Consider the following 1,024,191-nt stretch of genomic DNA (forward strand, 5'->3'; position numbering starts at 1 on the left):
CCACTATTTAAAGTTTAATGCAGCCTATGGCATGCCAAACAAACCACATTGTAGCAAAGAGACACCATACACTCAGTTTATGGCAGTGGATGGAAATGCTATATTGTGAGCTTTGAGTTGCTTTTTGTGTTGAGCGCAGCTCCGAAAGGACGATTATTTAAACATATGGTAAAAAGTGTGTGGATACCAGAATATTATGCCTTTATGCGAGTGTTTAACTATGGGCACAAATATGTTTACTCTTCTAGGAAGATATAATTTTTGATTAAGTCTAGAAAATAGTAAAGTAACAACAACAAAAAATTGTGTGTAAATAAACTGGTTGAGATACTTGTCAAACACAATAAAGGCGGCAAGTAATTTTCGCTATTAATTGATCAAAATAAAGACAAAGATATACACAATGACCACAGAGAGACCAAAACAACAAAAAAGACAATTATCTAGAAACAAAATTATCTAAAGGAGAAACAAAAAGACCATAAAGAGAAACAAAACACACAAAATGATGCATAATGACAGCAAAGAGATGCAAAAACAACCTTAATATCTGTATGTCTTACACATAGGGGCAGTGGTGGGGCCCTCTGCAAATCTGTGTCCAGGGGCCCTTTGCCCCATAATCTGCGCATGCTCTATATGAACTGATTTATCATTTGTAAAATGTCACATATTTTGCTTGATCAACCATCCACAGCCCAAGGACTTAAAATTTGCAATCATGCAGAACAAAGGGGCAAATTCTCACATTTGTTAAGCTGAAAACAACAAATAATCAGCCGTTTTCTTCATACATTATAAACTAATAATCAATCATCCAAACTGTCAAAAGTCGATTAACTGGCTAATCATTTCGGCATGAAACAGTAACATGCATTTTTTTCACCTAACCCACTGACACCACACAGACACATCATCCCTATAAACACACATACACGCGCGCCCCCGCCCAAACCGTGTGCGCAAGCAGCGTTCCAGCGCTCCCTCTCAACGTCGCTCAACTTGAGAGTTGGATGAGCAGCAACTAGTACCAGCCGTGGTCACGTCGGTATTTACGAGCTCCTGTGGCTGAAACGAGGCTTTTTCGACTAAGAAAAAAGTCCACATCGGAAAAAACTATGGACACAAAGAGAGTGGACACCATTTCTGGCCGGGTGGACGCTGCTGTTTCTTCACCTGGTAGGACAGTGATCGCATGTTTTGGCGTTCATCGATAATTTTGTGATTAGTGCGTGTTGTCTTGCATGGGGAAAACGTCAGGCAAAACCCAGCAGAAAAAAAACGCAGTTTAATGTTGCCGTGCTTATCGGTCAAAAAATATACACCTGGCACTGTGTAACTTTGATTTTGTGTTATAATAGGATCACTCTTTAATTCGGCTTGTAATGAATGCAAAAACAAACACGAAATTTGATGAAAGTAGCTGTTAAGTTACTTAAAAAAATGTTTTCGCTAGCTGATTTCACACTGCCCTGTAAACGTTCAAATGACACCTAAATAGGCTAGCAGCTGAATTTAGTGAAGAGAAAGTTGTAATTTTACGGCAGGTGTACGTTACCACCATTTTTGTTGAAAGGCAACATTAAATTGATGTATTTTTTTGTAATGGAGTTTGACTTTTTCTTGTTTAAAACTTGCATGCCTCTGCAACATAAATGTGTTGTTTTTTTTGTCTCGAGGTAACTGTAGAGTTACGTTTGGACTTTTGCCTTCTCTTGAAAGGAAAATATGGTTTGTTGATGGTCTTTTTGTGTGGGCGACCTGGGTCAATTTGTCAGGGATTCAACAAAGCTGCTGCAGTTTTTTTGTTCAGTTCTGTTTTTCTGCTGAATATTTACCTCTAGGCATTAACATAGTTTTGGTTAATGTTTAGAAATCAGTGTTGAACTAAAGATGTCTCTTTTTTATGTGTATCTGCAGCCCACACTTTGTATGCAGGACACTTTTGAACCCCTTGCAATAGTTGAATTTGAATATATGGGCACATGGACATAAGTGAAAAAAAATCCCATATTGGATTCGGTAGAACAAATCCTCTCCTGGGTTCCCCCCTCCACAGTACTTGGCCGACATCCAGAATAACGATCACTCAGTTATAGTCCATAGGTCTCCCCTCTGGCTTCTCACTGCCTCTCTCGGAGTCACAAGAGCAGTTAACTGCTCATCACTCCTGGCTCAGGTTAATGTTTGTTTGCACACCTAATTGACTTCTAATTATCCCTTGATAAGGGTATGAGTCAGAAGTTGAACTGTTGAGAGGTATTCCTCTCAAACCTAATACTACTTCAGCTAATGTTTTCTTCAATTGTGTGCCTGGAATTTAGATTTTCTCTCACCCGCTGCATGAAAAATGGGAAACAGTATTGTGTGCAACTGCTCAAATAGCTGCTATTGAATGGTAAAACTAGTGCCAGCTAATTAGAACAAGCAGACTTTAACAAATGCTTCTAAAGGGGCAAAAAAAATCCAGATCAACATGGGTTTGGGCCCCGAGAACATAATATTTAGCTTTTGACCAGAATTAGTCATTAGTTGTGGTGAAGACATCTGATGGTTATGTGTTGTTTATTTAATTTCCCAATTATTGGATACTGCAAACAAGTGTTGTGTTATTTGAGGATTTTGATTGCTATTCTCTGCCCTAAAGAAGCTTATTTAAAAAAAGTATGACTTTTAACTCAGATTTTTACTTATTCTGAAAGGTTTCACTATAGTTTACATTGAGTAGCCTTCCTTGCTTGCTGTAAATGGCACCCCTGACCAAGTTTCTTATTGTCAGGGGACTTAAATTTCAGTTGGTCTATAGCAATTGAGATGGTTAGAAAATATGCACTGCATTTGTTACTGGACCTGTTTATAAGTAATCACCGATTCTTGTAGAGAGAAACCAAATTGTCACCTATGTGATATTTCTTTGTCAATGCTCTTGTTTTCTGAACTCTTTCCTCACTCTCTCTTAAGCCCCCCACCACTTTGTCCCCAGTGGGCCACCACATCATGATCCCTCCCCGGGGAAATCTTAAAACGTAACGATCGCCCCACAAAAATGCTACAGTCACCCAGCCATGAGCTGATCCTCCCAAGAGCTGCTTCCTCGGTGCAGTGATTCTTTGCATCAGTGCCTTGGAGCTCTCTCAGATCACCATTGCAACTTCTGTTGGTGCGTGCCAACGGCTCCCCTAGACATTTCTCTCCTTTAGTACTGTATCCTTGAGTTTCAGAAAGGAGATGTATGAAACGCAGCCCCGTAAGGTTTTATTGTTCCGAATGAGCTACTCTAAGCACCACGGCCAGCTCCGTTTTTTTTTGTGCTGGAGTTGTTGAGAAGAAGTTTGTGCTTTTTGTGATAAATGTCCTCTTTTTCTTTGTGTCAGTATGAGTTATCATAACTAATTATGCCTTGTATGGTATATCCAGGGCCTTCCAACAGTGATAAACAACATTAAGTAATAAAACATAAACAGAGAAAATTTTACCATGAGGATTTACCTCATAGCTGTTGAATTAAAGCTTCATTAACTCTTTGCATTTAATTACTTATGTTTAGCCTGCTACATGCATCATATTTTCCAAAACAACTAGTTATTAAACTCAAAACTTTGCGATATGTATGCAATGTTGGTACACCAGTGAGGACAAGTCCAAGCATAAGGTGGAGAGTTAAAGGTCCAGAAGGTCAATCAAAATACAGATCTGCATATGTATGACTGAACAAGTTACACTGAGAACAAACAGAGCTTTCTGAAATAATCAATCTTTTGGAGCACTGAGTCAGTATTTAAATATTTGAGCCAGTGATTTATGTACTTTGGCTCGATGCAAGCAATGGCAGCAACCCATTTGCAGCATTTATAATGTTATCACTGAAGTCATTAAGGTTTTAAGAGAGTTCACAGAGTTTGATGTTGCATGTTTGGACAAAAATAGCCACCTTCTTTTTTGAACATTTGGTTCGATGAGATGATGATTTTGGGCAGATGAAAATGGCTTAAAAACTAAGCCTAATCTTAATTTATATAATATCTGGAAAAACGCAGATGGTTATTAGCACGTGGCATGTTTCAGTTAAGCTTGTCCTTGAATTGTATGCTGCAGTCCTTGTGCTAAAAGTATTTGTTTTGCAGAGGCAAGAAAGTAACTGTAGTGTATTTAGTCTGTTCTCAGATGTCAGCTTTGAGCTTTTATGGTGTTGAGAACTGACCACATGCGGTGTGTGTTTTCTCAGCAGTTGTCAGCCAGTGGTCCCGAGATCACAGTGAAGCAAAGAAAAAACTGCTCCAAATCTGTCAGACAGCAGAATGGTGCGTGTGTTAGCTTTTCAGAGGGAAGTTTTGACGGCACAGGATCACCGATCTGAAAGTTTCTCTGTCTTGTGTTAACAGCAAAAGATGTGCCGTTTGATTTGTTATTGGAATAAATTACAGTGTTCTGGTGGTTTGAAAGTATGAAGGAGAGATTATTCTAATAAACCTATTTAAAGGCCACTCAGAATTTGACCACATTATTGTTTTAAGGACTGACATTTTTAGCAAGGGTCAGCTTCATAAAAGACCCATTTTGACAGCATGTTTGAGTGGCTCTGTTATTTTTCTAATTGAGAAAATTACAGAGATAATTGTGTCATTTGCCGTCTTGCTTTGCTCTTTTTTTTGAAGAGAAATCTGCAAGAATCACTCATTTTTCAAATCTGTCTTAGTTTTACGGTCTCTTCACTCTATGAATAGATTCAAATTGGATTTGATTCATTGATTCATTAAACAGTCAGATTTGGCACATCAGATGGTCTCAATGGCACACCAACTGCTGTGAAGTTAATAGTACTCCTTAGCATCAAGATGGGACCCATAAATAAGTCTTTACCATTGGTAGATTGTTTTTATGACCACCTGTGTGCTTCCCCTCTACCTGCTGATCAAAAGCTGGTCCTTGGTCAAATCCAGGATTAACTGTACCACAAACTTCCCTGCTCGCCTCCTGGGCTACCTCCAATTAGATTTTGTTTACTTTGGATCCAGCCTTTGTTTTTCCCTTCGAGAGACTGGGTGGGGAGCATCTGCTTGCATGGACCATCTGCCTTGGGACTCAGGCCAGAGAAGAATAAGGGAAGGAGAAGTGGAAGGCTAATAGGATGAGATGAGGATACAGGGACAGAAAGGGAGAGGTGGAGGAAGACAGTGATGGATACATGGGGTGGCTGATTGGGCGTAGAAGCGTCACTAGTGTTAACCGCATAATTGCTGTGGCGAGAGAGCAGAACATAAGGTGCTTGTTTATGATTGCTAAAGGCTAAAAGAAGTGGCCCGCCTTTCATGTTTATATTTCCACCCGCAGGCTTGTTTACGCCACAGATTCACTCCATTTGACTTCCTTGGATTGAGTGCCAAACAGCCGATGCCAACTGGGTGGCAGTGCTTGGCCTTAGCTTGCAAATGCATCTTTCTTTGTTTGTGCCAAGGTCATATTGAGGATAAACCAGATTCCCTGGTGCTCAGAAGAATGACAGAAAAAAAAACTTTGGATGTGACAATTCCTACCTTTCTTTCCAGAAATTGAAATTTAGGTGCTGCTCCAAACAATCCCATTTCTGCCCACGCTCATGGTTTTGTAGGTTTCCTACAAAAGTCATTGAATTTCATAATCATATTTTCCAGGCCTGTAAAAGGCATGGAACTGGTAAAAAACGTTGAACATTTTCGAAAAATCATGGAAATTTGTGGTATGTCATAAATTAAATTACCTTAATACAACATAATGGTGAATGTATTTTCTGTAGCTGACAACGTAACATAGCTCTAATAAGCATACGTATGACAATGTTTTGGTGATGTTTTTGTTCATTTGTCCATCACGAAAGTTTCTTAATTTTCTCCCAGGACAGCATATCTCAGTCTTCATGTATGCCCACTTGGCATGTCAAATAATTTTTAAGCACTTTGAGCTTCGGGAAGGGGCATGCATACTTAAATCACTGTATCTTGTATTTATTTTACAGCCAATTTTTAAAGAAAAAAATTTTTCTTTGTGTTTTTATTTATTTATTTTTCTTTATTTTTGGATTTTTGTTTTTTTAAATAGAAAATGTATTAAAAATGTAATTTGTTTTTCTTTTTGGAGATTTTTTTAATGAAAACTTTAAAATTTGGGACAGTTTTTTTTCTTTTGAGAAAACGAGTTTGACAGACATGTTTTCTTTATATATCACCAAGATATCACCACCATTTATCACATCCAGAAAGTGTAAAAACAGAAATGATCATTGGTGTTTTCACATTTCTGATGGTCCTTGAACACATCGTGTGGGATGCTGTTTGAATCTTGTATGACTGAAAAACACTGAACAAGTAGAAGAAAAAAAATATTTAGGGTCATTGAAAAGTCATGGAAAACTTATGAAATTTTGTCCATGAAAAATGCATGGGAACCCTGTTTATGAAGTGCTACGTAGTAAACAAAGTATCTCTGGAGAAGTTTATTCTGGGGAGATCAGACTTTTTTGTGGCACACATCAAATTGTGTTTTAGAAATAATATGGTTAGAGGCTGAAGTCCCTCCCAACTTTGTAGTATGCCCCATTAACATGTCACGGTGTTGTTTTATCTCAGTGTCTTTATAGGTGTTGAACAGACAGGAAAGAGTCAGTGATTTAAATTTCTGGTTAGCACAGTTTGCATAGATGTGCAGTGAACTGACTGACCTGCCAAGAAGTTTGTTGCACTTCTTCAGACTGGAAGGAAGATGGAGGAAATGCCTTTTGGATCCTTAAGCAACTGTGAAAAATGTCCATCTATTTTTAGGTTAAGTAGGCCACTAACATTTCATCATAGAGTTCAGCATCGGAGAGTTGACTTGCTCTGTATTTGTTACTTTTCCAGTCAGATAAAGGTCTATTGCATAACAATTTATTTTCAGTTGATGACTCCTATTATAGCAGTTTGCGCTGTGGCAAAGGGTTTGCGACTCTTGTATACAAAGTTCATGTGTCCCCTCATCACAGAGTGCATGTCTGTCAGGTGTGAGTAGTTCATTAGAAGTAATTTTTTCTTTTTATGACCTCTTGTGTTGACTCATTGTTTCTAAGCTTATTTTAAAAGAGTAAACTAGATTGCTTAAAAGGAAAATGTAGTAAAGCAAAACCGAGCGTAGTTATAACCTTCTGATCCTTTTCTCAATGGCTAACCTCGGTGCTTTCCCTGTGACGGGGTGGCAACCTTTTCAGGGTGTATCAACTGATACTGCATACTGATCTGATACCACTTTTTGATATGCAGTATGCCTATGCTGTCATGCTTTCATGGTCGTTCAGCATCCAGTGTGAACCCAGCGTTACACACACATTTAGTCAGACCTTAACATAGAGTTGAATTGAATAGATTGGCCTCCGATATCTGATCAAGATTTTTGAGTAAATATCAGCCCGATAAATTATTTTACTATTGGATTGGTGCATCCCTATTTTCAGCTGCATGCTGGGTAAGGCTCCAGCACCTTACAAATTTATTGGATAATTGCCAGTATTAAATAAATAGTTATTGGTGACCTTCATGTCTTGATATAGGACTTAGTTTAGCTTTAGATTTATTCCCTCATTGTTATATAGATCCTGCTGTTTGCTGTTTTTCCATTATGCTCTGACATGTTAACCCTTTAACATTCACATCCTGTTATTGAGTTCAGCTCTTATTTTCATCTTTTGCTGCTTTGTTTCTTGAAGATAAAATATATTGTGGGACTTTGAATATTGCCTGGACAAATGAGTAATGGTGCATTACTATGTAGATCAGATTCAAGTTGTGAACTTTGTCGCTATCACGCCCCCAAAATTACTCTCCACTGTGCCCCGTAAAACCTGAAAAATAAGAATGATAAAATGAACATTGAGAAAACCAACAGTATGTCTGGTTCGATGAGTCTTTCCAAGGAGTCCTTGATGAAATGGTGTCAGAGCTGAACATCATACAGGCCATATGTGGAGGCAGGCCTGGCATGAGTGGCCAACTGGAGGGTCCGTCTGTCTTTCTTCTCGTCCCAATGGGGGGGCTCAAAAGCCTATTCTGGGCTCTAGTCCCTCCAAAAGTCCACGTCCTACAGGGTAGAACTGCCAGCACTTAATATAGACCACACAATACTAAACATATCTGTCATTCCGATGGGAGGTTATGACATGTAAAGCGTACAGACATGATTCACATGCCAGCCTCAGTCCATCTTGTTAATTGTGGTAGACCTGAAAATAGATTGGAAATATAATGACAGTTGGCGGAGAATAACAATGATTGCCACTAGGCTTATCTACACTGGCTTAAGTCATTATTTGTAGATGTTTTTCAATGTGATGTCAACTAACATTCAACCTTGAAAGGAAGAAATGTGTCTACTGGATTGCAGCTGTGGCATCCATGCAGTGTACAAGGCTGACACCAAGTGGTTATACACAGAAAATGATGTCTCAGTAGAAAAGACTCTTCATATATTTTTCAGCCAGTTCTTAAGCTTTAAACCTGCATACAGCGGGTAGATGTCTTTGCACCGTTTGCTGTGTTATGTATTTAAATACTTTATGTATTGATATTACAAGAAGATGCGTCTGTATGCCCTTTACCTGTTCGAGCTTAGTATGAGTTAATATCAGGTCAGGTGTGGGTTTGTGCATACTCATTGCATTACAGTCTAATGTGTCTTACATAACACACAGACCAGGTTAGGATTATATAGTTGGTGATGAAGCTGCCTTTTTTCAGTACAGATTAATTTGAACTGGGAAATATTCACAATGTAGAGGCTGAAAAGGAGAAATGGAGCATTTTTGCTCCAAAAATGATGAATCAGTTATTACATTTTTTGTTGATTGACAAGTGGAATGACTGATTGTTTTGGCAGTGGCTGCTTCTTCAGTTTCTGCTTTTAATTTAATTTTGAACAAAAATATTTGTACATAGTTAAGTGCAGACCAGGTGATCATTTTTAATGGCGTCTGTGGCAATATGGACATAATATTTATTTGTGGTGGACCGCCACAATTAAATCACCTGACACCACAAAGAGATATTTGGAGCTGGACTGTTAATTAGGAGCAGAATATATGGCATATAAAATATCCAAAAATCCATTTCTGGTGTAGTATTAAAAAGAAGTAATCTGCTCAAAATTAATCAAAATCCCCCTTTTTAAATACAAACATCCTTCAGTTCTCCTGTTCACTTTTTGGGTTAATTTTAAAGTTTATCAGTTATTCAGTATTTTTATTGTTATTCTTGAAAAATAATATTTCATACCCATAAAGTATTACCCTTACTCAGGGGGCGTCAGTTAACTCAATGATATAAATGGGGTCCCTTAAAGAAAAAAGTTGGGAACCACTGGGTTAGGCTGTATTTTATGTTTCTCATGACATTTTGACGTTTCTCACAACATGTAATGAAGATTTCTTGTCAGTAGTGATTTTTTTTCCTTCAAAACAACTGCGTTTGTCCTCATTGCTTATACAAATATAGATGATAACTTTCCTGAGCTTTACTCTACATTGGTTATGCAATGGCAAAAAATTGCCCCTTGTTTGATGAGCTGAAAATAAGTGTATCCCCAGAGAAAATGAAAGTGACCTTACAACGTAAACCTGCTGATAGGCTATATTCCATTGTATGCTTCACTGCCACAGTGACACGCATCCTTACACCTAAGGTGTCCCAAATCCCTCTAGGTGCTTGTATAGTCACCAGCGCAGTGTCTCTGTACACGCTGACCGATAAAGAGCCACTGTTATCTTCAGATAGCAGGCGCTGCGGCTGAATAATTTATGGAGGCATTCCAACACACTGACTCAGAAAACGACACACACTCACAGAGGGCAAAAGTGGTAAAAGGTTTTGACGCGTGTCTCTGGAGGTGTATGTGTGGGTTTGTGTCAGGTTGTATGTGTTCAGAAGTGTGTGTCTTCAAAGATGTGTGTCTATACATACAACTTTCTCCTAGCAGTATGTGCCGTGTGTTTGATTTTCTACTTTTTTCATGTTTTTTTCCTGCTCTCAAACTGGCTGCTACATTGGCCCCACTGCCACAGTCCATTTAACAAGTGGAAGAGGAAGCAAGTCTTAGACAGACCACGGAAATGTGAACTGATGGACTGTCCGCACTATTCATTTTCATTATGCTGAGTTGCCTTCTTCCAAGAGCTTTGTCAATTACCCATTTAAAAAGTGCTGAACCCTTATTCGTGCAATAATTAATACTGGTGCATAATTGAAGCATGGTAATGAACAAATGCTGTGATTGACACATAATTGCATCAGCAAGATTGTTAGACTGGTATCACAGCCCATTTTTCATTATCTTGTGTGACCTTTGTAACCAAAGCTGTTGATAGCTGTAATTTGAATAAACCAGTTGCATTCTGGGCCTGCAGGACTCTGTACATACAACCAGACTGGGAAGGAAGCTTCTCTTAGTGCAAGGTTACAGAAAGAAGTTCTAGAGATCTTTTCTTCTGCAAATCTGACACTGATCTTGGTTTTCTAAAGGCCGGTATCGGACGACTATCAGATTACTCGGGCCATGGTTCAAGAGGTGATTGTATCGATTTCAGGTCAGATTAACTAAATAAAGGAACAACTACTGTTTCCGCAAGGACGTAGTTATGGAGCTCTCGTGTTTCAAAACGAGAAAGAAAATAGATCCGGGATATACTGTGACTTCACCAAGATGAGCCTACATTTCCCATCTTTAAATACTGCATTGCAGTTTGTTTAATCCACAGGGCTGTTTCCCCTCATGCTTTCTTCTAATTTTAGCCGTCACTTTGGAGGACAAGGTCACGGTGGGTGTGTGAGAAATTGGGAAGGGAAAGTGTGTGTTGGAGAGAGACAGCCTCGATGAACATAGCTCAATGCTGCCTGGCCCTGCTGTGACTACCAACTGACCGGCTAACACTGAACTGTAGGGTGTCTGACCACCATGACATTGGAGCTGGGAAGGAGAGATGCCATCGAAAGCAGCATTTCAAGCTATTGCAACAGAGAATAATGAGCACTGATTTATGGTTCTGACTTGTGGCAGTATCTTTTTATAGGGTTCTGCAGTGGCTGTTGTTATTGTGTGTGTGTAAAGTTTCTCTGGGGCAGACTCGGATGAGGCAATAGTTTTTAAAGGTTTAGAAATGCTAAAATGCAATGTTTCCCATCTTTGTTTTATTTATGTATTTATGCCATTGTGACAAAACAAAGCAAAACAGACAAAAAATGAGACTGACAGGGCAGAAAAGTCGTCATGCTTAGATTGTAATTTAGAGATGCATGATATAGATTTTTTTCTAGGCCATACCAAAAGAAAGATAATTATCTACTTCTCATGACTGATGTGATAACTAATAATTTCACATTTTTGTGAAATTCTGACCAGTTCTGACTCTTCCTACCTTCCAACAGTAGACTGTGGAAAAGAGGGAGATTTCCTGGGGTACTGACAAATCGCCTGCCCTCAATACCCCTGTCCCCATATAACCCTTCACAACAGATGAACAAAAGGTGTTAAAGTCATAGTAAATGGTAAATAAATGAAAAATCGGCTATAATTTAATTAACGGAATAAAATATCACAGTAAAAACGCCCCATTGTCATCCAGTAACTTTTGGTCCAATATATATTGTGCATCTCTAGTGTAATTGTAGCATACAGCCTATTCATATACAGCAAATCAATCAAAAACAAAAGCAACAAAACAAAAAATTCAAGAAAGAACTAATATAACTAATATACATGACACAAAAAAAGGTTTTCACTCTATGAAGACATGGAAAATCTTGTGAGGAAAAGAATAATACTTTCTGGCTTCCATCCACTTCTTTTATTGGACCATAGCTTCATACTGGACACACAGGAATTAAAACAGGCGTATTTCCAAGTACAGTAGATTTCATTACAACCTTTTATAATGATTACATGTAGGCCTAAATTAATGTTTTAATTTCCATAAGATTTAACATATACGTAGGAGTCTCCACTCAGCTGCTGTACCCCTAAGAATTAACATTACACCTGAGTAGTGAAGGCAATTAAAGAACTCTACTTATTAATGTAGTGGTGAACGTAAAAAAAAATAAATAAATAAAGGGGTTGAATTCATGTTATGTTGCTGATGCTGCTGGGCAGCAACCTCCTTTGCTACGGTTAATGGCTTCTGTAATGGGCTATTGCGTTATCCTTGCAAGGTTTTATGGAAATGCAGGGCTTGGTTGAAATGAGCCTGTTGTCTTGAATGTGTGTCTTCCATCATTTTATACTGAGACAGCAAGGTTGTTAATATTCCTAAAGCTTTTCCAAAATCTCCTGCAACACTGAGACAAAAAGGCTGGAGTCACGGTCGGGCTTCAAGGGACAGGGGAAGTAAAAGTATGGGAAGTTCTGTGAATTACATTGATCACATTGATGCAATCTGACTGCATTGAACCTCTTCATTTAACACTGCAAACACACATTTAATTAAATGTTTCGCATGTTGGCTCCCTGAAATAGGCGTTTGAAGTGTTGATGCAGAAATCATAGCATCCTGATATTTTTTGTTTTAAATGGTGGAGACTTCCATTCTTTCAGGAACATGATGGTGTTCAAAGATTGTGGACGTTTAGTATAAGATGTATCTCATTTTAAGAAGTTTGTCTATCACCTCTTTAAATTATGATGACATCAGATGCTAATTAATAAATGCTAACATCTGGAAACACAGTTAAAACTAAGTCTGATGGGGCAAGCAGCTCAGTCTTTTGGACATATGGATATGTTGGGAACAATCTGTTGACTGAGCAAAATCACAACAATAAAATCCAAGTTGTAAAAAACAGGAATTATCCTAAACTAAACTGCATTGTGTATCCACTGGAACACCGCTTACAGCAGAAGTTGAAATCCAGTAAAAAGTCTGTTGGAATGTCAAATATTTCATTTGTTTGCTGCTTGTAAAGGGCATCTTATTTTAATGCAGAAACACAGCTGAGTATGTAAATCCAAATGCATTTTTAAAAAATGAGACATGGGCAAGGGGCACACTCAGAAAGGACCTGAGGTAAAACACATGACATGATAATGCTCATAATTATTCAGTAAAAGGGGAAGCTGTTTGTGTGTGGCCTCAGGCTGTGACAGTGTCTTTGTTTACATGTGTATGAAGAAATACTGCATGCAATGTGAAGTTGTTTTCTGAAACATTTCTTTTAAGATGATTAACTAAATGAAGGGATAACATTAATAAATATAGAAGTAACTCAGTGGAAAGAATTCAGTGTTTGATATCTTTCCACAAAACAGCATTGCATGGTATATTGTAAAGTTCAAATTACCCCGTGGCTTTCATGAAGTCCTACTTTTCCGGTCTGGAAGGTTACACATGCCCCTGCCTACATATACTCTCAATACATTTCTGTTTATACAGAGAGTATTTACCATGGGACAAGAAAAAAAACCTGAAAATGTATTCACTGCTGCAAAGTTTTGGTGATGAAACTGAAGCATATACTCTACATTTACTACCACTTCAATCAAAATGAAAAAGGACTTCTTTTTAGCAGCAGTTTCTCGTTGAGTTGCATCGTATCACATCAAATTGATGTACTGATCTGAACTTACTGACTTAATCATCTTGCTTCCACAAATATTCCCCATCTTCCAATTACTGACAGGTTATTGTGGTAATTAGCAATTGCCATTTAATGTCATGTCATGTAATGTCATGTATTGCGCAGTCCTAAATATCAGTAATACATGTTTTTTTCTCATTTGTAATAGTTTTTTGATGAGATTTTTCTTAAACTTCCAAAAAACACATAGGATTCCTATAAAACTCAAAATAATGACCTTTTATCAATGAAAACACAACAGACTTTTATTTAAAGTATTTACATGGCATTGCCATGCATATGCATGTCTAATTGAATGCCTGTGAAATCTTATTAGAGATTTCTGAGTCTGTTTCTTATGCATCTTGGAGGTTTAGGTTTCTTGGTGCAGCTGCAGTTGTTGTGTTCATCCTTGCAGGTCCAAACAGAGATGAAGCTGGAAGATGTATTGTCTGACATGTTGGCAGCACTGGTTTTAATGGCCGTTTTGATTGGTGGTATTTCTTTTTCCACTGATGCATTTTTCATCTGCATCATCAAGTCTGCCTCTTTGCTCAGAGTCTCCTGCATCTTCTTGATGTCTGACTTTTTTTGAATGTAGGCTTTTCTCATGTTTTCCATCTCTTCCTTTTCCATCTCAAACGCCTTCCTCTGCTCAAAGATAGCATCTTTTTCAGCATCAAAAGCCTTTCTCCTCCTACATTTTTCCTTCAGTTCTTTATTGAAGGCTTTTCTCTCCTTTTCTATGTTGTTCTTCTCCAGCTGGAGGGCATCTCTCATCCTCTGCATACCTGCTTTTTCCTTAATGTAGGCCTTTCTCATCATTGCCATCTCTTCCTTCTCAATCTTGAAGGACTCCCTATCATCAGCCATAGCATCACATTCAGCTTCAAAAGCCCTCTTTTTCATGCGACGTTCCCTGAGTTCTTTGTTGAAGGTTTCTCTTTCTTTTTTCATGTTCTCTTTCTCCAACTCAAAAGACTCTCTCGTCCTCTGCATGTCTGACTTTTCTTGAATGTAGGCCTCTCTTGCCATAGCCATCTCTTCCTTTTCCATCTTGAAGTCCTTCCTTTCCTCACATATAGCATTTTTTTCGGCATTGAATGCCTTCCTTCTCTTACAGTGTGCCTTGAGTTCTTTCTTGAAGGCTTTTCTTTCATCTTTCATTTTGTCCTTCTCCAACTGAAAGGCATTCCTCATCTCAGTCATGTGAGCACTCTCTTTTTGAAAGGCCTCTCTCTCTCTGGTCAGTCTTTGCCTTTCCATCTCCAGAGCCTCCTTCATCTTTTTAATGTGTGTCTCGTCACACAAAAGTTTTTTGGCTTCTGCCTTCATCTGCCCCTCCAGCATGTCTTCCTCCAGAGCAAGTTTCAAACATCCTGCTGCTTCATGCAACAGAGACCTTTCATCTCCGCTGCTCTGGATGTGATGCAAAGCTTGGCTCTCCATCACTCTGATAATCTCAGGCTGGAGGTGATCATATTTTTTACTATCACTGGTAAAGAGACAGTTAGCCTTGTTGTCCAGAGGGATCTTGTCTCTCTGAAGGTGCTGGGCATTTTGTGCCAGAAACTCTCCGCCCTGTGCTTGCTGGTGTTGCCAAAGCACAGAAGGGGCATGGAGATTCATCTAGAAACACAAAAATACAACATCAACTTGTTGTGTACTGATAATCAGTAGTGTAATGATATATCACTCTAGATCGATGTATCAATTCAGTTATCAATGATCATGTGTTTTTGATAAATAGTGAAAATATTGATACATATCTGTCCATGTCACCATTTTCGTCCAATCACACAACGCTCCCTTAACGTTTAAACTAGTGTTGCACCATATACTGACATCAGAAAGGCATTGCGATACCCCGTTTTTAACAATGATACAATACCCAGTTTTATCAGCATTGTTTTTTTAAGATTAGCAGTGTTTAATAAGAGCCCTATTTCCTATGAACTGCATTGGTATATGACAGCGGCTACGCAGGCCAAGAGAGATAACACATCCAACGTAGCAAAACATCTCACCGAAAGACATGCCAACTTGTTCAAAAAGCAACGGGTAATAAATGTGATTGAAAAAATAAATAGTACCCAGATATGACAAACTAGTGTGATTCATTTTTTGACAAGCAAACTTTTTTCACCATTGCAATGTGAGGAGAATATTAAGGGTCTTTAAAGGCTGTTTGGTTAATTAGGCATTAACTTTTCAGTTAGCTTAACAATGTGACAAACATCTTTATACGCAAACAAAACAATGGTAACATTAACTTCACCTTAATTTGAAAGTTGCTAAAATTATATTCACAGTTATGCAGATCAACAATACCAGTTATACATGATCCATTTAAACTCAATCAGTACTGCTAATTGTAATCACTACATACATATTTTTGTCAGTAATTATTTCATAGGAGGCCTATTGAGTCTTGTAAATGTTTAATAAGTGATACCTGGTTGCAGATATATAGTCCATCAAAGAAATCACACAAACTCAACTATAGGGGAATCAGATTACTGCACACAATGTAAAAGCTTTCATAACACTATGGCCTTGATCTAACTATTTACAGTAATCTCATTTCTTATATTATAAATGTACTAATTTATCATCAAAACACACCAACAAATATGGAAAAAAAAGAAAAAAAATGTAACAGCACAAAAAACAATTGTATTGAGCTTGAAAATAAAAATAATAATGCCAATAACTGTATGTCTTGCTAGGATTATTAGCCTGCAGTAATGCACTAAAGTAGATGACTTAATACACCTCCTTTGCGTGGGACTGTGCTTTACTCAGCACATTTCTAGTTTTCTATTTATATGTTCAAGGTTTTTGCCATGGCATCATTTCAGTGCCTTTATCGATACAAGTATCATATCAAAGTCATAATTTGGTATCATGACATTAATGATACCAACATTAATTCAAAAAGTGCTAATGGCCTAGCGCCAGGCAGAAAATGGCTAGTAGCCGAGAAAAAGACAATGAGGATATTTTATGTCTTTCCTCAAAATCAATCAATTAAATCAAAATGAAATCTTACTGCACATTTAGGCAAAAGTACTTACCACCATAAAAGGTGGGTCTTGTGAAAGTTCCATCGGAAGTTTCAGAGTAATAATTGCAAGTGCAATTGGTATTTTGCTTCTCAATGTCTCAGTGTGTTCAATCCTCTGCGATCTCTCAACTGAAATGACTGCTTTTACCACAGTTCTCTTGAGGTAACTCTACCAAGAGAGTTCTTAGTTCTAAGTTCTAAATTCTAAATTCTATGCATCATAGTACAAGAAGTTTCCCAGGATATCTCAGCACAACAAACTATACTTCATACTATCAGAGCTCAATTTCAATTTAAATCAACTCAAACAACCTTGATCACTGTTAAATGAGGGCCAAACATATATTTTGATATTATAGAAAAAAAATAAATATCAATAATCAAGTCTATTTTGTAAATAAACACCTGTGCTTCTTCAGATGATAAAATACCACAGTTTAATCTCTTTGATACACTCTTCACTGCGTTACAACTATATGTCATCAGTTTCAGCTGTCAGTTTCAGCTGTACTTTGTCATGTCACAAATTAACAACAGTGTGTCTGTTCAGAACAAGGTGGTTTATGTACACAACTGTCATCAAAGAAAATTTTGGAAATTCTACCTACTCTTCAATCAATCCATTGGTTAAAAAAATCTGCATGTTATCTCTGGATTAGCTAAATTGGCACTAGTGCACTGAGTGCACTCCACCTGGTTTTGTTGTGTCCACCAAAGCGTTTCATTTGCAATGGAAGTGCAGCATATTTACACTATCTGACAAATGCCAGCAGTTTGATGAGGCACAGTGTGTCTATTCTGCACTAAGCGCTGCACTTTTGGCTTTTTTTTTTTCTTGTTGCTAACAGATGAAAAATGTTCAGCTTTGAGTAAAATGGTGTTCTTATCACTGTCACTTTTTACCCAGCCCTCCAGTCACAGTGGAGGAGAGAGAAATGCCACAAGGACCAGCTGTCACATCCTACGTGTACAGGTGAAGAATAACAACAACAATGGTGAAGAAATGAGTACTGCTGGCCATAAAGACCAGCGAGTCCGTCCTCTCTCCTTACGTGCTTCAGCCTTCCCTTTATGGAAAGCAAGGGCCAGAGCATATTTGATCTCGTGGCACCATTTTTAATTCTGCAGATGTTCTGTAACATAACAGCCAGACGCAACCAAAGCGTCTCAGCTGAAAAACCAAAAACACCCCCAGCTGGGTGTTGTTGGATGAGCACATGGCTTTTAAATGGGGAAAAAACGCTTTGTTGGACACACGGCCTAATGAAAGTAACACAAATTGTTTGACCAATGAGAATTTGCTTGCACAAGAGCATATCAAACAACCAATATTCCAAATAAGCTCTAGTAATAGCTTTTTGTCTGTCTTTTTTGGAGGAAAAATGTAGTATTACTCAATCTCCTCCATACTCAACCAAGCCTTGATGTCTAATACCAACTCTGTACTTATAATATAATATGATATTACTCTAAATCCATTCCACATGAGGTGGCTGTCTGAATTGATTTCTGAATGCCTTACAGCAAATTGCTTCTGACATAATCAATAGGTGTCTGTATTAGAGGAACAATGAAGATTTAAGTGCACAAGGAATCCACAGGCTCAGTCGTACGTCTCATACACAAACTGTATAGCACCTAGAAGTCTGCATTTAGCAGCTAATGTATGTAGACTATATTTCAGTATTCATTTTTTATGGATTGACTTAGGCAGGACAGATAATCATAACCAAGTGTGATTGGGTCGGAAGACTCTTTCAACAATCCCCCGACAACAACAACAACAACAACAACAGCAAGCTGTAAACGCAACATGTTAGCAAACAGTTCCCTTTTTATACATCCAGCATATACTGAATAACATGGCATTCACTTGTAGTCATAATAAATCTAATAGCAGTATTCACTTTTCGTTTTGCTGTGATCTTGTCTCAACCAACTCACAAGAAATCTGTCTGGCACTTAAGCTGCTAAATGCTGTCCAACCTTTGTCTGTCACCTGCATGGTGCTTGACCATTTGTGTGTATTGGTTTAATCAGAGATTTCTGCCAAAAAAAGGTGTATGCTTCATCTCGAAAGGAAAGTGAAAGTGAAACTGAGAAAAAACAGTCAAATTTTGGGTCATAAAACCAAAGTAGTGCGTTGATTTGAAGGGACCTTCCCGATTCGGTGATAATCTTTTGTGGATATTTTTCTACCAGTGGTCTCTTTCACAAACATGGAGTCATTCACCTAACTGTTAATAGCAAAATATTGATTTGTAGCGGCTTTGAGAAATCTGGTTTTAACACAGAAGTCCACTTTACCCAGTCTTGGAGTTAACCAGTGCTCGGCTAAGGTCTTCTTGAATATCAATAAGCAGCAATGGCTTCTGAAATGTAAATTATTCAATATACTGGGGACAAAGCTTTCAAGCCCTCTCCCTCAGGGTGTGGACGTACCTCAGGATGTGCTCACCTAACAAGTGTTAACACAGGATGGGTATATCATGCCTTAACACTGCAACCAATCTGTTCGCTCGTTCCATGCAGGCGTGTGTCTCGGCCTGCTGGGAAAGGATGGCTCTATTCCCAGCTCCCTGTCCAAGACCCCCCTTTGTCTTCTAAGGCACAGCACAGTATATGCTCTGCTCATCTCAGGGGAAGCAATTAGATTTAGCTTTGCTGTCTCCCCTTAAGCATAGCCATCCATCACTGCACGGCAATTAATGTTATGCGCATTTAAACGTAAGCTTATGCCCATTTGGCCGAAGACCGAGGACAACTCATTTGCATAAGGTGTATGTAAATTTCTGACACTTACTGTATGTCGCAGCATAAATAAAAGAATTGCTTTGAGCAGTGCTGACAAAAATCCTGCTGCCAATGTATTCTGGAAGACATCAGCACTGTGGTGATAAATTCAGGGCAGTAAAGTCTAATGACTGTGCTGTGGAATGCATCATCTTTAACCAAACTCCTATGGACAGAGTTTTGGTAGTGGGGCAAAAAATGCTTAGCTATGCTGTGAAGTTAGACTGATTTGCCCTATCATTTTTCTTATCTTTAATAATATTTTAAGTATCTGTCTTGTTAATTAAAATGATAAAAAAGAATTTGGCACACACTGAGATCAGAGGAAAGGGTCAGTTTCAGGGGAGTGGTCCTGGGAGTTGTAGGGATATTTCAGATTCACAGATATTCCAGCAGAGTATACAAATGCTGCTGCACTTCAACTATTGTAACATTTGTTTTCCTTTGTTGCCATCCATCTGTTGAAGCTGTGACAGTGAAAACATTATCTTCTCCTGCCTTGTTTTTCCCTTATTTCTTTTTTCTTCTAAATGATTTTCTTTCCTGTTGCTTTACTCAGAGACTTTCTCCTTGCTTTGTTTGAATAATTGAAGTCGTATCAGGGTTAGTCTGATTCCCGTTCCATATAATTTAAGACATAAAACTTCATTTTGGCTTTTTTGGAAACTGATTAACAGCTGTCACAATGTGGTCACAAAATTGATGGCGAAAACATGGCAGCTGCTGATTCTTCTTGAGGGCTGGGAATGGTTTACGACAGCATGGATCATAAATTGTAATTACTTGTTACAACTCATTATTTCCCTCCCATCAGTGTGTCAAATGTTTAATTTGTCAGCTACCTACAAAACTAGTGACATTTCTATAAACCTCAGCTGTACTTCAGGTTGTATGTCTAAAAGTTAGTGTAAATTAGTGCATGTTAGCTAAGCTAAGAAGGTGAATATCAGCATCAGTAAACACCAATTAGTCACATCAGGACACGGGACCTCTGAGCATCCTGTGGTGTGTGGCCCCAGGGCGCTGGCTGCGGATCCTTTGAGTTTTTTTATTTTAATAAAACTTTTTTTTATGAAACAAAAGCCATAAGGTCACACTCAAATGTTCTCTACAAAAGCAGTCATTTAAAAAAAAAAAAAAAGTAATACGTGTGTGTCCCTTTCAATTATTCATTGTACCCTATCTAAATTCACATAGTTTTGTGTGTCCATAAACGAAGCACAGGAAGAGCTCTCCACAAGTTATTTATTAATTTATTTTTGACTCAGCTGTAGTTTGTGATTCGCAGGTTCGATAACTGATCTGTTTCCGGTCAGAGCTGACTTTTAAATATGCTTTTTTGCTTGTTGTTTTATCTGTATTTTTATGCTAGTATGCTGCGCTCTTAAAGGTGCAGTACATAATTAAACTGTATATGTTTTTCAAAAGCACTCCTAATGAATGGTCCAGCTCCAAAAACAGAAAATGTATTTGCAGAGGCCCATGTTTTAATCTTGGTGGGCCACCACAAATAAATGAATGTGTGGGGAACCCTGGACTCATTCATACTTGTTGGAATAGATGCATTTTAGTCTAAAACAGAAAAGCGTTGTGGTACTGATAAATTGAAACTTTAGATTTTTCTGATGTGAGACTGATCTGTTGCAGGGAGTAGACGTGTGTGTGTGTGTGTGTGTGTATGTGTGTGTGTGTGTGTGTGTATGTGTGTGTGTGTGAGAGTGTGAGAGTGTGAGTGAGTGTGTTGAAGGCTTTCATATGTTTTAAGGGGCTCAAGGAGGACCATCAAAGAGATTCAATGTGAATGCAGAGCCACCAGCATCTTTGACTCCCCCCTCTTCCTCTGATACTTGAACAAAAACACACATGGTCCTCTAACTTGAAGCCAAAGCTGTAGTGTCTCCCAGCAATTCCCTCTCTCACCCATTCACTCTCTCTGCTTCACAGAGCGGTCCTCGCTCTCCTCCACCTCATCCTCCTCCCCCTCCCACCCCCTTTCACACTCTGTTGATCAGCTCAGGAAAGGGAAAGTGCTCGTGTGAAACCTGAGGATCACTTGCAGACTGAGGAGGCAGAGAGAGCGTGCACATCGTGTTTTATCCTGCAAGGTAAGATGATGCTCAGAGGGACAATTGATAGCAGTTACCTCTCACACTGGACATCAATTTCAGTGCATTGAAGGATATGAATTTGCGATTTGAGAGCACACCAAAAGCCCTCCATTGAGAGCAGCTGATGATTTGATGATATTTGTAACTTTTTTTCTTGAAATGGGACCATCAGGAAGAGTGTAATCATAGTTCTGAGTGAGGTGGGGTATCGCTAGGGCATGTTTTATTTAGTAATGTTATAAAATCTTGTTTGTTTTACACTGGGATGATTATCTTGAGAAAATCAGGATGTTTACTGGTTTAATTTGAAAGCCTATTCGTGTTAGTCAGCAAAGGATCATTGCAGACCAGTGTGCATTAAAAAAATCTACTTTGTATATTTACTATTACCATCTCTAGTTCTGGAATATCTTGAAGAATAACTTACATTCTTTAAACAGCTAAGGATACATAAGAGAAGCATTTTCGGGCTGTAAAAGGGCATGCTGAAATGTCTTGCATTTCATTATGCCCATGCATTACTGGGGGCAAAGAACACACTAGATTAGCATATGTTCTCAGGTGTATTGCCTGAACTCGACAGTTTGTTTGTGTGGCTGTAGCTATTTGTGTTTGAATGTTTACCAGAGGCTGTTAAGGGGTCATTTGAATTATGAGGCTAATAATAATCACCTCCTTGCTACAATTTAGAATAACATGTATTGTGAACTCACAGCCCTTTCAGAAGTACCCAATTATTAGGTGTGTATCTGTGCAGAATTTACTCAGGCAAAGCAAATAATGCCAAACTATATTTAAAAAATAGAGACGATCCAGCCATGTGCTCACCAACCAAGAGGAACCAGTTGAGGGAGGACCTACAGCACTTGCGTAAAGACCATGGCTTCTCCAAGAAAGTCCTGCTCAACTGCTGCCTGGTGCGGCGCATCATCACCTGGGCCTCCCCAAACCCAAAAGGTACAAAACTCAAGATTTGGAAGGATAAATGTTTGTCATCTTCATAGTCTAGTCAGAGTTGTTCTAGATTTTTTGTTGTTGCCAGGTCACCTACCTGATAAAATGAATTTGCTAAAGTTGAACAAGAAAGAGACTAAGATGAATTGCTTTGGTTTGTGATTACATCTGATGTCTTTTGTATCAGAAAAAGTAGGTTGCCTTGATATTTAGAGTGAAGGACTACGGGTTAATTTTTGCATGAAACAAATAGTGGGCTTAGAAGCAGAATCAACTGTACTTTTGTACTGGGATCTGATCTGTTTTTTTGTTTTAGATTTATAGTTTTTTGGAGCAAAAAAGGAGAACAGCTGTGTTTTTAGGCCTGTGTGTTTCCTTTTGTTTGAATAGCAGAGGTGGTAAAACTAACACTCATAAAATATCAGCATTTTACAGAAGAAAACATTTTTATGAGGCTAAGTACTGAAATTTTGGTGGTGGTCAGTGCCTGGTGAATTTTGGCTTTCTGTTGCAATATTGCCCTCTCAGTATCCCGATTCTGCTTTTGCTTTGCTTAAACTGTAAACTGTTTTTAGAGGCTACATAAATAGTTATTCACATAATAATAGTAATTTATTATAATTATTATATTATAATAAAAATTATTATGATAATGGAAATTTCAAAGAGAAAAATAAGAAGAATGTAGTGTTGTTCATTTATTCATCCCATACTCACATAATTATTTATCACATTATGTATTTAAAAATAATAAAAACAACAAAAAGTTGCCCAAAACATAATTTTTCAAGGGAAAAAACTTTGTTATTAAAACTGGAGCTCAAAGTCCAGGAAATCTTAGAAGTAGAATGTGCACTTAAAGATGACTGCACGAACTAATGTGTGTAAACGAATTACAGATATTTGAGATTAGATTTAACTGTAACTCTATACAGGGCAGAATGTACTTGTCCAAAAAACACTCAGGCTGTCAACACCATTGAAAACATATTAATGCGGTATTGATCAGTCATCCTTTCACCTTTAGAGGAACACCAGAATTTATGATTTTTTTGGGGTGACAAATGGTCAGAACGCGCTGCACCATAAGTCACACTAGACAGCTTCAGTGAATTAACGCTTTTTGAACCTGGATCAGTATTGATTACTGCTTGGGTTATATATTTACAATGGCCTTATAAAACAGGATTTATGGCAACATTTCCTTGCTACTGGAACAAGCAACTTATCAGGTTGAAAGGAAAAGTTGTCATTGGCAAAGGCCAGTACATCACATTTAGATATATCGGGGATAGAATTAGCCCTCCTTTCTTAAATAAGAAACAATTAAAATTTTGCTTTGTCTTAACATGCCTAATACCTTTTTTTGTAAAATAATATGTTATTTAATTCAATATTCATGCACATAAACTGCAGTTATGGACTTATCTCAGATGATGAAAATGGGAAGGATCTTACATTTGGCTTTTTTTCTGGCACTAAATGATTTATGCGCTTCATTTTTCTAAAAGTGTTGCTAATGAGAACTAAGCTTTTTTAGTTTTTTGTGTTGTTTTGAGCGTTTATTTGGCTGCAGTAAAAGTTATGAGATTGCACTTTCTTTCCTCATTTGTTCTGCTGTTTATTAGTGACACTTGCTTAGTTCCCTTGATTGTTTTATAGCTCAGTGACATGTCAGAGCATTACCATAAAAACCTGGAGCTTTTTGTAATTGGCAGGTGTTGTTCCACATTGATATGGCTTGTCAGATAAATGTGTTGTGTTTGGGTATGATTTAGGATGCTATTAAACAGTCATGAATGTCACCGTAGGGACTAAATGACATCTGCAGTGAGGATTTTACTGCAGGGGGAAAAACAACAACAGAAGTACTCCCAAACAGCTGTTCTTCATGAATAACAGAAGCATATTCACCCTTTGCAGAGAAAGAGGAAACTTTTCTTATTTTGTATTGATTAGATTGGTGTCAATGGGGCAGGTGCAGTCTCTAGATCACATAATCAGTGTAGTCTCTTCTTGTGCTTAGCCTTGGGTTGGCCTCTGTCTCTCTGTGTGTGTGCACCTGCACAGTTGTCATTTGAATCTATCCCTTTTATAACACGCGAGCTGACGGCCACAGCTGGAACCACACCGGGACCCAGGTGTTTCTGTCAGGCACATTTGAATTAGACAGAATGTTTGTTTAGACTTTCATTCTTTTCACTGCTCCTTTTTCATTGGAAACATGCTGCCTTCATCCCAGGGCTGGCTGCTTTTTCATACCGACTTAAGTTTTAGCTCAAGGTGGATTAAACAGGAGCACAGCGGTACAAAGAAGGACAATAACTTTTTTACAATAGCACTGCAGCAACTGAGTTTTCTCCCTTTATTTAGGTAAAAGATTGAACTTTCACTTGCCAAACCACTGAGCACTGCCGTCACCTTTTCTGTATTTAACACAGACATCAATAAAACTATGACTAATAGAGCACAAATTAACACAGTAATAATAATAATTTAACATCTACAATGGATTTAAGCCTTCTTTTCTATCATATTTCTGTTTATAGGTGTTCCCGTCATTAGGTGACGTTAAAACTAATAATATAATCCCCTTGTGTTTCCCAGAATAACCTCCCAGCATGCAGATGATCATACTAAAAACCTGCCAGGTGGCAATCACACCCTCCGGATGTTGGAGCAGTCTCCTGAAATTGAGCATGCTCACTAAAGCAGGTGTTTCTAGAAATACACACGCCCCATGTTGTGCCCAAAGGAGAGACTTCTGCTCTGACAGAGCATGATACAAATCCCTGCTGTCTCTTTAAAGGAAATAATGACATATAGCACTGTCTGTCCCAAAATGGTGATTGCCTGTTTTTGGATTATACTCAGCCAGTTGATAATTTATTAATAGGTGTTGTTTAACAAAGATTAAATAAAGAAATATGGCATTTTTACTTGATATGAATGACCAGAGCAGCACTTTATTTATATTATTCCTATGTATCATACTCAAAGACAACTATTTCATGTTTAAATTGAGTTTTATTGTCAGTTTATTGCAAATATATGGCAATATGATGCCAGAATTGGAATTTGATTTTATTTATGCTCTTATTGTAGATACCTGTATGTCTTCTACCTCTGCATTATGGTCAAAATCCATCACTGTATCTCATCTTTACTGCCAGGAGAGGGCAGCATGCTACAGAATAAATGAATAAATAACATGATACATTGTTTGCTGCATCGAGAGCAGTTCAGTAGCAGTGCCTTGAATAGAATGCATTTGTACCAATTTCAGTCTGAAGTCATTTAAAGTAATCATTTTATTTGTTTTTGATTTTATAACCCAGCATGTGTCACTAACATGTAGATCACGTGCTGCAGCAGTGCCTGAAAACCTAGAAAAAAGAAAGAAAGAAATAGTCAGTCTGCAGGCCATTTAAAAATGACAATGCATATTCTTAATAATGCAGCATGCTGCAGTTGTTAAAGTGGCATACATACAAGCATTGGCATAATATTAATATGAGCACAGTCCAATATATTCCAATACAACAATCCTGCGTGACAATACTCCCCCTGAATACATCACGTGCCTTTCAGCACTCAGGTAGTGATGCGCTCATAAATTCTGTGAATGTCTGCACTGCAGTAGTCATTCAGTGGCCCCAAATGCACTCAACTCAGCTGAGAAGTGTTGCTCTGCCGATAGTGGCATGGTGGCACAATTTTATCATGATAACATATATATATGAATATGGATAACTGACTTGCATTATGCTTTATAATTTGACATAAGACATAGTGTGAAGCATATCAGCAGCAGCAAATATCACTCATGGGATTTGCCAGCTTATTCTTTGTTCTCTTTGGCTGCAGGGATTTTTGATTAAATTATGAACACTAGTATATTCTTTTGGTCTCCCCTTTTTTTTTTTTACAGTCAAAGATGAATGTATTTCATTCTACATGTATTTATTCCAACAGAATATATTGCTCTATAAAAAAAATCAACAGCATAATGTCATTCAATACCCACCTCAACCAGTACACCTCTCCACTCTCTGGCTTTACTCAGATCTGTGTCAGATAAACATAGCTTTAGAGCTTCTCCTTATATATATATATATATCCACATGCATACCCTCTGACTCTCCATAGCCTTACCTGTGCAGTATCCCACCACCTTCAGACTGCCTTTCAGGGTCATGTCCTTTACAATAGCAGAGAAATGGCCTGGAAATCAATTTACTTATGTTTTGGCTGATCCAACAACATTGAATCCTTATGAGGAAGTTGTAAATTCAAGGTTGCATATGTTCCAAGTCCATATGACTCTGCGTCGGCAATAGCTGTGCCTGCGGGCATCATGTTTTCAGGATGTCTGTCAGTCCGTTCCATACTTTTGAATGTGGTAGCTCAAGAATGCCCTGAGAGAATTTCTTTCTCTTTTCTCCATTTGGACTCAACGATGAACTGATTAGATTTTGGTGGTTAAAGGCCAATGTCACTGTAACTTTCCGTCTGTCTCGTTCTAATGAATGTGATGTCTCCAAAGGGGCCTTTAAGCAATTTAATCAAATTTGGCACAAGTTTCCACCAGGACGCATGGATGTACTGATTTGTATTTGTTGGTCCAAAGTTAAAGGCCAAGGTCACTTTGACCTCACAAAACATGTTTTGGCCATAACTCAAGAATGCAGCCACTAATTATGACAGAATTTAACACAAATGTCTAATAAAGAGATGAGGAAGTTATGACATTTTATATCCAAAAAGTCAAGGGTAAACTTCACTTTGACATCATGATTTTCTGCATAATACATACATATATAACTTAGGAACAGAAGGGGGAGACATTTGTCAAATATTGCATTAGTGACATGAATCTGCCCACCTTGAAACTGTGCTGATTGTATAGATGCTGCCGGGTTGTGTGAAGCATCCATGTGTAAGAATATGTTGCTTCTTTGCAGCAACATATGAAGTGTTGTTAACATGGTTTCATATAAGTGCAGACAGACATTTATTTAAACTGTATCTGCAGCTTGACTGGTGGTGGTGTAAGATGTATTTGTGATAACTCACATCTAAAACCCACAGTCTCCCTTAACTGATTTGAATGTAATTGCTGAGAGTTTGCTCACAGTGTGATGCCATATCCAACAGTGCAACAACATGATGATAAGCTTTATTAAAAGGACCCTTAAACCTTGAGACATAATACCAGTCACCATGATGGTCTATTTTAGAGGAAATGTTAAATAGCAGAAAGAGAGTCCTGGGGTGCGTGTCCCTAATGAGTGTAATTCTCTCCAATGATACAGCACACAGATTTCTTTTGAATTAGGAGTCACAAATTTGTCACTAGCTTTAGGTCATATGTCTGCTTTCAGTAAAGCAACTTGCTTTCCATTTTAATCTATTTTCCCACTTGGTCAAGAGTGCAGGCGTCTGTGGATGTAAGGTGGAAATGGGAAAAGGCAATGATGGATTAGAGGGGAAGTTGAGGCAGCATGCAGCCTCTCAGATCGGAGGAGAAGGGAAGAAGAGCGATTGCCTGGGGACCGCTGGCTGGCTTGGACTAGACATGTCCTACTGTTGTCATTCATTTGATTCATATGTTGTGAAAATGGTTGTTGGAGAATGAGGGGGAAGGATCCAGGGATACCTTTCCATGACATTAATCTTATTCACAGCGCAAGCTAGTGCCGGTGACAGCTGGAGAGAAAATATTTTATGTTGTTTACAACTAATGGGCTCAGAGATGACGAGAGCAGATTTTTTTTAAACGCAGGGGCCACATGTTTTATATTTCTGCATACTCGTAAGCTGCATATATTTCACCTGCAGAGCTTCTGCTGCATTAGCAGGTTAGTTCTATTCTGTTATGTTTTTTTATTATCCTATCCACACTTTGCTATCAGTGCATTTTTGTTTGTATTAAAGTTTTTCAGCACATAAAATAAGTTAATAATCATCACTGCTTTGTTATGACCAGCAGAAAGCTCTCTGCTGGTCATTGTGCAGTGCATTTAATACTCTCTCAAACAATTCTATAAATGGCTCAAATATCACCCAGTTGAAGCACTTTCCATTATGTCACACAATAGTGAGCCTGGCGTTCTCTTTCGCAGACTTGGCTCTGACCCTCAACCCTCTGTTGATAAACAGGGATTTGCAGCTAACAGCCAGGGATTAGTCGGAGAATAGACGACCCCAGCGAACCATGTTGTTTGCAAAACACCTTAAAGGAGCCTGTTGACAGACAATAACACTCACACTCCATTCTGTCAATTGGATACAGCTAACTGAGATGCCAGGCGGTGCAGCATGTGACTGTGCGCTGGTCATCGCTGTAACCAAGCCGGGTCCTTTTGTTGAAGCTATACCGGGAACTCCTACACATCATTAAATATGCATTTGTTGCCACATGCAGGTGTTTTTTTTACAGACTTTGTTTCTGAGAGGAAGCCACCTGTGAGCATATGTACTTCTTGAGAATTAAAAGAATTAGCTGGTCAACAGAAAATCACTATAGAGTCATTAAACTATCTTAACTGGGGTTTAAAGTTCATCCTTAACCTTAGAAACAGCAGCTGAGTTAATGCACGACCATTTATTGGCTGTTTCAAGATAACATTATTTTCATCAGAAAAAAAAAACGACTGGTAAAAAAAGAACAGATCATCTTAATTGTCTTCCAACAGGTGACTTTACTCCCTGTTTAATAGAGTAGGAAACACACCATAGAGAATTAATGGCTCCTAATCTACCTACAGTCTACAATATTAGTCTTGAAAAGGTTAGTGTGAAGTTGTGAATGTCATTAATCATCAACTACTTCTGCATAACTTATCCAACACCTGGCTTCCTTCTTTTCCTCACACGTCCTCCTTTGTCCTCCTGTCTGCTAGTGATACAGGCATTTGCCGGGAACCTACTTCAGTCAAGTGTTTGTATTCTAGCAGTGGACCAGGCCCTCTATAAATAGGCCCTCCTGATTGATACCTGGTACAGTGAAACCTCGTAAGCCTTGGGCTGCTGCGGGGCAGAAATGACTTTCTTGTGTCTGTGTCACTCGGCTTTAACACACCTGTCCCTGTCACGGTCTAATTTATCTCCCCTGCCTGTTTGTCAGGCACCATCCAAGCAGCAGGCAAAGGTTCATAGTCAGGCCTGAAAGCATGCAATGCAAATGCAATTTTATTCATATCCCTCCACTGAGATAGTGTGCGATAAGCTGTGATGTATTTAATGCTCAACATGTAGGATAAGTATCTTCAAGCTATTGTTGTTGGGTATTTCTGGATATATTACCACTTTGAGTTGAAGCATTTCAAAGTAAACTGTTGCATTTGTACATTAGGCTAATTCACATTTATCTAATCAAAATGACACAATGCATGTCATATCTATACCAGCCCATTTTGATTCTGAAGTTGTCAAATACCGCCGCTTTCTCAGTGATATTGGCGGAAGATATTGACACCAAAAGCCACTTTTTGTGGGGGTATGATATGACACTGGTCAGGCAGACAGCACCTGGTACAGCAGTATGATGCACAGACGGGCGGGGTTAGTTGATAAACCAACCAGACAGAACCAGTCACATCTGGATGATCGGTGACTGGACACACGTTGGGTTGAAACGCTGCTGGTAACAACTTAATATAAGCCACAGTCCCTATAGCGTGGACGTAAGGGCTGGTGGATAGGTCCAACAAACCCCAGGTGTTTGCTTCCTGCATGAATCTAAAGATGAATCTTTTTCCTAAAGCTTCTAATGCCTAAACCTAAATAACCGTGCCTTTGTAGACTAATCCTAACCATGTGTTTTTGTTGCCGAAACATAACCATGTGCTTTTGTTGACATCCAAGTGTTGGTTGCGGCATCCCAGAACATCACCAGCAGATGCGGGGGAATACTTAGAGCGTCACATGTAGACATGGAAGTCCACAAAGCTGAGATATGTGATGACCTGGGATGAGAACGTGTTGTCTAAGCACAGTTCATGGCATTTTAACGCAGCTTTTTTTAATTTATTGCCTTTGTATTTGTCTTTGCTAAAAAAAAAAAAACCCTCAAACACAGACAAAATAACATTTCCTGTAGCAGGAACAGCTGATTGGCATAAATTGAGGTACTGTAGTTAGCATAACGAGAAATCAAGCTTTAATCAGCTGAAAATCAAAGGAAAGCAGTGTCATAATGCATTGTTTTCAAGCTGGCATAGTCAGATCCCAATTTAAAAAAGAAAGATTGGCCAAATGCCCATGCTTAAGGTTTTTATTGCTGACTTACTCATTACAAACCTACTTTAATACTGCAGACTGACTTGCACTTCTATAATGAAACATTACTTTGACTCTAACACAGCATTTGACAAACATGTCACACGACATGTTAGTGACAAGTATAGCACAAAGTGTGGGCACTGTCCCAGATGGCTGCATCAACCTGTCACTGTGGGAAGAAACAGAAATAAGATTGATGTCCTACTGGGAGCATCCCAGTGAAACTGCCACCTGACAGTGTTTTTGTCTGCAGATTAGTCCCAAACGACAGGGTGCTTAGACTGTGTCTCAGGAGTATACAAAAGACAAATTTTGTCAATTACATGCCATTTTGTGTTGTTGCAAACAGATTGTAATGTTGGAGCAGTTTTGATAGTTTTACTGCAAATGTGATAGGCATGCTGTTTAGTTGGCATTTCACTGAGTAATATATCTTTAACGGAGTGTGCTTACTGTAGCACTTTTTAAGTAGGTCCTCAGGTTTTAGTTTTTGCCTTAAAAATAATTGTTTCTACCAACGTTTGCTGAAGCTCTAATGGTAGCTCTTTCTTTTAAGAATACATTTTTGCTCTGTTCTCATGAGTCAGACCAAGATGAATAAATGATGGTGTTTGCAACCTCATTAGGAAGGCAAATTACAACCTAGGTAATAGATGAGATGGGCTGGCCTGAGTGTACAGTATATCCTTACTCTCTGATGTACATAGGCTTTACTGTTGCCAGACTTCATTGGTAAAAAAAAAAAAAAAAGCAAATTCCCACAAACTGCGCAGGAATGACAAAAAGAAATGCAGTTAAAATATAAAATAAAATTCTGGGCAGCTTTGAGAGAGAGCAAGTCCTGCCTTCAAGGGGGTTTTCATGGTATTGCTATTTGAATTCTCTCACAGTTTTATGTGCCATTTTCCTGCAGTTGAGCCAGTGAGACTAGTAAACAGTTTTAGATATTGTTGAAGCGGAAGCAACATCTTAAGCCCAGAAATGCAGTCCAATGTAGCCAAAAGAGACATTTGTGAGCAGATACATGGTGAAAGGTGGAAACAGGAAGAGAGACATTTGAGACAATGGAGAAGTCACGAGAGAAAGGAAAGAATAATTAAGAGGAGAAACAGTTGGAGGAATAGAAAGGGACAGTGCACGTACAGGAATAGAGACAGAAACAGATGGCTGAAGGTGGAAGCTCTGTCCGAAATGCCAGAGAAAAGTTATTTTTTGCAGCTTGAATTTGGCAGCATGCAACAGAATGAAAACCTGCTCCTTTGAGACACGAGCAGAAATCTGTTGAACAAAGTGCAGCCTGCTGCAGCTGGACTGATAAACCTGGAAATATTTGACTGTAACTAAACCACTACAATACCCCTTATATTTGTGTTTACTGAAACATTACATTTCAGTCATAAAGTGTTTCTATTACACAAATTCAGCACAATGCAGATGCTTCCTCATATCCATACTTACAATGACAATGTAAAGATGCTGATGTTTAGAAGGTATAATGTTTGTCATGATCACCCTAGATTAGCATGTCAACATGCTAACATTATCTAGGTAGCAGTAAACACAGTACAGCTAGGGCTGATGGGAAGGTAGAGTTATGTTAGTATTTTATGTAAAATATTTTTAGAAGCAATTCTGCAAAAATCTTGACATTTATAGAGAACTGCTCCACATTAATACTCTATTTGCTTAAAATTATGAAATTTAAAAGAGAAAAAAGAAAGAGAAATGTGTGCTCAATTTGTTCATTGTTGAAGAAAAGAAAATAATAATGACTGATAAATTAATTTGTCTTTGGGTGCAATTTTTAAGTTAGTTTGACTGTGTCTTTAACAAACTTCAATGTGTTCTTTAGGGGCGGTCAATTTACTAAAAGTCTCCAATAATACTGAATCTGGCTCCAGTGGGATTTTAAGAAGATGCTGAATATATCATCCAAAGGCTTTCTGTGCAGCACTGTCAGTTTAAGTTGCTTTTTGGGACTGACATCTGTCACAAAAATGGGAAATATTAGGAAATATTTCACATCTTTAAATATAAATATTTGTCCATTTGGGTGACAACACTATCTAAAGTAGAGGGTTTGAAAGACGAGTTGCAGTTGGAAGGAGAAGAGACATGTCTCATTTCAGGACCAAACTTTTCATTTTCCAGATACAAATGGTATCATGTATTACAGGATTGTAGTTGTATAGTTACTTACTTAGAGGTATTGGATTCAGGACAATGGTGCTTAGAAAGAAAGGTGAGCAATCCTCTCTTTTTATGTTCAGTCAATAGGCTTGCTGGTGTGAGTCATCACACCACACCAGTTCTTAATATTTGTTGCTCAGTTGTAACAGAGGAAATTAGTTGTGCAGGTATTTGACAATAAAGTCTTGGACTGATTAACATTTTGACCTGATGGCAGAACTGGATGGAGAGTGATTATTAAAATTTAGACTGAGGAGAACATGAATGTCTGGACTGTCTGGCAAAACATCAAGTAATTGTTGATATTTCACTAGGTTTCTCAGTTTCTAGGAAACTCATGGTGGCGCAAGAGGAAAGGTCAGGAGATGATCAAAGTCATTAAGATTAGTAAGTGAACCAGAGTACTGAATTGTATTCAGTTCAACATTTTTGTGCCAAACCATCAAAGAGATACTGACATATTTCACTGGAAAAAATTAACCTGCTAGTGGCAGAAGGGTTTGAATTGCCAGTTGCTCAGAAGCGATCTGATCGGATTTCAGCCATCTTGAAATCTTGAATTGAAAAATTATTCTGAAATTCGATTAGACCATTTAATCCAATCTTAGCTTTGATCCCGATCAAACCTTCAGTATGTTTTGTTAATTCTTTTTAGTAGGATAGGAATTCCTTTGATCAAAAGAATCAGAAGTATCCCGATCCTAGCAGAAGGGTGAATTTCAGGAACAAAATGTCATGATTTTTTTTTAATTGGTTGAATATATACCATTCTTTCTGTTTGCACTTGATTTCTTTAACTGTTAAAGAAGTCACATAAAGTAGACATTAGCCTACCTAATACGCCTTTCAGTGCAGTAAAGTAATAGAGAAGAAGGATTTTGCCCATAATCCCCCAAATAAGTGTCAATAACAAACAAAAATTATTAAATTTTAACTTTCATGTACCAATTTGTCCAAAAGCTATGGCACTAACATTGCTAAAAGGGGTTTTAAAGAAAAACTTGATTATTTTTAGGTAGGGTGCTCAAAGAAATAATATTTTGGTGCCAGTGTGGAAATTAGAGAACAAATTGGCAGGATTGCTTAAAAACTCCAAACAATACTGAGCCCCATCTGTGAAATCCTGTTAAATGCACCTGATCAGTTTTCCTTTCAGTGCCTTTTGTCTCGATTGACCTTGGTGACCTTGACCTTGGTGAAGCTGTTCAACTGAAATTGGTGTCTTATTAGTTCACTGATAGCATAGACTCAATCCAGAGCATTCTTTTAAAATAGCACCTCAAGGTTTTTCTCACTTTCACGGAGAACAAGGTTGGGAATTTCTCACCCATGCAGCTACACATTAAGGGCAACCTCTATTTGCTGCTCCACTAATGGCACCAGTCCCATTTGTTCTCACTTGAGGGAGAAACCAGAAGTATCAGTGCTCCCAGTGGACAGGGCCTATCCTTCTTAAGTAACTGTTGTAGTTTGTTCTTGTCGGTCCATCGGCAGACGCGCACCCCACAGAAATTGGGTCAACAAACCACACCAGGCCTCCTGCAAGAAACCAAACAAAATGAGGTCATGGAAAAGCGAAGACTCTCAGCTGGCCTGCAGAGCTTTTTAGCATGGCACAATATACGCTTTGTTATGACAGTTAACTTTGTTTTAACACTAACTGAGTCACTGGCCAGAATAAATTGTCTGCTTGAGTTCTTGCTGTGTGTTTGTTTGACATTATGGGACTGCTTAAGTAACAGCACCTATTTTGGAGTAATAGTGCTAGGACATTACACTCAGACTGTTGTGCACTGGCCTGGATTGGTGCACAGATATATCTTTAAATTATTTAAGGATTGTTATATCATTGCATAGATCAGTAACATTTAGTCCATCATTCACACATGCAAACTCATGCAAACAGTGCTTGTTTACAAAGAAACATGGACTCTTTTCCAGGAATCACTTGTTGAGAGAATGGCACCTTTTTGTAAAACAGAGGACATTAGCCCACCACATAATCCCCTTGTGATGCATTTCCTCATACTTCTAGGAGTGCTTACTGGCAATCCACTTCCACTGATGAATTTCAAACATTATAGCCTTCCAATAATTACAGTGGTAATGATCATTTGTACTGCATGGTAGTGGGTGTAATTTGCCTATTCCCATGGCAGCAGCTGAGTTGTTTTATTTTTCTCATCTTCAGGGCAGTCATTCAGTAAATAGCTTTTTGCAAGAGAGAATAGTGCTGTGCCCCCCGGTGTTAAAAGGTTCAAGGAAAGCCTCATGTGTAGCTGCAGAATAAGTGAATTAAAAGTTTGTCAATTGGGTAACTATGTCATTTTTCTTTTAATGCAGTAGATCTGTCTTGTCTTTTTTCCTTTGTACAGTCTTCACAAGTCTTGAAGTGTCATTTTAGCTGTGGAATAATCTTACTTTCTGGAACACCTTATTGTTGATACATTTATGAAATTACATCTATATACGCTGACACAACTATGGAATACATTTCACATCTTCAAAACAGAAGAAACCAGAGCTGCTACCTGTGAGACATTTTTTAGGGAAAATGTCCCAGCTTGGGTTGCAGACTAAGGTAATTCTCCCTCAGCAGTGGGAGGTTGGTACTTTGATTTGCTCTGCTCTGTGTTTTTGCTTCGAGCTGGTTAATAATATAGGCGACTGTACGCCAAATTCTAATTGTTCCCTGAGGACTCTGAATGACTTTACTAGTGATGTAATGGTGACTGTGATTTGAATATTGAGCGAGGTTATTTCATGCCGCTCCTACTGTACATATCAGGTTCCTCATTTGATTACTGTAATAATGTGGAGCATACTTGGAACATATTTCCCTTGCAAATTCCATTTTGGATGTCATGCAGAATGTAAAGTATTTTCCCGGCCTCTGGGACATGAGTTCAACATGGCTGTGAGTCACTGTAAAAATGAAGTTTGAAAATTAACATTGGCTGAGCACAAATACTGCTAATGAAATCATTAAGATTTATTAACATGTTTTGTTCAGTAATGACAAAGATTTAAAAAGTTTTGTGATTATAAAAAGAACTTTAATCATCCCCTTAAGGTACCCTCTGCCCTGTTAGAAGGAGTTCCAATTAAATGGGCCTCATGAGATAACTGTGGGGAATATACCAAACAATTAGCTCCTTCTCTTTGATCCCATGCAATTGTGCAAGCACATGTAGGCTTTTTTGTTAATACATTTGTATTTTATATCATAGTTAATTAATCCACCTTTTATGCATTTATCAAATATTAACATCTACCAGATGGTTTGGCATAAAACGGCCAATATATTGAAATTACATTGAACTAATTTGACAGTTTTAGTCACTTTTTGAGCTGCTCCTTGAAAGGTGGAGATTGTAATCATCAGTGAGAGACTCTCAGTTGTCTGGGATTGCTTCAATTCCTGCAGTTGTTTTTTTCTGTGCAGTGCACTTTCAGGGACATATTGGTCCCCAGACTTTGCTGCAGAGTGAGTACTCTTGACATTCAGGCTACTTTTTGGTAAAGAGAGCTGCTGACATGCAGGCAGCAGCCCAAAGCAGGAGAGAGGACAGACCTTCTGCTTATGAGTGGTGAATTTACAGCTCACAGCAACTTAATATAAAAGAGTATCTGGCTTTTGTTAGATATCTAGTGTAGGCAAAAAATGTTGCACTCTTAGAATCAGTCATTAGCACAGTCATTTAACATCCCACTGAGCCTGCCCCCAAGCATTAAAACTATGTATGGAAAACAAAACGAGCATCATAAGCTGCAGCTGTTGTCGACCCTGGCTTGTTTTGGGAGACAGGCATCAGTCTTGTTTAGTTGTGGATCTATGTTCTGCTGTGTAATTCTGCATATCCTCCTTTTTAAGTGCTCCCTCAGTTGATACAGTCTCTGCATGGTCCATAACAACAGCAGTTAGTGGACCTTTGTGGGTTAGCACTGAATCATGGAAAATAAGGCAGCCACACGGCAGTAAACCCAGTCTCCCGCCTCATATTTTTTCTCACCTCCATCAAAGCTCAGGGCTACCTCTGTCACATTATTAGCAAGCCAAGTAAAGGTGGCCTTGGTGAATTTGCTCCAGCACACGCTCTTATCAATGATTTAGTGTGTTAGGATTAATGTTCACACCCCATCCAAATGTTCAGTCCATTCTTTGGTTCAGTGATTTCAGGTTTGTGGGGGAAAAAAATCTATTTTAAAGGACTTCAAATGGGGAAAAAAGGCAAATAATAGAGACAAAATTTTCCTGACTGTGCTCGAGGTGATATAAACACTGAACATGTACATTGGTCTTTACTAGCTTTCATCAGCGTGTTTACAAGGACTCTATCCCCTTATTGGCTCTGTTAAGCCTCACATTCAGTGCTCCTGAGAGATTGAGTAAAGGCCGATTGGCTTCGACTCAGAAAGATTTACATAACCGACTCCCCTATGATTACCATATTCGACAAGAGTTGCGCTATTATTTGAATATGTATCAAAGAAACTACGTTTAAAACAAGCATATTCAAATCGTGAGAGGATGAGACATTTGTGTTTCTCAGAGGAAAAGGTGTTTGATTCATAAACAGACTGATCTGCATGCAGAGTGCCCAGCTAGCATATCAAGATCGATGCCCTAGAAAAGATGCGATTTTATTCAAACCCAAGATTTGCATCTAATTCCACACTGTCAACAACATTTTGAGGCTTTCCAGGCTGGAAATGGAAATATGGAGCTGTGTCCCCTTGTGTCACAATTCATCACAATGTGAGTAATGGGCAAAACAAAGGCATCATTTCTTTGTGTCAATATGCAAGTCTTAAATTAGCCAGATTTAGGGGTCAGTCAGACATGGCATGAATTTTTCTAACATTGAAAGTGTTCTGTAATTCAGTTGATTGTGTCTGAATTTTCTTGTATTTTGGCATATTGTTTAATTATGTCTAGATGCTATTCATCATTGAAATAAAGGGCATTTTATATGTACATTTTGTTCACTAAAATAGTATTTTACATTATGTGAGCACGCATTGCAGCTTGAAAATGAATTGCCATATTACCTTAATAGACTGTGTATAGACTGATAGACTGAATAGACTGATATTTTCCATGTGTGGCCAATAAATGTATGGAACAGTAGATTCAGCCAGTGTGTCCTAACAGAAAAGGTTTTGTTTAAAGAGGTGAGCCAATAAAAAATCTGATGTTCTGAGACATTACCTTAACATTCAATACTGGGTCTGTTTCAAATAGAAGCAACAGTCTACAGTATAAAACCATAATTTAAATGTCATCTACATTTCCCTGGTGCCATACTCTGCCCCCTTTTCCCTATTCAGTCACCTCCCAGAATAGAGGTTGAGATTCATGATGTCTGTGACTTTAGTGTGTCACCATATTTAAAGACCCGGCTGGCCTGTAACAGTAAATATGGAGGACTGACGCTCTCCAGATGATTATTGCTTTTGCTCTCAGTGAAAATGAACACTGACCCCTTTACTCAAACAAAGTGAGTGATGAGGTTGAGGAATTCATTACTGTTCCTGGACTTCATGAGTTCATTACTCAGATATATTGTGATTTCCTTCTTTTTTCCTTTTATCATTTTTTTCTCTTTGCCATTCATATCAGTCTCTCAGTGTCAGAAATATACTCAGGTAGATCTTAAATGTCACCAGAAATCCCACAACGTCCTGAAAATCTAAGGGATCAGGGCAAAATCTGCAACCAAGTTCCTCTGAGTTAGTAAAGATGAGAAACATTAAAAGATGGCATTAGTCATCTTATCGCTCTTGGTATGAGCTGTTATCTGAGGTTTTCCTTTACGCCTATGTTCACCTTCTCACTTACTGTGAAGCCTTGTGCTTTTCTGATCTAGTCCTCTTTCTCTGCTGTTAGGAAGTCGCTTTCCTTCCAATGCAATGTACAGTTTATAATTGTAAAAGCATGTGCTTTCTTGCTGCATGCATTGCTTGATCTCTAACTAGATTCCCTGCAGGATTATGGACTGTTTGGTTTCGGTTTCCAACAGAGAAAATGAAATTCAAAACATGAAAGGAATCAATATTGCACACTCAATAAACATATCATTCAAACAGGACCAAATGCAGGAACCAAAACAGTAAATCTCACTTGCTGATGTGTTTTGACGGCTTAAATACCACTGTCATTCCCATTTTACATGCACAATAAAAAAAATTACGTGCTTGGGTTATGGGCCAAAAAACAGTGAATGTCAGTTTGAATGTCAGTACTAGGCAGTTGTTGAAGCATTTGACTCTAATGTGAGTGTGATTGGATCTGGATTCATTGTATGTATACATACATGTATTTGTATGTGGCAGTGTAGGACACTGCTATAGAGCCAGTTGGGATTCAAAACTTTGTATTTCCTATGTGGAATGAGAAGAAATTTAGGGATGCAGATTATTTACATTTTTTTTCAGAATAAAGTCATCAGAAAATCCCGAAATACTGTCTTAGGGACAGCAGTGTCATATTCAGATTAATTATGCTCTGTCTCAGAGCGTGGTGAAATATTATATATTGCATATATTGTATTGTATATATTCCAGTAGCACTCCTAATGAATAGTCCAGCTCCAAAAATAACAAATCAACACGTGGGGGCAGGTGATTTAATGGTTGCGGCCCCCCACTAATAAATGGATGTGTGGAAAACTGTTTTTCTTTTGTGTGTTTGTTTTATTTGGATTTTAGGGAAAATCCTGCATTATATGCTTTCAAAGATCTAAAACTTACTATCATACAGACAAAGGAAACTGCACATTTCAGAATCTAGAACAAGACAATGTTTGGCATTTTAGCTTGAAATCTGACTAAGATGATTTATTTGGCATTCCAAGAATAACCTTAGTTTTGCCTCTTATGGCCCCTGTTTGTTTAATAATGTAGAGTTCCTGGTGGATGAAATGGGCTTTGGTGCATTGGGACAAACACCATTATATGTAAATCACGTGAAGCTGAATGATTTCACAGGCTCTTGGTTTCTTTAAGAATGCAGCTGCATTCATTGTCCTTTGAAACGTTTCTAGTGTGCTAACAAGACACCTCATATGTTAAAGAGTGCTCCCCAAATGACTAAACGTTGCTCTCTGTTGGGTGAAACTTTGCAGCGTTGGCATCACCAATCACTGATGCTCTCAGTCAGGTCACCTGCATGCATTAGCAAGCTATGGGGGTCCCATGAATTAACTTCTTTGCCCTCACGTTATAAGATAGAGTGCAGGCCTTTCTGTTTGATAAGCCCACCAATTACACAGAAGGTCACCTGCTCTGCTAACAAATGTCGGCAGCGCTTGCTTTGGTGCAGAGCCAGAGGTGAATAACTGCCTTAATGACGGCGCTTGAGACGCACCAGTATTTGTCTCTGTCCACTCTTAAAGCCTTGACACAACCAGCTGACGGTTGACTGTCGGTTACTTTTAGGCCGTTGGTAAACATCAGTTACCATACTCGCTGCAGTATGTCACGCACCATTGGTCCTCATCTGCTTTATTCCTGCTTATTCTGTATGATGAATCAGCTTCAGATATGGTGTAGCCTGTTGGTAAATAAAATCACTCTGACTGGCAGTTCAGTTAAACATGCGTGAAGAAAAACGAAAGTGAGGAAAGTAAACAAAAAGCTAAAGTCAAGAGGTACTGAGATTAAAACAAACTTTTTATATAAAGCAAGTCTGTTTTTCTTTAGCCATTGAGGTCTTTAGCAGAAACGTTACTGGCTCATGGTAAATTGTCCTTTCAGCATTGTATTGTGTTGTTAATTTGCAGACTGGCTAGCTAGAGTCAAAACCGCCTTCTGGTTTCCCTTTTTGAATGGTGATTACAGACTACTGCTGTCTGCTAGAGAGTTATTTCCTCTCATGCAGGTGCAGAACATACATGCCAGTTTGTTGTCTGTTGAAGTCTATGGTATGTTCTTGTGCAACTTTTTGGCCACAACATGAGGCGACGAAATAGTCAGCTTCGTTGCTGCTAGCCCTTTGACAGTTTGGTGTGTCTGGGCCTTTACATGTGGTATGGGCAATCTATAACGTCTTTGAATTCGCACACTCCAGGAGTTTTAAAGTCCCATGGTGGTAGTCTAACATGCACACTGTTTGCAGAGCTAGTAAGCATGAAGGACATAGTTTAAAGGTGGTATAATGAGGTGTTGGACCTCCATAAGGATTTGAGAAATGCCTCGAACAAAATTCAAAGCACCTATCATAACTGGTTTGTGTTTGAACGTATATCAAAAGAAATGGCTGAACAGGATCACAGGTGAATGTTGCTGCAATGTCACTGCAAACTTAAGCCTTAGGGATCGGCTCCCACATCTGAGGAATTCAACAAAATAAGTGTTCGTGGTTGAGGTTTGGGGCATGTAACCTTTTCAGATTGGTATTAGATGTTGGCTACACTGAAATGATAATGTGTGTAACAAAAAATCTAATCTCACCAGTACATCAGAATTGAGCATTAGGGCTTGCAGTGTGGAAGCAGCTTTTGTCAGCAGGCATTAATACAAAACCTAATACCCCTTGAAAAAGAGCTAGAAGTCAATTTAACCATTTCAGAGACAAAAAATAAAATTCAAGCAGGAAGAATTTAAGCATTCATGTTTGAAGTGAAACTTGGCCAAGCTCATTCTGTTCAGGGCGAAAGTTTCTCAGAAAATACGAGTTTTCCATTACAGACCCCTTCTCAGCTGTATGTGAATGGACATACAAAGCGAGTCACCCTTATCAGTGTCTTGTTCGAGAGCCTTCATCTCCCCAAATAGCTCCAGCAAGATACCAGGGTGTAGATAAAACGTCGCCTGTGCATCCGAGGAGTAATGACAGAGATATACAGTGCTGTGTTCTTACCAGGAGGAAAGTGAGATTGCATTTCGGGTTTGTGCTGTTGTAAGTATCCCATCAGCAGATTTATAATGAAGGGGATTATATCAGTTTTCTGTAATGACCTTTTCAAAACAAGCCCCGCCTGGTTCTAAAGACTGGTAATGAATGCCAATGAAGAGTGACTGCAGTGGGCATCCTGATAAGCATTTAGACAGAGCGCAATTTCAAACCCGCCATATGTTCAAAACGACGATCCATTATTCTGAGTATCCGCACACTGTATCTGAGTGGTTCTTAAAGTGCATACATAGCAGGGGAATGAGTTTGAATGTGAGGAGGCATCCCATATGCTGTTCAGCAGCGCCCTGAGGGAGCAGTTGTGCTAACATTAGTACACTGATGTCATAAGCAATTCATTACTGTCCTCAGATATCGACCCGGCTCTTATCTGCAGCGACACCCGCATTGTCACTACCGCTAATGTTATGATTCAGAAAAGCATGGAATTGTTTTACTTGGCTCAAATGGATCTTACCAGCAGCTTTTCCCTCAATGAACGCTGATGGCCTCTTTCATCACTTTGTGTGGGGCACATTTCAGTGGGTTGTTGGGGTTTGAAGGTGACGTGCTGAACATAGAAGTGTCCAAGTATGTTTTCACATGCGCTTCATACCCTGTGCTATAGGACATGTGTAACACCAGATCAGAATTACACAATATGGGGTCATATTCAAATATTTGAACATCAGTAACTTTGGTTTAATTTCTAGTATTTGTTTGCAAATTAATGGATAGACCACTGATCCTTTAGAGCTGCTTTTATTATTTTGCTTTATGTTTGTATCAAAATTGAAACTACCGATCAATCATCAAGAAAATTCAAAACATATTTTCAACCACAATTGACAAACGTTTGCTGATCCCAGCCTCCTAAAGGTCTAGTGTGTAGGATTTTGGGGCATCCATGGCAGAAATGGTATACAATATTTTGAACTATGCTGTCATTAGTTTATAATCACCTGAAACTAAGAACAGTTGTGTTTTCATTTCTTTTATACCGTTTATATCTACATATGATAAATAAATCAAATACTGGCAGTAGACCATACATATTTTCACACCAGCCCCTGTAGATCCACTTGCCTGGCACATGGAAGAAGTTGTAGTTGTGCCATGTCACCACTAGATGCCACTAAATCCGACATACCAGACCTTTAAATGTAAAACATTTAAACCAGTCATCATTTAATTGTGTTGTCGTTTGTTTTCAAATCTTGACCTCAAAAAAAGTGCTGATTTTCTTTGTTATATATAATATGAAACTGAGTATGTTTAAATTTTAGACTTTGGGTTGAAAAAAACAAGCAATATGGACTTATCACCTTGGTCTCAAGGAAATTATGACCTTTTTTTTAAATATTTCATCATAATCATAATCAGGAAAAATCAGTAATTAACAGCTATATTTTGTATATTTATTTTTTTCTTCTCATATCTAAAGAAGAGTTATATAATGCAAATCAATTGAAAATACATAAACATGGTAATTTATCTTTAATTATTGGTTGTTCGAATTCAAAACACAAGCTAGTCTCCTTCTGCTGAGGTAGTCCTGGTCAGCCAGGAGAGTGATTATCCATCACTACTCCTTGATTGGTTGTTGGTACTTTACATATTTATATAGTATGGAGCCCAGACAGGCTCATACATAAATCCTCTTTTTCCTTCAATGCAATTCCAGCCTCCATCTTAATTCCCAGAATGCTAACTTGATCTGCTGAGCAAGATGCAGCATTAATCTTGTGTTTCATGGAGCACTTTATCATCACTAGGGTCAAAGATCCCCGCAGACATTGTTGTTGTCTTTTTTTTCCTCCTCCTCCTAATATGCTCTTAACAAATCGGCTAACCTTTTTCCTAATGACAGCTTAGCAAAATCGATCAACCTTTTTCCTAATGACAGCATCTGTGTGCTCTATCTCTCCATAAAGGTTGCTATAGCAGCCGTTTGGCTTGATAGCTTTAGAGTGCCTTGCATCTCCTGAGGCAGGGCTCGTCTCTTTGTTCCCTTTTGGTTACACAATTCAGACCTACTGTTTAAAGCCTGAAACCTTTACCTGTACATTTCTGACAGTAAGAAACCCCAACCAATTCTTCAGATGACTTGTTTTCCAACAATTTAGCATTTTTTAGACTTTTCTCGCCTTTAAGCAAAACTGTAAACTTCATGTGGTAAAGATAGCTGCATTGCACCCATCGCCTGATTTTATTGCGTTGACTCTGAAAGAAAGTACAAGCCAGACATAAAGTAAAAAACCCCACAGCTCTTTACACAAGGATTTACAAAAAAGCTGTGCTTAATGTTGATAAAATATTACAGTCATTTTGGCCAGGTGCTGAAAAATATGTTTAATTTCATTTCGCTGCAAATGGAGGTTTTTACTGCATCTGTTGATATGGATTCAGAAATCGTTCCAAAAGCACATTTTGCCCATTTTCCAAGGTTTCTCTTTGATTTATTTATTATTTTCTTCTATGACTGCTGCCTCTCTGCTGTGAGAATGTCCCATTTTACTGTCATTGTGCGTGTTTGGCAGTGATGCATCATATTACCTTCTCATCTTTGAGTCTCATGAAATTGTGTATTCAGTAAGCAGTTCTGGGCCAAGAGCCCAGACTTAACTGTTCTATCTGAAATTGAATGCATCAACCTTAGTCTACAGTATATATCTACCATTTCCAGTTATTTCTCTCCGTACTCTTAAAATCAACTGCAGTAGGAATGTTTATGCAGGCAGTCTCTGTGGATTTATTCCTACAGAAAACGGTAAACAGAATTGTTATTGCGGTTATAGTCCCAGCTTTCTATGTACTCAGCAGAATGTCCTAGTGACTCATGTTGAAGAGCTTTTGTTTTATTGCTTCTTTTCAATGTTAATTTGCAATGCTCATTTGTGACAAAGGTATTAGTTTGCCATTTTAAGTATTTAAACTAGCAATTAAACAAAAAGTTGTTTTTTGTCAATAAATTGACAGAATTTGGCAATCAGTTAACCCTTACAGTCATCAACAAGTAAGTCACTGAATATTCTCAGTTTTGAGCTCCTAAACTGTGAGGATTTTCTGTTTTCTTTTCTTACAGTTCTGAACCATTGTGATCAACAATATTTTTGCTATTTTTTATAATTATTAATTAATTAATGTAATTTTACTGTAATTATTAGACTCAACAATTAATAATTCTATCATGAAAATATCAACATTGATAGTGAAAAAAAATGTTAGTTGCAGCCCTAATTCAATGAAAATTGTAAAGCTTTAAAATTTAACCAGTTTCAAGGTTGTTGTGTGTGTACACAGTAGTCGAGTGGCAGAATAACAATATGAACCATATAGATAATTGAACTAAATGAGCTATATAGATAATTGATTAAGCATTAAAGCTCTATATTTAAATAGCATTTCAGTCTTCAAACCTGAAACTGAAAGGCTAAAAACCTAAAACCAACAGAATGTACTGGACCAATAAAAGCTCCCATTTGAGGATGACATATTTTGGGTTTTTGGACAGAACAAAACATCCAAAGATCAAGGAAATTATGATGAGCATTTTTTCAGCTATTTTCTTACATTTCATAGACTAAACAGTTAATTAAGAAAATAACCAGCATATTAATCAAAAATTAAAATAATTGTCAGTTGCAGGTCAAATTATCTTCAAGCAATGAATTTTTGCTTTGTATTCTTTAGCAAAGTTAGTGTTGAGGAGGTCTCCATTCACACATGTAAAAAGTAGTGAAGAAATTCACATTCTCTAGATCTAAACTCATATGTTAACTTGTAGGTTTGAGATTGTTTAGAGAATTAGAAAAAAAATTAAAATAAAAAGCAAAGTGGGTGATTAACTCTTTGCTGTACATCCAGTGGCTGTTTGACATGTCTTCCCTCAGAGGTTCTCTAACTGTGCTGCTGGCATATTGGCATTTTCTGTGTTTACCACAGCCCAGCCAAGCTGGCTGTTGGTTCTGAATTCTGCAGATATTGCTCATCTACGGGCGTGCTGGTTTTCAGCGATACGTTCAGGTACTTGGAGGACATTCCACTCAGTGCTTGTCTAATGAGCCTGCAGATACTATTGCGCCTGCAGGGTTTGACAAGGCAGAGTTTTGTAGCCGTGCTGTTAATGAGTTTTCTTGTGTCGTGGGTTTAATGGAAACAACAGTTTAATCGTCTCCATTCATTTTTCATGTCTGCTTCTCCCATGGAGCAAATAACAGAAGTGCTGTGTGATAGAAAATGAATAAATGTTAAGTGGAAAGTAGAATCAATCCCCTTAAAATAAAGCACATTTAATAATTCACAAGTCTCCAGCAATATAGCCAGCTAACTTGTATTAGCTGATCAATGGGAGTAAGTAAAACATTTAACTGCCTTATATCCATGCAGTACCTGCACAAGCTATTCGCATGCTCAGTCCTTTAGGTGCATGACCCTTTATTAGGGACAATAAACCCCAAAAAACATACACATTTAATTAATTTAGACACATCCTTTGGTACTTACAGTACAATCCTGTAAGAGGCTGTGGATGGCCAGCTGACAACAGACAATGTCCTGCTCCACTCCAACAACTCTCAGAACCCTTTTCTGGATATTGTCAAGCTTAGTAAGGTGAGTAGGTGGAGCACTTATCCTGCTGCAGTGAAGCACACTCCACTGCAGACGGGTGCTTTATAGATTTAGGCTCTGCTCCTGATGTTCAATTTAGTGGCCACATTCCCCGAAGCTTGCAGTTTTTGACCTGCCCTGATGGAGACTTATCGCACACTTTCATTTTAAAGATTCCAAGGTGCTTTTTTTTCCATTTGTATCTGCAGATGTGCTTTGTGTCACAGGAGAGCCAGTGTTCTTGTAACTTTCTGATTTCCATCTTGCGCTTTGTTTATTTAATGGCAGACATTTTACTGCTGTTTAGCATGCATACGTTTTCCAGAGGAAGTCTGCGGTAGTAAATCGCGCCGCAATGTTTGATGACAAGCTGCTCTCTGTAGTTTTACAGCCGATCAAGCTGCTTCCACACAGGAGGGGGAGAAAGCTCTCGGTGGTAATAGTGGCTCCAACCCTCGGGCACATGCAGTCACTGTTTTCTAGATGGATCAATAAATCTGTCAACTTCCCCCCTGAGTGGAGACTATTTCATGTTACTCCTGCATTGCTGCAGGGTTCAACATAACAAAGCTCATGTTCCATCAAAGTCTGGAAAGAAAGAAAAGTTTCTTTGGGACTTTATATTCTAGATGATGGGTAAGGCTTCAAAGAGGTTGTAGGGCCAAATCGACATTGTTAATAATATATGGTGCACTACTTTGTTTTTAGTCTTCTTTGCCAGAACAGAGGTGAAATCACTCCAGACATCACCCAGCAAACTCTTCTGGTAAATCCCAGGTGTGTCTGGAAGAGTTTATCCAAATCATTCTGCATCAAGTCTACAAATACTTACAATATACTTTTAGGCTTTAGCAATTACACTTTGGTTTGATTGCTTTCTTTTATTCAAATGAGTATCTTGCTGATTGGAAAAATCATAGGTAAATCAATGTACATCACATGTATGGCTTCTTAACAAAAAATATTACATTTTTTTGTTATAATTTGTGCCTTAACATAACCCTTCTTGTAGTATAAATCCTCTTTGTGCTGCAGATATACCTTGTACATATTTCTATTACACTGCAAAGGCGATAGCTTATGTTTTTTTTTTTGCATGTACACGTCTGTCAGTCTTATTCCCTTGAATGTGATATCTCAACACCTGGAGGGAATCAACATTTAACACAAATGTCCACTTGGGCTAAAGGAAGAATTGCCTGGATTTTGGTGGTCAAAGGTCAAAGTCACTGTGACTTTCTGTGTCCCATTCTCATGAACTTTATATCTCAAGGACACTGTGAGGGAATTTCTTCAAATTTGGCTCAAGTGTCCACTTTGAGTCAAGGATGACTGGTCTGGCATTTGGTGGTCAAAGGTTAAGGTCACTGTGAGCTTATACCTGTCTCATTTTCAAGAGCATAATATTTCAAGAACACCTTGCACCTTCTTACAATTTGGCACAAAGGTCCACTTGGACCCAAGAATGCACTGATTAAAGTTCTAAAAAATATGTGTTCGGCCATAACTCAAGAATATATATGCTAATTACAAATTTCACACAAATGTATAAATGATGTATAAATTGATGACATGATGATTTTATATATCCATAAGGTCAAAGGTAATCTTCACTGTGACGTCATAATGTTCTGCAAAAACGTTTCTCTGGCCATAACTCAACATGATAACTGAGAAGGGGAGGATGTGTGTGTGTGTGTGTGTGTGTGTGTGTGTGTGTGCGTGTGTGTGTGTGTGTGTGTGTGTGTGTGCGTGTGTGTGTGTGTGCGCGTGTGTAAATCTCCTTTGCTGCCGGGGGAGAGATGTGTGTGTATAGTATCCATGTTTTTACAGACATGATTGTCAGCTGTAAATAAAACTTGACTGGTTCATGGAGGCATACTACTGCTCTACTACTCTAGTTTCTTTAAACTTGCTTGCACATCCCTCAAGATTTCAACATTTGTATTTGCACTGACCCCAGCTACGATATCACTTTATGTTTTGCCTTGACCATACTCATTAAGGTAAACATGAATCATGTTATGAGATTTTCCTGACTCTATATGGACTTGGAATGTGGTGATTTGCTCCATTCATCACACTTGATGCTCAACAGAGGGGCTGGGGAGGCCTTGAGAGTGTAGACCTGCAGTACAAAATATGACTTTTAGTTAAATGATGAGTTTCCCAGCAACACAGTTCAACTGAATGATGTTGTTTTGGTCAAGGTTTGTCTGCCAATCACTCATGTAAGCTGCAGACCATCTGTTCACCTCAGAAATAGTATGATAGCAAACCTCATTGTGCTCAGTTTGTCATGGACAGTCGTGTGACCTGTTAATACTCTGCTCCCAGGTGGCTGTATGGGAATCACTTCAGGGGCGTGTTTGTTTATGGGAAACATGGATAAAAAAGGAAACGAGGGACTAGATGACAGGTGATGGAGTTGCACACATGTTGAAATTAAATGTCTGCAGGGGGTCAGTGGGTGCGCAGGGCTTGTGAAAAAGCTTACCAAATGCAAGTCTGTAAGTGTGCATGCACAGAAACAGACACAAACGTACACATGGAGATGGCACATGTTGTTGGTCTGTAAAGTTGTCTGAAGAGACAACTGTTGCATACATTCCCTTAGAAGAAAGAGATTGGGGATAACATTTGATAGTAGCTTAAGAAGCTTCACAAAAATACAGTTTAAAAGAAAGCAACATTTTTCTCTGGTAATGTGAGTGGTGAAGTGAATATACTGAAAAATATGAACAATAAGACCTAAGTCATGACCATTACAATCTCCGAAAGCATTGGCTATGGTGTAATGATGATACAGCCTCTGGGGACGACGACCAGTATTTCGAAAGCTTCCAGTATAGCCAGTGAAAATCTTGGCAACATCCTCCTCTGTGTGCTGGTCATTGTTTGCAGTTCGGCTTACAACTTGAGACAGGTCCAGATAACATTTCAATAGATTTCGGCATATGAATGCAGATAAATTAGTAAAAAGCTCATGGAAAGCTTAATCTTAAGTAGACAGGCGATGGATCAGAGGTTACATTCTGCATACATATGTATTTGGTTATATAAGGTTGTTTCAAAAGAAATGAGCTGGACACAGAGTTTTTAGCCAGTTCATTAAGGTAAAGATCATTAGATTGTTGGCGTGATAAAACATGCTTTTATTAACAGCCATTAAAATAAACGGTCGCCGTCTGGAACTAAGAAGCCTGCTTTTGTAGCCTGTTAAAGAAGCATCTCCTGTTCTCTGAGCACCTGCTAGACAATTTTAAAAGTCATTGTCTGTTTCAATATCTCTGTCATGTCCTCTGCCAAAGTCTATGAAAGCAAGTCATTTCACAAAGGCACTGCTACACCACACAGATACTTTGTAAATTATTCACCTAATTGAGACACTGTACTAGTTCTCTGCGCCGCTCTGACCCAGTAAGAAGTTTCACACTATATTTCAAGTCCTTGAAATCTTTATTTTTCTCCAAGCACACTTTTTATTCCTGCCTGTGGATCCTCACCGCTCATTTCTGTGTGTGCGCTGGCATAACACACCGACAAGAACTCCAAGGTCAGAGTCTGCAAACACTCTACACAGAGCGGGATTCACCAAAATAGACCTGCCTCTCTGTCAAGTGACCTGTGGAATATCAACTCAGAGCAAATGTGCACCCGATCTTATTTATTACCTGTCAGCCTGACAGATATGCAATAAGGAGAAAAAATGATCAAATAAGTGTTGTCTTAAGCAAATTCACTGCAGTCATACGAGTGGAGATGGTTAAAGGTTTGAGATAATGACAGGCGTTTCAGATGGGAGAGCTTGGCATTGATAGATGAGCGCAATTGAGGTACAGTGTGGGCTAATTAGTGGAGAAGATGATGCACTTGGCTGGTCCTAATGTCATCACAGATGCTGGGCGTAGCCTGTCAGTCATTATTAGTTCTGACCTTGACATTTGGTCGAGGGAAATCTTTCCAACCTGGGCTCCACAGCTTTTCTAACTAGCTGTCTTCTGTCTCTTGATTTTTTTTTTTTATTTTTACAATGTGCTTGTCACTACCTCCATCACTTCTCTCTCAAGATCCCATGATGTGCCATTAACGCCATCCATTACTGCCACTCATTGTTTTAACCTTCAATTACACATGATGCAGCAGGCCCATAATGTACTGTCACTGCTGATTCATTGGTGGACACTTTCCCCTTAATTCTCCTTTATTTCTCTCCTCCTCCTCCTCCTCCTGCCTGAGCGCCTTCTATCTCTCCTCTTCTTCTCCTCCTCCTCCTCTTCTCGGGCCAATCAGGCCACACCTCCATGGCAACCGTCAGTGAGTGTAAAACATCCACAGATGGTGCTGAGTAGAGCGAGCAGCAGGCACACTACGAGATCAAGTGTAGGAGTGTGTGTTTGTTTGTGTGTCTGAGAGAGACAGACACAGAGGGACTCGCTGGATAACCACTGTTTTGTGAAGCCAAGAGTAATTCTCTAGTAACACAAGAGGAAGAGTTGGTGCGTGTTTGCCTCAGAGGAGTTGCAGGAAAAAGTCTGAAGAGAAGGAGTGTGTGGAGGAAGGAAAAAAAAAAGAGACAAGACCCCTATCGTCCCCAGAGAGCAGGAGGTAAACTGCCGGTAAGCAAATATTAATGACCTGACAAAAAAGCGCACAACATCAGACAGCCTTACCCCGGAGCGGCACAAAAGAGGAGCCTGGACAAGCCCCCCTTCACTGCTCTCCACTCACTCATGATCATCACTTCCCCCACACGCAGACACAAGGGCCACGCTGACACAACCAGAGAAGTGGAGGAGAGAAGAGGACACTCGCTCTGTCGTGGGACTTTGTCAAAGTGAAAAGTCTTTCTTGGATTTTTTTTTCTTTTTTTTTTTCCAAACACTGAAGCCAGTGTTCTCCCTTTGTGCTGACCTTTCCAAGCCCCCCCTCCCCTCTCTGGAGCAAAGATGAGCTGCAGGAAAAGATGCAAGCGGGAAATCTTCAAGTTCGCTCAGTACCTGTTCAGACTTGTCACGGGCACCCTTAACACCGGTAAGGCTCCTGGTGGACTTTTGACAGGTGGATTTCCAACCCAAGTGTTTACATTTACGGCGATTCTCTTAAATCTACCGAGGTTTTGGTGTTATCCACTTGGCAGTTTGGTCAAACCTCTCCACTTGATTCACGTATTGATCAAAATAGTTAATTTCAAAGTTAACAGCTGACACATGGGGCTGTGGATACTTTCATACTATCAGTGCCTCAAAGTATTTAGGTTTTGTGTACATTTACGCCAGCAAACCTTGCTCGAGCTTTGTGAGGATTTCCAGAGTGGGCTTGGATTTATTACCTGCTCTGCATCATAATTTGTGTGCAAATGGCAAAGATCACCAGAGTCTGACTCAAAGTCATTTGTTCTGTCAGTTTAGTCTTGCAGTCATCATGCTATAACAAATATATAACAATTATATATATATTATATATATATATATAACAATTTTGACAAGGCATAGGGCGATTTCATGTCACGATTACCCTGGCCAAAATAAATACAATTCACATTATTATCCTGATAATCATTGAAATATGCTGAAAAAAAATTAATTGTGCTAAAACATACTGGAAATACTTAACCAAACATTTTGTTAAATATTTGTATTGCATCACAGAAAAGTCACATCTCATTTAAGAGAACGTCCTTTTTAGTGAAAAACAGTCTTAAAAAGCTAAGTTTTCAGTTATCTGAAATGGTATCATATTTTTCATCCTGAAATATTTTGATAATTGATTAAGATCTTTTGCATTTTTTGAGGTTGTTGCATAAGCAGACTGTTTTTGTGAGTATCTTGTTGTTGGTTGTCCAGCAGTCTCATTGGGTGATGCTAGAAATGTTAACCACGATTATCCTGAAAATGGAAATTCACCCGGATCGAGTTACTGTGAGTGTTTATTATCGGGATTCACAACAAAATCGTACATCATCCCATCCCTAATATTGACCAGAGTATATTTCAGAATCTGTTAAAGGTGTATACAGTCTGAAATCATCCCCCAAAAGCAGAAGTTGTTGCATACTTGGTACAGACACAACATTACTCATCACTATTTCTATATCCGTATCATGCTGCAAAGCCTAATAGATTCTAGTTTCCCTTTTGTCCTGCACACACACACCAAGAGCTCTTCTAATAAGACAGATAGAATCAATGGTATTAACAAGATCAAATCTGGGATTATAGTGGATTACCAGCAGATTACTCCATGAGGAGTTCAATACAGGACAAAAGGTCAGCAGCAGTGCCATACGCTGATATCAGGTGCATATTACTTTGAACTGGTGCTAAGAGTTATTTACATGTGTCATTAGAACTGCGTTGCGTTTGCTTATCCTTGGATGATATAGTGCGCTGTGTACCTTTTTTACACTGGTGAGCTCTGCAGAGCTGGTGAGCTCTGCTCTTCGTGGCTCCTGATTTGTTCTTGCACTAACTGAGCTTCGAGCTGTCAAGTAAGTTGTTGATTATCACACTGCAAGGGTGAGATGGCGCAAAGCCCCAGAGAGGTGCTATATGAACATGTAAATGAATTCCAACATGCTTGAGAACATGGGAGACTTGCAGTGGCTCCTTCCTAGCTGTCAAATGTATGGCAAAAAAGGGGTATTTTCACATATAGTAGAGAATATTTTCATACAGCCTTGACCTACTTCCTTCGGTCTCCTTGACCTTAGAGACAGAGAGAACAAGTAGGGAAGGCAGCTATAGATGAGTGTCTCTGTCATGGGGATGCTCTATTAAAGATGGGTTTGGCTTCATGTTTCCAATCATGCCAATAAATATAGGTTTGTGTAGCTTGAAGCAATCCATCTACTGTATCTGCTCAAAGGAGTGCACTGATGGTTTCCATAGCTACCAGTAGGTCATTTAGGTCACATTGCAATTCACGTTTGGTGAAAACATGATGAATATATACAGTAGTAATTTCCTTTAGTGTCCGCAAAGGTTTGGTTGATAAAAATGGCCTTGCTTTATACTGAGCTATAGGTTACAGTGTCTGTTTGGGTGCAAAAATGTGGCCTTTAAAATCAGTGTCAGTACTTATTAATTATTGATCATGTTAAATACAAAGCTGGACATATTTCCCTGTGGACAGAGCTCGATTACTCTACGTGTGCTGAGTTGGAGAAACGTTTTTATTGACCAGTTTGTCTGAAGAATATTAGTTTAGTTGCTATTTTCTGAATCTGAGGACAAAAAACAACTGAACCGCTTGACTAATAGCCTATTTTCTGTCCTTGGAAACCATAAAGTGATGATCTCTAAAGCCACGGTGGTTAGACAGGCCAATCAACTGTCAGCATTTCAAACAAACTATGATGTTTGTGTATAAATCCAGTTTATCTTTAATAAGGATCCCTAATAGTTGCTACCCCAGTAACGACTACTCCTTGTGAGGGCCACACAATATGCAAAAACAAGACGAGATTAAATTATCCTATTTTAGATCATTTACAACAGCAACAAGATTAAATAAAACAAAAACAAGAGACAGCAGTAGTTATCTAACACAGTGTCAAAAGTGTTTAGCCCTGATCAAACCAAGAAGTGCTGCAACATTTGTGGCCGGAAAAAAAAAGATCATGAAACTATCGCCACATGACATAATCCGTAGCTTTCTTGATGTCCAACAGCTAATTCGCTATCAAGCCTATTTATCGGCACAGAATCCAGCATTACACTCGCCAAAGACAGTCAACTAGCTGCTCATGCAACTCTGCATGCATTCACCAAATAACATTTGAATAATAGGGTAAAGTTTCATTGGAATCAAATACCATTAATATAAATCTTTCATCTACATTTGCCATCATCCCACAGTTCCTACCACATTAGGAAGTATTGGTGTAGTATTCTGCCGCCTCATGCTTGATTTGATTGACTCCAGACCTTGTACTGAAAAGTTGAAAATATTTTAACTTTTATGCACGTCTAAATACCATTAGAAAAACATGACGCACAGTGCAAAAGAGAAGCAAATGCCAGGTGCACTATAAATGCCATAAGAAAAGAATGGTTTTGTTGGAAATGATGCGTCTTGATGTAATCGGGGCCATTGAGACACATCATACTATTACAACCTCTGTGACAAAAAAGAGGAAGACATTACACGTATACAATTCTGAAACCCATTATCATGTCATTCATTAGACGATTTCCGCTTGAGTGCATCCATTTCTCTATAAACCCACTGTATTAACTTATCTTACACAGCCTGTGCTGCAGATTAATATAAATGGAGTTTGACCACAGCGATGCCGGCTCTGCCATATTTGGGTGACCAGGGGAAGAGAATAATAGATGGAGTCAGTTAGCAGACCATGGGGTTTTAATTGAGATGTTCATTGTCCTAGAACAGCCTCACAGTCATTGCTTCATTGATCACTGAGATGCCAAGGCCAGCAAAAACACAGTGTAAGGTTGAGGGTAATGTGCAAGATGTAACAGAACGGGCCTGAGAAGACAGAGGTGTACCTCACATCTATAATATCAGAAATGATTTTTGTCTACATAAGTTTTCTCTCAGTATAGATTTATGGACAAGAAGTATGTTAAAGGTCCAATTTAGACATAACATTAAGATAAATATTAAGTAAATAAATAGTATTTTGATTAAGATTCATTTATAAGTAATGTATTTTTGACTATATAAATACATGACTAATTAATTTCTATCTTTGATAAGGATATTTTATCAATAATGACTTTATATTTTTTGTATGACAAAGATAAAAGGTAATAATTATTATATTTTAGGAAACTTAGAGTATAAAGCTTTACAACAATAAGAAAGCTGGTTAATGATAATTCAATGATTTATGGAGAAGGGGTGGGATTATTAAGTTTGTACTTCTTCTCACTCCTTTTCGAATATGTAAACCAAGTCATTTAGTCTTCTTTGTATGATCATTTGTCTCTCTCTCTCTCTTTTTTTTTTTTTTTTTACATGTTTGAAATAATTTTCCAAATCATTATCCTTCATCAGTATTCCTCACACTTATGCAACAATATAATCCAAAAATGTATCTGATGTCTTTACTGGGGACAGGACAGCAACTGTATTTGAGATAAAGTGGAGACAGTAGACCATACTTTGTATTCATGCCACCATTGTTGCCCAGTAGGCCTTGACTTTTCCAGCTGTAGGGGTGGAAAAGATGGGAAACAAATCACAAATGCACATTCTTCCAGGTTATGACTCCAAACAGCTATGTCAGCATATATTCAATAAATTGAAAAAGCAGGAACTTGTTTGCTGCTCACACCAGCAGCAATCGTCATCTATTCCAACATTTCTAACACAGCCTGTGTGACGGACGAGCAGAGAGAGCTACCAGTCTACGAGCTTATCCATCAGGATCATTCCGACTTCCTTAAGCTGCTGCTTTCTTCTAAGTGACACGTTTTCAATGTTGTGCAGTGAGACGGCTTGAAATATGTCTTTTCCACCTCTATGAAGGCGAATTGCGTTGTGTTACACCATTTGTTCTGGATCACAGCGACACTTTTTTAAATATTTTACCACATCTTCATTGATTGCTTCCTGGCTGAGTGTTTGCCTGTCAGGCATCTCAGCTTTTGTAATGCATCATCGTCTTTTTCTCATCAGGACATACCCATAACTGATTCCAAGAATATTATGAGCACATACCCTTTCAACTTGCAAATTACTTCTTAGAACAGGACTGGTAAAAGTTTGATTGGCCTCTCTCTCTGCTGTCAAAGCTTTGATGAGCCTCTGAGCATTTTAACCTTCTCGTATTGATTTCTAGTAGTTCTTTTCTTCACTGGTGATGAATATTTTCTTGGCCGTGTTCTTCACAATGGAACAATGCTGAACGACCGTAATATCTTTGAACTTTCAAATGAATATATATCGGGTGCGCAGGGATGTAGTAAATGCCAAACAAGCATTTCTTTCTTTCCTCTCAAGGTGCTTTCATTTTTATTGCTAAATCAACTTAATGAGATGTTGGGGTTTGTTTCTCAACAGTGCCAATTATGTCATTTTAGTGTTTGTTTGTTGGATTGTATGTACTCCAGTTCATTATCAGAAAATCCATTCCTTAGTTGGGAAGCTTAACTGGGTCAGGATTTCATTGGTAGTAGGGTAAGCAGAGAGACACCTACATCCTTTCCCTTAGAATTTTTGCCAGCTTTGTCCAGCTTTTCTTTAGTACTCAAAGGTCAGCGTAGAGATGTTATTGTCTGAGCTTGTCCTGGGTCAGCCCAAGGTCTACTTTCAAAACAGTCTCAGTTCTAAATGGTTCCATTCAGTCTGAAAGAGCTGTGGCTTGAGTTCAAGGTCCTTCCAGACAATGCAGTCAGAAAACGAAGAATAAAATCTGTCTGAGAAATTACTTTTGCACTAAACCTTTTCATGTGCTGCTGAGAATAATTTGTGGAATATTTATGTTGCAGACTTTTTAAGCTTCTGTAGTGCCACAGTAATTATAAGTTCAAAGACGGTCTTATCTAGCGCCAAAGAAACCAGAATCAAAGTACTCCTGCAAAGAAAAAGTCTGTTCTTTGTGAGTTAAGATGTGGAGGTGGATGCTGTTTTATGCACTCTGGCACCTTATGCATATTGAAAATACAGAAAAAAAATTCCCAGTGTGAATAACTGTATTTTTACTATGAATTAGAAAATGTTTTGGGGGCCACATGGCACCCTATATGATGGCCAGATTTGGCCCGCGGGCCGTAAATTGAGTATCACTGCTTTACAGCGTGCACTTGGTCGCACATGTGTGGGGGCCTGCCAATGACGCGAGGACCCGTCTTTGTTTCCCTCTCTTTGGTTTCCTGATGGCTATTAGCAGGTCATGTTCCACCTGTCCCACGAGGACAGCATGTTCAAAGCCCATAATCCCTGACCAAACACTGAATATTTGATACCCGCAGGCAGGTTGGGTTGGCATCACGTCTGTGGTGTCCCCAGTCTGAATGGCAGGAGAAAAGTCGCTGTGTAACACTGCTTGTTTTGACTGTGTTGGCTGTGGTTTAGAGTAGAATGTGTAGTTGTAATGTATAGTGTAAAGTGGGCCACGGCTTTAATATAGACAGTGATAAACCATTGCACATTTAGACATTAACTATGTGTTTGAAGTCCTTAGCTGCTTCGCTAATAGAGAAACCTAATAACCTTTGCATTGCAGATTAACTACCAGCCTTTGTGCCACTTCTCTAGTAATTTGCTAAAGTTTATGGACCTTTGCCACTTCTGCAGAGCTCACAGACATATTAAAGTGGTACAAAATTACTAAGAAAGCATCTAGTATATCATTTAGATTTTCGTTCTGCAGCTGGTTTATAGCTTTTCTCTTAAATTTAACAGAGTCCAAAAGCAGTTAATGTTTTATGTTCTTCAATAAAATAGTACGCTTTCTTGTTGTAGGAGAACATCTCTCCCATGATGTTTGGACAGGGACAGCAATAACAGATGGCCAACCATGTTGCATAATGTTTCCTTTCACACCCAGTGAGCTAACATGGCATCTGCTTGATTCACCTGACAAACATCAAATTTCAGAGTGTGACACACACAGATGTCTATCTTCATGCCGTGCAAGATGATTGCTCACTCAGAGTTGTTTACTATCCCATGATGCGTTCAACTCTATACAGAGAATATGATCTCAAAATGATCTGTACTGCAAGTTAAGTCTAACTGTTTCCTAATGCTCTACCTGGTAAGTGAGATTCTTACAGCAATCTTTGATGCTGAAATCCAAGAAGCCAAATAGACTGCAAGCAAAAGCAGGCAATAGATGATTGAAGATATCACCTTCAAATGCAGAGACAAAACTTGAAAAATGGTACCTTGAAAACACCACCATCCAAAGGGAGGTGTTTGTTTAACAGAACTTCCTCCAGGAATACTTTGAATAAAGCAGTTTTAGGTACATCTTGTATATCATTTAGGACTGGATTTTCATGTTGGTTTCACAAATATGTGAGGAGAGACAGAATCCACACTGTGTGGCTTCTGTCACTACAGAGCAGAGCTGTGGACTGACTGATGACTTGGAGTCGAGTCAGACTCAAGTCATAAATTTGATCACTTTAGACTCAACTTCAGTCCAGAAAGACTGGCAACTCTTGGATGTAACACCAGTGACTGATAACTTCACCTGGACTTGAGCCTTTTGACTTAAAATACGTAATACCTTTACCTAAATTCCCCAGATCAACTTGATTTGTACCCAATCCATCAGCATCAAGTCAAGTTGCAAGAGAGAACAATGAAGAGCTAATGTTGTGTTTTTGAGCACCAGTTGGAAAAAATATACCAAAATTGATTTTGTTCACATACAAAATCTATACAATGGTCAACAAAAAACTGATTGCTGTGAAAAAAATATGCAGATCAAAAATTGCAGATGAAGATTCAACAACTTCCAATTTCTTTGCCATTTGAAGATGCACAAACAACAGTGAGCAGAGGCTTGTTATTGAGCTAATGCTTAGCTAACATTGTCTTAACAGCTAAGTTACATTGTAACAAACAAATTTGAACTAACAAATGCAAATTTTAAAAAGCATTTATAGTATATATTTTTATTTAATAATGACATTGAATTAGTTGAAGAGCACATAATGACTTGTTTAGGACTCAAAACTCTTGGACCACTTCACAACACTTCCCTTGGACCTGCCAGTCTTGACTTTGGACTTGAGTGCAAAGACTACAGACTCACCTGTGACTTGCAAAACAATTACTTGGTCTCACCTCTGCTACAGAACATACAGTAGCTTAACAACATGTCTTGCACTGACGTGAAGCAACAGATTAAGATGTTTTACTGATCCAGAACATCAAAGCATCTCTGCTAAGCTTCTTGCATAATGGAAAAAAATAAGTATCAGTGTCATCTGGTAATGGCTTTCTTTTAACCTTTCACCATGACCCCTTTCCCAGGGTTCACTGCCTTTGGCAAGGGCAGAAAGGAGACATTTGACTGTGATATCTGTATCCATATCAGCTTCTTGGCAGGCCCAGCTCACTGTCTCTTTGTTTCACGGCGTCGCTGGTTTCTGGTTTCTGCTCGTGTGTTGTCGCACAGATTCGTTGGCTCGTTGGGCCAGTACACACGGTGCTTAGCTACATCACAAGCATTATCGGAGCTTGCTTTTGATGTTGTACCCCTGCTAAATCCCAGGCTGGTCCACTCAGATTTCCCTTTTCCTGACTCAAAATGAGTGACGGCTTGTCAGAGACTGTTCAAATAGTGTGAGACAATTTAGCCCAAAAGAGGAGAGCGAGGAGTGTACTCACTGTTGGGGAAAATGATGTTCGTTGTACACCTCTGAATGAAAGTATTCTCTCACCTTTCTCTTGTTGAGGTGAGGTTTTGGGAAGTGTTTGCACATGAATAATGTGTGAGTTCCTGCAAGGTTAAAGCAACCCTTCCTCCATTATCACCTCTGCACTAGAATTCCCCCAAGGTCAATGCGGGCATTTAATCACCTTTGCTGCTGTGGTTGCAGAGAAATCCCTCTGTCACCCACCATCCCTGCAAGTACCTCAATATTAATTACTACTTATAAAGTGAATAATTAGGTAATGATGAGCTTGTTATAGAAATGTCGCACGCATAGTTTAAAGAGTGATTAAAGCTTTGTATATCAGGGGACTTTAGTGCACTACATGCTAGCATCCACAAATCTCTTTAAGTTTCCTGGATTTGATTCCCCTCATTTTTTTGTTTTTGCATTCTATGTTAGCCTGTGATAAGTGTGCCACTGTCCATTTAAATTTACCCTTGCCAGCGCATGAAATCAGTTCTCCCATTTGTGCTTATGTTTGTAAATGAGTGCCCTTCTGAGTGGAAAGAATGGCGAGGATATTTTTAGCTTTTTTTTAAGCATGGTTGAGTTACAAAGCTGCTTTGTATGAGGTATTGCTGTATTGAATCCAGCAGAAATTTGCCTTGATGGGTTGATATCAGTGATAAAAGAAAAACAAAGTTATTGGTACACTGTTTTCATGATGAAGTTAGATATTAGTCAGAAGAAAAAGGTAACCTCTGTGGACCAAAGCTAAAAAGCCCAAAAGAACTGCCAAAACAAGACTGTGCCCTTTAAGATCGTGGACGAGGCCATTAAGAGGAGTCTTCATTTGTTTGGTTTGGATTGTTTTCTTTACTCACATTGTTATCACCTTAGAGGATTGTTCTATTACCCCAGTGCTTTTGCTATCTGCTCCAACTCTCCCTCAAGTGATCATTACTATTGTTAACTTAAATTAAAAAGTTCCCCCCTCTGTTATGTCTTCTTTTTACTCGCTCTTCCTCTGTTAATATAATCCTGCTTGTCATTTCAACACTTTGTAATCGCTTCTTTTTAAGTTCCCGTGAAGGTTTCTTTGTTTTAATTGTGGCCCACTGTTGGTTGCAGGGGCTGTGTTTTTACAAAAATTCAACCCTCTGCCCCAGACGCTGTGCGATACGAGAGACAATGTCCTCTCCACGCTCTGTTAGCTGGCAATTACAGGGACTGTAGCTTTGCTCCCTGCCAACAGAAGGAGAATCAATACACCTTTAAAGGGTCGAAGTGGAGAGGTAAACAAGAGGAACTTCATTAATATGCTCTTAAATATTCCCACATTTCAGCATGCAAAACCTGTTTTTTTAGCATTGTAGGTAATGTCCAAGAATGTGCTGTAAGTAAAAGTAGAAGCTCTCGTATTAAACACACCATGTTTTATTGAGACTTTTCTTGCTGCAGTCCCTCAGGAATCTGAGCTTTTGTATTTTTTTCTTTTTCATATTTCATTTTCCTTGGGCGCTGTGCAGATCCACTGATGAAAAGGGCTGTTCTCAAATGGTTTCCATGTCTTCTTTGATTGGTTCGAGATTGAAATTTCAAACAGATCATTCTCCCCTCACGGAAAGCGGAGGTTTGCGCGAAATGTCAAACGGTTGGATAAACTGAGGCAATGGAAAAAATGGACAAGAGGCAAGATGTAATTGACAGCCCATGCTTGAAAACTGAAGTTTTTGACATTTTTGGTTATGGAGTTATGTGCTGGCTCTTTTCTGTGTAATTCAGGGCCAGATTTGTGGTCAGGATGTGAAGTTTTCTTCTAATTATCACATAAAGGGCTGTTACTGTTCAGTGCGTTTTAGCAGCTTTGGACAAGTATTGATAATCTCGTACAAAAGCTATTATTTTCTGGGGAGTTTTGTAGCAGCAACAGAGTTAAATGCACTGCATCAGGAAAACAAAATGTGTGTTTGAGCATTGTATATCAAGGCAGGTAGCGTAAAAAGGGTTTTTCTTTTTAATTACACCCCCGTTAGCTTCTGTCGCTGTGGAGCAGGTTGTTTCTCGCATTGGAGTCTCATTGAGTAAGAGTCAGCTCTTCATGTGCTCAGCTTACCATGAAGAGCATCACATACACTTTCACACACTGAGAGAGAGTATGTGCAACTTGCAGTCCTTGCTGTTGCAAATACCACAGTGATAATTGGCATCTGAGGCACTGCGGAGTGAAACAGCTGCAGTATGTTGTCAAACAGGCTGATATGAGTCAAATTGTATGATATTTTGCTCAAACATTTCCTTGTTGTACTATCTTTCCACCTCAGGATACATTTTTGCATAATTCCTATTTAATTTGGTGCCTGTAATCTGGTCTGAGCTGCTGCAGAGGTCAGGCAAAGAAAATGAAGTTGCTCCATTGTGTTGTGGTTGTGCTGTCACATTGTACCCAGCTCAGGTTTTTGGGCGTTGCGGGGTGCAGAGGATAAAGTGCCGTTGTGTGACCGGAATGTTACTGCCCATCCTTAGCACTCAATCCATATATAAGCTCCAAGTCAAGGACGCTACAACCTAGCCACACAGTACAGCCGGGTCTGCAGGAGTCATGACCAAGATTAAGCCCAGATACATTTCCCCCCCATCAACTCCCACCTCACACCTCTGCTGTAAACCGATGTAATCACTCACTCTGTGCCAAGCAGCTCGTTGTGGACGGCCATGCAGAAAATGGAGCTCCATCGCCATCATTCTGCAGACAGATCCACCCTTGGTCCCATTACTTACCTGGCTAACTCTGTGTCAACAGCGGGCAGGTGTAAACAAGAGGGATGTTTCCCATCTGACATCACTGTTAGTGTGCAATGATGGAGCTCGAAATGCCTCCATTAAAAGGCACAAATTAATTGATAAATTAGCTGGAGCGAGCTAAATATGTCATGGTTTAACCTTTTTCTGCTTAATTGGTACCTTTAAGGTTAATGTAGTGTCAGTATGCAAGTTTATATGTGTCTTAACATGAGAGCACTGAGTTAACTCTTTATCTTGTTCTTCAATAACACTTAAGATTACAGTGGGGCAAATAAAGATATCCTGACTTTTAGTCCCTTGTATGGATCAAGCTCCAAATACCCTTAATCATACATTTCTCATAATGACACCAAATAGCATCTTTGATTAAATTCTCCCTGCTTGATAATAAATGCCCCAGTCTTTAAGACTCTATACAACAGTTTTATGGTGTAGGTTTTTCTGACAAATATTTAAAGTCCTAAGCCTAATGCGAACCAATCTATGTTTATATGGACAACAACTAACAGTTATAATAATATTACAAATAACTTGTGAGCAAAACATCACCATGCAATATGTGAATAAAACTTTATTGCTATCAACTAAACTTTTACTTTCATCTGCCATGTTTCTGCATTTATGACATCAACTCAGTAACTCATGTACCAAAGTATTTGCCAATTTTCTAAGTTGTTGTTTTGACTTAAGGGGGCGTTTATGAGAATTTTCCCAGTGGGGAAGTCATTTTTCTGAATATTCTGTCACCACTCAGACTAAAAAGCTCCTTCAGAGATATTTAGTGGGTTAAATGGGGTGTTTTGCTCAGGCTTCCTGTAACAATTTTACTTAAAGCTCCCCTGTGAGAGAAAAAGGCAAATTCCTGTAACTGTATTTCCTTTTTTGTTGAACTTTATTCCCCTCTATATATTTTATTTATTTTGGAAGAAAATAAACCAGTTGCCTGAGAGCAGTGACTCATTCAATCCTTTTCTATCCAGTTACACAGCTCAAAATCAGCATTTGCATGCTTATAATCATCAAATTTTGGACAGGTCTCCCTCCTCTGCACGGCTCTCAGAATTATCTCAGCTTGAATAATTAAATTATATTCCAAATGGCCATTTTCCATCAATCAGACTTCTAGTAAATGTATTTGACCTTAAAATGATAATGTTACATGTTGCAACTCATTATTTTGCCTGGAAAGCTACCTTGAATCTGTGCAGTGTTGAACTGGAGGAGAAGCTCCCACAAAATCCTTGCGTTATGCATTAGTTCAATCATTTTGCTGATTTGCGACCAATAGTGTCTTTGGCATTGATTAATGGCCAATTCCAATCAGTTCCTTTTGCTGCAACTTTGGCTCAACTTCCTGGAAGAGTGCAGCACAGATCACATTTTGAAGACAGGTTGCTGATCTGTTTCCTCTAGGAATGACACTGCAAAGCACTTCCAACAGATTAAATGCTTGCAGCTCATCGTGTGAATGAAGCAAAAAGCCGAGGGTGTGATGTATGACACACTGAGCAACAGAGCATCCTCCGAGGCAGCAAGGTGTCATTTTGAACGTCTCTTCAGTCTCCTGCGTTTTCCACGCACCACTGAGACTGTTGCAAATTCAATTTAAATGCAAAGCAACAGAGGAAAAAGTATTTGTGTTTGCCATTTACAGTACTTCGGCTTCAGCAATCACAGAGCTTTGGCCAATAAGGTTAAGGGTTTCTCCTCGTGGCCCCCGCACGGATCACACTGACCATTCTATTGGCTCTGACAGTCTGCTTGATACATTAGATTTGTGCCTAATGAGGATGGATCACCTTTTTGTGTTTGTCTCTCCTTTCTGGTGCTTTGCCCTATTTTTCCTCATGCTGTCGTTTTTTTCTTTCTCTGTAATTTAACTGTGGCCCCCGAAGGAAATCTGTGCCTGTTCCTCTGATCTGTTATTCTATTTAAACTGATTATAGTGTAACATATATGAACAGATGTACACTTAGCTTTATCAAATAGTAAAACTGTATTATTGTCTGCGAATTAGTGCTATTTATTTTCCAGATAATTGGTTGAATGGATTCAGTGATGGCAGAAATTTGTTTGATGGATTAGAGCTGATTGAAATGGTCTCATGCTTTTACCGTAAGTATTTTTATAGGTCTCTATAGAAGGAGAAGCTCGGGGACAAAGCAAACGGGTATATATCTGTGGCTTATTCCATGACAATAGCCTTGCTTTCGTGTTGGTGGGCATTCAGATAAAAAATCTATGAAAAATGTGCTTCATGTATTGGTGAGATAAATGCTATCCAGGAGTACTAATTTCAGTAATAGATCCTGAAAGGATATTCAGATGCTCAAGAACTGCACAACACTTTAATGAAGGTTTTTATGATGTTCATTAAAACAAGGCAAACAGAACCTTCACAGCAAAAACAGTGCAGTAGTAGACTTCCTCCTGGACTCTCTTGTTGTTCAGCTTGGGGATTTCTGTCTTGTAGCGTTCAGTTGTAATCTCTTACAAACAATAGAAAAACAGCTTCCTGTTTGTGGGGAAAGAGAAAAAGTGTAATCTGAGCTTTGCTTGAGTAAATAGAGTGGAGTCAGTGGAATGGAGATGGAAACACTGAGGGAGTAAATAGAGATGCAGACAAAGCAATATTTACTTCCTGTATTTCCATTCTTGTCCTTTGTGAAAAGTATCACTTGATGCCAGGGAATGAGCTGAAAAAGCAATTCTCTGAGGTGGCAGTTTTACTGGAGAAGCCAAGCATTCTTTCATGCCAACGTCAACTGACAAGAAAGAAAGAAACCAAAAAACAGTACTTTTAATTAGTTTTAATCTCTTTAAAGTGCCTCTCTTGGCAATTCTAATAAAGACAATACACTTGAAATACCCTTGTTAAATGAAAATTGCACCTTAATATAGCCACAGTGTAAAAATATCTATTCGAGCCCAGTATGTTGAGTCATGCACAAAAACTGGACCAAATTATGTGAAGAGATACAATCTTAAACATAATCTTGTGATGCTTTGACAGACAGAAATACAGAAATATGCAAGGTCACATTACATTTCCAGCTCTATGTGGTCGATGCCCCATTTGCAGTGCATCATTTACATGGAAATAGTTCCTAAGTGTCCCCATCTTGAGATTAAACTGTTTATCTACTGAGGCAGATGATAAGTTTGAACTCAGACTTCTGCCTCTGCAAAATTCAGAGCTTTGGCATAAACAGGCCTGCAGGGTCAGTTCAAGAGAGCTGCCTTATAATCATGTTATGTGACTGTGACTACTCACAACTCCAAATCACAGTTAAGAGGCTAATGAAATATTGTCCTATATTCATTTGCAGTAAATCAGTCCTCTCTCGAGGTTTAATGAACATTTATGAATTTCTGTCATATCATAGAACAAACTATTGGCCAACCACTATAAGAGTCAAATCTGGATACATTTTTTTTAAAAAAACATCTCCATCAACAGACTTTAGGACCTATGCACATTCTTTTCTTGCACAGAAATTTTACTGATCCACATACACACTCAGTGAAGGAACTGAAGCACACGAGTTAGATGGTATCACAAAGCAATTAATGGAGATTAGTTTTTGGCTCTAGTTAGAAAATAGTATAGTCAAAATAACCAATACCAATACTCTGTCGCCTCTTGAAATTAATTTGTATATAAACTGTACTGTTAATAAATCCAAATCTTTTGACTCCTGTTGTCTTAATATCGCATAATTGTTACAATTGTAATGTGTTGCGAAGTGAGGTTAAAGCGTTTTTGCGGGTCAGTAAACAATGTGCAGGCCGAACTCATCATGAGTTAATTTTTTCCTCAGCAGCAGTTTGAGGAGTTTAACTCACAGGGGTGGACTGATTATTTGAGAAAGCAAACTTTTAGACCAAACACATTGAACGCTTAAGTTTTACTTTCATTGTGTCTTATGCTCTGTGCCTAGAATACACTCTGCACTTTAAAGTTTGATGTAGTAAATTGCTGAATGGTATATGTATTCCAATAGCACCTCTATTGGATAAGACAGAGTCAGTGTGAAAGGGGGAGAGAGAGGGGGCAACATGCAGCAAAAGGGCCGAGGATGGAATCGAACTCGCGGCTGCTGCAGCAAGGACATAGCCTCTGTGTCTATTTATATCTATATATCTATGTATTATTCCAGTGAAATAAATACGTGGCGTCAGGTGTTTTAAATGTGGTTGGTCACCTGAAATAAATGAACGTTGGAAACCCTGCATTAAGCTTTTCCACCATGTTTTGACACCAAAAAAGCAAACGTTTAACTGGCTTCTTTACTAAATCATTTGATAACATTAAGTCTTTGGAAAGAGGGGATAATCATCAAACAAACTCCATGACATTACCATTAAGTCTATTTTTTTACAGTAAATGGCTGGGTATATGCATCAGGCTTAGTGAAATGAAACAGAGGATGAATGACCTTGATGTTCCCATGACAAAAATGAAGGTCATACGAAGCCCTTTATGAGTAATTGCATAATTTTTGTGAATACTCACCATTGCAAGTATGCATGTGCTGATAGCAGCATGTGTAGATTTCCTTATTAGCCTCATATAAAATATATATAACCCCTGCTTTGATGTTGGGGGGGGACATGTGGTCTACTGTGGTGTTTGTATTCTGCCATTAAAGAGAAATTTAAAAGACATTTGAATTAGGTTTGAGCAGTGGGGTATCAGCCAAGCAGCAAATAGGGTACTTTTTCAAACCAAGTGTATTCCTCATTACTATCACATCACAGCATGTAGTTTTACCAATCTATCTTTGAGATTACATTTCACTTACGATGCAATGTATTATAAGTTCCCTTTTTTGAGTATAGAACAGCCTGCCGCAGGCAACTTGCGTACTTGAGTATTGCATACATTTATGCATGTGTCCCTATGTAACTATCTGCCTAGCGGCAATAATATCAGGATTGGGAAAATGTGTAACGGCAATGTCTTATTGTGAAATTCTTAATGGGTAAAGTGGAATCACGATTCAATTAAATTACTTGATAACCGCTTTTAACTTCTCCCACCTCAGATTGGCCTTTCATGAATTTTTACTAGAGTGCTGCTTTAACTTTTCATTGGCTTTCTGATTTACAGTCTGTCATTTCACTTAGGCTGTCTGATGAGCTATGACTTAATACGTAAAGGGCAAATACGGTTTGCCAGTGTTCTCTCAGTGGCTGCCAATGGAACAGTGTACTTCACAATGTGCGGATGGAAAGTGCCATCAAAGACAAGGCCCTCTCTGGGAGGCTGATATTGTCTGTCATTCAGGGATAGCGGTGTGGGGTTTCAGTGTGGTACAGTAGGAGGCTAGATTTCTCTGCCATGTTTCACACTGGTATTGTCTGTGTAATCAGACACTCATGGGCTTTGATAAGGTATTATGAAAAGGATTCATCACAAGTAACCTCTTGTTCTTAAATCTCTGTTATTATCTGATTTTATACTACACCACATAGATTTGGATCTTAGCAAAGTATTATCTACTGGTAAAAGAGATTTGCAAATTTTGTTTGTTGCAGTTTCATGATTTCACTTAAATGTCATTTCTGGGTAATAAGGACTATCATATTTCAGAAACACTATTTTATGGATTATTACACCTGCATTCATTTTTTTGGCCACTTTGGAGGTAACACAATATGCTTAAAAAGTCCAAATTGTGCTTTTTTGGTTAATGTTTGTAAAATACATTTTCTCATACTTTTTGCCTGAATATTTCTATATTCACTGTGTGTCTGAAACGATCCGTTTTAGCAGCTGTCTCTATAAGTCCCCCTCCTCCTGAAAAAGCCAAGTCTGCTACTAGCTTTGTATCAAGACAATGTGGGAGGTATGTGAACATGAACTGCGTTAAATTACCTAATTTTCTGGTATTTCGCTGCCTCTTGGGGCTGTTGCTGAAACTATTGGCTGTACCTCAATATTTTCATATTGCCCACCAACTGCCACCACCATGTACTCAAAAAGTATGCAGTTGATCAAGACACACACCAGCCCCTCTCTCTGTCACTCAAACTTGGACTGAAATCCAATCAAGTAGTAATGCTGATCAATTATAAATCAAGATTGTGCCCATTTCTTGCATCAAATGTTTTCAGAACTGTATTTTAACGCCCCGTTTCACCATAATGGTGTGAGGTTGTGAACAGGAAAGGGCCACTTAACTGTAATACTAGATTCGTCCAGCCACTACGGTTTCATACAAACCATTCAACATTGAGTCAGTCACATAGCATACTGGTAGTTGTAGGTTTATTACTTTCTTGAGCAAAAACCTCTACTGCACGGACAGCCTGGTTTTATGTGAGGGCCTTCATTATGTCGGTGAAAAACATCTTTAATGCCAATGGAAATTAACCCACAACAGTATTTCAAAATGCATCACATTACTTATCATCATTTCTCAACAAATGCTTACATATATTTAGAAAACTACAAAGGTCAGTACCCATTTACTTTCACACAATTCATCAGAACAAAAGACACAGAGCATTTGAGGCCTAGAATGAAGTGTGTCCTAACATGTCACCTTGACAAAGCCATGGGGGAGAGTAATTAGGATCCCTTGAGGTAAATTTACCCTTGTAGCTGCAGGATAGCAGAGGTTAAATGTGAACCGTTTTACATCTGTTCTTTGTTCTGTTTCTATTCATTCTTCTTCCCTCTAAAGCTTTACATTTCAGTTTGTCTCATCTCTCCTTGTATCTGGAGCTAGTTTGTGAAAGTGATGGCGTCAAGCTAAATGATAGTACCTCCAGGTTCATGTGTAATGGAGGACCCCATTACACATGAAAAATGGGCTTTGTTCTGTAATGGCTGGCTAAATCCAGAGCCTGGAGCAACCACAGGGAAAATGCTCTAAAGATGGAAGAAACAGCAGAGGTGATGATTTCTCAGCTAAAGATGCTACGTGATATTTTGTGGCAAGGTTTTCTGAGAATGTATTTGTAGGTGCTGCTACACTGAAGAATACATTCACAGCATGTCGTTTTTTATTGGAGAAAGACGTCGACGGGATGTGTGAAATTCCATTTAGCTTGACACAGATGGGCTTGTTATAGATTGTTCACGGTGATGCAGTGTTGTTTGAGAGGATAGTATCGGCATATTGAATGATGCTTTCAGGAGGTTATGCTGATTAAGAGATTTGCTCGGCCGAATGAAGGTGTTAATTCTGGATCATGGAGAGTAAATAAAGCTTTTGCAGGAGAGGACCTATTGATGTTTGTTTTCTTAGTGTTTAAACTGGGAAACCTACTGTTTGATGTGTTCTGGCTGCATGATAAAAATATCTTCAGCACACATTTGAAACTCACATTCCCACCTGCAAAATTAATTTGCTTGATTATAAAAGAAATAAACATTTTTTTCCCTGTAAAGCTTGGTGAGTCACATCTGAAATACTACGCTTTAAAGCAACAACACCCAGCTACACTTCAAACCAAGGGGACTCATTATCGACTGTTAAGTGTTGCACGGTGTCCAGTAGCACACACAGGAAAACTCACTTTCCGCAGCAAGCAAACTTGCACAAAAAGACGAGGAGGGAGCACTCGACACGTCGTATGGAGATCACATTTCCCATCAGACTCCTTCCCTGCCCCACACTAAGCCAATAGCCCTCAAGTGACAACCAGACAAATTGGTCTTGAAGAAGCCCAGAGGCAATCAGAGTACACTACTCGCCCACAATTACTCGTCCTTTTAACAAAAGATCAATGTGCTCAGCAAATCTGACCGTTCCAAGCTGGGACATACTAAAATAGACTCTAGTTTGGTGAGTAAATGTCTGGAATAATGAAAAGGACAAAAAAATTTGGATATGATAAGGCAGTCAGAGCCTTCACCTTGAATATCATCTGGTTATGTTCATGAAAGCTGTAGGTAAAGTGTAATTTCACCTATTTTGCTCATTACCAAAAACTAGCAGTTCTCATTTCAGTCCCTGATGAATAAAAATAAGAAAGAAACACCAATTACATACATAAGCGGATTAGCTGAATTTGGGCAGTTAGACAATTAAAGTAGACCATATATGCAGTTTTAGTCCCATAATGACTGACCGAGACAAGAGTAGAAGAACATTACTTTGCTGCAGCTTCACTAAGCAGTCACCTCACGTGCTGCGGCTCTGATTGCCTACCACTGTTTTATAACCCTTGCATGGGCATAACCTATGCTAATACTGTTTGCCCCCGCTTTGCAAGTCTGATTAGTCAACCATAGTGCGGTAATGGGCTATCAAAATAAATGATTAGAGGGGCACTGCAAGTTTATTTACATTGATGTTCTGTTGTGTAAACATACAGCACACGCATATTTGTTGACTTGTATTGAATTTTTATGAAATCCAAGGTTTTTCTTTCCTTAGTTAACCCAGAACTGCCAGGGTTTTCTCTCCATAGCAGGTGGTCACTGAGACTTTAGAGCGCAAGTTTGAGATTGTAAGTGGGCTATGTGACTATGGTGAGGGTGCTAGTGGTGCTAGTGCATCTGCTTTGACAGAACAGTACAAAAAAATACTTGTACATTTGAAGGGGACTTGTGCATGTGTGGGCTGTCACGATGCATCTGCGTGGCGCCATCAACACTGGAAATGTTAGGCTTTGTGAATACAGATACAATTTGTTTCATGAGGTTCAAGAGCAAATTTAGACAAAAACTTCCTTTTATATTAATGAGAGAGTAATGCATTCAGTTTGGGGATGTCAGGATGAAGAGGCTGTGCCATAATTGCGGTTGCGTAACGTCAAAGTTTCATAAGGGAAAGAGTGGATGAAGCTATGATATCTAGTGTCCTGATTCTTGTCCTGAGTCATGTTGTTTGTGTGTGCGGTGAAATCTCCTCTTGTGAGTCACATAACTCGTGTGTGAGCCGGTTTGTTTTGTGTGTGAGAGTCGTACCACTCACCCAAAGTGTTGAGAAGAGGAGCTGTGAAAAGTGTCAAAAGGGAACTCACATTCTAGCTTTAAATGTTAGTCAAAAAGTGCCTTATATCGGCAGTGCTGTAGCATATGGAATATCTTCAAAATGACCAAGAGTAGGAGTTTCACAGAATAGTACACTAGTTGACTTATGGGCAAAAATCACTTGTTCACACTGCATTATTGTCGACTAATCTTTCATCTGTGGTTCAGTGATAAAGCAGTGACATTGCATGTACAGTGCGTTTGCAGTTGACTGGGGGCTGTTGATAGACAAGACACAGGAAGCTTTTGCTTGTCTTGTTGAGCTGCGGCTTTTACTAATGCTAATAGCTAATGTACTTAGCTGGACCAAACAGTTTATACTCACAGGAGTAGTTCTCAACATGTTACAGTTTACTTTGGTTATTTTGCTGGAATATCATTTTACAAACTAGAGGACTATGGGAGGGGCCGTCCTCTCTTTCTCTCTCTCTCTCAATTCAATTTAAATTCAGATAGCTTTTTTTTAAAGATATTTTTTTGGGCTTTTTTGCCTCTATTGGATAAGACAGAGTCAGTGTGAAAGGGGGAGAGAGAGGGGGCAACATGCAGCAAAAGGGCCGAGGCTGGAATCGAACTTGCAGCCGCTGCAGCAAGGACATAGTCTCTGTGGCTATTTATATCTATATATCTATGTATTTTTTTCTCTGTCTGTCTGTCAGTCCATCGATGTAGGTAGATGGATATCAACAGAGAAACAATTAACAACATAATAATTAAAAATCAGTAATGAACTAAAGTAATAGTAGTAATATCTACTAATAGTAATAATATCTAATAATGTAATAAGTATGAATACAACATTATATATGATAATATAAAATAAATAATAATATATTTAGAAATAATATATCTTTCTATGTCTCTCTTCCTCTCTCTCATTACAAATGTTACACTATAAATACTAACTGGATATAGTTGATAATAAATATATTACAATATTATTATTGCATCTAATAATACATTCCCTGATTTATCATAATGAAAACTGTAAAACCGTGATATTGTGCCATCAAAATCTCATACCGTGACCTCCCTAGTTTGGTCGTTCAGTCAGTCAGTGAGTCAGTCGGGCTCACTCTGCAGTTGCACCCATACCCATCTATTTAGTAGGTTAGATTTATGTGTAAGATCATTGAAAGTACCTCTGCTGATCTCTTATTCACAACCTCAGCATGACTCCACTCATCCGACACACAGCAAGCTACGCATACAAAACACACAGGCTTCATGTTCTCTGTCAAGGCAGTTGTGTTGTCATTGTTATTTTATATTTTCCCCTCCATTGTTTTGTGAAAGCAAACAAGAACATGTACAGTAGGGAAACGTGGCCTTCGCCTTTTTACACTTACTCTTTACACAGTGCACAACTTCACCCTTGAATCACCAGTGATTTGTGTTGTATCAGGAATTTATTGGGTTTAAATTCAATTCCCCTCTTCTGGCAAACAGAGGAACATGAATAATTGATGTGGAAGCCATGTCTGAGGGCAGGAATAAAGGGGAGCGTGTTCTTGGTTGGGCTTGAAGGTTTACGATACTACAGGCAATAACAGAGATCTTGCTATGAAAAGATCTCTCTGAGATGGGAATTTCGGTCCTTACTGTGAAATAGTTTGGCTCTGTTAAAACTCAGCTCTATAAAGTTAGATTAAATATGTTTCAGAGACACAAAACTATAGCGTCAAATTCAGGTATTAAAGATTTTAACCCTTTAAAATTGGATCCCTTGGGGGTGGCCACAAAGGTAGTTGTTTACATGATCCAGTTTAAAAGGATCTAAAATAAAGCTAAGGCTTTCATGTCATCACTTCATTACTCTATGTTTTGTTACTTTACATACGGTGCATACATAGTATTTCATTGTAATTACAGGGAAATTTCCCTGTAATGGCTGCGGGAGATCGTTTTTGGCAATGAGCAAAATGGGGGAATATGTGCTTATAATTGTGGCAATACAGTATTTCTAGAAGCAGGCAACTCTGCAAAGTGTTGCAGCGACACTGTTGCCTGTGTAAATGCCACAAGTGTACAAGATGCTGCAGTTTGGCAAGCACATGCAGTGTGTTCAGGCATTATTACACATACAAACATGCTAATTATAAAGTTGTTATCCCAAATATGTGGCACACATTTTTCCATGATTTTAAAAATGCTAAAATGCCTGCCATGCCATCATGAACCTTATCTGCTCAGTTCTTCCATGTCCCCAGGTGAATTTGGTCAATTTCTGTTGCTGAGCTATGAAGATGGGAAATGAAATTCATCGATTGCCTATTGACCCCCAGCTCAGATACAGAGCAGCGCTGTGACGCCACAGCTTGACCACAAAATGGGATTTTATGATGCCTGCAGAGGCTGCCCTGTGTGATGCAGACTTTAACCTTTTCTGTGCTGTCTCAGCACAAACAGGCGATTGAGAGATTATGAAACGTTTATCACAGTTAGGAATGCGAGTAACTGTAGTGCTTTACTGTCAGCATAGCTATAGTGTAGCATGGCTGCAGCTGGTGGGGATTCAGTGCTTTCCTCAAGGATATTTCAGCATTGCAGACACCTGCCATAACAGGGACCCCTCCAGTTGAGTGGCTATCTGCTTACAGCTCTAATATACTAGAATAATGTTATCGAACTAAAAATTCAAATTGCCGTTGTCAAACTGTGTTGCGAGCAAATGTCTCTGTACTCACTGTGACTTGAGGTCTGTGTTTCTATTTCCTGACACCCCACACCAGATGGGGGGAGCTTGCAGATTGCGGTTTTAAGTATGAAATATGAGGAGACACTCTGTCTTGCTTGTAAGCCTGTGCGCTCATGTAAATACACAAATTGTCTCACAAATTCAGCAAGACTACCCTGACGTAATTCATCCTAGAAATGAGCAGAGGAAGGAGAAACAAAGGAAATTAAATGGAAATACACTGTTCGAGGGAAACAAGTGAAAAGACTTAAGTATACTGTTGACTATATGCAGGCTATGCTTTATCTGCATATTTGATTAATTTAGCACACACAGCAGCATTCTAAGTCAGTCAATACTCTGACTTTGTATAGCTTAGGTTTTTAATAGTTTAATTGAAAAAAATATTCAAACGATCATTAGCTGAAGCCTCTTGAACTCTTTTGGTGTAAAGAATATCGACACAGGTGTCCGGCATCCATGAACTCAAACATGCAGTTTCTTCCTGTGTCTAAACTTTGGTTGTTGCCTGTCCCTCTGGTTGTTCCTAGAGAGCAGGGAAGATGATTGGCTCTGTGCTCAGACCATGGTAGAGTCTTACACAGAACTGCACTGTGTCCTCCACCAGAGATAGATGACACGGTGCAGCAGCCACTAACTGCATTAAAAGACCCCCATTTCGCCTTTTCCCTCTTCCCTAGAGCACATACAAGTCTGAGCTCTAGGTGGAAAATTCACCTTGGGTTGGTGTGTATTCTTGTGTGTAAGTGATGTTCCTCGACATCAGTGTGTACGCCTTTATGCTGCTGCTCACTGCCGCAGGAAATTTTGCCTAACTTAATTTTCCTCTTCCCTGAAAATGAACATATTAACACTTGAACGCCCTTTGCTTGTACCACTGTGACGAATGCAGGCTGAACAGCACTCCTTACAATTTGAGGTGGCCTCACATTAAAACTGCAATGAGGCTTGTAAACCTGCAGAGTGAGTTACCATGGCCTAATTGACTCCTGCAAACAGAGTAATCGAAATTACTTGCATAATTGCAGAGAAACAGGCTGCTCTCTAACAACGTGTTTGGATGTAAAACTGAGAGCATGAAAAGCAAGTGTGATCTCACCCTGCTCTGGTGTGTAGCTCGGAAAATGAATCCCTCCCTCAGGTGAGGGGAGAAATGCAGGAATGTATTCACCTGCTGTATTTGTCATATAGTCGGTGGGTGGAAGAAGACAAGGAATACAGTGAATCTGAAGCAGAGTACACTGAAGACATCCCTGCTTGTGTCAGTCTGTGTGTGTGTGTGTGTGTGTGTGTGTGTGTGTGTGTGTGTGTATGTGTGTTTTTTTGCATTAATTTGATGGCACCACATAGGCAGACCGCACGATTTAGAAACTGCACCAGCCTGACAAGCATCAGTGGAAGGGAATATGGCAGGGGGAGAGATTGGCATGCCATGAAGAAAAACAGTTGACTCAGTGGACAGATTATTAGAAAACTGGCCCCTGGGCACAGGCATGGAGAAGACCTACACCCCTCCTACACAAGACCCCCTGACTGAAAGAGTTGCAAAACTGTGTCCTGTTAGTTTTGCGTCTCTTTGTATTTGTTTTACATCTACATGTTGTTTTGCATAGTTGATTTATGTCTATTTTGGGTCATTTTGTATGTTTTAAATGTGGGTTGGCATCTCTTTAGTCATTTTGTGTGTCATTGCGGTCTTTTTGTAGCTATATGTAGAGATTTTGTGTTTGAATATTGTTGTTTTGTGTCTCTTCAAAGTCATTTTACAAGTGTTTAAAATAATGTTCGTGTCTTTGTAGTTAATTCTAGTCTCTTTGTAAACATGTTAATGTCTTTGTAATTATTTTGAGTCTTAATACTGCTTTGTGTCTCTTTGTAGTCATTTTGTCTAAATATTGTTGTTTTCTGTCTCTTCAGTCATTTTGCAAATATTTGTAGCCATTTTTGTCCCTTTGTAGACATTACGAGTCTCTGTGGTCATTTTGTGTGTCTTTCAGTTACATTTATCAGTGAATTAGATTTCCCAGCTGCTGGTGTTGGCTAAAAAAACTGCAGGAAAACTTCTGTGTTGTGTTCAAGCTGGAGAGATTGTCTTTCTGTCTGTCTTTCTGTCTGTCAGTCTGCCTGCGTTTTGATTTAATGTTACTGTAACGCCAGTACGCTGTGCAGCTGTAATGTGAAGGAAAAAGTCAACAAAGATTGGACTGGATATGGTTGGCAACGTTAAAAGACTCTTGACAGGAAAAAACACCCAGACATTCCTCCTTTTTAACCAAGCTCTCTCACTTAACAATAAATGCTAACCAGTCAGTTACAATGGAGGGTCTGACCTAAGGGCCCCAGATCCCTTGGGCCCCTGGGTCTGTGCCCAGTAGGCTTGTTCAGTAATCTATCTATGCTTGACTTTTACAACCCTGGTCATTTTCATAATCCCTCTCAATACACGCTCCCTCACATCCACATATGGTTTGTCAATGAGCCATTACTGCATCACTTAAAAACGGGCCCAAACTCATAATAACACACCTTTAACAACCATAGGTGCCAGCATCAATATGGAAATGCTGTTGTCCACCAGACTTTTCTCTTCTTCAAATGATTTCTGCATCGTTAACTGCCATGCCTTAGGGAGACATTGAGTGTTTTATGCTCACCTTTTAACAAGCTGAAACGTCTCAGGAAGGGGTGCACCGTCAGAGCTCAGTATTTACCATGCAATGCATAATTCAGTCAGACATTTCTGCATGTCAGGTTAACTCCATGTAATTTTTATGAGTGGGAACTCAACCTTGTTCTGTGAGGTACACCATAGATCCGCTGGTTCTGGAAATAACTTGGATAGTGTGAAAGGTCAGTTGCTATAGTATCATGTGGGAGTGGATTTAAAGGTTATGGAGTTATCTTGACTTTTTCTATGGCTGATGAGAGTGACTGTGTGTACAGTAGCAGTTACACAGCAGAGGATTTCTGCGTTATTAATTCATAGATTTGTGCACTCAGTTATGCATGGCTTAAATTGTATGGCATGCTCACATACGTAGGCGGTTTATCTACTGTATCATCTTACACACTGTAGTGAAGTCTGTGGTGTTGTAACTAAGTCAAGCATAATGAAAAGTAATTGGATTTTCATCCTTTTGTAGTTACCTAATTGCCTAAAATGTGTACACCGAATTGTTACTTTTTTTTGAGCACATCTCTCCTATTACATTAACTGCCCCCTATCATTTTCCATTAAGTAGCTTTTGGGCTGAAAAGATCATCTTATTACACTCCAATAGTGTCTTATTCTTTATCAACTTGTTCCAACTCTTCATTCAAGCTGCAGCACATGATGTTGTTGCTGAGTAAAATATTCAAGACTTGCTATTTTTTATGCCTGCACCAATCCATCAAATAGAAATATGCAAGATGTCTTGTGCATCATTATACGCACATTTCAAGTTCAGCCTGACACATTCGGTATCATTGGGATAGCCACCAGAATTTAAAAGAAGTCCTGTGGGTTCCAACAGTGTTTTGCTACACAGTGCGAGTTTGTATTACATTATTTCTTACTGTGGGGGTTGTGACCCTCAAGCAGTGGCAAGATTTAAGTTTAAGGTTAGTGAATATCTGTTTTATTTAATAATTTTTTTTGGACTTTTGTCAATCTTCTTGTATGCTTTACTGTTGTGAGACACTGAGTAGTTTTTTCTCTTCCGGCATCTAAAAATGAGTCAAATGAACAGAGCATCACAGTGGCTGGGTATTAAATGTCAGTGACCATACAGTATAGTGCCAATTTTAGACCGTTTTTCTATCTTTCTATCCATGTATACATCCATCCATCCATCGAACAGACCCACAAGCATTAAAGCAAGCAAATATATTCCAGCTGGAAACCCAAAATACAAGTATGAACCTGAATATTAGCATAATATATTATTATATATATTACATATTATATATATATATATTTTTAGGTAGAATATTGAATAAATATCCATTTTAGTATCAATATCAAAACTTAGGGATTTTAGAGGCTCTAATATTGAAAAAAAATTCAAGTGATACTCAGCCCTAACATCACTCATTGCTTATACATGACCTTTGACAAGGGAGTAGACTCTGCTTTGCTTGGAAGGGTCAGAAGCCAAAATCGTCAGGAATAAGAGGAATCTGCCATTTTTCTAATTATTGCCCTCTCCACATCCACCTCCATCAGTGCTGAGATACCTACGGTGTACTTGCTTGGGAAGCATTTCTCTTTTCTTTGTCTCAGCATGTGAAGAGACACCAACAGCAATAATCACAGTGTGTGTGCCCTGCCATCGGTGAGAAGTGTATGCAACTGAATTAGCCTGGCCGGGTATGTACTGTAGCATTCACTTGGAAGAAGATCCGTGTCCAGCAGTGCTTCTGCCATTGCAGAGAAGACACATTAGTTTCACGACAATGGAACATAAAGGCATCAGAAAGTAAGAGAAGAAGAGAGCATTAGCGGTGCAGTCTTCCAGCATGCATATACTATACATCTTGGTCCTTACTGTAAATTAAAGTGCATGCTTCTGTGAGTTGAACACTTTGTGTGAGGTTGGTTGATACTTTAGACAGCTTGTAGGTCGGACATATTGATCAGCTCCTAGTTTCAGATCAAAGATTCACCGCAGACAATCCACAAGCAGGTGCAAGCAGACTTAAGTGATTTGGAGAGGCATGAAACAGACACAATCTTGTATCCCCTCCCAATCTACGAGGATTAATGACCAAAAGCTTTTGGCTTGAGTTCAGCTTTTAAATTAGATAGTAAACACATCTATTCAAGGAATGCTACTCTAATCTCATTTTCCACAGCTGCTATTCACATTTTAATCATTTGCTTGCCTTCCTACAGTATCTCCGATAAGACTGATAATACCGAAGTAAATCGACTGTTTCCACCATGCGTCATCATCACTTTTTCTCAGCCCCACAAAGTGAACTGAGTGGCATAACACAATGAAACGAATGCTGCAGCTTCCCAGCACTGACACGTAATCTGGCCTTGATGTGGGAAACATAGCCGCTGGCACAGATACTGTTTGGTTTCGGGCTGCAATTCTGTGTGTGAAGATGGCTTGAAACATGTCTCGCCATTTACTCTGGGAAAAGGGTTCCCCCTCTCTCTGGTTTATTAATAGAGAGCTGATGCATGTCAGGCGGGGCTTGACTGACGCCACAGTGTTAGCATCATTGACACGGTTAGTGTTTCACTCGTCACTGTATGATGATGGCCTGTCATCAGAACCAGCCTAATAGATTTTAGATGAGAACGTGGCCCGAGGCGGTTGATGAATGTGTCATTCATGGGACTGTTTGTGACCGCAGCACAGCCAAGGGCTGCTCAAGGTCTGTCCATCCAAGGATATACAATTGCAATTCCCAGCTGGTATTTAAACTTGTTTTTGAATGTTACAGCAAAAACACCAATAGACCATACGCTCTCACAGGTGCGACTCATAAAGCAACTCCAACTTGACATGTTAAAAGCATCACCTACCACTACACTGAATTATTTATTTATGACAAACTGTTGCATATACAACTTAGTGTGTTGTGAATAGACTTTAAATCACTTAACATCTGAAGGACCATAAGTGGATGTTTTGTAATGTACTCAAATACATTGCATGGTGTCTTGGCACACTGTTTGTGAAGCACTTAACCCACTAAACCCCCACCTTGACTCTGCTAAACCTAACCTTTGTAACTTTATGTTAATTACGTATCTGTAATGTCAATCGTGGGGTGCATATTTGTAGGATTTCATACACTTTAACACCATAAAGTTGTGGAACTAGAAAAAAAGTGTTCAGAGTTGAAACAGCAGAGATAGAGATATTGTGACTATTAAGCCTCAGTTATGCTTTCCACACAGATTTGGATGCACACACTCGTTGCAGCAAACCAATATTCTGCCAAGGTGTAGGGGGTAGTGTATCGAAAAATCTACAGCATAGTGTTTTCATTTTTTTTCGCACAACCATCTCCCCGTATGTAGAAAATGTCAAATATGCAGCTAAAACCCCAACACAAGCGACCCCTCGTCTGAACTTAAACTGCAGATACTCGTGAACCTCATGGATTTGTCAAGCATACAGTTAAGCATTAGCCCTGCCTTGCCAAATGCAGTAAACTACATTTCCCATATTGCAGCCAATAATAACTTTACTATAGACTCTCCCTGCTGGTAAATGCATATTTCTCAAACTTCTCTAGTCTGATATTCATGTATTTCTTTAATAAAACAAAGACCAAGCTGAGATCTTAGCTTAGTAACCCTGATGATGTCATCATAGTTACTAAGCTCCTAAAGAGCAGAATAACACAGGACATAAAAGACACAATACCACTGCTTTTGCAGGCTGTACTTCTACTAGTTGCATATTTGCATAATGCCAAGATACTAGCTAATGCTTTCAATCAATCAAGAAGAACATCTTATTGGTAATTGTTTTTGCTTGTTTTTTTGTTGTTGTTGTTGTTGTCCAGTGGAGCATAAGTACCATAAAAGCCTCATTACCAATTCTTCATGCGCAGAAACCACTGCTATGCTGATTCTCCTACATGAACTTACATTCAAGGTAAATACTGCTGAAATTTAGCTGAACAAGACATGTGACTGAAACAAAGTAGGCTGATTAAACTGAATATGCTTTAGTGCTGAGTATAATTTCTCATGCAGAGGACTAAACTGCTCCGGCGCTCTCTCAAGCGGAGCACAATATAGTGTGTATAGATTGGGTGTTGAACGATAATGTACAGTACACAACATTGCTGAAATAAAATGGAATGAGGAGTAATGCTTATTGCTGTTGGGATTTGGGAGTGCTCACATTCAAAGGAGCATTAAATTATGTTTTCATCTCGCTTCTGGGTTGCTTATTTAGCGATATTTGTGCCCCCAAATGACTGCGGCACGGACTGTACCACAGAAGGTTTTTATTGGGTTCATCTTCACACTTCAGGATGAGTTTCATAGCTTTTTTATTCAGAGATGAATCGGGTGTGAGGTGTTATGATTCAGTGAGTGAACGCTGCTCATTACACTGCTGTAATGCAATATCCACTGTGTTAAGACATGATGAAGGGGTTCGGTGAGGGAAAACAAAACCAGAATTTTGATGTCCTTGCCACCATCTGTGCAAATTCATCATTTTGATTCTGATATGCCTTGGCTTGACCTGATGCATTTTGTACCCGGTTGAATAGGAAAGGACTAGTCTTGGAGCTCTACTGTAATTTTTAGTTGTCAGTTTGGACACTTTTCGATGTCCTGCATGGCTGGGTGAGCACTGATCTGTAACAGTGGGCTCATATCACATGGACAGCAGCTACGTGTCACAGTGTAATAAAAGAATGTGACACAGGCCGAGCCTACAGGGTGCACAATGGCAGCAGGTGGGGCCGCGCTAATGACAGATCAACTCGAGCAGGTGCTACTGAGACTTGTGCCAAACTCTGACTACTTGGCCTGCGTTCATGTTGGACAGCCTCATATAACTACTGGTGCAGGATGTGAGATAGTTAAAAATCTGTGTTGTCTCATCTGCAGTCATACTGCTGGAAAGAGAAGTTATTTGTTTCACTGTTTCTCTGTTATACTGAAAATGCTGGATGCACTTCATGGTGTGTCAGAACAACTTGATTATGACTCTGGCCAGCTCTTTTATTATGGCTTGAGGAAAGTTCTGTCCTTGGATGCGTCACTAAACAGTTTGCTGAGTCATACACCTCGTTCTGTTCACAGACAGTAATCGTTAAGAAGAAAAAGGTGAAGAAAAGAGAAGAAAATGTATACTTGTGTAAGCACATATGTTAAAGGTCCCATATGATGCTTGTTTTTAGGTTCATACTTGTTTTAGTTTTTTTTTACTAGAACGTGTTTACATGCTTTAATGCACACAAAAAAAAACATTTTCTTTCATACTGTTGGCCTGAATATATCTGTAGTCACACTCTGTCTGAAACATTTTAGTGCCTGTCTCTTTAACATCCCCTCCTGGAAAGCCTTCCCGATCTTCCACATTGGCGCTCTCGGCATCTCTGCATTGTCAATGCAGCCAAGTAGTGACTATAACATCACTGTAGCGACACACTTGACCTTTATATAGTATAGCTGTGACATCACAGAAGTCTTTGCAGCTTGTTTAAAGACAAAGTTATACTTTCACAGTATTTAAAAAACCTGTGCCTTTTTGATAATAAAAAAGACATGGGAATCTGACTTTTTACGACATGGGACCTGTAATACAGAAAAGAGAATAGTTATTTGTGTCTTCAAAACGAATGGTGCACATCAAAGCCCCACAAAATCAAGCTTGCCAAGGATTCTTCATTATTATTGTATTTCAGATTTCCTCAAATAGCTGTGCTACCTCATTGGACATTATGGGCAAGGGAGATATTTTATTAGCTAAGATATAGTGCCAAACACAGTGGATTCACTTGGGCTCAATAAACATGAGAGTGGCTGAGCTGCCATGCTTGGCCCAGTTGCGGCTTTTGTTTTTGTGCCACCATTTGAAGGGAAATAACCTTTTCACCGGACCATATTTGTGTGTGATTGATGGCAGTTGGATTCAGCGCGCACCACGCGGGCCGATACCCACTGATTCAGACCATCTGGGCAGGTAGTGTAGCCTGGTGTCACTGCAACAACATATTATGGTTAAACCAGGCTCAGGATGATAGTAGCTTTGCAGATGCAGATGGAGATGTAGTGGTGACTGTTCTGTAAAAATATAATGCTGAGTGGGAATATACTGACAGACATTTTTATTGTTGCATCATTATTGCTGTGATTTTTTTTTTGGCTTGCAGCCCAGCCATCCTTCATATATAACTATACTGCACAGAAGCTTGTATGTCTCTCACTCATCATCCCTGACTGCTGCAGTGTGGCTTCGAAAATCTGCCTCTTGACAACCTCTGCGCCCACTGCGTGCCTTATGTCCTCTAAAGACCGTTCTTAATTGATCCCTAATTAGAAACAGCAGGCTGCAGATTCTTTCCAAAGTGAGCATCTGGATGTAGAGCTTTCCCTTGCCAACTGCTGCTTAAATACTCTTGTTTTGGACAGACAAGTGAGCCTTAAAAACTGCTTTTATGTCAGTCTTTTTGAGGGTGCACTGCGGTCTGTGACTGCTTTTCTGCACGTCCATTATTAGCATTCAAAATGTGCTTAGAGCATAATGGAGGATAACCGCAAAGGCATCTTTCTGTTTTTCCAATATCTTCTAGCAGACAGTGCCATTTCCTGTATTGTTGCTTCCAGCATCTTACTGCCTATGTAGGGAAAAAAGCTGTGTTATTCATTAACAATTTTCACATTTTGTCTCATGTTGATGACTTGCTACTGAAAAGGTTAATGTGACCCATTCTCCCACACTGTCTTTATTTCATTTCTTCTCCAAAGTGTGCTGCTTTGCTTGCAGTTCTTTGAGACACTCAAGAAAATGTTGCAGTAATAGTAGTATTAGTAGTAGTTTTCCTCAACTCTCAGTAGCCATCAAACAAACTGGATCAGTGATTTTTGCATTTGGAGTCCAACCCCAAAGCTGACAGAAAAATTCTAATGTGGGAAATAAAAGATTGATAGTTTGTTTTAGAAAGAGTCCTGACACCTTGCAGTGTGCTTTTGGCAGGCTGTGTGTTACGTCATGGAAAGAAAAGGCACGTCTGCTCTGTGTTATTTACATTGTTCGTTTTCTCAAGGGCCCCTAATCTTTGTTGTAAAATCTACGTTGCATGTTCAAAGGCAGAGTGGTTTTGCTCTAAATACTGTTTAGATGGGAAAAATGGGATCACAGCAAGCTTTTAGCAAGGCAACACGAGTCTGTTCACAACTCAGAATTAAAGTGGATATGTATTTGGAGACATAGAAGGCTGTAGTAATGCTGCTTTGGTTTGTCAAGATAAATCAATTGCACCCTCTGCTGTCCAAAATGTGAGCACTTGCTGCAATTATAATGCAATTTACTTTCTTTGTTTTTTCTTGCATGCAAGGCTTCTAAACAATGCATTTTAATAATGTAATGGGAGAATGTATTTTTCAAATCAGATCTAGAAAAATACAATAGCTTTAAATATGTGGCATCTGATCACCTGTTTTATTCAAGTACACCCTCAATTTGATAATATTTTTTGCAACTAGATCATTTTTTGCATCCAGTTAGGGGTGTACTGTTAATCATAAAATTAAATGATTAATGAGTGCAGCAAACTGTATTGAGTTGAAGGGATATGAGTTTAGATATGTGCAGTGCAATATTGAAATATGTCATAACCACCTTTTTCCTGGTGTGTGCTTTATTGTACTGATGATATGTGAAGAGAAAGGCATGTACACATTAATATCCAGAACTGATTTAATAACCAAGCAAAAATCTGCTCTTATTTGGTCATTTGTCTGGCTTAGTTTTTTTTTCTAGTTTGAATTAAGGGAGGACAGTATGGAGGGCATGCCGGGGTAATGGGTTGGCAGCCATAAGCTGGACATCAATGTCAACTTGCTTCAGGAGAATAATGTGACACAAATGAATCAAACCTTGTGTGTAAGCACCTGGTACTTAATTTATCAATGGAGAGGAGCGACTCCTGTTTCAAAAGGACGCTCCTACACTAGTTTTATTGATCAAATCATGTCGGCTCTTTCGCTTGTATGTATCAATCTATAAGCACTGATGGATCATCGAGATACAGTAACTTATGATGTGAAGCAGGGAAATAAGCTTTCCCATGCAGATTTTCCATGATTATTGATTTATTTATTGATTTATGTATTCATATATTGACAATATCACATGGATAAGTTTACAATGATTGTCAGCTGAATAGATATAGCTGTAAAATCTTCCGGTGTTTATTGATAAACTGCCTGATCCTATCAGGATCATGTTGAGATTTCTTTCATATGCAAAAGCTCAGAGATATACAGTACAATTCACATTGTTTTGCTGCCACTTAGTGGACATTATAAATAGTGTACCTCTAGAGATTTTACTATTCATCCCTATGGAGAAACTGGACCATTGCAGAAACAATTACTTATTCATAGTTTTACATTAACATACACAGTCAACAAATGAATATGAAAAACATTTAGTATACCAGTAAAATAAAACATTCACAATATGAAAAAAAGTAAAACTACTTACAGTCAGTGCACATAATACACATAATTTATATATATGATGTCTGGAAAAGGAGAACATAAGCTCATTATTAGTTAATTAAATTACTGAATTATTATATCTTGATTATAACCTTCTGCCTATAGTGCATGGTTTGGACTATCATAAATTAAAGTTACTTGTGTGATGATTTGTACTTCAGCAGCTGCAGAAAATGCAAATAGTAAAGGACAAAATGCAAAATGCAATTCAGTTTAGGGCTGCAAGTGCTGATTTTTTACAGGACTGTCTGATCTGTTAATTATTTTCTTGATTAATCATCGAGTTTAAAAATTCACAAAATAGTGAAAAAATGGCCTTTTACACTGTAGTTTGTCACACCAGCAGTCCAAAACCCCCAAATTTGAACTGACTATTATATGAGATGCAAAAAGTCAAAGTCGTGAAGGTTTCTCTCTTCTTTTTTTCATAAAAAATATTTAAACAATTAATCCATGATCAAAGTTGTTGATAACTTTCCCGTCAATCGACTAAATAGTAAATCTCCTAATATTTCAGCTCTTGCTCATAAAGATATACACAGCTAAGAGATGTGGAAAAAATCTAATACCTCTGTCAATTTTGCAACAATATGGTTGACTAGTGGTGCTTTTCTGAATATTTACGCAGTGAAATTTTTAATAAGTAATAATCAGTAATGCGGTTATAATGACTACGTGGATAAAGGCAAATAATGGAATAGATTAAACAGTCTGGTAAATTAAGAAAATGACATAATTTTACTGTAATGCAACCTTTCAAAACGGGAAAAGACAACATTTTCAAAACTAGCGAAAATCTGAGACCATATCTAGTATCATGTCACAATATTAACATATTGACATATACTCCTACACAGAAGACAATATAAATGTAATTCTGTGTCACTGATTCAGTTTAGGATTAATCTTTATGCTTTACTCTAAATTTACATGCTCCTTGTACACTGGACTCACTCAAAGTATTTGTGATAATGATAGTGTTATTTACTTGGGATTAGTTAAGAACATGTTTGAATTAGGAATGTGTTGCATGTCACCACTTGTCAACATTTACAGCCCTGTAGTAGTGTCGCTCATGCCACTGCCTTAGACCAATTTTAATGTAAGTATAGAGATTGTATCTATGTATGTATCAATCTGCCAATGTCTCTCCTTTCACTGATGTACTGTGGTCACTGCTGCACTCACTGATGAGATTTGATAGAAACATCTAGTGAATAGGTGATAGAACAGGTAAACTGATAAAGCAATTCATTGTTGTGGTAAATTGCACCTATGTACTGAGACTAAAAGATCTTGCAGTGCCTCTAAAGGTGTTTAAAATGGCTTTGCACTCTTTTCCATGTATTACTCTGCTACCTCAGCTTATAAGAAAGTGGACAATGACTTTATAAAAGGTTTGTTTCAAGAGTATAAATATCACCAATGTCTTATGTAAGCCACTTGTTCTGGTCTTCAACTAGAGTCACCTTTGGGCACCTAAACTTGTCTGATTCATCGCTCTGCTTTTGCATCCACTGCTGTTCACAAGCTTCCTGTGGCGATATCTAGACTACAATTATTTTTGTCTTTGCAAATCGTTAGTTCAAAAGACACTGAGGGCAACTACAGGCCAGTCAGACCATATCTGAGTCACAAACACCCACAGAGTACCAGAGGTCCTTCTAACGAAGCGCTGTATATGGCATTACATTGATTAACAGCAAAAATAGGAGGAAGAAATGTTGTGGGGTGGTAGAAAAAAAAGACTTGAATCCCACCACTTAGGATAATGGACAGCCATCTCAAGTATGTAGGTGATCTGTGGTCAGCAGAGCACCTACATACTTGAGATGTAAATTATTTACATTTTCAAGCCTGTTCACTTGATGTGTTGAACATTGGTCCTTGAAATGACCAGGCCTAATTGCTATTGGCGTGTGATTATATTGATGTTCTCTATGCACTCAAACTCAACTTCATTTCAATTATAAAACACTTGTGCTGCTGTTGCAATTTCTTTCTCACATCCCATACAGTTAATCAGATTGTTTTCCTGAAGTGGTGTTGAATAATCCTCAGTATGTGTGGAGACGATTTACCCCAGAGACATTTGATTATTCCACTCTATTCTCTAGAGTGCCTAATTTAATGAAAACTCATTACTTCTCCAACATAATTAGGCCCCCCTTTGAAAAGCCATGCTCAGCTGATTTGGTCCGATCCTCAAACAGGGGATACATTCTTAAGAGTTCATGCTAAGTGGCAATGCTTTTGTAACCTCCTCACATTGCCACTTCTATACACTTCTGTAAACTTCATTTAACTTGGATCTCTAACAGGGATTCCCTTTTATGTGCATATGTCCATGCACATGACTGGATGAAGATGCTGTATATATATATATATATATATATATATATATATATATATATATATATATATATATATATATATATATTATCTATTGTTTCTTTACACCTACAACATAATTTTAATTTACTGTCCAACATGATATTGAACACGTCTGCAACATAACTTTCTGTCAAAGTTGTCTTCCTCAGCTCTTGGAATCTGCAGCATTGTATAGGTACACATCTTTTGAGCAAAGTTTTACTATGAATTTTGTCTCCAGAAACATAAATTTAGGATTATTAAGGCTATTATTGGTTGGATTAATCAGATTAATCATTGAATTGTGAAGAGATGTAATGACTTGTTCATTCTCAGTTTACTGGATGAATTTTAGTCACTTTGGTGTTCCCCTGACTTTTCATCTAGCGTTGCATCCGGTCAAATTTTGAGTGCTGTATCCAGTTGTAACATAAACCAGAACTGAAGATTTCTCTTGGATGAAAGGTGAAATGTCTTCAAGAAACTCAAGCAAGTCCAGTTGCCTACAACAAAGCACTTAAAAGTCCTAGTCTTTACTTTTTTTAACTAATGACAATCCCGTGAGCCTCAGCTTTACTTTGTGTTTAGTGCTAATAGCAGCAGTGGCATACTAATACACTAAACTAATATGTTCAACTAGCGTATACCACAGCTCAAATGATATTTTACAAATTAATGTCTCTACTGGTGAGCTTTAGAAAAAAGTCATGTTTTAAAATTAATTCTAACTCAAGTGAATGGTTAAGCCCACAGCACAACCATAACGACGTGGCAAACGATTTCGTTGGGATCACTTTCAGAGCTGTTCGATGAATAATAGAAACATTTTACTTAAGCTGCCAACACAGCTGAAGTGCACAGCACTTGCTTGGTGCCAATGTTTACCAAGGTGCCAAAGTTCTCAACCAGGGATCCAGGGACCCCAGCTGGCCCTTGAGGGAGATCCATGGGGTCCACAGAAAAAAGAATAGTTTATATTTAGTTCACTATAGAGGTGAGCTGAATGCAAGTAACAGTCATAAGAAAGACTATTCTGATTATAGGTTTCACTTCCTTCATAGTTATCTCCTCAACTGTGTTTTTTTAATTTAGTAATTTCTGGTGTTATTCATATCTAACAACCAAAATCTTTTCCAATGGAGGTCCCTGAAGTGAAATCTCATCAAATGTGGACTCATGATCAATTTAGGGGTCCTTGACACAAAAAGGCTGAGAACCACAGGTTTACAGAGCATTGTTCATCTTTGTGTGTGCTCACATTACTATCATTATTGTTAACTTTACCTTCACTATTATAATCATTGTTCTTTGTGTACATGGCCCTGTAGTCTTGTTTGTTTGACCTAACTACTTAGAGTCACCATGTGATCAGGTATAGGAAAGGTTCATATTTCAATAAATGTTTTTATCTACATTTTGAAAAGTCTATTGAGTTAAATCACTACTGAGCCTTGTCTGCTTGTCTGACCTCAGTAATAGCATAGAAATTGTTGGCTGGTGTGAAGACAGATGTCCCAAAGTAAGACAAATAGCATATAAAGTAAACAGCTTACTGAGGTCAGGAGTCATATAGCTTCAGTCATTAGACTGAATCAAAACCAAGGTAACATGTTACAGCTAGAAAGCAGCAGTGTGCAGGCAAACAGAGGGCATTTTTTTCAAGATGGTTGTTAGTATGATAAGGTGGGAGTCGTGCTGAAGTAAGTGGACAGGTTGCTGGTCAGACTTTTTTTGGTGAACCCAATTACAAAAGAAATAGGGTGCACAGTGGTGATTGCAGGGTCCTTCAGAATGACCACGGTCACTCCTTTTTGTGTGTTTGTGTTTACACAGTTTATGTTTGTACACAGTCAACAGAGCCTGGCCTACAGTATGCACCTTCAGCCTGACATACGTGGAAGGCGTCAGAGCAACAAAGTACATGTGGCCAACAGGAAGCAGGTTAATGGAGTGGTTACAAATTGACACTTGATTGCTGTGGTTGGCTTTTGAATTGGACTGCCGTCACACTGTTCATGAAATGAATTGCTCGTGGGTGGCACAGGGAGCGGAAGTATTTTTTCTTCTAATTTACTCTTTTGATGTGTCACATCAGTCGAGTATCTCTGTGGCAGTTTTACCTCTGAGCAAAAGGACAGAAAAGGGAAAAGATATGGGCCCTAACATGATTCTGACCTTCAGACCTTCACCATAATCCTGAGGATCTTTCTCAAAGTATCAGCTCTGAAGAGGCAATCACACTTTCATAGGTTGTATCATAATGAGATGGGAACTAACTCTGTGTTTATTGAGACTGAATCAATTTTGCATAAGTACACATTCTTACTTACTTAAAATACAGTGTTGCTGGATTTTTCCGGAGGGTGTAGGGGTCGAACTGTCATGCTTATTTCTTTTTATTGTGCATTTTCTCTTTGTTGTGTATATGACTGCCAGCATTTACGTCATAGATCAGGGAGTTTACATTTTTCAGCCCTGCCAGGATTTCTTCAGCTGTTTTTGGGATTGTTTTGGCCTGAAATGGCTGATTTCAGCTTTCCAAAAAAAAAATGTGTTGCATGTTGTAATGTTTAAATGCATTTTTGCAATGAAATTGTGGGGGAAAGTAAAAATTGAAAAAAATAGCCATGATGTCTCCAATTCTGTGATGTCATTTGGAATCTGTGTGGTCAATCATTCAGAGCAGGACTATTGAAGGAGAAAACACTGATTAGCACACACAGCTGTCAATCATGTCGTCAATCCCCTTTTTATAACATCAAATAACCAATTTAAACCAAATTTATCAGAAAAATGAGCACTTGAACAAACATCAGGGTGACGAGGAATGCTTAATATGACAGAAATCATCTTTGGGAAACGAATTTATCTTTGAATCTATAGGTACTTTGAGTTTTTAATTTGGCCCTTGACCCATTCACTAACATGGAGGAGGCAGGGATTATGACCTATACGGCAGCCAGGGGTGCTTGAGATGATTTGACTTCACTTTTTGGGAGATGTTATGTCGTCCATCTTTATATAAAGTCTATGTTATGAGCCTGAAGTGTTGTTTGCAGCTCTACAATGTAGTAGTACAATGTAGAGTTGTGGTGACTGGACAAATTGCAAGGTTGCACAGAATTTATTGGTACTATCTGAATTTGCATTAATTACTGCCGTGGTAACATCCTGGAGGGCCTGATTATTGTTGAGTCAAACTAAAATGTCATTTGGGACGTCACAGGAAGCCTGTCGCAAAACTTCATCTCGTGATTTGAAGATGTTTCCATTACAGTGGATGGATCTAATAATGTTGACATTACCACAAGAATGTCCCTCTTTCATTAATCTGTTTATACAATGGCTAGTCAGCATTAGAAGGCAGAAGAGGCACTCACTGACAAAGCTCATCAGTGATTGCTTGTACATAATTTAAATATTTACACCAGCCACTGGCAGGTAGCATGAGCTCTCAGCTCGTGCTCAGTTTCATGGACGCAGCATGGTTTTTTCCTCCTTTCCCCAGCAGGAGATGTAGTTAAAAGGCAGCTAGTAAGGACTAATGGTTATCTCTTCAGCATGAGCTCTCTCGCCTTATTCCAATCTCTCCCTCCCCGTGTGAGCAGAGATCTGCTGAAAAGGGCGGCAGTACCACTCTCCCCAGCACGCTACTGGCTCCCTTTCCGAGCGCTCAATTAATCTAGGTGCTCAACTGGTACAAAGTAGCTTTTGCAGAGCAGAGATCAGCCAGCAAGCTCTCACTTCAGAGCAGGAAAACAGAGGAAGGGAGGGGGGCTGCGCGTCAAAATTCAAAACTCAACGGAGGCACGCATGTTTTACTCCCACTCCTATTGCTTTTCATGCTGCCCACCTAACCGACGTGAATATAAAGGGAAGTTTGGAGCGGAGACTTCATTTTTTCATGTAAGGCTTGCCGTCATCTCTTTGTGTTGTTTTTCTACATTTTCACTCTCAAGCCATCGTAGTGTGGGAGTGAAAGTCTGTGAAATCTAGCAGGACTTCCAGATCACTAAGCGAGAAAGTCTGGAGGGCATCATGGGGGCTTTAATGGTCATCTTCTCTCTTCAGCCGAAACAGAGGCGCAAGACGACAGGTAGGCTTGATCGGATACGGAGGATACAGTTTAATTTAATACATTTTTAATGAATAACCAGCTGAAGTAATTGCCTAAGAAGAAAATCACTTTTCTGTTGTCTTTGCCTTGTGCTTTATCTTATTGTCAAAATACTCAGAGATAGATCCGTCTTCTTGGGTTTGAGAATGTCCTGCATCAGTCCCTGTGTGTTTTGGAATTCAGTGTCCAGAAAGTTCATTAATTTGCTGTTTTCTCTGTAATCCCATCTGAATTTATGTTGCCACACCAGCAGTCCGTGAAATTGACTCGAAATCGCCCGCCCTTTGGTAAACATTTCAGTCCGAACTCCACAAACTTGCTTGACTTTTTCCCTTTGCTTTTCCCAATATTGATTTTTACAGTGGCAGCACGCACACACACACACGCAGCATGCCACATCGACTCTCTGCCAACGCAGTCGCAAGAGCTTATGTTACATCTCTGTCTCCCTGCAATAATGTGCTGATCAGCATCACCGTCACAGCTTGTCACTGTAACAAAAGACAAGGAAGTCCGGTCTTTATTAAAAAACAATGAAATATTTAGTGGGTGGCCAGCGGACAATAACCGTCAGAGGTTATATTTAGTGTAGTGGGAGACAGACAGAATGGATGACACTTTAAGTCCAGTAAGCCATATTTCATTGGGATATTGTAAGAGAGCTTGAAAGCAAAATGAATGAGGGACTCTTTGTAAGTCTCTCAAGCAATAGATCACAGAGCAGGCACTTGTGTGCACTGTAAGCACATTTCACAGGGACCTAGAAAGAAGAACATGGGATCCAGATACACACACAATAAATGATGGATGGTACTATGTATTGTTTGCAGCTAAAATCAAGCTGGTAAAGGGACATTTTAAAACAGATTGCTCTTGAGAATTATAGGACAATATAGCAGTTGGTTGATTGTTGCCCAAGAATGGTTGTTAGTCATCAGAAAATTGACTGTAGCTACGCCTGTCAAAATTTCTGCTCTCACACAAAGCATATGCAGCTTACAATGATAAGAGCGGCAAATTAACCAGACAAAGATTTTTTGTTTTTTGAAAGAAGGGTCCTTGATTTGAGGCAGAGAAAGACAAAAAGAAAGATTTCTTTTTTCGACTTGTTGGATTTCAGTGGCTGAATCGACATCTGTTGCTGCAGATTTTTTAGCAGCTGTAGCTATCTTGCTAATAACCTAACATTAGCTTTATTGCTGTGTTTCAACTCGAGTCCCCCCCCCATACTTAACACTGCATGGGTTTTTTAATTACAGATTTGTGCAAAAATTAAGCAATATTTTCAAAGTGTCAACAAAACACAATTGCAAGATGTCTGCATGTCCATTGAATAATTCAGATTACTTTTTAGTTAAAATAAAAGCTCTCTGCCGGAGATTCACTGATACTTCTAAATAGTGTCTTTTTTTTTTTTTTTTTTTTTTACAAACTTCTCACGTTCTCAAGTTACTTGCTGTCTACTCAGAAATGCCATGCAACCCTCCGGTTGGGAACCACTGATATACACAGTGTACTTTATAGAAGTGTACTAAAGGAAGTTTCGACTTGAGACACAGCACATGAATTGGTTGAAAATGCTGTCTTCAGCTGACTTTTTAAAATTTCCAGCAAGCTTGTTTGAAAAGGCAGACTGTTATTTCATCCCAACATAACCCAGTTTGCAAAAGTTTAGATTCACACATCAAACTGTATGTTTTACTTTCAGGAGGAGAATGAGCTATTAGTATTCAAACTAACAATACGTATGGCTAAAGCAGCACTATTCAACCTCATGATATAGATTCAATAAAGAGCTTTAGGGCTATTTGTATGTACCCTGTAGTCCCATAAAATGTGGTTGGCAAAGAAGAAACTTCTTGGCCTTGGTTGAAATGCTGTACCTGCTGTAGCCTAGCATGGTAGTATTTGTTGTTATTATATTAGAGCAGATAAGTACACTGTTTAATCCTATTTTTCCTTTGGAAAAGCTATTCCATGCATTCCATGCATGCATGCATATTGCTTCAGCATGTTAAAAAATACAACGCTTGAAAAGGCCTGCTGTTCCTAGTTACAGGCCTTTTTCAGATAATTGAGCCTTTACTCAACCCTTCGAGGGAAGGGTAGAGTAAAGGCTCAATAATCTGAAAAACTGATTAGTTAGCTGTGGATTAATTGAAAGACAAGTCAATTGAAAAAAAACAAGCAAAGCCTAACATTTGTGGTTCCAGTTTTCACTTTTCACTTTTTTCATTTCAAGATGGATATTTTTAAGTATTGAACTTTGGGCTTGTTGAAATTTTGATGGAGATTTCTCACAGAAAGTACCTAAAAATTAATGAATAATCAAAAAACCTGTTAGCAAGCCTTTTTAGTGTTTGCATTTTAAAACTCTTAACACTTACACTCTCAACAAGGGTCAACTTAAATTAGTTTGTTGCCCAAACCCAGCTCAAAGTAGCTTAATTAAAATTTCTGCAAAATCTTTTGTCACATCATGTAACAGACTGATTCACACTTTGAAGTGCTCTTTAAATGAGGACGAAATAATAAAACATGCACTGTCTGAGAGACCTCAGCGCTACTCCACTACCCACTCTAATACCCTGCATTAATTCTCATAGCTGCACTTATCTACATGACAAGAGATGATGGTCCAATAAGCACCCACAGGAACTTTGCCCTCCAGCTCCTTTTCAAACTCGCGCAGCTCGGCTTTGAGTGTTCCTGCAGTGTTCCAAATGTCCCCAGGACAAGAGACGTGCCAGCCCCATTATGGTGGCTCTCGCTGATGTGTTTGGCCTTGTCGAGCTTTCTGTCAATATTATTTTAAATGTCTTGCCTGTTTGTGTTGTCGGGAGCTGTTCTGAGTACAGTTTGTGTGGGAGTGAAATAGGTACACTCAGAAGCTGTTCAATTGGAAGCAGCAAAACATTAACTGTGACTCAGCTACCAACTGGAAAATTAATGTTGATGCTGTTTCTGGTGGCTCTCAGTCACTGAGAGGAGTACAAAGCCTTGATGAAATCGTTTCCTGGGTTTTAGAGTAAAAGCAAAACTGTATATTGACATGAAGATGAACAAATAAGTAATGTAAACTAAGTTAAAACATGCTGAGGTGTGTTTTCTTGAGCTTTTTTTGTCGTGACATCAACACAAGGCGTGACGGAGATGTCCACTGTGGTTCTTGTTGCTGGCCCAGTCTCCTTCCAGGCCTTCTGGTGTTTACAGAACAGAGTGGAGACTTGAGCCGACCACAGGGAGAGCAGCTGTCATGTTTGGGAGTAGCCACGCCACCAATCACCATGCTCGCTGATCATATAAAAAACACATTCAGAGCTGACGTCCTTACTCTTAAAATAAGTCACCTGTGAGCTCTAGATGCCCTAGTTGACTAGAGTGGCAACAAAGAAATGTATAAACATGTAGATTCAGTTGATGGGTGTAGTTCAATAGAGAGAAAATAGTTCCAACATGAAACTGCCCACATTAAGGTACGTGTATTATTTTGAGTTCTGGATCATGATTTTTTTAGAAAGACATTGCTGCTGGGTTTTCCGATATATTTTTTTCTTGGCACAACACAGGCCAAGTGCCAAATCTTTGACAAATATTTTTCGGTTTCAGTTTAGAAAGCCCAAGAGTAATAGTTTCCGCTGCACAAAATGTATTCAGACTCTTCGCCAGTCACATAATTACAGTAAAAATGATCCATATGCCCAAATCACTTCAAATTGATCTCATCAAATTTTCCCGACCCATCTGTCACATGCAGCATTTTTCACAGAGCTACTTTTCTTTCTCAGAAGCGTCGGGTTGGATGTCACAATGTGACCAAGATTTGAGAGAACATTTGGTATGCACATGGTTCTTTAGCACTCCCATCTCACCTCAGGTGCAAGTCTATCGATCCATGTCACACTATTAACTCCAAGCCAATGAAAAGTCCTCTCAGGATTCTGGTGAATGCCCAGTGGTCATTAATATATGGTACATGATGTTCAGAGCATAATTGTCTTTTATGAATTACTCTGAGCTGCTATAGAGTGCAGAGCAGCTCTTTGTTCAGGATCAGGCATATCTTGCATTTTAAAAAGGCATATGGATTAATATATGGTCTCCCACTGGGAGCCAATAGATTTTTTCTCTAAACTGTTGAAAAATGTCATCGGTGATATTAAGCCCTATGGCATGTAAAATCAGATATCCCATATTCTCTGATATGCAAATGTGCAAAGACCCATGAGGAAATGAAGAGTGGTCACCTCTGCAGCTTCTGCCTCTAACTAGCCTTTCTTTGTTATCAGCAACATGTAATCTCAGACCTTTTCAAAGTCACTGTGTCATTATTCTGTACTGGTTTTTCACTTCTTTAAATTAGCATTTAAATTGAAAAAGAAGCCACATCAGTTGGCTTTTTCAGCTGCAAGCTTGTTTTTTGATTTTCAGTCGTGGCATGGCACTCAGTGTAGCAGTTTGTTCTATGAAATTAATCACTCTATTCCCGAAGGGCGCGCTGACCAGAATTAAGAGGGCTCTCTTAGAGCTGGATTAATGACCAGCATCCTGTTCGGAGAAGCTCCGCAGGTGCAGAGAAGTGGGCTTAGTCATGTACAGACAGTGATGCGGCTCACTGGGGGTCACACTGTCATACTGACATCTGCAGAGCACACACAGTTATTTAGTCACCCCAGGGTGCAGTCCTGGTTTGCTTTTACACCTCCTTTCCCTCAATAATGTGGACAGGTTCTAGCTGTAGAACATTTCTGTCATGGACCTCCATCAGGCAACAGATCCTTTTACTAAAGCTAGAGGCAGTATGCTGTATATTTAAAAATATGCAAAAATACAAGTGAAAATAGAAACATGTTTTTTTTTTCTGTAAATGAATGAATATACGATGCAAAGTAAGTATACAATAACAAGTTCAAGCCTCAAATCCAATCTGGGAATATTCGTAACCCTGAAGAAGCACAAATTATACATCTAAAGTGAAGACAAGGGAAGCATAATTAATTACTATTAGGGGAATATGAAGTAAATTGTTGAATGAATTGTTGAATGAAATGAAGTCAATTATTTCCCACAAATTGAGTCAATTTTTCCATAATACTTCTCAGTAAACAGTTTAGTGTTACACACATTTGGCAAATTTATTTTAATCTGCTCTCTACTTGCACTAAAGCATTTTGGCCTCTTAATCAGCCAGTTTCCTACCCCATGTTCAGAACTTTGAGTTGTTCAGTCTTTTGCTTTCCACTTGATGGCAGCAAAATCAAATAAACAAGCTTTTTGCAGTCAGAGGAGGTGAAAGAGAAAGTGCATTTTAATTGCTGACTGAAATGCAATGCATTTCATAATACATTTTTGCAAAGTATGGTAAGAGAAAAACCTGGATCATTAATCTGGATAACTTCAAGCTGTCATTTATCAAACCTCATTAGTTTTCTCAGATTATTTGAAGCTCTTAGCAAGATTTCACTCTTCATCTTGGGCCTGTCTTTCACAGCAGAACCCTGAACGCCCTTCAATATTGCTGTCTACTAAAACAAAGAGCATGTTTGAGTTTATTGGATGTGAGTATTGTCTATTGGGTTATCTTCTTCTTTCTGAGAAAATGTCCCTCAAAACAAATTTGACTGCAAACTCATTGCACTGCCATCCATTACTGGGAATTCAACAAGACCCAGATCACATTAATTTGCAATTAACCATTTTATTTGAAGGTTACAGGCCACTGGGGCCTTCCTGTGTAATTTCTCCAAACAAATGGAAGACATTAATTTGTTTTAATGCCACATTGCAGCGTTGCGCTTTCTCTAGAGATAGGGGTTCAATTGTAATTGAATTTAAGTAAACATAAGGACATGAGAGGAGGTTTTACTTGCAGGCCCACCAATCACAGTTGCAATAACTTGGAATTTAAAGACAGCCTATTATGCTGATTTTCAGGTTCATACTTGTATTTTCGGTTTACCAGAACATGTTTATATGCTTGTGCCTGATATACTTAATGCTGAGAAAAAAAAAAAAAAACAACTTTATGGTCCTCATGCTGTCTGTGCTAGAACACCTGTATTTCCTGCTCCATTCAAGCCCCCCGCTTACTCTGATTGGTCAACATTTGCAGGTCTTGCCGTATCTCAGCGTCTTGATTTTTGCTTGGTCCTGCCCTATTGTGCTGTAATTGGCTAGTTCTAAGTGCTGTGATTGGCTGACACTCATCACATTGATGCATAAAAGGATAGTAGTAGCCAATCATAGCACACTGTGGTACAAGGTGAATCAAGCTTGGTAAAAAAAAATAAAAATAAAAAAGGCTTGCATCTCTATACCGTCTTTGCAGCTGGGGAATGGCAAACCGAATATAACGGCACAATGAAAAATCACCAATAAAAGCTTCTTAACCGAAATCGCCACAACCAGACATGTTCCAGCGGTAATATGATCCAAAATTAGGGAGATATTAACAAAATTGGCAACCAAGATGAAATGTTTTCCCGATCATAACATGTAGCAGTGTAGGCTACGTAATGTAAACACTTGCAGTAGCATGACTGAAGCAGAGGACCATATAAAGGAATCTGTCTGTTATTTTCGACAGTAAAAAATAAAATTAGACGCAACTGAATAATTTAATATATATTTATGAATATCTGAGAATACGCTTGCCATTTGAAACGTTGGCAACATTTTATATGAACATCAGACATTGTAAAATTATATTTTTATATGACAGCAAATAAAGACAAGCATGACAGGTCCCTTTTGAATAAGCCTAGATGTAGAGATGGGCTATTGAAATGACTAATGGCTCATATAGTGAATACTTGAGGAATTGTCCACAACCAGGAAATTCTAGTGGATTTTATGGTTTGTGCTGATGATACACACTAGTAACGTAGTCTCCATAGACAAGAAGGCCTCTTGAAAATCAGCTGAGTGAATTGTGTAAAGGAAGAAGTGCTTTCAGCTGCAGACTGAGTTTTAGTGCATCCATAAGTTGAATATATTAAAAAGGGTTCGGCCTCGCAGTGCTCTGTATTTTTAGTATTGTCAGCAATTCCCATGAAAAGAAAGACCAACAATGCATTAGCCTGTCTCTCAATTCTTTCCTACTTAACCAGTTTGTTTATGGCTCTGAGTCCCAGTTTGTTCCTGAAGATGTAAATTGGGTCATGCATGTATACTCTCAATTTAAAAGAACACTGAATAATTTCCTGAAACAGCTTGGCACTATAGTTTATAGGGAATTTTAATTAGACAGGAGGAAATAGTGCATTTGGGACTAATCTCAACTGCGGTTTGATACAAAAAGGGTGCTCTGTTGAGTACAGGTTCAGGTTCATGTTGTTGGCATTGAGTAAAAAAAGAAACCCTCAGTGCCCATGTTTACCAGGGTGCAACAGGGTGGATCATTTTCTTAGTTTTTTGTAATTCTCTTTTTATTGGTTTTGTGTGAACATACAAAACAAAATACACAACCAAATTAACATGAAGACCTTTCAATAATGTAAAAAGGGAAATCAAATACACAAATAAATAGAATAAACTTATTAATAGGTGGGGGGAAAGAAAAAAGGGGGTAATTAAATAAATAAAAACAATAAAATAAAATAGACGTAGAAAAAAAGTAGAGAGGCTGGATGGATCATTATCATCATTTTTGGACAATAAAGATGCTCCTTGAAGTAGGAATAAGAGATAATAGACTTTTGCTATAATAGCAATCCTATATAGTTTGTAAGTAATGCATAGATGTAGAAAAATTAAAAAATATCAATTGCCTTGCCGTTTAAAAAGATAGGAAAGTCATCTAGGGACAGCATAAGTAATATGGTATCTGGTTTTGTTTTCAAATATGAATATGCAATAAACTCTTATCAACTTTACATTGTTTGCATATTATCATGATAATAATCACAATTCCCAGTGGCTAACAATGAATTACCAACTTATTTTAATTTTGAACTCTGTTCAAGTGACAGTTTTATAACCCAATGCATTTCTCATGCAGCAGTTTGCATGTGCTGCAGATGTTTTCAGCCATCTACAGTACAGTGCATGCTCCCAGCTTTAACCAACACATCACAATGCTCCACACTGCCAATTACCTTCATCACCAATCACACACTGATTGATAGAGCATACTGTGTGCTGATGATATGCACAAACCTTGATTATTTTCATTACCATTAGCCAAGGGCTATGATTACACCCTATGCAAAGTTGTGAGGTGATTGGAGTGCAAATGTTGGAGAGTTCAGAAAGTGTCTATGAGATCAGGTCATGCTCTGATATTAGTGATGAATAGAAACGCAACTCAGGAAAAAAATTAATTAAAACAAACCTGGAGTTTCTTTTCTTTTGCCCACGAGCCTTCTATCACACCTTATCACCCTTACAACCCATGTTCTCTGGAGGCGTACTACGCGGTTGCCTGCCCTGTCATGTCCAGAGCGTCTAACTTACACACAAACACACACTCTCTTGGGGCCTGGGAGTTATATTTGGCTCTTGTTCAGCTGCCACAAATAAAGAAAAGTAACTGATAGTGGGATAAATGAGCTGCCCAATAGCATGCACAGCACAGAGGTTGTTTCCATGGTAAATCGCTGTCCGAACAATTCCCTTTGAGTTGACGGGCTGTGAACATGAATAGAGGATCATCTTCATGTGTTTTCAAACCAGGCTGTGGTGGATGCAGTGCGCTGCATGAAAGAAATATTTACTCTTTTTGGCTTATTTTGAAAATTTGATCAAAGCTTGAATCTCCTTTCATCTGCCTTTTGCATCTAGATGTAATAACTTTATATGGCCTATTTTGGAGACACATCCAGGTCACACTGTAAAACACTGAGATGTCTGTTTTACAATCGCGAGGATGAGATACAGTGAACGAAACAGTAATTCCTAAATTTAAAGGTGGACTGAAAGCTATCTGATTATTTTATATGTTGACATATAAATATACCCTGTGATGTTTATTACTGGATGTTAAAAAATACAAAACAACAATCCTCTGACAGAATCAGGAGACACCGGGTGAATTATTTTCCTTTGTCTCCAGCAGCCACCTGCTGCTGACCGCAGCCACATTTCATCTCCCTAACCTCTGAGTCCTTTCTTTTCTGTCGTGTTGTCTTTCTCTCTGACCTCTCCCTTGTCATCTCTCCCTTAAGGTTTCCTGCTTTATTTTAAGTCCAGGTGACGGTGAGGTCACACATGTGTGGTATTTCTCGGGCTGACATTTTGCACTGATCAGTCTGTCCACAGCATCTTTTTTGAGCCATAGCTCAATCACACCTGTTATTAGTTCCTTAACAGAGTAAATATCAAAAAAGGTGGAAAAAAATGAAAATCTTTTCACATCATTGGTTTGGGGGAGATGGCAATGTGTTTTTCCTGCAGCAAATGTGCCCTGATTTGCGGTTGTTATTCAGACGGAAATTAGTGTTTGTGATAAGCTGTGTTTCTTGCTATATTTAACCTGTCTTTTGTTCTCTTGGGATTTATGGATAATCTAGGGGTTATTCTATCTTCACACATTGTCTGTTTGTCTGATGACATTTTATTTTGAAATGTATATTGAGAATTGTGGATGTATAGTACATAGAGTGAACATCTAATTCTTACATATTGTTCCCACTAATGAGTACATTTATTTTGTATGCCACTTTAGGATTTTCCTTTAAGGACAAGTGGTCTCCCGTTAAATCAAGAGTGAAGCATAAGGTTCTGGTTTATTGTCAGGCAAGAAAAGAGAAAAAAAAAAGCTATACAGAAAGACATTCCAGTATTGAATCCGAGCATATAAAATAGAGGAAGGTGAAGAGTCTACAGCAATGCTAATAGCTCACACTTACACTTACTTGCACATAATATTCTATTTTTTTCTCTTTTTCCAAAAAAAAGACAATATTCCTACTAAGCTGTTCACATGGTTAATATAAAATAATATTCCACTAATACTCCTGTTTACATGCAGTCCTGAATACTTCGATCAATGTACCCTTACATAATTTTATTACGTCAAAATATGGAACAGTGGAATGGCTGGAGCTGCTTGTCATTTTGCTTCTTTGCATCAAAATAATTTTTTTTTGCTTCAACTTTTCTATCCAGTGTTGTTGGACCATGTGAGCACAGTTTCTCTCTTTCATTCCTCCAACAACCCTCTTGAAAAAGTTGGCATTGAGATATTTGTGCATATCCAAAAACCTGTTAATATCAAAGTCTTTGATAATGCACAAAAGTAGGTGTGTTTCTCCTTCTGACCAGAAATGTGTGCTTTTCTTTTGGGCATGCATCTCTACCCAGGCCTTGTAAGCTGTTGGTTAGTTGGTTTGTGTACATTCTGTCTAATACAATGTACAATGGGCTGTCTGCATTTCCAAATATTGCTCCTAAAACCTGATATGGGCATATCCCACGTCTTATTTGGGAAATGCCAAATTAGGAATAAGTTCTTATTTGGACAGTTGAAACAGAACATGCTTTGCATGACCTGTATCAAATTCAGAATATTGTCACAATTGGAATAATAGTGGAATAAAACTGTGAAACCCAAACTACAGCTCATAGAAATGTTATTAGGTTTGCGGGTTTTTGGACATGTCAAAGATTTGACCTGATGAAGGTGCTAAAAAGGCTCCAGAGGATCATATAAATGTGTGTGCTTATTTCCACGGCAGTCCAACAAACAGTGTAGAAAACTTTCCCTCCAAATTACAAGTGGCTGGTTACAACAAGTCACAACAGTTAAAGGTCAATCAATGGTTGCATGAGAGGAAAAGTCAGGGGAGCACCAAAGTCAGTAAGGTTCATCTTCCAGGTACCATTCATATCTTGACAAAATTTCATGGCAATGCCCCAGATAGTGGAGATATTTCAGTCTGGACCAAAAATACCCCGTTTAGCTCACATTTTTTGTCAGATGATATATTATAAATTGTAGAATTATAGTGTGTTGGTGATGGTAAGGGTTTTCCATCTTTCCTTCTTGCTATGGTGAACAAAAAAATGTAAAAAATTGTCTTTTGTGCTTTTGACCTTTACACACTCCCAAGCAGTACTCTGTGTGCCCCGGCAACAGATGAACACCATCTCCTTTTTTTAGCATTCTGTCCATCATTTCTCTTTCTCTCTGTTACAATGATCAGTTTCATCCCTCCTCTCTCCTCATTGCCTCTTTTTTTCCATTCTCTCCTCACGCCTCCTCGTCTCTATCCTCGCCACTCGGTCTCCCCCCTCCTTCCTCTCTCTATTTCACACACTTCTTGTCCCCCTCCCTCCCTCTCTGACTTGTACCGGTCTCTCATCACACCCTGAGATGCAGGGCTTTTAAGTGGAGTTTAATGGCCTGCAGACAGTGCTGCACGCTGAGCTCTGTGTCTCTGGCCATGGGCACACTGTGACCTGTCCGACATGTTGACTATGAACTTGGAGGGGCTGGAAATGATTGCTGTGCTGGTGGTTGTCGTCCTCTTTGTGAAGGTTCTGGAGCGCTTTGGTTTGTTAGCAGCTGGCTATGATGGTAAGGAAACAACAAACTCCTTTCATGTTGTTTTTTTCTTCTTTTAGTGTGACTCAACCACTTGTTGTTGCCAAAGTTTAAAACCAAAGAGTGTAGTCTGTTGGGACTGTGTGCTGACTGTGAGTTTGTTTAAAGCATCAGCTGTGGAAGTTTTCATCTGTTGTTTTTGTGTTACATTTGTGTTAAGACAAAGTGCCTCTTAAGATGTTCAGTCTTGATTCAGGGCTCTCAACTTCGTCTGTTCCTGATTAAAAAGTAATAGCCATCAACTAAAAAAAAAGTTTGACCCCTTTTACATGCTCCAAGTTGTGCGCAGCCTTAAAAATAGATGTGTTTATTAAAATGTCATCCATTTTTAGTTATGGAGACATTCTTATTTTCTTAATTCTGCAGCAGTCCGCCATGTTCTTTTAATTAAAGAAATTGCTTCTCTGCATACATGATTCACCTGACTTTGCGAATGTGATCAACAGTCATGATGACTCATGCGGGCCAAACATTATCATCTGACATTATGCATTTAAGCCTTTGTTTTTGACTTTTTACTGTATCTTAATATCATCTCAAGCTTTAATTTGACATCCAAAAGTCTGTAGCATCTTGACACTTTGTTTCCACATTGATGGTTAGTTTATTAAATCTGAATTGAATTAGATTGGATGTGAAAGCTTGCATCATCTGTGGGTTGGCTAACATGTTTATTCAAATGAGAGGAAGACGGTTGAGGACTGAATTTGATTCTGCAGAAGGTGAAGCCTCGAGAACCTGGATGATAACCAGCGAGAGCTGGACAGTGGCATGATTGTTGAGTAATATGTTGCTTTTTCAGGAATTATCCTTTTGAAACTGGAGTGTCAATGAGACAGCTGTAAGGGAAGTTCTGTGTCATTGCTTTAAAGTTTGCACAAAATTCTGTCACTTTCAAGAAGTGTAGCAGTGATTTAGGTTCACATAGGTGCCTCAAATCGATATCAGTTAATAAAAAAGGCGACCTCTAATTCCTGATCAAACTATGTTTTTGTTTGCACTTTCTTTTCCATGTTTTTTCGTGCAGCTCAGCAGAGAACAATGGTTGAAGCTGTGCCCACTGGAGATTTGAGAGTGTGCCATACAATAAGATGCCGATTCTTTCCCTCATATGTGTGAATGTAATATTCAGTTGTCAGGTCTCTCTGGTACTGACGACCACCTGTTATTTATATGCTGGACTCACTGCACAAGCTGCCAAGCTGTTTGCCTTATGGCTGGGCTTTCACAAGTGAGACTAAATGAAACGACTTTCAACCAGCCAGAGTAAAATAAGTTATTTAGATGATTAAGAATTGAAAGATATGTTTGCTGTTACTTACGTGAAGTGATGACTGTGCTTTTGTATTATTATTTTTTTTAATTATGCTGTTTTCTCTTTCTGTTTTCTGGTGAACAATTCCAAACAATGTTTTTGTATGAACGCCCACCAAAACATGCAAACAGCAACAAATAATATTCACACTTGGGATTGTGAAAATCCCAATAAAACCACTTTCCTCCATATTTGTCCCTACACTGTTTGTGTGAGGACAAACTTAGATGTGCCATTTGGTGTGATATGAAATGCATTAATCTGTACATATTTTAGATAAGAAATTATGTTTTAAAAACATTTTAGATTGACGGTTTAAAACAGAATATATTTCAGTTCAGTCGATACAGGCACCAGATCTTTTACAATGCCAAAAATTTACTCAGATGACACATGAGAAAAAATATTGGTTAAATCTTTAATTGCCTTTACAATTCATTAATCAATGCAACATTTTTTGATTGATGTTTGTCATTTGGCAATTTTGCCTCCTAATTTTTTAAAGCAGTCCATTATAATCACTCACTTGATTAAGCGTGCAGACTATTTTATAAATGAATATGTCACACCCTTGTTGGAACCATTGATCATTTTGAACTTGTATTAGAATATTTTAAAGAGAAAAGGACTCATTTTCGTAGTGTTTTCTCAAAAGTCATAAGCGTAGTGATGCAAAAAGGCATCCACATGCCACCCTATTTGTAGTTAAATTTTGCAAGGTTAAGATAACATAAGATGATTGTTTATTGCATTATGTCAGCAGCAAAGGGATATTAAAGCAAGGCATGTACAAGATAAATAAAGCAAAAAGAACATTATAAATAGTACAAACAAGATGCAAAACTCATCAATAAAAAATTAAATATTTACACCAATTGCACATCAATATATGTAGGATGATTGCCTTTTCAGAGGTTCAACTGAACATGTGATTCTCTTTATTTTATTGTAATAATAATAGATTTTTTCCAAAAACTAGTCCAACAGTCAAATTTATCGGGTGGCTCATTACTCTGTGGCTCTCTCTCTGGCTTTTGGTTAAAAATAGACCTGCAACACAGCCGGACGCAAATGGCTCTTTCAAATCTCTGTGCCACTCTTTAGTGGCGTGACAGTGAGTGACAGTGGTGTGCCATCAGCGTGCGGGGACGCGACAGCTGACAAGAGCAGTCTTTGATATTACAGGGTTTTTTTGCCAATTATTCCCTGGCCGAAGGTGTGCCGTTCATCAGCCAGGACGGGATGTAACAAGTGTGTCCAATTACAAATGGGCTAAACGGCACTGTGCAAATTGTCACGTGTAGTTTCAACTTTTTCCACTTGTAGGAGGGAAATTATTTTATTTTTTTCACTATGCTCACTGATTGCTAATTATTACATAGTGACTATTTGCTCTGTAACTGTACATTTTAGTCCACTTACAGCAAATATTTGGTGGAACAAAGCAATGCTTACATCCAATTATAAAATGCAGTTCACTCTCGATGCCACCAGCCTCACCTGTTACTCCACTGATTCAAGCAATTTGGGCCCCATGCTATTTGTTATGTTTATAGAGCTACAGCATATCTTGAGGCATGGCTGTGACACATTAGCTGCCCATTGTTACAGGTTTTTCTCTAAATCCTTTCTGTCTTTAGGGATCAGGCTATACATTCTGTGTGCCTGAGGATGTGTTTTTTTCAAGCAGTGTACGGTACGTTGGTGTGATACAAAGCTGTGACTCAACATGGCAAATGTTTTTTATGTTGTTAAGTAGAGAACTGGACGTGAACAATAATATAAATGGATCCAGCCTGCTCAGGGAGACATGAGAGATGATTTGAAAGCGGTGCACGCCTTCAACAATTCTCCTAATTTCCACATTCCCCCTTTATCACAAAAAGCACATGGTTTGGATGCATAGAGGAACTAAATATTTTTCAGTGTGAATGAACAATTGTAGTTTGCATTATAATAGTATTGCTAAGAACATGTCTTGAATGAATGAATGAGATACTGGAGAAAGAGAAATGTGTAGCACTGAAGCAGAAAGAAATCACATAAAGGGGCTTAACATTTGGCATGCTGTGCCATGGCGTGGCTTTTAGACATGTTTTTTATTACATCCTCTTACTTTTTCAAATAACAATAGTTGTGTGAGCCAGAGAACCTGACAAAATTATAAAACACAAAGCTGTGAACCTTTCTTCTATCATCACACCAAAAATGCATGTTTTCTATTATTTTTACAAACATCTATGAGTGTTGGAGCACATTAAAAGGTCATTAGTATAAGCTTATAAGTATAAAAAAGTATTTTTAAAAAATGTCGTGCTTTGAGCTTATGGGCTGATTTTTTAGGTTGGCAGAAGAAAAGGAAAATAAAAAATATACTATGGCTCTTGATAGCAATGCAGACGTTGTCTGTCATTGCAGCACATGTGAGAGTTAGCAGGTGTGCCAGCAGAGGGAGCCAAAGCGTCAGCATCACCCCTTCACACTTGCTGCTGTGGTGGTATTGTAATGAAGAGCTAATATTAGCAAAGCTGTTTTTTTCCCCCTCTTTTTTTTCTTTTTACATATAATAGCATAATCAAATAAATAAAAACAGTAACATGCAGATGAATCAGTTTAAATGTCCGGAATCCCAACAAAAAGTTGTGATCACTCTGACATTTATGCATATTTTATCATTTTATAGTCTTTGAGCACTGGAAAGAAGCCTCAAGTTCCCACTTTTTGCGCAAGGCTCTAAACATGTTTATTTCTATTTGAAAGTTTGGTATTTAAAGGTGGGAGTCTAAAGAGAGCCTGAGGACAGACTCCATAAACCCGCAAACGAGTGAGCTTTTCATCCCGCCTAGTTCCCTTGTATCAAAGTTGATGAGTTTTTTGAATGGGTTTTTGGTTGGATGCCTGAAATAACTTCAATCCTCAGAAAAACCTTGGGGTGCTCTATGAGGACTGACTCGATTCTGGAGCCTGCCTCAAGTGGTCTTTTGCAGGATTACAGTTTTTGGCACTTACATGCTGACTTAATTTTTTGGCCTCAGAGGTAGCTGCTGGCTTTCAACCAATCATTTTACCGATTATTGTTTCCAGTTGGGTGATTTAGGAAAGTATTAACTTCATTTATGTTGAACTTTCAAAAACAATGAAACAGAGTGCTTTGCAACCAGATAGGAAACCAAAAACATAATACACATTAAAAATTCATAAAATATAGTGACATTAACTCGCAAAAAGGATGGCTGCCGAACTAAATGAGGCAGGCGTCTTAAAGTAGCTAAGGGCAAAAGTTCAATCTTTGTTCAGCACAGTTAAAAGGGGCATGCCCCTTCCTAATTGCTTGCTTATTATAAACATTTGTAAGCTGATGCATCCTTGTGATTTAGCTTGCTTCTCTCACGTGCTTTCAAAGGCCTTTTCGTACTGCGGAGGTTAAGGATGAGACACCCTGCCACAGTACAAACACAGTCAAAACTAATTTGGTTGAAGTTCCAACATTACAGTGATGGTGTGACAGTTATATACACTTTAGCAGTCATTAGTGTCCAGAATACAGAAATGGGAAGGAATCAGGAAAGTCAGTGTTAGAATAGAGCAATCTTGGCACGGTTCTTTTATTAAATTGTTCATTCATCTCTTGAGTTTGAAATCAAATCTGTCTCTTTTTTAATATTTGCACTACAATTACTATTCATGCTAGCATCACAAATGTGCTCTTTATTGCCTTATTTTGACAACTTAAATAAATTAGTTGGATGTTATTGAGTATGGGAGTATTAAAAATCTCCACAATTTATTATGATTTTTGATAATAGCCTGGAGTCTCAGACAGGTATTACAGGCATAATGTTGTGCCACTGAATTAAACAGCATTAGCTGTGTTTCCACAGGCATTAACTGTAGTCTGTCATCAATCACAACGACGATAAGGGAGCTACTAGTGACTGATTTTCAGAATCCACGTGTACAGCGCTGTAATCAGTTTCAGGCTCTCTCTGCAGGCAGGCCAGATTGTTTTCCGCCTTGATTGGAAAACACTTGAGTTGTTGAGCTGTTTGTGGTAAAGCATGGCTGATTGTGCATCTGTACAATCAGTACTGTTACAAGTGCGAGCTACTTTGCTTTGCATTTAGTGAAGCTGATTTCAGAGGCCACTGAATACATAAACTAATGAGTGAGCTAACAGATGCGCATCTTTGAAATGAATACTTTTAACCAAAAGCAAGCAGCTTTAAATCTTCTGTTTAAGTAACCTTAAACTCTTTACAAATTGAAAAGAGAAAGTGTTGAGCCAGTTGTCTGGGTGAACTGATCTCTCCTTGTTTCTGCTGGCTTGGAAATGCTGAAATCTCTTTCAGCATGAATTCTTTTAATTGCAGTCAGAATTTGCAAGTTACGGTTATTTCTTTTAGGAAACTTGGATGAGTCCAAATAACAAGAGCTGTTTAACAATTTTTCAGCAGAGTGAACTTTTCTACAAACAGCACTGAACTTTAAGTCTGCAGTACTATCTCTTCTGTTTTCTAAAATCATGCAAAAAACCTAGTTGTTTTTCTTAAAAGTCCATGTACTGTCCTTGGTTAAGGCCTTATGTGAAGTAAAACGGAGAAGAATCCACTTTGTTTGTTACACTGATATGCATTGAGACTGTTTTCAATTTAACACATAACACATTTGAAACGGGTCACTTCGTATTTCCAGTCGGAATGTTTTGCAAATTATGTGATTGACATCAGCTAACAGGAAGTAAACATGGACCCAGGGTGTTGCTTAACAAGACTGAGCCACTGTGACGTCAATAACCATCACTTCCAGGTCGTCAACCGGCCATTGGTTTGGATTGCGTACATATGAAGTCGGCAAAATTTCAGTGTTTTTTGAAGATAAATAGTTAAACATGGTAGTCTGACCAATCTGACATGTCTGCTGTGTTTATTTAATGTACTCTGTTGCTTTGCTAGCATCTTTGACCAAATCTACGGACATTGAAGCTTATTTCAAGAAATGTGCTTTTTGCAAAATAAAGTGCCTGTTTTTGTCACTGGATTCTGTTTGGTAGCTTTGAGATAACTTCAGTTCCCTGTTGGAAAAGGCTGTCTTATGGCAAGATAAAGCAATATAAAGCTTCTAAATATAGCATAGACTTAAACTGATATTGATTGAGGTGGCAAAAAAACTAACCAATTGAGGCAGCGTTTCTCCAGTGTCTGCCACATGGTTCATTCCATTAAAATAACATACTGGAATGATATTTTGTAACTCATAGTGCATAATTTAGTGTTTGTTTTATGTTAAATGTATGTGCTTCTCTTTAGGGTCATAAAACTTGTACTTTATTCTGCTCCCTGCTCTGCTGCTAATTTGTATTTGATCCGCTTCATAGATCGATGAACAAAATGATTCCCACAAATTATTTTCTCTCGTATAATATTGTTATGGCAAGGGATGTCTCTACACAATCAACTAGGAATGGAATACAGGAATATTTAGAAGTGGGAGATTATTAACACTTAGACCGAACTTGCCTTACATACAGCCCTTGCTTGTAATATTAGACATTATGAGTTCATAGTTTATTCTGGCTTAAGGAATACTAAATTGTTTTTTTTATAAGCGTAAATCAAAATTCAATTAAGTAGAATATTGTTTGCCACATAGCAAGTAGTAGTGTTAATTTTAGATTTGAGGTTAATTTTTTTTATCATCATTTAAGATCAAGATTAAGAAAAGCCAAAAGTGGGATTGCTTGCCTGTTTGCAGTATGTTATTTTGCATGTTATTTTGGTGTTTATGCTGCACCTTTCTGCTTCTAGATGGAAATCTCACAGTACTGTTCTCATAGAATAGGGATGAAGATTCTCTAAGATTTAGTCGTAGATTGTGCCATTAACCCAATGAAGTTTTTCGACTGTTAATTTTGCTATGAAGTGATGTTTGAAGTGGGTCCCTGATTTTTTTGTTACTGCACATGCATGTGCAAAAGCGGTGACGCAATACACATTTCTGTAATTGATTCCAGACTACTCAACTGAAGTAGGGGTGGTAGTAAAGCATAAAAAAAAGTAGCAATGAGCCAATTAATGCAATGCAGAACAAGACAGCAAGTAAACAACACAGGTTTGACCTTTTTCAAAAAGTCTGCTTTGCAAATGTTTTTTAGCTCCATGAGGGAATTTTTACTTAAAGCTGCATGTAGTGTGCTTTAACCACTAAAGGACATAATATAGACTCTGAAACAAATACAGCAAAAAGCCCAACTATAACAGCTTAAAAATTGTTCTCGGCTTCATTAAAATTTTACTTTCTAAACTTAACTGAAAATCCAGACTCTATTACTTAGGTTTTTTGTTGTTTTTTTCTGGCAAAAATGTATGTATTTGGGAAGCACAGAGCATATGACTAAATAAAGTAGACTTGGATTATCTGCAGTAATTCAGAATTTGTAAATGGATGTTTTGACATAGTTGTGCTGTTGTAAAACATGGCCTTCAATCAAGCAATAAGTCAACATGTTTGCCATTTTCAGTGAAGTTTTCTTCACAACTTCAAGGTAACATGGCGTGACTTATTGATTTACATTCCTTTAATAGAGTTTCAACATGATCTGTGTTTACAATAAACCTGGAACTTGGACGAGGCTGTGTTATTGCCAGAGCCTCGACTCAACCCCAACCTGTTCACTTATTATTGTTTTTCATGGATGAACACACTACTCATAGTTCTGACATACTGCTTCAATAATCTTATACCCAAATTCATGATTGCCTTGGATGTAATGACCTGTATTGATTTCCTCTCAGTGTCCATTTCTCGCTGATGAACTATGCTCGTTATAGCTTATGCTCTGGACAGTGGCTCCAGCCGTCCTGTACTCCGTCTGCCATTTTATGTCTCCTTTCTCTTCTTTTTTTTTTTTTTTTTACTGCTCCCTGCTAATGCACAGTCTCCGCTTGACCTTTGCACTTGAAGTTTAGTTTGACTGGCACTTTGCTGCTGAAAGATGGCATGCCGTAAATCCGATGACAGGCTGGCTGTGCAGAGGCAATCCATGTCTTGCTCTTTGCTTCATGTTGTCCACAGTAAGCTGTCAGTTAGCCATGTCAGAGCTAATATGGCTAGACACAGAGAAAAGCAGGTCAATGTTATCAGCTCCAACACACTGCCCTAAGCTTTGTGGTACTGTCCATTTGCAGACAATGCCATTGACTTTTGCTTTTACACTAGAACTAATCATCTGGAATGAATTGGGATGTTGATACAAATCTCGTGGTCTTGCTTGCCAGAGAAGCCAGACATGTCTGTTGTGAAAATGAATGGCATTCAGTAAGGCTTACGTCTCCTAAAATAAAGCCACAGTGGGCTTTTACTGTAAAGCCCAGTGTGTACTGTAAACTGTACAAAACCTCTTAAAGGTGAACTATGCAGGAAGCTTTGGCTACTGCTTGTAAAAGTAAAAGTGAGAGCTAACCCCAGCTTTGTCCACTTGGTGTTTGGCCTTACTATTTGTGTTTTTCAGTTTTTGTAATTTCCTTTTGGATGTTAGTTGCTTACTGTCTTGTTACTTTTTTAAAAAGGTCTCATCTTTACCTGTATACTGCGCCCAAGATTGTCATGAACACAGCAAATAAGAAAATACAGGCAGAGGGTGGAGTCTCTGCAGATAAATACACTATTACCCACTTCATAAGTGATGATAATAATATACATTGGTTTTTTTTGGGGTTTTTTTACAAAAAAAAATGCCTAGTATAGCTTTTAACCATTGATTTATGCTTTTGTCTAAGCTTCATTGTAACGAGAATGTGTTTGGTACTTACAATACGTCCTGGCACATTTTTTTTTTTTTACATAAAATTGAAGTCAACAGTCTTTTTTTCCAGTAAAATGTAGCACAGGTACAATTCTGTTTTCTCTCTTCTTATGTTACATATTTTCTTGTTTAACTTGGAAGTCCAAAATCTAGCATTATGTTGTGTCTATTGCTTTCGCTTGTGCAGTTGAAAACATGAGCATTTTCGCAGTTTCAACTGGCCCTCTTAGCACAATGGCATGGCTGCAATAAAAGCAGTTACATTCTGAACTAATTTCTTACTCCCTAAGTGTCAGAAAATAATGAAAAATGCTTTTCACAATTCCTTAAAACTCAAGTCACTCAACTCATGTCAATAAATAGCTTGTTAACTTAGGCCAAATTGAAGAAACAAAACAAAACAAAACAAAAAACACCAAGCAGAGGCTAAGCAAGCTTCAGTGTCTTTGGAAAGCTGCAGGGGCATCACTGTGCTCAGTAAGATGGTTTTTTGATTCTGCAGTGAATTGCAGCTAACCAGAAGTGAGGGATAGTCTCACTTTTTGAAGTAAATTGCAGCCAGAAAATTTTGGCAGACAGTTGGTAAGAGTCCTGTGACATTTGGACCTAGGTTACAATTTTTTTCCCCCCACCTGAAACACATGAACATGCCTCTGTGCCAAAGAAAAATCTAATTTTTGCAGCAAGCTGCACTTCTCCACTGCTGTGTTTTCGAGTAACAGTTTAAAACCAAAAGATATTCTCTTTTTTCCTAAAAAAAAGAAAAACAGCAAATCTGCACAGTGGAGAAGCTGGAACTAGATGTTTGTAGGACTTGCTAATATACTTAAAATCACAAAAATCTGATTGTTCATCTTAAATGCCATGCTCATGCATTTAGTGAGAAAGCCAAATTTAGGGAATGCAGTTTAAGTGTACATCTCTAATGGTTAAATTCTTTTTGAAATTTGGTTCTTTGACAGGACATATTCTTAACTTGCAAATATGTCAGCTCAATTGGATAAAATTAAATGAGTGTATGATATGCACGGAGAGGGCAGAAGTTCATGTTTACCATCCATCCAACCCTGAATGATGAGACGTCACTAAATGATTTGCAAATACATATTATATCCTTAGTTCACATTCAGTGCACATTCAAGTTAAAGTTGAAATGAAAACAGTTGAGTCATACTTGTTGATATCTTCTTTTTCATTTGATGGGTTGGGTTCTGTGTATATAGAGGTGTAAGGGTCAAAAATTGCAAATTCCCATAACTGCATGCATGCGCACGCATCTGCAGAGTGAGTGTGTGTAATACTGAGTCCCCAAAGCAAGTCTTCAATATCCAAGTCACCCCATGGCACTGCATGGTTGATTGCACATGCCACTTCGCTGAGGGTTGCCCCGGTTCACAGCTTATAATTGCCTTCCCCTTCACAGGTGCTGCTTCAGTAAATATGACAGCCTCATTTTAATGTGCCTTGGAAAACACAACCCAAACACTGATGCCGCTTTGCATGCCCGAGCATATCGCTGCAGGTGTCGCCTAATTATATCACCCCCTTGTACTCTAAGCTGATCTGTAAACAGTGGGACGATCTCATCTTCGCCTCCTTGCCCATCAACTCATCGACGTCGCTTTGATTGATGACAGTTACATAGAAAGCCAGCACCCCTCTCATGGTCCTAAAAGATAACACTTGTCCAATACTTAATGGAAATTTAGGTCTTCGGGGTTGTTTGGTAAGCGCCATTTGTCAGCATGAGGAAAAAACTAATAAAAATTCAGGAGTTTTTGCATCTTCAGGAAAATTATAATTTAAATTACCCCTGTACCTCTAGTGTTCATTCTGTTTAATCACAAATTATTGCTTTGAACTATTTACCTAATAGTTTAAGCAGTTTTGGAAAGAAATTATTAAAGTTTCCTCACCATCTTATGTGAATTAACAGTTTGTTTTTCCTTTCTCCCTATGTCATATTTAACATAACCACTGCTGGTGAGACTGATTCATTGACGCCGTCAGGTCATGTCCTCTGTGTCCACTCTGCCCAGACAAGAAACGATAAGATCCTCCCCTTGGGAATACTGAGGATGGAAAGTGACGGTGGCAGCGATGGGAAAATGTGTAATCTTTCCAAAGATCAATGCCAGTCAGTCGACAGAGGCAGATGAACAAAAAGGCTGTGAGGTTTCTCTCTCAGGCTTATCCTCGTCATTACAGTGATAAGGACTACAGAGATGGTGACATGTCAGACTTTAGTGCAGCTTGACATTTCAGGCTTGGATCAGTTAGAGATGCTGTCCGTCAGAGATAACATGGAGGATGGACGAAGCCTGTGTGAAACCTTTCACTGCAAACATGATGGCGCGTAGGTGGTGTCAGCTGTCATGGATGTTTTTTTGTAGCCTTTGAAAATCCCTAAAATAACTAGTTTGTGCATGTAAAAGGAACATTTCTCTGTAAACAGATATTAAGAAATATTGCAGATTGATAAAATTAAATTCCTGTCAAAATTGCATAGATTTTCCAGTCTCATTACAGCTACTTTGGTCCTTTTATCTGTGTTACTACTTTTTTAATTTCAGCTTCAACCCAAATATTTCAATATTATAAATATCAACCCAAAGTTATTTTTCTTGTCTGCATCCGGCCACAATTCTCCATAAGATCACAGTAGAAACAAAGACTTTCTCATAACTCAGTGGATGAACCAGATGCAATCAAAAGTAGAACAACTTGAATTTGATCTCGCTTTTCGCCTTTCAGTCATTAAAGGTAGAGATAGTTTATGTAATTATTGCAGTGTTAAAAACACTGGCTGAAAATAGTTAAGAAATTAAAAAAAGGGAAAATTTGAGTACTTTTTTAACAGTTTCTTCCAGTAGAAAACACATTTTGGCTGCAGTATTTAGATCCTTGAAACCACATTTATATTGCTTAAAATCACTGTGTTGAAAGTCAAATCCATTTAAGATATCATAATAAATCACACATAAATTGTTCTATACTTAAATGGTTTGTAGTACTCTTTCATCAAATATTTCATCAACTGCAGCACTGTGATGCTGTGACAGCGAGTCCTCAATTATCTAAATAGCCCTCCACAAAATTTCATTTAAGAGCCAGTTTTTCCTTAGATCTTTCTTTCGTATTGTAGTAAACACTCTTCAGCCTCTATTTCCTTTTCCTATTTAAATACAAAATCATTTTGCAATTCCAATCTTCCCAGACAAAATAGCCTTGTTGGGTCCATGAATGCTGATGTTTTAGGTTCTCCATCCGTCAGACCTGCCATGCTTTAACAGTGTTAAAGTGGCGATTGTCCAGAATTTGTGTGACATTAATGGAACAAGATGTGGGGTGCAATATTTACCTGTCAGCAGCGCTGATAGAATCACGGCTCCTCTGATAGTTGGATGGATGCTTCGTGGCACAAAAACACCACCCCCACTCGTTTTTTTCCCCTCATATATCTCACCTTCTCACCTCCACCCTCATTGCTTCAATAATTTATTTGGCAGATATAGTATCTCTGTGCTGGGGAAAGGTTATGATTGGTCAATCACTCCTACATGTTTTATTAACCATTGGTCTACCAGGGACTGTTTGGATTGTAAGGCATGGCAGACTAATGCCAGAGGCAATGCATCCCTCTGGCTTTGGGAAACTTGGCTGCATTCAGGAAACTGTGGCTTGAATGGCTATGTGATGTGACTGTGGCTTCATTGATGTAGTGCCAGTGGCCACATGTTGGCAGCACTGCTTTGAGCTGGATGTTGCAGCCCAGGAGTCACTGAAGCATCCGACATTTAGGTCAGCTTACATTAGATACACTGCACTGTACATGGCAGCTGGGTAATGCTTTGAACCAAACCAGCAATTGTTCCTCCTGGGAGGTTTTTTTTTTACTTTGATCAACATAGTATTGTGCTAGAGTAACATTTGAAAATATGTTTTATTCTTTTTAGAATTTTGATACTTGTGGTACTTTCGAGTTGTACTCAACAGAGTGCAGTTTAAAAACATCTTTGCCAATAAAAAAAGTTCTCTAGCTGCTTTCACAAGGAGTTCAGTCTGCAATAACTTCTTGTTGTTGCTGTTGAGTTTATAGAACTTTTTTTGCTCAAAACAGCTGCCTGCTTCAGCTGGAAATGCTGATGAGAACTGTGAGAGTGAACCAAAAAACTGTGCAATTTATGGTCTTATACAATATTGCGCCCCACAAATGGCGTCATCCCATACGTATTTAACGTAAAGTTACACACTTAAAGCAAAGTTACGTAGTTTCAGATTCAGGCGTGTTAAGTTGTGGAAAAGAAATTGGCTCTGCAATCATTCTTTACTGGAATTAGCTAATTTCACAAACAGGAAGCATACATTAATACACTACTGTCTGAAAAAAACACGCTTTTCTCTGATTCAATTTCAGGAACAGTACACACACTCAAACTGTCTTTAGTACAAAATGACCCTTTAGCCCCAGTGTCATATTTCCCACAAATTCATTCAATCTTATTCTTTGTGTTTTTCACTTTCTATGGATGAGACTTGCATAGCAATGACTCCTCACACGGCCAGGGGCCATCCAGATTAAGTAGGATGTGTCTGCTGAATATTATTTTCTTTTGCAAACGGCATCATGCTGAATTATTCACAAAGATTTATTCTTTTAAAGCGGGATTACGTCTGTCATTTCCCATTCGGTGTCGTGCGGAAAAGAGCAACTGCTGATGAAGTAAATGTAAATGAATGCATGTGAGTTTTTCCATCAGTGGAATAAGCTGCTTCTTATTGAATATTTATCATCGAGCAAATGAGTAAGTGGTGAGTCACTCTTTCTGTCGCGGCGCTAAAATAATACACTGTCGTGATGATTGTAATTAAGGTGGCTTTACGCATTTACATCATTGATATACGGCTGACTTTATTATAGAAGGAATTAAAGCAGAGACAAACAGCAGAGGATGTTTCTGGGCCTCGAAATATTCCATTTTAGTTCTGAAAATGTGTTAGAATTGCAAATGAAGAAAAAATTCATGAGCTTTAACTAGTGTTTTTGGATGTTTTGAGCATGCAGTTATTGGGGTTAATCATGTGATGTTGAGCATAGTCATACATAGATTTTTTTAATCTAAAATCAGTTTTTTCAGACACGGTTTATTTTAAATTTTTGCAGAAATAATTCATCTGGTGGTGGATGATAATGACTATGACTGCACAGGGGCAGTAGATGGTGGTGTCCTCACTCATTTGCTGCAAACAACGACTGCATGAATCACCCTCACTCTTTCTCTCGCACTCACACACAATCAGTTTGTTCTCTTCATCCGTCCACCACATCCTGGTGGAATTAAACTCCTTTTTGAAAACAGTTAAACGGTTACATTTAATGAAGTGGTGGATCAATGCTATTTTTTTCCTCTCACTCTCCATCCCTTTACATCAGTGTGTGTAAACACCACTGAGACACACTAGCTTGCCTATTCCCCTTTCCCATCACACCTTCCTATATTCCACTTTAGAGGGCTGGAGAATTGGAACTCACATATGTGGACATTTTTAGCAATTTTCTCCTCAGTTGCAGTTTTTTACTGTATAATGTGTCGATTCTGTGTGTCCGGGTTTCCTTACAGCTTAAAAGCCTTTAAAACACTTTGTTTATATAACCAAATGAATGAGATTTCAAAAAGCCTTTTTCCAACAGTAGTTTGGCACATGGGAGATTTATTTTGTCTGTTTGATTAAAGTAGATTATAATGAAGGCATTATAAGAAAGCTATTGTTTTGGCTGTCTATCCTGCTTTTCTGAGTAGAATTATTTTTCCCTCTTTATTCCCCCTCATAATCTTCAACCTCAATCCTTCACATAGTGTAGAAGTAATTTTAATGATATGGCTATACAGTGATGTCTATGCGCAGAATTTTAGACCAACTTGAACATTTTAGGATTTGTTTCTAGTATGTTTGAAGTTGCTGTGAACATGTATAGCTCATGAGAGGTTGTGCATCTTCCCCTGTAGCACCACACCTCCCCTGTGCCTCGGTCTCATCTCCCCTCCCTCCTCACTCCCTCACTCATATCCACTCCCTCTCATCTTCCCTCCCTTTACTTTGCAGTGAGGCAGTCAGTGCGTCTGAAAGAGCAAGAGAGAGCCACAAACTGTCAGAGAAGAGCAGAGTTTGCTCTGCGTGCCTTTCCACTGCTTTCACATGGGTCCGTATTTGGGAAGAGAGAAGAACAGGAAGGATTGAGATCAGCTTGTGTGGACTTTAATTTTTGAGTCCACTTTTGGAAATTCTCAGTTACCCCTCGAGATCAGAGAAATCCTTAATGACTTCAAGCTCCTCACAAACCTGAGGCCAACACTTCTTGCTCTCAACCTCATCCCATTTTAGCCTACCAAGACTGGATTTAGGGAGTGAGCGGGCAGTAGGTGGGTGCCAGGAGGCGCCCGGCCCGTGCGTGTGGGCCAGTGTAGAGCTGGAGTTGGTGGAGGGGAACTGGAGCGCAGGGCCGGGTGGCAGCGCTGGTCCTGGCGGCGTTCCCGAGGGCGAGGAGGCCGACTCGGGCTCCGGGTTCGGGTCGGGGTATGGTGGCGTGGAGTGGGCCGAGGGTGGAGCAATGCTGAGCGCGATTTGGGAAACCGAGGGGCTGCAGACGGTGGGCATTGTGGTGTTGGTGTTTGCTTCCATCAAGCTGCTGCATCTCCTGGGGCTCATCAGCTTCTCAGAGGGTAAGACACTGATGGAGATGGAGGGAAGAAAGGACATAAATGAGGAGAAAGATGGCACAGAAATGGAGAAATCATAGCTGAAATTGAAAAAAAAAAAACCAATTGCTAATGCATTTTCAGTACGAGTTGCTCTTTGGTTGCTCCTTTAAAATACACTAAAAGTTACTAAAACAGTTTTTGGAAAACTTGACAAGTTAATGGAGTTGATGCCAGAGCAGGACTCAGTGGCTCAGAAAAAAAACAAATAGACTGTCTTATCTTACAAGCTGAAGTTATGAGAGCGGAAAATGTGACAGAAATATGTGAGAGCTTGTGATGTGACAGGAGCGAGGAAGATCTCGCACAGGAAAGATGTGTCAGTTCAGACAGATCGAAAAGCGTGAGAGGCAAGGTCTGATTGCATTTCCTGAGTTGAGGAATGAGTTCATCTTCTCTCTGTTTATGGGGGTTGTCTCTTGTTTTAAATGTGTGTACAGTTGTGTTAATTAGCTCAAAATACACTCAAATTACAACTTCTTCATGTGTAAGCACCACATTGTGCACTCGAGGCAAACCTGTCATACTGTACGGGCACAGTGAGGCTCACTAAGCACAGAATGTCTCCAGCCTAAATAAACAGTTTAGTTTGGATCTACTGCAGTCGTCTCATTATATAAAGTAGAGCAGCATAGTAAGCAGTTTGAGCTCAAAACCAGCCCATCCATCAGACTACTGTTTAGTAAACACGCCTTATTTTCTAATTAGAATAATCAATCAAGAGACTCCAAAGCTGTAAGCAGGGACATGAAAAAAAAGTGTAATAGCTGGAAAAAGCTGACCTGACCTGAGAGTAGTGTTTAGATGGACCTCAGAGGTGTTAGCGTCTGTGTATTGGCTGTGGTTTTGTTATTTCAAAGGCACATGGGAGCTGTGTTTTCATTTGGGATGACTGTGAGGCTCATGCGTAGTTTACATGCTTCACTAAACATCGGTGAGTTGAAACTTGCTTTCCCCTTCGCTCTGCATTTACAGATGCAGCCGACGTGATATTGATTGTTTTCCACGGTGAGATGAAACCAGCATGTTGTGCGCTGTTTGGCCCGATGGTTCGATATGTATTCCACACAGGTGTCTCAGAGTGTAATTACTTACAGAATATCTGCTATCTGAGCCTGTGGTATATGTGACGAATGGTCAATACAGGTATTGATGTTGTACTGAAGTCATGTTCAGGAGATGAATGGGAGCATGGAATATCAAAGAGAGGGTGATGGGTTTAAAATTGGTCTGAAATAGGGAAATACTGTTGAGAATGAGGTACCACAGAACTTATCCAACATATTAGCACTGGTGTTCACAGCTTTAGGCAACTTAGACACTGGAAATTTTGTGAGTTTTATGTTCTTTTGGAGTGGGAGGAAACCAAACTCCATGTATAGGCAAAAACATCAGACAGAAAGGCAGTTACATTATTTTGTTTATCAGTTATTCTGTTTATCACTTTATTGATTATTGAATTAGTATGTAGTATGTTGCCTATTTCTATTTCCTAAGTTCCTTTTTTTATCCAACCAACAGTGCAAAACTCAACTTTGACCATCATATATGACAAAGAAAAGCATCTAATCCTCACACTGAAGAGGCTGAAACCAGCAAATCATTGATATCATTGCTTGACAAAGAAGAATAATCAATCGCAAAAAATGTATTTCAATAATTGACTTTTTAATCTGTCTTTGAGTCTATAAAATATCAGGAAATAGTGACTTAAACTATCCACAATTTCCCAGAACCTAAGGTGACATCTTCACATTGCTTTTTTTGCACAACCAACACTTTAAAATGAAACAACAATTCATTTTAAAGCAGTAAAAGAGCAAAAGAAAAGCAGCAAATGGTATTTCAAAATTTCTAGCCAACAAACATTCATAATTTTTGCTAGATAAGACTTAAAATATTAAATCTCTAAATTACAGCACTTATCTCAACTCCATATACTGTAGAAGGAGCAGTGCAGTGATCAGAATCCAGGATCTACTTGCTGTGCAGTGACAGTCCTAACCACTAAGCTACCGCGCTGCTTCCCTTAAAACCCAGCAGTCACAAGAATTACCTTTGTTGACTTTTTTGTAACACAAATCCCCTTTTGCAGCTGTCACCTCCTGCAATAACTAAAAATGTTTGTTTATCACCTTTTTATTTTTGTAAAACCTCTGGGGTAAATGTTTCACTGAGCGTACACGCTCTGCTTAACATTCATACAGTCAGACATGTCCGCAGCTGGGAGCTGCCCAGTACGATCACATCCCTCTGCTGCCGGCCACCTGAGCAGCTCCACTGAGGCATCTGAGGATAAAGGTCTTGCTTTAAAAGCCTATGTGTGGTAAATGCAGAGGGAGTTTCTCAGCTGGCCTGCAGATCTGAAGTGGCAACTTTCCAATGGCAGCAGAGAATGCGAGCTGAGAGTGTGGTCTGGATGTATTTTGCACCGTCTCACTCTTTACTGTAGCGTCAGCTGGTAGCAAAAAGAAACTGCAAGCTTAGTTACGATCAAGTTGCAGATCACATATTGCGAGCAGAGGGCCTCACGTATGGCCAGCAGGGACTGTACAACACTCTGATCACGTCTGCTGCAGATTTTAAGAACTTGAGAGCTCAAAAAATAGTTTATCAACACCCTTTCCCTGCCACTGGCATGCTTCCATGTTGGAGAAATATAACAAGATCATTGCATCAGCCAAAGCAAAATCACCAGAGCAGTGTACTGTGAATATGAGCAAGGCGGCGAACAGCGTATAGAGTTTAACAATGAATGTAGCTAGACTGATGTGTGCTTGTATTCCTGTTATTTATCCCAAGGCTAGAATTTAAATTTCACTGCAGCTGGCTAAATGTGACCCAGCTTGGTTACTAATATGACATAATGAGCCCTCTTGTTGCAAAATCTATTGCTTTTGTAAAAATTTGGACTTTGTCATTATCTATCACATTTCCTAGTCTGATTTGCTTGGATCCTTTGTGGCACACAAGAGACAAATTTCACTTCTTTCCCTCATAAACACACACATACACATTTCTACATACTCTCCTACAATGCACAGCCATTAGTGCAAAGTGCTGAGCACAGCCTCATAGGGTGCAAACTAATCAGCATGTCACACAATGATAAATACTTCTCTGGTTCAGCCGTACGCAGCAACACCCCCAACCCCATGTCCCCTCAATCACACACACACATTCACAACTACACCATTAGTTGAACAGGGATGGAACGCCATGTCAATTTGGACCCGCCGTCTGCTATTATGGAGTGGGAGCGCAGGGAGTGTCTTAGTGCTGATATCCATCTAACAAAGTTCTCGTGTTCTCTGTGTCCTTGATGGGGATTTATAGCCTGGCAATAGAGAGAGTTAGTGTCAGCACTGACCTGCGCTGGTTTTGCTGCCGATTGTGTGTTTTCACTTACAGTCATGAGCAGGTCACAGCAGCTGCTAGTGTTGGCAAAAAAAAGAAGTTTTTGCAAATTTCTGATGTTTTTTCAGTTGTAGTTAGTCTGCATTAGCTTTAAAGGGCTAACTTGGCTAGTTTACCATATTATTTCACTGTCACCTCAAGCATCCTGCCAAACCCCTTTCAAACTCTCTATATGTAACAAAGGAACAACTAGTCAAATATTCATAGTGAACAGCCAAATCTGATTTGACTGACATAATTCTGAGTCGGGTAAAGCCTCTTTATAAGACGTTGTCAAGCAGGGCATCTTGAATGTAATCGGGCTCACCCTCAAGATTAATGGTGGATGTTTTTTCATGATGAATAACAGAGATGAGGAGAAGATTATGCGATCAGGTCAGCAATATCCATTTTTTTTAGCTGGCGACACAGCTGGAACATGCAGCACGTGCTCGGCACCACTATTTACAGAACATTATCATTCATCAGTGTAAATGCCCACATCACTGTCGTGACCGTTGTCAATCTTGATGCGGACAGCCCTTTTATCTTATTTAATCAAGGCTACAGCAGATGTACTTAAGTTGTCATGAAGCATTTTAAACTTTAATTAGTTAGTGGTTAAGGGCCAACCATTGATCAGTCTTCATCTTGTTGTCCTGTATCAGATGCAGGAAGTGTTTCAGGTTTACTGTCATCTAGCACTTGAACAGTCACTGGAGGAATGTGAGAAAACATGCTGCTCCGTTTGTAGTAACAAAACTTTGAGTTTGTAGACTCAGACCTTTGAACATCAAACAAGCCTGTTGAATTTTTATGATACAAAATTATGAATGACCTTTTTGCTATTGTTTGGTGGCATTCAGCTGTGATCTAGCAGTTCTGACATGCTTGTCATTGATAATCACATCATGAGAGCTGAAAAGAGAATTACAGTTATGTTTGGGACTCAAAAACTGGTGGTGCTTGTCATAGTTATGTCTTCATTTCCTGTGCAGGTATTTGTGGTGTTTAAAGGCCACCAGTGAGCAATTTGAAACACTGTGAAATATTGAAGTGTGTTCTTCATTTGGTTAAGTGCAGAAGTGTGTACATCTCTCTCTTTCTTTCTCTCTCTCTCTCTCTCTCACACACACACACTGGCTTGTGGGTGTGATATAAATTTCATCTTTATGGGATTGTTTTCTTTGTCGAGTCACACATCCATCATCAAAGTTGAGTCAGCGGAAGTGTTTAGCATCTTTTTCATTATACCAGATCACAGCATTTTAAGATCTGCCCAGCTAATTTATTTGGCAATGTCCACTGGGGGAATAAATTGTATTATAACTCAAGAAAGGAAATAGGTTTTAAAAGATTAAAATATGGAAACACTGGACCAGTTGCAGGTGGTGAAATGTGAGATATTTTGCAAGCAACTCCCCTGCTAAATGTAATTGTTTCTCCATGTGCAAAGCAACAAAGCATTTTAAGGACAACAATCAACTGACCCAATTACCCTTTGGCTATTTTCCATGAGGCCTATTGAGAGCGTTGACATGATTGACTTAACCTTTACTTGAGTTTCCTAAGTTACCTGTCCCTCTGCTGTCTTTAGAAGAAGGGCACGATGGAGGAGCTTATTGAAAGCAAGCAGACTCTGCCTGTCAATTTGAGTTGGGAAAAGCAAGGACAAGTGTCACTCAAGCAATCGATTTTGATGAAAACATCGCAGATAATAAATTCTGATAGGACAAGGATGACAGATGCTTCTTAGCCATGATCTGATATGGATGATTGCTGTGCTTAAAGGCTCCCCATCCAAGGGAGCTGGAGGCAGATTGTATTCTTAAAGATGCATCTAATTAAATGACCTGTGTACCACAGCAGTGCAGGCATGCAGTATAATGTACAGTGCCTGTAAAGCACAAGCTTATCCTCAGATGTTATTAAACATGAATATGTATATAATATGACGTTGTGATATGAGCCACGTGGCCATTTGACGGTGCAGATTCTGAGGCTTTCATTTAAGTGATATGTTGCATAGTTAAAGTCATAAAAAGACAAAAATCACTCTTTCATAAACCCTGAAGTATCTCTAGAGCTTTGAAGCTACCCACGTGTTATTCATTTCTCAATCAAGGTTACTAACCAACATGATCATGACTTTAATTAGCCAACAAAATGAATAATCATGTTGCCACATGAATCCAGCAACAATATTTTCTATAATTAAACCAAGGACATATATTCTCATGCATAATGCAGTGGATCCTTGCCAACAATATAGCTAATTGCACCATTTTTTCAGCTGCAGTGAACATACCAGGCTTTATAGTCTCTTCTAATTTCCATAGATGGGAAAAAAAACTGTTTGAATGTTTCTTTTGTGAAGTCTGCATACTGTCTTCCTGGTTCAGATTGATCTGCTCTGTTTCTGACTCTACCCAGACTGAGTTCATAACTAAATGAGGATAACATTTCAGATGAAAGAAAAGTGGTGGAAATAGCCCAGTTTTCCTGCAAACTTTTCAGCTGGGTTCACTAATGTAAAGAGAACTGCATATTATACATCATCAGCTGTAAAGCCAGCCAGTCCCATCTTGCTAGATAATAATAAAACTTTTCTACCGAGTCATAGAAGATGTTTATTGAAAAGTAAAGACAAAATAGATCCACAGCAGTTCAGAAAATAACATCATGAATTTAGATCACTTCAATTGTGATTTTGATTGTGAATAACACTGCTTATTAAAAGCAAAGAGGTGGAAAAGGTATAGTCTTCCGGCAAACTTCTCAGTTGGGTACACTAATGTAAAGAGAAAATGTAAAATGTAAAAGTCCCTCCAGGAGTTTGCAGACTGTTTTTGTGATTTCACGGCAGCTTTTCTAAAAAAAAAATCAAAAATATTTTAAGGCTTGTTTTGCAATGAAAATGAAAGGGCAAGTTAAAACAGAAAAAAATAGTTGTGATGCTTGCTCAAATTTAGAGCTTATTATGATGAGTGTTCTGCTTTTTCCCATAGAATTATAAGCTGTTTTTGACTGTATGTGGGTGGATGGGACGGGGGCAGCAGCATCTGATCCTTGGCTACCAGCTATTGCTAATCAGTGCTAAAGGACCATCTCAATGTGAGCCACTCTCATCATGCTCTCTCTGCCCGGCACAAGCCAACACAACAGCAGCAGCCAAACATCGGACATTGAGCCGTTAAATGGCCTTGAACAGTCTCATACTGACAGCAAAACAATTTGACTCTGCCATCAATCCCGCTGATATTTGCTGGGTAACATCAGCTGTGTGATGCTAACAGTTATTCCTGTAAGTGTGTGTGACTGTCCCAGGCGCAGTGGCAGTCACATGATAAGTAGAGAGAGAAAGAGAGGGGCTGAGTGTATCAATACATGGCACACAGCTCTAAAGTGAAGTGAGATTTTACTTCTCTAAAATAGTAAAAATTGGGGTAAAGTTATGGTGATTGAAAAAAATTGCAAGGTTACTCAGAGTTCATGGTGACTGGCTGAATTCACGTGATTGTTGCAATTGCAGCATCACAAAATCCTGGAAAGGGACAGAAAGTGCTCACTTGGTTCTATAGTGAATCTCATTGCCATTGATTTCTATTGCATACTGAAACCATTAACTAGCCTGTAATTGCCAGACAATTGCAAAGTAAACTGGAACCTATTATCAATTTATTTGAGATTTCCAAGGGGTGTTATTAACAGAAATATCTGCCAAAGCAAATAAAACATGAGCTCAAAGATTCATCTGGTTTCCAGGCAAAGCATTAACTGCAAAGAGCTTGGGTATAATCTGATAAAATATCATACAGCATCAGCTGTAAAGTCAGTTAGTCCTTACAAAGACCATCCCACAGAATCTTAGCAGCAGGCTTCAGGTGTGCAATTAAGGGACTAACAGTTAGCCATATATTACAGACAAAATACTATAACTTCTCAACATACCAATAGAGGATCTACATTGCAAAGTTGAGAGGATATAGATGCACAAAAGATACACAGCAGTCCAGAGAAAAAAAAAAAAAACATGAAGATCACTTGACTTGTTTTAGCAAAATGAGCCTGGTGTTGCAGACCATAAATCATTCTGTCACAAAACTGGCCAGCACCTTTGCATCACAGTAGTGAGTAAAAGCCTCATTATCATATTAGTAATAAAGTTATTGAACAAAGTAATTGACCCTCAAGCCAAATGAGTTTCACTTTTGTTGACTTTCATGGGAAGTTTTTCCACAGTCTGAAATCTCAACAGACGCCATACTGCCTCAGTTGGGATATTTTGTTTGTCTTTTGGCTGAGCTACAGTATATAGAGAGAATTAGATTTTAGTTCAAAAGTGATATTTTTGGATCGCAGGCTGTTTATGTGAGATACAAACACTGAATATCTTGTCAGAGTAAAATCCATGAACTCACTGATGTACTTTTCGGAGTGACTGGTAGCACTGGTGTGAGTTTCCTGTTGGTGACTCAGATACAGATGACTCACTTGGCAGTGCTTCATACAGAATCTCTCCTCCTTTAGTACCTCGAATCCCTTGTCCCACCCAATCTTCTGCATGATTGGTGTGGAAAGGGCAGACCTTTTCTCTCAATGCTGGAGCAAGGTTTTCTTTAGATGGACACACTTCCAAGTGACAAACGATTGCTATAAAAAGCATAGACTGCACTTTCCCCCAGATTCCAATAAATGCCCCAGCCCTTGATGGTGTGTCATTATGGCCAGCGTGAGAGCATGCGCTCCCTCATAAAGAACCTTGACATTCAGTCCCCAGCGCTCCAGTCAGTGCAGTCAGTCACACTCAGTTCAGAACAACAAATGACAGCATTTTAGTTAATGTCCAGACACTGACATTTCATACCCTCAAACTTGCTTGTTTAAACTCATTCCAGCTCTTGTAAGTGCATGAAGCAAATCACACCGTAGCAAACTGCACTAATGGCAAAAAGCAATGGCTAATGCATTCTTTTTTGCCAGTAAAGAGCTACTGTACTCTGTGCTACTTTATCTTTTGTCTTGCAATTGCTAACCTGAGGGGAATAATCAAGGCTTCAGTCCATTTGGCTGTTTACACAGATCTATTCCCGCTTTGGTTGGATTTATTTGCATCTGCCTTTCATCATTGGCAGTAAAGCACACATCTTGATGTCACGTCCCAGGCTAAATTAATTCATATCTCAGCAGAAAGTTTTAAAATGAGCAGAGGGGTTTTTTAATTCAAGATTATTGGACAGACAGTTGGTCTTTGTGGTCTCAATAATGTGCCCAATTGGCTTTGGTTTTAAGACAGGCCATGCAGTGACCCTGCCTGCCTCTTTCTCTTTTTTCGTAAGTCGATTTCACAGCCATTTTTCCTGCTTGCCATAAGGAACTGGAGGCTGTTTTATTAAATAACAGCAATGACATATCGCTCTCCCTGACTCCAGTCTTAGGAGCTTATTTGTATTTGGGCACACCAAATGGGAACAAATGGCAGATCTGTATCTACCTCCCTCATCGTCCATGTGATTTATCTGATCTAAAATGAGGCTTTCTCATTACACAGTGGGGGCTGTGTTTGAATTACTTTTCTTTTATTGACTTGGATCCTCAGATCTAGCACTTGAAAAAGCAAAATTGTAATCAGCAGATGTCCACTGCTGGCAGCTCTGGTATTCTGGATGTTGGCTATAATTTGTTTTGGAGCATCAGAAAATATTTGGTGGTACAAAGGGGAAATCATTGCACCCAGGGAAAGGCAAAGTCAGCCATTGCAAAGGAGCTAGACGTTTAATCTTCTGTCCTGGGGCAGATTGGGATATGCATTTATTGTTGCACTTCCTCTCACCTTTTCACAGTTCACTCATTTGATAGCAGTTGGCATATTTCTATTGGGATTATTGTTCTGAGGGAAGGATGTAAACAGCCATATGTTTTCTTCACTGCACGTCGTACCACCAGCTTCTTTTTTATAGCTTTAGATCCCACTCACCTCCAATGACCGTCTATATGCAAACATTTCTAAAATTTATTTCAGCATGTAAAGCTGAGAAGCTGAGGCAAATGATGCAAAGCTCAAAATATTACTCATTGCCAAAATTTCCCATTTCAGTAAAGCAATAAAATCATCCTCTGTGGAAGGTAGATGTAGCCTAATTATTCTTGCATCACATCACATAGAAAACTCACTTTCAATTAATTCTTTCCATCTAATTTTGCTTTTCTTCTATTCTTTAACATGCTTTAAGGAAAATGCATTTCCATTACCATGCTGTCAAATACAACAGCTTGGTCAGTGGCCGTCAGCGCCTGACCCTGATGCACAAGGCACCCTTTAGTATCCGTATGACACTCATGGGGCTTTCAACTAATTCAAATGACATAATATAAAAGTCTGTGTACAGCGGGTGGGACGGATAGTTGATGAGTCATACAAACACAGGACTTTCCTTCAGGAGACTGGTGTTTTTGTCATGTGTGAAACAAGTTTTTTTTCAACTATGGTTAACCTCACTTGACATAGAAGTCATACGTCATGCTCATTGACTTGCATATTTTGTAAGTTAAGTTCTGTAACTTACTAGCTTAACCAGTTCAAAGTTGTGCACCATCTTCCCTACTGATTACAGACTGCAGAAGCTCTAAACCCTTCTGTCTCACTACGTGAGAGATGTCAAGTGTCAAAAGGCACATTGTCGCACATTTTGTGGTACTGCCCTTCACTTCCTAGATTCTGGCCTTAAATGTGTGACTGGTACTCAAAGGCCTATGAAAGAACCATCCAATTGGAAGCTGGACTTGACTTGGACTTTCAGCAGCTCACATTCCACTGTGTGCTTTCCGACAGCCATGCAACAGTCCTTGATGCTGAGGATGAATGTCATCAAAAGACTCATTTTAAAGGAATAGAAATTAATGTCTCCTCCTTTTTCAAGAGATGGATGGCTGACATGATTTCAGTCATACAGATGAAAGGAGTCAGGTTCTTGAGATCCAACTCAATCAAAAAATTCTTGGTTATCAAGGACCCATTTCCTGCTTGTCAGGGAAGGATGAGTTACTCACTCAGCTCATTTCTCATGGCCACCGCTGGATTTCTGATGCACAGCACTTTTAGTAAGCACTTTGTACAACTGGTAGCCTTTTATTATAATTATTATTATATTTTATTTTCCTTTGCTTATATTTTTTTTCCTCTACACATTTGAGTTTGCTGTTAACTGTTGTTATTGGTTTGTCTCATTGTTTAAAAAAAAACGCATCACAACTATTTAAATTGATATAGCTAATTAACTGTGTAATTTATGGAAAAACATACTTTTCCAAAATGTGATCTTTTTTATCTTAACCTTTTAATCAAGAAGTTTTGTTACCTAAACCTAAAGAAGTTTTGATAACAAAGACTCAGATACCTGTGAACATGGAAGTTTGTTTTGAAAAGACACTAGCATTTAATGAGAGGAAATTGACATGGAAACTGGTACGTCCAAAACTGATGCTAGAGGGTTTCCTAGAGTGTTATTTGGACGCATAGGGCCACTGACGAAGCTGCCATATTTCATGATTTTGGAGTGACAACATGTGGATGTGTAAACATGCCATTATCAATTCTTCCTATGTTTTGAATTTTAAAAAAGAGACAGAGGGATCATATATATGCAAATGTGTTGACTGAGGCATCACTTTTGCAAAATATTTGAACAAAATAGCCACTCATTTAGTATTGTGCTGGGCAGTGACTCATGCCAATAACATTGGTGCAACTTTAAGCTGGCAGGTCAGATTGATATCACACTGTCCTTTTTTTTTCTATTTTTTTCTTGGAATCATGCCAACATGGATAAAATCCACCACTGGCCAGGCTGCCAGACACTGCTCATCTGCTGTCCTTGTTCATGTCTCGCTGGGTGTAATTTCAGTTGATTGCGAGTTACAAAGTGTCTGTCACATTTGTCCCTGTTTCACTTGAAAACAACATGCAACCTTGGGACTTCAACGCTGGAATGAGGTGTTAAAGTGACCGTGCTGTCTGCACACTGACCCAATAAATATTTAGCTTAGAAATGATCTCCTATCCCCCTGGCACTTGCTTATTGACTTAGATTTAATTTGCCCATAAAGGCTTTTGCCTCTGGATTTGTGTTATTGACCTTATTTGACTTTCTGTGAATGTTCCATGTGTACACTGTTGCTAATACCGAGTTGACCTTTAGAAAGATGGGAGAGTTTAAATTCAAAGTCAAAAGAGGTATTGACCAGCCTGCATAGCATGTTGCTAATCATTAGCTTCAACCTAAATATCATTCAGTTAAACTCGCACTTTTTCCCAGATGTCATTATGAATTTTGGTTTCTCCATTGATGGAAGACGATTTTGTTTTAGTTTGAAACACCTGCAAATTATGAATCCTCAGAGTTTTTGTAAATGTTATTCATTTGAATGCAGTCTTATTTAAATCTCTGTGGATTTCAATCTGTCTGAATCATTGCTGTTGAAAGAGACAGTAGTTCCCTGATTCTGGTTTTGAAGCCATCTGTCTCGAGATCCACAGGTGTCAGATGAAGGTTTTAAGAGATTAACACCTGGGAGCCACTGACTTAAATACAGTGTGAGGACAGTAAACATGCCAAAATATTCCTTCGAAAGTGTTCGTCTTTCAATTCAGTCAAGTAATCTTACTTTAAGTGTCCATGTTCTTAGTCATTGCCATGTAAAACAAACAGTTTGAATAAATCAATAAAAAGAGGAGGCATTATCAAAAACAGTTTTTTAAATTATCATTGAAATGATTTTGAATTTCTATATTTGTCCAGCAAACAGCATCAAGGGTGGTTTGATAGGGAACCCCCCATGGAGTAAGACTTTTTCTTGGTCCCAGTTGAGATTCAGCTCCCTGCTTCTTGCAGCAATGAATTATTTCTGAACTAAACCAGTTTGAATGTCAACCAAAGAGTTACATTAAGATGAAGAAAGATGGGAGGGCAAGTGCTGGCGACCACCGCCAGATACAATCACTCGCAGAAGGGACTTGAAATGTCCCAGAAAATGACTGCTGATTATGCTGTGCCTAAAGCAATGATAAAATCAAACTGAAGCCCAAGAATTTAAATTTAAATTTAAATCCCCCTGATGTGTTAATATCAGCTTAAAGCCTGAAAGTAACTTTTAACACATCTAACTAATGCTGCTTCGGTCTGCAATCATCCATACCTGTTTGTGTCTATGTTTACATATTTAGCCCTTAAATGGACGACAGTAGACACAGTGCAGCCTTGTGATGAACTCGAAACCCTGAGATTGGTGGTTGATTATTCTGTGTTGTGCTGCCAGGAGATGGAGCAGGCTATATAAGGAGTGAGCTCAGGTTGAGATAAGATCGGTATTGAGTTTGGTTCAGGTGTTAGGTTTGTCAGGATGGCGTGTCATCAACAGTGGGAGGTTATTGATGGGAAGTTTCATTTGACAGTTTGGCATGTTCTGAGCCACACATCAACATCAGTTACTGCCTCTGTGAAAACCACAAACAGTTTGCTAATGTTTGGTGTAAAATTTCACATGCTGTACCTTTGCTTGTAAAGTGTCTGTTATCAGCGAGGAAAACTTTATTTAAACCTTCTGTACAAACATGGCACTTTTATAGGAAACACTTCTGCATTTGTTTCTGAAATTATACACTTATTAAGGGGCCGCTGAGCAAGCAGCTTCTAAATTGACTAAATGCTGATCTTCACTACAAAGTATTTGTGCTATCATAAACTTCTGTAGCAAATCAATGAAAGAGGCTATATATGAATCTGGTGACACTGATGTGTTGGTATACCAATATTTATTTATGTTATGTGTACATGTAAGACTGTACATACATCTGTTACACATTTTTGATCACAAAGAATACTAATGATGTTGAAGTGTGTTTGAATCAAAGAGCTCATCTTGTCCAACCTCCAGCTATTATGCTTCCCATCTAGAGTTTCTACTGACTATTTAAATGTTTAATGTCAGGCTCATTTTTAGCTTGGCATGATCCGCTACTTTTTAAAAAAAGCTCTTTGATTACAAACAAACAAGGCATAATTCAAGTATTGTTCATTTTAAAACATCTGCCTTAGGTTGAACATAACAGATAAAAAAGAATACAAACAGATTAAAAGCAGAGAAACAGAACAAAAATAAAATAATAAAACATATGATACATTTAGATTAAAAAAAACAGGGCTATCTTAAATCACTGTAAACATATTTAGTTATGAAAAAAGAGCTTTCTTGTCTTTAACAAGCTTCACTTACATAGTCTTACATAGAATTGTAACTCTTTCTTTCATTGGTTCAGACTGGGTTTAGTCTTATTTATGTATAAAAAAAACTTCCTCCGTAACAAGACAATATTGAAAACAAATTCTACATCCTTCTCTATGTGATCTGATGCTGGCGTGTTTAATGCTGATAAGGAAAACTTAGCATGCTAATATGATTAAATGTTTTCTACTTGACCAATGGTTAAAACGTCCTTTTTTATTTTGTATTTTGTTAAAGAACGATACATTAGTTGTAGTAGATTTGGCTGGACCACAGAATGTGAGTCCAGCCAAATCTACTGAGTGAGTGAGTGAGTGAGTGAGTGACAGACACAACTGGTTGTGGTAACTGATGACATAAGTGTTGGTGTTTCCTCATTAGCCATTGTTGTTTTGTAACAGTTTTCCTCAGTGGAAATGGCATTTTTATATATTTTTTTTGTGTGTGTTTACAGAGAATAAACAATAATTTGTTTTGGGTGTGACTTATCCCGGCTTTATATCAGTAGAGGGAAAGTCCACTAGCTGCTCTGCCTTTTATGCAAAAAAAGGCCTATGCTAATAACATTATCATATTATATATGTGGGGCAAATGTGTCGTCCTTGTGATTCATAATCGAGCCAGATTTTTGTAGCGTTACGTTTCTTACATGTTGTCACCAGCTTCATATGAGTAGAAGAATGCTGCCACTTCTTGTTTCAAATTAAAAGCCCTCCTTTCAAATTAAAAGTGTTTCAGACATGGTCCAGCCAAAAAATAGGCTTTGACCTCATCTTGTTTCATTATTTAAAGGGGCTTTCACATTACCTGTGTGGAAACAGTCCATTCAAGTCAAAGCATTAAGTGAAACCAAGAGAGGTCACTGACACTCATTCAATTAGACGAAGTCAGCTATTAACTGTAACACAGAGCCACTCTCCAGGCGTGGTCAAAGATCTTCAGACCACAACTGAAGCTGTATGGGCTCACATGCTTGGTGCTGCCGCCTGTAACACTATCATGTAAACTGTCAGAAGATAAGTTGTGCTCCCTTGGAGTCATGGCCTACTTTTGTGCGCCCCGCCTTCTTGGCGCCGTGGCGCTGAAGGGACGGCGAGGAGCTGGTGCTAAATTTTATAAGTTAAGACCTCGTCCTCCACACACACACACAGGAACACACAGGAGAAGCTCTTGAGAGAAGACACATAGCGCTGGTATCACACATAGAGATGTAACTGCACTATTTTAGTCTGATAACGTTTTGGGAAATAGGCTTGCAACAACTAAGCAAGAGAGGAAATAATATGCAAGGACTGATAAATGCTATCAATGCCTGAAATTAAAAAAACAATCTCTTCTAATTTCCCACAGATTAAACTTAGACATCCCCTATCATAGATTCATTTAATAATTTTAATTTGAACCATCAACTGAGGGGCTTTTGCAGTTACTGTATTAAATTCATCCATCCCATGTGGCCCTCCAGGGCATCATTAGCCTCCGTGTAGCTCTTACTGTACATACACCCTCATGCCACAACAAAGAAGCAGCAAGCTCAGCGGCTCTGTTCAACAAACTGCATGCTTCAGCGAAAGATTTGACCCAAGATTTATTGATATCACGCAGCCGTTCGTGGTCAGTTGAGGACATTTAAATTTGCAGATGATATAGATTTATCAAATATTTATTAACCACTCCTTTTCGCTTCATGGATCCAATTGATTTAGGACTTGCAAGGTTTTACCCTCCAGCTTGACTTTACCTTTGAAATAAATTACTCCTGAGTCACAAATCCTGAGGGAGTATAGCAGCTGAACTATGATTGATCAGTCTGGGCTCATTTTTGAGGGTAATATGCTCACATACATTTTTCAGAATTTAAGTATTTTGCAGCTTTGTTGGCTCATTGATGAAGAAGATACTATGCAATCGAGCATTTTATGGCTATAGTCTGCGAAGCAAGTAGCGCTGTGTCCCGTGGTAATTATACTTTGCTGAGGCATTTGTCTTTGTTTATAACCCTTGTAAGACATTCAATCTCATTTTCTTGTATAGCTGCAGGCTAAAATGGCTTGGGGAGCTTTGTTACCCAAAGGTGGCTATGAATTACATTTCTGATGAGCTGCACAGTCAGCTGCAACCTTTCCTTTATATTGTAGCAGCAGGCACCCAACAATCCGCTGAAGTCAGGTCTTTTCTTTCAAGGAAGGCAAAAGTATGGCATGCCTTTATATGTACACACGTAATGTTAGAATCAATAAAATGTTTTGACTCAATTTTTTCTTGATATACTTGATTCTTCAGGACAACAACACCCATTTATGTTCTGTCTTTATCAGCAAAATATTAACCTTTGACCTTTGTGGTTACCAGAGCACAGCACGAGCCGTCCTCTCTACATTATCACACTCAAGCGTCTGATCCATTTTGTCAATAAACTAAAAGGGCAAACATTAATCAGACAGCCATGACTGCATGCTCTTTTCCTGCCTGATTAAGCGCTGTGTCACTCACACTCTGCTTTATTCCACTTTAAAGATTTTCATTGCCTTCATGTTCGTTTAGCTTTTCACCAACAGTCATGCTTTCAGTTCTATTAGCGATGGCACAGATCGTTCGCTCTTTAACTTTGCACTCTAAATCACTTATTGTTCAGGTGCTTAAGAATATACTGAGGTTATCAAACTCACCTTCAGCTTCAAACTAGGGAAGATGTCTTGGTGTGCAAATAAAGCCAGCTTGCTGTCGAGACCAATACCACAAAGAAAGGCAACATCTGTCTAGTTAAAGCTCAGCGAGGGCACTCAGACATCTCCTTTCCACTCAGGAGGAAAGGTGTGTGTCAGGCAGGTAACAAGAACAGATGAGAGTTTCACTTTGTGTGTCTTTATCCTCTAAATCTCCAAGTTTTTGTGTCATTTTAGAGGGCAGAGCAATATGAACTGTTCATAAGCTAACAGCATGACTTAACAAAATCAACAGTGGGCTTTTTATAAGATTTGTTGTGCACCAAAATGCCAGTTACTTTATACAAGAGCTGTTGACCATCTGCTCATATGTGCTGTGTTTGATTTGGCACACTGTAATGGGTCAAAAGGCTGCAACCAAATGGGATTTTCACTTTACAACCTTCTGTCAGGGGTCCTTGCCAGCTTGGCAAAAAAGGTGTTTGGCAAGATTTTGAAATTAAAGGAAATCTGACTTAAGGTCAAGTTTGGTTAAACTCTCTTGAACGTTTTGCTGGGCACCTGAGCAGCCAAGTGTTGGATGGCCTGCCATAAAATTTTGTGCAGACATTTAGGGTGGCAAGAGAATGAATTGTAATGACTGACTGTTCCTCTATTGCCACCGGGTTGACATTTATGGTTTTTAGTGTAGAAACTGTTAAATGGATTGCCATGAAATTTGGTACAGTAATTCATACAGCACAGTATAAACTGTAATCTTTTTCTTGATCTGTTAAAGGTACAGTTAAGCTCCAAAATCAAACATCCATATCCATAGAGCACATAGTGCAAAAAAAGAAAAAAAGATTTGAATTCAGTTGTGTTTCATGTAGTCGTTATACGTTTCGATTTTGCAGATGGGTGAGGACATTCCGACTTAACTGACCCAAAACAACCTTGTTGTCATGTACCATTTTTCTCTTGCCCAGTAGTTTTACACTGAGCCATCCTACCACTCACCGCCAATTTTCCACTGGACCTCCATGATGTTGCCTGACCAGGTTGCAGATTTATGTTGCAATTTTCACAGCTTCTGTTAAAAGATGTAATTATTAATACTAGGTCCCTTTATAGCCCAGGTTTATAATGGCCTCTTACAACTCCCACCCTCCGCCTTCATGTTAGTTTAACTTCTTCTACCTTTGCCATTACTTTTTTGCTGTTGCTGTGATTGACAAATGGCTCGCTGCACTCGAGAGCTCACCCTAATGCCCACTGCTGCCATCAAACCTCACACTAAATTTTTCAGAATAGCCCAGAGCGGGAGGGGAAATGGGCTTGTGAGCTTTTAGGCAAGACTGTGAACTTATTACTGAATGACTTTCATACTCACAGAGTAGTGCTGCATAGGACATTTGCGTTTTTTGAGTTGTTTGTGTGTATTGTGGTCATCAATTGAAACCTTGGATAGACCACTTTAGTTTATTGATCATGCTGCTTTTGTAAAGCTGATAGGAGGAAAGGTCTTGTTAAGAAGCATGCTTGGCTATGTGTGAAAAGAGTTGACGCCTGAAGAGTTGTCACATTAGACCCTAATGTGAGGTCACAGGCTCCATATCATATTCAGAACCTGGCTTTTACACTGATGACCTACAGTGTGCTAAGGGACTTGTTAATAAGTAATGTAACCCAGTGAACTACTTGCTCGTGACTTGCAGCAATGCTATAATGAGGCAGCATTGAACTTGTGCTGCCACTGTATATGTTTACACAGAGAAACAAACAAGAAGCAAAAAAGGAAATTCCTTCTGCACTTTTCATCTAACTGCATTAGCATTTTGCCTGAAGCACCTCTGTGCTTACTGTATCTACAGATACACAGTCTCTAGCATAGCTGTCATAAGAGTCCACAGCCATGCTACATAGCAGCCAAATAGAGTGGTTATTTTGCCACCAACAGTCAGGATTGCCCTGGTTCCCTTGACAGAAAGCCAATAGCAATTTTGCATTGGATTTAGGATTAATGCAGGAAATAAGTTCCATCACAAGCAAAAGTCATCCAGGGTTACCCCGAATATTTGTTTATTTGAGGCAACCCACCACAATTAAAACATCTGCTGCCACGAATAGATTTTCTACTGTTAGAGCTGTACCGTTCATTAGGAGCGCTGTTGAAACATATACTGTTCAGTTACTAATTGCATCACTCTGTCAGAGCATACTCTTGCCACAGATGGAGAGGCAGAACATCAGGCGCATTCCAAGTGAAATGATTCTGTTGGGTTTAAAAGTTTGTGTTCACTTGTAGCAGCTGCACCGCTCCTCCATTCAAACCAGCTGTGAATGGATCAAAATATTAATACAATATACAATACAATATTATGATGATATGTAAGTCATGATTCAATACTATTGAGTTTTTAAATATTTAGCATTATGCTGCAGATTGCAAGAACATATATGTCATTATATTAAAATTTATTACTGTCTTTTTCCACTGAAAATTAAGTCTTCAAAGGAAAATTTGGTCAACATCTGGTTGACCTAATAAGACAAAGTTAACAGTCTGCTAATCTTTGTTAATCTACTAACCACAACATTTATTTCAGGCATCTAACCAAACCCCCATTCAAAAAAAAGCAAACAAACAAGCAAAAAAACACTGAATTTAAAGACACGGGAAATGGAAGTGATACAAAGCTGACTCATTTCTGGATTTTAGGACTCATTCCTGCAACACTCCATATCACCTTCCCACTTTTTTTGTACTTTTGCATAAATGCAAAAATAACAGCAAAGTAATTACTATAGGTTAGAGTACGCCACAGATATTGTTAAAATTCATGTTAATTTCAAACCAGTTGTTTGTGCTTGTGTTCGGATTTCTGTTCTTATTAAATTTACTTACCATAGGTCATAGCTCATTATATGATAATTACAATCATTTTCAAGTCTGACCTCTTCAAGAACACATCTCTTGCTGCCTTCTGAGGCTGCAGCTTTAATCTAATAAAATCTCAAATACGTTGTTGTTGTCCTGAAGAACCAACCACACGGCAGACCTACGTATGTCTATATGAACTTTTGCCTCTTGCATGTCCAATTTCCCAGAATGTACTGAGGCTGTTAGTTGTCTGGGTAACCGTTAGACCTAACGTTGTATTTCCCAGATTACCCTCAGGTCGTCCACAAGCGCGGAGTGAGAGCTCGACTCATGAGGCTCTTTCCATGCTCCACAGCCAAAAAGCCATCCTCCAGTAATCAAAGCAAGTGGCTCTTCCAAGGCTTTCTTTCTGTTTGTGATAATTTTTTGTTGTTGTCTAAGACGCTTTTCCTTTCTTTGACTTTTCTTAGTATGGTGTGCACACACTCAGTAAAAGCTTTAGTCACACATGATTGTTCGAGCTGGAGTTGAGCAACAACATGCATTTTTAGTCTTGTGTCTCAGTCGTTCACAAAGGTTATTTTGGTTTTAAAATTGCATCGTTAAGAGGAATACCTGTTGAATGTGTGATTTGATATATTTTCAAATTTGAATGTAAAATGTTCTTTATTTTCGACATGCATTTTGTCACAACTGAAAAAAAATCATCAAACTCACACAGTGAACACACAAACAGGTTGTCTGATGTAAAACAAGAAAAAAGGAAAGAAAAAAATGCAACTAATTAGCTGATGAGAATGAGATCAAGGAGCTACTTTCTTTCTTTCTAATAAATTAGTGAACATCATCTGTGAATAAGGAGCATTAGTTCCATAGCAGCGGGTTAATTGTGGTCTCTTAGAAGACGTGGCCTTTTGGCTGTGGGCCACAACAGTACCCTTGAAGCTAATGAGGCATTTAGACACTGTGTCACACTTCAGGTATACGAGGGGCCCGGCGCCAACAAGACAAGTCAAACACTGTGCTGCGAGGACAGTGCGGTCAGTGACAGGACCCAGACAGCATCTGCCATCATTACAGGCCCATTAAAAAGTTTCACAGGGTTCATGAAGAGGCTCCCTGCCATGAGAACTTTGTTCTGAGGCCTCAATAGCACTAATTACCTCTGCTGTCGTATTTGGTGTAGAGGAAGAAAAGGGCATTTCATTTTTTTGCAAACAAAAGGACTTCATATAAAGGGCAGAAAATAGGTGTCTGAATGGAGTCAATTCAATGGATCTTCTTTGTTGTCAAGGTTATTGAATTTGTGTCCATTTCATGCCCAAATGTGACATTTTGGATAGAGAAGTTTCAAAAATAATTTGCTTATTTGTTAGCTGATATTTGGACGTGTGATGGGATATGTCAAATTCTAGCTTCAGTCATGCTTCTGTGCACAGCATCTGTTTACATCTGACCTTCCTCCTCCTCTCCAGACAGCGTTGAAGATGAGCTTGAACTATCTACAGTCCGCCATCGCCCAGAGGGCCTGGAACAGCTCGAAGCCCAGACACGGTTCTCCCGCAAGGAGCTGCAGATCCTGTACCGCGGCTTCAAGAATGTAAGTGATGGGACCACAATGAAGCCTCGGCATCATACATAATGTACAGCTCAGTTGGCTTTGTTCTCTCTTGGACATCGCTCTTTCTTTGACATCAAAAAACATGTTTTTCCTTTGATTTGATTTGATTTATTCTTTCTATAACTTTCTTTGGTTGACAGGAAGCTCGGACAGCTCCATGTCCTTACAGATGTCTTCATTATTTGGTATTCACTGGAACAGCACTAGAATAATAATCTGATTAATGCTATTTTACTGAATCGTCCATATCTTGCACTAAATGTTATCATGTCCACTTGTGCTTACCACCGAAAATTTAATTTTCCGTACGTTGTCACCGTGCCAAGAATAATTAGGTCATATCTCCAACACGTTGTGGAAGATTACTGATGAGTAATCAGGTCAAAGTCCTCCAGAGCAGCCCATATAAAACCACCTCACTTCATTGTCACCTCTAGTGTGAGGCGTAATGAGATGACCCAGAATTAACTCAACCCAAATTGTCTGGCGATGAAAGAGAGGAGGAAAAGTGAGAGTTCTGTGACAAAGGAAATCCCATGGAGCTTCAGTTTCCTGTTGAGCCTGCACTCTGCTCCAGCCAAGTCCCTGTAAAGCCTGCCCATTAGTCCACTTCCACTTGAGACAGAGTAAGAGGTAAGAAGTGTACTAATGAGGCCTTTAATTTGTGCCGCACAGACTGCCTGACTTCCTCTAACAGCAAGGGACAGAATCTTGCATATGTTTATGGACACCATCATTGGTTTTCTTACTGTAGCATTTATTTTTAGCCATTCTAGTGGCATTGCTCGAGGATGGCAACATCAGCTGATCAGCGAATTCCACACTTTGAGGCCAACCTGATATAGCATAACAATGAAGAGTTTGTCTTATATGTTCATTTGAACAAATGCCTACAAAATTGATGACATTCCCATCAACCTCAGCAGTACTTTGTGTTTAGTGCTTACTAGGAAATGTTAGCAAGACTCCATTGACAAAATCAGTAATTTTACCTCACTCAAAACTAAAGCTGCTTGTCTATTGTTGCCTCGATTAGTTAGTTAGTGTTATTGTGTGACTTTGGTGGATCCAAACTAACCCTTTTGAACAACAAAGTCACATAACAGCACAAACAAACTAACCGACTGACGTAGTGATAAACCAGCAGCTGTTTGGGAAATACTGAGCAATATGACATACAACGTATAACATATAGCATAAATGAGACTTGGATTATACTGCAAAAGGTGTGTAAGAGTTTGCAAACAGATGTTGATATAGCTTTGCTGTTGTTACAATCAGTTGCCTATGACTTCAATTCCTCAAGATTTTTCTCTGTTTTTTCATTATTTGTTTTATGGAGGCATGCAAAAATGCATATGTTTTTTTAACAAAATTACAAAATTAATAACCGCAAGTGAATAACTGATATACCAGAAGTTTGGGGGATGAAGCAGTCCGTACAGAGACTGCTGTAGATTTACTTATTAACTGTTAATTTGTACTGAGGACAAATCTTTTCATTTTTATTCAGAGTTCATAACTGCTGTCGGATGTTGTTGCGGCAGGAGTCCAAATTCAACCAAGACAAAAAGGCATGGCACTTATAATGCAGCCATTAAACAGCTTTTGTCTACAACCAAGTCCAAAGTGTTGCTCATTTTTTAACGGCCAGGGTCAAACAGCTCATCTTTGTCTTGCCCCAACCCGGTGACATTGGCAGAGCTTTTAAGGCCAGCCAGACTAATAGAAGCTGGCATGGTTCCCATGATGAGAAATCTGGCCCTTTGTCCTTGTTATCCAGGGTTATACAGAAAATCAAGTGCCTGCGGGTGGCAGGATGAGGTCATTTGTCTTAACAACAAACTCTACGAGTCAGTCACTTGTAGCACAGATGGTCAAAGTGGAGCTTTGTCTTTGATTCAGCAATATGTCTAACAGAGACCAAAACAAGATCTCCAGCTCTGGATCTTGCTCTTAAGGTAGAATTCAAGCAAAGGTCACCTTAAAGGTATGAGAGCAGCCATTGTTTCATAAATCCTTTGACCGCAGACCACAGGAAATAACACAATATTGTCCTCATGTCTGGTTAAATCTGCTGGGCTTTCACAGTTCACAGTCCGGGGCACTGCCTCAAGCTTTAGATTAAGATCTCACAGTTTCCATCAGCGATGATGCCTCTGTTCACACATTTATTTCATTCCCCCCTCCGTTTATTGGCACATCGCTTCACGAGTCTCAGAGAAGAATTTCATGCATGGCCAGTTTTTCATTTCACAAATTGTATTTGTGATTTTATTATCATGGATGAGCTAATTTAACAAGGATATCAAATGAATACAAATACATTTTCTGACCTGTCGCTCCATCTAATGAGATTGGCACTGAATAATGTATACGGTGGAACGACATGCAAAGGCAACTGGAAGATTCTCTGATTTGTTATCTTACTACACAGCATAGTACTTATTCCAGTCCCTCTTTGCCCTTCACTTTTAATTTCGAGGCAAACATACAGATATGAAAAACTCCAATAAAAAAGAGAGAAAGAGAGATAGATACAGAAAAATAGTTTAATTTGATATAAATAAATTTCATTAATATCCATGTATACTAAGATGCTTAACTAAATTCCTAAAATTATGAATGAAAAAAATATCATAATATAATTATATTATGTCCTTAATGGGGTAATTTAGTCATCTGTCAGTGCCTCAGTGATGCAGAGAAAAATTCATTAAAAGAAAACTCAATATTAATGACTCATATAAAGAAGTGTGTGTGAATGAGGTCCTGACTTTTAGCTTAGCGATTTATCCGCATTCATCCTGGCAGGACCTGAAGAAGTTCAAGCTTCAAGTAAGTGTAACTATTTTACTGAACTTTAGATTGAATTGCAGGAGCACTGTGTTGTACGTGATGATAACTAGATAACACACTGGCTTTATTCTCGATCGGAGAACTGCCTCCCTCATCGCCTGTGTCATGATGAGGCTGAAAAGACGAGATAAAATACACTTGGATGAATTGTGCTGTCAGTGTCAGACGCGGTTCAACAATCACAAAGTTTTACTGACCTTTAATTTTTGTCATGTTTGTGAGGAAGAGTTAGCAAGGTTAGAAGAAGCTGACTTGGAACACAGCCATTTGTATATTACTGTCCCGCTTAATCAGTGTGTTATTAGTGTTGACAGATGTAATTACCCATCTGTGTGCAGACACACACACAGGCTTACGCAGATGTGAAATTACATGTTTGAAAAATCTCCCCCTCCTCACTTTAAGTACTTAATTACATGACATTTCCTTGCACTTCCTCAACAGAAGTCTGACTGTTGACAAGCCATTCAATGCAGTGTTGTAGAACATAAACAATGCTCCAATTAACAGAAGCTCTGCTAAACAACAAAGGAATACTGTCTGTGTCAAATGTACAAAGATGCTGTGGAGCAACTTTGCTTTTAGAGTGGATATGTTTGATGTTCAAGGTTTTCTCCCAAGGCAGAACATCTTTGCTGTGTAATAGTAAACTGAGAAAATTTGGCGGAATACTTTGACTCATTTTCTTGTCAAGAGTTAGATGAGAAGATTGATACCACTGTCATATCTTTCTGTTAAAAGGAAGCTACAGCCAGGAGAAGGTTAGCTTAGCATAAAGCAAAGACTCCAAGGAGTCACTGCACCCTTAAAAGATGTTTTCACTTTTTTGCACAGTATTAATTCCCCAAAAGGCTAAATCAAGAATTTCATCTTGTATAGTTTTCTCCATTCATGCCACAATATGAGGATGTTGCTATGACGAAGCCAGCGCATGTAGATGCAGCATCCAGTAGCTCCTCAAATTCTTGCTACTTTTTTACTATATTTTTCTAGTTTTTCAACTTTATGGGCCTTTCTGCTGAGGCACAACTTTTCTATGACAGAGAAGCACTTATCAACATCAGAAAAATTTGTGTGGAGTTTGGACTGAATGCAGCACACTGTGAGAGGATCCCCACCAATAGTATACAGTACACCAACAGCGGCTTCTCAGACCCGAGGGGAGAAACCAATCTGAAAGAGAGGGAGGACAGCCAGCATCAGGGCGAGGCTGACCCAACTTTGATTGAGAGCTGTTCTTATACCAAGCGGTCTTCTGTCTACTTTCCGGTCGCAGGAGAAAAAAATGGATGAGATGCAATTGAGGCTCACTCAACAATGGGAAATCAGAGACTGCTCTGCACACATCTTCATAGAGATATGGTTAAACCCTAACATCCCAGATCAAGCTGTTGCACTGCATGGGCGACCTTGATGACCACGATGCAAAATTCAAAAATGCACTGCAGGAATTGTATAATGCCATCAGCAGCAACATGCCCAAGCAACCAGATGGAATCTTCATAGTCGCTGGTGATTTTAATTAACTTGTCCTTCAACTACAAAGATGTAGCAGGATCAAGGACAAATTGTAATTTCATTTTTTAAACTTTGTTAAAAAAAATGACTACTAAATCTACCTTGTGCCTTGTATAAAATAGTTTTCCACATGCTGCATTATTTGGATTTATGCGCTGGTTCTTTGTAAAAAGAATCACACACTCCACAAACTCTCAGACTTCATTAAAGCAGGTCACAGACTTGCCAAACTACAATATGGAGACAGACTTGTGCTCATTCTGTCTCTCTGGCTTCCCCTAAATTCTTGACCTCACCTCACCCCACAAGATATGTAACTGGGTCTGTGAGACAACAGAACAAGGGTGTCAGGGGATTCATGCAGACAACCTCGCAGCATCCTCTTTGCTTGAAACACAAGGGACCCGTTTGAAGCGAGACAACAAGGATTCATCTTTATATTTTCAGCCCCATAGTTCTGTTTCCTGACGTGGCTGATCAAACATGGTCACAGGAAGGAGGAAACCCAGTTTGCCCTGTTATTCTTACGAGGTTGTTCACACTGAGAAAATCATTTCTCTCTCACATACCATCATCCTGTAGAGAAATGGAGGAAATAAGTGGCTGTAGCAAACTCTCTCGACTTATGTTTCTCCAACAAAATTTTGAATCTAAATGTTTGGATTAAGGTGTACAAAAGAATTATTCACAACTTCATTATTTTCTAGCTGTTTGATTTCAGCTGAATCTGTATTAGTGTGGAGTTCATGTTATTGTATCCACCCAATATATAGGTTGTTCCTTTGATTTCCTATTTTCTCATCCAGAAAACCTCAAACCACATGTGCCTCCTACTTTAGAAATTGTCTCTATAGATGGAACATTTACTCTGTTCCAAAGATTCATATCCTGCCAGAGTGCGCAGTGTTCAGCCTCACCAAACAGAAATTGAACCTGCAAAACTAGCTGTCTTTATCCCCACGCTGCTCTGAGCAAGGTCAGCCACCACATCTTTGGTTGGCCCTTTTCTTTAAAAAGAGACAAAAGCATCCTCCTTGAGGATGTTACGTAAGAGTATTCAGTCTTTTTCACTGAATGCTACCAGACAAGCACAGGTGGGTGACTATGAATGGCTGTGGATAAGATATTTTTTGAGGCTTGGATGGGATTGCAGTTTGAATTCCACCAAATTTAACAGAAGAAAAATTAAATGACTTATCTTTAATAGAATAAAATGTGGCCCTAAAAGCATCTACCCTCAATAGTCAGTCAAAAAATGAACTGGCAACAAATTTTTTTATCTGAGTGACTTAACATCCTCTCTGGATGATAATTTCAGGTGTGTTTCACCCAGCTGTGACGGTGTACTTGACACACTGCCAGAGTACACTTCTGCATCTCTGATGCAATGTAACAAGTTCAGCTTTGCTTGGGTCCAGACCTTGAAATTGTCCCACTCCACCAAGTTGTCTGGCATCATGACATGAAACAGCAGTTTCTCAGTTATGGACCACTGCATGAATGAGTCCTAAAACCAAGAAATTAGTTAACATTTTTGCACTACTGGTTCCCTCGACTTAGTCAGTGGGTTTCTTCAAGTGGTTTTTGGTTAGATCCCTGAAGTTTAAGAGATGTTCACATTTGCCTCTATGCCATCAAGTAAATAACGCACTTGTGAAGTTCGAAGCATTCAAGTATTTCAAAAATGGCAGTTGCTAACAAGTGCCTAAGTGAGACTACGCAACGTCATCACGCCTAACACAGCTTTACAGCCTTATTATGGTGGTGAAGTTAAGTCATGTTAACGTAGTGTAGTTTGTTTGTAGGCTAACATTAGCTTATTTTCAGCAATAATCCAAAATCCAATTGAAAAATTCTGTTTTTGCTGATGGAATCAGGGCGGTGCTAACTTTCCTGTTGGCCAACAAAAAACATCATCCCCAATGCACTCTATAGACAAGATAGTCGCTGCTATCAAGGTTGTTCTAAATCGATATGTCTTTACATGGCATCAAAGCTTGTTTTTACTACCCTTTGCTCCACTCTTAAAACCCCAGTAAAATCAGTACGTCTCCATGGCTGCGCATCATTGCAGACTAAAACTGACTGGTGATTGGTGAATGATTGGTTTTTCAGAATAGGTTAGAGTGAACCATAAACTTTAATAATTCTTTAGACAACAAACCAAAGATGGCACCTATTCATTCCTATATAGTTGCTCCCCTGGTGCAAACCGCAAAAAAGTTTCCAGCTTCCAGGTTTCCTTCCACAGTATATGGCCCAGAGTGTAATGAGTTGACACTTTTCAAGGATCTTCAGTTGCTCTTAAGTTGCTTGTTAAATATTAAATATTGTCATCAAGTAAGTCATTTTACTATGGTAATGTTTTGCCATGTTGGAAAGCTGCCTTTGGTTTAGAAAGGCTCCTAAAATCTCCTTTAGAAGTACTTTAAGGCATATAAAAATAATTTCTCAGATATGGTTAAAATGACAATAAATGTAAAAAATGACAAAAATCAAAAAGATAGACTTTTCCCCTCTTATTGAAAAATGTATAATGTATGAATACTCAATAACTGCTCATTTTAAAAGTTTAACCGCTGGATGCAAGATATCTCCTTCAAAACTGAGAATGCACTTTTCAGTGAAGTATGCTCCCTTGAGGTTTCAAGTCTCAGTCACACACCCAGATTTTATGAAAGGAATCTAATATAGAATAGAGTCCTTAATGTAGATGCTAAATGACCTATGTGATTTTTTTTTGTCTTCCAGGAATGCCCCAGTGGAGTCGTCAATGAAGAAACTTTTAAAGACATCTACGCTCAGTTCTTCCCACAAGGAGGTTCGTGTCTGCTTTGTTTTTTGCAGCTTGTGTCGCTGTGTCTTATCTCCCCAGTGTGCTGGACCGACACAAATTGCCTTTCACTCATGTTGAGAAAAATTGCACCCGAGTACTTTAAGTTAAACCTCCATCCAAGAAAAAGTGACGGAGAGAGAAGGAGAAAGTCATTTGTTTGTATATATGCATGCTGCCGTTGCTCAGTTTGCTCTCATCATTATGCAAAGATTCTACCCGAGGAACAAGAGAGAAAACATTAGGAGGCTTTGATATATCTGTTCAGAGAGAAGAAAGGCAGACCAGTACATATAATGGCTCACCACACAGGAAACAATGATACAACTCTTAGCTCTGAGCAGGAAAAAATGCATTCTGATTCTTTGAAGTTGTCTAAAAAAGCTACAGCACTTCACTTTGAACCATTTTCTTGTTTGCAGTTGATGTTTCTGCTGGTGCTGATTAAGCTTTAATCACGGCAGATGGTTTTTTATTTTATGCGTATGTTTGTTCTCTCCATAGATGCTTCAACATACGCGCATTTCCTGTTCAATGCATTTGACACAGATCACAATGGCTCTGTGAGTTTTGAGGTAAGAAAAGTATCACTGCATTTCTGCTCCTAACCTAAAATAAATCTGTCCTTTATATCAATGACTGGTACTCTGTATGTGTCAGGAATTTAAGCTACAATATATCCAAAGAAATAAGCTCTGTCCACTGAAATCACATACCAAACTTCATAAAAGTTTCGACACTGTGAACCCCTAAGGCTTTACACTGGGGCATTACGTAACCTGCAACCCCAATCATTTTAAAGTAGCCCCTTCAAGTCTACTCGAGATGCTATCAAAATGTGATTAATATTTATGAAGGGCATATATTTGCTTATTAGGACAGAAACGCTGTCATTATGCCAAACCAGAGCTAATGTGCAGTCCTTTCAGCTCTAAAGTACGGGGATTCCCAGAGGGCCGCCACAGATTACCAGGCAGTTAATAACTTGAATAACGAGGTATTTTTGATTGATAGCGTATGCACTTTTGCTGTTTCATCATTTGCTTCTGATTAATACCTGACTTAATATCTTTCCAGAAATTATGTGTAAAATCAGATGAAATGCTACACTGAATTTTGTTACTGTATGTTTTTGTTTATGTCATAGGTTTTTGAGTAATTGTTTACAAATGCAAGTTCTTACATTTGTATATTTTATACAGTTCTCAGTGAATCTTGTTTTCACTGTAGGATTTTGTTATGGGCCTTTCTATCCTCCTGCGAGGCACAATCCAGGAGAAGCTCAACTGGGCTTTCAACCTGTATGATATCAATAAAGATGGCTATATCACTAAAGAGGTATGTCCCTTTAAACAGTGTCAACTGTGAATCGCTGATATATCCGAATAGCGACCTTTTTGTTTGGAGTCGATTTCAAGAGTTTTTGTCAAAGGGTCCGATCACATCAGCATCTTGGATTTTTGGAGACAGAAGTGACCTTATTTGGATGAGAGGGTAGAGCTGTTGAGGAGTGAGAGGCAGATCTGACTCATAGCCCAAGGTGACACCTCACAGACTGCCAGTCACTCAAAATGACCACTCCCTCATTTATATATAACTTTAAGCCTAAAAAAATTATTGTTAATTAATGGTGCGATTGTATAAAAATTCACCCCCAACACAATTGTCATGAATAGGGAAATAAGCTATGTAGAACAAAAGTGTTTTGTTTACCAGGCTGTAAACTCACTTTTGGAGCCAGCCTCATGTGGCCATTAGCAGAACAGTTTTTGGCACTTCCACGCTGGCTTCATTTTTTAGCCTCAAAGGTTGCTGCTTGCACAGTGACAGTGCTTACATGTTGATGTTTAACAGGTGCCGACATGAGCTTATCAGCACTAAACACAAATTACAGATTGGCGGCATTGTCATAAGTTTTGCAGGTATTGGTATTGGCACCTCGGGATGAATTGTATTGTAATACAATTCATCCTGAGGTGGACCTGAATGTCAGTAACAAATTTAATAGAAATCCATCCAATAGCTGTGAAGAAGTTTTACTCAAAACAACCAAGGTGCTAGAAGAAATGTTATTAGAAAAAAGTCATTAGGATTCAGCGTCTTTGAATCATGGATGTTTGTGCAAAATTTCATGGCAATACATCAAATAGTCGTTGATATATTTTAGTCTGGATGTAAGTTTTGGACTGGCCAATTGTAATTACTATTCCTTGCCTGAGGATGAAGTGACATTGAAACAGTGTCCCTGTTACTCTGGATAATCCACAAACCCAACTCCCTCAGAGAAACTGACCGCTCCCCCAAGAACTGCATGTCTTCAAGGGCATTTTTTTTTCCGTTTGCATTTGCATCATCAATAGGAGCACTGAAGTGTAATACAGTAGACAGCAGTTGGTAGAGAAATGGCACTTTTGCTTTGACGAGTACAAATTACATTGTAATTCTACCATTGAATTTTATTCAGTCAGTCCATTTGTCCATTATTTTTGTCTCACTAATGTGCTGAGAAAGTGCTCTGAAATAGGAACAAAAAAATCCCTTAAGAAGGCATTCAAAGAACTGTGATCATTCCTAGTTCTTACAGTGCTGACATAATGAAAAGGGGGGTTCCTAAAACTATGAAAAAGTTCCTCCAGTCCAAAAACGCCTGATGAGCAGTTTTTATTGAATAATTCTGTTTTATTGGATAAGCCAGAGTAAAAGGGACATTTTCTTTCTTCGTTTACCAAATGTCATTCTTAAATCTTTAAACACCACAAATGAAAATCCACTCACCTGAATAATATTGGTGTCACAGCAAAAATCTCTATTGTACAAAATCGCAGGTCATTAAGGGGAATTGAGGAACACCTTTCTTTTTAATTTGGGTGATTTGACTCTCTTCTGTCTCGTAGGAAATGCTGGACATCATGAAGGCCATCTACGACATGATGGGAAAATGCACATATCCTGTCCTCAAAGAGGAGACGCCTCGTCAGCATGTAGAAGTATTCTTTCAGGCAAGTGTGTCGTTGGCAGTGCTCACTGCACTCTTAATGCCAGTCACATCACAGAGGCTGTTCTTCATCTTTTTTTTCTCTAACAGAAGATGGATAAGAACAAAGACGGAGTGGTAACCATCGACGAGTTTATCGACTGCTGCCAAAATGTAAGCTGGATATCCCGACACATCTCTTTCTCTACTGCTGGCACACTCGCGTTTTCTCATTACATTGTTTTCTTTTTGTGCCCAGGATGAAAACATCATGCGATCAATGCACCTCTTTGAAAATGTTCTTTAACTTATGGCTCATTGCGGAGGCTTTGGAAGAGGACATCATCTTTAGCTTGGCCCAATAACTGACTTGGACTCATACTGTGTACAGTGTGCTATGCAGACTTTTGATCATAGATAGAAATATTGTTCATTACTGTGGGCCACAAGTAGGAGTAGGCAATATGGTGCGAACACTCTGGAATGCCTTTTGAACATTTTGTTGAATAAATTGTAGAACTTTATTACAGAAAACAAAAAAAATGAATAGAAAATTCAAGGTTGATTTCCACCATTTGTCTCTGGAGTGTCTTTCTATTTGACGAACGCCGAGTTCTGCAAACTGCATTAGCCTCCAACATAATAAACACACAGGGAATTTGTGATGAAGAGGTTTAGTCAGGATGCTTCTATCTCTGTTGCAGCCTTGAAATGTTTTATTTACTGCCAAGTGAAATCACTGTGACTTTTTACAGCGTCAAAAACAAATATCTGAGATAACTTCACACCCCTCCCTGTTTTTACATTCCAAACTCAATTCCAGAGTGTTCTTACCCCCCCGAACTTAGTTAACCATTGTGGTCTGTCTTTTTGCTCTTTCAAGGAAGCATTTAGAGAAAAAAAAAACACATTTTAAACTGTATATAATATAGATAAAGCATTAGATAACAACTCTGTGAGAAACTTTTCAACTTCGTGTTTACTTGCCAACTAGAAGGAGACAACACAAGGATTGTATTGATGTCAAAATCGGACCATACTCTCGATGGTTTGTCTACAGAAGCACACAGGTAGCTATATTTACCATGAGTATAACATTAGATATCTTTTATCATAAGATAAATGCTGCTTTCGGTGTTTTTCGTTTAACCCTATGTACTCCCTGTAAAGTAAATCATCTATCAGTATGTTTTTATTTTTGTTTTCAAAGCACTGTTTACACTTTGAGCAGTGTTTGCGGTTATTTATATGGTATCATGGTCATTGTACAAAAGGTTGTCGGTTGTACAGTATTAAATGAAAGTTTGCTCTCGGGTGAATTTCAGGTCTTAAGATTTGTTCATAGAATTCACTGTTTTTACCAGAAAAGGAAGTGGGGTTTAGCTGTTGATACAAACACTGTAACTTTGTTTTATACTTGTCATTTTTTGGGTTGTCAGCTAATTTGCTTCCTGCTGTTTCCCTCCTCCTTCCCCCTCGTCCTCCTGTGGGCCAGAGCCCAGCTGCCCGCACCTATCAGCCTGATTGGTTCCTGCTGTCTTTGATTAAAGCATTGCTTGGCCCCATATGTGAGCAAACACAAGGCATGCTGAGTAGAAGTCTCACTTATCGACTGCCTGTTGCTGGTTGGAAACTACTGGATCACTGAGAGAAGTGTCTGAACATTATGTGAGTAAGTTACTAACTGTTTCAGTCTGACTTTTTCCTCTCCTCTTTTTCTTTTTTCACAATGACTTGTATTTTGGATACAGGAAGTATCTGTCAAACCAGCCGGAAATCTGACATATGCTTGAGATTTGGTTGATTTTAGGTAAATACTTTGCAGCATTTGACGGTTTGCCATGTTGTTTTTCATTCAGATTATGTCACTACACTGTATAGTCACAAACGTAAACATTCTCAGTGAGGCATGTTAGTTTAGTAAAGAAAATGGCACATTTTTCTCAGTTGTGTTTATTTTTCCAGTGTTATTGGAGATAATGTGTATATTTCCATCAAGAATTTGCCATTTTTTTCCTTGATCTGTGTTTGCGTGCCTTACTAAAAAAAAGTTTCTGTTTGATTGACAACTTTTATTCTCTGAAATAAGATTATGAAATGTAACTGATAAAACTGATAAAATGGGGGGGGTGGGGGAGGGGATTGCGAGAGTACCCACTTCTAAACATGTCTACCATATATATCCCAGTGGATGGAGACACATTCTGTCTAAAAACAATGAAGCATTTCTACATTTGTTGTGTAATTAATATCCAAAGCCAACTATCTAGACAAAAGTGAAAAAATAAATGATACAACTTAATCTTTAAAACCTGTGTTAAATTACTTACAACATTAAAGGATGTAGAATATAACATATTACTGTATGATTATCAAACCACGTTATTATGCTAGAATAGTGTTATTTAGAAAAATGTTGTATATTCTGTATTATTTTGGTCTCTACACCTTAATTTTCAGATAGTAAATTCTAAAATGTAGATTATAAAAGTTGTTAATTATAAAATGTAGATTATTGGATGACTCATAACATAATGGATCTGTTAATATATTTGATTCTGTGATATCAACATAATAGGTCCCAAAATACTGATTTTAGTGATTTTCACACTGTAAGCTTGTAATATTGAGTCACAGACACTTAAATTTAGAACTGAAGTTAAATTTTAACATGAGAAATATAAAATCTAATGGTGCATGATTTATTATTAAATATAGACAAAATTAGTTTAATGTCCAACTTAATCAGATCATATTCCAAATCAAAAAGCATATTCATCTGAATTGTCTGACTGGAGAATAGTAATCTGACGCCCCCTTGTGGTGGCAAGAGGACAACGCACACAAGTTCAAAAAAAATTATTTCCTGGTTTTGATCAAATAATATTGTTGGTTGTTTGTGTAAAATGATTTTAGTGTTCATTTTGGACTTTGTACTTGTTAATTATGTGAAATTGAATCTCAGCAGAAGCAGAATTATTTTCAAAGGGCAAATGACCACCAATCAGCAAACTGAATGTAAACATTTAGATTAGTGCTACCTTATAAACAGAAGTGTAGTTCTGGCTTGCAATTAATACTGTCAGTTAATCTGCTTTTTTTTAAATTTTTTAAAAAAAAGACAGAGTAGCAAGATTTATGTCAAGAATTTAATTCAGACAAAATTTGTTGAGGGTTTGGAATAAAATATTCATGGCACGCCAAGCCCGTGAACGTCCATAGGTCAACTCAGAAAACAACCGTCCATCTTTCCAGTTCAAATGAAATCACTTCTTCTGACGTAAAATAGTAAGGTACTCAAATTACCTGAGATAAGTTTGCATACAAACCAAAAAGACTGAAATCAGCCATTGACTTCTGGGACATACATACTCGGAACATATAACAACTATTTTATCAACTTAAGGCAGGTGGTCATATTTCTAAACACAAGTTGTGTATTTCATGTACAAAAAGACTTTTGCCGGCCACAAATACACTCAAATATTTATCAGATGTATACATGAATTACACAGAGGCAAAAACCTCTATTTAAACAAGCAAAGTAATACAATATGATGCTTGCTGCACTGACACCCAAGAATGAAATGTTACATATCAACATAGCAGACAGTTGTGCAAGATTTTACTGAACTCAGGTCAAACAAAGAGCTTTTCATACTAAAAATCTGATGATCCGGATTTTATTTTACTGACACTATGGGCACAAGTCAGATTTGCAGGGTGGCACTTTTACTCATAATATGGCATTGGTATAGGTTTTTGGGAAGTATTTCTCAAAATAATTCACTCCCAACAAAGAGCAGATCACTGTTTGACTGTTGTGTGAGTTTTATGGAACAGAATAATATCTGGGCCCTTTTTGCTCCCTCTGATGCCTCTATGCACCATTTGTAGTCCATTCTTTTTTTTTTTAAGTGTAGAAAAAATAAGTGGCATTTTTCATCCAGACACGAGTGTGTTCTTCATGTAGAGCAACAGCTGTGTTCATTTATTGTAATCTCCGCACACCAAAACAAAATGTTTTCTGCGTCACCGCACACAGCGAAAATCCAGTCTCTACTATAAATGGTCAAAGAATCTGATTTTTTTTTTTTTTTTTTTGTGGTGCAAATTAAATGCTTTGAATCACTTATGGTGTAATGACAGGAATAATTTTCAGTCTCGGCAGCAGCTGCATCGTTTCTGCTAAATTATGAATACCTAGTACTGTGTATACACTACTTGTGTGTATGCTTATTTTGGTAAATTTTCCACTAAGGAAAGCAACAATGTGAAAGTTAAAAGCCTCTACAAGTCTTATATTTTAAATTTTGAGTATTAATTTTTTAAAAAGAAATTTTTAAAGAAGGTTTTAAAATGAGTTACTGGGACTCTACATATTCAGTCTTCATGGGAGAAAGTCACGTATAACAAAGACTGGCAGGCTTTATTGAGTTTCAAAGTGAACGTCTACAGTATTGCCCACAAATAACCCCTTGTCTTGATCCTGTAAATCTGCAAAATAAAATGTAAAACTCAATTGAGTGTTGAGAAATATGGTGTATTGCTTATGGACGTGGGCTTTATGCCAAAGTGCATTTCAGCCTTAGACGCTGATGTCATTCCCGTCTCCGCAGTCCATCACGCAGAGCATCTGTGCGGGAAATGCTGGATGTGTTGTCTGTGTTTTACTTGGAGGTTCCTCAGGTGACAAGTGGTTATTTGATGATCATACTGTGTGTACACTAAAGCATTTTGGAAAGGCAGCTTTGGACTCTCAAATCTCAAAAGGCTTTCCCGGTTCCTTCTTCTGTCTTCGTAAAACCCTTAAAGTTTCTTTCTGTCGACCGTCAAATGGAGCCAACTGAGACTGACCCTGTGAGGTTTGTGCGTGGTCCATTAGATGCCGTGTTTCTCCCAGGCCAGAGAGGAAGAGGAAACAGTGATGAGGGGGTTAAGTGAGCAGCTGCCTGATCTCTCGGTGAACGTAGCAAAGGAAGTCCATGTAGGAAGCTCCACCGTGCAGGCCTTTATCCTCCACCAGGAACTGACGGAACAGCATCTCTGGTTTGTCTTTCTGCCTTACAATTTGGAGCTGAGAGGGACAAGGAAAAAAAGAAAGTCCGAATGCAGTTTAGGAGTCAATTTAACGCATTTTCTGTTTTACATTGACCAGCTGAGTTCCACTGACCTCGATTCTTCAAAATGTGCTTAAAGATCTAGTGTGTAGGATTTAGACGAATATATTGGTATATTTTCTTACACGTATAATCTTCTAAAAATAAGAATTATCACATTTTTGTCAACTCATAATAAACCCTTTTATATCTACATAAGGAGCAGTTCCTCATCCACGGTGGTCACCATGTCACATCGTCATGTTTCTACAGTAGCCTAGTAGTCCATTCATGTTTTCCCATCAGCCACCCTATTAAGCTGCTTTAGAAAAACTCAAATTGTAATGTTAAACTGCTTTATACGGTGTTGTTACTGGTTTGAATCATTGGCTGAGTTTGTTACAGAGCAGATGACCAACGACCTCTGTTGACCCTCCTAATCAAAGAACATGAGAGGAATCCAAACTTGGACTTCACACTTTGCACGTGGGAGAAGTTTCAGCTGATTGATATCTTCGATCCTCACCGCAAGACGCCTCTAATTTCTGCACACTGCTCCTTAAACTCGCCATTGTTTCTTGGATGATACATTGTTGACGTGATCAGTGCTTGTTCTGGTTTTAAATATAACATGTTTCAAATCCATGTAAACCTGTCTCTGTGTTTTTTGATTTGTGTATGTTGTTTTGCTTCATTTGAAGAATTGGGATTGTAGCATCCAATGGATTTAATCATTTGTTATCTGAATTTGACCCATGCTAACCATTTTATAGCACTGGTGCTGCTGTGCAAGTGTACCAACATGATTTCCATTATATCAACAGTTGTGTTCTTTTTAACTTATAGTAAACCAAACATTTTAAACTATCCATTTATTTTACAAAATTCTGATTTGCATTCCTAACTTGTATTTTTATTAGCTGGTTTATAACAATTATTAAAACATTACATTTTGGAGCAGTTGTGGGGTAATGTATTTTCTCAATAGCTCCACTAGAGGGAGGCAGAGATCATTCAAGGCTGTATGACAGTCAGTTTCACTGTTTAATTTTTCTTTGAAAAAATGTAATAAGAGAAGAGGCTTGCTTGTTTTTAATTAAAAATGTTTTTGGGAGCTTGTTGCTGCTTTGAGTGTGTTACCTTCATAGAGTTTGGCCTGTTTTCAAGCAGGCCACTAATGATGGATCGGACCTTTTTTGACAATGGGTTGTCCAGTTCTGGCAGCGCACACTGAAAAACACAAAACGAGAAGGTTGGTTCAGTCTAAAATAAGGGTTAATAAGTTGCTGGGTTAATAAGTCACGACTTCAACACATTTATTATATGCACAGGTGTCCTTTCAGGATGGGAAGTGAACAGCCTTGATTTATTTATAAAGCTGAGATCACTGAGGTATTTAATGAATGTTACTTGTCATAGAAATACTCCATTTACACTGCCTACCGTCTGCCATCTGAAACACATTCCTGCCATGTTCTTTTCCTCTTATGTAAAAAAAAAAAAAACATGTTTAAGTGTTGTTACTGTGTTAGGGTTAAAGTGTTTCATTGCACTATTGTTGACTAAGTTTAGCTTATTTTAAAGGGTAAGCTTGTGGAGTTTATCCACTTTTGAATGTATCAAATGATTTCCTGATGGATCAAATCATGGTTACATGTAAGATTTTATTACAAATTTAATCTTTTCTGAGTTATGAAGTGTCTGTCTCAGAAGTGGACTTGTATTTCCAGGGCGTATTGCCTAACCAAACATCCAGACATTCTCTTCCTGTACTGTAATACCTTTAGGCTCAGCAGGGGTAAGAAAATATCTAATATTGCTAAGATCATACTGGTTTATAAATGTGTTGAGGTGGAAGTAAATGAATTCTGACCATGTGTCCTTGCAGGTGGGCGAGGGAGGGCAGGTTAAAGATGCTCTGGATGAGGTCCGGAGGGCTCGCTTGGCCCAGCCACAGAAACATGGAGTGGCCGTTTTCCAGCAGAAACATGCCAGAGTCTGTCAGACGCTCCTCCGAGCAGCGCACTTGAGCAGGCAGAGCCTCACTGCTGACATCAATGTTGTGCTGAAAAATTAGCAAATGTATCATTGCTACATTATCACTTTTCCTTCTATATGTAAAATGTAAAAAAAAATATGTCAAGATTTGTCTTTATTTTGACTTGAAAAATGGTTCAAAGATTCGAAATCCTCCTGAGCGTACTCTGTTTAACATGTATAAGTGGATTTATCTCAAAGTGTGTGTGAGTTTGTCCCGTACCAGTGGGGTGAGGCGTGGGTACAGCAGCAGCTGTGTGTCCTCCACCCCCATTGCCATGATCGACAGCCTTTGATGCGCTCTCTCATCTGTTGACAGCTCTGTGCTGCCGACCAGGGGAGCATTTTTCATCAGGCTGTTCATGTAGACCGGAAACACCTTCATGGCGTCAGGCAGGATCAGCTACATGTGGATACAGGTATAAAAACATTACTGTTACCTTCTGAGAGATGGATGTACCATCAAATCTTTAGTTACAAACACAAAATGTATCATATATGTATATAAAGGAGTTCTTTGCATCTAAATCAAAGCCTAAATTCAAATATTTTATTTCCAGGTGTTGTCCTGCACTGACCTGGCTGGCAGCGGAGGGGCTGGCACAGTTCTTCCTGTAGCACGCCAGCATGTGGGCCGTCTGGTTGACCAGGATTTCCCTGACATTCTTTAGGGGCTGGTTTAATATGGCACGGCAAGCTGAATGGGCACAAGAAAAGGTTAGTTAAAAGACACGAAAGAGCGTGGAGAGGAACAGCAAGTCTAACTGGCAGCTAAGGATAAGTACAGGAATAAATCACAATGAATGAAAGATGAGAAAAATCAGGCAGGACAAGAGAGGGTGCACAGGGGAGCTGAAGAGCAGCCGGACCAATGAAAGAAGGCAACTGAAGGTCAGTAAAACCGCTGCACTTAAGGCTCACAATGTGCAGATAACAGAAAGGCTCAGTGTCATCTGTATTTTATGTGAAACATGTGGTTCTTATTTCCATAACTCATTCTTTTACTCATAAGTCTGAGTATTAGCAGATTATCAAGTGATGCATGGGGGAAATTCAGCAAAGGTCAGGATGATACATCAGCAGGCTACGTCTGCACGACACTACAAGCCTAAATCAAGAAAGCTGACTCCCTCCTAAAATACTGTACTTCTCCTAAATCATGGGAAGAAAAATACATCTCTTCTGCATCTGTGCTTTTAGTGCAAACTTAAACATAAAATGAAGCTTTAAGTGTGGATGAGTCATGAAGAATATACAAGGACAGTCACCTGATTTGGCAAAGAAGTTGATGAGTGAGTCGGTCTCACAGCTCTTGTACAGCTCCGACAACTGCGAGCTGCAGTTCAGACTGAGGTTGTGGATGCGGAGACGTCGCTGTCCGCTGATGGTGGTGTACAGCAAGGCACACTGGGAAACAGAGTCCAATCATAAGTTATGACTAAATCTTTGGGATTTAACTCCTGAAAAATCAGCAAATTGATATTTTTTCTCTTTAGATTTTTGTTCTGTGTGTGTGTGTGTGGAATCAGACAACTTTTTCAACATTTCCCAGAGGCAACTGCATCGATTTCCGTTTCTCTAAAAGCCAAGCAACAATCATACCCTCTGCAGTTACTTAAATTGTTCCACTGTCTGCTATTTTTACTGCTGGGGAAATTAACTACAAAGAACTTCAGTGGTACTCTTATGTCAGTGGGGATAGCTACCAAAGTGATTGGGGACAACAAGGGTGCTATCCTCTTCCTGTTTTGGTTACACAAAGCAACTCTTTTTGTACTGTACATCAAACCTTAATTTTCCCATACCCAGTGGCAGACAGAATTTCATAGTAAAAGCAGGCTTATAGAGGGAGCCGATCTTAACACAAATGGTGTAATTATCCTGTAGACATTACATTGTGCAATCAAAATTTGCCTCATAATGATAACTTAAGGAAAAAAAGTGTGTATTTCTTCTTTAAATGAGGCATATTTTCAAAAAGGACACATACCTGCATGAGTGCCCCAGTCTCCTCACTGAGTGTGTCGTCGTGCCTGAACTCTACGGTCACAGCCTTGTCACAGTCCACAGCTGCCATCTCTATATCTGTGGTGTTGTTCATATGGATGGCACCAAAGAACTCAGTGGCTCTGAAACCTGATGACAGAAACACACAATAGAGTAAAGCACTGAGAGGTAAATCCTTTGATACATCACATACCAGACACAAAGTCTCATATTCCTTACCTGTGCTGGTACGAACGCGCATGATGGCATCGAATCCGATGCTCTTCTGCACATCTTTTCTCAGATCTCTGAGGAAATGCTCTCCATCAGTCTCCACCTGAATCAGCAGCAAATATTATGTGCTTTAGTTTTAACCAGCAGATGGCAGTATTGTCCATTTAGTGCCATGCCAAGGACAATAAATTTACATTAACACAAGTAGTTTAGTCCAATATTAAGAGATGTGATTTTGTGACATGTCAGTTTGGGCAAAGTAAACAATAAAAAGAATGTTTATTCCACAAATAATTAGATTAAAGTAATTAAGTAGTTAAAGCCTGTACTGTTGCGTTACTACATTGCACTGTCACTATAAACTTGTCTATTATACATTTTGTCCTTGTGTGTGAAACTGCATTGTATTGCCTTTTTTGTGTGGTGTGTTAGTACAGTTTGGAGTAATTTCCCACGCTTGTTGCACTATTCCTATGGGACATTTTTATAATAGACTGTGGGTACTGTGCCAAAGTTGTTATGTGGAACAAACCAGCTTTTAAATGTCTTTTCCTATGTGTTAAATTCTGACTTCTCGGTGTAGTGACAAGAAATAAAAACTTCTTTCTTTGTTTTGCTTGCAGCATCTTGTGTATGTTTCAGAGGCCTATGAATACTTCAAACAAGTGTGCCTGCTGCATGTTGTACCTGGAAGTTGTTGTACTTGTAGACAGAGCCTCCGGTGTGCGAAGGCACATCAGCCATGGTTGCCACGTCCACATACTGGCTGGGAAAGAGGAAGAGATCCACACAGCAGCCCTGTGCCACACAGTCCTTAGACAGCTGCTCATACACTCCTTTCTGGGGCTGGAACAGGATCTAAGATAAAAACAGAATTTTGGGTAAGTCTCCTGTGGCAGAATCCTCAGATTTCAAACAAAGCTCAAAGATTGCATCCACCACATTGGACTCATGCAGATGAGTTCCTTTGCTTACTGACACTGAGCTCTGGCACTGTGTATTTACTCCACAACTGCAAGCAGTCTAAATTTGGAGTTCTGAATAAGCTGTACAATATAAGTTCAAAAAACAGCTCACTTTCTCTTTCTCCGTGTTGACCAGCTTTTTGTCATCTCTGTTCTTGAGTTTGCCAGGAGCCTCAGCAGTGGGCATGGAGGACTGGAAGATGAAGAGCTTTCCGCTACATTCTGCAGCCTGGAGCACAGACAGCGATGAGAGAGAAATGATTTCAAATGAAGACCAAACCGAGGTGTGGAGTGTGTTGATTGCTCATGCAGTTTTTTTGTTTTTTTTTTCATGTCTTAACAATGAAACCATGAGGTCACAAGGTGCAAAATTCCACTCCCGCAGAGGATCAGATTATCCTAATAATAACAAACAATATATACAGAGTTCTCCCCTGTGTTTCAAAATAAACAGATAATGAAACCGATTAAGATGTAAGCAATAGCCAAAATAAAAATATGAAAAGGCATGAACAAACACAGAAAGTCACAGACTCATTTGCTGTTGTGTAACACCACAACTGCTTCCAATTAAACTTTTGTGAACTTGTCCTTCCGTGAGCGCCAAAAGACTGACCTCATCTCACTGGGAAAGTTTGTTGGACTTAAAAGTAAACACAAACATATCAGGAATAGAAAAGAGAAACTTCACTGAGTTGATAGGTTGAATGAGTTCAGATGTCAAAGTTGGGGTGAGCAGTACGTCTGAAATATTTTGACACATTAAAGCAATCTTGCGGGGGCGGGTGCAGTGCAATTTCTCTCTCTTTATATTTTAATTGGTTGACCGTTTTTAGAAAGACAGTATGTGTTTTGGCTACACTACATGTAATTGGAATCCATTAGCATTATGACAAAAATGACAAGTGTGTTAGACTGACTAACACTGATGCTAATCAAGTGTGGCTTGTAAAACTGGACGCTTCCAACTGTCCTAATGAGTTGGAAGACAATCGTTCACATGCAAAACTATAGCAAACACACATGACTGAGAGAGGTTGCAGCGGGCCCCTAGTCTCCCGCTACATGTCGACAGTTGTCACACTGTGACTAACCTTGAATGCCTCCACGCCGGCCTGGATGACAGGAGCAAAGACCGTTTCACTCTCGTTGGTGTCTGCAAACATATCAGGGATCTGGTCCAGGAGGCTAGAGAGAAGGATGACAGGATTAAGGCTGACATGTGACATTGTTCTCACTGCCTTGTTGAATGCCTTCCCATGACAATGCCTGGCTGAAATGTATCTTAAATAAAAAACTTGACATTGATTCAGTATTTTGTCTTTCCCACATATTGTTTTTTACTTCAAAAAGATTGTTTTGTAAATATTTGACTGAAGCAATGTTGATCTCTATACCAAATTAAACAGTTTCATATCTAGTGATACCAAAATAAACCTTTTTTTGGGGGGGGTTTAGCTGGATTACTTCAGAGAATTCTCAGGATAAACATGCCTCCCCCTACTACATGGGGCATCCAAGATAAACAGTTCTTCCACAAACTAATGAAAAGTTGTATCTTACTTGTAGATAACAGCCCTTGAGTCCTGATAGTTGACGAGGAAGCCATCGAGCAGTGGGACAAACATCTCAGCTGTGTCCGAAACCACCATCATCTGGGGCTGGGCCAAAGCGCTCTTCACGTTGTAGAAGTGGAGGACCTTGTTGTAGGTGACAAAGCCAACCTTGATGGCAGAGCTCTCCATACCTGCCTCACTGGTGAGGGAGAGAGAACAAGCCTCAGTGAGTTCCAGGATGTTTTCAGTAAGTCAGTTTAAATGTTTGTGTGAAATGTATAAAATCTGTTTTGTCCAGGGCTTTAAAGATTATTTAGTTGAAGACATACTACTTGTGCTTTTTCCTCTCTTTAATAAGTATTTTTGCTAGAAAGATGATCTTTTCATGAAACTGGCCTGTCTGTATAGCAGAAAGACACAAATATTTTTGATATAGGTGCTATACTAACAGAGAAAATAGAGAAAAGGAGGCTGTGGCATTTGCCTTTTACTCAAGAGGTATACATCTACCACAATGCACTTTGCTACACCGGATCAATAAACACTCCTGCTGGTGAGCGGCATAATGCGAGCTTGGCCGTTTGGACAAAGGAAAACAATGTAAATAAAAGTGAATATTCATTCATTATTAATTTAATATTGGAAAATTCATTATTCAAATTATTCAAGTCTTTGCAGGTTCAGCTGACCTGCTGTGCACTGACTAAAAGACTTTCTGTATTAATACATTTAGTTTGAATGAAATAATAAAATTAAATAAATGAATAATAATGAAGTGAAACAATTTAGCCCTGTCTAATTTCCCTTTAATAAGTACCAAAACACAGTCCTTCCTCAAAACTTTGTAGGGACTTTAAGAAGAAAGAAATTATGGACTTAACAAAATACATGATTACCAAAAACTGTTTTAAGAACTAAATAAATGCCACATAAAGAAATAAAAACATGAAAACACGTAACATTTACCAGAACTTTCTGAGGTGTGGTACCTATCCTGAACATAAAACCACACATCAAAACCTTTAACCATCATAGTGACTGAAAAGCATTCTTTACTGACAATGCCAACTCCAGTTTGTAGATCTCTCTCTCTCTCTCTCTCTACTGCAAAGAAAAAATCGTTTGTCTTCTTCTCATACTGTGCCAGACAGTGATTAAAAAATGCCAGTGATGATTAAAAAAAGTCTGCCTACATCTGCGTTTACTTAAACTGCACTCTATCTTGAGTGAATTCAACATGCATTCAGCAAATAGTGCAGAATGACATTAACCAAATGTTTTAACATAGTGCCTTTTAAAACAAAAGTGAAGTTTCAAACACAGCTGAAGAGATGGTTTATCAGAAGTACACTTCTACTTAGTGTTTTCAGGATGATGTCATGGCAGTGGACAAATGAGTATGTATTGCTGCTGGCACTAATGAAGTGGAGAGAAGAAAAAAGACTGTTTTTAAGTTATTTTAGGACTAAGCAGGTGAAGTACATCATTGACTCTAAATCAAAAACTTCCATAGTTATGCTTGACAAAAAAACAATGTTTTCTGTCTGTCACAGCTTTTTGTTTTGTTTTTGGTTCCCTTTAGAGAGCAGAGTCTGCACTATAATATTTTCCATTTTTGGCAACCTCGGTGCCCACCCTGACCGATACCAGCCATCTGCAAAACTTCATGCAAGAATATTCAGCTGATGAGAACAGATAGTTGGCGTGGTGTTTAAGATTTGAGGTAAGTCCTTTTTTGGCATATGTCGGATGCAAACTGTAGTAGCAGACAGTGGTCTCTTGCACTGGGCTCTAGCAATCAGTATAGAAAATGTATAGCACCGAATGTAGCAAATGATAAATATTGCATTCCTACCTGTACTGTATGAGCGTGTGTGTGTGTGTGTGTGTGTGTGGTTTTCTGAAGTACTGTGCATACCTGGGCAGATGCTCCAGCAGAGTCTTTAGCTCATCACATATCAGTTTGACCAGTCCACTTTTAATGTTGTTATAGGACACGTCAATCATAAAGATGTAAGCAGGAGGATTTGGACGCTTGTTGTTCTGTGTGAGAAGAAGTCAGCAGGTGTAATTAATTAGCTGTTTTCAAATCTTTCCAAGCTAATGCAGCTTGACAGGCATGCAGCATAAAATACCTGATTTCAAAAGGAAATGAGAAAAAATGTTTTTTATGCAAATCTAAGCTCTTGAACACACAAGTCATATGCAAACATTATTTCACTTTTTAGTTCTGTATCCTCTAAGTTAAGGTCTTAATCATACCAACAATCATAATCAACAAAGGCACAAACCTGGGGTCATCCTGTGTGCTGTCCACCGTCTTTTCTATTATTAGTTCTAAATACCAGAGATTTGGTTCCCGTTGGTGCTTGTTTATGACTTAAGGTAGCTGTAAGGTAGCTGTGAGGAGACCCTGAGGAGGAGACCCCGATTGCAATGTGTGTGTGTGTGTGTGTGTGTGTGTGTGTGTGTGTGTGTGTGTGTGTGTGTGTGAGAGAGGGGGATTGTCAGTAAGACATTGCTATGTTTTCACAGTTACAATCCATGACAAGACAATCACCTTGCAGGCTTTTGTTTAATAGCTGTCCTGCAGAGGCTGTTTATGAATCTTAATAAACAGAGCAAAAGTAGGCCAGTGGAGTGACTCAGCTTTGCCAGCTTCCTCAAACCTTCTAATGTTGTTCTCAACAACCACAGCCTCCGTAGGGAGGTGCACCTCAATGGCATTGCTGTCTTTCTTGTGTTTGCGAAACAACTGAGCTGAACACTGTTTATCCTGCATTAAGTTTTGATAAAGTTCATGATAAATGTTAGTGTGCCAAAAGGTCCTTTGGAAAAATCAGTCGTGAAATCCTTTAGATTCAAGTATTTGCTGTTCTATGTTACATCTATGCATAAAGTCGGCTTTAAGCCAGCAAACAATCTTTGAATTATACAGCCCCAGTGTTTTCCACAGACTTAGAATTTAGGAGTTTGAATCATGGGATGACCAATTGATCTATTTATCTGTTCAGAACTGATCAGATCAACAGATGAAAGCAGCAGCTGCTGTAGAGGCAAGTGAAAGCAAACATTTAGACCCCAGGCAATGAACTTACACTTAACAGAATGAATGAATAACAGAATGGTATATATATTCCAATCGCGCTCTCCATGAATGCTTCAGCTCCAAAGATATAAAACTAACATGTGGTGGTAGATGTTTTCAATTGTGGTGCCCCCCCCCCCACAAAAAAAATTACGTGTGTGAAACACTGAGCTTGTTTCTGTTGTTCAGCTTAATCCAATCTGCATGTATACTGAATGGTAGTCGATAGAGCTTAAGTAGTTGTACCTTGCAGTAGTCCAGAGTGGCTTCAAACTCGTAGGATCCCAGTGACAGCTCAGGTTTTTCATAGAAGTCCACCCTCCGGCCCATGTGGTCAAGATGTTGGAAATAGAAGACTGGCACTAGGGGACGATAAAGAAATAAAATTTGATATAGAACTGTGCCCAATGTATAAATGGTTTACCTGTTTTCCTGTTCTTTTAATTAAACAAATTTACTTTTAGACTTCAAAAAGTAACTTGATGTATCTTTTTTGGCTGCTTTACATGTTAGAGTTAGCCTCTTTCCCATTACACCGTACCTTCATTTACACAGTTGCAGAAACCACACTGGTAGCGTCGACCCCCGTCTATAAACTGCATGTAGGGACACATGTAGGCCTTGCATCGATTGCAGCGGATGGGGCCCGTCTCACCATGGTTCACAACATATAGAGGAGTCTAAACAGGGACAAACGAAAATACATTATGGTAAAGTTTTCCACAGCTGTTCTAAATTAAAGCAGGCCCTTGTATTTCAAAATCTGTCCCTTAAAAGGAAGTTGAATGACCGTGACAACTTAAAGATAAGGATCATGGTTTAATTCTTTTTTTATAGACTGACTTTTAAGTGTGTACATCCCCTGTTATGTTTCCCATGTTTTCAGCAGTATTTACCATTCTAAGACTATACTCTTTCACATACTACTGTACTATAACCCGTGTAAATTCAGCTGTTTAAAGCATCACTGATTCCATGGCACCCAAACAATACACACTGCACTTTTATATACAGAACATTTGTCTGACGTAGATTAAAAATGTCTTGCAAGAAGTTATTTAATAATACACATACCACAGCACTGTTACTAAGTACCATATGCAGACCTGCAGATGACAGAAACTGTCTGAACACTGTTTATTCAATACTCCCTGCAAACTAAATTGAAAATGGACTCAAATACCATAAAACACATGCAGACGAGATAGCAAGTAGGCTTTATTGTTATACTGGAGAATTTAAGGTGGAGAGTTAAGCTTTTACATTATCTACGAGTTGTTTACCCAATGCATAGAACAAAACCTGTTGGATGATAAAGCAAATTCAAACAACATCCAAGCACAACAGCATGCCATTTCCAGTCATGTCCAAACTCAGAGCATTGATAAAGTTTTACTATTTACTATAATTGTTAAGTGATTATGCTCCTTGTTGCACTTGATGGAGTCAAATCTGAGACTGCAAAATACTCAAGTTTGATTCCTTTTGTATAAACCTCCTTTCTTCTTCTGACTTTTGCTAATTAGCCTAAAGCCAGATGAGAGAAAGCTAACATTGCCTAAAAAGGCCAATGGGTTCCTGGGACAAGGCGAGTGGAGGGGGAGGGGTATCTACAGCAGGATTCTTGGACCACATATGATCCAAAAGGAGGTCATTTACAGGACAGCTTAACTTTTGTAGTACATGGAGGCATCTATCAAAGGAAAAGAACATTTGGTGGTTGTATACTCCTTTTTTCCCAAACTGACTTTTAGGTGTTCTATAAACTTTAAAAAATAAAGGTAGATGTATCAGTCTCTATCCTCCAAGTAAATGCTATGGTAGGAAATTATACATAAAAGCATGTGTCTTAATTGAGGCTTTAAATACCTAAAAAATTCCTTGACAACTAGATACAACAAAAAAACTTATAGAGGGAAATATAACAAAAAACTCAGTTTCATTAGTCATTCTAAAGATGGCAGTGTACAACATTTAAAAAACACAGCTCACTCTAAAGATATAATTACTTAAGTGTGTGATGACTGTTTTAGCGTACAATGTTTCCCGTATATAGAAGTTAGGCCCACCCAAGAAGTTTTTGTCCTTTCAAAACTAGGTATAGAAATGCAAAAGTGCATTCTGATTGTTAATATGTTGCATTTATATGTAAACATACAGAACTGGGGGAAAAAGTAATCAAAACTCTGGACACAATGCAGCATCACTGGCTATTTAAGTGATGAAGTGAGATGCTTTCCAACACAAGGCTGAGTGCCAAAAATGAATTCTCTATGGGCTACACTTATATATAAATGCATGTATCATTCCCTGAAAGAGTCGGACTTTACAACCATACTGGTAATCTACTCAATCTTACTCTCTTTGTTGGTTTATCTTAGTAGATGATAACATATTGTTGATATAATTTTTAGTTATGGAAACTGGCCATTAGTTATAACTAAAACCATGACTTACCTCATTCTTTGGCAAACTGGCAAAGGGTTTAATGATGGAGGCCAGGGGCACTTGGCACTGTTTGGCCAGATCGGCGGTGCAAGGTAGAGAGTAAGTGGTGCAGCGTATGAACCTCGGACTGGCGTTGCCTGGGTTTACCAAACAAAAAATACAAACAAAAAAAGGGTCAGTGACACTGATATCATGACAGAGCACATTTCTGTCACCGCTCTCAAAGAAACAAGTATAGACTATAATTCTGCATGTTAAATGTATCATTACCAGAAATGGTCAATAATTACAATTCTGAAGAAAATGTCTCCATGTTGAGTAAAAGCCTTTAAATTACATCTCACAAATGACATAGAAATGACTGGACTTGATGTGCACTACATGAACACGTGCACTGGCATACGTGTGTAGAAATTGTTTAAAAAAGGTTCAATATTCTTTCCAGAGAAAAAAAAACTTGCTTGGAGAAAAGTTTAAATGTTGTTATGAGTTACCTTGGTCCTCGACTGTGAAGTCAGTGGTGACCAGAGGTGGAACCTGTCCTCTGATGTTTGTGCTGTAGACCTGCCCCCCTTGTTTGACTCGATCATCCTCAATGACTTGAGTCTAAAGCAGAAAAGTTATGAATTATAAACAATCTGACTCTTCTAGACATAAGTAAATACAATGTTTTTAAAAATAAATACTTCATCAAAACTAAATGGCAAACAAATAATGCAATGTTCATCAAGTTTGCTTTTGCTTGATTATATGCCCAAATATGAACATTAAGTAATTTTAACAAAAAAGATGTTCGATGCCTACATACACCAGAAATTAATAAGCTGTTGGTTCAGCATTTGGTATGCTGTAATGTGAAGGTATGCAGTCTCAGGAGGATTAGCTGTCTACTCACTATGCTGGGGATCGAGTCAGGGTCTAGTTTCTTCTGAGGTGGTCCTGCCAGTCCTCCTGGTGATCCAGGGAAGGCCCCTGGCATGCCTGGCTGGGGCCCAGCCATGTGTCCCCCAAACTGACCTTTGCATGAAAGCAGGATAGACTGGCCATTAAATCACATCTAATGTCAACAGTGTTAAACTAGAATCGTGTGCAGCAGAGCTGATGAGATGAGAGCCCATTGTTTTCATGTTTATCAAAAGGATACAGATTGATAACACTCCTGCCAAACTCTTCTGTACATTTGCTTATCTACAATATTACAAAAAAAAAAGAACTGGACAGAGAATCTCACCCTTATTTTAGTTGTTTTCAAAAGAGAGACTTTTAAAATATACTTACATAAAAAAATAGTTTCAAGTTTAAATTTTTGTAGTAAAATGCTTGTTCACCCACAACTTACATTTTCATTCCTTTAAAGGTCATTCTGACTTATAGTTACAAAAATTTGGTATTACCTTGATACCATGAAACCGCAATATTTTCGGAGACAGTAATCGTATCATAAAATCTCGTACTGTTGCAGCCCTACACACAAAATTACTGAATTAAACATTTTCATGTGTGAATGGTGACTTTTTGTTTTACTGTGTTGTGGTGGTTAACTGTTATTAATTTCTGTCTTTCGAGCAGGTGATTTCTCTGACCACAAAATCCCTACTCTGAGCTGATGACAGTATTACTACCAATAAGTATCGAACACATTTTTTTGTTAAAAAGCTGTAATAGCTCTTTAACATTAACATTAACATTAACCTTTAACATTCTTTTGACTGGCGTGATCTCAACTCTTTTTGTTTACAGTGTCACAGTTACCTGTTTGCTGTGGATATCCTGGTGGACCAGCAGCTCCAGGACCAGGCTGCTGGAAACCTCCGGGGCCTGGAGGAGGTGGCCCCGGAAAGGGTCTGCCCATTCCTGCCATAGGTGGGCCTGCCATTGGAGAGCCTGCCATCGGCGGGCTTGACATCTGTGGGCCTGCCATCGGTGGACCAGCCATCGGTGGACCGGCCATCGGTGGACCGGCCATCGGTGGGCCGGCCATCGGTGGGCCGGCCATTGGCATGCTTGCTGGGGGTGACTGTGGTGGAGACATCTGGGAAGACATTTGGGGGGACTGCGGGCCTGGAGGCATCTGTGGCTGGCCCATCGTTGGAGGAGGGGGTCTTTGGAAAGGCTGCTGGGCTACAGAGCTTGTTGGAGGAGGGCTCTGCATGGGACCTGAGGCTACACAAAGAAGTAAAATGAAGAAATACAATCTGGTCAGTACATTTTTAATTCCCTGTCTTATCCTGTCTGATAGATTATAATTAATTATGATAATAATAAAAGCTAATTACATGGCTTTTTTGTTATGTATGCCACACCCTACTGTATTATCTTCCAGAAGTATAAATCCTTAAATATCAAACTTACCATAGTTGCCTAAATTCATAGCACCCATCTGATTGGTGAGCTGCTGGGCAGGAGGTGGGGCTGCAGAGGCCATGTTGTTGTATGCAGACTGAGGAGGTTGTCCATAAGGAGCAGAAACAGCTGGTGGAGCAGGGTATCTGAGGAATTTAACAACACTAATTGATAATACAGCAGGTACAGTGTGGTTTCATGATGAGCTTAATACGCTTTAGTTTTTAAAATGCTGTATGAAACTTTGCAAATATAGTCAAAATAGATCTCTTGCATCTAATCCTTGTTGATTAAAAAAAACATTTTTTTATAGTGAGAGTTTAAAAATAAAGGGATGAGAAAAGAAAGATCTCTCTCCATGTATTTTAACATGCACATTCATGATATCCTTCTGCTGATTTTAGAGAGAAAATAAACCATGCCACACAGTTGCCATGTCATGAAGATTGCTACCTTTGCGGATGTGCGCCATTCTGCTGGACATTTGGGTTGTACTGACCGGACACTGGAGGCGGAGGCATACCAGCAGCAGAGGAAACTGGGGATTTCATCATACCTGCAGTAAGTAACAGACACCACGTGTACACGTGTACAGTTTATGGTATTCACACAGTATCATAGGTTGTTTAATTCTAGATAAAAAACTTTTATACAGTATATTCCACCAAAGCACGGCTTCTCAAAGCATCTGAAAAATGACCTCTGTGGTTTCTCATTTTTTTCAAATAAATCTTTAAGTGAGCTTAGGGTTCTTAAAGGGTCAGGGTGTATTCATCAGTGCGGACATGTGCAGACTAAAACCAGAGTTTTAAAGGAAAGCTATATACAGCTAAGTGTGTAGTTTGCCTGAACAGATCATATTGCCTGCAATGGTTGATCCAAACAGAAATTTGATTATAGTGCTTTCAACTGTGTCCACTGTGGTTGCAGTGGACCCCCATGCTTTTGTCAAGAAAGCATGACAGTTTCTTTGACGTTAGCTTAACCTTCTTTTCTTAAGACCCTAATGTCAGTAGTTCGACTGAGAGTCTAGGAACTGGGTTGCACTTCGGTCAAACAGAGCTTGCGTCAGTGTGCTGTGACATTTAGAATAAATTAATTGTATCCTGTAGCTTGTGCTGCTGGTATTTAACATGCATTCTATTGCAGTGGTTTAGTAGCACATGAATTATTTAAAGGCCAGATAAACAAACACTTAGTGACAGATAAGATAAGACAATGAACAAAACAAAACACCCCCAGCTCTGTACTGAGACATGTTAACTATAACTCATTTTCTGCATTTCAGGCCCCTATTTAAAAATATTCATGTCAGCCTAAACACCTGAGCTTCTGTTGTTGTTGTTATGAAAAAAAGAGCTCTTGTTGCTACTGTTGATATAACTGAAGAATAAACGGGCTGATCATGCTAGGTAGGAACAAGATAGGACTTGTTAACAACCACGTTATTTGGGAAAACATCCAAAAACAAGAGCAGAGGTCCTTTACCTGTTGGTGGAGCGCTGAATGCCTGAGGCGGTCCCCCATAGTGCCCATAGAGGGACTGAGCAGGACCAGCTCCAAATCCACTTTGGTAGCCCCCCATCCCTGGCTGGGCCTGGGAGTATGGGGGTGCAGCAACATAACCCTGTTGACTCATGTTGATGGGATGTTACTGTCTTCTCATGCCAGAATGAATGAGTTCTGACAACCTGTTAAGCTGAAAGAATGAAATTTTAAGTTGATGGCTGATGATGTATATGTTTGATTTGGTGTTTCTACCTAATTTGTGACAAAGAGGAAAAAAAATAATTAAGCCATAATAACAAATGTTAGTCTGCAAAATGTAAACACGGTATTTAGAAATATAGAGTGACATTTTCTGGTGCTACTCTTAAGTCTATTTCTCCTTTTTCATAAATCTAGCATGGTCCAGACAACAACTGATGTTTGACCTCGTGCAATCATGTACACCCATGTAACATGGACCTTTGAATTGCTCATTGAGAGATAAGGCAGGCCTACCCTTGCTAATATTATTTTTACTGACTGCATGGGTTTTCTGTTTCTGTTTTGCTGTCAGAGCTACTATTCAATAACCCTCACTTTTGCACAATTATGGGAATATCTATATAGTCCCTTAATTAAGGCCATTTCAAACACTCGCAGCAAGCAGCACCTTTTCACGATAAAAGTTATCAAAGCAACGGGCCTGAGGACTTTTTCTCCGGGTGTCAAACCTTTTAAAACAAGTTGAACTTCGGCACAGCTGGGTCAACAAAAATAACAGCTGCGCACTGACAAGTCCATGAAAGCCCTTTATTACAACATAATAAACCAATTTAACATATTCTACCCAAACGAAAAGCAGAAAGAACCGCAAATAATCGTTATTAATTGTTTAGTTCAATAAGTAATCGCGTCTGCCACTTCCGAGAATTGCCACGTCAAAGACCGTTATGATGGCTAATGATTTGAGCATCCCTCTCTTCTTCATTCACATCAAGCTGAACAGACACATATGTCCTCCGAGTATGACTAAAATATTTTGGCTATAACATACAGCTTAACATTTTTTCGAAAGAGCGCAGTATCATGACAGCGACGGCACCTCGTCCAGTGTTGATAACATATTGATAGAAAACGTCTTGCTAGCTACGCGGAAATTACTTCAAAGTTTTCCTTTGCACCAGAAGCGCATTTACTTAAAGCACATGTACCTTGACATAAAGAATAATACAAGAATTAATTTCATATTTGCATCGGCTACGTGTGTAAATAATGTCGTAATGGTATTTACCTGACTATTGGGCAGAGTCCTCTTCACTGTCTATTGCTCTCAGTGAAAGCAGAGTGCCACGTCAAACTCCACCAAAGCACCGGTCCCTACGTTACTAACGCAATGACAAGCCCCAGTGTTAAAACAGGCAAGTGTTTCCGGTTATTTCTTTCAAAATAAAATATTAAGCGACGATTGAACATCCTTACACGATTTTAATGACACGTATACAAAACTAGTTTCTTACTATCACAATTTTACGTCTTGATAAAATAAACTTAATGTTCTTTCCGCCACAATATTCGTATTGAAAAATTACATCATGCTTTTATTTTATAAGTAAACAGACGAACTTCCTGCCTTGGTCCATGTGAATTTGGCTGACTTGTGAGGGTGGCATGGTGACGGGCCGTGAGTCGTGTCTGGCGTTGTACGCATGCGTGAAAGAGAGGGAACCCATACACGTCAGCACAGGGGATGTGGACCTGTGCTATCCTTATAGTACACTGATCGAAACAGATTTAACTCTTTGTTATGATAAAAGCACACCCTGACCAAATTTCAACATATTAATGAGGACAAAAGAACAAAATGATGACAGATTTATTTACATGTATTGATTAGGCAAAGGATTCAGGTAATTTACTTTTTGGTATAAGCTTCTGAAGACTGTTAATCAGTCAAATGATGTTTCCAAAAAAAATCATTTTAGGCCTTGCTGACAATTTTTCCTTGGAATGAAATGTGAATACAACATTTTCTAGAGGGCACACACCTTTAAACATACCATGACCCCCTCTCCCACGCAGTCAGTTCAGGTACTGTGGGACAGCTTAATTGGTAAAGTGGGACAGTCATTTTTCTATTAAAAAACAGGCTACTCACCTATGTAGTAAACCAAAACCGTTATAAAAGACAAAACAACCCTATAATTCAATGAAGAAGGAAGAGCTATTCATTTAACATTCATTTGGCGAAATGTAGGCTACTACAAGCCATTTCAGTTAGAACAGTATAGTACAGTTATAAAGCAATGATAGCATGCAACTAACTGATGATCATTTTTGATCAACATTTAATTTCACTTCTGTCAACATGCTAATTATATTATCAAAATAATACAAATTTTAACAGGACAAAGTCAAATTCAACTCATTTCAACCATGTAGCCTATCAAAAGTAGCTATTTCATATTTCCATGTTTATCACCATTTCAATTTAATCATGTTGTCTGTCTACGTAGCCTAAATGATGGGCCTTCCCATATACAGGTGAGCTAAACTAGATTTAGGCAACATGCACCGCGCCAGGCATGACCCCTCGAAAATGCCTTGGAAGTGCATCTGGAAAAAAAGCTGGGAGTGCCTTTTGGAGCAGGGCTGCGTACACATACAGTGTGTGCGTGACATTGATAACAGTGTGACTCTGAGCCTTGAGCGGAATAGTTGAAAATAATTTAACCTTTTGCTTGCCCAAAAAACACCTGAAAAATGTAATACAATAGGGTAAACAATGTTATTGCTGGCAACGCTTTTCAAACAATGCGTATTGGTGTGATTAGCCCTTAACTGTTGTTGATACAATGATGAGTGCAAAGGTATGGGATGGTGGTAAGAGTTATTCCCGGGGTGAGACTTATAGGCATGCTAACAACTGATTATATTGTAGTTTTAAAGCATAAATATGGCATAAAATGGTGTCCCACATTACCTGAACAATGCTGTCCCACATTACCTAACATGTTTACCTAATGTCCCACATCACCTGAACTCACTCTAATTCAAGTTGCAGGGCCACAAAACCCTTTTTCTAATAATCCCGTTCTACATTTACACCCAAATTATAGTGTTTTATTTTTTCTTTAAATTTTTGATAAGATCATGACAGGAAATAGGCTACAGAATATATGATTTAACAGTTATATAGAATTACTAAAGGTGTTGGTTGGACGCTGCAAACATGAGGGAGCCAAAGCATTCAAATTATGGTGATAACAAACAAGGACGACATAGGCATGTCATCCTTACTGCTGCATTCGGCTGGAAATAAGATAGGATTGTACAATTAGTGATGCATTGATACAGAATAAAATATGCTCGTGTTGCTATAATTGGTAATTAATGTTCCAGCTAAGTGATTTATCATTTTGGAGTATCAATGAAGGCTTTTATGGCTATTTTCTGCAGAGGCTGGGTGAAATTTAGTTAATAAAGTGTCGTGTAGAAGTCCTCTGATGTTTATTCGAAAGCTATAGCTGGAGGCAGGTTGTAAAATTCAACTTCAAGATATCACCATGACAAACCACCAGTTGCATGCATCGCTTGAAGGCGGGTCCGTGCGCAGTGACGTCTCTTGCAGCGGGCTGGACTCAGGGAGAACTCAGATGATGGGGATTATACAGCGGTGTGGTGGAGGTGGTTTCTGCAAAGTGCTGCTAGTCAGGCTGACATCTCGATGGTCGCGCGGTGGAGGTTTGGCTGAGGAGCTGTGCGCAGCATGGGCATCGGGGATTACATCTGCGTTACGCTGCGTGGTGGTGCGCCCTGGGGATTCACCCTAAAAGAGGGAGAGGGGGACACCTACAGACCTTTCATAGTCTCCCAGGTATCTTTTTAAATATCTGTCTGTCAGTTTGATAGCTGTTTGATTTATTCAAGACATGGTATTGATTTGAGATAAAATAAGATGAGACAAATAGTTTAATGCAAGTTTTATGAGAAATATTCTATTCCCAAGTTTGGAGACAAGTACAGTATATATGGTATTCTTTTTGATTGGCTTTTATTTAATAATCCAGCGATAAAATATTGTTTTCAAAAGTTGAACAAAGCCTAGTGGGAGAGAATGTATTCGGAGCAGTGCGTGTCGCTGCATTTTTGTGCGCGTTGGCTGTGTTTTGGTGTGAGATTCCTCAGGATCCTTATATGGTCAAGGCCAAGAGAGAGTGTGAGGCTGAGGGCAGCGTGATCTGTTATCACTCAAAAAAGACTTCAGCAATAAAGAAAAACATTATACAGACAAGTAGCCAACCTGAAGAGTGAAGTGTACCTTATGCAAGAATGCAAAAAAAACAAAAAAACAACAGAAATAAGAAAACTCATCTGATGTCACTTTAAAACAAGATTGGAATAAATGACAGAAAGGAGGTTAGGCAAATTGTGGGTTATGCTGGAGCTGCTTTGGCTACATAATATTTGTTTAGGCTGATTATGTGGTAATAAACTTTAATGGTAACAATAGAGGATTTCATCTGCCCTCTGATGAAGCCTGTTTCCTTATGATGCTTAACTGGGATGTCAATTCTTCATACTTTTTTTCTGTCACATCTTATGTCCTACAATGTTCACGTATTCATTCATTTTATCTTGCCATTATACAACATTTTATCTTCCAGACAACAGTATCATTTATATCCCGTTCATTCTAAATCCTCATATAAAAATGTCAGATATAGACAGCTGGTATTTAGCTGTGATGTAAATGTACACCAAGAAAGGTACAGCCAGGTGTCTTTACTTTGAAGAGCTGCTTGGGCTCTATATATGGTATAGCAATGCATGTGCACAAGTGCTCAAGCTGTCCAGATCCCTCATCAAGTCGTCCTCAAGGTAGTGAACATGTAAATGTTTTTCTTAAGCTGCATTCCTGTGACATTAAAGCTCCAGGAGAGAGCAGATTGAAAGCATCAATAGATCATTCTAATAACAGACGCTTAAAATGTCTCAAACAATCAAGACTACAATTATGATGTCCATTTATTGCTTTTGTTGTGATATTTTTATGAATATTGATATTATTTCCATGTCATTTGTTGGCATGAAATAGTCTCTTTTAATTGATCAGGTGGATAAATATCAACTGAAGCTTCAAACTAGCTTAAAAACATCTGGTTAGCTGAATTTAAGAAGCTAAAAAAAAACCTAATTTGTGTAATTATCACTTATTCTGGCATTTGGTAAGTGGCTTATATAAAAATAAAATCATATTATGAATGTGATTGTTTAATATTCCTATATTAAAGGTTCCAGTTTAAACTGTTTCTTTAAAAATAAAAACAAAAGGACACAGACAAAATCTCCAATATAGGCTCCAATCAAAATTTTTACAAAAACTAATTCTCGTAGACTGACAGCAACTTGTTAAGCATGTACATTTTCATATATACATACTCCACAAAGTCTTGCACATATGAAATTAGCAGTTTAGTACCCAAAATAATAGAGAAAGTCCTTTGCCCCTACCTCTAATGTTTCGGTGTTCATTTTCTCTTGAAACTTTACTGACTAATTATACACACAAATGTGGTGTTAAGAGTATTGTAGCCTCCAAAGAGTCTTGTAAATACACTAAGTGTTGGTCTATTAAAGTGAAGTAGCTACGTGTGATGCTGAGGCCTCAGTGTAAGGCATCTGGGGGGTTTAAGTCCACCTCATCTGGAAGGCATAACTCCAAACTCTTCTTGTGGGAAGGACAGAAAGCCAAGTCTGTTAGTTAAAAGTAGAAAAAAGCAAACATACCAAGATCATGACAAGTACTCTTAGGCTCACGGCTCTCCTGTGTCTGATAAAATGTGTGTGTTTTTTAATGCTTCTGTTGAATGTAGTGGAAACTGTGTTTTGTTTCCTTAGAGAAAGTGATTGTTCAGTGTACTGACAGGCAGTACAGTGCAGGGGCACAGGGTATCCACTCTTAAAAGGTTCTTTCCATATAAGGGAGGCAGTATTTTTCTTCTTCTTTGTAGTCCTGGCCTGAGTACAAAGTGGATGAGGTCACAATATTTTTAAAGCTACAGAAACTGCACAATGCAAGATTTTACAAGTCATGACCCACAAATACACCAACGCACCTTGAGGAAAACATGGAAAGAAATCACTTCGATCCTTCCAACCTGAACAGGAGACATTTTGGCCTCCTAATTGCTAAGGTATGCCATCTTGGTACATGGACTGTCAACATGCATCAGATCAGTTATGGAGCAATGAATGACAAAGCAAATGAAATTCAAATTTGAGACTCCTCAGAGTTTATTCTAATATGAACTTATCAGAATGTTATCCCCTTTTCTTCCATAGCTCGTAATAAAAGTTTAATTCCCCTGCCTGGTTTATCGTGCCCTTTCCAGAGCAAAGAGGGCTCTTGTTGCTGATTTCTCAGTCCTAACAGTGCACCATAGGAACCTTATTAAGCTGCCAAGCAATCAGCAAAAATGCCGTCGCCTCATTCATTCAGTGCCGTTTTCCCAGAGAAAACAAAAGAGTTCCTTCCAGTACTGGAGTTTTTGGCGTTGTGTTTTTGAGGAAAACATCTACATCTGGTCCCGGGAGAGAGCAGTGACCTCAGATGATGACTGTGCTAGTTTTACCCCATTTTCTGTTTCACATCATCTAAAAAAAATTAAGGCCAAAGCTTCAACTGCTTTATATTTTGATGATTTAGTTGTGACTTGCTGTGTTCCTAGCTCTCAATGCTCATATGGAGGCCCAGCTGGACTTCAATGCGACTCATTTATAGCCTTTTATTCAGCTTTGTGACAAAACATTTTTAGCAAAGTTTTTTTTGTGATATAATTGTCTTAAGAAGCCATAAAGGAACACCATTTCAGTTTATCTTAAAAAGTAAGAAAAAAATCAATACAGATAGAAGTAAATGTTGCAAAAATGTACACGTATGTACATTTTGTTTGATCCCCTGTTTGTCAAACTAAACATCCGTCCTTTTAGTCTTTAAAAAAATCATATTTAAAGGTCCAGTGTTTAAGATTTAGGGTACACATTGGCAGAAATGTAATCAAATGTCCATAAATATATTTTCACTGATTTATAATCACCCGAACATAACAATTGTAGTGTTTTTGTGACCTCTGAATGAGCCGTTTATATCCTCTTACAATGTGCAACCTCACCTTTAGATGCCACTAAATCCTACACACACTTTTAAGTTGTACTTTTATTGATAATGTATTGCCAGTATTGTTTACATAATATCCTTAGAAAATAGAAATATTTCCCAAAGCCTGAATTATTAAACACTTTGGCAAAGTCGTCTTAACTTAAAGTAAAGAATAAATTAAGAGTACTTGAGCTTTGGTATAAACACTCTAATACAACATAATTCATCATAACACAATGTAATGTGTTTGTGAGAAATTGGAAATTGTTGGCAGGATGAAAAGAAATTAGCCAGAAACTTAATCTGGCACAATTTATCACTTTTTTGTACATAATCCCTGATAACTAAGTGGAATAAATTATCACAACTACTAAACCCTCTAACCCTGGAAATGCTGAAACACCTCTCCTCTAAGAAGAATAAATAAAATGTAACTATCCTCCCACATGGTGTGAGTGCTACCTGTAAAGCAGCTGGAAAATATTTCCCTAAATGTAAAAAACTTAATTACTTAAAGCTGTGAAGGGCAGTAACCGCCGGGAGCTGTGTGGATAGCATTATGCAGTCCTGTATTTCCTGTGATTTTCTGTTGTGTTGAAGCTTATTAAACAGATAATTTGAAAATGGGCAACCCCAGGGTAGCAGGGGCATATAATGTTGTCTAATTGTGGCCCCACATGATGTCAGTCTTAAATTCTGCTGATCATGGCAATTCTGGAAAGTACTTTATTTTAAAAACTGGCTAACGCTGTTCATGTTCTTCTCTTCTGACATCTACAACAGCATTTATTTGCCTTTTCTGCCCGCACCACAACTAGAGACTGTTTCTCTTTACAGGCAGCATATGACAAACAGGATTAAGACACTAGGTGCTATCTGCCTCCTTTGAACGTTGCTTGGCTTTCTGTGTATCTTTGTGTTGCAATAGAGACTACGACAAATGTTTCCCCTCCTTTTTTGGGAGCAGGAGTGGTTGCCGGGGCCTTCCACACAAACCATCTTCCCCGTAATGAGGTGTCCCAATAGACAGGCACACAGGAGGCCTTATAGGGCTTGCATGCACACCATTAACTCTTAAAAACTCAGCAATGGAGTCACGAGGAGTTTATTTGAAATTTACCTGCCCTATAAAGTAACTCATAAAATATGTGTGTATATATAGCAAAGTGGGCTAATGGCATTGCCTCAGGCTTGTACATTTAAGGTTAAGGTAGTGCTCCTTGTTGGAGCTAATACAGAGTGTGGGTTAGGGGTCAGGGTTTGATTTTTAATACTCCTTTTACATAAAAGTAATGAAGCAAAAGTTAACCAGCATCAGAAGTATGTCAGAAAGATGATGAACTGATTGTAGTATGGTTCATCTATGCTATGCCTTTGGTACAAATAATTTTCGTTTTTGGACAAGAACAGTCTTTCCTCTTGTTTATGTTACGTTCACAGTGAGATTCTCCTCTTCTTCCTCCAGTTGTAAAATATGTGTGTACACATTGCCACCTAGTGACAAAATTGTTTGACTGCAAGTATCTCATGTTGGATGAGTGTCAGTGATGAATGTACAGAACAGTTTGGTGTGTTATCTCCATGATTTCAACATTACACTCTTTTTTGTTGCCTTACTTTTTTGACTAACATATAAAAATCCTGCAGTGCTAGAGAACGCAACATTGGCTTTTTGTCTGCTGTGCTGTTGAACTAAACAGGGAGATAGATGACCACAGTTTTACGTTTTCACATGCCTGAGCTCTGAGCTGTTAGCAGTTTCACAATTTATGTGGCTGCTGTTTGCCAAGAAGGTTTTCTGGGTACCAGCAACTTTAATAAAGCAAACATAGAAGGCTGGTTTTGTTTAGTGATGATGTGATGGAGTTAGCTGTGTTGCCATTGAAGCAGATGCCAAAATAGTATGGTCAGTTAGTCATTTTCAGTGTCAAACATTAACCATTATTAACTCTGTTGTAACAAACTTTAACATTACTTTTATGTTTCTATGTAAATTAGTTCTTTATGGAAATTAGCCAATACAAAGATAAGAATAATTTACTTTATTATGGTGAATAATTTAAGTATTTAAGTTTTTTAATTTAAGTATTATCAGTATTTAAGGTATTTTTAGATTATTTTTATGGAATTTTGCCATAGAAAGAGGGATTGTAAGCAACACAAATTAAACTTGAAATGGTACAAATGTTAAACACTCAAAAAACAAGTATTAATATGCTTTGAGGTGGTTATCAATATCAAGAAATCAGTAAACCATTGCAGGTATCAAAAATCTCTTTCACAAGCACTCGGTCTGTAGTATTTGCAAAATATCTGAACATATTTCCTGAGAGCATATCTTGTAATTGCGTGGTACGAAAGCAATCATTTATCCCTCTAGCTCTGTAAGTGGCCTTTTGTGCAAAATTTATGGGGTATTTCTCCTTATTAAATCCTCTTATTAATGAACCATTTTATAGGCCTCAGGAACAAATTACAAGCAAACGAAACCATCAGTCATTAGTTTAACTGTATAAAGAGGTGCCCTTTAAATAGGTCTGAGCAGAGCTGGCCTACAGCAATAAGATGCAGCTGCATGGTTAAAATACAATGTAGAATTGGCACTTTTATCATTGTGTATGTAGCCTATGTCTTTATTATCACTGGCAATGATTCTGCATTGTATTGTACAAATTGTTGCTTGATTCTATAGTTACTTTCTGATCATATACTTAATTTCAATATGTCTTGAATTCAGAAAAAAAAAACAACCCTGAACTTCCATATCCTCATTTGCTATCACTCAAATGTTAATGATCAAGTTGGAACTGTCTGATTCACATAGGATGTTCTTAATGAGGGACGTCACATGGAGATATTGCCCTCTACACACATCATCATCCATTGCCTGACTTGAACCTAATACATGTGTCAAGGGGATAACCAAGCATTCCTAGGAAGCCTTTTTGTATGTGTAGAGGCCGCCAGCATTGCACTTAGCTCAGTGCTAAACATAAACCAGTGTTTAGTTGTCTCTTTTTGCTGACGCGCATGCTCCATTTAGAAGCATTATTTTTATTAGAGTGTATGATGTATTTTTACTAAATTTTATAACAAAAAAATATTGCTTCAACACTATTGTCCTCTTTGCTTTCCCAGATAAAAATTAGTTTGTGACACTGACCTGGTGGAGAAGTTCTTGTGTTATGACCTTAGTAGCCACTGGCAACATTTCAAAGATGATTTATTTCAACTTCCTGTAAATAGCAGCACTGTCAGATCCTGGCTGTGTGTGAAGGTTAGAGGGCAATTCTCACACTTGGGGCATTCCCACTTTACAGCTGGTCAACATACTTATCTGAGGGAGTACATTTGTGTTTTTTGAGGTCACTGGCAGCTATGTATACTGTTGCCTTGGATGATGTTATGATGTTGTTAGTGAAGAGTTCACCTATGCTGATGATAAACACTTTTACCTGTTATGTCCTCTAACTGAGTTTTTTTTTTTCCCACAGGTAGATGAAGGTGGTCGTGCCTTCCGAGCTGGAGTGAGAGAAGGTGATGAGGTGGTGTCACTCAACGGAGAGCCATGTGCTGATCTCACCCTCCTACGAGCCTTTGCACTCATTGACACATCGATCGACTGTCTGCAGCTGCTTGTCAAAAGGTAAGCCCACAAGAGATTAATGATCGTGAAGAGGAAAACACAAGCACAGCATCATGTTTGAAAATGTCTATGCATTCAGTAACACCACAATATCTGTGCATCATGACAGCTGAGCTGTGCAGTACAACAGTAATGGGATGTAACTACTGTCCCCCTGTATTAGCATTTAGATAGCATGTTGTTTTATGACCTGTGCCCTTTTGCATTGCTCAGTGAACCGCCGACTGCCTGTGTATAAATGTGCCTTCATGTCTGCATGTGAATTAGCGAGGTAATGTGTGTCAGTCATGCTGACCTTCCAACTGGCTCGGCCAAGGTGTTGCAGATTTGTGTGTCTGATTGACATGCAGCTGCTCAGCCATTACTCAGTGGGTCTTGCTGGCAATGTGTTTATCAGGCTGACATGTCCCTAGATATTGCAGCATGTGCCTTAATGTCCCCACATGTAAATTGCAGACGGATAGATGATTAAAGTTTAATCTAGTTCTTGAACCATGTAGTCTTGTTTGCTGCTATATAAGCACAGTACAGGATTTGTATCAAGATTGTCTCTATGACTGCATGACTGTAGAATCCTGTCTCTGTAGACTTGGAGAGCAGATGACCTCAGCTTGTAGCTATCAAAATGTATTATGATATGTCACTCCTTCCCATTTGGAGAAAATGATCAGTCACTGAGGTCTAATCAACTTAAACTCAATAGCTGCAGTCAGAAGTAATGAAGCTATTCCGTGTTGACCTTGAAAGCGGAAATTAGGCATGTTGAAACGTGATTACTTCCCTCTTCGGTGACCTGACCCTTTTTATTTAACTTGCCGCATGAAGATTAAATCTCCTTGATAACTTTGACAACTTCAGCAATGGGAGATGAGCTTTAGTTCTTCAACAATAAAAAGGCTACATTCCAAAGTGATGATCTATTTCTTATACAGATGGTATTGTAAATTTGTTACACCTGTATTTTTGTGGAAGGAAAAAAGAAATTTGATGATCAGGGGCCGTCCTCACAAACATTAAGTTAATACACTCAGAGAGTTAACTTAGCCTAAAAACTTCTAGCAAGGAGTCCTCGCTTGGGAGTGATTTAGGAAAGGTCTCAAAGCAACTCTGAGCAAGAGACTGAGGTGTGGTCTGCCCTGTTGTGTGTGATGTGATGGTGTGGTGTGATGCATTCTTTTAACAAATGTGATTGGTTGTCACAGACAAGCCCTTTTGTAAGGTTGCAAGGTATGGACACCCAGTGGAAATAAAATGAACTGCATCACAATATGAGACTGGGAAAGTGCTGTTTGTGTGATCACACTGCCGCATTGTAACATTTTTCCAGTTTAAATAAATATCTCAGTGTTGTGATAACTATTTCTGGGGTTATATTGTTATTGTGTTGGGTGAGAGATAAAGGCATCTCTAATGACATTGACAACAAACATTATCCCTACATCATCTAATCTGTAGCATTTCATTTCTGCCCTTTTCTCCTCTACTTGAGAAACTAAAGTCATTTTAAAAGTCTTCCTCCCTGCTCTTAACAGTTTTTCACCTCAGGAGCTCTCTTAAGGGATAAGCGCTTTGTGAATTTGTTTGTTATGTTTACCAGGATCTAGTCTTAACTTAAAGGGGACATTTTTAGAAAACTTCACAATTCGAAGAATTTTCTCCCTAGGAACAACTCTTTGTACTAGTAGGCTATATGAATACAGCCCCAGATTAATTTAAAGCATTATGAAGATTTTGTATTTGTTGGAAAGTAACTTACTAATGCACAAGTCCAAAACCCTAATGCCCTCTTTAAAGAACCTTGAATATAAGAGGTGACACTGTCTTTTATTGATATTAATAATCAACAGTGTTTATTGAACTCGGAAACAGTTGCACCACCCACTCATTTCTGCTCTCCCCTTTCCTCTGAAAGATACTGCACCACCCCCTCAGAAGACTCTGAATCAGAAGAGACATACTGTGGTGAGAGGGACTCCTCTGGTCATGTTTTAGAGAGCACCACCCTCCACATCATCCCTTCACACCACAGGTCCCAAATCCCAAGAGAACTCTACATATCTGAGTCCCAGGACGAGGCCTACTGTGAGAAGTTGGACACAAAGTTCCCCAGAGAACCCCAGCTGCTTTACACTGAGCTACATGTTCCCTCATCTGGTGATCAGAGGGGCCGAGAAAATGATGGAGAAACTCAGCGGTGCTTCTCCCCTGGGGACATGGTGGAGCTCCAGGTGTCCATGTCTGAGCAAACCTTGGATGATGTGGGGTGCACCTCTCTTGGGAGTGCTCTTGGGATTGAGGGGGTGCTCTCAAACAGAGAGGCCGCTGACACAATCAGCACCGCCACCGAGTCACACTATGTACCTTGTTCTGTCAGAGAGCCGCTTCGCCAGCGTGGAGTGGTGCTCTGCTCCCCTTCTATGCTGGGGCAGGTGGAGGTCATTTTGCAGCAGCCAGAAGCATCAGGAGCAGGGAGGGGCATCCTGAGTGTGGGTGGCTCCAGGGTCAGTGGAAGTGTTGGATCCCAAAGCGAAGGAGAAGAAGGAGGGCACTGCGAGGGAGTTCCTGGATCTTTCACTGTCTCATTTGGAATTCCCTCAGAAGAGGCAACACCTGCTGAGGAACAGGACTCTGATTCTGAGGGGGATCAAGACAAACCCAATAAGCATCGGGCAAGACACGCTAGTAAGTACTTATGGATCATTTCCATTTATACCAGGAAGTATTATCCTGGTGTGCATTCTATCGTTGTGTGTGAGTAATAAAAATCTACTCTTAAACGCGAAATCGTCTTACTAATAGGTCAACACTAAATTGCATTTGTCAACAGCATATGTGCATTCCAAAGCCTGATGTCCACTGTGTGTGCTCCTTAAAATAGCATCTGTGTCTCTCTGCAGTTGGAGGAGGGTGCTCATTCCTTCAAATGGAAGCACATACTTCCGGTTCTAACCTGAACTACAACAGAATCAAAGTGATAGTACACAGACACAGTGCAGATAGGATGTTGACCACCAACAAAAACTAAATTTAAAGATTCAAAAGAAGAAAAAACTTGGATTCTCACATGTGAGAAGCCACTGCACTCTATAAAGCATCTTAAACTATCTGTTTGAAGAGGCTTGATGATGATACTGAGGCGCTCCTCTGAGCTGTGTAGAAGACATAAATATAACCCCAGCACGCTGATGATGCCTGCAGAAGTGGCCCTTTGACAGACACCAGCATGTGCTCCCCTAGCCCGTTACCTGATCCTCTCAAACTGGGTGCTTTAACTGAGCTAAAAAAGTGAGTCTGTTGCTCACTCCCGCTGTCTCCTCCACCTTCAGGTTAGTCTTGCAGGAATATGGGAAAAAAACCTATACATTATTTAATTACAGCCTTGCATTGTTGTATTTTTTTGAGAGTGGCTTTTGTCGTGTGACGTCTGTTATCGGATTGGCTTAAGTGTCAGAAAATTTGATTTAAGTAGAACAGAAGGTTTTCAGTAGACAGCTTGTAAACTTAGAAATAACGACTGGTAAAGGCGGTCAGGTCTTGGTGAATTTATTGCATGCAGGCTATCTTTAATCTTTCTCAAGCACTATTCTGGGTTGCTTTATAGGGAAGAACAGCTGATATAGTGTAGTTTAGTGTCTGAACAAATAAGGATATTAGACATGGGTCAGGGGATTTCATAATAGCTTTATGGGCTGATCTTTTATGTTCCACTGAATGAGCAAATGAGATGAACGTGCATAACTATAAGTGGAAAGAGGTTATGTGTGGACTAAGAATGTAAAAGGTTTACCACGTATTAATTGTATGTTCAAATTAGTTCAACCACGGTGCATATTCATTGTTTATTAGTCTTGTTTCCTCTGCTTCTGCTTATAATATGAATATTGGATGTATTTTTAAAACTTACTTTTTACAGGAGGTTGATATCAGTGTGATGTTGTGCACTAAAAAGAATTGCTTTGTGCCTTAATTAACTTTGCTCTTAAACTTAATTTCATAATCAATCACCATGTTGTGTGTGCAAGTTCTATTTTTACTCTTCAAATAAATGCGCACCCAAAATGGGGTTTATATGATAAAATGATGATTATTTATTGCATACATTTATTTACATACATTTATACATTTATTATTTTCTGACTGACCTTAAGGATATGCATATTAGGAAAATTGCCATTCGCATTCATGATTTAAAGTAATAAAGTCAATGGCAATTACATGATGCTTGGGGATACAGTGTGCAAGGATGGCCTTGAAGTTGTTATGATAAAAAAGTTGAAAAGTAGAAAAAAAAAGTTTCTAATGGAGACATAGAAAAGCAAGCTGTTTTAAGAGAATTTTGTATTGTGGTGATCACATTCCACTGCATTTTATTTAGATCTATAAGGTCAGGTGAAGCATTTATTTTGACTGCCCTGTCGAGGACCATTCATTCTAAACACTGAATTCTCTTCTCTATTTAGGGCTCAGGCGCAGCGAGAGTCTGTCAGAGAAGCAGGTGAAGGAGGCCAAGTCCAAATGTAAACGTATTGCTCTCCTTCTTACGGCTGCTCCGCCCAACCCCAACAACAAGGGGGTGTTGATGTTCAAGAAACATCGGCAAAGGGCCAAGAAATACACACTTGTGAGCTACGGCACAGGAGAAGACGAACCAGAGTACAGCGACGAAGACGACGAGGAAAACGAAGACAACAAACAAGAAACCCACACTGTTGAATTAACCCTTGTGGCTCCAAACGGTTCTGAAATAGACAAGCATTTCCTTACTAATGCCCATAGTAGAAAAGGTGTGCTAACTATCAACTGGGACAAGGGTCTCCTTGAGATTGAAAGGAATCTAAACAACCGAGCAGAGATGGAATGCTTGCCTGAAACCAAGGGCAAGGGTGCCGTAATGTTTGCCCAACGGCGTCAGAGGATGGATGAGATTTCCGCTGAACACGAGGAGCTCAGGCGCCAGGGGATTCCTGTGGAAGCAGTGCCAATGGATACAAAGAAGATAGAGGAGCACTCCTACATGCAGTCCACAACTGAGGGCCATGCTTACATGGATGTAAATATGCACCAACAAAGCCAACAACAACAACAGTACCAGGAATATCAGGAACAGCAGTACTATGAGCAACAGCAGAACTACCAGCAACAACAATACCAACAACAGTATCAGCAGCAGCAGCAGCAGCAGTATGAACAACAGCATTATCAACAACAGCAAATGTATCAGCAGCAGCAAGAATATCATCAAGCACAGCAGCAAATGCAGCACTATTCTACAAACATCAACGGCACAGTCCAACATCAAACCAGTGAGATGCAGAGTTCTTTAAGCAATCGCACTGCAAAGCCTTTCTCTGTAGAGAACATGGCGGCTACCCCTTATTCTCCCGCAATGAGTGGGACCAATCAAGATTCTGTGGGCCAAGGAGAGCAGATAGCTTCCCGTGATGAGCGCATTTCTACCCCTGCAAGTCGGACTGGCCTTTTGACAGATGCAAGGAGAAGAACTGCTGGCAAGCCTATGTTCACATTTAAGGAAGCACCGAAAGTATCACCGAACCCAGCACTGCTAAACCTCCTCAACAAAAGTGATAAGAAGTTGGGTTTTGAGTCAGGACCTGAGGAAGACTACCTTAGCCTTGGGGCTGAGGCTTGTAATTTCCTGCAGTCTCAAGGAGTCAAACACAAGATTCCTCCTCCAGTGGCTCCAAAGCCTATGATCAACCCCAACTCTCCTCCTTGGTCCCCACAGATAGAAGTGACCAACCAGGACATGCCTCAACAAGCTGAAAATAGTGTATCCACACCTGCTGTAGCCCCCACCACTGAGTCTACCCCTGCTCCAGAACTGGAGCCAACCCCCGCACCGGCCCCTGAGCCCTCTCCCCCTCCAGCCCCCCAGGAGGCTCCTGCCAGAACCACCACAGAGGAACAGCACACATATACCCACCCGGAGCCTGAACCTCAACAACAGCCTATGCAAATGGCATCTCTGGAGGAAAATGGTCATATGAATTCAGCCCTGCAGCCTGAGCCAGCTCCTGTGACTAGCTGGGCTCCAGCACAAACACAAACACAGTCAGCTACCAATTCTTGGCATCCAGCTCAAGTGCAGCTCCAAGAGCCACCTTCAAGTCAATCTCCACCACAGCCACCTTGGGTGACACGTCAACCTACTCAGACACAAGCACAGCCTCAGCCCCCCGCAAATACTTGGGCCCCTCAAATTCAGCCATCCTGGGCCCAGCTTCAAGAGCAACAACAGGTTCAGCCACCCTGGGCACACTCGCATGAGCAGCCAAATCTGCAGCAAATGCAATCAAATTGGGGTCAGCCTCAAGAACCAGTGCAGCAGCAGCCCCAAGCCCCATGGCAACAGCCATCACAAACAGACTCTCAGCCTCAACCACCATGGGTGCAACAAGCCCAGCAAAAACCCCAAGCACAACCTCCTTGGGCTCAGCAGGTTCAGCCAGAATCCCAGCCACAGCCACCATGGGTTCAGCAACCACAGCATCAGGCTTCACAACAAGCATGGCCACAGGCCCAAGCGTCAGGTCAGCCTCAAGCCCCCTGGGTTTCAGCTCAGCCTCAACAGCAACCCTCATGGCCTCCATCACAAAGTCAAGCTCAAGTTCAGCCACCTTGGATGCAAGCAGCTCCAGCACAACCTCCAGCACAGCCTCAACCCATGAATCAATGGCCACCAGTACCTCCCCAGGCTCAGTCCCAACCACCATGGGCCCAACACCCCTCAGAACATGGTCAACACCCAATGAATTCTTGGGCCCAAGAGCAAAATCAGGCCCAACCACCATGGGCTCAACCTGCTCCACCCCAGCCCACACCACAGCCAAACTGGCAACAGTCTGCTCCAAAGTCTCCACCACAGCCACCAATGAATACATGGCCTCCACCTCAGGCACAACCTCAGACATCTATGAATGCCTGGGCGCCACAGCCACAGCAACCACCTGTGAATGTATCAACATCAATGGTGAACACTCGTCCCTCTCCAAAGCCTTGGCAGCCACCACAGAGTGCCCCACAAAACCGGACCCCTCCTCCTCCACCACAGCGAATGCACTCTTTCACCATTGGTCAGCGAGTTTCATCACCCATCAACCCTATGGCAACTGTCTTAAACCCATCATCCCAGGGTCCAGCTTTTGAGATGCCAGCCGTCAGAGGGAAAGGAGCCGATATGTTTGCTAAGAGGCAGTCTCGTATGGAGAAATTTGTTGTGGACTCTGAGACTGTGCAAGCAAACAAGGCAAGCCGGTCAACATCGCCAGTTGCTTCCTTACCAAACGAGTGGAAATATACTCCCAACGTACGTGCTCCTCCCTCACGGGCATATAATCCTATTCAGTCCCCTTCTTATCCCCCAGCAGCAACAAAGCAGCCCCCTCCAGGTAGTCCTTCAACAAAATCTAAGAAAAAATCCACAAACAAATCAAAGCCTGCTCCTAAGCCCCTCAATGTTATAGATGTTATGAAGCATCAACCTTATCAACTTATTTCCTCACTCTTTACCTATGGTCCAGCAGCAGAGGCTGCCAAGGCTGCTGAACCTAAGCCTGACTGTCCACCTCCTAACCCACCTGTCGAAAACCAACAAATTAGATATGAGCAAATGGCCCCCGTCCAGTCAGGTGGACCATATAATGCCTCTTACCCCCAGCAACCATATGGGATGCCCATGCAACCTGTGATGCATGATGGCCATTATCAGCAAAACCAAATGAATGCTTATCCTCCCTCCAGTCCTTATCAACAACTCCCCGGTGGTCCGTACCAACAAACATATAACCAACAGTATCAGCAACCTGCCCCACCTGCTTATCCTCCCCAAGCTCCCCAGTCTCCAAACACTCCCTACCAACAGGCTCAGCAGGCCCCTTACCAGCCAGCCAATAGCCCTCCCTACCTGGCAGCCCCCGCAGTACCTTACCAGCCACAGCCTCCCAGTAGCTTTGTTGCTTCTAGTTTTTCTGTAGCTGCAAAGCCTGAATCTGCATCAGGTGGCAACCCTGGAACTGCTCCTAAACCTAAGTTTACCGCTAAAAAGAGCTCGGCTCAGGTGTGGAAGCCTACAGCAGTTGATAAAGAGTGATTCTGGTCAAATTGTGACATGTTTGGTGTCTGCTTGAGCCAAAAAGGGTTGGTGCTCTTGCTGTCCACTGCCAAGTGGACAATTTTGAGCACAAAAACTTGCTTTTGCAATGACTATCTTCACATCCACCTGCTCTTGTTATTCTCATAGGACAGAGCTTGGTGATTTTCAGTTTTGAGAGCTAATGTGAATGGCATTACAAAGAAATTAAGAGCATAAGAATAAGAGCGGGATGGAAGTATACCTTAACAGACACAAAGGAGCCAAAATTAACTTAACATGCGTATAAAGCATGTATATTTTTACATGATTATGGAAGATGATACATAAAGATTTTTTTTTTTTTAAATCACCAGAAATTATTGGAATTTTATGTGAGAAAAATCTAAAGTGGTGGCAATTTAAGAATGTAGGGGTACATGATGCTCAGTAAGAAGCGAAAGAAAGGAGTGTGAGGAAAAAGAAATCAGATGTGAATGGCAGCAGACAGTGACAACAGGAATTGATTTTAGAAAAGAAGAAAATGTGTCAAATCCTATATGAGAAACAAAACGATGAACAGAAAAAATAACAAAGAAAGCAATAAAGTTGAATAAAATAATAAAATAAATATAGAAATAACATAGTGAGGGAGAAGGGTCAGGTCCGTGAGGTGTAATGATACTAAGCAGAAGGCTAAATTTGCAATCTCAGTAATGTCAGAGTACAGAGATTATGTAACAGCTCTGGAGTTTTGGGTAAAGGCAGGAAAATATAGCAATACCCATTATAAAAAGTGACAGCTAGCACTGAATTACTAAAACTTTAAATGTTAAATTAGTTAATTTATTCTTTGTTGGCTCTCCCCAGTGTCTTTTCCATAGCACCTACTTAAGTGGGTTAGTTTTATTTTAAGTTTTTTACCAGCTGTTGCATCATGTTAGGTACTATATTTAAACTGCCTCATGAGAGGGAGTGCTGAGGTCCAGAGATAGTAGGCTTAAATTTCAACTTAAGCCAGTGAAAGCTACTATATCTCAAACCCTGATAGTATTTTTCTTGATAACAGAAAAATATTATAGTAATTCCCACTCTTCTACATATAGCATCACTCTTCCATTCATCATCTCCTGCTTTTGTATTATAAGTAGATGATAAATTATATACAAAAGAAGAATTACTGAAAGGATAACAAGCCCAGTAATGTTCACAAATATATTTTTGGTACAGGGCTGCTTTTGTTCTTTATGTTCTTTCCTTTTTCCTCTATATGTGTCTCTTCGTAGTGCACTTTCTGTATGATTCACTGCGGTGCCATTAAAATGTCTTTTATCCTTGGTTGGCTTTCCTTTCTTTTGTCCTTTGAGCATGCTTTGTTTTTTTTTTCATTTTCTAGTGTCTTTTCTCTTAATCTTCCTGAATTTCACCACTTCTCCACCTGTAGTATAAACACAGGGATAGTTTTTCTATATTAGCTTAGACTAACAGTCTTAGACTATCTTTTTGCAAAAGCAGTGTTTAGAAATCCATTTTTAACAATAAAACTAAACACAGTTGTACTCTATAAAGAGGTTAACATTAGTCAGAAACACCTCATCATCCAAATCACCGACTTTTATAGCAGCTGAGGTGAATGCTTGAAAAGCACATTCCTGCACAATGACTAACCGATGATGCATTCATGAAGGATATTATTAGACTGGTGACTTCAATGAATGCAGGCAACCTCATTGGACAGTTCTTGAGGTCATGTTAGTGGACCTCTGTTGAAATATATATCCATGTTGTGACATGCATTTTGATAGAGGGCAGTTATTTCTTCAGTGGAAGTTTAGATATCCAATGGTGTCTTTGGCTGGCAGGTTTCTGCATCTATATCCGCAGGAATTTGATTCCTATTCAGTTGGCTGGAGTTAACCCCCAACTTTTCTGGTCTTTATTTAGTCATTCAGTGCACCCTGAAGAAAATTTTACATTTAAATGTTGTATTGTTTGGACATAAATCTATTTATGCAATCAAATGGAAATAAAATAGAGACAACAACCCAAAATTTACCCTAGGTTCAGAGACCACACAATAATATAGTTACTATGTTAAATGTATTTTGATACTACTCAACATTGGTATCTCATACTGTGTATTACTTTTTATTCAGAATAAGGCAGGACAGATTTCTACATACCTCCTGCTCTCAAATGTACTTCTCAAAGACCTGCCGACCAAAGACAAACTTACTTTGGCATTTCCATAAATAAACATAAACAGACTAATTCAAACATCTGTCTCAAAACAAAAGCATCTGTCTGCACAACGTCATGGACACCAACTCTTGAGACCTGCTCTATTTCTAAGATATATGTTAAATCTGTAGAATAGCAGCATGATGGTAGAAATAGACAATATAAGGCAAATATATGGTTATTTCGTCAATGTACATGAGTAGAATGAAAATATATCCATAGATCATCTGCTAATCTACCCATTCCTTTTTGTGTCTGCTCTAATCCAGGTTAACACTGCCACAGGCAGTTTAGGCCAACCCGATACCTGAGTCAGCAGAGAATATATTCCCCCTTGACTCATTCAGCTACATTTTTCTTCTTTATGACTGCACTCTCTATTCTGTTCTTTCATTTTGCCTTCACTTGCTATCTTCTGGTCTTACACATGTTTCACCAGATGATGGCAGCACTGCCTTTTCTGCATGTCCACCATGTTCACCAGTTCAACAGTACAGAGGTGCTTTACCACCTCACACAACCCCCAGATATCGAGACATCATGATGGAGATTTTAGCATTGAGTATTTAGAAGTTTCACCATCTCAAAGTAATACTTTCAAAGTGCTGCTGTACAACAAAGCAGATCCAATGAAAACAAAATGAATGTGGCATATTCTGGGAAGCCCATGTGCTCTCGTAAGCCAGTTGTTCTGAGAAACAAGTAGGCAATCTACTCTGTCGGGACAAATACTAAAGCACTGGACTGAGATGGCTCACTGTGGAATGGAAGATTAAGTCCGCAATAAGTTTAAAATAATACATTTACTAGAGCTTTTAACACCTTCAACAGTTAATTTATTTTGCTGGCCTTTTCAGATTTTCAGATGAAACTAAACAGTGAAGAAAATGAAACATGAAATACAATATTAGAGCATTACAGCACTTAAAAGAAATGTGTTGACAAAGAGCTACTCTGTTTTCCAGTGTTTTCCAAGCTGATTTGATTTGGCTGACGGGCCAGTCAGCCAAACAAAAATGAACCCTTACTAAAATAAACATGTCTGGATCTTTCTTTACAGGCACTTGGCAGGAGCTACTCCCTTTCCCCACCAGTCAGAGTACCATCCACGGGCCAGAAGTCTGCTTCAGCTTCTTCTTCCCCCAAGCCTCCTGCTAAGGCCTCCACAACCATCCCAACAAGACAGACATCCTGGCTAGAGAAGGGCCGCAAACCCCTCATGCCCTGGGAGGCTGCCTCCCGCCATCCCCTAGGCCTGGTGGATGAAGCCTTCGCTTTCCAGAACCTCCAGCAAAGCCTCGTCACAAATGTCCGCTTGGCAGCCCAGCGCAAAATGCTGCCTGAGCCGCCAGCAGAGTGGAAGGCCAGGGTGTCTTACGAAGCCCCGCAGAAAACAGGCAGCCAGACTTGGAGCCAAAGTCAAAGCCGCAGCAGTCAGAGTCGAGCTCCGCTGCCATCATTTGGGTCCCTAACGAGGAGCAGTGTCTCGACCCCTTCCGGCCGTGCTGGTTACAGTTCCCTGCCCAGACAGTGGCAGCCTCAGAGGTCAGTCACACAGGCAAACCTGGGGCCCTCAGTGTCCTCGTCTGAGTTTAACAGGCCCTTGGGAAAGCAAACTTACAAGTCTGTGTACACCAGCAGCACTTGGAGCTGGAGACGGTAGGATAAAACTCAACCTGTGTGACATTTGATGAGTACAATCCCAAGTTTCGCTGATTCAATAATGTATTCAAGTGCATTTTCTTTTTTAATTCATTAATACCTAAACAAATAGTAATATGGGAAGTGGGAAGTTTGAGCTAACACACAATTAAATTGGCATTTTAAAGGTTACTAGACTTCTACTGGTTTTGATATACATTTTTTTTTATTTCAGCTTTTGTTGCTGTTAAATATCTAGTATAAAAAGTTTTTAGAAATCTTTGCATGCCACAATCGAAGGTGAAAGATGATTAACAATATATGGAGACTTAAAAATGATTTCTGCAACATTTAACTGACGATTTTGTAGATTAGTAAATACACTGAAGTAGGCTTGTAGATGAGGCAATAAGTATGTTTTTGAGAATGCATATAATGAGTGAAATGGGCATGTTTAGTACAAAATAAGTGAGAAGATTTGAGTGATTTTAAAGCAACAGTATATTTTCTAGAAAGCTGTAGCTGGATGTTAGGGTTAGAATATAGAAAACAAGCATTGATGGTGTCCTGAGAAAAGAGATATATGAGGATGCTAAGAAGAAGACAGAAACAGAGACCCCCACCCCATCATATAGGCAAGCGAGCTGCAAGATTGTCTGAATTGTTTTGAGCTTATGGATTTGCCATTTGTCCTAGTTTAATTTTCTTCAGTGGATGTATGTATTTAGCATGCAGTGATTATGCACTCTTTTTTTTGCTGGCTTTGTTTGATTTTCAATCCATGAAACTTGAGAATGATTACATTTGCGGCAGTGTCAGAATCCAATTAGTGAAGCATTAGAAGTCAGGCTTAAAAGTTGGGGGAAAGGTTATTGCTATAACTCAGTATGTTGTGTGTGGACATGTTGTTGTGTAAGCAGCAATAAGTGAGATTAATTCATTTATTTACCAGGTGCGTTTTAATTAGTGCATTAGCATTTGGCCATAAGAAGATGAGAAGCGATGAGGGAAGATGATAGTTCTCTAAGACTTTGTGCACCTGGAATAAATTGCTCTATTCTCGTTGTAATTGGGAGTGAATTAAGTAATGCTTTTGAGTCCTAATCATGACTACAAAAAAATATAATTTTTTTAGTTCATGGATAGGTTTGCTGGCGCTGGGAGAATTGCTTACAGTATGTTATGAATTAGTGGCTTGTGTTTGGTTTGGATTTTTGCTTTAGACTCCAGAGATTAAAGCTAGCTTCCACAGAGTGTACATAATGTCCCAATGTGATTCTCACCAAGCGATCTCATAAACATAAATATGATTTATCACACAGCATTGTGTCAACTGCCTCACTGAGCATCCTGACATACTGTAGTGTATCTGTGATAATTACACTGTGTTGCTTCCATTCAAACACTTACTGTAGTGATAATGCAATACCAGTAATCAATTTCTGCTCCAAACTAGTTTAGATATGGATTCACGTTAAACATTTTGCAAAATAAATACAACAGAATAGCACTATTTCACAAATTGCCCTGTGTGTTTGTGCTCTTATTCCATGCATTAAAACACTTGGCTACGGGCCATTTGTTACTTACTGTACCATCCCATGAAGCTTTTTGTATGATGTGTTGTCTTGAATAGCCACTTGCTCCGTATCCAGCGGAGGGGGGTTGGGAGATTGGTGGGGACTTGTTCCCATGGTGACCACCAGTTACATAATAACAGTGGGTACCTACTATAGCTGAAGCATCAGAGAATGAGTGATAAGGACACACAGAGAGGTGATAAACAGTAATTATTTCCCTACCAATTTAGATATTAAAAAAATGCAGCATGGAATTTAAATGCTAATAACAGGGTGGAGATAGTGCAGTATGAAAAACATTTTGTGTATAGGGTTCCTGGTGAGGAAGTTTTCTTTATGCTAGGCATTGCAGCTATGCCAATGAGCTTGCTGCTTTTAACATTCAACCTTATGCTTTTCCGCCCCCCTGGCTGCTGCAAACTCAACCTGCCTTGCTTTATTTGTCTCTTTTATCAAGTTAAAAATTATATAGGAGGTAGATTGAATTTAACAAGGTCAATTAAAACACAGTGACTGGATTATAAAGTGAGTGCACCCTATTAGGCCCTCGGTCCATCCTATATCACATGATGGCATTTAAAACAAATAGTATCTGATTGGCTTGGAGGCCCTGAGGGGGCCATGTTCCCACACTATATGTCTCAGAATGTATTTATTGTTAGCTGTGCGCTGCATTTCTGGAGTGCTGGTTAAAACAAATCCAGCAGAAGCAACTTTATTTTCGATGTTAAAGCCTTGTCAGTGGTTTTCAAAAGTGTTTTCGAGCCCTTAGGGGCTTTTCAATTCATGTATATTTGCAAAGTTACAAGACTGCAACAGATTATTGCCTTTTGTATAGGCAAGTTAGTGAAATGTTCTACAAATTCTGTTAACCTTTTCTTTTTCGCCACAGATAAGGTACATCCTCAGGCGGTCATGGAGACTATGGTCCTTTACCTGGATTGTCATTTTTCAAAATGTGTATTTTTGAGATACTTTTAAACTGGAGGTTATGTTTAAGTATTTTCCAAACTATATTTGTCCATTTCTCATTTACTAGCCATTGCAATAATTTTTCTATGGTAGCCGAGACATTTTGAACCAAACCACAAAGCCAAAATGCCTCACAAACTTGAAAAACACAAATGCAAAGGCCATAAATTGAAGATGACTTGAGTTTTAGAATGCCCGTCTGCAGCAACTTAAACACCACCCGCTCCCGCAAGATTTGGGTTGGGTCCAATGGGATCCTTGGGATCTACAACACTGCTCAATCACATAGTGATAGTTATCATAGTTGGTTAGAAAACAATGTTTCATTTACCTTACAAATGTACAAGTTTCATTGTCAGAATCCGTTGATGCCAACTTCCATTGTAGCTTTAGCATTTGAGATTTCCATCAATGTGCTTGCGTTTCTTTTATTTTAAAAGCGTTTTGGATACGCAGTTTGTCTGACATGTCTCAACCACCATAGATATACAACACTTTTGGCTATCTTTTTCAACTATAAGACAGCTTTTTTTAATCCATAACTTTTACAACAACTGTTTCAACTTCTCTGCTGGCGAGCTTTTTCTTTTTAAATCTAATTATTTTGAAATGTTTACAAACTCTTAATGAGCTTCAGCAACTGCCTGTGGTACCAGTGCTGTTTGAAATCAGTGATATAGATCCTCTTGCTACTGTACACTGGCACTGGCAGAAATATAGATGGCTAGATGGAGGACAAAGTTAGCTGTAGTGGCAGTGCTCTAAATTTAGTCTCCCCACCGGCCGTGGACTAAATACCAATGACAACAGTCACACTGACACCCACCCACTCATTCAGTCAGTCAGTCAGTCAGTCAGGTCAGGCTGCAGCCCCCTTGGCCCACCCTCCCCACACGACAAGCCCCTCTGCCGGGGAGCGAGAGCACCCACACGGGTGGTACTCCTCAGTCTGACCCTCTTGCCTCTCACCTTTCTGACTTCCTGCTCTGAGGAGACAGGCACAGACTCCGCCCTGAGAGTCTTTTAGGACAGGTAAGCCATGACTCGGGCCTCTCCACAGGTGTCTAGTGCTAACATGACACTTGTACTTTAAATCAAGCATGGTTCTCACCACCGAGTTGTTTTCTCTTCATTTTCCAGCTTGCCTCATGTTATGATTGCATTTTATTCCATTCTTGAATTATTTCTCATAAATGTGTTGATGTTAAATGTTAATCCTTTTTTCTTATTGTTTGGTGTTTCATGCACAGAATATTTTTTACTGAACTGCTGCATATATGCATAATATATTTTTTAAAAATGTATACAACTGATAAGATTGTGAAGTTTTACTTTATTGAAGCTAAAAGCAAACTTTGCAAACAAGCCTTTTATGTACTGTGCCAAAATCATTTTGCTCTGTGGACTGGAATGAAACATTTGTGTTGTGTTCACCGACACCATGGTGTAAACTTTCCACTGTACAATTTCATCCACTGTATCACATGTTTGCAGTGACAGCGGCATGTTCTCTGTCTGTGTCCTCTCAGCCCACTTGGGCAATTTCAAACATATTGATTCCCAGACCTCCTGACACAGCTGGTTGCTATGTCTGAAGAGCATGTGCTTGGCGTTTAACAGCCCAAGGTTATTTAAAGGGATGTGCTAACTTTGCCCTTTTCACTACCCCGATAAATTATATCTGCTTCGGTGAGTCTTTGTGCATGGTGTAGATGCTTGATGTCGGCTAATCAATGGTCAACATGCGGCCCTGTTGTCTCAGCTTTTGTGTCTTGTTCAGGTACAGGTTGTACTGATGTGCTTTGTCTCCTGTGACTTTTTGCCTCACCCCTGACTCCCCCAGGGGCAGCCATGTCGCAGTTCTCCACCATGACGACCAGGGAGAGGAAAATGCAGGCGGCAGCAATCTGCAGGGAGGTTCAAGCCCAGGAAGGTATCATTTCTTCTTCACTTCCTTGTTTTCCAATCCCTCTGACCTCTTAGTTTCTCTCTCTTTCTCTTGTTGCATCCTTTCTATGCTTCTGTCTCAATCTCACCTTCTCTCCTTCCCTTCACATCCTGCTCCTCCCAACCCCCTACGTTCTTTTTTATCGCACATACCAACGTAAACACAAATTTGACACCATCTTACATTATACTATTACAGTAAACTATTTGTTTTAACTTGGAAAGATAAATGTCCCGGCTGCCTTAAAAATATGAAACTGACTGAATTTGAGAAGACAAGTTGAGGTAATTTTGTAATGATTTAACCCTTCAGTTTAACCCCATCAGTTTTCTTGTGCTGCATCCAGATGCCTTTTTCAAGCATTTCTGTTTGATGTCCTTCAAAATCATAAACCACGGCAATGAGTAAGAAATTTTTAAAATGTAAAAAGACTTGAAAAGTAATTTTCTTAAAAGAAATAGAAAACTATTTTTTAAAATATGGAAAAATGTCCAGAACATTATTCCTATGATTATTCAATGGATATCTTTTTTGTTTTTAGCCCATTTTCAGGTAATTTTGTTTGTTTTTTTGTTTGTTTGTTTGTTTGTTTGTTTGTTTTATTTTTGTTTTTTTTCTTTTCTTGCTAATTTCGAAGTGATTTTTCAAAGCTTTTTTTCTCTCTCCTTATTAAAATTTGCAGGTGTTTTTAGTAACTTTTTTTTCTCTGTTTTTTATTTTCAAATTTTTGGTTCATTTTTTGTCAAGTTGCTTGTTGTCTTCTTCCCATTTTTTGAAAGAAATCAAGCCAATTTGTCTTCTCTAATTCAGTCAATGTAAAAAAATCAAGGCAGCCAGGACACCAACTTTTTTAACTGCCACATTCATTTTATAGAAGCCAGAGCAGCAGTTGCCAACCCCCTCGTCTGTGACCCTGACTATAAATAAGCAAATGAATACTTTTATGGGCCAAAGTAACTAATCCTTTTGTCGTTGTCCTTTGAACACGCTATTTCAGGGCGAGGACAACTGCATGTCCCGGTCTGAAGGCTACTGACAGCTGAAAGATATTCTGGCAAATTATGCACCTCACACTTGGATATAGGCCTGTGACATCTCCATGATCAGCATGCAGTAGCTAGCACATGGCGCTAACCACAAAACAAGCACTAGACATGAGTGGATTACGAGGGAAGATAATTGCTCATTCATCATATTGGCAGGAGTACCAAGTCAGCAATCCATGTAGAAGGTTTTTTTGCAGCACGGTTTTATTTCTGTGTGAATATAATTTGTGTTCAATGAGGTTTGATAGGTGGGAGTGAAGAAAATAGGAAAATAAATTTGTCTTGTCAAAATCAGATCAATATACAAGTATATATTGTATACACAAACTCTTTAGTCTTTTGTTTGTCTCCTTGTGTTATACAGATGTAGAGATGGATCTTGGGAGGAAAGTGAACGCGCCTAAGGAAATCATGCTGGAGGAGCTCTCTCTTGCCTCGAACCGGGGCTCCCGTCTCTTCAAAATGCGCCAGAAACGCTCAGAAAAATACACTTTTGAAAGCATTCAGAATGAAAACAACAAGCAGCCCAATGTAAGTAGAAACCTTGCAAGCAGGTCACATAATGCAGGAAAGGCAAAGGCTCAGTGTCTGAGGAAAATAGAGAGGGTGTTGGGGGATATCAACATTTTCCTCAGACATATTATGAAATTAAGAAGAACCGTCCTAAAAACCAAAAATATATTAACTTTCCATCCACCAAAAAAATTCAGTCCATTGTGTGTGCCATTTCTAAAAATGTCAGCAAACATGTTGTGACGTGTGACCTCAGTTTCAGAGAATTTCCACTTATGAGGTCGTAAATACCACGAGGGGGCAATCATATGGACGTAGGTCATAAACATGATAAACATGACCCCAAATGAAAGCACCACAAGTGTTCATTAACTTTGGAGCGTGCAGAGGAGGAGATGGTTGGCTTAGATTAGGATAAAGGCTGGAAGCAGGGGGACAAAAAGTTACCATGGCTCTGTTAATTTCCAGCAAGAATGCAAACAATTTTATTTCCCTAAATGGCCATTTTTTCAACCTGTCTTATTCCCAAGTAGTCAAATACCCATGCTTTGTCTTGCCCCTTTGCTTATGATAGCAGGGCATCCTTTATCAGATCTAATGTGATGCACAGCCAAAACACATTGTAATACATGGTTAATGTTGTGAAATGTTCATGGTCAGGGTTTAGGCCACAAAACTAGTTGGTTAGGTTTAGAGAGAAGATTATAAGTCCATTCAGCCCCACTTCAGACACTGTATGTTTCCTTCTACGTCCATGGTTTACTTTGTGGTTAGTTGGAAGCCTAAAGACTTTGAAAGCTGTCTTGATATCGCAGGCTGAGGGGCTTGACAAAGTGATTGTATATGACGTGTTAAGAATGAGAATGGACTTCTTTTTAATAAACATAAATCCACTGTAGATAGTTATGCATTACTAAAACACACCTTGATAAAGCGGTTATTTTAACGCTGTCACACTGCCAGTGTGTTTTCTTCGAGCACAGTCGTCCATTTTCCCCACATCTTTTTCCTCCATCACTTGAAAAACATTCACACAATACCTTACATCCTGTCAAAGTGTATGTTGGAAAGATTAAGCACTTGATGTGTTTATTTGACTTGTGTTACAGACATGGAGTGGTACAAAACAGCTGTTATGAAAGTCTTCCAGACGGTCATAAGTACCTTTATTAATGTCCTTTTGTGTATAGATGGGCAGTGTGCCAAGTGAGCTTTTTTTTTTTTTTTTCCCCCTGAGCAGTACTTATCTCAGCCTGACCTGGTCACACATAAAGCAATTAATGCACCAAAGCTCCAAGTAAAATTGAGAGATATACTAAGTTTCTCTTTGTTATATCAAATTAATTAGCTAGTTATATCGTCTTTCATTTAGTTGTGTGGTGCCCTTGTGTACTTTACATTGCCCCCATGAAGTCCATTGATAAAATAATTATTATGCTCCAGGGAAGTTTTTTGCCTCATCTTTGAAGTGAGAAGAGCTCACATATCTCTGGTTTGTTTATCGCTCGGGGCAACGGAGGGATTTTGTTTCAAGTTGTCAACATTTCCTGAGGAAGTCCTGGAGTAAATCATCATAAATATCTTTCAGAGGGATGAAAGCTGGATGCTTGGGCTGCAGTACATTTTGTCCCAGCCCACAAAACAATGTTTCTTGAGTAAAAATGGACACGCAGGCAGTTTCTTTGCCTCTTGTTGTTGTTAGAAAACATGTAAAATCGTGGTTTGTTAACTGCTTTCAGTCCATATAAAGAATAGAAGCAATAAATAAGTGGAGAGTTTGGGTTTTGATAAGAATAAACAATGCTACTGTGCCACTGATTTACTGTGCGTGCAAATCACATTTTCATTTTAATTCAGTAAATCTAACTTTGTCAGAAAAATTTAAGCTGATTATTTTTGCCATGTGCAATGAGATAGGAAATTGTTGATAAACCAGTCACACCATATGGTTCTGTAAAAGCTGTTATAGAGCTGTCAGATATATTACATGATCTTCCAAATAAATAAATGAGTAAATGCATGTTGAAAGTGCTCATAAAAATTAAAACTTTTTACTGTAGAGGAGAAGGTCAGAAGATTATTTGAACTACTATTCCAGATCAATCGTGAAATTTCAATCTCAGCAGATATGAGTTCATGTTTAACTTTTTTTAAAAGCTCAATTTGGCTCTTGGGTCTTTCTTTTAGAACACAACAGTTTCTCAAGCTGAAAATGGGAGTGCCACGGACGGCTACAGCGGCGATAACAACGGAGACGTCAACCAAAAACCTACTGTACCATCGGAGACACCAGATACAAGTATGGTGCCAAATCCAGACAGTATCGCACCAGGTAGGTAACAGTGGAACCAAAACAGATTAATGATACATTTCAAAGACCTAAAGCCACTACAATCGTGATAAACTGTAGTTTAGTTTGCATCAATAAACTGATTGACCTCTGTTTCAACTCAGTGACCATACTCACATACAGATACAATACAATACAATACTATATTGCATTATAATGTAATACATTACGATATGATAAATTGCAATACATAACGATGCAATACGACAGGTTATGAAACATTAAGATACGTTACAATACAATACAATATGATATAATACATTCTGATTGGATACTTTACAATACAATATGACCCGTTACAATATGTCATGTTAGGATTCAATATGATACAAGCGATATGATACTGTACATTACGTTACAGTACATTAGGATACATGATATATATATTGTACCTACAATTGTAGCTGTCGTATAGCTTTAAAGTTTTTGGCTTCATTAACATGTTTGGTACACTTTGGTGGAATGAACTTCCTCTTTGGTTGCTCTTTTGCTCCTTTTTTTAACTATTCTGAAAGAACAGTAGAGCTTATGAGAGATGGTACTTCTCGTGGTGAATAGACTGTGTGGCTGTGCTCTCCACAAAGCACTGGATGTGCTGTGTTTTGATAAGGATTCAACTGTTTCTCATTGTTTGTACTCACGCAGGCTTTGATCATGTAGGGAAACATTTTCTTCTTGCCTGGAATCTGCTGGCCACAGGCAGAATATGATTACACGTTTTCATTCTCCCTCTCTCCGCCTGTCTCCTTTCTTTCTCCGTCTTTCGATCTTCATCCCACTCCTTTGTTTCATATTCACTCCTCCACATTCGCATATTTCTCTCCCTAACCTTTTTTTTTTTTTTTAGCCCTCCTTGTTACAATCAGCTTTAACAATCTTTGTAAAAATTGTTGAGTTTTACTCACGGGAAGTGTTTCCTGTTTGCCTCTCGTGCCACTGATAACATCAAGCTTGTGCTCATATCCTCCCTCGTGTCTGAATTCTGCCCAGTTGACACAAAACCAATACTGATTTAGGGATGAGGACATCTGCACAGGCGGATTTATTTCTGGAGCTCAGGACCAGACACCAACCTACAGTGTCTCAATGAAGTCACTCCAGCTGTAGCAAAAATCAGGCCAGAGTGCATTAGGTATCAAATGGTAAGAGCTCTTAAAATAGTACACTCATCCACCCAGGGGTGCATGTTCCATGCCCCTGTACAGCAAAATGACTTAAACAGGCTGTAGTTACATATAGGGGATCTCTTTAGATCCTAATACTTAAAATAAATGACAAATTTACAGATAACATGCTGAAAGTGTGGAAAGTATTAACATTTTTTGATACCTTACCTGGATCCATAGCTGTTAACACTTAGCGCATTTTAATTGTTTTGTGCCATTCTCAAAACTAATCATGAAGAATATCAAATATGATTTAGTTACATGACTTGTGGCCTTTCAGGGCTTCTAAGGCCCCCCCTTTCATCTCCACATAGAGTACATAGAGCTGGGTATATGACTCCTCTCTCATAAAACAGCTCAACCACAAGAACAATATTTCATGGCCTCAGAAAATCTTTTACACAGTGTTTTATCATAGTTCCCCCCCGAAATCTGTAAACCCTCCCCACGGGTCTGTTTGGTCTCTCTTGCTTCCTCCTCAGGGCAAAACATAAACTCAGGAAGGGGGATTGTTCATTGTGAGAGGTTAGGACGTGAGATGACGCCCCGTGTTATGTAATGCCTGAGCTTGCAAGCCCCCCTGAGTGAAGCGCTGGGTTTGAAGGATAGTCCTTTGGATAGGCCTCTCCCATCAACACACATAGACAACGTGGGGAGGCATACATGCACTTACACACACACACACACACACACACACACACAGAGAGAGAGAGAGAGAGAGAGAGAGAGAGAATTACAGGGAGGGTGTCTCTTGATTTGTTTTGCTGTGAACTTTAACACAGACTAAAGGCTTCAGAAAAACTAGTGAGAGGTATTGCAATATTGCACAGTCAGGGTGGTATAAATGTTAATGTTAATTTAAAAAAAATAGATATTCTATGTTACTTAGTATTAAAACAATACATTAGGCTTAATATAAAATTCGGGGTTTTTTTGGATTTTATATATTTTTTAAAAAAAGTCATTTTGTGATTGGATTATTTAGTTCTCTTTGTGTGATTGCAAACACCTAAACAAGTTCAGTTCAACCCCCCCCACCCCCCCCCAAAAAAAAACAAAATCCCTGGCAATCAGTGTTACAAAAAAGTTGCTTAAATATCTAATGCTTGAAGAAAAATCATAAAAATCATATGATGAGACATCAGCAGACTGTGCATGCACTCCTACTCAAGTTACCTCATCATCCGCTGACCACTTCTTGATTGTTTTCTAAAAAAGTAAATTCACTTTGGCCCCTTTTCACTGCATTACTGACCATACAGCACCCACAAAAGTAAGCTATTTAATAATTTGGGGAAGGAAAGCCCAATTTTTAATCACTTTTCATGTTGTAAACCCACCCAGGGTACGGAGGTCCTTTGAAAGATGTCCCCCCAGAGAAGTTCAACAGGACAGCTGTACCAAAGTCCTACCACTCACCCTGGCAGCAGGCCATCATCAGTGACCCAGCCCTGGCTGACACTCTCATCACCCATATGCCCGAACCAGAGCCCCGACCAGAACTACCAGGGTACAAAAGTTTCAACAGGTAACTCACAGGAAGAAGGCAACTTTTTATTCGAATAAAATGTAAAATTTAAAGGTCCCATATTGTTAAAAGTCAGTTTCCCATGTCTTTTATTGTAATATTGAAATATGTTGCTATATAAATTCTGTACAATATATCAAAATGCTTAATCCACAGGGAAATGCACATAGTCCATATTCAGAAACAGTGCCTGTAAACGAGCCATAAGGACTTCAGGGAGGTTGTGATGTCACAGCTATACTATTTAAAGGTAGAAACAGTCACTATAGTGTTATTACAGTCATTAGCTGGCTGCAATGATATGAAGAGACGCTGGAAGACCTGGAAACCTCGGTCGACATCACTATTCATGTGCTGCTTTCAGACTCCTTTCATATGTGTTTAAACCTTTGAACCCTGAGCAAACTGGTTTGATTTCTTTCCAAAACGTGAAAAACGTCAGCTTGAACGAAAAAAGATCAGCTTGGTAAGAAATGCTTCACAAATTGCAATAAATTAGTAGATTTGGAAAATTATTATTTTTTAAAGCTTGGGAAAAAAGTAGAAGGGAAAAAGAAAAAATCTAGAGAAAATTATTATAACTGTAACTTAATTTAAGTTTGCCATAATTACATATTTTTTACGAAAAAATATTCTAATGTTAAGCACTTTTTTCAGGTAATTTCCTTGTTTGTTTGTTTTATTTAACTTTTTTTTTTATTAATTTCTCATTAAATTTTGGGTCCTTTTTTCTTACATTGCTCATTGCCTTCTTCCCATATTTTTGAAAGAAATTAGCTCAGATTTCAGAGGGTTAAAGAAGCACACTCATATAAACTGTTATTTGTTATTTGTGAGCCTATGTGACTTTTGGTAGTGAGCAGCCACTGTGACCACAAGTGGCGACTATGGGATGATCTTAAATGTTTGACCATGGTATACAATAAAAAGTACACTCAGTAATATAACAGGTTAAATAAACATTAGCCACAATCAGCTTCTGGTCATACCAGATCAACTAAGGCTGCAACTGCAAACCTCTGAGTGTAGTGATAATGAGCTAGAGTGTGTTTTATTGCTTATAAATTCAACTATTTGCTCAAAAGATAAGCATTGTGATATTTTGTGATGCAAAAATAACATGGTCTTGCTGTAATTTATCATGCACACAAACGCTGAGTGAGTAAAACAAGTCTAGTCCTTCGTCTAACTCACAATGTATAAAAGTGTGCGTCTCACTCTCAGCAGCTATCTCTTCGTTTATACCCTCCGGTCAAAGTCTTTGCTTGGCTTTAATTAGTTGCATCACTTCAAATGTCACCACAGCCCCGTTCATTAGCACATGACCACCACTGTTAAAACACTGTCACTCCGTCACCTCCAGGGTGGCAACCCCATTCGGCGGCTTCGGCAATGCACCCAAACCTGCACCCATCAAGCCCCTCCAGCTGGAACCCCTCCCTGACTTCCCCGAGCTCCAGGGGGATGCTGCGGTGGATCGACCCTCCTTCAACAGATCTGCTCTGGGGTGGGTGTCAACGGGCGATCCAGCCCCACTCCCTGCTGTTTCCCTTGAGCCTATGCTCATCCCTGAGTCAGATGACCTTTGAACCTGTAATGAGGTCACACAGAGATGCTGTCTACTTAGTTGCAGCACCAGAGGTTATGGTGGGCAGAGGGGGCGTTTCGGTCAGAACAAAGGCGGGGTAAGAGAAAGCGTCAGGTTACCAGGTATACAGCATCCCATGGTTTTCCAGGGATGATAACTATTGCACTGTTCTTAAAAATTAATTCTGTACAGTAGGCAGAGACACTACTGCATTCAATAGATTTTAATGTATATTAATGTGCATAAGAGTATTTTATTGCAGAGTTTTTGCTCAATAAAATGGAATGCAACATGATTTTTTTTCTCTTTTGTTTATTTTGAATTTGATTTCCTGCCTGTGAAATTGTTAAAATTATTTTTCCTTCTGTTTTCCGACATGGGTGCAAATCACTAACATATTCTCCAACATGCCCCCTGGTAATAATTTCACAGTGAGATGATCCGAGCTACACTGAAAGATCACTTGAGTGAATGATGCTGTGCCTGTGTGCTATAACCGTATGCAAACCCATCACTTATCCCATCGTGCGAGAGTCCAAAGATACATGTGAGCCACTGTAACTCGCCTCAAGGTTACACTGGCTGACAGATCAAATCTGCTTCACTGACATGAGCGGCTCTCACCTTTTGGCTATGCCCAGTCAAAGGCGTGGGGATTGATGGAAGAGCTGCTTGATGAGCTGTGCCCGCTTCTTATCTGTCTGCCTGTTTATTACTACAGCACTTAGGAATTTATCAGAGACATAACAGGCGAAAGCAAACAGACTTGACTGATTGAAAGTTACCAGCAGCAAGAGTAGCAAAGACAGTATATTGTGAGTTAACCATGTGTTTACCCAGCTAAGAGGAGCAAGGTTCATTATTTAGCCTTGAATTTCATGTTTTTGGGTGCTTATGTTATATATCAGCAATATTTTCAATTGAAGTCAATTAATTAGAAATAGATCATGCTGGTGCTGGTGTAAATTTTATTTTCTGCCTATAGTGAGTAATGTTAAAAAGATGTTTTCTATTTGTTTATTTTGTTTTCATTTAATTCAATAAGTTGTGAGCAACAACATAAATGGAGAATACTAGTGTTTCTTTACTGTCTTTTGCACATATACCTCTGCTTCTTGACTGACAATGTTGTGAAATACCCGAAGTCAGTGGAGAAGGTCAGATATTTCACAGCCTTTTTCCAGCTTATTTTTCTGTTTACATACTTGTCCTCTGTATTCATTCGCCCTTTGAGTCCAAGCTTAAAGCCAGAAAAGAGCATGTCCACTACTTGTGACCACAAGTTGAAAGTTCTTGTACCTTTTAGACATTCATACTGCTCCTTGTAACTCGGTTTGGTGTATGGTCAGTAAGTATGACCTCTGAATCAGGAAGAGGTCAGATCTAACTGCAGGTGTAGCTGTCAGTCACTGCAAACAGTGGGCTGTATGTAAAAGGACATGGCATGGTGATACATGGCTGACCTTTGACGTCAGATATGTAAGCTGTGGGTCTGGTTTGCAAACCATGTGTTTAATACAGTCTTGTAAAGAATTTTTGTTGGTGTTAGTCAATAACCAGTATTTTATTATTGTTCCCGTCAAGCATAAACTTGGAGGGGATCATACATTTGGTGTATGTATGTGTGTGTCTGACTGTCCGTGTTTATCTTGCAAACTACTGGACCAATCAACCAGTATTCTGTGTGCACATTTATGACTGTTTGCTCAAGGGCCTCTTGTGGTTGCCGTGATTCACATACTGAAAAATGTGTTTTATTGACTGTTTATACTGTGACTGGCTGCTGGCTACTCGCTCCTCTTAACCGGCTGGTAGAAGCTGCAAGTTTCCCAGAATTTGGCTTGGCTAAAAACAGCAAACCTTTCTGTCTGTTGCAGGCACATTTTGGCGTTCGTCATGACATAAAAACTTTGGTCTCATTTAGAGCCAGAACATCTGCAGATTAAATCCATACCTGATATGTTATGCTCCATTAAAGTTAGAAATATATCACACTGGGAGCATTTCTGAAGTGGAGCATTTTGCTGCCTGATTTTGTAGATTTGCAGATTTTGTTGATTTGGTCATTTTCCCTTGATATTTGTGTTTCTACCACAAGTAAGCTAAGCCAGAGGGCTACCTAGTTAAATTGTTTAATCCTTTGTCTGTTTCGAGTGTGTTTATTGTTGTTATTTCCAAATGTGTTGTTCTGTGGCCTGTATTTAAAAACAAATCTGTTGTCATTCTTTTAAAATCACCTTCATTAAAATCTCTCCAGCTCTCATTTTACACCTCCACCCAGAGGGGTCTGATAAAAGAGATGCCACTTTATCCTGCAATGAAGAACCCGATCTTGTTTTCCTTTCTTTTTTAATGCTCACAATCTTTGCTTTTTGTGAGAACTGTGAGCAGGGCACATGCCTTTTCGAGGGTTTGACCAATTTGAAGAAAGGGGTGTGTTTAATTTTGCTAAACTTATTGACATCCTGTCTTTCTCTAAAAATTAGAATTAGGAAATGCCTCTCAGATTTTCCTCAGAAATGTGACTAAGTCCAGCATCAGCATTCCTCGCCTCAGTCGGGGACCCTCTGGAATGTGCCACTCCCTTTCTGAGTCCTACTGAATTCCTCCTGCTTGCCTCTTTAGGAGAACGGTGCGTGCAGAACAACCAGCATCCGACAGCGCCAGCAGCTCTGCCAAGTACCACAGAAAATATTGAGCAGTGTTTATCAAGGGCAGGCATGAACTCTCTTTGAACTTTGATTGTGGCCATTATCAAAATGCAGCAACGGAAATGTTATTGGTAGGGACTGAAGCGTAGGCTGAGGGTTGGGGGGAACCAGACGATTCAATTATTAGTCTCTAACTGCAACCAGTTTCCCCCTCAGGCGTGTTTGCTTTGACATGAGATGGCACAGTAGGCACTGGACAGTGGATTGTAAACTGTGCGGTCCACAGTTTGCTCGGGAGAATAGGGTGGCCTTGTGTTTGGAGTGACACTCCTATTCTGAAAGTTAGCAATCTGCTGTCCTTGAGCTTGTCATGCTAAGTCTTAAATCACTGTGGATAAGAGTATCAAGGAAAGTGAGGTGATAACATGGTGGAGCCTCAGTAAGATCAAAAGCAGGACAATCCTTTTAGAAAGTGCTTTTAGAGAGGGAGAAACAGCACATAAACACCTGATAGGAATCTTGGACTGGAGTGACCACTTGTTTCAACTAAATTTCATAGTTTGTCTTTTGTACTTTGTGACCTAGATCAGTCTATAACTGAGCAGCTGGCCTTCAGCATCTTTCTCAGCAGTTAACAATGGACTCTGCTGCTGTTGCATTCACTGTCATGTTTTAGAGCTTAGGTCCCTCGGGTTTCCATCTGCGCACACAGCAACTGAACATTGAGTGTGCAGCATGCTGCTGACACAGACAACTGCTAAAAGGTTGAGCCACACGACCAGCCAATTTCTCAGAAGCTCATCTTTTGCTCTGAACAGGTAGAAAACAAAAGCTGTAAAATATAAACTGTAAGAGCATGAAGCAGTGCCTAGAGGGAGACATATGGTTTTGAAGAGTTACATTTTAGGTGTGAGTTTATGCTCAAATCTTCCTCCAGACATTATGGAAACCTGGGATTAACCTTGTTTTACTGTGTCAAAGTGAACCTCTGACAGAAAAAATCTGTAAATGTCTGAAAAGCACAGCTAATGGTGTGTCAACAGTTTAGTTTTCTCATCTGATGGCATGATGGATTTGCCCAGCCGGATGAATGTGCGCAGCAGGTGGTCATTCTCACAGGAAAGTGCAAAGCCCAATGGGATATCTAAAAATATGCATGAAAATAAAGCAACCCAGGGGTCAGTAGGGGGGTGTTGGGTTGCCGGTAAGGTGACAGGGTCGGGGTGTGCATTCCACCCCTGAAATGACGCAATGGGTTTAACGCTGTGAGAAAGTTCTAAATACAAGAAGTATCAGCTGTGTGTGCGTATGTGTGTGTGTGTGAAAAGGTGGATGCCTGCGTATGTGCATGTTCTTCCATAAACTTACTGTTGCTGTGCTTGTTTACAAGTGTGTGTTTGTGGTGAATATTTATCCCTTTTGAAACCTGGAGCGCTGTCACTTTTTTTGTGTTGTTTTCATATGCCTTTTACAAGTTTTTAAACCTTTGAACCTTAAACAAAGTGATGCAATTTCTTTCAAATGCATGGAATAGGAAATAAGCAACTTGTTAAGTAATGTTCCACAAATTGCAAGAAATTAGTAGATTTAGTAAATTATATTTTTTTTAAAAAAAACTAAATCTAGGGAAAAAAGTAGAAACTATATTTATAACCAATTACATACATTCATTCATTACAGTCATTTCTTTGTTTTTTTAATTTTCTCTCTATCTCGTTTTTTATTTTTTATTTTACCAGTTTTCTTGTACTTTTTTACAAATTCCTTGCTCATTTCTTGTTTTATTGCTCATTGCCTCCTCTACATCTTTTTATAAGAGGTCAAGTCAATTTGATCATGTTTCAAGGGATTAATTTTATGGTATCACAAATTAAATGCTTGATCTCTTGTACAAACAAAAAAAATTAATTTTAAGATATGTGCACTCATTTTCAAGACCATTTTATGGAAGGATGCTCACTGCTTGGCTAGTAATTAGCCTGTTTGGACAAATGAACATTAAAGACTGTGTTCCTGTTTACTTGCAAAAGCCCTCGAGACCAATTAGAGCTGTGTTCTCACACCATAATCTGGCCGCTGACTTTTTCCTCACGGGGCTCATCTATATTCCTGACTGGTCAATATTTGTTAACCTTTTCTTATTGGTTAATAGTCAGTGAAGACTTATTAACTTAAAAATGCTAACACAACCAGTAAGTAAAGTAACTAAAGTAGTGAAACTGAGGTCATCAGGTGATAAGTTAAAAGCTCTTTTCTCGTCTAATATAGCTGGGAAAGATCAGAACATTTTGCTTTAAATGTCCTTAATGTGAAGATAGAGAGGAAAAAGTCATTTTTATGATGATGTTGCCAGGGAGAAAATAATTAATGTGCCTTATCTTAGTCAATAAAGGGTATTACTTTTCCTACCAGACAGCACTGAGGCGAAAGCATGCTTTTCCTGTGTGCTGCAGCTACCGCGGATACGGCAAACACAGCAGTGAAATATATCACAGTCACTCCTTTGGCTGCACTCCAGAATTAATGTAACATGGTCAATTGCCAAAAAAATTATGCTTATGTCATCTACTTATCAGCAGTAAAACAATTCGGCAGTAAGAAAATGGAAATTGGTACAAATGAATAAAAAGTGAAATTAATGCAAATAGAAGAGTCTGAGATGAAAAAAATCTCTGACCTGCTCCTGCAGTACGACATATTATAAAACACACCCACGCTGGGAAATCATGCTATGTTTGTGGTCATGTAAAGTCATAATGACAGCACACAAATGCCATTCCAGTGAATGATATACAATGTAAACATGATGTACTTAAGGACACTTTGTGTAATCTTATCAATGATTATGTGAGCTATTTTTTCTGAAGGCTCTTATTTTAAAATTTGACTGCATTGAAATTAATTTCTAGATGTCAAAACCAAGAAAAGTGGCTGAACAAAGAGTCCTCACCAAGGAACATTACTGAATTGTTCTTGAGAAACGTGAGGAGCAGTTTCGTTCCAAAAAACTCATCATTACAGGATTTTAATCCCTGGTTAAATATAGCAGGAGTTGCTTCAGAGGCGTCGCCTCCCCGTGGCCCCCATTGTGGCGTTCGAGCATGTCTAATCTCTTATGTAACAACGGGGCTTTCACTACTGTGTGGTTCCTCATTAGTAGTAATTCAATAGCAATACAACGAATGGTGTTCACAGAAAACATTAAAAGCTTTGCTTTGTTTAGTCATTTCACTTATTGCAGTTTTTACAGAGAGTGATGAGGGCAAGTTTACGTTGAGTAACCTTGACTGACAGTTTGAACTCACACACAAATGTATTCTTGACAAATATCCCATATTTGTTTGTTTATTTGTGCCGTCAGGACAACTTGTGCCTCAGATTACTTTTCATTAGTACAAGCTGTTCTATTTGAATTATTTGCATTTCCCTTGATCCCGCACACATCCAGGTCTGCGTGCACATACTCAAACATGCACACAAACTAGGGCATTTATTATTACCCAGGCTGAGACAGGAGCAGATTAAGTTTATATTTTAATTAGACACTTAAATTTTGCAGCTGTAGATGAGAGCAGCATCACAAGAAGTTGTATCTGTATTCATTCAAATTTTTGTTTTCTTACACTACATGTCTGTCCCAGTAGAAAGTGTTTCAGGATATTTTTTTTTCTTGCTTTGAAATTAATCAGAATATTTCTTAATACATTTTAACATTGTGTGGTTGATTTTGTTTGGTCTAAAAAGGGACCACCCTGGATGCACAGACTTTTAAAAACAGTTGTCTGGTTTTGGAATTGTTGTCCTACTTTCCCTTTGTGTCTCAGGGCTATAGAGTACAGTAAGTATGGATTGAAAAGCCAGACAACAGTGCTAAAAATATCCCACTTCAACTGGCAGAGCACATTTGGGGTGAAATGGAATTTAGCTGCCCAGTGACCCAATGACGATCATCAATGAATCTATCTATAAGACAAAAAAGGCACTGACAAGCTGGTGGCTGTGTAGTGAAAGAGATGCAAAATAAAACAACTAATAATAATAACAACAGGCTGCATCCCTTTAAGGGAGTGGGACCCTAAACTGAGCGAGCAAGATTAAAATATCTAATATGTCTATAAAATCTATAGTAATAGGGCTGTACATGTATGTTAACAATCACCTAATATCAAGACTCTATCCAGTTATTCAAGTGAAAAAAAAAGAGAGCATTTAAAATTAATATCATGATTTCTTGGACTTCAACCAAGTGTCAGTGAGCATAAAAAGTGTAATTGATTTGATTAAATCAAATCTTGTATTTGCCGTTGTTGGTGAATTCATAAAAAGGGCAACACAGGCAAAGAGAGGTTTGTCATTTGAGCAGTGTTCATCCACTGTGTTCAGCGGATCTCTTGCTGTTCACTGGGGCTTTCTCAAGGTGAGAAGTCAGGGCAATGGCACCAGCTCTCAGCAGGACATTTACAGTGTGCACTGTCCTCTTGCAGAGCTGGCAAAGTCTCGCTAATTAATCTTAAATTAAAATGCCCTTCACAATAGCATCAAACTTGTGTAGGATGGGTGGTTTGCTGTACACTGTAGTATAAGAACAATTTGATCTCACATTTGGTTAGTTTTACAGATAATAACTGAAATATTTCAAACAGTTGCAGATACAAGAAAAGTAGTGAAAACTTGGGACAAGGAGACATATCATGAGGCGAAAATGAATAAATCATGTCCAAAAACCAATGAGCCACGATTCTGCAGAAGTCATTCAAAGTGCATGCCAGCCAGGCAACGACGTGACAGTGCAAAGATACAGTCATTTTTAGACTTTTGGCTCAGAGTAAGGCAGCAGTGCTGACAGGGCACAAATTGTCAGATTCAGCAGCTGGATTGCGAGCTGGCCACCGAGGTCAGAAAAGAAAAGTTTACATTTGTGAAACTTGTTAAAGACCTGATCTGATGAGCCGTCTGATCCATAATTTATAGGGTGTATAAGATATTCAGTGGCAGCACATCAAAGCAGGGAGGCCCACTGTCAGGGTGGGAATGTCCAACATTATAATGTGAGCCCTCTCTATGTAAGCTCAAAGCACCCCCACTGACACCAAAATACTTTTTTATTTCTGCATTTCTATCTAAAAAGTTGTTTAAAAGATGTATGTATTTTAACATCAGTCCTCAAGAATGGCTCACAGTTGGCTGGGTTATTTTATTATATTATGAGGTTTAAAGGTAAATTAAGTACTTTCACACCAAGATCGTTAAAGCTCACATCACTCAAAATGATTATTACCACACTCTTGAACTTTTTCATATTTTAAGAGGAAGCATTATATGTCCCTTGAGGAAATGTGTGAGAGGGGAAATGCCATTGTCCCCTCAATGGGCCCTTTCAAGTACTTCCTGGGGAAAGGCTGGACTGCGCTGATACATTGTGATCCCTCACTGCACACTTAATCACTGCGTACAGTTTCCTCTGCCTTAATGAGTGACTCTGCTGGTTTTTGGGGAAGAGAATTTATCTTCCAACACAAAGCTAGTTTGATATATGGCCTGATTTTACTGCTTTTATTGACAGTGACACAGAGCTCTTCTGAGGGGAAATTCGAAATTAAGGGACTGTTTGTTATTTATGAGGGAGGGGTTCGAAATGGGGGGAGCATTTCAATTGATTTTTTCAAACACTATGCAGGGAGTTTTGAACCTTTGAAATATTGTCATTAATGGTGAAGGGAGGGTCATGCATTTCACCGGACACTCAGGGACGATCATGGAAAAATATCTGTAGTTCCAGCAAGGGTCATGATATAAATATGTATACAGTCACCCCTTTACAGTACAAGCCTTAATTGCAAATTAATTAGCCAAACGTTTTTCAAAAAGTCAGTGAGAAATTTGCAAAAAATATCTCAGATGGGCCTCTGAATTTGAGTGTTGGACACCTACAGTGAAGAGTATGATATGTTTCTCATTAATAAATAAGAATAAGCCAGAGTTCAAATGTTACTACCGCAACTAGAAATGTTTTGGAAAAAAAATAATGGAACATCAAAAACATAGTTTATTCCCTTGTGATTATACATTTTATAGTATATGCCCTCTTGTGGAGTCAATCCAAAGTACTTATTTTAATTAATATAATCTCTCCAAATAAAAAAATATGGTCAGTTTGCTGGGGACCCTGAGCCTATGAAACATGATAGGGCTATTACACTCAGTAGTCCCTTGATTCAAAAAGGGGAGAAAAGCTTTAATTGCACATCTCTCTCAATGCTTTCTTTATATAACAGGATCAAGCAGATGGTGTTTGGGTAACAGGAGCCTTACATCACTCTCCTCTGCTCTCAGTTGTTGGTAATCATCAGTGTCATGACTGTCTTCACATTGTTGGGGTGTAACAAGGCAGGTAAATGTTTAACACCCCTACAAGCATGTTTATTCATTGCTCACCACACTGCTGCAGTGCATACTTGTTTTGCAAATGTATGCATGCAAATCTTCTACTTGTTCTGTATCCCTGGGTGCAGAAAACAACATATACTGACAATATCTACATGCATTTTGAATGGTTTTTCAGTTTTTAAAGCTTTTAAACAAATTCCAAAGTATGCATGTGATGCAATTTTGCAGTTTGGGAGTTGTAAATTACGCATTGTAGTGGGCTAACTGCAACCCCCTGCACCATAAAGCAACATTAACGAGCCTGCCAGTAGAGTTGGCGCTCTGCAAATGTTGGAGTGTGTCCGCGTCTGTGTGTGAGTGTGTGTGCGCTCTGTAGCTGTGGCAGTGGTGTACAGTAGCATGGCAGACTGCAGTAAATACACTGTTGAAGAGGCGGGGTTTGACATCTCAGCTCTGAAAACATCTCTAATCCAGTATTTCAGGTGCCGAAGTCGACCGAGCGACCATTGCTCACTACCGCTGCGCATCAGCGACCCGCAGCACGCCTCCCAAAAGCGGAATATATCGTCAAGTGGATTTTCCGAGAGAAAGAAACCACACTAAAGCAAGAGAGACTGAAGTTTCGGCGGCGTTAAGACAACACTTTGTTTTCTGCTTTGTGTTTTAGTTTTCAGCGTGCGGCTCTTGTGTCTTGAAGTACATTTTAACCAGCGACTCCTTCGGAGTCTCAGTCCCTCCCCCCGAAACTCAACCAAAATACTTCAACTCTTGCTCTAACCGGAGGATATTGCCACACTTCGGGTTATTTTTCCTCCTTCGGGTGAGTTGCTCTTTATTTGAGTTTGAAATTCTTCAAACTTTACTAGTTTATGTTTTGGCAGCGGTGCATGGGGCGGAAATGTAGCTCTACCTGGAGCTCAGGTAAGTAGGAAACCAGGTAGGCCTTGCATTAGCTGCTTTTAGTCGGTCTTGTAGCTTTCGTTAGCACACTTCTTGTTAAATTAAAAAAAAAACATGGTGTGTCTATGTATAAAACACCAAAAGCCTTATTTTGTGATTTTGCAGCTCAGTTTGTCTTACTTGTTTACTTATTTTGGGTATTTTCTCTTAAAAGTCTGTCGCTTTGTTGTTGACAGCTAGCAATGTGTCGGTTTATCATTAACTATTTAAAATGTGTAGCTAGCGTCACGAAAATAAGGATTAAGTGGCTGCTTGTGTCGTATGTAGTTTTTCTTTCAACACAGCATTACCTACTTTTAGTCATATGTGTATTTGCTGGCATATAAATATGGTTTTAAGGTGATTTAATAACGTGACAGTGCCAGCTTTCCTCTCTTTTATGGTGTTTTGTCACCTCAGGATAAACAAGCACAGCCTAAGCTAAGTGCCAAGTCTCCTGTGTTGATGTGGACTGAGAGGTTTCATATTGCGTAGTTTTTGCACACCCTCTTTTATATTTTAACCAAACACAAGTCCACAGGAGCTCACCCAGGACTCATTTGCAGACCCTCATAGCCTAGTGTGTTTTCCCCTTATGATGTGGTTTCTCCCACTTTAATTCATTTTAGTGATTAGACCCCTGAGCAGCAGTCCCGTGAGCACAGTGGTGGTGATGAAGCAGTGAGATCACCAGCCCTGTAGATATCATGCACACTCATGCTTTATGTTGATGGTTGTGGAACATTTCCTTTAGGACCAAGATGGTGAACTAAATATGGAGGCATGCTGAAGAACCAGTTTTGACAGTCAGCCTTTAGTCACTTCTTTGTTTGCAAGCATGTTGAGCAAGAGTACTTGGAGTACTTTTATTAGGGATTGTTTGCTTCACTTACTATGCGTGGATCTGCTTCTGATAAAGATTATGCCAGGTGATACACACTCAGGGGTTTGAGACTTTTAAAATGAGTGATTGTTCTTGGTCATCATCATCACCCTTGATATTTATTGGCAAGCTAGAGGGACATTAAGGAAGCAATTATAAAAGTGGAAAGGAGAATGTTATATTTCAATCAAATACTTTGCAGCATTGGATCCTGGAATATGTGCTTTTGTTCTCCCTTTTCCTCCGTAAGGAATAATGGGTGACTCAGCATGGCGTGGGTGACCTGTTCAGTTTCACAGGGTTGAACGCTGTGACCGTGTGCTGGAAAGTGGCAAGCCTTTGAGCAGGAAGCCCTTACAGGAAACGGCCAGTGCATTGTTGCCTGAAGGCTCAAACCATGTCTGCAGTCCATAGGGAATGTTACAGTCAAGTTTTATTGTTTTGTTTTGTTTTTTTGGGTTGTAGCATGCAGGGTCACATTTTATTGCTTCTTTTCGTACATGCAGTGGATACTGTGTATTTTCAGTCATTTGTGTGTTTGCCTCATCCCAACTCTTAATAAAATAAACAAACTGAAGGATTGTGGAAAGCCGATGCATTAAATCACAGAAAATTAGAACATTGTGTCGACAGTGGAGAGGAAATGTAGAGGAAAATGTTTATGTCCTGATGTCAGACACTTAGTTCACCACTTTATAAACAACTGCAGCTAAAGTGGAAGTCTGAGTGGGAGACTGTCATCTATGAGATTCTCTAGAAATGTGACTTTTTTTCCTGCATTTACCATATGAGTCAGACTTCTAAGAAGTTTGCATGACTGCATCTGAAATAGAGAGGTTATTTATTTCACCCAAGGCAAGCTCAAGACATGGAAAATGGCCACATTCTTATTGTCTCTGTGCACCACTAAATGATTTTAAATTCAGTGGGGATTAACACAACACTTAAGTGAAATTCAGATGTGTGCATCTGGCAATAGGAGTTTGAAACTGCAGTTTATAACCACAAATACAATGCAGTCTGTTACCTAGCTCAGCATTTTTTATTGTGTTCATTAGTAGCCTACTTCTTGCTTTTTCCCCTTGGTTTCTGCACAACAAATCCCAGGTAATTTGCAGACGTGGCTGATGGCTTACAAATCATCTGTTAAAGCAACGGTTGCCCAAAGAATTTGTTCCTCTAGTAACAGCCTGGTTTTAAATACTGTGTAATTATGCTGTCAGTCAGCAGTTCAAGTTCATGTGTCTTTGGACAATTAAATTGTTGGTGTGAAAAACGTCAATTTTTCCCCCATTTTATGACTGTCATAGGACACAAACTCAACATAGTGCCAAAGTTATAAATCTGAAGGTAAAATTGAAGTATTAACACATTTCTTGTAAAGTACAAGATATGAGTGCACAAAGAAACACAAAAAATAGAGGAAAAAAGATGTATACTTCATTGACTCACTGTTGATGAATGACTCTCCTTACTGGGGATTACCTTAACAGCAAATTCAACTCCCATAGGAAGCAGAGTTGTGAAGTAACAAGAGGGAATGATCTCAGTTGTCATGCAGGTGAAAAATGCACCAGTTTGACGTAAAGATGTATTGATCTGCATTGAGAAAAAGGCAGAATGTACCTTAATTTATCTCATAGTATCTCAGAAGTTATGTAGAAGCTGAAAGTTGTACCATGCTGTGGGGCACATTGTGTTTTATCAGGGAAAAAGAGAATTCAAAATTGATTTAAAGGCAATGTATGACCGATGAGCAATTGTATGTGTTGTTGGTGTTTGACAGAACTGATGTAGAGAAAATGGTCTTTTATTATTGTTTTACGTAGTGTTGTCATTGTTCCAACAACGGCCTCTCTACATGCATCAAATGCTTTGTCTCTCTTTGTGCTGGTCCCTCCACATGTGTCTATTTTTTACATCTTATAGACATTAAATTAGTGTGACTCAGTTTACCATGGATTGATTCATCAGCGGCACTTTGCATTACCATGTGAAGGAGATCAATTGAATCATTCATAATGAGGCTATCCATCAACAGATAACTAATAGATAAATTATAGCATCCAACTCCCTGTGCCTTCACACCAGACATGCCCACATCTAACCGATCTCTCGGCTTGTCAAAGGTGCTGATGCACAACACGCTCTTTGGCTGATTGCTCCAAGGTGCTAGCCTTAGCATTTTCCCTATGACAAGAAGAAAGTCAATCCTGACTTTGCCTGACAAGTCTGAGCAAGCCTTTGTTTATAAGGAAGACTGGACTTCCTGTACTGCTGCTGCTGAGAGAAAAAGTGAAATTACTTCTATTGTTTGACTTCTTCTCTGATCTGTACAATATTTTTGGCAAGACTTCCACGATGCAGGAAGAGATATGCCTGTTTTGTTTTTACCAGTCTATAGTTGCAAATATATCTATCATCAGCACACTTCTCTTGACACCTTTTTAAAATAGTCCAGTTAGAAATGGCACACAGGTACATAAAGCAATGACATTAACAGCTCCTATCATTAAGGGTCATTAATTTTTTTATTAAGTTTCATTATACAATCATTCATTATTAATTTGGTCATTCAGTTATTAAGTTACATTAATAATAATAATATTTTCATGCTACTCAGCCTGTGTCTATTGTGTTGATTATTATTTTTATAATAATGGTTACTATTTTCTCAATTAGGCCGTATGTTATTTTGTCTATAAAATGTCAGAAAGTAGTGAAACATGTTAATCAGTGTTTCAGAGATATTCAGTTTATTGTCACAAAGTAGTAAAAAAAAATGTTAAAAAATAATGTGTAAGAAGCTGGAAGCTAATTTTGATTGAACAGATTAATCAGTTATTTAATTAATAAGAAAATTATTTAATAGTTAACCCCATCTTGATTTAATTATTGCAATTATTGCAAGTGAAATTCATGTGTTGCAGCCAGTGATTTTTTAAATATTAACCCCAGCATTTAGGTCATAATAAAGATAGGTTGAGTACATACTAAAAAATGCCAGCATAGACCAAACCAGCAAGCAACATTTTTTGAGACTTGCATTTTAAATAGCATATATAAAAACAAATGCCATATATAAAATAACTTCCTCCTCACCAACTATCTGTTAGGGGGAAATGCAGTCATTCTCACTGGATGACATCATGGACCAAAATATATCATTAGCAGCTGAAATTAAAGTGATAACATCACACAGAAAATTGTTACAAACAAGCACAAAGACTGCTTTCCATGAGTTCATGTTTTATAAATGTTAGCATTACAAATTAGCTTTCCTCTGTAGTTGTCAAACAAATTGCAGGAAGACAGTTTTCAGCAGTATCAGCAATAACTGGAATATACAATTTTTGTTTGATTCATGTTTTCATGCTAGTGTAGCCTGTTGCACTCGTTCTCTGGGGCTGCAGTGATAGAACTGAAGATGTTTCTGTGTATCGATACAGTAATTGTTTTATAGATTTAATAATAGATTATATTGGTACAAAGTACTCCACAGTGGTGTGGTTGTCTGGTTAATTTAGTTAAGGATACAATTCACGGCCCTATATAATGAAAATTAGTTTTGATATTTGAGGCTTGTCCTTCTCTCTGCTAATTCCAGTGGTGCTTTTTATGTTTTCAGTGGTGTGCTTGGATTTTGTGTCTTGACCTCACTGAATATTACTGTTTTTGCTGCAGTCATGACCTGATTTCCCTGCAGGGATCAATAATTTCAGCTTATCTCATATCAAATACACTGCTCTTTATCTGTGAATGTTGCATATGATTGAATCCGGCTTCTCTCATGCGGTCGAGCCCAGAGCTGAATTGGAAAAAAAAACATCTGTCATCTGGGTCATTTATCATCAAGGAATCACCAGTTTTCGCTTTACTGAAGTCAGATAAACCACCAGTGTTCAACAAAGAAATAACTATCAAAAAAATGTGAGGATCAACCCGAAATAGGAAATCAGCTTGAGGAGAATGGTTACATTCAACATTAAGATGTGAACCGGAAGGGTGTCAACAGCAGTCTTGGCTTACATTAGGTAATGACGTAAACCTGGCTTCTGGACAATATTGTGACCTGCCAGTTGAGTCATTTTCTCCACCTAGGTTTATAAACAAGGAGGCCAATCTATCACATGGCTGTTTTCGGTTGAAGTCAGTTATGAGGGATCCGTTCTCAATTTTGAGAATAGTTCTTTTATTAAAAAAAAACTCATAACACGGCTGCATATGAAATACATTTTTAATGTTCATGTCAGCATAGCCACCTGTTTAGACAATGTGCATCAATCTTTCCAACTCTACACGCTTTTATGTGCATGCCTGCTCACAGGTTAGGGGCAGTATGTGCCACTTTAACCTCTCTGGCTTGCAACTCAGCCAGTCCATGTCTAAAAATGTGCGCCTGTCCTGCAGTGCAAACACTACATGGTGCCAGTCACATGATGTTGTCAGATGAAAGGTGTCATGCTTAATCTGATAAGCCTGGAATGTTTTTCTAATTTCTTGTTGGGTGGGGAGACGGATGTGGCAGAAATGTTAGTTCTCCACAGTAAGGGCCTCATCGTTTCACAGAAGAAAATGAAATGACAGTGAATGTAATGTTTGTTAATAAGTGAGGGCTTGTTTAAAGGAAACGTAGCAGCTGAATGATACTTTTTGCCCTGAGGTACCAGAGCACAATCTTTGAAAAATGATGTCATTGAATTGTAGTCAGCAAGTGCCAATTCTGCTCAGAGTAAAAGATAGCTCAACATAAGTGAGGTTGGCAGCTTTCAAGCGGACCACCATAATGCAATAAAATCTGTAGGACCTGAAAGGCAGAGCCGTATTTCCTCTCGCTGTTGTCAGCAGTGTTACAATACAAAACATGCATTGACTTCATTCTCTGTGCCATTTAATGGACATTGAATAATGTGGACATGTGTATGTGTGGTATTGTTTGCTGGCAAATTGATTTGGAAGAGATGCTGCATGGTCACTTTGAATGTTTGTCTCAGATATGAAAATACACTAAATATAAATTTGAAAAAAAAAAAAAATTAACACTTTTGTTTTTGCTTCCATTTTTCTCAGTTAAAAATCAAAGATTTTTTTATGCACACAATTCTTATTCACCTCAAATATTGTTCAATTTTTTAAAAAAAATAAGTCTTTGTGAGTAATTTCTCCTTTCTGTGCCATTTTATTTAGGGTAGAGTTAAAAAATAGATACAGCATAGTATCACTATATTTTGTGTACCAGTACAATACAATTAATTGCTCTTTCAGTCCACGAGATACATTTTACTGCACGCAAAATGGTTAAAATACAAAAACTTTATTTTAAAATTTTAATCTTGTTAGATAACATAGATAATGACTTTTCTTCATTTGATGATTAAATTTACAGTTAAAAAGGTAAATAATCTCAATGTATGTTATTACAATATTCAGCAATATCACTAAATGTTTAAAATCACAAGAGTTTTGTATTGAACCTAATGTACCATGATAATATCATATTATGGGGCCTCTGGTGTTTTCCAACTCTAATGTTCATGTATGTGCCTGAATACAGCTTATAATTCAACATACAGATAGAACCAACATGCCAGGGCATGCTTTAGGTGGAGTGTATTGGTGGAGTTTTCCTCTCGCACCTCCAGCTATGAACTAATCCGAAAAAAACAGTTCTTAAGCAACTGTGAGCTGATTGCTCTGGAATGGAATCCAGTTACTAAGTACAGAGGCCGAGATGTTATTAAGTTCAGTCATGAGTATGTAAATTCTACGTATAAATACTAAACTCCAGGTTGCACAGTTAACCTACTTTAAGGTTACATAGTTGCAACATCTTCATCCATTGAGGATTCCTGAAATGCCAGGGGTGAAAATGTTGTCCAGCTGGTTTTGGCTGAAACTTTTTGTGGTCCTGGAGACTGTCACAAGAGGGAAGTTTCATTGTGCAAAGTAGGGCAGTAGTTTTTGTCCTCACTCTGAATAACAAAATGTTTGAGGTTTATTCTTTGGGCTTATTTTTTTAGGTGTTGGGAACTAAAAGCATGAATCACCATGCATCATGCAAGGAACTATTACTCATTGTTGCTTTTTGTACTTTTTTGGTGTACATCTGCTTTTCCACAACTTCAGTTTTCCATAAAGGCACAGGAAAAGCTTTGCATGATTTAGCATGACGTGAAAGAGTATCCTATAAAAATCACAATAAACACATTAAAAATTACAGGCTGTTAATATACAGTATTTACCTCTTGGGGCATACACTATTGTAATAACCTAGACACAAATTCCACTACCTAACTCAGCACAAACATATTCATCCATCATACCTCTTAAAGTAGTCTTGTGTTAGGCGCTGCTTTCAAAGGTGCACACTGCACATCCACTGCAGGTTTTGTTGGTCTTACTCACTATGTTGTTGAAGCTGCATAGGTCGCAAGTTTCATAAATTGAACTGCATCTTCAGTGGTTTGTTATAATGTCCTCCACTGCTCATCTCGTGTTAAAAATAGGTCAGGCATTTTGTCGTTGAGTTTATGAAAGAATGACAATGCCCGGAAAGCTGACAAAATGGGACACAGAAGAAACCTGTGGCAGTGTTTTGTTGATGGAAATTTTTAAATCTTGCCACAAATTGCTGACCAACAACTTCAGTGTGTGCTCTCATCTTGAGCCAGAATTGCAAACTTAAAGCACATGTAAGCATGGAGGTGTAAACCCATGCAATGCTATTTTACGAGGGACAAAGCTGTATAGTAAATCTTTGCGGAGGAAGATTTATCAGTGATGATTATAATACTTTTTTGAAGGTTTTCACTGGAAATCACTTTACACTTTCTGGTTAAAATGTCTTGAACTCTGTTTCATACCTTTGTAAAATAACAATCTTTTAATATTCTAATTGTTGGTCAGCAAAATAAGCAATTTTAGAAAATTTAATCTTGGGTTATATATGACACATATTTTGATATAGTATACACTTGAGCTGGATGAAAAGTAGCAGATTCATAGATTATCATGTGTTGTTACTCTCTAGTCAAATGAATTTTGAGAGGTTGGAAAGACTGTAGTCAGCAGTTATCAATATTGAGAGATAGAGAAGACGTGCCAGTAGTGACAGTCGACTTTTATTGTCGTTAATGTTGGAGGTTGCCTCCTTTTTTCATTTTTTATATAATTCCTGTACACTTTCAAAATGAGTACGAGCTTATTTATAGTAAACATGCTAATACAAAGGCTGTTCAAGGTCAACATTATCTTTGTCCTTTTTAAATGACTCTGGACTGTTGTCATTTGTTGTTTAGGAAATGTAAATAAATCTGTCTGAGTGTTAATATGCAACTTCATCTTGGGTAACTTCAGTTTGACACGCCTCCAGTGCAAAGGCTGTTTGTAAAAGTTAATATGTAAGCTTTGTTGACATGTCTAAAACATCCAGTTTAACATCTAACCTAGAATGAGCAGCGATATGAAGGCTGTAGTCTTAGATGCAGGGTGCAAAATGTTGTTCACTGGCCAAATGGCTAGTGAATGTTCAAATTGTAGCTGCCACACAATAGATGACCATTGTGTTTTTTGGCTGGTGAGTGAGGCAAATCTAATGACCAGTCTAGCTACAATAATAGAATATCTGTTTTATGGCGGGTCATGATTTGAAATGCCAGAAGAAGATCTCTGTTCAATAGAAACGTTGCATAATTAAAAATTACTGGGAACTTTTAATACAGTGTGCTGATCTTTTGCTTGATTCTTTCCTTCGGTTGATTGTTTGATCGGATGTACGCGCCCTTGTTTTAATCATGGCAGGCTGCCATAAAAAATGAATATGAGGGAAGCCCTGCTTGATAATTGGACAAACTCTGTTACTGCAGAATCAGTCTGTTAAATGGTGACAAAATGTTGTCCTGTGAATGGAGCAAACATTTCAGAATTAAACATATAAGAAAACAATAGCGATCACATGCTAGAAGACACGGTATCTGATAATAAGCTCTAATTTCATCTAAAATCTCATTTAATCTCATTTTCTCTGTTTCTCTGACGCAGCCCGGCCCTGTTTGCTGTCCAGTCTCGATAAACCTCAATATGGATGGACCTCTGAGAGGGACAATAGACTGCAGCTAAAGATCTTCAACAGCATCACAACAATGTGGCAGAGTTTCTCTTAAAGGGGTCACTCATAAAGCTGTTTTGAAGCCATCAAGACTACAGGATGACTAAGGCTTTTTGCTCCGTAGTCAAAATACATCTAATCACAAGTATTAGACCGCAGATCATCAAAGGCTTACCAAAACAAAGACTTGGATTGTAATTTTGTGTGTTGACTTTATTTTTTTTTCTGTCTTTTTTTTTTCGACTTTTGAAAAAGTTGACAAAGCAAAAAGATTTTCTACATGACCTGCAGAAATGTACTAGAAGCCCATGTGTAGCAAGGCAGCTGCTGCAGCTTGTGGAATAACTTAGCCCGAGACTGTTGGGGAGTCACTCCGTCAGAGGCCGAGGATCCCAGCACCACTCTGCCCTGTCGCTGTCTGACTAACCCACCTGTCTAAAGGCAGACCCCACTATCCAATGGCATGGGTCAAGTTCTTCAGGAAGCCGGGGGGCAATCTGGGGAAATCGTACCAGCCGGGGAGCATGCTGTCTCTGGCCCCCACCAAAGGACTGCTGAACGAGCCGGGCCAGAACAGCTGCTTCCTCAACAGTGCTGTGCAGGTATGTCCTTTTTTTTTTGGTTGTTTTGGCTGCATTTATTTAAACATTTCTTTCAATTATTTATCTATCAAGTGTGTGCCTTTTGATAGAGTATGCAGTATTTAAAAGTGTGTCACGTGTGAACAGGAATCAAGGAAGCTTCTCGATCCTCCTGTGATGGTGCTAGAATTAGCTTTTTATCGATTAATGTCGACAAATAAGAATGTGTTGGCCTTTTTCGTTATGAACCATAATGTAAAAAGGGTTCTTGCTCATCCTTAAAAAGTCTTGAAATAGAGTGCAGAGATTTAAGATCATAAAATGTGATGTCAAGTTGCATGAGAAATATTTCTCAAAAGAATCCGCTTATTTAAATGTGGTTTGGTCTTCGGTTGTGACTCAGCCAAGCTTTTTTTTTTCTTGTATTGTTTCAATCTGTTATCCACGGGCCACTTACTCTTGGGAAGTTAAAAGGATCAAAAAAAGTACACAAAACATTAAAAATGATGCTAAGATTTAAGACTGTTGACCAGGGTGTTTCTGACAAGACACAGAGCCCTCTGTTGTTTCTGATATTTGCTAAAATCTGGATACTGAAAAGCGACTTTTAATTTGACCTCGCTAGAGTTTCTGACTGTTAAAGTGTATGAAAGGTCACATATACTGTGACATGTATGTGTCATAACAATTACATTTTTTTTTAAATAATGTGGAAAAATTTATTTTAACTTTTACTAGTGATCAACTTAAAAACGTGTGTTCTTTATTATGGTAACAGTACATAATACTTTCAGATTTCTTTTAAATAGTGTGAAAAACTTATTTTTTATGAGGAATCAACTTAAAAATGTGTAAATATTGTATTTGCATACTTAAGTTCTTTTAGTTAATAACCCACACGTTAATTTGCTCCAACTAAGTTTTCCACATTATCTAAAAGAAAGTAGAAGTCTTAATTACCATATTTATGAACACGTTACCCATAAAAATAAAGCTATTCCAACATTTTTTTTCATATTATTTAAAGGAATTTTTAAGTGTAAATATGCATAATTAACTATACTGTGAGTGCGAGAACAACTCAAAGAGCCTCATAGTATTACACAGTGTTATCAAAATTAAAAATTCTATCCAAAGTGTAATTAAAATTTGAATATATATATTTTTTAACAGTTTTATCACATCTAAAACATAACAGTGAGACAGAGTTAATTGTGTTTGCCAACAATGTTATTACTTTATGAAATGTTATTATGATTATTTTGTGGTGATACAAAACTATCCATATAAATATCGCAATTAATACTGTCAAGTTGATTTGAAACATAAAGCCAGTGTTTGATTCTTTCTTTATTAATTTCAAAAAGATACCATACATTATTTGCTAAGTAAAGTGAATAAGAATTGCTTAAAAACCCTCCTAACATGTATGTGTTTTGCTGTGGAAATAATATTAAAATCTATCTGTTAAAGTCTTGAAAGGCGTTGAATGTGATATCCAAAAAATTTGCAGCAACCCTATATGGTCCTGGTTCTAATTTGATCTGTTCTTTTCATAAATTCATAAATTCAAGCATAATATTTATATTGGATAACAGATTATTTTAATATGCTTTTTACTTAAAAAATACTTTAATTTTGGTGCGTGCTCGTTTATTTATCCACTAGTTGCAGTCTTCCTCCACCATGTTCCACCCTCTTACAAAAGACCATCACTTATTTAGAAATATCAAAGCTTAGTCACTGCCTAAATTTGTCAGAGCTTCCCAGCAACTTCTAAACCTACTTGGTGGTTGCTTTTGACTAGCTGGTGAGTTAGTGCATTATTGCAGTCAGCCCTTAAGTGAGGTCACTCTCAGAGACTGTGACTCAGAGGGTGAGGCAACCGATGAGCTGGTTGAAGATGATCACTACCTGCGGCTTTGTTTCTATGAGGGAGATGTTCCTCTCTCCCACTCCTCATCCTCATGACCTTGAGACCCTGTCCCTAATGTAAAATTGTCATATGTAACAAAGGGCCCAAGGTTGTCAAGATTTTGTACATATGATAGTTCCTACCTGTTGTCATGATGAGTGTAAAAAAAAGGTAACCTCCCCTCTCCCTTGTATAGGTACTATGGCAGCTGGACATCTTCAGACGCAGTTTGAGGCAGCTACCTGGACACTTCTGTCTGGGGGAATCCTGCATCTTTTGTGCATTAAAGGTAAAATACAATCAGTAGAAGTTCCTGTATGTCATTATGAATGTGCCAACTCTGTGGGTCACATATCCAGACTATGTATCGAGCAGTGAGGGTGACAGAGTTGCTTTTAATAAACAAAATGTCCCACAGTCCATGTGCTAACAAGTTCTTGCTCTCCTCTTCAGGGCATTTTCTCCCAGTTCCAGCACAGTCGAGAGCGCGCCCTGCCCTCTGACAACCTGCGTCACGCCTTGGCAGAGACCTTTAAGGACGAGCAGCGCTTCCAGCTGGGCTTCATGGATGATGCCGCAGAGTGCTTTGTAAGTTCCTGTGGCAACGCGGCTGTCCTGAGCGAGGGAGACTCGCGTACGGAGAGGGATGTGTGTATGCTTGTGTGTTACCCTGACACACAGTTCGGGTAATGCACTGCAACAAACTGTTTGGCGAGGTCACTGAAAGAGCTTCTGTCCCTCCCTTCCCCTCCCATCAACCCCTGCCACATAGCCGCTAAATATCATCATGACAGGTTATATAAGCGCCAGAGTTGTGTTTGGACCTCTCTGTTTTGTACTACCATATTATGTCGCATCATTTCTGTGGCTTTTTTTGAAGTCGACTTTATGTGTCCTTGAGCCTTTTTTTACACATCATTTTCAGTTTTTCTTTGCTCTTTTTGGCACAGAAATGTATTGTTAAGCCAGAACTTGTTCCATAACGGGAGTGTAGTTTTCAAGTAATTTTGTTTCAGGTTTATTTCGACTTCAACCATCTAATATAAAACAAATTCTGCTGCATTTTTTATTCTTCATTTTTGTTTTCTCTTTTCCATCAGGCTTAATTAGTTTCTTCTTAAGCTTTTGATCACTTCTCCTTGATAACTGTTTACCCAAACAGCACAGATGTATCCTGATTTTATCCTTCAATCATTGTTTTTCCGCTTAGGAAGTCCAATTATGCAGCAATGGATAAACAAGTGAGAGAACCTAGTGGCTCTGAAACAAAAGTGAAGAGGACTGTTCTATGGGTGAACACTGGGTTTTTAAAGTGTGGACATTAAGTTACTTTGCGTCTTAAAAAAGGGTTTACTCATATCAAAATGAGTCAGAAATAAGTCAGATGCAGAGAAAGAAAATCACGTCATACAAAAACTCAACAGCAACTTTTTTTTCATCGGAGACTGAACCTCACGCGGCAAAGTTGCTATCTTTTATAGACAATCTTAATTCTTAATCCCACAGATCTTTGCCCTTGAGAATTCACCATGTAACGTATTGGCAGCAGCACGCCGGTGCAGAATTTATTTGAGGACTTAGTCAGTGTCAGATTAAGAGGCTGTGAAGTTGTGCTTGTAACCTTTGAAGGCCTACCTTTGCAGTCTTAATATTTTATAAACTCACAGGCACTCCATAGAAACAGGTGGAAACTATACTGGAGCATAGCTCGCTCTTTAAATGTGTTCCTTCTGCTGTCAGGTTTACGACATGACTCCTAAAATTGAACTCATGATATGTAACGGTGTGTCCCACTGCACTGCAGTTTTGCTCTGGGAAATACCTGTATTGTAGTTAAAAAACAGCCCTTGGTGCTTGTAAAGAGGTGGCTTTACAATAGCAGTGTTGGAAATATTTTGTCCCTTTTTCTGATGGATGTGTTGTTGTGTCACAGGAGAACATACTGGACAGGATCCACCTGCACATTGTGCCTGAGGAGACAGATGCCTGCACTTCAAAGTCTTGCATCACGCATCAGAAGTTTGCTATGTCACTTTATGAACAGGTCAGTAAGAGGTTAGAAAACATCAGAAATGTTATGGTGATTAAAAAACAAGTGAGTGTTAAAATAAGTTAATTAAGGCTGTCTGAAGAGATGTTAATTCTGTTTATTTATATTTTTTGCTGTTGACGTTTTAGTTTGTTTGTCTGCACAGCCTTTTTACAATAATGTGTGGACAAGCGAAACACACTAGCTAGTGTTAGGATTAAGCGGCACACACACACACAGACAGGTGCATGAATCACTGTCTGAGACGGTAGAAATCCAATCCGTCATGTTTTGATACTGGGTTGCCCCAGTGGAATACAGAGGGTGTTTCTGGTCAGATTCCACAGTGCAGCAGCAGCAGATAAATCACAGATGGTGTACACATAAATTCCGGCACAACACACAACAACACCCTCCCCTGTGGCTTCCAAAGCCCATCGATGACTCTGCCCCATCCCAAACCAGTACTATCTCGGAATCAAACAGATAATACGCCTTTGGACTAAATCCCTTCGGGGCACAGTCAGTGGATTTGGTTCCACCCCGACTTCAGGGCACCCAATCCGAGAAATATTATCAGGATTGAGGATTGCCTTCATCTAAGGTAGATTGATCACTTCATGTATTAAATTGAAAGCTTGATAATTTAGATCAGCAAGACAAGTCATGATGTCTTGCCGCAGTTTATACAAATTAAGGAGGTGTTTTTGTTGTTTTGTTTATTCTTACTGTGAGTATTTCTGTTGTCACTCTTTTGGAAGATGACATGCTGACTTGATAATTAGTCCTTGACAGTGGATATGCATGCTGAAATCACACCTGTGTATCTTTTCTTTGTACTTATCATCCCCTTGGTCTCCAACTCTCTCCACTCTGCAGTCTGTGTGCCATAGCTGTGGGGCATCCTCCGACCCACTGCCGTTTACAGAGCTGGTGCATTATGTCTCCATCACTGCACTCTGGTAAGGCACAGGCAATATGAAACTTTCTTTACTTCCCCCTGTTGTCCTCTGTCTGGCTCTGCTCTGTTTTCGCTTTTCATGTCTCCCCTCATTTGTCACAAGGCCATAACTTAACTTTTTAGCTTACATTTCACACACAACTTTCTCCACAAACCGTAATCTTTATTTGTCTCTGTCGCCCTTCCTCTCACTCACTGGCTCTTTCCCATGCTTCTGCTGACAATGCGTCTCATCTTTCTCAGTCAACAGACGCATCAGCATCAGCGCAGAGACGAGTCTTTTGGGGAGGTGTTACAAGCAGCGAGTAAGATAGGAGACCTTCGCAACTGTCCAGTAAGTGGACTATGCAGAGTGTTTTATTAAGCACATTGTTCCTTGAAAGACCAATGTGTAACAAATGCACCAGAGGCCTTTCATCAGCAATATAGATGTTAGTTGTCTCCATTATTTGTTGAATAAAGTTTCTTTGGGAGTGTAGTGACTCTCAAATATTTTGCCTTTGATGTTGACATTTTACTTTGTAATCAAGTGAAATTGCTTTTGGGTAAAACTGTAGTCTTTGTCCATGTCTTGGTCCTGCTTCTTCAGAGCAACTGTGGCCAGAGGATTGGGATCAGACGGGTCCTCATGAACTCTCCAGAGATTGTTACCATAGGCTTTGTCTGGGACTCTGAAAAGTCAGACCTCACAGAGGATGTTATTCGCTCACTGGGGCCTCATCTCAGTCTTTCTGAGGTAAGTGTATTTTTAACCAACAGTTAAGGCACATTTTATTCTTTAGTAGTTTGTGGAATTACAGCATGAAAATTGTCATACAGAATTTCATTGACATTTTCAATTAATTATCCAACAGAATATAAAATAACTCTCCAGACATGGTTCAGTTTGTCAGTATATTTTGGGAATCTGCTCATTCACACAGCTGTTAATTTTTTTTCTTTTTTTTCTGTTTTGGAGTCAGTTTATTGAGGTGCAATCGAACATATGTAGGAAATAAAGTGGGGATTTATTTCTCTGTAAGTTGGGCCGTTGCATAAGCAGTCAACGCCCAATGCCCAGTTGGCCAGCACCACTGATCAAAAAGCCCCTGCTGGCCTTGGTCAGCTTGTCAGAAAGCCCCTCCCCTTGTTTCTGTGTTTTCCTGAGCGTGTGTGTGCATGCCTGTCTCAGGGAACATGTGGGCTGAATAGACGTCACTGAGGCGAGGGGGGAAAAACGTGTTCAAGACTGCTTTTGTTGCAGAGTTTATTTTCACACATTCTTGATCATAAGTATGCGCAAACGTAGGCAACTGGAACTGGAACTTTTTCTGTCCGTAAAATCTTCACACACATGAATGTGGTTGTCTGCAGTGTTCACATGGAATGTGTATGTAGAAATTTGGCACACAACTTATTAAGTATTCCTCAGTCGCCTGGGCACATGAGTACACTGTGTTGGATGAGCTTCATAAGCAAATAAATCAATCGGTGTAGTTCAGATTCGCACAATACTCATACACTCCTCACATTACGTAACTTCTACACTTAAGTTGCAAACCGTTAGACAACTCCATCTTGCCCGTTTCAGAGGCATACCAACAGAAGACTCTGTCAGACCCCCTCCCACTAGTTTGCCACAAAGGACTTAATTCATTAAGGAGTGTTTCATGTGACTTATTGAGTGTTCAAGGGAGCCCTCCACCCCCATCGTTTGCTTTGAAATCTATTGTTTGAGAGAGTGAGAGGAGACAGAACTGGCAGTGCATGAAACGTTGGAGGAAGAAACAAGTGACTGTTGCACCAACACTTCCTCCATATGTCTTCTTAATTCTGTAAGCTTTTTACTTTATTTACATCTTTTATGAAAGAAATACAACTGAAAAATACCACTGTCTATCAGTATTTCAGCCATTAATAAAAATACTGTCAGAATTCATCTAGATATCAAGTGCCATGAAGGTGCTGATTTAAACCAGCCCTCATTCGTACTGATTGTCAAATCAATGTCGGTTCATTCCCTCAGACTTTAATCTATAAACAGATGGAGTAACTGATTCCACTAGCTATCAACATCACTCACTTGCCTGCCCACTTACTGAGTGTTGATGCCGATGAGTAATTGGTGTATATATTTATATATATTTGTGTGTGTGTGTGTGTGTGTGTGTGTGTGCGTGTGTGTGTGTGTGTGTGGACCCAGCTCTTCTACAGGGTGACAGATGAGCATGCCAAAAAGGGAGAGCTGCTGCTCGTGGGGATGATCTGCTACTCCAGCTACCATTACTGTGCCTTCACCTTCCACACCAAGTCCTCCAAATGGGTCTTCTTTGATGATGCTACAGTGAAAGAAGTGAGACAGTGCGCCCTAGTGCTTTTTTCGTGATTAACTGTGTCAGATATCAAGGGAACATACCAAACATTCAGTGGTTAAAGTTTCTTTAAATATAGAGCTCTGTTGCTTTTCTTTGTTTTTTATCTATACAAATGTTTTGGTTTTTTAAAAAAAAAACAAACGGACAGACTGTGTGTCAGACAATACAATCTGAAGGCATCATTTTGTGCTTTGGGAATATGTGATGTTGAATTTTAACATTTTCTGACATTTCACAGACTTGAAAAATAATTTGTTAATTGTAAAAAGAATATGTATACACAGCAGCACGATGATTATAAACAAGTAAAGCTCATTACAACACACAAATGAAAAGCTTTAGTGAAGTCTAGTCTATACTGAATTTAAGAGTTATCCAACAAGCTTTATCTGATTTCTTCTCTTGCATCTTGCAAAAAAGGCTAACTTTTGTGAAAAAGTTTCTAATATATACTTGTTTTTCTCAGAATTTATTCATAGTTTAGTTTTCACGGGCCATTAGCGTACAGATGGGCCACAGTTTAAAAATGTGGAAATCTCCATGCATGAAAATGTGCTGTTCTGAGTTGATAAAATGTAGTCTTTTATATTCAGCAGCAAACAGTAGCAGTTTTCAGCTTTCTATCTGCCATCACCAAGTCTTTTTATCGCCCAATAAAGGCCACATCGATTGCCCTTCATGAGCCTCTGGGTTGATGAGCCTTTATGGCACTGAAGAGTCAGCTAACCCCCCCCCCCTATCTTTACTGCAGTTCCCCAACTCTGTCATCACAAAGTACTGCAGTAGTGAAGTGGAGCTTAACAAGTAAAGATTATTTTACAGATCCCTTCATTGGTTAAAGTTGAAGGGTCCCTGAGAAAGCTGAGTTGCAAGGTGCAGGTGAGCATACACACCTACACCTTGCAATCTGTATGTGAGAAAAAGGTTTTATTTGTGTCTCTGTTCTGTTGATAATGGCTGTGTGTGTATATAGTATAAAGGCTGTAAATCCTTTCATCCATTCCCCTCCTCTTTTTGATAAATATTGGCTTTATTTTCATGGCGTGCACATGGTTGAGCATGCCTTTTGTTTCACATCCTCACAATTTTCTCGGGGACTGTGGTGCAGCGGCTGGCTGGCTCTGCGTCAATCCATCAGCAGCTTGTGCTGTGTGTGCAGCCCCCCTCCGACTGAGATGGAGGAGCTACAGTGCTTAGTGCCTGCCAAGTCCATACCTAGGTCGAAACTTGCCAGTATTTCTGTGACTCCCCAAGTCCCAGCCGCTAAATGACTGCTGTAGCCTGATCGCTGCTTTTCCAGTACATAAAGCATTATTTGTTTAATGAGAATGATAAAATGCAGATGAAATACAGTTACTTGCTCATAGTAGCAAGATGGTGAGTTACAGTACTAGAGTCTATACTATGTCCATTCAGGACTCTCCATTCTGGCAGTGGCCTTGTTTAATTTTTTTTAAATCAGCCATTCAAGTCTAGTAAATGGTTTCTTTATGATGTTGCACTGTAAAATCTTGAAATAATTGGGAACTTTTTTGAAAGAAAAAGTTAAGCAAATCAGAACAGATTAATCGACAACACTTATATTGTGTTTTCCTGGCTGGGATGCTCAGAGCAGAGGACCTGCTGTCTGCTAGCTAGCTGTGACTGCACCCTGGCCAACATGGCGAAGCACAAACTCTGCTACTGTTTGCCATAAAACCAAGATTTTGCAGCATTGCTGAAATGGGTACAGGGCAGCGCATTCAAGGCTCAGTATATTTTATGCAAAAAGTTTTTCAGCCTTGATGGGAAATACACAAAACTGCCAAGAAAACCCTCTAACACATGCCAGGTGTTTCCAAGTTCTGCTGTACCCGCGTCTACGCCATGCCTGGATGAATGGAAAAAGTCATATTTTATGTTAAAATAGATATTCGGACAAAATTGTCCCAAACTCTGAGTAACTGATGTCGATTTATTTTGTACAATTTTGTTATTGTAAAAGCTGCCTTTAATTTCAGTCCTACTAGGCATTAACAAATTCTAAAAAAAGTATTAAATCTAACTTGCCTTAAGATGTAGAAACCATGTTGGACGTTGTGTCGTGGCTACACATTTAGTTTATGCAACCAATACAGCATTTAGACAAGAAGGTGCAAAGATCATTACAGCCTCATGGTACCCTTAGAGTGGTTGCTGATTTTTAGTCTGATTTTGACAAAGTACAGCACATGACAGGAGTAAGAGACTGCTGAGCATTCACAACCACAGCCCATTTGTTTGTCTTTTTTTTTTTTGTATTTTATATCTACCTCTGCAACATTCCTTTGTTTGTGTTGTCTTTGTTTTGCTTTGCATTCATTCTTCTTTACCTCATCTCTCCTCCTCCTACTTTCTCCTCTCCCTCCCTCTTCCACCGTCATTTGCTTAATTAAGGAGCACACAAGCATCTGTTAGCCTGCAGCCTGCCTTTGTGGTGCCTCTGTGGCGAGACACGCACCTTACACAGCTTAGCTAATGTGATTGTGCGATTTGGCCTGAGCGTGATATATTCACTCACAAATTAGACTATGCGCAATAAAGGTGAGGTTTTGTTTTGAGGTTTGACAGCTAATTTTATTAAAAAGCTGTCAGAGGATTTTCTGTCAGGCTAAGATTGACTTGGGTTGTGGCATTTTGGTGATGCCACTAAAGTGGTGCTCTGTTTGTAATAAGTTAAAATGCCTTCTGTCAGATCAGTTACACAACAAAACTTTTCTGATACCCCTTTGTCAAATGAAAACAGATGAGGTCGCAAGAAAGCAAATTATCCGGTTATGTGCACAATCTGTCTGCTTTTCCAAATTGAATTATTTCATGGTTGCTTTGTTTCCCATTAGGGGAATCTGACATTTTAAATCCTCTTTAATACATTTAAATTGATTGATTGACATATTTTCACACAAAAGAAAGTCTTATTTTGTTTGTTTCACTGTGTATTATCATGTAAATATGCAGAAATCCTGCAAAGACTGCAAGCACATGTGCATTGACCACCTTTCCTCTTGTTCTTTGCTATAGATCGGCTCTAGATGGAAAGATGTGGTCAGCAAATGTATCAAAGGTCACTTCCAACCTCTCCTCCTCTTTTACTCCAACCCTGACGGGAGTGCAATCACCGCAGACGATGCCTCAAGACAAAAAAGCAGCCAGTCTCATTACAAGACCCCTGTCAATGGAGAAGTGCAAGGTATGGCCTGTCCAAGGGGGGATGTTTAAAAATAAGTCTGGTTCTGCATTTTCTTCATCAGCGATTTTGACTGTACTAACTTTTACTGTAAAAAGTGGCCTCAAAGAATGGGTCACAGGTCATCATGATGGTTTTTAAAAGTCCTCAACATAAATTATGTCACTGTGGAGGCTCTGTGGAAACATAGGTATTTTATATTGCTAAGATATAGTGTCCTTTTATGGAAATGACAACATCTAATTCCTTTGCGATGCATTTATCTTGGTTGTTAGTCCTGTTGAGTGTGTTTTCACTATTCATAATACCATCCCAAGTCCCCTGTTTAATTATAGTGCCCATTAATTTGAGGTAGAGGCGTGCAGCTATGGCTTATTCAGTATTTATAGTTCTCAGAATAATGCAGGATGTGGAGGTAATAAAAGGAAAGCCCATTTCCCTCCGTACACCCAGCTGGAGTTAAGTGTTTGACGAACAAATGCAATCTTACGAGTAGGTGGAAATTTGAAAAGACATGATGTTTTTATGCAAAGTAAAATTCTTGCAATGCTGTTGGTATACTGAAGTAGTGCTTTTACTCCCTCAGCACACATTTAATTAACCGCAAAATAAAAAAAAAGTCCCTTTTGTTTGCAGGTCGCTGTAAATGGAAATCAAATTCAGAGAAACATCAGCAAAAACTCTTTACCGGACGTGTAAAATCCCACATCATATTAGTTGCATTTGCAGGGTAGTAATGAAAATTTGTTGATGACAACAGCTGAACATCTCTGCTGTTTGGATTATATATCCCTGGATTTGTTTGGTTGGGGAGGTTTTTATCCCCTTTAAAGATCCTCCTCCAACTCTCCATGCTGGCCGTGCCCCAGGTGCAAGCTGTGGCAGCCGCTCACCGCCCATCAGAGCTGACAGGGCGCTGGACCAAACTGGATGATCCTGCAAAAACCGAGGAGAACATTATGTGGATTTTGTAATTTAAATTCTGTTTCTTAGTTTCAGGTGCAGTTGATGTATTTGTTGATATCAAATTTATGTTTTATTGTTAAATTTAAGTTAAAAAATGTGTTGTGTTTTTGTTGGAAAAAGACAGTCATGCACATATGGCCTTAGATTAATGTTTACATTTTTTGTTTTCTTTATGTCTTCCTCCACAGGCATTGAGTCTCCAGTTGTAGCCCACAAGAAGCTGGACCTCACCAGGGAGAATCTGAATGCTCTGCTGGGCCAAGGTTCTTTGAAACAGAAGACCTCTTCCACCTTCAGCAGGACCAGTAATCAGACCAATGGAGGACGGGGACCAGGTAAGAGGGAAATATGGAACGACTGAATATGGCCAGAATGCAAAGAGAGAGAGAGATTCCTAACCCAAGATGTGGAAAAACGTGCTGCACATAATTTATTCAAGTGTTTTTTTTTCTATTTTTTCCCCCAACATTACAAAACTTGGTTTAAATACACAATATGTGCTTGTGAAATTACTGCAGCTCAAGAGAGAAAAACATACCAGAGAGACATTAGCCAAATTGTACGGTGGTTAGACTTTTTAGCCTTGAAAGACTGCTTCATTTGTAAATATTTTTGTCTGCAGAGAGTGGCAACAAGCACAGATCTGGCATAGCAAGCAGTGGAAGAGATAATTAAATGTCTTCGCTGTAAAACTAAATCTGGCCGTGTTCGTAATACAGGAGGGGATTAGGGACCCTCATTGAGGGGAGAGGTCACAAAGAGCTGACAATTCTGCACATACTTAAGTGCAAGTGGGGAGAGGAGTGTAAATTGAGAAAAGGAGATTTGTGAAGATGAGTAATTGACCTTAGTGGAAAGACAATGAAACAAAAGGTTGTGGGAGCAGATCAGACTGGTGAAATTGCATCTCTTTTTATTTTATGGCATGTTCCATGTTTAGTATGTAGCTGTATGAAATTGTGATGGTCCTTGAGTTTTGTGTGTCACTCTTTGTCTGCACTTGAAAGCTCATTGCTTAAGATTTGGTGAAGAGAAGGAAGAAAAATGCTAGTCAAAGCTTTAAGAAGCATCACAGTCAAATTATTAAGTTCTGATTAATCAGCTTGTGAACTTTACACTTCTTTTTTGGTGCTGAAGAGAATATGGAATACCAAACAGTCTCTAAAAATACCTGGTGTTTTTTGAAACATCTTGTTCTCTTCACAGAGATTGCTGTTGAAATCTCTGACAGCTAACAGAACCACAGTATGATCATGTTTTCCAGTGCCATGACTAATCATTGCCTTTCAAAGTGAAAATCTGCCAGAGACAGAGCAGGGAAGCTTCTGCATGGACATGTTTCCACCCTGCTGCCTTTCCCCTCATGTGGCAGAAAATATACCGTATCCATCAGCACAATGATGTGCTGTAAAGTTTGCCTCTGTCTGCTCTGCAACTGCTCAGTGCCTCAGGGGTGCTGGCACTGAAAGATAGAAAACAGTGACATGGAGAAGGATGTAGTGACAATAGATACCTATACATACACTGAGATAGAAATAATTTTAATAGTGTCTGCAGTGGTAGTGGAAATCCCCACCTGATTCAGCAGAGGTACAACTGAGATTGAAAAAATATATATATTCAGCATTAATTACATAGTTATGCTTGACATCTCTTTTATTTTTAAAGTGAAAATTGGCAACAACGATCCCAAAAGTCGCCTCAGGGAGATTTCTCGAGAAGTTGCCCAGAGAGCAGGAGAGGTGCGTGGGATGCATCCATCCAGAAGAGAGCCCGATAGGAGCGGTCAACGGAGGCCAGAATCCCGCTACAGAGGTTGGTTGCAGTGTGTGGACGTATAGATGGGGACTGCACATGCAATGCAACATATAACAAACATACACATGAGAATTGTCAGGCTCTAAGATACAAAAGGCTAGCCCTCCACTTCCCTCCAGCCCTTATGTAACCGTCGGTTCGGGAGCAATGTGTCAGAAAGGGGATTAAGCGCTGACGTCTGTTGGAGCCTGCCTTCATCCTGCTCTCTCATATTCAGAGCTATTGGTTTCCCTCACTGTGGTCCCCATGGACATTTACAAACATATACTGTAACCCTGATCCAACAAAATAGTGATAAATACAGTATGATATAATTAGAGGGTGAATTTAACTAAAAAAAAATCACATTCCTGGTACTGTCTGTACCAGGAATGTGATTTTTGGAACTATATGTACCTGTTGCCTCACAAATTGAGTGTGCGTTAGTTCTCATCAGTACACTGATCGGTCTGCTCCTTTTAAGACTCTTTGTACATAACTGCTTTTAACTATCAGTTTAGAGATTATGAAGCACAATTCTAACACACTCCCAAATCGACTATATGAACAGCAGTAGCCTGCGTTAGCAGCGAGCTCACGTCCTGCTATGATTGAATGCAGTAAGCTAAAGGAGGCTAGTGTCGTCACCGTGATGAATGGAGAGGCTGGAGGTGACACTACAGTTAATGTAAGTAGTATACATTTACAGCAGTGGGGCTCATACCCAGGCTGGGACTCTGCTAAAAAGTCTTCTCCAGAAAAAAAAATCACTCAAGAAAAGCTTAAGCCACTTTGCTGCTCAGTTCATATCAAACTGTGAGATAACTCCAAGGTATTAATAAATGATTTCTGGCTGTATTGATTGAGGCATGTTACCATTCTTGCAAAATGATCCACAGTCTTGTGTACTGTTGACAGCGCTGCAGAAACTCTTTGAAACACACCGGTATCCTATATACTGGCGAAAAATGTAGAGAGTGATGTTTGAAGTGATTTAACTCTGGCACACAGTCAGCAGAATCCGAAGCAATAGGGACTGTATCTCTTGCAGGCTTTCCAAGGACTGACAGTTATATGTAGTGTTAGATTCACTTTTTGTGCACTCAAACACGATGTTAGAGCAGATGAGATTTTCCTGGTTATTTAGATGACTCCAACACAAAGCATGCAGCCTCTGATTCAAGCTTTAAGTTCTGAAATAAGGACTAGTACAGTAAAACTAAAATGTCACATTTTCCACACATTTTGAAATTATCTTTTTGATTTCATTTAAAAGATTAAATCAAAACTCGTGGCCAATGTAGTGCTGCTCAAAAAATGTCACCGCTGTGTCATAAAATAAATGTGTGTGTGTGTGTGTGTGTGTGTGTGTGTGTGTGTGTGTGTGTGCGTGTATGTATGTATGTATAGCTCAACACGAGTGAACTAGTTTCCAGGAAGGATGTCTGGCCGTATATTTTGAAAGTGGCTATTATTGCTGGAAGTGTCCTTGGAATAGCAGACACACATCCGTTACACACTATCATGTGAACATGTGTCACATATGTATTTGAAAAACATGCTCATGTATGCATGTGCACACAAAATTACACCCAAAGTGCTCCTTTTATCGTGTGTAGCTGCATGAATGTTTGTAAATAAGCTGGCCCCCGTCTGTGTACACACCACGGATAGAAATCGACCGCTGTCTGCTGTAATTCACACCTCCCCGTCATCTGCACACATAAATGTCAGCAGCCCTGTTGTCGTCATGCTCTTCCCTCACTTTCTGCCCACCCTGCACATTGGCACAGTTTTGTGTCTTGGTGTCAAGGTGTCAATGAAAGTAAATTTTTTGGTCTTGAGAAAATTATTCATGACATCAGGTGTAGTTTAAAATTTTTGACAATCTACAGGGTTGCTGCAGATCCTCAAAGAGTCTTAAAAGGAGTTAAATTCATTTATCTTAAAATAAGGCCTTATTTAGCATTAAGATGTCTAAAATCAATCTTTCAAAAGTCTTAAAAATAATTCGACATCAGGGATAGGATTTTTTTTAATTGAAAAGGATTGGTTTTTTTCAAAATCCCAAAATAATGGATTTAAAAAAAACAATAATTTACCAAATGCGTCGTGCATTAAAATAAAAGAAGATTTATGTTTTAAGTTTACAATAAATAGAAAAATAAAATATATTCCAATTTTTCTTAAGTAATTGATGTATATGTTTTTTCCTTCAATAATGGCTACTGTAAAATTACTCTTAAATTTCAATTAAAGTGGCATTAAAACAGTTTTAAAAAGTCTTAAATTCCACTTGTCTTAAGATTTAGGAATCCTGATCCATATATATAAAAGATATATAAAAGAAGCCAAAGTTGATGCATTATTTTTTCATATACGACAAAGGCATGTTTGGAGCTTAGAGAAGTTAAAAAGATATATTGTACAGTGTATCACATATTTTACTGTCTCAGTAGATTTGTTGGTTAACAGGTCTATAATGTTAGAATTTGAAAAAAGTTTTTTATTCTTAACTCATTTATTGAAAACATCTGTTTAGAATGTGTTTTGCTGTTCTCCTAGTTCAAGCTCTCATGAAACTTCTCCTGTTTTATATCAGATCCAGGTCAGGACAGGACCTACTCCCGCTCCGCCTCCCCTCCAGAGAATGGCTTCAGACAACACCTGGAAACTCGGCTGTACAGCAGTCAAGGAAAAGGTCCCACACGGACCGAGCGAACGCCCCACCTTGCCGGACGCTCCTCACATGAGCCCGCTCGCTCTCACTCTAGGGTCCAAGTGTTGCCCAATGTGCCCAGTATCAGCAGTAGTCATCACAGCCGGAGATTGGAACACGTCTCCAACGGATACGACACTGACAGCAGCCAAGACTCCAGAGAGCGCCCTGGAAGTCGCAGCAGGTCCAGCCGCCCCTGGAAGCCCATGCGCGAGGCGCTCAATGTGGACAGTGTTTTAAGTGGCGTTGGTAACTCGGGAAGTCAAGAACGAAGGCAGCACAGCCCGCGAAGGAGACCCAATAGTCAGTCTCCCTCCCGCGACCGAGAGCAAGACAGAGATTTCACGTGGGGAGGCCGAGAGGAACGCAAACCCAAAAGCCTAATGACCATCTATGAGGATGAGCAGAGGCATGAAACAGGTGGCAGCCGAAGCTCGCTGGACTCAGATGGCCGAGGTGGCTACAGTGACAAGGACAGGTCAAAGGGCTCAGCAACTCTAAAAGTGCGGAATGACAACTGGAAGATACAGCGAACTGAATCTGGATATGAGAGTAGTGACAGACTAAGCAATGGCTCAGCAAATCTCGACTCACCGGTGGTAGAGAACCTCTCTTCCAAAGATCTGCAGCCCATTCCTGAGCTGCATTTGTCAAGGTAAAATAGACTGTCTACGTCTTATCAGCCAGGTACACAAACTTGGCGCAGCTATGGCTATTACACAATTTTTGCTGTGTGGTGCCAGCGTCAGAATGTTGCTTTATCATCTCATGCCCTACTCACATAAGGATTTGAGACTCAAAAGTGCTTCCATCTTTAAATGATTAAATATTACAAACAAACTGTTCTAAGAATAGCAAGACCCATTTAACATAAATGCACACTAGGCAGATGTGCCAGCCTTATTATGCTGGGCTGTCATTTGTTGGCTTTGTGGTACAGGTCTTGTTTGGAGATAATTATCTCAACTAGCTGACAACTCCTGTACACAGAGGGAAGAGCCAGCAGATCGCTGACTTCCTCAACTGCTAGTGAATTATTCAAGCCCCTCTCTTGACAGTAACTTGGTAAAGGGCTCCTTTGATTATCAGTTCTTCAACATATTGTGAAGATGTTTTGGGACTGGTTTAAGACCTGAAGTCATTGAAAATGTATAAAATTTGTAATTTTATTTTGGTTATAAGTCATGACTTTTTCTACTGCTAGTTTTCATTGGATTTATTATGACATCTTTCAGGGTTCCCACAGTCATTTAAGACCTGGAAAAGTCATGGAATTTCACAATCACATTTTCCAGGCCTGGAAAAATCACGAAATTCGTAAAAATCATTGAATGTTTTGGAAAAATCATGGAATTTTATAGCCTGTAATGAAACAGTTATCTTCAGTAGATAACCTTCCACATCATGTAACATAACGGCAAATTTATTTTCTGTAGTTGTCGGTGTCACTTAACCTCTAATAATAAAAAAAAACAATAATAGAATTTTAAAAAAAAAAAGGTATAAAGGGTCCTTGAAAAGTTATGAAAAAGCTTTGGAATTTTGTCAATGAAAACATGTGGCAACCCTGATCTTTAAACATTTAACAGCAAATACAAAGCATAGCACTTTTAAAAGGATATGTACAATAAAAGATAAAATAAAAGGATCAATAACAATAAAGGAAAAAAATACATTGAAAGAAATTATAATAATATCTTTGTAGGTGTCCTATTTAAGAAAAGAATGTAGCAGGAGTTAGTATCAAATTACACCATTGTAAATCAGTCATGATAAAGATGTATATTAAGGCTGAGGTTAAGAGGGTTTATTTCCCCGTTTTACTGCATGCAACCATGTTATTCATTTTAAGTGGCTGGTAAAAGATCATGCTCTGGAATATCTTGTGGCAATCCACAATGCATAAATAATTGAATTTATTTTGTATTTTAGGGATCACTTCCCTCCGAGAGGAAGCAATGATTTGAAGGCTGACATCTTGCATGCTGCGTTTTCCACTGGTAAGTGACTCTCACATGTGCATAATGTCATACTTCTGCATACAAATGACTTTATTTAAGCAACATTTGCTTACTCTGTATATTTCCAGCATGTGCACGTATTAAAAGAAGAGAGCATTTAATATATGCAGTGATTAAGAATTTTTATATATACTTTTTTTCATTAATTTTTTTCATTAAAATCATTTCTTTAGAATGTACACATATAAATCCCAAATAAATATACATTTTCTACTGTTTTATATTGTGGAAATAAATCACTCATGAAAGTATCAGTCGTTCACAAAGGCTTGGCCCTGGCATTAAAGAACTTTCCTCTGCCCGTAGACTTCCGTGTGTCTGAAACATTAAGATAGTACTCAGCAATTTCCTTGATTTATTGTTCCATCAGTACTGTAAGGTCACAGCCTGATTGAAGGGATACTGTATGGAAATATGTGTGCTCTGGTTGCTCGCTGCCTGGCCTTGACCTTTTTTCCTGAGTAAAGTTTATGTTATGCAGCACGCAGAGGAATGTACATGGGCTTAAAGGAAACCTCAATGCAAGTAGAAAACTCATAAAGATCCAGATTTTTTTGTTAATTAAGTATTAATGTCAGAAATAAAAATCCTGGTTTGTGTCAGGTCTTTTTCCTTCCTCACATATTACACAAAAAAGTTAAAGAGGAAATGGTGACAAAAGAACCTCAAGCACTTTGTTAACCTTTAACAGCAGTGAATAATGTGTTGCATCAGGAAGTACAGCAGTTTTTACATCCATGGGGATAAAAAATTCTGCAGGGGGAAATTAGTTTGGTTACAACTACTGTTAAAAAAAGTCTGTAAAACATGAAATATGATGAGCCTCAAATATGAGTCATGTTGCACAGTTGCAATAATGGTTATTTTTATCTTGGAGGAAGATTAGATGTGAATAGCACTCAGGGGTTTGTCGCCTGGACACCCTTCTCATTCTTTATCTAGCACATGCTTGTTTATGATACACAGTATCAGCAAAGAGAAAAAGGGAGGGAAATATCTTAAAAAATACCAAACTAATTCCCTCAACAGGAATACGCCGAGTTAATCCTGAATAAGAGGGGAAGATGAGTGAGCTTGTAGGAGCCACCCAACTGTGCCCAGCCACGCAGAAAATGCCATGACTGGGCCTGTCACAAGGTGGTATTCAAACATGAGGCAGTGGAAATGCCATTTAGTAGCACTGCAGTTGTTTCAAGGTCCCAAAGAGTTATGAAATGCAGCACAAAAACAGCAGCAACAATTTTATCCGCCTTAAGTTTTATTCAGAGTTGAAAATAGCTCTTACACAAGTGTGGTAAGGTTGGGGAAAGAAGCAGAAATGCATAGTGTTGTATGCTGGTCTTGTCATTTTGCCTGAGCATCTATACATGCAGAGTGATTCATGTGTAAGAATCCCTGCCAAAGAGACAAATAAGGCATGCTTATTTATTCACTGCTGCCATATCTTTTTTTGTTTTTCTTGTATTTCTCGAAAGATGTCCCATTAAATCATCATTAAGGCTAGTCTTTACCTGATAAAATTTGTGTTCATAGTTGATGGCACAAATGTACATTTTGCCCAAAGGTAAAAGTAGAATGTGTTAATTTTTTGTATGAAAAGCACATGTTAATGCCATTATTTACTCACTGAGGCTATTTGCCCCCCAGTGCCTCTATTAATCACACACGAAACTCAGTTCAATTACTTGCCTCCTCTTTATTTAGTAAAATTTCATAATACTTTTGTATTTGGAAAGTGTCTACTGATGATTAATTTGATGTTTTTAATGCTAAATTTGCTAATCTAATCTTTGTTTAAAATCTCTTTTAGGGCCTTTGAGTTCTACTCCTCAGGAGCTATTTTATCAGTATGGGATATTTATGCCCTACTGTCTGCAAATTGTATTGACAAGCTGCAGTTAATGTGTCCTAAGTCAATTTGGCCAGAGTTCAGTGGCCTGAGCTGCAGTTTCAGAGAAGGCTGAGCAGATTTCAGTTGTCCATTAAAGTCCAAAATCCTTTCTAAAAGCACACACATGTGGGTGGGCAGTTGTGAGGAGTTCAGTTAACATTTTCACCACAGGGATTCATTCTTGTGCTCGTTTGTTGTGTCAAAGGAGGGACCTAAAGTCAAAATCCGGGCCCCTCTTGGTCACCTTATTGACAGCTTTTTGTCCTTGTGAGAAAATCTCATTAAGTTACATTATACCAAAGCAGAAATGGTAGCAGAACATCCTGTCTGTAACAGCGTGAAAGGTCACGGCTGTCAGGAGATGGGTCCAATTTAACCTGCTATCTAGACAGAAAATCACACCTTTACTCGATTTTGTCCTGGTTGGCTCCGGTGGCTCCTGTAGACCTGATTAAAATCCAATAGAAAAGCTGTTACGACTCAGTTTGCTTAAAAAAAAAAAAGAGTAATGGTGAATTTGATCCTTTATTGGATTCAATGGATTCATTGCCCATTGTGTGTGTTTATATACATTGTTTCAGTGAATGTGTGTTCGTGAGTTTGCGTGTGGTTTTAATGTGTTAATGCCATGAGATTAGTGCATATTTACATTGTGGCATTTGGCTTACTGTTCCCATGTCTGTGCCACATAAAAACACACAGAAACAAAGGCTATTCCAAATGATTTATAAGAATGTGTGATGACCTTTTGGAGTTTTGGCCACTGACAGATAAAATAGTTGAAAGCTTGACATATTTCCAGGGTTCCCTCTTCTTCCCCACATAGCTCAGGTCTTAATGAAAAGCTGCACAGCAAATATGCATGCGAGCCTGATTGATGTTCAAGAATTTTAAGTACCCCAGACAGCAGAACGCACAGAACTACAAATCTCAACTTGACAGCCCTTAGAACTGAAATGTGTAGAGTTTTTTTGTTTTTTTGTCGCATCAACAAACTTCAAAGAGATGTCAGGAATTTCTGCATGTACAATTTCTCCAAACCGGGTTTGGGTTTGCTTTCATGGTCTGTATAGAGTCACATTTTCTATTTCCACTGGGAGTCTCTCACTGGCAGTTGGGATAATTGAAATGATGTCAGATCACTTCTCTGTTCCTCTCAGTTAAATATCCTAAATAACTTTTAGTGGATGACAAACAGGTGCCTCTCTTGAACTTTTCGCAGTTATCCTTTCTGTTAAAGACAGATTTGTGAGTGATTTACATGCTTCTCTATACTCATAGCTGTTAAAAAGACGAATGTAAAGCAGCACACAGCATGGCTCTTAATATGTCAACCACTGACATTTAGCAAGTGTCTGAAAAACATGTATGCATATGAGACGGCTTCACTTTCTTTAATCCTATTTTGACTTTACCCTTTTCCGTTAACATTGGAATGTCATGGAAATGCAGTTACACACCACTTGGTGCAGTTAAGATAGTACATAAAATTCCACTGAGTCACAGCCTAATCCATGCAATCACAGTACGTGGACGCTTTCCCAGGCAAGTGCAGTAGGCCATGTAAACAGCAGGACACCTTGAGTACATCTGTTTTGCTGGCGTCCGCAGCTTAAGCAGTGCTCCCCAAATTCCGCCAAAATGAATGTTTTCTGGAGATCAGCCAGAGCTCGAACCTGAAGAAGTGATTTACATTCAATTCGGATGGAATAATATTGATTATTTGATAGCTGTTTTCTGCAAAATCTTTTGATTTCAACCGTAACAGACAGGCAACAACACAGCCGCCTTGCCCTTTTGTTATTCAGCTGCTTTCTCCTTCAAGCTTCCTCTTGGCAACCGTGCGTGTGACCATAAAGATGAAGGGATTTTCGAGGGAGAAAAGCATTGTAAACAGCATCCTTTTTTTTGTGTGTGTGTTTTTGCGAATGATATTGTTGCCGTTGCTTGCCAACATTGCAGATCAGCGTCATCAAATTGTGAATTGCCACATGGACTTAACGGCTTAAAAATGCAATAGTGTTGTGGAGGGGATCTGGAGTCTGGAGTCTGACCCCGGCGTAATTGCATGCCAGCACAAAGGATTTAGCCACTAATGCTTTGAGAGAGCACAGGAAAAAAAAAAGAGGGTATGCTGACACATCACAGATGGTCCTCAGCCACTCACTCTCTTCCTTGTACTGTTAGTCAGCTGTTGTCTGTCTCAGGCCTTGTAAATCACACCCACCCTGCTAACTTGGCTAAGCTCCACACCGGCCCCCACCTGGGGACATGTTTCTAAACACTTTTGCTGTTCTATTGGGTGAAATCAGCTATTATCTCAAAATTATTGCAGCGTAATTCTTTGACATCACATTATGACGACTTTTACTGTCATCGGTTTGCATAACTTCTAAATCTGAGTTCATTCCAGGTCCTTATTGTTTCATTAGTACTGTTAGCACAAAGCTAACCAGGCCTGAATATGAACCCAAATTCCCTTTGAGGGGCCACGTTCTTTGGCTGGATCAGACAGTCACAGTGGTACACAGGGGGCCTGAGGGCGCTCTGCCAGACTAGCTGCTTTGATACTTCCTCTCACAGCACCAGGCAAAGGGCCTCACCATGACCCCTGTTAGATAACATGTCTTTGCTGGAGAGAGACAGGGAAAAAAAATACTGTAGCCATGTTCAAATAAAAACACATGACAGATGTTACCACTGACCATCTGGTAGAGATGACCATGAATTTAAAAATTGGTGTGTTGTGATATAAAATGCTCATGAGGCTTCATTGTTCTTTAGGTGAACAGGAAAGACAATCTCCAGATCTACAAGATGCAGACAGCCTCTCTGGTCTGCCAATACAAAGGTAAAAAAGAGCTTTAAAGGACATTTCAAGTAGTTCATGATTTGGCACAAGTAAAATACTGATGTTTGTGTATTGTAACAGAAGAAGAGCCTTCCGATACACTCCCGGAATCTTGGAAAAGAACAATGGTTTGGACAGCGAACAAGAGGAAAATGTTGATGGCAGCCCAGCGAGCCCAGTGCCTCCTTACTTAGCAAAGACCAGCAGCTCTGAGTGGAACAGCTCAGATGACCTTGCCGGACCATTCTCTGAACAAGAAGAAACTGGCACTGTTGCCCATATAGACTCTTTCTCGCACAACTATCCCCCACCTTTACCCCCCAAGACTTTTGGCAACAGTCACGCTGACCCATCTGGCATCCACTACCAACCGCCGGAGGTGCCAATGCGAACAAGCTCCCAAAATGAACCCAAAAATGGCTTGTCTCCACTCTCGCACACTACCCTCCGGCGACGGATTGAGACACCTGCCGAGTACAGGCTTTCGTCAGACGCCAGCTCCAAGTCAGGGTCATCGGACCAGGATAGGAACGATCTGTCGGCCAGCGAGAGTGACGAAAGGTTACCCAGTCCAAATCCCACACGCGACGATGGTACAGACTCCCCCGGTCCAACAGATATAGCTCTTCCCACCACTTACTTTTCTGTGGATAGCTGTATGACTGACACTTATCGGGCCAAATATCATAAGAGGCCTGCCTTGTACATGAAAGCAGAGGACCATATGTCATCAGGGGAGAGTGATGTGGAAGGGAGGGGGCTCCCTGTGCCAGATGTTCAGCCACTAGAGCTTTCCAAAAGCAGATCAGAATCAGGTACCATATGTTAATATTAATGCTATTCACGTAACTTTGTTAGCATTTTGTAAATGCATTTATTAAGTATCTCTACTTTTGTCTTGCAGGTTATGCTACCACAAAGACTACTGCAAAATGGAACCCAGTCACTCCAAAAGGACTTGATGAGCATGGTTTCCTATGATTTTAGCAAAAGCATCAATAGACCTTGATTGATCCAGCGACTGGATGCCAAAAAGAATAACATGCACTATGACTGCTCCACACTTTGACTGCTTCTAACTAAGATGTAAGCGTACACACCTTTCATAACAGAGGATTGGACATGAAACTGGATGCCAAAGAAATTGTTAAAAGAAAGGCAGGTGTCCTTAAACGCTGTCTTGCTATTTTTGGTATGAGCTACTAAAAGCTTTGAATGAACAGTGAATTTGCACAGTAGAAAGCACCAGAAAGGTACAGAGAAAGACACGTCTAATTTAGCTGTTGACTATGTTTGAACTTTTCAAATGCAAAGGTTACTAAAGAATGTGTCACAAAAAGCCACTTTAACCACACAAGAGATTAAAAGATTTATTTTTCATGAAAAAATAAACAATTTCTTGCAGTTCTCTCACTCTATGAAATGCTTATTTCTTTGCTTAACTACTCCCATTTCAGTGTTATGAGGTGTCTGCCCGAATTCAATCTCTTTTACGTAATGTATCTGTCTTTCAGTTGTTTTTTTAAAGAACACAAGAGATTTGAGTAATATATAGAATATGTTTTTTGTGTAGATTTTTGGAAACATATTGGGCATTCTTTAAAAATGGATCCCAAGGATCCGTGTGAATATAAAGCTCCAGGACACTTTCAAAGGTTTTTGGCCAATGAAACCTCTTTACAGGACTGTTAAGGCAGGGAAACTTCCAACCTCAGATTCTTATTGGTACACGGAGTTTATTGATCTCTGCAAATAACGCGTAATTCTATCTTTTGTCTCTCCTTTTGTAAACCAAAGGAGGTCTTGTATACCAATATATCTCTGACCACCAGTGCTGGTGTCCAGGGGCGACAAGGTAATGGGTAAATATGTTAAATTGTTTGCATATTGTTAGGAAAGTATGTGGCACATAACTCAAGGCATATCCCTATCCTCTCACATGCACACCTTTACACTTTCTCACATATTGACTGTGTTTATGTCTTTGCACTGTATATCTATATGATTATATTTCTTTTCACACTCCATTTTTTGTTTTTATTCAGCTCTCTGTCCTTTTTCTTAAAACCTGTTCCTTCTTCTTTGCAGCAAGTCTGCACTGGCAGGACATGGACATGTAAAATTGCCATCTAGAGATAGACAAGGTGTTTTTGTTTCTTTTTAAGGGGATTATTAATAATAATAACATGCTGTAAATCTGAGTAGTGGACTACTTTTTGGTTCAAAATGTTTTATATATGCAGCAGACTAATGCACAGTGCCTTTTGTATTTTTCTATGTCATGACCAGTTTAAATTGGAGCCATGGTTTGTACAATTGTTTGATTTTAAATAATTTTTTGTAACCTTTAATTTTATTTTTATTGATTGATAATTGTTGAATAAACAATTTTATTTAACCATATCAGTGTGTCAGGTCATGTTATGTTTAAGACCACAAATTTGAATGTAACAGTGTAAAAGCATACCTGGTCTATGACTCATGCCAATTTTGCAATGATTCCAACATAGAGTCCTGATGATAAACTCAGTCTTTACAGAGTAAATAGTTCATACCAACACAAAACTGCAGACCACTATCCTCAACAAATGCTAAAAAATATGGAGCTTTGCTGCCACCTGCTGTTGTGTGTCCTTAATGCACGTTTTAAAACGAGGTACTGGCTACCAAACTAATATTCTGAGGTCTGATGGTACATATTGCATAGAACTGGAGAGACTTGTGCCACCTCCATCTATATCTTTTGGTCAGTTTGGTAAATTTTGCCCTATTATACTATTTTGAACACTTATTTGCATTTAACTTACACTTACATTTTTTCTCTTTTCTGTGGTACGACCTCACAGTTTTCACCTACAAGTTTTCTTTGACACTCAATAAGCATGAGTAAACAATACAGTTCCTACTTTAATATAAGGAAGTGTCCAGCACACATCTTAGATCCAATAGTGGGTTACAGGGGCACTTCACACTTGCACAGCATTTAAAAAAAAAGTTTTGCATCAACAGAGGGCCTTATGTGAGTGTTCTAACATAATACAAATGTTGTTGTTTTTTTAAAAAATGATTTTATAAATGATTCGAGGCTTCCTGGAAGCTCTCCTGATCTTTCTGTTGTCTTGACAATTCAGAGCAAAAAACAAACAAGCATACTTTTTTCAACCTCAAGAGGGAAGTAGAGGACTTTGAAACCAAAAGAAAAGATGCAACTTGATCTTGATGTTAACAACAATGAACACTATAGCTTTGACTTAAATCACACATTAAACCAACACACAGACATTTGACAGGCCTTACTGCCAAACATATATATGTGCATTGATTTAATGGGTCACTCAATATCTCAGAGGGCCTTCATTGCAGATTTTTTTGGTGATCTAGTTATTCTGCTGTTGGAAAACGTGTGCTTCATTTAACATTTGTTTACAAAATAACAGACTGAGAAAACGTATGCCTGCAAGGCCAATATTTTAATTTTACTTTTGTGCATTATTATTTTCTTGCATTACCTCTGAATATCTTCATTTCCCAGCAGTAAAAATGAAGATGATTCATCAAACGTATTTCAGCATTTGACTAACTTCAACAATGCTGCAAATATTCCAAATAAATTCTTCAAAAATACATGAATAGTTGAATCAACTGCATAATTAATGTAGAAAAGAAGACTGCAGCTAAACTTTCACCCCAACTCATCTATTTGCTGTCACTAGTAGGGCCATAACTCATAAATTTAATTAAGAAGGAATAGTTTTTTTTTTAAAATGCCAATCTCAGACTTGAAAATAATTTTTCCAGTGTCCACTGGAGGGAAAATGCACAACTAGGAAATGTATTCAGAAAATCCTGACAATGTTCTGCCATTCATTGCATGGCACGTCTATCATAGTTTTGGTGTGCTTAAATCTTAGCTGTCTTCTGCTGTGCGTGTCTTCTCCACCATCCGTCAGAGCGGGACTCGGCCTGTCAGCGTGGGCTCCTCCTCTGCAGCTGCCGTACTTCATTAGGGGCCATCAGCTGAGCTCAGTGCTCCACTGTCAGAGTCAGACTTCTGTTTTCTCATTTCTCCTTTTTTTTGCCCTCTCTCTCTCTCACACACACACAAACTGTCCCTCAAGCTCACTCACATCCTTCATCCTCATATGATTTCTCACTCTGTCAACTCACCTCAGTCTTCCCCCCCGTGCTAAATTTCCCCCTGCCCTCGCTCTGCACCATCTCCTCTCTCCATGCTCCTTTATTCAGCAGACCTATTCCATCTTCAAATCAGCCTAACCCTTGTGTTTTAGAATCAACTCACACATAAAATCAACTTGCACATAAAACCACTAGAAAATTGTACATTTAAATTAAAGGTGTACATCAAAATATAGGTATAGTTACAAGTGTGCGAGTGTATTACTGCATGCTATGCCCATCTGTGTAAATTGGCTTACATTTAACTCCGGACAGAAAAATCTTACATTTAAGCCTAACACAACAAACAATGTAAAAAACAAAGAAATGTTGGTTTGTATTTTTTTAGAACAAACTTTATGCTGTTTACACAGTGTGATTGGAAGTCGTCAACCACCAGAAAGGTTACATTTATTCCATCCTATTAATTATATTGTGGCAATTTTTTAATTTTTCAAAGAAATTGCGTTTGCCTGTAAGTTAGGACTTTACGAGGGGTGCTTGAACGCAGCGCTGCAAACGCACCTGAGCTGCAGCCCTGCTAATTACGAACACCTGGCGACTGCGAGGATGTTGACACGCAGCCGATAGACGACCAAAAACCACCAAAAAAAGGTCGTTTGAAAGTGCCAGCGCGGAATTATTGGTACCAAAAGAGAAGACGTATGTATTTTTAACTTTATCCCCGGGTAAAGCTGGAAAATCCATAGAAGTTTGTTTTAATTGCGGACGAAGTCAAAAAGGCTCCCGAGTTCTTCAGCCATGAAGGGACACCGATGAAATGGAAGACACCCACACCGTCCTCAGGATGTCTGCAATGAGCACTACCAGCTCTTAAGTTGGTGAGTCATGTTTCTTTTGTTTTTGTCCTGAGAAAAACCATGCCTTTCCATACCCGAAAAAGCCTCTAGAACATTCATTTTGCCTATTTGGTGAAAGTAGGCCTTCAATTGGCAAGACTGAGCTAATGGTGGTTAAAAAAAGCTAACCTCGGGGAGAAACCTAGTTTGAAATATTGGGGAATTGAACGACAAAATGAACATGTAGCCGCACGCAGTGTGTAACGTTAATGTTAAACTAACTATGACAGTACCGGGATTAAAGGCACTAACGCTAACATTAGCCACAGGTCACAGGCCTGCACAGACCAAAATAAATACACCCACTGTTCATGGCACAGTGAAGTAATGTCAGTGGTGGTTTTATATAGCTTGCAATGTCCATAAATCCACTTTAATCCAGAGACAAGAGTCCAGGTTGGGGCATTGCACCACTCAGTTAACCAGTTAACCCCCCCCCCCCCCCAAAAAAAACAAAAACAAAAACAATTTGGTATATAATCTTATTTTATTTTCTCATTCATTTAGATAAATACTTGAATTTAATTTATATATATTTGTGTATTGTTTTAAGTTGCTTTTAGTTAAAACAAACAAACAAACAAATCAGGAACTACTTTTTATGGTGCACCTCGGTTTTGGGAGCAGGGACAGTTGAGCGGAGGAATATTCAGAGAGGCTCTTGTATATGTCTGTGTATGTGTAATCCAAAATGATAGTAGTTTCAGTTATTAACTACATAAATCACAACGGAAATATAAATGTAGCTGAATGCATAATAAAGCATCAGTCAAAGATGTAAGAAGACTTAAAAATGATTAAATCAGTGTAAGTAAGTTCAAGGAGCTGATCAAATGCTATTTCACTGGAATTGTCCCATGTATTGTTTCCATGTGACAAAAAAAGGATGATGATGATGCCTAGTAAATGGTACACAGGTAGAAGACATGAAAAAAAATCTTGAGCCTAGTTAACAAAGTACAAACATACTCATTTTGTTCCTGTAAAACATACGACAAACCACATGCCTCATATAGGCCTATATGCTGTAAAATCGGACAAGTTGATTTTGCTTTAAAAAGTCTAGAAAACCAATTACCTTGAGTGTAATTAAGTATAATTATTAGTCAGTAAAATCAGACTAAGTTAGTTTACTGAAGATGGTGACATTTAGAAAGAACAAGGTAGTTTGTCACTGTCATTTTTAACTTGCAGCAACTTCACAAAATTAAGTAAATACAGCAAAAGTAAACTTAACCATTAGAAATAAAGTGTGCATAAATTAAAATTAATAGTTTTATTTACTTTCCTTTGTCAAGGCAATTGGTTTCTGTGATTATTTAAAGTGAGATCAAGTTGTCCGATTTTACAGTGTATTCTTGTATACATACAGGAATATCCTTGTGGTTTTTTTTGGATGTCCAATTGAAATTTCATCCCAGTCCAGTGTTAAATAAGCAATTGGTGAGGCTTAGAATAGACCTACAAAGAGCCGCAGAGATGAAGTTTTAGCTCAGATGGCCAACCTTGAAAAAATGAGAACTAAAGAAAGTATTTGGAGCAAAGCTATGGAACTTTTCAAGGTCCCATTAATTTAATAGAAGTTTTGGCATTATTTTTTTCCCAAGAGAAACCATGACATGAACTTGTAGATGCCAGTTAAGTTGGTATGGAGTGACCAACATCATAGTCCTTTTTTGGCATGTCATAGTAGGAAATGTACAAGTGTAATAAGTAACATTAAAAAAGACTGCAATACATTTAGCAGAGCTCTTTCTAGGGTCATCAGAGTGTACTGTGCATGGCTCACTGGCAGACCTTAACCAGACACTTGATGGAATTGAGCACTCCGTTTCATCTGTGCTTTTTCCTCTTGCCAAGGTGTTTGCCTTGAAGTGCTCAAAAAATTTGAATTAAAAAAAAGAACAAGCTACCGTTTTTTAGGCGATAATTGCAGTCTTCTCAAATGTGCTGTTATTTCCAACAGGGAACAGGAATTGCGGAGCATTCTGGGGCAGTGGCAGCATCTGTGGAGGACAGAGGTACGTGGCTATGATCGCTGTCTTTTTCTATCATGTCAGAGGTCTTTTGTCATCTGTTAATTGCTCATTTTTTAGAAATGTATACATGGTGAAAGACAAATACCCATCTAAAGAGAAGCTCTCAACAGAGCCAACAGAGTTATACTGTATATTTAAGCTGTAAGCCACAAGAGACCATGGTTTACATTAGGGATGCTCGATATTGGATTTTTTGCTGATATCTGATATAACAACTAATTTGGCCGATAAATGATACAGATATTTATATATCCAATTTTGTCCCCAACAAATTTAATGATCATCAAGTCTCTAATAGAGTGAATTTAGCATTTTATTTCACATGCTATAATATGATGACTCACCAGCAGATGGAGATATAAAATACTTTGCTTTTCATTGTATGAAATATTCATTCATTGTGCAAAATAAGTAAAATATTTTAACTTTGGGTTGCTTTTTTGTATACGTTCACTGGGTCCATAATAAAACAAAATATCAGTTTGTGATATTGGCAGAAATCAGCATGTTGGCCAATTACGGTATTTCACTTTAAAGCTAATATCTGCAGATACTGAAGACGTGCCATTATTATAGTGCATCCCCAGTTTGAAGTGATTTTAGAAAAGCTAAGTGGTGTTGTTAGACATGATATGAATCCTAAATAAAGGTAAGGTGGTTAGTACTTGACATATTAATACATTCCTAGTCAGTGAGCTAGCAAGCTTCTGGTACTGCCCTATTTGCAAATAATCACAGAGTAACTTTTCAAAGTCCCATGAATTCAATAGAAGTTTCAACCTAATTGTTTTCCCAAGAAAAACCATTACATGAACTTGTATGTGCCAGGTAGGTTGGTATGGAGTGACCAACATCATAAACCTTTGTTTTGCATGTCCATAATAGGAAATGTACAGGTGTAATAAATAACATTAAAAAAGACTGCAGTACATTTAGCTGAGCTCTTTCCAGGGTCATCAGAGTGTACTGTGCATGGCTCACTGGCAGACATTAACCAGACACTTGATGGAACTCAACACAGTCTGTTACATTTGTGCTTTTCCTTCCAATCAAGATGTTTGCCTTGAAGTGGTCAAAAAATTAAACAAAAACATGGAACAAGCTGCTGTTTTAGGCAATAATTGCAGTCTTCTTAAATGTGCTGTTGTTTCCAACAGGAAATGGGCATTCCAGTGTATTCTGGCGCAACGGCAGCATCTTTGGAGGAGAGAGGTACGTGGCTATGGTAGCTGATTTTTTTCTGTCATTGTCAGCAGTCATTTGTCATCTGTCAATTTCTTAATATCAGAAATGTATATTTGGTAAAAGACAAAGAGAAGCTCTCGACAGAGGCAAAATAGTTATACTGTAAGTTATACTGCCGCAAGAGACCGTGGTTTGTAATAGGGATGCTCGATATTGGATTTGTTGCCGTTTCGGAAATGTCAATATATAATAACTCATTTGGTTGATAGCTGATAGATATCAATGTGATAACATTTTTCCACAACTAATTTTTGTTATCATCAAGTATCTTCTGTAGTGGAATTAACGTCATATCTCCAGCAGATGAAGACATGAAATACAATGTTTTTAATGTATGTAATATTCATTCGTTGTACAAAATAACAAAAATACTTCAACTTAGGGTTGATGTTTTGTACATATTCACTTGGTCAATAATTTAAAAAAAATCAGTTTGAGATACTGGCAGCTAATATTGGTGATATTAGTGAAATCAGCACGTTAGCGGATTCCAGTATTGCATTTTAAAGCTAATATCTGCAGATGCAGATGGTGCGCTGATATTGTTGTGCATTCCTAGTTTACAGTGATTTTAGAACAGCTAAGTGCTGTCTCTAGGCATGCTATGAAGCATTTTTTTTTAGCAGTTGAGAAAAAAAAAAATTTTGGAGCTTAATGTCCAATTTACATCTACAGGCTATACTAACTACATTACATAATCACATATACAAAGATAAGCTAGCTAATGTAAGGGTAACTGAATGCTCACAAAATGTTGGCAAATCATGCATAATTATTTACTACTATCCTGAAAAACTAACAGCACATTATTTTCCGTATGTGTTCGACGGCAACATTTTTAATTTTGAATCTATTTCCCCATGTAGTGTTTTGTGTTAGTTCAACTGTTCCTCTTGACCTTATAATAAACAGCCAGCAGATGGCACTCTTACTTTCTGTTGACGATGACACATTCCTTGTTGGTGAGATAACAAGCTTCTGGTACTACTCTTATTTGCATGAGATGCAAGAACAGCTCTGGCACATACATGTACTATGGTGAACTTTGACATGTGTAATTAGCATCCAAAATTAAATAATCTTTTTTGTCAGAAACTGCAAAAAATAGAAACCCCTGGTCAATCACATTGCATAGCCATCTTGCAGTATAGCATAAAGGAATTTTGCTCTTCCACTATCTGTTGTCACTGCGTCCTCGGGTGCATTCATTGTAAACATTTTTTTCCTCATTTTATTCTATGTAAAATACTATATTTTAAGACACGGACTACTGGAGTGTTTTTGCAGTACATGCTTTTCACCAAAAATCAAAAAAACTAATTTGATTAATTTAATTTAATTTAAAAATTAAAACTTTATGTCTTTACAATATTTTACATGACTTGAATGAATAGCATTATTCAATTGTCATTGTATAGAATTGCAGTATTGTTTTGTGTTAAATCCAGAATGGTGTAGGTTTTTTTGGATGCTGTAATGGTTATTGAGGAATTATAGCCATTTGATCTAGCTTTTGGTGATGGTGGTTATTGCTTGGGTTAAACTAGACAGTAGTAGAAAACTGAAAAGAAAAAAAAACAATTGTTTACCAGTGCTAGTGCAATGTTTAAGCAGTGGAAGCCCTGCTTCTGCTGTGTGGTGTGAAAGTTGTTGCCTGCTGTCTATAAATGTATTTGTTGATGCAATATATTTTTTAATGCTGAACTAACTTAGTTTGTTGCTGTAGGGGACAACAATATTTGTAAAGTAATGCATTTTCAGCTTTAAGCTGCAAGTTTATGATTTTCATCACTGACTAGATCTCTGGCTGTGAGGAGAAGGTTTTCACTGTGTCCCATTTAAAAAGGTGGATTGACAAAGTAGCTGGAGTTGAGAGTGATATATTTTTTAGTGTTGCATTTTTCTGTATAAAAGTTCAAATTGAATTTGAAGTGACACATTACTGGTTTAACATAGCTTTTCAAATTGTTAAGTTTAAAGATTTTTTTGTTGTTGTTGCTGTGATTCAGTTAACAGTCTTTTTTCAAATGCATTATTTCCTTTTCCCCATTGTGTTTTTCTCCCTTTTCATTTTTCTGCTTTTCATGTCTTGTCTGCATTACTTCTTCAGCAGACCACCCCGTGCCCAGTTGTGTACATGTGTGTACACAAACACGCACACACAGCCCATGGGCTTCTGTTCTTGTTGTCATCCTGACAAGCAGTAGGAACAGGATTATGGGTAGAGGCCCTCTTACTTGGGGCAGAAGAAAGTGTGAAATCTGATTGCTTCGGAAGATTTAAAAAATAGGACCCCGTGAGGTCGGTGGAATCCTAAATATGAGCAAGCTGAAGAAGTATAGCAGTAGGGTGTAGTCTGTTCCGGGGATTTGCCAAATTTTCAGACTTGAGAGGGTGGCTTAATAGAGGACAGAGAGAAGAAGCTGCGGGGTGTATAGGTGGAAATACCTACTTTTCCCCAGCATCTCTTTTGCAAGTTAAGTTTTGTTAATGCAGTTCTGTTAACATGCTATGGGATGTTTTTGTGTTATCAAGATATTTTTCATTTAAAATACTTTGGAGCTGGATATCACAAAATATGGTATAGATATTTTTATTAAACAATGATATATCGTCCTGTTGTTTTAAAGCTGCATGTAAAAAAATCTTCCTAAATGCAGCTCTGATATAAAAGTTATACGTGAAGTTCTGTGGTAGAATATTTGACACACGGGAGGTCTCCTGTGGCATTATCATAATTCATCACTAGGGGGCATTAAAGTATTGTGTCTTTGCTCCACTCAAGCCTGAGGCTGTTTGGCAAAACCCACTTGCCAGTTTGCACCACTTCCACTTATGAACCTCTTCCACTTGCCTGCATGAAACCAAATCACTATAATGACTACATGGTGCAGAGAAACAGTTGCACAAGAGTGAGAGTGAAGAGCCATCTTTTGGGAAATATATAAACATAGCAGCATGATTTTTTTTTTCTGGCAGTTGCGGAGTGGAGGAGGTGTGCCACACCAGCAGGACACACGCTGAGATTTGTCACATCATGCCAGTCTTATGTCTTATTGAAAGGCCCTACAAAAGTGGTCAGCATCATGATTTTTTTGTTGCTGTATGCTCCACTTGCTGTATGCCTTCCCATCTTTATATTTTCTGTTCTCTCCTTATAATTCATGTGTTATATTTCTGAATATTTTCACCTCCGCTGTATGTAAAATTCAACCCAAGATGGTATTCTTTGACAACATGGCCCTGCTGTTTGTTTTGGTTGCCTTCTCCAGGCATGTTGTTTGTTTCTCTGCACCTGCAACAAACTGCTATCGTCTTTCCTCACCTGCAACAAATCAATATCATGAAAGAAGGAAGCTTAGACTCTATAATACGCCTAAAGCTATTACAAGGATTAGAATGATGGAAAAATGTACAGAGCAAGAGAGAGACAACACTAAACTTGAAATGTGTCTTTCATTAATAAGTGCTCACTGGTAACTTTTTCTCCCTGTGACTTTTGAGTGTTTTTAATTGCAATTTGAAAATTTTAATCCTTTCTTTAGCTGGGAAAAGTTTTTCTTTGTGCCTGTGCCATAATCTTACTGCTTTTCAGAGAGGCCACGCTGATTGCATGTTAGTGCTTTGACCCCAGCAGATCGTTTTTGAAAACTAATTTAGAAAACTGTTCACATACTTTTTTAGCTTTGATCGCTAAGCCCCTGAAGTTGTTAACATTAAACTGTAAATATTCATATGAAAGTGACATCAACTGTCGTGCCTTTGAAACACGATGGTTCTGTGTGTGTCTGTGTCTGTGTGTGTGTGTGTGTGTGTGTGTGTGTGTGTTTGTTTCTGTCTTCAGGACTTTGTGTTGTTGAGGTAGACTGAGACCAAATTCTCCTTTGATTCGTTCTGACGACATGTCTTACTGTTGATTGTTGTTGGTTCATTTGGATTGGCTCAGTTAGGTTTCTATAAATATCTGTGTCAGTAGCTGACTGTTAAATGAATGCATCATTGTCCTGCTGTTAGATTTCCATTTTTATCAGCCACAGATATGTCCATTACGTTTGTTTTTTTTACCTTTTACTCCTCTTTCTTTATAAGCCAAATTAGCCCTTTTTGATAAAGGTACAAGTCTCTTAAAAATCTAGGCCTGTGTAGTCAATGTTTTGTTTTAAGGGAATTGCCCTTGATATACTTCAGATCATGGAAGTCAGTTATTTAATACATATATTTCTCACTTATGTGTTAACGCTTACAAAGATATGGTTGGTCATATTTACTTTTGATGATCATCAAGGCTGGAAGTTTAACTCATATTTTAAAAAAAAACAAAAACAAAAGATGCTTCTTTTGTATTTAAAACCATACAGTTTAACCTGGTGAGTTCTTAAAATTCAGTGCTTCTTAGAGTAATATTTTTTTAGGAATATTATGCTTCTTTTCAGTGCTTCTTAGAGTATTTTTTTTTAATGAATGTTATGCTGTAACTTTATAGGGATATAAATATTAGAGCATAAAAGTCTTTTTGTAATTTTTTGCATCTTTAAAAGTTTTACATAATTGCCTGTTTCAGTTGTTCAGTTGCAATGGATTTATTTTGAAAATATCATCCAAACTAATTTGAAATATGTTTAAAAGGCTGCAAAATGGTAATTTAAGGTGGAATTATTCACACACGTATTGGTGGGTGGCAACAGCATCCTCAGTTCTTAGTGCCTGAGATGATGTGGTAAACACGGGTTCAAGCAGGAGCTTGCTGGATAGAGGACTCAGTGGCTTGTGCCTGGGAGCAGAAATGGGGCGTAACACATTGTATCCCTGTACATCTAGGAGCGTTGCTTTTGCTCCCTGGAAACCATTACCGCGCTGCCACTTGCAGCGGTCTGTCACGGATTCAGGTGGAAACACAAGCATCTTCGTGTGCCAGTAAAAAGGGAAGGCAATGTAGAAATGGAGGGGAGCGTTTGCAAATGGCTCTGAAGTCTGCAAGCTTAAAAGTGTTGATAACCACGGATTAGTTCTGCCTTCTCCCTCAAGCAGCTTTAACTGTGTGGTCTCTTTCTCTCAACCTTTCTTTTGTCTGTACATGTATTCTACAGAGTTGCATGTGTGCACAAAGAGCACGTGGGTGATGTGTTTTTGAGACTTCAGTTTTGATTGATGAATTTTATTTAGGTGAATAACTATTTTGTTGTCTTTGTGTGTGATAGCCTCTGCCAAGGTGGTCATGTTGCTGGTACTGTTAGATTGTTTGTCAGCAGGATTTCAAAAAATAAAAATTTACTGGCCCTATTTTTATTATATTTTTTCAGTGCGTTGTTGAAGTGTGGGCCAAGGAATAACCCATTAAATTATGGAGCATATTTCAAATCATTCAACTGATTATACTCTTTCTTACATCCACATGTGAATTGTCTGTAATAAACTCTACCAGAGAGGAAAAATGTCCGGACTTTATGCTTAAGGAGGACAGTTCGGACCACAATTAAGAATTACAGAATACATTCACAGATGAAATTCAGCTTCAGCTAGGCAACACCTTGTTTTGATGTAATTCTAATAGTTTTGGAAATATATCCAGGGTATATATAGTGGTTGCACTTGGGAATTTGCATATCAAAGAAGACTGAAATGTTTGCATGGCAGAGGTCTGTTCTCACTAAGTGCCCTTCTACCTTTGTATGTTCTCTGCATGTGTTGAACTGCTCATTCACATACACATACCATAAACATGTTTGGCTGTCTTGTATATCAAAATGGTTACCCTGAAATTATTTTGCATAGCTCAACGCAGTACAGCAAATGTCTTGTGCTAGAGTCCAACCTTGAATATGAGGTCAACAAGGTAATCTACCTCTCAGTAATTTAAAGTATGCTCAGTTTTGCTAAGCATGAAATGGCTTTGCAACTTTGTCATTTGTTTGATGCCAAGGAGGAAAAGCAACCTTATCTTTGACACTTGTTTAAACAGACCATGGATGCATATAATTTGTAATCTCCATCATCCACTCCTCATGTATTTGTGTGAACAGCTTTGGCTGCAAGGATCAGTTGATTGACATTGTGCAAGCAGACACAATTTAATGCTCCCAAAGACTTTTAGTATTCAGAGTGTTTATTGTTTTGTGGTTCCTTTGCATGCTGCAATTATCAAGTTTGATTCTTCTGTTCTTAGACGGTCAAAGCGCAAAGCATTATTTACCCTTTGACTGGGAATAGTGTTGCAGTCACTGCAGTTGTTAGACAGGTGCTATAGTGTGACTGTACTGACCAAAATTATTCTGATATGATCATTTATTATTTCATCCTAAATGAGAGTTAACACATGCCTTAATTCAAATGCTTAATAAAACAAATGTATGCACAGTTTCAATTAGGTTACAACTTGATCAGGGTTTCCGCAGATCCTTAAAAAGCATTGAATTCATTAATTTAAAAATAAGGCCTTAATTGGTATTAAATTGAAAAATGCTCAGACATGGGGAGTAGGATTTTATAAAAAAAATTTTCTGACATTGCTTTGTAAAATCTCAAAATATTTGGTAGTCCCTTTTCTTTGTTAAATAATTTAATCAATTCCTTTTCTTAAACTTGTCATGATTGGAATCCAAGCAGTGGAATCTCACATGCAGAACGAGAAACACAAAATCGCCCAGAAACCCGTCGAGAAATTTTAGATTTTTCCCATTTTTGTTGGTAAACCAAATAGATACTTTAATGATAATGATTAATGGTTCCATGTGTTCCACTCAAAAAAGGGTTAGTTTTCAACATTTGACATAGATAATCTGACTTTTTCACTTGCCAAAAAAGTCATGTTTTATGTTACAATAAACAACTGAGGCAAAAAAAGGGTCAATTTTAGTTATTAGAAAATTGATCATATACTTAAATCCAAGTGGCATTAAAAAAGTCTTAAAGTTTTAAATCTGTTTTGCCTGTAGCTGCAAGAACCCTGTTGATGTTTAGCAAGTACATGCAAATACAAAATACAGTACCATTCCATTGAACTTAACTTACCAAATAGCCATACCGTGATTGATTGTGCGTAAATACTTTGCTTGGGTGCTTTTGGGTGTCAACTGTGTGATCAAAGATTTCCGTTTCTAAATTGCTTGAATCCTATTGCTCATCTCAAGTACTTCCAGTAAAGAGAAGGTACCCTGGTAATCATGCACATGATAAACAACTTAATTTTCATTAAGCCTCTTATCGCTTTATGGTAAATTTAATTTAGACGATCTTATGATTAATGTTCTCAGCTGACTATACTTAAGAGGAGCAGCAGGGTAACATGTACAGCTCCATGCATAGTAGTGAACTTCACATAACAGGAGCCAGGTCTGGGCAACAATGCATAACATTGCAGAAGATAAGGGCGGCAGAAGATAGAATTGTAAATCAGTGTTAGGATAAACACAGGTAAAAGACACTGTAGTTGGGGAAAAGAGCATTGATTACCTGATAGATTACAATATTTTTCAGTCAAAGCGATTTCAGATTTTTTTAGACACTTAACTATGGAACTAGATCTTTATAGATTATAGCTGAAAAAAAAAAATGAACGAAATTAAAATTACTAGCCAATTTTAGGACGTTTAAGCCCAAATTTTAATCCCTTTGATATAAGGGATTGGCATGCCTTGTATCATCAATGCAACAAGCCGCTTACAGTGCACTGCTCATGGGTCCTCTCTTCTTCATCTAACAATGCTAATGTCATTCTCATATGCTTATTTCACAGGAAAGAGTACAAGTAAATATTCTTTGACATTTGACAAAACTGTCCACACAAACACGTGCGTACACAGAGACGGATCACAACCCCCACTGCTGTCATCAAATTAATTCATTTTGGATTTCACAAATATGACCTGTGATTGCTGGTTGTCAGTAGGGAGGGGGGGCAGTCGGCAGCTGATACATGAAATGATTGGGAGAGTGCAGCGTGTTCCCATTATCTTGTCCCTTGCATTGTAATTATCACTCCTGCTCTTTCTGCACCACTGCTCCCATCTCTCCTCGCCATTGTAATCGTGATTGACTGGTGCGGCGGCCAAAACAGCGCAGTCTGAAAAGGCATCAGACACACATCTCATAACCGCCCTGCCATTTGATCTTCTCCTCCTCCTCCTTCACACTGACTGCTCCTCCATCTCTCCATCCTTCTCGTTTTTTCAGGTTGAAGGGAAGTGGCAGCCAGACGATAAGAAAACATGCTTGTAGATGAGTACAGATTCGACATGCCAGAAGCATGCTATTCAGTGTTTTCTTATTGTTATGATTGAATATAATTACAGTTTGTTTGACCCATGCATGAATTGACATGCATTGAGTAGATGCTGAGGGCTGTGCTGATATATGTGCGATGATGTATACACATTGCTCCACCTGCAGCTGTACAACTTACTGGTCAGGGAGAGATCATTTAGAAACACAAATGTGTTGTGAGCATACTTTCAGTGTGTGAACACTGTCTGCTTAGGTTCCCTCGTGAGAAATTCTGGCCTTCTGTTTCTTTGGTGCTTTGAAATGCCAGACAGAGTCTTGCTCTGCGACAGGTCTGAATGATACACCTTGTCAGAAGGGGAAGTTCATCAGCAGCCACTGAGAGTGCCATCGATTGAGCTGCCCTGAGCCCTGCCAGGTAATGGATTGGATTTATCCCTCTCTGGATAAAGCTTGTGCTCAGATGTGTACACACATGCATGCATGCTCCCACACACCCACATAGTGCTCTCTGCACATATCTGTGTGCATTTTACACAACCAGGCACCTCCACATCACATACCATACCACACAACACAACACACACTGACAACGTGTGTGAAAACTTGTGTGACATTCAGCAGACATTTAGACAGTTGGGATCAAAGGCAGTGATGTATTGTCAGCAGCTGCATGGATAGGGAAAAAACAAGACAAGGAGATAGTACTTTGATAGATATCAGGACATTTGTCAGGCATCTGTCTGCTTATTTTGGGAGTGAGAGATGAGTATCATCAAATCCATATTTTGAGGAGGAAAAACGACTCAAAGTTGATGGAAGATGTCTTTGATGTGAAAGAGTCAGTAGCTCAGCTGTTTCTTGAGTATTTCTTGTGTTTTTGTGGCCAACCTTTCTCAAACAAATATTAAGTAAATCGTCATCAATAAATCGTTTCGAGAGCCATTTAAGCATTTCAAGTCTCATTATGATGACAAGGGTAAACAGATTGGAAGATGTAAAACACTCGATTAAAGTGGCATTCTACTTGCTTCTCTAAATTTTAAGGAGGCAATACATCATGAATGTGTCCAACCAAAGATGAGCATAGTTGAAGAGCGAACTAATTAGACTAATCTTTTTGCCAGGAGGTTTACCTATAATGGTTATAATCTATGGACTGTAATATGATTCAGAAAACACTTAGTGGCAATTCATCTTCCCCTGTGCCTCAAGGCAATGGTGTGCACGTTTGTGTGTATGCATGCATATGAACAGATTTGCAAGGTCTGAATTTGCACACCCGTTGCAACTACCATCGTTAATGTTAAACTGCAGAACCATACGTTCAAAAGTCTTGTAGATCGTGTTTATTGATGAGCAGAGCGATGTGTGTTGATGTTATGAGGTGTAACTCTTGGGCAATGGCTGTCCAGTAAATTCATGCTTTTAGAAATTACCTCATTTATCATATATATTTTACTAGCAGAAAAACACCATGCTTGTATTTCTGGTGTAATATGTAAAAGAAAAAAATCATTTGAAGAAAAGAACATTTCAGAGTGTCAATTAACAGTAAATCTGACTTAATAATGGTCTTTAAATGGATGTGCAATGTTTTCGGAATACAGATGGCTGTGGTCAAAGTTTTAGTTACTGGTTCAAAACCTTGATGGCCCTTGCTAATGAGTCTGCGTGGCTGAAGCATCTGTCTGGATATCTAATATAGCTCACCATGTGGAGAATGTCATCCATCGTCTGGCCTCTAACCGCAGTCAAGTCTCTACCGGCAGGGTTAACATTATAATTAGTCTACAATCATCTTCGTCAGGGGTTTAGTTTACTTTGTACTGACCATGACCTATTGAAACTACCCTTTTCTTTTCAATGGAAGTTTCTGTTATAATTTAACCCGCGAGAGGCAAAATTGTGGTTGTGGGTAAGATTGGTGCTGCCTTGTTATGGAAGAATGTAAAAAAAATAGTTAGCATAGTTTCTGCAGGGATAATCACAGTGTGGTTGTATAAGGTTTTATGAGTGCAGTAAAGTGTCTGTAATGCTCGAGCTGCAGGATGGTCATTTATGCTTTACTGAAGTTGTCCTGCCATCTCAATAACTCTAAGGTGTATTACTTGTCATGCTATTCTCCACAATTTCAAAGTGTATTATGTACATTTATTAGGGCTGAAATGGATGGTTTTGGTGAAAAAAAGAAATCGCCCCTCCATTTCTCGCTTGGAGTGAGACCATGAAACTTGCATTTACAACAGTTTGAGACTTTCTTGGTACCACATTACCAACATACAGACTTCAAACTGTTACAGTCAAGGGCTCTTTGGGCGCCTTTTCGCTCTACGGATATCAGAAAAACTATGAGCAAATACAGGCAACTCGGCATAAAAGCTAATGAAGCACCCACGTACCCGCTGTCGCAAGGTAATGAGTGTACTTAGCTCTAAGGGAAAGGACATCTCCAAAGGATTTTCAGTGTGTGCCCACTTCCCCAAGTGCTTAATCATGGTGCTTGATTATGAGCAGCCATTGGAAGCCTGTGAGTCAGCCCCACTCATACACTGCAAGGAATTATGGTGTGCTTGATTGAATTCAGCATTCTTTGCCCCTGGTCTATGAGAGCTTGCCAAAAGATGGCAAAAAAGCCTACAAAAGCTTCTGTGAATTGGTGTATCACTTCAAGCAAGCAGACAGGCCTTGTTTGGACTGTGCTTTTTTTATTAGAAACACCTCGTGAAACTGGCTTACAACTCACTATTTTAATCAGTCAGATTTAGGCTGCTGCATTTTTCCCACAAGTGGGAGCTGTTCAGTCATTGTCAGTTCAGTTCTACTCATTTCAACCCATGGTACCATTAGAAAAGTAAATCAATAGCAGCAGCAGAAGAGCTCTGCAAATATTTGTTATATTAATAATGTTAGCTACAGAGTAGGAAATTAATAGCTGTAATAACAATTTGAACACCGTCACCACCTGCAGATAGTGAGTATTATGACAATATCTTTTTCTAGGTGTGTGTGTTTACAGTCACCTGCGTGCTAAAACAAAATGAAATGCATCATAAGTACTTGAACAAAAATTAGGGATGCACTGATCTGACTTTTTTTCTCCTGATAACTGCTCAGATGCTATAATATTCAGGTTCTCAAAAGATACAAAGTACTAATCCAATACTAGCCCTGTGTTTTCCTTTACTTAAAATCTGTATACCTTACTGCATTGAGGTCATCGGCCCACCATTGCTGAATAAATTCAACTGGGAGGAGAGACAATGAATTTTATAATGACATTGATGATGAAACAGTTATTGTGGCTTAGTTACGTAATGACTGGTATCCCATCCCTTTAGGATCATCTGAGCCGATACTGATCAGGTGCATTGGATTAGTGCAACCCACGCTGCTAATTTTCATTTACTACTTTACTACTTACTTTCACTACTTAGCTGATACTTCTTTGGAATTAGTGTCACTTTGATTTTTGCGAAATTCTTGCAAAGGAAAAACAGGACCTTTCTCTGTCCATCTCCAGAGCCTTAAATATCGGTGCCAAGGTAAAAATTTCCCTCTGCCTTTTTTAATCCATTGTCACTCCAGTTTCCCCATCCCATCTTGTGATCTCTCTGTCCCTTTCTCCTTTGTCTCTCTCATCGCGCCACTGTGTCACTGGGCACACCTGCTTCATCCAGCTGTCAATTACAGCGCAGAATTACAGACTGGCACACAATTAGGGTCCGCCTCACGCACTGGCCCACGCTGGTAATGAGTTTCCCCAGTCATTGATCAAAGTCACAATCACACACTTGCCCAGAGTTTCCCAATTAATTTTCTTTTTTTTTTTTTACTATCCAGAGAGCATCTATGTTGAGTGGCCTGAGAGTGTTTTTCTTTATATATATGCCAAAGCAGCAGAATTTTCCACCCAAGAAAAAAAAAGAGATAATTCAATTCCAAGTCAGGTTATGAATGTTTTTAGGTGGGCACCCAGAGAGGGAATTTAAATTTGCTTGTGAAAAGTTTTGCCCTCAATTTTGAAGTTGGAGAAGAGGGTGGCTAGCATGCTAACCAAGTAATCCATGAGACAGTTGTAAAGATGTGTACAACCACTTAATTCTTCCACACTTTAAAAAGTGGATTGTCAAGTCGTCATGTGAAAAGTTTTTTAAAAGCACATAAAATACAGCTGCAGAGGATTTATTTACCATTGTTATGGAGCAAATGTCTGTATGTTTTACTTCCATGTTTTCTTCCTTATCCAACAAACTCATCCAACTCCTTGGGCTGTTGCTGCAGATCATTTAATAAAGCTTTCATCTGAGAAGGGGCTGCATGTACATCTACTTCTCATTATGCAAGTGTCAAGACTTGAGTAGTGGGCTTCCTGGCAAGTAATAGAGGAATGACATTGCTTGTTTGTTTTCCTTTAGATGTGAAATGCGCTGAAGCAGGAGGGAAATAGGTGGCGGGAGGGGTGGAGTGAAGACGAGAGTAAAAGAACAAGCTGAGCATGGTCGCACACAGTGTTCAAAGCCGCTAGGCACAGGTTTCTGTGACTGACAACCTGCTGTAGATGGGAACCCCCCAGTCACACTTTGCTGTCTCAATGAAATTGCCTCAGTGATACTGAGACAGTCTGTAGTCTTATTCTTCTTTGCCATATTCACTCGAGCAGTTATATTGTGCCCTGTCTCTTCTCTGTTTCAGCTAAGTTATTCTAATTAATCTAGCAAGGTTTTGTGAGAAAATATAGAAAACGTCAAATGTTTGAGTTTGAAATGAGGACTCAAATCCAGCTAAGATAGCAATCTTGTGGTGAAGACAGGGTAATGAATTAATTTTGGTTCATGGCTCAGTAGTGAGGAGAACTAGGTTGAGTAATGAGAAGAGGAAGCGGTGATAATGGAAATCTAAATGATTAAAGTGTGTGTTTGCGTGGGTCGGGGTTGGGATAGGATGGTGGGGCCTTGCAAGAGAGTTAGGGTGGTATGAGAGTGTGCAAAAGCATTTCTGCATTGGAGTCTGTATACAGTCATTGTTTGCTGTCCTGCCTGTAGCCACTGACCCAAGCTGCAGAAAAAGACATGAATTTACCTTCAAATGTTTGAGATATACTGAGGTTATTTAACAGCAGCTACATTTAGTATGATTCACAGAATATATTAAAATTGCCTGTCTTTATTACAGAGACCAAACATGAGAGAAAAAAAAACTAAACTTAAACAGTGAAGACAAAGGAAAATGTGTCACACAGTGTAAAGGACAACATACTTGAGCAAATATGTGCTGAAGCAAAAGACCTTTAAATTATAATTCAACACCCAATTGTAATTTAGGCCATACCTAAGACATTAGTCTTGATTGTATACTATGCAAACCTTTTTGTTAAAGTATTGTGTGATGTAGAGACAGCATAAAGGCAATGAACCAGTTTGTCAAGAGTGCACAGTATAGTTTATAATAAAATAAACAGTGCATTGATTTGGCATTCTAGGGTACAAGAGCCATAACCCTTGAGAGTACTGTGCTGGCAAAGTATGAGCCAGTAGCTGAGTTTTTCATGTTACAAAGAAGTTTATCTTTTAACCTGGCTAGATCACCATGTTAACTTGGTTAACCTGGTCTGGACTGTATCATTACCATGGTAATTGCATAGCTTTTTTTAATAATAAAAAAGCGATGCAATGACAGTAGCACTTTATATATTGCGTGGCTTTTTTTTTGCCATGCAAACCTACACTTTACACAAAGATTGAGCTATAGGGATACTACAAAGTACCTTCATTACATTGCTTTAGCTTTTTTTCATATGTGAATTTTGATAACATGCATTTATAATAGGAACATTTTCCATTATCAAAAATCAATTACAGTGGAAGCTAATAGTTGTCTTTTTGAGCAGACAAAAACCTGGAGCCTCAGTATCTATAGTCATCAGCAGAAAAAGCCCAAGCACAAAAATGTCACGATTTTAGCACAATTACAAGTTGTATTTGGTAGGTGCACAACCAAATCCTAATTGCAGTCATTGCTAAAGATATTGTCAAACCAAAAAAATGAAACTCTTAAAATAAGGGTTTTTATGGGTAACACTGAATCACCCTATTTACTTGTTCCGGCTCATATTATCATCATGTCTATTATCAGTGATGCAGTTTTACGTATGTACTTATTTGTTTGTCATAACACCATATGACTCTGACAAGGCTTTGGCTTAACATCAGAACTCCATTGGTGTCTTTAAGGTGCCATGTGATGTGATTCAGTACACATGCTCATTAAAAAGAAGATTTTCTGATAGCGTTTATTTGCCTTTAAAGTGCAATCCATCATGCAGGTTCCGAAGTAATAGGTCCTGGCGATGAGTTATGACTTATTAAATTAAATGGTTAAAGTGGCACTTGTCTAACTGGAAATGACCTCACTCACCATACTTGCTTCCTCTCTGCAGCTGTGATGTATGCAGACTACACATTGGCATATACACATGCACACATATAAACACATACATTACATACACACCCATTCAGCACCTCTGTGGATGTGTAGACTTGGAGTAGATATTTCCCTAATGGAAAAGCTCATTGCAAAAAAATAACTGTAAAACCAGCCTGTGCTCTGTCAAACTATTTTACAGTGTCAGCACAAATGCTGCAGTCTCTCTTCACTCGGCAATGAAATTTATGGCCATTGATGACTGATTGCATTTCTCCCCCTCACAGTACTCTGAGCCTTTTGAAAGTAACCCAGCAGCACATTAATTTCTCCAAAGTCATCATTTCAAGTGCAGTGACTTGCTGGAAAAATAAAAACTCAGATGAAGAGAGAGCCTAATTTTAGTGGTTCTTATCAGTGCTTGCAATAAAAATGTCCCTAAGTCATAATTCAGACATTTAAAAATGAGTGTTTTCTATAGATGTGCGGAAGTGTGAGCATGTGTAGGCTTTCATTTCTCTGTAGACACTACATCTGTGACGTCTACATGTGAATACTTTTCTCATTATTGAATCAACCAATGTCATCTCAAATTAAAGGTCCAGTTATGTCATCATGCTTGGAAGACCAAGAACAATCGGAAATGCCTCAGAGCATTCTCAAGACCATCAATATGCAGCACACATTTAGTGGGCCCACTGAGGTAGACACAGTGGCTCAAAAGTGTGTCTCTAATTAAAGGTCTAATGTCTCATCTTTTGCATGTCTTTTCCATTTCTTCTCTTGCTGTTCCTGTTGAAGGTAAGAAACACTCAAGCAGAGATGGACAAAAAGCTTTATGAAAAGACACTGATTAACCTGTCAACTTCCAGGCAGGTATCCATTAGGCTCTTTAATCAGAGTCTATATGGCATGAAATTGACATTTTCAACCCACCATAATGCCTTTGGAGAAGCATTGAACTGAACTGATGCTGCCTTATACGTCAGTGCACATGTAGCTGTTCCAACCTGTACTTTCATTTGCCGCTTTCACACATCAAAGCCTGGGAAAGATCTTTTGTTTTCTCAGTCGGCATTGAAAATAAACAAAGGATCTTGGAGGGAGATGCATCATAGGGTCAACAGACAGGTCCCATGTAGTGTCAGCCAAACTGGTAGCTCAGTTGTGAGACATTAGCGAGTCTTTGGTACTTTCCTTTCCTATTTTTGTAATGTTGATGTGTATATATACTGTACACAACCATTTATTTTTTAGCCCTTCGTTTTGACTGTTTTCCCCTTACTAGAGAGAAATGTGTCAGTGTATAAGACATGATCCCAGGAGCACTAATTTGCTCTCACTTCATCAAACAGAGTTTGCAGTTATCCAGAATTGGAGCCAAAGGGCTTCCTTGCTGAAGGCTTTCCTGAAGTCAGCAGGTTGGGTCATACATCTAGCACTGTTCTGCATTCCTCCCTTTCCTTTCACCACCACTTGTACTCCTCCCTCGCTTCTCTCTTCTGCTATGTCTGTGTCCTTAAGTCACAGGGAGAGAGAGCACGGTTGTTTTGATGTAGGATTTGATAGATTTGTTTGCTGCTGCATTCATTTGCTCTGTATCAGGGAGCTGACGGGCCGTAAAATGAAAATTTGCCTTAGATTTTCAGCATGACTGTTTGGGGGCAAATGTGAAAGAACTCCCCGTGCATTCCAGATACATATTTTTCTATATCTTAAAGTGTGTGCGTGCATGCTATGCATTGTAATTAATAGTGAGGATTGTGAGGTTCTTTACTGAATTGAAATGATGGGCTTCATATCTGTTAAAGAACAAGTTTTATTTATTTATTTATTTATTTTGTTGTATAAATCTCCAAAACAGCATTTATATTGCTCAAGAGGTTGTGATACTGTGTTGAGAAACTCTTCCAGTTTCACTTATTTTGTTGCTCTTGTAAAGAAACCTCATGATTAAAAAGTGACAGTTATGGATAGAGTCCTGCTTTTCAGGTAATTAGATTAAATTAAAATGCATGTGCCTCTTGCGAGGCCCACAATCTCTAATTAAAATGAATGTGATGCAAACAACAGGAAGCGTTTTCCTGTTAGAAAACAAGTTGAAGGAGAGAAAGTCAAGCGGCAGGCTCGCCTTTTGTTAGGTTTAACAAGAAACCAGTTGCTGTAATGTCTTGTTACTCGTGAAATTATGTTATTGATGTGTATATAGTGGTGATGCTGGTGCACATGAGGAAACTTCCCGTTATCTTGATAAAAATTGAAGCCTGGTCATATATTTAATTTTGTGGTAACTTTATCTTGCATGAAAAACAAAACATGTTGGTTTTTTACTTTGGACAGTGGGAATGGCCTTGATCACCAAGGTGCTTCCTCCTTGTTCATGTGCAGTTGATGCGTGAGGTGAAACCAAAGCAGGCCTGGTCGTGCCACAAGGAAGGTGCTTGTGGAGAGCACGACACCCCATTGCTCTTTCCCCCCGTGTGCCCAGCCGGTGTCACAGAGCACGCTGGATGATGGAGCACTCTCATTCCGAGTTGAGAGAGCGCTGAAGGTGAGAGTCGGCCAGAGACCCAGTTCTTTAATCCTGGCTGGCTTCTGCCACCTTGTTCAGCAAGATAAATGGACTTTTGACACACAGTCAGATCACACACTGGCCCAGCTTTGATAAACAAACACTTGTTTGTTTGTACTTTCCCATCTCCTGAAACCCCCATGTGGCCATCGGTGAGTCTCAACCAGTGTTAGAAATTAACTTTTTCCTTCACCAGCCAAAGTGACTTGTGGAATCTAAATTCTACTGACAACAAATTAAGAAAACATTTTTTTTTTTTTTTACCATCAGCCTTTTGATTACTGCATGTTTGTGTGCTTTAACAAGAAAACAAATCAAAAAAGGAACTACTGCACATTTTTCCCCACAAATGTGGGAACAGCAGTGCACTGAGGATCCATTTTAAGTTAGAAAATTAACAGTCCTTCAAAATTTAACTCAGAAATATCTAACACACACAAACGGCAGTCTCTCTTTCCATCTCCTGGGCTCTCAAAATCCCTCCTCATAAGAATCTTATTCAGATTCCTAGTATGTTATCATTTACTCCTGAACCCTCTTAACCTTCATGAAATCAGGCAGCCTTGTTATGACATGAATGCCCAACTGAATATCCAAAACACATTTTTGAATGCACAACTGTGCATGTTTTATACGTCACTGTATATGTAACTCTTGACGATAGCAACAGAAATGCTAAAAATAGTAATTTCAAAGCAATAATATATTTAATTGACTTAAAAAGTTTAGAGAATTCTACAGTTTGTTTAAAAAACAAATCTGTTCTTCATAACAGGACATGTCCAAACATGCTTTCGTGACAGTCACCACTGTTGGTGTGCTTTGCTGAAGTCCAGGTGTCCTCAGACAGGCAAACCATGGGGGGCAATTAGAGAGGATGTCCAACACCTGGGTCCACAACTGAGATGGGAGTTTGAGAACATCTCAAATGACATATCCTACAAGAATGCTCAAATTCACAAGTATATTTCTTACACTCTACACTCTGAGGTATTTATCAGAGATAAACCAGCAGTAGTCATTTTTTCACAGCTGAAACACCAAGAATTAGTCTCCCATTTCATAGAAAAGTTCCTCATATAGCATAGACAAGACGCTATAAGTGCAAAAAGAATTCATGTACAAAAAAGTTTCATGTACAAAAAGGTGACAGAATGTGAGAAAAAGTCAATGCTTCAGTCAAAGCACATCACATAGACTATGTCATTCTAGAAAGTTAAAAAGGCTATCGGACAAACAGTAACGACAAATCAGGAGGAGAGAAGTAAGATGCAAATGATGATTTACATGAACTTATTAGTTACACTAAAAATTGATTAAAAAAAAAAAAAGGTGTCCTATTTGTTTTGCAATGTGCACTGTATCAAGTGCCACCCCAAACCAATTGACAGGAAGTGGAAGTGGCTTATAAAACTCACTAACAGCAAGTTTTTAAGTTCTATTTGTGTGTATTAATTTTAAGGATTTATTTGAAAGACTCAAAGATTAAAATACAAAAATTCATGTAAATAATGGCAGCACATATACAGAGACATACTGCTCCGTATGTAGATATAAACACACTATTCTTTGTTTCAGATGATTTTACACTAAAGAAAACATAGTTCTGAATATTATATTCCGTTTCTATCAATATATCCCCCTAAGTCTTGCACTTTGGACCTTAAAAGAAGGTTTCCTAATTGTTAGTGTGAGCTTTCTGAGTTCTCTTCATTACTTGAGTGGGAGGTTGTATGGGCCGTATTGGAACTGTGACTACTTCTGTTAATGTGGCATGGCAGCAAGTAAGTGCATAAAAGTCAATTTTTACTCAAGCACCTTGTGATAGGTTGTAAGGTCCAATTCATGAAGAGCAGCTCTCATGCCCACACTCCCCTGGGCACTGTGTAAGCACTAACGACAGATCTGCTCAACCCCCCCCCCTTATATGTGGGGTTAAATATTAGCTATTAAGAGCTATGTATAATTAGAAGGACATATGTGCAACAAGCTACTATTTAATTAGAAGTATAGGGTGGTAAATTAAATTTAACTTTTAAACTCACAAAGGGATTATTTATCACTACATGTTGTTTTGTCCATTGTATTGAGCTGAGTTTACAATGGTTTCACAAAGTGTTGTGTTTTTACCGTTTCAAGGTAAATTTTATATTATTTTTTATATCTATATTTATTATTATTTTATATTAATATTATTTTATAAAGCATACAGTGTATACAATTTATAGAATTTAACGTGTTCAACATATGGTAGTTAGAAAAAAATACATTTTTGAAAATCACCATAGGTTAGTGTAGTGTTTCTGATAGAAGTTCAGATATAAGGTGATTTAAGGAGGCTATGCCAATAACCAAGTTGCATCAATAAGGCTGCATACATGTGAATATATTTACATCACAGATTAAAATTACAATTTAAGCATGTTGTCACTTCGAATACATTTGAAAACAACCCATGTAGCATAATTTTATATTGTTAAGTAGACTTGGTTCTGTTCCATCACAGTGCCTCCACTCCTCTCAAGCAGCCTGTCTTCATGACAAGTGAACAGGTAACTTCAGATATGTCATGGTGTTGGCACTGAAACGGTTTAAATTTTGGTTTTCAACCACTGTGAAGGAAAAACAAGCAAAGATCTTGGGGGTCTAGGATGTGATTTTCTGACATTTTGTAGACTGCACAGGAGGCGTAGTATAAAAATTATGCTTCGTGAGTGAAATGCAAGCATATATGCAGCATATGTAGACGGGTGATTGATTAAAATAGTTTATTTATTGTGTCAGACATAGACAGACAACCGAAAAACATGGCTGAAACTAGACACTCCAAAAATGACTTATTTGCTGATTTTTTTTTCTTTGATTAAGTAATTGATAATCAATTATTTTAATCTTAATTGATAATCAGGGTATTCATCAGTTGCAACCCATGTGCTGATGACTGAGTTGTAAGTGACTGTGTACACCATATCCGTGCGAAAATGAAATTTCAAGATCACGTGAGGTCTCCCGGTCATGCTGTCTTAAGATTTTAATCACTTTTAAACAAAGCGGCCCAAAAACAGTGGCTGAAAAACACAGTTGAGATAAATGCCTAACATTCTAACAATATATATATATATATATATATATATATATATATATATATAACCTTGAAACAGCAGACTATGCCATGAATCTATTCAAATCATATTTGTAATTTTACCTATTATCATGACAGTGGAAGATCTAAATGCCAGAGACCACAACTGAATCGTTGACACCATCTGTGAAATGTGACTTGCTCAGTGGTACCATTGGTTTTGGCTGTGCAAAACCAGTAGATATGGATCTATTTTTCCATCCATCCATTGTATCTCTCTCCCTCTTTCTCTGTGTTGTCTTCCCTCCCGGCTTGTAGCATAAATGGATTTTCATGCATCATCTGAGCGGGTGTATTGGAGTTGATGGAGTGAGGAGGATGACGCGGATTCCAGTCACATAGCTCCTGTCCTGTACCTTTCTGCCAATTCCCTCTTCTTCTGTCAGCCCACCCCCCCTTTTTTCTGATCTTTTTTCTAACTCCTCCTTGTTTGGATTGTTCCCATCCTGTGTGGAGTAAACACAGTATTGTTTTAAGGCATGTATGTGCCAAGGGTTGGCTCTAAATAGTACTAAACTGAGGGAATGTAACCTGTTGTTGTACATGTATTTGGCTTATATACCTAATTTATAAGAAATCAGTATTTAAATACATGTGCATAGATGCATTACATTTATTTTATTGTCACAAAATACCTTTGCCCTTGCACTGTATGTACAGCAATGTTTTATCTATATTCCAAAGGCATTAAATTCTGGCCACGACAGGAAGAACTGAGGAATTATCTATGCACTTTTCCAAAACATGAGACAAACAGAGACTGCAATCAGACACCTCCTTGTAAAGCACATGCAGACTATATTATTCCAAAGGCTTTTCACATATTAATAAATAAAACACAATGTATGTAGGAACCGCTGAGGCTTCTACTTTATGTCATGCCTGCTAGCCAAGACCTCTTTGTCTCAATGTTATTGATTTTAATTAGTTTTTAGTTTGAAGTTTGCTGATATTTTGAAAAGACTTTCTTTTAATCTGGGTTACTCCAGCTATGAAAAGCCCTCCTCCCTCCGTGCCATCAGAAAGAATGAGAACTGATATTGTTCCCTTTACCGCAAGTCAGCTTCCCATTTGATTGCTTATCTCTTTTATTAGCTTGATGCTATTACTGGCATGGCTTCTTGGCTTTCATTATCCATTTTTATGCTGCAATATTCTCTTGGAATTGTTATCGTAGGCGAGTTCATCTTGTCGCGTTGTTTATGCGTGATTGATTTGTGGGTTGCTGATCTTGCCCTCCACCTCTTTGCACAGTGCCAACTTGCCGGGTCGACAAGGTTACTTATTCTCAGATGATAGACATCTTTATTAGGAGAAGAGAATGCTTTAAAACCTTAAGCGCAGGCATTTATCTGGAGCACGGCATCTTACCGCCCAGCACCCGACATGCCCAAACTCATCCGTCATGGGTCGGCCGACGGCCCAAGTTCAGCCTGTTTGCCCTCTCCGTCAGCCTGAAGGACAGATGAGGGCCGAAGATGGCAGCAAGAGACTGAGAAAAGCAAGGAGTGTTTGCCATGACAGGACTAGGCCAGGGGGTAGGGCAGTACCCCCTTTGTGTTGACCATTGCCATTACCATTTTTCTGCCAATCAGCATGATGCTTTAGGTTTTGCTAGAGGTCAAAGTTTGCTGGATTCTCAGCAGAGAATAGTTTTTGCTATAGCATCTTGGAATTTGAATAAATGAGGTAGTTTTTCTTTGTGATTTTGTTTTAATGTATGAAGCAAAAGTAGATGACTTTGAAAATACTCATTATGGATTCTATTGGAAAAAGTGCCAGCCTTGTTTACCCAGCGGCCCTAGTTTGAGTCTTTATGGATATATGCCTGTGTAATGAAGTTTTTGCCCAGTAGTGATGGCAAATGTCATTAATGCTTGCAAAGATGATGACTTGGTGTACTCACATTAAGCCAAAAGTGTGGATGCTACTTGTTTTCCTTAAGACCTATCATTCTCTCCTCCCGCTGTGTGTAATGGCACTTGGCATCAACGCTCGATGACAAGGCGATTTAATTTATCTCTCACTATTTAGTCTTTTCAAAAGTGTGGCTTTACTCTGCCAAAGCTATAGTTATCACAATGATCCTTCTCCAGTCAGACTGAAGTGCACATGCACGCACACACACATACACACACACACACACACACACACACACACACACACACACACACACACACACACATTCTGACACGCTTGGCTTCTGTAGTTGCTGAGATAGCTTGCTCAGCAAAGGCATAGCCTTTCAGGCTCTGTCTCATTCTGGAGCTCTGTAATCCTGTTGGTACTACAGAGGCTTTATAAAGCTCAAACAAGCTCATGAGTTAAGTAAATATTATTAGTTAGGGCAGGTGGCTCTCAATTGAGAATAGCATGTTGTATATGGTGTGTTTTAGATAATCTGGGGGGTTTTCTTCCCCATTACTTAGTGGCTCTGGTGGCTTTTAACCTTATTGTCCAAAAAAGTGAATCAGTGTAATGTAATGCTTTCCAAATGAGGGCTATTCAGGGCCTATTCAGAATTTCAGCATTTAACATGGCAGTTCCCTTCATCTTTATTGGCCAGCTAAATGCTCTTTTCCCAGAGCTTTAATTATTCATAGATATTAAAGTTTAAATCCACTGGCTCTTGGGTATGCAGTCGTACTGCTTTGAAATAAAGGTCATTAACATTAGATGATATTAGCTTAACTGTTCAGAGATACTTTATATCTTTGTCTTGTGGTGCTTAAAATGTACCCATTGTTTTTCACGGGATGAAAATCTATTTGTGGTTGGTTCAGTGCTCAAAATGAACTTCTTAGTAAGAAAATGTATTTATCTGGGATTCTACAAATCCGGTAACATCAGAAATTTTTCTGTTAACACAAACACAATTAGTCACAAATATATATTGTATATAATGTAAAGACACAATTAAAAGAAAACATAACATCCCAGAATGTGCTAGTATGTAATTATATAGAACCAAGCAGTTCAGAGTCACAAATGTCATACCCTCAAGGAGAAGAAGTCCTTTTCTTTAGCTTGAGGCAAACTTCAGTAGTTGAACCTGCTTCTATTGTTGGGATTCTGCTCTCCATTTTTAAACTTGACACTGGTCATGTAATAAGAGGAGGTCATCATTGAGAGAATTAACAGTTGAAATGAAGAGGGCTAGTGTGATGCCTGATTATTTTTTTTCCTGTGGAAATTTTGGCAAATTGATTATTCATGCTTGGCTGCCATTTTACATTAGGGCCCCCGATGCCCCTAAGATGATTGCTTACATGTGCTCAACTGATCTATATTTGAAGTTTAATTAGCATTACAGAACCATTAGCCTCTTTGACATCATAACAGAATGGGAGCTGGAGTGGCCGTCTTGACAGTGGTAATTGGTCATTGTTGATTAGATACAGTCCAAACATTTGGCCTGACTATTTGTGTTAAGATCGGGAAATGGTCAGCACACTGGTCTGTAAATAATAGCCAGTTAACTCCAGTCACGGGCAAAGATACTCTGTTTGTAGCAGGCAATTTTTTTGGACACAGGAGCAGAAAAAAGAAATATGATACAAGAGCACAAAATAATTGACCAGATCAAAACTAGCCAAACAAAGACCAAGAGTTTCTGCAGCGAGCTGATCAGATGAAAAGTTCCACACAATAGGCTCTTGCTGGGTTTGGATGAGCGTCAACCCTCCAAGACATAACTAAGACAAGTGAAGCCCATTGATTGTGCTGTTCCTGTTGTGTGGAAAAGCATGTGCACCATGCATCACAAACTCTGGCCGTCGGCTATCACAAGAATGCCAACAGTATGAAAATCTGGCACATTTGGGGTTACGCTAATAAACTGTCAGCACTCTAAAGCAAACATTTGCGCGTCTCTCACTTAGGTTCAGTAATCCAGTGTGCGGCGGGTTGTTTGAAAACCGCCTGAGTGCTGGGCTACGCTGTTCTACCACTGCAGTGAGACATTATCAGTAGCGCCACAGCCCTGGAGCAGATTCATTTTATTAGATACAGTATGATGGTTCACACGCTGCTCCATGTGACTGCAGTCCAAAGATGACTCACAAATCTTTGTGGGTTTTGATTAGTGAAAACCATGATTGACTTTTCAGGGTGTGATCGATGAGAGCCCTCACTGCTGATGGTTCAAAATGGCACGCCTTCAGTATTGATAAGCACTCATTGGGGAGAAAAAAGTCTACTTGTTGGATTGCAGGCAGCATCTGCGACTCTCAGGTAATGGAACTGTCATTCTTCCTCTTTCAGATAAAAATCGTCTTCCCCCCTTTCCTCTTTCCTTCCTGCCATCTTCTGCTATATTAAAAGGGTTATAAATTCAGCAAGGTGGCGACACCATTACTGAAATAACTTGGCTGTTTCTTTTTTTTCCATTGCACCTTCAGACTAAAACAGACAACTGCATGAATGGCCAAAAGATAATTTATTTGAATGACAAAATCTGCCTCCTTACTATAATGTCATCACCGAGGGAAGCCACCCGTTAATAAATCAGACAACACTGCTGTTACCAATTACAAAAGGTGGGAATCATCATAGGCCACTATGACACGATATTATCACAATATTTAATCCACAAAACAATATTATTGCTATTTTGAACATTATGGTATGTACTGAGTATTGCAATAACATATTGCAATATAGATCGAGATTAGCAGCCTTTTTTCAGTTGCAAATTATATCCCCAAAGGAAAGCTTTGTCAGTATCTGGTTATCTAATATGATAAAATTTTCACTCTGTTTATTACCCCCCACCCCCCACCCCTTTTACAAGTAAAGATATTCATTGATGATGCTTATTATATGTCGAGTGCTTTGTTCTTTAGCATTAGAGCTTTACATTTTACTTTGATCAAAACAGAACAAGAACAGTTGGTGTGGCTGTGGCAGCGCTTTCTTTCCTCTGACCGAGGATGACCGTTTCTTCCGATATCATCATCTTGATCTCCTCAACATTCAGGTTGTAGTCACACTGGTAGATCAGGTCAGCTGTGACCACAATCTGAGCTCTGTGCTCTGACTCTGCTGCTATATGGCGCAAATATTTTCAGTTTATAATTGCAGTGTCTGTCATCCTAATAAAACTTGACACATAAGCTTTTTTATTTGTTGATTGTATCTACTGTTATGGGAATGTTAACTAAATAGGTTACCTTTCTAAACCATGGCAAGCCAATGATAAACTAGTGTTTGTGTTACTGCTTTGTGGCATCTCTTCCTGCTGCCAATGAAAGAAGACCAGTGCCGCCATCTATCTGGCAGTTGACTTAGGGTGCTTTTATTCTTGTTGAGCATATAGTAAAACAGGTAAGCACTAATGTTTTTGCTTCTCAATTTTGCTTTTGAATTTGGCAACATTAAAAGGTTGACATTCATTGCAGCTTTGCACAATGTCCTATAATTTCCTGAATGATAGTCTTGTGGATGCTGACAATGTTTCCTGTAAAGAACGTACTGGCTTGCTACATTGAGAATTAAAATGGAGTGGGAATAATAAATAAAATAAAATTTTTTCCATCTGCATCATTGTAGCTCTAATTGTATTTAAAGGTTGAGAGCTGTAGGTGACTAACTGCTCTGATACCCTTGTTGTTTTGCAGTGGGGTCAGCAGGACATGTCACATGACTCACACTGTATTTCTGTGTTCCTTCCTACAGTTATACTATTTCAAGCACAAGATGTGTGGGATTTTTCAGGTAGTTCACTGTGTGTGTGTGTGTATGTGTGTGCGTGTGTGTCAGAGAAAGAAATGTAAAAGTAGGAAGAAAAGTAGAAAGGGAAACAGAGTTAGGAAGAGAAGTCTTATGAGATTCTTTTTGACTGCTGTGTTCTCTGGGATGACTGCCAGGTATACAGTTGATAGAGAGAGAGACAGAGAGAATGAGGGAGGGAAAGTGAATGAAAATTGCAAGCAGTAGAGTAGAGCATATGGTCATTGAGTCCAAATGAAACCAGCAGTGCCCCAGTGGACTGAAGGGATGTGCTTTATCATTGAACCCATCAAGTTTCGTGACAATGTCATCAGCAAGATGTGTGAGGCAAGTCTGTGATTACAGTATTCTATGTCTCATAATGTTTGAGCATCTGTGATCATATATTAAGAGATTAATAAGTTGTAAAGACTGTGTGCTGCAAGCTTCTAATTAGACTAAATATGACTAAATATGATTTTTATTAACTGCACATTCAATTTACAAAAATTTCCTAAAATGTTTCAGGTCAAGTAACCACATTCTGATTGTCAGTGCTCCATATTCAGGTGGGTGTTTGTTAGCGCAGTTTTCATCAATCAGGTTGTTATCTGATTTGGCACCTGGCTTGATCAGTTGGTACAACATACTGCCGACATCCCTGATAAATAAACCTGGAAGAGCTATCCATCCCATCTGCCCCTACATATGTCATCTGATGTAACTCACTGGGATGGAAGCTTACACCTTACTGAGACAGAATCAGCACATGCTTGGCTGCCAGGTGGTTGTAATACATTCACTCAGAGGCTAATGTATGAATCCTTTTATTAAAAGAGAATGCCAATTAATTTGACGTTTTAAAGCTCCAATGCACTCCTCAATAGCAGAACTGCATGGACCTGCTTGTTTGGTAGAATAGAACTTTGCTGGCTAAGAAGATATTTAATTTGTAAACTGAACTGCCTTTTCTCTTTACTTATATAAATACAAAAAATGCACATTTCTTCTGTCACACAGCTTCTGCATTTTCAGTTTTACTCTGGGGATGGTGCTGTCTGTATTTTAGTGTGGCTTCAGTGATTAAAATTGAGGAAGTCCGCTCATTGGTGACGGAAATTGGACAATAGTAGATCTTTTCTGGAGCCCTGTTTGAATAGCGTAGCTTTTACTGACTTAGTGTGGGTAATATAGTCTTGTCTATTCAGTGCCAGTAGCCCAATAAAACATTTTAGAGCCGTTTGTAAAACATGCAGTTAAAATAAATCTAGTGCTGTCTGAAGTGATTTCCCTGAGATTGTTCAGGTTGCTATCATGTTACACAGTTCAATGGGGGCTCAAATGCAGCACACCAGGCAGATTTGAAAGGCAAGGCAGCTTTATTTGTATAGTACATTTCATACAACAGGGCAATTCAAAATGCTTTACAGAGCAATAAAATATAAACACATGATAAAAGATAGAGATTTACAATGAAAGAGATAGATATAAAAGGTAAAATCATTTACTAAATGATTAGGAAAAAAATCACTAAAAATAGTAAAAGTGCAGACAAGAGGTGCAAAAATAAAAAAAAAAAAGTAAATATTGAAAATCAAGTTTAAGATAAGTTTGTAGTCATGAGCGGGTGGAGTAGGCAGTGTAAAAAGAGGAATGTTTTTAGCTTTGAATTAAAAGTGGTCAGACAGGTCTTGTCGAACATCATCTGGGAGGTTATTCCAGGTCTGTGCTGCATGATAACAAAATGCTGCTTCACCGTGTTTAGCTCTAACTCTTGGGACAGTCAGTAGGCTGGCCCTTGATGTCCTGAAGGTCCTTGAAGATTCATATGTCACAAGCATGTTGTGTATATATAGTTTGGCATTGAGCCAGAGTGATTTATAGACAAGCAGCGAGATTTTAAAATCGATTCTCTGAGTGACAGGTAGCCAGTGTAAGGGTTTTAGAACTGGAGTAATGTGGTCATATTTTCTAGTTTTTGTCAGGACATTAACAGTGGCATTCTGAATAAGCTGGAGTTGTTGAACAGCTTGTTTCAAAAAGCCTACCAACAAACCGTTGCAGCAATCTAACCTACTGGAAATAAAGGCGTGGGTGAGCCTTTCAAGGTCTTGCTGTGACATTATTTCTCTGACTCAAGCAATTTTTTTTTTTAATGATATAGGCAGATGAAGTTTTTGATTTGATGTGGATGTGGAAATTAAAGTTTGAGTTCAGCATAATCCTGAGATTTCTTGCTTGGCTCTTGGTTATAAGAGAGAGGGATTCAACTAGAACTAGCACTCTTTCTTTCTGTGGCCCAAAAACAATGATATTAGTGTTTTCTCTGTTAAGCTGGAGAAAATTTTGATGCATCCAGTCATTTATTTGCTCAATATGGTGACACAGACGTTCTACAGGTTCATAATCACCTGGTGAAAGTGATATATTTGCATGTCATCTGCATAATTGTGGTAGCCTACTATGTTATTTTGCATGGTTTAGCCTTGTGGAAGAAAAAGTAGATAATCCTCATCCAGAAATTGTCAAAGATTATCCTCCCAATGATTTAGTTGTTGTAGTAAACCTCCTTAAATGTGTTGGAGTTTGTGAGAAGAAGAAAAAAAAAAGAAAAACTAGAAATATAAAAGCTAAGCAGAGAGCAAGCAAGCAGAGCATCTGCACTGTAGCGAAGCACGAAGTAGTAACAACAAAAAGCAAGCTTTTTTGACATGAAGTTAATTTCAAAAGACCAAAACAAACATGCACAAAACTGACGGAGCAGGCTGGAACAAAGTACAAATGAAAAACACAAACTTAACTGGGAACAAAGCGGTAATCGAGGAAGGCACGGAGGGAATTCTGGAGGGAGCACAGAAGACCAATGCAGGTGAACTGACAAAAGACAAGGGGAGCACAAAGACTAAATACACAACAAAAGAAGGGTGATAATGAGACACAAGTGACAGCAGGGTACATGACAAAAAGGTGACAAATAAAGGCGGTGCAGACAGTCACAAAGGTGGGAAAAACACACAAAGACAAAGTAAAACCAGACATTACGCATGAGGAGTGAACCTTTTAAGTAAAATAGGAAGCAGATTAATGATTAACATGAAACAAGGAAAAACACACCAAATAGAAAAGCCCAAACCCAGAAAACAAAGTTGGCAAGATAACTATTGATCTGCAACACAGTCCAGACAAAAAGTCAGAGGGCATTAGAGAGCCGTAATGTGATACTTGCCTTGAATTTGTTGTCAAACAACCAGTCCAATCTAGACTCTGCCCTCTCGGATCCTGTTGTGATTATTCTCTGCACTTGCAGTCATTCTGTATTTATTGGTGAAGTATATTAAAATAATGTGTTACTTGTGGTTAGTGGGCAGTATGGTTTGGCGATCAGTGCAAAATTATCAACAGGAGAGATGCAGCTGAATGAAAATGATGAGCTGTTTGGATTGTCCTCATTACTAGCCAAATCAACTACTATGCACATCTTGATAAATGAACAGAACTCTATCCTTCAGAGTTTTTAGATTTTTGTTCACCACTGAAATCCCTCAGCCTGAAGCCAAACATACAGTATAATCATAAAAAAATATAAATAAATAAATCAGAGAATGCCTCACCTACACCATAATTTCCATGTGGGTAGACAAATAACTTGTAAACTGTATAAAAATATATTAGTTGTTATACCTATCATATTTCTGTCTCATGAAATCTGACAGAGATGTATTATTCACCAAGACTGCATGAAAAATGTAAGCAGTTGGGGAACTGCTATCAATAAGTATTGAACCATGAAAACAATGTAGCACTTGTTCACTAATTTCAGCCCGATATAATATTGATTAAAATCTCTATAAGGACTATGAACATATCTGACAGGGTTTAGTGACTACAGTGAACTTAACATACAATATGTAATATCAATCAAATGTATTTCTCTACGGCAACTTATGATATTTCTCGCTCATACATTATATAGCAGCTGCTCAACAGTGGCTTTATATGTTTCTTTGATATAATCAAAAATATAGGGATGGACTGCTGTGACCCTGTCTGCTGTTATGCTAGGTTATCGTGTGACAAAAACCATCGACACTTGGGAGTCTGCGGTTTGAAGATCCTATGGCTGATAAGGATAGTTACAACCTTTAAAGTTTAATTATCACTGAATTATGCAACTGATAATGTGGTGATTAATGATTACTTTGAAGTAAGAATTTAATAACATATGTTTTATCATACCTTAACTTGCTGTCATTTTGAAAAGTACAATAAAAGCACATTGCAAGATGCAAACAGTTCACAGTGAGACTCAGAAGTACGTGTTGCTAACAGCTTATACAAATAGCTGACTGTATCGTATAAAATGTTCTATGTTTAATATTTCTGATTCAGTTTAGTTTACATATCTCCTCCCAACTTCGATTCTATTTAATGCCAGCTGACATGACTTTCCTTATAGGTAAATTCAGATATTCCTTTTTTTTTATCTTCGTGCAGTGATTTTCAATTATATCCTCATTTTCCACTTCACCTCAGGGGATGGGGAGGACTCCATTATGTGTCCCCTCACACAAAGAAAGTTCCATTTTCCACCAGACTTTCAATACGTCTTAAGCTATGATGGCCTACACATCCTTATTTCTTTTCTGTATGGAAAATAGGGATGATAAAAGTGCAGAGGAAATCCTTTCCTTTTTCATTATTTATTTTCACAATATGTGCTCATTACTTATTATCTACCGTGCTGGCAGTTATTATTATATATATTTTTGAATAAACAAGAGATAACTGAAATCCCCCATCTCTTTCCGCAACCTTGGCCCAGACCTGGAGCTTTAGATAATGAATGCAATTAAGGGCTTGCTGTATTAAACCTGCTGGTAAACAGTGGGTTTAGAGCTGCACAATGTTAGACTTATTGTCTGTTTTTAGGGCAGAAAAAGGGGAGATAGGAGACTGTATCCATAAAGGAGAAGACATTCTGACAGAATAGAAATTGCTGCCACATGAAGCAGTAAAAGCAAGTTTTAGAAAGAGGAACTGATTGTTACTGTAAAAGACTAAGTACATTAGCTGTATTTGTATGATTATATTAATTATACAAAACAGGGAACTTCTAAAGAGTTTCATTAATTAATATTATTAATTGGGGATGCATAGTAGTGAATTGGTCACTGATATCCAACAACTAATAATTCATCAGATTCTTGCACATTTTTGTTATTTTTTAAATTTGAAAACCACTCTTTCCATTTGAAAACCGATAAAACTAGTCAGTACACTTTTGCCATGGTACTGTGCTGTAACTGATGCTTTTGCCAAATGTATATATAAAAAAAGACACAGTTTTATTGGTATTTGTCCTGATTATTCTAATTACTACAAAAGTGCCTGCTTTGTTTTGTGCAAGGACATTGTTCCCCAAATGATTTGAAAACAAATGCAAAATGCAGTGCAGCATTTATTTTTCCTCAGCATGTTTAAACAACTTTACTGTTGAACTTAGCCCCTTTAACACTGCTTGTACAAGATGCGAATATTGTGCTGTAATGCTGACTTGCAGTTTGGTCTAAAAGGTATGATCGCAGAATGGAGGGGGCAAAGTTGTCTCGCCTTAAAGCTGGCAAGGGAGGTAGAAATAGTGCTGATTCGGCATCTGTGTAAAAGACACAGCCGGCAGGTGGTGACCATAGCAAGGACGGGTGTGATGTATTGACGACGTGTTATGCGTGCGACCCACTGCCAGAGATTTAAAAAGTAGCTGGCAGCAGTTAACTAATAGCAGCAGAAAAAATGCCTGCAAAGTGGGAAAACAATGAGATTCAGGAGTTCCTTACCCTCTAAGCAGTGGGCGAGATTAGCCGGCATATAACAGGGATGGTAAATAATTGTTTCTGCAATGTTATGCCATTGTTATTGTTTATAAACCAGATGCTTATTTTCTGTCCCACCACAGGCTGAATATGTTGTGGTAAATGTCACACCTGTCAGGCATCTTTTGTGTCCAGGATGCCGGCATGCTGTCAGAAATGCCACACTGGAGCAGCATGATCCCGCTGTTGGTTGGTTCTTTGTAAAAATGCAGACTGTGTACAGATTGAATTCGTAGGGACTTTTCTACAGCGATCTCTGTGTAAAAAGGGCTTTTGTCTACAGCAAGTGGATCTATAAACCTTCCCTGTGATACACTGATGGCCGTAGTTAAGAACACAAAAATATTTGGATATTGAAAATGGGGACAACAGTCTTTAAAAATGTCACAGAAAATATGATGTTAACTATCCATGAAGTTTTTGTTAATCAAAATGGACTGTGTCCTTGAAGTTGTACACAAACCACCTTATGCAGGTGAGGTCAGGTACAGTTCATTGGTTTGCACCCATGTTTGAAAAGGTCTCATGTCAGAGTTTGATGTGGACTGCACTGAACTGTCAGTGTGAAAGCCCCCTAAGGTATCTATTTTGTCTCCAAAACTGTGCAGCCACTGAAGGTGCTCCACAAATCTTTACTTTATGACATGCCTTCTGCCTTTTTGACAGCAAATAACTTAACTTGTATGTGAACATTTTCAGAAGACGACAAATAACACACCAGTTTAAGCCTCGGGCTAGACAGACCTGAGCTAAACCATCATAGCTGGAGAGCAGCAGGAAAGCAAAGTTTGTGTTTTTGAGATTGCAGTGCAGCTTTAGAAAGGTGCGTGAAGTCGATATGGTTGACATGTGACTGTAGTGGCACACTGCGAGGCCATTTTATCTGCCATGGATAGAAGCAGTCCTGTGGCATTTTTCTAATCTGTTTTCATTTTCTAATTTCCTGAGTGTACCAACAAGGTCTCCAGAGAGTGAGAACTTGTCAATCACAGAGTGTGCAGATATTGTGCTCTACTAGAGTCCAGCAGTTATGCCATAATGCACTGCCATGCACAATAGATATATTCTTAGTTGCTAGTTGGATTGATGTTTTGACTCATTTTTTTAAATGGACTGTGTCCTTTTTCTGAATCCGCATTTCATATTTGCTATCAGTTCTACTCTCTACTTCAGGTCACTTACACCATAACATACCTTGAGTAATGACATTTTTTTAAGTGCATCTTGAAACAAACCACCAAGAGGTTATTCACACTAATAGAAGCTACGATCTTGTGCTGAAAAATGGCCAGCCGTTTCCTGGAATGTGTGCACACAAACACATGCACGCTGTCTCATTTACACCCATTTGTGTAAAAATGTAAGTTAAAAGAACTGCTCCGTGACCCACGACACATCAGGAAGTGATAATTGGCCAACACTATAATGACATTAGATCACAACACGACTTGGAAACCTCCCCCCAACAAGAAGTATAGTGCAGGCTGGGAGCAGTCAGACCTTATTAAAATAAGAGGTTGTAGCTATGAATTATGTGTTTATTATCAGAAGGCAGTGCTGACAGTTGTAAGCGCTAAGCTGTCCTAAATCTTGGCACAGTTTGCTACTGTAACTTACTACCTGCTACAAGCCATTTGATGGACAGAAGAAAAGGACAGAAGGGAATGTTTTTACAGTAACTATGATAGTTGTTTATGATAGTTTTCACATGTCCACTTGGGTGGACAGCATGTGGAAAAATTTAAATATATTATGTAAAGCTGTAAAAGATATATAATTAATGTCCGTAAACTAGTTTAACATATTTAAACGTATTTCTCCCTCACTTTTTCTACTCCTCCCTCCTGTACCCCCCTTCCTCCCTCATTCAGCTCCTTCCTCCTGACTCCTCAGCCCCTACACATACCTCCCGCTATGGAACTATATAATTTTTTTTTTTCTTCTCAATGAACATTTTTCTACAAAAATATTGTAAAAATATTGTTTTTGTTTTTTTTTTTTTTTAACAAAAACTGCAAGTAACATTTTAATAACATATCAATTGTTCAGAAACCCCAAAAGTCACTGCAGATATTATATTATAAAGTATTTTTAAGAGCTACAAAGTTTCAGTAATACTATTTGTAGTAGTGAAAATATAGCCAGGGATTCCTGATATCCAGTTTAGTGGAAAGATGATTTATCAGTTTCCTCCCAACATTACATCAATACTTTCCTCCCAACTTAAAATCAATTACTCATGTTACCTTTTTTTTCCTGGAAGAGCTCTTTACCATGGTAGGATTGGCAAGATATAACTGAACAGCACAACATCTTTTGCATTCCAACTGCCATCTTGGTTTTGATAAATTTGTGATGAACTTAGATAACCCTGGGTGACAGTGTGTGGGATGATGCTCCCGGATCCTTTGCAGTTGCTTATATGCAACTAAAGCTTCAAAACCCATGCATATACAAGAAAATTGCTTTTTAATAGCTGTCCACTGTAGTAAACACACTACTTGGTATGATAATTGTCAACTTTCATATCACAGTATAACTTAATACTAGTGTGTTACTGCAACCCTACTGAATTACCGACCAAAACTGAGGGGATTAGGAATTTGTATTTGTCAATTGCAAACTGTTGTAAAGTTACCTTAAAATTGTAAAGTAGAGTGTACATAGTAGGTGTATGGAATAAAAAATAAAAAGTTAACTAAAAGGTATCTCTGCTCAATATCCATATTCAGATTCTTCTCTGTATAGAAGCTTATGCTGGAGATGATCATTATAGTTGTGAAAACGTTGCATATAAATACAGTGCTCTCAAATATCTCTGAATAGTAAACAGTCTAAAAGGATCTGCATGCAGGTACATATAAGCCTATTTGCCGAAGGGCAGACTGAGGAAGATCCGCAGGTGGGCCAAATAAAAGCCATATTATTGGCCACCAAAAAACAATCAAATTAAAGCAAATGACACCTTTTCAGAAAGCCGGCGAGGGGTCTGTCAGCCTGATGGAATCCTCATTTCTCTGGACCATTTGGCAGCGAGTTGCACCCCTCTCTCCCTCGTTCTGCCTTAATGGCCATGCTGACAGTGACATGATATTCCACATAAAAGGAGCCAAGAGGAGCGAGACGGGGTGCAAAACTTCCATTAACGTGATCAGAAGTTGTGTTGCTTCAAGGCCTTGTCAGGGTTGCCCATTATCGCCTTGTCTGTTTTCGCCAGTTTAAATTGTGCTAATGCTGTTACTGAGGTCTGGTGTTGAAGTGCTCAGTGCATGTTGCTGTGAGGTGTGCCTCTTTTTGTTTTTTTGTTTTTTGTTTTTTTGTATCAAAAAAGTTTTTGTTGTCTGGAAAATCTCCACTAATAATTGCAACACTAAAGAGCATGTGTTTACTAATGACACCCTATCATGGACCACTTGTTTGTATTCATATTAAAATCTTTTCTTTTTCAATCAATTTTGATTCTATACAAGCAGAGAAAAATTAGGAAAACTCTTTGCCCCCCCAAAAAGTGTGCGGGTTTACAAACCCATGCATTATGTTGTATATTGAAATGCATGGCAGCAGTGCATATTTCTATGCCCATACATCGTGACACTTGTTTGCATAAAAACGTGTGAGTTTGTGTGTAACCAAGTGTACTAGATGCTCTCCGAACACCCCAGCTCCTCCCCTCGGCCTCGTTCCGTCGGCACAACTTCAGCAGGCTAATTATAGCCGTCAATCACTGCTGTCTCCCCACAGTTTTTACCCAGCAGCCCCTTTGTGCCCTTGCCCGCTGCCGCCCACACTGCTTAGAGCCAGATTAGCTACAGCCAGGCGCAACGAGTTGAGCTGCATATGAGAGACAGAGTGAAAAGAAGAGAAGGGGATTCAAGGGCTGTTGATGGGCTCACTGCTTGCTTTGATGGAGATGGTTGTCTAGCTCCAATTTGGAGCACTGATGATATTCTGTTGAGCTTGACTAAATTAATGAAAGGTACAGAGTGCCTTACCTATAAAGATACAGACTCAGAGGAAGCTCTGGAAATGTAAGAATTTTTTTTTAAGTCGCTCCATCTGGTTATAGCACCTTTTTTCTGTCTGTCTCCTATTTCCTTCTATTAGTTTCACTTGCACACATACAGCTGTTTTTCTGTAGTTATGTCTTACAAGATTTATTTTTATTTTTAATTCCTCCCCCTTGTGTTAAGCTGCCAAAATGAAATATTTGCAGTTATTTAAATGTGAGATCAAGTTAGGAAAAGACCTCAAGAACATTAATCAACATTAATGAAACACTTTGATTGCAAAACCAAGGCAACAGAAGCAGCTTATTATGGGCTTCTGCAGGTATGGGACTATACTTGCTGATGAAATGGCATCCCCTTCTTTTTTACCCCTTACGTTGCCTTTCTGGATATTGTTACACTTTCTGTACCTAGGGGGCAGTATTGTCTTTCCTTGTCTCAAGTCTCAACTACTGTTGCAGTAATATTCAAGGATGTGGCTGGACTTGATGTCCCTCTTACCATTTTAGTTGCCGCTTTGGGTTGGGGTGAGTTTACCGTCAGCCCAACAGCCTTTGGTAGATGTGGGAAGAGAGGCGTGAGGTATGAAAACAGACAGAGGGAGTGGAGGGCAAAATACGTGCATATTGAGAACGTATACTCACTCTTTACTGCTGTCACACAGTGCAGGTATAAGCAATTGTTAAAGGCTGAGATTACTCTCTGATATCTATTATTTTAGATATGCTTGCATTTTTAAATTGTTTTAGGGATCCAAAAAAACACCACACATGAGAACTTAGCAAAACATATTTTCCAACCTCCAAAGGACATCTGGAACTTACAAGGTTAGGGAATAAGGGATGAACATAATTGTGTAGAATTTTCTGAAAAGTCTAAAAACACAATCCCATTTGTGTTCATGTCTTTTGAGCGATGAATTGCTTCAGTCCTAAGTTGCCCTAGAAGAGAGCAAGATGAAGGTCCAAAAAATGTCTCTCCATCTTTAATCATAGCAACAACCATTATGACTGCTGGAACAGAACTGATCTGAAAACAGCAGCTTGCTATCTGCGCCCTGCAGTGGCTCCACTGTGGATACCATTACATGATAAACACCTTTCACTATCAGAGCCGAGTGCAGTGCAGCACTTGGAGTCCAAGAAAGTTGGATTTAGAAATGGCAACAGTAAACTTGTTGGCCTGATTCTCTAACTAACTCAAATGTACTCGCTTTTTTTGTGATCATAAAAAAGACAAATTGAAGACCAAACTCTACTTCATTTAAGACTCTGACTGTGAATGTATTATACTTTTTTTCCCTGCCTGTCCCACAGTTTATAAATTTACTCTTGCAGCCAAATATCAGTCAAGCGTTTTACTGATAGAGGGGCTCTTAATGATCGAATCACGCCAATTTGGTGCGGCAACATATAAAAGTCCCCAGATTATTCGCCTGAAATATACACCAGGCCATTTCCAAATACAGCTTTTACATGACATGCATATCTCATTACTCCCTGAGAGAGGCCAGCACTTTAGTGTGATTGGTTCTTCAACTTTGCCCAACAAGGAGACCATTTTACTATTCCGACTGGCTAGCTCACAGCAGGCCCAAGACCTTGTGTGAATGAATAGAGGCACATGTCAGTGATGTGCTGCTTACCTGCTGGGCAAACAACTTCCACCATCAGCAATTCTACTTGGCTCTACTTGTACCTGCTGTGAAATTAACTATGCATTCAATTTCTATCAGACAAGAAAATGATCCCTGCTGTCCACGTGTTTTGAGTGCAGAAAACCTACAAAGGTGTGCAAAGCAGGAAATGATTCAGTTGGAGGTAATATTGGCTTTTCTGTGAAGTATAATATGCATTCTGAGGTTGATGAACACAATATATCAGAGTCGACACTGTAAGCGAGAGGGAGGATAGCAGCTAATCATGTTGATTTTGTGTGTTATCAAATCCTTGTATGAAAATTTGGATTCACATCCACCCTCTGCTTTACCTGCCCAAGGTAGCATCGAGCTTTTTAATCTAAGCCCGCGTTGCCTGCAGTCATATGAATCACACTCTCTTGCCCTCTTTGTGGCTCAGCCTTTTTACGTATTGATGATGTCACCATACTGCAGATATTTTACACTGTGACTGTGGTGTGTGCATATGCATTTCCAAGATTGTGTCAGAAACCTGTTACATGGACCACACCACACAGAAGGGCAGGATTTCCTTTAAGTTATACTCAAAGCTCAGTCTTTCATCATCAGTACCCAGGTGTGGGCCAAAAACAACAAGAAAAAAAGTCATTCTACTACATAATGATCCTATTAAATCTGTTTACATTAAAAGCAAATATTAACCCTTTGAAACCTGAACAAAATGCAATGAGAAACCTAACAAGAAATGGCTCCAAAATGAGCAAGAAAATTACCTTATGTAATATGTAAAAATAGCATAAATTCAATTCAATTCCAATATCAAAGGGTTAAAGGTTTATTATGCAGGATTATAATGTAAAATAATGTATAGACTCATCCTTGTCCTATTAAGTATCACTTATGACCCACAAGAAGTGTATTTATGTATTTATTAGAGTCTCTACTCTCTGCCTGTATTTTCTTGTTTTCTAGTTGCTTTGCTGTGTTTGGGGTGTTTCTGGGTGTGTATTCCAACAGCAAGCAGGTGAGGTTGGGGTTTATGGAAAAGGTAGTGACCAGAAGCCAGCCTGTAGGCAGCATGCATCTAAATTCTAATTTGTGGATTTTATTGACTTTATTTTGCAGCAGTTGTGTGCATAGTAAGAGTCTGCAAATGCATCCAGAGTGCCTCATAATGCCTAAAACTGATGCCCCTGTTGGTGTGGCCTGTTGGGCAGGCAGGTGGGCAGACAAGCTGACATTCAGGAACGACACCACAGTGTAGTCTTGTTGTCAGGTTTGTGTGATGCTTTTATGGATCTACAGGCTAATGGAGGAGCCAGGGTTGAGCTCCTGAAGGTAAAATGGTGGTTTTATCCAGATGAACCCCGAAGAAGCTCAGCCACAAGATGTGTACTGTTGCAAAAAGTGACATTTTTGTATGGAGGGTTTGTTCTTCAGCTTTCCTTACATCTCTCTCTCTCTCTCTCCTTTCTGTCTTTGTCTCAGTGTTTTTTTTTCTGTCTGTCCCTCTTGCAGGCTCTAGTGAACACAAACAGCTTTTGCCAAGGGATTTGTGGATGTGTATGAATCGAGACTGAGACTTGGGAGCACTGGGCGTGCCTTTTGTTAATAGAAAACGCATGGTTGGGTCTCCCTGGGGCTGTTAGCGATGAGAGGAGAATGAAAATGTTAATGTTTGTGGAGCTGTCGTGGATTCTCAAAGACCTCTTCAGTTTACTCATGTACCCAACAACAGTCCATAGGAGGAAGAACATATTGCTTCAGGGGTAGAATACCTGCATTTCACCCCACATTTCACTCTACAACTGTAAAACTAAGTTACCTTATCTCCAGAAGTTATACTTTGAAATAGAAGTTATCTGAAATGTTTTTAACGTCTAGTTACTTCCACTAAGGAGGTCATGTATTCAGCTCAATTTGTGCGTTTGTCTGTTTGTCAGCAAGATGACGGAAAAACTACCTGCCCGATTTTCATCTGACTTTAAAGAGGGGGTTTAGCACATGCCAAGAAGAATATTTTGGAGTGCATTGGTGTCACAGAGAAGATACAGAAATAATTATTTCACTTTGCAAACTACAACAGTCTTAGTCTGTGTCAGGATTGCACAAGGCTTTCACTTCGGACATCACAAGCAGACATGGAGGTGACTGAATGGAAATGATGGCTGCTAGCACTTTAATGCTAACAACAGTAACAGTGCTGACAGAGCTAATATCTGAGTGGTGCTATGAGCACTGTTCTCCTCTACACGCCCAGCCTGTGTAGTGAGCAGTGCAGAGCAGTGGCATGTAGCTAACCAGTAGGGCCATGAATGATAGTAGTTGGCTGCTTAATTAGTGTTCTGAATGCCATATATTGCAGGGCTGTACCAGACACCGAATTATGTCACTTGAATCAGATTCGGCCATCAAATACAAAGATATTACACCCAGTTTATTGCACCTTAGAGATTGTGAGACAGCGCATTGGGCCTTGGCGGATGTCAGGGCTCTCCTTGCGCACTTCTATTAATGATTGAAATAGTGGTGTAATAGAATAGTAATTATGCATACATATGCTTCATTTCCCCTGTACAGATGTAGGATAACAACTTTTTTTTATTCCAGAGAGTGTTTGGTGAGTGCAGATACTCCTTTTCAGCAATGCCATTTCACACTCAGTTACCCACAACTTGGACCTGACCAGCTTCACTGGAGCAGCTGAGACATGAGGACATTTCAGAGGGGCAGTAGTCTCAGAGTAAGAGAAGCACGTTGCCAGGTCAATCTCTTTCCCCAAGTTTTCCATGGTGGTCAGTTGTCGTTGCTATGCCTTCAGCTCAATAATAAGCTTGCACAGACACACAGTGGACTCTTGCCCTCATAGTTTTACCTTTTGTTTATGGTGTAATAAACTTTATCAGAAGTGGCCTGGGCAGATAAGCAAGCGGTGTTGGGTTCCTCCAATATTTAGTGCTTGCTGTAAATAAACATGTCACATCAGGAAGATATTATTACCTTTGACCATCATGGTGGGGTAGTGTGGTAAACATTGGCCACTGTTTAATGACCATGTCAGGCTGCCAGAAACCACAAATCAGCACAAGGCCAAAACTGACAGTTGTATTCACTGGGGTTTACTGGCACGGCATCGTTATATTTCTTTTCTGGCCGAGTTGGTTGTGCACAAACCCTCTTTTATTAAGTCGGGGGACTGACAAGGGGAGACACTGTGATGCGCTTTAGTTTGAAGAAACTAGAGGTCCATATTTGATTCTAGAGGAAGATGCCAACCATTAGATTATCTCTGTTTTGCTGACTGGAACAAATAGAAAAACAAAGTGAGAGACTTGTTGAAAAATGTACTCTGAGGTCACCCACATGTGTCCTTTCCAAAGGGCAAGCTCCCTTCACCGGATCCTGCCTGTGAATAATCCCAGGCCTAAATTGGAGTCAAAATGTCAAGGTTTTTAACCACAATGCTGTTGGGTCAACCTTCAGTATGAATCATTTCTCCCAATACAAAATCCCAGAAACAACAAAACTTGTATTTGGAAACACACCACCCAATGTCGTCACTGACATCCGGCTGATATCTTTCCCATACTTCTGTTTTCTAGTTAAGCATACTCACCAAGGCTTTAATTTATACACATGGGGAAAAACAAGAGGTGTTCCGTGGTTTCTCTAAACTCTCCCTTTCCTTCAGCTAGTGTCAGAGGCAGTTCATATTGGTGCGGCTGAAATGGGATAAAGTATTTCAGCAAATATCCATCTTGACAGTCCATAGATCAGGGAGGGAGGGAGCATTTCAATGCGTGTTCACCAGAGTGAGCGGCAGTGTCACAAAGGACGTTTTCCATGCTCCCTCCTGTTTTCACCTCAATTTATTATTGTTGGACAGGTTTTTCTATCAGCAAGTGTCCTGAAATGTAGCAGTGGTGGGTCTTTTAAACATTATTTGAAGTTGAATTGTTTTTTTCCCCAAACAATCTTCTTTTACTTCTTTTTGTGTATACAGTATGCTTATTCTGTTCATGATCTCGCATGTGAAATCATGATGATCATGATGTATGTTAGAGTAGAAACATGATTTATGCTCACTCATGTTCACTTTGGCTAAAATCAATTTATGGGGAAAATAACTTCTTACATACATAGCTAATTTTTCTGTGGCAAAGTCAGTGCATGATTAAGAATATGATCTAACATTCGAGTTGGAACCTCTAAATACCACTTTTCCTTTTTCATTCACAGTCTGGCCTCCAGTTGCCAACTTGACAATTTTGTTGCAATTTAACAGCTGAATAGACACCTTGGCAGCCTTAATTCACAGTAGCTATAGTGACAAATCGACTTTTTTATTGCCCACCATCAGTATGAAGCTGTTTTTATTCTCAAGGCAATTGCTGAAGTTTTTTTATTATTGCCGATGCATGTACATTAATTCTACTTTCTTCTGGTCAGTGTTAAGGCTGCACAGCAAAAGGAAATGTCCATGATTCCTAATTCCTCTGAGATAGTTCCTAAATGAATTAAACTATAGCATCATTTAGTGGTAATGAACATGTGCAAGCAGCATCTGAAATATTTATTTTAACTTCTGTTTAGTCTGTGTTTTCCTAATAAACTGAGGTCAGTTCATTAAGGTGATCTGATTTTCTGTTAACCTTTTACACATTTATCAGCAAATTTTAGTTTTGTAGTTAACAATCACACGCACCACACACTTTTTTACCAAACTTTTTACCTAACTTTTCTGTTTTTGTAAGGCATTTAAGACTAAACTTTGATTTTTAAATGATGATGAGTAGTAGTGATTCAGAGGAGATACTTTAACAAGTTAATCTAAAAACCTCGAAATTCACAGTATGAAGAACCTTGCACACTCTGCACTTCCTTGTCTAGTTTAATGTACAGTATTAGTTGAAGAGCGGCTTTACACACAAATAAGTAGAGCACAGACAGCAGACAAAATACTTAACTCAAGGTAATGTATGAATTTATAATTGATTACCTTTTCTGGACTTGGATTTGAATAAATACAGCACATCAGTGTTATACGCATATGTTGTATGTCCACATTTAGAATACTGTGCCTACATAAATTACAAACCAAATGGGTTGGTAAAGCTGGTTGTTTTCCATTGTCCCAGAGATGAGCAGCTGCTGTCTGCACAAAATCCTGTCAGTTAAGATTGAACTCAGCAGTAATTTTTGCTACATTTTCAAGGCTGTCTTGTAAAAGTGTTGTTTTTGTTTAAAGAACACACTTAGAGTCTTCGGGCAGTGGAGCAGTCGAACTGTGAGCTGCCAGATATATCTGACCTGCTGACCACATACACCACGGCAGCTTCCAAACCTCAGGTCGTACTTGCCAAGCAACCCACACAAACTCTTGACTGCTCTCTAATGACCGAACAGACCTGTTATTTATCATGCATGCAAGCAGTTCCCACGATCATGATCAAACATCCATAATTACATTTACCATGTGTGGGGTACATGTGAGAGGTTGGATTTCAGTTCTCTGGGTCGATGTGTGCTTTTGTCTATACTGGACTTTGTCAAGTGGTAAAACGTGTCAGTCATTGTAGTCAAAACAGGGCACTGTGTTTGGCGTGAAAGGCAGACATGTGATGCATGTATTATTTTATTTTTTTGTTTTTGTCCTGTTGATATGGACAGGATGGTGAAACTCTCCATAGTTGATGGCTAAGAGAGGGTGGTATCAGCCTGACCACTCCAAGTGATCAATATATGATGGTGCTGTTTGATAACTAATGACTGTCATGCAGCACTCAATAAAAAAGAAAAGAAAAACCCTTCCAACTCTGACACAACAGAATTCAATCATGTTTCTGCCCTGGGCAAACATTCAAACTGTTTTAAAGAGTAGAAATATTAGAGAGATTTACACCAAGTTCCAAGCAGTACGCCTCTCTACCTAAATGCTCCTTGATAGAGGCACATAAAAGTTCATGTGTAGATAGACTTGGGTCAAGGCAAAGAGTGATACTTCTTACAAAATGTATCTTCTGTATCAAAAACACTGTCCTCTAGACTTGTGACTGTGAAAAGATGAATTTGTGCCTTTCACAGTACTTGCAGAGTTTCAATAGGGCAAAGAACTAGACCTGAAATCTTTCATGCCTCTGCACTGGCAAAAGTCGTGGCCTTAAGCATTCTTATCTTTGGTTGTCTGTCTGTCTGTCTGTGCATCTGTCTGTCCGTCCATTTGTCCATCTGTCCATCTGTCTGTCCCATTCTCATGAATCTAATATTTCAAAAATGCCTTTAAGGAATTTCTTTACATTTGGCTCAAATATCCACTTAGACTCAGCAATAATCTGGTTAGATTTTAGTAGTCACAGGTGAAAAGTTAAGGTCACTGTGACCTTGCATCTGTCTCCTTTTAACAACTGCGATATCTCAAGGAGGCCATAAGGGGATATACTTAAAAACTTAGAAATGATATACTTGGACTTAAAAATGAACTGATTAGAATTTGGTTGAAGGTTAAGTCAAGATCACTGTGACCTCACAAAATACATTTTGTCTAAAAGGATAAAACCATGAGGTGATGATGTCACATATATAAAATGTCAAAGGTCAGCTTTAGTGTGACATCAAGTTGTTCTGCAAAAACTCTTTTCTAGCAAATTTAGCAAAATTATAACTCGGGAACAGAAGGGTAGATATTTGCTCAGATACTGAGCTGGTGACTTTAAACTTGAAATTGTGCTAATTGTATAAATCTCCTGTGCTTTGGAATATGTAGCTTCTTTGCAGTGACATCCATATTTGAAACATTGTCAGCTGTCATGGCTGCTTATGAGTCTGTACAGACATGGATGTAAACTGTAACTGCAACTTGACCTGTTCACAGAGGCACTTAAATACTAGGTGGTAATTCTTGTTTAGTTTAGAAGTTTCTGTCAATGTTTTGGACCTTTTTCCTGCCATGAAGATTTGTAGCAAGCCTACAGTGGTCTTCATCACTTTTAGGTGATGAGGTAAATCATCGTGTTCCCTTGTCCTTTAGCTAACTCACCAAAGTAAATGTTTTCCTTGTGTAGTCCCACAAACAATAAATCAGTAGGGGTGGGCTGATGTTCCTTGGCCTCTCTTTTCTCCCACTCACGCTCTCATATATTCAAACACGCACAGGACAGACACATGCAGCAACTGCTTTTTAAGCAACCATTTGTCATCCAGCTGTTGCAACGTGGGAAAATTGCAGCCCTACAGGAGGAGGAGATGTGGAGAATGATTGAGTGATAACAAACACGGTCTCGTTGCCACTTTTTGTAAATGGCCCCTTTAAGAGTCTTTAAAAAGAATCCAGTAGTCCAGGACTCATAATGGCAGCAAACGCCTTTCTACGCATCTTTGTTTCTAATGTCACTGTTTTTGCAATGGAATCTCTTTAGGCCATTGATATCTGGAGGGCTAAGGTGTACCTAACCCAGAATATAATTATCTTCACCATCATTATTCTTCGATTAAAAGACATTCCTCAAGAAATATTGAGTGTAAAATCTTAAGTTATTGTCTGTTATTCCGTCTGTAGTTGTTTTGACCTTGTGCACTGCTTGTTCAGTTGGGTTTTGCTGCTACAGTATAAAATGTATCTCTCGGATTTCTGTAGCCACAATTAGTTCGAGAATTTCCGACTTTGCTATCTTATTATACTACAAACACAAACTGATGCTTTCACAATTACTTGAAAGACACAAGCAGAAAATATTACCAAGTCCTGAGAGAATATTACAATATTACATTTAAGTATATTTGTAAATACACTTGAAGTACAGCTCTAGTAATGGCAATGTTAGTTAGTGACTCCTTCAGTCAGACTTTGATGAGTTTGGCAACCTCTTGAGTTTTCGTCTAGCATCATCATCAGGACAAAATTTTAATGGGTTTATGACCAAATATCTGCATTCCCCCCAGCTACAACTGTACTTTGTGTTTAGTGAAAGTTAGCATGATAAAATGCTAAACTATGATTTTGATGTTAGCTTTGTAATTGTAAGCATGAGTGACATTAACCTTTAGCTCAAAGCACTAATGTGCCAAACCACAGCCTCCCAGAGCAGAGCTAGCATGGCTGGAGACTCTGTCTTGTTCAGTTGAGTTTGGCAAAATGAAAGACATTTTGCAGCCTGTTGGATGCGGACTTACGTTTTATGGTGTTTCATTTTGTTAATTTTTTAAAAACAATTGACAAAGTAAAGTTGCAAGCTTTGATTGCCCCACAGGAACATTTGTAATTGCTGAAGTGTTTTTTTATAGTTTAGATTTAACCTTTTTGGAATGGAAAAATGTACATGTCTACATGTACCTTCATGAATACTCAGAAAGCATTTTGTTGCCTAGTAACTTCAATTAAAGGACATTCACCCTACTCACTTGGTTAGTATTACTGTTGATGCTCTCCACAGAAGGAAAAGCACTTTTGTCCTTGTTTTAATGCAGTGTCAACAATGTTTTTTTTTTTTAATCACCCAACTTCTTTCCTGATAAGACTGAATAATCTTAAGAAACAGCGGCGTGAGTTGTGACTTAACTCAATTTATATGTAAATGCAATATTTCCTGTGTAATGAGCTTATTGTATTATGTCAGCATCGGCTGTTTTTTTTTTGTGTCATTCAGAATGGCACTATCATTACATTGTCTTCATTTTCTTTATGAGAAACATAGATTTGTATTGTGCACAGTGTTGGCCTTAAGTCTGTGTCAAACTATACATTTCCTAACAATAGTACAATGTGGGCATGAAGGGGGATGTCTTTTTGCTAACGTTGACTTTACATAACAAGCCACTTCAGTGGATGTAAAATGCAGTCGTTTGTGCGTACATGGGTACTTTGAATAGCCTATTACTTTGAAATGTTCTGTCACACAGCTTATTGTACCTTCAGCAAAAGTCTATGACAAATTTAAAATTAGATATTTATGTGTATGTTTGTACATGTGCTACCATTACACAATGCTTGAAAGGTCCATGATGTGTGCTGAAGCCTTGTGTTAGCGCTTATCAGTATATCAGGCCCTTAGGGTATAGTCGAGCATATTCTGCTTAATAAGTCCCAGTATGTGTCTGTACATGTTTGTGTGTGGTCTCTAGTTATTTAGTCCATAATTAAAGATTGCTATGTTCTCACCATTAGTTCTCTGATACAGTACATTGCTGCTCATACTGTATCCCCTGGTATTTAAATAAGCATTTTGGTGTGTTAACTAGCCTGATCTTGGTACGTTGTCATTTATGAGAGGAGCCTCACTCAGGCAATACCGTAAATGTTTTTAATCCAGCAGCCTGGCAACGCAGCTTCATGTTAACTCTGAAGCAAAGCAATTAAGCTCATTACTGTGTCTGCATTCTGCTTGCCAACAGAGAAAGCACAGAAAATGCCACAGAGCTGTGTCATTTTATGTGGTAATTTTCTCACTTCGTAGCAAAGTTAAAATGGAGATTGGCAGTGTCAGCAAAATGCTTGGACACAATGACCATTCAACAGCTTTGCCAGTATCAGAAATTCTACTAAACTCTTCAGATACAGTTTTACTACCTGGGGTCCAGCGAGCATTGTGTTCAGATTTTGTTTTGATTTTTTTTTTTTTTTTTTTTTGCATAGCAGTGTGGGCCTGGGTCAGGTTTGCTATGGTTATTTTTTAAATCTAATTTGGTTTTCTCTCTGAATGCATGATAGGTTTGTGTTTGTGTCTGTTGCATGTAAAAAGAAGTAAGAAAAAAAATCACTGAACGCAGAGTATGCATTAGATTAGTGTAGAAAACAAGCCAGAAATTAAAGAAATAATTCCAAAAGTTGGCAAATGGGCCTTGTCCCAGACTATTAAACTGTGGTAGCATTACAATACCGTGTGACCTGCAGTTAAGCTTTGACAGTTTAGTTTTTTGTTTTTCAGCAGGGAAAGGCTTCATGTGCTGGTGCTTTGTGTCATGTTATTGCTATTTAACAGAGCAATGGTTTATTGGCCATTAAAAGCTTCATGGGCTTTGTGCTAGTGACTGTCCCTTGTTCAGTTTAGACTAGGAGTTTCCAAAGTCTGATACTGTGGGTCCTCCCAAAGGCAAAATCTGGATAACCAATCAGCAGTAATTGTTTGGAATTGGTTACAGTTATAGATGCATAGAAACCCAATAAATAGATAACTCTAATACTGAAAAATATATTTACAATATAATGATTTTCAAGCAAGTTCTTTTTATTCTATCTGTTCCAACAGATTCCGACAGACCATGACATCGCAGATGATATCCTCGCAAAAATGTAAGTCACACTGGATCTACAGATGAGTTATCATGTGTGTGTTCTGATTTGACTGAGTAATGACTCAGTTGATAGAGGGAATTCATGTACTTAAGGTATTTCTCTGTGTCATAGCCACTGTTGTTGCACTACTGACTGTGTTAATAGGCCACATCAGTACTTTGTTTTTAGGACATTGATATCTGCCTGTCCCTTCCACCTTAAGCAGTATCTTTGCCTTATGCACCTTTCACGTAGCCCTTTAACTTTAAACTCTCCCACACCCCACTGGTGCCGGGCTCAGGTCTTATTCAGACAGTGGTACATATTGTAAGCAACTTTGTCATTTGAGCTGGTAAATGTGAAGGTTTGGTGATGTGGACAAGAAGTGCCCAGATGGCACCGCTTACAGTGGTATAGATGTGTCCACATGTACTCGGGGACTTTTGTAAGTTTACATAAGGACCCTTGCCAGTCCTTCCAGTGACATATTTCAAGAAACAAAGTATTTTGCCATCCACTTTGTGAGAGATTTTTGAGTGCAGTGCAGAGCTTGTGCGAGTGAACCAGAGCATTATGTCATAGCATAGCTCCATTTCACCCCCAAACCACTTTGTGAATCTTTGAACCCAACCGCTCTGGAAGCTGTGATTCACTCCTTCCTTGAGCTGTTGCTTTTGTAACTCCAGTCACGAAACAATAAACATCCCTGACAAAAAACTGGCATTTTGGGTTACAAAATGCAAACAAGATCAGTTTACAGAGACTCATTTAGTTGTTTTCAACAGCAGTGACACATTAGAGGTTTGGTTCTATTTCTGCCGACAACACTATAAACAATTGGTACTGATTTAAGGACATTTGAAGATTTATTTTGGGGAAACTTTACTGTGGCATTTAAGGAAGCATTGCTGAAAGAGATAGAAGACAGAGAGAGGCTAAAATAGTACAGGTGAAGGAGAATGAGTCAGGAAGAGAGGTGGACAGACAGACCTGGTCAACAAACCCTTAGTTGCCTCTTCACCTGACACCGTGTCAAGATACAGACAGCATGGAGGAGGCAGTGGATGGAGGGGTGGAGGGATAGCAGTCAGAGGAAAGGAAAGGAAGCCCAGGCCAGGCCCTGATAACGGAGAGCTGTCGGGGCTCAGTAGAGGAGTGGGAGACATTAGCCAAATCCGGACGGATCACAAGCCTCTGGATGCAATCCAGTTTTGCGGGGCTGCGATAAGGAGGCTGATTATGTGTCACCCATCAATTCGCCCGCCTCCCGCCGCTGTCTCCCTAGCCATAAATCCACTCATGACAAGCTCTGCTCTTCGGCAATCACCCCACTCTGTTTCCTCCCTCTTGCCTTCCCTCTGCTCACTTCTGTCTGCACCATCCTCTTACTGGTTTGCTGCAGAGAGAAAGTGAAGAAGGGGGATTAAGCAAGTCTGGAAGTGACTGCAAGGATTTGGTCCAGAGTAATAGAGATTTTATTGATAGATCCTTTGTGAGAGAGTCAGTCTATTTGATAGGCTGAAGTGCAGTGTGATGTGTCGATAATCATTTATTCAAGGCAACTTAAAAGTAGAGCAATTATTAAAAAATAAAAAAAAGAAGTTACATTTTAAAAATCTAATTATTGACAGATTATGGATTATCAGGTCAAAATTAGATACATAGATATCTTTTTGTTTATAAACTTTATCTTTCTGTCTGTATGTGTAAATCTTAGAATCTAATCCAATATCATGGGGAAATCATCTGTCACCAGTATTTGGCCTACTGAAAAATATGTGTGCCTTTTTGCATCTGAACTAAAATGGATTACAAATGCTCTATCACATGATCTGTTATTCCCTAACACTGATAGAACAAATGTTGATTGATCTTGGTAAAGTCAAACAGTTTTTCAATTGTCAGTGGAAGTTTGCAGTTATAAACTATAGATAAGTTTGTGGGTTATACTGGCATTGCATGCTATTGGATACAACTTCTTGCAAAAATATCAGTGCCAACATAATGTTTTCTTACACGCACACACAAAGTTTTCCTTAAATAGTCACTTCAAAGTGGCATCCACAAATTATGGCCAGTTAAATGCTTTTAGCACTTATTAATTACATTAGGAAACCAAATTGGGCAGCCGAGGTTTGATTTATTACTCAGCTAACTAGTTTTGTCACTCTGGGAATATGCAGATGGGGGCGGATGTTAGGATGTTCACAGAGAGAAAGATGGAGAGAGACAGCATGGCCAAACTTGGCCTGACCCTTTTCACACATCTCCTTTCTAACCTGCATCTAAAGCAACAGAATCCTCCTGACCCCCTCAGGGTGATGATGAACACATTCTGGAGATGAATAAGCACAGAGCGATGAATAACACACACTTTGGCGCTCATGGGTCAGTCACTTAATCGCTCCTCTCTTCGTTTAAAAGGTCCAGCAGTGCCACATTCTTGACAGTTTGAAACCTGAAATGGTAGTAATTATTTGCAGTAAATTAGCACAAGGGCTTTGGGCTATAGTTTCCTTTTGTTGTACCTTTGATTCAGAGCAAACTACTTTTCATCGAAAGCCAGTTAAAGGGGCATACAGGGCATAACAAAGCAATGGTAGCACTGTAAAAAATATTAATATGGACATTTGTTAAAGGAGTACTTTACTGATATTTAACCAGCTTTGTATCCTAACTATGTGGGTAGTCTGTGTAAATGAACTGTGGTAAACTTCCCCCCAGCAAAATCCTGTTAGGTGATGTAAAACTTGTCACTCAGTGGAGTTACGCTGGATCTTTGGCTGTAGCTTGAACTACAGGTTGTACTTATGCATTTTCGTATTGCCTGCCACCCATACCGCCACCACAGACACAAAGAGTATAGACCTGTACCAAGTGACAGGCCATCTCATCTCTTTCTCTCTGAAACTCAGACCAAACTGCAAACCTAAGCACCTCAAATCAAACATAAACCAAGATTCTGTAACTGTGATTCCAATTTCTCGCCTCAAATGTTATGGCTTGACATTTAACTGTTATACAGGATTGTTTGTTGCCAGCCAGCTGCCATTTTGTCACACTGAGGATTTGCATTTTTTAACCCAGTGAAATTGTGACAGTAATGATGAAATCCTTCCACTTCCTTAATTTGGTCCTTTATTATCACTTCAATTTTTGTATATAATAAGGAAATGGCAATTCTACATTATGTTACTTGAATGAAAAACTTGTAATGATACATGTTTTGCAGTTCATTAAGGAAAACTATGAGGTAAAACTCCCCAAACTCCGCCATGTTTTCTATCACAAGCTGTGGCTTTCAGACTAACAGATGAGCCTGTCCTTTAAGCAAGAAAGTTATTCATGTGTCCTTGAAGTCACAGTATTGTCAGAAGAGCCATTTGTTCATTTTCTCAGGCAAAGTAGTGCCCCAGGGATTGCTTATTTTTAACCATTTGATATCAACAGATGTGGTTCACAAAGAACAAAGTGCATTTTGCTCAGTCACTCTCTGTATAACGGATAACTTGACAAACATTGCAGACATTTTGTGATAATATATCAGAAGAGCCGGAATACTCATTAACGTTGTTTGTGTTATCAAATGTCCAAAAGTCCAAGTATTAAGCAATGTCAATGTTTTAGAGCAAAAACAAATAAACTTTGGAGTGAAGACAGTTTGAATTATCTGACTAGACTAACGGATAATGTACTGTATGTATTCTCAGCAAAATGTCATATTATATGCCAAAAATTATTATTCCTGGAACCAAGTTTATAGGACAAACAGGGAGTTTGTCTCACCAAAATATAGCTATTGACAACACTATGATAATGTTCGTCAGAGCTCACCCAAAAAGCACTCTTTTACAGCTAATTAAAGCATAAGGTTGATATAAAGGAGTTTTAAAAAGGGCAAGGGGCTATGAGCATGCACAGTGGCATATGATTTTTTTCTCAAAGAATAGAGAGCATTTTACTAACTTCTATCAGCAGCTGCAGGAATGATATGTGAAAAATCAATCATCAAAGTAGAATGTGACAGCATGATGTGGTTTTAAACTGATTTCTTTTAGCTGCATGCAAAAACATTGATTTATTTATTCAATTTAGTTCAGGTAAATTGTATTTGAATCATAAAGTACTTATACTTTATGATTTGTTTCTCAGGAAATGTCCCCAGCATGTTAGGGCACCCTTATGTTTCACCTATGAAAGTCAATTTGTCAAGTTTTCACTGGACCTTCTTTGCCAGTGATGCTCAGCAATTCATTCATGTGAAGACCAAGAAAATCCAATGAAGTCAAACTGATGTGATTACTGTAAGTGCTGTGCCCATTCAATGACTGTCCGACTGCTGACCCATTCATCCTGTGATGCGGTTGGTGGTTCACTGCAGATTCAGCCTCAGACAGGACTGTACTAAAAATCTGAAATAAAATTACAATTTATAGACATAAAATAGTCTAAAACCGACACTTTTTTAATTAATTCATTTAAAAATGTTCTATATAATACTATATGCAGACTCATTAACAAGAGCGCCAACTACCAATTGTTTATTCATTTGTTGTTTTTTTAAGTAATCCATTAATTCCCTTTAAAATGGTAAAAAATTATATATAAATATAAAAAAAAAGCTGATCAGATTTCAGAGCCAAGGGTTATGTTTTCGTATTCCTGGTTTTCTTCCAACATCAGCCCAAAGACATGATGTAAGATGGGCCTTTAAATTTGTCATACTATCTCTTACTGACGATTCTAACATCCTTTTTCCAGATATGCTTTGATAAATTGCTGTCAAGCTCTGCCCACACACGTTTCTCTCTTGAAATGCAGCCTTTTGCGCAGCCCCCAGTCATTGCTGCCCCGTCTAATAACTCTTCCCATGTTTAAGCAAAGTGTGTGCCTAATAGACTGCTTTCAAATCACACATCGGGGGACGCTGGAGTGAGCTGAATGTCACAGTGCATTTATCTCCTTCTTGCCCCCCGACCAACCCATCTACGCTGGGACCATTATTTAACCTAAGAGAGGTCAAATCCTCCCTGTAAGGCTTGAACAGAGCATGAATTAAGTGAAATAGTGTATCCATCCATTAAAGTAGCCATTGGCCGCTTTAAAAGCTCTTGGAGCACTACCATCCTGCATTGCTTTATGGGTGTCACACACCAAATGGGCTGACGGCGGGTGTGCCTGACGGCATGTGACTCCCTCACCTGCTGGAGGAGGGGGTTGAAGGGCAAGAGGAGGATAGGGGGCTGGGATGCTGCTAGGTCAGCATTTGGCATGCTATGAGGGGAGTAATGAGCCTTAGAGAGAGATCTTCCCCTCTTTGCCTCTGCAGTCTGTGCTTCATTTTAGATTTGGGAGTGTTCAAGCGCTTGTGCCGAATCTCTTGATTTCTCTTTCTCTGTATTGCATTTGCTGTCAGTTTGAAATTCCTGATGACAAATTTTCTCAGGGTTTCTCTGTCTGTTTGCAAGAATCATAGAACAACAAAAAAGGGGGTCTCATAACATTTGGCACTTAGCTGATGATATTGTACATGGGGCAACCTAAAATGAGTTGAACAGTAGAACAAACACAGCTCAGAGAATTGAAATCCATCAATAGCAGTCTCTTGACAAAATATGTATAAAGCCTCACTTTGACAAGAAGCTTGAATCTGCAAGAGTGAATTTAAAAGCATCTATTTTTTTTATGAAGACATTTCAGCAATTTGAGCTTTGAGGAAAACAGGAAAAAATAATTAACTTTTGCATTCTCATTGGATTGTTCAGTCAACCAGCAGTTGACTGAATAGTTGATGTCACATGGAGCAATGCAGCAGCCTGGGAAACCAAAGGGTTGCATCTCATTGTTCCTTTATTAACGTTAAACTGGATTTCATTGTTAAAAATTCAACAGGCTTCTAAGATAATCTATGCAGAACATTCTTCTGCATTTTGGCTTCCCAGTGAAAGAATTATGCTGCAGGCTAGCTGTTTGCAGCCAACTGGACAGCTAAATTTGGATTTACCCAACAATGGAACCAAGATCCACAGCTGTGTGACCATATTGCATAGAAGACATTGCAAGACAGGGCTTATTTCATATTCCCCCAACCATCTGTGATGTACAAATAAAGCTTCAGTTTGCTGACATTCAAACAACCAAGAACTTAGTTTGTCAAAACAAATTGATAAAATGTTCTGCATTCACTATGGAGTGACCTTGAAAACTGTAGTAGTGTGATCCGGTGCCTTGAATTAAAATTGATTCACAGTTCCCTTTTTTATTTGCTATTTGCGTCATCTTTGTCAGAGTTGAGGAAGTGCAGCATATTGCAAGTCATGAGTTTATCTTGGTCTTTGTAGTGTAGCAATATTGTACTGTTTGATAATCAAATAAACTATGGTTTGTATCAGTAAGGGCTCATCAGTAAGAATTGCCTGATTGCCTCAGGCAAGTACAATGCTACACCCGACTTGTAAATCAAAAACACACTTGTTCAATTGGGCAAGTAGTTAAAAAGCATTAAACGCAATCTTTTTTATGGAGCTCATGAAAGAAGAAGCCAAGGAGTAAGGCTGGGTATCGCCACTAATTTCCTGATTTGATTTAATTTCCAATTCAGTATCGATTCAATGAGGCAATACCAGATTTGCTTGGATGTGAACCAGATCCTTGGACAAAATAGCCTGTCAATTGTAAAAGGAATCCTTTAAAAAAAAGGATGAATTCAGAACAGGATAAGTAATTAATATTTTATAACTCAGTGTTGTTTCTAGAGCAGCAACAGTAATATTGAAAAAAGCAATGTCACTGTATAAGCTCAGTATCTCACTGGAAACATATCTAAATTGTCAATGATATGCATCATATTCCCAACATCAAAATACTAAGAGGTTTAGAAAGAACAAAAAGCACAGACAGCAGTTAGTATCATTCCTCCTGTCCTCTGTCCTCTGCTGCTGGTGGAGCAGGTAATGTTACTGCCGGTAATTTTGGCAGCTAAACCGTTGGACATAAAATGGAAGACAGACTGTGGACAGAGCAGAATGAAATGTCACTTTTCTATGTTTTTATGTTTATGCTTGTTGAACAGGTGTATTGATAAAGTATTGGCTTTTTTCTGGGAGGTTTTATTGCAGTTACAGTAACAAGTGTAGTTGCTGTCAACTTAAGTTAATTTCGCTTCTCTGACTGCAATGCTGCCTGTCAGCAATGGTGTCTATTTCATGTTTGTGTCTGTATGTGTGCGTATTTGGAGGAGCAGTCCTGACGCACAGTCAGCAGTAGGAGGAGAGGCTGCAGCATGATATGAAATTACACCAAAATGTTAAGAAGTAAGCAAAGAGGTACAGATAAAAAACTGCTAACGTCAAAGCTTGTAGATCTGCCAGAGTAAACCATCACAATGGATGTTACCTCTGTCAACCAAAAGCCCATCAAATATCTGTTGGTAAAATAAAGCACCAAATAACACAACAACACAACAATACTTAAACCAGATCACCCATCCAATCAGCACCTTCAACACTATCAGTTGTAAAGCAGATCATGGCCGGCAAGATGTTTTCAAACCTGACACCTGAGGCTGTTAACAGTGGTTCAAGGGGATCTTCTTGTTCCCTTTGGTGTGATGGATTTTTATGAGACTTCTTTGCAGGGATATTATTTAATATATATCTCCGTCAGTGACCTATGAAGGTCCAGCTTGACTTTACAATGATCTACGCATGATTTAATTCACATGCAATTTCAGAAAGGTGTGGGTATAGAGGTGTATGTGAATCAATAACATCACAAGGGAAATCAATCATAAACGCTGGCTGAACAGAGGGGAATGTATAGATTTTATTGATTACTTTGCGACAACACTACCCTTTGAATGCACTGTAAAAGAACCTGGTTAGATGTTTTTGCTTTGTGTCAACACTGGAAGCCAGAATGGAAAAAAAAGAATAAAAAATGGAGTAAATGCCATACTGGCATATGTACGTCAGCTTTCCCAAATGCATTTTTGGCTTTGCATCTGCTTAACAACAGAGTAAGATCTGGCAAGCTTCCATCCCGCAAATGGCCCTATTATTTTTGCTTTGCACCCTCCGGTTACTCTGAATAAGCAGAATTTATCTATGTCAAACAGCCTTGTCTGTGTTGTTCCCTATTTTTCCTCTTTTCTTGTTGTAGCTATATGACCATTGCCACCCACATAAACACACATCCTGACCCCACCATATCCAATCAGCAGCAGCTCTTTAAAAGTTTCCTCTTGTCAAATGTCTTCCTTGACTCTGCAGTTTACATTTTTGTTGTCTTTAACCTCTACCCTAAGTTTTGGACAGATTTATCTTGTTTGAGCCTTGCCTAGAAATACTGGGATATTTATCTAAATCCGAGGCTGCTGGTTTGGTCTGGCTTTATTTTTGAGGAGTTATCTCTAAGGCAAGGCACTGCATGGTGTAGTACTTCAGCAAATAGGCTTGCTTTACTTGTGTTGTAAAATTATAATGTGCCTGCAATCTATTACCCTTCTGTGCAACTTTCTTTGTTCTGCCGTTAGTCTAATAGTAGTTACTGGAGGTAACCACAGTTGTTTATGTAAAGTGCAATGAGAGAATGGGGTAGTGAGACATTGCCTGGACGCAGGTGATAGATGTGATGAGATGATCATAGTTTATAAATTGTAAACGTAGACTTATCCTAGTATTGTAACCATGTTGACTTTTTGGAGGAAATGTGTTTGGCAAAAGACATGTGTTAGATTTTTACTTGAATCAATCAAGCTTTAATGCACATCACAGAAACTCAACTTTTTGATGGTGTAATTGCAGAGACTATAACGCATACCAACACCAGGGTGGGCAGGTTGCAATACATGCAGTGAAGGGAGAAGCAATGGCTCTCTTTCTTCAGAGATAATCCTGAGTAGTTCTTTTTGCAACATTTAATTAGACACAGGAAGCTTGAAGGTAAAATACAAAATGATGTGCTGCAGTTGCTGTTTTTTACTGCAAATGTATATCATTTGCAATTACTTGTTATCAGTCTCCTTGATTATAAAGTTACATGAAGCAAACCCACAAGATTAGTCCTCCAGATTAATTTTTTGCAGTGTTTGCGAATGTCTTCATAACATAGCAGTAAGGGTGAGTATAAATAGCATATCACCTGTAGTAGTAGATATCCAGGATGGTAACTAATCACTTGTTTTTAGAAACCAGCATGGGAAATTCCAAAGTGGTCCGTGTTAGTGTGTCAGTTGAAAGTCAGGAACTACAATATAAAATAAGAGCTAATATAATTGCTCATATTTAATGATTTGATTTCTTTGTGGCCAACGGGCATCTGTATTAAGTGGTGAGACAACACTATATGTGTTTTGCAGGAGTGAGTGTGCAAATTTCAGCATCAAGTTCTTCCACTTAAACCTGTTAATTTCACAGATATATTAAGTGAAATTGGGCAATACTTTAAAGAAAACAAACAAAATAATAATCAAAAAAACAAACTCTGCAGCAATGTAAATGTGTGCACATACTCTAATGGTAGCTATTTTTAAATAACCTACCCGACCATTACTTCGACATATTTTCCCTTTATGGCTCAAAAATCTGTGTCCACAAATCTAACAAATTAATTTTACTTAAAAAAACAACAACAAAACAACAAAACGATGAAACCGATTGCCTTGAAAAGTGTAAGAAAGTATAACTATTAATCTTAATTTGTGTGTACATTATATCTAAATGTGAAGTTTAGCTTAGCTTAAAATATAGTTTTATTAACTTAATTTTGTAAAGTTGTTTCAAATTAAATATGACAAGTTTAATTAAATCAATCTTTCAAAGTTTTAGCAATGTTAGTAAACCAAGTTTAGTGTACTATATATCTGTGTTTTGCTGGTCAATCATATTTATATCTTTTAAACACGACAACAAAACAGAACTTGCATATCTCCTAACTTTATCATTGGCAAAATCCTTTTTTTGATGATCAAGTTAAGCAAGACTACCTTGGTTTACTGAACTTGGTTTCATTCTTAATGTTTAATAGTTTAATTTACTTTCCTTTTTCAAGGAAATCGTTTTCCAAGATTATTTTAAATAAGATCAGCTTGTCAGATTTTAGAGTGCAGGCTGACCACAAACAAGTGATTCAGCATGTGATTACTTAGTAATCATACTTTGTTGGTGTATGCACACATTGAGTTTAGATTCTTCATTTCAGGCTTTGCCAAAGCAGTGCCTGTGAGGGGACAGATGGATTGAAGCTAATGTCTCTTCCATAAACACTATCTGAGTGATGTTCCACTTGAAATTTTCATATTTTCAGACAAGAAAAGTATTTTCCTTACACTTGGTTGAGTTGATGTATAACCATTATGAAGACGAGCAAAACCACCCACTGTAGCCAACCACCAATCAAAGCTATCATGCACGTATGACTCATTCATTTTTCCTCCTGCACAGTTCAGATGAGGTAAAGACAAATAAGGTCAAATGGCTGACTCAGGTCATGTACACAGAAAACCTCAACATTAAACACAGAATCATTCTCTTTGTTTTCCTCTCTTTCAACCCGGTTCAAATGTGCAAACAAACACTCAACAGGAGCTGTGCAGGAATTAACTCAAGCAGTATTTCTCACTCACATCACTGAAACACAAGTGAAACCACACATACTTGACTGAAAATTGAGATCACAGGATCAAAGAATTTGACTGAGGGATGGATTGTTTATTTTTTTGCATATCAGGATGAATGCTGATAATAACTAATTAGTGAGCTTTTAGTGAGATGTAAGATGAGGTGGTCTTGGTAAGCTTAAAAAGTGTTAAGTTAAATTTTAAAAGTCAGTGAAGAGACTTTATTACTTCATGAACCTTGGCATACATGTCTTTGGTATCTTTCCAAAGCCTCATTAAATCTTGTGAGAGTAGAAGTGAACGTTAATCCTTCACACATACATTTTTTATTGCAATATTGATATGATCAAAACTGACAAGAATGTCTGATTTTGGATCAGCCAGCCAATTAAATGCCTGTTGAATCGACGTACGTCATTACATCAATGCAAAAATCGAATAAAAAATGTTCATTTCGACACAGCAGTTGTACTAATTGACAGTCAACATTGCCAGCAATATTCCAATACACCTACAGATTGTAAAAGGGTAGTCACCAGAGCAAAAACAGTATGGCGAACTCACTGATGATTGACCTATATAGTTTTACAATAATTTTGAAATACTTCTTTAACAGCCGCTATGTCCATAGCATTTGGAAACCACGTGTAGAAAAAGTTAATGTTGATGTTACAGTGCTGTACATCACCTTGTAATCCCTATGAACAAAAAGAGAAGCAAAACAATGAAAAGGACCCACATGGCAATTTAAACCCAGGTCCTTCTCTTTCACAGGTCACAGTGCTAAGTGCTGGGGGATTACTTGGGCTGTAATTTGAATCCATGAACTGGATGAGACTGTAAGGAAAGACTTCTAATGAATATTCACTTTTCTGCCTCACAACTAGTTTATTTCCTTAACAGCTAAGATACTGGTTTTGATTTTCAAGAAGTTTACAATTTTACATTTTGCTAAGCATTTGATCATTTACACAATATGCATAAACACTTAAAATTCAAATTCACAAATTCATTAATTTTCAATAATTACTAGAAAAATTCAGTTTTAGTCAGTGTTTGAGAAAAAATATGCTTGTGATGCCAGAATAGTACTTAAAACCAAAACCATGGAATTGCTTTCCTGTACTATAAAAATAAGTACAGGACATCTGAACCTAACCAGAGTTTGTGTGAAGATCTAAACAAAAGCTTAACACCACCAAAAAGTACTATTTTTTTTTTTTAGGATTTTCATATATATATTTCATAATTTCATTGCAGTGGTAAAATTAAATTGCTTTTATCAGAGCTGAATGAGAGATGATTTTGGGGGCCTTTTTGGGTTGTTCATTCTTTTTGGTAGCTGTGTTCCTTCAAGGGTAGCACAGGCGTCTACATTTTTCATGGGTGGTGAGAAAAGGAACTTTGATGAGAACTGAGGGTTCTCAGTCTCACATGGGTGTTTCTTTAGAAGCAGAGGTCCCTTGGGTGTCAGGGGTACTGATGTCTGCTGCTGGAAAAGCAACAAAAGCTGCATGATCTGGATAAAGAAGTACTGAGCTGAGATGGTTAGATGGTCTGAGCTGAGATTAAACACCCTGGAACATAGTAAGCCATTGGCCTTCATGTTGTAAACTCGGGAGGATTTTTTTCAGCAACTTTCCAGTCAGAGCTAGTAGTTTGTATTTCTTACTTGTTCCAGTTTCATCTGCCCATTCAAATCCACATCCTGCTAAAGTTGTTCGCAAACAAATAACAGAAAACTCCTGTAATGGCATCAGCTTCTCTGTTCACTCTTCCTTGTGATTGTGAATCTTATCTGCAAAGTGAGGAATCTGCGGGTCAATGTCAGGACGAAGAATGACTTCTTAATATCCCAACAATGGCACTGGCCTTCATGGTGACTTATTGTAGTGTTACACTAGGCTCAACCTCTTGATGACCCTTATCTTCACAGATTTTTTGGCATTCTTTAAATTCAGTCTAATGATTAAATAAAATAATTCTGCACCAAAGTTTTCATGGTTATCTTGTGGTTTCAAATAATGTTAAATTAGCTGTTACTCCAGGAGATGTCTGCGTTGCGTTTCTCCTCATGATTGTATTAATAACTTGAATCGTAAGTTTTGTGCATGTCTCAAACCTTTAAGTGACATCCACAGATCCACAGCAATGTTATGTGACCCTTTGTTGTTTATCACTTGTGTACACCACAGCTGAATTGGAGTCTGCAGCCTTTTGTGGAGATGCCATTATTATTATTCCTTTAGTTAGTGAGCTCAGTGGTAGCACTAGATTCTCAGCATGTGCTGTAAATATAATGAAGTCAAAATACAGTCAATGAAATCAGTCTAGTCTGGTGAATCAAAATTAGAGTGTGAAGGTAAAAGGGCCAGTGAAGCAGAACTGCTTATAATTTTTAAATGCACGTACTTAAAATTTACAATAATATTCCAGAGGAAATTGACTTTTTTAAAAATTACTTGCATGTAAATACACAGCTGTTTGTAAGCCAGATATGCTCCAGTGAAGTGACAGGATACTAGAGCCTGTGGTATCATATTGTATCATATAGTCAGTGTTTCCCTACAGTCTTACAGGCCTGGTGTGCTGGCAGACCAAAAAGACCCCCCGCCAGGCCTAAACATTTGTGAAGTTTGGTTAGGATGGTGAAGTACACAATTTTTCCCCGAAAGTCGTGACCTGCTCTACTCTGCCTCTGACTGGCTAGTACTCTGTGCTTTTGTTGGTTAGACTGTGTTATAAGAGTGGCGTGGCTCCTTTAACAGACAGGGCAATGTGTGTATGTGAGCATAAAGAGTGAGTGGTTGAGCGAAAGTGGTCAGCTTAGCAGTAAATGTGCAGTGTAAGTTACAGTTTTCAGTTAATAAATGTTGCTGCTTCTCAGGACCAAATGGAATTCCTGTGTGTTGTGTTGGAGGAAACACTGGTGCTGAAATCAGTCAAAGTGATAGTAAAAATAATTAACTAGGCTAATTTAACTATCCTGTAGAAGTTAGTCAGACAAGTCATTTCTGACCATGACACTGAAACTTTATCACACATCTGTCCTTATGCTTGGTAAGCTATCATAATAATTGTACATTTTGGAAAAATGTAACACGTCTTAAAACATATTTAAATTAGCATTTTTTTTTAACAGATACTTGTACCTGACACCTCTCATGTGAGTATGTTAAATACCATTCTTGTTGCTCCTCATCATTACATTAGTCTTCACAATTGGGGATGTTTGCCATCAAGTCATGTCCTAGCAAAAGGTATTATCTGATATAACGTTAGCATTACTGCTAACTGGGGATGTTTTGGTCCCCAGATTTTGCTGCAGAATGAGTGCTCTTGATGTTCATGCTGCTATTTGGGAGAGGCTGAAGGATGCAATGCAGCGGCACAGAGGAAGAAAGACTGAACTGTAAAGATCATCATCTCTCTTCTGCTTAGAAGTGGTGAATTTGCAGCTCACAGCACCTTAATATGACAGTCTCTTGCTTTTGTTTGATATCTAGTGTCAGCAAAAAATGTTGTTACACATTTGCATTCTATTGTTAACACTGTTAACGTGTTTACTATATCACATGAATGCTGCTGTCACACTGAACGTCCTGCTGACCCCCATTCAAACTCTAAAATTTGTATGGAAGAAAGCCTGAATTGTGGAAATATTTGTATTGCTCAGCCAAATCTAATTTGACTGGCAAGATTCTGAGTCGGGTACAGCCCTAGCTTTTGTGTCATAGTTGGGATGTGTAAAATATTTTACAAAAATCTGACAAGCCAGTTCTGATGACTCAATTTGTAGCTTGACACTGAAATCACACATCCTAGATACACATAAGACTCACTAGCGTACTATGGAGGTTACTGTGTGTGAAACACATTTAGTCGCCATGACGTGTACCTTTCTGTCCTCCAAACCACCTTTCCCTCGGCTCAATCCTCTTTCAAAAAAAGTTCTTCTGTGGGATTGATGACCCATACCACACTCTCTGACCACTTTCCCAGGACTCCACTCTCTTTGTATGGTTGCCCAGCTTTCAGTGTTTGAGTTGAGAGAGTTTGCAATTATTTTAGGAAAACTGACAATTTGTGACCCTTGTAGTAGACCATAAATAATGTGAGCGTACCTTACTTTCTTTTCTACAACTCTAGCCTCAAATAGTATTACTTTAACCAAGTGGCCACCGGATAGGGAGTTTCATATGGCTGTGTTTGCCATAATGAATAGGTCTTGTTTACATTGGATTTCTTTTTCATTGTTGAAACCAGCTTTCATTGGTTTCTAAACACGCTCATTGCACACTTTGGGTTGTGGCCTATTCTAAAACTGCAAACAATTCTTAAGCATATTTGTCTCTGGCTTTTTGGTTTGGATGAAGTAGAGGATGCAGAAATATGATTCCTTAGGGGATATTATACATGCCTCAATAAAGCAGGGTAATAAAAAGATGATGAATTCCTGGCCTTAGGTGTAGCCCAGGATTGTGATCCTTTCACATTACATCACTTAGCACAATCTCTGTCTGAAATATCTGATAGCGTTTTTATAAAACCTTCAGTTCTGCAAGACAGGAAAGGACAACATTGAAGAAAAGTGGATGTGCATTTAGGAAATGCAGTGTGAAGATTCTCTATAGTCATGTCAATAGTGCCTCATGCTGAGGGGTAAAATTTCAGATGATTTGAGATGGCAGTTGTGAAGGACAGGAGTTACAATTTTTTTCTTAAAATTTGACCCTCCTACTGTGAGAGGAGACTGGTTACAGCAGTAAACGAGGTTCTATTGTGGTGAAAAAGGGACTCATAAATCCTTCTGCTAACAGAAGATAAACAAAAGCAAAGAAAAAGTACCAATCTATTCCCTTTTTTCTCATCTTGATGGAAATTCCTAGTTTTATTGTAAAAAAACGTGACATAACATCACTTAAAGAATGGTGTGATAGAGGTCTACAGATCTATATAAATTAAACAATTACTGGCTTGATTGTACATTCCCACACAAACTCAGCTAAATTCTCACGTTTCAGTATCATATTATTTTGGAAGAGATTCTGTTGAAATAGCAAATATTGTGTAATTGTATACCTGTACTGAATGTGGTAAATACTGTGTGGATTATTATTTTGAGAAGCCTGCTGTGGCAACCACCTACGTAGGGTGGATTTGAGGCCTATCTTTGGATGTCACCCTGGAGATTACATTGTTTCTATTTTCCAGAGAGTTAATGATATGCTTATGCTATGCAAATTTTCCTCACTGTTTTTAATTGTAGTGTTTGCAAGAGCCCACCTGATGTTTCTCCCCCACTAAACTATAAAAAGCTGAAAATTCAATACCATAAACATGTCTACTTCCGTATGAGTAAACTACCACAACAAAACTTGAGAGAACATTGAACGTGGGGAACTTTTAAAGCCTTTTTTGTCTGGACTGTGGGCTCACTTTGTTTTATGCTTTTGTAATAGTAAGTTGTTGGTTTGTCTAGCTGTTCCTACTGTTATATGTTGATATGTCATTTAGTCCTCCTGTCCAGTATTGAACAGCCAAATGTGATTCAACTGACATAATTCAGGTACAGCCCTAATTGAAGGTGAGAGAAATTAGTATAAAAGATAAAGTTCGGCAACATTTCGGCTATATGTCCACAGAGCCTCTAAGGTTCTGCTTTTGTGGTCAAAAACTCTATTTGAATGTCAGTAGTTTGCTCATGATAAGGTGGAAGAGAGGTGGTCAAGAACTGTCAAAAGCTTGTCTCCAGACACTGGCACTCCCCTCCACATAAAAACTACTAAAACAAATTATTCAGAATATTATAGGGCACTATTAAAACAAAGTTGTGATCCAGGCTATATACTTTTATGATGACATATTCAGGTTTATATCTTCGTTCATTTTGAACACACATTTGAGCTGAGCTTGAGGTTTGACTCCAATCCTTTTTGGTGACAGCAAATTCCTTAAACATTTACCATATGACCAAACTGTTTGAATGCAATTCACATAATATTTCCACTGGTGCTTTGTTTCCTTTTATGGTCACACAACCAGAAAACCATTCCCACTCTCTGACATAAACAGGCCCTTTTCATTCATCGTTGTCACGGATGCCAGTGATTTTTTTTTTTATCTGTATCCTATAATTACTGTTTCTATGGAGAAAACGTTTGAACTTTATATAAGTAATTTAAGTGACTTTGTTGAATGGTTTGAAGCATGTTATTGTGGTGCATCATTGTTACCACAAGAGCCACAACAGTCTTTATGAGGTGATTCATGGTGAAGTTTATAAGAATCATAACAACTGTGTGACCAATGGTCATAATGTTAATGAATCATCGGTGACACGGCTGTGAGATGCATACTGAGGTGCAGTATGTACAGTAACACACACATGCAAAGCCAACCAACCTTCCAGAAACCTCAAGACTGTACAGCTCAGCTTAAATTTGAATTTTCTCGACTCAAAACAGATCATTCATTGGTTGATTACACACCATTTGTAACAGCATGCTACTTTGAAATGACCTTCTCTCCAGTCCTCTGAACTGATGTTTTAATGATGCATGAAATGTGCAGATTAGCAGTGTTAGTTTTATTTCAGTGCTCTGTGCCAGCCTCAAAATTGGTCATAGGTGCTTTTATGTCATATTTATGAGACTCAAGCTGTCTATTCAAAGAGAGAGGACCTTTTATACTCTTCACATGGGAACAGGTCAGCAAATGTCAATTCCAGTGATTCATATTTCATGTCAGAATTGAAATGTCTCACCCATCCATCATCCCAGCTCATACCAATGTATTTTAGATATTCTCTCTGTAAGAAATATGAAATTTGGTTGCATTAGTTTAAATTGTCCCCCACTTTTTATGTAGCATCAATTGTCAAAGGAAATAAGTGTCTCCACACCTGACTTCCAAGGGGTGGGGACAAAAGTGAAAATAATTTTCACTCATTTACGTAAATTAGAAATCCAACAAAGAGAAGTGCCTTTAGGCAATATCAACAATTAGAAAGAAAAAATGAGTTCTGAGTTAAGTCATAAATTACATTTTCCTTAGAATTCAAATGAGGTGAGCTGTTACTTGGAAGTCGTCGGTGATCGTATCTTTAATATTTCATTGGGGCCAAGAGGGTTCATATTGTTATGGTCTCTTGCTCATCAAGAAAAAAAAATTGCAAATTAACTTTACATGTTATGCTATTGCTGTGTTTTGATTAGACTTTTTAATGAGCTTTAACTAGAGCCCTGAGCAAGAGCTTTGAAAGGGATTTAAAGTCTGTGATCTTTCTTGCGTCCTCCATAGAAAACAGTGTGTGAGGCAATCCTGAAAGGCTTCCCTGGGCACTTTGACAGAAACCAAACAACGTGTGGCCTGTTGGTTTGATCTGTGTTTAACGTAGGAGGCAAACACCGAAGGTACTGTGATGTGAGTCATTTTAGGATGAACCATTGTCATTTTAATTTTGGTTAAGTGATTGATCAAAGGATAGATCGATAAAATTGAACTACACGACTGTCTTTTTTTTGGAAGATAAAATGCATGTTATAGTTACTTCGCTATCAATACTCGTGACTGTGCAAATTCAGCATAATTCAACAACTGTAAGATTTCTTGTTGGGCAGCTGGATGCAAACGTGACCCCATGAGTGAGAGACGTCTCTGCTGCTGGTGGAGTATTGGCACCTGCTTAATGGATGAGTAGTAAATGACCCTCGTTCTCCAGTGTTTGTCAGCATTAACGGCGTTGCTCTCCGCTGAGAGTAATGCCACCAAACTGCCTGTGTGACAGCCTGCAGTGATTTGTCGCATTCCAAACACACAGCGTCATGACACTCCAATAATGGACCTGTGTGTTTTACTCAACAAATGGCACAATGACTGCCATGATGGAAGAAATTGGCTTCATTTTTATTCAAGCAGAGCAACAGGGCAAGGAAGGTGCAAGTGTGCCACCATCAACAAAAGATGGATCCATATTGACGATGAATTAATGGTGAGGAATGGAACATGATTGGAGTGTATGCACCTGAAGGGCCTTACTCCTCTGAACAGCTGCCAATTCCTGCTCAATAAGACGCGGAGAGGACACGCGCCTGGAAGTAGAGTTATCGCTCAGAGTTTAAGAAGTTCTGTTTTAGCCTTAGGGCTGACATCTAAGCTGTTTCGAGGACAACCACAATGGCAGAAAATGATAAAGCAATTATACAGTTGGGGCTGCCACCGTGTATTTTGTGTTGTGATTTAAAAAAAAACAAAAATGCACACAGCTATATGCATTAAAGTAAAGGTAATGTTTCTTGAGCTTTATCCCTTACATCCTTATAACTTTGTAAGTGCACTGATGCGTACAGTTTTAATCCCACGTTCCAAAGAGAAACATCCTTACAGTTCAACCAACAGAACACATGATGGGGTTAATAAAATTATTAACCTGATCATGTGTTTATTTTGATGAGACCAAACTAATGGTGAGCTCTGACAATGATGTCCACTCATTTATAGACCTGCTAATCGTCTTGCAGATGGACTCATAATATATGGCAGGGTGGTGTGTCTTCCTCATGGTGAGCTTAATCAATGAAATGGAGTGGAAACTGTCGACATCAGCAAATCTCTGTTCTGTGAATCCAACGGTGGGCTAGTCAGAAGGACACACAAGCCGTCCCCGGTGCCACTCCTACAGACGTTTTTCCTGACATCATGTCACACATCCTCCTTCGCACATACACCGTTGCTCATGGCAACTGCACAGCCTTTGTAGACCCGGGGCCACAGAAAAAGCAAAGTTATTTAATTAAATAATCACAGTAATGATTAACAGCCTGTGAAATGAACAAGTAAGAGCGTGAATAGCAGAAAGGAAAGGTGCCTTTCACATGTCTCTCTGCTCGGCTCTGACCAATTTAGATGATGTGTGAGCAGTTTAACATACAGGAAACCAAGGGTCGTCGCAAACATACTTTTGGGTCTTGAATTGAGAATGATATACTGTCTATCATAGCTGTTTTTACACTAAACCAAACTAAAGTGACACATGCAACTTTTACTCAATATTATTTTGAAGTAACTCCTTCGAATGCATCCACTTACTTATCTCTCCAAAATTAAGATAACTGAATTTAGCACAAAACGTTCAGTTTTTCCATAAGGTAAAACGTCTGTAGACTGTTTGAATTGTGCCAATATAAGCCTTATGTACTGTGAGATATTCCTCACATGATCTAGAACAATGGTTCACAACTGGTCCATCCTCAGGTTCCAGATTTCTCCTTAGTCATTAGTTCAGAGTCCACTCATAAGATAAAATACCACAAATACCATAATTTTATGTCACAAGATATAAACATGTTGCTTACACACACACACACACACACACACACACACACACAAATAAAACTTTGTGCAAGAATAAAAAGAAAAGACTTCAAAATAAAAGCTCAGTGCTGAAAATTCACTGCAGTATTACGATGTTTTGCCACAGTTGATTTTTGATATTTTCTTCTTTTATTTGGAATTGGCATACAAACAAACAATAACAACAGAAAACAACAACGCTTGAGGGGAAAAACTTAAGATTCCACACACTAAAACTAAAATATAAATGCAAGCTAGAAGAGCAAAAATTGTATGTGCGCCATGTGTCTGTGTTTAGGACTTTACTGCCTTCTTCTATGTCTGACCAAATCCTGTTACGTTGCGAGGCAGCTGGATTCACAAGATCACATGAAAATTCATCCCTGATTTGCTACTTAACCCACCCTAAGTACCTGCTGCAACAGAAATGGAAGCGCCAAATCTCTAAGGGTGAATACGTTTCTACTTTTGCATTGTACATCACATTGTATTGGCTAACCTTAATACCAATCCTAGTTTCAATTCCCATGTCTTTTAAACCACTAATGGTCGTTACACACGACAGTAAATTCATCACAGTCTTTCAATGCTCATTGTCTAATGCAGAAGAGATGATACAATTTGCATTTTGTTGTTCTGCTCGAGGGTAGGCTCATCTGCTAGAGTAGAGTAGCTTCTGTTGCTAGTTCACTAGGTCACAAATTGAATATATTTTTGACAGGTTTCACAAAGTATTTCGCATAGTTTGTTATCAGGCAAACTTTGTGTTGTTTTTGACACCGGAACCATTGCTTTTGGCTGCCATTACAATACTGTAATACAATAATGTTAAGTTGTGCATTCCTAAAAATGTACTGAGAAAAAGTGCCATGAGCAAGCAGAAGATGCCAAGTTTACCCCTTTTAAATCTCTACCTCTTTCCATGCTGTCAGCTCAAACTATTTAACAGGTTGTATTCTTTTCTTCTTCAACTATGTCTTGTAAACAAAATAAAGCCACGGAAATGAGGTTTTTAGAACTACAGAGAAGTTCACACTCCCTCTAGCCAGTAATTTGTATTTGACAACTCAAGCAAGCAGTCACAAGTGTACTTTGTGTACAGACATTGTAGGAGCAAACATATTGGCCGACTGGATGTATGGGGCTCGGAAGCCAGATGCTTTGCAAGCACCCAGAACATTGTGCTTGTGTGCCCTCTGTGGAGGCAAGATAGTGAAAGTGCAAAGAAAAGAGGAACAGGAGGGAAGGGTAAGACACAGGAAAAGGAGTGAATTAAATGAGGTCGAGGAGCAACATATGAACTGTGGCTGAGGGATAAAAGAGGGATCAGTCAGGAGAACAAAAGTCAAGTTAACAAGGTAGGAGTAGAGAAAAATGATAAAAAACTAAGGACCAATGGCACATCACCTTTGTAAAAATCCATAGTATTCATTTCTACTTAAAAGCAAAAGTTCTCTTCTGCAACTCTGCAATAAGTTTTCTAAGTTTATTGTGTAAGGTAAATTACTTAATTGATTATTATACATTGAAGTCCCACAAGTACATACTCAGTCTAATTTAAATGGCCTGATGAGGCGTGAAAACCCTTACACTTATACACAAAACACTATTTTGTTGCATAGTTTAGGCATAGGGTGTTTCAAAGTACTAAAAGTTTGTCTGAAATGTTTCCGTGTATTTATTAAGCATATGTTAAAGTGGAGTGGTAGTGGGTGGTGGATAGACAATCGTGACATGTGACATGTGTGCCAGGCCATCTTATTGTCAGCGCTGGAAACTATGAATTATGCAGAGGACTATGCCATGAGGTCTAACCTCCTACCTAAAGACAAAACACTTTGAGTTTTCATAGGTCTCAGAAGTTAATTGAATACAGAAGAAAACAGTGCTTTTTCTGTACTATAACACAGTTTATTTTTAATATATACAGATGTACATGTTTCTTTCAGTAAACATGTACATATACAATGTTGATAACCTTTACTGGTTAACTGAAAAAAACCAAAAATGCATTACTGGTAAAGCAGAAACTGTCAAACTTTAGAGGTGGTTGATTTTAAGTAGTTCTGTGAATCTTACATGTACCAGCCATAGCCTTTAAGCTACTTAAATCATGAATATTTATATAAGCTATAGCATTTCATTACTAAATCTTGTCAGTGAGTAATTAGGCCAAAGTCTAATAAGGTTTGTAAATTGGGAATTAGTTTATATGTCTGTTTTGTAATGGAAACAGAAGAGAATGGCTTTATACAGTATGTCATAGTGGGCTTGCTTAAATATGTAAACTAATGGCTTAAAAGCAAACCTGATGTTATGATTTCATACAAGCAACAAGCACAGAGGCTGTCATAGTGCTTCAGTTTGTAATTCAGGACCCCAAATTATGCTGAGGACAATGAATATACCACAGAATATTAAGTATGAGAAACCTTTCATTTTCAAGCTCTACTGTAAATTTATAAACCTTTTCAGTTGCTAAAGAATATATCTATTTGTGTGATGACAGTCACATTGACGTCAGTGTTCCTTAATGTGTTTTGTTGTGATGTTTCTATCTGGTGACATTGTAACATTTACCATTCACATGCTAATTTTTCACGTTTTTTTTTTGTTACACCTTGTTATGTTACTTAATTTATTTTGCTTTTGCATTCAGTTTACCTCACTGTGTCTATTATCCAGTGGTTCCCCATGTAAGAGGGAAGATATTTGTTATAGTATTCAAAACACATCTGCTGGAAAACTGAAGAGAGTGAAGGTACAAACGGGGTATTGTAAGCACTACATATGGTAGTTATCAGCCCAAAATTCCAGTGTATCATCCTAAAGTCTTTAAGAAGCTTTATTTATATTTTTAGCCACTAGAACGCAGTGCTAACATTTTACTGGGATAATGCTTTTATTAGTTTATCAGGGTAGGAGTGGAAAAAAGTCTCTTGGACATAAATCTGATCTATAAATAAATTACTTGGCGTGCAAGCAATTAGACTTGTTTCTCTTTACTTGCCCAAAGATACAGATGTTAATTTCACATTTCAGAGGGCATCGACAATGTCTCCAAGCAAGTCAGTTCACTTTAACAAGCTGTGAGATAGGAAGACAGCATCTGATGTTCTTTAGTGCCTTAAATTAGATTTTTTTTTTAATATAAAGCTTTATGAATAAACTGTTCTCCTCTTTCTTTCACAGTCTTAATTCACTTGACATTTTTTGGGCTTCTTTTTTTCAAAGATGGCATTATCCCTCAAATTAACTACATTAAGAAATTTAATGTGGTTGAGGTGCGGCCACCACGGTGAGTAATGGATGTCGATGGTCCTTGCTCCTCTATGGAATCGACCATTCACTAAGTCCTACCCCTAAATTTAGGCCTTACAATCTAAGCATAGCATCTACCAGCTCCAACCCGGGGCCCGACAGCTATATGACTGTGCTTTATTGACTTTTATGCAATTGTATGCGATTTTCTTAATTTTCAGGCTGTTTTTTAACCAGTCTTGGTTAAAAATTGTGCTTGGGGCATGTGTAATAGTGATACTTAGATTATTACTTTGAAAGTTTTGAAGGAGAGATTCATTTCTTCCCCATTCCAAAATCGCAATCAAACCCTTTAAAGTGTAGGCTTAGCCAGCATGCCACTGAAGGTATATTGAAAGTATACACATATTGCTTTTTCTTTTAATCATTATAACAGTGAATGAAGACCCATCCTGCTTTACAGGAACAGTGGAAGGAAACAGGGACACTTTCAACCATGGAGCACTTAAATGATAATTTAAACATATAAAAATTGCCTATTGTGAATACTATTTATTCATAGACTTAGGCTCCCATTCCTAAAAGTAGTCCAATACTATCCATTCTTTATGCACGCAGTCAGATCTCATGTCCTTCCACTCAAATCCTAATGATTCACAGACTGATTATTCTTCATTAGACTCTCATACCTGGCTGGAGCTTGTCCCATCATCTGCTTTTTTCTTCAGTGACAAATCACATGATTAATTGGATCTATTTTTGTTTTACATCGCGGGTGACATGGTATGGCCGCTTATCAGTTTCCCGTCATTAGGTGGTGGGGCTTGACAATGGGTTCGCTGGCTTGGGTCGACACGACTTATCGGGATAATATATGGCCTCCCGGTTTTAGGTTCAGAATCCTTCCCCAAAGGTAATATTTCTTCATTTCAGCAGCCATGGTCGGTCCGTCAGTCTGTCAGGTCTCCACTCTTAACTGTAACGCTAACCCAGCGGGCCACAAGGCTGCTAAAGACCTAATCAGTTAATTCTTTGACCATATAAATCACAGTTTTATTCACAGATATCATCAAAAAGACTGACTCGAATAAAATATAAGAATTTTGTTTTTTGAGGAACTTACTGTGATTGAAAATATAGGCCTAGTTCACTCCTGTATTGAGAAACAAATCTGTAAATACCACATTTAACAGCATTTCAGACATTTCAACAGCATTAAGATGTTGAAATGTTAATGTGTGTTTAAAGACATTTTAATCAATTTGAATGTGACAGCATGTGCTAATGTTTTAATTTAGTTTATGATTGAATTGTTGATTGTAACAGCAAGCAAATGATTCTTAGTGCTGTGAAAATGATAAACGGTATGCAGCCTGTTTTAAAGCGCAGATACTTGTGCTGTGCACTTTTTACCTGGAATGAATAAACCTGACAGCAGGATCAGACTTAACATCCCCTTTGTACTCCCTCTGATGGCATAGAAGTTGTCCTCGCACTAGCTCAAAGACCTCATGACGGGCCTCATCCAAGCCAAGATACAAACTGACTGTGAGATTAGCCTGACATGACATGCCAGGGAAGGTGGGGAAGCTGGTGATAATGCCGTCGGCAGCAGTCTGGGTCAGCTCAGTGCCAGCATAGAGGCTGGCAGCATTGGATTCGCTTATATTCTGCATAGCAATGCTGGGTATCCATGGGACTAGTGATGTGCAACCAATGTCACTTCCAGTGTTAAAATTTGCATTTAGGAAGGGCTGTCTAATGTAATGCAACATAACAAAGTAATACATGGCACGAGGCAGCCTTATGTTGGCATTGATTATTGCTTGGCGTAAGTCAGAGGCAGTAATTGGTTAAAAGAAAGAGGTAATTTCTTGTCATCCCACCTGTTTTGATTTAATTTTACCCCGTGCGTGTGAGAAGAGAGATGCACCTTGAGTCATAGCATGCACTCTACCTTTAAACTGGGGTTGAGAGCTCCTACTCAGTGTTACACATCTTTACATTCAACTGCAAGATCTACCAAGTGCTAGTCATATATTTTCCAAGAATCCCTCCAAACAAAGCCTGCACATGTGACACTTCTAGTCATGTAACAGGTGAAAAATGACAGTGTGTGCACCTCACACTTGCCAGCTCTCATAATGCACTGAGGTTTTTGAGAGCTTTCACATGAACAGTACATGCCACATAAGGTGTGTTTACCAGACCGCAAATAATTCAAATAGATGGTGCACTGCATGGCAAAGCTTAAGTGAGCAGGACTTAATTTCGTGAGCCATTTCACCACATCACTCACCATTATTGTCTACATAGCCTGCATGTGTAGTCAAGTGACAGGTACCTTTCTGATGTCTCGCTGTGAGATAAATACAAGTATTGGTGGTGAGATGGACAATACAAAGAACAGTTTTTTTCCGTTTGCTGACCAGCCACATTTACTTCTCTCCCCCTCCCGACAGAAACAATTACATATATACCCCATTTTGTAGCCTCATGATGATAATTATATAGTATGCCATTTTTGGGGCATTCTTAAAATATATGCATTTCTTTTTCTGTAGAACTTTTAACGCTGTGCTGTCTAATTCTCAAAGACACTGTACAGATGCCATCAGTTAAATCCGAGTACATATGGGGCAAATTATCTGTGTTTACATGGCATATTACCAGATCAGTTGAAGTTATGAAATGTAATATACATAACTTGAAGTGAAATTTTGCTTTTCATAAAAGAATATGCAAAGTGAATACTCCATAACTTAACTATTTATGCGTTTTATTCAGCACCACTTTTGTGTTTTCTTACCATTTTTTTTCATCTCCTTCTACTGCCGCAATTGGCGTTAGTGAATCCAACATCAGAAGTTAACTTTGCTTGCTAGGGTTCGGTATTGAACTCTGAGCTTTTAAGGGTGACCAACTGAATTACGTCAGAACTATCAAGTACCAATTCAAATTAAATCAATAGGTGTCAAATATCAGTAGCTACGAATGCACCTGGGTGAGAGTGCTCGGTTCAGACAGGAGGTGGAAGCACTGTGATGCTCCCCAAAGCTCAGAAGCCAATCGTGGAAGACCTTGGCTGGTTTCCTGGCTTTGGGGTGCTTTGCTCTTTTTGTCCACCTGAGCTATTTTCTTTCAGAAAAAAGCCCTGTCTAAGTGCTGCTTGTGGTCATGTTTTTTAAATAGCGCAGTCATTCCACATATTTGATTTGTTTCGAAATAGAGAGTGAGGGTCGAGCAGACACATGCACACATTCACATTCACACACACACACACACACACACACACACACACACACACACACACACACACACACACACACACACACACACACACACACACACACACACACACACAAGCAAGCAGACAGACATGCAGAAACTTGGTTATAAGTGTGATTGGATAGAGCACAGGAGCAGAATTACTTGGAAACTGCAGCTGAGACAGCAAAAGTTTGAAAATAACATTTTGGTTTTTAGCCTCCAGAAAGAGTAAAGTACTAAAAGAAAGTATTGTTGTGTACAAGGAAAAGAATTAGATGAGGGTAACTGCACCGGTACCCATTCAAATGTGTGTAAACTGTGTTAAACCATGTCTTCTTGTAGCAGAAAATATGAGTTTTGCATGTTTGAAGATATGGAGTTTTTTTTAAATTGATTTTTCTTTTTTTCTTTTGTTTTTTTTTAATTTTAAGAAATTATGACATAATGATACTGGAGTTACAAATCATAAAAAGAGATAGCAGGAAGATAAAATGATGCAGAAATCTAAAAATATTTATAAAAAGAAAACAGAAATATAGAATTCAGGTGTGAATTATTTTTGAACTCCCCAGGTGCATAACCTACACCTTTTCTTACTCTCTCTCACTCTCTCTCTCTCTCTTTCTCTCTCTCCCCCTCACACACGTACACATGTTCCCCTTTGTAGTCAGTAAGCCATGACAGTACATACAATTTAAAGTAAGCAGTTCCATCTTTTCCTTTTCCTTCTTTCTTCACTGCTTCAAACAGTTTAACTTTATCTGCTTTTGAGTTAAGGGGTCATATGATACATAATGTTCTGTGCTTTCCAGCTACAGCACACCCTCCTCTGTCCCATGTAAAGGTTTAACCACAAACAAGATACAAGCTCCAGGGTCAGTGTTTCGGGAAGCGAGGGCAGAAAACCACACAGACCATACATTATGCATTAAGACCTTACAGGCTTCCTGGAGTGAAACAGCCAAAAACACAGTAGAAATGCCTTCACAGCTGCATTTGTACAGAAAGCAGATCTGCTTTTCTCTGTGTGTAGAGTGCGTTAGGTGGTTGGTTGGGTAATGAGACAGATGGACAACACAGATTGCTGACATTAGCCTGCTCTTGATCTAGATCATGATTCCTCATCAAGCTAATCATTTATCAGAGGACTCCATCTTGTTTTTTGGAGGGGGGAGAGGACAAGCTGTGCAGCCCTGGCTGCTGCAACACTTGACCGCATGAAAAAATGGCGCCATGGAGTGTGTTGAAATGACAAAACATTAGGGGTCTGTTGCAAATGCTGTGTTGACCGAACACATTCTAACATAGGTTGTAACTCCTGAAATGTGGCTTCTTATGAAATGTTGCCATACCTTTTCCACGGATAAGTGCACTGATGCCCTTGTGTCAGGCCCACACACACAGCTTGAACCATACAGAGAAATCTTGACAGACATGCTGTGCCGACAAAAACACACGCAAAAAAACTATTCAGATTTTCAGAGACAGTCTTGCTCCTGTGAAAACTGTTGCTATGTTTTTTGAAGAGACCTAAAAATACTCCAGATGCAATGGCATTGAAACAATCAACTTTGACTGTTTTGGTTCACTGTCATGATGGGATAGCTTTTGTTAATTTTATAACTCTCTGTAGCATACTCTCAGGAACAGTTGTCCCATCAAGTATTAAGCAGTCTCTTAAGTCAAAATGGGTTATGTATCGCCATCACCTACAAGAGCTCTTGTTCCTATTAGGAAAAAGCAATATGATGCAAAGCACAACCCATTTTCATCAAAAACAATGAGATGATTTTTAAGACTGACAAAGTTATAAGATCAGTATGCAATATTTTGTATTAATGATGACTACGTTACATTACTTAGTGGTTTGAATGGACCACATCCTCTGGATACTCGCATTATAACTTGAACATATCTGATGTCTTCACTTCATTTACTGAATCTGAAGTGAGTATGCCACAGAGCAAATCTTCATATTTCTTGCAATACACCATCAGGCCTGACATATTGGCCTGCTCTGTGCCACCCATCTGTTCACAGCTGGGCATAGTGGCAGCAGCCAGCGCAGGCCATAGTCAGTGCCACAGGGGTAGAGGCTGGAAAGGAGGGGGACTGCTCTAATGAGAGGCATCCACACAGCCTCCTCATCTACGGAAATATAACGGAAAGCAGGAGCAGTGTTTCCCCTCTGAGTTTCCCATCTCTTTTCATGACCTAGTGGGAGATGAATGGCTTCATTTTCTTTTGCCCTCGGTTAAAGTGGCATCTTGTCCACTCATTGCCCCTCTCGCCAACTGATGTTGAGAGAATAAAGAGAAACATGCTGGTCACATGCCAGGGATGGAAAGAGATAGCTTTTTATATGTCAACAGAAAGACACATGAGCAAAGCAGGCAACATAAAGGCTTGCAGGCAAATTGGATTTGAGTAATGACTCATCCTGTCACAGCAGACAGAGACGTGAAATGAGCACCCGGGACTTTACCAGACTGTGGCAAACTAAAGCAGAACAGAGTAGTCAAAACAAAGCTGGGTTATTTAGTTTGGTATTTGTCTGAGTTTTTGGAGCCCCAGGCTTGTGGGTAAATGTCTATATGGTATTGTGTGTTGCACACTGCAGTGATTAAGTAGGTGCTTAAATGATGCAATAGCTCTTTGACTTTATAAACATCCACAGCAAATACATTTTGAGGTAAGGTGGTCAATATATGTAAGGTGGTCAATATATGTGTCTTTGCACCAACCTCTTAATATATCATCATGAGCATAAAAAATAAACTATTTTGGTTGTAATCTTTCTTACATGAAGCATTTAAGTCTTCTTTTAAAATGTCACAAGATGCAACACCACCACAGCCTAAATGCAGTAAACTATGGATCTTGCCAGCGATAGAAAATGAACAAACAGAATTTAGGATTAAAGAGACTCACTAGACTATCACTGTGAACAAACTGACTTGTATATCATTAAAGAAAAACAAACTCACTACTTCAGTTAAAGCTTTAATTTCAAAACTTAGTCTTCCTTAAAGGTATAATGTGCAGGATATTTCTAAAATAAAAACAGAATATGAGCTAGTAAGTTAAATAAACAAGGTTCCATAAAATTTCATTGTAATGTGTTCAAGGTAAAATGACTATTAGGCAAAGGTAAATAAGACATCATCATGATGTGTTCAAATGTAACATCAAGAAAAAGAAAATATAGTTTTTGGCGAGCAGCTTGAATTATACAGTTTGGTGAGAAATTTGTTTTCCAAGCAATATGAAATGCATAGTAGAGATGGAAATACAACCTGTTTAACATCCTATCATGAGCTCTAATTATCTTAAAACACACAGTTTAAACCACTGATGCCAAGATTTTTCAAAGTGAAGATTTATATAAAAATATGAAAAGTTGCCTATTCTTTCCACCAAATAATATAAAAGTATCGGTAGTTGTATCGATAAAGACTCTAATCGTTATGCAGTCTTGTACTTGTATCAGTATCAATAAAAATGATTGATCCCAATCCCTATATGTGACAGTGTTTGCAGAGATCCTGCCCTCTGCCTGTATTTTTTTAGTCTTCTTATTTTGCTGTGTTCAAGACATTGGTCACAATGGAGCCCCCAGCTAAAAACAACATGAAGGTGAGGTATTTGAATAGTTTGGACATTATGTTTACAAATGACAATTCCTTCATGGTATACCTGTAAGTAACTGTGCAGTATGTGACAACATTTTTTTTCTAGCATATATCTGACCTTTCTCGATGGTTTTGCCAAATGGCACTTATCCCAGACAACTGAACCATCGACAGCTTTTTTTGTAATAGTATCTGTGTATAAATACAGTTATGTGTGTATTGTTGATTTTCTCTGAAAGTCTGCCAAAGTAATTATGAAGAATTAGGAAGTCACGAAAAAAGTATCAGGGTGCAACTCTTTTAATGATATACAGTTTCTGGCAGGGCCTTCATGAAACTTGGACAATATAGGTTTTCTTAGCTGAAGGTATATTATTGATTGTAATTGAACGATTTAATGTTACAATGTGCAATTTATAATAATTCCCAACATTGTACCAATGGGAGCATTCCGTAAACATTGCATTCTTTACATAGGTCAAAAGACTGCTCATATCCCATTTGCATGATCTCATATTATACACTCAAATCAAGGACCGTAACCTCATCCCCACCCCAGCCTCTCTCACTCAAGTAGAGCTGACTGAGAGATGATGAAGTGGTGGCCACGTTCATGTAACAGAGAGAAAATTGGGAACCTCCTCAGATGCTATCATGGACCGGGTTATGAAGCACGTTGACACTCTTGAGAAAGAGTCATTTTCACATTGAGGGTGGTGTAACTCAGGTAGTTGTATAGATAATAGGCCAACTATGCACTGGCATGATGTTTTGCACTTAAACTATATACGATTCCAACCTCTATCCCCAACCAAATATTGTACATTCACATGGCATTATCAGCATCTTCTATTTGATTTTAATATACTTGCGGACTTACCTTTAAAGAAGTCTGAAAAAGACATTTGATAAGTCAAGTCTGATCATGAGTCACATTGTGCTGGAACACTTTAGACTGAGTAGATACATTTTCATTGGCAGCTCCCTGAAGCTGGCCAGCATTGATTAGTCATAATCACCTCCAACCACACAAAAGAGAAAAAATGGCACAAGCTTCTTCATCTCTCCAACCAGCCTTCTTATCCAATAATAGTCACGCTGACTGTTCAAGGAATCTTGTCTGAAATCAGCCTTTGTTTATTCATCCTTATGGGGGCTGTATTTACTCAATCTATGGTAGAATGATAATTCTAGCGTCCACAAAACTTGGTTGGATTAATCATTTTGTTAGATTTTACCATAATTTTGTTGCAGATAATATGCTACAGGCTGCCAGCCAGACAAAATCCAGTTTCCAGCTTTTATTTAGCCGCTAAGAGTCCCCCACCACCCCTGTTGTTGCCTGACAAGGCGTGTCTAGATCCCAGAGTAAATACGCCCTTTCAAGTGCCATTCATTTAATTGCAGGGTGTCACCATGAGATGGTACATCACAAAAACACATTCACATTTAAACCAATCTCTGCCGGCCCACAGTAAACTGACATTTCTCTTTGTGAAGGCTGTGGTTTGTACAGTATTTACAGGTTTTTTGATTTTTAATATTGTTTGCCCTCCATCTAGTTGTCAATAGCTATTATTCACAAATTTGTAACAGCACAATCCCTGATTTTACTCTCTTGTTGTATCTGAATGATGAAACATTTTTTCCAGTCATTGTAGCCATGTATCTGAGTGTTGTCAAAAACTGTCTCTTTGGCACTATGTTTGCGATCAAAGCAAATCTGTTTTAAGGTAGACACAACAAGTTGACTTTGAGGCAGGCACTGATTTCACTCACTCAAGATTTGTTTTTCTCATTTTTTTTTCAGTGTAGTAGGTATCAATCAATAGAAGATGACAAGGAATTTTGTGTGTTATTTTCATTTTTGTCTTAAAGTATGGCAAATGTTGTGAGACCATTGTTATCAAAACTGGTAGTTTAAATGATTGCTTAATATGACGTTTAAATAATGAGAGAAAATTACAGAGTGAATTTTACTCTTAGGTATGCAATCAAAGACATGTTAACCTTGTAGACATGTCATTTTTCTTTCTTTAAGGGATGTGTAATACATGGCAGTGTATGAGGGCCATTGAAAGGAAAACAACATTTTGGCCTGGGTAAGGGGATAATATTCTAATAAAAAAACTCAGAAATTCTGATATTAAAGTCATAAATTCATGAGATAGAATCTATATTCTCTGAGATTAAACTGGTAATTCATGAGAAAAACAGTCATAAAACTGTGTTTTTTTCCCCCCTGAGATTTGAGTTTTTCTTGCAAATTTCTGACTTAGTAATGTCCGAGTGGCCAGGTTTTATTTTGGAAATTTATGACTCGAAGGTCTTTTTTTTAATCTGAGGGTTTGGGGGTATCACCATCTTCCCCCACCTCATGATAATCATTACTGTTATTATGTTCATCGTTGTTTATGTTATTTTTTTTAATTTTTTTTATTTTTACTTACAAAGGCCCTGATATTCTGTAGAAATAATTACATGTTTTGGAATTATTTCAAAGTGGAATTACTGTGAGATATATTTGGCCCTCAGCCAATATCATTATTAAGTGCACTGAAAAACATTGGACATTACACTTAATCATATACAACTGCCATTAGTGACAAAGTAAATCTGACTAAGACGTCTGAATTATGTTGTATATTAATAAGGCCTGTTGGGATCCCATATGCTACTTTCTCTTTGGTGCTAAATAGAGAAAGATAAGACATTTCCTTTGTGGGACACTGTCCGTCTCAATTCCTCTCGCTGCTTGTGCTTTATCTTCACTGTCTCTGCTTACAGTGTGCTCACAGAAGAAAATATCAGTGTTCAGCTCATCGCTAGGGAAGAAGTTTGACTCAAGGGAAGAAAGTAAATCATCAGATTCATATTTCACTTTGAGGTATAGTTGAGAGAAAAAAACATTTCTGTCAAGTGCAATAAGAAGTTGTCTTTTTGACTAGGGGTGGTCTAATAATGAAGACAACATGGACAAATAAAAAGTTGCATAGATCAAATAAATAGCTGATTAGCTATTGGCCCTTGTTCAGTTCAGTGTTTTTTTTTTGAGAAGTGCCAATCTAGTATAAGCTTTGGATAACAGGATCTTAAAGCCACAACATATTGAAGCATACACTTTGAAGGCTTGACAAAATTTGATGGCATCCTACATTAAAATTCTCTGGTGCTATCTTCCAACCTTTATCTATTATATATATTTACTGTAATTAAACCCTGGAATAGCCTTTTGTGACATCCCATATACCACATTTATCCAATTCTCAAAAAACTATTGGAAAAATGCTGCACCAAATACACAATGGACCCCATAATACAGTTTTTAAGTAGTTTAGGTGTTTTATGAGGTCTTAGTGAGATGGCACAGTAAATTAGTAAATAAAAAAGTGTTGACATTAATCTCATCCATCACTCAAGTTTAAATATAATCTACAAGGTACAATTCTAAATATCATCTAAAGGGTAAAACAGTCCAGAAATCCCAGCTGACGCTCCATCCAGTTTTAGATCACAGAAGATTGACTTCAGTTGAACAGCAAGGTGCAAGTGCAGATTTTCAGTATTTGCTTATCTCAAAGTGATTGCCTGCACTTGCCGATGGGAAATAATGTCATTTTGACAAACACATACAGGAAAAAAACAGGAACATTTAATGTAAGAATAAACTGTGAGTAAAACTGCAGCTCGTCCTCCTATCTTCCTCCTCCAATGCATTTTTTCCTCTTATAGTATGAAATTTCTGTCTGCTTAAAGCTGAATGTTAGTTAATTATTTTTGTATCTTTCGCTATGGCTAGAGGCCCTATCAGACTTATATGCATGCAGTACAGATAAGGGCTTATTGGCAGAGAGAAGCGGACGATTTTTAATCATAAATACGGGCAGCTCTGCTCATCAAAGTACCACTGTCTGTAGTTTGTCTAATCTGGTCTTCCCAAACTCACCCCACTTCTTATGTTTTACCAACATGATTTTATTTCCCTACACCCACCATCCCCCTGTCACTTTTTTTTCTTCTCATTTCCCCAGTAATTGTGTATTTGTGTGTTGCTACCAGCACTTTTTCTCGTAAAGGACCTACCTCGCATAGATGGTGGCTGCCCAGAAATGATGGTGTAATCTAGTGCCAATTTAGGGCTATTCACCCCGCCCTATAAAATTGTTTGTGTAGCTGGCATTTAATCACAGCATGGGCAGAAAACCTATCCTCATACATTGTGGACAGTGAATAAAATATAATGTTTCATCATTTCTCAATTTGAACCTGAAGCTTAAATATAAAATTTGTCAAAGTTTTCTAAAGGATTTCTTGTTTCGTTGGAGGTCAGATAAGGGCGGTTTTTGTTTTTGTGTATCTTTGATGTATGTCAAAGCATGTTTGGGAGAGATTGCAAAAGGCAGTCTAAGAGCATGCTTAAGGAAAAACAAAAAGCTGCTCAACTTTCATTGAACTTTCAGCCTCCATTGCTTGCTGTAAATAATACAAAGAGAATCACACTAAAAGGAACGGTTGTTTGTTACCAGCTGGCATCCTGCAGGCCTTGTTTGACTGCTTGTGAAAACCACCTTTGCCTCTGTGCATAGAGCCACACACCCTTTAAGAAGGTAGAAGGCAGATTTATTAGTCATTTTTTAAACAAACCTGTGGCAGGTAAAATATCATGATCCCTGTGTTGTGTCTAGCCCACAATTGAGGTATTGTTGAACCCATTTTGTCCATTTGGACTCAAGGATGAACTGATTACATTTTGGTAGTCAACGGTCAAGGTTACTGTAACCTTGTCCATCTCATTCTCGTGAATGTCATATCTCGATAACCCCATTGAGGGAATTCTCTCTAGTTTTGCACAAATGTTGGAGTGGGCTTAAGGCTGAACTGATTAGATTTTGGTTGTTAATTGTCAAGCTTTGTGACCTTGCATAAGAGTTACAAATTGTAAGCACTAACCCTAATCAATTATTGGCAAAATCAATGACTGATTAATGGATTGATGCCACTTGAAAAAAAACCCCATAAAAACTGTGCTTATTTCAAACGTGTCTTTTCTCAGTCAAAGCTCCCAACAACATATTGCATGTACTCTGACAGCATTGCATAACTTATCGAATTAATCGATTAAATTTCCCGTTTCACATTCTTTATAATGTATGAATTGATCTTAAATTAATTGTTATCCTCTCTACCTCACAGTCATCCCATTCTTTTGAATGCAGTATCTTAAGAACTCCTTCAGGGAATTTCTTCAAATTTGGCAAAAAACGGCCCCTTCCACTTAACAATGAACTATTAGATTTTAGTGGTCAAGGATCAAAGCCACTGTGAACTCGTCCGTCTCATTCTTGTGAATGCAATTCTTAAAAATGCCTTGAGAGAATTTCCCCATATTTGTCATTAACATCCCTTCGGACCAAACAATGAATTCATTAGATTTTGGTGGTCAAACATCAAGGTCACTGTCAGCTCATATCTGTCTTATTCTCGTGAACGTGTCATCTCACCAATACCCTCATAGTGACACTAATCTTGGGTGCCCATCTTGAAACTAGGGTAACTGTATAGATCTTAAGTTCTGGTGGGGTGAAGATGTGTGTGAAGCATCCATGCTTTAGAATATAGCGTCTGATGCATCTGAGTCTGGTCAGACATGGATAGAAACTGGAACTGGAACATGGCAGGTTTGCGGAAGCATAAAACTATAAAGCGGAAAATCTAGATTTCCCTGACCTAAATGTAACCAACTGGACAAAAGGCTTCCTTTTCCTCATTAGAAATATAGGTATCATGGCTCAAATTTAGATTCTCGACTGGATATTGACTTTAGGTAAAAGAAATTATTTCTCAGTTAAGTCTTTAAAATTATTACACTGTTTATTTAATTCATCGTCTTTTCTTTCTCCTCTTTAAAGCTTTTTTCCTTGTCTCTGGAGGGTGTAGACATCAAACTCAATTTCGGTTCTGTTGAAATATCGGCTTGATTTTGCAGATACACCTACATTGTTCAAAATGTAATCTGTTGTGTAACTTACATACAATAATTGGTATGGCAGTTTGTTTGTGTGTTTGTTCTCACTGCAACATAAATATTTTGGTTTACTGCTCATCCAGTAAATTAACGAAGGCAAGATACAGGATTAATGATTTAAAGAAAGAATGGGGCATTATTTATGGTCTGTTATCACGTATTATAGGCCTAATTATTTCACAAATTTGAAACAAATATTAATGAATTTTTAATTAATTGCACCACAGGCAGTTTGGAGACACGCAGGGTTAGAAATCTGAGCTTTGGAAATACACGCACATTCAAAAACACACTATATTGAACATAAATATGTTGTGGACTAAAATTCAAGTCAAGTCAACAAGTCAAATCTTCCATAAATAGACACCTGCTAGATAGTATGGATTATATAGAAGAATGAAGGCTAAAAGGACACTCCTGTAGCAACTAAGAATTGGTATATGATTTGAAACATTTCTTTTATTTGATTTTATTTGTTATTTTTGCAGGGAAAGCACACAATTAGTTATTGCACCGGGGTTGTCAAATTTGCATTTGTTGTCCCTGGGCAGGTAGATGAAACAAACACAAAAACAGCAAAAACACTACATGAAACAGCACAATACATAAAAGCCCATCAGTGAGAGATAAAAAAAAATAAATAAAATTGGAATAATAATCATGATTAAAAAAATAAATAAATAAAAAATATGATAGTGCTCCCTCAGTCTCTGTTTGCATGTTTGGAATTTCACTTCCCCACCACTTTAATGGAAAAAGCAGACTGACCCAAGGCTGTCTTTCTGAATTGCAGGACAGAGTCACCCCTAGCAGATGCTCTAGTCCTTCTGGCACAGCCATGGCACGGATAGGCCAGGATTCCTCTAAAAGGAGGGCGGGGGGTGCAAGTTTATGAATAATTTTGAAAGTCAGGCATTCATCAGAGTAAAATAACAAGTTATCATAATTGAGTAATTTATATTTGTTCAGGATTTATTCACAGTGGTGATGATGCCTCAGCTTTTTGTCTAGTTCTTTTAGGATTTGTTTACAGAGTGAGTACACATACTTGGGTGTAGTCATGCCTGCCTGTGACCAGGTTGTTAGGCAGGACCACAGACTTTGGAAATCATAGCGTGTACAAAAAGCGCTGGAGTGGCTGGAAACGATGCTCTTAAAATTATTCAGATCAAGCTTACCATTTCTGATGACCCCACTAACTTGTCTTTTGAAAGATTGGTTTATCAGTCATAATCCCTGGATATATCATGAGTAATGTTCAGTAATTGATGTTGCCAAGGGTGAGTTGGTATAATTTATTTTGAGGGCCTGGCACTGCATTGTTTTTTAGGGAGCAAAGGAAATTTGAAAGGTGCTGTGATTTGTTGAAGCATTTCTAATTTGAAATTTGGTCATTGGGTAGCATCCAACTCAGGCAGGTAGGATCAAGAGCATACTGTGGCCCTATACATCTTTTTGTGAAAGATGAACAGATGGATAGTGCTGAGAATGCAGACACTCTTTCTTGGCTTGTGTGTGGACAATGTAGTTGTTGCCTTGCCAGCTGTCATCACTGTTGTTGACTGTAGTTCTCCAGCATGCTGGCTTTTACATAGCGGGACAGCTACTGTCTCATTTTGCTCATGGTTCTGAGCAGACTTGTCTTTTTGGCAATTAGCTTGTTGGCCAGGGAGAGTGATGTAAAGAAATTGTCCATGACGACATCCCTCCCTTTGCCTGTGGAACAGGATGTATGAGATGCATCAGCAAACAGTCTTTCAGCAGTAGAGCAGGGTCTCTCCACGTCAAGGAAATGTGTTCAGCGTGTATTTGGTGTCCAAAGTTTTGTGCCAAATTGGTTTTTGCTTGCAGTGTGCTGGGTGACTTGGCATCAACATGTCATTTGGCAGAATTGTTCATCAACTGTTATGTTTCTTCCTGGCCTGGAACAGCCAATGTACTTCTGCACAATTTGTTCCAAGTGATTCTCCTGTCATTTGTCTGTCACAATACGCAAACTACATGATTTAACTGTAATCATTGTGTGGCACTGCCCCTTTTACATAAGGCAAAAAAAGACAAAGTCTTCTGTCTAGTAGCTTTCTATTTCCATATTATTATCAAGTTCACAGTCGAGTTTTGAGGTTGAAGTGTAGTGGGCAATAGCAAAAAGTATAACAGTGTGACTACTTATAGACTACCTGTAGAGCATTGGCATGCCCATGTCACACAAGGAAAGAAGACTGCTGGGTCAGATGCATAACCCATAAACAGTAAAAACATTATTTTGTTTTTGCAAGACTTTTGTTTCCACTCTTGATCTATGCTCTGGATCACCAAAAATGTATAACTGCATAATTTTTGTGTACATTTGACTCATTGCAAATTTTCAAGTTTAGTTAAATGTTTCAAATTTTACATATCATTGTAGTTTGTCCCTTAACTCACTTGGGTGAATGAAATTCTGTCTACGTAGTAGCATGCTGTACTGTCAGAAATTTGATGGTATTTCCTGCTTGTTTGATTTAAATATTGTTGATCTTGTTTGATGAATTTGAAAATAAATGCAGTGTTAAAGTGAAATTAGTAAATCACACAAAATTACTCAGATGCATTTAATCTGCATGTTAAGTTTTTGATAGTAATTCATCAGATCATATCCTCAATTTTGTCCCTTTTTTATGAGTTTCGCACAAATGGCAACTTCTGAGGCTCTAAAATGAAGCTGATGTGGAAGTGCTGAAAACAAACCATCGAATGGCCACTTGAGGCTGACTCCAAAACTCAGTAAATCCCTATAAACCACCATCCTAAAATGCCCAACCTTACTGCAGAAATAAACATATTTATAGCCTGGTACAAAAATGTTTTGGTCTCTGTAGCTAATTTCAACATTCATGACAACTGTATGAGGGTGAACTTTTATATAATTCAACCGTTTAGAATTTATTGAGGCCCAAAGTTATGCATATTTAAGGCTGGGGCTGCCTAAATGACAGGATGTCTGCAGATCATGTCCTCAGCTTCGAGTCAGATCAGTACCCCCAATATCTGCCCAGGGTGAGTTGGTATAACCTGTTATATATATATTTTTTAAATTATTAGGTTCTTATATGTGACACGTCTATTCAGTTGAACATCCGTGGGCGGTCATGTAAAATATTTGGCAAAGGGGGATTATGGAGGTACAGCGAGCTTGAATATGGAAGATAAAGACATTAAAGAAAGAGTAAGCAGACAGCCTTTTTCAGTGCCTATATTTTTGAGGGCTTAAATGCTTTGTTAGTTTTTGTGAAGGTCAAATAAGGTATTGGAGTGGGTAATTATTCACTTGTCATGACAGCTGTATGGAGCTAAAAGGCAGGCACAATGAATATATAAAACAGAAGAATGACCACGTATTAGAGTTCTAGTGTTCACAAATTCTGAACCATCTGTGGTTTAACTAGCTGACATTTTAATAATAATTATCCTGGACTGAAAGTATTTTGACCGTCAAAAAGTGATTATAAGCATGCTGTAGTTTACACTCAAAACAAGACAATGTCAGAACTTGTTTAGTTTGGGAACCTTCGATGGCTCTGTATCTTGAGGCAAGCATATTAACAACTATGATGGTAGTGATAGCACATGAACTCCTGCTCACCTTCCTGCTTGTCACTAAAAACCTATTCATTGGCAGCGGGTGCAGATAGCACCCACGCACACACACACATTCTCTCTCACACACTCATCTATGGCTCCTGTGGATCCGCTGGAATTGGTAATGACACGATCCATCTCTAACCCATTTCCAATTCAGCTGTGGGAAATGAGAGAGGATGGTAATGGAATCTCATTGATCTGAGTTTGCTCTCATGTTTATGGTCCATAAGTGTGGAAGTCATTTCTAATGTTCTCTCCCACATTGGATCTTTTTGCATGCTACCATATTTGTGGTGGGCTCCATTTAGCTGTAGAGGTTATGGCAAACTGGATTTGGGGCACATTTTCTTTTGAAATAGTAGTGTAAAGTCTCAAGTGTAAATTTTGGCTGACACATTTCATTGTATAATTGTATGTGCTGTGTTTAAAAGCTGCTTTGATACATGTTTTACGATGTATGATCTGATTTAAGTCTGTACAAATTTGATTTGTTGTTGGAAGAAGAAATGAAACAATTTATATTAATCAAAGAATAATATAGAAGAATATTTCCTCCCATTAAATGAGAAATTCAACACAGTGGCCAGTTGGTGCTGTCCAAAAGTAAAAACTTATCATTTTCATATTAAATACTACATATCAAAACGTAGCATTTTTATACCTCCCCGCCGGCATTGGCTGTGGCTGAAGGTGGTATGTGTTGGGGTTTTCCGTGAACGTCATGTTTCTTGAGCAAATTTCTTCAGATTTGGCCCCATCATTCACTTGGACTGAATGATGAATGTATTAGCTTTTGATGGTCAACGGTCAAGGTAACTGTGACCTTGCTTCCATTGCATTCTTATTAATGCAATATCTTAAGAATAGCTTTAGGGAATTTATTTTATTTGGCACCAACGTCAACGTGTTTAATGATAATTCCAGTCTGGCTATGTAATAGCAACATTTACGCTGTCAAGCATACAAGGTGTAGCATACAGTTTGATCATACTATTGTGGCAGCATATTTTGTGCTACAAAATGAAGTGATCTACAGCATAGAGCTAAAGCGTTGCTATTTCAGTTTATTCCTATTAATTGGCTATGTGAGCAATGCATAAAGAGAGGAGAGCACTGCAGTGGAGATTTTTGAAAGTTTGTATTCTCTCTCAGTTCAAGATAATGAGGCAGCTGCATTTAGACACAAAGCGAAGTGAACTTTTGGCTCCCTTTGATCACTGAAGTGGTTTTTCAGTCTGTGTCCTTTGGCCACAAGCAGTCAATGGATGAGTTTTACCACTGATGTTTGCTGTGACAACAAGCAGCAGCTCTGTGTGTGTAAACCTTTGAAGAACTTTAGTCTCTCTTATTTTCCTCCAAATCCTCTTGTTTTTTTTTTTTTGTCTCTGTATATTTGTAGTCGTACAACTACGAATATGCAGGAAATTTTGCCCAAGTCGAAACATTTTGAACTGGAGCAGATGTGACTTTATTTCAGTTTGTAGCACCAACACCAGGTCTGCTTCTGCTCTCCACTCACAGACTTTGTCTGTAGTTACATGTGGCTAAATGTGGCATTTTAAAATGCACCAGAACGACAGCATTCACCACGGTTTGACCTTAAATCTATCCGAAAGCTATCACAAAACTAAGTACTCAACACTGCCAACACACTATTGCAGTTATCTGTAATGCATGTGGTTTTTGGCATGATTTCCATACACTGACTTTAAAATTAACTAGACCTTTAAAGATGTGAAATGCCAAATTCATAAATGTATATAAGGTAAAACAGGTGTGGAATAGAGCTGAAAAATTGCAAACTCCCCATGACCTGCTTCAAAGTCAGTGCCACCAGAAGATGAGCTGGCCTTGCAGTCATAAAATCATGTGACTGTACGATAAGAAAAGCCCTATTACTCTGGATGTTTGGGCCTCTCTCCACATCATTCCAACCACTGTCTTCAGAGACTTTCTCCCACATACGCACAGAGAGTGCCCTTACCTTATCTACCTTACCCTCCACTTGCCGCAGTCCAAAATTATAACACAATGAAATCCTACAGCGCATTCAGTAATTCCAGCAACTCCTTTTACATACTCACCCACTTCATATTCTTGGTGAATATGATTGGGCTGACTGTGCAGGACCCCAGCAATATGGCCTCCCATTACATCACAAAGTATCAAGTGAAGTGTGAAATTAACTGATGCGATGAGGTGTCAAGATTGCTCCTTGTACATGAGGAGTGAAGAGGATGGTCTGCGTTGGTATATAGATAGTATATATAGTCTATTGTTTACATCCATTGAAGAAAAATAAAATATGGCATAAAACCATGAAAACAATGTGCCCTCTTACATTAGTAGAAATATGTGACTGCTTTCTGGCAGTGCCCATGCATTTGTCTTTTATGCAATTAATGAAAAATGCCAGTTGGAAGTCTGTTCCATCTTCTATTGTGGTACAGGGAGTTGGAGTCAGTGTGTTTGTACACAGATTTCATTGTTTACTCCACTGTGGCCACCTTTTGGCTGTTTAGTTTGGCGATGTTTGGCTGACTACATTATATATTTATTCCAACCCAATACTGCAATAACAGCACAACACTTTGCAAACCTACATCGAAACAGCATTGCTCCAGAGAGCTGCATTAAACATGACAAAAACTGAACATGTTGACAATTGTTTTGTTGTGACAAATCAGTTTCACATTCTGCAGTGCAGTGTAATTTAAAATAGGCTAAATCTGCTGGCAGTGTGCGCCTGCCACTCAAATACACACACACACACACACACACACACACACACAGGCACAGCATCCCTAGATAAGTACAATCTGTTGTCCTTTCGTGGTTCAAACCAATTTGTATACAAAGAGATAAGTGTGTTCAAATGGTCTCTATTGGCAGATTTGTAGGGGGAAAATGCTGAGACATACCCGAGAGATTCAAGGGCAGATGAATATTCTCAGTCTGCCTCAAAACCTTTTGGAAATGTTCATTTAGCAAGAGCATAGAAAGAATTTAAAGTTGATGCAGAACACTGTCATTATCACACTGCTCACTTAAAGCATTGTTTCAGTGTCAGGTTACCTTGCTTTCAGGTCAAGGGATCCTGGCCCTCTTTAGTGTGTTCAACCAAAACATCACGACCGCTGCTGCTTTGGTTCTGCCTCACTGCACAGTTTTTCTCTCCTCCACTTGGTCTTCATCTCTGAGCCTGCAGTGTTTCCTTGCCTTAATCTGTTCTTTATATGAAAACAACCAACTTTAGTTCAGATTCATGCAGTCATAGACCCGGCTCTTGTATTACCAAAAACATAAAGGCTGCTGTATGCGCATGCAACCTGTGCTGTGCAGCAGTGACTTGTGCCCAGTGGTTATAAAGTGACTCACATCATTGCATACTCAGTGGGATTAATCTAAACACCAGGCAACAATGACACTTTGAAATCATGACGCCTGCATGACCCCCATCATTTACTTAGTCCTAGTTTAATAAAATGCTAAGACATCCAGATTGTTCACAACTAAGCAACATTGCCACAGTCTTGTGGAGTGAGTTAACTGTGTGAGTGTATTGATCTGCTGTGTTGAAGAGCTAAAGGTTAATGTGTTGTCTATCGATCTAAATAAAGCCTTTTACTTAACTCTGCAGACACTATGTTCAGTAAAGCCTCACGGGTGCTGTTCGCACCTTTGGCTCATTTTAGCTTTTTGAATCAGGCACATGGCCCAAGGGGAAGCTACTGCTGACTTCATACATTACATCACATTACTAGAATATATTAAGTACTCCAGAAATTAAGTGATGCTACTGTTTTGGTATTTCTCACAGAAGGTTTGAGAAATTGTGTGACGAGTTCAGATTTTAATTTAGTACAAATTTCGAAAGATAGCAACCACGCTGTAATCTTTTATTAGGTGTCTTCCTTCCGTCATCCTGAGTTAATTTCAGTGATGAAGACCTTGACATTAAAAGTAGCCACTGAAGAAGGGCACAACAAGGCCTGTCAAAGAGAGGTGTTCAAAGGAAGATTATCTTAGATGGCATGTTTGGATATTGACGTGTTTCGCAGCCTTTCTTGTGTAAAGCATTCATAAATGCAATTGTATTCATTTTTCCTTTCCCAAGGCAAGTCTTTGCTACTTATCTTGAGGTCATGGCAAGAGCACACGGCTTCTACCTTCAGTTAATAATACTCATACTGTAAATATACAACTTGTTCAAGGACTGGACAGCTACAGGGCTGACCTGTGACAATAACTCTGATCCTTGACTCACCAAAGCTGCATATTACGTCTTTAATATCTCTTGCAGTATTGCGTTGGAGAGTGTGTAATACTGGCACTGATTCCTTGGCTGTTGTAAAATATGGAATTGACCAAACCAAAACATCAAGCTTCAAGAAACTCTATAAAATCAGTAAATCCACTTAATATATGATGGTGCAGGATGTTAAAATTGTTATCACAGAAAACTGTCAAGAATACAGGATTCAGATTGTGTTCTCTGTGGGCCCCTTTTCCCTATTACAGAAATGAATGGTTTCAATATCTGTGCAATGGTGTGTTAAGAACGAACGGAATATCATTAACAGGAAAAGAGGCTATTAAAACATTTTATTTCTCTGAAGGCTTGGAAGTGAATCCTGCCACTGAGCAGAACTACTTTTGTTTACAGAAGTCATGGCATATTCACACCCCAACAATTGATCGTAATTGAGATTATCATATTAAGTACTTGCAGATATGATTTCATTAAGAAATGTCTTGGATGAAAGAACAATCTAAGTTTTGTTGAATAAGGTAGCTGAAATGCAGGTTTGATGTCAGTCCCCTTAGTCCAAATAAGCAAGAAATAAAGACACACACACCAGAAGTGACAATTTGTAAACGGTATACACTAAATATCCAGAGGCAGTTTGGAAGTTTCATCAGGTTACATCAGTTTCTGTTGTAGCTGAGCACTTAGACTCAAGTGCTACCTAATTCCTCCAGTTAACACTATTCATTTGGTTACATTACATGTAAAAACAACCACAGCATTTTAGAAACAGTACTAAAAAACATTAAAACAGTAGTAGTGGGGCAAGGTGATGCTGGACTGAAGACAATCTGTAAAAGTGCTACCTGTCTTTTTGATAGGATACCACTTTAATGCAAACTTCATTTCACAAGGTCACCATTTCAACTATTTACAAGGAATCAGTCTGTGGGTTTGGATGGGAAAACAAAACTGACTACTAACACTCAAACAACAAACCAAACAAAGAACTCCTAGTGGATTGGGGAAGTAAATCCAGCAGTTGCTTTTATGCTATTTAGAGAAATTGACCACTCTATGAACAAAACAAATCATACCCAGTCTGTTCCATATTTACATTGTATTTGTGGATTAGCATTGTTTTTCTTAACCACTTGTGAAAAGTCCTGGATATAATAAATTGGCTTTTTGTTTAGTCGTTTGAATTTGTAATCCTAAAGTTGACTGGCGACACACTGGGTTGCTATTGTAACAGCAAATACTACATCAGCTTATCATTATATGTCCCGGAGTTCTGGGAGCAGCAAACACTCATTAAGTCATAGTCAGAAATGCAATAAAAGAGCAGGTAGTGTATCTGTTTACACTACAGCCAGACAATTTTTAATAAAGACGCGGATCAATAATCAGCCTTTTTTAATCAAGCCACGAGCAATCTGCTTTCATTTTCTACATATTACTTGGTCAAAGTAAAGTTGGTGTCTATGCTGTGGAGTTGAAGGTGTGCTACTTGTCGTCTGCTGGTCTGCATCTAACAGCGCTGCTCCGTCTCGTTCCATTACTCCCTGGAGTATTTAAAATGGATCTGCTGACATAATATGCTGAAAATGTATTGCTCTCTAACAGTCACAGTAAGCACTAAGTCGGTAACAGATTCGTAGTGTTTGTTGTTAGGCTTCCTCATAAAACGGGCAAACCCATCTTTGTCTAGCTGAACATTTCGAATTTGAAGCAGCAGCTCGACGATGTTCTGTTTGCATTAGCAGTAACTTAGAGGAATACTACACCCACAAAATGACCATTTGTACATCAACAAGTCATGCTGTCTTGATATGAATTTGTGAAAAAACATCTGTTGGTGTAGTGGTTAGCGCTGTTGCCTCAGAGCAAGAGGGTCCAAGGTCTGAACCTGGGTTGGGGCGGCGTGGTCCGTAATCAATTTGTCGTTTTCTATGGAGGTATCCAAGAAAAATGTTTTATTTGCAAATTTAAGGTAACATGGTATGACTAATAGATTTATTTTGTGCGTAAGTTATTCCTGAAATACGGCTCTGATGCTCAGGCTGTTAATGATGAATCATGCAGTCTTGGTTTACTGTAAATCTCTTATGGATGTGAAGGCAACTTGAATCCCGCGTGGGAATGGCAGACTGTGCCACTAACAATGAAAAACCTGAAATTGTATCAAAAGTGGGATGGTTTCATACAAATCTAAAGGATTATAGCTTTAACAATGGGGGAAAGTGAGGAATATCTAATCTTTGATAGAGAATTGCACGTATTTAATTTTGTATTCAGCCTGTAAAGATCTTCTTTTAACATGAGAAGAATATCAACTCCCATAATGAACTTCCATGAAGCATAATTGGTTAAATCATTTTCCTCTTTTCGTTGCATGTGGGAGGGGATTGGTAAACCAAGAGAATCGGTAAACCAGAATACATTATCATCCTGAGTAGGTGGTGAAAACCCCTGTCTCTCATGTTATTATGAGACAGAGAAAAACACCTGTTGCTGAAATCAGCGAGGCTTGCAATTTAATTTTATCAGCCCACAAACAATCACTCATTAGGTAGCTGGAATGATGATGGAACCCAGTCAGCTGTGAAGTTCTGCATTCTAGGGCAGAACACATAACAAGAGAGCCCTTTTTACATGGGGGAGGAACCTGCTCAGCTGAATCCCCTTTGGCAGGGGGGCCCTTGTGGCAGCAACTCTGGTTATTCAAAGCTAATGTCATAGTCTTTAATCTTTTTAATACCTACTGCAGAAATGAAGCAAATATATGTCCAACATCAGAATTTCCAAATTAATTAAGTCAGCACTTACCATTTAATCAAACAAACAAGCATTTGAAATTAACTCAGCAGGCCAACTGTTTTGCAGACAGATAGTGTATAAATGCTCGCCTCTCTATTATATTGCACCTCCCTCACCCAGATGGGGATTTGCCTTTGGCTGATTGGCAGATGTTTAACAACTGGGGACCCAAGTTCAAATCTAATATAATGGAAACCAACACTGTGTGAATAATAAAGAGTTGGTGTGTTTTGCCGAGTAGCCCAATGAGAAAGCTTGTTTGTCTACTTTATGTATACAATCGTCCAGCAGCACAATTTATAAGTGCTCACTCTGCAGCAGATGAGGTTGTGGGGTCTCTGTTTGACTTACAGTGTTGCATGTTGACTCGGACAAACTCGGAAGCACAGGGCCTCTGTCTTGATAGAACAGAAAGACTAATGAGCCAAATAGAAGTAGGCATTTGGGGCTGTTAACAATACTATGCTGAAGAACAAAACAAGTCTTTCAGGTGCTGTCAAAATCACTGATCACTGCATGCAATATTAAAATCAACTAACCTCAGGTATGGCCTGTTTCTGTGTAAAATGTTCCTGCACTAGTCTTATTCGACACTCACAAAAAGACATCTGCACAACCTTTGGTTCCCCTGAAAAACATGAGTCCACACAAACACCAAAGCAGAGACTGTCATTTCCCCTTTAGTTACTTGTGGCAGCAAAATAAATACATGAGCTCTCTGTAATCTTAGCAAGTTGACTTGCCTGATTTTTCCCTCAGATACACAAACACACACAGCCCTTCCTGGAATGAGCCTGTGCTGCTTTTTCAGCAAAATGTGGAGCCAGACAGCAAACTGTCTGGAACATTTAAACTGTTGATGTGGTTTCCTTAAATGCTCGGGATGCATCATTTCAAGTTATTTATAAATGTATTCAAAACATATTAGAGTATTGTTTAACTGAGAGAGGAGTGATCAGTCATACATTTGATGAATATGATGAATGTGTGATGCATATGGCAATTGATGTACTGTGGAAAAGAGTCCAGCACCATAAGTGAAAGAGTATATACCGCAACAGTTTGTCACATAAGGCCTCCAGAGACGACTTTTTTGTTTGAACATTTAATTCTGAATTTAATGTTAATGTTGTTAATGTTAATTTTATATAATGGCTAGAGAACGATGGAAAAAAATGTGTATATTGTTGCATTTCCTTCCACATGAAACATTTATAGAATTTTTGGAAAATACATTTTAAATCATTTATTGCTTTCATCCATTTTTTAGCAGCTTGCAATTATTCTGCACTGGTTTTGCTGGTGCAATGCAAATACAATGGGGATCCACTCACAACAACATTGCTACCAGTGGTCAAAAACTCTACATTAGCTGCAACATTAGCTGTAATACTGGCAACACTGCTAGTATTGGACCTGGGTGGTGCACAGAGCAGTAAATTGAAGGGTAGCAAAATTATCCTATAGACCAACATTAGTAACCAATGAAAACATATTTGGTTAAATTCCAACATCATCAATTCATTGCATTAAAGACGCCAATAGCTACCCACTAGAATTTATATCCATCCTTGAAGCTGATAACTGGCTTCATTTTGGTACCTTTCATTAATTGCATCAAAATCTGAAGGGATTTTTGTGTAAATGAGAGTGGAATTTAGAAATGGATAACCAAAATACTTTTCTTGCCACTATGGACAACAATAATTTGACAACATAAAGCAAGACTTAGAGCGGCTCCACAAATGTTTTATTTTTTTAATGTTACAATTGACTCATATATTTTGCCAAGATGAGCAAATGCATTTCTCATATTCATACATTTATTTACTGTTAATCTGTGTTTCCCCCATGAAGCAAGATGATATAAATACTTTTATTTGAGCAAAGAAATTAGTTGTTTTACTGCCCCATTTTCCCCACATGAACCTCTGTAGTCAAATCTTCCATCAAATTCCGTCTATGATGCCAATCACAACAGTCACACTCTGTCCTCCAAAATCCATTGTATTTTCAATTGTACCCGCTGATCATCACAAAAGAGGCAAGCTACAGTGTGGCTGTGTGGTGGTAAATTGAAAGCGTAATTTCTAACAATATGGGGGCCCAGCGGTAGAGATGCGATTGCCTTGTCTAGATTTCTGAGCAAATGTGAAATAAGAATGGATGTTCCATTCCAAATAAATAAGATGGGAATAATAGTGGGCAAATAACCTTCGCCTGAGGTTAGGAAGGCCTCATTGGGCACACCATTTGGAAAAGGACACTTGAACCATTTGCTTTTTATTGCCTCTCCATACTTTTGACAGCATGTGCTATCTCATCTAGAAATTAATCGGAAAATAATGTGCATTTGTGTCAGTGACTTAGTTTTACTGTCAGTGCAAGTTAATATTACACTGACAGTAGAACTTAATTTTATGTTTAAAGGAATAATGAAGTTAAGTTGGAAACAAAGTTATATATGCATGGCTCAATATTGCATAGACTTTAATATTTTATATACACAATCTGTCTTTAGGTAAAGAGCACATTCAGCTGAACAACAACACAGCATTCGTGTGTGGTTATAAATAAATGTGAATGCTATTTTCGCAGTTTGTCCACCCAAGAATAGGATTTTTGGAGTTTTTAGTTGCAAGATTAATCTGAACAACTTAATTTATGCTCCCAAGTGCCCTCTGAAACCCAAAAATGTGGTTCTTGCTGATTTCTTCACAAATAGCTGTTTTCAAAATAATAGCATTCAGATTAAGACTTTCCATTTGTTTCCACAAGTGAGGCTATGGCTCAGCTAATAAATAACATTCATTCAGACAATACTTTATTTTAGCACAAACACTCACACACTACTTTTTTTTATAATGCTGCATATGTTGGTGTCATTGCCACAGTAGCGGTCTTTGTAGTACCATCATTTATCCATAGTATTAATTTAGAATTTTAAAAAAAATGTCATGAAACTCCTGGCCTCATCGACCTGACATTTAACTCGAGCAGCTCTTCCAGATGCATTTTCTCAAACAGACCAAACATGGACAATGCCACAGTAACATCCATTCTTACAATACCCCTTTTAATTTGTGTGGTAATTTATTTAACAGATAGAACATAAATCTCCCCCCTAAACTGAAATGCTTTCTTCAGCTGGCTCCATGCAAACTACAGTTACTCAGGAACTGTATTTCACCGTATGAAAGAGTAATTGATAGCAAATGAAGGGGTCATCTCATTTGAGTGATACAATTAGTTGAGGCTGTGGTGTCCACAGTGGTGGACATCAAGACCAAAGCAATTAGCTCTAGTGGTCAGCAGGAGGCAAAGGGGGAAACTATTAATGTGATTATGTAATGGCTATAATAAAATTAGAAAATCAATGCTGTTGAGCAGAAACATTAAATGGATATTTTAAAACAAAAACAGCTGCTGTATTGTATTGTATAAGTATATAAGTATTGTTTACTGGCATTCATTGTGTCTAATAAGGTTTAATATGAGGTTAACATCTTTCAAATTAACATTCCCATACTATGCACATTACAGCAACAGGTTATCTCTGTGTGCACAGCCATGTAAGCATTTACAGGTTGCAGACCACAGTGTTTTGCACATTTTAGTCATTTTATAAAGTACACTTACTTTAATACCAACTGCTATCAAAGGCATGCTTTAGTTCACTGGATTGGTTTTAAAGGCACACAAGCCATACAGTATCACTCTTTAATAGTCTGTTGCTTGTTTTTATGCCCCCATGCCAGAGATAGCTGCAGCTGTAGATGTTATGTTTTCAGGTTGTATGGACCTACCTACGTACTTCCCATTCATGTTACCATGATATCTAAAGAACGCCTTGAGGGAATTTCTTCAAATTTTGCACAAACATCGACTTGGACTCAAGAATGAACTGATTAGAATTTGGTGGTCAAAGGTCAAGGTCACTGTGACCTCACAAAACATGTTTTTGGCCATAACATTTTTTTATTCAAAAGATCAAAGGTCCGCCTCACTGTGACATCATATCCTGCAAAAATACTCATCTGGCCAGTACTCAATATCATATCACAGGAACATTAAGGGAGACATGTGGTTATACACCGAGTTGGTAAAAGATATCTTAGGTGCCAACCTTGAAACTGTGCTGATTCTGTAGAAAGATGTATGTGAAGCATCCATGTTTTCTCAGACATGGATGTAAGCTGTAACTGCAAATTGACGGGTTCATGCAGGCATTCAACCACAAGGCAGTAATGCTAGTGTCTGATATGATCTTCAGCTACACTGAATAGTCCAAATACATCTTTCTACTTTATTCTTTTTTCTCTTCTATATGATTTTGATGTCACTTTAAGACACTGTGAGAGAGTAACACACAATACTAATTAAATCCCCAGCTTAGTCTCAAGTCACCCGGGGCAGTTACATTGCATTACTGTAGGAATGTGAACTCCTTTTCTCATCATAATGTCTTTACTTAATGACAAACCTCTGAAAATCTAATATAACCCTGTGCTTATTTTCAAGGCACCTACAGGCAAGACATTACATGTGATGTCTGGGAAACGGGAAGTGACCTACTACAATGTCCTGACTTCATAATCTTGGATTTATCCTGGAAATTAAAGACAGGTCAGTTTCTTTTAAATTTAAGTGACAGTTTTTGTCACTGGGTATTTCTGTCTGCAGGTTGGATGTTTATTACATTGCTGATTTTTATTTGAAGTTCTACCAGCCAATTAGGATAAATTTATTAATAAGAAAGAGCAAGAAAGAACTAAAAGGACATGAAATCTCATATCCTGTTGTAAAGGCATGCAGGAAATGTGAGGAATGTGCCTAGAAAGCATGGTGTTTTGTTGTGATCTCCTTAAAATTCAAAGATACTGTAGATCTAAGTACAGCCCAGTTAAAGAAAAGGAGAATATGATTGCAGCAGGTATGTTTCAATTGCTTCATAGAGTCTCGCCTCAGAAAATCGGTAATATGTTTTATTTCATGATACTGTTTTTTATAAGCTACCAGCTGGGATTGTAGAGCTGTAGATTGAAAAACATTTTGAAGATTGATAAAGTGCAGTTATTTCCCAGCGCAATGACCCCTTTCAAAAGAACATCTCAGGGTGTCACTCTCAATTAACATTTGTCCCCCTGACGCCAGTGACAAGTTGTCACCCAAGGGAGAAAAAGTTGGTAAAGGAAGAAAATGGTTCTGTAGCATTTTTGATCCTTGAGGGCAAGTCAGGACAGACCGTTTTTTTTTTCTGTTTTTTTTCTGAGCAAACATGCAATGTTTCCCTCTCCCTGTCCTCTGCCAGATAGCCCTAAGGCTGCCAGAAGGGAAACCATTGATTATTTAGCTCACAAGATGGACTTTGTGATGTTCAGAGTGAACATATAGCATGGGAAAAGACTATCTGACTAGAAAGATACATGTTTACCTCTTGGGTGTGATCCATTAAATATGGCGCTTTGATGGTGTCAGCTCAACAGCCAACACTCCATTCGTCTTGAAGTCAATCACAGCCATCCAGACGAAACAGCAGGGGACATGCATTTCTTTGTTGGGGTACTGGAGTTGAGATTCAATTCAAGCTGAATAAAATTAGCAAGCTTTACAATTAGCTTATTTATACTCCAACACGCGTAGGGACACATTTGTTTTTTCTGTACAATGCTGTGGACACTTGTATTATGGGCCACAAGTCTGACTAGTCGAAACCCTGTTATTACGCTGGAGAAAGTATATATTTTTGAGCCTTTTCTGCTCTCAGCTATTACACAAGGAAGACTAATTGATCCCTGCAGATGGCAGACAAGGCAATAGGTCATAAAGCCCAGCCACTTTGCTTTCTCACAACTTGCTATCACTTTCCTCCCAAAGTGCCATCAGCAACTGCTAGGGAAAAACTCGGGACATAATTTGAGGCCATACGTCTTGGCAGACGGCTACTTTTGTCATCTTAAGTGGACTTCCAAGAAGAAAACACCAAGAGTCTATTGTGAGGTTCTGACTGAAAACGGCCCTTTTACAGCCAGGGTGAAAATTTGTGGCGGAGAATAAGATGTAATACATGGAAATTGAACCCTTTCACTATTATAAAAAGATCATATTCATCTTTTTGAGAGTTCTGAGATTGTGACGGTGTTATGTCAACATCATCATGAGAAATGCCTTAGATTGCATTGTCTTATATAATTATTTTGCCAAGCAGTCTATCCATTGGTTGGAATTAACTCCATCATCCTTTTTGTGAGAAATGTGCCACACACCCAAGACAAAACACAATGTATTTGTGGCATGAAGAAGTGTGAGCAGAGGGTAAAAGAGGACAAAGTTAGAATTTGTTTAATTAGTACTTTCCTGACTCTAGCAGATAAAATCAGTAGCTTGTTGCCAGTCAGCTGACGTGTTATCAACATTTCTTGTGATAACTCCATTTCATACTTTTACAGGGACCTGCTGATAAGGGTCTGAGTTTCAAAGATGACTTAATGGCTTAATGGGATGAGATGATGGGGGAGGAGAGAGAAGGGAAGGATGTATGAAGTATATATAATATAAAGAAAGAGAGAGAGAGAGAGAAAGAGAGATGGATAGATGGATTCGGTAGATAGGTGGGGTCATGGTAACAACACTGACAAATGCATGTTGTTCATTGCTGCCATGCAAATGTTAACTCAGTGTAGATGTCAAGTTCACATCATGTTACCTTTGCCTCATCATTTTCATGTGAAGGCATGTCCGTCTGAGTATTTTTTTTTTTTTTACCTCAGAATAGTGAAAGGATGCCCGAGCTTTTTTTTTTTATTTTTAATCATGTTTATAGCCTACTTTATACATGATTTAAGCTTGTGTTGTTAGTAGAGGATCAATGAGTGGCGTCTATTTTACATTTTCTTAGCAGTGTTTGAATTGTGTGGAAATGTAGAAATCATAAGGAACTAATATCTCAAATTCAGCGCTCTGTTCAACCTTGCAATACCAGCATACATTTGCAATTGCTTTATATAAAAGCATATCCATAGAAACAGAATTCCTTCCATAAAGACTAGGACAATATGACTTAAGGCCAGGCGTAATTGCAGATTGTGGTTGCTAAACTGCTCTGGCACACTGCGTGTTGTTTTTGAAAGGAAATTCTACCTCTGTGTGGTGTCTGAGGTATAGACTTGACTTTTTAACAGTTGGAAAAAGATGGTACATGTCTTATGGATCTATTAGCTCGGAGCATCTATACACTCTTGCAGATGCATAGTTATATAAAGACACATCAGGAGGGATCCTGTTTAGCATATTCTTTTACAGATTGTAGAGTTTTAACAAGGGCAGCTGTTTTCTCATCTGAACATTGCATACATCTCATTCCCAAACCAGGGGCATGAATAGGGTTGCAATGGCATGAGAATTTTACGGTATGATCATTGTCTCAGAAAAAAAAGCGGTTTCACAGTGTTACAGAATTATTATTATCATCATTCAGAAAGGCCCTTAAAGGAGAAGGGTTAGTTTTGGGGTAAACAAATGTTTTATCACTATAACTGAGACTTGAACACATTTTTTTTTTTTAAATGGAAGCATGTGAAGTCTCCACTTTGAAAATAAATAAAATACAGGTGAGATTCTCCAGTTGGATTTTTTTTTCAATATTATAGATAAGCATATCTACATGGTATGATATTCATCAACTTTCATATCATGGTGTGCCTTAAAACTTGTGTTTTGCTGCAAACCTAGGCATGAATATGTAGGGATTTTCCCCCCGATCAGCCACAAGAAATTTAATGAGGTCAGGCAGTCATTTTAGATGATAAGGCCTGGCTAGTAGTCATTGTTCCAGTTCATCCCAAAGGTTGTTTGAAGACAAGTAAAGTAACTTACAACAAACAGTTTAGTTTTGGGCATTGAAAGGGGTGTCCACACACTTTTGGCCATATTGTGTATAGCAGAAACAAGTGCTCTTTCTCTCAAATCTGAAAACTTAAAATAATTAAAAAATATAGCACCACACATCCATATACTTTAAGTTAACGCTCCTATAATCAATATGTTTACATTAAGAATGGATCAAATGTAAAAGGTGGCTGCCTACAGTGACAAACCCACAGAGAATAATTTCCCAACTCTGCAGCTTCTCCCAGCTCCATAGAGTGTTTAAATGCTTTCCCCACATTCTTTTACAGCCTGCACTTAACTGTTTTGACTCAGTCTCACCACTGTCATCGACCTCATTTCCAGTCGCACCAGGGTGCTGCTTTCAGAGAAAAAGGCTTAGATAACTAGCTAGTGAACATAGTGGAACCACTGGCTTCTTAAAAGACAAATATTTCCTTGAGGAGAATGAGGAGCGTGGCTGTTGGACCTATATTTGTGTGGTTGCCTGAAACACACAACTCAAATGAATCCTAATGTTTCTCTAAGTCTGTTTAATGTATAAACAGCCAAATGATTAACACCTCTGCAATGTCAGTGAAGTGGAAATATGTTAGTGCTGGGTTTACAGATATTGTTGTCCTGTCAACAAGTGGCCAAAAATCAATGAATCTAGATCAGTGTGAATTTTAACAGGAGATTGAATATAGTTAGTCATCAGTGTTAACTTGAGTCACATTTTAGTCTTTTGTGTGTGTGTGTGTGTGTGTGTGTGTGTGAGAGAGAGAGAGAGACAGAGAGAGAGAGAGAGAGAGAGAGAGAGGCAGTCAAGATTTATCAATTACAAGTCACTTAATTTTAGTCTAAATTCAGTCAAAATTTTCTCCAACAGTTTCAGGATACTGTAATGGATTTTGCTGAAGAATGTTTCTCCTGGTCATTGAAATGCTAATAAATCCTAAGCATACCTTGACCTACAATGCGTTTAGTTAGTTGTATTACTGACTTACTACTTCTTCTTATGGATATTACTGAAGTCTTGTGCTAAAATCTGCATTGTGTTTAATTTGGTAAACTGTGTCATTAAGGCAGACAAGCTATATCTGGAAGATATCATGTTGGAGCTAAATTATGTTATCTGTTTACTGAAACAGCTATTGTCCTAACTGGCTCTGATTTATGATAAAGAAAACTTTGGACCAGCTAAGATTTTTAAAATAATTGTCTTATTTCACACCAGTATTGGCTCCGAAAGTGCATTATATCATGATGTGCGTCCTATGTAATTTAAACTTAAAAAAAATCAAACTCTTGTGATTTAAAAAGAAAAAAAAAAAAAAAGCCTTAAAAATCGCAACTTGCATTGCAATTTTTTAGAAATGCTTCTGTGGAATCAGACATTTTAGGTGCAACAGTCACAAAAACAACCTGCAAAATCCTGGAGAGGCTGTATTATGCATGTTGTATACTTAATACAGATCATTACAGCAAGTTAGTGCATGACTAGAAATTTGCAAAACTAAGTAGCCCAGTGTTTCACCTCAACTATATTACATTAAACAGAGAAGCCTGTCATCCCCATTTAATTTACAGTCTATAAAAGGATGAAGACGTATGACATTTGCGGGGTCTTTTTCATACTTTCAAAGAGCACTATTAAAACTGAGCTCTGAAAAGGCACTCAGCTGTTGTAACATCAACTACAATTGAGTGCAGCAGTCTCCTGTGCTGTTGAACTCTGATAATTCAGTCATTGCATTCTCCTCTCTTTCTCCATCAGCCCCATCCTTTCCCTCTCATGCACTACTTCTGTTCCCATCCATCTTTCTCCCTCGCACCCTTGCTGCCTGTCTTTCTTTTAGCGAGGCCTTGGAGGGATCTGCAATTACATTTGGGGCTGATCAGAAAAGGGGATCACTCCAGTGAAATAAATCGCTCCATAACAGCTGCGGTGAAATGGCGCTAATTGCCGATTGATTTGAAGCAGAGGCAGCAGATATCTGCAATGCAGAGCCGCATCTGCCACACTCTCCTCATCATTCCCCTCTCTGATTATCTATTGTTCAGGCTGTTTACTTTGTAGTGATGAGTGGTAAATGGCAGGTTAAGGAAGCTAAGGGGGGCAGACACCAAATTGGGTCCCTCTCCAAAAGACGGAGTGTAAAATTAGACATAATTAACACACCCCTTCGGCAGATTCTCCAAACCTCATGGAGATGGCAGAGATGCAAATTAGCTGTAAAGATACACACTTTATATACAAAAACAGTGATTAAGCCGCCTTTGCTGTACAGAGGCTACAGCCTGTCTTGATTGAGAGCAAATCAACCACTGAAAAACCATTTTAGTTTTCAGGACTCTGGATGTTTTGTTGCATTTAGCATCATGCCAGCAGTGAGGACAGAAAACATCACAAAGTTGAAGCCGCACCTTTGTAATCAATAAAATCTTCCATTATTTGTGACTTTTGGTTTATGCTTTATCAGAAAAAAAACATTATTTTCTCTGTGAAAAGTATTATCGCCCAGTTAGGTGTTTATATGCTGTTTAAACCAGCTGCAGTGATACAACACAGAACTGACTTGACTTGGTATGACAAGGGGACAAATCCAGTTCTGATTGTGTCTGGAACAAACAGCATCTAACATAGACGTGAGCCATCCAAATATGTGGTATGCTGTTCACGTGAAACATCAGACTCTGACGGTGTCAGTCTGTTGTGCTGCAGCTGTTTGTTTGCTCCTCTGCTCAACAAATATTGCTGTCAGATAATTGATTCAGGTGCTTTCTCAGCAAGAGCATTTTGACAACATAGATGTTGTGTTCTCTTGGTAGTTTATAATGAAGCATCTTGGGCACAGCCCAAATTTTAGTCTCTAATACCTGTCAAATAAAGAGAAGCTAGTCAGTTTTATCAACTCCAGTTTTGAAAATGCAGGAGTTGGAAACTTTTAAAAATCAGGCCACGGTTTCTTGCAAACAGTACTTGCTCATATTGTATATGATAATGCTGAAAATAGGTAAAGGTTAAGTAGTACTGTAAATCACATAGCTTGGTACAAATGGGTCAACACTTAAAATGTCACTTGTAAATAAAACAATGTAAGTAGATGAATTATACTGTCGCTGAGTTGTGGAGCAGCATCAGAAAATGTGTATAATGTTTCAGTTTACATAAATCAGATTAAGGGTGTGGGGAATATAACTGTTAAAAAGTGTAAAAGTACAGTTTAATCATACTGTCAACATATCGCCACATGAGACCATATTTCATGAGGCGTACATTTCCGATGAGTGTGCAAAGTTTCAAGTCTACACAATTTATCGTCTCCTGTGAAATTGAGCATGGAGAAAAAGAAAAACACACAGATAAAACTGGAGTATTATATTATATTGGTTTAGCCCTAGAAATAATGCATTAAAAAAATGCACTTATTTTTTCTCCAGATCATTGACGGAGTGCACATTCTCAAATTTATTTCTCACTTCAAACTTATGAACCATGGAAAGGCGAAGGAGAACGGCCAGTAATTACTGATGCAGCCCACAATATTTTCCTGCTTGACATTGAAAGCATTAAATCTTATGCTTAACAATGAAGTGAGAAAATAGTTGTAAATATATTCTGTTCATCTGCAGTTGATTGGCAAATGCCATCAGTCTCATAAAGTGTTGATTATACATTACCATTTTTTATATTGAACTTCCATCATAAAAATGTGTTTTATTAAGTGTGCTCATAACAGAGTGCATTGTGGATGGTGGCCCCCTGCTGAACAGATTGTCTTTTCACAGCAGGTGGACTGCCATTTGCTACAAACTCTTGGAATTGACATCATTACACCTCAATTTAGTGATTCATGTTTGTTGGTAGACGGTGAGATATCTCATTTCCAAAGTATCGGATGCTGTTTCCCCAAAAGGGTTTTAGCGATATTTCTTGTGATTCACATTGTCATTAACATTTTAAGTATATTTCTCTGGATTAGTGGATTTCTCCAAATGCTGATGTCTGGTTTGAGTAAAGAAGTTTATCAAAGCAGAGCAACAAAGCAGTTGTGCAAAGCGTGTTGGCGCTTGTCACTTTGACAGACTGTAGGTATTCAACCCACACTAGCTTCAAAAATAGCATAATTCATGCAATCCAGGTGGACAATTAGGTAAAATTATGATAATTATAATCAGTGAGGGGTTTCATGTGTTGTGTTATGTTGTGGGCATGTGTGTTCTTTAACCAAAGAATAACTTTTGAACCAAAATGGCTGCCAGACCCTCATTAATGGCATATCCACAGAGACTAAACACAGTCTCCACTGAAATAGAATATCTGTATTATATCATTATTAGGAATAGCATGCTGGTAACATTTCATAGTTCATATCTCATTTTGTGGTTCAGTACATCTGATTGCCGTGATTGGTTTTTAAATTTAAAAATAATGATTAAATGAAGACAGCATGAGTTGCTCAAAGTTCGATCCACGGGTCAGAAACAGAAATCATGTGGAGCCCATCAATGAGCATCACAAAAATTGCATTCATTATATTTTAATCATCTGTGGTCCATTTGAATATTTTCACTGTCAGTATCTTTCATTGGAAACATTACCTGGCTACTTCATCAACCTTCGCTCCTTAACAATCATCTGTCAGGTTAGAAATGGCAACTTGTAGAAAGCTGCTGGTTGCTCTGCAACTTGTGTCCCCCTTGGGAATGCAGGAATTATGTTTGGTCACTAATGCTAGTGCTGTTAGCTACCATTGAGGATCTGAGTGGACGATGCAGCAGTTTATTGAGGAAGTGACACAGCCACCATTGAAAAAGGCTTTATGGTTTGGACAAAGTTATTTCAGGAAAGATCGATTAAATCCTACTTCACTGAACCTCAGGGGACAGAATGATCTGCCTCATTTGCAAACAGGAGAATACAGTGTTTAATACATTTAATGTTTAACGCCAAATATAACGCTATTACAAGACCCATCACAAATCCCACAACAAATTTATGGTTGAAGAACGTAAAAGTAAGGTTTAATGGTTTCAAGACTTATAACATTTGTAAATAGACTTTACACATCTTGTCAGTGATGTGTAAGCAGTGACGGTGTAACACAGCAGTTTCATGAGCGAACACATTGCTTGCTAAAGCCTGATAGAGCAGTTTGGTGATGCAGAGTTTGTGTGAGACTGCTTGGTGAAAGTGGCTGACATTTCTTAACAAGGTGGCGTGACTTCCTGTAGTGTACCACAACTTGTCATTTTTACGTTTTGTTTTTTGTACGGTTTTAACAAATGAGATATGACACTGTTAATAAGTGAACTTAGGAGGTGTGCCAACAAGCAAAGTACAGAACCAGGAGACTGGTGTTCATGTCCCATTTGAAACTTAGTCAAGTAAGTTATTTTGTCATGTCTGTTGTAAGTCATCTGAGTTTTTGTGTGGATAAAACAAACAGCATGTGATCTGTTAAATAGTGATCTGGCAGGTGGATTTTCTTACCTTTTGACAGAGCCAGTCTGTGTGCTACCCCTGCTTTCACTCATTATGCTAAGCTGCGCTCATTGTCTTTGGGCTGTAGCATTGTATGTCACATTATTTTCCTAGAAAACAGAATACTCCAAATACTACTGTTACAGTAATTCTTATCTATTTGAAAAGCTTAGGGCAAGATAAACTCTCAAACAAAGACCGTGCTACACAGTGTGCCACCCTGGCACAGGACGATTCAGCTTTTCCATGTTGCCAAGCAGCACTGGATCCAAGTTTGATCCCACACAGCTTCTCCCATTACGTATGTGTGTCCCCACCGTTGGCCAAGTCGGAGGACAGTGTGGTCAGGCGGTAATAGTCCCTCATATAACCAAAGTGCTATGATGTCAACATAATCACATTGTTTGTACAGTAACCACGATGTGGAGAGCTGCACTGTTAGGTCAGTCCTTCTCTATTTCTGGGTCTCTTTATGTGAGAAAATGAATGATGGCAAGCTTTATCCTGTATGCTGCCAAATGTGTTCTGCTGCTTCACATTCAATAGTTTCGCACACACACCCTCAACCTATCAACACTAATGACCTCATGCTGAATTTCCTACGTGTTCCATCTCTCACAAATAGGCTAATTTTAGACCACCCACAAAGTGTACACACAGGCACCCACAAAACCAAAATGTTCACCAGACATGATGCAATGCAACTGCAGGACTGAACACAAGAAATGTGGGAATTTATTCACACAATAGGCCCAAGGCCCAAGTTTCACCCTTTTACAATCTCGAGTCTGACACTCTTATGGCTCATGAGAGGCAGAGCCACTGAGTTGGCGCACCGCTTATGAGAAAAAGACAAACGTCCTGCAGAGAGCATTGAGATTGGAGCTCCTGTTTTCATTACTTTGGTTTATCGGCTCAATAGTCACCTCCTTTCTCCCAGTGCTAAATGTCCCCTTGATTTGCTCTTCTCGTGCCTGCACCTGAAACAATTCATTAAAAATGAATGAGAAGAAAGCAAAACACTGAGGGCTGGGAGATGAGAGGGAGCTGGAGACGGAAAGAGAAAGTGAAAAAGACTGTAGTCTGAATACAGGTAAAGATTACACGACTATAAGCTATTCAAAATAATGTTTCCAAGTGCATAATTCTAGAATTAGAGCCTGAAGACCGAATGGCTATAGATTCAATGTTTATTTACAATAACTTCCTGGTAGAAAACCACCACGTCATGTACATAAACATACGTAAACAAACATCCATGAGCAAACGCTGCCTTAATTTTAAACTACCAAAAAAAGACTTACTTAAAAAAAAAAAAAAATCAATATCAGTTTAAGTATGTGCTATCTTTAGAATATTTTAACCACTCTACCTTGCTGTAAGACAGTCTTTACCGAGGGGGATTTCAAGCTGTTAAATCAAAAACACCAGACTCCACTGAGAAAAACATTTTACTCCACCAAACAGCAGAGTTGCTGGTCTGTCACAGCCTCATTCAACTACTGTGTAAGGTTAAAGAGGAGCAAATATTCAAATATAAGTATACTTAAACTGATATAGAAACTGATTTTTTTTCCTGCAAGTTGTCCACAGTAGTATTTGCTCAGCAACATGTTGACGCAACACTAGTAGATTTGGTTTATCAAAGACATCAGCAAAACAATACGTTCATTAAATAAGCACAACTTCATAGGGAACTTCAAGGGAACTTCATATGTTGGACAACCATGTTTAAATCTATATCTTTATGCTTGGTACCGACTGAAAATGACAATAGAAATAAACAAGTTTACCAAATTTACTGAAAACAATTGAAAACAGTAGTAGTTTTCTGCCTGAAAGTAACTGTTGTTGTTTGTGCAACGTCACAGTGATTTGGTCTATCCTATCGTACTGAGGCATACATTCATACATTCTTTGGTCTTACTTGAAGTCCGACCTTAACCTCAGATCCCCCTTTTATATTTTTGATACACCTTCCTAATACAATATTTATATATTGATTCAAGACAGAATCTGTGTTGTAATTTGGAGGGTATACATCCCTGTTTTAGCTTCTTTGTTGAAAGGTGAAGCAGTTCACGTCTACCACTGAACCTAACTTATCATTCCCACAGCTGTTTCTATTATTGAATGACTGCTTTTTCCTGTAAAGAGAACAAATCTCCAGCACATTCTCAGAGACGTTAGGGGCAATTGCAGTCTTCAAGTGACTTAATTTCTCCAGTTACAGTAGTTCATAGCTTCCCTTTCGGTTAAAGCAACCTATACTTAATAGTTCCACAATGAATTTTTGATACTTATGCACCATTAAGAAATCACTGTGGGTGTTTGGAGAATTTATGGTTGAATATAAGTGATATTCCACTCTGCTGGGGTATTAAGGTTTACAAGCGTTATTCCAGAAAGGATGATTCATGGAAAAAATCACAGGAAAAAAGGGGTATTTCTCACTTTGAAGTTGGTTTTCCATGTTGTTGAGCTCCTGAACTTGATGTAGCAGAAAATGTTTACTTTAGAAATGGCCACTTGTTGATTTTGTGTAATGCTTTCTTCTACATGCCCTTTGTGTTTGTTCCCACTATGCAACCTTGAAAGAAACCACCAAAGCAGTTGTTTCGGTGCCATGAGAGCCCATTTTCATTGCTGTTTAACTTTGATCAAACATAAGTAAATAGTTAAAGAAAACACATATGGACAGTGGTTATTTTAGCGTCCTTTAAGTCAGCCAGAGCAAAACAAGATCCCGTCTCGACATGAATAAGCCTGCAATTTCATGTGAGCAACAATGTGCTCGCAGCTCTATCAGATCTGCTTTTGTTTTGTTTATCTTTCCCCATTTGCATCATTATGAGGGGAGAAAAATCTATAGTAGAGTTTGAATAGCTGGGTAATGAGGAGGAGGAATCAATCTTCCCTTCAAAGTAGGCCCGCTGCAGCAATGAGAATATAAATTCAAACTCATAAATCCCACACTTTTAGGTCCCCACATCCTTCTTAATGTCTCCAGAGTTTACAGCGGCCTTGTGTGTGATACTCCACTGTAGATGGCCTGGTTGATTTACGGGAGGTTTTTCTCTTCCTTTTGGGAGGTAATGCTAGAGATATGCAAGTTAGCCCTCTCTGTGTGAGCAATAAAAATGCTGTAATTGCTGTGTTAATTTTGGGCCAAGCACAAAAAGGATGTTCTGCCGATCCATCCAACTATCAATCTACCTATCATCTCAACATTTGGCGTGCGTGGACCATTATTACATATGCCACATAATTGGGCATAATTAAAAGGAAGCTTAAGTACTGTAATTAATGTCAGTTGTCAAGCTCTAAAAGGCAGGCAGAGGATAATGTTTCCCTGTGGCTTGAGCAAGAAGACCTCTGGAATCAGGAGGCTTGTGATTAATATTACCTGACCTTTCTGCACACACAAATGATGCAGATACTCATTGAAAATCACTTTTGCTATCAATTACAGACACACACTCAACCTCAAGAGCCAGCAAATGTTCTTTATTGTATTTTCTTTTCATCTTTATAACATTATGTCTTAAATGAGTTAAGTTTAAAAAAAAAAAAGCCAGATTAACTGATTGGTTTAAAATGTATCTTTTTACCCATTTGACCATTTGCTAAACCCCTCCTCTGAACAGTGATTGTCCAATCAAAGCTTAGCAACTGTAACTAGGCACAGCAGCTCTCGATCTCACCATATGTTGAGACAGTGTGCATGATGTATGAAAGTGTTGGGATGATGCTTTCTTTTCTTTTCTTTTTTTTTTTTTTTAACTTTTCCAAAACCAAACATGCAAGACCCAAAGTGAAAAAAGTGAATAAAACATCTCTTTGCTTTATTGAAAGCTGTAGACATAAAGCAATCTCATAACATATTGTCATTGCTAAGACATATATCATTAGAAGAAATATGTAATTTTGTAAGAATACTGCTTACATTAGAAAAACCATCACTTGCGCATCCAGTGTATTGGAGCAGGCCCTGGATGAAACTTTATCACATTTTAGTGGCTTAGTCCTGCTCTATTTTGTATTTCGAGAGGTTTACACTTCAGCAACCCCAGCAAAACCTGTTATTTGAAATAGTGTTAGGTTTGCACATATCTCTTAGTCCTTATCTTGACATCTTTAAAGGGACAGTTTGGATTATTGGAGGCATTGTCGTATAAGGTACTTGTCCATAGTCAGTGTCTTACATACAGTAGATGTCAGTTGGCATGCTAAGCACTGTAATACTGTGGAGGGGTCTGCAACAAAACATTTTCTAACCGTGTGAAAAATTTAATACCATCTTAAATGTGCAATATGTAAAATATTATCACAGCTTTACCTTACCGTCAGGCAGCAATTTCCAATGTTATATAAATCTCTTTAAAGCCAGACTCTATTGATAAAAACAGTAATATAACATTGCTGAACATTGGAGCTGCTGGTCTGCTGCTGCCTCGTTCAGTTGATTTCTTATTATTGTGTAACTTTGTCATTGAAAGCAATTAGTTTGGATTTACCAAAGTCACACAATAATCCAAACAAACTGACCACTGATTAAGGCAGTGACAGACCAGCAGCTCCCATGTTCAGCGACCTAAAATGACTACTTTTATTAATAGATTCAAGTGGATTTGAGAAGAGCATATGGAGAACTAAAACTCTTTCAAAATGGAAGCCCTAAAGTTCCTGAAATCAATAATTTCTAGTGTTATGGGTTCCTTTCTGCCTAAATCATATTACCTTGCAAGGCAGCTGACTTTACAAGATCATGAGATCACGTGATAATCCAGCCCTGATTTGCAACAGAGCTTGCCCTGAATAACTCCCTCAGTAGAAATATTGTTACCAAATCTCTGCTGGTGGACACATTTTTAAAATTGCCCGATAGATACCAACATATCGCCCAAATGTACTGTATGCTGTGCGTGAAATGAAAGCTTGACGTAGGCATAGCAACAATAACTAGTGCTTCAGCATGCGATAAAGTATAACAAAAGATACTTGTAATAAATACTCCATACTTTACTCTAATGACTGCTGACGTCACCCATGTCCACTCTGGCAGTTTTTTCAGGAAAGGTTATAGACAGCATGAAATTAAGCTTTCCTCCTACCAGACATTCTACCTTCGACTGGCTTTGGTAAATTACTAAAATGGCGTAAATACAAAGCTACAGAGAAACATATGGAGCTTGTTATTTGTATTCCTGGCCATGACCTGCAGGAGGCCAAAGCAAATAGGAATTCTTAAAATGTGCAATGCTGGGAATAAGTGGGGAACAAGCAGCAGGAAATCAGTTTAATGTGGAACATGCTTTCAGCGCTCTTGTGTTGTTTTTTTTTTCTTGTTTAACTCTGTCTGACCCTTGCCGTATGAGATGTGAAATGGCATTGATCATGCTGGGTTAACTGGGATCAAGAGTTTCAAGATTTCTTTCCTTACAGCCAGAAAAAAGACAATATTATTGATGTACATTTTCCAACAAAAATCTGGGGGCTGTTAATTCCATGTAGGCAATAATATTTTCAGGGCAGTCACGATTACACCACATAAAGGAAATCCATGTCAAAAACAGGACTTTAGGTTTGATTTTTGCTATAATAACCTTGTGGTTTATCTGAACCTTGGTGGGTGGCATTTTAATGTATCCAGATGCAGAGCAACAGATGAAGAAGTCAGGATTTATATTGTTTAAAAGTCCAGTTTTATGATGTAATGTCTAAAATGTATTGCTATTCACATACAACATAATGATTACTCCCCGAGGAACAAAAGCTATACCCTAGGAATATTTGGAACACACATCAGAATGGTACTTTTAGTGACTGCTCTCCCTCACTAGGTTTATTTCCCCCAGCCACCTGTCTTATCCAGTGTGGGAATACCACACTGTACCACAAAGCAGCCACAGCAGTAGATCAACTGATGACCTAATGCAGGATGAGAAGAGGCGACATCCTTTTTTTTTCACCATACCACATGGGATCTATTTCCTCTCAACATTAATAATACTCTGGAGCATTAAGGCATGCAGCAAAAGCAGATGTATTCTTCCCCAGGCTGATTCAACTTGTAAGCATTTCCTCTCCCGAACCCCCCTCCTCAGTCCTGAGGCAAAGCATGATTACCCGATTTTAATGAGATTTTTAATGTGATTTTTTTTTTCTTCTTTCAATTCCTGCAAGACAATCCAACTCTCTCTTATGTACATACAGTGGTTAATGTTTGCTGTCTGATGGTATGCAAAAGGGACACATGTTGTCTTCCTGCTTCCCACGCTTCTTTCTTTTCATTGTGTAGGCCAGAGTTCTGCCTCTTACCTTATACGTTTACATGATATTAATAATCCTCTGGGAGAGGGAATAAAGTAGGTGTGTAGGCTTTGTTGTGGCACTTCAGAGTCACATCTGAGCACCTTTTCAGTGTTTTTATGCTGCAGGGGATTACTCCATGCCAATCTGAACAGTGTACATGCCACACAGACGTGTATGATTGTTAATTTGCATCTTTAATATCCAGTGCAATAATGTATTCAGTGCAGGCGGCATAAGGGTTAACTAAGTGATACTAAAGTAGTTTTTAGTCTCTTTATTGTGCACTTCATTATTTGTCTACCTTAAGTAATTTTAGTGTGATAGTTACTTTCGCAAATTACTTAACAAACTACTGATGCTTTAATCTGATTGATTATGCCAAAACAATTAACTAGCATTGTTCTTTTTCATTTTTTTCCTTGCAGGAGTATCACAGTAAAGTCATATTGCCTTTGCTGTGATACTTAATACCAAACATGAATATTTAAAATAATGTAACTTGAATTTGATCATTAAATAATGTATGTACACTTACAAATGCAGGGGCTGTTATCTTGGCTTATTCAGAGTAGCATTGTATAAAACAAACCCCAAGATGAAGCATGCTATTTAAAAGAAACTAGCACTGACCTGTCTATTATCCTTCCTCAGACCCAGCAACGTGAAGGTCTGATACTGCATGTTTGGTTGTAGAGAATCTGTACTGTGGTCTGCAGGAAATATTCTCCCGAGTGCAGCTAAAGTAGCGATTCACACTTGTGTTAACCATAATGAAAAATACACACTTAGGGATAAACATCCCTCAGGTTTATCGATCAGACAAAATCCCTTAGATATATAGCACCTAATGAAGTTGAAAATAGTAGGATTTTGTTGTAAACAGTGCACAAAATCCTCTCTATACTAGACTGCTTTATATCTGCCTAACTGAGTCATTGTGCTGACGGACTGGACCCACAAAAGAGCTCCCTCAATTACAACTTCAGCCCTTTCTGGTGTATACAAGTCCAAAATATCTTAAGTTTTGATTTTAAAAACAACGCAAAGTATTATCTTTGTTTGCTTTATGCATTTAGTGTCATTATGAATTCACATTTGGTGTTTTGTTATTGCTAATTCTCTGAACACAAGTGATGCCCTTCAGTTGAGTAATATAGTGAGCCATCATCTTTATAGTTTTATGCATTAAATACGAATCTGTTTAGCAACTTACGTTGAGCCTATATCATGAATAGCCTTGCGTGCAGTGCAGTCTTATTGTAGCAGCTGCTATACTACACATTCAGAATGTCTTACATGACAAGTAGAAACTGCAGGTTAGATGAGATACTGACAATATGTTACATTATTTTTGCCTCTGTGCTGGCGAAGCCATGGCCAGAGGCATTATGTTTTGGTGTTTGGTGTCCATAAATTCGTCCCATTCACATGAATACGATATCTCTAGAATGCCTTGAAGGATTTATTCAAATCTGGCCCAAAGTTCAGTTTGGACTCAATGATTGAACTGATTAGATTTTGGTGGCTATAGGTCAATGAGCAAGGTCACTATGACCCCTTCCTTCTCATTTTCGTGAATGCTAATTAGATCTTCTGTGCTGTTGCTAGGAGGATGTGTTTGAAGCATCCATGTTTTCTTAGAGAAGAATGTAAACTTTGCTGCAACTTGACTGGTTCGCAGAGGCATACGACCGCAAGGTTGAAATTCTAGTTGTAGAGGTTAACTGGGTGGGATGGAAAGCAATTTGTCAGATGTTTTGTTTTGCTAAAGTAAAGTGAAAAGGGAATTTGCGTTGCTGCTTCCCTTAAGTTGACGCAACAAGGATAGGGTTCATCAGGTATATCCTAACTGGCCAAAGATGTGCATGCATGTTAAAAATAACTGCTCTGAGGGTAGTTGTTTTAAATACAGCTTGTGTCATATAAAGCTCTGTGCAGAAGTCTCTGTTGGGCTGCCAAGAGTTTGTTTGCATTGAGTTCAGCCTTTCTGGACTCTGCTTGCCCCCACTTTTGCTCTCCTCTTTTCTCCCCTCTTTTCTCCCCCAGTCTCCATTCCTCGACAATGGGGTCATGGTGCGTTCTTGAGCATGTGTCATCCCAAATAACGGTGAGAGCTGACAGACCCTTGGCTTTCTCCTCACATGCTCGCCTTATATTTGGACGAGACTATGACATCATAGGGCAAAATGCCTGGTTTCCGTGCTGAGATTGTCCTCCCGTTCAGTTTACCTTTCCTTTTTCCCACAGCACAGACAGCAGCTGTTCTCACTCCATTTTTGAATGAAACTCAGGATTTCCTGTACTTTTTTGGGAATGATGGTGACCATATGCTTGTCCAACCAGAGCAAATAAAAGTCACAGTTTCAATGTATTTTCTTGAAATACTTCATCAGTCAGCTTGAAAGTGGTGATGTAGAGTCAACAGTGATCCCGAATAAACAAGTTCAATTCACAAACACAGAATTCACTATCAACTCATTAGCGGATAATTTACTATTTTTCAGGCAAGCTTAGTGTGTAATAAGCTATTTTGTGCTCACATTAGTATTTTAATTAAGTATTTTATTGAAACTGCTCTGTCATATCATTTACACTGTTTTAACTGTTTTACATTTTCTTATTTAGACTCATCTAAATTAAGTTGCAGGTTTGCCTTCACAAAATCAGGATAAAACAGGCAAATAGCACTGATAACATTGCATGCATGCCTCTCAAATATGTATAACAAAAAGCTTTTTCTAAAAGTAGTATGAAACTGATTTCCAAGCTGAACATTAACAGGCATTCAAACCATATGTGGAAACGACAAGCATCAGCTGGGGACCTCCTGTCAGGGAAAAATTTGCTCCTTATGTCTGTGTTTCGTAGGATGCCTTCAGATGAGATAGAATTTACACAGTTTTACCGACCAGATACCCCCTCAAAAAAAAGTGTCGAACTCGTGTGATGATTCACAGATTAAGTGCCAGAATAAATATTTTCCTTTCTCTACCCACTGTTCAGATTTGAGTGGGCATCATTGCTCAAACCATGCTCTGTGCTTGTGTAGTGGTGCTTTGTTTTACCGCTTTTAATAGTCCCCTTGGTCTTGGAACATACGATGAGACATGCTGGTTTTGAACTGCCCATGGGAAGAATGTAAGCATCTGTCCATCCTTTATTTAAAGCTCTGTTTCTATTTGTCTTCTTTTCCCTTTCACAACATGCCATGTGAAATAACTTTTCTCTGACTCACTCAATTTCAACTATTGTCTCTCTTCTCATCATATTTTTTTGGCTGAGTAGCATCATGCTCAATGATTTATTAGATGCAATTGGTCTGCCAGTATCAAGTGCTGTGCTGATTTAAAAATGTTAACTGATTAAAAAAAATATAAATGATTCTCAATAAAATAGTATAGAAACCCCAAGTAAATCTGTTTCAGCACCTCCGGTTCCCTTGTTTTTTTGAAAATGTGTTTTTAGTTAGAAGCCTAACATAAGGTCTGTGATTACCACAAACTGAAGAGACTTTCAGGTTTCGTTCTACGACATAAAATATGTCAGTAAATATCCTACTCATGAAGCTTTTATGTGTCTGTTATTTGGAAGAAAGTGAAAAGCATCACTCTAAGCGCAATTAAATATGTCCTATTTCTCAGGTTGGAAATTATCATTTCATAACCTTACAGTAGTGTTTGGTTGATGGTTTTTGTTCATGTGATTTAAACTTGCATACAGAGCAATATGTTGACATGGCTGGTAAAATCGAAGGATGACTGAGTATAGTCATTAGTGAACTGGGGTTGTGTCTTCCATTGCTTTTTTCAGGGGTCTTAAGCAAAACAAATTGCTGCCAATACAGTTGAAGAGAGAAGACAATCCAATAGGGAAAAGAGGGGATGAATGGAGACAGATTTGAGTAGCGGAAGAAGTGACAAGGCTGCCCATTAGGGCCTCGAGTGTATTGGAGGGGTCGTTGAGTGTGTGTTAGCATTTGTGCGATTATGACACTTGAAGTGAGCTAGTCTGTGTTACATTTATCTGTGACTTTAAGAGCTGATGCCAAATGTGCATGGGCATGTGTGGTTAGATTTTAATTGGTAAATATTTTTTAAATGATGGAATAAAAGGAATGTGACAGAATGAGAATGGAAATATTCTCACTAAAAAAGGACAACTTGGTTAAGTTCTTGAGATATTCCCAAAGTTTCTGAAAGTCAGAGGGGAGGTAGGAATGTGACAAGGATTGTGATGACTCCTGAGCACAGATTTGACATGTTACATAGAGGATGGGTTTCCTTCTCTGGAGCTGGGAGACACTGTGGCAAATGAACTGAGAAGCCTCCATTTATTTTTTCTCTAAATCCTGCTCACTGTTTCCACTCCACTAACCTCCAATCCCTGCTCATGTAAAAGACATACGCATTTTAATAACTGTGAGAACATTTTTTTTTTCTCTTCTTTGCAGCATTTAATTGTCGTGATTGTGTTGTGTAGGTGCAATATTCTTAAATCTTGCTCAGGACTCTGCATACAAAAAGCAGATGCAGGTGATTTTTTCAGCCCTATCCCATCTTGAGGTGAGGGGCGGGGGAAAGACAAGTTTCTTTGCCACAGAGGATTTCCGGGAGCTGTCATTGTAGCTCTGAGACAGCTCTGAATTTATCTGCAGGCTGTCAGTGGAATTAATACAGATAAGGTAAAAAATATGACAAAAGTTTGAAAGTCTGTAGTCGAAAGGGAGCTCTCTCACTGCCTCGTTATATTAAAGAGCAAGCCCAAAAGGGGGGAAATATATCTCTAATGGGTTGCATTTGGAGGCTTACTGTACAGAGTTTGGACGACACCCAAAGCCAATTATATCTGTGCTCTGTCCAAACTTAATCACCACCCCAAGCTCTTTAGGCTTTTACATTTAATATTATGAACCATGAGGAAACAGTGTTTGTCAAGAAACATTGCTGTTTTCCCTGCTTCTCTTGTGATGAGAGTGGGCCACTAGATCTTGAACTTTTTTTTGTCTCTGTTTCTGTCATGTTAACAACTAGAGGTTCTTGGGGGTTTAATGGGTGCAATAAAATGACTGTCAAGTTCAGGGGTGAAAGCTTTCCAATAGCAAAGCCAGTGTCTCATTGCCTAAAGCTGTTACCCAGGTAGAACTCGCAGGCTAAATATACACTGCAGCTCAGATACATGGGTCCATCTCAAGCTTTTGTTTTCAACTTCTGAGAAAAATGTCTTGGCATATTTACATTCGATATTAAATGGGAGTCATCCAAGTATTGCCTGATCATCCGCTGAAATAATTAGCAGAATATTTGAACATGTAGCTCACAGCAGGGACTGTCAACATGTCTCCTGAGGGGGATTTTGGTGTATTTTCCTAAGCACACAGTCCAAACATCCCTGCTGAATTGCCTGGTTGTTCTCTCTAAATGAGATTGTTGTGTCTGTAACCTTAAGCTTTCCGCTTCCAGTATGTTAATAGACTACAGCAGGGGTCCTCAATGGTTTTCTGGAGAAGGACCCCTTAGCTCAAAGAGAGACCCCCCTACTACATACACTGTATAAAACTGAGTTGCACTTGAGAAAATCTTCGGAGTGTTTTTGTTTCTTTTCTCGTTCTCATTTGCCTGTTGCTGCTAAGTCACCAACAGTTGTAGCATGGCTAGATGTGTTAGCCTCACCCTCTGCGCTTTCATGGTTTCTGAGGTTGACAATATGTCAGTCTTGAAAAAGTTACAAAACAATCGATTGAGTCTCATAACATGGTTCGTACTCTTGGAATATTAATACATCTTACTGGCAAATATGTTTCCATGGTATGTAAATGTTAGCTAAGTAGTTCACCTTTCTGGTATAAACAGTTGCTGCACAGTGATTTAGCATTAGCTAGCTGACATTATTGCACATGGATTCATGGGTGACAGTTAGTCTATTTTTTGTGATACGTACAGTATATTAAATGTTTTTTCTTTTTTTTAATAACAAATCTTTGCTAGGTTGTTAAATTTATGTTATTGTGTATTTTTAGACATTTTTGTTTAAGAAAAATTATTTATAAAATAATTAACTATTGTCAATTAAAATGATCAAACAATAACTTGGCGGCCCTTCCTGCAGTTAACTCCAAGGACCCCGTAGGGGTGGCAAACCCCTTGTTGGAGAGGCATCACAGTATGTGAATCAAAAGCACTCACTCTCAAACAATTTATAGATGCCAGTGTTATGATCTCTTGCTTTTGTGTTGGCAATATGGCATTTTTTACATCACTGTAACATTTTTGAATCTAATATCTAATCTAATCTACTTAAGCCCTTCACAGCAGGGCTATATCTAAAACATGGTGAGACTTGATCTGGATGTTATCATCCTAAAAGCCAGTGGTTGCTTCAGTCACCACAAAGATCACTGTATGAACTTGGTCACTGTGGCATCTTTCTTTATTCTCCCTTAAAATTACAACATGGCAGTGCTTTGTAAGGAATGCTTCAGGATATACTATAAAGAAAAGCAGTTTATTTTTAAAAATAAAATAGTTGCCCTAACTCTAAATGTGACAGATGCCATTGGGTATTCAGTGAAACTTTATTTTGGCACAGCTTTACAAACTCTGACTGCAGCTACCATAGTGCTTCCTTGGATACTTCTGCAAACACTTAACTGGCTCATCTGTTCTGGGAGTAACATAATCCAATATCTGGTTGGAACTGCTACTGTAATCTTCAGTGTTGCGCTAAGAAGACATGACATCACTTTCAAGTTCTCATTGTTGGCAAAAATTCACTTCCTACAAGACCATCTGATAGTTGTTTGTATTATTCATCTGGGCATGCAGTTAACATGAAGCCTTTCTCTTTTTTTGGCCCAGAAATACACATCCTTTAACTTAAATATACTTCTATGTATAAATACTTTAAAGGCAGGATAATATCCACTTGAAGCAAAGCAACGGACACATTTTTCTCAAAGAAGGCATTTTTTAAATCCATATTATATATCTCTCAGCCTTCAGATGGCGTGTTCAGAGGAGGAGGAATTGCCAACACAATCTATAAAATCAAATCCTATTAAAGCGCAATAAACAAGAAGACACTAATCCATCCCACGCCTGCCTCTGCCAACTCTGAGCTGGGCTGTCTTTGCAAAACACTGGCTACAGTTGTACTGAGCATTTACCAGTTTCTCGCCCACTCTTTCTCATCAGTGTAAATTAATTGTAATTTAGGTGTTTACCTACTGCAAAGTGGGCTTGATGCTCTTAGATAGGGCTGCACGATGTACGCCATTTTTCATCAGCTTTGTTTTGAATTAGCCACATAACCTCTGTAGATTCATGAAAAACATATTTTATGGACCAGTTTGTTCTGGGATGCAAGAATCAGAATACAAGTTATGATTAGGTAGAAGACCATTTTAATCTCTTAAAATTAGCCATACAGTACTCTGTGCTTGTGTTGACAGCATACTGTAATGTTGGGACGTATGCATGAGTCTTAGTAGCTGTTGTTGGGTTTTCATTGTCAGTGGGGTGTGCTGGCATGAGGTGGAAAGGGGCTCACGAAGGTCTTTACCTTGACAGCTGCACCTTTCAGTGAAATCACCTCTGGTGCTGCATCACAACAGCAGCATATGAGGCTGACCTCATCCTCAAGATCAAATGACTCAGCAAAATTTAAACTGCATGGTGGTAACCCCATAGTGGACAAGAGCAGAGCTACCAATCTCATCTCATACACATTAAGTTAATTGACTTTATCAAAAAAAAGCCATCCTGTATTGCATGAGATCATACCTATACTTGAGTAATGGTTTATACAAAGTAAGGAGGATTCTTTTGAATGGCCATTTCCTTTGTAGTAATCAGACAGCAGCTACAAAACGGTCAGATACAGGTTTCCAACTGCTATGAAAAAAGTCATGAAATTCCTAGAAAAGTCATAAAATGACAAAAACCCATTTTCAGGCCATGAAGTAATTTGGAATAAACAGAATGGTTTGGAAACGTCTTGAATATACATCGTCTTGGCTATTGTTTAAATATTTTAATAAAAATCCCAAAACATGTATAACATTACGCATATATGTTCCTTGTATTACTAATTTAAAATGCAGTATTGCGCTGCATAACAGCTGAGACATCATTACTAACGTGATTCACATAGACCAGACTGGCATCATGACATTGCAAGGTGGCAGTATCGCAAAGGCTCAGGTTCAGGCAAGGTCACAAAAACAGTTATTAGAAATATCCATACACCTGATGTCCTGATTTATTTTTTAAAAATAAATAAATATGTTTTGCTAGGTACCCAGATGTTCTGTTCTGGGCAGACAGTCTTCTTGTCTGTAAATGCCTGGGGAGTGCGTATTTATTAATGTATGGCTGTAACTCTGTAGGCCTACCTATTTTAAAGTCATGGATATGGGGTTAATTATTAAGGAAAAGTTTTGAAATTTCATTGATAAAATGTGTGGGAACTTTGTAAATATGTCATTAAATGTAATGATTTAATGTAACCACTGTTACATTGGTTAATTGGACTGAAAAGGGACAGTATTATTGGTATACTGTGTCTCTTACTCAGCTATAGCTAGATGCTAACTACTGAACCGATAATGACTAGATGCGACCAGTTAGTGTTAAACCAAATAAAGACTCAACTAATTTGTCTTTTTACACAGCAAAATCGCAGACACGTTTCTTTGTCAACAGATTTTTGCCAAGCATAAATACAGACTCTGGTACCACAAAGCACACAGAACAAACAGCAACAAAGTTGGCTAACCGAAAGGCATTAATTACAGGAATTTACCACCGACAGATCTATCAGCCCGTGATATCAGCCGTCACCAGCTAAAACTTTCACCTTGTAAAATGTGTTCAGATGACAGGAACGAGCTAATTAAAATGATCTCTTGCTGTTTAAAATTTCAAACAGTGCCATCCGATTGCCTGACACAGCAAATAGCTATTAGAGCTGTTTAAACAGTCAAGTGTTTTTGGCAGAATTGAGACAAATTGCATAACATTTAGAACTAAAAGTACCTTCCAGGGGGTTCTGTTTTAACCTGGGAAATTGATATGAATGCTTCTTTGTTTGAATACTCGAGTGATGATAAAGCTGAAACAGCTAATCAGTTTCCCACAGTTTGTGGGTTTTTAGACTAAATTTAGTTGTTTAACAGGGAAAGTGAAAGCTAAGTGTAGTGTGAAATTAGGTATTGGTATTTGTTTCAAAATGAGAGGAACTGCTGTCATGCTGTTCAAGATGGTACTAACTCTGTTCCTTCTTTCTAAAACTCTTGTGAAAACACTAAAGCCCTCAACATCATCTCGGCTGGGTACGCTGTGAGCACGGAGAATGAGACCTGTTTAAAGGTAGTCATTTTGGTTCCATGCCTTGACAGGGCAATAATAGCTCTTGTGTGTACTTACAACAGGGAAATGGCGGAGCTCCGGCTTTGGTGCAGCTTGTATCGTTTTATTTCTCTCTCTTTGGTTGCAGCGTTAATTCACGGTTACCACTGTCACACTGACACATTTCAATTACACTGAAAAAAACAGAGAGAGAGGGAGAGAATGAGAAATATGGGAGCTGTACAATTCAACTTGCACCACTTTTATGTAGACTAACGTGTGTGTTCATCAGTTTGTTTGCAAGTTTGCACATTAATTTAATTAATCAAGACCACTGCTGATTTTAATTGTGAATTCTTAATGTAATGGCCCAATGGTGTAAAGTAATTATGTAAGCAACAGCCTCTACCTTGCTGTCTCAGCATCATAAATACACTAGATGGTAGGTTTTACAATTAGCATCACCATGGGGTGGGGTCTACACACACACACACACACACACATATAGGCTACACACACATGCACACAGAATCAAATGAGGCCTGCAACGATAGCCAAATTCCTCATCATCACCAAGATGAGTGAAGCTTCTGCTATACCCAGACATTAACCCGCACGCATCCACAATTTTCTCAGGCTGACACTTCAATTAGGCTAATCCTGCCTGCATACAAAATGCTGCACTCCTTCTCTCTGAAGCAATGTTGCTGGAGACATGCCATATTCCTGTGCTTTTTTGCCTGCTCTGCATCACAAGTAGAGGAGCTTTTTCAGTGATGGAGGGATCCAGAACGATCAGTTCCACTTTCAGGCAGAAACACAGAGGGAGAGATGCAGGGAAGCAGAGAGAAAACGAGAAGGTGGGAGGGAGGAAGGAATAAATGGTGGGCAGTTGAGGGTGGCCAAAAAAAGACGATGTAGCCCTGCTGTGCGTTTCCTGCTTTCATGTATTCCACAGGCACATATAGAAGGCAGGGGGAGGCCTACAGTGCAAGCTGTTGATATAATAAACAACTCAGTGGTGCTCCTACAGAGGTGTCCACTGTCCTGGTTGGGGGTCTTAATTGTTTCAGTTGCTTTAAGGCACTCGAAAAAAAGGACTGTGAGAACAATATAGCACCAATTACCAAGGCAGGATAACTTATTTTTTTTACATTTTTTTGTTTAAACAAAACTTCTGGTAGATGATAATGTTATACATCATCGATTTGTGTTTGTGCAGTCAGTAAAGGGACGGTTCACCCCTCAAAAAATGATTAATACTTTTCCTGTTACCTGAAGTTCTATTCACCAGTCTAGATTGTTTTGGTGTGTGTTGCAGAGTGTTGGAGATATCAACCACAGAGGTGTCTGCCTTCTCTGGAATATAATGGAACTATATGGCACTTGGCTAGAAATCAGCCAAGCTCAGCTCAGCCAAGGAGGATGCCATTAATGTCAACATCTAACACTGTCACAAGCCTCTTCTCTTTCTCCTGTGCAATTATACGATCTGGAGATGTAGTTTGGTAGAAAGAGAATAGTTCCTGCAAGAACTGCTCACAACAAGGTCTGTCAATTATCGTGAGTAACTGGGTCATGATCTCTGGAAAGAGACATTGCTGTTTTTCCAAAGTATTTTTTTGTGCTTTGAGCAACGCAAGCTGAGTGCCATCTAGTTCCATTATATTTGAGAGAAGGCAGACATCTCGATGGCTGATATCTCCAACACTCTGCAACTCACACCAACACAATATAGATGAGTAAAAAAACACTGCAAGCCAAGAGGAAAATTATTCAATTTTGATTTTGGGATAAACTGCCCCTTTAACTGCATTTAAAATAAAATTGCAATTAAAATTGTTTTTGAAATGAAATACATTATGGGGGATAAGACATGTTGACCTTGTGTGCAAACCTTTGTATTTGATAAGGGCCACTGAACAGAAATGCAAATGATTTGCCCAAAATGTTTCAAATGGTAACTTGTGCCTGGAAAAATACCTAAATTGCTTGCAAGGCTGGATGACTGATGATTACACAGCACTGTAACCTAGAGGTAATAGACTCACCTTGGCATCTGAATTTTTTTCCATGACTGATTTGAGTGATGTATGTAACATACAGTATTCATAACATGAATGCCAGTGGGTATGGCTGTGATGTTATGAATGCTAACAAGCAATGGCCTGAGAAAATGTCACAGTTGGATCGAGAGCAATTGCACGAAGTTTCACAAATATGTCCGTCTGAGTTAGAGTGATTGCTGACATGTCTAAGTATGAAACATATCGAGACAGTGTAGGGAAGTGAGAGACAGTTTTCAGGAGGGAATAAATTGACGAGCGAACACAGCTGCTGTGGCATCATTCTGAGTGTTTGTGGTAAAAATAGAATGCAAGTCAAGTTGGAAGACTTGAAGAAAAGTCAGTATATTCACCCACTTTCTTTTTCTTACTATGCCCAATATATAGAGCAGAGAAACTACCCAACATAACCTTACAGTGCAATTCAAACACTAAAAACAATGGAGGTGGCAAGGCTCTTTTTGTTTTGGATCACCTGTCACTCGATACTCTCAAGTGACCAAAACTGTCAGCACTACATGGACACTCCACCCCCACCTCCCTTTCCTTTTACTCCCTCCACCGCTCCCTCTCTGGTATCTCGCCTCCCTGAGGCAGTACACTAGGACATCTAGGCCACCAGTGGGAATACAGTAGTTAATCTCTGCTAGTTAAATGCTCTTGTATGGCCCTGAGCAGTAGCAGTCAACCATCCCCTCTTTTCTGCTTTACTTGCTCTCTGGGGAATCTGTTCAGCCCTCTTTTAATGTATTACATGATGAAAAGAAAAGCTTATTTCAAGCTAACAGTTTTAAGCCTGTTTAGTATTACTATACTAAATTGATTGTTTGATTGGAATTGATTGGCAGTCTATCTGTAGCTCTCAAAAAACAAACAAACAAACAATGCTTTTCCAAGTTTCTGTCAAAGGAAAGAGATGTCATTTTTTTTTAGTGTGATCCCATTCTACATCTGCCACCTTGTTTTGTTTTAGCAAACTGGACACAAATATTCACGGCTTCACTTGTGCCAGCCACAAAATCCCAGCAGGATTTTCCACACTCATTAGCATGCACTTAACAAGTTACCACTTCTGATGTCACAATACATTGACACACGCACAAACCACAGGGAGAGCAGATAGAGGTGCCACTAAATGTTTTTTAAATGACAACAATTTTTGTGCTTCAGTAGCTCCAGGTGAGAATCCCCACATAGCAGGGAAAATGGAATCTGCCACCAACTGTGCTGAAGGCCGCCAACTCTTAGCCTTGGCCTTCAATAGTGGATATGCTTTAACAACCTCCCTGGTGTAGGGCAAAAGAACTATTACAACTGTGATAGCAGTTGCAACAGATGAAAGGTTGACTCAGTAGTCCTCTTGAAGCAGTACTTCAAATTGAATCAATTTTGCCCACTATTCAGAGAGCTCACAACTGATAATGAATCGGTCAAGTGTTAAACATATTTGCAAATTAATGTTTTGATTAGAATCTCCAGTAAAACAACCTGACAGCTCTTAATCGCTCCTAATCACATAGGTTTTCTACGTTGACTTTCAAAATAGTGTCCTCTTCTTAGCTTCTGTGGTAGATCATATCATGCCTCTGTAGAAAAACATGACAGCTTCATGTTATCCCGATGCAGTTTTATCTAACGTCAAAAGCAAAACTATTATGAAAAAGACATCAGAACAAAGATGGACAATATGAAAGCCTTGCTGTGTATGAGGAGTCCCCTTAAAGCCCTCTTGCTGTGAAAAAATGGTGCCTTAGAGCAAAACTGTCTCCACTATCAGCTGAAATTATATACACCCTGACAGTGAAATGACTACCAGCTGGCGAAGAAAAAAAAGAAGGGGGGTAACATTTAATTTCATGACAGCTCATTTTAATTGCATCCCCACCACCACCTCCAACCCTTCCATGAATTGCTTAAGACCACATTAGGCTACAGCATTGCATTAAAGTTTGAACTTACACTTCCTTCACGTCTCTCCCATTATATACAGGAAGCTGAATTTTCCCATTACAGTGAGTTAGTCACAGCCACTTTCAGTTAGCGGAGCTGCCAAATGCGGAAGAGTTTTATCATCAGAATGTATTATGTAAGATTGACTGCAGGGTGGTGTGCAAGAAAAAAAGAGAAGAAACTTGCTATCAGCTCCTGCGTCTAAAATGGAAGAATCCTGTGCAGGGGTGGTCACGGGGCTAGAACCATTCAAATGGGCCAAGAGTGCTGATGCGTCCTATTTACCGTGTGGTAATGGATTTGTTTGTGGCCCAAACCCCCCTCCTGTCTCGAAGGAATATTGGGGGCTTAGCTCCATTCACTTTCTGCTGCCCTGGCCATTTATTTTGATTAGGGAATGAAGTCCTCCACAGAGCCATACGCAGAATAATTGACACTGTGTCCTCTGAGGTCACAAAAAATATACCCTTAGTACTTATCCCCGTGGTGAAGTGGCAGTGTATGAAAAGATTGCAGCTGAGCACCGAACTGAAGGTGCATTATTGCTTTAGGTTGCAACAAAAAAAATAAAATCTGTCGGGGAGCTCGTAAATTATATTTCCTGTTCTTTTTTTTCTGGCTTGACAGGATAATTGATGTGGGCTGTGAACTTCCTATTGCCTTCAACTAGCCTATATATTGTATATATTTCTTTTGTTGTCAGTTAGGTCTAAAAGATCACTGGGGATGTCAGTGGTTTGTTTTAGGTTATTTGAGGAAATAACTTAACTCCCACCTTACCATTTAAGAAACTTTAATGTGTGTACAGTTTTATTTCTAGAGGAAAATAAGTTTTTTCATTCACTTTGTGTTTTGCCACTCTGTTCTGTGTGTGAACGCTCTGTGATGCATTTACTAAAACACATTGCGATATGACATAACTAGAGCTGAAACAATTGGTCAGTTAAAAAAAGAAAATTAATCAACTATTGTGATGATTAATTAGTTATTTGCCTGTTTCTTATGCAAAAATGGCTTAAAAAAATGGGGGGGGCGGTATTTTACTGATACCAATGTCATTATTAGTTCTGCCCACTAATCTGATTGTTTAACGATTCACTTATGGATTCCTGCTCAGTTGACTGCATGGAGAAAAAGGTAGGCCTACATAGATATTCAGCATCATTTTTTTTATTTGTGATCTAAATGAATGCAAAAACAACATATTTGAACCAGAGTTTTTCTGTAGCTGGCAGATAGAAAATATCAACAGCCAAATTGTCCAGTGGGAAATTTCCCCAAAATTTAAAAATAAATTCATTAATAGCATATTAAATAGCCTAATATGCATGTGTGGCCTATAACCAGTTCTCAATTTCCATCCCAAAGACTCCAAGGCGTTAATAGATAAATCAATAATCAAGAGTTGTCGGATGCAGCCCCCACAGTAACATTAGTATTTTTCGTTGCAGTCTCAAAGGAAAATATATTGTATATAATAATCTGGTATTAATATTTAAGTAGGTATCACATAACTTTATTGATCTGTGCAAAATTTCAACAGCAAACCTAAAATTATCATCTCATTACCTACCCAGAAACCACAGTTTCTTTTGGTACAAGATCAGATGCCAAAAAAACCTTTTTCCCCCCTCACACCCACATTCAGAGATTAGTTCCTAAAAGTGCCCTGATGCATGTCCACTCCCAGATGAAGCCTACAAGGAACAGAGAGTGCAGAGGCAGAGAGAGAAGGGGAAGCAGATGGTTGGCCTACAGAGGTTCTGATCACAGGGATATTGGCAAGATGCTGAGCTAGAGAAATTAACCTTCAGAGGTTTTTACACTGCGGCAACTGTTGGCTCATGCTGGATTCCTCTCTAGCCCACTCTCACTATCTCTGTCGTTTCTCTAGTCATGCTTTTCGCTCAAGTCATCTCGACCCTATCCCCGTCCATTTTCATCAATTATTACCTCCCTATTTTCTCTCCCTCTTGCTTTACTTGGTCACTCAGTTGTAGAAACCCTCTCTGTTAACCCATTTGCACGGAGCTAGCCAGTAATGACAGGCACTTGAAAGACAAACAAAAATGTATAATCACACTGATAACTGCATTCTTTTACTAGCCTTTTGTGTTTATCTACTTTCCCTCCCTTGCAGTAGTTACTAAAGGTCAAACCCTCATTTTGCTTTTGAAGTAGCTCTAATGTGATGTGCAGACAAAGTCAATGTAGCGTTGGCAGCAGTGTCAGCTCTTATCTGGGTTCTTCATCGTTGAACTGGGAGCCCGCTCGATTGAGGATCCCCATATGGATCATCATCATCAGCCTGCTGCAGGGCATGGTGCCTGTCTTCTCTGCTGCACAGCAGCTTTTACCATTCTGCCGGCGAGAGGCCCCTGGGTCGCGCTGCTCGTAGACCCATAGCTGTCCATTTAATTTGCAGCGCACAGTCGCTCCACTTGTTCTGCATTGTGCCTTCAGTCCAGTCAAGCCAAGGATCCAGGAAGTGCAATGTCTGTTTACTCAGCTGCTTAGCTCTCAAGTTTAATATTAGCTTTGCTGGCGGCCAGCTGTGACAGTGAATTGGTGACAAGGGTGTGATCTCTGCCCTGTACAAGTATATGAAATCACTGCTAAGGTGTGGCACTTGACACTGTAAAATCTAAACTGCCACAATACAGTTTATATTAAAGATGAAGTGAAACTGGCTTTAGTTTACACAGTATTTAAGGCTTTAAAAAAATCCACTGCACTTGGAAATGTCATTGTGAGGAAAGCGTTTGAATTCAGTCAGTACAGGTCATCGGGGGAAACTGTGCTGCTTTATATTCATTGTAGTTATTTTTGGGGTGTGGCAGAAGCCATTTTAAAAATGTAGTAGAAAGGGATTAAAGATGAAACTAGGGCCTCTGCTGTTGTCTTACAGCTTTAAAAGATGCAGCATCAAAGGATTGTAAATCAGGAAACATTTTACAGCCATTTTGTTGGAAGTGCATGTGTTTGTTGGATAGTAAGTCTTAAGCAGAGGTTGTGAATGACATGATCAACAATGCACAAAAGAATAGCACAGGTTTACAGCCTGGTTCAAAAAATGGTTTTGGTCTCTATTCTGTCCAGCTAATATCTAGCTTATCTCAATAGTGATAACAACCGAGGGTGATTTTATTTATTTATTTTTTGAAATAAGTCACCCTTTTAAATTTTATTAATGCTTAACAATATGCATAGTTAAGGGAGTGGCCACTTTGGCTGCCTGTGAAGCATCACCACAGTCTGTAAGTCAGATCCACCTCTCACTCCTTTGCAGCTCCACCCTCTTGTCCAATTATGGTCATTTCTGTCTCAAAAAAACCCAAAAAACAAACAAAAAAACATAACAAAACAAAAAAAAAAGGGATAATGATGGCCAAAATGCCAAATTCGAGGCCCCAAAACGGCAGTCCACAAACCAATGGATGATGTCACAGAGACTATGTCAATTATTTGATAGATTAATGTGTCTCTTGTGTATTTGTATTTCAATCTAAAGGATGCTGGAGATGTAAACACAGAAAGCACAACAGATTTTTTTTTTTATCACTTCAATACATCAATTTATTTTTCTACAAGGCATTGTGCCAATCGAGTTTGTCAGAAATATGTACTTTGATTTTAATATTCTCATACAGGCAAAGTAATTTGCTTCTGAGTAATAACTTAACTTTTTAAATGAAAAGCCCCATACTCTGTATTTTATATTTCATATTGCAATTCAGTGGACTGAAGAGAGCTTTAAATAGTGCCCAGTTTTCTATTTATTGAATCAGGAATCGATTTTGAATCAAATCATGGCACTAAGAATCGAAAATGAAACATGGGATACCCGAAGATTCTGACCCTTACAGAAGAGGTTTTTGTTTAAAGAAAAGGTGCCATGATGTAGACTGTGTTAACAGCTATCTTAGGATATCTCTGAAATCTGTTACACTTTTTTTGGGTTGTTGAGTTTCTCGAAATATCTTAGTTTTTGCAGCTACAGTGCACCTGCAGCATTATACATAATTAAAATATTCACAACAACGTTAATATGAAGATGGATGCATGCAGAGCATAACTGCCAACAGTGTCTTATTAGTGAAAATGAGTCATAACCTGATACATGAATTGGTGAAGTGGGAACAGGTGATTGTTTATCAACACACAAACGGAGCATCAAGAACACAGTGGGCGGTGGATGTTGCGAGTGTCAGACTTCTTGATCAAAGCAAACTGCCAATATAATTGAGTTCTTTGAATGCATAGTTATGTAATTATTTTTTGCTGCAGTAGAATCGGGCATGGAAGCTTTTCTTCTTCCTAAACTGAGAGGATAAAAAGAAATGTCTGGTTCTTGAATCCCACTCACTACTGTTGACAAAACCATCCTGCTCCCTAGCCTTCATTTGGACATGTTTCATCAAATTTCGCATGTGGAGAATAAAGCACTCTGGAATGAGGCAAGCTGTGGTCTTTTTTTTTTTTTTTTTTAAGGGGGAAAAAAGGGATAAATGAGAAATGACTTATGCACAGCGTTGTGACTGGCTGGATGGTTTCATAATTCTGCAGAAACTGCTGAGAGATGAAGATGGAACATCTGCTTGACACATCTGAAGTGCAGTCTCCGGTGAAAAATAAGGGCTGACGACAGTAGGAGTTACGTATTTTGTTGTATTCTTGTCGGGAACGATGCAGACATCTGTATTGGCGTGATTGCTCAAGAAATTTAGAATTGTTTTGGCCAGTTTCCATCGTATTGTCAGAAATAAGATGAAGCAATAATTGCTCTTGCCATGCTGTAATCTGTGAACATTTTCCTACATGTCATATGCAATTCCTTTGCAATGGTAATATGATACTCGTGCATTCAGAGCAGTCTGTTTATTTTAGCTTCCATACTGGCATCTGAAATCTCAGCAGTCTCTTGATCTGGGGAGCCATCTCGAACATATTATAGGTGTGGGAGGGCAAATGTAGATGAAATGGATGCATCTTGACAGTTGTGATGCTTATAACACAGCAAGAAACATCAGCACCCAGCATACATTACGAGAGGTCCTTCATAAACATTGCCTTTGAGGGGCACTTTGCTTGTTCTGGCAGATGCAATACTTGTGTTAAGTTGCATGTTGATTTTGAGGTGTGATTTAGAAAAACAAACAAACATACAGCTCCAGAAATTATCTCTGTAGTTCTTGCAGTATGTCATTGCTTTTGACACATAATCTCTACAGCAGTCAATTTTTATCGAAGACAAGTACCTCTTGATATTTATTATGTTTCAACACTACTACGATCTGCTGTTGTGTGGACAACATTTTGTGAAGCTTGTTATACATCAAAACTTTTCAGGGTAGAATGAGGAATAATGTTTCTCCAGCAAAGTGTCATACTTGACAGCATCTGTCATTTCTTGCCATGTGGGATGATATTTTCTAATTGGGTGCATGGATAGTTTTCTGAATCCTGAAAAACTTCTTCAGGCAAGCAGTTATCGACTTTTAAAGTGTTGCCCAGCTGTCAAGCAGTTTAATACCGTTTGTTTGAAAAAAAAACAAAACATTTTTTGTTCTTGCAGCTTTCTTGCTTCAGGTTATTGGTACTTTATTGTATATCTGTAGGTTTGAGTTGTTGACAAAATATAGCATGCAGTGTTGTTAGTTTTACTTACTTGTAGCCAGATTGTGAACAGATTGGAGAGGTGATGCCTAATGTTTTTTTTTTCCCTCAATACATGACCTTGTGAGCCAGTCTGCAGTAACCTCTGAGAAAGAGTGATTTTGAATATATCATCAGAGATAATGTAAATTTTTTTTTGGAAAGCACAGTAAAGAAGTGTTTTTAGTATATAAAAAAAAATGTGCAGGTAGTTTTTTGTCACTTAATATTTATAAATGTTAGTTATGCACTATTCTGCGAAAAGTTAAACCTCGGTTTTCTGGCTGTAACAGTAATAATTAGGGCTGTGTAATGGCAAGAATACTGGCCATATCACAATATCAGGGTTATGCTTAAATATAGAGTGATTTATTGCAATTTCACTTGGGTTGTAAAACAAACAAAAAAAGACGAAACGTTATCTACTGGAGACAGAAGTCATTGTAGCATGTACGCAATTGTCCAGCCTACAATACTGTGTTTCTAATATGCAACTAGTCTACTTAGACAGTTATTGCTGGATGTTAGTATTAATGTCCCTATGTCCCTGTGATAATGAACACATGGAAAATAGGCACCCTTATTGCTGAAGGACCAGGTGACACATGTTTTCGTGGGGAATAAGACATCAGTGGGCTGAATGGAGATAATGCTTTGGATTAAGTTGTGTAACTAACAAACTGCTTTTGTAATTGAAAGAATTCATCTCAAGATAAAGTTTTGTGTTGAAACTTCCAAAAAGGCAAAAAGCATTTTCCTCTTTTACTAGTCGAATAATGTTATCCACAACACTCGCAGTCAACATCGTTTCCACCTCTGGTAGTGCATGCCTTGCACTGTAATATATCACCACATTACAGCATCTTCTTATCAGTTTATTAGAAAGAGAAGCATATGCATTTTTGATGGGACTGAAAATCATACCTCTGAGATCTCTAAGTTCCCTGGTATACTGTAATATCTTGATACCGCCCATGCCTAATTACAATACAGTAAGCAAGGAGCTGTCATTCATGTAAAATAATTTGTTACCTTTGGCATCAATTGAAGATGGATCTTCTACTGGTGTCTAAACCAGTATATGTGTAGTCATTATGTTGAATAGTCAATTATTTTGGTCAAATGGGAGGTTGCTGCTTTTACTGTTGTCATTCTTGTTATTAATGAGTATGCACATAATAGATGAGAAGAAGGAACAAACAGCAAAAGAAAAAAGTACAGTTTTTAAGTAGTGCAATGCAATGGCATTGAATGTAATGCAATGTGGTTTTAATTCTTAGTTACAATACTACACCACTTGGTCGGCATGGTGAACAAAATCTGTGGTAAAAACAAGGCAGCTTTGAAAACATTGCACTTCATCTGTCAAAGGTTCCCCTGATGATTCATTGCGGCTGACATCAGTGACAGGAAAACCAGAGCGATGGAAATCTATTCAAATGTGGTGAGGCTCAATTTCCCCTTTCATGAGAGAACTGTGGATAATATGTTGGACCCAGACCAGCAGGGGGTAAAATAGCTCCATCAGTCTTTTCAAGTCAAAGTGAGGTGGAGGGAAACAAGTGAAACGCCGATGCATAACACTGACATTTTTTAATAGAATTAATTTATAACAAATGGAACTTGTGTCAGCAAAGAACTGATTTTCATACAGACTTCTTTCGCCACCAATGTAACCTAAGTAAGAAAATAAAAAGCACTCCTTTCATTCAGAAAAAGAAACAGTTTACGCTTACAACTAATCAGAGGTAATTGTATGATCTTTTTAACAAGCCATTTTTTTTTTTTTTTTACAATTTCATTATTTAATTTTCAGTCTATGCATCCAGACGAGAGATAGATAGAGAGAGCAGAGAACACAACGTTTATTTCTGTTAATGACACTCCAAGCTTGAATGGCAAAGCCACAAGAACAGATGGTTGGGGGACAGATTTTTCTGAAGTCATCTGCTGGAGTAACCATGGCATCATCAGAATGGATGCTCTTTTTCGCCACAAACTTTTTTTTTTTGTCTTTTTCAAGAGTTGATACCTTTTTTGTGTTATTTACATACACACAAAGTGAACGTTTAAGGAGATTTTTTTTTTTTTATATAGATGGGTTCAAGTAATATATTATTGGGTTTAGAATCAATAGGGCAGTGCATAGTACAAAGATAGAGAAAGTGCAAATCTTCCTACCAGGCCACCTTTGGCCATTCTGCAATGTTTCACCCTGCATATGGAAAATCAATTAAAAAAAGGAAAACTGAGATGAAAAATAAACATCCGAGACTTGAACATAATGTAACATTAGCCACCATGGGGTTAAATAATAGCACTTTTATATCTCAAAATTATGACAAAAAGTAAGCAGTTGACAAAAGTAAAACACATAGCTGCTTGAGTTAACAAGGGAAAGAAAGCACCTGGAATGCACATCCACAAAGCCATCAAAGAGGGTATGGAGAGGTTAAAGATGCTGCTCAACAATAAAGACTGAAACAACCAAACTAAACCCCAGTCTCTACGTGTAATGTCGTAAAAAAGGAATTAGGATTGTCAGGATAACAGGACTGATATTTTGTAGCAGATAGCGTTTCTTTATATCTGCTCTCTGTAGTGACACACATGAAGTCTGGAACTCAAACCTAAGGCATGAAGAAGAAACCCTGCGGTGACGACCTGTGCATTAGGCATTCTTTTTGACCAAATCTATCAATTTTAAAATTGGAAAATCGCTGCCTTAAATCGGTAAAAAGCTCATTACTGTAAGGTTTGGGCCTTCATCCTATTTAGTTCAGAGACCAGTATTCTGCAGTCTCATCCCTGTCTCTATGTCTGGAAAATTTAAACATTTCTTTTGTGACTATTGTGCATTTTTGACTGTATTCTGTAGAGGTCAGTAATATATAAACAGTTGTATTCTAATTCACTCAGCCACAATAAGGCCACTGAAAATGAAAAATATGAGCTTTGAAATGTTCTTATTTGCATATATAATCTCATAGTGTGACAAATGAATACTAAAGGTAAATAAACTATACAGTTACATTTATACTAAATGCCTAGGTTACTCAAAGGATACATTAATGTTAAATGAAACATTATAAAAACAGGCATAAATATAAGGCACTCTAAATGCAAAATGAAAAAAGAAATGTCATTACCATTGAATGCTTTAAAGAACCACAAGAAAGTGACGTCTTTGTACCTTGCCCTATTGTGTGGAGCGGTGATTGCGGCTGTGTGACCCCTCTGCCTCTAATTACAGACTGTAGGAGAGCTTGAAAAAAATGCACCAGTGATGCTGTGACTGGCACCTGACATTCCCACTCCCACACCTTACTTGCGGGGGGAACAACAATGTCATGAGTGAATGACATATCCACATAAAACCCTATCTAAAAACACACATATTTATTGCACAAGAAAAGATGCACTGAATCAGAATACAATTTGTCCTACTGATGTGCATTCCAGTGAAAAATCTCATTTCATTTCCCCCATAGCACACAACTCTCAATTTGGAAGCTTTCATAGATAATCCTCATTTCATATATTTTTACTCATAAATTATGTAAATTATCAATATATATAGAATGTTATATTTATGCTTTAATATATATTTCACATATATATATCTGTACCATAACTATATATTCATCTATCGTATCCAATTCACCAATTCATCAGGTTCTCTCTTATCATCCTTCTAACATGGAAGAACTAAGATAATCGGTAGCAGCAACTTCATACTTTGCTCATCCCTGTTGATTCCACAAAGCCCCAGTTTGTCTTATGGGAGTAATTAAGTTACCATGTATGTGATCATGGACAGAAAAAAAAAAAGAAAGAAAAAACAGAAATCAAGACCAAAAATAACTCTTGAACAAACTTACATTTTGGTAGTGTGAATTCTGTTCTGTGCACCAAGTGCACCAAAATGAGGGAAAAAAAACTAGAAACAAAATAAAAAATTAAAAAAAGCAAAGAGATTCTCTGCAAAATAGCACGTACATCAGAACAGTTCTACAGCTTTAAAAAAAAAAAAAAAAACATTTAATACGTTTTATCACTTTTTTTCCCCAAGCGATAAATTTGTGTAAAAAAAGTAAATTCACACAGTTCAAAAAAAGCACATCAGCTGTATAATAAAGTACTAAAAAACTAAATCAATAATTTTTATTTATTTCATATTTCATTTGAGCTTTACCCTCTCCCGAAAATTTAGATGATGAACATTGCGACAGGAAAAGGGGTATTTATTCATTATTACTATTAGTCTGTCCTGCTGTTGTGGACCAAGCATTGTCTTCTTTTTCGATGGGTTGTCTGTGTGTACTTGATTGTGAAACAGATTTTTTTTTTCTTTACAATGTGCATCAAGTTTTTTCCCCCCCGCAATTCTGTGTGCCTCCAGTGCCTCTCGTAATAGTTCATAATCACTGATGCATTTCTGACGATGTCATTATTGTTCATTTACTTTTTTGTTGTGTTGGTTTCATTCAGTTTTATGAGCCCCAAAATGAATCCTTGAAGCAAAAGAAAGGGTAATTCCGTACGATGCTTCAACAGTCAGGATTCCCTCGCTTTGTAGCAAGGCGAGGTTGTATTGGGGTTGGGAAATACTTGGTCCTCCGGGAATCATCTTTTTCATTTTTTGACAAGTCATGTCACACATCCAACACTTAATGAGTTGTTAGCAAGGAGTTAAGGAGTACTTTCTCAAGCAGGAATTTATGGCTCAGAAGAGAGGCTCACTGGGTTTTCTATCCAAAGGGCCCTCTGCTTTTTTCTTCCAATTCTGGGTCTTTTACGTTGCATAGTGATCAAAGCTTCCCAGGTACTCCAAGCCAGCTCTGTAGCAGAACTGGTATTGATCCTGAAAACAAAGAAGAAAATACGTAAGCTCACACACTCTCTCTTAGGGATCTTGACTAGCGATTCTTCCGTACCATTTTTGGTATGATTTACTTCTATCATGACTAGATTCACATTACATTTGTTGGCTTTTTTTTCCATTGAATTGAAATCATATTTATTTATATTCCAAAGGTCCCGAGTAAAAAAATTGATGAGATAAATTTACAGTAGAAAGCAGATAAGACTGCTCTAGAATGGTTCAGTTACTGAATTAATCATGGCTTGTTGTTTTCTTTGCAAATATAGCAGAAAAACTCACCTCTGTCTGCACCATAGCTGGTCTCTGTGTCCGTAACATTTTCACTGTCTGAAAAATGTCTACTACACCCTCATATCTCATTCGTTCCAAGACAATGCTGAGGGTGATGAAAACTCCAGTTCTACCAACACCCGCGCTGTGCAAGAAAGGGCAGAGAGGTCAGCGTCGAGGCCAGAGAAACCAGATAAATATAGAAAAAGTCATATCAAACCACATATCATTATGCTAATTCAGTATTTGTGTCAATATAAATCATTTGCAACTCGAGAGATATTTGCATTCAGTTTTTTTTCCGACAAAGTGCAAGTACTGGTTGATCGCTTACCTACAGTGGACCGAAATAGGCCCATCTTGGCCAAACTGCTCTTTTGTTTTATGTACTTGGCCAATGAAGTCGATAAAGCCCTCTCCTGATTTTGGCACTCCTTGTTCAGGCCAGTCTGTGAACTGAAATTGTCTTACTGTCCGTGACTGTCCATCCTGAGAACAGATGAGAGAGAGAATGCACAGAGCCCACTCTTTAGATGGAACATCAGACAGAAATATTGAAAAATGGCAAAGAAAAGTTGATGCAGGGAAACTAGGGAGCCAGTCTGAGGTGTTTTACCCAACCCATGGCAGGCCATTTCATGACCATCTCCATCATAATTATCCACGTCTTTGTGGGTTTTACATTGTAAGACAGCGTTCTTTAAAAAAAATCTAGCAAAAGCACCAAGTTTTAAACATCAGAGAAAATGTTGTGTTATTAAAGATGCCTGTCATTTTACCTGAATGTATTAAACATGAACACTGGAGATGCTAATGCCTTTGATGTGCTACCCTCGACAGGGTGCTTGGAGAATCGACTTTGAGGGTGTGCATTACTTAAGTGATATTGTATCCCCTTGATAAGAGGAGCAATCCCGTTGACGAGACAGTGTAACATGCACTACAAAGGAGGGAGCCTGCGCCATTTATCTGCGCAAGCCTTTGATGGAATTAAAAACTCTGGCAGCTCGCAGCTGCCGGCACCACATTTGTTTTTACACTTTGACATGTGTCATCATTCCCACAAATATATATTTATGTTACACTTAAGGCCATAGTTTGGTATAAACAAATACTTGATACAATGCCAAAAAAAATTGAGCTAATGACTACTGCAGCGTTTAATCCGGTGCTCGATGAGCTTTCACCATCCTGCATGCTAAAACACTGCCGTTCAAATCTTTATCAGTCAATAAAATCATACGATTAAGAAATTGCAAAATACGATATCAGAAACTCACTTGTTTCTTTTGAAATTCCTAAAGACAGTGACCCAAAGGTAAAGCGTAGATGCAACTTCAGTGGTAAAACGAATAAAAAAAGGTGAAACTATTATTTTGTGTGGTGATGCATTCAGTGTCCCCAGTGAGCCCAGAGTTACTTCATGAGCCAGACTTTGAAAAACAAATCACGAGACCAAACATTGAATAAAGAGCTCCATTCCATCAATGTCAAATTTTGATCTTGTTCTATGAAACAAAGTCTGCTTACCCTGGCATCAGTCACTTTGAACTCTCTCAGGATATACTGGGGCATGTTATACTCAGCCATGGGGTCCACCACAAAGTACTGGTATCTGGCTGACCTCTCTGCTGGCCAGTACTGGTGGCATTTTTCCTGTAGAGAGTGAAAATAGAATACCACAGTGAGCCGCAACATTCTCTTCATACACAACCCTCATTGTGTTCATTCCCTGAATTATTTCAATTCATACTGTATCTTCTGCTGGAAAGCGTTTATTCTCATGGCTGCATCTATGTAAGGTATTTCATATAATCAGTTGTGTAACATGCTTTGTATTCTGTAGCCAGAATAAAGAGGTTAATGTGCCAAGAATAAAAGAAAGAGGAGAAACTAAATGTATGCATACCCTGCCCATTTCTCTAAGCTTGGTGAGCATAACGACAATGGTAGAGTTGTGCTCCCAGAGCATTCTCCAGAAGTCCTCTGTGGTCTCTGCCAGTGGTCCCTGTGTGGCAATATAGGCTTTTTGTTGCCTGTGGGAATGCATTAATCAAAGCATGGAAAAGGTGTTCAATCAGCATAAAAATACATTAGAGAATGTTGAAAGAGACATGTTTGCAATGACTGGCCAAAACATGGCAATTGCTCTTGTCTTGTATACATTTGCTGGCTCTTGTAGTCAAAAAACATATTTGCTTTTAGGAAATGTCAAGCCGTTTTCATGTCCAATGAACTTCTATAAGGGCTATCTGATAACCAATAAGTGTGAGAGTATTTTAGCACTTACCTGTACCCATCAATGAAACTGGCATTGATGTAGTCGGAGCCCTCAACTCCTCGAATGGGCTGAAGACACACTCGTGTGGACTCGTATGGCATTATGTTAACAAGGCGGTTCTTGAACTTGTTGCAGGGGAGATTGGCACTGATGAATCGTGATGTATGGGCTTTAGTGTTAGCTAAACGCTGCATCAAGACAGAGAAAGAGAAGTATCTTTGAGTACTGATGTTCTGGTGTTTCTTAATTTCCCTTGTGACTGACTGTGTTTGACATTAAAGGTTGATTGTACATAATAAAGATCTGAGTGCGATGAACAATCGCACGCCTTTGGATTCATGCCTACTCTTGTGAGAGAAGAGAAGAATACAGATAATAAGCTTTACATATTGGGTGATGAAATCTACACTATAATGGCCCATTGTATACTGATTTTACATACTATTTCACGCATCCACAAAGTATGGAAATGACAGAGTGATTACTATCGCAGCATGCCTTTGCAGAGGAAAAATAGCATGTTATGATGAAAAGACAGAGAAATGGATACCTGAGCGAGCCTGGAGTGGACAGAAGTGCAGTGTAATCTAACCTGTTTATCATCTCTTAGTGGAATCAACATCCATCACAGAGCAGGAAAATAGATGCGTGACGAGCAAGGCAATACCACACATAGAGCAACGTCACAGACTGCAAAGGGCTGGATGATGATGGTTGAGCCGCTCATTGTAAATGCAGAGTATATTGCTCAAGTCTCCTTCCCGCAGCTGTTCTGTGGTGGGGAAAACCTGTGTTTGGCATTTTCATGTAAACTAAGACCCCTGTTACCCAAGGAAGGGGAGCTGTGGGAAGGGGAACCAGTGAGGGAGAATTTATCCTATGTTGGGTTACACAAGCGAGTCAACTAATTGGAATAGAGAGGAAACCACAGGCCCCATGCTGTCTAGCAGGCCGATTGGGAACTGGAAAAGAGTTGGGGAGCTTTACTGAGAGTGGCCAGTCTGACATAATTCTGGGCCTAAATGTGACTCGGAGCAGGGGCGCCAGTGGGATGCCTGTACAGTCTCCCTACATATGGGTTGTTGTTGGTGTTGTTGGTGTAAAACTTGAGGTCAGGTGTGCTGTAGTTTTAGCTAAAACTAGGGCTGTGCCCGACTCAGTAATATGTCAGTCGAATCATATTTGCCACCCCCCCTGCGCAGTACGTCTCTCCTCTGTCCTCCTGTATGTCCACAACTCCCTGTACCAAAGTGTAGTGTGAAAGTCAAGAGTGCTCATTTAGCAGCATAACCTGGGCACATTTTTGTCAACAGATTTTGCCGGGGAGTATACTGCATAGCACACTGACTAGCAGAATACAAAAAACAAAACGACTGCTCGACTTGAAGCATTCTCAGTTGACTGAGGGGTCTCTGACTGATTATTTGAATCTCCAACTTTCAGGGTGCAGACTTACCCAAAAAGTAGCTTATTAGTAGAAATCCCTGACCCAAACAAATGCTTTTGCTTCAATAAAGTCGTTGTACCTTGAACTCAAGTTCCATGCCGGTGACATTCTCTCCACCCTCTATCTGCGTCAATTTCTGGATGTAGGCGTATAGGTTTCTGGCGGGCACTTCGGTGGTGCCGCAGTTGACGGCCTCTTGGAGCGCGTCATGTATGAAGACATACTGGTCCTCTGTCTGCACCATGTAGTTGCGCTGGGCACGCATTAGCGTTACATGCCCATAGATGTCCACAGTCTTCTCGTGCTTGATACGTTCCATCATGGCATCAATCACGATGAAGCAACCTGTGCGTCCCACCCCAGCACTGTAGTCAGAAATAAGATAAAGAAGGAAGAATGTTAATGGGATGGTATTCTCAGTTGTAGCTGTAAAAGAAAAGTCAAATACATAGATTTTATGGAAAAAAATATATCTGACATGTTTGCCGTTCTATATCATAACTTTTACAAATGAGGTGCAGTCTTTTCTGAACATGTACAAGTGTTTGAAGAACTCCCTTTATCCCAGTGATGAGGCCAAAAGGTAAACTCTCTGCGCCAAGTTTGCCACTGTAGGACAGACCATTTGGCTTGGAGTGTAATTAAATCTGAAGTGGCACTGTGTGGAGAAGAGGGCTTGGCAGTCACAGCCTTCAGCAGGCTCACTGCTGGCTTTGCAATCTAGTCTCTCCCCTCTGGACCCCACCTGTGCTCTCCAATCCATCAGGACTAATCACTTATGCAACGGCAACATTTAACCTTTATCTCACGGTTCCGAAAAGTGCCACTACAACAAATGCACACGGAAATGTGGATACACAGACGCAATTTTGAGGATATGATTTTTTGAGGGCTTCGCTAATGTGCCGGGCAACTTCTGAGAAGTGCAGCTGACTTCAATTAATGCCATTAGATTAGCACTATGCACCCAAATAACGCAAGAGCTTTAGAAGAGGCACTGAAAGGCAGGTCTCTTCATTAAGATTCACATCGGCACATTGTTACATTAGCGTGTAAAAGTGCACAAGTGAAAAAAGCACTCTGACAGAGGGAAAATGTTTTACCCTTTCTCTTTGACCTCTTCTTGCAGACCAGCTTGAGACATATTGTGCGAATGTAGTGCCTTCACCAGACTGCTCACAATTTAAAAACACTCACGCCTGCACCTTACATGTTTTAATAGTGCATTCCTCCGCACAGAGGATGTTTTCTGATGACAATTTATTTACCATGGGGCGACATGGTTGTGGTAAATCTTGTTCGTTAAGTCTCCTCCCACCTCCCGCAAAGCACAGCATTGACAAGACAGCACCTTGCGCTTGGCACTCCAAAGTAAATAGGTTATTCAATCCATTAAACTGACATGCCTACGAGGTGTGAGCCATGCTCTCGTGCCTCCTCCTTGTGATGGAGCATTTGTTTTTCATTTGCTCTGAGGAACGGAGGAAAGAGTTGAGAACGAAAACTCAAGAGGGAGTAAAGTTAGTCCCCAGGGGACAAGTTTGGTTAATGTGCCATGTGGCACTGGAACTGTGCTGCGAATGGAATAAAGACACGTATGGGAGTCATTGGCTTTAACAAATGATCTGATGATCACTTTCAAAATGGCTGACATTGGCTCAATGAACTTTCTTTCCCCTTTTTCTTTTAATAAAACTCTTCACAGCTCTAGGGCAATCACAAAATGTGCATGCCAGAGTCAAACAACGAATCAGGCTGCAAAGAATTGTGAAAGTGTCTCAGGGATATTTGAAGAATGAATCACTTCCAGGTCTGAGAACACCTCAGCCCTTGGGCGAGGGATGCAGAAACTCGAGGAGATTTCTCCCTTTACCCCAGCTGTTTCCAATCTGAAAACATTTTACAGTGCAGACCTGAATGTGGGAGAGTGATGACCTGCAAGAGAGTAAGCGACAGAGTGACAGCACTGAGCTAGAGAGACGGAGACAGAGGAAGATGAGGAATGGGGGAGGGAGGTGAGGAGACTGAAGGTGGAGCCGTGTTATGCAGGGGGGAGATGCTGCCTTGAAGTTGTGTAATTAGTTTTCTAAAAGACTGAGCAGCAGGAATATATATTAAGAACAATTTTTTCCGAAATGTAAGACCAGGAAAAGCTTGGAACATATGCAATATTCCTTCATCGACAAGTGTGTGTGGTGGGGTGAGGTGGTGCAGAAAGCCGTCGGTACATTTGGCAGTTGAAGGGGAGCTGGCGGATTGACTGCACTAATGACCTGACACTGCCTTTTCAGCCAGTCAAGACCAGCTGCTTTGGACGTCGACACACATTAAGTGTCAGACTAATATGCTTTCCAGGAGTTTAGGGAATAGGGGATGGGTGAGAGAGTGCAGTGCAAAATACAGCTGCAATGAGTCCTGAGAAGATAAAGCATGAGCAGCAGTGAAAGCAATTACATATGTATTGTTACCAAATCTCTTGCCGTCAGCTAACCTGTCACCATTTCCCTTACACTGCCTATTGAACATGCACACATGAACTCAAACTCACCAGGATCATCTCATTGCTGTTAATGGAGTCAATAACAATTTTGAATACTTTTCAAAATGTGGAAAGTAAATCAAAAAGGTCATTCATCTCCAACTTGGGGATATGGTGTTTTGAGATACATTTTGTATTATGTGCCTTCTACCATAGTAATACAGAAGAAAGAGAGGGGGAAAAACAGGAGGAAAATCTGGCTAGGTTGTCAGTTCAATGTTCAGTTCAAAACTGTGGGTTATTCTATCAAAAGTTTCCATTCTGAATCACTGGGAAAGGCCAGTACTCTCCATGACATTCAATCATGACCTTTTGACCTCTTCCATCACCTCACAATGCATGGATAGCCCTTTAGCTAGAACAGCAAAACGGTCCCTGACCTACGGGTTAGTGAAAACAGCAGGCACTAGGAAAGCAGGATGTATGCTATAATGTCAGATTTAATAAGACATACTGTGATTTCACCTTGTGTTGGAGAAGCACAGTGAAAACACGAGTGCATTTTGCCATGCATCAAACCTGTATTTGATGTATCATTTGAAAGGGGACCTATTATGCTTCATTTATGATTTTACAGTGTCAGATGTTTATACTGAATGTAGCCAGTGTATCAAATAATAAAGTAAACATATAAAACTAAAACCCTGTGAGCAAAAACCTCAGGCTTCAGACCATTCTGACTATAGTTTCCAACATTTTTTCTGCTTTTCAAGACCAACTGACATTAGCTTGTGATGGATTTCCTTATCTGGTCCTGGCACGCTACTGCAAGTGTTTACATTACATAGCCTACACTGCAACATGCAGCTACATGCAAATGTCAGGGAAACATAACCTTGGTTGCCAGTGTGGCTAATTTCTCCCCCATTTCTGATCATATTGATGTTATAACATGTTCGGCTCTGAATATTTTGGTTGAGATACTTTCATTGTTGATTTGTCACATTAGGAAGCTTACTATACTTCTCCCGATTCAGATGATATTGGCCCTTTAAATTGCCATTATCTGTGATTTTTCATAGATATGAGACAAGGCTGATTCATAGTTGAATGCAGTTTTCGCAAGTCTGAGCATGTGCTTGAGCAGTGGTGTGTCTGCGTTGCAATTACAAACCGGCAGTTGGCGGTAGAATTCATATGCTGCTGTCCTGAGTTTGCGTGAGGCGTGGTAAAGTTTTATTGATTCAACTAACACAGCTAAAATATAAATAAAGTGTGGCTTAATAGTAACAATATCAAACAAAAGCACAAAATTTGGCTCCATTATAACATGGAAAAGACAAAACAGTTGTGTTTTGTTAGACATGTTTTCCCCACAAGTACAACATGCTAATATTATTAGCTTAAGCCTATGACATTTTACATTGCAAAAATTAGCATAGCAGCTGGAAGAATATTATTTTATTTATATGAAGCCAGGAACAACAGCAACAGTTAAAAAAAAGGAGCTTTACCAAATTTGGCTCCATTGTAACTCAAAAAGTAAACTGACAAAACAACACTCTTATACTAGACATGTTTTACATATACAACATGCTTCCATTATTAGCATTTCTTATGACATTTCTCTTTGCATTATTGGCCTTATGTCTAGCAGACTTCCTCCACTCATATGAAGTCAGGATAAATTACACACAAGATTTTCTGAGGGGGACTTTGTTGTCTTCACATTATATCTTATACACCAAAAATAAATACTTATATTATGAGTAAGAACCTTGGGCTTAAAACAGTGCTATTATAGAGCCTTTCAGAGGGAGGGTGAATACAGGTGTTCAGCTCAGACAGTGTGGGGAGAATAACGTGTTTTTAAAGAATAAAGCTTGTAAACATGCTCTAGTAGCAACCCAAAATACAAACATGAACCTGAAAGCAAGTGTAATAGCCTCTCTTTAAGTATGTGCAACACGTAATACTCTTAATTTCTATTTAAAATTCCTTGGCCACATGTTCATCATTAGCTTTCTGAGCTTATTTGATAGATTGTCTGGCTTCTAAAATTGTGTCACTGACACAAATAAATAAATGCATGAGTAAAATTAAATCATCTGACAAGTTTGAGTAAACTTAGCTTATTTAAATAAGACAGACATTGCATGTAAAAATTGCAGGTCTATGTGGAGGAATACAGATTAAATGATGATGCAATTATATCTAAGGATCTGAGTTTCCAATGGAGATAATGACAATTATGATAAATGAACGTTTCTAATTAGTGATTTACAAAGAATGGTAGCATTGTGCAGTTTTTTTTTAACTTCATATGCCACCAGCCAAACAAACAAATCCCGAGCCCTTGATTGTTTTTTTTTTTATGTCTTTATGGTCTTTGCATCAGCACGAACGTACATTGTAAGCTGCAATTTTTGGTGCACCATCTAATTAATCAACTGTTTAAGAGACTGTACTACGTTGTTAATTACTGGGAACAAAGGCTCGTTTTTGTCTCTCAGCTCTTATTTAGGCCTTTTTGCATGCGTATAAACAGTTTCAGCATCTACTGTACAAAATATCTTTATCTTCAGTTGATCTCTGCTTAGCCACAAAACAGTCCCAGTTTTATGTGGATATAAAAAGATGGCTCTATTTAAAATTGTGGTCTGACATGAAGTAAAGAAATGCTTCTGAAAAGATTTGGAGCTTGGAAATGAGTGTATCTGATAGAGAGCCAGAGGAATTAAAAATTCCCATCTGCACAGTGACATTAATTCCTACATTCTGTTTCATTGTTAAAAAAAAAACAAAAAAAACTCAGGATTTTCAATTTGAAGCAATTCGGCAACTAGCTCTAATTAACTTCAGCATGTGGTAATTCTAATTCTTCAGTAATCCCCCTTGCCTTTTTGTCACTTTCTGACACAAGTTTTCATCTGTTACACTCACTATGGCTGTTTCCTCATTTTTACTGTCTTTTTCCCCCTTCAGTCACTTGCTCTCTCTGTGCTGAGCCTCTGATGACTTCCTGAGTTGAGAGGAGCCAGAAGTCTGCGTTATATCCCTGTGCCTCTCTGTTGGGAGTATGGTCGCTTATGTAGCTGAGGGAAGTGAAGTTGGCGTGAAAGTTATTTGTTTCAGATGCAATAACCCAGGGGAAAAGCCAAGGACTTGTGGGCTGCTGATGTGCGACATGTTGGTGGTGTAGCAAGGAACACGACAGGTCTGCGTGTTTGTGTGTCAGTGAGTGGGAGGAGATGTTTGAGTTTGCTGAGGGCAATGACACTAGTACTCTTTGTACTGTGATGTTGAAAGCACCTTCAGATTTAAAGTGCCTTCTGTGAAAGCTAGTAGGCTGATTTGTTTGGGCTTGCGGAGGGCCATCGTTTACTCCCTGTCAAATATTCCACTTTTAGCAAACATTTTTCCTTCATGTCTGGTTTCTTTTAAAGAGTCTCTATCATTACAAAATGACTCAGATATGAAGCTCCAAATATGCATGAATCTATTATATTCCTTCCATATGTATTCATATATTCATTATAACAAATGGAGAAACCAAAAATCAATTTCATGCTTCTGGATGTTTTTGTGAAACCATGTTGCTTCTTACCTGCAGTGTACCACCATGGGCCCTGCATCTGGAGGGTTGCAAGCTTTCACCCGTCTCAGGAAGGCCAGGAAAGGAGTGGGGTGCTCCGGTACCCCGTGGTCTGGCCAGGCTGTGAACTGGAACTGCCGCACCTCTCTCTTCTCACTGGAGCCATTCTGAATTATGGAGGTGAAGGAAGGTTAGTGACCAACACAGCTCACATGAAGTACTTGACAGATGTTTTGGGGTCTACAGCTGAGTTTCCACTAGACAATTTCAGTATAGTTCCCTTAGAACTGGTATGTAACCCGTACGCACATGTACCTAAACTCTAGATCTATTTTGTGTTTCCACGGCAGACACTTTTCTTACATGTAGGCAGAGTTTGTACTGGATGATAATAGCCACATTGCTGCTCTGTCCAGCTCTCATTATATTTTCTCTAGCAATGCAGAGGAAGGTCTGCACCTTGCTAATCATCCTTAGTGTAAGGTTTCATGCCAAAGTTTTTAGAGTCACTGACTCAGTAGATGGAACGTTTAAAAAGTTTTTTTTTTAAAACTGATGCTTCTCTCCTGACCAGTCAGTGGACAACAGTTTTTTTTGCTCAACCTTTTAGTATCGGATCACGGTGCTAGGTACCTTAACACAGGGGTAACAAAAAATGTGACGTAAAGGAGAGGTTCTATTGGTACCATCCAAAACTTTTAAAAAATGGAAACACAAAAATAACTTCTCTTATGTGTAACTAACAGAGCCGTCTAAACCAGGCTGCTTGGTGGAAATGAGGCTACTGTAGGTCAAGAAATCCAAATGCCCCTTACTTTAAAAAGTGCAAATGTCCTGACACAGTATGTAGCCAGCTCTACTGTGTCTAGTAGTGTCACTTGGATGAGGCCATATGTCTCCGTCCCTCTTGTAGGCCAGTATTGGTCACATTTTACCTGCAGTGAAGAGAAACACCACATTACACAAGGTCTAGATCGGAATACAATAACAGTTTTTGCCCTATAGTAAGATGAGATTTGTCTGTCCAATTGAGGTTTATTTACTGAGTGCAAATGCTCCTTTTCAACAGGGCCCTTCTTAACATTCACACACTTATACACAAAGTCAAACAATGGTAAAATAAATGTCCGAATTCCCCTCATCCCTGCTGACTAGATTTGATTTCATAATCAATTAAATGGCCTGAGATATTTGTAAAGAGCCGACGGAGCTATTAATTATCGTGACATACTCTGTAATTACAAAGGTAGCCGCAGTTTCCAATCGTATCACATGCTCAGCTTTATTGCCATTCGAGTGTACAGCTTTGTATTCCAGTTAACGGCCAATAAAAAACTGCTCCATCATAGCATTACTGCTGAGCTGACAAAGGGAAGCACATACTGGTGTTGGGGAGGAAATAACTGGGTTCAGATTCACTTGTTTTTCTTCATGCTGTCCATTAGAACTAAAGTGGGGTTTTAGCAGAATGTAAACATAATCAAAATGTCATCATGCTCAACAAATCCTGTTGCCTGGTGATCTGTGGCTGTTGAGGTATATGACACCAGTTGTACCACTGGAATATTCAAATCTCTAAAATGTGCGCTATACACTCATTTCCTAAGCAGCTGTTATAAGACTGACACCAGTAGCACTGTGACACCAGGAGAAAATGAATGGATTCATAATAGCATTTACTTGCAAATACTCAAGCTTTAGATATGCAGAACGTACATACAAAGACAGCTTGAGTGCTTCCCAGCAAGTGATACGACTGATTAATATGAAAGACAGGAGCTGTTGGCAGCAACAAAAGCGCATTATGCACTACAAATGTCAAACAACATAATAGTATGGAGGCATCCGGGTGGGAGATGTCTCACAGGAATCCTTTACGGCGGAGCCAAGATACACTCTTATATCACAAAGCATCTGTAGAGTGAAACGGACACCTGACAGCATGAGGCGAATTTAATTGAAGAATTATGCATTTTACAGTGCCTATAATGTTGAAAATCAGCCAAGGGATCTTATTTGCTTTGCAGATTGTACAGATACTGCTCTGTGGATTGAGTCAGCAGCACCCCTGTTAACACTATGCCAGGATGTTAGAAAAGGCGTACAAGTGTGAAGGTCAGTAGCTTATGGAGCCTGTGCGAGCTTTATGTGCTCAGTCAAACACTGTAAGATGTGCAAGACAGAGAGACAAAGTGCCTTTTCACCATGTCAATCTTAAAGAAGGAGTGAGTGCGTACAGCCAGGCAATGTAGCTTTTCAGGCTTTGAGTCTTTTAATCACTGATTGTAATCCAGTGCCTTCAGCAGTGCTCCGCTAATGAAGGGAACCATGCCACTAATCAGTCAGGACTAAACAACAACAGAAAGTGTAAAGAAAGGATTGAGGATATCAGTGAGGAACACGATGGAACTTGGCTTCGCCTGCAGAATAAATACAAAGGCATATGGGGAGGACCAAAATTCAACATACTGTACAAATTAAACAGTAGATAAAGGACTTCAAATTGACTGTGTCACCAGTGGGTGGACGGTAACAAAGTACATTTACTTAAGTACTGTACTCAAGAGCAGTTTTTGAGTATCTGTTCTTTACTTGAATATTATTTCTTTTGGAAACTTCTTACTTTGACTCCATTACATTTGAAAGACAAATATTTTACTTTTGACTTTGCTTTGCTCTGAAGTTAGCAGATATTGAGCAGTTTTTTTTCCTCTTTTCCAAAATGCAAAAGTCTGTAAACTGTGATTGTGCACTTCTGCATGTGGTTTGTTTATAAGTGGTGTTTCCTGTATGCCAATGCCTTGTGCATGCGTTACTCTGACTGGGTTAATGAAATGCAAAATATGTTTTTGATTGTGTGTTTCTGTGGACATTTTTATAGCCTTTGTAGCATATTAATCATTTTTATGAGTTGGGGTTGTACATCCCAAAGTTAAAAATTAAAACAAACTTCTGCCCTGTTATTTAATTGAATACTACTTGGAGCTATAGAGTACTGTAGAGAAATATGACTTTCTCTTACCCTGGACCTCTCCTCCAGTTTGGTCATCATGACGATGATCGCGCTCCTCTGCTCCCAGATCATCCTCCAGAATTCACCAAACGTCTCTGGCAGAGATCCTTGGGTGGCAATATAGGCATTCTGTTTCCTGTAGCCGTCAATGTAGTTGGCATTGATGTAGTCACTTCCAGGGATACCTGAAAAAGTGATGAGGCATGAGCTGAGTTGTTATGCAAGACAAATACTCAAATATTGATTCATGAGAGGCACCAATGTTTTGCAGAGGACATGGATATTTAGCTGGTGGCTGTCTCAAAACAATGGTTACTTTTGTTCATCTAATACAGTGTGGAAAAGATAGAAATTGTCCCAAACTTGTAATCGTTGCTTCCTAGTTGATATAACTCTTGATTTCCGCTTTGATTATATGAGGTAATGTCAGATTCTCCCCCCAGTGGACACTGCATGAGGCTACCCTCTGTTTCCTAAAATGAAGTCGATTACCGCAACATTTTTGTATTAAATTTAAAAATGGCATTAAACAGTAACATTTGGAACCAGTGTTACAGTCCATAAGGATTTGTATTTGCTATCAACAACACTTTTAAATCCGCAGCTTTTGTGTCGCTCTTTCATATCTGCAACTGACTTGCAGATAAAGCTTGGTCTGTAAAAGTCTATCACCTCACATGGAGAAAAACAAACCAACAAAAAAACCAGCAAAACAATTTCCCCCCTCCCCTACCCTCCTCACTCCTCCTTCCCTTTGCTTATATTAAATGAAAGGCACAGCAGCCTTTTCCAATCCAGGCGAAAGAGACAGAGCTGACAGCTAGTCAATGCTTCAGGACTGGCAGTTTAGGGGCTTCGTGCACACATGGTCGACCAAGATAAGTCTCATCTGCATGGACGCCACGTATCAGAGAATCCCCTCACTATAACTGCTCCCCCCTCCCCCTCTCTCCCCCAGACTCTCTTTTACTCCCAGGTAACTTATTCAACAGAAAAAAGGAAAGAAAATGGAATATGAACACATTCAAAGACCAACCCACATATTTTTTTTATTCTTATTCCGACTGTCCCCCGCCCTCTCTTTTGCAGTTGAAGTTGTCCACACAGCCAGACGGCTGTACATTTCCATGATGGACAAGGGATAAATGCAATTAAGCCCAGTGCATTTTCAAATTGAAAAGAAAAAGCAAAAAGAGACATTACTGTGGTTTAATGAGAATGCGGCAAGTTGTTTAATGCACATTTGCAAATGGATTTTGCTTTTGTGCTTTCTGTCACTCAGGATTTGTACAAATTCTACCATTTTCTCTGTCAATATGCGTATTGAAAAATAAACATTGCTAAAGCGTTGTTCAGTACTCAGTAGCCCTCACAGAAAAGCAAAGGAATCTCAAAGGAAGCAAAGATTTTAGGTACAACATTCTCATGGTGATAAAGATGATGATTCTTAGAAGTAGTAGTATATTCACCATAAGACTGTGTGCTGTTGTGAGAAGATGGTTATAGTCACACTATCAAATTCCAACACTGTCTTAATAAATGACCTCTTTGTAGAATAACAGCTGGCTTGTGACAGCTACCACGCTAAATATAGATCACTGGAAAAGAAATTGAGCTCTTGTATAACTTTTTAATGTTTCAAAAAGACCATAGAATTGGTGGAATTTGGAGGGAACATAAAATTTGCAAGGATCATACAAAAAAATGATACATACTAATTGAAATCAGAAACTGTACAATTTGGCAAACCAAGTGTGGACAAAGTTTTAGGGATTAACTTTGAATTCCAGTTTAATCCTGCTAAGCCCATGTTTTGTACGGTCAAGCAACTTGGCAAGAGGTGCCTCGACAGTTGATGAAGTAGAGCAAATTCAGCGATGTCACATCAGTTAAAAGTTCACAAATGTTCTCAAGCGTCTGAGCGCCTGTATTCCGAAGATTCTGCTGATCCATCCCCACATCAATATATTCTGAAAGTAGCGGTCTTCAAATTCTGATGTCAAATCCCAAATCCCTTTTTATTCAAAGAACTCAATCAAAGTAAACAATGGACAGATTGCTTGCCAAAAGGCTTTAAGCTTTAGAAGGAAAAGAGGAAGTCCCTCATGTCCCCCTGGCTGAGAACTACTCGCTTGCTACAGCACAAAGGCTCCAATGTGGTTGTGCAGATGTGTTTATACGCCCAGCTAATGGAGTTCCATCAACACTCAAGCTGTGTGTTGTTTCTGAGAGACTGCAAAAAGGGCTCTTTGAGTCTTTATCTATCTGTTTTTGTCACAATGGCCATTTACTTCTTTGTTTATTTCCCTTCGCCCTCCATGGGAGCAGCTCAATGGAAATGGTTAATTAATAGCTATGTGTGTATGTGCAGTTGTGTTTATTCCAATAAATTTGTGAAGGAGCCAGCACTTAACAAGCCATTTCAAAATTGACTTTTAGTTCTTAGAAGCTTTACTGTACTGTGCAACACTTCTGGGCTGGTTCATGTTAGGTTTGTGATGGGCTCAAGTGTAAAATTGTATCTTGAGTGAGTCCTGTCCATATAATGTTACTAGCAATGCCTCTGACTTATCTTATTTTAGCACTTCATTTATCTGTCTTGCTGTGAGTTTTGCTTGACAGTTTCAACCACATGACAAATGGGCAAACACATTTTTATGTCTGATTTTAGAAAAGGTGCATCCACACAAATAAGTAATGTGTAATGCAAATTACAATGAGCTATACCAGGGTTTCCCACACATTCATTAATTTGTGGCAACCCACCATGATTAAAACATCTGCCTCCACATACAGATTTGATATTTTTGCAGCTGGACCATTCATTGGAAAATAAATGCTGATCATTTTCATTTTAACAAATTCTCAGAGCATACTCTGGGCACAGACGGAGCAGCACAACACCAGATGCAGTGAAATGGAAACTTAACGCTCTAATTCTGTGGGAACCACTGGCTACACTGTCTATCTGTCAGTGTATGCACTGCTCTGATTTCGAGGTATAAATTACAGTCAAGAAACAGGCGAAAGCTTCATACAAAATAGTTCTAAAAGAATTACTGGATATTAAGTCAGAAAAACTGTTGTTCCTGAAACTTGCATCTCTCTTACTGCAGTTGATTGTTTAATCTGACCTGAAAGATTGCCTCAGCATTTTAAGGGAAAATTGCCAGTTTCTAAAACCACCTCTTTCTTTGCAAGCACCTGAGGCATGAAAGGGAATAAGTAGTCTGACTTGCTTGTGTAGGAATATAATTTAAAAGTGCATTGGGTTGCGCTCCTGAGGTCTCAAAGATACAGTTGTACTGGCTGTCTGTTGAATCGATACAGCTGTTGGGAGGGAAAATGTCTGTGGGCGGCATACCGTCAATAGCAGAGAGCAAGACTCTGGAGTGGTCGTAGGCAATCACATTGGCATATCTGTTCTTTGGTTTATTGACCTCCAGGTTAGAGTGCTCCCATGTAAACTGCTGGCCAGGGTCGATGGACTGTGAAGCAGAAGAAAATTGATCATTACAATAGAATATTATGTATGATACAATATTGCATGGACATTTAACAATAGTTCATTGCTGAAATTGAATTCAATTCCATGGCAATTGCCCATGAGTTGTTCGTGAAAGATCAATATTAGAAAGCTTCAGAAATATCACCACAGAGCAACTGGAAATGAAGATGCTATGTTATATTGCTTACGTCTCTTAAACAGTGCGCAACTCAAGGCCATACTAAGTCTTGTGTCTCTTCAAACATTTACCAGGCTTTTGTTTGTCTAGGGCTATGAGGAAGGCGGTTTATAAAAGTGAAAGCTTTGATTTCAGTCTTTTCTGGTGTGTCCTCTTTGTCCCACAGTCTCTTTTCTGTACACTGACATGTGGCTGAAAAAAAATTATTTTGTATTAATGCTATGCATAACATTGATTTTTGGAGCTGCTGTATTGTGTTCCTCATGTGAACACAACAGTGATTCAGAAGTATTGCCTCATCTTCTAGCCCTTCGGCGTGGAATTGTTTTGTCTTTTTTCTTGCCCTCAAGGTCAAATAACATTTAAGGCTGGCCATTTTCAGCTCACAGTTTCCACCAAGTGCAGAGGATTAATACACATAGCATTTACAAGGACATAAAAAAAGCATGAGCATGCAAGAATTCCTAGCCTTGCCAGTTAAAAGCCGAAAAAGTTGTGACCGTGATAGAAAAGTACTTGAGGTTAACTGAGTCCAAAGGAAATTATTGTTCTCTGACTGAAAGCTGATTTAGTACATGAATAGTTGAACCCAGACTTTTATTCTTCTAAGTTAATTTAAATAAAGTCTATTCTGGCCTCTCAGTATCTTGTAGAAAATGGTGTGTCAACAGACACTGGAATCTAAGTTGAAGTCTGCAAAGCTTGAATTAAAAATGGAAGAGTACATTTCCTGGATGGAAATTTGACATAGAAGGTGGATTGTATACTTTTTAGAACAATGTGAATTATGTTATAACTTTGGCATGAAATGACCTCCACATATGAATGATTAGATTCAGAAAAAGATGTTCTGAATAGGCCTCAAAGGAAAAACTTGTGTTCTGTCGGTTTTACGGCGCATACTAGAATACCACACTTGAGATTAGTTCAACAGAATTTGCAATCCAAGCCCTCTATCAGCTTTGTAAAACAGGGATTGATAATGCTCCCACATCACCAATAAATAAACTATAAAATCTAATATCACAAAGGGAAAATACAAAGATATGAAAGATGGCATTCCATTCCACATTACAGGGGAAATATTGTGCTTGTGTTTTTAATGACCACAGACTGCTTTTATGACTTAATCTCCACTGGAAGTAGAAACCCAAGTACAATCGGACACATTGTAACTACCAGCCACATTAGTACACTGACCTTGCTTATAATCTAGAGAGAGATATGAATATAATCACACTTTTATGACTTATTTGGGTAATTTATTGGAGCAATAAATGCTAAAGATAAGCTTAATTATTCATTTTTAATGATGGCAAACTTTATAATACTCTACCACGGAAGGGAGGTATTAAAGAGCATGTGAGCTCAGTGTGAATACAATAACACATTTCAGTACTTTTTTATCTGCAGCAATCACTTAAAGCAGCAATATGTGGGGGACAGACCACTGGCTAAGCCTTATATTTTATCAAAATATGTTGAAACAGTGGACTGCAACATTGCTCATAATAAAAATCTTTATTTCATTGTGCTCACAAAATTGCTTTCCACTGCTCTCGAATAAGCACTATGAAATTGGAATTCAATGTACTTAAGCTGCAGTAATGATTGGGCAGCTTGGCAGCCACCCATATGGTGACCTCATAGATTCTGGAGCCGTTGCAGGACCCGCAGAGAGAAACGGGCAGCGAAAGGGTGACCATTCCTATCTCACACCATGCCCCTGAATCGACCTCTCGCTCGAATAGTTTTTCTTACTCCATGAGTGTTCTGTAAATACAAGTTCATCTACAATGCAAAGCCAATATGAGGGAAACATTTCTATTGTCTGACTACTGCCCATGGGGATTCAAGGGAGCTTAAATTTTAAGGTCTAATCACAAGATTTGTTCCTTGATGCATTTTTCTTATAGTGGCTGTTCGTTCTACAGTAAGACTTTAGCTCACATGTAGATAATATAACTGACTGGACTGTGGCATTTGAAATCTCCAGAATCTAGCAGAACATTAGTCACTCCCATTGGCATAGTAGCATAATTCTCAAGAATAATCAATACTGAATATCCCTCTATATATAGTATATTGTATGTACAGTATGTCCTTTGCTCCATCCAACACGGTACTGCAAGGTGCAGTGCTGCCTTTGATTTTTAATCCAATTATTTTTATTGATTGTTAAGATTATTGCAGAAGTTGATAAAAAAGGAATTAGACAGGATTAGTATCCAGGTTGGTTGCAACTTCAAATATGTGCTGTATTTAGGGTTTTACCACTCATCACCATGCAGATATCCAGTGCAGTCACAGCATATTGATTGAGCAACACTGATTTCACCTTTTTGATAGTAAAAATTATGTCATGTAGATGTCTTTTCTCTGTGCAGATGTTTTGATATGTTGTGGGTGTCACACTGCCATTTTTACGCTGTTTAGTCATTTAGGCCTTGTCCACAGTGGACATTTTTGACTTGTTGTAACAGGAAAAGCACAGGTGTCATTAATAACATTAATGATGGCTTCTTTGTCATTCAAGTGTCTCAGTCAATCATCAGTGAGCCCGCAGGCTCAATAGCAGGGCACTGGAAGTGGAAATGGAGTCAGCCATTATTAATGTTTATAATTACCCCTGTGCATTTCCTGCTATGACATGTCAAAATGACTGCAGAGAAAAAGGCACACTGACTGATTTTAGATCTCTGGTGAAGATATTTCTCATGAAAATATTTCCCAACTCTAAAATAGACTATTTGGCAGCCATCCAGCAATTGTTGACGTGCTTTAAGTGCTGTGTGGTTGCCATGGGTATGCAATGGATAGGATTAGCGCTTCAAAATATCACTAAATGTGTGTGTTGACTGAAATGTGTGCAATGGCTGTATATAAAGATGGCCTGCATGACAGCTCCCTATAAGCAGTGATGGAATGTAACTAAGTACATTTACTCAATTACTGTACATAAGTATGAATTTGAGGTACTTATACTTGTCTGTTATTTTCATTTTGCTTTATACTTCTATTCTACATTTCATAAGCGAAATTTTGTACTTTTTACTTAACTACATTCATCAGAAAGGGTTGGTGACTAATTACTTTACAAATTAAGATTTTTGCATAAAAAGCATAAGAAAATTTTATAAAATATGATATTTTGTTATAAATTAAACAATCCAACAGTTAATAAAAGTACAGCTGAAGCAATTATTCGAAAAGAAAATTAAATAGATATTAGCTATTTTTGATCAACATTTCAGTCATTTTTAATTCATTTAGAATCATTTTTTCTTTTTTTTTTTCTTTAAAAAAAGATTTTCTGGATTGGGTACTTTTTAAAAGAAAAAAAGATTTTCTGGATTGGGTACTTTTACTTTTAATATGTTAAGTACATGTTCTTCATCATACTTACTCACTATAATAATTTATATACATCATAATCATAAAGCCCACCTCCTCCATGTTCGCAGATGATGGGATAAAGGCCAAACTAAAGTATCGGAGTACATGACAAAAAAAGGTTTGTCAGAGATGTTTTTTGCCATTTAAGATGGTTCTTATCGTGATAATGTTTGCTCACTTGTTTGTTTTCCTGATAAGTTTGGTTTTATTGAGTTACATGCTGTAAAAAGGGGGTGTGATGTCATGTTTGACAGCTTTATGTTGATTGGTGTGCTCATGATCAGTGAAGCTGCTCGTAATTGGGTCAGATATGTTTATGGGTGGGAACTATGCAGTGGCTTCATCTTCTGATTGCAACTGCAGACTCTGCTTCCAAATGATGTCATCAGCATGCAATGGCAGCGTCTGTATCTGGGATATTTTGGTTTCATTTTTGTACAGAGGGGGGAATTGAATACGCAACGTCCATCTTCAAATACAGTGTTTTGGACAGGTGCATGCACCCATTTAAAACTAGACATGTATTATATTTTTGCTGCAACACTCTTGCAACAGCATTTATAATGATTGCTTTGGATTTGCTGCCACTTACCTCATATTCTTGTGAAAACTTGAGGTTGTCATTGGCTTTCAGGCGCTCCAGATGATCTGCAAGGTCCATAATTGGGATTGGAGGATGGCTAGCCATACCTGTCAATCAGATGGACTGAAGGTCAGTCAGCAGTCTTTTAAGAAGGCATCACCCAAGCACAAGCCAACAGTGAATCATTAGATAAGCAGCATGTGTGTTTAACAGGGGGAATGGAAGAGTGGATCTTGTTAGGCTAGTTTGTTCACTCAAAGCAGTGGCCATGCTCATAAAGAGAATATGGACACAGAAGCCAATGAGAAGTCACCGAGCACAACTTGCCCCACTGGGACTCTCCCTATTGAGAGAGAAAAACGTTATTCACACAGAAAGCTGCGGTGGATAGTTAGCATGACAGTAAGACACAGACACAAACAAACATCCCCAAAAGACAAACAAACCAAAAAAAAAAACAAAAAAAAAAAACATTCAAAATGTTAGGCCAGATGTTGATGTCTGCTTTGAGTGATGACATGTTTTCAGGCTGTCATTTCAAACTCCGCCTCCTGTGATGACATAGCAGTAACACCAGATGGATTAGATGTGAATGAGAATACAAGACTAGGCAGAAAAAAGGAAAAGAAGGGAATTAAAGCTATTGAAAACAAAACCATGTCAAATGCATAATCGAGACCAACTAACTTGACAAATGGAGGTTACTGGGGTGACTGGACGCACCTGAACCTGTGGAGGAAACGGCGGTGTAATTAAATATATTGCAGATGTCATTAGCAATGTGATGACTATTTTCTTCAACAAACAGAAGGTAAAATTGAAATGTGACAAGAAGTAGTTGAATGATTTATGTGTATTCTAAATGGGACATTCATTAGTAACATACAAGTCGTCATGCTAGAAGCTCGGCTATGCCACCATGCTTATTTCATGGAAATAAGAAAGCGTACAGGGAATAAAAATTCTAGCAGCACGAATCAAAGTGGAGCAACCATAGGATATGATTTGACATTGATGTTAACCTGAGGATGCTGACATGGTGATATACTACTTGCATAGTCTGCAGTTAAGTGTACTTGACTTTGACAATGTGGAGTTGACATTGTTGAATATAGGTGGTATTCGAGGTGAGTCATCGGCATATTTAAGAGATGTACAGAAACAATCAAACGTGGGGTTTGAACAGTTCTGATGTTCACGAGGACAACTTTTTGTGCATGCTTCTGCAATCCAGCCTCTGACCAAAGATCTGCAACTTGACAACTCAGGTGCCATTTTGACACACCAGTTGCACGGCTGTGTCTCTCCCTCTCTCCACTGAGGTGATGTTTCATTTTGGTTGCTGGCACAAGTGGGCATTAGCTAATGGAAGCTGTACCTCGTTTTCCCACCCACTCTCATGTTTCTGAAAGACGGTAAAGGGTGTTTCTATTGCAGCCCGCTACTCAAAATCCATTTCCACCACTGGGGGACAATGAAAGTACCATTTCCAACACGCTGTCGCTCAAATATCAAGCATCCTTAAGATGAAAATGTCCATTGAGGGGTAAAGAGGTGGAAGAAAGGGTAGAGAGTAGGGGAGAGAGGTGGTCTAATGTAGAAGTGCTTCGGGACTTGAGAGAAAGTGGTCACGTGGTTGGGGGGGGGGGTAAAAATGTTCGGTCCTTTTCGAGCAGCAAGAGAGCCAAGCTCTCAGAGAGGCTGTTGGGGGGAAAAAACTGATGGCTTGAGAGGCGAGTGAAATAGTGGGAGGATGGTTGAGATCACTCTAAGCCAAAAGGAAAAATACCCCTCTGCCAGGTTGAAACAGCCAGTAATGGTCCTAACATCATTGAAGAGCTTTCATAAATATGCATAATCTTTTTTCGAAAATGAGCCTGCAGGGATAATTCATCCTCCTTTCATACAAGCTGACCTGAAAAATATGGCTTTGATATTACAACATTATTGGCAGTCTCTGAACACCTGTCCCCAAAGCAGCCGATGCCAGAGGAACTCAAACGGCAGTTAAGTGTGTCTCTCTCAGTCAGGACGGGGGCAAAGATGCATACCTCCTTTCCAGGTGATAAATGAACTGTGACTCCCATCATTTCCCCTCTGTGAGAAAAGGCCACATGAGTGGGCCAAGGCACGACCACTGACCACCTCTCACCTCAGCACTAAAGGTCAGATCGAGTAAACACTCGTGTTTACAGCTTGCCGCCACTTTCTCCTTGCTATCCATGCGCATACAAAGTGGAACACAGGGAGCCATGACACATTTTGTATTTCCCTCACCTTTCACAATGCTGCGTCCTGTCTCCTAGCAGCAGGATACCATCCAAGCAGGACTGCGCTATTTTGAGTAAGCATGACAAGTCTTGATGACCTGGGTAACCCAGGTGCAGAGGAAGACGACAGCTGCCATGAAACTGTCAAGCTTGCATTTCTGCCTCTTCATTTTCCACTGAGAAGTGTCTCCAGGGAGGAAACTGTCAGTTTTGACCCTCTGTGCCTTCTCTAAGCACCTGTCCAACGTCTACCAGCACCTGCACTGTCTAACTGCTCACTTGTGTGGTGCCAATCTCACTACAGAGATAGTGGGTACTTTTTGGGATGTCATGGTGTTAGGTTCGAATGTCAGCAGTGATTGCAGAGGCTAATTGTGAATATACACTATTCCTGTAAGCGAGCAAACAGTAGCATTGACATCCTTTCTCACAATGCACATTGGAATACATACCAGGCGTTTGGAAGTTGAGGCGTCGAAGCTCAACAGGGTCAGTGGGATGATGCAGAGGCATTTCCTTGCTGTTGGGGAGACTGCCTTTCCTAGCTTCAGATTCTGCTCTTTTTCTGCAGAACAAACAGCAAATTGTTGTTTTTTTTCATAATCTTACTGTATAACCTCAGCTTGCCTTGTGGTCTAATAAACACTGCAGGCAAATATGTAATTAAGGAGGTGGCAGGATTGTATTCTTTTAGTACATAAGGCTACAGGGGGTGGACAAAATAACATCGTCACTTCACAGTATAATGCAATCCAATACAATAGCCCTTAACCCTTAAATGCTACCTTTAGTGAAGCCTATTGTTCGATTTTCAGTGATTGTCTCAGATAGGGTGTCAAGCCAACTCTATAGTAATTTTTAAGCCATAGTTAGGGGTGATATTTAGATGCTGTATATTGTAACCTTGTCCTGGTACTGTATAGAAAGAAGGAAACAATACAAACAAAAAAACACATGGCTCACAAAGGTATCATTAAGTGCAGGGCTATGTACTGGATTGCATTTAGTTGTAGTGTAATCTTGTTCCATTCCCTTTATGTAACGTTTATTTTCAGAAGTTGTAAGATTCATTTCTTTCTCATTAGGGATGCACTGATTATGAAATTCTGCGCCAATACTGATACCAATGTTTGAAATAACAAATTAGCAACAGCAACAACTTTGTGGCAGTCATGAATTAGAATGTCAGTCATGAATTCAGTGTGAAATAAGCTTTCATATAAGCTCACGAAAAACATCTTAAAAAAACTCAGCTACTTCAAAAGCCTTTCTACTCCAGAAATATAAAAAATTAAAATTAAAAAGCCTTTCTACTAAATACATCACAATTCCCTTTCTTAACATCTATTTTATATTGTTGTGAAAACAGGTGTTTTTTCTTCAAACAGCTGTGTTCATTCAAGTTTCTCACCAAAAACATGACAAATCATGATACCAATAGAATTTACTGTTGACCAATGCTTATTTTTTTACTGTGCTGAGCTTGAACACGTTATGATGTAACTTAATGCAACCCTACTTAGCTGTTAGTTTTGGCCACCTGCTGTTACCAGCTAATGCTAACATGCTCTCCCTCTGCCAATTTTCGCACATATTTGTAGCATTACAGGGGTAAAAAAAAGGTGCATCCCCTGACAAGGTGATAGTGAGTTTACTGCATCCATCCATGCCATATGGGCCGGCAGGATCTCTATTCATCTCAAACATGTGAAACAATGCAAAATCATCAGCCACTGACAAATGATGGTGAACGTTGTGTTATTTGCCAATAGACCGATAGCAGTCAACAAGGCCAACACCATTGTCCGGCTGATAAATCAGTGTCATCCCTGTTTTTCATACATTGTTAGTGCACAACATTGTCACCTCCGACACAAGATACCATATGTCAGTTTCAACAAAAAAATGGTCACTGATATGGGTTACATTTGTAGGAGGTCACTAAAAATTATACAGTTTATACAATGGAAAGGTAATATGGTGGATATTTTGCATTATGCATTTCAAGTTTATCGGTAGGAAAAGAAAAACATTTGTGCTTGGACTTCCCAATAAGAGCCTGCTGACAGCAGTCCTATAAATAATGTTGGTAACAGTACGTAGCATGTGTTTAACATATGTTGAGCACATAGCATGGTTTCAGGATGACATCAACTCCAGTGGGCGACCACTTTCTATGCGTTTATTTATAATATGTACAGTTGAGAGAGGAAAGGGGGTTTAAAGGGAGTTAGTTTTTCTCTAATTTTCTCTCACTCTTACCTGTCTGGTTTGCTGCTCCATTGGTCAGCAAGGAAAGAAATATCGACACAACATTAGGTTGTAAGACCTTTGGCTTTATATAAAGGAGAATTCCAGAAATGTTTCTTTAGAATAAGTGAATGAGTGACTTTATAGGAGACAAACGATACCAATCATATCTCAATTTTTCCTTTGCGTGCAAGATTAGTGATGCTTCACTTCAGAGATTACGCTCAATTATGCCGCCTCAGGGCTCTTTGTTTCAAATACTACAGTTTCCCAGGTGCATCCAAGATTTGTACATTGTATCTCTGCTATTTCAAACAGTTACAGCTGATTGGTTCTTGTTCAAGCATAAAAGTCATCTCTTGACTCCTAATTGCTGTGTCTGTCTTTTCCTGCAAATAAGCTTAGCACTGTTAACATTTATTGAAATCAAGAGTTATGCATATTCAAGATTGATGCATGCGGGATTATAAATGTGAACATGTGCGATCATTATTTTGAATGCATGTGTATATATTTAGCATATTCCGCATTAAAATTCACCATTTTAAAACCCTTTTTTAGAATATGCGTTGGTTTGGTAGCAGACATGACTTCAATTATTCTGTGTAGGTGTACGAATGACTCTGATTTATGTCTCCCTCTGATGAAGCTGCACATTGTTATTCCCACGTCCTTTCCCAGAGCTCAACATAACATGGTTGTTGCCCTTTGTTTTGCACAAGAGGAGCATTCTGCCACATAAAAATTGATCTTGACAAGAGAAATATCTCCTGGTTATGCACCGAATGCTCCCTGACGTGGCGGTGACACCAAGTTGGCAATCGATGTGTAAATCTGCCTGCCACAAATAGAAACTCTAAAGCCCCCCTGCACACAAGGTCTTTGTTCACTTTCAATTCACCTTTTGTATCATCCAAACTCAAACTTGATATGAATGGAGCCCAAGGACAATAAGGTGTAAGAGAATAAAGCTGTGTGCATAAACCTCTTACATTACACTACTATTGATGTATTTTTTTTGTCTTCAGTATTGGTGCTGTTACAGATTATATTGTGCTGACTCTTCACTAACTAATCTTGCCTTCACAAAATTACTTCTTGAGGACTACTGTGAAATTCTGCTTAGGACTGGACATTTGATTGAATGAACTCTGCAGAAAATTTGCCTTATGTAAAAGGTGAGAACAGACAAGATAGTGAAAGACGGGGAAAACTGGTGTATGTAAGATATGAGTATATCCTGGCAAAAGCAGGAGGGCATCATAAGGTCAGAGTCGAGATCTAGAGCTAGTCTCCCTCGTGGAATGGGTAGTAGTAAAAGTGGAGGAGGAGTTTGGCTAGCTGGGATGCTTGCCCAGACCCCAGGGCCTCTCTAAAAGCTGCACACACACATGCAGTGACATGCAGCAGATAGTCAAAGCTCTCCCCTCCTACGCTTGACTGATGAGCAGCGACAGCACGAGGTCTCGCTACCACTGGGGGGTTTCAGACCAAAAAAAAAAGCTGTTTTGATTCGGTGTGAAAGTGCACTACCGCAAGTGTTTTACATGTTTGTGTGTGTGTGTTAGTGTGTGCGGGGGAGCAGGGTAGATGGACGTGTCTGATTAACTTTCAGTCAACACACGTGTCTGTGAAGGATTGTGGGCGTCTGTATTTGATGGCTTAACAGTTTGGGTAGCTGTATGCTTGGATTTACTCGTGAGATTTTGTGTGTGTGTGTGTGTGTGTGTGTGTAGTACTGAAAGTGAGGGTCATTGATAGTCTGAAGATCAATGCGCCTCAGGCTTTAAGTTAAAATCTTACATTTAGTGTCTGCATTCCAATATGCTAATTGAAGATTTGTGCGCGGCAGTGTATTGGTGTCATGAATGTTAAATATTGAATGGTCGTACATAAATATTGAGGGGCTCTACATAAATTTTAATCACACATGTTTAAGTAGTAATGTGTGCTGTATGTAGTATTTGTGTTAAGTGATATGGGAGCTGTCCCATCTGAGGCAGATGCCTATGCATTTGCCTCACTTAGAGGAAACAGTTATATTTTTATATGTGCAGAATATCATTTAATAATCCTCACCTTTTGTAGAGGAGGATGGCAATGACGATGCATATGATGAAGACAACAGCTAGCACAGGGCCCACCACCCAGATGAGGCCTTCCTCCTCGTCGATTATCGGCTGGGGGTCAATGTCAGCTGACACAACGGGGTCGGAGTAGGGGCTTGTGGCGTACATGATCTGAACCGGGGAAAGACAAATCACTATCAATATTCTGTGCTAGAATCCAGTGATTTTTTTTCCATGCTTCCTCGATTTACTTGGCTTCTTCCTGTTCTTTATTCAATTGTGCCTCTGCACCCGCGAAAGCCATGGCTGCAGGCATTATGTCGCAAGTTGTCTGTCCGTAAATCCGTATATCCTGCTTATTCTGGTGAACGCCATATCTCAAGAACGCCTTGAGGTAATTTCTTCAAATTTGGCACAAACTTCCACTTGAACTAAATGATGAATTTATATTTTAGGGATTATAGATATAAGGTCAAGATCAATGTGACCTCGTCTGTCTCAATTGTGTGAATGCAATGTCTCAAAAATACATTGATGGGTTTTTTTTCTTTTCAAATTTGGCTCAAACATTCACTTGGATTCAATAATTAAACATTAGATTTTGGTGATCAAAGGTTAAGGTCACTGTGACCTCACAAAACATGTTTTTGGCCATAACTAAAGAATTCATTTGCTAATTATGACAACATTTCACACAAATGTCTAATGGGATAAATGATGACGTGATGATATTTTATATGTAAAAAGGTCCAAGACTAACTTCAGTGACATCATAATATTCTGCACAAACACTTTTCTGGCGATTACTCAACATCACATTTCATGAACTGAAAGAGAAACATTTGATCAGATACTGAATTGGTGACATTGATCTTTGGTGTCCACCCTGACACTGTGCTGATTGTATAGATCTTCTGGTGGGAGAAAGATGCGTGCGAAGCATTCATGTGAACTGAAAGTGCGACTTGACTGGTGTGTAGAGGCATATGACTACAAAGTGGTAATTGTAGTTTTAACTTTAATCTGGTGATTTGGATAGAATTATTATTATTATTATTATTATTATTTTTTTTTGTTTTGTTTTTATTACATCAACACTCAGGACTGAATTCCGAGTCATATAGTTTCAGACTCACTGGAGCTCAAGATATTCAAAACACTACTGCAAGACTCCAATTAATTTACCCTCACTACAGAGCATATCTAACAAGACTCTGAAAAAGGCAGCATGACCAACAATACAAATTAAAAGCCAATTCAAAGTTTTGCTGTGTAATTTCTGCTAAGCCCCAGTTTGACCAATCAAAATTATCTTCAATATCTCTCCTATACCGGAGCCATGATTGAACTATTTCACATTCTATGAGGAGATAAAAAAAAATAGGTCTTGTGGGATGAAAATATATGCTTCAGTGGACAAATTAGAGATTTCCCTCCGTTCGCCATTATCGTTTTGCTCTACCTGAACTTGGGGTTAGCGCAGAGAGCACGAGGCAGCACTATAGACCCTGCAGCTCATCAAATCCATCATCACGCCTCCGGCTGCCTAATCATGCAGCTTTCGGGGCTTCAGTCCAGACAGACACATACGCGCGCACACACACACACACTCTGGCTGCAGCAGCGAAGATAAGGTGGACCGCACGTAGGACGCAATTAAAGAGGAGCCCTGTTATCGAGGTATTCTTGCGATCAGCGAAGGTCTTAAGGGGTTTCTCTCCCCAAAGCACTAAGGGTCAGCTTCTTGGGCCAGCTGCAGCTTTAAATTTTTAAGTCAAAGCCTCACAAGGGCTCTGAGTAACACATCTGACCAGAAGCAAACTCTGAACCACTGCCATGATGCTGTAGATTTAACCCTCTTTGTCTATTAACATGTAGAGTTTCTAGCACAAAGACCTCCAGGTCACTAGCATGGGATATCCAAGAGGCGAACAAGCTCAGATAGTGAGATGGCAAACTTACATTTTCAGACATCTCCAAAACAGCAAGCACAAAGAAGATGTACTCCTGGCCATTCTGGAGTTGCTTGTTTTCAAAGCCCTTATAGGTCTTGCCATCTCCCAGGGTAAACTCGGGGGGAAGGTCTGTGAAGGAGGCAGCGATGTAGGCTTTGGGCTCTGCCTGCCTCCGCAACCGAAGGCCTCTGCTAGTTCGGTTTATCTCCTTCAGCAGCTACAGTGAGAAATAAAGAGGCAGACAGTCGATAACACAGCACACATGAAAACGCATCCCCACAAACCAAATCTGTCTATCTAGATTTCTTTCTGATTGCCAAGCTGAAAACGCTGATTGCAATAGGCAGAACATTACAGAAAAGATCAATGACTTATTTCATCTGCTTTTTTGACTACAAAAGATTGTAAGATTAAAAGATTGTGTGGATTCCTAGCATATAAAACAGTTGAGGATTATCCAACAGCTTCAAACAGCCAAAAAAGAGCCAGAGTTAATTTTTACTGGATTTAATTAACATTGTTATTTATTTTCCGATTCATTTTTTCATAAATACGAATGAAAGATGTGCAAAGCAAGGATAAATTACATTATGTATCAACAAATGGCTCCAAACTACGTTTTGCCAAGTATAACAAACCTTATCTCCAAATTAAAACATGAGTATGTTATTGGCAGGAATTAACCCAAAAAAAAATGGAACACTTGAATATTTTTCCAATGTCAGTTCCAGTTTTTGAAAGGTAATTATTAAATATCAAACCACTGATTTTTTTTAAATAACATTCATAGTCTCCAGAGTAATTAATATTAAAGCCAAAAATACCACCTTTGCTCCTTTAACCAACAGTAAAAATAATGCTAATAGGCTGAGAGAAACGCATCAAGTGTGCCCTTCGTACAAGTCTGTTCCATCTGACTTTAAACTTCCACTACAAAGCATGGATCATAATTATGCTAATCAAGCCTGGCTAGTTGTTTGGGCGTCTGATTTCATATCTCGCTTGTGTGCACGAATGAGTGTACGTGCGCCGTGTGCGCCTGTCATTCACATAAGAGTGTGTGCGTTCTTGTGTGTGCTCTGTTTTGGCTGCGGGGCTGTTGGTGCTGCCCGATAATGTCTTCAATCATCTCTCCTGTCAACACGGCTAAATCTAGCTGCCCTTGGGAAAAGTTGTGAAAAGGTGAGTGCCAATATTGACAAACAAATAAATTCTGACAGAGGGGCGACTTTTGGGCAATCGGTCAAGGCTACAGACATTGGCCTGTAGGCATGTACTGTAAAGCTAATGTCAGATGCGACATTGTGTGTTTTTTTGTTTTTTTTTTCTTTTGCGCCCCCCACCCCTTTAACACAAAGTGTATTTTGATGTTTATACAATTGAAATAAATATTTTATAAGTCACAGTTTCAAAATTATTTATAATTTGCCAGAGGATCTGGTTTACAAATAAGGATGCTTGGCAGAATTTCAATTTTTTGTAACCTAAAGGAGAATAACTTTTTAGTAGTGTAGGCTTCACCGAATGCATAGAACCATTAGCTGTCAGTGTTTGACACTGCACCTAAAAGTGTGTGTGAAATGTAATCTCAGCTCATAATACATAGTGATAAAAGCTTTCGTTTGCTTACACGTTTAATCATACCTGCAGTGCACAGAAGCTCCTGAATTATCTCTACCGGCTAAATATAAAAGTTGTCAAGTGTTTTGTGCATACGCAGTAGCCTAGCTTTGCCTGGAATGAGAAGAGACATGAAGGCCTGATGCAGCTCTTCAGGTAATTACCACAGACACAAAGAGGAGGAGGAGGAGGTGGGGATGGGGGTTGAGTTTGCAGTGCACTTGATGGCTACTTCATGTTCTCATTTCCATATGAACAGTGCTCTCTGCAGCTATTTGCGTCAATCAGCGAGACTCATCTCCTGTTCCTCCTGCCCTCTTAGCGGCCTCAACTTTTTTTTTTTTTCTCCCCAGTTTTGAGAAAAGAAATGTGAGGTATGTGCACACAGTTATGTAGGCCCTCTTAAGAAGCATTGTACAATAACTGGATATATAAAATTTCCTTGAATTTTACATGTCATATTTTCAATTTTCTTTCCTGGTAACCTGAGTCATTTTAACTAGCTCGTCCTTTAAACCTACCTCCTCCAAATTCATCTCATCCGGATTGTCCCAGGGTTTGAAAAACTTGCCGGTGCGCTGTTTCTTCAGCGGCACTACCACAATGTAATATCCCCTGGAAAATAAATGTAAAGTACATTATGTTAATAATATAGTCAAAGACAATGACCATTGCCAAAAATACAAGATCACCAGTTCTGTTTGCATGTCAATGGTTGCTGTTTCATGGACAAGGAGGAACAAATACAACATTGCCAAGTGTCCACCATTTCAACCTGTATTAGAGAGGCTAGTCTGAGACTGATAAAAGAAGATGCATAATCATTAAGCATGTTCAGAGAATTCAAGCTCATTGCGTCATCGACCCCCAATTAGGGAGACCTCTAGGAACACAGAAAAGATACAGCATTAGAGGGATTTTCATCCCTTCATCGGGGTGGCAGAAGAGATAACGGCCTCTGCCAGAGTTTTCTGGGCTTCCTGGTTGGGCACTGCACAAGCTAGCGTTAGCCAGGAAGCCAGTGTGGCAGGCTAATGGGAAACTAATTAGCTTAAGCTCTGGCATGGGAGACAGTGGGCCAAGTGCATCCAGCAAGATCAAAAAACCCAAGATGGGTTTGAAGCATCAGTCTACAATCGGATGTGCTCCTTGGCTTTCTGACAACCCTGGGTTTTGTTGAAAGGCTATAAGAGACTTTATAGGGCTTAGAGGAGTGCGTTTAAATCAGCTGGGCTGTTTCAGAGTGTAATGACTAAGGTGAAGTGGGTATTACAGTGAAATGTAGGGATGAATATGAATTACTCTGTTTTGGAAGAATTACCCCTGACAATGTCAGCTATCAAGTTATCTCCTTTATTTCCATTCACAATGCATCAGTTAGAAATAATAAACAGTAATGTGGACATAAGCAATGGAAAGAGAAAGTTCCACTGCACCACAGTGATGTCTTTACAAATCACATATCCACCAAATTCTAAAATCACATTACGCTTAATGCAAGTGGGCAATTACAAGTAGGGCCGCGTCTGGAATCTGGATAATCAAAGTCGACTCAGAGATGGCACTCCTGGAGTTGATTAGGTTTGTTAAAATTTACAGCCTGCCAGTTACTCAGTGTGCAAGACAGAGCTAAGAAACGTGCATTGATTGGACTGATAAAATCCAAGTCAACCCCTTCTATTCATTGACTTTTAGGGGGCAACAATTAGAAACTACTTTTAGTTTGATCATCTTGACTAACCTCACTTTCTCTGAAGTCTCCACTGCTGGTAGCTCCACAGTCACCATACCATCTGAATTGGTCTTTCCAATCAAGAAAGGTTTGGTGCGTAGGATGTCTGGGGCCGTCATGGTGGACACACGATGTTGCAGACCTCCGGCACTGTTGCCACGATTAGTCAGGAGGAAGGAGTACTGTGTCTCAGGTTGAAGGCCCGTGATTAGCTTCTGTGTTAGCTTCCCATCCACCTCCACACTCTGTCCATTATCGTAGAGGATCTGTATGCGAATAAGTTGTAATGTTAAATCTTGGTTGTTGATGTTAATGTTGATGTTAATTATGTTATTTTCGGTGTCATAGCAATATTTATGAAAATGTTATATTTATCCAGGCAGTGCTCACAGTAAAAGGCTGAGCTGGGTTGTAGGTGTCTGGGATTTCCCAGGTCAGCAACACTGATGTCTTCATGGCAGCTCTCACGTGGAAATTTTTTGCAAACACTGCTAAAAGAAAGGGGGAGCAGGTGATTTAGACTCAAAACATCCTTTTTTATCTATATACACTAATGGTCCCACAGCGGTGCTTACCTGGGAATGTCTCCTTCAAAACCAGGCTGAAATCACGACTACACTGAACTCAACACTGTCCTCTTACCTTCTTACCAACACCAACTCTAAAATCATTGACTGACCTTTGCTTCACGAGACACAAAGAGACATACATACTTACTCCATGTGAGTTTCTTAAATCATTCTTAGACTAGGAAGACTAAGGGTAGGACAATATGTTAGTATCAAAGTTCTGTGGTTGACTCCATATTTTGAGGCCATTCGAGGCTTTGAGGGGAAGTTGTTGTGGTTGGAAAGCGCAGGGAAAGGTTGACTTTTTTATTTATTTTTTTTTTTAAAGGAAAGAGCTAAAAGGGTTCAGGGACTGGTCCTACCTTGATCCAAAGGCTGTGTCCTGAATTGGACACTTGGGCTATAGGGACCAGAGCCCTTGCTGGTGAAGGCACACATTTTAATATCATAAGTAGTATCTGCCTTAAGGCCATCCAGGATGACTGTTGATTCTGGGGCGGTGATGAACAGTTCCGAGGGACTGCGTGGGCTGTTGATGTCCTTATACTGCAGAGCATATTTCACTATTTGGCCATTTCGTTCTGCCAGCAAAACAGGTTGCCAGGTAACCTGAATGGTGGAGGTGGTGGCGCCCTCTGCTGTAATGATTTGAGGGTAGCCACTTGGGACATCCTCATTTGTGGTGACTTCTTTGACTGTCTCCTCACCAAAGCCCACCTTGTTGCGCGCGGAAAGGCGGAAAGTGTACGAGGCTCCCTTATGGATCTCTTTGGTAGTGTAGTGGTTCTCTCGCTCAGGGAACTCAATGACAGTCAGCGGATCCACGTCTTTGCGGCCAAAACGGAGGCGGTAGCCTTGCAAGGGACCGTGGGTTAATGTAGGGGGATGCCACTGGAGGAGAGCTGTGCCCATGTTGGTTGTACTGACCATTAGCCGTGGTTTATCAGGAACTAAGACAGTGCCAGTGGAAAAAGGGACAACTTAATACAGAGAACCATTTCCATCTTGTCATATATGTAGTACACATTCAGTATCAGTTGATCTACTATGTCTATCTGTGAGTACAACTAAGTACTTTTACTGTTGTTTAATGCGGTCAAAAGAGCTGAGTACAAGAGCTGAACTTGAGTGTTCTTTTATTTCTTGTCTTTCTTTCATTCCCTCTACATTTTTCATTATTTTGGAAATGCCTTCAGCATTGCCGTGTCACACCAGTGGATACAAGTTACTGCACTAAATGAGACAGCAATTAGCTGCATTCACACTTTACACGCTTGATGACCAGAATATTTGCCTCGTGCTTTTTTCATTATTTGCTCCAGTTTCACAGCTTCATGGAGCAGAAATGCAGTTTCATATCAAAATGTAATGTATTAGCAGAGAACGACAAGAGATTTGTCAGCAGTCATGGTTACAATACCTGCGCCAGTGGTTGTGATCAGTTTGGGCTTGCTGCGTGCACCGTCGCCCTTTGTTGTATAGGCCGCCACAGTGACTGAATATGTGGTCTCAGCCTGCAGTTCTGTGATGATCATTTCCTGTAAAGACGCAGGACTTTAGTTGCAGGAAACTCACTGGCTTATTTGCAGATACAAGAAAGTAGAGAGATAACGATAGGATGTGATGTCAGCAAAATCATCACAAAAGACACAACAGACACATTCTCTCAGCCTATATCTAAAATTGAGGCATGCTTCACTGGAAAAGGCTGTTGACAAGGTTTACTATATAAATAACTTGTGTTAAATAACACAGAGTGTGTTTCTTTAATGTGTGAACAAAATAGTTTCATCAGTAGACATAGAACTCAAACCTTTTAAGATCAGTAATAGTGTTAGTCAAAGTTTCCATCTGAGGCTTAAAAGGTAAATATCTCAAGAAGCTGGAACAGTGCTCAAAATTAAAACCTTGCAGTCTTGAACTTTTAATGCACAAAAGACACATGCCATTCATGCAGAGGATGACAGCAGGGGGAAACAAGATTGGGCTTTGGTCAAGTTTAACTACTCACATGTTCAGTTGAATCATCATATTCCCACTGATTATGATATAAGAATATGGAGAGAAAAGAGACAAGAAATAAGGCCAGGTATAGACATTACTCACTGGTGAGAAAAATTACACACACAGCTAGTCTGCAACCACCAAGTTAAGTTGATAAAAAAATATATATATATTGTAAAAATAGCGATGAATATAAGTAGACTTGTAAGATAAATTGTGCCCAACTTCTGCATCAATGAAAGTTGTAATTATTGACAAAACAGTAAAATAGTCACTATTTTACTAATATCAGTTATTGATACTTCAAAATGAGCTTTTTTCCTCTGCCATGGTGTATGTAAAAGAGTGGGAGAGAAAGTGATACTATGTGTCTGAGAGGAGAGGTGGCTAGCTGAGGAGGGTTTTTTACCTGGGCATCATCAATCAGGATGTCCTTGATGACTGGCTGTCCTGTGGGCTCCCCATTAACCATCCTGACATAGTGCACCTGGTACCCTCGGATCTGACCGTGCTGCTTGGTGGGCATCGGTGAACGCCAGATCACTTTAATTGATGAGGAGTTGACAGCCTCCACCTCAACTTTACGAGGTGGCCCGCTAGGAACTGGAGGAACACCATGGGATAGAAGAAAAAAGGTCAAAATTATAGAGAACCCCGTCACCCTCTTTTTAAAATCTTGTCCAAAATCCGTAGCGCAAAATGCTGCAGTGACCGAAAAAAAATCACAAAAGTGCAGCAAACTGCAACAAGCACTGCATGACATCAATATTTCAACAATGGTAAGGGGAAAAAACAACAGCAAAAACAGGTCTGACAACTGACCTAATCTTGAAACATTAAAAATGGGTAGTGGATTTTTAAAACATGGAAAAAAAAAATGTGTTTTGCCAAAATAGAAAAGTGGAGCCAAAGAGGGGCTTCAAGTGTTTCAAATTCTTGAAGCACTGCAAGAATTTTGGCTATGGTGCAAGGAAAAAAATGAATAAAAAATATGATTCTGTCACATGAAGGGGGAAAAAATGGCCTTCACAAAAAAATCTTCCACCTTTTGTTTTTCCCACTGTCCAGAACTTGCCCCTTTACCAAGTTCCTTAAAAAAAAAAAGAAAAGAAAAGAAAAAAGAAAAAATGCTGCCATTCAAAAACACTGCAGAGAATATTTCAAAGTTAAAAAATGACAGTTGGGATGGAAGTTGGAGGCCTGCAGTTGAAAATGCCATACCATGTGTTGAAATTGAGCAGCGTAGGGAAAAAAAAAGCCCAAAAAAGTGCTTTTGCAGACTGAGTCACAGTTTGTTCGGGTGAAAAAGTGTACAGTCCAAAATGGGGCTAAAAGTATCAAGTGGCGACAGTCGCATTGGAAGCAGGCAGAGGGGGTAGAAAAGAAAAGGGAGTTGTAGAGAGAGGCGAGATTGTTAGTATTTGATGGGGCAGGTTAAGAGAGGTAGACTGGATTTGCAGCTGGGGCTTTGTTTAGCGAACACATACCATCCTCCTCTGTGCGGATGAGCTGTGGCAGACTTTCCGGTCCTGCCCCGACATCTGTATGAGCAGTGACCGTCACACGATAATCTGTCCATTTTTCCAAGTTTTCCAAAAGGTACTCAGAGCTTTCCGGAGGGATGTTGTAGATTTGGAGTGCAGTGGTATTCCCTCCTCCAGTTGCAACATATTGGATGGTGTACTGCGTTATGATCCCATTTTGTAATTCCACTGGTGGTGGCCGCCAACTTACCAGGACGCTGGTGGAGCTGGGGCTATAGCACTTGACTCCCTGAGGTGGGCCTGAGGGTTCTGGTTGTCGAGTTGGATTTGGTGCAGGTGAAGGTTGTTTTTGTTTGGTCAGGCCGTTCATTGAGTTGGAATTGTTTTTATAACGGAGTTGCAGTATTTGGTTTGATTGGGGTGATGATGGTAGAATTGACCAAACAAAGGAAAAAAGAAGAGGAAAATAAAATGACACAAAATGAGGATAAAGCACAAGGACGTATGTGGCTAAATAAAATACTTTAAATCAATGGAACATCACAAATAAAGACAAAACAAAAGGCAAAGACCAACACAAAAGTGTACACACTGATGATGAATGGAAGGTGTTGATTGGAAAAAAGGACACCTTAAACATATGTAACCTACCTTGTTGAGAAAAAAATAAATAATAAAAAAGGGAAATAAAAGTCATATATCCTAATATCCTATTTAATACATGTTTTTCATTCTAAAATTAAAATCTAAACATATTTGAGAGTACTTGAGAAATAATTTAAGATAAATCATTCCAAAATAAATTAGTAATAACTTAGACAAATTTGGCAAGCAGTTACCATCAATCCAAAAACATAAAGGTTGATGCTTTAACTATTTAAAACAGAAAAATGTTGTATTTGTCACCAACCTTTCCGAAGCCTGTTGGTTTGTGGTAAAAGCCTGATTGTACAACAGAGAACTTCCCAAGGAGACATGACTGATTTATTAGATTCTGGTAACATTGGCATGCACTTTTTGATTCACTTCATCATTTACCTCAGAACATACATCTGAGCAGAGTTTGAACTTTCATACCCACCTGATCCCTGCCCTTGCCTTTAAGAGACCTCAGATTTATTTCAGATTTTCAAACAGTTCTGTGTTGTTCTTTTTTTTGTTTATGGTTTGAGGGAATTCTGACTAATCAGAACGAGTGAAATTTAAATGGATTTATTTTAACAAAATCCAATTTTTCAGTTTTGACCTGTTTCATAAATCCGGGGTCTTTTGGGTGGAAATGTCCCTAACTGCAGAGACAAATACTTGCTTTGAGCTTTCTATGATATTGTTACTCCACAACTTTCTTTATTCTAATTTGAATTGAGAATAAACACCAGTGCCGAAAAATGGGAAAATCCCAAGTGGTTCTTGGCAGTGGAGCTACATAGAAAGCTCAGTTTCAAAAAATCTCTACTCTATTATTTTTGGCTGACATGCAATGTCAAGAGACGAGGCTTTCTGAAACGCCCTTTATGAAAAGCAGTTATGCATATGTGGGCATTCATATCAATAATTCAAGACTTTATCATTCATTTCAGTCGGGACTGTTTTTGCACAACAAAGGCGTAGAGTAGTTTTTGTAAGCTTGTCTCCTGACTTCACAGGAAAGCCTGGGTACCCTGTCCATGCAACCTTTTCAAAGTGAATACTGCATGGCCAGGTAGCACTTCTTTACAATTTCAAATGTTTACATCTTTTCAAATGCATCAGCCCTTTAAATAAAAACCATATTCACTTTATCTGTGCTCAGGACCTTCCTGACATTCTTGTCAATTTTGGGTATTTTGCAGCACATGTAAAATTTGGAATGCATTTGAAAATGTGTTCCTTTCCAAATAGTTTAAACTGTGTCAGATAAGGAAGAGGACCTACGTGTCTGTGGAGTTTCTGCAGAGATCTCATTGGTGTAAGCTCCAACTCCATGTTTACTCCGGGCAGCCAGCCGGAAAGTATAAGTAGTGAAGGGCTTCAAGTCCTTCAGCAGGTATGTTGTTGTTGGCTCAAAGCTGATGTGTTTCTGTGGACGGGATTTCATATTGTCAGTTTTCTAATTAAGAAATAGAAATATGAATAAAAGTATATTGCTTTCTGACATGAGAATAAAATTTGAGGGTATACGATTTTGCTGTCAGAAATGAAACAAGTTGTCAGATTATATAAATGAATTTGACACTCAATTTAGTACACTTCATAGCGATTGACAAATTACATGGTAAGGTCCATTCTTCGGAAATGTCTGACCAAAGTCTATCTTTACATTACATATTTGACATTCTGTATGAACTACTCGTGATTTCACAAACACCAATGTACAGTTGTATGGCTGTGGTTTTGTGTTGTTGTGTAACTTCACAAAAAGATGTAAATGACTCCAATGAATTCATTGTATTTTTTTGTCCAATGTCATTTTTTGACATGAGTATTACAAAACTTTAAAAAAAAAATGGACTAAGCTAATCCTACAGGTCTGGTATTATGTAAACATCATGCATGACCTATTAATTAGTGCTATTGGTTTTAATCTGTTAATATGTTGGGGAAGCACAAAAAAAGACACTTTCTCCACAATGTATAAAAAATGCATAATTACATAACAAAATTAAACTATAATTGTTATAACAAACTTAAAATCTAATGGGTGGGTTAGCGGTTAGGAAATTGTTACCTCTTCTTTATCATCTCTCTTCCTGTATATAAGTTCATATCCTGTGATTTGATTTTCCTGTCCAGTCTGCGCCGGGGCAATCCATGAAAGCAAAATGCTTGTTTCTGATTTGGCTTCTCCTTTGAAGTCAGTAGCTTGGGAGGGAACTGCAATGGAAATGAAGGGATAAATTCAGTAATATCTACATCTCACAATTTTCATCATCGGTACAACCATACTGCAACAGATGCCACTTTGTGGAAAAACTTATTGCTACAAGTGCCATGTTGTATTTTAGGAGATGCAGTTGCCAAACAAGTACAGTGCAGACACATAGTGCAAAGTTACTTCATGCTGAAAAACTTTGTCTCTAGGCACTTGAATTTCTTGTTTTAAGTTAACTTTTCAAATACAAAAATATTTTTCCCACATGAGAAAGCGAGTTGTTTTTCCCGGCAGCCTGAAGATATTCATGTGTTTACAACTACAAACCACTAATGAGGATCTGTGACTAAAAAACCATGTCTTCAAAAATGTTTGTGACACTCAGAGTTTAATTGTGGAGTCTGAACATGTGTTCAACCTTGAATTTGTTCAATTATAGATTCTCTGACAATGAAAACAAACCGCACTTACCTCCCGTCTTAGCGATGATTTGAAGGTCTGGGGAAAGAGGTCCATCACCTACTGAGGTGTAGGCCAAAACCTTGATGTAGTAGGTCTTATTGGGGATGAGGCCTTGTATGGTAACAAAGTTAGACCCCCGAACAATCTGCTTTTCCCAGAGGTTGACATGCTGGGTGGAATCCATGGTGTAGTAGACTCGATAGCCCATGATCTGCCCGTTGGCCTCTTCTGGTTCATCCCAGTGGATGACAGCTGTGGTGGTGCTCAGCATGTGACCTCTGACCTGCCTTGGTGCCGTGCTGGGTGCCTGCTCAGCTGTCTTGGCCTCTATGCTCTCGCTGGGTGGCCCTCGCCCGATGTTGTTCACTGCCACCACCCGAAACTCATAGTCCGAGTACGGGCTGAGGCCTCCCACGCTGTATCGAGTGGTGGCTACGCCATCGATCTCCTTGTACAAGTCATCTGAGTACTTGGACTTGTGTTGGATGATGTAGTAGGATACTGGTTCAGGATTGCCAGAGTCCCACGTCAGTGTTATGCTGGTGGCTGTGCGCTCTGTCACCACAGGAATGCCAGGAGCTTTGGGCAAAGCTGTGGTGATAATTATTACATAAATATTAACAGAAATGCAAAATGTACACCAAGGTTATACCTCTGTAGAGTAGTTTATTTCATGTTTTGGGCCATAGAGACTTTATTTTAATGAGTAGATGGTTGAATTTTATTGATTGCGTTCATTTTCCAGCCCATTGCACCCGATACTGATATATATAAATATATATATATATATGTTTATATAATATAAGAGACTTGTGTTGTGTGCTCCCTAGTAGCTGGGTGGATGATATTATTTCACTTTACTAGTTTACATTTGTTGAAAAAAAAGTCTCATATGAACAAATGTGTGAGATTAAAGGCTTGCATACCCCATGCTCAGCAGCTGAGAGTGCTGTTGTCGTTAATCTCAGATTTCCCAGTGTTTATCACTTTAATAATTTAACAGGTAAATTTATTGCTTTAATTCCCCCACACTGTGGCACATGGCAAAAAAGATATCAGGGCAATAGATTGTCTTTATATGCCATCTGAAGTATGCTTCTGGGGGAGCTTGCTGCCAGACTGTTATATTGTGACTAATATCTTGATGTTATGTCTAGGAAAAACAAAGCATGTGTGTACATGAGTCTGTCCCTTGTGTGCACGTGAACACAGCGACACCAATCTGGGATATCTTTCGGGTACGCTGCTGTGTAGATATGATTACACTCAGATAAGTGCCATGCCTACAGAGGACACCAAACAATACAGTGCTCACTACATTTCACATCCCCCTCTCATGCCCCCTCCTCTTCTACCTCTTGCTAACAGAAATGGTGAGCTTGTGGCTCTGTAGCTTTCCCGCTGAGAGATAAGCACTTTGCTATATTCTCAATCTGGCATTTAATGCACTGAGGCCGGTGCCAGGGCTTGTCTAAAGCTTTAAGGAATCCTCCACAGATGACTTATCATGGCAGTGAGAGTAGTAAATAACTTTCTTTAAAACTCTCCCTTAAGTCTCTGCTTGGATACTTTGCCAATATAAAACTGCAAATTGATATATACAGTATTTCTTTAACTATATGCAACATTTTGAGTGAGCTATTTTTGAATCCATCCAAACTGCTGAAATTTCAGCTTTTTAAGGCTAAAGAAGAAGCAGCTTTACCTTTCACTGTTATCTGTGCCACAGCCTCTATCACCCCAAGGGTTGACATGGCCACACAGGTGTAGTTGGCTGACTGCCGGACGTCTGTGAGCTCCAAGACGTTCCGTCCAATGGGCATGTCGTCCTCTGGTGTCAGGTCTTCAGCACCCAGCATCCATTTGACATAAGGCATGGGAGAGCCCACTGCCACACATGTGATATTGACACTGCCGCCTGGCATGATCTCATTGTCTGTAGGTGGAATGGAGAATCGTGGTGGCACCCGGCGTACTGAAAAACAAAAAACATGGTGTGAAAACCGAGCAGAAAATGGAACAACCAATTATAATTATAGAAAAATGTTGTGAATTCTCCTCGACTGTTGCCAAAAGAAAACAGACTGATAGTTTAACATTACCGCATTAGATAAGAATAACATAAGCATAATGTTAAAGGTTTATCATAGCATACAAATTAAATCTGTCTACATAGATAATTAATGATTGTTGATGAAGGTTAAGAAAACACATTTGATCCAAGAGATTTCAATGGTGAATGGGTTAACACCAACATGGGTGCCATGCACAAAACTGTCTCACCATCAGTACAGATATACAGAACTGCACAATGTGCTGGAGAGTCGACAGCACTCCACAGTTGTATGCCAAGAAACAACTTTTCGGCTGCGTACTTCCAGCTGATGTGAGATTATGTGCTGCATCACATCCTCACATCACACAAACATTGATTTTGCTCCAGAGAAGTCGCACACACGCTGCACTTTTCAGGCTCAGTGTAAAGTAGACACTAGGGCTGTCAAATGTTATGCATTCACACCTTGCATGAACTGTAGAGTGATAACACAGTCACCCTTAATATGTTTCCCTGTCCTGCCCTTACTTTTAAAAGTGGCTTCAGACTTTCGAACTCTGCAAGACAGCTCAGAGGATGAAAGTAAAGTTATGCATACTTTTTTTATGCTGGTGAATTCAATGACGAATGAGAGGTCTTTAGCTTATCACAAGAGGACCAATTATGTTGGTGCTTAAAGCATTAACGTGTCTCGCTTAACTACATTCTGTGATTGTACAAATCAGTTCTAGGCCTGTGAATGAATCGAAATCAAGAACATAAAGCAATGTTAATTCAAATTATTTCAACAGGACTGCAGGCCTCAATACTGTTTTAGATAAAAGGCTGACAGAGCTTATTCACATTGAGAGTTCTGAAATGTAACTTCACCTTCACTCAGGAATATGTGGCATGTGTCAAGGTTCTTGACATCTTTAAAAAAAGAAGCAGAGGAGATGCTCCAAGTATATATACAGAAAAGTAGAATCACTGATAGCTTTTCAGCTACTTATATTGTGTAGGATTTATGGGAATATATTGGCCATAATAGAATATAATATTCAAAATTATGTTTTAATTCAATTGGATAAGCTAAAAACAAAATTGTAACCTGAAATAAATGTTTATTTATGTAATCCTGCCTTAACCCAAAGATTTAACCTACAGGAGACCTCAAACTTAACTGTAATCAAATAAAAGGAACTCATGTTTGGAGCAGGTCCTCTTCCACAGTGTGTTTCTACAGTAGCTCAAACACACAAACCAAACACTGTCTCTAAATAGTTCCTTTCGCGTTTTTACCTGTAAGGCTATCGAAGACGCTTTGAAAGCGAGGATTAAGCAAAGGTGTATTCAGTTGGTTGAAACCTGCAGCCTCATCACTTGATGGCACTAAATCATACACATTGCTTGTTTAATACATTTTCAAGATTTATATACAGTATGTAACGTAATCATTGTCACATTATAAAAGATGCAGACAAAGTGCTACTTTGCTTCTTACTTCTCAGTCGTAGATTTACCATGATTTTTGTTAATAGGATTTCTTGTGATTCAGAATTTTGCAAATGCTAAACAAAGTGTTTATCATATAATTTCGAAATAAGTTTTAATTTTACAGCACTGTTGATATTAATTTGTATTTAAAAACCCATATCATTTGACAGCTCTAGCAAATAATCATTCCCCTCAAAAATATTCTAAATAAATAAATAAAAGGCTAAAACTTCAAAGAAAAGGTTACACTTTTAAGTTAACTTAAATGTATAACATTCATAATGCACATGGACAGCTTCAAGGCCTTTTGGAGGGTCCGTCATGCATACAAGAACAGTACGTGACTTTGTGAGGCAACCATGTAAGGGAGTTAGTGGGGAAGAGGGCTCCGGGGGCAAAATAAGTAGTAAAGGGAAGACGTGGTGACACACAGTGTAATGGAAAGGTTAGCCTGGTAGTGCTACATTGTTGTAAATGTGGCTTGTTCAAGGTCCACGAAGAACTAAGAAACACATCGAGAGGAAGGAAACAGCATCTTGGACAAAAGGTAAATAAATAGAACAAAAAAAACAAAATATTATTACTTTACTTGTATACAAAAATATGTAAATATAGATAACTTATATAACTAAGGGGTTTAGGCATCAGGGGAACAAACAGGGACTACCAGGTAATGTTATAAAACATTTAGGGAGGACTGAAATTAAAGTAAGGTCAGTGTTACTGCTCATGGCATTTAAGATAGATTAGCTCTTGTTGGATCACTTATTAAGTTCTTTAGTGAACCTTACATTTATTACTTACATTTATTGCCTGATTATTGACCCTGCTTTGTAAACAGCCCCTATAGTCCGTCCTGTGACTCTAAACTAGGTAGATGTGTAGGTATATTCGACTGCACTAGAGGCACACACTTTCTGCTGCCTGCTACTAATTCACAAAGCCCATTCTGTTGAGCACACTGCAGCTCTCCAGAGAGGAAATCTAGGGGAACTGCTTGCATTATTAAATACAACGTTTCTCTCACTCAATATTTAATTAATATCCAATTGGATCACGCTCCCCACAGACATAATATTATCCTGCTCATTTGAATATCATTACATTTGTCAAGTCTCATGGATAACGTTCTAAATACATCATTCTTTCACAACTTCCTGCGCCGAAACATCCTCGTCAGAGGAAGTGTATAATCTCTGAGGGCAAGGTTGTTTTTACAGCTTGGCGCTTGACTTTAGTGCCAATTACAACAAAGGATGGATTTTGCTTTAACATATTTTTATCTCGGAGAAACTTCAATTGCAGAGGGCACCACAGGGAAAATTTGAGTGTAGTGATGCTTAAATGGCTCTATGGAGAGAAAGATTCAGTGCTCATATGGAGCAGCTCTGCATCTATGTCGAACAGCAGCTATTAGTTCCAGGAGCCCAAAGAAATCAAGGACATTGTTCCTACTGATGTTGTGTTAAATTACTTGTTTTTGAAATATCATTTATTTACAAATTTTTTCCTCTCATCCCATTAACCTGCTGTGAAGTCATTGGAGAAACCAAGCAGGAACACTGACAGGGTAAGGGTTTAGGCAAGGGCTGGGAAAGGGGGATGGCTAGCTCAAGCATTAAGAGGTGACCATGCAAATAAGCCCTGAGACAAATGCAAATATCATCCCTACTACCCCACCTCAAAGATGCAAACATGCACCACCTGTTGGACAATCAAGCACTCTGACAAGGACCAGGGGCATTCTCAATGAACATGAACACTGAATGAGCGACAAATTAAAGAAAATATATATGTATTTATATCAATAGAAATTTTAAAAAATGAGATTTTTTTTGTTGTTGTGGCAAACAAATGAACGTATTACTGTTTTGTGTTGTGTTCAAAAAGTAAAAACACACCAACCTTCTCGCAGCTCTGAGGGATGTAGGAAATTTGATGCAGAACAAAATGAAATAAGGAAAGGAGAAAAACAAGGGAAACACAGAGAGTAAAAAGGCCATGTTTTAGGTGTTCAAATGCTACTTAAACAATTCGAAGGACCTTCTGTCGCCACGGTGCAGGGAGCCCCTTGTATTTCAGTGGCCCCCAGATTACAAAGCAAAAATGTGAGCTCAAACATTTTGAATAAGATAGAATATTTAGTTTTAATACAAATTCTGCCCAAGCCTTGTGGTTAGGTTACAATGAATTATATATTTAATTATATATTGTGCATAATTGGCAACTGAATGGTAATTACTATTACATTTTACCGTTATCTGTGCCACACATTACATTGTAAAATGTATGTATAAATTGCAAAAAAAGAACAGATAAACATATATTTGTTCTCTACACATGTGTATTTAACATTTTAAAAGTGAATTTTGTACATAAAATAAAAAGAAGCTTGGCTGCTGTGTCCAAGTAAAACTGACACAGTTGCACCAAACATTATGACTTTAAAAGAGTAAAAGATTGCAGCCTCTTTTTTTGTGTATAGTAAAATCATAAAGCTGTATTTTGTCAAATACTGTATGGCAAACTGACTATTTTATTAAGCTATTTTTCATAATGTAGGAAATAGGATTAGAATTACTTTGTACCATATTTAACTGTTGTTTTATGATTTAAGTGTCAGTAAAACTAGTGAAATTAATGGGGAGAAAAAAGGCCAGAGAGGATCTGTTCACTGCTGGGGAAAGAGTTGAGACTGACGGAGGAGGGCAGGCCACCCTTTCCCACCTCCGACAGACAGGCTTGAAAGGCAATTAGTATATAAATACAGCAAGCAGTCTACTCATTGGTGTTAGATTCAGGATTATCAACAGAAAGGACCAAAAACACACAACAGAGTAGATATTGTAGGTTCAAATCAGTGCAGGTAAGTCAAGTGCAAAAGAAAAAATAAATAAATGACCGAAACATCAAAACAACATACTTACAATGGCCTCAGAGGATGTAGCCCCTGCAGACTTTATTGGCTGATTTAAAGGTTCCTCGTGAGTTTCAAAAAGAAAGTTAACATTACGTTTGATAGAAACATGCCAGTGTTGTCAACACATGTTTCCTACCTCTGACATATAGATTTGCCGGGGCAGAATAGCGGGTTCCATCGTTGTTGGTCGCCACACATTCATACTTCCCCTGGTCTGACTCTTCACTCTGCTCTATCTGGAGGGCTCCTGGTTGGGAATAGCAAACGGGGTAGCGGAGTATGTTTGGTTAAAATCATGTTTTACATCAAGTTCACTAAAAGCAAAAATAAAAGAAAGAAAAAGAAGCTGTTTGACCTCAAGGAGGCCAACATCAGCCCCCTTCATTTCTAGTTTTGCTTTGTCCTTTCAAGCCTCAGTAGTTGAACAGTTTGAAGTTTATAAAATATCCAATAAATACTATTTTCCTGCATCTGTTACTATAACTCTAGATTTTAAAGTGTATCCCCCATCTTTATCACAGTCTGATCCACTGGCTGAGGACTGTGTTATCCTACCATAGGTGAGAGATAGCTGCAAATGGTAATCATGCAAGACATCGCAATACAAATATATTCCTCTTAACAGGCCTAAATTAACAACAAGGGAAAAGAAAATAACACATTGACAACAAAACCCAAAAGAACAGAAAAGAAAACACCTAAATTATCTTGTGTCTATAATACATTTACCTTGTTGATGATTTCTTTTGAGAAAACCTTGATTACTTAAATGGCTATAGTGTTTTAAAAGACACTCATCCTAGCGCCAATGTCAAAAAAATGTCATAATTTCACTTTGAAGAACAGGGGCAAGCCCTTCAATATACAACATGTCACTGGACTGGTCAATATGGGGATGAGTGATACTGCTTCAGGGAAACATGGATCAAACAAAAGAGGTTTACAGTATAAGAAAGCAGCATAACAAGGGAGGACAATTGAAAGAAAGAAATTTTGGTATGAATTTTAGCATATTCAATCACAGATTGAGCGAAACATTCATCTAACTGAATAATTTGGTACTTCATCTAGGTGAAGTAGCTTTCAAAAAATGCAGCCCATACAAAAAGTTGAAAAATGCTGCTCATATAATTGGAAAATTTAAGTACTGTTTATGGCAAAACCAACATATAACCCTCTGTAACAAAAGTTTTGACATGCAAATCTTGGCAAGAAATGTATGTCGGCACAACTTACAACCTTCTGACAACCCTTAGCTGAAAAATAAAATGCAAATGTATTAGAAGACAAAATTCAAAATATCGACCTGAGCCGACAAGAATGCAACCAACCACTGCTTTTAGCTTGTGAAAGCTTCAAAAGACACCCATAAAAATCCACCAATGGGATCAGCAGTGTGGTGTCACATGACCCAGGGAAAAATGGCTTTATGCATCAACAACTCTCCAGCTCCCCGTCAGACGGCAAAAATGAGCCAATCAGGTCCTCGCCAGACTCTACTGTTTGCCTTTCCCAAACCCTGAAGAATAAAAAGTCAAAAAGTAAAATATTCTCCAAACCCAAGAAAAGTAAGAAAAATAGGTGAAAGAGAAAAAAAAGCACCGTAGAAACTTTATCAAAAAAGTGGTTGTTTGGGCTTTTTTGTAGAGGTACAGGAGAGGAAAGCAAATAGAAGAAATGGAAAAAAATAGTTTGCAAAGATAGAAAGAATTCTTTGGGAGAAAAAAGCAGAGGAGAGGCAATGTTGTCTTCAGCATGCCTGCGTGATTCCACAGCATCTGTGCATATTTTTTAGTGCTGAACAAGAACAGCTAAGGGGAAAAAATGCTTGGTTGTTTTAGTTGGACAAAAAGAGGGACACATGATTCGCTATGGCCAAAAAGAAAACAAAAATGAACGGAAAAAATAGAGTTTAAAAAAATAATTGTCATTGGATATGCTTATTTGAGCCAGGGCAAGCATATCGCAACTGAGCTAAACAGGCTCTTGAAACCAGAATACAAAGGAGTAAATAAAGCATAAAAAAAAAAAAAAAAAAAAAGGAATACAAATTTAGTCAACGAAACAGGACAAATAAGAAGGAAGGTCCATATGAACGTAATGGGATTTGGTCTTGGTAAACAGGACAAAAATGGAGGTGATTTGAGTGAATGGATGGGTTGACAGCAAGAATGAATTTGTATTATTTTCATTCTGTGAACGTCAGTTCAGCACTCTTACCTCTTATTGGTGTACCACCTGGGTGGATAATATGAATGCAAATAAGATTAGAAAGAAGAAGCATTAGTACGAGTAGATAGAGGCTGGGGGCTTTGGAAGAAGAATCAAATTAGATTTAACAGGGTACGTAAATAAAGGTACTAGAGGAAAGAGAAAGGAGAGAGAGAGAATAAGAACGTTTCTGTACTCTACTGGCAAAGAAAGACAGGATTCATCATAGAAAAATCATAGGTCAGAGAGAAGAACTTGTACATTGGTGTACCACGGGGAGGTGCCATTTTGGAAGTGGCAATGGCTTCTGAACACCATCGACTGAGGGGAGAGACTTTGAGGACTTTGTGTGTGAGATTGATAGCAGACATCTTTAATCAACTTGAGATCCCTTTGCTTCACCTGAGCTAAGCATAACTGGTCACCTCCCTAAAACTCTTGAAATTCCCATCCTTACTGTTCTGGCATTAAAAGATTAAATAAGTGAGTAAGTGGTGGGTCAGTGAGTGAGTAACAAACATGTGAGGAGAGGTCATTACCCAGGTCAGTATATGACAACACTAAGATAAAGTTTGGTGATTCTAATCTCCAGATAAAGGTGATACTATATAGCTGGCAGTGGTAGGACACTTGAACACCGTGGGGTGAGGGAAGAGTGTATGTGCCTCGAGTAGTAGCCCTAACACTAAACTGTCTGTTAGTAAAATGCATGCCATGCATTTTAATAGTTGTTGGAAACATGGAAAATTAGTGGGGGGTGATGTGTGCTTTAGAGCTAAGCACTTACCAAAGGATTCTGTAGATTTAAAAAATATAGAGAGAAGAAAGACAGCATAAGAATATGATTATATTCTTTAAGTAAGTTTAGTTAACAAAGGTTTCGTTAATGCTTTAACAACTAAGTGAATCAAAGTCGCACATTAGAAATGAGGGTTAATTCTACACAGTTCTGTTGAAAACAAGTCAGCAGCAAGTAAGTAAGGTTAACAAGACGGTTTAACAAAGGACAGCTGTGAAATCTGTGAAGACAGGTGGTCAAACATACAAGACTTGAAATTTACAAGTAGTTGCGCTAATGTGTTGTCGTTAGCTGGCACATAGAGCTGCAAGCTATGTCAATTTTTTTGGAAAATAGAATCATCTCACTGTACTGAGATATTGAAATCAAACTTGGAATATTCAGGCGAATGGGTATATTTGGGTATGTCGCAGGCAAATAAAAACAAAGCTACACATTAAAGCAGGGGGCTGTAAATTCAAAGAATCAAGGGGTAAGGGGAAAGCCTTATGAACTTTTACGCACTACTGTGGCTGATTCGTGTCAGAAATAGATGTATTTCTTCAACCATAAGAAAGTGCTTTAGCAAAGCAAATATCTATTCAGAGGAGGTTTAAGGATCCCTCTTCTCGACAGAAAAATTTAACAAATGCGCAAGGACGATGATTAATTTGCTTTTCTGCATTTTTTCCTATTTTAAAATCATTTTGCACTCCTTAGCAGATTCTGAAAGAAGCCGAATGTTGAATATTAATTTTTTTTTTTTGTTTTTTTTAAAAAGGCATAAGAAATGACGAGAATGGATCCAAAACAAAAATACTGCACCAATGCAGTTAAAAAAAATCAACACAAAACAGCAAAATAATTTATTGTAAAAAGTCACAGCAGTGAGCAATGAGGGCAGAAGTTAGGGCATAAGCCAGCAAAACACAGAGGGGGGAACAATCCCAACAGCCCATGACAACACTGGAAGACAAAGGGAGACACACATACAGACAGCACACACCAGGGCGTACAGATAATAGAGGACAGGAAGTAGTAGAAACAATGCCATTACCTAAAAAATTAAAAGCCAAATGAGAAGTTAAATTATGGGAGGAAGAAGAGGATGAAAGAACAGAGGAGACAACAGGGGGTGCAGATCAGATAGAAGGCAACAAGAAAGAAGACTCCCTGTTTTGTAATTGAGTTTTCAGCAGAGGAAACCTACCTGATCTGAGTTGTTTAATGCGTCCATTGTTGTTGGTGGTGTTGACAGGGAGGAAGTCTTTAAACCAGGAGATGTCTGGGTCGGGGTTGCCACTGGCGGCACAGAGCATGGTGGCAGTGCGCGTTCGCTCCACCACTTTCAACTGTGGGCCCATGTCTATGGTGGGGAAACCAGGGGGCAGCTGGTCCTCTGGAAGAAGATGAGAGACATTGTAGCAGAGGTCAGATTCAGAAAGTCAGTGTTCCTCCTCAAACCATATGCAGAGCTAATGAGGAGGGAGAGCCAGTGGAAGTCGTTGTCATGAGACTGCGAAGCAAAAGAATAAGCCAAAGATCTATCTACTATTGTTGGTCAAACGTAGTGTGTAGTGAAAAGAGACAGCAGAGGAGCAAAATAGAAGATGCTTTTTGTAATACTGTAAACTCCATCAATAAAACAATAATTATTTCTCAAGTCCTGACATTTAAAACTGCTTTTCCTTCCCAAAATTGGTATTGACAAGGACACAAAATGAACACAAAGTGGAAGTGGACAACAACAGTTTAAGCATCTCTTGGTAATTTAAAGGAAAGTTCAGGAGTATTTTGGAATATTGACATTCTCACTTTCTTGCTGAGAGTTGAACATGATTGATACCACACAAATATCTGCCCGTAAAATTTAAAGCTATAGGGTTTTTTTTTATACATGTTTACATTCCATGTATCATTTTGATATACAGAGTCTGTATTGTCATTTTATTATGTTGGTCTATTCTATACAACATCTATAGCATGTTTGTCCATCCCCAATTGCTCTATCTAAGGTTTCTTTAATTTTTTCCCTCAAAAGTTTTTTTTTTCCTTATCAGCTGTTAGGGTCTCAAGACAGAGGGTGTACTAAGAGGTCAACAAATAGTGGATTTTTAAAGGCTGATAAAAATAAAAATAGTTTGAAACAGGAAAAAGCCGAAAGCTAATTAAATCCCTTGAGGGTGGGATTTAGAGCAATATAATGGGATAAATGAAAAACAATATTCAGAACTATGTTTCCATTAGTGTATAATCACCTCAAACTAAGAATTGTTGTGTTTTCGTTACCTTAGAAGGAGCCGATTATATCTACATATCTACAGAGATGGTCCTCTTCCACAGAGTCAGACATGTTTTTTTTCTACAGTAGCCCAGAATGAACAAACCAAGCACTGACTCTAGATAGGGAAATTTCTATTTTCACATCAGCCACTGTAGTTCTCGTGCATGGCTGACACATGGTTGGGAGAAGTTGCATTTCTGTAACCTAAACTAACTAAATCCAATACTAGACCTTCAATTGGCCGATATCCCTTTCACTTTCACTAGCGCTTGAACTCATCAAATACGTCCACTCTGTCATTGCTTTTGGCGTACAAGTGTGATACCGATGGCAACCTTCAACATCCAACTGGAACGCAACTCAACGGCATCAGATGAGAACACACCCCCAATTGCTCTTTCTAAAGTTTCTTTCATTTTGGACAGAACCAGTGGCGTTGTTATTGTACATGACTTTGCTGCCTAATCCTAACCATTGTGACAGTCCACTTTGGCTGCCATGGGCTGTGTAAACATCAGGACCATGCTGCATCATCCCACCATTTGCATTTGTTGACATCACAGAAAAAACTAATGATGATAGTGTATAAAACATCATATCTGTGCCAATTTATCGGCCAAACTGATAAATTGGTCAACCTGCATAATGAAACGCCCCCTGAAGCAATTTGTGATTTGTTATATTGGGCTATGTAAATAAAATTGACTGAAGGAGTCACCTAAAAAGAATGTTTCCCATAATGTATTTCTTTTAATAAGGGAAAGGGACAAACCATTGCAACACTAGCTAAACATGTACTGAGGTGAGATGGAGCTTTGAAGTTCTTTGATGATGGCAGGTGGCTTTGCTGTCTTGAATAAGCTGTCTTGTTCCTGCCTGTGTCTCAGCTTACAGACTGAACAAGGGCGGGCTACATCTTGCTGCCGTTTGAGATGTGAGAGAGATAACTCACATTGCTCCTTGCTCTAAACATGTTCTTTTAGCAAAACAAAGAAAATCAAAGCCTAGAGCAGCTTTGTCTGAAGCTCAAGGCTCTGAACAGGAAGTATTTTGGGCTCGCAGCAAGTGATGATCTTTGAGAGGGCACAGAGTGGAATTTTCCATACGCCTTGAGATCCCCGTATGCAGAATGCCTGCCTCTCCGCAAAAGTTAGCTGAGTGTAAATCTGCGAAAACAAGACCTGCTTATTCTGAATGCCAATGAGGTTTATGTGCACCTTTAAGTTTTCCTTTCCCTGCTGTGATATGGCTAATTAGTGTCTTCCGCTGCTCTCGTAAACGGCACCTTTTTGGAAACACTTTCTTCATTAAATTTTCATGAGGAGACATCAGTCTGGAAACAGCTTTGAGATGCCATAGCCTGCACACAGCCAAACGACAATCATGGCCGCCTTCCAACAATGCTTTTGGGTATCTGGCATGAGAAACCACCTCGATGGATAAATCTTCTCAGAAATAGACTGTATTACAAATTAGTGACTTCAGACTGAACTACAAAACTTTCCAATGCAACTCTGTGTCCCTGTCTGAACTGACGTGTTTTGTTAGTGATCGAAGGGTCTTTTTTGTTGCATGTTTTTAGACAGCAAATCACAAAGCAGACTTCTCAAACTGGTTTAATTAATTCCTCTCCTATATAATACGTACTTTGAATGCTGGCAATCTTCCTGGCAGTTGTGCACTGATACTGGCCAATTTGGGCCATGCATCCTTATACAGTATGGTTTATCACACAGTTTATCACTGTGTGTCCTTGACATGGTGTGCAATATATATATATATATATATATATATATATATATATATATATGTTATCTTTATCCTTTTCAGTATCCATTAAGGTAATGAGAGCTGCCCCGGCTGTACTCTTGTTAAAAGTTTGTGGGCGTCTGGCACTGTTTGCTTGTTGTTTGCACAAAATTGATGTGCTGCTTATTAAACCAATAACCACTTCGTCAATTTACCTCAGTCACGCAGTGGCCATATTTAGTTAGCATCACAGTTAAAGATGGAAAGTGGACAGAACCAATTCTGGGATACAAAAAATTAAGAAATTCACCATTTTTTCTTGTCAACTTGTTTTGCCACAGTTTATATCTGCTTTACAGCCATTAACTGTGATTGGATGGTTATGGATGGTGTATTCTATTATTTTTAAGTGTTATGTGATAGGCGTCAAGAAGTGTATTGGCTATTAGCTCTCTAACCGGTAAAAAAAAAAAATGCGCTAAATTATGTACTGTGCTCATTGTGTTTTTTACATTCACAATACATACATTTAAAGAGTGCATACATTTTAACACATACAATACTTAAATATAGTGACAATGCATTCTCCAGAAGGAACACACTGCTATAATAAGAACAAAAGCAACAGAGAGAAGGTTGGTCATCTCTAAAAGAACCACATTAGCAACTATCGAGCAATGAGGGAATAAACTAAATCTGAAAAACTGCGCTTTCAAAGGTGCTCATTCAAATGGAGAAAGACAGGGAGGAGGGGAAAAGGAATTAATTGTACAAGGTAGCTCCTGTCCAGGCTCCCTTCAGCCTGTTCAAGGTCGAACAGACAATTAGTCGATTCTACAGTGAGTCAAAAGTATACCTGATCAAACACAATAGCCAGAAGCAAGCCTCGGAGCATGGATGCGTGTTGAATATAGTAATTGGATGTGACAATCCATGCGAACTAAAAAGCAACTTCTGTGAAATTGCAATGTATTCTAAAACAAAGTGCTTAAGAGATCATAATTTAGCTGTCCTTTAAGAAGTCAGATTTTTTCTTGTGCTGCAGTGTACAATGCTGCTGGTTATTTGGCTCTAAGGAGAAAAAAGAGGGTGCAGGGTGCATTCATTTTAAATTGTAAATGGTGAAGCTTATGTTAACTTGATTGCACAGTAAAACCATAGTCTGATTTACACTATTGATTAACTAGTGTAGCTCATTGAAATTGCGAAAACATATAAAAATGAGGCTGGGTCAGGCATACAAAAGGGCCCTTTCACCAAACCCATCCTCCCTATCCTATAGAATGCATGTTACATGATGCTCGCCCGTAACTCCAGTGCAGGCAGCTGATATGACTCCAGGCAGTGCATTTAAAATTAATGATCTGTTACGAAGGTTTCTGGCCTTCTGAATGCATTCTTGCTCAGCCCAGAAATGTATTTTACAGCTGCTTTGTGCACTCATGCTCATCTAGAATGGCCACAAAGTCATGACATCAACTGTGAGGTATCTAAAAAAAGTTTTTCTTGCACAGGATTTGAGATTAAGATGTAAAAAAGAAGAATAAACAAGAGTACTTTGACATTCTGAATCTCCGTGCAACTCTCAGCTATACCCTCATTTACTTCCCAAAGAGAATTACCATTGTGATAATAAATAAAGGGGAGGAAATTGACCACATTTGCTAGCTTGTGCTGTGATTAACAACTCACATCAGCAGAGCTGCTGCAGCATTTCCCTTACAAGGCAAAGAGACCAGCATGAAATCAGATTAATCGCTATGTAATTTGAGCCACAACGTGTTTGTTGTGCATTTTTTGGAGAAGTTGGGTTATTGACAATGTGTTAAAAGTAAAGAATGAAATAATTAATCAAGCAGGGGCCAAGTGGCTGGTAGTTTTTCCCATGCGCTATGTTCCGCTAACAGTAACAGAGGTTGGTTTTCGACTAGTGGTTACATAAATTATCAGCAAGGACCTACTTCATTACCCCTTTAGGAACTCTGAGCTGCATCCTGATAGGAGTGGAAATTGGACAAGTTTGATTTGCTTGTAGTGCATTTGGTTTGGAATGTGTGTTTTGGGACTTATATACTATATGCTGCATGAATTGCACATACAGCCCCAAGCTGTACAATATATGAAAGTCAGAGCTGAAAGGTGAAATAATAGAAAAAAAGGGTTTTTACAGTTTCCTTGCTTCCTTATTCTACCTCGCTGAGACCTGCAATCTCAAGGACAGCCTAAGACAAGGGCAGTTTCTGCTTTACAGACCCATACTGTATATTCAACAATGGATCTACACACTAAATGAGATGGAAGGGAGAGAAATGCTGAAGTCACCTTCTAGAGAAGTGCTGAGCACTGGTGCTTGATATAAAAAGACTCCCAATGACAATTTGCACACATTAGCCACTGCCAGGCTATCAGGCCATATGAGTGTGCGGTGCCAAGTATGGGAGGAGTCTAAAAAGGACATTGGCTCAAAAATTCCCTCAGTGAGCAGATTTCTGCTGAAGACAGAAGGCCACTGGACATAAACTCAGCCCATTAGCAGATTATATCTATTGATCACTCAAACAAAATACGAGGACACGTGAAATCACATTTTCCTCGTATGAAAACTGAAATGTTGCTTGAGTGCAGCATAAATTCAGCATGATTTGTCATCATATTGCAGTTGCTGCCGATAAACACACACACTCACAGTCTCGGCTCAAAGTAAACTTCTCACCTGCTGTGGCGTAATGGGTTGAGTGACAAACTCAAGTAATATCCTTGTTTGGGCTCTAATTAAATAAGCCTAATTGAGTCTCAACAGATAAAGGTTCCATTCAAACGTGATCTGTTACTGTTTACATGTTTGCTCAGTTAGTGCTACACCAGGGCACTTGTGTGTATGTGTAGTCGGAGGTGATGTTTACAAGGTATTACGGGACTAATGCAGTTACATCTATGGAGTGGAATTCATTAAAGAGATAGTGGAACCAGACAGTGAAACTAAGGCCAGGATATCTGCTCAAGTTTATCTGCTTACATGTTGACAGCTGTGGGAAACTGTAGCTCCAGAAAAACAAATTAAAAGCATGTTCCTCTCTCCTACATGGCACTTACAGTAGTGATGGCAGTCTGTACACAGAGCGCAGGTTTTGAACAAAGCAATTACTGTGCCCAGTTGGTTGATGTTGCCAAAAAAAATAGTAGTTTGCTCATTTTGCATGTGCTTGAAGAGGTATTTCATCATTGGAAATATGGTCTTCTCATAAAACTAGGCTGTCTATGCAAAAGAAAGATTCAAAAATTTGTGCAATGTGACCAGAAAAAACTTAAAGAAAGGAATGGCATTGCTCAAGAGATAGAAAACCTACAACTACCAGAATGCACAGTGCCACACCAGACCAATAAACGCTCTCGCTAGTGGGTGACATAATGCGACAGCCCACTGGTAATAAACATTCTTGTGTTATAGTTAAAAGGTAAACTGAAATATCTTACTAAAAGCATTTGAAGCAAAAAATAGGTAACACAGTCACAGAATGGTGGTTTAAATTTGATCAGCATTGCTTAGTTTTACGGTTTGCTTTCAGTTTTTTAAGTCTCCATTTTCTATATGCAGTAAACTGTATGCCCACTTTCTGTTCACAAACTCTCTTCATTACAGCTAAACAGAGCACTAAAATGTGTTTCTAAAATCATTTTGGTGAGAAAAAGGCAGTAACATAGTATTGGTTCATATTCAATCAGCACTGCCTATTGTTACCGTTTGATCAGAGTTAGGTCTGAGTTTAAGAAAGAGAGAGAGAGAGAGAGAGAGAGAGAGAGAGAGGCCAATACATGTCTTGATCTACTTCTATACTCTTTGTGTCCATAGTGGTGGCATGCATGGCAGGAAATACGAAAAGTGCAGAAATATAGCCTGTAGTCTGAGCAACAGCCCGAGATCTGGGCACTGGTTAGATGGAAGGAATTTTATTGCAGTTCATTTACACATACTACCCACATTATTATGAGTCAATCTGGTTGAAATTTAGAAAAGTATCTCTTTCAGATTGCAGGTTTACAGCTAACTGGAGTATTTTTTGGCATTGTTTCTGATATTTGGCATTAGATAGTGGGTTATGATGTCAAATACGTTGCGACATTCATTGTGTAGTAACACAAAGCAATAGAAAACTGAGTGTAAATCTGATCCTTGGGTCAAATTAAGTGAGATGTATTTTATGTCACTTTTATGTTAAATTTGGTTCCAACATTACCGAGTTAGTACAAAGGAATTTGAGAAGAAAATAAATCTTTGTTGCGCTGGACGTTCCAAGTGGAGCACAATGAAAACATAAACCTTTCCGGTCACATTCTGGCTTTAGTTCCGTGGTTGCTGCACAAGGATTGGATTCGGTCCGACCCTTTTCTTCCCAAGCGGAACAAGACTTTTCACCCCACGGTTGAGGTTATTCTTCAGGGAAAATCACTGCAGGCCATAATAAGATATATTTGTTGGACGTATTTGAGTGGATACAATCTCCTCAAAGGGGCTGTCACAGGTCACTTGCTGTGTCAAGATGAATTGTTGTTTGAGGATCCCTTCTCGCCAAGAGATGCTGGATTATGGAAGTGTGGGAATTTGGGGCAGATGTCTTCGAGTAGACGCTCTTACATTTTACACTCCTCTTTTCCCCTGCCCTAAAGATTATCCTTGCCCAGTTTAGGAATCAATCTGATTCTCGCTCCCCCTTCCCAGATAAGATTTCAGCCCGAACAAAAAGACAAGCCACAAAACATTACCCATGGAGTGTGACAGCAGTGCTTATTTTTCTCAGCAGCCTGAGTCAAAGCCACCGCACCATAGCATATAATTTCAAGTTGAGGGACACTGATTAAAGCTTTTTCCACGCTCAAAAATCCAAAAGAAGTGAGAAAAGAAGATGGCAGAATTTAGCAGGGTTAGGGTGCTAATCACGTTAATCATACAGCACTCTTGCTGCTCACAAGGACATCATTTGAAATTGGCCTGTTTCATGGCTTGCTAATGCATTAGTTGACCTAGATTGAATTAGGAGTGTTTTGTAAACTCATAAAAGGTAATTAATAATAAAATAATTCTGCACACAATTAAAGTTTAAGGTTGAAAGACTTGTAGAACTGTAGTAACATCATAGAAAATCAAATCTTGACACACAGATAAATTATATTTAATTGTCTCAGAGCAGATGTCTGGTCTTTGCGGTTAAACTTTTTTTTTAAATGAGGTTGTTGATACAGAACACATTAACACAGCAACATTGTCCATTATAATTTGTTTACAGTTCTCTAAAATTTGTTGCAAGCCTTTTTAATACATCCGCTCAGAGACGACCTGAATCCTCTTCAACAAAATGTTCTGTTCGGCTCCTGTTCAACTGACGTATTCAATTATTTTTTTTCCTTTGGCATGGGAGAGGGAACTGTTAATTATGCTTTTGTTTTCACACAAACAAAATTACTCAACCAAACGTAAGAGCTCTTGATTAACAAAGGCAGACAGCAATTCCATTTTGTGCCAATTCTATGACGGCATCTGTTCTATTTTTCTCTTTCCCTCTCTAACGTTTCACCACTTTCACCCACATCGTTGTTGATTTCCTTGCTCTACTTACAGGGTATCCACTCAATGCTGTGGTTAAAAAGGTGTACTTTTCCAATCTAGCGCCTAATGATTGACAGATTCTAAATTTGAGCCCACCCTTTGCTTTATCAGCTACCTGCAGCTTGGTTAAACTATCTCAAACTTGGACTCAGACAGAGTTGCTTTACACAACACTCCATCCATCATTCTGCCTAGAAACTTTTGCGGAGGTGGAGCTAGTCTCCACATCAATTTTTGACCCTTGGACCAGGGCATCCTAATTCTTTGTCTAGTTGTATCCCCTATTTACAATTTTCACTGAAAAAAAACAGCCATTAAATAGCTACAGTTCTTCAACCCGGATTAGATGCAATACTTTTTGATAATGAATTTTGCACACATGCCTGGACATTGTTGTTAGCATATGGTTGGTTTTATCACTGCTTTGGGTAGCATACTTGGAAAAGTTAGATACAAGTGAAAGTGACTTCCCAATCATGAGTAGCAGGTATAGCAATTCTTTGAGAGAGCAACAAGACAGACAAGCATGTTAAGTAAAAAAGCACATGTGCATCATTGCTGAGCAAAAAGAAGAAATGACGAATTGAAAGTCTGAATTTTCCCTAAATGCCCTCAGAGAATCCAAAGCCTGTATTTATCTCATTGATACATCCCAGTGCTGTCTGGCACATATGTTGTCCAGTCTAAATAAGATTAGGTTTTCCCCCAGAGCTTCCTTTGAGCCAGATTTCCCAAATAAGCCTCCTGGCACCTGCACTGGGTAGATATTGCTTAAGTAATCCAATAATGGAAAACAAAATGCTCTGCACTTCCGTCAAATAAGGCACACAGTGGTGTGTGGTGGAGGACAATTCCGAAATTCATCTTCCCGAGATGTTTTTAAGGGTTTACAGGCTAGTGAACTCCGAGTCAACCTTCAAATTGTTTTAAAACGTGGCATGTGTCTGGACTGATGTGGTTTTCATTATTGTGCTGACTGGAAAAGACTCCCGAGGAGCTCAAATGTGAGAGCATGTCCCAATTATATGCCTGGGGCCGGAGTTTGTTATGTTCCAAAGCCTTAGACGAACTGATATGAGTAAATGTTAAGTGGCAAGGCATGACTGCTTTCCAGTTAAGGTTTAAAAATACGTCTTGTGCAGGTCTCACGGGTCAAAGTCAAGCCCGTTATATCTAGCAAGTAGTGGAAAGTTCATTTTTGCTATGAAAGCCGATGATCCGTTTATCTTCACTGAGGATACAAATGTATGTTTCAGTCTTCAAAAATAACATTCATGGAGTGGGTACCTTCTAAAGAGGATCCTGTCAGTGATCCATCTAAATTTTTCTACATCGGTGTGTCTACATGTTTGTACTATGTGTCAAAGCCCTATTTTTACAGAAATAAGTCAGTCAATTATTAACTATTTCATAGCTACAAGTAAGGGTGATTTTAGGTGAAAAATAAGAAGATGGTGATCATGTACAGTAAATAGTCTCTTAAATTAAGTTACTACTACATGATCTACACACACCTTGGCTTTAAGAAAACTAGAACATCAGTGACATGCATTTATGCCTCCACATCATCAACAGAAGTGGCCACATATTATGTTTTTTTGGGTGGTCCATCTTTCCCATTCTTGTGAACACAATATCTCAGAAATGCCTTGAGAATCATTTTTTTTTACATTTGGCAAAAATATCCACTTGGACTCAGGGATGAAGTGATTAGATCTGGGTCGTCAATACTATAACCTTACATCTATCTCATTCACATGAACATTGTATCTTAAGAACACCTGGAGGGAATTTCTTCAAATTTGGCACAAAAGTCCACTTGGACTCAAGGATAAACTGATTAGAATACTGACTGTCAGAAAGTAAAGGTCACTGTGACCTCACATTCATCTCATTCTTGTAAACGTATGATCTTAGGAACATCTGGAGGGAATTTCCTCAAATTTGGCACTATCGTCCACATGGACTGAAGGATAAACTAAATAGAAACTGGTGGTCAAAGGTTACGAAACAAACATTTGGGCCATAACTCAATAATTAACTTTCTGATTATGACAAATTTTCGCACAAACCATCACAACCATGACAAAACCATCAAGTTACATTTTACATTCAAAACTTCAAAGGTCAACTTCAGCGTGACTTCATAATGTTCTTCAAAAACACTTTTCTGACCATTACTCAGCGCAATAACTCGGGAACAGAAAGGGAGACATTTGGTTGAATGCTGAATTGGTGACAGTAATCTTGGTTGCCCACCTTGAAACTGTGCTGACTGCACAGATAGTCTGTGCTGCCATATTGAAGATGTGCATAAAGAGTCCACGTTTGGTCAAAAAGTACACTTTAGATTAAATTTACTTCGCTCCTTCACTATATATATAATATAAATGGACAAGGATATAAACTGCTACTGATCTGGTTGTCAGGAGCAAACAATTGGAAGGTGACAATTTTAGTTGCAACACTGCCCCATTATACTGAATTTTTTGGAGTGAAAAATTGGGTTTTACAGTGCAACAGAAATCAGCAGTAAAAGGGGAGGAGTGGTAGAAAAGCTGGGCTGGGGAAAATATGCTTCAGTTTAGTTCATTAGTTGATTCTACAGGTATGGAGCACACTAATGAATATTACTGTGGATGTGCCACAGTTGGCTCAAACAGCTAATTCCAATTTACTATAATAGAGTTTTAAGAGGAGCAGGCCCACTCCAACACAAAGTGGCATTAAGTCTCTCTAGCCTGCTACCTCTAAAAGGTATTTCAGTAATTTGCTGAACAAATACAGTCTCTTTGAGAAAACTGCTAATACCCAGGGGCAGACAATGAGGGACCATCTACTAACCACTAAAATTTTATTTTACCCTCGCTGCCTAAGGAGTCAAATAGGAATGAGTTGTGAATTACTACCCAGTGTTTCCCTTCTCCTGTGATGATGAACATTGGAACAAAACACAGGAGGAGGAAGGTGAAGGCACAGAAAGCCCTCTTAACCCGAGGTTCATGGCACTCTGTCTCAGTGAAAAATAGCATCGTCTCCCCCTTTTGCCCTGCACTGATTGTTTCTTCCATAAATCCCCTTTGAGATTGTATAATTAATTGAATGCTGCTTATTTGTCATTAAAAACCCTTGCCTAATGCCTGAGATTATGAGAGAACCATTGTAGAGTCAATCTATTAATCACCAGGCCTTTTTTTCTGGCAGAAAAACCTTCACAGACGAACAATTCGAGCAATTGCTCTTTCTAAATGACATTGGAAAACTTGTTGTAAAACTCTTTTAAGTTGACACACTGGTGTCATGGTAGATTGTGTGTCTGAAACACTTAAAATCTCTTCTTGCATATAATAAATCAAGGAAACGTCCTTCACAGGTCCCATATACCACACAGAGAGACAAACTGCACACCTGCAAATTACACTCTACGAAACGGAGTGCTGTTGACAGTCACGGGATGTCCGCGCCCTTTACTCCTGAATTCGAAGGCCTTACACTTACACCTATAGGCAGCTCTGTAAAGACGCAGTTGTTGGGATTTTGGATGGAATTTAGTTGGAATTTGAGAAACATATTCCAGGTCAGAAATTCTATGAGTTCTTCTTAAAAATTAACACACCTAGTATGCCTCCAAGCCTGCCATCCCCCATAGGTATTTTTTATGGTCATCGCTGCCGGGGCAGATTGGATCAGCCAAGCAGAGGGCATGCAACAGAGATGTACGCCACTTCTGGCAAGGCGCCCCTACTCTCCCTAGGCCCCGTGTCATTCATAAACATGACGGATTAGCTGTGATATTCCTCCATTTACAACATAAGCAAAGGGAGTTGGAGGAAGAGAATGAAAGCAGAGAGTGAGTGTTAGTGTCGGATGCCCCTTAGGGGTAGTGCTAAAATGGATGGGTAAAGAGGGAGATGAAAAGGAGAGATGAAGCAGGAAGGGTGGAGAGGGGGCCTTTCTCTACAGGCCTGGCTGGGCAAGCAGCAAGGCAGGCAGGAAGCCAGGCACAAAGCTCCATTTACGCTCAGATGCCCCCCTACCCCCACCCAATCCACCCTCTTCTTGCTTTGCAGACTACGCGTCAGCTCAGCCAGATGTAGTGTTCTGAGTAAAGATCACCTAGGGGGAAGGCGGAGAGGGAGAAAGAGAGATTTCAAGACCTTTCCTACCTACAATCATGTCTTTCTCCCACACTGCCATTGTCTTTTGAATTTGCCTTACTCACTGACTTGATCTGCCTCGATTCAGCCGCAACTCATCTGAGACTTTAAAAGATGCTTGATGTTAAAGACTCTCCCTCAATCTGTCTTTGTCTGTCTCCCGCCTTCTTTGCCTTCTGTCTCTCTCCCACCCTCTTCAGGATTTCACTTTGCATATTCCATTTGCTGGTTGTTACCTTGAGCAATGATTCCATTTACTTTAGAAAACAGTGCCCCATTTATTCAGAGTTGGGGAAAGAAAAAAAACTTCTCTTGTTGTCATCTCATCTCCCATCAGCACTTTTTTCTGTTATTATTAGTAATATTCAAAGGAGGAGGGAGAAAACTATTTGACAATGCTTTGAGCTATTTGCCAAACACAAAGCTAAAATGAATGTCGCTTATTTTCTCTCAACTCCATGAAACGTACCTAAGGAAGACTCTTCCTTTTTTTCAGCTTTTTCTTAACAGTCCATCAACCCTCATTTGATCCTCTTGAGTGCATTAAACATTCACAAATAAAGAGGATGTGGCAGGGAATATATAAACAACTACACACTGCCTCCTCCTTAGAGACATCCCTGTCACATTGAAGCATATACTGCCAGACATCTGTTCTGTTTTTATGTTTTAGGCTTATTCATTGTATATCCACCCTCTTACCACCCACATGGGGTGACTATAGGATGCACAATGTGTCAAAGTTAAATAAAAATTGAACTGTTTAGGTTGATTGTTTTTGTTTTGTCTTTTCAGGGAAGGCTAAAAAAGCCAGAAGCTGGAATCAGTGGGAGCTCAAGAGAGTATCAGCAACCAGGTGAGTCTTCCGAGCGGGCAGGAAAAAAGACAGAAGGTAAAACTGTGAGACATTGAGTTGCTTCATTAACCTTCATGTACTATACATTCAGAGGCAGGCGGGTCAGTGTGATCAAACAGGCGTTTCTGATGCTTTGGCTTGGATTGTGACATGGCATATCTTTAACCAAAGTCTGTGTATTTTAAGGAAAAAAGAGACAGCATGGGATTGCTCGTGTGTATGTGGAGGTGTGTATTACTAGCAAGGAAGCATCCCATCGGCTGTCGGGATTGCTTCCACAAAATCCTCTGAGCTTTAATCACTTTTAGCATTTTGTGCATGACAGTGCCAGGTATCTTTATGGGTCACAGCACGGGACTCTTCAATTTGAACATGGTATCATCAGACTCAGACGAGACTTTGCAGTATAAATGTCTGAGGAAACTGACTTCATACAAGTTAACTTCCTCCTAAGAAAGGGAAAACCTAGCACCAGCCATTTCAATAATTGATATAGCTAAAAGCTTGCTACAGGAGAAGGGAGTATAGAGATTATTCATGCTTGCTGACATCCTGCAGAGAAGGACCTCTTGGCTCTCAAAGAGCCCTAATGGAAAAAAGGGGTTGTATCAGGCTTTTGAAATTTATCAGACGGGCATTCTCCTCAAAACTGACTGTGGGAGTTGACGGGTGTCACAGCAGGCAGTGGTTGGCATTATTTCATTATGGAAATTACTATATTTAGGCCACATGTTTAACGCTGATGAAACTCGCGATGAGAATGTGTAAGGTCCCCCTTTCCTTTCATGCAGCCACAAAACATCTAATTAGTCACCACACTCATCTTTGCTGTACTGAATGTAATAATGTATAGACAACTAATTACACCCCAAAAATCAATTCTTGCCACATTACTTTTTCTCAGTCCAGAGTTGTTTGGTTGTAATTAGCGAGCAGCCTTACACAGCTTGAAAAGTTTCTCAAGATCATTAGATGCATTAAGGATGACCCTGCAGTACCCAATTAATCTAGTAGAAAATGACTGTTGAGTGCAGCTAAGATCAAAGCTACTAACATTAGCACCCCTCAAATACCTGGCTTAGACTTACACACTCCTCGTTTTATGGCCTTGTGTCCCCTCCAGTCCAGGCAGTGGAAAATTTCTGCCTTATGTTGTGCCATATCGTCTATGATGTGATGTGCACAAATCCAGATAATGGTGAAGCTAATACAAAATTGATGCTTTGTCGTGGTGAGCACGTTAGCATGCTGACGTTAGCATTTGGCTCCATGCACAAGTACAGCCTCAAAAAACAGCGTGTTGATATCTTGCTGTTAATATTTTTCTATACTTCTTAATGCCACCTTTGCATTTAACACAGAAGTATAAAATGGTGTGTGATTTTTGATAGCATACGGGCACTGTGAAAGCAAAAGTGTGTGACAGGCGTCATGTTAACCGAAACACCGTCTGCCTCTTGTGTGAATTAAACATATGTGTCAGCAGCACTTTATAAACATTAACTATGTCATAACATGGCATAACAATCCTTTATTGTCCCTGTTATAAGGTGGTTGATCTCGTCATTTACTCATAGGGTAAGGAGCTCCCAAATTTCATTGTTTTCCTAGTTTTCAGACATTTTTTGCTGTTTCTTATTTGAATTAGCTGCTAACTACTGTTGGTTGCTCTTAAAATATCCTGCTATTGGTTGCATGCACAGCATGCCTTCAAAACTTCACACCCATTCCTTCAACCCCTTTCTGCCTGCTGTCCCTTTTACACTGAGCTTGATTCGGTGCTGTTCCTACCATTGTTGCCAGCTCAAAGATGAGACAACTTTGTGTGCCCATTCCACGATCGAGCCCTTTATACAGAACGGTTAGGTGGCATAATGGCATGTTATTCCTGCCTTGAACAGGATGTTTAAAAGGGACTGTTGCATACCACACATTTTTTTTTCTTATTTAAGACGAGCAAAGGAACCATTTTCAGGTGTCTAACGTTTTGATATTTTCTTATTTACTGTTTAAATGTACTTCCACAAGATGTGAGAAACAATTAGCATTTTAAAATCACTCATCACCTAATTATGCTGCAAGTACTGTGAGGTCACTGCGGAGAACAGTGAAATCTTAAGGCCAGCGAGGGAGAAGGAAAACAAACAAAACCACTCCTCATTCCTTTGAATCAATAATTATTAATTCAGGAGTCTGTCTTTACTTTTATTAAAACAAATACAGAGCCACAACATGTGCAGTGTTATCTATCATGCTCAGTGTGCAGTCCAAGGGGCCTTTGTGGCTCCAGCAGATGTTTTCTCACGCACTATGCAGACTGTAAGTCCAACATCCATCTTGTTGGCAGCGGTTATGCCACAAATCATCTTGCATAGCGTATAGATACTGATTGGCTTCCACGATTAAAAACGCAGTAAGATATAAAGGGGTGTGGAGGCTGTTTTATTTTTTTTACTGAGAAGAGATCAATTTCAGTGAGGACAGTCAACTCCATCTTTTTAATTACAATAATGAAGAACTTGTCATCATGTGCTCCATTTTCGTGACGTATGAGAGAGGTGAAGTCGGGAATTGAGGCGAGAAAAGCATCAAGTCAGTACTAGCCAAATCCCAAGCAATAACTCTGCCCGTGGATACTTTATGAAACATCTAATGGACGTGAAGATAATTGATAGTCTGCGCAGTTGGTTGCACTCAGTCACTATATGTCTCAGCATGCTGAGGTGAGAGAGAAAAGAAGCAAGTTGGTTTCTGGGAAAAATGGGTTGCAAATTACAATAAATGACTAGTTTACATGAAAAAGCTGCTGGTAGCCTCTGAAACACTAGTACATAGTGACGAGGTAAATCATGTTTGACTAATGTTAGAGGATAAGTCATTATCAAATGTGCTTCACAGTGAACCGGTTAGGTTAGGCCTATACAGTTCCCTCTGTTCCAATATATGTTTACAATATCCATGTAGCAAAAGAGTTAAACTCCTACAGTGAGTCAGCATGTTTCCACAGCACCATTTTTGGAGGAAAAAATGTATTTTTTGAACAAAATTGAGTGTTCCATGTGGCATCCCAGGTCTTGCCATCTATAGAGCTCCCGCCAGTAAACCAGTCAATTGTATGGTAGCTGCTCCCCCCCCGCAGTAATTTCACAATGGTCACTTGCTTCATCCCCACTGCATCCCTTGCTCCGACAGTCCGAGACAGCTGACACAGCATTTATCTTGCTAAGCAATTTGAGCATGCAGACCAGCTTTTGTTCATCCCTCACTCTGCACTTGTTAGACGGAAAGCATTATACATTGAGCAAACGGTGCAAGAGCACAGAGATTAAAAAACGGATGGTTAGGAATGAGTATGAAGGTACATTTTAAATTATCAGTCACTCTTCATAGTATTTTGGGGGGTGGGGGTGGTTGCAATGCATGCAGGTCAACAGTGTACTAGCATCTTATATCAGATATCAGTTAACTAGACTTGGAATGTAAATTAAGCAGCATTTGTTGTGTTTTATTAACTGTGGAGGCCATTTTTCTCATCACAATGACAAAAGCTGACTGCATACATTGTCTATGAATAATCACTGATCATGTAGCACCCCGTTCATTGTATGTGGAAAGACCCGTCTTGGCTACAAGGCTTTGACCGTGCCATTGCACCATTCCATACAAATGGAAATGATGCATTCTGTTTTTCCGTCACAGGAGAGCGGCTTCCCATTTTCCGCTCCCACTGTCAAGTTGTGCACAGCTGCATAAGTTTGCACGCTTGTGTGTGGGGCACAGGAAATGGCTGTTGACAGCATAATGGGAGTGTGAGGATGCAATATAAATCCTTAATCATGCCTGAATCATGAACTGCAGCATTCAGATCCACACATCATTCTGCTGGAACTACTGCTAGCAGAGAGTCTAGACCCTGTGAGGTGTTTTGGCTACATTTTAGGTATTTCTTTCTTTTTTCTTTTTTTTAAGTATGGTTAAAGGGTGCAAAAAACTGTACTAACATCATGTGGTGACAGATATTCTTATTTTAGGCTGTCAGTCAGTGTAGGCACATATGCCAAAGTCTTACAGAGGCATATTTTAAATGTGAGATCAAATGCCACTTGAAATCAATTCCAGCCATGACACCCAAAATGTGCTGTTTCTTCATTTCTCAATCCCCACCCGTCATTCTCAATTACAAAGCAAATCAAGACGACCTTAATTCAAAGACACGAGTAGCATATGAGTCAGGTCATCTCATAGTTAATCAAAACAGAGGGTGCAAAAAAAAGAAAAAGTGAACTAAGGAAACCCGTAGCTCATGCCGTGGCCTAGCAGATTTGACTCGGAACATCATTACGTTTCAGGGTTCGCCTTTCATGCAAATCGCTTCCCTAAGCCTGGAAGTTCATTACTAATGGCACTTCCCATCAAGTTAGAGACCCATCCGAATACTAATATCCCCCAGTGCTTTGGATTTGTCACCTCGAGTCCTCTCTCCTCATAGCATGGCAATTACAACAATGTGCTTTTCCTTCATGGAATTAGGCATCACCCCCTGTGGCGAGCTTCCCACAACAGATGCTTTGCAGTCGTTTCCACAGACCATTGGAGCCCAAATGAACTAAACGAACAGTCACTTTATATGTATTAGGCCTGGCGTAGTAGCACTTATCTGTGTTTGCTTATTTATTTATCTCTCCTGTGCTGCAACTTTAGTATTTCTCCACTAAAGGGGCCAAAGGAGGAGAGAAATAATTTTTGCTGGTCATAGTGACAGATCGGACTTTAAAAATGTGCAGTTGCATTTTTCAAACTGCAGTTCATGTCAGGTGGAATGATGAGTAGCAAACCAGCAGCGCTGTGTTTATTGTACTGTACCGAGCAGTTTTGGACAGAGCTTTTCGCTCTCCTAAATAATATATAATGCCTCCTTGAGGTAACCTTGTGTTAACTCAGGTTGCCCATACTGTAAGATGCCATGACAATACAGTGTGTCAGCTTACTTCCAGCTTCATTAAAGTCCTCCTTCTGTTGTGTCAAAAAGGGAGGAAATTAGTTTGGCTGTATTATGAATGTCTACAAATTGAAGTTAAAACTTTTGAAGAGTGAACTCAAAAACTATGGATAGCTAGAGTTTATCTTATTATGGAAATGCTTGATATCATTGTCTGTAGCCAGCACTGTGGCATAATTTTCCTTTTGTTTATATTTGATTTTCATCTTGCTTCCTCTCCTTTGTCTGTCAAACTATGACTGCTATCACTGCTCACAGTGATTATTCAAGTCTTTTATTTATTATTTATGCCATGAGTATGCATAACAATACATTTTCTCTGTGCCCGAGCTGGGTATAAGTTGAATCCTGGTTGTGTCATAGCAAGTGGTGACCAAAATAAACATATATTTTATATAGAATTGTTGCAGAGTATTTCCTATTCAGTCACAATGCCAATATTTTGCAGATTTGTGTCCACAAGATGAAATGTGAGGACAGGTAGCATACTCTTTTTCGTTACACCAAAGCCAGAAAAGAAAATGCTTTTTCCTGTTGTTTTTTTTTTGTTTTGTTTTGTTTTGTTTTTTTGGATGGGGGGGGCAGGGGGCTCTACTCACTATCAATACATTGATGGGAAAGGAGAGCGAGCAGAAGAGCAAAATGGAAATGGTAATAAACATGCTAATGCTAGGCCGTGGAGCTGGGAAGAACTGCTTCTATACTCGTCCCTCAGCTATCTATTGGTGTGTGTGTGTATGAGAGAGAGGGGGGGCAGAGATAGAGCCAGAGCAAGAGTGAAAGGGAACAGGAAATGTGCACAATATTGTGTGAGTAAGCGCGTACATACACACACTTTGTGCTCCAGAGTAAACAGGAGAGAGCTGCATGTGAACGTGCCACCTTTCTCTTTCAATCTGCCTCTGGAGACAGTGCAAAGGGCCTTTTGTTGGCTCATTGGTGAGATAAGAAGCAGAGGAGGGTGGGGGCTGGGCGGTGGGGGTGCTTCAGAGACTAGCAGAGCCAGCTTTTTTTCTATAGGATGGAAGCACCCCTCTCAATAGAAACTCATTTGCCATGTTGTGTAATTGTGGTACATAATGGAGCACACCTCATTCAGGCAGCCCAAGGCTTTTTTTCTAAAGCCATTTTCTCCATTCAAAGCCAAACAAGTCATGTTTTAGAGAGATATTACTCAGCCTTTTGAGCTCAGGGCCACCACATATTTGCCTTTGAATGGAATGTTGTGTGTAATCAAGATAAAATTTTGCTCGGTGCTTATTATAAAAGCGGCACTGTCAACCAACTTGATATTTGTCTGACTTTTATTCTCACTGGAAGTAAACAAAGTGGCTGACCTTTCCCGCTTGGATTATTACACATGTTTGTGTAGAGGAGTGCTGGCTATTAACAGCCACCGGTCACTGAAAGATACTGGCAACCTGCGGCTAGAATATAAACAATACATGCTTGTTAATCCCACAAGAATACACTGCTTTATTTTCTACAAGGCCAAAAGAATATCAAAGCTGAAGTGCAGAGATGAAAAATGACTGATTTGAAAATTATTGCTGAGCTTTTCCATTAAACCACCGCAGGCTAGGAATGGATGGCTATTTGCATAATTTAACTGGCATCTTAATTATTGTGTCAGGAATCTGTATGCAAATGACTTAAGTCACTTAGAAACGGAAACTTACTTGGCTAAATGGCTAATGGACTAAATCTTATCAAGTCAGAATACACAACGTGAGTGTAACCAGAGTCTCTAATTGGGTTTGACTGTGCGGTGTGACAGTGAGAAACAAAGAAAAGAGGACAGGACAGACATAAAACAAGGAAATGCAAGCTTACCTGTGTTAGCAGGGAAGAAAAGGGACATGTTAGTGGTGTGTGTTTTTTTTCTTTTCAGGGACCTACCACGTAAAACAGTGAGTCTGGTGGTAGCGCTCGTCTCTCCAACACTGTTGGAGGCTACGCATTCATATATGGCTTCATCTCGGGGCGTGCGCAATGGCTGAATTCTTAGCACTGAACCAGAGCCGTCGTCGAACTCTATCACCTGCAGGTGCGAGAGACAGGATATGTTAAAGGAGATTTTTTGGTTCACAATGGGTGAGGGACCTTCCGCAGAGAAAAAAACAAAAGAAGACAACATTGTTGAGGACATTTGGCTAACGACACTGATGGTGACTGACACAATGTGCTTCCTATGACAGAAACAAAAGCTGCTGCCTACCTTACAATGAACACTGTGGATTTTGTGTTCTTTGTGAATATTGTGATTGTATATGTACAGAAAGTAAATTCAGGATCTGTACAGTGTAAGAATACTTAAATATGTAAGTCGTGAGCATATTTGATTAAAACAAATCTTTTTCATTGTAGGTATGTACTAGAACCATTTCTTATGTGTTCAGACATGCTGTCTTTTAGTAAATGTACTATTTACTACTCATTTGTGCATTAATTGGTAAAATAATCGATGCGGCTGACTAACTTTAAGAATGGGGAAGGTTATCGTGGTAAGAATTTTTGCTCGGATATTGTGTTGCAGTGTAAAATTTTAATCTGGATGTGTCCCACTCTTAAAGTTAACATTCAATCCCTTGAAAATGCATCACACTGGATTGTGTCAATGGGACAGAAACAAGCACAAACAGTTAAAGGTGGCTTGATAAACGGTAACGGACAGTTGTACCATGAGGTGAGGTAGTGGTACAAAAGACAGGACCGACTGTATTAGACGAACGACACATAAAATGCTCACAAACAGGTGTTTGTTGTAGCTTATTCAGCTATTTTTTTTTTTTTTTTGCATGCTACATGTCGTATACTCACTGAGTTTAGAAAGCCCTGTGTCATAACTCAATTTCTTTTAAGCATAGAGGTAGATTTCAATAAAGATAGGCCTGAGACCTCCACTCCACACAAACAATCGCACACATACACGCGCACACACACAAGCACACACAGAGGCCTACGAACATTTTTAAAGTTCACAATATATCTGTGCATTTGTTAGTTAACAATACACTTTAACATTTCATTGGCCAAGCTACAGCGGTGTTGGCATTCAAGCTGACAGCAGGTGATGTAAAAAAAAACCCAAAAAAAACAGCCTTCTTTCTTAGTCAAAGCAGAAGAAATTAGAAAGGAAGTGAGTTCTCTAAAAGGAAATGGGTTTTTGTTAGAAGATGAGGTGGCGGTGCATGATTGAATGGGCACAGAATGGCGGCAGCCAGCAAGCCCTGTGAGGCAACGAGGGAATGGAAACTAGCGTGTTGGCATTCAGCACAACGTGCGATGCAAACGCGATGAACTCTGATAAGATTAGATTTCTATGGGCATGAGACGCAAAGAAGAGGCGGGAAGAGGTCTCCAAGCTCCGTTAAGCCATTGCTGCTGTGCAGTAGCAAGCAAATATGGCATCTAGTGCAGAAGAGAAAAAAAAGTGACACTGTGATAGTCCCGAGGACTGACACAGAAATTAATAGAAATCTTATCAGTGTTCAGCGATGATGTGTTATTTCTCATGGGTATTAAGCCCAAGTGCAGATTAAAGCTGACCAGAAATCAAAGCTTCAGCCAAAATAAGGAGGGTAGGACATGCATTTAGATAAAGATGCCACAAAGCAAAAGGATATTTCGAAGTGAAAGTGCTACTTCCCCTTTCACTTTGCATAAAGCTGGCAAATGTGGCGTGATGGTAATGTAGGTATCTGGGTCACACCACAAGTTGCTTTTTCTTCTGTCCAATTGCTCTTTTCTTGTCTTTTATTTAATTACAAATCTGTCCCCAGATCTTTTGTGTACTCGCTCATTAAAACTCATGCATGTTTAAAAGCCTGGCCAGCATGGTTATTAGAGCCTGCTAATGCGTGGTGGCAAGTCAGGGCGAAATGCAAGCGAGCTGGGCTTGGCGCGATGGATTATGTGCGAGCAGAGCCAAAAGCAGTGCTGAAGCATTCCCATTTTGTCGAGCATTTTACATCAGAACAATAGACCTAATACCTCAAATCTCTGGTTGCTGACTTTCTTCCCCTTCTTGTTCCACACAATCTTCGGCCGTGGATCTCCTGTAGCTTGGCAAATGAAGGACGCCACGCCTCCTTGCACGCCTGTTTGGTCATTGGGGGTTCTTAAAAACTTTGGTGGTGCTGGAGAGAGACAGAAAAAGAATAAAAGATAGCAAAAATAGTTAGTGAGCATGCTAAGCTTCACAGATAGAGCAATTAATCTTTCTTATCAAGCCACACGCACTAGAAAGCAACAAAGTTGCAGATTTCAGCATGTGGCTGTTAAGAGGATTGCCTTTGGAGGTCAAGACAAGAGATTGTACTGACTTTATTTTGCAATTGGAAACAGATGATCAGTGGTTTAGATCAAAAGTTAAGGACAGAGGGCGTTTCATATTGACTCTGCTAGTGTTTCTATGTAACTCTAAAATCTCCTCTGAGGGATGACTGTCTGAGACTTTTAGATTTAAGGAGGAATTCTGAATAAAATCACAAAAAAATAGTCCCATAGCCTACTTGATATTTGATTTGATCTGTGAAAAAAATTTTTGGTTGCAAACCAACACAAAAAAATCCTCTTATTATGTTTACAACACATTCAAACAAACAAAAAGGATCTAACTCATTTACAAAAAGATTGATCCCTGTAGAGCTCCTCCTGAGCCTGTCAGAGGCAAAAATACACGCTTTGTGTGGACAAACACTGGCCGTGATCATGCACCAAGTGGTTGCAGCCTGTTTTGCAGCATTATTACTCAATATTGAAGCACTTAAAAAAATATTATTACCATTACCAAGTACATTAACTGGCAAATACTTTAGTAGATTTTTCAGATCAAGACTTCTTGAGCTGTGTTTAGGCTTGAATTTAATTAATTTTGATTAATATATTGAAAATAATTTTGCTTGACATTTTGCACTGACTTCTTTAAGTTTGTTTTTAACATAATACTATCGTATCCCCATGAAATGTAAAGAAATGAATGCATGTATGTACATAGGCAATTTATATTTTAGGATGGTATAAAATGTGATTGTATGCCAGATTTTAAGTCCCCTTAGCTGGTGAGTGAAAAAAGTTAATTTCGGACACTGCTGTACTTTGTAATGTTATGAGGCATTTAAGCTGCCAGTAACTAATTTCTAAGATAACTAAAGGGGGAAATATGCTCTTAAGATTAGGAAAAACCATAAGGGTAGATCACTTAGCACTTTCTATAATTAGTTTAAAAGGATGATTATCCGTGGACTGGTCCTTTTTGTGTGATTCAACATGAAAGTAATATTTTTTAACAAGCTGTTACCCCACACACTGTCCACATAAATCATGTGGCCATTCAGTGTCTCTAATAACACAAGCTAACATTTTCCAAACTGTTGCTGAGAAACAGAAGCTTGTCTATCGGTTCAGTAGCAGACAACACTAATCTGTAGAAAACCACCAATTGGAACTGTGGCTGTGCCCCGCGCAAATGAGACACGCACCTGATAAGGTCCTCGCAACGCTCTGACCAGCGATGTGAGCATTCTGTTGCTCCTAATTGGTCCCTCAATTCAACACAACAAGTCAAGTGTAAAGGCAATGAGGATAAAAATGCTAAAAATGCAGGGGAGTGGAGGTGAGAGAATAGCAGAGTGGAACAGTGTTTGCTTTGTGTGGACACGGACATGGACGTTCCCATCTACTGTGATGGTTTTGCAACACTGTACAATAGCATTTGTTCAGGCTCTGATCTCCATAACAGCGAGGAGAGCTGCAGCTCTGTTCCTGCAGTTTGATTTTTAGAATTACAGTTTAAAATTACTCCCCAGTAATATTCAGGCTTTGTCAGCCATTGTAACAATTCTTTATTTACTTTCATATTTAAGAATTAAGTTTTGTTTTCGCCTTTTCCCCCCTTCAGGACAGTTAGTCCCTGCTCATGAGCTGATATTTCTATTATGGCAAAATCAAAACAAATGAAAGTGACTAAAAAAATCAACGGAGACCGTGTCTTCCTTATGCAATTTTGATTTTGAGATTTACATTCCAGCTTCATCACGTTGATCAAGGCTAATTTCAATAGCAATAACGTCATAGTGCTAAGTCAGACCCCCCTTGTATTTTCCTCTGAAGCTCGAGTGCCAGCTACAGTGGGAGGTGCAGCTCCATCTGTCCCCCTGCAGAGCAACTGTTTGCCTTTTATCAATCACTTCAGCGGGCCATTAGGGGCCGCACAGCTGCAGTAATGCCAACTATCTGAATCACCTCATCTGTGTGTGTGAGAATGTGCGATTGTGCTTGCTCGCGTGCTTGTGTGCAGACTGATTTCCCCCTCCCAGATTGTACTGCCCAGCAGCAGCGACGCTGCGAGCAAGGGACAAATTAACCCGCAGGATTTGTGGAGAGGTGACATAAGATGTGTGGTCAGCAATCAAAAGGGCGAACAGATAAACAGGCAAGCAGCTGGGCTTCCACTGGGCAAATGAGTTGGGGAAATCACCTGATTGCCTCATGACATGTGCACAATGTTGCGTGTGCACACACATTAACAAACCCACACACTCACACACACTTCTCAGAGACTCTCATTCACCGGCTGACAGATCCGACAGGTGGGCAGCAGAGTTGACACTGTGTAATTTGTACACTGCAAAAAGCACCATTATATCTGCATTTGCACCTTATCTCATTGACTTTGCTGGGGTGTGGTGCACATTGGCATCCAGCCAAGAGGGTGCTGATGGGTAATTGATATGCTATTGGGGCTGTTTTCGCTCCGGGGCCATCCATTATGGCTCGGTGCGTCTCCCTACGCCGGCTGTGATAGACTGCTAGGACATGAACGGGAGATCAGCACTGGAGGTGAGGGGAAGAGGGTGGGGGGACAGTCATCGCACAATGGGGAGTGATTGAGGCGTGACATGGAGGTAATGGTGTTTTCACAGACATGGCCGCTGATAGCACCATCATACCCCCATTTTAGGTCTGCCGCTGACAAACATCCATTTTGGTAGACTCGTATGGCTTCAGGTAGACAGAGGCTGATTGAAACCTCTGTTTTCTCCAAACAATACCATGACGAGTACCTTGACAGCAACCAAAGATATGGTCTATGAACAAACACTGTGCAAACTCATGCACCACAAAGAAACCTTTTACCAACAGAATCCTGATTTTTCAGTGCTTGTTTTGGAGGATTACAAAACAAAAGCTTCTCTCAAAAAAGTAATGGAATGATTTATCTGTAATCATGTTAAATTTGATTAAAAAAAAAAACATTTAGTTAACGTGAAATACCATTGGGTATAGTGTGTGGACATTGTTTGATCATATAAAATGAATTCCAATTGAAAGAACTACCATGCAGTTAAAGCTCCTGTTACCTCCGCTGCATGTTGGCATCTCCTTTGAGAGGTAACCATGAATTAATACCGTGGCTAGGCACCTGTTAATCCAGTGCTAAGCTGTCGCCGGCAAACAAATGAGAAGTGTAAAGCCTGTCACGAGCTAAAAGGTTAGCGACATGGGCCTGTGCCTGCTTTCCCTCGAGGTCATTATGTAACCTTGTTCACATTGGCTGGCATTGGAAAGGAAGAAGCTCTTCATAGCATACTCTTGCTCTATTTTTCATGGATCAACGCCATGTTAATAATTTGGTGGCTGACTGAAAGCCTTTACTGTTCTTAAGAACACCCATGTCCACAGGGCTGAGGGGGCCGACTGTTTCAGGCCTGGCAGGATATATTTTTTCGTGGAAAGACATAAATGGAAATTGGAAGCCTTCAACAATGCGGGCAGCACATACATAGAACATGAAATCACTGCATAATATCCTTATCATTTTGGCTCTTTTGAGGTCTTTTATAATTACCATCTGACCAATCAATAGATCTCTTTAGGTGATTATCACCACATTAGGGCAGCTTTTCCACCTAACTTTGAGCGAAATAGTTTTCTCCTGAATTCCACAGAAACGACTCTGCTCAGCAACATTGCACTGGTCTATGATCAAACTCTTGCACATGCAACAGTTTCCTGGATCTGCTAAGTTGCAGAAGAGGTATACATTTCAAATCAGGACCATGACCAAGAAAACCTCTATGTATGTCAAAGACACGCGTGTCCAAAACAAAACCAATGTTACCAAATGAATGGCAGCACTAAATGACATTTAGAGGTAGACTATAGTGGTGTTTGACTTTACATTTAAATGCCAAGAAAGTTATCTCCCCAATTGACCCTTACCCTAAAACAAAAACAAAAAAACAAATCGGAATGAGTTTCTGAACTGAAAGTCAATTATTAAATTGAAAATGGTCAATTAAATAAACTTTAACAGAGCAGAACATTAAATCGAATCCTAACATGATACAGAAAGTTAAAAAAAATTAAGACTGTAACTACATTGATCTTGCATATATTACATTTCTGTTTTGGTGTTTATTGGATTGAACCAGCAGTGAATTAAAACGCTTCTGCTCTGCACAGAGTCAGGTAGTGTTGTCACCACACTGGAATTTCTAACTTTGATACAACACCTTAAAAAAATCTATAGTCAATACCACTGGTGCAGAGAAGAGCAGAATTACGGTATTAAGCATAACAATTCACCAAATGTTTTAAATATTCAGTGTTAAGTGGAACGGAACACTTTTCAAAATGTCCACCGTGGCATTTCCAGGTGATATTGTTTGCACTGTTTGCATGAAGACAACTGGGTGTCTCTCTGTTTTCCTGTGAGCCTAGCAGTGGGACTCTTTTTCTTTTAGTAGGTAGAGTTTCCACAGTTATTTCTACATTTACTTGTTTTGCTGTCCACCATTTCTGCTACTGGAGATACTAACTGAAAAAGAAGAAGATTTTCCCAGCAGATTGTACCCAGTGACAGACAGAATTGCATAGTGAAAGTGAGGCTTATAAGAAACTATAATCTAACTCCAACGTAAACAATCATGATGTCATTGTTCTGTAGCCATTGGATTGTGCTGTCAACATTTACTTCATAATGATAAGTTAAACCAAAGAATTTGTCTATTTCGACTTCCTAGTACCTGTCGCAGGGTGAGACTATGTGTTGAGTGGATTGTGTAACTGAAGCTAATGATATGATATTTTTCTATCATCATGCAGAACTTGAAGGAGAGCTGGGTTCAGAGCATGTTGCGGATCTGCATTCATTACAAGTTTGTTTGATATTGGCTTAACTCACAGCCAAACATTGCATTTAAATACTCAAATAGATCAGAGTCTAGGCTTCATTCATAATGGCCAAAACATTTCAAGTCATCAGGGCTCCGCCATAGACTAAAGTTTGATCTGCCAAGCCATTAAAGAGCATGAATCAAAGAGTGGAGAGAAGAACATTAATAAACCCACTTTCACTTGGAACCTCTATTCGGCACAGACACCAGTCCAAGACGGCTCGGTTTTCACAATTATACTGACTGACATATTCAATTTCATTTGCATGAAAAGGGCCATTTCCTCTCTGAATCTTTAACTTGCAGGGTGAGGTGGGGTTGTGGAGGGCGATAATTAATCCTAACACATTGGGTGGCAGTCTGAAAATACCCTGCTCCATTTTGGACATACTGGTGGAAGAAAGAAGCATTTAAAGATGCCATTAACCTCATTCGACATCTTTAAGCCGTGGAATATCAGTTCTGTGATATTGATGAATTGTCACGATGGCAGCGAGTGGTGCAAATTGGACTGAAAGGAGTGGTTAATGTTGGATGAGGGTAAAAGTGATGCATGTATATGTGGCTAGGACATTTGACGTAATGTAATCTTTCAAGTATTCTGAAAGTCAATATCATTATCATCGCATTTAAATAAAGAAAGGTGCAAAGGGATGGGTTTGCTGGTGATTGTGAACGCAGCTGTGTGGCTCATAAAGCAACACCCTCTCTGTGGATTAATTAACTGTCTATACAATGTTCAGAAACATCTGACCACATGCCAAAAAAGAAAACAGACTCTAGTAATGCAGACACACAAACACAGAGATAAACAAAAAAAAAATGTGGAAAAAAGAGGGGAGATAAACCACACATACTAATCAATGGAACAAACACAAGCCTAAGCCATTTTCTTGGGGCACTACACAGCTCTCTATCTGCAGCATTATGATAAAAATGTGTCTTTTGTAATGCTGAGGAAACAAACTCCACATTGTATGTGCTCACAAAGGGTCTGAGCAGAAAGAAAGAAAAGGAATTGGAGCTTAATTAGAACTGTTGGGCTGATTTGCATTGCATGCTCATCGGTAATCTTGCCTTAAATGGAAACTGAAATTCTTATTGCAATTAGTGATTACTTGAAAAGGGATATGGCCCCCGAATGATTGTTAATTACTGGATCAGGAATAGTACATTAATTCACTGCAGAGGTTTTAATGCAGTGCAATGATGGGGACCCGCTCTTCCATCAATATTGTGCTGCTTGTCACACATAATGAAGTTCATAATACAAGCCTTCTCCTACACTACTGCCCCCCTCTTCCCAACTGCTTAAATGTGCTCTCTAAGCGAAATTCAGAACGGTCATTATGTAAAACTAATTCAATAGAACATACAAGAATGCAGCTTAATGACACATTAATATTGAGACTGCATGTAGATACTAGGGCTGCAGGTCCATTTTGCGTCAGGGTCAGGGTCTCTTATTTGGCTCATAAGCCGCTGAGAGTCTCCCGTGAATAAATAAATGCGTATCATCACTTCCAACAAAGCTTCAAAGGCCGGGAAAAACTACAGCATGCATAATCATACACAACTCACCAGCGTATTCTCCTTGCCAAATATTCAGCCCAATGACTAAGGTTGCAAAAATCATATTCCAACGGGACTCTCTTAACCCCAGTGTGTGTTACTCATGCTCAGTGGCACCGCTATGCAAGGTCTCAGCTTCTGGCTACAGCTCTGCTGGAGTTAGGGCACTTTTGCACAGACAACAGCCACAGCTTCAAAAAGAATAGTTAATGCTTTTGTCCCACATTCAGTGCACTGACAGATTCTCTCACAAGACGAGGTGGGAGAAGGGCTCCAGAGGTGCACAACCTATCACGCACATGTGCATGCAACACACTGTCACTCACACGGGTGTTGGAATATTTTCGCTGGATGGAGCAAGCATTGCAAATGGGCAAACGACATTAATAAACTGGGGGTGTGGGACAATAGAAAATTCTGGAAGGGTACATTAACTAAATATAAAGGGTTATTTATGGAGCAGTCTTAGTCTGTGTTTCATGGGATAAGATGGAAACTGAAAGCCCACCTTATTCAATTATCATTGTAGATTCATAAGGCAAAAACCTTTCAGTTGTGCAATGACAGCTACATCAGTGATGTAGTCTCTTCTGTGGTTTATAACAATGTTTGCAGAGGAAAACTTGTACCCTCTCTCTCTCTCTCTCTCTCTCTCTCTCTCTCTCGCTCTCTCGCTCTCTCTCTCTCTGTGTCTGTCTCTCTATCAGACACACACACACACACAAGCTACTGCCATCTCCCACAGGACACATTAGCGAGGTAGAGGGATCCAGTTTGTCACTTAATAAAACGGCCCACTCAAACAGATGGCTTTGTTCAAACGGCCCCCAACGCTTTAAAAGCTGGAACTGAATCGCTGCTGTGGCAAATCAGACACATGAAAGCCCACCTCCCTTTGCGGTGGAAACCAAACAGAAGGAAACATATAAATATTGAATTGTGCCACTGTTGGCGCGAGACCATCCGGCGGAGAGAAAAGAGAGAGATGAGCAAGGGGAGGGAGGTGGAAAACACTAGACCCTGCTGTACGAAATTCTGAACATCTGGGCTGGGGTTGTCAGAAGAAGATGCAAAATAATACAGGGACTTCGATTTCAACAAGACATCTCCCCTCATTCATTACATGTTCATTTATGTGTGAATACACAGATCTGGGGCCAATTTGTGTGTGACCATTTGAGAGAAAAAACAGTCGAGCAAGAAGTATGAAATTTGGATTTGTTTGTCTTGTTTGTTTTTCCTCCAACGTCTGGCAAAAAGAGAGAACATAGATAAGTAATTCTAATTGTGCAGGCTTACTCTGTTTGGTAGTCAGTGCAGTCTATTTGCAAAAAGTTAATTATCTGATAGGATAGGCAGTGGCAGCCACTAACACAGAAAGCCATTCGTTCATTCTGTTATCCACGAGGCAATGGAACGATTCATTAAATGGCAGTGCTGCAGCGAAATGGCCAATAGTTATCATGCTGGGGCTGCAGAGACTTGAAAAGATGTTAAAAATGGCAAAAGTGATAAACATTTGTCGGCCATCTCAGCTTACTGCCAATGTAATCCCATGTGTAGATAATAAGAACGCATGATTGCGAATGATTCTGATGCTTCTGCCTTACATGTGATGTACATCTTATATTAGATTGATAAGAAAATATCACCAGGATGGCATGTGCAGATGACAATCTTCAAAGCTGCTAGTTTTTCACTATGCATGTAGCAGAAATCAAAAGATATGGATGGGAAAAGTGGAATGGAAAATCCAATAAGCAACATATTTGACTGGTTGTATTCAAGAGAGAATTACACTATGCTCAGGCCTGTCCTATTTCTTTATAGCATAAACTTCACATAATTGTCTTTGCCCTCAACCAGGGAGCGGAAAAGCTTGCCTCATATTTGTCTCTGTAGGAGCAGGGATGGATTATGTAGCAAATCATTCCAGGGATTCGACATTGTATATTTAAACAGACTCTAATTTTATGGATAAGTAGTGCCAAGCCATTTCCGATGGATGCCAGTTGTCAGGCCATAAGAAGTGACACATTCCCTGCACTGTGTTTTCTCAAGCGCTAACAGGCAAACTAGCTCATGCTCCAGCAATCCCGCTAGATGACAACTGGCTTCCTTTCAGCAGCTCAGATATCCAGCGAATGTTCCCAAGTTCAGCAAAACAAGGTTACACCTCAACCAAGCTTTTTGGGAAAAATTAATTGGCTTTTCAAATCTTATTTTCCCACATATGCTGTACTTCCATCCATCACCATCTACCGGTTTTCACGTTTCCAAGATTCAGGGAATAGTTCGCAAATCCATTGAGGAATAATGGACGATGTAAAAATATGAAACTATAATTTTAATGAGCATACTGGTCTCTGCAGCCAGTCATAGTCATGGCTATCCTCAAACCTTTTCCTGGGACAAAGAATATGCAGGGGAGGTACCACAAACAGTCACTCAAGGACCAAAGTGACCTTTCACAGGCCACTAATTTTATGCAGCAGTGAAGGGAGAGTATTACGCATAAAAGAGAGGAAGAAAAATGGTGGTGATTGAAACATTTTGAGACAAAATCCCCCTTTCCTCTTTGAAGCCAACAATAAGTGTAATCTGTCAGAATACAGTAGCATTAAAGGGTTCTGAGGACTGCCAGACACTACTGTTTGGTGGGAGTGATTAACTGAGAGCAGTATTGTGCAGTTTTTACACTGTACCTTGCTTTGAACTGTTACGGATACAGTCTTGAACGTCTTTAATGACTGAACTCATGGTACTTTTACTCCACATTTAATTTTGAACTTCTTGGCTCCCTGGTTAATTAGATTTTATCAAAGTTCAATAAAAACGTTAATTACTAAGCATTAAAATGTTTTTTACAGTCAAAATATTGCCTCTGAGCTGGTGCATTTGATGTAATATATGTGAAAATACAAAAATGATTGTCCAAATTAATTAAATTGAGATGATAATTGTCAATGTTACTCCTTTTATTCCATTTTTAATTAGTTTGTTTTACATTAAGTGAGTAACATACACTACTGCAGGATAACACATTAGCTGCATATTAGTGGGTTGTTTTTGTCAGCCAAACATTATTAATATGTCTCCAACTAAACCGCATGCAGTAAATCTAAGTTGAGGTCTTTGAATTCTTAATTGCGAACCCCTGAAGAAAACGCTTCGGCTCGCATGTGTGTGTGGCTGTGTCTTTGAAGAGCTACAGATGGGAAACAAATGAGGGCGGGTGGTATCAGGGTCAGCTTGGCGGATGGGGGTTTTCACTTGGAAGCAAACAGTGCAGTGTCACCCCAGGAGCAAAAAACAACAACCCCCAGGGGACATAATTAAAATAATCCAGTGAAATTAAGTGCTTCAGATCATTTTTTGAAAGGCTCCTTCTTGATGTGTGTGGATGTGGGGATGATTCATTGGAAGATGCGTAGAAGTGTAAAGAGGATGACTCGTGTGTGTGTGCATGTGTCTGTTTACAGTGTGTGGGTGTTATTAGACACTTTTGAGCCAAAGTTTTAAGGTGCATTCATATTCATTATATTCATCAGCCCGCTAGAAAAGGAATTGTATCATTGTATCTAGTTCCAGAACTTTTTCCCTTATATTTTCTCAGACAGGCAGTTGGTTGGTTGGTCCACAAAAATTTCTCCACACTTTGGCAACCATAGATTTAGCCCTAGGAGGCTGAAATTTGGCATGGAGGTCACGTGCATATGTGTGAAAGTGTGTGTTTTTGTTTATGCCAACTGGCTAAACAGGGGTGTGTCACTAGGAGGGGCCTATTGCAAAAAGGTGGATATCTTCCAAATTGATTTACAGACTTGCCTAGGATTTTGTGGAAAGATTGCTAATGAGCAAAGGACAAATGATTTACTGTTCATGCGTTTTACTGTTCATTACTGTTCATACTGTTCATCCATGGATGTGCATGGATGCATATGTGTATGTGGTCACAGCTATTAGATAATAACTGATCTGTCAATGCAGTTAGAACTGATCATAGCGATGGATGAGAGGAGCAGCTGGCTGCAGAGGGAGTAAAAGCGATAATAAAAAGGGAGTAACAGCTATTGGATAATAACTGATCCGTCAGTGCAGTGAGAACTGATCATATCAATGGATGAGAGGAGCCACTGGCTGCAGAGGGAGTAAAAGCAAACTTTTAGACCCAGCACAATGAACGGTTTAGTTTCAGTTTCACTGCTCTTGGATTTGTGTTACTCTATTTGTATGCTTTGCGCTCTGAGAGGTGCAATGAATAACAGTATGGTGGGCTATATATATTCCAACAGTACTCTTAATGAATGGTCCAGCTCCAAAAATATCAAATCAATACCTGGTGACAGATGTTTTAAACATGGCAGGCCGCCACAAATGAATGTGTTTGGGCCCTGACATTGCGTCAACCTTGGAAATATTTGCGTCACATCAGAGGTGTTTACTATGAACCTGGGTGGGGCAGTGAATACATCACTTTGATGGTGTTAAAGCTGGAAATTTGTAAAAGAAATGAAGAGAAAGACACGATTATTTTAAGTACTATTTGAAGAGCAAGTGACATTAAGAGAGACTGAAAAAAAGCCTCTCAGAAATCATGTGTACTATATATTTTCCAGCTGTGTTTCGATTAATTATTTAATGGGGTAGTGTGTCATATCTTCTCAGAGGCTGGGCAAAAAAAAGGGGTAGATTTCTAAAGACAAAGAGCCTCCTTGGAGTAAAAGACTGTTGGGGACCGGAGATGTGGCCTTTGGACTGATGGAGTTTGTTGCGCTTCTCTTCTTAGTCTTTTTTTACCCTTTGCCAAACTGAGCCTTAGTTGACAGAGCAAAAGGGTACACAAAGGCGCCGGCTTCAAGAGCAAATGTTTGCCAGCAGTAATGGGCTCTAGTCCACTGGATGAGTCAATGTGTGTGGTTTTTGTGTGCATTAAGTGTATGTACATAGAAATATTGTGCAGACAAAACGGTATATTTAATTGTGGGTTGCGTATTTGTGAAGGGAATCATTCTGATCATAAATCAGCTAGATGGGGGACAGAAATTTTCCAGTAAAAGTACAAAGACCGATCTATCCACTTTGCCCTTTTCACAGTTATCGGGATTATTCTAAAAGCACAACTGTGAGTAATGGCTAGGGCTATTGGCTTTTAATGCGGAGTAGTGAAACTGCGAGGAAGAGAGAGTAAAAAGCCAATGACATTGTCACAAAATGCCACAAGGTACTGGGGTCCTCAGTAAGTAATGACTTCATCCGCTTTCTCACATAGATTAAAGGTTAAATAGTAAGCTGGCACATTGACTCAGCATGATTGTTAACTTCATGAATATTCTAGGGAATCTAGCACACTTAAAGGCAACACAAAGTGACTGATTTTTCAGCTTGAAGGGGGTCAAACTGATGAAGAGGCAGTTTGTCACGGTGTGTGGCATGTAAATTACATTCAGTGAACACTTATGTATGTATAATGTAGGCACATCTCTTCAACATACATCTCATAGAATCAGGTATTGTCACTAATGCAGTGGTATCCACTCATCGATCCCTGTATGAGATACTATGCGGTCTTCTCTCTCTTTTTTCTGTCTATATTACATTAATATCAAGATTTATATTATTACAGTCAGGGTTCCCACAGGTCATGTAAAGCCTGGAAAAGAGTTTTATATATATTATATCATTTTTCCAGGCCTAGAAAAATCTTGTAAATTGTAAAAATTATTCAAAAGTTTTGGAAAAGTCATGACATTTTGTTGTGTGTCATAAAATTGTTAGAATACTTTTATTTGGTTAACCTCTCCTGTGATGTAACATAATGGCAAATTTACTTCCTGTAGTGTGTCAATGTAATAAAGCCCAAATATGCTGTGGTTTGTGACGTGTTGTTCACTATCTCTTTTTCTTAATTTTTTGCCCCTGCGTTCCGTCTCATCCTTCATGTATGCCAGTTAGTTGAAATTATGTTTGAATAGAGTTTGAATCTGGTAAGTTCAAAAATGCCAGTCAAGTTTGGTGAGAAAGAAAGGATGTGTCCTTTAGAAAATGTGTGGGAACCCTGTACAATGTAATTTATATGAGTCCTATTTGAAAGTGGCACATTGTACCATTTAGAAACCAGTATAATATAGAACAGAAAACTCAGTATTAAATACTCAAATACTGCACTGCACTACAATAATTTTTATTGTTTTGCTTAAAGAGACTCTAATTCCTACATTTGTGTAATGTACCGGTAAATAGTAGAAGAAGAATAATGTTTATAGCTGTGCTCTCCTTGGTGTGTTTTTGGAGCAGATATTTTCACTCTGCAGCATGTAAGGCGAGTCCGCTGTCATTAATCATTCCACAGGTGCAAGAGCATTGTCAGAACCCATACGTCCCTTTGCCTTTTCAACCTGGGAGGAAAGTGAAATGGTGTGTGTGTGGTGGGGGGGTTGCTGAACACGTCCCTAAAAAACAATTTCCCTTCCCCTTCTTCTCCTGCACTGAATTTGTCAGGAGGGGGAACCAAGTCCAGATTAATTAGATTCCATTTTGTGGTCATCTTCGTTTTTTCCTCCTTCCATGACTCTTTTCTTTTTCTTTGTCTTGCCTACAGTCCTTACAGCCATCCCGGCACCATTTATCACGTTGCCATCTCGACAGTGCCTTCCCCCTTCCTTGCTGGGAAGCCATTAGAGCATCTCTGCATCGCGGCGGCCAGATTGCATTCCGGTCCCCACTCGCGACATTTATCATCTTTTGTCCTAACTTTTTATCTGCCCCTGCCCTGTGTGAAGCCCTATCTGCAATGCCCACTATAATGAAACACTGGGAGGTGAGGCTCAAGTAAATAACCTAATTAAACCTAGCAAACAGGGACAAAGGAGAAAAAAGCACAAAAGGCCTTTGTGAGAATGCCAGAGGAGGAACACTCACAGATGGCAGTGAGGAAGTCGAAGCAGTGATGTGGCACGATGCCCATACCACCTTCTCATCTCAGTATTTATAGTACTCCTAGTGGTGATGTTGTTTGTCCAAAGATGTCCTCTTTATGTGATTTGGACCAGCGTAGTATGACAGTTTATTCTTATCCTGACAAAGCACTAATTACACATCAAGACATGATGAATGTAAGAAAATAAATGCTCCTGCAAGACAAGGAAATATCTCTGTGATAAGGCCCAAAGCACTGAATAATGGGCCCTACGAGAAAATCTATCCTTCCTTTTCACTCCCTTCACTCCTTTCTAATTCTTAGGCAAAAGTCGAGCCAACTCTGATTGGTCTCATTAGGGACAAAATGAAGAATGCCAAGCGTCATAATTATCGGCGCACTGCTGCAAACAGTATCGAGTCAATACAGCAAAATGTCAGGGGGGCATTAGTGGGCAATTATTAATCCATATCAAGCTGGGATGGACAATTTAATTATCACCTAATCAATATTTCCAGATCTTGTACAGATGTAGAGCAGTGACCGGGTGGATAGATCTGCCTTCTTAGAAGCCCTGTGTGGGGGTAGCTGGGGACTGTAGCAGGGCTGCAGTAAACAGGAATGTGCTTCTCTGCATGCATGACCAAGGGCATACAGCGTCTTCCAGAGATGGACACCAACTGTACTGTACCTGAATATGTTAGGGAAGGCTTGAAAACAGCTAGGAGGTATGTCTAAGCTAAAAAAGTTCCCTCTCTGCTGCAGTTGTTGGGAGCTTTTCTAGGGTATACAATACTGCTTTGGGTGGTCTACAAGTTTTAGTGCACACTTTGACTTAGATGTTTGCTTTTTAAAAGGGAGCTATTAAACTCCATTTCGGGTTCATAATTGTATTTTGGATACCTTCTAGCTCATATTTACATGTTCTAATGTAAAAAAACATCTCTGCATTGTCATATAGTGGCAACAAAATACCAATTGCTTTTCTCTAAACAAAAAAAAACTACACAATTAAACATGTACCAGCTGGAATCTGGTCCAAAATTAGGAAGAAATTAACAACAAAAATATGAGACAACATATAGTCTGAGACATTGAATATCATAATGTCTTAAGGGTTGTCTTTTTCTGCCTCTTAAGGCTGCCTTACAGTAAAATTATGTAATTTTCTGAACTCACTGGATTGCTCTAGCTGTTCTATTATTTGCCCTTATGCACTGAGTCCTGACATTCACATTACTGATGATTATTTGTTGAAAATCTCATGGTGTAAATATTAAATGAAAGCACCAATAGTCAACCCTACATTATCTTTACAATATCGAATTGAGGTATTTGTCTAAACATAATGATATTTGATTTTCTCCATTTCACCCAACCCTAATCAGAAACCAAGAATATGGGTTTTCCCTGAGTATGTAGCCACATGCATATAATGTAAACACTTGCAGTGATGTGCCTGGAACAAATGACCATCTAAAGAAATTCGTCATGAGCTGTCAACTTAACTTGAACATAGACAAAAAAAATCCAAAGATTTCAAAAACTTCTAAAACCTGTGGATTTTGCTCACAGGATTACTTTTAAATATGTTTACTTTATTTGAAATCCTTACAAAAAATTTAAAAGTTAGCACATCTCAAGTCTTCAAGTCAAGGAGGACAAAACAGAGGACAAAAAAGTATTATATGAAAGTTAGGCCCCAATTGATGCAAACACCCAATATTGTAAAATTATATATAGAACATATATAGAAAAAGAAGAACATAAAAGATTCCCTTCAAATGTTTGACCCAAAATTCGACTGTGTTTTCATTACACTCTGGTGTTACTTAAACATTGCCATTTACCAGCAAACCTCAAAAAGCCACTACATGATGCAGGAGGGATGTACTGATGAAATGGGACTATGAATCAGAAAAAGACAGAGTTATTTGTGTTGCTTTTATTAACAATTTTCTGTAATATTCTATCATTGCCAATAATATTGCCTACTTTCTGCTGGTACTCTCTGTTCTCAATGCAGCCTGAATAATTACTCTCATTGTACCTGAAACAAACTATCTCAAATAATGTCAGTCAAGCCTTTGTGCGAGTGATGAAACAAAATGAATGCTGTGTAACAGGCCCTTGTGGATTTCAAAGACACCACACAATGAGGCATGGCAAAACGAAAGTGGCTGTCTTCCACAAGATAGCAGTCATCTTGAGATAAGAATACCGTCTCATGGTTCTGTTTTGCTTTTTTGTTTGCTATTATTGTGACTCCCATCTCCGTCCCTGAATCGCTTTAGTCACTATGCAACCAATTGATTACTACTAAGTTGCCTGGACCTGGGTGATTTTCACTGCTTATTGCCTCACTGTCTGTTGCAGTAGATTAGTACTTTAACATAAGATTGCATTTTTGGCTCACTTTTTCTTACCCGACGCACATTATAAACCTACATTATGCTTTTGATTTTTCCCTTTTAATGCTTCAGTTTCCATTTGCTATAATAATACCAAAAGCCAGAGTGCTTCTTTTTGTGCATGCCTCTAAAAACTCACTTGTAGACTAGAAGTTGGTTGAAGTTGAACATGACGACTGATACTTTCTAGACAAAAGTTGACTTTTTTCATTGTGTGTAACAAGAGACTTGAAGTCAGATAAAAACGGTGACATTCAATCCAAAATACAATATCTTTAATCTGTTTACCTTTGACTTACATTACCAAATTTTAGATCCTTAAACAGGGTTGAGATTATTTCATAAGATGTCAGGAACCTTATCATATCTTTAGGATTAAAGTTGTCGGCTCCTGTATTACTTTTTGGAAATTATCTTTGAGCTTTGAAAAAAAAGGAGAGTTGTGACTAAGCAGTGAAGAATCATAAAAGAAATCCCTGTAACTCATATTAGCTTTGCCTTCCTTCATTCCTATCACCTTATCTGCTTTGAATGCCTTTGAAAGTCAATCCATCCATTCTTTCGGTTAATCTCCATCTAAGCTCTTTCTCTCCCATGTTATGCTTTCTTTTCTACCTACCTACTCCTAATCTCTGGGTCCCATGGTATTTTGAGATACCATGTCTATGACAGTTTACACTTTGTCAATCTGACCCTTGCCTACAGTTTTTCTTGTAGTTTATTAATTTCACCCCAAAATCAGGAATAAACAAAATAACTCAACAACAATGTGTCTTTCCAGAAATCATGACTCTGTTACTCAAGATAATCCACAGATTTTGTTGTGAGCACTTTCATATAGGAGCTATTTTCTGTCTGCCGGACTACACCCGCCAACCATATCACTGCACAGAATTAAGCATGTATCTACTCATGGAGAGGCTCATTTTTGTGACATCCCAAGATGCAAACATAAGTGATGTCTGCCTCCACTGAACATTAGGAGAGCTAGCAGTAGATAGAGGCTTCCTTCTGTGCTGTGTTGTTATGTGTTGTTTGGGTCTATTTTGTATAAAATTCCTACATTGAACTGCTCACAGCCGGGTCATGATTTTGAGAAATAGACATTGCTGTTGAGTTTTTCAAATGTACCTTTCTGGCAATTTGAGCACCACAAGCCGAATGCCATCCATTATATCAGTGAGAAGCCAGACATCTGTATGGCCAATATCTTCAACACTCCAATAACTCGCACCAAACAATCTAGATTGATAAATAACGCAAAAGGTAAAAAGAAAAAAAATATGCATTTTTAATTCCGGGGTGAACTTTCCCTTTAAGGCGTCTTGCCAGGTATTGTGTTTGTCTTCTCTGGAAACAAAGTTGTTGGTGTCTTGTGCACATATCTCATTATTGAGGCAGACATCACAGAATATTTTTAGAATAGGTCAAAGTGGACTTTTCAGACCATCTGATCAGGGGTGCTCTTTGGACTAATGGAGAATGAAAGCATATTATTACAGATATGCCATATTGTCCATCTCTTGGTTCCATTAGGAGCCTAGTCCTAGTATGTGTGTGAAGAACACAATACTATTTTTATACATGAATACTGCACACATTATGAATATGTGTACAAGCGTGCACTGGTGCTGCTGCTATCATACACATATATGCCTGAGGATGCACACATATGAGGTACTGTATGTGTGGGAGTGTGAACAATAAAAATGGATGTACTTGCATATTCATGCACACTTGTGCAACCTACAAATAAACAAAAAAGTCTGTGTTTGATGCTGAATGAAAGCAATTTTCTTCCAACTTGCATCTCATCTAGGCCTTTCAGTAGCACTTTGCTACCTGCTAACTGACTAATGTCTCCTGGGCGTCCCCATTCTCCTCCCACTGGAGTTGGTCAAAGACGCCAATGAGGCTGTTCCCGTTGGACTTCATGGCAAAACTACAGCTCATCCTTTCCGTGGACATCTCTCCTTGAATAATCACAACAGGGGGGAGAGCACAGCCAATTAGATTGCGCCGTGTAATGAGAGGCGGCAGCTCATGCGGTGTGAAATTTCTGTCAGTGGCAGGAAGGAGACAGAGACGGTGAAAGGGAATCTCTTCGAGACTCTCTGATCATGTGTTATTTTTTCCCCTCTCCGCAGGGCATGAGCAGGAGAGTGGGAAAATCTTATTTAGATAGTGTACTTAAAGAAATCCATGTAGGCATAAATCCTGACATCATCGAGTCTGCTCAAACAGCCTTCTCCCCTCTTTCTCCACGCCCCCCCAATACATGCTCTCTTCTATTAACTATCAGACTTTGAGATAAAAGTGGGGAGATGAGTGGATTAGGAAATGACTGCAGAAGGATTGAGCTCGATCGAACTTGAGAGGACTAAAATGATGAAATATGTCAGACTCTGTGTTGGCCTTAAGTATTCGGCGTGAGGGAAGAAAACCAGATGAGGTTCTTTTGAGGGAAATGACCACTCCAGATTCTACTGTCACCCCTCTCTGTTGTACATTAATTATCTACACTTAACTTGAAATATCCTTCATCATGACTCAAGTGATGGAGGGGATTGTGGTAATTAATTAGTTGATGAGAGAATGATAAATGACATGAAAGACTGCACCAAGGGAGTGTTAAAGCAAAGGGGAAACAGACTGTGCTTGGATGTTATGATGGATGCTGTATAAACGGCTCATAAATGTCCAGGGACCTTTCGGTAATAGTGTGTGTACACGTGTGTGTGAGAACACATATTCCATGTTCGGCGGTGTGATGGGACGGGCACTTAGAGCACCGTGCCATTAGAAACAACAGCTTGGCTCAGTTTCAACTGGAAAAGCCTATGGGTCTGGCTGTGGCGTGAGAGCATTTTCGCCTCTCAATGGAGGCTTTCACTCTCATTTGCCATAACTAATAAACCACACTAAAGCTGTGTGTCACAATAAATCTCAGCTCCTCGAATGGCATGACTCACTCGGTGGCACAGAGAAGCCAAATGGGGAGCAAGCGTAAGTCTGCGAGTGTGTGAATAAGTGCGCAAGAGAGTGAGTTAATGAGTGAGCAAACAAACAAACAAGTGAGAGGGAGGAGTGACAGAAAATAGTGACAGATGTAGAGTGTATGAGAGTATTAAGTGAGAAAGAAGGCTCTCCAAAGACGGACTTTGAGCGCTCACTCCATCACTCCACTGAATGTAAATCAACTGTGACAAGAGGAGCTTAGGGCATAAAGATTCCCAATCGGCGTCAAGCATTGGAGAGTGCTGTAGGTAAGAAGGTGGGGATGTAAGCTTTCTGGCTGGGACTGAGAGATTGCCCTGAGGCACTCCATGGAGATGAATGGTTTAGACCATTAACCCCACCGCTGAATCTCAACATACCCCACAGGCACACAAATGTGCTGCGCTGAGATCAGTGCAATGCGTCGCACTCTACGGACCCCTGGAGTGAGACCAAAGCTGCAGCCTAGGGCCAGGTGTTACACATGCGAGCTCACATGCACAACCGCACACACATAAGATGCATGAAGTTTGAGGCAGATAATTAAAAAATCGCTTTTATAACCCAACTGTTATGTACTATAAAAGTGCACAAAACACATTATTTCCCTCCAAACACATACATCCAGAGAGGTAGCATTTTGGTCTCTTGAACAGAGTAATGCATTCAGCAATATTAATGCAGCTCTCTTACAGTAGTTTCAAGAATGATTAATTAAAAGAAAGACAAGTAATTCCTCATGTAGGCTCCCTATAATTTTAAGTTTACGGAGACTAGTTCTTTGATTCATATTTTAGTGAATGCCATGTGCTTAAGATATATGTTTTAAAACCACACAGTGTAAATAATGGCTGAAATTGTAATAATGGGTCTGCTTTACTTGTACAGAATCAATTAATAAGCCGTGAAGGTATAGCAGGTGAGGTCATGCTTTAGCCAAACCTGTATTAAATGACCATTTGTTCTACCTGTATGCAGAAAATGCTTAATGAGACAACCCAAATTCGATAGATTAATCAGTAATGCAGGAATGCATTAGTGCACTAATCCAACACTTACAGAATTTTGATCTTTAACATAATAGTGGTAATCCATAAACATTGTGCCATTTTGACTATGTATTTGTGTCTTTATTTTTGTCGACTATGGGCACAAAAACATCGAAAACCAGACTGTCATCATCTTTGAGCCTCCAGTCTATATTTTAGTGTGACGTCCCTGTTTTAGATTGCTGCATGTGTACATGATATGTACTCTGGCTTTTCATTGTTCCCACACTGCGGTAAAACATCATCTGTGCAGGCAACGCTGATGTATTTCAGACTTGACTGGTCCAGTAATCCCATTACCGCAGCTACAGCATCAATCTATTAATTGCACTGTCACTGGGGCAATGTCATGAAAACACCTGCATTGTTATACAGTTCACTGGCATTGCGTATGAAGGGTGATCAGATTTAGTACATATGCCAGCAAGGCCAGAATCATGCCAAGTGTAAGCCCAGCAGATGCAAAACAGCTGGCATTGTGCTCAGCTCGCCGGCTGATCCCAGCTTCAAAGGCATGCTACAAGGTACCCTTTGTGTGGGAGTGTGTGTGTGAGAGAAAGAGATGGTGTAAGTATAGACACCTAGACTGGTGCACTGCATTAACGCGGCCCTCTTTTGTTTTTTGGCACCTTAAAAGCTCAAAGGACAGCCAAGGAGGCTGAATGAAATCCATACCATTTCACTCTATGATAGGCCCATTTCATGTTGTAATGCAGAGGTATTCAAATATATGGATTTAGAGAAAGATTCTGGGAGTTTGTTCATCGTCCCTTAAATGGATTTACAATTTGGATTATGGTGCTTTTGTTCTGTCAATAATAAATGGTACAGCATGGTTAAATTGCCCCACCATTTTCAAGTCAATGTGTCTTGGAGACATAAGAGCACTTAGATATAGTGTTCGTGGCTGGGGGGCTAGGCTTTAATTACCTGCATCTGGGCCTGTACAACATCTCCATATTGTTTGTTATTATCTGTTTTTCTTAAGAGTAGGAGGGTCACGAGTGTGGTGAAAATTGCTCAGCTTTTGTGTGATTCCGTGGTCTAAGTGCGAGGAAAAATGACTGCAATCCATAGATGAGGCTAATGGCCTTAAATGATACACTTGGGTGTACTTGCCAGAGAAATCGGCATTCATGGAGTTAATAATGGGCCTGATACAACCTTAAAACATAATTGCACAGCACATTGTTGACAAGAAGTTGGCACAGGCGTTTTTTCAGCCAAAGAAAATGATAATGACTTCTTACTCGTTTGAGTTCAACCTGCGAGCAAGAACCATCTTGCAAGGCACTGATAACATTGTTTTATCTCAGATTCCCAGTCTCGTCACAAAGTCTTCATCCAAACAACTGGATGGTAATTAAGTGCTGGCACTCTCAGCGAAAGGTGTTTTCACCATTTTTTTTCCTTTTTTCATTTCAAGGGTGAACATGATGCGATGTTGATGCTGTTTTTCTTTTTCTTTCTTTTTTTTTTTTTTTAAAATATGTACTGTGCTAAGACGCGTTTTGAAGTGAACGAGTGGAGCCAACAATGAGATTTCCACTTGAGCAGTGTCCGGCAGAATGATGAACGAGGCGGAAGGCTGGGGGAATTAGAGTGATTTAAAGTTGGATCAAAACCGCTACCAGTTCACCTCTCCTCTTACTTTAATGTCATTCAATGTGGACACATGAACATGTAAGCCGTGTGAGTTTATTTGTGTGTCTAGTTCACTTGCATTGTGTGTGTAGGCTGCAGCTCTTAGGAGTACATATTGTGAATTCATATGTGTGCTTGAATTAATGTGTGTGTGCGTGGTTTGTATGTTAGTGCTGTCTGTGTGGGTACGAGTGTAAAAGGGAATGGAATAGACTCAATTTAAATCAAATTAGCATGCAGGCAAATTAAGCAGAGGGATTTAATTTGAGCTGTTGTAAAAATGCTAATTTCAGTACAGCCCGGAAGCTCATATGCAAATACAACACTATTTTACAATAATTCATATTAGGCCAGGCATGCATAAAGCACACATATTACAGCCTGATGTCATCTGGGGAATAGAGTATCATTAGCTTTCGGACTTGCTACAAGGTGATCCTGTTTGGGGGGGTTTGTGTGCATGTGTTTGTGTGCATGTAACCGGGACTATTCATCGACTTTTTGTGTGGGTGCATGCTTTCGTATCCCAGCATGCAGCTCTCTGGTTTTTTTATGTGTTCTAACAGATATACAAACACAGCTACAAATCATGATCATCTGTATTCCACTGACAATATCCTGACTTTTACACAGGCAGATGCTATTGGATTGTTACTGCATTACTGCCAAACAAATTACTCCTCACAGAGCAGTAGACGCTCTTTGATCATAAATGTGTAACTTGTACCTACATAACTTTTTAGAGAACATATGGGAAACTGGTTTCTCTTACAAGAACAGCAGACAGTCAAATTTAAAACCGTCCTATGTAACATCTCCCCAATTTCTCAGTTTTGAGATCAATAAAGTATATTTATCTATCTATCTATCTATTTAAAGGGATTAACTGATTGTCAACCAGCTTTTTGTATCAAAACAATTTGGTTAGCATGTGTAGATAAACTGTAAACCTCCCTCAGGACCAAAGTCGGATCAAATGGTAAAACTGGGCGGTGCTGATTGAATATAAACCACAATTATTACTGCATATCACCACTTATTAATACTGCATGTTTATTTCAGTCCTGATTTTTTTTTTCATAAACACATTTTAGTTCCCTGTTTGGCTGAAATAGCTAGAATTTGTTAGCAGGAAGTGGACTAAATACCGTTCAGTGAAAACGGTGGTTGAAAAAACTGAGACCAAACACAAAAACTAAAGCGCTGGTCAAATATAAACCAAAATGTTTTATAATGAGCTGTCTATTTCTCATCTCAGATGTTTTCAGAAACCTATGTTCTTCTGCAACAAATTTTTGAAATCTAAACATATCAAAGTTATATAATAATTACTATATATTACTTCTTTTTTTAAAACAAATTTTGGGGTAATTTTCTTGTCATCTTTTACAAATTCTTGCATTTTGTCGGAAATTTCTTGCCAAGTTGATCATTGCATTTTCCCCCATGTTTTCAAAGAAATCAATAAACCAGGTTTAGGGTCAAATAGCTTATGAAGGGTATGTTTTAAAGGGTTAACTGCAATAAAAGATGGTTTATTACCAGCTGACCATTGTGTTGAATGGTCTTCTTTGCATTATGGGAGTGGTTATTGGTCTGGTACGGTGCAGTGTATTCTAGTAGTTGTAGGTTTTCTACCTATAGAGCAAAAGCGAATACCACAACCCTTTGTCTCTTTTTTTCTTTGTCATGTAGCTCCAAATTTCAAAAGTCTCTTCATCTTTCTTCTTTATGGACAGTGTAGTTTTATATGAGGACCCTCTTTATGTTGGTTAAATACTTGTTTATATGTTATCATCTTCATGTTCTTGCATTACAATGGGAGCAATTTTGCCCCCATCTTGTTTTCTCCACATTGCTGTGGCTCAAAAGAAGTACCACATCAATAGACAATTTGCTCTTTTTCGTCCCGTGTGGTTCACCTTTGATTGCTGGCTTAAAAGGATTTGCACATACATTTGAAGCCTGTGTATTTTGTGAGCGAGTAAACATATGTGTGTATGTGTGTGTGCTCCTCTGCACACGTGGCTGGCTGTAAATACACATAAGTGAGCGAGATGAGGTTCGGGTGTTAACATCTTAATGTTTAGAGAGGCTGGAGGGGCCTGTCGATACTCATTTGACGTGTTAAAGAGAAGCATGCTGGCTCGCTGGGACTCCCCATGCCATCCACCAGCGAGGAGAGGAATCAATTAAAGCACTATTAGGCGTAGGGTTTGACATGGTCCGACGCAGCATGGGGGTAGAAACTGGTGGGTGTTTGTGAGCTGATGAATCTCGGCATATTTATAAAACTGTTTTTTGATGTGAATATGTTCATTCAGAGAGTCAGCGATTTTAACTTTTGCGATTCAGCAAATGTAGCTCAATTAGTATAGGTCGATATGTTGCATACTGTTGCCCAATCACGAAATTATGCCTGGGGGAAACTTTCTACTTCCACACATTGAATTGAGACTCACCCTAACTTCTAACATCAGTTTTTTTCTTTCCTCATTTCAGTGTCCGACTCATGAAACAATCTATCGAGTTAATGAACCGCTGAGTTATTTAGTGCGGATGCCCACACCAAAGTTTGAGCCTGATTCATCCTTGCCCAGGTGGACGTGTTAAACGCCTCCAGCTCTCCTCTCATCCTCCCAACGCTTCCTTTTTGCATTACTGTTGAGCAAAATGACACAGAGGGAATTGTTTGTTGCCTCCCTGCTCTTCCTCTCCCGCGCTCTGTCCCCTTGGCTCACCGGGGACAATTATGCCCTTCTTTCAAGCTATTGCCAAGCCCAATTTGCCACACAAATTAATTGGTCCGCATTTGAAGAGCAAGGGGGACAGGGTGAAGGAGAAAACGAGAGGGAGAGCAACACAGAGAGAAGGGCCAAAGACAAAACAATGACGGAGCGAAAACAAACCAATAGACCAAACAGCGAAACAGAGCCTCTCAGATCATTTTTGAATCTATCGTGTTCTTCCCAGCTACACACAGGTCTCACTTGGAAACATTTGCAGAAAGAACAAATTTGGTAGCACTCCCATTAACACATTAACAGTAATGTGTGTTTGTTCGGGGGCCTGATTGGCATTTTTCTTGAGAGGGGGCTGCAGTGGCCACTGTGTGGGGTGGCGAGTAGGACTGGCTCCGAGGATCGTGCCATCTGTTGAGCAGGCCGACTCAGCCATTTTCTCGCTCTCACGTGTCTCATATCCTCCACCATATCCACAGCCGGAGGCTAGCTCACGCCCAAATGGAACCAGAGCACCAACAGAGGGCAGCTCTCTCTTTGGAAACGCAACCAGAGTTTTGGTGCTGGGGTTTCAGTCTGGAGCATAGTGGAGGTCTTTTTGGTCCTCAGCACACACCACAGATGGGGAGAAAGCCCCAGAGCGTCTGGGATGTGCATGCAGCGGCACAGTAGAGGAAATTAAGGAGCTGCTCAGTCGCTGGAAGGGGCTATTGCACTGCTTCCAAACAGCAAGGGGACAAGGTGGGGAGAAGACAAAGACGCAGGCGGAAACAAATTAGAAAGAAGAAGCCCAAATAAGAAATGAGGAGAAAAATGGCAAGAGAGCGATTAGGAAGAAAAACAATAGAAGGGAGTCGGGAAGGGGAGGAACAAACACGTGCATGTGGGAGATCAGGCAGTGCAGGAGCAGAGTGGTGCAAATATAAATCCCAGAGCTAATATGTACAGCCTGAAGTGGTTCTGGCTGTGAGCATACACTTGCTTTCTTACCTCCGCGGCATACAAGACACACACCTCATCCCTGTGACCTCCCTGACTCCCAGACACACCCCTTCAGTCATTACCACACAGCCACTGTGGCTACCTCATGATAAGTTTGTTTTGGCTTTGAAATGATGACCCAGCACAGCTGTCTAAGTAGGGTATGAGGTAGCAGCAGCTGCTCACAGCCAGACGGCTAAAGGAAGGAAATTAATGGGGGGGTTCTTGGGGGGGATGGTGAGCACAGAGGCGTCAAGATTTGGGGCCCTCTGACTGCACTTGTGCAGCTCTCTGTTACATTTGTGCTCAAATGTAGTCGAGGAATGTCTGGACATGCGAGAGTGTAAGTTTTGTCGAGACAGTTGTCTGAGGCAAGGTTTTGGCAATAGTATTTTTATTCGTCAAATGCTGTTATGTGAATTCACACTAGACTGCAGAAGATGGGAGTTTCTGAAAAGATAACTACTAAAGAGCCCCCTCAATGGTAACGTTTATCGACTGTTAATGCCGTTTTGGGAAGGTCCCGTAATTAAATTGTGTCAATAAATCCTGGAGCTGCACATAAAATGGGGGATAAACGGAGAATACATTTCTCGGCTTGCCTCTCCCCCGCTGTGAGACATATGTGGCAGGAGGCAGAGAAGAAAAATAAAACACATTTGAAAAGATTGCAGGGAACATTTCTCAAGCACAAAGTTGTGAATCTCTCCCATCAATTTCACTTTGCGTGGCTCCGTTGTATATGACCTTGGGTGAATGATCCCTTCAGTCAGAGATATTCAGCTGAACTGAGGGGATTTCAGTCGGTGCAAAGGGAGCAATAAAACTTTTATTCATCCCTCTGTGACTCCAGAAGCTAATGATTCATGGATCTTAGTGTAAAAAAAAAAGAGAGGGCGGAGGAGGGGGGGTGCTGTGGTGCAGGACCAGAGCTCAATGAGGTTTGAAAACTGTTGTCACACATCAATGGGCAGGTGTCTGATGTCAAGTAACTCAATTCCAATGACTTCTCATGATGAGATTCTTGGCTGAGGCCTGAGCATTTCTGGTTCACATGGTAGTTTTAGTGGCAGAAATAGATAGTTGAAAAAATAGGGACTTGAACACATTTTGATAGCTTGGTGAGATGAAGAGATGGATTATTGTGCAATTTAGGTGTGCGTGTGGCACAGCAAAAGGAAGGGAAAAGCATGTTTGACTGATGCAGGATTTCCTCAGACATGTTTTAAGACATACAAAAAGAATCTGCTTAGAAAAACTTGGTTACCTTATTTAAGTGAACCAAAATATTTAATTTCCTCTCCTGGCGTACCTTTCAGTCTGTTCAATGTTCTCATTTTATGTGCAATATTCTCTTATTTTTGTTTATAGCTTTTCATATCTATGGATACATAGATACTGTTTGAACTAGTGTGATAGCCTGGATGTGTTTGAGATTTTATTTTTTATTTTTATTATTTTCGAATAATTCCCTTCGCTACATGTCCCCCGCTCTTGCGCTTGCTGCTAGCACTGCAATTAGTAAAAGGTAAAAAGGGATTAACCCTTTCTACCTTTTACTAATTGTTTCAGTCTTTTATTCCTTTATTCCATTATTTATTGAGCTCTACTTGGTACTTGGATGGTGCAACTAAATTTTGTTGTATATACCTGTACAGTGACAGTGAAGGTATTCTTGATTTGATCTAAATGGCTAAACCTTTAAATAAAAGTGACTACTTCAGACTTTTAACTATATACATCATAATTCCCTCCGTAATATCTATTTTGTATTGCTTATCAACAAGTTTCTCTTTCAACAAGTTTCTCTTTCAAACAGCACATGTGACGCATCTGGTTACGTTGCTCTGATTTACTCAATAGAGTTTTCCTGTGCCCCAAAAGATCTCTGTTCATTCCAAACATGTTTCTATTGGCCCTGGAAAAACATGACACCAATAGTCTCCAGCCCTGCTTTGAATCCTTCTCAAAATTAATGTGACACAACTGAAAAACACTGACCACTGCTACAGATGAATGCCATTAAGGCAAATATCGACCTATACCAGTGTTCTTCTGATAAATCGGGGGATCCCTTCTTAAGATGTCACAAAATCATCTTGTGCGTACGTGTACACTTTAACTCAGATTTAAGATGAACACAGAAAAATGTTTCCCCTTCAGCAGAATGTAAAAGCAGTCGCCTAACGTCAAACTTTCATTATTTTGTGCAGTGAAGGTCATTTTTTGAGTGGAGAAGGACTTCAAATTCGATATGTTTTCATACCATAACTGATACAGATTCTGTATTTCCCCCAAAAGTTTCATTATTCATAGTGCATACTTAATATATTAATATCTAACTGAATTTAATGTATTTGAATTTTATATTTAATGAAGAGACCCAGTGTATCAGCAGTCTCGTCATAAAAACCAGCATGTGAGTTTCATGAGGAAGTTTTATGCATTTATTTAAGTATTTAAGTTGCATGTGTGTTACATCAAGTATTGATTTATTTGATGATGTTCAAAGAGGAAACAACAAAACAAAAGCAATCCCACCCTTGCCACCCCGCCCCCAACCCAGCAGGACACAACACTTGAGGCCCACGTGAAAGCCAACGGTCCACTTACTTTGAGCGTCGGCGAGGTGGAGGAACAGACCCAGGACAAGCAGCAGCGGCAGCAGCAGCGTGGGTCTGGCTCTGTGCATGGTGGGACAGCTTGGCACCAGCATGCTTTGGCAGCCTCGGTGGCGCTGGCTCACAGAGCCCTGTGAGTCAGTCTGGTCTGATTTCTCAGATGCAGGGTATTCACAGCCTATGCAAGGCAAGGAAGGGATGGGGAGAGGAAGAGGGAGAGGGAGGGAGGGAAAAATAGAGAGAGAAAGAGAGAGAGGGACTGAATGAAACAAAGCTGTTTGGCTCCATGGGTTTTATCTATCCCTGCACATTTCTGACATACCCCCACACAGCCTCGGCTGGAGCTGACAGAGGATAGGAAGAGGCTGATGTGCTCACAGGGTATGTTCTGACAGTTCTCTAAATGGAATAGTCACTTCACACAATGCGTGTGCACGTGTGTATGAGAGGGAGAGCGATAGAGAGTGCAATAGAGAGAGGGAGAAACCACACAGATGAAAGGGTGGACTAATAAGATTTTGTCTTCACAGCTTTGGTCGCGAGCACCAATTAAATACGCTGTATAATAAGAGTACATTTTAAGTCCTCCTAAGATCAGTGTTGATATCTGTTTCACATAAAAAGCGCATTTGTTATAAGTCATTGAATACAGGAAATATTCATAAATGCTGAAAGCTATTTCATCGGTCCTGAATTAGGAGTTTAAGTCAATTTGAGCACTTTTTTTCTTCTAACTACAATACAAGATATAAATGCTGTCTTTTATGATATCCACATTCAGTAAACCAGCTCATATTTGTGCATCTCACACCACATATAATCCATAATAGATGCTTCAATAGCTCAAAGTGTCAATAACAAGTGATGGAATAGCTTAGCTTTAGCACACATTCTTTTATCCAGCGCAGCTCAAACAACAAATAAAATCTATAAGACAGAGTGTCCAAGTGTTGCCATTCATGTTTCAGCCCTTTATCGAAGGGCCACTACATTGGCTGTGAAAATCAATGTGATACAGTGAGCCAGCATTAGCCGCAGCCCGGCTCTATCCCTTGTCATCCATTTGCTTAAGCCCGCGCTTGATCCTTAGTGATGGATGCTCTGCGGTAGTCTTCAGCTCGTAACACAGCTCCCAGCTAATCCAAGTGTGTGAGCTTTGATGACATACTGTACTGCTGGTTAGCATGCTGGCTAGTATGCCCGCATTGTTGTACACTGTTGTTTCAGCTGTGGCGACTGGTTGAAGGCAGACCAGTGCACGGTCTGTGTACCATGACACGTTATGTGCCATGAGATCAAAGGAACGGCATGTCAAATCTGTTGAAGTTTTGGGATTCTGCAGTTTCAGTAGAGACAGCAACTGCGCATATAAATACTGTTGCTAGAAATAATATTTTATTGGACTGTTTATCTGCAGATTTGACCGCCACCCGCTAAAACACGGGGAGAGAGAGAGAAAGAAAAACAAGCCCCCCTAAGCCCAATCAGCAGGCCCGATGATGACAAAGTACCTCATTTCCCTGTTACCAATCATCCTCTTTCTCGCCCCTAGCTCTCCCTCTTTCATTTCTGTGGGCTGTAAATGGCAGAAAAGACGGGAAGATAGCGCACCTGTCACACTCGATTTGTGTTGGGGGGAGATAGACACGACTACCTGTCTCCAAGCGCCGCAGGGCTAGCAGCAAGCGCAAGAGCGGGGGACGTGTGGCGAAGGGAATCAATTTGAGGCAATCTCATCCCCCGCTCACACCACCACCGACACACACAAACATAAATGCGTATACATATACATACATTTGAGCACACTAGACAGAATTTTCACCTGAGTAGTGTTTGTAGCGATGGTGGATTTGATTAGAATCAACTGGACGGAAAAAAAAAACAACAAAAGAAACCAAGCAGGGCGTGAGGGGGATAAAACTGCAGTGTGATCATACGAAGTGCAGGTACAGCTGTCTGTCTCCTCCGGTTATTGTTTCACGCATCTGCCCCTCCAAATCTAAGTGATAGCCTTTGAGTTAATTAATGTGTGAATTTCCATAATGACATGACATTAGGCAGCACACAAGAAATGGCACTCAGCAGCCCTCCTTTTCTCAATCCACGGCCGGCCTGTACACACACTCATTTACACACGCACACACACACACATGCTGATAGAGGCAAACAAAACCATCTGTATGTTGTGTAACCACCAGTGAGACAACCAAGAGGCCGTGCCATGTGAGTAAATACAAGGAGAAGCTAATGTAAGCACAGTGAAAACACCCCCCACAAACAGCTCGATTTATACCAAAAATGAAAGCAATTATATTTAGTCTTGATTTGTGGTGTTCATTTTTACAGGGAAATTGCACTGCAGATTTCTTCCTAATGTGCTAAGGGGAAACAAGCCACCTGCCAGACCTGGTAGAGGAGCAGCAACCCAACTGCATTGTTATCTAACAATGGATTTTATCCTAAATATTTAATAATATTTTTTTTCATGCATGTGTAATTACACGTATGAGTAAAAATGATCCTTTCCGTTTTTCCACATAAAAAGACTCCCTGAAAGGCAGCGCCACCTTTGCCCATTTTATCCTCAGCATGGCCATTTTGTGTTGCGCCCTGCACCTTCACTTTCATACATTTGGTGGCATTGATGCTTTCCATTGAACATTTATTACAATAGAAAGAAAAAAAAAACAATCTTGTCTTTCTTCCTGAGCCCCTGGTGGTATTATTGTGTTCCCATTCAGTGGTGCTTCATTCAAAGGATTTTGCTGCTGATAGCAATCATGCATTATTAAACAAAGCCTGACAACATGCACAATGTTAATTAGAAAAGGGGGGAGTGTGTGGCAAGAAAAAGAAAGGGGCTGTTGAGCTGTCTACTCTCTCTCCTTCCCCATGATCCTTATCAGAAATGTGAAAGAGAAGGAGGGTGGGATGTTTATACTCTCCATAATGGCTGGTCTCTATTCTCATTTCAGCGTGTGTTTGGTATTCTGGTCTATTTAGACGGGCAATAATATTGAGGGAGGGGGGGGGGCAAAGAAATCAGTCATATTTATCTTATATTCCAGCCATACTGCAATAAACTTGTTATGGGAAAGAATGCAGACAGAATAGTTATGAGCTCCCAAAAGCAGCAGGTTCACAACATCAGCTTCACGGCAATTTTGTCTTTCCATGTTCCCGCACATGCTGTAATATTTTGGCAAAGCGAGTACCCAACCAGTGGGAAACAAGTGCTGACACAAGAATGCTACTGATGGTGCCATTTTTAACAAATTCAACATGGGTACGAGCATAGCAGTTGCACCACACTATGCCCATCTTTCGTGCAAGTGGACTAATTTCACTTTGGCCAGCTCCAGGGGCTTTTTTAAACGGGGTGTTTTTAATTTCAGGCTCATGCACAAACTCAATTGAACTTCAAGGAAATAGTGGATTCACAGTGTGTTATCCTAACAGACCAAAGAAGCCACAAAAATGCCACCAAATCTATTAAGGCCAATCCCTCTGTAATTAGTCCAACACATGCAAGGACAAAGCACAGCAGAACTACAGAGGATGTGATCCATACTGCTGTGGGTTATAAAAAAGTTGCCCAGTATCATGCCCAGCCAGGCACGGCAAATAAGAATTTGTTTCGTTTTATGAGGCAGGACTTTTCTATTTCCCTCCGGACCAGCAGAGTTAAAGAATGCAGTAATTACCCCCCACACGCACACTCTGAAACTACAATGATATGCAGGGCAATGGCAGAGAGCACACTGGGTAGGCCACTGTGTTGGGCCTGCAAGGATCTCTGTAGTATCTCTTTATCACTCTGCCCTGATGCTGAGAGAGGCAGCCCCTGCTTCAGAAAGCACTTCTGTAGAGTACTGTTGCTTTTCCAGTGAAGTTCAGCAGCAGTGAGGTGGAGAAGAGTCAGGGCTGCAGCTAACACACTTTCCACCACCTTCCTTTTGCTTTTGACATAAGTAGTTAAACTGTTTTCCAACATAACATGAATGTGGAAGGGTATTGAAATTGGGTAATAGCATAACATGTTTGTTGTTATGACAAGATGTTTTTAACTTTTTCTTTTTACAAGACATTTTCATATTATAATATTTATATATATTTCATAATATAAGATTTTTCTTGTAAAAAAGGGAAACTTTACTTATTATCACTATAAACTATTATCTTGGTTTAACGTAATCAGTTATCACTTAATAATATGAAACATTATGTTTTGTGGTTGCCAGTAATGTAGTTCTACATATTAATATTGTTTTAATGTGAAAAAAATCTTTTAGAAACATGAAAAACATCTTGTTATAACAACAAAACTTTCATGTTATTACCTGATACTGATCAGTTTTTGTTCTTTCTTTCTGTTTTTTTTCTGGCGTGGCAGTTATGTACTTCCGTACTTGAAGGCACAATAGTCGACATTGGGCACTAAGGCATGGCATGTTAGAGTTGTGTATCTAATTTTGATAACCTTGTATTTAATTATCACTGGTCTTCATCTCACTGTGTATTTTCACACAAAATGACATCAGCAATATGCTGTTGAAGTTTTGCACCGGAGCTATTTAACAATTCCTCATTGTAGTGCTAAATTAAAATGATTCATTATTGCAAATTGAGATGTCATTTTGATCGTACTTTATTGTTCTTTCTTGCTCCTCATTGTTTTCATCTGTCTTTGCTACTTCGCTGTACCTTTTTTATTGGATATTACATTCAAAAACCTGCATTCGAAAACATAATTTTAGATCATTATAGTCATTTGATAGCTACAAGGAAAATAAATGAATACCAACCAGCCGTTTATGTGCCATCCCACGTTATCTACAGAATACCAAGAGGGATACATTATAGTTCATGTTGTTGTGTTGTTTAGCATATATGGTTAGAATATGTAGCACATAATCATTATTTAAACAAACTGCCTGATGTTCACATATGCTGCATTTTAGATCATGAATACATTCCTGAAAAAATATGTATGAGTTTGATTTTGACCTAATTAAATATGAAATATGTAATATAATATAGCTACATACATATCTCCCTCTTTGTCTATGCAATAGGTGTCAGTGACCTGCACTTGCAGTTTGCTTTGCTCTTTGAGCAATTGTAGTGGGTTCAGTCTGTTGTTATGTGATGGTTTGGGGCAGGGATACCAAGGATGTCACCTGATGTGAACTTTAAGTATTAAAACAATTCCTAGTGTAAATCAATTTATTTTATTGTGAATTAGTAAATGTTAGGGGGACCACCCGGCACCATATTGGGGGCCATGATTTGGCCTACGGGCTTAAGTTAAATATCATTGGTTTAGGGAGGGATGAAGACAAGATTTCACTTCTTAAGGACTCAGTGTTGCTTAAATTGAGGGGTGCAGTTCAAAGGGCATATAAAAAGGCACAGGTTGCAGTGCAACAGCACTTCACCTTGTTCCACAGATATGGAAACAGTAAAACATGGCTGCTTGTGACTCGGAGTGCCCCTAGGGTTTTTGTTTTTTTTTTTTTTTTAAATATCATATGACCGGATTTATAAAATAAGCTCATCAAAGGCAGCTACCCACCCTCATCAATCTCCACCTACCTACTTCCTTTTCCAAGCCCCACTTCCTCATCAAGAGGGGTTGAGTTCAGGTTAAGTCACAATGTGTTTTACATGATGGCTACACCCATTTCTTTTATCTTTTTTTAAAATGTTTACTATAGTTCTTTCTTTAATGCCACAAGTCTGTCTCTTCACCACATAAAGTCCCTTCCTTATGTGAAGTTCTTTCTTTTCTTAACCCTTCCCCCTTTTGTTTTTCTCTTCTGTGTGCTTTTTATTTATTTTTTTTCATCTACCGCTACTTTCTTCGGCCTGCGATGGTGTGATTTAAGACCGAGTGACAAGGCCGTTTCTCACACATCGCTCCCGATCAGCCGGCATGTGTAATAACATCCCTCAAGCTAAGCTAAGCTATGCCCTCAAGTGCAGCCTCCACATGAAAGACCCTGACAACCACACATCAGAGGAGTTTATTTGCTTTACTTATTTATTTGCCCCCCTTCCCACCCCCTCCTCGCCTCCCCTGACCTCCCTCAAACAAGCCTCCCACGGTCATAAACTATCCTTTGGGTGGTGCCGCCTGACTTTTCTGTTGCAGGGAAAAGTCAGGGTTTACAGTTCCGCCTGCAAGCTTGACTAATTTTTGACAAGCGAATGCTGATGTCTCTGGTTATATCTTGTTTTCTTATGAATGAATCGCCCAACATGAAACGCACAGCGGGGAGCTAATTGCATCTGATGACATTTGTCTGTCTAATAATTGGTTTAAAAGCACCTGCTGCGGCTGTAGGACAAGGAAGCTATCAAAATCCCATCTCAGATGTGTGTCCATTGCAAATTGGTGGCAGGAGATTTCAAAGCCACCCCACCTTTATTTTGTCAAATAATCTGGACTTTGAAATGTCACACTACAAATAAACATTTATTCACCTAACTCGCGGAAGCTGTTACTAATCAAATGGCCTTTTATGTTTCCAATTTCATGCAAATACTTGCCGCCGCATACAGAGGTTACACATCTTCATAGAGCGCTGTAAAAACAAGTTTGCACTGGAAAGCACAGGTCAAGGACAGGATCTTGCAATTTGAAAACCGTTACCTTGTTTGGGTGCAAAGAGCAAGGTTGTGTCCTCATGAGAATTCAGCCCACCCAAACTGACCTTGAGCACACACTTTAGTGACTAAAATCGCCAGCTAGTATCAGCTCACAAACACTTCTTCTCCTCCCACTCGTTTGGTGTGTGCTCTTTTTGTTTTCAACAGCCTCTCCTTGACTTTTCTCTCTACCTGGTTGCCACTTGTTCTCTCTCTTTTCTCCCTCTCGCTCTCCACCCATCTCTCTCTCGTCCCATTCCTCTCGCCACGTTCCCCAGCAGCTGTTGGGTTCAGATGGATGGTCCCCACAGTGCAAGACCCTGACCTGCAGTCTAGTGACTGATTATCCCAGTGCCCCTGTTGTGCTGCTCCCTGAAAGCATACCAACACACGGCGCACACACAGGGAAACAAACACACACACACACACAGACAAGGTTACACAGCTATTGAGGACACTGAGGAGTTTAGAAAGAGGGAAAAGCAACATATTTCATCTTTGTCTGCATGTTTGGTTCATGTCCTTTGACCTTGATGACACACGTAAACATACTACCTATTGAACTTTTATGGGCACCACTAATGCCTTTTCAATGGGCAGCAGATGAAACCAGTACAGTCAGCCTCTAGCTAAGTTATGTAAACTGTTTAAATGATTCCCTGCTCATTGGGCAGCCTTCTCTTCTACTATGTTTGCTTGTCACAGTGTGGGCGGCTACTATAGTACAAGCATGTGCCACTTGGGTCGTGCTTGACCTTGCGCATAAGCATTTAGTGCAGGAAGAAAAGTTGTTATCATGCAAACAGGCTGAATCTTGAGGAGTCTATTGTTTCGGGAGCAGAGATTGTGGCAGGGTGCCCCCCCCCCCCCAACCTGGAATGCCTGGGATTAAATTTATGCTGCATGAACAGGGGAGGGCTAAATCATGTTACATATTATGAACCAGGAAAAAAAGAAGAGGGAGTGAGGGGAGGGCGGAGCAGAGGGGTGGAAATATAATGGATAAGGGGAGCAACGAGGCAGAGAGGGAGAGAGAGGTAGTGAGAGAGGAAAGTAATGTGGAGGGGAGAGGAAGGAAGGAGGCGAGGAAGAAAGGAGGGAGATGAGAGCACGCTGTAGGGTAGAAAGCGGTGGAGGCAGAGGGAGGGAAGCAAGGGAATGTGCCTCACTGCCAGCTTTTCTCACGCTCCGTCTGTGCTTGTACGCCTAACAGAGGCAGCGCGAGAGATATGGAAGACAGGAAAGAGAGATCGAGGGAGAAAAAGCAGGCGTTGCTGAAGAGGAGATGATGGTTGCGAGGCCACTCTGACAGACTTAAGGTATTGTTTCCTGAAGGGAGGGAGCTAGAAAGATGACAGCAGGTGAAAAACATGTCCTCTAACTCTCAAAAGCACAAACCCGGGCTTGGGTCTAATCATAGAGATGCAGCCAAAAAACGCACAACTCCTACACATACATGCTTACTAATGTAAACTCCAGCATTCATGTGCACAAATAGACACATGGAAGCAGAGAGCAGGCACACATACCCTTTGCACCACATGCTCCTGGCATTTTGACATCTACCCCCAACACAGCAACGGTCTGTGGGAGGATGAATAATCTCACTTCCGTGAGGCAGAGAAAATGAGAGAGAGGAAGGAGGGTGAGAGGGAGGTTGTTCCCAGTCTGAGCTCATGTCGTTTTATGGAAAGTACAGAGCCCTTGAACAGACAAAACAGCATTCCACTGCCACTCGCCGACATGGCAGAAAACATCACAACAGACTCCTATTGAAAATAACTGAATAATACAGCGCTTGGAATTGCGTTGCCCCCCTAATACATATGGCATAAGTCAACGACAATATGCGTCCTTATCTTTTGGAAACAATTGAACACCAAGGTACATTGTGCGGCAGTGACATTTTAGTGGCTTTTGTACACAAGCCAAGCCGTTTGGTATGTAAATGCACTACTTAGGCGTACATGAAGGATGTAAGGAGGCGCTTGGGGCATACACGCTACACTCATAGGGCAGCAAAATAATTAAAATGCCAAGTGTCTCCCATTATCTAAATGCTAATTTGCCTTGATATACCCTGAGCTAAAATGTAACGCCACATTATGGTTGCTGTACTGCACTGAGGCGATGGCGGGTGAATTCCCCTTCAATTAGCCTAGCATACAGTATGCTATATGCAACCTAAGGCAGTGCTTCCCAACTGGTGGGTCGTGGTCCACTGGTGGATCGCGGGTACATTCTGAATGGACCGCAAGTGGCTCGCAACCATGTCAAGTTTGTGAAAAACACACTTTATTTGAAGTACATTGAATTTGAAGCACAGCTTTTATTTATATTCATTTTGTCAAATAAAGTTGAATACATGGTAATTTTTCTTATGAGTGGACCGTTAACTAATGACCAAGGAGAAATCTAGACCCAGAGGTTGAAACAGCTGGGAACCACTGACCTAAGGTAATGCAGCAGGTGTACTCATCATACAGCCTCAGCATTGATACGTGAGGATTACTTATGTGCTTCTTGCCCCTCTGTTTCTTTATAGACATATAATCAAAGCTAAATTAAAAGGTGAACATTTTGCCATGTTTATGAATTATTTGTGTTTTTTCAGCTTTATCAACAGGCTTCAAATGATTCATAAATGTCATCCTGTCTGGCTGCAGTCTGAGTGTCTGGTCAAACTGGTGTTCATGAGGAGACTGACAACTATTCCTGTTTTCCGGTGTATTATGGGCACTGGTGTTTTTACCATGACTCAGACTCAATAAGAAAGCCTGAGTCAACAACACAAAGAACAGACAGGCAGCATTAGAACCTGCAGCTTATCAAAAGCTTTTTGCATGAAAATACATCAGTGCCAACAGGGAGGGCAGCGGGACAAAAAAATATTATCACAGATATGAGATGTTTTTGCTGAGTACACAGATAGAGGTGAAATTGTGTTGTTTCTGCTTTTCCATCTATATCCTGATAAGACTGTCAAAGGACATGCACGGTGGGGATGAACAGCAGTTTAGAAAGCTGTTTCAATATTTCAGTGGTTCAAGTATCTTTACTAAAGTTTACTGAGCTCTTTGATGTGGGCGCTGCTGATTAATAGGTTTGAAAAGCTCAACTTTTTTTTTTTAGTTCTTGGACACCCTTGAAAGGTGTTTTAGCCAAGCTAAGCTATTGTTCTCACGGAAGGCAGTGCAGGCTGCTTGTGCAACTCAGTTGAGGGAAAGCAATGGTTCACCCCAAGGCAAAAGCAACAATTCCCCCTTTGTCGTTTCACTAAGACAAATGCCTGCCATTGCAACGTTAGCAACCAAACAAGAGCAGTCCCCCGTCAGTGATGGTATATTGTTGCACTCCAACAAGACATTTTATTATGCTGCCGAAAACGAATGAATAGGTCCTTTTCTCAGGCCCCAGTTTGGGGATTGAAATTCAAATCAAATGCCACCTTCAAACAAATGTCAGTACAGGAAATCAAAACCGTTCTGTCAATGCCTGGCATCAAGCAAAATACACAGTTTGACATTTGGAAGTGATTTTCTCTCCCTCTGTCCTTGTTTCATGTAAAATTAACTCGAAAATCGTCGCAAGAAATGCACAAAAACTCACATCACACAAATAGTCTTTGCTGCTCTCGCTCTACATCTAACACCCTCTTAGAAACCTTTATACAAGCTCCCCCAACCCAATACAATCCACCCCCGAACACTCACAAACATGATTAAGACACTGTCAAGCCTGACATTGCCATCTCCCATGCTGTCAGTGGCCCTCACTGGGAGTCGCTGTTGACTGACTGCCTGGATGTGCCTTATCATTAACAGGGCTGCCTGTGCCACCACGGAGGGGCTTTGATGACAGAAACTAAGGCCCCGGTGCCTGCCCCTCCCATTTCGCCTGCCCAAGTGTCATCTAAATGAGATAGGGCCCAGGAGCTAAGGGATTAGGCACTGCATAATTACCTATTTAAAGACCCTAATTGAGCATTTCATTAAGAGACTGGCACTGAGATTTTGCCAAGGAGGGCACTACAGGGATAGAGATGTATTTGCCTGTGCATGCATGCGTGCATGTGTTGGTGTGTGCGTGGGGGGTGAAGATGATACAAATATGCAGGACTGCATATGCCTGTGTGTGCATTTTGGAACTGCAGCAGACTGTAACCTTGAATTCAAGGGTTACCTTGTTAGTATGGATGCCTTTTTTGTTTACATAGCACTTGAGTGTTTGGTACATGATTGTCCAAGTAAAACCAATAAAAATTCACCTTTGGGAAGCTGATTGACAGTCATGAGTAAATGCAGTCCTTTCCACAGAAGAGTGCTGTGCTCTTTCACATGTTCAAACTTCTAAATCAAGTTACAGCTCTGCATAAAGGTAGAGGATAAGATTTTGTGTGAATTTATGGCCATTGTTCAGATTCCAATGGCATTTTTTCAACTCAAAACAATACACTTCTTATCTTATTCGCATTCTGTTACTTACTCATGATTAAGTTACTCTATCTACAGTATGAGTTAGCTGAGTGGACATTTCCCTGCTCTCCAGCAGTGAGCAAATGCAAAATTAATGAGTTTCTCACTCTGTAGTGCTGATATTTCATATTTTAATGCAAGCTTTTATCATTCTGCTTTTATTTACTTGATAAAAACTGTTGTTACAGCTGATATATTATGGCACTCGTCCTTTGCTTTGGCCAAAGAAAACGTGTTGAGGGGATATGTACAGTCTTCGTGTTAACCTGATGCAAATTCTGTTCCAGTTGTTCCAACTGCTATTTTTGGGCAACATTGTCATTGCCAGACAAATAAAGCTAAAGGAGAACATTTGAGAGTACTCGGCTGTGCTACACATGATGAAAGAAAAACACTACAAAGCTAAAACATTTCTCATCTCCGTGAAGCTAATTGAATCCAATAGAAGGGAAATTTGTGTGCACACATTACTGTTAAGTTTCCTCTAGCCCAACAATAAAAGACAGCGAGTTGATGCCATTAACAGTGTCGGCCGTCAAACTCGTACTTTCATTGATGCCACGGAGTGTCGGCCCCTAGGTCTCCAGTGCAACATCTGAAGCAGTTTTGTCAGACAAGAAATAAAATACAAGAGGGATGTGTATCTTTTTATCTGCCTTACAGAAGCCAGGATAATATTATTATTCATTGTGATGTTTACCACTGAAATTGAATTTCTGATGTGTTGGGAGAAAAAATGTTACATTTACTTCAAAAGGAGCTTTTATTTATGCAGTCTTTAAGATCCTAAAAGCTTTTGTGACAAAAAATACCACCAGTTCAGTGCAGAGAGAATGCTATTTAGTTTCCTTCCCAAACATTTTACATTTTTGGGTGGCCACAGATTCCTTTGCCTTCCACAACATGACTGTCTAACTGGCTCTTTCACTCCACATATTTTAGTGGTGAGACATTTGGGAAGGATTTTCAGGTCAGATCATAGCTCTAAACTCAGTCCACAATCCTATGACAGGCCAAAATCAACGAACATTGGTGGACTCCGGACAACACCAGGGGCCCCTTATCTCTTGTCATAACAACACACAGTGACAATCATTCGAGCAGAATGTTAGACCCAGATAGTTTTCTGATGACCAAAGTGACCTGATTTCAATAACCAAACAAGCTGTGACTCTTCTTTGCCCCCTCATCTCTATATCTGGGATCACTGGGGACATTGGCAAGTCACTGGCAGTTGGCTCCTGCATGATTGACTTGTTTGCTAAATGACTAGCCTCTGAAGTGGCAACGCTAGCTTGGGGCTACAGGAGTCTTTGGGGCAGACACCAGCTGCTAACTGCAACAGATAAACTGTCCCTCCCTCTGGGGATTCATATGAGGCACTATGGTGGGGGAATGGTGCTGAAGTCTGGCCAAAGATGCTTAGGGCTATAATGACACTGAAGCATCATGAGTCAGTCGCTGCCGTTCTAGCAGACCTATTACTCTTCTTTGACATGATGGAGGTTGAAAAGGTTCTTACATTTGAGAGGAAATGAACTTGGATCTCATACATGACAGGTGAGAAATCTGTCTGTGAGCCACCAATGATAACACCTCAAAAGTGACTGTTTCAATGTTGAATCATTGTTGGACTGTGGAAGAGGTGTCAGGAAAATACGCTATCTTTCGGTATTACATTTTCAGAGTATCTAGTAACTAGGGTCGCAACAGTATACAATAATTGTCTTAGAAAATATTGTGGTTTCATGGTATCATGGTATTACAGGTATTAGAATTAGTATTTTTATATTTTTCATTTTTTATTTTTATTTTTTTTTGGTTGAACAAATGTTTTATTGCTGTTATTGCAACTTAAAGTCGTAAATGTGTTCTTTACATTTTTTATGTCCTTGAAGCTAAAATCAAAAATTAATATTTATTTTTAGACAAACCCCCTAATGTCTTTTTTTATTTAGGTCTTTACCAAATGGTTGAAATGGCCCTTCAGGGTAATACTAAAATGGAATGAAAATTAAAATCAGAATTACAAGTGCTTTGCCGATATAATGCTTGTAATATATTAGTACCAACAACTATCAGTTTGTGACCATGGAATTAGTATTATTACCAGTGCTAGTAATATTTCCGCACATATTTACCATTACAGTACTTTGAAACATCTCAGAAATGGTAAAAAGATCATAGTGATAGAATTTCTTTCTCCAAAGATATTGTATGTTATTTTTAATTGGTATTAACAACAGAAAATATTCTTTTTTTTATTTCATAAAAATGTAAATGTATTATCCAAACATCACTGCTTTTACCACAAAAGGCCAGTTCAGCCATTTGGTAAAGCATGGCTTTGGACAGTAAAAAAAATCACTTACAAAATTATTTCAATGTAAATATAATAAGATAACATTAGATGTGTGATTTGAACAATGAATGATCAGAATTTTTATCTTAGCAAAAAAGTTTCAATTTCATTAACTTAGCTTCACTACTTTTACCATAAATGGACAAATCTCAGGTTGGTAGAGTAACTTTTTAAAACATTATTTGGCCCTTATAAAGCTTTTATTTCTGTATGAAATTACATAACTCTGAATCCAAGCCATTTCTTTAACATTGGCAACCTTTGATGATCCTGACAACATGTCAGAATGGGGAGAGACAGCATACTATTCATGTAATCCAAATTAATTGAGATATTAAAGCAAATACAACAACACAAGCTGCTGTCAACATATCTAAAACTTGAGCCATGGCCTCTAATAATCTTGTTGAGTTTGTATCAGGTGTCCGAGGAGCTGCTGCTGTTGTGATGGCTTAAATGTAAGCATGGGTAGCTGGGTAGGTAAGTTACTAGGTAGGATGCTTTATCCAAATCTCTCGCTTGAAAAATCATCGTCTAACTCCCTCTCTCCCTTTGTTGCCTCACAATGAACTTGAACAATGAAGCGCGCAATAAGCTCCGCTGTCTGAAATACATTCACTTGCATAAATGGCAGATTGGCAAAGGGTACACAAGAAAGCAAGACACATAATCTCCGAGAGAAAACCTCTTTGTGCGAGAAAGCGTGCCCGTGTGTGCACTCCCTTCCAGCATAAAATTTCGACAGCCTTGTCACCACTGATTGTTGACTAGAATGTAAGCCTGTATGCTCGATACTGTGAATGCCTGAGATTGAGATTCCTGTGAGTACAAAGACTGTCTTAAGACGAAGGCTGTACCTTGTGAATGACTGTAATTAGCTATGGACTTAGACATTTAATTATCGATGGGACCAGTGTTTGTTCAGACGGTCTATGTTGTCTCTGAATTTTGAAAATCCTTTTTCCCATGACCAGTGCTACATCTTATGTTTATGCTATCTTGATTCTAATGCATGACCACATTTTGACCCCATGTGTTGGACCAAACATCAGAATAGATTTAGAAAATATATGCAGAACAGATTTCACACTCTCAGCCGCTGCCCTCTTTTGAGATTCATGGATTAGAAGGGTAACAGTAAATATGACATAATGTAAGAAAGCCAAATTATTGCATAATTGAGCATTTCTGTGTGGTCTTTTGCATTACCAAGTGTGGACAAACCATCTGCTCCCTGTCTGAAAACACCCATGGCAGAATAATTCTCTAAACCAGGTAGTTTCTACTCCAAAGTTCCTCCACAGTTCTGGCAGCCCTGGTGACAGTGGAGCCAATCTAATGGGCAGCAGCCCAATGTGGGCCCTATCAGGTCCCATCTTGGCCTTGTGCATTCCCTATCTCTCTATCTCTGTTGGGGAGACATCCATCTTGATTTCTGCTGAGTGCCAAAAAGGAGTAGCAGGACAATGAGAGGGAGAGCTGGAGAGGAGGATGGAAGTAGGGCGTTCACCTGATAAGGCAGCTGGGAATCAGGGGAGAGGATCTTGGGGAGCGTGGCCCCAGCGTGCTGGAAAGAGGAACTTCATCTTTATCTAATTACCACAAGGCCGTTTTGCCAGGGTAGATAGCGTGAGCATTTATGGCGACCGGTTGGTATCGCACTACTCTCATGCCTTTACAAGCACACACATTCCCGTGCACAAACTTATGCAGATATGATTAACATTCAAATACACTTCCAGCGTCTCACACAAGTGCAGCCACGCACAGGCACTCACACATACATGGGGCCCAGGGCTGAGTGCCATAACAGCCCAATGAAATATATTCAGATTAGAAAGGTGTCGCATTACTCTCCAGCCGGATGATAAATACGCGGTTAGCACCATCATTAATCTTGTACCCCTCCCCACCTTCCGCCTCCAGACGCGGTGATGTAAGGGGAGGAGAGCCAGCATACACTGGATGGAGCTAGTGCCTCAGTCAGGGCTGCAGCGGTGCGGCTGGTGCATGCATGGAGCAGTTGCTTGTTCTAGGTCTCCGAAGCACAAGAGGCCATGGCAGTCTAATTCACTGGGCTTGCTTGTAATGTCACTGTTTGGAAAGGCAGGTTGAATTGAGGTCTTGCTGATTTTTTTATTCTGGGATTGTTATAATGAAATACATGAACCCCCCCCCCCCACAATTGTTGTACACATTGTCTCTTTTGTTCTCAAGCTGTCCATAGACACTCCCTGTCATTCCTTACGCATTCACCTCTCTTTCCTTTTACTCCTTTTTCTTTCCAAGCACACTGCCTTCTGCTGCCACCCCCCCTTCTTTCATCCCAAGGGTTTTCTGACATATTGCCCTGAGCGGCATTTCATAGTAAGTGGCCATTGTCTGGCTAATGAGCAGCATGCATAAAACACTAGAGGGCTGAGAAGACAATGATAGAAGTACACACAGAGACAGAAACACATGCTGGGCACAAGGGTGGATTCACCATCAGTGGCTTAAGCAGCATATTTCTCCTGCAAACACCGCTGTGTCCCTCTGGGGAGGCTTCAGACAGACAGTTCAGACAGTGGCAGGTTGCCCTCAATACAATCACAGCCCTAGGGAGGGGGTTAAAGGTCAAAAGCGGAGGAAATTACGTGTGATAAATTGGCGATGGTGCTAGGAGTGTTGTGTATATGTGAGTGGGGTCATCCTCCCCTTCCCCTTCACTGGTGTGTTTGATGAAGTGTATAGTCTTTGAAAGTACAGCCTGTGTCTCATGCTGAAAGTCAGTTTGAGCAGGATCCTCCCACATATCCTCATTCAAGTGGTGCCTCTTGGGAAAAACAAGGGAAAGCACTTTATTGGGATTGGTCCAAATGGATGACTAAAATTTGAACGCTCAAAATGAGTCACAGTTGAGTCACCAAATGCTTAAGGAGCATTAGATCTTTTTTATCGTCTTTAGTAACATCTGCTCAGATGTTGATATATGGAAAAATCTGTTGTGAAGACCTGTCGTTGACTAGATTCATTATGTAATTATCAGTGTACAAACATCTTGGCAAAACGGTCAAATCTTATACAAAACCGCTCAATATTACAACAACTCAATTTAAGCTTAACAAAGCACTGGCATAGACTGGAATGTTTGTCTTTATCATACATTTTCAACAGAAAACAGATCCAACCCAACGGAGCACTGCAAACGGCGTCCCTGAAAAGTGGTTAGACATCATATTTACAAGATGTTTTGCTGATTCAGAAGTCTAGCAGGAGGAAAGTGGAGTTGATTGAAAATTCACGGCTGATCTCACATTCCAAGGGCAATTTTTTCAAGGGACATTTTCTCATTGTTGTTAGAAACTTCTGTCCACAGTCCAGCCCGTGGTTCCCCAAAATACTTTGGACCTCATTTTTGTCCTCTCAGATTATGACTTTTTTTTCTGCTCCCGTCTGCTTTCTGTAATCACCAAGACAGCAAAGGGATGAGTTTCATCCTTGCCAAGACCTTTGTGCTCAACAACAAGCGTACACTGGGACTATTGTGTGAGGAGGCCCAATATAAACTCTAGTGTTTCATTGCAAGATGGCTGATTAGCTCTTAAGGGGGCTGTAAAGAATTTGGTGCCCTCGTTTGGGGCTTCATTCAGGAGGCGCTTGTTAAATTAGGGTGATGAAAACTGTTCTGCACACGCATGGCATACACTGGTATATAAAATGATACTATAATCGAGCACAAATTCCACACAAAAATTGTCACTCTCGTGCGGTTACCTTGTGTTGAGCCAATTGTGTTACCACTTTTTTATTGAATCTCTCAGTCGCCCCCAATCACTCTGTGCTCCATAAAATGCTGGCAAGTGGATTGGGGCTACTATAATGGTGGCTCAATGCAGAAATAAACTTGTTTTACTGCCGCAAACAAAGTGATGTGACCTGGAAAGGTTGTATTTTTTGCTGGGATAATGACTATATTTTAGAGTCAGGTCTCAGTGTGAACTCTAATTACTTGTCTGGGGCCACTGAGCTACATTGGTCTCAAGCACTTAGTAATGAAGTCCATATTGTTTCCATGTTTATTAAGCACAACATGAATATGGGGTGAAAATATCTTTAATGAGTGCTGATACTACAGATTTATCTTTACTTTAGATCCTTGAGCATGATAATATAGATAAGCATCCTTTAGTTTTTGATATTTAAAGATCCACTGTGTGTAGAGTTTAAGGGGGTATATTGGCAGAAATGGAATGTAGCATAAAAATAATTGTTTTCATTTGTGTATAATCACCTGAAAATGAGAGTCATTATGTTATTGTGACCTTAGAATGAGAAGTTTATATTTACATAGAGCAGGCCCTTATCCAGGGAGTATGCTATGTTGCACCACCATGTTTCTACAGACAAACCAAACACTGGCTGTAGATTGGGCCATTTATTTTTTTGCGTCAACAGCCATAATTAGTAGTCCCTCCGCAACGAGCCAGAACAGCATTGGAAAAACTCTGATTTTTAATATTAAACTGCTTTGTTCAGTGTTTGTACCAGTTTAAATTATCGGGTCCGTTTTTTTTGTTGTTGTCGTTGTCGAGACCTCTGCGAATAATATGGCTCCTGGTACAAAGCTCCTGAACATTCAACCATGAAGGATTTCTAACTGAGAGCTCACACTTCACATAGGAGAAGTTTCAGCTGGTTGCAATTTGAAATCCTCACTACTAGATGCCACTAAATTCTACACACTGCTCCTTTTTAGTTTAAGTTAACCTGACATGGGGTGCTAGAATGAAAAGATCTACAACATAATGGCCATATTTACCATCTTTCCAACAGTTGTAGCAGCTGCTGTACCCTCTTTTGACATGAATTTTATCTGTCCATCTTGCTGAAGCCAAATTCCTAATAGAACATCACAAACTCTGACACAAGTTTGAAAGAGATATGTTTTAAGAAAATGTCCTTTGACTTTCACATTTTATATGATTTCATTATCCACTCTCTGCAGAACTGGCTACCAGTTAACTTAATCACTGTGACACCCATTTCTCATAAATATGCAAATACAATACAGACATCTTGAGCACTTTGAGCGCAAAAGTGACTTTAGGCGAAAGCTTGCCGAAGACCCTTTCTCAAATCTCGAGTCAAGTCTTTTGGACACCTCATGTGGGGTGCATTTTTCCCCCGAAATTGTGAAGTTTCTGGGTTCCTGCTGCAACATGTTTTGCCAAAACACAGTGTGCTTGTTTGTCACAGTAAATTTAATCATACAAAATGGGAGCACTCTGTGCTGCTCTCATCACTGCCACTTCTTTTGAGTGGTTTTGTTTCCACTGTGGTTAGAATTGAAGCAGATAGAGGGGAGGCACAACAAAGACAGAAAACCAACCCTGCAATCTTAATGAAAATAATATCGTAAAAATGGCACAATGGAGGTCTGGTTATATAGCTCAAAATATAATTTTACACTCAGGTCCTTTGTGTCCCTCCAGACAACTGGCTGACTAGTAAAACAGTCCTCCACAGACTGAAAGGCGGCATGGGTTTGTGAGATGGTAGGGAAAAATAAAAGGGACTTGAGGCAGGAGTGGGGGATTTGTAGGGGTATTAAGGCATTGCACGCCTGCTGGCTTGTGCCTTATCCCACTGTACATTCCAGTGGTGCAGTGTGCAAAACTTACAGCCCTCAGCCAACAAAAAACTTAAGAGTTTGGTAGTCTGTGTGCAACTACTATCACCCTTGAGGTGGACCATCTCAATCCATCTTCTGTCAGCTGTCTTGTCTCGCCTCTGCTCGCGTTTCAGCTGATCTACTTCATCTCTGACAGGAGGGCAGAGCTTGTGGACTAACAGCTGGGAAATCTGTGCCCCCCCACTGCCCTTGCGCTCCTCCTCCTGCCACCCACTCTTTCTCCCTCTCCATGCCCTACCAGGTCAGCCTACTGACGGCTAATAAAAGAAGCGGCCCTTGACTGTGAACAGCTGGGTTCCTGTGATCTAACTCGGCAAGCGGCTTGCCGGGGCTTTTTCTTCTGTGAGCGGAATAGTAAAACACACAAGAATGAGGGTGACAAATACAGTACGTAGAGAGGATTGGGATAAATGGAGAGAAAAAGGGGGCATAAAAGTGTGAGCGAGAGAGAAAAGTGAGAGAGCAGACGTACTAGCATGCAGCGGTAAGCCAGAGGAAGGGAGCTCAGTGGCTGTCTTGTCCCTGGCTTTTCATGGCCTAACCAGCTAATCAATAGCACAGAGAAACACTATTTCAGCTGGCTCACTGAGCTCTCCGTACAGGAGAAATACTGAGAGTGCCAACTCAGTATCTGCTATTTCTTCCCCTTTACATTGCCTGACAGCAGTATTTCTTTTAATATATTTAGCGGATACACAGGAAGTGATGTATCTCGCAGAGCTGTGAGCGTGCACCTACGCAGGAACCTGACTTGGACATTAGAGGGAATGGAGTGAGTGGGAGCAGCTGAAGTATGTCATTGAGAGAGCTCTACTGTTTTTATAGCTGCTGAAGTTTCTTTGGCAAAGAGAAGTGGCTTTAAAAGAATTAAATAATCAAACGCTGACCATAATAAAAGCAAAAAATAGCCATGTCAGCTACCATTAATAAATCCAAACACAGAAAGCAAAGTGATTACAAAAGGCTGTGAGGATTTCTTTAGATACTGGCCTCGCTTTTAAACAAAATTCCTTTGGTCCTTTTAGACGGCTTTGATGCATCTTTGGGAGTGCACGCTGGGAATGGACGAGGTCCTCCCCTCTCTGCTGTTGGCATTCCAGTCTCGAGAGAGACGTGATAGTGGCACCGTCACTCTAAAACAAGGACTCCAGACAGGGCACGGGTGGGGGGCTGTGATGTGAGGGAGGCTTAAAATGTGGCAGACTTAAATAGCTGTCCATATGACCCGTCATGCCTGACCTACGCTTTCTTATCGCATTGCTGTTCCATGGATATCTTTTCTAATTTCGCGTGTGTGTGTGCGGACAAGTATGTGTGCAGCAGGGGAAGTTGGTGAGTATGAAAGACGACTCCAGATGCTCCCAGCTGGCTGTTGCCCAGTGAGGCTAATACACTTCTGCCTGCCTAATTAGAGCACACACTCACACACACATGCAGAGTCGACCCCTCCTCACCACTCATGTCCCGCTGTTTCAATGGGTTTATGGTAGGAAGAACATATGCCCCCCCTGTGTTTTATACAGGACACACATGCAGACAGCTAAACAAACAACCAGGGGCTTAATTACCTCATAAGGGACGCCAGGGGTGAGGGCTGCTGATGAGTCACAGGAGCATAATGTGAAAGGATGTGCAATGCAGCCCGGGAAAATGCAATACAGCCTGCTGTAAAATGCAACCGATTTGTGGATTTTTGATTAAAGTGGTGACTCAGTGGCATGAAAACTATTCAGCAAAAATGCTCTATGATTGCAAGCAGTGTGGGAGTCTAACTAACGCTTATAATATCTCAGCTGCTTCGTGCAAACACACAAACTAACAAGACCACCCTTGACTCACTAAAATGAGGGGGTTTGCATGGAAAGAGAGGAGCATGAAATGATTAGCTTCTGAACTGGTAGCACTTCAGCATATGTAAAAGCTGATCGACATATTTTTCTTGTCAGCCGTAACACAAATTGACTCTGGATGCCATATGTGCTTGGCACACTGACCCTTTCTTTAGGCTGTCGAACAGCAACACGGCACTCCGGCGGCAGCAGCACTCCCTCACAACACATCTTGTCAGACATTTCCTGCCAGCCTGTCAGTGTTAGGCTGTGTGTGGCAGCTTGTCTTTTTTTCCCCCATTTTTCTTTTTGTCTTGTTGGCACAAACACATAAAATGGCAACAAAAAAAAAAAACAAAACCTCATACCATCTGCAAGAAGAAATCAGTACTGAGTTAAACCATGGTTTACATAATTATCTTTAAAAATAAACCCACTTTTCTTATTTTTTTCCTTTTTATACTTTCATAACGTCTCTGTTATCAGCTTCTTCCAAGGATGTAATTTTAAAATAAATATCTAAGATAAATCAATCTTAAATAAACAAACAGTATTGCCCAGACTTATTAAAAATTATACAATTACAATAACAGACATTAAGTATGAATACTCAATATTGCACAGAAGCAGGAATCCAATAAGGCAGGGGGGCTTGTCAGTGCTTGAACATCAGTTTGCAAGTCATGTCTGACCACAAAGCAAGGTCTAAAAGGGTAAATGATAGCCTCAAAACAACACACACAGAAGCAGTGCCAAATGAGGACATAGGAGGAGGGGGAGGGCGGTCCGGGGCAGTGGAGTAACAGAGAAAGAGATCCCAAGGTCAGTGTTCTGGGGCCGGCAACAGACGAGGGAAGAGAGATGGTGTGGACAGATGTCAAAAGAGATAAGCGTCAGGCCTGACAAGCTCCAGCTTGGCTATCAGTTACTACTCCGAGCCTGAGGTCGGGCCGGTGCCAAGACAATGCCAACGCCTCTCTGTGACGATCAGTGCCTCCGGAGGTTGTGCAAAATGGCTGCCGCCATGCCAACGCATTATTACGAGTCAGTGGCTCGGCATTTTTTTTTCTCAAAGGAAGTGCCATCTGTGAGTGACAGCGGGGCCTCGGCCATTTATTTTGAATGCAGTAAACAAAGCTGCCATTTTTGCATTTTGAGGGTCTGGATGCTTGCATATTACCACCGGCAAGGCTGTTTGTTGTCATGGGAGATATTAAGTGCAGTGTGATGTATATCCTTTCTCCATCTCCATTCATCTAGTTCAATCCATGCTCCTCTTATAAGCATCACTCAAGCAGCAGGACAAAATAAATCCTCATTTTCACATTTGAAAGCAGGGTGGACAAAAATCCAATACTCAGGAGAGTGCTTGGTCTTGCTTTAAGCATAACCGCTCATGAGAAGAGAAGGAGGGGGCATTGGGAAATAAATCAATATCAGGCCATTTACTATGATATTCTGTGGTCATTGATGATCTGTCAAACCATTTATTTCACAGTCTGAACTGCACACCAAAATCATTTTCCAAAGAACTTTCTCTACATCCAAAACAAATAATGAATAACTCGCAAATCAATACAGTGTGCTTTATTGAGCTCACATGCTTGACTTGAGTCTGGCACCTGGCCCAATTGTTTTTCATTTGCAAGATATCCTCTTCTCTCCCTCCTTTGTTCTGCTTTGTATCAGGCTAAATAATAACAAAAGGCACGGATCTTAAATGATCTGCATATACAGTGTGTTTTGACGTGTAGAGAGACTATATCTCTTCTAGGGACAGTAAAGTTCCATAGCACCCTGCCAGCTCCGTTGAATAACACGTTTCCAGAAAAGAAAAAACAAACCCAATCTGAGCAGACTGATTTGACTGTTGAATATACAGGGGCTCAACAGTGTGAATCAAAAACATCCGGCACCCTTGATCAGCGCCTCTCAAAGGGCCTCGGGTTTCTCAATGGAATCAGCGTTGGCAGTGCCACATCGACCCGGGTCACACCCCGCTGTTCTACTGAGTGGGGCTGAATAAAATCATCGCCGGCAGACTGAGAGCTCGCCAGGGAAGGGTCAACTGCTGTGACCCCCAACGGGAGGCCAGGCCCCATCTTCCTGAAAAAAAAAAAAAAAAAAAAAAACACTCCCAAAAAAAGCCTCCGTGTCAGCAGGATGCTAACAGAACCACTGGGCGAACAGTTCTAGGAAGACGTTTTGAATGACAGGCAAACTAGCATTTTGTGCAGCGTTTGACAGGGCCGCAGACCCAGCTCTTTGAGGTTTCAAAGAGAACTGGTCGCAAGCCAAAGTTGTTAGCATGTGCTGTAGACTGCATAAGAAATGTAACGCCTTGAAAGAAATGAGGGATGCGAGAGGACAAAATATGAAAGGTGATTTCCTTATTTATGAAGACAAACTTCCAGTTACACCAGAAAAAAAAACCCTACAGCAATGGCGCCAAGATAAAGCCTCATTCATTACTTGCCCTTAACTCACCTACTGGTGCATCCCTGTCTGCCTGAGCATGAACAAACTACCTACCGTCACTGACCCACTCAACTCCACCATCTAAGGGTCCCTCTTGGGTCACGGCCTTAGTGTCACACATGCCAGTGGACGAGAGAGGGATATTGATTACCAATAAACTCATTAAGAACTAAGAGAAGGACTTTCCACACAGACACAACAATTTGTTTCTGTCAAAATAAAAGCTTAGCAGTCAGATTGTTCCCACAGATTCCGATTACTCTCTTGCCCTTTTGAACTTGTTGTTTTCCATATGAGTTTTGACCCCAAGCTTTATCAATGATTTTAATATTAGCTGTCCTTAACTATATTTAAACCTAATGTTAGACAGTAAGGTGAATGAGTGTAATTTAATGGCTTAACAATGAGGGTAATGGAATGACTGTAATTCTGATAACACTGAAATTCTGGCATTGGTTTATGGCTTTGGGACACTGGCCATTATTTTACAGAATGAGCAATTGATAGTCATATAGTATCATATATCTGCTCCTCTTGTGTTGTGCATCTGCTGTCCCTGATGTTCGCTGGCAGCTGACCATTTCTGCCTCCATCCTATCTGCAAATTTTTAATGTGATTTGAAGCTTTCAAGGTTGTCAAATCTGGCACATTAAAATGAACATGCACACTGCCTACATTTATATAAACATGTAAGGTCTACAAATATACGAAGGTTATTTCATTTTATTTTTATTTATTTGCCAATTATTTCTCTTATAAGGTTTCTGAAATGACACAAACCTTGACCAACACAGATCTGTTTCAAGGCAGTCTTTTACGAGGAAGTTCACATTGCCATTGTGGCCCGAGACAGCCATTTTGTGTCTGCCTTTGAACCACTGTTTGGGGAATCCTGCATGCTGAACTGGGGATGCAGGGAATTAAACCTTCCCAGCATATCGATGATAAACTGTCAAGTCATCGGCCCTTTGCCCCCGCTATGACGCTTCTGCTCTTCTGGCCCTGGAAAGGATGTGCCTGAAGATCGAGATACCAAGCGAGGACGTGGACGACTACTGTTATCGCAGCTCTGCCATTAATAAGATGGCCCGGTGGCTTGTGTCCCGAGGTTTGCTGGTCTGTGTTATCACGCTTCGGGACAATCTAAAATGAAACAGCGCTGGAAATATGGCGCCACTGTGACAGGGGGTAAAAATGGGAAGAAATGTGATGGGCCATGGTGTCAGTGTGGTTAATCGAAAATAATGGCCAGCAATTTATAGTCGCCGTCCTGACCAGCACTGGATGTACTGATGCAGGAGATCGAATTTTAATGTGTACATTCCATCACTTCATACAGGCTACTGATGTTTAGGGCCTCAGCCAAACGGCACATGAATCTGCAGATGGAGGTTATCATAGTGCAGTAATAAACTGGGAAACACTCTAAAAACAGACTCTCTGTTGGGTTTGTGTGTGTGTGTGTGTGTGTGTGTGTGTGTGTGCAAGCATATGTTACAGAACCTTGTTCAGCATTAGGGCGATTTGACAATCATGCGATTTCCACCTGCGGCCATTGTCATAAATAAACGGAAATGGGAGAGGGAGGAGGTAAGCTCATGGGAGATGCAAATGAAGTACACCTGCTGTGTTTTCAAGACCGCAGGGAGCCGTGAGACCCATCAGTATTTTTCCTCATTTGACAAGAGTCCATCTAATCTTCCTTCCTCCCTCGTTCGTCTGACTGTGCTCCCCTGGTGTTAAACACTTGAAATGGATCCTGGGGAAAAATAATTCCAGATGCGGTATGCTCCCATGGTGCTTAGTTATGCAGCATTGGCTTATACTGTCATGTATGCTACTACAGTCCTGAAATAATCAGAAGAACTACAGCACTTGTCAGTAGCCACTGACAGCAGCAGGGGCAGATCAAACCAACTGCATTACTTCTAAATAAATGTTTCTAGTTTTAAGAAGAAGTAGTCCATTTGTATTGCCATTCGTTTTTGTAAGTTAAGTACATGCAAATAATTTTTTTCTACTGTAGTTGCAAAGCTCATGCAAAATTTTGTGAGCATCACTAAAACCCCTTTCAGACTAACACAGTGACCCGCGGCAAACCTGCTTTGGATGTGAACCTAAACGGACCTGACCTTAATGACCCAAGAAACAAAAGGTGTTGAAAAGTTTGAGAAAAACTGATAATCAAGCAGTAATGGAACTATTAATTTCTTTTATTTATTTAAGGGTTAACCACCAACTGAAAGCATCATTATTTGACGACCTTGGGTTGGTTGGTTGGCTGGTTGGTTGGGCCAAACCACCAACCTAGAATTATATACTGAACCTTTGATTACATACTGCTCAATTAAACAACAACTACAAATAGATTTTAAATATTGCAAACAAAGCACCAAAAATCCATGTGTGCACTGGTATGTAGGGATCGACTGCAAAATGCATGAATGACTGATGGTCTGGCCTGAATTAGCTCCTAATGCATTTGTCTTGTGCCATGTCAAAAAAAAAAGTGGTTATTGGGAAGCAGAGGAGGTTGATGACACTTTATGTTGCAATCTATGCTGTTAGCTGACTAAAAGCGGCACTTAATGAAGACGTAACAGAGCCTTTTGCTTTTTGTGATGATGCCTACCTGGAAGGGACTTGAGCAGTGGCAGAGAAGTGTCTGCTGTAGGGAGACAGCAGATGGCATTAGGATGGATGTGGATTTTCACATTGGTCTGTGGGAACCAGGATCCTAGACCATGGTGAGAGCATGTGATCTCTTTCGTGTCATATGAGTCAGCAAAGCACAGCTTGACAAATCAGGAAAGTGGCTTGGTATGAATATTTTTCAAAAGAGCTTCTGATCAGCAGGTCTACATTGAAAGACAGAAATTATACATCAGCTGTGACTCAGGCTCCTCAGTATTAGGTAAACTCACTCATTAAGCTCAGACTGTATTATCGGTTCCCTCGGCTCGGAGCACAAACACTAAATAACCTCCTATAGAGCTGAAGAGGTAGAAATCAGCTGCATACAATTTTTCTTTTACACCAAGTCATTTTCTGCGTTTCACTTCTGACGTCAGAGCTCTTAATGAAGACAGCATAGCTCACCGCCGCCGAGTTCTGCACAGCCAGTCTAAAGATTTTATTTCACTGCTTCCACAGCTTGCCTTATTTCACTATGGCTTAATGAGAGTCGTTTGGAATAATAGGCTTCCATTGAACGGAGGCATCTGCATCCACACAGCTCTAAATGAGTGAGCTAATTTCCAAAGATAATCACCTCTCCTGCTGTGTTTTTATGCGGAGATGCTGTAGATTTTTAGCCTCAGATTTAATGAAGTCAAAAATTACCTCCAATCCTCCGGTAAGGTTGACGGAAGCTGAACCCGTCACTAATATTTGTCTTTACATCGTAAAATAAAGGGTGCTATTTTCACAAACATGGCAGTTAATGAAATGACGAATGTCTCTATCCTTAAAAAAAAAAGAATATTTTAAAATCTGAAATACTATATAGCATTTTCTATGGCAAAAAGTGAGTAAAGTTATTTTATAATCAGCACTTTATTGCCTAACAATTAGCTTGTTTTTACTGTTATGATGGAAGCAGCACCAGGTCACAACACATTAGTCAGTCTGCCATTTAGAGTCCATTAGCACTACTGAAATATGGCCAGATTTATAGTTTCTTGTCAGATTATTCAATAAATGCCTAGTTAAACCAAACAACAAGCCAAATTTTTAATATTTTATTTAAAGTTAAATGTGAATGTCCTTCAATTCTGCTGCTGTAAAAGATTTTGGCACAGAGGCCATGCTGAGGGCAGCCATCAGATCCATTAGCTCAGCACATAATCATCAAAACTTTGTTACTGCAAAGAAATCCTTGGCTTTACTGTCTGCTTGAAATATGCCTCGATCTGTGCTACAGAGAAATTTTGACTAGCCCAACTGAAGCACTTCACGCTGCTGTAGAGACATAAAAAGAACTACAAACACTTTTTACATGTTTCCAAGAGCAAACAAGTGAGATTTCTTAGGATGCCTGGGTAATGAAGTCCACTGGGACATTCAGACACACAATTAAAGGCCGAAGTGAGCTCTCTTTTTCACTGTCTCTTCTGTCTCCCCTCTTTTCTTCCTCTCCGCTCCCTCTTGTCTGGTCCCTGTGTGTGTGTGAGAGCGTTGTCACTGATGACACCGAAGCTGTGGCGTCATGCAGTCACTGCAGATGGCAAATATGAAGGGAAAAAAATGGGACAGGAAGGGAGGAATCGCTTACAAACAGCCTAGGCCATTTGACAGAGAGAAACCCTGGCTTGTCAGAACAAATGGGAAAGGTCACAAACTGTGACAATATAGTAATGTCCCATTCACTGAACTACACTCTCCTTTATTTAACTTCCCACTTTCACGTCAACTAACTTGTCTTTAAAAAAATGTCATGCCCTTTTATTTCTGTAAAGGTTGCACTAGAGGCAGCCACAAGCAAGGGAGACGGAGCTGTTTATCACATTCACTGTGTATTTATGCAGTTAGGCTAGAGAGAAGCTGTCAGTAATTTGGCAACATTTACAGTACTTTTCCCCTCGCGGCTCTGTTGGAGTGGCTGTTGCAAAAAATTTATACAATATGAAAGAAACAGCAGCAGAGGTTAATTCCCTGGTGCAGTGTTATGCAGGCTGGCAGTCCAAGCGGAGGAGCAAGACAACAATATGGCTAGCAGCTAGCGCAGGACATCCTCCTCACAGCTTTGTGTTTAGCTTATCACAATAGACGGTCGGGAAGGTTTCCAAATAACGGCAGAGGGTGGGAAGACGGGGGAGAGAGCAGAAGGAAGGGGAAGGAAGGGATTGCATTGTAATGTGTTTTCATGGCTACCAAATGAACCTTTCTATAGACTGGGACACAAAGAGCACTGTAAAATGCACATACAGACACACACTCCTCTTGGACTGTCACAGGAATGAAAATCAGCTATGGCAAAAAGAAAATCCATTTGCTGTATTAAAAGCTTGAGGTGTGACGGCCAGCATCAACAGCTAAATTGCCATCCATCCACACATTTTCTTTTTGATGCATATTAGCTTTCTCTCAGATTTAATACTTCTAAAATAAAACCTACTGTAATTGACATCTTTTTCCCTTGTCTAGACCTGAGGCAAGTCATCAACTATGGATGACACTTAAAGCTAGTAAGCCATTTCACAGTCGATCTAAATCTCAGTTTCAACTACAGTCCTGGGGGTAATGTTTCTGCAGGAATTTTTTCCTCCCGAGTTGCCTTCAAACCATGCAGTTGTGTATCTAAGTCACTTTATAGATAGTGTTTAAGTCCATAAAAGTCTACCCACTTTCCTCTTGTTTGGTTTGTGGCCTTGTCTGTATATTTTACTCTCAAACTGTCATTTAATTCGTTCCTATATAAGCATGCTAATCATGTGTATATGTGTGCCTGTTAGCATCCCTATCACTACCCTCAGCTAATTCCACAAGCGCTCTCTTTATGAAATCCTACCTGTAGTGTACATAGTCACCAAGGCTGGGTATGGGTACTCAATACCTTTAAGGTATCAGCCAAAATAACCCAGTACCCAGCCAACATTAGTATGTAGGGCTCCTGTGGGTAGGAAATGGGCTGAAAATGGGTCCTATAGTAAAACGGTGTCTACATTTGATCAATTTTGCACCCAGATCTAGAAAAATAATGACTTATAGTTTGGTTTTGCTTGCAGCCAGTCATCCTGAGTGTTGATGGCATTTAGCTCAACTGAATTCTTCCATTCACATGATAATTATAGAATGAAGAAAAGAAAAAAGGTATGAACTGAAGTACCTATATTGGTATCGATCTGTTGGTATCGGTATCACTTTAAGTGTACAGGTATTGTTACTGCTGTCGTCATTTTTTAAAGCTCACTGGCCAAGACTTTGTCATCCCATCTTAAACCAAACCTCATATTAGCCTTTGCTACCTTGGGACCTGATCCCAGGCTTATGTGTTACCTGACATCATGTAACCCAAGTAGCATGTTGTGTTAAACTTTCACAGATTGGAGGGGGGAAAAGGAGAGGCCGTACCCAAGCATTCCAATTCCCACGTACAAACTCTCCCTTTCTCACTGTCAAACACACTCACAGGGCATGATGGGGTCCGGTTACAGCAACGCTAAAACTCTCTGGAATGTTTCTTTAGGGTAGATCGATGGGAGAACACATGCAAGGACAAGGTAGGAGTAGGTGGAGGATTAAGTGTTACGGTTTGGGTTACCCTGCCCTACACCTGACATGGACGTCTCTTGAATGGCGTGAGAAATTTAATGTAAAAACGTTGTGTTAGAGGTCACGGAAAGTCTTGTTAGCTCTACCCTCTAGGATTTGAGGATGTCATGGATGGCTGAAGGAGTTTGCACTTGTAAAATTTCTATTTGTGAGCTGCACCTTTTGGCCAATGAATGGAATTGCATAATGTGGCTGTGACTGTGGCATGTCAGTATGACAGGATCAGTTTGCTATAACTCTCATGACTTGACTTTCCTCGTCTCATGGCCTATTTCACGCCCGCGCAAATATCAACATTAAATAATCATGATGCAGATCTGCCTTACATGCAGAGTCATAAATAACTTGGTGACTTCATGGGGTTTGGTATGTGTAGCTTATTTATGCCTATCTTTAACTCAGAGCTATTTGTGGTATCTTGAGCCTTTCTGCATGAACTTCATTTAAGAGTAACTTAAGTCTGCTAAACAGCTCTGGCTAAAACTGCCTTTCTATGTTTAACTGTTGCCATCTCATCTCCCAGTGGATTTGCGTATAAACAGGTCCAAATATAGTTAATTACCAAATGGGTTCATGGGGCTGTAAAAGTGAGTGGATACTGATTCCTTATTTGCTGATTTTGTGACTGGTACCAGGCCAGTATGCTTCTATAATACTTGGTTGGTCCACCTAAAAAGGCAGGAGTGTTTGGAAATGCATGTTTTAACATACTGCCATGGCAGCCCCCAATACGAAAGGAAATTTAAACACTGGTATTATTCTATAAATACATAGTTGGGGTCATATGCGCCATAGTTTTCTCGCCTGACTAAATATAAACAAGGCCCGTCTGCGCAGTGTTATCTCTACCAGCGTGATGCAACTCTCCGAAACCCCTCTGAAATAGTTCCTAAAATATACATGAAAAAGGAGCGGAAAGATACACCCGTTCTTCTGTGTCTGCTGTTTGAAGACGCAAGCACAACCTTCATCTGTCATCCCTAAAATATCACGACGAGGGAAGAAATAAAGGAAGGAAGGTAGACGGGATGAAACACTGAATGAAAAAGACAAAGAAGGCTCACGCTTCGGATGGAGTTGTCAGCATCGCTAGCACCACTGAAGCACATCTGTATGAGCAACATTCCTGTTCTGGTATGATGAAAAAACTGACAAAATACCTAAAAGTTTCCTTTCAGGTCTTGGCAGGTTTTGAAATAGGCAGGACAGGGAAATGCTGCGACTCACATTAATGTCTAATACTCGCTCATTTTTTTTCCCACACAGAGCTCTGTATTCCCCCCGGGCTACCATTTGCTTTGCAAAATGCATGCATGAAATTCTTGAGACCAGCCTCCCCACGAGAGTCTAAATAATAGATTACCAACACAGCATCCAGCCTGCGCTATAACTTCAGCCACAACTGTCTGGCCTCATTAGCGAGGGAAGTGTAAAAGATAGCCAGCTGCTAGCCCAGGTGACGGCGCTCAGCTCTGGCCTTTGGCAGTAGTGGCCCACCCTAAAGAGAATATACGGCGTCTCGCTCAGTGCAATTCATCTTGTAATCCGCCTTAAAGCTGCTAAGCTTCCGTTGATGGCAAATGAATGAAGACCAATGGCAGGGACGATGGAGACAGAGGGACAAGAGGGTGAAAGTTTCAGTAAGCAGCAAAGGGAGGGAAGAAAAGGACCAAAATGTGTTGGATTCATCTGAGAGGAATGACAGAGGGAAAGGCGGTTGGTTTGGGCGGTCTGGTCAGAACCAGAGGTGACCTAAGCCATTTTCATCCACTGATTGTCCCCCCTTTCTCCCTCCTTCTGCCCCTCCCTCCATCTCTTTTCACTCTCTCCTTCGCTGCTCTATCTCTCTCACCCTCTCTCTCCATGTTCGCTTCCAAATGGCAGTCATTATACCGGACATGAAAAGTCATTTTAGTTCCGCCTGGCTTCTTCAAAGCAGCTAGCTATAATTGCAGATTGAGTAGAGGGAGAATGCCGGGGTTACACAGAATTTAAACATTGACTCCTAACCTTGCAGGGATGCAGGAATTTAAATTTGGATTCAAAAAATGGGGAACGATAAATGAGTAATCATACAGAATCAATATTTACACAAGGCTGATTTAATCAGTACTGAAGTGCCTTTTTTTTCTGTACATGTTTCTCACTTTGCTTGTGTGGTATCCATACGTTTAAACATCTCCCAGTAATGTGGGTACCAGACTCTGCAAGCGGATTGGAGGCACTGGATCCCATTACAACACGTGTCACTTCAAGAATTATGGCATGGATTGGGGAAACACTTCCAAATTATGAAAAATCCATCCACTATTAAATGCATTCCTCATTCGTGAAATTGCTATGTGGCAATGTCACTGCACTTTTTAATGGAATTTTCCCCTCTTTGCCAATTTCAGTTGGAGTCTGGGAAATGCAAATGCCCAACAAATCTCTTTCACTATTGTTCTGAAGCTTAATTTAAGATAAAAGTCATGTCTTGTTTTAGTATTTTATGGGAATTATTTTATGGAGAGCTGCAGCAGCAACAAACACTGTGTTTAGTCTGTTCTTAGGATTAGCTCTATCGTTTGTATACAGTCTTTTGCATCCCTGTGCGTGTGTGTGTGTGTGTGTGTGTGTGTGTGTGATTGTGAGTGTGCGTGTGTGCGCATACTCGTGTTTGCAAAATTGCGTGTTACAAATTCAGCCCCAGAACAGTTTACAGTCCCAGAGGGTCATATATATATATATGTTGCTCTTTCCTTAGTTTACGAGCTACCCACCAGGCTGAGCTGAGCAGCCCTCCCTTGCACTTATCTCTTGCACCCCTCTATTTGGCACAGCAGGTAGCGTAATTGTTCTTGAAAAGAGCCTATCAACTAAAGGCTCCATTTTTGACTTCTTGTCGCACAGACCTTTATCATAACACCCCATTTTTGCCCGGCTCCAGGCTCTAACCGCAGAGTGCCTCTGAACAAAAAGTGTTTCAGCTAAGTCATTCCTTTTTGATGGAAGATGGAGGTGGGTTGAGCGAAGAGGGAGGTGGAGACGATAGAGAATATAGACTGGGAAATATATCATCTGTAGGAGACCCTCCCCGCCGGCCACTCCCTCAGTCCCCCCCCACCCATGAAACGCAACCCCTGCTAACTCTCTGGCAAGCAGAAACAAATTCTAAAACTGTCATACTTTAATTGAAATTCCATCACTTGCGTGGCTGCTATTGTGGAATAGTTTGATAAAGCTGTGTGACATGAATGCACAGAGCCAACCGCCACTTCTATTTCTTCCTCCAGCTTTTATTTCCTCATTCCGCCCGTTATTCAAATGAACCTCAGTGGATTCTGCTCTCAGCCTTTCCAAAAAATTAAGATAAGAGGAAATGAGACAATGGGAAGGGCATAAAAAAGAAATAATGTTTTGGGTTGCAACACAATCAGAATGAATGCTTGAAAAATATCGCCGAGCTACCTTTTTATACCCCATCACTTTCATTCTGGCAATATTTGAAACCAGAATTATTAGCGTTCACTTCAGTTTTCTTTGAATTTGCTTTAACTCTTTCAAAGTGCTAATAGTGACAGGCTGTTAGTCGCTACATGGGGGATGATCCAAAATGGAGTTCAAGGGCAGAATTCCAATCCTCTGCCAGTGCCACTGACCCTGATCCAAATCCATACCAGCATACTCCCTCCCCCTCCATGTCTTCACAACTGGCTACAGGCGTTTGGCATCCATCATATCTCCTGAAACCCAATCTGCAAGCAAAGGACAGCTGCGGCAGTCCTCCCTGTTTCTGACACATCAGTACTCCCCCCGTATGCAAAGCCTGGAGGCAGAGCCGCCAGGCAAAGCGTTCAAACTGCGTCCTGCCCCAATGCTGAGTTGAACCATGTTGGAAGTGACACCATGCTTTGCGTGTTGGAATACATACAAGTCAATTTCACCGAGGGGAGATACATGTAGGGAAATCAGGATGAAAGGATGAAATGGAGGAATTTTTTTCCCCATGATTTTGATGAGACCAATCTGAGACAGAAGGAAGGATAGAAGAATACGAGAAAGCACAGAGAGGAAGCAACACAAAGACTAAATAGGAAAGAACAAGCTCAGTGATAGCCCTGTGCTCCTTCCACTGCCAAATAATATTTACGCCTCAGCTTTCTGCCCTGACAGGGTGATGGACAGTAGAGGTGATTTTGCCTGGGCGTGAAAATAGGCTTCTTATTATTCCAACCCAGTGGCAACTTGAATATCAATAAAAACTGCTAGCGTTCCCCTATGTGTAAAACCAATGCCCCGTAGCGGTGGTTTTTATCAAGCAACCCACCCTTGACGCTAGTTATGCAGTACTAGAGGTTACGGGAGGAAATGCTTGCCAAGTAAATAAGTGAGTGAAGCGATTGAATAGAGGGGAAAAACACAGCGGGACTGGGGCCAAAGTGAACCAAGGGTAAAGTCATGATCACTTCATTATGCTGGAGTGCAGCTCAGTGTTGTGCGAAATCAAACTGCTTTCTCATTTGTCACAATGCATCAAGGCGGCCTCTGTGAAGCGGGTTTGTAGTCGACTGGAGGACCCTAATGCACAGAAGCACACATCGCCTGATGAACATGAAACTAAACTGCAAGATATACAAAAATAGACAAATGTACAGTAAACATACCAACACTGCTATGACACATGCACCTTGCTACCATCCTGCTTTTTTTTTCCTCCAACATGACCTCTACCAGTCAAACTTCCCTTGCATTTGCCAACCACCCACCCTGCCAGCTAGCCAGCCGGCCTGCCAGTCAGTGGGTAGTTGTTAAGGGCTGTTGCTGGCACAAAATAAGCTAGAGTACACCCACTGGATTACAGAGGGCAGGCAGTGAGGGGGGTGATTGCTAACAGACCTATTGGCACTCCATCTCCTCCAGCTCCAACACCACGGCGCCTGATAATTGTGGCCTCTATGTTTACGTATCCATTTTTGTAATGTAAGTGTTGATTTCTCATTCCACACTTGTAATAGGGGCCCTGGCCTTGGAATTCCTGAAGTGCTGCTAACACACATACAGGCACAGGCACACACACGTAAGCACACAAAAACTTTTTTCTCGCTCTTTTTGTCTGCACTTGAAAATAAACCAGTGAGTCAGAGCTACTTGGCTGTGTAAGACAATGGGACTGTGAGGTGCAGGCACACTTGTTTGTAAGAGGGCTTGGCTTTGTGCCGAAAAAGGACTTGGATAAGGGAATGTTGAAAGCTCCTGTATGATGTCTCTGTTACATTAAATGAACTGCTGTCATAGAGATTATATATATGAGTTTAACATTAACCTGCATATCGACTAGCGGCTTTAAAAAAAAAAAAGAATACTTAGTCAGGTCTGTGTACATTTGAGAAGTATTACAAGTAAAAAGGACATATGAAAGACATTGTTGACTTCTCTCTAACATTCAGTCTTGAAAATACCCCGGTGTCCCTTCCAGACACTGTCAAAAATGTGGGATATGATTTCCGAATGTGCTTCAGGCACAAAAAGCTGGAGAAAAAAGTACATCGGCAGGCACGCAAAAATGGCCCAACTCCCTTATAGGCACTTTCTAAAGCCTTATATCATTTTTCAATTTAATGGCTTGCATGCCATGAACTGTTTGTATCCTTCACACACACAAACACACACACAAGCACACACACGCACATTGCTGTAAGCTTGACTCATTTCTCCTTTCATTTCCTTTTTACTATAATATGGAATTACATTTTCACAATTTATTTTTTTCCCACAAAAAGCTACGTTATTTTGGAGGATTTAGAAGCACCACTGAGTAAAGGTTGAGGGGTTTGAGAGAAGATGGCCGCATCAGTGCCGCTTTTCCTATGACTTGCTCTCTTCAGCGACTTTGGACAAGCAGCACTTTAAGCGAGCACCACCTTAATGCATATCCATTTTGTCTCCTCTTTTGAGTGCTGCTGTCGCAACAGCGAAATTGGAAATCGAACGTGTGGTGACAGCTCTAATTGCGCCATGTCAAAATTGGGCAAGTGCTAATTGTTTGAGCGGGGAACTGTAAAACATGGTAGACAGTGGAGGTACTGGGGAAGTGCTCTCCCAGAATGCTTACTGGCAATATACTGGGTTTGGCTTCAGCAAACACACATGCATGGAAATTTGCATGCTTAACACTTAACACACTAACTGGCCATTGGAACACCTCACTAGCCTTCTCCGCCTTCAATCACCGCCCTTTCATTTGGTTCAGACAGCAATATACTACAATACATATATGTGGTCAGATTGTTTTACACCATAATGCCTCCACACATACTGTAAATTCCTTAAATTTCAACAAGCTGATGGATACATTTTCAGTATGTTGTGAGCTTTGGCAACCACTATATCTGTTAAAACAGTTTTCTACATGATGCCTAAAATCCCTTCTTAATGGCTTGTAGCCTCTGTACTGCATTCCCCCCACTGGCTGAGGAGAATGAGTCCCCTAGTGGCCCAACCGGCACACTGAGCACAGGTGGTGTGCACAGCTCTACTGGAAGTAAAGCTCCACTTTCACCTGATTGACAGAATATGTTGCGTGACTGACTCTGACACTGTCTCTGCCTCACTGATATATATTTTTGCATCTTCTTGACACATGTGAGCTCTTAAAAAACTAAAATTTAAAAAAGCAAAGTCAACTTTAAACCCCCGCGAAAAAAAACGTGTTCTAAAAATAAGACGGATAAGATGAGAGATCTCTGGAGAGTTGCAGGAATGCACTTTGAAAAATTCTACTCGCTGAAAAAGGCTTCCACAAAAGGGTCCACTAAATGAACTGTATTTACATGACAGTGAGCTTAAAATAACATATTAGAGCTGGCGGGTTTTGTTATTTTGATCACAGTGTAGCCTTTTCAAAACGCACTATTGAAGCAATGCAATATATTTACATGGATGTGCGGTGAGAATTTATTCGAATTAAACAGATTTGGACATTAGTCGCCTCTTCAAACCTCAACAAAAAACGCACACGATAAAAATAATTTACCTGCGCATACACCATTGTAATTATGTGCATATGCATATTCAATATACATAAATAAACCAGTTATTGGTGCTATTATATGTGGCGTTTTACATATCGTAATATGACTCGGCCAGCGCTACCTATTCAAGGTTGCGCGCATTCACAATAATAAACTCTGCGTAAAACAATTATTGGCACATAATTTAAACCTTTATATCGCTCAACACGTCAACCAGCAAATAGTCTATACGCACTGTTAGAATAAAGGCAGTTTAAATAGGTGTAACTGGTTCCAGCTAATATGTTTGAACCAACTTCATAAGGCTCTACGCACACCTGAAATCACTGCGGCAGCGACTTCAGTTCCGACTGTCACAACCTCAAAACTCACGCGCACGTCAAACAGTCTTACCTTATCACCATTTTGCGGTCAGTTTGAAACTCTCCTTTATTTTCTGTGGAGTTTTTTTAAATTTCTTTTTACATCCAGCAATGACAGTCTAGTCCTGGGGAAATAAAATAATGTGGAGGAAAGAAATCCGTCCTCAGGTTCTTCTTTTTCTCCCCCCCGGTTTGTTCGCTCGTATTTCTTTCCTCGAGTTGTCCGTCACCAACGATCTTCGGGGGGCGATAGGACGCAAAGCACGCACGTGGAGCGTGTGTATGATATATTCTCTGGTTTGGGGCTCTGTCTGTTTTGCGCTCGTTAGATCTTCATTGAGTTGAACGTGGCGAGACTGTGGTTGTGTTTGAAGAGTGCTGTGTGGCTGGGACACACAGCCCCTTCGCGCTCCCTCTCTCTCTCTCTCTCTCTCTCTCTCTCTCCCTCCCCCTCTCTCTTTCTCCCTCACTCTGTCTCTTTCTCTCCTTCTCTCACTCGCTCTGTCTGTCTGTCTGTCTGTCTCTCTCTCTCTCTCTCTATCTATCTCTTTGCCGAGACCCGAGCACGGACTGAAACCCCAGGCAGAGAAAAACCAGGAGAGAGAGAGGTGTGTGTGCGTGTGTGTGAGTAGGAGGGGTGACGTCACTCAGCGAGGTCCCACTTTCCCAACTCTCCTGGATCAACTTTCCCCCCCCAAGTCCACTGCAGGAATGTGCACTTGGACATGGCTATTTTAGAGTTGTGTGTGTGTGCGTGGGTGAGTGTTTGGGTCTGACTGCATAATTATTTTCAGTTGGTAAACCATGAGTATATAAGTGCATGTGTGAGACCACACGTGTATGCATACAGCTATGTTATCATGAAGAAGGATAAGAAACATACTGTAGCTATAGCAAGATGAAACCACCAGCAATGCATGTAAGAATTTAGGAGAAGAATAATTAATGAAATTGTATATGGTACAAAATTTGGACAAAAATGGAAACAACAATTGGAAATTAGTATATTGAAATTGTTCTGTTTGTGTCCCTATCAGTGGTGAAAAAAATGTATTTACATATCTTACTAAAAACCCAAATAAAACATAAATACAATAAAAACAAATAACAAAATTCAAAATTTTACTTGGTAAAAAGTGAAAGTAATTTTTGCAAAAAGTACTTAAAGTATAAGGAGAAATGTACTTAAAATGCTCACCATAGGTGTGAACTCGAGTCACATGAAATGGACTTGGGTCAGACTCAAGTCACACATTAGATGGCTTTGGACTTGCCTTTAAAAAAATCAAAAAAGACTAGCATCTTGACCTGGACTTTATAGACTTTACTTGGACTTGGGCCTTTTGACTTGAAAATACTTGAGACCTTCCTCCAAGCCCAAAGATGAAAAAAGTTTGTTGCTGAAAAAGTGTGCCACAAAATCTGTTAATTTTACTTTAATTTCCAAAATTAACTAAGGTTAATACTGCATCTTTATTTAATTTGGACATAAATAAAATATGCCATGCACCAACTTACAATATCAATTAAAAGGAAAAGTTTGAAGAAATATAAGAGAAGAAATATGTAGACATTTTTTTCCAATATTAGATGGGACAAAAGCAAGACAGGTAAGAAACATACAAAATTAATTTTGTTGTACTTGTTAATAGTAGGGATGGGCATGAGTACTTATTTGGACACTCAGTGCCCCACTATCATTATGTCTCTGTTTATCATGTGTGTGCTACTGCAAAGTTCTAGCTAACAGTTGGGGAGCATCTGCCTGCACAGATACACAGTGACTGGGCAAACTGGTAGCATCACACGGCTAATGTTACCTCCCTATTATTCACAGGAGAAAGTCAGGTGGTCTCGGTGTTTGTGTGAGTTGTGTGAGACCATTAAATGGCTTTGTGTTGGATGTTAGCTGCTGCTGCATTATCTCATGCTTTAAAGGCAGATGTTGAACTGACTGTGAGGAGAGCGTCTTGGAGACGGCCCCTTAGTCCTGAGTCTAACATGAATAGCATTAACAGCAAGAACAGATAGTTTGCTGATTTTTTCTTATGTTTATTTTGAATTGTTGATTTAATTGGCTAATTGAAGACTGTCTGTAAAATAAATACATTTCCCACTGCACTTGTTCTCCATTGTTACATTTACAATAGCTTACTATTCTTACTTTTTTGTAGTACTGCAGTACATTATAATAATTGATGTGACTGCATATATGTAAATAAATTAACATGTCCATCCCTAATTAATGGGGCTATATGTTGTGGAAGTACAATGCCAGTGCTACTATTATATGATTAAGCTCTGTCTCACTTGATTTCACAAGCTTGTTTTAACAAATGAATAAAAATTTTAAAAAGCAGACATGATATTTGTAAATGTAATATATTATTGCTCTGTTGTTAGTGAAAGATTCGTAACTCAAAATTAAGGACTTGTCAGTATTGATTTGCAAGTTGAGTGCAGACTTACTTGTGACTGCAAAACAGTGACTTGGCCACACATCTGGTATTCACCGTGCAGGCAAAATGGCCCTTTGTCTATTTTTACATTAGGCTATTAACTGTCCTATTGAATAATAATTACTGATGCATTTACATGCAAGTAGCATCTACCTGTTATACTATAAAAATGCATGCTCCATATTTTTTATGCTGATTAGAGGTTTTCAGCATCTTAATGTGAAAATGCCCCGGTAGCTATAGCCATCAAATAGATCTAGTAGAGTCAAAAATGCAATATTTCCCTCGGAATTGTTGTGGAGTATGAATACAAAGTAAAGTAAAAATCAGTTTCAAGTGCGTACAGTACTTGAGTAAACATGAATTACTTTCCACCACTCGTCCTTAAGCAGGTGGAGGTGAAGCCTGGCATACATGGGTGCTTTGTGGTTCACGTACTGTCATCGCAAACTCTGTAAAAATGCCATCATGTACTCTAAGGTCACTATAAACTCATCACTAAGAGTCACAGACACCCTATGAGTCCCTGTTGGGATATTATATTGATTTTGTTGTCAGACAATGCTTGAATGTGTCTGCATGTCTGTCACCTACCATTTTGTTTATTTTTATCAAAGGATCCTGTATGCAGGAAAGCTGCGTTCACATACTGCATTGTGTACTCCAAGGTCAGCCTGTCAGAGCAGCCAAGTTGAGCAGTAACTTGTGTAATCCACGTGTAATAATCACACATTTCACGTAATGATTCCAAGACGTGATTCATTCACATTTACGTTACTGAATAGACATTATGGTGCACAACAATGCATAAAGCGACAATATTGCAGCTGATAGCACAGTCAAGTGCACGGTCCTCTGATGTAGGGCTACAGAAAAAATAACAGCATTGGCCTGCGGAGACAGATGACTATGACCAATTGTGTTTTGAGAAAAGTTGCTTTTGTGGCAGCAACCCAAACCTTCTGATGAACAGCCTAGCCCTGCAGACACCAACATCTAGCATCCAACAATAGTACTGTGAGAGACAGACTACTGCAGTCAGCAGATCTGTTTTCTTACCTGCACTCAGACATGTCATGTATCTGATTGAGTAACAGTGATGGTGATTTATACCTGCAAATTATGCCGAGCTCCATTTTCTAAGGGCAGAATTTAATACAGCCTCCGCATGCAGATTTATAGGCCAAAAGAAAGTGTTGGTTCTGTGACAACAAGCAATAGAGAAACTTGATGAAATTACTGTTATGTGAACTATTGCCCTCCACTGCTGGCTATGAGAAAGCATTGTGGGAGTGATAGCTAGTTGTGTCTAGAGGCACAATGTACAGTAGATCACAGATGTCGGATTATCTGACTTTCACTAAAGCAGTTATTCGGAAAATACTGTTATATATCTGTCGTATAGACTGAAGGTTTGAACACTGTTTTGGCTGTGAAGAAGATATCCAACACTGATGAACCTCTGCTCGCATTAATGAAACAATTCCAGTCCTTTAGGTGATGCCTGCTGACATTCCCTTCGATGCATGACTGTAAGGGGCTTCTTATTTCTTTTTTTTCCCTTGCCGGTATTCATGATCTTTGACTATAATTGGATGACACTTGTTATTAGATTTACAATTCTGCTCTGCATCTAACCTTGTGCTTTCATATTCTTGGCACCAGCTTAGCAGTAATACGGCAGCACTTGTTGACAAATGGGGGTAAGGGTGGGATTTATCAAGAGCTGCCTTGCTAGCCTATCATGGCTGAACTTTGTCGCCCAACAGGACGCGGTACTCTATAAACCAACTGTCCTTCAACAAGAAGGATCTAAGACAGAGAAAATCTGAGTGCCGGACTAAAACGCAGCATACCACATGCTGCAAGTTCCTCTATTAAAACTGTTGACAGTACGAAGGTCATTTAACTCACTTGGAAAATGCTTTCTTTGTTGTAGGAAAATGACAACACATTACTATTATGTGAGCCAAAAGTGTTTGATATACCGCCTCGGGCATGTTTACATCCATGCATGTGGGGGTCAGGCAAAGTGTAGCGCTGATTGACATTTACTATGTAAATGCAATGCAAATGAAGCACAGGATGTAAAAGGTTATACATTATCAATATGCATTTGCTTTGGATAAATTATGTAAGCAAATCTTTTGATGTATATGTTTTTCTGTGTGCCTGCCCACACAGTAGATCTATCTGGTTTAATTATCTCCCTTTTATTTTTTTTTTTTGCCTCTTTAATACGGAGCAATGGTAATCATTTGAATGCCATATTCACTAATGAGTTTAGGGGTAGTATTGATTAGCAGCTAAATATCACTGTCATCATAGATATTTATCTTGCAAAGTTTCAGAATTTCACTGAAATATCTTGGCAACTACTTTATAAATTGCTATTAAATTCTGTCCATACATGCATGGTCCTAACTTAAGGGGACAGTTCACCCCAAAATCAAAAGTACATATTTTTCTTCTTACCTGTAGTGCTATTTCTCACATCCCCGTCAGCCTGGAGCTGTACTTTGTGGTTGCATGCTAAACCAAAATGGTGCTAAACTTCAGCATTTTAGCATGTGAGCTTCTTGGCATGTTCACATTAGCATTTAGCTCAAAGCACAGCTGTGAGTGCAGCCTCGCCGAGCCACTGGCATGGTTGTAGACTCTTAGTCTTATTTAAAAATAAGTAAATTGCTTTATAATGCAAGCTCAGTCCTTGACAGCCCCTTTGTGTCATGCTGCTAGCGCTGGTGGATACCTTGTACTTAAATGTTATATTTTCTCTCAGCACTGTCTTGAGTGATGGCCCTGTGGACTTTGTTACAGACTATGAGTTACAATATAAAGCAAATCAATTCATAGATTTGGTTGGATTGCATTTTATGGGGTGCAGTGTTTATCGCAGTGGGGATAAAACAACTTTTTAAGTCATACTTTTCTCTTGTGTATCAGCTTTAAGCTGTCTGGTTCCGAAACAGACAGGCGACACAAGTAGAAAATCAATCAAGTTACTCTTTAAGTTGCAAGAAAAGTGGTTTGCTTTTAATCTGCAAAAAAGGAGGTTTTAAGTGATGCTTGTCAGATGAATTTACACAAAGGACTAGGCTCAGACTGGATTCTGTTGTTCAATAGGCTAAGGTCAGCTCCATTGTAACTCAATCCAATAACTGCCATATCAGTTTAACACTTTAGATTTGGGAGGGCTGACAGCTGTTTTAGAAGGATTTTTCTCCTTCATGGACAGCATTTCAATTCTGGATAAATTGCATGGATTTCTGATCATGCAGCCTATTTATAATTCTGCATGCAAAACTGTCAATTTCACATTTAATGTTAGACAGACAGACGTGAAAATACAATATCGTTCACTGTCAATCTCCCCATAGCCCGAGGTGCAGGCCTTTTCACCCTTGACAAGTTGCTGGCGAATTACAAATGACTGTCACTCAAGTCATTACTCTAGTTTGTGCGACCCAAAGACAGCACCATGTATAATACTGCGGAGAAGAGGGACAACTTGTCTGAATCAAAAACAAGGACTGTTGTTTTCGGCTCCTCACGCCCCGGAGTTGATACATTTATAGTCCCCACCTCCCCCGCAACCCTGATCAAGTAAACCAGTCATCGTAAAATTAATTTCCCCATCAAGCGAGACTCACGCTCTTTGGGATAACAATCTATCTTAAGCGGATAAATCTAATCCAATGTGTTGAGATTGACTTGTTTATGGCCGCTGCCCAAGCAGTCAAGAGAGGGAGAGAAGGGCGGCGGGTGGTGAGAGAGAGGAGGGGGTAAAAGCGACAAATGCCAAGGTGATATTACACACATCTCCAAGGCACGAAAAATGTAAACCAACACCCAACTGTAGTCCTTGGCTCAGACATCTAATACTTCTCTCCTTCTTAGAATCTGTCAGACATGATGGATGGCTAAGCATACAGCCATGCTCTCATGAGCTTTGATAGCCATAATTATGAACATGATAGGGAAGAAGTGGTTCGTTTATTGGTCCGATGTCAGACAGCTATATACAGGGCCTTACACAATCAGTAAGAACATCTATTTCATTCACTTAGTGACCTACGTAACTCGGAAACAATGACAGCCCTATAACATGTCCTCCATGGCAAAACACTCTGTAACGGGTCCTGACGCCACATTATTAAATTAACCCTATTTATGTTCCCAGATTATATTCAAAGAGAGTTACCTGGACCTAAGACGGCTGTGTCAAAAGGAAAAGTACAAGCTGTGTGTTATTAATCACACATTAGGATAAAAAATATGTATGATTTCATGAAGAGTTTTTGTGTCACAATCAGGCAGCTCTGCAAACTTGGCTTCAATTATTAAGTATTTCTCTGTCACATTAAATATTCATAAGCACCAGTCAGAGTTTGAATTTGGGGGAAAAACATCTTTAGTTGTTATTTATTGAAAGTTTTACACTCCAAACTCAGCTAATCTGCTTCATCAGGACTATGTGGGTGTAGCTTGATCACATTTGATTGACAGCGCAAGCAACATACGCAAACAACCCCAAAACTGTCATCCTATTCCCATTCAAATGTTGCTAACTTTGATAAGTGTGCAGAAATGTATGACATCAACATATTCTGTTGAATAAACCAAAGCTGCTCCAAATTTGGCAGGAAATGTGTGAATGTAGGACGGCATCGCTCATAGGAAAAAGCTGATTGAGAAAATAGGTTTTGGATGTGGAGAGAGCGTTGTGGTTATACATTAGCTCCTGCTGGTGCTGCCAAGAGTTTTACGTTAGATATTAACTATATTTGGAGCAGCTGACTGCAGCCTGGTGTCACAAAACCTCTGGAGTTTACTGCACGTAGTCTTAAACTCTTGACTACATGTTTAGTCTGGTGTGACATTGCCTCAGATTGGAGGCGCTGACTGCAGGCTTATATGTTTGTTCAGCTTTGATTAGCTTTCAAGCAGCTTTTGACTGGAGTTCCCAAGATGCCAACAGTTCAACGTGTAAAGGCCACAGCAGTGACACCACAGAAGCTGCAGATAGTGCTGTGTGGAGGCAGCGTTTCTTTCTCGTGTATATCAGTGTTTCTAATCCATAGCTCAGTGTGCAACAATGCATAATATAGTGTCTGCCACGGAGAGGGTCACAAGCATATTGTCGATGAAAAACACAATAGGCTGCGCTCCTAAAGAGGGAAACTTGAACTCTTCCATGACCCCTAACAGCTCCGCCTGTCACGGGGTACGCCGTGACGAGAGGCGCGCGCTTACTCATCTGTTCTGGAACTGCTGAGTCATGAGTAGTCAATATCACCTTATTATGATGTCAAGCAGAATCAGATTCGCGACGAGGCTTGTGGATGGGACCTCGGTTTGATTTAGTTTAGTGTTGGCATGGGGTGCAATGAGCTGAAAAGCAATTAGGTCCATTAAGAGATCAACTGGGATAGCGTGAGCAGCCATGGTGTGAAGCAGCCTGTGCGGAGAGACAAAGAGAGATAGAGGTAGCAGCGAGGGAAACAGGGTTTAGACAGATTGAGTCAACTCCTGCCTGACGGAGTCCCTCTGTGGGACCTAGCTCAGGACACCTGTCTGCTGAAACTGTGCAAATTTCTATCTGAATGTGTGGTGTGAGTATAATGTCTGTGCTTGAAGTAGTAAGAGCCTAACAAGTTGGCATTGATCTGTGATTATGAAATTGGGGTGCAGAATGAGGATTCAAGGAAGAGACCCTTTTCCCAAATTGATCCCGACTCCGCTCGCTGCTGATTGTCAACCCGCTTTCCAAGCAGTGGAGGCCAATTCGAGCTGAGGGTATACATAAGCAGCTAAACTGTAAAAAGCACTCACACACTCTCCTCCTTCAGCGGTACACATCCGTCACCATGGTTACAGGTAGATGCATTAGCCACTCTGCTTTTGAGTTGTATTCTGTGCTTTTTCCCTGCGAATGCAAAACATCCCAAAAGAATGAACATTAGCTCTGTGTTCTCCATGTGTACATACAGTGTGTTAAGCTGGCACTGAAATGTTTAGTGGATCAATTTGTGAAAATAATCAACAGCAATTTCACTTTTCGACGAATCGTTTGAGTCATTTATTTAGCAGAACTGTTGTTTCCAGCTTGTCAAGTGTAAAAAAATTGCTGTTCGTACCTGCTTTTTATTGATGTAAATTTGGTTTTGGACGGTCCACACAAGCAATTCTTTAAAAGGCTACTTTACATTATTAGCTCTGGAAAAATGTGATAGAGGTTTTTTTATTGGTATTTATTGTAATGATTAAATAATTCATTGAAAAGTGGAAGAAACAGGAAATTTGTTAACAATTGTTGGTTTCAGCCCTGTTTAGCTAATGGATTCTAGTTAATTAAATCAAGTTAATTTTGGTGTTGGATGTTGGTGGTTTATGTTCTGATAGTATGATACTGTGATAATGTGGCACTTTTAATTTTGTTTCGGACCTCATTCTCACTTTTCTCCTTTCTTTTCTCTGTAATTTCTCCGTCTTGCCTGAATTCACACGTGTGTCTAAACAAAAGACTCATGCGCTCCTGCTCTTTCCCTCTGTTGATCCTTTCCCATCGCTCTCCACTCCCCTTCATTGTCCTTTCATTTATTTAAATATTCCCCTCCTCTAAAAGCCTGTCGCTCCCTGTTGCTTCATTTATCTGCCCACTCTCTCCCCTCTCTACATCCTCTCGTTCTGCTCTCTACCCCTCTGACTTTCCTTCCCCAAACTAAAAGTGACACATACCTCATCTCTGTCTATGTCTTTTTTGGCCACTCCCTCTCTCTCTCTATCCCTTTCTTTTCTCTCTCTCTCTCTCTCTCTCTCTCTCTCTCTCTCTCTCTTTCAGCGTGTGCGGGCTGGCACAGGGTATTTACGAGAAACCTCTCACCATAGCCGATTGATCACGGCCATTGTTTGCACTGGGTCCTCCATTTTACAGTTCAGTGTTCATGAAAAGGAGCTTTTTCCACTCCTATCTGTCACCCCGCTCCACCCCAAAATATATTCTCTCCCTCTCTCTTTCTCTCTCTGACCGGTGATCCCCCACTGACATTTTCACAAGCACACCTTCATCAATTTCACACCCCCCCGATGCCCTCCTATGCCAGTGTGGAAGGTAGGAGGAGGTGAATTGATGGGTGAGTGCTGACAAAGCTAGCTTGAATTTGAAGTCAAGGAGTGACAAAGTTTTTAAGTGTAGGGCAGACAGGACATGTAAGGTCATCACTATGTGTGTCGTAACCAAATACATGTTCCAATTCAAATATTAGAGTCTATTGAAAGTGCCTTTTCCTGATTTTGACCACAGTGCAAAGCATCTCAGCTTACCATTTGCTGCCCCCTGTAGTTTGCATCTCTCTCATTAATTCCTCCAAAGATGAGTCATGCAACTCATGCTATAAATCCAATAACGCAATAAAAGGTGTGATGGAAAAAAAGCAGTCCAGAAGGTAAACATCCTCTGTGCTCGCTTCCTCCCTTTAGTCTTGGGAAATTAGGCCATTCTATCATCAGCCAACTGGTGCATTTATGAGCTGCTAAAGTAATTGGCGGTAGCGGCAAGATCTCAGCTGAGGCAAAAGGTAGCACATTCACCTCAACAGAGCCTTAAGCTAAACGCTTGGATGAAATAACAGAGAGGAGATGGAGGAGGAGGAGGAGGCGAGCGGAGCAAAAAGAGAGAAGCAAGGTGCCTCATTCACTGGCTCAGGGGTTTATGGGATTGCTCCCAGCTGTCACTCTGTGTAGTGAATCCGCAGCACCGTAATATCTTAATTGTTTCAAATTAAATGCTCGTAAAATGGCAAAGGAAATGAGTTTTTCTCTCTGGCTAATCCAAAGCAGCCCCTTGACTTACATCTGGGCCCACTTTAAGTGAGAGGGGGTTTAAAAGGTGGAATGGCTCCCACATGAGATGGCTATGGATAGGCTGGTGTGGAATTAGTCTTTATAGATTGTGAACTATGAACCTATCGCCACGCACATGTAAATCACGTGTCTCAGAGCATCTCGCCCTTTTCTCCGTCTCCCTATCATTTTCCCTCCATCTCCCCTCTTTCATTCTTCCCTTACACGTGTGCTTACGAGTTTATGTGTGTACTTCTGTATGTTTATGTGGAGGATGTGTGCATGCAGAGGCTTATCATAATAAACAGTCTAAATATCCTGTGGGGATTCACACATTTAGTCCCCCCCCATCTCCCTCCAGCACTTCTGAGACTCAGCTCATTCCACAGCACATATTCAAATCACTCAACCAGCTAAAGCGTCCTGAATGACATCAGCCTTGCTGTCAAACACACACACACGCACACACATATATGCTCATGTATGCATGCATGCACATGCACAATGCACACACGCATGTTGGCATACATGCAAACACAGGCACGTATAAAGCCCTTCCCACCTCAGTCACCAAGAATAATCAGTGAATATAGCCTCCTGCTATGTGCTCAAAGCACGTACTGTACATGCCGTTTACATGCTGAACATATGCATTCTGAGAGCACAGTAAGACATGCTTCTCGTGGCTTTTCTGAACACAATTCCCAGTCTGAATGGATATAAGAATTTCCCATTAGCCCTTGTTAACTTGACACCTTCCCTTCCATTACTGTACAAACACTGGCTTGAAATGAAGCAAGTCCTGTGGACAATTAAACGCTAGTACATCCGCAAAGTGGTTCTGCGTTATTGCTGTAGGTGGCGGTGACTGTAGGGGCATTGAAGCAGATTATTATAAAATGAAACACCAACAGAGAAGGCCTGACACCTCTCCACTTGGAACCAGAGACTGATTGAACAAAGCAAAAAAAGAGGGAGCCTAAGCATCACAATTGCTTCACAATGTAGGGAGTAGCTTTCATTCTCCTCAGCAGATGGTGATACACGAGTAGCTGTGGTAAAAAGTTAAACTGACAAGTGCTTGAAAAGTTTCTGGCTGCCATCAATACTGCCATCTGCAGTCAATAACATCTAGAGGAAAGCAGTGTGTCTAAATTTGACAAGAGTAAAAGTATAGTAGGCTTCTTTGTGATTTTTTCGGTTCAGAGACTGCAAGTTGAAGTAATAGTAATAGTAGTGGATAATACTACTACTACTACTAGTACTATTAATAATAATAATAACAATAATAATAATAATTGTGACTTTTCTTGTATTCCTTGGCATTTTTAGAAAAGTTAGTCGTTAGTTTATAATTTACAAATTAATCAAATAAAATAATAAAAAACTAGGATGAAAATTTAAATTTATATTTAAAAAATTAATCTAAATGTGTAAAAAGGGCTAAAGTAACGAATCCACAAAAAATTATTACCCCACTCTGCTGTTCCTCTGAGCTATACAAATCTGTTTTTTTTTCCTGTTGGCTCCCTTAGCTCATTATTTCGTTATATGGCCCACAAACTCAACGTATCAACTTAGCTTTCAGCAAAAGTATTTGGATGAACCCACTATACACTATCTGCCCAGTGCTAAGTGTCTGACAAAGATTGCCAGTAGCGTATTAAAAATGCTGAATGTCTAGCAAACTGAAGGTACAGTTTCTCAAGAGCTGATGGCAACACAAAGCTAGTAGGAGAGTTATATCTGTCAAGTTAAGTGATATTGTATTTCTGGCTGTCAAATGGATACAGTGTTGCAGAGGTTCGTAGTCTCGCCTCAAACCAATAGGATTTTAGTTTCAAACTCGCTGGCCAGCTGGGGCCCTTCTGTTTGCATGTTCTTCCCATGTCAGTGTGAGTTTTCTTTGGGTTGCCTCCTACAGTCCAAAGACATGCAGGTTAGGTTAGTTGGTGACTTTAAATTGCCTGTGAGTGTGAATGTTTATTTGTCTCTGTCAGCCTTGTAATAGTATGGTGATCTGTCCAGAGCACCCAATATCAGCTGGGATCCACCCCCCCCACCCCCTGCAACCCTTAAGAGGATAAGCAGTTATGAAAAAATGAATAGATATCCATCAAATGACTCCAAATAAAGGCTAAAATTACTCCCATGTCTGCTGATTGCTAAAAATGTGCCTATAAATATGTCTATGATAAAAATAAAAAAAAACAACTTTGTAAGGCGTTAATGTGTACAATGCATTTTGAGCTTGCTCTGCTGCCCCCTAGTGGCAGCTTTAAGTGACACAAAGCACGAATCTCACCTTGATCAGATCAGCTAAGCCAATCAACGAGAAAGAAAAAAATGCATAATATAAAAGAAATCAATTAAGGCATGAAAAACTTTTTACACAGCAGACGTTTTGACTCATTATTGTTAAAAAAAAAAAAGCACAGGTGTTTCTAATAAAATTAATGATGGCTCCATTCCATTAATGTCCCATGACAGCATGACAGTGAGCCAGCATCAACCATACCAGGACTCTGAAACTGGATTTTATTATTCACACCCATGCTTGTCCTGCTAAGACAAGTTGAAATATCTATGTCCATCTAGAAGTTAGACCAAATACACTGAGGCCTAGCCATGATGATGGTACTATGTTTCTAGATACTGTAAGGACAATTGTGTCCATCCTACTGTCTTTCACTGAATCAGTCTTTTTTCTGTCAAACTGTACATTTAGGTCCATCATCCACTTCTTACCATCTCCGTCTCTTGCCTGCGTGTCGCGTTGTTTTTAATGTACTGCCGAGTATTCTCCATCCTCTCCTCCGGTGCTTCACATCCCATCTATCCCCTCTAATCTCTACTCTTGCTCCTACCATTTCCATCTCTCTCTGTTCCTCCTTTACCCTCTCTTTCCTTCTCATTCTGTTTTTCTAGCATCCTCAATCCCCTTTTCTCCCCCCTCTCATGTCTCTCCCATCACTTCCACTCCTCCCATCCGTTTGGTTTTGTTTCTTTTCTTCCTACCTTCATGCTACACAACTTCTCCTCCTCTCCTCCACTCCCTTGTGTGCTGTTGGATCCCACCCTTCCCTTTTGCATTTTCTGCTTTCCTCCGTGTCTCTCCCTTTACCATTGTTATTACCTTTTCTGTCCTGTCTGTCTGATTATCTTGTTACCCCTGCTCCAGCAGCAAATTCTCTTGACCCAATCCCTTTTTCTTATCCTTACATCTTCCCATTCCACATCTCCTTCGTGTCACTTTGACTTCTGTCTTTGCACTACTTAACCAGCCTTTATTTTTCCTCTTTCCCCTTTCCTCTCGTTTAACCTATCCTATTAGTTTTTCCCTATGCCTTGTGCCAGAATATGCCCTATCAGTGCCAGTCTCACACTCTGTCTCACTCTCTCTCTCTGCCATGTTTGTGGCCTTTCGCTCTGTGCACATCTAATGGCTGGGGTGTAATCCACTGGCTAATCTGCTGACAGCCTGTGTGACAAGGCATTAGCTTTGTGTCACTGCCTACCATGCTGCTTCTCAGCGTGTGTGTGTTAGCGAGAGAGAGAGAGTCAGAAAAAAAGAGACAGATGAGACAGTCTATGGATGCTAGTGTGTCCGCATGCAAACGGAATATGTTTGTAAAACTTTGTGGTGTTAGTAATGGCTTGTGTGTGTTTGTTGCTTTATGTCAACTGGATGCCCAAGCGTAAAATTGACACTGTAGCTCCTCCGTTTTGCCTGACCTTTCACCCTTCCATTTTTTCCACTATTTACGGCCACTACTGCACTTTTTCCCTCTCTATGGGTGATAGCAGTTTTAATAAGATGCCAGGTCAGAGTGCTAGTGGATGCAGCAAGAAGCAGACTGGGCAAGACAGGCCAAAGTTGCATTGTCAGGTTGCCTGCTGCTCTGTCAGGCATCCAGCCATGTCAAATAGGGCTGAGTTCGGAACTAAATATTGGATTTTTTTCCCACTGTAATAGTTGGTATATCATTGTATTTCTTTCACCAGAATTTTTTTTATGATAATGATTATTTTAACTGTTTAAATTTATCATTTTTTTCAATTTTTTCATCACTTGTTTAGTCCCTTAAGAATACATATTTTTTTCATGATAAAACCGAGAAAAGCAGAAAAAAAATAAAATGCTGGAACCAAAGTGGTTGAGTGTGCTTTTGCATGCAGGTGTGATCATGTAATTCCGTGCACGTCCCGTGGCTTTGCATATGCTCCACAAAAATCTCCTCCCTCGTCTGATTTCCCAGCTCCACTTCACCAGGCAGAACTCACCTTGCACATATTTCTCTCTTTTTAGCTTCCGTCCCCTTTCTTCAGTGGTCCCCTCCCCTGTCTCCACCTGAGTGATCCTGTTATCACAGCTGACCCTTCGCTAGATCTGTCAACAGCCAAAGAGATTACACCAAAGGCCGGCGAACACATTGGGCTCCCCCGTTTGAAGCAGGGCGGGGGGGAGATTGCCTGATCCCCTGATGCTGATAAACTGGCCAAGGCTTTGGGGATTCGAGAAGGTCTCGTCGGGAATTGGGTAGGGTGAGGCGTGTGCGTGGGGGGTGCTATAGTCGACTTTAAGTCTACTTCTAATCACTGGGCTTTTCAGAAGGGATAAGGGAAAGGAGAATGGGAGCTTGGTTTGGAATGGAATTAGGCCCTGATGGAGCTGGGGATAAGGGTGTTGGGCTTTGATTTGATCACACAGTTTTCTTAAAAGCTTTTGAGTAACATGTTTGATCAAATCTACACTGTGCATGGAACATGCTATACGGCTTGGGTGAAATACAATGATAATGCCAAAAAAAAAAAAAAAAGCTTTAGTAGTCCCTTAAAGGGATACTTTGCAGATTTCCAAACAGCTTTGTGTCAAACAATGTGGGTAGTATGTGTGAATGAACTGTGGTAAACTTCCCTCTAACAAGTGCCTAGATATCCTTCCTATCCCCAGCAAAACCCTGCTGGATGGTGCAAATTGATGCAAAACACGTCATCTGGTGGAGTATTGCCCTGCTCTCCTGGGCTGTTGTACTTTTGCATTTTTGTCTTGCCCGCCACCCAAGCCGCCACCACAAAAGTGTAGAAGTGCATCAGGAGACAGGCCTGCCTCCCACTCTCTCTTTCAAGATTAGACCAAAATCTAATCAAACTATAAAACTAGTCAGTGCTGATCGAACATAAATCAAGATCATGTTACTGCACCGCCTATTTCTCTCACCGTGTTGTTTTTAGAAACACATTTTAGTGTTAGAGTTTGTGAACAGCAAGTGGGCACCATACTGCATCCTGCACAGTAAACACATAGGCCAAAAAAACTGAGCTCAAACAATAAAATTTAGCAGTAGCGATCACATTTAAAGCGAAATTCTGTTACTGAATTGCCTATTTCTCACCTCAGATGCTTTCAAATACATATTTTAGCTTCCCATTTAACTGCAATAATTTCTTGTTGGTTTGTTTCACATGTATAAGTTTGCATTAAATCACCTAATAGTGGGAGTATTTATTGGTCTGGTGTGGCGCAGTGCATTCTGGTTGTTGTAGGTTTTCTCCCTCTTGAACAAAAGCCTCCTTTTTCTGTGGTTAAATAACACAGACTTCAAATGTATTAGTGTCTTTCTACTGCATAGACATCCTAGTTCTATTGAAAGGCCATCTTCCAAGAAGTGAAATACTTCTTTTAGGGAATTTTCATTCACCTTCTACACCCCAGCAGGTCAGCGACAGAGCAGCTGGTAGATTCATTGCCTTTCACAACTCTTCTTTGAACCTTTGTCAACAACAGGCATGTGTAATGCATAGGATAACCTTGCTTTTCATAGCTGCTCATAATTTATATTATATTAGCTGAATTGGCACGGTCCTACTGGTGCCTTCTGCACTGAACATTTTCCAGTTAATGAATCATAATCCCATGGGAACTGTGATTCATTTCATTCATGCTAATTTCTGGGTATTCCTTGATCCATCCGCCCAAACTCCCCTTTTTTGACTGTTGCCGTACGGGGGGATACTTGTGCCATTCGAGTGAGAACACAGCACAATTATCATTGATTCATGCACCATAAAAGCAGAGCAGAGTGAGACAGACTCTTATGAAACGCGGCTTGCCAAAGTACTGTCAGAGACGGAGGTTTGATGGCTCACTCGTCCGTGGCCTCCGCATCATGTTGTCTTCACCAGCTGTTGTTTGACAGAAAGGGATTCTTCCCGCAGTGTGCAAAGACACAGCTATCAACTTAAGAGGCTTGACAGCAACACACTATGGGGCCGTTTTTCTACTGTATTATATTAGGTATTACTGGCAAAGCATCTGCAAATGCTGTAACACAAAACAACAGCAACAAATTATAAAGAGAGAAAGCAGAGTGTAGCCCCGGTGGTGTCTTTCTTCATAAAAAAAGCGTAGTATTTTCTCACGATTTCAGATTGATATTACAAAACGTTGTTGTGCTACTATATGTTTGTTTGTAAAATACACCGTAAACATTTTTTTCCAACATTTTATGGCATTTTTAAGCCATAATCTTGCGACTACAATGGAATCAAGACCTAGAAAAGTGCACCAAGCAGTACAGTCTTTAGAAGCAGTGAAAGAAACTGCCTTTTATTGATCTGCCCTAATTACAGGAGTCAATAAAATTTATGGCTTTCAGGCTCGCCAGAAGCCACTTATATGGCATACTGAGTTGAGCAATCACGTCTAATGGCAAGTGATCAAATGATATACAGCTCTGCCAAAAAAAAACAGTTCAGAACAAACACGGAGGGGTATAAAATCCAGTCTGGAGCCAGACACGGCTGTAAGGGCTGAGCAGTTGTTGTTTTTATACTGAACAATTGATAGCAAATCATAAAATAAACCACTACCTGCTCTTTTGTGTGGCTTCCCAAAAAGTTAACACAGTGCTGTAAACATGACAATAACAACAATGTTTGCGAGATCTTTTTTTAACCAATTTCCTTTTGTATATATGTCAGTATTCAGTCAGAAAAGGTGCAACATCCTTCATCCTCATCATCATCACTACAAATCAGCATTGCTTAGACTTGGGGCAATTTGACGAATGCGGTCAGAAACCACCGTCTGCCTGTGTAGACAGTAAAAATCTAATGTACAATACGAAGCACGCTGTAGCTTGTTGATGCTGATTGTGAGAGTAGGGCCGAGCTCCCAACACTTAGTAGATCATTGTAATTAAAACATAAATTGGAGGTATTGAGCTGCATGCAGTCGCCGGCGCAGGCTCCGGGGAAGCATTGATTCATGCATGCACTTGGAAACAATTGCTCTGATTTGCACGGAGTAAAATATAGAAGCCTTGTAAATAAAATCAATAGCAAACAAGCTGCCTAGGCTCTTCAAATAGCAGACAGTGAATTACAATCGGGGCACATAATGCTGGAAGCATGAGCGAGCATGGGCACATAGGAGAGATGCAGGGTTTACAGTGAATGCAGGATAAGATACAGTAGATTTCAGAAATTTGTCTGAGGAAGAATCTCTTAACAGTACTGAATTATAGGATGAGTATTGATTGATTTTGATGGCCCAAGGTGTTTGAAAGAATCTGAGGAAAGACATCTTGCAAAAACGGTTGCACAAACGCTGCACCTTTCAAGCTTTTAAGCGTTCGCCAACCCACCCACAAGCAAAGTGCTTTGTTTACATGTTACGGATCAATCACACCTGCTGACAGCTAACACAAAAGGAGAGCACATGAACCGCAACTTGTCATCCGTTCACAAATTCATGGAAAACCAATGAAAAGGAAAAGATTTTTTTGAGACCACAGTAATCTCATGAAAAGGCATATTTTGATGGCCACTTCTCCGCAAAATAGTGAATCCAAATTGTTCTTGTAATTGTTGTGTTCTTCTACCATTTTTTTGTTTTTTAAAGAGAGCTGGGCAGCATGGAGCTTTATCTCAGTCAGACATATTTGTTAGTTTGAAAGCATTTCTAATTCACCCAGAATACATAGAAAATTAGTCCTATATAAGATAGTGAAGAACAAGATAGCTTTGTGGACTTTGATGTGTACCGGAAGTCTGAGTTGTCTGTTCTCTGATGAGGGGTAATGGAAAGGATAAAGGTCTAGAATATTAACAGCACAATCCTGATGCAATCTTTATTACATGCCATTTATGTTTATGTAACAAATATTTTTAAAAAATGCATAAAATGCACATAGTATAAACACTGATATGATAATATAATGCCAGCTGCAGTAAAAGGAATGTAACTGTGCTGATATCGAAAATTGCATACCTAGCTTGTGAAATTGTATTTTTATAATAGATTTGCTGCTTTTTTTTTTTTTAGTGACTTCTTCTTGGATAGAAGTGTCGGATCTGCTCAGGAGCTTACTTGAGCAATAATCCAATCAAGCAGAGCTGTAATCTGGCTATTTTCTGACTTTACTTCAAGTTCAAGGTTCACTTCCAAGCTGTTTTTTTCTTTCTTTCCTGTCTTTGTAGAGCTAATATAGCGTGATGAAAGAACAGAAGCACAAGGGTTGCTATCTGCAGAGGTACCATGTGCTATGGCTGAAGGAATATTCCCTAAAATGGCTCTGGGCTCACACCTGAACCCTGTGCTCCACATTTATGTATTTACATCTTGAAATGAGTTGTGCGTCTAAAGCAAGAACGCTGCTTTAACCACACAAATTATTGAATCTGAAGTGAAATTTGTGCTTGAAAATGTAATAAAAAATATTAATCATATAATGTACATAGAGTTACATTTCTGGGAATGTTTTTTTTTGGACTGTTTGGGCAGTGTCCTACACTGCTTCCAGCCTCACACTGGGGAAAAAAGAGGGGTCAAAAAAAGTAAAAGAGGGACGACAGGGAGAAGCAGCAGTCGCAGATGAGCGCGGGCATGAAGACAGCTACAGCGCGGAAAAGAGGCTACAGAGAAGGAGTGGGCTGCATGTATAGGGAAAATTGGATAGGGAAACAACAGAGGGAGGGGAGAGGCAGTCAAGAGGAGATAGCGAGGGCAGAGTGGCAGCAGAATGAGAGAGGGTAGAAAGGAGGGAGATGAAGGAGAGAGGGGAAATTGGAGAAAAGCAAAAGAAGGTGGTGGAGGAAGAGCTTTTCCTCCTAGCCGTATACTGTATCCTCAAAGCAGCTTTCATCCGCCCTCACATCAACAGCCTAGGTTGAGCAACCCATTTGCAAACTCCACACACACATAGACACACACTCATCATGCCAGAAAGCGTCCTTCGACAGTAATCACTAGTCTACCTTTTGGCATCATACAAAACCTTTTTTTGTGAATTTTGTTGCTACAGGGAACTGCTTAAAAAGGAATAGAGAAAGCCCAAAAAGGTTTCCTCTAATTATAGCCAAAATGAGCCTCGCGAGCCAGCTGAGTACTGAAGCCTTTCTAGCTTGAGAGACAAAGCCAAAATGGAATGATTTGCTTTTCTTTTGTTCTGCAGGAAATCAAAGGGGCACTCACACAGGTATCTGAGTACAGGCAGACAGAAAAAAACAAACATGTATGCACGAACGTACATCATGACGCAATATCTCCCTTGTATTACCATAATGGTATTATATAGGGTCAAATGAAATTTTACCAAATACATTAAGTATGCACATGCACCTTAACGCCTCAGCAAAGATACACACTTACATAGACGCAGTCTGCATAAATTCTTGGAGCAAAGAAGAGACAAAGGATTTAAGGCAAGGCTGACTAACAGAGTATGACATGTCCAAGGCCTATCACTAATTATGCCCCCACTGCTACAAACTGTTCCCTTACTATGATCCACTGAAACAGGAGACAGGGGAAAAGGCTGCAGCAATTACTGAGGAAACTACCCTATAAGTGAAGTGTGTGTTAGTCATAAGAAAGTGTCAGGATGTGGGAAAATCTTTTATTAATAAAGACACACTACTTTTAGTAAGTTATTAAGGGTTCTATAAAGATTCTTTATTTTAAGATTCTGATGGCTTTAAAACAATTCAAAAACCCTTAAAACTAATAGCATCATTTTAGTTACGGAGCTTTTTAAAAATTGTCCTCAGAGGTGCATACAGAATGTTCAACAGGCTTCTATGACAAATCAATAGACAGGAATACTGTGTGTAATCCATTACTGTCTGAGTAATGTGTCACAAATTTCCACATTTTAAAGGTACTGTGTATAGGATTAAGGGTACTTTATTGGCAGAAATGGAACATAATAAGTATGTTTTCTCTAGTGTATAATCACTGGAAAATAAGAATCGCTGTGTTTTTGTTATCTTAGAACGAGCTAGTTATATCTGCATATATACATGCACCGCCATGTTTCTGCAATAGGCCAGAATGGACAAATCAAACACTGGCTCTAGATAAAGATATTTGCTTTAACATGTCAGCCTCGGTAGTCAGCAGCCCCTCCAGGACGAGCCAACAGTGTTGGAAAAACACAGATTTTTAATGTGAAACTGCTTTATTCAGTGTTTCATGGTTTAAATCAGCGGGTCAGGTTGTTTTTAAGAGGAAGAAAGCTCTGCAGATAATTCAGCTCCTGGTAAAAACCTCCCAAATACCTCAATCTTAAGCTCTTAGAGAGAAAAGGTGACCACACATTTGCAGTTGTGCTACATCATTGGAGAAATACTGACTTGCAATGTAGAGCTGCTATATTCTGTGTTTTTATCAGTTTTAATCACCTGATTTGTTTGTTTTGGAGAGGAACCAACCTCTGTACATAGTTGGGTTCCTGTTTACAACCTCCTGCACAATGAACACATGAAATCCCGACCTGGAGTTCCAGCTTGGCACACTGGTGAATTTCCAGCTGTTTGCAGTTTGCATTTTTCACCACTGGATGCCACTTAATCCTACACACTGCTCCTTTAATACAGTTAAAAAATGTAAATAATCAGATCATATTGTGCATCTAGAACATCTTGCATGTTAATCAGCGATCGGAAATTGATTTATTGTAAGTATATTTGTAGAAGCCAGAAGCAATTCTTTAAAACTGCAGTGAAGCTGTTTCTCGTCTTACGTTTCCTTGTTTGGACTGGAGACTTATCAGGTTCAACCTGATGAGTTCTGTTTTTTTCTGGACCCAGTATTTGCATGCAGGGCATTCATTATCATGTTGCCTGTAAGTGGGCAGTTCACCATTGGCTGTAAGCACTAAATGTCTAAAAATATATTTTATTTATTGTTTACCATAGGTTGCAATCACTACTGCAACACTGTTTGTTTGCAGCTTGTATGAGCAGCTCTCTTTCTACTTTTTATTTGTGGTGTAATCTTGAACTTACTTGTCACAGGGTATAATTATCTAGGTGCTTTTATTATATGCTATATTCTACTATATGGAGACAAAAATCTGGACGGTAGCATTTGGTTTAAAAGTGTAGTCAGTGTAGGATGTAGCATATAATGTATTCAGTGGAAGCTCTGTGTTAATCTAGTCTTCTGCACGGATGAATAACTGTTCCCTTGTTTCAAAATCTTACCAATTTTCAAACATTAACCCAAAGTATACGTTCTTTAATTTAATTTTCAGCTTCAAAATGCTTTCCGAGATCAAGTCGTGGAATGTAATATACATCACCCTTAGTCATTTGTGATTGGCTTGCATTTGCTACTTAAAAACATCATACATTTCCGACCTATTGACCGAACCCAGCCCTAGAATCTCATTTGGGGTTAACAGAGCAGATGAATTGCATCTCAGTTAGGAAATATGGGGTACTCTTGTGGTAGCAGCTGATAATTGATAAAAGAGCTGTATGTTTTTCTCAAACTTCCAAGATGTCGAATGTAATCTCAGCAATCACACAACCATGCATACAATCAAACACGAGCAGATCCGACTCTACAAACACACTCACATAGATTCATGTTGTTATCGAATGACCTACATGCCCACTTAGATTTGTGGCACTCCTCTAGTCTTCCCACAATGCACTATTGCATGGGTAACAGAGATGATGGGTGAGGCTGAGATGTTGCGGCATGCCATTTATCTCTGTCAGACGTGGTTGAACACAAGTTCTTATTGGCTGGGCAGGATTCGTGATTGCTAAAGCGGCACCCCCAGTCTCTGAGACCATGCTAATTAAACAGTGGGGAGAAAAGAGCAAGGGGCCTTCACTCTCTGAGGCTCCATTCTGCTGCACCCAGCATTAACACACACAGTCTGGAGACTGAGCAGAAATGGAATTCTGGCTTTAAATGCCATGACCCATCTTTGTTGTTGACTGTACAATGATTCTTGCTTCAGATGTGAGTGTAAAAGCTTACCTTTCAGCGCTCAAGCAACCTTCCCAACAGTTCAAGAGCTGCAGGACAACAACAACAACAAAAAACACGTTAGATTGCAATTTATTCCCCGTCATAAAAGCTGTTATGATAAGAAGTTGATGTCATTTGTTGGAGTTCAAGAGGCATGGGTGAAGATAGCAGTGGGTTTTGTTGTTGGGAAATAATTTTAATCACGGTATACAACAGTGCAGTGATCTGCTGCCCTGAGCTTGAGCACACATTGAGTACTGCCATTTCTTTTTATGGTGTAAAGGGCAAACATTTATTACCCACTGATTACATTTGGCAGGCATATGTGTCTGACACTTAAGCCCTTGTAATTTTCCGAGCTGTTACAAAAACCCCTTCTTCACCACTGATATTCAATCACTGCTTGAATGTGGTGTATCTAACAGGGATTTCATTGGGGCACAAAAAAGGAGTTGTGAGAACAAAGGGGTAATGGGAGTAAGGGGGGGTGCACTGAGCAGCTTTTTAGTTTAGTACTAATTAAAATGTGGGCGGCACTCAAAAGGTCAGAGATTGACCAAAAAAAGAGAAAAAAGAGGGCACGTCACTGCTGATTGTGTGCATAAGGCGCTCAAGGTCTTGTAGATTAATACCAAGTTCACTTTCAAAAGGGGAATCCAGAGAGATGGGAGAGAGAATTAGTCGTGTGACCGATAAACAGCATATCTCCATAGCTCTGTTCCCTTACTCCCCTCTTTATTTTTTTTCCAGCTGGGAGATAAAATTCCAGCTTGGCAATTGTTGCTAGCGCAATTGATTCTGGCAGAGGAATATGACTGCAGAGTATGAGGGCTAAGTATCGGAATAGCTTCTGTCAAAACGCTGAAGGGGAATTTATTCCTAGTTTATATGCAAGCTATAGCATGGAGTTACTGAGACTAAATGGCTACAGTTTGATGTACAGTATGCTGTCATTTCACTGGTGTATAATCACGGAGCTGTTCGAGACACACAGGCTTACGGGTGCTGTGCCTGGATTCAATGAATGCAACGAGAGCATACAGTCATTTGCCGGGATATGACAAATCCTTTACATTTCAAAATATAAAATAGTCTTTGAGGTGTTGTAATTACTACAACCTTGTCAGCTTGTAAAAAAATGGACATTTTGCAAACTTCAGTTTAAAAAAAATCCATTTTGAATAAATCTTGATGAATGATGCTCAGTTATATCTTGCGTTAGAGGAATATAATACCAGCATCATTCAGGAGCAAGCAAATGAGAGAGAGAGCGAAACACAACAAAGAGTTAGGAGAGAGGAAATTGGTAGCCCCACTGTGTCTGATCCGTCCCTCCACTGAAAAAAGGTGTTTTGACCGGTAGGGAATACAGAAAATGATTAATAGGTACACTCCAGCAATCAGCAGGCAATAAGAGAGCCACCTGTCAGAGGTCCTGCTGCCCTTTGTAGATTTATGGCTAATAATTGGCCATGAATGTAGCCGGTCTGGTGCTATCAGAACCTCGCAGGGCCAGTTGGTCGAAGATACAAACAGAAGGAAATCAATCTGTTTGTTTTATGCTGAGAGTATGTGGAGATGCAGAAAATCACTGAAAATCCTTGAGCCTGTTTAAAACTGAGAATAGTTCCAGACAATAAGCCTCCTCTCCTAAAATAGACAGACAATCACATGTAATGGTGCCCAAGCCTGTATTCACTTATAATATGAGAAATGTTCAGATGGCAGACATTACTGCTAGTCACTCCACAGCGCTGTAAGAGGACACTTAACATTACTAATTGGATAGTTTATTAAAATCATCTGCTGCTCAGCGTACACTCCTTACATTTCAATCTTAAACACTCCACAGAGAGCTCCACACAGTCTAATAGCTTTAACAAGCACTGTGTCTCTGCAGCTGCAGTTTGATAACACCTTGACGCATTCTAGATTATGCCTTTAATAGAATAGAATAGAATACCTAAAATCTAATACAATATGCATATTCAAACAAATATCAAATATATAAATATATAATATATGGGGCAAATATCCCCCAAATAATGAGACAAGCCTGTGCAACATCTAGGGGAACAGACATGATGACCTTCTTAAAACACCATCTGTTGCGTAGCACAACCACAACAAGGCCATATTAGCCAGTGAGGCTCAAATAGTCACATCATATGACACCCACAGTGTTCCGTCACACTGTAAATGGCAAAACACAGTATCTCCACTTGGTTTAATTTGAAACGCTATTGTGCGCTCACAATGATTTCATTCAAAAGGCAGTGGAAACATGTCTTAGCTATTGTAATTAATAGAACGGTAAGATTTGATGGGCACAAAGGCTGCTGTGAAACACGATGAAAAGGAGAATGAGCGCACTGGAGACGTTTGACATTTCCATTTGTATCTGTGACAAGCGATCAAGCGCGCAAAGAAAGTGATATTATCCTGCTTTATGTAAACATAGTCTGGGAAAATCAGACATGATGAACAGTGATGATGTGCCGCCTACCTAAATAACCCTCGCGATGACGGGCCTTGGCGCTCCATTTATTCTTACACTAATGTCACACCCCTCCCCCTTCACCTTACCCCAAGCCCGTCCCCAATCACACTCCACGTTCACCACTTTTTCAATGCCTCTACATTTTTTTTCAGGATTTGAGACATTTCTTTCTATGTACACCTTGGCGTCAGGGTCACTGTCCTCCCAGCTCCACTCCCCTTTTTTTTCTTTCCCCCACCTTTCGAAATTCTCTGTCCATTGCCCTCCTGACAGCCACCCATCAACCTGGGTGCAATTTAAAAAGCCCTTCAACAGCTGCCATTCCACAGGGCTGGCTATCAGTCCAGCTGCCAAAGCCCAGACAGGGACTCTGCTTCAGCAAGCAACTTTGAACGTCAGGTTGGTTCCCCCAATTCCAAATAGACTGAAGGTGAAAGACTCTATTTCTCAAAGATTGGTTCAGCTGGAGACAGGGGGACTGAGGCGGAGCTCTGAGGCAGCATTGCTGCTTCCTTCCTGACATGTTAGAGCCAACATCTGGCATGCAGAGTTGTGGCGTGGATGCAAATGGTTTGACTTCATGACCATGATTTAATAACACCAGCAGGGAGCGATGTGTTGAATTATATTTGTAAACATGATGATGCTTTGGGAAAAAAAGAATCATGTAAGGGAGGAATATTTGTGGTTCTGCAGAGATATTTATCACTTGTGTTAGAGCTAAAGCAGTATGTGTGCCTGCCAGCCATCCTGCATGCAAACACTGCATACATTGCTTGTCTAAATGCACATGTTGCCTGAAACAATCAAGTGAAAACAGCTCAGGCTTGAGGCTGGGCAGCCTGCTGCTGTGCACCTCTCTCCTCCATATGTCTTTGTCAAAAATATTTGCTGTGCGCCGAATGAGGGATGAAATCAATCCAAGTGCTATTTTCCCAGTTGCTCCTGAAGGCAGCAAAAATTGTAGTGATACTTGCCAGATCAGCCCACATTGTCAAATGTAACAACTGGCCACCAGTGACATCCGCAGACAGACCATCTGGTCTCCAGCGTCCCATAGTCGTTTAGGGAAAGAATGGAATGGCTGAAGCCTTTCTCCTGTCTCAATTAGCAACTGGGAGAGATAGATGTGAGAACTGCTCTGGTGTTATGGACCAATCAAAGATGTGTGCCGTGTGCCAGTTGAAAAATGTGCCGAGGTGGTCCATAGACACTAGTGGACTAAAAATTTCCACTTAGAACAACTGAACAGATGTACTTGCTGGCATTCGTTTTCCGTGGTTTCACCCACTCAGCTGGACTTGTGGCACTCTATCTACACTGCCTGAAGATAAAATCAACAGCACAGTGAGGTTGTGTCAAGACTCTCGCTAACACAAAATATGCTCTGATTATAAACTTTATTAGAGTTGCATTTAGAGTTTCATAATTCTGTACATGTCCATCATATCTGATTTATATCTTTATAATGTGATGCAAATACATCTTCCAAATAACTGCTAATGCTTGAGTCTATTTAGCAGAAGGCCATTTCAGCTGAATTGTGTAAGTGCTGCATATAGCTGAAGGAGTGAAGCTATTTTCAACTGCTGCTTCTGGACCGTCTACAGCCATTGTGTTAGGGACTCTTGCTGTCCGCCAAAGCTTTTAGTCCATTGTATAGCAGCATCACTTTTGCCCATAGCCACAAGACCACATGAACAAAAGCTCCAGTTGGCTGGGTCACACTGTGATGTACCTGGGGGATATACGTGTGTTTTGCATGGACTGGGGAGGGTAACTGTTGGGTCCATTAACATGAGAGAGAGCGGTAGCTTCCAACTGAAAAAATTGCCCCTAAGCGAGCTGGCATTATGGGGAGGCATCTTCCCTGATCCCATTCAGCAAAGAAAGTTAATGGAGTTGAAGTGGGTCGTCTAGAGTTAAATTGAATCTGCTGCCAATGGAAAGGCTTTGATGTAGCAAAGATTAAGCAATTGTTGTAATTTTATGTGCAAACCCCGAGTACCATCAGCCTCAGACAGCAAGCCTTTTAAAATGTTCTCGGCCCATCAGTGGTTGCTCTACTCTGTCAGTAACAACATGCAGTGGAACACAGTCACAACTGTACCGCATGTTGTAAATGTAGGAGAATTGTGAGTTTTCTTTTTTAATATGAACCAGGGCTGTTTTCATCTTATAATGTAAGGATGTCAGTGTGATGTGGAAAGAGGGTACACCATCCATATTGCTAAAAATAAAAAAAAATAAAAAATTGTTTGGTCTGCATGGTTCATAAATGTAAGGCAGAAAATTACACTGCAAGATTTTATTATTGAATTGAAGTCGAGGTTAGAAAGAGTCCATGCATTCACTGAAACCCCTTTGCATTTGCATCATATAGGTCCCGTTTTTATTTTTGAAGAATACCTTTGAGTAGAGATCATAGACTGTATATAAAGAACAACAGGACAACATGACAGTTCCCCAAAATGTAACATGTCAGTCTTGATCGCCCTCTAGTGTCAGTCTACAGTATAGGTCTTACAGCCTGCCCCTCCATGTTAGTGAATGGGACATAGGCCGATAAAAAAATTCAAAGTACACACCAAATAAAATTCTCCCAAAGGTGGTTTCTGACACTGAAGGTATTTCTCATTTGTTCAAGTGATCGTTTTGATGATATGTTTGGTTTTAGCGAGCTAATGTTAGCTCCCAGTCGACCCAGGTGGTGTAGAGTGCATAGCAGCAGAGGAACCAGTGGAGACCAGTGGTTGGGTGGTGGATATGTTTCCAAATGTTAATGCTGCTTGCCGGCTTTTTATCATGCCTTCTAAATAGATAGCACTTTGAAATGCAGTGCTAAAGCTTACTGTGTCAATGGAGCTATGGACTAAAGGAAAGGCCAATTGTATCTTTTTTTTTCCCCTTAAAAATTAACCAGTTAGTTACTGATAAATTGCTGCTGAAAGCAAAATTGACCAAAACCGACATATATTTGAACATAAATATGGTCACGTGTCTGATCTTTCCCCCCCCACTTCTCTCTAAAGCCCTAACGGCTTCTCTTTAGCCAACAAGTGTAAGATAAGTCATGGATCTCTGGTGGGAAATATCAGTTAATGGTGGAAGTGTCCTTCCTGTGCCCTTCTGTAATAGCCAAGCATCATTAGTGAGAGGGTTAAGAGAGGGCTCAGCCATCCATATGTTTCAATAATTACCTTGCACTTCTGTCAAAGCACATACAGAAAGACTGAGCTTACATCACAAGCGCCATAGATAAGATAAATGATGAGGAAAAAGGTGTCTAAATTGATCTCTTTCCCCGTCAAGTCTCCTTTTCTTGTTGTTTTTCTGTTAGTAAGTTTAAAGTGGCCGTAGGTGAAAGGTACAAATGTCAAGGTTTTATCACATGAAAGAGGCTCCGGGTCACGCCTCAGCCTCGGTTGCAGAGGCAGCAGTCTCTACACTGTGAATGACACATTATTTCTGTAACCCTCACCACTCCCATCCCCAACTCCCCCGAATCGCAACCAAATCTATTTTCTGCCTGGCTAGTCTTATGAAACTGCATATATTCTGTCAGATTACTCCCATCATATTCCCATACTGTTTAGTTTGCGGGTGTTTGAGGAGTAGATTTGAAAATGAGGGCCAAAACAACACAGAATGTGTGAGCTGATCAGAGACAGGCTGCACTTCGGAGATTTAACGATGGACCTTTGTTCTTAAAAAATGTAATTCATGGTTTTCTGATCCTGTGATGTGGTGAATATATTTGGAGTCATGTTCTAGGTCTCAGTTGTAGATCTGTGTCATAGTATTCTGATAGTGTACACTTTTTCTAATTCTACTGGACATCGTCACGGCTGTATGGTGGGAATGCACTACCTCAATCAAGGATAAATGGATGCATTTTAAGCAGATATTTATTACAGCTCACTATTCATACTTAGAAGATGGAGCGTTTTGAAAGGCAAGGGAAAACGGGAAATTCTCAGGGAAAACGTACACATTAAAATGATCTTCAGTTCAATATTTAACTTGAATTGGCCAATAGGTTGTAATAAACCATATACGAGATCTCACTGAGATATTTCATGTCACTACATTGTAAAAGGAAAAATAACCTTCCAAAAAGAGCAACGGCTATATAACCAACAACAAAAAAAAGATGATGAGAGTTAAATTTGTCGGGAAATTACCTGAATGGCTCTATTCATTCAGAGCCTGAGCTGGTGCTGTGCATAAAAATTGCTGCCAGAGAGACAATAGCTGATAAAATGAAGAGAATAGTGAAGCAGTTCAACAAATCAGAGCTAACTGGGCAAAACTATTTTTATTTTTAAAATTCAATCAAGAGTGAAATCACTAAGGCAGCACAACCCATGACTTATGTTAACAGGAGCAAAAATATGTACAGTTAGGGACAGCAAAACAAGCTGTAAACAAAACTTTTAAGCATATTATCATCTAATGTTAAAGTTGTTATAGAGAATGTGTTCACTGCCAGTGAAAAATATAGCAGTTAAGTTGCTAATTAATACATTAAGTTCATCATCTAGTTGCGCACTCTGTCTGCTGTTAGGTGTTAGATAGGTAGCACACAGTGGTGAGAATGAACGAAAACAGTAAAGTTTTGGGCTGTAAAACCAAAAAGCTCCATAGAACTGAGGGGAACATGTACATGTTTTTCTTCCTTTTATGTGGGAAAACCATGTTAAATAAAATATTCATTATAGCAGAGTAATTTGACATATTTTAACACGTGTCTGAGGGGTCCTAAAATATTCATTGTACACATAATTTGGACACCCTCCGATCTTTGTTTTGCCAGCATTTTTCAAAATCTTTTCTTTTGCGCTGTGTTCATAGACAACTTAAAGTGAATTCCTGTAGTATATTGAATGCATTGTTTAACCTGAATGTGGAATGTCACATAGCTGGAAAGGCTGCTGCTGTTCTGCAGAGTGAATAAAACATTGACATTTGCACCATTACATTTTTTAAAATCTTACTCTGAAATAAGCTTTACATTCCAGTAATGCTGACAATTCTGGGCCTTTGTACAAAGCTCTCTGAAGCATAAAAGGGTAAATGGCAAATGCACCGCTTCAGAGAGTTAGTATTGCACTCATTGTCTATAGAGCAGGTTCAGTGTTTGCGGCTAGATGATTTAACTGACCTTGGTCACTGCAGTTGCATGTGATGCCTTCAACACAGTGTTATGATAAATATACACATTACCTTAATGGCCATTCAATAATGGAGAGTTTGAATGAGATTTCCTGCTGCACCGATTAATACTGATTGATGCATCTATCTCTGTAATGATGACCATTAACAACATTCATTGATGTGTTTTGAAAAGAAGTTTCATTCAGATCAGTAGAAATAGAGATTACAAGATTTGAGCACACAGGTGGTATGTTTTTTTTTTCTTTTGTATAGTGCTACTTATTAAGTTAGGAAAAATAAATCAGTTACACTGGAAATCAAAGTGCGGTGTGTTCTATCACTTTGATACTTTTGATATTGTTATCCAATTATTCATCGTCCCTAGATTAAATACAGTAGTTTACCGTAAAGCAAATCAAATTTCTTACTCACTTGAGCCAAGTCTTGAATGGTTTGCAAAGTTTTAATCGTAAAACACTCTGAAAGCAAGTTTGCATCCATTTGCCACACTGCAATGATCTCTTGCTCTCCTGATCTGAAAAAATGTAATGTCAAAAATGTTATCGTCATCAGCGTTCAACAAATATGAACAATATTTTCTGTGCTACCCTCAAAAAAAGATCACTTTCAGATTGGATGTGGACTGAACATGAGGTACATGGAAGGCATCTGTTTGCTCATGTCAGTGTGCTTATATCTGCCTTTACTCTTTAATGCTGCACACAGCTTGTTTCTTGATGCATTCATTCAATCCCCCTTCCTATCTTCTCTTCCATGAATGAAAATCTCCAAACGGCACACCACAAAAGAAGTTGCTAAGCCATTTGGATCAAGAATCTCCCCAGGCAAATCAGCAATTAGAGCCTAAGCTGCCTTGTAAAATCAATTAGGAGTTGTAGTATGTGTTACAGGTACAACACTGGCTGGCACCTCTCTAAATGGACCACGAAGAGTGGTTCAAATCTGCCATGCAAGAGTATATAATCTGCAGCACTTAGACGCAAATTTTTTATGAAATCTTTCTCTCTTGTGAGGAGTGGCTTCACACTGTAGGTTTGAGTTGCTGACAAACTTTTATAAAGTTTTGACAGCTGGGAGTTGCACTGCAAAGAAAGTATATTCTGTCTGCAACGTTGCAAGTTTCTGAGCCCAAAGACTTTATTTTTGTCTTTAAGTGAAGTTGTTCAATGATGCAATAAGCTCTCATACACTACAGTTAACTTACAACAGCTTCTGTTAATTTGTGTTATCAGTGCAGTGCAAAATAATGTCGACTGAAATAGCATTGTGGCTTAAAGGACAGAACCATTGCCCGACAGCAGAAATGTCAATGGCTAGATTACTTTTTGTGGAGTTTGCATGTTTTGCTTGGGTTTGTGTGAAAATGTAAATGTGAGTGTTTTTCTCTACCTACTTAATGCATTTCATTTTGTTGTGGCCCCAAACTTTAGTTAAACCTGCAATACTGACACATTATCACCATCAAGTTTGCATAGTGAACTCAGTACAGTTACATTAACATTCATTTGTCATGTTTCTGGCTACCATATGAATGTAAGTCCAAATATTCACTCTCTTTTAGCTCTGGTTTGGTCTGCCAACCCCTCAAGGAATGATATGGCTCTAAAGCTGTTCAAAATTTCGCTTTTTTCCAATAACTAATTGCTAACCTTGTTCTGTTTGCTACTGGAGCTGGGCCAGACCTTTTATGCAGAAAACAATATGAGAGCTGTGACAGTGAACAAAAAATAGTGTCGTTTTCAGCAGTAAAATGAAAATAATCTTATAAATTATTCTTAAGTGGTTGCTTTATGAAATTAATGAGATAATTTGATATGGGATTGTGTTTTCTGCCAGATTGTGTTTTTTGCTGAGTGCACACAACATCCCATCTGCTGTATTTAGAAGGTAGCTATGGCTTTTGGGCCATGTTAGTGCAAATCAGCTTGCTCTGTTGCTCCTTTGCTGACTGTTAAATATGAGGGAAAAAAAATAAAAACAGAATTAGGTTCATTTTTACTTATAAAGCTATTACTCAGTATTTCAGTAACTTGAATAATTGCTCACCCTTCTGATTTGACTCAGACTGACCATGACTTTCCTTCTGAACAATACTGAGTTACTGTCCTACTCTAAAGATGTTAAAATAGCCTTTTTCAGTCTGTCAATTCTGTCTCTTCCTCTGTCCTGGGCTATTTATTGAAGATTAAGATTAAGATAATTTTTTATTAGATTATTAAATAACTTTAGAAATCAGTGACAAACCACTGTATTTACTTTTATTTACTCGGCATCGTGGGCAAATTTATCACCAAGACTTTGTCATATTTTATATTGGTTAAAGAGAGGAATTTCTGCTTTCTAAAATGATCTGTCGACAACTGGTGCTCAAAAAGTAAGCCACAGAGGTTCAATATCTAGTCCAACTCACCAACTTGCATTTGTTTGCCTGATGAACAATGGCAATTCTTTCCTCACGTGCTCCGTCAGTTTCCACTTGGACTTAAAATAATTACTATAATCTGCAACACATAAATTAATTAAGTTTTTTTCTAATAAACTTATCAAGTTCAATTAAAACAACTGCTAGAAAATCAAATTGAGAAACCAATTCATTTTTGTGTTAGCAATTGAAGTAATTATACCAAGTTGGTTAACAACTCTCTTTATTCAGCGAAGTGCATCAAAGCAGTTGCTGAAAAAAGGCACAATAGTTAAAAAAGCTGCGTTTTTCTGGGTTTGGCGGCGAATAATACAAAAGCAGCCCGCCTTTAATTTAGATAGGCAGGGAAAACCCTGACGTAGCATCTGAGCGATTGTCAATACAAACATATTGAATGCAGCTTGACACTTTTGAGATCACTAAGTATTGGCAAAAGGTTTTGCCAGGGAATATGATTTTGCTTTGTAAGCACTCGGGTCTGAAACTATCCAAATGAGCCATTTATTTCTCAATGAAAGCTGCCTTTTCAACGCTCACCGTGATTATTAATGAGATCGACATTTTCAATAATCTCTTTCCTGCCTTTACTTTGCTGTTGGAGTGCACTGCAAAAAGAACAGCTGTTAGCTTCAACGGGGTGGGAAGACGGGTGATGGAGAACAAAGAGGGCAGCATCTGCCTCTTTGAAAGATGATGCGTTACCTTTTCATCAATATCTTTGCGTGGCATACCACCGCCAGAGCAGATTTTCTCCAGGTGCGTCTAATATAGTTGGACACGACAGAATCGGTTAAGTAACGCAAACAGACGTGGTTTGTTTAATGTTGCATCCTGGTAGTGAACAGTTGGTAGGGAAGCCTGTGCTATGGAAATAAAAGGCTGTTTGATGCTGTTCAATTCTCCTATCCTTAGAAATACTGCCATATAGGTAGAGCACTACTTACTGTATAACTCCTCTGTACTCTCCCCAGAGCATGTGGCAGATGTTAACTTCTTTCTCAATGTAGCTTTCTTGACATCTCTGCTTATGTGTTGGCAAATACAGCCACTCACAGTAGCCTTTCAGAGTTTTTTAACGTGGCAGAGATTTTTCTGTCACAAAATGGGTCATGTAGAGGCATGGGGCCCTTTTTTACTTTCACCAAGGTCAGTAGGTCTCTGTTGGCTTATGGCCTATTCAGCTGGGAGCTGCAATTAGGCTGTGAAGCCATGTATCATACCAGGTTAGTCACCAGCGTCAGTTGCCCACTAGTACTATACATCACCCCAGTTGCACCACGTTGAGTATTTGGAAGGCCACAGTCAGCCCACAGGGGAATCATTAGTTCATATGTAAATATGAGGAATGGATGCAGATTTCACCTTGCCTGCATGGATCGAGAGCTTGGGAATGACAAACAAGGGTTATATAGCCCAGCCACTGCCTTTGGTTATCATCCTGTATTATAATGGAGGAAAACAGAGGCGATGCATGCAGATACCTGCCACACAAACACATTTGAATAAACAGCAAAACAAAATTGGTATGGAATAAAAAGCATCTGCAAATAAATGTAAATAGAATTAGACAGCAATTTTTTTTTTTTTTTTTTGCACGACTATTTCGCTCATTGTGTCTCGACGCAGTTATTCATGTGCTCCCGTGAAAGCTTGGCCCCATTTTCATGTGGTTTTTTGCATTTGTATAGTTTTTGTGAGAGAAGGCATACCCCGCTGTGGTGAAATAGCTTCACGCTGAGATCAGTGGAGCGCATGTAGTTCAGTGAATGCTGTTGTACATTCTCACTTTTGCACATCAGAGGAGATGCAACAGCTCATTCTTCCTCACTGGGCCAGAGCAAGTCAAAGATGCAAATGTGGGCATTCAAGCATGGAACCCCTGACCTCAGTCGGCAAGTCTGAAATTATAGAACAGCCAGCACTTTCCTTTCTCTTAAAAGAACGTGAAATATGCATTGGCTCATTTATTTATTTATTTATTCAACTTTTTTTAGAGGAAAAAAAACCCACAGGGCAGATTTTTTTTTAATCATCTTGCCTGTAAGAGCAAAAGAGAGAACTGATCAGAAACATCACAGAGTGACAGATTTAGTCTGAATTTCCATGCTGGCATTTCAGACAAGATCATATCTGGTACGCTGAAGTCAGGAGATTTTACAGTCAGGTCAAACCGCAGTAGTTCCTCCCAGCGGAAAATGAATAAGAGTTCAGATTCTAACTGTAACATTGGTACACAGGTGTGCACTCAAAGTACAGACCCATTTCACATCACGGCAGACAGCTTAGGTTTCAGGCAGCATGTTTGAGCGTTTGAAGGAAATGTGAAAAATGTATAGCCGGAAAATTCTGCGTGACAAGCAATACAATGACACACTTCTTTTTGACTGCAGTGCTGTTCTGCCTCCATGTCAATGTGTGCTGTTGTCTGTGGCAATTACTAGTGGCATTGCTTTGTGAATAACACAAGTGTTTGGTTCATATTTTCAGAGCCTTCCAGCGTGGTAGGAGGTGGAGTACATACAGCAGAAGACAAATCACCCTAAACAGGTAATACAAACAATGTTTTATATATATATATATATAAATTTACCTGAATATCAACACTGTGAGAGCAACTCCGCAGGAAATTTGCTCTGCACAAATCTCATTTGACTGCAAAAGCGTAGAGCAAGAAAATGCTCCATCAGCTCTCATAAGCATTTCAAAAAAGTCAATAGTGTTGAGGAGCCGATGTGTCACACAGCTGGGCTGATATTCAGCGGCCCTTGTGTTGGGTGCTTCTGGGCTAAGGAAAAGAGAAAAAGGGGGGTAAAAAAAAAAAAAAAACTGGGCTGAGTTTGCGAGCTACCCATGTGGAACGTGCCGAAAAATAATTAGCACAATAACATGGTGAAAAAGGAAATGCAACTTGAGGAAATCAACTGTTAAGGAACATCTGAGGCCGCAACAAGCTGTGCCTCAGCATATGCTCCTCCGGTGTTTTCAACAATGCTCAATCTTCAGTCCCTGCAGGAGAAAAAGCCTCTATTTATAGTTCAACTCCAATGTTCTCTAAACATGGACTGCAGCTTGGCTTTTGCAGTTAGGGCTAATTTCCCAGGTAGGACTCTATATACTTTTCTGAAGTATAGTACATTAACTTTTTTTTGTAATTTCCAAACATTACATCAAAAGGAAAAAGCAAACATGTGGTTATGTCTGTAAAATTAATGCTATCAGGCTAATTAAAAGCTGGAAACTTTCCGTAGAAAAATAATTGGAAACACGAACGTCGCCACAAACATGACCACGAGTCTTTGGTTTTTAAATAACCTTACTCAGGAAAAAGAAAAATTCAGATGGCGACCTTTAGAGGTCTGTTTTACACATAAACCAAAATTCCACTTACTGTACAGTTTTCAGAACATCTGATAGGGGAAAATCCAGCTCTTCTGACTGTACCACATAACCAGTTAGTGCTTTGAGTGTAAGATCTTATATAAACTGGAGTCACATGCTTTCGGAAAGACTGCTGTCTTAGTTGTCTTGCGTTAACATCATAAAATCGGCCTGGTCAAGCTGAATCCTCGAGATAAAGTGAAACTGTCTTGGCCATGTGTGAAGTACTGCTCAGTTTACAGGACACCACTGTCAAAGCTGTGATATACTTTAATCTATCATTCCACTGAAGTTCATTCACTGGTTTTTGGAGACAGTATGTTGGCCACCACCTCATATAATCAGGAGTCCATAACAGCGAGTTGTAATTATCTGTACCTATACAGTCCTCCCACTCAGTCTATTCTGCTGGGGCTTACTGCAGCAGCTCGTCTGAATTGGGGGTATTTATACATGAAATTAAGGTGTAATTAAAATCGGTCTGGTGCTAAAGGGGCTGAAGGTGATTACGCTCATTTGCATAGTACACTGATTTCTTTTTTTTTTTTTTTTTAAATGCTGCCTTCACAATTACGACCGGTTCTAACACATTTTCAACATCCATCATTTTTAATATTTCAAACAAAACCAAAACTCCGGGATGATTAGAAAAAGTGTTTATGCGCGATAACATTTTGCATTCTTAATGTATCTCCAGGGGTAAGGAGAAATGATTGACATGCCACCGATGCGAGTTACTGAAACAGACTTAATTCTCAATGTATTGCTTTTTATTTATCCAACAGATTTTTTTTGTGTTTTTACTCCGGAGTGAATTTGCTACCACGTTGTTCGAGATAAGATTAGAAAATGTAAGCTATGACACATGATTCTGGTGAGAATCTGAGGGGGGAATCATTGAAACCGGACCTCTGAAAATAAACATTAGTATTCAGCTCATTTTTCAGAGGCACAACATTATCTAATTTGCTCCATTGGGCTTGTTTTGAAGCAAATGAGGGACTATTATATGGGCTGTAGACCAAGGAGAAACTCATTACTTCTCACATTATCACCGCAAATGCGAGGAGGAAAAACTGAGCTCTGTCGCTCCAGTCTGGTCGCAGGCTAAAGCCTCGGCGCCTCATCCAGGTTGTAAATGGACCCCTCTCGGCTGATTCGCCGCCGCATCCTAAGCCATCCCTGATATTTGGTGAAGGGATGTCATGACTGCTCCAGCTGTCACAGGCACAGCTGTTCACTTTCCCCTTGAGTGAGCAGAGCTGCCTTCGCCCCGCGGCTTGATGGCGTGTGTACGTATGGGCGAGAGTGTGTCCAAGCGCGAGCGTGCAGGGATACTGACAAGGTGCACTAGCAACGCAGTTTTATTTCAAGACACAGCGATATAAACAACTCTACACAAGTAAATAGGGAGCTGCTACATGTTTCCCGGCTATGATGTAAAATTATTTACTCACTGTGATAAGGGAGGACATGTTTTATGAAGTGACATACACGTTCACTGTTGACGAGCAGTGTGCACTCTTTGCTTCTTTTTCCAAAGAGGAAAAAAGTGCTGCTGATGTATGCACTGCTACATGATTGATGCTTCTCCCCTTTGGCCTGGGCAAGCATTTACTTTATCACAACACTCTTCACACCATGACTGTGTACCTCTTGAGGTCTAGGTGTCCGAAGTGCTAAAAGGGCCATATTGATTGCATACTGAAACAGTCAGTTATGATGAATGGACACTCGCTAAATCAAATTCGGAGATTAATCGGCCAGCGGCAGTGTCATTAGGGCTTTGTGATGGGTGAATTAATATGGTGATTAAATGAGAGGTTGCTACTATGTCACCGTGTCAGCTCTGACAAGCTGACCCCGGATCAGCTTGGCAATGGAGTAAAAGACACTTCATCATCTTGCGCCTATAGAGTGTCTTTGACCTTTGGCATTTACATTTATCATCTGGGGTTTTCCCTTACACTTGTACTGGGGGATAGTTCATCCTTTTTATGAATAGAAACAGCTCTGCAATTTTGAATTTAACAGGAAAAAGGAATCCCTGCGTAAGCTGAGAAAAGAACACAGCCATTGTGTTAAATCCAACACAGCAGAATGTGAAAAGACTATGAACTGTTTTCTGCATCTATATTGGTGGAGCTAATAAAAGTGTTCTTGGCTGGCAGGAAAATGCAAATGCTGACAAAATCAATGCGCCCCGCTGCCAAATCCGCAGACACTAGCGAACAGAATTTGGCTCGTTTCGTAAAACTGGCAATACATATACACACGCACATGTATACGCACACTCTCACACACAGAGACAAATCTGTGATACATGGTGTCCCTATGACCCTTCTGCTCCATATGGTCAAGAAGAGGGCAGAGAAAATAAGCACACGACTCTGTGGGTGACTGCAGCTTGGCAGTCAGCAAAGCCCTGAGGTCCGTGGTGTTGAAGCAACATAGCAATGGTTGGTACAACCCTCTTTTCCGTACCAACGCTCCTGTCCTGCTTCATATACTGTAGTGTAGTGTATAAACATGGTGGTTGTGTGGGTACAAAAAACACCTCTTTTTTTGCTTTTCTGGGCTGAAAAATCAGCTCTTAACTGAACCAGATTTACTCCATTGTAAAAGCAGCAAAGCAAATAAAACATACATAAATCATGTATGTACACAGTGTGTGGCTATAAGCACAGAGCTCCCACAGGGCGCCACAGTGAATGTAAAATGAGCTCCTGAGGAGGAAGACCAGGTTGATGACAATGAAAATGAATGAGAGAACTGCAAATGTTTTACAAATTGGACTTAAAAAGATAAAATTATGGCAACAAGTGCACACTTCGAGGCTCCGTTTAACCAAATTACACTCACTCAAATTATTTTTACTTACCTCTATTGAGCCATGCAAATAACTTGAACAGGATAACAGGTGTTTAGACACCTGTCTCCAAGATGGCGGTAAATGGTATTTTATTGGTTGCGCTCAGATTTATACAGAGATTTAAAAAATTCTAAATTTAGCATCGATGTGTCTCTCCAGTTATTTTTAGGATTTGGCACCAGTACTGCTTCAGTGCACCACTTTTGTAAATAATAATGACAGAGATGTACACTCCGCTGTTGGTATTTCATTGTTTTCCAGTTAGACATGACACATCATGACAGTTTAGGTCAGGACAGTATACTGCTCAATAACAAGGTATGATTTAATCATTAATTACAGTGTATGAGGTTTGGATTTTCACAGTTCCTTTGTTTAATGACCTCTTTGGTCCCTTGGCTTCTGCCATGATGTCCGTACAGAAAATACCGAGCTAACGTTTTAGATTTTTATAGTATGATAACCATCTCAAAAAAAAATGTTTCAAGGTATTACCGTATATATACAGTAGTATGAAACAATTATTATCATCACAATCAGTTATAATGACCATTAATTCAATGAAAACATTAGTTTTTTTGGTTGAACATATGGTTTATTATACTAAACCTTGAAAGCTTTTCTATAATGGAAATTTGTGTAAAACAGGCAGTCAGGGAGATGCGTACATTCACTGGTGAGATTTTCTATTCCATAGCATTTTTATCCCCAATGAAGTGGAGAAGTGCAACAAATGTTAATGTTATGATATCTATCAATTTTCATATCATACCATGGTGTGGTATACTTTCATGGTATATCGCTACAACTTACTGATTGCATAGTGTAAAGAATCTGTACTGGATTGCACCGCAACTTTAGCAGTTTTTAACTCTTATTGTGTATTTTATACTGGATTTATTATTGTGCAATCACATTTTATAGTTCAGGATATCTGCATCGGTTACTGTAATTGTGGTTGTCGAGTGTTTTGTGCTGACTCTTGCATTGCACATTGGGTATTGTTTGCCCTAGTAAACTTTAAAGATGTGGTTATTGTGTTAACATGTTGTGTTTTGTGCTGTCAGGTGTTTGCCTATTGTCCTTTGTTGTGTGGGGCATCTGCTTTTCATGTATTCTGTAGTGTAACTGTATGTATTGCATCAGTCTGTTAATTGTAATACTACAGATGGAAATTAATGTTTCCCTAAGTCTGGTGGTGCATGCCATAGTGCTGTAGTGTGTTACACATCTTTCGGAGATCATATCTGCTAACCAAAGTTACATTGCGCAATAACAGACATTTGGGGCGCAGAGTGGGGATGGAACCATTCTTCTGATTACATGTCATTATACCATCGAATGGTCATTATACCATGCTTTAACTGTTTGCATTGCACTACTTTCTAACAAATAGTCTCAATGAAAACTATACATTTGCCTTTGAGAATTTCAGGTGTATTAACCCTCAAATTGGATTGATTTTAAGCTGATCAAAACTAAAATGTGGCTCAAAATATACAGAATGCTCCTCACTTCATCAGGCATGTTTTCAGAGAGGACATACTGTACAAGCCATGAACAAAGTCACAGCTGTTTCTTTTACTGCCGCTACCACCACTCGCGTTAGAAAGATAAATTGCATGACAAATTGTATGTGTGCCATGTTAATATAGTTTCTGTACCACATGGAATTTAAGCAGTCTCCCAGCTCACTTAAAGTGCACTGATGCACTCAAGCAAAGATTGCATGAAAATTCAAAGTGAGACTCTAATTAAACCATTACCAGGCGATGTGACTGGCTTCCTCTTTGCTCGTGAATACCTAAGTAGTCGACCACATAAATAAATATCCATTCAAAACCTGTCAACTCTGCTGATGTTATCAGACAGCTTATACACTGTATGTTCCGCCTCCCCATGTTCATCCCTATTGCCTTTTCCAGGGGTATGATGATGGGTGATCAGTGTTGGGGTGGCTCAGTGGAGCTGAAAGCACTCTCTCTCCATTATCAATGCGGAAAAAATATGTGCCAATCCCTCCTTTGTCAAAACGCATGCAGCCGGTAGCGAAAGCTTTTATGTCTTTATGTAATTTGTGCCAATGACAGTGCCCCAGAAACATTTTCCAGCATCACTGTTCGGTTTTGCCAGTGGAGACCACACAGTGCACTTATCACAAAATACTTTAGTAGATGGGGCCCTGCCCCAACAAAAAGATCATCACTCACAAAACAGGAGCACTGGGTGACCTCTAGATGTTTTGATGTGTGAAATAATGTTTTTGTGGCACAATATTCATAGAGTGTGATAGGCCATTCACATGTGGCCATATCTTCCAAATGGTTTCCTAATTTGAGTGGACAGGTCCACCATTGGGTCACCCGCCAGCAATCGTGCATTTGACCAGGAATAAAGCTGAAATCAATTTCCTCTGGTCTCTCTGTGGGGCCTTTTGAATGGCCTTGTGTTTGTGCCTGAGGGAGCACTTACTCCACTTCTGCTGACCTCTTTGTCCTTTCCCCTATGAGCATATCACTCCCATTGAAATGATAACTGCTTTTCAATCTGTGGTCAAAACAACTGGGCACACTTTTTTAAAAACCCCAATGGCTTTCAAAGCACTTAAGTACAGTTACCAGAGAAATGAATTTTGGGCACTTATCAATATGAAGCATAGTGATTGTCAGAAATCAACCTAAATGCAGCCCGAGGACCATTTCATTGTGACCTCTCTGCCGGTTGGCCACCCATGTCTCCCTATATGCTGATGTGCAAAGTTGATGGAATGACACAGCACGCCAGCAGGTGCTGCCATTATTATTCTACCTTTAATCATTTAAAACTGAGCCAATTGCTTTGATTCTTTGGTGCTGTTTTGTTCATTTCTGGTTTTTTTTTTTTTTTGTGACGGTGAAGGAATTTATGAGCGCAGCATCTGAGACCAAGATATATTTCAATATGGGGACATAAGGTAATAATCTTATGTGTAATAATCATATAATTTTGTATCTTGTAGATTCCTTAATTCTCTATGTTGACATAGTTTTCGACTATACTTCAACAGCATAATAATATTCTTGAAATTCAATTTTGCCTTTTGGTTTTGGTGTGCCACCCTAAGATTTTCAATTGCCCCATCTGGCCAACCCATTGAAACATTTTAGGGGGTACCACAGCACTAAAGATCGCACAATCAGATTATGGTCATAAGTAGAAGAAATCAGTACTAAGCTACTGCACGCTTCAATGTTTTTAACTATGTCCAAAGTTGGGCTTAGTATGTTACATAGAAGGAACAAATGGAAACAAATACAATCATTTTCAAACTTTGTGTCATATGCGATTGTAATTCAATTACTGTACCACCAAGGAGGCCTGGAATCTGTTGCAGAATGGCTCGTTCCGACTCACTGCTTTGGGTAATGGTGTTTTCTTTGCTCGGGAAATGAAATATAATATCATTAAATAGAGATATGCAGAATGAAGTGTCGACAGATCCATCTTGGATGCCTGCTCAATCTGTTTGTGGGTGCTGAGTGGCTCCCCAATGACAGATCCAGCTTATCATTGAAACATCCTGCTCATGGAAATCTGGGGATTTGGCTCATTCGACATTTTCGAGATTTATGGTCGTCAATATGTTGAGGTGGGAACAAAGACAGGCAATTAAGGGAAGATCCTGAAGAATGCTGAACAGTCTATTACTAAGGATTTGTTGTGAGAATCAGAGGTCTTTTCTAAGGCCAAAGATTCACAGATCAGGCTACAAACCTCTCCTGGTAATCCACACGCATGCAGGTTCACGTGTTAAATTCACACCTCTGCAAGGATTAAATCATCCTTGAACACGGCTATCAGCTGTGACTGAGACCATTGACAAGAGACAGCTAGGATTTTCAGTGTTTGCACCATCCTGAAAGATAATATTTGCCGTAGTTACCACTGCTTTTGGCTCCAGATAGCAGTTAAGAGGGGCTGAGGAGGGGGAAAATGAAGAGGGGAGGCAATAAAGAAAAGCTTTGATGTTGTCATGCATGATTGTGCGGAGGCATCCTCAGGCTTGTGTCGAGAGTGTTGATTTAGTGAGTGCTGCAGAATCGAGAATACAGATGGCTATTTGGGGCCGGGCTTTGAGAATTAGAACCTCTCCGACATCTTTTATCTTTGGTGACACTTCAAATACTTCAGACACGAGCGTCAGATTCTGTTCCACAAGTGTGGCACTATGCCCGTTTAATTAATTTACTTTGGGGGTGGGCTGACTGCCATTACTAGAAGAACTATAGCATATGAGCAATTAAGCCCATAAATGGCACTGACCACTTTAACCAATAAGCATTGGAGGATTTTATTTTTTCTAAAAGTGTTATAAAACAAATAAGTATTTCCAACTTATGTTTATTCATTGGATAAAATCCAGTCTAACAGATTTATAGCTCAAAGATTGTCTTGATATATTCATTTGAGGGAAAGTTTACATTAATAACTTTGCAAACCTACCCTTATGACTAATTCATTTAATATCAGCACACCAGTGATTTAAAAAAAAATCAAAATAAAGCGTGAAAAACAAAGCAAAGCCATGTGATAGCCTGGCAACAACAGCTAATTCTGGTGGCACACATGAGGTCTCCAGGTGTTTGGGTCTTGCCTGTCTCTATTGCAACAGCAGGGCGTTCCAAATGCCTAACAGGATTCTGCACCTGAGCTTGGGACCGCAGAGCCAAACAATATGGGGGTGTTTTATTCTGAAACATCGTCCATGGATCATGCAAGCAGGCACTTAGGCAAAAGGTGACAGATGTTTCCCTATATCAGACCCAGGAAATAAATAAATAACTGCAAAGTGCAACAAATGAGTTGCGTCCACTCCATGTGGTGGACATCTGTGCTACAGACTGCCTGTGGTTGTGGCTTAGGTTCCTTTGTTTTAGTATCACGCAATGGCTTTGGTCTTAAATATGGAGTATCTTCAGCTTTTGAAGTAATAAAAAAAGTTCAGTTAGTGAGATACAAGTGATTTTTTTTATAAAACTGATAATAGTTACCTTTGATTTATGAAATTTTAGTGACATGTAGCTGTTTTTCATATTATTAACAAAGACCTAAAAGAATAAATAGACAAATAAGAATATGAGAATATAACACTGACTGAGCTAGACAGTGATTCCTCACCAGTTTGCATTAAGAAATTTCTTTGAGCCTCCAGAATTTAATTTAATATCTGAAACACAGAAATCTTTCAAGGCCACAAGTTAAAATAATACAATTTAAGACATTTCATTATTTCAGGAACCTGCAGTCACTCTGTTGTCACCAGAAATGCACTACCTTAACTGAGTTTTAATTTCCAGTGACAGAAAATTTCAACTTTCAACAAGGATTCCATCTGCATGTAAATAGTCGGACGAAAGAAGACCTCTATGTTCTGTCTTCTCTCCTTTTTTTCTCCTTAATGTGACACACTAGCAGCAGCCTATTGTACATTATACTTGCAAGTCATGCACATTTGGCTAAACACAGCTCCGAGGCATAATGTAATCAGGGAAGCCATATTCTTGTCGCACAGAGTACCCAATATTTTGGAAAATGGGATTCAGCGCATTCTCATCAAACCCCTGGAATGAAATATGAAAATTTTTTATAGCTGTGGTATTTGCTAGAATAATATGCTCGCCAGGTGAATAATCACACTGGCTGGAAGTGACAAACCAGTGTGCTGTGCCATAAATAAGATGGGAATGGGGCATAGGAAAATGATTATTATCCTTTTAGGAGGGTGTTCTGCTGTTGCTATTCTAAAATATAAGGCTAGTGCTTATACATATAAATTCAAGCTAGGGCTGTTTGGCACTATCCAGTGCCCCAACGCTCAAAGAGGCTTTAGATGAATCACAACTGTGATGACATGCATCCCCAAACAGTTAAGCCACTGTTTGATGAATGTGATCCACTAAATACAGTGACTGCGGAATATAGTTGGCAGAGGTTAGCTGACAGAGGATTCTGCTGGAGTAAGCCACAAAATACCCAGTAAATTCAACTGTTTTCTAAAAGCTAGAAAACATGTGTCATGGCTTCTACCGCCAACATTATCAATGGAGAACTGTATAGTGATAGCAGGATCAACCATTAGCATGGCTGATCGTGCTGTACTTAGGAACTTGCTTGAGATATATGCTAACATGCCAATTTTAGTAGGTGCAACGTTCAATTTGTTTTATTCATTTTAGTTTTGTCTGTTAGCATGCTAACATTTGCTATTTAGCACAAACACCATGTATGGCTAAGGCCTATGGGAATGTCAATTTTGCAGGTATTTGATTTGGTCTCAGCAGGCCAGCAGTGTATTGCAGTGTGGATATTTGGTTGAATTTAGGTTGTAACGTTAGTCGACCAAAATTCAGTGTCAGGACGTGTTCCAAACATCTTCCTGTCTTCTACAATTTGACGTAGAATACTTACATTTATTCGTAAGGTATCAAGAGCAAAACATGAATTTCTAATGCTTTAAGACATTTCAAATATCGTCAACCTAATTTTTATTTGCCCAATTTCAAATTGTAAAAATGTTAAAGTCAACATTACACCCAAAGTCTTGAGTCCCTTTTACAGGTAAACTATGTAATTCTGGTGAAGGATAGTTGATTGTTGAGTCTCATTTCCGGGTCATCAGATATCGACACTTTGGGTTGGTGGTTCAGTCTGGTAACCAACTCAACGTCAGACTGAGACTCAACTGTCAACTATCTTTTTCCAGAATTGCATACTGAACATTATTTGGAATGGTGAAGCAAAAATGATTCTAAAAATGATGATGAGCATACTTTGCATAGGATTGCTGGAGCAGTCTGAATAATATTCTATCACTTAGGTTGTTATGGTTGTTTGTCATTCTGCACATATAAAGGATGCCTCTCCAGTAATTGGAAATTCAGCTTCCCATCCTACCAGGAGCGGTGTCAAAACAGTTACACCTTGGCTTGCAAATCCGATAAGACCAGATTTATAGAGATAGTGATCTCATCTCTGACTGTTATTCACAGATATCTTCTGACAGTCACATTTGAAGGGGCCATGACCTTCAGAGTCAGTACTTTCTAATGTAAAGAAACTAATAAGTCTGAATTAGTGAACCACATCCAAAGGTTCAATAATGGACTGCCTCCATCCTGTTACTTTGTCAAAACAACAGATTGATAGGAATCCTATGCTGGTTCAAGTCTTTGAAACAACACAAAGGTCCAGCTTGGAAGAGGATGGATTACGTTCTCTTTGAAACTTGTGATTCCTTACCACTAACCTGAGTCTTAAACTGGTGGATGACTTCTGATATCTCCTTTCAAAATAAAAAAAAGGGCAGCTATGTCACACCAAAGAGGTCAAAGAAATCAAGTGAATCCAAAAGAGCGGTAATACTTTCGGTGGGGTCCATTTCTTAAACTAGATAAAGTGTATCGTTGGAGTAAAAAGAAAAGCCTTGTTTCTCATTTTCCGGCACTTCCATTCAGCTATGTCGGCCTTATCTTCCATCCACAGCCAACTGTATGGTCCAACACTGCCTTGATACGACAAGTGTAAGATAAACTTGACAGATCAACTTTTTCGATAGTCACCGAGCCCATAAACAACTGGGGCCTCTAATCTGATAATCCACCAATGAAAGATTAGGCGCAGGGAGTATTATTGTGTTGTCACTCTTGCTTACAGGGTCACACGGGCTTTAGCTGCCAGGGTTAGACATCCCTCGGCAAATCCGAGGAAAGTGTCACATCTCAGCAGGTGAGGTGTGGCGATAAGACAGACTGGGGGATATTAAATGGACAAACTGCAATTATCACAGACATTAATGAGAAAGCAAAAATCTACAGAAGGGCGGCAGGGTGGCCTCCTGATTAGAGACATGTTCTGTAGCTGAAAGGTCACAGATTTTGATCCCAGAAATAGTCAATGTGCATCTATCAGCAGCTATTTGTACTGTGACATATCCTCAAGCAAGCGTCAGCATGTTCTTTTACTGTATCAGTGAAGTTTTCAGTGGGTTTCAAACCTAAATTATAGAAAACGTCTGGTATCAAAAACTTTGATTTATGCTATGAACGGCATTAACGAAGCCCGCATTGTCCTCTTCTGCTCCTTTCAGTTGCAATCCTGCTTCTCTGTACATTTCCGAACCTGATATTAACCATCCAGGCAGCTCCTGCATATGCTCGCTGCTATCTCACAAGGAGAGCCGGAGAGTTGGAGTAATTCAAACATTCTTCAAACTGCAATTTATTTTCCCCGAGTTGTAATTATGGTCTATTAAAATGCAAATGATGTCAATGGCAGAGCAGCGCTAATCACTCAATGTCTGTTTATGGGCAGTACAGCCACATTAGAGAGAGACTCACATAGTGGAGACTGAGATGAACAGAGACCCTGTATCTGTGAGGGATCCAATAAATTAGAACCCTTTCAAGATGCATAGAATGCATTTTTCTCAGGGGATGTAAAGATAGTCTTACCACAGAATAATATTCAAGTTATATAAAGTTCTGGATGTTAGCAGAGTTGCACAAACTATATTTACAGCAATCTGTAAACATTTTATATGACCAACATGTACCATCTGTGGACTGTTGTGTATTAAGATATGCAACAGCATGTATATTTTTATTTTTATTTTATATTATATTATATTATTATATTTATTTATATTATTTTTTATATTTATTTTGACAGACACACTTTACTTATCTACAGTATTGAGAAATATGCAACTGGAAGGAGAATGTAACTTTTAGCTATATTGAAAAAGGGTACTTTTATACATATTTGAATTTGTTTTTTAAACGGTTTGAAGTTTAATTCTAGTAAAAAAGAAAAGCTTTGTTTAACCAGGAAAAAAAACTTGTGTTTACATCAATTTAACGGTCATCTTAAGTGATAATAATATCAATTCTGTAATACTATACTACCACAAAATTTTCTGTGAAGGTTTTTTTACCGTGAAAATCTTATACCATTGCAACCCCAAACATATCTTTTTGCAAACGTCACATGGTTTTCATGCAATAAACTTGACTACAGGCAACTTTTGTGCCTATTATAATAACCAGAATTTCCAACAGTCCATGAGAAATGCTTGAGGTATTGATGTTTTGTATATTATATTAACACACTAATTTACTGCAACATATTAACATACAAATTAATGTAAAATGATGTGCTCTGAGTATAATTGGATAATCTAAATAACATTTAGCATTTCACAACACAGCTAATCAGTTATGCAAAATACACAAAAATATTGCTTACTGAATAAGAACCATATGCAGTTGCTGCCTCGGAGTACCAGCACCCTTGTTTTAATAAGACAAAGATTGCAGATCATATAAAATCAGTTTGGCCTTTAATTCCCAAGAACTGAAAACATCTTTCTGAGACATTTGATCTTTTTCTTAATAGATCCAATAGAATGCACAGCATGGAGCCATCGGTGATGCTCACATGTAAAGATTTTCTGCTGTGTGGACATCCACGGTTTAACATATGTGGCTGATAATTATCCATATTTCAGTGTTTTATTCATGAATGCATAGCCACGGGTAGAATATGTTCATGCTTGTTAAACTACACATGATTTCCTGTTGTGGGTCATGTGAGTGAAAGCTACACAAGAGCTGCACTTATGGAATAATAATGATTGTGATGAGCATGAATTACATGTGCGTTGTAAGCAACCTATTTCATGTTCTTCTCTCTTCCGTGTGTAATTCTGGCACACTGCTATTTTACCCCCCCCCCAACCTGTAGTTGTATGTTCTGTGCTCCCATCATTTTTGCTATGCATTACATCGAGCCCTAGTGGGGATTAATGCTTATCTATAGTACTGTTAACCATATGCCGTGACAACAAACTCATGTCCCCCTTATCACAGGGTTAGCTGCTGTCAAGACATGATGTTATTAATAATCAAAAACCTCTGAACTGGATGCAACCCAACAATGCAGAGCCGCCACTGAAATTATACAAAAATCCCTGAGCTATACGGCAAATGTAAACATGTTTTTAATATTAAGTGAAATTGGGTCAATGTTTAAATATTAGTTCAGAAAAGGACGTTAATTTGACACTTGAGATATGGTGGGGGCAAGGTTACATGCAGTCTGATAGGGGAACCCTCTGCAGATAGAAGCATGCTAAGATAACGCTGTATACATATGAGACAAATAAACCGTCACCCTGCACACTTTACAAATTGAGAACAAGCTGGCCGCAATAGTGGAGTGCTTTTGTAATCACTGGTGAGAGGATTTGTGAGAATATAAATAGCACTTTCATTAGATCAATACTGTCATCCCTCCTCCGTCGGCTCACATTAAGAGCACAAGCTGGGTAATAATGGAGGACTGGTTGGACACACTCTGTAGCATTCTGTTTGATCATAAGGGGTGGTGTCCCCTAGGGCGCAGTCTCGGGCCCGCTGATAAATTCATCTTTCTGACTGTCCCCCTGGGAGCTTGCCAATGAGTGAGGGACATTGACTTTTCATTAAGGAGATCACTGCATTGGAAATTGAATTTATTTTGGGCTTAAGAACATAACAGAGCTGTTTGTGAGGCAGCCCGAAGGCCACAGAAGAATGCCGATACACCGAAAGCTGATGGAATGTTTCGGTTGACTAATAACGCTACCCCTGTTCCCTCCAGTGAAATGCATACAGGTGTCAAGAAATAACATGCAAAGTTGAGGACTCTGCTGTTATTATTTGATAGAGTGTGCCATAGCTCCTCACAGCAGACTGCTTGATGCCTCGTTTAAATGATAAGAAGTGCACAGTTACATTAAAGATGTATTAAGAATTGTTGTCACACATACAGTCTTTGCTATATATGGCATATTTGTGTGTTTCTGTATTTCATATGGCAGGTGACAGAAAGAGAGGCATTCAAAGTAGTATTAGTACAATTGTTATGTTATTTTTAGTTAGTTTTTCAGCAGTGGCTATTTATGTGATTCATTTTTTAAATTGTTATCATTCAGCAGTAAAAACAAAATGGGCTTACTTATAGAAATGCATCAATGCTTATTTTTTTAAGGTTCATACTTATATTTTGGGTTTCTACCCGAACATGTTTTCATGCTTTAATGTTCAAAATGACATTTTTCTAATACTGTCTGTGCTGGAACACCTGTATTTACCGTCTGCCTTAAACTTTCTATTTTAGTGCCTGTCTCTTTAATCCCGCCTCCTGAAAAAGCCCAGTTTGTTCCAATTGGTTCTTAATTCTGGGTTTTCACCTTGATTGCAGCTGGGAAATAAATAGAACAGCACTATAGCAGCCATTTATGCCTTTATGTCCTTGGTTGGCGACATTACAACTTAACAGAAGTCGTAATGTCGCGACTCGTTTAAAAGCAGAGATTTTAATATGGACTATATGCATTTCTTTGTCAGTTGAGCATTTGATACTTTGACAGTATTGATATAGCACCTATACATGCTTTGCTATAAAAAAAAAACAAACAATGGAAATATGACTTTTTAGTCTAATTTAAAAGGCCCATTACATTTATACAGCCTATTATTGTGCTCTTACAGTTTCATTGCAGGGGATTTCACTGTTATTTATAGACTGCATTTAACCACCCCAGTTCATGAAGGTTCAGCAAAATATCAAGGGTCACTCCCCGGCACTGCACCTTCCACCTATGCAAAGCTTTTACACTTGCTGTAAATTTCATCAAGGTGAACTAAAGTGTTTACCCCATTAATTTATTTCAGGTAAAGCCAGAGCGCTGACCCATAAAATGAGCTAAGATAATACTGACCTTAACATGGTCTTCTGCACATGGAGGTAATTGCTAAGGCTCCAGATCAATCAATATTGACTTGCCATTTTTTTTTCAACCCCCTTCCCCATCCCAGTATAGCTTGAGCTGAATGTGTAAAATTGGCTTTAGATGGATGGAGAACATATCCCTGATAGTTTAACCTTTATCTAGCTAACATGTTCACTTATCTGTACAATTATAGATTTTGCCAGTCAAGCTGTTTCACAGAAAATCTGTTGAGTGCTGAAAGACTGAAGCGTACAGCTCGGCTAATTGTGGACTATGTTTAAGTTTAACTCTCTAGCAGAATTAAAGTGCATATAATAAGTTAAAGTTGTGTCCACAAATAAGCTTTGCAGTCATATGCGGGCTTGTATCTTCCAGCACATATCACAGCAGGAAATAGCTGATATTGAGCAATAGCATTTCAACAATAAATTACTAAGAAAACAAGTGAGCAGGTGCACACACACAAACACACACGAACACACGCACACCTTTACATCACAATCACTGTGTACTCCAAGGCATTTGATTTCTCTTTAATTTTTCAAGGTAGGGGCACAGACTTAGCAGGCATTTCCATCTTGACTTGATAAATATCACAATCTTCTTTTCCCTGCCACACTGAAGTAATTTATTTTCTATCTCTCCAAGCTATATTTTCCAGTTAATATTTCATTTTTTTTCATACAACCTGACAAAGGATGCCACGAGGGATGATAAGAAGTCTGAAACCTTTGCACTCTCGCTCTAGATACAGGATTTACCTTGAGAATTTTTCGAAGAAATAATACTAAGGAAAAAAGGGAGACACTTAAAACAACACCAGTGTGTTCTTTTTGAGCTATACAAGCTATACATAATCTTGTAATAGCTAATTATAAAAACATTAATGATTCATGGTTAGTTTTGATGTGCGTTAAATGCAAGTTCATAGATGACTGCAGCTAACCGCAGGGTTACAACCTGCACTGAGTGTGTGATGAAAACAACAAAACAACATGCTACAAATGTGTTTCCCCTCAGGTGAAGCTCACAAAGACTGGCTGACTAGAGTTGCTATTTATAGAGTTTTCAAAACAGCAAATCCTGATTGTGTCACTCAGACCTATTTTAATACCCAGGAGGTAAACATTCATCATTCATATGGTACAAATGTGCTCTGTTTTGACTGTGGATTATGAGGAGAAAATTCAAAGTATTAACATTTTTGCAGGAAAACTGTGATCTCAGTGATTTACAAAGAGTGCTTGTATTCTTTGCAGCAGAACCAAATTACATGTTCCTTGAGTGATGGGTAGCAGTGTCCTTCTGGCTATTCAACTCGCCCTTAATTTGAATTTGATAAGATTTCTTTTTGAGACATTGTTAGGCTAATGTAAATTTGGAGGGAGGACGCAAGCCTACCGCTGGCTTAACTTTGATGAGGTGTTAATATCTAATATCAAAAGCAGATAAAACCCTTATTAGCCCCAGTGGTCTCGCTAGAGTGGGAACTTATTACACAGAGGAGATGAGACGAAAGCAGATGAAGTAATAAGACTGCCGGGGGCTTTGTTACATGTCCTTAAGCTTTCTGACGGGGTCAACTTAATTTTGTGACTTAAATGCTGAGGGTTTACGGATGCAGACAAGCTGACATTGTTTGAGAGATCTAATTCAGACTCTCATATTTCATAGACTGCAACATCTGGGGGATTACAGTGTCTCGAGCCAGAGGCAGTTTGATAATCGGTTGTCATTTTAGGAGTTGTGCGCCCTTCCCAGCTTTGGCGGTTTCTAAAGGTCTTTGGTTCAATCAAATGTTTGTGAGATTAGTTGGCTGCACTCCTTTCAAGAACTATTTCCATGTGGGTTGGGTTTTAATGTTTGCCTTTAGGCTTTCATGGTAAAACACTCTGAAAATATGCTGGGAGACTGATAATTTTGGGCTCTGAAAGTTATTTTGAAAAATACGTAGCCATGCTTTGTTGCCATTTAATGGTCAACAAGGAATAATACACATTGTAAAGTCAAACCAGTTGCGAAATGCAATAGTTTGTGACATAAACACATAAAGAGAATCATTGGGGCTGGTCTGAAATGAGGATGTGCATTGAATTAGTAACAAGACTTAAGAGTCTACAGCCAATGCTAGCAGCTCTGAGGCTGCACGTAGGCCCAGCAGTGTTTTGAGCTATATGCTAACATGCTCATAATGATAATGTTAACTGTTGTATAGTATAATCACAGATTGCATAAAGTGGACACATCTGAAAAGTGAAGCCAACAGACAATGCTTTAAAATGTGTCCCTAAGCTCACAGAGTCAGAGGAACACCAAGCTAAAAGTGAAGGCTATTCTAAGTTAGATCCACTTCTCACTCCTCCACAGCCCTCTCCTCCAAATATGGTCAGTTCTGGATCCAAAAACAAACAAAGTTAGCAAAGGCCAAAATGCCAAACTCCAGACTTCAGATTGGTAGTGGCTTTGTCTCCTTCTTTTATGCAGTGTATGGGTGTAATGTTTCAGTGTTCACAATCGGTTCAGCGTATTTGCATGCAAACAAATGTTAATTAGGGGTTAACACTAAGTAGGGTTGAGGCCAGTGGGAATATGGTTAGTTTTGCAGGTATGTGGTCATAAACCAATTAAAAAATCTGAATTTTTGGGGGATTTACCAACATTATTACAGTTGGTTCTACTAAGGGCATTGCTATTTGAACCAAATTTGATCGCAATTCACCCAACAGCTGTAGAGACATTTCTCTAAAAGCTATAAATGGGAACCTCATGTTGGAACTTTAGCAAAAGTCAGGGAATCACCTTAGCATATATTGTCTTGGGAACATGAGTGTCTGGAATTTTATGAAATTTTGGGTGCATCCATCCAGTGAATGTTGAGATATTCGTCACACCAAAGCGGGGGACCAACAGACCAACTTAGCAATCCATAAACTACGCTACCAGCATGGCTTCAGAATAGTTTTCAAAAATCGATACAAAGAGGACTTTTTTGGATGTCAGTTTGTTTTGACCATGTATCTGTTGCTTTTTACAGCCCCACGGAAAAGAGGATGCTGTCAGTAGTTCAACCTCTTTAAATATAAATGCAGGCTTGTAGACACTGCTGACTTGTAAGGCAGCGTAAACTACCTTGCTAGACCTCTTCAGAAAGCACAAAGTAAGCACACTGTTGGTATGCCACTAATCAATGCTTTGGACCAAGAGGAATGAGCTTTTGACTCACTGACTGAGGGACGGCATCAATACAAAGCGTTCACCCTAAACAAGTCGGAAAACACCTTGGGTTCCAGCACTATGTCCCATTGATTTCTGTTCAGCTCAACGCAGATTCTGCAGCATTTAGACATTTAATTCCCTTTCAAGCAAAGTCATTACACAGCCGGGCATTTAATTAAGCAATCACAGCGGTGCAATCTGAATGATTCAGTGTCTAAACGAGGGCCAAGTTGGCAGTGTCTAAATGTGGGCCATGTTGGCATTATTGTGGCTGTACAGCTCCTAATGAAACCGCTTCCAAAATTTAAGATTTATGGAAAGAATTCCTGAGAATGACTGCCCTTCCTTAACATATGAATCCTAAAACGCCTTAATATCAGCGAAGAAAAACAAATATGAAGGTCAACATTTCTAAACTCACACTCAATAATTCCACAGTTTGACTCTTAATTAAGTGTGATAAAATATTTTTTGAGATGGAAGGAGCCAGGTATTCACGGCTGACCTATTTCCTCCGCAAAGAAACATTCGAGGGGCATGGGCACAGATGTGTCTGAGGATGTACTGGGGAGGTGTTTTCACCTCTCCACGCCTCTGTGAACAGGCCGACAGTTTATTATGTCTGGATGTGGCCTCTGTGTGCTTGGTTTGCCTCCCCCCAAATGAGCTCAGCTGTAGTGACATTGAAATTTATAAAATGTTCATAGTTGGTCAGTCAGCACCACATATTGTGAATGTCGTAATGAACAACTGCAAATACAGTACTTTGATACAGTTTAATTTTTGCAAATCATCCGAGTCATCAAGTCTTTTCTTAAAGTTGTTGATTGCCTTGCCATGCTGTATCAGCACTGTTTATCGAGAAATAATTACCCAGAAAAATAGGAAAACAATATTTTGCACTTTGTGATTCACTCATTAAACAATGCTATCAAGAAATGGCAAAACTCCTGCAGCCGATAGAAAATAGACAATTAAATTCATGTCTCATTGAAGCAGTGTGGACAAACAATGTGAGTGAGTTTATGGTCTCAAATAACAAATTGCTTACAAATTTAAGTCTGTGGTAAATGGAGAATTAATTTCATGGCAGGTTTGCTACTGACGCTGCAAAAACCTTATTCAATACAAGAGCCGTGTGGTGTTCTGTGTGATTCTCTCCCCTTCTTCTCTCTGTAGTGGGCAGGTGTGCAGGTGGCAAGAGCACCTGCAACTGCACCTGTGTGGTTTATGTCACAGTATGTTGGTCTCTCAAAGCCATTTGTTCCCAATCATGTTGGTGTGCTCTCTGCAACTGCTTCAATCAGGAATCGTTTAGATTTTTTTTTTCCCTTGCAGTTTTATAGGAACAACTTAATCAGTGATTTAATGTACAATATAATGTCAGTTGGGATTTTAAAGGAATACTTCAGCATTTTGGGAAACATTGATTGGCTTTTTTGCTAACATTTTGATGAGAACATTGATAGCATTCTCATGTCTGTATTGTAAATACTGTATATAGCTGGAGTCTGCAGCTGGTTGGCTTGGCTTAGCATAAAGCATAAAGAGGGAAACAGCAAGCTTGGTTCTGTTTGACCAGCACCTCTACAGCTCCCTGACTTGATAAGTGAGTTTTAGACGCACCTGTAGGCCAAGCTAGCTGTTTGTCTTGTTTCTAGCCTCTGAGCTAAGCTAACTAGCTGCTGCCTCAGAGTTTATAGCCTATTTACTGTGGTATCAGTTTTCATATGTCACTCTCTGCAATAAATAAGTGTCTTATACAAAATGTCAAACTATGTCTTTTAACTATGACAAATCAGGTTTGTATGGTTAATGGCAAGTTTGTAGTACATGACATGACATGACATGACGTGTGAATGTTAAAAGATGCAAAAGTTGTGCTGATGTGTCACTGATATTCAGAAGCTTAAATATCTGGACCTTTCTGCAAGTCCAGATCCTGTCGTGTAATATTACTTGCAAACATCCATTTTTGGAGGAATGAACTCTTGTTGTACGCTTGGTCTCGTGTCCTTTCCCATGTCATGGAGGTATTCCACCTTGCGAAATGTCTTATGTGTGACTGCTTGTCTCACATACTTGAGTAATATGGAAACCTAAACAACTTAAATATACCCCATAAGACAGACATTTGTGTAGTGTTGTCCTTACAGCAATTTGACAGCTTTGAAAGTCATAAAGTGTGTAGATTATTCTATGGCTCAGCAGACTAAAACCCTATGCAAAAGTGTTTATGGAATTATTTTTATTCCAAATAGAAGCCTCGCTTGATAATGACACCTGGTGATTTTGCATTTTTAAAAAACTATATTTTCCCCCAAACTTGAACTTTGACATTCTAAACTGCGACTACAGATGTTAATCAAAGTCAAGACTTAATCCAGGCCTGATAAGATGCTCTATTTAACAGGCTCGTTTTAGCGGGGGGCTCGATCAGGTGAAATGAAGAGGAACTGATTGCTTGTGGTGATTGTGCTGATTGCATTTTAAATTTAAAACTTTCCTCCTAGTACATGGTCCTGAAGAGTATTGCAGACAATGACATAGCAGGCTTAGTAAATGCCAAGGTGGCTGCAATCTCAATGACTGGGAGGAAAATACCACACTTTATTTTTTACTTTAGTTGAAGTTAGAGAAAAGTAGCTGTGTGGATGTTACAAATGGAAGAGCAAACGGAAATCTACTGAGAATAACTGTGTGTGTTTTTGGCACCACATATAGTCTACAGATATAGCTATTTTTCCACTTGACCAAATCCCTACACCTGTCATTGGTAAAATATATAAAATAACACTATATTATCTCAACCATATCCAAAAGCTGAAAATACAATTTTCATATAATCCTTTGTATGAATTGTCCCGGCAGCTTTAATCATCAACATATAAAAATTTAATAAAACAATTGGACAAAACTATAGGACGGAAAGTTCACCATTCCTGACTTATTCTCACAGTGGACAGAATTCACAATGACAGAGATCCTTGTTGCAATTTCCCCCTAGTCAAAACATTATGGATGCTTTTGCTACAGCTGTCATATGAATGACATTTGAAAATATACGATGAAAGGCATTTGCATGAAATATGGCACGGGATAAGGCATTAGCATATTTGAAGGGGGGGGGGCTTACAATAGTGTTCATGGCCTCTCTTGGAGATGACAGATCATGTCATGTACATACAGTACACACATAAAACCTTACACAAGCTGCTAACTGCAATTTAAAAATCCAAATAATTGAAAAAAAAAAAAGTAAATATTCATGTGTTGAGAGCAGAACTGTACCATGTTTACATCCACACTGAGCTTAATGCAGGTCTAGCAGGCATTCAGTGCAATCACTGTTTGTAAGCTTGAATAACCTTGTGCTAATGCAGGATCACAAGAGGACTGAGACTAATCTGTGCTATGAAACCAACGCAAAACCCCTTTCACTGACAAAAATGGGAGACTCACAAATCATTTTACAGAATCACATCAAGTTTGGGGAACTTTTGCATCCCAGTGGGTTTAATATCATGGAAGAGATATCAATTTCAATGCGGAAAATCGCTCTTGATCTCTTTTACATCATTTTGCATCTTTTCCAATTCGTTCTCCGAAGATTTGTGTGTTGGTGTGACACCCTAGATTAAGGAACTAATGGCAAGTTCGCCATCTTTTTGACTGTGTGCTGCAGTTGTGCAAAGTTAACTGTGAGCAGGAATATTTTAATGTCACTCTGTGACAACAGAAACACCATCACCTCCTGAGTGTATTTGCTTATGTCCCATGACCAGCTGCTCACCCTGTGTAAGTTTGTAAAGAAAAGCAATGAACAGCACAGTTTTATCAAACAAAAAACATCCTTTTTGGGCAGTTTACAGCTAAAGAAAGGCTGTCTTTGTGCTGCAGATTATCTGTATCACATGGATGATGTTTGAAGTGAATGGTCATATAGTCATTTTATGAGCATGGACACATGCTTAAATTCAAGCTTTTACTATATGGCTCCACCACTGTTTTGCTGCTACTGTTCAGAGCTGTATTCTCAAACTCTCCCTGCATAACTCTGGAGACAGTACTTTGAGGTCAGTGTGAGAACAGAGACATTGCATTGTATCGCAACCAGGCTTCCGGTGTTTTACAAGTCAGGAGAGACTGCTAGTTCGTATTTGTTGGCAAATTTAGACAAAAAAAAATGCAATACCTCTCGGCTGAAACTGAGAGAACTGTTCACTTGGATTTGTAACTGTATATGTCAATTGAAGCAGTCCGCACACACTGTACTGATGGACACTACTCTGCTTTATATACCTTAAGGAATCTTATATCATTGTAACAATCATTTCATGTTTTAGAACTTTTTTAGTTAATGTTTTGTTCTGTACTTTTGCCCTAAGCAACTAGAATGTATCACTACACAGCTGGCTTTGTTTACATGGTGCTTAACAGAAATTTCAGATGTTTTCTTCTCACTGACTTGTCCCCCAAAATGTTCTGTTTTTTTCAATGGTTGTTCTGTCAGTGGGTTTGTTGGTTTTAGTTAAGCAGCTCAATGAGGATAATTACCAAAACCTTTTCGGTAGTATGTTGTTGTGGGAGTTCACAAATGAGGCAGTGCAAATATGAAGATGTATGAATCAGCAATCTAAGTTATTTTGCAGAAAAAAAAGTTTACTTTTTCTTCAGAATTGTGTTTGACAAGTTAGGTTATACATTTAAATGAAACATCATTTTAAGGGTTTGAAGCAGTCTTACACAAATGATATCTCCAAGGTCAGTTTACAGTGAATAGTATGATTTTGTTTTGGCATGTGAAACTTAAATGTGTAATGTGTTGTTGTACATGACCTTTTGGGAAGGATTTTGTAAGGAAAAATTATAGAGTTTTATTTGTTTATTTGTATTTTATTAGTAGTATTAGTATTAGTACTACTATTATTATTATTATTATAACTAGTGGTAGTAGTAGTAATAGTAGTATTGTTGTTGTTGTTTTTGTTATTATAATGCTTTGTTAATAAAAATAAAGAATTATCCAATTTGCCACAATAGTGCAAGGCAGCCTAACATTTAGATGCGATTTAATTTTATGAGGGCCAAAGTGTACATTAATATGTGTATACTTTGTGCCATAAACTGTATGTGTGCGTCTCTTAAAACATTTTTGTATCGAGAGGTGAGCATTTGCATGTGTGCATGTTTTCATGTGGAAGTAAAATTGTTCAATAAAATGAACACATTTATTGGTGCTCAATATTAGTGGTCCACGGTGAGTGATGTTAGGAAATTAGATGGGAAACTTAGCAAATTTACTGCATGCATATAACAACAAAACAACAGCAGAACATCAGTCACTAGTTTTAACAAGGGTAATATAACAAACATTTAATTTGTTATATAGGCAAGTGTGCATATTTCTGAAGTGGAACGCGGTGCATGGCCTCAGTAAAGATGTCAAGGGCGGTTAATTTGTTGCAGTTACGACTTGTGTTTTGTCTTACATCCACTGTGATTAGCTTGACAGATGTAAGGGGTCGATTCACTGAATATGACAAACAGAGCTTAAGTCCAACATAATGTGTAAATCAGTTCACACTTAAAATGTGGCATGATTGATGAATATTAAGAACTCAAGCCAGGATCTGCAGCCTTTCAATAGTAACCTCACCGAATTGTAATTTGAATGTATTGGGCAACTTTTTGTACTGTTTGGAAATATTGTTATTTGTACTTTTATAATAATCTATAGCAAATTTGGTTGTATGTCATGATATGCAAAAGTTGATTTTCACAATTTATCACAATCATCTAAAACTGAGAAGTGATGCCATCCACTTCTAGATATTTCAAATATCCATCTCACATCACCCATCTTAACTTACCTGTCCTCATCCGTTCCACCAATAGTGATATTTGAGTTATTGTATCCATTATAAAACCATATAGCTCTAAAGATAAACCACAGAGAGAAGAATTAAATCCATAGAGAGGCCTACCTTGAGGTCGAAGGTGTGAAAGTCATGGAACATTCTCTCTCCTGAGACCTGTGACAGAGCAGAGGGGGGAGTTGAGACGTCAGTCACGATTAGGCCACAGTGCAATTACAGAGCAGCTCCTCTGACAGTGATTGATCAATGAGGAACTCTCTTAATGAAGACAAGGACTCAGGGGCTCCCAGGAGCAAATTGGCAAAAGTAAGTAGTGGGAATAGTGTCCCCAGATTTCCAAGGCACTAAGAGGATCATCCCGTCTGGGGCAGCAGTTTGTACAGGTGCGTGTCTGGTTTCATACAGTTGGAGCAGAAGTCAAACTGAGCTAATACCAAGACTATCAAAAGTTACAGGGGGATTTTGTCCATCACAGCCACAGTTTGCTATAATATTTGGGCATATTTAATGATTCAGACTAAATCGCTTCACCATTTGTTCTTCGAGCGATGGACACGCAAATAGTAATTTCAAGAATATGTTTTTTCCAACATTTATGAAGAATTATTTTACGTTAAATGTTTTTTTCTAGGCTAATGTCATAGCCTAATGTCATAGCCCATACATGAAACCTTTGGTTTGTTTGACCACCAAAATGCTTTAAATCACAGGAACTGATAAGTATATAATGCATGAGTGCTGGGGTTTGTAGGTAAGTTGTTACAAGTGATGCACATGAGTAAAAAGTACTTTCTTTTTAGAAATGAGTACTCTTCACGGTCCTTTCTATGCCTCTGCACTGGCAATAGCCATGGCCAGAGGCATTATGTTTGTCTGCCCATCCATAACATGTTACCTCAAGAACATCATGAGGGAATTCCTTCAAATTTGGCACAAATTACTACTTTGAGTAAACCAAATATAGCTCAAAGTTCAAGGTCACTGTGACCTTATGTGTTTCATTCTTGTGAATGTTTATCTCAAGAACACTGTAAGGGAATTTTTTTATTTATTTTTTATTTTTTTGGCACAAACGTCTGCTCGGACTCAATGATCAACTTATTACATTTTGGTTGTCAAAGGTCATGATTAAAGTGACTGAATTCGTCTCATTCTAATGAACATGATTTCTCAAGAACAAAATCTCCACCTCTTGAAGTGAGTTACACATAATGTAGGGGAAAATGCAGTTAGCGTTATATGGTTAGCTACATTAATTTTTCATGTGTAACAACAAGTGCTGTTTTTATATGGCCAGCACTCCCTAGAGATACATAAAATGGTAATATTCACTTTTACTTGAGTCATTTTTTATGGAAGCAAATGCACTTTCACTTGATTATAGATTTTCACTGATATACCCACCGCTGATGAATGCCCTCAGTGATGTATTACAGTCTGATCAATGTTTTTTACTGTATGTCAGTGATCAACATGTTGACAAAGATGGATTTAAGTTCATTTTTGCGCTTCATTTTTGATGCTCCTGATAAGGACTGACCGGATGGGATTTCATTAGCCTCTCTCCCATGAGTTGCAAACTGATCCTTTGTGGTGCTTTTAACTTTGTTGCACAAAACAGGCTGAACTCGAGGGCCACTTAAACATGACTGCCTCAGATGGACTGTCAAGTACAGCCTCATTGTTAAAACACCAGAGAACGAGGAAATCAGGCCCTTGAGGCAAAAGCTTCATATGGCACTGTGTTGAAATTCAGTTTTTGATTTAGCCCTATAATAAACTCCCCGGAAAATCTGGACTGTGCTGTAGTCTGACCTACCATAAGGAGGGACACATTTGCTCTCTGTTCTATTCATGCCATGTACGCGGGTGAGGGGGGGCGCTTGCCAGAAACAGCCAGCCCTTCGAGGGAGGCATCTGATTGGTGCTTTGACTTTTTTTCTTCTCTGAACTTAGACATTTACAGATTCCATAGAAACAAACTCACATTAACTTTTTGTCTGTAAAGAAATAAAAGTCTTTACAGATGGTTGACTGCATGACTCGTATCTGTGGGGAGCTGAATGAGACTGGGAATATGGCACATGTTGTCACTGGAGTTACTAATTAATAAGCAGCACGCACTGGACCACATGCTGCGTATTAATAAGTGCAGGTGCATCTCACATAATCTTTTAGTCAATCACAGTGTTTGTAGGCCACCCTACTCAAGAACTGAATATTCATAAAATCATTCATCTGGAATGACCACCCCAGTACAAACACACACACATACACCGATTCTGCAAATAATCCTGTAAAAGAAGAAATTGCTCTTTGTGTATTTAGGTGATTGATTTAGAAATTGATTTCCAGGGGATGCGAGGCCTGAATACAAAAGAGACAACCTGATATAAAGTCATTTCTTTCATCTTTCTCGAAGCTCTGTATCTGAGCGATTCCGAGCTCATGGTGCTGCTGTAAGTTCATACTGTACCCAACTGAGACTAGTTCAAACATGATGGCCTTCACCTGCTGTCTTTCTACTTGCCTTGAACATCAAGATTACAGAGCTCAAAGTAATGAAAGTGGGAAAGTCAAACACCCCTGGAGTGAGCCACACCATGCCGTGCTATTTTCCCTAACTATCTTTCTTTTAAACAAACTGTTCTCTTCTGTCTTTAAACCGTCTGCCTCTCCTCTCTCCGTACACCTGTTATTAGTTTTAATAGATTTCCATTCATTTGGATTCTCCTGTGAGCACAGCAGCTGTATCCTCATTTTACTGGCCTGTAGTGCACTTTGGTTCCCATAGAAACCAGTCAGTCACCCAATGGTGCTGAGGGTAGAACACTTTTGTAAGAGTCTTGAAAGTGGTCTGATTATAATAGATTCTACTGTATGAGCATGTATCAAGTGATTTGTGTGGACGTGTGAAATTTTAGCAACATAGAAAAGTATGGCCAAAACTGCAAGCATGCATGAAGGCAATGAAGGCACATTTCCACTGCATAATGGTAAGCATGTAATTTGCAGGGACTTGCTATACACCACTCTGATGAGCATTTTATTTAAATTACATATATCAGAGATCATAAAACCTTTTTTTTCTGCAAAAGGAGAAGGATATGTGTGGACACTTAGTTATTTTGTCCCCCCAAGGTGGCATGAGATCATACAGTGGCTGGACTCTGAGCACAGTTGTGTACATCACGGTTGCATTTAGCCAGTGAGACTGAACATGTAAAGGACTACATTACTCTGCAGAGATCAGGACTACTCTGCTGTTTCCTTTTTATGCAATTTCTTTTCTACATAAATCTACATAACACACACCCATTTCATTAGGGATGGATGTTTTCTTAGTGGATATGAACCCATTTCACATTTTTGTATTTTTTAAAAAAAAAATTATAACCTGAAGATTATGCACATCTGAGGGTAAGAATATGGATAATTTGCTATGTCATAAGCAAAAGGAAGTTTGCTGATCTGTTAGGGAGCCAGATAGTCAGACATCAGATCTTTGGCACAATTGTGTCGGCTTTTTCTGAAAGTGTGATAGATTTTCACTGTGTTGAAGGCATGTTTGGCTCTTAAGCCAGCATGCTATGCTTGTTCATCTTCTTTGTGTTTATTGGTGGCTCCCAAACCAACTTTAAAGGTGTAGTGCCACCTAATGTAACGGTGTCTGTCAATACTGTCCTTTTTAAGTCATGCTTTTTAAGGCTTTGTATTGTTTGTTCTATTTGTTGGATATAATTTCATTATCAGAATAATATATAATAGTATAGATTTACCATTATTGCCAGATATTTTATCAGCCCAGTATATATCATGAATCCTTAAAATTCATAATTTCTGTTTTGCTTAGTTACAAAAGCATGTATGGAATAACCAAACTTGTTTTGAGCCTTTCAATAATATACCAGAAAGGTTAGCATTTCTACCCTACTTATGAATGCTTATTCATATAAGGTATTATGCTGTCAGAGTTTTTCAGACACGACTTGAGATGCAAATACATTATTAATACAGCAGTATAATATAATAATCTCAAGTCCTGTGCTTTGACAGCGACACATTAGCCAAATCATATTTTATTGATCCACTCCTTTATGAACTAAAATTGCAGTAATTTGCATTTGTGATAGACAAGATGGAATTAAGACCAGAGAGAACTGTCAGCTTTGATTTTATTTTTTTCCAACCTAATATTGTGGCCTATTTAGCTTTTTCAGCTGAAAATGACCTTTTTTTTTCTTTCTTCTTTAACTTTACCCGCTGTCTTTGTCTTGCTATCTATCTCCCTATAACTCTAAGTGACTGAGTATGGGGTGAATTTAATGATTTGATGTTAACAGTGAAATGGGTCCTTGGGAGCTTCAACAGCTGAAAAGTGCAACCATTTGGCCGGCGGACCTGCTTGCCTCAGCACTTAGAGGCGCACGTTTAAATGTTCGGCTTTCACCCGGAATGGCCCACAAGAGGGACGCCTGAAGGGGGTTGGGGGGCGGAGGCTTGATGCTGAGGTCCTGGGGAATTGCATGGTCATTCATCACATTAATGAGTCATGTCACTTTATTTACAAAAAAGGGAGAGTTTTTTCCCATGGATGGGCCCTACTATCATGATGCGGCATTCTGTTAATGTTGGCTGATGTTAATCGAAAAAAGGCAATGTAAGAATTAATCTACAGTAGCACAGGTAGCCAGTCGAGTTCAGTTGAATATCAGCGTGCTCAGTTGTAGAGGTTCAAATTTGTATGGGTTTTTGGGATGCAGACATTTGGGGGGATTTTGGCTGAGAATGAGCTCTAGTTATTAGCACTTGGGCAAGCTTTGGGCCAAAGGCAGACCATTCATCACACCTGCGGCAGTAGTCTGTGCAACCAGCTGTGCCAGATTTAGGTCATGTTTGGTCCAGGCAATTCTGGCAAACTTGAGAATGAAAAAGTCTTGGGGGTATTTGATTTTATACACAAAACTGCTGCTGTATGAGTGGTTTTTTTTGCTGTCACAGTGATGTTTTTACTATTTCAGTCTGATAAAATGACCATTTATAAAATAAATAAAAAATAAATAAATCATTGCATATTTAAATCTAGGGTCATTCCATAGAAAACCACAGACCTCCCAGTTCATGACATGTTTTTTTTTTTTTCTTCTTTTTTTATATTAATGTAAAACCGTGTTAATTTCACTGGACTTTCTGATATCCTGTAGTTCTACTCCAAATACTGTTTAGTTATGAATTTTTGACTCCGAGCTCAATTCATTATCTATACCGTATGTGTGTTGAGCTAAGACAACTAAGATGAGTATTTTGTCCAGACAATCTAGTATGCAACAAACTAGCAAATACAAGCTGTAACTTGCAAATTCTCCGAACCCAATGGAAAATGGCTTCAATAGATATAAAACAAAAATAGAAAACCTTGAAATCAACATAGTACAAATGCTTACCTTTGAAGTAAAACCGCTGAATGTAGTATTACAGACAGCTGTTGTTATTACTTATTAAAAAAAATTCTAAATCGAATACATACTGCAGGGTTGTTCAAGACAACTTTCTGTGCAGTCCAGTGAAAAATAAGCACTTGATGAGGCTTAGAATACACATTGAGCATTGCAAAACTTCAGAAATTCATAATTGGAAAAAAGTATTCTGAGTACAATCATAGTATTTTGCAAGGTCCCATAAATATACTAGAATTATTTTAAAAAATAAATGCATGAGCTGTGAGGTCTAGGTGAGTTGGTATGACATGGTTCTACTGTTTCAGAATATATAGTAGCTTGACATATAGCTCATAGACGCAGTTCATTAAAGTTATTGCTTCCATGTGGGTGGTAAAAGGTTAAGGTGCTAGATCCCATTCCTACCTGTGGATATATAGTGAAGCAGCAATGGTATACAGGTTAAGCACAAAGTCAAATCCAACAGTTCTGCAAACTCAGTCCCAGCTACTGTTCATATCATGTTGGTGTGCTATTATCACCAGCTTCCTCCCACGCTTTGGTTGCCTCATGAAAGCTCTGATACAGACAGGCTAGGGAGATTTAAATATGTGTGAGGATATTGGAAGTATATGACATTTTTCTTTGCCTAGGAAATCCAAATCTGTGATATTACCATTTCAGGGGTGAGCGGATTTAAAGCACGATGGACTGATAAATTTCAGGACAGGGTGAAATAGATGAATCTCAAGTTATTTACCCTTTTTAATTGGAAATGTCTGTCACAGGGCAGCAAGCCGAGTCCTCTTCCAAGCCATTATCTGTCTGCCTTGATCATTTGCAGGTATTTTATGGAGAGTGATGTGCTAAGTGTCAACGCTAGCTATTGAATTTATTCCTGTTGGATTTTTTAAAGGCTTAAAAACACAAACGCTGAGGAATGAAAAAAGCTCCCAAAAGGTCAGCTTGTTAATCACATCACCACATTTACTGTTTTACAGATTCACAGATGACAATTGATGAGATTTTACTGACAGGAAAGCCAAATCGTTTAATTTACTTTAAAGCTAAACTCTTGAGTTTGACAACCCCCGTGGAGTTCATATGATTAATCTGTCACTGGTTGAGCTTCAAATTTACTTTTGTGCCAAGCTAACTAGCAAGAGCTGTTATCCCTTAACAGAGGTCGGAGCTGTGTTTTCAGTAGACTTAAACAAGCTGCCTTTTAGCAAGCCCTTGGGCTTCACTCATAATTGCTCCCCAGGGTCCTGTCAATAGTTTCTACCTGCTCTTGAGCTCTCATTCCCGGGCTGTCATCCTTGCTCACTGGCTGTCTGGGCCCCTGAGTGACACAGCAGCGTCACAGGATGAGCTCTGTTGAAGGATATCTCTGGCTCTAAAGGAGGACACCACTGGGACACTGCCAGCCCGGTGGATGATGTCACACTGTGACAGCGGCGACTACTTGAGCTCACAACAGTTGGATGTGGGCTGCCCAGGGACTATGGGTGTTTATGTGGGGTTGTGTACCATCGTGGATGTACTCAAGTATGTGTGTGCACTAAAATGAGATCCAAATGCATATCCAGAGAAACTGCCAAACATAATATTCTTTAGAAAAACTGTTTTGCTGTAAGCACAGACACATTCTTGGACTATACTGAGACTCCTCGCACAAAGAACCAAATGTGCATTCGGTACTAACAAACAATTCAATGATCTCATCTCTTATTCATGACAGCACCAACGTCTGTGCAAACAATATATATATATATATATATATATATATATATATATATATATATATATATATATATACATTACAACAGCTAAGTCACTCTAATCTGCATTTGTCACAGCAAAAAACAGACATTTGACTAAACCCTAATTTAAGCACTAGTAGTAATACGGACGTTTTCCACCTCTGAAGCAGTCGCTGATGTGTTTCGACCATGACAGCACTAAAAGCAACGCTTTTGTTTCAGTGTCCTACCCATACAAACATGGATCTCTTGTGACTGCACATTGGCTGTCTGTCCACTGTGTCTAGCAGCAGCACATAAAGGCTCATTTGCACCATCTGCCAGTGGAGGTGACAGGGGCAACTCAAGTGCCAAGGGGCTATTGAAAAAAAAAGTACAGCTGCCACAATCTACCTGCTCTTCTGCTTTGCTCTCTATGGAATATTTTCTCGGTTAAACTGGTCTTTTGGTGGCTTTTGATGGCCAGCAGTGTTGAAAGAGTGAGACATTGTGTGCTTGCACACAGTCACAGCAGGGTTTAGCACTTGTTCACTAATGTTCTGAGCTTTTTGTGGTGACAGGAGGTTGTGGGAAAGGTCTGCTTCAGTAAAATGTGACTGCATTTGACTGCTATAATGTATAGTGAAGCTAAATGAGCAGTATTTTCAGGAGGAGTGGTTTTTAGCCATGCTAGAGGTTTGCGTGAAATATCTCAACAGCAGGATTAATCCTAATGGCTTTTGGTATTTTTCATTTTTTGTTTTGTAATTTGGCGCAGATTAGACTTGGGGGTTATTAAGGTATAGCGGTATACCAGGGTATTTAGACATTCTGACAGTATGATTTCCAATACCATCAAAAATACAGATGTTTATCTTTCTATTAACCTTGACAGAGATGCTGTTGTATGGATGCATTGTATGTAGTTCACATCACGTGCCACCAGAGGTCAGTCTCTATTGGTCGAACAGGCAGCTGAGCTGTTCTCAAAACAGGCTGTTTTGACGTTTTACTATAAAGTGTAATCCACTCAAATTCGTACATATCCTGAATAATTATAAGCCCATATTTTGTGCATAGTCAAAATATTTTTGAAGGCTGCTATCATATGGCCAGTGAGCTGACAGGAGTAAACAAGGAAGCTGTTGCTAGCAGTCTTTAAAGAAAGCAGGTTGGAATAGTGGATGGGACACAACACCACAGACTTTCCCCCCGGGACTTTCCCACAGAGATGCTCGATCAGAATTGTGTGAGTAATTTTAAGGTAAATCCTCACCATGTTTCTTTTCCTTAATCTAACCATAGTAATTTTACTTGGCTGCACCTAACCTCCATAACTTTGTTAATTACGTAACTTTACGTCAAGGATGTTGTTGTGTCCTATGGCGCTAATTTGTAGGTTACCATACATATTGTTGTGTGTGCGTTTTTGTAGTATATCAAAGAAAGCCTTCTATGAGGATACGTTGATGACAAACATGGGGACTGCGAGTGGTGTAATGTTACAGGAGTGTAAAGAATTGCAGAGAAAGAAAACTTTTTTACATCAAATTCGATGAATTAAGTATTTATTTCAACCAAATCAAAGTTGGTGATTGTTGGTACAGTGGACTAACTAACCAAATGACTAACAAGACTAACCATGATGTTTTTGATGAGTTATTTGTTTTTTACAATGAGTTAATAAGGCTTTTAAGCTAGTCTTGTTGCAAGTTTGGTGAAAGAGGAAATTTAAATTCAGAAGGTGTGCATTTGTATTTCTCAAGAAAAATAGGTGTAGAAATTTTGCTTTTCTTGAAATTTAAACTCTTATATTGTGTATTTATAGACTGAAAAAGTTAAGAGAGACTTCTCAACATAGCGAACACACTGGTGGGATGATGAGAGGGTAGCACTGTACTCAAATACGGGCATACACCGTATACCCAGGTGAAATTTCAGTAAGGTATGAAAGAAAAAAGATAGCGCTTAAGCCTAGTAGCATTCATGATTACCAGATGATGGCTCATGATGACTTTGGTGATCCCCTGAATTTTCCTCTTGTGCCACCATGACTTTGGCATCTGAGGTTTTTTGAAGAATGAAACAAAAACAGTTGGGTTTATTGCCACGACATTTGGTGCAAATATTCATTACACATGCAGAATGAATTGTAATTGCTTTTGTGATTCCCTGACTTTTTAATATAGCACCATCATTAGATCTAAATTCGAATATATCCAATACTTTAGTGTAATACCTGCAAAACTAATGACATTCCCATCATCCTAATTGTGAACATATTAATATGCTGTGCTAGAATTTAGCTCAAAGCACAGCTGTGCAGCCTCACAGAGCTGCTTTCATAGCTGTAGACTGTTATTCTTGTTGTATCAAGATTCCTCAGTGAAGAGATTTCAGTGCAGAATTTGATACAGCTGTCACATCTTCAGTTCATTTAAACTCTGATTGTCAGTGTCCAAGAAGAGAACATGTTCCTGAACTTGCAGATGTACAACTAGACAGTTATAGACAATTATTGGTGTGCCAGCCCTCTTTGTAAACTGCTGATGAAGCGACGGATTCCACTTTGATGGTAATTTGAGCACCGACATTCTTAGACAAGGATGTTTCATGAGGGTTGATTCTGTCCCTTCGCATCTCTCTCAAGACTTACCACTTTCAGAAACTTCCTAACAAAGTTAGTGATCGTTGGTGCAATGTGTCATGCTTCTGACGGTTTGATTGTTTCTGTGTTTTCACATGCAGAGGAGCGGAGAGAAAAAGAGAGCTTCATGTGTTGCTCAAGGTCCTTTTAGATACTCCCCATCCCACATCTCCCTGCACAATTAATTTTATCTTTGGGGTATTATCAAGAGGGAGCCTGGCAAAGCAGCATGACAGAAAAACGGCCCAGAACCCCGAGGCCCAGGGTGGGAATTAATCTGTTTGACAAGATCTCTCACAAACGATTTGCCTGGCTTTCGTTCAGTTGGATGTTGCCACTACCCTGCATATCTGAGGGGGTGAAGAATAAGCATGTTTCAAACATAATGTAAACTGAATCGACTCAAAACGTCAAAGTGAGCAGTGACAGGATGTTGTCGATGTGTGCGAAACACAAAGAAAACATGCAGTCTTTACAGGTGTTAGGTATCAGGAATGTTAAGTGAGCATTAGCATTTTTCATATCAACCATGCAGCCATAATAATTCATTCCTATCACTGTCAGATGACATTATTTCCTCCACAAAGCAGAATCTAGTTGTGAATCGAGCTCCCAAAACCGGTTCGTCTTATTCTTCTCTTGCTTTCCAAACTATTGACATCAAGCAGACGTTTGATGCATTATCTGGGATGCAGAAAATTAATCAAAGTAATGATTGAATAATTATCTCAAGTGCAATTAATTAAACATGCCAATGAACTCATCTTGAACAGCTGTCCTAGCTTCACCACTTAATCACTTGTGAGAATTACCAAACACAAATGGAGGACGCCGAGTGCATGCAATAATCTCTGCAAAGTGCATTGTTTACAAACAGTAATTAATATCACACCGTGTATTAGCAGGCTAAGTGACTGCAGTGCACTTCTATAATTGCACCAGAGAGAGTTGGGTTTCTTCCCCACTCTTGCCTCAGAACACCTCTTGTTAAGACAGGAGACAGATTAAAAGACTGAGTGCTGACATTATAGACCACATTCTGAAAATTCAACACCGATTTACAGTGTTTTCGATGGTGTGTTTTGTGAGTGCCGTGGTGCCTTATTAAAATGCCAAAAACACATCATCCTTCACTGTAAAATCTATGATTTAACCTACTGAATGTCCTGGAGAGCATTAACCTGATAATTCATGCTCAACTCAATTTCTGCCCACCTACTGTAAAATGGATTTATTTTATGTTTCTGCCTGAGAATGTGAAATAGTTCCCACTATATGTGCTGGCAAAGAACTGCCTAAAAGTGTCAGTGAGCTCCCTTAGTGTCTTTTGAAGGGATAGTTGTTACCAGGCCAATGTTGGAGTCTGTGGCATTCGGCGATGAGGTAATTTCGGGCATCACATATACGGCTTTCATGGTCCGTGGAGCCTGACAGTCACAGCGGACTCCAGGAAATGGTCTGTGTGGTTCTGACATATGAAGGATCTATCTTAGACAGACTAGAGTCGGGAAAGAGGAATGAAGATTGACAACGAACAGCACCGGGCAGCAGACTGCCTAAAAATGAACTGGACAGGAACAGTTGCTAACGCTTTATATATGGTCATTTATTAGCTAAAGTTATGATTTACTGATTGCAATAATACTAAAGCTCTGTAGCTCTGTTCAGCACAATGGACTACTGTATTATGACACACACATTAATATAATATCAGTAATTATGTGCACTTTTTATAGCTCAAACAAAATGGTGCGATTGTCCTAAGCATATGAAACCATTGTAGGATTTTGAATATGAAAAAGGATAATTACCATTTTCATTACGATTTTAATATCTTTCACAGTACTGTACATTTCAGTGATTACTGTACCGTCAGAGCAAAAGTGAGATACTACAGTAATTAAAATAAGCTTAGTGCAAACTGTGTGCCTCACTGCCATTTTCCCCATCTGAACTTAAAAATTCCCATGTATAATGACAACATAGAAAATTAAATGCCTAAGAGGCAAGGTAAGAGATAAAATACAGCAGTCTTTTACTTTGCCAGACAAAGGTTACCATTTAATTAATATAGTACAATAAGTTGTGTATTCTCTTAAGTTCACAGAATGTGTACATGAATTAAAAAGGACAAAATGACTGTCAAGGGACATTGCTTCCCAACCTAATGTACAAATAATCACCTATCTATGAGTCTATTTAAAGGAAGTACACTGAGCATTAAAAGTTATCAGTGTGATGATGGTACACAGTATTATTTTATTCTCTTGGCATTTCTCAGAGTTTTCTTGCAAAAAGAGCAATTCAATGAACACAACACAGAGTTTGGACACTGGGCATAAATCTGCATTTTCAGTTTCTTGTAAATAAAATGTCACCAGCTTTATCAATTAATGTGAAGAAAAGCAATTATCTCGAAGAGAAAATTTGCTATGACGGAATGTGACTGGTCTTAATCGTCGTTGTGTTGTTGTAGGAAAATGGTTTAAGCCGTGTGGTTTCATCTTTTCTTCTTTGTTGCTTCCTTCTGAATTATTTTTCTGCCTGTCTTTGTATACGCGTGTTCATGTCACGCTGGTCTAAAACTCTTAATAGCTTCAAGAACTGCAGATTTTGACTGGGTTAAAAACTAAGTTTAAAGTACACACTCATTTTGCAGCTTGTCGCAAGCAAAGCATCCAGTCACTTTGATCATTTTATTGTTTGTCCAAGCAGAGTGCTTTGTTGGAATCGATATCCCTCCAGTATAATTGGTGTCATGCCTGGTTTGGCTAAATAAGCCATTACACCAGAAGATACTCTGGCAAACTAAAAGGGCATTTCTGACACTTTGCCTAAGAATATACTGAGCAATTACATTGACAAAAAAGGGTTTGAGGCATTGTGCTGTACAAAGCTCTCAGAACAATTTGTAGTAGTATAAATAGGAATTACTCACACTCAGCCGAGATATGTCAGTCTAATCACACGTCCCTTCCCTCTAAGGTTTTAAGGTTATAGTATATGTACATTACAGACAATGTCGACAATTGTTTTTTGCTTTCAGGAGGCTTGTTCTCCAGTTTTTGGCGAGCATGGCTCATGTAACATTCACATCATGAATGGAAATAACATTTGTTGTTGCCAAATTCTGCAATGTATTATCTCACTTTGACTTGCATGTTTTTAGCAGACTTTTACTGTGATTGAAGCGCATTACTGCAAAATGGGTTCACCTCTGATCATTCAGTCATGTTCAGTGCAGGTCTGTAAAACCCCAATTCACTGTCAGCTATCCAGAGGAGCTTAATGTATTTTTGTTAACAGAAAAGTACAAGGTTAAAAGGTTAATATCTGGCAGTGACTACAATTCTCTATGCTATCGTTGCAGCATGCTGCACCCCCCTCTCTCGCTCACTCTCGCTCTTCCACAATTGTGTTATTGTGTGAGTGCACACTCACGCAGATGCACACACACTCATGGTACTCTCTCTCTTCCCCTCAGTGTACAAGTTGCAGCAGAGCCATCCATCCAAACCCGTAGACCATGAAATTAGGTTAAGACGTAAGTCTGTGAATGACACAGGTGTGGATACAAATGAGAACATCCGAATGAAGAAGTGCAGATCCAAGACGGCTGATACTGTAGTCGTTATAGGCATTCGGAATTATATTTCACAGTTTCCTCCTTCATTTTATTTAGTCCACTTTTCCTGTTGTGTATTAGTGGTCAAGACAGGGCATTAGCATACATGCTGGGAAGCTGTGCGTAAGGATATTAGGAGCTCTGTCATATTCCAAATCTCATTTCCCATAGAAAACTTTAAAGTCGCTCAAGCTTGTCTGCACTCCTCTGCTCCCTTGTATAAATCAGAACATTTTTTTTCTTTCTCTCTCTTTTTTTTTGGAATACATTTAGATATTCAAATTCTACGGTCTTGTTCTTTTTTAAAATAATTTCCCATGTATGAGTAAGATTTAACAAATGACAAGCACAATAGCTATAATTGCAGCTCCCTCTTTATGACAATATTAATGTAACCACATTTCCAGACAGAACGTCTGCTTAACATTGGATTCAGTACCAATGTTCATTGTCTTACACACAGCATAAAAAAATTATATTACTCCTGTAAAAGTATTGTAACAGTTAAAACTAAAGATGACATTGAAAAGTGAATATTCATTTTTGGTCATTACATTTTTGGTCACATTTTTATGACAGAATTCACATTCTGTCACTAGCTATACTTAGTGCCTTACTATATAAAAATTCCAGTATTTCCTGAATTGATACTGGAATATAGCATTCTGTATGTTATGCTGGAAAATTGACAAGTATGAATATAATAGCTATGAGGACTGTGATGTATCAAACAAGCTGGTCATTAGCTGCTTTTAGTAATTTAGATGTAAAAGAACATGGCAATGTGAAGTAAATTTAAACATAACATTCAACAGTTAATAGTAAAAAAATCAGATTAATGAAGCTTTTGTACTGTTTAAAAAGGAAGCACAGTAATTTAATGTAAATGTATTTCCTCAAGTTTGATAAACTGCAGGGTTGATAGAGATACACAAAGGCAAAGTAAATTCACTGTTTTCTGACTGTGCTAAATTTGTCTGCACTGTATTAAGAAAGAGGTCAAGACCAATTAGTTAAAGATGATTACGTAAAGCAAGTCAATAAAGGTTGGTTTTCTGGAGTGATTTAAAACAGTGGTAGTGCATTGGCAAGCCCAAGCTCCAAGCTTCACAGGCATTTCCAAAGAGCATTGATGGCAAACACCCAATCAATCTAGACTTTAGAAAAAACGGCTATAATAGAGTTTATTCTGTGTATAGTGGAGAAGTGAAGCTCTTCTCTCGATGCCTGATCTTTTTTATTTTTCCTTCACATAATACAAGAAAAAGAATCTGACAAGACAAACAATCTCAGTGTTGTTAAACCATCAGATTCGTCATCAAAGTACTGTAGAACGGGCCGCAGCTTTTGAAAACAACCACATCTAGAGCCAGTAATGTGCGACCATTTATTGACTATTGCTTTTACTATAATAGGTATTGACCCGTGCATCGGCGAGGATCTGCTGATGTCTGCAGTCCTTCAAATCCCACCGAGTTCAAACATAAAAAAGTTTGTGCACCAATTACTATAGGTCTATGTTGATACAAAAGACTGCTGAGCACTTTAAATGGAATGAAATATGTGCAATGGTGAATGTGATATCAGCTGAATCAGATTTTGATTGATTGGGAAGTTGGGGCTATGTAGGGTGCATGATAGAGAAAGTCAAGAATAAATTTGCCAACTAATGATCCTTTTTGTTTTTGAATTATGTTTAACCTGGCGATTCAAGATAGCATGACAGTAGGTATGAAAGAGTGAGAGGGTGAGTTGAATTGGAATGCCTGTCAAGGAAAACAAACCCTATACACCACAGTGCGTATTTCACTAATTACATAAGGCTTCAATGCACGCTAACTGTGTTTATATCCAGTTAAGCACAAATATATGAACTCAGTTTTATTCATAGCCTTGGATGCACAGTTAGCATGAAATGAATAGACTTAAGAGGTAAATTAGCACATGTAATGTGTTATCTGTGCTTGCTTGCACACAAATGCTCACACACACACATACACACATATAATACATAAGCACTTGTGGGAAGCCGAAGGGTCAAGTGGTTTTCAATGCGTGCTATGAAAATGCCTGACGCTAGCTAATATTTCCTGATGTGTTCTTTTTATTTGCATACTGGGTGCTGCCTCAGCCAGCTCCTATTGTCAGAGCTTTCTATTTGAATGTCAACACTATTATTACAGCAGGTGATGCAACAGCAGGTGTCTCTCTGCCTGTCTGTCTCGTATCATCTGTCTGTCCTCCTGCGCCTCTCTCTCTCTCAGCCTCTGCTGCTTTCCTTTCCTCAGTTTTGTTTAACAGCTATCATTATGTGTCTGCCAAATGGAATCCACTTGGAATCCACTCTTTCTACCCTTTGCGAGCATCTCTATTTTTCTAAGCTTGACATTCTACCACTCTTTCCCACTCACTCTGACTGTAATGGGTGAAACGGAGAAAGCTCCTTGTTGTTGTCTTGCCTCTCTTTTCCTATTGTTTACAGCCGTAGCCTTGACAGTGTTGCTTCAGACTAGCTTTGGGAAAATGGACACTTTGACATTTCACACCCTGAAATGTGGCAGCGTATGGTATTACCAGTAAACACTGTTCATTACTGCCTTGACAGCTGATGACCAAGATTCAACCCCCCTGCACCTGCCTCTGCCAAGACTCCACACAAACGGGACTTTCTAACTTCAAGATGTTCAGAGCGATCAAAGCTGAGAGGCTGTGTTCTTTTCTATTTTCCTCATCCTGTGTTCTTCTGTCTCCTTGTCCTTACTTCCAACCATGTAATCAAGTGCACTTTATTGCTGTCATGTCTGCATAGGTCGGACTATATTTTCAATTCTGGCTTCATTGATGTTGAGAGACTTTAAAGATAGGAATGAAAATATAAAGATAAAAGCAATTTGTTTGACAAATTTGACATAAAAATGTGTTTCTTTTAATATAAAGTTAGCATCTTGAACTTTAAATTTCAAGCAATGTAGATTTCAGGATAATTTATTCACTGTGGGCCAATCAGGCAGTGAGTTTTCTATTTGAGTTTCTTGAGAGATGTGTCAAGAGCTTGAAAAACAGAATACTAAAACAGTAAAAAATTAATTTCATATCACTGGAGTGTGCGTTCTACCAAACGATTGGTACCCCAACTGCAATTACGACACAGTTTTAAAAAAGGCTCGTTCTTATACACAGAATAAAATTTAGCTTCAGGTCAAGTGCTTCAGTATTTCCTTATTCAAACTGAATCCCTAATTCATTGCTCATTCATTAAGGCATAGCATTTCTTCAGTTAGTCCAATATGTCATTTTGAGTCGGCATAAATTTGGCAAGCACACTTTAATGAATCTGAAGTGGTCTGGATTGCTTAGAGACTATCACTCCTTCATGATTTACAAGAGGGAGTAAGGTGATTTCATTTTCTTATAAATTTTAATCTGCCCCTCTACTGAGGTGCACAGCTGTTTGCTATGCTTACAGGAACACTGTAGGCTACATGACATGGTTAGATGATCCTCAAGTAAATAGCATTTTATAGAAGTTTTCATGAAATTGGTTAATAATTTAAAATCCTTGTCAGTATAAGATGAAATTGAGATACCGTAGGAAATGAGTGAATCAAGATTTATGGAATTGTGAGAATAAGACATAGTTAAATTCATAGTAATCCAATTGGCAACTGCTACAGAGACTAGAGATAATGATTGAAAATGTCTAATAAAATATCCTATTATCAGTATAATGCAAATGCAGAAAGCAAATAAATGTACATGTGAGAGAAAAATGAAAAGGACCCGGTCTAGTGCCCTGTCTCCTCCCTAGAAACAGCGAGGGACAAATGGCTCAGTTTTAACCAATCAATGAGGAAAACAAGATTTAAGTTTTTCAAAAATTTTCTGTCAAACTGATCGGTGAAAGACCTTTTTTCTCTGAATTAAAAATAGAGAATAATAAGGGACTTTTCAACAAAAAGGAAGTCGCAACTAAGACTTCTAACACGATTGCTAAATAGCCATGACTGCAAAAGCAGTAAAACTATGTAGTCTTTGTACAAAATTTCATATTTTTCATTTAGACTGGCCAAAAAGGGTCTGTTTGGACTGTGTTTGTATTCAGTATTAAATGGTTTTTATATTGAAAATGCCCATATAGTAATTGTAACACATCTTTTCTTGATATGCACATTGATTTTCCGCATTATTTATTTATCTATTTAAGTCATTGAAACAAAGCATCTGAAATCTGAACATTACATATTGATCTTTCCACTTGAACAGATAAATGATGAGACTTTGTAAACAGTAGTGACTGTCTGAATAGATATTATACCCAAGGCTAACCTGCTGCAGCCATGGACATGACATACTGTATAAAGGTTAAAAACATTTATACTGGAAAATGATCACAACAATCCTTTGAGCTGCCATGTTGCTTAAACTACAGATCTAATGTCTTTGTAAAATGAGCAAAACATTATTTAATCTTACAAATAGCAGATTTATGGGAGAGTTCTGAGATTGAAATAATAGATTTGACCATGAATCATTTGGCACTCAAGAACCAATGATGTAACCAATATTCAATCAACAAAGTGCATTGTTGGAATCAGCCGTAGCCAAACATGATTCAGGGTCCCTGTAAGTGCAGGATATGGTCAGAGTGTATGCATTTTGGAAATGATTGTCCCATCGGATGTTTTATATTATCAATAATTATGATTTTTGTAATAGATATGAGAGTAGATTGGACTGAGGTTCAGCTTACACCCCTACAACATTCAAATTTAACAACTATAAAGAGGTAAATTGAGAATAAATATAGGTCTTCTGCAACATATAATATGAATTTACAGTAATATACTGAGAATCATAAAAAAGACATAATTCATTTTTACAAATGATCCAGGAGTTTTCATGTATTGTAGACATATATAATATACGCTGTTATTTTATCCTTTATAGCATAGAATAAGCATAATATACAAGCCTTAGCAAAATCGTGATTTATGACATTCTGGGTCATTATAAATGCAGTTAAAGAACAAAGACATGGTGTGCAAGGAACATACATATTTTGAAAACAGATATCCCATGGTGTCTGAGTCTGTACCTGGTAGAAAATTACCCGAGATCATTTCATATCATTTCATCTCACAGTTCTGCCCTTGAAACTATATGCCCAATCTGTGTCTTTGCTATAAATTTCAAATGACATACGAGTTTCATCACTGCAGAGATATGGAATTCATTTTGGCACAACTAAGCATTTTAATGACAGTCACTAATATCATTCATAACTGCAAAATTTCCAGTTCAGTGGTTGAATATTCTCATATCCGGTGGGACTGGGAACGCCGTTATTTCTTCCTAAAGAGGCAACAGCAATATTGCATGTCTTTTGAGTATATGCAAAGCATTTTCCATTTTCCTTCAACAGTGCTCAGTCAGAGCAGCCATGGCAAATATCATTAAATGCCCCGCTAACACCCAACCCCCCTCTACACACTCACACATATACACAAACAAACACATGCACAAAACCACCTCTTCCTTCTCTGTGCCCATACTCATTTTTCCCCTTCTTTTTTCTTCCTGGCTATCACTCAGTGGCAGCGCGCGAGGGAAAGGGAGTGCATTGATCTGCCAAAGTGAGCAGCCATTTCACAGGGCGAGTCTGTGCGGCGCTCCTGTCCCTGAATGGGAATTGCTCATTTCACCTGGCCGCGTTGCCTTTAGCAGACTAGTGGGAAGCCCCTGCTAGAGAGGGACAGAGGGAGGGAGGGAGTGCAGGAGTCAGGGCCCCGGTCAGGGCTTGGCAGGCGGCAGATAAGAGCTCCTCATGCTGCTCCTGCATGCACTTACTACTGCTGCTGGAGCTCAGCCCCTCTCTCTCTCTCTCTCTCTCTCTCTCTCTCTCTCTCTCTCTCTCTCTCTCTCTCTCTCTCTCTCTCTCTCTCTCTGTCTTTCACACACTCACATACGCATAGCTTTTCTCCACACATGTGAGGCACTAATAATAACTTTGGCGTTCTGGTGAGTCAGCCTTCTTTCCTGAGGCAAGGATAAAAGTAAAACATGGTGCCTTTATTGAGTCTGAAATCACTAACTGTGGAATTCCCAGAACAGGGCTTTAGCTCAGCCTGTATTCCATTCACTGCCAAGATGCCATGTGTCCACGAGATCTAATATTGTGTCCAAAGCAGGTGCTGATAGACTGATAAACATGCCAGTAAACTATTCATGACATTCACTTGGACAGCATACAGTATAGGGAACATGTAGTTCCAAAGATGAAAAGAGTTGTAGATGAATAAATTGGCTTATTTCCATTTCAATATGGACTCTGTATTTTTTAGATTAATCAGTAACACAACAGAATCAAACTTTCAACATGTTCTACAAAATGTGATGAGGACAATTTTTTGCTATATTCCCGATACTAGACATTTCATATACCAGCAGGTTTTTTTTTACAGTTTATTTATACAGCTAATGTGTTTTACCAAATTTACTCTGAAGGAAAGGCAATTATTGCCTTGTGTATGTTCACTGGTACCATTTTTTACCAGTGAATGAAGCGCCACATATTTGCACAGCATGCAAGATGTAGGGAGGTGGTCTGGATGGAAGTACAAGGTGTAGGAGTTGTTGAAAGTATTTAAGGGAACTTGCTGCCTCTCATGTCTCAGTGTATACTTCACCAAATTCTGGGTGAAGCAAAATTAAATGTGTAATGTGTCTGCACCCAGTCAAATATGTATAATTAAAAAATCGTCAGGTATATGAAACTTTGTTTCCAAATTGTAAAAAAACTGAGCAGTATACTCTGCTCTTGGATGCTGGGGGCATGTCCACTGAAGGAGCTGAAACTATGTTGCAGTTTATACTAATGTTAGAGCTCATAGTATAATATTTTAAATTAGTGCCGTTCTGCTTCCCTCTGTGGGTGTGGGAGTGGTGAGTTCACTTCATTCTCTTTGAGATTCTTTGTGACAAAGGAGTCACAGATTTTGCTTCTGTTCACTAATTATTTATTTCTTAGGTATACATTTGTTGCATATTGATAGCAAGTTCACCAACACAATGATAAATGGAAATGTTAAGTAGACTGCATTTATATAGGGCTTTTCTAGTCTGTACAACACATAAGCATGTGCTTACACTGGTGGTCGAGGCTACCATAAAAACCACCTGCTGATCATATGAATATTCACACACACTCAGGAGCAATTTGGGGTTCATTATCTTGCCCAAGGACACTTCAACATGAGGACTGCAATGGTACTAGTATTAGTATACATAAGGTGCCAGTGTGCATAAAATGGCAACAAATTAAAACTTGTTCATCCAAAAAAGTGCCAGCGGACCATCCCTGGCACCCTCGATAGAGGTCCAAGCGAAGTCCTTAATGTCCTAAAATCCTAGAAATGTCCTAAAATCCCACAAATGTCCTAAAATTCAAGAAACATCCTAAAATCCTCATAAAATCTGGTTAATGTCCTAAAATCCTAGAAAAATCCCCAAATCCTAAAAACGTCCCAAAAATGTCCTAAAATCCAAGAAACGTCCACAAATCTGAGGAATGTCCTAAAATCCTGGAAACTTCCTTAAATGTTTTGCAAAAGTTACCCCAAATGAAAGCAAGCTGAGTATCCTTGACCGAAAAATATCAGCATGGCTTGATAACAGAATCAAGTGAAGCAGAGTTGTGGGGTTTTTCTTGTTATTTAGATAAACCAACCATAATTTCTCATGTTATTGCTTCAGAATATCTATTTCAAATACATGGCACCTTGTTGAGATTTATGCTGTTTTTTTGCATATATCATGTCAACTCAATCCATCTCCGCCAAACTTAACTTGCATATAAGCGGAGACTTCAGCCTTTCAGTATCTGTCTCACCTCTCCGCCAGTGACCACCTACCCCTCCACCTCCCCATCCTTCATTTGTCCGAAACACATTCCATCCCGCCACTTCATTCCCCTACTTCATCCTTCACATGTTCTCAAATTTATTTCTCTCTATCTCTCTCCCCTGGTCAGCCCACTTCCCTCCCTCCATCTCGCCCTATCTCTCTGCTGCTCTCCTTGCTCAGTGACAGTCTCATCACACTCTATCAATCAGGCTTGTGAGGCCGGGGCGCAGTGCAGCACAGCATCGCACAGTCCTAGTCTGGTCCCATCAGTGCCAGTCAGTCTCCCTCACTCTCTCAGTCACTTTAAAAAGGTTTAGGTTGCCAGATATAGTCTGTTTCCCCCCAGCCCCATCTCAGGTCGGGAGATGGAAGGGATCGAGCTGGAGTCAAGATTCAGCTCAGCTCTTGGTTTGATATCACTCGACATGTTCTCAGTCCTGCTTCGACACTCGAAAATATAAAAATTCGCTTTAAAACAAAGATGTAAATGTGGACACGTGATCAGCTGGCTTGAAAATTCGGAAACATAAAGAAAACACAGCATGTGGGCGCCCTTGATGTGTCGCATGGGATTTAAGAAAATGGGAAATGATGCAAAACAGAGGTCAGAACATTCTTGTCCTACGCTCATCAGCTATTCTTTTCAGTCTCTTACCTGCCGCAGGCCTCATCCTGTGGTTGACGTCTCAGGAAAGAGAACTGCATAAATGAGAAAGACAGAGAGGAATAGGACGGGGATGAATCGCTTAATCAGCCTGTATGTGTGGAGGAAAGAGTGGGTATTTCTGTGCATTTATGACAAACGGCAAGGGAGGCTTCATAAAAATAAAGCACTGATGAAGTTCACTTAACAGTATTTGCCATTAAAACTGTTCTTGTTATGTTCATTTTAATTAGTTAATTACTCAGCACCAATACGTAGAAAATATATAGTAAAGACATACAGGATCCTTGTTTTGGAACCAAATTTTAGTCAAAGGAACAGAAAAGTGCGTGCGCAGTCAAGAATGACTTAACCACAGTTATCGATTGGCTTTGTGAATTATAATGAAAACAAGTGTAATTACATTTCCCTTTAAGTAGCACAACAAATTAGGCTTGTGAGTTATTCTGGAAGCAAAGAGGAGGGAAAAAAAGAAGTCTTGCATTTAATGTGCTGGGAAGATTTTCTCCGGCTATTTTCTTGCTAAATGCATTAGCAGATGCTGCTGTGCCCATACAAGCCTGTGGTCTAATATTCTTGTAAATGATTAGCTACTTATTTAACCAACAGGGTGAAATGTGCTTTGGGTGGTTACAACAAAAATGAGTTTGGGGATAAACATTTTTTTTTTAGCTACAGTGGGTGAGCTTTAATTTGACTCATTATCTTTTAAAATGTTATTGTAGGGTTTTATGGCAGTCAAATGAGATGATTAGCGGTGATGATTATGAATGTCATGATTACAGTGGTCTCTCTGCCCGAAACTTCTCATTCGTGCTAAATCACAGTTAATTTTCTGTGTGAACTTAGTTGGCAGATTTTTATGTAAAAACGGAAATGGAGGCAAACAAAACTGGCTCCTTAGTTGCATTAAAAAGGTGTTTTATTACATAGTTTAGGGTCCGAATGTGTGAATAACAGAGAAACATAATTACCCAGGTGAGGATATGGTGAATTCCTAGCCCCTTCAGCCTGACTTCATCAGCAGTGTGTTTTTGCTGAGTTCCTTGTTATCTGCTTTCTCTCTATACACCCTGTTCATGCTAATGAATCCACAAATTAAATTGTAGAACAGAGGAATATTAGGGCGCCTGCCGTTTTGATGTGGTGAGGAATACTCAATTAGGCTGGATTTGGCCCCCGTAATTATTACATTATAGCTAAGATAAGTGTTCAATGGCAACAAATGCTTTGATGGACTCCATTCTGTAACAAAGGCAACGGGTGAGCAAAGACGAAAATGCCAGAACAGAAGAGCGAAGGGGTAAAGTGAAACAAAAAAAAAAGCAAGTGAGAAAGTGACAAGAAAGCTATCGCACGGGAGCTCCTGTCTGCAGCAGCCATATTTCATTACACAGCACCAAAGCTTAGGAGGCAATCAAGCATATTTAGCCATCCTCGTCTCGCCCCCCCAAAGCAATTATTACTCCCCAGTTTTTTACTGTGCTTTGCCATGGGGAAAATGAACCGCAGTACTTATCAGCTCAATGCATACACAAGTGACTGGGGTGGAGGACATGTAGGTGTGCATGTGTGTGTGTGTGAGCAAGGGCATGCGCGGATGCTTTGTTTATGTTTTGGGGAGGTGCTGGAGGGGAGGGGAGCAGCGAGCTGACCACTAGTGAGCAATAGGTTACCTTTTTCAATCCCATTAGCTCGCTAACATCAGCACATTTAGGGGCAGCGGGCGGAGCTAGCAGAGATACAGAGATAACCATAAACATGTCACCAAAAATGCATTGTTATTTGCATTCATATTGGAAAGAGCCAAATTGATGTGGGGTCAAACAGGGAAGGTGAGGGTTTATGACCTGTGCATAGCTCTGCTGTCAGCAGCTCTGATCTATCGGACCGACCAGCCTTGTCAGGCTTTACGCCTGATTATATTATCATGGCTGACGATCAATGCGAATGAATGATCGTTCATCCGCAAAGGGGAGTAGAATGAATAAAATGTAAACAGGACGTTCTTTAGCAACACAGCGAATGGAAATGCATTTCCCATCCTGCAGTCATCTAGTTAAGTGATGCATTGCATGCCAGTGCAACACAAAACACTTTCGAAATACTTTGGCTGTCTCTTGCTCTTTTATTCAGCCTGTGTGTTTTTTTGAAATATTATCTAGCAGTAATAGAGTGAAGCAGCAGAACTGTGGAATAAAAAAAACAAACATACTTCACTATTCTGTGGGTTTTGAGCAGCTAATGTGCACTCATTTGGGTGGCGCAGCCGCCAACTGCAGCATTAGTCCCCATCTGGGAACTTGTGTTTTGGTGAAAGTGCTTCTCCATTTGTGAGACTCTTCAGTTCTGGGCATCCTCCCCAAGCCCATAACTCAACGTCCCTCTATCACTCCCATGCGACTGGCTGTCATAATCATCAGCATTATGCTACCTCAATGGGCCTGATTTACAAGTCTGGACATGGCACCAGCTCTGCGCCAAGGGGTAAACATGAGGCTGTTTGCTATCGCCAAGCCTATTTCTCCCTACTGCATTTAATGGGGAGGAGAGACCGACATTCATAACAGAAAAAGAGCTTTTTAGATCTATGATTTGTTTACAAGACTGCAAATAATACCCTGAAAAAGTCTCAGATTGTGTTCAAAATTGTTAATATAGGCATTATTTTTGCATTTTTTTCAGCTGCTTTAAGTGATTTAACCCTTTGAAACCTGAGCAAATAGGCTTGATTTCTAAGCCAATGGGATGGCAATGGGCAACTTAACAGGAAATGTCCCAATAAATTTGCAAAAAATTACAAAAAAAATGCAAGAAAATTACCTTAAAATAGGCACAAAAAAAGTAAGTAAGTAAAAAAACCAAACTAACAAATAATACACACACACACACACACACACACACACACACACGCACACACATATATATACTGTATATATATTTCTTTTTTTATTTTTCTGTAACATTATTTTAAATATACTAATTGAGAGAATTGCAGTTTTCTGGAAAAGAAATACCCCTGGCTAAATTTCAGATAATTTCCTTGACACCTTTTTCTAATTTTTTCAGGTCAAGTTGCTCTTAATGTTTTTCCTGCCTTTTTGAAAGAAATCAGAGCTTATTTTCTCAGGTTTCAGAGGTTTAAATGCAAGTGAAAGGTGTTTGAATGCAGCACAAGACAACTGATATTGTTCGAGGTGTTACAGGGTTAAGACACAATGTAGCATAAATAAATGTATGCATTTATTATTTGAGAGAGTGAGAGTCTGTTTGAATTTCTGAGTAGCTTGAGCTTTTTTTTCTTTTGGACCCTTTCCACAACATGTCAGGTGGGTCATGTGTTATGTATCTGTCCATTTTGCTTAATGAGGGATGGTCTACATTTTTCCCGACAGAGCATGGGAGGGTCTTTTGTTTCCTAACATCATATTTAGATTTTATTTCTGCCTTTGCAAGGAAAAGAATGACAAAATAGTTATAATTACAGTTTCTTTAAAGGTGCACTTTGCCCCTGCAGGACCACAGTCTAGTCTCGGTTGCTCATCATGAACAACTGGTGGCCCGGAGGGCAAATAAGTCACTTTTGTGGAACACAAGATTTTCGTGGTTATGCGATTTAAATTTACTAAAGGAAACATATCAAATGCACCATAATTAGTTAGTCTGTATCATAATTCAGTTCAGCATGGCATATTACCCAGTTCACTCAATCATGGCAGAAACAACTGTTTCTTTATTTGAAATGAATAATGACTCATATTCACTATTTTGTTATGTTTCCACAACTCCAACAATTAATGATTTTTTAACAGTTGAAGCAATGTAAAAATTAATAATTAAGATATGGTTTAAACCCCATTGAAAATAATTTGCATTTTTTTCCATTTTTGTTAATACTGGAGTCCAAAGAAAATATTTTTTTAAAAACCCTCAGGAGGGCCTTGCTTAAAAAACAAAACAAACAAACAAACAAGAAAATCATTTTATTATTTTGTTCAGTCTCTCATTCTTGTAATATATTTTTATAAATGAGTTATTTCTGTCAAAAAATGAAGTACCTGTATATTTAGTTGAAAAATAAAAAAGATGGAATGTCAAATACTATTAAGTTGTATAAAACTAAATTGCAGTCAGACTACATATGCAAGACCTTCCCTCTCCCATTGCCTCAGATATTGAAATATAGTGTCTTTCATGGAGTAATGATATGTCTTATAATATGTCTTTGGACTTTGATCATACTTTTTGTCACCTTGAGGCAGCACCTGGCCCTTCCCTTAACCCTCTCACTCGTTCCATAATATTATATTAGCCCATATTCATCCACACATTGCGCCTGCTAAGTGATAGGCCACATAAATCAATTTTTATATATACACACACAATAACTGTTATATGCGGCTTCCAAACCGCCTGCTGATAGCTGCCATTTCTTATCACTCCAGTTGAATATAGCGCCGTTATGAAGGCACTTTCGTTGCTGTCCAAATGGAAGAGACTGAGAGAGAGGGAATGCATTTTTTTTTTTTTTGTTCAAATTACTTAAGCTGCCTACAAAGCTCTTTGTAAAGGGCCATGGTTATGAAAATTCACTGAAAAGAGAAGGGAGTCTGGTACAGTAGGAGAACAGTCTTGATGACAGAGAATCACCTTTATTCCTGTGAATTTTTCTCACTGTGTTATGTGCAGTTTCTGTGATTCCCGTGTTCAGACAGTATGTATTTTACAATAAACTCACACTGACAAATATAATCAGAAAGCACAGAAATATGTGCAGCTTTCTTGTGACTTTCGTGGAAGTAATAATATCTATAAAGCAAAATCCCGAGTCTTCTTTTGATCACTCCGGCACATGAATAGACCCTCTCAGTTTCTTTATGTTTCTGCTTCTAAAGAAATTGTGAGAGTAATTCTGCCATCTGCGGTATTAATTTGAAACGCCTAATACATGAGCTAATCAAGCATGTTTATTTTCCCTCTTGTTGAGTTGTGGGCTTTAACGTCTGCAAGGAAATGTGTATCCCGTAGTTAATGAACTAAGCTAAAATGAGCTCTCATAACTGTGAAGTGAAATCATGGAAAACACAAAGCCCATATCCTCCATCTCTTCTGCTCATAAGGCTCCAGCAAGGGAGAATTTGATTTTTCTCCAAATGGCATCAAGTATAGGTGTTACGCTAGCAGGGAGGGCCCATCGGCGGGCAGTGTGATGTCGTGAGAGCATTTGATAGACAATGGCACAGCAGGAGAACGAGGAGAGGAAGTGGGATTCGGGACTACAGAGCCAAGAGACACTTTCTCTTTCACTCTCTTGCTCCCCAACTGCTCCCAGTGCCAGAGACATGGGCCGCTGCACAGACAGATGGCGAGGAGGTGTGTGATGCGGGGTGTGTGTGTGTGCGCGTGTGCGCGCGAGTGGTGGGTGGTGACGCCATTCTGCTTTGTGCAAGTGCAAGAGATGGAGTGCCAGAGATATAAGGGGAGAAAATGAAGGAGGGAAAAGCACTGCAGAGGTGTGTGTCTACGAGAGCGGTGACTTTCTAATGCAGGCATTAATCCACATGCTCTTTTTTTTTTATTCCACATCCAAATAGCTTGTGTACTTCATTACAGCAGCAATAAAAGTTCATTTGCGCTGTCACTTTGCACTCAGCCGTCATACTGCGCAGAGAAAGGGACCTCTCCTGATGATGAGAGGCACACCTACTGGAAGAGCTGTGGGTGTGAGGAGGATGTGGGTGGAAAGATTGTGTATTGACTGACTGCCATCTACTGGATTTTATTATAATTTCAATACAAACTATTTTATTATCGTGACTCCTTTTGCATGAAGTGTATGCATACATGTATTGCTCTCAAATGATTGTGATTTACTGTAACCGTGCAAGCTGCATGTACATATCTAAAGCTCTGTAGACAGAAATTAATAGCTAATTTACTCTGTATGTTTGTCTTACATGTCTCCTTTTTCTGTTTATTATTTAGGAGATGAGATTTTTCTTTAAAAGAGATCCTCAGAGCAAAAAATAGCATCTTTTAAAGTAGACCTTTTTAAGAAATTCACCAAAACATTAAGAAGCTAATGTTTAATTTTACATAACAATTTAAGACATGCACCGTTTCTGAATTCTTAGATAACGAGTAAAAAAAGACCCCCACCCCCCCAAAAAAAAGACTTAATTTGGTGTTAAAAAAAGGACCAGAAGGAATTTTAAAATGATTCCATATTCATCAAATGCTGGCATGTAAATCTATGGCACTTACTTCAATGATGGGAGGTCAATATCACTGCTTTAGATGAAGTCACTTTATGGACAAATGGTGATACACAGCACCATCTTGTGGTTGTATTTCACTGGATAACTTGGGCATAACGCCACTGAAAAATAGCCAAAAACATACATTTGATGATTTAATTTAAAAGAAGAATATGCTAAATATTAGTCTCCTAAAAGTTTGACAGTAAAGGAGATATATATGAGCATTTCTCTTTCATTTCTTTAGGGGAGTATGGTATGCAGAGGTTTTAATTGACTGTATCATAACACTTGCTTTTGCCATGTGGACATTTACAATAGATGTTTGCACTGTGATATTGAATGAGGAAGGATGTAATTAATCATATCTACAAGCAGCCAATGCTATTTTGTGTTAGGTTAGGGTTATTTTTCTGGATGCACATGCTTATATTTGTGTGCTTGAGAGTGAGATTTTATAATGCATTTCAAAAGGCACCCTAACCATTACCTGTCACGCGACTAATGAGCAGCCAGCGTGCAGTTAACGGTCATGAAATATGCGCCAGACTTAAATACCTCATCCATAGCGCCTTGAGATAAATTCCTGCATTTCATTAAACATACACGGCAGCTCGGCTCGGCTGTAAAATTATTCCTCCTTTGGAGAGGAATAAAGTGAATTTTCTATGCTTTGTTCTTAATAATCACAATGGCTATGTAACGTTGGAGAATTTGCACTTTTATTACGACAAATTAGAGAAGGCTATAAATTTGGAACCACAACACATCCACTTATTTGAACCTCCTGATACACAGAGCACACGGTGTGGTACGCACTGTACTTAAGGAGGTAATTTGGAGGTTATCATAAGTTGTCACTAATCATTTAATATTGTCCTTTTTTATTTCCTGATCTACTATGGCCAGTACTTCAATCTCTAATCCTGTCTGTTTGTGGCTTAGTAAAGATTCACCCTGGGAAACCGCTAGCTGCTATCTGACATGAAACAGATTTGATCCATTTTCCAGAGCATATCTGTCTTTTTCAGACAGGCTGTTTTCAAAAGAAATATGTCAGCAGTCTGGGGATTATGCTTTTTTTTTTTTTTTTTTTTCTAATCACCAAAAGACCCAACCTGCCCGACATTTCTTTGGTTCGACAATGTAGCGCGCCGAGCAAAAGTCTTTTTCCCATTTAGATGCTTATTTTGATCTTCTTTTATTCTTATTGTGTTGGTACAATCAGATGTATTAACCATTAGCTCCACGCTCTGTTGAGTTACATGATTATCTTGTGCAAATAAAAAGTGATTTAGCAGAGGAAAAAAGCAGAAGATGGACTAATTTCACAACCTTGTTCTAGTGATGTTGAGCGAATAGACTCATCATCATTCATCCAGATTTGCTCTTCTAAGAGTGAGCACGAGGAGTTGGCACGGTTTGCTCTTTTGGGGAATATACCATCTATCAAAGCATTCTGGATGTGAATATTTGGGTAAACATTTTGCCTCTCTTGCCTCCTGACAGCTTTTCCACATTCAGAGAACACTGTGCTTCATGTGTTCAATGTGAAAAATTAGATGTATACAGTGAACGTCTTTAGAGGGCTTTCTTGCCCTGAGTCAGGGCTCACAGGCAATTCCTACTCTTATGCAGTGTTTTTTTTTTTTTTTGTTGCTAACCGGCTGATGTCGAGAGCACTCAAGTGTAAGCACACAACATGTGGGATGAGCGTGATGGATTCCAAGTATCGCTGGTAGTTATTTGTGGCGTGCCTATAACCACAATTCCCCAGCCACAGCTTATTGCAGGGTGAAGCTGAGCGAGATATACTCTGAGGCTGGCATAAAGCCACTGGACTTTGTAATAATTCATCGGCCAAAAAGCCCTCCATGTACTCACCGTGCAATATTTATACCCTGCTGAATGTATTTTCTCAGCTACATCATCGCACAGGCCCAGGGCAGGGATTTTCTCTTCTGAGAACAGGCTTTAGTATTTCAGACCTTAGTTAAATCTGGGAAACAATTCTCTCAATTTGTCTCATGATCACATTCTGTCTGCTTGGAATGATGCATGTTGCTCCATGCCAATGTCTATTTTTAATTTTTTTTATTTTTTTGTCATATTTTTAATGTCTAAATCTAATCCCACGTTTATATTTTTAGATATCTAGTCTATTCGTCTGGCAGTAAAACTAAATCATATAGATGATAAGTCTGTTTTTAATGATGCTGACAGCAATCATTTGGGGACTACTTTTTAGTGATTATTTACACAACGATGGACATTAAACCACGCTGTCACTGAGTGTGTGTCTGTCCCTCTGTGAGCTTGTCCTCGTATACCCTCTTTCTCTATCCGTAGTCCCCCGTCCAATCCAGTCTGAACCCACAGTGGGGTTTTGTGTCTGTTGTTTGTCTGGTTTTCTTGATTAGCCATTTCTTTGTCTTTTTTTCCCATTTTCCTTTTTTTCTCTTTTATTGTGTGGCTTCATTTTAAATATATTTTCTTTCTCCTCGGAGAGGCTTCACATGAAATGGAAATGCTTCAAAATATGGTTTGAAAACATTTTCCAAAGCGGAGGAGGGTTAATGGACATAAGAAGAAAAAGCATTGGTTCAACATATTCTTACTAATGATGCTCTTAAACATGCAAGCCATTTAGCGGAGCACAAATGTAAAATGCAGCAGTGCTATGAACAGATTTTTTGGTAATCATAAAGCACTAAAATCTTGATTAATATAACTCTGATTTTTTTTCATTATGTGATGAAGTTCTCCTTATCAATATTAAATGTGTTTTGTCTGTGAATCTCAAGCAATTTGGAATTCACAGTCATCCTTTAGTAATACTAAAAGAGAATTCGAAGCAGTATTTTTTTTTTTCAATTTAACAAAAGTAGTAAAAAAATGAGTGTGTGTCATTTTTAATTCATGTATGTATCTATATTTTTTAGGGCAAAGTTGAAATTAAATGTGGTATTCAATAGGTTCTTTTCTATCAGGCCTCACTGTAGTATTTCTGTGCTCCTGAAAAACTCACTGATGACACTACTTCCTTGTCAGAAGCTTCAAATAGTGTCATATGTTTTATGGTATTAAGTCAAATTTTACACAATAATTTGCCGTTCATTCCAAAGAGTCACATAATTTTAAATACAACAGATATTCAATTTTTTGCAACAAAACAAGTGTTATGCTGTGTCTCACTTTATGGTATTTCATACTTAGACTTGCTATTTTGACTGCATAAATGCATTCACACTGACAAGTATTGCAAAATACAGTGCAGCGTGAGTACCCAAATGGTGTACTCATAAGAGCCAAAGAGTTGAGTGTGGAACACTAGACACTCTCCCCCTCAATTGTTGCTATTTTGGCTAAATAGCAGAAGGGGATAAGGCCCCCAGGAGGCACTGAAGGCTTTGAAGCCAATTTTTGTAGTGGCCAAACAGTGGAATTACAATGTCTAAATCCGTCGCATGAAGCCATCGGGCTCAAAAAGGCTTTTTCCCCATAGATCTATAGGTAGCTATAAGTAGCTTGCTTGGCCTATGGACGTCTCTAATGCCCTTGCTGTATGAGCAAAATGATGCGAAAACAGCGGCCTTCACTTGAGTATTTTTATACATGGGAGTTAAACAATATTGGATTCATGTGCCAAAAAAAGGTTTTGGGAAGTGCACAGTAGTATCCAAATTGAGACACAGCTTTAAACCCACTTAGACAAAAGTGGTTTACCTCTAGTTCAATTAAGTTGAACCTGAACTTAACACATATTGAAATTTCCAAAAGGGGTTGATTTTAAGAAATCTTTTAAAAAAATTCTATAATGAGATCATCCTCATGTCATTTACTAAATTAAAATTGTTATTTTTACACCATTCACAAAATCAAGAGAGAACTCCATTTAAATGCAAATACTTGGTTTAAAAAAATCTTTTCTACACAGTTCTGTGTAGGGTTTTTTTCAATGAAATTGCTGTACAAATTTATTCTGAAAGCTGCTTTACTCATATTAGAAGCTTAGAGTAGAGAGAAAAATGCCTCTGCTTATTTTGCAATTAAGCCCTTCTTTTCTCAAGAGTTGATGAGATTAAGTCGTAACTAAATTAGCTACCACAAATTTTAAGTTCACCATGGAAAAGTCTGAGGAAAGCAGCGAAAAACATATGTTCAACTCACCAAGAAATGAGGCTCCACTGTTGGGTTCATGCAGGTGCCAACATGCTGCCCGATGCTGCCGTTTTACCTCGCCGACTCACCAATAATAAGAATGCCCCCTTTGCCCCCACCTAAGAGATGAGAAAAAGTCAGTGGAATAAGGTTTTTATATTAGAGAACTGAAAAGAAAATAAGACAGAAAGCTTGTTTAAAAAAACAAAAAAACAACATACATTAAGGAAACCTACTGAAATAAAGCCAAACGTACAGCTACCATTCTGTCAGTTGGAGCATCAAAGTCTACTAGCATCAACCCACTGCTTGCCTGAGAGGCTTAGTCCATCATTTGAAAGCAAAAGAAATCGGTGGATGAAATGCATTTCTAATATTAGCATGTTTTCATGGCCTATTTTCAACAATGCCCTTATTTATTTACTAAAGCAGAAAGCAGTCAAAATTATACTTATGGGGGAAAGCAAAAGCAAACATGTCAGATTTGATATGTTCATTTAGTCTTTTTTCTACTTCTTTTCATGGTGGTGCATTATGTCTCTCCAGCAACCAGCTTGCATATATTTTTCACCCACTCTTTTGATATTGCACACAACATAACAATAAGACACCTGAGAGTGAATAAAAGAAGAACAAATCTCTAAAATGAAGACTCATCACAAGCACACTTCAGCCTCACTCCATTTTCACTTGTCATTTTGAGAATCTGACTGTATTGTCAAAGGTGTGTGGAGAGTGACAGGCAAGCTACTCAAACTGTGTAAATTTAGTGAAGTCTCAGCATGCAAATGACCATTGCTATCTCTTTTCCACTTGTGCAGACTTGTGTTTGCAATAAAAAAAAAAAAAAAAATGTTACGTTGCCGCCCTTAGGTGAAATCCCAGCTCAAAATAATCATCCAAGGTCAATCTAAAAGACTCCACTTTGCATCGCAGTGGCATCCCCTCAGTGTTATTAGAAAAATATCCTAAATGTTTTCCAACTCATGAGGCCGTATTTGCATAGAATTAACCTCTCAAAAGACATATTAAAGACAGGCCTTAAATCTGACGTGCCTTTGGAATAGCTTATGTGCATTTGCATACCGTTTGCCTCCTGCACAGGTGATAAAGCAGTATTAAGCCTGGATTACAGTATTTGATTTTGTGTATGCGTGTGCATGTTTGTGTGCGTGTGTGTGTGTGTGTGTGTATACAATGAATATATACTTTATACTGTGTACCTGAATGTGTGCAAACTGGAATCTGTTTTAGCTGTTTTGGCATGCGTCCCTATCGCCAGCAGGGCCAACAAGAACAGTGTGCTACGCCTGACTGCCATGTTACTCATGTGACCTCATGAAAGTACAAGTCCCTTCAAGCGGTATAATAAATCATCAGAGCTGGGGCCGGCCCCCAACACATGCTTAGATGCACGCAGACACACACACACACACACACCTTTTTGCTAGCCATAACACAATATATCAAATTTAAGAAGAATGGAGACACAGTCATATCAGATACCCTGACCCTTACAGGTAGCAGGATGGACCAGCAGTCAGTTAGGTCAGACCACACATCACAATGGAAGGCCTCTCTCTTGACCCCATGGATGGCCATACCCATTAAAGTATCCTTGAACACGATAATTAACCTCTGCTCTGCTCTGGGGTGACCTGGCAACATCTCTGCCTTAAACAGAGGAGATTAAATGGAAATGTGTCCCTGAGGGTTGATTAAAAATATACTTTGTATATTATGAGGCTAACTTAACATTAAAGGAACAATGTGTTCGATTTAGGGGGATTTAGTGGTATCTAGCAGTTACAGATTGCAACCAGCAATCTGTAAACCAGCAATTGGATGCTCCTTAATTTAGCCAATGTTTTGTTCGGCCATTCAAGGCTACTGTAAAAACATGTTATGGCCAAATGTTTATTGCTGTATATAAGGCAAAGCAAGGCAAGTTTATTTTTATAGCACCCTTCAGACACAAGGCAATTCAAAGTGCTGTACAGGGGCACAGAAAATTGTGAAATACAATAATAAAAATAAAACCTTAAAATTACATTCAAACACTAAAAGCGAATGAAAGAGCAAGTCCCACCCATTCTTCTAGTCTGTGGACCAGTATCTTATGGTCGACTATATCAAATGCAGCACTGAGATCCAGCAACACCAAAACTGAAACTTCTGATGCACCACTATTCAGATGAATATCATTTAAAACTCTGACACGTGCAGTCTCAGTGCTGTGGTGTGACCAAAATCCAGACTGGAATGCATTAAAATAGTTATTTTGAAAAGAAAGTGTTGCTGGTAAACCACTTTTTCAATAATCTTTCCTAGAAATGGCAGGTTTGATATGGGCCTGTAGTTATGCATCCAGACTTGGTTTCTTAAAAGACCTCTCATAACTGCAGTTGTCCGAGCGCATGGAAAAAGGCCTGACAGTAGTGAAGTATTAACTATTTTGTAAACATCTGATGCTATGTAGTTTAAAACATCTTTGAAGAAACTTATAGGCAAAATGTCTAGACAACAGGTAGTTGGTCAGAGATTTTGAACAATATCTGTCAAAGTTGCATGGTCTAGTGTTCTTGTTAGGAGGCACAAGTGATTTTTGACCATTTTTCTTGAACTGATTGAATTACAAGCTTTTTGTCTTACTTTAACAATTTTGTAAAGTAAAAAGACACAAAATCATTGCAGGATTTGGTGGATGGTAGTTCAGGAGGCAGTGATGTTGGGGGTTTGTCAATCTGTCAACGATAGTGAATAAAGTGCTGTTTTATTTGTTGCTGTTCTTATTAATGACCTCTGAGTGAGTAAAAGGACTGCCTTGCCCTCTTTAGCCCCAGGTTGTAAATTCTAAGTCTCTCTTTAAAGATGTCATAGTGGACCTGGAGTCTGGTTTTTCGCCACCGGTGTTCTGCCTTTCTACACTTCTTACACGTTTTTTGAGCTTAACTATTGTGGCATTGCTCCAGGGAGCTTTTTTCCTACCAAAGAGAACTTTAGTCTTCATTGGAGCAATGTCATCGATAACATTTGTAATATAACAACTGAACAAGGTCATTGACTGAGGGTGAAGGCAGAGCTAGTGTAGGTATAAAAACCTGGTTGAAAATTGTGCAGGTGTTTTTATTAGAATAACACTTTTTTAATAACCTCTGTTTTAATTCTGTTGGTATTAGTAATGATGATCATTTTAAAGGGGACATAGTAGTGGTCAGAAAGGGCAACATCTCTCACCATGACCTCTGAAATGTGTAGACCTTTAGAAATAATGAGATCTAAAATATGACCCTTGTTATGTGTTGGATTTGTCACATGTTCGGAAAGACCAAAATTGTCCAGGATGCATAATAGTTATTTAGCACTGCTATCTTTGGGGTTATCAATATGAATATTGAAATCACCCACTATAAGAACATAATCAAATCAATACACACAGCAGCCAACAATTGAGAAAAGTTACCCACGAAATGTGGATTATATTTAGAGGGCCTATAAATAGTTAATAAGGTTGCTCGACAGGTGGATCCCAGCTGAAACGCAAAATATTCAAAAGAGCCAAACTTCCCACATTACAACTTTTTGCATTGGTGGACATCATTAAATAAGGTGGCTGCTCTGCCTCCCCTTTTAAGTGCTCTGGCCTCACTAATAAAATTAAAGGTTGGGGGAGCTGATTTGATGAGAGCCGCTGTGCTATTATTTTCATTCAACCAAGTTTCAGTTAAAGACAAAAAATCCAGCTTCTCCTTGATAATGAAATCATTCACTAAAAATGACTTGCCTGACAAAGACCTGATATTTCATAGTGCTAATTTTAACGCTCTAAAAACATTATCAGGCAGAGTTTGAGGCTGGTGCACAACTGGAGTTAAGTTAGCTTGGGAGGCTGCAGGCTGAGAGCATACTTTTTTGTGCCTGATGCTGGTTATAACTGGAATGGCAAAGGTAATGTCTCCTCTATGCCTGTGATGGCTGTGTAGAACAAGAACTGATAACCAATGAGGAGTGAGTATCCAGACCAGAGTCACACATGCCGGAGATTGTAAACAGTCATGCAGGTGGGCCGGACAGAGAGCAATGAAAAATGTTTGCTGACAACATATGTGAGCCCAACCGATTTGGATGAAGACCGTCAGTTCAGAAAACGCAGGACGCTGCCATGAAAGATTGAAGTTGTCAATGGACCCAATGTTTTGAGCTGGACATTGAGCCTGAAGCCACTCGTGTAAAGCCAGCAACCTACTGAAACGTTCAGTTCCTCAACCAGTGTTGGAATGGGTCCTGAGATGGGAATGTTTTTACCGCTTTTTGTAAAGAGCTCCATCAGTTCAGTGAACTCCTTTTTCACCACCTCTAATTGTTGCCGTGCAGTGTTGTTGGTGCCAATACGGACTACCACCTTCTTAACAGATGAGTAATTTGTCAGCAGGCTGGGAATGGCATAAACTAAGTCAAAGACTTTAGCACCACCACCAGCATTGATGAAGGCGGTAGCGCTGTGTGCCCAGCATTCACAGGCTGAGACCAGCGATGCTTTTCTTCAGCCTTGAAACGGTATGGTGGGGTGACCGACACTCGGATCCACACTCAGCCATCAGACTGGTAGTTTGTCCGTAGAAGTTGTGGAAGCTTAAAGTTTCATCAAAAGCGACTGACTAGCCTAGCCACCAGGCTAAAAACAAACCTGTTAAGCTTGCAGCAGTCCAGAGGGTCCAGTAGGCCAGATAAACTAAAGATCCAAACGTTCAATGGATAAAATCTTCGACCTTGTCAAAACTTGAAGGTATGACAACCAAGATTCAAAGGTGTAGTATAAAAAGAGGCTCTAAAACTAGATAAAAACACCAACTTAAAGAAAAGAACTCCCTTCCTATGTAGATATAAATGGCTCATTCTCAGGTAATAACATGTCAATTCTTATTTTCTGCAGATTATACACTAAAGGAAACACACTTTTTTTTTTTATTCCATTTCTGGCAATATATCCCCCTGAATACTACGCATTGGACCTTTAAGAGCCATAATTCAAAACAGCAGTTATGCACTGTGGTTTGTACCACCTTATCTTTTCCCCAATTATAAAAGGCCTTAGCTGTAAGAAGACAGCATTTTTCACTGTTAACAGGTCACTTCTCATTTACAGTAAGCACTTTTGGAAAGTAGACTTTGGAAAGTTTTTTGGCTGCTGGACTCATTGCTATTCTAAACGAGGTCACCTGCTACTGCTGTGAATTCTGCTTTATAAAACACAACTCCATCTGACAGGTGTAGGGCACTTACGCTCTCTGTGAAATGCACCATAGCGTCATTTACAAGTGTCTTTAAGACTTTCTCTCTGAGAAGAAACAGCAGATTCAATTTAAATTTAATGCCTTAATGGTTGTTGAACAGGACATTCAAATGGCCTCCAACAGACTATGCGATGGTGACAATTTTTCCGCTGTCATTTACAATACTTCAGGCACAAAGTTAGTCTAACTCACTTGTCTGTGCTTAACTGTTTTTGTCTTGCCTTTCCACTGAAGCTACATTTGTCGCTGTCATCTTTAATTTAAGTCACTTTGCCACCTGAGCCTTCAACAAATTTTTGCAAATGTTCACAGTAATTGCCACAAGGGACAGAGGGCATCATATGTGTGAAGCGCTCTAAGTGAAAGACATCGTTTGCCTCGTAGCGTTTACACTTACCTATTTAACACACTTGGGAATATACTTGATGCTGCAGGTAAAAATAAGACATAAAAGCAGAGGCCGTGTCCCTCAAAATAGCAAGCTGCAAAACTTTACTTGAAGGTGCAGTTGATAAGTTCATTGGGAATCCTATGGACATGTAGGGGAATGTTCTGGTGTGTGCTGCCCAGGGAAAAGTAACTCGCAGCAACACAAACGCTCCCAATTACAGCTGCACCCGCAAGTCCTCTGGGGGAAACCACAGCACTACTCATTGATCTGAAAAACAGCACTGTGATAGGGGACAACTCTGCTCTGGTTCCAAAGGACGTGAACTGTACTGCTAATGATCCCAGCTTGAACATCATTATGATGATGATTATAATGAGAAGCAGACATTCATTTTAAATTTGAAGCATGTTGTGTTATTGCTGAAGGCATTCTAGTCACAATATTATTTCAATCAGTGATTTTTGTCATTCTGTGTGTTTACATTTGTGCCACATACTGTAACTAGCTTATTGCTTTTTTTCCCAAGATGGCTATTCTTGTAGTCCTTGTGTGTTTGCATTTATTCTCAGGCCTCCCCAATGTGCTTAAAGCACCTGTCAGTGCTTTGAAAAGTGCGAATGGGTGCATCATCCATACAGTCTTAATGTGGAAAAAGATCTTCTGTAAAAAAAAAAACACGAGAGCCTCAGCAGCAGCGGCTGCAGCAGCAGTAGAGATTCCTGTACTCCAGAGGGCACCATTAGCATGCTTTATGTGTGTCACTGTGCTATTCAGAGCAATACCAGTGATATTTCAAGCAATTAAGCATCAGTCCAGTACAACAGCCAAACAGCAGCTACTGATGTGTGAGAAGAATGCTGGTCACACATTTTAAATGTGATTACAAAGGACAGTTTACAGTATAATACTGTAAACACAGCTTGTTAAAAACAAAACATTGACTCTTCTATAATTTCTAGAACAGCCAGCCTGTTTCATAAAGGAAATCAAACCTAACTTGTTTGCCAAGCTTGAATATTGTTTCATATCAAATAATAAAAGTCAGGTGGTAAAGAAACCAATTTACTGTGACTGAACAGTAAATCATTTCATACATTCATCTATACTCATCTATACTAACAACATTTAGTTGTTTGACCTTTGATTTGATATCTCTGTGGTAACGTTATTATCTTGCTGTTGGGTTTTTTTTGTAGGTGCTTTGACATTTGGGCGTTAAAAACAGGATTTTGGTTATAGAAGATTGTCATAGATGGAGTGCTTTGTTCTGTAATACAATTTTAAGGGAGAAGGATCTTACCTGTTTGGAATAATGATTTGCGATTGCTGCTTCAGACCAGAGTGATGAAAGAAGAGAACTCCTCAGAATCTCCCTAAAGGGGAAGAGATAGAGAGGTCCATGTAAGTCATGCTTTAGTGCATCATATCATTGTCCATTCACACCAAAAGACTTGGATCATTGTGCTGTAGAGTTGCCCATATAATCACATGATGAGATGTATGGAGACAAGCGTACACCAACAAACCCTCTACATTGCTGTATTATCAGCATAGTCCCATTAGGTTCTGTAAACATGCTCCATGTACTTTAAGGAGGTGATTTTCCGTTGTGCATAATGAGAGCTGCTAAAAATAGACTCCTGCATGAACGCTGACAGTGTCTCTACCACATACTGAAGACAGGATAGCAGGATGTTGGAATATGTCTGCTTGTAAGTAATAATTTTTGACAGTGACTCTCTTTCATGCACCCTTAGTTGTGTGCAAGAAAGCATGAATATGCGCCTGACGTACACACACTCACTCTGATGCACATACACGCCCTGTGATAACCGTACAGTGCACATGCATGGGACCTTAATTGATTTTGTCAACGGTTCGGTTCAGATTGATGACTAGGAAATAATAGGGTGGCAAGGGACCCTAAATGATATCCAAGGAGCATAGAGGTCCTCCTCATTCTCGAAAACACACAGGCAGGCTTTATCAATATTAACAGTCTCCCATATTTACTTTATGAATTTCCAGGACTAGAGCTAGGCTCAGTAGCGGAAGGAGGAGCACATGCTTGAAATTGTTTGACTGCTCTGAAACGTCACAGCAACGCCATTGACTGACAGATCTATGCCTGTTTTTGTCTTGCATGACATTGACACTGATAATTGGTTGTTGGACACTGTTGTAAACACTACCTCTCCTATCTGCTGCCTCCATGCAGCACCGCATCTTCAAAGCACTACAAATGTGAGTTGAGCTTGGCTTTTTGCATCTGTAATCCGACTTCACATTTTTTTCCCTACTTTGCCAACGCACTTGATATGCAAAAATCATATGTTTACTTTTGAGATCAAAGTTTCTTTCTCCCTCCCCTTCTTCATTTTCCCCATCTAAAAATGGACTCCTTTCATTATGCAAGCCAACAAAGAGCAGCGTCTCCTCACGCAGCCCATTCCAAGCATACTGATTAATTAGCTTGTATAATTAGCTTAATGATTTAGAGAAACATGGCCATGGCCACCCAAGAAGCTATGCTAATGGACCCCTGTCTATAGCAATTAAAATGCCCATAACTTAACAACAGTCGCTTAAAAGTCCAGATAACAGCTCCAAAAGAAAAAGGTGGTGCAGTAATCGATACAATATCATATTAGCTGGTGTTGTGTTAATGGTCATTGTACTTTTGAGATTGTGTTGCAAGTTATGTGTTTGTATTGAATAATATTTCCCAGACACCACTGGAAGACTGAGAGCTAATGAAGTGTTCTCATTTCTTACTATGACGATTAGTTTTAACGCTGGCGGCACACTCGGTGCACTTAGACCTCAAATTAGACTTGAGATGTGATGTAAGATGCTGAAAATGTGAAACCTGCTTTTACTGTCGCAATGAGCAAAGTTATATTCCATCTATCTCATCATGCATTTCTATATATCTTCTGTCTGCCAGTTATGTTAACTCCTCGGTGTGAGCACATACTGTAAAAAGTGCATGAGTTAGGACACTCAGTTGTGGACTTTACAGTTTCCATTAAATGTGATTCAAACCAGACAGTATCTCGGCACTTTGACAGTAGCATCAGCATTCCTGGCTGCACTTCAGACATAAATCGCCCGTTTATGACCTTCCCCTGAACAGTAACCAACAGAGACACCAGCTCGACTCATAAAACCACCAGAATGTTGAGGTGGAAGTGAAGATATTACTTATCCATACACGACTTCTAAAACGCCAGTCAAGTGGGTGCAGTTAGAAAAAAATTGTATCCTTATTTGTTTATTTTTTTTAGTGCTCTGATTGAATGCTGGGAAGATCACACCCAGTCATAAATGACTGGTAATTTACAGCACACTTTGCTGCTGGCAAAGCAAGGGAATTATGGCACCATGGTGCTTGTATAAACAGCACAGGAAATGGACTGTGGTATGGAGGGTTAGTTCAATGTTTACTGCAGGACCACTGTAAAACAAGCCTCAAGTCTGTGACTAAAACTGGCAGTCGATACTGTAAAAACACAACTAAACTACTGTCCAGTTACGAATAGAGCCTGGTATTGAATACTGAAAACAATCTGGAGTTGCACTTTCGGAGAACATTGCATAACTTTTGAAACAATACTGCAACAAGAGAGCACTTAACCCCAACACTTACAGTATTGGGGTATTCAAAATCTAGACTTATACCTAGCCTCATATCACAATGTTGATATAGTATGGATATATTGTCTAGCCTTCAAATCATGCATTCATTGTGCACTGGGAGGTCTGAATTTTGGCATTGCCCGTCAGAAATGTTAACTGAAATGCCTCCTGAAGTTGGATATCTGAGTTGGAAAGTCAAAGAAACCTTACAAACCCTTACATGCCAAGATGGCTCTCTGCCCAACAACAGTAAAAGCTGTAGTACTATACCGCTTATTAGCACTTCTGAAGACAGTCTATTTGTTGACATGCTGCCACAGTGTTTGTATGTCCAATATTCCAGATCCTTTTAGTTCTTCTTCGGTTTTCACCAATCTCTTTTGCTACTAAATGCTTCAATCTATGTTTGGCAGCTTGTGGCTTACTATGTCTGTCCACTTTTTGGTACTGGGCAGATACTTTACAGTAGGATTATACCTCACAAATTTCATTACGAAACAATATTTTGTCAATTATTTGGTCAATGATACAATATTTGCTAATATCAAAAAGCCTGCCATGACATTACTTTTGATCAAGTTAATTCTGGTCCATTATCAATAAATATCCTCATTGTCTTTTTCTTGTCTGCTTGCCATTGTTTGTTTGGCACTAGGCAGCTAACACTGTTTGAATCGTAAGGAAGGAGGTGTGCCTGGAGGGGAATGGTAAAAAATCGGAATTTCAAAATAAAGGCGTACCTTAAAGACGACAATATGAATAGACATCATTAAATCAATATATTGATGGAGACCGAGGTATCATTACATTCCAACTACACAGTGGGTTGTACATTTGTGAGCTTTCGTATCTGTTTTATTGAAAGAGTTTGAAACATCAACAAGAAGGAATAGGCTTCATTTCAGTGCTGACACAGCATAGCATAGAAAACAGTGAGGCTCCCATCTGTTAAATATTTCCTAAAAACATGAGGGAAGAGGTGAAACAAAACTCGCAAGACAGCAATTCTCATACTACGCAGTAGCTAATAACCGATCAGCTGCTAGACTAGCTGAGTGTTGCTCAAGTTACAAGTTACAGGACTAATATGATTTACCCGATGCCATTTACAAATTGTTTCAGCAGTTCCAATAGCTTCCATATGTTATCTCCCTGAAAGCCTCTTTAATGAAACAATGTATGGCAAATGTGTCATTAGGGTTCACAGCACTCCCAAACACACTAATTGCCACGCAGGCTTGATAACAGTCTGTTTGTGTCTGTGTCTGCATGTTGCCAGCAGGTGCGATGTGATTCACTTGTGTGAGCTGAACATCACAGTCCCGAGTTTGACACCATTGTGTCAAAAACTCTGTGCTCAGCTCGTCAGCTCTGGTGCGCTGTGCCCAAACAAGCCAGCTAAAAATGAGCACTTGGGAAGTGATCTGCCTTTCGCTTCCCCCTCTCTCTCTCTCTCTCTCTGTCTCTGTCTCTCTCTCGCTCTCTCACTCTCACTCTCTCTCTGTACCAACAGCTGCCTCAGTGGCACCGGGTAGCGTCACTGTCAGACGTAGATGGAATTAGTTATATGGTACATCATATGTCTTTTCAGAATTGGCGTCATGCAGCCCAAAAAAGATCTGCTTTGGGTGGGAGGAGGTAGGATGTTTTAGACACATTTGCATAGGTTTGCAGTTGTTGGGCGGATGTTGACGGGATATCACATTTGCCATGTGAGCTGTCTCAGTGAAAAATGTTCCCATCCAAACTCAAAGATGCAAATTCCAAAAATCAATTCAAGATGCAGCAACGTTTGCTTATAATATAAGTTGCATGGAAAATTGTTGTTGTTTTATTGCTACAACTGGCCATAGCTGTCCCTCCTGTGATTGCTAATACTTTAGACCAGTGGTTCCCAACTTGTCCAGCCACTGGTTCCAGATTTCTCCTTAGTCATTAGTTCAAGGTCAGCACATAAGAAAATGTACGACATATTCAGTTTTATTTTACAAAATGTTAATAAGACATGGGTTTAAAACACAATGCATTGAAACGTATTCCAAGAATAAAGAGCAATTAGTTAAAACCAGGGGCATTTATAGGATATGAGGACTTCGGAGGCTTAGCCAGGACCTTTGTGGGGAGGGGTGTGTGTGTGTTGTTGGGTGGGGGTGTGTGTGTGTGTTGGGGGTGTGCCAAAGTTGCAGGCCCAGTTGTTTTATTCTTTTACATTTTTTTCAGATTTTTGTTTTCCTTTCAAATTTTGGGTAAAAACTTTTGGCATTTTTTTTCCTTTCCAAGTTTATAGTGATATTTTTTTAAAAAAAAATCTGCAGTTTTGTTTTGCTCAAAATTTTTGGGCGATTTTGAAAGAGAACATGCATTCCAAACCGTGGGCCTGCCAAAATAAAAATCGCCAAAATGACACCACTTATCGCAGCCAGAAACTGTAAAACAGAAATTATAGTTGAATTTTCAAATTTCTGACAGACACTGCAACCAAAGAAGTATTTATTGCTTCAAGACCAGTGCAAAGGCACAGTTTGTTTACAAGCAAAATAAAACCAAGAACAGGGAAATTAAATAGTTACTGTACTTAAAAAAAACCCAACCCTCTCTCGCTCTACTGCAGGAAACCACAATTCAAAATGATTGATATGCTTGGAATTTACTGTAGCTCAAAATATAGTGGGTTTTTCACGAACTTGGTCATGAGTCACTTGCGGTCCATTCAGAGCAGACCTGTGTTCCAGTTTTGTACTGTAACCCACCAGTTGGGAACCACTGCTTTTGGTACTATCCACTTTTTTGTCCTGCACACAAGCACTATTGCCAGTTTTGAAACAAACTGAAGATAACTCTCCTTCTTTCTCTTAGAATGAAGAATGTGGAGGGCTGCTGCTTCTGCTGTGGTGGAGAATAGGTGAGTACAGACATCTTTCGATAGTACCTCTCCCTTGTCTGCAAAGCCCCTCTTATCAGCAGAGTTTTCTATCATGCTGGAAACTTTCCATCATGCTGCAACTGCTCCTCCCCAAAGGCTATCATAATCTGCTCAGCATGCATAATGTTAATCGTTCAAATATCTCATCGACACAACAGGATAAGCATGCTGTCAGAGCAAAGAGGGGAGTGAGATAATGTGTGGTAGACAGAAAGCGTAGAAGGAGGTACGGTGGAAGAACAGGATGGGTTAAGGCAGCAGAAAGGAGTAAAGGGTGAGAGATCAGATGAGACAATGAAACTGAGAATGAAACAGGAAGATGGAGTGAGGGAAGCTGGAAAGAGGGAAAACACATTAAGGCTAAATTGGGAAAATTGCATGAAGAGAAAGGAAAGGAGGGTAGCTCCTCTTAGGAAACTCTACGCCACTATATTCTGTCCCGTTTTTCCAGTCAGCTTTGGAGAAGATGATAGCATTGATCATCTTCTTAAAAGGCCGCTTTTCCTGTCACTGTATCACCTCACGTCATTAAGATGACTGGTTGAGTTGCTTTAAAAGGTTTTTCTTATGCCTGGTGGAGTCAAGCTGTTGCCTCCCTTCATTCGGCTGACAAACCTAAGAATGCTTAAGTGTCGGTCATATCGATTTTCAGCAATCTGCCGTTATTAGATCAGATTTAATGAAAGGGCAATGTCTGGGAATGAAATCTACTCAAAATTGTGTTGAATTGAGGCCCATCCAAAGGCAGTGGGCATATTCACTGAGATTCTTTGTAATTGGAAACACATGTTCATCAATCAAAACCAGATAATTCCATCACATTCATCGCATCCATGACAGATAGTCTATTCTATTGTCCTGATACATTACTTCTCCGAGGCTCACACCCCCGGGTTTCCCTGAGGAGTTCCCATCTCAACTCTCATGAGTACTGGGACGAATGAAGTAAATAGATTTTGCACTCCAGATCGCTCACATTTCCTCCTCTATAAATCCACTTGTCGCCGCATAAATCTTTGGGAAGTTTGGGCCGCCCTGTGCCTCTGCTTATTAGCCAGCCAGGGATCAATTTATCACCTTTGAGGACAAAGAATGGAGGCGTTTGGGGATTCTCTCTATCCCTTTGATTTATGGAGTCGATGGAGAGGCAGGGCATTTTTGGGTCATGCAAATTCTTCTCGGCACAAGTGCCTGCCCCTCCTGCCTCCCTCTTTGTGCTGAATTAATTTCTTTGGCAGCGAGAGGAAGAGCGGAATCTGTAAGTGAATCAGGTGGTCGGGGTGTGATTGAGAAGGTTAAGCTTGTTCAAGAAAGTGGTAATGATGGCGCCTCGTAAATGCAAGGACCATGTATCAAAGGGAATTATCCACTTTGGGTGACAGCTGAGAGAAGGGTTGTTGGTTTTGACTGAATTTCCCTCAAACACATTCAAATCCACAAGACCTTTCATGCAGTTCTAAAGCTTCACCACTAGTCTGTGCTATCGGTCTGGCAAATTCTCCACCGCTCTTGTGACCCATTTATTTCCATGTGAGGAGCTGCAGGAATGTGGCTGCCCCACCTCACCTGCGCTAAGTGGCTACCTCGTCTTTGGCAGATGAACTGCAACGCCTGGCTGCTACACTACAACTCCCTCTTTTGTAATTGTCCTCATGTAAATGATGGACTGGGGGATGATGTGGGCTTGTGGGAAATGTATTTTCTTGTGAAGTAGAAGCGGCTTCAGTGAGGTTGCTGGCTTTGCATAGCAGTTACAAGGCAGGTTTGAACCATTGCATCACTGTATTGTTTGGTATACAAGTGTGAATCCAGTGTGATTCAACCTCTTATCATCAGACACTATACTATGCAGGGGAAAGGATGGGGAGGCTATGTTTTGAGGTTACAAAAGGCACTTTTGTGTCGGGATACTCCTTTCTGTAAGCTGCATGAGTGTGTGTGTGCGTAAGTGTGTGTTTGGGCAGCTGACAGAAATACAAAATATTAACACAAATTCAGATGTCGCTCTGTGTTTGGCAGCTTTTCCAGATATTAAATTCTTCAGCATTACGTCTGCATTACATACATTTCAAATGAACTTCTTCCCTTCTTTGTGCACGGGTTAAATACAAGTCGTATGCGGTTCACAACTCACTCGCCACCGCCTTGGCTCTCGTCCACACTCATCCCTCCTTGGAACAAATGAGCCTGCGCCGGCCAGCAGATTTTTCCAACGCCTACTAGTACCGCCACATCTTTGTCATCTTCCCTCTCCCGTGCTCTCCCTTTTGCTCTCGCTTCCTCTTCTTCTTCCTTCTTCTACCTTGTTTAGGCACACTCTTTTTTTGTGGCAGAGAGCATAACTCGCCGTTTGCTGAGTGGGCAGCGGGGAGTGGAGGAGGAAAGAAGAGAAATAGAAAGAAAGACGCAGAAGGAGGAGGGAGGTAGAGAGTTATCTAACAGGATTAAAGGAGAACAACGGAATGGAGAGCACTTAAAATACTCATGACATGAGCCTTCTTGCAAAAAGGAAGGGATGAGTAACAATGGCTGAATCACTCTTGAGGCTTTCTGGCTCTACAAAATATGTTTCTCTCTCCTTCCTCTCTCTCTTTCTATTACCACCTATGTCTCTCCTTCAGTCTTCCCCTTTCGGCCTCATTTGTACTTACTGTCCAGGGGATTTGATGGATCTCAGAGGAGTCGAGTTTAATAATGTGAAAGAGAGAGTAGCTTTAATTAACCAATGGAAGAAAAGGTATTCAATTCAGATGGAATGACATCGGCATATACTGTAAGCCTTGGGTGGATATTGTTAGCTAGAGGGGGGTGGGGGGATAGGGAAGGGAAATCAGGAGGGAGAATGGGTAGAGATAAGTAAGAGATGATGAGATAGTGCAAAGGGAGATATCTGGTGAGACAATTTCAAGCAAAGCAAGAGAGGATGATAGGCAGATGTTGATGAGGATTGAGAGAAAGAAAATCTGAGTTTTTGGCAAAATCCTGTGTGTAGCCAAGGGCTAGGTGAATATATGATGAAGTATGTCCTGTCAAGAATGGGGCTAGAACAACTGCTTGGCCCACTTCTGCCCCGTCCAGGGAGCAAAAGACGAGATAAAAATGTTTTTTTACAGCAAGGCCAAGCAAATTCCTTAGTTACCTTTACCGGTCTGTTACGCACCAGTGTGTGTTTATTGAGATGTCGACAGTAAATAGGAACAAATACCTTCCCCCTCACCCCCACCATACAGGAATCAGAAAGGTAGAACAACATGACAAATTTCTTCTGGGCGGATCGAACTTCCGGGAGAGAATAGCACTTCAAACGATCGGCGTGCCTCGCCAGCTTCCCTGCCCGTCTGACTCACCAAGATAGGAGCCGTCTGGCAGCTTGGGCCCAAACACACACAGAAGCGCTCCTTTGCACACAGGTGTGGGAGCACACAGGATTTTGCATAAGTACACACAAGCCCTCTTCTACTGTACTCCTCAAACATCGTATCCCTCACTCAAAACACCGCAGTGTCCTCCACCTCTTGTAAATGAAGACGTGGCACATCCTTTGTCCAGCACTTGACAAGCGGCTAAATTCTGAGCGGATCTTAATGCAGCAAACGAATGTGTTTACACTTGCTATAAAAAGATTCCACTTGGCACATAATATCTGTGGCTGAGGTCTCTGGAGTTGCCGCTGCCTCTCTTTTTATATCACATAACAAACATGTGACGGCAGTGGGAGAGAAGCTCTCCAGCCTTTGTAAATAGGGCACCATTTGAATATTTTACTCATGGCTTGTGCTTATTGAGGATTCATTTCTTTTGAATCATCGCTTCGTCCAAAAATGGAGAAAGGAAAGTATATGAAAACAAATAAATAAATAAGACTGTGTACGAGTGAGTGCACACACAGTGAATCCTGTCCTTCTTCTCAGCATGATATCGCGTCCTTGATGGTTATGTAAGGGACGAATTTTAATGATAGTAAGATCATGACAGTATATGCACAAAATAATGACGACTTGGCCGCTTGGTAAATTGACTGAGAGATTTGGCTTTTGGTGCTGACTCTCCAAAGAGAAGACTTACAAGGAGCTTCTGGGATTTGAGAGTTGAAAGATAAAGGCTCGGTTACACTGGGGATCCGCGAGTGCCTCAATTTTCGGCTCAGCGCCATGACAAGAATCATTAGGCTAGAAAAAACTTGATGGAATAACTCAAAGGCATAATCAGTTGTTTACAATAGCAGGGGAGGGTGAGACTGAAGGCAGGAGATGGAACAAAACCTTCACAGATGAAGGAGGGGGTCTGAAAAAAATAAGAAAAAAAATGCTCAGAGTGACCAGACGGCGCTCTGACATATTCTGAATCCTCGCTGACACACTCCTGATGTGTGACAGCGAGGGACAGATGGGAGAAGCAGGGAGAGAAGTGAATGTAAAGTCGAGAGTGAGGATAGATAGAGGAATAGAAGAAGCAGTTGAGGGAAGGTTTGGAAAAAAAAGGTGGTTGAAAAGTAGAACGAGAAGCAGAAAATGGACAGATGTCCTGAGAACCCTTTCAAGTTCACTCAAGTGCCCTTCAGCAAGGCACTCCGACCACTCTGATGAAGCTGGTCGGCAGCAAAGAGTACAACACCGGGGCAACTCCCAGGTGTGAATGAGAGTGACCTTTTCTCTCTCTGCAACTACACCCCAAGGCTGCTCCTGTAAATAAGAATGTGTTCTTAGTCAACGTTCCTCATCCCATAAAGGATTAAAGAGCACAGCACAAAGGGAGAGAAGAGCAATGAATTGAAGAAATGACAAAATAGCAAAATGGATCATGCTCGGGATAAGGAAATAGAGAAAGTAACTAATTCCATGACATTGTTTTAGCTTGAGCTATGACGCGCATTTCCATCAGAGAAGGTCAAAGACGTCGTGCCTTCCGTGACTGCAGCTGATCTGAGACCTGTGACAGAGTGAGGCGCATCACCATACACTTGTCAATGACTGACAGAATACTAAAGAGAAAGTCACGTCACTGGAAGGAGGGAGAGAGTGAAGGAGGGAGGCGGGGAGAAGAGACAAAGCTTCGAGAGGCAGCGCCAGGATGGAGGACGGAATATTAAAGCGCCAAGTGTAAACTGAAAGTGGTACAGCGAGACAGAAACACAGCTGGGGAAGGGGAGGCAGTCAAGAAGAAGAAGGGGAACTGTGAATGAATATTAGGCAGAGGGCTATTCACCGAGTGTTGATATGGATGAAGGCGGGAAGGACGGGAGGGAGGGGGAGTTGGGGAGGGAGGAGACAGTCTAAAAGTGGAGGAGAGTGTGCAGAGGAGAGATAGGAGTTCTTACTCTCCTCTGGGAAGGTCTGGGGGTGGAAAAAACGAGAAAGACAGGTGAGATAGAGAAAGAGTGAATGGGAGAGAATGTAAGGCGAAATGCGGGATGAAAGAAAAGGAGAGAGCAGAAGAAAACATTTTGGAAGGAGAGCAGAGATAAAAATAGAGGAGGAGACAGAAGGAGAGACATTCCGAACAAGCCCAAACTATCGCGCCAGAACACACTTATCTCCCAAAGTGCAGACAGTACATTATCGCCACTGGCACTAAAAACAGCCTGAATCATCAATAAATGAAATCCGGCGCAGGTAAACACGAAGTGGTGTTTCAAGCACAGAGGTATCAGTGCTGACAAAGGGAGTGTGATGGTGAGAGGATATGGCCGTGCAGACGATTTCTCATTATCTGCCTTGTGTCAGTTATTAACGCTGCGTCCATTCCAACATCTAATTAATGCAGATAGCCAAATGCCAAACCTGATGAAATACCGTGATGAGGGATTAGCTGGAATAACAAACGCTCTGACCGGCATAACTTTGTCTCCCTGATTAGGTGGCAGAGAGAGGAGGGGAGAAGCATTTCTGGATCACTTAAGTCTCTCTTCCTCTTCTTCTTTTTTGCTCCCTCTCTTTCTCCTCCTACCTCCACTTCGCTGTCCTTAATGAAGACTTTTTCCCTCTGCCATGTGCCCCCATTCTCCCAGCTTCCCTCCCCTAAGTCACTGAGTGCTGTCCTAATTCCATTCTGATAGATGGAGAGGGGAAGAGGCTCATTAAAAATGGCTTTGCTGATTGTGCTGCTGCTGGGTTTTTTTCTTCAGTCAAGAGGCATATGTGTGTGTTGTGTCTGGTCAAGTTTTTTCCAGCTGCTGTTAGATGGAGTGGTGGGATAAAGGAGCATGTAGTATAAGCAGAATTGTTATTTAGAACATTTATTGCACCAGAGATTTGTGCCCACATAATTGTTGCATTATATTTAATTAAAAGGGATCAGGCCTGAGAAAACAAGACGACTCAGATCTAGAACAAGAATTACTGCCTCATATTTGTATGCCTTGGCAAACCAGTCAAGTTGCATTTAAGGTTTACATCCATGTGTGTCCAGACTCATATGTGGCCATGACCATTGAAAATGCTTCAAATATGAATGATGCTGCAATTAAGCTACAAATTCTGTGTCTTGCTGTTCAGCAATCAGCACAGTTTCAAGATGTATACCCAAGATTAGTGTCACCAATTCAGTATCCTACATAATATCTGTTTTCCTGAGTTTAGACACTGAATAATGCAGAGCACCTAATCCTGTTATCCTATTGGACATTTGTTTGAAATTTTGTCATAATTTGCATATGAATTCTCGAGTTATGGATGAAAACATATTTTGTGAGGTTACAGTGACCTTCATTTCTGACCACTCAATCCTAACCAGTTCATTTTTGAGTCCAGGTGGACATTTGTGCCAAATTTGAAGAAAATCCCTGAAGGACTTCTTGAAACATTGCGTTGATTAGAATGAGATGGACTTAAGGTCACAGTGAACTTGATCTTTGACCGCCAAAATCTGATCAGTTCATCATTGAATCCATGTGAATGTTTGCACCAAATTTTAAGGAATCGCCTCATGGCATTCTTGATATATTGTGTTCATGAGAATGGGACATACACATGTACGCAAGGACTGATGGACAGCTCAAAAAGATAATACCTCCAGCCAAGGCTGTTGCAGCTGCAGAGGCATACAAACCAAGGCCAGACTGACTATATAAAGTCGTTAGCAGGCTACATGCAGAATACATGTTGTTTTTGCTTCATGTCTATAGGTAAATAAGGAGTTACAGGAAGGAGATGAATGAGAGCAGACAGTTCTTTGATGCATTGCATTTCTTTCCCATGTTTAAATGTAACAACCAAACATAGCTAAGCTAAATGCCCTTTTCATCGTGGAGAACATGCTTTTTCCACGTTGTCAGAGCAAGAAGCATTTGCCCGTTGAACAAAGAGCAGCATGTTCTGAGATAGCTGGAGTGTAAACACAAGCGTCATACGGGACTTTAAGTCCAGTCTGCAGATGAATCAGGAATAGATCAACAATTTAACATACACACTTGTGTACTCTCTTCCCAAGAGTCAGATGACAAGATCTACATCTCTCTCATCTGTGCATGAAGCATGGAGCTAAAGCTAGCAGGAGATTAGCCTAGTTTAGCATTAAAAATTGGAGGTAGGGGGAAATTTGTTTGGGTTAGTCCAAAATTAAAAAATACTACTACCAGCACCTCTAAAACTGAGTAATTAACATATTGTGCCTTTTTCCAAAAAGTCAAGTTGTTATGGTTTTACAGGAAGTTGACACAGAAACGTTTCCCCTCTGGGCTTAGTGACGTCCTGGAATGAGGTTGCCATGCAACCAGCATGGACTACAATGCAGAGCGTGAAACTCCCTGTAAACCCATTGATTTTTATAGAGAAAGTAAAGGTACTTAAGCTGCGTGAGACAGGGGCACGAACTTGTGTGGTACACACTCTTGATATCTTATCAAAGTATATATCCTCAGCCCAAAAATTAAAGTTTGCAATGTCTGGATATATGAGTGAGGGTAGTGCACCAGGGTCTATAATCCTGTCTTGGTCTGCCAAGTCATATAGATCTGTGTTGATTCTCGTGATTTATTTGTCCAAATTCTGTTGCATGACCGCCGTCGCAGGCACAATAAGACAGCATGATCCTCACAAGATGCCAACCCCACGTGACGTCAACGTCACATTTTCTGTTTTGGAGATTTTGGGTTGTGCATTGATGCAACTAACCAAATACAATGCAATAGTCTTAGTGAGATTGAGAGGTGCTGTTAAGTATGTATTTTTCTTAACTTTGGAGACAGAGAATGCCTGGCTGGCTGTTTGCTCCAGCTTCTAGTCATTATACTACGCTACGCTAAATGCTCCAAAAGCTCTAGTTCTGAAGTTAATGCACAGGCATGAGATTTATCAATCTTCTCATCTAACTCCCAGCAAGAAATTGAATAAGTCTATTTCCCAAAATGTTGAACCATTACTTTAAAATGAAAAACTGATTTACTGTTCTTGGATGTACTTGGATGTCACAGTACTGTAGCAAATATGGACTAAATTGACTAAAATGGATTTAAAATGCCACAACAGCTGGTAAACATCATTATGTAAAGGGCCCACACAGGCTTTCTGGATGAACCATAACCTCCACTGCACAGATTGCGAATCCATCCATTTGTAATCTGAAATATATAGATTTCAACACATGCAGAAGTCACTGATTAGGTCGTATTTTCTCAAGTGGGCATATCTGCAAAGTACTGATGAAGAACAGAACAGTGAAGGATTATACACGAAAGTGATACAAACAGTGATATACAATCACATGTAATGTGGGCTGTTCATTATTGTGTACCTGAAACCTTATGGGAAGAAAAATGAACAATAGTGTACCATCTAACTGTCCAATAGAAGCTTGCAGTGTTTTACACTTGAAGTCATGCGGGAACCCAGTGTTTCTCTAAAACCATCTGTATTTTGCAGGCCTGTGACAGACATAATTTCTGCTCTGATTACTGACATTTTGTAATTGCCAATTTACAGTGTCACTGTCTATGAGCAGAATGACAGGTATGGCTGTAACTAATACTGGCACAGTAGCTGGTTTTGGGAAAATGTGAAAAGGCGAGGCCTAATTCTTTCTATCAAGCATAAAAGACTCATTTGAGGTAAATTCCTCTGTTGTTCATTATCAGAATCCCTGATAAGTGCAGACCTCAGTTTACTAACAATATTAGCTTTTCATTGTATTGCATTCTCGATTATTTAGTTAATCTAGTGTAATGCCGAATGTGATAGGAATGAAAGGTATAAAAGATCAACTGTGATATGCAAACACAAAACATGTGCAATTAAATAATTCAGTGTCTTCTATTAAAATAGCATTCACCTTAATACTATTTTGAATTCCTAAAAGGCATTAAGTCATGATGGCATTATACTGTACTTACTACTACAATACTACACTTAGTGCAAGAGAAGGAATTACGGTCTGTGTCAAGGACAATTCTGTTCACGACAAAGCAGACTTCAACATGAAGGCGAGTTAGTTTTACAGCTAACGTAAGTAATGTTAAATTAAATCCCTGTTAGAATTGTTTGTTTTAATGCACACACACCTATAACACAATACGTTTCTAGCTCTTACACATGACTGTTAGTCTGTGATACTATGAGCACCTTTCCAGCAATTTCTCTGCATGGTTGTAGAGTGACATGTCGATAACACGTCACTCTACAGCACCACATTCCCTACTGAGCTGCACTTAAAGATAATAAGGCCCCTTACTAAGCTATATACACAATAAATGGCTGGATAAAATAATTGCCTGAAATTGAAAGCCTTTCTGTGACTTTGTCAATTGCGGAAGTCCCATAAAAAGTAATGAAAATATATATTTTTTAAATAGTGAAAAAATCACAATTTCCCAAGGACCAAGTTTGCTTCTTGAAATTTTTTTTTCCTTAACAAAATCAGAAACCTTAAGATATTCTTTGTCATAGAACACACAAAAAACAATCCAGCACATATTCACATTGCTTAAAAAAACAAAAACATAACTGAAATCTGGAGTCTTTCAGCCTGTGTCATTTCAGTCAGTCTTAGATACAGTATATCCCCCTCTACACCTTATTCACAGTTCTAATCTGTATAAATAGCTTTCAGCTGCTGTGTCCTCCCACATGAGATCCAATACGCATAATAGTCTTACACTTAAGGGCTCTGCAGCACAGACGTAATCTCACACATATCACTCCTGGGGACAAGCACCCCTTTATGCAATCAGCGGGCCATGAGCTGCATGCATCTGTTTAAACATGTAAAGGTTTGCAACCTACACAGATGCATGCCATTTTGATGCCTGAATGCACCGACACAGATGTCCAACACCATAACTGAGTTATAATCTATGCATGCACATGGATGTGTTGCCACGGTGTAGGTGTGACATCACAAGCACACATGGTTAATTGAAAGGCTCTATTTCAAATATTCATATGCCAGTTTCAGATGTCTCCGTCATTTTGTTGCTAAAATTACCATCCTTTTGTTCATAAAAGTGATTCAGTCCACCATTTAAAAGCCTTGCATTACCAAATTAAAGCGGCAATGTGAGAGGAGACACATGGGAATTGTCTCTTCATTGTCAGCTTGTCTCGCTCCGAGTTTGGTTCTCTCTCACGCTCTGAAGATGACTGTTTCCTTTTTTTTCTTTTCTTTTTTTCTGCTCCTCGCTGTGCACACAATGCTGCCAATTAGTTAATGGCGGACAGTGAGGCAAGAACCTCTTTGCTTCAAACTTGAATCTTCCACATTTACAATTCACGGCTGTAAAGAAACTGGGGAAGTACTTAACAAGCCCAGTGCATATATGATTATGGCCCAGGATGTGACAGTGATGGGTGGCACCGCAGAGAAGACTGCTTGTACATAGCATAACACGCACAAACTGTACGTGCAAAGACTAAAAAGCAAATATTGAGTTCACCTGCACCCGCGCAAAGCAATACAGTGTGAATGTGAATATGAGCACAGCAGTAAAAGGCAGCCTTTGGCAGGAGGTATTTTAATTCATGCCTGCTTTGATGCTTTTGTGGAGTTCACAGGGCCAAAACCATTCAGAAGCCAAGCATTTCTTCCTCTTTACATTTTTGTTAACACACGCCCACACATGTAGTATTTATACGTTCATGTTGCGTTCATGCAAACACCCGTCAAATTCTGTATTTTCTGACACAATTCCCATTTTAATCACCATAACATCTATATGCTGGTTTGTATGGATATTGAATGTTTTGTGACAATTGTGAGTCACGTGCACACAGGATATGATTTGAAGGGGTTACAGGGTGAGTAAGGTTGTGCTCAGAATGCATAGAGCATTACACACACATCAAACCTTCCCCAGCAGCTTTTTTTCCCCCGTTTCATAGGTACTGCCATGCCCAGTCCACAGATTTATCGATGAACCTTAATAAAACTGTAACATTTGATAAATCTGCTGAGTGGGAATGATCAGGGCGATAAATAAAGCAACATGTAGACTACAGCTGTGATGTCCACTGTAATTGTGATAGTAATGGTGCAAGTCTGTGTGGGGATGGGGGGGCAAATGGAGCCTGGAGAGTGAGCTGCATGCTTATTGCCTGGACGGGAGCCCTAGTTAACGGCGGTAATGTATTCTCGGGCATCAAAGGCTCAAAGTTGAGAGTTTTAAAGGAGCTCGTCACTATTGATTTTGCGCGAAGAGTAGCTTCCCAGGTTCATTATATGGGAGCTCTCAGCCCTTACTTTAGGCAGCGGGGGCCATTGCACAAACAACAGGGAGCTCGGGGTGAGCATTCCTTTGTTGTTTAGAACAAAAATTTGTTTCAATCATTTGCTGTTTTGCATTTACTGGCTATAAAGTATAAGCCATGGCTAATGAATACTATCCGAATGACTTGAGTCCCTGGGGCTTTTTCACAATTAATACACACTTTAATTGAGCCCAGAAAAATGGGACCATTTGCTGCTTAGCAGTAAGAAGAAAAAAAAAAGGATAGGGGCTAAGATGTAATTGCTGAGCTTTTCTCAGCCTTGTCTCTCAAGGAGAAACTGTTTTTCTGCTTGTAGCCTTTGAGTCTTCAAAATTGTCAAAACAGCTAAAAATCATGCATTTTCATGTGTTTTGTTTGGGTGCATTTTGTGCTGTGTACATGGAGTGTCAAATTTAGTTGTGTGCTATGGTGGAGTCATTCAGTATGAAACTGCTAAAAAGTGATGCATATTCATACAGTTATTTTAGGTTGTTTTGGTCCACTTTGTGCAGTGGGAGTGTAGAAAACTATGAAAAGTATGTAAAAATGTATTAATTATGTGTGATAGATATTCCGGCTGCCTTGCGTATCAAAACTTACAGTTAATTCATTCAAACATCAGACGTACCTAAATTGCACAGCAGAGCTCAGAATGTGCTTGAACAGATGGCCTATTGTTTATGGTGGACTTGGAGAGTATTAGACAGGCAAAAGTGTAAACATCAGTGTGGGCAATCAATATCTCATTAGGGTGTCTGCTTTGGTTCATGTTTTGTCGCTTTGCATTCTCCACACACACTTTATCAGGTCAGTAACTACTGCCATTTGGTAGGAAGGGCAATGCAGTACACAGCAAGAGATACAGGAAAATGGACCTGCACTGATTTCCACGTGCTCTACGCACACTTACTCCGAGTCCATCATCCAATGATATGATCGGCAGTTTGAAAAACATCCAGGCAGCACAACTGGTTCAGAATTTCTAGCAATGCCATCATCCTTTTTAGCATATTTTTAGACCGAGGGAATCAGGGACACAAGATAGCTAGTGGTGCTGGTACACTGGGAGATAATGCAGGATGAGCCTCAGGCATAGGAGGGCTGGAAAACTCCTCTTGTCACTTTAGATAAGGGGAAGGGAATGGGACTGGTTGCTGAGGGACCAGCTAAGTGCTTGTTGCTGTCCCTTTAGCTTTCCAACAACAGGCAGATGCCCATCTCGCCACAATCAGTTGTGTATGGGGTTCATTCCCACATGGGTAGAGAGCAAGGTTGATGAAAGTGGGTGTAAAGTTTGCAACCGAATTGCTCTTCAGCTGTCACACTTGGAAATTTTATCTCATAGAAGTGGTGGGGTGGAATAGCGGTAAGGGAGACTGTCCGTCACCCAGAGTAGCTAGATACGAGCCCATATGGCCTCCTGTCTGTAGAAATGTCCTTAAAAAACACACTCAGTACTTGTAAACTCTTGAGATAATATTTCATCAAATACTCATAAAATATAATTTTACATCATTTTAAGGTTCAAACTTGTACTCTGGGTTAAGTGGGTTAGCCCACTTTATGAAAAGCCCAGTCTGCTCTGATTGGTTAGTTTTTTTGAGTTTTGCACATCTGCCCTCTTGGTGTCTATGCACAACGACAGCAATCAGAAAATGACTGTAGCAGCATTGTAGCAACAGTTTCTAAGTTTATACAGTATATTGTGACGTCACAACTTCACGGAAGTCCTGTCGGCTCTTTTAAAGGCACAGTTTCTGAATGCAGACTGTGTACATTTTTCTGTAGATTGAATATTTTGATACCTGAACCATATTTTATAGCATCTATACCTGGTATATAATAACTGAGACAAAAGAATGTAACATTTTACAATATGGGACCTTGAAAAAACAGGTAAAGTTTAGGGTATCATGAGGACTAATGCAGCATGTGCACAGTTGTTAAATGTTAATAGATATGTAAAATTGAAGCTTGGAGCTTGATATTGACTAAAAGTTAGGATATGTCTGCCTCTGCTGCTCTGACTTTTAATTGATTTTGAGTTTGCAGCTATAAGGAGGTTCAAAACTCAATTGTTGGAGTACCCTGTAATAATTTAAACAAAAGCATTGATCAGGGACAGATTTGTATTGACATCTCTTGCATATACTAACAAATTGTCCAAATAAACACTTGCTTTATTTTCGGCCCTCAGGAACGTGTGATCGCACACTAAAAATGCATTTCTATTCCCTTATTGTTGATTATTGATTTTTGCTTGCTGGTGTTTGTTGTGCTGTTGTTTTAGGGATGTGTATAAGAAAGCAGCTCAGAGGGATGTCTTTGGAAGAAATCTGTTGTGGAATACTTAAAAAGGAGGCAATGCTTGTGCCTGGCCACGCTCAATTGCTCATGTCTTCAGAGACATCGTATTTACAGGCTAGTCTGCTTTGCCCCATGGCAAAGACGAGTCCTAGGTCGAACTGCTATCGCTGTTAGTATGTAGGCAAAGAATCATATCTGCTCTAATTACCGCTGCTGAAATCCAGAGTGATTACAGCACATTTTATTATTCAATTTAGCATGTGTGATCTCATCACATCACTTTCATTTTAACTGCTGTAATAATTTTCCCAGAGGGGATTTGTTTCATGATGTAAAAGTTTCATGTTATTGTGAAATGGACTGTCCTAACTTGAGTCACACATAAAATTCATCAGAAAATAAGCATTGAAATGGCGGCAGGTGAAATTGCACAGAGTTTGTTTAACCTTGGGGGACATTAAAAGGCTTTAGAGGAAGAGAAGCTTCATTACTATCATACCAGACTCACTTTTCTTTGATGATGTGCGAGGCCTCGCTCAGGATAAGTTTTGTTTATGATGCAGCTTGATTGATAAATAACTGCAGTCACACATTCACTTACAAGAAGCACACGAACATCCCGCCCACCCAGCTTCTTTCATTGGAAGGTCAGCGGCTATCCAAAATGTGTTTATTTTGAAGGTAATTGCATCAGATTGAACAGTGAAATACCGTCACCTCCTGTCGGTCCCTTGGAAGATTAGCACCAAGGCCATAAGCGGGATCGATCAATGTGCCGGCCGGTGGCTGCTTGAGGGATGGGAAGGTCAATGGGTGTGATATTACTCAAGTTGGGGGAGATCTGGTGTCAGGGGCTTTAATTTGGAAGAGGCTAAATAATAGGGATAGTTTATGGACAAGGATAAGGTAGATAGACATCAGTGATAAGACGACACAAGAGATTAAGAGCTGGGGGAGTGACTGCCAACCAAGGAAAAATTTAAACTCTGCCAGACAGTAACTAAGTCATCCTACATGGGATATTAGCGTTAATGTGTATACATTATGCACTGGTATTTTCATAAGCAGGTGTTCATGATCCTAAGCTACCGGCTCATACAGAAAGAGCCCCCTCCTCTCCTTTCAACACAAGCTGCGCACATTTTTGTTTCCTTCGGTGCAGTTTTTTAATGCTGAGCACATCCTCTGGCGGACTCAGATCATCACAGAGAAGGAGCTGACTAATCTCAATCCTTAAATTTATTCATGTTCAATAAAAGCTATTCATCAGCTTAAACCCGCCTGTAAGTTCAAACTAAATTTGAACCACCTGGGAGAGATCTAAATGACTCGGAGGCAGTGTGGTTAAGCAGCCGAGGTGGAAGGAGTGTGAAAGGGAATGGCAGGAGAGAGGAGAGCGTCCCCCGAGTGTGAAGCTCTGCAAAGCCAGCAGGCGAGAGGGTGCGTCTGTTAGCGCCTTTGTGTGTGTGTTGATCAAGGCTTGGCTATTGTCGAGTCACTGTAAACAGTATTACAGTTGAGTTGTCTTTGGCAGGCCATGCACATTGATTATTGATTGGTCAGTAATGTGAGGGATGGTGTGGGAGGAAACAGAATGAGGGGAGCAGAGGAAAAAATATTAAGGAATTCAGTGATAAAAACACATTGAAATACATGGATAGCTTGATTAACAGCTGAACGATTATTTTTCAATTGGCATTAAATAATCAAATAATAACAATGATATTAGTGAGTCCATGGGACCCACAGGTGGTCATTTGAGTTAGTCCCCAAAAATTTTTCTTCTTTTTCTTTTAAAACAAATTACAGCGTTAAATTCGAGTTTGATGTTTTCTATATATAAAACTGGATCTCGTCTTAAGTGAGATACAGTACATGTGCAGAGAGTTTGAAAATGGCGACTGCTAGTATTATCGGCACCACCACATGTCCCCTGGGTAGCAAAGCATCATTTGGTCATAACTGACAATCAGTGACTGCTTGTTTTTATTCAGAAATACCAAGTTTGTAGCTTTGCTTGTTGAAATGAAGTCTGTGCAGTGAGGATTGGTCTTGCTGCAGCAAGGGCCCCGCAACGATTCAGACTATGAACATGTGAACTTCTCTGTGTGAGGTATATCACAAACAGCAAGAAAATGATTACTTTGTTATTTTTCTTTTCTTTTTTTGACAGTGAGGCTCCTTTTTTATATAATTTCAATAGATTTGTTGTTGACAGTGTAGCATTATCAGGGGAAAAAGGGGTGAATTCCCTAGACACGTGGATACTGTGTTTACTGCGTTGACTGCGTCCTTTTGGATTTTAATGTGTCAGAAGCAGAACACATATCTACCTCACTATAATAGGAAACAAACATTGACTGGTTCTCAGCAGAGGTTTCTTGTAAACAAGCTGTCCCTGTCTTAAGAAAAAAAAAGTTATGTTTACATGAAGTAGCACTCCAAAATGCATTTTGTGTGTCCCTGAGGTCCAACAAACAAAGTGAATGTATTTCCTTCTTCATAAAATATTTCATAATTTTTAGAATTGATTTGGCACACCACTTGCCAGCAGGTATTTTTGTAGCTGTCAAGTGTAAATTACAGACAGCTGGTGTGTAGAGTTTTTGATATCTACCAGTTGAACTTTTAAGCAAACCTTTTTTTTTTTTTTCATTTTATGACTTTACAAGTTCCAATATGAGACTAAAATTATTTGGAAAAACATCACAATTGTGATTTTGGTCAAAGTTATCACAACGAAATATTTTCCAAAAATCGTTCAGCTCTGCGTGCAGCGAAATCAAGAAAGAAAGACAAATAAAATTGAAAGAATGAAGGCTCACTCTGGGGACTGTGCTATGTCTAAAGTGCAGTGGACCGTGAGACTGCACTCTCCACCTCAGTCACACCCTGCTGTCCCTCTCAGGTAAACACGCAAACCAAACCTGACGGATAAAATGGAAAAACAGACACACTGGCACAGCTAAAAAAAAAAAAAAAAAAAAAACTAGCCTCTTTAAGGCTGCAGTTTAGAGCCTGCGTGGAGGCCTTTTGCAGATGTGGGGAAAGAAAAGTGTATTTATTTGTCTTTATTTGGTAAGCAGGTTGAAGTGTAAGGTCTTGGGCAAGCTGTTAAAGAGCTCATCAGACAAGCCCAGTTTCAAAAGTAATCACTTTTAACATCTGTGACTTGACCCCACCACCTTCAACCTCAGAATGTGAGTCAACTGGGTCCTTCTCTTCGTCTCTGTCTCCTCCCCCTACTGTCTCTGTCCCTGTCTTATATTGCAGGCAAATGGGAAATCAGAAACATCAATTATTCCGGTAAACAAGTTTGGCCATGTAGAACATTCAATTATACATTAAACATTAATAGCTGGGGCTTATTTCACACATCCATTAGATTGTGTTAAACATGGATACTCAATCTTATTAATAGAGCTTGAGTGACTTTTTTTTCAACTAGGAATTTAATCAGGGAGTTATAATGACGTGATTGGGTGGCATTTTGTAATAAAGAAGCACAGTGCACAAAGAGGCAAAGTATGTAATGGACAAAAGAAAAGCAAGCACTGAAAGTAAGATAAGATAATATACTGTAAGACTAAGAGAGCGGAGGAGAGAGTCTAAGGCTAAGCAATAGGAACAGGAAAATACACTACAGCATGAGCACACACACCTTTTAAAGAGAGTGTTGGATGAGGGCTATGGTAGTAAGCCCCATTTCTCTGTGAATAATACACCTCTGAGACTGTGCAGATAGAGCTTCACAAGCCTTAAAAATACAGTGCAGGGACTCAACCCCCAGCGGTGGTTAAGCAGAAGCGCAATATTCATGCTTGGGAGTCTACTGGTTGTTTGCTTTAGTCCTCTGTGTTAACACAGTTAATAAGGGGATAATGGCATTGATTAAAATTCTTTAGCATTACTCACATTTTGTCACAGAGTGTCATACTTGTAGCTGATAAGAGCTGTTCAGTTGAAGAGGCCTTCATAAAGTCATCTATGACACAATATGTTTTACTAATTTGACATAAGAGTGTGTTTTGAAAGTCATACAAGGCAAGATGAGAAAAAGACAAATTTGCAGGGATTGTTGATTGGAGTCAGATAAACACTAGCGGTGTGGATTTTGCACTCTGAAGTTACATAAATAACTAATTCATATGAAGATACAACTGGTTATGATAACATTTCCTTGGAAAATAGATCAGAAATACCATCAGAATTATTTACACTGTTCTAGTGCACAAATACAACAGACTGTGGAGTCTCGAGAAATACATCCTATTTGAACAAATGGAGAATACCAACCCAATGACCAGAATAAATGTTGGCATTGTTGTTGGCAAACCAAGGATATGTTGAATTTGCACACTAAATATAAAGTGCATATACTGAAACTTTACATTTCAATTTTCAGTTTTGTGTTGTGAAAACGCTGTGGTTAATGTGTGGTTAGTTTTAAGCAGTTCTAAAACCAATTGGTTAGGGTTAGGAAAAGATTTGGGATAAAAATACCCATTTTGGTCACCACGATCTTAAAAATCACTGCTTTTGTTGGTGTCAAACAGTGGTCTGCTGCTGTTTGGCAGGATTTTTACCTATGTATGTATAAATACACCTGGATACAGCATTTGAGGCGGATCCCTGTTCATGCTTATGAAAGTTGCTTAGGGGTGCATGCAGCCAAAAAAGTTCAACTTCTCGGATCTCCTGTTTGATTGGGCCCACAGAACAAGCACATTAGAGACTTCACAGGCCAAGCAGCGATGAATCCAAAAACTATGTGTGGTTTAGCCCGTCGCTAACATGAGTGGGGACAAAATTGTTTCATCTTGCGGCCCTTTTAGATTGTCAAAATGCTATTGAACCAAATAGATCAAATCCAGGTTGAAAAAAGTGTCATTTTGTGGTGATTGTGACACTCAAAAAAAGTATTGGTCAATTTCCGGGTATTTCTTTCCCATTGTAGTTCTATGGGAAAAGTTAGTCTCAATTACAGGGTTTGGCTACTAAGTCAAATTGGCACACTTTTACCATGTCTGTGCTTTAGCTTAACCTGTTAGCCTGCTTAAAATAGCTAATTAGCACTCAACAAAAATAACAGACACATTATGGCTATAGTAATCAGTTAAAAGGAATACACTCAAGGTCACACTAATTATATTTATTTAATTATGCTGATAAAACTGCAACTTATGTAGTTAAGAATTATCCGATTGTCCCTTTAGGCATCACTGTGATCAAAGGGTGATACAGTCAGTTAATTGTCACAGACGACCTGTCCAATTTTAGCACTCTTTTGGTCTAAACTTGTCCCAATGGCACTTTGTTTGCTTGAAGAGACACAAGAGTGTTGTGTGAAATATAACAGAAAATGGTACTGACTGAGTTCAAGGCCTTGCTGTGAGCCAGCCGATGTGGATATATCACACAGATCAGGCAGGTCCGGGCATGATGCCCAGCACCAGCACCCGGAGGAGAGAGGGGGGGGCACTTCACAGATGTATAAGTTTATATCACGAAATCAAGTGTCCTTTCATTTGCTCGAAACATCTCTGGGTCTTAGTTATTTGATTCAGAATTACACAAAAGGGGTGACTGAATACTTTGTCTTTCTAATGGGGATTGACCTTTACAGCTATTAAACATCAAACTGGATTTTTAGTTTAAACACCCAAATGGATATTGTGAACAAAACTCCATTATTTTTTTTCTTTAACTGTTTAAACTGAAGGAACAAAAAGCGTTCCATACCTTTCTCCACAATTCCTCTACCACCTTTTATCTTTTCTACATAAAAACAAGCAAGCAAGTCGGACAGCGTGAAACTTATCCACCCTACATACAGTAATAACACAAATTTAAATTTAATGAACCATTCTTTTAAAAAAAAACAACACCTGTCAGTGAACGCAACAAATCTGTACAGGTTCTACAATTTGTAGATTTGAAGACAAGTATGGTGAGGAAAGATTGTGTGAAAGCACGAATAACTCTGAGGATGAAAGCACAGGGCTTATTTGGAAACTTATAAGGATGTGAGCGTGGGTAAACAGGAGGTTTACACTTTTTAAGGGGTGCAGAAATCAACATCTTACAGGAGGCATTGAAAAAAAACAAGTCCCAGTTCCCCACTCCACCCGCCACCGCAGCAGCAGCAAGGGGACGCAATGTGCAAAGAGGCAGGAGACTAGCATTTTCTCAAGCTGAAAGGTTGTTAATTAGTGTTCATCACACTTTCAGGGGGCGTCATTCTAAATTTAAAGATGTTGCCATTGCTATTCTCGCGGATGTGTTAGAAAAGTATTTTTTCCAACAACAAAAGTGGGAGAAGAAAAGTTCTTTGGGTGTGTTTTGTAATGCTTCTATATGTTCTGGTCTCCAGTGTGTAATGTATTATTCAGTATATCACTGGCACCATAAGTGTGTGTTCTCCCTACGGCAAATTTACACCTTGTGCTGTTTTGCTGACAGCTCTAATATATGCTTTTTCTCTCACTTCCACTTTCTGAAACACTTTTGATGCAAGACAAAAGTGGCAGCATTAACTGCACCTATCACATTGTTTCAAATAACCACAGTGTAACTGTATGAGTGGATCACGCAAACCTCTTAACAACCTCCGAGCAAGATGTCAACGCCGCATGAGTCCTGTAACCTCTTTTAAGATATTAATGTGGAAATTGAAAAATGGAGGGAACATTTTACAGCACCTCCTAGACAAACTTTAAATTCAGTGTTGAGAGTTATTGGTTTGGGCTTTGGTTCCTGTCTTTGCCCTGCTAACTTTACTAATCACTAACTGTGATTTAGTAGTCTGTGGCGTCACCTCAACGAAATGGACAGCAATGTTGGTCAGACAGAGATACATGGAGATTTGGTTTTCAGCCATTTCTTTCTGCTGTCTGTGCCTGCAGATGAAATTCTGTCTCTAAACCAAAGAAGTGGTGATGGAGAGCTGGCTCCCTACAGTAACAGCTGGCCCGTGTCTGAGGCATCACATTAAATGATGTCACTGATCTGACACTAATCATGTGTGTGGCTATCTGCTGGCAGTCCAGTCATCAGATCTAGTTGCCTCTAGCAACACGTCACTTCTATGTCTACTGATTGTTCCACAGCTCAAGGCTAGGGTCTTTGAATTACATAACACAGTAAATTCTGTGCATGAGGACTAAGAGTATTTCTAATGGACACCTTCCAACAATGAGACTGTGGCCATGCAAGCTGCTCTGTGAGGCTGTATTTCAGCACAGCAGTGCTCTGAGCTAAATGAGAACATCAGCGTGCTAATATTCTCATAATGTCAATGGTTACATGCTGATGTTTAGCAGGTATACTGCTTACCTTGTATGCTATCATAGTGTGGTCTGTTACTATGCTTACATTTGCTTCTTAGTACTAAATACAAACTACAGTTGAGTTTCATTACTTTTGCAATTTATTAATGTTTGGCAAACATAGATTTTGACCTGAAATAGGCGCTGTAGAGAAAGCCTGGGAGATCACCACAAGGGGGGGGCATGAATGTGTATACTTAATTCCATTGCAATCTATCCAATAGTTGTTGGGATATCTTACTGCACATGCCACGAGTATGGTTATGTTAAGGGTTGCTGTAATTAACTTTAAACAGTTGCAGATGATTGTCCAATTGGGTTATGACTATTTTAATCCAGCATATTATGGTCCTGTGAGGCCTTATGTAGACCAATTACTAAATTTAGTAGGATAGCTCAGAGTTGGTAAGTGCCTGCCCTCCAACATCCAAACAGGTTATAGAATGTTCTTCTTTTTAATGCTAATAAAACAAAATTCATCATGTTTTCAAATGTTTTATCAAAGCCACTTAACCTCCCACCTAGCACTACTTTTCAGTGCTCAGAGTCTGTATCTTGAAATTATAAGTGATTGTCTTTTAAGCCTCACATTCAGCAACTAGTGAAAAAAAATGGAGTTGAAATTGTTTTTTTTATTATAAAAACAAGGCTTGCTTTTCCTTTGAGGCCAAAAGGAGGTCACCACTTTTATGTCTGTGCTGGAATACGGTGATGTTTTATACATGCATGCGTCTTCACAATGCCTACACATACTGAATACTGTCCACCACAGAGCACAGAGATTTATTACAGATTTCAAAGCCCTTATTCACCATTGCTCTCTGTATGCTTGAGTGGGATGGTCTGCCTTGTCCACCTGTAGACTTGACACATTCTTATTTATGAGGCTATTCTTGGTCTACTTCCTATGGATCTAAATCCTATTAAAAGTATGAGAAGTGTTTGTCTTTGTTCTCAAGACCTATTCTTGCTAACTATTCCTTAAGTTCATAATGAACTGGGATGAAAGGGTGTTTAGGTATACAGCTCCCTCAGCTAAATCTTAAGGAGCTTGTCTAATTAGACACATTTTAAGTTTTTCTAAATGACTTAGAGGCAGTCATTGTTATTTGTGCTGCTCCCTGATTTTTAATCTCAATGAATCTTTACTGAACATTGCATAAAATTTACTTTAAAACTGTGTTTTGCAAAAACAACAACAAAAAACTGAATACTCTCAGATCTGTGTAGATGAGATAGCTATGTGTAAATGTTAAGCTCAAAGTTACAGCTAAATGTAAACATAATGTGTGATGAATGACCATGTAGCTGAAAACATAATTAACTCCCTTCAACTGGCTCAGTGCCAGCACCTTTCTGTTGATTGCAGTTTTAAACATGTCTTTTATTTCATGGTTGCAGTTCTGCTCCAAAACTAGATGGTTAGGTTCAGCAAAAATGTCATGGGTTGGCATTTAAACAGTTCTTTTTTTCACACCAGGCTACGTTGTTATTAGAAGTCAATATAGACTTCGGGATGTCATCATGTCTTCTGGGTAAAAGTCATGTGTTTGTTTGACCGATCCACCACCACTCTTGTCCACCTTAGAAGGTATTCAATATTTGGACAACATTATGTTGACTTTGTTGCTTTGGCTGCTACATGACGTTGCTACCTCCTCTGATCCTGTCATTATTGCAGCATCCACTACGATGCTGCCTTACAATGAACAACAAAACAACAAAACAAAAAGTCAACAACGGATATTATTTGCGGAAGTTAATAAGTCAACTTTATCCCATAGTGACATCACTGATGAGAATGACTAGGATCCCAAAATCCATTGCAATGATGACGCACTATGTTTAAGCAGCCCAGCAGTCTATGGTATAGAGCCTGTTGTAACAGCTGAGAAAATGGACTGTTGCGTGTCTTGACTGTTAAATAAATCCTGCAGTCCGTTCTATATGGCGAGGAAGCGTGTTTGATGATAAGAAAACACTCTCTCCATGGCAACTTGAGAAGGATTTCTTCACAAAGACAAGTATTGATCGGACCTTCTTTGGTTTGATAACGCTTGTCTTTGCAAGTGGAAGCATCTCACCTCTACCTCTGTCCCCCATGAAAAATCAACAATGCTGTAATAAAGATGAATATGATAAAGAATTGAAGCAGCAGGTCAACAGAAATGGCCAGTTAAGACGTCATGTCTGGATTTCATAATGATATTCTTTAATCTTAGCTGGAGTGCACTGTTTTGCATTGCTGACAGTGTAAATAGTTGGAAGAAAATTGTTTTTTTGCCCAAAAGTGCAAGCCAGATAAGTGTGTTTTGAATAAATCAGTTGGCTTTGATATACAGCCCATAATTATACCGTGGTCATTCTGTTTTATGTGGCTGTAAAGATTTAGCCTACTTATCTCCCCAGTAATAATGTTCTTTTTAATAATCAGTCCCTAATTCTAATCTCCAAAAAAACAGTTATATCCAATAATGTCAGGCAGCTGCTTGCTGGCAGTGTGAAAGGGTCCTGCACCACACTGTGTTGCAGGATCATCTGGGTTGTTTCCATTTCTCCCCGTCCCTGTTTCTTCTGGCAGTGCTGCACTTGGTACTAACACAGACCTTCACTGGCAGTCGAGTGTGCAGCCCGGGCTTGTGTGAGCTCAACCCTGACTGTCCCTCACACACCCCGGGGCTTTGTGAAAAATGAGACCGTGGAGAATGAGATAATAACATTATGGAATGGGAGTGTGTGGATTTGCAGCGGACTCGTGCGCGGCACAACGCGTGCGTGCACTCTGGCGCGTGCACCTGTAGCCCATGCGGAACATAATTGTGTCCTCCCATGTGTAAAAACTATCAATCAGGTTCACTTAATGTTGTGTCATTATGGGTAAATTAAAATTCCACAGTGATCGATAGGGTATTGACTGTCATATTACGTGTGCGCAGTGCATAATGATTAATCCTTTTTAACTCATTTCATTCCCAATTTATTCTGGATATTAAGTTTTTGTTTGTGTGTCCAATGGGAGGAAGCGAGATGGGCAGACTTTCAATATTTATGAAAGCATGGCCAGACTACAAAATGAAAATGAGTTTACTGTTCACACCTGAATTAGCATTGTGTGCTGTCAGATAGCCTGATAAGACAGTGAATGGTTCCCCTTGGACTGCTGTCTGCAATTCTGCATGTTAGCCTATTCACACATGCCAGAGCTGCTGAAGGTCTCTCTCTCCAACCAGGGCCAATAATTGTCATGAATAACTGCATATTATATGTGTTATGACAAACTATTGGCATTAGGACAAACCAGATGAACAAAGCAACTGGAGAGGATATATCATATTTATAATTACACGCCTGCAATGAATGCATTCATAACAGAATTAGATACTTTTGTTATGCTGTATGAATAAAGCAGTGTACTGATTTTAAAACATATAAACCCTGCTCATTCATGCATCCCTGGTTTTACCATAATAAAAACCAGCATTATGAGTCATTTTCCCCTTTATGTTTCAACAGCAGCAATCAGTTGTAAATGCTAATCTTAATTTTTGGGCTTTCACAGCCACCACTTTATAATTTCTAATGTGGCAACATCTAATTTATGTTAGACTTAAGCACTACCTTTGACAACAGTATGATTATATTTTCAAAACTCCCATTTCCTGCCAAATCAAGGCGTATGAACTGGTCTCCGTCCTATACAGTTTCCCCAAGAGCCTTATGAGGATGTGTTTGAAAATCCTCCTGGCTTTATTACAAAGTGCTATTCATTTTTTGAGAGGTTGGTAAGCACAAAGACTGCAAGTGTGTATTCCTGAGCGTGTGTGCGTTTTTCTTTGTTTCCGTGTGTGCCGGGCTCTGCGTAATTGTGCGCATGACACAGACACAGACTGTGCGAGTGAAATTGAGTGAGGCAGACAGATAATCTCTACCTGCCGTTCAGTCTGTGCGTTTCCTTGTAAGTGCTTCCTTATTTCTCATTAGGACTTAAGCATGAGAGGAATTAGCAACACTGAGTGAAAGCTATGCCCGCTTTAATAATATTGCTGATCCAATTTAACAAGACGGGATTATGTTAATATAATCATAATGCACCCAACTCAACTTAGCACCACCGAGTGTCCGCCTTGTAAATTACCTGTTCTAGCTCAGTAATTAATATGATTCACACAGCGATGACATGATTTTACCACCAGAGACACTGATATAGTTCATCATTTCTTTGGAGAAGAAATTAATCTTTTCCTGTAATTCGGAGACTTCCGCATGTCCAAAGTATTTTATATTTCATAATTGCATTGGCGAAAGTGAGACTAGTGATTTCATTAGATACATTTGTGGTGATTTTTGCACCACGATGGCTTAATCCATATTGCTTGCCTTTATTCCATACTGTGAGATGTGTGAGTGTGTGCATGACACAGACCAGCTCACAATATAGGAACCCACTAAAAATCTAAAACAATAGAAAACTGCAAAGTAAATAAAATTCTAGCAATAGGAGAGAAAAGCAGGATAGGAATAAATAAAGAACTATGCTTATGGTGGAAATCTAGGGGGAGGAATAAAAATGTGGCAGAGATTATTCACTGCCGTTGACTGTGCACTGTCAGCTTGTTATTTTTGCATACAGTACCTTGAATTTTTTTTCTTTGTCTGCCATCTTTCAAGCTAGGTGATTATCATGCCAAGTCAAAGAGGAAAGTTTGAGAGCGGGAGAATAAAGGAAGTGAGAGGTGGGTGCATGGGAACAAGATAGCAAATTAATGATGGGGCGTAATGCTGCAGCGACATGTGTAACAGTGTCTTTGCAACTCAAAAAAAACACCAAAGTAATCCAACACAGTAATGCTACTGTATGAATGACTTGTGGCTTAACAGTCACTTAATGTTATTGAAACCGCTCTGTGTGAATTAAAAAAAAAAAAAAAAAAAAACTTTTCTGTATCTATAGTAAAATCACAAACATCAGCAGGTTGAAAGTTTCCTTTAATGTAATGTTTTTTTGGTCTGTTTTGAAGAGAGGAGAAGAAACTTCCACAACACAATGCACCAATTAAGAACTAAGAAACACAAAGCAGAGAAAAAAATGTTCTTTCAAAAAGCTATTTGCTATATAAAAAAAAGCAAAAAGCAGCTCCTGACATTTTCAATTTAATGCAAACATTGTTGACATAAAATTATGTTCCTTTATTCTTTGACAGTCAGTGGTGTCTACAGAGACACCTCAATAACTTTGGCCACCTGCTTGGTGCATTTTGATGTTATTTAGCCAGCTAGCATTATCACTGCAGCAAAGTGTCATGGTCAATAAAATATACTGAAACTCTCTCCTCAGATGTCTATCTTTAGAAGGTAGCTCCATGTTGGGAAGATGTTGCTGAGCATGCTTGGGAACATGGTGGTTGAGATAACTCCATGTCAGCAGGTGGTGGTAGACTGTCTTCTTTACTAAAAAAGGGAACTTGGAAGTCATAGGACTGTAGATATTTAAACTGTTGTTGATGTTATGATACAACGTGAACCACGTTTGACCACTTTCACACCACTCTCACTTACCACTTGGTTTTCGGCTACGTTGTTGTGAAAATATGAATGTACTGGACTGATCGGATGAGAAGTCTTCTGTGTGTAACATCTTGACTTTAACTGTGTGCTTGCTTTCCTCACTTCCAGTTTTCTTCTCGTACACTAATTCACTTAAGATGAATGGCCAACCATAGTTACTTAGTTTACGGACAATCTACGTCACAGATTTAATTGCCCAAAAAGCTGCTGACAAGAGCCAGCTTGGGCCAATGGCGTGAAACGCATAGCAAAAACTAGGGAGCACAGATGCTTACTGACAGCCTCAGACTGGCTTAAAGTAGAATGTTGGTCTTGTGTATCAGGCCCTTTGTATGTGTTTTTGACAGTTTTTTTTTTTTTTTTTGGAGAACAGTGGATTTTGGGCATCTGATGAAAAAATATATGAATGCATTAACTCTATAGCCAGACACAGACAGACTTTTGTTGTACCTGAGAATAGTCTGGGTACTGAGACCAATTTTAAGCCCACTTTTTGAAGGTGTGATCTAAGATTTGACTGCATTTTTACTTGGTCGTGTTCTGGTTACGAACAAGAAGAGACAAGGGATTTCACTTTTAAGACCACAAATGCAGGCATATCATTAAATTGCCTGTGTAATTAAAGGGAGTTGGATAAAAATGGTTATACTGATTCCATCTTATTTAGTGTTTGCATTTGTTTGCTCATAGAAAAAAAGGGAAAATTCCCACACATAAAAATCTCCTCTGTAATGCCTTTTGACTTCCTCATTAAGGCATTACTCACATATACAAAACTCAAAACTATACAAAACAAATCTCAAATATACATAGTGTGGCAATCAAAGGGGTTGATGAAGAGAAATATTTTTCCTGTTGGTGTTTTTACTGGAAATGCCTATGGTTTGCATGTGTTACAATTTATCATACGTAAGTGTGGCACTATTTTGGTCTTGGTCTTGATTTGGTTTCAACCCCTCAAAGTGTTGGTCTTGTCTCTGTCTCGACAAACTCTGGTCCTGGTCATGCCTTGGTTAGGGAAAAAGTGTGGTTTTGGCTAATGAAATATACTGAATTTAAGATTAGGGTTCAGCAACTAAAACACTTGGTCAAGGTTAAGGAGAGATCATTGCTTAGAGATTCATAATGACAAATTCATAAATTCATACCATCCATATTACTACATACCGTATAGGGCTTACTACTTCCCTACATGAAATAAAGAAACAAAGAACAAAACACAGAGCTATGCCATTATTGAGATGCTCCCTCAAAGCAATTTGTACTTTGGCTTTGTCCTATAATGAGACTAATGGTGAGATTGCAGTTGTTTTCCCTGTAAACACAGCAGTTCATTAACCTGCTCATATGTCACAAGCTTGAATCCAATCCCATGGTCACTGTTGTGTGCTTACCCCAAAGGGTAACCCTTTAGCAGGGCCTGTGGACACCAGAGGCCCCCAAGCAAACACAAACCCTACAGTAATTTCCCTTTTTGACCTGCAGGAATGTCAGTGCACATGTCAGAGCAGCAAAAAAAAAAAAGAATAAGAAGCAGCCTGGCTCAAGTTTCCCATCTGGCTTCAGGCCTTAATGTGTAACAAGGGACAGCCGAGGACACATCCTCTCCTGTATTTACAAACCTGGATTCTCCGTATGGCAGGCCCCAAAGGACTAATTAACACAAGTTGCTATTTTGGTATCGGTCAAGAAAGCCAAAGCAGTATTGCACTGGGACTTAGTGGAGCAGCTTTCTGTGTACATAGAGCTCTGCAGGGTAAATAGGGTGCAGCCTCGACAGATCAATGCTATGCTGCCCCAAACTGTGTTGCAGTGATGCTTGCAGCTCTGTTAAAGGTAATTAACAAGACGAAACAAGTGAATGCATCAGGCCACTTTTTGAGACTCTAAGCCCATAATTTTTGTATTGTGTGAAAGACAGCTCACTTTCTATGGTAATAAATGTTTCGTTCTGAATGATAATGTGGCTGCATGTCAAAATGTGACTAAGACCAAGGCTGAACATGACTATGAAGTGTTACAGTGGATTCCCTTTCGTCCTTGATCAAATGCTTTTTAAACTGCCTCTGTGAAAGAGCAATTTAGCGCTTAAATGACCAGTTTAAAGGTTTTAAACACTGTCTGAATATAGCTGTTGTAGGACAGCACACCTTTCCTAATAAACTCTTCTTTTACAGCCATAAAATGGTACCAGCCTTAAATCAAGATTAGCATAGACCTTTTTTAAGTTGGCATAGGTAAGCATTGGCTGTAAACAGCGAATCAAACAGAAGGGGGGGAACAAAATTAGGGGTTAGGTAAAGGGAAGTCTAAATATGACAGGTAATGCTTTAATGTGTTTTCTGGCGAGTCTACTGTTGCAGTTTCCTGTGTAAGTTACATCTGACAAGTTCGTACCTCTACATAGTGGTCCATGTTTTACTCTGCTTTACACATGTAACAGCTTGAAGTATATCTTCTTTAGTTTGGGGTATTTAACTATAGCTAGTGTGTATTGGATGCTAAGTTCTGTCAAAAGTAGCCTGCCTAACAGTACTGTGCCTAAATATCTACTTTGTAGACACTGACCAAAGACTGAAGCTGCTGTGCTGCTATCACTACTAAGCATATGTAAGCAAGATTTCATTGTGTTTATTTTTTATACTACAGATAGTAGTCCATAGAATAAAGTATAGCAATTAACAAAACATATTACAAAGAATACAGGAAAAAAATACAAACAGGAAGATGAGATTCTTCCCTTACCTTATCTAATCTCTGCTTTGTAAAATATTCCTAGAAATTAATTTATTTTGTGCAAACAATTATGCATCATTACCATGGCTGGATTACCATCTGGACAAGGGTGGTAACTAATCTTGACTCCAGATACAGGTGATCCAGGTTCATTGCATGTCATTTTGGTTATTTTATTTGCAAATTTGTTACAAAATTTGGATTTTCTGGCATATAGCAGTGAGGTTGCAGATTGCAACCACTTAAAATTTGTAGGAGCTTGGTTTAAAAGCTTAAAAAAAGCTTGGTTTTCAAGTTCAGACCCAACTGTGATGACAGAATGTAATGCATACTTTCATTTATTGGGAATCCTCAGCTCCTAGACAAGACAAAGAGGGACAAACTGTTTTAAATGCAAGGTTTGCTGTGATATTCCTCACGCTATTAAGCATTTGCCTTCACATTAGACTGATAAAAAGTAATTAATTACTGAAACTTTTTGTCTGTCAAAACATTGTTAATCAAAGTGGTGACAATGCTATAATCTGTTGGAATGCTATGCCATGATGTAGATGCAGAGTATACATCTGAGCACGCTATTAACACAGCCTGTCTCCACTTAGACACTTAGACACCCACATGCAGCTATATTACTAACATCCAGCCTGGACTGTTATGTGTCAGTGCCAGACTGGCAGATGGGTTGGCCACCCAACGACCTTTGACATTAGACCTTCGGATAAGCAAGGCCATGGATTCAGTCCAGTGGTCTTCATCATTCTCAAATGTTCTGCCAAAATGGATGCAGGATGCTTCAGCCAACTTGGGCCAGATGCTGTCTCAAAGGAGACCATATGACTTCAGCTGATATCCCAACAGATATTCTTGGTAATGCAGGAAGCTTGATTCTGCAAACAGTTAAAATATTGTTACTGTAGATGTAGAAACTGTAGAACTGAGAGGAACCTTATCTTTATAATTTTAATGGATAAACTTCAGTATCTTTCAACCTGGGCCCTATTTTCCCCCATTTTTGTGTCCAATTAAGTAATGGGAGCATCAATTTCTGAAACTGGTTCAGTAGTGAGAGAAAGCATTGTAGCTGACAGCTGCAAAACAGGTTGCAGTGTAACCACTCAGGGCATTTAGAAATCTCAATTTGGAGACACTAAAAGTGATTTTTTGACACAGACAGGCTCAGATCATTATCCCAAGTGTTTGACAGCATTATGACAAGGATCCCTACAGAGATAGACCTTCTTGTGAAAGAGAAAAAACATTTTTGTTTAGCCAGAAACAGCCCTCAAATCATTATTGTCAAAGCCACCAGATTCCATTTATTTAAATAATAATTTTGTTTTCATAAAACTCAGTTCATTCACATTCAACAAAAAGATTGGTTTGGTTGAAATAAATCCTTAAGTCACTGAATCAGATGTAAAATACACTGGCTCTCTACACTCTAAAAATTGCTTTTTTATTAAAGTAGAGTCTCTCGATCCTTTCTGTAATGTTGCCAAATTCTTAAAATAACAACACAAGCTTGTCAGTGGAAAATTGATGGTGTACAAATGCTCCAAATAGGTACATTGAAGACTTTTTTTTTTTTTTTTTTACGGCTGCTAGCTGCAGTCCTGTCACTCAATACTGGACCAACTACAAAAAAAAAGTTCCCTCTAGTCACATATGTCCAATAAAAAAGGTTGAAAAATATCAGTTACCCTTTAAACATTACAAGCAGATCTTGGGCTTGCAAGCTGAATAGCAAAAAAATACACTGCAGCAACATAAACAACACCTTTCTGTACATGCTAAATGTGTTCCTAGTAGCAATTATCTTGTCAATATAAAATAGCAGGATGAATCAAGTAGATTCCCTGATTGTTTCTCAACCAAGCTTTGCCATGGCTGCAGCCTTAATCAGCTGAGCCTATTGTGTCAGTCGTTTGACTGCTTTTGTTCATTTAATGACCAAACCCTGAAGACAGAATAGAAAATTATATTTTTGAAGAGCGGGCTAATTAACGCTGCTTATTAGAGAGATGTCAACACAGGAATAACAATAGAAAAGGGAAGGCTAGAGGGTGTTGGGTGGGATGCATGCTGTGACATATCAGAGGTTTTATACATGAGTTGAAACTTAGCACAAAAGGGGTGTCAAAACTGAAAGTAAGAGAGAAAGAGCAAATTTAAAAAGCACTGGGGGTGATTATGACACAATATTAATTCCTTGCTGAAAAACAATTAAATATAAAGGAATGTCATCAGTGTAAGAAAATGGCACTGGCCTTGAGGAAAGGTATCACAAGTCCTGACATGACAGGATTTACACAATTAGGCTTTTTATTTAAAGCTGTGGCTATTGCCTCGAACCATGAATTGATGTTCATAATACATTAGTCCAGTGTGTTAAGGACAGAAACACACCAATATGTAACAAATTGTTTTTGCCTCAGGAGAGAAGCTTTTCATCATTAGCAAATCTTCTGCTACTGTGTATCCACACAGGAGGTGAAGCTAATTTTTGTGGAGCGTCTGATTTGTGTCCAACACCATGCTGTCATGTTGGTCCGTGGAAGACTGAGCCACTTGCTCAAGCAAACAAGGCTTTGATTGACATTCAGCTTAATGTAGGAATGCAACACATGGAGGGTCTGGTAAACACGCTTTCCTTCCAATGTTGGAATAGAGTGTCTTACCGGGGCGGTTAGGTTGGGATGGCAGTGGAGGTTGTTATTAGTGGGAGAGAGAGGAAAAACAACACCTTCTTGACACTGACATAGTTACTGATATTGCCTTGTGATTTCTCTCCAAATGTAAAAAAACAATATTATTATATTATTTTACCATGCCCGGCAACAGTCATGTTTAACACTTGATATCTCCTTAAAGACATAAAAAAGCAATAATTAAAGAATAAAGGATCATATATAGTGTTAGGGAGTTAGGGCCAACCGTAATCCTAGGCATGGTAATAAATTAATAAGTAAATAAATTACTGCAGAGCTTTGAAATAACATAAAACAGATCAAACAGGCAGCGCGAGATCTCAAATTGGATGCCCACTGCCCCTCAGCACACACTCAAACACACACACTTTGTCCTGTGAAGTGAGCATCAGATGCTTGGCTGCAGAAGCACTCATAGAAGAGGAAGGCAGGGAAAGAGAGAGAGAGGACACCTTAATGTGCCTTCACCATATGCTGTTAGCTACTGATGGATGCCGCTCTCCCCAGGCGCTGGAGCAACTTATCGCGTTTGCCGGTGACACCGCCGCCACTGATAAAGTTAAAGATAAGCCATCTGTTCGTAACAGCAGCACCGCTTCCATTGCAGGGAGAGGGGCATCCATGTGTACACTGATGCTGCGTGGTGTGTTTGCCTAAATTACTGTTGCACAACACCCTCAAAGCATCTGTATGTGAATAGTATGGATAGTCACATGTTCGATCATCTGCCATGATGAGTGATTATCACATATATATCAACGCGGCAGTATCAAAAATAAGAGACAGGGAGAGACACGCTCTGCTAACATAATGCAATGTAAGCAGATCTCTCAGAGGCGGCTGTAAAAGTGAATCTGTCACTCATGTCTAATTACTGAAGAATGTATGCAAAGTCACACTAACAAGCTATCAGTCACATTTCTTATTACGAAAGTACCCCGCAGTAGTTGCTCTTGAATAAAAAGAGAGGGAAAAATCAACATATAGCAACTTTAAGCTCCCTCAAGAGCTTTTGATCGCCAGGAGGCTTTTGACACGCTTGAGAAACTCACCATTAGCGAAATGGCCCGTTACCCAGAGGGCACAGCTAAAAGAAAGAAAGCGCTAACATTAAGACCCACCACAGGAACAAGCTTTGGTTGTTCTCTAATGGTTTGGGGTTATGATTTCCCGCTTGCTCTCCATACAAGCATTCCTGTGAGGGCAAGATCATTGCTAAAATATATATTCTGTTACCTTTGACTTATGTGTTTTCTATTTAAAAAGCAGCACAACACCTCTAAACACAAAACAAACATAATTATGGATAATGCACATAATTATCAAAAAAAACATATGATTCTAATTTTTGTTCTTGATATTTCAAATAGTACATAACAGCATTTTTCCAGGGCATGAGCAACCCAGATGGAGACTTGAAAGTGTTGTACTATCCATGAATAGCATTGTTCTTGTCCTCTGAGAGATGAATAAACCAGAGCCATTTCAGAAGAATCCACTCCTGAGTATTACAAAGCGACCAGTGCTTTGGATACTGTCCGTGCTGGCCTTTTATATTATTTTTTTTAACCAAGCACAGATCTACTTTTAGACTTCAACAGCGTAATGGTATTTGCTTAACTGAGCAGCCAGCAATCACTCTCTTCTGTGCCAGTGTCATATCACTGATCAAGTGTGGCTCAGTTCCTGTCTGAGAGGAGGGTTGCCAGACATAATGCAATAATAACTGGTGCACAGCTTGTCTAAGAGAACCAAGGTCCTATTTCACTGCCGACGATACTGGGATGAACTCTTTGTGCTCTTTCTCTCTCATTCTCGCTCTCCTTAGCAGCTCTGAAGCCCTTGAGCTTCCGAGAGCATAATGAGCCAATTGTAATTCCTCGCCTATAGCTTTGTATTGAAGAGTGTATGAACAAAAAAAATAAAAAATACTGGACGTTTCTAGTTTGAGTCAAAAGACTGGGCTTCAAGGAAGAATCTAAAGCAAAAACATGCTTTTGCCTTATTATTTCATGATGAGGACAGACACAACCGCCTGTACCGAAATGTAAAGGAAAGATAAGAGAAACTTTGCAAGTATAAAATTCTGATCTTTATCTCTTTTTCTCACATCAGCAACGCAGCTGAATCTGACTGCAAATTGAGTTTAGTGTTAATTAATAGCTGCTGAATGTCTGGAAATAGGAATAAAATTTGAGTTAAATGAAGAAGGCTATTCTACAGCACTTAGCGACTGCGTCTGCATCGGCCACTGTTATCATATGATAAACATCTTTAAAGCATCCATTATCTAGACATTATTTAAAGCTTTCATGGTAACAGGTGGCTTTAATGCGATATGAATTGCTGACCTTGAAAGGAGGTAAATGCATCAACTAGATGTGATATGTTAAAAATCTAACAGCTTTTAGTCTCGACAAAGAGCACTCCTCTTATCCGACATAGTGGACGTGAACCTGCACTGCTCCCCCACAGATGCCTAGTGTGATGTTTGACAGATTTCTCCCTCTCCAGCTAGGCTCACAGTAAATGTCCATCTGGCAGCTTCCCATGGGTACTTATTATTCTCAGCTAGCCAGGGGTTTTCTGTTTCCGAGCAGTCAGCCAGCGCCTGCCTCAAAGAGTTGAGAGTCGGACCAGAACTGCTTGCAGATGCTCTGCTGGGTAGCCAAACTGTGCTAGTGTAGTGGCATGGCACTGGGTTTTCAATTACACAATGAGGTAGCAGTCTGCAAAAACTGTCCAGAAAGCCAAGTGCATTGAGAATGTATCTGAGACAAAACACCAGCAAAGTAAGGGTACAATCGGGGTTTGCCAGTTTTCTCATTTGTCCAATTCATTTGCTCCACCTTGAAGATGAGATGAATGATTTTCCCCTTATGAACAGATGCTCAGAGCCATGGGTAGTGTTGAAAGGTCCTGCTGTCCTGGTCTGAGCCCCTGCTATAGTGGATTCAGTCATGCAGTTGACCTCTATCACATGCCTGCAACCCGCTGAGTGGTCTCAAGAAACAGTCAGACAAAATCATAGGATGCCACACTCGTCTCAGGATTCAACAGCTTAGGTCAATTCTCTCTGGGTTCACTTGTTTCAACCAGTTCAATTGTTCCCCAGTTCATGAAGCCTGCTGGTCTGCTGTTGGTCTTCACTAGTGATACAATCCAGAGTTTGCTTGTGTAGTCTTTGTGCGATAAAGACTGTGTTTACTGCCATTGATAGGAAAAGTGATTGGCCAAAAGAGGAGGCAAAGGTTGGCTCCTGATTAACTCCCTTCTTTATTATTCATATACAGTACTGAACACAAGTCTTTAGCCACCTTAAACTTTGTTATTTTGGCAAGGTTATAATGGTTATATATGTTTTTTTTCTCAGTAGTCTTTTTACTACATTTTTTGTATGCAGTATTAAAAACACAAATATTTCAGTAAAATCAACTTAAGCAGGCTTAAGTTGCAAGCATTTAGTGTGACCTTCCTTTCCACTTAGCATGACATGAACTCTCTTGAGGAGAAAATATGAGGTTTACAATACTAATCTTAAAAGAAAACAACAAATCTATGGTGGCCTGAGACTTTTGCACAGCACTGTAGGTGCACAATTGAATAATTCCAGCCTTGTACTGCTGTTCTGCTGATCTCTGGCCAACTCATATTGGTTGATTCGAGCACAGCTTATTGGTGTATTCCTAGGTTATGATATTGTAATTTTTTTTAGGCAAACCACTTGTAGATTTGGACTTCGGTGCTGATGTGAAAGTGCCTTATGTCTCTCTGCATGCCATTATATGAATATAAAGTGGAAAAAAAGATGAGAAGGTCCCCGAAAGACGTCTGTCAAGTTATCCCCTGAGAAAAGGACATCCAAGGCTATGTCAACATATGGACACCGTTGGTGTCCACAGTACTGGTGGTTTCATGTTGACGTGAAGTTGGGAACAGCGGAAGGCTTCACAGCTTAACATATGAGATATTTCCAAACACCCACCACAGTGTGGAAACAGACACCATCCGTGCTATGCTTGTTTAAGTCAACACTGCCGGCATAGTCTTTGAACAATCTGGGCCATTTGATTCTCATTTGAATAAAATTCAAATTGAAGGCACAGAGCACACAATCGGCTTGCCAGGAAAAAAAAACCTACCATTGTGTATTCCCATGCACACATGTGGGAAAATGGGATGGTTGAGGACTGCAGAGCATTGCATACCTTACTGAGCAAACAGCAGCACCTTGTTGCCGATTTGACTCCTCCCCCCCCAAGCTCCTCCATATTTATGCATTCACATCACTCCCAAACACACATGACAACTCAAACATGACTCTCGCTCTTGAGAACAGTGCAATGAAAAATGAAATGAGTCTTACCTAGTGTGGAGTAGTTGGTCACATCTGTAAGCGGGCCATTGGGGAAAAGAGGGAGAATGGGGGAAATAAGAGGGGGAGAAAGAGAGAAGAGAAACGTCAGCAAATTACAATGTACAGCAAGCTAAACTTCAATGCAGGCTGTGGCTGTCACTAGCAGCTCTGAAAAATGATGGTGTCCCAGCATAGTACCGACTGGGGTTAAGAATAGTCCCTGTCAAGAGGAGGACATCATTTATTAATCGAGGGACATGAAACGTCTGAGATAGTTTCCCCCGAGGATCCAAAGTTTGCACAACTTGCATTAATATTTGTCAGTGATTCAAGATTTTGAGGATGGGGGCAGAGAGGATGTAGGCAGAAACCTAATCTATTAACGACAACTTTCTTTTTTTTTTTTTTTTTTTTTTGGTAACATAACCAAACAAATGTGCTCCCGAAAACATGCATCACAGTGTTCCTCTCTCTCCATATGTCTAATTTAGTAGCCCTCGGATATCTCTCACCCCGTGCACCCTGACCTTTGCTACATTTCCCCAAGCTTGTTAGTTTGACAGCAGACGTCCAAGGTTCCAACGACATAATAAAATGCCAGTCCCGCACTACCCCTAAAGACCTTAGGGTGGCCCGAGCACAAACAACAAACCAATACGCTTGGGGGAAAAAAAAGCAACATTTAGCCACATTTTCACCGCGTCGCCGCCCAGCAGAAACCTAGAGACCTGCCCTCGCCTTCGCTTCCCTGTACCAACTCTCTGGCAGCCTGAGAAATATATACTGGATTTCCATTACAGCACACTTTTTTTACAATTAAAGTGGTCCCTCTACGAATGTACTCTTCTAAAGTACAGTTTTGCTTTCTTGTAAATGTGCAATAAAACAAGGAAATGGAGTGAGCTGACATAACGGGATGTAGTGTGAAGGAAATGGTAGACTCAGGACTAAATCTGAGTTGCAGTTGCTTACCGGTGCAGTCTAGTTGTGTTGCTAAGCAGAATTTGCCAGTAATATGATTTATCACCAATGATGTCTATCCCCCCTGCATTCATTTACATTTTTGGTGCGCGTGCAACAAATCCCAAAGGGATCAACGGTGGAGGGAGTGTGATTACAATATCTGTTTTGCTCGTGAGAACAAATCTATTTTCAGGGAGAGGAGGGGGAAGACCGGGGTTCAATCTCTGGGACGCTCATTACCATTCTGTCTGACACACATTCACACTCGCTGCTACTGTTGTTGCTAAACAGAGAGCTCAGCTGAGGACCTTGAAGCTTCATGCCGGGAAAATTGGACCCAGGGGAGGGGGATGGCAGGGACTGATGTCAGACTTCAAGAGCCACTAGAAGCACCTGGGGTTTCAATGACATTAGCATCAGAGTTGTTTGGTAGAGAGAGACCGAGACACTTGAAGGGACAGCAATGAAAGACAATAACAAAAATGGAGAGGAGACGAGTGGGATGTGGCAAAATTTTAAATGTGATACATTCTGGCAAAAAGTGCACAGAGTACTAAGGCGCATGTAAATTTGAAAGAATCACACCAAAAAAATGGAGGCTTTTTTGTTTTGCAGTGCAGTAACTATTATTGATTTTTCCTCAGTCCAATGGTGGAAATTTGGCAGCTTGGCCAATCAAAAGCAGTGGAGGTAGCGTGGGCCTAAGTGGATTAGACTAGCGGAGATGGCGGAGGGGGGAATCTAGAGGGAGAAACCAAAGCTCTGGTGGCTTCAATAAACCCACTCTGTGAACCAGGGAAGAGATGGAAGACGGAGACACTTTTTCCACCCTCTCTCACCCTCCTGTTTTAAGCAGATAAGCTGCTTCCAGGGTCTTAGTTATGCTGTGTAGAACCCACAACACGATATGGTAACTTTTGACAAGGCAAAGAAAAGCTGAGCAGCCTGCTCCTCATGTTGTCTTTTCTATATTGACAAGAGGGATTTGGGGATGTTTGGAGTGGTCAGTGCTGGGGGGGCCGGATTGCAAAAAGCCCCTGTGATACAACATACTGAGCATATCAGCGCGCAGACATGGGTTTTAGTGAAGGCGTGGACTCAATTTTGGAAAGTTGTGCTTTGGCTAGCTGTTGTAATAAGGCAGAAATGGCTATGCCAAGATGAGGAACTGGCAGCCACACCGTGAACCCTATTCCTTCTAGATTTAAGGGGACTCTTTGTTGTATTTCACAATTTCATTGAGTAGTTTTCCCTTGATATTGCCATTGCTCACCGTGATATCTCCTGTGCCAAAATTGGCTGTGGAAGCAGTACATGTGAACGATTATGTAGTTCTGTAGACCTCAAATTATATTACAAGCTTCAAGCTTCCATTGTAACTACACTTACAATATCAAATAAGAGCTCATAAAGACACTATACACCCAAAATCAATAATACATGTATTTATTTTTTATATATTTTTTTAATAATACTATTTATCAGTCTAGATTGTTTCTGTGTGAGTTGCCGAGTGCTGAAGATGTCAGACGTAGAGATGTCTGCTTTCTCTTGAATAAAACGGAACTACATGGCACTTGGCTTGTGGTGCTAAAAGAGCCAAAAATACATTTAAGAAACTTAACATCAGTGTCTCTTTCCAGAGATTATGACCTGTTTACTCAAGATAATCCCCATAACTTGTTGTGAGCAATTTAATGGAGGAGCTATTTTCTTTTCCCCGAACTATTACTGCCAGTCACCGTGCAGAAGGAAGCGTTCATGTACTGCTTAGCACCTGATCTGTCATTTCAAAATACATTTCCACAATAACAGAGTACACTCTGAATGCTCCCTACCTTGGAATATGACAGTTCATCTCACTTGTTATTATTTGAGCATTTAATTAAAATGCAGCTCATCATGTTAAATGTATCAACAACACGTGTATTTACAGTTTTCACACATCTTTTCACTTTAAGAATACTGATTTGTAAAGAAAACATGGCGACAGACATAACACTTTGTCCAAAAATGTGGATTAAACTTAGTGAGACATCATCTGCCCTTGGTGGGATATTTGCGGTGCTGTGTATTCAGTCCTCTGAGACTTTGCGGCTCTTGTACAAGGACATCAGTTTCCTCAGGGGAGATTCTTTTTGACACAGCCGGTCTTGACTTTCCTCATTCATCACATAACAGTCAGTGCACCACGGCGGGGACAACACTGCATTTTAAGGGAGTTGGAGGAGCTGGTTTTGTTTGGTCACTGACACTTATCCCTGTTGCACTGCTGTTGTATCAATTTTTACATAAAACATATTATCTCTATGTGTTAACTATAATCCCCATGAATGATACAATTTTATCAGAATTTGCAATAAGTAATTTGCAGCTTTTCTATGCAGTAATTACAAATTACACATTATCCCTTTAATAATTACCCAAGATATAATTCACCATATTTTGATCTAGTCTTAAATGTCCATAAAGATTATGACTTTTTATCTCCCATCACACAAATGATCACAGTATATCTGTAACGACTTGATGGGGCTGCTAATTATCAAGAGTGACTCAGTTCACCCTTCCACCCCTCCAATTTCCACCTCCTCAGAGATGGAGGACCAATGATCAGAATGACAGCAAATTTGATTCTGAGGTCAGTTGAGGAAAAAAGCTGTATTATTCTGCATTTGATAAGTATCTTAAGTAGCTCCCATCTTTTCTTTCATTCTAAATATCTCTTCCCCTCGTTATCTACAAGGATCTTTTTGCCAGGCACTTCTTCTGTGTTTTAATAGGGAAATGTACTGAAAAATGAGACATTTATGGTGCGTTGCATTATCCTAAGCATGCATATTTCAATGCTATTAAACACTTAATGTCTAAGTGCACTTCCAGCCCACATACGTACACATACACTGGTATTGAGTGCATTGTAAATGTTTGAATTAAGTTTGCTAAGCCTCCCCCCTTGTACAAATAATGACTATAATTGTAGGCTAAAGTTCCCTCTTTCTAAAAAGACACCCTTACCTTTGCTACCATATTTTATTCAATAAGTCCAACCATTTATTTTTAGATTTTGAAGTCCTTTTTGGGGGGCTAAAAAAGCCATAACATAAAGATCAGTTTAATGACTCACGAAGCAGCTTACATAGAAGATAAAGGGTGAAAGTCAATACACTCATTATATTATAAAAGCACTCAACCAGTGTTTTGTTCAGACACACACAAAAACAAAAGAGAGTCTACACAGATAACAGATGTGACCTAAAAATCTGAAAGGAAAGTTACGTGGCACTTCATGAATTGCACCTGCTCAATAATGTTGCACCAGCCTCTACAATCATAAAAATATTGCATAGTATAATATTGTCTCCCCCCAAAAAAGCAATGTAAATTGCACAAAGAATAAAATACAGAGGAAATAGCAATGATAACAGCAAGAAGGATAAGATAAAAATAATGACAAGCAGCTCCTACACAAGGATAAAATAAGGAATAACCATAATAGAAAAAAGTGATAACCAAATGGTGTACATATTCCAATAGCACTTCTAATGAACGGTCCAGATCAAAAAATATAAAATCTATACCTAGTAGCAGATGTTTTAGTGGTGGCATGCTGCCACTGTTAATTGAATGTGAGGAAAACCCTGATTCAGCCAAGCCACTGCAATCGGGATCTATTTTCTTTCTGCTAGATTCACAGTGCTCTTCACAGATTAATTTAAATCAATCAGTCGATCTACCATTTTTCTTTCAAAAGAAAACATGTCAACGTAGGCAGACACACACACACACACACACACACACACACACACACACAAAGAGCGAGAGTAAGAGCGGTGTCCCTGAAATGGCTGCAGGACTGACTTGCTGCTAATTGGAAATCAAAAGCAATGGAGCTGGAAGGCAGCCCGAGAAGGAACAGTGGAACCTCCAAGCGCCTGTTGTCGGTCAATTTAGACCGTGACGAAAAAGGCCCTGTTCCTTGTGTCACCATTTAACCTATTCACCAGTGTGGAATAGGAGCAGCTGTTTTTTTACAGTACCACATAATGGGGCAAAATAGCTCTGGCTGGCCAAGCTCCAGCTAGCTGCAAAAAGGCCTCTATGCAGAGAGAGAGAGAGAGAGAGAGAGAGAGAGAGAGAGAGGTGTGAAGCAGACATTGCAGAAGAGAGAACAGTGCTGCCACGTTATCAATGATACTGAGAGAGCTTGCACCCTTCCATCTGAGCTGATATAAACATTACTTTTTTTCTGTTGCAACAAAGAATTATGAGGCACTGACAGAGGCTACAGATGGCCTGGGCTCACACAGACTGCAGAAGTATCTAGAAGTTTACACAAGTCAGACAAGAAGCCAGATTGGCTCCAAAACTGAGGCTGTTCTTTGAGAGGGGGAAAAATATTGCTCACTTGTTTTTAATCTCTCTTCGAGTCGAGGTGTGAACAAGTAGTTTGTGAGTGACAGCCTGATGAGCGCAGATATAGAAACTCCAAACTTCATCAGGCGCTTGTCAGACTCATCGCTGTCCGGTTTAAAGGCCGCTCAGGCATGACAGTACAGGAACAATGCTTATGTTAGCACCGCAGCAGATGTTCTGTTTATGTTGCAGCTGTCTCCTCTTTGAAAACAGAAGCGCTATGCCGTCACTCTCGATCTCTCAATCCCCCCCCCCAGTTCAGACTAGAGTCACATTAGATGATAAAAGATGACCTAATTGATATATAAAACCATGTATAATTGTACCTTTTTTCTAAAATAGAATTTTTTCAATTACTTTTTATTTTTTATTGTCATCATATCATTTCATTTATCTTACTCATTACATAGCTAATGTATTGATGACTTTCTTTTTGAAATGAAAAAATCCATGAATAGGTGTGTTGTTCAGTGATACGTCAGAATAACAATTAATCTATATATGATGATAAATGAATAACTGTAGTTACAGTAGAGATTTAAATCTTTCAAGTGTGAAATTGTAGAAAAATATATCTGATCCAATTTAATATTTAAAATTCTGCCTGCTATTTTAAAATTCCATACATTTTTCCTCCATTATAATTTCAAAATCCCTGAAAAGCAACAAAGGGCTTAGAAGCAACCAAACAAACAAACAAACAAGAAAAATCAAATACAGACAAACTAACCAAAAAAAAGGGAAAAAAAAAACAACAGAATGAAAAAAAATGACAAAATACAATGCAAGGACTAACATATTATCATAGATAAGTATATGTATACGTTTGTGTACACTTCAGACCTTTACACACATACACATGAAAAAACAAAACAAAAAGTGCAAATACAAAGAAGAAAGATTAAAAGAAGAAAGCACTCCCTAGATGGCTGTCAGACCTAATGTAGAGAATCAAATCACAATAGCTCCTATTCATTCATTCTTTTCCCATATCATAATAACCTGACCTCTTAAACCATCTTAAGATGTTTATCATAAAGACTTTAAATATATCTCTAGGATATTAAAAATATGTTTTTAGTCCTAATACCATCTGCTGTGCTATAAGAGTGCAAACAGAGAAAAAAATTAAATGAAAGAACATAGCTAAATCAAAAACAGCCATGGTCTGATGTATCTTCCCAGGGGCTGTGCCTATCCTCTTGGGTTTTAAAAAAATAATAAAAACTGGGGATTTAAGGGACTTTTTCAAATGCAGCTTTTTTTAAAGAATTCTCCCTGGCAGACCTTGATGAGTGATCAGAAGTTGGGAAGATCAGAAGCCTGTGGGCTCTATGCTGAGTTCTGACCCTGAGTTCAGCTACGTAGAGGTGGGATAAAGACTCTCTTGCCTGGGGAGAAGTAGACGGAAGGACAGGATAGAAAGGAAGAAATAAAAAAGAGGGTGAGGCAATAGCCTTGATGCCCATGGCAGCACAGCACCAGCTTGGCCCTTCATACCAGCCACTTGTGAAGACGGAGGGGGGGAAACCCTACAGGCAGTCGTATGTCGACTAGCGCGATCAAGGCCGGCTAAAAGAGGCCTGGATTGGAGTGGTTCCTCCAGGCTCTGGTGTGAGTAGGAGAAGCAAAGACTGAGAGGCTTTAATGATGTTTGACACTTTCCTCTCAACTCACAAATAGGGGTTCCTAAACATTGGCCTCTCGCAACATGAAAACCATTAGCAGAGGTCACAAGGACACGCCTGACAATTGACCGCATTTCCAAATGAAATTCATCAGGTCCAAGATCACAGTCATTTACGGCCTTGTTGTACCATAAACGCTCACGCTGATTCTCTCAAAAGCTCGTACAAAGGAGTCTTTTAAATCTCTGACTCAAATAGATAATTAGACATAATGAGTAAACAATGTGGCCGCGAGATGTGAGCGCGCTTATTGCTTTTTAATTGTGTTTCCCTCTGTGCACCAAGCTAGTTCTGAGAGCTCTGGTACCTGTGTGCGCTGGCCCATGTGAGGCCAGGTGCAGTCATTACCACGGGACAGATGGATCAGCAGAAGTGGTGCTCGTTTCCCTTGCAAGGCAACACGGTGTCTGCCATATGTAGGCTCATCATTAAAATTGACCTTTGACCTTCCAGAGGGTGCCTGTCATTCTAATGGAGTTAATTAAGAATGTCGACCAGTGTGTAGGATGTGGTATTTTCTCTCTGTGTTTGTGGATGTTATTGGTTTGTGAAGAGAGTAATAATGGTGTTTGTGTGTGTACAGTATTTGTGTGACAAGCGTGCATCCGTTCATGTGTGTTGGAGAGTGTTGTGCCTTTATATGCACGGGACTATGTCATCGTGCGCATGCGCGTGACTCTGGTGTCAGACGTGTTTAAGTTTTTGAGCTCCTTTTAATATTGCCAATGCAGCTCCTTTGAAAATTCATTAAAGTGCTCCGACCCCTCTGCCATCTGTGCGAGCGGGAGGGAGAGAGAGCCGTGCGAGGGAAGCAGCTGGGGAGAATGGGAAGATGAAAATTCTGACACGGGCAAAAGCATGCGGGCAAGCCCCTGGACACAGAATGAAGAGCCACTGATATGCCAGCTTTGAACTGCTATTTATTTATTCCAAGACCTTATCTGAAGGCTGGATTCAAATTTAGATTCTGATAAAGACTGGTAGTCGGGTCTTGCTCTGGATAAAATTTGAAAGACAAATGGCAAGCGTTGCGTAACCATGATGCTAATAAAATAATTTGAAAAAGAAAAAAAAAAATCCCTTAGAGGTCTAATTAAAAATGCTACACACAATGCTTAGTGTCAAGCTAAAATGCAATTAACTCCACAATTACATATAGTATATTACCAGAGGAAGAAGGCTGCCCGATTATACTCATAAATCTCCATTGCTGATGTAAATTGCATATACGAATAAACACAGCGGAGCCAGATTATCATCATATACCAGAGTTAAATGACTTCACACACATTTGGAACCTTTATGCCTCCGCGTCCGACAATTAGCTTGATTCGAGCTTCAATTTAATTCACCAGGACAACTCGTTATCCGTGCGACTCCTCCATAACTACCGACACTCACTGCAGTAAAGCACCTGATTAACAACGTTGCTGGCGCTCTTCTTCGAGGCTATCTTCAGCAACTGTCATTTTCCTGCCAGTTACTTCTCACAATAAAGCAATATCAGTTGCAGTGTTTATGCCCTGTAATCACTTTCTCCTACACCTGATCTCCTCTTCATAAACTCAGCGCGCCAACATTATTGCTGTTATAGTCGGAAATATGGAGCTATGTATTATGCATTAACGACGATCCCCCGGAGGGAGGGTGCACACACTTTGATGACACACACACACTCTCACACTCAAATGTCTGTAGGTATACTGTAAATGCATGCTAGAGTGTGCACACATTTCCATGCTTTGTTTCTTCCTCACACGTCAACACACACACACTTTAACATATGCCTCAAAGCATCGGGGTGTAATGCAGGCTGCATGCACTTTGCCTTGTCGCTCCCTTTCTGACACTAATCAACACCTCTCCTGCTATTAAAAATACCTCTCCATGCCTTTTGATCTGCTAACTATCTCATTTACATGACTGGCGCCCAGCAACAGGGCCTGGAGTTGGGGAGGTGTGACGACGTATGGTGTTGCAGGGAGGAGATGGGAGTGAAAAGAAAAAAAAGGAAAGAAAAGGAGGGGGGAAACAGTTCAGAAAGTAGAGGATGGCAGTTCGAGGAGCAAAGGCTTAGGCACTTGGGTATACATGTTTGTTTCTGGTATTTTCATTTTTGCATGTAATGCTACGATTAAACGTAGTTTAGCATAAAAAACATTCACATATTCTAAAAAAATGCAGCTAAATTGAGGGTAAGAATTCAAGTTGGTGAAGAAAATCACCAAAACCTTTGCTTCCTCTTCCCTCCACCTTTCTTCTCCTCCTCGCACCACCCTGTCCTCTCTTTCTCCTCTTGGCTGACTTTGTGTAGCGCCATGGGGCTTCCAGTGAGCCTGAGCCTCTTTGGCAAGACCTGTGAGCCTGGATGGCATTGAAGAGGCTGGGAATGGCGCATCTAGACGATGGGTGTAGTTGGGCAGTAACGGGGGGGAACAGGAGGGTGAAGAGAGAGAAGTAGTCAGCAAATGAGGGAGAGTGGGGTAAAAAAGATAGAGAATTTGTGGGAACCATTGTAGGTGGTTTCAATCATTCTGATGCCATCTGTCCCACTCTATTTTTTGCACTGACAGTGGATATTTTCCCTGGTGAGACGAGAGGAGTCTGTGTGCGAGTGTGTGGACGACAATGAGAGAGAGTGAAGGACAGAACAGTATGGGGACAGAAGAGCACAGCATGTTTATCTCGAACATACTGTATCCACATCTGAATTGTTTGACCCAGGTGGCTGATTGTATATGTTAGAGCAACATGTTCTCACTCCCAACATGTGACATATGGCAGCTTGGTAAGTGGCCCTACATGCTTCAAAGTATGACGTTCTTGGTATCCATCCATCTAGTTTTGGTATCTATCAGTTTTGGATGCATCAATTTCAACTCACTGAACATGCATAGAATACGTAAAATAAACTTCCATGTAATGAGACACCAAGGTTTTGGCACCAAAACTACTTCTAAAAAAAGATCATGGTTTGGCTTAAAATCAGTACATTTGTTCTGTAATGTAAATCACAAAATGTTATGAAGTTTAAAACAAAATCTCAACAATGACTTTTGGTTTCACACAGGACAAAATCAGCAGTCTCCTGAGTGAAAGTCCTATGTTTGTTTGACCTATGCATCATTCTGACCATCTCCCTGCATGGACATTCTCACTCATTAGACTTTATCAGTTGCCGTAAGCATCTGATATTGCCCCAGATGGGTTTACATTGGTGCGTCTCATACAGACTCTAAAGGGTGCCTTGTGTGTCTGTATCCAGCTGAGTCATCAGAAAAAATCTTTGCGTTGTACATGTCTGCAAACTAGGGATATCTTACATTTGTACATTTCATTAACATATTAACATCTCCAAAGTGATGTAGTTCTGACTGCATGTATATGAGATGACTTTGTCCACGGGAGATGGCGGGAATGGTGGGGATGGTGGATGGCACAAAACCTAGGTGAGACAACTGTCAAGCTGAACACCACTGTGCGAGATCAACAACAAACAAAACAAGTCATTTTTTAGCTAGACATTGGTGGCATGTCCAATTGTCATATCAAAATCAGGTATTTTAAACCAAAAAATGATCTTTTCCTAACCACAACCAAATGACTTTTGTTCCTAAACATGAGCAGAGTTCCAACATTTCCAATACATAATGATGTACAATGTTACATAAGTTTGGTTTGCAGAAATATACAATGCCAATATTTATTTTTGGCAAATTGGTTGCGGTATTAGATGCTGAGAGTAAGCTGCAGAATTTGACACCATGGAAATGAGAATGGGTTGATGAAGAATGTGACTTATGATAATTATAGGTATTGATTATTTATCTAAATAGATAAATAGTCCTTATCAAACAATTAAAGTCGAAATTCAGAAAGTCCATGTCAGAAATTAGTGAACAATGCTCATGTACTGTAATTCTTCAGAGTTTAAGTGATGCCTTAAATTTATATTTTCCTTGCCAACCGTCCAAAAGCCAAAAGATGAATGCGCACTAAAGTCAGCATGCTAACAGTGACAGTAGTAACATGCTAGTATTCAAGAGGTGGAATGTTCAACATGTTCACCATCTTGGTTTGGTTTGTTAACATAGCTGCTTGCTGGCAAGTGCGGCTGAGGCTGATGGGATTGTCATTAGTTTTGTAGATATTTGGTCCTAAACCAAAGTATTGGGCCAATAAAACTTCTGACTTTATGATGGCACTAGATAAAAACTTGAAGTTATTAAAATTCACTCTGAGGGGGAGTGTGTATGAATTTTCAGCACACCCAGAAGTTGTTGAGACATTTCACTCCAAACCATAGATTTTAAGTTTATTGTACTGCCAGAGGAAAAGTCAAAAGATCACCTTTGGGGTTCATAAATGTCTGTACAAAACTGACAATCCATGCAATAGTTGTTGAGATATTTCACTCAGGACTGATGTGGTAGACTGACTGATCGGCAGACATAGCCATCCCTTGAGGCATGCTGCTAGTAAGACTAAAATATTGTGAAATATTCCCATATTTGGGAAGCTGATAGAATTTTTCCTTGATAAATTAATTCAATTAATAATAAATGGTCTGAATTGATTAATTTCTTGTCATTTGAAATAGTACTTGTATGTGTTAATTTCTTCTGTGTGTGTACCAGTCCCTGGTGTGACTTGCCTTCACTACCTCTACACTGTTGAGATGCATTGCACCTGGTGTCATCTCCCTGGCTGGTCACTGTTACCCACCCACATCCTCAGGGCATTTAACTCACAGCACCTCTCTGCTTAAACATGCATGAAGTTATAACAGTGCTCCCCTCCACCTCCCAGCACTGACTGCTATCTCATTTGCTCTTTCAACTGGATCTTTCTGTGTCGCTTTCTGCCTTTGTCTCTTTATGAGCTCAGCCTGACTTTTTTTTTTCTCCTCTCCCTCCTCTTTCCCCCTTCATTACCTATCCTGCATCACTAGCATCTCTCTTTCTCTCCATACATCTCCGTTTCTCCCTCCTGGATAAAAGCCAGCACTGAAAAGGCCTCTTCATGTCACCCTGGTTGCTTATATAAAAATCCAGCTCTTCAAGATAAAAGGCTACTGAAAATAATACCAGCATTAGGGTTTCCTATTTCACAGCGTTTCAGTTCTGAGGGGTCAGTGAATGTGCCTGATGTGGAATATTGAATATGAAGATGGGAAAGCGCCATAGTGTTTTTTCAGCATGTTTGCTCAGTAAACGTGGTGTTATTGGATCTACAAGGCTGCTATAGCGGTTCAAGGAAAAGGCCACTGTCGGCTTACACTACACCTTAGAAAGAAATTGGGGGGAAAATAGAGCAAAATTCAGGGAAATGTAAACAGAGGATTGTGCAGAATAAGAGAATAAGAGAGAGAGGTTCAACACTCAAAAACAGAATGCTGACATAACATTGGAAATATTCATCACAAGTGGTGCTCCATGGAATTTCAAGGGATCACAAAGTCATTAAGATTCATCCTCTGGTTATCCGTTCCAAATTTAAAGGACAATCCATCCAGTAGTCTTTGAGACATTTCACTAAATACAAAAATGTAACGTCATGGTCTGGGTGTTTGGGAGTGGTTTGTACAAATTTCTTTTAATGGGCTTGTATAAGGTAGTTATCCTTAGTGAGTGTATTATATGCGGTAGATGTTGGTCAGCATGCCCCCAGTTTGGAGAATCAGACTGGAGTTCAACATTAAAGCTAAGCAATGTACTGATGTGGAAGGGGTCAGCAAAAAAACATATTTTAGCCACCGCAAAAAGTCCCGTCTAAAAAGAATTACTATAATATATACCTCTTTATCTCAGACAGTCCATTTCAACAGGGAATTGTTAATGGCTTTAGTTCTCCGTATATGCTCTCATCAAAGCCAATGGACTCCACTGACAAAACAGCCATTTAAACTCACTAAACATGACAGCTGCTGGCCTACTGCTGCTTTGATCATTTACTTAATTTGTGTTATTGTGCGACTTTGGTGAATCTGAACTAACCCTTTTAAATGCCAATTCACAACACAACCAAACTAACTTATTGAGGCAGCAGTTGATCTGCAGCTCCTTTCTTCAGCAGTAATGAATCACTTTTTTTCTTAATGGATCCTTGCTTCAAAGAGGGCGATAAAAAGCTTAATTTTCCTGTTGGAAATCACTGTCTGATTACAGGTAAGCAGCGAAAATACTCTCAGTATAGCATACCCTAAATCAGATATTGATTCTTTTTGTTTTTAAGTTAGACTTTTTTCAGGTGGTTAAAATACCTTTCTTCATGGACCCCATCCACAGCAGTAGATTGCTGATTCCAGCCTGCTTCTCCACACCAAGGATGTGCTGACCGACATCTACTGCGTGTTATACAGGGACAATAGAGTATATCATATCGAATCGTAACGCATCATATCGTAATACATTGACTATATAAGTAACTAACTAAGTAACTTATTAAACACCACTTCAAAAAATCTAAACTATCCCTTTAAAATGTTTCAGTCTGGACAAAAGTAGTGTTATGTATATATCAAAAATGCCATCCCTTGCGCATCATTGCTAACGTGGCTAAAATCTACCAAAAGATCTGCCAGTTGTTTTCATGCTAGCTGCTAATCCAATGCTGAGTCAAAGATTGCTTCCACTGTTTTGGATAATATTTCTCCAAGCAGCTACCCATGGCATCAATAGTTACAATACTCCCACCTCCCAATTTGCTGCACAATGAGAAATCAGCAACAATAAGGCTGCTTCGGGCTTGGAAGCAGTCTGCTGGGACCTGATTCCACCTAATAGTCTAATTAAAGCCATTGATTGATTATTTTAGCACACATGAGCAGTGGACAACTAACAACCACCCACAGGTCTAGTAATTAACACAAATTTGGAGGTATAGTTAACTCAGTCACCGTTTCTCCCACCTCATTTGCCGTGCAGTGGTATTGGGTTTTTTTTATCGACAGCGTTTGCTTGTGTGACCTTTCCGTGTTGTTTCTATTGTGTGGCATGTGCTCTCCTGTGACCAGCATTATCACTCCCGAGCATCTGTGTTCAATCAGCATTCAAATCTCCGTCCATTTTTTTTCCCTACACGCACAATGGTTCTGATGATTTGGGAGGACTAGGTGGAATACTGGGCTTTGCTGAATACCTCTGTGAGAGCTGTCTGGATTTGATGGCCCCCAGCGAGATCCATTGTCAAGATCACAAAAAGTCAGACATTTTACCTCTTCAGGCTCTCTGAGGCATGATTTTATATCCCGCTGTTTGTGAGTTGTGACTCTTGAACTTACTGAAGGGGAACCATATTTAATGAATACTGGTTCTCCAAAGAAGGGGAATAGGTTTTTTGAAGTGAATTATGTGTTTATAAATACGCTATGCTCTGATAGAGGACAGCACCTGTCTTGTGAAAATATATGCCTACGGATTTTTTTGTCCTACAATGCTCGTTTTATCTTTTGGAATAAATAGAAAGGGGGCATATGATAACAACATAATGATAACTGATTACTTGTGTTATAGAAAAAGACCAAACAATCATGTTTAAGTACATTTTTGAGGGTTGCTACCTGCTTACACAAGACAAATGAAAAGTAAAGAGAGAGTAGCAATTGCTAAAGCCCAGGAAGAAATACAGTAATATGCAGTCATAATCTAGCATGGCATAAGGAGAGGGGACTTAACCAGTCGGATATCTCAGTGGACAGGAGGGTAGATTAATTTGAATGATGCAGCAAATGGATCCTCCCAGACAGAGTTAAGCGCTAACAATAAGGAATCAAAGGTTAAGCCTCCGTAAAAACATAATAATAAACAAAAGAGGGAATATAAAATGTGAATTTGATCACAGGACAATGAAATTTAACAACAGAGGTCAAGAGGATTGTTGTGGCACAATGTGGGCTGACAGTGCTGTCATGAAAATTGGCGAGGACACAACTGGTTTTCACGTCACTTTCAGTGCAGAATAAAAAGCAGGGTGATTTATACTACAAAGAAAAATAGCAGGAAAAATGTGAATAGAAAAGAATAAAAAAGTGTCTGACACTGTCTAAGGTTACACATAGCTGAAGTACATTCAAAGGCTACATAATAAAGGTCCACATTAGTTTAGTCTAGAAATGTTGACTCAGAGAATAATGCTTCAGTAAGTGGAAGTGAGACACTGTGTAAGTTGTGCATGACTTAGAAAACTTTTACTACCTTATGTGACTGCTGAATCACCAGAATAAATGTTGGCATTTTACATTTCTGCAAACCAGATGGATATGTTACATTGGTATATATAATAGATATTGGAAATATTAAAGCTTTATGTTTCAGTCTTGTGAGGTGACAGTGCGGTTTAGGCACAAAAGCCACTTGGTTAGGCTTAAGAAAACATGTTTTGGCTAAAAATTGTCCTAACAAACACTGCTTGATGTGTTTCAAACTGTCTTTTAAAAACTCCCTTTTGCTGATAAAAGCTTCGCTACACACCTGTCCTTAAAAACACTTGCTTTTTTTCCCCATACAACTACAGTGTTTGTAGCAACTTTTGTTGCAACTTTTGTTGCTACAAACACTGCTTGACATGAACAAAACTGCTGTTAAAAAAAACACCGGCTTATGTCATTGCAAATTCTGCTGGACATGTTCACAACTGCCATCAGAAAAAAACTCACTTTTGACGCTGCAGACACCTCTTGTCATGTCCCAAACTGTTATAAATACACCTGCTTTTCTTGATATGTTCAGAACTGCTGTCGAAAAACATTGAGTTTTGTTGTTACAAAATCGCCTAGACATGTCCCACACTGCCATTAAAAACTCTGTCTTTTTGCTACAAACACTCCTAGACATGTCCTTAACTGTTGTTAATTACACCCACTTTTAAGGCCACAAACACCCCTGGATATGTCCCAAACTCTAAACTAAGTAGACCCGCTTTTGTCTTTACAAACATGCTTGGACATGTCTCAAGCTGTCATTAAAAAACAGCTACAAACATCCCTGATCATCTCCCAAATTGTCATAAAATACACCTGATTTTGTCACTCTGAATGTGTCCCAAACTGCTGTTAAAAAAATAAATAAATAAAATAAAAACACTTGTTTTGTTTTTATGTCCAGAACTGACATTAAAAAAAACACCTTAGCCTAAGTGTCTTGCCATTGATCAACTCACATGCGTGTAAAGTTGTATAGATGTAATCTGAATTATGTCATATTTATGAAACATACAAATGTAACACGTCCCTGGTTTGCAAAAATCTGGAATGCCAACATTGTATTCTGGTGACTGGGCTGCATTATATACTGTACCACTTGACCACAAATCCATATTGAACTTTAACAGTTTTTAGGTTACACTGTGTGCCTAAGTACAACACAAGTTAAGGGGCTAGAACCCATCTCTGTCCCTAATACACAAAAGATCCCTGTCCAGGCTAAATTGCTGTGCAATACACAATTGATAATTTAAACTAATTATGCAGAAAGTCCCCGGTAGGTTCAGAGTATCACCTGCTGTCACACAATTCATCATTTGGCTGCAGCCATTACTTTCAGCTGGCCTACATACAGGTAAAAAAAACACTTGAATGCAGTTTGATTTTCGCAAAACGTTTCTTACAGTAGACCAACAGCGGGTCTACACAATGTCTAATCACTTGTGTGCACCATATGAGAGAAAGGAGGAAGGTTTGTATATACTGGCAGAGAAAAGACATGTATTATGGCTGAGCCGCGCGTTAAGCTGCGTCCAGGTGTTCGCTTCATTCCAGGTGGCCATGTAATACTCTTGCCGACCCAGATCATGGCAATCACGGAGCTGGCAGAGATGGCTCATTGCCGACACCAGTGTAGTGCCCGGGTAATGTGCCAAGTTGGCAGCGACAAGCCTGAAAAGCAGGCGGGCAAACAGGCAGAGAGTCTCTAACGCTCCTGGAGTGGAAAGATGGTGGAGAACCTTTCATTTTCTTTTCAAAATTCATGAAAATGGCACAGTCTGGTGCGAGGCCTGTCTGATTTCTTTGACTTGTTGATGTCAGGGCTAGTGGTGGTGGTGCATCATGCTCTGAGCTCTGTGTATCAGATGATGAATGTTTTATCATCTCATTTAGTGGAGCCATATACCCTTTGCCATGACTCCGTCTTGCATTATTTTTATTTATTTAGATTTTTTTTCTGTTTTGGCACCACATTTTTTGTGTTTCAATAAGCATATCTTTTGTTAAAGATTGCCGACATGCTATATCATGTTCACTCAAAAACCCTCCGCCTGAGAGATGATCTTTATTAGCTCAGGATGCCAGAGTTATATGCAGCCTGATTCTGGCCTGTAGTGTCTCAGCGCTGTGTGCTCCTCAGTGTAAGTAGCTTGGCTGGCAGGCAGCCACAGACAAGCGCTGTGTTTCTGCTTGCCATCCTCTCATTTGACTGCATGGTAATTACCGTCTCAATGCGGTAAGAAAAAGCAGCTTTTGGTAGGAGGATTGAGAGAGAAAAGGAAAAAATGTGAGGGTGTGTGGCTTAGCAGCTTAATGAACATGTCAGATGTATTTAAACAAATGGATTACCACATCTGTACACACTCCGCCGGTTCGCGCTCGCTCCAAAACACTTACCAGTCTGTAGTGGCATGGTGAATGAAGACATATACTGGAGATATGCAGGGAACGGAACAGTAGTAGGGAATATAACACTCCTGCATTTGAAGGAAATCAGACCTGTGGCCAATCAACTCAGTTGCAGTTATATCTACATTTATGTCATCCTTTCACTTTGCTATACATATATAATATCCTGCTCTTATGTGGGTGGATATAGAAAATGCCATACATTGTCTTTAAATGTCAGATAATTGAAAGCATAAAAGACAAAGCCTGTTTCCATGACCCTCTCCAAAACAGACTTTCTACTCAACAGCGAACTAAGATCTTTAATCTTATTTCTATCAGTAACTATGTTGCTCTCAGATTCCATTTCTTGGAGCTTTTTGTCCTGACCTTACCTCGGCGCTCACCAGAGCTGCCCATGTCAATACATTGACTAAATGAATAATAGATGCTCTTTTGTGGCATCCTTGTGCCAAGGCGTCTTCTCTGCTTTAGAGGCTTACATGCGAGTAAAATTTGCTGTCTTTGGCAGAAAAGCTGACACAAATGTCACAGTAACATTTTTTCGTGTCATATTGAGAGGTTAATAATGAGGGTTATCATTTAGAGGGCGAAAACACTAATCATTCGACCTTTTCTTCCTGCCAAACTTGATGCAGAGAGGGAAATCTCACCTTGTAAACTACACACTCTAACATGGACCCTGTGCACTTATACATCCAGATATATTTCCATTTATGAAGCAATGTGCAAGGTGTAGATAACTTAAGAGTTATATCAGCACACTTGACACTTGCTCATGAACCTTGCTTAGGCCATAAGCTGTGTCTCGAGCTTTGTTTGTAGCCTTGAGGCATGTTTGTAAAGAAACATTATTGCCAGTCGGCTGTCATGAAATAATCCCTTCCCTGCAAGCAAGGAAGTGGTGTAAATTCTCAATAACCTCGCATTTGTGGAGGGCCAGAGGGCCACTTGGAAAAATATGCTGCTTTTTGGTGACTTCTTCATGTTGATTCTTTCTTCTTTAATCTTTGTTGAAGTGGGAACTGCTGTGTGACTGTATAACTTCACACTGTTCTTTCAGCACTGGTGTTTGAGCTAGAAAGTAAAGAAATATGCAATATTGAATCAAATACGAGAGCTCAACCAAGTCACCAGAATAAATGTCGGCATTGCGTGTGTCCTCAATCCATGGCTATGAAAAGTTTCTATGTTTCATTCGAAGCAGATGTAGGCACAAAAAACACAAGTGGTTAGGGTTTGGAAAATATCAGGTGTTTAACATACCCAATTTGGTTGCCACAAACATTGGCAGAGAATATCCGTACATGTGGTTGAAAAATACTTAGCTTTGTCACCACAAATGCAGCTGAATATGTTCTGACAGGATGTTAAATAACACTTGGTGTTGTTGCCACAGACATGGGGGGAAACATCTTGTCGTCTTGTTAAAATACCCAGTTTGGTCACCACAAATATGGCTGGAAATGTTTTGATTGTCATTAAAAAATACCATTTTTTGCCAAAAACAGGGCTGGAAATGTCTTTACATCTTGTTAAAAAATATCTAGTTTGGTTGCCACGAAAACGGCTGGAAAAGTCTCTTTGCGCTTTTAAAAAATACTCGGTTGCCACAAATGCAGCTGGAAATGCACTAATGTGCTGTTAAAAATATCCACTTTTGTTGTTTGTTAGTCTGAAACAGTGACCTGCTGCTGTTTGCTGCCTGGCATCCATCTCTCCTAGGTATCACACCATCCACCATCCCTTACTCCGTCTGCTGAGAAACTCAGGTCATACATCTAATCTGAACTATGTCACCTCGAAAATGTCGATATGATACGTATGAAACTTACAAATGTAACATATCAGTAAAAAGTACAGTGCAAACCTTTTATTCTGGCAGCTGGGATGGACATATTGTTAGTTCAGACCGTCATGGTGTAAAAATTCATCATTACATCCTCCCTACCTCACCTCATGCCGAACACTGACGTCTGCACATGTGTGGTGTGGTTCACTGTGTAACTCCTTGTCGTGATTCTAACGGACATGACTCACTTGTGTTAGATGCATTAGAGCAAGACTGTCCTGACTAATCACTGCATCATGGAGCGGTAGCATGGTGGAGTGCCAGTTCAGTGCACAGGGGATAGTCACTTTTATACAGAAGAGATAGCCAATTAACCTGACCAATTGGAATTGAGTGAGCCTGGTTGTCTACCTGTTGTGGAGGTTAGAAAATGCCACTTCTACTCATTGCTCATTCTGGACGATACAAGACCCATTATTCTTGCAGTCATTACTAAGCAAAATGTCAATAGCTTATTGGAGAGAAAGAGAAAGATGTGGTAAGAGAGATGGATGTAGGCGGGAGGGAACAAGAGGGTAGGAAAGAAGGAAGCACGAATAGAACCCAGAATACAGAATTTGTCACTCAATATAACAAAACAAACACTCATGCAGGTCAGGGCTCAGTGCCTCAGCTTACATGTGACAACAATGGATGCTCAGTTCCATGTTTGCGCTGTCATTTCTTGTTAATGGTTTGATAATGTGCCAACACCCACATCATTCTGAGCTTTTTCCACCTTCATCTCTCTCCCTAACTAACTCGTGCATTCAACTGAAAAGCTGTCAGAGTCTCATGAAGTATCTCTCCTGAGTCCAGCTGCATGAACATTAAGAAACATCATTCTTCAGCTCTTTCTCTCTCTCTTTCTTTTCTTTCCTTCACTCCTGCTCTTTTGCTCCACTGTCTGTTCCTCTCTCGGCATTGTACAAATGTTTCTCTTGTCTAAGGAACCGTTCCATATGTTTGCAATCACTCTGGCTCCCTTGCCTGCACAGATCATTTAGCAGGCTCCCTCATACATTTCAATTAGGCCCACCTAGCGCAGCCACAGACATGGGAAAGCAATATTGATTTCTTGATATCCTGTGCATGGGTCGGACCAAATTAACGCTTGTACTGGGGAATATGATGGATCCATAACAATTCACTTGTGTTTGTTACCATATGTGTGATAGGGTGGGCTTGTTAGTATACAGAGAATTGTCAAGTATTTAACGAATTAAAAGCCATATTCATGACAGCTGTCCCCAGTGCACTCTCAGCATGAACAACTCATATTGCTTAATAATAACATAGTGAACATTGAAAGGCATAACTCTGACTTCCAAGGGTTCCTATCAAAAAGTGAGCTAAAATAAAATCCTTTTTTTTGCCTTGAGTGGCAAAAGGGAAGTGAAAGATGTCTGGCAAAACATAGCAGGGAGCCTTAATTTTTTAAAGTGATATAGCCGTTTACCAAACGTTGCCTGCATCCTAAAATGTACTTATTATTCAATTACAACCAGCTTTTTTTAAAGATAGCTGGCTGGCTGGCTGAAGCGTGGCTGCTCGGGGAGCAGCCGCTGCCTGGTAGCTGTCAGTCACTCTCTGCCACCTCATCCATTCTCTTGACACTCCGCTGGAGCCCAGAGAGAGCGATCAGTCAAAGTTCAGGAGACAGGGACGCCACATCAAAGAGCTGATGAGACTTTGGAATCTGGGGACGCTGTATAAAGTTGAATTGAGGTCCTTGCTCTTTACTTGAGCGCTTAAAATTCATGCCACTTAGTACTTCATTGCATTTTGGATATAATGTACGTCTGTAAGGTTGTCTTCTCCAATGTTTGTTGTTTTTTGTGCTGCATCAGAATCAGGGGTGTAAAAATTCTTGTCCCTATGCATCAGCAGTCTCTGTGGGCCCCTGGCCCTTTCTCTCTTGATCCATGTCTCTTTAACACAACTTTTGAAATTCTTACCAAGTCAGTTTGCTCTTTTCCTTGCTTTTCCATTTTTTGGAACACAATTTCCCTTTTTTTGTAGGGAAAGACATGACAGTGTACGTTGGTGCTGTAGCAGAATAAGCAGTTATTCATTTGGCGTTGACTGCGTTGAGAGACAAATCCTAGTGCAGGGAAGGACTAAAGCATTTTGCGCTTTTGAGGCGTGAGGGGCCATAGAGAGCCTCAACTAACTTTTTATATATGATGTTCAGTCTGTCAACTGATTTACTTTGCCAGTTTTAGTTGAGAAAAAATTGCGAACAAAATCAAATTTTTCATTCAAAGCTTTTTAATGGCACCCCTCACATTGGGGCCCTGGTTACTGAAACAAAAACTTGCATATATAAGGTGTTAAAAACTGTCAACATAGAAATTAAGCGCAATTTAGGGACTGCTATTTTACATGTAGTCAAATTTGAACCTGTTTGCAGTCTGTAATTTTCCATGTTGGGAGATAATTTCAACCCCCTCTTCTATACAGATGATAAGCGCTATAACACGCTTTACTGAACACATCTAACCTGTGTTTGACCCTATTCACTTGAGACTGCTGTCACAGATTAATCCCCGGGCATCACCGTTCACAGGGACCTGGGTCTGTTACTGTACTTTCATTCACAGCGATGCTCATACCAAAGCATCACATAGACTTACACACAAAATTGCATTTGAAAAATGTATGCTAAATAAAGTCCACTTTAATTTTCAGTTCAGTTCCTCTCTCTCAAAGTGCAGATGCTCATAAATAAACATCAATAATATTAAACAAAAAAGGGTTGTGGCTGAACCATATAAGGCTGTCTGGCCATTCCTATTACTAACATAGAATTCATTTTAATGTCTCCAATATCTAAAGACATTCCACCCAGACTGCCCTCCAGGTTTCATCACATGAAAGCCTCGCTGGGCTCCATTTTGCATACAGATAATATCAAGAAAAAATATTAGGGAATATATTACACTGAACCTAAGACTCCCAGTTTTACCATTTTAAGGAAACTACAAACCCTTCAATAAACACAGTTAATCCTTTCAAGTATATATTTAATTTGTTCTCCAATTTCCACTCGATTACTTAGTATCTCAAATGATCGGTCCATGAAAGTTCAAGGGATGATTTAGAGTAACACCAGCTTTTAATTCTGTTATGGAGACCATCTGCAGCTGATGCTGACTAATTGTTTCAGTCAAGTAGATACCGTGGCCTTGCCCTCTGATAAAGATACATGTCCACATGCCTTTGTGGTTTATCGCTATTCATGGGTCGGGTCGAGGGGAGGGGGAGAGCACACGTAGTCTGACATTTCTAGTAATTATCTTTATGAAGATGGGAGGCCTCTCGATTAGAGTGGTGTTTGATTGAAACTAATGGCTCTCCCTTCCAGGCCGGTGAGCCAGCTAACAGGGACAGCATCAAGTTCCCCTTTGGCTGTGCAGAACACTGGGTGTCCTTAAATGAAATGGTTTTCTTTAGCTCTGTTAAGATGTAATCATTACTTTTACTTGTGCATAAAAATCTCTAGCATACCAAAAATCTTAAGTCACATGATGTAGGAGCATGGCATGAGAACTAAAGTAATTTTTTTGCCTTTTTTAAAATATTAAGTTAGATGCTTAACACAGCCATTGTTCAGAGTTCATCTAAAAACACACCTTTCTCTATTTTCCTCATGTACACACAAGACACACTCACTCGGAGGTGGTGTCGTGCCTCCCTGTGTAATGACAATCTTAATGGAAAACAAAACTGGCTCTCAGGGGAGTGTGATGGTCAGGCTGGCCATTACGGAGTCACTCAATAGCAGCTGATTGACTCGCTCCCCTGCTCTGTTATAAGCCCGTTAAGCTGCTACTCAGCGTCAAAGCGGTGCTCTGGGCACTCTCAGTAACGCTGGTCCTTGCCGTTATAGGACACTGGATAAAGTGCTTACCCTGATTTAGTAAAACCAAATAGTTGGGACCTCATTTGTGATTGGTGGGGATATATATTCAATCAGAGAGGAGAAAGCATAGCAACCTCAAGGAGTGTTGAGAAAGCTTGAGTAGGGTTGAGATAAGGAGTTGAGTACCAGCTGAACAGAAAGTTGGTGCCAACTGCTGACAGTGGCAGACAATGTATTCCAATCTTTTGAAAGGCTGGCTAGTTTCTGACTGCAATTTATTACTAGCTGTAGATATTATGTTGTTTTTTGTTTGTTTGTTTGTTTGTTTAATGCAGTAAGCTTATTGTAGAGGCCTATAGCATACTTAAAGATTTTAAAGATAAAACCAGTGCTTCTCAACATTTGGCTTGTGGTCCTAAAATAAAAACAGTTTCTATTTGGGCCGTGTGTGCCGTGTGTCTTTGTCACATGTTCTGATGTCTACAATGTCTCTGGACATTTTGCCCTCCAATACTACAAATATTTGGCAAAAAAAAAGCAAAGATCAGAGCAATGCCCCTGCAGTGTTACTTAAAATGGTGTTTTTATAGGACTTTTACTTGTATTGGAATGTTTTTATATTGTGGTGTAGGTACTTAACTGAAGTACAGGAACTGAGTAGTACTTCTTTCCATGACTAACCTTGACTTATGTACTGACCTTTTCTCTGAATCTAAGTAGGCTTCAGAGTTCTTTGTACAGTCTGAGCACCTAGGTTTGAAATTGACTCATTGAAACAAACACTGTCGTCACCTTCATATGGCACCTTGACTATACAATTACTATCTCCCTTTTAGCAAATGGAATATACAGGTAACTGCCTTTCAAATACAGTTGCTATATTTTACTATGCATCATTGCAGTGCAGTGCCCTCAAATAATAAACCGCATCCATTGTATCTGATGACTACCATGCATGAAGCACATTCAGGAACTCATGACTAGAACTAGAGGTACTGGTATCTTTGTGATACAGTATGTGTGCAAAACCTTACTGCATGGACTTTTGGAGACTATTGCATCTTGCATTAGCTGGACTTATTGCCATGACCCTGAAACAATCTTGAGATTGTTACATGGTACATTCTCATGCTGGAAGGATATTGTGTAAACATGAAGGGACGGATCTTATCAGCATCCGTGCTTAGGTACACTCTGGCTTCTCAGTGAGCCTTAGTTTGAATTGAAAGAGCTAACATGTCAAGGTAACATTCTTTGGAACCATTACACTATCAAGTAAATCCTTTGAAATTCATGTGTAACACTGTAGTATTCCGCCTCTGTAGTTCACCCACTCAAAGATTTAATAAGTAGAGAGATGTTCGCAGTTTGAACTATTGGTACTATTTGCATGCTTGTGGTATTGTGTGTGTGTATTCTGTTTTTTCACTCCTGGCCTCTCTCTTCTGACATGTTTCGGTCACAAGTACCCCCCCCCTCAAAAAAAAAAACAAAAACTGCTCACAGCATGTTTTGTTGGTTTAAAACGCCATCCTCCACAAACTCTAGACAAGAATCCCAGGACAGCAGCTGTTCCTGCAGTACTGGAACCACCTTGTCACAGCATCAGCAATCAAATCACATTAAAAGTCAGTGATATTTTTAATGTTTAGTTGAAAAGTAACTGAATTCCATTCCCATAATTTTTAGATAAAAAGTCACATGATTTTGCCGTTTGGAGGAGCCTGCCTGTTTGTGTTAACACGCACCTACAGTTGTGTACACACTAAATGCACAGCACAAAATGATTCCCTACCTGATTCAGACTCATACACTGACACAACAGCCTGTTCAAATGTGATTTAGTGAAAAGTAGTAGCCCTAATGTGCACCCACAAACATCCACGCTCACACACAGAGAGACAAACTGGCACACACACTCTTTCATCCCTTTCTCCATTTCCCCTGTTCCTTCTACCTCAGGGAATCTGATCACCTCCTGATGTGAGGCTTAGAAACAGTAATGCAATAGACAGTCAACTTATATTTCCCCAGCGAGACAGCCGCAGCTAAAACTTCATATTCTTCAGCGACCGCGCGGCTGAGGGAGGAGATGGCTGCAGGACATCAAGAGGAAGAGTCAAGGAGACAGATGGGAGGATAGATAGATAAATGGATATATACATAGAGACATATATCCATGCCATTCTTCAGGATTTCAGGTTGAACTCTCTAGCAGATGGCATAGTGGGATAGTTCAGTTGTAGGAGCAAAGTAACGCTGAAGATTGGGGTTGAGGGCTCTGATGTAGAGGCAATCAATACCACAGAACTCTCTCACATGCTGTCAGGCTAACCCGACGGGCCGAAGCGGCTAATGACACCTAATCATATCAGTGGGAGGAAACTCTCACCACCGAGCTTGCCCTAAAATGGTGCATCCCATCAGTCTGGCAAGGAGAAAGTGAAAAAAAAGGAAAAGTGAGGAAAGGGCAAGATGCAGAGATAAGGAGGGAGAGAGATAGAGAGACAAGAAACTCCAGCTGAAGCGTTTGTGAATAGATGAAACAGGCAGACAAACATATTGGATGTGTTTACACTCACACAGGCAAGCAAAGGGCACACAGCTGACACCGTCCAGCAACATCGCATAGAAAAGGCCAATGAATTAATAATTATAGTGCAGTTGTGGTGTCTGTAGACCATGCAATGCCTTATATAGGCCACTTGGAGGCCTTAGCAGTGAGAGTGAGTGAGTGAGTGAATGAATTACTGAATATTTGTTTGCTTTTCTGAGTTAGTAAGCCGTTCTGTCCTATTTTTTCAACAATATTAATGTATTTGATTAATAAAGAAGAATTTTACCAGGAAAAAATGTCAGTAGCGTCTTGGCGTGGTTACAGACAAACGGCATAAGGCAGATGCCAAAATAATTCCCAATACCATAATCTTAAAAACTGCAAAAAATCATAAGAACAACTTAAATTGTCACTATTGTAATTCTCAACCATATTCTATTCAATGTTTTTGTGTCTAAGTGATTAATGGGAACAAATATTTTTGAAATTGGTCGAGTTTAGTTAGAGGGCTGCAATGGCAAAAAAGGCAGCAATGTAACCACTTGGGGCAATTTGTACCCTCAATGTACAATCACTAAAAATACTTACTTTTGTCACTGACAGACTCATATTGCCATTGAAAGTGTCAATTAACAATACTGAAAATTATGGATAAGATCCATAACCAGAAACAGCCCTGAAATCACTATTACCACACCCACCAAATTCAAAATTAAATTGGCAGTAATTTTATTACTATAAAATGTCCTAAGTAAACAGAAAAAAAAAGAATAAAACGGACACAAGCTATTTTTGTTTGTCTTACCACTGTTCCAATAATCACTGACTCTGGTTTGGTTGCAATAAACACTTATTTCACCCAGAAATATGTGAAAATATGCTAGCTCTATACATGCCATTGTTATAGTGTATTTACTGTAATCTGGTGGGTTTGGTGAATGTGATTTCGGAACTTTTTCCCGCTTAAACAAAGAGGATCTTACCCTTTGACTAGAAGAAATAATTTCTAGAATATTGTCGGACACACACTATAACAATTCTACCTTGTCAGTGGCAAAAACAAGCACTTTTTGTGGACTTAAATTGACAGTACATAATTGCCACAAATTGGTAACATTGCAGCCTGTTTCGCTGCTCCTGGCTGCAGCCCTGTTGATCAATACTGGACCAATGTCAAAAATCGTTGTCTCTATTAGCCACTTAGATACAAAAACATGGGAAAATAGAGTCCAAGTTGAAAAATACTGAAGTTACCCTTTAAATAGAACCTTAAAACATCCCAAGAGTGGTCTAAAACCACGAAAAAATAAACAAGACCACTTAACACATGAACATATATGGGACTGAGATTCCAAAATATCCCCAAATTTTAGCATCCAGTGTAAAGTTTTGAGTCTAGTTGGAAAAAGTCCTGAGTGGAGGAAAAAAAACAGACCAAAAAGTCTTTTTTACTTAAGTTTAGTGTAGGAACTTTGAATAAAAATGAGTCCTAGGAACATAGACGATAGCATTTAACTCATTTTTGATGGATGAAGTTCTACCTTGAATTGATTAGTCAGGCAAAAAGTAATTAATGAGCAACAATACTGATGGCTGATCAAGTCATTTATGATGCAAAAATGTCAACATTTGCTGGTCCCAGCTTTGTTAATGTCAGGATTTGCTTTTTTTTTTTGTTGAAGTCTATTCAACAAAAGGAGAGGTTTTGGCTCTTGGATCTTGTGATGTAATTTTTGGAGAGAAACAATTAATCAAAACAATAATAATGATACTTATCAAAATAATATTTGGCAGCAGCTATATGAATCACATAGAGGACATTCGATGTGGTCTGTATCCAAAATCCAGCTGCACTTCTCTGTAGTGTGGTTTCATTGGTTTGAGCATCCCTAAGGTTATTTGCACTCAGTATCTAGATGGCACCTCATCATTTCTGGACTGACTCATTCCACTGACACACACAAAGAGGGTACATCCACACACCTGTGCGCTGTGTTCATGCCTGTCCATACATACACACAGCAAGTGTAGATGCACAAATCAGATAAGAAAATAATCAGAAAAGAGTTGTGACATAAAGGAATTATTAAAGAAATAAACAAAGAAAAAAACATAAACCATGGCCTATTTGTGCAAACTGATACAAGTACACATTTTATTCTGACCATCATGACACAGAGAGAATAAAACTGATTCATAGCGCAGGGCGACGGAGCAACTAAATGAAAGAGCTCACATTATCCAATGAGAGAAGCAGTGTGTACACATGAAATTGTGCATGCATGAGGCTCAACAAAGCCTGATAGTGAGAAGGAGAAGGGAGAAATGCCATCTGAGCCAGGAGCGTGGGAGGCACGGCGTCACTTCATACTTGAGGAAATGCATTGGCAACAAAGAGGAACCAGGTGTAATACACTCATGAATAAATATGCTGAGGGCTGGAATTGATCATTAGTGCTGTGTGGGGGAGGGGGTAAAAAGCAAGGATGAATAAAGGCTCTGCAATTTGATGAGTGATATCGAAGCGTGGAAAGATCCTTAAAAGATGCTTTCTGTTGTCAAAGATGACACTTGGCTAGTTTTTGCCTTTGTCGACTAATTACTGCCTTTTCTTGCTCTGTTTAAAAACTTCTCTCTCCAAAAAACAAGCTAGTGTCTTTGCTTCATATTGCAATTGGATTTTTCATCCGTATTGCTTCGGACATCACTTCTATTCTCTGCCATAGATTTGTCATGTCGTGCATTTTGATGATGCAATTCACAAAACATGAGCCTCTTCTCCTCTATCAGAGTGCACCAAGTATACTTTGTTTCCTGCTGTTATAAAACGGAGCTGGACATACAGTATATGCTCCTGGGCTCTTGTCTCATATTGTGATGTAAGGCCAGGGAACAAAAGGTTGTCTTCCTTTCCTCTGCTGAGGAGTAGAGCAGCACGGTTCTTAATTGGTGCTCTGATCAGAGAGGGATCTGGGCTGAGGGACCCACAGCTCCCAGCAACACCCTCATTCTGGGAACGCCAGGGTGTTGCTCCTGTCTGTCTTGATTAACGACCTCTCCCTTTGACCCCTCCCATGAGTCCTGACAAGTGCCTCTCCGGAGCAGGCGCAAGCACAAGCACAAATACAAAGTGCGTACACGCACAAAAGCATGCAGACACATACGAAAGCTGCTTGCATGTTGGAGTGCACATATGTGCAGTCGTGGTTGAATGAGTAGCTTTCTGAAGAGGAAGCAGCTCTATTTGAATCAAAAAGAAGAGCAACTTTGCAGCCCATCGCTGACAGCACTAACACATGCGCACTCTCATTTACATTCATCATCCTGTGATGGCCACTCAAATTAAATATAGATGACCCGAAGTGCACCTGTTGTTAGGCATTTGTGGGAAAGTGAAACGAGCGGGAGCACTGCATATTCCCCATGCAGCCTCCTTTTGGCGTTGGTCAGCACCATTTCTGTGTGCCGTTATTTAATCTCAGGCTCCAGTAATAAATCTGATTCCTTCACACTGACGCGCTCTGCTTGTAGTTTGGGCGCCAGTGAGCACGAGGCAATATGCGAATCAGAAAGTAAGAGAGCCCTCTTTGGAGCAATCAAGGGACCCACAATGGAATGAGGAAGCGGTAATTGCACTGGAGGCGTCACATTGACATTCAGTCTACTTCCTGTCTATGTGGTAGCTCCAAAGTCCTGAGGGAATCTTAAAGTTTTATTTTATCTCATCCTCACCTTAAATTATACTACCTATATACTTTAAAATGCATTGCTGCTATTAGTTTATTGTATCTTACTTCCTGTGTTAGCCCAGTGACAGCTGGGATAAGCTCCAGCCCCATCGTGACCCTTATGAGGACAAGCGGTTACGGACAATGAATGGATGAATGAATGAATGCTGTGTTTTTGGTGAAAAAACCTGGTATATTTCAATGAGATGTAGGGACATTTCCGGGCATATTTTTGGTGACAAAAGTAAGTATTTTTTGATGAGACTTCAGGGCGTTTCCAGCTGTGTTTGCAGTGACAGCACTGGGAATATTTTATCAAGATGGAGGGACATTTCCTGCCATGTTTTTGGCGACAATACTAGGTATTTTTTAGAAAGACATCACGATGTTTCAAGCTGTGTTTGTGGAAACAAAACCGTATTTTGTAACGCTATGTAGGAATATTTCCAGATATTTTTTGGCAAATACAGCAATTATTTTTAAAATGAGATGTTGGAGAATTTTCAGGTGCAAGAACAGTATATATCCTCCACTTGAAACAAGCAATTTAAGCATATCCGTTGTTTGCAAAAATGTACATTTATTCTGTCTACTGGGTTGGCAGGGCAGTTATACTCTCTCTTCACAGTTAGTTTGAAGAAGCCTAATCTTTCTCAGGATCATATTCTTGATATTATTTAGCAAGACATTGGCGGCACTTACAGCCATTATTGTGCCATCAAAACTGTGTCTTTTAAGCCAGAAACAATAATTTTTGTGCCTAAAAAAATACAACACATTGACTGCAGCATTGGTGAAACACTGAAAAAATGGAATCCATCAACATATCCTCCACAAAATAATGCACAGATATTGCTTATTTGTTACCTTACATATAATGCCAACACATTCTGGCCATTGGGTTGACCCACCCTGTGTGTGTGTGTGTGTGTGTGTGTGTGTGTGTGTGTGTGTGTGTGTGTGTGTGTGTGTGTGTGTGTGTGTGTGTGTGTGTGTGTGTGATATATTTTGTATCAGTCAAAGACACAGAAGAATGCAAAAAGTGCGTCCTCAGCAACAAAGCCCTACAATAACAAACACTACAATATGCTTTTAACTTCATTACAGCTAAAAGGGTATACAGTATAAGAACAAGGGACGCACAACAGTAGGAGAGCACTCTGATCGAAGCCACTGCATTTGTCATGAGAGACTAACATGCCACACAGCTATTAAACACACCCTCCATCCGGGTAAAGACGAAGAGCCTTCATCTATAACGGCGCATGCCAGCTCCTCCACCTCCTCCCTTCTATCCCCTCATTGCTAATTATCCAGGAGATGGATTACATCATGGGATCTAATAGAGAGAAGCACCATTACACAAAACCAGCCCCAAACACATACACACACACACACACACACACTGTTCCCTATAGCCTCAACAAAATCACTCAGCCGATCTGCCCATTTTGTTCCACATTCTTATTAACAAAACAGGGAGGAGTCACTCATTATCATCATTCAAAAATATGAACAATATTAGTCAAGCCCTCAAATCAGGAGGATAGATTGTATGTCAGGATAAGAAATGATAATAATACGCATAATTGCATGACCTTTAAAAAATGTGCTAGCTTAGATTGATGTTGTCAGCGAATACAATTAGTCCAATACATGGTGTATAAATATAGTGCGAGTGCTTTAAAAAGATGTATGCATTACGATTTCACACTAGAGGAACATAACCTTTAAAAAACAGTTTTTCTTCAGCATAGTTATTTACAGGACATCTGCATTGAGCAAATGTACCGGTTTTGATTCAGTGCAAAGAAATACATTAAAGGCTATTTCCTACAAGTTTGTCTGCAGAGTGCAAGTTAAGGCACGCTAGCAGATTAAAATGTGCTCCGGTGTCTTGTTGTTTCAGAGAAGTGAAACTGCCAGGCACTATTGTTGGCACTGCTCATGCCCTTGCCACTTCAATACTGCTCTTCACACTAATCTGGTTATTTGAAAATCACCAGAAAACTGCTGGAAAAATGGAGGAGGTTTGAAAAGAGAGAGAGAGAAAAAAAAGAAAACACTTACTTTGCAAAAACAACAACAGCAAGGTGCAGAGAGATCCAAGAACTTGTCTGTGCATGTTGGCAACTCTTGAAAAGCTTTCTTTCTTAAAAAAAACCCCAAATCCTCAACTCTTGTTGCCATGGCAACCATGAGAGGGTGGGGGGGGGGTCAACATACAGAGACTCATTTGATGCTACAATGTTGGGTAAAGTCACAACAGTTAGACACAAGACTGGGTTCCCCCCCACCCCCTCTTTTTTTCGATGCCCCAAGGCCAAAATGACATGCATGACGAGTCGGTACACAGACTTGTTTATCACTTCCCAGGCGAGGCAGAGTGTATAATGTATCGTGTTTGCTCTGTGCAGTTGTTAATTCACGCTGTAACTAGCTCTCCCCAAAAAAAAATCCTCTCAGAGAAATGCAGTCAAAGCTAAGCTGTTTGCAAGGAGTCTGCTCCATTGAAGATACAGCCTGTATGGGGAAGCACTTGCTGCGATCAACTCACCGTCTCTTTGCACTTCACCCTATCTCGCATCCTTTCATTCATCTATTATCTCTGAGTTTCTCTCTGTCTTTGTATCCCTACTTTTATTAGTCTCTCCTCTTTGCTCCCCTTCACTGCCTCTCCGTCCTCTCCATCCCTCTAATCCCCTCCCACCTCTCCTCCCAGATGAGGTGGTCTGGCCCTGGCCTGGCTATTCCATTCCCTTCTAATCTCCGTTCCCTCCCCCCTTCCCCTGTCGCCTGATTTGCACACTTCATGAACTGGAACGTCTCGATGGCTGGTATTCCCCTTAGCATTCGCCCAGCGCGCCATCCCCGAGCTGTCGTGCCACCTTGAACACATCATCAGCCCTGATGACCGTGAAGACAGGCAGCATATGCATGTGCGCGCACACCGGGCCCTGCTCAAAAATAATAACCACGTGCTCGCCTCGCTTGCTCGCACACATTCTCTCGCACTTTCTGCCTCACAAAAGAGCGATCACAGGCTCGCTGTTGAAGTCGCTACAAGCTCTCTCTTGCTCATGCGTGTATGTCCTGTCAGGGGACTAGATGGGAGTTTGAAGCTTGATGATGATCATCAAAACAGTGAGAGATGTCTACCTATGTGTTTGAGAAACTAAGCTGCCACTGCCTGTGTTAGAAAGGATCTCTGGATGAAGATAGACATTTATTCCCACACCTAGGAGAACTGAGAAGAGCACCACATGTCAAAGCTTCACATCATATTCTTCTTTCTGAAGGGCAAAAAGGATATGATTGACTTATAAAGTTTTATATAGCATCACATACTGTAGTCCCTTAAATATATATACTTACCTAGAATTCCCCTCAGTACGCACCCCAACCAATGACCTCTGGTGCTAATTCATCGGGAAGCCATTCACCAAGGACAACAGTCCCCAGTGGGCTTAGTGCAGGACGCCTGCTTGCGTTTTTGTCACAGTGGGGAGGTCTGAGTCATTGTTCACTTGGCCTAAGCCTGTTTTGGCCGGGGAGAGTCAGGGTGATAGGATGCACTGGAGAATGCCGCCTGCCTCATGATCCAAGGGCTGGCCTAATTTGTAATTACCTTCTGCAGTGTTCTGGAAGACTGCAGTTTGCGCTTGTCCAGGATGTGGATTATCTAGTGTACTGAGATGGCAGGGTCGTGCACATGCGTGTACACATGCACGCACAAGCACGTCCGCACACAAACGAGCGCCCCTTAGCGAGACGCTGATGAGTTTCCACAGCCCAGCACTTGATTGACTGAGGCAGCCATGTTCTTAATTCGATTTTCCTGTCATGGTATTGTTAAATTTTTAATCAAACCTCTGTGTGCTACCTGCATTCCCTACACTAGATTACATTTAATTGTACAAACTGAATTTGAAGCTAAGAACAAGTGAAAAGTAAACTTGGATGTAGGCAAGGTTACCAACTCGGCTGCTCTGCAAAAGCCTTTGAAGTAGACAGTTTGGTCTGTAATCCACAAGATGCTGTTTTTTTGTTTGTTTGTTTTTCATTAAAAGGAGATAAGTTGTATAGAATGAATTGAATCAAAATGCTATGCAGACTGTCTATTCAATTCATACAGCTATTAAGGTGAATAGCCCAGCTAAACCAATTTTTTTGTGTGTGTGCAAAGGGGAACTGTTATGGAGGAATGAGACTAGGGATTAAACATGGATAAAGTACAGTAGCAGTTCTGTTAAGTTGAATGTGGGAGGAGGGGAAAGAGGAGCTCTTGATTGATCTTATCTTGCAGCCGTCTACCTTTGATTCTTGCTGTCTGACAAAATAAATGACTGCACTTTAGGAAATTCAAATGTGTGGAACCATATTCATTTATAATCAAAGCATATAAAGTGACAGTCGGTTATGTTCTTTTTACACTGATGTGTTTTATATCAAAAGATGAAGACAAAAACAACCCTGTTTTGGCAGGATAGTGTGGAGATTTTGATGGTCTGAATCAGCAAGAAAGGTCAAGTTGAGATCACTGTGGTGTGCTGCAGGGGCTTTGAGAAAAATAAGGTCTTTAGATCACCAAAAGCCTTGTCAACCCAATTGCCAGAATAAGTGTTGGCATTCTACATTTCTGCAAACCACATGTGTTACATTTGTATGTTTCATACATAACAGACATGCTAAAAGTTTACCTATCTGTACATTTCAATTTTATGTTGTGAATGCTGTTGTTAATATGTGGTAAGATCAGTACAAAAACCACATGGTTAGGTTTAGGAAAACATCATTTTCGGTTTAATATACCTGATATAGTTGGCTCAAATATAGCAAGGAAACGGTTTGATAAAAATACCCAGTACTGTCAACAAAATCATGGCTGGAAATGTCCCTGCATCTCGTTAAAAAATAATCATCTTAGTGTCTGCAAACAGCTGAAAAGGTTCAACATCTCGCTAAAGAATTCCTGTTTGTTGCAACAACCATGTCTAAATTTCTGGACATCTTGATAAAAAAATATCTAGTTTTATTGGCACAAACACGAGTGGAAATGCCCCCATGTCTCTTAAAAATACCTGGCTTGTCGTAAAATAACCCGTGTTTTATATTACCCAATTTTGTTGCCACTAACATGGCCAGAAATGTCCCAATTTCCTGCCAAAAATGGTCTGGTTTTGTTGCAACATGTAGCTGGAAAGACCCCAATGTTTTGTTAAAAAGGTTTTGTTGCCACAAACACAGTTGCAAATGTCCTGACATCTCGCTAAAAAATACCCGGTTTGTTGCTACACACACTGAAAAACCCTTAAGTAGTATTAAAAAATGCCTGGTTTTGTTGCCACATATGGCTTGAAATGTCCCAATGTAGCATTACAAATACCTGGGTTTGTAGTCGTACACACTGCGTTAAAAATACCCACGTTGTTACAAATATCCATTTTTGTCAACCCAAACATGTCTTGATATGTGATTAATCGTTTTTAAAAATACCGGTTTTGTTGCCCCAAACCAGGCTGGAATTGGCCTGATGCCTCATTAAAAAATACCCAATTTTGTTGCCACAAACATGGCTGGAACTTCACTAGTTGTAAACAGTGGTCTGCCTTGGTCTCATGCCATCCACCATCCCCTCTACCTAGTGAGTGGCTAACTCAGCTCCAATACATTTAATATAAGCTGCATCACTTTAGAAATGTTGATATGGTATGTATGGAATATAAAAATTTAACATATCTGTGTTTGCAGAAATGTACAATGCAAACATTACATTTTGGCAATCGTGCTGGTCTTGCAGGTGGGTAGATAGAGGAAGGCTCTGACTTTGTAGCCCCTTGTGGACTTACAATAAGCACAGATATTGCCAGTGAGAACAAAATAAGTGAGGAGGAAAAGAGCAATACGTCCTGGCGGGGCTGACTTCACACATAAGAAGGTGCATGCTGCTTTTCTGGCCCTGACCCACATAGAGGCAGCGCCAGGTCTGACCCACCAACAATAGACGTGAACACTGGAAGTGACTATGTCAGGGTGAGAGTGGGATGAAAGGGGGGGAACTACCAGAGCATGCAGGAACCTAGGGCATTTCACTGAAGGGAAGGACTCTGCCAACTGGCTCCTCGCTCCCACTGAGACGGCTTTGTGACACAAACTAGTAGCCAAATCAGCTGTGCCACAGTGGGAGAGCTGGAGGAAGAGAGAAAGGCCCGGATAGAGGAAGGGCGTGATTGAGGCAGAGAGAAAGAAAAGAGTGTTCAAGTGCTGTTTTCAGGAGTGATTGACTTCAGCTTATGAATTTAGACTTGTTTTCGAGTATCAGTTAACAGGGGCAACATTGGAAGCACTCAAGTAATTCTGTTTCCCATCTGGTGTCAGCACGACTTTTTTAATGAGTAAAACCTGACTGAGCATGGCGTTGAAAGCTTTGATAAAGGGTGCTCCACGAATGCAATCTGTTGCCCCTGATACTCACAATAACATTGCATTGGCGCGAGCAGGACCGACGGTCTGTTAGTTTCGTTTGGGGACAGACACCTTGAATCCTCTCCAGGTCAGGCAGAATTGGGAGTACCGGGGAATACATTAGCTGCAGCGCCACTCAGCCAGGATGAGTTGGTGGCTCTTTGATTCACAGCTTCATTAAGATGAATACTCTTCTGTGTGGAACAACTTCAAACTGAGCCCTGGCTACCACTTGAGACGTGTTATAGGACTAATGGTCAAAATGTGCAAAAGTGGCACTCAATGGCATTGGGACCAGGATTGCTTTTCACTTACAGAGCGGGAACAAATGCACCAAAAAGTGCTATTTTTGCAGTGCATGGAGCTAATAAACATTTAAATTAGTTATGCATTGTCTTTATTCACGTTAATTGGACTGGGCCGGTCACTCAATCATTCCTGTGAACAAACCTTAATGAATACAAATGTTTGGATCCCTCAACAACTGCTAATAATACCACTCAAGGGCATAATTCAATTGGATGGCATAATTGGCACTCAGAGAACAGAGACACTGGGGAGCTGCCTCCCTACGGTCCGCACTGGAATGATAGTGTGACATAGCTGGCAGAGTGTTGGCCTTTCGCTGAAGCTTTTTGCCAAGATCCTGTCTGAGCTGTGTAGACCGCGGTGGCACTGCTGTCACTACACATAGTTAGGTACATCATAGTTTAAAAAAGATTAAATTGGCTCAAAAGTGACTTTTTTTTTGAACTCGCAGAAAAAGGCACACATAAGACTAAAAACAAAATCAGGATAGTGTGAAAAGAAAACAAAATCACCCCCCCACACACACATCTAGACCCTCCGCTTGGCATTCACAATGGCTCATTTGCCAGAGCTAGACATGCAATTATACAATGTAATCTTTTTCAGACTGCACAGCCATGGCATTAGGATTAATTTGCAGGAGACAATGCAGGGGCGTGCTCCAATTCAACAACAGTGAAATGATGTCAGCTTCAGCAGTATCCAATCTGTTGGCATCCTCTTCTAACCTCACAATTATGTTAAGGTTGCTCGTGCCTCTCAAGAGCACAGGGGTGACTTTGGACACGGGGAGGTTACAATGAGAGGTAATTGCCAAAATCCACAGCGGAATAGCATGATCTCTCACTGACACAGATGGGAGGGAAAAGACAAAGAGCCTTATGAATATTTAAATTGCAATTTTCTTCATTTTCTTCAATTGACCCTTTTTTTTGCGAGCTCGGGAGGGGGAACTCTGGGTAGACAAGGGTGTCAAAACTAAAGCATGTGGCTCAAGGCAAAAACCAGATCAAACAGCAAAAGAAGCAGGGATTTTCAATGTGTAAACTGGATTAGGCCTCGATTCAGCAGGTGTACACTGACTAATGAATTTTTTTTAAAAAGCTCTCTTTTTGTTTCAGCTCATTAAGTCAGCGTACAATCAGAACCAATAAGTCAGCGACAGATATTGGTTCAAATGCTTTTTACACAGTTACGATCAATGGTTTGCTTTTCATTTGCATGGAGTCATACAATGTATAACTCAACTGGTGATGAAATGAACTGTTGGGGTGGCTGATTGTGCTAGAGCACATAAACAACAACAGCTTGTGAAGTGTATTTCTCAACCTCAGTCTGCATCGCCCTTGGTCAAACGAATAACATGACTTCTGAAAGAAGCAGTTCTCTCATTTAAAACACAGTTGAGGTTGTGTAATTTAGGACACTGCACAGTTCCCAAAAAATATAACCTCAAAAAAGAGACTTCAAAAGACTTTTTTTTGCCTAAAGACTGCTATTTTATTGGGTGATGTAGGGGCTAAAATGAGGCAGATGACTCACAGATGAACTATTGATTCTGTCTGTGATAATCCTGTGTTTGGAGCAGTGTAATGTAAACTTAATCTATGTGGAATTTCCTGATTAACAATATCATGTATAAAAGCCATTAAAAAAGAGCTAATTCAAGAGTCAGGGCTTCACTAATTTGTGCAGTTACTAATCATATCACCTCAGCTAGGCAGTAATTATAGCACATGCACAAGATTGTAAGGGCGTAGCTGATAAGGCGAGGAGATTAACTCAAACACACTGAAAATTTCAAAAGCAAACAAAGAATGCAAACAAATATAGTTCAAGGTGCAGGTGTCTTTTGCAAAACCTTAAAGCTTGTAACATATTTTGGTCTATTCCTGTGGTTCTCAACGTTTTTAATGTCAAGGACCCCTGAAGTGGTACACATTCATTTGCTCATAGTGAGCTAGAGCTGTGAGCTAGATCTGCAATAAGTAGTCTATTAATTGATTAGTAAATCAACAGAAAATTAATTGGGTAGCAGGATTTCCCACACATTCATGTAGTTGTGGTGGCCCGCACTATTAAAATGTCTTCCACCACGTATTGATTTTGAATTTTTGGAGCTGCGCCAGTCATTAGGAGCGCTATTGGAATAGATGTACCATTCAGTTATACATCGCACCACACAATTATTCTTTAAATAATTGAGCAATGCAAACCAATCAAGCACAATAACTGTAATCAATTTATAGGAGCAGTAGGATTGGTTGTTATTTGCCAAAGAAATCAGATCTACTCTGAGCAATAATGCATCAAGCCAACCTCTGTCTGCAGTCACAGCTCACTGCGATTTGGCAAATCCCCTGCTGATTGTGACGGTCAACCTGCCAGACAGCTCCTTCGCCTTGGTACATGGCACCTGTTTGACCTAACATGAGTCACAAACAGGCCCAGCATGGCCTGGTGTGGTGAGAAACGCAAGCTCTTTGTCTCAATGTCATGGCTGCCTCGCTCGGTTACTAACCCGAGGGCGATGCTGCATGCTACCACCAAGTAATGACCGAGTCAGGCCACTCTAATATGCTTTACCTCTGGCTCCGCACATCTCGCCTTATTTAGATCTGAGAAACAGGCTCATTTGCAAGTGTGTCTGAATCTTTGCGTGCTGCAGAGAGGGCTTTGCCCCGGGCAGCATTTACTGATCGGCAGCCCGAGCAGAATAGATAAGGAGGGGTTTCATTCACAAAATCCAAACTCACTCATGGGAGAGTCCTTGTACCGTTGTGTTATACGCATATTGGCATAGCCCTGCAACCCCTGTTCATTTCTTTGTGCATTCTGCAAAATTTCTCTCCTCCCTTTCGTATTTCTGTGCGTAAGCCATGAATATAAAACCAGGAGTAACTGCTTCATATAAGCATCTCATAAATGAAACATAGTTTGGAGAAATAAGCTCTGTTTGGTTTGTAATAACGCCCCCTTTACCAGGATAACATGATATTGTTATTCACCTTAAGACAATTATTTGCCTTCCGCAGCTGTTTTGTGCGGGTGTATTGCCAATAATCCTCACAGGCGTAGAGGCCTCATCGTGTTGTTAACCCTGCCCAGCCTCCCATAATAAAGGACTGGAAAAGCTGCGGGTAAAACTGAGAATATATTCTCCTCTCCTATCCCCCCACCGCATTACCCAGTGAGATCTGACACCAAAAACACCTTCCCCAGGTATCTGATGCCAGTGTCAACAAGCGGTATAAATAATCGCTTCCTTTTTCATCTTATATGTATGATATCTGATCATACTGGAAATGGGTTGTCTTTTTCTCCCCAGTAAGTAGATGGATGAAGGTTGAATCGGAGCTAAGGGTCATTATCACAATGACACTCAGGCATATTCATATTTCCTTTGAAGGTACTCCACTCTGGTGTCTTTAGCGTCTTCCTTTGTTTTTTTCCCCTAAGATTGTTGTTTGTATTAGTGCTCCTTTTCCATCTCAGCCATCGCAGAGTGAGATTTTGCATTTTAAGCGCGTTGTTTTGATCATGCCAGTGAGCGCGTCATTGAGGCATCTCGGCATCTTTTGATGTATTGCATACTGATGGAGCGCGTGCATTTTTTTCCTCCCCCCGCAGGTTTTAACAATCTTGCAGACTTCCAACTGCTTTTTCAACAAGCCAGTGAATCATCTGCCAGAATGTGCACCCAGGGAATAGATCTGGGCGTTGATGAAGACAACTTGCGAGAGCAATTGTCATTTAAAGCACCTCAACTGAGGCTAAAGATGGACATCATAAGGCTGTTACAATAATTCTACCTTTTAATTAGAAGAGGATGGGAAGGAATTAAGTAGAAGGTGTGGCATCGTTTAAAGTACACTTCAATGCGTAGCTGAGGCAAATCACTTGCATTAACATAATTCATGACGCAATTTCGAATGACAAGTGTGAGATCGTGACGAGGTGCATCAGCACTGGAAATGGGGTTGGTGGATTTATAATGCAGGAATCCTTATTGATCCAGATTGGTGTAGAGGAAAGGAATCGATAAAGCTGATCCCTCTCAGTTGATCTTAAGAGAGCTGAGGTGCCAGGTGAAAAATGATCCATTAGAGGGATGTGAAGCAGCCTCAGTGGAGTGCATTAAGTCATTGTTCAAGGCTTTGCTACTGTGCAGTACAGCTGTGTGTATTTAACCCTTTCTCTGATAGCCTGACATACGCAGACTGTGCTTCCTCCTAAAGTATACGGATTATTTGTTACTATTCATAATAATTCTGAATACCATAAAACATCAGATAGCTTTTCAGTATATTTCATCATCGTATGAAGAATAGTGCCATCCATAGATACTGTATTTACTGTCCTCGAGTTCCTTGATAAGGGTGCAAATTTATGCATGAGGAAAATGTAAGTAATGCAGTTACAATAAATCAAAACCGTCAACAGCAAATATCTAAATACATACATAACATGTAAGTAGACATACCTGAAAATATAATAGTATGAAGTAAAACAAAACACTTATAGGCAAAAATCCAGGTATAATATAAAGTTTTATATGTCCTATCACAACTGCAGCCTTTAATTAAGATATCTATTAGGTGGATAAATCCCTTGAGAAGAACCATCTCAATTTTAGGTAGTTCTTAACACATATATCCAGAAAATACACCACATGAAGCTAAACAACACAAATGCACAAACAAAAGCTCTCCCAAGTCCAGCCTTTCCCACACCTACTGACTCCCACTTCAAAAAGTGCCAAAATAGCCAAATAGCATATGGGGCTATAAACATACATTCACATGCCCCAATATACATTACAGATGCACTTTCATATCTCAGGTATTATGGTTAGCAAGAGCTGCTTATTTGAAAATAAGTGAAAAGAAGGAAATGCATTTAAAAATAAATTGCAACAAGTGAAAATATTTTCTATTTTCTTTGATTTTAATAACTTAGTGGTGCATGCATAAAACAGTGATTGGTTGTATAAGGACAACTCAAAACTCTATCTACAAAGACTATCATAAACTACACTGAAAAGAATTATGATACACAAACTCTGATTAATCTAGAATTGGTAATAACTGTAAAATAATTGTTTTCCTGACCTGTAGGGTGAAACAGTTAGTTAGTTAATAGAACTAATGATGATATTCTCAGGCTGCAATTTTTTTTTCACAATAGGGCTTTTTTCCCCTCATCTTTTTATTTCAGAAGTGTACAGTAAACAGTAATTGCCAGTGAGTGAACACAGTATGGGGCTTTATAGAAAGTTCAGAATCAGACATCTTTTTTAGTGCACGTTCAGTGGAAGAAAAACATTATTTTTAGTTCTTTAAAAGAGCTATTTTTGACCAGATTAAAACATATTATATATGTACAATATAAGTAGGTAATATATATATATATATATACACACACACACATCTCATACTTATGGAGAGAAGAAAAAGCCTTCTATCTTTGACAAGACGGCTTCCTGACATTATTCCCTCAGGTGAACAGATTTTGAAAACATGAGAACGTGAGCACTCATTCATCTACCTACTCGCTCCGGCGCAACACATGACTTAACACACTGCAACATCTGCCCTAGTGTTCAATCACCTCGTGAGGACATTTCCTGGACATTAATCTGAGATTACAGTCAAAAACTGCAGTGTGACAAGCAGGGATTACTGTCTCCTCCTGTCGCTGTTATTTGGCAGGAACATGGTATGATCACACCTCGGGTATTATCATCATTCTCGCCCACTGTACCGCGTCTCTGCATGTGGCGCTGATATACAGTAGAGGGTTTTTAAAAAAGGTGACTTCGATCACGACAACCGCAGATGATACATATTATTAAATTTAAAGCGGGAACATAGTTCACTGGAGTACTTTAAATTTGCAGCTTGTTATTTAATAGAATTATTATGACATTTATACTCTGATTATCTATTGTTTCGTGTGGTTTAAAATGCCTGCAATTATCTCTCTTCCTGTATTTATATTGTAGATTTATTGAACTTAAAGTACAATTATGCTTTCGAGTATTTTAGAATTAATTTTCTTGATTGTAAATTGCATGTTTACCGTGTAACTTTGCAGCACCTAGTTTTTCTATAGAGACAACATGAAATGGTACATGGCCTGAACTGTCAAGTGAAACAAGCCAGCTAATGACGCCTCATTATGTTGCGCAATTTTCTACATAAGAGCAGAGTGTATCATTTAACAGCACACAAATCTGACAAAAAAAAACAAACCAAAACAAAAGATGAATGAAAATAAGCATGCAGGTCCCTAAAAGCATACTTAAGAGCCAGTGGCTGGCTCTCTGTACTCTGCAGATTGGCGGCTTAAAGAGAAGAACGGAAAAACACACATGTGAAAGTGTGAAAATTCTTTCAAAAAATGAAGAAGCCAAGACTGAAGGATTAACAAAGACAGAAACCAAGCCAAAATAGACATCACCACACTTGTTCTGAGCAATTAGATACATTGTATCTCACAACACTGTCTTACATAACACAAAACCTTATCTGCCAAACACAACTTAAATGTAATTATCTATCTTTTCACCTTTGTTTTCCTGGCTGTTTTATGTGCCGTGAAGAGTATATGAGACAATGCATTGCAAAATATGACATAAGCACATGGGCCTTGGCCGGACAGAGGGGGCTTGAGTCATCACTTTAGATAAGGGTTCACCCTGCCTTGACCTGTGGAGATGGAAGTACAGTAGTGCTGCACACCATCTGCTGGACTACATTATTTTTTTTTCTCCTTGCTTTTAAATGAAGTCCTTCTGTGCATCCTTTACTAAAAGACAACTCTTCTTTCTTAGCCACAGTGGCGGATCTTCCTATCACCAGCATTGGTGGCCACATAGGGCCCCCGTCACCCCCCAGAAAATGTTTTTTTTTAATGAACTAATTCATTGACAAATAAATTCATTTTAAACATTGATAAAGGGGGAAATCATCCAAAGATCTAGTCACAGAAGTAAAATAAGAATAGAATGGACATTGAACTGTTGAATGACAACACATCAATAGGTCCATAAAGTGTGTTACACTCAATAGTCCGATTGTAACACACTTTATGGTGACATACACACAATACAATAGAAACTCAGTTTCTATTCTCCATTCTATTTTGATACCTACTGTCCTTCATGTTACAAAAAAACGTGTTAACTCATCACAAAACACACACCTCTAACTTGACAGAAACAAAACAAAAACTAATCTAAATCTAAATTGTCTTAGTTAATATTGCGGTCAGAAGAGGCAAGAGCATTGAAGAGTATGGTGGGGTGGAGTTTATGTGGTGAGTCTTAAAGTAAGAGAAAATGAAAAGGCAAAAGCCATCTGAGGTGCATATTAGCATCACCTAGGATAGCAAAGGAATTACCTGCCTTACTCTGATTTTGACAGGCTTATCTTGATCTTACCCTAACCCAAACACATCCGACTCCTCATGCCTAAATATTACCAATCCAACCAAAAAAGACAAGTACTAGCCAATTATAGAGTGATTCCGGCAGGTCTTTTCTTTGCTATTCTAGGATTCACAGATTTGCATCTGGGGCCCAGTACAAAAAAGAAAAAAGAAATTTACAAATCTGCACATAGTTTTTTCTTTCTTTTTCTTTTTCATTATTGTTTGTTAGCTTAGTTGTTCAGTTGATTGTGGTGATGGGAGTGAAGGGGCTTGCTTAGGGTGCCAAATGTGCGAGGTCCAGCCCTGATCTACCACCTCTAATCGCCCGTCCTCAAACTGGATGCTTGTTTTGGTCAGACTTGGTTAATTATCTTGCATCGTTTGTAGATCAAACAAAGCTTGTGTAAAGCGATGTTTTACAAAGAAAAGGTGAGAGAGTATTGATTCAACCTATTATTGAACATGTGCGGGCTGGGAAAGCGGCTACATCACAATCCACTGCCTCTTGCATCTGCCGGCTTTGTTTCAGTGCAGTAGTTTCCATCCAGCAAATGCTTTTTTAAAGAGCAGGAAATGGCTTGAGAGACAAGCGATGCATGCTCTTACCCTGCAATCTTCACACAAAGTGAGGCCAGTGGTTACTTAATGAACAGCTGATTGCAGGTAATAGCAAGTCTTTAGTCACTGGGTATCGTAAAAGTCAATGCAATTCCTAAGACGCATTGTTTGTCTGAATGTTGCCCTGCAAAATGGCATGGTTTCTGGTGGTTCAATCACTTCAGCGCTCGCTTCCTGAATGCACAATGATGCTGTGTACTGTACGCCACTTGAAAAGCTGAGTGAGTCATTTAATCTAGGATGTGACAAAAAGGCATTTGGATTGAGGCATAATTCCAAGTTTTACATAACAAAAAATTGCGACTGAATGACTGCCATTTGGTAATTTTAAACTTCCTGTGAAGTGCTGTGGAATAACGGGTTGCATTCAAGAGGTTTGTTACAAAATGAAGCTTTGGGGAATTGTGTATCCCCTTTTTCCCCTGTTTCTTTGTCATGGCCATGGTAAATTTATGCATAAATCTGAAAGAGTTCTGTCAAAAATCTGAGGAACGTACCTGATATGAGCAGCTCAATCTCAATTTTGTAATGGCAATAAAAATATAAAAGGTTGCCATATTATGGGATTCAATGTGTCCCAAACACTAACAGCAAACTAATTTAGTACGTGCATACATGATGCAAAATTTCTAAAGGAAGAAACTGTGAAAAACAGGCTGGAAAATGCAGAACAGAAAACACTGCCATAGCTCGACTGATATTTTTGTGTGTGTTTTCATTCATGTAATCAATCAGCAGCCACATTTGCATCTGATTAAACCAAAGGTAATCTCCAGGGAAATACCGCTACAGTACATACACCCCCTTGACATTAAGCCTCTGAGCTGGCAGAAGGGCACCCTCTCTTGAAATATATGCTTCCTGCTTAGGAGCCGCCTGGCTGTCAGGGAGAAGGGCACTCACTGTATAACTGCATATAAACATAACACAAACTGCCAAGTGTGATAAGAACGGAAAGGAGGCTTCAACACCAATTTCGACAGAAGACAAATGACTGCTGGTGGACTTATCATCAACGACTCTTGTAGCTAGAAGAGGCTTTGCTTTTGTTTTTGGTTTTTTCCTCCCTCGGTGAGGCGGTTATTTATAGTCTGGGCACTCGTTTTAGTTCTTCCCAAAAAGTAGAATGTGGGATTGATTGTGAAATATTTTTGTGTGAATGTCATTAAATGTTAATGAGCAAGCGTTCCCAGTTGGCTTTGGAGCTATGTAAGTACAGCACAGTGGGTTCAAATACAATACATCCCTCTTTTTTACATTGCTGTTATTCGCACATACAGTATTTACTGTAGATGAAAACTTTCCTTTATACTTTGAGATCAATAACTGAAGAAACTGTTTCAAACTCACAGGAAGGCAATATGTCAATTCAGTTTGACAACTTTATTTTTCAAGACTTTCTCCTCAGTTATGATTTAAATAAATATAAAAAAATGAAGGACCATCACGCAAACAGAACGATCTTTCATCTTTGTTTCCAGCATGTGCAGTCTGTAAAACTCAGCAGCTCTGGCTTGTGTGTTTTTGGTTGTTTTTTTTTTGTTTTTTTTTACACTAGCCTCTGTGTTTTATCTGTGCAGCCTGTCAACACCGTGTGGTTTATGCAGTGACGTAGGTACATGGTGAGCAAACCCCTGAGGCCGCTGTCTACTCTGCCACTTGAGCTCCCCTCGTTGTCGACTCAGCATGTCCGACAAGCTCCCTGGGTTGCTACACCGCCTCAGCTGACACACTAGGTGGTTAGTATGTATGAGTGCGTGCGCGTGTTACGAGGTCAGCGCTTGCCAGAGGCCGGCCGCTTGAGAGACAGCGAGGTTCCCAGCGGCCACCTGCTGCGCCGCCCCCTGTGCTGCGTGTTGTCACACGTTATCATTGCGAAGAGGGGGGTGGGAGAAACTAAAATGGGGAAACAAAGCAGCAACAAAAGAGGCAGTGATGTGCAGGGGGTTATGTTCTGAATAAATTATGTAACAGTTTTAATTTATGTTTATAGAGTTATGTTAGGAATGATATCAACATATGGCAACAGGGCGCCTTTACAAGCATAGTGATGCAAGATAAGGTAATTTGTTATACAACTAGAGCATTGCAGCAGTTTAAATTAACAACACTGCCGAGTGTGTATTTTCTTGAACATCTAGAGCTGCCTGAATATTCTACGCTATACAGTACAAACACCCCCCATTCTAAAAAGCACCTCTCGTATCTTAATGAACTACAGTAATGAACTGTGTAAAATTATGCATGCGATTAGAGTTTTGTTGAACAAGCCATTTGAGTACGAGACATAATAGCCCCCAATTTTATGGCTAGATTTACAGGCAGTAATCATCTCACAGTCCCCTCGCCAAATCTCATTCTGTGTGACTGGTGTTCAAGAGTGATTATTTTTTTGTTAATACTCCTGTAATTAAATGCATGCTTAGACTCTGAGTGATTACAGTTCCTGACGAGTAATTGCTCTGTGACTCAGATCATTGCGAGAATGATAATCAAATCTGCAGAGTTTTTGTCCACGTGTCCTGTGAACAATTGAATGGCCGTGAGTCACTGCTTTGGCAAAAAGCGGAACAGTCAGATGACAGTCCTTTTTGAACATTGACAGCAGATGACTTTTAGCGCATTACCATAAATTTAGGTGTCTTACTGTGTGTTTCAATACAAATCCTCTTTCGTGACATTCATCTGAGACCAATTATTGACATTTGTGAGAGTGAATACTGAAATTGCACTCCTGCTGTCCTCGCCTCCGAGCAATCATGGCATCAAGTATGAAACAGCCGGGCTGCTTCTAAGCGTCACACAACACCTTATGGACACACTGCCCACATATCTGAGTGCATGTATACGTACTGATGAAACTTCACACACACAAGTTGTCTCTTGCATAAGCAAAAAATGCAGAAGGATGGCATTCACAAAAGCTGCTATTTATTCCACTTTTCACTCGAGAAACAATGCCAAAGTAGGCACATCAATAGCTCTTTAGGAAAAGTTGGAAGCAAAACATCTTGAATAGCTGCCACAAAAACAGCAATGCAATCCCTAAGAGAAGATCTAAATATGAACACAAAGTGAATGTGGCTGATTAAACAGTGGTCCCATTGGTAAATCCCCACTGTTTTTTTGGCGGTGACATTTTTTACTAACCTGGAAATAATTGCAACTCTCAGCTGTGAGTTCGGGCTCTGTCACTGTGTCTTTTTAAGCAATGGTTTGAGCTCTGTAGAAAACACCAGGGTCTAGTAACTACACGTCACCTTGATGATCCTTGATATCCCACAGCTTTATCAGCTCACCAAGGACTCAGTTGGATATCGTGTAAGACGGTTAAGCAGACAGAGATGGAGTTGTGAGGAAAACATATATTATTAGGCTTTAAAAGAGGAAAGAATATTTGGAAAATTGATATTTTAATCTAGGCGGTGTCAGACGCAAAGCTAAAATTATTGTGTTATCAGATTGAGGACCGAATAACATAATAATGATCTGCTTGTTTGAGGAGAAAAATTGCTTACATTGTCTTGCAACAGCAAATTGCTCAGTTCATTTGCAAGAGTATAAAGCAGCAATTAGCATGTTATTCACTGAGAAATGTATGAAATCATCCCATCACTGGAACATTTCCTCCACTGCCTCGTTCTAGGGTAAAGCGGGGAGGAGTCCTCAGCAAAATCGTGACAGCATTTACTCATGTATTTATCATGACAGGGTTTGGGTACAGATTAGGAGGAAGATGATACTTGAAATGGGAGCTGTGATTATGGGAACAAAGACAGAAAACATGAAGTAGTGGTTTTGAAGGTTGAATTTAAAGACAGATGATTGGAGTAGGGAGTGTTGCAAAGAAATAACTCTGTCATTTGTTTCACTAATTCCCTATTTACTGTGAAAATGCTAATTCCTTTCAAGGTTCAGTGTGTTTGAATATAGAGTATAATTTTCATAACTATATCTTCATTAGTTTACATTCACCTGAAACTAACAATTGTGTTTTAGTTACCTCAGAGTGAGTTCTTTAGATTTACATATGCAGCAGCCCTCTTTTATTCTTCATTTTGTTTCTTTTGTAGACCAGAATGGACAAACTAAACATTGGCTCTAGATAGGGAAATTTGCGTCTTTGTGTCTCGGCCTGTAGTTTTCCTACATGCTTGGCTAGGGCTGGGTATCAGTAGTCAATAACCTCATACCAAGTAGTTTGCAATACAATCTTTATGTCTTTTCTTTTTTTTTTTTTTTTACTGCAGGACTGATCTCAAACTCCCTGCGGATTGGAAAACTTTCTGTTGTTGTTGTCTCCGGAGCTGCTCCCTTTCCCAGCCAAAGGTCAGTTCAAACACAAGCACAATACAGCAGAAATGGTTAACATCCAACACCTTTTAAACAAACCCAACAAACTTACACCAACACTAAAACGGTTTGATGACTCTGTCATTGAGCTCATTAATAACTGCTGGGCAATGTTTGCCATGTTATGCTAACAGTTAGCCCTGTCACTGTGCCTGTTGAATTGGGCAAGCTCACACTCCTGCAGCAGCTACAACCCATACACTCTGTGGTGTATTAAAGTTTAGGGCGATGTTTTTGACAGAGTTGGCAGTTCAGATGCCAAGATGCCACCAAAATGGTCAGTCCATTCACATTACAGGTATCAAATGAAGTACTCTATCGGCAGTAGTATTACTTTAAGAGTATTGGTATGGTTCTGGTATCATAATTTTTTTTAAAGGATACCCCCTCTTAGCTTAACACACTGGACAAAACTCAGCTGGTTGCAATTTTTGCAGCCTCACCACTTCATGCCACTAAGTCCTACCAACTCTGCTTTTCAAGGAATAGTTTAACATTTTGGGAAATACACTTCTTGGCTTTCTTGCCAAGAATTAGATAAAAGGATTGATAACATTCTGGCTATTGTTTAAAGTTTGACACTTGGACTTAATTATATGGTACTTAATGGCGGTCTCAGTCTCTCATTCTGTCAGTAAAAGAGTGGATTTTATAATTCCAGATAGGCTTACCGAGTTAGGGGAAAATGAAAGGAAATGCATTCAATTCCAACTGGGCATGTACAGTACTGCAGGCTTCATGCAATACTGCATTTTGACTTGCAGTTGCTAAAAAAGTCTCTTTCTGCTCCATATTGTCACAAGGTAACCGTTCAGTCTTTGAAGATCTGGCTTTGGTTAAAAAGGTCTTACGTTCTCTCCTATCTTCAGGCATCCCTTGGGTCCGAGCCCCATCTCTTTGACCTGTTTCTCTCTCTATATTTTTTTTTTCCATCAAGGCTCACTCGGCTGTATCTGTCTTATTTCAGCTCGCAGACCCTCTGGGATGCTCTCATTCCCATCGCTCAGGCTACCTTTGATATTGTTGATACCTCCCCTGCACACAAGGTGCGGAGATAAATTTACACCCCGCGCATATAGTAGGAAATTTCATAACCATATCGACAGATACAGTATGAAAGCAGGAATCCGTTATTAAACACTAGACATTTGGCCAGCTGCATGTAATGAAGAGCCAGCAAGAAAAACCCATTTTCCAAACAATAAATAAATGTGATTCCATGTTAAGATAAAGTGTCCAGCCTCAATTTTAGGCATAAACATTCCACATTGCAAAGTATTGCAGTCTGAACATCTAAACAGTCCATTTATTCAGTGAAAGTCAGATGGAAATTGTCGGCTAAAGGGCTTCATATACAACACAGAATTATTCATATATTAACCAGGGATTTCCATGCCTATTACTTATGTGCTCAGTAGAGGACATGAGCTGGGGGTCCAAAACGTGCAGTGAATTCTAAGTGTCAAAAAGTGCCTTTCACTTTAATGCAACTTCATGCATGGACCTTATTTTTGTGCATGATGCTTGCTAGATAAATCTCCAGGTAAGACCTTGACTAACAAGGCAAAACCTGGCATGAAATAGCCACCAATGAGTTGAACATATCCAAAAACCCCTTTAGCTCTCTGAATGTGAGAGTAACAGGACTTCACGCGATATAATATCTGGGGTGTGAGCAGCAGTAGCAGTGCATCATGATTAAACGCTTGCGTGGGTCGGAGCGAATGATCTCTGCATTTGTCACCAGAACAGAGCTTAGCGTCCATCAGAGCTGCCAGCGGAGGTGCGTCTGCCACTGAGTGGGAACAGAACAGGCCAGATTGTGTGGGGAGGGAGGCCTTGGCACGTGACCAGGTGCATCTGAAGCCTCCTCTGATCCTCCAATGTGCTGTTGAGCTGCTCTATTCCCCCAACACAACGCCAAACACCTGCTTGGCCCGATTGTCAGACTGAAAGCTCTGTTTTCGGCGTGGGTTGTCCAAATGGTGAGACACTCTGCCTTCATCAGCAAGTAGTATAGAGCAGGGGGAGATAGGCGATTGATGCAAGAAGGTTTTGAGAAGATGGAGACTTCATGCGGACAATTTGATATTTTATTGAGGAGAGATTACTTGGAATAGTGAAGTTTGCCAACCTAACAGTGTTGGAACTTGGATTTTCTTGTGCAAATGCAAGTGTGTATTTATGTGATCCTGCATAATTTGGCATGCAAGTTCATTAGTTTTAGTTTTACATCACTGTTATCTTTGAAAAAACATGCGCAATTAAAAGGAAGCTGCCTATCTGTTGTAAATCCAAATGCACTATTTGAAATATAAGCATCTGCTGTGGTGAAATATTTATGTGACTACTATCTATGGTAATTAATTGGACTCTAAATGCAAGGGGTGTGGGTCATCATCAAAAGGATGCTCAGTCAACAATGTGAGTTAGCTGTAACGGAATAGAGATGTATTTGACTAATGAGAAATTCTGAAGGGAGGCATTCGTCAGATGGAGAACTAATGCCCGATTCCCTGTCATCACTCGTAGCAATGGCAAAAGATGACTGAGGCACAGCGATATGGCATTCTAATTGAAGGCATATTTCAGAGAACAACAATATGTGCTTCGGGGGGCCCATAGGTATTTTAGCCAGTGTTGCAGCGCAGCACAGGGGATATGAATGACTAATACAGTCTTTATGTTAAGCCTATTGGTAAGTCATTAATTGACAGGACTCCGCTGACAGCCAAGATTTGAAGTTGTTGGGGCAGCAGGCAGCTTTCAGAGTGGCCGATGAAGCCTTTTGGCAGGGCCGTAATTGATGGAATAAAAACAAAAGTGACGGGAGTTGTTTCGGCTCGACGGTGACGGTGAAGGCGTGTTAGACAAAGATGTCTGGAGTGGAAGGGAGGTGGTTGGGGGAGTATAGGAGGGGTGGTGACAGATAAATGAGGCCATTGCTAGCAGAGGGAGGAGGAGGGGAGGAGAGAGTTGCTAGCGAGCTCCCTCGCGATCTGTACCTGCCAAGTCCCTACCCTGAACAGCTGCTAGCAACTCTGAGGATGTGTAGCAGCTCACTCCCTCACCACATCCATCTTTTACAGCTTCTAATCCAACTGCTCTGAGATCTGTTCGAGGTGTTTGATGCAGCATTTTACTTTCACAGGACTGCATGATTTTAGCTTTCTCGACTCTCATGCAGTATTCATAGACGCAACACAAAACCTTTTTTCCAACCAACACCTTTCGTAACCAGTGAAATAAACTGAATATCTTTTTTCTTTGATTGGATAATGCACATCATTTATGACCGCAAGACTTGTGATGTGATAGTGAAAAGCATTTGCTTTGTGAGCTGTTCTAACACATTTCATACTCACCCTGCCGTGATGGTGTTTTGACAAACTCGCACCTGCCTTTCTCCACCAGAAATAGTTTGACTATTATTATCATGTCTGGTTTCAGCTTCAGCACGCACGGAAATGTGCAACACTCCTCACTTGTCATTCTTCTGATGCATCCTACCCCCCTTGCCCCTCTCACATGCTGATGGTCACTCACAAGCTGCCGCCTGCCATTCATATCCGCTCTCCATGAGTTGCACCTGCAGTGGCGTGTTATGTAACGGACTCGTTGGAGAGACGCTCAACACGCTTTGCATTTGCAATCATGCCCTGCCGTTAAAGACATTCTGTCGTCCGGGGCACATGGGTGTTCTCTTATTCATAAACTAAAAAGGGTTTCAATTAGGCATTTGTGGCTGGCCTCCCAGCAGTTTGCATGTTTAAATGAAAGGCCTCTGTGGGGAAGATGATGGAAGAAGTCCCTTAAAAGTGGCCGGAGAATAGCAAGCAAAACATGATGAAATCTTTCTTCATATTTACAGTAAATTTTGGAGTTGTTGGAATGTTTTTGCCTCATCAAGGAGCTGCACTTTGCCCAATTTTTGCTTTCTTTGCGTTTGTCTTTTTCTTTTTTGTATGTGACTGATTTCTGTAACAGGCAAGGTCTTGATTTGAAGTGTTTAAGCCCAAGCCTCCACCGGGTGCTCTAATTTGAACAGAAGCCAACTCTATAGTAAATGATAATGAAAACTCTGTGTCGAGATGCAACACTAGCCAATTAAATCAACTACAAAGGAAGCAGAATGCTGCCATGACTGCGACCCACATGTGCGCACAAAAAAATAAAAAGGAAAAGGAGATGAAAAAGGTGGAGAAAAATAAGTGATGCCTATTGTGGTACTTTTTAGGAAAGAATTGCAGAATTTAGCCAATAGGTTCACAGCATCTCCAGCAACCCAACTCCTTTGTAGATCCACGGGGCCCTTCGAGCAAGGCTGTATTAAGTGGGATCAGGTCATCACTCTGACTGTGATTGCAGCAGAGCTCTGACCTGAATAGAGAGTGCTGACGAGCCCTTTGTTGTTGGAAGTGAGGAACAATTTCTTTTGCTGTGACGTCAATAACTTGAAGGTGAAGAAAAAGATCAGGTTTGATGAAATGGTGTATCCCTCTGTAGGTGCCGCTCAATAGAAGACAAATGTTTGAGATTTTGAAGGTGATTTTGTTATCGGATGGAGGCTGTGGAAGGAAGGGCCACAGGCTCTGACTAAACCACTATGCTCTTGAGACAAGAAGAGATGCATTAGTTGAGCAAAGCAATTTCTCTTAAACACAAAATGACCGTGATCTAGTCGACCCTCATGGCAGGTAAGACATGGTAAAGAAACCATGGCAGTTGGCGGCTTATTTTGCTCTTCCTTAGCATACAGTCTTTGCAAGCATCGTTTGCTGGAGTCTATTTAATATGCAGAAGTTGTAAGAAGTCATCCGACTTTTTTGTGTGGTCTGTGGTCACTCTAAGAGAGAAATCACTTGGCCTTGGTCCTGCCTGAACTCCACGGTCTAAGAAATTAATACAAATGACAGGACAGAACCCTCATTAAAAAAGATACCCAGTACATTGTTATATTACTGTACAACACTAACAAAGGCAAATTCTTTTCTGGATACTTTGTCCAGAAAAACAACTTTTTCATTAAATAGAAATAATCAAAACTGCATTAAGACATTTGAAGGACTACAAGTTTTTGACTCCATGCTGACGATAGCTGCGGAGGCATTAAGATATAAGGTTGTCTGTAAATATATAAATCCGTCTGTCCATACATACGGACATACAAACATCTCATTCACGTAAACATGATTCCTCAATTTTGGCACAAACATCCACTTGGACTCAATGATTGTCTGGTATAAATTCAAGGTCAAAGGTCAAGATTACTCTGACAAATCTGTCTCACTCATTCTTGTGAATGTGATATCTCAAGAAGGCCTAGAGGGAATTTCCTCAAATTTGGCACGAACATCCACTTGGACTCAAGAATTCACTGATTAGAATTTGGTGGTTGAAGGTCCAAGGTCAAGGTCACTGACTCACAAATCATGTTTTTGGCCATATGATGATGATTAGAGATAACATGTAATGTCTAAGAGGTCAATGGTTAACTTCAAAAACCCCTGACCTGCAAAAACAGGTTTCTTGCCATGATTCTGTGCCATGAAACACGAACAGAGGGGTAGACATTTGGTCAGATACTGAATTGGTGATGCTAATCTTGGGTGCCCACATTGAAACTGCCCCTGCTGTATAGATCTTACATGCTGCCAGGGTGAAGACATGTAAAGCATTCGTGTTTTCATTAACGTGGATGTTAACTAGCTGAAATTTGACTGGTTCAGGGAGGCATACAACTGTGAGGCAGTAATACTAGTTTTTTGTGCAACAATGAAAATGAGCAAAGTACTAAAACAAATGAGTCAAATTACTTAACTGGCACTTGCTGATCATTAGCTGGCAGAAAGTGGAATTACGCCTCAAGAGCCTCCACAAAGGACCACTCAAAAACAAAGGACAGCTGATTGAATTTTAAAAAAAAAAAATATCCTTGAAAGAAACTCATTGCAAAACATGTCACCTTCCATCAACTGGTGCCTGCTTTATATCACGTCCTCGTCATACAAAAGCTTACAGATGATCTGTAATAAATTAATATGGTTGGTACACTGAAAGATGATGTTTCTAAGACCTTTGTACTACTTTAATAGCATCACTGTAGTGTACAATACCTACTGGCGGCTTACAGACACGCTTGAGCTGAGTCTTAGATGACAGTCCTTTGTTCATGACTGTAATGCGATAGAACTCTAAACCATCAGTGCATCTGCATTTAGATCTGCCACAAACAACCCTATATCTGGATCCCGCCATTGATTTGCATAATTGGAGATTGTGGCCGGGTGCTTATTATTCATTGACATGACACTGCAGAGAGGCAGATGGAGAGATGTACTGAACTGACTGTTCCAGTTTCTGTCGGGTAGGGATGGCTACGTCTTGGCAAAAGGGGCCTGAGGAAAACAGCCTTGCCACCCAATGCTACGAGCAACACTACATCTAGGTCCTTTTTATTTATTTATATGTATTTTTTGAGTGCTGAATTGTAAATAGACATGCGAGCCAATGTCTAAGAGTCGACAGCCCTGTGAACAGCTGGAAAACAACCAAGCAAAATTAGCTCAGTTCTGCTTTCCCCACACAAATTTGAGGCTTTTAAAAAACTAGCTGTGTGTGGTTTACCAGCCAGCAAGCCTCTAAATAACCTGAAGTACACAGAGCACCTGACTGAGATGAGACGGCGCTGACTGACTGACACATCCATCTCCCTTGCTATCTGTCTGACTGAGGGAGGGGAGCGATCGCGAGTCCCTCATGCATGAAGAAGAGAGCACTGTTTATTAGTGAGGGGAGACATAGAGAGTGAGAAAAAGAGTTGGGGGGAGGGAAGGATGAAGGGGAGAAACAGAGATTGCATCGTCTCAGTTTAAGTTTGATGAAGGACACAGTGTCTCCTCAGGATGAGCAGAAATCTTTGTCACGTTGGCGTGGTTAAGACTTCAAAGGCGTACAGTGAAAATGTGCAGTGCCTTGAAATAGTCTGCAAATGCAATTCAGAAGTGACACTGAACAGGGTTTTGTTCTCCTATGGGCTTTTATATTTCTTTAGGATTAAATGCCAAACCATTGTTATGTCAACAACAGCTTTTTTTGTGGTTCATATGCATATTGAGCCATTACCAATACATGTACATTTTTAGGGACAATTGTAGGGACTGTACAAAAATTATTATTCTAGGAAGGGGGCAGAAAAGCGGAATGATACTGTAATTTTTATTTTGGCCAAAGGGAGTAGTCTTAGAGGAAGGCTGTTACTTAACCTTTTCATTTACCTTTTTTTATCACTTTGGATTTATACTCGGCCTTCCTTTACAGTGTTGTTACAGTAATAGTTATTAGGGATGCACGGTATTGGATTTTTGCTGATACACCCAATATGCCAATATAAAAACAACTAATTTGGCCGATAACTAATAAAATGTCAATATATACACTTTTTCCTTGCATGATCATCAAGTGATCATCAAGACTTGATCAAGTCTCTTCTTCTGTGGAATTAACAGCCTACAATGCATACTCTTATCATGATGGCCCACCAGCAGATGGTGACATGAAATACACTGCTTTTCAAAGAACATTCACTGTGCAGTATAAAAGAAATATTTCAACATGGAGTTGATATTTGCAAATGTTTACATTGTCAATTTAAAAATCTAAATCATGTTTGTGATATCGGCAGAAATCAGCATGTTAGCCTGATTCCAGTATTTCGTTTTAAAGCCAATATCTGCAGATATCGATGACATACCGATAATATCGTGCATCCCTAATAGTTATATCATACATCATTACAGACTTGACTCTGTACAGGTTTTATCATGCCATTCATATCAAAAGCTAGCAGAAAATATGTGTTCATTTTAGGCTCCATTTACATCTGTTGTTAACATGTGATCTAGATTCATTAGCTTGATAATGACATCCAGTCCATGGGTCTTGACATTTGTACCAGATGCTTAAGTGTGTTCTTGATATCTTGATTGTGCCTGTACTGCGATCAAATCTAAATATGCACATTATTTTGGCAGGGCTGGCGGACTTATGGACATGGTGCGACCCAGAACAAGGGCTGTCATGCTACAAAGGTAAGTCAATCATTTCTAAGTCAGCTTTTGCAAGGGAAGACTTAGCTACTGCTCCTGCTTATGGGTCTTGGCTGGCTTTTGAGGACAAGTTTCTTACATATCAATTCAATACGATGACGATACTTAGGAAAGTGGTTAATGAAAAACTAAAACCTAATTTTACAGTCTAAAATGGTTAAAACCTTATTTCACTGTAGAGATTCATGCGGTAGCAATGCCCAGTGCAGTGGCTCACCGGTTGATATCTGTGTAATGGCAGCAACAGAAAGTTAGTCATCCAGCAGGGCATTTGCTTTGGCTGATCTGAGTTGCTATAGCCGCTACTAAAGGTCTTTGTCCTCGGACTGTGTGCTATTTTCTGTGTCACCTTTTTTTTTTCTCTTGACTCTGTTATGTCACGTTGCTTATAGATTACTACAATAAAAGCAGCAACTTCTATCCACCTCCACATCGGAATTATATTGATTTAGGCATTATAAACAGATTTTGTTTTTAAAAAAACAGTTAAAGAAAAATTGTGATCAGTTTTTTCTCAACTCTAATTTTTGGTGATTCTAAAGCAGGCTCCAAAGAAATTATTATTGATGCTGGTTAGGGCTTTTTTTGTAACATAAGATTTGTGCTCCTTTCCTAGTAATCTTAGTACAATCCCCAAGGAAAATGAAAATAGAATGTGTTTCGGTAGTAGTTAAAATGCCATTTTAGAAGCGGGTTATAATGCTGTTTATCCAGAAAGGTCTGCTTCTCCCAAGTGCATGGATACTGCACATTGAAAATATCACACGACTAAGTGAGCAGTAAATGTCAGTTTACACTACAGCCTTAACATTTTATTACTGCACAGACATTCTCATGATGCATCCAACTAAAAAACATCTCCAAGCGTGACAGCAGAGGTGAGACAATGGTATGTGGTCTGACGTATGAATCACAATGCTGGCACTGTAGTTTGGCTGAGAAGGCACTTTCTAATTTCAGAAACTTGAAGTTGCCACGAATGATTTATATAGCACGTCCTCTCAGCCAACAAACCTTTCAAAGCTACATTTCCTGCAAAATTAGTGCCAGGGAGACATTAAAATCTTTTTTTCTAGGACATGATAAATTTTCAGCTGTTTGCTTTATACATGGACATAACATTTCACAGGGAGCCATCCTAAAATGTGTGTTTATGAACAGATCAATCAATACATCTGACCTATTACCTGCAAGGGCTTGTCATGGGTACTATTTCAGGTTTACAGCCTTTCAGCGTGAGAGCTCTATTGATTGCTTGCCTCCAGGAACACTTCTGGTTTAAGGACATGAAGGAGAAGGGGGGTTGAAGGAGGAAATGGTTCGTCTCCTATTATTGGAGTTGTGGGGATTTTGATCTGAGGTTCGACAGAACCACAAGAGCAGTAATGTGTGACACAGCTGTGCCTGGCGGGCTTTTCTTTGTCAGTGAACAAGCAGTATTTACAAGATGACGTAAGTTGTATTTAGAAGAGAATGAGTAAGGTCTGAGTAGTGAAACATTGATATGAAAAATAGGCATAATCAAAATGGTCAACAAAAGCAGTGAAACATTTACTTGAGCCATTTTTTTGTAAGTTCTACCAAGGATAAGCCACGCTGCAGTGAGGAGGATAAGGTTCAATATTTCTCTTGTTCTAAAAACAAATATACTTGGATCCATGTCGTTTGACAGTTTGGGTACAGTGTGACACTCCAGACACAGAAGAGAAAAAAATCCTTCTCTGTAGTTCAGAATAAAAGATGGCATCCTTACTGTCCGTGCTCGTGCTTTTTCACAGCGGCTCTGAACATGGAAGCTGTGCACTTCAGAACTTGTTTTGTCTCACCCTTGGATGCAGGCGTTTTGATGAAATCAGGCCCTGTGTGTCTGAAGCGTCACGGTCAGAGGGATGCCTACCTATGCAGTGAAACACTACGCAGTTATGTGCTGTCTGGCTCGGCAAACCATGTTATGTTTCAGATCGCTGATTCCCACGGATAAGTATTTTTGTGTTTGAAGTTTGTGGACTGTTAGAATAAAAACAAAGAAGGCAACATAGCGGCACATGAGCATGTTGTTTTTAGTGATGCAGCCTACTAGGCGTCACTTACTGTTGAGGTTCACTGACAACTGCAAAGATAGAAATTGCTGTGTGTTGCAGTCCCTCACAGAGCTTCACTAATTGTGCTTCCTTATATTGGATTTAGTTGAGCTGCAATAGGTGTGGATGCTAAACAATGCACAAAATAAAGGGCTTAGCAAAATAGACTGTTGAGAGCACACACCTGGCTCTCAGTGTTTTCGGGCTGAAATTCCGTACACAGAGGAAACGTCACATGATGATACCTGCTGAAAATTATGCAATAGCAATTATGCAGATGATGGAGAAATAAAAACGGAACTAACACCAACACCGGTCGACACCTTCACTGTCCCCTCGTCATAATACAGCCAAAGTTGTCATCAATCAATTTCATTTTCACTCCGAAGCGAAGTAACTTTGAGGCAGTTCCAGTGCACTGCAGAAATAAACATCACAAACATCAGCCACAAACAAGCTGAGAAGAGATTCTTCAGAGGGTCTTTTAAGTCAAATGGGTAGATGAGGAAAATTAGTCTCCAACTAGGGAGGAGGGAGGGAGCGGGTTCTCTAAACAAGTGGCACTAAAGCACAATTTCCATTTGAGAGAATTTGCTTTTTTCTTTCTGGTGTGCTTGTTAGGCTGCAAATCCTTCCATATTCCACATCTCCCAGTTCAGAAAGATATGTTATTTTGATTTTGCCCATAATATAGAAATATAAATATAGAAAAGTGAACAGATAGTCCTATATGCAAGTAGTCATTTGATACATTTTTGTACTACAAAGATTGATTATAGTCTGAAGTATAGACTCTGTTACAAACTGTAAAAATATCGGTTGAATTTTTGAATTAACAGATACTTGTGTTACCAAATGGTGGTGATTTTATCTCCAATCTAAGTTTCAGACTGTTAGCTGAAATATTAAGATTGAAAGTTTATCCTTGACCTTGAAAGCAGCAGTTGGCAAAACACTCTCACCACAAGGTCCATTAGTTTTCTAAGTTATTGATATTGTTATGCCAACTGCTGTTTCCAAGGTCAAGAAGGAGCTTCCAATTTCAAGTTTTAAGACAACACAGAAAAGAAGTCCTTAAAGCGATCAGGAATAGGGGAACTTTAACATCATTATTTTTATGAAAACTGGGCAAACTATATCCAAAAACCAATTTTGAATTGCATTGTGAGGAACTGCTAAAAAGACGAGTTAGTTTAGCTCTCTACATTTAGCCAGTTGTTTTTATTCTTTGTTTTACAAAAGTGGGTTTTCTTTATCAGGTTCAGTTCAGGCTGAGAATGCAGCTGGACAGAACCATTTACGGTGTTATTATACGCCAGCAGATGGCTGAAAGGCACCTACTGCATCCATATGATACACGCACTGGCAGTGTTACGTGAGAACATGGTCAGACTGAACCTGTTGCATGTAGATGAAAAGTGTCAGGATGGCATAACTTGGAAATGCTTCTGGAAACAACGTAATGTGAAGCACTCGTGCATTTGACATCAGGGTCACGCCATGCTGGAACATTCATAGTAGATGCAGAAGGATAATTAACATGTAATACGTAGACGTGGAAGTCCACTGACAAAGTGGCAACATGTGAGGATTGTGATGAGGTGTTGGTTATTTTGACTACCTTTGATTTCGCCAAGAGTTCATCTCGTGACATCCTTTACCATACAATTCTCCACTAATTAAATGTTAGTTTTCTATATTTCTATCTATATACTGCAGTGGATAAATTCAAGAAATACTATATTGGTAGCACTTCCGCATTTCTTTGACATGTACCTACAGCCAAACCACCATAACAAATTGCTTTCAGTTAGAGTCTGATTGCTGTAGTCTATTTTATTTTCCGAACCACAGAACAGAAAGATTTGAGGGATTTAATTCCTCTGAAGAAAGGAGCCATACTTGTGAAGTTCTGCCTTCGGTGAAAATATTCCAAGTCTGAGCAACTCCAAAACATTTTAATCATGGCTGTAATTGATAGGGAGGACCGTCTCTGCGAATTAATGAATCCAAAAGGGGCCCTTTGATGTGAGCGGGACTGTGACATTCAGATTTGTGCTTGACTGAGTCTGAACCAGATAGCTTCTCTGAAATAGCTGACTTTGGCATTGGCCGGCCATCATCCATCACATTTGATATCAGACGGCAGACAGGTAGATTGATACCCCCGATACATATTTCAGAGAGATCCAACAGAGGAAGCCTTTGCTTCAGGTCAGCTCACGGTGCCTAGTTTTAATTAAATCTAAATGTATAATGATTATAGATCAGTAGGGTCCTATTTACAGGGAGAAAAAAAAAAACAACATTCCTGGAGTCCATATGCCAATGTGCAAGTAAAATATTCTGTGTGGTTGTTCACATAGTACAATATGTCCCTTTTTTTAAAGTTAGATTCATGTGCCAAGTGGTTTTACAGTAGTCTACATTTTTTATCTCCAACCAATAAAAAAGTTATTGACCCTGCAGTTGTTGGATCTCACTAGACTCAAGCACTGTGTAATATCTGGTCATATTAAAATGAAAAAAAAGAGAACAAGTAAGCCTTCTATACTGTTTGTCAATTCAGAGTAATGCCTGCGTTTTGAACCACTGCCCCGCTGTAATGGCCGGGAACAGCATGAGGCCTAGCTTCATAAACTAACAGGCAGCTGGCCTACTAGCCTCTGACTGGCACTGGCTGGCACTGCTGCATCGTGTCGAGGCTGCTTGGCCTCGCAGGCTTAGTGGGTATGTGAATGTGGGGATTCACATCAGTGTTAGGAAGGTTCAGAAGCATGGGCGAGCTAAGCCTGTGAACTTCCCAGGAACTTTCTTTCCTCTGCCTTTCCAGCTTCCGCCCTTAATTTAACCTATAAAGTACTTATTTTATGTAATTAAACTTAACTTCACTTAGAAATCAATGTCATTAGATTTCTTTTTGCCAGGAAAGTCAAGCCCATTTCAAACCAAAGATTCGTGAGTTTAAACTTGCAACTGCTTGCAATACACCTGTACGCAATGTTAGGAAACCCTGCCGTTTTACACCAATGCAACAACGAGACAGTGTATCATCTCCAAAGAAACAACTGTCTGCTCTGTTCTGATTTCCAGCTTTCCAGGCTCATCTTGTACCTGAATATTATTTGTAGCTTCCTAAAATATGAATGAGGGTAGCGATAGCGAGACACTTGTTACTGTTGCATTTCTAGAGGTGATGAAATGGCAAAAACATATATTAACTGACCAGAGCAGCAGACTGACCAAATTAATAATGGATACATCACAAAATTAAAAAAAAAAACAGCACCCTTTCATTAGTTTATTGGTATGTGTGTGTGACATGCTCACATACAGTGTGAGGGAAGGGAGGATGTACATGTAAACAATTCCAGGAATGTTAATGGGACAGAGTTGGGACCAAGTTATTGTTTTGCAAGTGTTTACACTCAAGTCACAAGTCAAGACAGGCAAGTCCTAAGTCAAGTCCCAAATCCTAAACCTTAAGTTTCCAGTCCCAAACAAATCATAATGCATGAGTCAATATATTGAATTTACAAAAATCAAGAATATTTTTTAAAATTTGTATTTATTTGGTAAAAAAAAAAAAATCATGTTACAAACTTCCTTAACCTGTTACCGACATTATCTTTGGTATCATTTTTTCAAACTGGCTTCACATAACATTCGTTTTCCATGGTTCTCACCTGCAACTTGATTGGTTCAAACAAAGTAAATCTGGGGAATTAAGTGTTGACTTGCTGGGAATAAATAACATTATTGTTAGTTGATTTAGGCAATATTTTGATTCTTGTCACACTTTTTACTTGACATAGCCTACTTTTAACTTTTGGGTTTGGGTGAGGTAACTTGTATTTTTAAGTTACAGCTCAAGTCATAATGAAGTCACGAGTCGTTGGTATTAAAGTCCAAGTCAAGTTAGACGTCTTTCTTGATTTTTCAAGATGAATATAAAGTAGTGAAATTTTTGACTTTCTGATTCAAGTGTAAGTCCCTTGACTCACTGGCGAACTTGGGCTCGGCAGGGACGAGGGGCTGTTGTCATAGAACGCCACAGCAATGCTGTTAAGCCCATGCTTGTAACTGACTTGGCCATGTGAATTCCCTACAAGCCGATTGGCTGTTGAAACAGGTGATGTGCCTTACGTTCTAAAACCAGCTGCTGACTACTTGATAAGCTGAGTAACAGGTGACATCATCAGCTGGCTTGAGGTGTGGCATTTCATAGCAATGCAACTTTTATCTGCAATGTTCTCAAAGAGTTTTGGCTCATTTCGAATCTTTGATCGGATCTGGGCTAACGTCATCATAATGACTTCAGACGGAATGGACAGCAAGATTTGCCATGGTGTCACTATGCACACTAGATAAGATACGTATATATTTAATTATCAGTAAGTGACGTTTTAAGCGCCAAGCTTCTCTTCAGACTTCTATTTTGTAATCTTTCACATTTCTTCTGTCCGGCAACTAGTATTTATTGCCTGAATGCCATGCTTTTGTAAACGTTTTTATATTATGTCACTACCCCATATCATAAAATTAGCAGCTGGTCCAAGCAAATGTAAATTGCAGCTGTTGCTTACTGCACTTGATCTCTTTAATAAGGTTAAGGGAGCGGGCTCGAGGATTACTCCTGATGCAGCTAAAGACAGATGGTAATAGGACATGACCTCAATAACTGCTGAAAGCTGAGGGTGCTCTGACTGCAAAAGAGATCATCTAGCACTGGAGAGGATTCTGCACCCAACGGAGAAATAAACCGAACTTAATTGACTCAACAAAAAAAAGCATACTATCACACATGCTAAATAGACACAATGCACATGCACAATCAATTCATCAACAGGTAGGCCACAGAGATATTTGCCAGACTACTGGAGCAGGTCAGAACAAATCCAGTTTGCACACGTTGCTCTTAAGGGGGACTTACATCATTAGCTGGATGAGGCTTCATGGTTTTGGACACAGTGCACCTCAAGGCAGAGTGCATTTTGGCACATTTAAGAGTGCTTGGCAGCGTGGTGTACTGTATAGCCTTTGGGAAAATCACATGCTCCAGACAACATGGGCTTGAATATTTGCTGAGATAGACCTCTGATCCCTCATTGGCGGAGATTCATGTTCAAAGTCAGTCAAGTAGGAAAGAAAGGTGACCTTGAGCCTCCTACAATACAGTCATCTTGAGTATTAAGAGCACTGTAAGCATGCTCAACACATTGCTGCCTGAGTCAGGCTGTACAGAGCATATTTTAACTCAGCTGAGAGCTTTTACAGTGATGATTTAGCATACATCCTGTTTCTGCTGGAAAGGAACACTTTATTTTCCCTGAGATAAATCATTCATCCCGTGATTGACCTCTTTGTGCAGCAGGCATTCTAAAGGGATCTTGACCTGCCATAGTTTATTTGTTTCAAATGTCAACAAGGCCACGAAGGTGCCCTGACTTGAACCCTCTGTGATGAGAGAAGTTAGCAAGAGAGAGAGAGAGAGAGATTTACCACCAGAGATGGAATTTAGCAGTTCAGCATAAACTCAATTTATCATCAGCGCATTATCCTGCCCTCTCCTAAAAGAGCAGGGAAAAGAAGGAACGCTTCCTCGATTAATGACCCTTCCCAAGTGCATCCAAAGGTATAAAAAGTGTTTTTGTCTTTCCTCTTCCCTCTGTCACAAACATGAAATTAAGGGAAAAAAAATCATCAACTCTTGTCAGTGATGTAGAGTTTGTTAAAAATATATCACCTCAAATGAATTATCTTTATAGTTAAAACTGTAATTACTCAGTGTAACTTTTATCAAGAATGAATTCAAAGGCAATAATTCTAAAATATATTAGAATATATAGATGGGACATCCCAACCATGCACTGCCCTCCCAAATCAAGCAAATTAGCAAATTGAATCCTCATAATAATTTCACTAACAAATTGCCACTGTTTTTACAACCGGTTCTAGTGAACTTTGTGTAGCAGTTATGAGTGTGGTTCAATCAAGTGGAGCTACCGTAAAGAAGCCATAGCACGACTGCGGTGGTTAGGTACTATCAATGTCAAACACTGTACTTTTGATGACTTTGAAATGTATACAAAAGTGGCCCTTGATATATGCCATTTTTATGCCTCCACACCATCAATAGCTGTGGCTGATGACATTGTATTTGAACAATGCACTGCTTAGAATTTGGTGTAGGTAAAGGTAGGAAAAGGTCATCTTGACCTTGCATTCATCTTATTTTCATGACCGCAATATCTCAAGAAGGCCTTGAAGGAATTTCTTAAAATTTGACACAAATATCTACTTGGACCTAGAGATGAACTAATTGTATTTTGGTAGTCAACGGTCAAAGTCAATGTGACATCACAAAACATGTTTTTGGCTATGACTCATGAATTCATATAGTTACAAATTTCTAATCAGAGAAAGTGATGACGTGATGACATTAACAATCGGAAAGGCCAAAGGTCAACTTCACTGTAACCTCATAATGTTCTGCAAAAACTCTTTTCTGGCTATTACTCAACGTCATAACTCAGTAACAGTCTCAGCTAAAAGGTCTGTATTCTTATCCTCTGAAACCTCAAACAGGTCATCGACCTTGTTCATATCAGCTATGTGTAAAAGTTGTTCAAGCTTCAACTGAGAGCAATCCAACACTGGACTGTATGGTTAAATGAAAGCATTGCTATCAGACCAGATAGATGGACTCATTCATCCATAAAACCCCCTGCACTTTGTCAAGTGTCAAATTACGCACCAGCCAAAAAAAAAAAATCCATCCTAAGCCCTGAATGATCTTATACTATGAAGTCAATTTTTTAAGCAAATGATGAATGGGAATTCTCTGCACAAGGTGTGGTAAATTAATTTGTGATATTTCTCAAGATCTTTATTTTGGGATATTTGGTATACCATTTATGAAACTGTACAAACAATACCAGCCTCGTAGGTTGGTGTTTTTCTGAACACTGGAGTAATGTTCTTTATTTTTTCCTTTCTAATAAAATCAAGTACAGAATTGTTATTAAAAATTTTGCGATTTTGTAAAATATTTTTACAGTATTTCTACCTTTCTATGCCAATGAGAAGACAAGCTTATTTCCAGGTCAAAAAGATTTTGCTCTTTTTTTCCCAGTTGTAATTGAGTTCATAACTAATAAGTAGATTTCACTTTGTGGGCCTACAGAGGAAGAAGACAAAGAGAACAAGCCTAAGTTGTCTGTGAAAATGCTAGGAAAGGATAGGGGGAAAAAAATCTTTCAGGTCCCAGCAGATTTTTAAAGGCCTTGATGATCCTTCCCAGCTAAACTTGGGATTATTTCCGGAGTTGGCAGTTCATCACGCCTGCACGCGGGAGGCGCTGAGGGCGAGAGACTTGTCAGGAAGGCATTCTGCTGCCAATTAGTATCAATCGGGAGGAAAATAAGGGCCGCACTGTTGCAATTTTTTACAGGGGGCTTTTTTCCCCCTGCAGCTCCATTCCTCCCCACACATTAGAGCTGTTCCTCCCCCCTTTATCTGAGTGATCAAACCTCTGAGCCATAACGCTATCTGTGACACGGTGTGCCTGATCAAACTATTTTGTGTGAAATTACATTAATTATCACCCATTTTCTCTGTTGGAGAGAGATCAGAATCACAGAAATTTTGAAGTAGGACTAAACACTAATGGGCCTATATTATTTAAGTTCCTCATTAGCGTCATAATTTTATATGCCTAAAATGTTTTTTAAAAAGTCAAAATTATAGTCACTGCATGTAATTATAATATTAATATGACATACTATGGTTAGAAATGACATAATAGATTGACTTGTCTGTCTGAAGCCCTCTTTAGTAATGGTCTTTATTTAAACCAATAGTGCAAGCCAACAAAATGTGTGTCATTAGCAGTCATACATACATCAAATAAATTAACTCACATAGCATTAAGATTGCACTAGATAAGGCTGAAATACAGTTCCTGTTGACGTATTTATTTGCCAATTTCAGTAGACTTAAATGTGTCCTTGAAGTGTGTCCTGTAGAGTGTTTGACCAAAAGTAGCCCCATGGAGCAATTACTTGTTTCCTTTCTACATGTACAAAAAGATGCACACATGCACAAGCCTGCCAGTGATTTATAGCTACCAACAATAAAGTAAAAAGAAACATAAAAATGAGCTAACAAAGGAAAGGTAAACAGACTACAAGCCAACTAACATGGATGTAAACAATGCACAATATAGAATATACAAAAAAAAAAAAATGCATTTGGGGAACAAATAAAAGCTAAAGCTAATGTTATAGTTAATCCCGTTTTAACAATTTACAATAAATTGCTCCTTGACTATAGAGTCGTGGCTTTAAGTTTACACTAAGTTTCCCAAATCGTTTTTGGCTCATTTTAAATAGATGCACAGGAACGTTATTTTTGAGTGAAAGGGTAAGTTTGTCACACAGAGAAAAGGGCTAAAGGCTTTTTGAAGGACTCTGTTGTTATATATGTCAGGGGTCATTGACATTTTTCTCTGAATATTTTTCGGTGTTCTCCTTTGCACTTGCATGTAGCTGTTAAATCAACAGCAGTTATAACATAGCTAGGTTAGCCTCATTCTGTGTATTTTCAATGGTAATTTCTGAGGTGGACAACATATCAGAGTCTGTGATTGTGCTGAACCATGTTTGAGAGTGCGAGTTTGAGTTCAACTGCTTTGAAAGTCTCATTTAGTCTAGAACCAGGTTTAATCTCTGTGATATAACACAGACAGGTATTAGTTAATAACATGAGAACATCCTACTTAATTTTGAGTCAACAAAAAAAAAAAATCCAAACATAGATTCAGGTGCTTCAGATACCCACTTAATCTCTTCACTCTTTCCACAACCATCATCATAGCTGCAAAAATAGATACTGTGTCCACCAGGGACTGTCAGTTATAGTCCAGAGGTAAAAATTTAATGAGGCTAAAATTCTACTCTAATTTTACTACTAAACTAAAATGATGTGGGCTGTGTGGGATGGTGGTTCTGTGCTAATATGGGTTCAAGTACACTGTCATGTGTTGACACAGACACACATTGTGCTGTTCGCTACCCACTATTAAATTGTGTCAAACCTCGTTATATTTGCCTTAGCCCCTGGAAGCTCCAGGAACACCCAGGGTGCCTCACAAGCCAGAAAGCAAAGGAATAAACACCTCCAACTATGGATGGATGCTTCCTCCTCCTCTCTCCTGTGTATTCAGTAAAAGCCTCCTCCCCAGTATGTTGGGAGGAGTAGGGGGTCTGTCTGTGAAGGAAGCGTTGTGTAGGAGTTGGAAGCATCCCTGTTTCTGGTAATGTGATTAGCATTTTGTGCGGCTGTAATGCTGCTGTAAGCCACACTGGAGATGAGAGCTTGTATCCATTTACAAATAAGCTTAACAGCCTTATTTACACTGATGTAGTCCACATAGTACACAGTAATGTTTATCTGGCGTGAGACAGCTCCAGCCATGTGTCATATTGTAGTGAGGCCTTTTGGAGACAATCGTTGCCAAGATTTATCCAAATGTGAGTCTTTTAAAGGAATATGCTGACAGTTAGAAGAGAAAATCGATACCACTCTTATGCCTGTACAGCATGGCTGTACCAAACAGTTTGAAGCGTAATCCATAATTGTAATCCTAAATCAGTATTGCAGTATGATGCACAGCTTCTTTTCAATTTCTATTTTACATGTTTGTTCATCCTGTTAACCCTGAATATTATTCATCTTATTGGATTTGTAGTATTAGATTCCAGCGGTGGCTGCATTGGATTACTTCCATATTGTGGGATTCAAACTCCTGAGCGATGTTAAGTCCCAAAGACAAACTTTTTTGAAAAAATATGTAATTATTTCCCAAATTCACAACATGTTATCATATGATGATATGTTCTTCTTCAGTGCATATTTGTTGACATTTAGCATTTCAAAAACTACATTCTGACTGGGGCTAAAAAATATGGCATGCTCTGCTGCTTGCTACTGTGTTTTTGTGGGGTTGAGCAGCAATCTAACAATACAATAATTTTTAAAATTATTACTTCATCATTATCTTATGCCCTTAATAGATTAGCCTGATGCGCACATATACTTGAAATACAGAAACTGCCAAGTTACATTCAGTAAAGAAAGCTGATGTAATGAAAATGAAAAATTTTATTCAAAATGAGGATTTTTTTGTCTTTTTTTTCCTTTATATCTTTTGGGGTTGATGACATTATAAAATATGATGACAGACATATGAAGCTTGATTTAAAAAACAGAAAAGGAGCTACATTTTTTTTTTTTAAAAAAGGGAAGATATTTGGTATACAGCCTTTATGTAGTAGTAAATATTTGCTTAGCATAAAGACCTAGCCAGACTCTGTCCAACAAAATAAGTAATAAATAAGTAACAAAATGTGCCTAAGGCTCACAAATTCTTGTTTGTTTAATACACTCAAAAACCAAAGTGTAAAAAAAAAACAAAACAATTTAACATTTTACAGTTGCATAAACCCTTAGAAGAATAAGATTATGATTTTAATACTTAGTTTTATGTACAGGTGTAGCAAATAAATATTAATAGGTGAGCATCAAAGATGCTAGTATGTTGGTTTTGTTCACTTTGACAGAGCCACAATAACTTCTGTTCCCTTTTAGTCGAGCTCCTTTGCTAAGCTAGGCTAATGCATAGCTAGCTCCAGCTGCATATTTAACACACAAACATGAAAGTTGTGTCAATCTTCTCATCTTTCTCTCTGCGAATGAACCAAATAAGTGTATTTCCAAAAATACAAAATTATATTTTTCCTTTTGAAGTTAATTCCCCAATTTCTACTGAGCCTTTGACAAGTGGACTGTTTAATAAGGCGGCATCAAAGTAGCACTTTACCAATAACCAATGTACCAATAACTCTCTAAGTAATGCGACTGAACTCCACTACAGCGTTCCATTCTCAATATCCGGCTCCAGACAACATCAAATGAAATGAACAGTGACTCACAAAAGAAGCAATCAATTGCTGAAGATAAAGCAATTCATTTTTTATCTTACTAGATGAGCTCGCCATAATCGCAGCAACAACTCATCTGTATGTGTAGAAATAGACCTTATGAAATACAACATGTATGCATTGTATTTGGAAGTATGTATTTTTCAGTTGAGGCCAAGTAATGGTGTTGAGGAGGAAGGTCAGAAGGAGGAATTTTTCATGGTAGCGTACGCTGACAGGTCAGTTACCCTGAGTAGTGCACCGCCTTCTCTATTACGAACTTATGAAATATTCAGCTGACCTGGAGACAAAGGAAGTGCCCCAGTGACATCGACCAACACCAGCTGCTCCCTGTGGGTGTACCTGAGAGCCGGGAAGTGTGAATGCACCCAGCAACCTTTCAAGATATTAATTGACCCTCAGCGCCACTCCAAAACGGGTCCATCCTATTACAGACTGTGTGACTTATCATCCACTCTTTTAAAAGTGAATATTAAGTTCCACGCCACAAGAGTTATGGGCAGCCTTGTGACAAGTGAAATGATCGTTCCGAGCAAAGGTAATTTATCTTGTTATACTGAATGCACAAGATTTATTCCGCAAAGAGATTTAGACAGGTTATCTCGTTTTCCACTGTAGCGCATGCTGGATCAAAATAAAGACATTGTATCTATGAGAGTACAAATTGTTATGGAGATCGACTGAAATGGATATGTCACACAGAAAGCCATCACGCGATCCGTCAGCGGCAGCAAGCAGTGTATAATTTGCAGATGTCTTGTTTCTATCAGTTCAATACCATGACTTCCTTTTTCTAATACCCACACTGACAAGAAAATATAACATCTTTCATTGTGTCACAGTCTTAAGCGGAGGTGCCATGTGACAGCCGAAAAGCTAAATCCATTGGTGGTGTCACTCAAAACACTGCGCATTTTGGGAGGCAACAGCGTCAGATCACTCCTTAAGTTTGGAGCTTATGATGTATGCAGCCAGTGTTTTGGCCCAGACTGTTGATATTCTGAGACTGCTCTGCCGCAGCAAATTGTCCTTGCTGAAAAGAAGAAAAGTAGATCACTTAAACTGTTTTGTGCCCCTAAAAAGCCATTGAGTTGCCTCAGCAGGAGTTAGCAACACACAGCGAAAGAGAAGGAATTGATTTGTCTTATACTGTAAGTCAACAGTAATTGACTGTGGTTGAGTACTTAAAAGACATTTCCATCCACAGAATGCATCCGGCGAAGGGAATTAGTAGCAGTGGGTTGCCTTTGTGTTTGTATGTGTGTTGAATGAACAAGCTCAGACAAGCCAGACAAGATAAGCACAGCAGTAATAGTTGATGTTTTAAATACTCCATTTTACCAGCAGGTTTGTCATTGTACAGTACATTAATCTCAGTTCCAGTGTCATTCATCTATTTTTATATATTATATATTTATCTGCTAATGTCCTGGACGTAAACCAAAATATCCAGCAATTTCCTACGTCTACCTAGTGTAAAAGAAGAATACTAATACTAACTGAAAGTTTGGTTTAGTCTGAAGTGTCTCTCTGTGATATAAAAACACATGACTAAATAAGCAAAAATCAAGGTTAAAATTTGATTTAAAAAAAATAAAATAGTAAAGAGGCATTTCACAGCTGGAAAGATGGTCTTTTCACAAAACTGTCTGTGCAGTAGAAACACACGAAGACTTCTGAAAATACAGAGAACATAGTTTAAGGACTCTGGCATTTGCTTTTGCTCAAGAGGTAGAAAACCTACAACTACCAAAATGCAACGTGTTGCACTGGACCAATAATCATTCCCACTGCACGTTGACATAATGTGAGCTGCACCTCGTAAAAACAATATGGCGGATGGCTGGTAACAAATGATTTTGTATTACAGACAAAAAGGGCACTAAAAGTTCTTTCTGAAGATATAATGTTGTAGTAACATAATCTTGATTTATATTTGATAAATATTTTATATTTGAGTTTTACTGTTTGATCTCAGTTTTTTCAGCCACAGTTTTTCACAATAGAGTATGGCACCAACTTCCTCTTCACAAACTCTTGTATTACAACTAAACAGTGCACTAAAATATGTTTCTGAAGACATTTTTGGCAAAAAAAAAAAAAAACAGTAACAGAGTCTAGGTTTATTATTTGGAGTGATAGAGAGAGGTGGCTGTTTCTTTTGATTTACTTCTGTGCTATCTGTGTTTGTTGTGGTGGCAGGCATAATTAAAATGAGGAAGTACAATCTGTAGTTTAAGCAACAGTCCAGAAGCGTTTTTTGTGTCATCTGGTGGACTTTTTCAGGCAAATGAGCAAGGAGATCTGGGCACTGGTAAGATGGACGGACGTTTACCATACATTAAAGAAAGAAAATCAATTTATCAATACATATTGATTCTTAATATATGGCACTGTTTCAGTACTCATTTTCCATAATATTGCTGCTATAGATACTACTGTCTTGCTCAATGTGCTTTCCAAGAGAGAAGAGAGTTGAATCACACACAGCTTCAGTTCCCCCATATAGCCCCAACTCCTTTCACTTCTAAATTTAGTTCAGTTCAATTTAAAGGAACTTTATTAACGTGGGAAACATAAGTTTGCATTGCCAAACCAAATAAAAAACAAAAGTGCGCATACAATAGTTATAGAAGTACTAGAAGTATGTATGCCCTCAATGTCAATTTTTCCCCTTGGTATTGAAAATTGTATCAGATTCAAGTATCCTGACAATAAAAGTTCATTTACTTTGCTACATCGATATGATACAAAGCTGGTTAAAAAGAAAGAGCTATTACTTCAACCTTCCAACTGCTGAATTCTAAGTGGAACATGGTAATGCATGACCATAACCTTTTTCCAACCAAGTCACACCAACTTCAAACTAGTAAGAAAAGCAAGGACAAACACACAAATGCAAAAATTTCTCATGAGAAATAACCAAAACTCATCAAACTTAAGCAGAAAAAATTTAGAATCCCAAAGCCGATAAGAACAAAAAGGCTGTCAGAGCCAAACATGAAACAATGCCATATTTTATAGCATCCTGATCTCACAGTTATTAATACTGTGCATTATTTAATTAATACCAAAAGTTAAGAAAAAGAATATGGCCTAAAACATCAACTTAAGTTTTCAAAGTTAACAAATGACAAAATGGACACAGCCCTGATATATGCCTAATTGTGCCTGTTAACTTTTGTTGTTTCAGCACTCTCCGTGCAAACTTCTGCAATTAAAAGATCCAAAAAATAGATAGCTCTGATAAGATGTCCTTGGCAGCAACAATGACCATCTTTGATCTTCGCAAGCTGCTCTCTTGGTGGAACAACTGGAAGTAGCTTGTTAATTCTGCAGCCCCTGTGCTTCTCCAACACTCGGCTGTGTGATTCATCTCTCTGCTCCACGGCTACCACCCTTAAACTCCTTTTCTCCCACTGCGTCCTTTTTTCCACGGGGCTTGCTAGCGAGCCGGTCGGCCTGTGCCTGCCGATGTTTATCGCTAGTTCATTAGGGCACAAAATGGCTGCCGCCCCCCCACCACCAGCCATTTCCTGGCACAGTTTTAGTCATTGCCTGAAGACTACAGCCTGCATTTTCACTTTCTACCCTCCCTAAGATTCCATAACACTTTATATACTAATATGTATATCAAGCACATTAATAGAAACACTAATAGTGTTCTTTTTTGTTTTCCTTACAGTCTTGAATATTTTCACAGTTTCCACATTTTGACTGTGACACATCACACACATAAATTATGCTTTTTTAAAAAAAAAAAAAAATACTCCTTCTTTCTCATTACTTTGAATGCCGGGGCAGAATTGTTGCTCTTGTCAGCAAGGTGATCAAAGAGCCGTTTGAAATGAAGAGGCTTTCTGTATGGGATTCAAATCTCTCCAGCGTCTAATTGTGCTGTTTAGAGAGATCTTTGCAGAGGCTGGATGTGGCATTCATTTTGTTGTTATTCATTCACGAGTAGGATGTATTCTAGCAAAATATTTATGCACTGGGTAACATCAACATCATTTGTACGCCGACTGTTATGCAGAGCTGATATTTGTAGTGCTCAATTTCCTCATTCGTAGCAAAATACTGTATGTTGGTGATTCAAATTCAGTAAGTTGATACTATTTCTGTTTAGCTCGTCAACATGGATGGAAACAAATTATGTCTTTGATGTCAACATATATTTCTTGCTATATGATAAAAAAAATGCTTGTTAAATGTTGCTCCTATGAATATTACATTGCATTGTCAAAAAAAGGACATGATGTCAGTAATGTTTTATTTCAGTTCCTCCGTTCTCCCTAGCGAAGCCACAAATCAGAATTTCATAAAATAGTGATGCTTCTGCGCTGCCAGAGGTGGGTGAAAAACATAAAAAAACAAAAGTTTCTATCATGGAGGGGGGGGAAAGTTTCCAACAATTCCTCAGGCCTGTCTGGATGTGAAGGATTCTCTGTTGTTTGAACATGGTTTTTACACTGCTATCATCCTTCTGAGATACTACAACCTGCTGCTTTGTCTCGGGGCCTGAGTGTTCTGCAGATAAATGCCAGATGCTAGGAATGCAGGTATAACAAGAAAAGTGGAGCTGGACCTCTCACTCAGGTTCAGACAGAACCAATATCCCTGAGCATTCAACAGGGGAGCTGGCATAAATAAAAATGCTGGAGTGGAAATACATTTCCAAGGGAACATACACGGGGGAAGAGAGCAGAGGAGCAGAGAGGAGAGGACACCCCCTTGAAGGGCTCTTTGCTCACTCACTAGTCCGCCTGTCACTGTCCTCAGCACGTCACAACAAAGTGGAAGCCATTCCATATTCGACTCCAATTGTCTTGTGAGTCATTACTTTCTGCTCAACATAGGGCCCATTTCACTGCTGACACGGCTTGCTGTCACTACTGCATTGCATTGACATTCACAAAGTCTTTCTCCAGTGGGACCTTTACATACGTGTGTGTGTGTGTGTGTGTGTGTGAGTGAAAGACACAGACTGCATGTGTCAGTTTTAAATGTATCAGCAAGGGGGAATACTCAAAAGGTGCCAATTACGCCTCTTTAGCAGTCACTCACTGGAGGCTGTAGAGCACTTGTGGACTTAATTGAACTATTTCAATAGATTTGCAGTGATATCGCTGGCCATGGCCATTTGGGTGACCTATTGAGTGCCGTGAGACTGCAGGAATACTAACCTGTGGGCCCTTTACATGTGGATGTGAGCAACAATTAATCCATTATGCATGAACTTTCTCCTGGGATGGCAAAGAGGAACTTGGCCAGAATACAAACAGTGAATCGCAGTGTCTCAGCCACTGTACAGAGAAGCAGATAGAGTCCCATCACATCAAAAAGACAACTAAATCTATCTAAAGCTAGTGCTGCGCTGACAGATACCGCGCTGTTGCTCTGCGTGGTAATGAGTCCAAAGTGGCAACAAATGTGGTCGGGTTGATGCAAATGTTAAGATATTACTGTCATTGTGATGGACAGCCTGAGAAATGGCTTCAAAATGTGTTCAGTTTCATTTGTACGATGACAGTTTGATTTTATAATGAGCTCTAGTGCATTTGGCAAAGGGTTGAAAAATACTTACTCTCACAAAATGAATAATAGGCCAGAAATAAAACAAAATAGTGCATTTTTTGCAGGTTAGTAGGTCACCAAAGTCCTTGTTTGACAAATGGATAACGCTGACAGGCCATTTATATCTTACACTGGATAGTAAATTTAGGCAATTTTTCTTTTTTTTCCCACTGTTTTAAGATGGTATATTCAAAGTCCATAACATTGTGCTTTAGCTTATCACAAAACTCTAAGCATCTTTTGTAATTTCCAAACTGCATGCAGACTTACATTTTTTAAAATGTATTTTTCCTTGCATTCTAGAAAAACAGTTTTTCCTCTCATCACTTCATAAAATAAATCAGCCAACTCTCGAAAGTCACAAGTTCAGTAATTCATCACAGCTAATATCAAGTCTGCATTCATTTTTGTTAGTGTCACATGACTGTTGCATTGCAATGTAGTTAAAGGAGCTTCATACGATATTCAGAGCATTATTATAGCAGCAATCCACCATTTGCAATGTAAAGATATACTGAAGTAATGGAAACCTGAGCTGAGAATTGGAGGTGTACAGAGATGTCAATACTTGTATCTGTTAAACCAGCAAAGTTATCCGTCTTTGTAACTATGTTAAGATAGGACCAGAAGTTGTATGGTTTTTAGTAGAAAGCACACTAAATCAGCAAATGTTGTATTTATGGTTCTAAGCTTCATTTTATTGTGGGTGTTTGAAAGAAATCAAGCTGCCACACCAGTCTTTTGTCTCACTACTCACTCCTCCTCATCCTCAATGCAAAAGCGAAAGCCTGATGCCTGTTGTTCACCGCCTTAATAGGGGTGACTACAGAATGCCGATCACTTCTTAATAATGTGTTGAAAAAGACTGGGGCCATCCACAGTTATACGTATTGATATGAAGAAACATAACCTCTAATTTGTCGATCATGAACAGGGTATCTGTTTCCATTGTGTTCTTTATGCTTTCCCAAAAAATATTCCTTAGATTTGGGTACATCCCGACAGAGGATTAACCCAGGCTACCACTGAGTTTTGTAATTCGAGCTTCTCTGTTCTTTGTTGTGGTAGAGGGTCCAGCCGCGTGTGCTTGTGAGTCTCATGTATGTGTCCAGCTGGCTATCTAATCGGCACTGCTGTGCACTGTGCTCATAGAGCGGTTACTGCTAATATCAAGACAGCATCATCAACATAGAGGCATAGCACCCACCCTACAGTTAACACCATTAGCTCTGTCAGCACTGTTGCTGTTTTTAGCACTGTTCCGCCTGTTAGCACCATTAGCTGCTAGCAGGCTGAGCCACCTTCATGCTGAGAGCCGTGTGTAGTCAACCTTTAAATTAAATATACTCTCTGTATATTGACTACAGTTCCTTAAAGAACAGACTGATCTGAAAACTCTCTGATGTGTTACCCCATAACAATAATATCATGTTAACAAAAACAATAATGCCATCGTGATTTTTTAATGATTGATCATATAACTCAAACATAATCGTCTGCTAATTGATTTTGATATGATATGTAAATGACTGGAAGTCTGACCCATAAATTTAAATTTTAGCCTCAACTGAAGTTAATCTTAAAATGGCAATAAGAAAATGTATGTGAAATCAACAATATCGTAAATATAGCACAGCTGCAAACATGAATGCTGATATTGGCACACAATGAAACACACCAGTCAAATACAAGTCCCTTGAGAAGTTGTATAGGTATTTTCTAAAATCTACTGTACGTTTTTGCATATTCACAATTGCACAGGGACATACAAGACATAAATCCCAATCAGCATGCTATTTTTGTAAAGGTACCGTTGAACACCATGGGAAATGAGCTTTCACTATTACAAAGATGACTTTTCCCTTTGTGCTCTAACGGTGCTAATGCCTGAAGGTGTATCGTGTTCCAGAGGAGCCAAGGGGCATCATTAAAAACTTGAGAATTATCTATGGATCACAACGAAAATTGTCTCCAGTTCATTTAGTTCTTCACAGCACATCTGGACATGTTTAACCTATTCCACCGAGCACTGAGTGTAATCCGCGGGGCGTCTAAAAATGAACTTCAAAGAGGAGGGCTTTTTTTAAACAGAGATATCCTTAAAAAAAATCACACAGAACAGTATGAATCAGACACCCATTCATTGCAGGCAGGAAAGCGTAGGGGTGGGATAGCATAAGGTTCATGTTAGTCACTGGAAGTGGAGGGAGTTCTCCTGCAGACAGAGGTAACTGAGAGTTCCATAAAGCCCACTGCTGACCAAATAAAGAAACTGCTTCATGTATTTTATATTTAAAAAAAATAAAGTGAGACCTAGACTATATTAATACATTAAAAGGAGTCTGATGCTTCTCCTAGACCTTTCTATATAAGCCAAAACTATTATAAAGGGTACAGAATCAAAGCAGCAAAGCAAACTCTGCAATTAACCTCTCTGTAACTGTTCAGTGCATTATGGTGATACTTTGGTATCAGACGTGGGATTTTATCTGCAATGCTAACAAAATCTGCTTCTGTTTATGGAGCCTTAGGGGGCTTTCACATCAGGGACCCTGCACATGTGTAGGTAATGTACCCAGGCACAGTTGTAGTCAGTTTGTGCCCACGTCCACTTGAGAATGTGGTATCAAGTACAGTTCATATGCACAGTTTGAATTAGGTGTAAAAATCAACTATACCAAAACAGAAAAATGGACTGCTATTTAATGCCAGTAGCAGTTGGAGAGTAAATTTGCAAAAATATTTTTCAATGATGCCAATCTCCTCAAAAAAATTTGCTTATGCATGAAGCATGCACTAATCTCATTCTTTGAAATGCATGGCGAGGGGTGATGTCATGGGATTATGCTGCATGTGGTTATGTTTAGGTAACAATAGCACATGTCAACCAAAGCTTGGACGTCATAAAACACACATGCTGGCACAGATGGTTAAGTTTAGGTAACATGGGCACGGGTGTTTAGGATGAGGGGAGGTAGGCACATTGCAAAGTACAGAAAAAGAACATCCCATTCAGACAGGAAGGGAACACCGGACTCCTGCATGAAAGTCCGGGGTTTGTTGGACCCATCCACCACCCCTCCCTCCTGCCCTATAGGCGCCCTTGCCATTCCTATATTTTATCATTACCCGCAGCAAATCGGCCATCTGCTGCTGCATATTAACACTAAAATCAGTTCTGTCCATCCATGTTCTCACCTGACACCATCCGGCAGCGTTTCATGCAGGAGCATAAGTTGGCTTTTGGCATTGCAGTCGATTTTATGAGTTCAGAGTAAGAGCGGGTGGAAAGACTGAGGCTAAAGCTATATATCCCAACAGTTCCCCCAGTTGAATCAGATAGAACACATGGAAATAAAGGACCGATATTGCTTTTACATTGAGGTGTCAAGCTAGTTAGTCACAATAGTACAACAAGGAAAACTATACAATCCGACCTTTTTTCCCTTTCTAACATAATAGCCCTGTTTGGTCCAGGCATGTAAGTTAAGCTTGTATTTTACTGTTCATTTTACTTTTAAATTTAAGAGTTCAATAAAAAGCAGGACAGTGCTGCAAATGTTAGCCTGAACTCTACTTTAGGATCACCCAGAACAAGCCTCAACACTGTAGGGAAATAGTAAAAGGGGATGTGCTATCATAAAAGAGGATTTTTGGACACAACCTACAACCTTACAAAATGTAGTCAGCTAATAAAATGCTCTTTGGCCTTGAAGCTGTCTTACTTCTGTAGCCGGGTGTGCTAATGTTTGCAGCTTATGTAAGGGCAGGTAAACACACAGTTTAATCAATTTCTTACACTTCTACTCGTGTGGTTTTGGTTTTTGAAAGGCTAAGGGCTAATAAAGCCATCATCCAGATTTTTATATACTTGATATCATTCTTAGAGTGAGTCAAAGAAGTCCAATTTGTTTGTGTCACTGTGCTGAACTAACATGCTCTGCAGTAAAAAAAAATGGCTCAGTACCAAATTTTGAGAGACTGGTGATATCAGCTTGGGCTCGTGGTCTGTTTCCTTTGGCAACAAGTTATGTGAAAAGGAGTTGGAAGGTCCAATGCTAGACGTTCCATGTGAGCTACAGGTGATGCAACATGAGGTTGACAAGGACACTGCAGTGCTGTTGCTGAATGCTACCGTGCTTACTGAGGAGTAAGCACTCAGGAGTCGCTCAGTAATGTATTGAATTGAATGCAAAAGTTCAACTCTGTTTTCCCTTCTATTATCCTACAATATGTTATTGCACTTTCACATGGACAGCTTATGCACTTGTATGAGACTCTTTCAGAGCAGCATTACACTCAATCAGACACGCAGTCTTGATATGCTTCAGCTCATCTTTTTAACTTCACTTGCTGGTTTATTTATATGTGTGTGAATTCAATTTGCAGACAGGCAGACGGGCTAGCATCCCAACAGGGGGGCGGGAAGGAGGTTGGGGAAGGTGGCTCACATGGAGGTGGATGAGGGTGCAGAACTACAGAGGAGAATTATTGTTGGCTCTCGCCGTGTCAGCTGTGACAGTGGAGAGGCCAAAACAGCTGCGGTCTACCCACCCTCGCCACCCTCTCCCTCCTCATCCCTCCTTCCCTTCCCTCCACGCTCCCCCTCAACATCAAAGGGAGTCTGTGGCATGGCCTCGGCTGAGCTGGCCGCTTGGCTGGAGCTGCTTCACTTAGGGCCATCTATGGTTTAATACTGTATGAAAATCCCACAGTGAAGCTGGAAAGCCACCAACTTTGTTCTTTCGGTTCAGTCTTGTCATCTACCATCCGGTTCCCTCGCTCTCTGACACACACCAGCATGCCCCCAGTCCCTTTGCCTCAGTCTCTGTTTCTCAGAGATCATGGCGCTGCAGATTGTGTAATAGCCACTCGCTGGCATTGCTGGACATGCACGCTGAGGGACAGCGATGCAGGCGCAACCTGCTGTGGCAAATGTTGCCCTGAAGCTTTCTCTGATCTGCACTAAAGAGGGCTTGTGAGTGAATGATTCTGTGACTCAACATGCCCATCGAGTCCGCTATGCACCATCTTTCAGAGGGATTACTCACCTGTATAATCCCTTACTTTGGTACAGGGTGTGTGTTTGCCGCAGCAGCAGCACGGCAAAAAGATTCGAAGCCAACTTTGAAGAAGTTGTACTTTCTGTGCAAAAGATGTCAAAGTTCTGTCGCTATGTGGTTCACATTGTTCTAGGTTTGCAGCTTAGGGGAAGGGAGGTCACTTCAGTGCACTGTGAGAGACACAGTGTTTCTGTGAGGGAGGCGCCAGGGCACTTGGCCAGTCAGGCACCTGCTGGGAAGATGAGAACGCACCTGGGGTTGGTGTCTGGTGTGTGTGTTTGTGTAGATGTGTGCCATTGTGCAAGGCTGTGTGGAAATGAGACACGGCATAGAGAAGCCTTCTGAAAGAAATTCCTATCTTATTTGATTTTCTAGGTACAGAAAACTTTTATCTCCGTTAACTTAAGATGCAGACATTCAGGAGGTTTTTCTGTGTTTTTCTGAATTTCTGGTCATGGAAAAAAATCTGGTTTATTTCCATCATAAAGTTGGGCATTTTAAAATATTTGTTTATGGGGATTTAATCATTTTAGAGCCAACCTCAAGTGGCAATTCGATGAATCGCAGGTTTTGGCACTTCCCCGTTGCCTTCTTTTTTCCCCAAAAGTACAAACGGCTCATTCGGAGGTAACGAAAACATGTTTCTTGTTTTTAGGTGATTATACACTAACAAAACTTTATATTTTATTGAATTTCTGCCAATATATTCCCCTAAACCCGTCACACTGAGTTTTTAAATCTCATAATGATATTTATCAGTTATGATTTGCATAGTAAGTAAACACAGAAATTAAAGGAATGTTTAGTTATTTCTGTCATGGGAAAATAAACCATAACAGCATGAACAATATCGTAACTGTTATTGTCTCACCATCTGTAATTTTAAATAGATAAATAATTAACCAGAAGCAGCTTGTGAATATGAGTGGATTTGCACATTATCTGAGGCATCGTTACGAACCATCAAAGTTTGATTTATTAGCATTAAAATTATTGGTTGTCATTGCTGTTTCAAAGCTGCTTTTTTTCTTCCTGTCTCTAAGTTTGGGAAGACCTGATTGTATGTTCACATTTGCATCCAAGACAAAGGCACTCACACAAATGACAAAACTGTCTCTTTTATTAACCTCATTGTCATCAATGAGCATTTCTTTTAATACGAAATGTGTGTGTGCAAGTCTTTGCACAGCTCTGTAGCCTTTCTGAGTATATTAGTATTTCTTGTTTTAAGAAAGTTTATAAAATACTTTCACTCCTAGGCCTTAAATTTGGAGCGAAATGCATCACTTTGAAACATTTTGGCCCATTAGTTCTTATTTCTTACTTCAAGATGCATGATAAACATGGATCCCAAACTAAGTAGACACATATTTCAATCCCTTGAAGCTGAAAAGTTATCATCTGTGGTGCTTGTTTATCTCATTTGGTGAAGCCCACGTTTGTACAGAGAGCATTAGGAAAGCAGGGAGACTAGTAGTGTAAATTTCTTACGCTTTTCTAATGCAGACTCCATGGAAAAAAATTGTTCGAAAGTGTGCATCAGCAGAAAGGAGGGCTTTTACTCTTTGTCACTGCTCTTTTTTTTTCCACTGAGGGAGACTGTGAGTCTTGGGGATGGGAAAATCTTGCTGTCAACTCTTTTGACACTGCCAGGGATGATCGATGGTGAGGTGTAAGCTTAGCAACCAAAAAGTCAGGTACTATAGGCTAGACACGGGCTGGTGAAAGAGAGACATGTTCAAGGGACATTGCTCTGCGAAAACGAGATCTCTTCTTTTTTTTTTTTTTTAAAGCGTCAAAAATGTGTCAGAGTAATGGAGTTGCTCTCCCCTTTCATTAATTAAATTTCAACACCTACATAATTAAGCAGCTCCCGTAATGAAATCTCTCACGCTCTTAGCTGTAAAGAGAGACAGCATCTATGCAGTGATAATGAGGTAGAAAATGTCAATCTATAGGCAAAATCTTAACAAGGTGTTAAAATACGAGATCTTCATTTTCACATGGAGAGAACATGAAAGGTTCCCACAGTTTTATTTTGCAAATTAAATCCATTACGGAAGACGTGTCTGCTTACCCAGGTCTGACTGATCTAACGAGTGTCAAAATTGACTTTTCATAGAAAATAAGTCAAAATCATGTGAAGCAAATTCAATTTTAGCACAGAGTATTATGCATCTTTGGCTGTGGCTTGTACCGTCACTCTCACATAAAATGGAACAAGAGTGGGAAAAAGTGTCTGCATCAGCATGGCGATACTTCAAAACACTTTGCAAGGAACTTCAGTGTATGCACTGGTATATACATCCAAGCTAGGTACACTGGTTTTACAGATTTAATTATTTTTGCAGGGAAAACAAGCCTTTCCTCTAAGTCATCAGTATTCATGTCTCATAGCAGCTGGTGCACTTGTGTTGCATGTTATAGCACGGCAAAAAAACACAGATTTTTAGTCATTACACTTTGCACCACCACTCAACAGCAACTATGAATTTAAAAAATGGAAAGGAAAAGGATGAGATGCATTGTGGGCTGTCTATACATTTCCTTTGCTTGTGCATGCAGATGTTCCAAAAAATCCCTGAGGCTCTCTTATTATCGCTGACTAGAATATACTTGAGCTCTGTCATTACTTACAGTTTAATGTATAATACACTAGATGTGGGTGCATAAGATGGAAAGTATGAAGACAGAGCAGAGGGGGAAAAATGTATAACCTTGCATATTTTCCTACTTTCCCCATTTTCGGCTGAGCCTCGCCTGCCTGCTTGCGCCCTCACTGTCACACACATACCTAATCCTAGGAGGGGATTGTCAAGAGTCCTATGCATAATGAAGGTGGATATTTCTCCTCACATAAGTAGGCCGGGTGATGTGAATTGTAGCAGTGTGTTGCAGTTAGTGCACCTTCAGCGGCAACACAAATAAAGCGTTGTTTGATATTAAACATGAGCCGGGATGGAGGATTGTAGGAAGTAGTACACGCTGCAGTGTGAAAGGATTATAGGGTTAGGCTGAGTGCCCATTCAGCACATTGCTGCGAGTTAAACTCAGGAGAACTACAGTGCACGATTGATGATGTCTTTGAACAATGGGTTCCATGCAATTACGAGAAAAAGAGTATAGTAAGTTCACTGCATTATGGCACTGATAGTAGTCTTCCCATGTATATCCTCACCCCTAATTAGGGGGAAATGATAGGGTGAAGAGGTCGCGTGGCAAGGGTGTGGATCTCCAGCCACATAGCCTGCACTCTTTACAGAGAGACATTTGGGAGTCAGAGCGTAATGAAAGGGAGGTCAAATGGTGGAGACAGGGTTCCTCGGAGAAAGGCTCCACACGGCAGAGTGGGCAAGAGAAATCTCAGGAGGGGTAACACTGAGATATGAATCTGCTCAGAAAATGAGAGGCAACCTTTGACCTGAGCTGCGTGCGAGCTGCATGCCAGGTTTCCATTTCAGATCTGAAGCAGCTCAAAGGACTCTGCGAACAGCGCAATGGTGCGGGGCTACTGGCGTGGGGCTACCGCTGACAGCATTATATTTAGGTCCATGAGCAGACCCCAAATAATACTGCAAGCACTTTGAAACTTACTCATAATGACTTTCAAGTGTAATATGACATTTGCGAGGGGGCTTTCAGTGAGTCACTTTTACATGTGTAGCACTTCCTATGTAAAAATATCCAAAACGGAAAACAGTTTCCTTAAAAAAAACAAAACCTCTATGAGTTGTTGTTGGCGATTGCAGTGGCCAGAGGCGTGTTTTTGAAGTTGTCTTTTCATCCCATTCTTAAGAACGCTGTAAGATATATATTTTTTTCAAATTAGGCACAAATGTCCACTTGGACTCAAGGATGATCTGATTAGATTGCGTGGTCATAGGTCAATGTCCTTGCGTCCACCTCATTCTCATGGTCATGATTTCTCAAGAACAACCAATGAAACTTCTGAAAATTTGGCACAAAAGTCCACTTTGAATAAGGATAAATTGATTAGAATTTGGTGGTAAAAGGTGAAAGGTCAAGGTTACTGTGACCTTGTCCATCGAATTCTTGTGAACACGTCATCTCAATTTCTTCAAATTTGGCACAAACCTTTACATGGACTTAAGAATAAACTGATAAGAACTAGGTGGTCAAATGTCAAGGTCACTGTGACCTCAGAAAACATATTTTCAGGCATAACCCAAGAATTGATGTGCTAATTATGATACAATTTCACACATTAGCACACAAAAAACTTTTATAAAAAGCGGTGACATTTATATCCAAAAGGCCATTGGTCAACTTCACTGTAACATTATACTGTTATAATGTAACTTTTCTTTCCTTTAATTTACATAATAACTCAAGAACAGAAGAGGATTCATTTGGTCAGACACTGAATTAGTAACACTAATCTTGGATGTCCACCTTCAAACTATAATGATAGTATAGATTTTCTGTGCATTTTTTCACAGACATGGATGAAAACTGTAACTGCAACTTCATGGGTTCATGAAGACATACAACCCTGAGGCAGTAATTCTAGTTAAAATATAGTTTTCCAGTGCTCTCGGAAATTCTATACATATTGTAGCTATAAGTCAATAAATTCCTGGAATCCTGCTTTATTCAATTACCTTAGCAGCGTGTGGCAGTTCATTAAATGTATATTATCTCAGTGAGTGGTAGGTTCAGCACCATGGACAGAGTCTGACTTAAAAAATCCTGCCATGGCATTTCAACACACTTACAGTAATTTCTTTCTGTTCAGCCTCTTTCTGGCTTCACAAGTTCTTCTGCTTGTGACACAGGGAAGAGATGCAAGGAGTGGAAAAAAAATGCACAAGGGAAGACAACATGTACTTTGTGAAATGAGATGTCCTTTCCAGTCAAGCATCATCTGAAGCGACGTCAGTTACTGAGGACGGCTGGGATGCATGTCAGTTGGCTTGTAACGGCTCTCTGTAGCATCATGCTGCCTTGGAGTTTATGTTTGCACACAGATAATGTGTTGTAGCTACTGGAGTTATTTAGGATGTCCTTCCACATAAAATGACAAAAGTGAGTAAATTATTATTGCCCTCCACAGAATGTCCTTTGAAATGAATTTTAGCAAGAAATCTGAACTTGACGAGCAGTTTTCACATTGACAGCCTAGACACTTAAACTATGATGTTTATACTCCCAGGGCCAGACATGCATCAATAACTTTTCCGGTGGGCATATTTTACTGCTGTGTTCTTGATGAGGGAAATGATTGGTGGCATTGCTGAGCTGTGAGAGAAACTTGGACAATCTATGGTGATACTGGGAATATGTAAAAAGCAGAGTACAGTGAAATACATAATAATACCCTTTTCCACATTAACATTTGTGCGGCTATGTTAGAATTTCACATTATAGTCAAGAAGTATTTTAAGGTTATACTTAAAAAGATTTAGTGGACCCTTAATGCATTTAGCCTCTGGCAATTTGTAGCAACAGCAAAGCTTTTGCTTTGCAGCAATTTGCATATGCATTCATTTCTTTATTTATTTAACTTGTAAATTAATTATTTAATATTCCAGAGTATGACAAGGATTTTTTCTAAACCTTAGAAATCATTTAGCAACTTTTTTTAATTTATTTATTTATTTTATTTTTGGAAGGGAAAAAAAAGAAAGAGGCTTTGAAAGCAGCGGGTGTTTCATTCAGTGTGCAGTGATTGATTGCTCGGCTATTAATGAATATAAACCACACAGATAGGGCTACATACAGTGATTTAATTCAAAAAACTGGCAAACCTTGCCCTAAGGAAAACTTCAACTTGCCCAATTAATGCTAGAAAAGTCTGTATGTTTTGTAATTTACATGTAGCATATATTCATGAATTTTACTACATGATACATGTACATGTGATGGTTTAACCTTTAGAAATGCGGATCAACATCAGTTTTCTTTTGATGTTTTCAGACACATTTCACAAGCTATTTAACCCTTGACTTCTTTTGAAAACATGGGGAAAAAAATCTAAATTTCGAACAAATTGCAAGAAATTAGTAAAATGTGACAAGATAGTTACCTAAAAAATTGTTTTAAAAAAGAAGGGAGGATTATTGGGAAAGTGATCCAAAAAGATTGGGGAAAATGTCCTGAAAATTATTTAAAGAATTATAATAGCTTTATATTTAACATTATGTTACAGAAGAAAATATAATAAAATATATATAAAAAAACAAATTCATTTTTGGCAGGCAATTTTTGCATTTGTTTTTCAGTTGAATTTTTTTTCCATTTTTTTTGGGCCATGTCTTCTTTAGTTGCTTTTTTGAAAAATTCTAACCGATTTGCTCAGGTTTCTAATGGGTTAAAAGCCGCATCATACTCCTTAGATCAGAAAGCGTGGGCTGAGCATTGAGAGCAGTTTCAGGACCTTGGACAGCGCACATTCTCTAGTGTTGCAACAAAGAGTTTGGCTCAAGGTTACACCAGGTCTGCTGTTGTAGTCTCAAAGGAAAGCCAGACATAATAATCAACAATCACTCTATTTTTAATTTCTAATTTTAATCAGAGGGCTTCATTTCCCGAGAGCTGCTAGGCTCCTTGAAAATTTAGCAGAATTGACAAGCTATATCAAAATTATGCTAATCGTTGTATTGACCCAGTTTGCTGTTGAAACTACAATGGGTACATGCTGCATTGGTGTGCTTTCATTGTGCGCAATCACTGCTGAGGCACACTATTTGTGAATGAATCACTGCGGCTGATCAGCCATGGATGTAAGAATAGCCAGTCATATTAACTTCATTGTTACTGCCCCGCTAGGCAGCTTCAAGTTGCTCTGAATGACTGTGATTGCCACGCTAACACGCTCTTCCAACTGGCTTTTGTTGAAAACTCTTCACAGACCTGAAAGCTAGATTGGCTATTTAAAACATACATTCAAGCCTTGTTGAACAGGGGTAAACAGGAGCGTGAAGAGGAGATCATCATACTGAGAGGCCACGGGACACAACAGATGAAAAAGACCCATAAATGTTAAAAGGAAAATGTGACAGAATCGAGGTGTAAAAGAAAAAGAAAAATAGGGCACAGTAAGATGGGCAAAAAAATAAGAGAAGATTTCTTATATATGACAAACAAAAGAGGAAGGACAAGTGAGTGTGAATTAGTATGCAGCAGGTGTTGGGGCCCTTTGAGCCTCTCTCTTGAGGACTTCCTTCCCTCTAGGTGCCCTGTGCCACAACAAGGTAGTGAGCTGATAATTGTGCCAGAAATTAAGAATCAGGGATGCTGATATGCATACATATAGTATGATCCTATGTGCATGGTGTGATTAAATAGGCATGAGTCTGAGAATTAATAACCCAAAGTGGGACAATTACTCAAACATGCACCACTAGCTATTGAGAGAGACATTTTTGATGAGAGCAATACTGAGTTCAGTTAGAATCATGCAGACTGGCAGATATCATTTTAGTTGATGAAAGCAGAAGGTGAAATGATGTGATGTTGGCAAAGAATACTCTGGAGTGTAAAAATTATATGCAGCTGCCATCCAAAGTTTAAGTTTTTTTATTTAATGCCATCCTTTAAGATAAAGTTTGTACCCGGATGTTACGTAGCCCCCTCACAGAAGAAGAAAACATGAGCAATATATAATTATATTTTATTTTATCCTTTGTAAACAACATGATATCATTTCCTGTGCCGTCCAGAAGGTGTTCTCCATCTGACATCTACTGTCTGCCTGATTCCATGTAAAAGGAGCATAATGCCCTCAATTTAAAGGAAGAGTTTGACATTTTGGTAGAGTTTGTCACTTGTTTTCTTTCTTTTTAGATTTGGTACAGAAAATATAGACCACTTTCATATGTGTGCAATCAGTAAAAGGCCAAAGCCAGCAGCTTTGTAGATTAGCTTAACGTAAAGAATGGTAATAGGAGGGAAAAGCAAACCTAGCCCTTTGAAATGGAAAAAAACACCTGCCTACCAGCAAAGTCAAAGCTCGGTTATAAACATGTTATATCTTACTTGTTCAGTCTGCACTGGTAGGATTTTCTGACTTTCAGACAGAGCCAAGCTAGCGGTTTCCCCCTGTATACAGGCTTTTGTGCGAAGCTAACCAGCTTTTGGCTCATTTAAAATATGAGTGTGGTATCGATCTTCGATCTGCTTGATCTCCTTGATTGCTAACTACACACCTATTCACAAAACAGTGATCCATATAAAGACCGCTCCATAAATCTAACTGCTATTTCCGCAACTATCTGCTATTCCTGCTGCTTACTGCTATTTACAGACCAGATGCCACAGCTGTGATACTCAAAATGCACCAATATGTTATTTGAACAATTAAGTTGTCTTAGGCATAAAAAACCTGTCCCTGCTTAAAATTCTGAGCAGAGAAGACACGGAGGTAAAAATCACTGTGCGTCAGTGTTGGGATGATTCAGACAAGCACAATTAAGATTTATCAGTGTGAAGTTGCATAAATTCATGGGGAAAAAAAAGTAGTGGTAACGGACAGCAACGACTATGCAACACATGTTATCAGCTGTCTGTTGGAGTTACTTTTGAGCAATGGTAGGAAACAAGTTCAATTTAGTAGTCAGTTTGGTTTTGGCCTTAATAAAAAGCAAACAAATAGCTGTGGGAAATGCCAAAAATGGAATAGCTTTCTGATTGGGGCAGTGAAGTTGATTTAAATTGAGCCACGTTGTCATATTCAGCATTATTACAGATAATATTTTTCACTGACCTTGGGTTTCTGCATCTAAAAATCTACTTAACCCCCTTAAGAATTACAAAATCTCTCCAAAAGAGACCCATTGTGTCTCAGCACTCCATGAAAGCTGTGCTGCATCCCAAAGCCTCTTGAAGTGGAGATCCTCTCATGTAATTGTCACCTGTATTGATGATGTTAAGTGTCTTTGTTTTCGGTTGACTGCGGAGAGAGCACACCTCCTCCAGACACTTTGTGATCTGCAGAGGTGCCTGGGACAGGTAGAGAACAACTGCCATGTTTGCGTGTGTAAGTGTTGTCAGGATTTGACTGTGGCGCACAGGGAGGTGAGGGAAGGTTATATTTTTGCCAGATAATTAGCATTTGGGTTTGGGATTTAATTAGGGCCTTGGAAATGTGAGCTCCTCAGGTGACAGTGCTAACAAAGTTTGCTGATGAGTTAGAATGATTGACAGGCAGATTGATAGAGGACCAACAGAAGACTTCTTTTCCTAAAATCCACATTGCCATTCTTTCGTTAATACAAAGATCATGTACTGAAAATGTGGTTTTCTTTGTTTTTTGTCCGCATTTATTTACCGTGTAAAAAGCTCTCAAGCATTACAAGTAAAGTTAGGACTTTTGATCACTCACACTGATTAATCTTAAATTACTGAGCAACATTCATTTTAAGGAGTGATCTCATCATTTTATGTACGCTTCTAGGCTTAAACATTCTCCCCAACTGACCAGTCAGCAACTTGTAATTTCTACAGAGGGGTTACCAATTTATTTATTTATATTTTTAATAATTAATAAGCACTAATTGGTACATTCAGGGAACAAATTAAGTAATTTAGGGGTACAAATTATTAATTCAAGGGTACAAATTACTAATTACTGCACACAGATTATCAAAAAAAAAAATTAATAAAGTCAGAGCTATGTGGTAAGCCGACTGCAGGGAGGCAAAAAATACATCAAATCAAAATGCTTGATTCAACTACTATGGCTACAATGGACAATAGAGATGCAATAAAAAACCTGATGATATCAATGCTCAGGGCAAAGGAAGCTCATAAAGAGAGCAGTGACTTAAAATGTGGGCCACTGTGTTTTTTTTTCTGAAGTAATGAGAGCTGTAATATAGCTGATGAAATCGGGACCCTGTGGGCTGGAATTCAGAAAGAGAAGGCATAAAAGCCTTTGATTACAATGCCACCGGCTTTTCCCATAATGCAATAACCTAAAATGCTTCTGAAATCAGGTAGATTTTATATTCACAATGTCATTTCCGCAAGAGGGGTCATGCAAACTGAAAAGGTACCATTAGAATGCTGTTCAAAATTAAAAATCACCATGGAGTTTCTTTTGTTTGTACGCCAAGGCATAGCATCCATCCTATTTTCTTGCTATAAAAACCTATTGAGGAAAGCCAGTCACAGGCTGTAGTGGTGGGAGAAGGCAGAGAGGATTGTCTTCTATCCCACACACAGAGGCCTAGCCGCTACACCGAATTAGACGTGGAATGAGATGTTTTGTTGGTGTTATTATGCTCACATTACGCGGATTGCTAGATCTTCCCCACTGGGCCCAGTGGGCTTAGAGCCTGAGAGAGAGAGAGGGAGAGAGGGAGAGAGGGAAGAGAGAGAAAGGAGGAGGAGGCAAGAAAACCTGCCAAAAAACAGCTGCCTGGCAAAATGACAGGATCTTGGGGTATATTCAGGAAGGGGGGAGATGTAGCATTGGGTGTAGAGATGGAAGAAAATTGGAGTAATCAGGTCCTAATGTGCTCAGGCTTGCAAACATCTCTGGCCCTATTACATTGAAGAAAATAAAAAAAACAAAAAATGCAAAATGTCAAGCTTCTCACCACTTCTCCGAAAAACATTAAGATGATTAAGCCTCTTCAGTGGTGGGAAAAAAACAATGGCACTTGAAATAATCGGTGTCAGTTGAGCCATGGTCTCGGAATATTAATTGCAGCTTGAGCAGGCAGGGTTTCAGTTTTGTAGGCACACAGCTGTGAAGCTCTGTTATTTTTTTCTCTCATTTCTTTGCTGGGCTGTTTATTGTCTTTGCCTGATTAATTCCAGTTTTACTACTGCATTCGTTTTCTTTGCAAAAATACAATTTAATAGTCATAATATGCACGTATGGAGATATTCTCCAGAGGGTACTGATATGATTTAACTAGCTGGTGTTAATTATCCAATCAAAAACGGTGATTGGCATCCTGACCTAATGTGGAGTTTAGGGTTAGTTGTTACAAGCGCAACAGTATGTTCAGAGCATGTTGGGCCGAGACAGAGAGGCAATGTCTAACATAATGAACTTGATTCTGTACAGCATCTCTCATGTCACTCAATATTTAATCAACGCAGACTTCAAATAATGACTTTGTCATGCAGCACAGAAAGCAAGCAACTGGGATTTGTGCTCAACAGGGACAATCACATTTAGTATTATTCCTTCCACCCAGTGACTTTGCAGGAAATGGTCCCCCCGTCTAGGTGAGGCTGGTTATGAGTCCGATTACTCCTGAGTAATCACGTCTTCAGCAATAGCCTGTGCATTTATGATAGGGTGTTCCATAGAAAAAGGCCAGACAATTATTTTTTTATGATTATACCGTCATGGTGGTTGTGAATGATAATCGCCAGCCAAGGTGAAAGAGGTGTTTTTTTTGGAGAAATGGAAACTAGAGCCTGTCACTGAATAGTCACTTCTAACTGTGACATATGTACAAAAACACGTTCTTCCTTAGCGCTTGATGACACTTATCTATTAGTGATAGCTATAGAAGGCCTGTGGAAGCTAAGTGTGGCAGCGCAGTTCAATGCTAACAGCTGACAAATATGTTTGGAGCAAGGGAGGCGCTGGATGGCATTGAGTCTGTTAGTTAATTGGAAGCGGTGCAGGCGTGCTCGTAACTTACCTGAGATTCGTATCGACAGAGGGATCCTTCAGCGGGGAGGGGCAGGGCAGGCGTCCAGATGCCCCGATCGATGACTGCCATCTTTTACACTGCAGGAGGGCAGGGCCCATAGTGACCAAGACCGTGAGAGCAAAATTATAGCTATTTGCACGCCAGAGAGCAATGAGAGGAAGGTGGAGAGAAGGCAGGTTGAGAGACTGGGGAGAAAGAACCCTCCTGGAAAAATCAATGCTAATGACGAGTGAGTGCTGCCACACGCGCTGATACACACCCGACTGCTTATGTACGCAAATGCAAAGGACACATTATATAATTATACACATTTAGGGGCATACAACTAGATCATTTTCTCTTTCTCATACAAGCACAAGCACGTAGAGCCAGTCTGGGAGCGTTATTGCAGCGGAGTTGTAAATGACTGACATCCAATTAAAACACTGTTAAGGAAGCTGTAGTGATTACTGTCTCTGGAGCTCATCGATTGCTGATGGGCGCAGCTGTCTCATTACGCCGCTAACTACCTGGGCCTATTTTTATTTATCTATTTCTTTATTTATCACTCCCTCCCACTCTCCCCATAGCTAATGGTGTGGCATTGACCTTTTTAACAACATCCTCCCACCCTTGACTTATATCTCTGGAGCTCCTGCTCTGAGGTGGCAGTGGTGGAAAGCAAAGAAGAGCTTAAGTGGTAGATGAGAATATGCCCACCTCCTCAGCTGGTAGACGAATTCAGGAGAGATAGATTAGATAGCTGATGTATGCACGCGTTGCTTTCTCAGCAAACCGAAGACAAAGCAAAGCAGGGGGTGACGTCAGGAGAGAGACGAGAAGAAAAAAAAAGAACTTATTTAGCACTTCATCCCATATGGACAAAAATACAGATGGAGAGAATAGAAAATCCGACTTCCTTCAAGCATTCATAAATTTAATGAGAAGCTCCCGAAAAATGAACTTGCGGAGAGATTGCCAGCAGGTGGTATACCAAATCTGCAGAGCTACAAAGAAAGTCTTTAATCTTTAGGAGTCTCTAAAACTCTACCATAACATCATCATTAATGTTGAAGTACAGGTACGCGTAGTCCAACTGTAAAATTAACCAGGCTTTGTGTAGTGAATATTAAAATTTCTGTTTTGAAGGAGTGTGTGTGTGTGTGTGTGTGTGTGTGTGTGTGTGTGTGTGTGTGTGTGTGTGTGTGTGTGTGTTTCACTCTATGATCTTTCTCTCTCTCTCTCTCTGTGTCCGCTTCCTTCCTACTTCTCTTTATACAACCACTGGCCCACTTTCTGTGCTTTGCCAAGTGACTGGGAGGAATCAGCTGCCTCTCGCACTGCTCTTTCTACCTCAGCACAAGAAGCTCTCCAGATACAAGCCCTTTCGCACTGGTAATGAAGTCCATACAGTGTTCACACGCTGAACACCTGTACGCCATTATAACAGGCAGGAGACACAGACATATTTGCTGGGATGGTAAAGTTAAAGGGATAGCGATGCTTGCAGTATAGGATGCTGTTTTCTTGCAGGTGCAAAACTGGAAAAAGCACAAATGCAGGTGCCATATTCATAAGGAACAAGAAGCAGTAGCTACAGTACTAGTTTGCAGTAACAGCATGAATAAAGCAGGTATATAATGAAACATTTAAACCCCAAAATGATTGCAACACATTATATTGTAAATGCACAATTCTTACTGACCCTGGCCCTTTTTAACCTTTGGAGTATATAATCATGTTTCATGTATTGCACTGTTGAGCTGCAACTAACAATCTTTTTCATTAAAGTCCAGGTAAAGGAAAATCAGTGATTTCTTCTTTAAAATGTTGTAAATGTTATGAAATACTTGTTAAAAACACACAAAGAGACTAAGAACTATGTAGTGCTGAATTGTAGAGTTAGACCATTAAACCAGTGGTTCCCAACTGGTCCAGCCACAGGGTCCACATTTCCTCGCTGTCATTTGTTCAGTGTCCACACATTGGGTAAATTACTACATTTTTATTTTATTTCATAAAATGTAAACAACATGGAAGCTTAGGACACACACACAAAAAAAAACATAATGCAAGAATGAACAGAAACAGCACTTCAAAATAAAAACTCCAAAAAAAAATCCAAAAAAAATGTTTTATTAAAAAAATTTTTTTTTATAAATTTGACACTTTCACGACTCATTTGCGGTCCATTCAGAGTGGACCCATGACCCACTTTTGGGCTGGGAACCACTGCATTAAACTGTTTTTTTATTATTTATTTAGCGGGCCTAAAAGCCTGCTCAATGACCCACTGGAGTCACCCTTAACATAGTCCCTCCCCCGCAAAACAAAGTACGAGTCGCTGCAAAGCAACAGAACCTCGTTTGCAGCTTAAACAATAGCAGAGTCACATGCAAATCCTGAGCCAAAGAACGACAGAGCAGCTGCACAACAGTAGCATCTCGTTCAGCAGCTAGTGCAGCTAACATTAGCACAAAGCACACACTCAAAGCAGTGAGCAGTAGCTGCTGGTGGGTTGGTAGCCATTTTGAGCTAAAACGAAAGGTACCGTAGTGACAGATATTCTTCTTGTGTATATATGACTGTAGCATTTAACAGACTTGTTTTTTAAAGTATTTATTAGTATGAAAGAGCTCAGAGGGCTTGTAGAATGGAGCGAACCCGCTGCTCACACGCAGGGGGAAACAAAACGACACTGACAGATAAAATACACTGCTGCAGTGCTACTGTTCGTAGTAAACGTAACAGAGTTTCAGCTCCTTCAGGGACATGCCCCATGCATCTCAGAGCAAAGCAGAGAATACTGCAAAATTTTCACGATTTTGAAACCTTATGTTGTGCACTTCAGTTTAATAATTAAAATTTGGCTAGGTAGTTAATAGTACATTTTTCTGTGGTATGACAGACTGATTACACATATTTAGGGCCCGAGCACCAACGGTGCGAGGACCCTATGGAAACTGAAGGAATTCTTCTTCTTTTTTTTTTTTTTTTTGAACAAGTGAAACTGAAACTGGTTTTTAAACTCTAATTTTCAATGTATTGTTCCTGATAGCCGAGGTGGAGTCCCATTACTCCACTTCATCTTTATACCAATTCATGTTTCTGAGTCATAATTTTGCATTATGAGTTATAGTTATGTATTTTGGTATTGATTTATTAATTAATAATTTAGTTTTATTAATTGCTAATTAATTAATAAATTCCCTATTTAAACAGCTACATCCTCTTCTGAATTAATTAAAAAAAATAAAATAAAAGTATTTACTATAAAGCGAGTAAAAGAAAAAGAGCTGATGAGTGTTTGTGATTGTTTCAGAGAGTGTAGGGGCTTAAAAATTTGCCTTAAACTCATGGACAAGTCCTGGAAATATATTGGTATAAATGTATATGAATCCTGGTACTAAGCAGAACAAATTAAATATGAATTAAGATTCTGTTACTCACCATTGCTCGCCTTAAATGTTTTCAGTAACATATTTTAGTGTGCTGTTTAGCTGTAGTTTTTTTTTATTTTTGCTTTACCTAGACTTTAACCTGCAGATTATATTGTGGATCAATGAACAGTTTGATCTATAAAATGCCAGAAAATGGGGGGAAAAAATGCATTTTCCATAAGTCCTGTGGGCAATCTTTACATTGTTTGTTTTGCCAACTGTGGGAGCAAAGCCTAACAGTTGAGATGCTGGAACTCAGGACTGTTTTTGCATTTTCATCAAAAAAGTTGCCAATTAATTCTCTGCTGATGAACCTATAGTTTGAGCTCTACTGTACTGTGCACATGTGAGTCTTGTGACGAGAGCGCTTTTATCTCAAGCCGGCCTGGACTCTCCTGCCGGCCCATTAGGAAATTGTCTGCAGCTTTAAAAGGCGATGACAGGAGCTGAAGTGATTGGCCATTATTAAAGCTTGCCGTGACTTCACCTGCTGAGAGTGTATAACTCCTACTTACAATAAACCCATTAGCTCAAAACATGCAGTGCATACTCCATTATTTAGTTTTCACCCAATTATCTCTACATTAAATAAAATAGCATTTTAAAGCCTTTAAAGGTAATTAAAATGTCTATTTCCACAACTTTTAATTCCAAATGAACATAATTTCAGCAAGCACACATGGTAGCAAACAAAAATACCCTCTCTAACATGCAATTCCTCTCCTCTGGGGCAGCTCTGTTAGACAAACACAGGCTTACAGCTGAGGTGGCAAACACAAAGCCTGCTGGATGCAACAGTGGAGAGCTGAAGGCTTTGTGGCAGAGTGATTTTTCTTTACCTTGTCCCCTACTGTTTTTGATATTGAAAATTTATGAACTGTACCACGGTGTCGGGTTCTGAATAATAACATACGAAACACAAAAATATGAAAATATTCAATATTTGATTGGTTTGTATCACAAAGAAATTGCTGTCAATGTAGAATAGCAACAGAACATGTGTGTGTGTGCATGCATTTGTTGCAGAGTTATCACAGTGGGGTGATCGGCGGTGTGTTGCACCTTGTCAATGTGCTGCTGATAAAAGGGCAGAGTGAAAAGACCCTACCTGTCAATCATTGGATTAGACTAACATTAAAGGTATTTTTCAAGTCTAATCATAGATCAAAAAGTTAAGATAATTACTATTACATTAAAAGTTCTAAAGGTTTTAAATTATGGTTGCAATTCATGCTGACTCCAATTCTCAAAAGTTTTTATGGTGATGACTTGCCCCTGTTCGATTTCTACAAAGATCTCTGCATTCATTTCTTGTTTGGAGGTTATGAAACATAACCAGTCCATGAAAGATTTAGTTATATTGCAATTCAAGTGAAAAAAAAAAGAAGTCAAAACTGAAGATACAACAGCATCCCAGTACCAATGATGTGGTTGCTTCTTGGAGACGTCTGAATAATTCATAGCCACAGAAATATATTCCTTCCTCTTTCTTGTCTCTCCTTTGTTTCCTTTTCGTCTCCCTTCATGCTTCTGTCTTTCTTTTGTTCTTAATTTCCCTCCCTCCCTCCCGCCCTCTCCTCGTGTCTCATCTGCGCAAGCCCAGGTACTAGGTGGCTGAAATGGACACTACTGCCATTAGTCAGACAGAAGCACATGATTATGATGCAGCAGGAAGCGCACAATTACACAACGCCTCATTTCAGGATGAGCACATGTCACGCTCAAAACTGTGATTTGGCATTCTCGGCATAACGGAATGAATATTTCATCAATTCATTGGCAGTGAGTGGGAATGAGGGAATGAAAGCGCTTTAGCCCTTGTCATAAGCTTGTTGCAGAGAATGGACAGAGAGAAAACAAAGAATGCATATGTAATTAGAAGGAGGCATTGCCAAAAAAGTGGCTTTGTGAGGGAGAATGCAGCGGCGGGCTGAGGCATTAACACAGACATTGTCATTGGCAGGCTCCTATCGATCTGTAAGCCGGCACTGTGTAACTGAACCGGCACTGGAATCTAGTGACATGCTTTTTCTCTGTCAGAAGGTGTGACTATGGACTATTTGTCTTGGTCGGCAAAACAGAAAGCTGCAGGGTTATAGGTCTGAGCGGCTGCTTGTTCTGTTTGAGAAGTTTCTCAAAGAACTATTGCATCAAAATACAAAGTCAAGCTTTAATAATGTGTTTGAATACATTTATACAGTGTTTTGCCTCTGTGAACATTCAGTGTTTTGAGTCTAATGATTGTTCAGCATGTGTGCTTTCATACAAAATAATGAATGAATATTTTGGCATTGTCTTCATTTTTATGCCTCTGTGCTGGCCTTAGCTGTGGCCGGAGAAATAATGTTTTCGGGTTGTTCATCCATCTGTCCATCTGTCTCATTCTAGTGAACACGATATTTCAAGAACACCTTGAGGGATTTTTTTCACATTTGGCACAAGGATCCATTTGATGATGAACTGATTAGATTTTAGTGGTCATAAGTCAAAAGTCACGGTCACTGTGACCTTGAGTTGGTCTGATTTTCATAAACACAATATGCCAGAAGGCCTTGAGGATTTTTTTTTTTTTAATTTGGCACCAAGTTCCCCTTGGATTCAAGAATGAACTAATTAGAAATTGGCATAACTCAAGAACTCGCACACCAATTGACGCAATTTGTTTTTTTTTTTGTGTTCCAACTGAATACCTTGAACTTTAACATTTTTGGTTGTATCACTTTTTGACTTTGCCATGCTCTCTTTATCTTGTGTCTGAGTATAAGCCCAATTATCTTTAAATGTCCATTAAATGAATAGATTGTCACTAAACTTCAAGCTTGGCAACTTTAAAAGAAGGGAACTCATTAGAAATGTGGCCATGAAACTATACAGTAAGTCACATCAGTTCTTGGTGGGTAACTGTCAGAATGGTGGCCAGGTCTGCACTAACGATGCTATCTACTAATCGTTATTTTACAAGAACATATCTCAAAAATTCAGGAAATTGCATTCTCTCATTAGAAGTCAGCTCTATGTGCCACAAATAGTTGTTGTTGTTGTTGTTGTTGTTTTCAAATCCAAGCTCCTGGCTTTGTTGTTGCTGTTAGCCAGCAGCAGCTGTGAAAAACTTTCCAGCCTCAGCAGCTTAGCTGTTGTTCCTTGCAGCTGTTTTTTTCCCTCCCAACACTCCTTTTGGACTGCATCTTGTGTTTTACATGATTGATAGTTTAACAATGAAGAACTGGTTATGTGATCACACTAGGTGCAAAACGTCTTGATGAGAGCATTCTGCAATATCAAACAGGAGATGTTTTGCAAGCAGAAATAAGACTAAAGACTACTGTATGTTTTACATGCACAGTGCCCTAATATTTCATTATTATTACAAATGTTTTACTATTAAGTTTGCCACACACAGCATCTTGCCTCTTTATGGTCCATGCGTTGTCATAGGTAAGTGGTACACAAACCACCTTGCCAACAGTTTGCAAGACTGTTGCCCAAAATAAAATCCCATGTCTTTTTATCATTCCGTGTCCCCTCTCTTAATTAGGATGTTTTTGCAGGTTTGTGAGCAGAACTTGAGTTCTGTTTTTCCCCTCAGCAACAGCTTAAGGAGTTTCAGTCATAGTATAGTATACAGTATACATATTCCAATACTGTTTCTAGTGAATAATCACTCAAAAATAGAAAATCGATACGTGACAACAGATGATTTAATCCCAGCAGGCTGCCAGAAATAAGTGAATGTTAGGGAAACTCTGACTAGGATATTAAAAGGTTTTGGATATGCTCAAATTTCACAAAGCCAACCTTTGTGAAATTTGTGCATGTAGACGACTGTGCAAAAGTCTTAGGCTACCTTGAACTTTGTTATTTTAGCAAGGTTAAAATGGTTGTGCACATTTGTTTATCATGAGTCTCTTTAAAATAAAACCAGAACATATGAGAAATATGTATACAGCTTTAAAAACATAAATATTTCAGGGGTGAAAAATTAATCTGGAAAATATAAATAAAAAAAAATATTTAAAAAAAATAAGTCTGTTGGGACAGACAATATGAGATTATTGATAATAACTTTATATATATATATATATATATATATATATATATATATATATATATATATATATATATATATATATATATATCCTAATACTTTTGCACAGTACTGGAGTTGTAGTCAGTTACATACAGTTCATAGCTTATAGCCACTGAGCTCTCCTTGTAGGACAGGTGCTGATGATTGCAAGGATAGATACAGTCTCTTTCAAAGGGGAGAGTTTATTTAGAAATACAACCTATACTTAGCATTTTGCTTTGTTCAAGACACTCATGCCTGCATGCAAACATCCCATAGGTATATAATCATTGCTGGAAAGGGTCCAGGAGAAAAACAGCTCAATGGCTGAATTGTAAAAAAGAAACATGTAATTAATCTTTTGCTTTAACAAGGAACCAAACCTTTATTTACACATGTATGGTGAAGCAGGGAAAACACGCCAGATGAGCTTCTTCTCTTGCTTGTTAAAATGCTCTCCCTATATACTGCTATCCTGCTACAGTAATTCAAAGAGAGGACACAGCAGCGCAAAACAAAGGTATTTTTAAGGCGTACAATACAGCACAATTCCCTCTACAATTTTCACAATAGCCATCCAATTTCACCCCACTGTTAGCCACTGATGCCCAAGGAGACATGACAGATTCAGCTCATAGAATACCACTCTATAGCCAATACAGACAGTAGCAGGACTATTAAAAATAAAGCCTGCTCAATTTATATCACGGTGGCATTAACGCTAATGAGTATATTAGTTTCAGACTGTCACTGGGAATAAGAGGCAACATTGATCTCTTGTCATCATGCTCATAATAGATTTTTTCTCCCCCCCCTTGCATATATTATTGTGCTACTTTCCCCTGAGTTCCTATGGGAGTTGCTTTCACATTTTAATCTCTCTGCTTTAAGAAAAGGCAAATGCGCTTTTCTGCACAGTCAATGCTAATCACAATGCTTGCTGCACTGGTTGTTTGAATGTATTTTTAGTTGGTTGCAAAATTTGTATGCAGTGCAACCTTTTGAATTATTGTTTGGATTTCCATACATTTCTTCCTCGCTGAGATTTATCTCCAGCAAAAAAAAAAAAAAGTTGCTTGCTCTAAACAAACAGGATGAGATCAAATTGAAACCCAAATCCCTGAATAAGACAAGGCAATTTCATTCCATGTACTGTCTCAGCAAGACCTTACAACCCGATGCACCGCCTGGACATTGCTGCACAATTGCTGATATTAAAACTGAATTGGACTCATACCCCCAAATGATGAAATGACCCGAAAAATCAATGAGGCATGGATTACAACGGAGCATGTGCCTATAGCTGACAGCTTCCTGCCTTCATGTTATTAACTTCATTAGTTCCCATTATTTAAGAAAAACATGAATGTTGCCAATATTTTTGTGCTAAATGTTTATTGGCTACATTTATCTTAAAGGGATACTTGGCCAAATTTTCAACCAGCTTTGTTTGACACATTGTGGGTAGTATGTGTGTAAAGGAGTTGCAGTAACCTTCATTACATCTAACCAATGCTTAGATCTTCATCATTCTGTGTCCCCTCTCTAAATGTGGACAGTTCTGCAGGTTTGTGAGTGAGTTATGTTAAGTTAAGTTCTTTTTTCCCTAAACAGCTGTTTGAGGAGTTGAGTCATGGCATGGATCATTGATCAGTCAATCTGGTCAGAGCTGATCAGCTCAAATGATGAGAGGAGGAGCTGCTGCAGACTTTTAGAAGTAGCTCAATGCTCAACAGTTAAGTTTTATTTTCCCTGCATCTCGCGTTCAGCTGCTTCATCTGTACCCGGAGTATGCTTTGCTTTCTGAGAGTGACTCCAGTAGCGCTCCTAATGAAGGGTGCAGCTACAGAAGTTTAAATTCAATATGTGGCAGCAGATGTTTTAATTGTTGTGGGCTGCCACAAATAAATGTATGTGTGGGCCCTTTTCCTCTGCTTTCTCAGGTTGTGTAGCACTAATTTCAGAAATATTTGCACCTGTCTACCACATAGACGGCCTAGTTTTCTGAAAAGGCCATCTTTCCAGCCCATTCTCATTCCGAACTCGTCAAATAGTGCTGCCAAACAGCATCAGGTGAGAACACAGCTGGACAGAACCGCTCAAAGTGTTGTTGTATGCTGGCGGATGGCTGGATGGCACATATCACATGTGCCTGATCCGGGCACGGGCGGCATTAGTGCATAAGGACATAATGACGGCGTCTGGATGAAACACTGCCAGTTACGACGTAATATAAGAAGCCCTAGGGCACCTATAGGGCAGGCGGGTGGGTGGTGGAGGGGTTCCACAAACCAATGCACTTTCATGCAGGAGTCCAGTGTTAGCTTCCTTTGTGAATTTGATGTTTTGTTTTTTTCTACACCTTACCATGTGCCTCCTTCCTCTAAACCTAACCATCTATTCCATTGTTGCCTAATCATATCCATTCGTGCCAGCATGTGTGTTTGATGTTCAGCGTGGGTTGCCATGTGCTGTTGTTGCCTAAACATAAGCATGTGCAGCGTCATCCCACCATGTGCATTTGACGACATCACGGTAGTGGCATACCGGAACATAAATAGTAGACACAGAAGGATAACTTATATGAAGAAGCGAAAGTCTTCCGACAAAGCGGCAAGATGTGACGAGTTGCGATGAGAACGTGTTGATATCACCTACCAATGGAAGCGTTTATTGGTCTATTGCAGTGTAGTGCATTTTGGTGGTTGTAGGTTTTCTTCCACTTGAGCAAAAGCAGATGTCACAGCACCAATTTCAGAAGTATTTGCATCTTTATACTGCATAGATGGCCTAGTTTCCTTAAAGGGGTTTCCGGCAGTAAAATACTTAACATTTTTGACCTTAGTGGACAGTTACATAAAATGAACAGCATCCCTGTGGTCCTTCACCTTGTTGTCCAAAGGCAGTGAATTAAACCACAACTAATCTCTAAAAATCAATTTAATTACTGCATTCTGCAGCTCAAAATCCTGATTGGCTGGAGGATATTCAAGAATTTAACTGAATACAAATGGTTCCCACTAACTGAGCATTAAATTTTCAAGGATGATCTCTTTGTGCGGAAACAGTCCTGCCCCCTATTAGTATGTATTCTCTACGAACAATCATTTTATGAACATCACCATCAGTGCAGCCATCCACTCAGCCCAGTCCTTGATTACAGACTCTATTTGACAGACTGCAGAGGACAGTAAGAGTTTTGGCCTTACCCAGGGGACACACTTGGCCCTTCCAGTAAAAAGAGGCCACTAATGGAAGTGGAGGCCCTCGTCTCCACTCCACATTTTTATGTAGGCAATCCAGGCATTTATGGTAATCATAAAGTAGGGCCAAATGGATGGCGATGGCAGGGTCAGCTCTAAGCGCTGAAAAAAACAGACTGACGCAGTCTTGTTTACAGCTGCTGCGGAGCAAGTGCTGCCACAGAGCAAGTGCTGCCACCTCGCTGTAAGTTCAGCCACAGCAGGTGTCTATGCATGCTTGATGCAAATCACACCGAAATGGGACCTCCTCCGCCCCGTGTGCCCGTTTCTGTCGCTCACTCAGTCTTTCTGAGGTTCATAAACTCGCAATGTTTATGAACCTCTGGGGACAGTTTATAAAAAATTCATTGGCTCAGTGGAGCAAGTAGCAAGCTTAATGTTGAATGTTGGATCTTTTTTTCCCCTCTTATGCCATTACACCACCCGTTTCTCATGTGTTTGAGCAAACGGGCTGCTTCTGAGGGGGCAGAGGTGGCTGCGAGAGGGAAGGGGAAAGAGTCGCTGGTGATTCATTATTACGTTTTATTAATATGCGAGTTTAAGTGTGGATGCTGGGGTTTCTCTGTGGAGATACTCCACGTTATTGTGGCGCAGCCTGGAGCCGAATTCATTTTCTCATCCTCCCTGGCATGATCAGAGCTGGTAGCTGGCCTGCCAGAAACCATGAGAAGCTACAAGCAGTCATCCTTGCTGTGCCACCATGGTTGGAAGAGGTAAACAGGCATAATCCAAAAACCAAATGATCGCCGTGGTGTGAGCATCGGTTGCCAGGCGCAGCCAGGGGTGCAGATTTTCTAGCATGCAACTATTTTAAAATTGCATCTACTAAATATTTGGGATGCCCATTACTTCTCTTAATGTGACTGTCAAAAAAAAGCATGGGGAAATGCTTTCAGTGTGAGAGTGAGAGCATGTGTGATGCTAAACGAGTCATTTAAGAACATAATTTTCAATTAAGAGCGGAAAAAAAATCACTTTGGATTGAGATTAGATGAAAGATTGTAGTGATGATTTTACAGTGCAGGGATCATCAAGAGAAATTGTGCTATGATACTGTAATCTGATGTAATGCCGTAGAAAAACTGAGAGGGAGGACAAAGAGCATCCACAGTCTAGACATCCCTGCGAGTGGTCTGTCTGATTGGTGGAGGGAGAAGTTCCTCAGGATTCTTCAAGGCCTCCTTTCCTTTCAGTGTAGACAGTTTATGATTAAAGGTTGACTCAGGTATTTATCAATCTGGAAACCATTTTGTCATGATTTTGTATATAAGTGACTAATCAGAGAAACATTTTATGAAACTGGTCCAGTATTGAAAGTGAGCGCTGCAGCTGGCTTACACAAAACAGGCTTCGGTGTTACCACTTTGGGCATTAGTACATCGTCAATTTACATCCACTAAAGTGCTTGTTTTTGCCACCGACAGGCTCAGATTGTTATCCCAAGTGTCTGTCAACATTAAAGAAAGGATTTCCATAGAGATAAACCTTTTGTTAAAGAGCAAGATCCTTTCTTTTTAACCCAAAACAGCCCCAAAATCACTATCATCAAACCCACCAGACTCCATTTAAATACAAAGTAATTTTAGCGTTTAGTGCCAGCACATTTTCACATGTAAGTGGGTGAATGGGTTATTTCAGCCAATCACTAGACCTATTTTTAAAAAATGTTGTTCCCATTAGTTGCTCAGACAAAAATAATGATAAAAAATAGAGTCCAGGTTGAAAAAATACTTAAAATACCATTTAAAGAGCTGTGAATAGTTCATAAAATTGAGTTTTACAAGCCAAGGAGGTAGGAGAGAGTGAAAAAGAGCTCAGAGGTAAGAGCCAGGACTCTGCAGAGGACATATTAAACCAAATGGCAATCACTTTCCAGCCAATCCCCACTGTACGTATGAAATTCAATCACAGATGTAGACCTCTTGTAGATGAACAGGATTATGAGAGCACTGCTTCATTTTGCCATGCACAACAGACTGACAAGGGCAATAATAATGTGGTTTGTTACAGCCAACTTTTATCAGCTGAATTTAATCTCAGTCCACAGGAATTACATTCAGAGACCAATTCAAATATACCGTTAGACAATGTAATCCATATCCATAGCCTTACAAATCCCCTGGTGCATTAATTCATCCCATACAGTCCACAAGATTAATAGTAGGCCGGGGCGAGATGTGATAAAGCCGGCAGAATACATTGTCCCACTGGCCACCAGCACAGAGGCTAATTTGTATGGCACTCAATAGGAGCGCACAATGGTCATTGTTAAGACTGATCAAATTTCATAGAGGCTAGCGCTATGATTAGCTTGAGGAGTAAAGTGCGTTCTCTGATTTAAAACCCAGTAAGAGCATTAAGTCCTACAGGCACTTGAGGAGAAGAGACTGAGGGACTGTTTTAGAGCCAAGAGCAGCAGAGGCAGATCTTTGTGATGCTTGGGGTGGAAGATTGTAACTTAAATCAATCAATTACAGGATTAGCCAGGTGTAGTCTTGACATGGATTTGACATGCTACCCAGGGTTGCCACTTTTTATCCAAATTTGAAACTAGGGTTAGGGTTGTATTCAGTTTTGTAGAAAAGTTTTGTCGCTCTGATCTGTTGGATGTCCTCTTGCCCAAACCAGGCCATTGTGATCTTTGTTAACGCAAACTGAAGTAAATGTGTGAGCTTTGTTGAAAACGTAATGTGAGGTAAAATTTAGGGTTCAACTCAAAGATGGCTGAAGGCTGTTTCATGACTTTGTAAAATGTCTTGCACTACCAAAATATTCACTGTTAGATTGTCAGTCAGCTATGCTAGCGGAAGAACCATGTACGAATGGAATAATGTGAGTTCTGGTACAATCTCAGAACACATCAGCTATCGGACTGATAACCAGGGTACAAATTTAACTTTTCCGGCTAGCTGCCAATAGCAAGTAAACTGAAAAAGTCATGACAAAAACATCTTTTGACCATCCATAAATATAAACAAACGCAAACAAGCAGGACCTCTTTGTCGAGTGCTTGTGGTAAACACTGCAGCTCGTTGTATTTCAGCTGCTGTAAAAAAGCTGATCTTTGTGGTACCCAGCTTGATAAAGTAGGTGTAACCATAGCTATGGTGGACAGCAAGGGTCAGTCAAAGAATTACAACACAGTTATTGACAGTCGCACGTTGCATGCTGCCACTACTGTGCAGTCAATGCAAAACAAAACGTGCTTTATCAGCTCTGGTTGTGTTGTGATGACAGTCTGTAGTGAAGCATGACTATTTCAGCATCCCACCATGGCAACTGACCTCATTTATTTTATTTGCCAGTGTAGATTTTCACTCACACATAGTTAATTGGCAGGTGCTGATTTTGGACCATTCTGACCATAAAAGCCTCTGGGAGAAACAGGCAATATTTCGATGCTAGTGTAGCCATCATGTATCCAGGCCAAGACTTCCTTGTCAGTGGACAAGGTCATTGCAGCCAATCTCTCTAAATGACTTAATTTATAAAGTAGTGAATTTTGTGTCATAAGATTTGGTATGGTTTTTATTTTGGTGGTGTTACATGTTTTTTCTTTCATGTTTTGGGATATTATTATTTAATATTTCTGTGATTGAGGTTATTGGGAGATTATACGTTTGGGCATGTTACAAAAAGATGATTCCTTATCTCCTTCAGTGCTACAGAAACCAGAATGCTTCCAATACCAAAATTTTGTCCCGTTGCCTACATAATCTGCATACATATGCAGACAGCCTATTTGCTCATGGAGATTCATTGTATTATATTACAGTTCCAAATTTGACTATGTTTGCTTTTGTATAAATCTGAATGATTTATGGGTTATTCTCATTTGTCGCATTTTTTGTGTACGTGTCTGCCCAAATGCATACATATACTCTATGTTTAGTTCTTTGTGTACACAGTACAGTTGAAAATAGCCTAATAGGAGCATTATGGCTGCCCACAGACAAAACTAGAGACGTGGTTATTATATCTGGCAAATAATAAATTACAACAAAGTTGGTAAAGTGGGTGGCTTTATAAATTGTGAAAGCATAACCATAAGATAAGATAAAACATGTTTGTGATTTAACTGGATTTTGCACAGATTTGTATCTTCTGCAAAAGAGGAAAAGCTTCACAAATGTTGTTTTTTTTTTTTTTAAGGAAGAAAAGAGAAAAAAGTCTGATTATGACTATTCTGAAGCGGACTCCATCCCTATTGACCTCTGCAATCCCATTTCCAACACTCGTATGTAGACCACATAGCTTCACACCTTTGTTACAAGTCTCCAGTAGCTTGATGCAGACATGCAAGTCTCACAGTTTCTGCCTGAGTTTGTGCAAGGGGTTATTTCCACCGTTGCAGTACCAGATGTAATACACCCCCACATCACACTGACTGAAAACAGTGTGCCTCCACAAGTCTCACTGAGAGAGTACATCACAGAACTAGAGGAAGTAGATAGGCGGTGCGATTCAAAGTTTACACAAGGGCTACTTTTTGCTGTAATGCTGACATGCTTTCAAAAGTAGGAGAAAAGTAGTGTGTGTATGTGTCAGTGCGTGTGTGTGTTATGTGTGTGTACGTGGACATATGTTCTTCTGGGTCATGGCAGGGTTCTCAAGTGTTTAACCTCCTGCCCTTTCCTTACCTAATGGACTCCCTACAGACATAACCTCTCTCTCTCTCTCTCTCTCTCTCTCTCTCTCTCTCTCTCTCTCTCTCTCTCTCTCACACACACACACACACACACACACACATGCACACACCTTGCCATATCTAATGATCTTGTGCAGAGATTAGGCTGGGATTGGAGGACACTCCTGGAGCACTGTTATTAAATCATTTTTATCAATGAGGTTTCTGACACATGCTTTATAGTATATATAAGTAAAATGGGGGTGTTCCTGAATTGTTACTGTGCTGTACGTGCCCAAATGACATGGCTGCAGTGATATATTATGCAGACAGGGACGGGAAAGATAAGACATTCTTATTGAACATGGTGTAAATGATTGGACCTACAGTATATAGAGGTACGGAGAAAAACTGCTATATGCGTTTATATGTATCATTTTTTGCGGCCCTCTGAGGTTCACTAGTATGTTTTGAAATGCTGTGATGCACGATGGAAACTGAGGGCGAGTTTTTCAGCCCAACAAAATAAGTCTGAAATGTTGTTTACGAAGCATGGAAATGTATACGCATACATGGTTTCTCAGTCAGCCACTCCACTATGCGATAAACAGAACGTGTCCCCTTAAGGAGAAGTAGCAGATGAACTGTTTGTGAGATAGTTCAAAGGCAAAAACAATCCCACATTCAGACCACGCTACATGGTAGAGGGGGGAAAAATGCATTCAAGTTGGAGGAGAAAAGAAAGAAAAAAGATCTGCTGTAAAGCCATAAAATACAATTCATCTTGTCGCGGTCCCTGCGAGGAGCGTGTAATCGCAATGACACACTGGTGTAATCCATTTAAAACACTTTGGCTCGGGCCTAGGCTGCTTTGACTTCCTCTGCAGGCTTGTGCCATCATCTTCATTTCAGATATGTTTCACTGACTGCCTGCAATTAGCGAAAATGTGTAAGCTGCCTTGTCGTCCACCTGCTCGGGCTGCCAGGCGAGCATCTTGTTCTGGATGCATTACATGACTGGCAACAGCGTGACAAAGGGAAAAAAAAGCAGCAAAAGATAATAACCCGCTTGTCTCAGGCAGAGGTGAAGTGCGAGCCTATTCGCTTGTCCACAGACATGTAATCTGTCTCGAGAGGTGCTCTCTCTTCTGGCGCCTCTGCGCTTCGACTTTCTGAGGCACGGTAGACCCACCCAACCTGACTAGGCAATGAGCTTAGAGTAATGGTGTCACCGGAGCGCTGAATCTCATTGAGACTTGCTTGAGCAAACATTATCTCACACTGAACCGTCGCAATGGTGTCTGGAGGGGAGGCTCTGGTGAGTTATTACACAGTGAGTTTTAATCTTACAGGAGGAAATACACTTTTGCCTTTTAATGCAAGGGGACCAGAGGGCAACCCGAGTCCACTCTGCTTGTGCTTCTCTGTGCATGATTGAGGCTAATTGAACTAATTATGCACTCAGGGATACCAAATTAAACATCTTGTTGGCATTAAACTGTGGATGATTTATACTCACCTATAAACTTTGCCCAATGCTGCCGTGCCCACCACTACTGTGTTTATGCTTCGTTGCTTTAATTATGACTGTTTGTTAATAGGCATTCTACGAGGTCCACAGTATTGGTGAAGAATATTCTGTGTGACGAGGAATGAGGGGAATGATAAATAGTGGTTTCACTACAGCCTTGTTTCTCATAAACAACCTTTAATGGACTGCCCAAAAGGCAGCACATCACTCACTACTGTGAATGGGACTTCAACTAATGATTATTTACATCACCAATTGCTTTGACAAGCTTTGTTGATTCATCATTTAGTCTATGATAAAAGAAAAAAATAAATGCCAATCACTGTTTTCCCAGGGCCAGAAGTAGCAACCTCAAATTGCTTGATTTTAACCTAAAAGAGAAAAGTGCATGTTTTGCCTCTTACCTGTAGTGCTAGTTATCAAGGTAGAGTGTTTTTGTGTGAGTTGCCAAGTGTTGGAGGTATCAGCCACAGAGATGGCTGCCTTCTCTCAAATAAAGTTGAACTAGACTTTGATGCTCAAAGCTCACAAAAATTCATTTTAAAAACTTAAACTTAAAAAAACAGCAATGTCATTTTCTAGAAATCATGTCCTGGTTACTCACGATACTCCACAGACCTTGTGAGTGGTTTCATGTGGAAACTATTTTCTTTCTACTAAACTACTCTAGCCATCTAGCTGTGGCGGTATCTGTTTTTACATACCTTTTATACCTTCCTGGAATTTCACCAGGGTATATGGTATTTGATGGTATCAGTGTGCGGCACTAACCCTCCTACCTCAATACACGCAGCACTCAAGAGATGTCAACGAAAGGTAATATTCTTACATCTATTTTTCTTGTTAAAAAGAGAAACACAACCATACACCTTCTGAATTCATATTTGTCTTTTTTACCAAAGACTTTTTCTTTTGTCCGCCCCCATGTTACCAGGGTAGTGCAGCCACGCTGGTGGCAAGAGCAGCACTGCTCAGGTGCATCAGGAAGTCTCACCGATTTTTTTACGCATGACATGCGTGGTTTTCAGCAAAAATAGACAGTGAAAGTGGTCTTTTGATAATCATATTGACTATATATTACCTTTTACTCCAGTTTCAATGTCTTTCTGTTTCTGTTACAGACAGAGGAAATACAAATTTGCCTGTTTTACTCAGCCTTTCCCATTTTCATTTTAAAAATAAAAGCCCCCTGACAATGTTTCTGTCAACAGAATCCCTTTAGTTGTTGACAAAAGGCATTTTATTATGAAACATTTGTAGGACTGTGTTTTTGACAATACAGTAGCTTGCATGGCTTCATAAATGAGTTAAGTATGTGCTTTTTATTGCAGCAATACAGTAATAACAGTAGACAATTCTGCAGCAGCACCATAACAACAAACGCTGCTAATGTGAACACACTGTTCATGCACTCAGTGTGGCACGTGATGTACACTGCAAGGAAAACATTCTCAGTACAGCCCCTCCAGTATATACTGTGTGATACTGCCCATGCCTACTGCCAACCATATCATGCTAAGAAGAAATGCCTACATCTACTGCTAGCTCACCTATTAAGATATGTATTGCTGCAGCCACATACTGTTGCTGTGCACCACGTCCACAACTAGTAAAAGAAGAACCCAAAAACATGATGGTTAGTTGAACAACACAGCCACTTGTAGTGACTAAGTATATTACCAAACCTAGCAATAATCCACTTCTGTTTACTTTATTCATAATTCATGAAGACGTGATTGACCTTATAACCTACAAGATGTAACCCTTACCCTTAATTTTATCCTGAACCTAACTGCCTTTCTTTGTACCTAATACTTAATATCTATCTAAATGCTATCTTAGCATTTTCTTCAGGGTTTCTGCTTACATATCAAGGAGCAAAGGGGGCTTATTGTATTCTGATAGTGGGCAGGTAACATAGCTGCTCAAACCACAGCTATACTCAATTGCAACTAGCACCACTGAAACCAGCTAAACCAGGGAGGACGCCATTAATGTTTACATCTTTCGCTGTCACTAGCATGGACCTCTGCAGGCCGAGTGCGATCTAGTTCCATTATATTCCAGAAAAGGCAGACATTTCCAACACTCAGCAACTCACACTGCCTGCCTTTAAACAACAATATGAACAATATATAGACTACTGATTCTGGGGGAAGGCATGTTGCTTGAGGTTTGCAGCCAACAGTCCAAATATTGTTAGTTTATTACACAAAGCAGAACCGTTGCAAACGTGGTCTATAATGGAAACTGAATTAAATCTCTGTGGGGCAGCCACTGGATTCTGTTGTTTGACTTGAATCATAGGAAAATAGATAATTTGATTACTACAGTCAAGCTTGTGTTGTTGTTGTGTTGATCAAAAATCACAGTATCGTTTGGTCCAGCCTCGTAAGGACATATCAGTGACTAGCCCATCTGGTAGTCAGGTAGGCCTTAATATGCCAGGTCTTCACAAGGAATTGCTCTTATCTTGCAAGCAATAATGTAAACTCTTTTTCACTCTGAGAATATCGCATTCCCCAAGTCAACAGTTCAATCTCACCTTCCTCGCCCACTTCTCTCTGAGCAGCAGATGCCATTATTTTTCTTGCCCCCACTTCTTTCTCTCCTCACCCACCTTCACTCTGGGCCCACTAGATGGATCGGCTCTCCCTCAATCCATGCTTCCTCTGCGCCTCCTCAGACGGGGAGATTGATTTGTCTACAGGACGCCTCTGACCTTTGATATGATCCGATAACGGACGCATGGCCCTAACCGAATTAGACAATCAAAGGGGAGGCACATTAGGAGTGAGATGAGGTGTTTCCCTCCTCACAGCATACCTCTGCCTTTTTCCATGATGGTTAGATCCACCGTCCATCTCCTGCCCGCCCATGTCAGACACCCAGGGGAATATAAAAGATGTGTTTTCAAATTGCACTTTGCCTAAAGGCTCTTTCCGCCAAATTTAATTTTCACCTTACATCGATTTTCCCCTTACTCCCAACTCAATGGATCCTAATGCTATCTATGGTGTATTTCTGTGCTATGCAGGAATACAGGGAGCATTTGCTCTGGATGGCATGTCAGACGTATACACTGTGTCTTCCTTGTAGTGTCAAGGGAAAGAAAAGATTGAGAGGCTACCCTTTCACTTATGTCAGCTTTTTTTTTTTGTCTTTTTCTATCATCTGGGATATTCCCAAAATCAGCTTTCAACAGCATCTGTTAAGATGACGTAATCTTCTGAACCAGAATCATTTTTTTATGCAAGTAGCTACCAATCTTGATTTTTTCCAACCAATGAAGTCCAGATGTATCTGATTAAAACAGCACAGACTTGTTTGCCTTCTGTTGCGAAATTTAGACAGCATACACACCGCTCCTGACACTTTTATGTCTAAAAATACACCTGGTACCAAGGGATTGTGTGCCTCATCTTATCAGAAGCTGGGTCCCATTATGGTGCAGTGAGCCTAAACATGAATTGGCACTTTTGAGTGGTCCAGGTTAGAAAATCAAGGGACTGTGCAGCCTCTGAATGCTATTTAGCAGGCTCTGTGTGTCTGTATGATTGCTGTGATAGTGCTCTTTTTTTTTTGCACACACTTTATTTTTGCAGGAATAACTACAGAACTGTAACTCAAAATGGGTTAAGCAGACGTGCTCTATTTATAAAGCTTTAATAATTAATGACAGGTGATTAAGATCCTCAACAAGCTTCAGTGACGTGCATTATGTGCATCATGAGGTGAAAACATGAAACGCTGATGTTAACACACAAATTGTATCATCAAAAAAAAAGACAACACTTCAGCTTCTACCTGTTTTGACATTTCAAGAACCACTGGGGTGTCAGGGCTGAGTGAATTTCCGTGGCAGCCCATCTAAAAAAAAAAAAAAGTTGACAAGCCAGACAGAAGAAAGGATAGATTTTGACAGATCCCAGGCTTCTTTCACTGGAACATGTGAAGGGGAAAACAAAAGGAGGAAGAGGAGGATAAGGGAAGAGGGTGGCTTCAAAGTGGGCGACGGAGCTACGGAGCCAACAAATGGTGTGAAAACACACATCAACCTGCATGGATTCACATGAGACCTGGTATCACAAGCCACGACACATAACCAAGCTTGTGTATGAACAGAAGGAAGAGTGTTTGTGTATGAAGGGAGGATGAAGCAGCGGCGGTAGCATGAAGAGACGCAATCCGCCCCCCCTTTGGCAAGTCGGTACTCCTTGGTACCATTTGTTTGTCATCTTAAACTGGCAGAGAGCTCAGGAAGCGGCAGTCTTACATAAACCCTACCCAGTATGGCTCTATGCTGGGGAACTGATCCCTCCCAAAACCCTCATTGTTATTCTCTCATGATGCCGAGGGATCTGCCGAGCACCCACAGCCAAACCTACAGCAGGGCTGAGTGGGAGGTGGGGGTGCTGTGTTTACATGTGTGCTCTGTCAGGGGACTGAGCTAACTGCACACACAGGATTATAGATGGAACACAACTTCCTAAGCTTGTGCTGTTAAAATTGTCATCATTTTATCTCCACATAATTATGTTTTTATGCCTCTGCACGACGATAGCCATGGCCAAAAGCATTATGTTTTCGAGGTTGTCCGTTCTTCCAATATTTGTAAATGCATATCTCTATGACGCACTATGTACTCGATGATGAATTGATTAGATTTTGGTGGCCAAAGATCAAGGTATTCTCAGGAGCATGTAATCTGAAGAGCACTTCTAGAGAATTTCCTCAGATTTGGCGCAAACGTCCACCTGGAGTCAACAATGAAGTGATTAGATTTTAGTGATCAAAGGTCACTGTGATCATGTCCATCACATTCTCATGAACAAGATATCTCAAGAAAAACTTTCTTTTTTTTTTCTTCAAATTTGGCACGGACATCCCCATGTCCTCAAGAATGAACTGATTAGAATCGGGTGGTCAAAGGTCAAGGTCACTCGCCTTAACTTATGATTTTATATAGTTATTATCACAAAATCATATGATGTAATGATGGAGTGTTGACATTTTCTGTTCAGAGAGTCATCTTCACTGTGACATCATAATGTAAACTGTAAGTGCAACTCGACTGGTTTGCAGAGGCATACAACTATTAGGCAATAATTCTAGTTTGGTTTTTCATTTTAAATTCCACTTTACATCTCCGTCATGTCAGTTTCCTCCATAGCTATCCATAAATGTCTATGCAGACAAAAAAGTTATGGATTCCTGTTCATTAATTCTTCCAGCTCTCTTATGCTGCAGATTTTATGCGATCATAACCATTTAAAAGACTCTATGAGACAGGTCTCTTTTGTCAAATTGAATTTCCACACCGCAGAATAACTCACCTATCACAAACTGCTAGATATTCATCAAGAGAAACGGGGGAGGATTTCAAAATGTACAATATAATAGACTGTAGCACACTTCCAGGGTGTCCACTTTCTCCTATGTGTAGAGATTACACCCTATCTCCCAGAGCCGATGGGCCTGACAGGGGTTTGATTTAAATGTCCGAGGTAGGGCTTGATCAAAAAGTGTCCTCTTTCAGTCTGATCAAAGACGATGAGGCCTCTGGGTGCAGCAAAATCCATGCTATGCACTCTCAACCTCAGTATTTACAGTACAGAGCTCAACTCCATTCAATGAAAAATGCATAAAGCATCAATTGACTGATCTATTTCGATCATCTCTGCCAGTTATGCAAAATAATTCGCCCATGATCTTATTGAAATACATATACATATATAGATTTTAAATGTCTGTTCAGTCAAGTTCGGATCTCTACGTCGACTGTACCATTGCATATATTTTTAAATTACAGTAAGACTGTAGCTGGCAGTAAAATACTATTAATAAATGATATGCTGTGGATACTAGCCCCACTGATCTTACCACAATAGTTGGACTATTTTATATTCAATATGAAGAATCGTTTTTTTAATCTTTAGGGATCTTAGAGATGTATTCTCTAAAACCAAATAAGGAGTTTTCTCAAACTAAACCCTGTTTAAATACAACTTTTAAAACTGTATAATACCCTCACAGCCCAACTTGTTTGCTCTTTTCTTTTTCAGCAAAACAAAACCCTGGTGCCCATTATGGTGTGGAAAAAGAGATGTTGTTCACGGCGACCTCCAAGTGACTGCTGAAATGGCTCTAAGGTATGAATATAAACATAATAGTGTGAATCTAAAAGCTGCTGGGAAAACAGAGATTGCTTCATCCGCAGGTAAAACTTAGCTTCGAAAATATTCTTGTAAGGCACATTTTCTTTTTTCTCATTACTGACCTAAAAGGACAGTAAGAGAGACGGCTTTACATCACTGTTAAAAAAAAAAGAGATGGGAAGATGTCTGGAATTCTAAGCATGTCTGGGATGAAGAAATAGAGAATGAATGTTATCTTGAGGTCAGAGGCGGCTGATCTGACAAAGAATACAACAAACTGCCACTCGAGTTCACTTTCCTCCTCTGCTACTTTCTTTTTTTGTTTTTTCCAAATGCTTTGATTCGCTCTACCCCCTTCCCATTGTGGAAGTCCCTGGGATAGCAACCGAGTAGGTCTAATTGATTTCTCTTGTTCATGTCGGTTAGAGGCAGCAGCATCGAACTGTGCAGAGTACTCTGGCTCCAGCTTGCCTGCATTATTCCTTTCTGTTTTCTTCTTTGCCTCCATGTCCCAGAAGACTATAATGCCAACACTCAGCATACCAGTACCCTCTTAAATCTTTCAGGGTAGTCAGAACAGAGAGGAATACCACGGCAAGAGCATGTATGGAGATAAAAAAAATCCACATCTGTGCTGTACATGTGGCTTACAGAAAGGTCAGGATGTAAGATCAAGCTGGCATTTGCTCTTAAGTAACCACACTATGTCATTATCTAAACTAGCACCTATTGCATCAAAAGGACTGACAGGAAGCTGTGCAAACATGCAAGATGATATCTTGAATATCTGCACAGCCTACTGCGATCCAAGCAACAGAACTGCATTTTTGCAGCCGATGAATATTCATATTTCTGTCTCGTATGGCTTGCAATTCAGATTAATAAAAAATGTAAAGCTGTAGTCAGTGTAGCTCTTGTAGTACATTGTATTACAATGTACATGATATTGTGTCCGGCCCATAGCTATTAGCTCAGGCAGTGATTCTGACTCAGGGCAGCACATCCATATCATCCTCCTCTTGTCTCTCGTTTTTTTTGTCAGTATCCATCAGTTTTTTGAGCTCTTGTCATGTTAGAGCAGAGCAAAAGCAGCATTGTTTGTTTGTTTTCCTCCCAAGTTCAACCGCACCATACAGACGCAGGTTTTCTTTAGGCTATAACAATACAGTAAGTCAAGCAGAGAAGGGAAACATCCACCACAGCCTTTGCTGCTGAGATGAATTTCAAATCATGCATCGCTGAGCCTGGGTTAGAACTCCTGCTGCCATGAGAGTGAAGTTAGGTAACAGGGAATAATAGAGTATTAAGGTGCACAGCCATATTTTTTGGTCACTTTATTGTGGCTTCAAGGTGCAGACAGACGATTACAAATGAAAGCGGTGCACTAATGAAATCAACAATATCAACATCATCCCGTAGACCAGCATCCCTGTAATGCATTTAAATGTCATAGTGATATATTTAAATATTGCAGGATTTCATTTGTATAGGTCAAATATTATTGCATTTGCCTTGTGGTAGTGTTTTGAATGCTGTGCAGAGTTCCAAACTGATGGCATTTTAAACCACACAATTGCCAATCATGAAATATTGTGACACTTGCTCATAGCTGAATTTTCTTTTACTGCTTCACCAGTGATGCAAGAAAAGGCTGGGAACTCTTGTTGACTGTTGGAGACAATATGCTCCAGACCAAATGATGTGATCAAACTGACATCATGTTTGCTGCCAGACATGTACAGTACTATACAATAACACAGCTGCTGAGATCTAGCTCTATCCTAGACATGCTTTATGATCTCTCTCTCTCTCTCTCTCTCTCTCTCTCTCTCTCTCTCTCTCTCTCTCTCAATGATATCTGTAAATAGCCTGGTATATATTTTAATAGACAAAACAAATAGATTTGTTGTCAACTGAACCAACAATAATTTAGAGGTAGAAACATATTGTACTTCACAACTTCTCAATTTAAAAGAGCTCTGTATGATATTCAGAGGATTAATATAGCAGCAAACCACTACGCATGGGATGATATGAAAATTTGATGTCACAATTATCCTGGCCCAAATTATTGCGATTTGCAATATTATGCCGATAATCATCAAAATATGCTACAAACTCCTAAAATGGCAAAAAAAAAAAAAAAATAGTCTACTGGAATCACTTTATCTCACATGTTGTTGTTAAGAAAAGATAGGACACACATTTACATCTACTGTAAAACACCCAGTCCCCTTTACTAGCCCCATGTGGCTACACATTTTGACAAATGCACATCTATCTCAATTAGAGGCCGGCTGCGTTCTTGTGACCTGACGTTGTGCTCTTATGCCAAAAGCTCAGTCAAAGTGGCTGTGTTTTACAAGTTCGGAATGAGAATAGGCTTTTAGGTCAGAGGTGATCACATCCATGGATAAGAGGAAAGGAAGGGGGCAGATTGAGTAAATGGAAACTTTTAGACTCAGCACAATTAACAGTTAAGTTTGACTGTTACTCAACTGATGTTCTGCTGCTCCATTTGTGCCAAAACTACGCTCTGCTGTGCAATGAATAACAGTGTGGTATATTTCAGTAATACCAGCAAATCGATTTGTGGATATTAATAGTGGCCACAAATAAAATATATGTGTTGGAAACCCAGAACACCTCTAGCCTCTCACAGCACTGTTGCTGTTGTTACCACTGTTTTTAGCACAATTAGTTGCTATCCCCCAGCTCAGCCACCTTTATGTTAGAGCCGTGTGCAGACAACCCCTAAATTATAGATACGATCTGATTATCTTATAGAAATCCTATGAAGCAAAACTATGTGAATTTTGAAAGATGAAATAACACCTTCTTTGCCATACATAGGAAATGTTTCATCCGTTGAAACCTGATCAAATTGCCTTGGTTTCTTTTTTCTTTTTTTTTAAACATAAGTAGAAGGTAATGAGCAATGAAAGAAGAAATGACCCCAAAATTTGCAAGAAACTATTAAAAGTACAATAAAATTACTTGAAAGTTTGTGGGGGAAAAAATGAAAAGAGGGGGAAAATGACTTTGAAAAGGTGCTTAAAAATATAAATATTTTCTAACAATTTTAAAAATGTAATTATGATCATTTTCCCTAGCTTTTTTTCTTTTTTCCCCTAGACATTTTCCCTAGCTTTTTAAAATACATTTCTTCTAGTTTTTGAAAGAAATTGCACCAGTTTGTTTGGGGTTCAAATGTTAACTTGTGAAAGACATCTGAAAGAGGCACTAGAAAAGTTATGTTGCTTCAGGTTTCAAAGGGTTAATTACAGTCTGCCTGGCATGAGCAGTAGCTTATGGTGGTTAATGTTAGCAGATATTAGCAAACTTTAGCCAAACATTGCTGTGTAACAATTCAGTTTACTGACTTCAATTCTCTTTTCTACTTATGCTAATGTTATGTTATATTTTAGCAATTACCATAATTTAGCAATTACCATAATCCTGCAGTTGTCTCATGGGGCCACAGTTTAGCAACAGCTACATTAACTTGCTTTAAAATACTACATCAAAGAATTCAGATGGCTAACATTTTTGTTGACCTGCTGTGATATTAACTTGCATACATCTAGGTTTATTGTTAATTCACCTCCAACTCTGAAAAAGACCATAGGCTAATATAAATGGTACTCAGCTATCAGGTGACCAAAGTACACACCAGCTGTATCACCAGCTTACTCCCTGCTGTGACTACATCTTGATCGCCTGTATTAAAAAATGACAAAAAAACCTCTCTTAATTAGATAACGCGAGCAACCTGCAATCGGTTCCCCTTCCAACTGTATCATATACATCAGGCTTAATAGCATCGATGTCTCCTGCAAAAGGCAAAAGTTGTTGTTTAACAACTTAATGAGAGTCTGATTTATGACTAGAGCCATGTGCCTGATAAATAAACAGCACAGGTGAGAGGAGCGGCATTTTCTAATCAGCAGCAAAGAAAAAGGCATTATGTTTAAGATTGTGTTTATGTGCGTGGGCCTGCGTATGAATATGTGTCTGTGTGTACATCTGGGTATTAAAGTGGATTCAATTAATCATTCATCATTTGCTTTATACAGTCTGTGCACTACACAGATGAATAATACACACCTGTGCTCTTCACATGTGACTGGCCACATCTACTCTTATGTGATATGAATGTTTACACAGCTTCCCGAGGAGTGATATGTGTTGCCATGTATACCACTGTCCTCCAATCAGAATGCGATCTTGTGACCATGCAGCCAAGACTCCCTTGGCTGCATGGGATGAGAAAGAGATGAGAAACTTTGGCAGCTAGTGCATCAGCTAGCACAAAATGAAGCCTGCCTCATCCAAGAGCATTAAGATGTGGATAAATAAATAAAACATTGCCACCATGAGAGGAGAGGCAATGTGACAGCGGGATATTTTTTTTTCCCTGCTTTCATGTTGGCAGGCACAGACATTTTATTTTGGGATGAATCAAAATTTCCTGAAAACGCCTGTGTCAGGTGTATCTAATTATCTGACAGCGCATCCTCATTATAAAACGGCCCCTGGGAGTCGGCTACTCGGCTTGCCGAGCCTTGGACTGCAATCAAGGTGTACCTTGCAGTAAAAACACAGTGGTAATATAGCTGCTATGCTTACATAGGTGTACTGTTTTCACCTTTATTTTGCTGAGAAATGGGCAAAATTTGCTCGCCTCTCATTCTGTACACTCCTAGATTCCTTAAATCCTTACATGTGTGGAAAATCTACATCCGGAAAACATGTATCTATGCAGTAGGACAGTGTGAGAAATGTGCATTGCAAAAGAAAAACGGCTATAAATTCATTAGCAGCTGTTGTGACAGCCCCTTGCCATCTCAGCCATGCCCCGATTATGTCACCTGGATGAAGTTTATAAACCATAATTACAGCTTACTCCTGTTCCTCTCCAGGGAGGTGCAGCAGGCAGAGGAAAAGTGGGTGTGTTGTCAACACTAGCTGCACTAGAGCAACCCATGTTAAAGTATAATTAATGGGAGAAAGATATTTTTTTGCAGAAATGCGACTCTCTAACTGGCATGGCTCTCGGGGGTCACAGTGGAGGAGCTTGCGTGAGAAAGCAGACCTGTCTAACCCACACTTACTACTTCTAGCTGTTGCTCAAATCCCATCCAGCAGTGATTGATGCGGGCCTGGCGAGTAGTTTTGGGAGTATCACTCAAAAGGAAGACGGAGGGAAATTGCAAAAACGTTGCCAGTTTATAAAATGGGAGCGCTGCTGGGTAAAGGATGGCAGGGGACACTCTTACCTGGGACTAATCCTTGAAAGCTTTGCAAAAAATTCACTGGCTGTCAGCAAATGATTCAAATCCACTTTTGTGCTCAGAAGCGTCTTTACACGTGGGGGATAACTAGCCTAAAGGACTGCTGTGTTTTAAACATGTCGTCATGTTGCAGTTTGTTGTGCAAGCGGTGGTGCTTTGAAATAGGGAGGGTGGGGGGGGCGTATTTGTCTCCTGTTGGTGTCTCTGCTGGACTTGTTTATTTTCACACTGGTGTTGGCATTGTTACATTTATATATTCATTGTTTATCATAGGAACACAATCAGATTTGTATGATGTCCACAGTGTTTCTATATCCCTTAGTGCCTTGCTATTTGAGCAAGACACAAAAGCAAAGATAGATAGAAAGAGAGTTGATCTTACTTAAGATAATCTTGGAATTCAATTGCCTTAATCTATGTTCATTTTCTATCTAATTGTTATTTTTACTCAAAATCTAAAAGCATTTACTTAACTTTGTTGTTGCAACTTAAAAAATCGGAAGTGGAATTACCGTGTCTTTTTCCAAGTTTTAACAACTTCATTTAACAAAGTTGGTCTGACTTGACTTGATCATGATGGAGGATGTTGTCGATGATTATGTTAGGAGATCTGCGAGTTCTGTTTTGTTAACATTTTTAAGAAAATACAAATGATTGACCAATTTGCAACAAGCACAATACAGATTTATGGCATGGTAAACTAGGTTTAGTAAGTTGCTAAAACTTAAAAAGATTGATTTATTTAAACTTGTTATGTTTAAGTTGCAACAGCTTCACAAAATTAAGTAAAGATAACCAAATTTTGAGAAAAATTTACAATTAGATGTAAAGTAAACATAAATTACAACTAATACGTATATTTACTTGCATTTTTAATATTTTTTTCCTCTTTTTTTGGAGAGGAGGGAGGGTAAACTCATCTTGTCAGATTGAAAGATAAGCTCAGCATTGTAAATCTCTAACGCCAGGGCAACATTAAGCAATGCCAAATCCAGCCTTAATCCCAGTCCAAAAAGGTTACCCCGATTTCAATAACCTCACACCACAAAACAACTTCTTTTTAACCCACAATGACCACCATAACTAAAAACTACTGTGACCAGCATGTTAATTCGAAGTGCCTTTAAATCACCACTTCCTGTCCTTGTGTGCTTCCCAAGTTTAGCTCTTCTTGAAATGCAACAGTAGCCTATCTCTTGCACCGCCTCATGACTGGCAGACTGTAATGCTATTACCTCTCCTCAATGGTCATGCTCACTTAGCCCTCTGTCACTCTAGTCCAGCCAGGGAAGACACATCTTCTGGCTGCGTGAGCTGTCCTTGCCCTCATTTGCTTCTCCTCAGCACAGCTTGGCTACAATATAGAGAGGTGGCCAAACTTTTCAGTTCATTATCTTGTCTTTTAGAGGCTTTTTTTCCCCTTAGGGTTGCAAACTATGACTGCAAATCAACGGGTAATTGGCTATATCACTTGTCAGTAGTTGTCTGACAAATACTCTTAAACGTAGAGAAAGGCTTGTATAAATCATGGTAACTTCCAAATATAGCTGGCAGTGATGGAGGGCGGGAAAAAGAAAAAAAAAACACGGGCCTCTTGCTGACACACTACTGCGCATGATCCACTGTCAATCACCAGTCAAATCTGACATCAAAAGCCTGTCAGATAACAGCAGCAAAATGGGTAAATCGAGTGAGTCAGAGCCCACCCACCGTCTACATCACCTGAGTCAGGACGCACGCACGCCCTCGCGCGCACACACACATACACACACACACACACACACACACACACGCACACACACAAATCCAAACCATTCAGCACCAAACATTTAAGCAAACTTTCCCAACACGTCCCACACAGAATATCCCACAAATGCTTGCGTGCGCGCTCGTGCATCCTCTATTTGTCAGAGCATCGTTGTGGGGCAAGGATGGCTCTGTGGTGTTGAGCACAGGATGTCTTAAACAATGACGATAAAAGAATATATATATATATATATATATATATATGTAAATATCTCGCCACCATCTGGAGCGTAACGGCGAGCAGCAGACCGGTGCACGTTGTGCGCTACAATATCCATAACGCAGCTTCAATATGCAAAAATATGCGCTCTGGGCACCTACTTACATCGCGGCACGACACATAACTTGGAGTAGCGGACACTTAATTCCACACAAAAACATAAAGAGCGGCTTTCAACTGCAATTGACAAACAGAAGATGCAGAAAAAAGTCTATACTACTTACTATGTACCCAGGCGGTAGAATGCAAAGCCCCGGTAACTGTAATTAAAATAGAAACAAATGAAGGATGCGCTTTTAATTTTTTATTAAAAATTAAGTCAATATGGTAAATAGCTGCATGCACTCTAAATCATGAAGCTTTTTTCGTATCAAAATAACCACTTACTTACCGGAGCAGTCCGATTAAATTCCTTAGGAAATTCCAGAGGAGTCCCTTCTTTCTTCTCTCAAAGTCAGAAAACAGCAATGCTTTTCTTATTCCAAAAACAGGCCCGTGGTTGAACTGAAAGAGAGAAGAGACCAAAAACAGCCACAACAAATTCCATTAGAACCGGGAGTCCCCCCCATCACTTCACCACCACCACCACCCAAAAAGTGTTGACATAACATCTGTGAAGAGCAGCAAACAAAAAACTCGTCATAAATAGTCGGAATGGATAGATGGTACCTGCTCTCTTTATCACTGTCGACAAAGACAATGAGAGCGGCAATAAGACGGGCAGAAAACTGAGAGAGCTGAGCTTTTCTTGGGAAACGCAGCCCCAGCGTGCTGTCAGATTATAGCAGCACTCACACACTCGCGCACACATACACACTGCTCGCGGCGACGGTTGGAGAGAGAGGGAGGGAAGAAAGAGACCGGGGATGGCAGGGATGCTGCGCTCAGAGCTGCGCTTCGCAGTCCGGCCGCTTGATGGCCAGCTCGAGGAGCAGCAGCAGCAGCAGCACGCTGGGAGTTTTCCCACCATGCCAAATTTAACTGGCAAATGGTCCTTCAATAAAATGCTGAAGGCCGACATCCTCATTATAACCCTTTAAAACATCTATGTTAAAAAAAAATATCATCCTGCTATCACCACAGCTATCATTATTTATTATGGCAGCACCTGGCAGCAGCTTGCACACTGGTGGCTCTGAATGACAGCTCACTCATAGCCTGAAGCATATACAGTTTAAATCATGCAGTGAATGCAAGTAATTACATATACTCAAGTACTGTTTGATGTACTTTTACTTTAGGTATTTACATCTCATGTAACTGTATAATTGGGAGGGATATGCACTTTTTCATATGTAACAAAGTATAAATTTGGTTAAATCAGCTGCACATTGAAAAACAATTGTTAAATGGTACTGTACTTCCATTAATGCTTAATAATATAATAATAATAATAATAATAATTATTATTATTATTATTATTATTATTATTATTATTATTATAAATAAGTCAATAATATCACTTATACTTTACAGTCCCTCTAGGATTTCACTGTCTATTTTTTTTTTTTTATTGTTGTGGCCTGAAATACCCTATTTCGCAGCAGCTTTTCTCAAGAAATGTCATGTAAGCTGCAATATTTTGGGGGCTTTTTTCTTAATCATAAGGGTCTGTATTTTTTGGTTACAATTACTGGGATTAACATAACATGATATGATACATTTTTAGAGCCAATATTGGTGTAAAATAAAAGAAATATTTTTTAAAAATCTGCTGGTCCAAAGTTGTCTTTGTCATTTAAGTAACAGCAAGTCAGAAAGATTTAGAAACAGCAAGGTCGACAAGGATAAAACAGACTAATCTGATTATAAAGTCAGTGACTGACAGTTGTCAGTGGATCAACAGAAGACTCCTGATAAATAGAGAGAGAGAGAGAGGAAGAGAGGGGCCAAGCAGATCAATATGCTGTGCACAGTTGTACAATGAAGTGAGTCAAATTTTGCAGTCATGTTGCAGTGATTACACAAAGTTTGAAGGTTGTGCAGAATTCATGGGGATTGGCTGATTTCACGTGAAATCCTGCAGTGATGGACTATAGCGCATCTTATGATACTCCTTTGGGCAATTCCAAATAATTTAGAGTTTTTCTTTTAATATAGTGCATTTTGCTAATAATACTTAATTACCTTTATACTTTTCATGCAGGGTTTTTAAAGCTGGGGCAGGCAATTTAATTTCAGTGTCATTTGAGCTGATAGCTGCGGCATCAAGTTCATGTTTATGTATGTTAGCGAGGGCCTCAAACCCTCCTAGCAGGGAGCGAGGTGAAGGAATTGTGGGGTCAGCATTTTTAGCTTTGCTAGTTTTTGTCTCATTTGTGGTCTGATAAACAGTGTGTCACTCCACAACGATATAAGATTAAATAAATTGGGAACACTGGGTCACTGTATGAATTGCTTATTTACATGGTCATCTGGTGGGACGGATTTAGGATAGAGAGGAGAACCACCACACTTTTAAATGAGTGTATTTTAAGCCAAGGATCTGCATATGTCCTCCACTAGTGAAATGCTATAAGAACTAACTGTATAGTCCACATTTACATTAACCGGATGTTTAAGGTTTCACTATAAAACTTGGAGAAGTGGTACACAGCTGTAATTTTACTTGGAAAACCAGGAAAGGAACCAGTGTAACTGATAGCACAATGTTTCAGTTCTACTATGTAGCCCATAGGTTTTGGGTTAGTTAGTTGACACTTCCTCACTGTGACAACAGGGAAAAGCAGCCCTGATTGATGTTATTAATTACACGTGTGTGACACATTTAGATGTGTACTGTAAAAAAAGACATATTGTGCCTCCTACAGGTCCAATGATAAAAATCATTTACTGATAAAAGAACTAAAATGATTATGCATGTTGTTTTCTGCATCAATTTAACTATTTGGTGTTTGTTTTGCACAGTCATTTGTGTCAGTTATGAGCCGAGAATGGTTTTGAGTTAAGTGAATTTTTACACAAGTAAACTATGTTTTCTTACCTGCAATTTCTCTGCGGTTGACATTGGATCACACAGTTTGTGTGATAGTTGTAAATACAGATTTGAAAAACTGAAGCCTCCTTTTATAAAGTGGGACTCTGGTTCGGGAGTTCACCTGAGGTGAGAATTTATGCAGTATATGCCTTTCACATAGAGGATATTTTGACATGTCACAGTAGGAAAAGCACTGCAAGTAAATAAATAAATAAATAAATAAAATCTCTGAATTCTATTTACCTGCTGGAGTTTCAGCATCCTGCAACTGTGCATGCTGGGAGACAATTCGTTGTTAATGTTATTAGCAACGCCTGTGCTTTTCCTGCTATAAGGAGTCATAATATTTGCTGCATAAAAGGCCTATGAGATTTGATGTATTACCAGCAGCAATTATTATGTTGTTTATTCACATGTATGTGAGTTCCAGATACTTCTAACATGAGTATTTGGAGCATGCTGGGCGTCCGAACGGACAGTGAAAATGTGGATTATGCTGCAGGAGTGGTTAGGGAAGTTTCTAAGGACAAGTTGCTTTTTTGCCATAAAACTGGGTCAGCAATGAATTCATTGCAACTCATGTGAATCCAAGCTGACTGCATCTGTTGTACTTTGTGAATGCGCAAGCTACAAACTTTTCAGAGGCGGTAATTCTTTGATACTGAAAATACAGCAGTTTGGCTGAGTGTTCCTTTAAGAGGCTCAACATACACACAGTGTTCCATATACTGTGTCTACTCCAGTACAAGATAGCCTAGTCAATATAGAAAATTAACCTTTTTTATTAACTTAAATTCTAATCTAATCTAATCTAATCTAAATGTATGATACACAGGGGAATATTTTTATGACTGATGATGTCATCAGTTTGTTTGTTTGGAGGCATTTTGAAGGATGAAAACAGCCACCCTTTTTGTTAACAGACACAGAGAAAATGTTGCTGCACAAAAAAAGTGCAAATTGCAAAACTGAAAACTTGAAAATGGTTAATTTACCATCTTTTCCAGCACAGAGGACATAATTATAGCTTATTATCAGGTGTGCGTGGTCGCGTGACATATCTTGCAGTTTACCAATGCTGCATTCATGTGCTCCTCGGATGATCCCGAGTTGGTGTGTTCATGCGCTTTAAATTATAATTGGAAACAATAGAGATACAACAAAGGAGATGTGTTGTATTGTATTTCTCAGGGCATTTAAAAAAGGTGTTGGTAAATTACGAAGTGGTTTTGTCCCAGACTTGTTGCTGCATCACTAAAACTACAAAAATATTGCTTTAGGCTACCTGACTAATGCTAATGAATAACTAACTAATTTAGGTCACTCTACATGGACAGCAGCTAATCGTAATAACCTATTATATCAAAAATTACATACAAGCAAAAAATTGACATGCAGTATATTAATGTATACAAGTCTACCATTAAACGAGCATTTACTTTCGTCCGCCATGTTTCTGCACATATGAAGTCAACTCGGCAACTCCTGTAGCAAAACTTTCGCCGACTTTCCGAGTTGTTCCGACTTGCGGCGGCGTTCATGGAGAGTTTCCCAGTGGGATGCTCATTTTTCCGATTATTTACACAACACTTGAATGCAAGACTAGCAGGGGATGTTCAGAGGTGAAAGACAGACTGACTAGCTTCCAGGTGCGCTGTTTTTCCAACTGTTGCGTGTTTGACTTGTGCTGAGAAACTTTTAAGACGGAACCACCTGGATTTTTCACATTGCCAGTGGCCGAGGACCGAAGTAAGCCAGACGAGTCGTTTTTAAAATTGTAAAATCCGACTGGATGAACGGTGTTTACGGAACTAGTTTTTCACGTCAGGGTGAAACGTACCATCAACAACGATATAATGGTCAACTCCTTGTCTTTTAAGGTCTGGGGATATGTGACTTGGCGGATTCTTTTAACCAGAAACTGGCGAGGAAAGACGGGGCTTAAGGTAAGACTGCTTACATTGTCATTGTTAGCAGCTGTTTTAATGTAAAATGCAAAGTTGAGGATATCACGTGCACTGCAAAGTTTGTGCGTCTGCTAGCAGCTGCTATCAGTCACCAGGCTTGACATAGGGGCCAGATTCGTGGGTTTGCATGGAAAATAATGATTTATGATGTAAGACATGCAGTTTATGTGCTTGTGTGAATATGTGTAGTGTATGTAGTGAACTGTGTGCTTGCCCATTGGTGGCCTGAGGCACTTTTCTCACCACTTGCAAGAACTGACTATTTTGGTGTAACTATTATCTGTCTACAGTAGTCCCGAGGATCCTAATGCTGTCTGTTGGGATGCTACACGGCTTACATCTTTCTGCCATGCAATTTTGTAAAATATAAGCAATGCATGAATTTTGAATGGAGGACTGGTTCAACTCGCTCTATACTCCCAATTTAGATTTATTTTTTCTTTGTGAGACAGGAGATAAGATCATGTTGACAGGCTCATAGAAAAAATAAATAAATAAATTGGTGACCCTTCTTAAGTAACTGCAATGTCTCCACCGGGCATGATTTAGACTTGAGCCAGGTCAGGACTGTCTTTGAGTCAGTCCAGAGAACGAGTTGGTAATGACAAGTGTAAGCTCTGTGCAGCAGGGCAAACAGTTGGGCTTCCACTAATGTTGCAGGGAGCTCCATTTGTACCTATAATTGTCCCGGTTAGGGGCAACCCTTGAGCTAATGAGCAGCTGTCCGCTGAGAGACACTCCCTGTGGGAAAATGAGAAACTGAAGTGACACTGTTACTGGACTGAACTTCCTGACACGTCCTCCATCCATCATCCTCTGTACAGCTGCCTGAAGGTGCCTTGAATTGGTCTTTCAGCAGATTTTTCTTAGGAGGACAGCACTGCAATTTCTAATGCAGCTGTTAGGCTACTGTATTCCTGATGTGCAGAGGATGAATATCGTGTATAGGGCTGGGGCGAAGCGTCGAGGTAATCGATTTCGTGAATACGTCGATTCACGTGACGTGCGTCGACGCGTCGGTCCGTTTCTCACAGCGCGCGTCATGAGTGCGTGAGCAGCGTTGAGCCTGTTGTTTTTTGTTTTGGCGCTCGTGTATCAAGTTAGAGCGTGCACACTGCTCGCCCAAGCAGCCCGGCGTGTCTGAGCTGCGTGTTAGCTGCAGCACATCCCGAGAAAGGTGGCTCGCCGTTTTTTTACGCGTGACGCTCGCGTTTGTTGACTCTGTGCCACTTTACACTGCAGTTTAAAGTCTCTCTCTGCTACAGAGATGAGGAAATGCAAAGATGTTTTAACCCAACTTCCTTGCTTCCCTTTCAAAACAAAACTATCTGACTGTGTCTCTGTGGACAGAATGCCATCAGTTGCTGATACGATGCATTTTATTTTGAAACATTTACAGGACAGGGTTGTCAGCTGTGCAAGAGCTTACACAACTTCATAAATGATTGGAATTTGATGCAGAAAGAATATACTTGTTATGATCATTTCTGTTAGAGAAAAGTTATAGTGTTATTCAAATTGCACTAATTTTACTGTAAGATGTTTTGTTGGGCTGCTAGATTTGAGGTTTGTTACTGAAACAAAGACTAACTGTTTTGTTACTCCTCCTAAAAGTGACCTGTATTTTACATTGTTTTATCTATTTTGCTGTTGGATTGCTAAATGTAGATTGCACTACATTCCTCTTACTTGAGTGGAACAAGCTCTTGCATTAATTATATTTTGGAGAGACTTTATATCAGACTGTAAAACACAGATTACTAGTTAAGGCTGGGCTATCTTTGTTGGGGAATAATACCCTGCAGTGTATGACAAGTTTTGAAATGTTATTTTTGGTAAAGTCGTTGCCATGTTATTTGAGTAATAAAAAATAATAGTTAGATCAATAAAAAAAAAATCGATAGATAAATCGATTAATCAATAAATGAATCGATAAAAAATAATCATTAGGTGCATCCCTAATCATGTATTCCTTTTTAGTTTATGTGTTGCTCTGTGATTGTTCACCTGTTGGTGGGCTTTTAGCACTTATAGGCTTAGATAATAACAAGAATTGGGAAGAAATGTGCTAATGTAGGCTGTCCAGGCCAATTTATGACTGATAGCATGAGTAAAATCACTATTTCTTAAAATAAAAACTTAACCAGTGCAGAACCCAATTAAGTTCCAGGCACAAAAAAAAACAGGATATAACTGTCAACTTCTTGTCGTCTCAGGTCTGGATATATGTGACTTGGGGGATTTTTTTAACCAGAAGCTGGAGAGGAAAGATGGAATTTAAGGTAAGACTGCTTACAATGTGAATGTTAGCGGCTGTTTTAATGTAAAATGCAAAGTCGAGGATATCAAAGTGTCCTGCAAAGTTTGTGCGTGTGCCACAAGTTGCTATTGAGCTACCAGGCTTGACATAGGTGCCAGATTTGTGGGTTTGCATGGAAAATAGATATTAATTTAAGATGTAAGAGATGTAACTAATTTGTCTGTGTAAATATGTAATATTTTGTGTATGTAGTGAAATGTGTGCTTGCCCATTGGTGGCCTAACAGTAATGGGGAATTTTTACTCATAAATCATTAACTTTTTTTTTTTTTTATTAGGATACTTTCTGTTTTTTTTCTATCCATTCTAGTGGATGAATAATCTTAACACAGAAATCACCTAATAGTTAAAATGACAATAGTTTCATAAATGGTTTAATGCATAACAATGAATAAAGCCATGCTATAATGTTAAAACTTTAGATGAATATTCTCTTAACACAATCAATCAGATGCATTATAAGCTGATTGTATCATTACAAAATCAAATCAGAACAGTATTTCCTCATTCAAACATTATTCCCCATTATGTTTCACACTCAGATATCCCTGTGACACTCAGGTCCACCCTCCATTCCCTTTTTAAAAAAAATCCTGAGTGAATGCAAAAATCTTTGATATCTTAACATGTATGAGTAAGATAACATCTTGCATTTACTGTAAACAGTTAGAACAAAAATAATGTATTTTATGATTTATAGACTGAAACCATGCTGATGCTGATATGTCTGCATTTGAGCGGAATCAAATGTAGGTAATCATAGATCTATACATCCTAGAAAAGTGTCCATTGGAAAGGAAAGGGGATCTGAACGGGGTAATATCATAAACATTATTAATACTAAATAAAAAAGTAACTTTGAGTGCAAACTGTGCAGAATATAGAGCGACTCCTTTGGTCCGCCACAGTAAATGTGAAATAAGATAATGCACCAAAGCGTACTTTTTAAGATATTGTAATACAAACAGTTCTGTTGTTGTATGGTGGAAAGGATGTGCAACCAGTTAAGTTTGGTTTTGAGCTGCTGACAGGTTAATGGTAGGTTCAGGAAATCACAGATTCCAGGTAGTTCAGGTGGCAATTGACCCGTACTGACTTTGAGATGGCAGTTTGGTGACGAGAGCGCCGCAGAGGTGTGTGAGGTCAGCAGCAACCTTTCCAGCTCTCCTCCTCTTTGATTGATGGTAGTCCACAGCCAGCACCTTCTTACAACTCTGTTGTCTTGCATACTGTCCTTCCTGTCAGGAAGCTGGTCACCTTTACAAACAGGTGTGTTGAAGGAAAGCTGAGTTAAGTTACTGTGGAGCAGTATGTGTTGAAGGAGGAGTGAGATCCAGGAGTCAAGCTGTTTGTGTTATTGACTAAGTAGTGTGCCCTGTAAGCAAAATATAGTGGATTTGGAGGATGGTTGACATGATTTCAGGGTTTTTTTTTTAAAGGTTGCCCCGTTTGGACTTTGAATTGTAGACTTTTCTCAGACTGCTTGCTCACTGTGAGCTGGGGCCTACATAGTAAAAGACTTACCATTAAGTATTACTTTCAACTTTAAAATAACATTGGAATTTCATCATTATGTCTCTGTCTTGCCTCATCTTACTCACACACACCACTCTGCAATAAAATTGTTCTGTCTGGAGTGCATGCGGTATGGTGTTTCTTAGACTTTATTTTTCTCCATTGTTATTCCGAACATGGACATATGCATGTTTCCTGTGTGCACAGGGTTTGTCTGAGCGATCAGCAGTATATCTCTGAGACTGAGGCGGCAGGCAAAGCAAATCAATGTTAATCAGCGCCATTCTTTATTTAATTTATGTCTACAAATCATATCAACTCAGCTCGAAGTGTAGCATAATGCTATACCCTTTGTCCTACAAACTTGCAACAACAATGCTCAAATGTGAGGCCGATTGTGCTGCTAATGTGAGACTGTCACATGACTTGTCACCGTGTCAGATCATCCATTGGCTTAGGGCAGCTGATGTAACCTTTCTATTGATCGCCCAAGGTTGTGCTCTCTATGCAGGAGAGCTGCATTACTAAGGTGCTCTTGACCTTTTGTGGATGTGTCATGATTTGTGAACATTTCATTACCCAAGCTTCCCTATACCCCCTGATGTCACCTGTTGATTGACTACCAGTTTGATGTTTGCTCTTTACCATCTGGCTATCATTGAAGGCAAATTTTATAAAAAAGTTATCGTACCATACTGAAATGCCTTGCACACAAGGACTAATATTTTCCAAAGATATTTTGCATTCACAGGATGAGATACAGATGGTGCACAGCTCTCTGAGCTTTTACAAAGTCTGCATGCTTATATATAGAATTTCCTGTTACATAAGTACATGCTGTATTGTGGATGAATATATTGACTTTGCTGCACCTTTTTATACATATTTATAATTGCATTTCGGATTTTTTCACAAATTAAATTCAGTTTAGAGTTCAACCTCACACATTATTAATAGATTTAAATCATCATAATATAACTTAGTCTGACTACATGATTACCACAGAAAAACATGACAATGAAGGCATGTTATTCAAACATGAGCGAAATCCACTGACGAAGAACAAAATGGGATTCCACTATCCAAGCCTTATTTGCCTCAGTATTAGATTGGGCGAAAATACATCGCTGGAATTCTGCCAAGTATGCAATATAAATAAAAGTTGAGTGGGTGAAGCTCTGCTCACTGCTTTGTATCTGATATTCACTTTGGTTCACACAGAAGTAAGGTGATATTTATGAGTCATGGTATTATTCTGGGAGACTGGAATTATTTGGAACGTTCTCTTGCTCATACCCGTTTCAAGAGGCATAGTTCTGTGACTCCACAGCTCTTTAGTACCTCTTGTGATCACTGCTGGATTATAGGACAAAGCAGATTTGCATATTTTTCTTGTTCCATGCGTTCATTTGTCCATTTTTAATATACCACACTCCAATGTACAGTGTGCTGTGATTTATTCAGAACTCTTTTGAATATTTGTCGATGTAAAATACAACAGGAGTAGAAAGGATGGAGACTGAGAGGCAGGAAAGAGGAGATGGGGGCGTTTACTCACCCCTGTGATGCTATCATTAGCTCTCTTTAGATGACAGAGCTAAGATCACGCTGGCCTTGCCTAAGGTAAGAAAGATGAGAGAAGCCGGGAGATCAGTTGGCAATGCGCCATGCCGAAGCAACAGTACAAATCTCTCTATGTTGTTCTCTGTTTTTCACAAACAACATGTTCATTCCAACAAAAAATTTTACGCTGACAGCTGAGTTTGGGGGGCAAGCGCCAATGTGAACTCGCCTGTCACAAACAATTATATTGGAGTGAAGTTCCCCTGTCCTCAGAGGTCACATCTCCTGAGGCTCAGACTGAAAGTGATGGAGAACAGTGACAAAATCATTCAAAAAGTCCCCAAGCTTGAACATCAGCTTCATGGCTATGCAGCTCCCAGTGCATCTATATGTAGTTACAACTTAAAGTCTGTAACTTCAAGCAGTGCAATGAGGTCAGATGTATGTAGTCATGCTTGTGTGGTGAATTTTGAATATTCCTCACATGAAACATTTAAGACACTTGAAGCCCCCCGAGCATTCAAAAATATTTATATAACTGCAGGCTTCTATGAATAGTTTCTGTTATCACGATTTCTATGGGAAGTATAGGAATGTCTGCTGAAGTGGCAGCTCTTCTTTGACTAATTACAACTGGGACTGGTTTAAAATATGAGAGGATGGAGGGCAATCCATTATATACATTGCCAGCTATTTTTTTTGTCAAGCCTTGGAGGTCCTTGGCATAATAAGTGTCCTACAAAAGGATCCTAAAGGAGTGGGTCAGGACTGTGATTGATTCTAATTGGACTGGTATTTTGGAGACAGTCATCTTCAAATTCACACTATAGAATCCTCTTAACTAACACAGTGAGAGTCATGATAACTGTAGCGATATTGACACCCTTAAGACATGTGGCAAATTAAATAAAGTTTTGCCGGAGGACTGCACACATCCACAGCAATTAGATAACCAGAGTCTGGTTTGCTGTCACATATTAGTCTCCACTCCAGAATTTCCCTCTGTCTCTGAGTCATTAAGAGCTGCTTGATGCATGTTGACCCCTTCGAAGAGCTCGCAGGTGAGAAGGGACTGACAAAGGAAAAGTGTTTGCCAGCCCAGTTATTTTCTAATTCATTTGCACTTTGAGAAGTCACAGTTGACCAAGCATTGTTAACAGTGGATTAATGAGATGGGATTACTCCTATGCCTTGCCAGAAAAATGTTTACATGCTGAGCCAAGCTGCACTGTGTAAGGAATTCCCAAACCAAGTGGCATAATTACATGGCCCGTTAAGAAAATTAGTTTTTGGTTTTAAGATGACATAATTCATGTATGTTATGCATCAAGATACCCACTACACTGAAAACTCTCTTGTGTGCATAACAAATCAGGATCAACAAATTTTATACTATGAAGGCACACTATTCATAATTCACTTTTCTTCAGTCACATAAGGCAATGACATAGCAGAGGATGGTTTCATCAGACAGCTGTGGCTAATTTCCTTCTTTTGGCCTTGCCTTGGTTGCTACTGTCGACCTGCATTAGCAGAACCTTATCCACTTTGGCATCCAGCACCTCAATGTTGGCTTTTCGGACCAGCCAGACTGCACAAACTATCTTGCTCTGCCAGTCTCACAATCTTAATTCCAGAGATCACCCCCTGTGGTGATACTGCCCCATGAGGACAATGAAACATAGTTTTCCTGTTGATGCTTTGAAGCTCTACTATTTATCCCAGTCTAGAAAACTGCTGCTGCTGCTCTGGAGGAGGGCGATGACTCTTGAGATGACACAATGCCCTTGTTATCCACTGAGGTGGATGTCAAGCTCCTCCACTCTCTTCCAGGGGTACACCAACTCTACTAGGGAACTGCAACTGCAACTATTTTGGGAAATCTTTTCAATGCGCTCGTCCTTTCAGCCAGTCGCTACAAACAGATATGAATGGAGATAATTAAAAAAAGCTGATATAAAGATAGAGTAGATTGATTGCAAAATTGTATTCGGCCCTAATTGTCCATATTTATTTTTGTGTTCTGGGTCTCCACTCTAACTGTTTACCTGCCATTCAAATGTGATTGGTCAATACTACAAAAGAAATACAACAGAAATAAGGACGCCTTTGATACCAAATCTTGTCATTTTGCCTTCAGATCATGTGTACGTATGTAGATATCTGTTTATAGAAATTATCTTAAACTGACCTCTGTGTCAAGTGACAGAGTTCTTATGTCTTGCTGACAGGGCAGAGGAAATCCATCTCAAAAGGTGTAACTACTACCACATCTCATGTTATGGCTCTGGCTGTCTCCAGTGTACAGTATGTTTTTATTAGGCATGACTGTCCTGAAATGACAGGAAAGAGAGGTTCTTCTGGAGGAAGAACAAGCACAGCTGAAGCATCATATTCCCCTGTGCTCCTGCCAATTAGCTCTGCTTGTGCTCCTGCTGATTAGAAGATGCCGAGCATTTCAGTATCCAAAAGAAAGTCTGGCTTCTCAGATGCCACTGCAACCCAACCCAGACTGCCCTGCCTCTGACGCTTCCCCTCACTTAACCATTAAGGTCCAAGGGGTGCCATAGTTAACTTGCTGACTCACAGGGATCCCCTCAGCCAGAGACTGAGAAAGCATGACTCGATACAGGAGTGGCTGACCCAGTACGTGTGACACCCAGATGTCAGGGCAGTGGTATGGCGTTTTCAGCAATGTGACTGACTGCATGACTCCACACTCTCCCACCCTCCCAACAGATAAAATGCCCAGCCCGAGGCAGCCACATAGATGTATTACATCATAATTATTGGAGCAGTAATTAACATAGTGTTTCTGTTCTATCAGTCCGCCACTATTATGGTTGTGCAATTATGCGTGATGATCAAATTAATCTTGATTCGTTAGTTGGTAGGTCATCATAAAAGTATGTAGAGATGCAGGAGACAGCCTAAGTGAAATGGCCTGTGCCTTTGCTGAGCAATGGTCTAATGCTGTATTTGGACTGACATCAGCCTACTCAATTATTTAAATGAGACAAGCATGTTAGCAAATTAGGTTTCCAACGCAAAGCGCTCTGGCAAAAAGAAATTGAACCTGGGCCAGGTTTTGCAGCATTGCAATGCATCATCCAGCAACGCGTTGTGTTGGCCAGTCAAAAGCGTGCATTCAAACATTCCTGTTAGGGCTCATTTATACTCTATTTACTTATGAAAATAGACACGTCAGTTCCAAACGTAAACGTCGCTGCCCTCATACTTCCATGTGCCCATGATGATAGCATTAATAGAGCCAAAAGATGGCACAGGAGGGCAGAGTCAAAAGTTTTTGACAACAACAAATGAGGCGACTGTGGAGGTTGTTATAGTATGCTTTTTAAGGGAGGCAGTGTTGTAGATGGTGGTGGTATGCAAGGCCATTAAATGCATCGCGATATGTGGATGGAGAATATTTTTCACTATATTACCAATTCACACAGTTTCTGCCTTATTTTAAAAATGTCTTTGTTAGTGATGGGTGGGTTAGGGTTTTTTAAAATCTTACCCAACCCGGCCCACGGTGAGAGCCAACCCAAGTTTCTGATAATGACCGACTTGCTGTTGGTTGTATTGTATGTCATTTCCAATAAATATTACAATTTAAAACATGTTTTCTGTTATATAAAGTACAAATGAAAGAATGACAGCAAGTAGTCACTCATCTTTGAAGTAGTTATGGATTTAAGTTATGATCCCGAGCATGCATCTGATAACCTATGTGGTTTGTTTGCATGAGCGAACAGCTGGTTGATACAGTGGCTTGCTTTTGTGAAGTTACAGAGGTGCATATTTAACAGAGTCAGTGTAGACAGAGAGACTCTTGCTTGCTGTAACTAACAGTATTAGGCCTCCATATGCAGAGGGAGATATTTCAACAGGATATTATGACCTGAGATATACATATTTCCTAATCCAAAGCTGAATCAGAAATTGTAAACTGGATTATTACACAATGTTTGAAAATTGTGAGAACTTACTGAGAACTCTGCGTTGTCATTTTATGACACGCCCTGCCCAAATCCCACAAGGTTTTCTAACAAGCTTACCCTAACCTGCGGGAACCTCGGGCTGTGGGTCGACCAGTGCGTCGCTAGTCTTTTTTTGTCCTCAATGGTGGTATCGTGCTTGAACAACACTACCACTGGCCCTCTGATCTCCAGTGGCACTGCTCAGTTTTGTATGTATCAATAAGCTTTCAGAAAACCTGCACAAATACGGACAAAATGAATGCAGAGTATGGATAAAAGGCTCTGTTCATGTCCGTATACCAATCTAATGTTAAGTATAAATTAGTCCTTATTCAACTTTTGTATGGCCAATTTTTGTTGTTGACCTTGTCATTTCTTATAGAGGATAAAACAAGCTGGACCTTCTGAACTGTACTCTGTCCTCTCACTTGCAGCTGTAATTACAGACTGACTCAGTGCTGTTTTTTGGTCTGACTTCCCACTCACTGTGCTGCACTTGAAGATATTGGATATGTTGCACCTAAAGATGAGTGGCTTTCCCAATAGTACCCTGTCTTACTTTAACATTTCTATTGCTGTGATAGATGATTCTGTCTTTTTAATCATTTAATGAAATTACTTGTGTCTAAAAAATTAGCCTCTAGTTGTAGTAATTCAGGTAGCTGCCAAAGGAAGTTAGACTCAAATTCAGACACCCATACGCAGCAAGTGTAAATAAAAGGCAGTTTGCTTGGTCAGAATCTTGTGATGTTAAATTTATTCGATCAGCCAAAGAGTAGAAACATAAGGAAACAGCATTCCTGGAAATGTCATGTTAATGGATCTTAGAAAACTGCAATATGACGAGCCCACACTGTCCACTGCAATTTGTCATACTGTTGATGGCTTACATCACAAAAAAGGCATTCTGCTTAATAAGTGATTTAGACAGGAAGAAACAGCAATTAAGCCTATTTAACTTCTAGTTTCTAAATGACATTTCATGAAATAATTTTCCAACCATTATCTGTGCACTTAATCTAAAAATATCTAATGACTAACAGTAAATGCCTAGAAGTCAAAATCACTTCCACTCTGTGTCTTGTGAATACAAAATGAGCACCTGTGAAGCCTGAGCTGCATTAGGGATCTTCTTTTACCTACGGAAGCGTGCTGTCTCGTGCCAGTCATCTGTTGGTATGCAAATGAGGTCAAGCTCAGCTGTATCAGCCCAATGTACAGTCGTTTTTTTCCCATCATGCCATTTTTATGGCGGAAAGAAGGCGATTTTGTTTTCCTGCACTCAGCCTACTGCTTAAAGTGTTTGAGAGAGATAAGGACATCTGCATATTGAATCTATTCCAGCCTTTTTATCCTCCCAGAAACTGGTAGATATCAGGCAGCTCACCTGTTGAGATCAGTTCTAAAAAGGGAGTTTTGCAAGCATTTACATTTTTGCCTCTTTTCTTTTTTTTTGCAGCTATAAAGACTGAGATGCTATTTTGAATAACTTAGTTCAGGCTAAAGTTAACTCACACCCAAAGGAGAGCGTTTTAAAAAGAGATCTCAATTACTGATCAATAATTAACAATCACTGCAAGCAGACAATCACCAGAGAGGATGCTTCTGAGATAAAAGCAGCTGGCCAATGTTCTGAAAAATGCATCAGAGCAACACCATGGCTGGGTGAGTCCAGACAAAATCAAAACCACTGCATTTCACAAGACAAATGATCCAGAATACGGTAACAATGTGGCAGAAGATGAATATCTGAGCGGCCTCTTGCAACATTGCAGATACAACTTTTAACAGATAACCATGACATTTTACAAAAGCTTCTAACATGGCTGCACAACAGATAATACCATGGTGTTTGGGCTTTAATAATGGCTTTCTCACACAGCCTGAGTCATTTAAGTGATTTTGGCATTGGTACTGGACGTTTTGGCACCTTAAGTCATAATTATGTTTTTGAGGGACAGTTGTTAAGTGCTCTGTTTCAGCAGTTACGCATCAAAATGCAAGAAAGTCACAATGCACCACCAGGTTTCTCAATGTGCTCACAATTGATTTTCAACCAGAACAAGATCTGCTGCTCCACTGACATTATGGATTCGCTAGCATGGAGCTTTAAGACTTAGCTGTGTGGCCCTACACTAAGACTATGAAAGTCATGTGCTTTACTGTACCAATAACAGCCATGTTTGTCCAGGACATTTGGTGCACCTGGATATCCAGTGTTGTTTGGAGGCATTGATCCTATACATGTGCCTGGTATTGACAAGTGACCAAAAAAAGATCCCTAACAATAGAGTAACAGGGAAGCAACTGAATTTACTTGTTTCAGGGCAACTTCACCTGCCATATGAGGAAAAACCAAGGCTGATATATATCTAATATACCAACATATCCTCATACTACAATTCATATGATATCCTATGAGTATGCACACACGACAGTTTGTATGAAATGTTTTGAACTGGCGCTCCACAAATGGCATTGTACTCTAAATTACTGTGGTCAGGTTTAGGAAAAGAAACATGGCTAGGCATTTTTAGGTTTAGGCAAGTTAACCCTCTGAAACCTGGGCAAATTGGCTTGATTTCTTTCAAAAACATGGGAAGAAGGCAATTTAAAATGGCCAAGAGATTAGCAAACAACTTACCTGATAATAAGTCAAAAAAAAAGAAAGAAAAACGCAACAAAAAACAAATAATCCAAAAAAATTCAAAGTTAAAAAAAAAAGAAATTACCTTAAAAAAGGTTGAAAATGATAACAATTCTGTAAAAATGATTTTAACTATATAATTATGATAGTTATAAATGTAGTTCCCGAGACATTTTCCCTAGCCTTTTCAAAAAAAAAAAAAAAATCTAAATCTATTAACAGTGATGTCGATTGAGGTTTCAGGATTTAGGGTTAATTTACTGTGGTCAGGAAAAGAAGCAGTGATGACAGCGCTTCATTTATTTGTGGCGGCTGCCATGATTAACACATCTGGTACCACAAACATAAATATATATATGGGATATGCATATGTACTGTCTGGCAACGTTCAAATTCACTAATGTCATGAAGCCTCAGTTTCATATTAAAGCTGTTTTGGTTCACAGCTGCTTAAATCAGTTGAGCCCATCATTGCAGTTTAGTCCCAATACTGTATGTACTCCCAGTACTGTGAACACAGATGGATATAAGTATAATTCAAAGACCAATGTGCACAATCTGGTGGCTATGCATTTCTAAAACAATCATATATTTGCCTAAGGGTTCTTAAAAGCTGTGTAAATAAAAAGCGACTGTTCTCTCTCATGCTCTTTATGTAACAGCTCAGTCTCTTAATTCAACACCATGGCTTTCTTTGGTGGTATGGAAACACATGGCTTTCATATTCATTATTGTTCACACACAATCAGGTTTAATGTTTATCATCATCATCAAAGTGGGGTGTGAGGTTGATGATTATATTGCGGCTGATGCATTTCCAAGATGACAGGTTTGGATGAGTGACTTTGTTGGTGTCAGTCTGATCCTTTCCCACTGAAATGCAAAACTTAACTCCCCTTAACTAAGCATCTCCCACTCCGATTCCCACCAACAAATGCTCTATGCACCCCCCCTTTCTCTCTGTCTGCCACACATGTGGCCTCTTGGATATCGATATTGTAGCATATATAGTGTGTTCCCCTCACAGCCCGAGGTTTGGCCAGGGCTCCAATTAGCTTCACCCTTGGGCCTCCAATCCTGTAACTTTTGAGATACTTTCCTGCTATCATATAGCCTTGCTGCTCTGCAAACTGTACTTAGTCCTTTTCCTCAGAAAAAAAAAAAATAAAATATATATATATATATATATATATATATATATAGGGTTCCCATGGTCATGAAAAAGCAGCAGTTTTTCAGGCCTGGAAAAGTCATGGAATAAATAAAAATGATTGGAAGCATTGGAAAAATCATCAAATTTTTTACCCTTTGAAACCTTAGCAAACTGGTTTGACTTATTTAAAAAATTAGAATGTGAATGATAATGCAATGAGCTACCCATAAGAAGAACTGACCCAAAACACAACAAATCAATAAAAAGTACAAAGAAATTACTTGAAAATTAGCACAAAAAAAGGAAAGTAAAACAAGGAAATTATTTGAAAAAAATAGCTTAAAATAATAATTCTGTAACGTATAAATATAAATACATGTGTATATAATTCCGATAATTGTAAATATATTTATATTTTTTAAAACATTTTCCCTAGCTTTTTAAAAATAATTTTCCAATATTTTTTCCATGTTTTCTGTAGAAATCACACCAATTCACTCAGCGCCCAAAACACCTGAACCCATCTGAACGTTGCACAAAAAATAGATGTTGTTCCTGATTTTAAAGGGTTCAAAATCATTGAAGGTTTTGGAAAACCCATGTAATTTTGTTGTGTCTAATAAAATTGTTACAGTAATCTTGCATTGATAATCGTCCTCGTAATGCAGCATAATGGAAAATGTATTTTCTGAAGCCTTTGGTGTAACGTAGCTCTAATATGTGTCGATGCATGACAAGGTTTTGTTTACCATCAAATACTTTTCTTTATTTTCTCCCCACATCTCATATCTCTTCATGTTTGCCAGCTGGCTGAAGTTATGTTTGAATTGATATGCTTGAAATATGTTGTGCAAAATGATCATGGGTCCTTGAAAATTCATGGTAAAGTTTTGAAATTTTGTCCCTAAAAGTTTTTCGGCATCCTTGTTGTAGCATCGCACTAAAATGTACACTTTCAACCCTAAATGCATTAAAAAACAAACCAAAGGACAAACTATGTAAGAGATATTGCTCTCTATTTTCTTTTTCTTCAAAAACTCATATATCTGCCATCACATCAACTCAAATATGGGCTGTGCTTTTATGGTAAACTGTAAATATGTAGCCAATAGCCATGTGCCTCACCTACTCCCACAAACTCCTTAAACAAACTAGAATAATGCCCCTGTGTGCACAGTGAGTAAGAAGTTGGGCTTCTTTTTGTTGATCCTACACTCAGGTTAAGAGAAGGAATTTAAAAGGATTCCTTGCTGTGGATAGCTAGAGGGTGCCTCATAGTGCTCGAGTAGCCTGCGTTGCCTAGATTATGTAAGACTGGCTGCCACTGGCCAAAATATTTGTACATTTCTATCATGCACTAGAGCAGAAATAGCCATAAACTAAGACAGGCTTCACCTTTCAAAACTCTAGCAGCTGCTCAGCACGACGTCTCTTCATCACTGATGGCTGGTGTCTCCTCATGGTGGGCACATAAATCCAGCTTGAGTGCTGAATTGCCCCAGGATTTCTTCAGTGTAATCACTCTGATGCCACTGACAAAAGTTCTGCTGCAGATGTCAAGTTGGACTTCTTCCTGCTGAACCCTGAGCCTCAGTCCGTAACCAAGCACTGACATTTCAACATACATGCTGTCAGTGTCCATGGTGGAGACACCAAAGTATGATACATTCGGTAGGGCTCCTTTCTGTGTACTACAAGGCTGCATGCTACAACCTTGACCAAGAAGCAAAATCTTCATGCATAAATGTGACCCTGATAGCCCGACTTCACACCAACAGCACACAGTTCAGTGCTACGATTTGGGTGTAATATGTGGAAAATCTGTCAGGAACAAGCTTAATAAGCTATCCATCTATCCTCAAGTTTTCACCACAACTATAGCCCATGATCAAAGATATTCAAAGTAAGCCATTCACTTAGTATCTGAAGAACAACTCTTGTTCTGCACTGATGCCAACGGACCAATGTTCCCATTCTCCTTTTGACTTAACCGCCTGGAATCATTGTGGTAACATGTTGGTTGATCAAGCTAGAAAAGCCGAATATGAATGAATGAATTGAGTATTGCTGATGTAGCTGTAGTTGCAATCTAAACTGTACTAATTAACATAAACATGTCTTCTGTCCTTTTAAGCAATTTCTAAAAGCTTCTACTCCTCTACATGAGCTATGGAGTAAACTAATAGACTTGGATGTGAGAATGCAACATGTTCTCATTCCCAATTCGTCAAAAGCAGCAGTTCAGTCCGTGGCCCTATGCTTCAAACTACAACTTAGGTACCCCTCTAGCAACAGTTTTGGACAGCCAGGGACTGTGTGTCAGTTTCTTCTCCCTTCATGCATGGTAACTCTTCGAAATAAACTTCCATGTTCACAGGAATGTAGGTTTCATCACCAAACTACTTGTCCATATATCAATGTATCAATATCGTGATATGAGACTAGACATCACTTTAGAATTTTAATATGGTGATATTTTAAGTGTTGTCTTTTACTGCTTTTAAAGGCAGCATTACAGTGTAGTAATATAATTTTCTGAACTGGCAGTCCTAGCTGTTCATTTATTTGCAGTAGCCCATTTAGTCATTATATCCACATAACTGATGATTATAAATCACAAATCTCAAATTGTAAATATTTGGTGAAATCATCAACTAGTGTGATGTTTAATTTTCTCCATTGCCCCGCACTGCATGATGCATGTGATGATACGCAACACATACACACAAGAGAAAAGTGGTTTCCTAGGTGAAAGTCCTTTGTTTCTGGACCCATCCATCATCCACTAACTCCCTCCTGCCCTTTACTTGGACATTCTCACTTTTTATGCTACGTAATTGCCACAGTTGGGTTTACACTGGTAGTTAGTTAAAAGCAAGGTCTGACTCATGCAGATGCTGAAGAGTACCTTGTGTGTAATAATAATAATATGCCAACGGCTGCTGACCAATTTGCCATATTTAATGCCCTGGGAATGGGAACGAACTGGAGGAGACAACAATAAAAATGCTGGATAATTAGTTTCTGTTCAGTCCAGTTAAAGAAGATGCCAGACAAACGAGTGTCATCAGAGCGACATATGCCACAGAGGTTGGCCACCACAGCAAGAGACTGTCTTATTAATTGCCTGTCAGATGTGGTTCTCAGGTGTGGCCATGGCAGATGGCCTACAAGGCTCACTGAGGTGGCTCTCCTTGTCTCACTGTGTGGAACTTCAGTTACATGAAGATAATTGTGCTTTTAGTTATGCATTTGGATGTGCAAAAACACACAATTACCATGTCAACATATCATACTTAAGATTTTTTAACTGCATTCAGCAAAATTTATTGCATATGGTTTTATATATAAATGTGTGTGTGTGTGTGTGTGTGTGTGTGTAAACTTTTCTACACAATATTTCCTGGCAATGTGTTGACAGGGGGGTATCATCAAATCCTGTGAAAGACTTGTACAATGTGCCGATAACACCCGTTGGGAAGAACAGATCAATCCAAAGGAAAGACAGTGAAATGCAATACATCATTGAATCTGTATATCAATAAAAATGCACAGTTTTAAGACTAAATAATTCAGAAGCTCCTCTACAAGTAAGTTAGAAATATAGAATGGATTCCAGGAAGAGTGTCTTTTAAATAGTTGATTTTAGATGCCAACTCAATGTCTGAGAAGTTGACGTTGCAAGCAATCAGTGCAGCATGAGAAAGCATGTGAGCATTTGTATTTCCTTCTTTTTTTTTCTCTGTACAGACAAAATTATAGTTAATGTTATGCTTTGAAATAACCTTAAAAATATTAAAATGATAGAAATTAGCTGAAGATAAGGTGAACGTTAGGATAAGCCAAAATGGGTACAGATAACAAACTTTATTATTATTAATAACATTTAACATTTCCATTAATCATAAATTGTCTTCACGCCAATGTGATTAGTTTAAGAACACGTTGGACTGAGGCCATAGAAAGGCAGTGCTGCTGTGTTTGGTCATTCGGTTGTATGACAGAAAAGACTTTACACTGCTTAGTCTCTGGCTTATGGGCAATGTGAGGATTTACTTTAGTAATACAAGCTTATTGCTTTTAGTAATGCAGTTTATTATTCCTAGAAGCCATGATAGATAACCCAGGATTTCTTTTAAATATGTGAACTGTACAAAAGCAAGGGGAACCAAAAGCTTGTGAAGATGGCTGAAATCCATCTGGAAATCTGGTCTTCGTTTTTGCCATTTTTGGTTGTTTTTATGACTTTGTTTATCTTAATTTCCTGAGCATTTTTTTTTATAGCTCAGGCACTTTGGTTACATCTGTTTGCTCTGATACAGAATATCTGTGGAATAAAAATGTTGGCACAAAGTAGAGTACTTGCTCTGGATGAAGGGAAGGCTGAAGCACGTAGGCAGAGAGGAGGGACCTGCATGTTTGTTTGGGTTCAGTTTTAAGTTCTCCTATGTTGTTGTTGTTGTTGTTCAGTGATGTGACAGTTTGTCTCGCACATCCTCCAATGTGATAGGACAGCTGGAACAACTGACAGGAAGGAGCAGTTGCAGGGTTTTATCCAAAGTTGAATATTTTTCATCTCTGCGACCACAAAAGATGGCAAACGTGCAGCTGTAGGTACCAAATAGATGCACAGAAGCTCATCCTGTTGTTGCCGTTTGTAGCAGTGTTCCTCTGGATAAAGAACATGGCTGTTTTGGTGGTTGCTTACCATCCCCTAGGGCTTGTCAGAAGCGGAGTATTGCAATATTGGGGTTATCCTGACAGCCTTATTTCAGCTTAATATATGTGTTGAAAATGCATTGATTTTTTTGTAAAATGAATACATTGATTTTAGAAATACTTTTATTTTCACGTTGGATACACGACAAGCAACTGTAACAGAAATTTCCTTGATTATGGCTGATTTAAACAAACTTATAAATGTACTATAGTGTGGTATTGCAAAAAAGGCAAGCATTTGACACAATGATATCTTACTTTCTATTGCTTTGTTTCACCACTTCAAAAACTTAAATTAATCTCTCTGCCCCGGTGCATCTCTTTGTGTTCTGTGCTTTGTCTTGAGACAGAGCATGATGGAAGAAAAAGATCCATCTGTCTCACACATGACAAGAGGGTGAAAAAGATAACTGTCGAAATAACCAGACGTTTGAAATGAAGCGTGACAAATATCATTGGGATAAAGGTTATTACTCAGTAATATTCCAGAAGTGGTTTCACATTAAACTGCAGCATCAGCTGTAGGCAAAGCCATGTATAAAGTGAATATGAACCTTGCTCATCAGAGAATTACTACATCATGTGTCACTGTCACTCGATCATGCAGTAGTGAGTTAACCCTTAGAAAACCTCTATGTGTGTACGTGTTTACACTTGTCTGGCCTTCAATTCCAGAGACAGTTATTCTGCAACACTGGGTAGCACTTATTTTCTTTCAGCACGAGACCCTGCAAACGTCGACTCAAGGTCAGACAACAGAAACACCCTATGACTGATATTGACATTGATTCCCAATAACCTTCTATCGTGCTACTCGCACCATTGAGCCCCTGCCAAGTATCACCAGATCTCAAAATTGACCACCCAAGAATATTATTTATTATCTGACATTCCCCATGAAAACACTATTTACTCGTGTCAGGCAATGAAGCATGTGCTGGTGTACTAAACTCTACAAAGCACAATACAATCCAGCCGCGTGGAATGAAAAGGTATAATGTCTGTGTGGATCTGGTTAAAATGCCTCAAGCTGTTTGATTTTTTTTTTTTTTCTGTCAACATACGAGGTAATAGATCTTGTGTTTTCCTGCCTTTGTTCATTCTTTCTCTCCCGCTCTTCAAAAGTGTGATTTCTCCCCATGTTTAATATCTGATGATATTGGTCTGAGTGTTGGTGAAAAACTCTTGAGCAATATCTTTTCCAGCGCGCCCTCCACCCCCGTCAAAAATTCAATAACATCCCACTAAGTTGGATCTTTGAAGTGACTATATCAACTGACAGAGGCTTGAGGAAAAAAGTTGGGTGATGTGGAAGGTCTCATACAGTTTCCTCTATAAGCAATTATATCAGAGAAATGTGTCAAATATCATGTCAGGAGATCAAGCATTGAACTCTTCTCTAGGCTCCATGACTTGTCAAAACTGTTGATGTTAAGAGTTTACTCTTGCTTGTTGTTCAGAGGTTGTTTTTTTTTTATTTGCACCCCCTTGCCTTTTTCATATGAATACCAAAATGAAAAAGGAATATATCGTTATGCACATACAGTTCATTATTCAAGGTTGTGTTTTGTTCCAGAGACTTTGCTGTGCCACAAGCAGTGTGATCGGCTGAGGCATAAGAAATTAAATCTCCCTTTTTTCTTGTCCCCCTCCACTTTCTATCTTCCTTGTTTTCTCCATCTGTGTGTGTGTGTGTGCGTGTGTGTGTTTCCTTTTCTCTCACCAAACATTTACTCTGCTGGGCACACTTTCTGAAGTGTGAACTGAATTATAGATTTCTAATTTCATCTAAACTTGAGGCCAGTAGGCCTTTGGTGAATAGCATGGATATTTTATCACAAATGAAAAAGTAAATAAAAATACAATAGCCTAAGGGCCTGATGGAAAACCATACTTTTTGAGAGGATAAATGAAGGGAATTTTGACAGTAACAAAGTTTCAGTCATTTCCTCTGGGTTGAGTCTGAAAATAATACAAGCAGGAAGCTGGCACACTTGGTTATAATGTACAAACATCAGGTCGTAGCTTAGGCCTGTTCCCAAAGGCTTAACCATTCTGTGGCACATGACAAAGTTACAACACAGTGCAAAGGGGAAATGCTGCTAAATTTCTCGTCCAACCCGAGACCAAGTCTGGCCAGGGAGATGCTGACGCATGACTAATTAACTTACCTGCTATCCCATTGGAAGGTCAGCTTAAGGCAGTTCAGTAGCAGCCAATCAGGCAGGTCTTTGTTTTACACAAGCTTGCAGTCCGTGGGGAAAAGGTTGGAACATTTCCATGCCAAGCAGCAGTGTTTTGGGATTGTTTTACTCAATTCTTTCCCTACTGAGAACACTCTATGGGTTGTTAGCTAGCCTATGTCACACTAGCAGCCTTAATTAGAGCAGCATACAAAAGCAGGCATTAGCATACAAATATTTGTAGATGATATGGTTGAGTGTGCATAATGATGATTCCGAGGGGCTTCAGAAGGAGACAGGAAGTCGGAGGGTGGTGAGAGTAGAAGGAGATGAAGAAGTGACAGAAATGACAAATAGGGGTGAAGCAAGACTGAGAAAACATCCAATAACGGATGCAGGTGTTTGATCAGCCTAATAATGGAGCAATCTGAATTTAATTTCTAACTGTGCAACATCTGTACACAGGGGATTTTAAAATAAAATTCCATCTGTGGTTACTAGTCTAACTGTTACATATGATCAGTATGTAATGTGTGAATGCATAGCACAGACTGTATATAAAGGTGAACAAAGCATATCCACTTGCTCACACTATACAAAAAATTTCAAAGTTTATCCCAGATACAGCCGCTGCCATCTCGTAATAACGATGTCATTCGGAGCCAGTCTGCACAATCTGCGCGATCTATGCAGCAATGGGTTCCCGCCCACACACCCATTTGTCCAATCGTGCGCAGCACCACTGATAGGGAGCACACCAATTGGAGCACTCCTGTGTCAGTCATGAAGTCAGGCACCCTTTTAAGGCATCAAATAATTAACAACTAAACCAAACTTACCAAAAGAATGACTACTTATATTTCTTCAACAAACTTACTCACTTTAACCCAAACTACAGTCTTTTTTTCTAAACCTAACCAAGTAGTTTTGGTGCCGAAACCTACGTTTGTTTTGAGCACAAACGTTTGTTTTGAAAAGGAAACTAAACTCCAAAACTAACGCTAGACAGGTACCGAGAGTGTCATTGTTTGAAGCCTACAGCCGCTGGCTAATTTACTGAATATGACCAGCTGAAAGTGAGAAACTTTATGTTTCGCCACTGTGAGTGAAACCATTACGATTTTTGATCAAAGTATCTCTGATCTCTACATGCTTACATTGAATGTAAATCCTGATGTCTAGATTTGTCCAATTTAAACATAAGTCTTTGGATACTGTGGCTTTCTGCACTGTGTACATACAGGTGAGGAGTCCAAATAGTATATCCAGTCAAGAAAGGGGATGAAGGGAATGTGCTGATGTGTTGTGCCCAGTTGATCAAAGTACAAAAAAGCACATCACAGAGGGCACTGTATTTCATGTGCTACACACAGCAGATAAAGACCCAAGCTGTGGCTGCATTGCATTTTACCACAGTCACTATCTGTGAAGAAAATTGTATCTCTGCCTTTTCCCCCTGTACGATTGTTGAATGATGATGCAAACTGATGACCCCCTCTCTTTGATTCTGAAAGGCTGACACCAAAACCTGACATTTATGGTTGATGTTTTTGATATACGAAACATTTTCTGCTATCAAGATCTATTTTTAGATATATTAGAAATATCTGGTTTGCGACATCATGTCTACCTTTGGCTCGATACCTAGATAGATGCTCTGTAACAGTATAATGGTGAGAAGACTTACTTTTCCTTTGGGTGTCTGCTCTTCTTGCTCTTTATACCTACGGTATGTGCTACACTTGTGTACCACATCTTTGGTGTGATGTATAGATAAGGAGTTTAGAAATGTGACTGAATTCAAAAAACATTTCTATCATGTTTGATCAGGGCTTCAGCTGCCTGTAAAAATCTGAAACTCGGGATGTAACAACGTATCAATATGAGGCGTTATATTTGTTCAGTCTAGAGGTGGGCAATATGGTTTTAATATAATATTGCAATATTTTTAAACTATATTGCATTACACAATATAATAATCCATTTATATTTTGATGTCTCTAAACTACTGTAATCTACTGAAATACAAAAATTATTAAAAAAAAACTACAGTTACAAATAAAGTTCTGCTGCCATAAAATAAAGTTACATACTGTTATAATAAAGTTTAATGTAATGCTGTTATCATGTTAAATAAAGTAAAGTATAAAGTTAAATAAAGCACTGTTATAGTAAAGTTAAATAAAGTATTAATGAATTAATTAATAAAGTTTTTATGCTTCCTTGCTAGCAACAGCTATGGGACACCTTGAGGGAATTTCTTCAAATTAGCACACATTCACTTTAGTTATAAGGCATTTGTTTTTTTTTTTAATTTTGTATTTTATTTTCATTGACATGTCTTTCTAGGTTTTGTTTTCAAGTGAGAACTACTACCATGCCAATGCGATTCATGTCACCTCTGAGTTTTAACTTGAACACCCCAGCACATTTTTTATCCTTATCAAGGCTTTTGGAGTCAAAACATGTTGGTAATCCATGTATTAATGAAGCAATTTTAATTTACAGAGTGCCTTGGATGCTTCGGACTGCCGACCTATACCATGGACTTCTACAACAAGTAAGCTGGACATTCATTGTCCTTATTTGTATTGTACCACTTGCTGTTTCCTTAGAGCACCATCTTTTTTACTCTCTCCAACACCCAGTTTCTTGATCCAGAGCAGCACTCTGTAGTTTTTTCTCATTGATACACATCATCTTTAGGATACGCCTTTATTTTGAAATTCCCATGGCACATCTGAATGTCTAGAAATGAGGTGCATTTGGATGGAAATGGTGGCACACAGTATTGCATCGTTCCAAAGAATATCATATTGTGAAGAAACTTGTGATTTAAAACCCTATCTTAAACCTATATCATTTTTTTGTCTGTCCATTTGGGGGTCTTACCACAAACTGCAACATTAAGATATGATGACTTTATATTGTTGATATGGAGAACATTGAAGACGTTTATGCAGCATTTATTAGGAGTCACATTTTTGTTGTTGCGCTGCTGTCTGCAGTTGGAAATGTAAGGCCAGCAACGCTGTTTTAATATGATATATGTGGGGGATCTTTCCTTATTTTCTAATTATTTTGTGCGACCATGTTTATTTCAAGCATATATTGGTAATGCTATTGTAGATACACACAGTCCACGGTTGTATTTTTCATTTCATTATATCAGTGATTTCCATATTCAGATAGATATAGGAGTGTAATGAGGCGCATCTCCTGCTCACACTCACAATGCAACATATATTTGCAAGGAGACATAAATCTGACATTAAAAGATGGTTTGTATAAGTCTGTTTAAAAGCACCCTTACTGGCTTTTATCAGCCTTTTCACACAATACATTCTGTATCTATTCTGCTATCGCCTACGACCTCGTAATGTTTTATTCCTCCATTTTCAACAACTCCCAGATCAAGCCCTTTGTCCACTTGGCAATGAAATATAATTGCATAACATAAAATGCCCCCTGGCTCAAGATTACCATTGCTGCTTGCTTGTGTTATATATCCTTTTATCATCTGTATAGCTTTTTTTCTAAGTCCCAGTTGAGCTCCTGTTTAGCATCCCTTGGGGGTTTTCATGGACTGGAGTATTTGGCCCAGGAACGAGGTGAGCAGGATAGGTTCAGTTAGATGTTAGCCATGGTAAAAAGAGTTCAGTGGTGCAGTAATGCAGCAAAGTTGCATGATAATGAGCTTAGTGCCTCTTTTGCACCCCTGAGAATTAAAGGATAGTATCATTTGCATGAGGACAAAAGGAAAAATCACTCCACGGTCATTGCGCCCTCAGAGGCCATACATTCAGATAGAAATAACTGTAGATGAGAACTGCAACAATAACATGTTCTTTCGACATCATTAATGCATTTTTTTAGAGGTGAATGTGATTTTAAGTGACAAATAGACAAATGCTTGTTTTTAGAGGCGACTTGCATAAATATCAAAGCTAACAATTACCTGGAAAATAGTGTCCTCCTACCATTTGCTATGATCAATACCTCAGAGAATTGTGAAAGCCAGACGGCTCCCCGCCCCTGTTCTATATCAATGTATGAATGCATCTATTTTAATGCTTCCCCATATTATTGATTAACTAATCCACTCGGAAGCTTGGCTCTCCTTTTCCCTGGCTTGCTGAGTACCATAACTTAATAGATCCCTTTGGGAATAGTACGCACTGAACTGTGAGACAAAATGTCAGGCTGCGATTGGCCCTATGAAGGCCTGCGTAAATGAGAGGAGCATCGGCGCTTGGGTGTATATCCCTGCGTGCTTGTGAAAGTGGGAGGTGGGAAAGGGAAGGGAGACAGCAAGGAAAAGAGAGGACGATTAGGGAGGAAGAGTGAAAGGCAAAGTAAGGTGGTGAGGAAGAGATTATAGAGGTTCTTTCTCTTTCTGCTTTACTCCGACTCTCCTCTGCCACCATCCAAAGGGCCTCTGTCAAGTTCACATTTTACATTGTTGAAACAAGAGTGCATTTTCAAAAAAACTGTAAATGTTGTGCTCCTGCACTCAGTCCTCTGTTTACTTGAGCTGAAGGTACTTGTGTAATTTTTAGACTTCTGTTGGTTTTCTGCAACAACCATGGTGCCTTTTGGTTGAAGTTTTAATGAAAGTATTGCCTCTAGAGGATGTTTGCAAATAAAGTCCATGGCATTACCATGGTCATCCATTTTAATAAACCATCTGCATTCCACAACCAGGATAAATGAGAAAAAAAAGAGAAATTAATTTTTAGTTAAATTCATCTCCAAGTTGGCAATTTTTATGTTTTTTTTATTTTTTTTATGTCTTTTATGAATTTAAATATTTGATTTTGTTTGTAGTTCTTGACATGTTGAGATTTTGGAAGAAAATGGTTTTATTAGGAAAATAATTTGATTACTATGACTTAGCCAAAAAAAAAAGTTATGCATAGCTTTATGTCCATCTTTTGCATACATTGTGGTAATTATACTTTGATGACAAGAAATGAATTAAAGCAAGCAAGGCTCTCAAACATGACCCTGAAAAGTCCCTTGAATAAAAATACAAGAATTGCAATGCTGGAAACAGAGAGATTTCTGCAGCCTTGTGGACAGATTTGTGTAGCCATGATCCCTATTCAGGTTCTAATAAATCTCCCTGCTTCACTCATAATACTAAAACTGCCGCACCAGACTTGTGCTTTGCATCAAAGGATTTGTTATCAAAGTTGTGCATGCAATTGACACACACTTGAGATGAAGGGAATACAATAGAAAGAGTGAGCAGTACTTAATGATGATTTCACAAAAAAATTAAGTGTAGCCTTGCACCAAAGGGAGAGATAAAATGGCTTTTATTTTGTTTAATCATTTTGGCCATCATGGGTGGTAAAAAGCCTCACCTTATTTTTTGTAATTACTGTGATCAATCAAATGTGCCATATTTTCTTGACAGTGATGTTTTTCAATTACATAAAGTGACAAACATGAGTTAAAAGATGAGCAATTACTCTCTGAATTTGTAAAAACATTCCTAGCACTACTATTACAATGAAAAACCACTTGAACATTTGGAAAAACTTTTTGTAAAGCAGTAATGATCACATGCTGCAACAGAGGGTCTAAATAAGAAGTCCGAACAACAAAGTCATAACAGATGTCTAAGCAATAGCGCTTTTTTATACATCCCGTTCAAAACTTCCAAACCCTTTCCAAAACTCATAGCCTGATGGTTTACACTTGGGATTGATCCCTCCCTGTCCTGTTTGAAGCCAACAACCTATTTCAACAAGAATTGCATCACATAAAGGAAGTAATGACTGTGTGGGACCTTTGTACACAAGCATGGATGGATATTTTTATCTTGTCCTGGTCAGGGTGGCGGTGACAACAGGGCAAACAGAGCAGCCCATATGTCCTTTTGACTAGCAGCCTTCTCCAGTTGTTGTAGGTCTACATCAGGGTGACCTCCTGTAAGGTCACATCTGGATCACTTGCAAACTGGAAAGTGGACAAGAAAAAATCCATATTTAGTGCCAGAGGCTTCTCAAGTAGTGCTTTTTGATGTTAAGGGGAGATGCCAAAAACCATTTGCAACTTACTCTAACACTTTATGTAAGACCAGCTCCCCTATTGAGCAACCTCATCTTGATTTCTTGTACCCTTGATCTAAATTTCTCAGTCGCTACCTAAGCTTCTCAGCATAGGTCAAATCAAGAGCTTTGCTTCACAGCTCAGCAATGTCTTTCTCACTACAGTCTGAAGTCTGCAGTGATGCAGGGGATGCCCCTAAGCGGCTGCCAAGCTTACGATTCCTTTTACCTTGAATTCTGAGTAAGATCCCGAGATACCGAACTCATCCGCTTAGAGATGCTCGCTTTTCATCTGGATTGGGAAATCAACCCAGATTTACATCTTTACTCACTCAAACTCGCTCTACTGCACATGAGGTCAAAGTCCAATTAAGTTTGTCAATCCATGGGCACTGTTCTTCAAATCCATTGCAACGTTTAAGAGACATGTCAACCATGACAGCTCAAGTGTATCCAAAGCCTGCAGTAATTTAGGAAAATCTCCAGCAACTCTGCTGTCTTGGCCCAAGGGAGCTTACTGACTACCTCAGTGACCTGAACCATAGAGATGGACTGAAAACCCTCCAAATCTTCCAGCTCTGCTTCCTGTTTAGCAGGCATGTCTTTTGGGATTTAGGAAATGCTCAAAGTCCACCTTGCTCAAATGCTCAAAGTCCACCCTTCACCTCTGAATTATTTTCTACATTGATGGCACCAGTTGGTGAAATGCCTGGGTGTGACGTGCCCCGTCTCTTAGCCTCTAAAGGGTTCTTCAGAAGAGGCAGCCCAGGAGTCTTCTTCTGCACTCTTTCCAAATCACATCAAAGAATGAAAGCCAGCACAAATAATTAATACTAAAAGGCCTATACCAGCAGAATCCCCAAATCACATACTAATATTAATAGGTATTTTTTTTATAACAGGCATTTTAACTTTTGATCATAGGAAATGCACAAGTTACCAACAACATGGCCATAACAATGGCTACATTCTATACAGTAGGCTATGACATTGTGCTATTATGCATATTACCAGAATCCTAAAACTAATGCAGCTACATGATATTCAGCCATAATAGCCAACCACGACAATGTAGCAATGGCTGGTTACCAGCCGTGACAGCGTCGCAACAGCTGGTGTTGTTTTCACCTTGTCAGTTTGTATGTGTGTGGGTCATCATGGTGAAATGTGGTCCGGGTGACAACAATTGTAGCTGTAACAGTGCAAGAACTTCACAGGTGTGTAGTAGAGATCAAAATGAGGGTCAAGTTCATAGATGGATGTTGTCCAGGCAAGGGAGCAGGAGGTAGGGGGTGGGAAGTATGGAAGGGGCCACTGGCTCCCCCACTTTATGCCCCCAGCTCACATTCATTTGAAGTTGTTGATTGCTGTATCATGGAGGGATACCATTGCGAAAAGACCTTCTTTTAAATTTATTATTTTACAACTATACTTTTTCTATTGCGATATATCAAAATTGCCCATTGTTAAGGGCAACAACTAATTATTATTTTCATAATTTTTATTACCTAATATGTTGATTATTGTCTTTTTCTATTATTATATTAATCATTTAGGCTATTAAATGGCAGACAATAAAATAAAATGCTCATCAGTCTTTCAAAAGTCTGAGGTGACATCTTTAAATGGTTTTTTTGTCTGAGTAAAGAGTATAAAATCTTCTTCATTTTAGAAGATGCAATCAGAGAATGATTCACTTAGGCATTTTTCCAAGATTTTGGGGGGGGGGGGTAATAAATTTATATTTCAGTTAATTCCCAATTAATGTTCTGTCAATCCACGAATTACTTCTTTCAGCTCTATGATTGTCTGCTGAAGTGTTGAGTATCGTGCACTAGACAGAACCACAGTAACACCACAAATACACAAATACAGATCCACTATTGTTGTGTATCAAATTGCTCAAAATCAGTAAAAAAATACATTCAAACTGTTGAATTAAGAATTTTGGTAGTGTTGCTTAATCTGTATTTTCCCATACATTCTGAATATCTTAATTGAGTAGTAGTAACTGAATACAAATGTATTCAAATTCTCAAAAGCAGGGATATGTTCAATGCATGCGTTCCACTTTTAAGATAGCTCGACCTTAAACTTTTCATAATTTGCTTTAAAAAGAAGGTCTGAGAGTGCCTCGCGGCTCTAGTTAACTTGGCAACAAAATGGTTCTTATCTGTGACTCCGTGCGGTAAGTGTGTCTCGGCTCTAGAGGTGAAAGACAGAGAGCCATGGATCTCTCAGACTGCTGTGCTAATTAAAGGTATCAGTCATGAGAGATGCATGTCAGTTTATAAGGCAAAGACACAGACAGGGGCCTCATTTGTCACTGCCTAGATTTATATCCAATAAGAATTCAATTGCTTGGCATAAATGCATAGTTTGATGTATGGTGTGTGTGTCTGTGTGTGTGACGGGGGAGCAGAGGAGTCTCTGAAAGAGAGCCAAGAACAGCGAGTGGTAAAACATGGCACTATCTCCTCACCAATCTCTATCTCTCATTGACACACACACACATACACACACACACACACACACACACACACACACACACACAAAAAAAAAACAAAACACTTGACCTCAGTATGACGTTACATACAGAAGACTGGACCATGGAAACTAATGAGCATGTACTGTATCCCTAAGTAAAGCGGAGGGTTGAGTGGCCCTTTTTGCTGCAGAAAGTTTGTGAAGTCAAGCGTATGAGCATTTTGTCATCATTCATGCTAAAAACATTCATGTCACTTGCATACTTGTCTCCACATTTTTGAGTTGTACCTCGTCTGGTGAGATTCGGTTATGTTAGCAGGCCAGTTGTTGAAATAATACACTCTGTGCTTTCCTGTGTCGCCCATACTTGTTATTACAGTACTTAGGACAGAAAACCAAACACATTTTTTGCGACAGTAACAAAGATGCAATTTTCTCTAGTGGAGCAGTGGATGAATCATTTTGCCCTCTTCTGTGCCATAGCGATGAAGTTCCCGACAGCTTAGGTAAACAGTTGTTATTTTCTGTGTCTGAGAGCATCACATGGGTATCTGCTTAATAGCCATCTGACGAGGTGATGACAGTTTAGACTGTGTGGGTTGTGTTGCTGGGTATTTCTTCCTCACCATGTCTCAGTCAAAGTTTTAGGCGGTAGTTTGTTAGATTGGCTTGTTTTAGAGCCAAAAAGATAAATTAGACAGTTCAATATGTGATATTTGCTCATTGTAGATATAGGCATACATAAGCCAATAACAACAAATTGTAGCACAAACATTTCAAAGCTATGTTTACAGGCATTTAGAAATAGTGCCCAAAAATAATTCTTCAGAGGTAATGGAAGAGCAGTGCACAGCTGCATTTATTTCCCAATTGTGGATGGTTTTTAAACAGCACAAAAATTACTATTAAACCAGCACTTTGATGTCTGTTTTTAAAGTTTAATTGGCAGTGACATTCTAAAGTTGCAGTCTGATTGACTTGCTCTGGCAGTTGTATCATATAATTTCCTGTATTAAATTATTAAAGCTACAGTTGGAAACTTTGGAAACTCAAAGTAGGGGGTTGGGCATTTTGTTTTGGCTCAAGTAGGCCTCAGCTGGGTTACAAACTTTCTCTTTTTAGAGCTAAACAGTACACTGAAATATGTTACTGAAAATATTTGAGGCAAGCAGTCATGTACATGATTTTGTTTCCCACAGAATGCCAGTGTAAATAAGTGACTGGTATACAAATTCCAGTAGTACTCATAATAACCAGTCCAGTTCCAAAAATCACGGTGTGGTGGTGGATGAATAAGTTGTGGCGGCCTGCCACAAATAAAAGAATGTGTGGGAAACCCTGCGATTGACAGCTACGTTAGAGACTCCGCAGCTCTGATTGTTTGTTTTCATTTAGCGTCGATGGATTCTTGCAAATGCGATTAGTGGCACTTGGAGTTCGAGGAACGTGATTTTTTTCACAAACTCTCTCATGTACTACTGTCAGGATATGATAACAGTTCAGAAAATGTGATTTTTTCTAATTTTATTTTATGTTACCAATGCAAATTCAAATATTTTTTTTCCTTTCTTGTGTATTAAATGTAAAAAACAGTGTACTAAGTAAATTAATATGTAGTATTATACTGTATGATGATATGTAAGATTTTTGTCTGCATTTAGTTTACCAGGATATTCAAAAAATGAGTCTTTGGATGCATGAGTACAAAAAAAGAGAATAGGAAATATGTGTCTGAAAATATGGCACACAAATTCTGGCAGTTTGATCAGCTGCTCATTTGGTCCTTGTGGACTTGATGCAATCAGGAGGAAATCGGGAGAAAATCCTACCTGCTGTTTTTGACCTTCAGTCGTTGATTTAAAGGCTAGGTGTTGATTTCCCCTATGGCTTTGGCAGTTTGGTCAAAGTATAGGTTCCTTTTTTCTTCCAAGTCTATCTTCATACAATATTCACACTCTCATACTGTATGTACATTATTGGCTGTAATCCGTCCTGCTCCTTTCCCTACTGGGAGTAAAAAGATCATTTCCTAGCATGACTCAAATGTAAGAAATTGAGTCCTTGTTTAGTGCAAAATGTGCCCCAAAGTTCAGGTTATACCTCTGTTCCTCTCTTCTACAGTCTTTGATGCCCATCTGTGGTAAACGCTGCTATTTACTATAAGACGCTGATGTGTCAGCGGGTGGTGCTCACTAAACGGAGGTCAGACTTTGACACATTGAAATGCGTGTGGGAGGTTGAGAAAGTGTCTTATAAGTGGCCCAAGGACTGAACTATCTCTTGCATGATTGGGTGTCATCATAATCACTGAGAGAGGAGTACGATGAATCCCGGACACATTGTTAGACTAATTTGACTCAAACTCCTTACATCAGTGTGGCGATTTCTGCTTCTGTTCTTAAACTGGCAGATTGGCACCTCAAATTGGTTCTCTCCCTCCCTTTGCTGCCCTCTCGACTTGGTCCCCTCTTCTTATCTATTTGTCTTTTGTTGCTTGAGTGCCAAAGTTCTTCCAGCGAACGTGCTCGAGCGCTACCAACCATCAGTTCTGTTCTTTTGAATACCACCCTGGAAAGAGACTGACTGCGTCTTGGATTTTCCTCTTTCTTCCTTTCTTTTAATTCTGTTTTGACAGTTTCAGACATAAAGTGCAACAAAGTGATGAGAAAGATCCGGCTATTTCATGAGTAGTCAGAATCACTTGATTGCCTGAAGGTAAACTTGCATTCTTTCCTCCTGCAGCATGTGGATTTTGTCTGATATCTGTGCCAAACTAGGCAGCACTCACCTCAGAATGCAGCCAGACACAGCAGGTGTAGTACACCACAAAGACAAATATGGATAGCGATACTGCACCTCCACCAGTACAGGTTGAGAATCTATCTTTCTGTGCAAAGGTACTGTATGTAGTTCTGTGGTGTATGCTGTGGTGTGGTTTTGGTGTGAGGTAAGTAGGAGGAAACTTGTGTATTCAGCTTGTGCCTATTTTTAACAGCAGCTCCCTGCCAGCATTAAGTTAGATGGAAAACTGCACACTCCCTCTACCTTAGCTTCTGGAGTGTCTAGCAAGCACATCAATGCATACATGTTTGTGCTGAAATGATTAGTTATTTGATTCATTTGACTACTCAATCAACAAAAAAAGAATCAATTATGCATCTGTTATCATTAGAATTATTCATTTTTAGTCAGTTATTACATAAAAATTCCAAGCATTGAAATCCAAAGGTAAATTTTGCTGTTAACTAGACAACATAAGAGTTATGATAATGGACTTCATTTACATACAACTTTTAAAATTCAGCTCCCATTTACCCATTTACTTATAAACATACTCACTGGTTGGCAATTTTGAGTTGAGTGTCTTGCTGAAGGACACAGTAACCACCCTAACACTTTGCAAGAAAATGCATCATGTATCCAGATTATGGTTGCAAATCGTAAGCACTTTCCTACGATTATTTGTAAAATTAATGTTCAATTAATCGATTAATCATTATTTTGAAAAAAGAAACAAAAACGTTGCTTATTTCAAACACTATCCAATGTGTGTTTTCCTCAATAAATGCTCACAGCAATTTATTGCATACATTGACAGCATTGCAAAGCTTATGGATTGAACTATTAAATTTCACATTTTCGATTAAATTATTAATGACGATTAATCGATTTTCAATTAATTGTTACCGTCCCTAATCCAGATTTTATCGGAATATGGTTTAAACTGATTACATAACATCTGGTATTATTATGTGTCTCCAGTGCCAAATTAATTAAAAATTAAAAATTTAAATTAAAATCGGATCACTCTATCCAGGACAAATCATATCACAACACACACTTGATCTCTTCTAAATTTCATCCACGACCAAAAGTGTCTTGAAGCTTAGCTCTCCACCTCTCTAACCAGCTAATGGCTGCTACCTCGCTGGATTGGAATGGCTGTGCACGATTACGGATTTCTGAACACAGTTGTTGTATGTGGATTGAAAACACAATTGCATTTGAACTTCTGCTCAATGTGGTCACAGTGTATCCCTGAGCACCTCTGGAGGTCATTTGGATCACAGTCTGTCCTCTGTGTTTTGGTTGCATTGACACCTCGACTTTCACGTGGTGAAGAACTCTCTGATTACAATCTGATCACTCAAAATGCATTTCAATGTGTGGTGTAAAGGGGGGTATTTAACATGGACTAGCTGTGGATCAAACTGCCAGACCTGAGATCAATGGATGCCTAGCTCTCCTCATGGTAGTTTTAATGTGAGTGTTTCCGGACAAACATGATTTGAATGATTTGTTTAAATGATTAATGAATAACTGGCAATGAACCCTCCGCAGACACGAGGCCCTATGAAATCTTAGCTTCAGGACCAAATTTTTCATGTAGCTTTTCAGAGTATGTGAATATTGCTGGCTGTATTTATGTGGGACTGTAAACATTGTAAAACGTAGTGGTATCATGTTTTTGTATTGTAATGATCTTGTGATGTGCTTTGCCGAGATACTGTATGATTCTGTCCCATGCAATGCACATCCACTATCATGAGTGCACGGCCAGCGTAGTTACCAAAGAAAAAAAACACACAGAGGGAGCATAATTTTACGCTCTGTTCAGGGCATCATTACTCGACTATATACCAAATAGTGGTTTGCTGCTGTGTTAATGCTTGTGAAGTCCATTGTACCTTTGAGATTACGAGATCAGACATTTGGCCTTGTCAAGGTCTGCGCTCAAAGGTCTTGCATGCTCAGTTATAGGTGACACGGACAAAGGTAAGATTTGTTATGGCTGAATTTGAATTCATCCTTTTTGTTGTTTGTAATGAAAATCTTGTATTTTCAGAAATTAACATATCTTAAAGGCCATTTTGATGATATTTTGGCATTACAAGTATTTTTTTGCAGGATGCAGTTAATGATGTCCAGGCTCGTAGCATAGCTGTATGTAACTTCAGAATTTGCATCATCTTTGTTTGCTTCTTACGAGGTGATTATGTGCAGCTATGTTCCGTTTATGCAAATTGCCCAATTATGTTTCAAGTGTTTATTACACAGTACTTTTCCACATACCAAATGTATGTGTATGGGCTGCATGTATATGGCAGTTCTCTTTTTGCATATATTTTGTAGTGTATTCAAATATGTTCACATAGAAATGTAATATTCATATGTGGTACACCACAGCCAAGAGCTGAAAAAAATATGCTCTATTGTTTTCCTCCAGTTTTACTCTGTTGACATTTTGAAGGAAACGTCTCAATAAGGAAGATAGATAATACAGCTGTCAGTTGTCGAGTTTGTCTGCTTATCTGTACTCAGGTCGGACAGTGAGGGTGAAACAGAAGGAGAAAGACCATTTATTGAGCGCTATGCAAATACTAGAAATAGGTTCATATGACTGCTGTTGTCACAACTGAGGTACATTTCTGAAGGTTTTGCAACATGAAAAAATTTAAGACATAAAACGCTGTAAAAATAACATGGTTTATAATGATATCTGTCAGTGAGTTTGGAAGTATTGATGCTGTCTGATAAATGTGTATGGCGGTAATCAAATCCTGGCTTGTTTGGCCTTTTTGATCTCAGGGTCAGCATTCAAGCTGCTGTCTGGCTGTCTTTGGATGTGAAATTGGATTAGGTTTATTGTTGCAATGTTACCTCTTTTACTGGCTCCTTTTGACCCTAGGGACCCAACAGTCAGCATTGTACATCGTGCACCCCAATAACTCTGTTGTATTGGCGTTGTATGATTAATACAGTGGTGTCAGGAAAATGAACCTTCACTGGAGACAATTTTTCAACATATTCAAATGCAAAGGTTTGTATGATATCTTACGAAAATGCACACAATGTTTGTAAGATATCTAATGAGTTAAAGTCCCACAAATAACGTCATCACATTACATACTTATCACAAAGTCAAAGTTACGTAGGTTATGTTAAAGCAAGTGAAGCTACATCGGTCGGATTAGGTAAGTGGAGATTTAGGCTAGTAAAGTTATGTAGCTTAGGTTTCAGAAAATAAAGTTACATAGATTAGATTTAGGAAAAGAAAATTTTTTAACAACGACCCTTAAAATAACTCAAAGGACCTTTGGACCTTTCCATCATCCCAACTTGCCTGCTTGTGCAAACATTCGTGCTGTCTGCTAATCCCTTTTTTTTTTTATTGACTTCCGTCATACACTGGACACATGATCGAAGTCGTCCTGATTATGTGGGTTGTACGTGGAAGTTCCAGTACATTTCAGTTTCAGTACATTTCTTTTTGTAGGTATATGCATGAATGTACAAACTGTTCGTGCAGACACTTCAGGTGTTGTGTCAAGTTTCTGATCATTTAGTTTGTGGTGCTGTTTGCTAATCGTATTGTAAGAAGTGTTACTTTGTCCATCCAATCTTATCTGTACGGGTAGAGCTAACATTAAAATATCATTCCCTTCCATAATATGATAAGGTGTAGCATATCTTTGCAGAATTTTGCAGACAACTTTAAAATCAACGTCAGAGAGTGTACCTCTCCTGCTCCTCTGAGCCTCTACATAGTTAATGTTCTCTGAGTCAAACACACTCCACCCATAAAAAAAAGAAACTAAATATTTTAGTGTCTGTCTGAAGTAAGCAATTACATTGAAATAATTCGAAATAATTATTCTATTTACTTAGCAGTGCACAAAGTGTGCACATTGCTTCAAGTTGCTGAAATCTCTAAATTATGTAGTTTAGCATTTTTCCATGACAGGCATAATGAGTTACATTGAGAAGAGAGATTTTTTTGTAATGAATAAACAAACATGAAGCAGGTTCAATATTATGTAGTGTAATAGGATAGAGTCAACTAGGAAAGCAAAGAGAACCAGGATGAAAAACTAGCCTTTTCATTGTTATTATAGCAAAAAAAAAAAAAAAAAAGCATATTTCAATAATGTAGAAGAAGAGGGCAGTGGTAATGAGTGACTGAGCACATAACCAAACCTGGCTCTCTGAACTTCAGTCAATCACCAGCAATCAGCGGCTCCTAGGTGAGGTTAAGAGCTATAAGCACAGGAATGTCGCTCCTGCTCAGAAAGTCTACATTTCTGCTACATTTTCTTTGAAAAAAGGTCAGTAGTGGGTCTATAAAAGTGGCCAAATGTAATGACAGTCATTAAGTTGTCAGTGGAAAGACTGGCAGTAGTGCACAAGCATAATTGGCCCCTCCAATTTCAAGAAATTCAGAAAAACTTATGTTTGTCTTGACTGTATATATATTTTTTTAAAAAATCCACAATATTAACCAAACTGTGGTAAAATCCAGTGTCATAAAAATAAGTGAACTACTCTTTAGTTCCCAACAAAGCACAGTACAACAGGATAGTGTAGAACTCTTATGTCAGTCCTTCCATTCCTCAGACACTTCACTCTTCTTCTCATCTTTGGTTTGGGAGGCCCAACGACCTCAGCCTGGTAGGCTTGTGAATTATTCACAAGTCAATGTATTTTAGTGTGTGTCAACACAGTCTCACACACACACACAGATATCATCTTCCACTCACTTCAGAAAACCAGGAAATATAATTAATTCAGCACAATTACCTTGGATTTGACGCCACGACTTTGCTGGCATTGACGTCACATTTCAGCCGTCTCCTAAATGCACGGCCATTACGTAAGTGAGTTTTACACCTCCTCAGAGAAGGTGTTTTTAAAGATTTATCTGTGTGTGTCTTCTGTCCCTTCTCCTCGGGTCGGTTTGTCTCTTAACTAAATCAGGTAAGAGAGTATTGAAAAATGCTGATCAAGATAGAGGGTGAATTAATAACTGAGGGTAATAGATTTCTAATTCTCACACATGCATCAAGTTATGAATCAACACATGCTTAGATGTTCTTTGATAACAAAGTTATTTCTGGAAATGAGTTGGACTGGTTTTCATTTTTTCAGTTTCTAGTCTGGTCCGGTGTAGGAGCTTAAACTCGTTTGATTTTATGGCATTTATTTAATATGACGCATTCTGACAAATTAAAATGTAGCTGACATCAGCAACCTGTGACAACAGTGTCATGGCACAAGAAAAAAAACTGATAAAAAGCAGGAATAAAAGGCAAGGGGTAAAAGATAATTTGCCATGTTCCTGTCATTGTAGCATTATTCCCTGCAGTTCTGTTTGAGCGAACTGTTCTTGTTGCTGATTGGCTTGCTGACACCATCTTGCCTGTGGGTACCATAGTAGCAGGACCAGCTGTCTATCGCTGTTGGATGGGTGACCAAGTGTTGCTACGCCTACATCAGCAACCTGTGCCGATGGCATCACAGGGATAAATGAAACTTGTTTCACATAAGTAATAAGGAATGTGACAACGTGATTAACATCATTTTATATTTGTTAATAAACGGAGTAACGGAGCCACCAGTGTCTCACAGGCATTGCACAATTTACTGCAGGACGGAGGCTGGCAAAGTGAAGGGAATTTAATTCCATGTTGTGTTTGTTTACTTGAAAGTACATGTGTTTTTTGGGGTGACAAGACACGATGGAGAGGTAATATCAGTAATCTAGCAGCGGAGGTAGTAACAGAGCCAAAATGTATTATGTTCCATGTTGAAGCGGTGGCTGAGTAGAGTATGATATCTAGCCTTAAAATTGGCTATAACTGTCCATTCCAGTGTTTGGCTTAATATCAAACCATTTTGAGCATTTTTACGAAGGCCCAACCCTATTCTTTAACCCTCCACCATGTCCAGGTGTTGCAGGGACAATCGGAGATTTGAGATTGGAAACTGCTATCACTCCCAAAGTGATTGGTCAGTATTATATGGCAATACATAGATCAAGAAACTGTTATATGGTAAAAATCTTTTAGATGGTGTTTTTTTAATTGTATATCAGCAACGTTTGTCAACAAAGTATATTTTGTGTTACAGGCAGTTTTTGAACACACAAAATACCAAGTTCCCCTCTGGATCACAAACTAATGAATTATGGATGTAAATAAATATGCATGCAGCCCACTGAGCACTATTACAGGTTGAATCCTTTGTGAAACAGAATAATTGTTGAACAAAGTTAGTTGTAGTGCAGCCTTGATACAGTATATGCAGTAGTCTTGAGGTCTGTGCCTGGCCTTTTAATCGATTTTCACAGAGTGTGACGAAGTCAAGGAAGAGGCTGGACTTGTGTAAAGCCCCATTCATTTGATTCAGTTCTGGTTGATTTGAAAGTTATCTGACTTCGCTTGGGAACCCTCTTCCTGCTTGGGGTTGAACACGGGTCGGTTGCTATTTGACTTTTGCAAATAGGTGTCTTGAATGAGAACCGAATTGAACTGCCTCCCATATTCAAGAGGGTAAATTAAATGTATTGTACTTAAGTCATTTTTGCAGTTATGAAAGTTGCAGACTTAACTGGAGACAACTGACTTTAATAAATCATCACAACATGGATATGCATTTTGTACCACTATGTCATATGTCCCATCTATAAAAGCCTTGTACTGTTGCCACCATCTCAGCCTGCATGGCTTGTTTCATTTTCTAGTGTAACTGTGCGTTATGCAATTATTACAACGTAGTATATCTCATCCGACCAGATGAATCATAATTTATTTTGATGTTATTTCTTATTATCTTTTTACCAACTACAGCAATCTAACTTCTTTCTATTTGTCTGTAAATATACTGAATATACCAGTGTATTTCAGACCACTTTCTATATAATCCCCCTTGCCCAAGTCTAAAGGCACAATAAGTGACTTTGGCACAATGTGGCTGTTAAAACATAGTTATACCCTAAATTAGGTTTTTAACACTCAATAATGCACAAAAAACAGCATAGTTATTCTGTTCCCTATATAGATATGTCAGGGAAATTGCATGATGGAAATAGTTTTACCACTGAATCAAATGCTTCCCTTTTAATTTAAAAATGATTCTTGTCCTGCAAATGCTACTGGGAATCAACAGTCCAGTCTACAGCTCCATACATTTAGTACTTTCTCGTTTTGCTGTAAATAAGTCGCAGAGAAATGAAAACCTAGCAAACAAAGAGTCAAGGACTTTTTTCTGTGGGTTTGGGAGACCAAACCAGACCTAAAACACCATCACTGAAACCAACATTAAGACACTTTTATTTTTTTTAGCATAGCGAAGCATTTGCAGAAATGCACCATTATCAGCCTTCTAGTTGCTCTCCTAAAGCATCAGCCTTTATTTTGGTTGCACCATTATTCCAGCAATGTACCGAAAGTTGTATGTGCATATGTGTGTGTCTTCTTCCTGCAGGACAAAAAAAACACACTGATACTGCAAGTGACAGGTCTTCCCAGCATGAGCATATTTCAGCGAGAAAATGACCAGTATCCACTCCGAAATGCAATATAAACTTTTACATAAATTTGACCAATCATTGCAAATTAAATCAAATGAGGGCCCTATTCTCACCCAATCTCGAGATTCTTCCGTGATCTTATAATCTTGCCATCGTCATTCAAGTGTTGTCTCATGTGAGGCAGTTGCTTCTTGTGTGTATCGAAGTTCCAAATTACAGAAAATAATCTAATGAACTTTAAATACGGTATAGTTATTTTGAACCTTAACTGAATTGAAGAACAATCAATGTTTTTCATACGATTACGTGCCGTTACTGTAATCAAAAAATAAATATAACCTCGTTGGGAGTGCAGGAATGACAAGACAAAGAATATTTTGTCTTATTGACCACCCCTTGAAGATGGTGTAAACTTTCCAACTTGTTCTGCGTCATCCTGAACAGCATCGCTTTTTTTTCCTGTTCATTGATAACACTGACCTCAGTTGACTTGATTTCCATGGGGCTTCAGCATGGTGGTTTTACAGAAATAAAGATAGGATGTCATGGTGGAAGTCAAACACAATAATTTCACTGATAGTGAGGAGCTGGTGGAGCGGTATGAAGCGCTACACATCCTGAAAGGGGATATGACCCACAAATAGTCTGGTTACCTCGCTGAATGGTTTCCACCAGTGTGTGCCACTCACCCGTGAAAACGCCCTCTTCCCTCCATGTGTCAATACACCCGCCGGTGACAGGTGAAATGAGTTGCGGTAGCTGCACCTTGTCAAGTCTGCTGTGATAACTGGGACATCTGACTTAAATTCAAACCGTTAGCAGAAGACGGCTTCTTTCTCTGGATGAATGATTTTTTTCTATAGCCACTATGCATCCCGTCAAAAGGCCTATTATGTGCAGGAGCATCTTGGGTAAAACTGACAATTGTTCGCCTCTGGGGAACATGCTGAAGAGGAGCAGTGATGGTGTGAAAAAGATGAGAATGGCAGAAAAGGGGACAGCAATTATGCATGTTTTTTTCTGAGTGTTTCCATTAATGTTCATGTTGAGAAAGGAAAGATACGAGAGGAGATCAGCCAAAGAGGGCAGAAAGAGTGAGATATATCCAGTTTTTAAATCAGCTTAACGCAGTGTTGTTTTAAAACAAAGATATTATTTTATTCCAGCAGCTGGATTATAATCACATATTTATACGACTTAAATTGATTGTTTATATGCCGTAGGAAAAATAAGACCTAGCAAGGTCCCAGATCTATTGAAGTAAGGATGAGTGTTACTAAAATATTGAATTTATTTTTATGCTACAAGGGTTCCTCGCCGATTTTCAGCCAGTTTTGTACTGTATCATAGTAATTTATGTAGTATGTGTAAATGAATTATGGTAAAATTTACCACCATTTTACCAGATCTCTTAGCTCATCTCTCAGCTCAAATTCGCTGAATTGACTCCAGAGTATATTTGTGCTGGCTCTAGGGCTGTTGCTAGAACCACAGATTGTACTTCCACATTTATGTATGTCCGCCACAAAGAATGGATGGAAAGTTAAGTCAGTGGGATCGAGAGAGAGCTGCCCCTTTCTTGCCCGTTTTTTCTCAAAAGCAGACCAAACTCAAATCAAACTGGAAAACCAGGCAGTGCTGATCAAATTTGAACCAAGATTATAGTACTGTGCTGCCTATTTCTCACCTAAAATGCCCTCAGGAGCATACGTTAATGCACTATTTGGCTGTAATATGAGAGTTTGTGAATTGGAAATTGGCAGCTTACTTTTTACTGTATTATGAAACGGAGGCAGGAAAACTAAGATCAAATGGTAAAACGAAGCAGTGCTGATCAAAAATAAACCAAGATTCTGGTACTGCCTTGCCTATTTCTCACCTAAAATATTTTCAGAAACATTTAACTGCACCGTATAACTAAATCAAGATTGTTTTTTACCAGTTGGCTGACATATTGATTCTTGTGGAAAAATGTCCCAGCCTGCATTATGTCATCCACCAGCAGTGAGGCGCAGTGCATTGTGGTAGTTGTAGGTTTTCTACCTCTTGAGCAGAAGTGAATGCCACACTTATTTTTCTTTGTTTTCTCAGGTCATGTAGCACCAATTTCAAATGTATCACCTTTCTACTGCATTTAAGTCCATCTTTCCAGCAGCAAAATACTTCTTTATTCATCGTTGTGCTCCCTAGATAGGTTTATTTCAATATAGGTCACTCTTGAAAAAAGTTGGAGGACAACGAAAGAGATTTTTTTAACAATAGTGTTGATTTTGTCAGAGAGGTGAAATGCTCTCTGCTACGATGTGAATCAACACCAACTTTACAAAGAACAAACAGCAGTGCAGCTGGGTGAAGTTGTGGGTTGGAGTCCTAATCATGCCAAAACAAGCTGTCATCCAATAATCAAACAGAGGCTGGATCGAAGGTGGCGGGGATCAACATGTCAACAACAAGCCTGTCCGACACCGACCGATAAGTTCAACATCGGAATTGACCGTTGCTGCCCTCGGGGTGTGTAGATCAGGTGGTGAGATTGGGAGTGGGTGTGAGCAAAACAAGCAGCTGTTTTGAGGACTAATGTAACCAAAAAACAATGCCGCGTAAGCACTATCAGAAAGTGTGTGCGCAGCTATGAGAACACCAATTTGTCCTCAACTTTTTACTCTGCAGGGAGATGCCATTTGCCTACTTTCCACAAACTAGAGTCCATAAGCATTACTCTGACCATTCTCCTATAGATGACATAAAAAACTCACTGATGTAATTCATGGCTCTCATTATTCTGAAATGTTTCTGAGTGAGCAGCAACTTCTGAACAGACCATCTCCCTCCTCTTGTGCTCTTGTTTGCTATCGATTTAACCACCATGCAGCTGCTGCAGGTGCAACACACACACAGTAGCTTTTAGACAACCCACATTCTCATAAACAGATATCATGGCCCCGGCAGTGGTTTCAGAAGCGTGCTATTTTTGTCCCATCAGGGCTAAAGTGGTAGCCAGACAGTCCAGGAGCAAATAATCACTTTCAGCGTGCAGCGCGGAAACCGGCCCCTTCCGATGTCACCGATCCAAAGATGTGTGGGAGCGCTCCGGGTCATTATATCCCACTGGAAAGTTAATCTCGCACCAATTAGTTCCAGCCCAGGAGGTACCACCGGGCGCTGTGCTATGAAATGGTGGTATCCTTTGGGAACCCTCCTCCCACCACTCTCTCCCACCTTTTTTTCTTTCCACAGATCGACTTCTACACAATGAAGCGCGGCCTTGCATTCACACACACACACACACGCGCACACACATGCACTCTCCCTCTAAGGTTTTCTGTATTGATCCAGCCATCATTCTATTTTAGCTCTGCAATTACGTCTGGTGATATTACTGGGGGTGTTACATGACTCTTCTAATTGGTGTGTCAATATGATGTCAGAGCTTTTGCTGCTCTCTGATTTGAGAAACCAGTTGAGTGCATCTGATGAAGATTTTTAATATTTTAAGCAGTTTTTTCATGGTCTTGTAAGTTGAAGGATGTGCTCATCCGTTTTAAATTACGCAAAAGTGGCTTGTTAATATCTATAAAAACATTGTGTGACATCATCATTTCAATACTCCACATCCTTGAGTTCATTTCTTATTCTGTTGGGACAGGAAACTGGTTATTTCACTATGACGCACAGAATTTATTTAATAAATTCTATTGAAAGAGGCAAACCTCGCTCGAGCTAAAAAGCCAAATCTCAGTTCTTGAACATCCAAAACATAATTCACTTGAGCATGTAAGAAATCTGGAGATTTGTTAAAGATTTAACATGCTTGAGTGCAAGTTAAAAAAATACAATGAATCCTTTGACATGCTGTCCAAATTACAGTTAAGTTAAGATGCTTTAAATTGGAAGCTGTCTGGCACAGCTATCAAGACTCCTTGTCAACTTGATTTTGTGATTTTCTTTACTCGCTACGCATTTTCTCTCCACCCTCCTACTCCGCTTTTACTTTTCTGCTGTCTTTATTTTGCTCCCTTGTTTATCTCGCTTCCTTTCATGTCATCATTGCTTGATTTCTCACTCCCAGCCCCTGTTCCCTCCTCTTCCCACCCCGCTTTTCTCTCAACAACTATTTTCACAAGTCTTTGTGACATGACCGGGGGGCCTGTAAACGGAGAATGTGACAGATGCAGATGAGTGTGTGACAGGAGTAGTTCAGGACTGCTCACTTACACATTGCCCCCACCAACACACAGGTCTGTCATGCACTTAGCATTGATATCATTATGAAAGTGCATTTTGGCATGCTGGCATGGACCCATGAGTCCCTTTTTTTAGGGTCTATTTGTGTGTCGAAAAATGTTCGGTATTGCTCATAAAGTTGTCTGCAGATGTCATGTGTTAAATGTTTCAGCCAAATTCGAGTTTATTCAGAAATATGAGTAATTGGAGCAGCACAAGTGAGCTACAGTGCGTTTTTAGTAATTTACGTGCCTCTTGTATAGTATGTTTTGTCATTTGAATGAATCTCCATTAGTACTAATTGGTCTGACTATGGCTTGGAAGGCTGGATCACATGTTAATGAGTGGTGTCCTTTCACACAGTGTATAATAAGGCATCATTACCTGACATGTTTTTATAAGCCAGGTGAGAAGTGTTTCTCTAGGGATTGCAGTGTTGGCTGGTTGGAAAATCCAACCCCATTGGTGCAGATTAATTATCTCTACAACTACTGGATGGATTGGGGTGAAATTTTTTGTGATGTTCATGTCCCTTCGAGGATGAATCCTTCTAACTTTAGTCAATAACCCTTCCCCCTAGCACCACCACAAGGTTGACATTTTTGTTTTGGTGAACAAACAAGGAGGCTTAGTCGTCACAACCAGGCAGGGAGGTCAGAGAACCAATGTAATTTAGGAGAGGGCTCCAGGTTTTTTCAGAGGAATTGGGGCATCTGGACAGCTGTTGGATGGAAGGTATTTTACCTGCCAAATACAAACATGAAAGCACTGTCATAATGAGAGATAACTGATGTTAGTGTTTAGCTCAAAGCACCACTATAACAAAGTAAAGCCTCAGAGAGCCACAAGCATGACTGTTGACCAGTGATACTCAACTCAAGGCCGTGGGCCAAATTCACACAAAAAAAATTGCCGATTCACACTGGGGATTTTCTTGAATAAAGGTGAGATGCCAGAGTGCATTAAAAAGGGTCAAAATGGATTTTTTTTAATTTATCAGGGGAGGTTCCCTCAGACCCCCTGACAGAGGGGCTAAGCCCCGATTTCCTGAAATCCTACAAACGCCTCTGCGTATAACTGACCTGTGTGAGACTGCTGCGACTGGATTTGCCTCTTGGCAAAGATGAGTTGGACATTGAACAATTAATGAATAACAAACAAACATAACAATTAATGTTATTTATGTTTGTTTATTAACTGGTCCCTGGTCTCCTGTCATTTTGCAAAAGTGGCCCTTTAGCAAAGCAAGTTGAGTATACCTGCTGTAGACTATTTTTCTTATTTTTTAAACCCATCCAGAACACAAATATTCTCTACTATACCCCGCTGTTCCATTGTGGTCTCTAATAACACATTGTGCTAGTATTTTAAAAATGGGCTGTTAACGCACTTTAAAATACAACACAATCATCTAGTATTCACTATCTAATTACCATTCTTATTACTTTGTTAAAGTAATACCTTACAATAGCTTATATTAAGTGACCACTGGACTGTAAAATAAAGTTCTACTGACTGAGTGCTCATTTCATGAATTTTATGAGACTGTTGTCCTTTTCCAACATAATTTTCTCTGTGGAGACGAAATAGCCTCAGCAAATTTAACAGCAAGTGCTTACAGAGGTAGGGCTACTCCTGTCAGCCTAGAAACAAATGTTTGATATATGGACCTTAAAAATACAGACTGCATTTGTTTCCCAACCCACTTCTTTGCAAGACTTTTTTTCTCCATCTTCTCCGTTTCTGTTTGCATCTTCAGCCTAATGTTTGGGTTCATGGCTGCTGGCTGCATTAGCTGTGAGGACATTGGACTTCAGTTTTGGGCCCCCGCAGACACAGAGATGTGCTTATGTAGAGAATTGCTCATGCTACACTGGAGAATTTGGCTGTCTTTGCCAGCCAAGCCTCCTCATGGCAGATTTGTCTGCTCACTTATTGTGTCTAATTCCTTTTGCCGGCTAAGGAGCTGCCCAGGCCGCGCTGAGACCCCCTAAAGAGCCAGACTTAGCAGGTTTCCCTCAAGATTTTGATGATGGTATTGTCATGTAAGGAGGCTACTTCTGCTGCAACTGAGAGTGAGAGAGGCACTTTCAGTGATTAATCTTTTTTTTTTTTTTTTATCTTGTTATATCATTGGCGGATGGAAGTGAGGTAACATGTCTGACGCAAACAAGATACTTGCAGTCTCACTGTCAAAAGCTCTCTTGTGCTACAATCATCAAGGCAGTCATACAGTCATAAATACGCCATTAGTAGCTGTTCCATTTTTTAGCAACTACAGGGACTGTTATGAATGTTGCCCTAATATACTACAGTGTAGGACTAAACCAGTGTGTGGAGGTCTACTGCTAGAACTTTTAAATGTTTAGCTTTTTGTCACACAGGAAAATTCTCCTGCTGTCATAGAGGTACAAGTTCCTACTGTAGGGATGAGTCAGACATTTAAAAAAAATTACACAGTTTCTCACCAATAACTTGCCTCCTCCTGCTGACTCTCACACATTCTCACTCACAATTTGTTCTTTTGCACACCCATAACACTTCAGCATCACATAAGAATGTTTCAGAATAAGTTAACTCTGAAAAAAAACTCCTTTCATGTAAAAGCAAAGAGATGCTAGTTATATTAATAGTTGAATCAAGGTGAAGGTTCTGGAAAATTTAGTTCTTTTAGTATAGACATTTGCATAATAGCTATACAGTGCAGGATTTTCCATAAAAAAGCAATGTAAAGTAATCCCTTTCAGTCATCACTTATTACCCACCACTGTGTGCAGCTTGCAGGTGAGGTTGAGACTTTATAAAAAGGTGGCGACCAGGTACCAGACCATAGACAGGCAACAAAAATCATTCACAAAGCGTGAAAAAAAAAAAAAAGCCAGACACACAAAGCTGGTTCTGACTTTAAACTTTTATTTGGGATACTGTTTGCAAACAGTAGCTGAGTATTCCTGCATAGTATACCTTTAGCATGACCAGAAGTTTGCAAATTAAGACAAGTGATCATTATGCTGTATGTAAATTCATCTGTGGGCAAAAGTAGAGGATTTGACGTCAGAAGCGTTGCGGTTTGTAGTCAAAGTTGTGTTGACCAATCATGTTTGAGCGGCAGGTGAACAGTCCATTTGGAGCAGTGGAAAGCATTTAGCGAAATGCATTCTTGGAACCCATTGGACAATTTAGCTTTATTTTAGCTCTGTTTTTATTTATTTGCATTTATTTGCAGATATTTGTTCAAGGAGATAAGCAGCGTCCAGACTTTTTTTACTGGGGTAAGTCAGGCTGGACACCACTCTGGCACATTACTGCCTCTCAGGTTTAAGACTGATTTGCACCTATAAATGAAAATTTAGTTTGTACATCAGACAGTTCAAACTGACTGGGCAGATAGCCAATCGTAATGGGATGGCACCGGCAGTGACTAATCAGATTTCAGAAGTGGCCCATGGCCACTCCCAAGTCACGCCTCTGGAGATGAGCTGAAATGACCGGCATCTGGCAAAAGTCTTGGCCCAGATATCCACTTGCTAAACCAGAAACATTGTCTGTTGCTCCCAGAGGCTTTTCATTGTCAGACCGATAGCCGACAAGTTCAGAGACTGGAATGTACTGAATGTAACGCATCCAACAGAAACATATCCCATAGCAAATTAATTGCTTAAAATCACTTCCCATTATTTAAAAAACACATGTAAGTAAAGGCTATGTTTCTCTTGACGTGAACTCTATTTCAACCTCATCCTTGGAGAGTTCTCCTGTAATTGAAATAGGGATAGTGTCCCCGAGCCGAGCACCATCACCTCATCCTCCATATACAAATAGATTGTTAAAAGGACAGCCAGCAAATGTTTGAGTTGATTTTTGTCACCCACAATCTGTCAGGGCGAGCATTCGTCAGCGCTCATATTGATTTAGCAATATGGGTGAGATTGGCTGGGAGTTAGGAAGCAGTACATCAAACCACAAATCAAGAGTTCAGAGAGCACTCGGGGAACAGGTAGTGCCGGACTGAATCGTGACTAAAAATGACTGAATAAAGATTCTTTTCTGAGAAAGATGCTGTGGTTAGAGGGAAGGAATATTACAGGGGGGTAGACAAAAATGTAAAAAATCCTTTTCAACAGTTGCCCATATTCTGTTGAACATCAAGTTGTGGTATGATTTACAAACTAGTTTGAACCATCAAGCTTCCTACTGGGGCTTTTCAAAGCAACATGAAATACCACTCAAAAAAATTCTAAATTAATTAAAATGTCAAGACAACCAGTCTGGAAAATTACAGTGTGGTTGACATTTGTACCAATGCCATGTGATTGAGAACATGAATGAATTTTTGGTGTCAAGGCAAATGCACTGACATGGTTTACACAGGTTTCTTGAGCATTGATAATTCATGACGAGTTTGTTTGAGTTCATTTTTCAAAAAGATCAAAACAATGTGTTTGGTAGTTTCGGGCACAGTCCAACCTCGGATGACAGAATGTAAAATCGATTCAGATCCTATGGCGAACCGCTTCAACTTCTTCACTCACAGCCAATAAAGCAGAATTATACAAGTCTTCCTGTTATTTGTCAGTCGAGCCGTACAAGAATAATTTGCTTTGTATTATGATTCTGTGGCTGCATCTACTTGTACTCATGGGTTCTAAATGAGAATACCATTTTCTGGTTCTAATTGGGTCGATTTGCCTTTGAACCTATCACTGTGCTGCAGGCAGCACCTTCTTTGGATATATTCAAATGAAAGTAGACACCTACAAAGAGCAGGCACACACCTACGCAGTAAGTGAAACTTATACACAAACACGCTCATACACATAGAGTATACACATATTCATAGGTTTGCATACACACACACCACTCATCTGAGGAGTTTGACTTTAGCAGATTGTCAGCCTTTGCAGACAGAGACACGTCAACATCACAGGACTCCCCCCCACCCCCCCATGACAGGCGTCTCCATGGCACCCCTCAGATCACTGTGGCGCCACCACGGCAGCTCCTTACATTTCAATCTCCCCTCTCTTCTTCCCCCACAGCTCGAGCACCAGGGTCTAGAAATATGTTTCAGAACAGAAACAAGGCTTTGCCCACACACATACACACGCACACACAGACACCCCTCGCTTACAAACTTTTAGAAAAAGGGAACATCATCATTCTGCATCCATGCAGTATTAAAGTGGGGCACAGTCAGAATGGGGGTGCATGTCACATCAATGTAAGTATCGCACATTACCTCATACTGGGTCACTCCAGCACGCCGCATCCTGCTGATAAGCATAACCTCAATGTCTTTATTTCATTTCTTTGTGAAGTGAGGGGCAATGCTCACAGTTAAATGGGTCATACAATTACTGTATTAATCTTGTATTATCTAGAATATAATAGAATCAGTGTGAAGATCAGTATTTCCCACATAATTAGAATCACTTTGTGGCAGAGTTGGGCGTGTGTGTGTTTGTGTCCATTTCTTTTTTTATCATTTTGTGTCCCCTTTCTAAATCAGGACATTTTTTGGGGTCTGTAAATGCAGCGCAGGCGACTTGTTATGACAATGATTTTTTTCCTCAGCAGCAGTTTGAAGAGTTTGAGTCGCAGGATGGATAATTGATCTGTCGATCCACTCAGAGCTGATCAGATCTATGAATGAGGGGAGCAACTGCTGCAGACTTTTAGAATTAACACAATTAACGGTTAAGTTTCACTTTCATTGTGCCTGATGTTGTACTGCTCCGTCTGTGCCCAAAGTACGCTCTGCGCTCTGAGAATGTGGTGGAGTCAATAACTAAATGGTATTATAATAGCACTCCTAATAAATGGTCCAACTCGAAAAATATAAAATCAGTACATGGTGGCAGATTCTGTAATCATCGCAGGCTGCCACAAATAAAAAAATGTGTGGGAAACCCTGAAGATACTATTGGAGGAATGATTTTTGTCCCTCAAAATACCTGATGCTTGTTGCATCTTACAGTCTAAAGCTGCATGAGGTAGTTAGTATCCTCAAAATGACCTGCAGGTACGTGTAAGTGTCAGTGATAAGTCTAATCCTAATGACCGCCATCGCAGACTTAGACACTTTGATGCTCCCTGCTGATAACTCAACATGGGCCCACGGCTGTCCAACTGTGAAATCAGCAAGTGCGTGAAGTCTCTTCAGGAAGACTTCAGTTCCTTTATGCACACTTTCAGGAATCTGTAAGAATTCATGTGAGCAGTTGGCAAAAAGAAAAAGAAGAGATGTAAATAGTGCCCTAGCCAGCACTGTGCGTGTTTGTTCATCCTGGCATGGGATTTTGACGGTTTCCAAAAATGTTTTCATTTGATCCAACAACTTTAGTGTACCCGCTGAACACACAGCAAACAAGAAACTGCAGTTTAAAGTGAGTGTGAAAGAGCCTGATTTCACAGGCCTGAGAAATTCCTTTGCCCCTGATAACATTTGATGTCACAAAGTGCTGTCTCTTTCTTACCATATTTCCATTTCAGTACCTTACACCATCTTGCAGTCATCTTGCGCACATTTAGCACTTAAGTGGCACCAGTTAAATGTTGTGAGGGTTCAGCAGTTCAGACTACAGGTCTGCAGCGATCCACTCAGTGCTTAGTATCTTAGTCAGGCTGAGTCAAAATTATGTTCAAATTATAGAGCAATCAAGTGGTTATCACAGGAGAAAAATGTGTTGTTTGTAGTGGAGCGCAGTGGAGAGTGAACTGTGAGGTGCTGGGAACAATGATCGCTACCCTTTTTGACTGCAGCTCTTTGTAGATGGTGCGGTGTCAGTGTTGCTGCCAGTGTCAGTGTTCTCTCTCTATTAGGGTCTGTTCGGGATGACCACACTTTGGATCAAGTGTAATTATCCTTGGATATATTTGGCTCAGGTCTGACTGTGGCCTGTATCCTTTCGGATCAAGTCCAAATTTCTGCAACAGTGAAGACCTTTACTTTTGAACATAATGTGGACAGTGAGATTGAACCTTTGCCTACCTGTGTTACAGAGTAGTAAGTTTACTCGCAACATGTGCAACAAAGAGATTATTATTAATAGTTTGAATAAAGTTGTTTATTTGACAATGAAAATGCATAAAACATTGCTTCATATATAAAATACAAAGTTGATGCAATGCATGCGGGTTTGTAGCCGAGATTAATTTGCAACACCTGTTCCTGGTTAGGCTTTTAGAATTAAAACAGGAAGTGCAGAATTACTGATCTTGGACTAATTCAATACAACGTGTAAATACAATACAATACAATAATACAATAATACAATAATACCTAATACCTGTAATACAATCTCATTTTTGTTTATTTTAATGCAATATTAATAAAGTAGGTGGCAATCTAATACCAGCATGATGTTCTGCAGGTTTCTAATATAGCTAAATCACATAAAATTCCATCAAGTTACTGGATTAGCTGATTGGAGCTCATTACTGCGATAAAGTAATCCCTGGAACCAAGGCGTATTATGATATTCCTCATTCGTAGTGTATGCTGCAGTGTAATTAAGCAAATTAATCCCTGCACATGATGTGTACTCATTTTCTATCAATTACTAAACTGAAAGAAAATCTGCAAAGTGTTATTTGAACTGAAACCATTAATCTTAACATTAGCAGAAAAAAAAAACACAGACATTTTGCAAGTCAAATATAAGCATGTATACCAATATGCATATCTATGTAATTATGTATCTTTCAAATAACCCTGGCCCTTTTTTTTTTTTACATAAATATTATCATAAAGGAACTATGTATAGGATTAAGTGGCATTTAGTGGTGAGAATTGCAGATTGCAACCAGTTGAAACTTCTCCCATGTGCTAAGTGTGAACCTCCTGTGAGGACTCCGTCAATGTTCAGGAGGATTTTACCTGGACCTATATTATCCACACAGATTTCTCACTCTCCAAAACAAATGGACCCAGTGATTTAAACTGGTAAAGCATCTGAATAAAGCAGTTTCGCATTAAAAAAAAAAAAAATCAGTGTTTTTCCAGCACTGCTCTGCGTGGAGGATTAGCTAACCAAGGTGGCTGAAGCAGAATGTGAATGGCCCTGTCTAGAGCCAGCGTTTTTGTATGTCCATTCTGAGCATGCATGTATTAAGATACAGCATTGGAGGTGGTACCCTGTTCATTCCCATTGAAAGTACTCAGTGGCACATATAGCCAAAAACATTCAAGGAAAAAAATAATGTGGCTGATTCAGCATCATTGGGCCTGTAGAGCAAGCATGACAGAGACTTTCACTGGCTGAGCTGGCTACTTCTGGTTTAGCATTTTGCTAATGTGAATAAGGAGAAAAAGATTTAATTGTGCAGCTCCAGACTTCCCAAATGTTATCAGACTGAATGAATCAAATCCTGATAGTGAAACGAGTCATTTTAAGGAAAAAAGGTATCCACTGATTTATAGACATCCCTTTCCAAGTGTAAGTTTATGGGTCAATGGGAAAAAGTGTTTTTGGGCCCAATGGCATCAAGTCACGTATTCAAAGTTGTAATTCCGCGATGTGCCACTATGAGAATTGGCTTTAAACATCGGGGGAACTTCCTAAGAGCCTGGTTCTGGGCAACTGTAGGAACATGGTGGTGCAACATGGCGGACTCTTTGGAAGAGGACCTGCTTCATAGGTAGAAATGGCTCATTCTAACATAACAGAGACACAATTGTTATTTTCATGCAATTATACACTTAAAAAAACAAACAAAAAAAACATTCTTATGTTATATTCCATTTCTGCCAATGTATCCCCCCAGATCCTATATCCTGGACCTTTAAATACTGAGAAAAAAAACAAATCCAGAACGAGAAGGCAGCTAAAACAATGCATGATGGATTTTGTTTTCAGTACAATGCAGTAAACATGTAGCACCACCCCCGGCTCTCTTGAGGTATAGAAACATGTTATTGATTTTGCTGTTGCTGTTCCATGCGGGCCTGGTGGCGGCAGATTTCTGAGGGCACTGATGAGTGAAGGCCATCGACATGTGTTGGTGGGAAATGAACCCAGCAAAGAATCTGGAGAGCACCAGTTTAAAATCCCCCCCAGGGATCTTGGTTCACATGATGTCACCTTAAACATGCTGTTGTATTCATGTCTGCCTTGGTGAATATTACTTGGAATTTAAATGATCACACAAAAATTGGTTCAGTGCTACAAATTAGATGACACATCCTGTAAAAAATTTAAAAAAAACCCAAGTATTTACTGTACTTGCTGTGCTTGTTTTTGTCCACTCAGCTCATTACACAGCCACTGTGTTCTGGGGTTTGCAAACATAGACTCTTCCCAAACATCTGTACAGTTATGCACATGAGCGCACTTTCAACCAGGAGATGAATAATGATGTCAGACCAGGAGAACGCAATCTTTGTACACCTTGTTCACTGAGTTGTGGAGAGAACTGATCTTTCTTTCCATGCCTTCGGTTCCTATGAATACAGTTTTATTGGTATGTTTAAGAATTGTGCAGGCAGTGACACAGGTGAATACGACCCATTTTATCTTCTCAATAAGCTGATGCTGGCCTTTGGATACCTTCTAGTGCTTTTTCCAAATCCTGCACACACATAATACTATTTTCTTTATTCTAAGAGGAGACATATGATTTCAGATTCCAGCAAGAGTATCTGGTGTCACTCAAAATTTAAAGCATGCTGTCAAATATGTATTATCTAGTGTGTGCAGGAGTGAGTGTGTGAGATGCATCTTCATCCTATTAGCTCAGAGTCCTGATTCCTTTTTTGTGTGTGTTTACACAGCTCATAATGCCACTGAACTGTCCCTCAGAGTAATTAAGAGCTTACCCCATGATCCACTCGGGCAACACAGGGGATTGGCTCCACTTAATGCATCCAGGATTCCATCCCCAGACTAGCAAACAAGGAGCCAAAACGTGGTATGGTGCAGAAGAGGCAATCTGTGTCTTCATATTGTTCTCCCTTCATTGTGTTTACGAAGTAAATTTTCTGAATGGGACCAGTGGCATGCAGTGGAGGGCAGTGGAATCAGTTGTGACTGTATTTGGACAAGAGGCTGGTGCTTTGGCAGAGTGAGGGGTGGAGCTGACAGAGAAGCCGAGGACACTATCGGCAGACACCCTGTCATTTAAAGCAGCCCACCCTTAATTATAGGGAGCCTTATTGAGCCTTGAGCCTTATTAAAATAGAAATGAGTGAAATATATCAAAATGTACACTACCGTTGTCAAAGGGGACAAGGGAGAAATGAGCTATAGAGATCAAGATCATTTTTTTACCAGGCTGTAAAGATGTTTATTTCTGCAGTTAAGTTGGACATTTTTACACAAAGGGTGTCTCTGGGGATTGACTGGCTTCGAGAGCCAGCCTCAAATGGCCATTTATGAAACTGCAGTTTTTGGAACTGCCATTCCTTGTCTTATTTATTCAGTCTTGAAGGTTGCAGCGTGGTGGTACAGTTGTGGCCCTCTGCCGCCAACTATACATGGGCCCCTGAGATCCTGGGCTATGTATAAACAAGTACGATACTATATGTTGATGATGCAAGGGTTGAGATACAATATATTGCGATATACTGTTGTATTGTAACTAAGGCAATATATTGCGATTTTAAAAAAATCTAATTGAAGAAAAGCTGTCATAGTATAAATAACACAGTCCAATTTGCATAAAATTGGTGTAATATTTAGTTTTATGCAGTCAGAGCTGATGGATCACAATCTCTTTACACACTAGTGATATTTTGTTTGGTTGGAGGGGAAGAGTCAAATAGCCAAAGATAAATATTAACACTGCTATCAAACAATCGGGGGTTTATTGAACCACTGCCAAGAATCTTTGCATGCAAATCATTAATTATTTTATTTTTTTTTTTAAAGATTACTTTTTGGGATTTTTATGCCTTTATTCTGTAGGGCAGGTTAGATTAGATAGTTGAAAGGGGGAGAGAGAGACGGGATGACATGCAGCAAAAGGCCGAGGCTGGAATTGAACCGGCAGCCACTGCAGCAAGGACACAGCCTCCATACATGGGGCACCTGCTCTATCCACTGAGCCACCGGGTGCCCCAAAAAATGTTGTAAGTGTTTTTCAGGGGCAGTATCGGTGTATCAGTATTTTCTTACACCCCTGTCCAGGTCTAGTGTTTAGGGTAGGGCTGCACAGTCATTCATAATATTTTCAAAATCACAATTTGGCAAATAGCAATATCCAAATTCCAGGAGCTGCAACTTTTTGATAATCTCTCATGAATGAAAAAGAGAGAAGAAATGCAATGGCCTACAAATTATATCCCAAATATAAGGGAACACGCTTGTTTAATACAGACCTGAGCAGAAATAATCATTTTCATATTTTTATCAGTGAAAATGAAATGCAAAAATGACCGTTACATCTAAAATTGAGACTCATATTAAAATTGCAAAATATTTGTAATAGAGCACATTATATGCATCTGCAACTCTGTAGAATCGGTTTTAGCTGTCTGATGTAGTTATTCTCTCTCTTGAGAGATGAATTTTGTTCTCTGTGCAGAGCAGATCAGAATTTTGGTTGCACTGGTTGTCAGTATCTCCACTCAGAAGAGAGTGGTGTGTACAGTGCCATAAGCTTTGCTTCTACCCTGGATCCATTTTCAGAGAGTGGTATCCAGGTTTAAGCTGTAGTAAATACTCCAGTGGGTACCTGCATCCCATATATGTCCTGATGATGCACGTGGATTTGTGGATGCTTCTCAGGGCCTTTTTCCATTTTGAAGGCAGTCAGACGTGATGGTTTTAGGTTGGGCAGCTTGTGGTATTACACACTAGTGTTCAGGCACAGTTAGCTTGTCACTTAGTTCTCTTGTGGAAGAGAACTCGAGTGATCGTCCAATCTTTGTAAGCCACAGAGTCATGCAGTTTAGAGCCACAATCTGACTTTGCCTCTTTGAGCCTGTAGTCCATTAAAGGATGAAGCCGCAATGACATCTAGGGTCACCATGTATTTTAAATCTACTCCCTACAAAAATAAGGTGTTTGAGTGTAAGACACTCTTTGTAGATATGAGACTGGGGCTGGCCAATATGGCTAAAAATGTAAACTACGATAAAAACGTTCCCATCCCTCAATATCAATGATGCTATACAAAAAAAGTCAAATATACTTATTTTAAGTTTTAAGACTGATTTTTGCCCTAGTTAAAGTTGAAGAAACCATACTGCTAATGGTATTTTAAACTGTTATTTATTGTCAGAACACAACATTTTCCATACAGCAGAACATTTTACAAATATGAGGTGGATTATAAACAACTATATCAAAATAATGTTATTGACACAACAAAAAGTAGACACAAAGATGTTGATTCTGGTCAGCTGCATGTCATACTCTTTGGACAGACGGTTTAAAAGTTTTGTTTGCGTTTTAGCTGATGGTGAAAACAGACTAAATAGACAAAAAAAAAAATCGTAACTTTGAGCAGTATTTTCTGTACAAGTTTCACACCCACAGTATGTAATTTCTGTCATTTCTCTATCAAACCAATTACAAAAAACAGACTTTGATGACATTGTGAAATAGCTATGAAAGTTTATCTGACGTGACTAAGGCAGAAATCATTTTTACAAATGTGTTAATGTATGAAAGTTTTATTCACATTACCTTAGTCATCTTTTGTTATTTCATTGTAATGAAATGGTTGATTAATCAGTTATGTTAACTTGCTAATTTACCATTAGCATTAGATTAGTAAACTTTACAGTGAGTGTAGCTAATGTTATGAGGCTAATTCCATCACAGTGCTTTGTTATTCATGGCCATAACGATCACACTTTAACTTGTTACCGTGTGCTTTAGTGAGATCCCCCAGCTTTCTTCTGCTGCTGCTGCTCAGTCCTCCTCTTCTGATTAATGGAAGATAGTTATTGGCATTTAAGATGCATTACCACCCCTCTCTATGGGGTATGGTTGTTTTCAATATATCAAGGATTTACCAAACATGTATTGTATCGCTATCGAGGAAAATTATATTGGACTAATTATTATTGTTTTATCACCCAGCCCTGAATGAAACATTTAAAAGCTTTAAAAACCTTCTTAGCTGAGGCTGTCTGTCGTCACTTTAGATTCATGGCTGGGCGTAATGGATTCCAGTCCCATACAAAGTACATAATATCTTAATCAGTGGGAGTCTGAAATCTGTGGATTGTTGGTTAATAGTGACTGTCATGAAGATGGATGGATCTTTGATTTTATCTACTTGGCATCATTTTTTGTCAAGACAACAGTTCTTGTTATGAAGAACAAAGAGCTAGGCATGAACACTCTCATGGCTACAGCTAGATTTGTGTGTATATAGACACACATACATACACACAGACACACATATATCCAAACTGTCCCCCGAGCTCACACCAATTTGAAACCGGCAAGGTTATTCATAAAGAGATAGATGTTGCTTTTTGTTTCTGCTGTCATTTGACAATCCATCTTAATGCATGATAATACTTGGCTGTTGGGTTTTTCCCTGTGCCAGGCTCCACATGAATGCATCCAGTTTGTCTGTTACAGAAGGCTGATGATGAAGACAAATTACTCTTCACAGGTGGCTTACTGTACTTCCCAGTGGCCAAAGAGGTGAAAAGAGGCCATAACATTTTATACACCAGGAACTGATCCAGTGCTTTTTGTGAGAATCTCACAGGAAAGTTGAGGTTAATTGTGCTTTTTTTATGTTGCTTAAAGATATAAGCTGTGACTTCAACAGTGTAATGGAGGTGCAAGAATGATTTAGGCAAATAGCATGGTTGTATTTGATGTCAAACTGACCTAAAAGGCCACATATCAGTTGGATTAATTCTATTACACTATAGCTTGCACCACATATCTGCTTTTTGCACACTAAAATGAGGGGATTTACAAGGACCGTCTTAATGGAAAGTTTATTGCCATTCCATTCTGCGCCAAGGCTTGTCTCCCTCCACCATTTAGCGGCGACAATATACGAGACACTAATGGAAAAGGCAGATGCGGCACGTTAAATATCTTGTACCTTATCAACATGTGGTGTGACTGGTATATGGTGAGGCATTACAATGTTCCCCCCCTTGATACCAAATCAATACCTCGACATGTGTAACCCAACATGCTTTGACCGTAATGTCCTCTTAATTAAATGGGATGCAGTATCTGCTGAAATTGCAGTTGTGCACTGTTCGCGGCAGCTTTACTCGGCCAATGAAAATATTGACAGTCTATCTATACCATCTCACACTATACAGGACATCTCTGTGTAGTGTGTGACTTTCATAAGGTCTGTCGACAAGGACAAATGATTTCAAAGATGGAGTCTTTGTGCACCTGTTGTCTATGTCACACATGTACATAAAGTAGCAGCCCAGTTGCCAACAGAAAATGTTGACATTGTACAGTTTTGCAATAGGAAAACAAGGAATCTTTGTGTTTCCAATAGCTTTTTAACCACTAAATGTGGCCCATTTCGAGTGGAGACTGTGTCATCAGAACCAGGTAGTTTAAGCCAATACATGATCTTTTTCTAACATGACCAATTGGTTTTTGTGTCAAAACTTAACCCCATGTTTACTGCAGTATTATTGAATTTTGAAGAAACGTAAAATTTCAACGTATTCACTACATCACAGGAGTCCAAACTTTTTTTAATGGGGCTAGTTAGATCATGTGGCAGATGCCTGGGAGCCAGCTGCTTTTCACATCAAATGGTTCCATCGTTCAGTTCACTACTGAAAGCAGCGGTACTCACTGTCAACTTTACTCTTTGCTGTGGCAACGTCTGCTACCTAGCAGGAAATGCTGCTGTTAGGTGACCATTCGCTTGCTCATTTACTGTCTGTTGGTGAAAGCACAAAAGTACCGTCTGCATAGTTCCTTGTTGATACACGTCTCCAAAATGTATGATAGTTCTGCCATTGTGAGGTGAAGGGAAAAAAAATGTAATGAGTTGCATGATTAACCAGTGTTGGCAGCAATGGCTACAATTTGCCCCCAGGGCGGACTTTGGACATGCCTTCACTATATATATATATATATATATATATATATATATATATATATATATATATAACTATTTTACTACAGAAAAAATCCCCTTGGACATTTTATAAGAGTGTATAAACGGCATTGTGAAGATTTCCCTGTACAATCCAAGTTTTTGGTAGAGAAGCAGGCAATTGTTCTGATGTCCAACCAAAAGTTTTGCATTTTTTCCAGCTGCCCTTCTAATGAGTGACACATTATTGGAGGCTTGTAAAACTTGCATTGTCATAATAGGCAGACATGTCCTTGTTCCTGTCTATGTATCGTCAGGCACAGAATGTGCTTGTTGCCAGAGGATAGGAGGACTATTGGGTATTATTCAGTCTGACTGTCATGTTCAGTGCTGCAGAAACGCAGAATTAAGCATGCTCAAATGGAGCTAATTCAATAATGGACTGCTCCCCAAAAGCAAAATTGCAAAACAGTGACGTATATGTGAATAATTGTTTGACATGACTAATTGTTAAGCCAATATTACTCAGTGTGAACACTGGAGGCTTTGTATTATAATTGTGTGCACTGCTCAGCATGGCTTTAAAAGCATGTTCCAACACAGAAAAATATGTTTGAGAGTAGTATAGAAAATTTGGCTATTTTGGCCTTTTAATTTTTAAAAATGGATTGTGTGGCTATAGGCACAAGTCCTAATGAGCATTTCCCCCTCTTTTGCCTTTGCAGCTTACCTCATGGTTGCCTGTAATGGCTGTTTCTCTAACCCTTCAAATGCCTTCTTGACTGAGCGGGCCCATCATCCACCCTCCATCCTGATCTCATTTGTCTTTTACAATCTGCACTCGTACATGTCAGGTCATCAGCCTGTTTGTCCTCCCCCCTATTGTTAGGCGGAGATGAGTCCAACAGCCCACTGTGGTGCTTGATAAAATGCAATCCCATTTGGGATTCAGCACAAGAGTGAATGGAGTAAATGGAGATTAGAGGGCAGTTGTTGCTGTAAACTGCCATCTATTTAAGCAAAAAATGGATTTACTCTCAGTGTGTCAGTGTTGCTCAGCTGAAAAAAAGTTAAGGCTAGCTGATTAGCTGTAATCCAAAAGACTGCTTATGTGACTAGATGGTGCAACTGTGTGAATGATGCAAAATTGTATGCGGTCTGATTCTGTTAATCCTTAAGTAGCAATGTTTTGTGATGTGTCAGGTTAAGGTTCATGTTTTATACTCCCTGTACTGTGTAGCCACTCTTGAAAAAATAGATTGTATCTACGACAAAAAAAAGAAAAATAAAGAAAGGACGCTGAGGTTTTATTTGGGCCAAGGACAGAATAAAGCAAAAATAACAAATTTTTAGGTGTATTAACCCTCTGGAACCACATATATAACCATATTTGTGTGTGTGTGTGTGTGTGTATATATGTATATATATATAGAGAGATATAGATATAGATATAGATATATCTTTGCGTGTGTGTGTGTGTGTGTGTGTGTGTGTATATATATAGTCACTCCTCTATTAAATACTGTCAGTGACAAATCCCAATAGTCAATAATTTGAGCCTCACCCAGTCCATTATATAGACTCTTTTACTACTGCATCCATGGTTATCGTCAATCAAGTCACACCCCAGACCAGTCAAAACAAACCTTATTTTTACCATTTACTTGATATAGCAGTGGCTTAGAGAGAAGGATGGAGAAATTGACCCCCAGGGGTAGATGCTCAATGTCAAGGTCACTGGAGAGTTGCCAGAGCTACAAGGAAAAATCCATTACTGAGGCAAGGGAAAGGTGAAATATTTGCCATTCTCAAATGAACAGCAGCTATTTCTTCCTCATTGGTCAGATATGCACCCTTTGGGAGTTTGATCTGACCATGGCTAACATAATGTCCTTCTGTTTTAAGGAAAACACATGCAGTTGTCACAGTATCTGATGTCCTCTTTTGCATTTGAAATAAGCCTGTAGGGGATGTGGATCAGAAGTGGCCTTCGACTGATGCATTTTGATAAAAAGAACAAGAGCCAGGCATAATGGATTTTTGTGGCCCAAAAAGATGTTAATACTTGAGTTAAGAAAAAACAAAACTGTGCATTCACTTGGTAGTTTATGGGTACTCCTATAGCTAATCTAAGACAATCTAATGAAAGGGGCAGTTGCTTCTGTCATTTATCCGACCCTCAATGATATTAATGGGATGGACAAAAATATTGAAACACTAGTGGGTATAAATAAATGAAAGAATAAATGTTGGCATTGTACATTTAAGCAAACCACAGATATGTTACATATGTATGTCATATGTAGCGGACATGTTAAAACATTACATTTCAATTTTTTGGCTAGCAAATCTGTGGTTAGGTTTTGGCAAAAAAATCACTTGTTAGAGTTTAGTTTTTAGAGTTAGGAAAACATCATGTCTTGGTTTAAAATGCCCAGTTTGGTCTCTGCAGACACCACCGTATATGTCCCGAAACTCTTGTTTAAAAAAAATGTATAAATAAAAACATAACTGGACATGTCCTAAACCCCTGATTAAAAAATACCCACTTTTGCTGTTTAAAAATGCACCTGGACATGTCCTAAACCCTCGTTACCCGCTTTTGTTGCTACAGATATGACCGGGCATGTCTTGAACTCACGTTTAAAAAAACAACAACAAACAAAAAATTGCTTTGGTCATTACAAAGACGACTTGACATCTCCTCAACTCGGGTTAAAAAATGCCTGCTTTTGTCCTTAAAAACACAACTGGACATGTCTTGAACTTTGCTGAAAAATACTTGCTTTTGTCATTTAAACCACGACTATATGTGGCCTGACCTGTTAACAAATATCTGCTTTTGTCACTACAAGCACAGCTTGGAATGTCACAACCTCCCGTTAAAGAATTAGCCCCTTTAGAGTATCTTAGACAGTATTTATGCAGTCCTAACACATACCATCAAAACAGGCAAATTTGATAAGCATCCGTTAAATCTATTCAAGAATTGTGACAATGAGTAGGGGTTTTGTATGTTATGTCCTCACCTCAAATGCCCCGTTGTTTCTGAAATATCTTGAAACAAGACTTTTCTCCAAAAGTCAAACTGCTAAACTACCTCAGGCTGTTCACTTAGGCTAATTGATTGTTTTTAAAAAAATGACTTGCCTAATAGTTTAAATAACCTGTTACAATACTGATTATGTGTGATAGCGGCCACATAATATTAGAAATTCACGTCAAGGGGAGATTATCTCAAAAATAAAAGGATTTGGTGAAAAGTCCGTGACCCTTTTTTATCGCATTCCTATTGTGTAATGAGATGAAATGATTGCATAAGAGAGACATTTTAAAACTGGGTTACACTGACAGTTCCCTCTGTGAACTGCTTTGACAAACATTCAAAATTTAATCTGTTTATATTTAGCTGCTTCATGATTGAATAATGCACCCATTTTACATGCAAAAACAACTGCAGGGTGTCAGCGATAATGAAAAATGGATACATTCAACTTAGTTCCACACACCAAAAAAAGTTCTCTTCTGCATTTCTCTTTTGCAAACTCAGCCAACCAAATCCATCATTAACAACATTAAATCCATAAGACATCAACCAACCTGAGGAGGAATGAAGGGAAAAGCCAGCAGAATAGCTTACGATTAATTCCATCACTAGCTAAATCCGTTTGTAAAGATTTATGGATTTGTAATTAGCATAAACATGAAGGAGCTCGATAACAATGACATTATCTCTGCTGAACTAATCGGTTTATTCACACATCAAAACAAGGCAAGAGTAAATCTTTTGTTTAAAGACATATCGTGTCTGCACTGTATTTAGGTGTTTAGATACTTTGACAACAAAGTGCAACAATGGTGAGAGCCCACACAGATTTTGGATGTTTGTATCCTGGAATTAGGGTAATCTTAGTAAAATCAAAACACTGGCTGACATCAATCTACCATCAGATGTATTTGGAAATAGAGGCCAGAGATTCATGGTGAAAGGTAATTTGCTTCAGTGTGGAAATGTACCTTTTTGCAGGGCTCTCTGGGAAACTTCCTCAGAGCAAACCCTCCTAACAGATCTACAAAGTGCAATTATTGTGCCTCCTGAGATAGAGAGGAATCGCTGTGCCATCTCGCGGATTTCACCACTGTGCTTCAGAGAAAATCTCTGCACCATCTCTTGATTGACATGATGTCATCTCCTTGTCAAGCACAGGAACGGAGCTCAAGGGTCGGATTCCCTGACGGCTTGGAGCCTGCGGAGAAATGCCAGGGAGCCGGCAGGCACTTGTGTTTTTAATAGAAACCGGGCCATAAAAAAGATCTGTCATTTCCTCATTCACTATTTGGGTGACTTCTGGAGGCCATTAAGAGCAACTTTTCCCCCCCTTAGCGTGCTACCGCAAAAGCATCCCAGGCATCCACTTACAGGAATCTGTGCACCTGCTTTAAAGGGGATAGTTATTAATTTTAAGGAATGACTTGCAAATGTTATGCAAGAGCATCTGTCTGCATTTACATATCACAGTGTGCATGTGTATGTGTGTACATGTAGATGCATGTGGCACGCAGACTGCGCAAGGGGCCAGATAAATTATGTTTGTGGACTTTTGAGTAATGAGCTTACCATGCTGAAGTTGTTTCACCTTGTTTTCATAAATTTGTATAAACTATATGACGAGGAACACTAGGGAGGAATGCAGCAGCTGTGTGTGCATGTTTGTGAGAGTAGGCATGAGGGTGTCAGACAGACAAAGTGAGAGAAAGAAGTACACTAAGTGGGTGAGTGAGTAAGTTATAGAAAATTAGACCCTTGATCATGAAGTACAGTATATGCAGGTACAGCATTTCATCCTCAAGTGAGAGCCACTCCATCTCTTCCTCTGCTGTATAAGAGTATTTCAATGCATAATGTGTTCAATTAGGTCTTAGCCATGAATAATGTTTCATTTATGATCACAGCAGCTGTCACTGTTTGAACAAGTAATGCATCAGTTAGTGAATTTGTTACAGTGATGATGGAAAGGGAACAATATGTCCTGTTTGAATGGAGGTTCTTTGATGATTGTTCTTATGTTATAAAATTAAGATTAGGTGGAAAGTGGCAGAAAAAGTGGTATTGACACCAGGTGATGCCTGTGTCTCCTTAATGAGATAGAGTTAGAGGAGTTTGTGCTGACAGCCTTTAATGGCTGCGCACACTGAATAAACATTGCATGTTGCTACATTAGCAGCTACAAGCATAGCCAACACGAAAAACTGGCATTGTATGTTTCTGCAAACCACGAGTATGTTACATTTGTGCATTGGATACATTGAAATTTTACATTTCTTACAGTGCTGTGACTAATATGTGATTATGTTGGTGTGAAAAACAAAAGTTTGGTTGCAAAGAAAATGCTTGATATGCAGCAATGGGTCACTAAACACGCATTTGGTGGCACAAAAGCTGCTGGAAAAGCAGCGAGGGGTCACTGAAAAGCACGGTAGTACAAATGCCACCAGAAACCCAACCACCAGCTTCTGAAAAACAACCAGTGTTGTTGTTTGTTGTTTATACTTTATACTCAATATATGTATTGAAGTTGAGTTGCATTGTAGGTAATGTAGGCCTCAGGTTTTGACACAGAAGGAGAGTAGTTGAGATTGTATCTCTGGCTGTGTTGCACTGACTGATTTAAAAAAAAAAAAAAAAAATTATTATCCATCATGGATTTAACGAGTACAATGGTAAATCCTACTGAAGCTGAGCCGCTGGAATAGCTACAGCCAATAAACAACTCTCAACTGACCTGCATAAAGCACGCCTGTTATCTTAAATAAAACCAGTTGGAGTCTGCTGTTGAGAGATTTTATGTTTACCTGACAGCAGCTATTTAAAGCTACAGCCCTTTTTTGGTTGATACACGGAAAATGGTTTAAACTTTAAAACTGCTAGATACTACCTGCAGCCCATTTAGTCTCATTTAATAGTTGTCCACCAGGCTGGAGTTTGCAGCATTATTTACTATATCTATTTTAAAAATGTTTGCCATTTTTATTTAGTTATTATTTTTTTTATTTATGTATATCAGTCATTCAGTTTTCTGACCATAGGTGACATTATTTATATGAAATATTAATGAAAAAAAGAACATGTTGGCAATTTTAGCAACAAAGGGAGTTCTAGCTATGCAATTTTAAGCGACGGTATTTCTTGCTATTTAAATTGAGTTTCATTTTATTGAATCCTCAAATTCCTTATTTGCTTGAATTTTGTAGTGATTGTTATTGATTACACAAGTGAATATAATGGGGTTCATTATATTTATTAGTTGTTTAAATGAAAAAACAAACAAACATTGGAACACATGGAACATTATATGTGTGTGGAAAAGCCGCTACCTTAGCAAGCTAACTAAGCTAACCGCTGGTCTTTGCAAATAAATAATCCACCACATACTTCTAGTGTGTCAAAAGTGATGAGTGAAAGGGATAATTGCTGTATATTGTGTATAGAGTATATAGCTCACTTACAGAAGAAATTGCATGGTATACCGTTAATGTTTAATTAATTAACTAACACATCCAGCACAATTAATAAGGAAACTTCTTGGAATTTTCATTTCTACTTGCCACCTAGAGGTGTGACAAGTGTTTGTCTAAGAAAATCCAGTAATTACCTTTAAGTTGCTTGTCTTTCAATTACAGTGAAATACTTAAATACCTTAGAAAGATTTCCTTAAAGACTGAAAGGCACTAAAATTTCTACTAAACTTTCCAGTTGTGGCAGTTGGATAATCCGTTCTGTCAAGTTGCAGCATATGCTCCTGCAAAGGTGTGCAACTTTTTTTTCAAACAAAGCAAAATTCATCTTTAGTTCAGCTATCTTCCTCTGTGATGATTCTTCGTCAACTTGTTTGAGAGGACCGCTCACACAGGAGATAGCAAGCCGTGGCGGCCAGCCATGAACTTGGCTGCGTTTGCTGACTCAGTGAAGGAAATTAGCATACAGCTGCCATTAGCCAGGCTGCAGCTGCTATGGATGCCTTCCTTAGTTTGCTAAAAGGAAGAGATAATACGTCGGACTCAGAGGGTTCATAAGGCGTCCACTCGCAGTCATGGCAGACCTTTGCTGATGCCTTCGCCCTGTCCTGATGACTGATATTATGGTGTTCTTATGAAACACTGTTTGCAAACCTTAAAAATGGTCTCCTGTATGAATGCCTTGATATAAAGCACAAACAAAACATAAATCCTGCTGTGTAAATATGGAAACACCTCCTGGCATGCAGACAAAAAACATAAATTTAAAGATTTTTAGGAAATATGGCCTCAGCAAATAGAGTTTCCTCTAAACAGTCCCTTTTGAATTGATTTCTGCTCGTTCCCAATCCACTCTGAGAGAGCCATCTTTTCATGTCTAGTTGAAGCTGAATCACATTCTGTCAGGGTTGAGGTGATGTTGCAGGCAGATTGCTTATCCGTCAGGATCACGGCAGACACAAACAGGTTGCTGATGCTGCTGCTTAAACTTGTCTCAGTCAGGCCTCGATCATCAAATCTGTCCCTGTCTCCCATGATATATTGACAGCATTGCATTTGTCTCCCCCTTCCCCTCCAAGCTGAATTCCTGACCAATCCCATGCTTGGTTATCTGGCCATCATAAAGAATGTATGACAGGACCTTAGAGCGGTGAGGGATGGCTTCGGTGAAGCCGGTGGGGCTGGTGAAGATGGAATAACGCAGGTGTGGCGGCACATGCCAGCTTGACTTACGGCCTTGATTCCTTTCACAACCACCTTGAAATCTCAGACTGTGGACACTATTTGAGAAGTTGTTGAAATGAAAATGAAAGGCATAGAAATTTTGCGATCTGGTGGTTATTTAAATTGAAGGAGCAAGCCCAGGTCAGTTCAGATTCAAGTGAACACCCCCAAAATTATTATATTAAATACAGCTGAATCCTTGTCTTTGAAGTCATTAAGGTTTAATATGACTACTTTGGAGACACTGTTGAGATCTAGATTGATAATTCTAATAAGAGTCTTGAATGTTTTTGTCAGTTCAATTTTGCTCATCACCACCAGAGACACAGATGGGCTACACACAGCTTATCCATTTACCAGAGAGGTAGAATTCCCAGAAAGTGTTGATTGGTCATGGTCGGAAAACCTTAAACTGCAAGTTCTCTCCACAAATTGTGATCTCAGGAGATAAAGCTCAGACCTAGATCAATACAATCGGCAGGATAGTGACGTCAAAACTAATTAAGATTGCCTGTGTAGCACAATGGTACCAATCTGTGCTGGGTGGGCCCAGTGTCAGCACGGGCTACCGCAAGGTTATTTTTCTTCCATTGTTTGAGGCTTAGAGACACCTCCAGAGGGATCCCTGCAGCCAAGACACTATTATCTGGCTAAGGTTTGGGACAATCGCACTGTCCCTCTCTCATTTCTTGTAAAGGTCCCTCTTCAATTAATCTCAGAGCCAAATCTTTTTATGCTCTCCTGTACAGACCCCATGAAAAGAGACTTTTTCAAAGAGGTTTGTGAACAGGTTGGCTTTTTTGTGTTGTAGGAGAACAAAGAGGGATTATGTCATATAGAATAAACTGGGGAAGAGAGGATGTAGCTGGGTGACTCCGATTATGTCCAGATAATGTACTGTTGTCAGGTCTGACAGAAAATGTTGTGTCTGAAAGAGAGAACATCCACAGGCTGATCTTTACATTTCAATTTAGCCCAATTCGTGAATCAATCCAACACATGCACCGGAAGTGTTGCTCGAATGAATGTGCAGATGACATCAATGATACGGTCAATATGAGGAAAATGTTAATGTTGCCAGCTTTAAATAGCATGACATTTTTATTGATTTCCAAAAGGAAATTCTATTTTCAGAGACAGAGCAAGAGCATTGTCTGTACAATAAAAAACGAAGGTTTGGTCTTTAGTCACATGACCTAGACTTCTGTCACAAATTCAGTGAATTAAGACTCAACAAAATACAAAAAAAAGCAACCCAACTAAGACTTAAACTGCCTCATGACTTTACATGGAATTAAGCCTTTTGACAGAAGAATACTTGATACCTTCCCCCAAGCCCAAAGATTAAAAGTATGTTATTTACAAAGTGTTACAAATAAATTTGTGTCCTAAATCAAATATCATTAACACAATTCATTCCCAGAAAATCAAATCGATCATCACACTTTTTCATTGATTCAAACCTTTATTTTGTTTTTGTTTTGATAATATAATTCCACAGGTAAACTTTTTTTGAAACAGTCCAACAGATTCCTGTTATGTTGCAGAGGATAACCATGAAGAAGTAATGTTTAGTAACTCACAAGTTGGAAAAACTTTTGTCAAAGATAATTTTATTGGCTTACAAAACAGCATGAAGGTCAACAAAAAACAAACTGCAGAATGCAAAATATGGGGGTCGAAAATTACGCAAAGAGATGCAACAACTTTCAGACTTGTTCAACATTTGGAGTTGCACAAAGAACCATAAGTTCAGACTATTAACATAGTTGGCCAGATAACGCTTAGCTATCATTAGCTTGATAGCTAAGTATATTTTAACAAATTAATAAAAAAATTAAAAAGCATTCATGATTTTTCTAAATTTGATTTATTATTACTCTCTGTTGTTAAAATGGCATTACATTTTGTGAAGGGCACATTGTGACTGGTTTAGGACTCAAAAGTCAAGGTTTAGGACTTGGGACTTGACTTGAAATTTGAATGCAAAGACTTGAGACTCACTTATGACTTCCAAAACAGTGACTTGGTCCCAGCTTGAGGTAAAAGCAGTTGTGTTGAGTTCAGGGTGGTGAATACCCATACAGTGAAGGAAAAATTTGGTCCATTAAAACACTGATTTAATTTTTTGCAGATTTTACCCATCTGAGCTGTTGGTTATGATGACTGACATCTGAGAAACTACCAAAGAAAACAAAAAGGGAGCACTCAAACAATTATACAGGTTTCAAACCAACTAAGTGAGCTTCTACAGAGACAGCAAATGCCAGTAGATAGGCTGAGGAGTGCTACATCACAAATACAGTTATAAAAAAAACAGGTGCTCTTTGGATCCAAGGACATATCTTGAAACCGAGAAAGAAAAGAGAGGTTAGACTTATACTTTGCTTTGTGATCAATAAGTCATAACTCAAAAATACCAGGTTGCACTGCTTTGCAAAAGTTATAAAGCCTTTCACAAATAGGTTTAGCACCTCTACTTTTTCAACTCACAGTCTTCATCAGGGCATGTTAAAGTGGCAGCTCACAAAGATACCAAGGCTGGTGTCAGGTGCCAGGAATTCAGAATAGCACTGGATAATTGCCACAGGTGCAGTCACATAAATCGGTCAGTTCTAACAAGGTATCAATATCTTGAGGTTAGCAGATTTATCATAAATAATTAATAACATGGGATATACACAGTCCTATAGAAAAATAATTGCATAGAAAAATACCCATGGACTTTTAATGGCCCCTTACTTGATGAGCCAAAATATTTCTCTTCCTAACAGTTTCTTTAGTTTATTTATGAATTTAAACATTTCTATTACCTAGATACTGCTTGAAAGTAGTTCAGGTGACATCTGTAGTGCAGTTTACCTGGCCTTTAGATAGTCTTCATTCCCTGTACAAATGGTATATTGGTGCTTAGCAATTCTTTCTTCTAGTTTTCTTTTTGTTCTCCCCAAAATAGTTCATTCATTGTTGTAAGTGCTGTACTACATGAGCTGTATTGCAATTTATTAGTTATTGATAGTACGGCACTGAAGTTGGTATTTTGTTGCATGGTGTCAGTGATTATGTCTACCATGTTGGTTTGTTCATCTAATCGTGTAAAAGCTTGTTTCGTGTGTAATTCCTAGATAATACTAATTACCTCAGTAGTAGTGTTATCAAAACTAAAATGATGGTCACCACTATGAGTTGAAACAAATCTTTGATATGCCGTATGTAGCCATCATCATCATTTTTATCCTCAGTGACCAACATCATATGGGTCACGTCCACCTCAAGTGAAGGTTTTAATCGCATTAGCTTATGCATTTATTTATTTGTTGGTACTGGACATATCATTTGCAAAATAAGCAGAGGTGGATTATAAGACACCAGGCTTCTGGGCATACACATGCAAAAGAACCCATCCACCTCTCCTACATTGCGTGATACACACACTTTGTAGTTGCTAAAACCTCTTTTTGTGCTGTTGTTTTACTTCTCTTTGTAGTCATAGTCCTTTTTTCGTGGTTTTTATATCTCTTTGTAGTTGTTTTGTGCTTTTTTCAAAGTTCCATTGTGTCTCTTTGAGGTCATTTTGAATCTCTCTCTGGTCAGTGTGTGTTAATTTGAGTGACATTTTGCTCATGCTTTGGGCCAGTGGGGCCTTTGTCCCGTAGGCCTGTTTAATAATCCTTCCATAGAAAATAGCAGTCAATGCCATATCTGGCCATTTTCTCTTGGAATTGCACTGTAGCAAAGGCAGACTCAAAAATACGGATTCTGACTTCCAGGAGTTGTTACATAACAGACCCAAGTAACAAATCCCACAACACCGCGGTGAAACGAGGAATGTCAGAGCAGAATCCGTATTTTGAAAGCCAGTTTTTTACCGATACTTCAACTTGTCAGAGCTGTAAATCAAGGTTTATCTGACATAAGCAACACATTACAGACTGTATGATAACGTAGTCCAGCCAAAGGCTCACAGTATCTGTTACTGTTTACAAGCAGAGGTTTGTGTGTATGATGAGCAGAGTCGAAGGTGAGCGAATACACTCGAGCTGCAGGCGGACGGCTGGTGAAGATAGAGGCTGGCAATAATTAGCATATTTATAGCTCTGCGCATACTAAATGAGGCAAAGGTGTAGAGTTACAACTAAGCCATTTTGTGCACAAAGGGGTTTTTTATTGAAAAAAAATGAATATAATGTATCTAAAATGTAATTTTGATGAACAGAGATGACTTTTTAGGGGCTTAATCAATACTAGAGGAATAGTAGAGGAACTTCAACCATGAACAAATCTTTTCACAGGATTACAAGAAGAAAATGTGGCCAGCAGACTGATGTCACATATTTCAAGTAATTGTAGAGACACATTAATTACTATACCTTGTGTCAATGTGTGAATTGTGTTTTATAACGTGTTCCTCTTTCTAACTGTGCTGCAAGAATGTCTGTGCACGCCACACTGCCTAAACTGTTTAAATTAATTTAACTGAGAAGACTGCAAGACTGCGAGTAAATGTTTTTTTTTTTTCAAAGTGAATCATCATGCAGAGAGACACAGAACAACATTTACAAATCAGTAACCCACAGTGCCATGGCGATGAGACAAATTGAAACTAAATTGGAATCTTAGCGGACTGTATTACAAACTTAAAAATTCACCTTAAAATGCCCCAGTTTGAACACTTGAACAAACAAAAGCACCCAAACAGCTTGTGTTTATTTATCACTAATAACAAATATTCTCCCCTTAACCAACCTTGCTTACACGTAATCAGTTCAAAATAACCTTGAAAAATGCAAACAAGGCAATTGTGTTGGGCGTGATTAATTCATTTCTGAATTGCTGTGCCCGACTGCATGTGGAACACAGTAAGATTGATTTGGTGAATTTATGTATTTCACAAAAGTGCTTTTGAAGTGCAAAGATGAATGTTTTTTTTAGATAAAGCAGCCATGTTACTCTCCGGTCCTGGCAGTGTATGGGGCCAGACACAGACACACAGTCAAAGTTGTTTTAAAGTCAAATGGATTGTAACAGGAACCCGAGATGCACTCTGTTCTTTACTCTGAGGATTAGGTAATGTGTAGAACAAAAGACATATGAATAATTTATTGGCCACTGCATGCATTGCGGTCATGCACATACAAGTGTTAGTTTCCGAATCAGTGTGTGAAACGCTAAACACCTTCAAGAGCAATTTAGAAAAGACCCTTATAGAGCTTGTTAGATATGTAAAGGGTTTGATTTTATGCAAGTAAATGGTCACTGCACACCTTCCATACAAACCTAGACTTAAGATTAAATCTTTTTTTTTTTTTAATGTTTTTGTGTTGTTTGTATATGTGTCCATATGGACATACATACCTCTGTCCCATTTTCTTGACCACAATATCTCAAGAACCATCAGAAAGAAATTCTTCAAATGTTCACTGTGAGATCACTGTGACCTTGCATCCGTCTCATTCTCGTGAACACAATATCGAAAGAGGGCTTTGAGGGAATTGGTGACACTTCTCTTAAAACTGTGATATTTATATAGATCCTCTGTGCTTGTGGGGTTAAGATTTGTGTGAGGCATCCATGTTTTGTGATTGTAAACTATACCTGCAAACATGATTTGGTTTGCGGAGGCATACAACTTTGAGGGGGTAATTTTAGTTTCCCCTGAATGTATATCAATCCAAAAACATTGGCTTTTAGATGTTATTTTCATAACTACTACAACAGTAAAATGTGCAAAAAAACATTTTAATGACATCAACAAACAGGGAAAATGCAGCTGTCCGCATTGTAGCATTTCAGAGTTGCTGAGCAATGAAACATTCAGGTGTTTCATGTGATTAATTTTCTTCAGTTGATTTGACAAAATCATTTTGCTGTGCAGAGAAAAGCTACATTATGATATGAATGTAGCTCCCCGGGCCACACTGAGACCTTTTTTTTGCCTTGAAGAAGCACTGTAATGGGGACTTCATCTTTTTTCTTTTGGGGCTATTCTATAAAAAGGTGCCAGTGTCTGAGGTCCCAGTGGTACCTATTACGGTAGCCTAGTAGTCATTAATCACGGACGAGTAAGCATTTCAACGCAGCGTCCGCCCAGAGTTTCCAATAGCCATTCATTAACAGTTTCCACCGCCATCTCTTTTCTTAGCATCTGCCCCCTCCTCTCCACCGCTCCCACCTGGACTCTAAGGAGTTGGTCCTTTTCTTGCTGACACACCTGCTTTTTATTTCGTGTGTTATGTAGAAAGTGTAGACGAGGGTGTGCTCACTGTTCAGGGCTTCGGAAAAGATGTTAAGCTAACCTTTGCGAAAGTTCTTTGCTTTCTCTCGTCCCTTTTCAAGTCATTTATCAGTGACTGTTAAATACAGCGAAGGTTTTTATGAGAAAGACAATGTCTGGTGGAAGCTGACAACATGCTGTCTTTAATTGCATTTGTCTAACTAGGATTGTAACCAGGTGTACATGCAGCGGTGAGGCGAGATGTGTAGAAATAGGTCTTTCTAAATTAATGACACAGAAATACTTTGAAACTGTCATATAGAATCAGCATGACAAGAACTAAACTTCTTAAAGAACTTGCATTGACTTGCTCCTTCCCATCTGTAGAAACATTTCTGTTCATAGTGCTGCTTTTTCATTTCATTCAGCATGGGAAAATAATCTGTCAAACATCATGCAATAGAGTAGCCAGTGGGGAAATTATACCCATTATTAATGGTCTCCAAGATCTCTCAGGGGCTTTCCATTATAATTATTGACTTTTTTCCCTTCTTGTCTCATAGTGTTTTTTACATTAAATTAGAGCACGGTCAGCATCTGGTAAAGTAGCAGTAAAACACAAAACCAAAGCATAAATATTTTTGTGGTTGGTGTTTTTGTTTCACAGAAACAGAGACACGAAAACAGTAGTTGGCTGTTTTTAATTAGAATTTATGCTCAGTGTGATTTAAATCATTTCACTCAAGCGCTGAATGAACTATAAAAGTTTTCCTGGGCCTTCAAACTGCTTCCTTTGACAACAAATATCCTTGTTTGTTCTCATAAACAAACTGGGCCATTTAAAGAAATGTGGGAAAAGTCTCATATAGTGTTCGAGCGGTTTGCTTCAACACAAAAGAGCAGCCAGCGATTTAACTGACCCATTTGATTGCCCAAGAGGATGATTGTTGTCCCTCTACTCATTATGAAGACCAATTTACCACCAATTACTGCAGGTGGAGAGACAAAATCATGGCTATCAGGAGAAAACTTTGACCTCAAAACTTGTTCTATATTGACTTTCTCTACAATTTCCTCACTGATTATGAGTAGACCTTATGAGCTCTAGTTAATTTATTAATTTCAGTTTGATAGTTAAGTTTAATAGCAAAAACTCATTATCAAATTAGAGATACGCAGCACCAGCAAAGCACTATTTTCTGCTTTCCCTTCCCTAGAAATAGGGCATCAGGCATGTTGAGAAAGGTATCTTTGATGGCCAAAAACCTGACAACACTAACCTGAGCGATTTGGCTTTCTGCACTGATTGATTAGGTGGAGCTCTTAGCTTTCTCATTGATATGCATCAGAGAAGGGAGCAACTTTCCTCTCAAAATAATTTGCCTACAATTACAGTGAACCTCCCACCTTGGCAGCACCTTACTTAATATCAATCACCAGAAGAGGGATAACCCAAAGTGCTGATCAGCAGATAAGCAGGGAGATCCCTCCTCCTCAGTTTACCTCGTGTCATATAGGACATTAACCCTGAGAGTTAGATTTCCCTCGGCAGCAGCCTAAACAAAATGATTGCTAATCATTTGTCGTCGGCTTCCCGGAAGACTGTGGGTGTAAGTCTGCATTGATTAAATGGCAAGACAGAGAGAGGATGAGAGGGAGCAGCCGTCTTTACTTGACTAATGCAGATGATAGGGAGAAGAATGACAGACAGCAGAAATCTGCTATTAAAAGGTCACCTGAGGATGAGGCTTCATAGCGTATACCGGTCAGCCACGACACCATAATGACGGACATCTGAACTGATTAACAATGATCCTATTGTTACTATGCAATGTTTTGCTGGGAAACGTTGAGTCCTGCCATTCACATGGATGCAACTTGACACATACTACCTGCCGATCAAGTACGCCCCCAATGACAGCAGCATTCCCCAATGGTATAGCCCCCCACCCACCCCCCAGCAGCACAATGCACCATGCCATGCTGCAAAAAACTGCACAGGAAGTGGCCTAAGGAATGTGACAAGAGGTTAAGGGGCTTCCAAATGCTGCGTTTTAATTGTTATTGATTGTAATGGATATGCATGCCATGCCTACGCCGTTGCAACATGTTCCCGAGTGCCTATTTTTCAGAGAAGTTGATGAGTTGATGAAGTTGATTTTAATGCAGGGATTACCTGAACCTTACATCTCACCCACAGACTATATTTTTGACCCAATACACACTTAAGAAACACATGGAAGAAGATCAGCACTGCACTCAGGATTTCTTGTAAGAGGGCTATGATGAGGTGCTGGTTATAGTCGCTTAGCAACCTCAGACGCCACCTGCCTCCCTACTCATAAATGCTGGCACAGATTAGAACCAAATGTAGCACCCAGTGCCCAACCTCGAGTTTTCCGGGTAATTAAAGATGCAGCATGTGTACGTCCTCTAAGGCATTGACCTTGCCTCAAAACACCCTAGATCCCAATCCGATCAAGCATCTGTGGGGTGTGCCGGTATCCCACCTCACAACCTGAAGGACTCACAGGATCTTGTGCCAACACCCTAAATCTAGAGACCACAGAATACCCCCAGACTAATTAACTAATCAACTAATCAAAGGATGCCCCACTGTGGATCGAACTTGGCTCCTGGGTACCAGCACATCCCACAAAAGCTTGGCCTTGGTATCCAGAGAATTTGCAGGCCAAGTCAACACCTGAAGTTCTTTGTTAAGTAGCTGAGCAATTTTGTGAGCAGTGTGGCACATTGTCATGCTCGGGGGGCACTACATTTGGGGAATGCCATGAGAGGGTGTACTTGATCTGCAACAGTGTTAGGTGGGTCTTTTGAGTCAAGTGGCAACCACATGCATGCCAGCACCCAATGTTTCCAAGCCTAACATTGCTTCATAACAAGATAGTCAAGGTTATTCTCCTCTTCTGCCAGGGGTTTTAATGCTGTGGCTATAATATATGTATAACTCGTGCTAAATTTGTGGGTTGAGAAAAGACAAATGCCTCCTGACACCATCAGTTTTTATAACAAGTAAATTCCAAATGAAAGCAGGCTTTCTTAGATTTATTTATCAACTGAAGTTTTGTACTCATGCTGTTTTAATTTAGTTATTAATATTTATATTACTACTAATAAGACAAAGTTAGCTGAGACTTACATTATTTGAACTTTAGAGTTTCTACATGATCAAGAAATCAAAGGTAAATACTCCCGTGGCCACAGAGAGAATGGCACAGCCATTACTCATATCCTGGAACAAAATTAATAGGCCAAAGTCTACCATACCGCGGGTGTATGAGTAATGCAGGGTCTTGGCTGCTGGTACGTTTTAGAACAGAAGCTAACAGTACTTGCCAATTCCACGATAAATATCAAATAGTCTGGCAGCACATTTTGGAAATTGAGCTCCATGATGGAGTGGAAATTGCCATCAGGCTGATGCATTGTTAAAGACAAGCAGGAACAGCTGGTGGCCTTTTCCAAGATAATCCAACTCTTGATGTTTTTGGACTTCTTGCTCATAGTGAGAGCCTGTGCCCTCCACTACTCCTCCCAGCAATAAACTTCCCCTCTTTGTTTTTTAAATGAATATGCTTTTTATTCACAGACACTCTGTGCTCACACACACATGCTTACCATGCAGGATGCAAAGCCTGAAACAATTTGGACAAGGAGTCTATGAGTCTGCATATATGCAGAATCTTAACTACTGCTCCATTAACTCACAGTAATGATGCATGCCATCCGTCTGTTTGCCTGGTGGTGATTTGGAGATGGCACACTGTTGCATGCCGTATGCCCTCTCTCATTCTGGACAGAATTCGAAGCCTCACAATTGGAGGAGAAAGAGCAAAAAATATTAAAGGTGTATCTGAGCTGTAGCGAACAAAATGGTCCGCGCTGTTAGGGCTCACAGTTTACGACTCAGAGAAAGGCAGAGAAAATGGGTGTGTGAAAGCCCACTGTAGCTTTTTCTTCCCCTATTGTGAAGTATATTTGTCTGCAGCCCCTTTGGAAGGCTCACAAAGCAGCTTGACAACTGAGGACATGTTTTCTTTATGTGAGAATCAGCCTCTGTGATATGCAGGAGAAAAGTGCTATTTTTTACCCCCAACTGTTGTTTATGGGAAGCAAGTGTCAAAACTACTTCAGTCTCCAAAGTGAAATTGATAAAAGCAACAATATGAAAAGTGCATGCTCTTATTTTCGATCACTCAGTGCTGCATGAGAATTCAAATTTTACTTGTTTGATTGTGGAAGTCAACTTTCTGCTTTGAAGTGTGAATGTGCAAAATGTATGCAACACTCAACGCAAGAACGTTGATGGATTTCTCAGCTGAATTTGCCTGTTATTAAATTATATCGGCACACTGAGTCGAGAGGTGTTCTGCCTAATTACTATTCTTTTGAAATATACTGTTGTTATTCTAGACTCATACAAAATGGAGGATGATGTTGAGAATAAATTTGTTTCCTAAATTCTGAATGCACCACAATGCATAATACATGCCAGCAAAACTTTATAAGTTTTGTAGGACTGTGTTTAGTGTATTCCTCCAATTCTGACATTGAACTCATGGCATTGACGCAATACCACACAGTAATGCTCAAGAAAAAATTATTCTTTTAAGAGCAATATTCAAGTAGTGCCCTCTTTTGAAAATGTACTTTTGGTAGTGCCTTGTCACATTTTCAATACCATTATCATGCAATATGAATGTCCCCTGAGAGACTGATCAGTGTGACTAACCTCCTTGTACTGCCTCAGAACCTCATCAGATACAGTCGTCTGCTGTATGGTTTTGTGCTTTAGCGCCGTGGGCCCGTGCAGCAATTTGTGCCTCCTGTATCTACTGAGCAAGTGCTCCGAATACAGTTTTCCCTGCTAAGATAAGAGCTGGATAATATGTTTGTTGTGTCAGTTCTTGGAATTACCTGCCTTTCCTATTTGTCTCTGACTTTGGCTCTGGATACTCTTCTGGATGGTGCTCAGTATCTCTCACTCTGTAATTAATCACCAGTGGTAGTGTATTATCAACCTTGCCTTCACTTATCTGGGTGTTTAGCCTAATGTAGACAAAGGAATTACATTTTGCCCTTATGATGCCAAGTGGTTAATACGAATGAGTGTGATATGGGTAAGAGCTATTTAATCACTGGGCGTCCAAGGCTTTTCTTGCTGTGTCAGGATAGTTGGATCCCAGTTGGTTGTTTTTGGCAAAAAAACGAGTGAAGGACTTCCAAAAAGACCAGTATGAAGAGGTAATTTGTATGCATGGGCACAGAAAGGCTGATTGCGTTGTTCCACGCTCTGTTAATGGGGGTGCTGCAGCATGGTCTGGAACTAGTTAACTACTTTACCATAACTTATGAGCTGTCTGTACATTTGTTTTGTTTTGTTTTTTTTGTTTTTTTGTTGTTTTTTTTTTTTACAACATATGATTAGTTTCTTGACAGGAGATATATTAAGAAAGATATTTAAAATGTACACATTTATTTTATTCCACCAATCTTGTCATATCAGGTAGGCAAATTGCAAGGGTCAGTGTCAGCTAAACTTGGGGAGAGTTTATTTCAGCTTTTTGGTAGTGGGTGCTAATCAATAGCATGGACAGGTTGAATAGATTGGGAAAAACAAATGGGCAGGACAATTTTAGATCGGCTTTTAGGATTCATACAGTTCCCTGGACAGTCAGGACTTCCGCTGCAGGGGCATATTGGGATGAAGTTTTATGGCAGGTGAATCAGAGCAGATGACAAGTGCACGTATGATTTGTCCAGAATGTTTTAGTGGTTTCAGCGAGGAGACAATTGGATTTCCAACACCATTCAAAATGAAATATAATAAGTTTTGGCACATGCAGTCCAGAGAGAAATTGTGTCTGAGTCAAGCACTTTTTTGGACTATCAGCTGATGGAACCACTGACGTTAGTGCACCTGAACAATTTTCCTGTAATTTCTGTATTAGCGGGTGTAGAAACATAATGTTGAATTTGCAGCTCACGGAAGCCCATAGCGAAAATATATCCCTGGATACATGTTCATATTAGGATTTTTTTCACCAAGTTAGATAAAGTTTGGCTATGTTTGTTAGTTTTAGGCAACTAAAATGTCTCGGTTAATGCCAGAAAAAAGATAAAAAAGATGCTATGATATATGTAAAAAAAAAAAAAAAAAAAAACATGTCACACTGCCCAAGTTAATTTTGAGGAGACACACTTGTTTCTGAGCAGTGACAGAATGACCATGAAGGCACAGTAGAGAAAAACTAACCAAAAAAGAGACAAGAGACGGAAACTCCCAGGGACTCTCAAGACCAGCATATATATCCAAAATGCTGTCCTAGACCCACGTTTTAAGAGCTTGTCATTCTTTGATGCAGAGATATGGGACAAGGCATACTTGACGGTGTCAGATCTGCCTGAGAGTTTATCTTCAGTGGAAGCTGCTTAGAGAGAGGATCATGCCAGCAGTGCAGTTATCATTTATTTTAAAAGTTATTGTGTTGGTGTTTAGTGTTCATATGCTGTTTGATAAAATAAATTAACAAAAGCCTTGCTGGTTGTTTCGACACATTCAAAGTCATCAGCACTTTCGCTGTTTGCGTTGCTGTTAACAGGCATGAACTTGTATATTTTATTTTTTAAAGGCTCATGATTATTATTACAGTGATATCCTAAACATGCAACAATGAGATGACTAATATATTGAGCTAACACCTACTATTCATTTAGGAAAATCATTGGGGGCTGCCCAACAACCAGCTTGTGAACAAAGAACATCTAACTAGCTAAAACACCTGTTTTTTCTTACCAGTTGGTGGAAACCAAAACAGAGCTGAAAAGAGAATGAATATTAGACTCGCCATGAGCAATTGTCACTCATGCAGATTGTAACAGGTTAGCTATAGCAACTATAAGGCCCTATCTCTGAAGCTTGTGTCGTCCTCTAGTGGCAATAAACAAACAAAGTATTGTTTTGTGTGTTACTTTAGATTCTTTGCTTAGATGGTCATAGTTCTCACTGATATTTACTGACAGACCAACCCAGAAGCTGCTTTTGTAAAGTATATTACTAATGATAAGTATCTATGAGCAAAATTATTTGCATTGCTGAATAACAATTCAGTTAGTAACAATCTTACACAGCATTGTGGACGCACCATGACAGGTGTAAGACTTTTACAAGAAGGATATACCATGGGGAGCCAGACAATGTGAACCATTACTGAGCTGTAGCATTTAATTATCAGGACTCTCTCAAGTGTATTGAATTTGCCAACCCATTGGAAAATGCTCTTTCCAATGTTCTTTGTGTGATCTTTCAGAGACAAATGGAATGTTTTACCTTTCCTCGGAGGAAACCATTTGGTCTTAAACCAAGATTTTTCTATGTCAATGATAGGGCAATTTTTAATCAAGTGTGTAGTCATCTTTCAGATACAACTACACATCCACATTATCCTAGAGCTTTTACTTTTTCTGTTTTCTGAGAAATTAATGTATAAAATGTTATAAGACATGGCATGAGTCTTAGGTCCTTTATTCCTTTTTGTGAGCTATTTGCAAGTATTGCATCATTAAACATTCCATTATCTTCAAATACATTATTCACAAATTAATGTGTAACCAGACAAATGAGCCCACCCCCGACCAAACCTGCTAAAATCAGCTTCCACTGCCACTGTGTGTAACCTGGGGTATCACCCATCACAAATTGTTGTAACATTATTGGAACATCCTGAGGCCTGTCAGAGCTGCTTTCTAATGACTGCTTTCTCTGCTGCGTTTGATGAGTAACTTGTCACTCTCTCTAAACTAGAAACTCGAATGTTTTGATGCATATGAGACAGGAAACTGGAAAAGTACTCGAAAATGCTTTTCATGCTTCACCTTAAAACCCCGGTAGCTTTTGGGGGAAAAGAACTCAGCAACAAACTCCTGCTCCATATCAGAGCCGAGAATAACGTGCACCAGGAGGCAAGAGAGACACTGCATCAGGGACCAATTTACATCATGACACTGTCAAGATGGAGCCTCAGAGGTGTTACATCTGGAGGTGACTTCCACTGAGCATTCTAAAATTGTGTGCACATATATTTGAATATTATCATCAAGTTCATTCCGTACTGATCTCCAAAAGCATGAAAATCCCGGGAACATGCAAATCACTCGACAAAAAAAAGCCCATTTACTGTGACGATAACTTGAAATTACAGTTTTCAAAAGAGCACACTGCGGTATTATGTTTAAATATCTTAACAACATTGATCTCAAAGGGCATAGTAATTGCATCACACTGCAAAATTTGTAATTGATTATTTAATACTTGACTAACAAGCAGTACTTATGTTCACTTTCACATTAACAAATCTGCTTTTGAATGTCAAATCAGTCCACACTGCATGATGAAACTATCATTAAATGACAAGAATATGCTGTTACCATCATACCTTCTTTTTTTTCTGAGAACATCAAGCCTCCTTTTGAGGCTTTCCTGCTCTGTTCTTGATTCAACAGCCGATTTAACATTCGACCCAGTTTCAGCATGGTTCTCTACTGGGACACAACCCAGAAGTGTCATACAGCAGAACCAGAATAATAAAGCCCTCCACTCTCGATATGAAAGCAAAGATACCCTGTTTATGCTCTATAAATTAACATACACGCACAACATCTTTGTGTATGGGTGATTTGCCTATTTAAGAAGCACACACAGTCGCCAGCTTGCATTATTGCAATCAATGTGGATGAAAAAGGAGGCACAGAGAAACAGACAGGATAAGTACAGTGTAATCCAGTACGCACGCATCTCATTTTGAAGGCTAATTATGCACACCCTGCCCCTTGGATGTTAGTTTGGTATGGAAATGACAGCCAACAATTTTATGCGACCCTTAGGAATGTAATTAGTATTATAATATAATGTAATTAGTCTTACCATGCCATGTAATTGCACAAGGCTTGGGACATCAATAGTTAATGTGCAAACTGGATCACAAACAACCTGATTACATTTTCTAACTTACTTTCAAAGAGCAAGTAGCAGTCTGCCAGCAGGTCTCACAGGGACTTTAATGTTTTTACTGAAGTTAGCGAAGTACATATTGTCTCTGAGGTGAGCTCCGGCTGGCACAATTACCAGTAGTCTAATTATAGGAATGCTGATATTGACAGTGTGGTCTTTAGTATGTGTTTAACCTAAAGAAGTCAAGAAATCCTAACATTTAAGGCTGTGTTGTTGTTTTAGTACGATTATGCCCTAGTGGCTCAAATAGTGTAGTAGCATATGCATAAATTGGTTTTAAAGCTCAGAAATAGTGTTGTGATAGCTATAGCAGAAATGGTTATAGTCAAAGATTTGGTTTAAACTACACTATTAATTAAATAAATAAAATATTTCCATATATTTGGAATGCCAATGTCTTGGTTTAATTGGTCAATTTTTATTTTTTACCAATACTGCTTGCAGTGCCAGAGGCTGTGCATCTCACACGTTTACTTTTCAATTGTTTATTAGAACTTATTCAACTTTTCTTTCATTGCATTTGTTGAAGATATTTCAATTGTTGATCTGTTAATTGAGCTTGGCATATCTGCTGTTGTCTGATAGCTATTTCAACTATTTGATGTTTTTTGCTAGCTTTTGCAACAATTTTTCCATTAATTTAGGGAAGTATTTTTACCATCTGATATTTCAACTGCAGCTCTACCTATGTATTATGGTACATTAGGTTCATTATGGCTAAAAAAGAAAAAGAAATGGAGCCAGCAAAAGGGACTAATTTTCATGGAAAAAGAATGGAATTTCCAAGATTAAATTCCTAAATTTGCAAGAAAAACACTTGGATGTTCTCCTACAAGAAACAAAATCACAAATTTACTACCAGAAAGTCTGGTGATGTAGTATAAAGAGCAACAAAGCCCTGGCAGGGGAGGAAATTGTGGTAGATTCATGGGTCAAGCACAGGACCCTGGCCCAGGAGACCAGTGTGATACAGTGTGTTTTTTTTTTTGTTTTTAAATTTTAAGATGTATAAAGCTGCTGCACACTGTTTACATAAACTGAGTAGAATAGCTAAATAGACCTGTTTATGTTAGATAGCTTGCATGCACAGGAAGGACATCCAGCTGATGGCCAGGTCATTTCCCAAATGTCACCATTACTTTCACTTTGGAACTATTTGAATCATAACGTGTCATCTTGATATGTAAAGTGTGCATTCAGTAGCTTTATAGGTTACAGCCTAAAATCTGAAAATAATCAGTCAAGTCTAACTGTAATAAGCCAATGCTCACTCACACGGGACACACACCCTGGTCTCCCGTGTTAAAGTCCTGTTCATGTCCAATTCACCCACCCACCGCAGCTTCCTCCCTAAATGGACTTTGGTGCTCTTTATACTATATCACCTGACTTTCTGACTGGACATTATTGTGTTATTTCTAATGAAGTACTTTACCTTAACCACTTTGATCTCAGAGAATATCACAGTTTTTTGTTTTTTTTTAACTCATAAAATGAAAATTCTGTGTTTTCTCCAAATACTACCTCCCTCCTCCTGCAATAGACCCACTGTGCTATTGGTTACTTTTATATTAGTTTTCCTTTGAGATGAGTTGTCTCTTTTAACAAGTTATTCACTGCTTTTAGCTCTTATTTTAGCTTTCAACCATTGTTTTATTGCTTTTAGCTAACTGTCGATGCTCGCATGCCAAGAAGTTTTTATATGTAGTGTTCAGATGTTACAGCTGACTCAATTAGGAGAGGTATTTCTTTCTAATCACAGCATGATTTCTTTTCTTTTTATTCATGTGAGTTGAGCTACTTTGCAATCTTTTCACGTACCCCCTGGCAAATGCAGAAGTACTCAGAGGGGTACAAGTACCCCTGGTTGGAAACCACTAAAGTAGAGTATAATACAAAATAAGACAGCTGTTTTAATGTCTTATATACTGTTAATTATAATATAAACATATTTTTGTCTTATTCAAGAAGTTTATGGGAGACCATTCCTTATTAGTTCATTGTTAATACTCATCCTGACGTGCATAAAGCGTAATGAAGCACATAATTCCTCTGGATGCTTGTTGTGATGTTTTAATGATGTCTCTAGTGCTCTCATGTCAGTGATGTAATTACTGTGGCTTGAAGAAGAGTCAGAGAAGTTATTTTCTCACTGTCAAAATTGCATTTCTGTCACTGATGGAAGTGTGAAGTGACTCACTTTTTTACATGAAATGCATTACGAAAGCATCATAAAGTAGCCAGGTGCAAAAAAAAAGGTGTATATACGATCCATACACAAGCACAAACAAGCTTCAGCATTATCTAGGGCAGCTTGCTGTAAATTACATTGCCTCAGTAGTTGTTTTGAGTGTCTTTGAGAGAGGGTTTCTCTCTCCAAGCATGTTTCCGCTATCCAGTCTCTAAAGTGTTACAGCTATAATTAGCCTAGATAAATGAGGAGGCCACTCAAAATGAAACATATGAATAATAAAGGTGTTGTTATACAAACAGTGTTTCATCTTTCATTGTAATCTTACGCGGCACTCACATGGGATAGTAAAAAAGCGTGTTATCAAATTTATTAAGGCCACGCTGACAATTTGTGCCTGTGAATATTGATGAAAGGGAAAACCATTCTTTTTTCTGCCTTGTCTCGTTATATATATACAACAGGCTGCGTTTCTAAATGACATTTAAGAAGCCTCATAAATCAGTCAAGTCAAGTTTTCATTACTCGGCCTAGGAAAGAAAAGGAAAACTTTAATGCATACACCTACCATGAAGCATTGCTCTTTCATCTCTGTCTGATTGGCAGTATGAATCGCATCGAAACTGGTCAGAATGCGTAAAGACTGCCCCCTTTCTGCTCTTCTCAACACTTACAGATAATTAAACCCATGGGGAAACACTGAGTCTACCGAGATCAGAGTGGCGTAGGGGAATAAAACTGTGTGGCTCTATGAATTGATCATAGCGCAAACACTGGCTTCTTTTCACTCAGGCAACAGAGTCTTACACATTTTCACCTTCATACAAACTATGTTTTTATGTATTGTTAAGGAAACTGCTCTATCTCTTAACTCTGAGTGACTACTGCCATCTAAATGAAATTTTGCTACCAGAATCGATTAGAGACACATTATTACACATGCAAAATAGATAACTGCAGTGTAGTATTACCACAGAGCTGCTGCTAATGGGAAACCTACACAAAATGGAATGAATGAGTCGAGGTTGCTTTTGATTTCTGAATGAAAGAGCCAACATGTTTCCCTCTTTTTTCACATCTTGGGATAGCTTCCTTGATGGACCAGTGTTGCGGAAATCACTTCTGAAAAATTGCTGCTGGAAAAGAGAATTTAATATTTCTTTTTCTGTTTTCTCTCTGTGAAGGTTTCCTAAAATGAGAAACGGCACCATTTGGCTCCCCTGCCAAAAAAAAAAAGAAGAAAGGCTAGCTTTGTACTATGTTAAATTTAGCATGACAGGATGAAAGTTAATTTCCACATTAAACAAATGTGCTGATCTCTGATTTTGGAGCAACAAACACAAAACACTGTGAGACCAGTGAAAAGTGGAGAGAAAGTGGAACAAACTTTTCCTCAGAATCCAGGCCAATGCTTTACCCCTCTGCCAAGTGCTTTTTTTTTCACAATGCCAGTGATGCTCTATGATTAGATCTTTGTTTGAACTGAGCAGAAGCCCACACACAAATACTTTGCTCTTAATTGGGGTTGTTAAAGAATGAGAGTGGGTAGGAAGAAGACGGAGTGCTTCAAAACTGAGGGAGGAAGCCTAAATTTGATCTCCAGCAAAGGCGGAGCGTGACTTCAAGCCACTCACGATCTTCCCGCTTTCTTTCTAACTCCTACCTTTAAGTGATGCTTTTCAACGCGGCACGTCCTCGAGGAGTAAAAACCCCTTCAGGAGTTATTGATAGTTGACCAGCAGGCATTAACAAAGACAGTTCATGTGTTTGGCAGCATGGACCCTCAGGGCTTTGGCAATTCAGGACCAGGCGTGTTTGATCTATAGAGAACACACCGCGGATGTCAGCACCGGGAATGGTTATTTCCCTGGGGAAGCAGCCAGTGGGGACAGCAGAATCCAAGAGGCTAAAAATATATTTGTGAGAGGCGATTACAGGTATAAAGTCGAATGTGAACAGTGGAAAGGCTTTGAAATGCAAAATTAGTGTCCGCTCCCCACCTGTCACAGGTACTGCACTTGAAAAGCGATGATTGTCATCCTTCGCGATGTGCTCCATTTCACTTGCATATATAGATGTGCAATTTTTGATGTGTCCTTTACATAACGACGTGTAGTAGGCCTAATTATCTCCAGTATAGCACCAAGAAAATTGAGCCAGGATTGACAATGTAGTACTACAGTATCAAACAAGCAATGAGACTGCTGTCAAAAAGGAAACTATCAATTTCATCAGCAACTGGAATCCAAGCAAAGAGATAATTTCACTGAATAGCTTCAGTATTGTCTGCTGTGCTCGGAATACATCTGCATTAATGTGCTATACCCTTTTTATCTGCCTTTCCTGTGGCCAAATTGCCTTTGGTCTGTAACCCTGCATGTAAGAAAAAATGTTAAACAGATGCTTTCCTTATCAGCAGCCCCTCTAAATTCTTTCTATGTTCTACCTCCTCTTGATTAAGAGTAGCCCCGGACACAAAAGAGCAAACACACTTATCCGACAGGGATCAGGGAAGAAAAATAACCCTCACCGTGAAGGTACCTCTCCACCCCTTTTTTTTCTGTGACTTCCCCAGCCAGCGGAGGGAGGGGACAAGCGGTCGAGGAGGACATATAAGTGCGGGGATGAGGAACAACTTGTCAAGATGGTGGATGATAAACAGAAAGCTCCATGTGGGTGGAAGAACTAAGTGATGCAGCTTGCCCCTTGGGTGGCTTTACTCGCTTTTGTAACGAATGCGGCTCGCGTCGCATTGGCATTCATCATTCAGACCTTTTTGGCAAGGTTTTACCTTACATAAGTCACAGTTTGTGCAGGATGCGGTCTGCAAGGGCACTGCCATAAGAGCTTCAAAAACTGTTGTCAGAATGCCAAACTACATGAAATAATTATGTCAGTTAACTCAAAGCGAGCTCCTCCATACTTATTTGCAGCTAAATAGGTCTTTGTGAAACTGAGCAGAATTAAGCCGCTAAGGAATCTCACGGGGACTTTAAAAATCCTGGCAAGGAGACAGTGGCTGCCTGTATTATTCTCAGTCTCTCAGTAAACTTTAAAGGGTGAGGTGAGGTAGCATAAATGACACTGGCAAGATGCAATGTGTTTTCACAGATCTAAGAATAAACCAAACTGTTGCTTCACCACGCTCGCAAGTGGAGTCGTGTTGGAATTTTGCTAATGAAGTGTTGAGGCCAGAAATCTGCTGTATGTCACCACGTATATCGTCTGTCTCCTTCATTTTGCTTCTTCTTCTTTCACTTTCAAAATTGGTTGTGTAGTAAACGATACCATTTTTGTCAGATTTTTGTCAGTACACCCATGGGCGACTATGAGAAGATGAATTCCTGGGCACAGATATGGAGAAGGCCCCTCTACCTTTCCTACATATAGAAGCAAGAAATGCAGACTCTGTTTCTTTTGGTCATTTTCTGTCTATTTGAGGTCATTTTTTGTGTCTGTGCGGTTGTTTAGTTTCTCTTAGTAGTTGTTTTGTTCCTATTTTAGATCTTTTTATGGGTCTTTGAGGTCATTTTGTCTTTCTTTGGAGTTGTTTTTTATGTCTATTTGAGGTAATTTTGTTTTTTTGTCATCCTTTTGTCTCTGAGGCAGTTTTGTCTCTTTGTGGTCATTAGTGTCTCTTAGGTAGTTTTGTCTCTTGTTTCTTTTTGTTTTGTGTGTCTGCTGTTATGTCTCTGACTTACTTTTGTTTCTTTTTGTAGTCTTTCTTTGTCTCTTTGGAGTGATTTTGTTTTTCTTTGTAGTCCTCGTGTCTCTTTGAGGTCATTTTGTTTCTCTTTCTAGTTATGTTGCATCTCTTTGAGGTCATTTTGTCTTTTTGAGATAAGTTTTTTCGTTTTTGGTTGTTTTAGGGTATCTCTTTGGTGATTTTTTTAGGTTCTTTGTAAGCATTTTGCCTCTTAGAGGTCATTTTGTTACTCTTTGCAATCAGTTTATGTCTCTTTGTATTTATTTTTTGTCTCTTTTGGGTCTTTTTGTGGTCACTTTGAGTCTTTTTCTTGTCAGTATGTGTTGTCAGTCTTGAAGTATTGTATAAGTATTGTCAGTATTGAATGACATTTTGCAGGTAAAATCCAAGTGGGCCCCTTAGATTTTGAATCCCTAGTCCGGTGCCTAGTTTACCTGTTCAGCAAACTTTCCATCAGTGCTCCTTGTGGTTTTTAGCTTCAAGGTGCAGAAGTTATTTTCTTTCCCATTATGCAGTAATTATTTTTCATGAGGACTAAACTAAATGGAATGCAATATTACTTAACCATGTCTAACTCTGGACACAAAGCACTTAGTGTATTAAATACAGGTTTGGACAATGGCTTACACAACCCGGGCCCACATAATAAAGAATTAATGAACTATTTGCCAGGGTGATGCATATTAAGCTGTGTTTAACAATCTGTCAGGCGAGGTCCCGACAGCCACTTGGTCGGGATGATAGATTTCAAAGCGGGATGAGACATCAATCACTGTCCTCCGGCGATTGGTTGTTTGTGTGTGCGGCGGTGGCCCTCCATTTCGGCGAGGCGAAGGTTGGCTGATTGCTCCCCCTGCCTCTCTACATTCATTGTGGCTACCTGACACCATGTTATACACCCAACGCTGAGCGTGGAAATGCTTATTTACACTTCGCTGGGCCGAGCCTCCACATGCGCAATATCATTTGGGTGTCTTGATGCTGAATTGGCTGGTGTGGCAGTGTGAGCGGAGCAGGTTTAGCAGTCTGGTTATTGCCTCCCTCGCTGCTTTTGTCCATTTATTCCAAGATAGGTTAGATGGAGGAGTGCTGGTTGTTTGTTTTGTTGGCCTGTCTGTCTTCTGGCCCTGCTGCTACGATAGCTGACTGACAAGTGGTTAAGATGTCTCTTTGTGCTTATCAAAAAGTTGGCACACAGGGGTGAAAAGCTTTGCTCTCTATCTGCTTTGAAGCTGCAAGAGAATTCTGGTTTTGGAGCCACGACAGCAGCTGAAAGTACAGATGAAATGACAATACAGTGTTTAAAAAGACCCGCATTTTTATTATTATAAGCCCCAATGCTCATCAACTAGACATAATTACAATATTGTGCATCAGCAGCATTATCCTTATGAATTTAGCTTTGCATAATGTTCAGTATTCCTACACCCTTTTATTGTAACTGCAAAAAATCATATTACCACTGGAGTGTTTTTCACCATCCTGCTTTCCCCCCTTGTGGGCTTTTTCTTTGTCTTGTTATTATCATCATCACTTGTGCTGCACATAATTGTGAGTCTTGTTTTAAAACATTTTTCTGGTTAATACTTTTCCAGCTAGCTGCCAAATGTGGAAAAAAGGGTCCCCAAATCTTATTATCACTTGGTGTTATTAGAATTTGAGGTACATGTAATATATTAAAGTCTGGTAAGCATGGTTAGACCCGCAATGTTAATGTGTTACAGAGGAAAAAGTGGCAAATCTTCAAAGCTGCTGAACAGGAAGGAGAAGCATGTTTACTGACTCGGTTTATTTGCCAAATGAGGAGAAAATGTTGTCATATCACAGCGCTCTATATTTTTCCTTGACAGAAATGGAGCAAGAATAGACGACAGAGGCGAGATTGAACAGGCTTCTTGAGGCAGCAGACTTATTTTATTATTCTTTTTTTTTCATACTTCCATGTAAGCTTTCTGTCCCATGGTGCAAATGTCATTAATTGTTAAAAGAATTTGCATATAGCTGTTTTTAGGGGTAATCTCTCAGTACTATGTGTTGCATACATGCCTTCCTTGTTTCCAGAAGACTAGAAAAAAACCTCTTTAGGACAAAAAAAGGTAAACTGAGGAAAATTCAGCACTATTTCGTCATATTTTATTTAAAAAACATACCAAATCACTTTGATGTCACCAAAAACAACAATCATTTCTAGGCAGACAACTGGTAATTAATTTCCATTGCCAACATTCATCTGCATGCATGTTTATTTTTGCAAACTCGTTCATTTCTGTTGTCATTTTCAGCCTGAACAGTAAAAGATATAAAGTTAAACATGGTGGTCTGGCCTATCTGACATTTCTGCTGTTCTTATTTTATGTACTGTGTTGCTTTGCTAGCTTTACGGAAGCTAAAAAGTGTAGCCTGCTGTGGACCGGAGGCCACAACAAAATGTATTTTAGTCACCTTAAAGACTCACCTGTGCTGTTTGATCTTATCTTTTCTACCCAGAAGTCTTTGTTAACATACTGCATTGGTGGCGGGACTTCCTAGGAAAGTTGATCAGTGGCACGTAGTTAAACTGCCACGTACTTAATTAACTTGGTGATCAAGCACTTGAGGGAATACTATCGGTGCCACAATATGCAAACAAGGGGTGAAACGCTTACAAAATGCCTGTAGATACCTAAAACCATTAGATTAGTCTGGTTAGATTAGCAAAATAATTGGTGCTCACGGCACACAAAGTGTCAGGATCTCACAGTTCCCCTCCATTCTCTATAAAAACTTAGTTCTGGTTTCTTTACACTGATGGAAGTGCATCCCACCACACAACAGCTTTTAGCTATTTTTGAATTGTTTTCTAGCAGATGTAAATGACCAGGAGGCAACTTAACACAATACAAAGTCAACGGAGAGCAATAGGATTGTGCTCACTCAGTATCAGAGAAATACCTTGCAAGCTCATTGTCATTTGTAATGCTAAATGACAGAGGTCATTTAAAGTTTGAGCCACACATGTAGGCTATTACAGATTTAAGCTTGCACTATAAAAGCTCTGCAGTGAAACCTTTAATATCCGAGGCTGTGAGGCATCTCTTACAGTCACTCTGTCAAGCTAACGTTAACTTTAAGCAGCAATTTAACAGCAGAGACAAAGTGGTCAACAGTATCATTAGGTGCTGTCAGATGGCAAAACCATGGCCACATCGTCTTGTCGGATAACAGTTAAAAGTATGTCACTGTGATTTCGTAATGTTGACTTTCTTAGTTGTGATGCTTAGGAATGATTGCATATCATACTGCAATGCTATGCTTACTGATCCACAGTCATTTACACACTTTTATAAAAAATATCACTACTGTTATTGAGCATCAGTAGAAAGAGGAGCATCAAACAGAAGGAGGCGAAAGATGAAGTCAGCCAAGGAATCCCAAAAATTCTTGTCCAGCGTTGATCTCTCTTGGCGTATCGTTGCACACCCTTTTTGTCCTTCATGTGGCGGATAGCTCTCTGAACCATACATTCGGGCCATATAGCTTTATAAGTTTGCATCACTAGTTGAAGTTTTCTTCACATTATTTTGTGTTGGAGAAGGAAGTGCTGGGGAAAAAAGTGTGCAGGGAATAAATATACTCAAAATGTACCAAGTTCAGAGGAAAAGCTTAAAAGCATGTCAGTACACAGCGTTGTGGTGTTTTTGTTTGGAACATAGTTTCCCTGATGATCATATGTGCCAGATCTCTTTCTTTTGACACATTTTCTTTTCCTTTTTAGAGCATTTTAAATGCCATTATTTGCATAATCCTATCAATGTAATGAAGATGTCATGGAAACCATTAAGCTAAATTAGGAGACAATCATTTTGCCTGACATTGGAGTCATGTACCATTTCAGGCTTTACATACAATGATGACAGAGGAAAGTAACGTCTATTTGTGCTGCCACTTTGAATTACCAACCAAAACATATAACTTTCAATAGAATAAATATACATTCAGCAATATACTGCATGTGAAGGTGATAATGAAGCAAATTACTTTCAGGCTTTTTACCAGACAACCTCCTAAGTAAGATGAGATTGGTTTGGTCTGTTGTTGTTAGTATGGTCTTAGCTGTAATGCCTCTCCAGATGGCCCTCCTCAATTGAGCTATTTTTTTCCGACACCCTGAAGAAAGCAATGTGGGTGCTCAGACTCCTGACAGTAACGTATATTTTGAGTTTGTTGCTGCGCCCTTCACAGAATTAGTCATAGAGGTGTGAGCATTATTAGTCAAATTAGAACCCTGCTGTGTTTGAAACCACATGAATAATTGAGGAATTTTTAATCATTGTTCACAAACACTGAAGAGAGGTCAAGATAACTACTGCATGACCTCTCCTTATGCTGTAAGTATAAATGTGTGAGCACTGTAGACACCTCTATCATTGTACTTTTGTTGCTATTTGCACCTTTACACTGTTTGACAACTGCAGTTCTTTTTTTTTTTTTAACATGATGAACTTCATGTTTTTGTCTATTGTCATACTTGGATTGATCATTTTTAAGATTACGGTCAAAGCAGCAACAGCAAAAACGTTAAAAGCAAAAACATCTGCTTATGTAATTTGACTGAAGTATATCGAAGACTCATGTCGGGATCAATAGCTAACAAGACAGTTTCCCAATGCTTTCGGCATTCCTGACATATGAATGACAGATTGACGGGGCTTGGCAGAACGACTTGCATGCCCAATCACTCCTCAACCACCCTGCCACAGAGGGTTAACTGAAAATGAAGCGCTAATGCTCCCCCCGGGGTGAGCTGTCTTGCTGCGCTCAGCGTGACTGAAGATATGACCAATAGATTAATTTCAGTTTTTCTATAGTTCACAGTATTGATAATCCACTAGAATTAAATCACTGTGTGGTGCCTGCCTGATTACAATGCCCTTTCATTCTTACAGGGGTCAATTATAATAACTAGATTAGTTGATTGCTGTCTGGGTCAGCCTTTTAGTACCATACTGTATAATTCAAATTCAAGAGGCTCTCTGATTATCTTTTAAATGTGTCTCTGTTTTTGTGCTTTTCATGTGAAACACCTACTTGACCATGGAGCACCAACGTGTTCAGTATTGAATAAATGAATAAGAAGTTATGAAATGAATTCTCATATAAATAAACAGTGTAAAATATACAGATTAACTAATAAGCACTTGAGAAGTTAAAAGAAATTGTTAAAACTTAGGGGTTTTTTTATGAAATGCTGTATTATTATTACAGTATTTATTACAATGCCTTTTAAGGAGGATTGATTTTTATTGGAGTTCTTTTTCCATTATATAAATCAAATCCATCACAACCACACATCATCTTTCATGATCAGGGGTCATCATTGACTGTATATGAAGATGGGCAACACTTCCTCCCACTGTACAAAATAAAGCCAAAATATCCTGGATAGGATCCCTGCCATATTCTGCTTGTGATGTAATTTTTCAGCCAGAGTTTGGCTATATATTTGGGGAGCTGTCATGTCACCCATCTTTATATACAGTCTGTGCTTGTCACCAACAAAGTACAAAACTTTCAGCAGGTAAGATCCACACACATATCAACAGCAGACCATCACTTCCACTTAAACACAGACTGACGCTGCTGTCTCAGAACCGAAGACACTGACAACATGTCAAAGAGGTACACATATGTGTTACTACCATACAGCATGTAAACCTATGCCTGACTAGCATAAAGAAAAGCAAAGACTAGCCTTTAAGCTACATTTCTCAGCTGTTTTCCTACTTTGAAAAAAAAACATTCCACTTTGTAGATCCTGTTGTGGTCCCAGAAGATGGCGCTCAGTCTTTAACTAGTATTAGCTAGAGTGACAACTATCTTTCTATTAATTTAGAATGGAAAAGAATCAAGCTCTTATGGAGAAGATCCCCTAAAATATGGAAAAAACCAACATTTTTTTCTATTTTCAAGGTAAGAAAGCTGATAAAATTAAATATGTTGGGTGGTCTAAGCAGTCAAAGCTAGACTTAGGTTTTAGTCTTCAAAGTAACTTAAAAGTAAAACTCTGAAGATAAGATAAAATGGCATAAAAATAGCTTCATTACTAGCTACTTAGATTAACTATCAGTGTCAATTGGCTTGCCACTGTAACGAAGCAGAGGAGACGTTCAAATAACGCCAAGATTAAGAGATGGTCCATTGTTGGGATGCCTGAAATCGTTTTGTAAGATTTGGGGAAAAAGAATATGGGAAGTGTTGTAATATTTCACAATTAGCATTATTTTTTAGCTAACCATATGGCATAGGCTGCAAGTGAGCCTGCTCAGCTTGTAGAGGCATATGATTGGCTGAAAGGTGAGGCGGTGAGTAGTGACATGTAATGTTAAAATTTGCAAGTAAGCAAGTTAAAATTACATTGTAAAATAAAATGTGACATAAAATAAGTGTCTGTGAGGAAAATGTATTTAAAATAAATTATTTTGAAATGAAAATGTCTATAATGAAATTCAAATAAATACTCTTTCTTTAAATGTTTTTTAAATCTAATATTGAACCCTCAATGAGCAGTCAGTTTGTTATTTTTGAGAATGTAACCTTGGTGAGAGCTTTAAACTGATGCAGACAATGGAGCACTCAGCAAAAGTTAAAGACTGCACTTCTACAAATTGGCTCATCTTTTTTCTTTTAGAGATATCATCAAATGCATGCCTAAAATCATTTTACATACAGGATATTCCGTATCAGATAACATACAGTACATAGATATTACTCATTGTAATGAATGAGAGCTTGAGATCAAGTGGGAATGACACAATTGATTATAATTGCGATTATTATCACAGTGGAAGCATGTGATGGTTGAATTTCAAAATAGTACACATCTCTTTGACATACCCAAAGCAGCCAAAACTTTCATCTTCTGAACTATCACCTTTCAGGTTGCCTCATTACGTGCCTTGATCTTTTATGCAGTCGGGTAAAAACAGAAGCCTGGGAATGCTTTGATCTCCGCCATAAAAGCTCCCCAAGAACTGACAGTGTTTCAAGGTGGAAATGGCGTTAGATAGACCGTGTTGGACTAAAATATTGTTTGATATTTTGATGCATTATTGACTGTGAAAAAAAAAAGCAAAATATTGACCCCATGAAATATTGAAGGGGGATATGACAAAGTGTGTAGAGCAGCGAGGCCGTCCCAAATGTTGTCTTGTTGTGTGTGAAGACATCTTATCTGACTCAGAGGCACAGTGACCACATGCAGGTGGTGTAACACCGCCACTGGACTGCCTCTACTTTAAAGCTTAACTGTATTCAGGCCAGTTATGTTTTAAAAAATTCTACGATTTTCTTAAATTAAGAATTTGTTCAAAGACATCAATAGCTGTAGGAGGATTCCTTTTTATGTGCAGTTTGCTGATATTTGCTCCCTCTTCATCTCAGTTGTTCAGACTTGTGTTTGAACAGTTAAACATCAACTCCTCCATTTGGGAATTACCAACTCCTAAGTGACTTCAAAAGCGCTGCCTTCATTTGCACCAACAAAGAACAGAATGTGATGATTCATTCACTTCTTTTTTTTCTGTTTTGGACACATTTTGGGTGATAAGCAGAACCCCCTCTCTATACGCCCATATGGCCATCAACACATGCTGTGGAACAGAATACGTAACAGACAGACTTTTACTGCATATTTATAGATACTACCCATCAAATATCCTCATAAAAACCTTCATATTCACCATTTCTTTCCACTTGTGATGCATTTGCACTCGTGTTAGCTTGTGCTTGCTGTTGCCTCCTGACTTGACATAGGTCACACAGGTGTTGATAATTAAGGCTGATATTAAATATGCAGAGTTTAATTAACATGTTGATTTTTATTGGCTGTCACCTGGGCTCCTGCTGAGAATAAGAATAACCAGTAATGTCAGGGAAATCAAGGCTGTGGGAAATCGAGGAGCGGTGCAATCAATACAGCTGCAATTTTGAGTAATACAGATAATTTTACAGTGGTATTGTGTGAATGTAAGCCCAAGACTGCTAAGAGCTTCTGAGGATGAAATTATTTAATTTCAATTTGCTCTGCAGATTGCTCTGCGGTGATGACATTATCTAATTAATCCGTTCTCCAAGGCAACAAATTAAGTCATCTGTTGAACTTTGAATAACAAAAAAAAAACTTCTACACCCCACATGTGACCTCGTAGACAGTGAAGCTAATGACCTGCAGCCAGGAGCAGCAGTTTGTCATGACATAATCAGCTTAGCTGCACTTTAATGTAGAAAAATATTGAAAGCAATGAGAAAGTAATGCAAGATGAAGCACTTGTGCTGACTCCGCCAAGAAATAAAAGGTTCATTAATTCTGACGTAATTGTACATCCTTTAGCTTAATGTTAGCTGTATCCCAAAAGGGTGAAGGACAAAGCATTCCTTAAGGATGCTTGCCGCTATGTGGATCCCAGCATATCTGTTTTTGTGTGTCATATGCGACTGCCATGTACTTTATCTGAGTATCATACGGTATTACGTTAATTCCCCTCTATCAACAGTGTAGTGTTCCAGATTCAGAAGCATGCACAGTGTCTCTTTAATTGTTTACCCTTTTTCTTCTCCCATTCTGTTTGAATATGCATGCAGAGGAAGAGCACTTGTACTCCCAAGGATATATACTGTGAGAGAGTTTGGATCAAAACAGAACTGGCTTAAACTGGATGATGCTCAAAGAGGAGTTAACCTCGTTTTCTTCCTTGATCTGATTCGAAGTGTTTTGAAAGAAGGTGAAGATTTTTAAAACTTTTGCACATATATTGGCTTTAATGATGTGATCAAGTTATACCTTTGGATTGTTTGCTGAAACGTACCAGATTTCAAAAAGGCAAGTTTAGTTCATGCCTTTCTGAATATTGTATAGGCCTATATAGCAAATGAGTGGGGGGGGGGGGCGATCATGAGAGGTAGCAGTGATTGATCTTCACGTTCTACGCCGCAAAGGGGAATATGTCTCCATGAACTGCAAATTTAAAAAGAATAAACTCAATAGCTTATACTGTTATAATGGAAATGTGTCATGGCATCAACAGTGCATTAGGAGACAGACTTGTTTTGGAGTTTATGAGGCTGAGTTGGTTTTAGCATCTCTATCTCCAAATGACTGACATGATACAGTATGCTGACGTGGCTCCTCAAAATCCTTCCCTCCTCAATTTGCTTTTCAGTTTAAAAGCAACATTTTAATAGCATAGTTATATAATATGCTTACTCAAATGGAAAATTTATCCCAGAATAGAATTTGCATATTCTTGTCGTGTTTGAACATGAACATGAATACAGATTTCCTCCTTCTGCTAGGAACAATGGCTGAGGTAGATCTTGCAGGTGTTCAGTTGACAATGACTCCAAACAAAAAAAAACACGGCTTTGCAAAGACAAAAACATTTCCCAAACTGGTTTTACATCCTTTTATGTAGAGGTGTGTTTGTGATAATAACACACACTAGTATGTTTGACATATAGATAATTATATACATTGACTAGGCAGTGTGTGATCATGGTGAGTTGTATTATAGGTAATCCATTGAACTTAAAGAAAACGTACAGCAGATTTAAAGTGATAGTTCACCCCAAATTAAAAAAACAGATTTTTCCTCTTACCCGTAGGCTATTTATCATCTAGATTGCTTTGGTGTGAGTTGTCCTGTGTTGGCGATATCAGCCATAGAGATGTCTTCCTTCTCTTAAATATAGTGGAACGCGATGGCACTCGGCTTGTGGTGCTGAAAGAGCCAAAAAAAAAATACTTCCACAGCAATGTGACTTTCCAGAAATCATGACCTTGTTACTCAAAATAATCCATAGTTCTTTTTGTGAGCACTTTCATAAAGGATTGATTTCTCTTCAGACAAATTACACCTGCTAACCATATCACAGCGGAGGAAGCGGAGTATGCATCTACTTTTAGATGTGAGGTTTGTACTTGCGAAAGTGTGAAACTTAAACATTTATAGGGTCCTCCTCTGCTGAGCTGTAATGTTAGCTAGCTCAGTGGTGCTAGGTAGATGCACGCTTCCGAAGGAGGAAAGGAAGGAAGGAAATGGTTCTTACATGAAACTGTTCACAACAAGGTCTGTGAACTATTTTGAATAAACAGGTCATAATTTCTGGAGATAGACATTGCTGTTGAGTTTTTCAGATATATTTCTTGACACTTTGAGCACCATAAGCAGAGTGCCATCTAGTTCCATTTATATTGCAGTAAAGGGAGAAATCTCTATGTCTGACATCTCCGTCACTCTGCAACTCACACTAAAAAAAAAATAGATTTATAAGTAGCACTACAGGTAAGAGGAAAAAAAGTATATTTGATTTGGTGGTGAACTGTTCCTTTAGGATCACATAATTATTGCATCTCTAATGACTCCAGTTCGTGCAGAGCGTCTATAACCCAAGGTATCACAATACATTTAGTTCAGTGAAAGAGGAACCAACAATAGTGGAAAGAAAGGATAAAGGAAGGTGGACTGAATCTGGAACAAATTTGTAAAGATACAATGTTTTTTTTCCCACAGTTAACTGAAACCATCCTTTGATGACTCATAAAACAAAGTGAAAGTAATGGATTAAACCGTTCCCATTTGTGTTGTATTTCTATACCTTTGGATGGAGAAAATCAATGACTGACACCTCCCTTCCTCAAAAGCTGGCGTAAAAACATCGAGTGAAGTACTCAACCCCCCAGCCGCTCCAACAGAGCTGCACAGTGTCCAACATTAGAGCGCTGCAGTTGAATCAGGCACCGTCTAAGTGCAAATGTGTGTAACTGTGTGACCCTGTGATGCTGAAACGAGATTTCATGCTCTCCTCCAGCCTTCTCTGATTGAATGCATCTTTAAAAAAAAAAAAAAGTTGCTACATGACTTCGATTTTCTTTGAATATCAGGATACTGTAGTATCTCATGGTAGGGAAAGATTTCTTGATTTTAGTGTAGGTGTGTCCACCGTGTGATTCCATTTTGGGTGGCATCATTGTAAAAACTTTGATGAGTTACATAACATGTTGGAACAGTTTCGTCAGAAGGCTGATTCTTAGAAAGGTCTTTATTTGCTTGGTCTTCTCGTGTTTTGAAGCCATCGTATTTCTGGTGAGGACAGTGTCTCTTTCTTTGCGTTTTAGTGAGTACAAGCTGTGGTAGACTCTTGCCTCCTGTGACCCTGACAAAATTCAATAAATAAATTATTGGGTATGTCATACAGAAGCAGAACTGCTGCATTCTCGTATCAATCAACACCCACTGGTGTGTGTTCAAGTAATCCAGACAGCCACTGATTGGTTTTACGTAAAGACAGGCATTAAAGGCTCTCCGTCCTTACTTGACAGAGCCTTAATATTAATGTGACTCTTGCTCACCCCAAATACTACCATTTTCTTTTTAATCCTGTCTGGCTTTTTGAAGATAACTGCACCTTTAAGGGACTGAGCATATCTATCAATTCACATCAAAGACGGATGTCCGAGACATTCGAATACCTCATCTGTCAATAACTGGTAGAAATTCAGGCATTTCTGATCATCATTATCTGCCACGTCTTTGTTCTGTGGGCAAATGTGCCTGGAATGCTTCAAAGGCATGTTAATCAAGCCCTGTGTGAAGATGCCAGGAGACCAATTACACTCGTGAGCTGCACTTCAGCTTTCTCATTTCCCCCCCGAATCCTGCTGCTCAAACATGGTTATAGCCCAGATTTCTCCTCCACGCCAATGAAATAGTTGACCTTGACAAATAGCCGAATGCAGAGAGGAATTGGTAACATGGACACAGCATGGGAGTACATCAACTTCTCTGCAGTTTCTGTGCAGCATCAGCTGTGTATGAGCTACATTGGGCTGTAATTTCATGAACAGAAGATAGAGCGGCTTTGTTGCTCAAGGCTTGCATGAATGTGACTGTAGATTGAATTGGTGAAACATTCTAAGGGCAATTGGAAGCACTTGGCCATATTTTCAGTGATTTAACCTGTACCTGATAATTCTCAATAACTGTGCTTCAAGGTCCAAGCACATGATTCCGCCTCCTAACTTTGAAAACGGGAGGCATTTTTCTTAACTTTCATAACTGCCCAAGGTCACTTTAATCATCAAACACCATAACTCTGCCATATAAGATACTGAGGCGAAAAGCCAGCATTCTTTCGGACGCAGAGTTTGCAGAGAACAGATGTGGGTTGAACAATGAGCTCTCCATCCCTCCAGCTGTTTCTCATTTCGCTGTAGGGTGTGTTGAAGAACGAAGGAATCCGTCACCAGTGGAAGCAGCATCCCAGTTGGCTTTATGAAGCCACGGCAACCTCCTAATCATCATCAGTCCATCCATCTGCCACGAGATTGATATGCCTCCGGATGTCTTGAAAAGGGCCCTGGCATGCCCCTCGCGCCCGCCAACCAGCGAGGGCCTGTCTTTACTCGGCTGGCATTGCGTTCTGCTCACACCAGGACAAACTTGATTTGACCAGAGGGAGGCTCTTGTGATTGATGATTCCACCACGTATCTTCAGCCACAGCAATCTGGCCTGGCCCTACTGCTGTGCGGATGTTTGTGCGTGGGTGTGCATGCGTGCACAGCTGTCTGAATGTGACAAGGGATGAGAATAAAAAAAATCTAGTTTGTGAGTAAGGATATTTAGGACAGAAAGAGTTTGTGTGCAGGTGTGTGGAAGCGTTACCGAGTCACATGCGCAGCTGCAGCAGCTCCGGTTGTTTGTTGTTGGCAGTGCAACATTCCCCAAGTATGTGACAAGCTGCTAGCCCACTCTATCCAAGCTTTGTTAAAGAAAGCTCAAAATGCCAACGGGTACCCCTAACACCCACAGGTTTCCTCAGCTGTGGCAGTAATCAGCCCTGAGAAGTGGCGTCCACGCCTCAGCGACCAAGCCAGACGCTTTACACACTGCTTCTTCTTCCACTACCTTTTTTTTTTCTTTTTCTATTTTTTAAATGTCATCTCCCATTGTGCTCATGTCCCTTGGTGTTCCTCGGGCTATAACAAACATTGAAGCACCAGAGCTCTTGTCACCATTGCAACACAGTGTGGATCAATTCCTGCTCTTTATGGCGAAGTTTAGGATTACAAATTGATTAAACATGGAAGCACTATGGGTGAGGGTTAGGGTTAGGGGTTTGGACAAAATAATGTAAACACCGCAAATATTCTATCTCTGAATAATTTTCCTGTTAAATACCAAGTGAGATGTGGTAATATTAGGATAGATGCCAATTGACAACTTGGTAAACCTGCACAGTGATTCAGTCTGTTTGGCTTTCAGTGCGACATGAGTCCAAATTATCTGTCCCCAAATCACTGGTGCATCAGTAAAAAAAATGCAGCATTATATAATATGTCAAGGGAACCAGTCAGAAAAACCATGACAACATATGCCCCGGACACAGACAAACCACATCAATGAAGAGAAACAGTGGTCAAAAGCCAGAACTAACTAACCCAAGGGGATATGATGGACAAAAACAGTATAAATTGGGGTTGACAAATACAACTAATTGACATGCAACCTAGCATGACCCATATGTTTTGCAGTGCTTCCAATCATCTTTTGAAAGTTGTTTTTTTTTTTATGTCAGTCTTGTGTTTTGTGTGCCCCTTTGTATCTTCCATTGTGTAAAGCAGAGCACACACACACACACACACACAGAAGCACACAAACACAACCGTAATGACATAAATGGCATGTAATGGTGATGATACAGAGCTGGAGGGGGAAAAATAAATCACTGATGTAATGTTTCCGGTGAAAGCGTGTAGCATGAAGCCAATGCGAGGGGCTCCATCTGCTGTCTGGTGACGTGAACTTCATTCTGTGACAGTACTCCCCAGCTGACTCACTTCAGCTGCCAGCCTGTAAACGAAAAGGGACAGGCAGACTCAGCAATGACGCTGAGGCAGTATAATTTATGCCTGTGAATTATGGATATACCAAGCAAGTGAAGGCCAATATATGTTTTATACCACGCTCCCCTCCATTTATTTTGGCTGGGGTTATGACTTGATAGCCGGCACTTCTATTGATGATGGACTTCCTGATTTATTCGCTCAAGTCAGGCAGGACCATCAATTAAGGCGCCTCACTAGGACAGACATGTCGAATGTATTGTCACCTGTTGTTTATGGCAGACTATGCCTATTGCGAGTTCCTGCAGAACGGGGCGGTTTTCCGCTCATTCTGTTCACCGCTGCGATTACTCCCAGGCAGTAAAACTATGTGCAATTTGTGCCGCCTCTAAACTGGATGTATCTTGTTTTGCAGCTTCATTAAAGCATCAACTTCTTTTTATCTAATAATCAGAATTACAATGACTGTAAACCATGAGGCAATCCTATATGTAGCATTGTTTTATGACCTCATTTTATAACCTCGTAGAAGTTGGGAACATATAATTTTCTCACAGATAGACTGAGATATATATACTATCCATTCCCCTGGAAGCCATCGCCAGCAATTTCCTTCCTCTTTCATCATTCTAAATGCGCCTAAATGGTTTGGGTGGGGTAGGGGTGTGTGTGTGTGGGGGGGTGGGGGGGGGGGTGTTGAGCGGCAATAACCTCAACTTTGTGTCAGGAGGGGAATTTGGAATCTTTGATGCTTTCCCTGGCATGAAATGTATTTACAAACACCTTTGCGGGAGCCAATAAAAGGTTTAATATTTAATTAGGCCTAAGGGCATCTCACAATAACGGGCACATTTCTGATCAATGGCATGATAAAGGACTCTTCCCTTGCTGTCCATCTGCGTGAGGAGAAAGCCTGTCTTCCTCCATAGGATGTTACTACAGTTACTTTCATTGCACTTTGGGGAGAACAGTTAATCATTGCACATTTACATCGCACCCCACGGAATGCTGAGCAGCCAGCGAGAGCCACCAGATTCATGTTTGTATACATTTGTGAATTTTAGAGGCGTCTGACTTCACATGATTGCCATGAATGATGAATGGCGAGCAATGATGAAAAATGCATTTAGGCTCTCTTTTGTGCCAAAGCTGATGAAACTTTCATGATCCCTGTGGGGAAACCATGCATGTCATAGTGCACTGTGAGATTGGATTGTATAATCAAGAGTCTTAACTTGCTGTAGCCGAGGGGTGTTTTTGAAAGGAGCCCCCCTTTTGGTTTGCCATTTGAGTGTGTGATATAATCACAGAGGTCAGACATGCAAGCCGGCTGTTGACTTAAAATCTGGAACCCTAAAAATCTCAGTTAGTCTTTGTTTGCAAACATATTTAGTGCATTCTTTTGAGTCCTGCCAGCCAGGGAAAGTGCAATTTTGTTGAGTTTATGTCGAGAATTCAAGTTTTTCAACTCAAATTGGTTTTGAGCAAGCTTTGGTATTATGAAGTGGTATCTCTTTGAGTCCCGCATGACATTTAGCCCTAGGTATACTGTATGTTTCCCTTCTTTTCATACCCACTGACTGTCAGAGCTACAGTACACATCTTTACTTTTTTCACAAGGTTGTATCAAAAGAAACATTTTCCAATCAAAATGTTGTTTCAGAGAGATCAGAGCTGGTTAGCAATGACCTCTTTTTGTTTCTCCCTTTAATGTTATTTAGAAATGGTACTTGAACCATCATACCTAACAGCACGTTCTTTGCTGTAAATAATTGTTTGTGGTTATACCTTAAACAAGGATACAGCATTGAAGAGGAATGTTATGATGATGACTTTTGCAAATGACCCTGGGCTTCACCAATGTTTTTGCAGAGATCCACTTTGTTTTTCAAGGGAACATCTTGAAACAGGCTAATTTGGCAGTGACGTGATGTCAAAGCCCAGCAGCTAGCATCAGGGGAGCATTATTGACTAAGCCTCACTGTTGCGTAAATTAGCACACCTGCTCCATTGCGCTAAAGCCTTCAATGTAGCGCTATCAAAACATGCAAAGCTTAACAACAGCTGTCAAAGCTTCGTGACAGCTGTCACAGAGTCAACACACGTAAGTTCTGCTTTCTCTGCTGCAAGATTATTTTTTTTTTTTCTGTGAAACTTTCTCAGTGCTGGAAAAAAAAGCAGGCTGTCACATTTTCAGTCCCTATGACAGGATGGAACCTCTTCTGCTTTAGTTTTAATCGGAGAGATCCAGCCTGTACTGTTGAGCCACATAGCAATGAAAGGAAATGTGTGCTCTGCTTTGGAGACTTTTTGTTTCGCTGCCACTGAACTCGCGTCAAAGAGCGTCAATACCTCAGAGACAAGGCACAAAACATATAAATGCCCAATTATAGTTGCTTCAAAGAGAGATGCATTTAAAAATTAATAATGGGGGGGCTTTACATAATTCACGGGGCTTGGTTATGCAAGCGGCCCAAATACGAAGAACAGACAGGGTATTGTCTCTTATTCAAATGGCAGTGGGAGTGCCTGTGCGTCTGTTTTTGTGTCATTGTGACCGCTTGCGTACGTTGACGCATGCTTACTTCCCTCTGTGTGTTATATTTTTATTTTTATGTGCACGAACATTTCTCTGAGAGGAACATGTAGCATGAGGACAAGACATTGTTGAAGGCAGCGAACAGCCTCTTTAAAAGTTGATCTGGTGTCAAGGTGCATTCAGTCAGCCACCCTCCCAAAAGATGTCGACCTGCTCTCTTCTGTCTCCGTGTTGCTTCAATTTAGCATCAAGGCTGCTCTGTCTGATGTATGAGTAGCTGATGCACAGTACAGTATTTCCCTCAGAGCATAATATATAAATCGAGAATCCCAAGGCTCAACGAATTGTTGTCTCTACATGCCAGTTTTGTGACTCACACAGGTGTGGATACCGGTCTCCATTGAGTTGTCTTTATTCATCCTCTTCAAATACGATATTGTCAGCATCAGTCGAAATTTTAAACATATGTTTCTCTTCAATACCCCAATCAAAAACAAAAAAAAGACAATTTATTCACATCCATCTGCATGGTTTTCCCTCACGAGGGAAACAGAGGAATTGTTTGCTTTTCAGAAATAGGTATAGGATATTATAAAATGCAGACTGCAGTTGCTGTGAGACAAGAATGGTCTGCTATTGAGATAAATTGTCTCAGTGCAGAACAAAAAAAAAACAACTCAAATTGCTGTATATCCTTGGGCAGTCTTCTCCAGCTAGACCCAGAGTGCATTTGAGGTCAAGTCTCGGGTTCGGTTTGACACTCTCGCAAATAATTGAATTAATCAAGAGCAAGAACGCTTCAGAATATCCCAAATCACACTTGATAAATTTTATAACAGGACGAGGACAGATGGGGTTAGTTTGGTTTTGGATTGGATGTGGGTTCATGCACTTACTAGCTATTCAGTACTTCACATACTAATGCCCCTGATCTTCATATTCATACCCAGAGGACAGGTTCCAAGCAGCTGGGTCTGAACCAAAGCAATGAGTCCTTACAATCAGCAAAAACATCGAGGACCTAAGGGTGCACCGCACACTCCGTGCTAGAAATACTTGCATAGCCTATTGCTGCAAAGATTAAACAGAATCTGTAACTTTCCCTTAACAGATATAAAAAGAAATCTTTAATTAAGCTTGTTGCTTTTTTCGCACTATCTTGTGGGTTGAGAAGAAATCTACAAAGGAAACAATGACAAATGTATGTGCTGTGTAGGTCCTTAATTAGTAGTAAGAATCCCAGTTGTTACATGATTCCATTTATTGTCTGAGGACTGAAATTCCTTTTGCACTGATCACTCCGAGCTCTGAATGTGATTCATCTGGAGTGCTTTTTGCAACAGTCTGCATTTCTTTGTTTGCATTCTGATCTTTTCGTAGCTCCCTCTTGTTTCTTTATTATTGGGCTCAGTTTCCTCTGAGGTGTCTCTCTCTCACCTGCTTCTTCAGTTATTTTTAAAGAGTCCTTAATTCCCCCAGAAACCAGCATTTAACTTATGAGCACTTCTGCTTTGACCAAGTAAAGAAAAAACAAAAATGCCAGACTTTACAGACAGCTCAGGTCTAACCCAAATCCATCCAGTGACAGTACTTAAGCTCCTGTCTACCTAGAAAGGTAAGAAAGCAGCTTGATCTTTTGACTAAGGATTACAGATTGGATGAAAGGGGGGAAAAAAAGACAGATGGATCGTGCTCTACTTATTTGGGTAGTTTCTCCTCGCATTGCTTGAACACTAGCTGTAGTGTTATACAACTGCTAATCAATGACCACAAAAAAAGCTGATCAGAAGACTTTGCTTTTTGAGGATTATTCTGGTTTATCACAGTTTTATTTTCAAAGGTTTGGTGATGATTCCTATCTGTAATGATAATGTTGTACTCTTAGATCTCAGAAAATGGCTACATTGCTGAAAACGGAGTCAGGTTTGGAAGAGAAGATTAAAGCAAATGGTAAAAAATATTACCCAAACTCACCAAGGGTGCCTCATGTGAACTCATTTTAGCAATACTACGAGATCCCAGGGATTACTTTGGTGGCTTCAGTGTCACCATAGCTGAAAGAAACGATGGCCAAAAAATAAGATCTAAATTTTAATAAACAGGAATTATCCAAACTGAACTGATATTCAGCTGCTGGGAGCCATCAGGTTGTCACCTCCATTTAGAGATGTCATATTTTTTTGTAGACAGAGATTGCTTTTCATATGCTTTATATTTTAAATCTTTCACCCTGACTCTTTGGACCATATCTGAGTCCCCACTTACTGTATTCAAATAGGCTTAAACCTCCTCTTTGCACACTTACATCACCAAAGCAGCTACAAAAGCAGCAAATCTTCACATTAGATAAGACGGCACTAGCAAATGTTTTGCTCCTTTTGCTTGCCAGCCATTTAGTAGATGTGGATCGATATATCAGTTCAATGATCAATGAAATTTGATCAATGCAAAGTGAAAACACTGACTCACTTCCATTGATCCATTTTTTCCCAAAAAGTTTTTCATCTACGTTGTAACTTTGTTTTGAAAAGAGATTGTATACATTTAACGAACGGAAACTGTGAACACGGAACTTTATTTTGAAAAGGCACAATGCATATAACATACTGAAATTGACTGACGCTGAAGGGTGTACCAGAGTGTCATAGTTTGACATGTAGGGCCACTGACCAAGTGTTGGTATTTAATGAGTTGGGAGTGAGAATATTGGCATTTCCCAAAATGCCACTCAATTGCAGCTTTTATGAGAGCCTCTCTGCCTCCTGAATGCCCTCTTCTATTAATTGCCACATCTCTAGTTTGCAACAAAGCCTTTCTGAAGTTTCGACAGTCTTGCAGAGTAGTACATCTGATGTTGAATAAGCTCAGCTCTATGTAAAATTTGTGAATTGAACTTTTAATGGAAAAAATAATCAATTTTTTTTTAATGTCATTGTCTCGCCGGTCACACACGACGTTAGCCCCCTGCTCTGTTTTACCACATCTCTGTTTCTACGATCTCTCACTTAAGTATTATTGCTGTAATATCGTAAAAGTTAAGGTGGTACCAGATTCGTTATGTTTCACTGATGAAAGCTGTTTCCCAAAACACACAAAACTGACGGAAAAATAAATGTGGTAAACTGCAGCCCCCTGTTGTGCAACATCTTTTTGTTTTGTAGTGCTGCTGTTTGAATTGATTCACTGTAAAAGAGTACCCAGTCGAATGAAAGAAGCACACCTGTCCTGAATCTCAAAGTGTTATTGTTGCTGTTACTTGTGTTTTGCTCATGCTGTGCCAGCATATTAAGTAATGCAGCATCTATTCATGTTGCTGCCTGCTAGTTATGCATGAGTCGCCACCACAGGAAAACACTGTGTGTTTTGCTCCCTTGTAGTCTCAATCTTGATATACTGGCTGTATCTCCACTGTTGGATTGTAAGTGGACTTGCCTTTCATTGTCCTTCATTCTGCCACAACTATACTGTAAGTCCTTTATGTCACCTGCTTGAAATGAGATATTATTTTACTCTTATCATATTCCAGCATTTCAAAGTGGGTTTTTTTTTTTTCCAAAGCACAATCAGACCGTCCCCAACGCAAACCTCAGCAAATCCCTGCAGGTTCTGTGAAACATCCCAGAAACCCCTTCCTCCTCCAGAGACTGACTGTGATTCCAATTATGAAGAAATATGTACAGGAGATGGGCGACTGTCGCAGGTCCCATGGAAATTTCATTTTAATTAATCTTGGGCAGAAATTGGCAGCTCGGGCATCACGACACTCATCACGACTCCCTGAAGTAGATCCAATTTTCTGTCTCAATAGGCATTAAATTAGCAAGAACATTTCCACCTTTGTCACCCCAGCACGCATAACAAATGAAATACATTTGGCTACACGGCATAATGGAGTGCTAATAAATGACTCGCCACCCGAGTGAGGTACAGGGAGACAGTGGCAGGTAAATCGCGTTTGCAGGTCCTTCATCACATCTGGGAGTGTTAAAGAGAAATGTGCAGGAAGGCAGATTTTGGAGTGAGGATGCAGGTATTTTTGCTTCCTGTGTGAATTTTGTCAGATGAGTCAGAGATCATTTCCTGGATAGTTTGGAGAATAGTAGAGGGTAAAACATTGCTGAAGTCTTCCTTTGTGGTCCAATAACCTACCTTGACCCTTTCTGCAAGTATTCACCTTACTGTGCCAGCTTGATTGGCAATATTTTGCCCTCAACTTGTATCAGCTCTATATGTTTACCTTGTGTCTCATTAGGAAGTAGACTTGGCAGACTGATCTACATCACCTTTGAGAGTATGTTCAGAAATTTACGAGTTGTATGTATTCACAGAAGATGTCCCATACCACCACGATATCATTAGCGTTGGGTAGCTTTGCATTTCTTTTGTGTTTGGAAGTTGGTTGTTATCAAAGTTTCTACCAAACCGAAGACATGTTGCAGCAACAGATCAATGTGGGTCTATATTAAGAATTTCTACTGAATAAATTTCCTTCAGGAAAAGCTTTAGCACAAACCTGTGAGAGGAAATTGATGCACATACTTCTGGGAAAAACTTAACATGTTGCCAATCCATTCTTGATAAGTTTGTGAAAAGTTGGTGTCAGTCACAAAACTTTTATCACCCCAGATGTGACATGGCAGAAAGGGAATATGACATTTTTTATAAAGATGTACAGTCCTCATCTATGACGATAATCACCAGGAGTGAGTAGCTCATCTCAGATTTATTATATTGTTCATGCATGCCTCACCCTGACAGTCACTGTGCCTCCATTTCTCTGAGACTCTTGCCACATCAGTGGCTGACTCTCATCCGCCCACAGAGTGAGGTGAATTGCTCTATACTCTGAATAACTCCACATATACAGCATCTATACTGTACATTATATAAAATATATCTGTTTTGCCAAACCTTGAAAGTCTGAAATTTTCTTTCAAAGAACATTGTCCATGAATTGTGCACACTGTGATTGCCATCTGTCCCCGTAAAATCCAGATCTGGGAATTTACAAAGCCTTGTCCAAGGCCTTTGATCTTCTGTCTCTTTCTTTCAATCCCTTTATTCCTGGTGACTGGGGGCTTTAGGTAGCTGCCTTGGGAAGCAACATGTAAGGGGACACCTAATGAGGGTATCAGCAAGACCAGTATGTGAAGGAAAGTTGGAACAATTGATGATGGCAGTATGTTTTGCAAGTCAATACAGGAGTATTGGAGAATAGAAGAAACTTTTTGGGTGTTTTGTAAACGGACATAATCAGCAACATCTGGTTTGGCAAATAATACAAAGTATCTCAATATTTCTGGCTGTGGACATAATTGAGAATTCATTAGGACTTCTTTATTGTAAAATTGGATTAAATATTTCTCAACTGTATGATGTATCTTTATCTGTGTATCTTATCTTTTATTTTTTTTATCTTATCTATCCTTTGTCATGTAAACCCATTAATGGTAATAGTTAATGCTGAGAGCTGCACAAATAGTATAGCATGCAAGAATGTCTGCATTGGACTGGAGGGAGGGCAGGTGGACCAGATTTTGATTCAGGACAACACAGTTCTTGTCCTATATGAATCATCAGTTGTTTTAGCATTATGTTACACAATTAACACACAGTCGTCACGCACTGACGTCATTGATGTGACTTATTACATAACATACATACTTATTTTGATCCAAACAATGATCTTTTTCTGAAACTTAATCAACTAATTTTATTGCCTAACCTGAACCATGCCCATTTTACTACATTAACCATGTATTACAAAGTGTTTCAGCCATGAATTACATAGATACGCCAAAGGCTACACTGTGTTTTGCTGTGAGTTATCCATGGATGTGACAAAGCATCTGTATCTGGTAATGAGAATGGGTTGGATGATGATTAAGAAAATCAACATTTTTGAGCAGCTAGCTGTAAAATGACTCCTAGTCTGACCTAGATGAGCCACAAATTACCTTGCCTTCTTGGTATTTGGACAGATAGGACCTTCCTCTTGTGCTGACTCTTTCGATCCCGCCTCAGGCACATGTAACCGAGTGGGAGTTCTCAAGTTGCTTTTACATTTTGGTTAGCTTTAAATTTTTCTGCATGGAGAGAAACTGAAACAAGGGTACATGTTTAACACCTCATCCAACAATCCAGTAATCAAAAACATTCCAGGTTTCTGCAACTCCATTGGAGGGATGGACACAATTCTTAAAAAGATATTCCCTCATCTGCTTTAGCTATAGATTTTTTTCTCTCTTTATTTTTCTCATCTGTATTTTAATATCACAGTATAAGATTGCATTTAAAGTGACCTGAATGAGTTCATGATTTCAGCAATGTAACAACAATCTCTGCAGGATAGTTGGAAGGAGAAAAATTGAAAATTACATTGCTCTTTATTCATCAAATTTAACTCCAGACCTCTTTTGATGGTGCCTCATTTGAGCACCGATTGTCACAAAATCCCGAACCTTCCTGTTCATAACCTTTTCCCGCAGCATAGGTTCATTGAAAAGTGTTTGTGTTTCTCCAGTAATAATGAGCAGGCTCCATCTTAACCCCCTTCGCTGTCATCATCGACTTCTGTGCAGCATTTTAATTGGCCGAGGCTGGCACAACCTTCCAACCCAGCTGTTTCTCTGCTACATCCTGGAGCAAGACTAGTGTTCCTCACTAATTACCGCTGCTGTCTGCGATGATCTGTGACACAGCCGGCACCCGCTGAATTACCCTCACCTCTCCCATTTACAGTACCTGTCAATATCCACCCTCATTTTCATACATCAGTGGAAAAATCTGAGAAGTAGAGCAAAGGATTGACCGAAAAATGATGCCCTTTCAAGAAGCTCCCGCAAGACTAATGACTGTTAAAAAGCAATCAAGTGGTAGCAGCAGTCTGGGCGGTAGATCTCGGTATTTTATTGCTAACGCCCGGTCACAGCACCTCTGCTGTTTAAATTATTGCTATGTAAATCACCTGAAGTGCTTTGGTATTGGAAAGCAGCAGATTTAAGATGCTGGTGCATGTGCTAAGTAGACAGCATCCCGATATTCGCGGAGGCCTTCATTTGAGGGACTAACTCCTGCTATTCATCAGCGTGTCAGTCTACCTCGAGCTGGCACTACATTCTGAGAAGTGCGCTGGCGGAACAAATGAAGTTCTCTCTGACTCACATATAAAATGCTTATTTTGTATTTCTGCAAAACTGATGTGAAGTGCAGCACCGAAAAAGTTCTGAACCAGCTTGAAGTGGAAGCACTTTTACCTTACCTCTGCCTGTTTTCCCTTTCACACATTTATCTACAACCAAAAACCTTTGCACAATTCCAATGCAAAAGTGTGTTATGGGAGCTATAAAACTATACTTGTAATGGTCTTACTTGTATGTATTGTCTATAAACTTGGTATTGGGACATTTTAAAGATTGACGAGTTAAGAGAGGTTTTGATAGCCTAATTGGTTTTCATCTAGAAGTCAAATCCTTCAAGATAAAGGTTGCTTAGAACTACAGATTAGTCTGAAAATTTGTCTAGTGTACAGTGTGTGTACAGTGGATGGATCCCCACCCAGAACTGTTATTAACACAAGATGCTTGTCTTATCTTTCCATAAGATGTCACTGTCCTCTGCTGGTTTCTACACTGTATTACACCCAGAGTGTTGAGATCCATTTTAGGCAAAGTTGAAGGCTGGTTTCTTTCTGAAACTCGTCACTAAAGTTACGAAAAAATGTGGCAGAGTATAAAGTACTACAGTATTTTCCTCTGAAATGTAATGGAATAGAAGTTACAAGAGATTGAAATACTTAAGAAAAGTAAAAGAACCTTGCATTTGTTTCTGTACAATTCAGTAAATGTGCTTAGTTACTGGTTAGCAGACAGATATGCAGTAAGTGAAATTAAAATAATACCCCTTTTCACCCCTGTGTACCCCTTTGCACTGGTATGCAGTTTTTTTTAGATACAGGAAACCCCACTAAAATAGGCAATAGACTTTTTAACCATTGCTAGTAGATAAGAGCCATGTAAACAACTCTGCAGTAGATGAGTATGCCTTTCTGTTTTTTGACTGGTGTGCTTTATTCAATATCACAGACAGGCCGGAAAACAGGTTAGTAAACAATAGAGAGCAGCATAGAGGCCAGTGAAAATGTTATGGTAGTTTCTTCTTTTTATATCTCTGACTTATTCAGTCTTGCTTCCAAACTCAAGGCAGAACAATTTGTTTTGTTTGTCAATGATGCTTGAGCGCTGCTTGGGCAGAGACAGATGGTATTCTATGATGGCGCATCATTGCATATTGCAGGTAGAGGCGTTAAAATCAGTGCGCTCACCCGGTGTACTTCTATCATTGCTGATCGGCAGTGAAGCCGATAAATATCTGCGACTTCATCAGAGTAATTTGACTCAGGAGGGAATGCCAATTGTGACCTTTTCCAATACATTAAAAATCCAGATATAAGCAGGTGTTGGGGGGGTTTGTGCAGTAAAAAAAGGGGATTAATTGACATCAATGGACCAAGTTTAGTGTATTTCTTTAGCCCATAAATTTAACTATCATAATAATTACTTTAAAACATAATAATTCTAATTTGATTATATAACATTCACGTACTGTTTCTGTTACTCAAATTTAAAACTGGAGTTTCCTCACATTGGAAAATTTGTGGTCTGTGAAAACAAGATGTTTTTCTCTCATCTTGGTAAGGGTGGTCTCAACCACTCGTGAACTTTTCTCATACCTAAAAGAGGGGCAAAAATAAGAAGACATTGGCTAATCCTAGAAATCAATTGGTAGTTACAAAATAAGAACAAATTGTGGATATGAACAAAAATAAGAGAAAATAATGCTTCCTGCATGGGGTACATTGTTTATTCACTTCCTGTTTAAAAATTGTATGAAGTGCAGTCAAACTAGCAGTATGCTGTCACATCTAACACAACTGCTACCCTGCCACGAGGACAACAAATTTGTGGTGGAATTCAAGCTTGTGACTGTTAATATGCTTATCACAGAAGAAAACTCCATTGTGTGAATTAATTGTTTTATTGTTGAAAACTCCGCGTTGTCTTTCTCAGCACATAGGCTTATACCATTTGCAATAAAAATGCATTCCCTTATTCCCCGTCTTATTTTGATTCCTGCAGCAGATAGAGTGTAAAACTTAATGGAGTTTTTTATTTCCATTCAAGAATCCAAATTGATTTCTCCTCAGCACAAAAATGTGGGTCATGACCACTGGAAATGTATGTAAGAAATGTCACCACGAGTTAAAAGACCTGTAGTGCCTTTATATCACATTGTTGGTCTTTGCATTACTTTTGGTATTTCATTTTAGACAGCAAGCTTGAGAAAACAAAATACATATTCTTCATTGTTTTGGGCCCACATTTACATTTTACATTCGCAGCTGCTGGTATATGCAAATGATTATATGCATGCAGTTTAAGAAATGAAACAGAAAATATTCAGTGTGCACGATACAAGGAGAAAATAACCCCCCACATTCTCTCTCACACACTCCTCCACCCCCGCACCCCCAGAGCTTTGGTCATGAGTATGCTTCGATTCGTCAGCAGACAGTCCCGCAGGATAGACCTCCATTCACTCCCAGCTCAATTAGGAAGTGAACTTTCTGTAAAAGTCATAATGTATTCTCAGCATGGTGAGGTCTTCATACTCTGTTCTTAATGAAGTTATTACACTTAGATGATTTGGAACATGTTATCAAATAGCAGTCTCACCTTTCTCCAAAACTAATATGGACTCATCTTCACCCTGCCTTATCATCTTGATGTACTACATAGTGATTGTGGATCAGAAAAGGAGTATTTATCCAAGAGAGAACATTTTTTGGTGGTAGAAAAAATAATTGAATGGAATTTCTTGTTTGGCAATCTTCTCCAGTTGTGTCTTTTTCTCTAACTGGCAAGCTCCATTGGCTGCACAGTTGGTCCTCTTCTTTGTCCAGACTGGACAATAAATCCTCCACGTAACATGACAAATTATGTTGATATATCTAATCCAAAGTTGGGTTCACATGCACCTGTTTTAATGTGCATTTTCAACTTGTACATTAAAAAAGTGGAAACAGAAAATTAGATTAAAAAAATAATGAGTGAATCAATATACCCTCTCAATATTGCCTGACTTACTTGTAATTAATTTTTACTTCACTCTACACCACTCTTAAAAATCCAGCAAAACTAGTATGTTGGCTTGGCTACGTATGAGTGTAATATGACATTAGACTCAGGAAGATACATTGGTTGCTAACGATGGGTTAGATGAAAACTGTATCCCCCTCCCCCAGGGAGACGGGTTAGAGTGGACACAATGTCAGGGTGAATATGGAGATGGAGTGTACTGAGCCAAAAATCCTGTGTGATATCAGGCAATCTTTACATAGCTAGCAGCCTACACTGAGCTATGTAAAATACTGGTTATCCAGATATGGTAATCTTGAAAAGTCTGGATCTGGATCAGGGTGAGCCGATCCAATGTTGCTTTGTTACTGGCACAAAAGTCAGATGTATTAGCTAATCCTGGAAAGCAAAACATGGGATTTCAAAATCTGGATCATTCTGATCCAGATGAAATTTTTTGAGTAACTGGTCCGTGATATCGCCATGGTTACATTTTGTTAAGGCACAAACACTTGGTGAGGGTTAAGACTCGAGCATTGTTTTGGTTGAAATAAGTTCCTGGTTAAGGCTGCAAAAATATCTTTGTGTCAAAATGACTAAGGTTACATGGCTTCATTAACATTCACTTAGTTAAGGTAAGGGAACAACTGCGGTTGTGGCCAAAAGAAACCAAGCACTGCCATGCCTGAGTACCGCTTCATAGAGCTGCAAGCATGGTAGATGCCTCGAGCTGAAACAACGTGTTCACATGGGAGTCATTCTTTCAGATAGTCAAAAATATTTTGATTTTCCCCTCATTTACAGAGAAGCAAATGAGGAAAAGCAAGAGCTGAGGGGAAATGAATGGCGTGAAGACAGGCTGTGATGAGAAAGTGAAAGAGATTGACGAGCAGTTGCAGGCATTGTCTTAAAGGAGAGGGAAGGGGAGGAGAGGGGGAGACAGAGGCAGACAGTCATATGAACCGCTCGTATAGTTCCTCCTAATGACTCCCACTGTGCCATTTTTACCAAAGGCAAGGATTACCATTAAGCCCGAGTCACATCTTCTCACATGATCCTCTATCCTGCCCAAGGTTTATTCACACACATGCACCGATGTGAGCACACACAGGACGGTAGATGAGAGGGAGGGGTGACTGGTATGAAAGGCAGGTCGGCTGAGGGGTGATCACGGGACAAACAGAGGAGATGTGTACACGTGTATTGCCCACGGCAAAGTAATGCTGTAGATCTCTGAAAAACTGACCAAAAACGTCTTAGGTACAATTCGGTGTGCTCATTTCCATTTCAACCACTATGTTATTGCCTGACATGACCCTTGACCTTTTAAATACTGTTATGTTTACCCTGCAAAACGAATCTTACACCTATAAAGATAATTGACAAAATTAACAGACTAAATTAATTGCTAAATTCTGTTGCAATGGAGGACATTAGTTTGGATTACAGCTACTTCTTTTGCCGCCTTCATATGTGTTAATGTAACCATGTAAGTTTACATCACATTCACTCATGTGATACATTTATGGCTAAAAGTGAGCTGTGCTGAAGTTCGGCGGTAAACTTCTTTCAGACTTAATCAGTAAGTAGCCGGCTCCTCCTCGACTCCGACCTGACCGTAAAAACACTCCGGTGCATTTTCAGGTCAATAGCACTTTGAATTATTGAATACCCACAAGTCTATGATGATGATAAATCATAGAAAATTAATTTAGGGCCAGCACAGACTCTTAAGGTCAAACTAATTGATTATTAGAACTATTACAGTATTCAAATTGACATTTTCAAAAGAATTGAAGAAAACTAGATGGAGACTCCAGACAAATTATGTTTAAATGATCATAACAACCTTGACACGCTAATGGATCTCCTACTAGTTATCGAGGGGAACACGGGAACTGCACATACAGAAGGAATGTGGCTGTATTTTCAAATGTACTTCATGAGAATGAGCTTAGCGCTAGCTTTGTGTAATCCTCGCCGTCCCGCCCCAATTATGAAACGATACATGCAGGCTGGAATAATGATAACCAACGTGAAGCACATGTGACTTGGTTAAGAATCTTTGCCTTTCAGTTTGCAAGATCACATTGGGAAAGCACTTCCCTCCTCTTAGAAAACTGCTGTATTGTTATGGTGTTTTTTTCTGTGCCTGAGGGGTGCATTTAAATGATGAATGATTTGGTTTTAAAGTTTGCATGCAAATTATTAATACTGACAGCATCTGGTTCTTCACAACTTTCCAAGAGGAAAGTTAATATCCTTCACTTAAATAAAAGTAACAAAACAACAATATAAAAATATATTTATAAGTAGAATGTATATCATAATATAATGACATTATAATGTTTTATTTTATTAGATTGTTAATCCTGTGTTAGCCGGTCAAGATGAGCTCATTTTACATAATATATAGTAGTTTCATCCAGTGGTTCTCAAACCTGGGGTTTGGGCCCCCTCCAAAGGGTCACAAGGTGAATTTGAAAGGGTTGTGAGATAATTAGTCTTTATTTTTACTGAAATATTTGATACTTTTACCACGTTGGGCTTCAAATAGTTATTTAAATCAAATGAGCAGAGAAGGAAAATCACTCTGTGGTGAAGTTCCTAACAACTCATAGACAAGGTGCCACACATATTTATGTTTTTTCTGCACTTTATTTTGGCACCTGGTTGCTACTTTTTTGCTGCTTAAAATACCTTCCTCACCTGTGCGCTGTGCCCAGAACTGTCTAAACATATCAAAATAAGAACGTAAGAAAACACAGGAAGAGTCTCTGTAGATAAATAAACTGCCATGCACTCCCATAGGGTCAAAAGCGATAACTGAGAGGGATTAAGTTTGTATGAGTCCTTAGACTGTTTTGGGGGAAAACATACACAGTTTACCTTCAAGGAAGTTCCTGGTCTTTGAAGTGAAACCATCAGCATTGTTTTTTTTTTCCTCCTGTAAAAACCTCCACCAGCATTTGATGAGTGAATTTGTGAAGCATCAGTTTGCTAATTAGTGGTTGTTGATCCCCTCGAGGATAACTAATATACATGTCAATTAATGCAACCAAACAACTATTGTTCACACTATTCACTGTCCTCTCTGCAACCCAGTGCAAAGCTTGCAGTGGATTATGGAAAGAATGTATGACTTCTGAGGTTTTAGACAGAACCTGCCTTGCTGATCTTGCCCTAGATTCAAAATCCTCAGGGTTATCGCTGGAGGTTTTGTCAACAATAACAACCAATCATTTTCTCTATCATGAAGAATGTCCTGCGGTTATAGCGGCAACACACCAAAAATAATCAAAATTTTGCCACTGGTATCATCAGCTCATTTAAACAAATCAAACGTTTTTGTTTTCAGGCTGACTCCGTCACCTGCTGAACGCTGAAGCAAATACACAAACAGACGCAGACGCTGGAGGGGCGATCAGAGGGAGAATTCAAATGAACGTGAATGAATGGCAGTTCATGGAAAAGGTAAGCAAGAAACACAGTACAGGAGGAGAGTGATGTTTTTTATGCTGCTATAACTCACAATAATTAAAAACATTTTTATATGTGCTAACTCCACTTTTAGCTGAACACACTGTAGTCTTATTTTGACTCATATCTCCATAAGAGCTCACCACCAATTCTACGCACACAGATCAGTTTACCCCTCAAAAATAGTTCTACTCAGCATTGATACGCAGTTGTATAAAATCTTCTCTGGCCCCGGGGGGAGCTTTGTCAAGTTTGCAAAAATAATCCTTATGATTTCAGCTTTGATTTGATATGATATGGACATTTATCAAGTATGGACTAATGCTTCATTCATGTCGTGTAAGAGTTATTTTGATCACCAGTTTTCATGTTGTTAAACGTTTCACATTAACATCCAAGTTGTCATTATGATTGAGAAACTCGGTTCCTGAAAGTGCCTGAAGTCCCCATTGTTAGAGTTCCAGCTGTGCTAAGGACTAAAAGTCAAAATATGGCAATCCCCAATAGCCAGAATAAGTGTTGGCATTTTACGTTTCTGTTGATGAAGGTTCTCAGTCATCCAGGTCATGGTATCCATAAGTGCTGTTTTTTCAGAAACTGGACTAGTTTCAGTTTCTTGAAGATGTTTCACCCCTCATCCAAGAAGCTTCTTCAGTTCTAACCGACTGGAAGGGAGGGCAGGCTTTAAACCCCGTGTAGGTGTGTGCTACAGAGTCGATAAGGTCACATGTGGACTCTGAGTTTGAGTCATTAAAGTAGTGGTAGCGAATATAACTTTGTTCTTTACATTTCAATTTTATGTTGTGACAACCCTGTGGTTAACATGTGGTTCGGTTTTGGTTGCAGATTCATTGTGCAACAGTAGCAGCGGTTAGGTTTAGGGTAAGAAAAACACTTTGTTACATTTAGAGAACAAAAAATACTTGATTAAGTTTAGGAAAAGATTGTGGTTTTGTTTAAATAACTACATACTGGACGTGAATGGTTTATGTAAAATAAAAAAGTTATTACTTTGCATAGTTATATTAAGTCCATAAAGTCACAGAACTACACTGACTTTTAGTTTCACCAGGGACGAGAACAGCAAGTCTCCTAGTCGAAAGTCCATGTTTGTATCTTAATGGAAGTGTAAAATCTCTCCTGTATCCATTTAAAATTTGAAAATGTTTGTTAATGCAAACTTTCTCAAGCATGACAGCTTGCAAATTTCCACTACAAATCATCTTAAAATCTTAGTAGATTTATGAAGTATCCTTTCTTTAAATAGCATCTGATTGACTTTGATTTGAAACGAGGAATCACAGCAAGAATGCTGTATTCCTAGAAGATATTTCTGTGAAGAATGTCCCTCATGCTTCTGTGTCTCACTCACATGCTTTTGGTAGCACAGTCAGCCTTGAGGCTAGGGCAAGAAGAAGGAGGTGGAGAGAGAGAGAGGCCCTCTTGAGAAGTCAAATGACCCAAAATATGATCACTCTAACAAACACATGAACCTCTGAGGTCTTTCGAGATTAGATCCTGGCACTTTATGCAGTAGGAGGAATTTATTAAGTACACTGGGGCAATCAGGATATTCAAAATTTTGAGTTGTTTTGAAGTTTTTCCATTTGATTTCCTGCAATGGACAAAAATGAGTGTTTACAGGTGCAGTAGCAGATAATATAAAAAAGAACCATATTGTGTTTGTGAGCTTGCTTGCAGCACCCAGATGATTATTTTAATTCTGCATACAGTTGCTTGTGTGCCAGGGGCTCCATCTGCAAAAGGCTACCACTTCATAACAAATTAATTTTCATACAGTGCTCGTAAAGGCGTGCTGAAACCTTACAGGCCACGTACACACATTAAAGTTTATGGGTAAACCTGCTCATTCATCATAATTTGTTTTTTAATCTGAAACCATTTTGTATTTAATTAGATTTCCTCGCATTGAATGTTGGACTAATTTAAAGAACTGCAGAAGTGCAGTGAGTTTGTAGAAGAATAATACAATGCATGAGGGATCACACTACCGTCTCTCCCCTCCATCCCCAGTAGGAAATATGATGTTATGTGATGGCATCACGCGGGAGTCAAATCCGGGTAGTCATGCGCTAATCCGGTATTTAAGGTCGACGGTTCATTGGTTTGGGGGGGAATAGAAGCAGGGGCCTGATCGCATGGAAGGAGAACTTGTACACACAGTTAGTTGACAGAGAAGGGTATTCCTGCTGTGTTGAAGTGATGCACATTTATTTTGGATAAATAATTAGTTTTTCGCAGGTTAATCATCCGTCGGTAAAACTGACTCCAAATCAACCGTGCGTAAAATTAGGCAATTTGGATAATGTGGCGGTGCTGTTTTTTGGTGCTTGTGGGCACGGTGGCCGTGAGCGCCCAGTTCCCCAGAGAGTGTGTAACACCCGAAGGACTCAGAAGCGGACAGTGCTGTCCGTCGCCCCCTGGACTCAATAACGACCCGTGCGGCGCGAGCACGGGCCGCGGACAGTGTGTGTCCATCACGGTGGACGCGCGCCGGCACGGACCTCAGTACCCGCACGACGGACGGGATGATCGGGAGCGATGGCCGGTCCGTTACTTCAATCGCACTTGTCAGTGTAACGGAAACTTCAGCGGGTATAACTGCGGCCGCTGCAGACACGGATGGACGGGGCCCAACTGTGACCAGCAAATTTCTGTGGGTAAGTGCGCGTTCCTTGGAAAGTCTGGGGGGAATATTTAAAAAATGTTGTATAGTGTAATATTCTATATAGTAAGGAGAGGTCATAGCTAGCAAATCAGGTGTTGGTTTATGGCAACATTTAACTATTTTATAAGGAAATAGACCGTTTATTTAATTGAGTTCATATTAGGGTCCTTTAGAATAAACTGTAATAGTTGCAGCCCAGAAACTTAGAAAAAGTTTACATACGATTACAAAATTAATTGATCAAAATGTTGTAGAGTGTAATATTCTATATAATAAGGAGAGGTCATAGCTAGCAAATCAGGTGTTGGTTTATGGTAACATTTAACTATTTTATAAGGAAATAGACCGTTTATTTAATTGATTAAAACATCCTGTTACGCACATTTCTGTACTTTTTTTTCTCAGTCATTAAAAAATGTATCGCCAATTAACGCATGACCGATTGCGTTAATCCACTTCCCCCTGCTGTAATCCTCCAGTAAGAAGAAACGTGATGCTGCTCAGCGCCGAGGAGAAGCGTGCGTTCGTGAACGCGCTGGACCAGGCCAAGCGCACGGTGCACCCTGACCTGGTGATCGCCACACGGCGCTACCCGGAGATCTTCGGGCCCGACGGGAACACCGTGCAGTTTGAGAACATCACCATCTACAATTACTTCGTGTGGACGCACTACTACTCGGTCAGCAAGACATTCCTGGGCGCGGGACAGGCCAGCTTCGGGGGAGTAGACTTCTCACACGAGGGGCCCGGTTTTGTCACGTGGCACAGGTTCCACCTGTTGCAGTTGGAAAGAGACATGCAGGTATGAGATTGTGTCAATAGGGGTGAGAGTTTGAGTAATTTAATTACACAATCAGAAAACACACAAACCGCTGGGGCATTTTAAGATCAAAAACTGACTGTTTCTCCTCACACACACACATTGTTGTTGTTATGATGTTATGTCAAAAACAAGAGCTAGAGAGAAATCAGCACAATTACACAACTTTGCGACCAAATAATATGAAATAAGACACAATAAGAGAATATGAAATCCGTTATGTGCGATTCTTTTGAATGTCTAAAAAAAATGGTTACTGATGTTGCTTATAGGGAGATCTGCCACTGATGCCACTATCCAATAGTCTACTTTAACCTTGTTTATTTTACCTAACGTGTTTAAAGACAACTATATCAGCGAGGAAACTATAACTGCGGATGCTATGTCTCGCTTTTATAGGCGAGCAGTGTACAAAATGTGATGTTAAGCCTTTAAAACACAATCTGGTGAGCACACCATCAATTTAGAGAATTTGAGATGGTGTGGAGAAAACAACAGAAGTACTGAACAGAGCTTTTGTAAGAGGAGTTATTAAACTGAACCAAGTTGTATAATTATCCATCCAGTGCTTCACAATTACCCAAGTTTTTAAGTACTTTTCACACTTGCAATTAAGCTGCTGTATGAAGAGAAACTTCATTGGTATTTGCTGTGCCGGTTTATGGTTGAGCTGTGCTCCTTAATTAGTTACTCATTGTTTCTACACTATTGCATATTCTCACTGACAGACATGCAAAGTTGGAGAGAGGAGGCTCAATTTCCAACTGAACTTGAGTGACAGCCAAAATATGTTCCAGGCCCTTGTCCTACTCTTATTAAATCATATCTATTATAACTTAAATCAAATGTGTTGTATTTATCTCAAATGATGAGCGTGATGAGTCTCTAAAAAATGACTTTCTCAAGACATTTCCAAATCCATCACGACTTTACTTATCCATTTCCTTCTCCCTGGTTGCGCATGCATTCTCAATTTGTCTCTTCGTGTAGAAATATTATATATTTCATATTAAGTGATTAGAGACCCTAAAATTGTTTCCACAAAGGCTTTTAAAGAACCAATTTTCAGATTTATTCATGCGTGCTGAAAAGATACTGTCATAGACTGTCTTTAAAGCGAATCACAGTGTGCGAAAATGATAACCAATTTATTCTGAGCTTATGACTCCATTACCAAATGAGTTAAAGGATATTTTGACCTTACCTAAAGGGATGGGAATACAATGTCAGCAGCATAATAAAATTAAGCTTCAGGTGAACTCCTTGCCTTGATCATTACAAACTCTAACTCAGCCATCCTTTCATTTATTTATTTCAAACATCAGGACATGCTGCAAGACCCCTCGTTTGCCCTGCCGTACTGGAACTTTGCCATAGGTGGGAGCACATGTGACATCTGCACAGATGACCTGATGGGAGCCCGCAGCAGCTTTGACATGAATTCCCTGAGCACCAACTCTATCTTCTCCCAGTGGAGGGTCATATGTGAGAGTGTGGAGGACTATGACACACTGGGAACCATCTGCAACAGTAAGACTATTATTTATTCCCCATGGCAAACACTGTAGTGACTTTACAGGGATCATGTGTGTTCTTTAAGTGCAGAGAAATTAATGACTTATCTTACTTGGTTCCTTGTTGCTGTCTCCCTTCAGGCACAGAGACTTCTCCCATCAGAAGGAACCCAGCAGGAAATGTCAACAGGCCAATGGTCCAGCGTCTCCCAGAACCCCAGGATGTAGCGGACTGTCTGCAGGTTAACACTTTCGACACACCACCCTACTACTCCACCTCCTCTGAGAGCTTCAGAAACACAATAGAAGGTGAGTACAAATATGTTTAGTTTTCTTACAGTGTCTCTACATTGAGATACACTGCATTTATAGGCTGTAGAAAAGAAGTGAACAGAAAAGCCCTCTTACACAGAGATTGCGCTACAGAGCCACTATGAAGTCCCTTCTTCATGTCGCCTTTGCATTTTTACACAGAGCCAAACAATGATGGCATCATTCAGCTCCAGTGTTTGATTATAGACAGCATGCTGGCATGTGGAATCAAAAGCAGACACGACATGTAGTACAGCAGCATCAACCTCCAGCGTAATAAATAACATATGCGTCGGCAGCGCTTTCTAAACAATAACAATGAAATAAAATGGCAATAACAATCATTTACTGTTTGCCAAACATTTTTGGCACGGTTCTTCTTCTTTGCCTTAGCTGTCAACTGCTGCTAGCTGTTTTTTAATTCTCCCACATCGGGTCATTGGATGACATCACAGTGGCTACAGCAGCTTATTTTTTACAGTCTGTAGTGTTTTGCATTTTCTTACATGATTTCATGTTATTTTGCCAGGTTACAGTGCCCCCCAGGGGAACTATGACCCTGTGGTGAGGAGCCTCCACAACCTCGCCCATCTGTTCCTGAATGGGACAGGAGGACAGACTCACCTCTCACCCAATGACCCCATCTTCGTCCTTCTCCACACCTACACTGATGCTATATTTGATGAATGGTTGAGGAGACACAGTCCAGGTTTTTAAAAACCGTTTGTTCCAGTTGTTTACTTCATAACATATGCATAATTTATTGTTTTAATGGCGAGCATGATGAGCTTTAAGGCTAATTTGAAGAACTGCTTTACAGATTCATCTCTGTATCCTGAAGAAAATGCCCCCATTGGTCACAACAGGGGCTACAACATGGTGCCTTTCTGGCCTCCAGTGACTAACGCTGAAATGTTTGTGACTGCACCTGAAAATCTTGGCTACTCTTACGAAGCTGAATGGCCAGGTATTCATTTTGTCTCCTACATTTGTGTGGGTCTGATTATAATTTCTATATATAATTCCTTTAAATATATCCAGACAACAACGGTAATAATCATCAGTTTCTGTCTTTTCAGGTCAACCATTCACTATGACTGAAATCATCACCATGGCAATAGTTGCTGCCCTTGTTGTCGTTGCAGTCATTTTTGCCGCCACCACATGTGCGGTGCGTGCCAGGTCTTACAAGATGGAAGGCCACCAGCCTCTGCTTGGGGATCAGTACCAGCGCTATGACGCTGACAAAAGCCAATCTGTCGTCTAACATCAGACTCTAAAAACATGAGTCTCTCTTCTCTATAATTTTTCAGTGACACAGCTATGCAGTTTGTTAAAGCCTGAATCAGTTCTCACTTGAGAGCATGTGTAGATTCTTGAATGCTATGCAGTGATAGTAATTTTTGGCTGCATTCATGCCCCTGTAACAAAGCTGTGTAGTTTATTTTTCTTCACAGATAGTACAGATGTGAAGATGCTTTTTTTAATGGAAAAGATAAGATATATATGCAGTACTTCTTAAGAGTATGGTTCTTTAAAGATTACAGTGATCCAATCTTGGACATTTTCAGATTTCAGGCAAAATTTGAAAATGAGTTTAAATAAAGTGAACATGGACAACTGAAGAGTTGGTGTGACAGTGATGCCACCAGGTGGTGCTGAACCATGGTTCTGGTCAGGGCTTTTTAATGTCAGTACCAGCAATGATGACCTCTGTAGTTTAGAGCTTGATGTTTTGCTTAAAATTTAGATCAGGTGTAACAAATATAGATTCTAGGAGATTTAGATGTTCTGTAACTTTCTGAACACATAAAACAATGGAGTAGTTTAACACTAATTCATGCAAAATGTTTAAACGTCTATAAACTTTACAATTTTTATAGGCTACAATTTCAGTGTTCATCTGACTTCAGTTTAGTTGCACAATGGTATCATAGAGGTAAAGTGTTGTTAAAATGCATTGCCCATGTAACAGAGCCAGAAAGACCACAAGGGGGTGCAGTGGTTCAGTTTCTGAAACTCTGAAACTGCATGTTCCTCTTGGTGAGAGAGATGTGCTTTGAGGTAGGGTGTTTGGATTTTTCAGTGATGTAGATACATTTATCAGAATACCCTAAAGTGTAATGAATGAGGAGATAGAAAGAAAAATGCAGTGTTAAGAGGATGTGTGTCTGAGACCTTACCGAACAACGTTCTCACTGGGTTTTTTTTTTACTTTTTTTTTTTTTTTAATAAAAATAATAATTAATACTATTCTACTTTTCCAATAATGTTATTGGATAAGAGTTGATGCCATATAATTTAAATGATACAATTGATAAAAACAAATTCCCCTCTCAGTAATTTTTGTTTCGACTTCACACTAAAAGTGGGTGATAATAATGTGATTTAAACATTAATAAACTGTATATAATGTAGGCCTGTTACCATTTACTTTATGTTCACGTTGCGTGTGTCGTTGTTTTTTTCATGATTTTGTATTTATATCAACTCACACTCCTCATATTTGTAAATGCAGACACAAACATGATTAGTACATGGTCTTTAACCTTAGGTCTAGCATTTCGCCCCATGGTTGGACTCAAAGTTTCTTACTTTGTAACACCTTAAAATGCGTTCCCCTGCGAGCAGGAGTCATTTCTTAACACCGGTGTCTCTTCACCTGTGAGGTGTCTGGTTTCAGAGGAAGCTCCCTGATTAAATGGGAGGGTCTACAGCGAGCGCTGTGGTTGAACTGTCTCGCTACTGGTCAAACACTTGAATGGGAGGTCTGTCGGTGTAAGCAGTGCGGTGGCTTCAGTGTGAACTGTTCTTAACCCAACACTTCATTCTGCGAGCCTGCGAAATAAAGTTGTGAGGAGCACGCGCTTGTTGCAACCTTTTGCCAGTGGATCTAGCACGCGCGCGTCTCCCCGACAACTCGCGGCTGTGTAATTTCCTTTTCTGCCTGCTCTATTTCATTGAGAGAAAACGTGTCATCTTTCCGACAGTCTACAATGGACGGAGATAACAACGTCTTGCCCGATTTAAAGGATATAGAGACAAAATTGGGTCTAAAAGTCCCGGACAGTCTCATTCGCTCTCTCGCTGGAGGAAAGCATCACGAGAAGCACGAGAAGTCGGCAGCGCCGCATTTAGGGAACCGCAAGTTGTGTGCGAATAATGCTGACTTGAAGAGACTGGAGAGCAAAATGTTGTTCCTGAAACAAGAAATGGTAAGCATTCTTTGTCAAGTTTAGCTGAATAATCTGTTAAAGCATTGTCACAGTTGTCTAACTTGTAAGGAGAATGTTTAATAGCCGTAAATAATATCATATGGCTTATGCAAATGCATAGATAGTCTCACTTTTATGTTGGACTACTTGTGACTATCACCAATACTTTACTGTACACTTGTCCAAGTCGTTTATTTACCTACAAACCTCAAATGTATGAAAAAGTCCTCAAACGTTAATTGTATTGCTAAAAATGCATGACAGAGAATCTTACTTTTATTTTAAATATTTTCTCTTATAGTTAATTTAATAAGTTAATTATATTGATAAAGCATCAACTAAAGCTAACCCCTTTGTTTTCGTCCCTTTAAGGGTCATTTTGACTGATATTTCTCTAATGCCGTGATACTGTTAACCCGCAGATATTTTGTCAGATGGTTAATGCTCAGTGAAAACCTCATCCCGTAGCAACCCTACCCTGTTGAATCACATTTAATTCTAACTAAGGCTGAGCTCACAGGAAATGCCTATGCTAGATGCAAAACAGGTCTCCATATCAACATGTGGTTGTTCAGTTCAAAGAGGGGTGTTGTGCCTCATTGTGTTATAAAGTACTGTGAAACCAGTCAGTAGGTGAGAGCCATTCACACCTGCTCACTCCAGTCTGCAGAGACCTCTGTGATCAACCCTCCTCACCTCAGGGAGCAACCCCCCTCTCTCTTATTATTCAAACTACTCTGTGAAATCCTATTGTGCCTGTGTGATCACCTTTTCACGGTTTACACACAGCATTAAATTACTTTTAAAATGTCATGCTCATTAAACTGGAGCTTTTCTGGATCCAGAGTCACAGCCAACCCCCCCTCCCCCTGTCAAGTAAGGTCATGAAAGGTATTAGGATTCTTGAGCAGATGGCCTTGTTGACCGAGTTTTGCAGACTGTTGTAGAGCTGTGTCATGGCCAGCAGACTGACTGATCACCCAGAGAGTTTCTGTTGATTGGCTTACATTTATATGACAGAAACTAAGACCTTTAACTGGAACATTTTGTCCTTTCAGATGTAATGTTCAGCAGTTTAATTTGCTTGGGTTTCAGCCTGACTGCCATGCCATTGTTTAATTGTACCAATATGAGATTAAAAGTAAATGATTTTTTTAAATTAATTTAGTTTATTGCCTTTAGAGGCTTCTTATTGTTAGACAGCTCATTTTGAATTTGGGCCACCTTGGGCTTCCCTGTTTTTTTGTTCCCTTCACAGCTTAATCACTAATCCAATCAGACTGCTCTGTTTTGGTGTGCACAAGTCTGGTAAACACAAACACACACACATTCGACAACATTATGAAATAACCTACTGCCGATTGAAGGGCCAAATTAACTCCAAAAAGGTTACTGACCAGGCCTTATTAGATTCATATGACAAATCACACATGCTGTTTTAGATCCAGTGTTACTATCCAGTACAGACGAGTTGATACAGCCCTAATTGTGTTTCCAAAACTCATTTTGTGATCCTAACCCACCGTTGCCATCTTATTAACATGAGGTAGCTGCTTGGACTTAAATCGCAATATGAGTCCATCTGCTTGGCTTCTGTGTGTGTATACAGCGGGTGGTTAGGCTCACAAAGCAAACACACCGGCAGCAATATGAGCTGAATGAAGGCTGGTTGCAAATCCACTCCAAAGAAAGGCTGTTGTATCAAGCCAGCTGTCTGGAACACTGTACCATCTCTGTTTGCCTTCATGTGCCTGAGTGCATTTTGAATGTAGCAGGCTGTTACAGCTGTTGGTCACCCAGTAGACACAGGGGAATCCCTTCAACTGACCCCGTAGACTGTCCACTTCCTTCCGCACTCACAATGGCATGGTTTGTCATGGTAGTGACTTAAATCAATGGTCATACTGTGTAATGAAGGCATATCATTCAAAATCCTGGATGCAAACTGTTTCCTGGCTGTGGTGTTACATGAGTAGTTCTTTTCGGATGCCACATAGTTAAATCTCTTTCTTCACAACAAAGCCGGGCAGTCTAAACAAAACAGTACATAGTGTTCTGACTATGAGAGGATATAAGAATGCAAACAGTTGTTGGAAGAAAAAAATCACACTACAAGGTTCATTTAGTAGCTGATGTGGAGCTTTCCATTATATAAAATGATCTTCATCAGCAGTTGGAGATCACAGAGTTGTTATAAATATGCAGATATTCAAATTTCAGTTTTTGTGTGAGCACTTTCAGCTTTCACATCAATTTTGTCTTAAAAATTAAAGTTCATTCTGCTAATGAACACCATATGATATGTTCAAAGGCTCAAGAATAGCTACTAAATGGACCTTGTGTGGCGTTTTTCCCTCAACTGCTGTTTCCAAAGTCTCCAATGAACTTTGAGCCTCAATGCTAAAGCTAGTTAGCAATGATTATGGTTCTGGTTTTATATTTTATAGACTTACATTGTACTTACAAGGGCACACTGTTGTACTGTCATGTAGTAGCTGTATTTAAGGAATAGTTGTACATTTTGGGGGATGGACTTATTGACTGTCCTGCTGAGTAGATTGATGCCATTCTCATTCAATTCATATTTTATTTTATTTTTTTAATATAAAGCAAAAAAACGGCAGCAGGGTTAAGTCTAGTGTAACAATTTAGTGAAAGGGCCCAGTGACCTTCTAGAGTCCCCTGACAATCTCACTTAAGACGTTTTTGCTTAAGTCAAGAAATAGTCTCTGAAAGGAATAACTCTCCGTACCAGCAGACGGCAGAAGTTTGTCTTTCAATAAAACAGACCAGTAGACTGACTGGATGGACTCAAGACACTATTTTGTTAAAAACAAGGACATTTACTGTACTGTACCAACGATGACCAACAGCTGATCGTTGGCGTGTCTTTAGACAGAGCCAGGCTAGCTGTCCCTCTAGTCTTTATGCTAAGATTACCTTGTATTTGCTGTAGCCCTATATTAAATGGACAGGTGTGAGAGTGGTATCAATCTTCTCATCCCGCTTTGGCAAATGAATAACCATATTTCCCCAAATACCTTACTATTCTGTTAAATTCTGGGTCATTCTTACAAACCACAAACTGACTGTGATGTTTTTTCTCCAACTCATAGGCACATCTGCGAGCCATCGATGTAAAGCTGATGCAGCAGCTTATGTCAATCAATGATGGTATTGAGTCCATCCGTTGGATGATAGAAGACAAAGGAGGCGTGGCCAGCCAAGACGGCAGCCTGACGGGTAGTTTGTACAGTCTGTCAGACAGCCAGGATGGTAACTCACTGCGAGGCAGCTTCAACAGCTTGAATGATGCTAACAGTGACGGGTTAGACAGTCTGTCTGTGGGTAGTTACCTGGACACCCTAGCAGAGGACTTCTCGGACAACCCTTCACCGACGGATCTTGACTGTTTTGTGGATAAAACAGTAATCGACGGTGATGCTTTCAGCAAATCACCACTGAAACTCAGGGTGGAATCAGATGAATACTACTGCTTTGGATAATAATGAGCTAAACACGGTGGTTAGAGAGACTACTGAGATATTCTGAGAGGAAAGATTTAAAATGTGTTCTTCACTTTGACAAATTAACACAGCAGTCAGATTATTTTCCCACATGCCTCACTTCTTTCTTATTGTGGCAGATTTACCAAATGACTCCTCCTTTTCACCTTGAAACCAGCTACTTACATTGTGGATTGAACACCATCAATCCATTGCTACCTGATGCCACATGAAAACACCTTAACAATTCTTTATGTCTTAATGTTTTATCATGCAGGTCAAGTAAATTAAAAAGGTGCTCTATTATGATTTACAGATTGTATTTATTATAGAGTTGTTCAGTACCTCAGCAGTTTATTTTCACAGTAAGTTCTTTTTAGCCTAAAATTACTGAAGAGGGGGTGAATAAAAGCAGTTACATCAGCTGAACTGCAAATTTCCTTCTTCATCTGTGGAAAATAACACTTTGTGTTAGGTCAGCCAAAATCTGCTGATGTAAATGAAGGAGTAGATTAGGATTTAGCAGCCATTTGGAAAATTGGACATTTAATGCTGTGTGATTCAAGTGGCTAAACTGTTAAAAGTGGCAAAGTGGTAAGTTTAAGTGTTAAAACAAGTGCAATTTGCTTCCATGCCAAATTCTGAGCACCACCTACTCTAAATGTTAAGTGTTTAATTAGTTTTACTCAAATGTTTTGACTGATGGAAGTTCCTAAGCTAAACTGCACTCTGCAATAATAGAACTTCCATGTGCATTTAAGAGATTAGCAAAGATGCCTGACTGAAAACCAAAGCTATTTGATTGTCTTATAGATAATTTACGCCTGAGGCAAAACCCCGTTAATAACACCAGATGGGAGATTTGTTGAGGGTGGACATATGGGAAACACATGTTTGCTTTGTGGGCACATTTTAATTCTGCTGTCAAAAAAGGTTTAACGAGAGCTGTACATAACTTTGTTTTGTTTGTTTTAGCTTTTTGTTGATTTGTTTGACAATTGTATTATATGCTGCCTGCTTTTTTGAAAGAAAAAAAATGTTTTTATTGATTTCTGTTAATTTTGTTGTGAAAATGAAATAATATATTGCGATTTTCCTCCTGCTCACATTGTGTAAGTCATTCATGCAAAAAAAAAGAAAGAAATACTATCATTATGTACTTTTTAGAAACTAGAAACAGTTTTAGACCACTGTTTTAGAAACAGTTCACTGACCTTGTTACGGAGTCTTAATGAGATGGAAAGTGAACATTATGGTTGTTTCCTTTTTTGGTCAATTTAAATTAAGAATAGTCTTTTAATAATGAAGTCAGACTTTGTAGTGCCCTGTGTAATGTGGCATGGAAAATTACCCTCATTAATTTGCTTGTGACTCCATGTCACTTCCTTTGATAAAACACAATCCAGGAAGATGATTCTAAATTTGGCAAATTGTTGCTCACTTATGCCCTTTAAATTGCACAAGCTATTAGCTGAGGAATGCCATTTGGGTAATATTTAGAATGGCATACAAAGTGGTATCTTAAATGAGGAATCATGTTACCAAAAGCTCATAAGCATCTATCATGAATGCTTTGACTGATGTCATTTTAAAATGACACCAATCGAAATCGAGACAGAATTGAAATGCCAGCCATGCAGAATATTTGATGGCCTACTATGTTATTTTCATTTTTATGCTTCTCACTAGCTTCTTATCTTTCATGTGATAATTGAAATTCCAGACAGGGTATACAGGGAAAGTCATTATGGGAAAGATGAGAACGTTGGTCTCTTTGGCTTGCAATTGAATGAGTGGCCATAGGGCACAGTATTTCAGTAGTTCTCAGACTGGGAGCTGACATCAGGACTTGGCTTTTGGAAATGCTTTCTTGTTGGATTAGTCTTCAATTATTTGCCCATAGAGCTGTCTCGTGTTAGGCTCCCATCTTATTTGAAACTCACATTCATGAAGTCATGGATGATTGTTGATGTTTTCTGAATATGTGACGGTCTTTCTGCGTAATATAAAACACACAGAATAACAAGATTGGACACAAAGGATACCTCTAGTGTTAAATTAGTTCCAGACAGATATAATCACTTTATCCAGGCACATTAAGCGCACTTGTAACTTTGTCTCACTCCAAGTGCAAAGCAGCTTTATTTGGTTTTATGCTGCCTTTCCTTATCTCTACTTCCCAGAGGCTTTGGCAAGCTTAAGCTCCCTGTCAAGCTGAACCCGCGCTGAGGCCACTAAACCAAAGAGTCTTGTGAATGGCAGCATGACCTCCTTGTCAGCAATTCAATTAAAAACATGTAAAGTTCTCTCCCCAAATTTCACATCTTAACAAATGCAACCATGTCATGACTGACTGATAGCTAATATCCCTTAGGGGAAAATGTTGAGACTAGAGCCGGTGGCCTTGAAATAATTGGCGACACAGAACAGGTTCTGCGGGTTTACGTTGTAATAGGTCTCAGTCAAAATTCCTCTGAACTACATGCTACACTACACATAAACAGAGTTGCCTTTTAGACCTTCTTCTGTCCTAAGAAGTGTGCGTTTCCTGCATGAAAGGCAGAGAAAGTTGACACAGCCTTTGTGGTGAGGACAAGTGCTGTTTTTTAACAAATCATCTGTTCACATTTGAGAGTTTTTGGAAGTTTTGAAGTTGAATAAAAAACAAACTATATTATTAACATATTATTATACCCCTTTGAAAGCTCAAGTACAAATTATAGTCTGTATAAAATAAAGGATTTAGCCTTTGTGATAACACTCGTTGGTTTGTGGACTTTGAACTCTCAAGTTTTGTATTTTGGCTTATTTCATTTTTTTTTAACCACAAGTGATGATATTTGGCCAAGAGTGTGCAATTAATGCTATTTTAACTATGTAACATGTTGCATTTTTAGCCATGGCTAACTTTGATAATATTATCCTAAGGATGAAGCTAAGTTTATCTTGTGAAAAACAGCCTTAAAAACATCAAAACCAAATGTACTTACCAGACTATCCAACTCCTGAGACATGGTTTCCACATAGCTCTGTCTGTGTACGTATGTGAGTTAATTCAGAGTCCATTCATTCTCATGACAGCTTGTGTTATCGCAGACATTGCCTATTTATGAAACTCATCTCTTAGTTGTTTTTTTGTACGTTATTTACCTTTAGTAAGTTAAAAAACAAATTAACTTTTGCAGCAGACCGAATGTACTGTACCACAGGAAGTTGGCTAAAAAATAAATTAGCTCACAGATTGATGAATGTAATACAGCTCTGCTTATACGTAGTTTTTTAAAACACAAAGAAAAGTCTGGAAACAAGGTGTTAGAGCATTTTTTTAGTACAACTAAATGCTAAATAAGACGTTTGTTAGGCGTCCAAAACATTACAAATCCCTTTCATTAACTGAAAAGAGGAGAACATTCATTTACATAACAGTCAGGTGAAGTTACTCAAAGTTGTCAAAGTCTTATGTCAGTAATTATAGTTGCCCTGTTCTGTGGGTGAATGACATCCAGGTTGCATGGAAAGCAAACAAAGGGAAAATCAGCTGTGGTCCTATGAGTTTGGGAGCAGAGTGCAAAACAATGATTTATCCATTATCTCAGTTAGTCCTCAGTTCCTTCACTTGAGCACAAATAATTACTTGTGTATCGTCGAGACAGCAGCTTCCAGCAGGGATCCATTAGCAAATTAGACACTAGAGTTGGGCCTGTGCCACAAGATGAAGGGAAACCAATACCATGTGGTATCTGGGAAACTGTCACCATGCTACCAAATGAGGACACAAGATATGGGTTACTGGAGTAGGTTTTAGGTGGGTATCAAAAGAGCCAGAGACACAGTGGACCCCTCAGACAGGAAGCCACAGATAACAAGTAAATATACACTCTCGTGCAGTACTTTATTCCAGTTTAATTAGGTTTTCTCACTTTGGGGTTCTGGTTTGTTTCCAGTGTCACTAAGAACATTTACTCAACCACTGCACTTTACTTGAGTATTTTCTGTTCATGCCACTTGAGGTTTTTGCATACATTTGAGGTTATATAATATGATGTTTTGATATAAACTGAATTACTAAACTGTTTATACAAGAGTCGCTGAAATGATTAGATGGTTCATTTCAGCTATTTTGATAAACATGTAAGTCTTTTTCTTTTTTCACTTTTTATATACTTTTTCTTTTAGGTTGTTTTTTCTTTTTTATAATTTTGAAGTTTTTTTTTTTCCTTTTGAGTTTGGGGTGTTTCTTTAATAATTTTGAGTTAGGGGTTGTTTTGTCCATTTTATTATCATATTGAGTTTTTGGGGTGTGTTGTTTTTTAAAGATTTCTCTGCATTGGGTACTTTTGCTTGTAATACTTAAAGTACATTTCCCTGATTATACTTACTTTTACTAAAGTATCAGTTCCAATGCAGGACTTTTACTTGTAACAGAGTATTGTCACAGTCTGGTGTTAGTGCTTTTACTTAAGTAAAGGATCTGAATACTTCTCCCACCACTGTTCATTTCCCAGTTCAACTTAACATAGAGTGGTGAACTCTGTAAACATCAGAGTCCAATCCTTATGCATAACACAGTGGACTTAAACACAAATGAGTCTCATGGCTATGCAGCCATGCTAATGCTTGTGATGGATGTAGCACATTAGATCCACGATGTCAGCCTTATTACATTCCCAGACCCGCGGAGCTCCATGTTGGGAGATTTATGAAGCTGCGGAAAACTTAATAAGGCTTGTCCCATAGCATGAATATCTTGTTTCGTCTAGGAAAAATACTTAATGAATGTCAAGGTTAGCCATAGCCCTAATGCTGCGCTTCACATGAGATTTTCTGCACTGCCGATGCGATAATAGCGTTCAACTTCAGACCAAGCAAATACCTCATTCTGATGAGTTTATTACATAAGTGGAAGTCATATACAGTACGTCTTCCTCATATGTTAAGGAAGCATTCGTTTTGTGGAAATAGAGTGTTTAAGGAGCACTTAGTTTGCCCACTGCCGAGTTGTGAGTCTGTGAATCACTTCATGGGAACGTCGGTGTCCTGGGAACTGCTGTTAGCAAATGCCCTACAAGAGAAGGGACACTGTTGAAGTCGGTGCAAATACTAAACATTAATAATGGCCGTGCTGCTCTCATAAATTACCTCAGCTGAGATCTAGAAGGAGCACCCTTTGGACGCTTTTGTAAACATTACACAGAAAACATCTGAGAAACCCAAATACTGAAAGTGGCTGGCCTGAGAACACATTACTCCTCTGGGCTAGTCAGGCTGCATTCCAGTCATAGTTCATGGGGTTATTTTTAATCACCATATACAAAAGCAGCACTTGTTTATTTATCAGATGTAGTAACAGCTATAAAGATTACAAATCAACCCATGAGGCCTGTGTTCTGGGCTGCTTTTCTTTTACTACCCAGAAATCTCACGGGACATAATAAAATTGCTTCAGTCTGAAGTGTTGCACTGGCTTAGTGAACCATTTGCTCGTTTATATTTCAGCTCCATACTTTGACTTTCATGAAAATTCACCATTCATTAATGGCTCAGTATTTGCAATGATGCCACGCTATCCTATGTAAGAACATAGCCTCTCAGAAAGCTGGAGTCTGATGTACCAGCTGTTTGCAGCAATTGAATTAACTAAGTGGAGATCATTAAATTTAAAGGGACAGTTCACCCCCAAAATCAAAACTACATATTTTTCCTTTTTTCTGTAATGCTATTTGTCAGTCTAGATTTGTTTGCTGTGAGTTGCGTGTTAGATATCAGCCATAAAGATGTCTGCCTTCTCTCCAGTATAATGCAACTAGATGGCACTCAGCTTGTGGTGCTCAGAGCACCAAAAAATACATTTTAAAGACTCAACAGAAATATTTCTTTCTAAAAACCGTGACCCTATTACTCATTTTCTATACCTGTTACTCATTTTCACTTTCTACAGAACTGTACACGGAAACGTATCACTGCACAGAAATGAGCGTGCATCTATGGCAAGCTCACTCAGTAGCACTGAGCTAGCTAATGTTACAGCTCAGCCCAGGATGACACCCTCGATGTTTACATATCATGCTGTCACAAGCCTCTTGTCCATGAGTAGTTGCATGTGTCCTTTTGTGCGATGATACAATTGGCATAGCTCAGAATAAAGAAAAAAGTTCCTACATGAAGACAAAGTTTGCAACCAGACACATAAGTTACAAATTATTTCCACATGACAAACATTTTGACTAAGGCGTTTTTGAAAGCCTCTGTGATTTTTATCGTGACAATGTATCAAATGACAATGTGAAAACAATGTGACCAACCAGCTAATACTAAGGAAGAAGGAAACACAAAAAGTACCGATTTACAAATACCTCGAGCAACCCAATCTGATTACACGAGAGAAAGACAAGGAAAGAAACTCTTCTTGGCCTTGATGAATGAAAAAGGTATCTCAACATTTTAAAGCTCCACCAAGCAGAAGTATTTATTTAATTACGCTGCTATGTAGACACAATCAGTGCCTGGTTGTGAAATCATTTTCTATTGAAAGCGCAAACTGGTGGAACCAGTTATGCTCTGTGACCACCACTAATGTCAGCATATTTCCCAACTATTATGATGTATTCCCATATACGTGAGGAACTAAGGATTGGCTGATTAGTCATCATTAGTAACTAAATGTGACTGTAGCATTTGTAATGACTATCAGTGAGTTTCACTTTCATGCTTCTTAGAGCCAGCAGAGTTTAAGCCATCACATTTTTTATAACCTGAACAGTGAAAGTATAAACTGATTATAACGCGTGTGCAGTGTTACAGAAGATTCAATGATAGAAGTAGGTTTAATATTACATATACAAGTTGTCTTGATTCAGAAAATACAAGTAGTTTAGACTCAGTGCCTCCAGTATTCTCTCAACCCATCTTCCATTCACTGCTCTTTTTACCCTTGCATCTGTTGAGTCACCCTCTTGACACCCTAGCTGTGCTTGATGGCTTTTTGTATTGAGTGTCTTTTTCCTGACCACACCACCAAGCTACTGAGCCAGCTGAGATTAAACAGCAGGCTACATCAGCCAGGAACCTTCAACAGATAGAGCGGAGAGAACAAAACAAACCTCTATCCCATTTGATCCCCCCTTTTTTCACTCCCTTTTTCTCTTTTTATCCGGGCCAGGAAGCCTTTCCGTGACTATATTAGGAATCAAAGGGACTTCTACAGAAGGCACTGACCCCACCAAAGCTTTTGAACTTTTGCTTTGCTCTTTGACAGCCAAGTTGTGAGTCATGAAAGAGAAATACATGTTATCGTGGCTACTTTGAAGCTTATGGAGGGTCGAGTGCATGTGAATTTTTCAGCTACATTGCATATTTGTCTTCGGAGTAGTCGTGTATTGATCAGTCTGGTCAAAAAAAAAAATACAGGCATTGTACAATTCTGCAAACCATGGATACATTGCATTTCTACATTTCATACATATCATATCAACATTTCTAAAGTGACATAGTTTTGATTTCATGTAATTAAGCAGACTTGGTCATCAGGAGGTACAGGGGCTGGTGGATGGTGTGAGACGTAGGCAAATCGACTGCCAAACTACAGACTATTGTTTGTGACCAACTGGCAATCAAACCAGTTGATTTCAGGGAAGATTTTAGTGAGACACTGGTGGCATTTCCAGTGGTGATTGTTGCACCAAAACTTGGTATTTTACACCGTGACAGCTGCAGCCTGTCTGGCAGAGACTGTGGCACCAAAAGTGGCTGTTTTTCTGTGAGACATCAGCAACATTTCTGGCAGTGATTCTGCCACCAAAACTAGGTCTTTTTAGCAACACATTAACAGCATTTCCAGCTGCGTTTGTGTTATCAAAACTTTTTTTTTTTGTTTTTTTTTTATTGAGACATCAACATTTCTGGTAGCAATAGTGGCACCAAATTCTGTTTTAGAGACATTGGCAGCATAACCACGCCTTAACTACAGCATTATTGAAATGTAAGTTTCACCATATCCGATACATATAATGCACAAATGTTAATTGTCTGTGGTTTGCAGGTATGTACAGTACCAACATTTATTCTGGCAATTGAGTCCATTTGATTAGTTATGTGAAATAAGACAGGCGTGCAATCAAAAGTGTACAAAAAAAAAACTGCCTATGAAGATTGTCTCACGTTGATTATTTCCTCTCTGATTTTAACCAGTGGGGATGAGAACCCTCAAAGCAACAGACGAAATGAAGCCAAAAGGTCAAAAGTCTTTTCAAGTGTTTCCTGGCAACTAGATGACCCTGTGTCGTTAAAGAAGCAGAGCTGGGAATTCTCGTTGGTTGGCAAACATGGTTGACAAAAATGCTTTCCTGTGGATGACTGCTTTGTAATTCCCTTGACACTCATTCAGGTCACATGAGGGCAGTTTGGGGTCAGCAGGAAAGCATTACAATTGATTGACCCGTAGAGGTCAAGAGACGTTGATCTAATGACTTTGTAGTGAAGCAGTCTGGATATTCTTCCTATCTGCTACATATCAGCTCATGTTTTTTTGTTTTTTTTTCTGCCTGGCATTACTGAATCATCCCAACTGCTGCACGTTTGCATTTTTTCCCATGTGAGCCAGCTTAGGTTAAATTCAAAAGACACAGTAGATTTAAAGTGAAACACTGCCAGTAGGAGAAAATAGCTGCCATAGATCATGTTTGTTGTGTTTACTCCAAGTATTTTTCTTCCTTTTTTCTCATGGCTTATAAAGAATTCTTTTGAGGAATTTAATAATTCAGTTACTGTTGCCTCAAGCTCTTTAGTCCTTCTTGCAATCTGTTATTTTCTGCCCCTATGAGTTGAGGATCTTTCTTTGAATTTGCTCTTTTATCTTCATTACTGTACACAAGAGTATCACAGCTTTCTTGTCACTAAGGGATTCTATTTTCCCAATCGGTCTGTCTGCACTTTCTCATAAACTGTCATCCTTCCTGGGAAAGAGATGTGATCCTCTTGGGAAAGAGCAAATAGTGCCCTCCCCCATAACTGTCCTCCCATGGTACTCTAGTAGGCAGTTCTGTTTTCTGATGTCTTGTTGTCATATTAGTTATGTAATCTCTTTGCAAAGAGAAAAACTTGCAGCTTTTGAAATATTAACATTTTTGAACCACTCATAAGAATCCACAGTTATTTTACTAATCCTTTTGTGGCTTATCTGGATGCGTTCTTAGCTGTCATGCCTTTTTCTTTTGCTCTATTATTTAGTAATTTCTGCTCATTCTCAGTCCTATAAATAATTTTATCTGATCAACATGATATTTTTCCACAACCCTAGTTTGACTCTGGACTGACAAACAGACAAAGCATCTCTTGTCAGTTGCTTCGGCCCTGGTTTGCTAAAATGTGACACAAATCAGGATTCGCTGCTCAGTTCTGGTCTTGACCCAAAATCTGCTTTTTCCGCCTGATTGCACTAATGGGTGATAAAATAAAGTCCCCAGGGCAATCCAAGTTCAAACTTAGACCTTGCCACTAAAACCCTCTGCATCTCAAAAGTGGTGTAACTGGACCTGGAAGATTTCGTTAAAGTGCTTTGAGTTAAGAGGTAAAGGACCTCTAATATTTGAGCGGATTAGAATGCAAAACTGGTATGGTTTCCTTGGCAGCCTCTTAAAGCCCCCTCATTCAAACCTAGAGCTTCAATGAAAACACAAGATCATTTCTAGTTGAGCAGGATTTGGATGGTCTCCACTGAGAAGGTGTAATTTTGGAAGGTTAAAATTACCGTCAGGGCCTGTCTACCTGATCTATACAAAAGAAAAGTAGATTTAGAGTCAGGCTGAAATTATAAAGGAACTTTGGATAGAGTTTTCTCATATTAATCTATAAACCATATGATAGTGGATTTAAAATCTCTTAAACAAATTTGTCATCTCCTTAATGGATGCAAAGACAGTGATAAATGTTTATTTGTAAACATTCCTTAAAGCATGTATTAGCATTTGTGTAACAGACTGTAAAAATGATTTGGTTGGGGAGGGGGCTGAACCTAATGCCTTATTTTTTTTATTTTCTTTGGACCTTCCCCTGGGCAGGAGTCCTGCACAGGTCCAGTTTTGCAAACACGCCTGCATAGCACATTAGCCATGATTGTCTTCAATGCAAATACGTGCCTGTCCTGACCTGTTAATACAAGTTCCCCCCAGTGATTAAACACACTGTAAATGGTGTTATGCATAAAGTAGCTTGGTGTTATGCATAAAGTAGCTTCTGCCCCATTCGGGTGTGCAAAGCACTTGCTCAGTCAGCTCCCACTTGTTGTTGATTTCATGCAAACTGACACAAAGATATCTGATTTGCTGCAATCATCTGTACACATAATCAAAGCAAGTGCCTTGTTGCAGTCAGCTGCATCATCACCCACGCAATAATGTTTTGATGAACATCCTGTGCATTCATGTCTCTAAAGACAAACACACTGATTACTTTTGTCTTGCATTACATTTTTCAAAGAAACAATGCACACCTCCACTTTGCAAATATTTTTTGTATAATCCCCAACAGAAATCAGAAAATCTTAATGCTTCTGTTTTTACATGTCCAGACTACAGGTACAGACATTCGAGATGGTTAAAAAATACATTTGTTATTTTTCCTCCTTTACTGTGGTATTCCTCCCCGCCAAACATTTAACCCAGACATTCAACAGTTGGAAACCCACACTGCTGAAATAACACCATGCTTTTTGTCTTGACTTGTCTCCGATTACTGCAGCATTCAGCCTCCCAGCCCCCACATACATACCCTGTGGGGATAGCCACCTGTCTCGGCCGACTCCTGGGATGCCTCCCTGGCCTAACAGACAGCTCTTTGTGCTGAGGGGAGTAAAGCCTCTTAGCAGGCTGTTACTGATAGGACTCAGGAGACTGCTGCCGTCGAGGAGGGGTTACAGCACTGTATTACAGTGACGTCAGTCACGCACCGTCTTTTTATAAACACCAGTGGTACAGACAATTTTTTTTTATGATACAGCTTTGGTTGGTTTTGAAAGTCCTCAAATGCAGGGTCAATAGTAAAGTACAGGCCAGCCAAGGTGACAGCAGCTTCAAAACACACTGCACAGCAACTGCAGTGACTGATAACTGACCTAAAAGAGTTAAGGCCGCTGGCAGTGTGCGTTAATGATTGCCTCTGCACAGATCATCACTTGAATCACTGGTGCGGTGCTCTCTGACAGCCTGTCTGCTCGTATAGTCAGATGACTAGATGTTCTGCCTTCACCTTCTCTGAGCGCTGTGGCCTCATAGGTGAGGATGTTGTACTTGTTAAAAGGCTTATGAAGACAGATGATCATGCAGATTGAGGATAGGGTGGAAGAGCATGGTAGATTTCTTGGCCTTAAAAACTGTGAGTGCATTCAGCTGTGAATTACTCTGCTAACGGCTTCCAGGAACATTTCCTTCTCTGTTTGTACTGGAAAAGAAAAAGTTGTAAATCTTTCACACTATTATAACCATACAGAAATCCAGTTTACTTATGGCAAAAAGGAGACTTCATTGAGAAATTGTGCTGCTATATACAAACAGCTTCACTTTTCCATAACTCTCTGGAGCTTTCGATTGTATCTCACGGCCTCCTTAAGCCTCCTAAAAACTGTGAGATTTAAGCAATCTAATAAGTTTAGCGCAAGCTATAATGTGTAACGTGGGTCTGATAAACTTGGCTATGACATCAAGTTTGATGTATGCGGACTGTACGATGACAATGCCTTATGAATCACAGGCTACAAAATACATGCTTCAACGTCAGTACGCAAGAACAAAATGTTGTCAGCATACGTCTCCCATCTACACCGCTGTAGTGGTAAGAACAAAATGTAGACAAATATGAATCAAGCCCTCGCCATAGTGGCATTTGAGTGTCAAAAAGAGGAGAATGTGGATGTGGTCATGGCTGAGGAAAAGAGCCATCCTTGAACCTCTCTCACTGTGCAATGTAGGGCCATCGTTTTGGAGCCACGACCAAACATATCACCATGTTTCTTTCACGTTGTTCATCTTTCATCTGTGCAGGTTAAGTACAACTTTGGTCATGTAATAGCAGGTGGCGCAGGAGATACACTGGAAACATGGGGGGAATAGTGTCATGAAAATAAAGTTCTCCAGCCAGAGTCAAATGACTGGGGACAGCTGTGAGGTTCAGTCGAATTCCCTGGGAAAGCTAATGAGTTAACTCTAAGTTAAGTTTGGAAATTTTTCTCAGAGCTATGTTCCCAAGCTCAAGAATGAACCTGCATAATAAAGCTCCAAATCTGCTCTCAAGCTGAACATTTTGTCCACATTTACTTTTATTCCTGAGGGGTTCAACCTCAGAGGACGATAGAAGTAAAAAAGATCAACAAAATAAAAGCCTTTTCATAATTTACAGTGTAGCTGTATCCCTCTTGTGGACCTTCTTGATGCTTACAAAGCATGTGCTTCATTATTTTGATGTTAAATTTGCTTCAGAAAAATCAATATATAACATTAATATGAATTGTATTGCCACTGCTCTCTGTAAAATGAAATTCATGGGGAATCTCTGGTCTTGGCAGGCAATGCAACATAGCAGAGATTCCACTACAGCCCACGGTGGTAGGATGGATGCATTACTGCAAGGCTTTACAAAAAGCTTTCTCTTCTGTTTTGGGGATGCCGTGACATTCCATCTTCAGATGATTGTAGCACTCTAAATGTCTGATATGGCTTATTTGTTTATAATGTGGAGGTTACCTCTGTGTATGGAGCTTTGTAGAGTTGATCCTCTTGCACTGAAGCTTTTCTGTGCCAAATGAGCTTAATTTACTTTACCTATGAGAACCAAGTGTTATGCACATTTAGTTTACTGAGCTTAATTGACTTTACCTGCCTGTAGGAAACTGGATGAACATAGCAACATATCAGGAACGCATAAATCAGTGTGGCTGCTTTACTTGAAAAGATGAGCTTTAAAGTAATACTATAGATAACCCATTATGAAATGCTCATTCCTCGACATGCATCAGCAACAGGCTGGTTGCTCCTCTGGCATGATCTGATTCATCTGATTCAGTTTTCTTTTTCTTTAAAGCCTGATGCATTCTAGAGAAACCTCAAAGGATAGAAAGTAACAGGGTGTCAACATAATGCATTGTTTCTACAAACACAGGATGTGAACTTTCAAGAAATGCATGTCGACTGTCTTGCCACGGGGAATTGAAACCTGTCAAGTCATGAAAAGTGTCCACTAATGATGTCAAGTGTTGGTAAGGCCCTGCAGCCATGTCTGTTGACTGCTCGCCGACAAGCAAATATGAGCTGACTTTACCAATTTTGCAGCGACATTGACTGGACCAATGTCTGTCATAGAAGTCATTAAATAAATCCTCAGAGCATGGTAGCAATTTACCCGAAATGAATCTGATTTTATTGTAGCAAACAATGACAGATGGCGACACCTCTGTATTTTAATCTGCCTGTAGGAAACTGGATGAACATAGCAACATATCAGGAACGCATAAATCAGTGTGGCTGCTTGCGAATAACAGGTTCATGCAAGTCTGACGGAAAGTTTTCCCTTAAATACCCCACAGCTTTGGCGTGATGGACGCCTTGTTGGCTGCTGACACTTGTGTGCTCTCTTTTGCGTTTGACATTCTCTCAGGCATACGCTGAGTGAGTTTGCTCTTAATCAGACAACGCTGCTTCATAAGTAGCTGAAGGGCATTTGTTGTTGAGACAGGATTATCTTTTGGTCTTGAGAGAAACTGTTCATATGCAGCTGTTTTGTGTTGGCGTTGCAAAATATCTGAATGTATTTCCTTCAAGATATGGTCCCGTGTACACACAGTGCATTATGATTTACATTGTCGTTGACTTTGTGTAGGTGTGACATGTGTTCATTTTAAAATTCCAGTCTTTGCTGTTCTCGCCATGCGTAAACTGATTCCTTTAAGAGCTCTTTAAAATCTTTTCCACTTGGTTGCATTTGCAGAATAGACCAGACTCAAGCATGTATGTTTATCTTTAGGACATGCAACATTGTCACCCAGTTGCATTTCTTTCCCTTTTACTAATGTGACAGATAGTCATCAATGGAATCCAGTCTTAGAGTCACCCATGGGTGCTTCTTTGGTGTTTTATTTGTATTGAGTTAATGGCAGCAGTGGCTAAAAGCTTGTGCAGGAGAAACAAGTTTCTATCCCCCCTTTGCTGGATTTTACAATGACTAGAGGACATGATTACACCTGTTTGAAGCTTGGAATCCACTCAGTACTATGTAGCATCTGGGATCTGGGAAAAGCAACATTGTGCAGTGGAAGACACTTTAACTGCACAAACAGACGTGAACCTCAGGGAAACATTCACCTGGTCAGGGGCATGTAAACATGTTTTAAAGCGCTGCTGAGGTTTGCGTTATGCATGTTGTGGTTTGGAGGCAACTGGAAGCCCTCATAAATCAAGCAGAGTAGCAGGAGAGCTGCAGCACCTTAAGTACTGTCATGACACTGTCATGTTGTGCGATGGCCACAAAATGACTTAGTTTTTTAGCTGCCGTTGAATAAAAAAGAAAACATATTGCTGAAAATCACCTCTATAGCTCCTAAATGGTAACTTCATAAAACCTGCTTGTTGTTTACAGCCAGACAGGCTAACATCAAACAAAACTAGTTCTGACTAAATTCCATGTTACAACTTAGTTTAAATGGACACCTTTAGGGCTTCCATTGAGGGGCGCCCTCCAAGGCAGGCCAGGGTCAGCCATGGCCCCCTTATAAAATAATTGGTGGATATGGCTGTCTGTAAGTGGCTGTGATGTGTTCATTTTTAAAGCTAGCATTAGGCTAGATATCGGATCAATCTTGTGAAACTAGACAACCATATTGGTATAGCTTGTAAGGACGAAATAATGCTCCAAAGTTAGGCAAAATTTTGGCGGGTGAAAAACTGGAATGGCCATCTTTAAAGGGAAAATGGGGTTACAAGTTCCCCCAAAATTTAAAAGGGATTGTTCCCACTTGGTTTGTTCCTTCCTCAAATTATTACATTAGTATATTTGCCTTTTTAAGGATAACAACAACCAGCCTAACATGTATCGATAAATAACACACTGTGGATCTCAAAATGTTAACTGCACATATATTAGTCTATACACATCCGATCAATAATATTATTATATGTAAAATAAGAAACCAATCAGTAACTCTCCATACTGACATACTTTTCAACTAAACCCATCTACTGCAGTAGTATATAATGACATCAGTTAAAGCTTAAGGTGAGATGATAGCTGAAGGAACGACTTGTTAACATGCCAGATCAAAGACTGCAGAAAGATCTCTGGGATAACAGGTTTGAATACAACAGAGCTGTTTTCTATACGTCCCAACCCTCCCTCTGTGCTTTGAATTTCACAATTGTAACCCAGTCTGAAATAGAGGTTAAAGCCTGCGTCGTAAATGTGGGATAGATAAAAGGGACTCTAAAAATGTCATTCTCAGAATAATAAAGGGAGCTCAGCATGAATCAAAAGTTAGTCATTCAAGTCAAAGCCTGTGCAAGTGCCACTCGCAGACAAAGGTTATTTATGGAACATCATTTAATTTGACACTGGTTTGAATGTAATGGCACGGGTAGGTTTGCTGAGTGAAGATGGAAAATGGGCTCAAATAGCAGCAAGAGCCTGAGGCGTAAATGGGCTTTCATCACCAGCTCATTTTTTTCCATCCTGCCTTAAAATCAATAGGATGCCTTTGTTTTTGAACCACCAGTGCAAAGAGATGGCAGTCAATAACACAGACCATTAACAAATGTGCTTGCTCGACCTTTGGCATGTTGTAGTATTTCGCCACACTAGTAGCTCAGCTCTAGTCAGTATGTTGTTTTTTTCCACCACTTTGATTCATGCTCATGTATCTTAACAACTTTTTGATGTATTGCCATAAAATTGGGCACAGACATGCATGGTCCCCAGAGGATGAAGTTTACTGACTTTGATAGTGGACATTGCTTTTAGCACGTAATGAGGTTGAAACTGTTTTTTACAGAAATGTTTCAACAAATATATAATGGGTTTGTTATAGATATCCATGGTATCCAATGCATACATCCTAATGATTTAATGATTTTAGTGAACCCCAACTTTTCTTATAGTGTCATAAGCAGATCAGAATATTTACTTATCAAGTAAAATATCTCTGTGCTTTTTCTTTACCACCAATATGTGGGTAATATTTAGGGTTTTAAATGAAATGTCTCCACAAATATTGGATAGATTACCATTAAATGTAGTACATACATTTATGGTCCATACAGAAAAAATGTAACAACTTTGGTGATCCCCTGACTTTCTCTCTAGCACCACCAGAAGTTCCAATATAGATTTGTCCAATACTTGCGAAATCAGTGACATTCCTTTTAGCCACAGCTCTACATTGTGTGAAATGCAATGTAATCGTCACAATTTCAGAGTATTCTAAACAAAAACTAATGTGTTCTGTTTTGGTGTCTGATAAGTCTTCAAACTCATGAAACTGTTACTCAAACCTGATTTCCTGAGTTGTTTTTCCATTTCCTTTTGGCACCTAGCCTAAGGTTCATAGAGCTGCTGACTGGCATGGCTGTAGACTGTCTTTCAGTTCTGTTTATAAGGGACAATATGGTAGGATGGCACCATGGGTGGGAGGCGTGTGGCAGTGTTATGAATTCACTCCATCGTCAAAGATTTATCAATTTGCTAGTAGCAGTTGGTATCTAACTCAAAAAGGTGGTATGCTGACAACCTCTGAATATTGTATAGAGGTCCTTTTAAACCGCAAGAGTTCAGGACATAACATGTTCAGTTGATTATTTGTTATTTATGTTAAGATGAGGGAGCTGTCCTTGCCATGCCATTTCATTTGATTTCATGCTGTTTTCTTTGCATGAATGCTGGTTCAACAACCCTACAGCCATGTCCTCCCACAAGGTCGGACATGTGCACCTCTCACGGGCAAACACAGGTGATTCTTCCACCCTCAGCTCTGCAAACATTACATAGCGGCTGTGTCACCGCATTACTTTGCACACAGCTCATAAAACGATGATTACACACTCTGCCTTATCAGGCCTCAGCCGCGGTGATGTAATTTGAAGCTGTAACTGAAATGCAAACATACCAAGAGAAACACGCAAGGTGTGTTTGAGACAAGCAGTGGCCTTACAGCGCAGCAGCTTCCTGTTATCAGGGATAGAGGTCAGTTTACTGCATGAGATGGGCCATTAAACACTGTCTCGTCTGCTGTGTTGTTAGAGTCTGTGCTGAGTCGACTGTTTGTATTGCTAACATGTAATAACGGCAGTTAAGCGTTAAACACCCAACATTTAATGTCAGTGTTTGTTGCTCCCTCATTGAACATGTGCTCTGTTGTCTGTGTAAACACAAGCCCCAGCCCTCGGACTCCACTTTGGGCAAACACGCCAAAGGTGAGGAGGAAATCCGATCTTGCATGATGTCATCGCTGCTCTGTTTAACTCCCAGCTTTATTTTAACAAGAAGTGTGTGCTGAGCTGCAGCTTTCCTTGTAACGAAGACACTGTAAATCATGATAAGATTCAGCTTCCAGCTTGCAAAGTATGACTTCGGCATAATTTCAGGTTATGGAGAAGAAGGAAAGTATGTGTCTGTTTGTGTCTTGACTGTTTACTCAGAAAGATATAATTGTTAGCGTCTAAATAAAGGAGCATAGTTATATATCTTTTTGTTTGTTCTGGAAACAAGACACCAGAGTGAGGTATGTAAAACTAGAGTAAAGAAATTAAAACGCCATATAAGCAGGACTGGATGGAATTTGACATGCAAAAGTTTTTTTTAATTTTTTTTTCCCCACTCCTTAGTCATTCTACTAGCAAAACTAATAAGTTTGAGCAGTCAGACTTGTTTATCAGTCTCAGGTAATTTTCCCCTTAAGGTTTGGACTCATTTCCTTTTGTCTTCAGTTATCATTCATCTTTACTTCAGTAAAGTCTAATCTAATCTAGTATTTAATCATGCTTACTAAAAACAAAAAATATGACATCAAGCATTGCTTCCTGACATTCCAGTGTTTATTAGTCATTTAATGACACTAATTTACAGTACATTCATTTATGATCGAAATGTTCGTCTGACATGCTTGCCTCGAGTGGAAGGATTTAATCTCCACCCAATTTGTCTGAAGTTACACCATCAATGTGTTAAGAGGAAGAACTGTTAAAGAGCAACTAGTGTATGCTGACTCAAACAATGCAGAGGATTGTGTGAGCCTGTGATGTGCTAATCTTTTTGACAGCTCAATAAAGACTTGAGGCGACACAGTCAACGTGCAGAAAGGTCAAATGATTGCCTCAGAAACATTTTTTTAAGGAGCTCTTTCCTTCAAAGCTGGTGAAGGGGAAGTATTGTCTTCTTGTAGAGCCGTGTGTTCATCAAGCAGCAATTTTACACCACCGCCACAGTGGAAATTTAATTATGTTTGCTGGTTTGTATATGTGACAGCGCGTCATTGTGAGGGCAGGCTGGGAAACGTGACCTTTTTAAGACCCTCTGTTCTCCAAGACAAAAAGTCAATCACCGTGTAAAGGAGATGTCTGATTATGTCTGACTGTTTTCCGTGACGTTAAAGAGTCCACAAGGCGGATCAGGTAGTCAGGAGATGAATGATGTTGTTAAACCAAGCGTGTCTGCTCAGTGCTGCATGTGTTCGCTGTGACAGTTTGATATGTCAGGGCAGGTTTGAGAATGGCAAAATGATTTTTAACACTTGTAAGAAAGACAAATAAAATATGGATGTTGTAGAAATACTCACTTTCTTTAGACTGCCATGTAGGGACGTGCCTCTGTGAGACTTATGAGCTGCCAGTTTTTGACAAGAATGATAGTTTACAGCTGTGTTAGTGGCTCTGTAAGCCTGCATCTACAAGCGCAGCTAGTGCTAACGCCAGCATGGAAAGCAGCTTACAGTAACAATGCTAACATATAGATATTTAGCACGTATAATGTTAATCATCTTTGCCAAGTTACTTTAGTATATTTTATTCTTATGTTTACTGATTAACTGTTTACACAAATTGCAGCTGTTGCTGATGGAAATGCTATTAGTTTTGCAGGTGTTTGGTCATAAACCAAAGTTTTGGACAAATTAAATATTTGACTTTCTTAATAAGGCTAGTAAAATTCATGGTATCAGCAAAGTGATTACAATTTTTTCTGTTGGGGTTAAAAATGTGTGTAAAAATCATGGCAATCCGTCTAATCGGTGTTGAGTTTTCACAAATAAAGTAACCCTAATGGTGGCGCGAGAGAAAACATCAGGACATCACCAGAGTCTTCAAGTTTTACCCTCTGGGGTCTGTGAATGTCTGTTTAACATTATGGTCCGCAGATGTACAGACAGTTTTGGAACCCATTAGCTATTTGTCTGGTGATGACAAACCTGTGATGGCAATGGACAGTTTTTTGGTAAAAGTGGATATGTGGGTCAGGACTACCTCTTCTGTGCAGCGGCCATGTCAGTTTTACAGATACTTATGCACATACATTTTTATGTAATTATTGTGAAATGATATCCAGTGGGTTACAATATTGTATTTTTGACAATGCGTTCCTTCCTTTCCACACAGACTATTTAACTGCCACTCAGACATAATTGGTACGTACTATAATCGGAAACTAGAATGCTTGTAATACCAAAATTTTGTCCCGTTGCTTATAGATTCTACATACATATGCAGATATCTGTTTACAGAGATTAACAAAGATATATCTCACAGGATAAGTGAAAACCTTGACCGGCTATTGGCGCTAAAGAAATAGGAGAACACCAAAGTTATAGGATTGCGGGTGTCACGGAAATCTGTAGGCACAATGAGATTTCATGGCGACTCATTCAATAGTTGAAGTGACAGATCACTAGAATGTCAACCTGCAGGAGACACTAGACAAGAAGTAAGAGGATCACAAAAGTCACTGAGCTTTTGAGTGTTTGTACAAAGTTACATGGCAATCCATCCTATAATAGTCTGGACCAGTGGACTAACTGACCAACTGACTCACACTGACCCAAGCCTCTAGCATGGCTACAAATTATAGTTTACTTTTTGTCAGTCATTGAGAGACAGGATCAAAACTTAGGAACTTTTTCTGTCAAGTCTGTTCTTGTCAGTTTAAGACTCAGGCACTCTTCTGTCATACAAACTTTAAAGGAGGAGAAGTGAATGGGTGTTTTGTTAGATCTGCCATTTAAGAGTCTGCTTTTAAAAGTTCTCAAAGTGACAAGGATTCTGCTGGGTGTTTTAGTCCAATTCCTGTCAAATCAACAAAATGAACCACCTCATGAGGAGGAGGTTGGGATGGTGGAGAGAATATATTAATGAGAAACATCTGGTGCCAGTCAGACATAAAGTATGACATCAGTGCGCTGCTTTGTTTGTGTTGATACATGTTAAGCTTCGTCAAAGCACTAGTTACACCATGTTAACACTGTGCAAAGTCACGGTTACTAGAAACCCCATTAAAGCATCTCTTTGAGGCATGTTTAGCACGAGTTCATTGCCACATTTCTCAAACAAATCCTCTACTTTCAGCCTGAACAAAACTCGCTTTGACACTGTCATGATTCAGTTTTTCTCCCCCACCTGTTCATATTTGTCCTCTGATAATCAAAGCAGTTGGGCAAATACCCTTTTAGCTGTTAAACCGGTATGATGGTGTCCCATGAGTCATCGATGGCCCGATCATCAACCACTGGTTTCTGTTTGCTCAACCTTTTGATAGCCAGTGCTGAGTTAGTATGAGTCATGACGATTCTGAGTTCTACAATATTTGAACAGGCAAAGACAAAGTTTTCTCAAAGGCTGCATCTAAAGCTGCAGGGCCACACTCTTTAGTTATGGAGCTAACATTTTGCATGGAACAGGACATAGAAAGTGTCTTTGTTATAACTCTTGTTTGAAAGAGTCTTATTCATGGTAAAGGCCTGACAGACATCTTGATAAAGCAGTGATTTAGCTTTGGCGCCGCTGAAACTTTACACCATTTGCCCACATTCAGGCCAAGCGTGACACAGTGGCAACATCTGATCTCACATCTAAAAGTCTTGTGCAGACAGGTCTTGTGTAAACCAACCAGCGTCTCTAGGACCTGGAGGGAGGCTGGGTAACCTTTAAACCCACTGGGACCATTAAAACAACAGGTGCGTGGGGAAAGCTCAGCTGTCGAGTGCAGGCGGTAGCTTGCTTGTAGTTTAGCTAGCAGCAGCTGCATCTAACAGCGTTGACCTCGGGTTGAAGGAGTCACCTAACAGTTTGGCATGTGTACTTTTACTATAACAGTGTTATAGTGTTCAGCCCACTGAATCTGAATCAGACCTCATTAGGCAAGGGGCGTCAAAGGTCCTCTGTGACTAGTGTGATTAATTGGTAGCCCCCATGTTTGCTGTAAACCGACTTAGGAGATGGACTTCATGCGTGGGACTTCACACACTCAGTGTGACAGGCTGTGAAGCAGCTGTGCTTGCCAGTGTACAGACAGATGGGATGCCATATTTTAATGGAGAGCTCTGACTCTCTCTATACAGGCTTTATTAAGTCTCAAGGGACAAAGAGAGTCTGTTTAGGAAAGTCAACACGTGATGTTCCATATCATCCAATATCGATACATCTTTGTTCATGTACATTTAATTTCAACACCTTTGAGCGTCTGACCTCTCCTTTCAATTAAATGTGATCTCTGATGATGATAAATTGCTTTTAACTGCTGGATAGAAAATGTATTTATGTGATGTATGAAAGATATGGTGTATATAGTATGCAATAACCCAAGCGTTCAGCGAGGAGCAGTTAGACTGAATAACAGCTGGTGCACTCGGAAAGTTGGCTTGCGTTTCATAGTGTTCAGCCATTATTCATTTAAGACCATTATATTTTAATATTTAAGTTTATAGTCACTCTGCTGAGGTTTAACAAGCGGGTTTACGGGTGGATTTAATGATGTGTTTTTAATTATTGTAAGAGAGAAGAAATGCTGTCTGCTTTCGGTATACAAGGCACAAGAGAATGCAAAAGTGGAACCCATAGACTGAATCCAAAGGTCACTTTTATTTAATTCAGTGTGAACAGAATCAATACTGTCACATGGACAGTGCTAGAGACACATATTTAAGGTGATAAGACAGAGAGCAGACAACTCTCTTATACACTAAGAAACACAACATATGCCTAATTACTTCAGAAACTACACACTTGATTACTCTGTTTTGGGTAAACAAAAAGGTCAAAATGAGCTCAGGTCCATTATATAACCATCTGACAAGTTAAACACTTCAGGAGAACCGCTTGTTCACTCTAACCTAGATAACAGGTCATTTGCTTTTCTTTGCGCATTAATTAATACTTCAAAAAAATCCAAATACTGACAAAATACCTTACATATACGGCTTTAGCAGCACTATATTTCAGTGAGTTGTTTCACACGCACTCACAGTCACACACACTCAATACTTCTTCATTTGAGGATCTCACATCTTTCTTCGTATTTACAACATCAGACTTTTAGCCATGAGCACTCAAAATGCTCTATTGGCCGCTTCTGCTAAAACAACAGTGACTTCATGATAAGTTGATTAACACCAGTTACAGCAGCATCAACCTTTCGGGGAAAATCAGCATGATGAATTGCCAGCAGCAGTGCAATATAAAAGACAAATAATGTTGTCATCAACTAATATGGCCATTAGCTAAATTCTGCTAATCCGTTAATTGCCTCACAGACATTTTCATGTTGTTTCATGCTCTGAATTTATTGTGAGGTTGCCCCTATAAGTAGACCCCAGACTGTTAAGAACCTTGAAAAATAGGCCTCTCCTGTGTAGAAATATTCTGATATTGCTTTAGGGTGCTCTCTGTTCTGAAATACTCCTGAAAATAATGGTCTCACAGTCTGTTCATTTCAATACAGGAAATGGCAAAATATTTTAGCCACTATGTTCAGTGAATACTTCAATCTAGAGTTATGGAATGTAAGTTTCTAATGATGTGTTCACACCAAACGCAAAGCGAATTTTTGCTTTGCACTAAATGCATGAATACAGTGGCTGTATTTTTACAGTGTTTTTTGGTGCATTTCACAATATTTACCCTTAATAGCTGTGCTAACAGTTGTGCTAACTAACTTTGGAAGACCACTAACGTCTAACTTGGTTTGTAGTAAAGTACAACCAATAGCAGCAATGAAGTGATGTGAAAACCGTATAACAGTAAGGCTTCGTGCCTGAACCAGCATGAAAAAAGACAGCAACATTCTTGCTTTCTTGCTTGTTTTTCATGCTGTCAACACAGAGCATTACCACTACGCTCTTTCTGTTGTTTACCTTTAACAATAAAAGACCAACTTAGATTACTCCAGCACTTTGCTTAGAAGCAACTCAACAAAATTGTTTGGTCAAAAACACTAGGGTTGCACAATATTAATTTAAATATGTGGATATATCAAAACTCACTTGGCTAATAACCAATACCGATATATCCACTTATTTTTAAACACCTATTATTAATGATCATCAAGACTGTCGTGGAATTAACATCATATTATGTGTATACTCTTATAGTTAAGGGCCACCAGCAGTAATATCTAATATAATTATATAATAATCTGAGCCCTCTTCTTGTTTGTTCTGTTTCTGTCCAGAACTGACATTGAATGGTAGACTTGCAGGTGCCCACAGACAGGGACAACAAGTGTGCTCTCCATTTCCAATTCTTAGTAATGTCAGAAGAACCTCAACCAGATCTCAATGCTGACAGGCTTTTACTACATCTGCACAAATTATACAAATAGTGCAAATTTTGTGAATTTGCATCATTGGCGTTGCATTTATTCACATTTTTTGCATTAACTTTATTTGTAATTTGTCTGTATGAAACACTCCCTTTGCCTTTGGTGTGAACACACCATAAAACTATTCATAACCTCCTTGAGATTCATATAACGACTGAGTAAAACTGTATGGCAAACTATTTCTGGATTCATACTTCATATCTTCTGTACATGTTATATTGGGAGCAGTTTGGGTGACAGTGATAAAAGCTCTTTTATCATGACATAGTCTACTTCCTGCAGACTTACCTGGATCACAGTGTTCAAAGCTACATTGAGCAATAAGTTTCTACATGATTATCAGTACATGGTTGTTTCTATTTCACTGTGCAAATTTTCACAGGTGAACATCTGGTGACTTTAACACAATCTTCAAGTTGTGAAATATTGCAGGTTTGATTTCTCCTACTGCTAGACATGACATCACACTTGCGAGATGTGTTGCTATTTTAAAGTTTCAGTCTTTATAGATGTGGATTTACTTTGGGGGTGATAGGAAGTGTAGGAAAAGTAGTGAAGACAGGTTGCAAGTCTATGATAGCACAGTGAGTGTGACAGTTCCTTTGGTCCTCTTAAGAATGCCGACAGCTTCTTCATGAGTGACGCCCTCCAGGGTCTGCCCGTTAACAGCCATTATCTGGTCTCCTCGCTTCAGGCGGCCGTCTTCCGCTGCTGCCCCCTACGCACGTCCAAATAGAGTTAAATTAATAACAGGCAATTTGTTAATTATGCAAATATAAAATGGAGCAATTTGCCAATTACCTTTCCAAAAACAGTTTTAACATAGATCGGCAAGTCTCCATGGGGGCTGCCGTACCCACCGACTATACTGAAACCCAGTCCGTCCGGTCCTCTTTCAAGATTGATGGTCTTATACTGAGGAGGGCTGATGGGAAGATGGAGACAGTTAGGAATAAAACAGCCCCCTTCTAACAGTTTTCATACAGTCCCTTAAACAGATTGACATTATAGCTGTAACACGTATATTAAGACACAGAAAACTGTTCTTAGCCGGTCCATACCCGAGATCATCCTGAAAGATGCAGCTGGGTGTGAGACCTCCGGCTGCCTGCTCCTGAGAGGGGCCTGTAACAGTGGTGTCACCGCCCGCTACCACCTGCAGATGCATAAAACACACACTTTTATTGTATTGTAGACTCACAAGATAAAGATTGATAGCATGGTGGTGGTGCTGGATGAGGGAGTTTTATAGCACTTCAAAGTCTGCTACTCATAGCCTTCAACTGTTCTTTTCGGGTGAAAACTTTGTACGCAGATAAACGAAACAATACAGAGCGTATTCAAGTGCAGATTATCTAATAGTGTCAGTGGGTTTATATTATTGTCTTATTGGAACAGGAAAGGTGCAAGAACAAGAGTGTGTGTGTGTGCGCGCGTGCGTGCATGCGTGTGTGTGCACATGCGTGTGCGTGCATGCGTGCGTGTTTTTCAGGACCTGCAGCTGTATTGTGCCTGTGGCGTTCTTGAGCAGAGTGACAGCCTGTGAGTGGGTCATGCCTTCAGCAGATGTCCCACAGATACTGACAATGCGGTCCCCGATCTGGAAAAGTGATAGTTTAGCACAATTTAAAAAGATGTAGGAGTCAAAAAAAAAAACTTTCAGCAGTGAACGCGTTTTCCATGTTTATGACACATCAGTTTTTGGCTTGGAAACAACAATAGTAGCAACTAAAATGTACCAAAAGTTGAGTGAAAGCCCTAAAAATGTTTTCTTATTCCCTAAAATTGTGATGAATATGGATCACTACAGGGGTAACACTTTTTAAAAGCGTGCACAAGTGCTGTCGTGTGATTTCAATGGTATGCCACAAAAGTCTCTGCATGATAACAGGATGTGGCTAGTACTATTTGAATATTGAATTCACCACGCCATACAAAAGCAAAACTATTCAGCTGAGTAATTTCATTATGTGGGGTTCTCATCTCTCTCACATAAAGCAGCATGAATATACTATTCAAGATTTCCCCTCATTCATTTCAATGAGCTCCTCTGTAGGCTTACTGATCTGAATGCAGGAGTGGGAGATTTATTAGCCATGTTAGCGGTGGCTATTGTCCTCCTCCGGTCTGTGTCACACAGAGCTACAATTGTCAGTTTCTCTGTCATTTAACTGCAGAGGTCACTGCTAAAGGCTGTCAGCTCTTGACCTTTGGGAGTCACAAACTGAGTAAAGTGAGTGGGAATGACATTGCTGTACATAATCAAGATTCATATTAAATCCCACACAAGAATTGCTGGCATGCTAATTCTTATTTTTGTATTCCGCTGGAAGGGAGGTGTTAAATCTGGTACCTTGAGCTTTTGGGTCTGAGCAGCCAGGCCGACAGGATTCATCATAGCGATAAAGATGGGGATGTCACCCAGGGGGCTGCCCACGCCCCCTGCTATACTGATACCCAGAGAATCATTGGGACCTTTAGTGAACTCGACTGTTCTCGTGTCCTGCTGCTCCGGAGCTGTAAGGATTCAAACAGTGAAAATGTCAGGATGCCTTGTCTACATTTTCCTTTTTTCAGTGGCTGTCTTATTCACATGCTTAATGAATTAATGACTTACAATCTGGACTCCTTATTATTTTTTCAGGGTCACCTGGAAGGTTCCCGGAGTCTGTGCATGACTGAGAGGCCACCTTGGTGCTGCCTGTTTCACTAATCTGAAAAATAGACATTTAGTGTGATTAATCTTTCTTTTTTTTTTTGTTGTTGATTTTTCAGAGAAATTTCTTTTGGACATTAGAGGGATAGTTCAGATTTTCTAAAGTGGGGTTGTATGAGGTACTTCTCCATATTTAGTGTATAACAGCATAGATAGTGGTCAGTGTGCTCTGAGTTTGAAGAAGCAGGCAGTAGAAATGACACTGAAGAGGTCAGCAAAAAAACATATTTTAGCCACAACCTAACTGGTTGATGCAGCGGTAGACCAGCAGCACCTGTGTTCAGCGATGTTAAATTGCTTTTTTTCTTAAAGTTGTCTGGCTTCGAGGAGAGCAACATTCAGTTCCTGGTCAGAAAGGGCTGTCTGTGGCAAGGTAAAGTGGTGAAAATATTCTCAATATAGAAAACACTTAAATTTATATTGATCTTTTTAGCTGGAACCTTTTTAGGTGTTTAAAATACATTTTGCTGCTGAACCCTTCATAGCAGTACATTGCTTAGCTTCTGTGTCAGTACTCCTGCCTGCTTCTCCAAACTGGGGGTGTGCAGACTGACTTCTAATGTATGTAATACACTAACTATGCATAAGTACCTCATACAACCCCGCTTTAAAAGATCCATCCATCCCTTTAAAATGTTATCCTTTAAAGATGTGAAATCACAGTACCTGACTACATTGAGACAGCCTTCTTTCTGAGTGGAAGGGACCTGCCTTGAACCTCCCTACTTCCATTTTTATAGGCCCCACGCAGCACTATAACACAAGGCACATCATATTTCCAGCAGTCATCTTACGCAATTTAAATCAGATGTCTCATTCACCTTCTATGCATGCTTCTGAGGGCCACAGCCATTTATGTACCTTGAGTAGTGCAGCCACGGCCTCCTGTGTGGTCGACCTGACATCCTCACCATTGACTGACAGGATCTGGTCGCCCTGCATGAGTCGACCGTCAGTATCCACCAAACCTCCTTTCACAATGTCAGACACAAACACTCCTGTGTCATTCCTGGTAGGAAAGGTTGGAAGGCATGACAGTGAGATTACATTTATGACTGTTACTCTTGTCTACTAGTTGATCTTAACTGTAGCATACTGCTGACTTTGAATGCTGAACTATGGTTCACTTCTGATCCAGCAATTTTATATTTTTCCAATGGACCTCAGCACAAATGTGGCTTATGCTCTTTGGGAGGCAGCAGACAAATAGCTGCTACGATGGAATATTTAATAGTACCAACAAGATGTTAGGAGATTTTTAGCCAGTATTAGAAGTATATCTTGGGGCTTGTTGGCTTGATTTGACAGGTTGTCTACACCTACCAGTCAGCTGTGGTGATTGCCACAGCTGACTCTGGCCACAAAGGCAGATAATAGTTAATCCTTTCTCAGACCAGTTGGTTTTGTCACAGGAAAATACAGCATGTCTTTGTTTGTCTAAAGCTACAGTCAATGCAGTCCAAAAATCTGTGCACACTCTGAGCACTGACCTCTGGGAAGTTAACTGCAGAAACCAATGTCTGTTTTTCAAAAGCACATCTCTGTTGACTTTGCATATCTGAGGTGCAAATCTCCACGTGGATAAAACTACCACAAGCAGAAGCTGTGAAGCAAGGCAACTTGATCATACGATCCCCAGTGCCAGAGACACTTGGCTGTCACAGCTCCTCACCACTAACTGCTAGCTTGCACTTTCCGTTTTAGCTCCGGATTTTAGATTGTCTGTTACGTTGCTGCCTTTTCCATCCTGTTGAGAATTTAAGTTGTTTTTTCCACATGTGTAGCAAAACCACTGACAGAGGCAAAGATTTACAGCTGCATTTAAAGTTGCATTCTGCTGTTCAGGCAGTTCAACCAATGACCCCAACTTGGGCCTTTCTACCGTGCACAAAATTGTTTGTGCAAATCCATAAAGCTGTACACACTCATAATCAGCAGTGCACATGCATGTGTGGTCTGTGTTAGCCATTCCTGAGGTTTATCCCAGAGGTGAGATCAATCACCACGCTCCAAACACCTGACAGTAAAAAACTGTCAGCATGTAGATCAGCAGGCCTATTCCCACATGTGCCTTAACCCATAAATGCTACAGCAAGAATAAAAGCCTGAGTTTATGTGTAAGATGTTCAACAATTTGCCGGCTTACATTCCCAATAAGACTTCTGTAAATCTTTCTTAACAGGTCTAATGGGAACAAGAATATCACGTTTCCAGATACAGCCAACAGTCTCTGGCAGTACACTGAAGTCATGATCACCTTTAGTGCCACTGAAAATGAGCAATCCAGCCAGGCTTATAAACTATTATTCAACCATAAAATAACAGTAAAGACAATAATTTAGCCATCATGTTTTACAGTTGGTTGTGACAACATGAAGTGCTTTTTTTCTGTTTTTTTTTTTTTTTTTATTTTATTGTAACTGATGCTAAAATATAACACTCAATATCCAACCGTAAACACCAAAGATAACACTACACGATTTTAAAGTTATTCTGGGGGTTCCTAATGACTACATTTGGGTTACTTGTATCTGAAACAAATGCCTTTTTTCAGCTTTGTGTGTTTTGGGTGTCTATAAGAGCTCTATCTCTAGCTATATACACTACAAACTATCTAAATGCACAGGTCATATAACTATGATTACCTTTGGTCCCGTGATCTGCATTAAAAAAGAAAAACCATATAGTTACAAGTCAAACTATTTTGACTCTTAGAATACTCGCTAATTATATAATAAATATCTGCCACGGCTGGTTCTTTATCTTATGTACATGTGTAGAAGCCTAAATCAATATAACATGGGTTCTCAAAATGCTCAACAGCTGCTGGTCCCCAAGGTTCAAGCAGAACGAGGCAAAAAACTTTTAACTATCTTGCCCCTTCTTCCCTTGGATAATGTACAAAAGGACCCCAGTTTGCTGGAGCTGATAACTACGGGGAAATTCAAGTCATTTTGAAAAGATAGACAAATTAGGACTCTTGGTTTGTGTGATTGGATTTTAGCGTTTTTTGATTCTCAATGAGACTTTTACTTTGAAAAAAAATCCATGATATTACCAATGCTGCTGTATATCTAGATATTATTTATATTTCAAGTCTGGCTGTTCTGTTTTTTTTAATACTGAAGAGACCTGTCAAATACAGTAGAATTAATACTAAAAGTATCAGCATTTTAATACTTCCAGGGATTATTCGATCTAAATTTCTTATGTATCTTTATGTGTATATCAAGGTTTACCAAATGTCTTAATATACTTTCTTTGACCCCAAAAAGCAACTTACTAACTTGCATACTAGACATTATGCATTATTACTGTTAACAAATCTCTCACCTCCTCCCAACGATGCTCAGGCCCAGGCCCTGACCCGGCTGCTTGTGGAGCTCCACAGTGAACGAGTCCCACAGATCTTCCTCCTTGTACTGGGCCTCGTCCCTATATACTGTCAGCCGGACTCTCTGTGGGGTCTGCCGCAGCACGTTGATGGCTTCGTCATGACTGGCCGCGCGCAGGTCGATGCCATTCACCTGTGATGAGAGGAAATTGGTGAGTATAAACTTTATCTGAGCCAATCTCCATTTTGGGGCATTGCAAATACCTTTTCTTCTATTCCTAATATGAAGTGGATGAAGCAGAAGGCTGTGAAAAGTGCTAACAGCCTAATTTAACACTAAAACTGAATTTTCCCTTACCCACTAAAGTCATATTGCTTCTTAAGAAACCCAAAGTGCTGAGCAGTCTGAACACTGGGTCATAATATAAAAATGTTATAACACTTAGATTTAACTAAATAAAAGCAGCCTTCCCACAAAAGTCTGGGAGAAGCTTGATGTCAGTTGATGTCCGGTTTCTTTTACCACATTAAAGGGTGGAAATACCCCATTATCTGTCGCCATGGACATGCACAGGATTTTTCCCATAGCAGCTAATGGCATTGCTGTGGACTGGGAAACCGCTCTTTTCACTTTTCCTCTCTGACCCTGTTTTCTAAACACAACAGCTTGGCTCGGGGACAGAAATGAATAGTGGACGGCATTTAAGTCATGAGGGTGTGTGTGTGTGTGTGTTTGTGCGTGCATGCATGTGTGCCTTTTGACTCAGGTCTACTGATTTGAGCTGCCATAACAAAACTCCTGAGCTCCACCCCTGCCCTCCCTCTTTGACAAAGCATGAGGTCAAATGGAGGGCAAATCCAAGTTGAGCTGGGATACTTTACTTGTCTTTCCAGGTAATACATACAAGGTTCAAACTAGCTGCTACTTTCCTCTGACTTTTCATTTTTAAGTGCTTGTCTCACTAGCAGTCGTTTGTTTTTAGAGTTTTTGTTGCCAGATAATAACATAACTTGTATATATTTGGCGTATATCAATGAATTTACCCTTATCAACAAATTTATGATACTATTTGATCCTTGACTGAACCTTGGAACCCAAGCTTTGATGTTCCAGCTCCTCAGGCAGCCACGTCTCAGTTATTGCAATGCCTCTTTTTAATCTAGGTCATATGAGATGCTCATTATACTGCACCTCTAAGATTTGGTCTCCTGCCCAAAGCCTGCCATCTTTCGAGGCTGCCCCTTCTTCATAAACTTCATGGATAATGATGGCCCCCTGGAGAGAGAGGGAGAAACAACACAGCAAATAAGTACAGAATAGGAGAAGAAGGTGAACAGGAACTGTCAGAGATAAATGAGAGCAGTGATGATTTATGTGGAGGAAATGAGAGGCATACAGGGCAGTAAATAGTGTGGAAAATATAAACAGAATTGGTGGTGAGAATGATTTTAAAAAATTTGCATTTGACCGCAGACAGATGTTATTTTGGCTTCTCATTCTGGCTGTGTATGTTTCTGACTCTCAGTGTGCTTTCTCTGCGCTCCAGTGTGAGTGTCATTTGGGGTTCAGAGGTTACATTCCTGGGCTGGATATTGTCTGCTGCGGCCGAGGGCCAGACAAAGAGCTGCTCCCCCAAGCCTGACTGAGCAGACAGAATAGATGGGCTGAGGAGAGGACGGCAGGAGGAGGAGGAAGGCTGTGACAACATCATTTCCTACATTCCTGAGCCGCCATGGCTATTTCGAACCTGGGTTACACCACCACCAAAGATTCAAAGTGGGTGGCACAGTGGTTGGTAAGTTTAAAGTTCAGTTGCGTAAAGTTATCACAAAATAACAATTTCTCATGGACTGTGTTTTGCAAAAAGTGCAAATACCTGATTTATATTGATAAATCAATTATTCCTTAAAAAACCTGTCATATGTAACACCAGGATTGTTTTTGGTGACTACCTACTTGTAACAGTAGTCCTGTCAACTCAGATACAGCCTCATCAACCCTTTGAAACCTGGATCAACATCATTTTTCTTGTGCTGCATACATACACCTTTCACAAGTATTCAAACCTCTGAACTCTGAGAAAACTGGTTTGATTTCTTTTCAAAAATACAGGTGAAAAGACAATGCGCAACTTGGCAAGAAATGTCCTGCAAATTGAAAGTAAAAAATAGAAAATGATTAAAAAAGCTAGGGTTCAATGTCCAGAGAACTTTATTAATAATTATCAGAATTATATAGTAAAGATTATTTTACAGAAGAATAAAAAAACAATTAAAGCAATTTTTTTAGGCCATTTCCTCGTTGTTGTTTGGGTTTTTTTTATTTGTTTTTATTTATTCTTTTACTTTCTCGTTATATGTTTGTTCGTTTGGGTTTTTTCATGCTAATTTTTAGGTCTTTTTCTTGTACTTTTACTAAGTTTTGTAACTAATTCATTGGTCATTCCTTCTTTAGTTGCTCGATACCTACTTCCCATATTTAAAAAAAAAAAATAGCCTCTTTGCCCAGGTTCCAAAGAGTTTACAGACTGTAATCCATATTTTGTGTTTCCTACCAACAGGGTGTCACAGCCTCCCACGATGCTGAGGCCCAGCCCCGTGCGTCCCTTTGAGATGTCGATGGTGGTCTCACAGCCGGGGATGATGGGACAGGTCGCCGGGTCACAGGTCAGAGTGGAAGGAGTGGATGAGCGACTCGGACCTAAAATAGATGAAGCACAGAGTAAGCCCATTTATCCATTGTTTATCTTCCTGAATGAGAAGTCAAACGTCTTAAAATGGACTCACTAGTGGCTGCCTCCACTTCTGGTTGGACATGCGTGGTCGTAGCAGCACTAGGCATGCTGGGTAGGCTGGCAAGGACGTCATCCGAGCAGTCCCCATCATGGCTGGTTGACTGGGGAGAGGAGAGGGAGGGGGGGGTCTCATTTGTAGAGAAGGTTAGCTTCACAGGACCTTTGGCTTTTCGTAGTAGAGAATTGACCTAAAAAATAGCAGAATTACTAATCAGACTCAATCTGCTTGTTGTTTTCTTAAAACAAAAAACACATTTATTATATAAGGAAAGTTAGGCAAACCCTTGATTATATGACGATTACAGTGACGCTGTACCTGTTTCACAGTATAGCCAAGCACTGATTCTCCATTCACAGCTAAGAGTTTGTCCCCTGGTTTCATGCAGCCCTCCTGCACCGGATCAGATCACAGTTTTGATGAGAATCAGCAGCATAATGAAGACGAACCATTAACTGCAGTTTGTTATACATACTTTGCCCGTGTGTCCTTTCACTTCAGTTATACTCTGAATCTCAACTCCACTCTCAGTGTTCCCCTCCACAAAGGTGATGCCAAGTCCCCCGTCCTCCTATTGCGTAAGATTAGTGCGAAATCAGATACAAATTGCTAATATTTAGTTCAGTACATCTGAACATAGCATAGAGACTGATACATGAGCTGTGTCTGGAATCACATACCATGCACTACATACCCAATATGTGTACGATCGTTCAACATACATCTGTACAAGTACACAGCAGTGTGGATCTTTTCGCTCTGAGCTGTAATTACCTCATGACTTTCGGAGAGCCTCTTTGTCAGCTTGAGACATGTAACCATTGTAACCCGTGCCCACCTCTGTGCCGATTTAGCCCATTAAAAAGCCTTTCACAAGTATTTAAACCTTTCATCCCTGAACAAATTGGTGTGATTTCTTTCAAAAACATGATGAAAAAGGCAATGAGCAAATGTTTCTCAAATTGTGAGAAATTAGAAACTTATTTCTAAAAAGCTAGGGAAAAACAATAATAATTATCTTAATTAGATATTTAAAATTATGTTACAAAATTATTATTTTTAAGCACTGCTCCATTTCTGCATTGCTTTTTTAGCATTCTTTTACTCACGCAATTTTCAGATACTTTTCTTGTACTTTTTACTAATTTCTTCCAAATTTGGGGTAATTTCTTCTTTATTTGCTAATTTCCTTCTTCCCGTGTTTTTAAAAGAATGAAAGCCAATTTTCTCAGCCTTCAAAAGGTTAAAATATATTTGTAAACCAATATTAAGCCTAGCAGGGTGAAGTCTTACTCCTCTTGCTTGCACTTGTATTGAAGTGTAAATGACGTTACAGAGCTGTCTTGATCGATATCCGTGTTGAACGTTGTCGTCTACCGTACTGTATTTTTGGATATGTTATCAGTAAACAAACATATGTATCCATTGTTTGCTTACTGTAATATTTCACTGGAAATTGTATACATTGGTTGGGTTGCAATGCAAGATTTCAGACACAGCTTTAACCTATGCTAAATAAAAGACCTACATCAGCTACCGAAAACGAGCATTAGTGATGACAATTATTGCCAGTAAATTAATTAGCCCAAGCTTTATCTTACATCCCTCACACTTCTGATCTTTTATTCTCAGTTGGGACTTTTTGTGGTGTGTGTTCATATCAGTGAGCTTCCCAGATAATGCTGCATTTACACTGTCCTCCTCTGTCGCCTTATCTACCGTATGGATATTCCCAAATTGGGGCTCTAATTAAAGTATCTCTTTCACTTATTTCTTTTAAAGGGTCAGTTCACTGGAATAACTAAAAATGATTTTTTTTCCCCAAATGACATCTTGCTGTTTGTAGCCATGCAGATGTTTTCAGTGAGACCTCTATAATGTGATGGAGCTGAATGGGTGGTGTAATTTGTGTTTAAAGAATGCCATACAAAAAACTCAAAATAATCCACAGACAGCACTGTAAGCGGTGTTCAGTGGGATTTTTTTTTTCTGGAAAGTTTTCAAATGTGGTATTTGTTCAGTGCTTGATATCTAAAAAGCTTGCAGAGCAGACACCACATGAGGTAAAAATCAGTTCCTCCTTTTATTATTTGGGTGTACTGAGCCTTTATGTCCCTTTGGAACTGCTCTTCTCCCATTCACGTCTTGTTTTCTATATTCACTTTTTTTTTATTTGACATATTTCTGTGTCTTTTCTTTTCCCTGGCAGCTTGTCAGACTTGACTGCTCCTGTGTGCTCCTTTTCTTTTTCTCTGTCATACCCCATTGACTTTTTTTGTGTACACCTCCCTCATTATGGCATTGCTTCCAAGACTTCCTCTCTATTATTGTCTTTATTTTTGTATTTCAAAAGAATAGGGTTGTGTGGGTATGGGAGGTCCAGTGCATCTCACCTTCAGTTTTATGCTGTGATGCACATGTTCTGAAGTATCGGCGTCACCATTAGCAGCATTCGTTTCTGGCTGTGAGGAGACAGTAGTAGTACAGCATGAAGTAAATAACTTGTGTTCGTGTCTGTTGGCTTGTGGGAGTATAGTACTGAGGGTGATTGTGGTTTTTTGTCGTCTTGGGAGTTACACAGAGGCATGGGGGGTTGGGAACTCCAGGACCACACAAAAAGACTTTTAGGGAGCAAACATGCATGTAAACAATTCAGTAGCATGACACAGCGTAAAAACTTAATTACACAAGTGTAGAGTCAGAGTACTAATAACGGTTTGTGTGTGACTTTTAATAGCTTGTTATGCAGCTGGGACTTCACTCCCAAAACATCTGCATCAGGTTTTCCTGTTGTAGCGTTTATGCATGTGTGTAATGTGTGTGGCCACGAGCACAGACGTACCTCAGCGTGAGGCTCCTCTGTGTCTCCCTCGTGCTCTCTCACAGGTCCCACAGCCATCTGGTTCAGTGCCTCCGTGTTCCTGTTCCAAGGAGTCATAACTCACATAAATCGTCGCTCCTCTGCTTCGTGACAGTGGAGCCATGATTTACATGGGCTGATCACAGTGTCTCTTTCGGGGGTGGGGGGTCAGGAAAGGGATGTGAGTTAAGTAGAAGGTTAAGTGGTATGATTTTGGCAAGGACTGTTAAAGGAAGGGTCAAGGGTCAAACGTGTCTGACTTACTCGTCTGTGCTGAGAAGTCAGTTCCTGTGTCCCTATTCCATACTGCATATAGTGTTTACCATTTGTACAACATACTAATCTCAGGATGTAGGGAAGAATGGGGTCAGTTTGTCGCATGGGTTGATTGTCACATTCATAAGACACTGCTCCGGGCAGGATGTGGTTAAACAATGCTGGTGCTGACTTTTTGCAAATTGAGTTCACTACATTTCTACAAGTAACTTTAGGCTTCCATTATACATTGAAGGGGAATTTAATATGGATACAGTTTTTGAGGGGATCAAATTAAAGGAAAATGTATGAACATTCACTCTTTTATACTATCAGAAAATTATATAATAATCCAACCAAATGCCACATTAAAATGCCACTCCTACCTACCCCTGACAAGAGCAAAATGTTTCTCTAAAAATGTAATATATATATATATATATATATATATATATATATATATATATATATATATATATATATATATATATATATATATATATATACAAACACAATATTTCTAAGGCCGTGGGCTACACTTAAAGCAACTATGGTATACATAAAAAAATCTGTTTAGTATGTAGTTTGGATTTAGCATGTAACTACAGTGGTATCACTGTTTTCACAGCCAAAAGTCGCCTTGATTTAAGGTTTTAAAACCCTGCTTCTTTGATATGTGCCAGAGTAACAGCCACCACTGAATATGAATAACAACACTTCACATTCAAGTGTATCCTTCTGTTGTATTACAATGGCTCCCTCTATTGAATTTTGAATAACATTACACTTGAGTTGAACTTTTTCAGGTCAGTTTTATTATAAGCCGTGACAATGAAAATGCAGCTGCTGTTGCCATGGAACTGTATTCATAGAGACTTCAAAAGAATGAAAAAAGTGTTTTTATACCTGACAAAGATGATTTTGACTTTGGATGGAGAGCTCTTGATTATGGATGATGCATTCTGGTGACTGTGGCCATAAAGAACTTGCCCATTGATCTGACAGGATAGAAAATATAATACACACTTAAAAAAAAAAAAAAAGTATGCAATAAAAAACTATCAAAAGCCATATAACAGAGAAGCATTGTTATCGTAGGTTTAAATGCTGTAACTTTAAGGAGTAACATATCCTGCTAGGTTTGTTTACAAACCCGCAAGAACCAAAATCAATAGACATCTTACCTCCAGCAGCTCATCCCCCACTACCATGCGTCCGTCCCTGCCAGCCGCCCCACTGGGGTCTATTCCCACCACGAAGACGCTCATGCGAGAGCGGTCCCTGTTCCCCGCCAGGCTGAGGCCCAGGCCTGTCTTGCCTTTCTCCAGCTCAATCATGTGTAGGACACCCGGCAGGCTGCCATATCTCTGGATTATGTTCTCTGAAAGAGGCAGGCAAAGTCGTGGCAGACAGATGTAAGCTGACAATACTGCTGAATAGTGCCAGATACGTCTTGAGCCTGGGCCTCCGCATCAGTTTCAGTCATGTTGTTGAGAAAAGAGGACAGGTGTTTGGATTGGTTGAGATTTAGAGGCACAAAAAGTAAAAGTTTTATATGTCAGACTCCTAACTTTCTATCTTTTTGTCTCAATCTTGTGTCCATTGTTATCCCTCCTCTTCTCACTCCCCTCTCTCTGCCTCCACACCTCTTCTGTCTCTGGTGTGTTAGATAGCCTCTGTTCAGACCAATGGGCTCCTGTTGTTCTGGGCTCCCTGCCACTGTTGGACCATCAGTCCTGTACTAATCTCCACAACTCACCTCCCCGGGCTTACCCTCATCAATCTTATCCCCGCAGGATGGGAACACTCTCTTACACACACACATTCACCACAGTCCCAGGTGTTAGGAGGCTGGAAGTCTGTCCTTTATGCTGGCTGCCTGAGTTGAACGCTACTGAGTGTGACCTGTTCTCCTTGACGCTTTGAGTTTATCCTACAGTTGACATTAGAGGGTCTGCAGGATGTGAAAAGCTTAATTGGGACAGTGAGTCCTTCAGGTTTTGCTGAGGTAAAACCACCTCGAGCATGCGAATCAGTGCTCCATTTATTGATAAATTTATGAGCAGGTGAGAAAAAAAAACATGTACCTTGGAGGACCTCTAGTGGCAGTTAGGCTATAAAGCATGCTAAAGTAATATACTATTTGTCTCCATTAATTGATTCAATTTACGAGTATATAATGCAAGTCTCTTTTATCACGTTTATATCAAGAATTCAAACAAACCAGAGTTTACTCTTGAATGGTCAGTGTTAAATTAAATAAACCAATGACAAAAAATGAAACTAAATAGTCATTCTAACTGTTGTTCCTAACAGAATATGAAATTGCACCCTTAGAAAAAGAAAAGCTGAACTCACTCCAGTTGTATCCAAACTCATCCTCCGCCTCCTCCTCCTCCTCTTTCTCTTTCTCCTCCTCTGCCTCAGCAGGTCTGCCAGGAATCTCTGTTAGCGTGTCTGTATCAGTCTCTCCCACATGGGGCACCACTGGCAGGGGGAGGACAGTGCTGGTGGGAGATGCCTTCGCCGCTTCACGCTTCGCCGGCTGTCACGCCGCAGATGGAGTCGGAAAATAGTTTATTAGTAAAAGGTAAAGAGAAAGAGGCACTTTTATCTTTGTACTTCGGTTTGAATCAACTTTGATGCGAGCAGAAAGAGGAAGGCATGTGAGCGCTGTTTCTGTAATAAACAGAAGCCATATGCCTGGTTTAGATGACGGCTTCATCCATTTCAGCAGGATATGTTAGTTCTAGGCTGAGAAATAATCATATGATATGGCTCCATAGATGCCAGAGGCTCAAATCATAATTAGGTTAATCAGCCTACTTAAGCCACAGTCTTCATTTATAATAAAATGATGCTTAAATGCCATATTATTTTTGGTTAATTATTTGTGCTATAATACAATGACTGTACATAAATATGGACGTGTTTACACATCTTCCCACTGTGCAAAAGTGAAGCCAAAATATCACTTATACGGCCACTGCCATCTTGCCGAATCTGCGCAGTCGCAATTTCTGCGGCACCTATTTCTTGTCCATACACCCGTCTGACAAATTTCGTGCAGTGCCATTGGTCGTGAGCACACCGATTGGCACACACAGATGTCAAAAACAATGTCACACTCCCATTTTATAGCATCAAATATGAGCAGTAATTCAGCCCCATGAGGGGGGTGATCAAGATATCTTGGCTTTATTTTTGGGGAGCTGTCACGTTGTCCATCTTTATTTTACAATCTATGCTGTAAATCTTATAAAATTAGTGCTTCAAATCAAATATTCACACATCGAATGTCTACTTACCTGAAAACAAGGAACAACAAATCAGACTTTTGATTACTTTATTTTTTTTTAAGTTATTAAGCCAAAAAATCTAAAATTTGTCTGTCATCCATTAAAGAAAAAAGCAATAGTTATTTTTTTAAAGAAAAAAAAAAGCAAAACACAGAAAGGACAAAAAATGTTCTTATTTCACAAAATTGCACAAAGAAAATCAGATGGAGGAGATGTTAGGACATGTACAAGAGTATGCGTGTACAGCATGTTAGAATATAATCAATATATGAATCATATCATCGACATATCTGTACAAGCACACACAGGAAGGGAAAGTGGAAAGCACAACACAGAGACCCACAAACCTTAAATGGGGTAGGAGTGAAAGGGTTAGTTGGGGAGAGGCGGAGGAAAAGTCTACTGTGACTGTAACCCTCCTACAGAGAAGAGACAAAGGGCAACAACTTTAGAAGACAGCACATTTCTGACAGACACCTACATCTATTGACAGGAATACGCCAGTGTCTGACAACGGTGAAAAGTTGGAAAACATCGACACCTTATATTTCAAAACTAGTCCCTATTGCAACACTTTCCAAAAGTTGACTGTGGAACAATGACAAATAGAAAACAGTGGTACAGGTTGTCAGTGGAAGGTAATTGGAAACACTAACCTTGTCCTTGTTGTCCTTTGTCATAGCTGCAGCTTTTTCCTCACTGGACTCCGTTACCGATGACTGAGACGTATGAAACACACATGAAGGTAAATCACTCTACATCATACACTCACAATATGGAATTTCAAATCAATTTTTTTCTCATGTATGGAGAATGAATTCATAATATTCACTTCAGTGCCCCCCCCCCCCACAGTGATATACTCTATCACATTGTAATCCCATTATTCACACAAAGTCACAAGTGTTCTGAATGACTAAAAGCAGGACCATATGCTGCATCTTGAAAAACAATCTGTTTACAAATGGTACTACTGAAGAAGAAGCTCGCATTTCTTGAATAAAGAAAAACTTTCTTTAGCAAACTTGAAGCTTGGCAAATCCAGACTCAAAGCTACAGCAAGGCACACACACGCACACACACATACACACACACACACACTAGATCACGCCAAAACTTTGATGTGATGATTGAAAAAGCTTATCCAGCACCACATGTCTATCCAAGCTTGACCATTTCTCCCCAATGATCAAGCGTAAAAGATTTTGCCAGAAAGTCTGGCGTTTTGAAAAAAAGAAAACGATATTGCAGCGTACAGTTCTTCACATAATAGTATTTGTGTTGAGTGCCGACTGTCTCATCTAGTTGTCTTCTTTACGTTGGCAGTGAGACACTTGGGACAATGTTTGAGGGATAATTGGGTAAAATTGGGCCCTCGAAGCGGGGGACAGGAGGAAAATAAAATGCACTTATAGTAAAAGCCTCGGCTGTGATTTAACTTCTAGTTTGCTGTGACAGAAGGACACAGCAAAGCACAGAAGGAGATATATAAATAAGGTGGCATATGCTTAAAGATGAAAGAGAGGTATAGATTCCAAATAGACACACACACACACACACATACACACACACATAGGTTTACCATAAAGCAAAGTATGAGTTAACATTTAACTTGTATATTTGTATGTATATCTATCCATCCATCCATCCATACGTTTTAACTTGTGCTGCACAATATGAGAAAGACATGCTATACACAATAATCTTGTTGAATAACACTACTACCTGCAATCGATATTAAAATGTACTCAGTTCTGCCGTTCTGCTGCTTTCAGTATGCTGCTAAAATATAACAAATTGCTTAAAAAACTTGAATCGCTGCCTCGCTGTTGTATGTGTTCAGCTATGGCTATCGCCAGTTCAGAAACCTAAAAGAATTGAAGGAAATTTTTTCCAACATTCTTTTATTGAACATATTGAACATTTAACTAAACAAAAAACCCACCAATAAAAATATTATCATTATATCTTTAAGTTTTCAACTTTCTTCTGTTTAAACTCACAAAAAAAACCCTGAGTGCAATATGGCAGTCTTTGATGTGATTACTGCGCCAAAGTTGACATTGCAATGACGGTAAACAAAATGACAAATTGTGCAGCCCTAGTTTTAATACAACTCATGGCTATCTTGACATTGAAATGCCCTTTAGTGGTAGGCCTGCAGGCAGACTGAAACCACATCATTTTTAAAATTTAAACCAAAACTCCACACAAACACAGGAAGGCTTTCTTTCATTGCCTTCTTCACTTATGTCATGCAGTTCACTGTTAACATATTTTCAATAAGTCAAAGGGGTCAAAAGAAAGATACACCAATACACAAGCAGACAGACACAGGGTAGCTTTCTAACCTTAGGGAGGGCAGGTGCTAAGTAGGTTTGATTAGTGCAGCGAAGGCTCCACTCGCGGTGGCTATTTAGCTGCGGAAAAGGCAGGGGCGGCCTCTAAAAGCAACACACAGGACCAACAAGCTGACAACATGACAAATATTTAATGTGATGGCTGAGCCTTTCTGACAGAATTGAATCGGAGGCCATCCAGGAGAAAAAAATAAAAGAGGAGTGTGTGGAGGACAGAGGCACCTCGGGTTTTATTTAAATGAGTAACCATTAAAGCAAGCGGCTTCCTTGAGGACAGCAATTCCTCTACATCAAAAAAAAAAATCAGAGCAAAGTCTCTTTCTCTGAAATACTTGAACAAAATGTTTCAAAGATTCCTCCAGGCTAGCTTGAGATTATTCACTGCTTACAAGAGAAGGATTTGAAACTTAAAGGGAGACAGCATGGATATGCTATTATACTCTTTAGGTGGACCCCAGTGGCTGCATTTAAAAACGGCATTACTGACCTGCCTACAGCACTTAGAGGGATCATCCAATCAAGATAATATTTTTTCTATTCAGTCTGTTTTTATGAATTTGAGTGTAACTGCAACTCAGAATCAATGACTATTGAAAAGATGTGTTTTTCTTACATTTGTTTGGCAGCAGCAGCATATTTTAACAGCTGTCTAGTAGGCTTGGCCAGTATGTAATATTTCCGAAACTTCATACTTTTCTGAAATTTCACCAGGGTACACAGTATTTGACAATTTAAGCGTGCAGAACTATCACATTGTCTTTTTACCTCAACTGCCTGGTCCAGACAGAGACTGGAGACTGAGCTCTGGCGGTGCATGCTGTGCACTACATACAGTGAGTTAAAAAGGAAGAGGAGTACCTGTACCTGGTATTGAAAAACATGCCTTCGGGATTTCTGAATACCCTGGTATACTGTAATACTGTGATACCACCGAAGCCTACCATCTAGCCACACATGTACAAATTATTTATTATTATTTATTTATATAGCTTTTCTGTTGTTTACTTGATGAGTTCCTTTCTAAACAATGGTGATGAAATTTCAGTAACCCCTCCCCATCGTAAAATTGCATTAAAAAAACTAGTCTGCATGTGCATTGAATGTCAGCAATGCACACCTTCACCACAGAGAGCTTTAAAAATACTTGCAATTGCCAGTGACAAAAATGATCTGACCATTTCCTTACCCTTTTGATTAAAACTATCATTGAGGGTCATGTCATTGTTACACTTAAATTACAGAGTGAAAACAGAAAAGGATATCTGGCTATTAAAATAACCCCCCGTTCTTTTTCTCCTGGAGAGAACCTCCGATTCTGATTCGTCTTCATTTCCATCAATACACACATTATGTGTATAACAAAGTCAAAGATGCCGTTAAAAAGAAAGACTCAGCTAACAGTCTGAGAGACAGGAAGAAAGAAGAAGAGGCAGGGGGAGATAATGCAACAAAGATTAACTGTGATGGATAGCTGATGCAACAGAAATGAGAGACACAAAAAGTAAGAGACAGATTACCTGACATGTGCGCTGTGGCATGCATGTGAAAGAGGTGGTGTGTTTCTCTACAGCAGGCGGTGGAGCTGGGTTATATATTGACTCAGGCTGAGAAAGCAGTGCGGAGGAACATAGATGCAGGTTTGAGGCAACTCATAATGTAATAACAGGGGTTAAAAATTAAGTATGAACTCTGAATATTAGGTATTGACTTCTTAAAAGGAATTATTCAACATTTTAGGAGGCTTTGATAAGATGCCACTCTCGTACCTGTGTGCTTAAAGTTAAGCTAACTCAACAGCGTTGAGTGTTATTTTAACTTAGCATAACTTGGAAACCACTATAGTTAGCCTGGCTCTAACATGTAAATTAGCTAGCTTTAGAGGTGCTTGATGGCCAGTTTTGCCTCCAGACTATAAGCTAGCTGTTTACCTTTTTCTATCAAGCAGGCACATAGCAGCATTAGCATTAATTTGTTGGTGCCACTCTTCTTTTAGCTCTTTTTTTGGTGTTTTCTCACCTCTGAGGAAAGTATCTGGCTGATAAGTTAAGATAATAGTGACAAAAATCTCATTGTTTTAATAATTTTTTAACATACCACTATACAGTGTCAATATCTGGTCAAAAATATTGTGATATTTGATTTTCTCTGTATCGCCCAGCCCTGTCCATGCGGTTGTGTATCGCAACTTTAAGCTTTGTGACACGGTATCGATTTTTAAAAATAGTATTTATTTAAATCAGTAATTTACATGCAAAGATTTGTGGCAGTAGTTAATTTTGTGTTGTGTTTAAATGCCCAACCGTTAGTTAGATAGTATTGTTGTTATCTATCTTTAGCTATTTGACTAAAATAAGAACTAAAAGTTTTAAATATGTGCTTTTTTACATTATATCACAATATACTGAATCGCAGCCCCTGTGTCGTGATAGGAGACGTATCATCAGATTCTTGCTAACACACAGCCCTAATTGTAGGTGTTTAAAGATATTTCTAGCTGAGTGTGATTCTCCATTAACATGAATTATTGCCCACCTCCGTATCTTTGCTCTTTACATTACATTATGAGTTGCTCGAAGGCTTAATAAGAACCCAGAATGATAAGGAAAGCATGTGGGAATATCTAATAGATGACAATGCAAGTGATTGACTATGAGAGATCTGACACTGGAGCCAAACCAGTTGCAGCCCCAGCAGGAAACTACTTAGTCATGCTTTAGAAGCCTGAGGGCACTTTCAAACAACAAACGAGGTTGTTGATAAGGTGACTTTAAATGAGTGTCACAGTTAGAGGTTAACACTTGCTAATATATTTAATATGCCACACAGCATTTGTTGTTGCTCTCATAAAAGATTCAAAATGGCTTTCTTTCAACAATCAAAAGCAAACCGAGGTTGTAAAAGAGGTTGTTTATTGTGCATTTTAGTTTTTGAAAGTGCCCTAAATGGTCTGTGCAGTTGAACTTTTACGTGAGGTGGAAATTGAAAAGGAAATGTGACCTTTCGTTTATGAGGTATTTACTACCAATTGTTCAGACTCTATTATGCGGACTTACCCTGGGCCTGTGGATTATACTCTGGACCAAAAAGGAGACAGGGTTGCCTGCCCTGCGTATGGCCTCCACTGCCTCCTCGTGACTAGCATCTCTTAGATCTACTCCATCCACCTGACAAACAAAAAATATTTTAGGGAAAACACTCTGTCAGACTGTCAGGTACACACAATTTCTACTCCTAAGGTTTTTTCTCTTGGAATTTAAAGCTCTTCTCAGGGTTTTTTGCTTTCTCAAATTACTGTACCTTTATAAAATAACACCAGATTAATTCATTAGTACGAAAAACAAGTCTTCTGATTAGTGTCAAACTAAAAAAAAAAAAAAAAAAGAAGAATGGTCTGAAATGTTCCTTTACCTCTACGATTCTGTCTCCAGGTTTCAGGGTCCCGTTCTGTCCAGCAGGACTGTCCTCCAGGATGTGCTTGATAAAAATGCCCCTCATCACCTCTCCATTGCTCAGCCGGCTGCCCATCCCTCGGCCCCCAACGATACTGATTCCCAAGGACTTGCCTGGCGCCCGGAAGAGCTCCACTCTGAGGAAGGTACCAATATCAGCATTTTTCACTTCAAAGCTCTGACTCTGGTACTGCTTTGATGCTGTACCTTTTAGTGTATGCTGGACAGAAAATACGATTTTTATCTCAGACGTTTCCTTTTTCCTAAGTTTCACTGTGTCGGTGCTTCAAGCTTGTGCCATCATTCTGTCATATAGTTCTCCAAACCGCATCCGTCATGGACATGTTCACAAAATTAGATTAGAAGCATAGATGAAGTGTTTACTTACTTTCTTGGTTGGTTCCAGTTGCTGTAAGAGGCACTCTCCTCTCCCTCTCCATCTTCCCGTTCAGGGAGGTTAGGAATATCTCTAGATAGACAAAAGTGGAAGTAAAGAGTTTGATCAAATCAAAAAGCAAAACAAAAATAAACTTAGATTTACAATTATTATGGTTAATTAAATCTCTAAGGCCAAAAAACAAACAACAGACCTTGTTACATAACATGACTTAAAGGTACCCTGTGGAGTTTTTGACCACTAGTAGTGCTATTTAGCGTTGTTTTTACGAGTAGGTTCCTGTTTTGTTTTATCCATGCTATACCACTGATTGGCAGTTGGTGGCAGTATCACACAAAGAAGCGTAGCAATGCAGCCACAAAGGCAGGGAAAATAAGACTGCTGACTAGCAAATGTCCATGTAAAATGGTTTTGAAGTATTTTTTGAGGAGGAAAAATACATTCCACATGTTTGTCAGAGGTCATGGATACACACAATATGTTCTGATGAGAAATGCTGAATGTAAACTTACGTGGTTTGTTTACATGTCATCAGTATTTATCTGTTTACAAGTGTAATGACATTCCAGACGTTACTGGGGTAAAGAATAAGGACATACTTTGGATCTGGAACTGGAACTGGAGCAGTTTCAGAGAAGACATCATCTTTATCCTGCTCTAGGCTAGTCTTGTACTCCTCCAGATACTCTGCTGGAACATATGTAATGCTGAAAACATACACACACACACACAAGCACAGCAATGAGTTCAAAACATTTCTTAAAGCAAACAACTTAAAGCAAGCAGCATCTCCCTTTTTTGAGACACTCCATTTCCCTCTTTAGTGGCAATTATGGCCCTCTTCATTGTGAACTCACAGGGCAATTTCACTGAAAAATAGCAAACTGGCATTCAAGTGCAAACAGGTACAACAGCACTAAAACCCCTTTTCACTGAACAAAAGAGCTTCAGCTTATTTACATTCAGAAACTCCCACAAATACACCCGTAAGCACAAGAGTAACATTCAACTGTCTGTTTCTCAAATGCATTCTTCCTATCACTAGCCCAAGGTGAGATGCAATGAATTCTGTGTAAGCCTTGACATCTGACTGTTCAAAACAGATGTTTACCTTCATAAATGTCTGAGCAAATCAAGTCTTCTATCACCTACTGTGTGATAAACGTGACAAAATTTGAAGGGCGTAATCATCATTAATTCATGAGCAGGTTACTAATTCATGCTAAGAAATGAACCAAAAGCTGTCTGACAAAATTTGACACCCACTTAAAGTCCCATTTCCAAACAATTCAGAGTGAAGCTGATTCTGAAGGGCACATTAACACATTTAAGTGAAGCTGACAGATCTCCAACAGATGGGTTGATTTGGTTTTTAAACACGACGGCATGCAGACAGAGAGGGAAATGAATCCGAGTGAAATAATGAAATGGATGAGTCAATTCTGGACACAGCATGCAGAGAGAGACATGGCAGAGCTTCAATACCGGTGGTTAATGTGAAAACAGTGAGTTAAAAAAAAAAAGAGTTATAAATGGTGCAAAAGAAAATATACAGGTAATAACTGAACATGTTAGTCATAAAATTAAAAGAAAAAAAGTTAGGTAGCAGGTTAAGTAAGTGACGCAGTCAATCAGGATTTATCCAGATATAATTTAGAGTATATTGTTTATTTAAAGTTTATTTCTTGCCACAAGACATATTTTAAATAAATGTTGGTTAATACACAGTGCGGTGTCACAGCATAATTAAAATGTGTAATCACAGAATCAGAATTATATTTAAAACAGCTTTTTCACAGATTATGCTATTTTTTGTTGTCATTGTTTCGACATGGCACTAAATGGAACTGACGATCTAATTCAGTGTCTGGATAAAGCGCTTAACAGACTGCAGTGAAGCCCAACAGCAGATAGAGAGAACGAGAAAACGGGACACCAAAGATGGCGGCCTCTTGCCGAAACACCACCGGCGTGGAAGTTAGTCATACTCACACATAAAATGGGCACAGATCGTCCTCAGGTGCACAAGCAGATCTAGAATGTGAAAAGTTGGGCTTTTATGCACCGGAGCTGACAAACTGCCAAGTTTAGTTCAGCAAGCAGAACTTGTGAAACACCACACCCAGTTTTCATGTGGAACAGTATCTCAGTTAATGCAACATATGACATTTGCAGGGATAACAAAATCCAGAGAATTTACGCATTTTGCTTTCAGAATTACTTACGTAGCAGCTTAAACATCATCCAGCTCATAGTAACAATGATCCAAGTAAAAATATTTAAGTCTTAATAATTAAACACACAGTGAATACATCAACTTGTATTGTTTGTAAGGTCTGCATTTAATCCTGAAGTAACTGAAGTTGGACCTTAAGGTACACCTCGGAAAAATACAAGGTAGCTCTGCTAGTTTCTGTAGTTACACCGAAAAAACACTGAATATCTCACCAGCATTAATTTTTCAATAGCAAAGAACAATTTCACAAGACCTTGGTACCAACACCCCCGTGCTTCTTCACTACCAACAGAATTAAGTTTGCAATACAGAGAATTGAAAACTCAGGCACTACACGTTGGCAAAGAATTCTTAATAGGTTTTTCTCTAATTTGTAATTGCAAATGCATACTGGTCTTTAGTGTAATCGAAAATTGCACCTTGCAAGGTTGTTTAACTACAGCATGTGAAGAGGAAAATGTGCAATTTACTGTGAATCAGAAAAATATCAGATCAGCATAGTTGAGGGATAATTGACAATCAGAATGATAAGGTTCATTTTAGATATTTCCCGAAATGAATCACAATGTATCTATGTTGTACTGTTCTACTACTCATTTAGGCAAAAATGGTTGTAAAGGACATGTTTTCCACAGTATTGGAAAAAAACATCAAGGTATTGTTTTGTGTGTTATGCCAGGATGATACCTATCAATACAATAATCTATTTTCCTTGCAGATTTTTTAACAAAATGTGCGCACTTTGGCCACTTCCATCTAATTACAGTCTCTTACCCCAGGTCTGGTCCAATGAGCGAGTGTCGTCTAAGCATGGCTCGAGCCTGAGCGTTGGTCAGGTTGGCTGTGGGCTCTCCGTTGATTGCCAGAATGAGATCGCCAACACCCAGACGTCCATCACGGCTAATGGATCCACCGTGGATTATACTGCGGATCAGCATGCCCAAACCATCTTTCTTGGCGCTCACAGTCATCCCTTTGAGGTAGATTATAAGAAACTGTTATACACTCAGTTCTGATTTTGTTTTGAATTAATAACAAAAAAAAAACCTAACATTTCAGAGCAATCACTGATAACTTAAACTCCTCAAGTTAGGATCAAAACCTCAATGCAAACAGTAAACACTTTCAGGACTACCTCAATTATTATTGAAGAGTTTTGGTATAGTAGAGCTGTTAAGTTTGATAATAATAATTTCTACGTAACCTCTTCCACTCTGTGGGGGCTGTGGCAGAAACAGGCAGAGTTTTAAAGCTGATAACTTCAGGAATACACTGGTACCAACCACATCGTGCTAGCTTTTTGGGAAGGGGCTAAATAATGCTCAACGGTTAGAAAAACTGGTATGGCCATTTTCACAAGGGCACCTTGACCTTTCATTTTAAGATATCTAAATGACAATGGGTTCTATGGGTGCCCTATGTCTCCTTTTTACAGAGATGCCTACTTTATGCTCGTCCCATGCAGTTTTGAGCAAACCATGCAGTTTTTTGCATGCAATACAAATGAGTTACTTTTAACTATTGTATTTGATTTTTTCTGCATAATAGGGTCCATAAACAGTCTTGGAATTGCTTGAACTACATATGAATGGAAAGCTATGACTCTTGTGGATTCAGTGATCCTAGTTTTCTTCAAGTTTGAATATGTTTGCCATCATGGTAGCCTTTTCTTTGCAGTGAGACAATTTTTCTTGACACAGACTTGATTATAAAATGACCTATAGTGACCTCTAGACTAATCACAGGCTAATGAAACTTTACAACTACAAACTAGAGACCTGGTGTGGTGAAGATACTAGCTTGACAGTAAGGGTTTTCTTAGCAGTTTCAAAACACTGAAAAATGCAGATGTCTCCAAATTTCAAAAGTTTGAGATACCAAATCAAAAAAAAAAATTCAGTGGTGGATTCAGTTCTGACACAAGAAAACTAAATCATATCCTAGCATATTATCCTAGAAACTGTCACAGTATTCACAAATTTGGTTCTCAGTCTATTCTTAATCGAGTAACATAAGAATATTTGGAGACCAGGCTATCTAAAATGTTTCAGACCTTCTTATAGCACAGTGTACAGGGATTCTTATACAAATATCATAAAAATAACATCAGTATTTTCTATGTAGGGGTGGATTTTGGTTTTGAACTTTGTGTGGTAAAAAGATTAAAAATACAAAACCCAAATGTATTATGTAGAAAATTTAGAATTCAACATGAAATAGGAACCTTCTAAGGCTAGTGAAAAGCAAAATGAGGTGCTGTTTTCAATGGGGCACTGAGGATTATAAACAGTGTCTTCATAACACCTATTTGTTTTAGAAGCTAAAACTTAGTATTCTCTGAGCCAGTAGCAGCCCCATGGGTAGGTTTTGAAATGCTAATAACCTGTATAGCAGTGAATTTACCCTTTCAGTCTGGAAAGCAGCCAAAAATCGTCTTTATCATTTTGCCTCAAATTTGGCATTCATAAACAAAGATGCCACAAAAGTTAAAGGCCAATACACCTTTCAGTCCCGCAACCTCATTTATACTTCTGTGAATAAAGACAAAATAAATAAAAGAACAAATAAACACAAACCCAGGCTGGAATTGCCCTTGACAACTGTGATAGTCCTTTCAAAGTTGCTCCCCGAGGTCAGTGTTTCCTTGTCACCGTCTTCTGCTGATTCATTCACACCAGCCTCCTTATCCTTGAGGGTGATAATTCAACAGTTATTCATGAAAGTTAATGAAAATATTAGCCCAGATTCCAAACAAAGCAGAGGTCCCTTGAGAAAAGGAAAGTGCAGCCAATTCGCCATGGAAATGAAATGAAAACAAATAAGTTTAGAACTTTCTATTGATTAAAGAATTTCACTTTTGACTGTGGGGAGGTTAGATGTTACCTTCAGAAATTATATTCAACAGAAGATCAAGGACAATTATTTAGCTGTTTTTACAATGCACCTGGACATAACTGTGACGTTCACAGCATACGAAATGTTCACACTCATTCATTTTTCAAACAGAATTATCATTGCTCATCTTTTTCTTTAGCTTATTAAATCCTTCAAATTTGTGGTTTGTAATTACATTGTTTTACCTTCATCAAAATCTTTATATCTCCAATATCTCCAAAAGACATGGGTGGCTCCCTCTGATAGTGAAGAGACTCCGCAGGTTCATCGGGGACAGACGATCTGGTCCCTGTTTCAGCAAAGGGGCTGTATGAGTGTAAGCCCTCTGCTGGCTCCTCATTGGCAGAGTGCTGTGCCAGGAACTGATCAGAACTGCTCAGTATGTCATTAAAGGTCGGGACGTGACCTCTCAAACTCGGAGGAGTGAAAGAGGCAGACTCTCGAGTGTTGTCTGCAAGGCCGGACGGTGTTGCGAAGCAGGGATGCTCATCCAACAAGTCCAGGCGGGCTGTCAGCTAGGGTAAAACAAAGCATAGCAGCTGAATGAACGTTCCACTCTGATAGGTAGACAATTGCCCAACAGGGGGAATTCATCTCACTCAGTCGCCATCCTGCCCTCCTTGTAATGAGCCATAGAAAAGCCATCAGTGGCCAATAGAGAGCAGCAGAAATTACTGGTGATCTTGAGCTTGCCGTGCACAAAATGTAGTTTTATTGTAACAGCATTTAAGACTTTATTAGAAGCAGACTGAGTGGTGATGAATCTCAGCAAGCTTTCCCCTTTGGGAGCCAGAAGACAAGTATAAAATATGTGAAAATATGCAAATTCTTTATACAAGTGGGGCTAAAAAAGCAGACAAGAGAAGCAGAGTAGAACAAGAAATAGGAGGTTTCATTTTAATAAGGTAGTACTATAAATTTGGTGTGAACTGGGCTGTGACAATTACAGGTTTAAGTATTCCTATACTGCAATTAGGACAATAAAAAAGACATTTACAGGGAACAGTGAAGCATTTGTAGTTTCTGGTGTAATTTGTATGTTTTAAGCCAAAAAGTGAAGAATCACAGTACTATAGTAGCACAGTATATGGTATGTCTATAATAAAATTACACAATTAACTAGAATTACCTCCTTGCAATTTTATACCTCAGAGAGGTATTTAAAGTTTATAATCATGTCTGTGAAAACATTGATGCCTTTAAACACACCCCTGGCAGCACAGAGGATCTATACAATCACACATTTTCATCAGTTTCATCAATTCAGTATCTGACTAACTGTTTCCCCCTTTGGTCCAGAGTTATGACGTTGTGTAATGGCCAGATCACCATGACCTTGACCTTTGAACACATAATTCTAATAAGTTGATCCTTGACTCAAAGTGGACCTTTGTGCCAAATTTGCATAAATTCCCTCATGGTGATCTTGAGATATCACATTCACGAGAATACGACAGAAGAGGGCACAATGACCTTTACTTTTGGCCTATGACTACTAGTTTCTAAACAGTTAATTGTTGAGTCCAAGTGAGCGCTCTGCCAAATTAAAAGAAAATTTTCCCAAGGCATTCTTAAGGCTATTGCCGGTGTGGAGGCATAAAGAGTGCATGACATTACTATATGTAATAAATAATTTTATGGCATGCAGAGATTATCAAAGGGATGTGATACAAATCAAAGACATTTTTTTGCAAATATCTAAGTGCAGAATCAGACAGATTCCTGAACAATCCCATAGCATCTCTAAAACTTAATCACATACAAAAATTAAGGCATGATCATAAAAACAATTCAAACATCAAAGTTTATCTGTCACATCGAAGCGTACTTAAATAAAGCCTAAGATGCCATGAAATATGGATTTTTTTTAAAAATCACTTTTCAAATGAATCTATTTCATAGCAAAAAATGCCATTATTATTGGAGTGGTTTGGTCTGTTAAATTCATCTAATGGGTTGCACTATTTTAAAATGGCTACTGTCTTTATTAGGATGGGTAAAGGGAACACCAGAGAGCCTTAAAAAAAAGACAAAAAGACAAATATTTTTTTCTCTGATCTTGAACAGAACAGCCAATGCATGAGCACATGAATGACTCTCCTCAAAGCTAGACACCAGAAAAGCAAGTAGCACGACTGTAATCTATCAATGCACTCATGAGGAAAAGAGCTGTCACTGCTTTATTGACAGTGGCTTGGAGGCTGACTTTGTGGACTCACTCATTTGATCTTTAACACCCAGTTGACTTTTATAGGTATGGGCCAGAAAGAAGAAAAGCATTGATATTCCTCAAAAATATCTCCTTACTGTCAGCAAGTCTGAAAAAAAGAGCTGGTCCACCATTTACTGTCACTGAAGTCTGTGTGAGATTTATCAGCCAACTTGTTGCCTCTCTCAAGGCTTTAGGGAAAGAACTGTTCATGATCACAAGAAGACTGAGCTGTCTGACCTCATACAAAAATTTAAGTCTGTTTTTTTTTTTTTTTTTAAATCCCCCACTGATATAAAATGCCCTATGTTGTCCTGGCACAAGTCTGTCCCTTTCGGCTACCCTATTATAGAATAAATGTCTTCAGAAGGCCCTACAAATAAGGTCAGCTTTGACCTTTGGAGGAATAGTTTGTCGGTCCCTTGCTCTTCTTTGTTTGTTTTTCTTATAATTTAATTTCCATTTGGGGAGTTGCTGCTCTTGGGCACCCACAGCAACAAAAACACCAACACAGTAAGTAATGTTACTGCCTTAACAAAGAAAAACATTTCTCATGACATTTTGGCTCTCGATAGCAAAAGACAAGGAATAATGACTACATGCTGTATAGCTCATTGTAACAAAGGGCAGTTGCTGTTGCAGTAATATTTAATGAAATATGGGAATAATTTCAAGTTGTGTTTTTGGTTTCAGTTGTGGATTTCTTCTGCTGTCTGAAAAAAAAAGCCGGCTGCTTACCTTGGGCGTAGATGAGTGCAGGTAATCCAGGTCTGCGCTACAGCTGCTACCATGAAGAGCGATCATGGATGCCTGGAAAGCGTCGTCCTCTATCCCAGAGTAAGTGTGATCTAATGCCTTTTCATCGGACAGGTCTGCTTCGCTGGTGTCGATCTGTGATAATAAACACAAGTAGTGTAACTAACTGGGATGAACAGGCCTTTATTTTTGAGCAATTTGGTAAACTATCCAATCACAGAACTTGTAACTACAAAAATAACAATGCAAAATAACATTGCATCCCTTAACTAATGAGTTAGTTTTTACACAAGCTAACCTTATGCATGATTACAAACAAGCAATCAGACCTCTTGGTAAAGTTAGGTAAAATCAAATACCACATGTTAAGTACAATCTCTTTCATTTTCAGGATGTTCTGATTGATTTTTTTTTCTTTTTTTTCCCAAAACTAACTAACCAATGCAGGCTCTGCTCGGTAAACGATGCCCTCAGCCAGTCCTTCTTCCTCTCCTTCTTCAACCAAAATACTGTTGAAGTCAAATGAATGGATGGTGGATGATGGAGTAATTTCCTGCTCACCATATGGGTGTGGAGAGTGGGAATATCCACATATTCCCTAGGAAAGTGGAGAAATTCTTTCAGTGTCTCCAACTTCATATATTTTTAAAAATGATTTTAATGTGACCAAATGAAGTATGAATAAATTAGTATACAATGAAAAAGAGATGATAGAAAAAGGGTTCTCACACAAACTTTCAGACAAAATTTCCAAACTTTTCAAGGACCCCGAATTTATTTTCTTGCCAAGCTTGCCTGGCTTTTTTTAACATATCAGAATTAAAATCTATCTCAACATAACTTCAGCAAGTGGGCACACATGAAGGGAGAGATAGAAATTTGGAAAGTGGGGAAAAATGAGTAAATGTACATGATGGAAAACAAAACACTGTCTCACATCGGCGCATGTTAGAGTTACATTTCATCAACAGTTAGGGTTGGAATCACCAGAGGCCACTGACGATACTTAGTTTTTGATACAATATCATTGTAAATTTAAATGTTTTACGATATGCTGAGTACCGCAATAACATATAGTGTGATATATTGCGATTTATTTCTTTTTTCAACACAAATTAAGAAAAAAAATTCCAACATCTGTTTTTCTCTAAAGGATTGATTTAAGTATCATAGTGGGCTACTAAGAGTTTAACTGGTAATTGCAACATTAATAATTTCTATAATCATTTATTAATACTATACTGTAAAAATTGCCTTTATGTTACTTTAGGAAGGTTATCCCCAGAATATTACTGTAACAGATTCATCACACACAACACAACACACACACAAACAAATGTGAATTTTAAATTCCATAACTTTTCCAGGATTTCCATGACTGTGGGAACCCTGTAGAAATAACTGAAATTTATTTATACATCAATTATAGAGTAAAATATTGATTTGGTGCACACGCTTCCAAGCTGATTATTTGCTCAAAATGTCATATTCATTACTCTTTGAATTCATTCTTGGCAGAAAAACTCTAGAACATTTCATATGTATTCTTGAGTAATAGCTCTTGATATTGATTTTGTGTATCACACAGTCTAGACAAGTATCAGAAAACAGAGGAGGCATACTGGAGGATTACACTTGTCAAACTCAATTTTGAGAGACAATGCTACAAAATACCCCTCAGAAGTACATTCCACGTCCTGCAGGAGAGTTGGATAACTCCACAGAGGCTTCCTACAGCTCTGTAATCCAGCTAACCTTGGCAGCCCACAGGTCTCACTGTGTAATCCAATGGCAGTTTCAATACAAGAGAAATGCAGCTCTAAAGCTGAAGGAATGCGAGCGGTTTTGCAGAGAGAGACATCCCATACAAAAAGAGTACAGGTGCCTGGAGCGATGAGCATGCCGTTGGACAGAACCAATATTTTGACAGGTGCCCCAGTGTGTTTAAATGTACAAGAGGGCCTGTGATCTCGGAAAATTCAATAACATAATATATGAAACAAAGGGCGCAGAGCATTTTAGGCTGGTCGCCTGTGAATGAACAGTGGGTGAAATGCTAAACCGCGCAGCCACCTTCCGCTTGTTCTCCTGCATGAAATATTCAAGCCCTCGTAAACTGAACCCTTATGACTGGGTACTAAGTTACTTAATATATACACAGCCTGACTCACAACCCGCACTGATAAATCTCTGACATGTAAAAATATGGATACTCTTGTCCCCTTATCTGCCAACGTACAAGTTATAATTCACTCTCAAATTGTAGACAGGTTTAAAGTGAAGAAAAAATAAAGACTTATTTTAATGCTTACAGGCAGCGGTTTGGCTACTCCTATTTGGACCTTGCCGAGGTTGGCTCCCTTCAGGGCCTGGACAGCATCTTCCAGGCTGGCATTCTCCAGGTTGGTGGCGTTAACATACATGAGTCGGTCTCCTGGCAACAGCCTGCCATCTTGTTCGGCCACACCGCTGGGAACCAGAGAGCGAATCACGATCACCGTCTTGGCGGGGTCCAGTGGGTCCTGTGACGGAGCCGGTCCAGTGAAGTTCAGTGAGATCAACAGGTAATCTAAGATAGCCTTACACTTGCATGGAGATTAATGTATCTGGTTTGCATTATACATGATGCTTTTTTTCTGTGGAAATACTATAATGCACTAAAATGTAGACGAAAAAAAACCAGTACTCCAAAATATCAAAAAGTATTGCTTTTGTGGCAAAAGCAACTAAATGCTCCGTAAGTTTATGATAAAAGCAATACAGAAACATCTATACTAGTACAGATGTTGGTGTGAAATAAGAATTTCAATAACAAATCCATTTTTTTAATGAAACCTACAAATCCCAGAAAGATTTCCCACCTGGTAGTCCAGTATGCTGAATCCCAATCCCCCTTCTCCCTTTTCAAGCTCGATATTCTGGATCGCCAACTCCCACATGGCCAAAGGAGATCCTGTCGCCTCCTCTGTCACATTATCCTGTGTCACTGTCGCTGTCGCTGCTGCTGCGTTTACCTCTGAGTCTTCAGCAGCCAGTGTGCTGCTCAGGTCTATTTGTTTCTGCAGAGGAAAAGCCCAAAATCTCTATGAGGCAGCATACCTTCCTCACTTTACTCCCAACCCAAAGGCTGCTACCCTCTGGTTGTGTTCCTGGCTCAGGTTTCTGGCAGTAGATAAAAGGGAAACATCTTTGGGATGCTAGGGCCTTAGTACATTATCACAGATAAAGCTGGAGAGATGAAAACCCCTTCCCCCCAAAGGGAAGCTGCTTTTGATGTCTCATATCTCTAGCAAATGTTGTTGGCTGCTGCTGAGGTATTACTAGAATTGGTCTTAATAAACTTTCAGCCTCCCCTGCTTACTGCTAAGTCTTAATCCATCATGGTTGACAATGTGGAAAGCCAATGGAGCAATTGACAGCTCGGGCTAAGCTAATAACGCTTGATGGGTTTTAAAGGAGGGGGAGGACTTTAGGAGTATTGCTTTCCAATCATATTCCTTTTGCTCATATGCAGAAGCAGGGGAAGCATTTTTCATGATACATTACTGCATGTTGAGGTGATGCAGGAAGTGTCCCACTCTACTTATATGCATCATCTGCTGCAAAAGCTTGTTTTTAGCCATGTGCAAAAGGCAAAGATTTACTCACTCTCATAAGGTTTTTACTCTTAACACTTTGTAACCTGAGCAAATTTGTTTGATTTTCCTGAAAAATTACCTGAAAATAAAGTAAAAAACTAAAACAAACAAGAAAATAAGCCAAAAAGTGCCAAGAATTAAAAAAAAATACGAATGTTTATTTTTTTTTTTTATGTAACATGATTTTAAATATATAATTATATGATTAGAATTTAGCTTTCTGGACATTTTTTCCTAGTTTTTGATTATGTTTTTAAAAATAATTTTCGGGTCATTTTCTGCATCACCCTTTACTACTTTCTTGTATTTTTCTGGACATTTCTTACCAAGTTAGTCATTGCCTTTTCTACCATGTTTTTGAAAGAAATTAAACCAATTTGCTCAGGGTCCAAGGAGTTAAACATAATAGTTGACACATTCTTTGTAATGATGATTTACAAAAATTGTAAAAGGTACTTTAAAAAAAACAACAAAATCAGAGTAAATATGTTATAGTTCAGCAGAGAAAACGCAATACCTTCAGTTTAGATGATGTGGACAACGTCTCTGGTTCAGGTTGGTCAGCATCCATGTCAGTCTGCAGGTGAGGGGCGGGCCTACAGCACGTCATGTATACGCAAAGTGGAAGCTCCTTCAATATTCTGACTACTTCCTTGTGGGTTTCACCAATCAGAGATATGCCATTGACCTAAGAAAGGACAGATTAGTATAACTCCAGCAAAAGCAAGAGAATAAGTTTGTTCTTGCAAATGTGTTAGCAAATTGTTGTCTGTTTACACATCTAGCAGACACAGAGTAACTTTGGAATTCATATGGAGTTATATCTCTGTCCAAATGAGAAATTTAAAGCCTTATATCCACCGAGCAGTTCAGTTCAGGTTGTCACACATCGTAACAGTTATTTTTACGTTTCCATCGGCAAAAATTGTCGATGGTACAAGACAACCACCTTTCCTACCATTGCGTCCTTTCATCATCCCTCTGTTAAATTACCTAGCACACTGACCCGATACTAAAAGCTGGAGCTATAAACACTGCAGTCCATTGATCGGACCAGAAAGAATCAACACTCTTGATCTTAAAAGACTCAATCCACAAACCTGCTATTTTTAAATACCCCATCAATTGTGACAGAGAATATAAACTCTACAGCCTGTTCTTTTTTTGGATGATGACTGAGGTGCAGACGTCCCTTTGTATCATCCACAAAGAGCAATTGCGGTGAGAGCTGGATGGAGCAGTAATTAGGCTATAACTATATGGTAACAATCCCGCCTACATTCAAGAGTACTCTCTGCAGAGGAAATGCAAAACATATCAGGGGTTTAGGTACATGTCTGTATGAGTCACATACCTGTTCTAAGGGTACTATACTTAAAGTTTTTGGTAGAAACGCAGCTTAAGTCTCTTTAGCCGTGGTATGTGTATATGTAGTATATCCGAAAAGAAATGTTTGTTGCTGTCCCATAAACACATAAGTTTTAAGTACATGGAAACAGTTGAGCCTCTGTAAGGTTTAATAGCAACAATGGCAAATGCAACCTGGAAAGGTCTACACTGTTGTTAATTAAATCCTTTTTTTAATTTAAGGGACAACGCACCTCAAGCAGTTCATCGCCACTGAAAAGCTTTCCACAGCGACCGACAGGTCCCTCAGGAAGAACAGAGCGAATGTAATGATGCCCACTGTTGGCTTCCAGACTGATGCCCAGGCCACTGCTCTCACTAAACTTCTCCACCTGAGCCACCTGTTATGGTACCAAAACATCACACCTCAGTTAACATATGAAACATTTTGTTATTATCAGGGATTATTACTTGAATATAAATGTATTCATGACTCCATTGCCTTTATTAGATAACTAATGACATTTTTCCTTTTTAAGATACCGGTTTTGAACTGTTAACCATTACGAAGCAATTGCAAAGGGACCAAGTCCTGGTAAGTATAATTTGATGCATGAAAGAAAGGAATTCACTTTGAAAGAGAAACTTACCACAACTTCATTAGTTGGACCCAGAATCTCTTGCCATTTCTTCATTAGTTCCTCCTCTTCAAAGGCTGTTAGCCTTATCCCTTGAAAAAGACAATACAAAATTCTTGTATTAATATACAAAACAACGTAAAAGGCAAATTTGTGATAAACCATTCACAGTCAGCAAAGCAGGATTCATTTCTAACCATTTGCAAAGTATTAATGTTGTCTTCAAGATCAGACCCACCAAAAACAAACAAAACAAAACTTATCAGCGCTTATTCAAATATTTAAAACCTCCCCACTGTCTGAGAAACTACTACCAACACCCATCTCTTTCCTCACTGTGTGTTTTGCTAGTCAGTGTCTTCCTGACAACAGTGACCCTTATCTGTCAGATGTGTGCCCAGTATCTCTGCTGGTGTACTTAAGGAAGAATCCCAGCCTCCTACCATGTTTGTCTTCTGTTAGCTGATCCGTGGCTGGGCTGACATCAGATCCTTCACTCTTTGTCTGGAGCGCCTTTTCATCTGTGGTGACTGTAAACACACAATGAGGAGTGAGACGGACGGAAGCAGGCAGCGGCACAGACGCATGACAGTATAGGTAGACAGCCATCGGAAAAAGTTGTCTACTTTCCACTAAGCAGAAAGAAAGACAAATATGGAACAGTGCCAAATTTATATGAAATAGGGCCATTTTAGTTGATACTCTGCTACTCTATTGTTCCAGAATAATTGAGCATTTCCTATCCCATGTTCTTATTTGTCCAAAATAGGATATAACATACTTGCCCTTGCTGATGTTATACATAATGACAGACTCTAAACATTCCAGGACTTGAAATATCTGTTTAATGATCCTAGTACTTTTTTTACAACTTAATGCCACTGTTTATGTCTTTGGAGTTCCACAGGGCACTGAGGTAGTCACCCATGAAATTACTACCCCTGCACTCAGGCAAGCCATAGTCTGAACTGTACATCAGCACCTTCTAAGTGCTAACATAAAACTAAGAACAGCTAGTCTGATATGTGAAAGGGAGTTCTGCCGCATTAACACTGACTTGATAACAATTTAAGTGAGTAGTTAAATTTCTTTGAACTTTGAACATCAAACCTATGATCTCATACCAAGTAAGTTAGCTAAAATTGACGCTTACCCCCTCAAATTATTCTGTGTGTTAACAATGGAGCTCTCGGGACATAATCTTGTAATTATGTAATACACGAATGCACCGATGTGGTTCTGACCATTATGTGTAGTACTCAAAAGTGCAAACCCCAGTAATTATTTTTTTTATTTCTAACAGGTTTAACAGCAGCCAAGAAAATCCTGGCTTTGTTTGTCTTTCAATCGATAGCTGCTAGTTTTTCTGCAGGTTTTTTGAGCTAGCACTTCCTGTTGCCAGATCGAATCACTTTCAAGCTCCATCAGTCACTACTGACTACTGACTTATTCAAGTTGCTTTTCTTGCTTCTGTGCTAGCCTAGAGGTCCTGTCAGTACAGCAGGGGTCAAGAACTGTTCTGTATACTCTCTATCTTGTATCTTGTAAAAGGTAATTTAAAAATATGAAAGAATATTATGGGTACAGGCACATACATGCATACCTCAGCTTTAACTTAGTTGTCTAAGATGTGAGGATGCTCTGTCAAATGTTGGGCATCATATGCTGATTTATTACTGGATGTATTTCAGGATTTGAATAACGTGATGGAAAGCTTTGTGTTCCCTCTTTAGAAATTTAAGTCAGCCAAGCCACTGCACTGTTTTAATCGATGAGAATGGTTGGACCTCACAGAAATTGTTTTACAAAGTGTCTTTCCCATGTCAGAGAAAATGCTGGAGCCATCTTGGCCTCTGTCAGTGAGTATTAATAATGAGTGCATTTCTCCCTCTTATTAGGAAAAGAAGGCCAGTAACGTGGGCGTACTCGTTCTATTGCTATTATTAGGAGGAGCAGGCAAAAAGTAAGTCTTTTTTCTTTATTAGGAACTGTGAAAAATGTTTACTTAAAGCAGAGTAACGACACCTGCTACATATTCAATAGAGGGACACCTTTCTCATTAATAAATCAAAATGGTGACATCAATTTGGACTGCATTTGAGTATAACTCAGGTCAATATTTTTCATACAGACAGTTCTGTTTCCGTATTTTTAACTAAAAGTGACTGAAATTTCCATTTGGAGTCACTCGTTACTGCATCATCCTGTCTTAGCCACATTTACACATCAAATGACACCTTTTTTTGACAGGACGATGACTAACAAGGAATGTGTTTTTGTCTGTCCTCATTAAATTTCTCTCACTTCATCCCTCCTACCTTGAGCAGCCTCCTCAGCCTTCTTCCTCTCCTGCTCCAGCTCCATCATGACAATGGTGGTAGTGGGGATGGTGGTGGAAGGGGGCAGGATGGTGACACTGGGGGCCACAGCAGGGGGGATTTCGTCAGGCCTGAAGCCCCGCCGAATCAGCTTAAGGTGGACTGTCTGGCCCGTGTGTCTGAGCACCTCCACTGCCTGCTGATTGGTGTATCCCTGGATGTTGACGCCGTCGACCTGCAGAGGGCGATCATTTGTGAGCCCGTGGATTAAACAAGGGGCCAGAGCAGCTTGTGCTGACACTGTGAGTGTGCTGAATCGCCATCTATATTCTCATTTCATAGAGGTGAAACTGAAATAACATTAATCAAAAATGATTATGAACATCACCATGGGTATTCCCATCTATTTTAACCATTCACTTTATTCATTTAGATCATTTAAGACAAGTAAACACTGCATACGTTTAAAGAATTCACAGTCAATTAAGTGTTTTACTAAGTTCCTGAGTTGGTTCCCAAAGCATATTATCATTTATGCTTAGGAACAAAACTCAATCAAGCGTGCGCACACACACCCACCCAAACACACACACACACACACACACACACACACACACACACACACACACACACACACACACACACACACACACACCAATACACCAGAACAATGGGTTTTTGAGAACTGTAGAGAACACAAGGCATCATTAACTCATGTTTGAAATCATGCAAGAAAGACAGTTTAACTCCATTGTTAATGTCCTGTAGTTATGCATTCAAAAAAAATCTTAATTGCTCAGTGTGCTAATTCAAGACACTTCACAGTCATAAGAAAAAACATGTTATGAACTATCAGTTAATTGTGAATTATTCATAATGCATCTCATGATTACCCTCCATTGACTAAATGCGATCACTATAATAGATAGTATTTAACATCCACTGCATATTTTACTTCGTGCCATTGAAGACAGAGGAAGTAGTAACAGCTACAAAGAGCATAATTGGGGTACTTACAGCTATTATCTGATCTCCAACATGAATACGGCCATCTTGATCTACGGCACTGTCTTTTGTTATGCTCTTAACAAAAATGCCAGAGGGCTCTGAGGAGTGAGAACAGGTACAAAAAAATTAGAGAGATGGGGAACATAGTCATGAATCATGGCACTAAACGAGAACAGAGAAGAGCAAACAGATGTTTCAGTTTGATGTTAAGAGTCAGGGTTAGTGAGACTGTTTCAATATTATATAAGTCATAAACAATGATGTGATGAACCCAGCGCACTTTTGTTAACCTTGAAAGATAAAGACTCTTACACCAAGGCCATTTAATATTCAAATCAGTGCATAAACCAGCCTCTAATAAAAGGCTGTCTGTGGTCTGTCCCATTTTACTGTAGCTTACTGCCACATTTTTAGGCAAATAAAAAAGATATCTAAAAGTTGATTATTTCAGACAATTTCAAGGCTGTGGAAAAATGTAAAAGCACTGACATTGACACCACCTTATTTTTTGGGGGGAGTTAACATATTAGCAAACAACTGTCACAGGCAGACACAAAGCAACAATAGCATTCATTTGATGTGTTTCTGTCCACCCATTGAATGCAATTCACCCTTGTGCTGCGTTCACATGGAATCAGGCAAACAGCAGATGTCAGACAAACAACACCCTCTGGACAGAATGGCTGGACAGCAAAACGAAACATGCAAGATGATATGCTGATGTTATATTTGTGTCTATTGTTTTATGTAATTATTCTAGTAGTGTCCAGTAAAAGTCAAAATTGCCAATGTTTTCATCTTGTGTGAGAGTTATGTAACATACGGTTATAAATACTGTCGTGGAGGATGACAAAAAGTTAAAATATTTTAACTTTGGAAGTCAGTGCCATCTCCCTTACCGTCAGCTGTATTTTATGCCAAACTCACCTAATTTTACTGTCCTTCTGTCGCCCACTCAATGAATATCAAGTTTGCTGTCTACCATCTGCGTGAGTCCATCTCATCGCAGCATTAGTTGTGTTTTTCCGCTCTCTTTTGCTGCTAAATGCTCCAAGCTAAATTTGTCTGCCCACCATTTGGTGTCGAACAGGTAACACACAGTGGTTTTAGTAGAGCTTTTTTGCTGAAATGAGCTGCCAGGGCTTGATAAGAGCAGAGTTCACAATGAGCTAAAAGATACTGAAGAACTACCGGGTTCAACACTGCAATCTGCCCCCTTCCTTATTATACATCCCATTGTTTATAGACTAGTAAAATATTAATAACTTCAGCTTAAATGTGTATTTAGTAAAGCGCTGATGTAAATAAACATCAGTGTGACACTTTATTTAGTCATCCGTTTTGAAAAGGCAATGTGCCATTTCTCACCTGAATTTTTATCTCCGACATAACCTGCAATAGTGATCCCCAGTCCCTGTGTGTTCTTAGTAAGGCTCACATCAAATGCTTCATCCTCCTCTTCCTCATAGCCCTGTGAAAAGATAAATGGGAATGACAAATAAACTGCACAAAAGTGAAGTATGATTCATTTGACAACGGAAGAAAAGCAGGTCATGTCACTTCAGTCATCTGACATCACCACGGGCACCAAAATACATCTTTCAACTTAACAGTGAGCACTTTAAACCTAGTAGCCATAAAAACGCTACTGTGTACAATCAAAAGAACATGATGTCATTGGTGTAGTGAGTCACTGTATTTCATTCATGTTTAAATAGGGCTGAGTGTTGAGAATAGCCATGAAATTGCTGTTTTTTTTAAGTGCTGTGTTTAAGAAAGTAAAGCAATGTTTGCTCTCCAAAGTGTGAATCACAGGTGATGTAACGCGCTATTTTGTTTAAATCCATTTATTCAGAGCTGTCAAGAGTAAGAAAGGATAAAACTGAAAATGAGAGACCTGAACTTTAACTCTTAACTGTTTTTGATTGTAGTGTGTAAGTCTATATGTCAGATATGGTAATCAATCATCTGCTTGATCACTGGTTAAAGAGAACATGCTGTACTAGAGTGATATGCCAGTTTTTGAAATCTATTTGAGTGTGTCACATTCCCATATTGTAAGAATTTGTATGAAATGCCTGCCATATTTTGGGTTCAGAGACAAACAGTCCTTCTCACCTGTTCACTGACAGTGGGGAGCACCACAGGCATGACAGCAGAGAGAGAGGGATTCTCGTCCACAGGACCACGGGTAACCACCAGCTTCACCCTGTTGCCACACTGCCTGAGGACCTGCGCCACCTGTTCGCTGCCCATGCCGTGCAGGTCAGTGTCTCCTATTCTCAGGATATGGTCCCCGCTGCGCAGGCGGCCATCCTGCCATAGAAATAGTATGTTTTCTCGCTTAGTCTGTGTAGCTTCAGTAGAAATCAAACTCATAATGACACTATCAGTACCAAACAAAAGATAAGAGTGACAGTTAATTATGTGCTTGCTTACAATTCTCATTATACCTAACTGACAAGAGTCATCTCTCTAGAATACTAAAAGTGTCATAAAATACTAAAAAATTGCCTTAGACACTGAAAAACAACGATTACCAGCGCCAAACTTTCCAAAAGCAAAGTCTCAAAGAAAGTAGAAATGCATTAGAGCAATCACCTGATCAGCTATGCCTCCAGGAAGGATGGTTTTGACAATGACTCCAGTGGTCTTTCCTCCCACAATACCAAATCCAAGGCCAGTGCCATCATTGACCAGCTCAATTGTCTCCACGTGCTGCCACTAGTAAAAGAGGAGAAACAATGAAGCTAATAAATGTACATCTCAACCAAAAGAGTTTTATCTATCTATAACAATCAGATATTTTAAAATATTTTGGTTGAATATTGCAGGTGGAATAACTTCTGATCAGTAGTTGTAGCAAAGCTTTATTTTTCTAAAAACAAACAGGCATGCATGTTCGCTATGTGTCTGCTGTAGTCACGTTTTACTGCAGGAGCTTCTTTTATGCTCATTTATGTCTTTGCACATCTATGTGATTGTGTCATATGTGTGTTGAACTCTGTGTGTAGTTTTTTGTGTGTCTCAACACGGAAATCTTGTCAGATCGTGTACCTAGTCCGCGTTCTTGCAGAGATCTGTTTGCACATTTCTCAAAAGGAACAAGTGGGTGTGCAAGTGTTCAATCATGACATTAGTGTGAGAATGTGTCTGTACCGCGCTGGAGTTGGCAGACAGTGTACTGGCAGCAGAGGGCGTGCGGGAAACTGCAGGACTGGCCAGCTGAGGTATTGGTCCTCTCGCCACGGTGAGCTGCACCCTCTCCGCAGCACTCTGCAGGATGCTTATAGCCTGCTGGTGGGTCACTGTCTGGTCCAGCGGTTGGCCATTGATGGCTAAGATCTGGTCAGCCTCTCTGAGCTTTCCATCACTGTTGATAAAAGAAGCATGTTGAGAGGGAGAGACAAACATAGTTTGGTAAATGGTGTCAGAGCCTCTGAGATTCTGACTGAATGTGCCTGTGATCTAGTAATTATTCTCATCTGTTTCCGCATTTCACATTGAGAGGATACTCATTGTAACTTGTTTGTTTGTACATTTTTTACAGTTGTAAAAATGTAGTTATGTTCCTATTTGAGTAACGTTTTTATAAGTGAGCTTTGAGATGTTTTGAAGGCATGAAAAGTGCAGTTTTAGTTTGAGGAAAACATTTGAATGCCACAGTCTAAGCAAAAAAAAAGAATTCGAAACTTGTTGTAAAACCTTTCATTTCTGGTAAATCGGCCAATTTGTAAGATTCCCGAAATTTCCCAGATGTCCCCAGAAAAGTCCCTGACTGTCTGAAATAGGCTTCGCTAATTCCTTTTGTTCTTTTTCATCAGCCAAACGTTGAAAAACTGTCTGGAATGTTGACTTTATTGTGATAAGATTGAAATCAGTCTCTGAATGAATGATGTTCTTACATACCAGTCAGCCACACTTCCTGGTTGAATTTCCTGTATAAAGATGCCGAGCTCTCCGCGGTTCTCGCTCTTTAGGCCCACCACGCTGAAACCGAGGCCTCCTGACACTGGCTTCTGCAGGTCCACGTGCGTCACAAAGCGCCCCTGAGTCATACACACACACACACACAAACACACACACACATATGCAGTGTATACAATTTGCCCCCATACTGAGTCTACATAGCATCAAAGCCGCAGGCAGCCTTTAGAAGTCTATTTGAAGTGCCTCAAGAGGAAAGAACATAGGGTGCAGCCTGTGGATCTTGTCTTTGACTATCTTTGGAAATTTGATTTGAGATAAGAAGAAAAGCTATTAAAGGTAATCTACCTGTTCACAGATGAGGTGCTGATTTTTGTGCATGTATTAAAATAACTAAAAAATAGCTCTTTTTTATATTGACTTTAAACTCAAATACAGTGTACAAGCAGCACAATGATTGCTTTGACTTTACAGTTGACTATACCTGCGCCATAGTTTGAATAACGTGTTCAAACTCTTCAGATGATGTCTTGCCATTGAGTGTAGTGGCTGATATTTCTGCATAGGAAACATGGCCACCATTGGGCTTGACTGCTGTTACTGGATCGCCAAGGTCGCTCCCACGTGACGCTGGGACACTCCCCTGAAAAAAATAAAGAAAAAGACATGTAGTTAGGGATGTTTTAAACTGCTGCACTGATATAATATTCTGATATGCATTTTCAACTAAAACATAAATGTGTTGTTGTCTGCGGCTACATAACAGCTTTCAATTTCTGCAAAATGTTCCTGCAGAGAGCAGCAATTACTGGCGATAATCCAACGAAAGATAATTAAAAGTTCAAACAAAAAACATCATGACTCATTCCTACTGTGGAGGTAAACATTTAGCAAGTTTAATTTTAGACACGAAAACCCTGAAGTCTGAGTGTCTGAAACCACTGGGATGCCAGACAGTTTGTTATCCTACCATGATTAGCTGGATCTATGGCAGCCTAATCCTTCAGGGTATAATGGCTCTTAGCTGATGTTCCAGCAATGACTAGGCTCCAAATACAATATTTCTATCATGGTGGGGGAAAAGCATCACTGGCCATCTGGATGCCTTAATATGCTCGGGTTTTAATTACTGCAATGACTTTACTTGTGTGACAGATGAATTACATGAACGAGACAACTACATAAAACAGTGTTTTTCCAATTTCATTAGCCAAAGGGCATAATGTTTATGACCATCTGAAATGGATTCAAAAGGACGGACATAATACAAAGCAATAATTTCATAAACACTCCATTTGGCATATGGCATTGCCAAGCTAAAGCTGTCCTTGTGAACTTGTTCATTTGCATTTTGGGAAGTTAACTGCACAACTTTCAGTCTTCAGAAAACATGTACTGTAAATTATGCCTCCTTTAAATACAGTCCCAGATTAGTCCTGAGAAACAAAACTCCATTGGACAGGACACATTAGTGCTGCACACTGCAAACAAAAACCCTATGGGCCAGGCTAACTTAGCGTAGCATGCTGCTAAGTTGCTGTCCTCATGCATGAGCTTTGTTAGCTGGGGCCTGGCTAAGAGGATTAAAGTTCCAGTTTGGTTCTTGCACATTTAAGAAATTGTTTCTGCCCCACTTCACACAGTGGCCTCTTTCCCATTGGAGAGTAGGGCCTTGTCGCCATAGCGACATGGACTGTGCATGGCCTAACTAGCAGAGCCAGAAGACGGACAGTGTGTGTTTATGTGTCTGGCTCTTGTCTCACAACAAAACACAAAACGCACCCTCTCTTCAAATTGGTTCTGCTTAAGGGGGCCAAACAAGTGCAGTTGGGTTTGGAAGCTCTATAAAAAACACACACTGACTTGTTGCAGATTCTCAAACACGTCTCTTTACCGTTTTTACAGCGTGGAATGGGTCCATTTTAAGATCTGAAGGGAATTTATGATGAATGGCTGCTTGATAAATTTTGCTTAGTAAAACAAACACACGCATCAGCACACACACACACACACACACACACACACACACACACACACACACACACACACACACACATACACACATACAGTAGGAATGTACCTCTTTTGAAATAAGCTAAATCGCCAGCACACAAAAATGCCAGCAGGGCTTTTATAATCTAAATTCCACAAGGGGTAAAAAGCTCTAGCATCCCTGCCTCCCACCGCATAGCTCACATATTTTCGTCTCTATTTCTCAAACGCTTACCCTGGCCCCTTTCCACTGTGACTTAAGAGCTCTTTTCCTTCCACTCAAATGTTCTATTCTCAATGGAGAGAATCAGCTTGAAAAAGAGTTCCCTGACTTAGACCAACTATCTCTGCTCATGTAGCCATATTATATCTGGCTCATGTGAACCCTGACAGCAATTTGGCCATAGCAGCAACACTATTGGGGATGGGGATTTAAAAGGGGTGGGGGTGTGAGTGAGCCAAAAACAGAATCAGTGATGTCACCCCAGAAACAGGAAAGATAATGGCAGTAGCAATAGTATAGCATGGGAAATATTCTAGTCTCACTGCATTAAAGGTAACACAGGAGTTGGAATTTTATCTCCCTCTTGAAGATGTTATGGTCATCATGTTACCACTGACAAAACACTTTAAGTCAGTAAGTACTGCCCGTATGTACATCAAGAGCATTATAACTTGCTGCAGTTGATTTGCTTGTCCATAGCAGCTGCAAAGACCTCTCTTCCAAATGTGATTCCACAGTCATCTTTCCATGCAAAAATGCATTCTGAAGTTCAGCCAAAGCTAATACAAGGCTTCAACAGTCTGCGTTAGTCTGATTAAGTCACGAAAGGTCATGAAATTCCCTTTGTGTTACTACTCCTCCACAGTTCAGCAAGGAAATACAATTTGTTTAAACACAAAGAAGGAATTTCATTAAAAAAAACGACTGACTTCAGAGGACCAACACTTGATTTTGCTAACTCTGACTGCTGAGGCCTCATATTAGCTTCAACATTCGTACACAGAACGACCAGGGATTTTGTCCTCCATCATCTAAAACTGATTCACTTAAAGGGGTACTCCACCTATTTTCAAAATTCATACATTTTATCCCTAGAGTCTATGGCAGTCAAAAAAAATATGAGGTCACATAGTAAATAACTCTCTCCCAAATCCAAATCCATGTTCACAAATACTAATCAAACTTTCTTAGGCTATGACAATAACCTACTGTAATTCTTCATCTATGGGATGTTGCCATTTATGGATGGGAACTTTTGAGGCCAGTATGAAAAAGGAATGATAACAGCGACCAATAATTCCCTCAATGTACGTATGTACATTGAGGGGATTATTGGCCCCGTGTGTATGGGCAAGCTAGTATTGTTTTAAGATTTAAAAACTGTGGCCTTTACTTTCGAATCCTTTGTAACCTATGCAAATACATAGTATTTTGAATAATGCTTTCAGTTTCATACTTGGTCTGAGTGAGTCCTAAAGGATAGTTCATGTCTCAACATCATAATGTCACCATAAATGTCACCATAGCTAAGCCATGGTGTTTGGTGTCTACACTGTCTGCAGGGAACGAGCACTTCTCTACACAAACACAAGAACTGTGACTGTCACTTTATATTACCTCTGCCTCAGCCTCTCCTCATCCAGCATGATGATAATAAAAGCAGGCAATACAGCTCCTATTTCTTTTTAAACATAACTACTTCTCTTTATATTAGTTCTGTGCTAACAACACGTGATGCTGCCATCTGGCATTTTGGCAGTTCATACTCACATACTATTAATACATAAATCTAAATGACCATAACCTTGTAACCTTTTAATGACCCTCCATGGACCCATAGCACCCTGAGCAGCCAGCATCACTCATTTTTATTCAGCACTGCCATCCTAATTTGTCATGTTCATAGTCTCGCGGTCCCAGTTAGGCTCACAATAACATGTAACATGTAAATAAAAACTAAACTTTTAATAGAAAAAACAGGCCAGTAGTTGTATTTATTGTTTTATTATGTTGGATAAAATGAGCTAGTTTTACCTGGTCTCTGAGATGCTGAACAGACTTCTGCAAGGCCAGGATCTGGTGGAAGAGGGGGCTCTGGAGCACTGATTTGAGCAGGCTGAGCTTCTCCTCAGTGGGCACCTCCCCCCGCTCCTTTAGTTTGGCCTGGAGACGCTCCACCGCCTGCAAGGCACGCTGTGTATCTGCAATCCGTCGCATATTTCAGTGACAGCGCCGGCCAGAGTGAAGGAGTGGATGCAGGAGGAAGCAGGCGTGGGAGAGATAGAGGTGGAGAGAGGTGATGAGGACAGAGGCTTTATCAGTGCACGGGCAGAGATAGTGAGACAGGGAAGGGTGTTTGGACACAGCCTCATTTATTCCTTTTAAATATACTTATGTAGTTTTACTTTTAATACTCTCCTTTCAAAAATATACTCTATGCTCAGTTTAACCTATTTCTTTGTTTACAATGACATGTAAATAAGCACAGAAGGGACAGAGATGCCACACATCTGAAACTACAGGCTTAGCTGAGGTTGGTGCTCGACAGACCTTACTTTATTGAAACCACGTAGCATCGGGTTTTGTACCACAGGGGAAAAAAAACTTTGTCTTCAGAATAACAGGTCTTGCCTTGCGGGTCAATGGTGGGTTGCACAAGGACATTGAATGGGTATCAGGAGGAATAGATAAAAGAAGCAGACCCTCCACAGTTTGCTTGCTGGACCCTGCATAAGCCCCACAATCGAGCAACTCCAGAGTGGCTTGTTAGTGAGGATGGGCCAGCCCAACGTCATCTGAACAAAAATGAAGCAATTTCCGAAGCTTGCCAACTGTGACTAACACCTAATAGGGCGTGCACATGGTCCAAAGCGCTTTTTGCACTTAGAAGCTTTGTTGTTTGAGCAAAGGTTGTAAACAAGCAAATAACACTGTGGTCTTGGAAGTTTTTTTTTTTTCTGCTTGCCACTAGTGCTATGCAGGTAGCTATATCATTTTCATTGCCCCCGCCTCAGTGAGCATAATGAGGAGTCCCACCAAAATCTACCATGCATGTGTGTGTCACTATGTTTGCATTTGTGTGTATTCCAAGAGATAGGGTGATCAAAATTGCAGTCCTAGTTTGATTCACTGAAAATATATCAAATTTAAATTGAATTCTGTACCTCCAAATGCAGTCGCTTTTAAGTGTGAAATTTTTTAAGCCTCAATTCTCATGCCATCAAGACTGGCGTGCAATGCCTCATTTCCCCAACCTGCACATTACAGTTGGTAGCACATAATGGTCAAGACGCCAGTCTTGAGAGTGACCACAGATTGCGGGCTTTAAAGGAAGAAGCTGGCAGCACCAATTTGGCTCCGCGTGTGACAGTTGGACAAATAAATCTCTATGGGGACAAACAAACAATCAAGTATATGGCAACATTATCAGATATGGCAACATTGGCAGTCCACACGCCTTGAACTGAATCCAGTGCCTCTTACACTGGTTGAGAGAAACTCGCAGTGGGAGCCAAATACGGACTGCAGAGCCAGCAAAGACGGACACCCAACTGACTAGACCAAACCCCTCTGCAAAAAATGCTCATTTTAGATACGATGATTAAAAATAACACAGTGATTGTGCGGAGGCAATACTTCATGTTTTGTCTTGTTTATTATGATGGTATTGAATTTTGTGCAATCTGATAATATATTTGGTATTGGAGACACAAAAGTGCAGCAAATAAAATCAGAGATAGAGGAAGGAGAAAAAAGAACATTTGATACTACAGACAAATAGATATAAACTTATTTTTTTCACAGTAATATCCTTTTAACGAATTTTCAGTCTTAATAACACACTGACTCAATCATTTGTATCCGCCTGCCATAAAATAATCAAAAAACATTACTTACCCATTGTTTCGATCATTTTCAGAACTCCAGGTGAATTTGATTTCTCCCCATTAACAGCAATTCCAAAATGTTCCCTTTTTCAAGGCCTGCAAAAAGAACAGCATAATGTGTTTTGTTCTTTTCTGAACAATCAGAGAAGTGAATATCGGGGCACAAACTCATTCATCTTTTTTACCTTCCACATCACACTCGATACAAACAGGAAGTAAGAGCTGGAAAAGGTTCATTCTCCTCTGCATCCAACTTCTTAAAACCTCTTTATTCGAAAGGTCAACATGAAAGGGAAATGGATTTATTTCCACTCCGTCAGGGCCATATTTATCTCTTAAGAATGCTTCACCATAACATCACAGAGTAACCATTGTGCTGAAGAACTGTAGGCTATTTACTGAGTCCCCCAGCGCAGTGTGCAGTGCAGTGTGTCTGTTTCCGAGCACAGATCTACTATAGGTGACTAGTTACTTACATTTGACTAATGCTCTTATTGATGGATTAACACCTGGTAATTTACATTCCTGGGACTTCACTCAGTGCACTTAAGGAATAGTTTTGCAATTTGCACAATAAGTCTTCAGGCGGCATTAAATATTATCCATTTTACTTCTATCAGATAAATCTAGCCATATTTTATCCTGAAACAACATGCGGATGAATAATTACCATATTCAGGCAAACAGTCTTATCACTTATTTTAAAACTAGAGTAAAACCTCGCTTGCATCATAATAGAGCTGCAAAACTTAATTTTATCATCTGCTGATTATTTTTCTCAATTAGCTGACTAATTGTTGTGTCTTCAAAATGTTAGAAAATAGTGAAAATGCCCATTAAAGTTCCCCAAAGCCCAAGGTGATCTATTGCAGTAGCTTGTTTTATTCAACAAAGAGTCTAAAATCCAAAAATATTCAGTTAACCATCATATGTGACAAGAAAAGCAGCAAATCCCAGCATTTGAGAAGCTGGAACCAGCATTTTTGCAGGAAAAATCAAAGTCAGTTTACAAAGCAGTCGCAGATTAATTTTTGATGATTGACTTTTCTAATTTCAGTTGCCAGCAGATTTAGATTTTTCTTTGTGTGACTTGCCTAAAATATATATTAAGATATGTATAGTACATTCTTTAATAACACAACATAACTCTATATAAATCTGATTTATAACAGAGGCCCACGGTGCGATGTTATCACAATACACAAGCCACAATGCAATATTATTGCAATATTAAATGTGTTGTGATACGCTGAGTATTTTGATACATATTACCATATATATTGCAATTTATCAACTTTTTTTTAAACTGTAAATTATGTCCCCTTAGCTGAAATTTGTCAACATCTGTTTCATCTAATACCATGAAGTTTTCAGTCTGTTCACTTTTAACATTTTCATTGCAGCAAAATGTATCTAGCGGACTGCAAAAGCATTGATTCTGTTTTTCTAGTAGGCTACCAAAAGTTTAGTTTATATTTCCAATAATTATAATTTATATATATATATATAAAAATCAAGACTTAGCATCCATGTAGTGACACAATATTGCCATGCAAAATAATGCGAAACTATGCTGTATCGCTTTTTCCTCCCACCCCTAGTAAGTGGACTAAACATGTTGCCATGAAGTTACATGTAACAGAGTAGAATCATACAATGTAAATATAGGCTGTGAAAACCTTGACACATCAACTAATGATGACAGGTCAATATGTGTTATAGATTTGACTAATGCTGTTATCGGTGATGTCATGGCTGTCGACTCCCATCTTAGGAACGTCACACTTGACTTTAGCAGTGGCTTTGTCACAAGCATGACTCAGGAGACATTACACGATTAAAGGAGATCGCTAATACAATTAAAAGCCGTGTATAGGCTCTCAGAATAGCCACAGTACATGTGGCAACAGGATCACCACAGCACTGGTTTGTTTACGTTCATCTCAGTTGCTTCATTGACCAGGTTATAACCTTCAAATTGACTGATGAGCTTTCTAAATACAGCATGTTGCTGCTGTATAATATATTCCTCTAAGACCTGTAAATGATTGGGTGTATTTTGTTGTATTGGTGTCAAATTTACCTAACATAACTGTTAATAGGGGCTGCATTTTCTGTAATAATACACTTGTTGATATACTAAACTGCTGCATTAGTGCTGCATCAATCTGGTTATCTTTAAACCTTCTTTTAAATGTCGGCCCAGCAAAATAAACATTCAAATGAGCACTGGAAGCAAGTTCTGGATAAAAGTTACATTTCAGATTTAGTAAATACACATTCATGTGATATCCCAGTATGGCCTTGGGCTTCAGAGGTTGGTTAAACTATCGACTGTTTAGATGTGGGTTAATATTTTTCTTATGCTGTATCAATAATGTGGCTATAATAATAGGTGTTGCTGTCAGGGACATAGTAAAGTGTCCGTTCAAATGCATTGGAGGTAAATGGTTTATATTGGTTTATATTCTAGGTTGCAGTGGCTTGTAATGATTCACAGAAGGCCTAAGGAAATTATTAGCTACTGTTACACAGTGGACTTTAACCCAAAACACGGAGGCTTTAAGGTGACATGTGCCTCCGAAAATAATCGTAGATGAAGTCATGTGTGAGCTTTCCGTGACCACAAATAGTCAATAATAACGGGTTGTCATTTTATCGTGTGTGTCTTCTCAAAAATAATAGGCAACATCCGTCAAATACGTCCAAATCTAACACATTCTCGTCTTAATAAAGCGTTTACTACCATGAAAGTATAAGTATAGTTAGCAGATGCAGTCATGTTTGCTCGTATTTTGAATAAAGTCGCCAAGGCACTTGGGACAATCCGCTTTTCTCAACTCCTCCTCCTCCTCCTCCTTCACCATCTCATCCATGGAGCAAGAAAGCAACAGGCTTCCGAGAGGGAGACGGTGAAGAAGTTGGATAGGATCGCTGATTTGGGTCAAAAAAACGCCCACCGTGGCTATTTGCACAACACGGAAAATACTTTATATTTAAAAGACGGCAGTAAAAACGATTTTAATACCGTGTTTAGTTGCTTAGTGACCTACGGCGACAACAGGCGTCTCACATTATTTCCTCTCATTAGCGACAACGTAGCAAACAAAAGCGACTCTTGCAAAAGCTCAAGTTATTTTACCCCAGAAGTAACATTACCACGCGCGAAACTCGTCAGAAAAGAATCACTTACATGAGTGTGGAGGCTTTACTTCCCCGGCGGCCGGTATCCTATCCTATCCTATCCTCTGTTGTCCTGCGGCTAACGGCGCACTGACTGGGGCTTAAAGATGGGGCGTAGTGTAACTCGATCCTCTGTGGACATTTGCAGGGACAGCGGCAACTGAGACTGAAGCGCCGCTTGCTGGTTGCCCTGACACCTAGTACTGAGATGTCAGGCCTGGCTCCCAGCTCCAGGGTCAGGGGCCATGGTCACATTACAAAGTACAGGAACTCAGCTCAGTTATTTCAGTCTCAAGTCCACTTGGTACATTCAGGGAGAAAATATATTGCTATACAAGTGATTCCTAAACTTACTGGTAGTCGTAAGTGAAATGTGGAATATGTGTATTGCATTGTGTTTCTTTTTTTTTTTTTTTTTTTTGCATTTTGATGTATTGGAATAAATCTCACCTAGGCAATAAGTATTGGATTTTTGGAGAGAAGCATTTGCCATTATTTGAAGATGATCACTGCATAGGTATACACACAAGCAGATGGATAAAAAAGCAAAACTTTTTTTTAATTAAGTAAAGCACTAAAACAAGAATACTTATTAAAACTGGGGAACAGGAACCAAAGAAACACGACCATAAGTGATAAAACACCAGGGGCAGGGTAAAACCTACAGATAGAAAGTAGAAAAAAAATAAGAGTAATAACGATAATAAATATATAAAATGAGTGAGAAAAGTAAAATACTCTAATAAGTACATAAGATGTAAGTAAAAGGGTAAGAGCACAAAGTAGAATAATGAATCAAAATGTTAAAAATAATAAAATGACACCATCTAGTAAAACTAGTGAGACTAAAATGTATAAATAGTCGATAAATTAATAGGTAAAGTTCAATTAAAATCTAGACTAAAAAGGTAGGTCTTGAGTTTGCTATTCAACATATCTAAGTAACATTTAAATCACAAATAAATAAACAATGCAGCACTGCTGGTAACTTTTTGTAAACACACTCGCCAGCAAAAGTAAAAGCTGACCCCAGATTCATTCTTGTGTGGTGGTTTTGCACTATATTTGCACGTCTTTCAGCGCTGTGTCTCTGGATGCCTGCTGCTTACAATCTGGCACCTTGTCCATACATTTAAAAAAATCCCCTCAGACCTTCTTAGAGGGTTTACTGGCAGAATGTTAATGTTAAATGGGTGATTACGGCTCTGAGTACTATCACCTTTTCAGCTTTTGTAACTCTCTCCCTTATTTATTTCAGGGTCTTTCAATTTGTACTGCCCAGTTCAAGAGCAAGCAATAAATTGCAAAAATATATTTTTCTTTCTTTTTTTTCCCTAAGGGTGCCCATTCAGTAAACTAAAATGTACACATCTGGCTTACTAAGACTGATGGTTAACCAAGTGGGTAACTGCCCAATGGCTCCCGCCACCTAAGGGCCCTAGTTTCTTTCTACTCTAGATGAAATATTGTAGTCTGCAGTGTGCATTTAAGAGGTATTTAGAGCCGATAATGTACATACACAATCCATAGAGAGCAGCGTCGACAGGGTCCAGACAGGCTTGTTTTTTTCCCCCGGCTCCATTTTGTGTTAATTTATCCTTGCCTGTCACGAGATATTTTAGCCTTAACAGTAACAAACCAGTAAAACGGTTTTTATAGTGCAAGCGATGGTGAATTAAATTAAAGTAAATGTGAAGGATAACTTCTTAACATGCATGTTTGCAAGATAAAAACAGTCAAAATCCTGCCGTTTTTCTCTAAGGCTGCTGAATGAAGTCCTTGAAATGATAACATTGGAGGACACCAGGCCTGAATGACCCATCAGTGTCACAGATGCAGTGGTGTTTATAGTTTATACGTCCTTGAGCAAAAGGCTGAGCTCCGTATCTAACACGTAATATAAACGAAGAATAATGCTGCTGTCCATCTTTTAAGACATATTGGAGTCATTGTGGAGCAAATAAGCAAGAAAGCAGACCTGAATTTTTAATGGAGACCTATTACTAACATTGCTGCAGGGGATTCTTTTTTGGCAGGACTGACATAAACTTGTGTTTTGATTCCCATTTTATCTGTGTCTGATTATGACCCTTTTTGGTGAATAGGCAATATTGGTCAGGCAAGAATTGTGTGGTTCATTCTGCTAATAAAACACGAGTGACCCAACTCCAAAACACATCTAGTTTATCTGTCAACCACATCCAGACATACTGTAATACTGTACAAGTAAGATATCATTAATACACCCACACGCTCTTACACAGCTAATGCTGACACCCACACAAGTACATGTAAAATTTAAATGTAGTAGATTAATAGGCATTCAAGTGCAATAAGCAATATTTGGTGAGATTTTGATTACAGGTGGAAAAGTAAAGTATTTTTAGGCCCAGGAAGCACCTTGGAAAAGGACATGGCTTGCTGATAAAACCAGAATTCTCTGTCTGTGTCCTGTTTACAGGATTATGCACTCCATTTCAGGCGGCAATGCGCCATGCTTATCAAATTTGATATGAGCCGTTACTCGAAATGAAATGTATCAAATGCCCACTGGGATAGAAGCTGTTGCCTGTTAACTCATGACTCAGATCGTACGGCACCAAAATAGCAACGCTTTGATTATATTTGCATTGTTTTTCCCTTCATTGCAAGGAAAAGAGAAGGACTGCATTTTTTGGCCGGTCAGGTAGATGCCGTCCAGCCACTGATCTGCCCTTTGCACCCAACTTTGAAAGTTTTCATGGATCAAGACCCCAAAGAAAAGTAGGAAGGAGCAAGGTCACTGTGTAAGAAGTCATTCCAACAAGGGAGAAAGGGATACAGGCTGCTTTCAGAGAGCTGATACTGACTAAATCCCTTCACCATTTATATCTTTACTTCTACCTCCCTCTTATCCACCCTATAACTCCCCTCTTACTTTGACAATAAGCCACTTTTATGTGGGCGGTCTGACTCAGCCAAACGCTGAAAAAGACAAGAGATTGAAACAAGAAAGAGAGGAAGAAAAAACATCTCAGCTCAGTGTTAGGCAGCTTCAGCATTTTGTATTTTTATAACTGCCTATCATAAGGCCTCAGCAGTAGTCATTGTTTGAGGCTGCTTAGTGACACCGAATTTGTGGTAACTGTATGGAAATCTTGAGTGGGTTTTTTTTTCCAGTAGTTTCTTGCTGAACTCCTCAACTTTGCTTGTACTTAGGGCTACGGTTTCACTTCATTTGTTCATTTCATTAAACTTTTTAAATGGACCAGTGCAGCTTAGTTAAAGGAACTCTATAAGATATTCAGAGCGTATATGTGATTCAGACGTTGTCTGCGCACGACAGCTGAGCTGGTGGCCAACAGCTAAAGATGCTAACAGCACAAAGTGCAATCAACGGCAACAGTACAGAGTGACAGAGCTAACAGTGTAAACCATGCAGGTGCAGACCATTTACCGCAACAACTAACAGAGAAGCTCGTAATACAACACACAGAGGTAGAGTGACTCCATTCTCTGCTCAGGAAGCTATTACTTTACTATATCTTTGCATAGCAAGTAATTGTTTTCTGCTATATTAATGCTCTGAACATCAGAACTCCTTTAAAGCTGAAACCGGACAGGTTAATCTGTGTATACTGTGCCAAAATTTATACTCATTAACCTGTTCTGTGCAGGCTTTAGTGTAAGATGTTTTCCATGGCTACAGGTGTGGCAAATAACATTATGGAAAGCACTTAGAAAAGTATAGCACACCAACTATATATGGCACTCTGTCATGATTTATACTTTTTAAAACATCTGTGTTTGACAGGTCAAAATGAATCGTCTAAAGATGGCTGATACACAGTACTTTGTGCCAGCCACGTTCACATGGCCTAGCTGATACTGCTTGAGTTCAATTTAGTGTGGCGATTAACAGTGGAAGTGATTATTCAAGGTCACAATGATTTAGCACTAAAGTGACAACCATCTTTGCCATAAAAAAGACACCACTGCTCGAAAACCACGCATTTTCTTTAAAAAGGAACTCACTTTGAAGATATCATACTTTATTGAATAGCAGCTAGGTATATGAAGTCATATGGTGTCATAAAAAAATGCCCTGAAGCAATCACAGATTCAGTGATTGACTGCTATATTGGCAAAGTGAAAGCTGGCATTGTCTGTCTGTCTTAATTTATTGACAATAAATCCATCAACATTCAAATAGCTTTTGATACTATAACATCCTGAAAGATGTTTAAGTGTTAAATCAGACACCATGATAGTAGTTTTCCTACAATAGGGATAACCATAGAATAATAAAATAAATATTGACTGTTGCTGCAGCTGGGGGAGTGCATGTTGGGTCAGTGGTGCTAAATCATACCACGACAAAAAACAACAAAAGGTTTATGGGATTTAAAAGCTTGAAAATAGAAGCTAATCCTGATGCTGGTCATATAGAGAATTCTATTCTTGTGTCAGTGGGTCTCCAGGGTCACAGAACTGAAAATTGAAAGTTTGGCCTAATAGTGTTGTAGGACAAAGGTTATGCAGGGTCATAGCTAATCAATAGGTTTGTTTCTGTTGGGAATGCAAATGTGCAGATGAGGTTTAATGGCAATCCTGAACCTATTTTAAGAGATTTTGGAGACTTTGAGAGACTATGTTGACCACAAAAACTTTGATGTGGAGGGTTGTGTCAGAGTAGGGTTCATCAAATCAATCAGCGGCTACCTCTTGGGAGCATTAATGTGCACATCAAATGTCATGCCAACCCAGACATGAAAATAAAATCAATTGCACATTCTGTGATAGCTACTGAACTGTAACCTTCAATTTTCTGTGGTATTTAGCCCTGATACAGTGGTGAATTGTTTAATTCGTAAGTATGAAAGCATGGTTTGATAGAGAAAGGTCCTGTATAGCAACCCTATTGGCAGAAAAAATGTTAGCATTGTACATTTCTGCAAACCACCAGTATCTTATTTGAATGTTTTTATGTAGCAGTTATGTTGGTTTACACGTGGCGCAATAACTTGAAAAAATAAAAGAAAGAAAGAAAAATGATGTCTTGTTTAAAACAAAACAAAACAAAAAAACGCTTTATGTGCCACTATCCCAGCAGGAAATGTCGCAATATTGAAGTATATAACAGTTTTTGTGGCACCATCCTGCTGGAAAAGCATGGATGGGTTGCTGCGAGTTAAAATGTTGTAGGAGACACTTTGACAGGCCCCTAAAATACACCAATGTTTTGGGTGCTGAAAAGCCACTGGATAAACAGCCATGGGTTGCTAAATAAACACCCAGGTTTAGGGTTCTAAAAGCTGTAGGCAACATATTGTGGGTCTCCAAACAATTTCCATGTTTGGGGACTGAAAAGCTGCTGGAAAAAACACCTACATTTTGGGCCTAGGAAGCCACAAGAAATGCATTGAAGAGTCCCTAAAAAACACCCATGTTTGGCAGATAAAAAGCCACAGGCAACACATTGGCAGGTCTTTAAAAAGGATTCATGTTCCGGGGCTAAAAAGCTGCAGCAAACACAGCAACAGGTCCTTAAAAACCCCCACAATTTAAGACTGCCGCAGGAGACTACCAACACATCTTCACGCAATCCATTATCCCCTCTACCTCCCAATGACAATGTCGCTTATACATTATGTCACATTAGAAATGTTGATATGATGCATTTGAAATATGCAAATGTAAAATAATTATGGTTTGAAGAACAGTACCAAAAGTTCCTCTGGCCAACTGGCCTGTGTATCAAGGTACAATCATCTAGGATATATTTTTCTTACTTTTAAATCACCTGTATAGTTTACACAAGTAATAATTAAAGAGGCCCATGTCCAATGAAAGACATCGTCTCATCGTGACGATGACTGGTTCCCTAATCTCGTCATGCACGGATTCATTAACATGATAACAAACAAAAGAAACATCAATCAGTTGAAGAAAATGAGAAAGCAATTTTGCGCCATATATGGATATTTTCAAATGTTGACTGTGTGATAAATAAGAGGTATGGTGCGAGTAAATGTGATTGGGGTCAATTACTGTCAATGTTGGCAGCTGTGCAATTGCTTGCTATAGCTCCTCGATTGCTAACCTGGCATGGTAGCTTATTACCAACAATTTATTACCTCCATCTTCTTTTCAAGTTTCTGTTACAGCCCACTTAAGAGAAAATTACAACCTGCATCAATTGAAAGAGCTTTTAGAGCAGTTAACCGACCCATATCCCCGCAATATCTGACCTTAGTGTATCTGACAGCTGCAAGTAGGGCCCTTAAGCAACACTGTGGTGCTCTGAATCGTCAGGAGCTTTAAAGTCCAACCTGAGTCACAACAGGTGAGGTGAGGCGAGCAGCAGTCAGGATAATGGCAGCATTTGGAAAAAAAAAAAAGTCTGTCGAATGAATGATGATGACTAAAATGTCCAATCATTCTTTAAATGTGACCATGGGTCACTGCAGAGGAATAAAAAGTCACATTTGGTTAATTTACATAAAACAGCAGTTTTGCCTCTCATCTAATCATTGTCTATACATGTGGGACTGCATTGATGATTACATTCCAGTCACAGAGCTATAGCATCTGTTTTTGTCAAAGATAAATTGCAAGCCAGACTTTGAAAAACGCTGCAGGTCATTTAACTACACTTGCTGCTGTTTTGAAGACATATCCTGTTTCCTCAAAGACTTTTCTATCCAGCTGCAACACAAAATTTATTCAGTGAGCTGCAAATTAAAACAAAAAAGATTTGTAACCTGCTTCCCAAATTGCTTTTTCTTAGCTGAGTAAAGATGGCAGCTGGAAGTGGTACCAGCCCCTGCTCATCTTGTATCAGCAAAGTTGAAAGTTTTCTTTGCATTCATCTATATTAATCTTACTTTAAATTATTTATTTTCATATTGTGATTAATCATTTCAAAATGACAGTTTCATTCATTCTTTCTTTGTACAAAGCTGTTGTGTTATATTATCTTTTTTTAGTTCTAAGGTCAAGTGTGAAGTGTATAACATATTCCTAATTATGTTTTCATTACTTTATTATCCCCCACAAAACCTCCTGAAAATAATTATCATTGTGTTTTCCTTAGCTTAGAATGAGTCATTTTATATCTACATAGGGCGGGTCCTCTTCCATGTAGTCCAGCACGTTCTACAGTAGCCCAGAAAAGACAAATCTAATATTGGCTCAAGGCAAGGTCATTTGTGTTTTCACATTGCTCACAATACTGCTCTTTTAAGTTTTAGTTCTCCAGCTTCACCATTAGATACTAATCCTACACACCAGACCTTTAAGACACAAAGAAAAGCATACAGTATTACACAAAGAAAAGTTTAAGTATTACAGTAGTTTACATCCAGTATGGAGACAATTAAGAGACATAAGTATTTGAATTTTAACAGTCACTAAATACTTAATATTATATATTCTTAAAATTGAACCTGGCTACAGTCCGCAACTTGAATTTTGCGATTTCTATTTGAAAGTTTTTAACCTGATTTTTTAGATTGAAATTGTAAATGTCATATTTAGAAGAAGAAAGAAGTGACTTTAGAACAAATCAATTAAGATACATGCCTTTTCAAGTATTTCATTGCTATGAATTCAGAGGCATTCAATTTTTAATATTAAGTATAGAGTGGTTGTTAAAATCCAAATACTTATGTCTGATTTGCTTCTGTATAGTACCTCTGTAATCCCGTATGTAGGCACACCAGTGCTAATTGCAAATGTCAGCATGCTAACATGTTCACAGTAACAGTGCTCACATTCTGATTTTTAGCAGGTATACCTTCTTTAACATGTTAGCATGCTGACATTTGCTATTTGTGAGTGTTTTGTCAAAAACTCGAGTACTGGATCAATTTAAAGGGTAAAGTATCGATGGCATTAGATGATAAATTATTGCAATTAATCCAGTGAGGCACATGAAGTCTAACACAATTTCACGGCAGTCCATCCAATATTAATTGAGACAACAGTACAACACCAACAATCCATGTTAAGTGGCTAAAGTTTTTGTGTAACTAGCTTTGGCTAATAGGCTGCATGTAAGTGCATTTGTGCTTTGACATATTTCTCCTGAGAGAAGATGATAAATGGGAGCTCAGCTGCTGATGTTTTGTTTTTTATACTCTCTATAATGTTAGGTTAGCCCTTAATATGGTTTGCCTTCTGTATCTAGCTAGTAATTACACCTTTTTTAGGATGTCTTTTTTCATTACACTTTCACACAGTGGTGTAAATCAATGGTAAGTGTTCTGTGTGTAATTATATGTTTCTGTAACTCGATGACAACACTTTGGAGCCACTCTTGTATCCATGAAATAACAACTTATTTTACTGGTAATTATTTAGAAAGCTTGTGACTACAGGCCAGTGTTACAGTAATGTAGTGTGACGTGTGTGCTCTGCATCTGTTTTATTTAAACTTGTTTGTGGACATTTTACAGCAGACTTTGTGGATGGATGTCATGGTGATAAATAATGTAGTGTTGTTAAAAGAAATGCTTTTAATTGCTGACGAAATGGCCGCAATGCTGTATGTGTCACAGCGTGGAAAAAAGTGTTTCTGCAAAAACCGTCTCCTTGTTGACTGATCTTCCATGTTGCGATAAACATGACCACCTGCATACTGTTCGGCAACCAGCATTTCTTGACAACCAGCTAAATTCAGGGTTGATAAGTACACAATAGATGAATGTGATGATGTACCAAAGCGCAAGAGTGTCGGAGAGTTGTCAAAACACTATATGATTATTTCACTATTTTCTTCTCGTTTTTTGATAGTTTATTCATACCATAGTCATATACATTTATGAAGAAGCAGACATATCAGAGTCCTAGACTTAATTCTGTTGATAATACACATCATGTGTCAGCTGTATCTCTACAGGTTTCATTCATGGTCAGCCTTTTTGTATTAGCACATAACCATTTGAGGTAACTGTAAGAGCTTAAAGGTTTCAGCAACTTGAAAGACAGAATGCCCATACTAAATTAACAGGTCCTGCACAGTGTTAATTCAATTCAATTCAATTCAGTTCAGTCAACTATTCTTTCAATTTCTATGTATGGCAACTAAGGTTATGGAACTAAAACCAGCTACAGGGCGGTTAGGGTAAGATTTAGGGTTAAAACTTGTTACTTACAAGGAGAACTGCATCTTCAGATGTTATGAATTTTGCATGTCAGTACTAGGTTTGGCCTCTTTTTTAAACACTGCAGCATCCCATTGTAGCAAATAACTGTTGCCTTAGCAGGCTTGTGGTGGGTGCGGTTTGTAGGGTAGCGTCGAGTAGGTTTCACTCAAAGTGCAATGGCAGCTGTACATGTCTCCCAGCAATAAAGAAAGTTATGATGTCACTCATGTGGATGACCATTTAGACTGGAAACAGGGAGATAGAGGGGTATGACATATAACAAAGGTCCAAAGATTAGAATCAAACCCAGGACAGTATAGTAATGTGGCATGCCCTGTAACCACCCAGTTACCAAGGCCCTCTGGAGGTGTGGTCTTTCTAATATTACAAACATCATATGTGTAATTCATGGCACAATTTAAATGGTATCAAAAAATAAACTGCTGTACATACGTCCTCCAAAATAAGGTCCCTTGAGTGATCCACCCAAAGGGGAAAGACTCTTCCTCTTCATTCTTTTGTGCAGTGTCTCCTAGTTCAGAATTACATTTTTACATTTTGGTTTTATAAAAAGCAAATGCGATACACTGTGTTAATTAGTGAGCTTTAGAGGAGCTGCTAGGCATATTTTTGAATTTTGGAGAGAACCAGGCCCTGCCTGGAGTCTTTATGCTGAACTAAGCTAATTGCCTCCCACTTTCACCTCCTTAAGTAACATTAAAGCACAGACCTGAGAGTAATATTGATCTTTTCATTTAACTCTCAGCAAGAAAGTGATTAAGCATATTTCCCAAAATGATGATTTATTCCTTTCATAATTACAGTCAAAGCAATTAGCCAAAACATAATTCTAGTTTACTTAATTGACTCATATCAAGCTACAATTCATAAAGGGAATTATTGTTTTTCTGTTCTTGTCTGTCTTACCTGTTCTGATAGCATCTCCATACATGATGGCAGTTAGTTTCTCTGCACTCACGGATCTCAAAAAGGCACAGAATAGATTTTAACATGTAGTTTACCAATGATTAAAATGCTTAATGATTATCAGTCTTTGCATAGACCATAAACAATCTGGATTAGATGTCAGAATTGCAAAAACAGCAGTATCACCATGTGATGTGCTTTCCAGTGATCTAATTTCAAAGCAAAATGTGTGGAAATCCATCCGACGGATGAGAACTCTGAAACAGAAGGAGAAGAAGTAGGACGTGTATAGTTCTGTATGACTCTTTGATTGTCTATATATTTGATCTCCTCTCTCCCAAACTTACCTTTAAATAACATGAATGGCAGTTGTAGCACCGTTAAGATAAATTTAACTCAAAATAAACTTTTTAACAAGTGTGCACATTTTACAAGTTGTGCAAAAAACAAGTGCAACTACCAGAAACTGTTCTGAAACACTGCAATGTGGGTTGAGGGAGACTCTTTTTTTTTAGCACAAAGCTCCAGTCTTTGCCTTTGTGGTGCCTGTGTGTGTATGCCACTGTGTTTTTTTTTTGCAATAGTGATTTTCCAGTAATGTGGGGGTTTATACACAGCAAAGGTCAAACCCAAATCTCAAGGAGCACACAGCTGCACTTTAGGTGTATTCTTATTCTCGTGGTATTTAGATGTTTGACACATTGCAAACACCAACAACTTTTTTTTTTTACTTTTGCAGGATAGGCTGAAAACAATCTTGTGTCAATAGTTGTTTTTTTTAATGTTCCCAATGCAGAGATTGCCATGGCTAGAGGATTTATGTTTTCAGGTTGTCATTCTGTCTAGCCTATGCTCATGAACACAATATCACAAGAACCCCTTGAGGAAGTTTCTTCAAATTTGGTGCAAATGTTCTCTTGTGCTCAGTGATGAACTCATTAGGGGCGACCTCTAGCTCACCTGCTTGACTGGGTTCGATTCCTGCTGTCCGTTGCTGCCTACCATCCCCCCAGTTTCTCCCACCTTTCCTATCAATGTTCAGCTGTCCTATCAGAAAAGGCAAAATTTCCAAAAAATAATCTAAAAAAGAAAAAAAAAAAAAAACGCAACTTGACTGATTTGCAGAAGCATACAATCCCAAGTCAGTAATTCTAGTTTAAGAATGTAATGGGGTATTATTAACAGCAACTAGGGCATTTTATGTGCAACTAAACATTGCACAAAGCTTCAGAAACTATGCAAGCCCAAGTCTTTAAAAAGTGAAATATTAAACACACCATAAACTTTAAAACACACCCAGCAAGGAGTGCAGAGCTCTTATAATACCTTTTCTTTTCTGTCTTCCACACACACACACGCACATACACAACCTCTGCCTACATAGCAGTAGGTGTGTGTATCTAGCCTTGCTCCCACACACTCTCAGAAACACAGACGTGCTCTTGCTCGAGGAGAAAGGGAGTCATTGATCCAGCTTTTAATTTCACTACATTGAATTATACACTCATTTTTTGAGTTTGTGTCGAAACCATTATAGCGCTATTCATTAAGAAACAAATTAATCTAAAGTGGATAGCAGCCAATATTCTGGGGAATTGTGGTCAAGGATTAAATTATTTTTTTAAAAAATTCTATCAGGGCTGACTCCAATATGTCTTAGTCATTGTATGAATGAGAATTAAAAGAGAGATGTTACCTTGATCCAAAAAGAGGCTAATATGCACGCGGTCACCCACACATAACAATACAGTCACTCATAACAAGCCTTTGGACAGCACTGTGCACTCGTGTAAGTGTGAGGTTTATTTATCTATTTATTTTGTATAGGAATAAGTATGTAGCATAAGCCAATGCCACACGCCACAGCATTTATAGTCTAAGCTAACATGCAATGACTGCCCTCAGATGGGTCTTTAGAATACACAATAAACAGACAAACAAACAAAAAAACAATTAATAAGTACATCAAGAACAAAAAAATCAACGAGAAAAATGCAGATGTAACAATTCAAGACACACACTATAATTAAATCAAGCACCATAAAACAAAAAGCACCTGATCCCTCTTCAAAAACTAGGTTTTAGACCAGCTTTTTCTATTTATGTTTTGAGCCTTTTTAGTTAGTGGCAAGTCAACTGATTGTATGAGTTGTTTTTTATAGTATTTATGTTGAAAATGTGGGGGATTGACCTTGTTGCTTAAGCTTTTTGCTAAACACTGTAATATTCCCTTGTTGCAGAATTAAGGCTGCAGTGGGTGAAAGAGATGTAGGTGTTGCTTGGTGAAGTTTATTGCAGCTGATGTAATGTTGGATGTAGGCAGGCATGTCGTGCCCACTGACTGTGGGTAGTCATGTGCGTGCATGCACTGAAGTTAAATATCACCAACTATTCAACACGTTAAGAAACTTCTACAAAAATAGGTATAGTAATTCAAGAAAAGTTGCATTGATAGATGCCTAAATATACCAAACTTTTCTTTGTAGAACTCAAATCAAATTACATTGTAATGCTGTGTGAAGTAATCATATGTTTTACTTATAGCACAGTAAAATAGCAGGTTCAGATCTTCAATTAAGTTTTCACATGCCATATGCATGTTGAGAAAACTGTGGGTTGCTGTAATCCTTCTTCCTCTTCATCCTGGCTATGAAATAGCAATTCTTCTGTTGATCAAGTACACTGCAGGAAGTGGGGACAAAAGTCCCTGCTCTGTGCAAATGTGTTCTTAACTTTAGCCAAAGCTTACATGAGGCTTCACTTTGAATTTCATCATTTGCCAAGTCAGTATCAAATTGGTATCTTTGTCCAGGAAGTCATGTATAGATTATTGCTACTGATTTGTCCTGGCAATGCAGCTAAGTTAACGTATCCCTTTTACAGTGACTCAGCAAGGAAACAGCATCCCAGGAAACACAAGGGGGAAATTTTATGTTATAAAGACTGTAACTTTTAAAGACTCCCACAGTTTGGCTAACTAACACTGCTGAAGCCTCTTGTTAGTTTTGGCTGAACTTGAATGATTTTGTTCCCTCATTTCTTACAGTGTAGTTGTGGCAGGGGATCTCCTCAAAGCCAGAATGGGTAGGAGTAGTCATTAAAGGGACCAATAACTCAACATGCATGTAGTGAATATTGTAATAAGACAAACTTTTAAAAGTCTGAAGCTATCCTTTTTACGTTGCACTTGGCTTTTGATGGGAAAGCCTCGACTGACCTTTGTCAGTATATCCACTGCCACAACTTGGTTAATCTTTTATTTTTAAAAAAAAAAACAAAGACTGAACATTAAAGGCCCAGGACCCTTATCAGATTTTCATTGGTATGTGATGAAGATTGTGATCGTCTTACATGAGTAAGACTTTGTTTTTGCTGTTGTGTCTTTCCTCTTTCATACTAGTCATTTATTTTTGGTGCCGTATTGAGCATGTACAAACCACAACATTTTTCATGCCTAAAATGGTATACAACTAATCCAACCCATAGGACCACATAGATTGTATGTTCCTATCCTTCCTACAACCCACAGAAGTACTGCCCAAATTAGCATCCCTAGAGTTGGACTAGATAATAACTCAGATATGATGGTTAATGTTTGCAGTTTTAAACATTGATAATGTAAAATGGTTGCAATTGCACAAAAGCTATCAGCAAGGTGTAGGCAGCTAGTTTTTTTTAAAAAAGATCATAGTTTGGCTTTAACCAAGTACTTTTATTGCTAACGTAATGTAACATGACCTACTCCATGTCAAATTTGCCATACTTTGACATAGTACGCTATGATGTTAAAATAACTCAGTGTTGTGTTCACACGGGCCACAAACTCTGGTTTCCTGGATGAAAGTCCTGTTTGTGTATGACCAATCCACCTTCCCTTTGTCTGACCTTATGTGGACTTTGGCACTCTTTATGCTATGGGGCCTGACTTCCTAATTTGTTCCCACAATAATTACTACAGCCACCAGAGGTCACTGCCTTACAGTAAGTGTAAATTTAGGTTGTGATTTCTGTTGGTAAAAATGACCTGTGTGGGTGCATTTTGGAAAAGGACAGTCTCATTTAGGCCTACTTGACAAGTGTTTGCAGTGGCAGTTTGAATTATGACTCTGTCTATAACAAAGGCAGAAGAAGAGTGACATTGTTAGTGATAAAACCTCTTCGATGGGTCAAGAACAGCTGCTACTTGAGCAGGGAGAGTGTTGTTCAATTGCTAGTGCCAGGTGACTCTGATTTCATTTTGGATTTAGATATGTCTTTTCCGAACCTTAACCAAGTAGTTCTACCTTTAACATAACTTGGACAGTTTTATATGATAAACTCGTATCAAGCATGTTGCTAGTTTTCTTACTTTTATTTTTTTTCCTAATATCACCAGCACTTTTTTTTCTGGAGCCCACTTCCCTAAACCAAGTGCACATCCACACAGTTCACCACAAACAGCTGAAAGAGTGTCTAGTTGTCTAAGCACTTTAAGCACTGCTGCATATGTAAGTGTCAGCACTGTGGAGATGATAATTCCTAGGCTTGCTAGCATGGATAAACAGGGAAAATGGCTTCGACATTATTGGATTCACTTTGCACAACAACTGTCCCCATAAGCCTTAATTTTCCTGAACAGCTTTATATTTGGCAGGAGTTTCTTACAACAGCATGGTGAGTAGCCGTACAGAGGTTTTATGGTGCCGTGCATCACTTTATGGTGTTCAATTATGAGTGTGTCTCAGGTGCTTAACTTTCTGTATTTAGTAAATCCATTGTTGGCAGCTGGAAATTAAGTATTAGCATGTTACACACACAATTATACACATTGCCATGTACTGAAATGTTGGTGTTTCCAAGGAAATAGACTTTGAAATTAGTCAGTCGTTATACAAATGACTTGGCAAAAAAACTATGTTTGTTACATATTCCTCCTTTCCTTCTGCACATTTTTATTCATTAACATTTTATAGTGTTTAGCTTGAGGCATACTTAAAGACAATTACAAAAATAAACACAAAAAAACAGATCAGTTTCCATATGATACGTTTTTCTATTTTTCATAGTTTGCTGTAAGGAAAAGCTAAGTTCGTAATACCAAGTACATTCTGCTTTCTCTAGTCACACTACATTTGGTGAGTACAACCTACCAGTCTGGTCGCCAGAAAAAATGTTGGCATTTTACGTTTATGCAACTCACAGATATGTTTCATTTGTACATTTCGTATGTCTCATATCGGTGTGTTGTAAGTAATGTGGCTCTGATTACATGTATATGACCTGACCTTGTCATTGGGAGGGGCTGGTGGATGATGTGACACCTTGGCAAGATGGCTGCCAAGCTGCAGATCTCTTTTCAAGATCAACAAACAGCAAAAAAAGTTGTTTTTTGACAAGCCATTGGCAGCATTTCCAGTGTTGACTGAGCCACCAAAGTGGTTGTTTTTTAGCAAGAGATCTGCAGCATTTCCAGCGCTGATTGTACCACCAAAAGCAACTGATTTTAGAGAGACATCAGTGTCATTTCCAGCAACAACTGTGCCACCAAAAGTGGCTTTTTATACCGAGACACTGGTAGCATTTGTAGCTGACATTGTGCTTATTAAAAGCAGCTTTTTTTGGCGGGACATTTTGTAGTGGTAATTCTGCCTTCAAAAGGGGTTGTTTTTCATGGGCATTTCCATTGGCCATTGTGCCACAAAAATTGGCTGTTTTTTAGCAAAGCATTGATGACATTTCCAGTGCCAACTGTGCCACTAAAAGTGGTGAGACATTGGCAGCATTTCTAGCTGTGTCTAGTTGTGGCCTAAAACCAAGTATTTTAAGCTTAAACATGATGTTTTTGTAACCATAACCAAATGGTTTGGTGTCTAAATAAAACCCCAAATTAACCACAGCATTGCTGGAATATAAAGAAACGTTTCAAGATATCTGCTACATAATAATGTATATTTTAAATATTCATAGTTTGCAGAAATGTACTATACCAGCACTTATTCTGGCGACTGGGTTGAACAAACAGTATTCAATACATCCTCTGAGGCTGAGGCATATTGTGTCTTTCATAGCACCCAGGAAGACACAAGCACTCACGTATGAGTGCATTAGCTTTGATTCTAAATATATGCCAGACAATCAGAAGTGATGCAACATGCTGCTATTTAGACTGCTTTTACTGAGATGCAAATGCTCCAGTATTTGCTAACTTTGTCTCTTGACCAATGATGCTTGTTAGGCAGAGTACAGACCTTTTTTCCACTAAAACAGCTGCTGATTAATATGCGTATGAGAACTTTGAGGGTGAACCAAAACAGAAAATTTGTGGACCCAATAATGAACTGAAAGACATTATAAAGCTCCGTAGAGTTGAGGGTTACAGCAGTTGGGTGATAATTATCTGTGGGTTCATCTCTATGAGCAACCCCTTTCACATAAGTCAAGTCATGTGATCATATAAAATATTGATTAAAGCAGCCTTAAAGATGTAAATCAGACCTGAGTCCAACTTATGGAAAACATTTTATTGCTCTGTTCCTTGAGTGAAGGT

General features: G+C 39.3%; 9 protein-coding genes and 2 long non-coding RNA genes across 69 annotated transcripts; 8 read left to right on the forward strand and 3 right to left on the reverse strand.

Moving 5' to 3' along the window:
* The first annotated feature begins 945 nt into the window (after positions 1-945).
* Positions 946-156,175, forward strand: kcnip4a (potassium voltage-gated channel interacting protein 4a). 8 transcript variants are annotated; one of them, XR_015775625.1, is made up of 12 exons: positions 946-1,179; positions 138,907-139,006; positions 140,100-140,220; positions 147,370-147,439; positions 147,956-148,026; positions 148,682-148,789; positions 150,346-150,450; positions 150,537-150,599; positions 150,685-151,495; positions 151,921-152,093; positions 155,311-155,474; positions 155,930-156,175. XR_015775625.1 is itself a non-coding variant. In XM_042511812.2 (10 exons), the coding sequence occupies exons 3-10, from the start codon at positions 22,388-22,390 to the stop codon at positions 150,730-150,732; spliced, it is 729 nt and encodes a 242-aa protein (XP_042367746.1). In that variant the 5' UTR covers positions 949-1,179; positions 21,406-21,566; positions 22,375-22,387; the 3' UTR covers positions 150,733-151,739. The 8 variants fall into 8 exon arrangements, 7 of the variants coding, with proteins under 7 accessions (XP_087929306.1, XP_042367746.1, XP_087929308.1 ...); XM_042511812.2 differs by lacking the exons at positions 138,907-139,006; positions 151,921-152,093; positions 155,311-155,474; positions 155,930-156,175 and adding exons at positions 21,406-21,566; positions 22,375-22,526 and having other exon boundaries at positions 949-1,179; positions 140,096-140,220; positions 150,685-151,739; XM_088073180.1 differs by lacking the exons at positions 151,921-152,093; positions 155,311-155,474; positions 155,930-156,175 and having other exon boundaries at positions 150,685-151,739.
* On the reverse strand, positions 153,561-173,049 carry sec24d (SEC24 homolog D, COPII coat complex component). Of its 2 annotated transcripts, XM_088073179.1 has the most exons (24): positions 172,961-173,049; positions 171,670-171,880; positions 170,635-170,737; positions 170,191-170,327; positions 169,783-170,001; positions 169,591-169,752; positions 168,734-168,855; positions 168,333-168,444; positions 167,848-167,975; positions 165,932-166,070; positions 165,637-165,752; positions 164,221-164,345; positions 162,310-162,501; positions 161,841-161,934; positions 160,859-160,975; positions 160,469-160,639; positions 159,788-159,884; positions 159,552-159,697; positions 158,830-158,968; positions 158,140-158,258; positions 157,785-157,964; positions 157,398-157,589; positions 156,665-156,754; positions 153,561-155,502 (listed from the first exon to the last, which is right to left on the reverse strand). In XM_088073179.1, the coding sequence occupies exons 2-24, from the start codon at positions 171,818-171,820 to the stop codon at positions 155,362-155,364; spliced, it is 3,192 nt and encodes a 1,063-aa protein (XP_087929305.1). In that variant the 5' UTR covers positions 171,821-171,880; positions 172,961-173,049; the 3' UTR covers positions 153,561-155,361. The 2 variants fall into 2 exon arrangements, with proteins under 2 accessions (XP_087929305.1, XP_042367745.1); XM_042511811.2 differs by having other exon boundaries at positions 169,591-170,001.
* Positions 173,050-175,342: 2,293 nt separating this feature from the next.
* On the forward strand, positions 175,343-195,958 carry synpo2a (synaptopodin 2a). 2 transcript variants are annotated; one of them, XM_042512096.2, is made up of 5 exons: positions 175,343-175,543; positions 182,323-182,474; positions 184,387-185,156; positions 186,935-189,801; positions 193,865-195,958. In XM_042512096.2, exons 1-5 carry the CDS (start codon positions 175,436-175,438, stop codon positions 194,465-194,467), a joined length of 4,500 nt encoding a protein of 1,499 aa, XP_042368030.2. In that variant the 5' UTR covers positions 175,343-175,435; the 3' UTR covers positions 194,468-195,958. The 2 variants fall into 2 exon arrangements, with proteins under 2 accessions (XP_042368030.2, XP_042368029.2); XM_042512095.2 differs by lacking the exon at positions 193,865-195,958 and having other exon boundaries at positions 175,346-175,543; positions 186,935-191,901.
* A 198-nt stretch (positions 195,959-196,156) lies between these two features.
* myoz2a (myozenin 2a) lies at positions 196,157-207,431 on the forward strand. Of its 4 annotated transcripts, none has more exons than XM_042512622.2 (6): positions 196,157-198,029; positions 198,841-198,930; positions 200,356-200,522; positions 202,692-202,836; positions 205,365-205,548; positions 206,912-207,431. In XM_042512622.2, the coding sequence occupies exons 2-6, from the start codon at positions 198,849-198,851 to the stop codon at positions 207,135-207,137; spliced, it is 804 nt and encodes a 267-aa protein (XP_042368556.1). In that variant the 5' UTR covers positions 196,157-198,029; positions 198,841-198,848; the 3' UTR covers positions 207,138-207,431. The 4 variants fall into 4 exon arrangements, with proteins under 4 accessions (XP_042368556.1, XP_087929244.1, XP_087929243.1 ...); XM_088073118.1 differs by having other exon boundaries at positions 198,841-198,923; positions 200,353-200,522; XM_088073117.1 differs by lacking the exon at positions 196,157-198,029 and having other exon boundaries at positions 198,096-198,930.
* A 9,070-nt stretch (positions 207,432-216,501) lies between these two features.
* usp53a (ubiquitin specific peptidase 53a) lies at positions 216,502-251,796 on the forward strand. Of its 2 annotated transcripts, none has more exons than XM_088073585.1 (17): positions 216,502-216,994; positions 226,037-226,705; positions 228,796-228,888; positions 229,053-229,187; positions 230,533-230,643; positions 231,508-231,590; positions 231,833-231,923; positions 232,179-232,325; positions 233,772-233,921; positions 236,983-237,151; positions 238,303-238,449; positions 239,783-239,929; positions 242,514-243,285; positions 244,563-244,630; positions 249,327-249,393; positions 249,478-250,208; positions 250,298-251,796. In XM_088073585.1, exons 2-17 carry the CDS (start codon positions 226,562-226,564, stop codon positions 250,372-250,374), a joined length of 3,132 nt encoding a protein of 1,043 aa, XP_087929711.1. In that variant the 5' UTR covers positions 216,502-216,994; positions 226,037-226,561; the 3' UTR covers positions 250,375-251,796. The 2 variants fall into 2 exon arrangements, with proteins under 2 accessions (XP_087929711.1, XP_042368149.1); XM_042512215.2 differs by having other exon boundaries at positions 216,503-216,994; positions 249,475-250,208.
* Positions 251,797-254,109: 2,313 nt separating this feature from the next.
* Positions 254,110-357,038, forward strand: LOC148185649 (uncharacterized). 2 transcript variants are annotated; one of them, XR_015775730.1, is made up of 6 exons: positions 254,110-254,411; positions 256,396-256,450; positions 257,626-257,680; positions 305,534-305,577; positions 319,320-319,343; positions 319,494-321,469. It is a non-coding gene; the product is annotated as an uncharacterized LOC148185649 (long non-coding RNA). The 2 variants fall into 2 exon arrangements; XR_015775729.1 differs by lacking the exons at positions 319,320-319,343; positions 319,494-321,469 and adding an exon at positions 356,934-357,038.
* Positions 357,039-392,672: 35,634 nt separating this feature from the next.
* Positions 392,673-799,030, reverse strand: LOC121961980 (receptor-type tyrosine-protein phosphatase delta-like). Of its 32 annotated transcripts, none has more exons than XM_088073814.1 (46): positions 798,875-799,030; positions 798,597-798,709; positions 798,430-798,465; positions 675,524-675,547; positions 633,577-633,649; positions 626,601-626,710; positions 616,165-616,208; positions 594,264-594,311; positions 556,908-556,945; positions 497,198-497,383; positions 469,082-469,227; positions 466,988-467,129; positions 446,652-446,840; positions 445,451-445,459; positions 444,673-444,690; positions 442,589-442,699; positions 441,438-441,449; positions 437,706-437,975; positions 436,010-436,591; positions 435,395-435,540; positions 434,602-434,746; positions 432,691-432,996; positions 431,613-431,806; positions 431,211-431,237; positions 430,620-430,737; positions 429,562-430,149; positions 429,021-429,118; positions 428,640-428,896; positions 427,420-427,513; positions 425,286-425,495; positions 423,334-423,494; positions 421,267-421,278; positions 419,457-419,569; positions 417,422-417,463; positions 416,744-416,841; positions 412,434-412,557; positions 409,079-409,254; positions 406,872-406,991; positions 406,069-406,223; positions 400,062-400,347; positions 398,545-398,723; positions 398,164-398,290; positions 397,785-397,910; positions 396,589-396,743; positions 396,264-396,399; positions 392,673-395,963 (listed from the first exon to the last, which is right to left on the reverse strand). In XM_088073814.1, the coding sequence occupies exons 10-46, from the start codon at positions 497,298-497,300 to the stop codon at positions 395,895-395,897; spliced, it is 5,844 nt and encodes a 1,947-aa protein (XP_087929940.1). In that variant the 5' UTR covers positions 497,301-497,383; positions 556,908-556,945; positions 594,264-594,311; positions 616,165-616,208; positions 626,601-626,710; positions 633,577-633,649; positions 675,524-675,547; positions 798,430-798,465; positions 798,597-798,709; positions 798,875-799,030; the 3' UTR covers positions 392,673-395,894. The 32 variants fall into 32 exon arrangements, with proteins under 32 accessions (XP_087929940.1, XP_087929938.1, XP_087929943.1 ...); XM_088073812.1 differs by having other exon boundaries at positions 429,021-429,121; XM_088073817.1 differs by lacking the exon at positions 445,451-445,459.
* Positions 799,031-802,796: 3,766 nt separating this feature from the next.
* On the forward strand, positions 802,797-920,396 carry LOC148185650 (uncharacterized). Of its 2 annotated transcripts, none has more exons than XR_015775772.1 (5): positions 802,797-802,931; positions 803,063-803,128; positions 805,366-805,431; positions 825,743-825,794; positions 920,103-920,396. It is a non-coding gene; the product is annotated as an uncharacterized LOC148185650 (long non-coding RNA). The 2 variants fall into 2 exon arrangements; XR_015775771.1 differs by lacking the exon at positions 920,103-920,396 and adding an exon at positions 892,040-892,362.
* Positions 920,397-922,362: 1,966 nt separating this feature from the next.
* Positions 922,363-927,992, forward strand: LOC121962312 (5,6-dihydroxyindole-2-carboxylic acid oxidase-like). The gene is made up of 7 exons (XM_042512549.2): positions 922,363-922,905; positions 923,393-923,715; positions 925,059-925,263; positions 925,389-925,556; positions 926,089-926,268; positions 926,380-926,526; positions 926,639-927,992. The coding sequence occupies exons 1-7, from the start codon at positions 922,551-922,553 to the stop codon at positions 926,824-926,826; spliced, it is 1,566 nt and encodes a 521-aa protein (XP_042368483.1). The 5' UTR covers positions 922,363-922,550; the 3' UTR covers positions 926,827-927,992.
* A 304-nt stretch (positions 927,993-928,296) lies between these two features.
* Positions 928,297-933,386, forward strand: lurap1l (leucine rich adaptor protein 1 like). The gene is made up of 2 exons (XM_042511823.2): positions 928,297-928,774; positions 931,891-933,386. The coding sequence occupies exons 1-2, from the start codon at positions 928,556-928,558 to the stop codon at positions 932,278-932,280; spliced, it is 609 nt and encodes a 202-aa protein (XP_042367757.1). The 5' UTR covers positions 928,297-928,555; the 3' UTR covers positions 932,281-933,386.
* Positions 933,387-954,349: 20,963 nt separating this feature from the next.
* Positions 954,350-1,007,757, reverse strand: mpdz (multiple PDZ domain crumbs cell polarity complex component). 13 transcript variants are annotated; one of them, XM_088073134.1, is made up of 51 exons: positions 1,007,621-1,007,757; positions 1,004,438-1,004,523; positions 1,002,575-1,002,741; positions 999,029-999,187; positions 998,527-998,666; positions 997,777-997,990; positions 997,219-997,341; positions 996,736-996,933; positions 995,986-996,088; positions 994,627-994,715; positions 993,610-993,844; positions 991,735-991,821; positions 991,304-991,383; positions 990,908-991,054; positions 989,824-989,994; positions 988,530-988,727; positions 987,981-988,190; positions 986,108-986,266; positions 985,651-985,803; positions 982,889-983,218; positions 982,385-982,496; positions 980,583-980,781; positions 979,565-979,606; positions 978,172-978,279; positions 977,564-977,644; positions 977,135-977,312; positions 976,780-976,890; positions 975,244-975,330; positions 973,718-973,810; positions 972,023-972,085; positions 971,714-971,785; positions 970,426-970,612; positions 969,252-969,448; positions 968,974-969,065; positions 967,795-967,873; positions 967,346-967,414; positions 965,428-965,523; positions 965,271-965,345; positions 964,947-965,142; positions 964,715-964,860; positions 963,352-963,435; positions 962,159-962,352; positions 961,471-961,485; positions 959,687-959,834; positions 959,492-959,578; positions 958,727-958,823; positions 958,463-958,626; positions 957,605-957,709; positions 957,171-957,265; positions 956,911-957,034; positions 954,350-956,827 (listed from the first exon to the last, which is right to left on the reverse strand). In XM_088073134.1, the coding sequence occupies exons 2-51, from the start codon at positions 1,004,451-1,004,453 to the stop codon at positions 956,681-956,683; spliced, it is 6,522 nt and encodes a 2,173-aa protein (XP_087929260.1). In that variant the 5' UTR covers positions 1,004,454-1,004,523; positions 1,007,621-1,007,757; the 3' UTR covers positions 954,350-956,680. The 13 variants fall into 13 exon arrangements, with proteins under 13 accessions (XP_087929260.1, XP_087929256.1, XP_087929251.1 ...); XM_088073130.1 differs by lacking the exon at positions 973,718-973,810 and having other exon boundaries at positions 964,947-965,055; XM_088073125.1 differs by lacking the exon at positions 973,718-973,810.
* Between the last annotated feature and the right edge of the window lie 16,434 nt (positions 1,007,758-1,024,191).

This window comes from Plectropomus leopardus, chromosome 23, assembly GCF_026936395.1.
Source record: "Plectropomus leopardus strain MGB_pleo_1.0 chromosome 23, ASM2693639v1, whole genome shotgun sequence".
Taxonomy (NCBI): domain Eukaryota; kingdom Metazoa; phylum Chordata; class Actinopteri; order Perciformes; family Serranidae; genus Plectropomus; species Plectropomus leopardus.

Bases quoted from the DNA above. Each gene is read 5' to 3' on its own strand.
- synpo2a (XM_042512095.2), top strand. From the start codon at position 175,436: ATGGGCATCGGGGATTACATCTGCGTTACGCTGCGTGGTGGTGCGCCC. The intron at 175,544-182,322 runs GTATCTTTTTAA...TTTTTCCCACAG, and splicing joins GACCTTTCATAGTCTCCCAG to GTAGATGAAGGTGGTCGTGC. The intron at 185,157-186,934 runs GTAAGTACTTAT...TTCTCTATTTAG, and splicing joins GCATCGGGCAAGACACGCTA to GGCTCAGGCGCAGCGAGAGT.
- mpdz (XM_088073134.1), bottom strand. The intron at 996,934-997,218 runs GTGATTGCTCTA...TTTCTATGGCAG, and splicing joins CTGGAGGCATAGCTGATCAG to GATGGCCGCCTGCGCAGCGG. The intron at 957,710-958,462 runs GTACCAGATTTA...TCACTTTTCCAG, and splicing joins CTCAGACCCAAAAGCTCAAG to ATCGGGGACCGCATTGTCAG.
- kcnip4a (XM_088073180.1), top strand. From the start codon at position 1,119: ATGGACACAAAGAGAGTGGACACCATTTCTGGCCGGGTGGACGCTGCT. The intron at 139,007-140,099 runs GTGGCTCTTCCA...CTCTCCAGACAG, and splicing joins TCCTCCAGTAATCAAAGCAA to CGTTGAAGATGAGCTTGAAC. The intron at 148,027-148,681 runs GTAAGAAAAGTA...TTTTCACTGTAG, and splicing joins ATGGCTCTGTGAGTTTTGAG to GATTTTGTTATGGGCCTTTC.
- myoz2a (XM_042512622.2), top strand. From the start codon at position 198,849: ATGTCGCAGTTCTCCACCATGACGACCAGGGAGAGGAAAATGCAGGCG. The intron at 198,931-200,355 runs GTATCATTTCTT...TGTGTTATACAG, and splicing joins GGAGGTTCAAGCCCAGGAAG to ATGTAGAGATGGATCTTGGG. The intron at 205,549-206,911 runs GTAACTCACAGG...CGTCACCTCCAG, and splicing joins GGGTACAAAAGTTTCAACAG to GGTGGCAACCCCATTCGGCG.
- usp53a (XM_042512215.2), top strand. From the start codon at position 226,562: ATGGCATGGGTCAAGTTCTTCAGGAAGCCGGGGGGCAATCTGGGGAAA. The intron at 232,326-233,771 runs GTAAGTGTATTT...GTGTGGACCCAG, and splicing joins CTCATCTCAGTCTTTCTGAG to CTCTTCTACAGGGTGACAGA. The intron at 237,152-238,302 runs GTATGGCCTGTC...CTTCCTCCACAG, and splicing joins TGTCAATGGAGAAGTGCAAG to GCATTGAGTCTCCAGTTGTA.
- LOC121961980 (XM_088073812.1), bottom strand. From the start codon at position 497,300: ATGCTGGTGCCAAGCTGTCCCACCATGCACAGAGCCAGACCCACGCTG. The intron at 430,738-431,210 runs GTGAGTAGTTAA...GCGTCTTTACAG, and splicing joins ATGATGATTCAACTGAACAT to GAAATGATCATCACAGAACT. The intron at 396,400-396,588 runs GTAAGCGATCAA...TTTCTTGCACAG, and splicing joins CCTATTTCGGTCCACTGTAG to CGCGGGTGTTGGTAGAACTG.
- LOC121962312 (XM_042512549.2), top strand. From the start codon at position 922,551: ATGTGGCGGTGCTGTTTTTTGGTGCTTGTGGGCACGGTGGCCGTGAGC. The intron at 926,269-926,379 runs GTTTTTAAAAAC...ACTGCTTTACAG, and splicing joins GTTGAGGAGACACAGTCCAG to ATTCATCTCTGTATCCTGAA. The intron at 926,527-926,638 runs GTATTCATTTTG...CTGTCTTTTCAG, and splicing joins TTACGAAGCTGAATGGCCAG to GTCAACCATTCACTATGACT.
- lurap1l (XM_042511823.2), top strand. From the start codon at position 928,556: ATGGACGGAGATAACAACGTCTTGCCCGATTTAAAGGATATAGAGACA. The intron at 928,775-931,890 runs GTAAGCATTCTT...TCCAACTCATAG, and splicing joins TGTTCCTGAAACAAGAAATG to GCACATCTGCGAGCCATCGA.
- sec24d (XM_042511811.2), bottom strand. From the start codon at position 171,820: ATGAGTCAACAGGGTTATGTTGCTGCACCCCCATACTCCCAGGCCCAG. The intron at 170,738-171,669 runs GTAAAGGACCTC...TACTTACTGCAG, and splicing joins ATTCAGCGCTCCACCAACAG to GTATGATGAAATCCCCAGTT. The intron at 170,328-170,634 runs GTAGCAATCTTC...TAAATTCCTCAG, and splicing joins AATGGCGCACATCCGCAAAG to ATACCCTGCTCCACCAGCTG.